At 33.0% G+C, this 1,153,433-nt stretch overlaps 3 protein-coding genes across 4 annotated transcripts in view; 1 reads left to right on the top strand and 2 right to left on the bottom strand.

The window, feature by feature from the left end:
* Window positions 1-27,995, top strand: part of LOC114326856 (uncharacterized) — a 63,894-nt gene extending 35,899 nt beyond the window's left edge. The window contains exons 8-9 of the mRNA XM_050651484.1: window positions 9,339-9,514; window positions 27,832-27,995. Coding sequence (XP_050507441.1) covers window positions 9,339-9,514; window positions 27,832-27,941 — 286 coding nt within the window. The 3' untranslated portion in view covers window positions 27,942-27,995. The remainder of the gene's footprint in view (window positions 1-9,338; window positions 9,515-27,831) is intronic.
* A 14,429-nt stretch (window positions 27,996-42,424) lies between these two features.
* LOC114326855 (alpha-N-acetylgalactosaminidase) lies at window positions 42,425-404,994 on the bottom strand. The gene is made up of 9 exons (XM_028275311.2): window positions 404,800-404,994; window positions 312,125-312,313; window positions 280,385-280,559; window positions 256,553-256,742; window positions 248,087-248,328; window positions 112,221-112,418; window positions 105,820-105,984; window positions 62,283-62,355; window positions 42,425-42,642 (listed from the first exon to the last, which is right to left on the bottom strand). Exons 2-9 carry the CDS (start codon window positions 312,286-312,288, stop codon window positions 42,512-42,514), a joined length of 1,338 nt encoding a protein of 445 aa, XP_028131112.1. The 5' UTR covers window positions 312,289-312,313; window positions 404,800-404,994; the 3' UTR covers window positions 42,425-42,511.
* Window positions 404,995-480,709: 75,715 nt separating this feature from the next.
* Window positions 480,710-1,057,319, bottom strand: LOC114326854 (transcription factor SOX-13). Of its 2 annotated transcripts, none has more exons than XM_028275310.2 (7): window positions 1,056,977-1,057,319; window positions 833,692-834,288; window positions 810,177-810,318; window positions 506,252-506,497; window positions 503,741-504,230; window positions 486,631-486,978; window positions 480,710-482,246 (listed from the first exon to the last, which is right to left on the bottom strand). In XM_028275310.2, the coding sequence occupies exons 2-7, from the start codon at window positions 834,282-834,284 to the stop codon at window positions 481,939-481,941; spliced, it is 2,127 nt and encodes a 708-aa protein (XP_028131111.2). In that variant the 5' UTR covers window positions 834,285-834,288; window positions 1,056,977-1,057,319; the 3' UTR covers window positions 480,710-481,938. The 2 variants fall into 2 exon arrangements, with proteins under 2 accessions (XP_028131111.2, XP_050507440.1); XM_050651483.1 differs by lacking the exon at window positions 1,056,977-1,057,319 and adding an exon at window positions 844,978-845,318.
* Between the last annotated feature and the right edge of the window lie 96,114 nt (window positions 1,057,320-1,153,433).

Below are 1,153,433 nucleotides of genomic sequence, written 5' to 3'. Positions count from 1 at the left end.
AAGTAAAGGTAAAGCTACTTTTCTTGTTGGGTGTATAACTGGTTTTGCATTATTATCAATTTTTATATCATACCTTTTATTAATGCATTCTATGCCTGAAAAAATATCTTTAAATTGTTCAATTAAAATATTATATTCTTCAAAATCAATACCTACACTATTTACTTTAGATATTAAATTTAATTGAATACTAGAATTTAAGCCTAAAATTGCTTCAGTTTTAGAATTTACAATATAAAAGTCTAAATCATGTTCAACTTTATTTCTTTCACAGTGTAATGTGCATTTACCTACCACATTAAGATTATTTCCAGTGTAAGATTGTAGTTTTGTATTTGTTTTCATGATTACCCTGTTAGAAAATCCTAAAGTTTCAAAAATACTTATTGGTAATACATTTGCCATTGCACCTGAATCTATTTTGAAAGTAATTTTATGTTTATTTATATTTAAATCTGAAAACCATGCTGTATTTGTGAAAATATTTTCCCCTGCATTAACTTCTAGTACATTGCCTATGAACAAATCATTACAACTACTTGTTATATTTGTGAAATTATTTTCCCCTGCATTAACTTCTAGTACATTTTCTACGAACAAATCATTACAACTACTTGTTACCTTTGGACTTTTAGTTACAGTATTTATTTCATTAACCTTTTTGTTTTGAAATTTTTTCTTTCTACATACTGTTGCAAAATGATTTGGTAATTTACAAAAAATACATACCTTACCAAAGGCTGGACAATTATTTATCCGATGCGACCTTTGACCACATTTATTACAATTTTGTATATTCTGACTCACCTCCTGATGCTTCTCCTTCTCACCACCTTGGTAACGATTACTTGATTTGTTGACTGCTTCCACTTCTATTACATTACTCGAGGCTCCTACTCTTATCATTTCACTTCTGGCTCTGGATGACTCTATTACCTGGCAAAGTTCGATTGCTTTCTCAAATGTAAGACCATCTTCTTGTAATAGTCTTTCTCGTATTTCATTGTTCTTAATGCCACATATAATCATTGTTACAATAAGACTATCTTGAAGCTTTTCCAATTTGCATTTACCTGCCCTTTTCTTCAACTCGGTTATGAAATTATTGGTTGGTGGTCCTGGGTCTTGTTTGTAAGTAAAGAATTTATACATTTCATATGCAATATTTTCTTTTCCTTGGAAGTGTACTTCAAACTTTTCACCACATTTGCAAACGCAAATGTGGTGTATATTTTAGAGCCTTCCTCACCTATATAATGAAGCAGCTGGGCACACTGTGTCTCTTCGCTTTTCTTATTTATTTCCGAAGCAATTAAGTAATTTTCAAATCTCGCTCTCCACGTTTTCCAGTTTTCTGCTAAATTTCCGGTAGTACACAACTGTGTAATGCCTCTATTATCACCCATTTTCTTCTGTAATTTGTAATTTATTATAAAACCATTTGTTTCTATTCTTTGCGTCAAGATATAAGAAATTTGGCCTGGCGCTGGTGGGATGTCCCTACCGATTTAGTATCATAATAACAAACAACAAACCCTCCAGGAGCGGATTCGCTAAAATTAAGGGGAAAGGAACAAATGCAAAATTTTGACGCCTGTCAAAATTTTCAATGTGTTTTAAATGTAATCATTTTTTTCGAATCCTGAGAAAACTAATATGTAAGTATTTTTGAAAAATTTAAACGCAGAATGAAAAATTACTTTATTACCGAGGGCCGAAAGTCCCTTGGAATGAATTAAAAGTTTCTTTTGAATGAGATATTTGAAATTAAAAATCACACTAAATTTTCTCTTAGTTTTTCACCTCTGTAACTAATTAAAATAAACATTATAGAACTTTTCAGAGACTTTCGGCCCTCGGTAATAACGTAACGGCTTAAAGCCGAAAGTTCGTACCCATCCCCTTAACAAAAAAAATTCAAGTCTTCAAGTAGATATAATATTTTAATGGGGTTGGAATAATAAATATAAATTTAAATATATCATTATATTTATTACGTATTTATATCTATGTAGTTATAGGTACATTATTATGTACAATGAAATAAGAGAAATGAACAAATTAAAGAAATTAAGGAAATTAATGATAATAACAATAAAAGATTAAAAGAGTGGTAGCAAAAATCAGAATTAAAAAGATAACATAATAAAAAATAACATAGAAAATAACATAGAAAAATAAAATTTTGAAGTTTAGACGGAAAAAAATAAATACAAATTACAACTCTATGTCACTATCGCTGTCATCTTCACTAGAATCGTTATCTAATGTTATAATTATTGGTTTAATATGTGAGGTTAATGTTCTGTAATGATCTTCCGTTTTTATAACATGTGAAACACAATTTTGCCACAGTGTTGGGGAAATCTTTTTTATTTCTTCTACAACATGTGACACCGATTCGCTACTAAATTTGAGACAGCAGTTGTTTCGCCGTAAACTTTCCTTTTGTTGGCTCCAGATTAATTCAATGGGGTTGAAGACACAGTAGTAAGGAGGTAATCGCAATACATTATGACCATCACGTTTGGCTAATTCGTCTATAACAAATTGTTTCTCAAACACTTTTGTGTGAAGAACTTCCAACATTTCTTTTTTTGTATATGTTTCTTCAAAGTACAAATCATTGTCATACAAAAAATCAGATATCTGTTTTTTTGTCGAACCTACACCGGGGATTTTTCTAATTTGTTCGCTGTGATACGTTGCGTTATCCATTACAATTACACTTTTTGGAGGCAAATTTGGCAACACCTTCTTTTCAAACCATTCCTTAAACAAGCTACTCGTCATATTTTCATGGTAGTCCAGCTTTGAATCTTTAATGTTTTTTGCCGATAGTAAAAAACTTTCCCCTCCAAGCCAGCCATTTTTGGATCCAATGTTCAGAATAATTATTCGCTGACCTCTATTAATTGGATAATTGGGTGCACATTTAATAGAATCGTCTGTCCAACCTTTTTGAGCAGTATCGTGGGTATCGAACCATGTTTCATCTAGATAAAATATCGGTCTTCCTTCATCTCTAAATTTAGATATAGCATCCAAGTATTCATTTCTCCATTTAATTAGACGAGGAGAATCCATTATTGATGATCGCTTATTAATTTTCTTGTATCGAAAACCAATGTGATTCAAAAATCTTGATAAAGTTGAAGGCGAATACGTAATGGAATAGTCTTTAACAAGTTGATCGTAGATCATACTAAGCGTTGGAACTAGGTTCTTTGAATAGAAATTGTAAATTGCTCTTCTAATTACCTCAGAATCTTTTTCATTTACTGCTTTATGTGTAGAAAAGTCACTCCGCTTTTTACGAGGTTGAATTCTATTCGTAACAATTTTCCACACTGTTGTATATGACATCCTTGTCGGTCGAGATGTTGTCTTGATGAGGAATTTACCGTCTTCTGGATTTGAATTATCTTCTTTTACAGTTTGATAAACATTCCCAATAATTTCTTTGGCATCATCAGATAAATGTACACGTATTTTACACTTAGCACTAGCTTCACCGACTTCAGACATTTTACTTGAATACTCGCGATCTAACCTTCTACTAGCATCTAAATGCAAGAAAATAACTGCCTGAATGTTCAAATGTCAAACTTAAATATGTTTGCCCCCCTTTCATAATGTTCCATAATGTATGTTTACTGGATAAATAAATGATACTTAATTTTACCTAAATAGCACGAGAATTATGTGTAAAGCTATAGAATAATAATTAGAGGTATATCTTATCTTTAACTAATGCTCTTTCTAATGATTCTTTAATTTTTTTATTTAAATATAGAAAGCTGCATTATCGGAAGTCCATTTTGTTTAAAGTGAAAACGATATAAAACACATTATAATCTAACTTCATAAAATTCACGTAATGAGCCCATTGGACATAAAAATTGTTTGTGATCGTTTGTAATTGATTCCAAGCAAGTTAATTTCAAATGACTAAACGAATTCGTCTACAGTAAACAAAATTTTTAATACATTGTCTAGAAATTTTAATTTTAATAATTTATTTGCATTGATAGGTAACGAGTCAGTTCTGTAAATAATATAAAGTACGACCCTAGTAGCTGTTCCAAAACTATTGCCACCCGTCGCAAAGACAATTGAGGGATTAGTAACGTCAACTATTTATTATGATACTAAATCGGTAGGGACATTCCACCAGCGTCAGGTCAAATTTCTTATATCTTGACGAAAAGAATACAAGACTTGTCTTGGAATTTTTAGGTTATGGACGATGCATCTTTTGAAATTTTTTAATTGTATTTATATCTCATCCATATCATTCAGTATAAGAATTTAATTGTACCAACTACTGAATGCGCCATGTATATTTGCTGGTTCGGTTTAGGATTTAATAATGTATTTGGATTACTTCCAGACATTTATTTTTAATTAAAGTACAATTAAACTTACATCTTATACTATCTGCCTAAAGTGACATTCCTCCGTCAACCCATAGGACATGACGGGAGTACATACAACACAGAACTATAACTAGACTGACTAGTTACCCTGACATATGAAATATAGTTTTTTAGTGATATTCACCAAGCAAGGTTAGGAGCTTTTGTGAACCATTGTATTTTGTATAATAAAAATGGTAATTTGCTTTACCCCGGATTGTAAACACTATAGTGACAAAGGGATATGTATATTCTTTGTGTTTCCAAAGGATCTGGTTGAAAAAAGAGGTGGATTTCATTACTAACGTAAGAAAATATAGTGAAGAAAAAGAACTGAATTTATCTCCCATGGGAAACAGCTTACAGATTTAGCTGTTATGAGAAGCACTATCGACATGTCAGATCCCCTCCATGTCAACCCTCCCAGCGGATAATGACAACTTGTATGTTAATAGTTATTTATGTAACAAGTCAGTAAAGTGACTCTTTATCGAAAGAGGTCTGATATTACGAGAAGAGCGAGCGTAGCGAGCGAGTCTTTACTGAGGTGGTGCATACAAAATTTTATCGCCAACATTATATTTTTTTAAAAATCCACAAGGAAAAAGTTTTCTTGTATTTTTTTAATTTAATGTCGTCCGAACCACTGGGGTTATAGACGACAACAATGGAAAATACATATTAAAAATAAAAAGAGATTGTAATATTAAGTAAATACTCGTACATAATGTACTAACAAAAAGTATACCTGACAAAGGACATCGCACACATCTTATGGAAAATATAATGTCACTCAAATTCAATAAAATTTATACGAATAGATTCGTTTTAAATTAACGGTCAAATCTTATCATTGCGCCAACTCTTAATTATGATTAATTACGGCGCAAATTGCAATTAAAGTTTATCGAAATCACATTTTTGGAGTCAGTAAAACTGTCAGTTACAATCACTATTGCTCTGGGTGCTATTCAAAAGAGCTTAAACCCCGCTGGGCCTAAGCGGATTAGTGAAACTAATCCGCTGATTTATGGAGTACCGACAATTTGGGTATTATAAAATATTTTTTCTCTCTCTAACTTATGTACGTATCCATTTGATTTCAGATTTATTTATATCAATTTCTGCTCTTATTATTGAAAATATGGAGTTGGCGCAATGATAAGATTTGACCGTTAATTTAAAACGAATCTATTCGTATAAATTTTATTGAATTTGAGTGACATTATATTTTCCATAAGATGTGTGCGATGTCCTTTGTGATAAAATTAAATGTCTTTTATTCCTATTTCCGTTCAAAACTGTATATTGTTGATATTTGTATTGTCTCTAAGAAGGTCAGATATGTCCCTGGGAAGGTTGAGTTTACTTCTCGTTTGCTGGTATATTTGACAATCGGTTAAGATCTGTTTTATTGATATAAAATAATATTTGCCAACTAAATTTGATATTGGTTTTAAATCTTACTTACAATTTACAGTTTAAGAACTTTTCAAATTTTAGACGTCATAATAATTTCATGACAGTGTTAGCTAACTTGCAAGATGGCCGCTTTCGATTTTTAATCGATAGTTATCAATATTGAATAATTACTAAATCGGTAAAGTTTTAATTTATTTTATATGAATATAATTACGAAATACTACAGAATTTCACTTTTTGACATCAATTTAATTGATAATATAGCAAATTGCGTACAATATTTTTAATGATTAAAGTAAATAAATTTTAAGTCCACTCAAATACTCGCCATTCGATTACTGCCATCGACCACTTACATTCAATCTCGGTTAATTTGATTAATCGCGGCAGGTAAAGTAAAATTCTTCTTTCAGTACAATAAAGTGCTACTTTACTGCCGCAAATGAGGGCAAATGAGTACAATAATGAATGACTTTGGTGACGGTTGGCGATAAAAAATATTACTTGTCACATTAGCTTAAAAATAAATAATTACTGCAAATAAAATTACAATGAAATGTACCGGGTGTCCCAATAAGAATGGCTCTCGGCCATATCTCAGGAAGCGTTTATAGTACAGTTTTGAGAAAAAAATATTTATAACAAAAGTGGCCTCGGGAAAAGCCTGGAAATTATTTTCATAATTGTAGGTCCACCGCTAGAGGGCGTAATTGAATATCAAACATTAAAAAATTCAAATTTTACAAAATTTACCTAATGAAAGGGCACTGGAAATCAATTCATCGTATTCTTCATAAAATTCTGCGCATATTTGATTTCACAAGTTTAAGTCTACCTTTGCAAATAAGAGGTGGGGGTGAGTGGGAACCTTCTTATGAAAAATTGGCTGTAAGTCCGGTTCTGCTAAATTGAATTTTGCATACTTGGTCTTGTTGAAAACAGCTCTTTTTTGTCAATGTAAGAGTCTTATTTTCGAAATAGCCTAATAGGTAATATGCCAGCTAGTAGGCGTTATTTAAGTATTTTCGTAAATCTAGTTTTCTTTGGAGAATATTAAATACAAGTATGCATTTTAATCCTATATTACAAAATTAGACCAAATTAGCAACATAATACCGAAAACCGCATGTCGATACCTTTTTTCTATCTCGAGATATCTTAAGAAACATGTAAATTTTAAACAACTGTTAATGTCACCGGTAAACGAAGTTAAGGAAAAGTAGTGTGCTATGGAAAAAACAAAGAAACATATTCCACATGTAAACGTATATAATTAATTAAAACAACAATAAGACAAACAACACTATAAAATATAACAAAGAAATAAAAGCAACTAGTTACTTAGTGACGATTTAACTGTTCAAATTGTTGCCCATCATTTTCGATGCAAGCATTTACTCTTTCAAGAGTAGATTGAACAGCAGTCTCAATTTCTGCTTTCGCAATGCTTTGAATGGCGTTTCGTATTCCCTAGATTCTAGATCATGTTTTCTCGAGTAGTGAGCCTAGCGGCAAAAACAAGGTATTTAATCCGTCCCCATAAATAAAAGTCTAAAACAGTTAAATCTGTTGCTATTCAATCTACTCTTGAAAGAGTAAATGCTTGAAAGAGTAAATCCATCGAAAATGATGGAGAACAATTTGAACATTTAGGCAGTCACTAAGACTAGTAGTTGTTTTTATTTCTTTGTTATATTTTATAGTGTTGTCACAGAATAAATAACCACACAGAAGCGAAACTCCTGACGAAAACGGTAACACAATTTTCATGCTCATATGTCAACGTAACTGGTGCAACCTCACTTTTGCGACTGACGTGACAGTTGTTTATAGTTAAATTTTATATTTATATATGTTTTATTTTATATTTTATTTATATTTTATAGTTAAATTTTATATTTCATATTTAATTAATAACTACTTGTCAAAAATATTACCTAATTTGGAATGGTCTATTCCTTAGAACAGCAAGTTCTATTCTGTAACTGGTGCACAAGGTCAAATATTTCGGTCCCTACAAAATCAATGGAAATGACAGTCAGATTCGCTTCTGTGTTGTTATTTATTCTGTGGTGTTGTTTTAATTGATTATATACGTTTACATCTGTAAAATGTTTATTTGTTTTTTCCATAGCACACTACTTTTCCTTAACCTCGTTTACCGGTGACACTAACAGTTATGTTTAAAATTTACACATTTCTTAATATATCTCGAGATAGAACAAAGGTATCGACATGCGGTTTTCGGTATTATGTTGCAAATTTGGTCTAATTTTGTAATACATGATTAAAAATGCATACATGTATTTAATATTTTCCAAAGAAAACTAGATTTCTGAAAATAATTAAATAACGCCTCGTAGCTTGCATATTACTTATTAGGCTATTTCAAAAATAAAACTATTACATTGGCGAAAAAGAGCTGTTTTCAACAAGACCAAATATGCAAAATTCGATTTAGCAGAACCGGACTTACAGCCATTTTTTCATAAGCAGGTTCCCACTCACCCCCACCTCTTATTTGCAAAGGTAGACTTAACTTGTAAAATCAAATATGCGCAGAATTTCATGAAGAATACAATGATTGGGTTTCCAGAGCCCTTTCATTAGGTAAATTTTGTAAAATTTTGATTTTTTAATTTTTGATATTCGATTACGCCCTCTAGCGGTGGACCTACAATTATGAAAATAATTTCCAGGCTTTTCCCGAGGCAACTTTTGTTATAAATATTTTTTTCTCAACGCGGTACTATAAACGGTTCCTGAGATATGACCGAGAGCTATTCTTATTGGGACACCCGGTACAAAGACTAAAAGTTTAAATAAAAATTACAATGTAACGTACAAACAAAGACTAAAAGTTTCAATAATCTGAAAAACCATTTTTAAGAGCGTAGGCGCAAAATTTCGGGCAAATGCTTTTAAATGCATTCAATTTTTCGTTTTAATCGATCATAAATATTTTTAAAAAATTTAAACGCAGAATGAAAGATTACATTATTACCGAGGGCCGAAAGTCCCTTGGAATAAACAAAAAGTTTCTTTTGAATGAGGTATTTAAAATTAAAAATCACGCTCAACTTTCTCTTTTTTTTCACCCTTATAACTTTTCACCCTTTGTGATACTAGTAGAAACTAGTATTGCAAAATAAAAAAAAATTTACTAGTAAGCAAAAAAGGGACTATGTAGTATAAAAATTAATTCATGAATAATTTCATGTATGTGCAAAGATCCGTTGGAACAACTGTAGCATACTGTCCTGTCTCTCTCATTAGAAAATATCAAACTAACTTTTTAGATCTAACACTAATGATGATTTTTTATAAAAATCGAAAACGTTTTGTTGTGGTGTAGCCCTTTAAAGGGATTTTAATAAAATTTTATACTTTTTACAAAGGATTTTTTTCCAATTTTATCAAACTAATGTTAAATCACATAAGTTCCGTTCTTTTAATTCTGACATTGTATAATTTTTAATATAAATTCTTTATTTTTAGCTCGAAATTTAATTTGACCTCTGCTCGAGACGGAATTTTAACGGCGATTGCAGGTTACTTTGACACATTTTTCGATTTGGAAAACAAAGTGGAATTTTCTACCGGACCAAATTCAACCAGGACACACTGGCAACAAACCTTATTCTTTTTGCCAAACACGATAGATATGAAAGCTGGTAAGTATTGTTTGATTGGATGCAGTTTTTGTATGGCAGATCTCGTTTCTGTCGTGTATGTCATTATTGGTCATATATTTGCTTTGTAAATTCTTGTCTTACTTTTCATCCTAATGAAAATGTTTGTTCCTTCATAATGTATTGTTAAGACATCTTGCTGTTCCATTGGTTTTCTGTATTTATTTTTCTACCTCTAATTCTAAATCAACGTAACTATGTGGTTTGAAAAGACCAGTTAAAAGCTTACTTGTTATGTTAAACTTTTGGAATCAATATCTTCGTAAGTTGTCCTCATTTCCGGGTGTTATTATGGCATCGTGTGCATAGCAGCGGATCGTAACTTCTTTATTTCCCATATAACCCTTACCCCCCTCGCGTTTTTAATTATTTCATCCATTATGAGATTAAATATTGTAGGGCTTAAGGAGACCTATAGTTGTGACTGCGTCTAGTTTCTCTGTCAGTTATACATCTATTCTGGCCTGTTTTTTGTTGTACTCGTATATTAGGCGAGCGGCAGGCACCCCCACAATGACAAGGTACGGACCACAGTGTGGTGAATGGCTAATTTTCGTCATACTTTTTATTTTTTTGATGGTGCTGAAAACGAAAATGAGGTTTATTTTGAATTTTAAGTGGGAGAACATGGTCAAAAACGCAATTTTACTGTAAAGAATACTGTAAAAGAAATCACGTTTTTTTTGCGTTTAAATTGCTACTTAAACAAATGATTCTATAAAATGATTCGATCTAAAACTCCCTAGAAAACGTGCTTGCACTCTATATTTTAACATAAACGTGATTAAAAGCTAAATTTTAAACTTTGTCACTCAACTTTTGCTATTTAACTTTGCAATTCGTGAATCTTCACCTTGTACTATAAAAAATTCATAACTTTTATTGTAATACGACTGAAAGATTGAAACAGGTCCCATTGTCTTCAGAAAGGTGGGAGATATTATGTTTATTATGCATATAAAGGTGTATATTATACTGTAAAAATTTCAGAAAAAAATATTAAAATAGAACAGGGTTGTAGTGAGTTAAACGCAAAAAACGTGATTTCATTTTTAGGGTTAAATTACGATATTGACAATGTTTCCCCACATAAAATTCAAACCTCATTTTTGTTTCAATCGCCATCAAAAACATATGATCAAACATAAGAATGATCAAAATTAGCCAATCAGCACACCGTGGTCAGTATCTCGAGAAATGAGCGTTTAAGGGGGGGGGGGAGGGGTTGGTGGGTGCCACTCGTCTATAAAATCACATAACTTTTTTCCTGTTGCATATTTTGACTTATTTTCCAGAATCCTGTTGCTTATTTGCAATTCACGAATCTGTACCTTTTACTTTTTTTTTTTTTTTTATTATCTCCCTTTATTGACAATCAGATATAAAACAAACATCTATAAGTCAATTTGTTGGTCTTACATTAAATTAAATTATTGTAAATGTGGTGACGTGGAGAGGTAAACATCCAGCGATGTTTCCTCAGTTACCTCTTAGGTCGGAGGGCCAGCTTCTTCTTAGTCTTCTATTGTGGACAGGTTGCAGTAGTGGATGAAGTAGTGGATTAGGATGGTCTTCTAGTTTGTTGTGGTGTTTTCTGTTGTTTTCTCGGATGACTTCGGTTACATATGGAATTTTTAGATCTGTGTGTAGAGTTTGGTTTGATACATACCATGGTGCATTAACTATTGCTCGAAGTATCTTGGATTGCGCTCTCTGGATAATCACAGTATTGGATTTGCTAGCACAGCCCCACAGTTCAATGCCATAAGTCCAGATTGGCTTTATCACTGTTTTATATATTAGCAATTTGTTTTCTATTGAAAGATGGGAATTTCTTCCAATGAGCCAGTAAAGTTCTTTGGTTTTTAGGTCAAGTTGCATTCTTTTCTTTGTTATATGGTGTTTCCAGTTGAGTTTATTGTCAAAGTGTAGCCCTAGATATTTGACTTGATTACTTTGTGGTATTTTTATTTGATTGATGGTTACTGGTGGGCAGGTTCCAGTCCGGAGAGTGAATGTTATATGGGATGATTTTGTTTCGTTTACCTTAAACTTCCACTTCTTCAGCCATATTTCAAGTGAGTTTAGATGCTCTTGGAGATTTTGTGTTGCTGCAATAGGATCGTCATGCTTGGCAAAAATAGCAGTGTCGTCTGCAAATGTCCCGATGGTTGTTTTATCATTTGTAGGCAAGTCATATGTATATAGTATGTACAATAATGGTCCTAGTATGCTCCCTTGAGGTACGCCAGAGTGAATAGGCTTGTATTCCGAGACTTCTTCATTAACTTTTACTTTAAACTGCCGTTCGTGTAGGTAGGCTCTCAGTAGGTTGTAGTAACTTGCTGGAAGAATTCTTTTTATTTTGCATAACAAGCCTGGATGCCAGACTTTGTCAAAAGCCTGACTGATGTCTATAAAGGCTGCTGTGCAGTACTGCTGATTTTCAAGTGACTGGTTAATGGCGTTGACTATGCGATGGCATTGTTGTATCGTTGAATGGCTTTGTCGAAATCCGAACTGATGATCTGGGATCCAATTTTGTGGATTTATTTCTGCATTTATTCTGTTTAGGATAAGTCTTTCAAGCAACTTGGAGATTGTTGGTAATAAGCTGATAGGCCTATATGATGAGACATCTAGAGGGTTTTTGCCAGGCTTTGGTATCATAATTATTTGTCCAATTTTGAGTGCTTTGGGCCAGTAGTCACATCTAAGTATTGCATTGAATATGTGCAGTAGTTTAACTATGCCCTTTTTGGGTATTTCTTTTAACATTTTTGCGGTTATCAGATCTTCGCCTGGTGCCTTCTTTGGGTTTAGGGTGGCAATTACGTCTCTAATTTCTTTTGGAGTAAATAGTTTTATTCGGTCCTGTATCTGTAGTGGTTCTTCTAATATTTGGTTCGCTTCTGGTACTTGGTCGTCATTTAGTGGAGTAAAAACTTCTGCTAAATACTCGGCAAATAGGTCAGCCTTTTCTTTATCACTTTTTGCCCATGGTCCTGGTGGTGTTGAATTTTTACGTATTGGAGGTAATGCTGTTATTGGCTTTCTCTTACTTTTTATGGGCTTCCATATAGAGTTGTCTTGTCTTGAAAGATTGGTGATATAATTCGTAAATGACTCATTTTTGACTTCTTGCAGCTTTGATTTTAATTTGTTGCTGATGCGATTGTATCTTGTTCTGCTGTCTGGTGTGTGTGTTCGTTGCCATGCAGATCTGGCCTTTCTTTTTTCAGCTACCAGTTTTTTTATTTCTAAAGGTATATTACTTATGTTTCTGTTGGGACTACTTTGTGGGGTAGCTGATTTAGCTGCATACTGTAGTATGTTTATAAATTTGTTATAGTCCTCTTCTATTTCTTCCGGTTTTTTCAGCCTCGTTGTTATTTCGATAGTATCGTGAATTATTTGTCGGTAAGTGTCCCAGTTTGTTTTATTGTTGTGCAGGTGGAGTTTTGGTTTTTTAGTGATAACTGTTGTACTTACCGTTGCTATTATTGGGCTATGGTCAGTAGTTAGGTCATAGCTTGGTGTTATATCTGTATAAGTTATACCGATACCGTTTGTTATGAAGAAGTCCAATAAATCTGGTTTTTTGTTGGGATCGGTCGGCCAGTATGTTGGTGTTCCCGTTGAGATAAATGAGTAATTCTTATTTTGTATAACATGTGCCAGTTCTCTGCCTTTTGTTGTTATAAGTCGTGACCCCCACAAGGTATGCTTGCTGTTGTAATCTCCCCCAGCAATGAATTTTGGTCCTAAAGTTTGGAAAAATTCTTCATAGTGTTCTCGTTTTAGATTATGGCGAGGAGGGCAGTACACAGCTGTTACGTTGACATTATATGGAAGTGCTTCAACGCTTACTGTCGTTGCTTGTATGTGTTCTTCTTTGTACTTCAGTAGTTCATGATGTTTAATATTTTCTTTGATGAGTATTGCTGTACCTCCGTGGGCTGTGCCGTCAGGATGCTCAGTATGATATAGTTTATATTTAGGTATGTTAAAATAAGTTCTGTTTGTGAAGTGTGTTTCACTAATTAAAAATATGTCAATTTTATTTATGTCTAGAAATATTTTCACTTCTTCTGTATGGCTTGGAAGGCCGTTGGCATTCCATTGGGCTATTCGAAGAAACTTAGCCATTTATTTCATTTTGTTCATAAGCATGGTAAGCATGTTGAGGACCATGCTATTTTGTTGGATTAGTTGGTTGAATAGATTCTTGAATTCTTCCAAAAACTTGTTTAACACAGTGGTTGTATCTTCTGTTTGGTTGCGTTTAGTTACTTCAGCATAGCTCATGCCCTGGGGCAGTGGATTGGATAGTTGTTGTGTGTTTCTTGTGTATATATCATTTGTGTAGATTGCTGATGGGTTTTGATGCTCTCCATTGTTTTTATTGCTTCCTTTGGTAAGTTTCTTATAGTGATCACATCCCTTGTAATTGGCTGGGTGGCCTCCATTGCATAACGCACATATGGCTGGCGTCTCCTTTGACTTTTTGCACGTGGTGGTATTGTGTGAGCCTCCGCATTTTACACAGACGTATGGTTTATTACAATATGATTTGGAATGTCCATATTGTTGGCATCTCATGCACTGTATTATACTGTTTTTTTGAGTTCGTGGAGGTTCTATGTGTACTACTCTGTTCTGTAGGCCTGTTATATTATAGACATCTTTGTTGTTTTGCGCGGGTTCTAGATCTACAAAGAAGAGATTAAGTGGTTCTTTGGTTTTTTGTTGTTTTACATTAACTATGTTTCTCACTTTGTGCCCTAACTGAGATAGCTCACTTTTTATGTCATCAGTATTGGTTGAGTGATGTAAGTATCTGATCACGATTCTGTAGGCTCGTTCTTCTTTTAGTTGGTACGTGTGATGGTATATATTTTTTTCCTTGAACTCCTTAACCAATTTTCGGTATATTTCTGGTGTTTCACAATTTATTTTGACAACGTTGTTTATTAAACTTTTTGTCTGGTATTCTTCTTTTTTGGCTATTTCCTCTAATTGCTTTGTCATCTCTTTGAAATCCTGTACCCCGTGTACAAATATTGGTGGAGGTTTTGGTATTTTGTTGGTTTCGACGTTTCCAATATTTTCTTCTGTTTCTTTCGACAGCGGTTGGAATCGGTTACCTGTTTCAATTTCACTTGGATTTGGTTTGTTGTTATGTATTTTCTTTCTTTTATTGCTTCCCATGACTTGCCAAGCGTTTTTACTGTTTGTCTGATTTTCTTCTTCATCTTCACTGGTTGATGTCATATAGTGAGTTTCTCTGTCTTCGATATTTGCACTATTTTTACTTGATGTCGGCATTTGCTGCTGAACTGGTTGAGAGCTGAACTGGTTGGTATTTACTGTCTGTATAGGAGTTGTATGATACTGTTGTTGCATAGTTGGCATATTCATGTTCATTGCATTTTCTGGTTGCTTCATCATTGTTGGCTGCCACTGTAGTTGGTTATTGGTTGCTTGTGGTATTTGTAAATTTATTGGATCACTCTGTATGTTTTGTTGTTGATAAACTGGTTGTCCATTTCTGAACCCAATAAGATTCCCCGAAGGGAACATATTGTTTTGTTTTTCTCACTTATTGCTAATGGGTTTTTTTTTATTGTTGTTGATAAGATAATTAGAATTCCTAATCACCGGTTTTTCGGAGCGCTTTAACGATGTTTACACCTCGATGGCCCAGCGACGACTATTACCTTTTACTTTAAAAAAGAATGTGTGTGTACTTTGTACGCACGTAAGAAGTTATACTTCTATTATATGATTTAAACGAAATTAATATACTTTTTATTTATATTTTATTTAAATATTAAACTAATTTATACTTACTACTTCTCAAACATTTTTATTAAAACAGTGCCAAAAATTAAAATAATAAAAGAATAAAACACACACAAACACATTAAAAATGCCACAAATGATTTCTGAACATTAATTGTCGGAAAATTTTTTAACTAAATACGTATTTTCTGAAAATAAAATTATATAATAAATATACTTACAATCATAAAATGTATAAAAAAAAATAAAAAGATAAAAGTTTTTTATTGGGATTCGAACCAGCTATCAGCGCGGTTGGTATATTGGGGTTCATTCGCCTTAAACGGTTCGCCACGGAGGCAATGTGTCATTATGTGCGAAGATCGACTAACTAAACGGATTAAGCTTTTGACATTTTTGAATTAAATTAAATTATTTTGATTTTGAATTGAAATGATTTAGAATTGAAAAAATACAACAAAACATAGAGTAAGAAAACAATATATTAGGTAAACATTGATAGAAATTTTGATGGTAATCAAATTATGTAAATAAAAGTATTACATACTATGTATTTTGGTAGGTTCAAATAGGTAGGTACCTATGATACATTTACAATTATTACGTACCTGTTGCTTTTAAAAACTATTTAAATGTCACTACAATTATAAACTTTTTTGTTTCTGTCCTCACAACAATAAAACTAATATATTATACATTTGTTTACCTTCATATTGAACAATTATTTATTATTGACAGATCATTTCAACACCCAATCAGAGCCGTATAACGACTAATACCATACCGTCGGTGTGCGCATGCGCGCAGATCAATATAAATTCACCCTCAATATCAATCGCGCCTAAAGAAGTATAACTTCTAAATCATCTTGGAGAAGACTACTAACTCAGTGAGAACTTTATTAGTGGACTGTTTAGCATAGGAGTGAATTTAAAATAAAATAAAAAAAAATAACAGTAAAAAAAAACCAGACCTTAAAGTAAATTGCAATAAAAATATCTCCTACCTTGTCATTTCTCGTTGCACAAGCTGGAGCAGGCCTGCTATTCCTCGTATTGAGCAGGCGTACTGCTATTGCTGAGTAGTATAAATCACTCGCGAGGACTATATTGAGTTTCTATACACTTTTCGGAATAATTGTAAGTGACTGTTAACCAAGAGAGTTGGTTGGCGAATTGTCGTTTTTAAAATGATACGAGTAGGTAGGTAATTATATACAAAAAACTTTAAGGTTTTTACTTGAAAATAAAGATAAAAATTAATACATACTTACTGAATTAAGTACTGGCCTACTCGTATATACGGGGTGTCCCAAAACTAATAAATAATTAGAAACAATGGAAATAATAAATTATTTCAGTACCTAATAATTAATTATAATATTGAAAAGAAAATGAATTAAAATATTCTTTACAAAAACAAGAAAATTCAAAATTGTCATTCCTACTTGTGTGGACGAACCAACTTCAAAAATTCGTAATTTTTATTAGAATAAGACTAAAGGCTGATTCTCATTAGCATGCAAGGCAAGTGCTCGGCATGGGCAAGGCATCGGCTCGGCAAAATACATTTTATATAAAATCTTATGCACTTCACGGGATGTAATTCACACTATGCGTGCCAGGCACCGGCAAGCGACAATTTCTTTTCGAAACAATCTTTGCCGAGCACGTGCCTTGCCGTTGCCGGTCCGGTTCCTTGCACGTCTAATGAGAATCGGGTTTAAAGGTTTGGGACAGGTCCCATAGTCTTCAGAAAGGAAAAAATATAGGCTATCAAAATTTCAGAAAAAAATATTAAAATTGAACAAGAGTTGTAGCGAGTTAAACGCAGAAAAACTTAATTTTATTTTTTTTTATTTTTAGTGACTATCTGTTTTTTAATGTGCATCCAGTAAGTTGTCATTCCATCTTTTTCGTGGTCTTCCCACTGATCGTCTTCCCATTGGGGAACCGTATCTCGCCGTCTTTACTACGCTCTTATTTGTCATTCGGCTTATATCGCTCATTTACCAGAACAACGTGACATTTCAAAATATCTGATCTTTGTATTATTCGTTAAATAAATCCGCCGTATTTCATTCTATATACTGAAAAAACGTGGTATCTTTACCATTAAAGTAAACTGAGCTTTGGAGGGACAGACACAGAAATGATGTGACAACTCATCTTGTAGCGTTGTTTCTTTTGGACACCTCGTTATTTTCGATAGTGTGACATATTAGTTGTGATCTGTTTGGCGTAGGGTAAAGCGCTCTCTGTTTTCACAAACAACGTGACATCACGACTATACCACCCTGTTATTGCAAAGGTAAGCTACAATCAAATGTTTTATTTTATTTCTAAAATGTAACAAAGTTATTTGACACGTTAATCCAGAAAAAAATCAGTAACATGTGAAGTAGTCTTATCATTGATATCACGTTATTGTTGTAAAAATATTCTTTTTCATAGGTAATATCATAAGAAGAACCAGTGTTGATGATAAACTGGATATTTTTGTTTTGGTTATTTGTTGTTGTGCACTTTTTCCAGAAAAATTATATTATCTCACAGTCTACTATGTCATTATATCACGTTATACATACTAATAAAAATTCACAATGAGCGTTATTTTTGCAGATAAGATCGCGGACTAACAAAATATTCAAGTTAGCATTAGAAAATACATAATAGTGCTGTTGCTGGATCGTCAGATAATAAGGTTGTTAATAATAAACAATAATTCTGATTTTGATAATGTTTTTGGTAAATGAGAATTTTATGAATTTTTAATTAATGTCGTTAATCCCAGAAAACATTACCGCTGCGAATCGACAAGTAGCAGCAATTCATTAAGTAGATCATTAAGTAGTTCTACAAAGAATATCTCGTTATTCCACGAAGGTAAGTACTTTATTAGTAAAGTTATACAACAACCGCAATCAAGATGTACTAGAAATAAACAAACCAAGACACGTTAACTGGTACAAGGAGCACTCCCGAAGTCCCGAATCATGATTTACAATGTATAAACTTTGTAAATCATTATTTGGGATTTACAATGTATATACATTGTAAATCATGATTCAGGAGTGCTTCTTGTAACGTGACTTGGTTTGTTTATTTCTAGTGCAACTTGAGTGTGAATATAGTATACTTTGTCACTAATTTTTTTTATATTGCAGAACAATATGCATTAAGTAGATTTTTGTTACTGTTTTCACTGGTCTACATATTTTTTTTATTTTGTACATAGTGATGATTCTGTCAATGATCCCAATTATGAACTAGAAGAGCCAGAACGTAAGACTGAAAGTTTTGATGATGATATTGAAAACTGCTGTGACAACATTCTATATTCGACAAAGTACACAGAAATTCCTCCTTCTATACCGATTACTATTGACACTTCAGACAAAGATACTTACGAAGATAAAATGTTATAGGACAACTTAAAAATGTACATTCAACTAATGTAGAGGAATCGATGAAACAGGAACGAAAAAGGAAAAGAAGATAATAAAACAGAAAAGTGAATGGAAGAAAAGTTAATGGAAGAAAAATGTTGTGAGAATATTAAGAAATAGTGGAAAAGTATACCAATCTCCAAAATCCAGTAAAATTTTTCTGGAACGCTCTTTAAAGTCACCATGCAAAGATACCTGCACATTTAAATGTCAAGTAAATCACAAAGAGTCAACGGCAACAACTTTTAGCACAATACTGGGCTCTGGGGGATATTGAAAAACAATAATTATTATTGTTCATACTTAGCGAACAACGTCGAAACAGTTGTCCCAAAACATCGTTATGTCAAAGTTGACTCTCATGGATGTGTTGTCCCAAAGCGTAAAAATAATAATGCCTATTTTTAACTGTGTCTGGTGTGAAAACCAGAGTATGCAAAACCTTTTTTAAAGACACATTCAGTATTAACAACTGTCCAATCGAAACAGCTTTAGAAAAAAATAATAAAAATACTAATTTCTTCAATGAAGGTTTGTGCCATGGAAATCATAGAAGTTAGATGAAATCGTAAAGAATGGAGTTAGAGAGTTCATAAAAGCAATACCGAAAGTTGATTTAATTACTTAATACTCATAATACTATTATCTACTTAATTGTTCATTTACAGCATTTTTTACTTCTGGTGTTCACAGAATATTCATGAATGATCGTTATCACAATTTATTTTAAAATATTTTATAACTTTCAATAAACATATGAATAAGAACCATGTGTTTTATTTATTTAAGTTACCTAAAACCAGAAAATTTTATCATCTACAATGTTACAAGTTAATTTATTGCATTACTTTCTATATTTTCAGAAAGAATGTGATATATATGTTCATTTTTTTGCATGTCTTAATTCTATAAGTATAATGATAAAATCTAGGTAAAATGATTAATTTTATTCAAAGCTAATAGTTAGTCTCTAGTCCAATTACAATTTCAAGCACATTAATTTAGTCATTACCAGTTTATGATTTTTTGAAACCTAAAAAGTGCTCTCCTGTAAAATTGTACTTTTTGTGATGTCACGTTGTTCTGGTAAATGAGCGATATGGTCGTTCTATTCTACTCTTCTATTTATCCTATTTATTTTGTTGTTCTGGTAAACATTTTCGATTGTTTTGATTATTCCCAGCGTACAATATTCTTCTCTTGTTTACAATAAGTGGATTTTAATTTGGCCTTCACACATGCCTTCTTAGAGCAAAACCAGACGAACCACGCTGCAGAGCTACGCTGTGGATCCACAAAATTAGTTTCCGATGATTTACCGTGGGTTCTTATGTAGAGTGGACGTTACACCCCAGACGAGCGACTGGGCTACACCCCAGACGAGCGACTGGGCCGACAATAGCCCAATAAATGACCGTTTTGGAGTGTAATTTCCAGGGGCAACTCCGAATTGCATGAAAATTTGGATTTAGGTTCTACTTACCCTCCACTTCAAAGTTGAATTTGTGCCGTTAGTTGCTTTTACTTGGGGGGTGATATTTACCCCTTCTCGGGGGGTGAAAAACGCGTGTATAAAATAAGGCCGGAAATAGATAAATTGACTTATTTTAAGCACCTTTTGTTCTATAAAGTTTTTTACATAAGTCAATACTTTTCGAGTTATTCGCGATTTAAAATGTTGATTTTTCGACAAAAGAACTACGTTTTCAGACCGTTTTTCCCAAATAACTCAAAAAATAAATATTTTATCGAAAAAAATATTTTTAGAAAAAGTGTAGCCTATAAAAAAACGAAAAAAATGGTGTACCAGTAAAGTCTACAAATTGAGTAGAAGCAAAGTTGTAGCTCATGAAAAATACGTTCTTATTCGTCTAATTCCAACTCGACTAATTCAACGCCAAGTCACCGAAGAAAGAAGCCTTTTTCGGGAAAACCTTATTAACATTTTTAAAGTATCGAAAAAAGCTTATTACTTCTTTTTTACAAAAGTTTACAGCATCAAAAATAAACGAGTTACACTGAAAAAAAAAAGTTGTCCCCTTTTTTTTTGGTAAAAAAATCGTGAAAACCTCCCTCTATTTAGCACCCTAAATGAAATTAATCGTTTGGCTTTACCATCTATTTTACCTGTATGTGTATTGTTTATATGATCTGTAAGTTTGATTGGTTTGAAGTGATTATTTTTGAAAACATTTGGTTTTATATTAAAAAAATAATTTCTAAAAATTTTTGAAAAATTTAATTTTTTCAAAATAACTCAAAAAGTAGTTTTTCAAAATAACTCAAATTTAAGCTTTCTCAATTATAACCCTTTCAAAAATAAACACTTTAAACCGGTGAGACTGACAGATCATATAAAAAATAGATAGGTAAGTAAATTGTTTGTAAAGCGGTAGCGATTAATTTTATTTGGGGAGCTAAACACGGCGAGATTTTCATGATTTTTTACAAAAAAAAGAGGGGCAACTTTATTTTGAGCGTAACTCGCTTATTGTTTATGCTAAAACTTTTGTTAACAATTAAAAAAAAGCTTTTTATAAACACTTTAAAAAAGTTTAAATGGTTTTTTCCCGAAAAGTGCTTAATTTTTCGGTGATTTCACCTTTTCAAAATAAATTTCGGTGAATTTTTTTCAAAATAACTCAAAAAGTATTAGTGATAAGAAAAATATTAAAGAGTAAAAAAATGTAGGTTTTGCTATTATAAATATGCTAGTTTCATTTTGTTTCTCCGTAAGACAAAAATTGGTTAAGATATGGCTGTTCAAAATTTGCATACATTCGTGATTAGTGACCCATTTAAGCTTTCTCAATTATAACCCTTTCAAAAATAAACACTTTAAACCGGTGAGACTGACAGATCATATAAAAAATAGATAGGTAAGTAAATTGTTTGTAAAGCGGTAGCGATTAATTTTATTTGGGGAGCTAAACACGGCGAGATTTTCATGATTTTTTACAAAAAAAAGAGGGCCAACTTTATTTTGAGCGTAACTCGCTTATTTTTAATGCTAAAACTTTTGTTAACAATTAAAAAAAGCTTTTTATAAACACTTTAAAAAAGTTTAAATGGGTTTTTCCCGAAAAGTGCTTAATTTTTCGGTGATTTCACCTTGAAATATTCGATTGAGCTACAACTTTGTTTTTATTTGATTGATAGACTTTACTGATACACCATTTTTTGGGTTTTTTATAAGCTACACTTTTGTTAAGGATATATTTTTCGATAAAATATTTACTTTCTGAGTTATTTGCGAAAAACCGTCTGAAAACGTAGTTTTTTTTTGTCGAAAAATCAACATTTTCAATGGAAAATAACTCGAAAAGTATTAACTTACGTAAAAAACTCTATAGAACAAAAGTTGCTTAAAATCAGTAAATTTATCCATTTCCGGTCTGATCTTGAAGGTATGTTTTTTCACCCCCGAGAAGGGTGACTGTCACCCCCCAAGTAAAAGCAACCAACGGCACAATTTCAACTTTGAAGTGGAGGGTGTGTAGAACCTAAATCCAAATTTTCATGCAATTTGGAGTTGCCCCTGAAAATTACACGGTATCGCCGAATTTCCCGTTCATTTACTTGGCTACAAACTACTTTTGTGGATCCACAGCGCCACATACGTCGATTTAATGGATTTACGCGGCCAAAATTATTTTACAGCATATTTCTACTAAAACTGGTACAAATCAAAGAAGTTTTTTAAAAATTAACTTATATTTTTCATAAAAAGAATCAAAATTTAAAATGAATAGGTACAAAATATGCAGGTTTTTACTTATACCTCAGTCGGTATCTGACATATCGGGCTCAGTATTTGGGGTCACCCGGTAGGTAACAGCATTCGAAATGTTTCAGAACAAAATGAGCCTGGTTTGATCCTTTTCTGTACACGTTTTTTGCTGCTTAAAATAGTTAATAATGGGTCAGAAGTTAAAAGAAGTTTAATTTCCTGTACGCGTCTCTGTATTTCCTTGCACTAGCTGGGGTCTCTGAGATCTCTTTTGATATTTTTGAAGCATTCCTTTTTTCACGAGCCTGTAATGTCTGTGCTGCATGAACGATAACTTCACCATCAAGCAAAGAACGTTTTTCTGTTTTTCTCCTTTTTGTCCTTTCACTGGAGTGCTCAAATAATTTAGAAAGCCGACTTGGTTCCATTTATTTGTTTTCTACCAGTTTTAAATGTTCCGTCCAACCAATCTTTATTTGCTTGTAGAAATACAGCATATTTTCGTGAGTCTAACCATCACCACCGTTTTAAAATTTCGAAATATGTGTTTTAAAATGATTAAGTTATCAGATATAACAGTTCAATAAGTGAATTTCCAAATATTTTAATTTGTCCTCTAGATTAGGAAAATCTTGTAGCTCCATTTGATCGCAAATATATTTACGGAGTACTATGTTTAGGTCAGAGCACTCACCAGATGTAGCTAAAACAAAATAAATCGTAACTTATTATAATTAAATCAAATAAGTAGGTACTTTTATTTTTATGACGTCATCCTATATAGCAAAATTAAAAACCTGTATTTCGGGATCCGCAGCTAAATTGTACGCCATTGAGTAGCCAAAGGACATCGCACACATCTTATGGAAAATATAATGTCACTCAAATTCAATAAAATTTATACCAATAGATTCGTTTTAAATTAACGATCAAATCTTATCATTGTGTCAACTCTCTATTTTCAAAAATAAGAGCAGAAATTGATATAAATAAATCTGAAATCAAATGGGTAGGTACATAAGATAGAGAGAGAAAAAATATTTTAAAATACCCAGATTTTCGGTACTCCATAAATCAGCGGATTAGTTTCACTAATCCGCTTAGGTCCAGCGGGATTTAAGCTGTTATGAATATCACTCAGAGCAATAATGATTGTAAACTAACATTTTATGGACTCCAAAAATGTGATTTCGATAAACTTTAATTGCAATTTGCGCCGTAATTAATCATAATTAAGAGTTGGCGCAATGATAAGAATTGATCGTTATATTAAAACGAATCTAATCGTATAAATTTTATTGAATATTTTCCATAAGATGTGTGCGATGTCCTTTATGTAGTATGCTATAAAATAAATAGTATTGCTCGATCGGAGGCGATAATATAACTAAATGTCTTATAACTTATAAACATAAAAATGAAACAGAAACGTCACTATAAAATGGCTTGTTTTTGACTTTCTAAAAATAATATAAAATAACAGTAAACTTTCTATAAATATTGCAACAAATATTCATTCTTACCTGAATTATTCGATTCCATCACAATCACTTTGAAAAATAAGGTGAATATTACAAAATGTCACAATTTTTAAAAATTTGACTAATAAGCTAAGAGAACAAAAATTCACTAACAGCTACGTGCGCGCGCTTTCGCACGTGCATAAGTGCGCGGTGAATAGTTCTGGAGCGGGGATAGTAAGTTTTTATTAAGACAAACCATAATGTGTCTCTAGGATGTGTTTTGAATTTTTAACGTCACTTTTGAAATTTGACTTTTGGCCGGCTAATTATTTAAAATCAACGTGCTGCAGCGCGGTCCGTCTGGTGTTGCCCTTAAGGTCCACGAAACATTCTAATAATTTCCCTTGCGCTTGCCTCATTATAAATATAGCGTCGGTGCATGATCCTCTCGGCCTAAAATCGTGTTCTTTTGCTAGTGCTATGATTTCATTCAGTTTATTTGTTATCACTTTTGTTGTTAATTTTAGTGTTACTTACTTACTTACTTACTCCGTGGCGTTACAACCCTTCCTGGGTTTTAGCCGACTCGACAACATGCCTCTACTGTTTTCTGTCTTGAGCAACCTCCATCCAATTCTCGACGCCCATTGCTCTTAGGTCTCTTGCTATATTATCTCGCCACCGGAGTCGAGGGCGTCCGCGTGGTCTCCTTCCAGTTAGGACTTCCTCCCACACCAGTCTTACTGTTCTTTGCAGTGGCGGCTCGCGACCTCAGTATGCGGGTAGGCTACACATATACTTCGGGTAGGCGACAAAAAATATCCTACAATTTGCAATACATTTTGAGCCGTCTTGCAATACTAAATGTAATCTATGAGCGCAACAATGTGTAAAAATTGCTTTTGGAGCATCTACTTTAATTTTTGATTGTAATCCGTTTAAAGAGCCAGCCATTACACTTGCACCATCGTAAAATTGAGCAATTTATTTATTTTTGTAATCATATGGCTCAAGCACGTTTTAAATTAAACTATATAGAGCGTCTGTAGATCTATTCTCGCTAACATCAAAAAACCCTAAAAATCTTTCTGTTACCTGACCAACTTTTTTAACAAAACGGATTCTTAAAGTACCGCTATACCAGTAGTATCGTCCGCTAGTATAGAAAAAAATTGACTTCCATTAATTTCTGTTGAAATTTCATTTTTTACGTAATCGGCAAGGCAATCTATTAAATCATTTTGTATTGTTTTTGACAAACCCGTGAACACCCCTTCTATTTTTTAACATGATCCTGGATTTCCTGATCGCGTTTAACTACTAAATTAAAAATTTCTTTAAAATTACCCATGTTTGAAGAATTATGGCTCTCATCACGACCGCGAAATGCAGGTTCTTGTTTTACTAACAGAATTGTAACATCAATTTCTTCAACTTCTTCAATCTTTTTCAACTTCTTCATTATATATCTTATTAGATAGAGAAATTTGTCCAGCTAAAGCACTGTCAATAGTTTGTTTATTTTTTTCTAACCGTTTTAAACCTAAGCAATTGTTTAAATGTTCTTTCGAAGATTCATGTTTTTTTTACACTAGCTGATACATTTTTCAAATCTGAATATCCCTGACTCACCCAAACATTTTGCTTCAAATTTGAGAGCAACAGACAAGGCCAACAGAAAAGTGAATTTTTAAAATAACTTCCGCTTAGCCATTTATGATTTTCATACCATATTGTTTTAAACGATCTCGAAAATGGTCGATTGTCTTTTGTCTTATCTGTGGATAAAATTGTTAAATTTGGTAAAGGCCGGCCCATTGAAATAATTTCTGACCTTTCTTGATTTTGGCGCCTTGAATAAGGCGTCTCGATCAAACTGCATATTACATCGTTTAAAATATTCATATTCGATAACTAAAGTTTTTCCACCAATAAAACTAACACACCTACGTTTCAACAACGTCAAATATTACTTATTTTATTTTTGTATCAAATAATAATTTACTCTTCGAATAAATCGATAAGTTAACAATTAACCTCGCTTTAAATTTTTAATTATCTATAAATTATAATAACACTTCTATCTATATCTATAAAATATAATGGACTACTGACAAATAACTATTCACAGATTTATTTGTCGTTAGTGAATTATTACTAAATTAATATAAAATTAAAATGCCCTTCAATAGACCGATCTCAAATTTACCTGTTTATTATACAGTTTTCATAAACAAATTTAATTTGTCCTACCTAGTTTTATTCAATACTTAACCTACTAATAACAGCCAAAATCAAAAAACAAAATTATTTAAAACAGTTTCACAAGACACAAGAGAAGCAACTGATAAAATTTTGTAGGTCCGGCTATAAGACTCTGTGCCTATGCGCCCTTTCAAAATCGTAGAATACGCGAGACCTGCAGCAGGCCTGCTCGCGTAAACAGAGAGAGATCGCACGTTAATTCGGTGTTGGCGTCGTTCTATTTCAGGCTACGTTTTCAAGTGCCTAACCCAGGAAGAATATAGAATCTTATACAGTACTACTGATACTACAAGGAGCGTACAATAATTATAACTACGGAGAAAATTTTTTGGATATTTTTACAAATAATTTGGATAATTTTTGCTATTTTATTGTAGGTATTGTGTCAAAATTTATAAATTCCAATTTTGAAATAAGTAATTTATATTAATAATTTATATTATTATACTACATTTGAAGAGGGTAGGCGGCGCCTACCTTGCCTACCCCGACGGGCCGCCCCTGGTTCTTTGGTCAGAATGTCTTCTGAGGTGTCCTGCCCATTGGAGTCTTCTGGACTTTATTTCTTTTATGATGTTGGCGTCTGGGTAAAGTTCTTCGAGCTCTTTGTTAGTTCTTATCCTATATTGTCCTGATGCTTCATCCAGCACAGGACCAAAGATCTTCCTTAGGATTTTTCTTTCCCAAACACATAGTCTCTCTTCGTTTGCCTTTGTTATCGTCCACGTTTCGCTTCCATACATCACAACGGGTCGTATGATTGTTTTATAGACCTGTATCTTCGTACGTCTTGTTAGTTGTTTCGATTTTATAAGGTTTTGGAGGGCAAAAAGACATCTGTTACCGGCCTAAATCCTGTTGTTTATTTCTTGTGATCCGTTATTGTCTTCAGTTATTGTTGTTCCAAGATATTTGAATTCTCTAACGCGCTCAAAGTTAAAGTCATCGATGGTGATGTTCTGACCGATTCTGTCTCTGCTTTGGTTATTGCGGCTCATATACATATATTTCGTCTTGTTTTCGTTGATTTGGAGCCCCATCTTCAAGCACAATTTTAGTGTTGTATTTAATCAATTATGTAATTTGACTGTAATTCTCCGGCTCCGATTTGTCTCCTTTTTTGAAAAGTATTATTGGGATGTCTGATCTCCATTCTTGTGGTGTTCTGTTTTGCTGTCCATAATTCTACGCATTAATTCTAAAGATATAATGCGTAGATATAATACACAAGATGTCTCATTAAAACTGACAAAATCGTTAGAGATTTCCGGCTATACGGGAAGTGATTGCGAACTGTAAATATTTTAGACGTGTAGATCAATCATATTTGTGCGGAAGTGGAAACTTTTGGATACAAATTTTTAGGCACGTTCTAATATACAGCATATGCGTGTATCCTGTTGTCGAAAATTTTCTTTTTATGTTAATCCCTCTCTCCTTAATGGTTCAAACTTTACAAGTTGTATAAGAACCCTACTTAATCAATTAACATTTATCACACTATTTGTTACAGTACTTACTAAAAGTGTACAAGAAAATTGAGAAAGTTAATTAACATTGATAGTAAACTGATCGTTTTTATTTGTAGGAGACACTGTTGAAGGAACCATAAGTTGTAAAAGGCTACCGAAAAACGTGCGAGGACTATCAGTAATTATAACAATCGGATCGAACAAGTATCAATATATTATGGATTAAGATTTATAACTTTGTATGTTTTTTAAGTTTTGTATTATACAAAATATTTATTAAGACGTTTTATTAATTATTTCTGAAAAAGGACAAGACAAATTAATACATATTGTATTTACAAAGATTTTCTAATTCACATCTAAATAAGCGTATACGTTGCTTTATGGTCTAATAACTTTCGTATTTTTTTTATAGAAATCAACTACATGGGTTTGAAATTATTTGCTGGCCCAAATAGTAATGTTCAAGAAAATTAAAGAATCACTAGAAGAACGACTAGAAGTCGTTCTTCTTATCATATCTTCTTCTTCTTCTTCTTCTTCTTTTATATAGGCAGTACTGCCTGTTTTTCTTCAACGGTGCCTTTCATTCTGCCCCTAAGTTGTCATTCCATCTTTTCCTTGGGCGTCCTATACTTCTCCTGCTTAACGGTGACTTGTCCCTGGCTATTCTTACTATCCTTTATTCAGACATCCTACTTATGTGCTCATTCCACTCTTATTTTCTGTTCTTTACCCAGGTATTTATGTTGTCTACCCCACATATGCGTCTGATTTCCTCACTTCTTACCCTATCCTGTAGTCCTTTTCCAGCAATCCTTCTTAAGATCTTCATTTCGTTGGTCTCCAGATGTGTTCGTGTTTTGCTTGTATCTGGTCTTGTTTCGGCCGTGTAAGTCATAACTGGCCTAATAACTGACTTATATATTCGGGCCTTTGTTTCCAATCTTAGGTGTTTGTTTTTCCAAATTGTGTCGTTTAGGCATCCGGCCGTTCTACTGGCTTTAATTATTTGGTCTTTTACCTCTTCTTCGATGTCGGCTGATAGATTAATTTCCAGGTATTTGAAAGTCATTACTTGTTGTATAATTTGATTGTCTAACTCCAATTTGCATCTTATTGGTTCTTTGGCAATTACTAAGCTTTTTGTTTTTTGGGCTGATATAACATATCCAATTGGTAAATAGTGCTAAAAATCTAAGATCGTAATGGAAAAGGGACTGATGTTCACATTCCACGTAAAAGCCACCATACAAAGAGTAAACGCTGTCTAAGCGAAGATAAGAAATTTAACAGAAAGAAGAAGAAAGTTAGCCTTCAAATATAAAACAAATTTGATAAATAGCATCCTACTATATGGGCAGACTATTTTCGATCTCTGTTTGCTAAAGATAACGATAACGAACCACCAACACCTGAAGTGACAACAAACGAAGAAATAAATATTGAAGAAGCAGAGGCAACGGAAGCATTAAGGAAATTAAAAAATAGAAAATCACCAGGAGAGGACAGAATATCGAATGAACTCCTAAAGTATGGAGGACAAGACCTGACCAAACAATTATTAAAACTAATCCAAAAAATAATAGAACAAAACAGAATACCACAAGAATGGAGATCAAGCATCCTAATACCTCTCTTCAAAAAGGGAGAAAAATCGGACCCGGAGAATTACAGGGGAATTAATTTATTAAACACAACACTAAAATTAACGACCAAAGTAATAACAAAGAAACTGAATAAAATTATAACATTAGCAGAAGAACAACAAGGTTTTAGGTCGGGAAGATCATGCACCGACGCTATATTTATAATGAGGCAGATTCAAGAAAAATCGTTAGAATACAACAAACCGGCATACTTATGTTTCGTGGACCTTAAGAAGGCATTTGACAGGGTAAAATTAAAGGACGTTATACATTTATTGTACGCAAGAGAGGTACCTCTAGGAATAATTAAAACGATCGAAAATATCTACCAGAACAACACAATAAAAGTAAAAGTAGATGAAGAACTAACTGACCCAATTGAAGCTGGTAATGGGATAAGACAGGGAGATTCCCTAAGTCCTCTGTTCAACCTGATCATGGACGAAATAATAAAAAAAGTAAGAACAAAAAAAGGATACCAAATGGGAGAAAAACAAGTTAAAATAATCTGCTATGCAGACGACGTCATACTAATCTCTCAAAGTAAAAATGATTTACAACGTATGCTGCACGAATTTAATATAACCGCTAGAAAAATTTAACATGTTAATTTCCCCAAAAAAGACTAAATGCCTGGTTATAACAGCAGATTTAATAAGGTATAAATTAGAGCTGGATGGTTAAATAATAGAACAAGTCGTGGAGTTTAAATATCTAGGCATCACACTATGCAGTTACGGAAAGCTCGAAACAGAAGTGGAAGATCAGGTGAATAAAGCAAACAGAGCCGCAGGTTGCCTGAATAAAACAATATGGAGAAATAAAAACATCGGAAAAGAAGTGAAAGGCAGAATTTACAAAACAGTCATCAGACCAATAATGACATACGCGGCAGAAACACGACCTGATACAGAAAGGACAAAAAGAATGCTATAAACGCTGCTATAAACGATGGTAAGACGCTGTGGGATACAGCTAGAAGTGCAGATATACGAAGGAGATGCAAGGTGGACAACATTAATTACTGGGTGAAAAGCAGAAGAGTAGAATGGAACGACCACATAAGCCGAATGACAACAAATAGAGTAGTAAGGACGGCGAGAGACGGTTCCCCAATAGGAAGACCACGAAAACGATGGAATGACAACTTACTGGAGGCACATTGAAAAACAGACAGAGTAATGTCTATAGAATAGAATAGAATAGAATAGAAATATGCTTTATTGTCACTGAAAATTATACAATTTTATGGACAAAGCTTAACATAGAGTCACGAAAAAGATATACATAACAATAACAAATACAATTTTATAAAATTAGATAAATCGTCAATAAAAAAATATAAACAAGTTAAAAAAGTGAAGTAAAAAAAAACAAAAACCAATATATTGCAAAATTACTATAAATTGCAAAATTGAACATACAACATAATATAATAAAACACAAACAAAGGAACTAATAAGTTTAAGCTGCTGTGTGTGACACCCAAATATAGATAAATACACTTTAGTTACTTGTACATTACTGTGATTTCTTAGTTAGTCATTAAGAAACTCTTCTACTGAATAATATGGTCTTTTAGATAAATGAGCTTTTGTCATTTTACGGAACTTGAGAAAGGATGTTGCAGATTTGAGTTGTAAAGGGAGATGGTTGTATAGTTTTTTTGCGGAATATAGTATAGATTATCCGACTATAGAATATAACTATATAAAAAGAAGAAGAAGCATCCTACTATCCATACTGAAACATGCATCTCTCGGATACGGACACACCGCCAAAACCAACACGAAGAAAATCCATTAGAGAAGCCTAAGATAAGCACTAAACCTACCTCTATACATGACACGTGTTTAGAGATGCGAATCAAATCAGGATACTAGAGATCATGAAAGAAAAGGCACGTGTGAAATTGAAGAGCTAGATATCGTCCAAACCACATTCTAACAGTTATTAGAAGGGTAAGACGTTTAATTGACAATTGACAACTAGATGTTCGTAGGCTTTGGTATTTCTTGCCGCTAGACGTTGTTTTTTATTACAATTTCTCAAATTATTTGGTGAATCGCATCCAAAAATTCAGGTACGTACAAAATATTTGTATTTTTGATTAAATGTTTGTAGGTTTTGGTATTTCTTGCCGCTAGACAATAGCAAGCTGAAAATTTGTTAATAGCTTAAGGGTGTCTAGTCGGATAAACTTTGATATATGGGAACACTGGAACAGGGGCAGTTTAAATCGTGGAACAGGTTAAAAATTTGGAACGGTCAGACCACGAAAACGGCACATTTATTTGGTCCGACAGAATAGACTTAAACTCTCCGAACAGAGATTAAACTTTCATGCAAAAATCAGACTGCTATTTATCACCTGTCATAATTCCTGTCATTTGAAATATTCGACATGTTCCAGTCATTAAAACGCCCATTTGGTGATAAATAGCAGTCTGATTTTTGCATGAGAGTTTTTTCTCTGTTCAGAGAGTTTAAGTCTGTTCTGTCGGATAAAATACATGTGCCGTTTTCGTGGTCTGACCGTTACACATTTTTAACCTGTTCCACAATTAGAACTTCCCCTGTTCCAATGTTCCCATATATCAAAGTTTGTCCGACTAGACACCCTTAAACTATTAACAAATTTTCAGCTTGCTATTAATCAACTTTTTTTTCATACGCGGGATCCAAACCTAGTTGTTCTGCATCACAATTTCTCAAATTATTTGGTGAATCGGATCCAAAAATTCAGGTAAGTATAAAGTATTTGTATTTTTGACATACCCATTTATTATTTGGGCAAACAAACTAAATAAAGTATGCGGCAAAATAAACAGTACTAAAATGAACATTGAAGTGTTTACGATTATTTATATATCCAATACATTATATAGCCTTGCAAAAATTATTCACGACGACGCACGTTCCCGATAAAACAGATGATGTTAAAGATGCCCTCTGGCCATTGGCGGATCTGTGGGGAGGGAAAATGAGGAAATTTACCCCCCTAACACAGTCCAAAATTAAAGAAAAAAAAATGGTTCAAACATAAAAATATATTAGCTGACATGAAACTGAAACCACAGGAAGACAAATTCAACTCAATAATGTTCCAGTTAGGAAAATTAGGGGAAAATGAAAAATTAGGGGAACTTAATGCCTATAAGTTATTTATGTCTTTTATGTATAGTCGATTCGCTAATTTGAGACACAACTGTCTACACTACAATCACAATAAAGATGCAATAGAAATAAACAAGCACGAGGAGCACTCCCTAATCATAATTTGGGAGTGCTCCTCGAACTTGGTTTGTTTATTTCTAAATAGTTCATTTTTATTGTGATTGTATTGTAGACAGTTGTGTCTCAGATCAGCGAATCGACTATAATCTGAGTTTATCTTTTTTATGTCTTTTGGTTGGTTTTTCATTGGAAGTTCCCCCTAAGGCAAATTTCCCCTCCCAAGGCCAGTTTCTAGATCCCCCACTGCCTCTGGCACGACAAAATCTTTAATTCTAGTCCGCAATCCCGAAATGACAGACGGTGGATTTGTCCGACTCCTTCAGCATTCCCCATATGTACGCATCTGGTAGCGTTAGTTCTGGTGAGTGGCAACTCGCAAATGATCGCGCAGTATTCGAATAGACTTCCTGGCAGTGTGACAGGTTGTCCCGTCCGCGAATTTACAAAACCTATACCATTTCAGTCACGGCAGCGACTGAATTCGAGTAGGGTTTGTATGCAGACTATTAGTTACATATCCTATGGTATTTCGGTCCAGAAATTAACTGTATTGGTGTAGGATTTGCAAACGAAATTTTTGGTTATTATTGAGCAAATGTCTATACTGTTTCAGTCATGTAAGTAAAACTAATCAAATATTTACTAAGTGGATTTATTATTATGCATATCATAAAATTTAGATATGTTTTGAAAATTATAATGAATAATGCATATTTGGATAATATGTATTAAAAATTAAAAACAAATGAATAATTACTAATGTAAGAATATATACAGTATGTCCCTGTAAGTTGGAACCATATGAAAAAATTTTTTATTATTGATTTTACGCAAAAAAGATATTCTTCATAAAAAGTTCTGAATGGTCTAAAATCGAAGATGCAATTGATATTAAGTTTTATTAATAGTATACGAGAAATGTCAAAAAATATGAATTTCTGTTAAGAGTAAAGTAGGTATCTTTACACAGAGAGGGGCTAAATTTAGGAATAAATTAATTTTCTCTAAAATGGACGATTTGGGAGAAAAATCCCGAAACAGTTAGATTTTTATTTTTAAATTACAATTTTTTGGCATATATTTCATACTAGTGACGTCATCTATCTAAGCGTGATGACGTAATCGATGATTTTGTTAAATGGGAATAGGGGTCATGTGGCACCTCATTTAAAAGGATGTTCAATTCTATATTCAGTAATATATACAATATCAATATTTATACAGGGTGACCAAAAAAATAATTCTTTAATTAAATTAATTGACGCAAAAAGAAGAATGTATGTAATTTATTTAACTCAAAATACATTTTATTGCTATCAATAAATAGAAAAAATGTTTATTTCACAAATAAACATTTTTTCTTGCTTAAATTAAATCACAAACAGCCTCCCACGTACATACCTCTTGGCAGTTTGAACATTTAATTTAAGCCAAAAACCAATGTTTATTTGCCAAATAAACAGTTTTTTCTATTTTCTGACAGCGATAGAAAGTATTTTGATTTAAATAAATTGCATACATTCTTCTTTTTTCGTCATTTAATATAATTCAAAAATTGCTTTTTTGGCCACCCTGTATAAATAATGATATTTGTGTTTATATTACTGAATAGAGAATTGAACACTTTTTCAAATGAGGTGCCACACGACCCATATTCCCATTTAAAAAAAATCATCGATTACGTCATCACGCTCAGATGGACGACGTCACTATTATGAAATATATGCCAAAAAATTATAATTTAAAAATAAAAATCGACCTGTTTCGGTATTTTTCTCTTAAGTCGTCCATTTTAGAGAAAATGAATTTATTCCATAATTTAGTCCCTCTCTGTATAAAGATACGTTACTCTTGAAATAAATTCATATTTTTTGACATCTCTCATATACTATTAATAAAACTTAATATCAAATGATTGCATCTTCGGTTTTAGACCATGCAGAACTTTTTATGAAGAATATCTTTTTTTCGTAAAGTAAATAATAAAAGTTTTCCATATAGTTCCAACTTACAGGTTATATATTCGTACATTAGTAATTATTAATTTGTTTTTAATTTTTAATATTATCCAAATATGTATTATTCATTTTAATTTTCAAAACATATCTAAATTTTATGATATAATAATAAATCCACTTAGTAAATATTTGATTAGTTTTACTTACATGACTGAAACAGTATAGACATTTGCTAAATAATAACCAAAAATTTCGTTTGCAAATCCTACACCAATACAGTTAATTTCTGGACCGAAATACCATAGGATATGTAACTAATATTCTGCATACAAACCCTACTCGAATTCAGTCGCTGCCGTGACTGAAATGGTATAGGTTTTGTAAATTCGCGTCCCGTCCTGTTGAAACCGTTGTTGATTTTAACCTTGGACCGTTTTCGTGACCTTTTCCGTATGAACGAAAATAGCACTCCATCATAAAATTTTTTTCTGCAAAACTGAGAACCATTCTGAAGCACCTAACATTATCACGACATTCACATACGTTATAACGAAGTTCGGAAACCATTCAGTACGTTTCGGCCTTCGGCGCCTGACATACAAATATGAGAAATAAGAATTTCAGTACTGTTTATTTTGCCGCATACCGTAGGTACATCATAATTTGTTGAAACACGTTTCTAAAATATACTAATTTTTGTATTTGAAATTGGTGAGAAAAATATTTCCCGTGTCAAAATCCATTAGCAAAACGCGAAAAGTGGTATGTCACAAACATTAAAATTGCTGTTATAGGAGCGTCGAATAATATATCGCTTTTACTATTTCGACTACTTTAAATATTACTTCCGGTTAGAACTCTAAAACCGGAAGTTCTAGGTCAAATTTCTCACCTTTAATACCATCCTTGGGTTATAAGCTTTCATTCAATACCTCATTTGTCTTTCTATCTGGCTAATGACGGATGAGTTGTAGTTACAAAATCTCTGAGACAGACAAACATGGATAATTCAGGGTTTTATTACATTCTTTTAAAATGGGTGAAAGTAGTAAGAAGGGTCGGTGTACTTCCCTGAAATTAGCGACTTAGTGTATCCCAGGTGAAAGTACACACACGGGCAAAATTAAAGGAACACTTTAAAAATAGGGGATGTTTGATGTCTCGAATCTCCTAAATCAGTTGTCCGATTTGAGTGATTTTTTTAGTATGTTGTAGCCTTATTATTTAAGAATATCGGTGTAATAATATTGTTGCTAGACATGTAAATATTTTTTTTATACCGGGTGTACTAATCAGACTGTTTTTTCCTTAAAGTTTGGAACACCCTGTGGAATATTCTAGCCTAAATAAAATATTGAAATTAAAACTCAATTGCAGCCTTAGGCCTTCTTAACATTTTCTTTTCTGATTCATTTGCTCAGGTTGGATATTAAAAAAGTTAGGTATTTTAACAACTAGCCATGTTCTTCATCAATACAAGTTGTTTTTAAATAAGTGCGACAAACTTTAAGGGGCAATTCTGCATGAAGAAATAATGACAGTTTACTTGATAAACATATTATGTCCGCAAATGCTTCGTTTCCGAGATACGGGATGTTGAATTTTTTCTTGCAAACTGATGATTTATTTATTGCTCTAAAACCGGTTGAGATATGCAAATGAAATTTGGTAATTTTTAAAAGGTAGTTATTGCGCATTTTTTGGCATACAATTAAGAATTTTATATTTACCATTGACGTGCATATGGGTATAAACATTTTAGATATATCCCGTATACACGCTAATGGTCAATATAAAATTCTTAATTATATGTCAAAAAATTCGAAATAACTACCTCTTAAAACCCACCAAATTTCATTTGCATATCTCAACCGGTTTTAGAGCAATAAATAAATCGTCAGTTTGCAAGAAAAAAATCAACATCCCGTATCTCGCAAACGAAGCATTTGCGGAGATATGTTTATAAAGTAAACTGTCATTATTTTTTATGCAGAATTACCCTTTAAAGTTTGTCGCACTTATTTAGAATCACCCTGTATTGATGAAGAACGTGGCTGGTTGTTAAAGTACCTACTTAACTTTTTTATTATCCAACATAAACAAATGAATAAAAAAAGAAAATGTTAAGAAAGCTTAAGGCTACAATAAAGTTTTAATTTCAATATTTTATATAAGCTAGAATATTCCACAGGGTGTTCCGAACTTAAACGAAAAAACACAGTATGATTGTTACACCCGGTATAAAATGACATTTACCTGTCTAGCAACAATATTATTACATTAATATGCATTCTTAAATAATAAAGCTACAACATACCAAAAAATCATTCAAATCGGACAACTGGTTTAGGAGATTCGAGACATCAAACATGTCCCATTTTTAAGGTATTCCTTTAATTTTGCCGGTGTGTGTATAAGGAACGAAATAATCTTGAATAAATAAATATTTAATGACTAATTTTGTGAAAATTTAGAACATTAGTCCACTCATTGGTAAGATCGTCAATGAATATTTTTACAAGAGGTTAGAATTGCATATATGAATTGGCCAGCTTCGAGTTCCTATCTCAATTCAGTCTAATACATGTGAGACTCAGTGGGAAGTCAGACAAAAGCAGCAATATATTCACAGCTTGTTTTTGGTCCTTTTCTAATCTAATAAATGTGAGACACACTGGGAAGATAGACAGAAGCGGCATTATACGAGTATTCATAGCTTGTTTAATTTTGGGTCCTTCTTCTTCTTCTTCTTCTTCTTCTTCTTCTTCTTCTTCTTCTTCTTCTTCTTATTCTTCTTCTTCTTCTTCTTGTTGTTCTTGTTGTTCTTCAGCCTGATTGCATCCACTCCTAGACAAAGGTTCTCCACACGAGTGCTCCTTTCTTCTTGTTTTGTGCTATTTTCCTCCTGCTTCGAATGTCCTCATTTCGTATATGTTCCCTCAGAGATACTCCTAACATAGCCCGTTCGATCGCCCTCTGTGCCGTTCTCAATCTATTGACTGATAACTCTGTAAGTGTCATGGTCTCCATTCCGTAGATCATAACTGGTAGAATACAACTGTTGAATACCCTTTTCTTAAGATTTATCTTTTTGTTTTTAAACACATCATTGAGTCATCCTACTGTTGTCCAAGTCATTCGGATTCTTCTAGTTATCTCTGCCGTTTGATTCTGTTTGCCTAGTTTGATCGTGTGACGTGTGTGCTCTGCGACACTGTCGATCTCACTTCCATCTAAGTCGATTGCGATATTTTGATTTGTCATCACTTTTGTTTTATTTAAATTCATTTTTAAACCGATTTTCTCAGGTTCTTGTTTAAGCTCCTTTAGCAAGTAGATTAGTTGCTCTGTATTGTTGCTTATGAGTACTATGTCATCGGCAAATCTTAGATGACTTAAAAATCTGCTATCAATTTTTATTCCGTGTTGTTCCCAACTTAATTTCTTGAACACATCTTCTAATGCGAGAGTTAATACTTTTGGAGAGATAGTGTCTCCCTGTTTAACTCCTCTCTCGTTCTTATTTTCCTTGTTGTTAGATCTTCTGATACATTTATTTGCATAGTTGCATTGTCGTAAGTATATGTATTTTAGGAATATTCTATATCTGGAATCAATCTTTGCGTTACTCATTCTTTCTAATGCGGCCCAGAGTTCTATGGAATCGAATGGCTTATAATACTGTAATGCATTATTGTAATCCACAAATGCCAAATGAAGAGGTTCTTTGTACTCGTTACACTTTTTCGAAATTTTACGTTACACGAATAAGTGTCATGAAATCATTAATAACATCAGATACGCAGATGACACCGCCATAATGGTAGAGAGTCTAGAAGACCTTCAAACCCTGTTATACGCTGTAAACAACGAATTCATTGCAAAGGGCTTAACAATCAATGCAAAGAAAACAAAATGGATGGTGGTCGGAAAAATTAATATCGAAGACTCAGTACTAAAATTGGATAACAAAATCCTGGAAAGGGTGGAACACTTTAGATATCTGGGTAGCTGGATTGACTGCAGGGTTGAAAGTGATGAGGAAATTTCGACCAGAGTAGAACTTATACGAAAAGCTTTATTAGCTGGCGTTCTGTATTGTGCAGTAATGCTTTCCATAATAATGAAAAGACCTTCTCCAAACGCAATAAAAACTTATACTGAAATGATGGCATCTCCTGAGGGTAAAATGTTCCGGAACTAAAATGAGCCTCCGTTCGGATCTCCGGGTGAGGACTATCTCAGGGGGAACACCATTACAGGTTAGAAAAATCAGGATAGGGTCTTGGAATCTTGGTAGTCTTGCAGGTAAGAGTCTGGAGTTAGTGGATGCGCTCAAACGAATAAGAGTCCAAATTGCTTGCATTCAAGAAACTAGGTGGAAAGGACAAAGGGCGAAAGAACTAGGTGATGATATAAATTGTGGTATGTAGGGAGTAGTAACACTAGAAATGGAGTTGGTATAATTGCTGATAGTGAAATGAAAGATAACGTAGTAGATGTTGTAAGAACGAGTGATAGAATGATGTCAGTGAAATTTGTAATTGATAAAGAGGTATTGAATGTTGTGTGTGTGTATGCTCCTCAAACAGGTCTGGGTGAGAATGAAAGAAGAGCTTTCTATGACCAATTAGGAGACGTACTGAGTGATATTCCAGCAGAGGAGAAAGTTATAATAGGAGGTGATTTCAATGCACATGTGGGCCAAGCCAAGACAGGATATGAAACAATACATGGGGGATTAGGCTTTGGAACTAGAAATGAAGCTGGAGATGACATGCTAGAATTAGCAACAGCATTGGATATGGCGATTGTTAACACATTCTTTAAAAAGAGAGAAACTCAACTTATTACCTACAAAAGAGGACAAAATCAATCCCAAATAGACTACTTCATGATAAGGAAAGAAGACATACGTGAATGCAAGGACTGCAAGGTAATAATTAGTGAGACAGTAAGCCAACAACATAAGCTGCTTGTTCTGGACATCGAAGTAAAAAGTGAAACTAAACAAAAATATCGGAGAGGACCACAAAAATTCAAGTGGTGGATGCTAAAAGATGAGAAGGAAGGTCTATTCAGGGAAAGAATAGTAGAAAAAATATGTTGGAACATGAGGGGAAGCCCTAACACAATTTGGAGAAAAATGGCCAATATTATTAGAGAGACGGCTATTGAAATACTTGGGAAAACGTCAGGAAAGAAGTTTGAGGATAAAGATACATGGTGGTGGTCAAATGAAGTACAAGGAAAAATAAAAGAGAAGGGAAAATTATATAAAAAGTGGCAAGAAACCAGATCGGGCATAGATCTTCAAAACTATATGGTCGCCAAAAAGGAAGCGAAAGTAGTAGTAGCAAAAGCTAAAGCAGAAGCGTATTCAAACCTATACGATCAACTTGATACCAGGGAAGGCGAAGCAAAGATATATAAAATAGCCAAACAGAGAGCAAAGAAAGCAAGAGATTTTAATCAGATTAGATGTATCCGAGATGAAAATAATAAAATACTAATTCACGAAAAGGATGTCAAAAAGAGATGGAGAAAGTATTTTGACAGTTTATTAAATGAAGAATTTGACAGACAGCCTGTGAAGTTAACGGAGACAGTAACAGCAATGGTTACCAGAATAACAAACGAGGAAGTGGCTCAAGCGCTTCAAAAAATAAAGAAAGGAAAAGCAGTCGGACCAGATGATATTCCTGTGGAAGTATGGAGAGCATTGGGAGAGACAGGAATAAGTTGGCTAGCAGGTCTATTTAATAGAATTATGGAAGTTGGACAAATGCCAGACGAATGGAGAAACAGTATACTAGTACATGTCTACAAAAACAAGGGAGACATACAACAATGCACAAACTACAGGGCTATAAAACTACTTAGCCACACCATGAAAATATGGGAGAGAGTAATTGTTAGACGGATACGTGGAGAAACCGAAATATTCGATAATCAATTTGGATTTATGCAGGGCAGATCAACAACAGATACAATTTTCATTGTAAGGCAACTGATGGAAAAATACAGGAATAAAGAGACCAACGCTCATATGGTATTCATTGATCTTGAGAAAGCATATGCTAGAGTTCCTCGAGAGATTCTGTGGTGGGCACTCAATAAGAAAGGAGTCCCTGGCGAATATGTAAAGATTGTGAGAGATATGTAGGAGGGAGTAACGACTAGTGTTAGGACAGGTGTGGGAGAGACTGACAAATTTCAGGTGAAAGTAGGATTGCACCAAGGCTCGGTGCTTAGTCCTTATTTATTCTCATTAGTTTTGGACCAGATAACAGCGAAACTACAGGGTAGTATTCCATGGTGCCTAATGTATGCTGATGATGTAGTGTTAATAGGAAATAGTGAAAGAGACTTAGAACAAAAACTGGAACAGTGGAGACAAGCTCTGGAGGAAAAAGGTTTAAAACTTAGTAGGACAAAAACAGAGTATTTTAATGTTCATTTAAAGATGGAGTTACTACAAATAAAATGGTATCTTTGGATGGTGAAATTATTGTGAAAAGCAATAGTTTTAAGTACCTAGGATCGGTATTACAGAGTAATGGAGAAATAGATGGAGATGCATGCAGTAGAATTAGGGCTGGATGGATGAAGTGGAAAGAAGCGAGTGGTGTGTTGTGTGACAGAAAAATTCCAATGAAGCTGAAAGGAAAATTCTATAAAACAGCCATAAGACCGGCTATGATGCATGGAACTAAATGTTGGGCAGTGAAAAAGAAAGAGGAACAACGAATGCATGTGGCCGAAATGAGAATGCGTAGATGGATGAGTGGAGTGACAAAGAAGGATAAAATTAGAAATGAGTATATTAGGGAAAGTCTAGGTGTGGCACCAATTGATGCCAAAATGAGAGAGCATAGGTCAAGATGGTTTGGTCATGTTCAACGTCGAGACGTTAATCACCCAATACGATGAATAGCTGAAGTGCAGATTCCTGGAAGGAGTAGGAGAGGAAGACCAAAGAAGACCTGGGGGGAGACGATAAGGCAGGACATGTTGGTAAAGGGGATTAACATTGCTATGACCCAAGATAGAGTTGTGTGGAGAAATGCAATTAGGGAAGCCGACCCCACATAGGGATAAGGCAAAGAGAATGATGATGATGATGTCCTGTATTGTGCAGTAGAAGTCTTTCATTGACCACACGTCTAAGAGTATTGAAGTGCTACGTCTGGTCCGTCTTGTTCTATGAATCTCAACAAATTAGAAGCGTTCGAGTTGTGGTGTTACCGTCGCATGCTCAGAATCCCATGGACAGCACACATATCCAACGAACGTATGCTGGAGACCATGCACAAACAGCGAGAATTAATCAACGTCATAAAGATGGGAAAAGTTCAATGTTTCGGTCATATATTGAGAGGACCCAAATATCGCTTACTCCGGTTGATCATTCAGGTCAAAATCGAAGGAAAACGCTGGGTTGGAAGAAAACAATTGTCCTGGCTGCGTAACATTAGACAATGGATAGATCGAACGGTCGAGGAATTGTTTCATATAGCTGCCGACCGAGAAACATTTTATCAACTTTTTAATATGAAGATAGCCAACGCTTTAAAACAAGCACGGCACACAAAGATGAATAAGTGTCCTTATTGTCTGTAGGTGTTCAATGGTGCTATAACCTTTGCGGAATCCCGCTTGTTCAACAGGCTGATAACTATCGAATTTATTTATTTGACAGTCTGTTGGTAATAATTTTGGTAAGCAGTTTGTACGAATTTTGTAACAGGCTTATTGGTCTGTAATTTTTGAGTTTGTTTGTATTTGGGTCCTTATGTATCGAATTATACAAATATCTGCATCAATTTTTCACTTATTTTTTGAGGATAAATAAAAGAAAATAATAATTTTAACAATTTGTTTTTAAAAATATATTACAATCATTCCTAACTAAATTAATAATTTACTTAAGCACGAACGTGTAACAAAATCTATTTAAAACCATTTTCGCGTACCCTGAACACTTGGTTTAGAGGACTACTGCTGAACGGTCGTTGAGTCGTAAAGAATGGTATTCTTCGGTTGAAGTCTGCTTGAACATCAGCTCTTAATATCACAACACCTAAAAAAATAAGAGGTCAGTGGTAAGGAATAATAATAATACGTCAGGAATAATTTTTCATAAAATCATAAACTTAATCTAACATAACGAGGGTTGAAAACCATAGGATTCCCAGCGACATTCACAAGTTTGCTATCAAATAAAACGGTTCTGACAAAATTATACTTTGTCAGATTCTGATATGCTATATTATATCTATATTATTTGTTAAGGATTTGGTAATACAGTAATTCAAACCAATGTTGTAGTTGTGGTATAAAATGCAATTTTCATGGTTTTTTTTTTTCAAAATGTACTTTGTACTTGGAAGCTTACGGCACTGTTATAGGCAAGCGGCAGCAACCCCTTCTACGAAAATCAACTTTCAGGCGAATGACAAATTTTGGGCATTCTTTATGTTTTTGAGGTCACTGAATCCGAATATGAAGTTTATTTTTATCTAGCATTGGTGGGACATGTTCAAAAATTAAATTTTAAGCAATAATTTTAAATATCAGTTTTGATGATTTTTCAACTTTAACTCGCTGTATCTTTGGTCGCTGTCAATATTTCCTTTTGAAAATAAAACTGTATCATCTTTGAAGTGTTCAGATAACAATGAAATTTGTCCAAAATGTTTAAAAAACTTAAAAGAGGAGTTGTTAATTTTTAAATATTTTGTTGTCAGATTTCGTTAGTTTCATGTTTACTTAAAAACGTTGAGTGACAAACTTTTTTAGTTTATAAGTTTAACTAACAGCATTAAAAACTAAGTCATGAAGAAGTTTTCTGGAAAATTTCAAGTCAAAATACGCAATAAGAAAAAAGTTACATATATGGCTTTATAGATGAGTGGCACTTCCCCAAAAAACGCTTATTTCTCGAGATACTGACCACGGTGTGGTGAATGGATAATTTTTGTCATACTTTATGTTTTTGATGGTACTGAAAGTGAAAATGAAGTTTATTTTGAATTTTAAGTGGGGGAACATTGTCAAAATCGCAATTTTACCCTAAAAATAAAAAAATGAAATCACGTTTTTCTTAAAATTCAAAGTTGCCCCATTTTGTTTTCTAGAACATTTTGTTCTTTGTAATCTATATTTTAACATAAATTTGATTAAAAAGCTAGATTTTAAATTTTGTCATTCAACTTTTGCGATTAAACTTTGCAATTCAGGAATCTTCACCTTGTACTTTAAAAAGTTCATAACTTTTATTGTAATACGACTGAAAGATTGAAACAGGTCCCATTGCCTTCAGAAAGGTAGGAGATATTATGTTTATTACGCATACAGTGTGTCAATTTTAAAACTTACAATGGGCTATATCTCACGAACAAAAGCTGATATCGAAAAATGCTTGAAACCGTTTCTAGGATAGTAAGGGGGAACTAAAATGACATCAAAGAGAACTCACCCTCATCAACCCCCTAGGGCCCACCCACCACAACCAAAAAAGTTTAAATTGCAAACCCCTACTTGTGATACATCATTGAAAAGACTATAAAAAATTCTATCCAATGGTATAAATAATAATTATACAGGGTGAAGCAATAATTGTGAAACTTTGGCTTAAATAAAAAATTTAATAAGGTTTTTGTTGAACTACAAATTTGTTAACAATGTCAATTAAATAAATGTTCAAAGTGGCTTCCGTTGTTTTGTAAACAATAATACAGCCTATTTTCAAATTCTGCACGAACTTTGGCAAATGTTGTTCTTGTAATAGCGCGACATGCTTGCGTAATTCTTTCTCGCAATTCCTCAAGTAACGCAGGTTGAGTTTTATAAACAACTGACTTAAAGTAACCCCATAGAAAAAAGTCAGGTGGCGGTAAGTCTGGTGATCTCGGTGGCCAGTCAATAGGACCTCTCCTTCCGATCCATTTGTTCGGATAATTAGTATCTAACCAGTGCTTAACTGGAGCTGCATAGTGAGGAGGTGCTCCATCTTGTTGGAAGTGCAGCAAATCTTCGTCTAGAGCTAGGTTGCCTTGGTCGTCCCTTTGCTTCTCTAATTCATGCACAATTAAAGGTTCGATGGTGTTTTCCAGCATATCGAGATAAACGTCGCCACTTAAATTGCCTGGTATGAACAAGGGGCCAATTATAGCATCGCCTAATATTCCTGCCTAAACATTCAGTTTTTCAGGATATTGAGTGTGACCTTCTCTGAATCGATGCGGGTTCGCATCACTCCAGTACCGACAGTTTTGTTTATTTACATTACCATTCAGCATAAAAGTACATTCATCAGTGAAACAAATATTTTTTAACAATCTCGGTTCAACGCGATTTCTTTCAGTCATGAGTTCACAAAACTCAATTCGTCGGTCTGGATCATCATCGCCTAGTTCTTGAAGGATTTATGTTTTGTACGGGTGAAACTTATGTAATTTCAACACCTTTCTAACCGACTCATGTGAAAGTCCTGTCATTGCAGATACTTGACGTGTTGATGCAGTAGGCTCTATTGCAAAATTTCCAAGGACCTCAATTTGGGATGCTTCATTCAGTAATCTTGGGGCATCCCTTTTTTTATTTTGCACTGATCCCGTTTCTCTAAATTTTTCAACTAAATCGCGGACGTACACGTGACTTAAATTTTTGTCCGGATGCCTTTCATTAAATATTTGAGCTGTTCGTAAATAACACTGGTTCTGGGACGCAAATATGAAAATGATCTCCACGGTATACTGCAGGTATACTACAGGTATACTGTAAACCAACGTGACAACTACAGCTTAATGACAGTACCGATCGTACAAATAATCAAAACTAATGACATTTAAAGGTCTCAAATAAACCAAAAATTATTGTATCTGACAGAAACCAAATAACGGCAAATTAAGTTTTGCAAAAACGGCAAATTAAGTTTTTATACAAAAAAATGTACCAACGGACATTTATCATTCACAATAATAGTCCGGGAGATAGCATTACAAATATAAAAGTCATAGTAAGCCGGCTGATATTAACACCCTGTGTAATTATTATTTATCCCATTGGATAGCACTTTTTATAGTCTTTTAAATGATGTATCACAAGTAGGGGTTTGTAATTTAAAATTTTTTAGTTATGGTGGGTGGGGCCTAGGGGGTTGATGGGGGTGAGTTCTCTTTCATGTCATTTTAGTTCCCCCGTACTTTCTTAGAAACGGTTTCAAGCATTTTTCAATATCAGCTTTTGTTCGTGAGAGATAGCCAATTGTAAGTTTTAAAATTGACACAATGTATAAAGGTGTATATTATACTGTAAAAATTTCAGAAAAAAATATTAAAATAGAACAGGGTTGTAGCGAGTTAAACGCAAAAAACGTGATTTCATTTTTAGGGTAAAATTGCGATATTGACAATGTTTCCCCACGTAAAATTCAAACCTCATTTTTGTTTTAATCACCATCAAAAACATATGATCATAAGTAGTATGATCAAACATAAGAATGATCAAAATTAGCCAATCAGCACACCGTGGTCAGTATCTCGAGAAATAAGCGTTAAAGGGGGGAGGGGGTTGGTGGGTGCCACTCGTCTATAAAATCACATAACTTTTTTCCTGTTGCATATTTTGACTTATTTTCCAGAATCCTGTTGCTTATTTTCCAGAAAACTTTTTCATGACATGTTTTAATTCTGTGTTGGTTAAAATTATAAACTAATAAGTTTATCACTCAACTTTTTTAAGTAAACATGAAACTAAACAAATTTCATTGTTATCTAAATACAGTAAAATTTTCAAAAGGAAATATTTACAGCGTCTAAAGATACAGCGAGTTATTGAAAATTATCAAAATTGATTTTTCGCATTACTGCTTAAAATTTGATTTTTGAACATGTTCCACTAATTTTAGATAAAAATAAACTTCATATTCGGATTCAACGACCTCGAAAACATAAAGGATGATAAACATTTGCCATTCACCTGTCATGGTCACTTTGTCGATTTCTAAGCCTCAAATTAGGGGTGTGCCGCTCGCCTATACCGCTGTACTTGAAACTTTGTGTCCCTAAATAAATTTGAAGTTTTAAAAATGTCATATTATGACATATTATGTCATCATTGTTTGTAGACTTTATTGCCTTAGTAGCACTGATAACAATAATAGCCCATACGATGATGTTGCAAGAATTTTTAAAAACAAAGGAAGAAGAAAATTAACGAAGAGTAGAAAATTAACTTTTATTTTTTATACCTAAACTGTCTCGTTTCAGAAATCAAACATTTCTTGTAATTCTTAATAATTCATGTAATATTTAAAAACAAAGGAAGAAGAAAATTAACTGAGAGTAGAAAATTAACTTTTATTTATAAACTGTTTCATTTCAGAAATCAAACAATTCATGCAGGCCCGGCTCAAGACGAAATTTTAACCCGGGCAAGGATCCTTTGAGTCGCCCCCCCCCCTCCTAGTAAAAACCCCTATAAAAACAACAACAATCAGCTGGTTTTTAAGTTTGCAACACTTTTCGAGTAACTGCTCATTTTAAGACCTTTGACAGCCCCACGGTAAAAATGTTCGTATGAAATCAACACAGCATGATATCACAGGATGTTAACACCTTTTGTGTGTGTCATATTGACACCGTCTGTGTGTAATTTGGACACCAACTGTGTGTTATATATGACACACAGACGGTGTCAATTTGACACTCACAAAAAGTGTGTAATACCATATAAATGTAATTGGATAGTAAATCAACGCCATTTTGTTTTACATAACCGTTGTATATTTTGAACAGTGTCAGTTAAAGAAACATAAGACTTTGGACACAGTTTGGACGTAAAGTATATTTACATTGTATTTAAAAATATTATATAAAGAACAATGAACAATAGCCTGGTGTCAATGATGTAATTTAGTCTGTTAGGCTTCTCTTAGGGCCGGTTGTTCGAACTCTAATCAAGAAGTTGATTATAAGTAAGTCCCCTCAACAACCATCAAATAACAAAACCCTCATTCGTACGTCAATCAGTTGATTGTAATCAATTATGGTAATTATCATTATGATAAATAACATAATTGATTGATTAATTAATTATTAATTATTAATTAACATAAAAATTGTTAACATAATTGATTAATAAATCTCATAATTGTAATCAATTATGTTTTCAGCAACCCAAACAAAGTTGACATTGACAGTTGGTGACAGTAATTATTAAATATTTGATAATGATCAGTTGATTCCATTTTTGATTAGCGTTAGAACAACCGGCCCTAAGTATTGCAAGTCTAGTTTACAAAGGCAACTTTACGAGTCTTTTTTTCAGCAAAGTCCTTAATGATGTTGCTTAAATCAAGTCGTTGTAATACATCATATTCTATAGACATAAGTGCCAGTCCTACTAGCCGTTCTTGGGACATAGTGGATCTTAAGTAGTTTTTAATTAACTTAAGTTTAGAAAAGCTTCTTTCTCCAGATGCAACACTTACTGGAAGAGAAAGAAAAATTCTTAGAGCTACACAAACGTTTGGAAAGTTCTCACTTAAAGAATGTGATGAAATAAATTTCAAAATGTCCTTTGGTTTATCTCCACAATCGTCGGGTAGAACTGTTTTCAGCACTAAGAGTTCCTGATACATCTGGTGTCCTTCAACATCACGGTGCTCTCCATCAGCTAGAGATATCTGCAAGTCTGCACATTTAGTCAGAGTATTGATGTCTCTCTTTTCAGTTTGTAAAGAAATCCAAACGTGTCATTGTGGGTGGATAACTGAGAAAATCTCTCTTCAAGTGATGCGATTGTTGTGTCCAAAATGTAGAGGTAAAATTTAATTCTGAAATTTTTTTTTTGGATCCACAACTGCTTCATCTCGTACCTCATAAACCGATCTGGTTCCGGTTCCGAAGGTCCTTTGCGATATTTATAATTTTTCGGCTTACTTAAGTTACCTACCGATTGGTTTGCCATTAAAACTATCTAGTATTTGGTGTATAGCCATCGTTGTTATTATTAAAAATGTAATTTGATTAACCCCATTATTTCCAAAGTAAAAATGTCCAAGATAAGTAAAAGGAAAATGCACCACACGTTCTTTGTTCAGAGCTGTGAATCACCAACTTAGTGGATCACCCGCTGTTGGTGGTCGACAAAGCTGAGGAGCCGCGAATGCAAGGGCGCCTCCGGCGTCCTTACATTCGCGGCGCACCGGGCAAGCGCCCGGTTTACCCGGCCCTTAAGCCGGGCCTGAATTCATGTACCTAATTCTGATCTTCCAGTGGCATCATTTATATGCAAACTCAAAATGCTCAAGCCTTTTCTCAGTCAGACATTTGGATTTTGTGTTATCGGCCGGAGCTACTACAAAGTCAGTAGTGGAATTATTTATGTGAACTACTCTTTGTGTTTTCCTATGTTCTGTTTTTAAACCAGGAGGAGTAATTTAAATTTACCGCGCCATAATGCTTGTTTGTAATCGGTCCAACCTCAAGCAAGTTTAGTTTACTGTTATGAAATTTTGACACTATTGGCATTTCATAGATTAATTAAGATATATCGACAATTTTGTGTTTTCTTTGTTACTCCTTTAATTTTTAGATTTTTAGTTTGTTTTTATTTAAAAAACAGTTGTATGAGAGCTCTTTAGCGCGTATTCGTATAATATAATATATATGGATTACCGTCGAAGGCCGACATGATCAGTCACAAAAGAAGATATAGATTGATGCTTTTTCTAGTGACTTTCTCGGGTGTGGATCTGTCTTCGTTGGAGTGTACTCCTTCTGGTTTAAAAACAAAGCATAGTACTTCTGGTAACTTTACTACCATTGACTGTAGAAAATGTGGCGCTATGATCACTCAGCTTATACTGAACAGTAAACATGTTTCCTTACACAAAACGTAGTTCACATACTTAAGTGTAAGCTATTTTATTATATTGGTATAATGATGCTGTTTTTTGAAGTTTTTAAAGTGTGTTGGTTTCATATTAATCACACAGAATGACTTTCCAATACTCTGTTACGGTTCACTTTTTGTTTCCAAATATTAAATAAATAAATCAAATAATAACCAACAGAAAATAATAATAATAATAATTTAAAATAATAAATAAATCTTATGCTTATCATAATTTCATTTCAATTTCATTTCATTTAATTTAAAACGCTCAATCTTTTGCTCACTGCAAAATGGTCTTATCTGTTTAAACGTTCAGTCAACCTCTCTGACCATGACCCAAAGATCAAATGTCAAAATCCGTTATATGACCTTTCAAGGCCATTACAACAGAGGCAACTTCCGGTAAAGTGATCCATTTTGGTTTGGTCACGTTTTTGAAACTTAAGGACGTTGGTAAAATTTAGTTATTACCTTTATATTTTGTGGATTTGCGAACTTTAAGTATAGAAACTAATCAGGGATTTCCTGGAAATTAAGGAACTCATGAGATTCATGGATATACGTTCCTGATTTGACTTAAAAAACCCCACTTAAAGGTCACCCACCATCTACGGTAAGTCCTTCAGATTTATCTTCTCCTAAAACTGTAAAGCCCCGGTTGTAACGACAGATTATATAAAAATATTGTTTCTTTTTAGACCTTTTTTTCCTTCTATATTTCTTTCTTTTGATTCGGATACCAATTACATTGCTACAAGAACCTTATGTGACACATGGTCTAACAGCCTATACGATTGTTTTCGTCACCATCTACCCTAGTACAATAAAACACAATCCTGTTCTATACCGTATCTGGACACAGTGGATGACTGCCTTTCGAACAGGAGACTAAGTAAGAAAGCAAGGAGATCAATATAACACCAACAAAAACTCAAGTAAGATCTTTCCTGTTTTCTTGGTATCAATATTACAAGATAATATAAAGTGTGTTGTTCACTTGCAGTGAAAATCAGTGAGGGACATTTGGCTTACCTGGCATATTATTTAATTATTTATTAACATCGTATTTATATATTTGTACATTGATTCATTTAGGTATAATTTCAAATAATTTTTAATAAACCAGTGTAATCCCAAAAGTACTTTGAGGAACATTTCATATTTAACCTCATTTCCATATGTAAACAACACTGTCAGGTACCACTTTTATTCTTGTCATTTTTGTAACCTACCTATGTAAATTATAAATAATATAGATCGTACGTTCAACTGAACTACAGTCTTTTACCCACCCACTCTCCGCGAATTCAATATAATCAATTCAAATAGTCTGTCTAGCCGGTAGCGTAAAACTTTTAAGATCAATCAATTTTTATTTTGAATATTTTTGCATCCTTCTTGCTACTCATTTTGCCTAGGTATTTTCCTAAGGTAAAAAGAGGACCTAGGAATTTGACGGGTAGCAACTCTCACTGTAGTACATGGAACCATATACTCTATCTTTAAAGAATTTTGTGCACTTGGAACTAGATTCCACTGTTGACTGCGGCCCTATCTGTGAACGAATGGCAGAACTTTCAATGCAATTCTATGAATAATTCAAAGAACAACAAATTTCTGTTAAAAAACAAGTTTTGTACAAACCCTTGCTTGGAACCCTATGGTTCACAGCCCTCGATAAAACATCGTTTTAAATCAGAATGAAAGATAAATATGAAATAATAATATATGATTAATACATATTTCAAGACTCGGTGCTGGAAGGTGTCATGCCGGCAGGTTATGATTGCGGTCACAGGGCTCTAGGCACAACGGATGGGGACTCGTTGTCAGTTGTCAGTACTTGTCAAGAGTACTCGTTGTTAGAACATGGCAGATTTCATATTGTTGATTCTTGTTGACTTTTTTTAAAAAGTGCGTTTAAATTAAAGTATTGAACTCAATGAAATATTACTTGGCGCAGTCAGTAGGATACAAACCCACGCCCCCAAAGGGAATCTGATTTTCAATGAGGAGTTCAATGAGCTATCATCATAAATATAGAAACTCAGTATTCTTGCTAATTTCAGATTTAATTAATTAAGGACTCAAGTGATAATTGTTTCACCTGATCACCTCCTCATTTTGTTTCTGCACTAAATAAGATCTGGGTGCTTCGTCTACTCTTTCCAGAATTTTACCTGGTCTTCATTTTCTAGCCTCAATGACATCTACATTCTCTCCTGGCACCATTTCCATTCTTACATTGGCGTTTCTATTATAATAATTTTTACATTTGTTTCTTTTTGCCTCTAGTTTCTCCCACTCTTCCCTTAAGTTTACGATCGAAGAAACCTGTTAGTCACTAACTGGGCCAGTGCTTTATCTGTTCCATTGATAGGAGTGTTTCGATATTCCAGGAGTGCCGTATCTATGTAAGTCATCACACTTTCTAAGCATGTTTTTTGCACTTTGAACGGCTCGTTCTGCCGGTCCATTAGAACCCCATAGCGGGGACTGGATGTTACAAACCGAAAATCCCAGTCTTTAGCAAACTTCTGACAATGCCACGAATTAAAAGGCATGTTATCCGATATGATTTCGAAAGCTACAGGGTGGGGCATTTGTGTGACAAGGTCCAAATACTCGTTTGTCGTAAGAGATACGAAAAAAGTTATTTGGGTAAAATTTGATAGGACCATAACATAAAAATATTTTTAAATATACAGGGCCACCCGTATTGACAGGATGACACAAACTTATGTTTTTTTAAATGAAACACCCTATATATTTTTACAGTTTTGGATTCTCCTCGATGCTTTCTTTTATAAAATATAGGGTTTTGTCATATTATACGAGGTGGTTTAAGAGATAATTACGTTTTTTTTGTTAATTTCGTAACAACATTCACACCCTGTAGAATTGTAGTGATTTGACATCAAAATTTTTATTTATGTTCAAACGATTTTTAATATGGTCTACTATTGTTAAGCATTATTTATATAGCGAAACGTTTAATTTTACTATACAGGGTTGATCGAAACTCGGAATGAGTATTTTCTGAGTTTTCTTAAATGGAACTTTTTATTTTATGGTACTTTATTTTATGGTACTTTTTTATTTCTTAAGCATTCCCTATACCTAGCTGCTTTAATTTGTGAGTTATTCGTCGTTCTTTAAGACAAACATTAGTTGCACCAAAAATTACGTGAAATTTTATTAGGGGGCCGTGAAAATATTGAATCAAAAACAATGTTTTCGAAAAAAATACAGATCAATCTAGACTGATCCTTCATTTATTAATATTGGATGAGATATCAAGAAACCTACGTAGTTACGCTTGTTGGTGCGTAAAATATTAATAAAAATGTACAATATTCTATCTAGTTGGCTATGAAACTAAATTTGCTTAAACATTTGACAAACTTACTAGTTTTATAGTTCCATTTGCTTTGTTATCATTACTAATATGAATTTTTCCCATCGTTTTTCAATAAGGATCTGATTAATATGGTTTTTGTGCTAGGAGAGTATATCCCTTTCAGCACGTAGCCACACGATTGTGTGGGTTTGTTTTGAAACGATATAAAACTGCTTAATCGTAAAATCTAGCGTTCATTACGAACGACGATGGTCGTGTAGGTTCAGTATTGTGCTTTGCGCTACCCGACGCGATTGTTAAGTTTATTTTGTTTCGACAGTCACAGCTTGTCTTGCAAAAATGGCGGGTCGTCATTTCCGTAAGAAATGTAAGTAGGTTTTTGTTATTAAAAAATGTCAATAATAAAATGTAAATGCATGTAGACTACTAACACATGTCTGTAGAAAACACCTATACATACATATTTTAAAAAATGAATATTGATAACCTTAGAATATCCAATTACATTACTACTAACACGATTGTGTGGGTTGGGTGATGGTTATTGAATTTCTCTTTTTTTGCAGATTTTGACTTTACCAAACCATAAGATGTCGAGGCGTTAATGAACATTATAAATGATGATTCAGAACTAGAAGGCTTTAGTGATGACTTAGATTCTGATCTGACGTGGTGTAAGGAGCTAAATAGCCTTCCCAAAAGCCTCGGAGACAGTGATTCCTTGGATTCTGACCAAGAAGAAGATACTCGTGAGAATTCCCTAATTCAAAACAAAAACCCGCCTTTTCAAAATGACACTGAGGTTCCCGGTCCTTCCGGTATAAGTGCAGCTCCCGTATTAGATCAACCACAAACTACTGAAGACCTTAGTCAGCCTTAGCTACAGCCAGATTTTGCAGAATATCGGGTTGTAAAAGCAGAACCCGTGTTCGATGTCTTAAGTGCAATGTTTATCTATGTCTCACCAAAGACCAGAACTGTTTTTTGAAATTCCATACAAAATAATATTGTGTTGTAATGTATTAGATTTTTATACCATTTGCTTAAAATAAAACCCAGCCTACACAATTGTGTGGGTATGTTAGTTCTAGACACCCTGTATAAAGAATTATTTTATTATTTTTCCTGTATTACTTTACACATAAGAACATAGAGTACAAAGTTTCGAAATATTTGTTGAACATTTTTTGTTGCCGTGCTGAAAGGGATAACGAAAATGTGCCACTAGTAATAAGAATTTATCACCAGCAATTTCCTGATAGACGACAACCAAGAAGAGAAATTTTTGAAAGTATGTATACTAAAACGGTTTCAACAGACTAAACACTTAGATTATAAGAACGGTCGTACTAATATGCAGATATTCAGTGACACTAAGAATTACATTTAATTAATTTTATTCATTTACAATAGTTTTTGTTCGATCAGGTTGTTCTCGTAATAAAGTTTCCAGTCCGTTGAAACCGTTCTAGTAAACTTTAAAAGTTTATCTTCTTGGTTGTCGTCTATCAGGGAATTGCTGAAGATAAATTCTTATTGCTAGTAGCACATTTTTGTTATACAGTTCTAGCACGAAAACCGTACTAATCAGTTACTCATTAGAAAAATTCATAATACTAATGGTAACAATGTTTAAGCAAATTTAATGTCATAGCCAACTAGGTAAAATATTGTATGTTTTTCTTAATATTTTACGCATCAGTAATCTTAAGTTCGAAGGTATTTTGATATCTCAATCTATATTAATAAATTAAGGATCAGTCTAGATTAATATGTATATTTTTTGAAAAATAATTTTTGATTGAATATTTTCACGGCCACCTAATAAAACTTCATGTCATTTTTGTTGCAATTAATGTTCGGCCTAAAGAATCACGAATAACTCACAAATTAAAGCACTTAGGTATAGGGAATGCTTAAAAAATAAAAAAGTACCATAAAATATAATTTCATTACAATACTAAAATACTCAATCTATTTCTATTTAAGAAAACTCAAAAAATACTCATTCCGAGTTTTGACCAACCCTGTATACTAAAATTAAACGTGTCGCTATATTAATAATGTTTAACAATAATAGACTATATTAAAAATCGTTTGAACATATATAGAAATTTTAATATCAAATCACTACAATTCTATAGGGTGTGAATAGTGCTACGAAATTATCCAAAAAAACGTAATTATATTTTAAATTACCTCGCATAATATTACAAAACCCTATATTTTTTTAAAGAAGGCATCGAGAAGAATCGAAAAATGTAAAAATACACAGGGTGTTCCATTAAAAAAAACATAAGTTTGTGTCACCCTGTCAATACGGGTGGCCCTGTATATTTAAAATATTTTTAGGTGATAGTCCTATTTGTACCCTAACTTTTACTTAAATAACTTTTTTTCATATATCTTACGTCAAACGAGTAATTGGACTTTGTCACATTAATCCCCACCCTGTATATATCACTTGTTACCTTTTCAAAAGACGCTTGAGGTAATTCTCTAATTAATAGTGGTTCTTTAGCATTGTGACACGTTGCAATACGTTGGTGGCCATAATGTTAAAAAAGTGGGTCCCTACGGCCACGAGTCTCGCGTTTCTATGCTTTTGAGACAACTACGGTGTGTCACGCGGCTGTTATCTATCTACAACAATATGAGACACAACATTTGTGTTTTATGGCACCCAACATGTTAAATATCTCACACTTGTTCCAGTTTCTTACCCTGTCTTTTATACTTTTGTTTATTTGTGCCCAATGTAATATCTGTTTTGTCCTCTGTTGGGTTTTCTGAATGCCAAAATTTTCGAATGCAATAATCTTAGCATGCACTCTCTCTCAATGTTTTTGGGACTAAAACACCGCCTTTGTAAAATATTAGTCCGTCAAATAAATATAATTAATTTCTTATATAGGGTGTCCCAAAAGTAGCGGGACGGTCGAATATGTCGCGAAATATACATCGTATCAAAAAACTGTAAGTGTACGTTTTCAATATTTTTCAAAAATCTATCGATTCACACCCTCCTCCACACCTTGGAGCATGAAGTATGAAACAGACATTATTAGCAACCCATGTCCCTCTACCTCCGAGACTGAGGGCCTTGCATTTTCTTCGTTTCTCATTTTACGGGGATTCCTGACTTTTTCTACCACGCTGATTTGTGCGTAGAAGGAGGTTCTCTCGTCTCCTATTAGACGGAGACGCAGCTCCGAAAAATCTCTCTGAATTTACTAAAGCTAGTTTTTTCATAGTTGATTACCGTCATTGTGTAGAGAAACATACTGCGGTCGGTCAAGCGAAACGTAGAACAGGTGGTATTGACAGCTTGTCAAAGTTGCTTACCTGCGGAGGTAATTAAATCCATTTACTAAGGCTGAAAATCAGTACAAACATTCTAAATATAAATAAAAGTTATTATAGTTGGTCAGCTGTATGACGGGACAGAGCCGGTCGATCGGCCCCAATGAATGTACAGGGTTATTCACTATATTTTGACCCCCTTGTAAACTGCTTTATTTACAGAATTAGAACAAAATGTAAAATACAAAAGTTATTAAATTTTTAATTATGATTTTTTTTACATAAGATATATCGTAATAGTGACGTCATCCATCTGGGCGTGATGACGTAATCGACTATTTTTTAAATGGGAATAGGGGTCGTGTGCTAGCTTATTTGAAAGGTTATTCAATTCTCTATGCAGTAATATAAACATTAAGATCATTACTTATACAGGGTGTCCAAAAAACTTTTTTTAATTAACAATTAAACAATTAATTTATTAAAAATTTTTTTGACACCCTGTATAAACAATCATGTTAATGTTTATATTACTGAATAGGGAATTGAATAACCTTTCAAATGAGCTAGCACACGACCCCTATTCTTATTAAAAAAATAGTCGATTACGTCATCACTGCCAGATGGACGACGTCACTAGTACGATATATATGTCAAAAAATCATAATTAAAAAATCGAATAACTTTTGTATTTTACATTTTTTCTAATTCTGTAAATAAAGCAATTTACAAGGGGGTGAAAATATAGTGAATAACCCTGTACATTCATTGGGACCGACCGACCGGCTCTGTCCCGTCATATAGTTGACCGACTATAATAACTTTTATTTATATTCAATTTAGAATGTGTGTACTGATTTTCAGCCTTAGTAAATGGATTTAATTACCTCCGCAGGTAAGCAACTTTGACAAGCTGTCAGTACCACCTGTTCTACGTTTCGCTTGACCGACCGCAGTATGTTTCTCTATACAATCACGGTAATCAACTGTGAAATAACTAGCTTTAGTCAATTCAGAGAAATTTTTCAGCGTTGCCTCTTGGACTATATGGCGCTACAACCCAAGTTAGGCCCTGGCTTCCCCAGCATCCGGCTCCAAGTATCTCTGTCCCTGGTTGCTCTCCTGCAGTTGTGCACCGTGAATATCTCTTTAGCATCGATTCTCACTTCGTCTATTTAGCTCTTACTTGCTGTTCTGTCGTTATCCATTCTTATAAGATGACCTGCCCAATGCAATCTTTGATTTTTGCATAATTTGCTTTAGAGGGTTCTTTGTAATATTGGCAAAAGTCGTAGTTGAATCTCCATATACCATTGTCGCAAATGGGTCTCAATATCCTCTTTAATATCTTTCTTTTAAAGTATTAATAAGGTTTATTGTCGTTTCAGTCATGATCCATGTTTCTACGTCATATTTTGCTATTGGTCGTATGATGGTTTTATATATTTTAAACTTACTTCCCTATGAATGTATTTGGATCCAAACACCTGCAAGAGAGAGAAGTATGCTTTGTTAGGAAGCATTATCCGTTTCCGTATATTCTCCTCCTCGCTGCCATTCTCCAGGGGCGGCTCGTGATAGTAGAAGGTGGTGAGGCACACTACACCTGAGCAATTTTATTATTATGGTTAGCTCCTCTTTAATGACCGGAAGGTCGATTTTGTGACATCATAACGCTAGGACTAATCTAGGACCAATAAGCCCGGAATTCCCGGGATTCCCGGGAAATTTACAGGAGAAATAAATTTCCAGGGAAATCAGTAAAAAATGAAAATCCCGATTCCCGGGAATTCTTACAGATTTCTCGGGATTTTTAAAATATTTTGTTTTAAATTATGAGCGGAGATATTACAAACTCACAATGAATAAATGATTCTGATACAATTATCATCTCTATCTGCTTAATAATCATGTTAAATGAATCCACTTAAAATATTTATTTTTCAATTATATTTTAAACCTTCCAATTTTGGCGTTAAGTCAGAATGTATCATAATATGGCAGCAAATACATTCTTTTGTTTTTGCAACGATCTGATTCATTTGGACGCATCTCGAAATATAACATAAATATTTTTTAATTTGAATTGTGTTTCATGTAAATGTTTATGAAGAATGAGTACATAGAAAATTTATTACGTTATTATGTTGGAGCAAATAAGCTGACCGGACGTTTAAAAAATGACCTGCACTAAAAAGCACCACACCTACATCAACAGAAAGTGCGTTTTCAACTTCAGCAAATTTCTGTACAAAAAAATACAGCCCGAAAGATCAAATCCTCAACAATTTATGTTTTATTAAAACATATTTAAATAATAAAACAACGAAAATTCAGATTAAACAAAAATTTATAATTTTTCTAATTTTAAAATTTCCTTTAAAATTTTGAATTTTCTTTTAAATTTTTTGAATTTTTCTAAACATTTTAGATTCGTAATCTAATTTATACTAATTTATTTATTTAATATGCTCTACAGGTCTTGTAGGCGCAGGGCTTTACAATTTTACAATTACAACTTTACAATTTTACATAATACACATGATAGTATATAGGTACTAATGTCTTAATATAGAATTTTATTGTTTGTCTATGCGAAAATTGCTGCTGCACTATGGTTCTTCACTGTATCCTATTTTTGGCCTTCCAGTTTATAATTTCCATCGATCCTATATCTTCCTGAAACTTCTCTTGCCATCTTTTTCTTGGTCTATCTCGCCTCCTTGTTCCAACTGGTCTTCTTAGGAGTACCATCTTTGGCATTCTTGCTCTATATGTACATTCTCTCAATATGACCTGCCCACGTGATTATATGTGCCATTTATACTAATTCCATTGAAAAATGAAAACAAAAACAATTTCTGCTTTTTATTTTTAAATATCCCGATTCCCGGGAATTCCCAGGAAATCCAAATTACCCACTACCGATTCCCGGGAAATCAAAAGGAGCCGGGAAAATGAAGCTCTAATCCCGGACAAAAAATCTTCACAAATTATCCCTGGACAAGAAATCCCCAGACAAATAATCCCCGGACAAATAATCCCCGGACAAAAAATCCCCACAAAAATCCCCGGACAAATAATCCCCGGACGAAAAATCCCCACAAAAAATCCCGGACAAATAATCTACAAAAATTTTTTATTCAAAATATCCCCACCAAGAATTCCGGACAAAAAATCAAGAAATATTTGCTGTCGATTAGTTCTATAAAACTTTTCCAGTGAATGCGATCGACTCAAATGCTTTCAGCCTCAGTGCATAGAGTTATTTTGAATTCCAATTCCATATCGAAAACTTCAAATTTTACATAACAAAAGAGTGTGCATTTTTTCAAAAATCGTGGAAGATATGGGGAATGAGCTAAGGCTGTGGGAATCATGCTGCAATATTATTCGCTTAAATCTTTTGCTCACTCTGATTTGAATAACTATGTTAAAAAAAAATTTACAAAAAAAAACACAATCACAACATACAACATTCTTGAAACACTTAAAAACTACTTTTGTATGTAAATGTAACAAATAAATAAAAAAAATATTTAGTAGTTATATATTTTACAAAAAAAAACACAAACACAAAATACAACATTTTTGAAACACTTAAAAACTACTTTTTTATGTAAACGTCCGATGTGGAAGTGGAAACGTTAATAATAGTTATTTATGATATAAGTGTTAAAAGTACACGTTTAAGGCACGCATGTGAAAGTTTGCAGAATGAGCGATAGCGAGTTCTGCAATTCACATGAGTGCCTTAAAAATGTACTTTTTAACACACATATCATACAATATTTTTTCTACAAACGTAATTACAGCAGTGGCGGCTCGTCAGAGGAGGCAAGGGAGACTCAGCCTCCCCATAAATTTTTTACACACTCTATACTGTTTTGTTTATCATGAACCGCGAAAACAACAATTACTCTCACTATTATACAACGTGTAAATTCCATATTATCACTAATTATCCATACGTACGGAGCATTAGCATTAGAACGCATGATCGCTTCTCAGTTTTATTACATATTATTGTAGGCAGGACCCTGGGTTATCCCGAGATGCACGAACGGAGCCGAGAAGCCCAGCATTCTCCGTTGCTAATGCTCCGTGCAGCACAGCAGGCGTTTAAGGAGACCCAGTCTCCTAACAGTGGCATCTACGACGGCGCCATCACACGCTGCCCGGAGATATACCAAGGGAGGCAGAATAGCTTCTCAGCTCCGTTGGGTGGTTGGGTGCGTCTCGGGACAACGAATTTTAGGGTCCTGACTAAAAATAATGAAAAATCTAAAAGTGCGACTTTTGTTATGAAATTTGGTATGTGGGGTTATGATAATATTTGGAACAACTTGCTCAAATAACTTTTTCCGATATCTCTAACTCAAAGCAAAATATCGGTAATTTATCGTGTTTTTAAATTCGCAGTAGGCCGCGTTTAGAATTAAAAAATTCAGTCGAGTATCTTAAAAAATTTGAAGCTTCATTATGTATGGACTGCAAAACTTCAAATCTGTATTTATTTTGATATGCATAGGTATCTATTTACAAATAGATGGAATTGTTAACAAATAAACGACACAAACTTTGGTATTCAACTTTTAATATTAGACTAACTATTTTTAAAATGATGATATCATGAAATTATGAATTAGGATGATATTATGAAATGTAAATAAAAAATGGTCAAAAGATGGGGCCTTAAATAACATTTTTTGGCGCATTTTTTTGCTAGTGCAAATTTGTCTAGATATTTTACAGTTAGGTATAGCCTCCCCTATTGTAAAAATCACGAGCCGCCACTGAATTACAGGACAATATCTACAAAAACTTTTACTTGAACTTGACTGGCATTCCATTTTTATATTTTTTTGACATTACATCAAAATTGTCTATACGGTCAATACGAACTGCAGTGCCTTAAAAACATTTTAAAGCACTAGTGCCTTAAAGTAGCATTTTTAACGCTCGTATCGCATGGAGTGCTAAAAATTGCATTTTTAACACGCTTGTAGAAAAAAATCATTTTTTAAGTTAAATTCATTTAGAATAATAAATTACATAATTGCCACAAAGAAATAGCTTTAGAACAATATATTAAACGATAGTGAACAATGATTTAAAATGAACAATGTTTTAAATACATAATATCCATAAACTTCTAAAATATACCATTCGTATATTATACCGCGTATGCATAGAAAGCTATGATCTGCAATCAATCGACTTGGTGCTTGTAGTCGGTTCAGTTCAGCTATTCCTATTCCGTTCCGCGGAGCCTGAGGCCGTTCGGCTATTCCTATTCGGTTCCGCGGAGCCTGAGGCCAGCCTCAAGGATGGATGAATTTTGTTCCTAGAATCGGTGGCACATTTTTTGAAATTTTGCTGGTTTTACTGTTGGCGTTGTCCCATACTTGTTGCACACGGTGTGAGGCTAGCTTCAACTGTAATGATTTGAGAAAGTTGGAATGAGGTGCATGATGCATAGATGCATATAATACTGGCATGTGGAAGACGGATAAAAAGATAAAGAGTCGGGGCCGTACCGATTTTAATTTTTTTCATAAAAATAAAAGTATTTAGGAAATTTCAAAAAGCTAAATTATATTTAAAAAACTGATTATAAAACAACGAAATAACGTAAATAGTCGATTGATATACTGATGAGGCACTGCCTCACCTGCCTCATAGGACAAGCCGCCACTGCCATTCTCAGTTATCTGTACATCCAGGTATGTGAGCTGTTATACGACTTCTATGTTATCGTCGTCTATTGTCAAATTCTGCAAGTTTCGTTAGTTCCTTGCTTGTATTAGGGCTTTAGAGCTTTTAGAGTTCCACATAAAGTTTTCGGATGTCTCTTGCGGTTCTTTCCATCAAGTTTACATCATCTGCATAGAAGGTTGTCTGTTAGCGACTTTAGTGTCATCGACAAACAAGTACGTTTAAGAAATTATCACTCACAGTCATTTACTACTCTCTAACAATACCAAATTAAGTTTGAAATAAGTATACGTCAGAGAAGAAAATGATATCCAACAAAAAATTGGAAATACTGAAAAATCAAATAAATAAATGATGGTGCCTGATTTCATATAACATGTTTTACACGAATTATAAGAACTATAGAGTTGCACGTACAAAACTAATAAGCTTACCTGATGGATTGACTTTCACTTTTATTTTGGTTTGGGGTGACAATACACCGTAGTCTACGTCTTCGTATAAATCCTGAAAAATAATTAAAATTAGTAATTTGTTTTATTTATGACAAAACCGTATCTGTTGGTTGTATCACCACAAAAGATATAAATCATGAGGCCTAACAACGAGAACGAAATGGTTCTTTAAAAAAACATCAATATAGGTACTCGTAATTTACTATTTTACTTTAGAAATAAGCCACAATTTAAGTTTAAATTCAATTTATTTGACGTTTCGACTTCCACTTCGGAAATCGTTATCAAAATGGGATATTCGATAAGTCGATGAATTTCGAATCATCGAAACAGGCATTTATAGAAGCGATGGACAAAAATCTTTTAACATGGAGCCAGATTTGGATCCATTCATTCAGTGGCACTACAGCCCAAATCAGGCCTAGGCCTCCTTCAGCAAGCTTCTCCAATCATTTCGATTACCTGCTGTTCTTTTCCATGAACGCGTTTTTAGGAGGTTTTTGGCATCCTCATCTACTTCTGAGATCCGCAGGTGATATTATAATCTTACCTGCAGAAAGCAGCGAAGTCCTGAAAAAAAGGTAACAGAAGAAAAATTAAGAGATATCTATCTCATCATCAAGAGATGAATATCGAAAAAAAAAGGTATTGAGCCCATCTGATAAAGAGATCAAAATAAACAGCAAGAAGTTGGAAATGTGACGGAATATAATAATTTGGACAAAAAAATAACAATACGAGAAGAAAATAAAGCGATACCGAAGTACACAGGAGAGTAAGATTGGGCTTGGATAGCCTTTGGTAAAATTAAATATACAATAACAAATAAGAAAATTCCCTCATGTTTGAGAAAAAATGTTAATTGGCAGTGGTAACATACACCTACACAATACCTACAAAACAAATATGTACTAATCAACATAGAAGTTGCCTAAGTATCAATGGAGAACAAAATGGTAAGAGTTACTCCGAAAAACAAAATTAGAAATATACAACTCAGAAAGAGAACAAAATCAACTGATGTAATAGAATAAGAATAACAAGACTAAAATGACAACAAGAAGACCTTGAGACGAAAAAAGAAGAACAAGAGGAAGACACATAACTTGATGGCATGATGATCTAAAAAAGATAGCAGGCAAAACGTAGCTGAGAACAGAAAATAAGAGACAGGAATGGAATCAGTTAAGGGAGGTCAATGTTTAATTTTGGACGCCAAAAATTCTAAAGAAGATGATTAAACTTTCGCTATATTTTTCAGCTAAAATTTAATGGAAAATCCTAACTGTAAAGCCGGGTACATATATGCGAGCCGAACTGTTTGGGAACTGCTCGCATACAGTTCGTTGAAAATATATTTACAGCGAACTCGTCGCAAACTCATTACGATTCATGGAAAGCGACGAACTAACTTATATAGTACAGGGTAATAAGGTTTTTTCCATGACAATCAAGCAGCCAGGGTACTGAAGCGTTTTTTCCACAGGTAATACCTATAAGAGCAAACTGTAACTATTTCCTGCGTAGGATCTGGCGGCCATTTTTATTTATAAACAATTAAGTGTCAAAAAATGGCATTTCCCCCTTTTTTTTTCTTAAATGGAAAACAGTGAAACTTATGGTTTTTTCTAGTACAAATATCTTTGAGATTATGGAAAAAGCTTTAAAATGACGTATTACAAAGTTTGATATACTCATTTATTGTTAATATTATTGCGAGAAAAGGTCGGAATTGCAAAAAAAAATAATTTCGCAATATCTATTGTAAAAATTAGTGTACAGCTTTGAAATTTTTGTCATAATTTTTGGTACTTAATATGTGATAAAAATTTCAAAGCGATTCATTCAATTGTTTAAATTTTATTCAAATTGTTTATCCCAGAGAGCATTTTTTTGCAATAACATAAGTCAGAAAAAAATGACGTTAGAACCATTCCACAGGTGTCAAATGAAGAGCATGCGCTATATTTTCAACTTGGTTAAAAAAAGCGAATAAAAAATGCATTTATTATTACTAAATAATTATGCAAAAGTATCGTAAATCTTTCCTTATACACTTTTTATTTTGTTATATAAGAAATTATATATATTCATTACAATTTTTTATCAGTTATGATATAAATAACATTACTTGGTAATTGTGCACTTAAACAGGGTCATACAGGGTAAAAAAGTTAATTTTTTTGGAAAAAGTTATTCAAAAAGTTTATAAGGAAAGATTTACAATACTTTTGCATAACTATTTATTACTAATAAATGCATTTTTTATTCGCTTTCTTTAAACCAAGCTGAAAATATAGCTCATGCTCTTCCATTTGACACCTGTGGAATGGTTCTAACGTCATTTTTTTCTGACTTATGTTATTGCAAAAAAAATGCTTTCTGAGATAAACAATTCGAATAAAATTTAAACAATTGAATAAATCGCTTTGAAATTTTTATCACATATTAAGCACCAAAGAACCCTCATTTGACAAAAATTTCAAACCTGTACACTAACTTTTACAGCAGTTATTGCGAAAATATTTTTTTTTGCAATTCCGACCTTTTATCGCAATTAGATTAACAATAAATGAGTATATAACACTTTGTAATATGTAATTTTAAAGCTTTTTCCATAATCTCAAAGATATTTGTTCTAAACAAATCATAAGTTTCATTGTTTTCCATTGATTTGAAAAAAAGTGAAAAATGCCATTTTTTGACAGTTAATTGTTTATAAATAAAAATGGCCGCCAGATCCTACGCAGGAAATAGTTACAATTTGTTCCTATAGGTATTACTTGTCGAAAAACGCTTCAGTACCCTGGCTGCTGAAGTGTCACGAACAGGGTATATTTTTGTCTTATAACCCTGGCCTATTATGCCAAGTTTATGTAAATGATTAATTTAATTTGTAATTTTATCTCAGTCACGTTATAAATGTAAATAAAGACAGCAATTATTTTTGTTTATCAGCTATAAAGTAAAAATTGATTACATTGTGTTCCTCACATTTCTTATCTCTAGGAACACGCCATTCACACAATCTCGATTCGACGAGACAATATCGCTGGGTACGCCGTCAAAATTAAACCGCGAATATCCTTTGTGTTCGTCCCAAAAACCGCCAGACCGTGGTTCGTGACGAGTGACGAATGAACAGCTCGTAAGCGGTTCGTCCTGCCGTACAAATCTACGAATATAATAGACGGAGAGGCAGCGCCGAAAAATTTTCTCTGAATTTACTAAAGCTAGTTTTTTCACAGTTGATTACCGTGATTGTGTAGAGAAACATACTACGGTCGGTCAAGCGAAACGTAGAACAGGTGGTACTGACAGCTTGTCAAAGTTGCTTACCTGCGGAGGTAATTAAATCAATTTACTAAGGCTGAAAATCAGTACGCACATTATAAATTGAATATAAATAAAAGTTATTATAGTCGGTCAGCTGTATGACGCGACAGAGCCGGTCGGTCGGCCTCAATGAATGTACAGGCTATTCACTATATTTTGACCCCCTTTTAAACTGCTTTATTTACAGAGTTAGCAAAAAATATAAAATACAAAAGTTATTCGATTTTTTAATTATGATTTTTTCACATATAATATATATCGTACTAGTGACGTGATCCATCTGGGCGTGATGACGTAATCGACTATTTTTTAAAATGAGAATAGGGGTCGTGTGCTAGCTTATTTGAAAGGGTATTCAATTCCCTATTCAGTAATATAAACATTAACATGATTGTTTATACAGGGTACCCAAAAAAAATATTGGAATTATTAATTAAACAATTAATTTAATTAAAAAAATTTTTTTTGGACACCCTGTATAAACAATAATGTTTATATTACTGAATAGGGAATTGAATATCCTTTCAAATGAGCTAGCACACGACCCCTATTCTCATTTAAAAAAATAGTCGATTACTTCATCACGCCCAGATGGATGACGTCACTAGTACGATATATATGTCTAAAAATCATAATTAAATACTCGAATAACTTTTGTATTTTACATTTTTTTCTAATTCTGTAAATAAAGCAGCTTACAAGGGGGTCAAAATATAGTGAATAACCATGTACATTCATTGGTGCCGACCGACCGGCTCTTTCCCGTCATACAACTGACCGACTATAAAAACTTTTTATTTATGTTCAATTTAAAATGTCTGTACTGATTTTCAGCCTTAGTAAATGGATTTAATTACCTCCGCAGGTAAGCAACTTTGACAAGCTGTCAGTACACCTGTTCTACGTTTCGCTTGACCGACCGCAGTATGTTTCTCTACACAATCACAGTAATCAACTGTGAAATAACTAGCTTTAGTAATAGTATAGTATAGTTGATCCAAAAGATGGCATAACCCAGACATCCAAAGTGAAAGTTATCCTTCAACACCAAATTGTTCTATATGGCCCACACAATGTCCAGAAAAAAGTCACACCATTTTGAGCGTCGGGTTTGGGGGGTAGAGGGGGGAGAAATCGGTAAATTCGTAGTTTTTAAGTTTTTTGCCAATATTTCTAAAACTATGCGGTTTAGCATGAACAACACTCTATACAAAATTGTTCTACATTAAATTTGAAATAAAAAAGGCCCTATGCATAATCTTTCTAAAATAAATGGTTCCAAAGTTACGGAGGTGGTATAGTATAACTGGTCCAAAAAAGGCCTAACCAAAACATTCAAAGTAAAAGTTTGCCTCCAACACCAAAATGTTCTATATGGTCCACATATTGTTCAGTAAAAAGTTCCACCATTTTGAGCGTCCGGTTTGGGAGGGAGATGGGAGAGAAGCCGGTAAATTAGTAGTTTTTTTACGTTTTTCGTCAATATTTCTAAAACTATGCTTTACCGTAAACAATGTTACATACAAAAATGTTCTACATGAAATTAAAAACAAAATATGTTCTATACATAATTGTTATAAAATCATCGGTTCCAGAGTTGCAGAGGGTGAAAAGTCGAGGTTTTCGATACTTTTTATATTTTTTGGGCAATACTTATGATATAACTATACCAAAAACCCAGAAATCCAAAGTGAAAGTTATCCTCCAACACTAAATTGTTCTATATGGTCCACATAATGTTCAGAAAAAAGTCACACCATTTTGAGCATCGGGTTTGGGGGGGAGAGGGGGGAGAAATCGGTGAATATAAAAAGTATCGAAAACCTCCACTTTTCACCCTCCGTAACTCTGGAACCGTTGATTTTATAACAATTATGTATAGAGCCTTTTTTGTTTTAAATTTTATGTAGAATATTTTTTTATAGAGCATTCCTTACGCTAAAGCATAGTTTTAGAAATATTGACGAAAAACATCAAAAAAACTATTAATTTACCGACTTCTCCCCCATCTCTCCCCCCAAACCGGACGCTCAAAATGGTGTAACTTTTTACTGAACAATATGTGGACCATATAGAACAATTTGCTGTTGAAGGAAAACTTTTACTTTGGATGTCTGGGTTAGGCCTTTTTTTGGACCAATTATAATATACTACCTCCGTAACTTTGGAACCGTTCATTTTAGAAGGGTTATGCATAGGGCCTTTTTTATTTCAAATTTAATGTAGAACAATTTTGTGTAGAAGGTTGTTCATGCTAAACCGCTTAGTTTTAGAAATATTGACGAAAAACGTAAAAAATTACGAATTTGCAGATTTCTGCCCCCTCTCCCCCCAAACCCGACGCTCAAAATGGTGTGACTTTTTCTGAACATTATGTGGACCATATAGAACAATTTGGTGTTGGAGGATAACTTTCACTTTGGATGTCTGGGTTTGGGTCTAACTATACGATACTATAAATTCAGAGAAATTTTTTAGCCCTACCTCTGGGACTATGACTATAACTTTCGCATACAGTTCGGCTCGCATGTGTGTACCGAGCTTAAGAATGTGATGTTTGTCATTGCATAAAAGTGATATAGACATGGGCACTTTTTTTGAAGAGTGAATTAAAAACCATTACATAAACGGTTAGATAAATTATTTATTGATGGAATTAGGATGAATGTGTTGACTTTGACTTTGTTCGGAAGCTGTTTGTTGTTAAAACCGTTCGTATTGCAGCCAACAGCTTACAAGGGCGCCCATAAAAAATTTTTAGGGGGAGGTAGGCGTGAAGATTTTGCACATTAAATTTTGTATATCTTGGATGACAATATATTATAGTTTAAAGCACTCGAAAAGATAGGGGTGTCCATGTGTATTGGCGCCTATGACTGTTTATTTTGTATCTTCCATTCATGTAGGCTTCTGGCTGATGTTTTAGTGTTAACGACTCTTTATGTAGCCGGACTGAACGGTTTAAGTGCCTTCCGAAACTCAGTTAAATTAGAAATTAAAAAATATATGGTGTCTTTATTGTCTACTGGAGTGTATTGACTCATTACACACTCAGTGATTTTAATAAATAATATTCCACTGCACCCATAAGCTTATAATCGATTAAAATGAAAAGTCGATAATTAGACCTAATGATATACCACCAGAACGATTAGATGTGTTTTAAATACCTTTACAAACGAACTGTAACTTTAAATTGCAGTTATTTTAATAGTAGGTGGCAGTCATTTATTTAAGCATGGCTTCTGTAAGTGCTAAGTAGGATTATACGATGGAAAAATTATTCAGTTCATTCTTTTAGTTTAGATCTTACTCAGACTTTTCTTTCAGACGAAAAAATGATAGTGAGTGATCGAAAAATATATTAAATTTTCTAGGGTTTATCTCCAATATACAGAAACTCTCCCGACAAACGAAGACCGGAGGTTCCTCAGATAATTTTAAGATAATTTATCCCAATTTATCTAGTTCGAAAATGTTTTCTACGGGAGCTAGAGCTCTTTAAAGATGGCGTCTTGTAATTAATTTTTTTTAAATAGCTCCAGAACGCTTCTATTTAGACAAACGAAAACTAGCGCGTTTATTTATCTTCTAGAGATAAATAGGCTCTATCAATTGCGAATTTCTAGTACCGGTCATGGGCGTCCGTTTAGGTTAGGACAACGCTTCTTTTATCGCATAACTTTTTTGTCTATAATTTTTAAGTATTTCTGACAGTGGATTATTAAATTCTGGGGTATTCTAGTACTAAAAGGTATTCTTGCTTTAAGTCGGTAGGATGCACCGTTTTCTATAAAAATCGATTAGAAAATTTTTCGTTTTTTGAAATAACAAAAAATTCAAAATAAATCGATGTATGTTATCGACTTAAAGCAAGAGTAACTTTTAGTACTAGAATACTTCATAATTTAATAATCTAGTGTCAAAAATGCTTAAAAATTAAAGACGAAACCGATAAAGTGATAAAATATCCGTTGACCTACCCAAAACGGACGCCTATGAGTGCATTACAAATTCGCAATTAATAAAATCGATTCATCTTTGGAAGATTAATAAACGTACTACGAGTAGTTTTCGTTTTTCTAAAAAGAAGCGTTCTGCAGCTATTTTAAAAAAACTAATTACAAGACGCCATAGTTAAAGAGCTCTAGCTCCCAAGGAAGCATTTTCGGACTGGATGAATTCAGTTAAAGTATCAGTAGTAATTGCACAAGAGCTCTAAAAATCTATATTAATTTTAGAGATCGAGTGCAATTTGTTGCAATTATTTCATGAATAAAACTGTTCCAAATCAAAATTTTATTGTAATTTATTTTTGTAAGTACAAAATTAGTACAATTAAACACACAGTTGTTATAAATATTTCACGGTTGAAAGTCATCACTTTTATAATTTTTAAAATATTAATTGTCATTAATGTCACTGAATGTATTTTTTCGTAGCAACGAAGGGCATCTGACGTAATATACTTAACGACGGGAAATTATCAAAAATTATCAGTCTAATTTAGATTTCTGTAGCTTTCTATTGGTCAGAATCTCCTATGAATGAAATAATCTGAGGATTCTTTGGTCTTCGTTTGTCGGGAGAGTTTCTGGACACCCTGTATATAATAATGTCTATAAATATACATATAATATACATACATGTATTGTTATGCTCTGTATTTCTCTCTTTTATGAGATTGATGAGCAAATTCTTAATTTAATTAATTACTCAATTCAATTTAAATTAAATTTTCTAATAAACTTTATTCTCAGGGTTATTTATTTTTGATGCTTTACCTTTGGTTTGTGGCTCTGGTATCTCTAGTTGCTTACTCCATCCAGGACAAAACAGGGAAATTAAACACACTCCATGTCATAGAAATGTTAAAAATATCATTTATTTATCCAATATACCATAAACATAAGATTTTACAATATGCTAAAAATTTTGATTTGTTGCAACTACTTCTCATCTAATAAATTAAGCTTTAATTCTGATATCTCCTCTGTTTTAACAAAAAAAAAAAAATTATTTAATTAATTCGATATTTATTCTTACAAAATTTAATAAAATTTACTTTTCCCCTTTTGAATTGATTACTTATTTCTTCTTTAAAATTTGGAATGACTAATTATATTATAGAACTGTTCAATACAAATAATAAACAAATATGGTGTGGATATAAACAAACTCTCTCCGTTTCACAAAGGATTTGACCAACCTTTTTGTTTCTTCTCTACTTCTTTTCCCGGATTGCGTCGTCCTCGATGCACGGAGCATCCTTCTCCCACACGTACTCTTAGGATGTTGCGAAAGGTCCCTCTCGTCCAAACTGCTTCACAAACATACAAACAGGACTCGCTCGAATTCTCGACTCAGTTTTCTCTGTGTTCGATATCTTGTGCAAATTGATACCGATCGGCTACTCGTTCTAGACAGAAGCAGGAATCTTCCTCGGTCCCAGGAAAATTAACTTCTCAACTCGGTCAACGATTTCGTTTCAACTTGATTCTGCTCGCAAAGGCCAACTTCACCACTTTACACTGACTTCTCACTTTTCAAAAACTGTACTGCTGTCCCAGATCTTCATTACACAGTGCCTATTTTCTCTCTCGTCAAAATCAGACTCAACACTCTCATCCCTTCCATCCATCATTTTCCACCAATCACAAAACATCCTTTCTACCCACTACACCAATCTTATCATTTCTTAAGAACCAATTTAATTCGTATACAACTTTCCAATTTGTTAAATTCCGGGAGACATCAAATTACTTTCGTTGTTTCAAAATGCTAAACAAAAAGCCTTACATTCTAAACTCAATAAATTTGTTTACCGCTTAACCTTCTTCGAATTTTTTATAAAATGTCTTATTGTCAATTGCAAAGCGAAATAAAACTGTATTGTCTAATCTGACCGCACCATTGTTTTAAGTCTGTTCAACAACCCATTAAGAAAACCACCTTCTTAACGAACTCACTTTCTGCGAAAACACTGATTACTAACTAAATTATCCTATTACAATTTTTCGTCATATACAGGGCGATGAAGATCTATAATTTCGTGGTCTCTGATATAAATTTATTTTCTAAATTTTTCCCATAAAAATTATACAACAGTATACACATATCTATAAAAAGAGGTGTTAGACAAGGAGATACGATTTCGCCAAAACTCTTGAACCAAGCACTAGAAAACATTTTCAAGAAACTTAAAGAGGAGGAATAAAGAACCAACATTGACGAAAGAAAAATACTAATTAGAGCGAATGGTACAACAATTAGACCAAGAGGCTAAAAAAGGTGGATTGAATAGGTATGTATGACAACAAAACAAAAACAAATAAAAAAGTCTAGTTAAACAAAAACAAATAAAAAAAGTTACGATTACATATATTTGGGACAGATAATAAAATATGAAGACAAAGACAACCAAAATATAAAAACAAATAGAGCAGGTTGTATCGTCCCCCGTTAGGTAAATTATTCCGATTCAATTTTTTGCACAAATTTACTTAAAAACAGGTTCTTATAACAAATCCATAGGGTGCCGGAAGGTGCCATGGTTAAAAAATTGTTTAATAAATTTTTTTTAAACAAATTCAAAAAAATATTTTTTTTTTACTTTTGACAATTTTTTTTAGATTCTTTGGGCCATTATGAATAAAAAAGGTCTCTTGTCATTTTTCTCTAAAATTTATAGTTGTCGAGTTATATGCGATTTAAAATTTAAAAAAATGCGAAAATGGCTATTTTCAATACTTAATATAGGGGAGTGCATTTAGATCTTCACTTCGGAAAAAATCAAACAATATAAAACTTTTTGTAATTTCATTAAGGTGATACAGTAGCGATCAACAGGTAGCCAAAACGCGTTCCAAGATTGCGACTGTAATTTTGAATATTTTTTCGAGATATTTGGCACACGTATTCGTAATATAATAAAGAATGGCGGTACAGAGCCGAATTTGAAAAATATATTAATATGTGGAAATTACTCTGTAATTAAATACAATATTAAAAAAACGAGCCTGTACCGCCATTAAGAAGAACAAAAAAATACACTTTCTTCAAATAAACTTTTTTATCCGATGCCTAGATTTTGTGTCATTTTGGAACTACTAATGAAATAAAAAATTTTAGTAGTTCCAAAATGACACAAAATCTAGGCATCGGATAAAAAAGTTTATTTGAAGAAAGTGTATTTTTTTGTTCTTCTTAATGGCGGTACAGGCTCGTTTTTTTAATATTGTATTTAATTACAGAGTAATTTCCACATATTAATATATTTTTCAAATTGGGCTCTGTACCGCCATTCTTTATTATATTACGAATACGTGTGCCAAATATCTCGAAAAAATATTCAAAATTACAGCCGCAATCTTGGAACGCGTTTTCGCTACCTGTTGATCGCTACTGTTTCCTCTTAAGAAATGTTTAATAAACAACATATCAAAAAGTTCTACTCGAGAAGTGTATCTTATGGTTGTAATATAAAGAAATAAAATGTGTGCACATAAGTACGGCGTGGGCGGAAGCTGAGCCTTACATGAATTTTGTTTAAAAATGATTTAAAAATGTGTAACTAATACAATTTTACTTATAAAACTCTCAAATTTGCACAACTTACCTCTCAATCATCTTACTAAACGATGTTTTATTCAAAAAAATCTCAAAAATTTAATTCAAATAATACGATGTCTCAAAAAGTGTAATTTTTGAAAAATTCGTAGTTTTACAGAATTCCCACCAAATTAAGACGGTATTACTCAAGTTTGAATAAATCTAAAACAATTTTTTGCTATTTTTTAAAGCTTGGAATGTAATATTTAAAAATCACTGAATTATTTTAGTTTAAAAATGAAATAAACAATTTCTTTTTGAGAAATCTAAGAAAGATAACAAAAATGTAATACAAAAACCGAAAATTACCAGCTGAAAAAATGTATATGTTACAGTTCAAGTTGATTCTCAGTTAGAGTTGACTTCAACTAGTTGGAGTCAACTACAACTGAAACGAGCAGTAAAAGTTGATTTTAAAAATTTAAATAAACTTTTACTAGTTGGAGTTGACTCTTCCTGGATCGATTCAGTAAATGTTGATTATACGAGAATCTCAAGTGCATTTTTGATGAGTGTGCGTTTCTTTGTTTTGACCGTTTCAACTACTTATTAGTATAGTCTGTAACGTCGCCCCCGTTAGGTAAATTATTCTGATTCGATTTTTTGCACAAACTTACTCAAAGAAATACATCCGTATAACAATCCTTATAACAAATACACAGGGTGTCACGCGGTACCGCAGTCGAAAAATTGTTTAACCAATTTCAGTAAAGTCAGTCAGTAAAGTGACTCTTTATCGAACGAATCTGATATTACGAGCAGAGGAACATACGCGTTCGATAAAGGGTATTGAGGTGGTGCGTACAAAATTGTATCGTAAATCATAAAAAACATTAACACTTACTTACAACTTTGAGGAATTTTTTTTAATTTTAGACGAAATAAAAAATTCGTATGACAGTAATGACAGATGACTTTTGCATGATGGCCGGTTTTGATGTTTAATCGATAGTTATCAATATTGTATACCTACCTAATTACTAAATCTGTAAAGTTTTGATTTATTTTGTATGAATATATGTAATTGCGAAACACTACAGAATTTTACTTTTTGACATAAATTTATTACTTAATAATAAAATAAATTTTGTACAATATTTTTAATAATTAAAGTAAATAAATTTTAATTTCACTCAAATAAATAATCGATTGCTGCCATTGACCACTTACATTCAATCTCGGTTAATTTGATTAATTATCGCGGCAGGTAAAATAACATTCTTCTTTCAATACAACAAAGTGCTACTTTACTGCTGAAAATGAGGGCAAATGAGTACAATAATGAATGATTTTAGTGACGTTTGGCGATAAACAATGATTTTAAACAAATTTGCAAAAATACACACATCGGCAAAAGTAGCCGAACACCTTAAAAATGGGACATGTTTGATGTCTCGAGTTTCCTAAACCACTGATCCGATTTGAGTGACTCTTTTAGTATGTTTTATAACCTTATTATTTAAGAATATCGTTGTAATAATATTGTTTCTAGACAGGTAAATATCATTTTATACCGGGTGTACAAATCATGCTGTATTTTTTTCTTAAAGTTTGGAACACCCTGTGGAATATTTTAGCACATGTAAAATATTAAAATTAATACTCGATTGTAGATTTAGGCTTTCTTAACATTTTTCTTTTTGATTCATTTACTTATGTGAGATAATAAAAAAGTTATGTGCGTTAACAGCTATCCATGTTTTTCATCAATAAATCCTCATAGTAGGGGAGGAAAGTATACTAAATTTGCAGTTACTCGAACTTTATGGGAACATATTGGATTGTGAAGAGTATATGCTAAAACCAGAAAAAGGTTAAGTTAAATTTTCCATAAAGTGGGGGACTTTTCATTTTTTAATTTATTTTCCATTTGAAACCATCATTTTTCTCCGATTATAGCGCTATCTATCCATAATTAGAAAAAATGTGTCGAATAAAAGTTGCTTATTTTTACGTAAAGAATCCAAATCTGCAATAAAAATTGGCGGCTCCTATTTAGGATTTTAAATTAAATCCCGCACCCCACCTCCGTGGAGGTTCGTGACACCCAACGGTGAGGGGAGGGGGGTAAATTAAAATTTTTAAATACGAACCCTGCAATATTTCGCGAAATGAACATCAGATCGTAAAACTGCAAAATACACCTATTCAATATTTTTCAAAAATCTACCGAATGGCACCAAACACGACCCCGACGGAGGTGGGCTGGGGGGTTACTTTAAAATCTTAAATAGGAGACATCTTTACAAACTGCAAATTTAGCATACTTTCCTCCCCTACTATGAGGATTTATTGATAAAAACATGGCTAGTTGTTAAAGACATAACTTTTTTATTTTCCAACATAAGCAAATGAATCAAAAAAGAAAATGTTAAGAAAGCCTAAGTCTACAATCAAGTTTTAATTTTAAAATATTATATATACTAGAATATTCCACAGGGTGTTCCGAACTTTAAGAAAAAAACACAGTATGATTGTAACACCCGGAATAAAATGACATGTACCTGTCTAGCAACAATATTATTACACCGATATTCTTAACTAATAAGGCTATAACTTACTAAAAGAATCACTTAAATCGGACAACAGGTTTAGGAAATTCGAGACATCAAACATGTCCCATTTTTAAGGTGTTCGGCTAATTTTGCCGGTGTGTGTAATTTTTTCACTTCGTACACATTTTTTTTTAGATCCGTTGGGCCTTTTTTCTCTAAAATTTACTGTTGTCGAGTTATTAGCGACTTAAAATTTGAAAAACGCCAAAATAACCATTTTCAAGGTTTAATAACTCGGTTAAAGATAATTATTGTGAAAGTCGAGCGAGCAGCCGTGGAGTAACGGCATAATCGCTGGCCTCATACGCCAGTGCACGTGGGTTCGAGCCCTGCTAAAGACAAACCATTTTCATTTTCAATAATGACACGAGCCGTCTCACCGTGCCTCGGGGAGCACGTTAAGCCGTGGGTCCCCCTGGGCTAGTGTACATCGACACTAGTTAGTTGAAACAGGGTTAAAGATGTAATTGGCGCCGGAACTGTCCGAAAGGCAAAAATGCCATACGATATTATATATTATGAAATTCAGAAACTAAAAAAATCAAAGATTAAAGCTACCTCTATAAGATCCTGAAGAAATTTTTGTCATTATTTCATTAATAAGATATTATTTTTAATGATCAACAATGAGCGCTAACCATTGGACGGCTGGAATGGTGCATTTCTTTAGCAGTCACCATTGACGTCCGCCTAATACGCACTTAGCGCTCATTGTTAATAAATAAAGATAAAGCTTAGTAATAAAACAGTGACAAAAATGTCTGCTGGATATTGTAGAGGGGGCTATAAACTTTGATTTGGTCACTTTCTGACTTTCATAATATGTAATGGATTTTAACCGAGTTGTTAAGCCTTGAAAATGGCTATTTTCGCATTTTTCAAATTTTAAATCGCGTATAACTCGACAACAATCAATTTTAGAGAACAATCACAAAATACCTTTTTTTGCTCAGAATAACCCAAATGATCTAAAAAAAAATTGTTCGAAGTGAAAAAATTATTTTTGTGAATTTGTCTAAAAAAAATTGTTTAAACAATTTATCGATCTGCCTGGCACCCAGTAGATTTGTTATAAGACCTCTTTTTGAGTAAGTTTGTGCAAAAAATTCGAATCGGAGTAATTTATCTAACGGGGGCGACGATACAGTCTAGACTAATTTGAACATATTCAGTAACATTTAATTTCTAGAATCGGCTGTTTGTGTGAATCAGAATCAACTTTTACAAAATGGCATTGGGAAGAGTATACTTTTCCTAGTTGGAGTCTACTTTTACTAGTAAATGTTGAATATAAATCTTCATTTTATATTTATAATCAACTTTTACTGAAACCAGCCGTTAGAGTTGACTCCAACTAGTTGGAGTCAACTCCAACTGGATAATCAACTTGAACTGTAACATATATACATAGTGATCAAAACTTTTTTCTGTAAAACCTACCTAAAATACATTTAATTCAACAAGCTTCAACAAGCTTCAACAATAATAAATGTTTAACAAAAAAAATTTTTTTAGCTCTTATACAGTATGTCTTCGTAACTTGGAACCTATTGATAACTTTTTTAATATCAGTTTTACGAAAAAAGTTATTCTTTATAAAATACTCTGCATCGTATATTAACATAAGATGCAACCATCAAATATCAAATTTTGTTAATTTTGTACGAGGGATGATAAAAATTATGAATTTTACTCAAGAGTAAATTACCTTTATATTTCACAATATCGAAAATTTTTATAAAGAAAAGTTGTTTGGAATTAAAAACTATGTTCCAATATGTAATTATATCCTTCTAATCGAATTTTTTTTAATATTCTTTCTAATAAATTTTAATTTTTAATATTATTGTGAAAATTATTTGTTTATCTTTTTTTTAAGAATGAAATTCCATATTTGTTTATTGGATTCTACTTGTTTTTCATTTAAATATCCGCCATTTTGGATCCGCCATTTTGAAATTTAATTAATTCAGATTCAACAACCTGTTAAAAATAAAGACAATAAATGTTTTAGAAAAATGTTCTTTTTTATGTTCTTTTTAGAAAATCCGTCTTTTGAATCCGCCATTTTATAGTTTATAATGATATAACATTATAAGATATAACATTTAAGTTAGGTTTATCAAAGCTCTCAAACATAAATATATGTAGAAATATTTTGTAAAGATATTATGATTTTACAACTATTTTTTAAGTTATCCGCCATTTTGGATCTGCCATTTTATAATTTAAATTATCAAAATTTGATTCAGGTTCAGCAACCTCTCAAAAATATCCACATATATGTAAACAAAAACGTTTTATAAAAAAAATTCGGATTTTACAACTACTTTTTACGGATTTTTAGGAAAAAATCCGCCATTTTGAATTTGCAAATTGTAATGTCAGATTCGGGTTCTGCATAATCAAAACTAAAATAAAAACATTTTTTATCAAAATAAAATGTTGAATTCACCCATATTCTTAACATTATTTATACAAAACAATTGTTATTGTTTAAACAATTAATAAACAATTAGCGGCGAAATTTGTGAGTAGAACTTTTTACTTTAACATATTTATAAACTAACAAAAAAAGTTTTAGAAAAATATAACCTTGTTTGATTTTTTCCGAAACATTTTATCTTTTCGTTCTAATTACACTCCCCTAATAACTCTGTTAAAATTTAAAATAAATATTATGAAAGGCAGAAAGTGACTAAATCAAAGTTTAAAGCTCCCCTACACAAACCATACATACTCATAGACGTTTCACGTAAATTGTCAGGGTCAGGACAGCAAATTAGTTACCATTCCAATCCAGAGATGTCGCTGTCAGTCAATTCTCTTGTCATATTTAACAACTGACAGTTGACAATTAAATTAATTTGTTATTTACTTTCAATTTTACACATTTTACAGTTTGTGGCTTAATTATTTTATTATAGTGGTGTTACGTTTTTAATTAGATTTAATCACAATTTTAATCAATTGTATTAACCTCCACTCCGTTTTAATGAGTAGAATTTTTAGTTTACATTGATCATCCCGTGTTGTGTTTCTCCGTTTCTCCACATTTAAAAAAACAATATAATAGATCCTGAAACAGTTTATTTTAATAGACAAGTGTGTCATCAACATTTCGGGCCTATATATTTTTGGAAGTTTGTAAAAGATTATAAGGTAATATTTATCTAAACAATCATCCTACAAGATTCTTTCAAAAATGTTCATTCAACTCAATATTACACATCAGTGCTTTCACGTGACACATGGCAGAGTAGTGTTTAGCATTTTGAAAACAAATTGGAATATTTGAAGTTTTCAGTAAAATATTGAATAAAACATTGAATTGTATTTCTGTTGTTTTAATTTCCTGCGAAATTTCATCAAAAATCCCGCAAAATTTATAATTTAAAATTCCCATGTAACTAAAATTTGTCAATTTAGTTCCCATTCCAATCAAGAGATGGCGTTAATTCGATCCGAAAGATTAACATGGTCGTGAAACGTCTATAAGTATGTATGGTTTGTGCTCCCCTACATGATCCTGAAGAAATTTGTGTCATTAATTTATTAATAAGTTGTTATTTTTAATTATCAACAATTAGCGGATAAGAGCGTATTGAGGCGGCTGCGGCTGTCAATGTGAGTGCGAGTAAGATGCACACTTCCAGGCAGTCCAATGATGATTTTAAATTTTAAATCGCATATAACTCGACAACTATCAATTTTAGAGAAAAATCACAAGATACCTTTTTTGCTTATAATGACCCAGAGAATCTAAAAATTGTCCGAAGTGAAAAAATTGATTTTCTTAATTTGTTTAAAAAAATAATTTCAACAATTTTCGGAATAATCGAAAAATCGATAAAAATCGAATCGAAATAATCTACCTAACGGGGGCGACCATACAGTCTGCTCTAAAGCGACGATCGAGATTGGCATCGACTCGTTTAGTAAACTAGTTATACAGTGAGCACGTAAAGGTTGGAATAAATTCATTTTCTCGAGAATGGACGATTTTGGAAAAAAATCCCGAAACAGGTCAATTTTTATTTTTAAATTACGACTTTTTGGCATATATATCATACTAGTGACGTCACCCATCTGGGCGTGATGACGTCATCGATGATTTTTTTAAATGAGAATAGTGGTCGTGTGATAGCTCATTTGAAAGGTAATTCAATTCTCTATTTAGTAATATAAACATTAACATAATTATTTATACAGGGTGTCCAAAAAATTTTTTTTTGGATTAAATTTATTGACATAAAAAGAAGAATATATGTAATTTATTTAATTCAAAATACATTTTACTGCTCTCAGAAAAGAGAAAAAAATGAATATTTGAAAAATAATCATTGATATTGGCTTAAATTAAATGTTCAAATTGTCACGAGGCTGGTGGGTGGCTGCTTTAATATTGAATTTAAGCAAAAAACAACATTTATTTGCCAAAAAACATTTTTTTTCTGTTTTCTGATAGCAGTAAAATGTATTTTGAATTAAATAAATTACAAACATTCTTCTTTTTGTCAATAAATTTAATTCAAAAAAAATTTTTTTAGGCACCCTGTATAAATAATTATGTTAATGTTTATATTACTGAATAAAGAATTGAATTACCTTTCAAATGAGCTATCATACCACCCCTATTCTCATTTAAAAAAATCATCGATGACGTCATCACGCCCAGACGGGTGACGCCACTAGTATGATATATATGCCAAAAAGTCGTAATTTAAAAATAAAAACTGACCTGTTTCGGGATTTTTTTCCAAAATCGTCCGCTCTTGAGAAAATGAATTTATTCCAACCTTTACGTGCTCACTGTATATTGAGAAATAAAAAGTATTCTCAATATCTAAAAAAGGAACCTGTTCAATAGGGTGGGCCGAAAAAATTATTTGTTTAGTTTTAATACACAATACCCCCAAAAAGATGCCTTTTGGTAAGTATAATCACTGTATTTTTTTTAGGATTTTTAAAAAAACATCTTCAGCCCTCTACCACCCCTAAAGTGAACCCTAAATCAAAATTATTTAATTTAATTAGCAATACCTGTAAAAAGTTTCAATTATATGCAAAGAGTTCATGTTATTTTTTTTATACATTTAGAATAAGATATTCTACCCTCTACCAACAGATAATGATCTTGAATCAAAAATAAAAATAATAAATTCACAATTATTTCTGAAAAATTGTGTGTAAATATGGGAAACTACTGCACATTTTATAGGGTGTTGGGAAATAAAACAAAATTTGAACTGAACTAAAAGTTTATTGGAAACCGAAAACAAACAAAAATATAAATATCCTATTTTTAAACACACTAAAATGCGAAATAAAAATCAATAGAAAAATGCGTTCATTCAATTTTAAATTGTGCTTTGTTATCGTAAGTTACAAGAAAGTCTTTTGATTTTATTTTAGATCGAATAAATCCGTCTCTGCGTTCTGGCCCTGTAACTAGCAAAGATGATTCCGAAACCAATTTCACACATCTCTCCACAGCTTGCGTGTGGCATGGATATTTTGGAAAGTCAAAGTCTGCAATTATAGAGCTATCAATTAACTGTTTCAGCTCATCATCTGGTATGTCAGCTAACATTGGTGGGGCCGTTACTTCACATTCACTCCAGTTTATTAACTCAAAATACTCCGCAGCATTAAAGTTTATTTCTGGTATTTTAAACTGCCTTATTCCGACTTTTTTCTCTTTTCTGGCTTTAATAATTCTCCGTAAAGCTAATTCTCGTACCCATTGACGATTATCTGTTAACATACATAAGAGAAGATTCTCCGGATGAATATAATAGGAGTTTCGTTGGATAACTGCATCTATAATATTTTTAAGATCATCTCTTAAATATCTTGATAGTGTAATGGATTTGAAAACATGCAAACTGGCTTGTGTGCAACTTGGATAAAGCTTTATAAAAAACCACATTGGTGCATAGACTTTAATTATAAATTGAACAAGATCTTTCAATCTTGATGTAGGATGTTCGGTTCCAACGTAGAGGCGGAGAACTCTATTTGCCATTGTCAGCCATCTGGAATGAGCTAACTTTCCAGGGCTACGATTTGCTAAATTTTCATAGACGTTGCCATTTGATATTGCTTGGCATATGTCGTACAGATATGACTGGTCTGAGCTTAATTCTTTAGATGGTATTGTTAGTTCTGGGAGATCACTTTCAATTATTTCAAAATCTACGATTGGAAGGTGTTCGCATTTTTCCAATAATTTCCCGATCACTCCAGAGAATTGACGAGGTCCAGTAGTAGCTCCATCCAAACGTTGAAATAAATGTCTCAATGGCAACTCATTAGCATGTAAGGCACACACAAACCATTGCAAAGGTCGCTTAAGTTCATTTTCGATATATGTTATAACTCCATTTTTATGTCCAGTATTCACTATGGTTCCGTCACAACCAATCGCCACTAAATTATCCAAACAGAAGTTATTTGAAATGAGAAAGTCTATTATTGCCTTTCCAATTGACTTGGCTGAGCCTGCAGATGGGGTAACGTGCCCCAAATAAACAGAATTCGGTTCTTCTATCAATGACACATGTTCTTCTGCAATAGTTCTTTTATGATATCTCTCACCTTTCTTTTCCTGCACTAAGGTTTTGTCCTTCCTGCCATCAAAGTAAATACTCTTAATGGGTTTATTTGTAGACTGAAACTCATTACTAAGGATATTTCTGTTCTTTTGACGAGCTCTTCTAACTTTATTTTTATCGATTACTTTTGAGGTATCACTATCGCAAATAATTCCCACATCTTTTAATACAGCTGTGGCAACAGCAGCTGCTGACCTGTCAGAAATTCCATATTTGTCACATATGGTACCTAATGTGGGCAACTTTATCCTCATTTGACTACAGGATGGTTTCGACGGTAAATCAATATTTGCAACACTAGGTGAGGCTTCAGATGAAGAAGAATTGTCAGAGTCTGTTGATAACCTAGTGACCTCAGTAGAACAGCTGGGCATAGAAATATTGTGAAATTCAGATTTGAATTTTTGTACTCGTTCTGTTTCTTTTGTTTGTCTCTCCGTCCTTACATTCAACTTTTTAGTTGTTTCACGATCAACAGTTCCTATAGCCATATCTCTAGTGGACCGTTGATCCAAAAGAAATTCCTGTTCCTGCTTTGGTACTTTTCTTGATTTATCACACTTGCATGCAGAAAAATCACACTTACAGGCAGCAATGTCGAACAACTTATCCCTTGTTTCCTCTTTGAAGCTGGTAATCTTTAACTCATATTGAACATTTCTTTTGCTTTTTGGATATCTGATAAGGTTTAAATATTTATTATGATATTTACGTAATAATTGCATGATGCGGTCCTTTGACACGGTTGGAATTGACGCTGATTCCCATATACTTTTGATTTTTGGCACAAGCACTTCACAAACTTCATTAAAACTTGGTTCCTTTCCAAAATATTTAGTAAACTTCAGTTCATAACGAATAAACAAATAACATCGAAGCACATGTTCTATCGTTGGTAAAACATGACATTTTAAGTCGACTGGGTTACCGAAAATTGGACATTCTACTTTACTTCTTGTAATATTTAATTTTAAAGCAGCCATATTTATGGTCGTGCTAGGTATTCACGCAAATACAACAAACACAATCTATTCGTCTTGGCTTTCAACAAATAAACAATAAACATGCGTTTCACCCGAAAGCTTATTTCGCACTAAGAAGATAAGCGACGACAAGTACCATAACTCTCGACGATCCATCTCAGCCGGGACTGTTCGATTGTATCCGAGGCTTCACGACCAAGACCATCAGTATTAAATACTTTTATATTATATTATTATACTTTTTATGCTTTAAAGTTATACGGAGTTAATTTTACATTTTGTGTTTGGAAAAAGTTGGAAAATTGAGATTTTATTTTAGTTAGAGGGTGGTAGAGGGCTGATAAAATCATTTTAAAATAATAAGAAAAAAACAAAAGATTTATACACGGTAAAAGACAAACTTTGAGCGGTATTGTGTTCCTAATTTATTTATTTATTTTTCAAGGTCACTTAAGGGCTGGTAGAGGGCTGAAGACATTTTTTCAAAATAAAACAAAAAATCACAAGTATTTTTTACACATATACGCATCTTTTTACGGGTATTGCGTTCCTGTTTGATTCGTTTTTTTTCTGAAGTCCAGTTTCGGCCCACCCTACTGTTCAACCAGTGCAATATTTCCGTCCATGTTCACGCATGTCAAACTTGTAAATTCGCAAGAGCTAATATATTATATTGCTTATAAGGCCAACTATTAATGTTATTAGATAATAAATTCTTCCCCAGAGTTCGGATCCTCCATGTTTTAACAATTCTGCCGAAATTCGCTTTATTGTTTTTAGCTTCTGTATTATTTGAACCACTTCTTCATAACTCGGATTTTCAATGTGCTGCTCCGCCGTATTATATCTTCGAAGCATTCTTTCCATCTCCTTAAAATTTTTTGCTTCTCTTGTCTTTGCATACCGTCAATTTTGGTCTAAATGACTGTATGCTTTCTTTCATTCTTTTATATAATTTTCTGCTTTCGTGTCTGTTATTAACGACTATTTTATGAAACGTTGGGCATTGTTAATTCAGATATTACTCATCTTAAAACTGAATTGGTTTCTTTGGAACTTTACGATGATGTCGATATAAAAAAGGACAGAGTAATTGAACTTAGAAACTAACTTTTCTCAAGTTTTAGAGGTTATTAAACTGTCAGGCATAAATTAGGGATATAGAACATTAAGTTCATTTTCATAGTTGATTTTTTCGTGAACAGATTAATGGATTCATCTAATTTTTGTTGTGCAAAGGTTTACTCAAACTTCTTTTTTGTTCTTATACTCGTACAGGTGGAAGAAAATAAATGATTTTCTTATGTTAAGTTTGAGATACTTTGTAGGGCGGACGATACACAAATGTTAAAATACGTCGGAATCGTATTGTATTTAGTCTTATGTTTTGTGAACATGTTGTTTTTTGAATGTCCCTGATATCATTAGAAACAGATAAAATAGGTGGTTTTACCCTTTAACATGTGTTTTAACTGCAACAAAACTAAATTGACAGTAAAACATAACAGTTAACAAAATTTTAAAAACAGAATGGCACATAACGTAAACAGTTCATTTCGACACTAAGGGCCGGTTGTTCGAACGCTAATCAAAAATGGAATCAACTGATCATTATCAAATATTTATATAACTGTCAATGTCAACTTTTATTGGGTTGCTGAAAACATAATTGATTACTATTGTGAGATTAATTGATTAATTAATCAATTATGTTAATACTTGTTATGTTAATTAATAATTATTAATTAATTAGTCAATCAATTATGTTAATTATCATAATGATAATTAACATAATTGATTACAATCAACGGATTTTGTCATTTGATGGTTGTTAAGGGGACTTAATTATAATCAACTTCTTGATTGGCGTTCGAACAACCGGCCCTAAGAGTTATTTGTCGACCAGGTAAGCGTATATACAGCGCAACATAAGAGACACGAGATTGTTTAATGGAGGCCCTGTGATGTTTTGGGGTGGAATTTTCTTAAGGGTAAGTACTGATTTGGTGTCTACGTGGAGACTCTTTAAATAGCGAGAGATACATTACATAGATTTTTTTAACACTCTGTTGCGTTCGCACTATATACAGGGTGATTGATTAGTGGGGTAAAGCTCAATAGATCCGCTATAGTAATAGATAGCAATAAAAGTTAATAACAAAAATTGAAGCCAACTTTGAGCTTCACATTACAAAATTAGTTAGAATATTACAGGTTGTTCGATAACACAGTGGCAGACCAAACTTATGTTTTTTTTTAAATGGAACACCCTATATTTTATTTTATATTCGAAATCCTGTTAACTTCTCCATCACAAAAATATAAAGGTTTGTTGTGTTATACAGGGTATTTACAAAGTTATAACCAATTTTGTATGAAAATCGTAACAAGTTCGACTCCCTGTATAAATAAAAATAAGCACAACAGCAATGGTTTATTAAGACCATATTTTTTTATTTATTGTTAAAATTTTCAAGAATTATTGACGTTGTTAATTTTCTTTATATCAAATACAGGGTGAGTCAAAACGCAAGTTCATTATTTTCTCAGTAATGTCAAATGGAACAACCTGCATTTTATATCATTATTGAAAAGAAACATTACTGTACTTTAATTTTTATATAACGTTCCCTATGTCCAAATATATTAGTTTTCAAGATATTTTCATTTTTCAGAGCAAATTATTTTAGGTGTTTAAATTTATCTAAATTTTAAGTAAGCCATGACTGAATTGACAATTGACGATTACTGAGTATCAATCCAATAAGCAATCTAACAATGTAGCAAATAAAGAAATAAAAATAATTTATTAGTAATACATTTTACAAAAAAAAAAACAACAACCACAACATGCAACATTTTTGAAACAACTAAAAACTAGGTACTTTTTTATGTAAATGTAACAAATAAAGAAAGAAAATTAGTAATAAATTTTACAAAAAAACACACAAACACAAATTACAACATTTTGTGAAGACAATTAAACACTACTTTTGTATGTAAATGTAACAATGTAACAAATAAAGAACGAAAAATAAATTATCAGTAATGCATTTTGCAATAAAAACTTGTTTGAAAAAATTAGAAGCTACTTTTAATAAAATATTTTTAATATTTATTACATAAGGTGTTATTACATAAAAACGATCATTGGAAGAGCTATTTACTCTATGAAGCATTTGTAAATTATTAACACATCGAAATACACTTTGTATTCTATTTTTCATCTCATCCCTTGTTGTTGGAGGTATTTTATAAACTTCATTAATAACGTAACCCCAAAAAAATCAGTCCAGTTTATTAAATTCTGGTGATTTGGGTGGCCACGCTACTGGTCCATTGAAAAATGGAAATATCTCGAAAACTAATAAATTTAGACATAGGGAATGTTATCTAAAAATTAAAGTAAGGTAACGGTACTTTTCAATACTGATATAAAATACAGGGTGTTCCATTTAAAATTACTGAGAAAATAATGTACTTGCGTTTTGACTCACCCTGTATTTGATATAAAGAAAATTAGCAATATCAATCATTCTTGAAAATTTTAACAATACTTAAAAAAGATGGCATTAACAAACCATTGCTGTTTTGCTTATTTTTATTTATACAGGGAGTTGAACTTGCTACGATTTTCATATAAAATTGGTTATAACTTTGTAAATACACTGTATAATATAACAAACCTTTATATTTTTGTGATGGAGAAGTTAATAGGATTTTGAATTTAAAATAAAATATAGGGTGTTCCATTAAAAAAAAACATAAGTTTGGTCTGCCACTGTGTTATCGAACAACCTGTAATATTCTAACTAATTTTGTAATGTGAAGCTCAAAGTTGGCTACAATTTTTGTTATTAACTTTTATTGCTATCTATTACTATAGCGGATCTATTGAGCTTTACCCCACTAATCAATCACCCTGTATAGTAAAATAATTTCATCCTAGTGGTACGATAAGACTTGCCTCCTTACGTATCGCATGTCGACAGTTAAAACACATATTAAAGAGTAAAACCGTCTATAGACCTGGCAGTATCGTCGCCCCCGCTAGCGAAATTATTTGGATTCGATTTTTTTGCACAAACTTACTCAAAAAGAGGTCCTTGTAATATATCCACAGGGTGCCGGGCGATGCCATGGTTTTTAAACAAATTCACAAAAATAATTTTTTCATTTCGAACAATTTTTTTTTAGATAAATTGGCTTATTCTGAGCAAAAAAGGTCTCCTGTCATTTTTTCCTAAAATTGATTGGTGTCGAGTTATATGCGATTAAAAATTTGAAAAATGCGAAAATGGCCATTTTCAAGGCTTAATAACTCGATTAAACATTATTATTATGAAATTCAAAAAGTCACTAAATCAAGGTTCAAATCCCTTCTTCAAGGTCCTGAAGAGATTTTTGTCATTATTATATTAGAAAGCTGTTATTTTTAATTATTAACAATTAGCGCTATAATCCAGGATGTATCGTCGCCCCCGTTAGTGAAATTATTCCGATTCCATTTTTTTGCAGAAACTTACTCAAAACGAGGTCCTTATAACATATCCACAGGGTGCCGGGCGGTGACGTGGTTGAAAAATTGTTTAAACAATTTTTTTTTAAACAAATTCACAAAACTAATTTTTTCACTTCGAACAAATTTTTTTTAGATAATTTGGGACATTCTGAGCAACAAATATGTCTTGTGATTTTTTTCTAAAATTGATTGTTGCCGAATTATACGCGATTTATAATTTGAAAAATGCGAAAATGGCCATATAACTCGACAACAATCAATTTTAGAGAAAAATCACAAGAAACCTTTTTTGCTCAGAATAACCCAAATTATCTAAAAAAAAATCGTTCGCAATAAAAAAAATATTTTTGTGAATTTGTTTAAAAAAAATTGTTTAAACAATTTTTCGACAACGACACCGCCCGGTACCCTGTGGATATGTTATAAGGACCTCGTTTTGAGTAAGTTTCTGCAAAAAAATGTATTCGGAGTAATTTCACTAACGGGGGCGACGGATACATCCTGGACTATAGCGCTAATTGTTAATAATTAAAAATAACAACTTTGTAATAAAATAATCACAAAGATCTCTTCAGGACCTTGAAGGAGGGGTTTGAAACTTGATTTGGTCACTTTTTGAATTTCATAATAATAATGTTTACTCGAGTTATAAGTCTTGAAAATGGCCATTTTCGCATTTTTCAAATTTTTAATCGCATATAACTCGACAACAATCAATTTTAGAAAAAAATAACAAGAGACCTTTTTTGCTCAGAATAAGCCAATTTATCTAAAAAAAATTTGTTCGAAAAGAAAAAATTATTTTTGTAAATTTGTTTAAAGAAAATTGTTTCAACAATTTTTAGATCACGGCACCGGCCGGCACCCTGTGGATATGTTATAAGGACCTCTTTTTGAGTAAATTTGTGCAAAAAAATCGAAGAATAATTTCGCTAGCGGGGGCGACGATACTGCGCGGTCTACTAGTCTCTTTGTTATTAATAATATCAGAGGAATTAAAAAAAGAAAATGTTCACAAAACATAAGACTACAATACGATTCCGACGTATTTTGACATTTGTACATCATGCGCCCTACAGGGTATCTCAAACTTAACATAAGAAAAACATTTCTTTTCTTCCACCTGTACGAGTATAAGTACCTACAAAAAAGAAGTTTAAGTAAACCTTTGCACAACTGTGTAAATACTAAAGAAAAATCTAAAATAATAAAAAAATAGTGGAATCTGTTAATTTGTTTACGAAAAAAATAACTATGAAAATGAGCATATTTTTTTATATTCCTAACTTAAGCCTTGCTTATTTTATTTTTACATTTATTTGTAAGTTGTGCTGAATGCAGTGTTATGTTTAGTTTTATCCTTCTCGTGGCTATTATTTTTATCATATTTTATTGCATTTCTTACTTACTTTTCCTGGCAATCAACAACACATTCAACTATTTATTACATAAAAAATATTTCAGGTTCTTCTTCGATTTCTTAATGTTATCTAACGTAATAGACATTTTATCTCATTTCAGTGTGTTGTATTTCCACAAAGATAACATCTGTTAATTTGCAATTAACTAATGTTTTTTACTGGTGAGTTTTTATTCTTAAATCGAGATAAATGATAAATGCCTCGTGTTTTATCTGCTGGTTTACGATTGGTATCATTTAATGACTTATACTACATCAAGCAGTAAATAATTATTTTAATATCACAGCAAGTGATCTTTCATAAATGTTCCGCCCTGTAAATCTCATCATAATTTCTATTTATGTATACACTCTAATATACATAAAGAGTTTTTTTACAAAAAATATTCAATTGCGTTTATGTGAAAGTTTTCTAGTGTAATCGTGTCGTTAAAAAATTAAGAAAATGAATAGGGTCACTTGTTTCATTTAGTAGACACCGTTTATTATGTATAAACATGAGCAATATTTTTAATTTTTCTATAGTTTTGTGGGGTCTATCGATTTTCCCCAAATTTTAGTATTCCAGAGAACAGCAGTTCTCGCCAGTGGCGCTCAACCCCCCTATAATAATATGCGACATTATAATATATACACGAAATTTTCGACTTTCTAAATCTGACTGAAATGAAAATTGGACCAAATCCCATCTTAAAGTTTAGGAAAAGACTCGCCGATCCATATGTCAGTCATCCATTTTGGTCCAAGGGTGTGGATTTTATGGCCCTTCCCATTTAGGGTCTGTTTTTCGTTCTCGTATCCAAAACTCCCGAAAATTTCAAAACTTTAAGTCAGACCTTTGTGTCTTCTGATAGTACTGATCATTGTTTTCCAACGCATGTCTAATTTTGAAAATCGGTTATACCATTCAAAAGTTACAGAGCTCAGAAAATGACTCAATTTCTATTTAAAAAGGGGACAATGTTTGTAAGTATGTATGTGTGTGGAAAAGTTACACCGATGTGATTTTTTTTCTGTGTTTCAAGAGGGGGTCAGTGCCTATTCAGAACCGGTGTAGTTTGTGACTTTTGACCACCCATAAGCCAGCTATATGACTGCGTAGGTACAAAACGGCATATTTTTGGGGTATAGGTATATCTTAGGTTCAAGGACAGAGGAAAACCGCAGATACACCAAATAGGATCAAATGGTGCCTAATCGGTCAGGATCAGACATACACACGGTTAAGTATAGCCAAAAAACTGATAAAAATTTTGGTATTTCGACAATTACTCAAAATTTCAATCTACGAATTGTGTCAATAATTGATTCTAGATGCGTCTAAAGGTGTGTACTCCTATCTGAGAAAATTCGAATTTTTAAGATTTGATTATAAATATGATCAAATCTATTTTCTATGGGAAAAAATGGTTTTTCCAGTTTAATAATTCCTGTAATATCTTCAGTTGGCATACTTGACCTTGGATGCATCAGATACTACGTGGCAATACGTTTTAAACTCATGTTTAGTGATCAAAATCGGTTAAGCCGTTTAGAAGTTATCGAGCTCCAAAAGTATAATCCATTTAACCAGGGCCATAAGTACGATGTTGGGGCCCACGGGGCAAACGTGATCCGAGGGCCCTCTACCGGGAGGTCCGGAAAAATGTTTAATATTTAACCCCTTGAAAACGCATTTTATTGCATTCCATGATTGAAGTTTCTTGTACCTACATATTGCTATTTTAGTTAACCACCACAAAAAATTTTGAAATCACATCATTCTAATCTAAATAATTTTGCTTAGCCCGGGCCCCTTCTTCCAATGGCATTTTAGGTTTTATTACGCCGAAATAACGAATTCAAATTTTTATGTTAAGGTCTCGGGGGCTCCAGCTTGGCTCAGGTCTCAGGGGCCCCTATTCTGTTCCATTTGTATTTTAGTTGAAAATACTAATTTCACCAGTGAAAAATTAAAACTTTATGTTGAGTTCTAGGGTGACCCTGTAAGCTCTTTTTAAAATTGTGTCATTTGAAAATATTTCGTTGGGATCGGCTTTTAAAATACATATTTTTATTGTTCTCGTTAAAATTTATACACGGCCAACCAAAGGAGAGCCCCTACTTGGCCGGGGAACCCCGGGGCACTGCCCCGGTTGCCCCAATGGCATTTTAACATTATCGCCGAAATGGTTTATGTAGTAGTATTGGCTACGACGGTAAATTTGATTGGGCAATCCGAGTTCATTTGCCGGACCATCCCAATATGTTTTTTCAATCTAGTGTACATTCCAGGGCCGCGTTTAGGTCAATTGACGCCCTAGGCAATCCTTTAGTAGCCGCCCTTCAAACATGTACCATCTTTGCAAAACAAAAAAAATTGCAGAAATTTTTATCTAAATAAGAATACACTAAAAATGGATTTAAACTACGATGTTTATATACCGATAACAGAAAAAATTGTCATTTCAGTTCGATCACAGCAGAGACTTCTTTTTAAAAAAAAATTGCTTGACAAAATCGATAAATTATTAACACGTCCTTGCGTCATACTTGATGGGAAATTATTTTTAATTCTTGACATTTTCGAAAATGACCTTTCAGCGGACACGTTAGCAATAGCAATGGCAACTGGGATGCACAAATAAATATACAAAGCAATGTCAAAATTAGGGAACATATATTTCAATCCACTTAGTGCAATCACTGAAGGTTTTCATCCATCGATTTTCATGAAAATTGGTGAGTAGTTAGAGAATAGCTCAATAAACAAAGGTGACATGATGCCAACTTGCGCTTTTACCGTGGTGGTGGATACCACCCCTTCTCGGTGGTGAAAATTATTTTTTTTAAATAATACCATAAATCGATAGAGAGACAAGTTCTAAGCAAAATTTGTTATACAAAGTTATTAATATAAATCAATACTTTTTGAGTTATTAAAGATAAGATTTTATTTTTTCGTAAAAAATGCATGTTTTAAAGCTGTTTTTCACGTATAACTTAAAAACTATAAGTTTTTACAAAAAAGTTATTATTACCAAAATTGAAGATAATAAAACACTCCTCACTTAAAGAACTAAACTAATGTTAATTCGAAGTGTGTTATCGGTAATTGAATGTATATTTTTTTTTCAACGAGTACTCAAATCTAAGTATTCAAGCTGAAATAACGGGAAACGATGCATTTTATAAAATATATCTGTCAAGCACTTGTCAAAGTACTTCGGAGTACCGGAGTACCTATCAACTGAGCTCCAGTAGAAGTTAATAGCATCACAATTAAGCAAGTTATAATGAAAATAAGAGAACCCTTTAGAACTATTTAGGAAAAAGTGAAAAATAAAACATAAGTACGCCATTTCCACAAAAATTAAAATTTTTAGTAATCCTTAGAAGAATTTCTTTATATTAGCAAAAGTAATGATTTCAACAATTTTGAAGGTTTAGAATGCATATTTTTGAAAAACAGTTATAATTTAAAAAAATCAGAAATTCTAAAATTTTTATTTTCTTTTGATACTCCAAAAATACTCAGTATACGTAAAAAGTGATATATGTATAACAAAATTTTAGTTTTTTCTGTATCAAATATTTTACCTTTTTACTATTTCTTTATGGTAAAAAATAACCGAGATAGAAACGTGTAAATCTTAAATTTTGCTGCGAGAACCATGTAACCGGGGCCATTTAACCTTTTATTTAAAAAAAAGTAAGGGGTTTAAAAGATTAGGTGGTTTAATAACCATTAAAATTAACTTTCAAATGTTTTTAGGCAAACCTGATATCGTAAAAATTAACGTAGGTAATTAAAAAAACAATAACTTTTTGTAAAAATTTTTAAAAGATAAATTCTGAAAAATATTTTCTGTATAAATTTTAATGCTATCAACTTGTCCGGAGGCTCATTTAATAGATATTTCTAAGTACTTTGACAAATAAGAAGTTTATGTAATAAAATGCATAATTTTCCCGTTATTTAAGCTTGAATACTTGGATTTGGGTACTCACCGAAAAAAAATATACATTCAATTACCTATAACTCACTTTTAGTTAACATTAAAAGGTTTTTCCACTAAGGAGTTTATTTCGTTTTTTATTAGCTTCAATTTTGGTAATAATAATTTTTTTGCAAAATCTTATAGTTTTTAAGTTATTTATGAAAAATCGGTTAAAAACATGCATTTTTCTCACGAAAAATTAAAATCTTTGATCTTGAACCACTCAAAAAGTTTTAAATTATTTCAATAACTTTATGAATGATGTATCTTTGTCGTCTTTATTTTGTATCAGATTTTCAGCTTGTTTAATAATGTCTTCATTGCTTAATTTTGGCAAATATGTTAATAACACGAAAACGTTGATAAATAAGTCGATGAGATTTCAGACGTCTATTCAGGTCTCTTGTCAGAGTGTCGATGTTAATATAGAATGTGTGGATCTTCATCGGATCACTAGTTGAAAAGTTTGGTTCATCATCGGCCCCCTCGTCAAATTGAATTTTTCTTTTTCGCTTTCTTATTTCTTTATATGTTTTATTTGAGCACAATTTTTTTGGCTTCCTTGCGGTAAAGTAATTTGAAAGAGCTTCATACTGTTTAATGACAGAACCCAGATCCATAATTTTTATATAAAAATATTTTTTTGTACAGTATTTTTGCCGCCCTCTCATAATGTGCCGCCCTAGGCAACTGCCTATATTGCCTAATGGATAAAGCAGCCCTGGTACATTCATCATACATTCTAGAATAGAAAATAAAATCTAGTGTACATCCGATGGACAGAAAAAATTATATTGAAAAAAAAGTATTAGGATGACTGGGATATGAACTCGGATTGTCCCATCACAAGTTTAGTGTCGTAACCACCAGATTATTTGAGAGATAATACGACAAAGGCGCGACCATAGGGCTTTTCATCGATTGCCATTTGTTTCGAGCTTCCGTCATATGTTGTATAATCTGTGTATAATGTTAATATACACGGATTATACGACATATGACAGAAGCTCGAAACAAATAATTGTGAATGGAAATCCCTATTATAAACGCATAACGTGTAATTGAGAAATATTACATTAAACTTTATACATTTAATTAGATAATAAAAAACTTTGAAAAACTTCCGATACAATCATCATCATCAGTAGCTCGACAACTCTTTTTGGGTCCTGGCTTGTTCTAGGATTATCTGCCATTCTGTTCTGTTCCTTGCTTTGTTCTTCCAGTTGTACTCTGGGCTAATTAGCAAAATTCATGGAAAAGTTATTTACCAGCAATTTTATTGCTGGAATCGAATTATAAGATCCTATATATTAATAATATAGTTATGCAAAGTCCGCAGATAGTGTGCTACTTTTTTTATAAACAAAATGGCGCCGACAAATCGTATTTTTTTCAATTATTTCTCTATAACTCCGAAGATTTTAACTTTACAACAAAAACACCCAAACAAAAAGTCACCACAATTAAATTCTGCATTAGAGATATGTTTTTCACGATTTGCTCCGACGAAAATTTTCCTCGGAAAATGCAGGTTTTCCCAACAAAAACTCTAATTTTCAAATAAAGTTTTAGGTAAGTAATTATTAATCAATAATTAAATAACTTAGTGACATCAAAGCTTTCTTGGTATAGATTGTAATTCCAGAAGCCGGTCAAAATTAAACGAATATTTTAGCAACAATTCAATTGTTAATAAACAATTTACGATCGCAATAATAACCAAAATAATCATGATACATTGATTGTATCACTTATAAAGATTATAAAGATGAGATGCTTATTTAATATTTTATCGACCTAATATAAATTTTTCTTTTTTTTGCATAATCTTTAAATTTTGAAAAAAAAATAGTTATAATACGCTGGTCTAATTAGTAAAGTACAAAGAAAAGTTATTTACCAGCAATTTTATTGCTGGAATCGAATTATAAGATCCTATATATTAACAATATAGGTATGCAAAGTCCGCAGATGGTGTGCTACTTTTTTTATAAACAAAATGGCGCCGACAAATTGGTTTTTTTTCAACTATTACTCTATAACTCCGAAGATTTTAACTTTACACCATAAACACTCAAATATAAATTCACCCCAATTTAATTCTACATAGAAGCATGTTTTTTCCGATTTGCTCCGACGAAAATTTTCCTCGGAAAATGTGGGTTTTCCCAACAAAATCTCGAATTTTCAAATAAATTTTTTGGGCCAATAATTATTTATCAATAATTATATAGCTTGGTGAAATAGAACTTTCTTGGTATAGATTATAAATTCAGAAGCCGGTGAAAATGAAACGAATATTTTAGCAACAATTCAATTGTTAATTAAAAATTTACAGTCGCAATAACAACCAAAATAATTATGAGACATTGATCAAACTTGGAAAGATTATAAAGGTGTGATGCCTATTTAATATTTTGTCGACAAAATATAAATTTTTCATTTTTTTGCATATTCTTTAAATGTTTAATAAAAATTGTTATAAAAAAATTAACATTTCTCAGAAATTGTTTATTATATTCTAATTTTATAAAATACTTAAAATGCGTATTTCATAGGTCTTGAAAATGAATGCTTTAAAAAATTTTTCCAACCATTTGCAAAAAAGTTATGAAACAGCAAAATAAATATACGAAATCTCCGTTGTTTATAATTTGTTTTAATTGTTTCAAAGCTTAAAAGTGAGTCTATGGTACAATCTAATTACTCACAAAGAATGTCAAAAATTAGTGCAATGGTTATATTTTATTCAAAGATTAAAAATACTTTTTTTTGTAATTTTTAGCGCAAAAGTAGGCCTGATACAGAGTCGGAGCTAAAATGTTCACTCAAAGCGACTGACACGCAGCATATATTATTTATAAAAGTGTACGTCTCGCGCGGCCTGTCGTCGCTCCGAGTGAAAATTTCAGCTACAGTGCTGTATTATTCAACTTTCGCGCGTGTAAATTACAAAAAAATATATTTATCATCTTTAATTAAAATATAACCATTAAATTTATAATCGATATTTTTTTGTAAATAATTAGCTTGTACTTTATACTCACTTCTACGCTTTGAAAGAATTAAAAAATATATAAACACCGTAGTAATCTTATGTTTACTTTGCTGTTTCATAACTTTTTTGTAAATGGTTGCAAAAAAGTTTTAAAGCATTCATTTTCAAGATATTTGAAATGCGCATTTTAGCTATTTTTTAAAATTACAATATAATAAAAACTTTCTAAGAAACGTTAATTTGTTTATAACTATTTTTTTTAAACATTTAAAGATTATGCAAAAAAATAAAAAATTTAGATTTTGTTGCCAAAATGTTAAAAAGGCATCTCATGTTTATAGGATTTCAAAGTTTGATCAGTGTATCATAATTATTTTGGTTATTATTGCGACCGTAAATTATTAATTAACAATTGAATTGTTGCTAAAATATTCGTTTAATTTGCATCAGCTTCTGGAACTATAATCTAAACCAAGAAGGCTTTTAAGTCACCAAATTATTTAAATATTGGTAGATAATTACTTATAGGTCTGGATCCCGCGTATGAAAAAAAAGTTGAATAATAGCAAGCTGAAAATTTGTTAATAGGTTAAGGGTGTCTAGTCGGATAAACTTTGATATATGGGAACACTGAAACAGGGGCAGTTTTATTTGTGGAACAGGTTGAAAATTTGGAACGGTCAGACCACGAAAACGGCACATTTATTTTGTCCGACAGAATAGACTTAAACTCTCCGAACAGAGATTAAACTCTCATGCCAAAATCAGACTGCTATTTATCACCTGTCATAATTCCTGTCATTTGAAATATTCTACATGTTCCACTCATTAAAACGCCCATTTGGTGATAAATAGCAGTCTGATTTTTGCATGAGAGTTTAATCTCTGTTCGGAGAGTTTAAGTCTGTTCTGTCGGACAAAATAAATGTGCCGTTTTCGTGGTCTGACCGTTCCAAATTTTTAACCTGTTCCACAATTAAAACTGCCCCTGTTCCAGTGTTCCCATATATCAAAGTTTATCCGACTAGACACCCTTAAGCTACTAACAAATTTTCAGCTTGCTATTAATCAACTTTTTTTTCATACGCGGGATCCAGACCTATTATCTAAAACTTTATTTGAAAATTAAAGGTTTTGTTGGGATAACCCGCATTTTCCGAGGAAAATTTTCATCGGAGCAGATCGGGAAAAACACGTATCTATGCAGAATTTAATCACGGTGAATTTTTATTTGGGAGTTTTTGTTGTAAAATTAAAATCTTCGGAGTTATAGAGCAATAGTTGAAAAAAACACGATTTTCGGGCGCCATTTTGTTTATAAAAAAAGTAGCACACTATCTCAGGACTTTGCATACCTATAATATTAATATATAGGATCTTATAATTCGATTCCAGCAATAAAATCGCTGGTAAATAACTTTTCCCAAAAATGGCCTATTCTCCGATAATCAGCCCAGACTATGGTAATCTCAAGTTTTTTCAGATCTTGTTCCACCTGTTCCATGTATCATGTAAAAATGAGTGGCGCATACAATATTCAAGCTACAAAAGAGCTGGTATGAATATTACGTGGCGCGAAAATGTATTTTCTTTTTGATGAAAAATAAAACGCTAGTTTTATTTTGAAAGATTTTTCCATAATACTTGCTAAATTTGAAGTAAAACACAACACAAAAGGCCTTCAAAATGCGTATCAAGGTTATTCTTTTGTGGCGCGTTTTACTTCAAATTTAGCAAATTTATGGAAAAATCATTCATAATAAAACTAGAATTTTATAGGTATTGCTATAAATGAAAATACATTTTCGCGCCACGTAATATTCCTATCAGCTCTTTTGTAGCTGGAATATTGTGTGCGGTTTTTTGTGTTGTTATACAACAAAAAAAGGATTTTGCAGTTGTTTAGATTCATTTTGAGCCTAGGGGCTCCTTTTGTGAGCCTTAAAAGGCTCCAAAATAGCCCTTTCTAACGCATTTTGAAGAATTATTTTCTCGGGTCCCTCTTCACCAAAAATTATCTAGAAAATGTCATGTCTCTTGATGCCTACTTTTCACGTGAATTGTTTTCAATTTGTCAAATGTCAAGGTGCTTTTTTTGCCAAAAATTAAAGTAGGTCCACTTCATCATCACCATCATCTTGGTGCTACAGTCCTAGAGGGCCTCGACCTTCTCAAGCGTTCTACGCCATTCTGTTCTGTCCCTTGCTTGCATTTTCCAGCTACCGACTCCAATCTTCTCGGCATCTTGTGTTACCTCGTCCATCGACCTCAACTTTGGTCTACCCCGTCTTCTCATTCCCACGGGTTGAGTTGTTAGAATCTTCTTATCATGTTCGATTCAGGGGCCCGGGCTACATGTCCTGCCCACTGCAGGCGGTTTCGCTTAATTACAGTGATAATAATTATCTTTTCCACCAAACGTATGCTTGTAGATATTCTGCAGTTCAAAGTAGGTCCACTAATTACCAAAAATGACCATACTCAAACATCTATAAAACAGCTTTTAATGCTGCTTGTCGTTCTAGACTGCTTGTTCCTTACGTTCTCGCCTGGTCTTGGATCGCCATATGGTGGCTCCTGCCTTCTGAGCCACCCTGGATACTTAGGGGTGGTTACCCCGACTATGAGGGTTGATGTAGTAAATATAGTTCGTTGTTAAGACATTAATTTACACGTTAAATATATCACAGAAACTAACTGGTGGTATATTATTTACTTGAAATCGATGTTACCCCGTCGAATATCAACCGCTAATTGATTTATCTGTTCTCGTAAAAATATAATTAAAGTCGGTTATTGTTTATTTACTGTTTTGGTAAGCCGAGGTGACCGTGATTTAAAGTGCTGACTGTTAATAAACACCCACTGAATATTATTGCAACTCGACCTTGTATCAAATACTAGCATGCAAAACTAGGTTACTCGTATTTATTAAACAAACATTACCACGGGCATTTAATTATTAAAAGGTTTATTTGTAATATGATGTTTATTGAGATGCTGTGTATCCCAATTCATCTTCCCCTTCCCCCGAAAATTTTCTGACTACGGAAAAGGAAGAAAATTTTTCTAATAGTACCACTAATTACTTGCTGCGTTTTACGAAGTACAATATATACATTTTTCCTATAAATACTAATTAGATACAAAAAATAAAAGTGAAAATGTTCGTTATCTAGACTGTTCCCGTTTCACTTGTCACTCACGGTGTTCTCGGATTGTAAGCATATAGTCTATTCTTATGTATTTCCTTGATTTTATTGTTTTCCGATCTGATCTTACAATTAACATTATTTACCTCTGTTATTGTGAAAGGGCCTACATAAAGACTATCAAACTTACCATTCTCTTCCCTTTTTACCAGGACTAGGTCTCCTATTTTAAATTGTTGTGGTGTTGCTTTGAGCTTATTCTTTTCTTGTCGCTCTTTTTTGTGCTTTAGTAAGAAGGTTCTAGCTCTCTCGTGTGGGCTTTGTAGTTTGTAACGTAACTCATTGTAGTAAGCATCTATATTGTAACATGGTTAAACCTCCTGTGTAAGGTCTTCTGGTAGGTTAACCTTCCTGCCATATAATAGTTCAAACGGTGTGTAACCATGGTACGCGTTAGGGGTTGTATTGTAGCAGTATGTGAACATCCTGCAACACACATCCCAATTTTCTCTGTCTTCATCTATGAATGCTCTTACGTACTCGTTTAATGTTCTGTGTAGTTTTTCGCAACTTCCAATGGACTGTGGATGGTATGCCGTTGAGAAGTTGTGCTCTATTTTTAATAGCTTTGTTAATTCCTGCATTACTTCATTTTTATATTCTGTGCCTTGGTCTGTTCTTATTTGCTTCATGAGTCCGTATGTTGGTATGAAATGATCAAAAATTCCTCGGGCTATTGTATCTGCTTCTTTATTGCACACGGGTATGCTGACCGCGTATTTAGTAAGTTCACATAACATTGTTATACAGTATCTATTACCTTCGTTACTTTTAGTGAATGGACCTATCGTATCTATATATACTATGTCCCATGGTTTGGAAGAAGTGTCCGATATCACGAATTCTTCGACATGTGTTTTTTTCGGTTTATTAATTTGACATTTATGACATTGTTTAACGTATTTTCTTACGTCCTTTTCCAAATTTTTCCATCTAAATCTTGCTTTTAGCTTCTTTATGAGTCTGTTATTTCCTACGTGTCCTCCAAACATCGGATGATTGTGATATTCTTCTATTAGCCTGTGTTTTTCTTTGTCTTCTTCTATTGTTTCTGGTACTTCACATATGTATATTTCAACATTCTTTAATATTTTGTTTCCTTGTTTAATAAATTCCTCAATTGTGCACACTTTAAAAATAATATCGTTTACGTATATTTTTACTTTACGTACTGCATTCTCTACCGCCAGCTTATCAAGCTGTGCCAACATTTGGTTTAAATCGAAATGATTGAATCCTGTGGCTATGCTCTTGCTGCACTTTATTTTGTTTTTGACCCTAATGCTCAGCCTTGGTGAGATTAGTTCTGCTCCAAAAGACAAAATTGGTAGTCTATGCGCCTCTAAATTATTTAGTACCTTTCTTACTGTCTGTTTGTGGGCTTCTGGCTGTAGTGCGAGTTCGCTTTCTGCCTTCGTTTGCCTTGCTTCCTTCTTATTTTCTCTTGCTTGAGCTCGTGTTATAGCTAATATATGGGTATTGTCTATGTATAGGTTCTTTAGTTGATGTAATGTTATTCTTGAAAGACTATCTGCATAGTTATTTTTCCCTGTTATGTATTCTATTTCGAAATCGTATTCCTCTAAATCTAATCTGATTCTTGTAAGTTTCGAAGTTGGTTCTTTCATTGCAAATAAATGTGTTAGTGGTTTATGATCCGTTTTTACTAAAAATGTTGGTGCTCCATATAAATAACATTTGAAATGATTAATTCCCCAATGAATCGCTAGTAATTCCTTAACGATTATAGGTTTATTACATTCTCCTTTATTAAAACTTCTTGATGCGTATGCTATAGGTAGGTCTATTCCGTTATAATCTTGACTTAAAATTGCTGAACAACTCTCGTTGGATGCGTCTGTTGTTAGGATGAATTGTTTATTGAAATCTGGATATTTTAGGATCGGTGGCTTCATCAGAGATGATTTAAGCTTATTGAATGCTTTTTCACATTCTTCTGACCAAAAAAATTCTACTCCTTTTCTTGATAATCTGTTGAGTGGTCTGCATATTTCAGCAAAATTTTGAATAAAACGTCTATAATAGTTACAAAATGCTACGAATCTTTTTGTTTCTTCCGCTGTCTTAGGTGTCGGGTATTGTTCAATCGTTGCATATTTTGCTTTGTCTGGTGATACTCCTTCCTGAGAAAGATCATGTCCTAAATATGTTACTTCTCTTCTAAAAAATTGACATTTTCCTGGGTTAAGTTTCAAATTGAATTTTCGACATGTCTCAAATGTCTTTTTCAGGTTGTCTAGGTGATGTTTTTCAGATATTCCTATCACTACTATATCGTCCATGTAAAGAAATGCTTTGTCTGGTGTTAATCCCGAAAATGCTATTGACATCATCCTTGAAAAGCTATTTGGGCTTACATTTAATCCAAAAGGTAATCTGGTAAATTGAAATGCTCCATTTTCTGTGCTAAACGATGTGTATTTTCTCGATGATTTTTCTAATGGTATCTGGTGAAAACCTGACATTAAGTCTATAACTGAAAACCATTTTGCTCTTCCTAGTTGATCTAGTATCGAGTCTATCCTTGGTAAAGGAAATTTGTCTGTGACTATTTTCTTGTTCAGTTGTCTAAAATCTATGCATAATCTCCATGCTTTATTTCCATCTATCGCCTTTTTCGGTACCAGTACTACTGGGTTGTTGTATTCTGATGTAGACGGTTCTATTATTCCTTGGTCTCTCAGTTTTTGCACTTGCCGGTTTAATTCCTCTGTTTGTGCATGAGGTGTCCTATAGTTTTTAATGTATACCGGAGTTTGGTCTTTAACTCTCAGTTTCTGCTCGTAGAAGTTGTTACATGTTAGCATGTCGTGCCTTAGGGCGAATATATCTGAATAATCTTCACATAAAGATACTAACTTATCGCGTATGTATTCTGGAATGTCTAACTTCAATGATTCCCGTAATTCCTTTTTCCTATCCTTGCTGTCGTTGATGAGTCTATATATGTTGAATAATTTAATGTCTAATGTTTTGATTTCGTTTGTCTCTACTTTTACTGTTTCGTAGGTTGTGTTCAAAATTTTGATGTACGGATTATTACTTGAAATAATTGCTCTCGCTATGAATATTCCTGGTTGTATTTCTTGTTGTTCCACTATCCTGTCGTTCTTCAGCGTTTGAAAAATTTTTACGATTCTGTAAATTTCACATCTGGGCGGTATTATTATCGTGTCATTATCTATATTATCCAAAATGTTTGTACTAATGTAACAATCGTTGTCCTCTTTAATGTGCATTTTAAGGTTAGCATAGTCTAGTATGCATTGAAAATTTGAAATGAAGTCTCTCCCAATGATTCCGTCGGTTGGAATAGGAAAACTAGGTTCCACTAATTGAAAGATATGCTCAAATCGAGATCCTTTTACTTCTAGTGTTGTTTCAACTTCTCCCATTGTTTGTAATTCTCCTTTAGTTACTCCTTTTATTTTCGCTTTTGTGTTTGGTTTCACATGTTCCTTCATAAAATCTTGTGAACATTTCATTTCAGTATTGAAATATCAGCTCCTGTGTCTATGATAAAGGTATTTGTGTTTTCTAGGATTCCTGTTTTCATTCGTACAAAATTCGTTAGGTTTAAGTCGAAGTTGTAAATATTATATTCCACTTCTGACTGTGTACTTTCCTTGTTTCGTTCATTCAAAACCCCAACTGCTGGTTTTCTGTTTCCTCTTGGCTGTCTTCTAACTCAAGTAGCCTTACGTTTCTGTTTCGTCCTCCTCTCTGGTTTCCTCTGTACGTTGGTTGTTGAATTGTCTATATCCTCTGTTGGAATAATTCCGTTGGTTTCCTGTTTCTTCTCCTTCGTTCCGTTGTCCGAAGTTATTTCTTCTTCCTCTGTCGTATTTGTTGTGGTATCCTCTTCGGTATTGCTGTTGTCCTCTCCTATTTTCATAATTCGTCCTATAATTGAATACTCTTCCCTGTGTGTTCTCCTCTGTCGTATCAATCGATAAAAATTTAGATACTACTTCCTGCGGTGTTGTGAAATTACCTGCCTCCAGTATTAACTTTGCTCTATCCGTATTAACTTTCGCTTCATTGTTGCTACAACTGTTTCCGTTGTGTATTTTTTCGCTAGCTCCAATGGCATTCCTTCCGCTATGTATGCTACTTTCAACTGTTCCGCTAATTCCTCTACTTCGGATGCGTACACTGCTGCATCTTTGTTTCCTTGCCTTTTCTTTGTTAACTTGTCTATTATCGTTTTCGGATTGTCACCTCTTAATTCTTTCTTCAGTGCTGCTGCTATAAGTGGGATCGTATCCTCTGTAGTTATCAGATTTCTAGCCTTATTAGTCAATCTTGTTTTTATTAATGTTATTGCTGTTTCTTCATGTCCTTCTGCTATTTTTCCAAGTAACTGTAATGCGTCTAAAAATGGTTGTAATTTCCCTGCGCTTCCATCAAACTCGTTGGGCAATACCTTGCTTGCAATATTCAAAAATTCGTTGATTGTCAGAGCCATGTTTAATATTTTTATCTCTTGTTTTATGTCGCTTTTTCCCTCTTTTATTTCCTCGTCAATTTTTTCCTCTATCTCCTCGTCACTTTTTTTCTCTTCTACTTCTTCGTCGCTTTGTTCTTCCTCTATTTCCTTGTCGATTAGTTGGTGTATTGAATTTGGAACTACTGTCCTTAAGTTTACAGCTTGAAATGAGCGTATAACTTTGTCTCTTATTTTTCCGAAATATTTGTTGCACGCTTCTCTTTGTTTGTCCGATAGCGCTTCCCAATTTTTCTTCGTTAAATGTGTGAATTTGTTATACAATTTAATTAGCTGTGTCGTTACTTCTTCTTGTATATCCTTAGATTTAGGTACTTTATTCTTCAAGACCCTTCTACTTTGTCTTGTTACTTCTTGCGTAATCTCCTCAATTATTTTGATGAAATCTTCCCAAGTAACTTTGTTGCTACTCATTTATTCATAATTTTCTTATTCCTGTACCCGTAACGAACGCATAAATTTGACAGTCTTACGAGGTATAGTAAATATATATGAAAAATATTATGTCAAAAATAGTAAAAATATAGTAAATTGCCATAAAAATCAGTATATCACTCAATATAAATCACCATTAAAAAGGGGTCTACTGCTTAGCCAATAAAAGTGTAATAAAAATCAGTAGTCAAATAATAAATGGATAAGAATCAGCAAAGATAAAATATGGTGGTAAATATATAAAAAATCATATAAAAATCAGTATCAAATAAAATGTATCATTACGTCCTATAATAACTAATATCAGGGTTAAAAAAATTCTGTATATTTTGATAAATATTGGTATCATAAGGAAATTAAAATAGAATAATTAAGTAAAAATAGGTAAAACTTAAAAGGTAATGTGCGTCTTAAATGATAATTATGTTAATATTACTTTATACTTTATATTTTATATTATACGAATCAGGAAATACCATAAAAATAGATAATATGGACTCACCACTTTTACACGTCTGTGTTCGTATCACCAAAAAGTCCTCGCTGCACGTCCCATAGCACTGTCCATTGTCCCACGATGTTCCATCTCCATACCAAGTTCCATTTTCCATACCTCAGCTCCGTCTCGGGCCTGACGTCTCTATCCTTTTCTGCATACGACACTGTTCTAGGCTAGTCGAGGTGCCAGAACATTGACGTGTTTTCCCATTTCTCGTTCTAGACTGCTTGTTCCTTACGTTCTCGCCTGGTCTTGGATCGCCATATTAAGAAGGCTCCTGCCTTCTGAGCCACCCTGGATACTTAGGGGTGGTTACCCCGACTATGAGGGTTGATGTAGTAAATATAGTTCGTTGTTAAGACATTTATTTACACGTTAAATATATCACAGAAACTAACTGGTGGTATATTATTTACTTGAAATCGATGTTACCCCGTCGAATCTCAACCGCTAATTGATTTATCTGTTCTCGTAAAAATATAATTAAAGTCGGTTATTGTTTATTTACTGTTTTGGTAAGCCGAGGTGACCGTGATTTAAAGTGCTGACTGTTAATAAACACCCACTGAATATTATTGCAACTCGACCTTGTATCAAATACTAGCATGCAAAACTAGGTTACTCGTATTTATTAAACAAACATTACCACGGGCATTTAATTATTAAAAGGTTTATTTGTAATATGATGTTTATTGAGATGCTGTGTATCCCAATTCACTGCTTTTTTAATCGAAAGATCTCGAAAAGATCTATAACTTTGTCATCAATGGGCCTTTTGAAAAAAAAAAACAGTTCATATTTTAAGAATGATACTTACTTCTACTCTATAACCGGTAGGAGACGTCAATCCCAACTCTTTAAGAGTTACAGCTACATCTGAAGGCGTACCGTCAGTCCTTCTGTTAACAAAAGCTATGGCATAGGAGAAATAACTTTGGTATAGTGGAGTTATTGGTCTTGACCAAATTTCTATTCCCTTGTGCTAAAATTTAAAAAATATAATAGTTTAATTCAAATCGAGTGGTGGAGAATGCTAAAAAATGGTTTGCAGCTACTTAGATAATTATGTTCTTTTATAATTTGCATAATGTTATTTAGCATGTTGTTTAATCACATTACCCTTTTTGTCTTTTGTGGGATGTGCCCCAGTATATATTTGAGATCATAAATAAAAGTGCAATAAGAATATTAGAATTTTTGTATAGAATGGAGAACGTTGTGTGTAAAAGTAAAGGATAATCCTGGTTAATTTCCTCTTACAATAAATGGTTATAGGGAAAAATTTGTGATACACGGAAACACAGAAATCTTGGAAAATGCAAATTAAATTATTTTACATGCGTCAAATTTGAATTTAGTTTAATGCCAAACATGATATCAGTAAAATATTTAATAAACAAGAGATTGTAAATTTTCTTTTAGTGAAGCCCAACGCTACATACAGTGCCTTTTGAATAATGATCTTCTGACGCGAAAAGAACAGGAGCACGTATTATTATATAAAATGGAAAATAAAAACGGAAAATGGAAACGAAAAATTGGGGTAAAGTACCCATCTCCATACTAGATGTTACTCATTAGCTATTATATGGAACCTGCAGTACCTGCAACCAATGGGAGCTGCGTAGCAAATGAAAGGAGGAAGTTGGACTCAAAAAATCCTGTTCCACAAACGCAAGGTGTTCCTGTTGCACAGAATCATCGTTGGACTCAAGTAATACTCCTGGATCCCGCGTAGCAAATAAAAGAGTATTAATAGCAATCTGAAAATTTGTTCATAGCTTAACGGTGTCGAGTCGGACAAACTTTGATGTATTGGAACATTGGAACAGGGGAATCTTTAATTGTGAAACGTGATAAACGTGATTGTGATAAAACGAAAACCTACACTAGCAGGTTGTTTTTAAGTTTATTCGCTAGGCCAACGTTATATAATACACTCACCGGCACAAAATTCCGCCACCCAAAATTTTTTATTAAGTTTGACAATCTATAACTTTATCATTTTTTACTCCGATTTTCAAGAGTCTGGCATCAGTTTGTAGGTACATGTATTGATGTCGTTTTTTATTATTCCGGTAACAAAATTTTTTGTTTAGATGGCATAATGCGGGGATGAATGGAAATGTTGTATTTGCTCCTAATTTAAAAAAAAGAATGTGTGTGTACTTTGTACGCACGTAAGAAGTTATACTTCTATTACATATTATGTGATTTTAACGAAATTGATATAATGTACTTTAAACAGTTTATTTATATTTCATTTAAATATTAAACGAATTTTAATACTTACTACTTTCCAAAAATTTTTATTAAGACAATACCAAAAATTTTAAAAAATAAAAGAATAAAACACACACAAACACATTGAAAAATGCCACAAAGAAAAAATGATTTCTGAATGATAATAATTGTTGGCAAAAATTTTAAATACGCATTTTCTGAAAAAAATTATATAACAAATATACTTACAATCATAAAATGCATAAAAAAATAAAAAAATAAAAACTTGCATCGGGATTCGAACCCGCGAATTTGGGGACGCTTTGATTCGTAATCGAAGCCTAGACTCACTCATCCAATTACACATTATTTGTCATGTGGAAAAATAGGGCAACTGAACGTTTTACTGTTAGACATTTGTTCTGAATTTACCTAATCAAATTATGTAGTTTGATTTTTGTGGAAGAAAATATTAAAATATGACAAAGCAGTAAGAAAACAATATATTAGATGAATATTGGTAGAACTTTTGTTGGTAATCAAATTAATTATGTAAATCAAAGCATTACATACCTACTAGATAAATAAATCTACGCCAAAAAATCATAATTTAAAAATAAAAATCGGATCTAATTTCGGATTTCTCTCTAAAATCCCCATTCTTGAGAAAATAAATTTATTCCAACCTAATCCAAATGTATAATTACAATATGATTATAATAAAATCTACTTACCAAATTAGAATGAGTTTTCCTTGTCCAAAAGTCCAAAAATATATATGAAAACTGTTTAAAAAGACAGTATAACTATTAACTAACTTTTGTTTGTTGTTTATTTTCCCACAAATTTCAAAACGCAACAACCATAAATAATCAAACCACACATAGAGAAATAAAAACAACAATCTTTTTATTTCTCTATGAAACCACAGCTGCGCCACAGCCGCCATATTGAATAATTTTTGACATGTCATTTTAACATCCAATCAGAACAAAGTTATAATGCGCATGCGCCCGGATCGTAGGTTTTAACATATAAAAATTCACCCTCATATCGCGTGTAAAGAAGTATAACTTCAAAAATTCTGTGGAAAAATTTGGTGGCTGATTTTGTTTCATACTCCTTTTGTATTATCCTGGAGGTATTCCTAAGGTTTTGTTTTTTAAATTATCCGAATATCTCTTTTCTTGTAATAAAAACACTGTAAATAAAAACACTGCTTTGAAGGTTTTTAATTAAAAATACTTAACGCACTAAAATTAACAAAAGAAAACAAAATTGACAACAAAACAAAACAATTCAATAGCGCGTATGTCCACCTCTTGCAGAAACTACTGCTCGCAATCTGTTTGTCATCGAATAAATATGTGTTATCTTTGCCTGGGGAATAACCCGATATTCCTCCACCAGGGCCATAACTGTACCAAATTCTATGGAGGCCTAGGATGACGGCGAATAGCTTTTATTTATTCATCCCATAAAAAATCAATAGGATTGAGATCTGGGCTGCAGGCGGGCCATTTTAATTTTATCAATCCAACATCTATTTTATGAGTCAATCAGTGTTTTTATTTACAAAAAATGGTACAGATCTTACAAGAAAAGAGATATTCTGATAATTCAAAAAACAAAATTTTAGTAATGCCTCCGAGATAATATGACAGGACTATGAAACAAAATCAGTTATCCATTTTTTCCGCAGAATTTTTTAAAATTAGGAGAAAATACAACCTTTCCATTCACCCCCGTATAATGCCATCTAAGCAAAAAAATTTTGTTACCGGAATAATAAAAAACGACATCAATACATGTTTGGGCTATTCCACGAATATACGACTGTCTTGGATTATCGCGACAACGAATATTTTAGTGCGCAACATAAGAAGTGCAAAATTAAATAGCTCTAATAATTGCTCCAATAAACAACAATGTATTTTGCAATTTACTTTCGTTCTTCATAATTTGCACAGTAAAATATTCGAGATAATCCACCACAGTCGTATGTTCGTGGAATAGGGTATACCTACAAACTGGTGCAAGAATCTTGAAAATCGGAGTACAAAATAATAAAGATATAAATTGTCAAACTTAATCAAAAATTTTGGGTGGCGGAATTTTGTGTCGGTGAGTGTATATGAAAAACTGTTGGTCCACCAAAAATGTTGGGCATTTTAACCAGTCCGACACGTAGAACATATCAAATCACAGGAATTATGTCGATGATAAATAGCACTCTGATTTTTGCATGAGTGTTTATTGAAAGGGTAAAAAATCAATTTAAATTTCTGTACCACAAAATGAATGGGAAGTTTTTGTAGTCCAACGTTCGAAACTGTCTCTATGTTGGACAAAGACATAAAGTGCTTCATAGTACCCCGCACAAACCTTATGGAAATTAGGTCCCAGTGGATTTCGTTCATACTTTGGGAAAATACTTTTTGAAGCATCCTGGTAAAAAGTTCTTATGGGCACAACTCAATCGTATGAAGGATTTTCAAGATATAGAGGCACAAACTCGGAAAATTATAAGATTTACTGGGTATTCCAATTCCCTGAGTTACTGGTTATCTGGAAACATGTAGAAGATTGGATCAAAGAAAAGTACTAGTAGTCTAGGATTTTTCCTGGCTATCCAATGGCGACCTTTACCTTGACCTTGACCTTAAATGGACGTCATCTTCTAGAGTTTCGAGGGTTTTCGGTATTAAATTTATATAAACAGATTACTCATGGGTTTTTGGGATCTCTAAACACGAATATGCCATCAGAATTGACCTCCGGAGGATGTGATGGCCAGGGCCACTGCAGGGGACGTCATCTTCTAGAGTTTCGATGGTTTTCGGCATTTAATTGATGCAAATGAATTACTGGAGGGTTTTTTGAGGTCGCTAAATACAAATATGCCACCAGAACCGACTCCCGGAGCACCTGGTTTCCAAGGTCAATGAAAGGGGCTCCTGAAGTTTCGAGGGTCTTTGGTACTACATTAGTGCAAACGGATTAGTTATAGATTTTTTGGGTTGCTGAACACGAATACGTGATCAGGACAGACACAGGAGCACCTGGTGCCTTAGACAGGTTATCTTCTGGAGTTTCGGAGGAATCAAATGGATTACTGTTAGGTTTTTAACTCCAGAAGATAACCTGTCTTAGGCACCAGGTGCTCCTGTGTATGTGCTGATCACGTATTCGTGTTCAGCAACCCCAAAAACCTATAACTAATCCGTTTGAATTAATGTAGTGCCAAAGACCCTCGAAACTCCAGGAGCGCCTTTCACTGACCTTGGAAACCAGGTGCTCCGGGAGTCGGTTCTGGTGGCATATTCGTGTTTAGCGACCTCAAAAAACCCTCCAGTAATTCATTTGCATCAATTAAATGCCGAAAACCATCGAAACTGTAGAAGATGACGTCCCTTGCAGTGGACCTGGCCACCACGTGCTCCGGAGGTCAATTCTGATGGCATATTCGTGTTAAGCGATCCCAAAAACCCATGAGTAATCTGTTTATATCAATTTAATGACGAAAACCATCGAAACTCTAGAAGATGACGTCCGTTGAAGGTCAAGGTCAAAGTAAAGGTCGCCATTGGATAGCCAGAAACAAATCCTAGACTACTAGTACTTTTATTTAATCCAAATTTCTACATGTTGCCAGATAACCAGTAACTCAGGGAATTGGAATACCCAGTGAATCTTATAATTTTCCGAGTTTGTGCCTCTATATCTTGAAAATCCTTCATGCGATTGAGTTGTGCCCATGATAACTTTTTATCAGCATGCTTCAAAGAGTATTTTCCCAAAGTATGAACAAAATCCACTGGGACCTAATTTCCATAAGGTTTGTGCGGGGTACAAATAAATTCAATAAATTGACAGTTTATATGTTTAAAAAGGGTGATAAAACGGTAGGCGAAAACTACCCTACCCGAAAACTACAGACGAATAAATCTGCTTAGTACCGCTCTGAAATTGACCACACAAGTCATAACCACAAAAATCACCAACGATATGGACAATCCTGTAACGATGCAGTTTTTGTCGTCAGGCAAGTCATGTAAAAATCACTAGAATACAACGTCCCGGCTTACTAGAGCTGAATGACGTAATTCACCTGTTATATAAACGAAACATACCGTCAGATATTATCAAGACTATCGAAAACATATTATACAGCCGGAATAATATACAGGCCAGAATTAACAGCAAACTAACAGAGCCGATACCAGTGGAAAGAGGCAGACGTGAAGATGACCTTCAGAGACTTTTATATCAATTTAATATAACAGCAAGAAAGTTTAACATTCAACATGATAATGTCACCAAATAAAATAAAAAGTATGGTAATCTCTAAAGATCCAATAAGGTGCAAGCTGAAAGCGGACAGTAAAATAATTCAGCAAGAAAGAAGTAGCAGCTACCTGGGAGTGCTAATGCACAGTTATGGAAAAACAGAAGCGGAAGTTGCCCAACAAATAAGCAAAGCCAACAGAATAGCAGGATGTCTTAAACAGAATATCTGGCGCAACATACATCTACGGACAGAAACAAAGGCCAAGATCTATAGGACAGTAGTTAGGCCAATTATTATGACTTACACTGCGGAAACAAGACCTGACACCACAAGGACAAAAATACTGATGGAAACGTGTGAAATGAAAATAGTCCGAGATATCACAGGAAAATCATTATGGGATAGACAACGTAGCACAGACCTCAGGCAAAGCTGTAATGTAGAGAATATAAATTACTGGCCACTGAAAAGAAAAAAAGAATGGTATAGCCATATTAGCAGAATGGGAGAAGGAAGACTGGTAAAGATATCACGAGAAAGATCACCAACCACCCCAAGGAGTATAGGAAGGCCAATGAAAAGATGGAGTGACAACCTGGATATCTGATAAGGAGGCATCCGAAGATGGAACAGGCGCGAGCCTATTAAGGAAGCAGGAAGAAGAAGACATTTTTTAAAGTCAAATAAATGATGCTGATACTTACTTTATATATTCTTCTTCCTTGTATCCCTAGTGGATCTTGATCTACTGCTATAATTTTCCTATTTTGTAATATGGCTTTGTACTCTGGCCTTATAGTCCTTAAATCTACTGACATTAGAAGCGGAGCTGCCAAGATGGCCCAGATGGCCATCTGAGTCTTGCTCTGTTCATAACTAAGCCCGAAATTACCGATGATGAGCTGAAACAAAAAAAATGTAATGTAGAAAATTAAAAGAGTCATAACATGTATATTGTGAAAAGATAGAATTTTTTTACTTTAAACACAAGTATAAAATAATGTGCAAAGAACATACGAAGAGAAATATTCATATCACCTCTACCTGCCCCTGTATGTATTACAAGTATTTCGGAATTATTCAAGAGACTTCATATAGGTACTACAGCGGACATATATCAACCTTAACCAACAAGAGTTTGGTATAGGTTTTCTAAGTTCTAGGTGCTTCTTGATATGTTCGGAATGACGATTCACGTACAGATCTTTAAGTCTGTTCCAAATTAAATTAAGAAAGTCGCCAGATGACGTGAAGAGTAGTTGATGACGTAAGTAGTTAGTGAGAAGCAGAATCAGTGATGTACTGTAGGTACAGCCACAACAAAGAAGTGGGCATTTCACAAGACAATTTTAGGAAAATTAGGTTAGGCTGTGGTCTCCAATAAATGCGGTCTCTATTGGATGTCGAACGCAGTGTCTACCTGCTATGAGTGACTTCAAATGTTGGAAGTAGCGTCTTAGTTATTTTCAAGCATTGCAACTTACGGCTGGTACAGGTTTTAACCCAGCGAAATGAGTAAAACAAGTAGGAAGTAAAAAATAACAAGACGAGTTGAAATATCGCACTTAACTGATAACGAAAACGATCGTAATGTTGCCGGCGCGGCGATCGACAAACGCTGTACCCAATCTACAGCATGTACAGTGGAACCTCGATAACTCGGATTAATCGGGACCGCGGCCGATCCGGGTTATCGAAAATCCGGGTTAGCCAGCCAATATGGTAAAAATTAGTAAAATACATACAAATAATAAACAAATACACATTATAATTGCAAAAACATGAAATACACATGCACAGTACATCTAAATTACGTACAGTTGTATACAGTATTGTGTGTTTCTTGGTAAAAAATTCAGTCAAAGTGAAAAAATGTTTGTTTTGTCTGATGAAAGTCGGTCCGGCTTAGCCGGACTTCCGGGTTATCGGGGGCCGACTTATCGGGGTTCCGCTGTATTGGTGACGATAGCTGACCCTGGACGCGACCTCCGGTGTTTATTGATAATCATGGCCTGTTTTGTATTAACTACGTGAAGCTGCCGGTGACTGACAAAGGCTCTATGCAACGTTTGACTTGACGCTGTACGTAACCTACGGAGTTTACTGGAGACCACAGCCTTAAAGAAAAAATGCTGAGTAATCATGCAGATTATAGGTATATTCTTATTGTTTAAAATAAAAATAAAAAAATATGATAAAACTAAATATAGGTATTATAAAAAAATCAACTAAAAAGCAAAAAATAAAAAAAATTGAAAAAATCTAACACATTCGTTAAAGAAAAGCGTGGCGCGTCTTCATCGAATAAACGGTTTTCGCACTTTATTGTTTATTAATGAAGTATAACGTAAACAATTAATGTAAAAAGTGCAATTATGTATAGTTCATATAATTAGCTACAATCTGTAAAAGTTTCAAGTTTTTTCATTATAAAAAAACAAGAGAATTTAAGTATTTTCCGGTAAAATCGTTTTTTATTTAAACAATTAATAAACAAAAAAAAAATTATTTACTATTCGTGTATTGTTCCCGCGAATGCATATGTCTGCAATTTTTTAGTCATTTGCATTGAAGAAACGGCAGTCAAATTAACGTCCAAAGATTTGACTCAAACGATTGAACTAAAGAAAAGCGTTTAAAAAACCTAAAATCTTTTATTACAACAATAGGTATCTTTTTCTCATAGCCATCTTTCAGTGCGTCACAGTTTTTCGATTTCTTTCTAACGCATTAAATTGTATGTGACAGAAAAAAGGCACGTCTGTGATTACAGACATTTATAACATTTATTCTAGTTGTCAATAGATGGCGCTCTAATCGAAAAAAAAATATTTACAAATTATATAATATATCTACGAATATCATCTGTGCAATTTATAAGACGATACAAATCAAAGAAAATACCATTTTATAAATGCAATAAACACAATTGATTTGTTTCTATGCCAAATTGCAAATAAAATGTGACAACTGTCAGATTTAACTAAAATGTCATGTTAGAATAAATGTTATAAATGTATATTATCACGGACTTATTCTTTTTCCCATGATCATCTTTCAGTGCGTCACAGTTTTTCGATTTCTTTCTAACGCATTAAATTGTATGTGACAGAAATAAAGACACGTCCGTGATTACAGACATTTGCAACATTTATTCTAGTTATTCTAGTTGTCGATAGATGGCGCCATAATAAAAAAATATTTTTTTTTTAAATTAGATAATAATATTACAAATATAATCTGTATAATTTATAAGACTATACAAATCAAAGAAAATACCATTTTATAAATGCAAGAAACACATTTGATTTGTTTTTATTCCAAATTGAAAATAAAATGTGACAACTGTCAGATTTAACTAAAATGTCATGTTAGAATAAATGTCATAAATGTGTATTATCACGGACTTACCCTTTTTCTTATCATTTGTTACGCACTGAAAAATGCTCATGAAAAGGACAATACCTTTAATTCTATCATTTGTGACGCACTGAAAAATGCTCATGAAAAGAAGACGCTCAAAATAATTCAAAGAAACACATTTTAATACTCGGGAAATTTGAGTGAACAATTTCGAGAAAATGTTGACACACTCAGAAAATATTGGCATTATACACTTTTTTTATATAAAAATATGCAGATGCATGCAATTTCTTGTAAAAATATTATATGAAATTTATGCAAAATATGCCAGATATGCCTGTGTCTACTTATTTATTTATTTATTTATAAAAATCCAAACAGGTCCTAAAACCTTTTTACATGGACAGTTATAATCATAAACTTTATATAACAAATATAACTAATATATACAGTCATTAGCACAACTATTGATAGGCAGATATAGAAGACTTTAACACAAAAACAGCTAGACTAATGATATCTATTATCCATCTACTAGTTTAAAGTGCTCTTGCACTATATGTCTATAGCAACCAACTGACATTGTAAAATCAATATTTTTTACTAAATTTATATTGTTCGCTAGTTTCAACATGGCCTCTAGAGGAGAGCAAACAGATGTTCTTATTTTTCCAAACAACAACTGATATCTCGTTGCTTTTCGAGGAACATTAAATGGTATCCGCATTCGTAAATCAATTGTACCTGAAATATTATTAATTATTTTATATAAAATCATTGCCATTACAAATTTGCGCCTACTAGTCAAAGACAAAACTTCAAATTCTTCCCTTAGCATGGTTGATCTTATGGTTCCATAATCAGGCCATCGATGATGTTTTTTGAAATACAAATAACGAAGAAACTTATTCTGAACTTTTTCTAGTGCCTCTAAATGTACTTGAGGTTGTTGTCCCCAAATAATGGAACCAAATTCTAATATTGGTCTAACTAAAGTATTATATAATATTTTTATACCCTTAATACTAGTAAAATCGCAAGTTTGTCGACATATAAAACCCAGCATACGGTTCGCTCGTTTTGCAGCTTTACCAATATGTGTAGCAAATGACAGTTGATTATTATAAATCAAACCCAAATCCTTGACCTCACTGGTCCTTTTTAAAACATTCAGTCCTATTAAATAATCAAATACTATTGGTTCTCTTTTACGGGTAATAGACATAACGTAGCACTTATTTATATTGAATTTGATCTTATTATTGTCACCCCATAATAAAATGTTCTCAATATCCCTTTGAATCATTACGCAATCCCTAACAGTTTGAATTATTTTGAATAACTTAAAATCATCTGCAAATAATAAGTAATCTGAATACTGGATGACGTTTGCTAAATCATTTATAAACATTAAGAACAAAAGTGGTCCAAGATTAGACCCTTGTGGTACTCCCGAGTTAGCCTTAAATTTACCAGAAGTATTTCCATTGTGTTTTACAACAAAACTCCTATTCTGCAAATAACTTTTAAATAACTTTATTAGATTATCAGATAAGCCAAAATTACATAACTTTCTTAAAAGAACATCGTGTTTTACTTTATCAAAGGCTTTTTCGAAATCCGTATACACTACATCCAATTGCAATTGTTTTTCTAACGCATTGTTTGCAGACTCGGTGAATGAAATAAAACTTGTGTTTATCGAGCGACCCGACATAAAACCATGTTGATGATCATTAATACTATTTTTGACGTGATTATATACATGAGCATGCAATATTTGTTCGAAAATTTTTGATGGAGCACACATAATAGCGACTCCTCTATAATTTTCAATATCTCTTTTGTTACCTGCCTTAAATATTGGAGTAATTGAAGATAGTTTCCATTTTTCTGGAAATTTTGAATAAGTTATTATTAGATTAAAAATATGTAATAATGGTAACTTTAACCACTCTTGGCATGCCTTTAAAATATACGGGGGGATGCCATCTATACCGGCAGCTTTCTTTGGTTTCAGCTTTTTGACTGCATTATCATAATCTACGCTTGTTATTGATGGTAAATTCAAAACATTGTTATTACTAACAATATTTGTAAAATTAGTGTTATAGCTAGAAATGTCGGTAGAATAAACAGATTCAAAATATTTCGCAAACTCATTAGCAGTATCACTCTGATTTATTTCTTTACCCCCAAAATAAAATATTTCTGTTTGATTAGACTTAGAATTCTTATTATTAATGAAATTCCAGAAATTGTTAAACTCATTTTCTATATTTTCCTCAATTTGCCGTATATATTTCCTGTGCTCTATGTTAATTAATGATTTCAGTTTTTTTCTGGTCTCTATAAATTGATTGTTAAAATAAATTGAAACATGTCTTAACTTTCTAAAATTATTTTTTTGTTTGAGCAACTTTTTGATATCAGGCGTAAACCATTTCGGAAAATTAGAATAATTCTTGTAAATATTATATTGTGGTACAGATCCTTCAAATATATTAAGTACTTTTGAGTAAAAGATATCTAGAGCTTTATCTACCTCTATTTCCTCTGTTACAGCTTCCCACGTCATATTTCTCATCAAATCACACATCAAATCAAAATTTGCTTTTTTAAAATTAAATCTATTACCAACTAACTTATCTGTTTGTCTAAAACTTGATACTGTAAATGAAAGTTGAATTTCCAGAGATGGATGTAATCTATCTTCCTTTACTAACGGTAACTGCTCTTGACATATCTTACAACTATTTATATTATCTGCAGATGCTACTACTTGATCTAAAGTTTTGCCCTGCCAGTTTTTTACATTGTTATAAAGCAAAAATGAATTAAAATTTAAAAACTCAATCATACTTTTAAACTTAGCACTTCCATTAGTAAAATCTAGATTTTCGGTTCCTTTAATTTCTGCAATATTGAAGTCGCCAAAAATAAACGTGTTATTAATATCAGTAATATGTGTTTGTAACAATTCGAAGCAATTCGCATAGTCATGTAATTTACAATCTGGTGGAATATACACTCCAATTAATTTTATACTTAATTTGTTATTAATTTTTAAATCCGCAACCAAAATTTCAAAAGATGAACAATGTTGTGTTACTTTTAAAATCTTATGCTCCTTTTTTATTACCATTAATACTCCTCCTCCCTTAGTTTTGCCAGAAATCTCCTGGTTTCTGTCAGATCTCAATAAGTTAAATACATTTATATCAATTAGTTCTCCATCAACCATATCCTCCCGAAGCCATGTTTCTACAGCTACTACTACATCATAATTACCTTCCAAGCAATTTTCATAGAATTCCGCAGTTTTCGTGTTAAGTCCCCTACAATTCTGAAAGTTTATGTGAATCCCTGTCATGAATTGAGTTGTCCCCTGATATCAAATCCTAATCATATTATATTTATTATTTAATATATATTTTTTTACACCTATTTTATTTCCACTATACCGTAGTAAATTCTTTTCATACATTTTTGACAAACCAAATAACTTAAAACAATAATTGAAATAATTTAAAACATCCAGTTTTTCTATAAGTAACTCATTAACAACATCAATATTTTTATCCTCTTATAAACTACAAACCAAAATCAACGAATTTAAGTTCCAAATTAATATATCTAAATTACTATCAACAAAAACTTATCAGTCACTAATATACACATTACAGAAACTTTGAGTTTTTATTTACTTATAAATATCAAATCATGATAATTGCCAAAAAATAATCAGAGAAGAATGAAATTTAATTTTATTTATCTTAGTTTTTACCTTCATTAAAAACATCATTATTTGCTGTACTGTAAGATATACAAATATTTATTTGTTGTTTATACATCAAAATATTAATTAATGAAAACATTAAAACGATTTCACTAATATCATTACAGAGTATCACGTCCATCAACTTTCAATTTTATTTCGCACATTAGCATAATATACAAACAAGATTTTTACAACTGATGCATAATGTATGAAGGAAGTAAGGAGTCCGGCGTACGACAACAATAGAGTAAACTATGTACTGTTATATATTTTCAATTTCTTTGTTGCATGACAAACATTACGGTATTTTGTGTAGAATATTTATAGGGTGATTCTACACATCAGGAAGAATATTTCCCCTACACCGCTACTTGATAGATTTAGTTTCCTCACATGCAATTTTAAAAATAATGCAAGGAACAGTCCAACCTGAATCCTAATAACAATAACATGCATAGATAGTAACTATACACAGGATCCATAGTTTCTTTTCCTTATTGGCTTTGGATTACTTGATCAATTCAGCCACGATAGATAATAAATTACTGTTTGCTTCAATATTCCAAATATAATAACATTACGTACATGTGCGCACATATAATACTTATGCACGCACATACATACATAGGTAGATACTGAAATAAATAAAAAGCAAAAAAATACAAAAACGGAGGTGGAAGCATTAAATTGATCAGCAGTTGTACTCTTCATTCATGGCCCTAACCAACTTAAATTCATTTCCAAATAATAAATGTATGTCCATAGTTGCTATCTCTAAATCAAAGTAAAATAACCCAGATGACTAGCCTCTGGGTTATTTCAGTTTGGTTATACATTCTCTGATGAAGAACTAACGAGTTTTGAAACCGTTCGGTAGGGGTGCTTGTTGCGCTCTCTAAACGAACTGAAATATCTAAATCCAGTACAAATTAAGGAGTAATAAAATCTGTCGCAAGATTTAGCTACCTACTAATTTTTTGTATCCCAAGTTATTGGCATTTTTGATTCATTCAAATAACCTTGTATACGATACAGTAACCTGTAAGAAACATGCCGGATCAAGATGGACGCAAATTACCCAAGATAGAGAGGTATGTAAGAAGGAAGAGGGGTCTGTCTATAATATTCAAAGTTGGATGTTTAGGGCTGAGTAGATAGATAGTCAATAAAGTTAGAATAGCCATGCTGGTAGCCAACAAAGTTTCTATCTAACTGCAGTATACACGATCATCTACTCCTCTTATATAAGAAGTGCTGTTATCAGAATAATAACTGATCCAAATACAGAAGCAGAAACTTGTTTTACAGATCATCATTCAACAATTCTACCTTTTATATAAAAGGTTTTCAGTTGATAAAATGTAAGAAAGAAACTTATATACCTCGTTTTAGTCCAAATCAAGTGCCTCAGCATTTAGGCCACAATTGACATTGACCCATTGTGCACCCTCCCAGGAGGTTGTCGTCCTTAGCGCATTGTCCATCCTGACATTTCCAGGAAGGTAGACAAATCATCAGGGGACATCTCGCCTATGTCGGCAGGTGTAAGGGAAGGCTCGCCGAGCGCATACTCTAGTATTGACGATAACTCCGGAGATTCACATAGGACATGCTCGACCGTCTCGTCATCTGGTTCACACTTCCTGTACAGAGGTATCCCTACTAGCTCCAGTGTGTGGAGGTGTTTGCTTAGTTGACAATGGCCAGTTAAAAAACCAACTGTCAAGCGTAGGGTTTTACTGGTCATTCTCAAGTACTTTTCTGATGCTAAGTTCTTAAGATTCCTAAGGGTAAGAACAGAACAAGTGGGTCGCGGTGAAGGTGGAGGTGGAGGTCGCGGTCGATGTCGATATCCATGTAAAACAAACACATTGTAGTGAATGGAAGAGAACAGAGCAGGTAAGTCGCGGTAGAGGTTTAGCGCGATGCCATCCAGGAGGTTTACATCGATGCTTTTGAAAATAAAGTGAGTTTGTTTTACATGTATGTCTACTGCGCGGCCTACAGGGATGCTTCCCTGTGATTGGTCCGTTCGAAGCCAAGTTGTCATTACCTGCGCTATTTGAGTTGATTCTTTTTATATAATCCCTTTTTTTTATTAAATTTATTTTTGTATTTCTAAAGTAATTAAATTCAGTAAACTTTTGAAATATGAAGGAGGATCTGATTATTTACAGCTGACATTTCATCACTATCATCACTTGACTGACACAGCATCGCAAAAGCACAGTCTTTTTGTCATTTAAATTTCATTAAACTACTTCACTTGATAGTGGTTCTAGCTCGACTGACAGCGCAGGTGACCTCCTTGCTATGTGCTCCTTGCTATGTGTACTTAACTAGTAGCATCCACCGCAACCTACACCTCTACCTCGACCTACTTGTTCTGTTCTTACCCTTAGTGTTACCTTGGCAAGTCTACATTCTAGCCCTTCTTCCCATCTTTTCACGGTTTGCGTGTGGAAGTGACATTGACAATTTCCGCGATTGTTGTAGTTGACCAGCCAAAAAGATCACCAGATCCTTAGAGTCTTAGGCCTGCTGCTTTCCTAGCTAGCTGATCAGAAATGCGGTTGACTTTATTTCTATTGTGTCCTTTAACTCGGCTCAGGATGATGTTACCATTCGAAGCTTTGACTAGTGACTCATGACACTCCATTATTAGCCCTGATGTAACACTTGGTCTGTTCAGGGTTAGTAGCGCTTATATGTGCCGATTATTATGGTTTCGCTGGAATTTTTGCCCATACCCCATTTTACACTAAGGTTCAGTGATCTGGAGTATATCCAGCATCCTGAGACTTCTACTACTTTGGAGCCCTCGGGGTATATACAATACGCATTTGCTACGTTTGACTTCCTATGTTGTCTTGTTTCCATATTGTAGGGTTTGTCGAAGACAAACGGAGGTTTAATTGAATCGCCTCCATGGCCAGCATGTAGCAGGGGTAGTGCTTCCAGCTCACCCCGCCAGAAACGACATCTCAATTGTCCCCTTCCTACATCAAGGTTTGCACACTCTGAGCGCAATCGCATCATCGTCATCAACGCCACCTCTTTGATATAAATGTCTAAAGGAGTGATGTCAATGAGCAACTCCATTGCAGCAGTTGGTGTTGTTTTCATGGCACCTGTTATATTTAGGCAAGCCATCCACTACTTATAGGTATATATCTAAATCTTTTTTTTTCATCTTTAAAGAGTTTAAGGAATCTTCAAAAGACATCTCAGTCCAGAACGCCGCCTGACTGACCTTAGTGCAGGATTCATTCTTCGTAGCCCCAGCGATAGTTCCCGAACTACTTAAAAAAACGCTCTCTCGTCGCCGAGGCTACGCCGAATGCCTACCTGCTAAACCAGACCTTCCTCTGTCATCCAGCGCTCCGAAAGCGGAATGGCCGCTGCAAGGTCGACATCGCTTCCGAAGCACTTTACCTTCATTTATCCACAGACTGTAAGCAAGGATGCCCTTCCTTTTCCCCGTTTCCCCTTTTCTTTGGTCCCATAGATGGGTTTTTTTTATTAGAGTTTCTTTACCACAGTCTGTCTCATACGATCTAACTCACCTATTCGCCTCTCATCAAAACTTATTCCCTTTACCTTCTACTTACAATATATTTCCCTCTCACCCCTATCGTTGATACAGCTGTCATTCCTCCTCTTTTTTCTTCTTGATCACTACACGGATATAGTTGTGTATACTAGTCCAACCAGATTTATTTTCAGTCATTCTCTCAATCATTTCTCGCACTGTCACAAAATTCACACCTGTCTCTCTTTCCATTCTGTTCCTTTCTATTATCCATCTGTTGCACTCTAGCATCGTATGTGTAACGGTGTCCGGGTGTCCGCAGTATAGACATTCATCAGTGTCAGACTTTCCAAACCTAGAGAGGTAGGCTCTAAAACACCCGTGTCCTGTGTGCACCTGAGTCAGGAAATAATCCAGTCGTCTGTGACCACAGTCCATCCAATATTTCAAGTTAGGTAGCAGAATCTTTGTCTACTGTGCCACATGCTCCGTGTTGTTCCATTCTTCCTGCCATCTTTCAATTTGACCTTTCTCTTTCCTGTCTTCTCTCGGCCATAGTTAGCTCAACGTCTCTTCTCTCATATAGTCCTTTTCTTTCTACTACCAACACATGCAGCGGAATACATCCAGTGATGGCCATAAGGCTGCGGCAGACACAGTCCTGTACGCGAATGCCACTCGCAGCAGACTTGTTCTATCCACTCGTGCAATGAGCCCCCTGTAGGCCTGCATCTCTACCGCCTCACTCCAAACTGGTGCCGCGTAGAGGACGATCGACTGCACATCACCGTGCAAGGCACTCCTCCTTTCAGATTTGGGTCCTCCAATGTTGGGCATCACCCTCCCCAACGCAGTCGCACTGTTTGCAGCCCTCCGCGTCACCACCCGCACGTGCTCCCCCCACTTTCCTTTCTGGTGCAAAGTCACTCCCAGGTACTTTACGTGTTTCTTGGGTATTAGACACGCCCCTGCACATTGTAGTTCCACTCTTTGCCTGTTCCTTTTCCCCTTCAGAATGATGGCTTCGGTCTTCTCTGCTGCGAGTTTCAGTCCGTGCTGTGTCATCCATTTCTTCACGACGCCGCCTGCATTCCGTACCCGGAATTTAAGATCTGGAACGTCCCGCGCCACTACCAGCACAGCGAGATCATCTGCGAACGCGAAAGGAGTCGTACCCTCTCCATATTCACAGTTCATAATCCCGTCATATGCCAGGTTCCATAGCGTCGGGTCCAAGACAGATCCCTGGGGAACACCTGCCGTCACATCGACAATCGTGCCTTTCTCCACCATAATTCTTCTCTCAGACAGATATTCCGCTACCACGTTTATCTACCATATATCTAAATCTAGTACAAATTAAGAAGTACCTAATAAAATGTTTCGCAATGTTTAGCTACTAGTTAATTGTTTCCAAGTTATTGGCATTAATTGAGTTTTTTGATTCACTCAAATAACTCAAATAACCTTGTATATGATACAATAACCTGTATCACTTACACTCTCTTGACAATTATTTTAGTGCTTTCTATTTCACTTCGTTCGGAGGTAAATCCGCACTTAATAATAGTTCAACGGTGTTACTCGAAATAATGATGGGTGGATATAAACAACGTAAGAAAAAGCGCGCACGAATTGGAGCGTTTAAGATTTTTTATTAGTTTAATTGTAGTTATTTAATAGGTATTAGGGGAAGGATGTTGAAAATAAGAGTAATTCGGTGATAGAAATCTATTAAGATAGAAATCTATCATGCAGCAATATATTGCAGATTAACGTTGCAAGAAAAAAGAGATAAAACATTGGTTTTTAATTTTTGTTTCCACATAATTTAAAAAAACATATCAAATAGTCCATGTTTCAAAAATGTTAATCAAAAATCCTCTACAATAGCCCAGTCGGGATAGCATTTGACCTTGCATTACGAGCTGCCCCAAATTTTATTTTTCTAATCTTTAGGGAGGGTCAATATTAGTATAAATTTATCTTGATTTTAAACGAGAACCGTTTTTGCTTAATATCTCCGCCATTTTCAATTTTTCGACAAAAGTGTAGAACTAAAATTTATCAAAATGCAATTTTCTATAATTTCATTTATTATAATTTTCTTCGTGCGCTCGATATTTTTCGAGTTATGAGGGGAAAATAGTGGCAGTTGGAGCATAATTATTGAATTATTGCATTATCTCGTTTATTATTAGTTTTACAACAAATATGTACCTATACAAAAATGAAGAGAATCAAATTTTGTACAATTTTGATATCGTTCATTTTTTTGATAAAATTAATATATAAGGTAGTACGTTTGCGGTAAAGGTGCGAGCGTAAGACCTGACTGATTTTATAGCAATAATTGTTTTTGTTCAATATCTCTACCATTTTCAACTTTTCGACAAAAAGTGTAAGAGAGAACCAGTGGCGGGTCTACAAGGAAAGGAATGGGAAAATTCCCCCCAACACGGTCCAAAATTAAAAAAAAAATTTTGAAATATGTAAATATATTAGCTAACATTAAACTTAAAATATCGACAGAAAAATTCAACCAATAAAAGCCTCTAGTTAATAAAATTAAGTGAATTTAATGCATATAAGTTATTATTTATGTCTTTTATATACTTAGTTTGGTTGATGTTTTATTGGAAGTTTCAAAAATTGTATAAAATATAATTCTCTTTATTTTTGTTTATGTATAATTATGTCGTAAAGTTAATAAATAAATGAGACAATTCAATAATTATGCTTCCCCTCCGTCCACTATTTTCCCCCTTAACTCGGAAAATATTGATCGCATAAAAAAATTGTGCAAAATAAATTTTAGGAAATTGCATTTCCAACAATTTTCTTTCCCACCATTTTTGTCGAAAAGTTGAAAATGGCGGAGATATTAAGCAACAACAGTTCTCATTTAAAATCAATATGGCGGCTAATGCAACCGTGGAATTCAGTCGAGATTTTAAATTTACAGTACTATTGATCTCACCTAAAGGATATAATTATAAAATTTGGGGCAGCTCGGAAACAAGATTCAATTCAATAATTATGCTCCCCCACCACTTTTTATTATTCTCCCATGTAACTTGGAAAATATCAATCGCATGAAAAAAATTGCTAAAAAGAGATTGTAGGAAATTATATTTTGAACAATTTTAGTTGAAAATGGCGTAGATTTTGAACAAAAACAACTGCTATAAAATAAATTAGGTCTTACGCTCGTGCCATTACCGCGTACGTACTACCTTAAATATTAATTTTAGCAAAAAAATGAAAGAGATCAAAATTTTGTAGAATTTAATTCTCTCTATTTTTGTATAGAAACATTTTTGTCGTAAAACTTTAATTTAAATAAACGAAATAATTCAATAACTATGCTCTAACTGTCAATATTTTCCGCCATAATTCGGAAAATATCGACCGCACGAAAAAATTGTAAGAATAGAAATTATAGAAAATCACATTTTTATCAGTGTTGGTTCGTATACTAGTTGTCGAAAAGTTGAAAATGGCGTAGATATTGAGCAAAAACGGTTCTAGTATAAAATCAAGATGGCGGCTAACGCAACGGCGCAATTCAGTCGAGATTTTAAATTTACATTGGCCCTCCCTAAAGATTGGAAAAATAAAATTTGGGGCAGCTCCTCATGCAAGGTTAGGCCTGTTATTCGTCTAACCCGACTGGACTACAAATACTTGACGTTTATCAGAATTTTATAATTTATTATTTACGTAGATTTTTTAATAATTTATTTATTTATTCAATTAATTATTGCCAATGCGCTAATTAAATAAGCCAGTCATATAGTATGCGAGAATATAAAGCACTAAAATCGCCTAAACTAGCTTTTTTAAAGTAAGACGGATCATTATGAACTCTTTTGCATTCGATTCTGGAGAGCTTCAGGTAAAAAGTTGACTTATTGGTATGAGGGACAAATGAAAATTGCATTTTTGTAGGCGGAAAATGCATTTTCCAAAGTGTTCAAAAAATAAAAATTCACAACTCGGAAACTAATCATGGAAATAAGTTCAATTTTCATACTCGGGATCCCGGTATTCCTGTATTCACGTCGTCTCCTGGAGTTATATGGAAATTTATTATGAAAATCATTGAAATTTGATATCTCGAGGTTTTTGAGGTCGCTGAACACGAATATTGATGCGGCGATGCTGTACGAGATACCTGGTGTCCGGTATGTACAGTTGAGTCCGGGAATCTTTACCCGTGCGTCATCATTTAAAGCATACGAAATAAGTTGATGCTAAGTCGGGAATTGAAATTTACTAAACGCAACAGCAAGTGACAGTAAGTGACTTACTGTTGCGTTTAGTAAATTTCAATTTCCGACTTATCATCGACTTATTTCGTATGCTTTAAACGATGACGCACGGGTAAAGATTCGCGGACTCAACTGTACGTCATCTCCTGGAATTTTATGAAAATTCGTTATGAAAATAGTTGAAATTTATTAAGTCGGGATTTTGACGTCGCTGAACACGAATATCGGGTCGGCGAAACTGTAAGAGGAACCTAGTGTCCAGCATGTACGTCATCTTCTGGCGTTTTATGGACATTTATTATGAAAATCGTTGAAATTTGTTATTCCGAGGTCGCTGAAAACGAATATTCCTTCGATAATGCTGTACGAGGTAACTTGTGCCCTGTACCTACGCAGTCTTCGGAATTTTATGAAAATTCGTAGTAATATTTGTTGAAACTTGTTATTCCGGGGTCTTTAAGTCAGCAATGCGGATGATTTGATTTGTCCATCATGCCAATAGGTCAACAAAAAAGTTAGAGGTGTCATGCTTTATTTCCTCGTCTATAGTGCGACAGAGACGCACCGTATAGCGCAGCCGCTTAAGAGTTGAGGGGCCGCGCATAATTACCAATTAAATAACAACGGTCTGCATTAAAATAAGTACAATTACTCGTAATAATCTTGAAATTGAATGTTTTAACTTCAATTTAAGCACTTTGCAACCTCAAAGATAATAAAAAAAGACAAACGATAATAGAAAAAGGAAAAAGTTTTCAATGCAATAGCACATAAAATAACACCAAAAATATTACTCTACATCCCACCATATTGAAAACAATGAGAACCTTCTCTAGTTACACCTCCGAGGCTTCTAAAATTTGCAAGCCATAACGGATGCTGAGACTAAAGAAGATGATGGAATTTTACAATTTATAATTCACGTCCCATCTGCTCAGCGTGGTAAAGTTCCAACGACAATGGTTCCCTTAGTACTCCAATCAGAGTAAACATGTAAATCAAAAATGAATAACCATTTTCAATTTCGTTGCAACACGAAACTACAGCTGCACTATATTCTAGTTCAATCAGAGAGTGCAGCAAGCACCTCTACCGGTTTCGAAACTTATTAATTTCTTATCAGGAGGCACATTGCTGCACTCTCTGATTGAACTAGAATAGTTCGTAGTTTGTAGTTTGTAGTTTCGTGTTTCAACGAAATTGAAAATGGTTATTCATTTTTGAATCAAATATAATAATTTACACAATGAGTGTTCCAGCCTCGAAAATGCGTATTTTCGCATTTTACAGATTTTAAATCAAAGACTATCAACTTTTGAGAAAAATGAAAAGCTACCTTTTTTTTTAAATAATCCAAAAAACCCAAACAAATATTTTCCGGAGGTGAAATAAAAAGGTGATCTTTCGAATTTCTTTTAAAAATTGTTTAAAATTTCTGCCCAAAAATTTCGCCCCGCCCTCTTCCGACTTGTTTAAAGGGGATATTTTTGAAACGGAATCCGCAAAGAAACCAAATAAAAAATAATTTTTTCATACGGGAGCAGCATCAGAACATGGACCAAATATGACTACTTCTAGCTGCATTAGTTCTTGAGTTAGTTTAATCGATAATCATGACCTTGATGGAATAGCATTTTAAAGGACACTTGTTTTAACATAGAACTTGAAACGTGAAACAATTAAAAATTTAGAGGAAGTCTGAAATTTTTATTACTCATAAAACCTGTTAAGAAATTATGGAATTATCAAGTGGAAATAAAAATCTGAAGTGAATAGAGTAAGTAATTTCTTCTATTGTTCGTGTATTAATATGTCAACTTTTCATCTTCTTTATCGATCCATTAACAATGTAGAGAAATGTGTACCTGGTAACATGGTAAAACATATGTTGTTAGTGTTGGAAAATCCACACCAGTTTCGGATACTGTGTAACCATGAATATTGTTTTCTACCAAGTCTGCTTTTACCCTTTATTTTATCTTGAAGTATGTACTTTGGAATGGAATAACGTAAACCTCTCAATAAGTAGCTCAAATAATATGATTTTTTTTTATTTTACAGTGTTCAAAAGCTATGTCTGTGCCTGTCCTCAATTTTTTTTTCGTTGGTAATATACTTATGTATGAAATTCTTAGTAAACTGCAGAGACAGTTTCTCGAATTCTTCAATTCTGTTTAATGTTTTAATTTTTAGTAACCAAGTTTTCATACAACAGTACCTACGGGCCAGACATGATATGTAACAACTTGTAACCATAAGTCAGAAGATACGCATTAGTGTACTTAGTTTGGCAAATTTGTTTTGCCTATACCGATCCAAATTGATCTTCACTAACTTATTGTCACAGTCCCATTTAGTAGTGTACAGGATTTATATTAGTATCCAAAAAATAAGAGTAATCCATATCGATTTAATTTTTGAAGTCTCAAACAAATATTATTTACATGTACTGTTTACATTACGTAAATGGGTGACATTGCTTCTGCAATGTAGGCCACTCGTTTTGAAAACAACGGAGTCAGCAATTATGATACTATTAGTATTTTCATGGTCATATTCAGGTGTAGTCAATCATAACAAAACAATTACGATTTATTTATAGATACGGAGAAAGTAAAGAGGAGATTATTCATTATTCAGACATCGACGTGGTTGGATCAGATACGTTGTCCACCAACTAGTTACTGTCGTACATAGTGAGTTAAATAAATATATTCTGGTAAATAGTGTTATAATACAACAATGGAGACCATGGACAGGAAAGAGAGCAATATGAGATGGGGAGACGACATTAAAAAGATAGGAGTAACGCACTGGAAACAGAAAGCACTAAACAGAAGCGAATGGAGGAAACTGGGGGAAGCCTATGTTCAGAATTGGACGAATTAAAGGGCAAAAGAAGAAGAAGAAGAAGTGTTTTAACAAATCAACCCCATCATCGGGGGTAATAACAACCCCGTACCACCATAGTAGTTAGCAGCTAGAATATTTTGGTCACCTAATGAGAGGACATAAATACGCATTACTTCAAAATATAATGCAAGAAAAAATATAAGGAACATGGAATCCAGGCCGTAGAGGAATGTCATGGTTGCGGCATTTGAGAGAGTGGTTTGGCTGCACCACTAATGAACTCTTTAGCTTAGGAGTAGCACAAGAAGAAGAAAAGATACTTAAAGTTAACAGAATAAGTAGAATGAAACAAAAAGACCTAATATAAGTACAAAATAGGAAGAATATCACATACACGAAGAAAGTAGTAGATCTAGACACCCTTGAAATAAAACTGAAACTTTTTTTTAACTATAAGACCAAAGAGATTTGACACGTTTAATAATGTGAAAGACATTTTACACTTGGTAAAGGAGAGGAATACGTATAATTGGAGAGGAATGTGTGTAGCTAATATTCAGGAGCCATTTTACAGGATATAATTGGATAAAGAAAATGCGGCCATTTTAATGAAAACTTCTGTAAGAATTATTCGATACGCAGACGATACTGATGTTCTCCGATAACCTAGAACTCGAAAGTAAGATCCTTTTGCAAATATTTTCCAATAGATTTAGTTTCAAATTATGGCTTAAAAATAGCTCCCGAATAAGCAGGATATCTTAAGGGAAAGGAAGACGAAAATAAATTGTAATTCAACTAATAACAAAGTCCAGCGAAGTTATCTTAAAGAATATATCGCACCCTCAGTAATATAGAGGCACAATTTAAAAAAGCAGATTGTTGGGAAATCGTGTTTAAAGATTCTGGTTTCCAATATTAGAGCCATTTTAAAACCTTTTTTTAAACTTGGCTTGGTTGGTGTCACGGACTCCGCATATTTTGTAATCCATTTTAACAATAGTTCTAGACTAACTAGGTACTTGAAATTTTCAGGATAGCTAAGAGCTGATTAACAATGCAATATTTAACTGCTATTGTATGGATAAATGGATTTTTTTAAATTTCAAACTGTTTTAAAAATGTGATTTTTTATGACATTTTATATTAACTATGACATTTGAATTCCATTTTAACGTAAGTCAAAACATCGAGGGCCGATAGCTCTATGGTAGAGCGGTAGATCGGAGATCTAGTGGTCCTGAGTTCAAATCCTACCTCTCGCTTACCTTTTTTAAATTTTTTTAATACATAATTAAAACTTAATATACTTAAAATTCATATTTTATAAGTTAATTATTATATTATGCCATTGTAAACAACCGTGGTATTATAAAAAGTACTTACACTATCTTATTTCGAGTAACTGTGTTTAGCGTGTGTTTGCAATAAAGTTAAGAGCACTTAGGATGTTAATAAAAATCTGATATATCCCATAATTGGTTGATAAACCATTACCTGCTATTGTATGGATAAATGATTTTTTTTTTAAATTTCAAACTATTTTAAAAATGTGACTAATGCTATGACATTTAAATTCCATTTTAACGTAACATAATGCATCGAGACCTGATAGCTCAGTGGTAGAACGTTAGGCCGGAGATCGAGAGGTCCTGGGTTCGAGACCCGCCTATCTTTTTTTAATTTTTTTAATACATAATTAAAAGTTAATATACTTAAAATTCATACTTTATAAGATAATTATTATATATGCCATTTTAAATAACCGTGGTATTATAAAAAGTACTTTTTTATACTAGTGTAATTTTTGGAATTATTATCTGGACCTCGGAGTTTAAACTACACTATATATTATTTCAAGTAACTGTGTTTAGCGTGTGTTTGCAACAAAGTTAAGAGCACTTAGGATGTTGATAAAAATCTGATATATCTCGTAATTGGTTGAAAGACCATATATTACAACGACAGAAACCGCAGCCGGCTGCGCTAATAAAATAATGCAGTAACTATAGCTGCGAGATATCGCCGCACCACACCAGTCACCACACCAATGCAATGTGTTGGTTCTCACTCACTCACACTCGCTGATCATCCCAACCCCCTAGGAACATGTGTGTACCGCTGCTAGTCAGCGGGACCCACATGTCCGAAGATCAAACCGGTCACGCTCCAAAAGAGCAAATCATTTTGGATCTGTACCTATCTGACCCCCAGGTTTTTTCCTCCACCCCTCCCCTACGTGTGACATACGCGGGGAGGTTTATGATCTTTACGTCGGGTGATTTGGGAAAAAGAAACACCCTCCGTTTTAGCGTGGTTGTGGTTAGGCCACCTCACTGTAGGGGTAGCTTTATAGCTTTTCTCCCTATTGTGTTGGTTCTTGTTATTTCGCCGTGGCTTTATACAAAAGATGGCGCTACTAGTTTACTCGGTTGATGTTTACTTTTAATAGACGGCGTTACTTTATATTATGTCCTATTAAGTTCATATTTTATTTGTGATAGCTATTGAATATTAAAACCTTTTTATATACCTGGCTTGGTTGGTGTCACGGACTCCGCAAATTTTATAATCCATTTTAAAAATAGTTCTAGGCTACCTAGACACCTGAAATGTTCAGGATAGCTTAGAACTAGCTAACAATACAATAGTTTACTGCTATTATACAGGGTGATTAATAATTAGTGGGGTGAAGCTCCGTCATGGGCGCCCGCAGGATTTTTTTTCAGGGGGGGCAAAATAAAAAACTGTTGTATGTAATACTTATATTTTTAAAACGTTAAGAAAACAAAATATTGCAACTTCTTTTAGGAACAAAAAACAAAACCACGAAAGCAACTCTTAAAAAATACAAAACAAAATATTATAATAAATGTTATTAATGCTAAAAGGTAATAAAAGTAATACCTAAAAGTAATACAAAATAGCATGCAATTTTATTCTTAACTAAAAACCAGTCTTCTGTTATTTTGACAAAATTCGTCTAGTATTTTAGTGGAAAAATTGGAAATATTTAATAGACGATTTCGATGGATACTCAACAATGCTAGCCCAACAAGTCTATCTTGTCCCATTGTAGCTCTTATCCACGTTTTAATCCTGCGTAAGGTGCTAAAACTCCGTTCAATTGTGCAGGTAGTACACGGCAAAGTAAGTAGAAGAATGCAGCTATCTTTGATAGCAGGAAAAAATTTACAGTGCTGAATAAGATCTTCAATGGTTATGTTCTCAGCTATTTGAGATTGAGATAAATACTCTCTCCAAATATTTAATTCGCTTTCCAAATTCTCAATGTTGTATAGATTTCCTACCTTAATTGCGAAAGATTTAACATCTAAAGATTTTATATTTTTTGGTAAAATATTAAACAAAGAGAAGGCGACTTCATGTTCTTTAGAAAATCTTGTTTTTAAGGCAAGAATCAGATGATCTAAATATGGTATAAATATAGATTTTCTAAAATAATCTTCTGCTGAATCAGATTCATAGTTAGATCTATGAATTTGTTGACCGCAAATTCGTGGTTTTCCCACTTCTATGTTGAGGGTCTCACAGATAGATAATGCATAGGAAAAAATGTCTGCAAAATTTGAATCAACCTCTGAGCGCTGTTTTTCACAAGTCCTGGTAATTAAATTTATGTGGAGATGAACATCTACAAAATTAATTGAAATACCTTGTAGCGTATTTGCAATGGGCTCTAAAATATTTGAATATTTACTTGCCACAACTAGACAAATAACAAACGTAAAGGAATTTAAGGCAGCCCATAACTGAGCTGCTCTTTTTGTAGTAGAAGAGTTCATTAAAATTTGCCCAGTTTTTATATCAAAAAGTGTTTTAAATATTATTTTAAAATTTTCAGCAAAAATTCGCAAAGATTTATATTTAGCTGACCAACGAGTTTCACAAAACAAAGGTATATTGGGAATTAGGTTTCTTCTTAGAGTACTCTCTCTAAAAAATACTATTACGTCTTTAACAGTACCTATGGTATTTCGAATTTCAACTATTTTACTAATGTCGTTTATGACTAAATTTAACCTATGGGAGGCACAATGAAAATAGAATGCTTTTTTATACTTATCTTGTACTATCTTCTGAACCCCGTGAATTTCACCAGCCATTGTTGAGCATCCATCATAGCCCTGCCCTACAAGTTTGTCCATGTTTAAACCTTATGTTTCCAAAAACTCCAAAATAGAATAAGCTATGCTATCAGCGTTTAGTTTATCTAATTTCACAAAACCAAGAAACTCTTCTTTCACCGTAAAATTTTCATTTTCTTTGTATACATACCGTATACCAACAGATAACTGTTCATGTCCCGAAATGTCCGCAGTCTCATCAGCCATAACACTAAAATATTTGGAAGAATTTGCTTCTTCGACAATATTTTTTAATATTACATGTCCTGCCAATGAAATTATTTCATTTTGGATCCTGTGAGAAGTGTATTTAGAGTTACCACCTGCGTTCAACAAGTGATTCTCTAAAGTTGTATCACCAGCGTCTATCCTGAATTTTAAGAGATCCAAAAAATTTCCAGAATTTTTGCTGCTTTCTCTTAAAGGCATATCATGAGTTCCACAAAAAACTATTGTTTTTATAATTGGAAGAATTTTTTTTTCTATTTTCCGCTACATTTATTTGCTTTCCCTCATCAATCAGAGACAATATATCTAGTTTTTTATTGGACATCACATCAATAAAATTTTTGGAACGGATAATTGAATCTTTATGCCAGGCAGAATTAGAATGGTTCTTGGCCTGCGTGTGGAAATCCCTGTATTTTATAAATGGCCTTGTTATAAATGCGCCTAAGGTACTACCGTTTGTCACAACAGGTGGGAAAACCACACAATACTTACAAAGGGCACCTTTAAGAACTTTGGAATAAACCAACCAGTCATATTGTTGAAGCCATTTGTGTACAAACGGCCGTTTATTTGGATCAACACCTTGCTTAAAATCATAGGTAGGGGACGGCGTATACGGACTTCTTAATATATCGTATTGGTATTTTTGTTTATCTTGAATCGACGAGGAATTTACAAAATTTCCAATGTCTTCTGATTGACCGTCTGGAAATATTCGGGCAATGGTTTCTTGTACATCAGGCTGATCTGCTGTCTCCGCTAAAGTATTTCTATTCGAAGAAGTGCTAGGCTCTGCTTCCTTTACTGCATGTTCATGTTCCCCTTCTTCTTCGCGTGCTATGTCACTACTTGTGCTAGGGATAGGGCTACGAGTTGAAGCCTTATTCTTTTTGGAATCGGTAACTTCCTCGAGGGCGGTTGTTTTTCTTTTAAAGAATGTTCGAATGTCCATTTTTTTCTAAAGAATAAACCAGCAAAACTATAGTCATGCAGTTTAAGGAAAATGTTAATAAATCAAATTACCTGATAAGGATTGTGTTTGTATTAAATGATAGAAACCGGAAACCGCCCGTAAGGCTAACACGATAATAATAAAATAAAATACACTGCGAATCTCAACGCAAAGAAAATAAACAACGGCTGTGAACTCTGAGCGGCTTGACGAAAACAGGTAGAATGGTGGTGCGTGGCCGGATTATCTATCACCATCACCAATCACCACCACCACCATGTGATTGTGCTTGTGCTACGACGTTGCCGGTTGCATTCAAAAGGCGCGTAGGTTCGTAGGTATTCGACGTATTATATTTAATATCTTAGACCATGGTCTAAGTTTAATATAATATTATCTCCATAATTTTGTTTTTGGTTTATATACTTGTATAATATACCTTTTATGTCAACGTAAAGGTATTAACTTTTTAGGTTTGAGTACAGAAAAATATACAAAATAGTAAAATCTCAGGGGGGGCCACGGCCCCCCCTGGCCCCTCTCTGCGGGCGCCCATGAGCTCCGTAGATCCGTTATAGTAATGTATAGCGATAAAACTTAATAACAAAAATTGTAGCGAACTTTGAGCTTCACATTACAAAATTAGTTAGAATGTTACAAGGTGTTCGATAACATAGTGACAGACCAAACTTATGTTTTTTTTAAATAGAACACCCTGTATTTTATTTTATAGTCGAAATCTTCGTAACTTTTCGATTACAAAAATATAAAGGTTTGGTATGTTATACATACCAAATGTAAAGTTCTTTTTTATAAAAGTGTAATTATTTTCAAATAACATGCTTATTATTTAAGTTATAAATGTGAAATTTGGCAGATTTGTTACTTGATAATTACACAATAAACAGCCATGATAAAAAATAATAATATAAATAAATTACATTAATTACATGTAATGGAAAAAATACTTTCAAGTTAGTCCCACATATTACAAAAAAACATAACAGAAATAAGGAACTCTTTAAGTTTCCATCCATCCAATGGCACTACAGCCCAAATCGAGCCTTGGCCTCCTTCAATAAGCTTCTCCATTCATTTCGATTTACCGCTGTTCTTTTCCATGAACGCGTTCCCAGGAAGCTCCTGGCATCCTCATCGACTTCGTCTTCCCATCTCTTTTTAGGTCTTCCAACAGGTCTTCTTTCCTGCATTCTTGCATTCAGCAATTTTCTGGGGATTCTATTCTCATGCATGCGGACCACGTGCCCTGCCCACCGTAATCTCTGCAGTTTCGTGTGTTGTGCTAGAGTTGGTTCGCTATATTGCTCGTATATTTCTCTATTGTACCTAATTCGCCAGTTGTTATTTTCACTTATTGGGCCCAGTATCCTACGTAATACTTTTCTTTCAAACACATCTAATGCATTGGCAGATTTCTGTGTCACCACCCATGTTTCACAGCCATAACTTACTATGGGCCTGATTATTGTTTTATATACCCGGAGTTTTGTTTTCCGGTGTACGTCTCGCGATTTGAATATGTGGCCCATCGCGAAATAGGCTTTATTTGCCAGCACAAGCCTTCTATTTATTTCCGGTTCTTCTTCATTACTTGCAACCAGATCCATTCCTAGGTACGTGAATCTATTCACATGTTCTATATCGTCAATAAAGTGTTGTTGCGCCGGTCTGTTTGATCTGGTTTGTATGAGTAGTTTTGTTTTATTTGTGTTTATTGCTAGCCCTACTGCTTCTGCACTCTGTTTCAACTCAACGTAGGTTTCTTCCGCTGCATTCATTGTTCTGCTCATTATGTTTATATCATCCGCGTATGCTGCTAATTGGGTAGATTTGTTTGTAAGTATGTTATTTCCGCTCACCGTCAACCGTCTAATTACATCTTCAAGAACAAGATTAAAAAGCGTTGGAGCCAGTCCGTCGCCTTGTTTCAGTCCTTGTGTTATCGTAAACGCATCAGTGATCTGTTCTTGAATACATACTTGTGCTTCTGTTTCTGTCATTGTCATTTGCACTAGTCGTATTAATTTTGATGGTATGCCAAATTCTTCCAATATATTAGGTAGAATTGTTCTATCTATTAAATCATAGGCTTGTTTAAAATCTACAAAGAGATTGTAAACGTCCATGTCATATTCCCATGCTTTGGCTAGTATTTGTTTAACTGTAAATAGTTGGTCAATGGTAGATCTATTTTGCCTAAACCCTGCTTGATATTCCCCGATGATTTTTTCCGTGAGAGGTTGAAGTCTTCGATTAAGGATGTTTGTGAATATTTTTTATCCCGAACTCTTTAAGTTTGATCCCTTATAATTATGAATGCTCTGTCACTGTTTATGAAAAATAGCGATCTATTATGAATTATACCCATTTATTTATTATATTTTCTATAATATAACGGCTCAACTAAAAACTGTTCTATATAATACAAAATGTTAAAACACAAACTCACCAGGATATTCGTCATAGAAAGACATGTTACTGATTGCTACCTTGTAGCAGTAAAAACAAGAGGTGGGCGGGAGAGTAAAAGAGAGGCACAAATATAGTTACTGAACCATTTAATGTTCTTTTTATCTCTCTGTCAGCGCTAACCGGTAGAGAATTTCATTTTGTGCCCATATCATTTAAAATCACAGTTTACACAAATTTTGAGTTAGGCCCTTATATTACTGAGGGTGCGATATGTTCCGTTAATTATGAAAAAGCCTTCTATAACGTTTAATTGCATCTACTCTGGCCTATTATAATTAAAATAGATATCCCGAAACTGGGATCTGGTCAAACCGATTCAAAATTTATAAGAGCAAAACGCAGCAATGTGAGATTAGAACTCATTTATTCCTCTCATTGTTTAATCTATGTTGTGAATACATAATGATACTGATTTTAGATTATAGGAAGGATGCATTTCAGCAGGTGTCATTAGAATGTTCTTACTCTTTGCCAATGACACAGTATTTATCTACCAAAATATTGTGAAGAAAATTCAACAACGTATTCAGATCGGCAAAACAAATATGTCCTCCTCATTAAAATATGAAAAAACAGGGATATAACAAAAATTACTAAAATCGTTAGAACATCAAATAAGAAACCATTTATGCATTTGAGATGTGTTATTGAAGAATAATTAGATAATTAGAATACCTTGGACAGCCAGGAGAATAAAGAAATCAGTTTTTAATTACATTTGGTCATTTGGATACTACGGTCATTTCCCACCTTAATGTTCATTTATAACTCTTCGTTTTTAACTTAACAGGTGGGATGAAAAGTTCGAAGAATGACATATAGATGACACTAGTGGTATTAAATCCATGTAGTTTTTAGTCAGCCCTAACCTTTAAAAGATGCGTGTATAAATTTGAAAGCTATCGAACTCTTAGCTATGAGACATAGCGTTTTAAGTGAAGCAGCTTGTGTTAGTTTAAAAAATGGATAAAAAGGAATTTCATGTCTTAATAAAGCATTGCTTTTTGGAGAAAAAAAAATACTGTTGAAACCAAAACTTGGCTTGATAAACATTATTCGGACTCTACACCAGGAAAATCACCCGTTGAGAAATGGTTTGCTAAGTTTAAACGAGGCGAAATGACACCGAGGACGATGCACGCAGTGGACTCCCCAAAGAGGATGTTACCAACGAAAACCTCAAAAAAAGTCCGCAAAATAAATTTTGGATGACCGTAAAGTGAAGTTGTTCGAGATAGCTGAGACTGTGTGTGTTTTTGTGTTTTATTGGCACTGGTTTTCACAGCCAACTGGCCAGTCAATTTCATAATGATTTTTTAGACTATAACTTATCACTAACTCAGGGGAGTAATGTGTAGTGTGTGTTGAGTAAGTGTCTTGTTACTTTGCAAAGTCGACGTCATTGTCTTTGCAAAGAGACGCTAATTGTATCCGAACGTCTGCGGTCCCTCCGGTGAGTACCGATCCCACAAGGATAGAAACTATTTTCATCCATTAATAATTTATAATAAACGAAAAATTCTCTACCCTGGTGAGATTCGAACTCACGACCATTCGGACCTTTCGATCCAAAGGTAGGCGCTCTTAAGATAGCTGAGACTCTAAAAGATATCAAAGAAACGTGTTGGATATATTGTGCGTGAATATTTGGGTATACGAAAGCTCTATGTGCAAAGTGGGTGCGGCAAGAGCTCACAATCGATCAAAAACAACAACGAATTGATGATTCTGAGAAGTGTTTGAAGCTCTTCAATCATAATAAAACCGAATTTTTTATATTACAATGGATGAAACATGGCTCCATCATTTAATTGCCGGATTTATACTCAGCTATTACCACTGCTGCTGTCGCTGACGGAAATATTGTCCGAAATACGATATCGACGCGAGTGAGGTGTTCACATCAGTTCCTCGCCAATGTCCTCACAACTCATTACCGAACGACTCACAAGAATGGAATGTGACGACAGCATCGTCTTGCTCCCTTACTCACTTGCCGCTTTGCCGGCGGCAAGTGAGAGAGAGAGAGAGAGAGAGAGAGAGAGAGAGAGTAGCTGAATCTGAATACTCACTCGTATTCAGGCTGCCTCTCCTTTAACTTCCGCCACAAAACCGACTTTTTGGGCATCGTCGTGCAATGGCAGTAGCATGAGCATGAGCAGCGCGAGTGAGCTATTTACACATTCACGCTGCCCACTTCCCTGTCGAACAGGACTGAGTGTAAATCCGGTAATACCGGAGTCCAATCGCTATTTCATCAAGACAACGCACCGTGTCACAAATCAATGAAAGCGATGGCGAAATGTCATGAATTGGGCTTCGAATTGCTTCCGCAGCCACCGCATTCACCAGATATGGCTCTCAGCAACTACCACCTGTTCGCTGACCTCAAGAGAATGCTCGCTGAAAAGAAATTTAGCACCAATGAACATTTTCAAAAACGTAAATTTCTAAATAGACGTATTTGCCAAGTGAATCATCTCATAATATCTAGAAACTTAATCCCTTCCAGCCTACCGAAATTTTATGGTATCGACAAGAAACTATAATGCTTTGTACGTGACTATTGAAAGATTTGAGAATTGCAATTTTCTGAATTTTAGAACAATATTTCTAAATCTAGAAATGGGTTTTCTCTTAATTCTTTACCTACGTTTAGTATTTCGATACAATTATCTAGAGGCGTAACAGAGACCCCCGCAGCATGAAGCTTACGGGGGGCCCCAATATGTCGAGGGCCCCAATATGTCAAGGGCCCCATCTTGTTGTCTAATATATGTAACAATGTGTTGTTATATTATTTGCATACATACGTTTTTCAAGCAGTGGAGTATTGAAAATGAAGTTGTCCATCTGAATTAATAAAATTGTAGATATATTCGGTGATATAGTAGATAGTGCACGAAGAAAGTTGTGCATCTCATAGAATAATATTAATGTAATCATTTAGTAATTTTTGTTCTATTTTATTCTATACCAATAAAGATGAAAAATATAAGTCATAATAAAAAATGCGTGAATACACCAATAGCTCAGTAAACGACAGTTTTGGAGTGAAATTATCAGCGTCACGACGGACGTATTTGCTTGACAATTTGGATTTAGGTTCTAGTTACACTCCACTTCAAAGTTGGATTTATTCCGTTGGTTGCTTTTACTTCGGGGGTGACACCCCTCCTTGGGGTGAAAAACATACGTTTAAAATAATTCCAGAAATGTATAAATTGACTAATTATAAGCAACTTTTGTTCTTCTATAGAGTTTCTTTATCTATGTTAATACTTTTCAAGTCATTTGCGAGTGAAAATGTTTATTTTTCAAAAAAAAAAAACGTTTTCAGACGGGTTTTCGTAGATAACTCAAAAATAAGTAGGTATTTATCGAATTAAATATTAGATATCGAAAAAACATTGCGAAAAATCGATGGTAAGACGCTGTGGGATAGAGCTAGAAGTGCAGATATACGAAGGAGATGCAATGTGGACAACATTAATAACTGGGTGAAAAGCAGAAGAGTAGAATGGAACAACCACATAAGCCGAATGACAACAGATAGAGTAGTAAGGACGGGGAGAGACGGTTCCCCAATAGGGAGACGATTAGTGGGAAGACCACGAAAAAGATGGAATGACAACTTACTGGAGACACATTGAAAAACAGACAGAGTATTGTCTATATAAAAAGAAGAAGAATGAAGATATCGAAAAAATATTTGAAGCAAAAATGTAGCTTATAAGATACAGAAAATGGTGTACTTATTCATGAAGTCAGTCTATCGACACAGTAAAAGCACAGTTGAAGCTCACGAAAAATTATTCTTATTTGTCCAATTCCAAATCGAATATTTCAACCTGAAATAATCAAAAAATGAAGCAATTCTCGGGAAATACTCTTAAAACTTTTTTTAAGTGTTTCAAAAAAAAGCTTTATTTTTATTTTTATTTTTTATAAAAGTTTCTTTTATAAAAAGCACCAAACCTATACGGGTTACGCTCAAAATAATGTTGGCCTTTTTTTGCCAAAAAAAATCGTGAAAATATGCCCCTATTTCGCACCCCAAATAAAATTTATCATTAGCGCTTTACCATTTACTTTAAATATTTATTGTTAATATGATCTGTAAGTTTGACCGGTTAGAAGTTCTTATTTTTGAAAAAAATTAAGTTTTTTATTTTGGAAAAATGCATTTTTTTTCAAAATAACTTAAAAGTATTAGTGATACAAAAAATCTCAAAGACTTAAGAAATGTAGGTAGGTAGGCCTTTATAAATATTTTGGCTTTATTTTGTTTTTCTGTGAGACAAAAATTGGTTAAGACATGGCTGCTTACAACTTGCATATACTCGTGATTAGTGACTCGTTCAAGCCCTTCAACTAGAACCCTTTTAAAAATAAGCCTTTGAACCGGTGAAACTTACAGGTCGTATAAAAAAGTTAGGTAATTTGTAAGGCGATAATGATTAGTTTCATTTCGGGTGCTAAATAGGGGGAGATTTTCACAATTTTTTACCAAAAAAATGGGATCAACTGTATTTTGAGCTTAATGGCTTAGTTTTGATGCTAGAAACTTTTGTAAAAAATAAAGCTTCTATTAAATACTTTTAAAAAGTTCTAATGAGTTTCCCCGAACAGTACTTCATTTTTTGGTTATTTCACGTTGAAATAGTCGATTTGGAATTTAATGAAAAAGAAAAACTTTTCATGAGCTACAAGTTTTCTTTTACTAAGTCGATAGACTTAATTTTTGTTTCACTTTTTTTATAAGCTAGGTACATTTTTGCTAATAATATTATTTTCGATCGAATACTTACTCTTTGAACTATTTGCGAAAAATCGCCTGAAAACGTGTTTTTTTTTTGTTGAACAATAAACATTTTTACTCATAAATAACTCGAAAAGTCTTGAGTTGACCACTTCGGTAGTGACACTGAAAATTACACGGTATCGCCATATTTTACGTTGATTTACTGGGCTGTAACACATATAGGTATTATTTACAAATGTCGCATTTAGTAATTTTTTAAAGGGCGCCCCATTTCCAATTCTGCGGGGGGCCCGACGGAGTTTGTTACGCTACTGCCAATGAAGGGGTAATCGCCGAAACAGAGACTAAACTGTATTTTAAAAATGGTATTGAAAAGTTAACCGCTATAATCGTTGTATCGTCCTGTGCCCTGAGCACGCCAAATAGAATTCTATTTTGCTGACGTCACGTGATGTCACTAAAATAGAATTCTATTTTGCGTGCTCCCACAGCTGGATGGTAACTATATTGAATAATAAAATCAAATTTTATCAATCTTTATTATCATCTTTAGGCTACCATTCAGACTTTATTATGATGAGAGAGCTCAGTTTAAAGACAATATTTTCCTTATAACTTTATGGAAAATATTGCTTTGAATGACTTGTATTTAGGTCGTTTTAAAATCCATACCAGTTTATATGTAATTACATTTTGTTGTCCGAATGATTAATTTTACGCAATGACATTTTTGGATATTATACAACAGACAACATTACTTTAACATGTCGTCATTGGCAAACAGTTGTCGGCGTTTTACATGACAGTTATTGTTAATACTGCCATAAGTTTTAAAATTAGTTACTATTTTTGCAAACTTTAAACGAGTAGTATTTGTATTCAGATGGCTATTGTTAAAAATAAATACAGCTTATCTCTGTGTTTCCTAGTTTTTTAATAATCAAAATAAAAAATAATTACAATCATTTCTTTACAAGTTAATAAAAAAAAAGTTAAGTAAAAACCAATCAAATTAGGTTAGCTGCAACTGAATAAGAGAAATGCAATCAAAATTCGTACTTTTCTACAAATTTTCCAACTTTTATTACTTTTCTGAAGACACTGACAATTCTCAATTTTTATATAAATAGCTTAATAGGAGAGATTTAATACTAACTTACAAACCGTAGATAGCGACTGAAAAACTACCTACGATTTGTTCACTAACTAATTTTTTTATTTTGTTGATATAGACCAAGAGGCAGCGCTGAAAAATCTATTTGAATTTATTAAAGCTACATTTTTCACAGTTGATTACTGTGAGTGTGTAGAGAAACATACTACGGTCGGTCAAGCGAAACGTAGAACAGGGGTTACTGAGAGGGTATCAAAGTTGCTTTCCTACGAAGGTAATTATTTCCATTTACTAAGGCTGAAAATACTAAGGCAGTACACACGTTCTAAATTAAATATAAATAAAAGTTATTATAGTAGGTCAGCTGTATGACGGGACAGAGCCGGTCGGTCGACCGCAATAGTCGATTGAGGAAATGAAGCATTTTGGCTCGGAATTTTTTCGTCCAGCATGGATTTACTTGAAATTTTCACAGAAGGTAGGGAATCGTCCAAGGATCATTTTATATATCATGCCGCCATCATACGCTAAAACCTTGGGGTGGTTGCCACCCCATCTCGGGGGTGGGAATTTTTTATTACATTTTAACCATGTAATTCCATGGAAAAGTGATTCTAAGAAAAAAATGTTTTTTACATTTTCTTCGTAAAACTAATATTTTTCGAGTTATTCGCGCTTGAAAATAACAGTTTTTCGACGAAAAAATCGACTTTTTTAGACGGTTTTTTACGAATACCTCGAAAAATGTGCATTTAATCAAAAAAACTGTAGATATCGAAATTGTATATTTTAGTAACACAAATCAAATCCTTTTCCTATAATATCTTTAAGACCAATACAAACCGATATACGGCATGTTAAACGTTAGCGTTTTTCTTCAAATGCATATATATATATATATATATATATATATATATATATATATATATATATATATATATATATATATATATATAAACAAAAGATGTAGATCTTTGAAACACACTCAGTGATCATAAGATCCACAGGTACTGGTTTGGACGACCACTCGTACGAAAACAAACAAATGAAATAGAGAATGCGGAAAAATCCCCTTACGAACAATTCACACATCCACTACTTCGGGCTGGGAAAAATTTTTTTAATAGAATCGAAGATCCAAACACCAGCTCTTAGAAATGTGTTTCGCCCTCTTCAACCTCTATGGGCTCATCGGTGAAGATGAGAGGTTGAATATCTTCAGACACATTCCAATCAAAAAACAACATTCGAGACCTAGACATAGCAGGAACGTAAATCTACGCCCAACCTGACAATGCCATTCTCAAGTTTTAATTCCCTAATTACTTTAGAGTAAGTAAGATAATGTTTATGAAAAAACAAAAGATGTAGATCTTTGAAACACACTCAGTGATCAAAAGATCCACAGGTACTGGTTTGGACGACCACTCGTACGAAAACAAACAAATGAAATAGAGAATGCGGAAAAATCCCCTTACGAACAATTCACACATCCACTACTTCGGGCTGGGAAATTTTTTTTTTTTTTTTGAATAGAATCGAAGATCCAAACACTAGCTCTTAGAAATGTGTTTCGCCCTCTTCAACCTCTATGGGCTCATCGGTGAAGATGAGAGGTTGAATATCTTCATTTTTTTCATAAACATTATCTTACTTACTCTAAAGTAATTAGGGAATTAAAACTTGAGAATGGCATTGTCAGGTTGGGCGTAGATTTACGTTCCTGCTATGTCTAGGTCTCGAATGTTGTTTTTTGATTGGAATGTGTCTGAAGATATTCAACCTCTCATCTTCACCGATGAGCCCATAGAGGTTGAAGAGGGCGAAACACATTTCTAAGAGCTGGTGTTTGGATCTTCGATTCTATTAAAAAAAAAAAAAATTTCCCAGCCCGAAGTAGTGGATGTGTGAATTGTTCGTAAGGGGATTTTTCCGCATTCTCTATTTCATTTGTTTGTTTTCGTACGAGTGGTCGTCCAAACCAGTACCTGTGGATCTTTTGATCACTGAGTGTGTTTCAAAGATCTACATCTTTTGTTTTTTCATAAACATTATCTTACTTACTCTAAAGTAATTAGGGAATTAAAACTTGAGAATGGCATTGTCAGGTTGGGCGTAGATTTACGTTCCTGCTATGTCTAGGTCTCGAATGTTGTTTTTTGATTGGAATGTGTCTGAAGATATTCAACCTCTCATCTTCACCGATGAGCCCATAGAGGTTGAAGAGGGCGAAACACATTTCTAAGAGCTGGTGTTTGGATCTTCGATTCTATTCAAAAAATTTTTCCCAGCCCGAAGTAGTGGATGTGTGAATTGTTCGTAAGGGGATTTTTCCGCATTCTCTATTTCATTTGTTTGTTTTCGTACGAGTGGTCGTCCAAACCAGTACCTGTGGATCTTTTGATCACTGAGTGTGTTTCAAAGATCTACATCTTTTGTTTTTTCATAAACATTATCTTACTTACTCTAAAGTAATTAGGGAATTAAAACTTGAGAATGGCATTGTCAGGTTGGGCGTAGATTTACGTTCCTGCTATGTCTAGGTCTCGAATGTTGTTTTTTGATTGGAATGTGTCTGAAGATATTCAACCTCTCATCTTCACCGATGAGCCCATAGAGGTTGAAGAGGGCGAAACACATTTCTAAGAGCTGGTGTTTGGATCTTCGATTCTATTCAAAAAAAAAAAAAATTCCCAGCCCGAAGTAGTGGATGTGTGAATTGTTCGTAAGGGGATTTTTCCGCATTCTCTATTTCATTTGTTTGTTTTCGTACGAGTGGTCGTCCAAACCAGTACCTGTGGATCTTTTGATCACTGAGTGTGTTTCAAAGATCTACATCTTTTGTTTTTTCATAAACATTATCTTACTTACTCTAGAGTAATTAGGGAATTAGAACTTGAGAATGGCATTGTCAGGTTGGGCGTAGATTTACGTTCCTGCTATGTCTAGGTCTCGAATGTTGTTTTTTGATTGGAATGTGTCTGAAGATATTCAACCTCTCATCTTCACCGATGAGCCCATAGAGGTTGAAGAGGGCGAAACACATTTCTAAGAGCTGGTGTTTGGATCTTCGATTCTATTAAAAAAATTTTTCCCAGCCCGAAGTAGTGGATGTGTGAATTGTTCGTAAGGGGATTTTTCCGCATTCTCTATTTCATTTGTTTGTTTTCGTACGAGTGGTCGTCCAAACCAGTACCTGTGGATCTTTTGATCACTGAGTGTGTTTCAAAGATCTACATCTTTTGTTTTTTCATAAACATTATCTTACTTACTCTAAAGTAATTAGGGAATTAAAACTTGAGAATGGCATTGTCAGGTTGGGCGTAGATTTACGTTCCTGCTATGTCTAGGTCTCGAATGTTGTTTTTTGATTGGAATGTGTCTGAAGATATTCAACCTCTCATCTTCACCGATGAGCCCATAGAGGTTGAAGAGGGCGAAACACATTTCTAAGAGCTGGTGTTTGGATCTTCGATTCTATTCAAAAAATTTTTCCCAGCCCGAAGTAGTGGATGTGTGAATTGTTCGTAAGGGGATTTTTCCGCATTCTCTATTTCATTTGTTTGTTTTATATATATATATAATCGGTTCATAACGTTCTATGACGTCTTCCGATTCTCAATCGCCATTGCTCTCGATCGTAGCACATGTCTTCGTTCAAGCCTCTTTCTCTGATTTCCCTATGGATTCCTTCTATCCAGCTTTTCCTAGGTCTTCCTCTTTTCCGCCGTCCTTTTGGTGCCCATCGTAGCACTTGCTTGGGTAATCTGTCTTCTTCCATACGTTGTACGTGGTCAAACCATCTTAGTTGCTTTGTTTTTATATCGTCCATTATTGTATGCTTTACATCCATTATCTCCAATATTCTTGTATTTCTGATTTTTTGTATTCTTGATATACCAGCAGATCTTCTCCAGAAGTCCATTTCAGTTGAGCTCCAGTTCTGAGCATATTTTCGGATTTTTCTTTAAGTGGCCAAACTTCGCTGCTGTATGTTATAATGCTCTTAACAATGCTGTTATAGATGTTACGTTTATTTTCTTTGGAGATACTTTGGTCCCATAGGATTTTGTTCAATAATGCGATAGCTTTCCTTCCTTGTGCGCACCTTTCTTGGATATTCTTGTCCAACGTTCTATCTTGTGTAATTTTAAGACCCAAGTATTTATATTCCTGACAGTGATTAATAGTTATTTCATTTTCCAACGCTAGATCCTGCTGTATACCTCCAACGCACATATATTCCGTTTTCTTGGTATTCACTTCTAAACCCCAGTTCCGGTACTCTTCTATGATTTTTCGGGTCATATATTCAATATCGTGATAATCCTGGGTCATAAGAATCTGATCATCCGCAAAACATATTGTGTATAGCATGTTATCATCATTTAGCGGTATACCCATATTCTTACATTTCCTTTTCCAGGATTTCAAAACTTGCTCTAAATATATTTTAAATAGTGTCGGCGATAGACAGCAGCCCTGTTTAAGACCCTTATTCACTTCAAATCCTGACGAGATTTCCTTGCCTAGCTTAACTTTTGCTATATTATGTTGGTATAGATTTTTTACAGCTTTAATGAGGTTCAGACTGATGTTAGTTTTTTCGAGGGCTTCCCAAAGTTTCCTTTGTGGTACAGTATCGTATGCTTTTTTTAAGTCTATGTACACTAAATGCAGTTCTTGATTGTAGGCTATTTGTTTGTCTATTAACTGTGTTACACAATATAGGTGGTCAGTGGTGGATCTGCCAGCGCAGAAACCGGCTTGCTCTTCGGCCTCTAAGTCCTTGTATTCTTCTTCTATTTTATTTTTGATAATTTTTCCGTAAACTCTGCTGATGGTGCTTGTGACAGATATTCCCCGGTAATTATCGCATATATTTTTACTGCCTTTCTTGTGTATTGTAGAAATTACAGACAATTGTCATTCTTTTGGTATGACTTCGCCATTCATACATCTATTAAATAGATCTCTTAGGTATTCATACAGGGTGTTGCTACCGTATTTGAGCAGTTCTGGTGCTATGTCGCCAGGCCCTGACGCTTTTCTATTTTTTAGGGATTTGCATGCATTTCGTACTCTTCCAGTCTTAACCGAATCGGTGAGCCACTGACAATTACATTGAAACTTTCGTGATCTTCGTTTTTAATAAAATCTTCTCTATTTTCTACTAGTAACTGCTTGAAATAGCCATTCCACTTTTCCAGAGTAATCGGTGTTATTATATCCCTTTTGGTATCTGTTCTCAACGTTTTAAGGAATTTCCAGCTCTCTGTGTTTCTTGTCCCCCCTATATAGGCGTTAAGTTGATTGCATTTTTTTGTCCACGTTTCGTTTTTCTTCTGTGTGATTTTTTTCCGCACTCTTGCTTGTGCTTCTTTGTATAAAACCTTATCGGAATCTTTCTGTGTACTCATATATTTCCGGTACTTTTCTCTCTTATCGTCTATTTCGGTGGCTATTTCTAAGTCCCACCAGTATGGTTTATTTCTTATGTTGTCTTTGTACTCCCCCAATGCCTCATATGCAGCTTCGTGTATACATTGTGTTATATGTGTATGAAGATGTTCCGTATTTATAAATGTATATTGTCCTTTCAGTTTCTCGTCCAGTCGCTTTTCGTATAACGCTCTTATGCTTGTTTGTTGTAAGCTTTCTAGGTTGTATTTCTTTTTTGGTTCCAATTTGTTTCCTACTTGTTCTCGTGGATTTAGATTTTTTTGAGATTTCATTCCGGGGAACAGTACTTCCGCTTCAAATGCATAATTTGAAATATTAAAAACCAAATACAGTAGAGCGTCGATTATCCGAACGTCAATCAACCTAACGACCGGTTATCCGAACTCCCGACTCCCGCGCCGCGCACTAGAGTACTGAGCAAGCGTTAGTAATTAATGCTTAAAATATCTTCAATTTTCTTCAATTGTGTATCCAAAAATATGTTGTTGCAAAGACTGCAATTTTTTGTTTAATTGCTATTTGTCATTATCAAGGTATAAACAAATATACGGTTATATAAATATGGTTTTTATTCACTTGTGGATAAATATGTATGAAAATCTCAATATAGTTCGATTATCCGAACAAATCGGTTTTCCGAACACCCATGTCCCCCAATTAGTTCGGATAATCGACGCTCTACTGTAATGGGAAAAATTTGCATTTTTCGAGGAAAACTTAAATAATCTTTTTCAAGTATACAACTAGACCTTTCAAAAAAAAATAACAAAAAGTTTCTAGCATGAAAATTAAGCGACTTATAATCAAAAAAATGTCGGTACCTGCTTTTCTCTACGAAAAAATCAGTGAAAACAACCCCCTGACTACCTTCCTAATTCAAAATTGGTCTTCACCTTTCTGTAGTTCCTTTTATATTTATATTATAAATAAACTCAAAGAGTTTCACCTATTTAAAATGCCTAATTTTGGAAAAATTGGAGTTTAAACAAAAATTGATTTTTTGCAATTTGGTATTCTTTACCTTTTACTTCAAAATATCTCCGAAAATACTGAAGATACGAAAAAAATTAAAAATTACTAAATTGTAGCTTTTTTAATGACTAAAATTACCCTTTGCATAGATTTTCATTACAATAAACAGTTAGCCAGTTATAGCTGTTTAAACCTCTATTTACCAGCAAACAAACCCTTATTCAAGCCTTTTAAACCCGCCCCAATTAAAAACTAAGGGATCTTACGGAATTTAATTTACACAGTCTTATAGCTCTTTAAAAATCCTACAAAATCACTTTTGAAGAAACTTTATGTCGCCAAAAATGTATAGAATATTTTTCGAGGTATTCTCAAAAAACCTTCTTCGTCGAAAAACTGTTATTTTCAAGCGCGAATCACTCGAAAAATATTAGTTTTACGAAGAAAATGTAGAAAACATTTTTTTAGAATCACATTTTTCATTGAATTAAATGGTTAAAATGTAATAAAAAATTCCCACCCCCGAGATGGGGTGGCAACCACCCCCCAAGTATTTAGCGTATGATAGTGGCATGATATAGAAAATGATCCTTGGACTATTCCCTACCTTCTTTGAAAATTTCAAGTAAATCCGTGCTGGACGAAAAAATTGCGAGCCAAATTGCTTCATTTCCTCAATATGCTATTAGGGCCGACCGACCGCCTCTGTCCTGTCATACAGCTGACCGACTATAGTAACTTTTATTTATATTTAATTTAGAATGTGTGTATTGATTTTCAGCCTTAGTAAATGGAAATAATTACGTTCGTAGGAAAGCAACTTTGATACCCTCTCAGTAACCCCTGTTCTACGTTTCGCTTGACCGACCGCAGTATGTTTCTCTACACACTCACAGTAATCAATTGTGAAAAATCTAGCTTTAGTAATTTTTCAGCACTGCCTCTCCGTCTAATAGTCCAGAATAATAACTCAAACATACTGAAACAGATGCCTATCGTTAAAAATAAATACCGCTTCTCTCTGTGTTTCCTAGTTTTTTAACAATCAAAATAAAAAATAATTACAATTATTTCTTTACAATAACATTACCATGTTTATGTATTTTATAAATTTTAACTCGTTTCACGTGATCATTATCAATTATTTTTTTAGTCCATTCTAGATCTTAGTTTCATGAAAATATTCTTCCAATTTCCTCTTAGTTAGCAACAATCACGGCTATTCTGAACTTAGATGCGGCTGCCTTGAAAAGTTTGATGGTGAGCATCTAGAATATTCCTGCAAGTTACACAGCCATGCAATTCTTCTCCTTTTTAGACTTCTGCTTCTTACATTTTTTCTTGCCTAACTAATTGAAGCACGTAATATCTTTCGCCACACATATCATGTCCCAGGTACTGCAGCTTTCTGGTTTTGATGATTTCTATTATTTCTCACTCTTATTCATTCTTCCCATGAATTCATTGTTTGTTATACAGTAAGCACGTAAAGGTTGGAATAAATTTATTTTCTCGAGAATGGACGACTTTGGAAAAAAATCCTGAAACAGGTTAAGTTTTATTTTTAAATTACGACTTTTTGGCATATATATTATACTAGTGACGTTACCCATCTGAGCGTGATGACGTCATCGATGATTTTTTTAAATGAAAATAGGGATCGTGTGATAGCTCATTTCAAAGGTAATTCAATTCTATATTCAGTAATATAAACATTAACATAATTATTTATACAGGGTGCCCAAAAAATTTTTTAAATTAAATTTATTGACATAAAAAGAAGAATGTGTGTAATTTATTTAATTCAAAATACATTTTACTGCTATCAGAAAACAGGAAAAAATGTTTATTTGGTAAATAAATATTGTTTTTTGCTTAAATTCAATATTAAAACAGCCACCGACCAGCCTCGTGACAGTTTGAATATTTAATTTAAGCGAAAAGCCATGATTATTTTTCAAATAAACTTTTTTTTGTTTTCTGAGAGCAGTAAAATGTATTTTAAAATAAATAAATTACAAACATTCTTCTTTTTATGTCAATAAATTTAACTCAAAAAAATTTTTCTGGAAACCCTGTATAAATAATTATGTTAGTGTTTATATTACTGAATAGAGAATTGAATTACCTTTCAAATGAGCTATCACACGACCCCTATTCTCATTAAAAAGATCATCGATGACGTCACCACGCCCAGATGGGTGACGTCATTAGTATAATATATATGCCAAAAACTCGTAAATTAAAAATAAAAATTGACCTGTTTGGGATTTTTTTCAAAAATCGTCCGTTTTCGAGAAAATGAATTTATTCCAACCTTTACGTGCTCACTGTATGAACAATCCATGATATTTTCGGGATTCTCCTGTATACCTAGAAATCAAATGCTTACAGTTTATTAATCCTCGCCGCGTTTAGGGTCCACAGTTCCTTTTCCAACATAAAATTTTTGGTTTTCACGACCTGCCGTTATGCTTTATTTACAAAAAAAAATCTTATCGTGAAAACTAAAAAACTTTCAAGTGGCATGAAGAGAAAAATCACGAACATTGACCTATTAACATTACATGTTTATATCATAATGACCACCATTAGCCCTTATGCCAAAAATTTTTAAAAATGGAATCAATACTCCTCTATCGATTCGTAAAATGACATAAGGGAGAAAACCATCGCAAGACATGTGATTTTCTTTACAAATGAAAATTAAATCTTCTTAAAAAATTCTCTAGGAAATCCTACAGTTTTCACATATTCTACTCTCCTTGATTTCATCTTTCAGTACTCTCAAAGGGTTAAGGGATCAGGTGGCGAATAGAATAAGGTTCGAAGTAAATAGTACCCTAGAAATAACTGAATAAATAGTTGAATTAAAACCATGCAAGAGACAACGCAAAGCACAAAAACTATAAGTGGCATCATTTGTCTTGTTATTTTCTTGTCTGAGTATTGTTATATTCCATCCTGCTGAATAAACGTTTAAATAGTAATTAACGAAAAAGGTAGTATATTATTTAGTATAATTTCTGCTGATTGCCCAATAAATCATCCACAAATTTAAGTAAATAATTTACTTAAATTAGTAAACGATTAGAGAAAATTCTTGCATATTATCGAGTGAAAAAACTATCTAGTCGTGGGAAAAGTTACTGGCAAAATTAGAAAAGAACTTTAAAAATGATTGATGTTTTAGAAGCTGCTATTTGCGCCATTAACATAAATTACATCTTTGTTTATGATACACTCGTTTTATTTTTTATTCAGTGAGAGATTTATTGACTTACAAATGAGTTCCGATGAAATTAATGTTGATCTATGTTCCAACCAGATGCCACTAATATACAAAAGGTAGTATGTAAAGGTAGTAAAACTAATATAGATGTAAAGAATTCACTACTGTATTAGTCCTGTCGCCAGGGGGGGTACAACGGCCTCGTTAATTCAGATGGACTTACCCAAATTTTTTTTATGTATTTTGACCCGTAGAACACGAATTTTTTGGGTAACAGTTGATCCGGATGTCGATAAGATTGTTATAGACCAAGAACTTGAGGAATCAAATAACAGCGATTTTTGGCAAAACAAAACAATATTTTGTATTTTTTGGGTCATTTTAAGCAAAAAATATTTCTACAAGTTTTTTAGTAGGATGCACAGTCTTCGAGATAAACGCGGTTGAACTTTCAAAAAATCGAAAAACTGCAATTTTTAAACCCGAATAACTTTTGATTAAAAAATAAAATAGCAATTCTGCTTAGCGCCTTTGAAAGTTCAAGTCAAATTATGTCGGTTTTGATTATTTGCATTGCTAAAAATTTATTGTGTTATTGCTAAACAAAGCTACAAACAACTAGTGCGTGAGTGATGTTTCTATGATTTCTCATTTAAAATCGAACGAGTAGGTAGAATAGGTACTAGTGCAATCAAGACTATTTCTACGTTACATGCGTTAAAACGCATGTAAAAGCACGGGAAACCCTACGTGTTTATAGCTTTGTTAAACAATAAAAAAATAAATTTTTACCAATGCAAATAATCAAAACCGATATAATTTGACTTAAACTTTCAAATGCGGTAAGCAGACTTGCTATTTTATTTTTTAATCAAAAGTTATTCGGGTTCAAAAATTGCAATTTTTCGATTTTTTTAAAGTTCAACCGCGTTTATCTCGAAAACTGTGCATCCTACGAAAAAACTTGTAGAAATATTTTTTACTTAAAATGGCCCAAAAAATACAAAATATTGTTTTGTTTTGCCAAAAATCGCTGTTATTTGATTCCTCAAGTTCTTGGTCTATAACAATCTTATCGACATCCGGATCAACTGTTACCCAAAAAATTCGTGTTCTACGGGTCAAAATACATAAAAAAAACTTGAGTAAGTCCATCTGAATTAACGAGGCCGTTGTACCCCCCCTGGCGACAGGACTATATGTAATTTTGTGAGTTTTTGAACAGTTAAAAGTTATATACAGTCGAAAGTTTCATCTATATTCAAACTAAAGGGACGAATCGTTTTCTACGGCTTTCATTCAGTTGTTCTCCATTCTTCTTCTTAAGTGCCGTCTCCTCATTGGAGGTTGACTACTAATTGCAAACTCTTCTGTCTTCAGCTTTTCTTATTAGCTGTTCAAAATTTATATTCTTATTAGCTGTTCATTGTCGGATGTTTCTGAGCCACGATGGTCTTTTCCTTCCTAGTCCTCCCTTTCCCTCGAGCTTTCCTTTCACTATAAGTTAAGCATATTGGTACCTACTTATTATTTCTCAATATGTGGTCTATGTATTCATCTGATGTTCTCCTAACTTTCACTGTGTTGAAAAGTTCTCTTTCCTTGCCTATAGGGGAGTGCATTTAGATTTTCACTTCGGAAAAAATCAAACAAGATAAAACTTTTTGTAATTTCATTAAGAAATGTTTAATAAACAACATATCAAAAAGTTCTACTCGAGAAGTGGGTGCTTCATTTTTTATTAAACAAATGAACAGCGAAGTTAGATGTTTTTTTAAATAACTCCGAAAATATAATTTTTAGAAAAAAACTGACTTGACCATTGAAAAATTCAGAAAATTTTACAAAAAAAAACCTTATATAAAGATTTTTCTAAAATTAAATATCTAGTTTCTGTAATTTTTTATTTATAACGCTAAAGTCACCCTTCTCACACACATTGGCGCACTGTAAACTAGCGTTGGAAGAAGTGCACGGTTGAGTTTTTTTAATGTAATTCTTTAACTAATGGATCAAAAGAAATTTTACAAATTGGACATGAAAGAAAATGAAATAAGCTATCTTATGGTTGTAATAAAAAGAAATAAAATGTATGGACATAAGTACGGTGTGGGCGGAAAGTGAGACTTACATGAATTTTGTTTAAAAATGATTTAAAAATGTGTAACTAATACAATTTTACTTATAAAGCTCTCAAATTTGCACAACTTACCTCTCAATCATCTTACTAAACGATGTTTCATTCAAAAAAATCTCAAAAATGTAATTCAAATAATACGCTGTCTCAAAAAATGTAATTTTTGAAAACTTCGTAGTTTTACAGAATTCCCACCACTTTAAGACGGTATTACTCAAGTTTGAATAAATATAATACAATTTTTTTGATATTTTTTTAAAGCCTAGGATTGTAATCTTTAAATAACACTGAATTATTTTATTTTAAAAATGAAATAAACAATTTCTTTTTGAGAAAACTAAGAAAGATAACAAAAATGTAATACAAAACCGAAAATTACCAGCTGAAAAAATGTATATACAGAGTGATCAAAACTTTTTTCTGTAAAACTTACCTAAAATTAATTTAATAATAAGCTTCAATAATAATAAATGTTCAACAGAAAAATTTTTTTTAGCTCTTATACAGTATGTCTGCGTAACTTGGAACCTATTGATAACTTTTTTAATATCAGTTTTACGAAAAAAAGTTATTTTTTATAAAATACTCTGCATCGTATATAACATAAGATGCAACCATCAAATATCAAATTTTGTTAATTTTGTACGAGGTATGTCAAAAAATATGAATTTCACTCAAGAGTAAAGTACCTTTATATTTCACAATATCGAAAATTTTTATAAAGAAAAGTTGTTTGGAATTAAAACCATGTTCCAATATGTAATTATATCCTTCTATTCGAAAATTTGTTTTTTTAAATATTGTTTCAAATTAATTATACCAAACATCATTAAATTTTCACTTATATTTATGATAACTGATTTATTATTAATTTTACGAAGAAAGTTAATCGTCATAAATAGCTGTGCATGGTCGAACACTTAATATGCAAATATAAAATATTATATTTTATCAATATTATACCAGGTATTATGTAAAAAAATTGCATAAAAGTGTAATTGCATATTGACACATCGTTTTTAATTCTGAACAACTTTCCATAATAACAATTTTCAGTATTATGAAAAATATAGGTATTTTACTCCTAACCGAAATTTTTATTAATTGACATATCTTGTACAAAATTGATAAAAATTGATATTTTATGATTGCATTTAAAGTTTTAGAATATGCAGAGCTTTTTACTAAGAATAACTTTTTATTTATGATCCTATTGCAACAATTTTTTGAATATTGAAGAGATAGATTTTGAATATTTTGTTATTTCTTTCTAATACATTTTAATTTTTAATATTATTGTGAAAATTATTTGTTTATCTTTTTTTTTAAGAATGAAATTCCATATTTGTTTGATTGGATTCTACTTGTTTTTCATTTAAATATCTGCATTTTGGATCCGCCATTTTGAAATTTAAATTTTTAATCTTTAATTCAGATTCAACAACCTGTTAAAAATAAAGACAATAAATGTTTTAGAAAAATGTTCTTTTTTATGTTCTTTTTAGAAAATCCGCATTTTGGATCCGCCATTTTATAGTTTATAATGTTAACATTTAAGTTAGGTTTATCAAAGCTCTCAAAAATAAATATATGTAGAAATAAATACATTTTGTAAAGAAATTATGATTTTACAACTATTTTTAAGCTATCCGCCATTTTGGATCTGCCATTTTATAATTTAAATTATCAAAATTTGATTCAGGTTCAGCAACCTCTCAAAAATATCCACATATATGTAAACAAACACGTTTTATAAAAAAAATTCGGATTTTACAACTGCTTTTTAAGGAATTTTAGAAAAAAATCCGCCATTTTGAATCCGCCATTTTGAATTTGCAAATTGTAATGTCAGATTCGGGTTCAGCATAATCAAAACTAAAATAAAAATATTTTTTATCAAAATAAAATGTTGAATTCACCCATATTCTTAAAATTATTTATACAAAACAATTGTTATTGTTTAAACAATTAATAAACAATTAGCGGCGAAATTTGTGAGTAGAACTTTTTACTTTAACATATTTATAAACTAACAAAAAAAGTTTTAGAAAAATATAACCTTGTTTGATTTTTTCCGAAACATTGTATCTTTTCGTTCTAATTGCACTCCCCTACTATTCTATGCAGCACTTCTTCGTTTGAGGTATGCCATGTCCATGAAATTTTGTGGATTCTCCGGTAGATCCATATTTCAAAGGCCTCCAATTTATTTACGGTTGATGTTTTAAGGGTCCATGTATCAACTGCATAGAGAAGAGTCGACCAGACGTAGCATTTGGATAAACGTAGTCGAATTTCAGTTTTTTGATTGTTTGGAAAGATTTTCTCGTCTGTTTTATTCCCTATCTTTTTTCTAGATTAGGATTTAGGCTTACATCCCAAGTACTTAAATCTATTGACCTGTTCTAAAATGTGCCCATTTATTTTGCAAGGTTGAAGTACGTTTTGGTTTTATCGGATTGACATCACTTTGGTTTTTTTAATGTTTAATTCCATACCAAATTGCTCACAGGTCGAGTTGGTCTTGTCGATGAGTCGTTGTAGTCTTGTAAACCCAAGTCGGAATCCACAATTAACACCATATCATTGGCATATCTGATGCTGTTGATATTTACGCCATTCACCTTGACTCCATCCTTGGAATCCTCCAGTGCCTCTTTAAATAGAAACTCGGAGTAAAGATTAAACAGCAGAGGCGACAGAACACATCCCTGTCTAACTCTCCTCCTAATTTCTACTTCTGCTGATGTAGAAACTTCGATCCTAACAGTTTTTTAGTAATTTGATGTCTTTTCCATCTAAACCGACATATTGCAAACGTTCTAATAGTAGGTCGTGTCTTACTCTATCAAATGCTTTTTCTAAGTCTATAACGCATATAAATATATCTTTCTGTTGGTCGTAAAAAAAGCAAAAAATGCTTTTTTTCAAAATAACTTAAAATTATTAGTGATACCAAAAATCTTAAAGAATAAAAAAAGTCGGCTTTGCTTTTTTGAATATTTTGATTTTTTTTGTTTTTCTGTAAGACAAAAATTGGTTAAGATTTAGTGTTTTTTTAATTTGCATACACTCGTGATAAGTGACTCGTTTAAGCCCTTTTAACAACAGCTCTTTCAAAAAGTAAAGACTTTGAACCTATAAAACTTAAGATCATATAAACAATACATACACAAGTAAAGCAACTTGTGAAGTGGTAACGATTAAGTTCATTTGAGATGCTAATTAGGGGGTGATTTTCGTGATTTTTTTACAAAAAAAGGAGCAACTTTATTTTTAGCGTAACTTGCTTACTTTTGATGCTAGAATTTTTTTTACAAAACAAAAATAAAGCTTTTTTAAAACACTTTAAAGAAGTTTTAATGAGTTTTCCGAAAAAATACTTCATTTTTTGGCTATTTCACGTTAAAATATTCGATTTGAAATTTGACGAATATGAACCTAATATTCATTAGCTATAACTTTGCTTCTACTAGGTCTAGAGACCTAATACATAGGCCATTTTTTTCACTTTTTTACAGGCTATATTTTTGGTAAGAGTGTTTTTTTCGACAAAATACTTACTTTTTGAGTTATTTGCGAAAGACCGTTTAAAGACGTGTTTTTTTTGTTGAAAATGAACATATTTACTCGCAAATAACTCAAAAAGTATTGACTTGGTGAAAAACCTCTACAGAACATAAGTTGCTTAAAATTAGTCAATTTATCCACTATTTTTTCACCTCCGAGAAAGGGTGAAATGCACCCCCTGGGTAAAAGCAGACATCGGCACAATATCACTTTTTTTCCTTGACTTGTTAGCTGTGTGTATGCCAAATTTCATGTCAATTCAAGCGGCTCTTTAAAATTTAGAAGTTTTGTAATATTTTACCGTCAGCGAACGGACTATACCTACATGGCATAATTCAGAATTATACCCTATTCCACGAACATACGCCTGTTTTGGATTACTTCGACAACGAATATTTTACTGTGCAAAATAAGAAGAACGAAAGTAAATTGCAAATTACATTGTTGTTTATTGGAATAATTATTAGCGCCATTTACTTTCGTACTTCTTATGTTGTACAGTAAAATATTCGTTGTCGAAGTAAACCAAAACAGGCGTATGTTCGTGAAATGGCCCATATTCACCATTGTAACCACTAATCTACATAGATACACAAGATTAATGAGCGAGAATAAATCACATACTGAAATTCAAATATATGAAACATAAAACAACAACATTTATGTGGTTAGACTAATTATGTCAATAAATAAAAAAATTAAGTTTATTCTTGAGTCTAGAGTATAAATACTTTAAGGATTTAATATCGACCAATGTTATATAAAGCAGTTTTCTCTAATATATCACCATTTTCTATATGCCTATACTTATGTAAGAAGCTAATACTCTGACTCGTTATTACGAATATACGTTGACGATTTCGCAAGTTTCTAATTTGTGTCATTAAAACATTGACATACACAGAAATTAATCAAAATTAATGATATACTACAGGACAGAACATAAATTAGGCAATTAAGCCATAAAATTATTATCGGTATTTATTGTAATCATGGCATATTGCCTTTTAGATCACAAATTGATGTTTTGGTTATAAAAGAGTCATTTTCGAATATTACTTTTACTTTTTCATTTGAGTAGGTACCATAACTTACAGCTTACAAGGTTCTGTTTTTTATTGAATTTTTGATTTGTAGAGATCATAATTTTTTTATTAAGTCACATTCTTTAGTAGCAATCAAAACACAAATAATGTTCTATAAGCTAATTTGCTGGCTGCGGAGCCAAGGCCTCCTATTGGCCTGGTGAGGTCCTCTCCAGTGACAAGGTGACAAGACCACTTTAGGCATTTTTAGGTTAGCTGGCCAGATCCTTTTTAGTCTCCTATTGGCAGGATGTTCTATTAGAGGTTAAATTAGGAGGTTACTGTGTGATTTCAGTCCTTAATGGTGCTTAGGGCCGGTTGTTCGAACGCTAATCAACAATGATCACTATCAAATATTTAATTACTGTCACCAAAACTGTCAATGTCAACTTTTATTGGGTTGCTGAAAACATAATTTATTAAAATTATGAGATTAGTTAATCAATTAACATAACAATTATTAACATAATTGATTAAGTAATTTCATATTATGTTTTCAGCTACCCAAACAAAGTTGACATTGACAGTTGGTGACAGTAATTAAATGTTTGATAATGATCATTGTTGATTAGCTTTCGAACAACCGGCCCTAAGGGCCGGTTGTTCGAACGCTAATCAACAATGATCATTATTAAATATTTAATTACTGTCACCAAAACTGTCAATGTCAACTTTGTTTGGGTAGCTGAAAACATAATTAATTACAATTATGAGATTTATTATTAATTATGTTAATAATTATTGTTATATTAATTGATTATAGTCTCAGAATGGTAATTAATTATGTTTTAACAATTGACATTGACAGTAATTAATTATTTGATAATGATAATTGTTGATTAGCGTTCGAACAACCGGCCCTAAGTGTTATATTTACTGATCACATCCTGTATGAATGAGATTCTTAAGTCTTCATGAAGCGTTAGGTTTGATACATACCAAGGTGCATCAGTTTTTTTTCGCAGTATTTTCGATTGGCTTCTTGAATTATGGTCGTATTTGACATGCTCGCACATCTCCAGAGTTGGATTCTGTACGTCCAGATAGGTTTTATGGCAGCTTTGTAGACAAGGATTTTATTTTCTAGGCTAATTTTCGACTTCCTACCTATTCCCTAACAACACAAAACATTCCAGGAATGTACTATCAAAGTTCTATTAATGTTTGAATGTCCTGGACATTCAAGGAATATTCGGTGAACATCTGATTAAATTATTGATGGAATGTTACCACAAGACATTCTATGAACATACTACCAATGTCCTATATTTTAAGAGAGGCCATTTACTATTTAATTTCAAATTTGCCGCGCGTGTATCTATGTATTAGGCAATCCAAACCACGTGACTTCTGGTTCTGGTTGGCATACAAAAAGTTACAGAGGTTATGTTTGTAATATCTATTTATCATTGTTTATCGCAGGTCGCAGTTTATCATCGTATTTTGTCTATTTTGGATTCATTTGGATTTCGTTTGCTGTATTTTGTAAACTTTATAAACTTTACCACAATGCAAAGTGATTATTTAAGGAAATTATTATTGGAAACTCGGAAACTCCAGATGTTTGGAGAAAGGTAGGGAAAACAATTTTTATTTACTTTTAATTTTTCTCTGATATTTATCAATATTGATGAATTTTGCAAGCACTAACATTATTTCTTTTATTGTTTTAGATATTTATTGAATTTGAAAATTATTGGGGATTTAGATCCATATACAATTCAGTCAGAATTGGATTTTACAGTAAAGCATACAAGATAAGAGACGCTATGGGGTAAGCTCTTCATTTTAAGGAACAGTAGTAATTTAGGTTAACTTAAAATTGCTCATTGGTCAGTTATGACCATATTGTAATTTATTGTATTGTATAATTCAATACAATAAATCATCATCGTAGTGATGATTATAGAAAAAAGTATATAACAAGATTTTGTGCAATAAAAATGTTTATATTTATCAAGGATGTATTATTTGGTATGGCCACATATTGTCAGTGATGTGACAATACCTCCTATCTGTTTTTTCATGAGATTTGTAAGAGAGACTAAAAACTTGTTTGGGCCACCTCCTTTTTCATATATTTTGTGACTTGTTTTGAAGTAAATTCAACTATCTATTTACTACAAAATAAGTCAAAACTTACGTATGAAAACAGGAGGTGACCTTAAAAAATGTTTTTCGTCTCCTGCAAAACTCATTAAAAAACATATAGGAGGTATTGTCACATCACTGACGATATATTTCAGAGAATGTCTAAAAAATATACTTTGAATGTTCTAAGAACATTCGTAGACATTCATGGAATATTTCAACAAGACATTTAGTCTAAAAAATATACTGTGAATGTTCGAGGAACATTCGTAGACATTCATGGAATGTTGCAACAAGACATTCAAGGAATGTTTAAAATGCTGACACAGCACTTTCCTGTGACTTTCCATGGACATTCGTGTGCTTTTGGGGACATTCCAGGAATGTCCTGTGTGTAGCTTCTAGGAACATTCCTGGAATGTTTTGTGTTATTAGGGTTAGCTAGTTTAGGGACCGTTCAAGTATTACGTAACGCAGGTTGGGGGGGGGGGGTGTCAAAAATCTTCAAAAATTGCGTTACGCAATAGTTAAACTCCCATAGAGTGCGTTACCTAGGGGGGGGGGGGTTAAAAATCTTCAAAAATCGCGTTACGTAATACTTGAACGCTCCCTTAGATCTTTCATTCTCAGGTCAATTTGTTTTCGCTTCTTAAGAATATGTTCTTTCCAATTGAGTTTTGGGTCAAGATGTATTCCTCGGTATTTGGTGCTAGAGGATTGAGGAAGTTGGATATTGTTAAGTGAAACTGGGGGACACTGGTCTCTTCTCAAGGTTAAAGTCACTTGGACTGATTTTGTTTCATTCAAACGTACCAGTGATGGCTTCATTATTGTAGGTAGGGTAGATCTGCTGTGTATAGCAGGTATAATATTGGTCCAAGAACACTGCCCTGTGAGACACCATATTTTATAATTATTGGAATTACTTTCATTCACTCTTGTTCGGAATTCTCTCCCATTTAGATAGGATTTGTTTGTAGGATAGGAACAGTTTCAAGTAGGTAATGGGAAGATATTTCTTGATTTTCAAAATCAGGCCTGTATGCCAAACATTGTCAAAGGCTTGACTAATATGTAGAAAGGCAGCTGTGCAGTACTGATTGATTTCCATTGCAGAATTTATGAACCTGCTGTATCGTTGAATGTTCTTTTCAAAGCCAAATTTTGAAAGCCAAATTGGTGGTTGGGTATCCATTCATAATTCAATATTAAATTTATTGAGATCATAATTTAAGGATTTATTTGTAATATATTCACATTGTGAGTGTATTGTAATATATACACTCGCTCTTACGTCTTCAATGCTAAACTTGTTTGGGTAGTTAACTTTTTATGTTTGTTATATACGGCCATATCAAATTAACTAAATGAGTTAAGGGACTACAAAAAAATCAGAGGGTTGTTATCTATACCAATCTTTTAGTTAATAATTTTAATTAATGCCTCGTACATAGTGTTAGTAGCTCCATAATAGCTGATACATTAAGTTTGGTTCTAGTTGTCAATGTATTGGGAATATGTCCCGCTCTAGTTTAACTCTTATTATTTTGAGAGTTTTTTTTTCCAATGGTACATTGGTAAGAGGCTTGTGATGTCGAAACTGACTAGCATGTTGGAATTATAATTTATTTCTGCTAGTTTTTGTAGTGTAGTGTGGTGTCCTGCTGTAGTGAGGTGTTAATGTTCTTCTTTGATAGCCTGTCAATTGTTCTTCTTTGTGAAGGTTTTATATATTTTTTCTATTCTCACATGTACTATAATATATCAATTATGATGTCACTACCTGTATCATAATGAACTTCATTATGATACACATTTTGATTACGATACAGATTTTTAACCAATAGAATCGCGATATGGCATTCGCGATACAGGTGGCACACACGCAGTGACCAATGGCGAGTCAAATACATACGCTTTGATAGTTCTCAATATATAAACAAACTGTCAAACTGACAAACTATTTAATTTGTTTGCGTTACAAAATTAATAAATTTGAATATATTTTTTGTTGTTAATGATCATAGAAAAAAATCGTGTATACAACTTGCATTTAATTATCATTATGAAGCTCGTACTCTATACATCAAATGCTCGTTGCATAATATACTATTAAGGCGGGTTGACATTACTAGTGAAAAATGAACGTGGCGCACGCTTACGTATTTTGCCCATGCTATTGTTAGATATTTTATTATCTATTTTCAAACTCGAGCAGTACATTTGTATTTTTGCAATGCATAGATACAAATGTACTGCTCGAGTTTGAAAATAGATAATAAAATATCTAACAATAGCACGGGCAAAATACGTAAGCGTGAGCCACGTTCGTTATTCACTAGTAATGTCAACCCGCCTTTATTTTCCAGTGATTTCTTTGGGTCCTTTTTCAGTTTTGTGTAACCGTTTGTGACCAAAATTCTAGTATTTTCTCATGATATTAGCTTTTGTCCATGATTACGGTTAAAGTGTCCATGTCAGCTGATATAATATTATTATGGACTCATCTCTTTTAGAGCTTTGATAGCTTTACGTTCCTCGTTGCTTATGTTTGCTTTCGTATTGGTGCTTTTTTCCAGTTTCTTTTTACATAGTACCCTGTATTCTTCCTTTTTATGTGTGGGTAGTGCTTGACAGACTTTTTCAACTGCACTGATTATGTCCAATTTTGGGACCGAATGGCGTGTAAGGGTATGATTGAACTGTGGCTAATCCCATATAAACTATAATAGTTAACTTGAACATACCACAAGACAGACACAACAGTTTCAGAACCTTGTTGTATACCCAATAGGTACGTATTTTATTTGTCCGATACTGTTTTATTTTACAACGATCGCATGTTAGCCGTCACTTGTACCTATACCTATATTAATTACTTTTAAGAGAAATTGATATATCTACACCATTTTTTACTTAAGTCGCATCGTTTCCAAGAAAACCGTTGTTAATGACATCTGCCGTTGATGATGCAAAAATATTTGATATGAAAATTATGAATTCTCGCAGAAATGACCAATGAAATGGAAAGTTATTACAAAATGTTAAGACAACTTTCTCGGTTTTACATATCATATGTATACAGCCTATTACTAAATGAGTCTACGTATTTACTATTCGTGTTATAAAACATTTTTTTCGTTTCGTTTCACTAGCTCTTTCACATAAATTTGTTATAAAATGTTCAAAGCAATTCATCTTTTTAATCCATCGAAGGTTAAATATTTCTCAATGAGGTGAGAACTTTAAAAGTTATTTAAATTCATGACAAAAAATATAAACAGGACAGTAAAGAAATTGAGGAAAACTATAAAAACTAGAGGGCTTTAACGAAGATAAGAAAAAAATGAATATTTTTTTGATGAACAGTATTTTTTCTTATACATGTGAAAAACAAAAAAGTTGCAAAATAGGTATTTCATTCTATTGACATTCCCAGAGCCTATTTTACGTCAAATCAGGCCCGAGGCATTACACATTTTTCGGGCCCCTAAATATGATTTACATAATAATAATAACAAAAAATTGAAGAATCTCAGATGCAGAATCCACCAATTTAATAAATTAAAATGGTAGATAGTATTTTAAAACTGAGATTTTTCGTGTTTGAAAGTTCTTACTGGTACATCCTTAATCTGCGACTTTTTCAATTAATAAGACAGCAGACGACGAATATAGAAAACGAAAGGGAAACGATCACATTTCGCTTTCATTCGTCTAGGAAAAACGGACAGCAGAGGAACAATAGCAGAGGAATAATAATAACGTTTTTAAACGCATTAATTTAATAGAAATATAGTTGCACCAGAAATTTAAATTTTTATTAACAATGAATAAAATTTATTTTTAAACAATTAAACATTGTTAAAATACAGTGTGTCGTATTTAAGATTAAGACTGCTCTATTATCTCGGCTATCAAAATAAATACAGATTTGAAGTTTTGCACAGTCATACAGGTTGAATATTCACATTTTTTAAGATACTGAACTGATATTTAAATGTTAATCACGGCCCACTGCGAATCCACAAACAGGATAAATTTTCCATATTTTTCATCGAAATAGAGATATCGTAAAAATTTATTTGAAAAAGTACATATTTCCAAATCTTATTCTAACCCCACATACCAAATTGGATGACAAATTTCACACTTTTACTTTTTTCTGTTTTGTAGTCAGGGCTTTGGCCACACGGGCGATTTTTTACGGCGCCGTAAGAGCAGTAAGCGCCGTAAAATTACGGGACAGTAAGCGCTGTAAAAAGCATGGCCACACGTGGATGTAAATTACGGCGTGTCACCGACGCCAAAGATTGGCCGGATCGATGTTGCTGCGCGATATTTTACAGCTCAGTCTGGCCATCTACTATTCTCACCGTGGGATCCATTCTCGCGCTTATTTTTACGGCTCTTACGGCGCCGTAAAAAATCGCCCGTGTGGCCAGAGCCGTGTTAGAATAATATTTATTGGAACAACTTTTTCAAATAACTTTTTCCTTTATCTCTGACGCGAAGCAAAATATCGAAAATTTACCCTGTTTGTAGAGTCACAGTAGGCTGCGTTTAAAATTTAAATTTCATCTGAGTATCTTAAAAAATGTGAACAGTCAACCTGTATGACTGTGCAAAATTTAAAATTTGTATTTATTTTGATCGCCAAAATATAGGGATGTATTCGTCTTAAATTCAACACACGGTATATAATGTCATTTCCTTTTGTAAATAATTTGGTTGTTGAACCATAAAAGGATAGACCGTTCTTGGACAAAAATTTAATGGTTGCTATTATTCGTTAAGGAGCGTTTCTCCAATGTTCCTTTTCTTCTAAATAATTTTTTTCCATTAATGTTACAATAATTTGTCCTGCTGCACTACTTCTCTTGACTAACGAACTAATTGATGAAATATGCTGAGGAGATCGCTCAGGTTGATTAACTGTCCTATTGATATTTTTCCAGTCATTATACCTATCGAAAATTAGAAGAATAATAATTTTCGTGGAAATCAGTTTACAAACGTAACAATAAACGCGGCTACATTTAGGGCTGTACAAGTGTACAGTAACCACTTGCGAAGAATTTTTCCCCACTAGCTTTCATTTTATAAAAAATCGCAAATGTCTGGCATTATTATTCAGTTGTGTAACACATTCACGTATTTTATCAATACATTGATTCGGTCGATTATTTATAAAATATTATTGAAATTGCAGATTTAAATGTTTTGGCCAATCCTCTATATCGCTTGTAGGAGAAAGAGTTATTGACATTATCGTTTTCTACAGGAGATGACGGAGATGTACTTGTGACAGGTGAAGTCGCTTGAAAATCAACAGTAGAGTCATAATTTATCATTTACTCTTCGTAAAATGAAAGAATTTGGAAAATTTATTTTGTTATTGCAATAAAATATTGCAAAAAAAAAGAGTGAACTACTGAGAAGAATAGGTAAAGAGAAGAAAGTTGAACTTACAAGTAAAGAAAGAAAGCTACAGTAGTATCTCGGACATGTGATGCGGTGCGAGACGTATGGCATCCTGTGACTCATAATCCAAGAAAAGATAGATGGCAGAAGAAGCATTGGAAGAAGACGAATTTCATGGCTGAAGAACCTGAGAGAACGTTTTGGATGCAGCTCAAACAAGCATTTAGAGCTACTGCCTCAAAAATTAAAATAGCTATGATGATTACGATTGACAACCTCCGTAGCGGAGATGGCACCTGAAGAAGAAGAATAAAAGCATTTTTTTTGTGATCTTTCCGGGCCCGATTAAAATGCGGGCCCAAGGCAAGTGCCTCACGGGCCTAGTGGTAAAATAGGCCCTGGACATTAATTTTTTAATCCAATATTAATATTATTATACTACAAAAAAAGTTGTGGTGGTGAAGGGGGGCCTGGAGACCCTTTGTAAAAGTCTAGAAAAATCGAAAAAATCTAACACAGAAAAGACATTTTCATAAAAAAATTCCAACAATAATTATTATATATAGTTTTCATAAAAGTTTTTGTAACATTTGAATCAACAATTTTTATTTTTTGTTTTACAGCTGTTTTGTTGGTTTTCTTTACTGTTATTTTGTTTGTTTTCTACACTATCTATCAGGACGACGACCTCAGGTTTTAATTATTATACTTCGTTTAATTTAGTTACTTTCTCCTTATTAGATTAATAGATTTAAAAGATTTGAAAAAGACATGTAGCTCTTTGTTCTATATTAATTTATTTAAATTAGTATAAACTGTTTTTTCCACTGCATATTCTTTATAAAACAAACAACTTTTTAAGTTTTTACATAATATTATGGTTCTTTTACATAATAAACTTGTTTTTATACTCTCATATTTTAATATGCCAATTAATTATAATTTCAATACCTGTATCATAACGGGCTTCATTATGATACAAATGTTTAACCCATAAAATCGGGAGATAACGTTCTGTACGAAGTAGCACATGCCCAATGAACAATGCCATGTTCACAATATTGACAGTTCACATTAGTTAAACAAACTGACAAATTTTAAGATTAAATCCTAAAAAAAAGGTCTGAAGTAGATAGGGATATTGACAACTTAACCTTAAATCCATCAATAATTTTAATATTCAAAATATAAACGTATTACTAAATTAATTAATTTAACCATATAACTACTTAATTTATTTGTGTTAGAAAATACATAAATTTGAATATATTTTTGTTGTTGCAAATAATCAAAGAAAAAAATCATGTATGCATCTCGCATTTAATTGCCATTATGATGCTCATATTCTATAAGACATTCGCCGCTAAGCGGCTCATGTATCCGTCATACTCGCATCATAATTACCATCATTAACTGCTCGTTGCATAATATACTTTTTTCTACAACCACTATTCAAAATGCACTTTCTGAACAGTTTTATGTTAGCAAACTTGATATTTTCTCACAGTATAAGATATTTGACATTAGTGTGCAGAAAAGTGACGTTTCTGTGCCGGAAAGTTCTTTTCTGTACAGTTGACTACCTCATTCTGAGTAACGTCATATTCTGTTTACATCCGTGTTTAAAGTTTAGACAAATATATACAGAGTGAGTTTTATGTATGGAAACACTCAATTATCTCGAAAACGGCTTGCACAATTTTTATAGATTTTGGTAGGTAGGGGTTTTCTAATGCGGTCGATATTATAGTGCTAATTACATTGTTGTCATATCTTCCGTTTTTCTGGAAATCTAATGTAATTTCTTATTTCAAATGGAATACCCAGTATATTTTTTACGTTTTGAAGTCCTTAACAAACACTGATTATTTTTTATGTTATATTGTCTATACCTAAATGCCACAATTTCGGAGTTATTGCTACAATTATTTAAAAAAATTAAAACAAATTATAAAAATTAATTTTTTCGGCCCGGGTAAACATTATTTTAGGTTGTTTATATCATTGGGAATAAAAAATATATGTTGTAATTTTTCTCTAAAATTAATCGTTACCGAGTTATAAACAATTTAAAACTGAAAAAAAAAATCGAATAATGGCGATTTTCAAGGTTCAAAAACACAAATAAAAAATATTATTTTTGAAGCTGCGAAGTACCCAAATTCAAGTTCAAGCCTAATTTTATTAGCTACGGATAAGTAATTTGAGCTTGTTTCATTTTAAAATATTGTTTCTTAGTTGTTAATGCAGCCCGATCGCCCGTCCTCTCATATACACTTAATTAACAATTAAAAAGCAATGTTTTAGAATAAAACGAGCCAAAAAGTCTTATGGCAATCTATTAGACGAAGAGTTGAACTTGAATTTAGGTACTTCGTAATTTCAAAAATTATATTTTTTACTTGTGTTTTTGAACCTTGAAAATCGTCATTATTCGATTTTTTTTTCAGTTTTGAATTGTTTATTACTCGAAAACGATTGATTTTAGGTAAAAATTACAAAAGACCTTTTTTGTTCCCAATGATCCAAAGAACGTAAAATAATGTCTACCTGGGCCGAAAAAAATTATTTTCATAATTTGTTTAAAACTTTTTTTTTAATAAATCTAGCAATAGCTCCGAAATTATGGTATTTAGGTATAGGGAATATAACATGAAAAATAATCAGTATTTCTTAAGGACTTTAAAACGTAAAAGATATACAGGGTATTCCATTTAAAATAAGAAAGTTCATTAAATTTCCAGAAAATCGGAAGATCTGACAACAATGTAATTAGTACTATAATATCGGCCGCATTAGAAAACCCCTACCTACCAAAATCTATAAAAATGGTATAAGCAGTTTTCGAGCTAATTGAGTGTTTCCATACATAAAACTCACTCTGTATAAATATAACCTATAAGACAATTATATTATTTAACTATTGAATAGAAATTAAATTATGGACGTTACAAGCAGAGACATGTAAAGAGGATAGACTTGGCAAGGGATATGCCACTTAATGCATCGAGGTGTAACGCCGACATAGGATTGAGTGGTCTAGCCATCTTTGTCGGTCACATAGTCACATGGGCGGGGTCGCTTGGTTAAAAGAGATAGATAGACCACCGATCGACTGTTTACATGCTGTTTCCACGTTACGCTTTTTTGGTGAGTATGCCGAGTCTAGGCTTAATATGTCAATGGTTACAACTGTTTTATTTTACAATTTTGTTCTTAATAAACATTTTATAAAGTTTGTTCTAGCAAATAGTCAGAAACCGTCAGCAAACAGTTGGTAACTGAGAGAACATAATACAGTCACCAGTGCTATCCCCTCCACTCGCGCTGGTCCACTATTCGCTGATGGTTTTAAACCGTTTGAAACTGATGCTAGAACAAACCTATAATTATCAATTAACCAATAAGGATTTAGCAACCTCAACAAGATTCGTCGAATGAAGTAGGTTTGGTGGAACTCCGTGACTGCATAAATATAACGTCAAATATGACATTATTTTATAATAATTATTTAAAATAGTTTAAATTTAAACAAATTAAGGCAGTGCATTAATATTTTAACTGATTTCTGTGTAATTTGTTTAGGTATAATGAATTTAAATTGTTTACTATTAATTAAATACAGTTTAAAGTTTATAATTTATTATTATAATAAATCTTTATTTGGAAATTGTGATTTTTATTTTTAGCAAAAACTGTGGTTGTAGAAAAAGTATAGTGTGTAACACGTGCAGAAAGGTAATTTCTCACTCGTTTGAATTGCGGCACTCGCTTGCGCTCGTACCGCAACTTTTCAAAATCGTGAGAAATTAGTACCTTTCTGCACTTGTTGAATAATATATCTACTATTTTTAAACTCTTTTACTCTGATCTTAACGGGTACATAAAAGTTTTTGGGAATAATATGTCCAAACGTAAAAAATACAGTCCTTAGCGTTACCTAATTAGCTGCCATTTATTAATGCCTTCATATACGCACACTTTAAATTGTTAAATCATTTTGTTTTGATATAATTAATTCTCTTTGAAGTTTAACGCTCAATCAGTGGCGGATCCAGGGGGGGGGCGATGGGGGCGATCGGCCCCCCCTCTCAACCCAAGTGATTTATTTTTTTAAATTATAATATAAAGATTACAAGAATCATTTATTTTTTCAAATGGATTATACAGTTTTAAAATTACAATATTATATGAATTATGAATTATATATAAATATATTTTATTAGTATGGGCACAGTATGTATGGGCTTGGGTAAAACGGGCCAGGGACGCCAGTGTTTTTGGAAATGAGTAATTTATAATCCTTATATATTAAGAATTAAAAATGATCACAATAAGCATATTTAAAAAAATATGTAATCCTATATACTGTGAACGCATACTTAAGCATCTCCACGTATAATTATAAAATCGTTTGCAGATAACAGAATCGCCGAAAATCTCTCGAAAATTGCGCGCCTAGCAAAAACTATATTAATTCGCCGAAAATATAAATATGTTCAGACGCCGCGCCGATTTAGCTGACCACGAAAAAAGAACACCCTTATTAATTATTAGTAATTAGTCAATTAATTAGTGTATTTTTGGTATTGATGCAAGTAACATCTCTACTGATTCGTACAGATCTTAGTTTGTAAAATGTTAGCGTGATTAATAGTATTTTCAGTTTATTCTTCTTTTTTTATATTAATATAGTTTGTGATTTACGAAGAGTTATAAGATGTCAAATAAACGAAAGGAATCAGAAGCTTCTACCGAGAACTTAAAAAGTAAAAAATTCAAATTTCGCAATATAACTGAATATTTTTTTAAAAATCAACGTAATTTGGGTAAGTAATAATATTAATAGTAATTATGATAATAAATATGTACAAGGTACATCTTATCAGATAGATCATACTATGTGACCTACTGATCTTGGATCAAATTTTTAAGTTCTGAGAGCATTCAAAACAAGTCATGCGATTTTTCAGTGTGTCCGATAAAAATCAACGATGATGCAGTAAATACCAATTCTACTTTCGAGAGTTTTATGAAAAAAGGTATGTCTTATATGCATGAAATGTATGTCTTATATATTATATAAGTTTATTTTATATCACGTTTGACAGAAGTGAGTATTTCTACACGAGTACGATAGATAGTCATTTATGTCGCGGGATGCAATCATCCATATATAAAATTATGGTAATAAATTAAATTTTAAACTTCGTATGGGAAAGTACATCATTTGACACCTCATTTAAAAGCTTTTGAGATACTGATTACAAAAATGTATAGGCAATACTTGTGCAAAATGTCTGTCCAATGCTTTTTAAATGCATTAATTTTTTTATAATCCTGAGAAAACTAATAAGTATTTTTGAAAAATTTAAACGCAAAATGCAAGATTAGATTATTACCGAGGGTCTAAAGTCCCTGAAAACTTCTATAATGTTTATTTTAATAAGTTACAGGGGTGAAAAAAAGAGAAAATTGAGTATGATTTTTAACACGTTGACGGACAGTGCGTCAAATGTATAAGCAAGTGTTGTGACACTATATGTATTTTGCAAAGTAGAATAGGGGAAAATGCAACGTCTATAGACGTTGTGTCACATTACATCAATGGAAATTAGACGTCTATACACGATCTGTCCGTCAGCGTGTTAATTTAAAATATATCATTCAAAAGAAACTTTTTGTTTATTTTAATGGACTTTTGGCCCTCGGTAATGATGTAATATTTTATTCTGCGTTTAAATTTTTCAAAGCTTCTCGTATTAGTTTTCTCAGGATTCGAAAAAAAAGTGCGTTTAAAAAGCATTTGACCAAAATTTTGCGCATGTACGTATTATACATTTTTGTAATCAGTATTTAAAACGATTTTAAATGAGGTGTCACATGACGTACTTTCCCATTACGAAATAAAATTAAAACTATTATTTCGACATGAATTTTTTTGCCTTGAAAAAAGTAAAGTATTTTGATTTTTTGAAAATTACATTCGGTTAATTCATTATTACATTTCCGAAACACTGTAAGTTGTTAACTTATAAAAGTCTCATTTTGTAGGTTTTTTTAAATTTCAATGATAATTCACTACATATATTTATTTTTATTTCATCAAATTTATATATAGGGTGTCCCAACCCAAAAGTAGCGAAACCGTTGAATATTTCGCGAAATGAACATCGGATCGAAAAAATGAAAAATATATGTGTTCAATAATTTTTAAAAATCTATCAAATGGTACCAAACACGACCCCCTACTCAATCCCTTGGAAGTGGGATGGGGGTAACTTTAAAATATTTAATGGAGACCCCCCAGTTTTAATTGCAGATTTGTATTTCTAAGTAAGCAACTTTTATTCGGGACATTTTTTCGAATTCTGGATAGATGGCGCTATAATCTGAAAAACGATTTATCGTGATACCATAGGTAATTTATAGAAATTGTTTAATATCTATAGAAACACACTCTCAAATGAAAAATCAAAAAACAAAAGTTGAATATTTTTCAAAATCCTATCGAATAATCGAATGCCACCAAACACGATACAGTGTCATTCGATAGGTTTTTGAAAAATATTAAACACGTGCTTTTTAGTTTTTCATTTGGAAGTGTGTTTCTCGAGACAGACTATTTCTATATTATTCTATTTCTATGGAATAGAAAAAATGTCTCGAATAAAAGTTACTTACTTTTACGTAAGGAATCCAATTCTGCAATAAAAACTGTGGGTTTCCAATTCGATTTTAAAATTGAGCCCCACCCCACCTCCAGGGGTTGGAGTGGGGGGTCGTATTTGGTGTCATTCGGCAGATTTTTAAAAATTAATGAACAGGTATTTTTCAGTTCTTCGATCCGATTTTCATTTTAGCCAATCGGCCCCCCCTCTTAACGATGCTGGATCCGCCGCTGCGCTCAATGCATAATCGACCTTTTTAATGGGCAAATAACATAATGGGAATTATAATCCGATTAAACAATTAACGCTTTGTGTTCAGTCGGCGTAAAATTTATAACTGTTGTGAAATACAGAATGTCTCATTTACACCGTCCGAACAGAAGACGTGAAAATGCAAAATTTAATAATATGGCATATTTTATATGAGGATATCTTGATAAAAAAAATTTACGGTCTTCTTCTTCAAGTTCAATCTTCTATCAAAGATTGGAAATCAAGATGGTTTTGCGGACACTGTTGACTGCCTCTCGAAATAAACTGCGCGTCATAGAAAACGGGCACCCTAAAAAATGGGTAATTTTTGAGGTTGCGTATCTCCTAAACCTGTTGTCCGATTTAAGTGATTTTTTGAATATCCTATAGCCTTATTCTTTGTCAATATCACTGTAATAATATTTTTGCTAAACAGGTGAAGTTTCATTGTATACCGGGTGTACGAATCAAACTGTGTTTTTTTCTCAAAGTTCGGAACACCCTGTGGAATATCCTAGCATTTATAAAATACTGAAATTAAAAGCCAACTATAGCCTCAAGTTTTCTCAACATTCTGTTTTTTGATTCATTCGCATATGTTGGATAATACAAAAGTTAGGTACTTTAACAATTAGCCATGTTCTTTTTCAGTACAGGGTGTTTCTAAACAAGTGCGACAAACTTTAAGGGGTAATTCTGCATTAAAAAATAATGACAGTTTGCTTTATAATCTTATGTCCGCAAATGCTTCGTTTGCGAGATACGGGATGTTGAATTTTTTCTTACAAACTAACGATTTATTTATTGCTTTAAAACTGGTTGACATATGTAAATGAAATTTGGTGGGTTTTAAGACGTAGTTATTGCACATTTTTTGACATACAATTAAGAATTTTATATTCACCATTGGCGTGCATACGGGTAATATGATCGGTCATATTACCCGTATGCACGCCAATAGTGAATATAAAATTCTTGATTGCAAGTCAAAAAATTTGCAATAACTATCTCTTAGAACCTACCAAATTCCATTTACATATCTTAACCGGTTTTAGGGCAATAAAATAAATCGTCAGTTTGTAAAAAAAATTCAACATTCTGTATCTCGTAAACGAAGCATTTGCGGACAAGTTTATAAAGCAAACGGTCATTAATTTTTCATGCAGAATTGCCCCTTAAAGTTTGTCGCACTTATTTACAAACAACCTATACTGATGAAGAACATGACTAGTTGTTAAAGTACATAACTTTTGTATTATCCAACATAAGAGAATTAATCAAAAAACAGAATGTTCATAAAACCTGAGGCTATAGTCGGGATTTCATTTCAGTATTTTATAAAGGCTAGAATATTCCACAGGGTGTTGCGAACTTTGAGAAAAAAACACAGTTTGATTCGTACACCCGGTATAGAATGAAAATTTACCTGTTTAGCAAAAATATTATTACATGGATATTGACAAAGAATAAGGCTATAAAAAATTTAAAAAATCACTTAAATCGGACAACAGGTTAAGGAGATACGCGACATCAAAAATGACCCATTATTTAGGGTGCCCGTTTTCTATGACGCGCAGTGTAGTTCTACACTACTGCATTCAAACCATTCCCTCAAGTTTTTAAGCCAGGATATAAGTTTGTCTTCTCACATTTCGCTTTCCTCGAATTTTTGACTTGCATAATAAGTTGTAATTTTTTTTTTTTTTTTATTTAAATTTATTTTGCAATCTGTTGAGTGTCAACAATAAACAAAAGTAATTACATTGACTAAGGACAAGAAAGATTTTACCCACTGGCAAAATCAAAGTACAATTTTTATAAAGTTCTGTACAAAATAATTACATTTCATAACTAGTAACTCATTAGTTTAAAAGTTTACTCTAAATGGTAAGTCCAATGGTTTGAACCTCTTTAACCTACGCTGTTCTTGGGAATTGTCTAGGAGGTTAAGTGCAAACTGGTTTTCATGATCCTCCAACTTGGCAATGTAAGCAGCGCTACGTTTTGTGATGACTTCTTGTACCGTATCAGTTTTAAGGTCTCGATGAATAATTCTATTGTTGATGTACCAAGGTGCATTAGTGATGGTTCTGAGGGTTTTTGATTGGAAGCGTTGGATGATTTCGATGTTGGAGTGACTGGCTGTTCCCCATAGTTCCAACCCATATGTCCAGATTGGCATAAGTATTGCCTTATAGAGCAGCAATTTATTATCCAGAGATAGTCTTGATGAACGGCCCATTAACCAATACATATTTCTGAATTGGAGACCTAGTTGCTTTCTCTTGGTCCAGATATGTTTCCTCCATGTGAGACTTCTGTCCAAATGAATACCAAGATATTTTACCTCGTTGGCTGATGGTAATTGGTGATTGTTTAAAGTTACAGGAGGACAAGTTCCTCTTCGTGTTGTAAATGTAACTTGAATAGATTTTCCTTCATTCACTTTAATTTTCCATTCCAAAAACCAAGTTTGTACTCTGTCTAGATACGTTTGAAGGATATGCGAGGCATAAATAGGGCCTGTGTGTGAGGCTAGGATTGCAGTATCGTCGGCAAATGTTCCTAGCATCATTTCTTCTGTAAGTGGTCTCTCCTCTAGTGGTTCCTGAAGAGGTGGAGGTATATCTGCGGTAAACAAGAGATACAAGGTAGGTCCCATCACGCTACCCTGTGGTACGCCAGCTTTGATAGAATAGAGTTTGGAAATTGCATCTTGGTATTTAATAAAGTAACACCTACCTGACAAATATGACTCAAGAAGAATGTAAAAGCTGTGCGGTAATGTCTTTTTTAGCTTGTATAGGAGGCCTTCATGCCATACCTTGTCAAATGCCTGCCTAACGTCAAGAAATGCCGCTGAACAGTACCTTTTGGCCTCAAAATCAGCATTTATATGTTTTACCACTCTGTGAACTTGTTGGATTGTTGAGTTATGGGACCGAAATCCAAACTGGTGGTCTGGAATTAGATTTTTGATCCAGGGTTCGAGTTTTTTTACTAATAGTTTTTCGAAAACTTTAGACGTGATTGGCAAGAGGCTGATTGGCCTGTACGATGTAGTTTCTTCTTGAGGTTTCCCCGGTTTTAGAATGGTTATTATCTGAGACACTTTCCATTGATCAGGAAAGTAACCTAAGTTTAATATGGCATTGAATATAAACGTTATAAGTTTTATGCATTTGATAGGTAATTCTTTCAATACTTTTCCACTGATCAAATCGTACCCTGGAGATTTTTTATCGTTTAAATTATTAATAGCCAAGATGACTTCGGACGACTTAAATTTCGGAATAGGCAAACTCATTTGATATGGACTTTGAAGAAATGAGAATACGTCTACTTCCACAGGTGAATTCACTTGATTGGGAGTAAATACTTCGGAAAAATACTCTGCAAAACAACTTGCTTTCTCTTGTGCACTACGAGCCCATTCTCTGTCCGATTTTCTAATTGGAGGTGACGGTTTCTGGGGTTGTTTCAGTTTTCTCGTGGCTTTCCATAACGAATAATCGGTATCTTTAGTGGAATCTAAATTTTCCAAGTAGTACTGAAGTGATTGGTTTTTGAGATCTTCGAAGAGTTGTAATAATGAGCATTTTTGTCCTCTCTCTTCTTGTTTTCGTTTGCGTCATTTGATAGTTAATATTATTTACGGTCCATTTCCTATTCTTCTAGTTACTTCCACGTTTGATATTCTTTGAATCAATGATATTCGTAGGATTCTATTGTAACACCAAAATTCAAAGGCGGCCAATTTATTCAGATACGCTTGTTTTATTAGTGTCATAAGTGTCAAGCCATAATGGTAGAGGAGCAAAGTATGCTAAATTTGAAGTCACTTGGGCGTTATGGGGACCTATTGGGTTGTGATTATTAGGTCCTAAAACCAAAAAAAGTTAAGTAAAATTTTCCATTTTAGTGGGGACTTTCCATTTTTTAATTTAATTCTCCATTTCCAACAATCGTTTTTTCCGATTATAGCGCCTTCTATCCATAATTCGAAAAAATGTCTCGAATAAAAGTTGGTTATTTTTACGTATAGAATCCAAATCTGCAATAAAAATTTGTGGGTCCCATTTAAGATTTTAAAGTAACCCCCCACCCCACCTCCGTGGGGGGTCGTTTTTGGTACCATTCGATAGATTCTTCAAAATCATTTGAAAGTGTATTTTGCAGTTTTTCGATGTGATGTTTATTTTGCGAAATATTGCGGGGTTTGTATTTAAAATTTTAAATTTACCCCCACCCCTCTTCGTGGGGGGTCATGTTTAGTACCATTCGATAGATTTCAAAAAAATATTGAAGACATATTTTTTAGTTTTTCTATCTGACGTCCCATTCGCGAAATATTCGCTTTTTTTGTGAATCTTTTTGACTTACCCATTTCCTTACTCAAATCGTTAGATTTTTGAAATATACACTCTTTTGCATGTACTTAACTTATCTTTAACTTAACCTTATCTTAATCTGACAATTTCGAGTATTTTTAAGGATATATATTTTTTTCAAGCCCCCCTTAACGAACTTCCCTGTGTTAAGAGCCAATTTATGGTAGAGGTACATCTGCAGAGTACCATGTTTCTCCCCATATGATAATCTGACGCGCTCGAGTAACTGCAAAAATCCCCGCTTGGGCTCCCCTACCATAAAGAAGAGGAGAGAATACGTAACACCGAAGCAACCTCAGGCGTAGTTCTAACCTTACATCCCGACAACAAAGAAATTTTTTATGTTGATGCACGTGCTATTTTAATACGTGTCTTAATTTCTTTGGTTTGATCATGATCATGCATTTAATTTTCTTCTACTTCATCTTCAGTCCGTATTAATGATAGCATTCATTGAGGCGTTGCATTACGTTGTGTAAATTATTGTTGTAATCTGTCATTATTATTGTATCGTCTGCAAAACGTAAGTTGTTCAAAACTTCTCCATTGATAGATATGCCTTTTGTTGAGTCTGAGAACGCTTCTTAAAATACCGCTTTACTGTAGATATTGAAGAGCAGTGGGCACAGTACGCAACCCTGGCGGACTTCTCTCTGTATAATATCTGTTGATTTGCTAGGAACCAATGCGTCGGTTGATTGGGTGTTCACCAAACAGTATTAGTTATGTTCAATAAACAATATTTAGACACAGAATAAATCTCAAGTAAAGTGACAACATTAACAGCAATGCTTATGCTTATATTCAATGTTGGACATAGTTCATGACAAAATAAAGGGATAACAATCTCTTCTTAAAGAAATTCATTCCTTAAAAAAGTATCTACGCAAAATAGTTTGTATATGCTAAATACATTTATTGATTATGCAAGTGTTTAAAATTATTTCAAATAACCTAATTATTATTCTAATTTAAGAACAATGATCCTATTTTTATAAATTTGTACGTTTATTATCTAGTTGTTACTGTCTAATTATGTCTAGTAGTAATAAGTACTCAGGGCCCCCGTAAGGTTTACTGGTGTCCGAGTGCAAAAAAGCATTTTGGCGCCCCTTTTTACCAGCACCCATTTAGGTGCTTGAAATAAAGCAGGAAACTGAACTTTAGAAGTCATATTTATAGTCCATTCACTCACGGTAAAACTGGGATTGACATGCAATTTGGCATAATTATCATAGTTAACATGTCAAAGAAAAAGAGGTGTTATGCCGATGTGTACTTTTGCCCTGAATATGAGTTTCACCCCTTCTAGGGGGTGAAAAAGCACGTCCAAAAAATTCCGGAATTGGATAAAATGACTAATAAGCGACTTTTGTCCTATAAAGTTTTTTCACTCAAGGAGTTTTTCTGAAGGTCAATACTTTTTTAGTTATTTGCGAATGAATGTTCTTTTTTAACAAAAAAAAACAGGTTTTTAAACGGTTTTTCGCAAATAACTCAAATAGTAAGTGTTTTATCGAAAAATATATTCTTAGCAAAATATAGCTTATAAAAAAGTGACAGAAATGGTGTATATATGAAGTGTGTACACGCTGTAGAAGCAGAGTTGTTGTAACTAATGGAAAGTAGGTTCCTATTCGTCAAATTCCAAATCGAATATTTCAACGTGAAATAACCAAAAAATCAAGCACTTTTCGGGGAAAACTCATTTTAACTTTTATTGTTTCAAAGAAGCTTTATTGTTGTTTTTTTTAAGTTTCTAACATCGAAAGTAAGTAAGTTACGCTCAAAATAATGTGGTCCCTTTTTTGGTAACAAAAAATTGTGAAAACCACCCCTTAATTAGCATCCGAAATGAAATTAATTGTTAGTGCTTCACTGCTAAAAGTTACTTTACTTATGTATTGTTTATACGATCTGAAGTTTCATCGGTTTAAAGTGTGTATTTTTGAAAATGCTGTAGTTAAAAGGGCTTGAACGAGTCACTAATCACGAGTGTATGCAAATTTTAAATAGCCATATCTTACCCAATTTTTATTTTACAGGAAACCAAAAAATCCAACATATTCAAAAAAGTAAAATCTACATTTTTATGTCTTTAGATTTTTGGTATCACTAATAAGTTTTAAATTAAAAAAAAATTGATTTTTTTTTCAAAATTAAAAAAAATTATTTTAAAACCAATTTTTTTCAAAAATGAGCACTTTAAACCGATGAAACTTAAATATCATCGAAACAATACATATAATATAAAGTAAATGTTAAAGCCGTAACGATTAATTTCATTTTGGGATACTAATTAGTGGGTGAATTTTACCAAAAAAAGGGACCAACTTTATTTTAAGCATAACTTACTTACTTTTGATGGTAGAAACTTTTTTAACAAAACAAAAATACAGTTTTTTTAAACACTTTAAAGAAGTTGTAATGACTTTTCCCCGAAAAGTGCTTCATTTTTTGGTTATTTCACGAAGAAAAATTCGATTTGAAATTTGACGAACGAGAACCTACTTTTCATTAGCTACAACTCTGCTTCTACTGGGTTTACAGAATTCATATATAAAACATTTTTTTCACTTTTTTGTAAGCTATATTTTTGCTAAGACCATTTTTTGTCGTTAAAATACTTACTTTTTGAGTTATTTGCGAAAAAAACGTCTAAAAACGGGTTTTTTGTTGAAAAATAAACATATTCACTCGCAAATAACTTGAGAAAAGTATTGAATTGGTGAAAAACTCGATCAACCAAAGTTGAGAATAAGTTATTTTATCCAATTCCGGACTTTCTTGAACGTATGTTTTTCACCCAGAGAAGGGGTGAAATTCACCACCCAGGGCATAAGAACACATCGGCAAAATATTAGTTTTTTTTCTTTGACATGCTAGCTAAGTGTATGCCAAATTTCATGTCAATACAAGCGGCTCTCTAAAATTTACAAGTAAATGGACTATTATTTGTACACTAAAATATCAAAATGAAACAAACAGAATAAATTAAAATGCCTGACTTCTGACATATTCTCACACATAAGAATCGTCAGTTATTGGATGATATACTAATAAAATTTCGTGTGTATTTATAGCTTCTTCTTCTTTAGGTGCCGTGCCCGAATTCAGACTTTGGCCGTCATCATGTTTACAAGTTCCTGAAAACTTTCTCTATCGGCTGCTGCACGAAATTATCATTCTTCTACTGTGGTTCCACACCATTGTCTAATATTACGCAACCATGAAAATTTCTTTCGACCAATCCATCTCTTTCTCTCCACTTTTCTTTGTATTATAAGGCGAAATAGATGGTATTTAGGTCCTCTAATAATTATATCGCTGAAGTATTCTGTTTTTCTCCTCTTTTCCTCATATTTATTCCTAGCCTATTTATGTTTCTCAACTTTTATTTTAAAATTAATTTTTGGTATTTTTTGTTTGTTTTCTTTTTACAATTTTTGACCACGAGTTTTGGCGCCCCTAAAGGATGGCGCCCGTGTGCATTGCACACTTTGCACATATGGTAGCGGGGGCCCTGTAATTACTAGAAAATTGTAAAATGCTATTTTTTGACTATCATGCACTTGAGGGGCACCTCTTATCCTATCCCAATATTGTCTCCAGCTTTGGAAACATCTAGGATATGGTTACCTTATATTAGAATCGTATAATTTGCGTATTGTAGGTAGTTAATTGGACATTGTTGATTATTTCTTTAATTAAGTTGTCCTGTAGTGTCGGCTTAGAAAATTTCCTAGTACATATAGCCAAAATACCTGAATTAGTACATACTGGGTTGGGATAAAGTATGGAACCAAGCAAATATCTTTGAAACGAAAAGAACAATATTTATGAAACTTTGCATGCAAGTACAGTGACGCAAAAGGCATCTGTTGCCGAATTTTTTGTTATTATTCCACTTCCGGTTTCACCGGAAATACCCCTAACTTATTTAATTTAAAGTGATAAAAGTGATAAAAAACTGAGAAACGACCAAGCAGGCTTCCGTTCCAACCATTCCACTATTGATCACATTTGCACCCTTAGAATTATCTTGGAACAAACAAATGAATGGAATAAAGATATAGATGTGAGTTTTATCGACTTCGAAAAGGCCTTTGACCGTGTAAATAGAGCACAATTGTGGAAAATCCTTAGATAATATGGGATACCACAAAAAATCAAAAACTTTATTAAACTCCTCTACGAAGGATACAAAGCCAAACTAGAACATTCAGGTGAAGTATCAGAAGAAATATCCATAGAAAGTGGAGTCAAACAGGGTTGTGTACTATCCCTTACCCTATTTCTTATTATGATAGATTGGGTAATGAGGAAAGTAATCGACGATCGAACAGGCATCAGGTGGAACCTTTTCAAACAATTAGAAGATCTCGAATTTGCAGATGACATCTGCCTGATAACTGAACACAGAAATCATATGCAAGCAAAAATTGACAAATTGGCACAGTACTCCGACACGATTGGACTTCGAATAAACACAGAAAAAACTAAACTTCTAAAAAATAATAACCATCCAAATAATAAAATAATGATAAACGGTAAAGAAGTAGAAGAGGTAGACAAGTTCACATATCTGGGATCTGTCATGGAAAGGAGCGGGGGGTGTAAAAAGGATATACAGACGAGAATAACAATGGCGCAACACGCATTCAACGCTTTAAATAGAAGTTGGCAAACAAACGAAATATCGGAAACAACAAAAATTAAAATCTTTAACAGTTGCATTAAAAGTATACTGCTCTATGGAGCAGAAACATGGAAACAGGACTAAAATACAACTAAAAAACTACAAACATTTGTAAACAGATCACTAAGAAAAATCCTGAAAATATACTGGCCAAACAAAATAACTAATACAGAACTATTAGTCTAAGAGCTAGTGAACCTTTTGACTAACGGTCGTCCTGTAAGGCTAGAAATTTGTAGAGTGATAATTCATAGCACACCAAAGCTAAAAACCATGACCTGGCAGGCCTCAGCGGTGCACGTGTATCTACCAGGTGAATCGAAAAGTGCAAATTTAGGGGGTAAAATAAACTTTCTCCTGTAAGGTTTAAATTTAAGTATGTGTTTGAGTAAGTCATTTAAAAGAAATGTGTAAAATGACAGGCGATTCTGAAGAGCATAAGACCTTGCCAGGCGAGGGGAAAGATTAGGGGTTTTTCCTAAATTTATTTTTTTTGCATCGAACAAATTTTTTTTAAGTTTTTTGAATCATTCCAAACAGAAAAGGTCTTTGGTGATTTTTCTCTTAAGTTAATAGTTTTTGTTATATAAGCGATTGAAAATTTTGAAAAATGCGAAATCGACCATTTTTAACCCCAAATCGGATATTTATCTAAAAATCTCAAAGTTGCCAAGGTAGGTAGATATTCTTTATACATTGATTGATGAAATCCCAAAGAGTTTTTTGCAATACAATATCGGAAACCCCTTTGTTTTTTAATTGCTAATCAAGCGGACGCTTCACTGTAGTATAAGTGAGGACGTTTGAGTTGGCATAAATTCATTATCTCGAGAATTGGCAAATTTCAAGAGCAATCTTCAGACAGGTCGATTTTTATTTTAAATTAGGAATTTTTGGTATATATATAATACTAGTGACGTCATCCATCTGAGCGTGATGACGTAATCGATGATTTTTTTAAATGAGAGTAGGGGTTGTGTGATAGCTCATTTGAAAGGTTATTTAATTCTCTATTCACTAATATAAACAATAACATAATTATTTATACAGGGTGTACAAAAAATTTTTTTTTATTAAATTAACTTTGATTAAATTTGACAAATAGAAGAAAAATTTTTTTTTGTACACCCTGTATAAATAATTATGTTAATGTTTATATTACTGAATAGAGAATTAAATAACCTTTCAAATGAGCTATCACACAACCCCTACTCTTATTTAAAAAAATAATCGATTACGTCATCACGCCCAGATGGATGACGTCACTAGTATTATATATATACCAAAAAGTCCTAATTCAAAAATAAAAATCGACCTGTCTGAGGATTTCTCTTCAAATTTGCCCATTCTCGAGATAATGAATTTATGCAAGCTCAAACGTCCTCAATTATACTACAGTGTAGCGCCCGCTTGATTACCAATTAAAAAAACAAAGCGGTTTTCGATATTTTATTGCAAAAAACTCTTCGGGATTTCATCAATCAATGTTTAAGGAATATCTGCGTACCTTGCCAATATTGAAATTTTTAGATAAATGTCCGATTTGGGTTAAAAATGGCCGATTTCGCAATTTTCAAAATTTTCAATCGCTTATATAACAAAAACTATTAACTTAAGAGAAAAATAACTAAGGACCTTTTCTGTTTGGAATGATTCAAAAAGCCTAAAAAAAATTTGTTCGATGCAAAAAGAATAATTTTAGGAAAAACCCCTAATCTTTCCCCTCGCCTGGCAAGGTCTTATGCTCTTCAGAATCGCCTGTCATTGTACACATTTCTTCTAAATGACTTACTCAAACACATACTTAAATTTAAACCTTACAGGAGAAAGTTTATTTTACCCCCTAAATTTGCACTTTTCGATTCACCTGGTAGATACACGTGCACCGCTGAGGCCTGCCAGGTCATGGTTTTTAGCTTTGGTGTGCTATGAATTATCACTCTACAAATTTTTAGCCTTACAGGACGACCGTTAGTCAAAAGGTTCACTAGCTCTTAGACTATATGGGAAAGGACAAAGCAAACTAACGTATCTACTACAGTCAAGGAAAAAAAATGGAAATGGATCGGCCACACTTTAAGAAAAGACCAAAGTAGCAGAGCAAGACAAGCACTTGAATACCAACCAGAGGGGAAAAGAAAGAGGGGCAGACCAGACAACAGCTGGAAAAGAACAACAACGAGAGAACACGAAAAAATTGGACTAATATGGGGCGAAGTCAAAAAGAGAGCAAAAGATAGAAGAGAGTGGAGGGAATTAGTTCACAATTTATCCAGAGAATAAAAACAAAAGAAGATGCGCTGTCCCGGCCAGACAGCAATCTTACACTTTTGGCCAAGAAACGCATAAGCGCCCAATACTCCACAAGGAGGGATGGAACGAGAGAGAGAAAGAGAGAGAGAGAGAGAGAGAGAGAGAGAGAGAGAGAGAGAGAGATTTAATTTAAATGGGACACCCGATATATTTTTGCGGGTTTTAAAAGAACTTGTTATTTTTAATTCATGCATACCAAATTTGGTAGAGAAAATTTGTTAAAAAGTGTCTGTAGATAATTTTTTGTATTAATACAACGTAATAGGAAATAAACGAGTACCATCTAAACTGTAGACTAAAATTGTTGTTTACATGCACTGCATGACTTATTTGAATTTAGTATAGTAGCTAAAACTGTTACTGAACTAATTGACAGAAACAAGTTTTATTAAAAATGGTTCATTTAAGTGGAAAAGATCGTATTGAAATATTAATGATAATAGGTTATGGTGAATTTTCATTTTTTGGAAGTGAATTTTCTAAATCCATGGATTGGACGTAGAGGATTCATAGCGTGGCCCGCTCGTTCTCCGGACCTCAACCCGTTAGATTTTTTTCTTTGGGTTATATAAAATTACGTGTTTACGTTAGGCGACCAACATGCTTGCAGGATTTGAGACAAAGAATAATAATTGATGAATGTGAACTAATACGTGGAGAAATCTTGCAAAAAGTGACTCACGAATTTATTTATAGGCTTGCACGTTATCAGGAGGTGAACAGCAAACATTTTGCAACATTTGAAATTTTTTTTTTATTTTTAATATCATTAGTCTAACGTAAATAAATTAACCTATTTTTTAACTGTAAAGAGATTTATTTCTTGTTTTAATAGTAGTTTTTTTCTTTCAAACTTGGTATGTATGAATTAAAAATAACAAGTTCTTTTAAAATCTGCAAAAATATACAGGGTGTCCCATTTAAAGTAAATAAGTTAAGGATATTTCCGGTGAAACCGGAAGTGGAGTAGTAACAAAAAATATGGCATCAGATGCCTTTTGCGTCACTGTACTTGCATGCAAAGTTTCATAAATATTGTTCGTTTCGTTTTAAAGATATTTGCTTGGTTCCATACTTTATCCCAACTCAGTATAGGTAAAATGCCTTTCTTCGTATAATAATTACTTCCAATACTTCATAGTCCAATTTTAAAGCCTTGAGATCCGTATAGTTCGTCTTGGCATTAAATATTTGGCGACAAAAATCATTAAAAATTCAATTCGAATTCATTAATCGATTTTTGTAAAGTAGCTCTATTATGACACAATATTTAGTAATGAGACTATCTGTATATTCTTTTTATAGAAAATAACTGCAATTGAATGTTGTTTAATAATAATAACTGTAGAAAAGAATTAATAGCAGCTTGAGAATAGGATTTGTGTAGTGTTACTGTTAGTTTTTTTGAGGCCACTAGCAGTAATGACTAGTCCATAATAGGAACTAATGGCAAATATCAATGTTTGGACTGCATTCAAGGTATTAGTGAAGTCAATTAATTATGGTTGGATCTCTTAGGAAGGTTTTACAACGTACCAATATGGAGAGTAATTAATGATGTTAAAAAATCATTACAGAACTGAAAAATATTGAGGGGCATTTTAATAGCGATATATAGTGTGCATATATTAGAACTTGATAGATTGTTACGTATTTTTTATGGGAAATAAGCCACAATTTTACTAAAAAATTAATTTATTAACGTTTCGAAGCCCAAATCGGGTTTCGTTGTCAAAATACAAAATACTATTAAAATAAAACAAACATGTTGTTGCTAAGTAAAAAAATTCTTCTAATAATTTATTTAATCTGACTCATTTATATTGGCAATTCAGACGTATATTATACATTTTAAAGTAGAAGACTTTAAAATGATGTCGCCAATATTTATGAGTTGCGTTCCTGGGACGACTTTACTAAAAGATAGTTCATTCGATTACATGAAATCAATCCCAACTCAAGAATATCCGTCGTAAAAAAACCATAGCATGTGATCTGTCTTTAAAAAGACAACCAAATGCAACGTTGGTTCTAGATGTTAATTCAACGTTAATTCCAATTGTTGCAATTCTAGATGGGTTCAGGGATTAAGAGAATTATTGTTACTCTGTTTTAACAAGTTTATTAAAATTCCTAATAAACTAAAGTACAAAAATAAGTCCTCCAAAATTCAAACGTGACAAAAACAATTATTAAAACAAAACGTTAATAAATTAATTTTTTAGTAAAATTCTGGCTTATTTCCCATAAAAAATACGTAATTATAAAAATGCCACAAGGAAATAGCTTCAGAACAACATTGATAGATTGTATTATGAAAAATGTTACACAATTAAGAACATTGTTATTAGTCCATTCACTAACTGTAAAATATTGCAAAACCTCTAAGTTAAAAAAAAACCGCCTGGATTGACATGAAAGTTGGCATAAACATAGCTAACATGTCAAAGAAAAAAAGTGATTTTGTGCCGATGTGTGCTTTTGCCCTGGGGGTGAGTTTGACCCCTTCTCGGGGGTGAAAAAATCATAGATATAACAGAATAGATCAGGCTAGTCATATGCCACTCAATACATCGGGGTGTAACGCCGATATCAAGTACGGTGGTCTAGCTATCTTTGTATGTCGTGCGAGTGTGAGCGTATCTACCAAGAGGTGGGAATAACGGAACGACAGTGACACACAGGAGGCGGCCATCATATGCTAGAGAGAGAAAGCTAAGCGCCGGTAGAGAGAGATAGATAGACCACCGACCGGAACTGTTCCGCGTTACGCTATTTTTCGAACTGGCCTAATCTATTCTGTTATATCTATGGAAAAATATTCGTTCAAAATAAGTCGAAAAATGGATAAACTGGCTAATTCTAAGCAACTTTTGTTCTATAGCGGTTTTTCACATACTTTTCGAGCTATCTTCGCGTGAATATGTTCATTTTTCAAATGAAAAATGAACAAAAAAAACACAAAAAAATACTTACTTTTTGAGTTATTTGCGAAAAAGCGTCTAAAAACGTGTTTTTAGACGCTTTTCGCAAATAACTCAAAAAGTAAGTATTTTATCGAAAAAAAAACTTAGCAAAAATATAGCTTCTAAAAATTTTTTGAAATGGTGTATGTATGACTGTATGAGGTCTCTAGACCTAGTAGAAGCAGAGTTGTAGCTAATTAAAACTTGGTTCATATTCGTCAAATTCCAAATCGAAGATCTCAACGTGAAATAACCAAAAAGCGAAGTAGTTTCTGGGAAAAGCAAGTTCAAAATAAAGTTGATCTCTTTTTTGTATAAAAATCGTGAAAATCACTCCCAAATTAGCATCCCAAATGAAATTAATCGTTACCTCTCCACAAGTTGCTTTACTGGTGTATGTAGTTTATATATGATCTGTAGGTTTCACCGGTTCAAAGTGCCTATTTTTGAAAGGGCTGTACTTGAAAGAGCTTGAACGAGTCACTAATCACGAGTGTATGCAAATTTTGAACAGCTATATCTTAACCAATTTTTGCCTTACAGAAAAACAAAAAATCCGAAATATTCAGAAATACAAAACCTACATGTTTTTTACTCTTTGTGACTTTTGTTAACACTATTAAATTTTAAGTTATTTAAAAATAAACATTTCTTTTTCAATATTAAAAATTAAAAAAAAAATTACTTTAAAACCAATTTTTTTCAAAAATAAGCACTTTGAACCGATAAGAGTTACAGATCATATAAATCAAACATAAGTAAAGCAACTGGTGAAGCTGTAACGATTAATTTCATTTTAGATGCTAATTAGGGCATGATTTCCCAATTTTGTTTACCAAAAGTTTATTTTCAGCTTAGTTTGTTCACTTTTGATGCTAGGAACTAAAAAAAAAAAAAACAAAAATAAAGCTTATTTTAAAATTAAAAATAAAACTTGCAATAAGTTTTCACCAAGAGAAGTGTTTCATTTTTGGATTATTTTAAGTTGAAATATTCGATGTGGAATTTGACGAATATGAATCTATTTTTCATTAGTTACAACTCTGCTTCTGCTGCGTCTACTACGTCATACACATACCATTTTTTTCACTTTTTTATATGCCATACCTAACTTTGCTAAGAATGTGTTTTTCAATAAAATACTTACTTTCTGAGTTATTTGCGAAAAACCGTTTCAAAACGTGTTTTTTTTTTTGTTGAAAAATGAACTTATTCACCCGCAAATAACTCGAAAAGTATTGATTTAGTGAAAAACCTCTATAGAAAAAAAGTTGCTTAGAATTAGTCAGTTTATCCATTTCCAGGCTTACTTTGAACGTAATTTTTTTTCACACCCTAGAAGGGGTGAAACTCACCCCCTGGGCAAAAGGACACATCGGCACAATATTATTTTTTTTCTTTGACATGTTAGCTATGTATACGCCATATTTCATGTCAATACAAGTGGTTCTTTAAAATTTGGGGCAAAACCGTGATTCAATGGACTAATACATATTCGCCGTGTGCAAGTACTTGGAGGGGATACGAGAAACGATAGTGAAATCTTGCAACTTTCTTAAATAATAGGGCTTTTCATTCACAGTCATTTGTTTCGAGCTTCTGTCATATGTCGTATAATCCGTGTATATTAATATTATACACAGATTATACAACATATGACAGTAGCTCGAAACAAATGACAATCGATGAAAAGCCCTATTCATTGTCAATTGAAATTGTCAAATTGACGTATATACTGTCAATGAGGAAGAAAAATTATATGTTGCTCCACAATTTTGATATGATGTGCAATTATTACATAAAAGTAAACTTAATTAATTGTATTTTGCTTGTAGTAGTGCCTTTTTGATAATTAATTTTATTTACTACATACAATTATTTACCTTTTAATAACATAACCTTAATATTATTTTTCTTCTTATAACTTTTTTGGGCTATGGGCTTGACAATTGTCCAGCAACTAGGACTAATATAATTGGCCAATATGTATAATTAAAAGTGCTAAAAATGTTGCTGAGCTATAAAACCAGGTGTCGCTTTTCCGAACTTGTACGGTCCCAATAGAAACATACTTTATCAAACAAAATCATAACACACATCTCGATAGCGCAAACTGAGAACTACCTGCCATAGTAGTCCAAGTAATGCAGCTTAAAATAGGACAAAACCTCGCAATTTTTACAGAATGGATCGATTTGCTTGAAAATTTGAGAATAGGTCCAAGGATAGGTTTGAGATAGTCCAAGGATCAAAATCTATATGATGTCGAAAGGCGCTTTTACCGTGTGGGTGGTTGCCACCCCATGTCAGGGATGGAAATTTTTTATTAACAACTTTACTTAACAAAAATGTACCTTTTAAAAAATAAACAAAACCGTTTTTTAAATTTTCTTTAAGACCAATAGTAATCCAGCTATACTTTATTATATGTTGGCTCTTCTTCGTCAAATGCTAAATATTGTAGTTTCAAAGTCAAAAGACGGGAAAACTATACATTTTTTGAGGACAACTTGTTCTAACTAATTTAAAGTATTTAAAAATATCTATCTCCAGAAATAAAAAAAAGTCTCTAGCTCAACAATGTGACTTATAATTAAAAGAATATCAGTCACCATTTTCTTTCAGCGAAAAAGTGTTAGGAAGCAACCCCCTAATCACAACTCTAATTGAAATTAGTCATTGACCTTATTTGGTCTATTTTATTTATGTATTATTAATAGGTTCTAGAAGTTTGACCGGCTTAGAATGATTAGTTTAAAAAAAAATGGAGTTAAAAGCGAATAACGAATTTTTGTAGTTTGGTAAAAATGCCATTTTCTTCAGAATAGAAAAATTAGCATCAGAGACACGAAAAAATGTATCAATATGAAATTGTAGGTTATTTAATTCCCAAGAACTTGGTTTTAAAAAATTTTTTCTACTGCAAAAATTGAGTGGATCGTAAATGAGTATATCGAAAAACAATGAATTTTTTGGATATAAAACTAACACTTTCGATAGCGAATAAATCTAAAACTATTAATTTTTTCAAAAAAATGTATTGAACAGTTGTTGCTTAGAATGAATGTTTTTACCAACTTTTGCGGTCAAAATATAATAAAAATTTCCACCCCCGAGATGGGGTGGCAACCACCCCCATGGTAAAAGCGCCTTTCGGCATCATATAGATTTTGATCCTTGGACTATCCACTACTTATTCTTGAATTTTCAGGAAAATCGATCCGTTCTGTAAAAATTGCGAGGTGAAAAGCTTCGGTTCCTGGCCTATATAGTGAAAGATCAAGTTTGGATAATAAATAGAAGCTTTGAAAATGTTTCTGAGAAAACCAATATACAGGGTGTCCCGAAAAGATTGGTCATAGATTATACCACAGATTCTGGGGTCAAAAATAGATTGATTGAACCCCACTTACCTATATACAATAGTGCACATAAAAAAAGTTACAGCCCTTTGAAGTTACAAAATGAAAATCGATTTTTTTTCATATATCGAAAACTCTTAGAGATTTTTTATTGAAAATAGACATGTGACATTCTAATGGCAGCAGCATCTTAAAAATAAATTAAAGTGAAATTTGTGCACCCCATAAAAATTTTATGGGGGTTTTGTTCCCTTCAATCCCCCTAAACTTCTGTGTACGTTCCAATTAAATTAATATTGTGGCACCATTAGTTAAACACAATGTTTTAAAACTTTTTTGCTCCTACTACTTTTTCGATAAGCCAGTGTTTATCGAGATATTTTCAATATTTGTCGAATCCACCACATATTTCTATATGGTTAAGTACGATTATAGACCTGTTAATAATCTGAAAATAATTTATTTATAATTTACATTTTTAGGTATATTTTGAAAAAGAAGCCGCATCTCGATAAAAGGTGACATCAAAAAAAGAGTAAGAGGCAAAAAAGTTTTAAAAACACTGTGTTTAACTAATGGTACCACAATAATAGTTTAACTGGAACGTACACAAACATTTGGGGGGTTTAAAGCAACAAAATCCCCATACATTTTTTATGTAAATATATTAAAAAAGAAGCCGCATCTCGATAAAAACTGGCTTATCGAAAAAATACTAAGAGGTAAAAAAAAGTTTCAGAAACGTTGTGTTTAAGTAATGGTACCACAACAATGAAATAATTGGAACGTACACAAAAGTTTGGGGGGTTTAAGGGAACAAACCCCCATAAAAATTTTATGTGTTGAACAAATTTCACTATAATTTTGTTTTAAGATATTCCTGCCTTAGGAATGATACATCTCCATTTTTAATAAAAAGTCTCTAGTAGTTTTCGATATATTGAAAATTTCGATTTTCATTTTGTAACTTCAAAGGGCTATAACTTTTTTTATGAGCACATTTGTACTAAGGTAAGTTAGGTTCAATCGAACTATTTTTGACCTCAGAATGTGTGGTATAATTTATGACCAGTCTTTTCGGGACACCCTGTATAAACAGAACAGAAATTGTGAAAATGTTACCAGTCAAAATTCCGTTAAAACTGTATTTTTTCTAGTTGCCATTATTCATTTCATTTTCTAAAATATAAATTTTAAAATATAAAGGCATACCATTGAGTCGGGTATTTATTTATCGGCTGAATGACTGCATTGTTATCCATAAAAACCTTCATAGGACGAAGTATTACATAAATGAAATGAAAGTGTAACGTACAGAAAGTACACAATCGTTGGGTAAGAAAATTTATGGGAGTGAAAAGCAAAAGTTAATTATCTCTCATTTCAGATTAGAAATCGATACTTTTTGGTAACGTAGCACGTAGGTATCCTTTATAAGTCGTTGAAAAATATAAAATGAATATCAAAGGAATGCTAAACTTTAGTGACGTGTGTTTTTAATGGTACATTGTGTTAGGGGTTTGTAGATTATGATCTAGAATCTAGAATTATTCATTCCTGACGTTTCGTATATTTGGGTCACATTACCAGAGGAGAAAAATATGAGTTGCTGAGAATTATTATGCAAGGAAGGATCCAAATCCAAGGAAGAAGAAGCATAGGAAGAAGACGCATCTCCTGGCTGAGGAACCTTAGAGAATGGTTTAACTGTAGTTCATTACAACTATTCAGAGCAACAGCCAACAAAGTGACCATAGCCATTATGATATCCAACCTCCGATAGGAGAGGGAACTTTAAGAAGAAGAAAACGTTTCGCCTGCAACTACAACAGACATTATCAAAGGTGATGCTCATGGTGTGCCCCGAATATAAATATCTGCTACTTATGGCCTTTGTTTAGCTCGAGATTCTATGGGTTGGTCTGAGTTAAAATTGGAATTTCAAATACCTCCAGAGAGAGGTTTTGTATTTATAGCCCTGAGATCAACATTTTAGAAAAGTCTGAAATGTATAAGACAGGTGGTGATAATCTTCTGGTAGTAATCCATATACTGATACTAAAGAATGGCATATAACGAATTTATTCCAGAGGAGTGGCTAAAGGTAATAATATGTCCGCTGCACAAAAAAGGCGATGAACTTGATTGCAAGAACTATAGAGCCATTACTCTGTCAGTATCTGCAAATAAAATAGCTGCATATAACGTTCTATTTGAGCGATTTGAACTCTGTACCGAGAATATTATTGAACAATACCAATGCGCATTCACTGCCGGAAAGTCAACTACACTTCAAATACAAGCACAAGGGAGTATATTACAGAAACATTGACGAAAAAATTGACAAAACTAACAAAAAACGAACTGGCAAAGCTAGAAGTCCTGTCACCAGGGGGGTACAACGGCCTTCTTTATTCAGGTAGAATTACCCAAGTTTTTTTTATGTATTTTGACCCGTAGAACACGATTTTTTTGGGTAACAGTTGAACCGGATGTCGGTAAGATTGTTATAAACAAAGAACATGAGGAATTTTATAACAGCCACTTTTCGCAAAACATAACATGTTTTTGTATTTTTTGGGCGATTCTCAGCAAAAAGTCTTACAAGTTTTTTCGTAGGATGCATAGTTTTCAAGATGAACGCGGTTGAACTTTCAGAAAATCGAAAAATTGCAATTTTTGAACCCGAATAACTTTTGATTAAAAATAAAATAGCAATTCTGCTTACTGCATTTAAAAGTTAAAGTCAAATTCTATCGGTTTTGATTATTTGCATTACTAAAAATAAGTTTTTATTTGTTAAGCAAAGCCATAAACACATAGTCTTTCCCGTGCCCAATGCATGCGTTTTAATGTACGTAATCTACGTAGAAATTCTGTATGCGCGCCTACTCGTTCGATTTCAAATGAGAAATGCATTGAAAACATCATTCAATCACTACGTGTTTATAGCTTTGTTTAACAATAAAAAAATTAACTTTTAGCAATGAAAGTAATCAGATAGAATTTGACTTGAACTTTCAAATGCGGTAAACAGAATTGCTATTTTATTTTTCAATCAAAAGTTATTCGGGTTCAAAAATTGCAATTTTTGAGCAATTGAATACTTAGATTTGCAATTGCAAATCTAAGTATTCAAGCTTAAATAAGGGGAAAACGATGCATTTTATAAAATATACCTACTAAACACCTGTCAAGGTACTTCGGAATACCTATCAAATCACCTCCAGAAGAAGTTAATAGCATCAAAATTAAGCAAGTTATGAAAATAAGAGAACCATTTCGAATTTTTTAAGGAAAATTGAAAATTAAAAATACGCCATTTCCACAAAAATTGAAACTTCTATTAATGCTTACAAGAATTTCTTTATATTAGATAAGTAATGATTTCAACAATTTTGACTGGTTTAGGATACATATTTAAAAAAAGTAGGTATGATTTAAAAAAATCAGAATTTTTAAAATTATCGTAATTTTCACATTATTTTGATAATAACTCCAAAAATACTCAATTTATGTAACAAAAAATATATAACCACATTTCAGTTTTTTGGAACAAATATTTTACCTTTCTTACTAATTCTCTTGGGTAAAAAATAAACGAGATATATACGTTTAAAGCTAAAATTTTGCTGCGAGAACCATGTAACCTGGGCCATTTAATCTTTTATTTAAAAAAAGTAAAGAGTTTAAAAGATTAAATTAAACGTGATCAAATAGCTCCAGGAATTATCTTTTAAAAGAGTTTTCAGCTTAACCTGATATCGTAAAAATTGACGGAAATATTAAAAAAAAAACAATAACATTTTTTGAAAAAATTATTAAGAGATAAATTTTGAAAAAATTTTTTAGTATAATTTTTAATGCTATTAACTTGTTTGGGGGCTCATTTGATAGATATTTCTAAGTGCTTTGACAAAATGTTTAATAAGTTTATGTTATAAAATGCATCATTTTCCCGTTATTTAAGCTTGAATACTCATATTTAGGCACTCTCCGAAAAAAATATACAGTCAATTACATATAACTCACTTTTAGTTAACATTAAAAGGGTTTTCTAGTAAAGACTTTATTTAATTTTTTATTAGCTTCAGTTTTGGTAAGAATAGCTTTTTTGTAAAAACTTACAGTTTTTGAGTTATTGATGAAAAATCGGTTAAAAACATGCATTTTTCTCACAAAAAATTAAAATCTTTAATAACTCAAAAAGATTTGATTGATTTAAATACCTTTATATAAAAAAATTGCTTAGAATTTCTACCTCTCTCGAATTGTGGGGTTATTTTTATTAAAATAATGTTCACCACGAGAAGTGGTGGCATCCACCCCCAGAGTAAAAGCGCAAGTTGGCACCATGTCACCTTTGTTCCTTGAGATATTCTCTAACCACTCACCAATTTTCATGCAAATTGATGGAGGTTCAATAAAATCGGAGGTAATAGCTCATATCCACCTTCAGTTACTGCACTAGTTGTTCTAAAGCTATTTCTTTGTGACGTTTATGTAATTTACTATTCTAGCTGGGAAATAAGCCACAATTTAAGTTGTTGAAAAACGATTTTATTGACGTTTCGACTTCCACTTCGGATATTGTTATCGAAATAAAAATTTTAATTTATTTGTATTTTGTATTTCGATAACGACATCCGAAGTCGAAACGTCAATAAAAACATTTTTCAACTTAAATTGTGGCTTATTTCCCAATTAAAATAGTAAATTAGATATATATAGTTATAGTGGGTAGAAGTATGAGAGAAGCAGTGCAGTGTTTTACAAAGTTTACGAACGCAATAATTGAACTACAATATGTTGAAAATGAGGAAAGAATCAAAATATATGTTGGTTACTAAAATGCCTCAAAATATGGAACTAAAAGAATTATGTATATACGCAAATATTCAAATAGAAGACTTCACCTATCTTGGATTGCTAGTAAACACAACAAAAATTAAAAGCATCGAAATAAAAAAAACGCACAGCAATAGAAAACAGAATTCTCCATGGTCTTCAAAAAGATCTGAGAAATAAAAACCTAAAATGTGTAGTAAAGCTTAACCAAGACCTTAATAAGACCAGTTTCGATATCTGGGGCTCAAACATGGACTTTATGCCAAAACGACGAGATACTACAGCATCTTTGAGGACTTACCAATATGCCTTAAAAGGAAAATCTTTGACAAGAGTGTGTTGCCTGTACTCACTTATGGAGCCGAAACATTAACACTCACCAGAAAGGTAGTAAACACGATTCGCGTAACTCAGAGGGCTATGGAGCGCCAGATGTTGGGTGTTGGGTGTCTCCCATGAGAGATCGAATCCCAAACGAAGAAATACGCCGTAGAAGGAAAACAACAGATGCTGTCACAAACATCGCATCACCAAAGTGGAATTGGGCAGGACATGTCGCCAAATTATCAGACAAACCATGGACAAAACGTATTGTCGAGTGGAGGCCACGATAATAAGCACTACGGAGCAGAGGACGACCACCAACCAGATGGGCTGACGATCTGAAGCGTATTGTCGGCAACTGGATGCAAGCCGCACAAAACAGAGAAAGATGGAAAGAGTTAATGGAGACCTATGTCCAGTAGTGGACGCGTACGGGTTGTTGATGATGATCTTTGAGAGAAAATACTTTCGAAAGGTTTTTGGGGCCGTAAATGAAGATGGTCTATAATGTCTAAGATATAACTGAACGATAATTTTTCATACAGAGATCCAGATATTGTAAAATTTGTTAAGGTGTAGAAACTAAGATGGACTGGACACGTTGCTAGGATGTCAGATAATGAGTACACGAAGATATTTTCATTCTCAAACCCAGAGGGCAGATCAACTAGGGGACTACCGCGTTCACCATTGATTGATGATGTGGAAGAAGACCTAGAAGACTAAGGGTCAGAAGATGGTGGGAAGTTGCTAGAAATCGACAGGAATGGCGATTTCTCTGCGAGCCGGCCAAGATTTCCATAGGATTGTTCAGCCAATTATGATGATTATGAGATCTACTTTCTGTTTGGAAGTAGACCTTTTTTCTACAAATGTTTGGAATTTCGATACCACTTTCTGAACATCCGTCGATTATTTATTTATTTTGCTCAACAGACCATATAGGCCCTGGGCGTGAAATACACAATTACATTTTTTAATATACATACTTCTTCTTCTTAAAGTGCCTATCCGTTCCGGATGTTGGCGATCATCATGGCTATCTTGACTTTGTTTACCGCAGCGCGGAACAGTTCAGTGGTAGTCGTGTTATACCATTTACGTAAATTTTGAAGCCAGGAAATGCGTCTTCTTCCCGGTCCTCTTCTACCATTTACCTTCCCTTGGAGAATTAGTTGGAGAAGGCCGTAACGTTCTTGATTTCTCATTACATGTCCTAGGTATTCTAATTTTTTTGTTTTTATGGTTATGAGAATTTCACACTCTTTCCCCATTCTACGCAGGACTTCCACATTAGTAATTCGGTCAACCCAGGATATACGTAAGATGCGCCTAAACACCACATTTCGAAAGCCTTCAGCCGATTCATAGATGCAACAGTTAGTGTCCATGCTTCCATTCCGTAGAGCAGAACTGAGAATATGTAGCATTTCAACAGACGGTATTTTGTTTTTAATGCTATGTCTCGACTGTTGAAAATGGGTCTCATTCTAACGTATGCTGCTTTCGCCCTTATTATTCGCTATTTAATTTCTGTTGAGTGGTCCCATTGGCTATTTAAATTCGTACCCAGATATGTATATTGCTCAACTCTTTCGATATTCTGTTGGTTGATTGTAAGTTGAGCGTTTAGTATTGGTTTCTTACTAATTGTCATAAATTTGGTCTTCTTTATGTTAAGAGCTAGTCCGTATCTGTTGCTGACTTCTGTTATACAATTTGTTAATATCTGTAAATCATTGAGATTATCGGCAAAAACTATGGTGTCATCTGCATATCTAATGTTATTCAACCATTCACCATTTATTAATACTCCTTTGGCACAACCGTCTAAAGCTTCCTTAAATACCCATTCAGAGTAAATATTGAATAGTAGTGGAGATTAAATACAGCCCTGTCGTACTCCTCGTTCTATTGCAATTTTATCAGTTAACTGGTCTTCTATTTTGATTTTGGCCGTTTAATTTAATTAATTTGTCATATTTTACTCTGTTAAATGCTTTCTGGTAATCTATAAAGCATACGTATATATCACAATTTACATCCCTGCATCTCTGAAATAGCACTTGCACAGCAAAAAGGGCCTCCCGTGTTCCCAGAGCATCACGAAATCCGAATTGTGTTTTTGTTAGTTGTTCCTCGCACTTTGTATATATTCGTTTGTGAATGACCTTTAGAAATGTTTTAAGTAAATGGCTCATAAGGCTTGTAATTCTATAGTCTTCGCACTTTCTCGCATTGGGTTTTTTTGGAAGATTTATAAAAGTTGATTCTAGCCATTTTTGTAACCATATATAGTGTTAACTATTTTTGTCAACCATTTTATGCCGTCGTAGTCCATAAGTTTTAAGAATTCGGAATGAAAATGATAAGGGCCTACTGCTTTACCATCTTTGGTACTTTTGATGGCATACGTTACTTCTTCAACTGTAAGTGGAGGTCCAGATTCGCAATTGGTGTTTGTTGTGATGCCAGTGTTACTTCGTATATCTTAAAAAGTTTTTTCCACGTATTTAATCCAAATATCCCTTTTCTGTTCTATTTCCAATACTATGTTTCCCTGATTATCTGTCAGAAATCCAGTGTTCTTGTGTTTATATAAGCCTGCAGCTTCTTTGATCTTTTTATGGAGGTTAAACGAATCATGTTTTTGTTGTAATAACATAACTCTATCTCTGTACATTTCGAGCTTAGCCAATTTTCTTTTGCTATTTTAATAGCCCTTTTAATTTCGTTATTTATTTTATTGTAGTTATTCTTATTATCTTTAGCCTTTCTTCTGTCTTCCACCATACATAGAATCTCCTCTCTCTGTCATCCATTCTTTTTTCGTTGTTCTTTCAGCTCTTAAGTATTTCTCTGATATTTCTTGACTTACCTTGTGTATCTTTTCTAGTTCTAACTCTGTGCTATCTATTTCTGTATGAACCTACGTTTCTTCTTTTAGGCGTTTTTGTATCTTCTCTTTTACTGTTGATTGTGATCCTATTTTATGTCGGATCCTGGGTACGTTTTTACAGATGTTATAGAGTTTCGAAATCGTTTGTTGACAAGGATATATAATAGTCTATTTGATTTCTTACTGTGTGATCTGGCGTATCCTGAGGAGATTTCTACGTATACAGTCGTCTTGGAGGAAGATCATAAAAGGTGTTTGTGACTACGAGCTTTCTTCAGTTGCAAATTCAATCAAACGGTCTCCACGTTCGTTACGTTCCCCTAGCCCAAAGGACCCTACTAAATTTACACTTTGTCCTTTGCCAACTTTGGCATTAAAGTCGCCCATTATTAGTAGTATTTCGTTTTTCCGAATCCTTTTGACAATATTAGTAAGGTCACTGTAAAATTCTTCTATAATTTCTTCTGGGGCGTCCGCTGTAGGAGCGTATACTTGAATAATATTTGTTTTTATGGGAGTTGTGTTTAGCTGAACTAAGAGCATTCTTTCTGGCACAGGTACAAACTGATTGACGTAGTTGGCGATTGTAGTATTAATAATTAGGCCCACTCCATTTACATGTTCGTTTTTAAGATTTCCGGAATAGAATATTTTGTGGTCTTTGATAACTCGGTGTCCCGTATCTGTCCAACGCATTTCGCTTATTCCCATAATACTAATCGAGAGTGTTTTCATTTCTTGAATGGCATTGTAGATTTTTCCCTCTTCGTATATTGTTCTAACGTTTCATGTACCTATCTTTACGGCTGCTCGCAAAACTCTTAGAGATCTATCATCTAGAATGTATTCTGGTTCGTGAGGATTTTTCTTGTTGACGACTATACATACAATATACAATATTTGTCTAATAAATAAGTATGTATAGCTATCATTTTGCAGGTTATGGCACATTCTTGTGTTACAATTTCTCTTGCGCTCTTCTTACCACTCCTCTCCATTCCCTTCTGTCTAGTACCTTGTTTCTCCAGTTATCTTTTTTTAATTCTGGTAAACCATCTTTTACGAGGTCTTCCTATCCTTTTATTTCCGACTGGTTTCCTGTTCAAGATCATAGTGGTCATTATATAATTTTCCAATCTTTTCACATGTCCCAGCCATTTTATTCTATGCGCTTTTATTATTGCGGTGATTTTTGGTTCCGTATACAGCTCTTCCAACTCTTCGTTTGTCCTTCTTCTCCATCCTATTTGTGTATTTATGCCTCCGTAAATTGATCGGAGAATTTTTCTCTCCCATCTGTCTCATCTTTCTTCATCTGCCTTTCTCAAAACTCATAATTCAGCTCCATATACTACCGTAGCTCTAATCACTGTCTTGTCAATTATTTCTTTTGTTTTTCTTGTAACAGACTTAGACTTCATTAGGGATCTCAGCATTCCGTATTTCTGGTTGCCTTTTGTAATTCTGGATTCTATTTCTTTATCTTCATGCCCATTTTCCTTTACTTTCAAACCAAGGTAGGTGAACTCTTCCACTCTGTCAAAACTGTATATGTAGTATTTTTCCCCTTGTATTTTTATAAACTATTCATTGTCTTGCTGTGTATCCCCCATTATCATGTATTTCGTTTTCTTTTCATTTATTTTTAGGCCAAACCTATTTGCTTCTCTTTCTATCTTTTTCACAATCCTTTCTTTGTTTTTGCTAATACTGTTAGATCATCTGCGAAAGCTATACATTGATGGAACATCCGTCGATAAACGTGTGATATTCTACTAAGTAACTGTGAAAATTTTCGATTGAAAATTAGATATTAACTCAAAACAAGGAGAAAAAATGAATATTTTAAATAAAAAAATTACAGTTTGTTTGGAATTTAAGTTTTCCTCAAATTTCGAGGTCATGTCAATTTGCCATTTAACTTTTCCATTTAACTTTTTCCCACTGAGCGGCGACAACGTTGCCAGTTATTAATTAACGACTTGGAACAAACTTTATCATGAAAATTGTACATAAAAATGTGTTCTGCGTTATAAAGTTAATGATTTTTGACATGTAGTGTTTAGTACATGTCAACTACTACTGACAGAGATTTTAATTTACATTATTAAACATATTTAAAATGGAAGAAAGTATTAAAAGTACAACTGCTAACTTTGCGTAAAAAAATAGTTATTTATGCTATAAGTGTTAAAAGTACACATTTAAGGCACGCATGTGAAAGTTTGCAGAATTTGCGAAGCGAGTTCTGCAATTCACATGAGTGCCTTAAAAATTTTTATTTTGTAACACGCATATCATACAATATTTTTTCTACAAACGTAATTACAGGACAATATCTACAAAAAATTTTACTTGAACTTGACTGATATTCCATTTTTATATTTTTTTGACATTGCATCAAAATTCAAATTCAAATTCAAAATATCTTTTATTAAAAAAATTGTAAACAACACACTTACAGCAAATTGTCACAATTGAATAATAAGTGTCTAATATACATACAAAATTAAAATTACAACTACTATGAGTTAAAAGTTAAAATGTGTGATTTAAAAACTCATACACGGTCTATACGGTCAATACGAACTGCAGTGCCATAAAAATTTTAAAGCACTAGTGCCTTAAGTAGCATTTTTAACGCTCGTATGGAGTGCTAAAAATTGCATTTTTAACACGGTTGTAGAAAAACATGTTTAAATATAGTAATGTTAATTTTTTAGCTTCTAAAAATATTCCTATTCCTTCACAAAAATTTCATTAAAAGTTTTTCCAATTTGTTTTTACCTGATTTTTACACATAATGAAAAAAGCGAAACTTCTGGAAATATGTATTTATAAATAATTAATAATTATCATGCATAAATTTGTAGAAAGCATAAGTACCTATACACTGAGAGATCTAATTTATTTTTGTACTAATATAAATTTTTTAAGAAACACATTTTTTTGAAGACAAAAAAATTATATTAAAAACAGCTAAGAAATATTCGTCCTCTGTCATATCTCTGTCATCAAAATAAAAGAGAAATAACCATTATTATTAGAGACACGAAATTGTAATAAATTATTACTGCATTATTACTGCAAATCTTATCTACGACTGAAAATTTATAGAAAGAACAATTCAAAATACATACATATCTAGCTAGTGCAATAACTATGGTTGTTCCAATTTGGAATTTCCTTGAAAATATTTAATTTAAAACCAGAAAGTAAGGTTACAAATCTTTAGTTAACACCGGTAATCCTTCGTTTTTGAGCGATTAAGATAATCTCTAGTTAACAGATGGTTAAGGGTCGATTTCTCATACCTGCGTTAATCTATGGTTCAGTTGAACCGGGTTCACGGGTGATCTCCGGTTCTGTTTGGAATGCATTTCTCATTGCGCGTTCATGTCAGTGCTCGTTCTACAGCTTTCGAGAAATGCCAATAGATGGCAAAAGGTAAAAACCTGTCGCCATTTTGAACTACCTTTTTTATGCTGTTTTTGAATAAAGTTAAATTTAAGTATTTATAATCAAATAGTCATTTTAATAATTATAAATAAATATTATAAAACACAAATAATGTTATCGTTTATCGTTAGGCTTAATATAATAAAATAGGATATATTTATATTATGACAGCGTTTCGTGTTAATACAACGCATGCGTAGTCCATGAAATCATCTGAACTGAGTTCTGAAATCTTTGAACGGCCGAATTCCACCGTTCAAGTTTAAACTGCCATCGGTTGAACGGGAATTGAGAAAGACGATTTTGACTTTAAACTGACGTTTACTAGAAGTTCAGGTTAAACTGGAGTTGAACTCGATATGAGAAATTGGCCCTAAGTGTTAAACTTGCATCGAACAACGCAATATTAAGTTTAATTGAAAATTATTTTTAATCTGAAGATAATCTCCAATTGAACAATCGGCCCTTAAAGTACCTGCCTAATATACCTTTTACGACCGATAGCCTGAAGAGCGACAACGTTGCCAAGAAGATTCTCATTTAGTTTGGCGCGAAATTTAACAGTTACAAAATGCACATTTAAGATTTAAATTGGTAGTGTCTAATTATTGTAAGTTCTATAATTACCGATGCGCCAGTAGCTCCGTTATTCTGAAAAAGTTTACCATCGTTTTATCATCATCTAATATTGTATAGGTTTAATTAAAATAATTTTAGTGGTTCAGTGTTTTAATTCGATGATGAAAAAATATGTGACTACATTTATTAGAAGCTTCTTGTATTCTACTAATAATATTGCTTTGATTAAAACAAGAAGCTATATATAATTACTCATAATAATAGTCGCGTTTTGTGTAAAATCTCCATGGACCACAAATGGATGTCCAATGTACGTTGAAATCAAACGTCCAATGGACGTCGCGTAATGGACGTACATAGTACGTACAGTTTTGGTCCATGGACGTTTGGACATTAAATATACGTTATATGGACGTCCATCGGACGTTGTGTGCTATATGGGTAGTAGCCATACCCAAAAAATATACTCTAATAAAATAATAAAAATGCATTTCGAGGTTATGTACACTCAACCTACTGGTCTATTCGTGGGAATTTTTTGAAATTTTAAAATTTATTGCATCCCACCTAAAAAACAAAAAAATTACGTTTTTTATGGTGGCGAGTTAAAAGTGAGTCTTATTTTGTTTATCATAAAGAATGTAAAAAAATGAAAAAAAAAAAAAATTTTTGGAGTGAGAGCATTTTGCCTGTCTTAACGGGGGCATTAATTTTGCCATTAATTTATTTGTCCGGTCCATAAGTGAAAAGTTTGATTTTTCACCGTCGACCCATGTGCCACTGAAATTGTCGGCATAGTGTCCATACGTTTTCTTTTAGGTTCTACTAATTAAGTTATAGACTGTTACAGTACCTAAAATGGTTAGCAAATTTCTCCTATACGGCTCTTAGGCTATACTGAATATTTTTGTTGAATTTAAATAATAATTGGATAATAAATACTTTTTAAGGAGAAAGTAAAACTCTTTTTAATCATATTAGATATTTTTAACAAACACTTGATTAGATGTCTTCTATCGTTGCGTGAAACATACGTGAAATAAACTTGGCGTGTAGTTTTGTCGTCTATTACTATGTAGATTACATCAAAAATAAACAAATATTGCACAGTTTAAGAAAATACGGTATTGTTTATTCTTTCGATTGACGAGGTATCATTACTCTCTTTAACGTTTTGCAACGTTTCGGTTAATGAGACCTACTTCATTATAAGAGTACCGTATGGTTATTTTTGTAAAAACAATCTTGTTTGGTTTGCTTGAGTAATAGGTAGAACATCTAAAATTTTATTTTATGAACGTACAGTTTATGCAAAAATGAAATGAAAATTTATTGAACTTTAGTAAAAAAACTGTTTCTTTATTGCACTAGTGTAATAAAATTTTTATTGAACCCATATGTCTTTCTATTAGAGCATTTTGTGATCATGGCAAACATAACCATTCAAACCTACGCAACATTTAGTCCATTTTCTGTGAAATTGTATTACTTTTTCAACAATTGATATTTTATATTATTTTCAATCAGATTTATTATATACTAGATTACGAAATTGCTAGAAAATGCAAATTATGAACATAATTGTAAATGTCTCAATCGTATACGCTCACGCCTACTATCATTCGGGTAATGTGACTACAGTTCTATAAACTTGAGTCAAGTTAATTCTAATAATTACATAATTTTATTGGAAAAATAGTAATTAAGAAGAATTTGTTGGGACCCCTCCAGAAGTGAGTGAAATAGCAAATACAGTGTCATTAGACTTCGTCTTTAAACGTATTACACAGTATATCAAGAAATCAATATGAAATAAGTTATCTTATGTTATATTATAGTCCCTTATGTTTCTTAGCCAGGAATGTCGTTTTCTTCCTGAGTCTCGGAAATTCCTGAGTCTCGACGACCCTCCACCTTTCCTTGTACAGTTAATTTGGGGATGTAGTATTATTCCTCTAAGAATATGGCTAAGATACGAAGTTTTTCCTTCCCTAACGATGTTTAGCAGTTGTCATTTGCAGCCTGCAGTTCTTAAAATTCGTTCTTTAATGACATGCGATCTATGGCACTCGCAAAAGCATTCGTAGAGTTCATATTTCCACCAGTAGAGTAAAAATTTGTACTGGAATCAAACTGATACGCTCAAAATTGGAGATAACTACACCGATGAAATCTCCATACAACGAGGAGTCAGACAAGGTTGCATTTTGTCAACAACATTGTTTAATGTTTACTCGGACCAGTTATTTAAAAAGGCACTTGAGAGACAGCCATATGGAATAAAAATCAACGGAGAACTACTTAATGTGATAAGATATGCAGACGATACAGTAATTCTGTCAGATAATATTGAAGGTCTCCAAATTCTGCTTGATCGTATTCACGACGTAGGAGAGGAAATGGGCATTAAAATAAACTCAAACAAAACCAAATTTTTAGTGTTTAGTCGTGACCCACATCCCGATATATAGCTTTAATTAAACGGAGTCCAAGTTGAGAAAGTTCACAAAATGACATATTTAGGAACTGTGATAACGGACCAACTAGATCCAGACATAGAAATAAAACGTAGAATAACAATGACTAAAACTACTTTTATGAAAATGAAGTCATTTCTTTGCAATAATCATCTCAGTTTAGAACTAAGACAAAGAATGGTCAAGTGCTATGTTTGGTCCGTACTTTTGTATAGTGCAGAAGTGTGGACGCTAAAAGTATCGATCATGAACATAATTGAAGCATTGGAAATGTGGATTCATAGACGGATGCTGAAGATACCCTGGACAGCAAGAAAAACTAATGAAGAAGTACTAAGGAAGGTCAACAAAGATAGAGAACTGCTAAAGACTGTTAAACATCGGAAAATGTCTTATTTGGGACATATAGTGAGGGGAAGTCGATATAAAATATTACAACTGATCCTTAAAGGCAAAATAGAGGGCCGTAGAGGTGTAGGAAGAAAACAAGTTTCTTGGTTAAAAAACATTCGTGAATGGACTCAGATATCAAATGCAGGACAATTATTCCATATTGCAGAAGATCGAGAAGCCTTCGCAATGGTGATCGCCAACGTCGGATAATTCTGATATGGCACGTGAAGAAGAAGAGAGTAAATCGACCATATATAGCACTTCAAATTACGTAGGCTAGTGTAAGTGGGAGACTGCGACTGGCGAGCTTTAAGTTTGACAAATGTTGTTCTTTCATAATTAATTCTAATTTTAACTTCTTCATCACAGTCCAATTTTTCAAGATGGTACTCGCTTTGAGCTATCGACCTTTAATGTATAGTATAATTCAAAAGGGTTACTATATTTAGTAACACTTTTGAATCAATAGTTTGATTGAAAACAAAGCCTCTCTCTTACCTAAGCTAACCCTTTCATGAAGCCAAATTGTATTTCTCAGATGCATAGTTCAAGTATATTTTAGCATATATGACGCTAAGAAAAAATTGCAGAGCATGACTCATAAAACATACTTGTCATTTTTCTTGAATCATATTCTTGGTTGAACAAATGCGTGAGATAGTTTGGGACAAACATTTTAAGAACTTCTACATACACACGGTCATGAGACTCTTTCGACTCTTCATTGCTCTCAGAGCTTGATGAACCTCAGCTTCCAGAATTTCAGGGTCAGAACATTCCTCTAAGTTCATAGGTTGTCAGGCTTTTAGTTGAAAGACTAATAAATTTTGTATACCCTTGAAAGAATCAAGACAGTGAAAAAATGTTTTCCACCTACCTCTACCGAAAGTATACTTTTCCGGACCTGATTGTAGGGAGCAAAGTTGTACTTTTCCTCCCTAGGGAGGAAAGAAAAGTAAAAGTGACGTCATGGTATTTCATTCATGTAATATAACTTATTGACGCCCTGTACAATATCTATTTTCTATTACGTAAGTATCTATACATTTTAACGTTTATTTAAAAACACTCTGTATTTTGCAGAATGGTAAAAAACACTAAATTGTTATTCTGATTTAACAATGTTTACATTAATAATTTGTCTTATATTTGACAGTTGACAGTTATATTGTAGCTACTTGCTAGTTTTAGTTCTAATAAATTTTGTTGGTTAGTTACATAAATAAATTAAGTAAAAATGATAAAATGACTTGTTATTTGAGGAAGGTGGAAAAACCATATGTATAACATGGGAGTAAAGTGCCTTTTCCTCCCTTGAATGATTACTGCCCTCCGCTACGCGTCGGGCAGTAAACTTCATTCTCGGGAGGAAAAGAAGCACTTTCCTCCCTTGTTATACAAATAGCTATTTCACTTCCTTGATTGTTTCTGGCTTCTCACAGATCTTAAAAAGCAATATTGAGCATAGGTTTTTCATGTGTTACATATACACACACCCAAACTGATATAGAATCATCTGATATTTCTTATTATTTCGGGCGGATTTAAAAAAACAAACACACGAAGTCAAACAATATTTATTTTAAAGCAATTTAATAACAAATACATAACAATTAAATAAAAAAATAAAGTATTTAAACAACAAATTGAAACTAGTTGTTTTAAAGTCAATAGCATAAAAAATTTCAATGTAAAACGAATAATGTTTAAATTGTTTTTTTTTTTATTTTTTTTTTGTTTTTTTTTTTGGTAGTCAGTGTTATCACCTCTAGTCCGTATGCAAGCTTCAGTTTGCGTGGGCATGCTCCTAATCAAATTATCGACATTTTGTTGTGGTCGATTGCTCCATTCTTCAAGAGCAGCTTGTACTAACCGTGCGGTGTTTTGTGGATTTTCCCGGCGAGCTCTAAATTTTTCTTTTAAGCAAATACCACAAATACTCTATATGGTTAAGCTCGGGTGATCAAGCAGGCCACTCCAAACAAGGGATATCTTCTGCTTCAATGATGTCTCTAGTCACTCTAATGGTATGTGGAGGTCCATTATCATGCATGAAAATTAAATTTTCTCCTGTTGCGCCTCTCCAGAGCCTAAGTACAGGTTATCAACATACCTATGAGCAGTTAAAGTTAATTGGATGAAAATTAAAGGAGCTTTTTTACGGATCACAATTCCTCTCCAGAACATTATACTTCACCTTTTATATTTGTGAACAGATCTGACAGTTTTTGTTTTTGCTTGTCTTCCTCGACCTCTAAGTACATAGTAGATGATTTCATGGGTCATCCGATTTTACACAAATCCTGACTTTTCTGAAAATAGCACATTTTTTCAATTCCCAATGTTTCAGTTTTAGTGGTGAAGACGCCAATTTAGGCGATCAATCTTATGCTGCCTGGATAACTCGGGAACCCATAACTGTCCCCGATGTATACTTCTTGGCACGAACTCTTCGTCTTATCGTTTTAACTGAAAGAGTTACACCTATAGCTTCCAAAAGCTGCCTTTGGAGCTGCTGATGAGAAATGGTTAGGTGTCTTCCAGCTGATTGGACAATTAAACCATCGTGGCGAGCCGTTTTTACGTTTTGGCGACTTTCCCTTGCTTTATTTTTGAGCTTTTCTAGCTCCTGTTACCTAGCATAGGTTTTGGACAGAACGCCCTCTGTTACTCTTATCTCCACAGCTATGTCCCTCTGAGAACATTATTTGCTCCACAAGAACAATAATCTTTCCCCGTTGTAAGTTCTATAACCCCACATTTTTTTTTTATTTTTTTAATAAACACCAATAAGATGCTTAAGAACATTACAAGCTGATCAAATAATGTGATCAATGAGCAACTTATTTCTAACCTAAATTACTACTAAAAATTTAAGACTAAGAACAAACTCAATAGTACCCCTTAGGGTCTGTTAATATATTGCACAAATGTTAACTTGTACCATCACTTGCACCGTGCACTATTTTTCACTTAACTAACTCGAAGGGTTTCTTCCTCCTGAGTCTTCTAGCTAGATCCGTGTTGTTGAGGAGCTGGATGGCCTCAACATTGACGTGTTGAAGAAGTCGTTGTTCGTGACTCTTGGCAAATTTTTCTATGGTCTTGTTAACAGTATCCATGTCTAGGTCCCTATGGAAGTCACTGTTCCTATAGTACCATGGAGCGTTGACAACGCTCCTTAGCACTTTGTTTTGAAATCATTGAATGATGTTTAAATTAGTATTACTAGCGCAGCCCCATAGCTGAATTCCATATGTCCATATAGGTTTTATAATCTGTTTATACAAAAGTATTTTATTGTAGATCGAGAGAATGGATTGTCTTCCCAATAGCCAATAGATTTTTTTATATTTCATGTTAAGCTGTTCTCGTTTCTTTTTAACATGGGCCCTCCAGCGTAGCCTAGCGTCTAGTGTAATACCCAAATATATTGCGGTGTCGTCGTATGGTATCTGAGTATTATTTACGTTAACAGGCATGTATTGTTTTTTCTTGTTTGTAAAATTTATATGCACTGACTTCATTTCGTTTAATTTAATTCGCCAGCGTTTAGTCCACTTGTTAAGTCTGTTAACAGATATTTGTAGTTTTCTTGCTGCTTCTCATAACCCCACATGATGCATATTTTCGTCTTTGGGCGCAAAAGTTAGTTTATTTATTTTCGTTCAATTTGAAACTCCGCCAAATAACCTATACTGTACCGAGCTATACTATCTGATTGTCTTATCGATTTGTTTATTTTCAATAAAAACCTTTATTCTTCACGAAAATAACAACTTTTTTCAAAAGAGATAAATATTTTTTTGCAATACATGGTGATTCCATATAAGTTTGGGTGTGTGTATTTATCTGGTAAAAGATCAACTTTTCATAGTGTTTTAGAGATGCTTGGTGGTTTTTTTGTGATACCAGTATGATCTTTCTTTATACTTTCTATGAAAATTTATATCGTCATGCAGAGCATGCTGTAGCTCCACTTCGTGATATTCAGCAATTACCCAGTTTTGTTTAGCTTGTCTGCATTTTTATGTAATATGTAATTTATTTCAGAATATTTTGTTGTTAATTATGAATAAATATTCATTCCTAAGAATCGCATAAAATAGACAATATTTTCGTAATGATTACAAATCTTCAGTAATGCAGAGGGCACCAAAATGAAGCTTTAAAAGAAGAGAGGAATAATAAGAAACAGTATTACTTGATCTATTTAATATATTATGCCAGAGAACGGCAGTTCTCGACAGTGGCGCACAACCCCCGTACATGCGACACGATATACAGGGTGTTTCATTAATAATTGTCCATATAGTAACTGGAGAAACCTTAGCACAAAATACGAAGATTTAGCCTAAAACACTTAAATAAAATATGGTTCCTTACTGAGTTACAGGGTGTTTTATCTAAAAATTTAAAAACTATTTTTGCTCAGTATTTTAAATCTATTCGATGTATCCTTTTCATACTTCACAGGAAGTATAGGTACTGTACAAACTACTAAATTATGTTAAAAAAATCGTTTCTGGCTATTACCAGAGGCGTACGACGGGGGAAAGTGAATGGTTGACCCTTTACAAATTCTACGCCACTGGCAGAATTGCTATTTTAGTTCAATTTTTGGATTCTCCTATACTTTCTATCAAAATAATATATTTTTCATTCGTAACGATAAAGTCATTAGTTTTCGAGATCTTTGAAGTTAAAAATGAAACGACACGGTCATTTTGATTAATGTATTGTGTCGCTTCATTTTTAATTTCAAATATCTCGAAAACTAGTCATTTTATCGTTACGAATGAAGAGTATATTATTTACATAAAAAGTAGTGAAAAATCAAAAAATTACACTAAAATAGCAATTTTGCCAGTGGAGTAGAAATTGGGAAGGGTCAACCTGCCACTATCCCCTGTCGTACGCCTCTGGTAGTAGCTAGAAACGTTTATTTATCTTAATTTAGTAGGGTCTACAGTAACTACACTTTCTGTCAAGTATGATAAGGATACGCTAAATAGTTTTAAAGTACTGGGTACAAATATTTTTTAAATTTTAATTGTATGAATCATAACCAGAGAAAGGCAGTTCTCGCCAGTGGCGCACACCTACACCCCCTACACGTGACACTATATATACACGAAATTTTCGATTTTCTAAGGGCCAACCCCCATCTTAAAGTTCAGGAAAAGACTCACCCATTCATATGTCAACCATCCACTTTTGGTCCAAGTGTGTGGATTTTACGGCCCTTCCTATTTAGGGTCTGTTTTTCGTTCTCGTCCTCAAAACTCCCAAAAACTTCGAAAATTTTACTCCGACCTTTGCGGCTTCTAATAGAAGGGATCATTACCTTTCCAACGCATGTCTAATTTTGAAAATCGGTTATACTGTTCAAAAGTTACCCAGCTCAGAAATATGAGTCAATTTTTATTTAAAAAAGGGAAAATGTTTGTGGATATGTATGTATGTGTGTGGAGAAGTTAAACCGATCTGAATTTTTTTTTTCTGTGTTTGAAGAGCGGGTAAGAGCCGATTCAGAACCGGTGTAGTTTGTGAGTTTTGACTACCCATAAGCCAGCTATAGGACTTAGAAGGTACAAAACGGCATTTTTTGACGGTATATATCTTCGGTTTAAGAAGTGACAGGAGAACAGTAAATACACCAAATCAATAGCGTTGAGTTAAGCTTTCAAATGGTGTCTAAGCTGTCAGGATCAGACATACACACGGTTCAGTATGGCCGAAAAACTATAAAACTAAACTTTGAAAATTTTGGTTTTTCGACAATTACACAAAATTTCAACCTACGAATTACGCCAATAACCGAGCGTTTGTAGAAGGACTTTAGACGAATCTAACGGTGTATACCTTATATCCGGGAAAATTCGAATTTTTAAGTTATAATCTTCATAAATAGGATCAAATCTATTTCTTATGGGAAAAACGGTTTTTCAAGTTCAATAATTCCTGTAATAGATTCAGTTATCATACATGACTTTAGATGCATAAGATACTACTTGTCAATACGTTTCAAACTCATGTTTAGTGATCAAAATCGGTTAAGCCGTTTAGAAGTTATTAAGCTACAAAAGTATAATCCAATTAACGATTATTCCCTAAATGGTTTATGTAGTTGTAGTGGTTACGACGCTAATTTGATCTGGCAACGGGCAATCCGAGTTCATTTACCGGCCATCCCAATATTTTTTTCAATCATATATTCGATGAACACTAGATCATTTGGGAGATAATGCGACAAATGCGACCATTTATAAAGCTTAACGTGTAATCGAGAAACATTGCATTCAACTTTATACATTTAATTTATAAATAACTTTGAAAAACTCCTGATACAAGAATAAAAAGCCGCTAAACGCCGTAAAAATGAGTGGCGCATACAATATTCCAGCTACAAAAGAACTGATAAGTATTAATATTACGTGGCGCGAAAATGTATTTTCATTTTGATGTAAAACAAAATTCTAGTTTTATTGTAAAATATTTTTTCATAGTATTTGCTAAATTTGAAGTAAACGCGCCACAAAAGAGTTTCAAAATTCAAACTGCATCAAAGTTACTCTTTTGTGGCGCGTTTTACTTCAAATTGGGCAAATATTATGAAAAAATCTTTTAAAATAAAATTATAATTTTGTTTTGGATCAAAATGAAAATACATTTTCGCGCCACGTAATATTCATATCAGATTTTTTGTAGCTGGAATATTGTATGCGCCACTCATTTTTACGGCGTTTAGCGGTTTTTTATTCTTGTTAATTTTATTCGGGTCAAAGGAATCGGACTCTACTAAAAACATATTTTTACAGGAAAAAAATACAACAGATGAACTAAGGATTTGTAGATTAGCTATATAAAAGGATTTTAGAAGCGTTTATTGGTGCAACGTCAGGAACAGGAATAGTAATATGCGTAACAGTAGAAGTAACATTCACTGACCACGTAGTTTGATTGAAGGAAATTATATAAATTACAGTATTTATCAAGTAAGTTACACATATTATATACCCTTCAAAGCATTTTATGAATTAACAAAGGATGTAATATGTAATAGTTATGATCTAGAAACGATATTAGAACAGAATCATTAACTGCATAACAGTTTATAATTTATACTTGTTATTAAGGCTAAGGTCACATACAATATTGCAGCATATGTGCATTTTTTTCAAAGTTATATTTACTCGTATAATTTATCCCATTAATTGGAAACTCATAACACCTCTATTAGAATATTATTTTAAATGGTTTATTGCGTTGACTGGCATAATAATACATATAGTTGATTTGATTGGTTTCGCATATACAAGGTGGTCCAGAATTATGTACATTAATTTCTAGAGCTCATAGTACGTCCAAAAATAAGGGTACTTCTTTATGTACACTTTTTTATAAAACTGAATAATAAGGGAGATACAACCCTTTAAAGGGGTGAATTGAAATTCTTATTTTTTCAAATATCTTCCAAACGGTTTTGAATACGGAGTTCATATTTTGGGAGTGATTATAAGACATTAGGATAATTAATTTCATGTCACCACCTACCACATCCTATATTAATACAGGGTAGTTTTGGAGGATAAGTGGGGGTTATTGCCTCACATGTTTTTTAATTTTTACATATTTTAAAATATTTTAAAAATTGTTTTCTTAGACTTTTCTACGCAAAAAAGGTGCTCTTGTAATATTTCGATAGATATCAACGTTTTCGATTTATTTACACTCGAAGGTATACATGTATTTTATTGTAATCGTTACATTTCTTAATATTCATCACGTATGCTTTGGAATTGACACTTGTGTTAGCAACAACACTTTAATCTCAAGTAGTCTATGAATTGTCAGTGACGTTTAATAACAATTAAATTATTTTGTCTGCACTTTTATTGTACTCGACAGTGAAATTTGTTTAACACGTCTCTTTTGCTATATTTTTAATTTGTTTGCCCGAAATATGGCACACTATTCAAATTCTGAGATGACAGACATACTTTTAGTATTAGGGGAATGTTCGGGAAATGCTGCTGCCGCTGTAAGATGCTACAGAGAAAAGTATCCGAACAGAAATATTCCCAATGCCAGGACTTTTGTAAGTACTGAACGACGACTGAGAGAAACCGGTTGTCTTCAAAGAAGGAATACAGATGCTGGTCGTCGTAGAGAAGCAAGAAATGTTCGCGTTGAACAGCAAATATTGGATGCTGTAATAAATGACCCCACAATAAGTACACGCAGGTTAGGATTAAGAACGAATATTTCCCATCAAAGTGTTTTAAGAGTTCTGCATGAACAGCAATTACATCCTTACCACTATCGACAGGTGCAGGAATTGTTACCTGACGATATGCCACTTAGAGTTGATTTTTGTGAAGTATTGCAAAATAAAGTTCAAACTGCACCAAATTTTTTAAGCAACATTCTGTTTACAGACGAGGCCACATTTACAAGACAAGGTATGTTCAATTCTAGAAATATGCACTTCTGGGCTGAAGAAAATCCAAGGGCTACAATGGAAACTCACTTCCAACACACGTTCAAGATAAACGTTTGGGCAGCTACTTTAGGAAATAGTTTCATAGGATACCACATCTTTCCCGGAAATTTAAATGGTAACATGTATTACAATTTTCTAGACAATATTTTACATGATATTTTGGAAAATATTCCATTACAAATACGAAGAAACATGTTTTTCATGCATGATGGTGCTACACCACATTACACAAGAATTTGTAGAAGGTGATTACATGAACATTTCCCTGATAAGTGGATAGGCCGGGGTGCGGATGCACCGATTCATTGGCCTGCTCGTAGTTGTGATCTTAATCCAATGGACTTTACAGTATGGAGTTATTTGAAATCAAAAGCGTATAACACTTTAATTAATACAGTAAATGAGTTAAGAGACAAAATTGAGCAAGTATTTACCGATTTACAAAACGATGCAGTAACATTAAATGGATTAATGCGTTCGCTAAATAAAAGAATTAGATTATGTATTCAACAAAATGGAGGACATTTTGAACAGTTGTTGTGAAATATTATTTTCGTCATTAATTAAATGTTAAGTATTAATTAAGTTTTCCATTAATTTGTAATATTATTGCTAACACAAGTGTCAATTCCAAAGCATACTTGACGAATATTAAGAAATGTAACGATTACAATAAAATACATGTATACCTTCGAGTTTAAATAAATCGAAAACGGTGATATCTATCGAAATATTACAAGAGCACCTTTTTTGCGTAGAAAAGTCTAAGGAAACAATTTTTAAAATATTTTTTTAAAATATGTAAAAATTAAAAAACACGTGAGGCAATAACCCCACTTACCCTCCAAAACTACCCTGTATTAATATAGGATGTGGTAGGTGGTGACATGAAATTAATTATCCTAATGTCTTATAATCACTTCCAAAATATGAACTCCGTATTCAAAACCGTTTGGAAGATATTTGAAAAAATAAGAATTTCAATTCACCCCTTTAAAGGGTTGTATCTCCCTTATTATTCAGTTTTATAAAAAAGTGTACATAAAGAAGTACCCTTATTTTTGGACGTACTATGAGCTCTAGAAATTAATGTACATAATTCTGGACCACCTTGTATATCAACATTTTTATTTTACAGCGAAATTAAAAAGAGATAATGTTGAAACGAGAAAAATTGTGTACTTAAGTATATTCTTAGATTCTCTTATAATTTACAATTTATTATGTTAATAAAAATGCGTGCGTTTGCAATTATGGATACCAAAGAATATGCCTATAGCTATGGGGCAATATTAAGGATACCTGGGATCATAGCTACGAAATAAAAACTCATATTGAAAAAGCCAGAAGCTCTTTTAACTGTCTTAGGAAGATTCTCTGCAACCTATCTTTAAGTATCCATATGTTACCGTTAGAACCCGATTTCAGTTAAAACTCGAATTTACTAGGAAAAACTAGTTTTAACTAAGCGCTTTAGACAATTCTAGTTTTAACTAGTCAAAACTAGATTTGACTGCTAAATTCAGTTAAAACTAGAAATCGCGAACGGATTTCATTTAGAGTAGTTTATATGCGATTCTCTTGTGATTACATATCGATCAAATCTACCTGATAGCAACTATTCATTTCTGAATGCAATATAGGTTTGTACACAAGACCTCTCTTCGTTTTGATATTTTTACTCTTCTTCCGTTGGCAGGTTTCACACATTGGTATAAAAGTATTGATCATATCAATAAAAAGCTATATTTCCTGGCGGTTTCAGTCTTCAACCTATCCCGATTTCCATGAAAAATAGCAACATGGCAACATGAGCTGTTTTAATTATGCCGAAAATATTTTCGACAGGTACATAATATTTGATGGGATCAATTTTAGAAGCTAACTTTTTTATTTCGCCCACTTCAACAATTCTAAATCATTTTAGTCTTCGATTTTGTAATGGTGTTTTCTTGGCAGACAGTTCCGTATCTTGTACTTCGACCATTAATTTATTGTATATGCTTTTGGTCACAACATTGTAGTGACTTTCTTTCTTCCTGTCTCTTCCATTTATAAAATCATTTCCGAAACACGTTCTTTTCACGTTCTTATATCTCTGCTCTTAATCTGATCTTCGATATTATCACTAATGGTGAATAATACACAGTGGTGTAATATAACCAATAAAACGATGCAAAACAATCAACAGTTTCACACACTACTTTGCTACCGATCGACCGGCCGCCTTCGTCATTAACACTACCCCGAACAAGTCGTAATACATACTTGCCTCTTGCAACAATTTTAACTGGTATTCGCCAGTAATTCCAAAAAAACTACATACTTTGAACTAGTATAAACTACTCTAAATGAAATCCGTTCGGGATTTCTAGTTTTAACTGAATGTAGCAGTCAAATCTAGTTTTGACTAGTTAAAACTAGAATTGTCTAAAGCGCATAGTTAAAACTAGTTTTTCCTAGTAAATTCGGGTTTTAACTGAAATCGGGTTTTAACGGTAACACATATACGCATAAGAATTTTTAGATCTTAAGTCTTTATAGTGTCCTCCTTTACGGTGTAGAAAGCTGGAGTCTTCCAGGAGATGCCATAAAACGATTACAGGCATTTGAAATGTGGCGGTACCGACGTATGCTAAGGATCTCATATGTATATGTTACCGGCCAAACCCGATTTAGGCCAAACTACTTTGTCCTAGGCCAAACTAGTTTATCCTGGTATAAATACACAAACTTCAGGCCAAACTAGTTTATCCTGAAGTGTATGTTTTTATATCAGAATAAACTAGTTTAGCCTAGTCTAAACCAATTTAATCTAGTCGAAAGTAATTGATTACAGATTAGTTGCTGATTTAAACTTAAGTTTAGAAGACACTATTAAGAGTTGTAAGACTTTTAAGTATTTAGGGTAAATGATAAACCGAGATGGCACTTGTATGAAAGATAAATAAATAAAAATAGTATGAGGAAAACAAGCCACGAAAGCACTCCATGGAGTGATGGAAGAACACTATAACTAAAGAAAACAAAAAAGGATTTTTCAGGGCATAGTGCTGAATATTACCCTACAAGAGCGGAAGAATGGCCAGGGACAACAATAATACGAAATAAAATACGCACAATTGAATTGGAGTTTATGTGAAGGTGTCTACAAATTACCAGGTAGGATAGAACAAGAACAGAGGAAATATGAAACAGAATAGAAGTAGAATGCTCAATTACAAAAAAGTTGTGGTAGTAAAAGTAGAGCCCTGAAATGGTACGGGCATGTGCAAAGAATGCCGGAGCACAGATGGCCGAAAAGATTATTGGACTGGGACCCGCGGGGAGGAAGACGGAGAGAAAGACCTGCTGTGAGATGGAAAACTCACATAAGAAATGCTATGATAGATAGAGACCTCAGAGATGGCGACTGGGAGAATACAGTGCTATGGAAGAAGAAAACGTCAAACTCATAATGGGAAAAAGCCAAGAAGAAGAAAGTAATTCAGGGAACTAGTACGGCTTAATCTAAATAATACTTTACTTTACTTAATCAGTAGACCCATTAGTACCTTTCGGTGTAGGGCCATTTATAATACAATTCATTAAATTACAATTCAATAAATTACAATATTTTACAATCTTCTGAATTGTCCTAGCTCTTAACGAACTTTCTCCATTCCTTCCTATTGGATGCCATCTGTGTTGCTTCCTGCCAAGTCTTACCCTTACTCTGCAGTATCTGCGAAATGTCACTGTTCCATTCTTTGATGGGCCTTCCTCTTCTATTCTTACCTATTGGTTTGGCTTCCCACACTCTTTTTACTTGTCTATCATTGTCCATCCGGGTTAGATGTCCGAACCATGCCAATTTTTTCTTCTTGATTGAGTCGAGTATCGGCTTGATTTTGAGTCTTTCTCTTATTTCTTCATTTCTGATTCTATCTGTTCTTTTTACTCCTATCGTTCTTCTGAGGTATTTCATCTCTGCTGCCTGTATTCTGCTCTGGTGTCTTTTGTTTAATATCCAATTTTCTGCTCCATATGTCACCGTAGGTCTATATATTGTTTTGAATATTGTCATCTTGGTCTTTGTTGATATTTCTTTGTTATTAAGGAATCCTCTATTTAGTGCTTGGAATAGTTTTCCTGTGTTTTCCATTCTGTTGTTAAGATCGTCCTCTATGTCTCCTTTGTTGTTGATTACTGTTCCTAAGTATTTGTATGAATTTGTCTGTATTAATTGATGTTGGTCTATCATTATTTCTATTTGATCTTCCGTCCCTTGTTTCCTTGATATTTTCATTATCTGAGTCTTCTCTTTGTTTACGTTTAAGTTGTATTTGCTTGCTTCTAGGTTCCATTTCTCTAAGTTGTATTTCAGTTTTTCTGCTGTTTCCGCAATTAGTACTATGTCGTCTGCAAATATACACATCTCAGCGTTTATCATTTGCATTCTGTTCCAACCGATGCAGTATTTCTTGAAAGTTTTCTTACATTCTTTCACTATCTCATCTATTACATTTATGAATAGCACTGGGCTGAGACTTCCCCCTTGTCTAACTCCTTGAGTTGTTTCAAATGGTTCTGACTGTATATTTAACATTCTTACTGTATTTGTTGTTTTCATGTATATACTCTTTGTTGCTTCTATCAGTTCTTCGCTTACTTCCTTCTTCTTTAGGCTTTCCCATATATCTTTTCTTTTGACTGAGTCGAAGGCTTTTTCCATGTCTATAAAGCTCAGGTATATTTCTCTATTTTTCTTTAATGCTTTTTCTATTACTTGTTGCATGGTAAATATATGGTCTTGTGTGTTGTGTCCTTTCCTGAATCCACTTTGTACGTCCTCTAATTTATGTTCTATTTCTTTTCTGATTTTCCTTTCTATTATGGTTTCGTATACTTTTGCTGCTACACATAGTAGTGATATACCTCTATAGTTCTTACAGTCTCTTGTGTTTCCTTTTTTGTATATAGGTATAATTACTGCATTTGTCCATTCTCTGGGTATTACTTTTCTCTTCCATATTAGGTTATATATGTATAACAATTTTTCTTTTGCTTTTATTCCTATATATTTCATCATTTCTGGTGCTACTTCATCGCCTCCTGGTGCTTTTCCAATCTTTATCTTTCTTATTGCTTCTTCTAGTTCTTATTTTTCTATAGTTTCTGGATTTTCCGTGTTTCTTATGGATACTCTCTTTATGTGGCTTTCCTTCTCCATTGTGTTCACTTGATTTCCATTCAGTAACAGCTGGAAATGTTCCCTCCATCTTTCCATTATTGTTTTATCGTCATTTATTATTATTCCTTCCTTGTTCATTATTTGTTTCAGTTTCGTTTCTTTGTTGCTTCTTAGGTTTTTCAGTGTTCTATAAAATAATTTTACGTTTTCTGTGCTGTTTTCTTCCATTTTTTCTCCAAATTTTTCCCAACTTTTCTTTTTCTCTTTCCTAACTATCTCTTTAACTTTTGTTCTTTTTCTCTTATAATTTTCATATTTTTGTTGTGTTTTGTCTTGTATGTATTCTTTCCATAATTTCTTCTTTTCTTTTATTTCTCTTTTCACTTCATCGTTCCACCAAGACGTTCGTTTCCCTCTGTTGTTATTTCTTGTGGTTCCACATATTGATTTAGCTGTTTTTATCATCGCATTTTTAAATTTTCCCCATTCTTCTTCTATTGTTTCTGTTATTATATGTTCATTGTCTATTTCTTTCTCTAGCCCTTCTGTGTATCTTATTTTCGTTGTTTCTTCCCTTAGTTTATAAATTTTTATTATTTCTTTGTGTTCTCTGTTTATGTTCTCATTTCTTTTTATTTCTTTTCTTTTGCTTTTGAATGTGGTTTCTAGTAGATAGTGGTCACTACCAATTTCATAACTCCTTTTCACCCTTACGTCTCTTATCCAGTTCTTCTCTGTTTTTTGCACTATAGTATAGTCTATAATTGATTGTTCGTCTCTTGATTTGACTTCTCTTGTGATCTTGTGTATCCTTTTATGTTGGAAGTGTGTGTTCATAATCACCAGGTTATTGTCTAGACAGAATTCAAGTAGTAATTTTCCATTTTTGTTTATTTTTTCCTCCCCATACGGTCCGATGACATTGTTCCATTTTTCTGCTTCTTTCCCCACTCTACTGTTCATGTCTCCTGTGATCACCATTTTCTCTGTACAATCATTTATCACTTCTTGTAATTTGTCCCAGAACTCATTCTTTTCGTTTTTTGTTGCGTCTTCATCTGGTCCATAGCATATGATTAGGTTTGTATTGGTTTCCTCTGTATCCATATATATGTCTACTCTTAGTATACGTTCGTTGTAATATATCCAATTTTTTACTTTGTTGATACTATCCTTCTTAATCAGGCACGCTACTCCTGCCTGAGCTCTCTTCGTTTCTTCCACTCCACTGTATATTAGTAACATTCCGTTTTCTAATATTATTGATCCTCTTCCTTTTTTCTTTGTCTCTGTTATAGCTACTATTTCAATGTTCTTATCTCTAATTTCTTCCCCCAGTTCTATTTCTTTCCCATTTATACCTCTTACATTCCATGATGCCATTTTCAAAATTGTTCTGTTCTTTTCTATGTTTAGGTTGTACTTCAATTTGTTTTTCCTTACGTTTGTGTTATTATCTTTAAATCTGGTCATGTCCCTGTTCTTTGCCTGTTTTGTTTCTCGGTCCATCATTGTGTTTTCTACAGCTAGTTTTTTGAACAAGTTGGTTCTGTATTGTATGTGACTTTTTCTATCCGGCTTGTTTTTTGGTTCCATTTCCACTTAATGTCTTCAATAATTATGAATCCATATCCAATTTTTGTCCTTTTCCCATTAGTCTTTTCCTCTGCTGCTATCTTCCTAAGGTTTCTTTGTATTTCTATCTCTTTTAATGTTAGGTCACATTCTATATATACTCTATGTTGTTTATAGCTCATTAGTTTACCCTTGGCTTTCAGTATTTTCATTTTATCTTCGAATTTTTTACATTCTATAACACACATTGTTTCATTTATCTTTTGTACCCTATTTATTTCTGATTTTACTCCCATTTTTGCTTCTATGAAGTTCTCTATTTGCTCTGTTCCTATTGTGTCTAGTGGTAAGCCTCTCATTATTAGGTTATTTTTCTTCTTTTCTTTCTGACATGCTTCCAAGGTTATTTCTATTTTATCTATTTTTTTGTTTCATCGTAGCCATTTCTTTCTTTAGATTTTCATTTTCTCTTATTATTTCTTTCATTTGCAATTTGTATTCATTATTTTCCTTCCTAATTTCTTTTAGTTCCTCAATCATATTACCCATTGTATTTTTTATATCTTCCAGGTCCTTGTTTTTCTTTTTGTTATCGCTTGCTAATTGTCTCATTAGTTCCATCATTTCGTTCTGGCTGCTGGTTTCATTCGTTGATGGTTTCGACCTGTCTGGTGTTCGGTTCACTTTTCTACTCCTGCTAAATATATCTGGCTCCTCTTTGCTTTTTCTTTTACCGTCCTCATTAATGCTATCATTACCATCCGCCATCTTTCTTCCTATTCAATAAATAATATCTAAATAATAAATTGAATAAAATACTTTGTTCTTGGAAAAATAATCATTTTTATTAAAATTATAATTATTTGTAACAAACAATAATATTGAGTTATATTCGCGGTCGGATGGACAGACAGCCTAGGTCAAATTCACCTTTAGTACCATCCTTGCATTATAAGCTTTCATCTGACACCTCATTTGTCATTCTACCTGGTATCATGACGAAGGAGTTGAGTTCACGCACTGACAGACAGACGGACGGACAGACAGACGGACAGACGGACGTGGATAATTCAACGTTTTCACATTTTTTCAAAATTGGTGAAAACAATATTAATTAGTACTCGATTTTATTTATTATTTTTTATATTATACAAAAATATATTGATTTACAGCATGTATCAATATCTTTATTCGATGTATAATATGGTACAATATATCGATGTATAATTTTTTTTGCCATCCCTGTTGGGACGTGATTTGGGAATTCCCCGCATGTCCTTACATATTCGCTAAATTACTTTCGACTCGGCAAAATTGGTTTAGACTAGGCCGTACTAGTTATTCTTGAAGTGTGAGTCTTTATTATATCAGGATAAACTAGTTTGGCCTGAAGTGTGTATTTATATCAGGATAAACTAGTTTGGCCTAGGCCATACTAGTTTATCCCAACGCGCTTAGGAGAAACTAGTTTGGCCTAGGCCAAACTAGTTTGTCCTGAAATCGGGTTTGGCCGGTAACATATACACCACACAACTAACATACCTATTCTCCAGAGGCTAAGAAAAGACAAAGAAATTTTTAACAGCGAAAAGGACATAATAAACGAATAATAGTAAATAGTGACTTTTACAGTTGATTCTACAAAGCGAGATTGAGGACAAGACAGGTCCTGGTCGTAGACGTATATCCTAGCTGGCCAATCTTAGGAAATTAACTGGTCTAACGTCAACTGATCTATTTCGAGCTGCTGTGAATAGAATTAAATGGCTTAATGTGCTCACCAATATCAGTAGAAGATAAGTACTTTTAGAAGAAGACGAAGGGTTATACGTTCTATGAGGCACTGGACCAAAAGTACGGTAAGTCCACAAACAATTATGTTCAAATATTAGCAGGTGACTTTAATGCCAAAGCCGACAGAGAATATATTTTCTCCCAGCAGCGGTAAAGGAAGCCTACACGCAGACTCAAATGACAACGATCTGAGACTTAAAACTTTGCTATGATCAACCATATATTTTTCTGGTTTTCCCTCGTGATTTACTATGGAATCTCTAACGCGAGAATTTTACTGTCATCGTTGCATTTAGTTGTCTTTTTAAAGACAGATCACATGCTATTATTTTTTGTGACGGATATTCTTGAGTTGGGATTGATTTCATGTAATCGAATGAACTATCTTTTAGTAAAGTCGTCCCAGGAACGCAACTCATAAATATTGGAGATATCATTTTAAAGTATTCCACTTTAAAATGTATAATATACGTCTGAATTGCAAATATAAATGAGTCAGATTAAATAAATTATTAGAAGAATTTTTTTTCTTAGCAACAACATTTTTGTTTAATTTAGTAGTATTTGGTATTTAGACAACGAAACCCGATTTGGCATTCGAAACGTTAATAAAATTATTTTTTCAATTTAATTGTGGCTTATTTCCCATCTAAATAGTTAATCATAAAAATGCCACAAGGAAATAGCTTCAGAACAACATGATCAACCATATGGTGATAAAAGGGATATGACTTCCCCACAAAAACATACAGCACGATCAAATTCACTTTGTATTTGAGATTTGGATGCGCACTGTTGTTGACGTTTTCAAAAAACTAAATATAGGTTGGTTACCAAAACCCCCCAAAATGTTCAACAGAGAATCCAAATTAACAACTGTATACCTTTGAACAAGTCAAATAAATTCACATATCTTGGATTCTTGTAAATACAACAAACAAAACAAGCGGTGAAGTAAAAAGACGCATACCAAGAGCACACAGAACTCGGTTGTAGGGTTAACTACAAGCTGGACCCGGAGCAAGAAATTAAAGGGAGAACTGCTCAAGCTAGAAATAAATTCTTCAAGATACGTGGACTACTCTGCGATACACATATAGATATCAAAATAAGACTGAAAATTATAAAATGTTTTATTTAGTCTATTGTTTTCTATGAAGATAAAACATGGACTCTAAAGATATAAAGAATATATCTGTATTAAAATTCCTGTAAGATGTAAGTGTAAGATCTAAGTTTTAATATTTAATATGGTCCAACTTGAATCGTTTGTAATTTATTAGAATACGATAATACACGGCTTCGCGCCGTGTATTATCGTATTGTTTCAAGGGGCTCACAAACGGCGCACACACAGCGCACCACGATCCAACTTCTGTCGGCGCCAGAAACGAGCGGAGAACACACGGCGCGTAGTGCGCGGTTCGCATATCTATACTCACTTTAATACGTATAATGTGTTTAGAATCTAAGACAAAGAAAAATCCATTTTTATAAGTAAAGGTCAGCGGTCATAAAAGATAAGCTTTGCAACAAAAACATCATTTTTTCGTTTCTGTTTTTTTTGTGGGATGCAACTAATTTAAAGATTTCAAAAAATTCACAAGCCTAGTTGAGGCTTTTATAAAACATTCCATGTTTTATAGACACATAAGTTGAGTCTACATAATCTCAAAATGCATTATTTGTTTTTTAAAAAGGCATATACCTATCTTTTTTTTAGTGATAGCCGCAGTTTTTATTTTCTTATTTAGTGTATTTTATCAAAAACTATATTTCTGATTTTTTTAGATTTTTTATAGCTGGTGCGCCAGCTTCAAAACCCAAAAACCTTGTTTTTTAGGGGTTTTTGGGGATTTTTTCCATTTTATAAATTCAAAATAAATCAAATTAAGGTTTCTTTAAAGGATAAATAATTTGAAGTAACTGACGCCTTCTGGACATTAAAAAAATTTGGCAAAACATGTTCAAACCCCCAATAAAACTTCCCACGTTTTCGGGGGGTTTGAACGAGTTTCTTCCATTTTTGAATGTCCCAAAGGACTCAAGTGTTACTTCAAATTGTATATAACCCATAAAAAATTCTTAATTTGATCTATTTTGATATCTATAAAATGCGAAAACGCAGAAAATACACGAAATAAAAAAATAGACGTGCAGCCATCTACAAAAAAAAGGTTATACGCTTTTGTCCAAAAAAAATGAGGTTATGTACATTCAACCTACGGGTCTATAAAAATAAACTAATAATAATCTCCATTTCATACCGCTAACGCGACTTTGAGATTATAGCGGGTAGTCTGCTATTTCTAGGGCCTACGCTATACAAGGAAGGGGGTCCGGACAAATACTCCCCGGACAAATAATCCCAGACAAATAATCCCGGACAAAATTTCCCACAAATTATCCTTGGACAAAAAATCCCCGTACAAAAAATTCCCGGGCAAAAAATGCCCGGACAAATAATCCCCACAAATTTTTTGGACAAAATATCCCCACAAAAAATCCCGGACAAAAAATCCCCAAGACATATTATTTGCTACCGAACAGCTCTCTAAAAGTTTTGAATTCCAATTCCATGCTGAAAACTTCAAATTTTACATGACAAACGACTGTGAATTTTTTCAAAAATCGTGGAAGATATGGGGAATGAGCTAAGACCCCATTCTGATGACCTAAAACGCGCGTTAGCATGTGAACGGTCTTCAGTAAGCGAACGGCTCCACGAGCGACAAATTGACGCTAGCAGTAGCAGTAAAATGAAGCGTGATAAATGAAACCAACAGCGATAATACTGGGCGGCTCCACAGAGCTGTAAATTGTCGGGAAAAGGCGCGCCGTCAAGGTCATGTCGCAGACGGATATTTCATTGGGTGGAATGCATAAAACGTAGTACCTGCTAATGCTTCAAGTATGTACCCCCATTTTTGAAGATTTTACTACACTTAAAAAGCATTAAATGCTTTGTAAGTGTAGTAAAACACTTACAAAGCATTTGTAAGTGTAATAATGCTTTGTGAGTGTAGTAAAATCTTCAAAAATGTAGTACATACTTGAAGCATTAGCAGGTACTACGTTTTATGCATTCCACCCAATATCTCTAGATATTATAGTTTCGTTGTTTAATATAATAATAAGGGTAAATCTACAAGTTTATATCTAAATTTTATATAGGGATGGTCACTTCTAAAAATTCCTTTTGTTGTAAGATTAACACGTGCCTTTGCAATTGTGATAAAAATAGGATATTGGAAAAAATTCAAGACCAAGACGCGGCGCTATGCACGCTGTAAATTTTCGCCCTCATGGAGCCATGATTTTACACAGCTGTGCTGCCGCCATAATTTTACTGCTACTGCTAGCGTCAATTTGTCGCTCTTGGTGCCGTTCGCTAAAATGTATGTTACCTAGTTGTAATCGCGCGTTATCAAAACGCGTGTTAAGGGCCTGTCATCAGAACGGGGCCTTAGGTCATTCTCCATCTCTTTCACGATTTTTGAAAAAACTCACACTCTTTTGTCATGTAAAATTTGAAGTTTTGAGCATGGAATTGGGATTCGAAATTTGGTAAAGTTTCGGGAACACTTTTAGAGAGCTATTCGGCAGAAAATATTTTTTGGGGATTTTTTGTCCGGGATTTTTTGTGGGGATATTTTGTCCAAAAAAATTTGTGGGGATTAATTGTCCAGGATTTTTTGTGGGGATTTTTTGCCCGGGGATTTTTTGTCCAGGGATAATTTGTGGGGATTTTTGGTCCGGGATTATTTGTCCGGGGATTATTTGTCCTAGCTTTAATTATTTAGCCACTGCGCATCCGCTAGGAAAAATATTCTGATTCGGATTTTTTGCACAATATTACTCGAAAAGGACCCCTTTTAACAAATTTGCATGTTGCCAGGACCAAAACGTGGTCAAAAATTTTTTAAACGTTTTTTTTTTGTTTTTTTCCTAAAATTATTTTTTTTGCATGGAAAAAAGTTTTTTTAGGTTTTTTGGATCATTCCAAACAGAAAAGGTCTTTAGTGACTTTTCTCTAAAAATGACAGTTTTTGACATATAAGCGATTAAAAATTGAAAAATTGCGAAATCGGCCATTTTTAACCCTCAAAAACTATGTGAAAAACTGAAAATTTGAATGTTGCCAAGGTAGGTAGATATTCTTTAAACATCTATTGATGAAATCCCGAAGAGTTTTTTGCAATACAATATTCAAAACTCCTTTATTTTTTAATTTCTAATCAAGCGTGCGCGACACTATTTTCCACCGCCAGTATGGTGCAAATGAAAGGAATAAATTCGTTATTTCGTAAACCGGCGACTTTAAGGAAAAATCCCGAAACAGGTCGATTTTTATTTTTAAATTATGATATTGTGGCATATCTGGTATACTAGTGACGTCATCCGTCTGGGCGTGATGACGTAATCGATGATTTTTTTTAAATGAGAATAGGGGTCGTGTGGTAGCTCATTTGAAAGGTTCTTCAATTCTCTATTCACTAATGTAAACATTTACATAATTATTTATACAGGGTGTCCTTCTACTTCTTTTTTGTCAAATAATTTAATTTAATAAAAATTTTTTGGACACCCTGTATAAATAATTATGTAAATGTTTATATTACTAAATAGAGAATTGAAGAACCTTTCAAATGAGCTAGCACACAACCCCTATTCTCATTTAAAAAAATCATCGATTACGTCATCACGTCCAAGTTACGCCACTGGATTCTGCAGATTCTAGGATACTAGAATCTGCGCAATAATACTTTATAAATAGAGGGACTTTCATATCATAATAGCTTTTTGCTACTTGTATTCAACTTTTGCTTAACTTAGTTCAGTTTTGTTTAACACTTCTGTTGTTTCACATTTTTGATTTATATTTTGAAAATAAAATACTTTTTTAAAAACTCCTTCTCGAACATCAAATACATAATTGGCGCAGTCAGTAGGATACGTGCGGGATCGGAAAAGACAATTTTACGCATACAGTGATAGAACTTTTTCGGTCTTTGGTGTTTTACATCGCAGCGCGTATCGAAAGAATCTCTACCCTACAGTGGTATCCAGCGAGAAGCAGAGTTCCAGAAGAAGCAAAAGTTCGGAGAAGAGAACCAGGTGCTCCAGATAACTGTAAGTGCCTTTCCTTTTCGCCTTTCCTTTCATATCTTTGTGAGGAAAGATAGATTAATTTTTGAATTTTGAAAAAGAATACATTTTTGATACCTACATTTCTGGTACATTTTTGATATATTTTTGTACTGTCGCAAATATTGAATTTTATTGAATAATTTTTTGAAATATTTGAAAAATATTTATATTGCATATATATTTTTTATTTTATTTACATACGAATTATTTTGTTAGATATTTTGAATTTGAATTTATATTTTATCTGATAATATGGCTACTGCAGCTCAAGCTCAAACACAAACTCCCCTTAATTGGGATTTTCTCAAATCAAAACTAAAAAATATTAGACCCTACGACGGAGATTCTAATAATCTGAACAAATTTATCTCAAGATGCGATGAATTAATGCGAACATATACTGTATATAAGGATGCAGATTTAAATAAACATATTTTGGAATGCATACAGGATAAACTAGTTGGAAAAGCAGAAGCACTAGTAGGAAATCGCATGGAATTAACTACATGGGATAGTATAAAGAAAGCATTACAACAATGCTTCGCAGATAGACGTGATTTAGACTGCTTAATGCAAGAACTGACACGAACAAAACCATATAAAAATGAAAGCCTCCATAATTTCGGAACAAGGATACACCTCTTAAGAAGTAATGTAGCCCAAAGAATAAGTAACTATACTAGTATAGAACTTGCAGATAAAGTATGCCAAATTAACCATTGCGACAAGATCGCACTAAACACTTTTATTGCGGGATGTACAGGTGTTCTTAAAAATAATATGCACCTTAAGAAACCAAATTCTCTTGAAGATGCCATTGCATATGTCGACGAGTTTCATAGTTTCGAAAATTTATATGGACATTCCAGTAATAATTTTCCAAAAAATGATCATAATTTTAAGCCACTAAATTCTTTTAATCAATCTAGCAGGCAAACTCAGCCTAACAACTATTATCGACCCTTAAGTTCGAACTCCACACATCAATACCAAACAAATCCAAACTTTACTTATCAAAATCAAAACCCTTTCAATTCTAATTATTTTAATCGTAATCAAAGTTATCAAAACCAAAATCCTTCAGGAACCTGACATTTTGAAAATCGTTCCACATCTCAGAATCGTTCCACAAACTTTCGACCAGGAAGTAACGTCTTCAGGCCCAACCGAATTCCTAATGATAGGTTGCCTAAGCCACAACCGATGGAAATAGCATCCAGAAATACATTGAATTCAAACGCTAGATCAAATTCCAATAGATACAATAATTATCGAAAAAATTATTTCCCAAGAAGAATTCCCGATACTATAGCTGAAGAGCTATACACAAATAATTATCATAACGAAAATATTAATTCAAGAGAGCCTCAACATGCTAGTCAATTTGACTATTTTAGAAATCCTGGGTATGATAATGATCAAAAATTTTATATGGAAGCATTGGAAAGAAAACCGTCAACAGAAATATATTTCAATAATCCCCTACCATATATTGAAGTAGGAAATTCAAAAATAAAATTATTGATTGATACCGGTAGTGCCAGGTCCTTTCTACGACCAAGTATTGCCAAAAAATATTTTCCTAATTGCATCTACCAGTCAAATGTAGACATAAAAACTGTTCTTAATAGTAAGACTATCAAATATCAAGACGAAATACCAGCATTTCCAGAATTCGGAAGTGACTTTTATATCAATTATGTCCTATATGATTTTCACGAATATTTTGATGGAATCTTAGGATTAGAAGATATGATGAGAACGAATTTAGTTATAGATTTAACTAATAAACTAATTTATAACAACAATGTAATGATACCGATTAATTTTTATCATCACAAAATGACGAGTAATAATATAAGAGAAGAAATGTATAATAATGAGAACAGAAGATACAATAAAAATCAACATAGAAGAAATAATGGAAATAAAAGCAGAACATATAGAGGGTATAATAATTATAATGAAGGAATATATAATCAAAATTATGGTAAATATAACGATAATGGAAAAAGATATTATAATAATAATGATAGAAGGTATAATGGAAATAAGAGAAGAATATATAGACGATATAACAAAAATACGAGAAGAACATATAGAAGATATAATGAAAATAAAAGAAACATATATAATCATGAAAATTTTCTAGACCAAACTTCAAGAAATATCATTGCAACGAAGAATACGAAGCCATAAGTAAATTATGTAATAAGGACAGATATTGTTTATACAAACTCGGAACGCCCTAGGTTTTACGATTAAAATAAAGCATAAAATAGATTTAACTAATGATACACCATTTTATACAAGAAACTATAAATATCCAGAAGTTTATATGAAAGAAGTCAGCAGAAATAAATTATTCCACTATCGAAAAAGAATTATTAGCTATAGTATGGAGTTGCAAATACTTTAGACCATACTTATTTGGAAGAGAATTTATAATTTTTACGGATCATAAACCATTACAATGGTTGTTCTCATTAAAAGAACCCAACTCACGATTAGTGAGATGGCGGTTACAACTCGAAGAATTTGATTATACAATTAAATACCAAAAAGGAACCCTCAACAAAGTTGCGGATTGTCTTTCACGAGTAGACACCGACAATGAAATAAATGTACTAGAATCTGAATCTTTGTGTGTAAATCTAGATGACGTAGATGAAATAATACAAAAAGAGATAGAAAACTTATCAATTCCAAATCAAGAAAGTACCGATCAATTATTTGATCCAAATGAACTTTATTTACCTGAGCTAAGTAATGAAGACATTTCTGAAACATTAAAAGACAAATATGAACAAGAAAAAAGGATAAACGTAATATCTGATGTACAAATTAGACCTCCAGATATTAATCAAAGTGGAAACGAAGATAGCGAAGGAAATACAGTACATACTTCAGCCGAAAATCCAATTCTTAGCATACCAATAACAGATCGAGCCTTGAACTTATACAAGAACCAAATTTTACTAAATTATGGAGAAATTAACGAAATAAAAACTAAAAGAGAAAAGATATTCGACAATACAAGACTATTTGTTATTTTACCTCAAAGATATCTGCAAAAAGGAATAATCAATTTTGTAAAAGATTATATAGACCCAAGAAAATTATACGCCTTGTATTTTAGAGCACCGCTATTACCTGAAACATTTGTAGTTTCATTACAAAATTATTTTAAAAATTCTGCATTTAAATTTGTACACTGTACAAAATTATTAGATGATATTGAGACTACCGACGAACAAAAAGAAAAACTCAATTATTATCATGTTTATAAAAAAGGACATCGTGGCATGAATGAGCTAAAAATGTCATTAAGTTCACGATACTACTGGCCCAATATGTCAGAAGATATAGAACAATATGTCAATAATTGTGAAGTTTGTTTAAAAAATAAATATGTTAGAAACCCACCAGTCATTAAATTTAATCTTACGCCAACGGCTTCTAAGCCATTTGATCCTATTCACATGGATGTATTTAGAATATCCAATACACCATTTCTTACAATAATCGACACATTTTCTCGAAACGGACAAGCATATCAAATTCCCAGCATTAGTGGAATTTCAATAGTCGATGGTTTATTAAATTATATCACACATCATGGATTACCCTATAAAATAATAACTGACTCCGGCACTGAATTCAAAAATTATGACTTAGAAGATTTTTGCAAATTACATAAAATAGAATTACATTTTACCACTCCTAAAAATAGTAATTTGAATTCTCCGGTAGAACGCTTTCATTCTTCCTTAATAGAACATTTTAGATGCCTTAAAGAAACAAATAAAGACATGTCAGTTGAACAATTAATGAAACATTGTATATTATCATATAATAATTCCATTCATTCTGTAACTAAATTTACGCCGTTCGAAATTATAAAAGGGCATATAAATAACCCAGATCCATTTGATAACAATGATCATCTTATTTTATCACAATATGTGCAAAATCATAAAGAACAATGCAAAATATTATACGGGAAAATACATGAAAGAAATGCCAACGTGAAAAGTCAGCAAATAGATAAACGCAATTTATCGAGGTCAGAACCTGATGAATACACAAATCAAGACAAAGCCTATATTAAAAGTGGAAGCCGTAGCAAGGCACTTCCTAAGTTTAAACAAACAACTATTCTTAAAGCCGATAAGCTGACATTACAGACTAATAAAGGAGTTTATCACAAAAGCACAGCTCGCAAACCAAGATCTAATAGAAAAAACTTTTTACAGGTTCAACAAAATGAAGACGATAATCGTGTTGACTCTGATACAAGTGATATACCGGACGTCTCACCAGGTTAAAGGAGATGACATCGATATCAATATAACGCCTCTTGAAAACTTTTTACTCCCAATTAAATTAGGCACATGTAGATTAATTTATAGTAAACATACATTTATCCATTATATTAACTTAAACGAAATAGTTAGGCAAGTAGAATCTCTTAAAAATAATTATCAAATAATAAAAACTAGTGTAGTAAAAGTTAATGCCTCAAATCCTATTTCATACCATGGATTGGCAGAAAACATGTTAGAAAGAACAGAAGTTTTAATTAATACATTAGAGAAAAAATTAGAAAATATCTATCCCCTTATTCGATCAAAAAGAGGCCTAATTGATGGCATAGGTAAAGTTAATAAATATTTATTTGGAAACTTAGATTCAGATTACGGAGATAGATATGATAAAGCGATAGAAGTCCTGGAAAATAATCAAAAACATATTATCCATGAGACGAACTTACAAATATCTTTGTATAAAAAACTAATCGATCACTACAACAAATCTTTATCGACACTTTGGCAAAACCAAGAAAAACTGCAACGTAACTTACAGAAATTCTAATTAGAAATCCAAAACACTATAAATAGTTTAGGAAATTATATTACTTTTCAAGGTACCATAAGTCAGATAAATTTAGATTGTCAAAATATGATAGATTTTATTGAGAACTTAGCAAACGGAATTATGTTTTCAAAATTAAACTCATTGCATAGTTCAATTATCTCAAGTAAAGACATTCAAGATATGATTGAATATTTGCACAGTATTTATCAACCTTCTCAAATCCCAAAATTTACAAATATTTTAACATATTACATGCTATTAGGGACACAAGTAACTTTTTCAAGTTCAAAACTGATCTTTGCTACTCACATTCCTATCCTAAAACCAAAAGTCCTTGATTTTTATCATATATACCCAATAATCCAAAAGAACAAAATGTATACTCCCACATACTCTTATTTGGCACGAACCTCCGACGAAATGCACCTAGAAAAAGACGAATGCCCAATTTTAGAAGAAATATATTATTGTAAAGAAGACACCATACTACAAGACAATTGTACCTTATGTTTCCTCAATGGTCAAAGTTCAACCCAATGTTTTACCACAGAAGTCACTCTTCAAGAATCCATTATCGAACAAGTAACCAATAATGAAGTATTGATAATGCCATCCACATCTGAACGAGTCCAATCAAAGTGCAAGAGAGACCAAATTTTCGAAGTCCACAGTCCATCTCTCATCAGTATACCAGAAAATTGTGAAGTGACAATCAATCAATTGAAATTCAATAATAATATCAAAATACACAGAGGGAAAGCTCTAATTTTACCAAAAATAAAATATTTTTCTACAGAAAATCTACGAAAATTCCAAAGCCATAATATTACCAAAATTGATTTTGAAAATCTTTACGCAATTAATAATATGGCGAAACAATTAGTACCAATAAGAGAAACAAATACTACATTGTATACAAACAACTCCATTAGTGACAATCTCAGTCATAGCAGTTATCCTAATCCTGATAATTCTATATATTATTAAACAAAGAAGACCAAAGCAACGGAACGAGAATGAAATAGAATTACAAGAAGATTCCGGCTTTGAAGAAGACGATCCAGCAACCAGCAACCAGCATCCCAAAAATAACTCCATTATTTTTCGGACTCAGTGAGGGAGGAGTTACGCCACTGGATTCTAGGATACTAGAATCTGCGCAATAATACCTTATAAATAGAGGGACTTTCATATCATAATAACTTTTTGCTACTTGTATTCAACTTTTGCTTAACTTAGTTCAGTTTTGTTTAACACTTCTGTTGTTTCACATTTTTGATTTATATTTTGAAAACAAAATACTTTTTTAAAAACTCCTTCTCGAACATCAAATACATAATTTCCAGATGGATGACATCACTAGTATACCATCTATGCCACAATATCATAACTTAAAAATAAAAATCGACCTGTTTCGGGATTTTTCCTTAAAGTCGCCGGTTTACTAAATAACGAATTTATTCCTTTCATTTGCACCATACTGTCGGTGGAAAATAGTGTCGCGCACGCTTAATTAGCAATTAAAAAACAAAGGAGTTTTGAATATTGTATTGCAAAAAACTCTTCGGTATTTCATCAATCGATGTTTAAAGAATATCTATCTACCTTGGCAACATTCAAATTTTCAGTTTTTCACATAGTTTTTTTTGAGGGTTAAAAATGGCCGATTTCGCAATTTTTCAATTTTTAATCGCTTATATGTCAAAAACTATCATTTTTAGAGAAAATTCACTAAAGACCTTTTCTGTTTGGAATGATCCAAAAAACTTTTTTCCATGCAAAAAAAATAATTTTAGAAAAAAAAACAAAAAAAACGTTTAAAAAACTTTTTGACCACCTTTTGGTCCTGGCAACATGCAAATTTGTTAAAAGGAGTCCTTTTTGAGTAAGATTGTGCAAAAAATCCGAATTAGAATATTTTTCCTAGCGGATGCGCAGTGGCTTTCTGGACTATACCCCCTGTTTTACCCAAGGTAACCATTTTATTCAGACTGAGTCAATCTGGAGCCTGCAGATATTTTAAAAAATGTCTAGATGTTCTCGCCGGCGGCGCTGGGATTCGATCCCCGGCCTTCTGCGTGAAAATCAGACATACTACCGCCTGAAATATCCGGCCGCCTATAAAAAATAGACACTTTTGCAAAATCCTCAACTCTGCGTTTGAATTATTTGAAATTTTTAAATTGATGGCATTCCACCTAAAAAGAAAATAAAAACGAAAAAATGAGGTTTTTGGTGGTAGGTGGAGAGCGGATGAGGCGGTGGGTTACATTTGCGCTAAGTCTTCTTTTTTAATTTCATAGAGAGTAAAAAAAGGAAAAAAAAATGAATTCTGGGAGTGAGGACCTTATGCCTAACTTAACGGGGGTATCCTTTGATTCCTTTTATTATTAATTCTGCCATCTTTGTAATAATATCAATGACCTAATTCTTGCCCGATAGGTACATATTACATTTGTTAGCGATAAACACAAAAATTGTAAATTATATATTTATCCAATTTTTATTCTCCGTTATTGTTAAACAGTTTCAAGACTTATATAGTCCATTTACTCATGGTTTTTACTCCAAATTTTAAAGAACCGCTTGGATTGACATGAAATTTGGCGTACACATAGCTAACATGTCAAAGAAAAAGTGATATTATGCCAATGTGTACTTTTACTCTGGGCCGGAGATTCACCCCTTCTCTGGGGGTGAAAAACATATATGGATACTTCTCTTCATGTTTTTGAAAAACATACGTTCAAAATGGGACTGGAATTAAATAAAATGTCTAATTAAAAGCAATTGTTGTTCTATGGAGTTTTTTCACTAATTCAATAATTTTCGAGTTACCTATTTTCGAGTGACCTATTTTCGAGTGACCTATTTTCGAGTGAATAAGTTCATTTTTCAACAAAAAAAAAACACGTTTTTAGACGGTTTTTCGCAAATTAATAACTCAAAAAGTAAATAGGTATTGTGTCGACAAAAATATTCTTAGCAAAAATATAGCTTATAAAAAAGAGAAAAAAAAGTTGTATATATGAAGTCTGTAGACCCACTAAAAGAAGAGTTATAGCTAATGAAAAGTAGGTTCTTATTTGTCAAATTCCCAATCGAATACTTTAACGTGAAACAACCAAAAAATGAAGCACTTTTCGGGGAAAACTCATCACAAATTTTTTAAAATGTTTTAAAAAAATTTATTTCTGTTTTCTAAAAAAGTTTCTAGCAACAAAGGTAAGTAAGTTACGCTCAACATAAAGTTGGTCCTTGTTTTTGTAAAAAAAATCATAAAAATCACCCCCTAATCCCAAATGAAATTAACTTTCTGACTGAAAATTTTGTTCAATTTTGAAAAAATTCTTTTTTTTAATAACTTAAAAATTATTAGTTATATCAAAAATCTTAAGTAGTAAAAAATAAGTTTTGCTCTTGTGAATATTGTGGATTTTTTTATTTTTCTGTAAGACAAAAATTGGTTAAAATATGGCTGTTCAAAATTTGCATAGACACGTGATTAGTGGCATGTTCAAGCCCTCATTTAACTACAGCCTTTTCAAAAATGAGTACTTTGAAATTGAAACTTACAGATCTTATAAGTAAAGTAATTTGTGAACCAATAATGAATAATTAAAAAAAATTTACCAACATTATTTTGATCGTACCTTACTCACTTTTGATGTTATAAACTAAAAAAAAAAAAAAAAATAAATCTTTTTTTAAACTTTGAAATGAGTTTTCCCCGAAAAGTGTTTGATTATTTCACGTTGAAGTATTCGATTTAACATTTGACGAGTAAGAACCTATGTACTTCTCATTAGCTACAACTCTACTTCTACTGGGTCTACAGACCTTATAAATATATACACCATTTCTTTTATTTTCTTGTAGGCTATCACTATATTTTTGCTAAAAATATTTTTTCGATAAAATACTCTTTTGGAGTAATTTGCGAAAAACCGAGCGGAAAAAACATTTAAAAACGTGTTTTTTTTTTTGTTGAAAAATGAACGTATTCACTCGTAAATAACTCGAAAAGTATTGATTTAGTGAAAAGCTCTATAGAATAAAAGTTGCTTAGAATTAGTCAGTTTATCCATTTGCTGACTTATTTTGAACGTATCTATATTTTTTCACCCCCGAGAAGGGATGAAATTCACCCCTAGGGCAAAATCACACATCGGCACAACATCCCTTTTTTTTCTCTTTAACATGTCAGATACTTGTATGCCACATTTCATGTCAATCCATGCTGTTCTTTAAAATTTTGAGGTTTTGCAATATTTAACCGTGAGTGAATGGACTATTATTGGTTACAAAATATCAATGCTGTTAATAATTTAAATAAAAAATGTGGAACACTTCATCTCATGTCCTTATTATATTAAAGGCCAAGCTCATCTTTGTATTCATCCATTCTCAATACACCCATCAAAGAACAAAATACGCAATAAACTATAATGTGCAACTACTATCTTAAACAATTTTTAAACCAGTGGACTATACCTAAATGGTAAATAGTGGAATGTACCTTAACATTCTTGTGAATTGTAAATACTTGTTCATGGTGCATTAACCCATCATTCTATACATACAATGTACAAGTATAATATACAACTTAGCTTTTTGTTAATGCTATTATGTAATAAACGATTTACCGAATGTGTATATCTATACAAATTACGTGTAGAAAAAAACTATACACCAGAAGTCGAAAGTACTATTCATCGAATTAAAGTACTTACAAATTAATAGAGTTGGGAAATCGTTACAAAACGTATTTTACTAATTGGAGAAAAATATCAGAATTGTAAAATTTTTGATAAACCAATTTTTTCACTCATGTCCAAATTTCCAAAGAGCTCTGGAACAGCCTTTTTTATTGAATGGAATAATCGGTATATTACAATTTGAGTGTAATTAATAAATAGTGTGAACAATAACCAAAAATCCTTTTAGAGCAGCAGTGTGCAAAGTACAGATTGCCATAATGGTCGCCAACATCCGAAAGGGATAGGCACTACCAGAAGAAGAAGAAAAAAATATCAAGGAAATAAAAAAAATCAAAGACTTCAGCGCGTTAATGACAAATTATGCAGACATAAGAAATACTAGATTTGGACCGATTATTGAAGTAGAAAAAATCATTTCATATATGTCTGGAAAATGTCTCCATACTTAATGACCAAAAGGAATTTAGTCGGTATTTAACTCAAAGTTTGGTTGCTTTGCTTCATCTTGATCCATGTTTTACCTGGTGACCAAGAGATACTCTAACGAAAGGGCAAGATAAGCATATGGCACATCACAATGTGTCATGTTAACTGATTTCCAATATGGACTATTTTCTGTGAAGAATATGGACTAAAAATGAATATAGAAAAGATCAAATACATGATAATAACTATGAAAACAAACATACAAACAAGCATACATTTGGGAAATGTACCGATAGAAAGGGTTGATTAATACAAATACCTAGGAACCTAGATTTCAGAGAAAAATGATCAAACAACAGAAATAAGGACCAAGACCTCGATTTTTGACCCTTTGCTTCGTTATCGAACGTATTCGCTTCGTATTTGTTTAGTGTACAGATAGCGAATGATCGATAACGAAGCGAAGGGTCAAAAATCGAGGTCCAGGATAGAAATAGCAAGAAATGCGTTTATAAAAATGAAAACAATTCTCTGCAACAAAGACTTTGGATTGGAACTGAGAGTAAGAGCTTTGCGATGCTACGTGTTCTTAATACTGCAATATGGAATTGAAAGCTGGACATTAAAGAAAGAATACAAAATAAGCTACAGTCATTGGAAATGTGGTGTTACAGAAGAATGCTTAGAATAGCATGGACACAGAAGAAAACGAACACGGAAGTGTTGCGAGAAATGGGCAAAGAATGCAAAATAATAAACACAATAAAATTAAGAAAGTTACAGTATATGGGACACGTAATGAGGGGACAGCGATATGAAATGCTAAGACTGATAATACAGGGAAAGATAAGAGGCGGAAGGAGTATTGGAAGAGGGAGAGTGTCAAGGCTGAAGAATTCAAGGCAGTGCCGGATTAACCATTAGGCAAAGTAGGCATCTGCCTAGGGGCCTCGACCCCAAAGGGGGCCTCGCAGCCCTCGCAGGGCCCAAAACGAAAACTATAAAGTTGTTAAAATATAAAAATTTGCAAAATTTTTACCTTTACCCAACTGACAATATAATCTAAACAATATGTTTCTACGAGTTGTATCTGTTTTGAGTAATACCTACTAAAATATTTTTATACCTAAACTGTTGAAAAACATTTCAGATAACCTAGTAAATACAAGATTTTAGCAATATAAGTACCAACAATGGGGTAAGGTTATATCAACCATAATAAATTTATTTGAATTTGGACATTTGTCACGTACATTCTAAGAAGCCTTATATACTAAAACTTAATATTATTGGCGTTGGGTGGTTTTATTTAAACATCGATGGTTCTTTCAATCTAATATTTATATCGAAGTCATCTTTTCTTAGTTTGGTTTTGTTCTGTGGAAGAAAATAATTGTTATAGTGTAGTTAGGTGCAATAGTTGATTTTATAAATTTGCACATCAGATTGATTAATATTTTATTCTAATAAATCTTCATTTTAAAGCAGTGCCAGGGCACTTTTAAGTGATCGCCAGACACCTTAATTTTTGACTTAGTGTATTTATCTGTTGTGCTTGGTATAATATTGGAATTTAAGCATTTGTTTTGATCTCTACAATATTTAAACCAGGAGAGTTATTTTCCATAAAATGTATATAGTCCAGGGTAATACCTAAGGTTTTTTCCATGACACTTCAAGAGCAAGGACACTGAAGCGTTTTTTCGACAAGTAATGCCTATAAGAGCAAATTGTAACTATTTCCTGCGTAGGATCTGGCGGCCATTTTTATTTATAAACAATTTAGTGTCAAAAACGGCATTTTTCCTTTTTTTTAATCAATTGAAAACAGTGAAACTTATGGGTTTTTAGTACAAACATCTTCGAGAGTATGAAAAAAGCTTTAAAATGAATTATTACAAAGTTTGATACACTCAATTGATACTCAAAGTTTGATATGCTAATGGATTATTACAAAGGTTAATATAATTGCGAAAAAGGTCAAAATTGCAAAAAAATAAATTTTGCATAACTATTGTAAACATGAACATACAGCTTTGAAATTATTGTCAAATGAGGGTTCTTTGGTGCTTAATATGTGACAAAAATTTCAAAGCGATCCATTCAATTGTTTAAATTTTATTTAAATTGTTTATCCCAGAAAGCATTTTTTTGCAATAACATGTCAGAAAAAAAATGATGTTAGAACCAAGAACCAATCCACAATGAAAGAGCATAGCTATATTTTCAACTTGGTTTAAAAAAAGTAAGTAAAAAATGCATTTATTAGTAATACATAATTATGCAAAAGTATCATCAATCTTTCCTTATAAACTTTATTTTTTTATAGAATAAATTATATATATTTATTACAATTTTTTTCAATTATATATAAATAATATTACTTATTAGTTGTGCATCTAAAACAGAGTAAAAAAATAGATGTTTTTAAAAAAGTTATTCAAAAAGATTATAAGGAAAAATTGACGATACTTTTGCATAATTATTTATTACTAATAAATGCATTTTTTATTCACTGTTTTTAAACCAATTTGAAAGTCTAGCTCATGCTCTTTCACTTGACACCTGTAAAAATTTTATCACCTATTAAGCACCACAGAACCCTCATTTGACAAAAATTTTAAAGCTGTACACTAATTTTTATAATAGTTATTGTGAAATTATTTTTTTGCAATTTCGACTTTTTTCGCAATTATATTAACAATAATTAACTATTTAGATGGGAAATAAGCCACAATTAAATTGAAAAAATAATTGTGGCTTATTTTTATATTTTATTATAATATTATAAAAATTAATTTATTAACTATAAATGAGCATATCAAACTTTGTAATAAGCCATTTTAAAGCTTTTTCCATGCTCTCGAAGGTGTTTATATTAGAAAAGCCATATTTTCTATTGATTTGAAAAAAAAGGAAAAAAGGGCCTTTTCTTCCAACGTCCAAACGAAAAAATCATATTTTTTTCAAAAATATTCATTCTAAGCCTGTCAAAACATTTGAGGTTCTTACTAATGCTAAAGTAAAAAAAGTCTTATAGGAGTTACTATAAATTTTAATTTTTGTGGAAATAACGATGTTTTATTTTTCACTTTTTTCTAAAAACTTTGAAAGTGTCCTCTTATTTTATAACTCATTCATTACAACTATATCTATTAACTCATTCATTTCATAGGTATACCTGATTACTTTGACAAGTGTTTAATAAGTATATTTTTTTATAAAATACATCGTGTTCCCGATAGTTAAGCTTGAATATGTACCTATAATCCGTTTGAAAATTATTGATTGTACAGTTTTTACGACGCAGGTTATTTGTACCTATTTACGGACAATAGATTTAAGTACTTGCAGGAAAAAAATAGACTTTCAATTAACTATAACTTACTTTGAATTAATATTATTATTAAAAGGCTTTTAATAAAGGAATTTATATTGTATTTTTTATTAGCTTCAATTTTGGTAATAATAACTTTAAAACCGATTTAAAACATGTATTTTTTTCACAAAAAATTAAAATCTTTGATCTTTTTCAAAATAACTTTAAAAAATGCTTTTTTTTTTCAAAATAACTTAAAAATTATTAAAGATACCAAAAATCTCAAACCATAAAAAGTAACTTTTTCTTAAGGGGCCTCATAGCTTTGGTTGCCTAGGGGCCTCAAGATTCTTAATCCGGCACTGATTCAAGGAACTGGTTTAAATGCAGTTCTAGTTATGATGATATCCAACCTCCGATTAGGAGACGGCACTTAAAGAAGAATTTCTGATCTGCGGAATCCTGAAAGGAGGAGGAGAGGAAGACCAAAGAAGATCTGGGGGAGATGCTTAGGCAGAGCATTGATATAGGGAAAGAAAAATGATATTGGTATGACACAAGATAGAAACTTATGAAGAAATGTAATTACGGAAGCCGATCACGCATAGGGATAAATTAAAATAGATTGATGATGATGATGGGTGTAAACTACAATTGATTGAGTAAAAAAGGAAATTAAATAAAATGAGTAAAAAATTTTCATCTACAGGGTGATTGATTAGTGGGGTAAAGCTCAATAGATCCGCTATAGTAATAGATAGCAATAAAAGTTAGTAACAAAAATTTTAGCCACCTTTGAGCTTCACAGTACAAAATTAGTTATAATGTTACAGGGTATTCGATAGCACAGTGGCAGACCAAATTTATGTTTTTTTAAATGGAACACCCTATATTTTATTTTAAATTCGAAATCCTGTTAACTTTTCCATCATAAAAATATAAAGGTTTGTTAAACAGGTTATTTACAAAGTTATAACCAATTTTATATGAAAATCGTAACAAGTTCAACTCCCTGGTTTATTATTGCGATATTTTTTTACGTATTGTCAAAATTTTCAAGAATGATTGATATTGCTAATTTTCTTTTTATCAAATACAGGGTGAGTCAAAACGCAAGTACATTATTTTCTCAGTAATTTTAAATGTAACACCCAGTATTTTATTACACTATTAAAAAGTACCATCACCGTACTTTAATTTTTAGATATCATTTCCTATATCTAAATTTATTAGTTTTCGAGATATTTTCATTTTTCAATGAACCAGTAGCATGGTTACCCAAATCACCAGAATTTAATAAACTGGACTGACTTTTTGGGGTTACGTTAATAATGAAGTTTATAAAATACCTTCAACAACAAGGGATGAGATGAAAAATAGAATACAAAGTGTATTTCGATGTGTTAATTTACAAATGCTTCGTAAAATAAGTAGCTTAGGCGTGCATAAATATGTTAGGAGGTAATTTTGAACACCTTATGTAATTAAATATTAAAAATATTTTATTAAAAGTAGCTTCTAATTTTTTCAAACATGTTTTTTTTGCAAAATGTATTACTCATAAATTATTTTTCGTTTTTTATTTGTTACATTGTTACATTTACATACAAAAGTAGTGTTTAATTGTCTTCACAAAATGTTGCATTTTGTGTTTGTGTGTTTTTTTGTAAAATTTATTGCTAATTTTCTTTCTTTATTTGTTACATTTACATAAAAAAGTAGTTTTTATTGTTTCAAAAATGTTGCATGTTGTGGTTGGGTTTTTTTTTTGTAAAATGTATGACTAATAAATTATTTTTATTTATTTATTTGCTACATTGTTACATTAATTACCGGATTGATAATCAGTAATCGTCAATTGTCAATTTAGTCACAGCTTACTTCTTAAAATTTAGATAAATTTAGACACCTAAAATAATTTGCTCGGAAAAATGAAAGTATCTCGAAAACTAATAAATTTGGACATAGGAATGTTATATAAAAATTTAAGTACGGTAATGTTACTTTTCAATAATGATATAAAATACAGGGTGTTCCATTTAACATTACTGAGAAAATATTTTACTTGGGTTTTGACTCACCCTGTATTTGATATAAAGAAAATTAGCGATCTCAATAATTATTAAAAATTTTGACAATAAATAAAAAAATATGGCATTAATAAACCATTGCTGTTGTTCTTATTTTTATTTATTCAGGGAGTTGAACTTGTTACGATTTTTATACAAAATTGGTTATAACTTTGTAAATGCCCTATATAACATAACAAACCTTTATATTTTTGTGATGGAGAAGTTAACAGGATTTCGAATATAAAATAAAATATAGGGTGTTCCATTCAAAAAACATAAGTTTGGTCTGCCACTGTGTTATCGAACACCCTGTAACATTCTAACTAATTTTGTAGTGTGAAGCTCAAAGGTTGCTACAATTTTTGTTATTAACTTTTATTGCTATCTATTACTATAGCGGATCTATTGAGCTTTACCCCACTAATCAATCACCCTGTTCAGTGTTTATAATTGTCTGTATATTAGGATGAACATTATTTTGCATAATTTGCAGTTTTTGTTACAAACTGAAACTACAACTATACCTTTAACAAATAACAAGTCAAATGAAAAATCACCAAATTTTTTGAAGTAACAGTTCCAACTTAAGTACATTATCACACACCCAGAATTCGAGGTGTGGAAAAATTACGTAACTGCGAAATAAGCTTATTGCAAACGCCCATTTTTCGTGATTTACAAACCTCTGAAATTATTAATTTTAATAATTTTATTTTTTATTTATTGTAATATTGTTAACATTTATTGTTGGTTTTATTGTAACCTTGCTCTTTATAAACTTGTTGCATTAAATTCAGTTATAAATTAGCATATTGGTTTTTTTTACGTAAGTTACCAACTGATCGTGCTGTATATCAATTATAGACCTGGATGCCGCGTACCAAAAAAAAGTTTATTAATAGCAAGCTGAAAATTTGTTAATAGCTTAACGGTGTCTAGTCGGAAAAACTTTGATGTACGGGAACACTTAAACCTTAACAGGTTACAGGTTTAGAACGTCAAACTTCGAAAACGTCCCATGTATTTTGTCGGACATGCAGGAGCGTCATTTGACAGGGTCAGGGGGGCATTTGCCCCTGACCCTGAAAATGACTGAAATTTACAAAAAATACATCAATTTTATTACTATAGTATTGTATAATGTATTGTATATATAATGCTTGCCCCTCCCCAATCAAAATTTAAAATGATGCCCCTGCGAACAGAACTTCCAATGATTTCTTGCCCTTTCAATGGACTCTCATGCAGAAATCAGACTGCTATTTACCACCAACATAATTCCAGTCATTTGACATGTTCTACGTATCGGACTTATTAAAATGCCCAACACTGCTGTGTTAAACAAATCTGTTGGCAAACATTTTTTCATATATCTATTATATAAAGTTTGCTATTGAATAAACTTAAAAACAACCTGCTAGTTTTCACAATCATAAACTTGACAGGATGACACGTTCCACAGTTAAAATCACGTTCCACAATTAAAACTTTTCGTGTTCCAGTGTTCCCATACATCAAAGTTTGTCCGACTACACACTGTTAAGCTATTAACAAATTTTCAGCTTGGTATTAATAAACTTTTTTTGGTACGCGGGATCCAGGCCTATTATGGCATTGTTGAGTGTAAATGGTTTCGGTTGCTACAATATGTAATGTGCCTTTTGTTGGAAATTGGATAATTGTTAATTACTACTGTAATAACACTGTTTAACACAACCGAAAGCAACAATCGTGCGAAAGTGGTACTTTCCTCTCGACTGAGCATATTATGTTGTGAGAATATTTAACATTTTTTGAATTATTTACAAAACAGCTAATATAATTACACATACTGTTGTAATTATATTAACTCTACCCTATTCCATGAACATACGCCTGTTTTGGATTACTTCGACAACGAATATTTTACTGTGCAAAATAAGAACAAAGAAACTAAATTGCAAATTACATTGCTGTTTATTGGAATAATTATTAGCGCCATTTACTTTCGTACTTCTTATGTTGCACAGTAAAATATTCGTTGTCGAAGTAATCCAAAACAGGCGTATGTTCGTGGAATGGCCCATAGTAATCCTATTTGTTTATTTTGTGGTTACAAGTTATTTCTTTAGTAAAATGTCTAGCTAGTGAATCGATGGGAAAAAACGTCATCCCTAAAATAAGAATTATTGTTTTTATAGACATTTAAAAAAAAACATCATATCCAAACCTTGCCGTTTGATTTGTATATTTATTTACGAGGTGTGTACTTATGTTATGAAGAGCGTGTGCGCAAAACTTCGTACCAATCCTTTTTAAACGCATTAATTTTTTTTTCGAATCCTGAGGAAAGTAATAAATATTTTTGAAAAATTTAAATGCAGAATGAAAGATTACATTATTACCGAGGGCCAAAAGCCCCTTAGAATAACCAAAAAGTTTTTTTTTAATGAAATATTTGAAATTAAAAATCACACTAAATTTTCTCTTCTTTTTCATACCTGTAACTTATTAAAATAAGCATTAGAAAAGTTTCAATGGACTTTCGGCTGACGATAAAATATTTCATTCTGCGTTTAAGTTTTTAAAAAATATTTATTAGTTTTCTAATGATTCGAAAAAACTTGCAAATAGTTATTTATGATATAAGTGTTAAAAGTACAATTTTAAGGCACGCATGTGAAACTTTGCAGAATGAGCGAAGCGAATTCATAACCCAATAGATCCCCAAAGCGATCGAGTGACTGCACATTTAGCATACTTCGCTTCCCTACTATAAGGTCGGTACTCATATGAGAGCCGAACCGTTCGCAAACAGTTCAATGAAAATATATTTACAGAAAACTCATTGCAAACTCATCATGATACATGAAAAGCGACGAACGAACTTGTGCGAAGTAAAAGTTTTTTTTGTGTAAAAGTGTAAGCGTATTGTATATTCTTGGAGTAAAAGCAAGTTAACATATTATAATTTGCATACTTAATTTTACAATTTTTATTTATAATTATATAAAGTTTCTACATTCAAACTAGAAACAAGTCACAAACTCATCGCAAACTGATCACGATCCAAGGAAAGTGACGAACCAGTTTGAAGAAGTAGTATGAGAAGACAACTACTGTAAACATGAAAATCCCTAGATAGGGACTTTTTTTCGCCTCAGGGTTTGTTCACTACGGAGAGCAATGGATTGTATCCTTGCCTTGTATCTATTGTTGTCGTCCCTTCGTATTTGCTCAGTGTTTGTTGTACGTTTGCCGACAGTATTTAAAATATTGCATATTTTTCCCTGGTATTGGATACATGGGTACGATACATTGATCGGAGTAAGGCTTGGTGCCTCGTAATGAACACAACTTCATGACCACGTTTTCAGCATTTGGAACCAATGAATACATTTTGGTTTTTATTATCTCTAAATCTATCTATGCAAATGTTAAAATTAAGACAAAAGAAATACAATTTACGTCAATATTTTAAGGTTTTCAAAATCAAGGATCTAATAGAAGTAAGACATTATCTAGCCCTTTAGATATATTTGATGACGTATTCATTAACCCTGCTCCACGTCTGCCAACTGTGGAGTCCTAATGGAAAAATATGGAAAGACGTTTATCTATGGAGCTTTGATTTTAAATCATTCGTATTGTTTTGAAATAATGTATGATCAGCGATATGCCAGCATGGGTCCTCACTTTACTTCCCAATTGGTATCTGGCATGAAATGCGTATAAAAAGAATGACTTACATATCTTGGTCCAATACTCACGTTCGACAGTTTAAATTTTGCGAATGGAATCTAAATACACTTAAAATATGCTTTTTGACGTATACTACTATTATAATTGTCGAGGAGACTTACCATATCGGGATCATTCCAGTGTCCTGGACCAGCGTTGGCAATAAGGACGTCTTGGTTATTGCCGTAGTAGTCGATGATGCTTTCAACACTAGTCCACGAGTCTTGTATGTCGTCGAAATTTCGCCACATGTTGCAGTGCTCAATGATTGCAGAGAAGTTTGGAGACATACCCGCATATATTTGGTATACTGGCCAACTGCATGAGTAGATCATTGCCCGGCCAGTTCTATTTAGGTGAAAACCTATAAATTTAAATCTGTATTAGTTTTGATTTTTTTAGTAAGTATCGATATAATATTATGGTGAATGAATAAATTTTTAAACAAATTATAAAAATTGCTTGTTTCTCTTCGAACCCAATTTATTTAGATAATTTGAGTTATTTTATGACGAAAGTTATTGCAAAGCAAATTGCATTGCAAAACGATTTACAAAATCTATTAAAAAAATAGTAGAAATAAGCGAAGAATATGACCGCTGAATACTCAATGTAATGGAAATTAAAGGAAACCGCACACGTCTTATGCCAGATTTATACTCAGCCTTTGCCACTGCTAATGCCGCTGTCGGAAATATTGCCCGAAATACGATATCGACGCGAGTGAAGTGTTCACACCAGTCCTCACCAATGCAGGCAATGTCCTCATGACTAATACTCACTCGCATTCGCGCTGCCTCTCCTTTGACTTCCGTCCCAAAAACCGACTTTTTGGGGAGCGCCGTGCAAGGGCAGTAGCATGAGCAGCGGCAGCGCGAGTAAGCTATTTATACATTCACGCTGCCCACTTCCCTGGCCAATTCCCTGTCCAACAGGACTGAGTGTAAATCCGGTATTATGGAAAATATAATGTCACTCAAATGAAATAAAATTTACATGAATAGATGCGTCCTGAAATTTCAATAATTTGATACCATTGCGCCAACTCTGAATTTTGCTTAATTGGGGCGTTAATTGTAATTAAAGTTTATCGAAATGGCATTTTGAAATCCATAAAACTGGCATTCATAAATAATATTAGTCTAGAGAGGCTATTGAATACAGTTTATTCACCACTACCTTGAGCCGATTAGAGGCGGTACAACTAACCACATTATACCTACTTTATTATCAATAATAATAGGAAACGATAAGAGTAAGCCTCTGCCTTAATCCCTCAGATAGATTTATGGAGTAAGCGAATGACAAGATCTTTTTTCTCTTTTTGACACACGTAAATTCATATTTGATTTTAGATTTATTTTAATTAATTTACGCTCTTGTTAATCAAAATACAGAGTTGGCGCAATGATAAAAAATGTTCGTAAATTCGGGAGAAATCTATTCATGTAAATTTTATTTCATTTGAGTGACATTATATTTTCCATAAATGTGTGCGGTGTCCTTTATGGTTTTATCGAAGAACAACATTAATAATATCAACCTCAAATGAACAATTAGCAGATTGAAAAGGTTTAGAAGAATGCTGGGAACATACATGAATGAAAATAACGATTACACGAAGGAAAAATCACAATAAGAATTAAGAAAGCGAGAAGCACCTGTATGAAAATGAAAAGAATACTAACCAGTCCAGACTTGAACTGAGAACTATAAATACGTGTAGTAAATTGTTCTATCATTCTATCTTTATAATATGTATAAGTATGGTGTGGAGATGTAGACCATGAATACGCACTGCATTCAAGCCAAGCGCTTATAGAATATTATGGAACATACCCTGGACCGATAAAATAACAGATTCAGAGGTACTCAGAAGAATAGGAAAAGAAAAATAATTACTGATAGAGATAGATATCAACTTCTACGAAACATAATTCATGGAAAAATTGCGGGAAGAAGTAGTATAGTCGCTTCAGTCCACTTCCGTGATTTCATTCTGTTCTGTACTCTGATATATTTTATATAGTCCATCCGCTATAACTTTTCCCATGCGGTACGATTCATTTTCAATCAAATTAAGTCAAAACAGAAAGTGACACGTACGCCGATGTGTGTATTATATAGTATACAGTATACAAAATGTATACACACATCGACGACGTTCGTTTCAATTTATGTTTTGACTTAATTTTATTGAAAATGAATCTTACAGCATCGGAAAAGTTATAGCGGATGGACTATATGTAGTAGTGGATCAAGGTTTCATCAACGGTTACCAATCGACGGCAAAAGTCAGACAGATTGTGACGAATTTTGTGAACTTTCTTCACATTTTCAATGTAGTTATACGGTCATTACGAAATTAACGGAACCAAAATTTGACAGTGTAGTTTGAAGAAGCCTTAGTTCCATAATATTTATTCAGCTTTTCTTTTGTTTCCTTTGCTGTTTTTTATCTCAGAATGTTTAATGACAAATCGAAAATCGTTTTTCTTCATATGCGTCATTTTTCCAAACAGGTCATGTAGCTGTAAAAAATATATTAATGAACGGCTCGCGGTAAATTTGACACGCAGGTATGCTTTAAAAGATTAGACTTTCGATAACTAATGTTTTTTGTGAGATGGTAGCGGCCCAATCGGCAAAAGAGGTTACTACTCAGACCACCAGATATTTTTTGTCAATACGTGTACACTGCGTGCACAAATAAATTATACAAGTAAAGGCATTACTCAGTACAGTGTATTTTTGTTGTATCTACACAATATATTTCAATAATCTAACAATAAAACACTGAAAACGTTTGTTTTCTATACTTCCACAAAATTTATTATAACTATGTGACTACAGCTGTTTCGGCAGAGTGCCTTTCTCAAGTGATTTAGTTTACTATGTGTTTGCCTTTTTAAAGTCTTTAACTGAAGAGATTTCATGAAGAGATAATTTATTAATTTCCATAGATTCTAATAAAGATAGCTTAAGTCCTTTATTTTGAATATGCAGAATTTGAAACTCTTCATTAAAAGAATGCTATGAACTATGAACTAGAAGGTGAAGTGTGTATGTGAAGTGTAGAAAACAAACGTTTTCAGTGTTTTATTGTTGGATAAAATTAGGGGTCGCCAAGTTCTTGAAAATTTCAAGATCTTGTCTTGATCTTGTCTTGAATTCAAGACAAGATCAAGACAAGAAGTAATTTTAAATTTCAAGACAAGACAAGAAATTTTATGTCAATACCAAGATTTCTTGTCAAGAAAACAAGAAATCTTGAAATATCTTGACTAATAATGAAAGCTCTAAAACATATTTATCTGTGAAAAAGATAACATATTTTAACATAACATAATTTATTGAACACTTTTTTGCTAAAACGATTTACAGAAATGTAAATTAAAAATAATAAATGATGCCTAATCCTGTTGAAAATAAAATTGCAAACTGAATTTTATTTTAATAACAAATTTAGCACATTTTTAAATCGGAATTGATAATCTATGAATTAAGGCAGATAAGGATAACACTTCTTATGAAGTCAACGCCTAGCCGAATTCTTGGCTTTGTTGTTAAAGCTGATCTTGCAAATAGCCTTTCCGCATGTACAGATGTTGCTTGCGTTCCGAGAAAATCCTTGGCCATTTTCGATAATGACGGGTAGACATTTTCGTGTCTTCTTCACCAATCAAGTATTTTCTCAGAATCTTCTAACCTATATATGCTTATTTTAGTATTTTTCAATTTTATACTTCCAAGATTGTAAATTATCATTATCAGCTTTCTTAAATAGGTAAGCAATATCTAAATCAAATTTGTTATTTTTTTTTAGAACTAAGTACTGGCTTTGGTATTGGATTCTGTAGATCATTCTGGGACTTATTAGGCCGTGTTAGCACGCAACGCAGTAAAAAGGTCACCGGGGAATCACCGGACCGAGTAATCAAGAAATTTCAAGATCTTGAAATTTCTTGAGTCAAGACATGATATAAGATATCAAGAAAACCTCAAGACAAGAGTTTTCAAATTTTCTTGATTTTTTCTCAAGACAAGACAAGAAGTTGTTATCAAGACAAGAATTCTTGTCTTGTCGACCCCTAGATAAAATGAACTTCCATCAAGTAACGGTCGAATCCATCAATTATATTTCAATAAGTTGCGGTTTAAATGGTTTAAGTCAGAAACAGTAGTTTAGGAATAAACAGCTAACAATTATTCAATACAGTCCTTTAAATATCAAAAAACAAATAATCAATTTCATCATCAATAAGTAGTTGACGTAGGTATATCACACAGTATGTAAATATACCATTCCAAATCACGTGATATAATATGGCCGAAGGAGGGCAAAAATGTCATAATATAATCTTTACATCAGTTTTTGTAAAGAATATCCTGAGTGGTTTTGTTTTTTATTGTTAATTGAGCAGCGAAATTGTGATAACAAATTAAATATACAATAGTTTATCGCCTAAAGAACTGAATTCTCCCATAGTAGTTATTGACACAAACTGGTAACTACTATGGGACAATTCAGTTCTGTAGGCGATAAACCACTTCATATTTAATTTGCTATCACAATTTCGCAGATTTCGCTACACACTTAACAAAAAATAACAACCAAACAGGCTCTTCTTTACAAATTAATGTCGATGTAAACATTAGATACAATATGACATTTGCCCTCCGTCGGCCATTCTGACAGTTCATTGGAATGCCTAATTGTTCGGCTGGACATGGGGAGTATACATTGAGTAAATTATGGCAACTGCGGTTTCTCGGTGACAATATGTTCTTCTTATTCTTCTTCTTTTTGTATAGACATGACTCTGCATGTGTTTTCAATGTGCCTCTAGTAAGTTGTCGTTCCATCGTTTTCGTGGTCTTCCCACTAATCGTCTTCCTATTGGGGAACCAGAGACATGTTAACCGTAGACATATTTAGCAAAAAATCGTAACGCGCGGCAGTCGATATGTGGTCTGTCTATCTCTTTTTACTAAGCGATACCGCTCATATGACGGACAAAGATGGCTAGACCACTCAAAATGAATATTGACCAATGCGCGTGCTTGATATTGGCGTTACACCTCGATGCACAGAGCGGCCCATAGCTAGCCTAATCTACAGGTTATTATATCTATGTGGGAAACCGTCTCCGCTGTCCTTACTACTCTATTTCTTGTCATTCGACTTATGTGGTCATTCCATTCTATTCTTCTGTTTCTTACCCAATTATTAATGTTGTCCACCTTGCATCTCCGTCGTATATCTCTGTACTTCTAGCTCTTTCCCATAGAGTCTTACCATTGATTTTTCGGAGGGTTTTCATCTCTGCTGTTTCGAGCAATATTTTTGTCCTCTCTATGTCGGGTCGTGTTTCAGCCGCGTTTGTCAATATTGGTTTGATGACTGTTTTGTAAATTCTGCCTTTCATTTCTTTTCCGATATGTTTATTTCTATACAGGGTGTCCAAAAACTCTACCGACAAACGAAGACAGAAGATACCTCAGAAAATTTTAAGACAATTTAACCAAATTCACCTAGTCCGAAAATGCTTCCTAAGGGAGCTATAGCTCTTTGAAGATGGCGTCTTGTAATTAGTTTTTCTTAAATACCTCCAGAACGCCTCTAGTTAGAAAAACGAAAATTGATACGCGTATTTATCTTCCTGACATAAAGCGATTCCATCCATTGCGAATTTCTAGTACCAGTCATAGGCGTCCGTTTGGGTAGGGTAACGGATATTTTATCGCATAACTTTTTTTTTAATTTTAAGCATGTTTGACTCTGGATTATTAAATTCTGAGGCATTCTAGTACTAAAAGGTATTCTTACTTTAAGTCAGTAGAATACAGCGTTTTCTAGAAAAATCGATTTGAAAATTTTTCGTCTCTTGAATTTGAAAAGAAAATTTTTTTCAAAAAAACGGTGTATTTTACCAACTTAAGGCGAAAGTAACTTTAAGTACTAGAATACCTCGTAATTTAATAATCTACTGTCAAAAATGCTTAATAATGAAAGACAAAAAAAGTTATGCTATAAAATAACCGTTGACCTACCCCAAACCGACGCATATGACCGGTACTAGAAAATCGCAATTAATGAAATCGATTCATCTTTGGAATATAATTAGACGTACAAGTTTTCGTTTTCGTAAATAGATTTTTTTATTTTTTTTTGGAATTCAAAAAACGAAAAATTTTCAATTTTTCTAGAAAACGGTGTACCCTATCTACTTAAAATAAGAGTACCTTTTGGTATTAAAATACCTCACAATTTAATAATCCAGAGTCAAAAGTGCTTAAAAATTAAATACAAAAAGTTATGAGATAAAGTAACCGTTGCTCTACTCAAAACGGACGCCTATGACCGGTACTAGAAATTTGCAATAGATGAAATCGATTTATCTCTGGAAGATAAATACGCATACCAATTTTTGTTTTTCTATATAAAAGCGTTCGGAGGTATTTAAGAAAAACTAATTACCAGAGGCCATATTCAAATAGCTTTAGCTCCCTTAGGAAGCATTTTCGGACTAGGTGAATTGAGTTAAATTGTCTTAAAATTATCTGAGGAATCTCCTGTCTTCGTTTGTCGGTAGAGTTTCTGGACACCCTGAATATTGTGTCATTCAGGCAACCTGTGTCTTTGTTTACTCTATTCACTTGATCTTCCACTTCTGTTTCGAGCCTTCCGTAGCTAGATAGTGTGATGCCTAGATACTTAAACTCCATAACTTGTTCTATTATCTGACCCTCTAGCTCCAATTTACATATTATTAGATTTGCTGTTGTAACCATGAATCTTGTCTTTTTTTTGGGGAAATTAACATGTTAAATTTTCTGGCGGTTATGTTAAATTGGTGCAGCATACGTTGTAAATCATCTTCACTTTGAGAGATTAGTATTGCATCGTCTGCATAGCAGATTATTTTAAGTTGTTTTTCTCCCATTTGGTACCCTTTTTTAGTTCTTATTTTTTTTTTATTTCATCCATGATCAGGTTGAACAATAAAGGACTCAAGGAATCCCCGTCTTATCCCATTGCCGGCTTCAATTGGGTAGGTTATTTCATCTTCTACTTTTACTTTTATAGTGTTGTTCTGGTAGATGTCGGTGACAATATGGTTGTTAGTAGGTTTGTTCTAGCATCAGTTTCAAACGGTTTGAAACCATCAGCGAATAGCGGACCAGCGCGAGTAGATGGGATAGCACTGGTGACTGTATTATGTTCTCTCACTGACCAACTATTTGCTGATGGTTTCTGACTAGTTTGACTGTTTGCTAGAACAAACCTAGTATTAAGGGGCAAAACCTCAAAATTTACAATTCATTTCGGCTGACACAAATAAACGTCAAAACATGACAATGACTTGGCCTGAGGGAATGAGAAAATTGTGTCTGTTTAATTTTGAAATTACTTTAGAAACATTTTAAAAATTAAAGTAAAATTATTAACTAATGAATTATATCCTTCGTTTTTGATTTATTTATGGACAGCGTTGCTTCCAAATTCACTCATTCTATTCGTTCTACAGCTCTATTGCACCAAAACTCGTACTCGAACAGAAGCTTCAACTAACACAAGTTAGCGCAGCTGCCACAATGATTTCAATGTATGTTCCCTATGTCCAGCTGTACGATTTACGTACTGTATAATAATTATACAGTGCGTCCATAAAGTAACGCATAAATTCGTTATTTCGTAAACCGGCGACTTCAACAAAAAATCCCGAAACAGGTCGATTTTTATTTTTAAATTACGATTTTTTGGAATATATATCATACTAGTGACGTCATCCGTCTGGGCGTGATGACGTAATCGATGATTTTTTTAAATGAGAATAGGGGTCATGTGATAGCTCATTTGAAAGGGTATTCAATTCTCTATTCACCAATGTAAACATTAACCTAATTATTTATACAGGGTGTTCAAAAAAACATTTTTTAAATTAAAATAATTGAGACAAAAAGAAGAATATATGTAATTTATTTAATTCAAAATGCGTTTTACTACTGTCAGAAAATAGAAAAAAAAATTTATTTCACAAATAAACATTGATTTTCGCTTAAACGAAATTTTCAAGAGGCAGGTGGGTGGAAGCTTTAACATTGAATTTAAGCGAAAAACAATATTTATTTGTAAAATAAACATTTTTTCCTGTTTTCTGACAACATTAAAACGTATTTTGAATTAGATAAATTATATACATTTTTCTTTTTGTCTCAATTATTTTAATTAATAAAATGTTTTTTTGAACACCTTGTATAAATAATTATGTTAATGTTTATATTATGGAATAGAGAATTTAATACCCTTTCAAATGAGCTATCACTTGACCCCTATTCTCATTTAAAAAATCATCGATTACGTCATCACGCCCAGATGGATGACGTCACTAGTATGATGGATATGCCAAAAAATCGGAAATTAAAAATAAAAATCGACCTGTGTCGGGAGTTTTCCTTAAAGTCGCCGGTTTACGAAATAATGAATTTATGCGTAACTTTATGGACGCACTGTATATTATATTAAAATTTCTTAATTACAAATTTAGTTTACTATTGAAAAAGTACATATTTTATTGCCGTACCGAATTCTGGATATCCCCTGTCCATATCTCTTGGATGGGCGTAACATCCATCTAGTTTCACGTAGTCTACATCCCATGACGCAAATGTTTCTGCATCTCTTTGAAGACTACCTAAAACACCGGGATAACCAGCGCAAGTGTAATTACCGTAATCCTCGTAGATACCGAACTTAAGACCTTTGGAATGAACCTGTAACAAAAAAAGAATTAAACTATTTTATGTCAGTTTAACCAAAATTATAGTTAGATAGTATTAAAATAATAATTTCCTATAAAAATAAAAATGTATACCATTTTTTGTTCAGTGGCAATGCGAAGTCTTATTGGAGTCTCATCGGAGAGACGTAGGCCTGCTGCTCCATAAGTGACCATCAACGAGAGTTCATCCACCACACCGCAACTGACGTGAATGCATTAGGTGACTAGCATCATCTGGCAATTGAAAGGTAAAGTTTTCAATCCTAATAGCGACATTAATAATATTGAAAAATATTAAAAATTTTACTAAAAGATTTTTAAATTGAAAACTTATTGGTCCATTTCCCTGGTGACACCTCCAAGGCTTCTACAATATGCAAGCAAAATGGATGCTGCAGTGAAGACAAAAGGGAAGGAATTCTACACTATGCAATTCACAACCCCCGTCTGCAGCTTGGTAAAGATCCAACGGAAAATGGACCTAGTTACTCTATAGGAGTAACACTAATATAAAAATAAAAATATATACCATTTTTATTCAGTTGCAATGCGAAGGCAAAACAATCTTATTTTTCACTTAGAATACGGAGTGCAGTCCAGCACTCTGAATCGACGATTTTCGGCTCTTATTGGAGTCTCATCGGAGAGACGTAGGCCTGCGGCTCCATACTCTAAGTGACCAACAACGAGAGTTCATCCCCCACACCGCAACTGACGTGAATGGATTAGGTGACTAGCGTCATCTGGTAATTGAAAGGTAAAGTTTTCAATCCTAATAGCGACATTAATAATATTGAAAAATATTAAAAATATTACTAAAAAATTTTTAAATAGAAAATTTATTGGTCCATTTCCCTGGTGACACCTCCAAGGCTTCTACAATATTCAAGCAAAATAGATGCTGTAGTGAGGATACAGTATTCAGTTTAAAAATCTTTTAGTAATATTTTTTAATATTTTTTCAAAATTATTAATGTCGCTATTAGGATTGAAAACTTTACCTAATAATTTCCTGTTTTTTCACTATTGTTACCGATATCATTGTTCATCATCTTCTAGTAGCCTCCTTTTAGCTCCGTGCCATCTTTACCACAAGAATTGCCGCAGCATGATCAAATTGGGAAATTTTCCCTTCCGAGGAATTTCATTTTCCTTAAAATAATTTCGGGATAACCCAAGTTTTACTTGTATATGTATAAGAATATTTCCGTTGTGTTGTGAAGTAAACACATTCTTCTTTTCTATCTAACCAATCGTTCTTCTTCTTAAGTTCCATCTTCTATCGAAGGTTGGAAATCATCATGGTAATGCGGACCCTGTTGATTGCCGCTTAATTGATTGTTGATTGCCGATTGTTGATTGTTGATTGCCGATTGCCGTAAGTTCTTAAGCCAGAATGTTCTTCGTCTTCCCACATTTCGCTTTCCTCGGATTTTGCCTTGCATAATAAGTTGTAATAATGAGCATTTTTGCCCTCTTATCACATGTCCCAAGTACTCAAGTTTTCGTCTTTTCCGGTTGATTTCCTATCCTTCTAGTTACTTCCACGTTCGACATCAATCATTGGGCGAACCAATTTGTTCTCAAGACCACTAAGTTTTAGGATAAACGAGCATGACTTATATAACAAAAACAGAGACTTCGACAAATTCCAGATATACAAATATGCCTGAGACAACGAACGCAGATGCAGATTACAATGAAAAGCAAAAGATGCATTAATAGTAATGAACGAAACAGACTACAAAAAGAGAAAAACCAAAGAAGCAGCCCTCAACTGCATGAAGAAAAATGTGTAGCAAACCCATCAATAGAATGTAGCAGACTCTGGTTATCAATATTAAAAGAAGAAGTCAGCAACAAGAATATACCAAGATTAATGGAATAATAGAAGATCACAGATACACTATCTACAACTAACTACATAATTCATAAAAACAAGGATTGGATATCAAGCCGAGAGTACAACATCACTCAAAACTTTCGACTCAAAACATAGCTATTTGCCTACAAGATCGAGACGAGACCGAGTCTGTCCAATTGCCAAGTTCCCTGTCCATTTTCCTGCGAATTAATGAACAACTATACAGGCTAAAATACCTCTTTGGTTAATAACAATCTTTTTTGAAAACCATTTCGGATTGGTGGTCGAAACGTAAAAACAAATGGAAAATATAGTTTTTATTACAATCAATAATTGTAGTTTCATCCCATATAAATACAATATTTAAACATATGCAAGGTGAAAGATATATTACATAGTTAATTCACGGACACGTCATTCATTCATGAACATGGTCATGACCTTTGTAAGTGTCTGCATATGCAGTCGTGTTCACGAATGGGTTAAATGTGTTCGATGAAGATAGCGTATGCACGAAAACGACAGATGTATGAAGATAAAATAGGCAAATGGACTAAAATCAAGAATAAAATGTTTTATTCATAACATCTACAAGAAATAGTTTTCGTTAAATTTAATATCCATTTTTCTTTTGTTACCATTGCAAAGCTCCATTATTTTTTAGGAGTGTCTGTAGTCTCAAACAAACCACGTTCCTTTGTTTATTTAATTGAGTAACATATTTTTAAAAGCAGTTTTTAAGTAACGTTTTGCGTAGAATAAATTTAAGAAACCCATTAGCATAATAACATACATATTCATATTTTGTTTCAAGAAACAATTGACTTTAGATTCTTCTTAAAGATATGAAAAGTAAAATGAGTTTGACCTTGATCTTCTAATTGAGTCCACATTAATTTGCACCTTAGGTGTATTAAGTAATTTAATGGTTGAGAGATCGATTGTTTTATAACAAAAAATAGTAAAAAGTGAAGTTTAATTACTATCAACATAATATAGTCCAGGCTGTATTGTCGCCACCGTTAGGTGAAGTATTCCGATTCGATTTTTTTTGCACAAACTTGATCAAAAAGAGGGCCTTATACTAAATCCACAGGGTGTCAGTCGGTACAGTGGTCGAAAAATTTGTTAAACAATTTTTTTTAAACAAATTCACAAAAACAATTTTTTACTTCGAACAAATTTTTTTTTAGATCATTTGGATCATTCGGAGCAAAAATTGTGATTTTTGTTGTAAGTTGAGTTGTAATTGGTGTAACCGTAAATAAACTATTTATTTATTATTTATTTATTTATTTATTTTTCTCTAAAATTGATTGTTGTCGAGTTATACGCGATTTAAAATTAACGCGATAATAATAACCGTAAAATATTTTCAAGTATACATGGTGTCTCTATAATATCAAAATAACGAGCAACTTTGTTATTTTTTATAGAATGCCATTATCTAGGAGGAAAACGATAATATATCGGTCAGAGCCGTATGATGCTAGTATTCGAAATGCCGCCCCTCAAATATAACTTAACCTTTATTTTTATTAAATGCAACTGCACAAAATGAACACACTTTTATTTCAAAACAAAACATAATTTAAATTAAATGAAATACGTATTAACATTAAATAACATTTACAGAAATTACAATTTTACCCTTCTGACTTTAATTTTCGCAAATTCGTCAATCAGATTGGAGTAGTCTAAAGTAGCAGTCAGTGAGGACTCCATTGAAATGAGTGCTAATGAGTTTTTAATAATTTTTAATTTTGAAAAACTTCTTTCCCCACTCACTACCTAGACAGGGAGTGTTCATAAAATTTTTAACGATACAACTACATTTGGGTGTACAGAAATAGTTCAAAACTTCTAAAGTTTTCATGGACTATGTTATCATTTGGGATATATCACATAATTCTTCTAAATTCTAGAAGATCATTTGCATGTATATCCGATTCTTTTTCTATTGAAAGTATTGAATGAAGATTCATACAATATTTTTTTAGTGTTTTATCATTTATTTCCCCCAATTTAAAAATATCATCAAAAATTTATTTATTTATGAATTTCTAGAAGCGAAAATCGAACGATCAAAGAATTAATGACAATGTCTAAAATATAGATGAAAAAAATTATTTTAAATTTATCTTTTTTTGTTAAGAGCTCATCCATAGATTTTTCGTCATCAAATTGACGCTTTTTTCTCCTAGCTCGAATTTCATTTTTCGCTGGAAATTCGGAGCTTATATCAAGATTTTCTGCAATTTCATTAGCAGTAATTTTCGTTTGGTCATAGCCAGATTGTCTGTAACTTTTAATTGTTTTTATTGTTTCTGACAACCTTTTTGCACAATCTGACAAATTTATAGCTACATGTTGCAACATCTTCGAGACTGAGACCGAATTTATATGAAATAAAATATCATGCCAAAAAACTACACCGCATATAAATTTATAATTTTTAATATTCTTTGCTAATCCTCGTGCTTTGATTTTAGTTTCTGTATCTTGGTTGACTTCTTCTATTATTTCGAATAAGGCATCATATATTTCACAAAATTGAAATCTTAAAGGTTTCAATGCATCTATTCGACTTGACCATCTACTAGTATCGCTTAACGGTTTAAAAGTTAGTTGTGAAACATGTTTTCTCAGAGCTTCGCAACGCTTTGTAGAACCAGAAAAAAAAGTGTACAGCTCTTGTATAACACAAAAAAGGTTATTGTTTCTGTAGAAGAAGACGATTTCACTTTAAAACTAAGTTTACAGAGTAGCATGAGGCACTCTTTAGCCTAACGTCAGACAAGCGATAATTTGCCGTAAGAGCAGTAAAATGAAGCGCCAAAATGGGTCCGGTGAGAGTAGTGGATAGCCAGACGAGCTGTAAAATATCGCGCAGCAACATAGCAACATAGGATAGGACTTACTTTTCGCGCTTCATTTTACTGCTCTTACGGCGACATAAATTATCGCTTGCCTGGCCTTAGCCTTAAACTAGAGTGACACACACCATCGGATATTTTTCAAATATTCTATTTTGCACACCCTTTCTTTTTCCTATGATTATTTTGATTATTTTCATTTTACTGATTATGCTGCCCCCTTGCGATGCCGCCTGATGCGACTGCCTTACCGCATCATAGCACCGCACGGCCCTGAGATCGGTACGATAAAGTTCTCGGGCGGCGTTCCATCCAGAGATTTAATGTTTATTTTCATACCAAATTGCTCACAGGTCAATTTTATTGCATAATGGTTAATGCTTATTAATCGTTTTCAATTTCATTAAATGAACCTTCGATTTAATATGATAGTGATTTCTAATAATGATAATAATTTCTAATTACATGAACCTTATATTTAATATGATAATGATTATAATGATTACTAATCACAACTATTTGAGATTGTAATGAAGTAGAACAGACTTTGTATTTAGCTTTATAGGTCTGGATCCCGCGTATGAAAAAAAAGTTGATTAATAGCAAGCTGAAAATTTGTTAATAGCTTAAGGGTGTCTAGTCGGATAATCTTTGATATATGGGAATACTGGAACAGGGGCAGTTTTAATTGTGGAACAGGTTAAAAATTTGGAACGGTGAGACCACGAAAACGGCACATTTATTTTGTCCGACAGAATAGACTTAAACTCTCCGAACACAGATTAAACTCTCATGCAAAAATCAGACTGCTATTTATCACCTGTCATAATTCCTGTTATTTGAAATATTCTACATGTTCCACTCATTAAAACGCCCATTTGGTGATAAATAGCAATCTGATTTCTGCATGAGGGTTTAATCTCTGTTCGGAGAGTTTAAGTCTATTCTGTCGGACAAAATAAATGTGCCGTTTTCGTGGTCTCACCGTTCCAAATTTTTAACCTGTTCCACAATTAAAACTGCCCCTGTTCCAGTGTTCCCATATATCAAAGATTATCCGACTAGACACCCTTAAGCTTTTAACAAATTTTCAGCTATTTCTCAATCAACTTTTTTTTATACGCGGGATCCAAACCTATTATAAATATTTGTATTTTTTTATTGGAGCATGTTTTGAAAAATCAAGAAATTAATATATTTCTATAATTAATTAACTATAATTAATATTGCAAGGACTGCAAAGTAATAGTTAGTGAGACAGTAAGCCAACAACATAAGCTGCTTGTTCTGGACATCGAAGTAAAAAGCGAAACTAAACAAAAATATCGGAGAGGACCACAAAAAAATCAAGTAATGGATGCTAAAAGATGAGAAAGAAGGTCTATTCAGGGAAAGAATAGTAGAAAAAATATGTTGGAACATGAAAGGAAGCCCTAACACAATTTGGAGAAAAATGGCCAATATTATTAGAGATACGGCTATTGAAATACTTGGGAAAACGTCAGGAAAGAAGTCTGAGGATAAAGAGACTTGGTGGTGGTCAAATGAAGTACAAGGAAAAATAACAGAGAAGGGCAAATTATATAAAAAGTGACAAGAAACCAGATCGGACATAGATCTTCAAAACTATATGGTCGCCAAAAAGGAAGCGAAAGTAGTAGTAGCAAAAGCTAAAGCAGAAGCGTATTCAAACCTATACGATCAACTTGATACCAGGGAAGGCGAAGCAAAGATATATAAAATAGCCAACCAGAGAGCAAAGAACGCAAGAGATTGTAATCAGATTAGATGTATCCGAGATGAAAATAATCAAATACTAATTCACGAAAAGGATATCAGAAAGAGATGGAGAAAGTATTTTGACAGTTTATTAAATGAAGAATTTGACAGACAGCCTGTGGAGTTAACGGAGACAGTAACAGCAATGATTACCAGAATAACAAACGAGGAAGTAGCTCAAGCGCTTCAAAAAATAAAGAAAGGAAAAGCAGTCGGACCAGACGATATTCCTGGGGAAGTATGGAGAGCATTAAGAGAAATAGGAATAAGTTGGCTAGCAGATATATTTAATAGAATTATAAAAGTTAGACAAATGCCAGACGAATGGAGAAGCAGTATATTAGTACTTCTCTACAAAAACAAGGGAGACATACAACAATGTACAAACTACAGGGCTATAAAACTACTTAGCCACACGATGAAAATATGGATGGATAGACGGATACAAGATATGAGATACGTGAAGAACCCGAAATATCCGATAATCAATTTGGCTTTATGCAGGGCAGATCAACAACAGATGCAATTTTTATTGTAAGGCAACTGATGGAAAAATACAGGAATAAAGAGACCAACGCTCATATGGTATTCATTGATCTTGAGAAAGCATATGATAGAGCTCCTCGAGGGATTCTGTGGTGGGCACTCAATAAGAAAGGAGTCCCAGGCGAATATGTAAATATTGTGAGAGATATGTATAAGGGAGTAACGACTAGTGTTAGGACAAGTGTCGGAGAGACTGATTAATTTCAGGTAAAAGTAGGATTGCACCAAGGCTCGGTGCTTAGTCCTTATTTATTCTCATTAGTTTTGGACCAGATCACAGCGAAACTACAGGGTAGCATTCCATGGTGCCTAATGCATGCTGATGATGTAGTGTTAATAGGAAATAGTGAAAGAGACTTAGAACAAAAACTGGAACAGTGGAGACAAGCTCTGGAGGAAAAAGGTTTAAAACTTAGTGGGACAAAAACCTTCTGCTTATATTTGAACGAAGGATCCTGAGAGGAATATTCGGTGGCATCTGTGAAAATGGTATTTGGAGGAGGAGGTACAACTACGAGGTATACCATAGATATAAACATATATTTGGTGGTAAAGACGTAGTATCTCTTATAAGAATAGGAAGACTAAGATGGGCGGGACATCTAGCAAGATCACAGCATAACAACCCTGCTAGAAGAATCCTTATGTCACAACCTGTGGGAAGTAGAAATAGGGGTAGGCCAAAACCTAGATGGAAGGATGGTGTAGATGAGGATGGAAGAAAAATAGGCGCAGCAAACTGGCAACGGTTGGCAATGGATAGGACTGACTGGCGTAATAGACTTGGGAATGTCGAGGCTCTTTCATAGGGCTGTAGCACCATTGATGATGATGAATAATTAATATCTATTATTAAAGTCTATAAGATAGGGACGATAGAAAATTTGTATATATAAATAAAAATCGGGCGTATGAGAGAGTATCTGTCATACGATTGATTTTTTTTAAGATTACGTTATTTTAGAAAAAAAAGTTACAATAGTTGAAAGATTATCATAAATATTATAGGCCTGGATCCCGCGTACCAAAAAAAGTTGATTAATAGCAAGCTGAAAATTTGTTAATAGCTTAACGGTATCTAGTCGGACAAACTTTGATGTACGGGAACACTGGGACAGGGGAAGTTTTAATTCGGGAACAATTTAAAAATTTGGAACGTTAGATTACGAAAACGTCCCATGTATTTTGTCGGACAAAACATCCAATTGATTTGTTACCCTTTCATTAAACTCTCATGCCAAAATCCGACTGCTATTACTAACCGACATGATTCCTGTCATTTAACATGTTCTTCGTATTCCACTCATTAAAATGCCCAGTTGGTGATAAACACCAGTCTGATTTTTGCATGAGAGTTTAATGAAATGGTATCAAATCAATTGGAAGTTCTGTCTGACAAAATACATGGAATGTTTTCGTAATCTGACGTTCCAAATTTTTAACCTGTTCCACAATTAAAACTTCCCCTGTTCCAGTGTTCCCATACATCAAAGTTTGTCCGACTAGACACCGTTAAGCTATTAACAAATTTTCAGCTGGCTATTAATCAACTTTTTTTTGGTACGCGGGATCCAGGTCTGTTATTATATTATTATACAATTTATGCTTCTTTTGATATAACAAAACATAGGTTAAACATCGGGTCAATAATAAGATAAATACTAATGGATTAGGTTGTAGAATTTAAATTTAAATTACGGTCGTTAACAATTTAGACATTTGACAAATTTTATTTGTCAAATCACTTCGAGTTGTTCACTGATCACTGTCACTAGGGAAGGTTGTTTGCAAATATAATATATTATTCAGGATTTTTATTAAGAATATTTTAATGAACTTAGTTATGTATACGTTATGGAAGTGGATAAAACACTTCATTTTTTTTTATTATGCACTACACATTATCTTATCAGAAAATGTGATTCAGAAAACACGCTATTAGGCATCATGTCACAATAATTTCTCGTGGTTTAGAGTGAGATAGGACAATTATTATATCGCCAGTCCAGAATAAATATTTCCGCAATGAGACTATAACCAAATATTTCCAAAACAGAGGTTAGGCTCTTCTATCTGAAAAATAAACTTTCCAGAAAGGAACTCAACAAACACTTCAAGAATGCTACTGTTACCCAAAAGAATATTATCTTTTAAAGAGCATTTGTCAAAAACTGCCTAAACGCTGACTACAAGAAACAACATATAAAAGCCCTTCGGTACTACAGCTTGTTTTTTCAACTGCTAAATAATGTGCTCCAATTTGATTACAGAGCCCTCACGTTAAAAGGGTGGACACTTAGCTGCACACGACGCGCGACGATGAGGATCATATTTGGGCAAAAGTAAAAACGTGGTAATAGAAATTACAATAGCGTCAAATTTCCGGTGTAATTTTATATCAGAATGACATAAATCTGAGAAGTCGAGCTTGTTTCTGAGGTGCGTTCAATTTGGGCCCTGTGGTAGCTTGTCTGGGAGTCAAAGTGGTAGATTTAAGTATTTTCCTAACTATTCACTGAGTGAGGGTGACACCTTGAACATTCCTCAAGGATTATTGAAGCTCAACTCCTGTCTTCTACCGATTCTGCAAAGCACTCAGAACAATGAATCAACCATCCCTCTCTGGCATTACACGTCGCCGGCCTAAATATGGTCGTCACATATAACTACCGATCTCATAGTATGGACGGTAAGCTCCTGAGACTGCAGACTGCGTCATAAGGAGGCGACGGGCGACAATCCTCTAATAGCGCTCTTGTAATTATGCAATTACCTGGGTCGCCTTCACTGGTGAAGTATTATTATTAAATACTCACTTACTGCACTTCGAAGTGTACACCAGTGGCGGCCGGTGAGGTAGTGCCATAGAGCCATGGCACTACCTTGCTAACTATGCAGAAACATATTTTTTATCTTAAAAACATCTTAATGCCTGTTAATTTTCTGATTATTTCTCTTTATTTTCATAAATTATATCAAATTTGGCAACTGTGTAGCGTAATGCAAATCTACCGACTCTGGCCACCCACAGCTGATCGGATAAGGGATGAAGATCACAAAAATCCCAGTGCCGAACGGCATAGTGTCTCGGTAGAAAAGAGAAAGATTGTATGAGCATCCTGTGTAAGTGACAGAGATAGAGCGGTATTGCACTTTTAATATACGTTTAAATTGGACTCTCCGTGCCTGGCTCGAAATCTCGAAAAGAAAGTTAGTGGATCTTAAGATACAATGTTTTAGATCTATTTCTAGTCTCTTTACGCGTTCGCTTGACGCTATTGTGTTTATTATCTACTACTGTATTTTATATTTGTGTTTATACTCTACTATATTTTTTAATTTGTAATTATTAGTGCGTTGTGGTCGTGGGTGTCGTAGGTATAAAAATAATATTTTGATTATTTTCTACGTTTAATTTATTTTTTGACAATGAATCAAATTAGTATATTAAAAAACTCTTTTGGTGGTTTTTCGTTAGAAAAAAAACTATAAATTAAAGAACTCGGTCGGCCTTTACCGATTTAAAAATTGAAAAACAAAGTAGAAATGGACAAAAACTTCGCTGTAGTAAGTTTAATAAAACTATTTATGATAAAAATAGCTGGTTGTGTGGTTGCGAACAAACTAATAAACTGTTCTGTTTTGTATGCGTTTTGTTTGGAGGTGACGAGACTTGGTCAAACAAAGGCACCGATGATCTTGTACATATATGGGAGAAATTGAAATCTCATGAAAAATCTAAAGTGCACATGAATAACGTTTTTAGCTTTTCAATGCTTGGTAAGTTAAATATAAAAACCCAATTAAATTCAGCTTATCGTGATACTCTAATTAAACATAATGAACAGGTAGATAAGAATCGATATGTCTTGAATCAAATCATAAATTGTGTAAGGTTTTGTGGAGCTTTTGAGTTAGCTCTAAGAGGTCACGACGAAACGAAAAATTCAGACAACAGAGGCATATTTAAGGAGCTGGTCAATTTTAGCGCTGAATTAGATAACGACTTAAAGGTTCACATTCAAAGTTCCAAATCTTTTAAAGGTACCTCAAAAATGAATACAAAAAGGTAGGAACACAAAATGAACTACTGGAGTGCATGTTAGATGTTTACCACGAGGAAATTAAGAAAGAAATTGAAAATTCTCCTTATGTTGCAGTGATTGCCGATGAAACCACAGACGTTGCTGGTGAATTTCAATTAGTTATAGTCTTCCGATATTTGTGTAAAGGACGGCCAGTTGAGAGATTTTGGAGATTTTACGTGCCGGTCGGACATGATGCTAAGTCAATCGCTGAATGTATTTTAAATGTTTTAAATCCCTCGTTAAAACATACTCCAAACAAATTAATTGCTCAAAGTTATGATGGCGTATCTGTTATGAGTGGTGGCTTAAATGGTGTGCAAAAAATTATTAAGGAGATATATCCTCTTGCAAATTACGTTCACTGCTATACACACCAAATGAATTTAATTATGACAAGTGCATGTTCCATCAATAAGCAGGCTAGGATATTTTTTTCTAATTTATCTGGTTTGTGCTCATTCTTTTCAACGTCTCCTCAAAGAACAAAAATTTTGGATGAGGTGGTTAATCGCAGGTTGCCAAAATCTTCCCAAACACGTTGGAATTTTCAATCACGAAGTGTTCATACTGTTCATGAAAATAGAAACGACCTCATTGCAGTTATGGACATTATACAAAGTACTTCACGTGATTTGTCTTCCATTAATCAAGCAAATGGTTACAAATTAAAGCTCCAGGATAAATATTTTGTATTTTGGTTATTTATTTTTTATAAAATTATGCCTCACGTAGAAATTATTTTTCGTCAATTGCAAAAAGTATGCACTGATTCTGTCAAAGTGAAAAAAGATTTGGAGAATTTTGAAGCAGCAATTCAAGGTATAAGGGAGCAAATGGACGTCATTATTGATAATATTCAAGAAGAAATAAACACGTCACAGAGACAAACCGATAATGATGAACCAATAAAAAAAGGCGCGAATTGAAGAGGACAGGCCCAGCAGAAAACGGGAAGCCTTAGAGATATGCGATGCAGTTTTGTTGCAAATAAAAACAAGGTTTACCTTCTCCGGACATTTAGTTGCTTCTCATTTATTTATGTCAGAGAAGTTTTCTGCTTATAAGGATAAGTTCCCCGAATCATTTCTTAATGAGAAATGCACACAATTTTTATTTTTAAACAAAACTCGGCTTAAAACTGAATTACAAGTATTGTATCAGCGAGACGAATTAAGTACTACTTCTGGGGCTGTTCCGTTATCTGTTTTATTAAATGATGAAGGTTTAAAATGTACATTTGAAGAAACTGTTAAACTTTTAAGTATATTAATAACCATTCCCATGTCAGCATCTGAAGCAGAACGTTGTTTCTCAATGCTAAAACGAATTAAGACATTCCTCAGAAATACCATGAAGGAAGAACGACTAAGTGCTTTAGGTATGCTGTCTACAGAAAGACATTTTGTAAATGGCATTGACAATTTTAATAATAAACTCATTGAAAACTTTGCCTCCAAAAAAGAAAGAAGGATGGACTTCACATATCGTAAACTTTAAAAGTGACATTAAATAACTTTGTGCGTGTGTGTAAATAATAGAATAGTGTTATTTTTATAATTTTCTAAATAGGCTCTAGAGACCATATCGTAACAACAAACTTCAAGTACATCAGCAATGGTAGGAAGAATGAAAGATTAACAGCATAGGATTAAAGGACGTGGTGGTCGGATGAGTGCGAGAGACGGAAGCTGATGCGTGATGACGAGCGACTGAGAATCGGGCAAAAGAAGGACATCGGGGAGAAGTCATGCCCTAACAGGCGATTCCACCCTGATGCCCTAGTATGAGAGGGGTGGGGTTTAGCTGGTCCCGGCCACATCGGAGTTACGGAGGGCAGGGAGGTCCGATTTAGGGCCAAACTGGTCGACGTGACACTGATGAGGTTTCAGCTCAGGAACCCAGCACTGTTGGAAATGTTTACCTCCGACGTCTGTTTGCAGATTCCCCACCTAGTGATAAAAAAAGTACATCAGCAGTAAATACTGGTGGTAAGTTGAATTTTTTTTATTGTTAATTACTTAATTTACGGAACTGTTTTGATAAATTTTGGTCAATTTTTTGGCATCCCAAAAATAGTAAATATATAGATACATATATAAGATAAAAATATCTGCGCCTATTTTTTTTTAATTTCTATTTTATATCCTTTTTGACAATATCGTAAAACCGTCACTAAAAATTTAGGCAGCTGCCCGGATTCTGGCACTACCTTCCTAAAGTTATACGAGCCGCCACTGGTGTACACACACGTCAACGTTTGAAAAGCGACTTAAGACGCCACCAGCAAATTTATAGAGGTCTAAATTGTGTAGAATATTCCCGTTATTACAATGTTTGCTGCGTTTCCTATGCCATACAGAAGTAGGCACATCTGACAACACGTTGCCAATTTGCATAAAACAATTATTTTTTGGAAGCTTTATAATAGACCAGGGGTGGCCAAACTGCGGCTCGCGAGCCACATGCGGCTCTTTGAAGGACTACTTGTGGCTCTCGATTGTACCCGAGTTATTTTTCAATTTTGTATTAGATATGATTTAAAAAAATTATTATCGTTCCATAATATGTGTTTCAAAATGTCTTTTAATTTACTGACAACAAACATGAAAGACTTTGTAACAAATTCCATTTCCATCCAATATAAGAATGATATGACACATCTAAAACTGCGCTAACGAACATTACATAAGAGTGGCGCAATGTAAAAGTCAGTAATCAACCGAATCCAGACCGATTTTTGTATAACTCTTGCTACAGATGTAATTTGTATTAGGTACACATTTTGCATTTAAGTCATTTTACTCGACTTAGAAAAACATTTTTACCATATTATACTAAAAAATCTTAACGAGTAGGTATATAAAAAAGCCGGAAGGAATATTGACCGAACTCCAAAATAGATTTGAAGACTTAAAATATGTTAAATCGTCTCTTCATTTTTTTCCGAATTCATTTGAAATGAACATAGTTCATAAGGTGAATTTTTTATTATTACCAATATATGACCCAAGCAACATCTGGAGAATTAAAATTAATAGAGACGCAAGAAGATCAAGCTCGAAAATAAAACTATAAGTCGACGCCGAATACCGAATTTTGGAAATTTGTACCAGAATCCAAGAAGGTACCCTAAAAAAGGTTGTTTGTCGAATTATTTCCATATTAGGAACAACGTACTTGTGTGGACCATTTTATTCCATTTTATAATTCGTGAAATCCTAACACCGATCAATATTACCTAACCAGCATCTAAAAGAATTACTGAGAAGTCACATATTAATCACCAAATTCTAAAGAATTATCAAAAGAAGGAAAACAAAAATGTAATTAAGTTTAAATATTTCGTAATTGTATTTCGGTTTTCAGTAAGTAAAAGTTCTGTTAAAAAAATTGAGAAACTTTTTGAATAAGTATTTTATTGCGGCTCGCGAAAAACTTCAACTTGTGAAAAGTGGCTGGGACTATTAAGAAGCTTGGCCACCCCTGTAATAGACCATATTTTTTGCATTAGTTGTTTTAATTCAAAGAAGACAACATGAAATTACCGAGCATAAACTACAATTCATCGAGTGAGTCAATTTTTTTACTCACATTATAATATAATCCTATAACAAAAAATTTCAAGTTGATACGCGTGTATTGAAAAATCACTGTATTCAATTAATGATAAAAGAGACAGATGAATAAATATTTAATATTTGTTTTAATAGTTGCTTTCTCTACCTTTAAACGTCTCAATAAATCTTAAATGCAAATCACCAATGATACGAAAGGTATAATTATCTGCCTGCTATTTACCTTGAGACGGTTATTGTGTTCATTGTGATTCACGTCTCCATTCGAAATCGAATAAGTCTTAATAATAAAGTGGCTCATCAGTCTTTTTTTTTCTGTTTCAAGTATTTCTACTGAAAAGCTGAGTCACGACAGTGCATCAGAAATGGGTTAGTCGTTTTGAGTTATTAATCTAATAAATATAGATATTTAAATGTTAATAAAAATATATTTATGAGGACTGTCGTTTTCGTTTTCTACAATTTGGTTTCTTAACGGATTATTTATTATATGGATTCTGAATGGATTATAAAAATTGGTGGCTTAGGAAGAATTGTTTCAGCTCCTTTTACCATAGTATTACAGTATCTTAGGCTACCGTTTTATAGTATATCTACGTATTATATAAAGAGTGTGGTATATACTATATTACATTACGTAAGAGTAGATAACGGCCACGAGAAAACGAAGCGATTAAGCGGTTAAGCGTTATACGAGTTAATAGGTTCACCACATGACGATAACTTGTGTAAGAACAGTTTTTCTATAAAGTTCCTATTTCTTTTAAACATAAAGTAAAATAAGAAATTACAAGACCTGTAATTTCATCGTATATTTTGGCCCAATCAAATCTCGAATGAAAATTTGGCCACATACTCCGTAGATCCTGAGAGTATATTGCCAGAATAGTACTGGAAGACTGGAAGTCGATTCCTCAAAGGCGACTGAAAGTAGGGAAAGAAATAGGGAAATGATGGCTTAAAATTAAAGCACTAGCGAGATATAGTGTTCGTTGGAGACACTTTGTTTATGATCACTAGAAAATGAACCAAATTAAAATTAGATCTTCTTCTTCTTTATTTCCTTCTTCAGCCTGTTTTCATCCGTTCCTGGACAAAGGACTCCCCATGAGTTCTCCACTCTTCTGTTTTGTGTTATTTGGTGCAAGTTTCTCCCACTTTTGCTTTGATGTCGTCTAGTCATCGTTTTTGTGGTTCTCCTCTAGTACGATTGTGTTCGTGTGGTCTCCAATGTACAATGTTTCTCGTCCACCTGTCGTTGTCTTGCCGTGCCACTTGTCCTACCCAGTTCCATTTCATTTGAGCAATTCTTCCAATTGCATCTTCCACCTTCGTCCTGCTGCTCACATCCTCGTTTCGTATATTATGTTCTCTTAAAGATACTCCCAGCATAGCTCGTTTGATGTGTTGTTCTAATTTTTTTTTCTTACAACTCTGTAAGTGTTACGGTCTCCATTCCATACGTCATAACTGGTAGAATGCAACTGTTGAATACCCTTTCTTTAGATTTATTGCTATTTTTTTTATTTTCAACACATCAATGAGTCTTCTTACTGTTGCCCAAGTCATTCGGATTCTTCTAATTATCTCTGCCGTTTGATTATGTTTGCCTAGTTTGATCGTGTGACCTATGGGCTATTCCACGAATATACGACTGTCTTGGATTATCGTGACAACGAATATTTTAGTGTGCAACATAAGAACTGCGAAAGTGAATGGCTCTAATAATTGTTCCAATAAACAACAATGTATTTTGCAATTTACTTTCGTTCTTCATAATTTGCACAGTAAAATATTCGTTGTCGAGATAATCCAGAACAGTCGTATGTTCGTGGAATAGGGTATAGGTATGTGTATATACTTTTCGACACATTCGATCTTACTTCCATCTAAGTCGATTGTGATATTTTGATTTGTCATCACTTTTGTGTTATTGAAATTCATTTTTAAACCGATTTTCTCAGATTCTCGTTTAAGCCCCTTTAGCATGTAGATTAGTTCCTCCGTATTGTTTCTTATTACTCTGGGCTAATTAGCAAAATACAAGGAAAAGTTATTTACCAGCAATTTTATTGCTGGAATCGAATCTTATTTTTGTATGTATTAATAATATAGATATGCAAAGTCCGCAGATAGTGTGCTACTTTTTTTATAAACAAAATGGCGCCCGAAAATCCTGTTTTTTTCAATTTTTGCTCTATAACTCCAAAGATTTTAACTTTAGACCAAAAACACTCAAATAAAAATTCACCGCAATTAAATCCTGCATAGAGACGTGTTTTTTCCGATTTACTTCGACGAAAAATTTCCCCGGAAAAAGCGGGTTTTTCCAACAAAATCTTTAATTTTCAACTAAACTTTTAGATAAGTAGTTGTTAATCAATAATTAAATAACTTGGTAACATAAAAGCCCTTTCCATATATATATTATAATTCCAGAAGTCTATGGAAAATGAATGAACAGTTTAGCAACAATTAAAATGTTAATTAAAAATTTACGGTCGCTATAATTACGACAATAATTATGATGCATAAGAATAACTATGATTTTTTCATAAAAAGACACTATACCTATCTAATGTACTTTACAGAATTGAAATTGGACTATTTAAGCGGCCTCGGGAATATTTTAAAATTATAAACAATTTTTTGATTTATAAACAAATAGAATATCTCGGGAAATATTAAACCAAATTAAATAATGAAAACGGTATTAGAAGAACAGCCGCAGGAAGCTTCTTTTAAAAGAAAAAACGTTTAATTATGACGAGTGGTTCCTGAGATACAACCGGTCAAAGTTGACCGGAATTTACGGCAAAGATATAAATAATAGGATCATAATTTTTAATACCTTTTTATTTTTGTCCTCTTTCTCCACACCAATTTTCATATCTTTAAAATCCTCATAACATATATTATTATAATAAAAACTATCGATAATACGTGTAAAAATTGCCAAAAATAGCAAAATTCCAATCAAAAATTAGGTTGGAGAAAATGTAACCCTCAAAGTTCAAAATCGGTATACGTTAACAAAATGCATTTTCTCGGCTTCCCATGAAGCAATTTCCTTCATTCTTTTTTTGTTCCTAATAACTCGAGTAGAGCCATCGAACTAACGCATTATTAAATGTCAAACTTGCTTTTGTTTTCTTATAATAGATTAATTTATTTATACGAACAGGAAATTACATATTTTTTCCAGTTGTAGGCTTTTTTTTAGATAAGCTTACTACAAGTGTACCTTTTAAAGTTAAAAACATAAATATTCTCATTTGAAAGCTGTATAATTATTTAAACAATTTTTATTTAAACAAATTAAAATATTGTGTTATAATAAATAAATTAATTTATTATAACAAAACAAAAGCACGTTTGACATTTAATAATGCGTTAGTTCGATGGCTCTACTCGAGTTACTTGGGAACAAAAAAAGAATGAAGGAGATTGCTCCATGGGAAGCCGAGGAAATGCATTTTGTTAACGTATACCGATTTTGAACTTTGAGGGTTACATTTTCTCCAACCTAATTTTTGATTGGAATTTTGCTATTTTTGGCAATTTTCACACGTATTATCGATAGTTTTTATTATAATAATATATGTTATGAGGATTTTAAAGATATGAAAATTGGTGTGGAGAAGGAGGACAAAAATAAAAGGTGATGGTTTGAAAATTATGATCCTATTGTTTATATCTTTGCCGTAAATTTCGGTCAACTTTGACCGGTCGTATCTCAGGAACCACTCGTCATAATTAAACCTTTTTTCTTTTAGAAGAAGCGTCCTGCAGCTGTCTTTCAAATACCGTTTTCAAGATTTAATTTAGTTTAATATTTCCCGAGATATTCTATTTGTTTATAAGCCAAAAAATTGTTTATAATTTTAAAATATTCCTGAAGCCGGTTAAATAGTCCAATTTCAATTATGTAAAGTACATTAGATAGGTATAGTATCTTTTTATGAAAAAATCATAGTTATTCTTATGCATCATAATTATTGTCGTTATTATAGCGACCGTAAATTTTTAATTTACATTTCAATTGTTGCTAAACTGTTCATTGAATTTCCATCGCCTTCTGGAATTATAGTATATATGGAAAGGGCTTTTATGTTACCAAGTTATTTAATTATTGATTAACAACTACTTATCTAAAAGTTTAGTTGAAAATTAAAGATTTTGTTGGAAAAACCCGCTTTTTACGGGGAAAGTTTTCGTCAAAGTAAATCGGAAAAAACACGTCTCTATGCAGAATTTAATTGCGGTGAATTTTTATTTGGGTGTTTTTGGTCTAAAGTTAAAATCTTTGGAGTTATAGAACAAAAATTGAAAAAAACACGATTTTCGGGCGCCATTTTGTTTATAAAAAAAGTAGCACACTATCTGCGGACTTTGCATATCTATATTATTAATATATACAATCATAAGATTCGATTCCAGCAATAAAATTGCTGGTAAATAACTTTTCCCAAAAATGGCCTATTCTCCGATAATCAGCCCAGACTATATGAGTAGGTACTACGTAATCGGCACATCTTAGATGACTTAAAAATCTGCCATCAATTTTAATTCCGCGTTGTCCCCAATTTAACTTCTTGAACGCATCTTCTAATGCAAGAGTAAATAATTTTGGAGATATAGTGTCTCCCTGTCTAATACCCCTTTTCGTTCTTATTTTGCTTGTTCTTAGGCTTTGCTACATTTATTTGCATAGTTGCATTGTATATGTATGTATTTAGGAGTATTCAAGTATTTTATATCTTAAATCAATCCTTGCATTATTCATTCCGTCTAATACGGCCCAGAATTCTATGGAATCAAATGCCTTATTGTAATCCACAAATGACAAATGAACAGGTTCATTGTATTCGTTACACTTTTCGATAATAGTCTGGGCTGATTATCGGAGAATAGGCCATTTTTGGGAAAAGTTATTTACCAGCAATTTTATTGCTGGAATCGAATTATAAGATCCTATATACTAATATTATAGGTATGCAAAGTCCTCAGATAGTGTGCTACTTTTTTTATAAACAAAATGGCGCACGAAAATCGTGTTTTTTTCAATTATTGCTCTATAACTCCGAAGATTTTAAGTTTACAACAAAAACACCCATATAAAAATTCACCGTGATTAAATTCTGGATAGAGACGCGTTTTTTCCGGTCTGCTACGATGAAAATTTTCCTTGGAAAATGCGGGTTTTCCTAACAAAATCTTTAATTTTCAAATAAAGTTTTAGATTAAGTAATTATCTACCAATAATTAAATAATTTGGTGACTTAAAAGCCTTTTTGGTTTAGATTATAGTTCCAGAAGCTGATGAAAATTAAACGAATATTTTAGCAACAATTCAATTGTAAATTAATAATTTACGGTCGCAATAATAACCAAAATAATTATGATACACTGATCAAGCTTTGAAATCTTATAAAGATGAGATGCCTATTTAATATTTTGTCGACAAAATATGAATTTTTTATTTTTTTGCATAATATTTAAATGTTTAAAAAAATAGTTATAAACAAATTACCGTTTCTCAGAAAGTTTTTATTATATTATAATTTAAAACAATAGCTAAAATGGGCATTTTAAATATCTTTAAAATGAATGCTTTAAAACATTTTTGCAACCATTTGTAAAAAAGTTATGAAACAACAAAGTAATCATATGATTACTACTGTGTTTATAATTTTTTTTAATTCTTTCAAAGCGTAGAAGTGAGTTTAAAGTACAAGCTAATTATTTACAAAAAAATATCGATTATCAGTTTAATAGATATATTTTAATTAAAGATTATAAATATATTTTTTTGTAATTTACACGCGCGAAAGTAGAGTAACACAGTACTGTAGCTAACATTTTCACTCGGAGCGACGACCGGCCGCGTGATGTACACTTTTAATAAATAATGCATGCTGCGTGTCAGTCGCTTCGAGTGAACATTTTAGCTCCGACTCTGTATCAGGCCTACGTTTGCGCTAAAAATTACAAAAAAAAGTGTTTTTAATCTTTGATTAAAATATAACCATTGCAGTAATTTTTGACATTCTTTGTGAGTAATTAGGTTGTACCATAGACTCACTTTTAAGCTTTGAAACAATTAAAACTAATTATAAACAACGGAGATTTCGTATATTTATTTTGCTGTTTCATAACTTTTTTGCAAATGGTTGGAAAATTTTTTTAAAGCATTCATTTTCAAGACCTATGAAATAGGCATTTTAAGTATTTTTTTAAATTAGAATATAATGAACAATTTCTGAGAAATGTTAATTTGTTTATAACATTTTTTTTAAACATTTAAAGATTATGCAAAAAAATGAAAAATTTATATTTTGTCGACAAAATATTAAATAGGCATCACACCTTTATAATCTTTCTAAGTTTGATCAATGTCTCATGATTATTTTGGTTGTTATTGCGGCTGTAAATTGTTAATTAACAATTGAATTGTTGCTAAAATATTCGCTTCAGTTTCACCGGCTTCTGAATTTATAATCTATAACAAGAAAGCTTTTATTTCACCAAGCTATATAATTATTGATAAATAATTACTGGCCCAAAAAATTTATTTGAAAATTCGAGATTTTGTTGGGAAAACCCACATTTTCCGAGGAAAATTTTCGTCGGAGCAAATCGGGAAAAACATGTCTCTGTGCAGAATTAAATTGGGGTGAATTTTTATTTGAGTATTTTTGGTGTAAAGTTAAAATATTCGGAGTTATAGAGCAATAATTGAAAAAAATAAGATTTGTCGGCGCCATTTTGTTTATAAAAAAAGTAGCACACCATATGCGGACTTTGCATACCTATAATAATAATATATAGGATCTTATAATTCGATTCCAGCAATAAAATTGCTGGTAAATAACCTTTCTTTGTACTTTACTAATTAGACCAGCGTATTATGACTATTTTTTTTTCAAAATTTAAAGATTATGCAAAAAAAAAGAAAAATTTATATTTTGTCGATAAAATATTAAATAAGCATCTCATCTTTATAATCTTTATAAGTTTGATCAATGTATCATGATTATTTTGTTTATTATTGCGATCGTAATTTGTTAATTAACAATTGAATTGTTGCTAAAATATTCGTTTAATTTTCACCGGCTTCTGGAATTACAATATATACCAAGAAAGCTTTGATGTCACTAAGTTATTTAATTATTGATTAATAATTACTTACCTAAAACTTTATTTGAAAATTAGAGTTTTTGTTAGGAAAACCCGCATTTTCCGAGGAAAATTTTCGTCGGAGCAAATCGTGAAGAACATATCTCTATGCAGAATTTAATTGCGGTGAATTTTTATTAAGCTGTTTTGGTTGTAAAGTTAAAATCTTCGGAGTTATAGAGCAATTATTGAAAAAAATACGATTTGTCGGCGCCATTTTGTTTATAAAAAAAGTAGCACACTATCTGCGGACTTTGCATACCTATATTATTAATATATAGGATCTTATAATTCGATTCCAAAAATGGCTGGTAAATAACTTTTCCATGAATTTTGCTAATTAGCCCAGAGTATAAGTATTCTTATTGTTTTTAGGTGTTTTATGGTACTATAACCTTTGTGGAATTCTGCTTATTGAACAGGCTGGTAATTATCGAATTTATTTGATAGTTTGTTGGTTAAGCAGTTTGTAAGGATGTGGTAACAGGCTTGCAATAGGTTATTCTTGTATCATGGCTAAAATTGGATGGAGAATCTAAATTTATAATACTCTTTTTTAAAAAACTTTGTAAGAATAAAGTAAGTTATCAATCGAAGTAGCACAGAAAACGACAATAAATATCGTCTGCAACCACCAGATTGACAACAGGTGGAATACTTTCTTTGGTTACAACCTCCTGAGATTTTAAAAACTTATAAATCAAACAGGATGCCGAGGAAATTAATATGAGAGAATTTTAAATAATTCACAACTCCTCTGCTTAGCGTGGTAAGTTCCAACAAGAAAGATTCCTTAATACTCCTGCAAAAGGGAGGTATGGAGACGATATTTATTGTCGTTTTCTGTGCTACTTCGATTGATCACTTACTTTGTTTTTCGGTAGATGGCTCTAGCTCATCCGTGACATTTCTTTCTTTGCAATTCGGAAAGGCCCAAAGTATGATACGTGGATAAGTCAGAGAGAAGAGGATATGGGACTACTGATGAGGGGGAAAAGACCTCCGAAACCGGTATAGACTCTTCCTGCCCTCTCCGATTTAACCAGAGTATTATGCAGCTGCTGCATTTTCGTGTTGCAAAGAAATTGAAAATGTTTATACATTTTTAATTCATTTACTCTTTTGTAGGAGTATTAAGGAATCTTTCTTGTTGGAACTTACCACGCTAAGCAGATGAGTTGTGAATTATTTAAAATTCTCTCATCTTAATTTCCTCGGCATCCTCTATGATTTATAAATTTTGAAAATCTCAGGAGGTTGTAACCAAAGAAAGTATTCCACCTGTTGTCAATCTGGTGGTATGGAGACGATATTTATTGTCATTTTCTGTGCTAGTTCGATTGATAACTTATTTTGTTTTTCGGTAGATGGCTCTAGTTCATCCGTGACATTTCTTTCTTTGCAATTCGGGAAGGCCCAAAGTATGATACGTAGAGAAGTCGGAGAGAAGAGGATATGGGACTACTGATGAGGGGGAAAAGACCTCCGAAACCGGTATAGACTCTTCCTGCACTCTCTGATTTAACCAGAGTATTATGCAGCTGCTGCATTTTCGTGTTGCAAAGAAATTGAAAATGTTTATACATTTTTGTAAGAATATTTTTTCTTGAGGAGATTATATTCCTATGAAGAAAATAATTAATGATTGGTCGTAGGCGTACTTACGGACAGTTATGAAAATTAGATTTAGATAAATTTACAAAATTAGATTCGGATCAAAAACTTACATAATCAGCTAAAGATTTCATTCCTCTCGGGAACCTCACTCTGTCGGGAACCAACTCCCCATAGACGCTCCTATCTTTCTCCAACCAGCAGTCATCGACGTTAATGTATTCGTAGCCAACGCTGGCGTAACCCTCGTTAACGAGGATGTCGGCCATTGTTCTGAAGAGATTCTCGCTGTAAAATAACAAGAAAAATAATTAACAACATTTTTAAGATTATTATTACTAGCGTGAGAATATATTAATGATGTGATGACATTAAGCAAATACGGTCGGTAATTGGTGTATTTCGAATAAGCGTATAATTGTCTAGACGATTGTAAATATTTTGTAGGTAAGAAATCTTTTATTGTTGCTTTTGACCTGTTTACTACTTTATATGTAGAAACAGATTCATTATCTTCACATTTTCAAGGTCGTTTAATATTTAGGTAATGTACCCTCGGAGATCCGTGGAAAAAATTTACACCCAAAATAACAAAATTCAGTTTGGCAACACTGTGCGAATGTTGATAGTAACATATCCTTTTTAAGATAAGCACAACTCTAATTTAGTCCAAACAAATTAATATATTTTTTTGCCGACAAAAATGAGATTTTTCAACCAAATAATGTTTCAAATATGATGTGCAAAATAATTTTTAATTGGGTTCTGCTAATGGGCTTGCTTTTTTTGTCATTAAAGTAAAAAAAAACTAAATTTTACTCATTAAATCAATGTTGTCCGGTTATCGTCTAAATTATTTTAACTGTACTAATATCCGTTGAGTATTTATGAATGATTAATAGATCGTTAAAACATTTTATCTGTAGCGGCTTCTGGAATATCTTAAAAATATCGAATTTCATTGATAAAATGCGCATATTCCACCGATCTTCGCTTCGACTATACTACATATATGTGTCCTGTATATAAAATATACGTATTTGTGTAATGAAATTGTCATATGTGATTTTTTACAAATTTTCTAAGATAAAAGTTTTCGTTTTCACGACCTGTCGCTATGCCTTTTTTTGCAGGTCCCTCCAGTACAACCAACCATTGCCACCACACACATACACATCAAAACGACGTTTTCAAAATAATCAACATCCGTTATCATCTGCTGAAGACAGTCAAGCTACTACCTTCTCAGATAGCATACCTCAAGACTACACCCTTTTAACCTCTTAACCTCGTAGCTCTTCACTGAACTTTAGAACAAACTCAGAGTAATATTAAATGATCCCGAAATTACCTTCACCCCATAATAAAAACAGGCCGAAAACACACCAGCTCCAAGAGTTTTCACAACTTCCTACATAGCGGCTCTAAAGGGAGTGTCCCGAAACTATTTCCAAGCTGATATCAAAATGGCCCATGGCCCCCACAAGGGTGGGGCTGGTGCAACTCTGGTCACAGGGCCCGGGCTCCTGGGGGGCCCAGGCCTAGCCCTGTTTTTTTTTAATTGCAGAATATTTACAGGGGATCATAGATTAAAAACTCAAATAGGCCTATATAATTATTACAAAGTCAGAGTGTTGTGAAATAATTATTAATTCTAGGTTATTGGTTATTTACGATATAATTAGGAATTAGGTACGTACCGTACATGCTAGTTACTGTTGTTTGTATATTAGTGTACAACAGCCTGCTCGGGCCCCACACACTCTCTCTACCTTCCCCTTCCCCCAGGCGCCTAGCTGCCCCGCCCCCACTTCCGCGGCCAGTCCATCTTTGTCTCTCCGCTTTGTTCTAAAAATAAACACTTCTCATCAGTTCGTCAGTTCGTCTGTTGACTCCGTTTGATATGGGTGGAATTGTTTAATTGTTGTGCTCTGCTCTACTATTACTATTGACAGGTAATTATATAGTTGAATGTATCTTTGTTTAAAATGTTCTTAAACAGTAAAATTGTGTTTGTTTACAATTAAAGCCGTCTTGGTTTTTTGTTACGGTATTCAAGAGATTACTGTTTAGACATACTGTATATGTACTGTAATCTGGCTTTCTTGCCGTCCCGAAACAAAAATAATAATTAATTTTAATACATTTTGAGAAAGCCGATCGTCACAATAGTGTAAAAAAGCAAATTTAAAGGAAAACAATAGTTGTATCTTTTTCAACTTAAACATGTAACCTACTCAATTGTTTTGTTTGTATACAATGGGAAAGCACATAACTTTACTTTAGGTAACGGTAAAAGATCCAAATATTTATATGCTTATGCTTAGGATCGAAAACCATTGATCTTATTATGATTTTATCCGTCGTGTTTTGTTTCAGGTTAAGATGTCAAGCTATAAACATAAGTCTGGAGCTTTGAAAAGAAAGCTCCAGAAAGAAAAATTAGAACAATCTGCTAAAGGTCGCCAGGATATTAAGAAGTTTTTTAAGAGTAATGAAAAAGAAGAGTTGCAAGAATTTCAACCGGATTTCAATCCAGAACCTACATCAGCCTCACAGACCCAACCTTCTTCAGCTTCAATCCAAAATGCTTCTACGTCTACTGTATGTGAGGGAAGTAATGACGAATGTGCTAGTGCTGATCCAAATCTTAGTAAGGATACTGTCGATGACAATAAAACTTTTAATTTTGACGATCCTAATACGTGGCCTGCGGTGATGAGTGATAAAATACGGCAGGAAATAGTATTGTGCTACGGTGGTTTTCAAGCTTTTCAGGCCAGATCAAACTCATTTCCAGCTGACCCCTCAGGAAAACATTTCCATGAAACATTGTTGTACATGAAAACAGACAACAGAACATGTAAAGCAATTCCACGTGAATGGTTAATGTGGAGTGAAACAAAAAACAGCATTCATTGTTTACCCTGTAGCATTTTCCATTCAAACCAAAACAAAAGTAAACTTGCAAAAGAAGGTTTTTTCCCTGAAAAACAACAATACAAACGATTATACAGGTTATTTTCGATGCATGAAAGAAGCTCTGAGCACAGAAAACACTACCTAGAATGGAAAAGTCTTCAGATATCATTGAAAGGACATGGTGTCGACAGCAATCTGCAACAGATTATTAACTGTGAAGCAACAAGATGGAAAGCTATTCTTCAACGAATTTTGGACACAAAATATTCTTGAGTATTCAGAGTGACAGTTTCAACGGCTGAAAGGTCTTTTAGTAGGTTGTCTAATTCACTTAAAACTTGGCAACGAAGCACAACTGGCCAAACTCGTCTGAACCATCTGGCAATGTTGGCAATTGAGAATGAATTGGCCAAAACTGTTGACTTTTCTGATGTTATAAATGATTTTAGTGAAAAGAAAGCTAGGAAATCTATGATTAAATAGACTATCAAACATCAAAGTAAGCGTTTTCTTGTCAGTGTATTAAACACTTAAAAAACATTTTAATTGTTTAGCTCCTAACTTTCTTATAATCTCATTCTTAGTATTTTGTCAACTTGAATTTTATTCTTGGTCAGTAAGGGAAATCAATCTCAAAATGGAAATGTACTGTACTTTCAGTAAAATATAAATGATTTACTTTATGTTTGCAACAATTTTGTCAATAAAGTTTGGTTTTTAGATTAAAATAATAGCCTTAATTATTCCTTAATATCAATAATCATCAGTTTAAATAAAATTTGTAAACTAAAAAATTACCATGTAAATTGTTGAAACATAGCATAGCACGCGAACATAGGGGGGCCCGAGCCTGATCCTGGTTACAGGGCCCGCAATGGAATGTGGGGGCCATGAAATGGCCTAGAAAACATGGACATCCCAAGACTCCCAAAAAACACAACAGATCATCACAGAAGAACGTATTCCTTCTAATAAACTTTTATAAGATAAGAAAACTTTGATGGCATTCACCATTCTAGTCCTTATTTGTGACTATTTCCATTGCAGTCCACTACTGCAAGGCACCAATCTTATTCCTTCCTAACAATAACTGTTTCATAGGCAGTGCTCTAGGTGCAGTCTTCTCAATCGAAATGCTATACAAAACTAATCCATTTTTTGCAGATAAGGGCATTCTCATCATATATTATGGCATACCATTTTCCAATCCCTTCTCACATCGCCCTTACCGATGAAAACTTCCTGACAGTAGACATATGCTTATACAACGACACGATATTAATTATAGTCTCTTATTACAAGCATCTTTTTCAACCCTTCTCACAAACTCTGCTTGATTATGTATCCACCCTATAAAGACCATCATCCTAGGACACTTTAATGCTAGGCACACAAATCGGGAATATACCGTGTACGCAACGGCCTTAGCGACCTACTACCAGTTTTTTTTCCTTGATAGAATCCAAAACCCTGGACTGACATAGGTACCTAAATAAGCTTCGCGTGCAATGATGATCACATAATATACACAACCAGCATCATAGATAGGCTCGATGATGGATATATCATTAGCTATTCAGATACTTCGGATCATCTACTCATCCTAGTAAAACAAACCATCCTTTTCCAATATTAAACACCCCCCAACACCTCTGAAATAATAAATGATTATATAAACTTTAGCTGGAACCTACTCAGACGCTTTCTCACAATCCACGCAACGCTCTTCAGTTAGGTAACCTAAACATAAAATACAGAATACTATTCTAGAAACAAGTTATTTTCAGCCTCTTCAATCCCATACTATAAGCAAAATTTAACAAAAAAAACTCCGTCATTTCAAACAATATCAAGGCCTCCTCATCAAAACAAAATACAACCGTCTCTCGACATAGGTCAAGGTGGAAGTGAATACCGTCAAAACCACCCAATGCCATTAGGTCAAAGCAAAAGCCAAATCACATGCTGATGAACAACCAAATTCTAAATTCAGACGACTAGAAAACAAAGCCTTCAAAACTCATCTGATGGTACATATGTAAGTAAGATACGTACATTAGTAGAGGGCTGTCACTAACAATGACTATTGGGTGCTATTCTCCGAGTAATATTCTATATTGAGTAACTGTGTAGTCTGTGATATAAGAAGTGTTTTGCTATTTTTTGCATTATTCAATTTTAGAAGATTAGAAGATTAAATTTTATCATAATCTTTTGTTGTAGTGTAAAAACAAATTCATGAACATTTCTAAAGTATAACCGTACGAAATGAAATGCACTTTTGCTTCCTGGTTTCGGTTTTGTTTTCAGCCAGAACAAAATAGATTATAAAAGCGAATAATATTTACAAAATCAGACCTTAGTCTGGAGCTCAGAATCCGAATGATCAGATGTTAAGTTTTTTCTGTATGCTATTTGACTAGTGTTGCCCAAGTGCAAGACCAAGACGAGACTTAGAGAGTCTTGGTCTTGGTCTTGCGACAGTACACCTGGTCTTGGTCTTGGTCTTAGTATTGCGCTCCAGGTCTTGGTCTTGGTCTTGCAGCAAGAGTCTTGCAAGTCTCGCAGTTGCCCATTAGCCTATTACATATCTTAGAACTAGAACAACGTAACAGAGTAGGTCAATTTTAAGCTTTAATATCACAGCCGTAGTAAAGACCAACCAAATTAATAAATATCTAAACAACTGACACCGTGTGGGGTTTGAACCTACGATCTAAGCGATCCGTGTCTATATTCCAACTAACCAAAGTTTATTAGGAACTTACGTATTTTTTCGAGTATTTGCCATTGACAATGTGTGATTTGAAAAGAATTCAATTCAGTGACAGATGTGCACAATATGAAGGGTCAGAGCGAAAAAGGATGAATGTAAATTTTTGGTCATTTTGAGATTGTTGTGCAATCTGTTAGCTTAGAAAGGGTACTATCAACCTGTGAATGGACAAGGGGACATAAATATGATAATCGTCTTAAAATCACGTCACAAGATTGGACGCAAGGGGTAAAAACAATGAATATGTAACTTTATTTCTCATTTTACCGAAAATGCTTGCAGATAGAGATTCATCGTTCTTTCTCCTGGCCCTTCATATGTTAACGTCAGTTCTCATTTTGGTACCGAATACCAAACCGAGAATAATACACTTCTCCAAGAAATTAAGACACCTCCTTAAAAATGGAATGGGTCATTTTTGATGTCTCGAATTTCCTAAACCTGTTGTCTGATTTAAGTGATTTTTTAATATTATATAGCCTTATTCGTTAACAATATCGCTGTAATAATATTGTTGCTAGAAGTTAAATTGTCGTTGTATAGGTACCCGATAACTTATCGGTACTAATGAGTGTACCAATCAAACTGTATTTTTTTTCTCAAAGTAAGCATCATCCTGTGGAATATTCTAGCATTTATAAAATACTGAAATTAAGACCCAATTACAGTCTGATATTTTTTTAACATTTTGTTTTTTCATTCGCTTATGTTGGATAACAGTAAAGTTAGGTATTTTAACAACTAGCCATGTTTTTTATCAACACAGGGTGTTTTTAAATAAGTATGGTAAATTTTAAGGGGTAATTCTAAACAAACGGGTCATGTTACCCGTATGTGCGCCAATGGTGAATATTAAATTCTTAATTGTATGTCAAAAATGCGTAATAACTACCTCTTAAAACCCACCAAATTTCATTTGCATATCTCAACCGGTTTTAGAGCAATAAATCGTCAGTTTGTAAGAAAAATTTTAACACCCCCTATTTCGGTAACGAAGCATTTGCGAACATACACTTATAAAGCAAACTGTCAAATTATTTTTCGGGCAGAATTACCCCTTAAAGTTTGCCATACTTATTTAAAAACACCCTGTATTGATGAAAAACATCGCTAGTTAAAAAAGTACCTAACTTTTTATTATCCAACATAAGCGCATGAATCAAAAAACAAAATGTTAAGAAAATATGAGGCTATAGTTGGGTTTTAATTTTAATATTTTATAAATGCTAGAATATTTCACAGGGTGATGCGAACTTTGAGAAAAAAAAATACAGTTTGATTGATACACCCGGTGTACAATGACAAATTTACCTTTCTAGAAACAATATTATTACAGCGATATTTATACAGAACAAGCCTATATTATTATCAAACATTAAAATCAAATAAATAAAAAATCAAATTATCAACCACTTAAATCGAACAAGTTTAGGAAATTCGAGAGACCAAAAATGACCCGTTTCTTGGAATAGTGTATAGCAACCAAAGAGCATAACAAAAGAACAGTGAGTCGATTGATAAAACAAATGACCAGTTTAATTTAACTACCTACAGAAAAAACTGCTATAAATGTCCTTTTGTTTTCCATGTATTTCACTGTAAATATTTCTTTGTTGAATGCCTCGTAGACTAAATATTTGGGTATGTATTTGGTTACACGGTATAGACGGCACGGCATTATCTGTTATAGTCTGTCTCCTATCGTAATCACACTCAGCAGAAAAAATATACATAATAGTCTTATTATTCTATATATCGATATGATTTTTATGTGTTTAAATTCCTACAAAACTAATTAAGGAAAAAAATTAACTACTTATTGTATGTAGGTATATTTTTTATCAGCATATGACATATTTTTAAAAAGTTTCGATTATAGGTCTGGATCCCGCGTATGGAAAAAAATTGATTAATAGCAAGCTGAAAATTTGTTAATAGCTTAACGGTGTCTAGTCAGATAAACTTTGATATATGGGAACACTGGAACAGGGGCAGTTTTAATTGTGGAACAGGTTAAAAATTTGGAACGGTCAGACCACGAAAACGGCACATTTATTTTGTTTGACAGAATAGACTTAAACTCTCCGAACAGATATTAAACTCTCATGCAAAAATCAGACTGCTATTTATCACCTATCATAATTCCTGTCATTTGACATATTCTACATGTTCCACTTATTAAAACGCCCATTTGGTGATAAATAGCAGTCTGATTTTTGCATGAGAGTTTAATCTCTGTTCGGAGAGTTTAAGTCTGTTCTGTCGGACAAAATACATGTGCCGTTTTCGTGTTCTGACCGTTAAAATTTTTTAACCGGTTCCACAATTAAAACTTCCCCTGTTCCAGTGTTCCCATATATCAAAGTTTGTCCGACTAGACACCCTTAAGCTAATAACAAATTTTCAGATTGTTATTAATCAACTTTTTTTCATGCACGAGATCCAGACCTATTAATTTATGAATGGAGGGCGGTTATTCTCAAAACCTGGACAATTAATTTCAGAGCGAAGAATGTATGTTTGTTTATGCTTTATGGTATTGTTCGTAAGGCGCATAAGTCCAATTTTACAAATTTTTTTGCTTCTCATAGAGTACCTTCCTAAGAATATACCCGAACTAATATACTTCATAAAAGACCCTCAGTTCTAATTGCAAGACGCAAGAGTCTTGCAGGCTTAGTCTTGTTCTTGCTCAAATCTTGCACGGTAAGTCTTGGTCTTGGTCTTGCTCAAATTAGGCGGTCTTGGTCTTGGTCCTGGTCTTGCGAAAACGCAAGAACAAGACCAAGACTGCAAGACCAAGACTGATTTTGGGCAACATTATATTTGAATATGTCCAAATGAACATAGACAAGGCGGAAACGGCGGGTTCGTTGGGAAAAATATTTCCATGAGATATTTTTGCATATTCACATTCGTGAGACATCCCAGAATAAGGTTCAAGAAGTCGCCCACGAGAAAAGTGGGCCAATTTTTTTTTAACAATTTTTTTTTAATCAAATTGAAAAATTAATATTTTTGGCCCGCACTAATTTTTTTTAGGTTTTTTGGACCATTCTGGACAAAAAAGGTCTCTTATAATTTTTCTCTAAAGTTGATCTTTTTCGAGTTATAAGCAAGTTAAAATTTGAAAAACGCGAAAATGGCCATTTTTAAGACTTAATAACTCGGTCAAAAATTATTATTATGGAAGTCAGAAAGTGACTAAATCAAAGTTTAAAGTCGCCGTTACATGATCCTGAAGAAATGTGTGTCATTAATTTACTACTAAGCTGTTATTTTTAATTAATAATAATGAGTGGTTAGATCGTATTGACGCTGCTGTAAATGTGAGTGCGAGTAAGATGAACAATTGGACTGCTGGAATGGCTTCTCTCTCGCACTCAGCATTTACAGCCCCGCACACGTGCATGACGATTATTATTACTTAAAATAACAGCTTAGTAATAAAATAATGACAAAAATTTCTTCAGGATCTTGTAGGGGGGCTATAAACTTTCATTTATTCATATATTGACTTTCATAATAATAACTTTTAACCGAGTTATTAAGCCTTTAAAATCGCCATTTTTCGTATTTTTCAATATTAAATTGCTTATAAGTCGAAAACGTTCAACTTTAGAGAAAAATTATAAAAGACCTTTTTTGTCCAGAATGGTCCAAAAAATTAAAGAACAAATTGTTCGGGCCAAAAATATGGATTCTTGCAATTTGATTAAAAAAAATTGTTAAAAAAAATTGGCCCACTTTTTACGTGGGCGACTTCTTGAACCTTATTCTGGGATGTCTCAGGAATGTGATTATACAAAAAAATCTCATGGGAATATTTTTCCCTTCGAACCCGCCGTTTTCGCCTTGTCTAACAGCACAGCACAGTCAAATAGCGTATAGAAAAAACTTAACATCTGATCATTCGGATTCTGAGCTCCAGACTAAGGTCTGATCTTGTAAAAAGTGTTTTCATGTTCATGAGTGTTTTCCTCGCTTGTTCGATTCTTGAGAAAATTTCTTTTTTTGGGTTATATTGACTATTGATATTTGCTCCCAAATATTTTGTGGACGTTACCTGCTCTATTATTTTTTCCCTTGTATTGCCTGTATTGGTATCTTTAAAAATACTAAAACTTTAAAGGTACAATTCCGAAAGTGGCTGCAGACTGCAGCGACAGTGTCGTTGTTAAATTTTTAATTAAGGTTAGTTTGTTGCCATTTTTCAACGTGAACGGTTGTTTGATATAATTTTTTAAATATGTCAAATAGAAAATAGAACAAAGTTAATACTGCAGAAGGCTATTTTTTCTTTATCAATAGAAAATCTAAACACATATGTTTGAGTTGTTGATGATCAAGAAATAATGTGAGGTATAGCGGAGTTTCCTATGTGTATGAATATTGTTGTTGATGCGACATTGTATTATTACGTTACATCAGGCATTTTAAACAGTGCTTTTATAAAGTTTGTTCGAAATAGGAATTTTGGTACGAAGTATTTTGATCTCCGTACGTCGTAGAATTTCCAAATAAAAATGTGTTATAAAAGTACATAGTTAAATCAATGTATAATAATTAATAATTAAAAATAATCTTGATCGTAAATGTTAATCGTTTCTGGAATGTTTTTAATTTTAAAATTCAAGAAACACCCCTTAGCGGCAAACTTATTAATTCAAAATTATTTCCAACACTTTTTTTATCCATTTTCATGACACACTTTTATAAAAAATGTTTTTTATTCTCCTTTTACATCGTTATATTGTCATGATTATACAGTAGACTCCCTCTATAACGAGAACTGAAATGGCAGGCTAATTACCTCGTTATACGCGGATCTCGTTATATCAGACAACAATTATATTGTGCATACATACCTATATCGTTGTCTAAAATATTCCAAAGGGTTCTCTTATTTACATCATAACTTGCTCAATTTTGATGCTGCTAACGTCTTATGGAGCTCATTTTATAGGTATTCCGAAGTACTTTGACAAGTGTTAGTAGGTATATTTTATAAAATGCACCATTTTCCCGTTATTTAAGCTTGAATACTTAGATTTGCGTACTTGTCGAACAAAATATACCTTCAATTACCCATAACTTACTTTGAATTAACATTACTGTAGTTCTTTAAATGATAAATGTATTCAATTTTTTATTATCTTTAATTTTGATAATAATAACTTTTTTGTAAAAGCTTATAGTTTTGGAGTTATACGTAAAAAACAGCTTTAAAACATACATTTTTTTGATGGATTCGACCGTTACTTGATGGAAGTTCATTTTATCTAATAATAAAACACTGAAAACGTTTGTTTTCTATACTTCCACAGAATTTATTATAACTAAGTGACTACAGCTGTTTCGGCAGAGTGCCTTTCTCAAGTGATATAGTTTACAATGTGTTTGCCTTTTTAAGTCTTCAACTGAAGAGGTTGAGAAGTGGGGAGCTGTTTGTCTCGAGTTGGTCATTCAGAATTATATCTGTATTTTTCAGTTTAATTTCCATTAATTTCCAGTATTAATTTCCATAGATTCTAAAAAAGATAGCTTAAGGCCTTTATTTTGAATATGCAGAATTTAAAACTCTTTATTGAAAGAATGATTATGATCTAGAAGGTGAAGTGCGTATGTAGAAGTGTCTGTTTTTCTATTGTTGACTCTGCACTCTGCCGAAACAGCTGTAGTCACTTAGTTATAATAAATTCTGTGGAAGTATAGAAAACAAACGTTTTCGGTGTTTTATTATTAGATACATTTTTTTACTAAAAAATAAAATATTTGATCTTTAATAACTCAAAAAGTATTGATTTATATTAATAACTTTATCTAACAAATTTTGCTTAGAATTTGGTCCTCTATCGATTTATGGTATTATTTTTAATGAAATAATTTTAACCCCCGAGAAGGGCTGGCATCCACCCCCAGGGTAAAAGCGCAAGTTGGCATCATGTCACCTTTGTTCCTTGAGGTATCCCATAACTACTCACCAATTTTCGTAAAAATCGATGGAGGTTCAACGAAATCGGAGGTGACCTTCAGTGACTGCACTATAATATTAAAAGTCGTATACATACCTAAGTAGGATGTCAGACGCAATTAACAACGATGAATTATTAATGTTATCTTTTGATGGAATAAGAAGATGACGATGATCTTTTACTTTTGCATTATAAAAGAAAAAGGAAGTCAACTAGGTCTCTATTTAAAAATAGAAATTTGAAGGAAGCTTGCGTCGTAAATAACTAAATATTTTGCTACAAAATTAGTTAATTGCTCTTCTTCTTCATTTGAAATGATCATTTTCAAAAGAAATTCAATTCTTTTCACTTTTAAGTAAATTTGGAAACTGCAAAAATACGTGTAGTCGCTCTGCGGTCGGCGACACTACTGGTTCTGCTCTGGTGCAATACTGCGGTCTGCGGTGGCGACGTTCTGCGTGCGGCGGCGACAGTGCCGCTCTACTCGACATACGTCCCTTAAGGGACGATTCCGAACAAAACCGCAAATCGCAGCGACAGACCTACTGGTTCATATGGTTTCTTAAGAGCTGTATGTCGAGTAGAGCGGCACTGTCGCCGCCGCACGCAGAACGTCGTCACCGCAGACCGCAGTACTGCACCAGAACCAATAGTGTCGCCGACCGTAGAGCGACAACACGTATTTTTGCTGTTTCAAAATTGACTTAAAAGTAAAAAGAATTAATTTTTTTTTGAAAATGAGTATTTCAAATGAAGAAGAACAGCACTTAATTAATTTTGTAGCAACATATTCAGTTATTTACGACGTAAGCTTCCTTCAAATGGTCTATTTTTAAATAGAGACCTAGTTGACCTCCTTTTTCTTTTATAATGCAAAAGTAAAACATCGTCGTCACCTTCTTCTTCAAAAGATATCAAAAGATATAACATTAATTCATCGTTGTGCATTGCGTCTAACATCCTACTTATACGACTTTTAATATTATACTATTATAAATTCCCATCGTGCAATGCTGTTGTCGCTATTATGTAGATGCAGTTCAGTTCTGCTCGGAATTGGTCTGACCGCAGACGACACTGTCGCTGCAGTCTGCGGTTTGCGGTCTGCAGTCTGCAGCCACTTTCGGAATCGTACCTTTAGTATTAGAAACGTTTATATGTAAACCGAACATTTCGCTATGACTATCTACCGCATTTACTAATATTTTGTAGTTCTTGTACGTTGCTTGTTACTAAGACGGTATCATCAGGATAGGTACATAATGTTTTCTACGCTGCGCTGGTTCCGTTAATCTTGATTCCGCCTTGGACCTCGTGCAATGCTTCTCTGAGTATAGATTCCGAATACAGATTAGATCAGTGATACTTAACCTGCGGCCCGCGGGCCGCATGCGGCCCTCCAGCGTTTTTCATGCGGCCCGAAGGCTCACTAAAAGGCCCTGTAAACGATCAAATTATTTGTCAAAGTTCACGTGTTCGTCAAATTATTTGATAGTGTGCCGCTGTGTTTAAGGAGTGTTTGTGCGTGATTGTGAAATTATATTGAAATTTTTAAGAACTCTGGGATTAAAAAGCAGGTATTATTAACTTTTAGATAGAAGAAATAAATTTCCACAAGGAAAAAGTTTTCCTGTAGTTGGCTGTATGCCATGTAATAAAGTTCCTGTGGAACTGTCATTTCTGTCTTGTCATCGCTCAGAGGTTTCTATCCATTTCATTGTCACTTGCTGCTACACTTCCACCATGTGAACAAGTCGAATCACAGCTCAGATGTTACCTGGGGCATATTAGCAAATATTTCAAACATCCCGGCTTAAGTCAGTATTTTCAATCGATGTTTCATTAACAGATTATTTTACAGGGCTTTGACCCTAATATTTTTGTAAATTATATCTTGGTGGTTAGCATGTAAACTTCACGTGAGTATAACCTACAACTTTTCTTAACCGTAGTAAAAATTTCAAAATCTTTGCAATATTTTTACCAGGTTAGATTCATTTTAGGTAAGCACTGATGATGACTGATAAACCAGTCGAAAACTAGTTATGTTATTGTGATGTAGCCTTTTTAGGGATTTTAAAGATACCTTTTATAAAGGATTTTACTATTTTTAGAAATAAATTATTAAAGTTAATGAACAAATACCCATTTTAAAAATAATCAACACTTATTTACTAGATACATTGGATCAACCCATTTAGAAGAAAAATCCAAGACCGGATTAACAAAAAAATATAAAGTGATTGTGGCCTTGAAACAACACCCTGTATATTTAAATTTTCAAGATTTATTTGCACATTTGAAAAGAGTACAAAAAACAAAGTTTAATTGACCGCTTTAATTTTTTGTGCAGAGAATTTAATGACATTAATTTTGAAATTAAATCGAAATTTTTGTTGTGAGTTCTTAGAGTTCTTAAAAGGTGAACAATTATTAGTTTTTTGTAATCTTTTCAAATGTGCAAACGGGTTTTGAAAATTTCAACATACAGGGTGTTGTTTCGTGGTCACAATCACTTTATATTTTTTTGTTAATCTGGGTCTGTATTTTTGTTGTGATTAGTAGTAAGTGGGTCGTTCCAATGTAGTAACTAAGTATTAATTAGTGTTAAAATGAGAATGTATTCATTAAATTCAATAATTTATTATTAAAAGTGTTTGAAAACATGCTTTGTAATCTCTGTTCTTAAAAATTTCAATATATTTCATTTCAAAATTAAAAGTGATTAACTTTTCTGCGGAAAACATTAAATCGAACCTATAAACTCAGTTCTTTGTGCTCTTTTCAAATGTGCAAACGGGTTTTGAAAATTTCAATATACATACAGGATGTTGTTTCAAGCTCACAATGAATAATTTAAGTATAATTTTTTTAATCCGGACCTGGATATTTTTTCTGATTATTAGTTGTGTGGTACGAGTTCTAAATAAGACATACTTGTATCAAATATCAAAAAATATACAAAGTGGCTATAACGTTATGGATCCAGACAAAAATGGGCAAAATCGATAAAAACATCAGGTAACTCGGTTATAAAAATCGTTGGGAAAATAACAATAAATGTAGAATATCTAGAACTGCCTCAGTGATCTCTATTTACCATTTAAGTATTTCCGTTTCTTAATGAAACACCCTGTATACCTATGCGGCCCGCAAGATGTGGCAACAGCAAGTATGTGGCCCAGAGAAAAAAAAGGTTGAGTATCGCTGAATTAGATGGTAGCGGTGATAAGACGCAACAATGTCGCACTGCTCGTCGTATAACCCGGTCTATATAGACATTTCAAATAACAAAAATTGCCGGAGAGCCAAATTTTGGTGGAGAGCTAGGGTATACCATAACAAATAAAGTTTAAAAAGTCCCCATCGATCCCATCTGTGCGTCAAAAGTTATTCGGGGTCAAAGGTCAAAATTTGAGATTTTTTTAATTTTTTTCGAAAACGGTAAGTTTTATCAAAAAAAAACCTTAAACCAAAGTTGCAGATCTTAAAATTCTCTACAAAAATAGTCCTTACTATTTTTTCCTAAGATTTGCCATTCCTGAGATATCGCGATTCAAAGAGTCACATTATACATGATATGCACACGTTTCCACACCACCTGTGAGGTAGTGTACTCGGCGCGTTTTTTTACCGTGGTTTCCCCTGTAGGCCTACTCCACTAACTGTTTTGACAATTTTAGGATAATTTAAGGAAACAATACCGGTCAAGCTCTAGATATTACCTTATCATTGATATTGATTATTGATATTGCTATTGATTATTGATATTGCTATTGATTATTAGGTTAACTATTGTTTTGAATTCTTTAGATATTTTAATCAGATTCATATTTTTGAAAATCTACTTCAACAGTCAAGTCTTCTTCGATTTCATTTTCTTCCTCTTCCTCTTGCTGGATGTTCAAAAATTGTTCAAATGTGACTTAGTCATTGGTCTCTTCATTAAAATCACAGGAGTCTTCCTCTGTTGTACTAAACTGGACATTTGAGCAAGACTGACCTTGGCAGTTGGTACACACTAGAGAATACAGCAACCCGACTTTTTTACATCCACATTTGGCACTACAACCTTTTTTGCAATTGCAAAAAATAGTGTTAAGGAGTTTTTCTGGAGCAGGTGGGAGTAAGGTTTTAATCGGTTCCAGAGTATTATCTATTAATTTCCAACCCCAGTCTTCTGGATTCAGTTCATTGCCTAGCCATGTTTGAACTTGATAATATACTCGATACAAATGTTGAAAAGCAGATGCTGATATTGGAGGAAGACATGATAGTTGTACTTGTTTCTTGTTTCGCGTATTTTTTACAAAAGTTAAGTATCGGTATTTATCAAGACAAATAATTTTTTTTGGAGCTCCATAAACCGCAAGAAGAAAGCTGAAATGTTAACTGACAAATTAACAGCTGCGAATATTGAAGTGAAACAAGCTAAAAATGACGCAGATGTCCTTATAATTGAGGCAGCAATTGAAAAATTTAAGGCAACAAACACAACAATTGTAGTTGGTGAAGGAGTTGATTTGTTGGTACTGATTACTGCAAGGACTCTAGTAGATAAAGTTATTTATTTTCTGAAACCTGGAAGGGCTCAACAGCGAACAGAGATATATTCTTCGAATAGTTTATCGGCTTATCCCAAATGCCAAAAGTACATTTTATTTTTACATGCGATAACCGGCTGCGACACTACGTCCGCAATGTACAGAAGGGGCAAAACGTCAGTACTTAAATTATTCGAAAAAAAAAATTTGACTGACTGCTGTAAAGTTTTTACAGAACTTGATTCTACACCGCAAACAATAATTACGGAAGGAATTCGCTTTCTTCTTGCGGTTTATGGAGCTCCAAAAAACATTATTTGTCTTGATAAATACCGATATTTATTTTTTGTACTTTGTTAAAGTACAACTATCATGTCTTCCTCCAACATCAGCATCTTGCGAAACAAGAAACAAGTACAACTATCATGTCTTCCTCCAACATCAGCATCTGCTTTTCAACATTTGTATCGAGTATATTATCAAGTTCAAACATGGCTAGGCAATGAACTGAATCCAGAAGGCTGGGGTTGGAAATTAATATATAATACTCTGGAACCGATTAAAACCTTACTCCCACTTGCTCCAGAAAAACTCCTTAACACTATTTTTTGCAATTGCAAAAAAGGTTGTAGTGCCAAATGTGGATGTAAAAAAGTCGGGTTGCTGTGTTCTCTAGTGTGTACCAACTGCCAAGGTCAGTCTTGCTCAAATCTCCAGTTTAGTACAACAGAGGAAGACTCCTGTGATTTTAATGAAGAGACCAATGACTAAGTCACATTTGAACAATTTTTGAACATCCAGCAAGAGGAAGAGGAAGAAGATGAAATCGAAGAAGACTTGACTGTTGAAGTAGACTTTCAAGAATATGAATCTGATTAAAATATCTAAAGAAATCAAAACAATAGTTAACCTAATAATCAATAGCAATATCAATAATCAATATCAATAATAAGGTAATATCTAGAACTTGACCGGTATTGTTTCCTTAAATTATCCTAAAATTGTCAAAACAGTTAGTCGAGTAGGCCTACAGGGGAAACCACGGTAAAAAAACGCGCCGAGTACACTACCTCACAGGTGTGGTGTGGAAACGTGTGCACAATATCATGTATAGTGTGACTCTTTGAATCGCGATATCTCAGGAATGGTAACTCTTAGGAAAAAAATAGTAAGGACTATTTTTATAGAGGATTTTAAGATCTACAACTTTGGTTTAAGGTTTTTTTTTGATAAAACTTACCGTTAGAACAAAATCCAAAAAATCTCAAATTTTGACCTTTGACCCCGAATAACTTTTGACGCACACATGGGATCGATGGGGACTTTTTAAACTTTATTTGTTATGGTATACCCTAGCTCTCCACCAAAATTTGGCTCTACGGCAATTTTTGTTATTTGCCAAGCATTTTGATGTCTAAGTTGACCGGATTAGTAGTCAAATATCTTCGGATATTGTGTGTATATTTCAATCGTTACCATTTGGCGCCAATATAGTTCTGAGATATTTTGAAAATCTTGTTCATCAATTTCAGTTATTCTCATAATTCTCGTCGTAGTCAAATATCTTCGAATATTGTGTGTATATTTTAATTGTTACCATTTGGTGCCAATATAGTTCTGAGATAATTTGAAAATCTTGTTCATCAATTTTAGTTATTCTCAGAATTTCGGCCACCTTTTGATGGTTAACGCAGTCAAGTGCTTTTCTCCATCTTCTGCGGGAATTTTTACCATTATGAGATTGCCGTTTTCGTCCGTCACAGCACTCTATTCTCCCAGTCTTCTTCTCTAAGGTCTCTATCTATTATAGCATTTCCTATGTAAGTGTTCCATCTCATAGCAGATCTCCCTCTCCGTTTTCATCCCGGATGGTCCAGTCTAATATTCCTTTCGCCCCCCTATGCTCAGGCATTTTTTGTACATGCCCCTACCACTGCAGGCTCTGTTTTCCAACTTTTGTAACTGAGCGTTCGACTTCCATTCTGTTCCATATTTTTTCCGTTCTTATGCTATCCTCTCTCGTGATTTGTAAACATCTTCTCATGAAGTCCAATTCAACTGTTCGTATTTTATTTCGTATTGTTATTGTCATTGACCATACTTCCGCTCCATATTGGGTAATATTCAGAACTATGCTTTTCAGAGCATAGTTTCAATTGATTTTCGATAATCAATAAAACATGAGATGGACGAGAAACGAGAAAAGTCTCGAAATCGTCTCGGTCTCGTCCCGATTTCGAGATGGGAGTCTCGAAATCGTCTCGGTCTCGTCCCGATTTCGAGATGGGACCGAGACGATTCTAGCACTTTCGAAATAGTATCGAGATCAAGTCAATGCATTCAAGTAGGGTACAATTTTAGAGTGCATATAGATTTTTACTTTGTAAAAAATCAAAAAAGATAGAACTTTTTGTAATTTCATTAAGAAATGTTTAATAAACAACATATCAAAAAGTTCTACTCGATAAGTGGGTGCTTCATTTTTTATTAAACAAAAACGAACTGCGAAATTAGATGTTTTTTTAAATAACTCCGTAAATATAAATTGTAGAAAAAACTGACTTGATCGTTGAAAAATTCAGAAAATTTTACAAAAAAAACCCTCTATAAAGATTTTTCAAAAATTAAATCTGTTGCTTCTATAACTTTTTATTTACAGTCCCTGGCCATATTATTATGACCACCTATGAATTTTTACACAAATCAACTATTCCACTAGGTACGTTTTGTTTAAAATATGATTTTTAAATTAAATTTTGTGATGTAATGTTAGTGTCATACATTAACTATATTATATTTAATAATAAACACCAATAAAACATTTGAAAATATTACATATTTATATACTTTTTAATATTTTGTTGAACTTATGACCTTAATCAGATGGAAAATATTTGGGAGCTTTTAAAACGAGTATGTTCCTATGAAAAGGTCACTAACGAAATTGTTTTGATTAAAGAACTAATATATCATTGAAACCACAATGACAAATTAAAGCAAAAAAAAAATTAGCTGCATTCAGAGTATGTCAAGACGGATACAAGCGCTAATCAAAGTTAAAGGGGGCTCAACAAAATATTGAAAAAATAAAAATATGTGATATTTTTAAATGTTTTATTGGTGTTTATTATCAAATATAATACATTTAATAATAAACAGCAAAAAACCATTTGAAAATATTGCATAATTGCATTTTTTAAATATTTTGCTGAGCCCCCTCTAACTTTGATTACCGCTAGTACCCGTCTTGGCATACTTTGAATGCAGTTAAATTTTTTTTTTGCTTTAATTTGTCATTGTGGTTTCAATGAAATATTAGTTCTTTAATCAAAACAATTTCGCTAGTGACCTTTTCATCGGAAATTTCCCGTTTTAAAAGCTCCCAAGTATATTCCATCTGATAAGGTCAGAAATTCAACAAAATATTAAAAAAATATAAATATGTAATATTTTCAAATATTTTATTGTTTTTATTATTAAATATATTATAGTAATGCATAACATCAACATTGCATAACAAAACTAAATTTAAAAATAATATTTTAAACAAAACCTAGTGGAATAGTTGATTTTTTGTAAAAATTCATAGGTGGTCATAATAATATGGCCAGGGACTGTATAACTCTAAAGTCACCCTTCTCGCAAACATTGGCGCACTGTAAACTAGCGTACGGCGAAGTGCACGGTTGAGTTATTTTAAAATGGATCAAATAAAATTTTATAAATTGATCATGAGAGAAGAATAATTTAGCTATCTTATGGTTGTAATAAAAAGAAATGGGCGTAAGTATGGTGTGGGCGGAAAGTGAGACTTACATGAATTTGGTTTAAAAATGATTTAAAAATGTGTAACTAATACAGTTTTTCTTATAAAACTCTCAATTTTGCACAGCTTACCCTTCAGACATCTTACTAAACGATGTTTCTCTCAAAAAAATCTCAAAAATTTAATTCAAATGATACGACACGTCTCAAAAAATGTAATTTTTGAAAACTTCGTAGTTTTACAGAATTACCACCATTTTAAGACGGTATTACTCAAGTTTGAACAGATTTATTACAGTTTTATAGGTGCTTTTTTAAAACTTACGATGTAATCTTTAAAATGCACTAAATTATTTTACTTTAGAAATGAAATAAACTATTTATTTTTGAGAAAATTAAGAAAGATAACAAAAATGTAATACAAAAACCGAAAATTACCAGTTAAAAAAATGTTTATACAAAGTGATCAAAACTTTTTTCTATAAAACTTACCTAAAATACATTAAATAATAAGTTTCAACAATAATTAATGTTCAACAAAAAAAAAATTTTTTAGCTCTTGTACAGTATGTCTGCGTAACTTGAAACCTATTGATAACTTTTTTCTTATCAGCTTTACGAAAAAAAGTTATTCTTTATAAAATACTCTGCATCATATATAATCTAAGATGCAATTATCAAATGTCAAATTTTAATAATTTTATACGAGGTATGTCAAAAAATATGAATTTCACTTAAGAGGTACTTTTATATTTCACAATATCGAAAATTGTTATTAAGAAAAGTTGTTTGACTAATTGTTATTGATAATAAAGACACTTTCAAGTAAAATTCATATGTTTTAGATTCCTCGTATAAAATTGCAAAAGTTTGATATCTGTTGTATCTTAAATTTTATACCAGTTAGAGCATTTTATGAAGAATAACTGTTTTTCGTAAAATTGATAATAAACTAGTTATCAATAATTGTAATAAAATGATGATGGGTATCCGTAATTTGAGAAAAAATTGAAAATTTTTTTTTCGATTAGAATGATGTAATTTTATATTAAAACATAGTTTTTAATTTTAAACAACTTTTCATAATAGTATTTTTTGATATTCTGGAATATGAAGGTACTTTACTCTTTAACGAAATTTATATTTTTGGTATAACTCGTATACAATTGATAAAATTTGATATATGACGGTTGAGTTTTAAATTTTTGACTATCCAGATCATTTTATGAACAATAATTTTTTTCGTAAAATTGATAATAAAAAAGTTTTGCAGGTGGTTCCTAGCTACGCAGACATACTGTATAAGAGCTCCTGTATAAGAATTTTTAAATTGTAGTGCCATATTCGGATTCAGCATAATCAAAAACAAAATTGAAACATATTTGATCAAAGTAAAATGATAAATTAAACGATATTTTTAAAATTATTTATACAAAACAATTGGTATTATTTAAACAATTAATAAACAATTAGCGGCCAAATCTGCGAGTAGAACTTTTTACTTTAACATGTATATAAACTAACAAAAAAAGTTTTAGAAAAATATAAGCTTGTTTGAATTTCTCCGAAATAATGCATATTTTCGTTCTAATTGCACTCCCCTAAATAGGTAAAATCGCTGGCGCAGTTCTCAAAGTGTATCATAGATTTTGAAGTAATCTTAAATATATGTGGAGCTTATTTTAGTATATTATTACACCGACACCGAGACGAGACCGAGACGAGAAAAATATTTGGTCTCGCACCGAGACTGAGACGAGATCGAGACGAAACGAGACTGAGACCGAGACGATCTGCTAATTCTGTTTTTCTTCGAGACCGGTACGAGAGTAATGAAAGTCTCGTCTCAATCTCGTCTCGTCTATCTCTATCTGGAACTCCCTTTCTGGAACATAACGGCCAACATCTTAAATAACATACCAAGAAAAGGAATAGTAAGTTTAAAACAGATCATTAACTCGATACTAAGAACAGGCTACTTTCCTGCACAATGGAAGTTAGCAGAAAACATAACAATTCCAAAACCAGGAAAACCTCCACATGAGATAACATCCTACCGACTCATTAGCCTATTACCAATTATGTCCAAAGTTGCAGAGAAAATCATTGCAAGTAGACTAATATTATTGATATACAGACAAACAATATTATACCAAATCATCAGTTCGGTTTTCGCCAAAACCACAGTACAACTGAACAAGTGCATAAGGAGGTAGAAAAGATACAATCTTTTGGAAAAGAGCCATTGCAATGCCATTTTCCTGGATGTAAGTCAAGTATTTGACAAGGTCTGGCATCCAGGATTTATATTCAAACTGAAGAAAGAAATCTTTCAGCCGCTATATACAATACTAAAGTCATATCTCGAAGAAAGGCTATTTTACACAAGATACGAAGAAAGTGTGTCTGAAATTCACAACATAAATGCTGGGGTCCCGCAAGGCAGCGTCTTGGGACCAATTCTCTACACAATCTTTACAGCTGATTTCCCAACTGGAGAAGAATCTACAATCGCAACATTCGCAGATGACACTGCAATTCTGGTAAAAAACTCAGATCCCATACAGGCAGCTGAAATATTGCAACAAAACATACATTTAATTGAAATATGGGCTAAGAAATGGAAGATAAAGATCAACGAAGCAAAATCAGTTAATGTAGTATTCACTAAATGTCACAAAGAAACACCGAATATCCTAATGCATAACAAGAATATTCCTAAAAATGACACTGTAAAATATCTCGGATTACACCTTGACAAGGGGCTAATATGGAGAACACACATCTGGACAAGGAGGAAGCAATTAGGAATAAAATACAAAAAAACACTACTGGTTACTCGGCCGAAAATCCACCTTACCTCTATCTAACAAAATATTAATGTATAAAGCAATCATCCGGCCCATCTGGACATACGGAATTGAACTGTGGGGAACTGCAGCAGACAACAACCTAGCAATACTGGAGAGGTTTTAATCCAAAGTTCTTCGTGCTATCACAAATGCACCGTGGTTCATTCCAAATGCAGACATCTACAGGGACTTCAAGATCGAAACAGTGAAGCAGATGATCATCAAATGCAGTGATAAATATTTCAAACGACTGGAAAATCACCCCAACGAATTAGCAATGAATTTATTGGACAACTCTACACAACTAAATAGACTGAATATTAGAACTCCTCTTGACTTGCCATTTGGAACATAAGTATTTTAAAGTGTTTTAAGGGTTTAAGTGAAAATAAGTGACTTAGTGTAGTTACTAGTAATAAACCCACTAGGAGTTGATAGTCATTGGACTAAAACTCCTCTCACATTTGTTCGTTCAACAAAAATGCTTAGTGTTACTTTTTTGTGGTGTAGCAGATTGTATTTAAAAACAAATAAAAAAAAATCTGGAACTCAATTCTTGTAGGAGAATCTGTCATGGAGAACCTGTTATTGAGAACCTGTCGTTGATAACGGGTCATTTGATAAATTTGTTGTATCATAGATTTTGAAGTAATCTTGTATACAAATCTTTTGTAAACAAAATTGTATACAAAAAATTTGAGACATTTGACATACTTTGGTAGTGGGCTACCACTAACAGTGACTATTGAATTCTATTCTAATATGTATATGAAATCTATATTGAGTAACTATGTAACTTTGTAAGTATGAGTCACTAATAGTCTGTGATATAAGAAGTGTTTTGCTATTTTTTGCATTATTACAGTTTAGAAGATTAACAGATTAATTTTTATCATAATCTTTTGTTGCAGTGTAAGAACAAATGCATGAACATTCCTTAAGTAGGTATGACCGTACGAAATGAACTCATTCACTTTTGCTTCCTGGTCTCGGTTTTCGATTTCAGCCAGAACAAAATAGATTATAAAAGCGAATATGAACACGCACAGCACAACCTATCCATTCTACTAATAAGGAAAACGCAAGGCTATTACACTAGAACGACTTCGCTCTCTGGGTCACTTTCGACTAACAAACCAAGTTGTTTGATATGATTATTTTCACGCCTTTAGGTATTTGCATTTAGTTTGATCACTTCTTCGAAAAGATAATAATATAAAAAGAAATTTTGAGTGATTTGTCGTAGCATCTGCCCGTGGGCGAATAGTTTCGTTTTAATTTAATTTGGAGTATTATTTATGAAGATGGAAAGTATGTTCACACCTTAGAAGGAAGTTATTATTAATTGCAACTCTTGTCAGTCGGTGAACAATAAAATTTAAAAAATGGTTTTAGTAAAGAATGTTTTATTGGGAGTGTTCCGAATGGTATTCGGAAATTTGAACTAATGGTCCAGGATATTGCGCAACGATTTGTGATAGACTAATAATGTATCTTAATAAAACATCAAAAGAAAAAGTTTTCAATGTTATAAGCCTGTTTTAAAACATCTGGTTTGGTATGATTTTTTGTATGTGTTAAAAGTGATATGAACTTCGTATGGATATATTATGGATGAAATGTAAAATTTAGGACAGTCTTAGATTTAAGGTAGGGGAAGTCGGGGCAAAGTGAACCGTTGGGGCAAAGTGAACTATCTTTTTAAATTTTAAATTATTCGCGCCAGTAATATAGTTTCAAACGTAAATTTAATATATTTTATTTGGTAACATTGCGCTTACGACGAGAACACGTTTGACGAAAGCTGCTAAGTTGTGGATGTAATTATTATTTTATCGTGGTAAAATTCTAATCTGGTAAGTGTGTAATCTAATGTATAACTCAATTAGTTATTATTGCATTCAAACGTTGTTAATCTATTATGTTAATCATCTAATTAGAGATAGTTTTGCAATAAAACGAAGATGATATGTAATGACAGTTTCACATTAACATCAAATGTCAAAAAAGTACCAGTGTGGGGTAAAGTGAAGTTTTTCGCAAGGGGCAAAGTGATCCTAGGTTCACTTTGCCCCCACTATTGTGTTGTAGTAGATAGATTTGTAGAATGTGTTTATTGAAGGTTGAAGGTTAGAAACTATATTTAGTCGGGATTTGTAAATCTCGGTTTAATAATTATCCGAAATTAATTTACTAATTCTTGTATCGCCTAAAATTAAACCGGATAAAAAAACTACTATAGATATATTATAGGTCTGGATCCCGCGTATAAAAAAAAGTTGATTAATAGCAAGCTGAAAATTTGTTAATAGCTTAAGGGTGTCTAGTCGGATAAACTTTGATATATGGGAACACTGGAACAGGGGCAGTTTTAATTGTGGAACAGGTTAAGAATTTGGAACGGTCACACCACGAAAACGGCACATTTATTTTGTCCGACAGAACAGACTCAAACTCTTCGAACAGAGATTAAACTCTCGTGCAAAAATCAGACTGCTATTTATCACCAAATGGGCGTTTTAATGAGTGGAACATATAGAATATGTCAAGTGACAGGAATTATGAGAAAATAGTTGCAGTAAAACGAAAAATTTTATATTAGTTCAACTAACTAATGATAAAATAAAAAAAAATTTGTTACCCAAGTTAAAGATCCATTAAAAAACGGGTATGAAGTAAAATTTATGAGACAGTACAGAGGAAACTGGAACATCTTCGTCTTTCCAGAGGTAGATGATATCTCGGTAATAACTGCATCTCAAATCATGGGAAAGCTTCGCTCTAAAAGACTCAGATATGGAAAAATCCAGTTTATATAGAATCTTTTATGTTTTAAGTTTGTTTAATTGTATTTCCTGATTAAATATTTAATTGATCTGATATGTTTTACTTTGCCCCAATACTAAAGTTCACTTTGCCCCGCCTGAGGGGCAAAGTGAACTTTTTGCGACTTTTGGGAAATATGTTTACAGCATATTACATAAAACTGTTTTTTAGTTTTTAGGTATTGGATTATGTAGCCAAATGGTTCTGCTATCGTATGAACAAAAAATAGTCGTAATTATTATTTTCGTATAAGTCATATTATTTGATAAATCTTAACTGGTTCACTTTGCCCCGACTTCCTACGTATGGAATAGCTATTTGTATAACAAGGGAGGAAAGTGCTACTTTTCCTCCCGAGAATGAAGTTTACTTATTTTACTGCCCGACGCGTAGCGGAGGGCAGTAATCATTCAAGGGGGGAAAAGGCACTTAACTCCCATGTTATACATATGGTTTTTCCATCTTCCTCAAAAAACAAGTCATATTTTCATTTTTACTTAATTTATTTATGTAACTCATCATCATCACGTAGCGCTACAACCCTGGGTGGGTCCTGGCTGACTGTACAACTTTCTTCCAACATTTATGTAACTAACCAACAAAATTTATTAGAACTAAACTAACAAGTAGTTACAATATAACTGTCAACTGTCAAATATAAGTCAAATTATTAATGTAAACATTGTTAAATCAAAATAACAATTTACTGTTTTTTACCAATCTGCAAAATATAGGGTGTTTTATAAATAAACGTTAAAATGTATAGATACTTACGTAATAGAAAATAGATATTGTAGAGGGCGTCAATAAGTTATATTTCATAAATGAAATACCATAACGTCCATAGGGAGGAAAAGTACAAATTTTCTCCCTACAATCAGGTCCGGAAAAGTATATTTTCGGTAGAGGTAGGTAGAAAAAACCGTTTACCTGTTCTTATCGGTTTCTTGATAAACAAAATGTAAGGGATTAATGGTCTCCTTTGTATCCTGTATCGGGTTTCAAAACTTTCAAGAGTTCAGAACTAAGTAGAAGTTTTTCAGCATTCCAAAAAAGGCAGACTGAATACGAAAGTCCTTAACTCTCGACATAGCTCATACCAAAAGCTGATACTAAACGTCCTTATAGTTTATATAAAGACACTTCAAAAGATGCTTGTCTAAGAACACAAGAAGCATGCGAACAGAGAGGCACAACTAACCATTTTAGCCATTTTACCATGGGCGAGTAATATAATTTGGAGTAAATGTACCTAATACTGGATAGGCATGTGCAACATCATATGGGTCACAGGTGAATGGCCTAATGAGTGTTGCGAATCAACCTTTATTCCTGTCCATAAAAATGGATCATTAACCGTATGCAGCAATCATGGAACCATTACACTTATTCCACATGCAAGCAAAATCCTGCTAAATATAATCAATTAACGGCTAAATAACTTTCTACTTCCAAAGATAGACGAAGGGGTCCCGGTGAATTCTTAACTATTTTAATCCCCCATCCTAATTACAGGCCAACTGGCAACTCTGGCGCGCAGCTAATTTTTCGATAACCCACTAACTACCGGTGAATTTGTAACTTTAATTTTTAAGTAATGTTTATAATTTCATAGTGATATTCCAGGTATGTACCTGGATAAATTACCCTCTTTGAAGGTGGTGTAAAAGGTATTCATCATTTACGTATTGTCTCTTGGAAAAGTTACTAGAGAAAATCCAAATAAATTTTGTGAAAATGACTGAAATTCTTGTAACAGATTTCGTAATGAGTAAACGTTGGTGTAAGTTATTGGTGGTATTTTTAAATTTCACTTAAAGAAAGTGCTAAAAGGTGGAAAACATTTATGGTACTGTTGCAAGCCAACCTGTTATACGGACGGTAAGTATTTTTTTAATATTTTGAGTAGTACAAACACGTATGTTGGTTATCGACAATTTGATGTCAAAAATGCACATGTTTGCGACTTTTTGTCTACCAGTAAGAAGGAAAGCATTTAAAACAGAATTTAAGATAACCTCATTATAGTGCATGTAAAACAATTTAAACAAAGTTTTATAAATCTTGCTATACTTACATAATTGTTGCGTATAAAACTATAAATTAAGTCAGTTAAACGTTATTAACTTATGTAAAAATAAACCTGCCATCTCGATATTACGTGAAATAGCCCAAAGAATTGAGTAAAAATACACGGTTTTTATGACACTTAGTGTAACTAGGTACTATATTATATAACAATTGTTTTAATTTCTATATGGATAGAATAACAAAATTTATGTAAATCTGACCAATTTTTTCTCAATTTATTTATTTATTTACAATTTAAATGAAAAATAGCCGATTTTAAGAATTTTCGTCTATAAGTTACAACATTTTACCAAAAAACTGAAAAAAGAAGCAATTAGTTTATTGAAATAGCTTTAAAATGAGTTGAAGTAATTGCATCTTTGTTTATTAATAAACATTAATGAAAGGTTTTGCAACAGGTCCCGTGTTGGCGTGTTGGCTTAATCCGTTACTGTTCAAATTTATTTCTTATGTTTTAACCTAACTACTTGAGGTATTAGATTTAATCCATGGTTTCGAATTCACCTATAGAAGGTTTCCAGTTGGCAGGTTCAGGTAGTAGAAAATTTACGAATTGGTCGGTGTACATGTTAATTTGAAATTTTTTGTCATTAAAAGTTGCGAGTTGGCGCGTGTCCAGACGAAGAACAATGCGGATTCGTACCAGGAAAAGGAACAAGTTAAACAGATTCATTAGCTTATTTTTTTTTCTTTTCTTTTGCTATTTTATTTTTTTTAATGATACACATAATATGTTGCACATTATGGTTTTTCGGTTTGGAAGTTGGCACATTATGGTTTGGAAGTTTTTCGCATGATTAATTGCAGTCTATATCATTTCCAAATAATACGATTCGAAATAAGTGAAACAATAACATGTTACATTAGGTCGTAAAAGATTTATATAGTATTTTTATTATATAAGTCTAGGTAATAGCTATTTGTATAACAAGGGAGGAAAGTAACTTTTCCTCCCGAGAATGAAGTTTACTGCCCGACGCGTAGCGGAGGGCAGTAATCATTCAAGGGAGGAAAAGGCACTTTACTCCCATGTTATACATATAGGTTTTCCACCTTCCTCAAATAACAAGTCATTTTTTCATTTTTACTTAATTTATTTATGTAACTAACCAACAAAATCTATTAGAACTAAAACAACAAATAGGTACAATATAACTGTCAACTGTCAAATATAAGTCAAATTAATAATGTAAACATTGTTAAATCAAAATAACAATTTACTGTTTTTTACCATTCTGCAAAATACAGGATGTTTTATAAATAAACTTTAAAATGTATAGATACTTCGTAATAGAAAATAGATATTATACAGGGCGTCAATAAGTTATATTTCATGAATGAAATACCATGACGTCACTTTTACTTTTCCTCCCTAGGGAGGAAAAGTACAACTTTGCTCCCTACAATCAGGTCCGGAAAGGTATACTTTCGGTAGAGGTAGGTGGAAAAATATTTTAATGATTTTATCGTCGCCAACCTGCTTTATCAAGATCGAATCTAAGTTGAATAGATTAAATTTCAGACCAGTTCTAAAGATCTTTTATCTGTTCACATTTTTTCCTCAAAATAACTTTGTTTTCTCTCGTATATTTTTTCCGATGTCACCATTAATAATTTTGTATTTGTTACTGTCTTTTTCTTCGTTTGTCTTCGTTGGCCCATTATGTCCAGTATCTCATTGGTCGGAAAGAAGAGACAGGATTTTAGTGCTTCCGATTATTTGTTGATCTCACGAGTATGCGTGTTTGTCTAATCTATCAAGGTTTTCAGAATTTATCTTTTACACCATTTTCCTTCAGTTTTCTAGTTTACAGTTTTTAGGTTCTTTGGCTACGTTTAAGCTTAAGCGTAACTTTAGCAATTAGTACGTTATGGTCTGATGTGACATCTTCTCCTGGGTATGTTTCCACCGGTTTTCACCGATAGACTTTCCCTTAGTCCCTGATTTCCATGCCTCAGATTGGGACAAAACTCTAGATTGCTCTGTGGGCTTCAGCATAGACAATAATTGCTACTCTTCGTCTATGTCAATATTTCTCTAATAATATAAGGTACCGGTTTTTGTCTAAACGTAGCCCAAGTTAGACCACCGTGTCTCGCTTACTTCTAATATATTTGTTTTCAGTCTGCTTATTTCTTGAAGAATGAATACATGCTTTTGACGTTCCGCAGACCTATTTTTGCGTTAGATAATTTTATTATGTCTTATTTTCTTTATGTCCGAAACAAAACCTTTGCTTGCTGGTTAACGATCTGTGAGTCCTGATTTGTTCTTTCCCGGTCGCATCTTGAGTTCCGATTTTCATAAAAAGTGTCTTTTTTCTTTTAGTACTTATTGCCATGATGACTTTTTGTTAGAAATATCCAATTCTATCTTCAATGCAGTGGTTGCTCGGTCACTCCCCTTCAGGTCGTGAAATTAAAACTGTCAAAGTGTCACTCGGGAAAAATTCGATAATTTTAGAGCTCTTGTGCAATTACTACTGATTATGCCAAACATATCCTCGACACAGTGTTTTCTTCATCGACAGGCTCTAAGGTAGTACCTTCTGATATAAATAACATGCTCAAGGAAGTATTAAAAATTGTAAATTCTATCAAAGGTAAAGCTTTGCAAACTCGGCTATTCAGAATCGTTTGTCAAGATATGGACTCGCTTCATCAAAATCTCCTTTATCACACAGAGGTCAGTTGGCTATCCAAACAAAAGGTTTTGACAAGTGTTCCGGAACTGAGAGATGAATTGTTAATGTTCTTAAAATATGCAAAATCTAAATATGCTTTCGGTTTTTCTGACCCTATTGGCTCTTGAAATTAGCATTTTGGCAGATCTTTTTAGCCACCTTAACAAGTTGAACAAGAACCTTCAAGGAAGAGAAGATAATATTTTAACACCTAAAGATAAAGTAAAAGCATTTCACACAAAACTTCGTTTGTGGTCAACCTCTCTGCAAAACAAAATGTTTGAGTCTTTTCCATGTGTTCAGAAGATTGATGAAGATAATGCAACAGACCAAAGTTTTGCAGTATCGGCTCACATTATTTGCATTATACAGAGCTTGCATAATTTACAAGAGCAACTTTTGACATACTTTCCAGAGTTGCACTCTGAAGCTGACAATAGGCGTAGATGGATTCTACCCTATTGTCAGGGTATCTGACACCTTCAAACCCTTTGATGGACACATCAATAGATCTCACTGATGTCAACAAAAAATGAAAGAATGTCTTCTAGATTTAGCTGCTGATGGTATGCTTAAAATGGAATTTTATTCGCAAGGTGCCGACGTATTTTGGATAAAATAAAACGCCAATACCCGGAGCTTGCAAGGGAAGATCTTAAATTATTAGTGCAATTCGCCACTTCATACTTGTGTGAACTGACATTTTCGTCAATGGTAGACATTAGAACTAAAAATAGAAATAGACTGCAATTAGAAAATGATTTGATTAGTAACCTTTCAAAAATAGTACCACAATGTGATAAAATTTTGAAAAACAAACAAGCACGTCCTTCCCACTAAAATTGTGTTTAAGAACCTCAACTTTTTCTTTCAGTCGACGACCCCCCGAGTAAGCCTTCGCGACCTCCCTGGGGGTCGCGACCGACAGATTGAAAAACACTGTTCCAGAGGATTCAAAAAATGAAAGGTAAAAAAAGGGAGAAAGGCGCATAACGCCACCCCTATATGTATAAGCGGCATCACCGCGGTAAGACTTCTCGGATGCCCCATTTCCCAGGTAATCCAAGATCAAAAAACAAGTAAAGTCTTCCCAACGTTATTTCTGCAATTGGGGAGGGGTACGATGATAGCTTAGGGGGTCAGGGAGGTACCGTCTCCTTGGGGTGTGACCTCTTTGATCTTCGGACAATATTATTCCGGGAATCGCCTGCCCCCTGGAGCTGGGATTTATTTTTGTTGTGTGTGTGTGTATGTTATACCGGCAATCGCACGGTGAATGACTGTCACAATAGTCAAACAGATTGGCGAGTTGGGAGAAACATTCTTATGATACATTCCACTAATAATTCGAAATTAAATACCTAATCCCATAATTAATATAGAAACTTATGCCGGTAAATATCAATTAGAAAACTTACCTAATACAGTTTTCAGGATCATTTTTACAATCTGTATTGCATCGGAACCGCTCCCAAGCCAACCATCCCATTGGTGGAGTTCTGGCGAGACCATTTTCTAGGGGAGTAACATCAATTCCTAAGTAAAACACCACTACCGCTAAGACGAACCATATTTTGTACATTTCACTTTGGGTTGTCAGGTATATCCTGAAAATAAAAAGTAGGTTATAAGTCAAAATGAAACGATGTCAAAAATGATCATGTCAAAATGACATGAAACGTAATACAATGATGAGCGCGCTAATAACCGGCAAAATAGCATAAAAGATGGAAAACGTATTAAGTTTTGAGATAAAAAGAAATAAAACTAGTTGAGCTGGGAAAGTTAGCGATATTAACCTATTAATTTACATCATATTGATTGCTTCCCACCTTTAGACGTATCGGACGAGTTTGGCAAATACCACTGTCACAGTGACAGTTTTAGTTGACATACTCCTCTGATACGTGTAAAGTTGGGAAACAATCCATATAATGTAAATAAAAAGGTTACTATCGCTAAATTTCCCAGCTCGACTAGTTTCATTTCATTTTATCTCACAACCTAACAGGTTTTCCATCTTTTGTGCTATTTTACCGGTTATTAGCGCGCTCATCACTGTATATCAAATACATTATCATTTAAATGTCTACAAATGCTAGATACAGTAGTATACAGAGTAGGAAAAAGAAAATAGTCCAGCTCGATATTTGGCAGTAGTTATTAGATTTTAAGGAAATGCCGAAAGAGGTCGATTTTTATTTTTATATTGCAATTCTTTGGAATATATTTTTTGGAAAGGCTATTCAATTCTCTATTCAGTAATATAAACATTTACATAATTATTTATACAGAGTGTCCAAAAAAAATTTTTCATTAAATTATTTGACAAAGAAAAGAAAAGAAGAATGTACCTATTTAATTTATTTAATTCAAAATACATTTTACTGTTACCCGAAAACAGAAAAAAATGTTTATTTCACAAATAAACATTGCTTTTAGGTTAAGTTCAATGTTCAAACCAGCTCCCGTCGGCCACCTGCCTCTTGGAAGTTTGAACATTTAATTTAAGCGAAAAGCAATTATTTGTGAAATAAACATATTTTTCTGATTTGTGACAGCAGTAAAATGTATTTGAAATTAAATTAATTAAGTACATAAATTCTTCTTTTTTTTGTCAAATAATTTAATTTAATAAATTTTTTTGGCCACCCAGTATAAATTATGATAGTATTGTTTATATTACTGAATATAGAATTGAACACCCCTTCAAATGACCTAACACACGACCCCTATTCCTATTTAAGAAAATTATGGATTACGTCATCACGCCCAGATGGATGACGTCACTAGTATGAAATATATATAAAAAAATTGTAATTTAAAAATAAAAATCGACCTGTTTCGACATTTCCTTAAAATTTAATAACTACTGCCAAATATCGAGGTGGACTCTTTTTTTGGCCCACCCTGTATGTTATATCTTCACGTTTTTGTATTAATAATGAATTTGAAATGAATCGACGCATGATGAAAAATAAAGAATATGTTGATATACAGCTGACAAAAAATTAAGGCATTTACAAAGAGAAAATAAATAGCGTCAGCAACAATATTAAAGAAGGTAGCAATAGACGTAGTAAAAAAGGACAAAATGAAGAGTACCGAAACGTATAAAGAACTTGGATACAATGAAATTAATAAGGCAAAAAATAAAATAAAAAATTAGAAGCGAAAACAGAAGATGATATGAAAAGAGGTAGCAATAGGAAATGTCCGAAAGAAAAACTAGGGAGAGACCGAAATTAATAAAATAATATATGGGAAGAAAGTAGAAGAAAACACTGAAGATAAAGAAGAAGATCTTCAACATAATCGGCAGACCAAACAAACACTCTGGGGGGAAAATACCTACATGGAGCCGTCCATATGGCACAGTAGAGACGGCTCAATGAATGAGGAGGTATGATTTTTATGTATATTAGCTTATATTATGTTCAATATTGGATGAAGCTGGCATATATTGATATCATAACGCTAATTTAAAATCTCATTTCGAGATAATAAATTATCGCAACAGAAATAAGAGTTGACACAAACAAAAACAAATGAGGAACTAAGAACATCCTAATATACAGCTGGTTCCTAAAAAAAACTGATACGACTCTTAGTAAGATTTGATCATTTTGAGCAGTGTATGATTGGTCTGACATTATATTATATTTATTATGACAGAACAATAATAAAATAAACAAACAAATAGCCATTTTTTGAGGTTGAAGTTATCTGACAAATTTTAAGATTTGGCAGTTACAGTGACAGTATGTAAATAATAAGTATTTATCCTTCAAAATATAATAAATTAAATATAATTAAACTCATATTCATTGTATCACACCTCATCAAAAGCTTTTTACAAGAACATAGTCAGCGATTTTGATATATAAGACATAGAGCCAGACTACATTAAGATCGCCTATAAATCGTGCTGGTAATTGCCTTGCAGCGAGACCAAAAACAAAAAGAAGAAGAAGAAGAAAGTACACTGCTCAATTTTCTACAAAATACACTTCAAGAGTCGTATCAGTTTTTTTTTGGAACTAGCTGTACATTAATAGTTATAGTGAGGAAAACTAAACGGAATTGAGGACGAAACAAAGATATCAGCCAAAAATGTAAAGTTCAAGATGGAGTTAGATGGAGAGAAATCGAAGAATAAATTAAAATGAACATGTAACGAGACTAAGATATAATTTCAAATATTGTAAGAGATGGGAAACCAAACCAAAGCTGGCTTCAAGAAAGATCACTAAAGACATGGCAAGACAACTGGTCTTCGGAATTACAAATTATGACTAAATATTACCAAGTAAACACAGGTTATATACCTAATATCGCCGGTCCCGAATAAGAATGACGTAACTGCAAATTTGGTCAATTCCTGTTTATTGCGTAATTAACTTCTAAAATACTGTATACAGACGATACAAAAGCGACAGAACTGTAACTATGTGCTGAACCACCACTGGGTAGTTGCGTCGTTATTGAAATACGCACAATTTTAGACCTTGTTTCAGATGAAGAATGACGCAACTCTACATAGGGTTGAAAATGGGGGAACTAAATTAAGATAATAAAATTCGGACCAATAGAGATGAAAATAAGAGCCATCGCTGTAAGAATAAACGGCATAATAAATATTTAAAATTAGTTTTTTTGTAAAGAAAAATTTTTAGATCAAGAATGACGCAATTGTAGATAGAGTTGAAAAGGGGGGGATTAAATTGAGATAATGAAATTCAAACCAATGGGGATGAAACTAAAAGCCATCATTGTAAGAATAAACGCCATACCGGTCATCCGGACGGTTACAATGTATTTGATCACTATTTTAAATATTTAAAAAATTTTAGATGATGAATTACGCAATTGTAAAAAGGGTTGATATGGGGGGATTAAATTAAGATAATGAAATTCGAACCATTAAGGATAAAAATAAAAGCCATAATTGTAACAATAAACGCCATACCGATGCTCCTGGATAATTACTCCTCACTTAATCCCTATTTTAAATATTTAAAAATCGTTTTTTTATCTCCTGAAAAAGTTGGCTTTTTGCAGTTGCGTCATTCTTATTCCGGACCGGAGGTATATGAAAAAGAAAACGGAGAAATTTTAACACAGATTATATAAATTTGCCAGAAAAAGTGGGCCAGACGTTAAAATATTGTGGAGAAGAAACGACCAACCCAAGTAAATAAAATTAAGAATTGATTGAATTCTGGATTTCATACTAAGCTAGAATATTTTTTATCGCCAACCGTCACTAAACTCATTTAATTGTACTCATTTGCCCTCATTTGCGGCAGTAACCCAGATAGCACAAGTACGTTTTATGGACATCCAATGGACGTACATCTGTGTACATTGGAACGTCCAATGGACGTCCCGCTAAGGTACAAGGACATCCGATGGACGTCCAACGAACGTCCAGAGTTCACAAAATTGGACGTCCATAAAACGTCCGCTACAAACGTACAGTGTACGTTGTTGAAGCTTTCAGTGTACATCTTATGTACATTCAATGTACATCTGATGTACATTCAATGTACGTCTTATGGACATTTTTGTTGGGCACTTTTCAGAAAGCAATCTAGTGTGCATAATTTTTTGAATACATACATAGCAAAAAGCCTTTAGGTATCGGAAATAGTTCTTATAATACGAAACTTATACTTTAAAATATTACACAAAATACCTTTTTTATTTCTCTTTATTATAACTTTATTATGTATACTTTATTATAGGAACTTCATTAATGCACGACTGCACTTGCACGATAAACAGCAAACACAAAGATATCACAGGATATATTATATTGTATGTAATAACTTAATAAAGACAAAATTCAGATAATGGCGCCCTATGAAGCATGCACATCAAAAGAGGTTTATTTCTGTTCTGTTCCTTCTTCCTTCCAAACATTATTTCTTAGAATTTTAGATTCAGTACGGTTGTATATTGCAAGCGGGTTTGCCATTCTGTGAATTATCATAAATAAATCCTCCTTCAATATTCCACAACAATTAACAGCGATAATCCCCTAAAAGTACCTGCCTAATACTACCTTTTACGACCGATAGCGTGAAGAGCGACAACGTTGTCAAGAAGTTTCTCATTTAGTTTGGCGGGAAATTTAATAGTTACAAAATGCACATTTAAGATTTAGATTGGTAGTGTCTAATTATTGTAAGTTCTATAATTACCGATGCGCGATGTAGCTCCGTTATTCTGAAAAAGTTTACCATCGTTTTATCATCATCTAATATTATATAGGTTTAATTAAAATAATTTTAGTGGTTTAGTGTTTTAATCCAATGATGAGAAAATATGTGACTACATTTATTAGAAGCTTCTTGTATTCTACTAATAATATTGCTTTGATTAAAACAAGAAGCTATATATAATTACTCATAATAATAGTCGCGTTTTGTGTAAAATCTCCATGGACCACAAATGGATGTCCAATGTACGTTGAAATCAAACGTCCAATGGACGTCGCGTAATGGACATACATAGTACGTCCAGTTTTGGTCCATGGACGTTTGGACTTTAAATGTACGTTATATGGACGTCCATCGGACGTTGTGTGCTATATGGGAAAGTAACACTTTATTGCACTGAAAGGAGAATTTTACTTTACCTGCCGCGATTATTAATCAAATTAACTGAGATTAAATATAAGTGGTCGATCTCAGTAATCGATTCTTTATCTGAGTGAATATAAAATTTATTTATGTACTTTAATTATTAAAATATTGTACAAAATTAATGTTATTATTAATTAAATTTATGTCAAAAAGTGAAATTCTGTAGTATTTTGCAATTATATTCATACAAAATGAATCACAACTTACAGACTTAGTAATAAGGTATTCAATATTGATAACTATCGATTTAACATAGAAAAGGGTCATCATGCAAAAGTCATCTGTCATTACTGTCATTACTGTCATTTCGTCTAAAATTGAAAAATTTCTTAAATTGTAAGTAAGTGTTAATGTTTTTTATGATTGACGATAAAATTTTGTGTGCATCACGTCAGTAAAGACTCTTTATCGAAATCGTCTGTTACGCGCCTCGCTCGCTTTGCTCCCTCTGCTCGTAATATCAGACTCATTCGTCTTTATCGTCTTATTCGTCAATATCAGAGTCACTTTGGTGACTTGGTACATAAATAACTATTGTACATTATACAGGGTAGGCCAAAGAAAACAGTCCACCTCGATATTTGGCAGTAGTTATTAGATTTTGAGGAAATGCCGAAACAGGTCGAGTTTTATTCTTAAATTAAAATTTTGTGATAGTTTTATACTAGTGACGTCATCCATCTAGGCTTGATGACGTAATCGATGACTTTTTTTAAAGGGATACGGGTCTTGTGGTAGCTCATTTGAAAGAGTGATCAATTCTCTATTCAGTAATATAAAAATTAATATCATTATTTATACAGCTTCCAGTATAAACCGGCTAGAATATCCTTTCAAATTAATGAGCTACCACACGACCCCTATTATCATTTCAAAAAATCGTCGATTACGTCCTCACGTACAGATGGATGACGTCACTAGTATGAAATATATGCCAAAAAATTGCAATATAAAAATAAAAATCAACCTGTTTCGGCATTTACTTAAAATCTAATAACTACATACTGCCAAGTATCGAGGTGGACTGTTTTCTTTGGCCCACCCTGTATATTAATAACCCTATTTAACAATGTACTCTTTAAAAATTATTTTGTTTTCAACCCGAAGAATAAATGTCATAAATTTTTACGTTGAACCTAGTAACTAAGCCCTCGTAGCTTGTTTTTTTATTCTTTCACTATTCTGAGCAATCCTCAGAACTTCCTATATGTGCAGAATAAGCATAGTCATGGATTTCCATTGTGCATGTAAATACAAAAACAGATACAGTGTCTATTAGGATTACTTTCACTAGGTAGTTGTTTTTATTGTAACAATCTTTAAGATATTTAAAGAGCCATTAGATCCAAGGTTATGTGAATGAAAAGCTTAACCGGTACTTGCTTCTTAATACATTATATAATGCGGACAAGACAGATTTCAAAATAATTAGTATACAACAAATTACTATTCCCCAAACTAAGTTGTTATGTATCTCTTTGTCCCTACAGAATTGTCCTAGATTACATTTGAGTTCTTTTGCTTAATTATTGTGCAAATTTATTGGAAGATTCTGAACAACTCATTGGAACAACTTTCTCCAATCTCCTTAATTCTGAAGAATATTAATTGGACTAATTTGTCACAACATACGTGTGTGTTTGTACTTGGCTGTGTGTCTAATTGATTATGAACCTTCCGGTCTATATGACTATGTGTCATCAGCCAGTCACAACTTTAATAAACGATATAATTCATATCACCATTTTTCTCCTTAATCGAAAGGCCACACGGACGATAATTATTTACGGCGCCGTAAAAGCAGTAAATCTGACGAGGCATTAGTTGACTAACTCCTATTTCATCTACAATTAGTTAGTCAATCTCGTCAGGTTTACTGCTCTTACGGCAGTTATCAAAACAATAAAGTTAGAATATCTCGGACTATGCAGAGAAAGAATGGTACGGATGTATATCAAATGAACTTTTCAGAGCAGCCGTCTCAAGTCCGAATAGCTATAATGTTTGCCGACCTCAACGTTGTACAACCTTTTGGAAAACAAAGGACAAACTTTTAAGCCCGCACAAATGGGTACCCTCCACGGGCGCCCATATAAAAATTTTCAGGGGGGGGGGCAGACGTGAAGATGTTGCTCATTATATTTTTTATGCTTTGGATAACCATATATAGTATACAGCACCTGAAAAGCTAGGGGGGGGCCACGGCCCCCCCCTGCCCATGGGTATGGGCGCCCATGGTACCCTCCGTTAAGATAGGCAAAATGCCCCCACTCCCAGAATTCAATTTTTTTCATTATTTGCGTTATATGCAATTAAAAAATGAGATTACGCGATTACTCCCCCCACAGCCAAACACGTAGATTTTTAGATTTAATTTTTTTTAGTTGGATTACAACTGATTTAAAAATTTAAAAAAATTCACACGTGTAGCTGAGGCTTTAAAAAACATGTCCTATTTTTATGAACCCGTAGGCCAAGTGTACATAACCTCAATTTTTTTTTAATATTTTAAAACTTATAAATTTTTTTTTGGAGATGGCTGCAGGTCCAATTTTGCATTTTGTGTATTTTATCAAAAAATATCTCTCTGATTTTTTTCATATTTTTCCGTCAACTGCGCCATCTTGAAAAATCCGGAAAAATGTTTTTTAATGGGTTTTTAGGGATTTTCTCCATTTTATAGACTTCAAAATAGATCAACTTAAGGTTTCTTTAATAGATTATATATAATTTAATATAATTCAGTATTTTAAGATATTCAAAAATTGGGCATAACACCTTTAAACCCCCCAAAATCATGTTTTTTCAAGTTATGTAAGTGTTTTTGCGGGTTTAATGATTTTTTTAGATCGATACAGCCTTAATATTTTTTTTTTCATTTTTTTACGTTATGTGTGATTAAAAAATAAGGCTCATCGCATTTTTAGCCCACTATTCCCTCATCCTGCCCCACAAAAACGTCAATTTTTCATTTTTTTTTGTTTAGTTAAATTGCAATTAATTTAAAAATTTTATGAGGCTTCTACAAAACAGGTCTATTTTTTTTAACCCGTAGGTCGAGTGTACCTATGACATCAAAATTCCTTTTATCTACGACTGATACATAATATATGTATTATACTTGTGGTGTTTGCAATATAATGCCATATAATAATCCCTTAGGGATTAATAATGCGGGATTAATAGCTATTAATCCCTCTGGCACAACAATCACAAAATTCACCACGGAAACAAAATAATCAACCTCAAAAAGTGTCACTGTCAAACGAATAGTATATTTGACAGTTTGTGTTGAGATGGACGAAAATGAAGAATCTTTTAATTGTACACCACCAGAAATTGTAGAACTAGCTACAGCAACAGCATCTACCTTAATACCTGAAACATCGAAATCCATTTATAATAAAACGTACGCAACCTTCAACGAATGGCGTGTTCGAAACAACATTGTTATCGCAGATCATCTGCCACTCTGTATATTGATGGAGGAGGCGATGTAACTGAATTAAAGCGTCATGGGGGCTGGAAGTCAACACAGGTAGCTGAAGGATACATTGATCAGTCTATGAGAAACAAGGCAACTACAGCAGATACTATCGCTAAAGAGATAAACAGTAATGTACCATCTTCTTGTTCTACAGCAATCGAGATCCCAAATATTTGTATTAAAAACTCTACTAAAGTTAATGATGATTCTCAACCAAATCAGTTTATTAATTGTACTATTACTAATTTTAATGTTTTTAACAAATAAAGTTGTTCATTAAAAATCTTAAATTAATTAATTTGTCGTAGATAAAGTAGAGTATACTACTCGCAATAATGGCTCTCATTCCCTCGGAATGTTACTCCCTCGCCGCTAACGCGGCTCGTTTCGTAAATATTCCTCGGGAATAATAGCCATCATTATTGACTCGTGGTATAATCTACTATTATATGACCTCAAAATTCCTTTTTTATTTTTTAAAACGTATTTTTGACTTCTAATCGATATTTTTTTAAAACGTCCAATGAATGGTACATCTCACTCGCGGACGGCCGCCTCAATACCTGCTTAATTAATTATTAAAAAATAATAGCTTATTAATACAATAATGACAAAAATTTATTCAGGCTCTTCTAGGGGGGGGGGGCTAAACTTTACTTTAATCACTTTCTGATTTCATAATAATAATTTTTAATCGAGTTATTAAGCCTTGCAATGGCCATTTTCGCGTTTTTCAAATTTTAAATGGCGTATAATGCGACAACAGTAAATTTTAGAGAAAAATCACAAGAGACCTTTTTTGCTCAGATTGATTGATTTTGATTTGATTTGATTTAATTTGATTGATTGGAAAATTGATTTTTTAAATTTGTTTAAAAAATTATTTAAACAATTTTCCGACCGCGGTACTGCCTGGCAACTTGTGGATTTGTTATAAGGACCTGTTGTTGAGTAAGTTTGTGCAAAAAAAATAACTCTGAATAATTTACCAAACGGGGGCGAGCATATTATAGCCTGGACTATACTTTGTTTCAGACTGCGTGGATTAATCCTAAAGCCAAAAGATAGAAAAAGCTTGCCAGTAACCTTATATTATGTAAACATTTCCTTTTTATAGTGTTCTATGTGGCAGTAAACTTGAAGCAAAATGATATTATAGGTAGAGATATATAGGTCTGGATCCCGCGTATGAAAAAAAAGTTGATTAATAGCAAGCTGAAAATTTGTTAATAGCTTAAGGGTGTCTAGTCGGATGAACTTTGATATATGGCAACACTGGAACAGGGGCAGTTTTAATTGTGGAACAGGTTAAAAATTTGGAACGGTCACACCACGAAAACGGCACATTTATTTTGTCCGACAGAACAGACTTAAACTTTTCGAACAGAGATTAAACTCTCATGCAAAAATCAGACTGCTATTTATCACCAAATGGGCGTTTTAATGAGTGGAACATGTAGAATATGTCAAATGACAGGAATTATGACAAGTGATAAATAGCAGTCTGATTTTTGCATGAGAGTTTAATCTCTGTTCGGAGAGTTTAAGTCTGTTCTGTCGGACAAAATAAATGTGCCGTTTTCGTGGTGTGACCGTTCCAAATTTTTAACCTGTTCCACAATTAAAACTGCCCCTGTTCCAGTGTTCCCATATATCAAAGTTTATCCGACTAGACACCCTTAAGCTATTAACAAATTTTCAGCTTGCTATTAATCAACTTTTTTTTCATACGCAGGATCCAGACCTAATAGGTTATGTAGATGGTACAAGCACATGTTTGAATAATTAGAATATGAATAGTGTAAGGTAATATTAGGGTGCCTACTAAATACAAACTAATGAACAAGAACAAAGTGTTTTTATTCACAAAACGACAAGAAGTATGATATATTAAAATGTATTTTTCTTAAATTGATTATTCTGTTTTATTTTTGGTTTTTGTATCCTACCCAAAAAATATCAAAATGACATAGAAAACCTTTACTTTATATAAAAATATTGCTAAAATTTGAAATTAATTTCTTAAATGTAGTTTACTTGAGGACAAACTAAGCAACAGATATAGTGAGAAAAAAAATTAAAACGAAAAAATTATGTTTTAGTGGGCAGGTTGAGGGTACCAAAAAAAAGTTTATTAATAGCAAGCTGAAAATTTGTTAAGAGTTTAACGGTATCTAATTGGACAAACTTTGATGTAGGTATGGGAACACTGGAACAGGGAAAGTTTTAACTGTGAAACGTAATTTTAATTGTGGAACGTGTCATCCTGACAAGTTTATGATTGTCAAAACTAGCAGGTTGTTTTTAAGTTTATTCAATAGCAAACTTTATATTATAATACCTATATATGAAAAAATGTTTGTCCGACAAATATGTTGAGCATTTTAATAAGTCCGATACGTAGAACATGTCAAATGACAGGAATTATATTGGTGGTATTTAGAGTTTAACGAAATGCTAACAAATCAATTGGAAGTTCTGTCCAACAAAATACATGGGACGTTTTCGTAATCTGACGTTCGAAACTTGTAACCTGCTCAACAATTAAAACTTTCTCTCTTTCAGTGTTCCCGTACATCAAAGTGTGTCCGACTAGACACCGTTGAGCTATTAAAAAATTTTCAGTTTGCTATTAATAAACTTGTTTTTGATACACGGGATTCAGGCCTGTATGAGTAACCGCTCAAACACCTTTAAAATATTTGAAAAAACATAGTTTTTGGGGGGTTTAGAGGTGTTTTGCACAATTTTTGAATATCCCTAAAAACTCAATTATTTCAAATTATACGTAACCTATAAACAACCTCGAGTTAGTCTATTTTATCTAATCTATGAGTAAGTAAGTAAAATGGAGAAAATCCCTAAATATAAAATGGAGAATTTTATATAAAATGGAGAAAATCCCTAAAACCCACCGAATAAACCAGTTTTGCGTATTTTTGGAAATGGCGCACCTTACGGAAAAATCTAAAAAAAAGTCAGAAATATAGTTTTTCATTAAATACACAAAACAAAACAAAATTAGACATGCAGCCATCACCAAAAAAAGTTATACGTACATATTAAAAAAACAAAAAAAAATTGAGGTTATATACACTCGACCTTCGGGTCCATAAAAATAGATGTTTTGTAAAAGCCTCAGCTGTGCGTGTGAATTTTTTGTCATTTATAATTTAATTGCAAACCAACTTAAAAAAAGTAAAATCGAATATTTGACGTTTTTTGGCTGTGTGGAAGGGGAAAGGGGTGTTGGGCTAAAATTACGGTGAGTCTTAATTTTTTAATCACATAGAATGTAAAAAAAAATATTAAGGCTGTATCGATCTCAAAAAATATCATTAAACCCGCAAAAACACTTACATAACTAGAAAAAACATGATCTTGGGGGGGTTTAAAGGTGTTTTGCCCAATTTTTGAATATCTTAAAATACTCATTTATTTCAAATTATATATAATCTATTAAAAAAACCTTGAGTTGATCTATTTTGAAGTCTATAAAATGGAGAAAATCCCCAAAAACGCCCTAAAAAAACAGTTTTCCGGATTTTTCAAGATGGCGCATTTGACGAAAAAATCGGAAAAAAATCAGGGAGATAGTTTTTGATAAAATACACAAAATTCAAAAAAAAATTGGACCTGCAGCCATCTCTAAAAAAAAGTTTTAAAAAATTTAAAAAAAAAATTGAGGTTATGTACACTAGGCCTACAGTCCATAAAAAATGGACATGTTTTGTAAAAGCCTCAGCTACACGTATGAATTTTTTTAAAGTTTTAAATCAATTGCAACCCAACTAAAAAAAATTAAATCTAAAAATCTACATTTTTGGCAGTGGGGGGAGGGGTAAGGGGGTAGCGAGCTAAAAATCCACGTAATCTCATTTTTTAATTGCATGTAACGTAAAAACCTTTGCCTAAAAAAAACGTAAAAAAATTTTGCCTATCTTAACGTGGGGTACCCTTCTGTAAAATTTGCTGATGGTGTTGGTAGAACAGAACAAGTGCTGACAACTTTAGTTGATGTAAACGTTAGAAATAAAATCGTGCCTGCAAAGTTCATATTTTTCCTGATGCACCTAATAAAGCTCTTCTGGGTATTGGTTTTTTGGCCAGACTCGATGTCTTTATAGAAAGTATTAGTCCCCCGCACTCTTGCAAGGTCTGGGAGCGCCAACGTATCCACTATGTGGAGCAGTTGCGGAAGAGGAACGCAAAAATAGTGGATACGTGCGTTTACACTCCGCGAAGCGAACATTTTATTCGTCTATCATAGCCTTACGATCGGGGTATTTTCAAGTTAACGTCTTGGACCCTGATTAACCTCCTAAGGAACCCAGTCCATTCAAAAAAGTAAATTTAGTATTAACCAAAACGACCACTCTCAATGACAGCAGGTGGAAAGGTCAGACAGCTAAATTTTTAAAAGGGATGGATGAAATTTGTGGAGTTAACACCTCCCACTGCTCTTGGTGTGTTCCATGTATCCGCTATCCATGCTAACCTCAATGACGCTGAAGCTCCAATGCCTGTAGTGCCAAGACGATGTCAAATACGCCCCAGGAAGCAAACTGCATCTTCTGCTGTTCCCTCCTCTAACTATTTCAAAGCCGGTGGGGCGATTGTAACAAATCAAATCCCTATGCAGCGCCCATGCCTATGCAGGGGCTGTGATATGGTATGGTCAACCAGCGACATATGGTATTTAGATTTATGTGCGACATATGTTTGCAGATGCAGATAAAATACAAAAACAGTATTGTTTAGTTAGTTAACGTTGAAATTCTGCAATGAATACACAGATTTATCTACCACCGTAGTTTTCTTGTAAAAAATCCTAAACCCTGCGATTAATTAATTATTAATATTAGGTATACTACATATAATTGGCTTCCCAACGAGTAGCGGTGTTATACTACCTTATTATCTTTCAGATATTGGCTAGTACCATCAGAATTTCCTTCCTGCAGTGTTTATAAAACCATATTCAACTATTACATATAGTTAGTAGGTAATGTCTATTTAATGAATTTATTTATATAACACATGGTCTATTATCATTATTCTTATTTATAGCTTACATAACTACCAGATAATCAAAAATAAAACCAACTGCAAGCCTGCAGTATTTATTTAGTGTACCTAATCATACAGGATGTTCATAATTAACGTTTTTGTTATAATGCACCTACAAGCACAATAGTGCAATATGTGGCTTGCGAAATGGTTTATAATTTAATTTAAAATTCTACCCACTAATATAATGATCCAAGGCCCAAGGAAAGAAGAACCACTAGTAGTTGGCATAGTCGTAGAAATTTTCTATTGGTCGTAACGTGTATGTCAATGGTCATAAAATCCTTTCTCAGACTATTTATTACTTATTTAGCGTATGGCTCAATACATCGAATAAATAAAATAATAATTGTAAAAAACGTAGGTACATAATTACATAATGGAGCTAATGTAAGCTCATATAAAAACGAACATAGACAAAATACAGATAAAATATAAGATAATACAAACAGATAAGATTATATCTTTAAGTCAAGTTGAATTATCCATTCAAGACCTGCAGGCGTAGTTTTGAAAAAGTCTTTTGGGTCCCCTCGGTATGCCCTCAATTCACATGTCTCCACTATGTGTTGGATGGTTTGATCTGGAGCAGCACAGTCGCAGCTGGAGGTAGGCTGTTTTCCCCATTTATGTAGGTTGTGTCCGCATACTGCATGTCCCGTTCTAATTCGGTTTAGGCTCTTCCATACGTTTCGTGGCTGGTCGAAGCCATCAGGCTTTTGGACTGGGTCAATAAGGTTGGATACTTCAGGTGAGGCTTCCTCAGACCACAGCGTGCGCGATCTGGAGGTAACATTGAAGTCATCTGCTGTTAGCTGTTGGGCTGTTCTTATGGGTGGCTTTCTGGATGGGAGTCGGTTTGCTGCTAAACTCGGGATGTCTTCATGGATTGGTAGTTGCAAGTTGCTATTTACTTTCGAATACACCGTTATCAAGGCCTTTTGTCTTCGTAGAATAGGCGGAGGTATATGGCTAAGGGTGGTAAGCCAATATAGTGGAGTAGTCCTGATGCAGCCGCTAATCATTATCATTGCTATATTAAGCTGCGTATCAACTATCTTCACATGACGACTATTTAGCCAGACCGGTGCACAGTACTCTGCCACAGAGTAGACCAAACTTAGCACAGATGTTCGTAGTGTGTCCGCAGATGCGCCCCAGTTGGTACCACAAAGATTCTGGATAAGGTTATTTCTACTACTTATTTTTTGTGCAGTTATTTGTAGATGTTTTTTAAACGAAAGAGTCCTGTCCAAGGTAACCCCCAGATATTTTGGGTAAGGTTGGTAGGGTAGTGCTACATTTCTCATTTTGACCTCTAATTTTTGGTTTGCCTGTTTGTTATTGAGGTGAAAACAGCTTACCTCAGTTTTATTTAAGTTGGGTATCAGACGCCATTTTGTGAAATTTTCATATAATTTGTTGAGGTCGTTTGTCAGCACGTTTTGAGTAATTTCAAACTGTTTGTGTTGTACAACTATTGCTAGGTCGTCAGCGTAGCCAAGCTATAAGTTGAAAAGCATCGAAGCAAGGACTGATCCTTGGGGTAGTCCATTATTTAATTTCCTCTGTTTGCTTATGTTATTACCGTGGATTACCTGGAAGTATAGATCAGAGAGCATGTTGTTTATTAATTGCAATATTCTTTGGCATGAGATTAGTTTGGTTAGTTTATAGAGGAGTCCCTCCTTCCATACTGTGTCGTAGGCAGCTGTCAAATCCACAAAGACTACAGCCGTCTTTTGTTGCTGATCTGCGCAACTTCCATTAGGTATGAAGATAATAACACTTTTTACAGTAGAGAAAATTTCCTTCGTGGGTTATATTGTATGATTCTAGTTATCACATTTTACGTATATTGGGGATTTATGGGATGCGTATTGTCGCCAGTTCTCTATACCTACTCGGCATTAGATCCTAATAAAAGCCCATGAGGATGAAACAGCTAGAATAAAGCTAAACGGAGTTCCCATTACCAACATTAGATATGCGGATGACACTGTCGTCTTAGCCGAAATATTGAAGATCTTCAGAGACTGGTTAACAGAATAGCGGTATATAGCCAAGAATATGGTCTAACAATGAACATCAAGAAGACAAAATTTATGAGAATATCTAAAACTCAAAAAAATAACTAGAATCTCCTCATAAACGGAACCAATGTCGAACGAGTAGACCAATATGCAAATCTTGGAAGAATGATCAACCCCACAAATGATTACTTCACAACTGCACAAGATATTTAAGTTAGAGCTAAGAGTAGGTTCGTTAGGTGCTATGTTTTCTCGACTCTGTTTTACGGAATGGAAGCTTGGACCTTGAATGCGGCGTCAATGAGAAAACTGGAATCATTCGGGTTGTGGGTATATAGAAGAATTCTGAAAATATCATGGACAGAGCACGTCACAAACAAAGAATTTCTGAGAAAGATGAATAAAGAAATGGAAGTCGTAAATACAATCAAAACCAGAAAGTTGGAATATCTCGGACATATTACACGCGGAGAGAAGGATACAACTTGCTCCAACTCATTATGCAGAGAAAGATTCAAGGAAAAAGGAGCATAGGGAGATGCAGAATATGGTGGCTGCGCAACCTGAGAGAATGGCACGGATGTACCTACATCGGTTTACTGTGTAAAGAGACCGAAATCATTAGACCGAAAGCAGTAGACCGAACTCATTAGACCGAAAATCACTTTAAAGAAACCTCACTAGACCGAACAGCAGAAGACCGAAAAGCAGTTCTTTTTACTTGTCGCAGTAAAAGAGATAAGACTAATGTAATTACAACTAAATGTTATTTGGATGGTTATTATAAATAATTAAAATGGTGTTAACGTCACTCTACCCTTAAATTATTTTTACTTTCACTAATTTGTTTAACGGATGAAAATTATTTCATATCAGACTGCACAGAGTAACAATTTACACAGTCTATTATAAAATAATACAAAAAAAATACAATAAACAAAAAGACAGATATACAAAATCTTAGCATAATTTACTGCAAACTTTCTAAATTTATTTACCGTTTCGGTCTAATGCTGTTCGGTCTAGTGAGGTTTCGGTAAAGTGCTTTTCGGTCTAATGAGTTCGGTCTACTGCTTTCGGTCTAATGATTTCGGTCTAATTGTCGTGTACCACCTACATCAAATGAACTTTTCAGAGCAACCGTCTCCAAAGTCCGAATAGCTATGATAATTGCCGACCTCCGTCGTGGAGATGGCACTTAAAGAAGTTATCACATTTTACGTATAGGTCTTCCTATAAGCAGCTTTTATTTTTCTTGCTACCTTCTTCTCACTAAGTCCTTCTACGTTCCATCGTACGTTTCCTCTTATTTTCTTCTTCTTAAGGTGCCGTATCCATATTCAGACGTTGGCCATTATTATGTTTACAATTTTCTGAAACCGTTCTCTATAGGCCACTGCACGAAATAATTGTTCTACTGTGGAACCACACCATTTAGTATGGTATAACTAGACCTAAACCCAGACATCCAAAGTGAAAGTTATCCTCCAACACCAAATTGTTCTATATGGTCCACATAATGTTCAGAAAAAAGTCACACCATTTTGAGCGTCGGGTTTGGGGGGGGAGAGGGGGGAGAAATCGGTAAATTCGTAGTTTTTTAGGTTTTTCGTCAATATATCTAAAACTATGCGGTTTAGCATGAATAACCTTCTATACAAAAATGTTCTACATTAAATTTGAAATAAAAAAGGCCCTATGCATAATCCTTCTAAAATGAACGGTTCCAAAGTTACGGAGGTAGTATAGTATAATTGGTCCAAAAAAAGGCCTAACCCAGACATCCAAAGTAAAAGTTTTCCTTCAACAGCAAATTGTTCTATATGGTCCTAATATTGTTCAGTAAAAAGTTACACAATTTTGAGCTTCCGGTTTGGGGGGGAGATGGGGGAAAAGTCGGTAAATTAGTAGTTTTTTTAAGTTTTTCGTCAATATTTCTAAAACTATACTTTAGCGTAAACAATGTTCTATACAAAAATGTTCTACATGGAATTTAAAACAAAAAAGATCCTATGCATAATTGTTATAAAATCAACGGTTGCAGACTTACGAAGGGTGAAAAGTGGATGTTTTCGATACTTTTTATATTCTTTAAGCAATTTATAGAAATTTTCTTTAACAGGATTGGGTTTTATAAATAAAATTTGCTATTTCAGTGGCCGATGGTATGTTAGTGATAAGCCCTTGAAGATACGTCAACCTCACCACTCAAAATCATCATTAATTTCCCAAATAATAAAAAAAGTATCGAAAACCTCCACTTTTCACCCTTCGCAACTCTGGAACCGTTGATTTTATAACAATTATGTATAGGATCTTTTTTGTTTTAAATTCCATGTAGAAAATTTTGTATAAAACATTGTTTACGCTTAAGCATAGTTTTAGAAATATCGTAAAAAAACTACTAATTTACCGACTTCTCCCCCATCTCCTTCCCAAACCGGACGTTGAAAATGGTGTAACTTTTTACTAAACAATATGTATGTGGACCATATAGAACAATTTGGTGTTGAAGGAAAACTTTTACTTTGGATGTCTGAGTTACGCCTATTTTGGACCAATTATACTATACTACCTCCGTAACTTTAAAACCGTTCAGTTTAGAAGAATTATGCATAGGGCCTTTTTATTTTAAATTTAACGTAGAACATTTTTGGATAGAAGGTTGTTCATGCTAAACCGCATAGTTTTAGAAATATTGACGAAAAACCTAAAAAACTACGAATTTACCGATTTCTCCCCCCTCTCACCCCCCAAACCCGACGCTCAAAATGGTATGACTTTTTTCTGAACATTATGTGGACTATATAGAACAATTTGGCATTGGAGGATAACTTTCACTTTGGATGTCTGGGTTATGCCATTATTTGGATCAATTTTATCATACTAATTGTATAATATTTTGATATTAAGATTTGAGGAATCCATTCCTTTCCGTCTACTTTTCCTTGTATTCTAAGGCGAAGTAGTAAATGATATTTTAGGTCCTCTAATTATGTGGCCGAAGTATTCTGGTTTTTTTCCTTTTATGATGTTTCTGAGCAGAAGTTCTGAATTTATCATTTTAAAAACATCGTCATTGCAAGTGTGCGAAACCCACTATATTTTTAGGATTCGTCAATAATACCACAATTCGAGCGCTTATAATTTGTTTAACATTGTGGTAATGTCACATAACATTTCAGGACTTCTGGCGAGTATGCATCGACAGGTTTCTGTTACATAAAACTGGTTACCAAGTCATAAAAGCCTAACGCGATATTTCGATTCTGGTCATTATCTCTTCATCAGAGTTAAAATTACATTTAATCAGCTGCAAAGGTATTTAAAATGGGTGACATCTTATATCTCCTCCCCGTTAGGAGAGAGCAGACTTTGATGTATCTTTCCAACTGCCATCCTCTTTATTCTTGAAATGTTTATTTTAAAGCCTCTCCGATAACTTGTTTCACTTACTAGATTTACTAATTTCTTGAGATCTTGTAAATTTCTGAAAGAACGACCATATTTTCCGCGTATCTGATATTGTTGGTTTTACTCCCTCTAGTCTGGCATCCAAAACTTCCCTAAATATTTATTTAGAGTATAAAATAAAAATACTGTGCGGCAAAAAACAGCCCTATCGCACTTCACGTCTGATAGGTAGTTTTTCAGTACGATTATCTCAAATGTGAAGGCTAACAATAATGTTAGAGGCTACTTGATTGTAATATAAGTATACCTACATATTTTAACAGTCTTATATCCTAGTCGTCAAGTCTTGCTGCCCACAGTGTATTGTGTGGAATACTCGATTTTGTATATTTCGTAAAATTATCTTAAGTGTTTGGCTCATCAAACTGATTAGTTTAAAATCGCTGCATTTGGTTTGCCTGCTTTTTATTGGTAATGTTGTAAACAGTGACTCTAACCAATCATCTGGCTTTTTTCTTTTGTTGTAAACTTTGTTAAACAAAGTGGTTAAGTAAGTACTTTTTTCTCGTCCAAAAGTTTCAGACAGGGTTTTGAGAAGACAAATATGATTCGGGGACAAAAATAAAGAGAAGACTTGAATGACATGAAAGATTGAAGAAGAAATCGAAGAAAACATGTAATATGAAAGCTTTATCTACTACCGAATGATAGTTAGAGGCAACGTAGCGGACAAAAGGTCCAGAGGAATATATCCAGCAAGATATATTCCTCTGGATCTAGATAAGGCCGTAATAACAGCTGACAACGATGTTACTGAAGAAATAAAAGACAAAATCCAATGAGCAAATCGCTGTCTATTCGCACTGGATAGGCTTATAAAATCAAAAAATCTTACAAGAAGTTCCAAGATCAAAATCTATAAATCCATCGTCAGACCTGTACTAACATATGGTTGCGAGACGTGGACCATGACCAAATCTAACGAAGAAAAGCTCAGACGTTTTGAACGAAAAATACTTAGAAAAATTTTCGGACCTCACCACGACATTAACACAAATCAGTATAGGATCAGAACCAACCTCGAATTAAAAGAAATCTACAATGACACTATTGTCCAAGAAATTAAATCACAGCGACTAAGATGGGCAGGCTACGTGCACAGACTTCATAACGAGAGACTTGTAAGACTGGTATGGGAGAAGATTCCTACAGATAAAAGACCACTCGGACGTCCCAGAATGCGATGGAGAGATAACATCCAAGCAGATCTCCGGAAAATGAACATCCCATTTGACCCTAGGTTGATGGAAGACCGAACAAATTGGAAGAAAGTTGTACAGTCAGCCAGGACCCACCCAGGGTTGTAGTGCTGCGTGATGATGATGAAGATGGTCGGACATGACTGGTAACTCATTTTCTGAAGAGAACAACACGCTCAAGAGGGAGATAATTATACAGAAATAGTCGAAACAAATTACATGACTACATACATCCTTACGAAGGGGAAAAGATAGAGGAGCGTTACCAAATTTGAAGCTTTGGAAAGGTGGGCTTCAAAATAATGGTGGAATTGATATGTACAATAGGGTGGAACGAAAGGATAGGAAAAAAAAATTTTTTTTCAAAGAACTTTCTAATAGCACTCGAAAGTTGCCTTTTCATGTCTACAATAAAACTACAAAATATTTTTGTTCTAGGTTTTCATCTTGAGGTGCCGCAAGAGCATTGAAAAGATAGGTTTTTAACAAAAAAATACAGAAATTTTCAAATATTTTATATATTTAACCTGGTGCCATAGCTAACATTTCTTAGTCAAATATTGTTATTAATAATAGTTAACATTGCTATCATTGCTATATGTACACATTGCTATAAGATTTCTTTAGTTACAATATTTCTCTTAAGACTCAAAACATTGTTTTCTTGTCTCAAACTTCGGCATAATCTTTTGGGAAGCAATATTTGCTCTAGCAAAGCTATTTCTTGCTTCTATACCATAGACACTAAGAGATGACTCAGTCACGAGCTTTATGACTCTTTCCACTGTCTGCGTATGACAGGAAAAACACTGAAAATCCACACACTGCACCTGAAAACTAGGGTTTCTTGCTTCACTTATATACTTTAAGTCCTCGTCAATTATATGTTGTCTCAAACTTCGGCATAATCTTTTGGGAAGCAATATTTGCTCTAGCAAAGCTATTTCTTGCTTCTATACCATAGACACTAAGAGATGACTCAGTCACGAGCTTTATGACTCTTTCCACTGTCTGTGTATGACAGGAAAAACACTGAAAATCCACACACTGCACCTGAAAACTAGGGTTTCTTGCTTCACTTATATACTTTAAGTCCTCGTCAATTATATGTTTTGTCATAGGAGGTTGAGTAATTTCTTCTTCCGTCCAGTTAATTATATAAATGTAGTTATTGGCAATAAAGTTAAGCGTCGAGACAACAAAGTTCCTTACACCATTTATGAGTTCCGATCTTGCCTTCAAAAGTCGCCGTAGACCTAACTCTCTTAAGAAGAAGAGTAGAGAAGCATATTTTCTGGGTGAGAGAAATAATCATTACTTTGAATTACTGGATCAGTTATTTGGAGATGTTTCTCACAAAGATGTCTAACGTGAAAATTTGATGAGTCCCCACAGATGTTTTGATCCATTTACACAAGATGGTTTTAGTTTGATATGAGACAAGACTGGGGCATATACCTTCATCACATACATAGTTAAAGTTTTCAAATTATCTAAAGGATTCTCTGTTGCAACATTTAACCGAAGAATGTGATTAGTCAACGTAAGACATCGTGAATGAACTGATTTCCCAGGGGTTTTCAAAGAAAGATCAGAAGGACATACGCCACTGGCTTTGCACATTTCAATTAATTATTTTCGATCTGTGTTTAGATCATCCTTAATCTCTAGAATAGGTTGTTTTGTATGGGAGCGAAATTATCCACAGGAAGCTGGTTACAGATTTCAAGTTCTTTGCTTAAAACCTCTTCAAATTCATTAGGGTTTTTAGTTTTCCATCCAATGTACAAAACAAATGACGCAAAGGCAATTCATTGGTATGGAACAAACAAATCAGCCACTGCAGCGGCTTATTTAGGCTTTTTTCGATTAAAGCAATTACCCCATTGTTAACACGATGATAGTGGCAGTTCCATCACATCCGACAGCTGTTATATTGAAAATGTTCAAAGAATTGTCACCTAGAAAATGCTCCACTATGCCATCTTTTATAGCTTCACCTGTTCCGGAAGCAGGAGTTATATGCCCTAGGACGGTTGATCCAGGTTCCTCTACTATTGAAATGTGCTCTTCTAGTATAGTCTTTTTGTAAAATTTGTTCGCTCGTTTTTCTTGATTAATTGTTTTGTCTTTTCTTCCATCAAAGAATAACCCAGCGTTTTTTCCAATTTGAGTGAAGCTAATTTCTGTGGCTTTTGTACGATTTTTCAACCGTGCTCGACGTATTTTCATCCTGTCAATTACCTTAATTTTATTATCTTCCATAATAGTACCAACATCTTCTACAGCACTGGTGATTGCTGCTGCTGCTGCGACTGCATCTGAGACACCAGTCCTGTCACAGATAGAAGCTACTGTTGGCAGTTCTACTCGCATTTTAGTTATACTTAAAGAACTTGAGGGCTTTTTGGAAATATAAATAAATTCTTGCTCGTAACTTTGATCATGATCATCAGCATGTAACACATGTAATATTCACAGTTGTGTTACCATCAGCTACTGATTCTTGTCTGTAATTCAAATCCTGCTGTACTAGTTTTTGCCTCCTTTCCTCCCTCGTTGCCAGAACCTTTGAAACTATCTTGTCAACTCTACCAATACACATTTTCGTCACGTCTTGGCTTTCATCTGCTACTAAGAATGTTAAATTATATTAAGGAATGAAATAAACATTTACTACTAAATACTTCTTTAAATGTAGAATTTTAGTTCAAAATTTGTCAGTTTTAGTAAAAATAAATATTGGATTGTTGGAAGTTAAAACTAAAGTTATCTATAAAGTGTAGTTTTATAGTGAGTATTTATCATTTACAATAGGAATTAAGACATTACAATAGCTATTTTTGACCAAAATAAAATCATCAAAATTCGCAAAATTTAACTAAAAATTCTGATTTTCAACCCTTTTGCGGCACCTCTAAAAATATTTTGTTTTGAAAAATATTTTCTTTGTGGCTTAACAATGGCTATAGACAACTTTCTATCACTATTACACTTTGAAATCATTAAAACATTTTTTTCGTTCCACCCTAATGTACAAAAGGGTTATAATATTCATATATTGTTATGTGATATACATAACATAACTTTATGTATATAAGGATTAAGACAAAAACGTCTATGTTATTATTTGCTGCGTGATATTCAAAATTGGAAATTGATAAGAAATTACAAAATGCTTAATGTGTTAAAATAGAAATTAGTTAGAACACTAAGGCAGGCCGCACATCAAAGAAACATGAAACGTAAATTACGTTTCATGGAAATAAACTACTGCTAAACAAATATCTGTCCGGCCAATTATGAAACTCTCCGAAAATAAAAATGTGTCATGAGCATGAATCACACTCGTTTCATTGGTAGGCGGACTTTGAGATTTGTTTAGCAGTGTTTTCTTTTCATGAAACATCTTTTTCGTTTCATGTTTCATGTTTTTCGTTTCATGTTTCTTTGGTGTGCGGCTTGGCTTACAGAGGGAAAATAAATATGTAGTGGATATACTCGTATATAAAGAACCGCTTGATACTTTAAATATATACGTATCTATGTGTTTCTTTAAGCGTAAAAAAATTAATAGATATTATGTACTTTAAACAGATTAGTGGTTTAATGTTAAATAATATAAATGTATACTGATATATTACCGTATTGTTACCGTTTTCTAATTTTAATTGTTGGATCTGCATCTGCAGATTACGAAATATACACAAATTCTTATTTGAATATTTTCTCTTGTAAGTTTACATCTATTTATAATTGAAAAATTTGCCCCAATTTCTTAATCTATTACAATCTCAAGAAATGCAAAACCGGTCGACAACTGCCATAAGCACAAAACTAATAAGATTAATCTAGTACACTACTACGATTAATTAAAAACATACAAAATGCGACATCCGCTATTTTAAAAGTTATGCAACTGCAGACATCGTCTAGTAAAAGTAACAACCAATAGCTGTTCTACAGAACACTAAAGACGATAAGAACACAAAAAACAAGAAATATACGGCATTAAGAATAAAAATGGAGAATTAATAACAGAAAAAAAAACAAATAGTTAAAAGAACAATTTGAAGAACTATTAACAAATATAGACCAAGAAGACATTAATGAAGAACACAATAATAAATTGGAAGGTAACACAGAAAACTCAACAGAAGAAGAAGCACTAGAAGAGGCAATAAAGACGTTGAAGTATGGAAAATCTCCAGGAGAATAACAACAGAAATTATAAAAAAACATGGGAAAAATGGAGAACTAATATGAAAAAATGAAAATATCCCGGAAGATTGAAAAGTGTCAAAGGAGACAGGAGAGAATGTAGTAACTACCGAGGATTGATGTTGCTATGTACATTTATAAAACTCTTCGAAAAAATAATAAACCACGTGCCACGTTTGCCACGTGCTGCCCATGTCAGGCATGTTCGCCTCTGTATTTCATGTGTTTGATTGTCTCTGCTTATGTTGATCTCGTTTCCCAGATATTTGTAAGTGTCTGTTTGTTGTATGGCATTCAGGGCCCCCGCAAGGCTGATTGGCGCTCGCGTGCGGGACATATTTTAGCGCCCTTTAAATCTACTATAATATGTATAAAACTAATAAATATTTTTGAAAAATTTAAACCCAGAATGAAAGACTACATTATTACTGAGGCCAAAAGTCCACCAAAACTTCTATAATGTTTGTTTTAATAAGTTACACGGGTGAAAATAAATAAGAAAATTTAGTGTGATTTATAATAATTGCAAACATTTAATTCAAAAGAAACTTTTTATTTATTTTAAGGGACTTTCGGCCCTCGGCAATAACGTTATCGTTAGTTCTGAGTTTAAATTTTTTTTAAATACTTATTAGTTTTCTCAGGATTCGAAAAAAATGAATACATTTAAAACACATTGAAAATTTTGACAGGCGACATTTTGCGCCTTTCCCCTTAAATTTTTTGCAAGATTAATGAAGCACTCTGAATATTAAATTAAAAATATACATTTAAGTAAATCAACAATTATATTTTGTCATTTCAAAGTTTCCAAACAAATTTTATACAGGGTGTCTACATAACTAGGAACCATATGGGAAACTGTTTTATTATTAATTTTACGAGAAAAAGTTATTCTTCATAAAAAGTTCTGCATTGTCTAGAACTTAGAATTCAACCATCAAATATCAAATTTTATGAATCTTATACGAGGTATGTCAAAAAATATGAATTTCGGTCAAGAGCAAAGTACGTTTAGTTTTCACAATATTGAAAAGTTATTATGAAAATTTGTTCAGCATTTAAAACTATGTTTATACATATATGCAATTACATCATTCTAATTGAAATATATTGTGATCTGGAAAGGCTCTTTAGTTTTGATCGAAACTTATATTTTCTTACATATATCTCATATAAAATTGAAAAAAATTGATAGGATTTGATGGTTGCATCTTAGATTTTAGACCATGCAAAGCTTTTTAGAAAGAACGTTTTATCTTACATTAATTATACTTTTCAACAATGCCCTTTTCATTTATTAGAAATAATGTAATAAGTCTTTTATTATTAATAATTAGCCCTTTTCAGTTATTACAAATAATGTGAAAACTCTTTTATTATTACTAATTAATTAATCAATAACAATAAAAGAGTTATCGCATTATTAGTAATAAATGAAAAGGGCGTTGGGTATCTGTAATTTGAGAAAAAAAATTCAATTAAAAGGATGTAATTGCATATTAAACATAGTTTTTAATTAATTCCGAACAACTTTTCATAATAATTTTCGATATTGTGAAATATAAGGTATAAGTACTCTTGATCGAAATTCATATTTTTGATACTCACAAGATTGACACAATTTTATTATTGGTTGCATTTTAGTTTTTAGACTATGCAAAGCATTTAATTTATTTATTTTTTTTGACATCCATTTTATTGCAATCAATTTTATAAAAAATAATAAACAATACATATAAGTTTTAAGAATGTGACACAGTCAGTATTCACCCAGTGGTGAATACCTAAAAGAGTACAATAATGACTGAATTAGTACAGTTATTAATAAATTAATTGAATTAATTTGAATAGTAATACAATAGTAATTATTAATATGTGGGAATGATTAGTTAGTGTTGAGGTCAAGAGTGTCTGTTCTTTTTAGTCTTCTGTTCTGTAGGGGTGTCAGGAGATTGGTGACCAATATGTTTGGGTAAACCTGTAGTCTATTGTGGTAATTGGAGCACAGAGAAACAATTTCTTCTTTGACAGTTTGGACTTGGAGATCCCTATGTATATTATCGTTGGAAATGTACCAAGGAGCTTGGCACAGTTACCTTAGAACTTTTGATTGAAAGCGCTGTATCTTGAGTAAATTTGTTTCACTGGCAGTTCCCCAGATTTGGATGCAATACGTCCAGATGGGTTTCAGTACACTTTTGTAGATCAGAACATTATTGTCTAGACTTAGGCGTGATTTTTGATTCATGAACCAGTACATATTTCTATAAACGGGTCCCGGTTGCAGTCGTTTGTTCCAAATATGCTTTTGCCATGTTAGGCGGCTGTCTAGGTAAATCCCCAATTATTTGACGTCACTTCTTATTGACAGTGGTGTGTTGTTAAAGGTTACAGCTGGATTGATCCCCTTCGTTAGTGTAAACGTAATGTGTGTTGACTTGGAGCTATTAACTTTGATTTTCCACAATTTAAACCATATTTCAAGTCTATTTAAGTGATTTTGTAGTATCTGTGAAGCTAGGGTCGGATTTTCGTGGCAAGCCATTAGGACAGTATCATCAGCATATGTTGCAATTGTTGTACGATCTGAAGTTGGTATATCTGCTGTGAACAGGAGGTACAGTGTGGGTCCAAGGACACTTCCTTGGGGTACGCCAGAGTGGATGGGATGTAGAGTAGTGAGGGCCTCCCCTAGTTTTATCTGATACGATCTGCTGGTGAGGTATGATTGTAGGAGCATGCAGATTGGATGAGGCAATTATCTTTTAAGTTTTGATATTAGACCTTTATGCCATACCTTATCGAAGGCTTGGGAGATATCCAGGAAGGCTGCTGTACAATATTTCTTGTTCTCGAGTGCATCTCTTGCAGTTATGACTACCCTATGGACCTGTTCGATTGTGCTATGTTGTTGTCGAAATCCGAATTGGTAATGAGGTATTAGGTTTTTTTCTGTAATGACAGTGTCTATTCTTTTCAGGAGAAGCCTCTCAAACACTTTGGAGGGTAAAGGCAGAAAACTAATAGGACGATAGGATGAAGGATGGGTTGTGTCTTTGTTGGGTTTATGAATTATAATGATTTGTGCTACCTTCCATTGGGAGGGGAAGTAGCACAATCTTAGGACAGCATTGTATATGTACATTAGTAGCTTTATTGCTTCTTCAGGTAGTTCTTTGAGAATTAGTCATCTGTAATAAATTTCTCTTCGTTCTCTGGAACCTCTCTCTGGTGCGATTGGAAAACTGACTGAAGATGTTCAGCGAAGGTGTTAGCCCTCTCTTCGTCACTTCGAGAGCAAGTGCCATCATTTTTTCTTATCGGTGCTTTAGTTTGTGATTGTGTTTTGAGTTTTTTAGACAATTTCCATAACGAGTAGTTCTTTTCTTCAGAGCTAGACAGATTCTCTAGAAAATAGTTTATTTCTTGTTCTTTGTATTTCTGTAGGACCTTTTTTAATTGACGGCTTGCTCTGTTGTATTTAGTTTTATCATCTGGAGCACGGGTGGTCTGCCATCTTTTTCTTAATTATCTTTTCTCGTATATCATGGTTTTTATATAGAGCGGGTATGAGCCCGGTCTCTTAGCATATGATATATCAGGTGAAGCTTCCCATGCGGCTTGTTGAATTTTTACGTTAGATGTTTGACTGCTTCTTCTATATCTTGCTCAGATTTTAGTGGTAGGTTTAAATTTATACTATTTTTTATTATATCTCTGAATGTATTCCAGTTTGTCCGGCTATTGGATAAAACTAGTGGTTTTGTGATGGGGTGCACCTGTGTACTTAGACATAGGCGTAACGAGGGGGTGGTTTTGGTGGTTGTAACCCCCCCTTTTGGATGTAATTTGAGCTCTATACGCTTAACACCATTATTATTCCAAACCCCTCAGAAACCTTCAAGTATATGTAACCCCCCCCCCCCCTTAGGATCATCCTGGTTACACCTCTGTACTTAGAGTAATAATGAAGGGAGAGTGATCAGATGAGAGATCGAACAAAGGTTGAACTTTCAAGTAGTTTAGAGAGATACCTTTGACACAGTGGCGTAGCGCGAGTGTCGGCCGCCCGGGGCGGAAGACAATTTTGCCGTCCTCTTATTTAGGTTATTTTAATTTATTGTATAACATTACATACATTAATTATAGAGAACGTTTTGGCGAGAACAGTCATCATTATTTTGCATTATACAGGTTGGATTTTAAATAAAAAAGTTTTACAATCACGTTTATTAATACAAAAATTCTTTTACTTTAACCAATTAGATACATTCATATAACTTAGGTACCTATCCCTTAAGATTAGGTACACCTTGACGATCGACAAAATTAAATAAAATCAATTTTTAATTAGAACTAGAACGATACTATAATGTTATATTTTTATTTTTATTGAAAAGTAATATGAGTATTTGTTAGAATTAAAAAGAAAACTTACGTCTTCAATTAAAAATTTATACGTCTACTTTTTTTAAGAGCAAAGTCTTTTATTGCACCATCAATGTCTATCCGTCTATCGCATCACACACCTCTTGCTCAATAGATAAAATAGCCAAATTAGTTAGTCTTAGAGTACCTACTTATTGTCGATCCGGAATAATTTTTAATCATTTTCAATTTTGAAAAACTCCTCTCACAGCTAGTATTGCTTATAGCAACTGTGAAAAATATTCGGAACATTATTAAAATATTGGGCAGAGTATCTTCCAGCTTGGATTTAACAATAAATTTAAATAACTCAAGTGAGTCTGCATTAATCAATTTATTTTCGTTGCCTGTGGCAGCAACGAAAGTCTGCAGTCGAAGTTTCTCCAGCTTGAAACCCTGTGCGTCAATTTCGTCAGATGCAGATGCGTAGTCTAGATTACATTCAGTGTTGTTTGGATCTAATAATATAGCCGGCGTTAGATAAACTAAGTTATCCGTTAAATTCTGTTGCTGTTGACAATGCTCACGAATTTCTATAATAACTCTATCTAACGAAGAAAACGGCTTTCGTCTCAACTCATTTTTCCGTCATCGAAAAGGTTTTATGGAAATTCCAAGTTCTTCATACATATTTTTGCATAATCTACAGCGTTATTTGCCCATTCCTCTCTTTTCTCTGTCAATATCATCTGCAAAGCATTTACTTTCTGAGCGCACAATCTTATGTCAAGTCCCCTTGTTTGTATTTTTGTGCATCATTCACTTCATGTAGCACCGGTTGCCACAGGCGCAAAAAAACAAAGAAAGGAAAATGACTGCATCGAAACTAGTAAAACACCTGCATCTGTCCTAGTGTTTAAGCTTTCACCTGCCTCTGTCAGTTTTTACAAAGTGACGAGAATGTCTTTGTAATGATGCCATGTCACATTTACGCCATCGTCTCTTGCACTCCACCGCGTGTCTTGAATCCTTCTTTTGCCTGTAGCTGCTATCAGAACTTCCCAACGATGTGTCGATGAGGAAAAAAAAATAAGAATACGCAACGTTCTAAACTGCCGAAAAAAGTTGTGCTGATTGTTAGTCATAAACGGGGAATTCCCACAAGTCAGTATAGCCAGTCGCTACAAAATATTATTCAAAGAAAATGAATTCCCCGAATTCGTCACAAAATAAGTATGTGATGAAAAATTCCGTGCTCCTTTCAATCGGTCCGAATTTGTAGTTGCGATAAAAATATCAAATGGTTCAAATATTTACAAAATATTTTTATTATTTATTGTAAAATTTTGCCGCCCCCTAAAAAGTGCCGCCCGGGGCTGACCGCCCCTGCCGCCCCCACTACGCTACGCCACTGCTTTGACAATACAAAAGTCGATGAGATCAGGCACTTTTCGTGTGTCGGTTGGCCAGTACGTCGGTTGACCCGTGGATGCCGTTAGTAAATTATTGTTTTGGACACTTTTTAATAATTCTCTACCTCGAGAGGTTATGAGTCTTGATCCCCAATGAAGGTGTTTAGCATTATAGTCACCAGCAGCTATGAAGCGATTTCCAAGCTTGTTAAAGTATGTCGTGAAGTGTTCTTCTTTAATAATTTTATTTGGTGGACAGTAAACTGCAGATAGTATAATAAGCTGGCTATTCCAGTCAGTTATTGAGATAGACGTGGCTTGTAAGTTTACTTCACTATGCTTGATTATTTCATGGTGTCTAATGCTGTTTTTTATAATTATAGCAGTGCCTCCATGGGCTCTTCCTAGAGGGGGTTGAGTTATATATGTTGAGAATTTGGGTATATTGAAGTAGCTTTTGTCTGTCATATGTGCCTCAGATATTAACATAACGTCCAGATCATGCTCTGAAATAAATGCTTTGACTTCCAGACTATGATTAGTCAGACCATTGGCGTTCCATGTACCAATTTTTAGTTCAGTGTTGAATGCTAAACTTTGTGACCAGTGACATTAGGATGTCGAACATTTTGTCCATTCTCTCCATCAGTTTTGAGACGACCTGTTCTAAGTTGTTTGTTGGTTGAAATGACATAGGTGGTAGACCTTGTTTTTGTTGAGGTGGGTTAAATTGTTGAGTATTGGAATTTGTTGCTCCTGCAACTTGAGCATAGCTGAGTGTTTGTTGTGGATTCTGCTGAATTGTATCATTTGTTGGTCTCTGTGGTGCTTTTGCGCGTAATGGTGGAAATTTACTTTTTTGTAATTCTTTGTAAACTGAGCAACCTCTGTAGTTTGCAGGGTGATTTTCTTCGCAGTTTACGCATTGGACTTCATTATTTCTTATTTTTCTTGGACATTCTTTGGTTGAGTGAGCGCCTGTGCATTTGACACAACGGGGGCTTCTATAACAGTATTGAAGTTATGTGTCTATGACAGTATTGAAGTTATGAAGTTGGACGAGTATGTCAAAAGTGCTGGTATCTTTGACATTGTGGTATCTCTCTTTTCGGGTGGGGAGGTTCTACTTTAACTACGGTGTTAAGTATTTTAGTTATTTGGTACACCTCTTTATTATTTAAATTTGTTTCAAGTTCGATACTAAACAGAGGAAGGCATTCTTTCGTGCCTCTTTGTCTTATGTTCGAGATATTTATGACTGAGTGTCCGAACTCTGTGAATATCTTTTTTATGTCTTCCAGATCAATAGAGGAGTGCAGGTTTCTAACCATGACTCGGAATCCTCGGTTTTGTTTTAGCTGATAAGTGTGGAACTGCGTTTTTTTTTTCGGTTAGTGCTTTAACAGTTTCTTTGTAATGTTCTGCTGTGTCTAGCTGTACTTTAACTTGATTGTTATTCAGGCTTTTTAAGGTGTACTGTTTGGATGCTGTTTTGTCTAATAAATCTTGCAGAGGTTTGATAAATGTTACATGTTGAATGAATATGGGTGGAGGCCTCCTTGATTCTCTGCCAGTTGTTCCGCTATAAGCTTCTTCTTCCGGCTCTTTGTTAGCTTCCTCTTCAGGCTTTTTGTTAGCCTCTTCTTCCGGCACTTTGTCCAGTGCTGAGAATCTGTTTTCTGTCGCAGCTGGTTTTGTTAGCCAGTAGTCTGTTAGAACTGCTTGCTTTTTAATTCGATTGTCAGAACTTTCATTGTTTCGTAGACGCTTTTTGTACTGTACTGTCTCCCATACTTCTTGATCTTTTGAAGTGCTGGGTTGTATTGATTCAGGTGCTATAATTGGGTTAGATTGTTGTTGATAATTATTTAAAGGTTGGGATAATTGTAGTGGGATTGTAGGATAGGCTGTGTTTGTTGCTAACATACCTTGAGAGAAGCATGGCATATGTCCTGGTATTTGACTGTAGATCAATGGAGTGTTGGCACCTGGAACGTTTTGGTAGATCGTGTGCTGCATGTGATTTTCCATTTTACGACAATTTCCTAGGTTACTTGGTCTCGTAGATTCATGTCGCAAAATAGTTTTTAGTTCCTGGACTATAAGTCAAATAACACTATTTTGTTGATTTGTACAAACAATTAAAATATCATTAGGTTTTATTTTTACGTTCTAAATCACTTTCACATTAAAGAACGATAAATTAATTTAAAACGATGGTTTTGTTTTTAATTTAAAACACCTATTATCGAAATCAAGTTTTTGCAATTGATAACGAAGAGCCGATAATGACTGTCTAGTTCGAATGTTGAAGAGAGACTGCAAAGCATTTTATGAAGAATAAATTCTTACCGTAAAATTAATAATAAAAAAGTCTCCCATATGGTTCCAAGTTACGCAGACACAATGTCTTAATTATTTCCTTTTTTTTTTTCAAAATAAATTGTAAATTGTGGATTTTATTAGAGGAAACCCGATTATAACTCTTTAAAATGAATTACTATTATTCTGTGCAATGATAATTATGATACCGACCATTTTCACAATTAATTTAATTTCCACACCACTTTTAAACCTTTCACTGCAGGAAACTACCCGTTCACCAGTAACAGTAAATAATGTTTGTGCCTAATAAACGCATAGACAAGAAGGAAAAAGATACTTAAGTCAAATACATAATCATAATTCATAGAGTATTTGTTTACTTAAGGGTAATTATCATAAATTCGAGTAAAAGATTCACTTTATACCAGTAAAACTGATTGATCCAGCAAGTTGTGTTTTAGTTGGAGTAAAACTGCTAAGTTAATTTATGTTTCTACTCGTCAAGGAGTGTGATTTGATGTTTATTTCACTATTTTGAGTGTCGTTTTAGTTTACAACATAAAATCGATTGGATGGTATGCCAAGCGTAATTCAATCTACTTCAAAGAAAAAAATTAGGAAGGAACAACAAAATGTCATATATTTTTGACGGAGTAAGTTCAACATTTCATGACGGGAATAACTATTTTTTCGGTAATAACATTATTTGATTTTTGAGATTTCCCTAGCTGTTTATGAACTAATTAAAATTGTATATAAAAAATGATTATCTCATTTAAAATAAATATTTCTTATTTACCAAACTTTCGGTTTGGCGCCCCTTGGGGTTACGCCCGCGTGCGCCGCACGCGTTGCACGCCCTGTTACGGGAGCCCTGATGGCATTATTGTCAATAGTTATAGACCTGGATCCCGCGTACCATAAAAAAGTTGATTAATAGCAAGCTGAAAATTTGTTAATAGCTTAACGGTGTCTGGTCGGACAAACTTTGATGTATGGGAACACTGGAACAGGGGAAATTTTAATTGTGGAACAGGTTAAAAATTTGGAACGTCAGACTACGAAAACGTTCCATGTATTTTTTCGGACAGAACTTCCAATTAATTTGTTACCATTTTTAATGAGTGTAACACGAAGAACATGTCAAATGACAGGAATCATGTTGGTGATAAACACCAGTCTGATTTTTGCATGAGAGTTTAATGTAATGGTAACAAATCAATTGGAAGTTCTGTCCGACAAAATACATGGAACTTTTTCGTAGTCTGACGTTCCAAATTTTTAATCTGTTCCACAATTAAAACTTCTCCTGTACCAGTGTTCCCGTACATCAGAGTTTGTCCGTTAAGTTATCAACAAATTTTCAGCTTGCTATTAATCAACTTTTTTTTGGTACGCGGGATCCAAGTCTATTATATTTCCACTTTTTACGAGATTTGTCATAAGTTTAGTTTTCTCCATGTTTACTTTTAATCCTGATCTCTCAGACAGAGAAGAAACAGGTAGAAGTATATAGACATCATATATTTGCTTTAAAACAGATAACATAAAAAGCCATGCAAATATTGGAGTTGAAAGGCAACTCCAATATGTGAGGTTTCATTCCTCTTACATTGCAAACACGTGGGAAGAGTCCTGTGTTGCTTTGGGTAATATCCAGGAATATTTGGAACATCACAAAATGTTAACAACAATATGTAGTAAATTCTAAAAAAATTTAACATTCAAAGGGTTTATATTTTTATGGTATGCAGCCAGCTGTAGGAATTTTATTTTTCTCATGGATTTTATTTAACGAAAACATGATGAAGGTAAATTATCAACAAAACAAAAAATATGTAGATAGAAGAAATAAGAGAACCTGAAGCAGCAAAAATAGAACAAGTTTAAAGCTTTTACATACTTAGGAGTTATAATAGAAGAAACATGATCTATAGAAGCAGAACTCAATAGCAGAGTAGAGAAATCGCTACACTGTATCAGGCAATGAATAAAAAATGTATACGTGGAGAAGGAATATAACAGAATACAAAAATTAAAGTTTTCAAAGCAGCTTATATAACTTTTCTGACTTTTGGCAGCGAATCATGGATGATAACTGAACCACAAAAGACCAAGATACAGGCCATAGAGATGTAGTTTTTAAGAATAGTTAAAGGTGTTACAACTTGGATGGAATAAGGAATACGAACACAGATACAGGGACGCGCCGTCCATATGGGCAAGGTCGTGCAGGGCACGACGGCGCCAAGGCGTTAAAGGCGCCCTTTGAGTCGGAAAAGTTAAATAAATATCCAATTCAAAACTAAATATTTTTTTAAGCTTAAAAAACAAAAAATAAACATAAAAAAACAAAAATTTTTCTACTAATACCAATGGTGAAATTTTGGGCAGACTGCAATTGCGCGCAGCGGTCAGAAATGAGGAAGACCTAACTCTTCGGTCCAAACCTAACTTACGGGTAATAGAGTGAGAGAACCGCAGGAGGTATTTGACCGCTGCGCGCAATCACAACCCACCCGAAATTTTATTACCCACCAATACTGACCGGCACCGGTGGTGAAATAATGCTGTTTTTACTACCTACTTACTTGTCTTCTCTATTGGTTACTATATTCTATTGAGAATAACTGCCTCGGACGTAGATGCGAAATTCGAAAATGCAGAAACCTTACGTCCACGAAGAATAAAAAACAATTTTCCTATGAAAGTGAAGATCAGCCAATTGAAAACCAATAATTAAAATCTTTAAATCTCTTTTATCCGTAAATGAGAGGTTTGAGCTCTTATCGTCTCATGCCAATGTTTTCAAATTTTTGTGGAATACTGAGGATTTCGGCAAGTATTCTGATGAAGATCAATTTAATTTTTGTAAAAAACTTGAAGAAGCGTTAACTGACAAAAATCTAAACGAGAGAGACATAGACGGAACGGAACTTTTAACCGAACTACAATTTCTACAAATTTGCAACGGAAAGGTAGCATCTGTAGTAAAAACACTTAATTACATTACAAAAAATAACTTAGCCCACTCATTCTCACTATTGCGTTACGTATATTATTAACTATACCGATTTCTGTAGCTTCAGCCGAGAGATCATTTCCTAAACTAAAACTAATTAAGAATTACTTAAGGGCATAGGCGCAAAATGTCGCCTGTCAAAATGTTCAATGTGTTTTAAGTGTATTAATTTTTTTCGAATCCTGAGAAAACTAATAAATATTTTTGAAAAATTTAAACGCAGAATGAATGATTACATTATTACTGAGGGCTGAAAGTCCCTGAAAATTTCTGTAATGTTTATTTTAATAAGTTACAGGGGTGAAAATATAAGAGAAAATTTAGTGAGATTTTTAATTGCAAATATTTCATTTAAAAGAAGCTTTTTTTTTATTCTAAGGGACTTTCGGCTCTCATAATACTTATTATTTTTCTCAGGATTCGAAAAACATGAATACCTACATTTAAAACCCATTGAAAATTTTGACAGGCGACATTTTGCACATTTTCCCTTAAAATCTAGAATGGGTCAGGAGCGGATAGAAAATCTTGCTATTATTTCTATAGAATCGGAGTTTTTAAAGGACCCGAATATTCAAAATCTAATTAATGAATTTGCCAAAGGTTAAGCCAGCTAATCAATTTCTATAAGAAATTTCCGTTGGTTTTCATCATAATAAGTGTACCTATTTGTTTTAAAAAAATCGCAATCTAAATATGTTTTATATTATGATCTTCAGTTTTTTAATAAGTTTAAGTAGTAATGTTATATAATTTTAATATAGTTTTTATTCTGTTCATATATTGCAATATATTATTCTTTATAAGTATACTGTGTACTTATTGTTTCCTTAAAAAAATCTAAGTAGATGTAGAAGAAATTTCATAGTTTTCCACGTTGAGATGTGAAGGAGTGATTTATATAGTATTTCTACCCTGATAATTTTGGTAAAGGCGCTTATCAATATTTCGCACTACGGCGCCGAAGTTACTTGGCGCGTCCCTGCACTGATATAAGGAATGAACTGAAAATACAATCCACATTAGAGTTCATACAACAAGAGACAGATGAGTTGGTTGGGTCATTTACATCGGATGAAAGAGACACTACCAGTGAGAAGAGTGCATTCCTCTTATTTTTGTATAAACATGACTTTCATATATAATTGAAAAAATTTATAGTTGCTCCAATTTCCTAATAAATTAGTATCTCAATCAACTAAAACCGGTCAACAATTGCCAAAAGCACAAAACTAATAAAATCAATCTAGTACGGTAATACTACTGATTAATTAAAAACATCAAAAAACTGCGACATCCGCTATTTTAAAAGTTATGCAACTTCAGACATCGTCTAATCTATTTCGTTCACTTTTTGACTTACAAACATTCACTTTCACTTGTTTGTTGCCCTATTTCTTCTTGTTTCTTTCTCGAAACCAGTCCATATGCAAATTCGTGATCGTACTCGTGCCTTTCAGCTAATCACGATATTTTACGGATTACAAAATGTTATACTTTAAGCTCGTTAATATGGATATTTAACGGTTTTAATGATTCGCTTTGATTTAATCTGAATATTTGTTGTATTTGTTGAAGGCGTACAAGTATATAAACTATAATATAATTTATATTTTACTACACAGTTTGCAGAAACATAAGGTGTTATAGAAAGAGATGAAATTATGGTATTCCAAGAGCATTGGAAGCAAAATTGAAAAATCAACAGGCAAGAAGTCTAAAACAAAGAAGAAGAAAAAGAAGATGTGTGAACTAAGTATACCTATCTTAGTAATGACTTTTTTTTAAATGGAAGTGTGAAATAATTAATTTTTCTCCTTTCTATGGAGTCGACTATTTGCCTGAAATATTATTCTGAAGCTATATTAAACAAAGTTGGTTTGTGTTGCTTAGTGAAAAATTCTTCTAGTAATTTAATTTTATTTGATTAATTCATAGTGGCAATTCAAATATACTGTATATAATATATTTTTCTACAACTGTGTTAAAATAGTTATTTATGAAAAGTTCGTGAAGTATGCTTTTTGCGTACGCACGCGATATTTAGAGCACGAGCGAAAACGGGCGAGTGCTATACATCGCGTAAGTTCGCAAAAGCACTTCACGCACAGTTTCATACAATATTTTATCTACTCTTCGATAAACAAATAAAAAAACTGTAACTCTTCGTCACTGGAATTGCTTTCTATTCTACAATTCTTAGAACTTTGACATTTAAAAATCCGAACTACTTTCAAACCACAAAACTGTCAAAAATTTTGTTATAAGCCATTGCTCATATTGTCATCACCATGACAACGCGAAAGTTAAGAAAATTTGATTATGTATATGAAAGTGTGCCAAAAAACCCATTGAAAGTGTGCGAAAAGGTAAATCCCATTTAAAATACATTGTTACTTCACGCACACTTTAAACCCTTCACGCACTGCTATCTATAATGACAGTTTTCAAATTGCATTTATCTACTCTATGTCATATTATGTATCAGTTTTTAGTTTGTGAAAACTGTCATTATAGATAGCAGTGCGTGAAGGGTTTAAAGTGTGCGTGAAGTAACAATGTATTTTAAATGGTATTTGCTTTTTCGCACACTTTCAATGGGTTTTTTGGCACACTTTCATATCATCAAATATCCTTAACTTTCGCGTTGTCATGGTGATGACAATATGAGCAATGACTTACAACAATATTTTTGACAGTTTTGTGGTTGTAAAGTAGTAAGGATTTTTAAATGTCAAAGTTCTAAAAATTGTAGAATTGAAATGAATTCCAGTGACGAAGAGTTACAGTTTTTATATTTGTTTATCGTACCTAGATAAAATATTGTATGAAACTGTGCGTGAAGTACTTTTTGCGAACTTACGCGATGTATAGCACTCGTTCCGCTGTCGCTCGTGCTCTGAATATCGCGTGCGTTCGCAAAAAGCATACTTCACGAACTGTTTCATAAATAACTATTTTAGCACTCCATAGGAGCGTTAAAAATGCTACTTTAAAGCATTAGTGCTTTAAAAATTTTAAGGCACTGCAGTTAAAAGTGAATTGTCAAATTGTGAAACGTTAAAATATTTATATTTCATTTATTAACATTAATATTAATAGTACAACTTGCGCAATTTGAAAAAGGTGATTTAAAAGGTTTTTAAAATTTAATTTAAACTGTATTATTGCATTTTTAACACGTTTGTAAAAAATAGTTATTTATGATATAAGTGTTAAAAGTACACGTTTAAGACACGCATGTGGTTCTGCAATTCACATGAGTGCCTTAAAAATATACTTTTTAACATGCATATCATACAATATTTTTTCTACAAACGTAATTACAGGACAATATCTACAAAAACTTTTACTTGAACTTGACTGACATTCCATTTTTATATTTTTTTGACATTACATCAAAATTGTCTATACGGTCAATATGAACTGCAGTGCCTTAAAATTCTTAAAGCACTAGTGCCTTAAAGTAGCATTTTTAACGCTCGTATGGAGTGCTAAAAATTGCATTTTTAACACGGTTGTAGAAAAAAACTATTAAAATTTGTTAGAATATACAACAATAAAAGTAAGATGTAATTCTATAGTTGTTATGATTTATGTATTGACAGTATAGGCAGTTTTGATGTAATGTCAAGAAAAATATAAAAATGGAATGTCAGTCAAGTTCAAGTAAAAGTCTTTGTAGATATTGTCCTGTAATTGAGAATGAATAAATTATAATTGTTGATACATATATAAGACGTTTGTAGAAAAAATATTGTATGATATACGTGTTAAAAAGTACATTTTTAAGGCACTCATGTGAACTGCACATAGCAAACTTTCACATGCGTGCCTTAAAATTGTAATTTTAACACATATCATAAATAACTATTAAAGTAGATGACTTTAAAATGAAATTGCCAATATTGATCAGTTGCATTCTTGGCACGATTTTATTGGAAGATAGTTCATTCGATTACATTAGTTGCGTTCGCGGGTACCCTGGAAAATTTGTCGCCGACAACTCCTAACCTCACCTAATATAAATTATACCGTTAATAGGTAAATATACACGGTATATTTACTGTTAATTAATATTAATAACTAATTATTAAATTATACTATTAGGTAAATATACCTCGTATATTTATCTATTACCGATATTATTTATACTTATGATTTTAAAGTGCGCATGCGTTTTCTGATAATTTATCCAATTTTCTGACAATTTCAGGTACCCGCGAACGCAACTATTATCTATCATAACGCTTCTCCGGACCAACAATGCCCTAAGTGCAATTTCTTGCAGTGTTGAGTTAAATGTGCCAAAAAAGTCTGAATGTGCCATTTCGTTCAGATGGAACAATGCTATAAAGGTAGTAATACATTATTTATTGGCTGTGAAGCAGTTGCGTCGTTGTCAAAATTATGTACTTTTGGCCATATTGTTGGACCGAAATCACCGCAAATGTCAGTTGTTCATAGACTCTCGAACTTCGTTTATATTTCTAAAACGACATAAGTATACATTGTGACAAAATAATAAAGTTTTTCTGTAATATTAGATGAACATCGGTGTAACGGACGGTTGTCATTGTTCGCCTAGAAAATTTGATATCTCTGGCGACTCCGATTTTAAGTAGTGTTTTTTGTTATTTTTTAAGGTCATCATTTTGAGTAGTTTGTATTATTTACTGACAACAAAATTTTATACCTAAACATTTTTTTTAGTTATTTTAATGTTACTATTAGACCAACTCAAACCTATTCAGGAACTATTCTAAATATATTGGAAGATAAATGGCGCAAATTTATGGAAAATGGCTCTCTGCCAATTGCTCTGAAACTTTGGGTTCTGGTAGTCCTTGATGTGTAGAACAAAAGATTCAATGGGCGCATAGCTCTAAAAAGTCATGGTTTTAAGATATAAGCCTCTGAAGTTATAGGTACAGTGAGGACGTTTGAGTTGGAATAAATTCATATTCTCGAGATTGGGCGACTCTGGAGATAAATTACGAATCAGGTCGATTTTTTCTTTTTAAATTATAATTTTTCGACATATATGTCATATCAGTGACGTCATCCATCTGTGCGTGATTACGCAATCGATGATTATTTTAATAAGAACAGGGGTCGTGTGATAGCTCATTTGAAAGGATATTCAATTCTATATTCACTAATATAAACATTAACATAATTATTTATACAGGAGGCCCACAAAAAAAATTTTTGAATTAAATTAATTGAGACAAAAAGAAGAATGTCTATAATTTATTTAATTCGAAATACATTTTACTGTTGTCCGAAAACAGGAAAAATTGTTTATTTGATAAATAAATATTGTTTTTCGCTTAAATTCAATATTAAAGCTGACACTCACCTGCCTCTTAGCAGTTTAAACATTTAATTTAAGCGAAAAGCAATGTTTATTTTTCAAATTAACATTTTTTTCTGTTTTCTGACAGCAGTAAAATGTATTTCGAATTAAATAAATTATATACATTCTTCTTTTTCTCTCAATCAATTTAATTAAAAAAAAATTTTGGGTACCCTGTATAAATAATTATATTATTGTTTATATTAGTGAATAGAGCATTGAATAACCTTTCAAATGAGCTATCACACAACCCCTATTTAAATTTAAAAAAATCATCGATTGCGTTACATGCCGAGATGGATGACGTCACTGGTATGATATATATGACAAAAAATTATAATTTAAAAATACAAATCGACCTGATTGGTCACATTGGGTTACATTTATTCTAGGATATTCTATCGACATTCTGATTATATAAAAATATTTTTATATAAAAGTTAACAAACGAAAAGTTAAGTGAATATTTTTGAAACTGAAATAACTTTGTTTAATGGCAAAGGACCCTGCAGAAACCTTAGGGGAAATGGCTCTCTGTCAAATGATCTGAAACTTTGGGTTCTGGTAGTCCTTCATGTGTAGAACAAAAGACTCAAGGGGCGCTCTAAAAAATCATGGTTTTAAGATATAAGCCTCTGTAGTTATAGGTACAGTGAGGACGATTTGAGTTGGAAGAAATTCATTTTCTCGAGAATGGGCGACTCTGGAGATACATTACCAATCAGGTCGATTTTTATTTTTAAATTATAATTTTTTGGCATATACAGGGTGTAACAAAAATACAGGTCATAAATTAAATCACATATTCTGGGACCAAAAATAGTTCGATTTAACCTAACTTACCTTAGTCCAAATGAGCATACAAAAAAGTTAGAGCCCTTTGAAGTTATAAGGTAAAAATCGATTTTTTCCAATATATCAAAAACTATTAGAGATTTTTTAATGAAAATGGACAATTCTTATGACAGGAACATTTTAAAAATAAATTATAATTAAATTTGTGCACCCCATAAAAATTTTATGGGGTTTTGTTCCCTTAAACCCCCCCAAACTTTTTTGTACGTCCCAATTAAATTATTATTGTGGTACTATTAGTTAAACACAATGTTTTTAAAACTTTTTTGCCTCTTAGTACTTTTTGGAAAAGCTAGTTTTGGTCGAGATATTTTGAATATTTGTCAAATCTACCACATATTTGTATACTGTTACGTATGATTTTTTTTATAAATTACAGTTTGAGGTATATTTTGAACCATATTAGAAAAGAAGCCACATCTCGATAAAAGGTGCCTCATCAGAAAAATACTAAGAGGCAAAAAAGTTTTAAAAACATCCTGTTTAACTAACGGTACCGCAATAATAGTTTAATAGGAACGTACACAAACTTTTGGGGGGTTTAAAGGCACAGAACCCCCATAAAATTTTTATGTAAACATATTAAAAAAGAAGTCGCATCTCGATTAAAACTGGTTTATCGAAAAAATATTAAGAGGCAAAAAAGTTTTAAAAATATTGTGTTTAACTAAGGGTACCACAATAAAAATTTAATTGGAACGTACAAAAAAGTTTGGGGGCGTTTAAGGGAACAAAACCCCCATAAAATTTTTATGGGGTGCACATATTTAACTATAATGTATTTTTAAAATGTTCCTGCCATAAGAATGCCACGTATCCATTTTCATTAAAAAATCTCTAATAGTTTTCGATATATCGGAAAAAAACAATTTTTATCGTGTAACTTCAAAGGGCTGTAACTTTTTTTGTGTGCATATTTGTACTAAGGTAAGTTAGGTTCAATCGAACTATTTTTGGTCCCAGAATATGTGATTTAATTTATGACCTGTATTTTTGTTACACCCTGTATATCTTACCAGTGACGTCATCCATCTGGGCGTGATGACGCAATCGATGATTTTTAAAATTTAAATAGGGGCCGTGTGATAGCTCATTTGAAAGGTTATTAAATTCTCTATTCACTAATATAAACAATAATGAAATTATTTATACAGGGCACCCAAAATTTTTTTGAATTAAATTGATTGAGACAAAAGAAGAATGTATATAATTTATTTAATTCAAAATAAATTTTACTGCTGTCAGAAAACAGATAAAATGTTAATTTGAAAAATGAACATTGCTTTTCGCTTAAATTAAATGTTCAAACTGCTAAGAGGTAGGTGGGTGGCAGCTTTAATATTGAATTTAAGTGAGAAACAATATTTATTTATCAAATAAACAGTTTTTCCTGTTTTCGGACAACAGTAAAATGTATTTCGAATTAAATAAATTATAGGTATTCTTCTTTTTGTCTCAATTAATTTAATTAAAAAAATCTTTTGGGCCTCCCGTATAAATAATTATATTAATGTTTATATTAGTGAATAGAGAATTAAATAACCTTTCAAATGAGCTATCACACGACCCCTATTCTTATAAAAAAAAATCATCGATTACGTAATCACGCCCAGATGGATGACGTCACTGATATGACATATATGTCAAAAAATTATAATTTAAATATAAAAATCGACCTGATTCGTAATTTATCTCCAGAGTCGCCCATTCTCGAGAAAATGTCCTCACTGTCCCAAACGTCCAAACGTCCTCACTGTACCTATAACTTCAGAGGCTTATATCTTAAAACCATGATTTTTTGGAGCTGCGCGCCCCTTGAGTCTTTTGTTCTACACATGAAGGACTACCAGAACCCAAAGTTTCAGAGCATTTGACAGAGAGCCATTTCCCATAAGGTTTCTGCGGGCTCCTTTGCCATTAAACAAAGTTATTTCAGTTTCAAAAATATTCACTTAACTTTTCGTTTGTTAACTTTTATATAAAAATATTTTTATATTATCAGAATGTCGATAGAATATTTTAGAATAAATGTAATGGTTAGATATATCGAAAATAATAAAAAGAAAAATCCACAAGGAAGAACTCCCTGTAGTTGGCTGTATACCATTAATTACAAGTGAAATTTAATAAAAAATTTTCTTCTTGGTAAAAGGTGTATTAGTTTAAAAAGCCCTAAAGGGCTACAAACATATAAACAAAACGTTTTCGCTCTGTAACAAGAGCATCATCAGTGTTACAAGAACATGGTGAGCCAACCAAAAAAATACAAAGGTCAGCTCTTTCAAAAAACAGACAAAAGTCTTTTATAAATGAATACATCGAAAAATCCAAAGGATGGATAAAATTTCTAAGGATACGGCCCTAGGGCAACATATGACTCCCACAAGTTGTAAGTGTGTCTGTTTTTTGAAAGGCTTTGACCTTTGTATTTTTTTGGTTGGCTCACCATGTTCTTGTAACGCTGATGATGCTCTTGTTACAGAGCGAAAACGTTTTGTTTATATGTTTGTAGCCCTGTAGGGCTTTTTAAACTAATATACATTTCACCAAGAAGAAAATTTTTTATTAAATTGCACTTAAAAAGAAGAATCTCGTAAATTCTAAAAATAACATAAAAGTGTGTTAAGAATAGATAATAATCTTTATTTGAATATAAAATTAGATTCTCGAAACGTGTTATCAATAATTAAAAACAAATTCAAAAACACTTGGAAAACTTTAATTAGTAAAAAATCGTATCAATGTTACAGAGTAAAAAATGTTTTTCCTAATAACTTATTCGGAAATTTTCATATAAAGATAAGAGATACATTAATATTACGTATAAGAATAGTTGCATCAACATCTTTTCATACTGAATTTGGTGGACAACTCTTACTGTGAATTTGACCTAATAGAGAATGTAAATCATATATTTTTTAATGCCCCATAAGAATCATTCCAGGGAGTTGTGACCCATACACAAAATTCATTCATCTGAATCATAATTCACCATTTACAATTCTATGTATTCCATTTTAAAGCAACTTACTGAAGAATCAGTCAGCATTTTGATAAAATTTCTTTAAATTAATAAATTAAATTTATAATATACAATACCTACTCAATACTCTTTGTTGTGTTTGTATTACTAACATAACATCTTGTTAATGGATTTTTACAAAATTATTTCACACAAGTAATTGGCCTCGAGTTGATTTAGAACCAGACTTCTTCTTCGTGGTCACTACCAAATTGAGTAGGCGTATTTCCACGGCGTGGAAGCCATAAAAACAAAAAGAAGAAGAAAGTGTATAAGTCTTACTCCTTTGACATTTTTAAGTTCAGTTTTAAAAGTATTTTTCAGTGACGATCCATTGTAAACGTTAATTTGCTCATTTTTTTTAATCAAAAGAATTTAACATAACTTGGTGTGAGTGTTGCATAACAACTTGTTCATCCACTAAACGATTTTGCTGGGAGCAATTCTAGAAAACCGTTAAAATTGGTGTCAGTAATGAAACAATATGAAGTCGTAGCCATGGGTGCTGAATAAAGTCCGGATTATAAGCATTTTGCTTTTTTTCGCTTTTTACTTATAATTAGGATTTTCAGTAAAAATGCTTATTTTAAAGATATGTTGCTTATATTTGTTTCACCCCCACTCGGGGGTGAAAAAATCTATGTCCAAAATAGGTCCGTAAATGGATAAACCGACTAATTTTAAGCAACTTTTAATCTATAGAATTTTTTGGCAAAATCAATACTTTTCGAGATATTTGCGAGTAAATATGTTTATTTTTCAACAAAATAACGTTTTTAGACGGTTTTTCGCAAATCACTCAAAAAGTAATGCCTGGTTGCACCAACAGATCTTAAGCTCCAGCTTAGCTAAGCTCTACTTACAGATAGGGCCTCCTTGAGTATCACTTAGGTTGCACCATAATTTTAGATTCTTACCTTATTATCAATTATATATATTATTATATTTTGGTATTCTTATTGTAATATATTATAATTATATTAAATTAATTCTTATGATATTCTCGACTTAAGCTTAAGATCTGTTGGTGCAACAGGGCATAAGTATTTTATCTCAAAAAAATATTCTTAGCAAAAATATAGGCTGTAAAAAAGTGAAAAAAATGGTGTCTAAAAGCTAAGTTATAGCTAATGAAAAATAGGTTCATATTCGTCAAATCCCAAATCGAATATTTTAAAGTGAAATAACCAAAAAATGAAGCCCGTTTTGGGGAAAACTCAAACTACAACTTTTTTAAAACATTTAAAAAAGCTTTATTTCTGTTTTATAAAAAAATTTTTAGCATTAAAAGTAAACAAATTACGCTCAAAATAAAGTTGGTCCCTTTTATTTTGTCAAAAAAAAAATCGGGAAGATCACCCCCTAATTAGCAACTAAAATCAAATTAATCATTATCGCTTCACAAGTTACTTTACTGATGTTGTGTTTATATGATCTGTAAGTTTCACAAATTCAAAGTGCTTATTTTTGAAAGGGCTGTAGTTAAAAGGGCTTAAACAAATCAATAATCACGAGCATATGCAAACTTGAAACACCAAATCTTAACCAATATTTGTGTTACAGAAAAACAAATAAATACAAAATATTCAGAAAAGCAAAGCCGATTTTTTTATTGTTTGAGAATTTTGGACAATATTTAAGTTATTTTGATAAAAAACATTTTTTTCAAAATTTAAAATTTTGAAAGTTTTAATTTAAAACCATTTTTTTTTCAAAAATAAGCACTTTAAATCGATGAAACTTAAAAAGCACAACATAAGTAAAGTAACTTGTAAAGCTGTAACGATTAATTTCATTTAGGTTGCGAATTAGGCGGTGATTTTCCCGATTTTTTCTTGCCAAAACAAAAGGGACCAACTTTATTTTGAGCGTAATTTGTTTACTTTGGTGCTAGAAATTTTTTTTATAAAACAAAAATAAAGCTTTTTTTAAACACTTTTAAAAAGCTGTAATGTATTCTCCCCAAAAAGTGCTTTATTTTTTGGTATTTCACTTTAAAATATTTGATTTGGGATTTGACGAATATGAACCTATTTTTCATTAGCTATAACTCTGCTTCTACTAGGAACAGAGACCTAGAATATACAACATTTTTCCCCTTCTTATAGGCTATATTTTTGCTAAGAATATTTTTTTAGATGAAATATTTATTTTTTGAGTAATTTACGAAAAACCGTTTAAAAACGTGGCTATTTTGTTTAAAAATGAACATATTCACTCGCAAATAACTCGAAAAGTATTGACTTTGCGAAAAAAATCTATAGAACAAAAGTTGCTTAAAATTAGTCAGTTTATCCATTTCCGGACCTATTTTTGACATAGATTTTTGACCCCCGAGAGGGGGTGAAACGCACCCTTAGGGAAAAAGCACATATCGGCACAATATCACTTTTTTTCTTTGACACGTCAGCTATGCGTACGCCAAATTTCATGTCAATCCAAGCGGTTCTTTAAAATTTAGAGGTTTTGCAATATTTTACCGTTAAAGAACGTACTAATGGTGCAAATGTCTGGAATAAATTCGATATTTCGTAAACCGGCTACTTTAAGGAACAATCCCGAAACATGTCGATTTTTATTTTTAAATAACGATAGTTTGGCATATATTTCATACGAGTGACATCATCCATATAGACGTGATGACGTAATCGATGAATTTTTTAAATGAGACTAAGGGTCGTGTGATAGCTCATTTGAAAGGGTATTCAATTCTGTATTCATTAATAAAAATATTAACATAATTATTTATACAGTGTCCACAAAAATTTTAAATTAAATTAATTGAAAAAGAAAAGAAAAAAGGAAGAATACATGTAATTTAATTCAAAATACATTGTACTGCTGTCAGAAAACAGGAAAACAATGTTTATTTGGCAAATAAGTATTGCTTTTCGCTTAAATTAAATTAATAAATGTTCAAAGTTCCAAGAAGCAGGTGCTGGCGGGCGCTGGTTTGAACATTGAATTTAAGCGAAAAACAATGCTTATTTGTCAAATAAATATTTTTTCTGTTCTTTGACAATAGTAAAATGTATTTTGACTTAAATCAATTACATACATTCTTCTTTTTTTGCCAATTAATTTAATTTAAAAAATTTTGTTTGGACACTGAGTATAAGCAATTATGTTAACATTTATATTACTGAATACAGAATTCAATACTTTTTCAAATGAGCTATCACACGACCCCCAGTCTCATTTAAAAAAATCGTCGATTATGTCATCACGTTCATAGAGATAACGTCACTCGTCTGAAATATCTGCCAAAATATCGTAATTTACAAATAAAAATCGACCTGTTTCGGGATTTTTCCTTAAAGTCGCCAGTTTAAGTAATATCGAATTTATTCCAGACATTTGCACCATACTGCATAGTGTACAAATTTCAGATTTATCAACAGACATCACACTCACCGAAAAAGGTACGTAATATCAATAAAAATGTTAAATCAGACAACAAACGCAATACTTAAAATTTGTCAAATTCTTGGTTTTATTGGGACAACAAAATCATGTTCATCAATTCATTATTTTAGTTCGTTGAGCCAATGTTTTACGTTTATTGAATGGATGAACATTCATTATGTATACCATAATATCACTTTATTGGTATTACGAACTCTGTTCACTAAGTCAACGAACAATATTTATTGATATTACGAACTCTGTTCACTGAGTCAACGAACATTATTTATTGAAACAACAACGTCGTTAATTGACCGACGATGACTATTCGTTGTGTCAATAACAGTGTTATTTCTCCTAACGTATTTCGTTTATTTCTACAATTATTTCCGTTTATTGTTATAATTAATTCCGTTTATTCCCACAATAAATACGGTTTTTCTTACAAGCAATTCTATTAATTCTTACAATCAGTTTCGTTCATTCCTACTATGAACGTATTTTATATTAATAATTACTGAATGCAATAGCCCTATTGTATGATATTAATTGATTAATAATAATTTTTTAAATCCCCCTTTTTTGTCCTTATCCTAAAGGACTTTACACTGTGTGATTTTTCATATAATTTCACTTATACAGTGTACTGGAATAAGTGTTGCACTCCCCCCACCCCCTTATTAACTTATTTATTTTTTAGCACATAAGCAAAACGCTCGGAGAGGTCGATTTTTAAAATAATCAAAGTATATTATACCATCAATGTTTCGAACTTTACACGATCCCTCTTCAGGTGACAGGCGCGGCGTAACTTTGATTTTTTTAATGGGAAATTACGTCATGTGACAGCTTATTTAAAAGCGTTTGAAATAGTGATTCCAAAAATGTATAACAATTTAATCCTTTTTGAGAGTGCAGGTGCAAAATTTCGATCGAATTCTTTTTAAGCGCATTCATTTTTTTTTGGAATTCTGAGAAAACTAATAAGTATTTTTGAAAAATATAAACGCACAATAAAATATTACATTATTACCGAGGGCAGAAAGTCCCTTAGAATAAACAAAAAGTTTCTGTTGAATGGTATGCCTATTTGAAATTAAAAATCATACTAAATTTTCTCTTTTTCACCCCTGTGACTTATTAATAATCATTATAGAGGTTCTCAGGGACTTCAGACCCTCGATAATACTGTAATATTTTATTTTGCATTTAAATTTTCAAAAATAATAATTAGTTTTCTCAGGATTCAAAAAAAAATGAATATTAAAAAGAAGTCGACCGAAATTTCACGATAATAGACACACAAAAACTTCCTTCTAATACGGACTACACTTGAAAACGAAATGCAATTATTATTCGGCACTTCGGTAACACAGAGAAGCTAGGGGTATCACGATAAGGAAAAGCCGTTAACTTTCAAATGGTCAAGCAAAACATTTATTGTCTCAACAACTACGATTATTGTCACAATGAACGCATTGATTGTGGGTATTAAATGCAGTAGTAGATTGATTAATGCATTCGTTGTCACAACAATCAATTTACATCTATTCAATAATCATATATTACTCTATATTAACAACATTTGTACAATGTTTTAATGAAATCTGTACGTTGTCACGATGAACCAAGGTAATTGCTTGTCATCTACGAAATCAGGAACGTGAGTTGCTGCCAGAATTAACAGTATTTATTAAATATACGAAACTAAGTTATTGGCTGAATAAATTGAGTGTTATTGATTAATGCACTCTAGTTATTCTCACAATTATTATTCAGTCATTGTGACAATAACCAAATACATTCGTCAATGTCTAAAAGTTCGTTGAAACAACAAATTAAATTGTTGTGACAACGAAATACTATTCAGTAATCACTGTTAATCAATATTACGATCTAAATTTTTTTGAGTGCAATCAACAAGAATTTGTAATACGCGTTTCTGCTTAAATTAATTAATACTAATTAAAAATATTTGATTGCATAATACAAGATCTATTTACTATACAATTAATAATTTTGAAAGTTTAGTTGTAAGGCAATTTACCTTCCGACGTATCCGTTCAACCTGACTCGTCTTGATTATTGTTTTGATTGACTTTGACATTCAGCAAGCGAAATATCCGAAACAATTGACTGAAAAGATCAGAAATCCGATTGCCAAGGCGTTTACTATGCTTTGTTTGATATCAACAAACACCTTCACAAAAAATAACAGCAGAAATTGAAGGAAACTTAATGGTCTGTAAAACAGATCCTCTTTTGATAACAAGGATACCGTTAAAGAAACAAGCTCTCTAAATTCTTAAAAGAATCTTATTTATGTAAGATGTAAGGCATTTTTTATTGACTACCGTTTAGTAGGTTAACGCTGTTATTTTTTAAGTATTTAAAACTAGTTTTTTCATCTTATACACTACTCGTACAGCGGGATTTGTGTATTTTAACTTTTACTTTTCATACGTAACGGCTGCTGTCATTCGGTCCACTTCACTCCAAATTTAGTTTCCTATAAAGCCTCGATAATGAAGTTTAAAATATTCGATATTTTTTAATTATTATCAGTAACTCACTTTATATGTCACCATTTTTTACAAATTTATATGAAATGGGCGAATTTATGAAAATGAAAATGGAAAAATCAAATAGATAAATAAGAAGTAAAATGAAAATAAAAAGAAAACAAAATGAAAAAGTGCAGAAAACATAAAGTAGAACAGGACAGATACAAAGTTAAACACTTAAACAAGAATTCAACACAGTCTGTAAAACAATTGATAAAAATATCATTTATTTGGCACCCAAAAAGCAAAAACAGAAGACGACTCCAGGATAAAGCGGAGCAGAGGTCAGTCTATATCTAATTATTTTCAAGTGCAAATTCGGAAGAGCGACACCTGGTTTCATAGCTCAGCAACATTTTTAGCACTTTTAATTATATTGGCCAATTATATTAGTCATGGTTACTGGATAATTGTCAAGGCCATAGCCCAAAAAAAGAATAAGAAGAAAAAGTAAGATTGAGGTTACTAAATGGTAAATATTGTATGCAGTAAATAAAATTAATTATTAAAATGCATTACGACAACCAAAATACAATTAACTAAATTTACTTTAATACAAGAATTGCATATTTATCATAACCATATTGTGGAGCAACATATAATTTTTCTTCTTCAATGACACTAGGTATGAAATACAGTGATGAGCACACTAATAACCGGCAAAATAACGCAAAAGATGGAAAACATATTAAGTTGTGAAATAAAAAGAGATAAACCTACTAGAGGTGTTAAATTTAGCGATAGTAACTTATACATTAACATTATATTGATTGTTTCCCACCTTTAGATGTATCGGACGAGTTTGAGAAGTGCCACTGTCACAGTGACAGTTTTAGTTGAAATACTCGTCTGATACGTCTAAAGGTGGGAAACAATCAATATAATGTCAATCGATAAGTTATTATCGCTAAAGTTAACATCTCCAGGGGTCAACAAGACAAGAATTCTTGTCTTGACAACAACTTCTTGTCTTGAGAAAAAATCAAGAAATTTTAAAAAATCTTGTCTTGACGTTTTCTTGACATCTTATATCTTGTCTTAACTCAAGAAATTTCAAGATGTTGAAATTTCTTGATTACCCGGTCCGGTGATTTCCCGGCGACCAAATTTAATTTGTAGTTGCATGCTTAAAATAAGCATTTTGTATGTTTCGCACATATTCTTAACTTAGCTGTCCAGGATTTCATAAAAATGGTTAAACCAAATCATAACAGTGTCGACATCGAAAAGGATTTTGATTATTTGGAGGATAAGATCGAAGTAGTATAAATGATACTGCTTTGGATTTCAACTCTCCTGTAAGTCAAATTAAACATCTTCTCAAAAAATATCACAAACTCAGGGCAAATGCAACTTAAACTTAAGTGCTTGTGAGGCCATAAATTGTAAGATGACTGAATGACTATGCCCACATTAGATGTGCCTAGAATCTAGAAAGTGGCATTCAACTTTCGAGATGCCAACATGGTGTTGGCTAGAAATATAATGCGACAGCGGTTTCGGGATGCAACGAAATTGAAAATGTTTATTCATTTTTAATTAATTAATGTTGTTAATTATTCTGTCATGGCTGCTCCACAATATTTCAGTAATTCGTTTGTTTTATTTTGGAGAAGAAAAGTGTTTTTTACATCGCCAAACGATTATTTTATGGTAGTCCATGATTTTCAGCATATCCACAGTTGCCTTATCAGAGAACATATTGCTTATTTCTTCTATATAAGCTTTTCTCTAATAGGTCTCTCTAACAATTAATATTTCGTTACTCGCGTGATGAACAGATAATTTAATAAATAATAAAACTTATTTTAGTTTTAATTTGAGTATATTACCAGAGAACGGCAGTTCTGGCCAATGGCGCACACCCACACCCCCTACACACGACACTATTATATACACGAAATTTTCGATTTTCTAAATCTGACGAAATTGGAAATTATACCAGCACACATCTTAAAGTTCAGGAAAAGGCTCACCCATTCATATATCAACCATCCATTTTGGTCCAAGGGTGTGGATTTTACGGTCCTTCCTATTTAGGGCCTGTTTTTCGTTCTCGTCCCCAAAACTCCCAAAAACTTCGAAAATTTAAGTCCGACCTTTGCGGCTTCTAATAGTACTGATCATTATCTTTTCAACGCATGTCTAATTTTGAAAATCGGTTATACCATTCAAAAGTCACCGAGCTCAGAAATATGACTCAATTTCTCTTTAAAAAAGGGAAAATGTGGATATGTATGTATATATGTATGTATGTGGCTGGAAAAGTTAAATCGATCTGAATTTTTTCTGTGTGTTGAATAGAGGGTCAGGGCCGATTCAGAACCGGTGTAATTTGTGACTTTCGACCACCCATAAGCCAGCTATTGGACTTGGTAGGTACAAAACGGCATATTTTTTGGGGGTATATATCTTCGGTTCAAGAAGAGACAGGAGAACCGCAAATACACCAAATAAATAGTGTTGAGTTAATCTTTCAAATGGTGTCTAATCCGTCAGGATCAGACATACACACGGCTCAGTATCGCCGAAAAACTAAAAAACTAAACTTTGAAAATTTTGGTTTTTCGACAATTACTCAAAATTTCAACCTACGAATTGCGCCAATAACTGAGCGTTTGTAGAAGAACTCTAAAATGAATCTGACGGTGTATACCTCATATCCGGGAAAATTCGAATTTTTAAGTTATAGGCTTCATAAGTATGATCAAATCTATTTCCTATGGGAAAAACGGTTTTTTAATCTCAATAATTCCTGTAATAGCTTCAGTTATCATACTTGACCTTAGATGCGTCAGATACTACTTGTCAATACGTTTCAAACTCATGTTTAGTGATCAAAATCGGTTAAGGAGTTTAGAAGTTATTAAGCTACAAAAGTATAATAAAATTAACGATTATTCCCTAAATGGTCTATGTAGTTGTAGTGGTTGCGACGCTAAATTTGATCCGGCAACGGGCAATCCGAGTTCATTAACCGGCCATCCCAATAATTTTTTTCAATCTATTTCGAATAGAAATAAATCTAGTGTACATTCGATGAACACTAGATCATTTGGGAGATAATGCGACAAAGGCGACCATTTATAAAGCTTAACGTGTAATCGAGCAAAATTGCATTCAACTTCATACATTTAATTTATAAAAAAACTTTGCAAAACTCCTGATACAAGAATAAAAAACCGCTAAACGCCGTAAAAATGAATGGCGCATGCAATATTCTAGCTACAGAAGATCTGATATGAATATTACGTGGCGCAAAAATGTACTTTCATTTTGATGCAAAATAAAATTTTAATTTTATTTTAAAAGATTTTCTATAATATTTGCTAAATTTGAAGTAAACGCGCCACAAAAGAGTTTCAAAATTCAAACTCTATCAAAGTTACTCTTTTTTAGCAAATTTAGCAAATATTATGGAAAAATCTTTTAAAATAAAACTAAAATTTTATTTTGCATCAAAATGAAAGTACATTTTTGCGCCACGTAATATTCATATCAGATCTTTTGTAGCTGGAATATTGTATGCGCCACTCATTTTTACGGCGTTTAGCGGTTTTTTATTCTTGTTTGTGTATACGTGAAACTATGTAAAACTACATATATATTTATTTTAGTAGCTAGTCGTTTTATAAATGAATTGGTGGTTGATGCAATATTTAATTTCTAATATTGAAAGGCTCACGCGTATCAGATTCAATGAATATTTTATTTCTCACGAAGCTTTTAAAAAAGTATATTAATTTGATAAAATAATCGTGTATATGAATTGACCGAAGTATATCGGCAAAACTAATTTAAGCCACGTTTTATAAATAAAATGTTTCAATAAAATTAACGGTCACATACCTACGGTGTTGTAAAAATTTTATTTTCAACTTTTATTGAGAAAAAAAATATTGGGGGGTAATTTAAAATTAAAATAAATTATTCAATCTGAGGAGTTATCCATTATGGCTTTATTATGACTTTCTTTTGGTATTGTTGAATATTTCAACTTTTTACGGCATTTTCTCTTCTGCATAATCGCTCTTTGTTCTTTCTTACAAAATCCCTGTAGGTTCTTGCTTTGCAGCGTGGATTCTTCCTTTTTGGCCTTAAATATTTTTTGAAATGTCTTAAAAGTATTTTTTTTTCTTTTTAATAAGCAGTTGCTATTATGATTTCACTTTTTCTCTGCGTTGTAAACGTAGTAAAACTAAAAAGTATCTTTTCAGCTATCTTTCTACGAAGTTACCTATGTTTATTTTTTCTGGTTTTTGAAGTTTCCGGTCTGTTTCTGCATTATGTTATATATAGTCCTGTAGGTTCTTCATTCGTTCTGAATGCTGTTTTTATTTGGCTATAGCATATAAAGTTTAAACATCCTGCCATTGTTTGCTTTTATTGTTTTTTCTCGCTTCTCGTATATGCATCTCAATATCGCCAAAACCAGATTAGACATTAGGTATTAGACATTTTCAACTGGTTTTGTTAATTTATGTGGAATAACAATAACTAGAGTAATTACAAAAGCTATTTTACATCAGTTTGTTATCAATGCAAACACGTGGTAAGAAGAAAAAATAGTGAAGATTAATTTTAGCAGATACGATATATCATGCTCTAACGGTACATATATATCTGAGTAAAAAATATTTTTAATTACATATTTAGTTACCGGAACAACCAGCCGCCGCGCTATATAACTATCAAATCTACAAATCTGAGCATTCTACTATATTTCTTACCGCAATTATAACATTATGTTGTATCATGCGTACCCTGGTTAAGAAATATATGGTGTTGGATCACACCAAAAGGAAGGTACAACTGCGTGGTGATTTGCCAATTGAGCATGGTATGCGTGTGTTGTTTGTATTGGGTATGTATCCTCAATCCTCAATCATATGGTGGTTTTCGTTTTCTTTTTCTAGTACAGTGGAACCTCGATAACTCGGATTAATCGGGACCGCGGCCGATCCGGGTTATCCAAAATCCGGCTTAGCCGGAGAATATGGTAAAAATTAATAAAATACGACATACTTACAGATAAACTCCGTTATAATTGAAATAACATGAAATATATATGCACGGTACACATCTAAATTACGTATAGTTGTATAGAGTATTGTTCATTTCTTGGTAAAAAACTGCGTAGACAAAAAAACACGCAAACACAAATCTATATGAAGCATGATTACAGAACGGAAGCGAAAAATACGACTGTACTACACACAATGCGGTCACAATCGGAACAATGTTATGTTAGGTACTTAAGAACAGTGGAGACTAAGACCATTGTTTAAAAAATAATTTTTTAAATAGTCTTTTAGTCTTTTTTTGAACAATGCTAAGACAGTTTGAAATAAATAAAGGAATACAGGTGCCCGTTGTTTCCGATAATCCGAGACAATAAACGTCGCTCTGTCGCCGTGTGCCATGAGTCATTTTCAATATCGTATAGTTCAAATTACACAAATACACATTATCTCTTAAATATTATATTACATACATTTTTATTGTTGAAATGTCTGTCTGATAAAAATCGGTCTGGGTCAGCCGGACTTCCGGGCTATCGGGGGCCGAGTTATCGGGGTTCCACTGTATTTTATTTTATTAAAACTAAATGTTCTAGAAATAAATAGTATTTCGTCCAACAGAATAATTGCATAACGCATGGACGTGATGGAGAAAATCGAACTGCATATGTTATAAGAAACAAGTCTAACATTACTTCTCAAAATATATTTTTATGCCTTTGATTTTATAGGCAAATCAATTTTACAGTTACCATTATACAATCGATATGTCCTAATAAGTCTCCTTACCTTGATCATTCACTTTCAAGAGGAAATACTTGAAACCGAGTTTTAGTTTATAATATCGATATAAACGGTTGTTACAGAATAAATCGTTAGTCACATAATACAGTGTGTAACAAAAAGACAGGTCATAAATTAAATCAGATATTCTTGGACCAAAAATAGTTCGATTGAACCTAACTTACCTTAGTACAAATGTGCACATAAAAAATAACAGTTATAGCTTTAAAGTTATAAAATGGAAATTTATTTTTTCCAATATAGAGAAAACTATTAGAGATTTTTCATTAAAAATGGATATGTGGCATTCTTATGGCAGAAATATTTTAAAAAAATAATAGTAAAATTCGTGCACCCTATACAAATGTTATGGGGGTTTTGTTCCCTTAAACGCCCCAAATATTTGTGTACGTTCCAATTAAATTATTTTGTGTTACCGTTACTATAGTTAAACACAATGTTTTTAAAACTTTTTGCCTCTTAGTACTTTTTCGATAATTCAGTTTTTATTGAGATATTCTGAACATTTGTAAAATCCGCCACATATTTGTAAATGGTGAAGTAAGACTATAGAATATTATTTTCATAATATTATTACCAGATCTCTATAATCTTACTTAACCATTTACAAATATGTGGTGGATTTTATAAATGTTCAAAATATCTCGATACAAACTGGCTTATCGAAAACGTATTAAGAGGCGAAAAAGTTAAAAAACATTGTGTTTAACTAATGGTACCACAACAATAATTTAATTTGAACGTACACAAATATTTGGGGGTTTCAGGGAACAAAACCACAATAAAAATTTTATGGGGTTCACAAATTTCACTGTTATTTTTTTAAGATGCTCCTGCCATAAAAATGTCTCATATCCATTTTCAATAAAAAATATTTAATAGTTTTGGATATATTGGAAAAAATCGATTTTCATTTTGTAACTTCAAAGGGCTGTAACTTTTTTTATGTGCACATTTGTACGAAGTAAGTTAGGTTCAATCGAACTATTTTTGGTCCCAGAATATGTGATTTAATTTATGACCTGTCGTTTTGTTTCACCCTGTAGATCATATGCATGGTCTTAAATGCAAAATTGTCCTAAATTATTATATTGCCCATTCAATAATATAAATAAATCCAATAAATATTTTGAAAAATATGAAAAATACACTTATAAAAAACTATTTACAGTAATGTTCATTAAGTTGTGTACTTCATAAAAATGTGTTTAGCGTAAACTGAAAATACGTTTTAATTAAATTTTGTTTATTATAAACTGACAATGACGTACAGTAACAAAATTAGAAATGTTGTTGATTCTTATATTTATAATAAAAAACAAATTGTTGACTTTATTGTCAACAAATTTATAATACGTTCTAGGGCATCCAATAACAATAATTATTTATTTGCAACAAATATAAATGAAATTGACTTTGGTTCAATCTGGTAAAGCCAAAAATATGACTGAACGTTTTGATTCAGTTTGATTCAGATAATTTATAGTATGGTATAACTAGACCCAAACCCAGACATCCAAAGTGAAAGTTATCCTCCAACACTAAATTGTTCTATATGGTCCACATAATGTTCAGAAAAAAGTCACACCATTTTGAGTGTCGGGTTTGGGGGGGAGAGGGGGGAGAAATCGGTAAATTCGTAGTTTTTTAGGTTTTTCGTCAATATTTCTGAAACTATGCGGTTTAGCATGAATTATCTTCTATACAAAAATGTTCTACATTAAATTGGAAACAAAAAAGGTCCTATGCATAATCCTTCTAAAATGAACGGTTCAAAAGGTACGGAGGTAGTATAGTATAATTGGTCCAAAAAAGGCCTAACCCAGACATCCAAAGTAAAAGTTTTCCTTCAACACCAAATTGTTCTATATGGTCCACATATTGTTCAGTAAAAAGTTACACCATTTTGAGCGTCCGGTTTGGGGGGAAGATGGGGGAGAAGTCGGTAAATTAGTAGTTTTTTTACGGTTTTCGTCAATATTTCTAAAACTATGCTTTAGCAAAAACAATGTTCTATACAAAAATGTTCTACGTGATATTTAAAACAAAAATGTCCTATACAACATAATTGTTATAAAATCAACGGTTACAGAGTTACGGAAGGTAAAACGTGGAGGTTTTCGATACTTTTTATATTCTTTGGGCAATTTATAGAAATTTTCTTTAACAGGATTGTGTTTTGTAAATAAAATTTGCTATTTCAGTGGCCCATGATATGTTAGTGATAAGCCCTTAAAGAAACGTCAACCTCACCACCCAAAATCATCATCAATTTCCCAGATAATATAAAAAGTATCGAAAACCTCCATTTTTTACCCTCCGTAACTCTGGAACCGTTGATTTTATAACAATTATGTATAGGACCTTTTTTGTTTTAAATTCTATGTAGAGCATTTTTGTATAGACCATTGTTTACGCTAAAGCATAGTTTTAATAAACTAGAAACTTTGGAAACGTAAAAAAACTACTAATTTACCGACTTCTCTCCCATCTCCCCCAAACCGGACGCTCAAAATGGTGTAACTTTTTACTGAACAATATGTGGACCATATAGAACATTTTGGTGTTGGAGACAAACTTTTACTGTAGATGTCTGGGTTAGGCCTTTTTTGAACCAATTATACTATACTACCTCCGTAACTTTGGAACCGTTCATTTTAGAAGGATTATGCATAGGACCTTGTAGAACATATTTGTATAGAAGGTTGTTCATGCTAAACCGCATAGTTTTAGAAATATTCACGAAAAATCTAAAAAACTACGAATTTACCGATTTCTCACCCCTCCCCAAACCCGACGCTCAAAATGGTGTGACTTTTCTCTGAACAATATGTGGACCATATAGAACAATTTGGTGTTGGAGGACAACCTTCACTTTGGATGTCTGGGTTATGCTATTATTTGGATCAATTATATCATACTATTACAGTTTATCCCAAACTCTTTTTTCAGTGCGTCATTAATTTTAACGTCATATAAGATTTTAAGATTGTGAATTGTAAATCTGACAATTGTCAGAATATTTGCATTTATGTTTATATAAATACCTATATTTATATAAATGTTTGCCAGAATATTAATATTCAAAGAAACCCTAGAAAAAAAGACTGCTGACCCGAACTCCGCTATAACGGCAGCCTCGTGCGTGAAAGTATCACTTTCCGCACTAGTTAGGAAAAGAACTATTTTAAGATTAATCAGAAAGCAATGGCTATTTGAAAGTCTGTCTAAAAAATTTTTACACAATTTTTTCGTAAAATTTTTTTGTCTATTTCATTAGTTGAATTAGTTACATTTTTATTAGTTTTTATAGTTTCGAAGGTAGTAACTGCAGTAATTTTATTCGACATATTTTGTTCTCAAATCTTCTTCTTCTTCTTCTTCTTCTTCTTCTTCTTCTTTTTATAGACATTACTCTGTCTGTTTTTCAATGTGCCTCCAGTAAGTTGTCATTCCATCTTTTTCGTAGTCTTCCCACTGATTATCTTCCTATTGGGGAACCGTCTCTCGCCGTCCTTACTACTCTATTTGTTGTCATTCGGCTTATGTGGTCGTTCCATGCTACTCTTCTGCTTTTTACCCAGTTATTAATGTTGTCCACCTTGCATCTCCTTCGTATATCTGCACTTCTAGCTCTATCCCATAGAGTCTTACCATCGATTTTTCGAAGGGTTTTCATCTCTGCTGTTTCTAGCATTCTTTTTGTCCTTTCTTTATCAGGTCGTGTTTCTGCCGCGTATGTCATTATTGGTCTGATGACTGTTTTGTAAATTCTGCCTTTCACTTCTTTTCCGATATTTTTATTTCTTCATATTGTTTCATTCAGGCAACCTGCGGCTCTGTTTGCTTTATTCACCTGATCTTCCACTTCTGTTTCGAGCTTTCCGTAGCTGCATAGTGTGATGCCTAGATAGTTAAACTCCATGACTTGTTCTATTATTTGACCCTCCAGCTCTAATTTACACCTTATTAGATCTGCTGTTATAACCATGCATTTGGTCTTTTTTGGGGAAATTAACATGTTAAATTTTCTAGCGGTTATATTAAATTCGTACAGCATACGTTGTAAATCATCTTCACTTTGAGAGATTAGTATTGCGTCGTCTGCATAGAAGATTATTTTAAGTTGTTTTTCTCCCATTTGGTATCCTTTTTTTGTTCTTACATTTTTAATTATTTCGTCCATGATCAGGTTGAACAACAGAGGACTCAGGGAATCTCCCTGTCTTATCCCATTGCCAGCTTCAATTGGGTCAGTTAGTTCATCTACTTTTACTTTTATTGTGTTGTTCTGGTAGATATTTTCGATCGTTTTAATTATTCCTAGAGGTACCTCTCTTGCGTACAATAAATGGATAACGTCCTTTAATTTGACCCTGTCGAATGCCTTCTTAAGGTCCACGAAACATAAGTACGCCGGTTTGTTGTATTCTAACGATTTTTCTTGATTCTGCCATTATAAATATAGCGTCGGTGCATGATTTTCCCGACCTAAAACCTTGTTGTTCTTCTGCTAATGTCATCATTTTATTCAGTTTGTTTGTTATCACTTTGGTCGTTAATTTTAGTGTTGTGTTTAATAAGTTAATTCCTCTGTAATCTTCCGGGTCCGATTTTTCTCTGAAGAGAGGTATTAGGATGCTTGATCTCCATTCTTGTGGTATTCTGTTTTGTTCTATTATTTTTTGGATTAGTTTCAATAATTGTTTGGTCAGGTCTTGTCCTCCATACTTTAGGAGTTCATTCGATATTCTGTCCTCTCCTGGTGATTTTCTATTTTTTAATTTCCTTAATGCTTCCGTTACCTCTGCTTCTTCAATATTTGTTTTTTCGTTTGTTGTCACTTCAGGTGTTTGTGGTTCGTTATCGTTATCTTTAGCAAACAGAGATCGAAAATAGTCTGCCCAAGTTTCCTTCTGAATGTGTTTCGTTTTTATTAGTTCGTTCATCTCTTTTCTTTGTCCTCTGATCATTCTCCATATTTCCTTTTGTGTTCCGTAGAACTCCAGTTCTCCAATCTGATATTAATAATGATTTTTTCTACGAGTGTGCAAAAATGTCTACTTTCGCGCACGCATTTTAGTTTAGAAAGTTTCACTTTTCCGCAAGCGTGTTACTTTTCCACACGCGTGTTAATTTAGATATGTTAATATGGCCTTAAAGCAATTATAATACATGCAATAAACTAATATTTAGATATTATTTACTAATTTATTTCAAATATATCTTATTGTGTTCCTGTTTTAATGAAATTAACGCGACAATTCGATGAAATAAAATTATTTTGACATAATATTCGAAAGTCAAATCGGTAGACAATAACAGTCGTTTTGAATCATCGTCATGGAAACCAAGATCGTCGTCATGCTAACTAATTATATTGAAAGTTTGGTTTTGACAACCTTGTCAAAGAATTAATTTGTGTATGTATTTTCATATTAATTAAATTAATTGATTAAGATTTGGTAATTTTTTAAAGACTCTTAGAAAAAATATTGTTCCTAACTCTTGCAGAAAGTCTCTTTTCCGCACTCGACTGCTTGCCGTACTCCCGCTTCGCGTCGTTCGGCAGACTGCAGTCGCGTGCGGAAAAGAATGACTTTCTGCACTTGTTAGGAAAATAACTATTATATCTTCCTCCAAATCATCTCTAGACCTGAAGAATAATCTGTAAAAAAACGTGTACTTTTGGATGTGAGAGATGGCATTCGGATTTTTGCAGATAAAGTTAAGATAGTTAGGTGACACCTTCAGTAATAATAATTGACTTATGTTCCTTCTCAAATGTGCCCGGAACATTAATAAAACAATTTAAATATTTAAAAATTTTGAAAAACATCGATTTTTTTCTGCTTTCTTTGCTTATAACTTTAAAACGGTTCGTTTTGGAACAAAGTCGTAGAGAAATAAAATAAAGATAATTGAATTTTGCATGATATACGACTGGTCTAAAATGTCTTAAGGTATTACCTTTTCTGCAATATAGCAATAAATACAAAATTAGGGGGCAAAATACGCCTGTTGTTATTCAATGTTTCTTAACCACTTTGGTGGCACTTATAACCTTAGTAATTCGCTTAGAAAATTCTTATAACTTTCTTAAATGATCTACCAAATTTCATTAAAATCGACTTAATAGATTTTGCATAATAAATTTGCAATTTAAATGTTTTTAAAAAAGTTCAAATTTTTTAAAATCTTTCTGAACAGAAAGTAGTCCATTTAGAAGTTGGCTAATTTTTTTACATATAAAGAGGTGCTCTACCTATCTAATACACTTTACAGAATTAAAATCGGATTATTTAAGGGGCCTCAGCAATGTTTTAAAATTATAAAAAAAAATTTGGCTTAGAAATAAATAGCTTTGTGCTTTGTTTAATAATAAAAAAAATTAATTTTTAGCAATGCAAATAATTAAAACCGCTATAATTTGACTTAAACTTTCAAATTCTTTCAGCAGAATTGCTATTTTATTTTTTAATCAAAAGTTATTCTCGTTCAAAAATTGCAATTTTTCGACTTTTGAATGTTCCACCGCGTTTATCTCGAAAACTAAGCATCCTACGAAAAAACTTGTAAGAACATTTTTTTGCTTAGAATTACCCAAGAAATATAAAAAAATGTTTTATTTTGCGAAAAATCGATGTTATGTAATTCCTCAAGTTCTTTGTTTATAATTAATTTATCGACATCCGGATCAACTGTTGCCCAAAAAATTCGTGTTCTACGGATAAAAATACATAAAAAAACTTGGGTAAGTCCATCTAAATAAAAGGAGCCCGTAGCACCCCCTCCTGGACACAGCACTAATTTGTTTATAAAACAAAAAATTGTTTATAACTTTAAAACATTGCTGAGGCTGCTTAAATAATCCGATTTTAATTCTGTAAAGTGCGTTAGATAGATGAAGTGCTTCTTTATATGCAAAAAAATTGACAAATCTTTGTATGTTATAGTTTTTGTTGTGCAAGATTTTAAAAATTTTAATTTTTTAAAAGAAGTTTAGATTGCAAAATTATTATGCAAAATCTAGTAAGTCAATTTTAATGAAATTTGGTCGACGATTTTAGCACATTACAAGAATTTTCTAAGCGAATTAGGAAGGTTCCAAGTGTAACCTAAGTGATGGAAAAACCTTGAATAAAGACAGGCTTGTTTTGCCCCCTTATTTTACATTTATTGCTATTTTGCAGCAAGGATGTTAAATTAAGACATTTTTAACCTATCTTATCTGATAGAAAATTTAATTATCTTTGTTTTGTTCCTATACGACTTAGTTCCAAAATGAATCGTTTTAAAGTTATAAGCAAAGAAATTAAAAAAAAAACGAAATTTTTTGAAATTTTTAAATATTTTATTTTTTTTATTAATGTTCCGGGCATGTTTGAGAAGGTGCATAAGCCAATTATTATCATGAAGTTATCACCTAACTTTATCCGCAAAAATCCGAATGCCACCTCTCACATCCACCTAAAAACAGATCCTTCTTTGTCTACTCCCCTATACCCTATACGCTGTGATCTCGTAGGTAGAGGGATTAATTAAAAATTCGCGAGCGCCAGTAGTGACAAGTTTGTAAACCTTTACTGGAAATTTGCTTTTTGACGTTCTGCATTAAGAGTTGCATATTATAGCTTTTAAATGTCTTACGAAAGTTGTTGTATTAACGAGTGTCGAAATACTGGTTACAATAGTAACTGTGTATTCTACAACTTTCCTGTCGCTAAGCATAAGGTGATTCAACGACAAAAATGGATTGATGCAATTAGAAAAAAGTAAGTAAACACAATTTTAATTTTAAAACGGTAGAAAAATTTGAACTAAAGGATCAGTTAGCACACTCTCGAATTTTGACGGTTTCAATTTTACAATCCAATTCTGAAACAAAATTTGAATGAGTGAAGATAACGACCAATCACAGCAAACGTAGGATGCCGTTAACTGTCATTCATAAGTTAATATTTAAGAAGTATTATACTATAATTATATTAAATTATTATACTTTTTTGCAGAATAAATTTTTTCTAATATTAGTTGTCAACATAAAAGTCAAAACGATAAACCAAATTTTAAAAATAATCATAATGAATAATAAATTCTGTACTTACTGCTATTAATTATCGATTAAAATCCAATTACTTCTTTACGTTTTAAATATTAGACGATAAGAATTAAATAATAAGTTTGAAACAACTATTACTTGCTTTTCTACTGTCCTCTTTAAAATTCCGGCCGAAATAGGAACACTAGTCAACCGTTAGATGGCGGTAGCAGCCATACCAGCGAAACTCACAGAGTATAGGCAACACTTTTTTCTTTCCAGAAAATTTCCGGTAAAAGTTATAATAGTAATCCTGTATGTAGGTGGCGATACCAGCGAAGATCGGAGCGGATACCTCTTGGTCACATTGTTGTTTAATTATTTTTCAGAGTGAACGAACCTTACACTGGAAATTTCGAATGTTGTCCAATTTTTGAATGTTTCCCTACTAAATTTATTATTATTTAAATTTTAAATATCTACTCTCAGACGTTTCAAAATCAACAAAAAAATTATAGATAATTTACAGAGTGTTGTTTAATTATTGTATTGTTCATAGAATATTGCAATTATTTGCTAAAAGTTGTCTATATGTTTCTTGAAATTCTCTTAGATCCATATACATTTGTGAATGCATACAGGGTGGGGCATTAGTGCGAGAAAGTCCAATTACTACTTTGTTGTAAGAGATACGAAAAAAAGTTATTTAAGTAAAAGCTGAGGTTTAGATGGGACCATAAAATATGTTCATATGTACAGAGCCACCCGTATTGACGGGGTGACACACCCTGTATATTTTTCCATTTTTAGATTCTCCTCGATGTCTTCATTCTTAAAATATGTGGTTTTGTAAAGGTGTATGGAGTAGTTTAAAAGATAATTACGTTTTTTTATTAATTTCGTAGCAATATCCGCACACTGGAGAATTGTAGTGATTTGACATCAGAAACCCTATTTATGTTCAAATGATTTTTACGATCGTCTAGTATTTTTAAAAATTATTAATATAGCGAAATGTTCAATTTTAGTACAGGGTTGGACTAAACTCAGAATGAGTATTTTCTGAGTTTTCTTAAATGGACTCCCCGTATTTTATTATTGTAATAAAATGATATTTTATGGTGACTACTAAATACTAACTTCTTTAATATGTGAGTTATTCGTGATTCTTTAAGCCAAACGTTAGTTGTAAAAAAAATACGTGGAATTTAATTAGGTTGGCCGTGAAAATATTCAATCGAAAATAATTTTTTGGAAAAAAATACATAGTAATTTAGACTGATCCTTAACTTATTAATATTTGATAAGACATCAAAATACTTACTTAGTTAAGTCTGTTGACTGTTGGTGTGTAAAATATTAATAAAAACAGAATATTATATTTATTTGGCTATGACTTTGACAATAAACTTGCTTAAACATTTGACATTATACTATTTTTATAGTTCGATGTGCTTATTTACCATTATTAATACGAATTTTTCTAATGAGGAACTGATTTAGTGCAGTCACTGAAGGATTTCATCTCCGATTTCATTGAACCTTCATTGATTTTTATAAAAATTGGTGAGTGGTTAGAGGATACTTCAAGGAACAGAAGTGACATCGTGTCAACTTGCGCATTTACCATGGGGGTGGATGCCACCCCTTCTCGGCGATGAAAATTGTTATATTAAAAATAACACCATAAATCCATAGAGTGACAAATTATAAGCAGAATTTTTTATATAAAGTTATTAAAATAAATCAATACTTTTTAAGTTAATAAGGATCAAAGATTTTAATTTTTCGTGAACAAAATGCATGTTTAAAAGCGGTTTTTCACAAATAATTCAAAAACTATAAGCTTTTACAGAAAAGTCATTTTTAATGTTAGTTCAGAATAATTTATGGGTAATTGAATGTATATTTTTTTCGGCGATCATTCAAATCCAAGTATTCAAGCTTAAATAACGAAAAAACGATGCATTTTTTAAAATATTACTACCAAACGCTTGTCAATGTACTCAGGAATACCTATCGAATGAGCTCCAGAAGAAGTTGATAGCATCAACATTAAGCGAGTTATGATGAAAATAAGAGAGCCGTTTCGATTTTTTTAGGAAAACGTGAAAAATAAAACGTACGCCATTTCCACAAAAATTAAAAGTTTTAGTAATTCCCGTAATACTTTCTTTATATTAGCCTAAGTAATGTTTTCAAAGATTTTGACCCGTTTATAATGTATACGCTTGAAAAACAAATATAATTTAAAAAAATCAGAATACAGTAGAACGTCGATTATCCGAACGTCGATCAACCGAACGACCGCTTATCCGAACTTCCAACTTGTGTAAAAACTCGATTGAAATTCAATGCCTAAACGAAAGCGTATTGTTCTTTCTATGAAATTTTTTAATGCTTAGAAATCTTCATTTTGTTGCAAATATAGCACTTTTTTGTTTAATTTCTATCCTATTTCTCACTAAAGATATGTAAATAAGGCTTTCATTCGAATATGGATAAATAATATTGCTACATCAATACAGTTCGATTATCCGAAAAAATCGATTTTCCGAACACCTCTGTCCCCCAATTAAATTAGTTCGGATAATCGACGCTCTACTGTATTTAAAATTTTCGTAATATTCATTTTCTTTTGAAAATAACTCCAAAAATACTCTATGTATTTAATAATGATATAGAACCAAATTTTAGGTTTATCTTTACCAAATATTTTACTTTTTTTACTATTTCTATAGGATAAAAAATAACCGAGATAGAAACGTTTAAATCTTAAATTTTACCGCAAGGACCATGTAACCGGGACCATATAACCTTTTATATTTTAAAAAGTAAGGGGTCTAATGAATCAACTGTAATATGATGGATTAATAGCCCTTGATATTTTCTTTGAAAAGGTTTTTAGATGGACCTGATATCATAAAAAATAACGAAGTTATTCTAAAGAAACAATAATAATTTTTTGGAAAAATTTTTAGAGCATAAATTTTGAAAAAAAAATAGAAGCATAAGAAGCCAACTTATACCAACTTCTTCGGGAGCTTATTTGATAGATATTTCTGAGTGATTTGACAAATGTTTAATACGTATATGTTATGAAATGCATCATTTACGTTATTTCAGCTTGAATACTTATATTTAGGTACTCACAAAAAAATTAAAATTTTTTATCTTTATTAACTCAAAAGGTATTGATTTCTTTTAATAACGTATATATATAACAAATTTTGCTTAGAATTTATCCCTCTATCGATTTATGTAGTTATTTTTAATACAAAATTTCACCCCCGAGAAGGGGTGGTATCCACCCCCAGGGTAAGAGCGCAAGTTGGCACCATGTCACCTTTTTTCCTTGAGGTATCCTCTAACCATTCACCAATTTTCATAAAAATCGATGGAGTTTCAACGAAATTGGAGGTAATAGCTCATATTATATCCACCTTGAGTTACTGCACTAATTAGGTAACCTGGATTTTGTGCTGGGAGAGTATAGCAATAATGTCCTACTAGCAATAAGAATTTGTCCTCAGCAATTCGCTGATAGACGATAACCAAGAAGAAAAACTTTTCAAATCACTTCAATTCTACAGGGTCTAAAAGTTGCTACGAAATTAATAAAAACACGTAATTATCTTTTAAAACACCTCATGCAATAACACAAAACCACATATTTTAAGAAAGAAGACATCAAGGTAAATTCAAAAATGTAAAAATATACAGGGTGTTCTATTAAAAAACAACATAAGTTTGTGTCACTGTGCCAATAGGGGTGGCCTTGTATATTTGAGAATATTTTTAAATTATGGTCCTATCTATGCCCCAACTTTTACCTAAATTTATAGGGATAAAAGGCAGATTTTGAGCATTAGTTTAATCAAATCTGGCCAAGTATACTTTCGCTAACTTAGCATCATCAGGGGCATCTGAAATAAGCCAAAAGAACGCCATTGTAGCAAAAGAAATAAGTGGAAAAAACTTTGACAAGAAATCAAAGTTGATGTTAGACAAAAAATTACTTTCAAGTTTTTTCCTCTTATTTCTTTTGTTACAATGGCGTTCTTTTGGCTTATTTAAGATGCCCCTGATGATGCTAAGTTAGCGAACGTATACTTGGGCAAGATTTGATTAAACTATATGCTCGAAATCTGCCTTTTATTCCTATAAATTCCATATATTCGAGCATTCAACCTACTTCTATTTTACCTAAATATTTTTTTTTTCGTATCTCTTAAAACAAACGAGTAATTGAACTTCCTCGCACTAATGCCCCACCCTGTATTTTGTCTCAAATAGAAACTTAGCGATTTTTTATTTTTTTTAATAAAAACGGGGCCTCATATGAAAAACAGGTAGGAGATTTTTGTAAAACAGTTAACAGAGAAAAACTGTAAAAATACACACCCTGTAAATTATCCATATTATAATATTCGAATAGTCTAAAAGCCGACATTTTAAAGCTATATAAATCAGAAACAAGTGATTTCTGGGTCTTGGGACTTAGGGCAATGGGAACTTTTGATTAGCATAGCCAAAACTACCCCTCTGCAAAGTTTCAGCCAATTTAACTGAAGCGGCTTTTATAGTCCGGGATTCGATAAATTGCCTAATTCTAAGCAACTTATGTTCTATAGAGTTTTTTACCAAGTCAATACTTTTCGAGTTATTTTCGAGTGAATATGTTCATCTTTCAACAAAATAACCACGTTTTGAGATGGTTTGTCGCATATACTTCAAAAAGATAGTATTTTGTCGAAAAAAATATTTTTAGCAAAAAAATATGACCTGTAAAAAAGTGACAAAATGGGCATTGGATATTTAGACCTAGTAGAAGCATATTTATATTTAATGAAAAGTAGGTTCATATTCGTCAAATTCCAAATCGAATATTTTAACGTGAAATTACCAAAAAATGAAGAAATTTTTTGGGGAAAACTCATTACAACTTTTTTAAGATGTTTAAAAAAGCTTTATTCTTAAAAAAAAAACTAGTTTCAAAATTAAACAAGTTACGCTCAAACTAAAGTTGGTCCCTTTTTAAAATCTTTTTATATACTTGGCTTGGTTGGTGTCACGGACTCCGCAAATTTTGTAATCCATTTTAAAAATAGTTCTAGGCTACCTAGACACCTGAAATTTTCAGGATAACTTAGAAGTAGCTAACAATGCAATATTTAACTGCTATTATACAGGATGATTAATTATATAGTGGGGTGAAGCTCCGTAGATCCGGTATAGTAATGTATAGCGATAAAACTTAATAACAAAAACTGTAGCGAACTTTGAGCTTTATATTACAAAATTAGTTAGAATGTTACAGGGTGTTCGATAACATAGTGGTAGACCAAACTTATGTTTTTTTAAATAGAACACCCTGTATTTTATTTTAGTAAAAAAATCGGGAAAATCACCACCTAATTAGCATCTCAAATGAACTTATCCGTTACCATTTCACAAGTTGCTTTACTGATGCATCTATTGTGCATATGGTCTGAAAGTTTCATCGGTTTAAAGCGCTTATTTTTGAAAGGGCTGTAGTTGAAAGGGCTTGAACGAGTCACGAATCACAAGTGTATGCAAATTTAGAAACAATCTTAACCAATCTTTGTCTTACAGAGAAATAAAAAATACAAGATATTCAGAAAAGCAAAGCCGACTATTTTTATTGTTTTAGATTTTTGGTACTTCTAATAATTTTTCAGTTATTTTGAAAAAAAGCAATTTTTTTCATAATTAATAATTTTAAAAATCTTATTTTAAAACTATTTTTTTTTTTTCAAAAATAAGCACGTTGAATCAATGCAACTTACAGATTATATAAACACAACATAAATAAAGCAACTAGCGAACCGGTAACAATTAATTTAATTTAAGTTGCTAATTAGGGGGTGATTTTCCCGAATTTTTTTTTTTTTGTCAAAACAAAAGAGGTTACATGTATTTTGAGCGTAACTTACATTTGAGCTTACATTTGATGCTAGAATCTTTTTTTATAAAAACAGATATAAAGAATTTTAAATTCTTTAAAAAAGTCGTAATGAGTTTTCTCCAAAAAGTTCTTAATTTTTTGGTTATTTCACGTTGAAATAATCTATTTGGAATTTGGCGAATATGAGCCTATTTTTCTTTAGCTATAACTCGGCTTCTTCTATGTCTAGAGACATCGTGCATACACCTTTTTTTCATTTTTTACAGGCTACATTTTTGCTAAGAATGTTTTTTTCGATAAAATATTTGCTTTTTGATATATTTGCGAAAAATTTACTAAAAACGTGGTTGTTTTATTGAAAAATGAACATGTACTTAGTGAAAAAACTGTATAGTATAAAAGTTGCTTAGAATTAGTGGGTTAATCGAATTCCGGACTTATTTTGAACGTATGTTTATGAAAACCGAGAAGGGGTGAAACTCACCCCTAGAGCAAAAGAACACATAGGCACAATAGCACTTTTTTGTTTGACATGTTAGCTGTGCGTATGCCAAATTTGATGTCAATCCAAACGGTTCTTTAAAATTTACAGCAAAAACCGTCAAAGAATGACTAGATACTAAAGCGAAAATTACACATATATCTTGCTTGAAGCAGTGTATAAATAATTTATTTACAACACAAGTGATTATGTATTATACATGACTCTTTATTAATATAAGGAGATTATTGACACATCGTATTATTCGCACCTTCTTGAAACGACCTTGTGCAAATTAAATATCGAAAGTATTTTGGTTTTTTGAATATGTTAAAAATAAATTATTCGTAATATTTATTTGTGTTCAACGAACTAGCGTGTATTCCTTTCTAGGAAGAAATTTAATCATAATATACCTGTAAAAGTAAGAACATATGTTTATTTAATTTAAATTATACAGGACTGGAAGTTCAAGAAATTAGCATACAACGGATATATCTTGCATTATAGTCCAGGGCGCATCTGTTTTGAGATGGACGTTGAGAGGTGACTCAAATTTTTTTGCAAAAATTGCTTGAAAATAAATCAAATAATAATATTTGAGTTATCCTCCCTCTCAACAAGGACCGGAACATTGTTTAAATAATCAAAATGTCAAAAAATGAAGGAAAAATTCGATTTTTTTCTTCTTTTTTTGATTATAACTTTAAAAGTATTAATTTCCGAGAAAAGTTGTACTAATATAAAAGTTGCGTAATTAAATTTTATACAATATAGAATTGGTTAAAAATTTAAAAAATAGTCACCCTAGTTGCAAAATAGCAATAATTGCGAAAAAAAACCATACAAAAACAAGTATTCGCATTTTACGTTTTTCAACCATTTATGCTCCACTTAGGACCTTGATATTTCACCCAGAAAAACTTTATGATACAGTAAAACAATACTGTAAATTTTATAAAGATCGGTTCAATATATTTTGCAAAATAAATTTTGCAATCCAGCTTTCGCAAAAAAATGCATTTTTTCAAAATGTTACAGGACTGAAAATAAAGCAGATAGCAAGTTGAATTTTTTTTTGCTTATAGAAGTGTACTGTACCTTTCATCTGCAATTTGCAAAATTAAAATCGATGAATTACCACGGCGTCAGAAATTTTTTTAAATAAACAATAATTTTTGGTGCTACGCGCATGACAGCGGTGTTCGATTCACACAAGTTGATTTCCACCAAAATTTCTTCCAATCTTTATCTAATATATTATTTTATGACTCTATATTTTGTTGTATTTTAATATTTTAATTCCACAAAAATCAAACTAATTTTATTATTGTTTGAGAAATATTGTTTAAACAATTGCATATGTTTAAAAATAATAAACTTTTATTTTTAAGGTAAAATATATGAACAAAGAAAGTTTTTGCTAATAAAAGTGTTATTTCAAAGGATAGAGTATGTGTTTTTTTTTGCAATAAACAAATTTATTTATTTATATCGAAATGTAATAAAAACTAAAATGTATCAACCATTATGAAAGGTCATTGGAATGCCCAATCAGAGCAAACTATCCGCTGTCCTGCGCGTAGCACCAATAATTAATGTTTATTTAAAAAAATTCCTGACGCAGTAAAAATTAATTGATTTTAATTTTACAAAATTGCAAATAAAAGGTACAGTACACTTCTATACGCAATAAAAATTTCAACTTGCTATCTACTTTATTTTCAGTCCTGTATCATTTTGAAAAAATGAATTTTAGATGAAAATCTATTGAACCGATCTTAATGAAATTTACAGTGTTGTTTTACTGTATCATAGAGTTTTTCTGGGTGAAATATAAAGGTCCTAAGTATAGCATAAATGGTTGAAAAACGTAAAATGCGAATACTTGTTTTTGTATGGTTTTTTTCGCAATTATTGCTATTTTGCAACTAGGGTGACTATTTTTTAAATTTTTAACCAATTCTATATTGTAGAAAATTTAATTACGCAACTTTTATATTAGTACAACTTTTCTCGGAAATTAATACTTTTAAAGTTATAATCAAAAAAAGAAGAAAAAAATCGAATTTTTCCTTCATTTTTTGACATTTTGATTATTTAAACAATGTTCCGGTCCTTTTTGAGAGGGAGGATAACTCAAATATTATTATTTGATTTATTTTCAAATAATTTCTGCAAAAAAATTTGAGTCACCTCTCAACGTCCAAACGTACTAATATTTTTACAGATGCGCCCTGGTCTATTACAGCACATGTTGAATATGCAATAATATCTTCCACAGTTTAGAGATCAAAAGCTTTTACTTTTACTTTTGTTACAAAATTTATTCCACTACATTTTGAAAAAAAATCATCAAAATTATCTTTGGAGCAAGTTAAGATGAAAGCCCCAGTGCGAGAGAGTATCTACAATACGTTTGGCTTCCGTCAAAACAGCTTAACTTTTATAGATTTTTTCATCTTACGAACACTTTTTCTCAGAAAAAACTAGATAATCGCTTGTGTAGCAAATCTGATGCATACTTAGTTCCATAGTTCCCTTTATTGGACTCCTTCTCCTTACCATTAAAAAACTATTTTTTCATCTTCTTGTTTTTCTTCATCTCGGCCTATTCTATTTTCTGTCATTTTGATAATGTGATTATTCCATTCATCCGTTCAAAAGTGCACCCACTCATTAATGTTTTATATTCTGTACATGTTTATGATGTCGTTACTTCTTCTGGCGTTTCCTAGACAACCAGATAATGAGTTTAGTACAGTTCCCAGATAACCACAATGAGTTTCCTAACAGTTTCCCAGACGATCATCCGATGAGTGTCATAAAAAGTTCCCAAGGCAACCAAGACTTCTCAATTGTCGCAGTTCTTCATTTGGAACTACCATCTGATGCATCCCGAAGAAAAATTTGGGGTGTAAATAACCTAGGACAGCACTGGAAGAAGCCTGCAGACCATCAGCTCAGTTTCTTAATAAAATCTTTTACTAGCCTGTCAACAGAGACAGATTATTCTTATATAAATTAACTTCATAAATACTAAAATATAGATCTTGAATTGTGACCATAATAAAATAATAGAATAACGCGTTTATACCCAAGTTCATTCCTTTTTACTGGTAGTGTATTGCATGCACAGGGAATACAGAGTAGTAGAATACAAGGACCGATAAAAGTCTCATGCTCGCTGTGTTGATGTAACAACAAAGATGTTGACGATGTTGTGTTGAATTTGTTTCTTGGTCTAATATTGGCACTCGAAGATGAATTCAATATGGCATCATCAATATGATCACGACAATGTCTATGTTACAGTTCAAGTTGATTATCCAGTTGGAGTTGACTCCAACTAGTTGGAGTCTACTCAAACAGCTAGTTTCAGTAAAAGTTGATTATATATAAAATGAAGATTTATATACAACATTTACTAGTAAAAGTAGACTCCAACTAGGAAAAGTATACTCTTCCCAATGCCATTTAGTAAAAGTTGATTCTGATTCACACAAACAGCCGATTCTAGAAATTAAAAAATGTTACCGAATATGTTCCAATTAGTCTAGACTCTATCGTCGCCCCCGTTAGGTAAATTACTCCAATTCGAATTTTTTGCACAAAGTTACTCACAAAGAGGTCCTTATAACAAATCTACTGGGTGCCAGGCAGTACCTTGATCGATAAATTGTTTTTTAAACAATTTTTTTAGACAAATTCACAAAAATAATTTTTTCACTTCGAACAATTTTTTTTAGATCATTTGGGTTATTCTGAGCAAAAAAAGGTATTTTGTGATTTTTCTCTAAAATTGATTGTTGTCTAGTTATACGCGATTTAAAATTTGAAAAATGCGAAAATAGCCATTTTCAAGGCTTAATAACTCGGTTAAAATCCATTATTATGAAAGTCAGAAAGTGACCAAATCAAAGTTTATAGCCCCCTCTACAAGATCCAGCAGAAATTTTTGTCACTATTTTATTACTAAGCTTTATCTTTAATTATTAACAATGAGTGCTAAGTGCGTATTAGGCGGCCGTCAATGGTGAGTGCTAAAGAGATGCACCATTCCAGCCATCCAATGGTGAATCTCACTCGCACTCACATTGACGGCGCCTCAATACACGGTTAGCGCTCATTGTTGATAATTAAAAATAATATCTTATTAATGAAATAATGACAAAAATTTCTTCATGATCTTATAGAGGTAGCTTTAATCTTTGATTTTTTTAGTTTCTGACTTTCATAATATATAATATCGTATGGCATTTTTGCCTTTCGTACAGTTCCGGCGCCAATTACATCTTTAACCCTGTTTCAAGTAACTAGTGTCGATGTACACTAGCCCAAGGGGGACCGACTGCTTAGCGTGCTCTCCGAGGCACGGTGAGACGGCTCGTGTCATTATTGAAAATGAAAATGGTTTGTCTTTAGCAGGGCTCGAACCCACGTGCACTGGCGTATGAGGCCAGCGTTTATGCCGTTACTCCACGGCCGCTCGCTCGACTTTCACAATAATTATCTTTAACCGAGTTATTAAACCTTGAAAATGGTTATTTTGGCGTTTTTCAAATTTTAAGTCGCTAATAACTCGACAACAGTCAATTTTAGAGAAAAAAAGGCCCAATGGATCTAAAAAAAATTTGTACGAAGTGAAAAACTATGTATTTTTGCGAATTTGTTTAAAATCATTGTTTATCGCCAAACTTTACTAGAATCATTCATTATTGTACTCATTTGTTCTCGTTTTCGGCAGTAAAGTAACACTTTGTTGTATTGAAAGAAGAATGTTACTTTACCTGCCGCGATAATTAATCAAATTAACCGAGATTGAATGTAAGTGGTCAATGGCAGCAATCGATTATTTATTTGAGTGAAATTAAAATTTATTTACTTTAATTATTAAAAATATTGTACAAAATTTATCTTATTATTAATAAAATTTATGTCAAAAAGTAAAATTCTGTAGTGTTTCGCAATTATACAAAATAAATCAAAACTTTACAGATTTGGTAATTAGGTAGGTATACAATATTGATAACTATCGATTAAACATCAAAACCGGCCATCATGCAAAAGTCATCTGTCATTAATGTCATTACTGTCATACGAATTTTTTATTTCGTCTAAAATTAAAAAAATTTCCTCAAAGTTGTAAGTAAGTATTAATGTTTTTTATGATTAACGATACAATTTTGTACGCACCACCTCAATACTCTTTATCGAACGCGTCTGTTCCTCTGCTCGTAATATCAGACTCGTTCGATAAAGAGTCACTTTACTGACTGAATTTACTGAAATTGGTTAAACAATTTTTCGACCGCGGTACCGCGGTACCGCGTGACACCCTGTTTATTTGTTATAAGGATTGTTATACGGATGTATTTCTTTGAGTAAGTTTGTGCAAAAAATCGAATCAGAATAATTTACCTAACGGGGGCGACGTTACAGACTATACTAATAAGTAGTTGAAACGGTCAAAACAAAGAAACGCACACTCATCAAAAATGCACTTGAGATTCTCGTATAATCAACATTTACTGAATCGATCCAGGAAGAGTCAACTCCAACTAGTAAAAGTTGATTTAAATTTTTAAAATCAACTTTTACTGCTCGTTTCAGTTGGAGTTGACTCTAACTAGTTGGAGTCAACTCTAACTGAGAATCAACTTAAACTGTAACATCTATACTTAAACCACAATAAAGATGCACTAGAAATAAACAAATCAAGACACATTGAATGTTACAAGGAGTGTTCTAGATATTGTTAGTTTGATTTTTTGGCTTAATTTTGCTTATAGCCAAAATAACATTTGATGGCTAGCAGTGTCTAGCATTCGTATTACTTCTGCATTTCTGAAGATACTTATTAATTACTACCCCAAAATTATAGTGGTCTATACTGAGTTTTTCTTCGGCGTTTCTAGCTCTATCTCTGATATTTAGAATCGACACCAGCACATCGGTTTTTTTCTCTTATATTTTAAGGCCCAATTTTTTTCAGGTCGTTGAGAAGGTGGACTTAATAAGTCTTCCAGTATAACTCTAGTTGCTAACTTGTATTTCGATCAGTTTTGCTGTTCTTGCATGAATTAGACATTATACACAAACTTTATTAGCTAGAAACTTAAGCTATTATTTTATGAAATTTAAAAAATATTTAAAAATTTTGAAATAATTTGTTATCTGTACCTGAACAATTTACATTATCATCAAATTTTAGTTAAAAACATTGATAAGGAAGAAGAAAATAAAAAATTTCTGAAATGTAGCGATCTAGACCAACTCTCAAAGTCTCGGGACATTCTGTATGATTTATTGCTTTCTATTTTAAGTCAAGCAGATAATTAATAAATTATTAATTAGTGTAGGCAATATAAACTATAAATATATAGCTAATGTATTTTAAATGTATATTGAGATATTTGAGATAATTAGAAATAACATCGACGTGATTATTTTGCTATTTATCTATATCAAAGAACTGGTCCTAGATAATGAAGAAACTACGGGGTGTAAAAGAGACGTAACAATCACAATTAAAAATAAACTTAAAAATCGATTTGCACTAATTTAAAGATTTAAGAGGGCAGGCGCAAAATCTTGGTCCAATGCTATTTAAATGCATTAATTTTTTTGGAAATCCTAAGAAAACTAATAAATATTTTTGAAAAATTTAATCGCAGAATGAAAGATTACATTGTTACCGAGGGCCGAAAGTCTCTTAGAATAAACAAAAAGTTTCTTTTAAAAGAAATATTTGAAATTAAAAATCACACTCAATTTTCTTTTTTTTTCAACCATGTAACTTATTAATAAATAAACATTATAGAAGTTTTCAAGGACTTTAAGCCCTCGGTAATAATGTAGTTTTTCATTCTGTGTTAAAATTTTTCAAAAATACCTATCAGCTTTCTTAGGGTTCGAAAAAATGAATGCATTTAGATAGCATTGTACCAAGAGTTTGCGCATACCTTCTTAATAAATGTCTTAAGTTATGTTATAAATCATTTTAAACGTAAAGATCATTCGTCGCAAAGGTTAATTAAGTAACTGAAAATAATGATTACAAGAGTACGTCAAAATTATAATTATTAAACCAGCTGACAAGGCCAGCTTTGTACCGCCTTAAAAATAAATAATGTGTCAAAGTTCAATAAATAAAACTTAATAGAAAACCAAAAAATATTTGAAAAACAGTTTGTTCAAAAAAATTAAAAAAATTGTCTGGAGGCAACCGCCCTTTTCATATAGGTTAGTCGTATCAACTCAAAACTTTCATGCTGGTTCATGCACAATAACTTTGCTTACCCGGGAGTAGTCGCGCTCACTTCTGTAACGTGAATAGTCGCGTGTGAGAGTTCATCTCACAGTACAAATTTACAACAAATTTTTTTTTATAGTATTTTTATTTACTTGCTATGTTGGAAATATAATTTCTAACAATTATTAAAGCTAATTGGCTCTACCCAAAGCCATAAATTCCACAAAAAGAAGAAGAAGAAAAAAACTAAAGGCACTCGTGGGAGTGCCGACAGAAGTGAAAAATTATTATAGTAAATAAATTACGAGCTCAATGCTCTTTCCTTGTCCAAAAAAAAATGATATACCGATAGCATACGCGATGCGTATGCCCTATGCTATTTATACATACACATAATTTATATACGTACAAAATTTATTTCATCGAAGTGATAACGGTAACAAATTCAATACTTTTCCCCATCCAAGAAGTGCACAACGTCCCTAAAAGATTTTCAATTCAAAAATGTATTTCGTCGAAGCGATGAAGTTCCCTAATTTAATATTGTTCCCCATCCAAAAAGTGCACAACGTCCCTCAAGAAGTTTTTACTTCAAATATTTATTTCGTCGAAGCGATGATGGTCGCGATGACGGTCGCTAATTTAATACTTTTTCCCATCCAAAAAGTGCACAACGTCCCTAAAGAAATTTTCAATTCAAAAATTTATTTCGTCGAAGCGATGACGGTCGCTAATTTAATACTTTTTCCCATCCAAAAAGTGCACAACGTCCTTCAAGAAGTATTCACTTCAAATATTTATTTCGTCGAAGCGATGATGGTAGCGATGACGGTCGCTAATTTAATACTTTTTCCCATCCAAAAAGTGCAGAACGTGCCTAAAGAAATTTTCAATTCAAAAATTTATTTCGTCGAAGCGATGACGGTCGCTAATTTAATACTGTTTCCCCATCCAAAAAGTGCACAACTTCCCTCAAGAAATTTTCACTTCAAATATTTATTTCGTCGAAGCGATAATGGTCGCGATGACGGTCGCTAATTTAATACTTTTCCCATCCAAAAGTGCACAACGTCCCTAAAGAAATTTTCACTTCAAAAATTTAGTTCGTCGAAGCGAAGACGGTCGCTAATTTAATACTTTTTCCCCATCCAAAAATTGCACAACGTCCTCAAGAAGTTTTTACTTCAAATATTTATTTCGTCGAAGCGATGACGGTCGCTAATTTAATAATTTTTCCCATCCAAAAAGTGCACAACGTCCCTAAACAAGTTTCCACTTCGCCACAGTCGCCAATTTAATACATTTTCCCATCCAAAAAGTGCACAACTTCCCTAAAGAAGTTTTCACTTCAATAAATATACGTACAAAATTTATTTCGTCGAAGAGATGACGGTCGCGAAATAAATCCTTTTTCCCCATCCAAAAGTAGGTTTTACATTTATTTTAAATATAAATACTTTTATAAAATTTATATATATACATATATAGATACATACAAAATTTATTTCGCTGAAAGGATGACCGTCGCGATGACGGTTGCGAAATAAATCCTTTTTCTCCATCGTAAAATAGGTTTTAAATTTATTTTAAATTTAAATACAAAAATATAATTTATATACACATACAAATAATATAAAGCATAAGCGATGACGGTCGCAATGACGGTCGCGATGACGATCGCGATGACTGTCGCGAATTCAATGCTTTTTCCCCTATCCAAAAATCGCACAACGTCCCTAAAGAAGTTTTTACTTCAAAAAAAAATACCTACGCATTACTCCTCGAGGCACTTACGAATTTTTTTCAAAATTGCAAAGGTTTTCATCAAGTTATCGCGAAAAGATAAAATGTGAGATTCTATCTAACTGCGCGACTACTCGCGGGTTTTAAAGTCATGGTAACTATTATGATCAAATGCATAGTCTACGATTGTATAAAGGACATACACACAAACATTTCATGTTTATTTATATAGATCTAATAGGCAACTGGATATAACAACTTGAAAAATGAAAATAAAATCTACACCAACTAAACCTAAATATATATGAAAAGTGTACAAAACATAGACACTGTGCGATAGCATTTGCCACCGTGAGCAGAAACGAATCATGGAAATTGAACACAAATTAAGAAACACAAATTAAGAGACACAAATGGATGTGTGACGATAATATAATTTTTTTCTATCTATCTATCAATCGGTTTTAAAACGTCTTGCGACGTTGTCCGATGCCTAATTTCCATGACACTCTATCATCCCATTGGCCCTCTCTAAGATCTCTTGCGCTCATCGCCTTCGTTACTCCCTCTCTCCAAGATTTCTTGGGTCTTCCTCTCTTTCTGCGGTTTGGTGGTACCCATTGCATAATTATTTTAGGGAGTCTTGAGTTATCCATCCTCTGGACGTGTCCGTACCATATCAGCTGTTTTCTTTCTATGTCTGTTGTTAGAGAGCCGTCAACCCCCATTCGCTGTCTTATCTCATCATTACGTATTCTCTCTCTGCGTGACACTCCTACTGATCTTCTAAAAGCGTCCATTTCTACTGCCTCCAGTTTTCTTCTGTTGTTTTCGGTTATCCGCCAAGTTTCTGCTCCGTACAATAGACTGCTTTTAATAAGAGATTCGTAGATATTGTGTTTTCTTCTTTTTCCTATTTCATGATTCCACAGTACGCTGTTTAGACAACCTATTGTTTTTCTGGATTGTGTTATTCTTCTCTTTATTTCTTCATCATCTTTCCCCGTTGTGTCAAAAACGATTCCTAGATATGTGTATTGGTCGCAGGGCATGATGATTTCATTATTTTCTAATGTGATGTTCGATAGTTCGGTACCTATTGGCAGGTATTTTGTTTTTTCTGTATTAGTTTCTAGTCCCCACTTTCTATATTCTTCTTGTAATTTCCTTGCCATGTACTCTAAATCATCTTTATCGTTTGCTATAACAACCTGGTCATCAGCAAACTGCAATGTATATAAGCAAATCTCTCCAAGGTCTACGCCCATGCCTCTGCATTTTCGTTTCCACTCTTTCAATGCTTTTGCAACATATATTTTAAATAAGGTCGGTGATACACAACACCCCTGACGTAGACCTTTATTAACCAGGAAGCTTTGCGATAATCTGTTTCCAGTTTTTATTTGTGATGTTGACCCTTCATACAAATTTCTTAAGGCTTTTATTAAGGTGACACTAATATTCGTCTGTCGTAACACGTTCCAGAGTTTGTTTACAGGAACTGTATCGTACGCCTTCTGCAAGTCAATAAACATGAGGTGGGCTTCTTGATTTGTGCTTAATTTTTTTTTCTATTAGTTGTTTGAGGCAGAAGATATTATCAGTACAGCTTCTTCCTGTTCGAAAACCGGATTGTTCTTCTTCCTCTTGGTCTTTGTACTCCTTCTCAATGCGGTCTCTAATTATTCGTCCATACAAACGGCTGAATGTACTAGTCACTGATATCCCTCTATAGTTTTCACATTTTTTTCACATAATTTTTTTCTACGAGCGCAAAACCTATTTTACTTAAAATCAGGCCCGAGGCACTACATAATTTTCGGTCCCCTAAATATAAATTAATAATAATATTAATTAAGTTAATTAGTTAATATTGATATCAAATTTTTTAATTTTTCTAACACCTTCTTCTTCTTAACGTGCCCTATCAAGTCCTCTTGACGTTGGAGATTAACATGGCGAAACTGTCTCTGTCTCGAGCTATTCTAAATAATTGTTCTGCTTTTTTATTCCTGTCCACTCCCGGATATTCTTCAACCAAGAGGCCTGCTTTCTACCAATTCCTCTGCTTCCTTCGATTTTACCCATCATAATAAGTTGAAGAATATTATACCGGTCTCCCCTTACTACGTGTCGAAAATAGGCCATCTTTCTATATTTGATGTTATCAAGCAGCTCGCGGGCAGCATTTGCTCTCTTAAGGACTGCCACACTTGTCAGAGTAGCCGTCCATGGTATTTTCAGTGTACGTCTGTGCAGCCACATTTCAAAGGCCTCTAAACGATTAATGGTCGATATTTTTAATGTCCATGCTTCGACACCATACAAGAGGACTGACCAAATGTAACAATTAATCATGCGCTTTCGAAGTTTAAGTTGCAAGTTATCATTACAGAAGAATGACCTCATTTTTTAAAATGTCGTGCGGGCTATCTCGATTCTATATTTTATCTCTTTATCTGGATCTAGTTGTTCAGTATGGCAACCAAGATATTTAAAACTGGGTAGGTACTCTTTGAGTTATATGACCATCAACATATAACTGTGAATCTTGATGGGCCAAACGGCTAAATACCATGTACATATTTTGTTTTTGAACAGTTTATGTTTAGGCCAAACTCTCTTCCCACTGTGTCAATGGCATTTCAAAGGTGTTGTAATGTATTCATATCATCACTTAAAATAACTGTATCGTCTGCATATCTGATTGTATTTATCAGAATTCCATTAACTTTCACACCCCATTCCAAAATATGGAGCGCTTCTTTAAATATTCTATCTGAATATAAATTGAATAACAGTGGGGACAGTATACAACCCTGTCTGACACCTCTTTGTATTTTGCATATTTCTGTTAATTTTCTTTTTATGCAAGCTGTCGCTGTTTGATGCCAGTATAATTTTTTTATGATTTGTACATCTTGACTATCAACTCCTTAATCCTTTAATATATTAATTAATTTGTGATGTGCTCGATCAAAGGCCTTCTCATAGTCAATAAATACAGCAAATACGTCTTTCCTTTGATCTCGGTATTTCTGCAATAATACATTTAGTGCAAAGAGTGCGACCCGGGTTCCCAGTCCATTTCTGAAGCCAAATTGTGTTTCATCCTGGTCTTCTTCACATTTATCTCTGATTCTACTGTGGATGATACGTAGAAAGATTTTCAAAGTGTGGCTCATGTGGTTCTAAGACCACAGTTGACAAATTTGAAAATTTATCTTGTTTTATTGCAATAAAAATTTTTTGATGATCTTTCCGGGCCCCATTAAAATGCGGGCCCGAGGCAGGTGCCTCACTGGCCTAGTGGTAAAATAGGCCCTGTACGAGCGTGCAAAAATGTCTACTTTCGCGCACACATTTTAGTTTAGAAAGTTTTACTTTTCCGCACGCGTGTTACTTTTACGCACGCGTTTTACTTTTCCGCACGCGTTTTACTTTTCCGCACGCGTGTTAATTTAGATATGTTATAATCGCCTTAAAGTAATTATAATACATGCAATAAACTAATATTTAGATATTATTTACTAATTTATTTCAAATATATCTTATTGTGTTCATGTTTTAATGAAATTAACGCGAGAATTCGATGAAATAAAATAATTTTGACATAATATTCGAAAGTCAAATCAGTAGACAATAACAGTGGTTTTGAATCGTCGTCATGGAAACCAAGATCGTCGTCATGCTAACCAATTATGCTGAAACTTTGGTTTTGACAACCTTGTCAAAGGATTAATTTGTGTATGTATTTTCATATTAATTAAATTAATTGATTAAGATTTGGTCACTTTTTAAAGACTCGTAGAAAAAATATTGTTCCTAACGCTTGCAGAAAGTCTCTTTTCCGCACTAGACTGCTTGCCGAACTCCCGCTTCGCGTCGTTCGGCAAACTGTAGTCGCTTGCGGAAAAGTATGACTTTCTGCACTTGTTAGGAAAATAACTATATCGTCTAGAGTACGCTAATAAATTAAGTAAAACGTGTTTTTATACCGTCTCAGACGATATAAAAGATGGAATGAAAAGCCTAGTTGATTATTATTCTTGGAGCGTTGATCAAAGAATAATAAACAACAACGAGGTATAAGAGGTGAGTTATTATGACCATTTTCCCCCGTCGTTTTGGTGAGCTGAACGAATTTCGACGGTTTTCTTTTTCCGCTATACGAGCGTTGATCGTACATCCTTACATGTCTTTTCCCATGGCGAGTTGAGCGAGATGTCCTATCCTTATATGTCCATTTCATATTAATAAAATTTATGTAATTTATGTAAATACATTTAATGTAATTCCTAATCCACACGATCGTCGGTAGTATTCATTCATGTACCAAATATCGCCACATCGACCCGAACCTAATGTTTGATACGTAGGTTATAAATATGTTTTATTAACGAAATTAACGAGTAATTAAGGCTAATTATCTTACCTTTTGTATGTTTTGATTCTATATAAAAATGTCTTAAAAAGCGAAACTTTGTCTTCGGCTGTATTTTGTTAGCTGGAGCATCAAATACAACGACAACGTTACAGATGAATATTTCTGATTAATGATATAATAAAGGAAGCAAGAAGAAGTTAAAAACAGATTAAAAAAATTGCTAAAACAGAAAGAATAATGGGAACGAAATAAATGTTGGATATAATAGATTAACTATAAAAAGAGAAAAATGCAAATGAGATCAAATAAAAGATAAAATAGTAAAGATTGGTGCAAAAAGTAATACATGGAAGAAAGAACAATATCAATAAATACCATGCAAACGAGAAGTACTTACATTATAAAAGAAGAAAATAGCAATAGAAATAGTAAAAATAAAAAAAACATGCAAAAAATAGCTATTTGGAACTTGACTAAAAATAAGAAAACTGGAGGAAGTAGCAAAGAAATAATGAAGTATAATATAGCAGTAAAATAAATACGATGAGAAGACTCAGATGAAATCAAAAAGGATCACTACTCATTATTTATAGTGAAGAAAAGCAAAACAGAAAAAAATGTGTAAGCTTATATGTAAAATACGGATTTTGACCTAATTAGTATTAAACGCTTCAAATCAATAATTTTAACAACAACAAAACATGTCTGATAATGTTGCTCGAGATAACCCTGAAAAATAAATGCAGAGAATAACAAACTGGTGGCCAAGAGAGAACAGGAGACCGCAGACCGCAGAAGAGGTGAACGGTGATAGAGGTGATATGACCGCAGAAGAGGTGAACGGTGATAGAGGTGATATGAAACATATTGTGGGTAAGCAATGGTGCAGAGTAGACGTCAATGGAAACAAAGGGAAGAGTAATAATATGCCTCTTTATATTGTGCCTCTTCTATATATCATGTTCAGCGGTTGGCGAAAATGGCTGAAGAAGCAGAAAAAGAAGAAAATGTAGGAAGGCCAATAATATGGCAACCAAATGTTCACGAAGTTTTTGAGAATATTTCAAAGTATATCAAAAATTTCAAATATTAAAATAAAAATTCACTTTTATAGCAGGGGTCTCACATGGAAAGACTACAGACGGTATGATAGAAAAAAATTAGAAATTATATATTTACTGTAATCATAATGGACTAATTAGGAAAACTTGTTTCTGGTTTTTACTATCACACACAATCAATCAGAAGGTCCAATTTAGAGAAAGAGAAATATATTGAAAATATTTTTTAATTGCCATTGTTTTCCTATATATTTATCAACATATATCACCGTATTATATTTATCAACATTATTTGCTCGTAATACAATATAAGCTTGAATATTTAATGGAAATTAACCACAATTTCAGTTAAAAATACGTTTTTTTTTATAATTGGCCCTCTCTTGTGAGTTGCTGAAACATCACATTTTATCCCACGATGTAAAATATATTTCTATCCCTCTCGCGGACATCGAAAATACTACACCAGTTAATAGGGAAAAAATTCATCGATTTTACGTAAAAATGTTAAGCAGCGTTTTGAAGGTTTTAAACGATAGATGAGGGATAAATGATGATAATTCCGTGAAGACGTACAGCTAATACTTCTTCTTCTTTTTTCTAAACAGTTACAAAGAATGAAAAACTCAGTTTTTTGACTATAAATCGTTTCTTGTACATTTTAGAGAAAAATATTTCAAATAAATATTGTAGATCTTAAAAAGTTCTTTAACTTGGTGGGACAAGTATTAAAATATATAAAGAATTGACCGAGATAATTGTAAAAAACTCTCATTTTTGCACTAATTTATAAATGTTAATAACTGTATTTTTTGCACAACGATATTTAATTTAACTACTTTAGATTATGCCAATTAAAGGGTTATTTCAGTGTGCTAAATTTCAACCAGATTGACCAAATAGTTTATGAGTTATTCAATTTGTTTATCCCAGAGAGCAATTGTTTAAACAGATGTTCTTGCCCTAACAGTGACTCTAGAAATATTTTACAAATCCCAATCGATTATTTGAGACTTTAATTTTAAGATGTATTGAAAATGTTTTAAGATTTTATCAAAATTGTTATTAAAAAAACCGTCTGAAAAAGACCCTACTTTTTAGGTTATAAACAATTGGAATAACATTGACAGTTTTTATGATACACGCTTCTATGTAGGTTCACTGAAAAGCTGGTGAAAAAATATACTTTAAAATTGTAAAAAGAATTTTATGTGACCAATATAAATCAAGTTAGAATTTTTTTTTTCAATAAATCATATTTCCATTGTTTATAAACAAGAGCTGAAAATTGAATGAGTTGTTTAAGAAAATCTATATTTTATGATCCACTTCATATATTGCATATGCGGTGAAAAAATTAAAAGTCATGACTACTCATGACCCGTTAAACTGATGGTATTCGTGAAACACCGCCAACGAATGTGAAGGTGAGAATAGCTTCGTTTTATTTTTTAGAATGGAATCCCAATTTAAAACAATTTACAATTAATTCAACTTTTATGTGCAGAGCTCAACAAATCTGGGTACCGAACTAAAGTAGCAGATGAAGATGCAGACGTATTAATAGTGCAGACATCTCTTTACGAACATACATATGAACCTGACAAGATCGTTGTAATAATTTGTAATGATACCGATATAATCATAGTATTGACGCAACTCTCTGTTCCGGACAATTACATATATTTTGAAAGAAAAAAAAGCGAAAAAGGACAATCTATCTATCTATTATAGTTGTAATAGGTTTAAACAATCTCATAGAAAATACGTTGGGTTCTTCTTATATAGTTTTACTGGGTGTGATACAACTTTTTAGATCTGATAAATATTTTTTATGACGAGAATGCTAACAAGGAGGACATCATGAAAAACGGATATATCATTGTTGCTTTGTATTCTGCTGCAATTGATGTTACATATAAAAAAACACAATAACATATTGGCATTAAATGAGTTACGATTTTTAAAATTTGTAAGAAATACAGGGAAAAAAAATTTGCGTTTATCATCAATTACAACACTGGTTAGGTAAAAAACTGGATGCTACCCATACCCAATATGGATAGAAAAAGACTGATATGGATTTTGAACCCATTTACACCTTATATTGTTTGACTCCTTAAGTGATATTAAAACAAATAGCATGTAAATGTTTAACGGGTTGCAAAAGTACAAGATGTGGCTGTAAAAAATATGGTATAAACTGTACCTACGGATCTTTGTACACACTGTGCAGAGTGTGCAGTGGAAGAACAGGAGAAAAAATGTTGCAATCGCGCTGCAGTGGGTCTTGACGATGTCGAGTCAGACTTTGTAGACGATGAACTAACTGTAACTTGCCGAGAAGTCTAGAAGTTGTAGATGTTCACTAGAATAATCAAATAAATATTCATAAACAATGTTTTATTATTTATTTTTATACTTATCAGATGCCTACCTAGACAAATATTAATAGCTTCTTTCAATTAAATCATAATAAAACAAAAATTAATTTTTTAAAAACTATTAAGGACTTTTATATACTTTTAATTAATGCAATTAAAATAAATAAATATTGTATTGTACTAATTTATAATTATTTTATACTTATATAAAAAATATACTTTGTTTAATAAAATTTAAAGAATTTTTACCAAATACTTGTAAAATTCAATAACTTTTATAGTATAATTAAATCAATTGATTTTCACGGGATTTTCCCATTTTTCCGGAAGTTGAAATTTGCACAGTTTTTATTATTTTTTTGAGCTAACCCAGTTAAAAAAAGAAGGTTGCGCGAGCTATGGAAGGTGATAATTTATTGCAGTTTTTTTTCCAAAAAAGGAAGCGAAGCTCGAACAGTTCCCACCTTCACTTTCGTTGGTGGTGTTTCACGAGTACCGTCAGTTAGCGATACCGTTATAATAATAAGTTTTTTTATTATTTCACTGCCTATGCAATCTATACACTGGATCATAAAATATAGATTCCCATAAATACAATATGTTCAATTTTCAGCTCTTAATGTTTATAAACAAGGCAAAATTGATTTATTAAAAAAATAATAACTTGATTCATATTAGTCATATACAATTAATTTTTCTATTTTAATATGTATTTTTTCATCAGCTTTTCAGTGAGCCTACATGCAAACGTGTGACATAAAAACTGTCAAAGTTATTCTAATTGTTTATAACCTAAAAAGTAGGGTCTTTTTCAAACGGTTTTTTTAATAACAATTTTAATAAAATGTTAAATTTTTTTAATATATCTTAAAAATAGAGTCTCGAATAACTGATTGCGATTTGCTAAATATCTCTAGAGTCACTGTTAGGGCAAGAACAGTTGTATAAACAATTGCTCTCTTGGATAAACAAATTGAATAACTTATAAACTATTTGGTCGATCTGGTTGAAATTTGGCACACTTAAATAGTCCATTAAATAGCATAATTTAAAGTAGTTAAATTATATATCATTATGCAAAAAGTAAAGTTATCAATATTTATAAATTAGTGCAAAGATGAGGGTTTTTTGCAATTATCTCGGTCAATTGTTTATATATTTCAATATGTGTCCCACCAAATTAAAGAACTTTTTAAGGTCTACAATATTTATTTGAAACATTTTTCTCTAAAATGAACAAAAAACGTTTTATCATCAAACAACTGAGTTTTTCATTCTTTGTAACTGTTTATAAAAAAGAAGAAGAAAAATTAGCTGTACGTCTTCACGGAATTATCATCAGTTATCACTCCTCTACCGTTTAGCACCTTCAAAACCCTGTTTAACATTTTTTCATGTTTTTTTACCTATTAACTGGGGTATACGCTTTTCAACATAGAATAATGGGCCTGCACTGTTGAGGGTTTCCTTTCTTGCGATAAGTCCGAAATATACGCCATGCAAACATTTTTGACAACAAATTGCATTTTTTTCTGGAATAGTGGAGTCACTGAAGGTTTTCACCTCCGATTTCGTTGAACCTTCATCGATTTTCATGAAAATTGGTGAGTAGTTAGAAGATACTTCAAGGAGCAAATTGCGCTTTTACCCTAGGGGTGGATGCCACCCCTTCTCGGGGGGGAAATTTTTTTTATTAAAGATAATACCAGAAATCGATAGAGGGGCAACTTCTAAGCAAAATTTGTTATATAAAGTTATTAACAATCAACATTATAAATCAACACTTTGTGAGTAATTAAATATCAAAAATTTTATTTTTTCTTTAAAAAAATGCATGTTTTAAAGCTGTTTTTCACGTATTACTCAAAAACTATAACCTTTTGTAAAAAAAACTATTATTACCAAAATTAAATATAATAAAAAGTTTAATACACTCCCCACTTAAAGAACTAAACTAATGTTATTTCAAAGTGAGTTATGGGTAATTGAATGTATATTTTTTTCAGTACTTCGGAGTACATGAGTACTCAAATCTAAGTATTCAAGCTTACATAACGGGAAAACGATGCATTTTATATAATATACTTGTTAAGCACTTGTCAAAATACTTCGGAATACCTATCAAATGATTTCCAGTAGAAGTTAATAGCATCAAAATTAAGCAAGTTATGATGAAAATAAGGGAAGCCTTTCGATTTTTTTAGGAAAAAGTGAAAAATAAAACATACCCCATTTTCACAAAAATTAAAATTTGTAGTAATTCTCACAAGAATTTCTTTAGGTTAACATTTCAACAATTTTGACCGGTTTAGAATGCATATTTTTGAAAAAAAAAGATATAATTTTAAAAAAATAAGAATTTTTAAAATTATCGTACTTTTTCATTTTCTTTCGATAATAACTCCAAAAATACTGAGTATACGTAAAAAATCATATATGTATAACTAAATTTTAGTTTTTTCTGTTCCAATTTCCTGTTTAATAACTCAGAAAGTTTTGATTTATTTTAATAAATTTATATAACAAATCTTGCTTATAATTTGTCCCTCTATCGAATTGTGGGGTTATTTTTAATACAATAATTTTCACCTCCGAGGAGGGTGGCATCCACCCCCAGGGTAAAAGCGCAAGTTGGCACCATGTCACCTTTGTTCCTTGAGATATCCTCTAACCACTCACCAATTTTCATGCAAATCGATGGAGGTTCAACGAAATCGGAGCTCATATGAGCTTCAGTGACTGCACTAGAGTGCCAATCAATGAATTTGACGTACGCTCGCTCATAATATAACTTCATAGATCTTCTCTACTAATTCTGCCGGTGCCGTGCAGGAAAATGAAAAACCACTGTCCATTTCGCTCAGATTTTACCAGATATTGCTAAACTTTGACCACACGTTGACTTTTTTGTTATGTATTTCCGTAATTACCTAGGCAGCGTCCCCTATTTTCCTGATTATTTCTTGATATTGTACTTATTTTTTTTACGGAAAAATTATTGAAACTGCTGGTGTTTCTAGCAAGTTATCGAAAAAATGTTGTATAATACACGGGACAAAATGTAGATTTTCTAGATGGGCATAAAAGAGGGCATCCCTCTGTTACGAGATGGGGCGTAACTTTCATGTATTGCGCCAAAAACTTCTTTTGTTGCCACTTATACAATGAATAACTATTATTTTGACGTCTTTGAATCGTTCTCAAAATAAAAATTAAACAAGTTATTTTATTTTTAGGCCTGGATCCCGCCTACCAAAAATAAGTTGATTAATAGCAAGCTGAAAATTTGTTAATAGCTTAACGGTGTCTAGTCGGACAAACTTTGACGTACGGGAACACTAAAACAGGGGAAATTTTAATTTTGGAACAGTTTTAAAATTTGGAACGTTATATTACGAAAAGTCCCATGTATTTTGTCGGACAGAACATCCAATTGATTTGTTACCCTTTTATTAAACTCTCATGCAAAAATCAGACTGCTATTACTAACCAATAAGATTAATGTCATTTGACATATTCTTCGTCTTCCACTCATTAATATGCCCAGTTGGTGATAAACACCAGTCTGATTTTTGCATGAGAGTTTAATGAAATGGTAACAAATCGATTGGAAGTTTTGTCCGACAAAATACATGAAACGTTTTCGTAGACTGACGTTCCAAATTTTTAACCTGTTCCACAATTAAAACTTCCCCTGTTCCAGTGTTCCGATACATCAAAGTTTGTCCGACTAGACACCGTTAAGCTATTAACAAATTTTCAGCTTGCTATTAATCAACTTTTTTTGGTACGCGGGATCCAGGTCTATTTGGTACTTCACAATACAAATAATTCTTATAACAATTTAATATTATTATTATTAATAAATTAAATAGTAAAGCTCTTAGTAAACTTAATTTAATTTAAAAGACTAATTTAATTAAGTTTTCAATGTAATAGCACATAAAACAACACCGTTTTAAATCGATGTGTTTGATGAGGCTGTGATTTTTCGAAAACGTTTCGGATAGCAGGAATATGTTGTATTTATAAGCTTTAACCAGTCTGTCTTGAAGGATACAATACTGTGGATGATTTTCCTATATTTGGTAATATGCAAAAATTTTACAAAAATTGGATACCATACTAAAAAATGACTTGCTCTAAGTCTTTTTAAACATTTTCCAGATATTTTATCAAAGCATGGGGCAGTAATGTTAATGTTGTTATCTGAAATGTAATGTAGGGTGATTCGAAATAAGATAGTTCTAATTTTTTGGGAATCATGTGCAGCAGTTTATGGGGAATTTTATGCTATTGGAGATTGAAGTGTAGACTGAATTGAAGCAGTGAATTTATGTTATTTATCTCTAGTTTAATTTTTGAAAACAGAAAAAAACATTAAGGGTAATTAAGATAAAACAAACTCATCAACAAAACACAATTAACCAAAAAAATTTGGAAATTAATTTACTTTAAAATTCATTCAAACTATTTTTGTTTTTCTTTCATAACTATAAATTCTAACAGTTTTTTTACCTTGATCCGTCTGGTCAATAAGAAAAATAATTGGTAGTTCCAAAGTGATATTCACTGTCATTCACCGCGGGAAAGAGGTATTCGCAAAGATAACTGATCACTCGGTACTTCACGCGACTGAACTTTGCAAGATTCGTTCGCGATCGCGGCTTAGCTACGAATACATACACATACAAGTTAGTTTTGTGAAAGAGCAAAGCACAAAGCACGAAGGATTAGATTGGCGTGGTGTTGAAGGTAGGGCTTCGCGGTGTAGAGGCGGCTTCCGAAGAAGCCGTTATTTTGGACTAAGATTATTAAACAGAACTAACGAGTTATTTAACGAATAAAGATTTCGAATGTTTATGGAACAATTTACATGATATTAACAGAGAGTTACACTACACGCAACGACAAAAAGACTAAATGGAGGTACAAACAAACAAAAAAAAACAAAAATAAACGGGAAAGAAGGAGATATACTTACAAAACAAAAATAAGTAGCAGAAGATGACTCAATTTTTTGCAGAATTGTAAAATGAGGACAGGAAATTGAATATATTTTTGTAAAAGAATCAGAAAGGAACGAGGTGTTGAGCATAAATAAGGCATGCAAAAAGATTAAATAAGACATGCAATAAACTATTTAAAAAACGACAAAGCATCGGGAGTAGATGGGATACCAGCAGAATTAATGAAGTCGCACTTTACCCTTTCAGTGGACATGTTTTACCTATTACTGAAAAAATATGGACGAATGAAAATATACCTATGAAGCGAAGCGAAGGAATGATAATAAAATTACCAATGAAAGAAAACCTTGCTTTATGTGAAAATGGAGAGATCACCCTGTTAAATATTGCTAGTAAAATAATTGCGAGAATCATCCTGGAACAAATTAAAGACCCTATAAATAACTTAGAATAAACCAAGTAGGATTTTGGCCGAACAACTCTTGTATAGATTATGTAATGTACACACTTTAACGATCATTTTGGAAGAGGTAACGGAAAAGTTAGAGAATTTTTTATTAATTTTAGATACTTTTAAAAAGCCTTTGATTAAATTAACAGCATCATGATGTGGAAATGTACTGAAACACTACAGAGTATCAGACAAATATATTAGGACAATAATACCTGGTTGCACCAACAAATCTTAAGCTCCCACTTAGCCCAGCTCAGTTTATAGATAGAGCCACCTTAAGTCTCACTTACGTTGTACCATAATTTTCGATTTTTATTTAAGCAATCCACGTAGAAATCCATTGTGGCAAGCTGAAACTTGATCTAATATTAATGTTGCAACGCGTATGTTTCGTAAGCTGAGCTTAAAGAGCATCTTAAGCTTAAGGTCTGTTGGTGCAACCAGGCATTAGACGCCCAATGTACTACAATATTTGAGCACGAAGTTGAATTATCCGAACAAATAGATATTAAAAAAGGGGTTAGACAGGGATGAGTTCTGTCAGCTACACTGTTCACAGTAATAATAGATTGGATAATGAAGCACACCGGAAATAAAAGAACAGGACTACAATGGGGATCATTTAACAAATTAGAGGACCTAGAATTTGCTAATTAAATATGCCTAATAACATCAAATAAACAATATATGCAAAAAAAACGACCAAATTAGAAGATAGCAAAAACTGTTGGGTTCATGGGCGTCCTCAGGGAGGAATAGGGAGGCGCTGCCCCCCCCTAGTGAGGACGAGGCGAGTGTAAAATTGGTGAAGAAAAATACAACGTTGTAACTTTATCTTTATTTTGAATGCAACCACTCTGTCTCTACATTCTAGCTGGGACGAAAAAACCACATAAACTTAACAAATTTTTAATGAAAATTACAAATCTGCTATTATTTTATTTATATAGTATTATTTAAATGTGAAAGCAACAGCAATATTAGTTCACGAAACCGCTGACATTTCAGGCAACGAACAGTTGTCAATTGGTTTGAGATATTTTGATGAAGAAGCAGAAGATATTCGTGAATTTACAGGGTTTGTTCAGCTCGATGCTCTGAATGCACCAAGCATTGCAAAGGCAATTAATGATTTCCTGACAAATCATGTTGATCCACTCAAATGTGTCGGCCTGGGGTTTGATGGTTGCTCCACTATGTCGGTAAAGGAAGGCGGAGTTCAAGCAATTTTAAGGAAAACATACAGTAAATCTTTTTTTACTGTGCGTCACACATATTAAATTTAGTTGTGAACGATTTGAATCGCTTAAATGAAGTGCGAAATACTATTGCCACTATTAAAGATATAACCAATTTCTTCCATGAATCAGTATTAAGAAGGAATATATAGCAAATATCCCTAGCCTCTGCGAAACACGGTGGTCCGAGAAATACAAGGTAATTGGGTTTTTCCAAAAAATTTCATTGAAATTGTACAGGCCTTGCAAGCCCTATCTAATGAAGGAAATTTGGCCACTAGAAAAACATCTTATCAGTTGCATTCTTCGGCATGCAAGACAGGATTTATCGTCGCTGTCATTTAGATTGCAAAATATTCTGAATACCTAGAGCCTATAGTCAACCGCCTACAATCTGCGCAAACTAATGTTTTAAAGGTAGCGGAACATATTCGTCAAATCATGGATACTTTAAAAAAACAGAGACAGAACACAGAGAACGTAACAAACACTTTATTGCATGAAGCCAATTATATAGCCGAAGAATGCAGTTTTGAATTATCTACCCCTAGAACTGTAAACAAGCACATAGAAGCAATCAACCAGCTGGTATGCCTAGTGAATACTGGAGGCGATCCATGATTATTCCGTATATGGATTCTATCATATCTTCTCTAGAGACACGGTTTTCCGAAGAAAATACGCCAGCCTTCGCTTTAAGTCTTCTGCATCCCAAGCATTTTTCAAAAATTTATTTAAATTGCCTTAAATTAAAACTGAGACAATCCTTAAACCACTATGAAATAGATGGAATAGATGCAGAGCTAGAAGTATGGATAGAACATTGGAATAAAAAACGCCTTAATAATGACTTAGACAACTTCAACACCCTTGAAATTTTTGAACAGGTTCGAGCGTCCACTACTTTTTATCCGTTAACAAAAAAATTACTAGGTGCATAACAACAATGGAGAATTGAGTTTTTATTTAGTTGTCAATAATTTTAAGTACAATATTGATTATTATAAATTAAAATATGAGCGAGAGTGAATTTGAAGAAATTGAACGGGCTTGGGAAGTAGGGTGTCCCGCAATTATTCCCGAAAAATACAAAATCCATTATCAAAATACCTACCAAAGTTTTAAAAAATGGTGCGAAGGCAAGAATTTAAGAATCGAAGAAAATACTCTATTGGCATATTTCGTTCAAAGACATATGCAGTTGAAAGCTCCTGGAAGCCTCTGAGCAGAATATTCAATGATTAAATCCACCGTTTTTCTTTATGATGGCATTGATATTTCCAAGTTTTCAACTTTGATCGCGTATTTGAAGAGAAAAATTAACAAATTGTACCATAAGTTTCAATATTAATAAATAATTCGTTAGTTTTCTTTATTCTTTCAAAATATAAATTAAAATTAAGAGATTTTTTAACTCGACGGTAAGTGAATTACTTACCGTCGAGATGGAGTACTTACCGTCGAGTTGGATTACTTACCGTCGAGTTGCTAGTAAATGTCACCTACTGACGTAAAATCTGTCACGGTAAACAGTCAAAAATGATCAATCGTGCAAAAATTATATTTAGTTTGTTTCATTTTTGTATGAAGGCGTCGAGTTATAATTTTGGCTCCAAAAACGTTATTTTCAAAACTTTTCTGAGGGAAACACCTTCCCCCTCTCCCCTCTCAGTGAAGACTCTCAATTTACGTCTATATTTATTATTGCTTATCTAACCAATTTTTTTATTTCTCAAATCTGCCCACCCCCCTAGTTTTGATCCTGCGGACGCCCATGGTTGGGTTAAAAATAAACGCTAAGAAAACGAAAATACTTTCAAGCAAAAATACCAATGACGGATATATATACCTGTAGGACAAACAAATAGAAGTAGAAGATATTTTCTATCTGGATAGTCTAGTAAATACAACAGGCGGCACGGAAAAAGTCATACCAAGGAGAATAGGCTTAGCACAAAACGCCTTCAACACATTACGCAAAGTATGGGCCTCGACAAGTATTAGTAAAAAACGAGACTGTGCCTTGACATATCAGTCTTAGTATATGGAGCCAAAACATCGAAATGTAACAAAAAAATTTTCAAATAATGCAATTCTTTGTGAACAGATGTTTATGGCAAGAAACAGTTTTAGTATTTTAAGGTTCCTCCACAAAAAGCTTCGTTCCAGGTAACAGTTAAATTATATTATACCAGCGTACCTCTAACCTTAGTTTATTATGATATGAACATATGGGAGAACTAATTCGTCCTGGTCCGGATGCCGCTGACTTTTTCATCCGTGGTCAGCTATATTTTGCAACATTTACTTTATAGGGATCAATCAATAATTTAATTATATTAACAAATTATATTGCATAACTTGATTCATATGACAATATTTTAACAAAGCTTTTATTAATACATATATTGTATTTATACATTTTTACAGTGAGGCAGATCCTTGAAAAAACCCTAGAGTTCGGCGTCGACACCCACCACATATTCGTGGACTTCAAAGCCGCATACGACTCAGTTAATAGAGGCAAACTTCTACTTGCTATGGTAGAATTTAAAATACCGCTTCATCTTGTCCAATTAACTGAACTTACGCTCACAGGAGCAGAGAGCGTGGTAAAAATCCAGAACGATTTCTCAAGACCCTTCCATTGCAAAAATGGACTAAGACAGGGTGATGGACTATCGTGTCTCTTATTTAACCTGGCATTAGAAAAAAAAAATCGAGAGTCCCAATTTAATACGAATGGTACTATCTTTAACAAATCAGTACAAATTGTCGGATACGCAGATGACATAGGCACCAAAGGAAGATCTAAAAAATCTCTGACTGAAGCATTTCGCTCGTTAAGAGCATCTGCACAGAGAATGGGGCTATATATAAATGTTCAAAAGACCAAATATATGTGTTGCACTAGGTCAAGCAACCCGATACCTACAAGAATAATAATTGACGACCTAGAACTGGAAGTTGTCGACACCTTCATATACTTAGACTCGCTGCTAACTAAAGATAACAATGTCAGTGAAGAAATTAAAAGAAGAATAGTGCTCGCCAATAAGTGCTACTATGGCTTAAGAAGACAGATGGCCTCAAAAATTCCTAGAAAAATTAAATTGACTGTTTACAAAACACTAATAAGACCAGTGCTAACATATGGTTCAGAAACTTGGTCACTTACTCAGAATGACCAAGAACTGCTCAAACGTTTTCAGCGAAAAATTCTAAGACGAATGTATGGTGGCATAAAAGAACAAGATTTGTGGCGCAGGCGTTACAACTTTGAGTTGTATAGAAATTTTGGTGAACCTGACGTTGTACAATTCATTAAGGTAGCAAGCCTTAGATGGATAGGTCATGTAATCAGGCGAGAGGAAGATGCCATAGTCAGAAAAGTTTTTGACCGAAGAGGGCCGATAGGAGAACGAGCAAGAAGAAGACCGAGACTGAGGTACCAAGACAACCTAGAAAATGATTTGAAATCTATTGGAATTAGAGCATGGAGAAGAGTTGCCAAAAACAGGGGCGAATGGAGGATTGTTCTGAAGAAGGCTTTGGCTCATAAAGAGCTGTAACGCCACTGATGATGATGATTGTATTTATACGGTATTAAAAAACCATTGATGGTAATGAAAATTACATCTTACCTTAATGAGTACCTAATTACAATTATTACAATCGAAAGAATGTGATGAAAGATATTGAATGGCAAATATTGCATTAATCAAAATATTGTTCTATAAGTTTTTTTATAAGTATAAGTATTGTTCTATAAATATTGTTATAGTAGGGGAGCCAAGTATGTTAAACTTGCAGTTACTCGAGCGTTATGGGGACCTATTGGGTTGTGAAGGTTATCTCCTAATACCAAAAAAAGTTAAGTTTAGTTTTCCATTTAGTGGAGACTTTCCAATTTTTTATTTAATTTTCCATTACCAACAATCGTTTTTCCGATTATAGCGCCATCTATCGTCATTCGATAGATTTCTAAAAAAATTGAACATGTATTTTTCAGTTTTTTTGATCTGATGTTCATTTCGCGGAATATCGCAGGGTTCCTATTTAAAATTTTAAAGTTACCCTCCACTCCTCTCCGTGGACCGTCGTGTTTGGTATAATTAAATAGATTTTTGAAAAATATTGAACACGTATTTTTAAATTTTTGTTCTAACGTTCATTTCGCGAAATATTCGCTTTTTTTGTGAAACTTTGTGACTATCCCATTTCCTTACGTCCCGCTCTAATCGTCAGAGTTTTGAAATATACACTATTCTGTTACCTTATCTTAATCTAACTATTTCGAGTTTTTCTAACGATATATTTTTTGATCCCCCTTAACGAACTCCCCTGCATTAAGAGTCTACATATGGTAGGGGTACATTTACAGGGTACAAGGTTTCTCCTCATGTGATTTTCTGACGCTCTCGGGTAACTGCAAAAATCCCCGCTTGGGCTCCTCTATCATTCCGTGAGGTATACACAGCATAGATAATATCACTCTCATCGTAGCCATAAACTACAGCATCCACATTCCCAAGTCATCTTCGTTATTTAGTTCTATCCATTAACCACCGTTGCGAGTTTGCCGATTTTTTTATTGAAGCATCATCCACACCATCCTTTTATTAAGTTTTAGACTATCTCTACTTACTATCTCTCCCTCCAGTACCGCCACAGCCAAAATCGAACTTTGTCCTCCTCCAAAATGTGCCTCCAACATTGCCGATCCCGCGCCGATCTTCTCCATGTTTTCATGTCAATATAGGTCTAATTGCTGCTTTATAGATTCTTACTTGTGTGTCTTGTCTTAGGTGTTTGTTCTTCCAGATTGTGTCATTAAGAGATCCCGCCACTCTGCTTGCTTTTAAGCTTTGTTGTCGTACTTCTTCTTCAACATATCCATAACTACAGTTGAGTCCGCGAATCTTTACCCGTGCGTCATCATTTAAAGCATACGAAATAAGTTGATGATAAGTTGGAAATTGAAATTTACTAAACGCAACAGCATACTGTCACCTGTTGCGTTTAGTAAATTTCAATTTCCGACTTATCATCGACTTATTTCGTATGCTTTAAATGATAACGCACGGGTAAAGATTGGCGGACCCAACTGTAGTTATATCTATTGCCAGATATCTAAACCAAAGAACACAATTAAATATACAACACATTACGAAATTACCTCATAGTATGTTTTAATACCAAGTTTGACCAAGAATACTATGTAATTTGATACAAGAAAAATACCAAAAAATAATGTTATTTTTACCGAAATTCTTGTTATTCGAAATGCTCTCCTCCCAATTATTTCGGTTAACAAATATTTTCTGTACAAGCAGAGGAAATTTCGCCCAACTCACGAGGTAAGACATCTAAGGATCCACGCTCAGCTCGCGTAGGGGGTGGGGTTGTGAACCGTCGAAATCACTCAGCTCACCAAGACGACGCGACTGGTTTCGGAAGGTTTCGGAATATGGTGGGGATATACTTAATTCACCTATTATAGTCCTAGTAATGAAGCTTAAAATAGGACAAACCTCGCAATTTTTACAGAATGGATCGATTTGCTTGAAAGTAGTGGATAGTCCAAGGATCAAAATCTATATCATGCCAAAAGGCGCTTTTACCATGGGGGTGGTTGCCACCCCGTCTCGAGGGTGGAAATTTTTATTATATTTTGACCGCAAGAGTTGGTAAAAATATTAATTATAAGCAAAAAGCGTTCTATACATTTTATACAGTCTCTATTTTTTTCAGCAAAAAAGTGATCGTAAACAACCTCCTAATCACCACCCTAATTAAAATTTGTGATTGACCTGATTTGATTTTATTGACTTATGTATTGTTAATAGGTTCTAGAAGTTTTATCAGATTAGAATGATTAGTTTTTAAAGAAATGGAGTTAAAAGCGAATATCCAGTTTTTGTAGTCTGGTAAAAAATGCTCTTTTCTTCAGAATAGAAAGATTAGTATAAGAGATACGAAAAAATGTTTAAATATGAAATTGTAGCTTATTTAATTCCCAAGACCTTGGTTTGCAAAATTTTTTTACGACAAAAATTGAGTGAGCTATTGACAATTAAAACTTATAATATCATGCAAAAACCACCTTTACCAACCCTTTCAATGCCACCTCTTTTTGTGACTGAAAAGTTAAAAAAAAATTAATATTAATAACCTTAAAGTTCATATAAATAGCTAGAAAATTCTTTTTTAACAAACTTTCTAAGAGAAAAATATAAATGTTGCGGTTAAAAAATCAATATATTTTTTTGAAAAAAAAAGGAGAAATCCAATTGGAAACATAATAATGTAAGTTAGCGGTGTTTTTAATCATCGGCCTTATTTATTCTTCTATATTTATGTATTGTTAATAGATTCTAGAAGATTGACTAGCTTAAAATGATTAGTTTTTAAAAAACTGAAGTTTTTCTGAAAAACTAAAGCGAATACCAAATGTTTGCAATTTGGTAAAAAATACCATTTTCTTCAGAATAGAAAGAGTAGCATCAGATATACGAAAACATGTTTAAATATGAAATTGTAGGTAATTTAATACCCAAGAACTTGGTTTGATAAAATTTGTTCTACGGCAAAAATTGAGTGAATAGTTAATGAGTATAGGTACCATCGAAAAACATTGATTTTTGAAGTTATACTTCTTTACGCGCGATATGAGGGTGAATTTTTATATGTTAAAACCTACGATCCGGGCGCATGCGCATTATAACTTTGTTCTGATTGGATGTTCAAATGACATGTCAAAAATTATTCAATATGTCGGCTGTTTCAAAGCTGTGGTTTGATTATTTATGGTTGTTGCGTTTTGAAATTTGTGTGAAAAGAAACAACAAACAAAAGTTAGTTAATAGTTATACTGCCTTTTTAAATAGTTTTCGTATATATTTTTGGACTTTTGGACTATTTTGGACAAGAACTCATTCTAATTTGGTAAGTAGTTTTTATTATAATCATATTGTAATTATACATTTGGATTAGGTTGGAATAAATTTATTTTCTCAAGAATGGGGATTTTAGAGAGAAATCCGAAATTAGGTCCGATTTTTATTTTTAAATTATGATTTTTTGGCGTAGATTTATTTATCTAGTAGGTATGTAATGCTTTGATTTACATGCTTAATTTGATTACCAACAAAAGTTCTACCAATCTTCATCTAATAATATATTGTTTTCTTACTGTTTTGTTATATTTTAATATTTTCTTCCACAAAAATCAAACTACATAATTTGATTTAAATTCAGAATAACTGTCAAACAGTAAAACGTTCAGTTGCCCTATTTTTCCACATGACAAATAATGAGTAATTGGATGCAAGTTTTTATTTTTTTATTTTTTTTATGCATTTTATGATTGTAAGTATATTTATTATATAATTTTTTTTTTCAGAAAATGCGTATTTAAAATTTTTGCCAACAATTATTATCGTTCAGAAATAATTTTTTTCTTTGTGGCATTTTTCAATGTGTTTGTGTGCGTTTTATTCTTTTATTTTTTAAAATTTTTGGTATTGGCTTAATAAAAATTTTTAGAAAGTAGTAAGTACTAAAATTAGTTTAATATTTAAATAAAATATAAATAAACTGTTTAAAGTACATTATATCAATTTCGTTAAAATCACATAATATGTAATAGAAGTATAACTTCTTACGTGCGTACAAAGTACACACACATTCTTTTTTTAGATATAAAACTAACACTTTCGATAGCGAATAAATCAAAAACTATTAATTTTATCAAAAAAATGTATAGAACAGTTTTTACTTAAACTGAATGTTTTTATTATCTTTTGAACAGTAAAATATAATAAAAAATTTCCACCCCCGAGATGGGGTGGCAACCACCCCCATGGTAAAAGCGCCTATCGGCATCATATAGATTTTGATCCATGGACTATCCACTACTTATTCTCAAATTTTCAAGCAAATTGATCCATTCTGTAAAAATTGCGAGGTGAAAAGCTTTGGATCCTGGACTATTATACCTGGTTCCCGTTCAGCACACCGAGAATAATCAAATGGATTTCCAATCAGTTTTTATACCTCAGAGACGGTATAAAACACGTTTTGCTTAATACATTGGTGTACTCTAGATGATAAACTTATATTATCGTCATACACTGCCTGTCTGTTACCTTTAGCTCTATTGCATTTCGAATATTTATTTCTAACCCGATCTCTTCTGCTGCTGTTTCCCTACTGCCACCTTTTCTGTCTTTCTTTCTGCGAGACAGACAATATAATGCTGATGTTTGTAGTCCGCATAGACGGCACCCCCACAGTGCCGGATTAACCATTAGGCGGACTAGGCGCTTAACTTATCAAATAGGGCTAACTGAGACAAAAAAAGAGAATGGTTAATTTATGATTTCCAATCAAATTCAGTTTTTTGCTTTGTCTTCTGTCACATATCAGGAAAATACAACCGACTTCAAGACAAACTAAGCAGTTATCTTTAAAGGCATTTTTATATTCTATGTTCTTTCTATTCCCTCAATTTGGTAATCAATGTTGCAAGCAAATTTTGCTTAGAAGCTGGTAATTATTTTGGTATGGTACGTTTTTTTTCAATTTCTACCCACCGATGGGCCTTATAGTCTATTCATTCACGGTAACACGGACCATTCATTCATTCACGATCCATTCATTCACGGTACCAAAACCTCCGGAGTTTAAAGAACCTTTGGATTTGAAACAAGAGCTAGGATCTTGGATTGACGAAATTTGGTATAAGCATAGCTAACATATCAAAGAAAAAAGTGATATTATACTAATGTGTGTTTTTGCTCTACGGTTGAGTCCATCCCTTCTCGGGAGTGAAAAAATATACCGTCAAAATACGTCCGGAAGTGGATAAACTGACTAATTCTAAGCAACTTTCGTTCAATAGAATTTTATCAAGTCAATATATTTCAAGTTATTTGCAAGTGAATATCTTCATTTTTCAACAAAAAATAACAAGTTTTTAGACGGTTTTTCGCAAATAACTCAAAAAGTAAGTATTTTATCGAAAAAATATTCTTAGCAAAAATATAGCTTATAAAAATTTAAAAAAATGATGTATGTGTGCAGCATGTAGACCCAGTAGAAGCAGAATTGTAGCTAATGAAAAGTAGGTTCTTATTCATCAAATTCCAAATCGAATATTTCAACGTGAAACAATCAATAAAATTAATGAACCACTTTTCATGGAAAACTCATCATAACTTATTTAAATGTTTAAAAAAGCAGTATTCTTGTTTTTACAAAAAAATTTAACATAAAAAGTAAGCAAGATACGCTCAGAATAAAGTTGGTCCCATTTTTTGAGTAAAAAAAAACTGGTGAAAATAGCCCCCCAATTAGCCTCCCAAATGAAATTAATAATTATTGCTTCAAAAGCTACTTTACTTATGTATTGTTTATATGCTCTGTGAGATTTAGCGGTTTAATGTGCTTATTTATAAAAGGGCTGTAGTAGAATGGGCTTGAACAAGTCACTAATCATGAGTGTATGCTTTTTTATAAGCACTATAAACTAGTGAAACTTACAGATCATATAAATAATATACTTAAATATACTAAGTTTTTTCAAGATTATCATAATTTTCAGGATTTTTTTGCCAAAAAAAAAAAGGAATCAACATTATTTTAAGCTTAACTTGCTTAATTTTGATACTTGAGACTTGTTTAAAAAAAACAAAAATAAAACTTTTTTAACACTAAACAAGTTATAAAAAACTCATCATAACTTATTTAAATGTTTAAAAAAGCAGTATTCTTGTTTTTACAAAAAAATCTAACATAAAAAGTAAGCAAGATACGCTCAGAATAAAGTTGGTCCCATTTTTTGAGTAAAAAAAACTGGTGAAAATAGCCCCCCAATTAGCATCCCAAATGAAATTAATAATTATTGCTTCAAAAGCTACTTTACTTATGTATTGTTTATAATATGCTCTGTGAGATTTATCGGTTTAAAGTGCTTATTTATAAAAGGGCTGTAGTAGAATGGGCTTGAACAAGTCACTAATCATGAGTGTATGCTTTTTATAAGCACTATAAACCAGTGAAACTTACAGATCATATAAATAATATATTTAAATATACTAAGTTTTTTCAAGATTTTCATAATTTTCAGGATTTTTTTGCCAAAAAAAAAAGGAATCAACATTATTTTAAGCTTAACTTGCTTAATTTTGATACTTGAGACTTGTTTAAAAAAAAAATAAACTTTTTTAACACTAAACAAGTTGTGCTGATTTTTCAACGAAAATTCATTTTTTGGTTATTTACGTTGAAATATTTGATTTGGAATTTGTCGAATAAGAATCTACTTTTCATTAGCTCCAGTTCTGCTTATACTGGGTCTACATACTTCATACATACACCATTTTTTTAAATTTTGTATGCGCTATTTTTTCTAAGAATATTTTTCGATAAAATACTTAATTTCGGAGTTATTTGCGAAAAACCGTCTAAAAAGGTGTTTTATTTTTTGTTGAAAAATGAACATATTCACTCGCAAATAACTCAAAAAGTATTGATTTAGTGAAAAAAGTCGATAGAACAAAAATTATTTAGAATTAATCAGTTTATCCATGTCCACACTTATTTTGAATGTATGTTTTTTTACCCCCGAAGGGATGGCACTCATACCCAGGGCAAAATCACAGATCGACACAATATCCCTTTTTTTCTTTGACATATTAGCTATGGACTATTAATGAGAAGTTGTTACGGAATGTAAAAAAAATAAAAATTATCTTTTTTACATTGTCGTAATTTATTTTTGGCATAACTACTTCCCAAAACAACATAAATATCTGTAAATTTGTTTTAAGTAAATGGTCGCTATAAAGGGGCTTACTTCTTATGGCCGCCTAGGGCCCCATGATGCCTTAAACCGTCACTGCACCCCCACACAGTGACAGTGTCCCCCTCTTTGACAAGGGTTCAAGGAATGATGAAGGAGGAATTCCCAAGAAAATATTCAGTGTCAGTGTCACTTATGCCACACGCCACAAGTACAGTCAAAACTATGGTTTAGAGCAGTGATATCAAAGATCAAATGAGCAATTTTGAAAAAAAAGCAAAATTCACCATATTTTAAAATTTTACCCATAGAAAATATGGATATTAAGAAAGGTTGAAACGAACCTGGTATAAAACAAATCTAATGAAGCGAAAGTATAAAAGGTTTTTAGTCACGAATATGATACAATATCTGCAGCAATTAACTTCGTTTGCATTGCGTGTATCCTTGGTACTTGCGATTACAATAAAAAAAAAACAATCATTTTAGAATATCAAGATCTGTTCTGATCTCTCTTAATTTTGTTTTAATGAAGTACCATAAAATCTTTTCGCAGTAATGGTGAGTGCGGTAATGATCTTGTTTTTATTGTTAATCTTGGTGGTATGTTGTAGGTGGTCTAAGTATTGCTTAAGTACAGTTCTTATTAGGTGTCGTTAATCATGGAGGGAAATTTTTTTCTTTTAACTTTCAAGGTTATTTGTTTGCGCTACTTATTGATTCAATACAAGAAATATACAGGATTTAAAATTTCTAAGAGGCGTTTCAGTAGAATAAAATAATGAATATACAGGGTATCCCGAAAAGATGGGTCATAAATTATACCACACATTCTGGAGTCAAAAATAGTTCGATTGAACCTAACTTACCTTAGTACAAATGTGCTCACAAAAAAAGTTATACCCCTTTGAAGTTACAAAATGAAAATACATTTTTTCAATATATCGAAAGCTATTAAAGATTTTTTATTGAAAATGGACATGTATCATTCGTATGGCAGGATCATCTTATAGTGAGATTTGTCCACCTTATACAAATTTTATCGGCGTTTTGATCCCTTAAACTCCCCCAAACTTTTGTGTACGTTCCAATTAATTCATTATTGTGGTACCATTAGTTAAACAAAACGTTTTTTAAACTTTTTTACCTCCTAGTAATTTTTCGATAAGCGAGTTTTTAACGAGATGCGGCTTCTTTTTTAATATATTTACATAAACATTTTATGGGTCTATTGTTCCTTTAAACCCCCTAAATTTTTGTGTACGTTCCAATTAAACTATTATTGTGGTACCATTAGTTAAACACAGTGTTTTTAAACCTTTTTTGCCTCTTAGTTTTTTTTGATAAATCATCTTTTATCGAGATGTGGCTTCTTTTTCAAAATATACCTAAAAATGTAAATTATAAATACATTTTCAGATTATTAACAGGTCTCTATAATCGTAGTAGTCCTGTCGCCAGGGGGGGGGGGGGTACAACGGCCTCCTTTATTCAGATGGACTTGCATAAGTTTTTTTTAAGTATTTTGACCCGTAGAACACGAATTTTTTGGGTAACAGTCGATCCGGATGTCGATAAGATTGTTATAAACAAAGAACTTGAGGAATTACATAACAGCGATTTCTCGCAAAACAAAACATTTTTTTGTATTTTTTGGGTCATTATAAGCAAAAAATGTTCTCTTACAAGTTTTTTCCTAGGATGCATAGTTTTCGTTTTCGAGATAAACGAATAACTTGAACCCGAATAACTTTTGATTAAAAAATAAAATAGCAATAAAAAAAAAATTTATTTTTTTATTGTTAAACAAAGCTATAAACACATAGTGCTTGCGTGAGGTTTTCAATGATCTCCCATTTAAAATCGAACGAGTATGTAGAGTAGGTACAAGTGCAAGCGAGGCTATTTCTACGTAGAATGCATTAAAACGCATGTATTAGGCACGGGAAACATTATGTGTTTATAGCTTTGTTTAACAATAAAAAAATAAATTTTTAGCCATGCAAATAATCAAATTCGATAAAGTTTGACTTGAACTTTCAAATGCGGTAAGCAGAATTGCTATTTTATTTTTTAATCAAAAGTTGTTCGGGTTCAAAAATTACAATTTTTCGATTTTTTGAAAGTTCAACCGCGTTTATTCCGAAAACCATGCATCCTACGAAAAAACTTGTAAGAACAGTTTTTGCTTAGAATGATCCAAAAAATGCAAAAAAATGTTTTGATTTGCGAGAAATCGCTGTTATGTAATTCCTCAAGTTCTTTGTTTATAACAATCTAATCGACATCCGGATCAACTGTTACCCAAAAAATTCGTGTTCAACGGGTCAAAATACATAAAAAAACTTGGGTAAGTCCATCTGAAAAAAGGAAGCCATTGTACCTGCCGTGGCGACAGGACTATAGTTACAAATATGAGGTGAATTCGACAAATATTCAAAATATCTCGATAAACACTGGCTTATCGAAAAAGTCCTAGGAGCAAAAATGTTTTAAAAACAGCGTGTTTAACTAATGTTGCCACACTAATAATTAAATTCGAACTTACATAAAAGTTTGGGGGGATTTAAGGGAACAAAACCCCCATAAAATTTTTAAGGGCTACACAAATTCTACTTTAATGTTTATTTAAGATGCTGCTGTCATAAGAATGCCACATGTCCATTTTCAATGAAAAATCTCTAAGAGTTTTCGATATATGAAAAAAAATTGTTTTTCATATTGTAACTTCAAGGGGCTGTAACTTTTTTTGTGTGCACTATTGTATATAGGTAAGTGAGGTTCAATCAACCTATTCTTGACCACAGAATCTGTGGTATAATTTATGACCAATGTTTTCGGTACACCCAGTTTAATACCTACGTTTTGTAAGGTAAAATAATAACCCGTGTTGAGCTGCCCCCCCCCCCACTTGCAAAAATCAAAAAACAAATAGCCCTGATTTATGAGCTACTTATGAGCTCTCATATTCCGCAAACTAAAAATTTTGAGCTAGTTCCACTGAGCAGGAATTTGATACTTTAGCTGACTCAGCCCCCCCCCCCCCCCCCACTACTTAAAATTAGGAATATTGAATCGGTTGTTGCGGCAGAATTACGAGCTATTTATGAGCTCTTGAAATTATATAGTTTCGATTTTTAAGCTCATCCCCTTCACCCCCAAACAACCCTTTAATTGATATAACTTAAGAGAAAAATGCTGAGAAAACTTAAAATATATCGTATTGCGGATGTAATTCCTATAACTTATATACTCTAAGAATAAACTATTAAATCACGTGCATTTCGATTATTGAGCTACAACCCCTTCGCAAGAAAACCACCCTATCTTCCCGGCTTAAGAGAAAGTTGTACTTAAAATGCATTAAACTAATTATTTGGCGACTACATATCATTTAATAACTTATAAGCTTCCAAATTATGCGCCTTTAGATCAGTAAATTGCAATTTATTTAATTTATTTTGTATAGTGCAGTCACTGAAGGTAAAAATCAACGATTACTTTCAATTTCGGTGAACCTTCATCGATTTTCACGAAAATTGGTCAGTGGTTAGAGGATACGTCAAGAAACAAAGGTGACATGGGTGACATGACCTTGCGCCTTTACTCTGAGTGTGGATACCGCCCCTTCTCAGGGGTGAAAATTATTTTATTAAAAATAACTGCACAAATCAATAAAAGAACAAATTAAAAGCAAAATTTATTATATAAAGTTAATAAAATAAGTCAATACTTTTTAAGTTATTAAAGATCAAAGATTTTAATTATTCGTGAAAAAAATGCATGTTATGAAGCGGTTTTTCGTAAATCACTAAAAAACTGTAAGTTTTTACAAAAAAGTTAATAATATTTTAATTCGTATAGCTTATATTCTGAGAATAAACTCTTAAATCACGCGCCCTTCGATTATAGAGCTACAACCCCTTCCCAAGAAAACCATCCCATATTCCCGGCTTAAGAGAGAGTTGTACTTAAAATAATTTAAATTAATTATTTGGCGACTACATATCGTTTAATAATTTATGAGCTTGCAAAATATACGCATCTTAATTATTGAATTGCCATTTTCTTTCTATAGTGCAGTCACTGAAGGTAAAAACCAACTATGACCTTCGATTTTGGTAAATCTCCATTCATTTTCACGAATTAACAATAACAACTTGGGGTTTTAACCTGGGGTATATGTCACCCCTTCTCGGGAGTGAAAATTAATTTATTAAAAATAACCCCACAAATCGAGAGAGGGACAAATTGTAAGCAAAATTTGTTATATAATGTGATTAAAATAAATCAATACTTTTTGAGTTATTAAAGATCAAATATTTTAATTTTTGTGAAAGAAAATGCATGCTTTAAAGCGATTTTTCATAAATAACTCAAAAACTGTAAGTTTTTACAAAAAAATGTTCATTACTAAAATTGAAGCTAATAAAAAATATAATAAATTGCTTACTTTAAAAACCCTTTAATGTTAATTTAAAGTAGGTTATTGGTAATTAAATGTATATTTTTTTCTGCCACTGTTAAAATCTAAGGATTCAAGCTTAAATAACGGAAAAGAGATGCATTTTATAACACTTAGGTACTAAATACTTGTCAAAGTACTTAGAAATACCTATCAAAAATGAGCTCCAGAAAAAGTTGATAGCATCAAAATCCGCTCACCAATTTTCGTGAAAATGAATGCAGATTTACCGAAATCGAAGGTCATAGTTGATTTTTACCTTCAGTGACTGCATTATAGAAAGAAAATGGCAATTCAATAATTGAGATGCGTATATTTTTCGAGCTCATAAATTATTAAACGATATCTAGTCGACAAATAATTAATTTAAATTATTTTAAGTACAACTCTCTCTTAAGCCGGGAATATGGTATGGATTTCTTGCGAAGGGGTTGTAGTTCAATAATCGAAAGGCGCGTGATTTAAGAGTTTATTCTTAGAATATAAGCTATACGAATAAAACTACTATTAACTTTTTTGTAAAAACTTACAGTTTTTCAGTGATTTACGAAAAACCGCTTCAAAACATGCATTTTTTTTCACGAATAATTAAAATTTTTGATCTTTAATAACTTAAAAAGTATTGACTAATTTTAATAACTTTATATAATGCATTTTGCTTATAATTTGTTCTTTTATAGATTTGTGCAGTTATTTTTTATAAAATAATTTTTCACCCCCGAGAAGGGGCGGTATCCACCCTCAGGGTAAAGGCGCAAGGTGGTACCATATCACCTTTGTTTCTTGAGGTATCCTCTAACCACTGACCAATTTTCGTGAAATCGATGAAGGTTCACCGAAATTGAAGGTAATCGTTGATTTTTACTTTCAGTGACTGCACTATATAAAATAAATTGCAATTTACTGATTTAAATGCGCTTAATTTGAAAGCTTATAAATTATTAAATGATATGTAGTCGCCAAATAATTAATTTAATGCATTTTAAGTAGAACTTTCTCTTAAGCCGGGAAGATAGGGTGGTTTTCTTGCGAAGGGGTTGTAGCTCAATAATCGAAATGCACGTGATTCATTAGTTTATTCTTAGAGTACATACGCTATAGGAATTATATCCGCAATACGATATATTTTAAGTTTTCTCAGCATTTTTCTCTTAAGTTAAATCAATTAAAGGGTTGTTTGGGGGTGAAGGGGATGAGCTCAAAAATCGAAACTATATAATTTCAAGAGCTCATAAATAGCTCGTAATTCTACCGCAAACACCGATTTAATATTCCTATTTTTAAGTAGTGGGGGGCTGACTCAGCCCCCCCCCCCCACTAAAGTATTAAATTCCTGCTCAGTGGAACGAGCTCAAAATTTTTATGGGAGCTCATAAATCAGGGCTATTCGTTTTTTAATTTTTGCAAGTGGGGGGGCAGCTCAACACGGGTAACAAATTAGGAAAATACAAGAAAAAGTTATTTACCAGCAATTTTATTGCTGGAATCGAATCTGATGGCGCGTCTGTAGTGGTAAATTTTTCTTGCGTATTGAACTAATAGTTCGTCGCAAGAATAATTTGCGTAGCTGGAATTTGCATCACAAATTTTTAGCAGTGAGGACGCGCTGCTCAAACCATTTGATCTTCGCTCGAAAACGATAACCGATGGAGCGTGTGCGTTGTGTGCGTCTAAAATTCTTGCGTCCGATTTATGCGACGAACACGTCCACTCTAGCAAAATTTACTTCGAGCACGCAAATATTCCGTAATTTTTACCGATGCGGATGCGCCATTAAGATTGTATACACTATGATGATACAAATAAAAGGAATAAATTCGGTATTTCATAAACCGACGATATTATGAAAGAATTCCGAAACAGGGCGATTTTTTTAAATCATGATATTTTGGCATATAATATGTCATAGGAGTGACGTCATCCATCTGGGCATGATGACGTAATCGGTGATTTTTTGAATGAGAATAGGTGTCGTGTGCTAGCTCATTTGAACGTTTATTCAATTATCTATTCAGTAATATAAACATTAACAAAATAATTTATACAGGGTCTTTTACACAGGGTATATTACACAAAAAGAAAAAGATAAGTAATTTATCTAATTTAAAATATAGTTTACTGATGTCAGAAAACAGAAAAAATGGTTATTTGAGAAATAAACATTGCTTCTCGCTTAGAGGAAAGTATGATAGTCCAGGATTACTAGGGCTATCTTCTCCCGGTAAGGGTGGTTAACCCTTATCCGAGGGGTGGAATGATTAATAGTCGTTTCACTGTTGAAGTTGTTTTATTATACTCGCCTGAGTACAAGCTGGTAGCAACCTACGTAACGTCGTCTCGCGGAGTGTAGATGACACTATCTTTTAATGTGAATAATCTTACATCTAATAAAATAGAATGACGAATGTGGAATGTGTAATGAGGATTCCCTTATTATGTTTTGGTTGTATAAATATATTTAAAAGTGCAAAGTCAGCGTCGACCCTGAAAAGTGTTTATAGTGGCTGTATGTATAATTACACCTCACGATCTAGGTCAACAATGTTTATGTAACGAAAGAAGGTTGGAATTGTTTATGATGACATTTAAATAACCGAAAGAAATTAGCGTAGATAATTAAAGGGTGTTTTTAAAAGATATCTAATGAGTACAGATGAATTCTTGTACACCTTTCCCTCATAAGAATTTTCTGACTACGGGCAGAAAATTTTGCAAGTAGTGCTACCAACCCATACTGTGTTGTAATCAATACAAAAAATTTATTTTATATACAAACTTCCTAAAACTACGTAAATACATAAATAAAAATAAAAATGTTCGTTTAACAACATTGTTTCATCACACTTGTCACTCACTGTGTTTTCGGATTGTAAGCATATAATCTATTCTTATGTATTTCCTTGATTTTATTGTTTTCTATTCTGATTTTACAATTAACGTTATTTACTTCTGTTATTGTGAAAGGACCTACATAAAGACTATCAAACTTACCATTCTCTTCCCTTTTTACCAGGACTAGGTCTCCTATTTTAAAGTTTTGAGGTGTTGCTTTGAGCTTATTCTTTTCTTGCCGCTCTTTTTTGTGTTTTAATAAGAAGGTTCTGGCTCTCTCGTGTGCGCTTTGTAGTTTGTATCGTAACTCATTGTAGTAGGCATCTATATTGTAACATGGTTGAATCTCCTGTGTAAGGTCTTCCGGTAGGTTAACCTTCCTGCCATATAGCAGTTCGAACGGTGTGTATCCATGATACGCGTTAGGGGTTGTATTGTAGCAGTATGTGAACATTCTGCAACACACATCCCAATTTTCTCTGTCTTCGTCGATGAATGCTCTTACGTACTCGTTCAACGTTCTGTGTAGTTTTTCGCAACTTCCAATGGACTGTGGGTGGTATGCCGTTGAAAAGTTGTGCTCTATTTTTAATAGCTTTGTTAATTCCTGCATTACTTCGTTCTTATACTCTGTGCCTTGGTCTGTTCTTATTTGCTTCATGAGTCCGTATGTTGGTATGAAATGATCAAAGATTCCTCTTGCTATTGTCTCTGCTTCTTTATTGCACACTGGTATGCTGACCGCGTATTTTGTCAGTTCACACAACATTGTGATACAGTATCTATTACCTTCATTACTTCTAGTGAATGGACCTATTGTATCTATGTATACTATGTCCCATGGTTTGGAAGATGTGTCCGATATCACGAACTCTTCGACATGTGTTCGTTTCGGTTTGTTAATTTGACATTTGTGGCATTGTTTAACGTATTTTCTTACGTCTTTTTCCAAATTTTTCCATCGGAATCTTGCCTTTAGCTTCTTTATTAGTCTATTATTCCCTACGTGTCCTCCGAACATCGGGTGATTATGGTATTCTTCTATTAATCTGTGTTTTTCTTTGTCATCTTTTATTGTTTCTGGTACTTCACATATGTATATTTCTATATTCTTCAATTTTTTATTTCCTTCTTTAATAAATTCATCAATTGTGCACAATTTAAAAATAATATCATTTACGTATATCTTTACTTTACGTACTGCATTCTCTACCGCCAGCTTATCGAGCTATGCCAACGCTTGGTTTAAATCGAAATGATCCAATCCTGTGGCTATGCTTTTGCTGCATTTTATTTTGTTTTTGGCCCTAATGCTCAGTCTTGGTGAGATTAGTTCTGCTCCAAAGGACAAAATTGGTAGTCTATGCGCCTCTAAATTATTTAGTACCTTCCTTACTGTCTGTTTGGTGGCTTCTGGCTGTAGTGCGAGTTCACTTTCAGCCTTTGTTTGTCTTGCTTCCTTCTCCTTTTCTCTTGCTTGAGCTCTTGTTATAGCTAGTATATGGGTGTTGTCTATCTATAGGTTCTTTAGTTGATGCAATGTTATTCTTGAAAGGCTGTCTGCGTAGTTACTTTTCCCTGTTATATACTTTATTTCGAAGTCATATTCTTCTAGGTCTAATCTGATCCTCGTGAGTTTTGAGGTTGGTTCTTTCATTGCAAATAGGTGTGTCAAAGGTTTATGGTCTGTTTTTACTTTGAATGTTGGTGCTCCATATAGATAACATTTAAAATAATTAATTCCCCAATGAATCGCTAGTAATTCCTTAACGATTATAGGTTTATTACATTCTCCTTTACTAAAACTTCTTGATGCATATGCTATAGGTAGGTCTATTCCGTTGTAATCTTGACTTAGGATTGCTGAACAACTCTCATTGGATGCGTCTGTTGTTAGGATAAACTGTTTGTTGAAATCAGGATATTTTAAAATTGGTGGTTTCGTCAGAGATGCTTTAAGCTTTTTGAATGCTTTTTCACACTCCTCAGACCAAAAAAATTCTACTCCTTTCCTCGATAATCTGTTGAGTGGTCTGCATATTTCCGCAAAATTTTTAATAAAACGTCTATAATAGTTGCAAAATGCTACAAATCTCTTCGTTTCTTCCGCTGTCTTAGGTGTCGGATATTGTTCAATTGCTGCATACTTCGCTTTGTCGGGTGATACTCCCTCTTGAGAAAGATCATGTCCTAAATATGTTACTTCCCTTCTAAAAAATTGACATTTTCCTGGGTTAAGTTTCAAATTGAATTTTCGACATGTCTCAAATGTCTTTTTCAGGTTGTCTAGGTGATGTTTTTCGGATATTCCAATTACTACGATATCGTCCATGTAAAGAAATGCTTTGTCTGGTGTTAATCCTGAAAATTCTATTGACATCATTCTTGAAAAGCTATTCGGGCTTACATTTAATCCAAAAGGTAATCTGGTAAATTGAAATGCTCCGTTTTCCGTGCTAAACGATGTGTATTTTCTCGATGACTTTTCTAATGGTATTTGATGAAAACCTGACATTAAGTCTATAACTGAAAACCATTTTGCTCTTCCTAGTTGATCTAATATCGAATCTATTCTTGGTAATTGGAATGTGTCTGTAACTATCTTCTTGTTCAATTGTCTAAAATCTATGCATAATCTCCATGCTTTTCCTCCATCTATACTACTGGGCTATTGTACTCGGATGTAGATGGTTCTATGATTCCTTGGTCTCTTAGTTTTTGTACTTGTCGATTTAATTCCTCTGTTTGCGCATGAGGTGTCCTATAATTCTTGATATATACCGGAGTTTGGTCTTTAACTCTTAGTTTCTGTTCGTAGAAATTGTTACAGGTTAACATATCATGCCTTAGGGCGAATATGTCTGCATATTCTTCGCATAACGATACTAAGTTATCTCGTATATATTCTGGTATGTCTAATTTCAGTGATTCTCGTAATTCTTTTTTCCTATCCTTGCTGTCGTTGACTAGTCTATATATATTTGAATAGTTTAATGTCCAACGTCATGATTGTGCTTGCCTCTACATTTACTGTTTCGTATGTTGTGTTCAAAATTTTGATGTATAGATTATTACTTGAAATAATTGCTCTTGCTATGAATATTCCTGGTTGTATTTCTTGTTGCTCCACTATCCTGTCGTTCCTTAGCGTTTGAAAAATTTTGACTATTCTGTAAATTTCACATCGGGGTGGTATTATTATGGTGTCATTATCTATATTATCCAGAATTTTCGTACTAATGTAACAATCGTTGTCCTCTTTAATGTGCATTTTAAGGTTTGCGTAGTCCAGTATACATTGAAAGTTAGAAATAAAGTATCTCCCAATGATTCCGTCTGTTGGAATTGGAAAGTTAGGTTCTACCAATTGAAAGATGTGTTCGAATCAAGTTCCTTTTACTTCTAGTGTTGTCTCAACTTCTCCCATTGTTTGCAACTCTCCTTTAGTGACTCCTTTTATTTTCGCCTTTGTGTTTGGTTTGACCTGTTTCTTCATAAAATCTTGTGAACATTTTTGTATTGAAATATCAGCTCCTGTGTCTATGATAAAGGTGCTTGTGTTTTCAAGGATTCCTGTTTTCATTCGTACAAAGTTCGTTAGGTTCAGGTCGAAGTTGTAAATGTTATATTTTATTTCTGCCTGTGTGCTTCCAACTTCTTGTTCATTCAAAACCCCAACTGCTGGTTTTCTTGTTCTTCTTGACTGTCCTCTATCTCTAGTAACCTTACGTTCCTGTTACGTCCTCCTCTCTGGTTTCCTCTGTATGTTTGATTGTTAAATTGTCTGTATCTTCTGTTCGAATAATTTCGTTGATTGTCCGTTGCTTCTCCTTCGTTCCGTTGTCCGAAGTTATTTCTTCTTCCTCTGTCATATTTGTTATGGTATCCTCTTCTGTATTGCTGCTGTCCTCTCCTATTCTCGTAGTTTGTCCTATAATTTAAGACTCTTCCTTGTGCATTTTCTTCAGTCGTATCGATCGATAAAAATTTAGATACTACTTCCTGCGGTGATGTAAAGTTACCTGCTTCCAGTATTAGCTTAGCTTTCTCTGCATTAACGTTTCGTTTCATTGTTGTTACTACTGTTTCCGTCGTATATTTCTTCGCTAACTCCAGTGGCATTCCTTCCGCTATCTATGCTACTTTTAATTGTTCTGCTAACTCTTCCACTTCAAATGCGTACACTGCTGCATCTCTATGCCCTTGCCTTTTCTTGGCTAATTTGGCTATTAAATTCTTCGGATTATCACCTCTTAGTTCTTTCTTCAGTGCTTCAGCTATCCGTGGAATCGTATCTTCCGTGGTTATTAAGTTCCTAGCCTTATTGGTAAGTCGTGTTTTTATTAGCGTTACAGCTGTGTCTTCATGACCTTCTGCCAATTTTCCAAGTAGTTCTAATGCGTCCAAAAATGGTTGTAATTTCCCTGCGCTTCCATCGAACTCGTTGGGCAATATCTTGCTTGCGATATTCAAAAATTCATTGATTGTCAGAGCCATGTTTAATATTGTTATATCTTGTTTTATGTCACCTTTTTCCTCTTTTATTTCGTCGTTAATTATTTCTTCTTCTACTTCCTCGTCGCTTTTTCCTTCTTCTACTTCCTCGTCGCTTTGTTCCTCTTCAACTTCCTCGTCGATTGGTTGATGTATTGAATTTGGAACCACTGTTCTTACATTTACTGCTTGAAATGAGCGTATAACTTTGTCTCTGATTTTTCCAAAATATTTGTTGCACGTTTCCCTCTGTTTGTCCGAAAGTGCTTCCCAGTTTTTCTTAGTTAAGTGCGTGAACTTGTTATAGGATTTAATTAGCTGTGTCGTTACTTCTTCCTGTATGTCCTTAGATTTCGGTACTTTTTTCTTTAAGACCCTTCTGCTCTGTCTTCCTACTTCTTGTGCAAGTTCCTCAACTATTTTGACAAAATCTTCCCAAGTAACTTTGTTGCTACTCATTTATACATAATTTTCTATCCTCAGTTCCTGCACTTCTTAGCGAAAATATAAATTCGATAGTCTTACGGTGTATATAGATATGTGGTATATAGATATATAGTAAAAAATAACGAGATAAAAATAATACGTCAATATATGGTAAAAATATGTAAAAAAAAATTGCAATAATAATAAATAATAGTTCAAAAATAAATAACGTTATATTAACCCTTGTAAATAAGTAGTTAGAATAATAATGTAAATGTATTATGCATATAGCGTATATTTGTTATATATTTATATCGTATATTTATATTGATAGTGTATATTTACGATAGCAAATATTAAAATCATAAAAAAAATTGCAAAAATGTACCCTCGTAATAAATAATATAAATAATATATACCTCAAATAATAATGGTAATATGCCATGTGAATAACTTTAATATGTGTTAAAAAAAATTCCAATAATACCCATAAAGATAATTAAAAATAAATAGATAAAAATACTAGAAATATACCTTACATTACTGCTATATCATTCATTTGTTAAGAAATATCGTGGAAATACCATAAGAACAAAATATAGACTCACCACTTTAAACGTCTGTGTTCGTATCACCAAAAAGTTCTCGCTGCACGTTCCATGGCATTGTCCATTGTCCCACGATGTTCCATCTCCATACCATTCCATTTTCCATACCTCAGCTCCGTCTCGGGCCTGACGTCTCCATCGTTTTCCTATATACCACACTGTTCTAGGGTGGTCGAGGTGCCAGAACATTGACGCTTTTCTCCATACTCTTCTCGTCTACCAGTCCTGTGACGTCTTTCCAGTCTTTCTTCCCTGGCCTTGGATCGCCATATGATAGTCCAGGATTACTAGGGCTATCTTCTCCCGGTAAGGGTGGTTAACCCTTATCCGAGGGGTGGAATGATTAATAGTCGTTTCACTGTTGAAGTTGTTTTATTATACTCGCCTGAGTACAAGCTGGTAGCAACCTACGTAACGTCGTCTCGCGGAGTGTAGATGACACTATCTTTTAATGTGAATAATCTTACATCTAATAAAATAGAATGACGAATGTGGAATGTGTAATGAGGATTCCCTTATTATGTTTTGGTTGTATAAATATATTTAAAAGTGCAAAGTCAGCGTCGACCCTGAAAAGTGTTTATAGTGGCTGTATGTATAATTACACCTCACGATCTAGGTCAACAATGTTTATGTAACGAAAGAAGGTTGGAATTGTTTATGATGACATTTAAATAACCGAAAGAAATTAGCGTAGATAATTAAAGGGTGTTTTTAAAAGATATATAATGAGTACAGATGAATTCTTGTACAGAACATTTTGACGCCTGTCAAAATTTTTGAATGTATTTTAAATGTTATTATTTTTTTCGAATCCTGAGAAAACTAATAAGTATTTTTAAAAAATTTAAACGCAGAATGAAAGATTACTTTATTATCGAGGGCCGAAAGTCCCTTAGCATGAATAAAAAGTTTCTTTTGAATGAGATGTTTGAAATTAAAATCACAGTAAATTTTCTCTTAGTTTTTCATCCCTGTAACTTATTAAAATAAACATTATAAAAGTTTTCAGGGACTTTCAGCTCTCGGTAATAACGTAATCTTTCATTCTGCGTTTAAATTTTTCAAAAATACTTATTAGTTTTCTCAGGATTCGAAAAAAAAAATAAATCCCATTAAAATAGCATTGAAGCCGAAAGTTCGTACCCATCCCCTTAACTTCAATGTTTAAGCCAGCTCCTGGCAGCCACTTAACGCTTGGAAGTTTGAACATTTAATTAAGCGAAAAGCAGTAAAATGTATCTTGAATTAAATAAATTACATAAATTCTTCTTTTTTGTCAATTAATTTAATTCAAAATTTATTTTCCTAACCACCCTGTATAAATAATTAGGTACATTAATGTTTATATTACTAAATAGAGAACTAAATAACCTTTCAAATTAGCTAGCACACGTCCCCTATTCTCGTATAAAAAAATTATCGATTACGTCATCACGCCCATATGAATGACGTTACTATTGTCCTTTTCATGAGCATTTTTCAGTGCGTAACAAATGATAGGAAAAAGGGTAAGTCCGTGATAATACACATTTATGACATTTATTCTAACATGACATTTTAGTTAAATCTGACAGTTGTCACATTTTATTTTCAATTTGGAATAAAAACAAATCAAATGTGTTTCTTGCATTTATAAAATGGTATTTTCTTTGATTTGTATAGTCTTATAAATTATACAGATTATATTTGTAATATTATTATCTAATTAAAAAAAATATTTTTTTTATTATGGCGCCATTTATCGACAACTAGAATAACTAGAATAAATGTTGTAAATGTCTGTAATCACGGACGTGCCTTTTTTTCTATCACATAAAATTTAATGCGTTAGGAAGAAATCGAAAAACTGTGACGCACTGAAAGATGATCATGAGAAAAATAATAGTATGATATATATGCCAAAAAATTACAATTTAAAAATAGAAATCGACCAGTTTCGTGATTTTTACTTAAAATTAGCAGCTTACGAAATAACGAATTTATCCCTTCATTTGCACCACACAATAATACACTCAACCAAACGAATATGGAATCATCTGATATTTTTTATTATTTTAAGGGAACTATTACTAAATTAAATATTCTTTCATCGCATCTCTCAGAAGCCTAACAACATAGGCTATTGATTATATTCAAAATAAGATAGCTAAAAGGAACTACAACGTTAACGGGGTTTTATTATTTCATATGGTCAATTGACATCTATATATGAAAAAACCGCGGAGTGCTACCATTTAAAGGGGTGCGTTTTTGAGAAATGGGTGAATTAGTCCCTGGGCACAGGTTACATTAGGGTGAGTTATATGCACTTTTGGTACAAACTTATCTACATAAAAATTGTTCCTGGTTAAATTTCCTATCTAAATATCACTTTTCAAAGTCAATGATACTTTTTTTTACAAAAATATATTCAAAAGAAAAAGCATAAAGAAACCCAAAAGAAAGAAATTTTGTTTTGTCCCATAACTTTTGTCCACAAGGATATAGGTACAGACATTGCTTTACAGAAAAAAAAAACCTACATATTTCTTCTTTAAAATATTGTTTAGTAGAGGTAATTAGGATTTATAGTTTTCGAAATATGATTTTTCAAAATTCTCCACTCACAGCAATGTTGGGCAATTTTCCTTGTTATTTCGCAAATATTGTTCTGTAACTTTTTTATACGTAACTTTAGGCATACGCAGTGGTACATGTAATAGGAACAGAAATCAATTACCTTTAAAATGGTCTACTGTATAACGTTGTACGACTTTTTTTGAAGAGAATATGGTTTTTCAAGCCTTTATACTTTTAACGATTTTTTATAATATAATATAAAAATAAAATAATATTATAATATAATACATAATATAATATTATATTATATATACTATATACCTAATATGTACCTTAATATATGCTAATACCTAATATAAAAAAAATATTATTTTTTACATTTTTTACGATTATTTTTTAAATTTCTCATTATAACTTTTTTTCTTGTACATGAATATAGGTACAATAAATATATTGCTCAATAAAGAGGGCTTACTTTCTGTTCTTTAAAATGGTGTATCATCTATATTTAAATAATTGAAACCGAGTGATTCTTTGATATTTTTTTACCTGTATTATTTAAAATTATTTCTTTTACAAAAATTACATAAACATTAGTCTTAGAAAACATCACTTTAGTTAAAATTATTTAAACGTTGAAATTTACAAAATTTTCAAAATCAAGGTCCATCTCTTTGTTAGCATTAGCTTCAATATCTTCCTCTGACACCCACCCATCTTAGAGTTCCCACAATTAGTACCCATGCACATGCACCCTTTGCAGAATATTGAACAACTATTCCTATCTTCCTACAACCGCAGTTTTTTGTACATCCTTTGGTACATTAACATGCTATTTTTTCAAGCAAAGCTTGTGTTGCAGGAGCTTTGACTGTAAATATTGGAATTAATCCATATTTTGAAGTTTGCCCGGCCGAGTCAAGTGGATCTAAAGTATTACCTATAAAAAATAAGATTCAATCATAACACACAATCACATAAAAAAGTTATAGTGAGAAATTTAAAAAATAATCCTAAAATCAAAAATAGTTGCAAGTACTTATTACATTTTGAAAAAGCATATCTTATTCAAAAATAATCCTAGAATTTTTTATAATACACCATTTTAAAGTAAACAGAATAAGCTTTCTTTTGTATTATATAATATATACATAAATTTAGAAAAAAAAAGTTATAATGGGAAATTTAAAAAATAATCGTAAAAAATATAAAAACTAGTTAAAAGTAAAAAATCTTGAAAAAGATAACCTCTTTAAAAGAAGTCGTACAACATTATACAGTAGAACATTTTAAAGGTAACTGATTTCTATTCCTCTTACATGTACGATTGCATATGCCTAAAGTTACGTAGAAAAATTTACAGAACAATATTTGCGAAATAACAAGGAAAATTGCCCAAAATTGCTGTGAGTGGCGAAATTTGACAAATCATATTTCGAAAACTGTAAACCCTGATGACGTCTACCAAACATCATTTTAAACAGAAAATATGTAAGTTTTTTTATGTTAAGCAATGTCTATACCTGTTTCCCCGTGGACATACGTTATGGGGCAAAAAACAAAATTTCTTTCTTTTGGGTTTCTTTGTGCTTTTCTTTTGAATATATTTTTGTAAAAAAAAGTATCTTTGACTTTAAAAGTTATATTTAGATAGGAAATTAAACCAGGAACAATTTTTATGTAGACGTGTTTGTACCAGAAGTGCATAGAATTCACCCTAATGTAACCTGTGCCCAGGGACTAATTCACCCATTTCTCAAAAACGCACGCCTTTAAATGGTAGCACTCCGCGGTTTTTTCATATATAGATGTCCATTGACCATATGAAATAATAAAACCCCGTTAACGTTGTAGTTCCTTTCTATAGTACATAATCAATAGCCTAACGGGTTATAGAACCAAATCAACATACCTGCGAGCTTTTAAAGTTGGTTGGATGAAAATTAAAGGATTTTTTTACCGATCATAATTCCTCCCATGACCATTCCTCTTTTATATTTATGAACAAATCTGGCAGTTTTCGTTCTTGCTTGTCTTCCTTGCCCTCTAAGTACACGAATTCGTTAATCATCTCATTTTACACATCCTACTTTCGTTTGAAAATAGCACACTTTTCTAATTTCCAATGTTCCAGTTTTGGTGTTGAAGACACCAATTTACGTGATCAATATTGTGCTGGCGGGTTAACTCGGGATCCCGTAACTTCCTAATGATATATAGTCCTTGGGCTCGGCAACTCTTCTTCTTATCGTTTCAACTAAAATATTTACACCTATAGCTTCCAAAAGCTGCAGGTTTCAAATACATAGTGATTCCATATAAGTTTGGTTGAGTGTATTAGTAATATAGGTAAGCAAAGTCCGCACAAAGTGTGCTATTTTGTTTATTAACAAATTAGTGATCCGAAATCTTCTTAATTCTCATCTAAAATTTTAGGGTATATTCTTTATTAATAATTAAATACATTGGTGATATAAAAGCTTGTTAGCAGATTAGTAGATTATATTTCTGGAAGCCGGCGACAATGTAACAAATAGTTTATCAACAATTAAATATTTAATTAAATATTTACGGTCGCAATAATAACCATAATAATTATGATACACCAAATTAACCAGGCATTTCTAAAAAAAGGTACTGTGCGTATCTAACGTACTTTACAGAATTGAAATTGGACTATTTGAGCAGCCTCAGGAAGGTTTTATAATTATTCTAAACGATTTTTTGGCTTACAAACAAATAGAACATCTCTGCAAATATTAGATTAATGGTTATTTATTATATAAGTGTTAAAAGTACAATTTTAAGGCACGCTTATCATACAATATCATACGTATATCATACAATATTTTTTCTACAAACGTCTTATATATCAACAATTATAATTTATTTATTATCATTTATTTATTCTATATACAGGACAATACCTACAAAAACTTTTACTTGAACTTGACTGACATTCCATTTTTATATTTTTCTTGACATTACATCAAAACTGCCTATACGCTATGAGCTCGTAGGTAGAGGGGATAATTAAAAATTCGCGAGCGCCAGTAGTGACAAGTCTGTAACCTTTTACTGGAAATTTGACATAATAGCTCAGTGTTTCCCAAAGTGTGGGTCGCGACCCCCTGGGGGGTCGCAATGAGGTACTAGGGGGGTCGCCGGAAATTTCCAAAATAAGACAAAAACACTACTTTGTTAAATCATGTATTTTTATTTTAATAAAGCCGTAAATAAAAATTAACAATTAATTATCAAACGAAACTAAAAACTAAATATTAAAAGTCCTTAAAAGTAAAAGAAAAAAATAAAGTCAACTATTACAATGTTAATGAGACCCATGCGCCTGTTTTTTTGAAACTTGTCTTTCAAATCTAGGCTGTGTATTTGAGACACACACAATTATATCGTTTTCAAGTACGAGACGATTTCTCACTTTTGTTTTAATGGCAGTCATAGACGAGAAACTTAACTCACATAAATATGATGTTACAAATGGAACCAAACATTTTACAGCTTCATTCGCCAACTGAGGGTATTCCTGCATCTTTTTGGTCCAAAATTCGTCCGGGTTCTGGGAAAAAAATTGGAGCTTCAACATTCCATCACTTGATATTTCAATAAGTTGTTCTTTCATGTTTATTGGTATTTCAGCATGTTGAAAGGAATCGGCTAAAAACGGATTCAGTATCCATCTGCAACTGTCGTAACTGTTTTGAATTTCTTCGGGGAAATAATCACAGAGCTGTTGTTTTAAATTAAGCAAAGTAACTTGCATGCCTGCATAAACTTGTTCAAAATTTTGTAGCACTGTAACATACATTTTCTATAATTTCCTGAACGCACTGGAATGAATCGAGCTGCTTTTTGCCAAGTGAAGTTGACCATAAATCGATTTTTCTTATAAACCCCTTAATTTTATCTGTGGCTGTAATTATATTAATGTCGCGACCTTGCAAATCACTGTTCAAAATATTTAATTGTTCGAATATATCAGCAAGGAAACCTAGTTTCAAAAGCCAAATAGGATCAGAAAATTGATTTTCATATGGGGACTTCTCATCTTTCAAATACATTAAAAGCTCTGCTCTTAAGTCAAATACTCTTTTTAAGACGTTGCCCCTTGAAAGCCACCTTACTTCGGTGTGATAAAGAAGATTTTGAAATATAGCACCCATGTCTTCGCAGATTTTTCGAAAAATACGGGTCTGTAAAGCTTTTCGTTTAATGGAATTTACAACTTTAATGATGGATTTCATAACACAGTCCATTTCAGGAGGTGAAGCTTTTGACGCCAGAGCTTCTCGATGTAAAAAACAATGTCTCCATGTGGCATTATTTCTTGTAATCTGACGACAAGACCAGATAGATGTCCTGTCATAGCTTTAGCGCCATCTGTGCATATAGCAATACATTTTCCCCAGTCAATAACATATTTACTTGTGCGTTTCACAAAACTGTCGAATAAACATTTTCCAGTGGTATTGGTCTCCAATGGGGAACAAAATAAAATATCTTCTTGAATGCCATTATTTGTATCATATCTTACAAACGTAATAAATTGGGCACAGTTAGATATATCCGTGGATTCGTCCATTTGAAGAGAGAAGTACGTGCATTTATTAAGATTTTCCACAACTTGCGCTTGAATATCTTCTGCCATATCACTAATTCTTCTTTGGATAGTATTATTTGACAGAGGTATTGTTTTTAACTTTGCAGACTCTTTTTCACCAATCATTATATGTACCATTTCAACAGCTGCTGGCAAAATCAGATTTTCAGCAATTGTGTGCGGATTACTAGTTTTGGCAACGCGATAAGCAACTTTATAACTTGCTAATAATGCTTTTTCGTTAGTAGTGGTTGCCAATTGAAAAGTATCTTGCTGTTTGTGAAGGACGTTCAGCTTTCTTTCAAAGAATTCTACGGGTTTGTCTTTTTTATCTGGATGTTTGCTATTTAAATGTCGAAGTAACTTTGATGGCTTCATGCTTTCGTTTGACAATACTTCTCCACAAATAACACATTGTGGTTTATTGGAAATAATGGTAAAACCATATTTAAGATATTCATCACTGTAAAGTCTGTTTTTATTTTTATTACTGCCACTTTCAGACGTAGATGGTTCTGCACTTCTTTTTAAAAACTTATCCATAATTTGTAATTTATCGCAGACGTAAATACGTAAACGGGAATACGTAAGTCGCAAAATATTTACTCATTACTTAATACCGCTGCATTCGCCACAACGTGCTGTTTCGAACTGAGGTCTCATTGCACATCGCCGCTTATATAAAGCCAAAACGAGGCTACGAGAACGTTCCAGAGTGCCATCTAGTAGCGAAGTAAGGAGTAGAGCCTTCGCGAATATCATGGAAAAGTATTGCGATGTAGACACAAAGATGTCGCGGTGTACAATGTGCAGTCGACTTTTTATTATTTATTTTTATTGTAAATGCTAGTCTGGCAGAAGTACTACTAGTGTACTAGTGGGACAGATCGCAATTATTAAAATAATTGTTGAATTTTTTAAATGTATTTAGTTTGAATTTAAACAGTAAAGTAAAATAAAATTTGAGAAACCATCAGTTGTAAATTAGGCACGCTATTTTTGTCGCTATTTTGGTTTGGGTGATGAGTAGGGGGTCGTGAACAATTTTTTTAACAAAAAGGGGTCGCGCTTTAGATAAGTTGGGAAACACTGTAATAGCCCAATAAATGATCGTTTTGGAGTGTAATTTTCAGGGGCAACTCCGAACTGCATAAAAATTTGGATTTAGGTTCTACTTACCCTCCACTTCAAAGTTGAATTTGTCTCATTGGTTGCTTTTACTTGAGGGGTGACAGTCACCCTTTCTCAGTCACGCGTGTTTAAAATAAGCCCGGAAATGGATAAATTGACCGATTATAAGCAACTTTAGTTCTATAAAGTTTTTTACGTAAGTCAATACTTTTCGCGTTATTAGCAATTGAAAATGTTGATTTTTCGACAAAAAAACTAAGTTTTCATACCGTTTTTCGCAAATAACTCAAAAAGTAAATATTTTATCGAAAAAAATGATCTAAGCCAAAGTGCAGCTTATAAAAAAACAAAAAAAAAACAAAAAAAAATGGTGTATCAGTAAAGTATATAAATGGAGAAAAAGGAAAGTTGTAGCTCGTGAAAAATACTTTCTTATACATCTAATTCCAAATCGAATGTCAATGCGAAATCACCGAAAATTAAGCACTTTTCGGGAAAAGCTTATTTATTAACATTTTTACAGTACCTAAAAAAAAAATTATATTTGTTTTTCACAAATGTTTCTAGCACCAAAAATAAACGAGTTACACTGAAAAAAAAAGTTAGCCCCTTTTTTTGGTTTAAAAAAAATTGTGAAAACCTCCCTCTATTTAGCACCCTAAATAAAATTAATCGTTACCGCTTGTCATTTATTTTAACTGTATGTATATTGTTTATATGATCTGTAAGTTTGATTGGCTTGAAGTGCTTAGTTTTGAAAAAAATTGGTTTTATAGTAACACAAAATTTTCTAAAAATTTTTGAAAAATTTCCTTTTTTCAAAATAACTTAAAAAGTATTAGTGATAAGAACAATCTTAAAGAGTAAAAAAATATAGGTTTTGCTATTATAAATATGCTAGTTTCATTTTGTTTTTCCGCAAGACAAAAATTGGTTAAGATAGGGCTGTTCAAAATTTGCATACACTCGTGATTAGTGGCCCGTTTAAGTTTTTTAACTATAACCCTTTTAAAAATAATCACTTTAAACCGGTGAAACTGACATATCATATAACAAATAGATAAGTAAGTAAATTGTTTGTAAAGCGGTAGCGATTAATTTCGTTTGAGGAGCTAAACACGGGGAGATTTGCATGATTTTTTACAAAAAAAAAGAGGTCCAACATTATTTTGAGCGTAACTCGCTTATTTTTAATGCTAGAAACTTTTATGAACAATTCTAATTAAGCTTTTTATAAACACTTTAAAAAAGTTTAAATGGGTTTTTTCCGAAAAGTGCTTAATTTTTCGGTGATTTCACCTTGAAATATTCGATTTGGAATTAGACGCACAAGAACGTATTTTTGATGTTATACTCCTTTAGGCGCGATTGAGATTGAGGGTGAATTTATATTGATCTGCGCGCATGCGCACACCGACAGTTTGGTATTAGTCTTTATACGGGCTCTGATTGGGTGTTGAAATGACCTGTCAATAATTGTTCAATATGGAGGTTATCGGTAAACAAAAATGTTGTATAATATATTAGTTTTTATTGTTGTGAGGACAGAAATAAAATCAAATTTTTAATTATAGTGACTTTTTAAATAGTTTTGAAAAGCCACAGGTACGTAATTCTAAATGTTTCAGTTGTATTCCAATAAAAAATTATCTTCATACCTATTTGGAAAATGTAAAAAAAATAATGTACTTACCTAGTACTTGCTATGCTATACCCCTAGTAGGCAATGCTTTAATTTACATAATCTGTATTACGAACAAACTTTCTACAAATTTTCATCTAATGTATCGTTTTCTTACTCTATATATTGTTGTATTTTAATTCGACAAAAATCAAACTAATAAAAATTCATATAAACAAAATGTCAAAAAGTTGTTCAGTTTGTGTATATTCCCACATGACGTATACGCGAAGGTGGTGCAGTTTGAAATCGCTTCGACTCTCGTACGGCGGGATACACGGGAAGTAGGTTCAAGCCCAATGCAAGTTACATATATCATTTTTTTATTTTTTTTTTAAGATTTTATGATTGTAAGTATATTATTATATAATTTTTTTCAGAAAATACGTATTTAATTAAAATTTTTTGCAACAATTATTGTTCAGAAATCATTTGTGGCATTTGTCAATGTGTTTGTGTGTTTTATTCCTTTATTTTTTTAATTTTTGGTATTGTTTTAATAAAAATTTTTGGAAAGTAGTAGAGAAACTATTTAAAGTATATTGATTTCGTTGAAATCATATAATAGAAGTATAACTTCTTACGTGCGTACAAAGTACACACATTCATTTTTTTATGAGCTACAACTTTGTTTTTAGTCGATTGATAGACTTTACTGATACACATTTTTTTTTTAGTTTTTTATAAGCTACACTTTTGCTGAGGATATTTTTTTCGATCAAGTATTTACTTTTTGAGTTATTTGCGAAAAACCGTCCGAAAACGTAGTTTTTTGCCGAAAAATAAACATTTTCAATCGAAAATAACTCGAAAAGTATTGACTTACATAAAAAACTCTATAGAACAAAAGTTGCTTAAAATCAGTCAATTTATCCATTTCCGGTCTTATCTTGAATGCATGTTTTTCACCCCCGAGAAGGGGTGACTGTCACCCCCCAAGTGAAAGCAACCAACGGCACAATTTCAACTTTGAAGTGGAGGGTAAGTAGAAACTATATCCAAATTTTCATGCAATTCGGAGTTGCCCCTGAAAATTACACGGTATCGCCGTATTTCCCGCTCATTTACTGGGCTATAAATGTCAAAGTGATTAATTTAAAACATTGAAATTAAAAACATTAATAGGAAATAATAGCAGTTGGTCAAAGCTGTGGTGTATATTTTTACCTTAAATATACTTACGTTTTAAACACCGAATTTAAGTTTTTTAATACTTCGTAATATGTAATTATAAATTAATCTAAGCGCCTTCTACACGGTAATTGTGAAAGTATCCGAAGTAAGAAATGAATATTTCATTAATAGAACGTTAAAATGATTAGCAAAATCTTTAAAAAATCGATTACAATTTAATTACTTTTTTGCTTTGTAAATATTAAGCGATAACAATTAAATAATAAATTTAAAAATTACCGGTGAAAGTTGCATTAGTAATCCGCTAGAAGCGACACCAGCGAAGCTCAGAGCGTATACTGTAAATAGGGCTTTTCATCGATTGTCATTTGTTTCGAGCTTCTGTCATGTGTCACATAATATTAATATATCTACTTCATACGCCTTTGGTTTGTATCATTGGTATATATTGTTGTGATCTTACTTTTGAAATCTAATGATGTTCTCAGATGTAATTTATCTTAATTAATTAATCAATAATTATCTCATTAATCAAACAGATCAAATACCAATATAGTGTCAATCTCAGGGCTAAATTATAATATCAATTACTTACTTTCGTGGCTTCAAAGTATTTCTCAGTGGATTCCTAATCGGGATAGATAAAAGAGAGTAAAATAATACACACATACGGATTTCAATTAGAAATTATAAAAATCGTTTATTTTATCTAAATGGCAATATTTGCTTAATATTTCTTATATCTTATCTTTCTATCTTTATTTAATACAACAGTTACACAAATGGGAATCTTATTTCTTTTTGTCTCCAAATTTATTTTATTTATAATGAACTATTATGATTTATCAGTAACAAATTGATTTAGGTTTGATGAAATTCTTTTTTAATAGTGATTTTGTGGCTCAATTTTCAATGTGGTATTTAATACACAAACCATACATTCATGTCATAACAAAATAGACTGACCTTTACTGATGATTTGACAATGTCTTCACACAAAACACGTTTCCTATTGGCTTGGGTTGCGATCCAACAACTCGTCCAAGTCTTCCAGTAATGCCTCTGTTCCTTTGAAAACTACGCCTCGTACAGCCCTCGTTCCTGCCTTCTCCTGATGCCGTGTTCTACCTTTTTCAAACACTTCAACAAAAACCGGGATACTCTAGACTCAACGAGTTATATACTATCTCGACTCGGTCTATCACTCGCTCCACGATATCTTACTTTTTATTTTTTTAAAGACAAAACTAACCAACCCAGCGTTTCACTTTTTTGTACACTCTTCCCGAAAACTGGACTTCGCCTCTCTATCGCTCCAAACATTCTGACTTTCATTGCTCATTCATTCTCCTACTTCCAAAATACCCCTTCCAGCATTCAAAAATCAACCAATCCCAAGCAACTTTCAATTCTCCGTATTTACCAACACAAACTTTCCTTTTTCTAAATATCTTAATGGATTTCAAGAAAAAATAATATTCCCCATTTCAATTTTACTTTCCACATTAACCCTCTTTACAAATTTAATAACCTATTATCTTATTTGCTAGAATATGAATTATCGGTAGTTAATCACACCTTTCCACGAACACTTTCCTTTTAAACATCACTCTAATTGTTTACTTGAGTCGTATTGTTCCTGGGGTTCGTAAACACTTCTCCGACACACTTTCTTAAAAACTACCTATACATAATTTGTTTTATACAGGGTGTTCCAAATTTACATGCCCGCGGTCGAGAAAAACGAAAACCTTTATTTTTATTTGAATTTGAAATACAACTATAGATTTTTATTTCTTATGTCAAATAGGAATATAACAAATCCCCGCCTTTGTATTCGATAAAATTATCTGCACCTTCAAATAAATTTTCTCGAGGCAAACCAACTCCCCGTATATTACCTTGCTTTAATCTATGTCTTATAACCCTTCTTCTTGTATTACTCCAATTAGTTCCACCTGTAGAGTAATTGTTTCCTTTTTTTCAGTGTCCTCATCCCGTGTTAGAGCGTCGGCTATTATGTTGTCTTTTCCTTTTCCACATATCAATTTTCTGTCTTTTTCCTCAGATTCTTCACATACGTTTACCGTGCATTCTGCATCCTCCTTTTCATATACCTCCTCTTCAAATACCACTGTTTCAATCATATCCTTTTCGCTTTCGTTTGTTGGCTTTATTTCTTCTTCTCCTGAGCTCATCTCTTCTTTTGAGGAATCCCAGGTTTTATTTTCTTTTGTTGTTAATACTTTTATTTCTTCTTCTCCTGAGCTCGTCTCTTCTTTTGAGGAATCCCAGGTTTTAACTTCCTTTATCTTTTTCTGACCTTTTCTCCTTTTTCTTCTTTGTCTTTGCTTCAGTGCCAAATTCATTTCCACTGTTTGTTCTTTACCTGATTCGTCCGTATTTTGTTTCTCATGTTCCTTGTCCTGTTCTTCTTCTTTTTCTTCTGTTAGTTTCATCGTATTATTTTTAAAATCTATCACTACATGTTTTTCTGCCAATTCGTCAACTCCTACTATCATGTCATGTGACATGTTTGGCATTATTACACATTGTAGTGCATACATATTCTTACCCAATCGTACCATTACTCGTATGCCTTCATTTATAGTTGCCAATGTCCGTTTGTTTGCGCCCACTAAATTTACCCTAGGTATTTTGTAAATTAAATTTGTTAAGTTAACTTCTTCTATTAGTTTTCTGTTGACCAGTGTTATTTCAGATCCAGTGTCTATCATAATTTTAATTGGTTTCTCGTTGATAAATCCATCCACAAATTTTAAATTAACTCCATTTTTCTTTTCGTTGTTTCCTGCCAATTTAATAAACTCCTTGGGTTGACAAAAGATTCCTGTTTGGTTTTTTGTTTTTAGTGAGCGCCTTCGTAAAAAAACGCCGGTTGCTCCTCGTTGTTTATATTTTCGTCATAATGTCTGTCTCCGTCATATTCTTCTGTCTGGGTATTATTTACCTCTCTTCTATTGTCTCTTGGTCTGTCGGATCTGTTTCGGTTTTCTCGATATCCCTGTTCATTTTGTCTACCATTATTTCTGTTTTCTTGATTTGAGCGTGTGGTGTTTCTATTCTGGTATTCTCGATTTCTGTCCTCATTCCATTGCCTATTTCTTTGTTCATAATTTCCTCTTCCGTTGTCTCTATTTTCGTTTTCCCTTCTGGGATTAAAATCTCGTCTGGTACAGTCCCTCCTATTTTGATTTCGATCTCTGTAATACTGTGTTTCTCGGGGCCAGTAATCTTCTCGCGACCTTCTTGATTTTCTTTCTCTTAGATGTGATTCTCTTATTTGTAGGAATTGGCATAAACTATCTATATCTTTGTAGTTTTGCAATGTGATATGGTGTTCCAGCGTTTCTTCGAAATGTCTTGCAATCAGTTCGACTAATTGTTCTGATGAATAATTATACTGTAAATGTTTTGCATTATTGTAAATTTGTAATGCATATGTCCTTTCTGAGATACCCATCCTATCATTGTATTTCCCATTTTGCAATTCCTTGTTAATTTCCAATTGTTGGACTTTTCCCCAGAAATAATTCAAAAATTTTTGTTCAAATTTTTGCCAACTGTCAAATTCTTCTTCTTTGCAATCAAACCATAGACCTGCCTCATACTTAAGATAGTTTCTGATTGTTTCTTTAGCTGTTTCGAAATTTCCGATGTGCTGTACTTTCTTTTTCGGGATATTTATGAACGGCACTGGGTGTAATCTTCTTACATACCCGCTAAACCGTACTTTCACGTCATCTGTGCTATGTATAGCCATTTCTCTTCTTTCTCCGACATTTTGTTGAGTATTAATTTCCGCAATTTTTCTTTCGTTTTCTTTGATCTTTCTTTCCACTTCTTCTATGTCTGCTTGAATAGCGTTTTCCAACTTGTTTTCCAAATTTTCTATTTCCTTTTTCTGGCAATTCGTTAACTCCTTCATTTTATTTTGAATTTTCATTTCTTGTTCTTTCATCTCGTTTTTCATTGTTGTCAAACATGCTTTCATTTCCTTTTCATATTTTCCTATGCGTTCCTCCATTTTCTGGTTGTTTTTTTCTATTGCTTGTTTTGTTTCCTCCTGATTTTCTTGCATTTTTTGTTGTGTTTCTTCCATGATTCGTTTTGCTTCTTCCTGATTTTCTTGTATTACTCGTTTTGTTTCTTCGTGATTTTCTTGCATTTTATCCATTTTCTTTGATGTTTCTTCCTGATTTTTATCCATTGTTCGTTTTGTTTCTCTTTGATTGTCATCCATTTTTTGTGACTGGAGTTGCATCAGTTGTAGTATCTTTTCTAATTCTGATAATTCTTTTTTTTCTGTTTCCATGATTGTTGTGTCTAAAATATCTTCTTGGTCTAAATTTTCCTCTTGATCTGAATGTTCTTCTTGTTTTTTGTTGTCTTTGCTTTTGCTTCTTGTCACGGGCATTTATTTTTAAGAAGTACTATCCCCGCCAAATATGAAATTTGAATAGTATGTTACCAAGACGAATTTTTCTCACCCAAATTTAATAAATTGTCAATAAATATATCAAATGTAAATATCGATAAATTAATCAATTATGGCAAATTTGTACCTAAAGAGATCTAAAATTTTATGTCATCAAATGTAAATATCTCACTTTTTACCACGGGCATATAAATTTCCAACCACCGGCTTTTCCCTTTCTATTCCTTCAAATTTGCCACTAGAAATACTTTTCAATGCCCCACGTTGGGCGCCAGTTGTTCTGATCTTACTTTTGAAATCTAATGATGTTCTCAGATGTAATTTATCTTAATTAATTAATCAATAATTATCTCATTAATCAAACAGATCAAATACCAATATAGTGTCAATCTCAGGGCTAAATTATAATATCAATTACTTACTTTCGTGGCTTCAAAGTATTTCTCAGTGGATTCCTAATCGGGATAGATAAAAGAGAGTAAAATAATACACACATACGGATTTCAATTAGAAATTATAAAAATCGTTTATTTTATCTAAATGGCAATATTTGCTTAATATTTCTTATATCTTATCTTTCTATCTTTATTTAATACAACAGTTACACAAATGGGAATCTTATTTCTTTTTGTCTCCAAATTTATTTTATTTATAATGAACTATTATGATTTATCACTAACAAATTGATTTAGGCTTGATGAAATTCTTTTTTAATGGTGATTGTGTGGATCAATTTTCAATGTGGTATTTAATACACAAACCATACATTCATGTCATAACAAAATAGACTAACCTTTACTGATGATTTGACAATGTCTTCACACAAAACACGTTTCCTATTGGCTTGGGTTGCGATCCAACGACTCGTCCAAGTCTTCCAGTAATGCCTCTGTTCCTTTGAAAACTATGCCTCGTACAGCCCTCGTTCCTGCCTTCTCCTGATGCCGTATTCTACCTTTTTCAAACACTTCAACAAAAACCGGGATACTCTAGACTCAACGAGTTATATACTATATCGACTCGGTCTATCACTCGCTCCACGATATCTTACTTTTTATTTTTTTTTAAGACAAAACTAACCAACCCGGCGTTTCACTTTTTTGTACACTCTTCCCGAAAACTGGACTTCGCCTCTCTATCGCTCCAAACATTCTGACTCTCATTGCTCATTCATTTTCCTACTTCCAAAATACCCCTTCCAGCTTTCAAAAATCAACCAATCCCAAGCAACTTTCAATTCTCCGTATTTACCAACACAAACTTTCCTTTTTCTAAATATCTTAATGGATTTCAAGAAAAAATAATATTCCGCATTTCAATTTTACTTTCCACATTAACCCTCTTTACAAATTTAATAACCTATTATCTTATTTGCTAGAATATGAATTATCGGTGGTTATTCACACCTTTCCACGAACACTTTCTTTTTAAACATCACTCTAATTGTTTACTTGAGTCGTATTGTTCCTGGGGTTCGTAAACACTTCTCCGAAACACTTTCTTAAAAACTACCTATACATAATTTGTTTTATACAGGGTGTTCCAAATTTACATGCCCGCGGTCGAGAAAAACGAAAACCTTTATTTTTATTTGAATTTTAAATACAACTATAGACTTTTATTTCTTATGTCAAATAGGAATATAAGAATATATACTAATAACGTATGACGTAGATATATTAATATTATGTGACACATGACACAAGTTCGAAACAAATGACTGTGAATGAAAAGCCCTATACATAAATCATAACAATTATAGAATAACATCTACTTTTATTGTTGTATATTCTAACAAATTTTAATAGTTTTTTTTCTACAAACGTGTTAAAAATGCAATAATACAGTTTAAATTAAATTTTAAAAAACGTTTTAAACCACCTTTTCCAAATTGCGCAAGTTGTACTATAGTATTTTTACTACAAAAACGTTATTACGTAGGTCAAAATTTTTGACGTAACAGAACTGTCAAAACATTAGAATGTGACTTTTCATTATTGCCATGTTTATAATAATCATGGCAATAATCAAAAGTCACATTCTAATGTTTTGACAGTTCTCTTACGTCAAAAACTTTGACCTACGTAATAACGTTTTTGTAGTAAAAATACTATATTAATATTAATGTTAATAAATGAAATATAAATATTTTGACGTTTCACAATTTGACAATTCACTTTTAACTGCAGTGCCTTAAAATTTTTAAAGCACTAGTGCCTTAATGCATTTTTAACGCTCCTATGGAGTGCTAAAAATGGCATTTTTAACAAGGTTGTAGAAAAATTAAATTTAAAAGGCGTTATTGGAAAGGACGTGGCAGGCCGTTTCTTTTAAAGGAAAAAAGGTTGAATTACGAAAAGTGGTTCCTGAGATGCAACCGGTTAAATTTGACCGGCATTTGCGACGAAGTTATAAACAATAGGATGGCAAGCTTCGAACCATTAACTTTTTATTTCGGTCCTCTTTCTATATACAAATTTTTCATATCTTAAAGGAACTCATAACATATATTACAATAATAAAACGATCGGTCTTGCTTGTGAAAAATACCAAAAATACCAAAATCCCTTACTGCTTAAAGAAGTTACTAATAGACAGAATTTATGAAAAATGGCAATGACAATGGCAATTTTGCCTGTAATCCTTTAGTTATGACATATTACTAAGGGGTTGTACCAGCGAAAGTAACATACTACAAACAATACCATGTTTCGAAAACAAGGTACTAAGAACTGTCTTTTAAGCTTCTATACATTATAAACAGTATAATGTATATAATAATACTAAGAAATAGAAATTCCCGGTTTAAGGAATAGAAATCTGAAGTCCCGAAACGTTTCCATTTACTCTTCGATGACCGGTTATTAAAATATCTCGGTTATAAGAATATTTTTGCTTGGCGCGAAGGCTGTTCTAGCAAGCGGATTCAGCATTGTTCTATCATTTAGCGGATGCTAATGTTATTCCAAAAAGAGGATAATAATAAAATAGGTGAGTAAAAAGTAATAGGTACTGTTTATTATCACTTGTTAATCCCAAGTTATGTTCATTGATTTAGTTTTCCTAATCTATGATATATATCACTTCACCATGTGATTTATATGTATATAATGGTAATTAAACAAATAACAGGATCTTCAACCGCACCTATTTTAATTTTTCTTACGATTTTACTAAATATTTAATTAAAAATTACGAAACAATAATCCTAAAAATCCTTGATACGCTCTTTATCCACTTTTATTATCAAAATTTAAGTATTTCCTCCTAAACCCATTATTTACAATACCTCCAGTGATATATGGACATTTTTGACCTTTATAAGTTTTATAGTTGCGTTAAAATTATAGACATAATAGAATTAAAATAGATGTTTCTTTAAAATAAGATCATGAATAATAATTTTATGAAAATATTTGCCTTGAGATGAGTTCTCACAGTAGCTATGAGTGGAATTTATATCTAGTTTTAGCATAAAATGCTACCCGGATACGAGACATGAATTTCATTACGCGTATCTTCAGTATCTATCTAATGAGACATACTAACTATAACCCATTAAACATAATATAAAACAAATATCTCTATTTATAAATTTACATTTTTATGCAATTAATAGTTATACGCAATTTTGTACATATTTAGGTATACACCTTTCTTCTTCTTCTTTTTGTGTAGACATGACTCTGTCTGTTTTTTCAATGTGCCTCTTAGTAAGTTGTCGTTCCACCGTTTTCGCGGTCTTCCCACTGATCATCTTCCTATTGGGGAACCGTCTCCTGCTATCCAAATGTAGCAGTAGCTGTTTTTTTTTTGTACGGGACGATTTTGTTGTTTAATTTAACTGGGTGATAATTTATATTTTTTATACAAAATCGATATGAATAGATTTCTCTTGTATTTTAGAGGAGTCTAGTTGTTTCTTCGAATGTTTCACCAAATAAGTGTATTAACTGGACATACTGGATGGACAGATATCTTTTGAATTTAGTAACAAGCCTCTCTGCCACATTTTATGGAATGCTTTCTATAATATTTGTTATTCGATGTACTTCGTCTATTGTTGAGTGTTTATTATGGAATCCAAATTGATCATCATCATTCTCTTTGCCTTATCCCTATACGGGGTCGGCTTCCCTAATTGCATTTCTCCACACAATTCTATCTTGGGTCATATCAATGTTAATCCCCTTTACCAACATGTCCTGCCTTATCGTCTCCCACCAGGTCTTCTTTGGTCTTCCTCTCCTACTCCTTCCAGGAATCTGCACTTCAGCTATTCTTCGTATTGGGTGATTAATATCTCGACGTTGAACATGACCAAACCATCTTAACCTATGCTCTCTCATTTTGACATCAATTGGTGCCACACCTAGACTTCCCCTAATAAACTCATTTCTAATTGTATCCTTCTTTGTCACTCCACTCATCCATCTAAGCATCCTCATTTCCGCCACATGCATTCGTTGTTCCTGTTTCTTTTCACTGCCCAACATTCAGTTCCGTACATCATAGCCGGTCTTATGGCTGTTTTATAGAATTTTCCCTTCAGCTTCATTGGAATTTTTCTGTCACACAACACACCACTCGCTTCTTTCCACTTCATCCATCCAGCCCTAATTCTACTGCATGCATCTCCATCTATTTCTCCATTAGTCTGTAATACCGATCCTAGGTACTTAAAACTATTGCTTTTCACAATCATTTCACCATCCAAAGATACCATTTTATTTGTAGTAGCTCCATCTTTAAATGAACATTCCAAATACTCTGTTTTTGTCCTACTAAATTTAAACCTTTTTCCTCCAGAGCTTGTCTCCACTGTTCCAGTTTTTGTTCTAAGTCTCTTTCACTATTTCCTACTAACACGACATCATCAGCATACATTAAGCACCATGGAATGTTACCCTGTAGTTTCGCTGTTATCTGGTCCAAAACTAATGAGAATAAATACGGACTAAGCACAGAGCCTTGGTGCAATCCTACTTTCACATGAAATTTATCAGTCTCTCCCACACCTGTCCTAACACTAGTCGTTACTCCCTCATACATATCCCTCACAAGCTTTACATATTCACCAGGGACTCCTTTCTTATTGAGTGCCCACCATAGAATCTTTCGAGGAACTCTATCATATGCTTTCTCAAGATCAATGAATACCATATCAGCGTTTGTTTCTTTACTCCTGTATTTTTCCATCAACTGCCTTATAATGAAAATTGCATCTGTTGTTGATCTACCCTGCATAAAGCCAAATTGATTCTCGGATATTTCGGTCTCTTCACGTATCCGTCTATCAATTACTCTTTCCCATATTTTCATGGTGTGGCTAAGCAGTTTTATAGCCCAGTAGTTTGTACATTGTTGTATATCTCCCTTGTTTTTGTAAACAGGTACCAGTATATTGCTTCTCCATTCGTCTGGCATTTGTCCGACTTCCATAATTCTATTAAATAGACCTGCTAGCCACCTTTTTCCTGTCTCTCCCATTGCTCTCCGTAATTCCCCAGGAATATCATCTGGTCCTACCGCTTTTCCTTTCTTTATTTTTTGAAGCGCTTGAGCCACTTCCTCGTTGGTTATTTTGGTGACCATTGCTGCTACTGTCTCCGTTGACTCTACAGGCTGTCTGTCAAATTCTTCATTTAATAAGCTGTCAAAGTACTTTCTCCATCTCTTTTTGACATCCCTTTCGTGAACTAGTATTTTATTATTTTCATCTCGGATACATCTAATCTGATTAAAATCTTTTGCTTTTTTGCTCTCTGTTTGGCTATTTTATATATCTTCGTTTCGCCTTCCCTGGTATCAAGTTGATCGTATAGGTTTGAAAACGCTTCTGCTTTGGCTTTTGCTACTACTACTTTCGCTTTCTTTTTCGCCACCATATAGTTTTGAAGATCTGTGTCGGATCTGGTTTCTTGCCACTTTTTATATAATTCTCTCTTCTCTTTTATTTTTCCTTGTACTTCGTTTGACCACCACCAAGTCTCTTTATCCTCAAACTTTTTTCCTGACGTTTTCTCAAGTATTTCAATAGCAGTCTCTCTAATACTACTGGCCATTTTTCTCCAAATTGTATTAGGGCTTCCTTTCATGTTCCAACATATTTTTTCTACTATTCTTCTCCTGAATAGACCTTCTTTTTCATCTTTCAGCAGCCACCACTTGATTTTTTGTGGTCCTCTCCGATATTTTTGTTTAGTTTCGCCTTTTACTTCGATGTCCAGAACAAGCAGCTTATGTTGTTAGCTTACTGTCTCACTAACTATTACCTTGCAGTCCTTGCATTCACGTATGTCTTCTTTCCTTATCATAAAATAGTCTATTTGGGATTGATGTTGTCCACTTTTGTAGGTAATAAGTTGAGTTTCTCTCTTTTTAAAGAATGTGTTAACAATCGCCATATCCAATGCTGTTGCTAATTCAAGCATGTCATCTCCAGCTTCATTTCTAGTTCCAAAGCCTAATCCCCCATGTATTGTTTCATATCCTGTCTTGATTTTTCCCACATGTGCATTGAAATCACCTCCTATTATAACTTTCTCCTCTGCTGGAATATCACTCAGTACGTCTCCTAACTGATCATAGAAAACTCTTCTTTCATTCTCACCCAGACCTCTTTGGGGAGCATACACACACACAACATTCAATACCTCTTTATCAATTACAAATTTCACTGACATCATTCTATCACTCGTTCTTACAACTTCTACTACGTTATCTTTCATTTCACTATCAGCAATTATACCAACTCCATTTCTAGTGTTACTACTCCCTACATACCACAATTTGTATCCTTCACCTAGTTCTTTCGCCCTTTGTCCTTTCCACCTAGTTTCCTGAATACAAGCAATTTGAACTCTTCTTCGTTTGAGCGCATCCACTAACTCCAGACTCTTACCTGTAAGACTACCAAGATTCCACGGCCCTATCCTGATTTTTCTAACCTGCAATGGTGTTCCCCCTGAGATAGTCCTCACCCGGAAATCCGAACGGAGGCTCATTTTACTTCCAGCACATTTTACCTCAGGAGATGCCATCATTTCAGTATAAGTTTTTTTTATATCATTGGAGAAGGTCTTTTCATTATTATGGCCTGAAAAGATTTTGTTTGGATATTTGATGCCTGAATGCCTTTTCTATCAGCACCATACCCTGCCCTGCACGTTTAGCCAATACACGACCAATGCAACCAAAGTGCAGTATTACCCCACACCCGCCTGCATTTTTCTGTATAGGCCAGGATCCCTACTGTAAGGACTGCCCTATAAGCCAATGTATTGTTGCCCGTATCCCGCCACTAGGAGGCACGTACTTTATTCGGGATATAGGAATCCAAATTGATGAGAACGAATAATTTCTTTTTGGTCAAGTAAAGCTGATATTCTTATTAGCAATATCTTCTCAAATAATTTGGAGATAATTGGTAGCAACCATATTGGTCTGTACGATTCTACTCTATTTCCTGGTTTCCTGGTTTCTCTATTTCCTAGTTATCCTGGTTTGGGAGTCATGATTAGTTCAGCTGCTCCACGTGATTCGTGATTGGTACTTATTGTAACCTGAATGCTCTATTTTATAAAGTTTGTGAATTCTACGATGGCCTTTTCGTGTATTTTGCCACTGTTGTTTTCCTTTGATTCGTTATCATTTTGCTTATTAATTTGTCTTTTTGCTAAAGTTAGTTGTTTTGTGCTACACAAAAAGACACTTGTGTCTTGACTGTATGGTTAATATAATTACTCGGTTGTCTGAAGCTCTAAATATTTCGATTTATTCCAAGTTGACACGTATAAATATCACAATTTTACCAGGGGGAAATAAAAGCTTGATAACATTTTATTATTTTATTTTAATTTGGCACAGAAAAGAACAATGAGCCTAGTAGTCCTGTCGCCAGGGGGGGTACAACGGCCTCCTTAATTCAGATGGACTTACCCAAGTTTTTTTTATGTATTTTGACCCGTAGAATACGAATTTTTTGGGTAACAGTTGATCCGGATGTCGATAAGATTGTTATAAACAAAGAACTTGAGGAATTACATAGCAGCGATTTTTCGCAAAACAAAATATTTTTCTATATTTTTTGGGTGATTCTCAGCAAAAAATGGTCTTACAAGTTTTTTCGTAGGACGCGTAGTTTTCGAGATAAACGCGGTTAAACTTTCAAAAAATCGAAAAAGTGCAATTTTTGAACCGGAATAACTTTTGATTAAAAAATAAAATAGCAATTCTGATTACTGCATTTGAAAGTTCAAGTCAAATTCTATCGGTTTTGATTGTTTGCATTGCTAAAAAATAAGTTTTTATTTGTTAAATAAAGGTATAAACACATAGCGTTTCCCGGGCCCAATGCATGCGTTTTAATGAACGTAATGTACGTAGACATTCTGTATGCGCGCCTACTCGTTCGATTTCAAATTAGAAATGCATTGAAAATATCATTCAATTACTATGTGTTGATAGCTTTGTTTAACAATAAAAAATTAATTTCTAGCAATGAAAATAATCAAAACCGATAGAATTTTACTTGAACTTTCAAATGCGGTAAGCAGAATTGCTATTTTATTTTTCAATCAAAAGTTATTCGGGTTCAAAAATTGCAATTTTTCGATTTTTTGAAAGTTCAACCCCGTTTATGCCGAAAACTATGCATCCTACCAAAAAACTTGTAAAATAATTTTTTGCTTAGAATGATCCAAAGAATACAAAAACATGTTTTGTTTTGCGAAAAATCGCTGTTATGTGATTCCTCAAGTTCTTTGTTTATAACAATCTTATCGACATCCGGATCGACTGTTACCCAAAAAATTCGTGTTCTACGGGTCAAAATACATAAAGAAAACTTGGGTAAGTCCATCTGAATTAAGGAGGCCGTTGTACCCCCCCTGGCGACAGGACTATAGCATCGTAGCATCTAATAATAATATTCCAGGTCATAGTCATTTTTAGATATGACCTTAACATTAACTAACTGATATTGAGATTTACATCATAGGCGTAACCAGGATGATCCTAAGGGGGGGGTTACAACTACTTGAAAGGGGGGGGGTTACAACTACTTGAAAGGGGGGGGGTTACAACTACTGGAAGGTCTCTGAGGGCTATGGTGTTAAGCGTATAGAGCTCAAAGTACATCCCAATGGGGGGGTTACAACCCCCAAAACCCCCCTAGTTACGCCTATGATTTACATACATTCATCACAAGCCATCCAATGTATTATGAAATAATCAAGAAATCGGAGTTAGGATAGCGATTAGCGCTCGAAATCTAAATGAAGACCTAACTCAGGACAGAAAACAGTGGCGTTTGGGAGTTGTACAACGTCGTAAAACGTTATTAAACCGAATATACATTGCATCTAATCCTATGATTAACCGGCATTTTATATTTTAACCTAATCTACCACTTTGAAACTAATGAAACTTAAAAGCATATTGGAGATTTATAGATGCATTTATTATACAATTCTTGTAGATACAACCTAGCATGAGCATGCTGTGATCTAGGGCTTCCTAACCTCTAAAAACCCCTCTGTCATCCTCCTAACCTCATGGCCTCTACCAACCAAGCCAGCCAGGAACTAACGTGCGGGGTGTTGCCTAATGTAGGAATACCTAACACAACATCCTTCTTTTTAAGATTATAAAAGTAACAACATTCTTAATACTAAATGATACAACAAAACACATTATGTGATATAGTCTGAAAACCAGTTGGGACGTTTTTTATTTCTCTTTGGAGTAATGTTTTCGGATGCACTTGGAGCTACACTGCTTGGTAAAGCTTCTGCACTCTCACTGATAGATATTGGTTTGTCACTACACTGTACACTATCACTTTCTACAATTTTCTCCCCAGATGATGAATCTTTAGGATTCTCTGAAAAATTAGCCTTTACAATAGGCAGGGGAGTAACATTATTGGCGTTCGGAACATAATATGGAGCAGCTATCAAAAACCACCTATTTCTACGATAAACAGTACCATCATTAGTTTTAACAATATAAGCACGAGGTTCTGAACATACCTCTGATACCACTCCATATTTCCGAAGGTCAGTAATCCACACCGTATCACTGTTATAATTGTTTTCCTGAAGAGTTTTACGTTTTTCTTCAGTGTTAATGAAAGATTTTCTAGCATTAACCACTTCCTCAAGTTTACTAGGAAGCATAGGCAACAATGTTTTTAATTTACGCGACATTAGCAATTCTGAAGGACTGAAGCCACATTCTAAAGGAGTTGATCTATAGGCCAATAGACCCAAATATATATCCTCATTTTTCTTCAGCAAAGATTTTGCGACCTTTACCGCTGCTTCTACACAGCCGTTAGACTGTGCATAGTAAGGACTGCTAGTAGTGTGAATAAAATTGTATTCAGCAGCAAATTTGGAAAAACCTGAGCTGAATTGAGGACCCTGATCGGATCTGACAACGTCAGGTATTCCATATCTCGCAAATTGTTCTTTCAACTTTTCAACAATAACACTTTCAGTTAGACTAGTCAAAGGTATGATTTCAAAAAACCTAGAATAGTAATCTGTTAGAATTAGAAACCAATTTTTTTCTTTAAACAAATCAACAGCTACCTTTTGCCATGGTCTAGATGGAATGGTATCCTTGACAAATGTTTCTTTAATATTTGTGCGTTCCTCAACACAATTCGGACAAGACCTAACAAGATTTTCAATCTGAGAAGAAAGTCCTATCCACCAAACAGACATTTTTGCCCTTTCCCTGCATTTTACAATGCCTTGATGGCCTTGATGAAGGTATTCCAGGGTTTGTAATTGTAAGGCAGGAGGAACAATTAACCTGGAATTTTTTGTAAGAAAGTTCTCATTAAGACTAATCTCATACCTGTATTGAAAATAAGGGCACATTTCTGGCAATATATGTTTTTTGTCAGGCCAGCCTGAAATACAATATTGTTTAAGATTCCTACAAATAGGATCTAACTCTTGTTCATTAAGAATTTTATTAAGAAAATGATTTTTTATAGGCAAATTTTGTATAATTAGACGAACGTGTGCATCTACTTCTGAAGTAAGTTCTTCACTATTGTGTGACACCTGCAATGGATTACGACTTAAAGCGTCAGCTACTTTTAAGTCTGTCCCTCGAGTAAAAAGTACAGTATAATTATATCTCATAAGTCTGAGACGAAATCTTTGTAGACGAGGAGTCAAATCATCAAGAATTTTTGTCTGTAATATTTGTAGAAGTGGTTTATGATCGGTTTCTAAAATTACAGAAATTCCTGTTATGTATTCCTGAAATTTTTCACAAGCCCATGTTAAACTCAAACACTCTCGCTCAATTTGAGCATAACGACATTCAGTAGGAAAAAGTGTTCGAGATGCATATGCTACTATTTCCGTTTCATTGTTTTCATTAATTTGCATCAGAGCGGCCCCTAAACCAAATGAAGACGAATCTCCACTGACAATTACCTTTTTAGTTGGGTCAAAGTAAGAAAGACAGGGTGCGTTGATCAATGCATTTTTTATTTTTGAAAAAGCTGCAGTTTGATCTTTACTCCACCGAAATAAGACATTATTTTTTAATAAATAGTTGAGGGGCTCAAGAATATCGAACTTATTTGAAATAAAACGACCAGCATAATTGATCATACCTAAGAGCTGTTGCAGTTCTTTTTTACTTGTAGGGTTAGGAAATTCTGTAATAGCTTCTACTCGAGATGGATCAATCATAATACCCTCACCTGAAATCACATGGCCTAAAAATGCAATTTTATTTACACCTATTAGACATTTCTTTTTGTTGAGTGTAATACCTTCTTTGCTGAGTCTCTGCAAAACTTCCCTAAGAATACGATCATGTTCTTCCACTGTGGGTGCATGTACTAATATATCATCTATGTGGGTAATGATACCTTTCAAACCTAGGAATAACTTAGAAAATTTCTGACTGAAAAATTCAGGAGAACAGGATATACCGAAAGGTAACCTTGTAAACATGAATCTGCCAAATGGGGTAATAAAAGTAGTTAAAGCTTGAGAGCATTTTGAAAGTCGGACTTGGTAAAATGAAGAAGTAGCATCTAATTTTGAAAATATACGAGATCCCCAAGTTGTGCCAATGAGGTTTCTACTTTAGGTATAGGGAAATAGGGTCGTAGAATGCTTTTATTTAAATGAGTATAATCCCCACAAATGCGCACCGTTTCCCCCTTTGGAACAACTACAATTGGAGCTACCCAACCTGTATGTTCTTCTACTGGTTCTATGATCTTTAAATCTTGAAGCCTTTTTAATTATTTCTCTAATTTACCTAGTAAAGGTATAGGAACTACACGAGGAGTAGTCTGTACAAAAGGTTTAGCTTCTTCACAAACTTCAATGTTAATTTCATCTTTGAAGTTGCCTATTTCATTAAATATATCTGGAAATTCTTTTTCTACCAGTACATTAGTGCTAGAAGTTTGATTAATAGAATTTATTGAAAAGTTTAATACCTCGAGACATGAAATACCCGGCCTCCCCAGAATAGGCATTTTTAGATCTTGAATTACAAATATATCAAAAGTACAAGATTTGCCTTTAGAAGGATATGTAAGTCTTTCAGTAATTTTACCCAGAACTTTTAGTTTGGTACCATCAGGGCCTGATATTGTTTCAGAACAGTTTTTTAAACTCTTTAATAAGATTGAATCTAAATGATTTGATGGAATGCAGACAATATCAGCTCCTGAATCAACTAAAAAGGGAACTAATTTCTTATTATGACTTATTTGTAAGTTAACTAGCCATTGATTATGGTTATTTGTAAAAACATTTCCTAACATATGTTTAGTCAAAGTAACATTACCTAAGAAAAGAGGATCCTGAATTTGAACACCACCTTCTGAAGAGGTGGTAATATGGTGGAGAGATCTTGAGTCCTTCTCCTTGGACAGACATACTCTATCCCAGTGACCAAATATTCCACACCCTCTGCATGTAGATCTTCGAGCAGGACAGATTTCTCGTTTATGTTGTGCCAAACCACAGTATTTACACTTTACCTCAGGATGTTGGGGACGTTTACTCGTATTGAAGCTTTTTGGAGTGTTTTCTTGTTTAGCTATAACATTAAGTGATGACTGTTGTTGTTGTAGTACACTGTTTTGCTGGGACTGCAATTCAGCTTGGCGTGCATATAATATTGCATCTGATAATGTAAGTTTGGCCTCTAATTGCATTTTTTCACTAGTCTTCTTGTCAAGCATACCAACGACAATCCTATCTCTTATAAACTCTTCTTTAAGTGCACCCAAGTTACAATTAGCTGCCAGAGCATGCACTGCTGCTATAAAACTATCAATGTTTTCCCCTGGTAATTGGACCCTAGAGTTAAATTGAAATCTTTCGAATATAATGTTTCTTCTTGGTATGAAATGGCTTTCCAGCGCTTGTATCATGTCATCATATACTGTAGGGACCTTCTGCATTTGTAAGAGGATTTCTTCACTCTTCTCGCCCATTATGTACAGGAGAGCATCTATCTTCTCTGAATCAGGCTTTGTTGACAAACCACTTACTTTTGCATACCTTTCAAACCTCTTTCTCCACTGAAACCAAGAAGCTGGATTTGAAAAATTGAATGCTTCAGGAGTTGAGACATGGAACCCTGATGAGCTTCCACTCGACGCTCCCGACAATTCCCCAGGATTAGGCATCGTATTATTATTTGGTATTTATAGTATTTTACGTAGCTCACCTTATTTCCTGCAGAAATTTGTTTTAATCTTTATTTACCGCTGCCACCATGTTGAAACTTAAAAGCATATTGGAGATTTATAGATGCATTTATTATACAATTCTTGTAGATACAACCTAGCATGAGCACGCTGTGATCTAGGGCTTCCTAACCTCTAAAAACCCCTCTGTCATCCTCCTAACCTCATGGCCTCTACCAACCAAGCCAGCCAGGAACTAACGTGCGGGGTGTTGCCTAATGTAGGAATACCTAACACAACAGTATTCCCAATGGTTCACCTCAGAAACTAATTATTATTCTTACACACTTCACCGTTGTGGCTAGGTTTACTGCCCGAATTTAAACTGACATGTATACCATTATGAATATGCATGACACAAGTTCAAATGGTTTGGTACGTTGGAGCCTGGGGGACTAACAGTTCGAACACTTCCCTATGTGTATGATTATTGAGTTGCTGTTTGTGACCCTTGGTAATCGTCTTTATTTCTTCTTTAACCCTGCAGTAGTTACGCGCAGACTTTCGCTCAATGAAAATCTATTTTTGATGAGTCTAGGTCCCTTCTGGTATCGTTATTGTCTTGCTATACTGATAGACTCGCTATAATATGTAACGAATTCTCCACTGTGAGTATTATTAGCATTTGCGAAGTGTGAGTCCGCAGCGACTATTAGTGTAGTGTCCTTATTTTGGTGGGGTTACAACTTTGGGCAAGTTTTAAGTGTACCTACGCACTCTTCTTCTTCTAACGCAATCTACTAATGGATGTTTGCGATCACGTTTGACCATTTTTCTCTATCCCTTGCAATGTGTATTAGGTCTCCTATGTTTGTTATCCCTGTCCATTGTTTGACATTACGGAGCAATGACATTTACTTCTTACCCACCCCCTTCTTTCTTCGATCTATTCTTCAATTAAGATTTGCAGAAATTGGTATCTTTCGTTTTTAATTACGTGCACCAGGTATGCCGTTTTTCTCTGTTTAATTGTGCATAGCAGTTGTCGTTCTATGCCAATTCTTCTCAGGATTCCTTCATTTGTTATTCGTGAGGTTTAGGGAACTTTAAGGACTTGTCGATAAATGCACATCTCAAATGCCTCTAGTTTATTTTTTGTTTATTTTTAAAGTCCATCCTTCCATGCCATATAGGAGCACCGACCATATACCTATAGTATTACGCGACCCTTAGTCTTAGGTTCAGCTTCAAAGCCAGAGCTCCTAAAGATGAGACCAGACATTTAATTTCCATATCGGACATCCAGTCTTCACATATCCAGGTTCCCAGGTACTTAAATTTTCTTACGCACACTAGAGTCCAAATTTAAAATAAACATACTTTAGGTAATATCGCGGATTATGAAGAGAACAAAAACGTCTTCATCGACTAATGCACAACTCTTTACACTCTTCGGTCCAACATCGAGTGTAGAATTTGGTTAGGCCCCGTGAAATGTGTTTTTTAGCACAGCTTATTATAAGTTTGGCAAATCTTTAGTAGTTATCTACCTTCGGCTCAATATATACAGGGTATATATTGAGTATATATATTGAGTATATATATATATATATATATACAGAGTATATATATTCTCAATATATATTGTTCTCCAATTGGTCTTGATACTTATCCCAGTTTGTCTTACTAAAGTTCCATCTAGGCCCTAGGCAGATAAATAATTGAGTTTATAGTGGAAATAGTAATGCACATAGTTGTTATTACTAGCCTATGCTGCGATTTTGGGATTTAATCAAAAACTCTGGTGGCATGTTCATGGCAGTCGTCTTTGTTGGATATAAATGTTAGATCTGGGCTGTGTCCTTTTTGTCGTCTGGCGAAAAAAAGGTAGGCTTCTGTTTTGCATCGTGTGAAAGTCTAAGGTGCTTGAAGTCCACCCATTCAATTACTTGTTCGCATTGAAGATGGCATTGGTTGTAGACCCATGTAATGTAATGACTATTGAAGTATCTTATATTTATAATATATTGATGGATGCGGAAATGTACTAGTTTTAATGTACTTTATTCCCTGTTTGTAGTTTTTCTTGTTTTCTCTTTTTTGTGGTCATTGTGCCTTTTTATTTCAGTGTCTTTTGTCACTGCTGTTTCCCTTTAATTCGTTGCCATTTCGCTTATTAATTTGTTTTCGCCAAAGTTAGTTTTCTTGGGTCACGCAAAAAGACGTATGTATGACTGCATATTATTTAATATATGTAACTATTCGGTATTTAATGAAACATTTCGCTTTTTCCAAGTAGGGACACAATTTTACCAGGGAAATTAAAAGCCAGGTTACATTTTATTATTTTATTTTAATTTGGCACAGGAAAGAACAATGAGCCTAGCATCTAATAATATATTCCAGGTCATGGCCATTTTTGGATATAACCTTAACATTAACTTTTACATTGATATTGGGATTTACATACATTCATCACTAGCCGTCTAATGTATTATGGAATAATCAATATATTCTGCATTGTTCGCTCAAAACTGACAAGAATGAGAGTTGAATGATCAAAGAGTTACATTCTGTGCATACTTAATTTGTTTTAAGTAAATCACCATTAATATTATTTAAGGACTTGCAAGCAAATTAAAAATTATACTTTGGCAGAAAGAAGAGAATTCGTTAAAAATAGAATTTCCACAAAATTGTTTTAAAGTGTTTTGTAACCTTGTGTAAAATAATAATCACTGCAGGACACAAAAGGTGTAAATTTAATATTTTTAATACCAAAAGGTTAGACCACGATGCACTGCTTTGTTGAGGTATATTAGAATATCGGACAATATTCAAAATTGTGTTCAGAAATATATCATTAATTCTACTTAATTTCTATGATGTTTTCTGCAATATTTTCGTCTTCCTCTGATTATGAGTTTTTATCAAGAATTTGTATTAATGATCTGAATTTTTGTTTACATATTTCTCCATCTCGATTGATACGAACTGGCAAATATTAACAGAAGGAAACTTCCTTAAGAAAACTTTAAACAGACGTAGAAAGATGATAGAAATGTTAGGTAAAGAAAGCAGGTAACTTATGCTATGTTCTATGTTGTAGATAGATCAATATATATGGGGAGCACATTATGAGAAGAGCACTTGAAGGATGAGCAAAGGACATCTCAAGAAATGTTCATAAAATAAACAACCTACGTTTCGCAGATGGTACTTGCAAATAGTCAAGCAGAGCCGATTGATCTTATACGACTGGTCGAAAACGAAAGTCAAATATGTATTTGGTCTACAATTAAGCATATCAAAGACAAAAATCATGATAGTAGATTGGTTTAAGGTTGTGAGCTCATACTTAGATCCGGGATCATTGATCACAAACACAGGGTCATAAAAGAAGAGATAAAACGTAGATGTGATCTAGCAAAAGTTGCCCCAGCAAAAATTTCCCAAAGATGGAAGGACTGTCAAATTTCAAGAGTGTTAAGTAAATATGAGGTTGATAAACTGATTAATATTCCCAATACTGACCTACGGATGTGAATTTTGAAAACTGAGACAATCGTAAAGAAGAAACATGGACGCCACTGAAATGTTCAGTTGGAGACGAATGTTACGAATTCCTTGGACCGACCTTAGGACAAATAATTCAATTTTAAGAGAGCTAAAAGTTACCTAACGACTCTCCAGTAAAGTCCATCTCTAACAATTAAAATAATTTGGACATGTAATGAGAGCAAATACAGAAAACATGGAAAGACTCATTATACAAGAAAAGGTGGAAGGTCGAAGATCACGAGGAAGATCTCCAACAAGATGGATCGCTCAAATTACAGGAATATGCAAAAGACCTATGCCTGAGTTAAAAGAAATAACCAGAGACAGAGATCTTTGGAGACGGACAATACACGACACCACGTCGACCACTACACTCCCACCGGGGGGTCAGGATTGAAGAGAAAAATGTTGTAGATACCTCATACATAAGCTACCTACTTTCGTAGACTATTTATACGATTTTTTTGTTAATTCTAAATTGTATAAAATTTGATTCAAGTCAGTTTCTTGCTTTTACTAATCCTTAGTCAACTATTTTATTTCCTTGAAAGATACTGCGGGTTATATGAAACAACTATATTATAACTACACGTTCAATGTTTTGGATATAAAATATCACAAGACTTTTAACATTCTAACTCATAGCTTAATTTCATACCACTCACATTGCTCTTCGATAATGAAAGGTTTTTCTTTGATCATATTCCCTTATCAATTCTAAGCGCAACACGTGCAGAATTTTCTCATATTATACAACTTACAATTTTGATACTGTACGGATTATCAAAAGTACGGCAAATTGTTAGGAAGTTAAGTACATTACATAAAGAATCTAAAAAGGATAAAAAATATTTCAATCGATCAGAAACAAAAACTATTTACAGATAAAGGTACTAGCTGCATTGGTTATTGTCCTAAGAAAGAGTTTAGTAAGTACACAGGTTTGAGTATGTCATGAACAAAGCTGGTATCGTCTGGAAGCGACAATGCGAGACAGAATAAAAAAAACGACTAATTACGACAACATGGGATGACTCGTTTAGTTTGTGACATATGACAGTCCTCTATGATGTCTACGAATCGTGACTCCCATCTGGAGCAGCCGTTTTTAGTCGTTTGAAGTTTCGTTTCACTATTGTTATTTTAACATTTCTGGATTGCACTAAAAACCTAAAGTGAATATCTTTTGTTTTTTAAGTATAGTGGAGAATACTAGGAGGAACTGCGCAAATTCGCTTTCATATAATGACCAGCCTAATACCAGGTATTCTTATTAATGATTCGCCATACTTTTTATTCTTGGCAAAAATGGTATGTAACCTTAACCTTTTTAATCCTCTATAAAAAATACAAAGGATATTTTTGTCATGGGAAAAATTGTACAATAAACATTTAAGGTGTATACAAAGCACCACATTTTCATTAGTTGGAAAATAGATAACCAAAAAAAAAGTATCTGTCTAATATATCTGTCTAAAATTTGTAATACATTTAAGAGGAACCTAAACGTGATATATGTTCCTTTACTACTGAAGTTATGTTATTAGAATGGCAAATTTTGTACCCCCTGTTCTTCAGAACTGAAAAACTCACTAACCTCCTTCAAGTCTGATTTAAAACCACCAAAGATCGAGCATATAGAAAGGAGAATTGGGCCGAGCATTGGGACATATAGAAAGGAGAAATCTAGAAGCAGTTATCAAAGATCACTAAATGGAGACCAGTATCAGGCAGATCACGTGAAAGGCCCAAACCAGAAGGGAGAACCAAATGGTCGGCGATCTTAAGAAGAAAGGAGTTAGAGAATAGGTAACCATGATTTGGTGCTAGAGGTACAAGAGTTCCCCCATTGGGATGCTCTATACTGGTATGGTATCAAAGTATCCCAATGGATACCCATTGGGATACTTTGAGCTCTATACGTTTTTATCTGAGGGTGTTCCATACCCCCATTTATATTTATTTAGGAAACCGAGTACGTGTTGCTACGTGTTTTCTACAATGTTGTTTGGTACTGAGACGTGGACGGTTTGAATTTGAAGTAATTTTGAACTGTAGTGTTCTCGAAGAGATCTCAGAAATTGTGCGACGGTAATACAACCAACATTCTTTCATATTTAAAGAAAGAAAATTAAGCAATTCGGTCTTGTCACGGGAAAATATAACCTAAAACTCACCATTTAAGGAAAGCTCGACACTAGAAGGTCACTGACAAGATGTCCAAAATTCTGGTATGGGGATATACGACAGTTAAACAGTAAGCCACTGATATACCAGTAGATAAGATAAAATGGGCTAATAATAAAATAGTTAAAAGGTTCTAGTACTTCCGTCACTCTTAAAAATAGAAGAAGAACGAAATTATTTCGTATGTTTATATTAGAAAAATTGGATATTGGAAAAAAAAGAAAAATTTTTAAAGTTTGTCATTTTGACTAATGACTTGGTTCACTTTGTAATACATTGCATACACAATTGAATATCGGCTAAAAAATAAGCCTCAAATAAATCTACACTTTTTAACTAATTCTTTTGTTCTAATAATAGTAGGTATCACAAATCACAAAACTAAAATATCCATACAATTTATTAACTGACAGTTTCATATTTTAGGGGATATTTTAATAAAAATGCATGTTTTTGTTTTCTAAAAACAATTAAGTAAAAAATTTAAGGTTTATTTATTCTATGACATTTCAGGTTATCTACAATTTAAGTTAAAAATTATATTTTAATTGAACCATTAAATTCTTGGATAAATAGCATTTACAACAAAGGTCTTAAACAATTTTCTCCTTGAAAACAAATTTTAAATACACTGGGGTGCAAAATTAACCGGACAACCTTAAAAATAGGTCATTTTTGATGTCTCGAATTTCCTAAACCTGTTGTCCGATTTAAGTGATTTTTTAATATATTATAGCCTTATTCTTTAGCAATATAGCTGTAATATTATTGTTGCTAAACAGTTAAATTTTGATTGTATACCGGGTGTATCAATCAAACTGTGTTTTTTCTCAAAGTTCGCATCACCCTGTAAAATATTCTAGCATTTATAAAATACTAAAATTAAAATCCAACTATAGTCTCATGTTTTCTCAACATTTTGTTTTTTGATTCATTCGCTTATGTTGGATAATAAAAAGTTAGGTACTTTAACAACTAGCCATGTTTTTCATCAATATAGCGTGTTTTTAAATAATAATTGGCAAACTTTAAGGGATAATTTTGCATGAAAAAATAATGACAGTTTACTTTATAAACGGTATGTTCGCAAATTCTTTGTTTCCGAGATAGGAGGTGTTGACAGTTTTCTTACAAACTGACGATTTATTTATTGCTTTAAAACCTATTGCTCTAGTATTTAAATAATGTATCTTCTTAAATATTTTTTCACTCAGTAGTTTAAACCAACAATCATCGAGAAACTTCATCTTAAATCTCAGTAGTTCTTCAGTGATCATATTTTTTTCTCTTCACTAACATTTTTTTAAAATTACATAGTTAAATTACCAGATAGTGAAATTGTTGAGTTTCTTGTTATAATATCTACTAATTTTTCTGCAGTCGTTGTTAACTGTCATTCTCAGAATTATTTTAGGTAATTTTAACTAGCTGTTTGGTTTGTAAAAATTGTGTTCATTTGAATTGAAAAATATTAAAAATAAAAAATATTGTTTAAAAAATAATAAAAACTATTGTGTCATTAACTTTAATTAAAGATATGCGTGTTTTTTTATAAAAATAACAAGCAATACCAACAAGAAAAATCCAATAATTCAATCAAACAACTGCTTTGTTGCCACTGAGCTACTTTTTATGCAAATTAAGTTATTGTTCTTGTAGACGCGATAGAGATCTTAAGTACTTTGAAGCTTCTTACATAAGATAGTACAAGCGATTTCCGATACTGATGCAACTAGAAATTTTGTCACAACGTTTTCCAATAGGTAATTATTAGAAAAAATATGCGACCTGTGTCGCAAGTGTCACAAGTTTGCCAAAAATAATCATTCGGCACTTTCTCCAAACTATGTTGTTATTTTCTTACGAACAAGTTTTCGTTGTCTTTACAAATCGGGAGTTTGGATTGGATGGGTTTTAGAATTTCTAAAGTAACGAGACTAAATCGCATAGTATTGGGCCTGATATATAGTATAACGAAAATTAATTTAAGAAAGACGTAGCATACAACGATAAAAATGTCATGGATGTGTAATTTGATGTAGTAACAGTAGATAAAATGGCAATAATTATGATAGTAGTCTATATAATATATCTAATGTCCGGTTTATAGCCTATGCCTTCCGGTTCTCAGTTTCCTGCCTTCCGGTTCCCAGTCTCCATTCACGTCTATCGGCCCAGTCTCACGGCTATAGCTCTCTGATATTGCTCTCCATCAAGCCATATTATTTTCGATCTTCGTACATACCCGTACCAAACAAGCTGTTTTTGCTGTATTTCTTCTATGATGCTAGTTGTTCTGTCCATGATTTGTCTGATTTTTTCATTTGTTACGCGGATCCTTTTGGATATACCTGCTGATCTGCTCCAAAATTCCATTTCAAAACAAGGATTATTTGTTCCAGTCAATTAGTGAGTCTACAGGTTTCGCATCTACATATCAACGCTTGTAAAAATACTTTGCTATAGTTGTATTTTTTTCATAACTTTTGACCAGAGTAGTGTATTTAGTGCTCCTATTATTTTCTCCCCTTTTATTAGTTATTCAATCTCTGTTTCTGTTTTTGCGTCCATTTCTTTCCATAGGTATTTGACCTCAAATAGATACCTATATTCAGAACATGACTAAATTATTTTTCCATCTTCTAAGCATCTTCTATGATAGTAGTCTATCTTCAAAATAAAGAGATAAGGTTGTTCTGAAGCTATTTTCTTATGGCATTTTTGCAATTAACTAGTTTTGATGGGAAATAAGCCACAACTTTATTTAAAAAAATGATTTTATTAACGGTTCGACGCCCAAATCGGATTTTTGATAGTAAACTAAAGTGAGACTTAATACTTACGATGTCGGGATAATATCACGAGGTTTTTTCCTGGTTTTCCCTCGTGATTTACTATGGAATCTCTAGCGCGAGAATTTTACTGTCACCATTGGATGTGGTTGTCTTTTTAAAGACAGATCACATGTTATGATTTTTTTGTGACGGATATTCTTGAGTTGGGGTTGACTTCATGTAATCGAATGAAATATCTTTCAGTAAAGTCGTCCCAGGAACGCAACTCATAAATATTGGCAATATCATTTTAAAGTCTTCTACTTATTTCTGAATTGCCGATATAAATGAGTCAGATTAAATAAATTATTAGAAGAATTTCTTTACTAAGCAACAACATTATTGTTTAATTCATTAATATTTTTTGTATTTTGACAACGACACCCGATTTGGGCGTCGAAACGTTAATAAAATCATTTTTTTTTTTAGTAAAATTGTGGCTTATTTCCCATCAAAACTAGTTAAAGAATTAATTAAGATGAAAAAAGCGACAAATTAACAACAAAAACCAATATTATCGGTGATATCTTGCAGGTATTAGAATATATAGAGAAGATAGCTATTGAATTGAGGAGGAACATGAGTTGAATATTCAAAAAGAAGATATTAAGATTAGCAAAATGACATATTAACAACAACAATATTGCCGGTAAATGATTTCATAGCATATTAAATAAGTATAAAAACTCTATTTGGCAAGGCGACTATCTGGCGGTAAAAAATCAGTATAAAGAAACAACAACGAGGCAAACGCAGAACAAGAAACAAAAAAAAAGAAAAGGAAAAATTATTAAAAACAAAAAGTTTTAAAAAGAAATTTAATAAATAAGTACCTATGTATGTTTTACATTTATGAATCAAAGCCATTATTTCCCTTAATTTAATGGTAAAAACTTACTAGATAACCTCATTGAAAATTTTGAAGTCCACGATAATTTTTTAATATAGGTATATCCCATGTGTTTTAAGTAAGAAACAAGGGGGGTTGTCAATCTTTTACACTGGTACTTCTAGTATTAACAGAAGAAGTGTTTTAGAAGAAAATTTGCAAAAAGAAACATAATAAAATAATACGTGTGTATATTTCGATACCTAAATAACTTTTTATACCTAAGTACATAACATGTGTATAATATCTAACTGCTTAGGTTATTTTCCAGACGTCTTCTCTGAATTTCATTCTTTAACAATAAAATATTGATTAAAAAAATTCACAAGGAAGAATTTTCCTGTATACCATCAATCACAAAAATTTTTTATTGAAAAATCCTTTATAAAAGGTATAAAATTTTAGTAAAATCCCTTCAAGGACTACATCAATCATAGAAGGTTTTCGGTATATAAAACTGGTTGATCACATGCTAAGCCACCAAAAAAATATATCAATGCCTGGCTATAAACCCTTTGGGTCCCGGTGAATTCGTAACTATTTTAATCCCCCATTATAATTACAGGCTAACTGGAAACTCTGGCGCGCACTTAATTTTTCGATAATCCACTAACTACCGGTGAATTTGTAACTTTAATTTTTTAAGTAATGTTGATAATCTAATACCGGTGTTCCAGGTATGTACCTCATTGTATTGTCTCTCATCATTTATACAGGGTGTCCAGAAACTCTACCGACAAACGAAGACAGGAGATTCCTCAGATAATTTTAAGACAATTTAACCCAATTCACCTAGTCCGAAAATGCTTCCTAAGGGAGCTAGAACTCTTTGAAGATGGCGCCATGTAATTAGTTTTTCTTAAATACCTCCAGAACGCTTCTATTTAGAAAAACGAAAATTGGTATACATATTTACTTTCCAGAAATGAATCGATTCCATCCATTGCGAATTTGTAGTACAGGTCATAGGCGTCCGTTTTGGGTAGGGCAACGGTTATTTTATCGCATAACTTTTTTATCTTTAACTTTTAAGCATTTTTGATACTGGATTATTAAATTGCGAGCTATTATAGTACTAAAAGGTAATCTTACTTTAAGTCGATAGGATACACCGTTTTCTAGAAAAATCGATTTGAAAATTTTTCGTTCTTTGAATTTCAAAAAGGAAGATTCAAAAAAAATTATTTAGAAAGATGAAAACTGGTACATTTATTTATATTCCAGAGATTAATCGATTTCATTAATGGCGAATTTCTAGTACCGGTCACAGGCGTCCGTTTTGGGTAGGTCAACAGTCATTTTATAGCATAACTTTATTGTCTTTAATTTTTAAGTATTTTTGACACTAGATTACTCAATTATGAGATATTCGAGTACTAAAAGTTACTCTTGCTTTAAGTTGGTAAAATATATCGTTTTTTTTAATTCTTTTCAATTTTTTTCAATTTTTTTTTTTTTCAATTTCCCAAAACTAAAAACTTTCAAATCGATTTTTCTAGAAAACGGTGTGTCCTACCGACTTAAAGTAAGAGTACCTTTTAGTACTAGAATACCTCGCAATTTAATAATCCAGTATCAAAAATGCTTAAAAGTTAAAGACAAAAAAGTTATGCGATAAAATAACCGTTGCCCTACCCAAAACGGACGCCTATGAACGGTACTACAAATTCGCAATGGATGGAATCGATTCATTTCTGGAAAGTAAATATGTATACAAATTTTCGTTTTTCTAAATAGAAGCGTTCTGGAGGTATTTAAGAAAAACTAATTACATGGCGCCATCTTCAAAGAGTTCTAGCTCCCTTAGGAAGCATTTTCGGACTAGGTGAATTGGGTTAAATTGTCTTAAAATTATCTGAGGAATCTCCTGTCTTCGTTTGTGGGTAGAGTTTCTGGACACCCTGTATATTGTCTCTTGGAAGAGTTACTAGAGAAAATCAAAATAAATTTTCTGAAAATGGCTGAAATTTTTGTAACAGATTTCGTAATGAGTGAACGTGGGTGTAAGTTATTGGTGGTAAATAATTTTAAATTTCACTTAAAGAAAGTGCTAAAAAATGGAAAACATTTATGGTACTGTTCTGCATCTGGTTGCAAGGCAACCTGTTATACCGAAGGTAAGTTTTTTTTAATATCTTGAGTAGTAACAAACATTTATGTTCGTTATTAACAATTTGATGTCAAAAATGCACATTTTTGCTATTTTTTGTCTACCAGTAAGATGAAAAGCATTTAAAACAAAATTTAAGATAACCGCATTATAGTGCATGTAAAACAATTTAAACAAGGTTTTAGAAATCTTGCTATACTATTCGTGAAATAGCCCAAAGAAATGAGTAACAATACACGGTTTTTATGACACTCAGTCAGTGTAACTACTATATGCAACAATTGTTTTAATTTCTATATGGATAGAATAACAAAATGTATGTAAATCTGACCAATTTTTTCTCAATTTATTTATTTATTGACAATTTAAATGAAAAAAAGCCGATTTTAAGGATTTTCGTGTATAAGTTACATTTTACCAAAAAACTGAAAAAATTACCGATTAGTTTATCGAAATAGCTTTAAAATCAGTTGAAGAAAAATATAATTGGAGCTTTGTTTATCAATAAACATTAATTAAAGGTATACATTTGCCATTGGGCCCGTGTTGGCTTAATCCGTTACTGTTAAATTTATTTCGTACGTTTTAACCTAACTACCTGAGGTATTCGATTTAATCAATGGTTTCGAATTCATCTGTAGAAAGTTTCGAGTTGGCAGGTTCAGGTAGTAGAAAAGTTACGAATTGGCCGGTGTGCATGTTAATTTGAAAATTTTTGTCATTAAAAGTTGCGAGTTGGCGCGTGTCCAACCCTTTAAATGGTATAAAAGTGTGTTAAGTTTACATTGTTACTTAAAATTCCAAACGATGGATAAATTTGATAAAGATATGGCCCTTGGGCACCGCACGACATGGAATGATGGATGGCAACTTACTGTCAGTTGCCATCTAATATTCCTAATGTAAAGACAAATCCATCTGTTCAGCAACCTACGTGATGGGGGAGTCATGCGATGAATAAAGGGACATATCTTTATCAATTTTATCCATCGTTTGGAATTTTAGGTAACAATGTAAATTTAAAACACTGTTATACCATTTAGTAGGCTTATACCTATTGGTATTTTTTTGGTGACTCAGTATGTGATCAACCAGTTCTAGCACTGATGATGATATTTTATATATCGCAAACGTTATGTGATTGATGTAGCCCTTGAAAGGATTTTAATAATATTTTATATCTTTTATCAGGGTGATTGATTAGTAGGGTAAAGCTCAATAGCTTCGCTATAGTAATAGATAGCAATAAAAATTAATAATAAAAATTTTAGCCACCTTTGATCTTCACATTACAAAATTAGTTAGAATGTTACTGTTAACTTTTCCATCACAAAAATATAAAAGTTTGTTATGTTATACAGGGTATTTACAAAGTTATAACCAATTTTATATGAAAATCGTAACAAGTTCAACTCCCTGTATAAATAAAAATAAGCAAAACAACAATGGTTTATTAATGCCATATTTTTTAACGTATTGTCAAAATTTTCAAGAATGGTCGATATTGCTAATTTTCTTTATATCAAATACAGGGTGAGTCAAAACGCAAGTACATTATTTTCTCAGTAATTTTAAATGGAACACCCTGTATTTTATATCACTATTGAAAAGTACCATTACCGTACTTTAATTTTTAGATAACATTTCCTATGTCTAAATTTATTAGTTTTCGAGATATTTTCATTTTTCAATGGACCAGTAGCGTGGCCACCCAAATCACCAGAATTTAATAAACTGGACTGATTTTTTTTGGGTTACGTTAATAATCAAGTTTATAAAATACCTCTAACAACAAGGGATGAGATGAAAAATAGAATACAAAGTGTTAGGTCTGGATCCCGTCTCTGTTCGAAGAGTTTAAGTCTGTTCTGTCGGACAAAATACATGTACCGTTTTCGTGGTCTGACCGTTACAAATTTTTAACCTGTTCCATAATTAAAACTTTCCCTGTTCCAGTGTTCCCATATATCAAAGTTTGTCCGACTAGACACTATTAAGCTATTAACAAATTTTCAGCTTGATATTAATCAACTTTTTTTTCATACGCGGGATCCAGACCTATGTATTTCGATGTGTTAATTTACAAATGCTCCGTAGAGTAAGTAGCTCATTCAATGATCGTTTTTAGGCGTACATAAATGTGTTAGGAGATAATTTTGAACACCTTATGTAATTAAATATTAAAAATATTTTATTAAAAGTAGCTTCTAATTTTTTCAAACATGTTTGTTTGCAAAATGTGTTACTAATAAATTATGTTTCGTTCTTTATTTGTTACATTGTTACATTTACATACAAAAGTAGTGTTTAATTGTCTTCACAAAATATTGTATTTTGTGTTTGTGTGTTTTTTTGTAAAATTTATTGCTAATTTTCTTTGTTTATTTCATTTGTTGCATTTACATAAAAAGATAGTTTTTAATTGTTTCAAAAATGTTGCATGTAGTGGTTGTGTTTTTGTTTGTAAAATGTATTACTAATAAATTATTTTTATTTCTTTATTTGCTACAGTGTTACATTGATTACCGGATTGATAATCGGTAATCTTCAATTGTCAATTCAGTCATGGCTTACTTAAAATTTAGATAAATTTAAACACCTAAAATAATTTGCTCTGAAAAATGAAAATATCTCGAAAACTAATAAATTTGGGCATAGGTAATGTTATATAAAAATTAAAGTACGTTAATGTTACTTTTCAATAATAATACAAAATACAGAGTGTTCTATTTAACATTACTGAGAAAATAATGTACTTGCGTTTTGACTCACCCTGTATTTGATATAAAGAAAATTACCAATATCAATAATTCTTAAAAATTTTGACAATAAATAAAAAATATGGCATTAATAAACCATTGCTGTTGTGCTTATTTTTATTTATACAGGGAGTTGAACTTGTTATGATTTTCATACAAAATTGGTTATAACTTTGTAAATACCCTGTATAACATTACAAACCTTTATATTTTTGTGATAAGTTAACAGGATTTCGAATATAAAATAAAATATAGGGTGTTCCATTTAAAAAAAAACATAAGTTTGGTTTGCCACTGTGTTATCGAACACCCTGTAACATTCTAACTAATTTTGTAATGTGAAGCTCAAAGGTGGCTAAAATTTTTGTTATTAACTTTTATTGCTATCTATTACTATAGCGGAGCTATTGAGCTTTACCCTACTAATCAATCACCCTGTATAGGAAGAATTTTTTTAAAATACTGATTTACTAAAATAATGAAAAGGTTTTTGTAAATATTCACGTTCATTAACTGTGTACAGTAGCTGTTTAATTAGAAGGACTCTTTTTATGGGGCATAAGAAGTTTAATTAAATGAAATTATTTTAAATAATTGAAGTGCAAAATAATGTTTAAACGAATGCTTTTCCTACGATTTAAAGTGCATAAAGACTATACAAAAATTCTGTTTTGAATTAAAGTCGTACTTTTCGAATAATAACAACCTGGAAAATAACCTGTTTACTGTATTGATGCATAGTTCGAGTGGGACTGTACAAATGTTTAAATAGAAAAAACTGTTGAAAATAAATAATGTCACTTAAATTACTGGCTCTTACTTTAAAATATATAAACATCAACAGTTCAGAAACAAAAGTAAGTATACATTGCACTTAAAAAATTTCATCGGAAGATATCAAGCACTTAATATGGAACTGTCTTGATTATTCCGTGAACAATTGTACTAAAACTACAATAAAGCATTTCTAGTGTTTTATACAAAATTTACAAATTCAACAGAATCCATTTGGCATCAAGTTTACTCTCAAACGTTTTAAAACATTTTTGAATAGGAAATATGATAATCATTCGCTTACAATACTTTGTCACAAGTTCAATATCAGAGTACTTAGTTATACACCTGAGCTATCCTTAGCATACGCCATACTGCTTGTTACCGTAAAAACCATATGTACCTAGTTGTATCCCATACTTTGCATTTATTTCAAATAACAGATAAATCAAAGGAATTGAGGTATATCAAGATATATCCATAGTTTTGTACGATATACCATAAGATTAATGAATCCTACATTAAAAGTGTTTCTGAAAGTTATATCACATATTGTATGCCAAACTTGAACGAGGCACAGGAAATACTCAATATGTCTTGTATATCTATGTAGGTATGTTCATTAATCTCAACAAAGCATTCGCCAGAGTGAGACATATTATTTTATACAAATTTTTCAAGATAAAAATATGGATTAAAAGAAATATGTGTACTTACTTATTTTATTTTAATAAAAAAACAACGGTAGAATAGAAGAAAACCTAATAGAAAAAAACAATTATGAAAATATAATCAGGCAAGGTTGCATCTTGTCAAGAGCATTATTCAAGGTGTACAAAGTGTACTGTTATAAAAGGATATTAAAACTATCCTGGACGGATAAAATCACCAAACCTACTCGACACATTTAGAACATAGTTATAAGACGGCAGATCTGAACAAATATGGTACCCACATGAATGGAGAGAAGCTCAGTCATTTAAGATTCTTAGACCTTAGACGACATCATCCTTATAGCCGATCGTATGGATAACGAAATAATTAAGTTGGTCAAATTATATCACGCTTCCTTGGACATTAAAGATCAACATGAGCAAGATACATATAATTACTGATCTGGTGCTAAATCGTAATAATGCTATTGATGTTAAGGATATTGAGCAGACTGGGTGGTATAAATACTTAGGGCATGAATGTCGGTTGGGCTGAGATAACTACTCATGTGTTGTCTACTACTACCTCAAGAGTTGAAAGAGGCCTATGTCTAACAGTGGACTAGTGCATATTGAACTATGAAAATATCTACATAGAACTACGAGAACATACGGATAACAGGATATATGATGACAGGCATAACGCAATTATTCAGTAGTTCATGTTGAATGTTGAAGGGTTTCAGATTTTGGTGAATCGTTTTCAAAATTACATCCACTAACTATACTTCCCTTATAACAATTCAAAGCCGCATACCCTTGTGATTGTATACAGTCAATTTTGAAATATTTCTTTGACTAGCATGTGATTGGGACCATGAACCTAATAAATAACACACTTCGAAGTATATCTACTAGCTGACTGACTGATGACTGGGCACTGGAGACTACTCCACCGAAACCATATCGGACACATTTTTTGCACTGAATATAAAATATCAAAGATAAACAAAAAAGTGGGAAACTCAGCAATGAAATAAAAATATTCATTTTATCGAGGTAAACTTGAGATAGACTTCACTTCTAGTTTTTGATTAGTTCGTCAGTCGTCCCATTATAGTCTAAGAGCTAGTGAACCTTTTGACTAACGGTCGTCCTGTAAGGCTAAAAATTTGTAGAGTGATAATTCATAGCACACCAAAGCTAAAAACCATGACCTGGCAGGCCTCAGCGGTGCACGTGTATCTACCAGGTGAATCGAAAAGTGCAAATTTAGGGGGTAAAATAAACTTTCTCCTGTAAGGTTTAAATTTAAGTATGTGTTTGAGTAAGTCATTTAGAAGAAATGTGTACAATGACAGGCGATTCTGAAGAGCATAAGACCTTGCCAGGCGAGGGGAAAGATTAGGGGTTTTTCCTAAAATTATTCTTTTTGCATCGAACAAATTTTTTTTATGCTTTTTGAATCATTCCAAACAGAAAAGGTCCTTAGTTATTTTTCTCTTAAGTTAATAGTTTTTGTTATATAAGCGATTGAAAATTTTGAAAATTGCGAAATCGGCCATTTTTAACCCAAATCGGACATTTATCTAAAAATTTCAATATTGGCAAGGTACGCAGATATTCCTTAAACATTGATTGATGAAATCCCGAAGAGTTTTTTGCAATAAAATATCGAAAACCGCTTTGTTTTTTTAATTGCTAATCAAGCGGGCGCTACACTGTAGTATAATTGAGGACGTTTGAGCTTGCATAAATTCATTATCTCGAGAATGGGCAAATTTGAAGAGAAATCCTCAGACAGGTCGATTTTTATTTTTGAATTAGGACTTTTTGGTATATATATAATACTAGTGACGTCATCCATCTGGGCGTGATGACGTAATCGATTATTTTTTTAAATAAGAGTAGGGGTTGTGTGATAGCTCATTTGAAAGGTTATTTAATTCTCTATTCAGTAATATAAACATTAACATAATTATTTATACAGGGTGTACAAAAAAAAATTTTTCTTCTATTTGTCAAATTTAATCAAAGTTAATTTAATAAAAAAAATTTTTTTGTACACCCTGTATAAATAATTATGTTATTGTTTATATTAGTGAATAGAGAATTAAATAACCTTTCAAATGAGCTATCACACAACCCCTACTCTCATTTAAAAAAATCATCGATTACGTCATCACGCTCAGATGGATGACGTCACTAGTATTATACCGTAAAATGGGGTGAGATTGATCTCCCAGGGTGACATTGATCATTTGTCGTTGTATCACATATACGTAGATACAACCGGCAACAATGTAAAATTGTTTCTGGGCGTGGCACTATTAATTTCTTGGATCTTGACTATGATCAGTTCGCGTCGTTGTTAATTTGTAATTGGCATTGGGAAGAAGTTCTGTGGCTTTGAAATTAGCCATAATTTTTGGCCTATTTTTATAGTTTGTGTACTTTTGATGGTAGAGAAAGAACAGAGGTAAGTTCGCTATTTCTAGTGCTATAAAATTATTTTGTATGGTTCTGTAATAATAATTTTAAGTATTCTCCTTTTCATGAACATTTTTCAGTGCGTCACAAATTATAGAAAAAAAGGTAAGTCCGTGATAATACACATTTATGATATTTATTCTAACGTGACATTTTTGTTAAATCTGACAGTTGTCAAATTTTATTTTCAATTTGGAATAAAACCAAATCAATTGTGTCTATTGCATTTATAAAATGGTATTTTCTTTCATTTGTATAGTCTTATAAATTGTACAGATTAGATTGATAATATTATTATTTTATTTAATAAATAATTCTTTTTTGATTATGGCGCCATCTATCGACAACTAGAATAATCACCGAACTAGAATAATTACCAAAGTATTCAAAGACGTGCCTTTTTTTCTGTCACATACAATTTAATGCGTTAGAGAGAAATCGAAAAACTGTGACGCACTGAAAGATGATCATGAGAAAAAGAATATCTAGCATTTTAACTAACGCCTGCTTTTTTAAGATGGCGGATAATATTGAATGGGGTGACATTGATCAAGTGATCAATCTAACCCCACGTTACGTACGTTCCATAAATTAATTTATAATTTTTGTCACAGATTTAAGAATATCAATCACAATGGGAAGAACGTACAAAAGACAATTAGGCAATAGAACGTATGGCAATTTTAATGAAGAACAAGTTAATCAGGTGCACGATGTATTGGAAAATGGATTATCGCTAAGAAAAGCCGCAAAAAAATACAAATTGTCCTACAGAACTTTAAATAACAAGTACCATGAAAGGAAGATTAATAAAACAGGTGGACAATCTGTATTCACATAATATGAAGAAGAAGTAGCCATTATAGAAGTAGCCATTTTAACGTGTGCAGATTAGGGATATCCTCTAAGTGCAATGGAATTGAAAATGTGCGTCAAAAGTTGTTTGGACAAAACTGGTAGAAGTGCATCTAGATTTAAGGAGAATATTCCTGGAATTGACTGGGTAAATAGTTTGTTGAAGAGACATGGAGGTACCTATTGCTGGTAAAAGATTAGCAATTAATATTAAAAAAAGCCGAGCAAAAGTATCTCCGGACCTGATTAAAAAATACTTTGACAATTTACAACAAACGATTGAAAATGTTCCAGTTGAAAATATTTTTAATTACAACGGGTCCAACGTCTCAGATGACACCGGAAAAAAATTGTGCATCTACCGAAGAGTATCTACCTATGTCTGTCAGGTAAAAGGATTTTTAGAAGGAGAAGAAATCGAAGTTCAAGGCCTTAAATCAGCAGGATCGAGGAAGATTTTCAAAATAATTAAAATTACATATCCACTGTTCCCTTCAAGGAAGTAGTTGCCTTACTACCAGATCCAACACTTGAGACGATTTCTGATAGGATACAAAAATATCATTTTCGCGGAGAAATTAATATAAAAGAATGTTAAATCAAATTTTCTTTTTTTTATAAATTGTTCTGAATTACATTTTTAGTTGTTAAAATATGTTTTTTTTGTATAAATAAAGAATAGTACAATAAAAATAGTGTGATCATTCTCACCCCGCATGATCAATCTCACCCCTTTGTAAACATTCGAAAAACTGTCTGACCGAATTAGTCAGGGTTAAGATTGATCATATTCTATTTAAAAGCACTACTGTTTCATGCTATAAAATCATCATGATTAATCTCACCCCAGTCACGGGTCTAAGATTGATCACCCTTTTTTTATGAGATAAGTGGATTTTCTTAATAATTAAAACAAAACTAGTGTTAAATCACTACTCTTTAGATATTAATAAAACACGTGAAATGTTTAAATATAGAACAGTAACAAAAACGTTTAAAATATAAATAAAATAAAGTTAAAATTGATCAATCTCACCCCACTTCACGGTATATATGCCAAAAAGTCCTAATTTAAAAATAAAAATCGACCTGTCTGAAGATTGCTCTTGAAATTTGCCAATTCTCGAGATAATGAATTTATGCCAACTCAAACGTCCTCACTTATACTACAGTGAAGCGTCCGCTTGATTAGCAATTAAAAAACAAAGGGGTTTCCGATATTGTATTGCAAAAAACTCTTTGGGATTTCATTAATCAATGTTTAAAGAATATCTACCTACCTTGGCAACTTTGAGATTTTTAGATAAATATCCGATTTGGGGTTAAAAATGGTCGATTTCGCAATTTTCAAAATTTTCAATCGCTTATATAACAAAAACTATTAACTTAAGAGAAAAATCACCAAAGACCTTTTCTGTTTGGAATGATTCAAAAAACTTAAAAAAAATTTGTTCGATGCAAAAAAAATAAATTTAGGAAAAACCCCTAATCTTTCCCCTCGCCTGGCAAGGTCTTATGCTCTTCAGAATCGCCTGTCATTTTACACATTTCTTTTAAATGACTTACTCAAACACATACTTAAATTTAAACCTTACAGGAGAAAGTTTATTTTACCCCCTAAATTTGCACTTTTCGATTCACCTGGTAGATACACGTGCACCGCTTAGGCCTGCCAGGTCATGGTTTTTAGCTTTGGTGTGCTATGAATTATCACTCTACAAATTTCTAGCCTTACAGGACGACCGTTAGTCAAAAGGTTCACTAGCTCTTAGACTATTAGAACTGGTAGGCATGAAAATCTTCATGGACTTATCTTTTTGAGTAAAATTTTTGAAAAATTAAAAATAAATTAAAATTTGGTAATTTTAAGTAAATTTATTTTTATTTAAATTTTAAATAATTTAAAAATCGGTTTGACAACCTAAATATAAAATTATATAGAAAAGTATAGTAAGAATATTTTTTTGTCAATAATATGCTTTAACAGTTCTCAAATTGCACAGAAACTAACCAATTGTTCCATACTAAGATTGTAAAATTTAATTTTTTCCAAATTGTTCTTAATATTTTAGTCTTCTAACTACCAGAATTTGTTTGTACCATACATCGTTTACTTAAAAAATAATACAATTTTATTATTCTAATAAAGCTAATTTTTTACAAGATCATTTCGGAATTAGAAGACTAAAATGCAGCATAGAGAAAAGAATACTGCTCACTTGAGTTCAAAAGTTTCGTCATCATTTTGGAAAAATAACAATATTGTTTAAAGTCTCAAATATTTTAATTCTTGCATTTTTAAAATAATCCTACCAAAGTTAAGGTGGCATTTATAAAATTCACAATGGCACGGTAGTATGGCATAGGTATATTTTCTATTTTTTAAAAATTTGATCTGTCAAAATAATGGAAAACCTTTTAAAAACTCAAGTATTAAAATTACAGTTGAGAGATCCGGTACATATTAACAAAAAACTGGCAATGTAATGCAGAAAACTATTTATAAAGTTTTACAAGAATTTACAAAATAAAAAAAACAAAAATGAATAACTAGATATAAATAAATAACGTCAAATTCTTAAATATATCTACATAACAATACAAGTTACAACACCAAAAATTTTAAGTATGAATAAAGTCTTTTGGCATTATTTTTTATTTTCACAAATGGCACAAGAGAATCTTGCCTTAGAGTGTCTCTTTATCAAATGTACATACGATTAATATTAATACAAACCCACAAGGTTTTTCAAATCAAAAAACGCCCTAAAATGGACATTTATTCGAAACAAACACTAGGAAAATCTTTAGGAGAATTCCTTTAACCAAATTTCATATTCGCAAGCAAAAACTAGTGCTACATACTGTCTTCAAAATACTAAAATTGGTTAAATGCTGCCTCACAAAATCTTCTAAACATTTTTCTAACGTTGAACCTTAATACCAATTAGGGAATCTGTCCCTAGAAAGCCAGGCTCAGTCGTTGCCATGTCTAGGTGACGAATCATAAGCCATACTAGAATCCTGAGAGAAGTTCATGGCTTCGGGTGAGGTGCTGTCCTGTGTATAGTAATAACTGGCATCCGAGCTGGGACCAGCACCGTTTAGTATTCCCATTGGTGGAGATACCGATGGTCTACCTGACGTCGATGTGGCGGGTGACATATCTGGATTGGGAGGCATGAAGTTGTTCATGTCAGTGGAATCTCGACACCAGAGCTGCCGCATTTCTTGGCGGCGTTGGCGCATCAGCATCTTGTATTCTGATATTCGCATTTTCTTTCCTAGAAACCAAACCATAATTTAGTTATATTATACTTACAATAATTTACTGCTTTAGCATAAGATTAAATATCGAAAAATACTCCAATTTACGTAATAGGGAATAGGGAGGCTTGAAGATGGGAATAAGAAATGATGAAAGAAATAGTGATTAACTTTACAGTGGTATGGGATCTGTCTGTGATTAATACGTTCTTCATGAAGACTTAAGACCAGTATGTTACCTATAGTAGCGGGGGAAGGGAAATAAAGATACATTTTGTGCGGTGTAGAAGAAGCCAGCTAAAATAAGTTACCAACTGTAAAGTTATAAATGGATATGGACGTAAAGGTGAGGCGGAAGGAAAGAAATTAGGACACTAGAACTTAAAGCGGTGGAAGATAAAGGATAAGGTTTTGGCAAGACTGTTTAAGAGTAGAGTTTTGGGAGAGCTTGAGGAAAAATATACGGTAACTGACAGGTGGGAAGCTAACAGCAAAGTTGTGGTACGAGTGGAAGAGGAAATGCTAGGAAAATCATCTGGTAAATTGCCTCTCAGGGACAAAGAAACTTGGTGGTGGAATGATAAACTGCAGCAGAAGGTTAGAGTGAAGAAAGAACCTAGAAAAAGGTATATGTCTAAAAGAAAGGAAGATAAGGAGATATACGAGCTGGAAAAGTGGGAAGCAAAGCGAACTGTAGCTGCTGCTAAGGAAAGACCGTCTGCACAGCTGTATGAAGAATTGGACACATCCGAAAGGATGAAAAGGTTATACAGTATTTGCTAAAGCAAGGGACAAGTCATTAAAGGACTTACTCATGTGTCATGTACTAAGAGTGCGGATGGAAGAGTGTTAAAAACTATGTTAAAATAAAGCAAAAATGGCATAAGAACGAAGAACGAAGAACACCAGAGGTGATATAGAGGATGCGGGATCCCAAATGAGAATGTAAAATGTAATACCGGGGATAGCGAAAGATAAGGTTGTCGAGGCGTTAAATAGGATGAAGAATGGTAAGGTAGTAGGACCTGATGGAATACCTGTCAAAGTTTGGAAGGCTATAGGGACGGAGGGGTTGATGTTTTGTGGCAAATGATTAGGATATATGAGGAAGAAAGGTCATCCAATGCATGGGGAGAAAGTGTGATGGTATCATTGTATAAAGATGAAGGGGATATTCAGGACTGTAAGAACTATGAAGCGAAGGTTAAGGAGAGATACATCGATGTAGAAGAACAGTTTAGGTTTATGCCACAGGAAGGAAGGACGTTGGAAGGACGACAATAGATGCCTTATTTACTTAACAGTTGATAGAGAAATACCGCGAGGAAAAAGACAGCTACATCTACGTTTTATAAATTTTGAGGAGGCGTATCTTTGGAGATGTATGAGTGAGAAATAGGTTCCTAAGATGTACGTAAGGCTCGTGAAGGACATGAGTCCCTAACTGTTTAATCTTGTTATAGATGTACTGACAGAGATGATAAGAGAGGGGCTCCTTGGGCAATGCCCTATGCTGATGGTATCGTGTTAGTAGAGGAGACCAACAAAATTTTGAAGGAGAAATTGGAGGGTTTGAGAAGGGCTATTGAAGAGGGCTATGAACTTGATGTTAGCAGGTCGAAAACGGAGTCTATGTGATTGAAAAGAACAGAATTGTTTAGAGAAAAACTAGATATATCGGGTGTTCTACAGTATCCGCCGTTTCCCACATCCTATTCGCCATGATTTTCGGTCACGAATATCTTCCTCGTTAAGTTGTCTACTGTTCATTGCTTTCTCTACATCTTGTATCCATGTTCTCTTCGGTCTGCCTCTTTTTCTTCTCTCAGGTCATTATACTGGATCATTTTCTTGGGCCATCTTGTTGGTCCCATTCTCTGGACATGTCCGTACCATATTAATCTTTTTTTTATATTCTGTCTATAATATCCTTTTCTACTTCAATTCTTTCTTTTATTTCTTCGTTTGGGATATGCTGTAGTTTAGATATTCTCCAGCTTCTTCTAAGCGCGTCCATTTCTAAAGCTTGAGTCTTTTATTTTGTCGGTCTTTTACTTCCCACACTTCCGAGTTGTACAGGACAATTCTTTCCACTATAGTTTCGTAGATTTTTTTCTTTGTCTAATTTTGCAGTCCTGTGCTCAACCAAATGCCATTCAGCTGTTTTATAGCTTTTCTTTCTTGACTTATTCGATATTCTATATCTTGATCGCATCTGGAGTTTTTGTCAAAAATAGAACCTAGATATTTAAATTCATCACATCCTTTTATGTATTCCCCTTCTTATTCTAAGTCTTCAGTATTACCTCCGACTACAAGGTATTCAGTTTTCTCCATGCTAATTTCCAAACCCCATTTTCGGTACTCCTCTTTCAATTTTCTAATCATGTTACTAGCGTCTTCTTTATCAGCAGCAATCACAACTTGGTCGTCAGCAAATAGCAACGTATACAAATAAGAATCTCCTACTGGTATCCCCATTGTTTGGCATTTCCTAGTCCAATATTTTAACACATGTGTAAGGTAAATTTTAGATAAAGTGGGCTACAGACAGCATCCCTGCAAAAGGCCTTTCGAAGTTTCAAAGGTGTTTGGAAATTTCGTTCCAATTTTAATAGCTGTTATTGCATTAGCTTAAAGATCTTTTATTGTTTGGATGTATTTTCTATTTAAAGTGGTTTTTTGTAATACCTCAAACATTTTTTCTCTGGGAACGGTATCGTATGCTTGTTTTAAGTCTACAAATACCATGTGAGTTTCTAGATTTCTAGCAGAACGTTTTTCTAGTAGTTTCCTTATGCAGAAAATGTTATCTGTGCATGATTTACCTGCCCTAAATCCACTTTGTTCTTCAGAATCTTGCCACTCCTTTTCTATCCGTTTCTTTATTATTCGTCCGTACAGTCTTCCAACTGAGCTGGTCACACTAATGCCTCTGTAATTATTACAATTTTTTCTACCACCCTTTTTGAATATAGGGGTAGTTATGGAGTTTTTCCACTCAGAGGGCACGCCACTATTGCCTGAAAGGCATCCGCTAAATATTTCAACTAAAAGTGCTTTTTCCAGTGTCGTGCTGTGCTTGATGAGTTCAATTGGAATACCTCCGGGACCAGGAGCTTTATTGTTTTTCATTTCTATTAACGTTAGTTCTAGTTCTTGAACTGTTATATCTTCTAGTTGTTCCAGGTTGTTTGGGGCGATGATGGTTTGCGTTACATATTCCTGTCTATTCTCTTGCAATAGGTTTCTAAAGTATGTTTCCCACTCGTTTATATTTATAAGGGATATATAGCATCTTTCTTGTACGTTTTGTCTTGTATTTGGTATTGTTCTCCCCAAGCTTCTCTGCTTTTTGTTCCTCCCATAAGAGTGTCTATTTCTTTACATTTCTTCAGTCACATATCTTCTTTGGTTTTAATCACTTCTTTTTTGTTTCCATTCTTATTCTTGCATAGGTTTTTTGGTCTTCTGAGATTCTGAGCAATTGGTACTGAGCTATTTTTGATATGCTTCTTTTTTTCCCTCGTCTTTGGTTTTAAAGAATCTGTAAACCAAGGGTGATCAGTGTTATTTGAGGATTTTTCCCCTAACGCTTCGAATGCAACTTCATGTAAGCACTTTTTTAGCTGATCATATTTTTCACCTGCTGTTTTTATATTAAACTGTGTATTGGTTATCGTTTGGCTCAGCTTTAATTTAAAAAAAAAGAGATTGAATTATCTTTCAGTGCGTCGATGTTGTAGTTGGAGAAAAACTAAAATTTAAATACCTTGGCTCCTACCTAACGAAAAATGGGACATTAGATTCAGAAATTTCCCGTAAGATACAGGTTGGTTGGTTTAACTGGAAACGAATGATCAAAAAGGGGAGGGGGGTGAAAGAGGAAGAGAAAAGAGACATGTACATAGGTGTAGAGTTGTAGACCTACGTTAGTGTACGGCGTTGAAGTGTTGCCAATAAAGAAGATTCGGGAAAAGAATATAGAGCTAGCTGAAATGAAAATATTACGGGATGGTGGAAAACGAGTAAGGACCCAGCGACCCCTGAAAAGGGGAAAGTTGAGGAAGAAGATGAAGACCCAATTTACATAATAGCACATAAAAGATTCCTCAAAACAAATAATAGTCTCCCAAGATAAAAAATATTTATGCAAAAAAATAATTAGAGGCTAAACATTATATAAAAAAAAACAGATTCTGACGATGATTACGTATGGCTGCATTAAATCGTTGTAGTATCAGTATAAATAATTAATAACTGGTTTATGTAATTCGCAAATTTAGAAATGTTCTAAAATAATATTAACCGATTAATTTAAAGTAATTAATATATCTCTAATGTTATGACCGTTTCTTATACGCTCCTGTATTACAAAAAAGAAAGTAGTTTAAGTCTTACCATCCACAATACACGTCCTCTTCGGCCTCGGTCGATACCTATAATCGGGATGCTTCTCCATATGCAATTTAGACAGTCTAGACTGTTCCTCGTAATAAGGCTGTTTTTCCGAATTCGACATAGCCTTCCATCTCGCTCCGAGGATTTTAGATATGTTGGAATTGTGCATGTCCGGACACGCCTTGAGGATCTTTCTCCTTTCGTCTTTCGCCCACACCATGAAGGCGTTCATGGGCCGCTTGATGTGCGGTTTGTTTTCGTTATCCCGCTTCGCCTGTTGCCTGATGATTTTCGCCTTCTCTGCATTATCCGCTTCGAGTTTGAAATTAGCGTCCGGTGAACCCCAGACTAAAACAGAAAAGGAAATTATTAAATTGGATAAACTTATCGAATCACCTGAAAAATGTAAGCAAAAACAAGAACGCATTATCATAAATGTATTAAACAGTTTGGAATGCATTTACTGCTAGACTTAGGTACTTTCTAAACGTAACGATGAATAACTTTTTAAAATTATATATTGTGGCAATCATTTCGACTAATCAATGGTATCTGGACATAACTAACTAAAAAATAAGCCGTTATCATAAAGCAAGATGAGTTGATAGAAGAAATGCAAAAAGAAGTATTAAATGGGACCATAAAGGCTGCAGGGGAAAGGACCAAAAGGACGGCCAAAGAGAAGATGGTCTTAGTATATAAGTATAGACCTAACACAGTAACAAACAAAAGCAACGAACGTAGGATAAATACGCGATGATAGTGAAAAATGCAAAACATGAGCACCCAAATTACTCCCTCTTTGTCAAAGCAAAATAGCATGAAAAAATCAAATGCAAATACTAAAGGGATTATATCTGTGGATAGCTAGCAATCACATCGTTTAAAAAACAGAGCATGTAACTCCTAGATTATGAATAAAACTTTCCATACTGGGACCTAAAAGGATGTTTAAGGAATTATTCATACACATAATGTATGTGGCTTCTAGCAAAGCTATAGCATGCTGCGCCGCTCATACTCGCTAGCTGTATCTATTTTTCAGTTTTTTTGTACTCCTTCACGATTTACCTGAGTTTTTCAGCATCTTCTTTTTATCCAGTTTCATAGTTTCCGGGCAATTGAGACTGAGTTCTTCCTCTTAATTTTTGTTTTATTTGTTGGTTCCTTGCCCATTTTTGCCCCACGAGAAGCTAGCGAATGAATGGTCACTCCAGATAGAGCACCACATACCGGGAAAATGTTAATTAAACCTGGGCATCTTTCTCCATTTCTTTTTTCGTTCTTTTGGCATACAAATTATCTCTTCTACTCTGTTGGTCAGATTGCCAGCAAATTTGGGACTGTTCAAATATTGTCGATATGTCTTGATTCGACGTTGTTTCCAATTTAGATTTTTACGATCTCTGTCTTTCCTAATGTATTTTTTTCTGGTCAGAGGTTCTACTAAATTTTTTTGCATAGTTGCAAGACACACAAACAAAAGAGCTGGAAATGTTGACGCAACTCTAATTGTCAATTACCAAAAGTTCGAAGCGGTCCAAGAGTTCATATACCTAGGGACATCATAGGTTAACTCCTATAATAATAAGTCAAGGGAAATAAAAAGGCGAATCATAATTGCAAACATCATGGTATATCAAAGTACTTAGCTAACAACATCTGTCTCAAAAAACTTAAGACTAAAAAACATATATGTAATCACAGCTCTAATGAATCAATTAGAAGAGAAGGACAAATCAGAATAGAAATTGAAAAAGCAAATTGAGACCATATCTTCAAATTATGATTAATTGAACCATAAAGTAGGGTCATAGGTCATGTCATGGTGCTAAATGCTGGCTAAATGTGTATTTTGCAAGGTAGTGAAAATCCAAGATAATAAAATAATTAATAGAATACTTCCATAATTCTTTCAGCTTATTATTAAAACAAAGGAAAAAATAAATACAGTAGAGTCCCGCTAATCCCGTCCGAATCAGAATTTGGCAATGGGTTTGGGGAAAAATATGCAGTTATAGTACTCTAAGAACCACTAGTTTATATATCTAAAAATAACAATAACATATTATTTCAAGTACTTAACTGTAATAAACCTTTCAAATTTTTCTTTTTTTTTTTTTAAATCATTTAAATTTCTTTGCTTTAATGAAGAATTCCTCTCCCTCAAAGCTAAATTACGCCAGTGTCTCAAAATGGTGGTATCCACTGGCGTGGCGGCGGGGTGTTGCTCTACGTAGCGTAGCGCTACGTAGAGCAACACCCTGTGGGTTACCCGCTGTTCGCTGTTGACATCTTCTTCCCCATCACTTTTATCAGAGGGTTTTGAAGGTTCTTCTGTAACCATTTCAATGATTTGCTGATCATCATATATCTCGTGGCCACCATCATCAGCTCGCACCCATCCTTCTATATCATTGTTCGCCTCTTCACAGCCAGGAATATTTTGCACAAGGTCCCTTAACACTAACAAATTGGTTTCTTAAGCCTCTAGATCTGGATTCTTCGTAAGTAAGGCTTGGTCAATGTTTTTCTAGGAGTTTCTTATGACTTTCTCATTCACAGATTCCCAAGCCTCTGATACACAGTAAATGATGTTTTTTTTATTTTTATTTTCTTGAGTTTTTCTAAGAGTGGCAGTAATTTATCTTCACCACTGATTAGTCGCCTCAAGAGCTGCTTTCTGTATAACTGTTTCACATGCTGCAAAACGTGCTGATCCATTGGCTGTATCAGCAGGGTAACATTTGGTAGTAGGTAAACAGCTGTACTTAATGATAGGCGTATTTATTTACGTTATTCCTTATTAAAAGTGTGTTTTAAGAAAATTTGTTTAATCCAAAAAATTCGGTAATCCGAAATGGGTTCGGTCCCAATTATTTTGGATTACCGGGACTCTACTGCATATTATTTAAAGATTTAAACTAAAAACGAAGGGCAATTTTAACTGATGTAGGAATAATGTATGATAGTAATGTGAATGTGGACAACAACTAGGCATCTATATCAAACTTTCCTAGAAAAAGCTCAAATAAGTAGTCGTATTCTGGTCGCAATAAAGGCTACATGAATAATATGGTTGTTGGATTTGCATCATAGATCAAAAAAGCTTGCAGCCTTTGATTAGCCCCAACCTTTCGCTAAACTTGATACATTCTTGCTAAATTTAACAGTAGTATGGATACGGCAGAATGGGTCAGATAACTAACTGTAAGTGAAACATTGTTAAATTTTAAACTTATATCGACCGCGCAAAGTAATCAAAGCTTCGGCAAATTGGACAAATGCAATTGAAAATTGCAAAAATAGTAGTCGTAATTTCCCTACAAACACGTGAACATACTTGCTCTCTCTCACAATGTATTCTCAAACAATAAATTACCAGCGGTTCATATATTCGTAAAAACGGAGATAACATTTAAGTAAGTGAACCAATTGTGTATTTATTAGTAAAGTTCTCATGGCGATACATTCGGTTTCAAGAACTTAATGACAAGTTTCTAAACTGTTCCCTATTGTTTAACTAATTGGATAATTTCAGGTCTACCGACTCTTTAATGTTTTGTAACGAAACTTTTAAGATACTTTTTTAATACAATAGGTTTTAAGATACATAACCAAATAAAACTCGTACTAGGAAGCACTGAAGGATACAGGAGGCCACGGTAATAATTGTATACAATCAATCAAAGAACAAAGACCGCAATGGTTTGGTCACGTTAGACGTAGAAATAAAAAGTATGTGGGACGAAAGATAGAGTTAGAAGTATATTATGGAAGGAGATGTAGAGGAAACCCGAGGAGAAGATGGAAGGACTGTGAACAGGGAACTTTAGAGAAAAAGGTTTAGGTGAAGAAAACACGATGGACACAAATGAGTTTCGAAGAAGGGCAACGAACAGCGACCCTTAAAAAGGGAAAACTTGATGAAGAAGAAGATTATGAACCTGGACATTTGTAGCTAAAAAATTAACCGCTTTTTATTTTTGCATACTAAATAGTAAATAAAATTGTCGGTGCAGGAACATATTTCCAATTTGTTCCGGCTATTCTTTTAATATAATCAACCCATCTCATCTGTGGTCTTCCTCTTGGTCGTTTACTTTCGTAAGGTGTCCAATGTGGTACTGTTGCATTCCAACGTTGGTCTATTTGTCCAGCAGTGTGGCATGCGAAGCTCCATTTAAGTTTGGCAATTTCTGTTATGTCCTCGACTTTTGTTTTTGATCTTACCCAGTCGTTTCTCTTTTTATCTGACAGTCGTATACCTAACATTGCTCTTTCCATTGCTGTTTCTGTTGTGGCTAGTTTATTCATATTTGATTATGGTCCTGGTTTAAAATCCATATGTCATGATAGGAAGGATACACTGGTTGAATACTTTGCTCCTCAAGTATTGGGGTATTTTTCCGTTCTTAAGTATCCAACTAAGTTCTCCAAATCCTGCCCATGCTAGTCTTGCTCTTCTAGTAATTTTCACACTTTGGTTCTCTTCAGTGGCGTACTGAGCATGGTGTCGCGGGTTTCGTGGAACCAGGGCCCGGGCCCCGCAGGGGCCCTCTATAACGCGCTTTTTGTTTTTTTGTTTCTAATTTGATGGGGACATTTTGAACTACACAAGTACACACTAGGAAATGTAACTGCTTGATAAATTTTAATTTTGTGTAGGTACATACTTATAAATAAAAACAAAGAATACCTACTCATCAAAAAATTTAAAAACAAAATTTATTTATTAAGACAAAAAGTCAGGAATTGGATGAACTAACTAATTCAGGCATTTTTTTTTCGATACCCTTTTTTTAATAAGTCAATACATTTTTCGACGAAAAGTCAATACTTTTCGAGTTATTTGCGAGTGAAAATATTTATTTTTCAACAAAAAAACCACGGTGCAGGCGGTTTTTCGCAAATAACTCAAAAAGTAAGTATTTTGCCAAAAAAAACTATTAGGTATTGGCAAAAATATAACTTATAACAAAATGAAAAAAAATGGTGTATGTATAAAGTTTGCAGACCCAGTAGAAGCAGAGTTGTCGCTTATGAAAAGTAGGTTTTTACTATTCAAATTCCAAATAGAATATTTCAACGTGGAATAACCAAAAAATCAAGCACGTTTCGGGGAAAATTCAACTTTTTTAAAGCATTTAAAACAGCTTTCTTTTTGTTTTTTAAAAAAGTTTCTAACATCAAAAGTTAGTAAGTGACGATCCAAATAAGGTTATTCCATTTTTTGTTGGTAAAAAAAATCGTGAAAATCACCCCCAATTAGCATCCGAAATTAAATTAATCGTTACCGCTTCACAAATTACTTTACTTCTTTATTGTTTATAAGTTCTGTAAGATTCATTGGTTCAAAGTGCTTATTTTTGAAAAGGCCGTAGTTATCTAGATGGGCTTAAACGAGTCACTAATCAGAGGTGTAACCAGAATGATCCTAAGGCGGGGGGTTACAACTACTTTATGGTCTCTGGGGGATATGGAATAGTAATGGTTTTAAGCGTATAGAGCTCAAAGTACATCCAAATGGGGGGGTTAAAACCCCCAAACCCCCCTGGTTACGCCTATGTCGCTAATCACGAATATACCCAAATTTTGAACATCCTTATCTTAGTCAATTTTTGTCTCAAGGAAAACAAAAAGTCCACAATACTCACAATAGCAAAACCTATATTTTTTTTACTACTTGAGATGTTTGGTATCACCAATAACTTAAAAGGGACAAACTTTATTTTGAGCGTTACATACTTAATTTTGATATAAGAAACTAAAAAAAAAAACAAAAATAAAGCTTTTTTAAACACTTTAAAAAAGTTGCGATGAGTTTTTCCCTAAAAGTGCTTCATTTTTTGATTATTTCAAAGTTGAAATATTAGATTTTAAATTTGACGAATAAGATCCTACTTTTTATTATCTACAACTGCTCCTACTGGGTCTACTACTAAGAAATTTTTTTTCGATAAAATACTTAGGTACTTTTTGACTTATTTGAGAAAAACATTCTAAAAACGTGTTTTTTTTTTGTTGTTGAAAAGTAAAAATATTCACTCGCAAATAGCTCGAAAAGTATTGACTTAGTTAAAAAACACTATAGAACTAAAGTTTAGAATTAGTCCGTTTATTTAATTCCGGACTTATTTTGAATATATGTTTTTTCACTTCCGAGAAGGGGTGAAACTCACCCCCAGGGCAAAAGCACACATCGGCACAATATCACTTTTTTTCTTTTACATGTTAGCTATATGTGTGCCAAATTTCATGTCAATCCAAGCAGTTTTTTAAAAAATTTAAGCAAAAGCTCTGAGTAAGACTATAAATTTAATTAGCTTGAGTTTTTATAAATATGTATAATATGATATATTTTATGATATATGATTTAATGTTTATTAAAAACTTTTGATATACAATGTGTGTTTTTATTGGGCGGGCGGGCCCGCATCCCAACTGGAACCAGGGCCCGCTGATCTATCGGTACGCCACTGGTTCTCTTTGTCAAGTTTCAGGATTTGGTTTAGGTAGATATATTTCTGGAATTGTTCTATCTCACTGCCATTTGTAGTTATATGTCTGGGGTCATCTGTGTTTGTCATTATTTTTGTTTTTCTCATATTCATTTTTAGACAGACGTATTTTTGGGAGCTGCCTTCGAGTTCCTTCATCATAATTTGCAGTTCTTCGAATGTGTTCGCTATCATCACGATATCGTCAGCTAATCTGAGGTTGTTTAACTTGTTGCCATTATCGTTAATGCATTGGTTGACCAATTTTTAGTTTGAAATTGCCAATTCAAGTACTAACGTTACCTAATGATTCCAGTTAAGGATGAATTACTTTGTTTTATCTAGATGTGTCTATGTGGATTTTAAATAATATTATACATATATATTCGGAGCAAATTAGTAGCTGTATATAATATAACAATAAATTAATGGTATGTACTACTTTGAGTAACTATTTTAAGAGATAGGAGATAAATTATTCCAGAATCATTCAACAATGAGTTCAAATTATATTCATTTTTATGGTCTCGAGTGGATGGAAGAAGCATAAACACAATGTGTATTTATATAAATATATCATACGTAAATAATGGTATGCCACTCGAAAATCGAAAATAATAAAACAGTCTTTGATCTCAATAGAGCTTTTATTTTTTTAATTGTAATCTGCAGTCCAGATGAATAATATAGTGCTTGAGCTGATGCCAAAAATACAATTAAATATTATTCACATAAAATGATACATGGTTTGTTTTATTGATACGTTTCAGAGTGATGTTATATAATACTTGACTGACTTGTGGGTGTAAACTTCAGTTTACGAGTCACTTAAGAATATGTTTAATTTATAAACAAAGGGGTTAAAACGCAAAATTTGTACGAGTGTCAAGTAAGATTTATTTGTGGAATAATTATTAGACATTAAGTTGCTTTATTATACTATGAATAGTTGAACATGGTCCACAGTTACCAAACAAACATTAAATATAAGACTATGTAGCATCGCAGAATAGACAATTTAAGACGACGCGAAACTATGAAACTATTTTTAGGGCAGTCAATGAGGGTATTTCCTTGATATTTTCACAGTAAGTAGGGAATAGCTCAAGAAACAAAGTCTACCCTATGCCGATGTGCGCTTTTATCATGGGGGTGGTTCCCACCCCTTCTCGGGGGTGAAAAATGTTTTGGTTAAAATAGCCACGGAAGAGGCTAGAGAACCTTATTTTAAGCAAAAACTGTTCTATAATTATTTTTTGAAAACTCGATAGGTACTTTTTGAGTTATTAGTGGTTGAAAATTGGCCATTTTCATTGAAAAATGCCATCATTTCGGACGGATTTTTACGAATACCTTAAAAACTATGCATCTAACAAAAAAAATATATAAAATATTTCTGTAGGTTATAAAAAACAAAGAGATTCGTTTCTTCATAAATCTTCTAGTTAAAATATAAAGAGGGATATGGTAGGTAAGAAAAGTTTGTTTTTTTGCTGCATGCCCAAATCGGTGTATTCAACTTGAAATAACAGAGAAACTGTCGATTTTAGGTGTATAATGATACTAATTAATAACTTTTGTAGTGCTTGAAAAGACCTTTAAAATGAGCAATACTAATGGTCGATTACATGCAAACTAAGCGAAATATTCTGCAAAAAGTTAATGACTAATGTATTTTAAGAAGAAATGAGAAGTATATTTATCCCCTCATCCATCAGAATTTAAATACATCTTTTTCCTTCTACAATACTTTTTATTATAATGTTATTTCTATGTTCAAAAAGTTTGACTGGATTAAAATGAATGGTTTTTGAAAAAAAATAAGATCAAATTATAGAGCGCATTTTTAAATTTTCTTAAAAATCTTCCTTTTTCTCCATGTAACTCGAAAAAGATAAGAGATACGGAAAAAAGATACCACAGAAAAATGTAGGGCTTTTTCAGATAAAAATTTCCTTTTTATTTTTTATTACTGTATCTCTTATAATTTTCAAGTTACATGGAGAAAAAGGAAGATTTTTAAGAAAATTTAAAAATGCGCTCTATAATTTGATCTTTTTTTTCAAAAACCATTCATTTTAACCCCGTCCAACTTTTTGAACATAGAAATAACACTATAATAAAAGGTATTGTGGAAGGACAACGATGTATTTACATTTTGGTGGATGGGGGTTAAAATTACTTCTCATTTTTTCTTAAAATACATTAGGTATCAATTTTGTTTGCAGAATATGTTGCTTAGTTTTAATGTAATGGACCTTTAATTTAGCTCGTTTTAAAGGTCTTTTCAAGCACTACCAAAATTATTAGTAGTATTATACACCTAAAATCGACCGTTTCTCTGTTATTTCAAGTTGAATACACCAATTTGAGAATATACCAAAAAACAAACTATTTTCACCTACCATATCTCTTGTTGTATTGTAACTAGAAAATTTATGAAGGCAAGCGTCTCTTTGTTTTTTATAACCTACAAAAATATTTAGTTTTTTTAGTTAGATGCATAGTTTTTAAGGTATTCGCAAAAAACCGTTCGAAAAGGTATTACGTTTCAATGAAAATAGCCAATTTTCAACCACGATATCTCAAAAAGTATGGAGTTTTCAAAAAAAAATTATAGAACAGTTTTTGCTTAGAATTAGGTTCTCTAGCGAATTTCGTGATAATTTTAACCAAAAAATTTTTCACACCTAAGAAGGGGTGGGAAACCACCCCAAGATAAAAGCACACATCGGCATAGGGCAGACTTTGAATTAGGAGATAAGTAGAGGTAGGCCCAAAATTTCATTAAAATCCATGCAGTAGGATAGAATTCGGAGGTAATATCCTATTATTGCTCCCATTGACTGGCGTATTTAAAGAACTGTACAAAAATTAGAAGAATAGGATAGGAAACAACTGTATATTTTTTCACGTTCTGAAATAAAATTCTCACTCAATGTTCCTATTTGTCATAGAGATACCCTGTGTTAGAGGGATACGTCATAACTAGTGATCGAGTCATTTTTTCATTTGTTCAGAGGTTTATTTGTTTGTACTTTATTACTACACTTTTTAGCTGCCATAAACCTTTCTTCGAGTTGATCGACTTCTGAAGAATATCTTTTTGAAGAAGAAAGACTTCCTGAAGACTTATTAAAATCAAACTTCTACAGCCAAAACACATAGAAAAGAATAGAAAACGATACATGGAAAAGCTGGATAACGTAAAAGCTGCAGATAAATACGGAATACGAAACGAATTACTAAAATATTGTGGAGCAGCAATAACAGAACAATTGACAACATTAATTATTAACAAAATTATAAAACACAATAAAATACCGGAAGAATAGAGAACTAGCGAACTAATTATACTACTCAAAACAGGAGATAAAAATATAAACTTATGCTACTAAACTTATACTACCCTCAAAACTTAGGTATGTACATCTAAAATTTTAGAAGAACTAGTTAATCAGAGAATAAGTTTAGCAGATGAACAACATGGCTTTCGTACTGGAAGATCGTGTATAGATGCAATATTCATCATAAAACAAATTACTGAGAAATCAATAGAGTATAGTAGTAGACCAACATTGCTGTGTCTGATTGACTAGCAGAAAGCATTTGACAGAGTAAGACTCAAATATGTAATCCATCTTCTGTATAATAGATAAGTTTCCCTAGATACCTTAAAAACTATTGAAAAGATCTACCAAAACAACAAAATGGAAGTCAGGAACGCAGATGAAGTCAAGAATTTATGAAACCAGTATAGGACCAATAACGGCAAGCATCAGAAACAAGATCCGACACAGCCACACCACAAAGGCTATTGGAAACAGCAGAGATGAGTGTACTGAGAAGAATTAGAGGAAATACGCTGAGAGATTGAAGGAGGAGTGCAGACATTAGAAGAAAATGTAACGTACAGAGTATAAACGAACGGACACTAAAAAGAAAACAGAAAGGAATAACCACATAGAATGGGAAAGACCCGTGTGGTCAAAATACCAAGAGATAAATAACCAATCGGTAGAAGAAGTATCGGACGACCGCGCAAAAAATGGAAGGAGTGACAACCTTCCATCCATAGCGGTATCAACCGCAGAATTGCTTGTAAAGAGGAAGAAGAAGAAGAAGAAGAAGAAGAACAAGAAGAACAAGAAGAACAAGAAGAAGAAGAAGAAGAGGAAGAAGAAGAAGAAGAAGAAGAAGAAGAAGAAGAAGAAGAAGAAGAAGAAGAAACGGATTGACAAATATAAATTATAACGTTTCCAAATAACGTTTCCGTATAAAAAAATATAATGTTTCCAAAAGTACCATGCAAAATAGTTGTTTGTATGTATTTTTTGATGGTTTGATACAAAAATGTGGAGGAAGATTATGGATTCTATGGAGAAAAATCATTCGAAGATGTATTCCAGATAACTCAAAATTTGGAATTGAAGATATTGAAACGATGGACTTGCAAGAGGTTGATGAGACATACCATCAAAAAACTGGAAAAACTGGAAAACCATCAAATCCCTGAGAATGTAGCTGTATTTGATGCTTTATGAGCAAATTTTTATTTCATTATTCCTGTCACATTTGATAAACGGAATTCTCGAAATTGGATGCCTTTGCAAGATGTTTTTGAATATTGTGTTAGAGCTACATTTCCCAAATAACTCTGAAATAAGCAATATATTTATTATTGCTTTTACAGTGTTGTCAATTTATTGTCTATTTACAGTGTGTCGCTTTTGGGATGAGGACACCCCTTTATTTCAGCTATCAAAATAAATACAGATTTGAAATTTTGCACAGTCATACACGTTGATGGTTTACACTTTTTAAGATAGTCAACTGAAATTTAAATTTTAAAGGTATTCAAAGATAGAAAAGAATAGATAAATATTTAGGCTATTGATTATGTACTATAGAAAGGAACTACAACGTTAACGGGGTTTTATTATTTCATATGGTCAATGAATCTCTTTATATGAAAAAACCGCGGAGTGCTACCATTTAGAGGGGTGCGTTTTTGAGAAATGGGTAAATTAGTCCCTGGGCACAGGTTACATTAGGGTGAGTTCTATGCACTTTTGGTACAAACAGGTCTACACAAAAATTGTTCCTGGTTAAATTTCCTATCTAAATATAACTTTTTAAAGTCAAAGATACTTTTTTTTACAAAAATATATTCAAACGAAAAAGCACAAAGAAACCCAAAAGAAAGAAATTTTGTTTTTTGTCCCATAACTTTTGTCCACGGAGATATAGGTATAGACATTTCTTCACAGAAAAAAAACTTACATATTTTCTCTTTAAAATAAGGTTTAGTACAGGTCATTAGGATTTACAGTTTTCGCAATATGATTTTTCAAAGTTCGCCACTCACAGCAATTTTGGGCAATTTTCCTTGTTATTTCGCAAATATTGTTCTGTAAATTTTTCTACGCAACTTTAGGCATATGCAATGGTACATGTAAGAGGAATAGAAATTAATTACCTTTAAAATGTTCTACTGTATAATGTTGTACGACTTCTTTTAAAGAGGTTATCTTTTTCAAGATTTTATACTTTAACCGAGTTTTTATATTTTTTACGATTATTTTTTAAATTTCCCATTATAACTTTTTTTTCTTCTTCATTTAGGTATATATTATATAATAAAAAATAAAGCTTATTCTGTTTACTTTAAAATGGTGTATTATAAAAAATTCTAGGATTATTTTTGAATAAGATATACTTTTTCAAAATGTAATAAGTACATACTTGCAACGATTTTTGATTTTAGGATTATTTTTTAAATTTCTCATTATAACTTTTTTATGTGATTGTGTGTTATGATTGAATCTTATTTTTTATAGGTAATACTTTGGATCCACTTGACTCGGCCGGGCAAACTTCAAAATATGGATTAATTCCAATATTTACTGTCATAGCCCCTGCACCACAAGCTTTGCTGGAAAAAATAGCATGTAAATGTACAAAATGATGTACAAAAAACTGCGTTTGTAGGAAGATAGGAATTAGTTTTTCAATATTCTGAAAAGAGTGCATGTGCATGGGTACTAATTGTGGGACTCTAAGATAACTGAGGTGTCAGAGGTGAGATTGAAGCTAATGCTAACGAAGAGATGGACTTTGATTTTGAAATTTTTTAAATGTCAACGTTTAAATAATTTTAACTAAAGTGATGTTTTCTAAGACTAATGTTTATGTAATTTTTGTAAAAGAAATAATTTTAAATAACACAGGTAAAAAAATATCAAAGAATCACTCGGTTTCCATTATTTAAATATAGATGATACACCATTTTAAAGAACAGAAAGTAAGCCCTCTTTATTGAGCAATATATAGTATATTCATGTACAAGAAAAAAAAATTATAATGAGAAATTTAAAAAATATTCCTAAAATCAAAAATCGTTGCAAGTACTTATTACATTTTGAAAAATAATAATATCTTATTCAAAAATAATCCTGGAATTTTTTGTAATACACCATTTTAAAGTAAAATAGTTATTATGAGAAATTTCAAAAATAATCGTAAAAAAATGTAAATAATAATATATTTTTTATATTAGGTATTATGTAATATATAATATAATATTATATTATATATACTATATATAATATAATATTATATAATATATAATATAATAATATAATTTTATTTTTATATTATATTATAAAAAATCGTTAAAAGTATAAAATTTTGAAAAACCATAATCTCTTTAAAAAAAGTCGTACAACGTTATCCAGTAGACCAGCGTTTCCCAAATGGTGGGTCGCGACCCGGTACCGGTCCACGAAAGAAAAATGCTGGGTCGCGTCGTCTCGCCGTCTCACATCTTGCATTTTAAGGCAGTGCTCTGACTGACGCCACCGCTATTTTTGTGATATTTTTGACTTCTTGAACAATTTAAATATGACATTACAAGGTAGCAATTAAAACGTATTTAGAGTACAAGAGAAGGTGGAAGCTGCAACAACAAAACTTAATTTGAGGACACGTCGCGAGCAAGCAGGAAATTACAAAGCTTTTAAAAATCTAACAGACCTACAAAAAGAGTAGGACGTGAATTCATTGTAGGATGAGATTTCAGTAGCTTTCAAGGAACACCTGTTCTGGAGGCAAATCTGAAGGAATATTCCCCCATCCACAGCAACAAAGTATGGATAAGGAATCCATTTACAATGGACAGAGAATCCGAGACAGTCCTTCCTGATTTAGATGATTACCACTGATAGATTATTGACTGCCTTGCCGGGATGAGTACCCAGTTTTAGCAGGAAAAGCGATAAAATTTCTAATTTCTTTTGTTACGAACTATAGGTGTGACGCGGGGTTTTCAATAATGGTTTTCCTCAAAAATAAATACATATAGAAATCGTTTGGAAGGACCTGAGAATAATATTAGTATTTTTTCCTCCAAACGTGAATTTTTTAGTTAACCAGAAACAACTGCATATTTCTCATTATTAAATTATTTGATTTTTATTTTGTTTTATTACATTTTTGTTTGAGCTAATTATTCATTAAAATATATAAAACTATAATAAATATTTAAATATATGTTTTCTTGTACACACATACCAGAGTATACAAAAAAAATTGTGGGTCACGAAGTATAAGCACAAAAATAACCGGGCCACAGAAAAATAAGTTTGGGAAACGCTGCAGTAGACCATTTTAAAGCTAATTAATTTCTATTTCTATTACGTGTACATTTCATATACCTAAATTTACGTGGAAAAAAGTTACAGAACAATATTTGCGAAATAACAAGGAAAATTGCCCAAAATTGCTGTGAGCGGCGAACTTTGAAAAATCATATTTCGAAAACTATAAATCCTAATTACCTCTACTAAACAACATTTTAAAGAAGAAATATGTAGATTTTTTTTCTGTAAAGCAATATCTATACCTATATCCTCGTGGAAAAAAGTTATGGGACAAAAAACAAAATTTCTTTCTTTTGGGTTTCTTTGTGTTTATTCTGTTGAATCTACTTTTGTACAAAAAATTATCATTGACTTTAAAAAGTGATATTTAGATAGGAAATTTAACCAGGGACAATTTTTATGTAGGTATGTTTATACCAAAAGTGCATAGAACTCACCCTAATGTAACCTGTGCCCAGGGACTAATTCACCCATTTCTCAAAAACGCACCCCTTTAAATGGTAGCACTTCGCGGTTTTTTCATATATAGATGTTCATTGACCATATGAAATAATAAAAGCCCGTTAACGTTGTAGTTCCTTTTAGCTATCTCATTTTGAATATAATCAATAGCCTAATTGTATAAGATGCCAATTCACAAAGTTAATTGTAGAAATAAAAGAAGATTTGTCCGGACTAAAGGAACTGCTCCGCGATAAAGGAACTGCCCAAAGAAGGTGACAATAACTTCGCTAGAAGTGACGATGATTTTTTTTTTTTTGATAATGAACAAATTTCTCAAATTTCGTGTTTTATTTTTTTAATGTTGTTCTGAAGCTATTTTCTTGTGGCATTTTTGTAATTAATTAGTTTTGATGGGAAATAAGCCACAATTTTACTAAAAAAACTGATTTTATTATTATAATAATAAATTTATTATTATAATTATATTTATTATTATAATTAATTTATTATTATAATTTTTTTATTTTTTTCATTCATTTTTTTAAATAATGCCAATTATTAATATATTATTAATACTATTATATGGTAGATAAGAAGTAATTTTGAGTGATTACAGTTAGAAACTAATTCCAGAGCTTTGTGGAATTTGCCGATCTCATTCCTAAAGTAGTGAGATATAATGAGAAAAAATTTGCAAAAAGGTGGTATTCAATACAACTACGAAAACTATACGAAAGTAATATTATATATAAATAGACATCGTATCGAACAACTGAAAAATATGTGTTCAATAATTTTCAAAAATATATCGAATGACAGCAAACACGACCCCCTCTTCCACCCCCTGGAGGTGGGATGGCAGGTAACTTTAAAATCTTAAATGGAAACCCTCAGCATTTATTGCAGATTTGGATTGCTCACATAAAAGTAACTTTTATTCGAGATATTTTTTCGAATTGTGGATAGATGGCGCTATAATCGGAAAAAACAATTTATCGTGATTACATAGGTAAATTATAGAAACGGTCTAATATCTTGAGAAATACACTTCGAAAGGAAAAACCAAAAAACAATTGTTTAATATTTTTCAAAAACCTATCGAATGACACCAAACACGACTCCCCACTCCCCGCCCTGGAGGTGGGGTGGGGGGTAACTCTAAAATCTTAAATAGTTTATTGAAGTTTTGGATTCCACATGAAAGAATAAGTAACATTTATTCGAAACCTTTTTTAGAATTCTTGATAGATGGCGCTAATAAATCGTATTTTTCCGATTTTAGCGCCATCTATCAACAATTCTAAAACATGTTTCGAACAAATGTTACTTATTTTTTATGGAGAATTCAAATTTGCAATAGAAAATGGGGTGCCCATTTATGTTTTAAAGCTACCAACCACCCCACCTCCAGGGGATGGATTGGAGGATCATGTTTGGGGTTATTTGATAGTTTTTCGAAAAATATTAAACACATATTTTTTGGTTCTTAATTTCGAAGTGTATTTCTCGAGACATTAGACCGTTTCTATAATTTACCAATGGTATCATGACAAATATGTAGTTTTTTCCGATTATAGCGCCATCTGTTCAAAATTCGAAAAAATATCTCGAATAAAAAATGCTGTATTTTACGTATATATATATATATATATCCCGTTCACAGCGTAATACGCCTTTGGGTTCCCGTTCGCCAAGCCTGTCTATTCTGCCAGTCTTCTTCAGATAGATTTCTTGCTGACATTGCTTTTGAGATTCCTTGGATCCATGTTGTTGGTGGTCGTCCTCGTTTTCTTTTCTCTGGTGGTACCCATTCTAATATCTTTTTGGGTAGTCTTTCTTCCCCCATACGTCTAACATGTCCGTACCATATTAGTTGTTGTTTTTCGATGTCTTCTATAATTGATCTTTGTACTTTCATTTGTCTCCTGATGTCCTCATTTTTCACATGTTCTAATCTAGACTTTCCCGCTGCTCTCCTCCAAAAATCCATTTCAACTGCCAATAGGTTACCTTTAAGTTTTTGTGATAACTGCCACACTTCTGAGCCATAGACGATTACTGGTTTTAATATGGTATTATATATTCGTTTTTTCGTTTCCGGTCTTATATTTTTTTGCCATAATACTGAATTCAACGCACCTATAACTTGTTTTCCTTTGGTTATTCTGTCTTTTATGGCTTCATCACTTCGTCCTGTCTTTGTCAGTTTTACCCCCAAATATGTACTGTATGTATTTTACGTAAGGAATGCAAATCTACAATAAAAACTAGGGTTTTCATTTAAGATTTTAAAGTTACCTTCCACCCCACCTCCAGGGGTGGAGTGGGGGGTCGTGTTTGCTGCCATTCAATAGATTTTTGAAAATTATTGAAAACATATTTTTCAGTTTTTCGATCCGATGTTTATTTCGTAAAATATTCGACCGTTCCACTACTTTTGTGACACTCTGTGTCAAAGCTACGGGTTTTAATGAAAACAGAATTTAAACTGCATATTGTACTTACGGTGACAACTGGCTAAAAAATCTCTATCTTCCTTAATACTATCCTCTTTGGGTCCACCCATATGCGGCGGTGTCGGCAAACCATACATATGAAGAGGGAAATGCGGTTGCTTGTCCGGACTGGTCATGTCTTTGTTGGGCATATTCCTGTCCAAAGGAAACTGTGGTGGTAATCCTGCATATGGTAAGAACGCCCGTGACATCATTAGATTAGGCGGAAGAAGTTTAGGCGCAGTTGCTGCCACTGGCTGATCTTGTAGAGGAGCAGTGGGAGTACTTTGTGGGCTTGACCTCGCAGAACCGGAGCTCGAGGATTTTGGTTTGCTGAGGTTGAGAGGCGCATCTGGGTCCGATGGGGGTGGAGGTGGCGTCGACGGCGTCGTTTGTGGAGGTGGAGATCGTTTTTCTGGCGCTGGACCCGTCATGTTTGGCATTTGAGCGAGGTGAGCTGTGGCTGAGATCCAATTTGGGACTTGATGTGGAGGGAGCATCTAGTAAAAAAAATGAAATTAGTATTATTAAGGTATATAATTAGTACGACATTACTGCACCCTACATCTTCCCATATGTGCTGTCTACATTTTATTAATTAGGGTTCTTCTTGATTGACAGTAGATTATCATCCTCCCCTACTATATACCTAACCAACCCATCAAAGGATCTGGAGTATTCTGAACATTTAAAAAGTCATTTGATGGTAGTATCTAGCTCTCCATATCACAATTTTCTTTAAAAGAATGGGAAGGAAAACTATTTTATAAGTAACTATTTTTTTAAATTCCTACCTGATCGCTTTCGGCTTACAAAGCCACCATCAGAGCTATGGTCAAAAGGTTAAACTACCTACCACTAAAGAGAGGGTGGGATTCCATCTTGAAACCAAAAAATGTTGTTTTTTTTTTCAATAAAAAACTTTAGTTGTTGATTGTAGATTTTAATATATTAATATATCATATAGGACTTTCACAAAACACGTTAAAATTTGTTTTGTGTACCTTAGATAAGCAAGATAAGGAACATAGGAACCACCACAAAGGAAAATAGGCCTCAGCAAGGATATCTGTGGGGAATAGAGTATTATACATAGGGGAGACCGGGGCTAGTTGTCACAGGGGTAAGTTGTCACAATGCCGATTTTTACCTTATTTGTGAAGTTAACACGCTGTGCTATCGACACTCGAAAGGTCTTACTCATCAATAATTCCACACAAAATATTGCAGAGATCGGCCAGTAATTATTCCTCTTATTTGGGTAAATGTGTTTTGAGGCTTCTCATGTAAAATTTTTAATATTCAATCATCTCGTTCTGTGAGTGAATTTGTGAAACCAAGGTAAGAGAAATGTATTTTAAAGGGTACTGTCAATCTTGTAGACTACAATATGTAGGCATATTTTAATATATCTATTCATTTAAATATTTTTGATTTGACATTAAGTTACGGAAGCTTATGTGGGGCTAGTTGTAACAAATTACACGGGGCAAGATGTCACTGTGACAATTTGCCCCGCAGCATTTAAATCTGTTGAAATGATTTTAGAACGTATCAAAATCAAGTTAGATTGGTGCAGAATACCGGGTAGGTCATTTATGGATTTTTCAAAAGTAAACGTGGATATTTGTGAAAAAGCCATTTAATACCTACAGGATTAAAGTTGTTTTACATTATTACTTACATATTACTTATTTTACATGATTAATTATTACCTAATTGCTTACACAACGATATAAGTATATTTATCAGTCAACGATATAAGTACGATATATTGTGTCAAATATGTCAATTTTGATTTTTTTCTGTAACTGACAAACCAAATTAACCTAGACGAAAAGTGTTTTTTTTTTTGAAAAATCGTGTAAAAGTACCAGATTTTCAAATCCCAAAGTAGATTTAAGTCTACAGTTAATATTTACCTAGAGTTATTCAAATTGTTTATAAGCCAAAATTGAACCTACTTTTGTAAAATGTTTTCGGAATGATAAAAATGAGTTTTTATTGCAGTATTCCTCTTTCATATGGTTTCCACAGAATTGCTGTACCATTATTCTTTTCTGAACGATAACATTGCAAAAAAAGCTTTTTGGGATAAACAAATTGAATATAATTTAAACTAATTGACGAATCATCAACTTTCCATGCAATATTAAAGTCTTAAGTTCATTTTTGCAAAAGTTAGAGCAAATTTTTATTTTTCGAAATTTTAGTCTTACTTTGCAATTTTCGAAGCAACAAATAAACATATATATATAGTTGCAAAATATAATGTGAAACAAAAGATAATATATTTTTGCCTCTGATGACATTTGCAGTCATAAAATAGGTTATACCAGACTCCAGACTTAAACAAGGGTGAGGGCCGGTGGACTAAATTCTTATACTAAGTTATTCCATGTTTATTGGTAGTGATTTTGACTATATATCAGTACAACTTTTATACTTGGTTTATTAGTAACAGTGTTAGAATATAAAAAAGTATAGCACCAAAGCAAAAAACAATAATCTGGGGTCTTACGTGATTTCCCATCGGTGACTTGGCAACATTTGGTGGCATCGCTGGAGGTTGTAGCCCTCGCAGTTGTTCCAAAAAGGGCAGGAACATGAGCCCTGCTTGATGAGGACCTGCAGCATACTGTGCTGTTATCTGGCCTTGAAGTTCTTGCAGTTTCTGTTGGTGTTGTAACAGTTGTTCTTGCTGTAGGCGCTGGAGTTCCAGCTGTTTTTGGTGAGTGTCGTTAACTAGTTGACTGGCACTGGGTGTCTGAAAAGAAAAAGAAAAGATATGAATTGGAACGTACATATATGTATATATTCGAAAAATAATCATTCTTATAATTTTTAAAATATATACGGGTAATATTACCAGTATACACGCCAATGGTGAATATAAAATTCTTAATTGAATGTCAAAAACTGCGCAATAACTACCTCTTAATACCTTTCAAATATCATTTGCATATCTCAACCGGTTTTAGAGCAATAAATAAATCGTCAGTTTGTAAGAAAAAATTCAACATCCCGTAACTCGGAAATGAAGCATTTGCGGACATAATGTTTATAAAGCAAACGGTCATCATTTTTTCATGCAAAATTACCCATTAAAGTTTGTCGCACTTATTTAGAAACAGCCTGTATTGATGAAGAACATGGCTAGTTGTTTAAGTAGGTACCTAACTTTTTTAATATCCAACATAAGCGAATGAATGAAAAAACAGAGTGTTAAGAAAATCTGAGGCTATAGTTGGGTTTTAATTTCAGTATTTTATAATTGTTAGAATATTCCACAGGGTGTGGTGAACTTTGAGGAAAAAACATAGTTTAAATGGTATAGCCGGTATACAATTTTAATTTACTTGTCTAGCAACAATATTACCTTAGCGATGTTGTTAAAGAATAAAACTATATTATACATATTAAAAAATCACTTAAATCGGACAACAGGTTTAGAAAATTCGAGACATTAAAAATGACCTGTTTTCTCTGACGCGCAGTGGAGATTTTACAAGAAAAGTCAAATTGCAATAAAAAGTCTAGGTACATTGTAGACGATACATATTAAAAAAGAAACTGAGATCACATCTAAAATACACAAACATAAACCATTTGAATTTCGTTCTTATATGTAGAATCGTCTGGAACTCTATAATTTTACATAGTTTTAAATAGTAATATAAACGGTGTACTAGTCTAAGTTGTGAATAATTAAGTGTTCACTGATAATGACAATTCGCCGAAACGTTTCAACAATAATGTTTTGATAATTTCAAACCCATAAACCAAATAAATACAGACAAAAACATTTAAAATACGTCAGGAAATAAAACATATGGTTTAGATTCTTTGTATGTACCTACGTATTTGAAAAAATTATTTATATTATTATCTGTTTATGTCAATATGTAGAATAACCTCTCGTCCATCTGCTTTTCTTGAGCTACAGAATATAATTATTTATTAATGTAGTAGTAGTATTTATGGTAGGGGAGCCCAAGCGGGGATTTTTGCAGTTACTCGAGCGCGTCAGATTAGCATATGGGAGAAACCTGGTACCCTGTAGATGTACCTCTACCATATATTGGCTCTTAACACAGGGGAGTTCGTTAAGGGGGGCCCGAAAAAAAAAATCTATCCTTAAAAAAACTCGAAATTGTCAGATTAAGATAAGGTAAGTTAAGTACATGCAAAAGAGTGTATATTTCAAAAATATGACGATTTGAGCCGGGCGTAAGGAAATGGGTGAGTCCCAAAGTTTCACAAGAAAAAAGCGAATATTTCGCGAGATGAATGACAGATCGAAAAACTAAAAAATATGTGCCCAATATTTTTTAAAAATCTATCGAATGATACCAAACACGACTTCCCACGGAGAGGGGTGGGGGGTAAATTTAATATTTTAAATACGAATCCCGCGATATTTCGCGAAATGAACATCAGATCGAAAAACTGTAAAATACAATTATTCAATATTTTTGAAAAATCTATCGAATGGTACCAAACACGACCCCCATGGATGTGGGGTGGGGGGTTACTTTAAAATCTTAAATAGGAGCCCTAATTTTTTATTGCAGATTTGGATTCCTTACGTAAAAATAAGTAACTTTTATTCGAAACATTTTTTCGAATTATGGATAGATGGCGTTATAATCGGAAAAAACGATTGTTGGAAATGGAAAATTAAATTAAAAAATGGCAAGCGCCCACTAAAATGGAAAACTTTACTTAACTTTTTTTGGTTTTAGGACCTACTCTTCACAACCCAATAGGTCCCCAAAGCGCTCGAGTGACTGCACATTTAGCATACTTTGCTCCCCTACCATAATAACTTATTATAAAAACAGTAGAATAAATACATTTAAAATAAAATCTGAAAACCAAAGTACACTCCTACTGTTGTAGTCCGTGCTCTCCCGCCAAAGTTTTAAAATTTCAAATACGCATCCGCCAAAAATTTAAATTAAAGTGAAGTCTGAAAAAGTATTCTACAAATAAAATTATTGTTTAAAGCTCTTAGATATTGTAGGATGTACAGAAATTTTCATAAACAACTAATGAAATTTACGTTCTTCTAAATGCTGTTATTTCATAATATTTTCTGGATGCATATGCATACAATCAAATACATAATAATAATATAGACAAACAACGTCAACCTGCAGCCAACAAAGTTAAGATTGCTGAGGTGGTAGTCAACCTCCGATAAGAGACGGTACTGCAAGAAGAATAAGACCGAAACAACTACGAATCCAAAAAAAAATGTAAATCATTGGAGTATATTTTCAAATTTGCACAAACAAATTCGGATCATAAAGTTTTTAACCCATTAACCGCCAAGCAAAGAAATACTGCAATAATATGTCATATATTTGATTAACTAGAGTAAAATAAATTTAAACAATCGTAAAATAGTTATTTATGAAACAGTTCGTGAAGTATGCTTTTTGCGAACGCACGCGATTTTTAAAGCACGAGCGACAACGGAGCGGGTGCTATACATCGCGTAAGTTCGCAAAAAGTACTTCACGCACAGTTTCATACAATATTTTATCTACGATAAACAAATAAAAAAACCGTAACTCTTCGTCACTGGAATTCATTTCTATTCTACAATTTTTAGAACTTTGACATTTAAAAATCCTAACTACTTTCAAACCATAAAACTGTCAAAAATTGTGTTTTAAGTCATTGCTCATATTGTCATCACCATGACAACGCGAAAGTTAAGAATATTTGATTATATGAAAGTGTGCCAAAAAACCCATTGAGAGTGTGCGAAAAAGAAAATCCCATTTAAAATACATTGTTACTTCACGCACACTTTAAACCAGGGGTGGGCAAATACTTTTAAGCGCGGGCCAAAATGAAATTTTCAAAATGTCTCCCGGGCCGGAGGACTATACCTAGTATGTACGCTAATGTTTTTGGTGGAGGTTTTTCTCTGTCCAAGAAATTTTTTTAACAAAAATACGATAGGTAAGTGTACCTAATTTTAAAGCATTTGAAGAAAGACATTTGGCTGTAAATAATAATTGTCTTTTTGGTGTGTACATGCGAACAATTTGTCCCAGTAAAATTACGAAATTTTTAATACGGTCCATTATATTAAGCCATAAAGCCATAACAAGGATCCAGATAAAAAATGAACTTAAGAAATTCGATCAAGAATAGAATAGTCAAGAGCAGCCTTTTTCAAGATCAGGAAATTTCTGAGTAACCAAAGACTCAATCTGCAAATCTAAAATCGGATGGTAAAATGTTTTGTCACGTCAACCATCACAGATGAAATTCAAAGGAGACAACTGATCTGGTATGGTCATGTACGACGTAAATGGACGACGACAGGCTGCCAAAACAAATTTTAAAATGGACGCCAAGGGAAAGAAGAAAGATAAGAACGCCGAAACAATCCTGGCTAGGCGGCATTCAGAAGACAATATCGGAGTCGGAAAGAAACCTTCACCCTGACGAATGCAACGACGGACAAAGCTGGAAACTGGCAACCGGAAGACGGAGAACGCTATAAAAAACCGGGATAATAATAAAAATGTTATGTCCACTCTCTTCTTCTTTATTGGATTGTTAATGCTGACTTAATGAAAAAGCTGCAAGCTTTTGAGATGTGGCCTTTAGGGGAATTATGAAAATACCATGGACCGATCAAATTATGAACGAAATGGTGTTGCACAGAATGGAAAAGGAACAAAGAGCTTTTGACCATCATTAAAAGGAGAACGACATAATTTGAAATTAAAAATCACACTAAATTTTCTCTTTTTTTTCACCTCTGTGATAAACATTACAGAAATTTTCAGGGACTTTCGGGCCTCGGTAATAATGTAATACATATTTCATTCTGCGTTTAAATTTTTCAAAAATACTCATTAATTTTCTCAGGATTCGAAAAAAATGAATGCATTACGGTCTTAAAAATATGCTTGCGGGATTTCTCAATGGGCCGGATAAAGTAAGCAAAAGGGCCGGATCCGGCCCGCGGGCCGGCTTTTGCCCACCCCTGCTTTAAACGCTTCACGCACTGCTATCTATAATGACAGTTTTCACAACAACAAAATGGTTCGTTTTCGAACCTTTGGCGGGACTGAGCTATAAAAATTGAAATACACAATTTTATTTTTTGTGAAATGTCTCAAAACATTTAGAGTGTAAATTGACCTGGCATTTTTGATAATCGAAAATAGTATGGTTAGAACATTGCCTACATCTTCTTCAGCTTCTTTGTCAAAAACGAAGTAGAACGCTATAAGGGTTGATAGAAAGGTTCTCTTTCAGATACCAAATCTCTATGTAATGAAGGGCATATGGCATCTAATCTACAACAGCACTGGGAAATGTTCTGGTGGTCACTATTACAATATCGTCTGAGAAACCCTTGACCCAGATTCCTTGGCTTCTAAGCTTATATGAATTAGGTCATCAACGACTCTATTTCATAATCTTGGTGATAAGACTCCTCCTTGAGGACACCCCTTATTTGCCCCAGGTTTATGATGACACCTTCCTTCATACGTATCTGTGGATGATAAATATTATTCTCCTCTGAAGCATCTGAATAATAGATTTGCATGTTGTGTTGTTGGTTCTCTTCCCCGCCAGTGCATTATGTAGTGACTCGATGGAGGTACTATCAACAGGAGGCACCTACTATGTTTAAAAATGCAAAAGGACGACTTCTTTCTGGTGTAAACTATTTTCCAGTTCCGGCACTGTTATGAGTCTGACTATTATAATCTGAAATATTTACCCATAACTAAACTGTCATTTTTATTCATCTTTTGAAAATCAATCTTAAAAATTCATGAAACATTCAGAATGCAGTTAAAGCCGTATTGTGTACAGGCCCAAAAATACTTTCACCGAAAAAAAATTTTCCAGTACCATTTATTAAAATCAAAAATATTTTCACTGCTCCTGTTCTGAAAATATCCAAAAACAAACAATAACAGTGCATCTCCCGACGTTGCCGAAGTCTTTTATTTTTTCGTTTTCGGGATGAGATATATTAAAGAATTGTCCATCTGTTGCCTCCGCTGTGTTCCTTTTCCCCGAAGATTCGCAGGTTGCCAAACGCCCACAGTGGCTAAATTTACGTCGGCACACGTCCAATTTTATACTCCATTCACTGCAACTTTAATACAGAACTGCATACCTTACACAGGAACAGCGGCGTTACATTTGGGATGTCTTAAGCTAAATAATGAATAAAATAAAATAAAGAAGAAATGAATTCGCATTAAACAGACAAAAAGGGAAAAAGATACAGGTCCGGATGAAATTCCGATTGAGTTTCTTAAACTGATCGATGAAGAAATGATAGACAATTTAGTAGAACTCTTCTCTTCTTCTTTAAGTTCCATCTTCTATCTAATCATCGTGGCAATGCGGACCCTGTCGACTGCCGCTCTAAATAGCTCTGCACTAGGATGTTCTTCGTCTTCCCACATTTCGCTTTCCTCGGATTTTGCCTCGCATAATAAGTTGTACTAATGAGTATTTTTGCCCTCTCATCACATGTCCCAAGTACTCAAGTTTTCGTCTTTTGATAGTTAATATTATTTCCGGTTTATTTCCTATACTTCTAGTTACTTCCACGTTTGACACGATATTCGTAGGATTCTTCTGTAACACCAAAATTCAAAGGCGGCCAACTTATTCAGATGGACTTTATTGATGGACTGTTTTAATGTCCACGCTTCCAAGCCTTAAAGAAGAGTAGAGGAGAACACGTAACACCGAAGCATCCTTTGGCGTAGTTCTAAGTAGTAGAACTATATGATCATATTTATCACACAGGCATTTTACCAAAAAAATGGTTACTATCCAAATGCAAAAGAATGCTTAGAACACCGTACACAATTGTATTAATGAGCCATGCCTTGACAGTATTTGTGATAATGTGATGAAATTAGTGAGAATCAATTTAGAAGAGGCATGGGAACTAGGAAAGCATTATTCGGTATAAATGTGCCCATGCAAATAAATCTAGACCTGAACACACATCTCTCTCTTCAATACTGACCCCCCGAAGGGAGTGTAGTGGTCGACGTAATGTCGTGTATTGTCCGTCTCCAAAGATCTCTGTCTCTGGTCATTTCTTTTAACTCAAGCATAGGTCTTTTGCATATTCCCGTAATTTGATCGATCCATCTTGTTGGGGATCTTCCTCGTGATCTTCGGATGAACACACATATGTACATGTAAAATGTGCACATGTTTTATTGATTTCGAAAAAGCATTTGACAAGGTTCAACACGATAAACTAATTGAGGTGAATTGAAAACAAAAAATTGAAACTAATTGAATTGAAACTAAAAATAGTATTTATATTAGAATCTTAAAACAGGAGAAATTTATTTTGCACCTTTTTAACTTACAGTATTTCGACATAACTAAAGAACATTAAAAATTTTTCTCGTTCTCAATTGCTTCAATATCCGACATTGTTTTGTTTTTAAACACTTATGAAGTGTAGAAAATCATGTTTTTGCCTATAAAACATTCCTTGTAGATTTTAGAGAAAAATGTTTCAAATAAATATTCTAGATCTTAATAATTTCTAATTTGAAATACATAAACAATTGGAGATAATTGCAAAAAACCCTTATTTTTGTAGTAATTTATAAATGTTAATAACTTATAACTATTATTTATTATAACAAAAATTTTTAACCTGTTTACACAATTATACAACTTTCAAATAAGATTATTAATTTGTATTTTGAACGTTAATAGGTACACGTGTGGTAAGTTTTTTTAAAAAGTCTACACTACAACAGGAAAAAATATGCAGTTTTATTTTATTATAAATAAATTAATTCCTTATAACAAAACTAAAGCATCCTTGATATTTAGTACTGCGTTAGTTAGATATTTAGTATTGCTTTGAATGATTTTTATGATGAATGGTGATTATTGATCATTATATGATGATAAAAATGAAATCTACCGAAATTTGACGATTTTGTCTCTCAAAATTTTGTCCAAGACCTGTGGCAACACTGCTCAAATATTATATTTTCCAGATTTAGCCATAAGACTCACACTAACTCTAAGGATAAATTACACTATATAATCCCAGATACCTATGGTATCAAAAGGATTGATAGACAATTCACGACTATTAATCTCACTGGTCGTTCTTTACCATAAAGATTAACCTTTCTACCATCGATGAGTAGAGGTATGTACTATTATCTAGTACTATTATCTAGTAAAATACATTGGATTATCTAGTAAAATACAAATTTTTATATCTTTATTGTATCGCAAATTTGAAACGTGACTTTTCATGAGATAAGGGTTATACCCAGTGTAATGTATTTGCATTTTAAAATATCATTTTTGTTATTCTTTGAATTGAGAAAAATATTTCCATTGTTTATGGTTCCACCGGTATTTTATTAGATTGTATGGCTTCCTTCAATTCTTTGGAAGCGGTTGTCGTATAATTTAGTGTTGTACTGATGGCTTAAAGTTTAGTGTTAACAGAAAAAAGTAATAAATAATAAAAAAAAAATACTTATAGATTAAATACAATAGGGGGGTCCATAGACTTGTTGACCCCCCACCTGTATATACGCCTGTTTGGTCTTCCTCTTGGTCATCTAGCTTTTTAAGGTCTCCAATACTGTATTGTGACATTCCAGTGTTGGTCTTTTTGTCTAGCGGTATGGCCTTCAAAGCTCCATTTCAGTTGGGCAATTTTTGTTGTGATATCCTCGACTTTTGTTTTTGATCTTACCAGTCGTTCCAAAAAGCTTTCGGAGAGTGAAAGATGGGACGACTATAAATAGTGAAATCCTTAATAATATAAGATATGCCGCTGACACTGTAATATTTACTTCAACTCTACAAAGTGTGACAAACATACTGGAACGGCTGAACGAAAAGTGTATCATATATGGTATTAAAATGAACTTAAATAAAATTAAATTTATGGTCATTCATTACAAAACATCCAAAAGACAACGGGACATTCGTTGTCTAATGAATGGGTAGACAAATACAAGGAATATTGGTAAATCAAAACGCAGAACATGCACGTATTAAAAGCCGTAGAAATAGCAAGGGCAACATTCGTGAAAATGGAAAATCTAATCTATTATGTAGTAGAGACCTAAGAATGGATCGTGTCTGAGAGTTTTCGATGCTCTAACCTGAAAGAACTTTTGTGTATATGTACCATGTATCTATGTTTGTAGTGTCTCTTTACCGTCTACTATAGAGCCTCTTTTGGATCGAGGACTTAATTCAACACTTTCTTAAACCATTTCTTCTGACATCTTAGATCTTTTTTGGCACTTTTTGAGCAGCTTTATCTCGGATATAGGTACTGACCACTTTTCAGTAGTTCCTTTTCACCATTGGAAATGGGATTCAACTGATATGATATTGGACAATAATCAGAAAATAACTAGCTGTGATAAATATAAGTATTTGGGCATTAATTTCAACAAGGAAGGTACTGACGACGCAGAAATTAAGAGCAGAATAAATAAAGCAAGAACGATAATTAAATCATTGAACGGAGTTTTGTGGAGTACCGAGATAGGGAAACAAAGAAACATGCGAATATACAACACCATGATTAAGAGCACATTGGTATACGGATCAGAAACATGGAGAATAAAGGAACACCAAAAACGAAAAATAGAAGCTACTGAGATGGACGCCCTAAGAACAGTAGAAGATTGGACCGGGTTAGAAATGAGGAAGTAAAGCGAAGAATGAATTTACAGGAAACGGTTGTAGAATGCATTGAGAAGAAACAATTAACGTGGTACGGACATGTTCAGAGAATGGGGGAGGAAAGACTGCCAAAGAAAATTATGAAATGGATACCTACAGAAAACAGAAAAAGAGGAAGGCCAAGAACGACATGGATACAGGGAGTAAGACGATCAATGAGTGTACGAGGATTAGAAAATGAAAACTGCAATGATAGAAGATATTGGCAACAAGGCATCGGACAACGTCGGAGGACGTTTTGAAGCCGAATTTATATACAGGGTGTCCAGAAACTCTACCGACAAACGAAGACAGGAGATTCCTCAGAGAATTTTAAGACAATTTAACCGAATTCACCTAGTCCGAAAATGCTTCTTAAGGGAGCTAGAGCTCTTTGAAGATGGCGTCATGAAATTAGTTTTTCTTAAATACCTCCAGAACGCTTCTATTTAGAAAAACTAAAATTGGTGTGCATATTTACTTTTCAGAGATGAATCGATTTCATCCATGGCAAATTTCTAGTACCGGTCATAGGCGTCCGTTTTGGGTAGAGCAACGGGTATTTTATCGCATAACTTTTTTGTCCTTAACTTTTTTGCATTTTTGACACCGGATTATTAAATTGTGAGGTATTCTAGTACTAAAAGTTACTCTTGCTTCAAGTCGATAGGACACGCCGTTTTCTAGAAAAATCGATTTGAAAGTTTTTCGTTTTTGGAATTTGAAAAAAAATTGAAAGAACTTTTCAACAAAAAACGAAGTATTTTACCAACATAAAGTAAGAGTAACTTTTAGCACTCGAATACCTCATAATTTAATAATCTAGTGTCAAAAATGCTCAAAAATTCAAGACAAAAAAGTTATGCTATAAAATAACTGTTGACCTACCCAAAAGGGACGCCTATGACCAGTACAAGAAATTCGCAATTAATGAAATCGATTTATCTCTGGAATATAAATAAATGTACCAGTTTTTGTCTTTCTAAACAGTTTTTTTTTTAAATTCTTTTTTTTTATTCAAAAATTTTCAAATCGATTTTTATAGAAAAGGGTGTGTCCTACCTATTTAAAACAAGAGTACCTTTTAGTACTATAATACTTCACAATTTAATAATCCAGTGTCAGAAATGCACAAAAGTTAAAGATAAAAAAGTTATGAGATAAAATAACCGTTGCCCTACCCAAAACGGACGCCTATGATGGGTACTAGAAATTTGCAATGGGTGGATTAGATTTATATCTTGAAAATAAATACGCGTACCAATTTTTGTTTTTCTAAATAGAAGCGTTCTGGAGGTATTTAAGAAAAACTAATTACAAGACGCCATCTTCAAAAAGCTCTAGCTCCCTTAGGAAGCATTTTCGGACTAAGTGAATTGGGTTAAATTATCTTAAAATTATCTGAAGAATCTCCTGTCTTCATTTGTCGGTAGAGTTTCTGGACACCCTGTATATATATATAAATATGAGTGGTAACTATAGCCAGTCTATAGCTTTTGGATGACTAAGGCAGCGTTGTTCCTGTTCCTTGTTTGCTTTGTTTATTTGTTCCTGCTGGATTAAAACAAACATCTTGTCCCACGACAAGTAAGAGAATGGGTAACTTCGCAGAAACCAGTTTATAATGAGAGTTGAGCCATTTTAGCTTCTACTAGGACTAGGTCGTGTCCACTGACCTAGCGACCACTAGTGAGTACGAATAGCTCCTTCACGACAAAGTCTTATGGCTCTAAGAGGGAATATATGAACTTGTCTCGTTTCTGAATTGAGAATAGTCTTTTTATGAAATAAAATGTTTGTACAGTTGAGTCCACGAGTCTTTATCCGTGCGTCATTAATACCTGGCGAGATAAAACACATATTTTATAACTAAAATTTTAACCCGTAACAGGAGCAGTAGCAACTTACTGTCACTTGCTGTTGCGTTTAGTAAATTTCAATTTCCGACTTATCATCGACTTATTTCGTATGCTTTAAATGATGACGCACGGGTAAAGACTCGTGGACTCACTGTAGGTATGGGATTATTTTAAAAATATTTCAACTACAAAATAGAACATTAAGGGCCGGTTGTTCGAACGCTAATCAACATTGATCACTATCAAATACTTAATTATTGTCACAACTGTCAATGTCAACTTTGGTTGGGTTGCCGAAAACATAATAATTGATGACAATTATGAAATTAGTTAATCAATTATATTAATAATTGTTATGTTAATTGACTAACTAATCTCATAATTATAATTAACTATGTTTTCAGCAACACAACCAAAGTTGACATTGACAGTTGTGACAGTAATTAAATATTTGATAGTGATCAATGTTGATTAGCGTTCGAACAACCGGCCCTAAGATTTCCAAATTCCGTCATTAAAGGAAATAAAACATAGATAAAACAATACCAGAAAAAGCATTTTTTTCTGTACCTTGAAAATATTGAACGTATTGAAGTGGGTTTTATCTTATTTTCCTATCATTCTTCATTCAGAAATGTTCAGAAATGAATTGTGTTTGAATACACTGAAATTTTCAACGTAATTTGTAGTTTATCCAAACTTTTTTCACAATAATGTGTATTGATATAGCTTCCTTTAGCCCTTTACCCGCCCATGTTTCAACGGGAATTAATCACACAGTGTTGAGTCGAATACATTTAAATTACTTCAAAAGAGGGCACAACTTCCTTATGTTTTTGTCCCTGTCTACGCCTCTGCACACAGGATGTTGATGATATTTCGCTGTTCTGAATTAAATCTTTTTTCCAAATAATGCGTAACTCACATTCATCTTTTTAATGATCGTTTGCGACCGTTTTGAAAAAATATATTCAACTTTTTTAGCGTTTGACAAATGGCTTTCGACAATAAATTTTACACAACTGTAATTGGTCGGCTTTTAAGTATGTCAAGCTTAGAAATGAATGAGCAAAGTTTTATTCTTCTTTATCCGCTGACTGAAAATAAATGAGTTAAAGGAAGGTATTATTCACATGAGAAATTTTCGAAATGTGACCGTTTTTTAAAAAACAAGAGTATTGGGAAAATCTCTTGAAGACTTAAAGACTAGGTACTCCTTCGAACTTCTAATACTTACATTCCTTTTATGTTTTAAAATTTTTTCACTTTACTCATATATTTCTTGCTTTTATATTTTTTACAGTATCCTACTACATGGCATGGAAGCCTGGATGTTGACAATTAGCAAGTTACGATGCCTAAAATATTTTGATGATGTGTGCATACTTCGCCGCATTCTAAAAATTCCATGGATTGGAAAACACAGTTAAATTAAGATCTCCCGAAAAAAATTGTTTTTTGAGTTGGGACACTTCTACTCACATATCTACTCACAAAGTCACAAAAGACTAGTCAAATTCAGCAAACAAAAACTAGAAAAGAACATGACAACCAAAGTAGTGTAAAATAAAATTTTATTCCAACTCTAAGAATTTTATTTCAAAATATCCAATGCACCAATATTAAGCGCAAAAACAGGAAATCTGAAAAACATACAAATGTCCACTTCGAGTTCAAAACGTCAGTCTCTACAATTCATAAAAAAGTGATAAACTAATTTGATACACACAAAACATCTTATACTCCACATCAAAGAGTTTCATAGTCATTTAGTAAACTATAGATGTATCAGATTAAATTCATTGATTGACGTTATGAATTACACAATTGACAATGAATAAATAGAACGGAAATAGATAGCGTATGTTGAATGTTATGTTTCCTAGAGTTAACAATGAATTTACTATTTACAAAATTATATACTTATCGTTCTGTAAAAGGTCAAATGATCGTAATATGGTTTTTGAATGACATCAAATTATGGCACTTAAGAAAGTAGATTAATGTTACTTAAAACAATAATTGGACAAATTTGGTAATTTATAATAAAAATTCTATGTCTATCAGGACATAATACAGATTAATGTCTACAAAATATTATTCCTCTTTTTCAATTAAAAAAATTAAACATTAGTCCAGAAAGCCACTGCGCATCCGCTAGGAAAAATATTCTAATTCGGATTTTTTGCACAATCTTACTCAAAAAGGACTCCTTTTAACAAATTTGCATGTTGCCAGGACCAAAAGGTGGTCAAAAATTTTTTAAACGTTTTTTTTTGTTTTTTTCCTAAAATTATTTTTTTTACATGGAAAAAAGTTTTTTTAGGTTTTTTGGATCATTCCAAACAGAAAAGGTCTTTAGTGACTTTTCTCTAAAAATGATAGTTTTTGACATATAAGCGATTAAAAATTGTAAAATTGCGCAATTGAAAATTTTTAAAACCCTCAAAAACTATGTGAAAAACTGAAAATTTTAATGTTGCCAAGGTAGGTAGATATTCTTTAAACATCGATTGATGAAATTCCGAAGAGTTTTTTGCAATACAATATTCACAACTCCTTTGTTTTTTAATTGCTAATCAAGCGTGCGCGACACTATTTTCCACCGACAGTATGGTGCAAATGAAAGGAATAAATTCATTATTTCGTAAACCGGCGACTTTGAAGAAAAATCCCGAAATAGGTCGATTTTTATTTTTAAGTTATGATATTGTGGCATATATGGTATACTAGTGACGTTATCCGTCTGGGCGTGATGACGTAATCGATGATTTTTTTAAATGAGAATAGGGGTCGTGTGCTAGCTCATTTGAAAGGTTCTTCAATTCTCTATTCAGTAATATAAACATTTACATAATTATTTATACAGGGTGTCCAAAAATTTTTTATTAAATTAAATTATTTGACAAAAAAAGAAGTAGAAGGACACCCTGTATAAATAATTATGTAAATGTTTACAATACTGAATAGAGAATTGAAGAACCTTTCATATGAGCTACCACATGACCCCTATTCTCATTTAAAAAAATCATCGATTACGTCATCACGCCCAGACGGATGACGTCACTAGTATATCATATATGCCACAATATCATAACTTAAAAATAAAAATCGACATATTTCGGGATTTTTCTTCAAAGTCGCCGGTTTACGAAATAACGAATTTATTCCTTTCATTTGCACCATAATGTCGGTGGAAAATAGTGTCGCGCACGCTTGATTAGCAATTAAAAAACAAAGGAGTTTTGAATATTATATTGCAAAAAACTCTTCGGAATTTCATCAATCGATGTTTAAAGAATATCAACCTACCTTGGCAACATTAAAATTTTCAGTTTTTCACATAGTTTTTGAGGGTTAAAAATGGCCAATTGCGCAATTTTACAATTTTTAATCGCTTATATGTCAAAAACTATCATTTTTAGAGAAAAGTCACTAAAGACCTTTTCTGTTTGGAATGAACCAAAAAACCTAAAAAAACTTTTTTCCATATAAAAAAAATAATTTTAGGAAAAAAAACAAAAAAAAACGTTTAAAAAATTTTTGACCACCTTTTGGTCCTGGCAACATGCAAATTTGTTAAAAGGAGTCCTTTTTGAGTAAGATTGTGCAAAAAATCCGAATTAGAATATTTTTCCTAGCGGAGGCGCAGTGGCTTTCTGGACTACATATTTTGTATTTAAACACATATTGTTCGATTGTATATTTAAACACTTGCTTTTATAGGCTTACCATAATTAAGAAGAGTCAAACCGGGACGCAGAAGATGAAGATGATCATTTTCGATTTGCTTTTCGCTTAATTTGTTTTTTTCATGAGAATATTTTTGTCGTGCTTAATTTTGTCAAAACATTCACTGCATAACATGTTCAAGTTGAATTTGCAGGTAAGCAAGGCTTCCACAATGCATTTTTGCATCCTCCCCCGAACGTCAGATCACACTTTTCTTTTTTTTTTTTCATCTGTGAAAAAATCTTACCACTGGCGCTGAAGTACCGGGTAAACACATAGCAAACTAGACATTTTTTTTTTAAATATAGCACCTCAATAATATCCTTCTTCTGAAAATGGGTGATTAGCTGGACCCATTTCTTGGAGTAACTAGCTTCATTACAATTTTGGAAGAAGCCTTTTGCCAATAACACCTCATCAAATAGCTCATCAATCATTATTTGGGTTTTCTATTGAGGTTTTTGGATCTAATTTATATTATGTTCCGCTGCTTTTTCGATTTCACTCCAGTTAAGCTTATTTTTCAAGCAGATCTACTCAAAATCTTCGGCTCCGTCGGAGCCTTTTTTCCACAATTCTAAAAAATACGAAATGTAGCGCTCATTAAAAGGGTGAACATCACTCATAAAGTTTTCCACATTTATGGAATCTTTCAATTTATTTAAGAGTTGTTTAGCTGCTTGTGGAAGATATTTGTTTTCCTTCCTGTTTTGAAGATTAGTTTTTAACTTTGTCAACTCCATACCTACATCTGTCGCAGTTGAGTTAGTCTTCTCCTCCATAGACTTAATACTTAATGGTTTTGTTGAATACATTTAACTGTCCGAGCACAAACCAAAAGTAAAGTGCTCCAATTTATATTTTGAAGAACTGTCGCAATGCGAGGGTGCAGTATACTTGACCAAGAAAATAAGATTTGAGGCCTCGTATAGCTACAGGATCCTTTCCACAGCTGGCAAAAACAGAAATCTTGTATTTCCATGTTGCACTCATTTTTTGTACTCTATGTCAGCTGTCTCACAAAACTCTTTTAAGTTTGTAATGCGTACGGTATATGTACACAAATACTTGTATATTTTTACAACGCTAGCCTCTATTTCGGCAGGAAGACCATGAACTGCATGTTGGATTGTATTATGAACGATGTGAGCGCTGCGACCAAAGCCGAGACTTTCCTTGAGCCTGGAATAAACGTTGTTAAGTGCCTCGCCCGTTTACCCCTCCAAAATTTGTATTACAGTTAGCACCACAGAAAGCAGCCACCTTGTTTTCTATTTCATGTTTTTTAACTGTTGACATTTTGTGATTTGCCAAGTTTTCAGACGTTTCTACGGCGACAGATCGAAAATCGAGTAACTTTACAGATATACGTCTCTCAGATACAAAGTACCTAACAACTATCGGCGCCAATTTAGCATCATGTTTGTTTGATGTATCTGTTGAAACGCTAAAAAAATGGCATTCTTTTAGCTCGTTGTGTAGTTCACCACATTGACGTCTTGCACAATTTACGTAGTACGCCTTGTTTCCATGCCGTGTCGCAAGCGCAAGTCAGCTACTGTCTTTTGATTTTTTTGTGGAAGCCTAAGCCATTTTCAATAAATGTTGTTATATAGAAAGAACTGGATCACTGCAGTTCTTTCCTGGCATAGTGGCTTATTCTATAGAAAAATTTCGGCTGACAGATTGCTAAAATCTCGTATAACTTGCCTTCTCAAAAATCTTACAGTCAATATTTTCAAGAGCGATTGGTCTGTAACTCTCCGGTAGTGAAGTGGTGTCATTGCCTGGTTTGCCAGAATGAGATGACTTTACTTTGTTTAAATAGTTTAGTCATTATCTGGTTAAATAAATCTAAGAGCCAGTTTCGAGTTTTTGAATGAATGTGTTTCATGAACTCGAGAAATAGTTTTTTAACTCCTACAGCCAAGGGCGCCCATATAAACATTTTTAAGGGGGGGGCCAAACGTGAAGATGTTGCACATTACATTTTGTATATTTCGGATGACAATATATACAGTAGACTCTCTCTATAACGAACACGGATATAACGAGGTTTCGCTTATAACGAGGTACATTAGGTGTCCCATGAAATCCCTATTGAACTATAACGCTCTATAACGAGGCATATTTGGTTATAACGAGGAAAATTTAAATCGAAGAATACTTGTCTTTACCTGTTTTTAGCGTTGTAATGGTCATAAATAAATAAATGCCTTAACTACCTGTACATAGAAATGCCCAACGTCTGTCTTATTATCGAGGCCAGTGCTATAATAAACTCGGCCACCTGTAATAAACATCTGCCTGTTTATCGACCGATATTGAATACTATAGGAAATTTACAATCTATGGCGGCGAAGTCTCATTGTTCACTGTTCAGGTTGACCATCGACACATAATAAACTACGTAAGAGGCATCAAAAAATCTCATTATTATTATTGTTTGATATAACGAGATCCGCTTATAACGAGATAATTAATTCACCATTTCAGTTCCCGTTATAGAGGGAGTCTACTGTAGTTTAAACCACCTAAAAAACCTAGTTTGAACCCTGTTGTGAGGAATTATTCATACATTTAAACACTAGACCAAGTTTTTAAATGGAAATGTCATGGGTACCACAAAAGTTGGGCCTCTCTTTAAAACCCGTTTGAAAAGAATACAATGCTTGCAAAGCCTTCCCTTCAACTTTGGCGAGCAGACTAACCATGAGTATGTGTCGAACCAAGTTTTTACTTTAAAATCTTAAAAAGGAGCCCCCTTTATTTTTGCAGATATAGAATCCTTATGAAAAATAAGGCACACATATTCCAAACATTTTTAGAATTGTTGATAGATGGCGCAAATAAATCGCATTTTCCGAATATAGCGCCATCCGTCAAGTCAACAATTCTAAAAAAGTTCGAATAAATGTTACTTATTTTTTGAGGAGGAAACTCAATCTGCAAGAAAAAACGGGGTTCCTATTTAAGATTTTAAAGTTAACTTTCACCCCACCTCCGGAGTGTAGAATGAAAAATCCTGTTTGGTGTCATTCTATAGATTTTTGAAAAATATTAAACACGTGTTTTTTTAGTTTTTATTTGGAAGTATATTTCTCGAGATATTAGACCGTTTCTATAATTTTGCTGTGGTATCACGATATACCGTTTTTTCCGATTATAGCGCTATCTATCCACAATTCGCAAAATGGCTCGAATAAAATTTGCTTATTTTTACAAGGAAAATCCAAATCTGCAACAAAAATTAGGGGTTCCATTTAAGATTTTAAAGTTACCCCCCGCTCCACACCCAGGGGTTGAAATGATGGACTTGTTTAGTGTCATCGCATAGATTTTTGAAAATTATTGAACATGTATTTTTCAGTTTTTCGATCCGATGTTCATTTCGCGAATTATTCGGCCTTTCCGCTACTTTTGGGACACCCTGTATATAACACTCATTCATCATGAAAGATCGCCTGTTTTTCATTTAAATAAAATTGTTCTGTTCATCATAATGAACACTTTAAAAATAATCTACTTACTAAAAAAATACTTTTGGCAAACTAAAATTTGACTATGCTCAATAAATTTTAAAAATTATTTTTCAGTATGAATTTTTTCAAAATATAAAATATAATTACTATTTTATACCAGTTGTTAAAGACAAATGGCTCATTAGTGATTATCGATCAGAGATCGGATTTCTTGCTGATATGTTTTTTTTGCAGTATTATAAATGATTCATTTAATATGTAATTTTGGGTGTCAATTACAGTGTATATGTTTCCCACGCCTCTAATCGCTTTCAATGTTTTCGTTAGTAGCATACCATGATTGTGGGAAATGTGTATTATGCACATTCCATACAGACCACTGTCGCAGACACAAAGATTTTCTGTTAAACTATTAATAACTACCCAATATGTGAACTTTTTTTATTAATAAATATGTTGTTTCCAATTTATCTCTCAAAATTATCCAATATTGTTTAACAAAAATACGTTTATGTAATATAAATTTAATTTTTTTCTTTCCCGAAAAGCTAGGGGGGGGCCACGGCCCCCCTGCCCGTGTGTATGGGCGCCTATGCCTACAGCTTTGCGATATTTAATCAATTTAGTGGACACAGTAGTAACATGGACTCTCGAAATTACAAGTATGAGGCGTATAGAAGCCTTTCAGATGTGGGTTTTCCGAAGGATGCTGAAGATTTCTTGGAGAGAGCACGTGACCAATAACGAGGTGCTGAGAAGAATGGAGACTGAAAGAGAACTTCTAAATGGTGCTGAGAAGAATGGAGACTGAAAGAGAACTTCTAAATATTGTAAAAAAACAGAAAAACTAGTTATCTAGGACATATTTACAGAGGAGAAAGATACAACTTTTTACGACTCACAATAGAAGGGAAAGTGGAAGGAAGAAGAGGTACAGGAAGAAGAAAATGCTCCTGGCTAAAGAAAGTAAGAGACTGGACAGGCATGGACACACATTCGATACTAAGAACCGCTCAAGATGGAGAGCAATTTGCTGTAGTTATAGCCAACCTTCAGTAATGGAGAATGCACCTCAAGAAGAAGATAAATAGACTAAATAAAGTCATTTATTAAAATAGTCTTTAACAGCTCTATCACAGATTAATAGGAACTACAAATACCTATATAAATAAGTATGTTTGAGGTTTTTTAATCTAAATATTAAATATATTCGAATAGTAAATTTGTTCACAGCGTGCATACACCGCTTAAATAAATAATATTCGCCTGATTTATATCGCATTACATACTAAACGCTTTCCATATTAATTAGTTATTAAAGATTATCTTTTTCGATTATCTATTTGATATATATCTACAAGAGCTACGACCGATCCATTAAGGTTAACAAATTCATTTGATTTTAAAATATTCAAAACACGGTTTCTCCGAACACTGAACAAAATCACGATTACTAACAAAATAACTGTCACACGAAATCCGTAAGAGATTTAATTACGTTTCTTTTGATAATCCCTCTTATTAATGATAAGTTACATTTCCATGTATATTCGATAATCTCTCACAGCTGCCTGCCAGAATCGGATTCAGCTCCATCGGCGGTTTTTTACAATATTAATTATGAAGAATCGAGAAACTATAAAAAAATATAAAATTATCGTCAATAATATAACCTAGAACAGAAATTTCGTTATCCTAAATATGTGACTTGTTTTCAACTAACTTTTGCTCTCTGATTCCAAAAATAACCGCAGATCTTGCCTATCACATCAAATTTTTAAGACACAAAATTCATACAAGTTGTGAATGTAAATGAAAGTAAAGTAAAAACTATACAAACATACTATTCACACAAGCATTTCTTCTTTTAAAGGTGCCTATCTTCCAGAGATTTTTTCAACCATATTAACACATCTTATTCTATTCAAAGCATCTCAAAATAGATCAGCTGATGTTAGATCAGTCCACTTCCTAAGATTGGCCAGCCAGAATATACGTCTGCGTCCAGGGCCTCTCTTGCCCTCAATTTTTCCTAGTACATAGAATCAACTGTAGAAGTCAATTGCCTCTAATCGTTTTATGTCATCTTCTGTAAGATTCCAGCTTGCTACTTCGTAGAGGAGGACACTAAAGACGTAACATGTATAAATTCTTATGCGTATAAAACATTTACTGCAGGTTAATTATTAAAACAAAAATTCGCTGGTAGTTTTTTCTATAGTGTTGAATCTGAGAACATTCTCGCTTGATGCCCAACAAAATTCAACCATCATATTATGTACATTCCATCTACCTTGATACTGCACCTTGATAATGTGCTGAAATCAGCAAGGTGACTATGTGAAAAATGCAGTTTGATACTCATGTTGCATTTAAGTTGCAACCTAGTAATTTGAAACAATCCAAGAGCTGCTGGACAATTTCGTAATTCTGTGTTCGTATCTTTCCTATTAATAATGGGTTTGAAAACCAACCAAGCATTATTTTCAATTTTTGGCATTTTTCAGGGGAAATATTCAGCTTTAGGGAGCTCGCAAACCAAAGCCCTACATCGCATAACATACATTGCGGAAAGATACGCACTGAGTGTCACATCTGGTTTTCGGTGAACGAAATTCCACCGAAAGTCACCGAAGATTCACCGAACACCAGATGTGACACTCAGTGCGTATCTTTTCACAATGCATGCCACATGCGATGTAGGATATTGCTTCGGTATGCGAGCTCTCTTAAGAAGCTGACGAATCTGTGGACTATCAAAAACACGGATTTTTATTTTTTTAATGACAGGTTAGAAAATGCCGAAATGCAATACTTAAAACAGTCTACTCCAATTGTAAAAGTTTGATCCATTTGACTTGCTGGCACCTATTTGATGACATCATACTATCACCAAATGACACTACTGCAATAAGATACTTTTGATCTCCAAAAAAATACTCAAATATCACCTATACCGGCGAAAGTCGGTACCGCCTAATCAGCAGACCAAAGTGATCCCTTTAAGATCTCATTCGAGAATCAATGCTTAAGTGGTCTAAACTCAGATCCAGCCTAGCCAAGGACTAGACTAGATTATAATAATATCTTCACGCCGGCAATTTGGTTTAATGTCGCTGTTAGCGAGCATTAAATAAACAAACTTTAGTTTTACTAGCTACAGCTCCCAATACAAATAAATGATTGGATTTTGTTTATTTTAATCGAAGAGACACTAAAGTTTTTTCTCAAAATGAAATTGGCATGCTTATAACAAACGACCATTCGAATATTATTCATAAGGGGCACATTAAACCTTTATAGAGAATGGGAATTGAAATACGTGAATTAAAACTTATAGGATTTTTTGGATTGACACATATTAAATCACTATTGGATTTTTTTTGTTAACTGCATAATGTGGGTAACAATGTTAACGTTTGATTATGTTTGATTGAATTGCTTATATCTTCCACTTTTTTATGTATCGTCGATATTATAATTTTAGAGGAAGTTTCAGTATCGGAGAAAAAAATTAAGATCAATGTAGTTTTTTTGTTGTTATTTCGCTATTTGTATTATTTTTTAGGACCATAAAAAAGGAACTCCTTTTCTCCCACAATTCACATAGGCAAATTCTTCTTGAAAACGAAATTTGTAACAAGGAAAAAGCATAAAATAAGTCAACACACAAAAAAGCTTACAGAAAGAGAAAACACCACATAGCGGAAAGAAAATCAAAACAGAAGCAGATACCCAAAAACAGTCTCGGGAGTAAAAGAGATCATACGCTCCGTAGAAGAGGACCTAAGACCTGGTGGACGGATGACACGAACAGAGTTATAGCACTCTGAATTTATACGGCATAAGACCAGGAGCACTGAAGACAATTGAGGGAGGCCCATGTTCAGCAGTGTCCCATGATTTCCGGACCTTACCTTCCCTTCCCACACTGTTTAGTATTTAGTCAAAAAAATTTTGTTGTAGTAAACCTAACATTTTCCATTTACGTCTTAATATTGGTGTCATATTTGTGTTTGATTCACTGTATAATTCATATTTTTTGTCTTAGCACACGCAATGTTCCCTTTCAATCCGATAATCTCTAACACAAAACAACACAAACGGCTTAAAGTCAGCGTTAGTTTTAGTGAAATCAACGTCCTAGTCAAATCTCATCTATAAATCAAGCAAGCACATAATTTCCAGCACTCGACATTGTTTATTGTAGAACAATTGAAACACATTAGACTAACTCGAATATTGCATCCCAACAAATAAACTTGGCTTAAGTTTATGGACTGGGAAATGTTGATATTGCCTGTACAGCTCCTCTCAGCGAGCTCGAGACTGATTTACAATGTACCAGTGAGTGAATGATGAGCCGCTACTAACAACAGCCTTCATGTGTTGTATAAATCCAACACCGCGGTCTAAAAGTCGATCCCGGTGCCAGAGATTCGAGTCATGAGCCCTATTCTTCTTTATGGCTCTTGTCGATCTTCTTTACTCAACGTGAATTTAGTGGATTTCATCATTCACGATCCCTGTAAGCATTGTAATTTCAACGTAGTACATTTCTTGAAATTGTTCCGGCGAAAAGAGGCGCTTAAAAATCGTCGTGAGCAAGCAGACGTTCACGAGGAGACTTTTTTATTTTAACAAGATTTTTGTATCACATCCGTAAAACCACTAAACTACTATTTATCTATCTAGTTAAATTATACTTTATTCACATTCTATATAGTTAAATTATTAAAGTTTTATGCAAGTCCTATATTCAATATTTTGTTTATAGAATAAACAACACTAGAATAATACAAATCTGCCCACTCCAAGTCAACATAATGTTGGTACACGTCCTCTGAGATTTTTTTCTTTTCCAAATGTTTGTTTTCCTCTTCCTCTTGGCTCTATCATTTGCTTCTGATTTCGCATTTCTACGTACTCTATATATCCACATATCCAGATTAGATTTATATTTCAATAAAATTAAAACAGTGGCTGGTTTTATTAGGGAACATCCATCTGTATCTGAAAGAAGGGTAAGTCAAGTACCACATCCTCCCAGGGGGTTGTCTTCCTTAGCTCACTGTATATACTGCCGTTTCTGGGAAGGTGATCAAATCACCAGGGAACATTTCCTCTATGTCGGCAGGTGTAGGCCAAGTAGGCCAATGTCCACATAGCACAGTCATGCTCGAGAGTTTTGTCATATCGTTCACAGTTCCGGCACAGAGGTGTGTCTACTAGCCCCAGTTTGTGGAGATGTTTGCTTAGTAGACAAAGGCCTGTTAAAAACCAACTCTGAACCGTAGGATTTTTTGGTCATTATCAAGTACTTCTGTGATGCTGACTTCCCAAGGTTGCTTAGCGTTACCTTGACAAGTCTACATCCTGGCCCTTCTTCCCATCTTTTCACGGTTTGCGGGTGGTAGAGACAGGGATCTTTGGAGACGGACAATATACGACATTACGTCGACCAATTCACTCTTTCTGGAAGATCAGGATTGAAGAAACATATCCCTTTAAAGCCTACCGAAAAATTTCGCGCTTTTTTAACTTAACTTTTCGGGCTCAGAGGCAGCAACTAAAATTCGAATTATTTATCCTATTCCTCTGCGCTTTTTAAGATGGAAAAATAAAGCAGAACAGAGTGGTGACATACTCGACAAGGGAATCTATAATTGAATTCATGACCTGTCGTTCACCGTGATAACATAAACTAAACGTAAATATGCTTCAGATATGCATCTACTATGTACTTATACGTATTTCGAATTCAACTTATTCTCATCAGAGCACCTGTGTAGAGGCACTGAACTGGAATCAAATCTTTTCATCCTTTCGGTGTAATTATTATACAGGGTGTTTGGTAAATAATGGGCCATACCTTAACCGTAGATTCCTGAGGTTAAAATAGGTCAATTGGAGCTAACTTATCTTAGTACAAAAGTTGATAATAACCGCAATACAGGGTGTCAAAGTTAAACTTTTATTTTATTTATTCTTGAATATTTCCTGACAGGTATGGGATAACAGCACGAAATTTGGTAAGCGGGAGTTTTTTGGGACGAGAAATCTAAATTCACCACCAAAAATGATTTATTACCCAGAGGACGCCACATACGTCTTTCAGTGCTCATTTAATACGTTCAGTTTTTTTTATCTCCCACTCTACATACTTTTTGGATAAAAATTTTCATTCTTTTAATATTTTTACTTAAAAAGGCATACTACATTCATCTCGCTAAACTCAACCATTTTTGAGATAAACTAAGTCTTTTTGAGATTAAACCATTTTAAATCTGCGAGGCAACATAATTTTTTGCATATTATCATTGTAGTTATACCCGAAAAATAACTTAAAACCATAAAAATTTACAAAAATGTATTGCAAATTTCTTCAAATGGAATTTGCGATACAATGACATAAATATGAGAACTGTCACAATATTATGGTTTCAAGCTTATTTTTAGGGTCTAACAACAATGATATTATGCACAAAAATATGTTGTATCGCAGATTTAAAATGCGTTTATCTCGAAAACAGTTGAGTTTGAGTTTAGCGAGATGAATGTAGTATACCTTTTTTAAGTAGAAATATTAAGAGAATAAAAATTTTGATTCAAAAAGTATGTAGAGTGGGGGATAAAAAAAAACTGAACGTATTAAATGAGCACTGAAAGAGGTGTGGCGCCCTCTGGGTAATACATCATTTTTGGTGGCGAATTTAGATTTCTCATCCCAAAAAAACCCAGCTTACCAAAGTTCGTGTTGTTATCCCATGACTGTCAGGAAATATTCAAGAAAAAATAAAATAAAAGTTTAACTTTGACACCATGTACATATTTCGGTTATTATCAACTTTTGTACTATGGTAAGTTAGCTTAAATCGACCTATTTTAACCTCAGGAATCTACGGTTAAGCTATGGCCCATTCTTTACCAAACACCCTGTATAGTATATCAATTACGAAACTGTGTATAATTTTTTTTGTAGGAGCAATATATCTCGAGTTATAGTCGAAAATATGGGCGCAAAAGCAAAAATTTTCGATTTTGTTCCGGTTTTGTTAAATTAAAAAATTAAGCACAAGGTTTTTAAGTGAAAACTTGCGCTTATCGTGATTATAGGGCTTTTCATTCACAGTCATTTGTTTCGAGCTTCTGTCATGTGTCACATAATATTAATATATCTACGTTATACGTTATTGGTATATAACAATGATACAAACCAAAGACGTGTGGCATAAATATTATATTAATATTATGTGACACATGACAGACGCTCGAAACAAATGACAATCGATGAAAAGCCCTATTGATAAAAGGTGACAAAAAAAGTACAGTTTTATGGACAATATCCATTATGGTCTGCTTTTCGACAGATTGCGCCTGAACTAAGTTAGAATATTGAACGAATATTATTGATCAGGACCATATCTCAACCCCAACAAAATTAACTTCTTGTTTTTTGGATACAGCTGTGAGCTTTATTTCAAATATGTTTTTCTATATTCTGGTTTGCGTAGCACTAAGGAAATATTCCGGTTTATGTAACAAACGTGTTTTTCTATTTACAATTAATAATTATGCGTATTTAATGCCATTTAATTTCAAATTCAGTGCAGCAGCTGTAACGTGTCCCTTTTTTCTCTTCTAAACTCTAACAATTTATCAGTAATTAGTCTCTAAGCATTTTTTGCAATGAGTACCTGTAGAAACGACCAAGAACACACAAAAACTAATCTCCTGATATGCGGGCATTAGAGTGGGAGAGCAGTAGACAACGCATCCAGCTAATTTGGCGTGCACACGAGACAAGAGAGTTGCACGTCGAGTCGAGCTCGCAACTTTTCTGAAAAGAATAAGAAGATTAAAAGGATATAACGAAGATATTCTGGTGTCGGTCATTATTACAAGATGATGAATCACTTCCGGTGTTGGTTAATTACTAGACCAGTTGAGAACAAGAACGATCGTTGTGGATGGTCGAATGGAACAGATCGTATGTGGCAGGCAGCACCAGCAGGACTGTGGGGAATTGTCATTACAACTAGGGGCGAATGGGAACTATTTCGAGAAATAAAGAAAGATACTTTCAATATTTTACAACAACAAATTTAGTTAAATACGATAAATTAAGTGTACAAAGAACTGAAACTCGTGTATCATTGATGTATACAGGGTGTTTGGAAAAGAGTGGGCCATACCTTAACCGTAGATTCCTGATGTTAAAGTAGGTCGATTGAATCTAACTTACCTTAGTACAAAATTTGATAATAACCGAAATACAGGGTGTCAAAATTAAACTTTTATTTTATTTATTCTTGAATATGTCCTCACAGGAATGGGATAACAACACGAAATTTGGTAAGTGGGGTTTTTTGGGATGAGAAATCTAAATTCACCACCAAAAATGATGTATTGCCCAGAGGGCGCCACATACGTTTTTCAGCGCTCGTTTAAAACGTTCAGTTTTTTTATCCCCCCCCCCCCCCTCTACATACTTTTTGAATCAAAATTTTCATTCTCTTAATATTTTTACTTAAAAAGGGTATACTACATTCATCTCGCTAAACTCAACTGTTTTCGAGATTAACGCATTTTAAATCTGCGATACAACATATTTTTGTGCATAATCATTGTAGTTAGACCCCAAAAATAAACTTGAAACCATAATAATTGTGCCAGTTCTCATATTTATGTCATTGCATCGCAAATTCCATTTGAAGATATTTGCGATACATTTTTGTAAATTTTTATGGTTTTAAGTTATTTTTCGTGTGTAATTACAATGATTATTTCATTCATAGGAGATTCTGACCAATAGAAAGCTACAGAAATAAAAATTAAACTGATTATTTTTTAATGATTTTAACTTCCAATCGTATAGTAAGATATTTGATCACGTGTTTGATTCTGTCCAATCAGAGTAAAATTAAACTGAGAATTATCTACTGTAGAAAATTACCGATAGAATTTTTTTAAGTAGATTGTTTCTGTTTAATGGCAACCAGTTTCCTAGTTTTGACAACTGTCACATTTAATAAAATATCCATAATATACGTATTAAAAAATAATCTTACGAATATCACACGACAGTAAGAATAAATAAGAAAATAATGCTTAATTTTTACTCAAATTTGTTGTCATTGGGCAATAGCCACGCGAGCCCTGCGGGCTCTCGTGTCTATTGCCAGACAACAAATTTTCGAAAAACTGTCGCATTATTTTCAATTTATTCTCACTCTCTTGTGATATTATACCCGATAATTGTTATAATTTTTGATAATTTCACGTCGTCAAGTATATTACGTCAGATGCCCTTCGTTGCTATGAAAAAATACATTCAGTGACATTAATGACAATTAATGTTTTAAAAATTATAAAAGTGATGACTTTCAACCGTCAAATATTTATAACAACTGTGTGTTTATTTGTACTAATTTGTACTTACATAAATAAATTACAATACAATTTTGGTTTTGAACAGTTTTATTCATGAAATAATCGCAACAAATTGCACGCGATCTTTAAAGTTAATATAGAATTTTAGAGCTCTTGTGCAATTACTACTGATAATATTATGCAAAAAATTATGTTGCCTCGCAGATTTAAAATTAAATGCGTTTATCTCAAAAACGGTAGAATTTAGCGAGATTAATGTAGTATACCATTTTTAAGTGAAAATATTAAGATAATAAAAATGTTGATTAAAAAGTATATAGAGCGGGGGATAAAAAAACTGAACGTATTAAATGAGCACTGAAAGACGTATGTGGCGCCCTCTGGGTAATACATCATCTTTGTTGGCGAATTTAGATTTCTCGTCCCAAAATACCACCGTTTACCAAATTTTGTGTTGTTATCACATGTCTGTCAGGAAATATTCAAGAATAAATAAAATAAAAGTTTAACTTTGACACCCTGTATTTCGGGTATTATCAACTTTTTACTAAAGTAAGTTAGCTTAAATCGACCTATTTTAACCTCAGGAATCTAAGGTTAAGCTATGGCCCATTCTTTACCAATCACCCTGTATATATGGTATGTTTTTTATAGTCAATCCTATTTCTATGTCACTCTGTAATCCCAAAATATTGTGTACATTATCAGAGGTTTTAACCCTTAACTGGAGAGAACTCATTTTAGCACACGAACGGAGACATGCCGTCTAACAGGCTACCGTTTTTAAGGAGATAATATCCGAGTAAATCAATTTTTTTAAATGTATATAATACAGTATGTCCCTGTAAGTTGTATCCATATGGAAACTTTTTTATTATTAATTTTACAAAAAAAAAGTTATTCTTTATAAAAAGCTCTGCATGGTCCTAAACCTCAGATTTAACCATCAAATATAAAATTTTTTGAATTTATACGAGTTATGTCAAAAAGTTTGAATTTCACTCAAGAGTAAAGTAGCTTTATTTTTCAGAATATTGAAAATTGCTATAATGAAAAGTTGTTTGGAATTAAAAACTGTATTCTAGTATGCAATTACATCCTTGTAATTGAATTTTTTTTTTGAAAAATTATGGATAAATAACATTATTTTCAGTTATTTTAATTCCGATAACTCTTTTATTATTAATTTTACGAAAAAAAGTGATTCTTGAGAAACAATTCTGCATGATATAAAATCTAAAATACGATCATCTTTTGTCAAATTTTATCAATTTTATACGAGCTATGTCAAAAAATATGAATTTCGCTCAAGAGTAAAATACGTTTATTTTTCACAATATCGAAAATTGTTATTATGAAAAGTTATTTAGAATTAAAACTATGTTTCAATATGTAATTACATCCTTCTAATTGAAATATTCTGAACTATAAAGGTACTTTACTTTTTATCTAAATTTATCTTTTTTGACATACCTCGTATAAAATTGATAAAATTTCATATAAGATGGTTGTATTTATGGTTATAGACCATCCAGAACTTTTTATTAAGAATCACTTTTTTTCGTAAAATTAATAATAAAAGAGTTATTACAATTGAAATAACTGAAAAAATAAGGATAGTTATCCATAATTTCTCAAAAAAAAATTTTTTTCAATTAGAAGGATGTAATTGCATATTAGAATATAGTTTTTAATTCCGAACAACTTTTCATAATAGCAATTTCCAATATTACTCTTGAGTGAAATTCAAACATTTTGACATACCTCGTATAATATTCAAAAAATTTGATATTTGATGGTTGAATCTTAGGTTTTGGACCATGCAGAGCTTTTTATGAAGAATAACTTTTTTTCGTAAAATTAATAATAAAAAAGTTTTCCATATGGATACAACTTACAGGGACATACTGTATATCAGTGGTGCTCAGACTTACACTGCATGTGATCTACCACATAAACTGCAAGCGTCCAGCGATCGACTGTTATTAGTAAAAAAATTTGAAAATAAAATACTTTATTTCACATTTCTATTTGATAAAAGGTTGTAACTACAGAGAGTTGTAGTTAAAGATGTTTTTCATCTTAATTTTACATGGATGTTAATGCACTTTATGAAGTGCATGGCACTTCATATTATCCACAAGTTAGCGCAGTCTCCACCTTTCCCATGTGTATTCTTTCCATGAATCGCGATAGACTTCAAAAACTTTGGCGATCGACCGGTCGATCGCGATCGACCGTTTGAGCACCGCTGCTGTATATAGTACCTACCGTAATATGTTGATTATAAGGTACAGTAAATAAATTTAAAATATATTTAGTTGTATATTTTTTCACTTCTTCGGCGACATAAAGCCGAGCATTGTTGTGTAAGTGAATAATAAGCTTTTCTGGACGTTTTGATCATATTGCTTGATAAACCTTGTTTAACAACATTGAACGCCACGTGAGTTGTATTTAACTCACGCCTTGTTTGGCCCAGACGCTCAGTGAGTTAAATATAATTCACATTAACATTGAAATTCTGAACGTGGAGCCTGAAGGCAAAAACAAAAAATTTTAATATGGCGGTTAATGCGTTAAAGTTTCTCTATAAAGGTTTTCGTTAATACGCACTCTAGATTCCGAAAACTCCATGAGCAAGGGCCTTTCATACCTTGCCTGTCAGTTGGGTGATTACAATTATTGTTTCCAAGGCTAACCTTAACCTGACCAAAGTTATGTTTCAATTGAACAAGCTTATACAGGGTGTCCCGAAAAGATTTCTCATAAATTATACCACACATTCTGGGGTCAAAAATAGGTTGATTGAACCTGACTTACCTATATACAGTAGTGCACACAAAAAAAGTTACAGACCTTTGAAATTACAAAATGAAAATCGATTTTTTTCATGTATCGAAAACTCGATATTTTTTATTGAAAATGGACATGTGGCATTCTTATGGCAGCAACGTCTTAAAAAAAATTAGAATAAAATTTGTGCACCCCATAACAGTTTTATGGGGGTTTTGTTCCTTTAAACCCCCCCAAACTTTGTGTACTTTCCAACTAAATTATTATTGTGGCACCATTAGTTAAACACAATGTTTTTAAAACTTTTTTGCCTCTTAGTACATTTTCGATAAGCCAGTGTTTATCCACATATTTTGAATATTTGTCGAATCCACCACATATTTGTATATGGTTAAGTATGATTATAGAGACCTGTTAATAATCTGAAAATTTATTTATAATTTACATTTTTAGGTATATTTTGAAAAAGAAGCCACATCTCGATAAAAGGTGACTTGTCAAAAAAAAGACTAAGAGACAAAAAAGTTTTAAAAACACTGTGTTTAACTAATGGTACCACAATAATAGTTTAATTGGAACGTACACAAACATTTGGGGGGTTTAAAGGAACAAAACCCACATAAAATTTTAGGTAAATATATTAAAAAACAAGCCACATCTCGATAAAAACTGGCTTATCGAAAAAATACTAAGAGGCAAAAAAGTGTTTAACTGATGATACCACAATAATGAATTAATTGGAACGTACACAAAAGTTTGGGGTGGGGGGGGGGTTAAGGGAACAAAACCCCCATAACATTTTTTGGGGTGGACAAACTTCACTATAATTTTGTTTTAAGATGTTCCTGCCATATGAATGATACATGTCAATTTTCAATAAAAAATCTCTAATAGTTTTCGAAAATCGATTTTCATTTTGTAACTTCAAAGGGCTGTGAATTTTTTATGAGCACATTTGTGCTAAGGTAAGTTAGGTTCAATCGAACTATTTCTGACCCCAGAATGTGTGACCAATCAGTCAATCAAGCAATCAATTTATGACCAATCTTTTCGGGACACCCTGTATATTTATATACGTACTATATATTTATTTATGTGTATCTAGTTAAAGTTGTAAAATTAAGTGTACTATATTTATATAAAACGAAAACTGCAGTGTCTGTCTCTATTTTCTGTATATTTTTGGATCACAAACGAATTCTTTTGTAAACAAGACTAATATTAAAAGCGAATTTCAACCACAAATCACAATACTCCTACTGACAGTGACAACTAAATCACTCGAGATAAAAGATTCATAAACCTTATGACAAAACGAATGTTGAAAGTTTCATAGACCATTTGTTCTCTGCTTTCTCTTGTTTTGTAGGCATTTAATAAATAATAGAGCTCCGTGCAAATAGTTCTTTGGCAGAGACTGGTTCTTTTGATCTATTAAATTCTTGAATAATAGTGGGACATGATAAATACGAGCGACATAAATCTTAGGGTAGTTTAAAAGATAGTTTTTGTAGTTGCAATTTTTCATTTCGTGTGGTATATATGTAACTCCGAAACTAAAAGTATCACTTTTAGTAGTTTCATTGAACTGTTTCATGTTATTGCGAGAAGATAAATTATGGTTGTTAGCTTTAAATGTTTCTAATGTTAGACTTGTTATTCTTTAACACCAAGCATATCATTTTTACCTACAAAGGCAAAAATTATGTAATAGAAAACTAACAAATATTTTCGATTAAAGCTATTCTAAAAAAAAGGAATAAATGCATACCTATCTATAGTTTTATTATAATACTGTTGTACTACATGAAATTTTGAACACTATCAAATTTACAAAAGGTTACTTTTAGAGTTACTCCTTCAGGATTTAATTTACCAAATATTTCTTTTGGTTTCAATTATGTAATCGACGTTTTGGGTAGCACCTTAAATGATTTACAAATTTAATAATAGTTCTAGTAAAAATAAAGATAATATGTGACTCGAATGAACATTATTATTTATTTAAAAAAATATATCATCATTAAGTGGTTCATTCAACTATCTGATGTAATCAAGGTTTTAAAATGTCACCTCCCTTTTCGGTGTCAAAAACTGCTTATAAAATGACGTCTCATATTTTCAGTGATATGGTTATTAACTTCAGTAGGTAATAATCCTAAATCGTTTTCTTCAAAAGTGTGAGCTTTCCCATGAAAGCGCAAAATTTTGTTGTCGATATGTCGACTTGTCACCACAAAGAAAACAAGCAATAGAAAGGAACCCAGCCTCTGAGACGTGTACAACTACGAGAGTAGTATAACTAAGATAACGGTCAAGAAGAAAAAATTGAACTGTAAGACTTTTGGATGGAGCTACTATAGAACTTAGCCTGTCTCATACCTCCACAATTTATCCAGGAGTCTTGGAACCTCTGCAAAAGAAGCTCCTTGAGACTACCCCGACCAGTACAGAAGGGCACCCTAATTGCAGGTTCGGGTCCCATAAGCAGAGTGGATGAGCCCAGTGTTGTTAAGGCGTCAGCCCGTTTGTTTCCTCCTACATATGTGTGTCCTGGTATCCATACCAATTGGTCAGCGCAACATCAACCAGTGCTGTATTGCACCCAAGAAGCTGCTTAGACTGTTATACTGGACTTTGTTAAGAGTTTCCTGTTTCAGATGTAAATTTCGACATCAGCATCGAAATTACTTCGCACACGAATAAGTACTATGGTAAAAGTAATCAGAATCCGTGACAAGGAGTAACAATTAAAAACAAAGATAGGCGAATTTACTATTAGCCAACTATTCGTGCAAAACTTTTTTCATTTTTTTTTTAATATATTTTTTTAATTTCTATTCTTTATGTCCCATGATCTGTTGTATAGCTACATACAACAGCCTATAGCTCTATACAACAGCCAACAAAACCATGATGAGCCACTAGAAGATTCAGGAAAAAGATTAGTCAACCACGGATCGGAATTGTTGCCTGATATATCAACAGACGAAATCAGGAACGCATTGAGGAAAATGAAAAGAAATAAAGCTCCGGGAGAAGACAATATAGTTATAGAAGCCGTAAAGATTGGAGGAGACAGACTTTTAAACAGCATAAAGGAACTGTTCAACTTATGTCTGCACCAAAGTGAAACACCTACAAGATGGCACAGTGCACTTACTATCTTATTACATAAAAAGGGCGATCCAACAGACCTCGAGAATTACCATCCCATAAGCCTATTAGACCACCTCCAGAAGTTATTCACAAGAATAATAACAAATAGACTGGAAACAAAATTAGATTTTTACCAACCTAGAGAACAGGCAGGTTTTAGGAAAGACTTTGGCACTAACGACCACTTACACTGCATAAAAGGAATTATCGAAAAATCTATCGAATACAACCGACCATTGGTAGGTACGTAGACTTTCGCAAAGCATTTGATTCGATAAAAATTAACAGTATAATGAGAGCGTTGGGGGAAAGTCGTATAGATTATCGGTACTCGAAACTCATAGCGATATTATACAATAATATCTACAACCATGACCTTCCGATTACACAAAGATACCAAATCTATAAAAATCAAAAGAGGAATTAGACAGGGAGACACGTTATCTCCCAAACTCTTTACGGCAGTACTTGAACATGCTTTCAAACAATTGGAGTGGGACGCCAAAGGAATAAATGTCGACGGCGAAAGGCTCTCCCACCCCACTTACGATTCGCAGACGACATAGTTCCTATAACAGACAACTTAGAAGAGATTAGAACTATGCTTACTGAGTTAGATGCCACCTGTAAGACAGTTGGTTTAAACATAAATTTTGGAAAGACACAAACCTGGTACCAAGCGAAAATCCAAAAGTTGACGTCAACGAAATAGCATCGGTTCATAAATAAAAATATTGGGGCATGAAATCCAAATTGCCAGGGACAATCAAACTGCCGAATTACAAAGAAGGATCGCCTTAGCATGGGCCGCATATGGAGCTCTATCCGACATCTTCAAGAGCAACTTGCCAAATTATTTGAAAGAGAAGCCTTTCGACCAATGTGTGCTTCCAGTCATGACTTACGGCGCCGAAACATTATCATTAACCCAGGCCACGACAACCAAACTTAGAGTGGCCCAAAGAAGAATGGAACGGTCATTACTTGGACTGACTCTCAGAGACAGGGTCAGAAACGAAGAAATCAGAAGGACAGGCGTCACAGATGTCATAGAGCGAGTAGCATGGCTGAAGTGGAATTGGACGGGCCATGTAGCCAGAATGAAGGACGGGAGGTGGACCCAAAAAATTAAAGTAGGAGACCTAGAGCAGACAGAAGAAGTAGAGGTAGACCACCTACACGATGGACTGACGACGTCAAAAGGATTGCTAGAAGTTGGTTACAGGAAGCCCAAGATCGACAAAACTGGAAAAAATTAGGGGAGGCCTATGTTCAACTTTGGATGCAGAAGGCTGGATGATGATGATGATGTCCCATAATCTAGTTAATTCTTTATGTCCCATAATCTAGTTAACAGAGAAAGAAAATTATAAACACTAAGAATTATTATAGCTCTATTGAATATTATGTATAAACTATTAAAATTCTGACCAGTAAACTGACTAACCAAATGAAACATAACCTCGCTTGAGAAAAGCTGAGAAGAAAAATGAAAATATTAATTAAAATGAAATGGAATATACTACACCGACGTGTATGCAAGGTTCTTAATACGATATACTGCTAAGCCGTTCAAGTGGACTGTAAACTTGTACCGTTGGAAGGCGACCAATGTCATGGCTGTGCAATCTCAGGGAGTAGTTTAATTGCTCATCTAACCAGCTTTTTAAAGCAGCTGTAAGCAGAATACACATAATTATGATGAATAGGCTGACATTAGGAAACAAAACTTTTTAACACCTCCTCTCATATTGTCATGTCTTGACTACATGATATAACAGAAGAAAGCGTATAATAATAACGAAAGTGGACGCAACAGTTTTTATAGATAATAATTTGGCATATTAGAGAGCACACAATATCCGATGGAAACAGTTAAAAAAAAATTGAAGCAACGTCACCAAGTGTAGTTTAATATAAAATCCAGTTACTATTAAAATGCGTCAATCGAAGCTGATTGAAAATGTTGTTTATGCCGTAAATATGCAAGTACATCGTTATTGAAAACGTTTTACATAATAACCGCGTTAAAACAAACGTTACAGCACTAAAACCGACCAGTTTGATAGAGATGTGTTATTCCACCTTAGAAATTGACGATGATTTTTGTAAAAGTGCGTATCATCATCATTCAACCCGGATCTATCCACTTCTATATATAGGTCTCCCTCAGTCTTCTCCGTGCATTTCTGTCCTGTGCTGTCTGCATCCAGTTTTTGTCGATCCGTTTGATGTCATCAGACCATCTGGTTGGCGGACGACCTCTACTTCGATATGCTTCTTGTCTTGGTCTCCAGTGTATTATTCGCTGTGTCCATCTGTTATTAGACATTCTAGCTATGTGTCCAGCCCAGTTCCACTTTAGGGTCATAATTCTTTCTGTGGCATCCGTCACTCCTGTTCTCCGTCTTATCTCACTGTTCGTAATTCGATCCCGACGAGAAATGCCTACATGTATACATGAAAGTGCGTATACATGGTCTAAAAGTATTATCTTGCGAAGATAATACAAGTCGCTGTTTATTATTTTTTATGCAACAGATTTTGCCGACGCAAGATTGGGCTGACTCAAGACTGGGTCCGCTGCTCAATCTTTATTAGTTTCTGCTACTCTCTTTCAGCTCTTGACGTTTTAACATTTTATAGGTTAAACATCTAACGTTAACCATGTGTTATGGTGTTATGTGTCTTTCCATTCCTTATAGTCCTACTCTGTCCTTTTACGCTCCATTCCAACGGCTTTATCATTCTGGTACAATTCTCTAACTGCAATAGTTTCTGGTTCTACCTCCTTGTGATTTTTTAAGTAAGTTTGGTTATCGACATCTTAATCAAAGTTATTTCGCTTGTACTAGGCGTTGGTATTTTTAGGTAAGGAATCTGTCATATTAAATAATATTACTTTCCTCTAGTATTCCTTCCAAAGTTAAATTAAGAAAGTACTGAAAATGTAAACATGGAAATTGAACCCGAAAAAGTGACCGAAATAAGAAATGTACAACATTATGGTAGAAGGCCGTGATAGTTTCGCTAGATTGTCACCAAGGTCGAATAATTCGGATATGGTACAGCTGCGTTATTTGAATAGTTTGATTTCTCGGCCTATAAACTCTTATTCGAACATTGCCATATGATTGAAATACTTTTTCATCGGAAAATGCAAAGTTAGACCAAAAATTGCTTTTAAGGTGAATGAATTCATTATAAAATACAATTGGTCTCATGGTCTCCTCTTGTGATCCTCAGACAAAAAAGTTTCCTTGTAGCTGCATAATTTACAAATTCACTTGCTTCAATCCTTCTACGTTCAGTGCGAATGCTGCTAGTTAACGCTCTCTCTTCTCTAGCTTTTCGAGCTATGGCAAAACCAGCTTTTCTCAGACAATCTATTAACACCTCATCTTGTTGCACTGTAGAGTGTAGAGATCTTCGGTTCTCTTGAACCACCCAACCGTGACATAGAGTGAAAATGATGTCATCTTTGTTTGATTTTCCATATGCATATTGGCTCACGTTCAAATCTGCACCAACTTGCCTTTCTTTCTCGAGTTTAGCAATTGCCCTTATTTTTGTACGTCATTCAAATGCTTTCTAGGCATTTTTGACGCATTAATAGCTTTTTATTTTATTTTCAAATGCGCAAAATTTTTGACAAGTAGACTTAGGAAATCCGCACGACGACACTGTGATTTTACATATTACTATGTAAAAATAATGGTATAAATTATTCAGTGACCCCAGCTATACATCAAGAGTCCGAAATTAAGTCATAATAAACTATAAACACTTAATTTCGTCCTTTATCAGATCACTTGGAGACTTAATGTTCTTGAATGGTATCTATTAACGTATAACTTTAAAAATAATCCTTCCATCTCTACAGCTCCTGCATGAATTTTACATATTTTTATTGTTACCATAAGCTGGTGTTAAATTAGAGATTTTTTAGAACGACTTCCTTAATTTATGTTTCCTGCACTAAATAAGCTTTTCTAAAGACGATTTAACATAGTATAGATGAGTCTATTTTAAAGGCACCTAATAGAGACCAAGTCCTACAAAATTATTTACGTCGTTGAATACAAGTTCCTGTTATTTTCACGACTAGCGCAAGTACATTTACCATTGATAGTATCCTATAAAATATGTAGTTTGTTGCTTGGATGTAGTGCCAAAACAACCACAAAACAGGCAGGAGACTTAACGATGACAAATTTATTGCAGTTGTCAACGAACGGACATCAGTGACAGATTGAAATCATGCGTTTGATCTCTCTCTGAGGATATATTGTAAAACAACGTGCGAAACTTAAGTACAGAAGAAAAACAGCTTCCATATATTTACACCACATAACAATATCCTTTTTTAGGGTAGAATTTTTGGATTGTAGTTTTTTATTAAAACTTACATTTTTTTAACATAATTTATTGAAGATTCCCTATGGGCTTCTATTATATCTACTATAATAATCATTATTTCTTAATAACAGCTTAACATGCAACACCACATCTCAGTTTGGTGTGGTTTTTTAGTTCAGTTGTGTCAATCAAGGAGCTGAATTGTCTCAAGATTCATTGAACTATGGACACTTTGCTTCTGACTTGGTGCTGTACCTATGTAAAATGGAGTATCTACAACATTAAATATGTAGAACTTTATTTTAGATACATACCTATATATGCCTGCATGGCATATATTATATTTGGCATTACATGGACATAACATAATGTTAATAACATTATGCAATATAATAATAATTAATCATAACCATCCAATATATATTTCCGTATCTAACAAGAAGTTTTTTATCTTCAACGTGGCAATTTATTGCAGTATCACATCTAGAGTAATGTCCAAATAATTTGCGGATACTGTGTAATTTACGAAATATATTTTCTTGCCTGTGCATACCTACAGTTTTTCCATGTCAATCCTAATCACTTTCGATATCACCAAGCTAACAATTCAGTTATCAGTTGAAGGTACCCAGATTTGGTGAAAATTTCACCGAGTGATTGACGATAAAAGCAATCCCACACTTACTGACTAAAGACTTCAGACGGATGAGTTGGTAAGTGCTAGAGTTTCTGTTTTTGCTAACGTTGGTAGCTTTTGTTCCTTGATTGAGAAATCAGCCCGAAGGTGGATGAACCAAAAATTTGATCAACGGCATAAAGATGTAATGCATTAAAAATCCCCATAGATATCCCTAGTACATTCATCATTCATCCTGGTGAAAGAAAGCAATAATGGCGTTACTGATCATGGCCCTGGGAAGTCAAGATCTGCGGCAGGAGAAGAAAAGACAAGGCTTCTCAGGTCGCTAATCCAACACTAGAACTGTAACTTCAGAGTTGAATATCCATATCCACTTCATTCCAATGAATATTCATTGGAATATTCAGAACATGCTTCAGTCTGGTCAATATTATTCGGGAAATTAATAGGTTGAATATTGATCTACTGGGCATCGGTGAAGCCGGGTAGTCAAACTCAAGCTATTTTTCAAAAAGATCAAGCTGCAATATATTTATTCAGGTTAATAAAAAAACTAATATAGCTATAGAACCCTTTTCCCCATCTCAGAAAGAGTAATGATATTAAAGTTAGCGACATCTCATAACCTCATGCCAAACTGAATTTTATTCAAATGTATGCTCATACGGCAAATGCAGACGAAGACGAAAATAAAGTATTTTACCAGTCCTAGGGGATTTCAGTGCAAAGATTCAGCATGACCATTGGCTCTACAACCCTGTTCTAGGATCAGATTCCATTCCTTCCTATCCTTCACATTTGCTTCACAAAGGGGCAAAGTATGTAGGAAAATATGGTATCGGAAATCGAAATAAGAAAGGAAAGTGTCTATTATAATCTTGCCAACAGCAGAACTTAACATACACTTTGTTAGATTGAAGAAAGTAGTTAGGAACCAGATCGAGGAAAGCGTATCCCCGAGCAAACGTGGCCTCATATCACAACCCATTTATCACCAGGATTACACTGACACTTAAAAACTTTAAAAGACATCAAATGAAATAAAATTCTTTTTGGTTTCTAGATACATACTGAATCACACAAGAGATTTTAAAATGATGTATTACTTACCGTAAACCCCAATTAAAATAATGGGGTGTCACAATAATAAGTGTCACAACTCAAAAAACAACATTTTCATGAGACAAAAATAGATTTTTTAGATCTTAGTTTATTTGCCAGTTTTAAACGGTATGTTTCTTAAAGTGAATGTTTCTAATTGTTTAAGAAGCAAAATAACTACACAATTAGTCGCTGCGAAAAAGGTATTAATTTACTTAAAATGCTTTGTAAGAGATCGTGGGGTGCAGATCAAACTACTGGATTGACTTTTTATCGAGCCTATATTAGATCTATTATAGATTACGGGTGTTTGGTGTATGGATCAGCGAGCATAAGTAATTTACGTAAACTTGATAGAATCCAATTGAAAGCTTTGAAAAATTTGTTAAGGTTGATGAAAAGCACTCCAAATAAAGCTACACTAGTTCTAGCATCTGAAAATTCACTCCCATTACGTAGAGAATATTTGGCAAGCAAATATTTCCTAATCCAACATTATCGCTGCACGTATAATGCAAAAATAATTAGTCAATTAAATACAGCTGATTTAACATCTACACATTTTGCAAAAAAGAATTCTCCACTACTAGTGACAGCATTTGTAACTTGCCATGAACTTAATTTAACAAACTCTCTTTGCTACCTTATTTGGGAATCATTGGATATACCACACTTAACAAGCGTTCTATCTACAAATATTATTATCCCTAAATACCAAACTAAATTTTGTCATAATACTCTCAAGGAAATCTTAAGTAATTATTCAGATTACACCACGATCTATACAGATGGGTCAAAATCAGTAAACTGTACAACAAGTGCTTACTTTGTACCAAAAATAAATTTTAAAAAAGTATTTACTCTAAATAAACAATCCAGCATCTTTTCCGCCGAAGCATGTGCTATATATAAAGCTCTTGAATGGTGTTGTGAGAAACAATGGAACAAAATTGTTGTGTGCAGTGATTCACTATCAGTATTAAATGCATTACAAAACTTTAGAGTCACAATTAACAGCAATATTTATTTATATTAAAAATATTGCAACAATTACTAAAATTATCAGCTTCAACATATAGTGTTAAATTTGTGTGGGTTAAGGGACATTCAGACATATTAGGTAATAGTATTGCGGATTCAATAGCTAAAAATCCACTAAAGTACCCTCAAATATTGATTGAAGAACTTAACACATGTGATCTTTTTGCATACGTTAAACAGCATATTAAATGTAAATGGGATAGACGTTGGATTCAGTTCGGTGAAAGTACAGGCACTAATTTGTTTAAATTACAACCAACAGTAAACCAATTTTACAAAGTTGTTGCACTAAGTAGAAATACAGTGTCGACCATCCTAAGATTAAAAGTAGATCATGGATGTTTCCCGAAGCATCTACATAAAATCGGAGTTCTCCCAACAGGCATATGTGACTGTGGAACTAGCATAGCTAATCTAAATCATATATTTTTTAGAAAAATAAAATAATCGTTTTCGTTTTGATTCAATTCGAGTCTCTTGCCATCCTCTGACACAGTGTTTCTGGGTCTCTACCCTTTGTCGAAGAGGCTATTGCAAGTAGACTGAATTGAATCAACTCGAGACGAAGAAGAACTGCATCTATTAAAATATCTGCAGTATATTGTGGTTAGACTGTCCTCTAACGGGGAATGACAAAATAATTCGACAACTCGAGTTGATTCAATTCAGTCTACTTGCAATAGCCTCTTCGACAAAGGGTAGAGACCCAGAAACACTGTGTCAGAGGATGGCAAGAGACTCGAATTGAATCAAAACGAAAACGATTATTTTATTTTTCTTTTTCATGCTTTACTCGGTTTAGAGTACAAAATGACCAAGTGTTCTTAAGGTATTCTGAGACGCATTGTTGGAGAAGCTCCTCCTAGCGGCGCCGCTTGATACTATGGTATCTCGGTTAACAGAATCCTGACTCTTAGTCGAAATTTAGTTTAGGTTTGTTCCAACTCGATACAAAACCGTTCTCGAACGGTTACGAGTATGAACAGTAACGAAAAATGTGTTACTGCGCATAATTATTCGTTATTGCGAATGCGCGTAACGATTCAAGAACAGTTTTATATCGAGTTGGAACAAACCGTATATTTATCATATATTTTTTAACTGTCCCTTAAATCTCAATACAAGTATGTGGCTGCTACAAGAATTGCTGAAAGCAGGTTTAAGTACTCCCCTAGACTTAAATGTGCTATTAAGTGTGGATAACATTAAAATTTTTAAACTAATTATGACATTTCTTCAAAAAATTAAATTAAAAGTGTGAATGTAAAACTAATCGTTTGAATGAATAGGTATTTCTTTTGTATTATGTAATGTATGAATGAGATATTTACTGTAATTAATTATATTATTTTGTAACCTATGTATGTTTTTAGTTCTTACCGTAGTGAAAAAGAAAAAAAAATAATATAGTTGTATTTATTAACATAGTAGGTAGGCATTGTTATTTGTAAGCTTTATTTTTTTTTTATTTTTTATTTTTAAGTGTATACTGGACAATTTTATACTTATGAACGAATAATAATTGTATATGTAGTTACGTGGCTAAAGGTTCTGAACCAAGGCCAGAATAAAATAAAATAAAAAAAAAAGAAGCAAAACCAAAAAACTATGATATCTGATATAACAAAGAAAAAAGATCAAATTTTTGGGTTATGTCACTTATCTTTTAAAATATTGGTCACTTTAACGAAAATTACCTAAGACAATTATCGAAATGCAACGTTTTCGTGATAAATAATGATACGTTAACGTGAAATGTCAAAGCATAACCTCAAAAGTGTCAATGTTCCGGAATAACAGTATTCATTTTATCGCCAAAGGAATAATGACACTACCACCATTTTTCGAAGTTAGAAGTAAACATTTCCGGGTAAAAGTATAAGGTATTTGGAATCAATTTAACAAGATAACTGGAATTATGTATTTTTTGAGTTATGTCACTTTTCTTCCTGATGAACGAATTATTCCTTTTTTTTGTAGCTCAGAAATAGTCGGGGGTGTGGGGATTAAACTTTAAATGCGCACTGTATTCTGTATTTAGAGCTAATACTAGACTGAAACCAGAAAAAAGTCGTCAACAATAATTATTATTAATAGCAGTAAGCATGTTAAAGCAAGAAAAGGGCCCGCCAATAAAACTACGGTATTCATAGAAATTTATTCATAGAATTTTTATTGTTTGCACATACTTCTTCAGGAATATTTAAAAATATGTGGCTACCGTATAATTGGACATCAACGACCATCAAACCTATAAATAAGACAACAGTCACAAGAATTTAATCTCCTTTTGATGCATGTTATTGCAATAAACGGCATAATAAAGTAACATTATTTAACCAAGCTTTGTAAACAAATGAGTTCGTCAGAAACCAACGTGGAAAAACAATTCGGTTATTTCAATATTGTCTCATAAATCATAAAAAGAGGGAACGACCGGCTTTAACCGCCGTCATCTGGATTTACTTTTGGAATTTTTATTATTTCCGCCTCTGCTTCCTATATCGATATTTGTTGTTCTTTTTGTCAGCGCTGGGACTACCGGTTATGAGCACTTTTACAATAATACCTATGACAAGAAAAAATAAATAAAACAAAAATATTGCCCAATGGGGACCTGATTTCTTCGATCTAATCGATTGTTTTTATTCAATTAATATTATTTTCCTATGCGTTTTCTATGTACAGTTACGGTCATTGAATAGTTTACAGGCTTACGTATCTACGAGCCGATTTTTTAAATTATTACCTCGTTTAAACTCACCTTTTACGTCAAAGTGACGTTAACAGTGGTGTATCTAGAATAGGTTATTTAAAATTAAAAATAAAAATAATATAAAAATATATTTTACAAAGTTTAACAAAATGGAAAGTATAGAAAGAAGTTTTTTTTGAATGGAAAGGATTATGGTCTTAATAATGAAAACAAGGAAGTCTGGTTTGAAAATACCGATTTTATTTTATATCTATCCCAAATTATCCAATCTTTGTTTGATTTTCCATATGCACATATATGACTCACGTCCAAATCTGCAGCAACTTGTCTTAAAAACCAACCTTCTTCGAGTTTGGCAATTGCTCTTGCTTTTGTGCATCATTCAAATTCATTATAACCATTTTGGAGGAGTTTGATATCGTGTTTTTATGTTTCAACACTCGCGAAATTTTTGACAAGCATTGACTTTTTGACTTTGACATTTATGAAATCCGTACGACACTGCAATTTTACAGTATTACAATATGAAAATTAAGGTGTAAACTATTCAGTGATCGTAACTGTATATACTTGTATCTAGGCTATTGTATTTAGGCTTAATCCTTTAAAACGCGTCTAAATGATAATAGACCTGGATCCCGCGTACCAAAAAAAAGTTGATTAATTCTTGTTCTTCTTATGCAATCCACTAATGGATGTTCGCGATCACGTTTGACCATTTTTCTCTATCCCTTGCAGTATGTATTAGGTTCCTATGTTTTTTAGTCCTGTCCATTGTTTGACATTACGGAGCCATGACATTTTCTTCCTGCCCACTCCCCTTCTTCCTTCGATCTTTCCTTCAAATAAGGTTTGCAGAAACTGATATCTTTCATTTCTAATTATGTGTCCCAGGTATGCCGTTTTTCTCTGTTTAATTGTGCACATCAGTTGTCGTTCTGTACCAATTCTTCTCAGGCTTTCTTCATTTGTTATTCTTGCGGTCCAGGGAACTTTAAGGATTCGTCGATAGATCCACATCTCAAATGCCTCTAGCTTATTCATTGTGTTTATTTTTAAATTTTTAAAGTCCATCCTTCCATGCCATATAGGAGCACCGAGCATATATAGCATTTTGTGAGTCTTAGGTTTAGGTCAAAGTCAGAGTTCGTAAAGACGTTTCTGAATTTCATGAATGCACTTCTGGCTCTTTCTATCCGACATTTAATTTCCATATCCGACATCCAGTCTTCACATAGCCAGGTTCCCAGGTAACTTAAACTTTCTTACGCGCTCTACATCTTGGTTGTTATAAATATGCTAGTCTTGCATTTTGATGTTGACATAATTGACGGCTGATTATAAGGAACTTCGTCTTTTTTATGTTGATGCTAAGTCCCATGTTCTCGCTATGCTCTCCAATTTTATTAAGAAGGTTTTGGAGGTCTTCTATATTGTCTGCTATTAAGACCGAGTCATCCGCATATCCTATATTATTGACCCAGGTACTTACTTTGATGCCGCTTTCGCATTCCTCAAGAGCTTCCTGGAAGATACTTTCTGAATATAGATTGAACAGTAGTGGGGAGAGAATGCATCCCTGTCTTACACCTCTGAGAATTTTTTAAGCTTGCGTTGTTTCATTATCCACCTTGACGACAGCTGTTTGATTCCAGTAAAGAGCCTCTATGCAACGAATGTCTTTTTGATCTATGTCGAGTTGTTTTAGTATATGTATGAGTTTATGATGTTGTACTCGATCAAAGGCTTTTTCATAATCTATAAAGCACATCATTATATCTTTCCTTTGATCGTAGCAGTTCTGAGCTAGCACTCGGGCTGCAACTAGTGCTTCCTTGGTACCCAGGCGTTTTCGAAATCCAAATTGTGAGCAACCAATAACCTTATCTTAACTTTGAGGAATATTTTTAAAGAATGGCTCATCAGACTTATTAGTCGGTGCTCTTGACACTTTGTTGCGTTGCGTTGTTCATTGGACAGGGAATTTTCCTTTTTTATAGATTTGGTTGAAAAATCTTTGGAGTATCGTAATTCCCTCTTCATCTAACAATCTGAGTAACTCAACAGGAATTTTATCAGATCCAACTGCTTTCCCGTCTTTCAAGGTATTGATTGCTCTAGTAATTTCTTCAATTGTGATCTCGGGACCAGATAGGTTGTTAATATCTATCACTTGTTCCTGAACGACTTCTATCTCAGGCCTCTCGTCTGCAAAGAGATTTTTGATGTATTTTTCCCATATGAGTTTCCTCTCTCTATCATCTTGTGTCATTTTTCCTTGTTCATTTTCTAAGTTAGAAAACTTCTTTTTTCTGTATATTCCGGCTACCTCCTTTAGTTTCTTATGTAGATTGTGGTCATCATGTTGTTTTTGTAACTGTTCCATTTCCTCACACTGTTTCTTTAGCCACTTACTTTTTGCCGTTCTTATCTCTCTTCTTATGCGTTGTTGTTGTTCTCGATATTTATTTCGGTTCCCTTGGTTTTATGTTTTCTTCTTTCTTCGAACATTGCCAGGATTTCGTCAGTCATCCAACTTTTCTTTTGCAGTTGATTAATAGCAAGCTGAAAATTTGTTAATAGCTTAACGGTGTCTAGTCGAATAAACTTTGATATGTTGGAACACTGGAACAGGGGAAGTTTTAATTGTGGAACAGGTTAAAAATTTGGAACGTCAGACTACGAAAACGTTCCTTGTATTTTGTCGGACAGAACTTCCAATTGATTTGTTATCATTTCATTAAACTCTCATGCAAAAATCAGACTGGTGTTTATCACCAACTAGACATTTTAATGAGTGGAACACGAAGAACATGTCAAATGACAGGATTCATGTTGGTTATTAATATCAGTCTGATTTTTGCATGAGAGTTTAATGAAAGGGTAACAAATCAATTGGATGTTCTGTCCGACAAAATGTATGTTACGTTTTCGTAATCTGACGTTCCAAATATTTAAACTGTTTCACAATTAAAACTTCCCCTGTTCCAGTGTTCCCGTACATCAAAGTTTGTCCGACTAGACACCGTTAAGCTATTAACAAATTTTCAGCTTGCTATTAATCAACTTTTTTTGGTACGCGGGATCCAGGTCTATAAGTAATAATGTACTTCAAGTAATAAAAATTACTTATTACGAATCCTTTTTGTAACTGTGTTGTACAAGCTATCCTGCAAGTAAAAATATTTAGAAAGCGAGATCCAGGAAGAAAAACATTCTGGTTTAAGAACTTCATAACCTGGTTCAACACAATATTTACGCAGCTTTTCCGCGCTGCTACAGATCAGATAAAGACTGCCATTATGATCGCCAACATTCGTCACGGATAGTAGTCACATAAGAAGCAGAAGAAGCTGTGTGTCGGACAGTTACTTATTTCCATCCATAAATTTTTGAAAATGGCAATATGTTTGTCCCTTACTTATTAGACTAATATCTATGTATATGTTATAGTCTATCTATCTATCAATCGGTTTTAAAACGTCTTGCGACGTTGTCCGATGCCTAATTTCCATGACACTCTATCATCCCATTGGCCCTCTCTAAGATCTCTTGCGCTCATCGCCTTCGTTACTCCCTCTCTCCAAGATTTCTTGGGTCTTCCTCTCTTTCTGCGGTTTGGTGGTACCCATTGCATAATTATTTTAGGGAGTCTTGAGTTATCTATCCTCTGGACGTGTCCGTACCATATGTTATAGTCAAAGCCCGAATTTCAGGCACTCCTAGGTTTGACTAGGCAATCCTCAGGTCTGACTGACGGTTTTAGTCAAAGCCCGAAACAAATTACAGTTTCGGCCTTTGACTAGGCAAACCTAGGATAGATTAAGTTGGTTAGGCAAAGCAAAGGTCGAAATTTAATTTTATGAAATCGGGGTTTGACTAGTCAAACCCCGACGCATTAAAACGTCGTAATTTGTTAGATCAGGTTTAACAAAACGTAATTTTTTAATTTTAATGTTTTATTATTTTTATATTATCATAATTAAAATAAAAATTAGTGTTTGTTCTCGCATGTTGAGGCATTATGGCATTTAGAGTTGCAGAATACGTTTGACCTTTTACACTTACATAATTTTGAAGAGCATTTCTTGTTGCAGTAGCATTTTATTTGTCCTCCAAATTTAGAATCTTCTGTACTAATTTCTCTTAGACACAGCTTAACGTTTGGAACATCTTCGAAATTAAAAAATTCTCTTTGCATTCTTTTATTTGATTTCTTGGAAAAACTGTGTTTATTGTTCCGTATTTCGCAACAACTCTATAAACCGTCAATTTTTTATCTTGTCTTCTTCTTCAAGTGCCATCTTCGTTCCGAAGATTGGCGATCATCAGGGCTATACGTATTTTCGAAACTGCTGACCGAAACAATTCGTTGTTGCTAAAGCTATACCATTCCCGTAGATTCTTTAGCCAGGAGTTTCGTCTCCTTCCTATGGACCTTTTTCCTGCTATCTTCCCCTGCATAATTATTCGAAGCAGTTCATATCTTTCGCCTCTTGTAATGTGTCCCAAATATTGCCGTTTTCGTTTTTTGATCGTAAATATGACTTCCTTTTCTTTATTCATTCTTCTCAAGACCTCGACGTTTGTGACTCTCTCCGGCGTCCATGATATTCTCAAGATTCTGCGATACATCCACAGTTCAAATGTCTCCAATTTTTTGATATCAATCTTTTTCAGCGTCCATGACTCTATTCCGTAGAACAGCACAGAAAGTACGTAACATCTCATCAGGCGAAGTTTCATATCAAGGCTCAAATCTCTTCCACAGAACACTCTCTTCATTTTAGTGAATATGGATCTGGCTTTTTCTATTCTTATTTTGATTTCTGCTGAGCTATCCTTGTCTTCATTTACAAAAGTGCCTAAATATTTGTATTTGCTAACTCGATCGATAATTTCATTGTGTAAATATAGATTTTGGACATTTCGTGTTGATTTCGATATTACCATAAATTTAGTTTTCTTTATGTTCAAAGATAGTCCATATTCTTCGCTGCAGTCTGCTATCTTATTCACCAATGTCTGTAGCTCTTCAAGTGTTTCTGCGATCAGAACGGTGTCGTCGGCAAATCTCAGATTGTTTATTTATTTTAATTCACCATTTATTTTAATACCTATGAATTGCTCAGAGTGTTCTATTCATTACGTCTTCGGAATAGAGATTAAACAGGGTTGGTGGCAGTATACACCCTAGTTTCACACCTCCCTTTATTTCAATTTCTTCAGTGGTATTATTCTCTACTCTCACTACTGCTTTCTGATTGTAGTACATATTTGCTATTAGTCGGATGTCTCGTTTATCTAAATTCTTTTCTGCCAGGAGTCTGATTAGATGATCATGCCGCACTTTATCAAAGGCCTTGTTATAATCTATGAAACACATGAATACATCTTGATTTATGTCAAGACATCTTTGAGACGTAACGTTCAGTGCAAACAACGCCTCTCTTTTTCTGAGTCCATTTCGGAATCCAAACTGGGTATCATTGATGTCCATTTCCAGTTTTCTGTGTACTCTAGTGTGTATAATTTTCACTAGTAATACCACTAGAGGTCAAATTATTTCCGGAAATTTTTTTGAGATCATGAATATTTTGAAAATTTCCCGAGACGAGGGAAATTTTCTAAAAATATTCATGATCAAAAAAAAATTTCCGGATATTAATTTGACTTCGCGTGGTATTCGGTAAGAAAATTCCACACCAAATTTGCATTTGAAAATCCAAAGCTGCATGAACAGATTAATAGCGCGCCATAGCTTTGTCAGCAATTATTTAGGCTTTCAAATTCGTAATTTCTACTCATTGTAGTTGCATGGGAATACCATTTCAAGATAGAAAATAGTATATTCTTCAATTTTACATAAGTTTTGAGTAACTACAAGTGATAGAAAATGAATCAAAACTAAATTATGTAAACAAATAAAAACCAGTCTGTCAAAAATGTTCTGTTATTGTAAACGTCAAAAAATTTCCACTATAATTCGCTGTTGGGTACCCCACGAGCAAAAAATTTTCGATAAAATACCTCCGTTGCCATGGTGATCTGTCAAAATAACGTATTTTGATTGGTTCAAAATTACAGGTGTGGAATTTTCAGGAATATTTTCAGTACATGGCTCATCAAACTGATTGTACGGTAATCACTACATTATTTTGGCATTCATCTTTTTTGGTATAATAACAAAGGTGGATAAAAGCCATTCTTTGATCTTCTTTGATTCTTCTGATCGAGTCTTCTTCTATCAGTTTAAGGATTTCCGTTGGTATTTTATCTGGACCTGGGGCTTTACCGTTTTTCATTCTTTTTAGTGCGTACATTACTTCCTCTTCCGTTATTTCTAGACCTTCGTCTCCTTGTATGTTACTTAGTTCAGATTGTTGTCTATCATCTGCAAAGAGTTCTTCAACATAGTTTTTCCATGTCTTCAACTGTTCTTCTAGTTCTGTTATTATGTTTCCGTTGACATTATGCAGGGTATTTGGCTGCTTACGTTTTTGTGTACCTGCAAGTTCTTTCACTTTTTTATGTACATTAAAAATATCATGTTTTGCCTGCAATTGCTCTATTTCTTCACATTCTCTTTTATAAAAATCTTCCTTTGCTATTCTGATTTCCTTTTTGATTTCCTTTTATCTTGTATGATACCCAAAATATTTCGAGCATCTCCTTTTCTCTATCAAAGCTGGGCATAGGTATTGTTACAGTCTTTCCGACCGAAATTGGAGGAATTTTTTTTTACTTAATTGTTTCATAGCATTAGCCTGGGCATGAAGACCTTCAATCACCTCTCCTTTATTTATTTTAATATTTTCTGTCTATGCACAACGCATGCATGTAACTTTTCTTTCAAAACCTTCCATAGTATGCACCATGAAGATACAACGGTTTTATTTTACGAATTCAGATATTGTATTGAATCCAAATACTATCTTCATCTTGAACTGTCAATCTTGTTGACTAGATTCAATTGAATAACCAAGGGCCAATGAGCCTCATTGTATTATTAAATTGCCATATTATATTATGTAAAATTGACTAAAGGTGATACATTTCTATGCTGAAGAGAAGGGAAAACAACCTTCTTTTGAAATTAATTAACTTCTTCTTCTTCCTTATGGACCCTGTATTTTCAGAACGCTGGTTACCATCATAGCTATCTTAATTTTATTCACTGTCATCCTAAATAGCATGCTTGTATCAACACCATACTAATCTCGCAAGTTCTTCAACCATGAGGTTCTTCTTCGTCCTAGACTGTGTTTGCCTGGTATTTACCGTTACATAATATTTTGTAGCAACCTATATTTGGGACCTCTCATTACATGTTCGAAATACTCCTGCTTTCTCTTCTTGATGCTTTCTATAATCTCAGTAGACTTGCTGAGACGTTCTAGTATTGTGAAGTTTCGAATTTTCTCCACCCAAGAAACTTTCAAAATTCTTCTATAGCACCACATTTCGAAAGCCTCAAGGCGATTTAGATCGATTTTATTCACATCACAATCCAGGACTCAACACCATAAAGTAAGACCGAGAACATGTGACAGCGAAGTAGGCAGATCCTCAATGCCAATTTTAGGTCTCATACATCCTTCTAAAAGCGGCTCTGGCTTGCTCCATCCTAGATCTAATTTCTCCGTGACTCTCTGCGTTACAATTTAACTGATATAAAAACGATCATATACGGTGATAATGAACGATGCAATAAAAATGCACTATAATATAAAATAAAAAAAAATCAATGAAGATTTCAATGAAAAAATATTGAGACTTTATTTCGAGGAATATCATCAAAATCATACATCTCCAAGTGGAGCAAAGGGCACCTTGGGTGTTTCAAGTAGCATGAGGTATGATGGTGAGGTTGCTAAATAGTCCCAGGCATATTTCGAGGAATATAATGAAACTATAAAAACAAACAAACAAATGTGAATTAAGCAGGAGCGGTATGTATTAACTGTCTTTAATTTTTTTTTCTGCTGGGTATTCCTTTGCGTTTTCTGTTTATGTTTCATTTCAGATCATATTGAATTCGTTGTTATGCAACGTGATACTAATAATGAATGAGACAGGTCAGTGTTTCTTTAATGCTCACATAAACCATAAATAAATCGTTTTAAGAGCAACAATAACTGTCCTTAAAAGCGATTTTGGTTCACACATAAATAATCTCCATGAATACCAGTCACTTAGATAAGCCTTCCGTATAAATTTCATAGCCGGGACGTCGGCGTTTTTACGCTTCTTCTACACAAAGGATTATTGTTTATTAACTATCTTGATATCAATTTTCTATCTGGCCGACTGAACCTTTGTTGTATTTTGTATGTGACAATATCTTGAAAGAGACTGTGAGAAACATAAATCGCAAAATTGCATTTTGGTCAGATCTGTCTGCTAAGTTGAATGTAGGAAACCGATGCGCAGAAATAATTACAGAATCAAAGGCACCGAAAGGCGCCGTCTTTTTGCGCATGTTTGAAGAATATTTTCGAATGAAGAATATAATTTCGATTAGATGTTGTTTACTCTACATAATATTCTACATAAATACAAAGAGTAGATTAAATAACTATTCAAGCCGACTCAAAGGCATAATAGACTTTCTAAAGACTACACAATGGGAATGGGACGTTTCGCCGTGGCTACTTACTTTTCTGTTTTGTATAAAGATGTTTTTTACACATTTCATAAAAATATTAACATTTGAATAAATTAATTCTCCGAATTTAATTATCAAGTACTCATCTGGTGGTTACTTTCCACTGTGACATATCATTATTCTATTACTATTCAAAACAAAATACCAGGTACTTAACGGTAAATGACCAACAGCGGGTGATTCTTCTTCTTCTTCAAATGCAAATCCACTAATGGATGTTAGCGATCACATTTTCCATTAACTCTCTGTTTCTTGCAATGCGTATCAGAGATTGTATGTCGTTAATCCCTGTCCATTGCCTTATGTTTCGGAGCCAGGACATTTTCTTGCGTCCTATTCCTCTCTTGCCTTCAATTTTACCCTGGATTATAAGTTGAAGGAACTGGTATTTTTCGTTTGGCATGATGTGACCCAAATACGCCGTTTTTCTTTTCTTCATGTTTTCAAAAAGCTGGCGTTCTTGGTTGATTCTTTTAAGGGCATCTATGATCTATATTTGCGACTTTCGCCGTCCATGGTATCTTGAAGATACGGCGATAAAGCCACATTTCGAAGACTTCTAATCTGTTTATATCCCTCGTTTTGAGTGTCCAGCCTTCTATGCCATATAACAGCACAGACCACACGTAGCATTTAGTAAACCTTAGTCTCAGTGTATGGTCGAACTCTGAGCAGGTCAGTACCTTCCTGAATTTTACTTACAAGCTTGTCGAGCTTGCTCAATGCGACATTTTGCTTCCCTGTCCGATGCCCAGTCTTCAAAAAGCCACGTTCCCAGGTATTTAAATTTGCTCACTCTTTCAATGGACTTATTATTCAGTGTTATGGTGGAGTTTTCAAATGCATCCAAGTTTCTGGAGATGATCATGAATTTGGTCTTTTTGGTATTAATCTCTAATCCCATTCGCTTACTGTATTCTACGATTATAGTGACAAGTTGTTAAAGATCTGCTATGTTGTCACAAATTAAGACAGCATCATCAGCATATCGTATGTTGTTGATCAATACTCCATTCACTTTGATTCCCATCTCTGCATCTTCCAAAGACTCTTGAAATATGTCTTCCGAATAAATGTTAAATAAAAGAGGGGAAAGCACACATCCCTGCCGAACACCCCTTCTTATATGTATGGGTTTGGATATAGATTTGTCGATTTTTAATTGTGATGCCTGATACCAGTACAGGTTTTCAATGCATCTTATGTCTTTTTGGTCTATATCAAGCTTCTTGAGGATCTGCATTAACTTGTGATGGACACGGTCAAACGTTTTCCCGTAATCTAAAAAGCACAGGAATATGTCCTTCCTGCGATCGTAACAACTTTGGACCAACACCTGTGTTGCTACTATTGCTTCTCTTGTTCCTAAACCTTGCCTAAACCTAAACTGAGAATCACTGCTGTCCATTCCATTTTTTTGTATAATCTTTGATGAAGTATTTTCAGCGGGTGATTAAGGCACATTATCGGATAACTACTTTCTTTTTATAAATTGTTTATTGCCAAAAATCCAATATCAATCCGTACATGTATTAATTATAACTATCAAACCTTCCCGTATGTGTGAGCATTGCATAGAGGTAGGGCCTTTCTTCAATTAGCAAGTATGGTTCTAGCGGTGAAACGGACTCGCGGCGAAACGGGCTCACGGTGAAATAGCCGCGGCGAAACGTCCGCGGAGAAACATCCTAGACCCCTACGCCCTACACAATTGACGGGTTTATTTAAAAAATAACCAATGTCAGTTTTACGAAATTTTTAACTATTGATAGCAAATTAACATTTACATTTGTCAGTAAAGTGTCGTGACAAAAACCTTCATAGTCCTAAAATTATAACAATTTTTAAATACACAATCAAGGTCAGCAGCTAGGTGGCTAGTTGTGCAGCTCTTGTTGGCTCTCGACACATATTATAAATTCTCCGGTTTTCACTATTTAAACAGATTCTGGTCTCGTCTGAAAAAAGCGCAAAATTCCAAAATTGTTGGGGGAGCTGTATGTTTTCTTGAGCCCACTGGAGGCGGTTCAAAACATGTCTAGGTTGTAGCTGAGGAACTCTTATTGGTCGACGACTCCTCAAACCTGGGTCTAAAATTCTTCTTCTTATTGCAGACAACGATACTCGGACTCCTGTAGCATGACTGAATTCTCTTTGGAGGGCTGGTACAGACGTAGAAGAATTTCTACCGATGAAAATTCTGATATATCTATTCTTTTGATCATTGGTAACTCGGGGTCTACCAGACCGACTCTATTCCGTATCGAGTTTGTCTCCAGGAACCTATTCCATATCCGTGAGACATCACTCTGAGAAACACCCACTCTTTCCTCCACGAACCGCTGTGAATGGCCTTCTTCAACTAAACCGATAATTCTTATACGGTCCAACTCAGAAATTAGAGTACGATTCATTTTTAATCGCGTTTTCAAAAATTTCACCAGAATAAATTTTTCAAATGTTTACACCTTGGCAAAACCAGGTCAATTAAATGGGTATTCAAATAAAATTAAAAAAACCAAAAAAGGTATAAAATAAAAATGTATACCATTTTTATTCAGTTGCAATGCGAAGGCAAAACAATCTTACTTTTCAATTAGAATACGGAGCGCAGTTCAGTCCCCTGAATCGCGATTTTCGGCTCTTATTGGAGCCTCATCGGAGAGAACGTTTTTTTTATTTTATAGTAGTATTACTCCGTAGAGTAACCAGGTGCATTTTCCGTTGGAACTTTACCAAGCTGCAGACGGGGGATGTGAATTGCATAGTGTAGAATTCCTTCCCTTCACTAGAAAACAAACTTCATCAAAAAAGGTATATTTTTTATAAAAAAAGGCCCATTAAACATGTGATAAAGATACCGATTTATAAAAGCGTAAACATCGTGAATACGGGGGGTGAAGCATAACTTTTGAAACTATGTGTATTATTACATAAAGTAACAATCATTACAATACAAGAAATGAATGGAACAACACTAGAGAGAGAACATTGGGAAATATAATAAAAGGCCTATGGTTAAAAAGGAATCGAATATCGAATAAAGCACTGTAGAATAAACAAGTAAATAAGTAATCAGTTTTAAAAATCAATAATATGGTCAAATTTTTTAAAAATGTTGTCTTAATCCACAGCTAACTCATAATAGTGTGAATTAAAGCTGTCAACAACTTGCAGATAGAGTATCGTTCGCCAAAGTTATTAGTATTAACCGAAGTATTATATAGAAAGGTAGTGAAAAACCCCAGTCCAGTGTAGGTTATAATCCTATATGTCATCTCCTTTCGCCGAGTTGCATTATACGGGTTGTGCATTGTACGACCTGACGTGACAAATCCTGAGGGACTTTCCTGACTACGGCTTATATTCTTCCTTGTCACTTTCACGGATATACTCTCTCGTGGATTATTTCTTTTTATAGCTCTTGTCGAAAACTTTTTGTAGCGAGAACATATAGTCTAGCTGGGTGTCTTATAGTTTTATTCTTAATCCAACAAATGTGAAAAGGAACGGGGAAGTTGAAAGGACTAGCAGAAGATTTATATGATGCTCTATATAATATATGGATGGAGGAGTTGGTACATAACGTTTTATGAAACACAAAATTCGAAATTTATACAAAGAGAGGAATTATAAAAAATTTACAAGACAAAGTTTCATTTTAATAAAATTAAAAAATAATATTCACACTAAAATTTTATTCCGACTAAGTTTTCTGGTTTTACACCTTCGTGGTTTCTAAAATTTGCAAACCAACGAATGCTGGAGCAAAGAAGGCTGAGGAGATCTAAAAGTTGCATCTCACTTCTCATCTGTCCAGCGCGGTAAAATTCCAACGAAAAATGTTCCCGCATACTCAGGAGTAAAACTAATGGAAATAAAAATAATCATTGCGTTGTAAAACGAAATGATTACCTATTTATAAAGAATTTGTGTGAAGACATATTATGTGTATTGTTTTTATTTTCTTTTAGAATACAAAACACGAAAGTATACGTTATCTAAAGAATTTAACTGTCCTAATTAAAGTGCCTACACACGTACCGACCAAACTACCCGACAAGACGTTATCCAACTGCTTAGCGCATTTTTTAAATCTTTTTGAATTGCAGCATTGGTGCAATTTTTTATTCCGCATACTAATATATATGTTTTCGTGTAAGCAAATTGCTTTTTTCTATCGATGCTATACAATATACAACTTCTCTCACTACGTACATACATTCAAAACGAACAATTTCTCACGCAGTGAGAAAAGTCGGCCAAGGCAGTGAGACATATTTTTTCTCACGGCTTCTCCTACGGTTTTCCGTACATACGATCGCCATTTCCAGGGTAACATGCACAATACAAACACAATAAATGTTGTCAAACAAAATGTGTTGAAGCAAAACTTACCAGGAATTATCTTCAAAACTGTTCAAAAATAACTGTTACCTAATTAGAATTTTAAATAACTAATTAACTTATATAAATTTTAAGAATATTAAGTACCTACATCCTACATGTATATGTATTTTATTTCAATTTATGCACATAATATACCTAAAAGCACCTACCTAAATTATTTAATTTTGAAGTTTGAACTCTTGAAAAAACTGCATGCATAGAAAAAGTACAGTATACAACACATGAGAAAATGACTTATTTCTCCCTCGCTTAATTTGTGGCACTCGCCTCGTGCCTCGGCTCGGGCTCGTGCCAACAACCTTCTGCGCTAGTGAGAAATATGTCTTTTTTCTCACTTGTTGTACAATATACCTACCATTTTTATTTATAATTTTACACTTGTGCGTTTGTATGTTAATGAATACGGAAATAACGAAACAAACAACGTATTACATGATATTACCAATATGGTAAATGGTATATGTAAAATTATTATTTTAGTATATTTATATTTTATATTATATACATACTTATATTTTTTCTAAAGATAATGTGTATAAGTCGTATTTTTTAATTTCTAACGTCATAATTACGAGTACAAAAATGCAACGTGTTAAAATATACAACACCAAGTAGTAAATTATCATAGTTAACACTTCATGTATGTAAATAGATTTTTCAAATTTATAAAGCTGTTGGCTGTTGGAATAGCAAGACCAACCGACCAAATCGGTCAGAATGACTGTAGGGATGAATAGAACTTGCATTGACTTTGTATTGACGTTGTATTTTTATAGAATTTGGTAATAGTAGGCAACCAATTATTCGGCCACGTTGAAATCTCGAGTAGTTGATAATTATATTTTTTACTAATTAAAATAAAAATGGTCGTAGAAAAAGTATAGTATTCTACTCGCATGTAATGGCTATCATTACATGCTCGTTGAATAATATACTATATTTATTCTTTGGGTAGCAAAAACAAGCAAACGATAAAATAGGTTTACGTTCAAAAACGAAAATATGCCTTATGTGGGGTTAACGGACATGAAAACAGGAAAGACTATTGGTCTTGTGGGGCAAGTAATGTCTCAGAAGGACATAACTGCAGTGGCAGGTTAAACCAGGACGTTGTGTCAAAAACCTAGGCTAGGTGTTAGGAAAGCTTAAAAATAGATCAAGACAAAGTTGTCAAAAATTAACAAGGGCTCGTCACGATCATTTCATTGTCCAACAAGCTAGAACCCAAAAATTTCTCCCTACAGGTCCAACGGCAGATCTTGGAAGCTATAGGTGCAGGTGTTTCAATTCAAATGATAAGAAAAAAAAGTTAGTTCCCAAACACTATTGCAGGAGACACTTACGGGTTCCAGAATTATCCAGGCAGCACAGAATTCATCGCTTAAATTGGAGGCCACTAAAAATGGAACATTGGAAATTGTCAAAATGTGATATTTTCAGACCAAACCAAGAATTGTGTAAAATCAGAACAGACGAATTCGTTTATTTAGAGGGAGAGGAGAAATTTCCAGATCTGTTCACAGATATAAAGGAGGAAGTGTTCTGTGGAAACATTTTGATCGGTAAGAAATTTTCATTCAACCAATTTTAACAGATCGCAGTTATGTTAATTTGATTTTCGAACCAGTAGTTCGACTCTGGAGAGGTACAATGGGAGAAAATTAAATTTTCGTTCATGAAAATGTACCTCCATATACCAGACAGTGGCTACAGACTTCCTGAAAGCAGAAGATATTACTATTCACTATTCTGTAGTGGTAGTGTGTTTGCTCACCCCACCTTAACGCTATAGAGAATTTCTGGGATATCCTTAAAAGAAAAATTAGAGCTCACCAGGATAATCCACAAAACACCGCACGGCTAGTACAAGCTGCTCTTGAAGAATGGAGTAGACCTACCACAACCTACCACAAAAAGGTACTGACAATTTGATTAGGAGCATACCCACACAAATTGAAGCTTGCGTAAGGGTTGTAACACTGAGTACTAAAAAATATAAATGAATAAAAACAATTTAAACGATCTTTGTTTGCATTGAAATTACTTTTAAATTGACTTCAAAATTGCTTTAAAACCAATATTGTTTGACTTTGTATGTTGATTTGTTTTTAATTCCCTTGAATTAATAAGAAATATCAGATGATCCCATATAAAGGTTGTGTGTACATAATGAAGAACTAGGCCAAATAATACAATAGAAAGATGAAGGAATTTCACTTTAGTCTTTAGTTACGTATCTGCTTTCTTTAATAATATCCAATAAAAAAAATAATAAGATAGAGATAAAGGCAGTTTTTGTTTTTATTTGATTCAGAGTTGGACCACCATCTCCATATAGCTATTTCAGCATCTATGCACCCTCAGTGAAGCTATGCAGTCCCAACTCTGAAACAAATATCAACAATCCTGCGCGATACAATGTTTCCACCTTTTAAGACGCAAAACAGCGACATCTCTCGTAATACGAGGAAGACGAAAAGCCCTAGATACAAAGTTTGCTACTTTTATACAATAGGGATGTTCACAAAAAATTAAAAAGTCATTTCAAACATGTAAAACGATTAAGAAACACCCTAGGAATAATTGTCCAAAATTTCAACAAAATTGAAAAAGCCTTTCTATAAAAAATCTTTATTAGAAATCTAGCATTATTTTAAATTTCAAGAACGCTGCTCTATTGGCCTGACGTCACTAGTTGCATACCCCAAGCGCGCGCCATTCTCATAGTGTTACTGTTTACCTGTTTGACGTTTCAGGTCATTTTTTATTTTGTTCTCTTCTTGTTTTATCAGGGTTAAAGTGGAGTTTTATAGTGAATTTGTTTAGTTTAAAGTGGATAGACTGTTTGTAAGGACATATTTTGGGTTTTACAAAAATAAACAAATAAAATGGAAGAAGGTTTTCAGAAAGCCGATTCGTATAAACTACCGACTGTAGTGTAGATGTAACAATGGTGTATGATTTATTGGCATCTTGTAAAAAAATAAATCTACCACAGCTTTACTGAGTGTATATTCCATATAATTTTCCATGTCTTCTTTAAGCTAAAAAAATAAATGCTTAATACTCCACAAAAAAAAATAAAGAAAGTTGTATGCATGCATTGTACGCATGCATATTGTATACATACATTGGCTGGTTATTACTTTACCTTGGTTAGGTGTATTAAAAATATTTTTATTTTTCTTCATGTGCCTTGTCCATTGTGGACGTTGGCTATCATCATGGCAATTTAAATTTCATTTGAGGCGTTTCTGAATAACTCGATCGATTTTTGTCCAAATCATTGGCGTAAGTTTTTAAGTCATGAGTGTCTTTTCTTCCGGGTCCGCGTTTGCTCTCTATTTTACCTTGCGTTATCAGTTGGAGTATACGATATTTATCATGCCTCATGATATGACCGAAATATTTAAGATTTCGTTTCTTAATTGTAAAAGAGATTTCTTTTTGTTTTCCCATTCGACGCAATACCTGTACGTTGGTGTGGGTCGCCCAGGATATTTTGAGGATACGTGGGTACACCCACATCTCGAATGCCTCTAGCTTTTTCATTAATGTTTCCATTATTGTCCAGGCCTCTGCGCCATATAGCAAGACCGGAAATAATAACACTTTAGCAGCCGCATTTTTAGTGGGAGAGATATTATGTCGCAATGGGTGAAAATATTTCTCATGCATGTTGTTAAATGTTGCTATGTCCTTTTCAACTCTAGATCTTATTTCGGTTGTTTCGTATTTCGAGTTGACAACTGTTCCAAGGTAAAAAATATTTTTGAACTTGGGTATTATACATTTTCATTTCAACCAATCTTTTCACTAAATTATTAATGATTTTAATATAATATAAAGTCATACCTACATCCACATGTAGTTATTTCAAGGTTTACTTTTACTGTATGTATTATTAGAATCCCGTTTCTAGGAATATCCCAGTTTAAGGAATACAAATTTGAGGTCCCGAAACTTTTTCATTTACTCTTTAAGGGGGTAGGTGCAAAATCTTGGTCAAATGCTATTTAAATTCATTCATTTTTTTCGAATCCTGAGAAAACTAATAAGTATTTTTGAAAAATGTAAATGCAGAAAGAACAATTACATTATTACCAAGGGCCGAAAGTTCTGGAAAATTTCTATGTTTATTTTGTTAAGTTAGTTCTTTAAGTTAGTAATTTTAAGTTCTAGCTGCAACAAACCATTTCTTTTTCTGTTTTAAATTGGCTGGAACGGTAATAAAAATCTTGTCAGAACTGTTTTTTGATGTATTTACACACCCAGGAACAAAACATCACTTATTTGGCTTTATTTTTAATAATTAAATACGTAAAAAACTGCACACATTCAAATACACTGAGTAAATAAGTATACAAAACTAGTCGTCGATCAAAGACGTTACGACTGCTGACGTCACAGACCGTAGCCTCGCTGCAGGGTACCGTTTTTCTAGCCTCCAAGAAAATCAACATTATGAACTCATTTATCTTAAAAAATATACATTTTTAAACAGTTTTATGATTGTTACGTTTTTATATACCTTGTAATCTATTGAATTTAACTATATTTAAAAATTAGTGAACATCCCTATTAGAATAATTGAAATAAAAATAATAAACAATATTTTATTTTTTTTTTAAATAATAGTTCATTTATTATTTATTGAGATTTTTTTTTAAATCTACAACGCAAATTTAAGCTCAGTGACTCACCATATTTATTGTTTCCAACTAAAATAATACTCTATTTTTAAAACTAGTGTTCTTTGAAAAATGAATTAATTATCACCGAAACCATCGTTTGTCATATCCAAAGTCAACAAGGACATTTTTTATTTCGTTTTATTGTCCACACATTTAGTTATTGTTCACATAACAATAGTTGACTTGTAGCCAAGACTTATTTTTTACATTGGCTTCTGTTTTTCACACAGTGTTTTGTACATCTGGAAGGCAGATGTTGGCGTTAAAAAAAATCAGGGAATTGATTTCGAGTATTGTTTTTCTTTAATTATTTTCCTATGATCGGGATTTATCGGAATCTAATCTTATAAAATCCTAATGCGACAAGTCACGCTGTGTGTCCGGATGGTCTCGATATGTAAACATTGAATGACGTTTAATAAACGTCATTCTATTTTATTAAGTATATATTTTTTATAACAGCTCCAGAATAACTGAATCGAATTACATAGCTAATTTTGATTTTAAAACATTTGTAGAAGTCCAAGGAGGGTTTAAAAGATAAGAAAATGTGATGAAATTGTAAAGAAAATACTAAAAACAACAAAATGTGATTGTCATGATAAGATACATAAAAGCCAGAAGACCTGGAGAAGATGGAAGTGAGATCATGGAAAATAGTAGCACAGGATCGGAACCAATAAAAAACAATAGTAAACGCGTCACAGACTCACGCAGAGTTGTAAAATCCAAAGAACAAGAAGAACAAGAATATACCAATAATAACGGATAAATATAAAGTCGGAGACATTATCATCTACAATTATATACAGTACGTATGCAATACACAATGCACAAACAAATAGCTACATAAACACACATTACACAAACGCATAATACACAAACAAATAAAACAAAAAACACACAAAGCAGTCAGAATTTGATATCCCGAGGGTACAAACACCATCCTCAGATTTTTTCAACAGGCTCTTGTCTACCAAGTACGTAAGTCAATAGAAAATTTTGAAAGAACATAACCCGCTAATAACAGTTGGTTAAATATTTTCGCAGATTTTGTTTAAAATAACGTATTTTTGAAAAGAATTTCCAGCGTTATTTTCAGTAGTAATTATACGTGAGCTCTAAAATTATCGATCTGTATCCCGAGTGACACTTTGACAGTTTTAATTTCACGACCCGAAGGGGAGTGAGGGCAAAACAAATCAGTAATTTTTAAGAGCTTGATTGTAATTCGGTAAGATTATTTCATGAATAAAACTGTCTTTTTAAATCATTTTAACAAATATTTTATTGAATCTTCGCCTGAATTTTTGCTAAACCGGTTCTCTGGTGTTCTCTTTGACAAGTTGTAAAACATTAATTATTGTATGAAGTTTTCAATCCTAATAGCATTATTATTAATAATAGTTAGAAAATATTAAAATATTACTAAAATATTTTTAAATCGAAAACTTATTGGTTCATTTCCTTGGTAACACCTCCAAGGCTTCTAAAATTTGCAAGCCAAATGGATGCTGAAGCGAAGAAGACAAGAGGGAATTCAAAAAACTTACAATTCACGACCCCGTCTGTTCAGCTGGTAAATTCCAACAGAAAATGGACCTAGTTACTCGAAGGAGTAAACACCAATATAAAAATAAAATAAAAATTTTATTTTCAATTTAGTTGCAATGCGAAGGCAAAACAATCTTACTTTTCAATTAGAATACGGAGCGCAGTCCAGTCCCTTGAATCGCGATTTTCGGCTCTTATTGGAGCCTTCATCGGAAGGAACGTAGGCTTGTTCTCCATATCCCAATTGGACCAATAAGTTTTCGATTTAAAAATCTTTTAGTAATATTTTAATATTTTCTAAGTATTATTAATAATGCTATTAGGACCGAAAACTTCATCTTTTAATTGCCAGATGACGCTAGTCACCTAACATTTTCACTTCAGTTGCAATGGGTGGGAAAACCTCTCAGTACGGATCAATTGGGATATGGAGAACAAGCCTACGTTCCTTCCGATGAAGGCTCCAATAAGAGCCAAAAATCGCGATTCAAGGGACTGGACTGCGCTCCGTATTCTAATTGAAAAGTAAGATTGTTTTGCCTTCGCATTGTAACTGAATTGAAAATAAAATTTTTATTTTATTTTTATATTGGTCTTTACTCCTTCGAGTAACTAGGTCCATTTTCTGTTGGAATTTACCAGCTGAACAGACGGGGTCGTGAATTGTAAGTTTTTTGAATTCCCTCTTGCCTTCTTCGCTTCAGCATCCATTTGGCTTGCAAATTTTAGAAGCCTTGGAGGTCTTACCAAGGAAATGGACCAATAAGTTTTCGATTTAAATATCTTTTAGTAATATTTTAATATTTTCTAAATATTATTAATAATGCTATTAGGATCGAAAACTTCATCTTTTAATTGCCAGATGACGCTAGTCACCTAATATTTTCACTTCAGTTGAAACGGGTGGGAAAACTCTCAGTACGGATCAATTGGGATATGGAGAACAAGCCTACGTTCCTTCCGATGAAGGCTCCAATAAGAGCCGAAAATCGCGATTCAAGGGACTGGACTGCGCTCCGTATTCTAATTGAAAAGTAAGATTGTTTTGCCTTCGCATTGCAACTGAATTAAAAATACAATTTTTATTTTATTTTTATATTGGTCTTTACTCCTTCGAGTAACTAGGTCCATTTTCTGTTGGAATTTACCAGCTGAACAGACGGGGTCGTGAATTGTAAGTTTTTTGAATTCCCTCTTGTCTTCTTCGCTTCAGCATCCATTTGGCTTGCAAATTTTAGAAGCCTTGGAGGTGTTACCAAGGAAATGGACCAATAAGTTTTCGATTTAAAAATCTTTTAGTAATATTTTAATATTTTCTAAATATTATTAATAATGCTATTAGGATCGAAAACTTCCTTATTTAATTGCCAAATGACGCTAGTCACCTAATATTTTCACTTCAGTTGCAATGGGTGGGAAAACCTCTTAGTACGGATCAATTGGGATATGGAGAACAAGCCTACGTTCCTTCCGATGAAGGCTCCAATAAGAGCCGAAAATCGCGATTCAAGGGACTGGACTGCGCTCCGTATTCTAATTGAAAAGTAAGATTGTTTTGCCTTCGCATTGTAACTGAATTGAAAATAAAATTTTTATTTTATTTTTATATTGGTCTTTACTCCTTCGAGTAACTAGGTCCATTTTCTGTTGGAATTTACCAGCTGAACAGACGGGGTCGTGAATTGTAAGTTTTTTGAATTCCCTCTTGCCTTCTTCGCTTCAGCATCCATTTGGCTTGCAAATTTTAGAAGCCTTGGAGGTGTTACCAAGGAAATGGACCAATAAGTTTTCGATTTAAATATCTTTTAGTAATATTTTAATATTTTCTAAATATTATTAATAATGCTATTAGGATCGAAAACTTCATCTTTTAATTGCCAGATGACGCTAGTCACCTAATATTTTCACTTCAGTTGAAACGGGTGGGAAAACTCTCAGTACGGATCAATTGGGATATGGAGAACAAGCCTACGTTCCTTCCGATGAAGGCTCCAATAAGAGCCGAAAATCGCGATTCAAGGGACTGGACTGCGCTCCGTATTCTAATTGAAAAGTAAGATTGTTTTGCCTTCGCATTGCAACTGAATTGAAAATAAAATTTTTATTTTATTAATTATTGTCATTAATGTTTTGACTAATGACTGAATGTTCATTTTTGTGTAGCAACGAAGGGCATCTAACGTAATACTTGTAATACTTGACGACGGGAAATTATCGAAAAAAATCCCGGCGTAATTTTTATTATTCTAGGTTTCCATTGGCCAGAATCTCTATGAATGAAATAATCAGTAGTAATTGCACAAGAGCTCTAAAATTATTGAATTTATCCCGAGTGACACTTTGACAGTTTTAATTTCACGAGCCAAAGGCGAGTGAAATTATGTCAAAGTGTCACGAGGGCAAAACTTCTATATTAATTTTAGAGATCGAGTGCAATTTGTTGCGATTATTTCATGCATAAAACTTTTCAAAACCAAAATTTTATTGTAATTTATTTATGTAAGTACAAATTCGTACAATTAAACAAACAGTTGTTATAAATATTAATTTGACGGTTGAAAGTCATCACTTTTATAATTTTTAAAACATTAATTGTCATTAATGTCACTGAATGTATTTTTTCGTAGCAACGAAGGGCATCTGACGTAATATAGGTACTTGACGACGGGAAATTATCAAAAATTATCTATTTAATTTAGATTTCTGTAGCTTTCTATTGGTCAGAATCTCCTATGAATGAAATAATCATTATAATCACTGGTGGCTTAGTCCCATATAAACACCATATTTTAATGTGTTATGTGTGTGTTATGTATCTATGAGAAGAAAAATAACACAAAAAGCCCTTTTTCATGACATTACTCGTACTACTCAATAATACAAGATCACTTATTCAACTCCTACATACATTTTCTATCATATTGTTCAAACAACAATAGCTGACTGTTAGCCAACACTGTTTTTTATAATCTTAATACATTACACATTGTTTCGCAAAATTTCTACTCGAGATTCGAGACCACATCTGGCAAGCATATGCTCAAGATGAGACGGACGCACACTCGTAACTTACTTCCAAAACAGTCATCAAATCTGAACTACTTTTAACTGTTAACAGAATAAAGTCACCATCTAATATTAAATAGATGGTCTGTTCACTGTAAACCAGCGTCAGGATGTGATTGTTTAAATATCTGCCGCCAAAAATCGATTAAAACGATCCAGTATTTGTGGCCTGCGCCTGCTTTAATGATTTAAAACAGATCTCCAAGCACAGAGTTCTATTGTATTGTTTCTTGTCACTTCCTCACAGTGATTCACAAAATGTTGGCTGGTAACTCAAGAAGCGGATGTTTTCGACTATTTTATTGTATAAGAATTTTAATTGAGATTTACTGCTGATGAAAGAAACTAAAAAGATTTTTCCAGGCCGGAATGTTATTATTTTTATACCTACATTAAAAGTAAGAGATATTTTTAAATAACAGAACAACAAACACTATCCTTTTTATTCTAATTTTTCCAATGTAATCTTGATTTGCTCTAAAATATTTCGTAAATGTCAGTTTTCACATTTTTTAAAGTTACCATGTTCTGTACTTATTTGGAAGTTGAATGCCAAAAACCCCAACTTTTTCAGCTATCGATAGAACTGAACTTATACAATAGTAGTATTTATTGATTCTTCTTGTTTTGTTAACGTTTTGAATACTAATTTACTAATTTCCATTATAAAAAAACAGAGTTCGAAAAAACAGCCTCGATTCTTTTTAAGTTACATTTTTTTAATATCCATGTCTTAGCTTCATATATGTATAGCACAACATGTGGCGTACCCTTATTTCCAAATTTATATTTCTCCACGCTAGTAGTTTGTTTTTGAAATATAATCATTTGTTTTGTTGATCAAAGTTCCCAAGTACTGATCTTTTTCCTCTTGTTCTATTAGGTTACCATTTATTATCAATATTAGTTCCATAGTGTTTCTATTCATAAGTATTGACATTAGTTTTTTATGTATTACTCTATCGAAAGCTGTTTCGTAGTCAATAATAGTCCTTCTCGAGTACTACTCTTAGTACATTCTATTTCGGAACGAGAACTGCGTCCCACTAATCTCTTCTAACTTTTTATAAATTCACTTATAAGCAGTACTTTGCCTCATGAGTCAAAAGTGTGACTCATGAGACTCAGTGTTCAATAGTGCAATCTTCTGTTGCTAATTTTTTGCAGATTGTTTTAAACGCCAACTTCAGCGATACTTACAGTAGGTAATATTTTCATATTGAATACCTACTGAACTGAACAAATCTGACAACACTTCCAAGTTATCATCTTCCTATAGTTTAAACAGTTCTATAGGTATTTCATCTAACTTAGCTACCTTATTACCTTTAGAGATTTTGATAGCATATCTGATTTCATCTACTGAGAGTTTATTTCTCTGAAAGCTTTAATTTTTGTATCTCCTACATTTCATTTCTATCGTTTAGGAAGAGGTCTCTAGCGTACTGCTCCCACCTTCTTAATTACATGGGTAAATCTATGGGTAATAATAGAATAATAGTTCGAAAAATTATTCGAACAGTGTTCTTCCAGATACTTTTCCCACCAATTGTTCTAACCGCTCAATCTTTTGTTCTTGTCCTTGTCTTCTCTTCTTCGACTTGACTATACTAATGTAAAGCGATGTAAACATAACTTTCGTCTTATGTATTATGTATGTACTAAGCATGTACAAGATTATCTTCTACAATATTATGTAAATTGTGAAATCAAAATAACTTTTATGGGATGTTAAACGTTTTCTAAATCCGTTCCAAACATTCAAGCCGAGTTACCACAAAATGACAAAACTTCAGTTAATTAATTACTAAGTTTTCTTAATTATAGCTTTCTATTTTCGTTCGATAACTAAACTGAATTTAGTATTTGTCAAAATAATAGATACCCGAAATTTTAGTCTTAAAATAAACTTGTCATCATAGAGTTCCATATGAACGGCTTCATTTTATTTTTCCTGGGTTTTTCATAGTGTTGTAGATATTTAGATAGTTTTAGTTTCGTACTAAATTATACATTCTGCAATTTTACTTATTTTTATTGCTACATTCTTACTTAGTTTATATACTGCTCGCTTATATACAAGGTGTCCCCGAAAATAGTGCGTTCCTTAAAGGTATAGATAGAAGGTACCATGTAGAGCAAAAAAGTCTTATAACATTTTTTTCTAAATTCAACCGTTTGGCCAAAAAACCAAAATACATTTTGGTGTGCAAATTGAAATCTGACAACTATGTATACAAAAATCTAAACATAGACAATCACAATTCAAAAATAGTTGCAGCATTAGCCTTTAGTATTTACATTAAACCCTGTCATCATCCTAAATAAACAAACAAATTCTTGTTTTGTTATTTTCAAAAATGGGGTGGCATAATTATTTTGCAGGTGTAACTGTCTGACATACATTTTTATGGTGTCAATAACCTAGATCACTAGCAGTTCTTGTACAGTGATGCCAAATTTTTAAATTTTATGAAAATATAAGTTCGTTTATATGGCGAACAATGCAATTTTTTTTGGAAACCGTTAACTTTAGAAAAAAATGTTATAGGACTTTTTTATTCTACATTGTGCCTTCTATCTATACCTTAAAGGAACGCACTATTTTCGGGGACACCCTGTATACAGGCAAATATCAGCTAAAATAACCAATCACATAAAAAAGAAAGGAAAAACACCATCCTTCAGGACAAGCAACAACTTAAGCAAATATGTATTAAAAACAACAAGAGTAAAAACAAGCATTTACACAGTGGCGTATACAAACTTAAATGTGGTGATTGCCGAAAAACTTACATAGGTCAACCTGGTAGAACTTTTAACTATCGTATGGTAGCAGAACACAAAAGGGCACCCAATACAAACTAGGTAAGGTGAATGAACCATGGTGCAGAAAGTGTGAAATGGAAGAAGAGACTGGCATACGCATACTATGCCATTGCAATGTGCTAAGTGATGTAAGGCAGGAATTCTCTGAGGTTTGAACCACAAGAGGTCCTAAAACTACCAATAAGAAAACTGTTGATCTTCGTTGAGGCCAAGGCTTAACGACCAAATGTCAGAGACTAACGAGTCTCGCCTGTTCTAATAAAAGAAGAGGAAAAGAAAATTCTTGATACTCTCTAAGTACTACTATATAGGATGACATTCGATTCTTTTCTATACTCCTACAACTTTGGCGCATTATTCCATTTTCCTCCTATTAAAATAATTTTGCTCCTCCAGTTTTCTAGTTTAAGATTATCTATCTACATTTATTTATCCAACTATTTACTTTAAAAAAATGTTGGTTGGCTTCAACTGTTACGTGTGCATTTTGTTTAAATTGAGTGATTTTTTAGGAACAATTAGTTGTGAAAGATCATAGAGAAAGTTCTATTATTTAAGTACTCCTAAAATAAATCACACATATACAAGCACTCTCCGTAACTAAATAGCTCACAATTTAACTACTAACAACTCAACATCAAGTATTGTTCGTCAAAACACAACACGACGTGTTTATTTCATTTTCAAACACACTCGTCTATTTTATTTTATATACTCCAGTCAAAACCCTTTCTGTTTCCAACATCAAATACGATCTAGTGGATGCGTAGCCGTTATCAAAACAAACCAATAGCAAAACAAAACAAGTACATTGTATACACACGTGAATCAAATAAAATAGCCGAAAGACGAAAAACAGACTTGTAGTTACCTATTGTTTGTATTCAGCCCACAAAATAATTATGTAGAGAATTAAGTGCTTTAATGAACTGTAGACAAACTGAAGACAAAAAGTTGGGTCATAAATGGGGCACAGATTGTGAAAATAATGTCAACAATTTAAGGAATCTAATATTTAAAATTTAAATTGAATCCATTTAATAAAATGTAAACGTAAATAAAAAAAATCATTTACATTTTTGTATAAGTGTGTAATGTTACAAACGTCACATGTTTTCTGGTTTTCTTCCAGTAATTATTGTTAATTTCCTATTTTGTTTTATTTTTTTTTTCAAAAATAGTTGGCGCCCAACTCTTTTATCAACTAAAAATATTCCATTTAATCTTTATTCCTCAATCTTAATTTTCATTATTTCGATTCTATTTCCCGTATATAGAATTAGAATTAGAAATATGCTTTATTGTCATGAAAAATTGTACAATTTTATCGACAAAGCTTATGAAAAGTCACGAAAACAAAATAATAACAATACAATTATTTACTAATAGTTATTTATGATATAAGTGTTAAAAGTACACGTTTAAGGCACGCATGTGAAAGTTTGCAGAATGAGCGACAGCGAGTTCTGCAATTCACATGAGTGCCTTAAAAATGTACTTTTTAACACGCATATCATACAATATTTTTTCTACAAACGTAATTACAGGACAATAACTACAAAAACTTTTACTTGAACTTGACTGACATTCCATTTTTATATTTTTTTGACATTACATCAAAATTGCCTATACGGGCAATACAAACTGCAGTGCCTTAAAAATATTTCAAAGCACTAGTGCCTTAAAGTAGCATTTTTAACGCTCGTATGGAGTGCTAAAAATTGCATTTTTAACACGGTTGTAGAAAAAATTACATAAATCGTCAATTAAATTAAAAAATATAATAATAATGATGTAAACAGAAACAATTAATTGCAAAATTTAAAAATTTAAATAAATTGCAAACTGCATAGTCTACCTTAGTAACTAATAAGTTTAAAAGTTAGGCTGCTGCTACGACACACAAATATAGATAAAAAAACTACTTGTACCGGGTGTCCCAATAAGAATGGCCCTCGGCCATATCTCAGGAACCGTTTATAGTACAGCTTTGGGGAAAAAATTTTATAACAAAAGTTGCTTCGGGAAAAGTCTGGAAATTATTTTCGTAATTGTAAGTCCGCCGCTAGAGGGCGTAACATTATATAAAATGACTATGATATATCTCCACCACTATTAAAACTAATATTAGATTAGATGAACTTCTTCTTCTTGTAGTGCCTACCCGTTTCGGACGTTGGCGACCATCATGGCAATCTGTACATTGCACACTGCTGCTCTGAAAAGATTTGTGGTTGTTGTGTTAAACCAAGTAGGTACGTAGATTTTTCAGCCAAGAAATCCTTCGCCTTTCTGGTCCTCGTGTTCCTTCTATTCTTATCCTGTAATATTAGTTGCGGCAGAACATATATTATATCTCTCACTGGTATTCGATTTTGGCTGTTTGTATTATGGTTAGCAGCTCTTTTTCTTTTTTGGATTTTTAACAAAATACCCTGATTAGCAACGTGATCGCTATAAGACATCTTCAGGATTCGACGATAAGGCCACATTTCGAAAGCTTTAATTTTCTTACTTGTGGCGTCTGTGAGAGTCCACGACTCAACTCCGTACAGCAGAATAGGAAAGATAGAACATCGTAGTAACCTGATTTTTATGGGTATTGATAAATCATGGCATTTGAATAGCTTAGCCATTTTTTGAAATGCGGATCTTGCTTTCTCTATTCTACATATTTATGATTTTTAGAGAATGGTCCCAATTTTCATTGACGTTCGTATTATTACCAAGGCAGGTAGTAGATGAATTTACTAACACTAACAGCAACTTCGAAGATAGATCCATATACATAAAAATATATTATTTAATATAGGTATGTGCATTATATTGAATAAAACTCCTCAAAAATATATTGAAGAATTATTATTATTACCATTTTTTATATCATTCTTCTGTTATTACTGTTTTTATGAATGATACCACTGAACACTACATTATAATATATTTTTTTTGTACAACTTTTAATTTATTTCTAGCACATCTGAAAAAGGCAAACAAAAAACATCAATTCTAATTCGTAGCTAATTTTCTCAAGCCTACAAATTTTCATAATCCAACGCTCGCATGTCTCTTTGATCCTCCAGACATTTATTCGTCAAGACTTTGGGAAAATGTCCTCAGGGATAAAAGAATCAGCCAACTTGTCGCTGAGAATTTTACGGATGACAGACGACATCTCTATATGAACCTCTCCTGAAACTAATATTGTTCCCGTACCCAGAGACGTACCAAGAGGAATAATAAGTGATAATTTATACGTACATAGTAGATAAGTTATTTTTGATTCATTTCTATTATGGAATAAAACAAGTTATTTAACTAATATAAAGAGTAGTCAAATAGCAAAAATGTTTATCACCATTTTTATTTTTAATTGCAACAATCTGTCAGTGTATTGTAACATTGTTCTCATAGCCAGAGACGTACCAAGAGGAATAATAAGTGATTATTTCAGTCATAGGAGATTCTGACCAATAGAAAGCTACAGAAATAAAAATTAAACTGATAATTTTTTGATGATTTTAACTTCCAATCGTACAGTAAGATATTTGATCACGTGTTTAATTCTGTCCAATCAGATTAAAATTATACTGAGAATTATCTGCTGTATAAAATTACCGATAGAATTTTTTTAAGTAGATTGTTTCTGTTTAACGGCAACCAGTTTCCTAGTTTTGACAACTGTCACATTTAAGAAAATATCCATAATATACACGACATAATATCACACGACAGTAAGAATAAATAAGAAAATAATGCTTCATTTTTACTCAAATTTGTTGTCATTGGGCAATAGACACGAGAGCCCGCAGGGCTCTCCTGTCTATTGCCAGACAACAAATTTTCGAAAAACTGTCGCATTATTTTCAATTTATTCTCACTCTCTTGTGATATTATACCCGATAATTTTTAATAATTTCCCGTCATCAAGTATATTACGTCAGATGCCCTTCGTTGCTCAAGTCAAATATTTATAACAACTGTGTGTTTAATTGTACTAATTTGTAGTTACATAAATAAATTACAATAAAATTTTGGTTTTTAACAGTTTTATTCATGAAATAATCGCAGCAAATTGCACTCGATCTCTAAAATTAATATAGAATTTTAGAGCTCTTGTGCAATTACTACTGATTATTTCATTCATAGGAGATTCTGACCAATAGAAAGCTACAGAAATCTAAACTAAATTGATAATTTTTGATAATTTCCCGTCGTCAAGTATATTACGTCAGATGCCTTTCGTTGCTACGAAAAAATACATTCAGTGACATTAATGACAATTAATGTTTTAAAAATTATAAAAGTGATGACTTTCAACCGTCAAATTAATAATAACAACTGTGTGTTTAATTGTACTAATTTGTACTTACATAAATAAATTACAATAAAATTTTGGTTTTGAACAGTTTTATTCATGAAATAATCGCAACAAATTGCACTCGATCTCTAAAATTAATATAGAATTTTAGAGCTCTTGTGCAATTACTACTGATAATTTATAAGTAGTAGATAAGTTATTTTTGATCAATTTTTATTATGGAATGACACATGTTGTCTAACTAATATAGAAAGAATAGTCAAATATCGAAAACCGAGTCTGCTCAAGGACGAAAAATATGCACAACGCCAAGGGATGACCAATATTTAAGACTTAAATCTTCGCGAAATCGCGCATTTACAGCTCCCAATGTCAAAAATGAATTACTGAGCACAAGACAAGTTCATGTAAGTGTCAACAATGACGAGAAGACTTACCGTGGTTGGTTTAAACCTAAAACGGCCAGCCAGAGTCCCACGGCACAAAACTCAACGGTTGCAATTTGCAAGAGCCCATGTTAACTGAAACGAACATCAATGTGAAAGAGTTCTTTTCACAAATGAAACAAGGATACAATTATGGAAGCCAGATGGACGTGACCGGGTATACAGAAGGGATGGTAATATTGTACACAATGTTAGCAACGGCGGTTCCATTATGCTATAGTGTGGCATTAGTTGGGAGAGTAGTACGGAGATCAATGAGGTAAATATTCGAATGAATGCTGACTGGTACATACGCAACATCATCGAAGAGCATGTTTTTCCTTATGCCGGCTTAATTGGGTATGATCACTTTTTGTGATAATTCATTATAATGCCCGTGCAGATGCCGCAGGAGCAGTCATACAATATCTTAAAGATGTTGGGATTGAGGCTCTAGACTGGCCACCAATGAGTCCTGAGCAAATCCCAGACAACATGTACGGAATGTCCTGAAACGACGTATACAAGCAAGAAATCTAGCTCCAAACTCGATTGCAGAAGTAAGAATTGTTGCATAGGAGGAATGGAAGCATTCATAGAAGGATCCAGGCTATCACTAGAGCTAGAGGAGAAAATACACAAGAGGAAACACTAAAAAAAGCGAAATATGGAATTCATCTCGCATTTGGCGGGATCGACAATAGGAACCTTCATTTCGGACGGCCACTGATTTCTGAGCCAATGCCACGCACCTTCTTATTCTCACAACAATTTATCGAAGCACAAAATCCTAAAATCCTTTCGATATTCTAAATATAAACAAGTAATTGGACTTCGTAAGTCCTAGGTTTTCACCCAAAGTGACCGAGAGTAGAACCGGAAGTCGATATTTGAACTCTTTGTGTAACTTTGTGTCAATTGATATAGCTACGATATCATTAATTTTGAGTCATTTTTACTAAACTTTCTGTTATAATTGTTTAAACGGAAATGACAAAACCGGAACGAAAGATTCAAGCTTGACTTTTAAATACGCCTCGATTGATATGTCACATGTACCATTTCTGTGACTATAATATGGCACTTCCGGTTAGAACTTTTTAACGGGAAATGATATAAAAACCAAAAGTATAGGTAGAGACATTTGTTCTCAACTTTTTAAGCGCTCTTTAGTACTATCCTTGGGCTATAAGCTTTGATTCCATACCTCATTTATCATTCTATCTGTATTAATAACGGAGGAGTTATATTCGCGGACAGACGGACAGTCATGAAACAGGAAGTATATATTTGTTCTCGTCTTGATAAGGCGCGTCGAATAATACATCGCTTGTACTATTCCGGCGACTTTAAAACAGTACTTCCGGTTGCAGTTCCAAAACCGGAAGTCCTAGTTCAAATTTATCACCTTTAGTACCATCCTTGGGTTATAAGCTTTGGATATATACTAGGGCGATCCGATAAGTACTTAGCATTCAAAAGAAAAACGAAAATTTTGGAGAAGTGACGATGTATTTCTGAACGTACTCTCCTTTTAGCCCGATTCACTTGACCCAACTATGCTCCACCTTCTTTAAGACTGTCTGAAGAATACCTTTTCTCGAGGTCTGCAAAGTAGGTAGCTGCAAAGTAGTGATGAACTCCTTATTTGACTTAAATTTCTACTCCTTACTACTTTCTACTTTTTTATTTGACCTAAATTTCTACTCGGCGAGTGACTTTTTCAAGTTTGGAAACAAAAAGAAATCGTATAGGCTCAAATCTGCAGAATACGTTGGATGGAACAGCGGTTTGTAGCAAAATTCGAACAATTTGGCCATGACGATGGCGGAGGTGTGAGCCGTAACGTTGTCTTGGTTTAAGAGTATTTTTTTCTTCCCCAATTATTGTTACTGTTTTTTCTGAAATTCGTCATCGAATCGCGAATCGGGCTAATAATGCCGCATAGTAAAGCCCTGTGATCGTTTTGCCCTTTTCCAGGAAGTAAATATAGATCACACCTTGTGGTTTCATAGATTTTGAGAAGGCCTTCGATAAAGTCAGACACCAAAATCTGTATGAAATCCTAAGAAGCAAAAACATCGACAGTCGCGGCATTAACATCATATCCAGGTTATACTGGGGACAAACAGCAAAAATCAAGGTTGATAATGAGTTAACCGAAGAAATTGAGATTCGTCGAGGTGTGCGTCAGGGTTGTGTGCTTTCTCCACTACTATTCAATATATATAGCGAAACAATATGTCAGGAAGCGCTCCTAGAGCAAAACATTGGTATGAACATTAACGGAGAGTTAATTAACAATATACGATACGCTGATGACACGCTAATAGTAACAGATAACCTAGCAAATTTACAGTATTTGATGGAAAACATAAACACTCTTACCAATAAGTATGGTCTAAAACTGAACATCAAAAAGACTAAATTCATGATTGTTACAAAGAAGCTATACACCAATATGAATTTAACCATAAATAATCAGCCAGTTGAAAGAGTTACGTTCTACAAATATTTAGGGGTTTGTTTCACTCATACTAATGACCAGACAAGAGAAATCAAGAGGCGAATTGAGATAGCGAGACAATCGTTTGTCAAAATGAAAAAGTTCCTATGCAGCCGGGACATAAATATAAACTTAAGAACGAGAATGTTAAGGTGCTATGTTTTCTGCGTTCTGCTGTACGGCGTGGAAGCTTGGACTCTGAAAAAGATAAACATCAAAACATTGGGGCATTCGAGATGTGGTGTTACAGAAAAATGTGGAAAATACCATGGACAGAAAGAGTAACAAATCAAGATGTTTTGCTGAAGATGGGGAAGGAATGCAAAGTCATAAAAACCATACAAACGAAAAAACTGGAGTATCTAGGCCACATAATGAGAGAAAAAAAAGTACTCACTGCTTAGACTCATAATCCAAGGAAAAATCTCGGGAAAGAGAAATGTGGGACGTAGGAGGACTTCCTGGTTGCGAAATTTAAGGGAGTGGTATGGGTGCAGTTCAATACAGTTGTTCAGAGCTGCAGCCAGCAAAGTTAAGATTGCTGTGATGGTAGCCAACCTCCGATAGGAGACGGTACTGCAAGAAGAAGACACCTTGTGAATCCCAGAATATGGGAATCCCCAAACAACACACACGCGATCAAAACAAAACTGAGACCGATTTGGCTGATATTTTGACATAGGCCGTCTACAAGAATGTATTACCCGATGGTAGATTTCTCTTGCGACAGTGGCGCCATCGGGCGGATAGGCTTAGTTCTTATCGGACCACCCCCGTAATTATCCTCCGTCATTATATACCCAGTATAAAGAAGGAGAAGTTGTGTTTACGGACGGACGGACAGACGGACGTGGATAATTTAACATTTTCACATTTTTTCAAAATTGGGAATATTGTTTTACCTTCTGGGTTTCATTCTATAGGGAGAAGTGTTTATTTTATGTCTTATTATCGCTTTCGTTCAATTTCTACGTTTGATATTATTCAAAAGTTTGTCCCTTTGTCGTTGTTTTATTTTTTTCACCCACTTAGAAATTTCCAATTCAGATTTAGATTACCATCCGTGTTTTAAATTTAATTTTAATCTGTTGCTCTTATTGTTTATGTCTCCACTGAACGCACTTTGCATAGGTACTTATTTTGCTTCTATTATATCGATGTATGGTAGTAATTTAAATTTTTGACTCGCACGCAAAGTGCCCTTTTACAAGCCGCTAGTGCCTTATCTCCTTTTATTTTGTTTTATTTTTCTAGGCACACGTGTCTATACATACACTGTCACATGTTGGGCGTGTCAAGTCATTTATTGTCCAAAAGAACAAATAATCATCTTTATTGTTTCACATACAGCTGAGGTTTATTTTTAACAGTTCTACTACAAATATTGAACAATATTAATATTAATATTCTTTACAATATTAATATTCTTTTAACTTCTGAGTTTCATTCTATAGGGTGAAGAAGTGTTTGTTTTATGTTTTGTTATCGCTTTCGTTCAATTTCTACGTTTGATATTACATATTCAAAAGTTTGTCCGTTTGTCGTTCTTTTATTTTTTTCACCCAGTTAGAAATTTCCAATTCAGATTTAAATTACCATCTGTGTTTTAAATTTAATTTTAATCTGTTGCTCTTATTGTGTATGTCTCCACTGAACGCACTTTGCATAGGTAGGTACTTAATTTGCTTCTATTATATCGATGTATGGTAAGTAGTTTAAATTTTTGATTCGCACGCAAAGTGCCCTTTTACAAGCCGCTAGTGCCTTATCTCCTTTTATTTTGTTTTATTTTTCTAAGCACACGTGTCTATACATACACTGTCACATGTTGGGCGTGTCAAGTCATTTATTGTCCAAAAGAACAAATCATCTTTCTTGTTTCACATACAGCTGAGGTTTATTTTTAACAGTTCTACTAAAAATATTGAATTCTTTAAAGTTTTCTTAGGCTGAGTGGCAGGTGTAGAGTATCTACCTCCACCTAATTTTACACAATTAACCGAAATAAATGTCAAAAATAATTAACAAGAGAGTTGAAGACATAACAAGCTATAAAACAAACAGGCGACAGAAAGAATTTTGGCAGTACATATTTACAAAAAACTCTAAATTAACAACGATTTTGAAGTTGTAAAGTAGTGTCCTATAAATTTATCTATAGCGTTTTTGATTTTTTTCATTGATTTTTCTGCATATCTAGACTACACAAACTCAATTGTCATTTATACCTATTTCTTTCTGACAAATGTCATTTATATTTCTTTTATTGCATTTACTTTTGCATATTTATGTATTATTGAGTAGTTCTGTCGCTGGTTCTCCATATTTTCCTTCTTTACGACAGAGGTATAACCAGCATAATGATCCTAAGGGGGGAGTTACAACTACTGAATGGTCTCTGGGGATATGCAATAATAATGGTTTTAAGCGTATAGAGCTCAAAGTATGTACAACCAAATGGGGGGAGTTACAACCCCCAAAACCACCCCCTGGTTACGCCTATGCTTTACGATCTTTTTGCCAACACCACTGGACACAAACGCTACCAAACTAAAAATATCACGACGGCCTAAAAATATATTTTTAAGAAGAGAACAATGGTCATACCAATAAAAGAGAATATAGTATATTCATTCACTACTTTGGGAAAAGATAAAAACGACGAACTTATAATGGGAAAAACTAAATAAGAAAAAGGAAATAATAAGAAATCATGTATATGAATCAATTTTCAAACGTTATACGTCGTATTCTGTTTAAACTGGACCACCTTAAAAATTCTCTCTTGCGTTTTCACGTACTATACACCTACTATTCAGCCTATTCTTGGGTTTCTTCTTTTGCTCCTGACTTATACGTGAATTTGTACAGATATTCTTTTTACTGACATTCTTTGGCATTTTTCAGATATCCTATTCGTTTTTTTGTCCTATCCTCAAAGAGCATAAAGTATCCTCATATTTCTTTAACTTCCTTCTAATAAAACTTGAATTAAAAATATTGTGCTGATAACCTCCAAATATTATTTTTTTTTATTGCAGGCATAGTTTAGGGACATTCACTAAACAATCATTGGACCAGAAGACATGCATATGGCTGCCAATAACAAGAAATATAGAAACTCATTGTTCTTGTATTCTTTGTGTCCTTTTACAGGGCGAAGAAAACAAAATTGGTATACATGTGTTATTTAATAACAATAGCTTGGTTCGGATTGCAATGTAAATGTGTATAGAAACTTGTTGGAATATTTTCTTTACTTCGTGATAAATTCGGCATTCATAAATGGAGTTTATAACTCTTTCTCTCAATACCGAATAAACCAATTTGTAGAAATTAAAAAATATTTTCTTATTTTTGTTTGTTTTGTTTGCGCATTTGTTTTGTGCATTTAGCATAAAATTAACATTTGTCAAACCAAACGCCAATAAAAGAAATATAAAAGAAATCCTTCTCACATGTAAATGTTTTTTCTATATTAATGTAGAAGATAATAAATTTGTTAATAAATCGTCTCTGATTATAGCTTTCGCATTTGCATGTAAATTTCACTAAAATTAGAACAAACTCTACAAATTTGCTTATTAATTAAGGGGACAGTTAATTAATTATAGTTCTGTCTTTTTATCGCCTATTATAAATATTTATACATATATTATGGTCGTAGTAATATTTACAAATATTTCTTAAATTATGGGCATTTAACTTGTGGGCAATTTTAGTTGATAAAACATATCTCCACAGATATTTTGGATTATTTTGTTTCTGATTTAATATTTCAAATTTTGTTGTGTTTTTTATTTCCGTATAAATTGTGCTAAAATCTCAGTTAGCCAGTAATTATCATAGTCAATTTGCAGGCTAAACCTATACAGCAAGACATGTTTGGCTAATAGCTGGTACTTCTTTTATCTATTTCGCTCTAGCAGTTGCACCGGGCAACAGATGGTTTAAAGTGCATGAACATTTTTCGTGTAGGAATATGCCTTAGCAACCTTCAAAATTTGGAAGTTTCATTTGGTATTTTGTCATTGGTGAAATCAGTTTTGTACACTCATTTATAAAATAAGATTACCGCCCCAGAAAACTTAAAATACAATACAGCATAAAATGGAAATAAACTGTGTCATTTCAAAACTGTGCTACCAATCATTTTGAACGTATTATAATTAAAAAAGTAACTTACAATATATTACATGTTGATGTGTACGCAACGATAGATTACCTGAAACAATAAAAAATCAGTTATAAGACACAAAATAACATATCCAAACCAAAATATAAAAATATAATTAATATACATATGTTTTTTTAAAATTCTGTACTGATAAGTAAAAAGGTCTTAAGTCAAAAATATCTATTTCGAAGTTTTTTAGTAAAAAATAATAGAAATCGACTAATTTTCAGTTCTATTTTAAAATTAACTATTAAATTCAGCTAAGCGTTCAATTCAATTCAATCGGTTTTTGTCGATGTTTTAACGTACTAAAAAACTTGGTCAAAATCGAGGTTTTTGACTTGAAGACTCTTTTACTTACTTAAGGTTGTTGGTTATTTGATCAATATAAATTAAGGACTAGCTCAATGAGAGGTCTGTCCAAGTGGTAAAACCTAAGGACCTGAAAACATTAGCAAGCATACCGCAAGGATTCGTACTAGGGCCAAAGCTTTGGAACGTTTTATATAATGAAATGCTATAAATCGACTAAGGAGCGGATACCAAAGATACAGCATACGCATGCAGAAGATCTAGCTCTACTCATTCAATGTAACACCAACTTGGAGCTAGAAGTGTTAGTCAACAGAAACTACAGAAAAGTCAACAGACGGATGGTAAAACAAGATCTAGAGTTGGCATCAGAAAAAATGGACATTCTGACCTTGAAAGGTCCTAGAGTCCTATACAAAGCTGACTTTTTAATATTTAAAAGGTAGTACAAAGATAGAGCCTATGTATTGTGCTAAATATCTGGGCATCCAACTCAAAAAGGGTCTAAGATTTACAAAGCACCTGATGAAATTAGTTCATGTACCAGAAGAGAAGAACCGCGGCATTAATAAAAATTATGCTAAACATCGACTGTCTAAGTGCCTTCAAAAGAAGAATGTACCTTCAGGTCGTACATTTTATAATTTCAGGTTGTTACAACAGAAAAAAATCCGAAGTAAGCTCACATATGCTCCAAATAGGTTCAGAAGGTTTTTGAACTAAAGAGAACGGAAGAACCTAATGTCAAGGCGAAGTCGATCGAAGTGCAGCGAGTACCAGAATGTAGACAGGTACTTCATGCGCTTCGCCTCGGCCTACTTCCATTCTGTGGCGATTTTTGCGACCGAGTCAAAGAAATCGAAGTCGGTATAGACCTGCGTGAATGTGTTCCTCGCGAAGTTGAACGAGTGTGTAGTGACAGTGACGGGTACTTCGGACTTCGCTCAACTTTCCCGAAGTAACTTCGCGAGAGTGTGGAGCTTGCTTTAGAGCGATATCAACGAACAATTTTAAATTTGATACAAGAAGCGATGCAGAACAAAGAATCCTATGATGTTACTGTCACTACTGACACTACGTTTTTGGTTTTAAGAAAAATTTTTGTCCAAAACAGTTTTGTATGTATTTGATTATCAATATGGAATTACTTGTTTAAATTTCCTTTTTTCTTCACTCAAATGATACAAGTAGACAAATAAGATAATAAAAGATAGAATTTTAGTCTACATATCAAGGGTTTCCTTGAGTATAGAACGGGGTTCTTTGAGCTGGTTAAAAATAAGATATTGTGTATACTTAGAAACACATAATACATAGTGTCATCCGTAATTTTATTGGATATTACTTAATTTTCGATGTGTGCTGTCTTTTTGCGCCAAAGATAAAAAAATAATAATGAAAACCTCTAATCACCACTGAAAGTACATATCCACATATCGATGTATTTACAATACATACTCTTTGACAGTGACCGTGTTTACATTTTGGATCCAGCCCTTCTAAAGATTAGCATCGATTTTAATAACATTGGGTTGGCTCATTTGCTTTAGCTTTGTCGGCGCTACTAATACTGTCTTCATCTTTGTGCAGTTATTCATGTTGTTTTAGGACTAACAGGGGTTGCTCTCGAGGGGGAGGAGAAACCAAAATGCAAACAAAACGTTTGCAAATATTAAAAAGTTCAAATATAACGTGGTCATCGGCGGTTTTGTATTGACGTTTCTTTGTTAAGGTCTTATTATAAATATTCACTGGCATAATTAAGGGGTTCGAACCTTAATGAAGGCGACTATTAAAGTATTCTCTTGATATTTTTCGTTTATTTTATTCAATTATATGGATTAATCCAGATTAATTGTAAAATGGAAAAAAAATATTGAACTATGAATTCGTGCTTTAATTAGTTTCTGTTTGGATTAATAAAATACAATACAATACATTACTCATATTCCTAATAAAGCCATGCTGACTTACTGAAAAAGTCTAAATGTCTAAACTATTTGAAAAACTTCCTCATACATCCTCTTTTTTAAAGAACGGTTTTGGGTTATCAGGAAACAATGATCAAACAGTGGTTTTATTATGGCAATAGTTTCCCTGGTTACTTTCCTTGGGAGTTGATCGTGGTCAATGGAATTCTTATTTTCGAGCCTTTTCACTACATACTTTATTTCAGACACACTTTTATATCAAATAGAAGGAGTTTTTTAATTTTCTAACCTTCTAATCTTAAGGTGCTGTCTTCTTTCGAAGATTGGCGAACATCATCTATTTGTATTCTGTTTACCGCTGCTCTAAAAAACTGGTTAGACGACTTTCTTAGATAAATCGGTTAAACCACTCTCTGAGATTGCACAGTGATGACATTCGTCGCCTTCCAAAAAACTTTCCCAGTGTGATATTCTGCAGAAGCTGGTATTTTGTTCCTTTTATCACGTGACCAAGGTATTGTGGTTTTCGTATGTTTACTTCATTATTTAATTCAAAAATGTTCTAACAATTATTTCATATTCGGGGGATTATCACAAATGTCAGAAACTGTCTTGACTAAATGTCTTTTAAATTTATCTGCCATAGCTGTTGACTCACCCTGTATACTCAAGTTGCTAACCTTTGATTGATGTTTGGAGTTGACAAAATTCCATATAGTTTTGGAGACGTTTTCGTAGTTCTACAGCCTCAGCCTGAAGAGCATTGATTTGGCACTATATTAAAGGTATACAGTGGCTACGCGTGACTTTTCAAAAGTGTTACCAAAACAAGATGCAAAAAATCTTATTTAAAAAAATGAAGATATGGCTAAATGTATATATAGCTTCAATAATATCATTTTGTATATCACTTGAATCTCTCGAAAAAACAGTTGATGTTTCTAGATGTTGGCAAAATTTTTGATCTTTTTTCCCTGTAATTGTCTCGATTGTCAGAGTCGTCGCCCTCAAAATGACCACGAAACGCTAATTCTTGTTTGGCCAAAAAACATACGGTATCTATTATAAGTGTGCTAAGGATATACCTATCTATTTTTTTTAACAAACTGATTATGTTTAGCAATATTTGCTTTAAAAGTTTGGTTAAGAGAACTTATTATTCTTGTTTTGCCAAACTGAATAAAATTGGGTATACATCCTACATGTAGGTAACGGAGACATTTCATGTCTCCTTTTTAAAACTCTAAAACGTGAACCTGGTCCACCCATTTTTTTGTAGAAACCAGAAGACATGGCCATTGCTATTTTTCTTGCAACCACATAACCAAGGATTTTCACTGTACCAACTAAATTTAAAATATCGAACTACTTTTTTTGATTTCTTTTTTAAATTGTTTAAAATAGGTCTTTCATTTTCAATAATCTCATTTCTTTCTTCAAAATTATAAAAGGAGAATTACTTTTCAAGTAGTTGATCGATTACGCAGCGACACTCATCCATGGTTAACTGCACGCACACTTTTTATAGATACTGTAACCAAATTTCAATCTGGTAACACGAATACTAATACACAGCGTCGTCAGAGCCATCGTGCCTGCAAAATTTTCAGAGACGATCCAGTCCTGACCGATACAAAGATCCTACCATCGTTACCACTCACGAATGTGGTAACAACGTATTATAATAACGTGCAACCGATTTTACATAAACTCGCTGATATTTTTGTGCGTCTAGTTGGCTATTTACTGAATTAGGTAGATACTATTAACAAATATTTCTATTTTTAAAAAATATAATAAATGGACTTATTTCATAGTAGTCATAAAATATTTATTTGCAAGATTTTTAACTGTTGCCAATGGTAACAGTGGTTTCATGGACGCTTCGCTAGTGAAGGTATATCATATATTTGTTATCGTAGTGATTCAAAAATTCAGTTCTAAGTCTTGAACTTAGACATAATTTATTGATATGTAGTTTCTCTGATAAATATAATTTCTCGATATTTTCTTCTCGAGAATTTCTTTCTTTGAACTGAGGCAATTGAAATGTGTTGATGTTCAAAATTGAGTTAGAATTTTACTTTCATATTATTTTGATTTGCCTTAGTCAGTGATCTGACGTATTGGTTTAAAAATTTAATGGTACTTAAGAGATCTCTTAATAGACAAATGATCATCTCCAAGCAATAAAAGTCCTGGTAGAAAAGTTTGTGAAATACAACTGAACCCTAGACTTGGTATTTGTTGATTCTAATAAGGCATTTGATTCGGTGTAATTAACCAACAATAGCAGCACTGGAACAATGTAGACTGGATTATAACTACAAAAGGCTAATAAGATAATATTTATAACAATAATAATAGTTATATATTATATTATATACGATAATGCCACCACAACTGTGAAACATTTCGACACGACAGGTAAAATTAAAGTCAACAAAGGAGTTCGACAGGGGGACACAATTTCGCCTAAACTTTTCACAGCTGTCCTTGAATACGCAATGAAATCATTGTCCTGGGATCATAGAGGCATTAATATTGATGAAAAGGTTAGCAGAAAATCTAAGAGTTATCCAAATGGCCATGCTACCAATTACAAGGAGAGACAAAATACGAAATAATACCATCAGGCAAGGAACAAGAATCAAAGATATAGTAAAACAAGTAGCAAAATAGAAATGGAGGTGGGCAGATCATGTGTCAAGAACACCGAACGACAGGTGGACTAGCACTAGAAGATTATTGGAATGGCGACCGTGGGCAGACAAACGAAGCAGAGGTCGACCACCAACGCGCCGGAGTGACGATATAAAAAAATTTCCGTGAACTGGATGATAGTAGCTCAAGACAGGAAGACATGGAGAAATATATAGAAGGCCTATGTTCAGTACTGGACAATAACGGCTAGATGATAATGATAACACAATGTAGTATATAGTATACAGTACCGTTAGTACTACAGTACTTTGATGATTACAGAAGTTAAGATTATGCTTAGAATTAATAAAAAGACGAAACGGTTATTTTTCATAATGTTCCTTACTGTTTTTTAATACCTGAAATTAATCTAAAAACGATTAAAAGAAAACTATTATTAGCGACAGCTAATCGATATTTCCCACCTCGAATCGTGTCTCCAACAGCATTAAGACTGAACAAAGCTTAAAATGGCTTCCATTTTCCTGTCAGCGCATTTCGCCTCAAACCAACCAAACATCAGGTTAATAATGGTTAATCTGAGCGAACTCCCCGGCCTCCCTGAAGCAGCCGCAGCGAGAGAAGTTAATTACCCAGAACCGTGGTTGGCTCATGTCTCTATATCGGTTCATAAATCATAATTCATATTCCGGGGGTGCGGAACACAATGCTCTCTTTGCTCTATTCACGGCTGTGACGCCTCGCTTTAGTGCCGACCCGGGCTCGCTCTATACAGCCAGGCGTGAAGTTGACTTAGGGAAACAACGAATGATTTTCATTGTGGCGGAACAAGCAGATTAAAGCGCCCACGGATTTTCACGTAATAGCTTAATTGTCGTCGAGGAAATTGTACACAAAGAGGTTATGTTGTTCAACAAATTGATTACAAAATCTCTTGATAAATAAAATGATTTATCAATTATAGTACAGTTTAACAAAAAATTAATAAATGTTATTGTTTTTCTCTGTATCCATGTACAAGTTTGTGCATTTTTGATGCCACAAATTTTATATTTTCCAGTTACGTTTTTTATTCAATTCAAAAATTCTACAAAATTTTCAGACTGTTTAAAAAAGTGTTAGTGCCCCGAGGTAAACATGTGAGACATAAATAAGCATGTGATTTTACCAGAGCTAAAATGCAACAAAGCACGCTTGAAACTAGAAACATAACAACACCTAAATTAAAATTAAACAATTTTAACACAACATTCATTCACAGAATAATTAGGGCACAATCGATGGTCTGTATTATTGTGTTTCAATTTATCAATCAAAGATAGAATAAAAATTTTTATTTTTTTTAATATAACGTGGGCACATAAATTTGATACACCCTGAATATTGATTTGTAAATATTTATTAGAAGTTAGCTTTCAACGCAAGGTGGTTTCTCCTTAATGAATTTTTCCATGACGAATATTAAAAACATTTTTGTAAATAAAAGTGAAGTGAAAGTTATTTAGGATTATTATTTTAAACCGATTGTTTATTACGGGAAAGATAGAAGCCATAGGTAATTAGTTCTTAGAAAATTAAGGTAAAGAAAGTTTGGAATTTTAAATCTTTTGTTTAACCCCGAGTAAATTTTGTAGAATTTCCCGAAAAGTAATTATTATGATGGTAGGAATAATTTTGAAAATATGAGTGGGTTTTCGAATGTAAAAAAGAATGGGAGAAGAAGAAATGTCTCCGATTGGTTTGGCAATTTGGAATGGGAAGGAGAGAAGGTTGAATTTTCAGACGTTTTGGAAAGAGGAATTATTGTGTTACCGGCATTCGAGAAGAGCAGTCAAAAGTTTTCGTGAGTAGTTCAGAAGCAAGTACTAGTGGTTGTTTTTGATAGTGAGAGTAGCTGAAAGTGGAACGGGAGACAAATCAAATCGAGAAGAAATACCTCTTTGATTCTGTGAAGTCCAAGAGAGTAAGTTACAAGAATTATCGTTATTAAAATTATTTGTGACACCAAGTAAAAAAGATACTTGGGTCTCAGGATATTATTGTTGAGAGAAAGAGAGGAGAGAGTTTTGGAGTTTATTGAACGAGTACTGGCAAAAAGAGGCCTGGCTTGTGTTTTGGAGAAATAGTTGCTGGTATCCTGCTGGATTGTTTGCTGAGAACGGGCTTTGATTGGTAGCCTAACATAATCAACAAGGAGGAGCTGTTTGGGTCAAGAGGAGACATCATTGTGTGTGAATCAAAAAGGTCAGTCAATAACCTATTTGATAGATTTTCTTTATAATCAGAAGTTAAAATTTTTACGTAAAAGCATATGCATTTAAGATTCAACATTTCAAAAATTTAATGGGAAGTATAAGTAATTTGCGAATACCAAATTTGTTTGTTTAGCTTGTTTTTTTATTAAGGGTATCAAGAACAAAGCGATCAATATTTGTTTGAATTAGATTAATTTATATGGTCAAAGTTTCTTTTTGACAGTTATGCCCACAGGATTTAATTGATAAATTTATAGAGCATTGCTTTTGATAATAAAGGTATTTGTATGTGTTTATTTATGATTTTTCTATTTATTTCCTTTTCCTATTTTATCCCGATAAGGATCAACTAAGAGATACTGAAGCCACGAGAAAGGATAAGTATAACCTAAGAGAATTTAATTAAATTTTTTTTGACAAAAGGCACCCTGAGATTTTTTCTTAATATTTTTAAGTATGATTTGCGTTAATTAAATAATTGATCAAATAAATAGTAATTAATATAAAACTAATAGAAAGCAGATCATAACAGTATATTACTTGTAGAAGAATAAATAAGATGCAAGCAGTGGAATATTCTGAGAAATTTAAATGATAAGCTATGAAAGCAGTCTAAGTGGTAAGTCAACGGGAAACAGTCTAGAGAAGTATATCTTTGAACGCACTGACAGCTTCAAAGATTTTGGCTCGCTATTGACTACTAACAACAAAACAAGCAAAAACGGTTAAACCTACTATGGAATCCAAAAACAATCCCACTCAAGAAAAATCCAAGGAAGAATTGAAACTTCTAAGAAATTATATATAAGACACTGCTGAGGCCGGTCCGTAGATAAGGGGAATGGACTCTAACGCAGAAGGATGAAAGACTTGGAATATATCAACTGTTTAATGAACCAAACGTCCTAACGTTCATTAAAATACAGCGACTTTAATTGGAGGACCACATAATACGAATGGCAGACAACACAATTGCTAAAAAGCTAATTACAGAAGAAGAGAATAAAAATCAGAAGATGACAACAGGTCGCCAAAAACCAAACAGAAAGGTGATGCAACTTAGAGCAGGTCAGAATCCACAAAAGATTGTCGAGCCACAGATGATTGTCTGTAAATTTGATGCAATGTTATTTAAAAACAGGGATTTAGAAGATGTACAAAAATACAAAATAAGCTGAAATTAGGGATAAAAGAAATGAACAGATTATAATTAAAATACAGGAAATTGGCAATGATTTTCTAGTACAATGGATTGTTAAGATTAAATTATCTTATCTTGAAGAGAATTCTTTACAATATGAGTTTATTGAATACTGGCCAAAGATACGGAATACAGAAAGTATATCGACTGAAAAAGTGCTTTAGAATTAGCTCAACATCAAAAAATTACGAAAGCTTAGTAATTTTAAGGCAAACTTCCCCCTTTGGCTAAAGAATTTAAGACAACAGCCTTGCATGAACAAATTGATTAAGCATTTATTTAAAATTTTATCAATAATAAACACCAAATATGGGAAATATTGGCACAGGCCAAGAATTGACTCACTGCTTTGAACGTACATATTTTAGCAGAAAAGAATCATCACATTACTATACACCTCAACATCCTATTTTAGTACTAGCAAATCCATTAAAACAATCCAAAATAAAGCGCATACTTCTTCACGTCAGACGTTTTTTACACACACTTTTTCTTCGCCACAGAAGCTATTGTGGTATTTATCTTCCGAAATGTCAACACTTGTAATCATTTGCTATACACAATTTCAAACAACAGCATGGTATAAAGTCTAAAAATGCTCCAAGAATTCGCTCTGTTTAAGAATCTCGTTTATAATACACTTTGTCTTTTTCGTGTTTGATGAAATCTTGATGAAAATGCAGTCATTCTCGACTTACAACATTGAGATCGGAATTTGTAAATATTTACAAAAACAGTGGAAACATTCAATCGTATGTATTGGTGATTTTATGAGGTTGTAAAAATTAATGTTACAAATTGTTAAGAGAAAGATTCACGTTCTATTTCTTTAATTCAAATGGGACTTTAGACACATATCAAGTTTTAATATAGATTTTCAATTAACCAATCATTAATTTAAAATTTCAATAGAATTACATAAATATCTGCGAAAAATAAATGTACTCCCCCTACACTAATCAATACAGTATTGAAATATACCGTTTAAATAGTATCTAGGATTATTGTCCAAGATATTAGAGATATATGTACAGTCGAACCCGCTTATTGGAATAGCCTTCGTGTCAAGCAAAAATATTCTAATAACCGGGATATTCTAATAACCGATCATTGGTTTCTAGTCGTAATAAGTGTACCGAATATACGTAATAATAGATACATACTATGTTCATATGTATGTATATGTAGGTATATTTTTTTAGCTCTTTTTATGTTAATAATACAATAGCGTAACGTATTTATTAAAAAACCAAATTACATTATATTATGTGGATGCATACAGTAATTAATATGAAATGTATGCAATATATAGATTATGTAAATATTTTCGTATTAAAATACATACTATACTTAATAAGAAAATTATTTATTTAGTCTTGAAAAATAATCGGTAATTCTAGCTTGTTTTTTTGTGACATAAAATACTAGTCATTTCTGTTGCTCTGAATTATAAAAATTAGAAAAATTTAACAATGGTTTGGCCACCCCGAAAACGTTTTATAACTTTACAAGCGATTATAATAAGCGAACTGTTTCTTAAAAATTTTATAACAGGCAACTGGGTGGCAATATTGTAGACAAAGGAAATTATTTTACGACTGAATTTGTCGGTAAACGATTGAATTGGTACTCATAACAACGTAACAAAATATTTATTACCTATCTGGCAAACCCAAATAATATAAATAAAACAGCACTACAGGCCTTCGAAGCCCTTGGCGAGAAACCATAGTGCAAGACATAATTTAAATTTTTAGGAAATTCGAAAATGTAGGTAAAAATTTATTCGTTGACCTGAAAAATATTCTAATAAGAGGTATTGCTTTATTAATACGTATTCCAATAAACGGATAAATTTATTAAGGAGTAAATGGAAACGTTTCGGGACCTAGAATTTATATTCTATAAACCGGGATATTCCTTTATCCGGTACTCTAATAAGCGGTTTGGACTGTATTGCAATTTGACACAGCCTACGTTGCGCTATTTACACCGCGCTATTTTGACAGAATTGACATTTCTCAGACGATTCATAAATACAGATTATATTGCACAACATTTTGGTAGCGGTAATTTTACAGCTCAATTAAAAGCTGTTTTTCTAATTTGAATGCAATTTAAAATGGAACAAGACTAAGGGTAAGAACACAGCAAGTAAGTCGAGGCGGATGTGTATGTCGCGGTAGATGCCACTAGTTAAGTCGCGGTCGATGTCGACAGCACATAGCAAGGAGGTCACCTGCGCTGTCAGTCGAGCTAGAACCACTATCAAGTGAAGTAGTTTAATGAAATTTGAATGACAAAAATTTTGTGCTTTTGCGATGTTGTGTGTCAGTCAAGTTATGATAGTGATGAAATGCCAGCTGTAAATAATCAGATCCTCCTTCATATTTCAAAAATTTACTGAATTTAATTACTTTAGAAATTTAAAAATAAACTGAATACAAAAAGGGATTATATAAAAAGTATCAACTCAGATAGCGCAGGTAATAACAACTTGGCTTCTAACAACGAATCAATCACAGGAAAGCATCCTTGTAGGCCGCGCAGTAGACATCCATTTAAAACAAACTCAAAAGCATCGATGTAAAGCTCCTGGATGGCATCGCGCTAAACCTCCACCGCGACTTACCTGCTCTTGTTCTCTTCCATTCACTACAATGTGTTTGTTTTACATGGATATCGACATCGACCGCGACCGACAGCTACACCTCCACCGCGACTCACTTGTTCTGTGCTTACCCTAAGGGTAAGAACAGAACAAGTGGGTCGCGGTGAAGGTGGAGGTCGCGGTCGATGTCGATATCCATGTAAAATAAACACATTGTAGTGAATGGAAGAGAACAGACCAGGTAAGTCGCGGTGGAGGTTTAGCGCGATGCCATCCAGGAGGTTTACATCGATGCTTTTGAAAATAAAATGAGTTTATTTTACATGGATGTCTACTGCGCGCTCTACAAGGATGCTTCCCTGTGATTGGTCCGTTCGAAGCCAAGTTGTCATTACCTGCGCTATCTGAGTTGATACTTTTTATATAATCCCTTTTTTGTATTCAGTTTATTTTTGAATTTCTAAAGTAATTAAATTCAGTAAATTTTTGAAATATGAAGGAGGATCTGAATATTTACAGCTGACATTTCATCACTATCATCACTTGACTGACACAACATCGCAAAAGCACAGTCTTTTTGTCATTCAAATTTCATTTCACTTGATAGTGGTTCTAGCTCGACTGACAGCGCAGGTGACCTCCTTGCTATGTGCTGTCGACATCGACCGCGACTTAACTAGTAGCATCCACCGCGACCTACCCCTCCACCTCGATCCACTTGTTCTGGTCTTACCCTTAGAAGTTCTCATTTTGGCCAATACTAATAATGAAGACATCGAGTTTATCATCTTGCTAACATTTTAGGAGATGAGCATATTATATACTACATGCTTAAATTCAAGAATTTGATTTAGATGGAAGGAAGGTTTGGAATTTTCTTCTTGAGTGTTCTTATAATAAAAGATTTTCCTGTTGCACTCTTCATGTTTTCCTGAACTAACGTCCAATTTTCTGGATAGGTTAATTGATTTTGACCTAAAACTTGTTTAAATAAACACAAATCGTCATCAGACGTAAATCTGATTCGTTTGATATTGTTACTGTCTGCGGTACTCATTTTAGAAAATTATTACAAATAAACTTGGTTTAAATGAAATACAAACAACAAACATAACCTAAGAAAGAAATACTGCACAGCGTAACGGCTCCCCTAATAACGGCAGGCCGTATCGTATAACCATAACCATAATAGAGAGATTTTGCACCTCTTATTTTGCAATTCCGTTATGGTTATCGTTATACTAAGTCTGCGCAGTAGCGAATATGATCCGTTATCGTTATTAAATATAAGGGATTCCGTAATTTACGGAGGTTTAAAGTAGTGCTTATCGTTATCGTTATAGTAATGGTTAAATTGCTTTGTTGCCAGAATGTAAAAAAATCAGTAAAATTACATTTACATAGATTCTAATTTTGATTACCTATAAATTAAAATATCAAAAACTGTTCAAGTATATGCTTAAAATTACAATAACGTTGTGAAGTGAGGTTATGTTTAAATAACGATAACGATGACACGAAAAACCTACTTGACAGGCTGCAAAAACTCTGGTTTTTAACGTTGCCGTAATCGTTATGCTTAATAAAGTTAACCATAGCGGAGCCAAAATCAGCGGTTACTTTAAGAGGTACAAAATCTCTCTATTACCAGTAACGCAGCGTAAGCCAAATATCACATCTGCGCATGCTCTAATGTCAAAATAACGCGTGCTGTAATGCAGCAAGTGCAAAAGTGACTCGGCAATATCTCTCTATTTACAGATCTGTAGATACGAGTAAATAAAAGATTATTTGGAATGTTCAGGAATATCATTCAAGTAAACGTTCATGAATATAATTCATGTTCAAGTACGAAGGCTCATGAATAGTCATGAAGGATATGTATCAAGTTTTTCAGTGACGGTTGGTTTGCACCAAGGCGCTTCACTGAGTCCCAACCCATTCAATCTTGTTAAAAATATACTGACAAAGAAGGTAGTAAGGGGGCTCCTTGGCCAGTGCTCGCTGCTGGTGATATCATGTTGTGTTGGTCGAGGAGAGCAAAGAAATATTGGAGGAGAAGTTGGAGAGTTAAAAAAGGGCTATTGAAGAGGGAGGACGTAAGGTTAGCAGGTCGAAAACGGAGTATATGTCTGTGGCAGTAACAGGAATGGTTGGGGATATAATTTAAAAACTTGGCTCCTACATAACGGAAAATGGGACACTAGATCGAGAAATTGTCCACAGTACCTATACAGGCTGGTTGGTTTAACTGTAAGGGGTATTATGTGATTGAAAAATGAGGGGAAGGGTGAAAGGAAAGATATACAAGAGTTTGGTGAGGCCTGCGTTAGTGTACGGCGGTGAAGTGTGGCCGGTAAAGATGATTCACTAAAAGAAAATGGAGGTAGCTGAAATAAAAATGTTACGGTAGATGTTGTATAAGACTAGAAGGGACAGGGTCAGGAAGAACTTGATTAAGAAAGGAGTCGGGATGACTACAGTCATCAAAAAGATTCAATAACAAAGACTGCAATGGTTTGATCACGGTAGATGTAGAAATGAAAATTGTGTGGCATGAAGGATACAGCTATTAGAAGTTGATGGAAAGGGAGGTAGAGAAAAATAGATGAGAAGTTAGAGGAAATGTGTGGCAGACGAATTGAGAGAGATCGGCTTAGACGTAGACGGCACAAACATCATTGTTGATATTTTTGTTAAATCCAAAAAGTATTTCACCCATTCTCCTGATATCTCTTCTACTTTTGTGAATCTTTTGTTGGCATCACTTATTGGTTATATTGTTAGTTCTCTTATTTATTATTCCTGATATTTATTTAATGTTCTTATGGACCAGTCTTTCATCATGCCTTTTCTGCAAGAACTCTAATGTGTTCTGTGCTCCAATTTTATTTTGCTTTAATTAGTTTCGTTTCTATCAATTTGTGAAGCTCTTTGTATTTCTTGTTGTCTTTGTTTGTATATTATCTTCTTTCATCCATTAGCTCGAATATGTCTTTTGGTCATCCAAGGTTTCTTTGCTGTTGCTTCTGTTCCTTTGAGGTTTTCTTCAAATTTCTGCAATATTATTTTTAGGTCGTTCCATATTTTTCCCGAATCTTCCCTTCCATTATCTTTAGCAATTTTTTCTTTCATGCTTTTACCATTTTGTTCCAGTTCTTGTTGTACGTTCTTAAATCGTTTTCTTTTAGTAATTTCTTGTATAATACTTGTCTTGCTTTGTATAACCCCGTTAATGTCATCCGTCTACCGTGTCGGGAGGTCTAGTACTGTTTACCTCTATATTAAGAAAACATATATGTTAATACACTGGGCATTAGTTAACCTTGCCAACTTGATTGTCACCGCTTGTTCGGCCCAGTCCTATTTAGTATCTGAGATTTCTTTCTACATCGGTAATGTTTGTTATAATTACATTTGCAACCCCATCTCTTAGTGTTAAACCATTCATCGACTGCTCCACATTTTGTTTGGTCACACATTTTTTTAATGTAAATTAGAGCTGGAGGGTCAGATAATAGAGCAAGTGAAGGAGTTTAAATATTTAGACCTCACACTATCTAGCCACGGCAAGTTAGAAACATAAGTGGAAGATCAAGTGGATAGAGCAAACAGAGCCGCACGTTGCCTACGGTAAATAAAACAATCTGGAGAAATAAAAATATCGGGAAAGAAATGAAAGGAAGAATTTGCAAAGCAGTCACCAGACCGTAATAATGACATAAGCGCCAGGAGACCTGACACAGAGAGGAAAAAAGAATAACAGAGACGAAAAAATTTAGAAAACTCGATGGTATGACACTATAAGACAGAGCTATAGAGATACATAGAAGTACAGATATACGACTTAGATGCAAGGTGCAAAGAACAAGCATCAAGGACTGGGTAAGAAATAGAAGAGTAGGATGGAACGATCATAGCAGCTGAATGACAACAAATAGAGTAGTGAAGATGACAAGAGACGGTTCCCCAGTAGGAAGACCATGAAAACGTCTACACAAAAAGGAGAAGAAGACTCTAGTTTTTACATAGATTTTTTAGTAAATAAACCAATTTTATTTTTTAAATACGTTATATTCAATATTTTCATACCCATCTCAGAAATTGTTCATAAAATACAAAATACGAACCTATACACGACAAGAAGTTTATGTTACAGTTCAAGTTGATTCTCAGTTAGAGTTGACTTTTCCTAGTTCGAGTCAACTCCAACTGAAACGAGCAGTAAAAGTTGATTTGAAAAATTTAAATCAACTTTTACTAGTTGAAGTTGACTCTTCCTAACCCTTGTTAGTAAAAGTAGATTATACAATTTATACGAGTATAATCTCACGTGCATTTTTGATGAGTGTGCGTCTCTTTGTTTTGACCGTTTCAACTACTTATTAGTCCAGCCTGTAACGTCGCCCCCGTTAGGTAAATTATTCTGATTCGATTTTTTTGCACAAACTTACTCAAACAAATACCTACATCCTTATAACAAATACACAGTGTCAGGCGGTACCGCGGTCGAAGAATTGTTAAGCCAATTTTTGTTAACCAAATTCACAAAAATAATTCTTATCTACTCTACCTCATATTATGTATAAGTTTTTATTGTGTGAAAATTGTAAATATAGATAGCAGTACATGAAGGGTTTAAAGTGTGCCTCAAGTAATAATGTATTTTTTCTACAACCGTGTTAAAAATGCAATTTTTAGCACTCCATACGAGCGTTAAAAATACTACTTTAAGGCACTAGTGCTTTAAAAAATTTTTATGGCACTTCAATTCGTATTGACCTCGTATTGACCGTATAGACAGTTTTGATGTAATGTCAAAAAAATATAAAAAGGGAATGTCAGTCAAGTTCAAGTAAAAGTTTTTGTAGATATTGTCCTGTAATTACGTTTGTAGAAAAAATATTGTATGATATGCGTGTTAAAAAGTACATTTTTAAGGCACTCATGTGAATTGCAGAACTCGCTATCGCTCATTCTGCAAACTTTCACATGCGTGCCTTAAACGTGTACTTTTAACACATATCATAAATATCTATTAAATGGGATTTACTTTTTCGCACTGTTTTTTAGCACACTTTCATATAATCAAATATCCTTAACTTTCGCCTTGTCATGGTGATGACATGTGAGCAATAAATTACAAAAAAAGTTTTGACAGTTTTGTGGTTTGACAGAAGTTTGAATTTTTAAATGTCAAAGTTCTAAAAAATTATAAAATAGGAATGTATTCCAGTGACGAAGAGTTGCAGTTTTTGTATTTGTTTTTTGGTAGATAAAATATTGTATGAAACTGTGCGTGAAGTACTTTTTGCGCACTTAGGCGATGTATAGCACTCGCCCCGCTCGTGCACTTAACTTCGCGTGCGTGCGCAAAAAACATACTTCACGAACTGTTTTATAAATAACTAAGTATTTCACTCCGGACAATTTTTTTTAGATTATTTTGGTCATTCGGAGCAAAAAGGTGTCTTGTGATTTTTCTCTAAAATTGATAATTTTCGAGTTATACGCGATTTAAAATTTGAAAAATGCGAAATGACTATTTTTAAGGTTTAATAACTCGATTAAAAACTATTATGAAAGTCAGAAAGTCACCTAATCAAAGTTTAAAGCCCCCCCTACAAGATCCTGAAGAAATTTTTGTCATTATTTTACTACTAAGCTCTTATTTTTAATTATCAACAATGAGCGCTAAAAGAGTATTGAGACGGTCGTCAATGTGAGTGCCAGTAAGATCCTCCATTCCGACCGTCCAATGGTGCATCTCAGTCGCCTCAATACGCTCCTAGCGCTCATTGTTAATAATTAAAAATAACAGCTCAGTGATACAATAATGACAAATATTTCTTCAGTACCTTGTAGGGGGGTCATTAAAATTTGATTTGGTGACTTTCTGACTGTATAATAATTTTTAACTGAGTTTTTAAGCCTTGAAAATGGCCATTTTCGCATTTTTCAAATTTTAAATCGCGTATAACTCGAGAACAATAAATTTCACAGAAAAATCACAAAATACCTCTTTTGCTATGAATGACCCAAATGATGTAAAAAAATGTCCGAGGTGAATTTCTTTTTGTGAATTTGTTTAAAAAATTGTTTAAACAATTTTTCGATTACGGTACCACCTGACACCCTGTGGATTGGTCCTCTTTTTGAGTAAGTTTGTGGAAAAGAATCGAACTGGAATAATTTACCTAACGGGGGCGACGATACAGCCTGGACTATAAATATCACGATTTGAACATAATATACAGTAACATTTAATTTCTAGAATCGGTTGTTTGTGTGAATCAACTTTTACTAAATGGCATTGGGAGAGTAGACTTTAACTAGTTGGAGTCTACTTTTACTAGTAAATGTTGAATAAAAATCTTCATTTTATATTTATAATCAACTTTTACTAAAACCAGCCGTTTGAGTCGACTCGAACTAGGAAAAGTCAACTCCAACTGGATAATCAACTTAAGCTGTAACATATACAATATATTTTTTATATATAGTTTTGTCATAATAATTGTTTTTGTCACGTTTGAATTTTGGAGGACTTATTTTTGTACTTTAGTTTATTAGGAATTTTAATAAACTTGTTAAAACAGAGTAACAATTCTCTTAATCCCTGAACCCATCTAGAATTGCAACAATAAACCTTAAAGAAATCTTCCTAATCGACCGGACTAAAATGTTACGGTGATGAAAAGTGTAGCGTTGGTAATGTTTCTTTTTATCTTTGCTGTTCTCGACGACCACAAAAGGAATATTAAAAGTAAATTATTCAGACACACTCTACTTGACTTGTCTCCTACGTCTTTGTGACGTTAAGGTTTTATAACACATGACATAAAAGGGGAAGACGTTTAAAAATTCAAGTCTTTTTCCTCTGCACCTTAACGTTTCAACTTTGGTTTCGGTTTACATAATTTAGAAAGAAAAATCTTCTGTCAGTTGTGAGGTAACAATTCTTTGATTTTTGTAAAGATCCTAATGAAGGATAGTTATCGAGATTCATTTCGTCTAATCAAAAAGTTGCAGTTAATGCTAAATAAAGTCGAGCGCACTTTATTGTGCAATAAAATCATTGAGGCATATTAAAGAAACAAACTAAATATACGGTTGCGTTTCGATTCAATTTGAGTCTCTTAGGGCCAATTTCTCATATCGAGTTCAACTCCAGTTTAACCTGAACTTCTAGTAAACGTCAGTTTAAAGTCAAAATCGTCTTTCTCAATTCGCACGTTCAACCGATGGCAGTTTAAACTTGAACGATGCTTGAACGGTGGAATTCGGCCGTTCAAAGATTTCAGAACTCAGTTCAGATGATTTCATGGACTACGCATGCGTTGTATTAACACGAAACGCTGTCATAATATATTTATTTGTCATTTATTATATTAAGCCTAACGATAAACGATAACATTATTTTTGTTTTTATAATATTTATTTATAATTATTAAAATGACTATTTGGCTATAAATACTTAAATTTAACTTTATTCAAAAACAGCATAAAAAAGGTAGTTCAAAATGGCGACAGTGTTTTACCTTTTGCCATCTATTGGCATTTCTCGAAAGCTGTAGAACGAACACTGACATGAACGTGCAATGAGAAATGCATACAAACAAAACCGAAGATCACCGGTGATCCTGGTTCAACTGAACCATAGATTACCGCAGGTATGAGAAATCGACCCTTATAGCCCGGCTACACGCACCGTCTTGCCTGAGAGCATGCCTGCACAGTCTGGTTTGTGCAAGTAAGAGCGTGTGTATGGAAGGCAAGACTGTATCGCGTACAGGCCTCCAAGCGCGGACTGTATCCTCCTCGACATGCTGAAGATTTTACCTGTGCAGTTTTTGGTTCTACAGTTTTACTTGCACGTGTGGACAGTAGTTCAGTCCGTTCTTCAGTACCGAAAAAGTTTTCCAGGTGGATAGACCAAGATGAGCGACATAAGAAGTGTTAGCGAACGGCTCCACGGGCGAGAAATTGACGCTAGCAGTAGCCGTAAAACGAAATTAAGGTTCCGCGGAACGGAATAAGAATAGCCGAACTGTACCGACTACAGGACTTGTGCGTAGTCGGTTCAGTTCGGCTATTCCTATTCCTTTCCGTGGAACCTTAAGTTCGTTTTACGGCTACTGCTAGCGTCAATTTCTCGCCCGTGGAGCCGTTCGCTTACGAAACAGTTTTTAACTGAATTTATAGAGTTATACAAATCTTTGCCGGCGTTATGGAAAGTAAAGTGTAAATCATATTCCGACAGAAATATGAAAAACGAAGCCTACGCTTTAATGGCAGAAAAATTATAAGAGGTAATATTTTATTTTTTTATTTTTTAATTGATTCTAAAATAGGGCATACTTTAAAATCAAACAATTTGTACCGTTTGGTATTTCATAAAGATTAACTATTATTTTTTCCAATATTGGTATACTATTATTGAAAACAGTTTATACAGTGCACTGGAATAACTGTTACAGCCCCCCTATTAACTTATTTATTTTTAGCAGATAAGAAAAACGCTCGGACAGGTCGATTTTTAAAATAATCAGAGTAGGTATATCATAGCATCAATGTTGAACTTTGCGTGATCCCTCCTCAGGTGACAGGCATAACTTTTTTTTAATGGGAAAGTACATCATGTGACACCTCATTTAAAAGATTTTGAAATACTTATTATAAAAATGAATAATACTTTAATCCTTTTTGAGAGCGTAGGCGCAAAATTTCGGTCGAATTCTTTCTAAACGCATTTATTTTTTTGAAACACTGAGAAAACTAATAAGTATTTTTTAAAAATTTAAACGCAAAATGATAGATTTCATGAAGTCCCTTGAAATAAACAAAAAGTATCTTTTGAATGATATATTTTAAATTAAAAATCAGACTAACTTTTCTCTTAGTTTTTCATCCCTGTGACTTATTAAAATAGACATTATAGAATTTCTCAGGGACTTTCTACCATCCATAATATTGTAGTATTTCATTCTGATGAATGCATTTCAAAATAATTCGACCGAAATTTTGCGCATACGCTTCAGGATCATCTCTCAAATCTTCGATTAAGTTAACATGTGAATGTATATTTCTCCGCAAGAGCCAATTTTTACTCCATTTACTTCTACGGCGTCATTGTTTTTTTATTAATAAACAATACAATAACGCTTCCATTAAAAAAACCTCTTCCGTGCTGCTCATCGTGTCGAATTGTGTTGCGCAGTCCAATTTTTTACGTGGCCTGCACGTGTGTACAACGTACGGTGTACAGTTATTTTGTTCCGTCATGCCTGCACAGTTTTGGACTGCACAGGCAAGACGGTGCGTGTAGCCGGGCTAACACATGTTTCTGGGTCTACCCATCATAAGAAACATGTTGAATATTAAAGAGATTGATAACATATTTGTAACTACAAGCATTTTAAGTAGATATAACAGAATAACTCATGGTTACCCTATTTCCAAATCAAGTCGCCCTTTAGGTGAATATTGTAACTGTGGTATATCCATAGCACATATAGCACTGTATAGCATCGTAGCACATATTATGGTAAATTTTACTAAATACAGGGTGCGCCAAACCTCTGGTCTTCTTTGATTACGGCTAAACTGTGAGATATACAAAAAAATGTTTATAACAAAACTAATGTGTATCAAGGAGGTCTATAATTTAAAATTGTTTTCAATTATACAGGGTGAGTCAGAACGACGGTATGAACCAAAGTTTTATTTTTTTAAATGGAACACCCCGTATATTAAATCATTTTTTAATATATTATTTAAAAATATGAAAAATTTGTATAAGGTCTTATAGGCCTAAAGTTAATAATTTTCAAAATATTTACATTTTTATTGAGAAAAATGGTAATATTTATAGGTTTGTGGATTATGTTTCCAAGGAAATAAAAATTTAGGTGATAGGTCAAAGTTTTTAGAATATAGTGTTATTTTTAAATAATTTAATATTTTTTACTTTTAGCCATAAAATATACAGTGTGATCACTATTTGCAAATACAAAATTTTCTCAATTTTTTTAAATGGCACACCCTGTATATTAGTTTTGCGTTTGGTAGTAAATATTACAACCTTTCTTTTGGTATAAGGTTGTATGTACCTAGCATGTTTAGTTTTGTAGATATTTTAAAAAAGTATAGATTTTACGTTTTTGCGGATTTTTTATTTAAAAATTTTTTTGCAAAAAAAAATAATTATAATCTGGTTTTAGAAACATACACTAAAATATAAAATATGAAAATAAAAACGTAATTAAAGATTAAAATAAATCGTATGCTAGTACAATTCAATTGAATTTAATAACTTTAAATTATTTTACAAAAAATATTTTACCTTATTAATGAATACATAAATTAGTTACTAAATTAAATAAACAACCAAATTTTAAATCAATCGTAGTAATTCTTCTACCGCAGCAACTTTCCTGTACCAAATTAATTGTTAGTTATATTGTATTTACGAGTAAGATCAGTTAATAACTTTTTAATTTACCTACATCTTGAGAACGTATAAAGTATGCTTTGAAACAAATGAACGTTATGGAAGTATATTAAGAAGTAAATAGTATCTATGTACCTACTCGTGTCACAAAAGCTGGTAATAATTTCTAATAGTTTCGCCCAAAACAAATGTCATATCCAAAAAATTTTCGGTTAAAAAATTAAAATTTAAAATATAAAAAATTGTTACAAAAATTTCAACTACAAAAGTATTACCAGTTTTTGTGACACCAGTAAATACTATTTATGTTAATAAATAATTTGGATGATACATTTAACATTTATTTGTTTCAAAGCATACTTTATAATAATTTTTATATTCTCAAGAAGTATGTAAGTAAATTTAAAAAGTAAATTAAAAGTTTAACTAAATACAATTTAACTAACAATTAATTTGGTACAGGAAAGTTGCTGTAGTAGAAAAATTACTACGGTTGATTTAAAATTTGGTTGTTTATTTAATTTAGTAACTAATTTATGCATTCATTAATATGGTAAAATATTTTTTGTAAAATAATTTAAAGTTATTAAATTCAATTGAGTTGTACTAGCATACGATTTATTTTAATCTTTAATTACGTTTTTATTTTCATATTTTATATTTTAGTGTATGTTTCTAAAACCAGATTATAATTATTTTTTTTGCAAAAAAAATTTTAAATAAAAAATCCGCAAACACGTAAAATCTATAGTTTTTTTAAAATATCTACAAAACGAAACATGCTAGGTACATACAACCTTATACCAAAAGAAAGGTTGTAATATTTACTACAAAACGCAAAACTAATATATAGGGTATCCCATTAAAAAAAATGAGAAAATTTTGTATTTGCAAATAGTGATCACACTGTATATTTTATGGCTAAAAGTAAAAAATATTAAATTATTTAAAAATAACACTATATTTTAAAAACTTTGACCTATCACCTAAATTTTTATTTCCTTGGACACATAATCCACAACCCTATAAATATTACCATTTTTCTCAATAAAAATGTAAATATTTCGAAAATTATTAACTTTAGGCCTATAAGACCTTATACAAATTTTTCATATTTTTAAATAATATATTCAAAAATGATTTAATATATAGGGTGTTCCATTTAAAAAAATAAAACTTTGGTTCATACCGTCGTTCTGACTCACCCTGTATAATTGAAAATAATTTTAAATTATAGACCTCTTTAATACACATTAGTTTTGTTATAAACATTTTTTTGTATATCTCATAGTTTAGCCTTAATCAAAGAAAACCAGAGGTTTGGCGCACCTTGTATATTAATAAGGTACGTTGTGGAAAAAAAATTGAGAGCAGTAAAATTGGAAAGCAACCAAGGGTGGATGACAGAGAAAATAATGAAGCTCACGTACTAAAAAAAGAAGAAAGAAATACCGATAACACGAATACAAGAAAATCCCCGCAATAGTCAGACAGAAGATGAGAACACACTATCACAGAAAATAATGTAATGAAATTAAAAACTATGAAAAAAAAACATGATAGCTTCCACCTGCAAAAGAAATTAAAAGAGATCTCTGGCCATAAACGGAAACAACTACTGAAAAGTTTAGAAGACAAAGAAGTATACAAGTATACAAAAAAAAGTTTGAGGTATGGAAAAGCTTAAACTGTGTTCTTTTGACAAGTCTAAGTAAAATATTGTGCTTATATAGGAATAGCTAGAGTTGATTGCAATGGTTATTTCATTCATAGAGATTCTGACTAATAGTCAAAGACTAATAACAGAAATAAAAATTACAGCGAAAATTACACTCACCCATTTGTATACTCGTCAATTATCGCTTGGTTTAAGCGATATTTGGATAGTAGAAATCGCAACTTGCACTGTCATGTTTTTAATTGTATAAAATAAAATAAAAAACTGGTTTAAATAACAAAAAAAAATGAAAATTACCCTCCTCCTTCGGAGTCGGGCTCTTTCACCAAAATATGAAAATGAACTCTAGTAGTTTTTAGGCAATACGCTTCAAGCAAAATTATCCACAATTTTGATGCACTTGTGTAATTACCTCCGATATTTTTTTTTTCGATAATTTCCCGTCGTCAATTATACGTCAGATGCCCTTCGTTGCTGGGCAAAAATACATTCAGTGACATTAATGACAATTAGTGTTTTACAACTTGTCACAGAGAACACCAAGAAACAGGTTTAGCAAATATTTAGGCGAAGATATCAATAAAATATTAGTTAAAATGATTTCAAAACACAGTTTTATTCATGAAATAATTTTACCGAATTACTCTCAAGCTCTTAAAGATTATCGATTTGTTTGCCCTCGTGACTGACATAATTTCACTCCCCTTCGGGTCGTGAAATTAAAAGTGTCAAAGTGTCACTCGGGATACAAATCGATAATTTTAGAGCTCTTATGTAATTACTACTGATAATTACATTTTACCATATTACATTTTAAGTATAAAAGAGTGTATAACCACTAAGTTGTTGAGGAGGTCATGTGTATGAAAGTTGAAGTTGAAATACTTGGACATGCTGTTGTAGACAGCAGACAAGATTTGGTTGAAAAGATCTGAGGGTGGATGTTTTATGCCATATCGTACATCTAATTCTGATTATTCTGAGTGTTTCTGCATTATTTCTATGTGCCTTATATGGTTCTGTGTATGGGAGTGTTCGTGTTATGTTGTGTATTGAGTTGCACATATGTATTGTGTATGATTAAAGACGCGCGTTTCACATTTTCTCATCCGCTATTGTTAATAGATTCTTGTTGTTCACTTCTTCTTTAACTAATGGCAAAAAAGTGTGCTGCATTCTGCTTATGGGTTTGCTACATATTTTTTTTATTTTGTAGGATGAGGACTGCTTCTTTGATTCTCTTTTTAATATATGTTTCCTTCATGATTTTTGACGCATCTTACTATTGTACTCTGTATTTATAGGCCCAGGCATGTTTGCATATCTGTGATGTGTCAGAAATATCGGCAAAGTACCGTTTTTGCACTATTTGGATTTGTTTTAATTGTCGAATGTTTAACAGAGGGTTAATCTTTAATGTGACGATATCTGGTACATGAATAAATTCTACCGACGATCGCGTGAATTTAGGAATTACATTTATTAATAGGAAACGGACATATAAGGAGAGGAAATCTCGCTCAGCTCGCCAGCGGAAAAGACATGTAGGGAAATACGATCAACGCTCGTAAAAGGATAGGTAAAAAGAAAACCGTCGGATTCGTTCAACACACCAAAACGACGGCGGAAAATAGTCGGGATAACAAACTCACCTCGTATACCTCGTTGTTGTTTAAAATGTCACTTCTAAATATTTAAATTGTATAAATTATGGTTGAAAATGGATAAAACAACTTCAAAATATCATGAAAATTCCCATATAAAACGAAGTCCCGCCAGAAAAATCCCATCGGAAGTTTTTGCAATCCTTTGTTGAATTGTATTAGAGATTTTTGTAGGTCCGATAAACAAAATTTAACGTTACTGAATTAGCGAGAAGAGGAGCCCAAATTTAAAGGCAGATGAGCGAACAAGAATGAACAAGATATTCGATTCCTTTTTGTAAACTTTAAGATAAATTCATGTTGTTTTATAATCTAAATTTAACTCTCACGCACAAGTTGTAGTCCATGTGACTAACAACTTCAGTGAGAAACTGGGTTTATTTAGTATGTACTAGGTTGCTACAAATAAACTCTAATATTATATTATATTATTATTATTATCTTGGAAACCCATAATTTTTAGAAAATGCACCCGAGTATGTTCCGGAGAGTGACATGAAAAAGAAAAATCAGTAAAACATTTTACTGGTACAAATTTCATACTTTATGAATACACCATTTGATATCTACACATTTTTTTTAATTCTACTCTTTTTCATCCTCTTATTTTTATATCTTGATATCTTTATTTTTTCTTATATATGTAAATTTTGGTTTTCCTCGAAGGCAGGGACGTCCATATGGGCAAGGTCGTGCCGTGCACGACGGCGCCAAGGCGGTAAAGGCGCCCTTTGACTCGGCAAAGTTAAATAAATATCCAATTCAAAACTAAATATTTTTTGAAGCAAAAAAAAACATTGCAAAAAATAACTTAGTCCACTCATTCCCAAACATTACTATTTCGTTACGTATATTATTAACTATAGGTACCGATTTCTGTAGCTTCAGCCGTTCTAGCTAAGCGTTTATTTGAAAAACAACGCATGTCCATTTTTCGAAAATTCGACTTTATGTATTGTTCTTATAGAATAGTAGTTTATTTCTCCAGTTCACACATTTGGTTCACATTGCATACATAATTTTGATAGTTTTAGAAAAACAACAGATGTCCATGCGTTTTTTTTTGTAAAAACAAACAACACTTGTCCCATCCTAGTCAACGGTAGTTGTAAGTGTGAATGATCTTATCCTTAAATTTATTAGTTGTGTGCATTCTTTGATAGTAATAATGTTTGTTTCTTTTGTATTAGAAAAAGTTCAGCATAACAGAAACTACTTATATGTACAACACAATATCTCTCTATTTTCGAATATATTATGGTAAGTTTGTACAATTATTTTGATATCCACATTCCTTCCAATGAATGCCTTAATAAAAGTAAGATTTGAAATAAATTAAAGCTGGACAGTTTTACTTGATTTTACAAAATTTTCATTTTTGGACAAGTGTCGTGCTTCAAATAAACGCTTCAATTACTTAAGATCTAGAATGGGTCAGGAACGGCTAGAAAATTTTACTATTATTTCTACAGAATCTGAGTTTTTAAAGGACCTGAATAATGAAAATCTAATTAATGAATTTATCAAAGGTAAAGCAAGAAAAGTTCAATTTCTATAAGAAATATCCGTTGGTTTTCATCATAATAAGTATATTTTCCGCAAATCGCCAGGAAATTTTGACATTCCTGTCAAAATTTCTTGAAGAAAAAGTCAGGACTTCCTTACTGTAAGGAAATGTCATTTCCTTACTGTAAGGAAATGATATTTCCGTACAGTTGTTAGTGTTCTACATAAATGATAGAAAATTATTAATAATCCATAAAACGTCTGTATGCATTTTCGTACTTTTCTCTTGATTTCTTTGGCAATAATTCTAATGAAGCAGTATTCACTGCCTCAACCAGCTCTGGAGGAGTCCCAGGAATGGAAATTTCATCATCACGTATCATTTTACTTTCGAGAACACCAGCAATTAAATTTATAAGCGTCAAGTTTGACAATTCAAGCTCAATACGTTTCCATAGTAACCCAAGTAATTTTATTACGAATTTCAAAGCACCATTTATTTGGGAATAAAATTATCGCGTTTTTTTTAAATCAATCAATATCTGTCGAATTTTAAACGATTTGCGGAAAAATAGTATGTTTACCTCGTAGGAAAAGCCACATTCCTGGACTCTGTGTTGCTAAGTCTCGGCTTGCGCCTCGACTTAGCAATCTTCACAGTCGTCCAGGAATGTTAAGCTTTTCCTACCCGGTAAACAATGTACTATTGTTTAAAAAATCGCAATATAAATATGTTCCATTTTTTGATCTTCAATCTTTTTTAATAATTTTAAGTAATGCTGTATAACTTTAACACAGTTTTTATTCTGTTCTGTTTTATTATGCAATATAGTTTTAAAAAAATTTTTTTAACAACTACTAGACTACTAGAAACAACAGAGATGAAAATACTTCGACGAATATCAGGCAAAAGTCTGTTGGATAGTGAGAGAAGCGAAACCATAAGAAGATCATGCAATGTAGAAGACATAAAATGGATGGGTGACAAAACGGAAACATGAGTGGAACGGACACATTAGTAGAATGGCAGAGGATAGGATAGTACGAATAGCACGAGATAAGTCACCAAATTAACGAAGAATTATTGGCAGACCAAGAAAAAGATGGTGCGATAATCTAAACAATTTAGGAGGCAAATATTGAAGAATAAACATGCTTTAAAGTCTCCATACAAGAAGGAAGAATAATATATTATTTTTTATAACAGTACTGTGTACTTATTATTTCCTTCAAAAAAATCTGGGTAGACGTAGAAAAAATTTCATAGTTTCCCACGTTGAAATGTGAAGGAGTGATTGATATTTCTACCCTGGTAATTTTGATAAAGGCGCTTATCAATATTTTGCACGACGGCGCCGAAGTTAATTGGCGCGTCCCTGCTCGAAGGCGAAATTTTCTATTGTCACCATTGCAGCATCAATCTACAAAAAACATAGCATTTCCAAATTGATCTTTTGATAAGAGAGATAAGGAAAAATGTGGAATAGCCATTGTTCAAATAAAACTACCATTTATTATCTTCTTTAAACGACCAACACATATTTATACACGGCAATAAAAAGCTATATTAACACTACGTTGGTTACAAAATATACTTTCTTTCTTCTCTCGCATCTTCAGAATTAAAGAAGATACCGTTTAACGACATTCTTCTTTTCTATGTTCGAAGTTAACAAAACTATTTACGACGTATTTCTCAATACACTTAAGATTTTTAGTCTTGATTAAATCATTAACAGGTGTACCACCGCTGATAGTGTATGCTTTGTTCGTTCGTAGAGCACAGTTTGAAAAAGGAAACACCTGAACATGACTGGATTAGGAAATATTAACGTCCTGATGGTCCGAGAGCTGTTAGACATTTTTGGGTAGGTATTGGAGGCAATCTGAAACTTTTTCAGGTAAGTCTTCCATGATAGCCTATTACAAAAATGTCGGTCTGATTAGAGAGTACCGGTCATCTTCCCCAAAAATCCCCCCAAAGTTAAAAAAGGGTAAAAATTTTTATTAATACAAAAAATATCTCTGAGGTGACTTTAAAGTAAATTCAAACATTCACAAATAAAGAGAATAAAGCCAGGCATTTGCGGGGATTTTAAGGAGGTATGAGCCAAATTTCGGCTCCAATGTTTTTTAAATGCATTAATTTTTTTCAAATCTTGAGAAAACTAATAAGTATCTTTGAAAAATTTAAACGCAGAATGAAAGATTACGTTATTCCATCATCAACCCGTACGCGTCCACTACTGGTCATAGGTCTCCCTCAGCTCTTTCCATTTATCTCTATTTTGTGCGGTTTGCATCCAGTTACCGTCGTTACCGATAACATGCTTCAAATCATCGGCCCATCTGGTTGGTGGGCGTCCTCTGCTCCGTAGTGCTTCTTCTCGCGGCCTCCACTCGACAATACGTTTTGTCCATCGGTTGTCTTGCAATCTGGCGACGTGTCCTGACCAACTACACTTAAGCGACGCGATTTTTTCGACAGCGTCTTTTGTTTTGTTCTACGGTGTATTTCTTCGTTTGGGATTCGGTCTAGGGGGACACCAGACATCTAAAGCTCCATAGCCCTCTGAGTTACGCGAATCTTGTTCACTACTTTTTTTGTTAGTGTTAATGTTTCGGCTCCATAAGTGAGTACAGACAACACTGGTCAAATATTTTCCTTTTGAGGCATATGGGCAAGTCCGATTTAAATACATACAGTACATTTAAATACATATGTATTTACATACAGTAAATACATACATACAGTTCAGTTTACCAAACGCTGCCCAGGCTAATCCTATGCGACGTGGGAGTTCGCACGTCTGGTTATCTCGTCCCAACCGAATTTCATGTCCCAAGTACTTATAAGATGCAGTCTGCTCAATATCCATTCCATCAACAACAATATTACGATTTAGCACCAGATAAGTCATTATTTGCGTCTTGTTGATGTTAATCTTTAGTCAGACCTCTAAGGAAGCGTAATATAATTTGTTCAACATTATTATTGCATCATCCATACGATCAGCTATAAGGACGATGTGATCTGCGAATCTCAAATGACTGAGCTTATGTCCATTTATATTGATACCATATTCGTTTAGATCTGCCTTCTTATATTATGTGTGTTCTAAAAGGGTTGTGAATAGATAAGTTATTATACCGAGGGCCAAAATGTTTATTTTAATAAGTTACAGGGGTGAAAAAAAGAGAAAATTTAGGGTGATTTTTAATTTTAAATATCTTATTCAAAAGAAACTTTTTGTTTATTCTAAGGAACTTTCGACCCTCGATAATAATGTAATCTTTCATCCTGCGTTTAAATTTTTCAAAAATATTTATTAGTTTTCCCTGGATTCGAAAAAAATGAATGCATTGAAAAAGCATTGGAGCCGAAATTTTGCGCCTACGCCCTTACCTGCGCAAGATGCTTGCATGGGAACCCCAGGATTATAATTCGAGGATTACATCTGAATCTATACTTACTTACTTATTAACCAGTATAAAATATTGAGCTATACATGTATTCTTACCGGACAGAGGGGTGTAATTTCTAAAATCGCTATAGGTAAGAGAAAGAAAGAACGTTGTGAGAAAGAAGGTATATCGATAGCTGTTTGCGTCCTCGATCGCAGCGATTCCATTCGTTCGAACAAAATCACGTGACCTGACGATACCCATAAAAAACCTGTTGTACCTCAAAAATTTGGAGTAACCCTTATAAACATTTCTCAGATATTTTTTTACATAGAAAAAGTTTATTATTTATAATATAATAAAAATAAAAATTCGATTTTTGTTGGTTTGAGAGGGAGATTGTTTTGTACAATCAGTTTAGTCCTGTCGCCAGGGGGGTACAACGGCCTCCTTAATTCAGATGGACTTACCCAAGTTTTTTTTATGTATTTTGATCCGCAGAACACAAATTTTTTTGGGTAACAGTTGATCAGGATGTCGATAAGATTGTTATAAACAAAGAACTTGAGGAATTACATAACAGCGATTTTTCGCAAAACAAAACATTTTTTTTGTATTTTTTGAGTGATTCTCAGCAAAAAATGGTCTTACAAGTTTTTTCGTAGGATGCATAGTTTTCGAGAAAAACGCGGTTGAACTTTAAAAAAATCGAAAAAGTGCAATTTTTGAACCCGAATAACTTTTGATTGAAAAATAAAATAGTAATTCTGCTTACTGCATTTGGAATTTCAAGTTAAATTCTATCGGTTTTGATTATTTACATTGCCAAAAATTAAGTTTTTATTTGTTAAACAAAGCCATAAACACATAGTGTTTCCCGTGCCCAATGCATGCGTTTTAATGTATAAGTCCGTCCGCTATAACTTTTCCCATGCGGTACGAATAATTTTCAATCAAATTAAGTCAAAACATAAATTTAAACGAACGTCGATGTGTATATACATTTTGTATACTGTATACTATATACTACACACATCGGCGTACGTTTCACTTTCTGTTTTGACTTAATTTGATTGAAAATGAATCGTACCGCATGGGAAAAGTTATAGGGGACGGACTATACGTAATCTACGTAGAAATTGTCTGTATGCGCGCCTACTCGTTGGATTTCAAATGAGAAATGCATTGAAAACATCATTCAATCATTATGTGTTTATAGCTTTGTTTAACAATAAAAAAAATTAAATTTTTTGCAATTTTTGCAAAAATTGCAATTTTTCGATTTTTTGAAAGTTCAACCGCGTATTATGTCGAAAACTATGCATTCTACGAAAAAACTTGTGAAAACATTTTTTGCTTAGAATGACCTAAACAATACAAAAAAAAAAGATTTGTTTTGAGAAAAATCGCTGTTATGTGATTCCTCAAGTTCTTTGTTTATAACAATCTTATCGACATCCGGATCGACTGTTATTCAAAAAATTCGTGTTCTACGGGGCAAACTACATAAAAAACTTGGGTAAGTCCATCTGAATTAAGGAGGCCGTTGTACCCCCACTGGCGACAGGACTATGCCTACATTTCTTCAAACTCTTTCTTACGTTTGACAAACTACAATGGAACCTCGATAAGTCAGATTAATCGGGACCGCGGCCGATCCAGGTTATCGAAAATCCGGGATAGCCGGAGAATATGGTAAAAATTAATAAAATACGGCATACTTACAGATAAGCTCCATTATAATTGTAAAAACATGAAATACATAAATGCACAGTACATCTAAATTACGTTGTCTACAGTATTATTTATTTCATGGTAAAAAACTCAGTCAAACTGAGAAAACGTTTGTTTTGTCTGATGAAAATCGGTGCGGGTTAGCGGGACTTCCGGGTTATCGGAGGCCGACTTATCGTGGTTCCATTGTGTAACCAAAAATGTCTAACAGCTCTCGGATTATAAGCATCGAGACGAAGTAACATTGTCGTTAATTTTTCATTTTAAAATGAGTTTTAGAGCTATGGCAATGTGTAGTTTCTGAGACCGTTATGAAAAAGAATTTTTTATTATAATTTATATCGTCGTGAACGGTAAATATTTAAAACAGAGAGCGATTTATCAGCTTTTTAACGAATTAAAATATTTTGTAAGACTATTATTGAAGTAGTGAATAGTGAATGTTAAAACATGCATCTAGATCAAGAGTTGAAAGAAAACCTAATCATAATGCTGAAGGCATTCTTGTTATAAGTAGAAATCTGGTTAGCACTGAAGCTGTGATAATTTTTTGATATCGATATGAATTAACACGCAACAGTCTATCAGCTTGATTCGACTTTTAGTCGCCAAAACAATTCTGCAAAAAACAATATATAAATATAAAACACTTAACTATGAGTGAACAAATATTATTTGCTTAACGGAAGTGTTTGGATAATTGGGGAAAAGCTAAAGATCAACAGATGGAGAACTCTTAGGTGAGTCTTAGGAATATGAATTGAGCGCGCAAAATATGAAGACCGACCACATTTTGTTAAGTTTAATGAGCTCACCTGAGACCGTTTTTTGTACTCCCCCTCCTTAGTTTTAGTGACAATAGTTTTATTATTATTAATGGTAATAATAGGTAGTGAGTCTAACACAACGAACTGTCAACACTGATGGAATGGCCCCGTCCCATTCAAACAGTGAAGCGAGATTGACTGCAACATACAAGAGAGTGGTCCTAGAGAGACAGAATTTTTCAGGTAAAATTTGCTATAACTACCACCAGAGTTGCCAGATGTGATTTTAAAAAAACCCCACTTAGAAAATGAAATTCCCTCAAATCACCCAAATTTACATTTTTGCCGCATTTTAATAAATTAGTAAACAAGAATTATACTACTTATCAACAGAGGGCCCTGGAAATAATTCATAGGTCCTATCTTATGTAAATGTTATGTAAATCCAAGTTAACCAAGTTCGAAATTGTAACAATAATAACTTAAGAGAACAACCCTTTCGCTTTTTTGGATTATAAAGCCAGACTTGTCGTTCTTCTTGAAACATCCAATTATTTAATAATTAAATAATTATTAATCCAATAATTTTAATGATGAAATTTATCTTAGGGCAAAAATTTATAGGGATTTACATAAAATTGGCTACAAATTAAGCAGGATTTGAAAAACTGAATTTTATTTCGTTTTATGGGGTTCTAGAACAAGCAAAACTTTTTATCAATAAAGACATTTTTCGCAAAAATTGAAAATAAAAAAGTTTTTCCTCTTGGGCACCCCATCCGTGGACACACTGTATACTACATACAATTTGTTTACCCATAACCATTGACGTATTAATAAAATAACCGACATATTGAACAATTGTCGTTAGGTCATTGTAATTACCCAATCAGAGGACGTATAACGTTTAAGCTGCGCCGGGTACCAAGATTTTGATGATTTCGCGCACATATAAATTTACTTCCAACGCGCCTAAAGAAGTATAACTTCAAAAATTTGCATATACCTAAGCAAGCTTGTAACTGAAATACTTACACTTACATTAAAAATTTAGGAAACATCATTGGTAGATATTTAAAACTAAATGAATGTTTTACTCTTGTTTTACTTCGCTTTTTACTGGCTCTATTTTCTCATGTCGGTTGTTCGCGAAGAAACAAAAATCCCCTTCAAAAGCAGCCCATCAAACTCACCGAGACTCCCTTTCATCTCCCGTAATTCCTCCTATTTGTTTGTTCCGTTACTAAATGCATTGGTATCTGATGAATTCTCATATAGCACTAAAAAGCGATAATCAGATATTCAGATAACATTGTACAAAGCTACCGAAATAATACGCATTAAAATCACAGTCGGATTAAGAGCATAACCTCTTTGAACACGTTCCGCCTCAGAAAATACACAGAGGGCGTTGGAAACAACTGCTAAGGGTTCGCGTCGCGTGACTCTATTGTTTGAATACACTCAATTAGTGAAAAGCATAAGTTTTATGACGAATGACGAAGCGACCCTACACGCAGTAGAGGTGGACGGATCGTGATTGTTTCCATAACATGTATTGACTTCAATTATTAATTTCTAATTCAGTTTACACCAGAAAATAAAGTGGTTTACTAAACTAACAGAAAAATTTGAAGTGACAGAAAGAGTGTGACAAGGAGATCCGTTATCATCATGGTTATTTAATGTAGTATTGGAAACGGTAATAAAAGAGGAGAATAGCAGTAATAACAGATCAGGTCACGTAAACTTACGTGCATAGAAATCGGCCCACTTAGAAATTTGGTCTTTTTGATGTCTTATATTTCCTAAATCTCTCAGCATATTTAAGTGATTTTTTGAACATATTATAGCTTGATTCTCTAGCAATACCACTGTAATAATATTGTTGCTAAACAGGTAAATTTTTATTGTATACCGGGTGTACCAATCAAACTGTGTTTATTTCTCAAAGTTCGCATCACCCTGTGGAATATTCTAGCATTTATAAAATACTGATCCCTTTAGATTCTGACCCTTTATATTCTTCAATTAATTTCTGATTTTTTGTAAATTTTCTAGAAGCCATGATATATTTTTAATCTCCATATCCATAGTTATCTGACTGCACTGCAGCATTTGACTTCTGTGATTTATTGCTGTTAAACTTTTACACCAAATCAACTAAAGGTCATGGTAAATATAGCCGAGCATTAATTAAACGTATTATGGACATAAAGTAAAGAGCAAAAAAAAACAGAAAAAAGTACGTCTTTGGTCTGGTCGACGCCAGGCCCCTTACATCGTCGGCCCTGGTAAAATGTACCGGCTGTACCGCCCTCCCGGCGGCCCTGCAAACGGGTAATATGATCCGTCATATTACACGTATGCGCGCTAATGGTGAATATTAAATTCTTAATTGGACGAGCCCAGGCACGAGGCGAGGACCGCAAATCAAGCGAGGGAGAAATATGTAATTTTCTCATGTGTTGTACACTGTACTTTTTCTATGGATGCGGTTTTGTCAAGCGTTCAAACTTCAAAATTAAATAATTTAGGTGCTTTTAGGTATAATATATTTATGCATAAATTGAAATAAAATACATATACATATAGGTATTTAATATTCTTAAAATGTATACAGGGTGAGTCATGAGGAACTGTACATACTCCTACCTCGTATAGAGGCTCCTATGGGGAATAACAAATGATCATTAAAAAGTGTCTGCTCCCATTGTTTAATAATACACAGGGCGAGCTTCGCATTTTGATAGAAATTTATATTAGTCATAATTGTTGAACGGTCAGATCGATGTGTCTCTTATTTTGGTCAATCGTTAACTATTACCACCTAATCAATGATTTATTCAAACTAGACAAAAATCAGGTCCGGCTTCAAAAAAATTAGTTCGTTTGGGTCTTAGAAAAAATTTCACCCTGTATACGCTTTTTGAAAACTATAATATGAATTTTACAAATTAGACAAATAAGCAATTAAAATGACATATTTATTTTTTCCCCACAGGATTACTTAATTTTTTATAAAAAAAATCAAATTTGACTATGAATTAAAAGTTTGGTAAAATGAACCATAGATTTAAAAAAATAACTTTTATTACAAAAATTAATGTTTTTTGAACAAATATTTAATTTATGTTACCACCTAATCAACTGATTTATTCAAACTAGAAAAAAATCAGGCCCGGATTTAAAAAATTAGTTCGTTTTGGTCTTAGAAAAAATTTCACCCTGTATACGCTTTCTGAAATTTCTAATATGAATTTTAGAAATTAGACAAATAGGCAATTAAAATGGCATATTTATTTTTTCCCCACACGATTGCTTAATTTTTTATTAAAAAATCAAATTTGTCAAAATCGGAATTTTAACCTAAAAATAAAAAAAAATAAATCACGGTTTAACTCGCTACAACTCTGTTCCAGTTTAATATTTTTTTTTCTGAAATTTTTACAGCACATATCTCTTACCATTGTGAAGACTATGAAAATTGTTGTAGACTTTCAGTCTTCTTCTCATAAAAGTTATGAATTTTTAAAAATGAAAGGTGCATATTCGTTAATTGCAAAGTTAAATCGCAAAAATTATGTGAAAAAATTTAAAATTTATCTATTTGATCACGTCTATGTTAAACTATAGAGTCCAAAGAGAAGTGTTATGGGTTTTAGATCTAGACGTGGTATAGAAAAAAAATTGTGAAGCTTTTAATTTTAAGAAAAACGTTGTTTAAATTTTTTTAATTTTTATGGTAAAATTCCGATTTTGACAAATTTGATTTTTTAATAAAAAAATAAGTAATCGTGTGGGGAAAAAATAAATACGCCATTTTAATTGCCTATTTGTCTAATTTGTAAAATTCATACTAGAGTTTTCAAAAAGCGTATACAGGGTGAAATTTTTTCTAAGGCTAAAATGAACTAATTTTTTTAAATCCGGGCCTGATTTTTTTCTAGTTTGAGTAAATCAGGTGATTGGGTGGTGACATAAATTAAATATTTGTTCAAAAAAAATTAATTTTTGTAATAAAAGTTATTTTTTTTAAATCTGGTTTCTAGTAAATATGGTTCACTTTACCAAACTTTTAATTATTCATAGTCAAATTTGATTTTTTTTATAAAAAATTAAGTAATCGTGTGGGGAAAAAATAAATTTTCCATTTTAATTGCCTATTTGTCTAATCTGTAAAATTCATATTAGAGTTTTCAAAAAGCGTATACAGGGTGAAATTTTTTCTAAGATTAAAATTAACTAATTTTTTTAAATCCGGGCCTGATTTTTTCTAGTTTGTATAAACCAGTTGATTGAGGGGTAACATAAATTACATATTTGTTCAAAAAAAATTAATTTTTGTAATAAAAGTTATTTTTTTTTTTAAATATATGGTTCACTTTACCAAACTTTTAATTCATAGTCAAATTTGATTTTTTTATAAAAAATTAAGTAATGGTGTGGGGAAAAAATAAATATGTCATTTTAATTGCTTATTTGTCTAATTTATTAAATTCATGTTATAGTTTCCAAAAAGCGTATACAGGGTGAAATTTTTTCTAATACCCAAACGAACTAATTTTTTTGAAGCCGGATGATTTTTTTCTAGTTTGAATAAATCAGTTTATAAGGTGGTAATAGTGTAATGATTGACCAAAATAAGAGACACATCGATCTGACCGTTTAAAAATTATGGCGAATACAAATGTCTGTCAAAATGCGAAACTCGCCCTGTATATTATTAAACAATGGGAGCAGACACTTTTTAATGGTCATTTGCTATTCCCCATAGGAGCCTCTATACGAGGTAGGAGTATGTACAGTTCCTCATGACTCACCCTGTATACCTTATTTTTAAAATTCTAATTAACAGTTATTTTTGAACAGTTTTGAAATTTAATTCCTGGTAAGTTTTGCTTTAACACATTTGTTTGACAACATTAATTGTGTTTGTATTGTGCATGTTACCATGAAAACAAAACTGCAATCATAGTATGGAAGACCGTAGGAGGACCCGTGAGAAAAAATATTTCTCACTGCAATGGCCGACTTTTCTCACTGCGTGAGGAAGTGTTCGTTTTGAATGTATGTAAGTAGTCAGAGAAGTTGCATATTGTATAGCAGCCATAGAAAAAATTCATTTCACTATTTAAATCTCTAATAATTATTGTTATATTATTCCTATATTAGATAAAATTTAATAAAATAGTATTTTGTGTGGCTAAAATAACCTGCTTATTTGTCTTCACATCTCTAGGTTCCGTCCTACACATGGAAGATTTTGTTGTTTGCTATTGAATCCTTCTTTTTGTCAGCGGAAAATCAGAGAGATTGGGAAATGGTTTCTACCTGAGAAGTTTTCCATCCTTTATGTTCTTATGTATTACTTATGGTCAAATTGAGTTGGTAAGAAAATAAGTGAAAGGCCTTATACGCCTTGTGAAACAGCAACACTGTATCGAATTATAAGCTTCTGGTTTATAATTAGCGTATATTATTGACAGGAGAATTGGTTAATCGTTTGAGAGTTTGCTAAAAATAGGCTGCCTGTTTTCTAGAATACAGAGAGTAGAGAAACTAGCATCAGGATATTTATTATTTGAAAAAATCTTTCTATTGTACCCCAAAAATCATTATTATGATAAAATACAAAATCAATGGGAAAATGTTTTCAATCACCAGCATAATTAATAAAGGATATAATCTAGCGTTCCCTAAATTTTTTATATTCGTTTAAAAATGAGTCTTAAAAATAGTTTACTTTCATTTATAAAAAACTGAAACCACATAATCAATCAAGATAACTAACCCGTTGATATTATACATTTCAGTTGACGTATTAATTCAGTTTTTATGATACATAATTTCTTTGTCTGATATTATCGTATCTCTTTGACCTTTATGCCCCTCAATTAGGATTGGGTGATGATGGAAGAAAAAGTTTCTATGATCAATTGGCGACTCACTTAAAAGATATTAAATAAGAAGGGAGCAATAATAGGTGACGATTCTACACATGATGGTTAATCCAAAAGAAAATATGAAGTGATATATAGAAAACTAGGCTTTAATTTAGATATTTAGATCTATGTTGATGGAGATTATGTATAAAATATCAAAATATGATAGAACTAGTAATAGCTCTAGATATTATTACCTATTTCAAAATAGAGAAAGTCAACTTATCAAGTACAAAAGTGGACAAAATCATTAGCAAAAACAGAGGAAATACGTGAATGCATCGACAATGTTAAACCTCAGAGTTTTTAAGTCAGTTAGTTTACGCTCTGACCACTGCGAAAGGAGGGAGTTTTATGTTTTATGTTTTTTTCCAGTAACTTATTATAAACATTTTTTAACGTTTTCAAAAACCTACTCGTATTTAGAAATGACTTTGTTTATTGTTACTTAATACTGTGCTGAAGCTATTTTCTTGTGATATCTTAATACAATATACTATTTTTACTGGGAATAAGCCACGATTTTACTTTAAAATAAGTTTTTTTGAGGTTTCGATTTTAACTTATGGTAGGGGAGCCCAAGCGGGGATTTTTGCAGTTACTCGAGCGCGTCAGATTATCATATGGAGATGAGGAGAAACTTGGTACCCTGCAGATGTACCTTTACCATACAGGGTGTTTAGTAAAGAATGGGCCAAAGCTAAACCTTAGATTCCTGAGGTTAAAATAGGTCGATTTAAGCTAACTTACCTTAGTACAAAAGTTGATAATAACCGAAATACAGGGTGTCAAATTTAAACTTTTATTTTATTCATTTTTGAAAATTCCCTGACAGGCATGGGACAACAACACGAAATTTGGTAAGTGATGCTGGTACTGTACAACCTACAAAATTATGTTAAACAAACGTTTCTGTATATTTCACAAATCTGACGATTTGAGCGGGGCGTAAGGAAATAGGTCAAAAAGTTTCACAAAAAAAGCGAATATTTCGCGAAATGTACGTCAGATCGAAAAACTAAAAAATACGTCTTCAATATTTTTCAAAAATCTATCGATTGGTACTAAACATGACCTCCCACGGAGAGCGGTGGGAGGTAAATTTAAAATTTCAAATACAAACCCCGCGATATTTCGCAAAATGTACATCAGATCGAAAAACTGCCAAATACACTTTCAAAATGTTTTTGAAAAATCTATCGAATGGTACCAAACACGACTCCCCACGGAGGTGGGATGGGGGGTGACTTTAAAATCCTAAATGGGACCCTCAAATTTTTATTGCAGATTTGGATTCTTTATGTAAAAATAAGCAACTTTTATTCGAGACAAAAACTATTGTTTGAAATGGAAAATTAAATTAAAAAATTGAAAGTCCCCACTAAAATGGAAAATTTTACCAAACTTTTTTTGGTTTTAGGTCCAAATAATCACAACTCAATAGATCCCCATAACGCTCGAGTGACTGCAAATTTGGAGCATTCTTTGCTCCCCTACCATTAGGAGTCGTTCTCAAAATACAAAACGTTAATTTTGATTAGTAGGGTATTATTATTATCCGGGTTTTTATAGCGTTATCTGCCTTCCGGTTCCTAGTTTCCAGCTTCGTCGACCGTTCCATTCGCCATGGTGAAGGTTCCTTTCTGATTTTGCCTTCTGAAGCCACCTAGCCAGGATTCTTTCGATTGTTTCTCTCGTCCTTCTCTCCCTTGGCCACCATTTTAAAATTTGTTTTGGCAGCCTGTCATCGTCCATTTTTTCTGCATGACCATATCAGATCAGCTCTCTCCTGTGAATTTCATCTATGATAGTTGACTTGACTCCTATAATATGTCTGATTGAGTCATTTTGTATTCTTTCATGCTTTGATTTTCTAGCTGACCTTCTCCAGTAGTCCATTTCCAATGCAAATAGGCATCGTTCCAGGAATTTAGTAAGCTGCCTTGTTTCGCATCTAGAGTTGCACAAGTTTGACTTGAATGTTTGAACTTGACTTGAGTTTGACTTAATTTCAAGTCAAACTCAAGTCAATCCTTCTGACAAATATTTCAAGTCAAGTCAAACTGGTCAATCATACAGGTTTGAAAATTCAAACTCTTTGTCAAACTAGTTTGAAAGAGTTTGAAAAATAATTTTTTTAGTACATACACTTTTTTGTCGAGGTAGACATGTTAGTTGCCAATTAAGATAAGAAAATTAATAATACAATGAGTGCCACATAAAAGTCAAAATCTTCAATGTGTTTTAATTTAAAACTTTTAAATGTCGATATTTATTTTTTTCGAATCCTGAGAAAACTAATAAGTATTTTTGAAAAGTTTAAACGCAGAATGAAAGATTGCGTTATTACCGAGGGCCGAAAGTCCCTTAGAATAAATAAAAAGTTTCTTTTGAATGAAATATTTGCAATTAATAATAACACTAAATGTTCCTTTTTATGTTCACTCCCGTAACTTATTAAAATAAACATTATAAAAGTTTTCAGGGATGTTCGTCCCTCAGAAATAATGTAATCTTTTATGCTGCGTTTAATTTTTTTTTTAAATTCTTATTAGTTTTCTCAGGATTTGAAAAAAATTAATACATTTAAAACACATTGAACATTTTGATAAGCGACATGTTACGCCTATGTCCTTAAGGGTTACAATAAAATAAGACTAGGTTTTTCAATGGACAACTCAAAATAAAATGATTTGGAATTTTTATGACTTTCGTTTAAAAAGTCATTTATTTATCTTAGGGCCAGTTCGAAAAAACATATGGCACCAAGCTGCTAGTTCACTCGAAAATATGTACCACTATACAAAAGTTAGTATTGCTGTATATTCGTTGGTATTTCTTTAAAATTCAAAACTAACCATAAGGTTATTAGACCTGGATCGCGTGTACCAAAACAAAGTTGATTAACAACGAGCTGAAAATTTGTTAATAGCTTAACGGTGTCTAGTCGGACAAATTTTGATGTACGGGAACACTGGAACAGGGGAAGTTTTAATTGTGGAACAGTTTAAAAATTTGGAACGTCAGATTACGAAAACGTCCCATGTATTTTGTCGGTCAGAACATCCAATTGATTCGTTATCCTTTCATTAAACTCTCATGCAAAAATCAGACTGCCATTACTAACCAACATGATTCCTGTCATTTGACATGTTCTTCGTGTTCCACTCATTAAAATGCCCAGTTGGTGGTAAACACCAGTCTGATTTTTGCATGAGAGTTTAATGAAATGGTAACAAATTAATTGGAAGGTCTGTCCAACAAAATACATGGAACGTTTACGTAGTCTGACGTTCCAAATTTTTAACCTTTTCCACAATTAACTTCTTCTGTTCCAGTGTTCCCATACATCAAAGTTTGTCTGACTAGACACCGTTAAGCTATTAACAAATTTTCAGCTTGCTATTAATCAACTTTTTTTTGGTACGCGGGATCCAGGTCTATATGGTTTTATATCTACAATTTAATTTTTTTCGGATACAGGCTACAAAAGGGTTTAAAGTTTAAAAAAATTAATGTATAATAATATGCATTAAGCTTTCTTAATAATTATCCTAACTGGCGCGTTTATTGGGTTTTATTTGTCTGTCTGCGGTTTAAATATCGTATCAGCCAATACATTTCTATGTTTATTGAAATTTGTCAAAAAAAATTTTTTGACCTTGTTGGGAAAGGGGGGAAATTTCCCCTACCCCTCCCCCTCCTCCCGTTGATCCGCCACTGAACAAATAAGGGCGTAGGCGGTCTCATTGAAAATTGAAAATAAACACGTTGCGTAATATTCAAACTTTTCAAACTGTTTGAAGATGTTTGAATTCAAGTCAAACCTAAAGATATCGAAATCAAGTCAAGTCAAACTTTTTTATACAAAAAGTTTGCTTTTCAAGTCAAGTCAAGTTTGTTGAGTAAAATCAAACTAGTTTGACTTGATGCATCTCTATTCGCATCCTTAGAATACTACATAAGATGGAGTTAAAGATGAGATGTTTTCTTTTCAATCACCCTTTTTCCTTTCACGATCCTTTGCTGTATCTTTTTTTCGGTGTGTCCATTCTTGTTGATTGTTGTTCCCAAACATATATTCGACACAGTTCTTGATTGTTTCATGTTCGTTGACCATTAGATCTTCTGCTTAACTCCGATGCATAAGTATGATGTTTTGTTTCTATTTAGAGAAAGGCCCCACTCTTCTTATGTTTGAAATAACCGTCTCGTCATGAATTCTAAATAATCTTCCTTGTCTGCTGCCAGAACCACTTGGTCGTCCGCAAAATGTAGAGTATACAATGTTGTATCGCCGTCAAGTTGGATTGCCATCCCTGAACAAGATCTCTTCCAGTGTTTTCTTGCTTCACTTGTAGACTTGAATATAATCATAGATTTGAAGGTACTTGTAAATAAAATTCTTCCTATTTTAATATTATCTCAATTATCTGCCTTACTCATAACGACAATTTCGACATTTTATAGACACTTTTCACTTTGAAGTTTAAGTGTGATCTCTGGGACGACTTTATTAGAGGAGAGTTCAATTGATTGTAGGATTTTAGCCTTAAAAACCTCTGTCAGATAAGTAAACATAACATGCGAGTGGTAAAACCACACAAAGAATTTAAAAAAATACAAAGGACCTAAATAAATTACTTAAGTTTCTACATTCTTTTCATAGATTTTTGTCAATATTAGCTTTTCGACTATTTTTTCAGTTGCGTTTATTGTGATGAACTAGATCACTAAAATATAGTGGTTCAAATATAGGACTTTTTCTCTGCATCTGCGTTTTAAAAGCCCCCATTTTATGTTATTTGTAGAAAAATACATTTTCCTCTATTTTCATCTTATAAAAATCAGTATTTTAACGACCAATTATCTCACCTTGTCAAAACATAAACAGCAACCAGTATATTTTATAATTTTTACGTTTTTATATCCCTAAGACTAAGAAGTTGTTCATTAACGTCCTTCCACTGTGAAGTATTAGCATTAAGAAAAAAGAGTCGTAAAAATACTTGGGTTTCACTTTTATTTTGAAAAGTATAAAATGGGTTTATTAAGATTAACAAGGAGACTTATTTTAAAGTTGATAGAAGCGAAGACGTTCGTTTAAGTGACATATTTTCTTGAAGATTTTAAACTCCGAACAGCTGGCTCGGTCCATTCCATTCATGTACCAGTTCAGGTTTATAATTAGAACGGAGATGAATATCGGGAGATACATTTAATTAGAGCGTTTATGGTTGTTCGAGAAATTACAGAATTTGAATATTCTTATAGTAATTTTCTTGAAAGATATTTATTTAGTAAATATATAAAAGATCACGTCAAAGAGACTAACGAGATAGTTAATAGCGGAAAACAATATTTTTAATCGATACATCCTGAAGAATAATTTTATTTAAACACTGAATGTCCTGTCAAGGGCGGATCCAGGACCGATTTTCGGGAGGGGCCATGAACTTGTTGTTGGGGGGATACTTTTCTGGGGAATTTTTTTTTAAATTAGGGTTGAAATAATGAGTTTTAACCCACCTTTCACACACTTTTGAATGTCACAAAGACATTTGCATCACAAACGTCAAGTACATTTGTTACATCATCTGGCAATGGAATATTGTTTGTTTATGTGTCACCAATGTCCATGATGTGAAATACGTCAAAAAACTGAAGGAAAAATTCGATTTTTTTCTTCGTTTTTTGATTATAACTTTAAAAGTATTAATTTCCGAAAAAAGTTGTACTGACATAAAAGTTGCGTAATTAAATTTCCTACAATATAGAATTGGTTAAGAATTTAAAAAATAGTCACCCTTGTTGCAAAATAGCAATAATTGCAAAAAACCATACAAAAACAAATACATATTCGCATTTTACATTTTTCCTTTATATTTCACCCAGAAAAACTTTATGATACGGTATATGATATGAAATTTCATTAAGATCGGTTCAATAGATTTTGCAAAATAAATTTTTCAATCCAGTTTTCGCAAAAAAAATTCATTATTTCAAAATGTTACAGGACTGAAAATAAAGCAGGTAGCAAGTTGAATTTTTTTTGCGTATAGAAGTGTACTGTACCTTTCATTTGCAATTTGCGAAACTAAAATCGATTAACTACCACGGCGTCAGGAATTTTTTTAAATAAACCTTAATTATTGGTGCTACGCGCAGGACAGCGGATAGTTTGCTCTGATTGGGCATTCCAATGACCTTTGATAATGATTGATACATTTTAATTTTCATTTTGATACAAATAAATAAATTTGTTTATTGCAAAATAAAAACACATACGCTATCCTTTGAAATAACGCTTTTTTTAGCAAAAACGTTCTTTGTTCATATATTTTAACTTAGAGAATAAAATTTTATTATTTTTAAACATATGCAATTGTTTAAACAATATTTCACAAACAATAATAAAATTAGTTTCATTTTTGTGGAATTAAAAAATTAAAATACAACAAAATATAGAGTAAGAAAATAATATATTAGATAAAGATTGGAAGACATTTTGGTGGAAATCAACTTGTGTAAATCGAACACCGCTGTCCTGCGCGTAGCACCAATAATTAATGTTTATTGAAAAAAATTCCTGACGCCGTGGTAGTTAATTGATTTTAGTTTTGCAAATTGCAAATGAAAGGTACAGTACACTTCTATACGCAAAAAAAATTCAACTTGCTCTCTGCTTTATTTTCAGTCCTGCAACATTTAAAAAAAAATGAATTTTTTTGCGAAAGCTGGATTGCAAAATTTATTTTGCAAAATCTATTAAACCGATCTTAATTAAATGTACAGTGTTGTTTTACTATATCATAAAGTTTTTCTGGGTAAAATATGAAGGTCCTAAGTGTAGCATAAATGGTTAAAAAACGTAAAATGCGAATACAGTAGAATCCCGATTATCCGTGCTCCTCGGGACCGAAGGGCACGGATAATTGAAAAGCACGGATAATCCGAACATGTATTTCTTATATATAATACATATGTACGTATACACATACATATGTACCTACCATAAAAAATAACAGAAAAAAATAAATCTTTCATTATGAGTCTCTCTTTCGTCATATAGAGTTTCCGTCAAGTGATTTACGATGACGATATTTTGATAAAACCTCAAAAACGCAACTTGAGTAATAGAAAATCATAGCACGGATAATCCGCAGCACGGATAATCCGCACCCGGATAATCGGGGTTCTACTGTACTTGTCTTTGTATGTTTTTTTTTCGCAAATATTGCTATTTTGCAACAAGGGTGACTATTTTTTTTAATTTTTACCCAATTCTATATTGTAGGAAATTTAGATACGCAACTTTTATGTCAGTACAACTTTTCTCAGAAATGAATAGTTTTAAAATTATAATCAAAAAACCAATAAAAAAATCGAATTTTTCCTTCACATTTTGATTATTTAAACAATGTTCCGGACCATTTTGAATGGGAGGATAACTCAAATATTATTATTTGAGTTATTTTCAAGCAATTTCTGCAAAAAAATTTGAGTCACCTCTCAACGTCCATCTCAAAACAGATGCGCCCTGGACTATAGTCATTTCTTGAAAGATGTTTTGGAAATACCGCATTTAAGTAAATATCTAAAAGATCACGTCAAAGAGACTAACGAGATAGTTAATAGCGAAAACAATATTTTGAATCGATACAATCTGAATAGAGATGCATCAAGTCAAACTTAGTTTGATTTTATTCAACAAACTTGACTTGACTTGAAAACCAAACTTTTTTTGTAAAAATGTTTGACTTGACTTGATTTCGATATCTTTAGGTTTGACTTGAAATCAAACTTATTCAAACAGTTTGAAGTTTGAATATCGTATTGGGCAACGTGTTTGTTTCCAATTCTAATTGAGAGTGTACCGTACCGACTCTTGTTTTGACTTATTTGGATAGGTCTGAATCTGTACTCTGCTACTTTGCAAATTAGTTTGTAGTTCATATTAAGAAGTCTATGATTGGCTTGTTTATTACGTTTCTTTTGAAGTGTGTGCTTTGTGAAATAATATCTAACCTGAATATTTTTCGGCTCAGAATAAGTACCGGAACAAATTGAGTCTGATTTTGGAGGTTCTTACTGCAAAAATTAAGAGAAAAAGATCTGTAGTCGAAGCAAAATTAATTACGAAAAATAAATATACTGATTTATTTGATTTTGCGGCAAGTTATTTCAAAACAATGAAAATTGCAAAGTGCATATTTGTATTATGTAAAAATAAAGAACAGCCGTATAAAATGACAAATAGTGAACTACATAATTATTTAAGACGAAATTGCAAAGTCGCAAAAAATTCATTAAACCTAATCTATCAAAATATAATATTTTGTTGTTCCTTCAAAAATTTTTGTTAAAGTAGATAAAATTACACTTGGTATAATAAAAAAACTACCCAACGAATTCTTTGTTTTAATCTAGCAACACTCAAATAGAAATAAGTATAAAAAAAGTGATATCGATAAAACGAAACTTGCCAGCAAGCAATTCTAAGCGTACAGGAATCATTTTTAAGAAATTTACGACCCTATTTTGATTACAATCGCCACCTGTATCAAGTTAGTTTTATATGGCACTCATTGTGTTATTAATTTTCTTAACTTAATTGGCAACTAACATGTCTATCTCGACAAAAAATTATATCTACTAAATAAATTATTTTTCAAACTCTTTCAAACTAGTTCGACAAACAGTTTGAATTTTCAAACCTGTATGATTGACCAGTTTGACTTGACTTGAATTTTTTGTCAGAAGGATTGACTTGAAATTAAGTCAAACTCAAGTCAATTTCAAACATTCAAGTCAAACTTGTGCAACTCTAAACCTGAAGAATAATTTTATTTAAACACTGAATGTCCTGTGGCTTTCAGCTATCTTCTAAGGTGATTTACTTCTATGGAAAATTGGTGTCTATTTTCATCTATTATTATTAATTATTATTTTATCATTCAGCCTCAAAAGTCCAATGCTGAACACATTCCTCTTCCCTAGGTCTTCATTCCAATAACCTCTATGTCCATCGCCCATTTGTCATTCTGGCTATGCTTACTGCCCATCTCCACTTCAGTCTGGCTATTACTACCTAAATCGTCCGATCCAAATTTTATCCTCCTTGTGTTTGTTTTATAAATTTGTGCAATCAGAGGTAGTTTTCACCCTTAAAAATGAATTTCTAAAGGTTGGTAAATGTCAACAATTATACTTAGAGCATCAGACAATCATTATTCAATTCATCTGGAGCAAATTTTACTCTTTTTAAGCTTATTTTATAGATATTGGAAATAAGGGGTAGTTTTCACCCTTAAAAAATAAAAAGCGCCCGTCAGCAAAATATAGATTTAAAAGTAGAAGGTAAGTTGAACATAATCCTAAATTTCTATGCAAATCGGCCTTTTCCGAAAATTTTGCCAGGTTTTGTCCTATTTTAAGTTTGGTATCCTGGACTACTAGGGGAAGATTTAAAACGAAAATAAATAGAAAAATAATAATGATGAATAATTGTATATAGAATTTATAAAAATAACATTTACTTGTCAGTTACAAAGAGCTGTTTATTTCTATAAATAAATAAATCACATGTAATAACTGAGGGATTAATAACTTTGTGCTCAAATCAGCTCCAGGTCACCACACACCACTCTTCCCGTAATCAACCGCAAAACCCACGCTTAAGTACACTATTATTGCAATACAACAAATACCGTACAACCCCTCGAAGTCGCTTAAAGGGGTATTAGTTTGTATTGTTCACGTGCGGAGTTGTTTGCGACACGTGTCAGCGTCGCAGCCACACCGCTGATTACCAATTATGATGTTCAATTGCTTTGCCAACCCACATTGAGGTTAGAAATCGAACAAAATAAGTTCCGATTCCCGGGAGATAAAGGGAAATCGAAACAAAAACTTTGTGTCTTCCTTTCTCTTTGAAGTTTCGTATTATTAGTTTCATCGGGATTAGATTTGTATTTGTATTTGTTTGCGAGTGAGGGTTGATAACATACCAGGATTAAAATCCACTGTAATACAGTCCTCTCGTAAGTATTAATCAGATTACGTGGGTAAGATATGTTTTAATACTGTTCTACAACTATTTTTTTAAAAATTTAAAGACTGAAAAAGTTTTGTACACACTTATGACAATAGGTGAACAGGGAAAGTGTACTTTTGAAGTGTGTAAAACAAATAAATCCTAGCTGAGCGCTTTCGGCTTATAAAGCCATCTTCGGAGCTATGCTACAATAGAAAGGTCTCTAATGAATAATTGATCTTAGAATTCAAAAGTTTAACTTACGTCTGACGTCAAAAGGTTCAAAATACCACTATGAAGAGAGATGGATCCCATGTACGATATACAAAAAATACTTCTATTACTTGTGCAGTTTTTTAATGATGAAAAAATTTAGAAAAAACCTTGTCTGTCTGTTGAAAAAAGGAGGTCAATTCTTGCTGTTCTTAGTCGAAAAAGTTGAAAAAACATATATATTACAAGCACAAAAGACTTGTGACAATCACGAAAAACTACATTACATATAACAAAAATTTGATCATGGTAAGGTCGAGAGACCTTACCATCTGATGTGTGATGTGTCAGTATGAAGAATGGCGGAATGGCGGCATGTAGTCTGGTGGATTTTAATGACAGCTGACATAGATAGTGTGTGCTGGTAAAGATACTTTCACCTTTTCTCATAACAAGTGACAGTTGACATATGACATTTTAGCAATCGAATTGAACAACTTTTCAACATGGTCTGTAGTTACATAAATCTAGTTTTTTAAATTATAATGAAATACATATTATTGAAAAAAGACGACTTAAGTTCCAAGATAAATCAGTTGACAAGTTATCCTTAAAAAAAGTGAACTCGGATCTTTTTTAAAAAATTTAATATAGGATGTAAAGAAGCACGATGGTGAAGTTTTCCATATTATTGGATAAGTCACAAATTTCATTAGGTGCACTATGGGTGTATCGAACATGGAAAATAAAATTAATTAAAAATGAATTTTTTGAGAATATGGTTTTCTAAAGAATAAGCTGCTAAATGATTGATTACAATTATTGATTTATAATGATAATATTTAGTAAAGAATTAAAAAGTTTTTCAAAAAATGTTTGATTTTGATTGCATGAGGTCAAACTTCTTCCTCTAGAGCCTCCCACAAGAGTCTGAATAGAGGTTTATAGTTGTAATTAAGATTGATTTGTGTATTTAAGCAAAAATCAGGATTAAGTTTCATTTCTTTAGTTATCTCTAGATCTTCTAAAAGGTTCATTTGTCTATAGTTTTTAGTTGGTATGTTATGTAAAATTGTACTGTTTTTGAAAGGAGAGAAGGAATGGTTGCTAAATTTAACGTAATAACCAAAGTTTGATTTTTCTGGATTGCTGAGATGTTCCTTGATCCTCTGAGAAAGAGTCCTCATAGTTCTGCCCACATAAGTCATGTTACAATCCTCAAAAGACAGCTTATAAATACCACTTTTATTTAGTTTGTAGATTTTATCTTTGGTGTGGCTGAAGATGGACTTAATGTTATTTTTGGTTTTGAAGGAGATGTTTAGGTTACTGACTTTATTACAAAGTAATCTTGATACTTTTTCTGAAATTGGCCCTAAGTAGGATAAGGATCTATAAATAGATGTAGTGTTGGATTTAAAAAATAGGAACTATTTTTTTGTAGAGTTTTAATATTATCTACTATTTTAATATACAGTGTGTAACAAAAAGGTAGATCAAAATTAAAAATACTTCGATTGAATCTAACCATACCTCAGTACAAATATGCACATAAAAAAAAGTTACAGCCCATTAAAGTTACAAATTGAAAATCGATTTTTTTCAATATATCAAAAACTGTTAAAGATTTTATATTAAAAATAGACATGTGACCTTCTTATATTATGGCAGGAACATCTTAAAAAAATAGTGAAATTTAAAAATTTGTGTATACCCCTCCCAAATGTTTGTGTACGTTCGAATTAAATCATTACTGTGGTACCATTAGTTTAACACAATGTTTTTAAAGCTTTTTGCCCTTTACTACTGTTTCGATAAGCCAGTTTTTCTAGCCTTATGAAAGTTCTTTCAAACAAATTAACCGAATTTAATTATTGAACATAAAAAAGAAAATATGTGTGCCTTTAACTAAACAACAATATCTATTGGTAGCAAGGTATAGTCGGCTCGGAAATCAGCTAGAAAATTTAAACCCAACATGTATAAAAAAATTCAGTTTAGCAACATTGTGTGAATCCCATTGTGTGAATCCCGTAATTTAGTCCAGGCAAATTAATACGAGCTATTTAACCAAAATAGCGTTTCAAAAATGATGATTTGAATAGTTTGCTGTTTTGTCCTTAAAAGTAGAAAAAAGTTTAATTTTTCTTGCTTAATATTTTATTTTCTAATAATTATTTAAGCTGTACTAATATGCAAGATGACTACTAAAGACTAATTTACATGATTAATGGGATGTTAAAATATCGGCAAACTCTTATCTTTAAAGCGGCGAATTTCTTTATCGAATTTCTTAAACATTTAGACCAAACATTGATACCGCCACTTTTTTGCGCATTCTGACAATTGTTCTGTTTCTACTATAATAGATTTTTTCAATAAACTTTTGTCGTGCGTCATACCAATATAACTCGATATTTCTTGCCTAAGCGCCTCCCTTTTCTTGTCTTCCTCTCATCTCATCAGAATTTTCATTTCCGCCTCATGCATTCACTATTCACTGTTACGTATTTCTTTTAAACAGTCCAACATTCATTGCCGTACATCATAGCTCCTTATGGCAGTTTTATAGAATTTGTCTTTGCGCAAAATTTTATAGAATTTTCGGAAGTAAAAAAATCTCTAAAACAAATCAGGAGCGTCATTTGAAATTTTGATAGGGGGGGGGGCAAGCATTATATATACAATACATTTATATGCAAACATAATACAAAATTGATCTATTTTTTGTAAATTTCAGTAATTTTCAGGGTCAGGGGGGGGGGGGGGGGAAATGCCCCCCTGCCCCCTATCAAAGACGCCCCTGAAACAAATGTTCCAAATCTTAGATTTAGTAAGACGGTGTACTAGATTACTTTGATGTTACTAAAGTAACTCAGTGTACATACTTAAAAATGTTATTAAATGATGAATGAACTGGGTATGATAAATCAAGGGGGCTGCCAACAAATTTTTGTGTAAAAAGGAGTCCACTATCTAAGAAAGTTTGGGAATTTAAGAGAGACGAGTGTGTAAAAATATTAATTCTGTTACCACATTCTGCTATTTAGAATTAAAATTTAAAATAAAAATGTATACCATTTTTATTCAGTTGCAATGCGAAGCCAAAACTGTCTTAATTTTTACTAAGGTTAGAGGGCGCAACCAGCACAGGGTGCTGGTTAAAGGACAATAACTTATGCACCACTTCATTACAGCAGGATAATGCAACGTTGGTATTTAATCACATTTTCCCGCTTACTTAAAATCCAGAAAAACCTAGACACTAATGTAGCGCATATATCTTGGTTAAATATGGAAAGAAAATATGAGAAGAAAGAATTGTGTAATTGGCTTATAAATGGCGCAAGTAAAAAATGTTTTCTTCCTATTAAACAGCTTTACCAAAACTTTGATGGTGCATTAGATGTTCCCTTTGATTTAGCAATGTTCTTAAATGGCGAATGAACTTGGGACTGGGGGAGTAACAAGTATGATAAGGTACCTAAGTTTAGGAAATAGTATGATATAATTGATCCAAATAATGCCATAACCCAGACATCCAAAGTGAAACATATCCTCCAACACCAAATTGTTCTATCTGGTCCACATAATGTTCAGAAAAAAGTCACACCATTTTGAGCGTCGGGTTTGGGGGGTAGAGGAGGGAGAAATCGGTAAATTCGAACTTTTTTTAGGTTTTTCGTCAATATTTCTAAAACTATGCGGTTCAGCATAAACAACCTTCTATACAAAAATGTTCTACATTAAATTTGCAATAAAAAAGGTCCTATGCATAATCCCTCTAAAATGAACGGTTCCAAAGTTACGGAGGTAGTCCGTAATTGGTCCAAAAAGGCCTAACCCAGACATCTAAAGTAAAACTTTTCCTCCAATGCCAAATTGTTCTATATGGTCCACCTATTGTTTAGTAAAAAGTTACACCATTTTGAGCGTCCGGTTTGGGGGGAGATGGGGGAGAAGTCGGTAAATTAGTAGTTTTTTTACGTTTTTCGTCAATATTTCTAAAACTATGCTTTAGCGTAATTAATGGTCTATATTAAAGTGTTCTACATAAAATTTAAAACAAAAAAGGCCGTATACATAATTGTTATAAAATCAACGGTTCCAGAGTTACGCAGGGTGAAAGTGGAGATTTTCGATACTTTTTATATTATCTGGGCAATTGATGATGATTTTGGGTGGTGAGGTTGACGTTTCTTCAAGGGTTTATCACTAACATATCATCGGCCACTGAAATAGTAAATTTTATTTACAAAACACAATCCTGTTAAAGAAAATTTCTGTAAATTGCCCAAAGAATATAAAAAGTATCGAAAACATCCACTTTTTACCCTCCGTAACTCTGGAACCGTTGATTTTATAACAATTATGTATCGGACCTTTTTTGTTTTAAATTTCACGTAGAACATTCTTGTATAGAACATTGTTTACGCTAAAGCATAGTTTTAGAAATATTGACGAAAAACCTAAAAAACTACTAATTTACCGAATTTTCCCCCATCTCCCCCCCAAACAGGACGCTTAAAATGGTGCAAATTTTTAACTGAACAATAGGTGGACCATATAGAACAATTTGGCGTTGGAGGAAAACTTTTACTTTAGATGTCTGGGTTAGTCCTTTTTTTGGACCAATTATACTATACTACCTCCGTAACTTTTGAACCGTTCATTTTAGAAGGAGTATAGCACCTTTTTTATTTTACATTTAATGTAGAACATTTTTGTATAGAAGGTTGTTCATGCTAAACCGCATAGTTTTAGAAATATTGACGAAAAACCTAAAAAAACTACGAATTTACCGATTTCTCCCCCCTCTACCCCCCAAACCCGACGCTCAAAATGGTGTGACTTTTTTCTGAACATTATGTGGACCAGATAGAACAATTTGGTGTTGGAGGATAACTTTCACTTTGGATGTCTGGGTTTGGGTCTAGTTATACCATACTACACTGATTTACACTGATTTAATGGAGACGATTGTGTATTAATTTTATTATCACATTCTGTTTTTAACATTAAAATTTATTTCATGAATGTGTTATTTATGAAATACATACTGTCAACGAATCTATACACAAAAGTACCAAATTCATAAACCCAGATAATGTAAATCAAGAAGAAGAATCGCAAATAAAATGGAATGCCACAGTTCCGAAGAGAGCAGAGAAAGAAAGAAAAATGCACTTTAAAAGACAAAAAGTCTGTGAAATGATTCCCAATAAAAAAAGGCGCATTCGACTCCCCTGAATAGAGCTCTATTAAAACTTCTGGCACTAGTAAAGTAAAGGAAAAAAAATGAATAATCCGAACACAATTACGCGAACTGTGAGTGGATCGAATCACATGGCTGGCGAAACGTATTATGAAGGCAAGTGCGCATTATTTCATAAGAGCAGTCGCTTGTTTGTTCAAAACAATATGGCCTTTCATGCCGCACCGACCACTTGACTGTTTTATTATTATTGAAAGTTATTAAAAGGCTGGAATAGACGGAGTAGAGGCAGCCACGAATTTTAATTGGGAGAAATATCGCATCTTAATCATGGTTTTCTCTTTTATATTTCACTCAAGAATGCTAGAAAAAGTCAATGCTCGGACCTTCGTTCGGTTATTGTACAGGTTCCATTATGGGAGTCGAGGAGATAAGAAGAGGGATTTGAAGGATTTGAATAATTAAATTGTTCGTTATTTACCATGAAACGAGTCGGCTACGTCAAGAGTAATGTTGATTACAGTTGTGGTGCTTTTAGTATAAATTCAATAAGAACTTTTACTGCTCGTTTAATTTATTTTTCTATAAGTTTATGATTTTTATTACCTGTGAAAAAAATGATACATTTTTTATCCTACAAATTAATCATTGTTGCAGGTTCGCAACTTGTTATAAATATGAAATAATAAATATTAAATCTCTCTCTCTCTCTCTCTCCTGTCGTTTCCCCATTACTGAGGATCGTGATTTCTTCCAATATTCCTAACAATGTTTCTCCATTGGTCTCTATCTTCAGCTGCTCTAAGAGCTTCGCAGAATGAGTTTCCAGCTGAATGCTTTATTTGGTCAGACCATCTAGTTGGTGATCGTCCTCTTGATCTTCTCCCCGGAACGTTTCCAGAAACAATTAATCTCTCCAAACTGTCGTCACCTCTGCGAACCACGTGACCAAAGAATTGCAGAATTCGTTGCAGACATATTGTGGACAGCCTTTTTTTAATATTGAGTTGGTTTAGAATGGAAACGTTTGTCCTATGAGCTGTCCAAGGTAAGCGCAGCATTCTTCTCCAGCACCACATCTTGATATTTTGAGAGATGGATCTGTGATCATATTTTGCATTTTTTGCCATATCAATACGTCTCCGAACTTCTGCTTCACAGTTACCATCGTTAGTTATACTAGACCCGAGATAGACAAAGGTGTTTACTATCTGGTATTCCTGTAATATGTTAGTCAGTTGAATAGTGTCAAATCTGTCGACCACCATTATTTTTGTCTTAGCTTTATTGATTTTCAGACCAACTTTATTGCTTTCGTACTCAACTCTTCGCAGAAGATCAAACATTTCTTGCTCATTTGCTGCTATAAGTGTAGTGTCATCAGCAAATCTTAAATTAAAGATTTTCCTACCAGCTACTGTTACTCCACCGGCCCATCCTTCTAAAACCATCCTTATGACATGTTCACCATAAATGTTAAATAAGTCAGGTGACAACACGCATCCTTGTCTAACACCTCTCTCGGTCTTGAATTGGTTTGAGAACGTCTGATCTAGTCCGATCTTAATGAAATTTACAGTATTGTTTTATTGTATCATAAAGTTTTTCTGTTGAAATACTTGTTTTTTTTATGGTTTTTTCGAAATTATTGCTGTTTTGCAACAAGGGTGACAATTTTTAAAATTTTCAGTTAATCCTATATTGTAGGAAATTTAATTACGCAACTTTTACTTTTATGTAGGTGAAACTTTTCTCGAAAATGAATATGTACTTTTAAAGTTATAATCAAAAAACCAAGAAAAAAATCGATTTTTTTCTTCATTTTTTGACATTTTGATTATTTAAACAATGTTCCGGACCTTTTTGAGTGGGAGGATAACTCAAATATTATTATATGGGTTATTTTCAAGCAATTTCTGCAAAAAAATGTGAGTCACCTTTCAACATCCAAATGTACTAATATTTTTACAGATGCGTCCTGGACTATACAACAGACATTTCCTATTTCGAATACTGTGTAAGGGTTAAGACGTTTTATTTGTTGTATAAATATATTTTTTGTCACAAATTGAATGAGGAATTCAATTTTAATTTGAAATATCTCAGTGGCGTACTATTTTTTTTCTTACTAAAATTTATAAATTTTTTTCTTCAATGCCCTGTACCTTGAAAATGGATGTTACAAAAATGTTTTACTAAACAAACCCCAATTCCTTTTCAGTCTGTTACCTATGCTAGAGACAGTGTTACCTTTTTCTGAAATACCCTGTATGTCAGGCCCAGAACTAATTGAATGATAGGAATATTGAACATACTTCGAAATTCAGCAATTATTTTGAGTTTAACACGAAGGATGGTATCTCAATGAGAAGTATATAAGATTATTTTTTAAATTGTATAGATTTCTTCGCAATTTGACGACTACCATTGTTTATTTCGGTAAAGTTTGATTCTTTGACGTGAATGGACAAGTTCTAACAGTCCATTCCCATGTCTTATAACAGTTTTCCTATTATTAGTTCCACCTAAAACATATCTTCGATTAACGTCTCTCACAAACTAAAAGTTAAATTCTCCCTAAAGAGCTAACAACTTGCCGGAGCGTATTCGAAAACAACAAACACTAGACAGTCGTAGCAGCACGCCTCTCTTCGTAATTCTTGAACAAATAAAGCGCCATCAGAAGGTAGAACTTTGATTTCCATTACTTAATTACACAGAAACAGGAACACAGGATGCCTGAGTTCCAATTCAGGAGGAAAACGAAGGGGTCTGATGGCGGCCATGATCCTTTGATAAGAGCCTGCTGAAAATCAGCTAATGATAACGAGGTTATGTTCAATTACTTCTTGTGCAAATCGAGCTTATACTTTTCAAAGTCTTCGCAAGTTTGAATACAGTCGCTTACCTACCCTTGTATTTTCGATGTAATGAAATCAAATCAGATGTTTCCATGGAAATACAGTAATTGCCGATTGCTAAAAAATCGTTTATTCTTTCCTCTCGCCTCAGATCAATTCGTATACCTTATTTAATTAAAAAAGATATGCTGTTTTTTGTACGTAATATTCGTTATTTGAAAAGCTAAAGTAAAAAAATATTAGGCAATACAGTTCTTTTAGAATGAATGAATCTTGGAAGCTGTATTACTAGAAATTCTGCAAAAATAATAAAGTGTTTCGGTGAATAATTTAGATTACTTTATCATCTGTTGTATAATTGTAAAAATTCTTCAGGTGTACAGGGTGTTTCATTGGCAAACAGAAATGCTTGAATGGTGAATAGAAAGGGGCGGTTCTAGATATACCACATTTATTGCCTTACCGATTTTTATAACCGAGTTACAGGGTGTTTTATCGATTTTGCCTATTTCTTTCTGGACCCATAACTTTAGAACCACCCTGTGTATTTTTTTGATATTTGGTACACATATGTATCATTTAAAAGACAAACCATTCAACTACTAATCAAAAGAAAAATCCAGGTCCTGACTAAAAAAAATTATAAATATTTTGTGACCTTGAAAAAACACTCTGTATTATGAATTTTTAAAAATTCGTTTACATATTTGAAAAGAACACAAAAAACTAAGTTTAATGGTTCGCTTAAATTTTTCGGCCAGGCAATTTAATGACATTAATTTTGAAATTATATTGAAGTTTTTAAGAACTCTTAGATTAAAAAGCAGGTATTATTAACTTTTAAAAATAAATTATTAAAGTTAATGAACAAATATTCATTTTAAAAATAATGAATACTTATTTACTACATTAGAACGACCCATTTACTAATCACAAGAAAAATCCAGGTGCGGATTAACAAAAAACTTAAAGTAATTGTCACCTTGAAACAACACCCTGTACACTGAAATTTTTCAAATTGGTTTGCACATTTGAAAAGAGCACAGCAAACTGAGTTTACATATCCACTTTAATTTTTTGCACAGAAAATTTAATAACTTTAATTTTGAAATTAAATCTATTGAAATTTTTTATAACTCAGATTAAAGATCAGGTATTAGTAACTTTTAATAATAAGTTAATGACTAAATACTTATTTTAAACGAAATCAGTAATAATTCACTACATTGGAACGACCCATTTACTAATCGCAAGAAAAATCCAGGTCCGGATTAACAAAAAAATATAATGTAGGTAATATTCACCTTGAAAAACACCCTGTGTATTTAAATTTTCAATATCCGTTTAAACATTTGACAAGAGCACAAAAAACTAAGTTTAATGGCTCCCTTTAATTTTTTTCGCAGACAATTTAACGAAATTACTTTTGAAATTATTATATCGAAATTTTTGTTAAAGTTCTTATAAATTTCGGCATAATTTCAAAATTAAAGTCATTAAATTGCCTGCGCAAAAAATTGAAGCGAACCATTAAACTTAGTTTTTTGTGCTCTTTTCAAATGTTCAAACGGACTTTGAAAATTTCAATATACTGGGTGTTTTTTCAAATCGTTTTCGATCGTTCCAATGTACCTAGTAAATAAGTATTAATTATTTTAGAATAAGTATTTAGTCATTAACTTTATTAATTTATTATTAACAGTTACTAATACCTGCTTTTAATCCGATTTCTAAAAAATTTTAACAGATTTAATTTCAAATTTAAAGTCTTTAAATTTTCTGCGCAAAAAGCGGAGCTATAAACTCAGTTTTTTTGTGCTCTTTTCAAATGAGCAAACCAATTTGGAAAATTTCAATGTACAGGGTGTTTTTGAAGGTCACAATTACTTTATGTTTTTTGCTAACCCGGACCTGGATTTTTCTTGTGATTAGTAAATGGATCGTTCTAATGTAGTAAAAAAGTATTGATTATTTTTAGTATGAGTATTTGTTAGTTCTTTGTGCCCATTAAAGTTAGTTTTTTGTGCTCTTTTCAAATATGCAAACGGATTTTAAAAATTTCAAGGTGTTGTTTCAAGGTCACAAAGAATTTATAATTTTTTTTTAGTCCGGACCTGGATTTTTTTTGTGATTAGTAGTTCGATGGGTTGTGTTGTAAATGATACATATATGTACCAAATATCAAAATAATATACATGGTGGTTCTAAAGTTATGGGTCCAGAAAGAAATGGGCAAAAATCCATAAAACACCCTGTAACTCGGTTATAAAAATCGGTGAGGCAATAAATGTGGTATATCTAGAACCAACTCAATGACTTCTATTCACCGTTCAAGTATTTCCGTTTCCCAATAAACACCCTGTATATGAGACAAATCTCAAGCCGGGTACACATATGCGAGCCGAACTGTATGCAAACGCTATATTCGTATAATTTGTACGGCAGGACGAACCGCTTACGAGCTGTTCATTCGTCACTCGTCACGAACCACGGCTTGTCGGTTTTTGGGACGAACATAAAGGATATTCGCAGTTCAATTTGGACGGTGTACGCAGCGATATTGTCTCCTCGAATCGAGATTGTGTGAATAGTGTGTTCCTAGAGGAGAAACAAAATGTATTTAACAATTTTTATTTTATAGATGATGATAAACAAATAATTGCTGTCTTTATTTACATTTAGAACGTGACTTTGAGATAAAATTACAAATTAAATGAGTCATTTACATTAAACTTCGCACAAGTTGGTTCGTTGCTTTCCATGGATCATTAATGCAATTGTACATTGTTCTGGGCATTCTTTTGCATTTTGCTTCTTAGGAATAATTACGAATGTGGATACTAACCATTCTTTTGGTAAAATATCTATTTGATAGATTTGATCATATAGTTCTACTACAATGTATATCATTTCTTCATCGAGCAGTTTAAGAAACTCAATCAGGATTTCACCCGGACCTGTAGCCCTTTTCCCTTTCTATTTTGTTGTTTTGTCTTTTGTCTGTTTTAATGCGTAGTTAACTTGCAGTTTTACAATTTTTTTGTCCTGATTCTTCAGATTCCTCAGCTATGATTTGTTGTCTGTCATCTCAGAACAGTTCTTTTACGTGTTCTGTCCATCTGCTTAATAATTGTTGCTGTTAAGGTTAGTGTCTTTTTAATTTTGTTAGACTACTTCCCTCCCTATAGATGCTAACGTTTAAATATCAAAATATGTAAATACATAAATATGAGTTATTTTATTTTTTACTGATTCGTATGTAATGGACTGTCAGCTTGCAAATAATCATCTCTGGATATATGTATTACACTCGGTCTATGTTAAATTTAGTTCACACAGAATAGAAAACTGCATTATTTATAATTGACGAATAATCGCACTAAAACGGTGCCAGGAAACATGCAGATCTCATTATGAATGCCACAAAGACCGGTGAATGAGGAGATCTAATGTAACATTTCCTGTTTGTCTATGGAAATTGCTGCTGGTTAAAAACGCAAAGGATATTAGTCAGATTTGCTAATAATAAAAACCTATTTATTATTTGAAATAACCAAAATTAGCAACTGAAGATTTCTTTGTGAAAATGTATTGTTTATAAACATAATCAATAAGTGAGTGAGTTTTTTACGGATAATTTTAGCTCACTACACTTTTGAATCGTAAAGACTGTTTTTCTCCTTACTAATCAAGAACGGTTACAACTATTGAACTAACCGTACCAAAAAAGACACATAGAGAATTGTTACTTCTATTGTAAACACTGCAGACTTTTATTTTATACACTTCCACGAAATTTATTACAATTTATTTTCACTGCAGTTGCTTCGACAGAGTGTGCCTTTCTCAAGTGATATTTTTACTATGCATATACTCTATAATCTATAATAGTCCAGGTAGCATCTGTTTTGAGATGGACGTTGAGAGGTGACTCATATTTTTTTTGCAGAAATTGCTTGGAATTAACTCATATAATAATAATTGGGTTATCCTCCCACTCAAAAAGGTCCGGAACATTGTTTAAATAATCAAAATGTCAAAAAATGAAGGACAAATTCGATTTTTTTCTTCATTTTTTGATTATAACTTTAAAAGTATTCACTTTCTAGAGAGTTTCACTAACATAAAAGTTGCGTAATTAAATTTCCTACAATATAGGATAGATTAAAAATTTTAAAAATTGTCAGCCTTGTTGCGAAATAGCAATAATTGCGAAAAAAAACCATAAAAACAAGTATTCGTAATTTACGTTTTTCAAGAAAAACTTTAAAACAATACTGTAAATTTCATTAAGATCGGTTTAACAGATTTTTCAAAATAAATTTTGGAATCCAGCTTTCGCAAAAAAAAATCATTTTTTCAAAATGTTGCAGGACTAAAAATAAATCAGATAGCGAGTTAATTTTTTTTTGCATATAGAAGAATACTGTACCTTTCATTTGCAATTTGCAAAATTAAAATCGATTAACTACCACGACGTCAGGAATTTTTTTAAATAAACATTAATTTTTGGTGCTACGCGCAGAACAGCGGTGTTCGATTCACACAAGTTGATTTCCACCAAAATTTCTTCCAATATTTATCTAATATATTATTTTCTAACTCTATATTTTGTTGTACATATTTTAATATTTTAATTCCACAAAAATCCAACTAATTTGATTATCATTTGTGAGATATTGTTTAAACAATCGAATATTATGTTGAAAGATAATAAACGTTTATTCTATAAGGTAAAATATATGAACAAAGAAAGTTTTTGCTAAATGGTTGAAAAACGTAAAATGCAAATACTTGTTTTTTTATGGTTTTTTTCGCAATCATTGCTATTTTACAACAAGGATGACAATTTTTAAAATGTTTAACCAATTCTATATTGTAGGAAATTGAATTATGCAACTTTTATGTCAGTGCAACTTTTCTCAGAAATGAATATTTTTAAAGTTATAATGAGAAAACCAAGGAAAAAATCGAATTTTTCCTTCATTTTTAATTTTAACATTTTGATTATTTAAACAATGTTCCGGGCCTTTTTGAATGGAAGGATAACTCAAATATTATTATACGAGTTATTTTTAAACAATTTCTGCAAAAAAATATGAGTCACCTCTCAATATCCAAATGTACTAATATTTTTACAGATACGTCCTGGTCTATCAGTGAATCAGTTGAGAAGAGGGGAGCTGCGTATACAAACTTACATGTCGTAACTGCCCAAAAACTTACATCGGTCAAACTGGTAGAATCTTTAAGAAACGTACAGCAGAACACAAAAGGGCTTTAAAAAAATAGAAAAACAGATTCTACATAATGCACTTCAGCTTCTAGGTGAAACATCATAATCATTTTTTAACGACCAATTTCAAATTCTCCATGTTCAAAATAAAGGACAAATTCTGAATGACTAACTTTAAACAAAGAGCTCTCCCCTCCCCTTATTCAATTAACGACTGTAAAATAGAGACGCATAGTAAAAGTAAAAATACAGTACTTGAGAAAGGCATTCTGCCAAAGTGGGCAGTAGCTGTAGTGAAAATAAATTGTAATAAATTTTGTGGAAGTGTCGAAATCCAAAGTTTCTTAGATAAAATGAACCTACATCAAGTAAAGGTCGAACCCATCACTGGCCATCACTTATAAGGCACGGACATATCACTAACGAAGCACTACGCGTAAAATGGGCCAAGGAGAGGCTTGTACACTTTCTAAAGCTTCGTTAGGAAAATTCGAGGCCTTCGAGATGTGGTGTTATAGACGGGTCCTAAGAATTTCATGGATGGGGTGTGTTGCTACTGTTGAGGTTCTACGATTAACATAATCAGAGACCGCAAATTAGAATATCTTGGCCGTATTATGAAAAATGAAGAGAGATATGACTTTTGCATCTAATTCAGAGCAAGGCAATTGAAAAGAGAGGAAGAAGGAGAAGAATATCTTCAAAACCTGAGAAGAATTAGGGTATCCTGGGGTATTGATTATACATACATCAAACCTTATGTATATCGAATTAGCCGTGGTGATGTCATACTTGTGGATGGTGGTGAGTGGTGATGTAGTAGAGTACACAGGTGATATTAGCTGCGAATATAGTGCGAACTGCGAACCCTAAAACATACGCCATTCTGAAATAGTCTGAAGAAATAATAAAAGACGGATTCTTCTTTTCATGTGTTCTTAAAATTGTCTTGTCTGTCTATTTGTTGAACTTCTTTCTGTTTGAATGAAATGGTTTCATAAATCATCGCAACATTGAAGGTACCTGACACAGGTTGTAAAATTTGGCATAACATCTTCTTTATTTTGAAATAATTAGACTGCAACATTCTCAAGATATAAATTTCATGTATCATCAAATCATATATAATTATTCGCCCTGGAAATTAAATTGATTAACGTGCGGAACATAGTGGTCATTTTGTAGGTTATGTGGGAGCCGCTAACGTCATATCAAACAAATTTACTAAATTATTTATAGTCCGAGGATACTATTTTGATCCTTTTGTTTCATTCCATCAGCAAATATTGATGGTGCTATTTCTGTAGCTTAGAATATTTTATTGACATGGAGATGAGACTTGATGAAAATTTATTGTACAATGATGGAACTTTTTTTCTTTGGGATTTTGCAACATTTCTTGAATGATCTATTCTAATAGCAGCTATTATTTTTGTCCTATTTGCAGATATTACTTAATCCGTATTGATTAAGTTACTTTTCTTGATCTTGAATTAATTCAAACTTTAATTTATTAGATATCCTTTTGGGAAAAAGTTAGGTTCAAAGTTAGGGGTTGGTCATATTTTGAGTTATTTTGTAAGAGCGCCAATCAAAGAAGAGATGGGTTTTAGTTTGAAAACAGTTCTTTCATTAAACTTTTTTGTGTTTTTCTTACTTAATTTTTATTATCCTGGAGGATTGAAAGTATCACAATCTTAATTGTAGTGGTATGGCAAAAAACGTGATAACTACAGGATTAATAATTGTTCAAGGGTTTGGCACAACGGAGATACTGATACCTCTGTGTAGGTATGGGATCAACATCACTATTTATAGGAAATAGGTACACTGAAAAATTAACGATTATTGATCACATATTAATATGGGAAGAATATCATAGGAAAATGTGTAGATGAGGGAACAGCCGCAGTTTTTAAATATCTGCAATTACCATGACCACCAACATTCTTCCATTTACTTACAGCATTTTCTTTTTTCCGAGGGAAATTGTCTCACAAAAAGGATGAGAGGTAACATGGATGGTAGGAGGACAAAAAACTGAAATAGGCGTAAGCCTATCCAGGAAGATAGAAAAAGGATGGGAACAACTTTTCACACTTAGATTATTACGAATCATATTTTTTGAGTGATTGCTTTGTTATATAACGCCACTTAATAAACTGGGCGTATATCTACGCCCAGTGGAAGAAATGGTTTCATCATTCTCTTTGCCTTATCCCTATGCGGGGTCGGCTTCCCTAATTGCATTTCTCCATACAATTCTATATTGGGTCATATCAATATTAATCCCCTTTACCAACATGCCCTGCCTAATCGTCTCCCCCCCCCCTGTCTTCTTTGGTCTTCCTCTCCTGCTCCTTCCAGGAATCTGCACTTCAGCAATTCTTCGTATTGGGTGATTAGCGTCTCGACGTTGAACATGACCAAACCATCTCAACCTATGCTCTCTCATTTTGGCATCAATTGGTGCCACACCTAGACTTCCCCTAATATAGGTACTCATTTATAATTTTATACTTTTTTATCACTCCACTCATCTATCTAAGCATTCTCATTTCCGCCACATGCGTTTGTTGTTCCTCTTTCTTTTTCACTGCCCAACATTCAGTTCCGTACATCATAGCTGGTCTTATGGCTGTTTTATAGAATTTTCCCTTCAACTTCATTGGAATTTTCCTATCACACAGCACACCACTCGCTTCCTTCCACTTCATCCATCCAGCCCTAATTCTACTGCATGCATCTCCATCTATTTCTCCATTACTCTGTAATACCGATCCCCCTACTTAAAACTATTTCTTTTTACAATCAATTCACCATCCAAAGATACCATTTTATTTGTAGTAACTTCATCTTTAAATGAACATTCCAAATACTCTGTTTTTGTCCTACTAAGTTTTAAACCTTTTTCCTTCAGAGCTTGTCTCCACTGTTCCAGTTTTTGTTCTAAGTCTCTTTCACTATTTCCTAGTAACACGACATCATCAGCATACATTAAACACCATGGAATTTTAACCTGTAGTTTCGCTGTTATCTGGTCCAAAACTAATGAGAATAAATACGGACTTAGCACCGAGCCTTGGTGCAATCCAACTTTCACATGAAATTTATCAGTCTCTCCCACACCCTACACCTGTCCTAACACTAGTCGCTACTCCCTCATACATATCCCTCACAATCTTTACATATTCACCAGGGACTCCCTTTTTATTGAGTGCCCACCACATAATCTCTCGAGGAACTCTATCATATGCTTTCTCAGAAATAGTGGAAGTGGAAGAAATGGTTTAAGAAATAAATTGTATACAGGGTGTTAGTAAATAAGTATGAAAAATTTTAAGGGCTAATTCCACATGAAAAATTAATACCAGTTTGCTTGATAAACATATGTCCGCAAATACTTAGTTTCGGAGATACGGGGTGTTGAAATTTTTATTTCAAACTGCCAATTTATTTATTGCTCTAAGACCAGTTGAGCTATGAAAATGAAATTTGGTGAGTTTTAGGAGGTAGTTATTACGAGTTTTATGACATACAATTAAGAATTTTGTATTCATCATTGGCGCGCCTACGGGCAATGGTCTGAATTATTTTATAGAAAAAAATAGTACGCCACTGAGATATTTCGAATTAGAAATTATTTTTCAATTTCACCTCTAATTTATGATAAAAAACCTTTCTCTCCTTTTTTTCATATGATGCACCGTTTTTATGCAAAAAAATAAAACATCTTGGCGCATATTTTTCATTTCTTAATACATCATCAAGAACTATTAGTGCAGTCACTGAAGGTTTTCACCTCCGATTTCGTTGAACCTCCATCGATTTTCATGAAAATTGGTGAGTAATTAGAGGATACCTGAAGGAACAAAGGTGACATGATGCCAACTTGCGCTTTTACCCTGGGGGTGGATGCCACCCCTTCTCGGGTGTGAAAATTATTTTATTAAAAATAATACCATAAGTCGATAGAGGGACAAATTATAAGCAAAATTTGTTATATAAAGTTATTAAAATAAATAAACACTTTTTTAGTTATTAAAGACCAAAGATTTTATTTTTTCGTAAAAAATGCATGTTTTAAATCGGTTTTTCACGTATAAATAAAAAACTATAAGCTTTTACAAAAAAATTATAATTACTGAAATTGAAGATAATAAAAAATTGAATACATTCGTCACACAAAGAACTAAACTAATGTTAGTTCAAAGTGAGTTATTGGCAATTGAATGTGTATTTTTTTCGATGAGTACTCAAATCTAAGTATTCAAGCTTAAATAACGGGAAAACGATGCATGTATAAAATATTCCTGCTAAAAATTTGCCAAAGTACTTCGGAATACCTATCAAATGAGCTTCAGAATAAGGTAATAGCGTCAAAATTAAGCAAGTTATAATGAAAATAAAAGAACCGTTTCGAATTTTTTAGGAAAAAGTGAAAAATAAAACATACGCAATTTCCACACAAATTAAAATTTATAGTAATCCTTTGAAGAACTTCTTTATATTAGCATAAGTAATGTGTTCGATCATTTTGACCGGTTTAGAATGCATATTTTTGAAAAAAAGATATAATTTAAAAAAATCATAATTTTTAAAATTATTGTAATTCTCATATTCTTTTGATAATAACTCCAAAAATACTCAATATACGTAAAAAATTATATATAACCAAATTTTAGTTTTTTCTGTGCCAAATATTTTACCTGTTTTACAATTTCTATAGGGTAAAAAATAACCCGAGATAGAAACGTTTAAATCTTAAATTTTGCTGTGGGAACCATGCAACCGGGATCATTTAACCTTTTATTTTTAAAAAAGTAAGGGGTTTAAAAGATTAGGTTCAACGTACTTAAATAGCACTTGTAATTAACTTTCAAACAGTTTTTAGATGAATCTGATATCGTAAACACGAACGGAGTTATAAAAAAAAACAATAACATTTTTTGGAAAAATTTTTGAAAGATAAATTTTGAAAAAAATTTGGAGCATAAATTTTAACGCTATCAACATGTTCGGGGGCTCATTTAATAGATATTTTTAAGTACTTTGACAAATGTTTAATAAGTTTATGTTATAAAATGCATCAATTTCCAGTTATTTCAGCTTGAATATTTAGAGTTTTTAACTCGCCGAAAAAAATATACATTCAATTACCTATAACTCACTTTTAGTTAGCATTAAAAGGTTTTTGTAGTAAGCGGTTTATTTCATTTTTCTGTATAAGAATGCTAAAAAATTATTTAGATGAAATTCTTCTTCTTGATGTGCCTATCCGTGACGAATGTGGCGGTCATCATGGCAATCTTCACTTTATCTGCAGCAACGCGGAAAAGCTGCACAGATGTTGTGTTAACCAGGTTCTGAGGTTCTTTAACCAGGATGTTCTTCTTTTTCTTGGACTTCGCTTTCCAAATATTTTTCCTTGCAGGATGGCTTGTAGGAGGGCATATCTGGATTCATTTCGCATAATGTGTCCAAAGTATTCCAACTTTCGAGATTTGATGGTGGTTAGTACTTCTCGGTTATTCCCCATTCTTCTAAGAATCTCCTCATTTGTGACCCGATCACTCCATGGGATTTTAAGAATTCTACGATATAGCCACATCTCAAATGCTTCAAATTTTCAGCACATATCCTCGTTCAAGGTCCATGATTCAACACCATAAAAAAGGACAGAGAAGACGTAACATCTCAGCATTCTTACTTTTAAACCAAGAGAAAGGTTGTGGCTCTTGAAAAACGCCCCCATACGGTTGAAGATTGATCTAGCTTTTCCGATGCGCGCTCTTATTTCTTGGTTATTGGTCCATTCTTCATTTATTATGGTGCCGAGCTACTTGTAGTGCCTCACTCTTTCTAGAGGGGTTTGGTCGATATAGAGTTGACCCTCTGTTATCTTTTTTTTGCTGACGATCATAAGCTTTGTTTTCTTTACGTTTATATTGAGTTAATATTTTTGACTGTAGTACGTGATTTTGTCCATGAGGACTTGTAGGTCTTCTAGGTTGTCCGCAAATACTATGGTGTCATCTGCATACCTGATATTATTTAGCCGGTACCCGTTTAGTAGAATACCTTTTTCAGTTTCGTGCAAAGCTTCGATAAATGAAATAACAACATGCATTCTTTGGATATACAATATAAGTACATCACCCCTTTTTCTTCCATGCACTCTAATACTCTAATGCATAGAGTGAGTGTAGGTATGTAAGTTCTACAAACCATGTTGACTTAGGGCTTGATGTTCTTATACTCATGATGAGATCCTTGGAATTTATTACAAATTATTCTGTGATCCTCTAATTAATTGGATTTTTTCACTTCTGAATCATCATACATACCTTAAAAGATACTTCCAAGTGGACCTCAGTCGGTACTACTTAAGATTTATACTGCCTGTCCAATTATCTGCCTCCATTGCTTTTTGTGATACACAGTCTCTTTAAATCGTCCGCCATCGTCGAAAGGAGCCGATGGGACAACGAGCCAAAAGAAAACCGAGTCTTACTTATCAAAACAACTTAGAGGACAGTTTCAACAGCTCTAGAGTTAGAGCAGGGAGGAATCTATTCCTTATTTTACGGACAAATTTTATATCGAAAATACATATTTGTAGTCTCAATTACTTATTCTCAAACAAAACTATCAGTCGTAGGAGAAATAAATGAATTAGAAAAGGTATTAAGTATTAGCAAAAATATTGACAAGCTCGTTAAGGAAAGCTCGACTCATTTCGAATTCAGCTCAGCCCGGCTCGAGAAAAATTTGATTCGGCTCGAAAGAAACAAACCGGTTTGAGCTTGAAGTTCGGCTCGTCAAACGAGCAGAAGCGAGCTAAACTCGAGCTTGTGACCATCCCTAGTTGACAGAGCCACGATTAAATGGAGGATTTCTAAAGGAGGATTTGGTTAATAATGAGCTGTGATGCCACTGATATGGTCATGATAAAATTATTTTTTTTTCTATGAGATGTGCAGAATTACACTCGCTTTCTTTAAAGGGCTAGAGTTTTAACGTCGAGGAGTCTGCACTGTACAACTTTTAATTTCTCGATTATATGGTATATACATTCAGACTGTTATTATACGAGAATTTCGATTGTTTATATAATTTTCATTTATTATTCTATATAGCTTTAACGAGGACAAACAACTGTTCTAATCAGCACGTGCCTTTGTTGACGACAGCTATTTTTTTCTCATTTCATTAATGTTCCATACATACTAATGACAAAATTATTGCGAACAAAATATGAAAACGATTCTATTTTAGACTCCACTAATATTTGATGACAGTCCAATATATTATCACAAAAAACTAGTTTTTGACTTTTAATGCTGTAATTTAAATAATAAAAGACAGGAAATCACTTTAAATTTATAGAAAATCTGAATATTTTTCTAGTAAAAGTAGACCGTGGGCTTGCCATCTACTACACAATAATTTTATCTAAATCGTAGAAAAAGTAGACTACATCAGAGAAGAAAATATTTAGACTATCACATCAATAGACTGCACATTGTGCAGAAATGTATAATTTATTTATGATACTAAACATTCTCTTCGTGAAACACCATAAAATTGTGAGACATGGACGTTAAAAACCACAATGCTAAACAAATTAGAAGCATTCGAATTGTGGTGCTATCGATGGATCCTAAAGATATTGTGGGTTTCGCACACTTCCAATGAAGATGTTCTTCAAATGATGAATTGAGAACATCTGCTCATAAATATCATAAAGAGGAGAAAAACAGAATACTTCGGCATATAATTAAAAAACCTAAATACCATTTACTTCTCCTTATAATACATACAAGGAAGGAAAGAGATGGATTGGTCGGAAGAACTGTCTTTTCTGACTTCTTCTTTTAGTGCCACATCCTATTGCTACACATCACTACTATGAGTAGATATTCTATAATTCTATACTATAGAACTTTTTAGTTGGGTTATTGTTTGGCTTTAATACTAATGAAAGAAACAAACAAAATATTTGGTGATGATCAAAACAAAAAGGAAGACAAACTGACAGTGGTAAAATCGCAGTTGCTAAATTTTTGAAAAGGATGTAGTTAATTATCAACATTCTTATTGACAAAAATATACTGTTGGTCACCAGTGGAAGCATATATCAAGAAAAAGAACATCTGTTCATTTAAACATCGGTCTAATTAAATCCAAACTCAGAACTGCTAAATATCTTCGGCGTTTTTGTTTCTATTTACGGCCACAATTTTTGTTTATGTATTGAGGATTGTCCGTCAGCGGGTTTTCAGTAATTTCAGTGATTTTTCAAAACTTTCACCCTTTCGCAGACATAACATCCTTTTTCAGAGGCTGCTTTTTTCTTTCTCTCCGCAGCCGGTTTAAATAAAACTAAGACATATGCCGATAGTGGGTTAAAAAAGCCGAGCTGGAATTGTAGACATGCGAAAGGTGAGAATCGTTTGTTGTTTAAAAAAAGGAACAGGCCGGAAGTTGAGTAATCTTTCAAATTTATTACGAGGCACGCAGGAATACATTGGGGTAGACGGACAATATTTTAAGAGACTGAGTAGCAACCGGTTGATGTACTTTGGTTACGGTTGAATGTCTCTTTTATAGACTTTATTATTATTCTATTTATTAATAGTAGTAGAACGGAGTGGCAAAGCGATCAATAAAATTTGCTGATTGAGTAAAAAAGCCTCTTAATACATATTATGTATAACTATTGGGATGTTTTTTGTCCGACTTTTAAACACAAGGCTCTCATTAAAACAGGTACCATTACAACAAAATACTAAGTGAACACGTTTTCTTTTTATTTATCATACATAATATAGTAGGGGAGGAAAGAATGCTAAATTTGCAGTTATTCGAGCGTTATGTGATGGAGCTTTAAGTTTTCCGACTTTCCATTTTTTTAATTTAATTATCCATTTCCAACAATCGTTTTTCCGATTAGGTATAGCGCCATCTATCCATAATTCGAAAAATGTCTCGAATAAAAGTTACTTATTTTTACGTAAAGAATCCAAATCTGCAATAAAAAATGGGGGCTCCTATTTAAGATTTTAAAGTAACCCCCACCCCACGTCCGTGAAGGAACGTGTATGGTGTTATTCGATAGATTTTTCAAAAATATTGAATACTGAAAAATTTTAAATTTACCCCCCACCCCTGTCCGTGGAAGGTCGTGTTTGGTATCATTCGATAGATTTTTGAAAAATATTGAACACGTATTTTTTATTTTTCGAACTGACGTTCAGTTCGCGAAGTATTCGCTTTTTTTTGTGAAACTTTGTGACTCACCCATTTTCTTACGGCCCGCTTAAATCGTCAGATTTTTGAAATATACCTACACTGTTTTGCATGTAGGTACTTAACTTACTTTATCTTAATCTGACGATTTCGAGTTTTTCTAAGGATAGATTTTTTTCGGATTCCCCATAAAGAACTCCCCTGTATTAAGAACCAATATATGGTAGAGGTACATTTATGAGGTACAAGGTTTCTCCCCATGTGATAATCTGACGCTCGAGTAACTGCAAAAATCTCCGTTTGGGCTCCCCTACCAATATGTATCCATTATACCGTTGAGACCAATTTTAAATCATACGGATCTGTCTGCAACAGACTTTATTGAGTTTGAGCTGTACTGCCCAAGAAAATAAATTTTCGTTAACTTTTCTTGGTTATAAATGAGTATTTATAAACCAATATTTTTTCAACTGAGGCTCAGTCCGAACCTCTTTAACATGATCGTGAACAAGATCATAGAATATGTACTTAAATAAAACCAACATTGCCTACAAAATGGTAAACCTAGCTCTCTGTGATAGGATAGAATTCTGTGTTATGTGGATGATCGATTAATCATAGCAGAAAATGAAGTTGACCTCCAGTGCCTACTTTACAGCTTCAGATTCAATATAACAGCATACAAGTCAAACATGTTAATGTCCCATGAAAAGACCCAGTCAAAGATTACAGCCAAGAGCCCCATCAGATCTAAACACTAATAATTAACGAAACTAGAACAAGTCACGAATTTTAACAGCCTAGGAAGATGTATTGTATGATAGATATTCTGCGGAGGAAGTGGAAACACAAGTCAACAATGCAACCAGCAATTCGGTATATACTTAAGAGATTTCATGTGGAGGAACAAATATATATGACCGCAGAGGGCAAAGTCGGGATATATAAAGCATGTGTAAGACACTAGTACTAACATTGGCAATACAGAAAAAGAGATGAAACGCCGCTTACAAAAAGATTGATGACTACAGTACTATAGAATGAGTATTAGGAACTACAGACATGAGTATTAAGAACCATAAAAGGAATTTCTCTCAGAGGTAGAATAAGCGATGAGGATAGATTAAGAGAAACTGGAATTCAGGATGTGTTGAGATGGACACATGCACGACACCGAAAATGGAGATATCATGCCTACAAATGGACCCACTAAGAATCGTGAAATGGGCAAAAACGCATAACCCAATACAAAAAGATCACTATGATGACTCCCGAAGAGATAGTATGACAGCTGGATATCAACTTCACCAGACAAGAGCTAGGATGAGATGATGGAATAAACAGGTCAAAGTCCTACAAGAAGAACAAGATGAGGAAGAAGAACAGGAATAAGAAAAGGAAGAAAATGAGGAAGATGGTGGAGCAGAAGACGAAGAAGAAGATAATAATGAAGAATAAGAAGAAGAAGACGAAAAAGAAGAACAATTTTAAAATGTTATAGATTAAGAAACATATTTTTTCTTTTTGTTTAGTCTTTACATCCCTCAGTGTTATAACTAAAATTAGGAAAGGCTGTACGGCGTCTACTAGATACCACCGGCTATCTTATTACCGCCAGCTTATTACCGAGGGCCGAAAGTTCCTTAGAATAAATAAAAAGTTTCTTTTGAATGAGATATTTGAAATTAAAAATTACAATCAATTTTCTATTTTGATTTTCGTAATAACGTAATATTCATTCTGCGTTTAAATTAAAAAAAAAATACCTATTAGTTTTCTCAGGATTCGAAAAAATGAATGCATTTAAAATACATTGGAGGTGAAATTTGCGCCTATCCCTAAGTGTTGGCGAAAATTGCTTTATTAATTTCTTTTTGAGAAAATCTCGTCGTTTGATTAAATATAATATATACCCCACCATTATCCAAGTTTTTATTTTTGCTATTTTTATTTAAGCGTTTTATCTCTCTACTCCTAGAGGTTTGTTTGTAATTATTTAACTTATTTATAAATGTATCATAGGTATGATATATTATGTGCAATTTGAAAATCTATTTTGTTGATATAAATTGCATCTAATTTTCATTTTTTAAAAGCTGTTTTCCGATATTCAGGTTTCTAATTATGAGTGGACAGGCCTGGATCCCTCGAATCAGAAAAAGTTGATTAATAGCAAGCTGAAAATTTGTTAATAGCTTAACGGTGTCTAGTCGGACAAACTTTGATGTATGGGAACACTGGAACAGGGGAAGATTTAATTGTGGAACAGGTTACAGGTTTCGAACGTCAGACTAGGAAAATGTCCCATGTATTTTGTCGGACAGAACTTCCAATTGATTTGTTATCCTTTCATTAAACTCTCATGCAAAAATCAGACTGCTATCTTGCTATCTATCGCCAACATAATTAGTGCCATTTGGCATGTTCTACGTGTCGGACTTATTAAAATGTCGGACATATTTGTCAGACAAACATTTTTCCTATAATATATTATAAAGGTTGCTATTGAATAAACTTAAAACAACCTGCTAGTTTTCCCAATCATAAGCTTGTCAAGATGGCACGTTCCATAATTAAAATCACGTTCCACAATTAAAACTTCCCCTGTTCCAGTGTTCCCATATATCAAAGTTTGTCCGAATAGACACCGTTAAACTATTAACAAATTTTCAGCTTGCTGTTAATAAACTTTTTTTTGGTACGCTGGATCCAGGCTTTAGATGTAGAACATTTTTGAGTTTCATTATTTAGGTATAAAAAAGGCTGGAGTAAAGTGATCAGTCATGAGTCATGTCAGTATGAAAAACGATAGGATTAATATTATTTTACTGTTTTAAATTAGCTTGAGTTTTTATATGTTGACTTATATTTAATGTTTATTAAAAACTTTTGATATACAATGTGTGTTTTTATTGGGAGGGTGCCTAAGGGTATTCCAATTGGAACCAGGGCCCGCTGATCTATCAGTACGCTACTGAGCAGAATATAAGCCTATTAGACACGAAGATTCATTAATATGTGTAAATACTTTAATTTTGCACAATTTTGATGTCAAATTATGACGATTTTACCCAAACAACTTAGACAATATGTTGCTACTTCAGTTTAATAGTTGTATTTGCGTTAAATATTATCTTACATAGGGTTTAAAGCACAATTAATTATAATGATAATTACATTTTATATTTATTTTGACGTTTCGAATTTTCAATTCGAAAATCGGTTTCAAAAAATTTTTCAATTAAAAATTATCAGGAAATAATGATTACAATTTATTTGTAAATATTATGTGATTTTTAGTTACTTCTTCTATTTTAATATCAAACTTGTGCATATACATATAATTAATCTGTAGGAAAATATAGATCAAAGGACAACATAAATACTGGGAAAACTGGAAATTTTTTATTGTTTTGAGAGCAATTCATAGAAAATTTTCGAAACTTTCGTTATTTTTACAGCGGTGTGAATCATCTGTCATTCAAATAATTTAGGAACGAAATATCATCTCAACACTTATTTATACTTGGAAAGATTTAAGTACATAGGTTTTACTTGTCAAAATGTGTAACGGGGTTATTGGGTATTTTCAAAACTACAAAATATCCATCAGTAAAATTGACATATTGTCACCGATTCCAAAATATTTCGAATTTGTTCGAACAGAGCCGTATCAGAATATTTATAAATAAAAAAATTAAAATAAAAATGTACACCATTTTTATATTCAGCTGCAATGCGAAGCCAAAATTGTCTTAATTTTTACTAGGTTCAGAGAACGCCACCAGCACTCTTATCGACGATTTCGCCACTTTTTAGTGACTCCTCAGAGAATGCATAGGTTGCTATCTCTGCCCTAAGTTCAAATTTTCGACTCTATTAGTCCCCGCATTGCAACTGACGTGATCGTGATGGTAGTAGATGCCTAGCGGCATTTGCTAAATGAATAAAAGTCAAAGTATTCATCCTAATAGAAATATTTAAAAATATTTTAAAAGATATTTAATTGAAAACTTATTGGACCATTTTCCTGGTTTCCAGTCATGGTCACCTCCATGGCTTCTAAAATTTGCAAGCCAGATGGATGCTGAAGCGAAGAAGACAAGAGGGAATTCTAAAATTTGCAATTCACGACCCCGTCTGTTTAGCGTTTAAAAAAAATGAATGTCCGTTAACATGATGATACCCAACTAAAGAGGTTGAAATTAATTAATTCGTATGAGGGTTGAAAGAGTGTATAAATTCCACAAAAATAAAGAATTTCCTGTAGTATGCTGTATACTATAAATTACAAAAAAATCATGAATATCCTTCATAGAAGGTTTTTTAAGTTATACTTCTTTACGATTGAGGGTGAAATTTTATACTTCCCTGGCGCATGCGCAGACAGACAGTATGTAGTTCGTTGCTAATCTTTCAAATTATGTATGTATCAGTGCAAATAAGTCATTAAAAGAATATATTAGTGTTTTTAGTAAATGTATTATTTATTATAATTTTTTGTGCCTTTGGATTTGTCTTCCTCGGGAATAAAATATTTTAGAATTATAGTAACTATATGTATTTACTTTAAATTTTAAAGTATTTTTATACCTATTTGGTCTATTGAATTTGTCAGTATGTATGAGAAATCTTGTAAGCTGTCAAAGCAAAGGGAGTTTGGCTCGGTGGTAGCGCGTTCGACCGGAGATCTAGAGGTCCCTGGTTCAATTCCGTGTGTTATCTAACTTTTTTATATTTTTAGTATTGTTTTAGTAAAAATTTTTGGAAAGTAGTAAGTAAAAATTAGTTTAATCTAGCTGAGCGGCTGAGGTTTTAATCTAGCTGATTAATCTAATTGAGCGGCCGTGGGTAACGGCATAAACGCTGGCCTCATACGCCAGTAGACGTGGGTTCGATCCCTGCCAAAGACAAACCATTTTCATTTCCAATAATGACACGAGCCGTCTCACCGTGCCTCGGAGAGTACGTTAAGCCGTAGGTCCCCCTGGGCTAGTGTACATCGACACTAGTTACTTGAAACAGGGTTAAAGATGTAATTGGCGCTGGAACTATCCGAAAGGATCTCCCCGGCAAAAATGCCATACGATATTATTATTATAGTTTAATCTTTAAATACAAATAACCTGTTGAAGGTATATTTATCTCGTTGAAATCATATAATACAAGTATAACTTCTTACGTGCGTACAAAGTACACACACATTCTTTTTTTATTTTAATAAACTCTTTCGGGTTACATCACAGAACGTTTTTGGAATACAATTTCATCTTCAGTGATGCTCACAAGGTATACATGCTTTGAGACACCAAAATATCTGGCTGAAATCTCTTTATTTACATAGTATAAAGTTGTTATGCTTCTTTTCATGAGCATTTTTCAGTACGTCACAAATGATAGAACAAAAAGGTAAGTCCGTGATAATATACATTTTAGTGACATGACATTTTAGTTAAATCTGACAGTTGTCACATTTTATTTGCAAATTGGCATAAAATCAAATCAATTGTGTTTATTGCATTTATAAAATGGTATTTTCTTTGATTTGTATAGTCTTATAAATTGTTCAGAGTATAATCGTAGATATATTATACAATTCGCAAATTATTTTATTTTCGATTATGGCGCCATCTATTGACAACTAGAATAAATGTTATAAATGTCACCGACGAAATGTAATCACCGACGTGCGTTTTTTTCTGTCACATACAATTTAATGCATTAGAAAGAAATCGAAAAACTGTGAAGCACTGAAAGATCCTCATGAGAAAAAGTATATACAGTTACATTCTTGTATAAAATTTTAACATTATATAAGTTTTGTATTCAGTTTGTTTCATTTTTGTATGCATTTTTGTATAAAAGTTCAAATAGTCCAAGTAATGAAGCTTAAAATAGGACAAAACCTCGCAATTTTTACAGAATGGATCGATTTGCTTCAAAATTTGAGAATAAGTGGTGGATAGTCCAAGGATCAAAATCTATATGATGCTGAAAGGCGCCTTTACCATGGGGGTGGGTGTCACCCCATCTTGGGGGTGGAAATTTTTTATTATATTTTGACCGCAAGTTAGTAAAAATATTCATTCTAAGCAAAAAACGTTCTATACATTTTTTTGATAAAATTAATAGTTTTCGATTTATTCGCTATCGAAAGTGTTAGTTTTATATCGAAAAAATCAATGTCGTTAATAAGTTTTCGGCTAATAACTCCAAAAGTTTTCGTTTTATCAAAACAACTTTACCAAACAAAAATGTACCTTTTGAAACAATAAACAAAACCGTTTCTTTTATTTTTTTTAAGATCAATAGTAATCGAGCTATACATTATTAAATGTTAGCTCTTCTTCGTCAAATGCTAAATACTGTAGCTTCAAAGTCAAAAGACGGGAAAACTATGCATTTTTCGAGGATAACTTGTTTAAACTAATTTAAAGCATTTTAAAATATCTATCTCCTGAAATAAAAACAAAGTCTTTAGTTCAAAAATTAAGTGACGTATATTGAAAAGAATGTTAGTCCCTACTTTTTTCAGCGAAAAAGTGATCCGAAGCAACCTCCTAATCATCACCCTAATTAAAATTAGTCATTAATCTTATTTGGTGTTCTTTATTTTTATATTATTAATGGGTTCTAGAAGCTTGACCAGCTTAGAATGATTAGTTTAAAAAAATGGAGTTAGAAACGAATAACGAATTTTTGTAGTTTGGAAAAAAATGGCTTTTTCTTCAGAATAGAAAGATTAGCATCAGAGATACGAAAAAATGTTTAAATATGAAACTGTAGCTTATTTAGTTCTCAAGAAACTGGTTTCCAAAAATTTTTACTACAGCAAAAATTGAGTGAGCTATTGATAATTAAATCTTGTAATAACATGTAAAATCCACCTTTACCAACCCATTTAAAGTCACCTCTTTTTGCGACTGAGGATTTTAAAAAGAATTAATATTAATAGGCTTATAGACCTTATAAAAACCTACAAAATTCTTTTTTGGCAAACTTTTTAAGATAAAAAAAAGAAAAGTTACGGTCAAAAAATCAATATATTTTTTCGAAAAAAAAAAAGGAGAAATCCAATTGGAAGCATAATAATGTAAGTTAGCGATATTTTTAGTCATTGGCCTTATTCACTCTTCTTCATTTATGTATTATGAATAGAATGTAGAAGTTAGACTGGTTTAGAAAGATTAGTTTTAAAAAAACTGGAGTTAAAAGCGAATAACGAATTTTTGTAGTTTGGTAAAAATGTCGATTTCTTCAGAATAGAAAGATTAGAATAAGAGATACGAAAAAATGTTTAAATATGAAATTGTAGGTTATTTATTTCCCCAGAAATTGGTTTAAGAAAATTTTTTCTATGGCAAAAATTGAGTGAATCGTAAATTAGTATATTATTGAAAAACACTTATTTTTTCGATATAAAATTACACTTTCGATAGCGAATAAATCGAAAACTATTCATTTTATCAAAAAAATGTATAGAACATTTTTTGCTTAGGATGAATGTTTTTATCAACTTTTGCGGTCAAAATATAATAAAAAATTTCCGCCCTTGGGATGGGGTGGCAACCACCCCCATGGTTAAAGCGCCTTTCGGCATCATATAGATTTTAATCGTTGGACTATCCACTACTTGTTCTCTCAAATTTTCAAGCAAATCGATCCATTCTGTAAAAATTGCGAGGTGAAAAGCTTCAGTTCCTGGACTAAAACATCACATATTATTTTATATTTCGTAGTTCTGTGGTCTACACCCTATTTAGATAGAGACTTTTTGAAAAATTGGAATTGAATGCGTATTTTTGGTAGGGGTCGACAAGACAAGAATTTCTTGTCTTGACAACAACTTCTTGTCTTGTCTTGTCTTGAGAAATAATCAAGAAATCTTAAAAAATCTTGTCTTGACGTTTTCTTGACATCTAATATCTTGTCTTGACTCAAGAGATTTCAAGATCTTGAAATTTCTTGATCACCCGGTCCGGTGATTCACCGGCGACCTTGTTATTGCGTTTCGTGGTAACACGGCCTCCACTGCCACATCTGAATTTGTTTCCTGACGAATGCAAAATTGATGTGTAGTTGGATGCTTAAAATAAGCATTTTGTATGTTTCGCAAGGGGAAAAATATTGCACACTACCATTGGAGGTAATTGGAGTAAGCTTACTTTTAGACAAACTGGAAATATTGTGCTCATGAATTCGATAATAAAATTGATAGAGGTGCAACCGATGAAACATAACAAAACTAATTGGATATACTGTATAGTTCTTATTTTGGATCCTCGGCATAAAGTAGTGGCATTTTCCTCTTCACCTTGGGAAAAGCTTCTACAATCAGAAGCAGTACAAAAATTTGAAGAAATATTTAAAGATAACTACTTTAATAAATCCCTTTAATAAATAGAATGATCTTCTGATCTACACAATCCAATACCAGACCAATACAGAATCCAATACAGAAGTCCAATACCACTTAATAATCTGAAAAAAGAAAGCTGATAATGATAAAATGATAACTTACAATGTTGGAAGTATGATACTGAAAAATAAATAAATGAGCCTAGGTCAGAAGATTCTGAGAATATACTTGATTGGTGGAGAAGACACGAAAATATCTACCTGTTATTATCGAAAATGGCCAAGGATGTTCTCGGAATGCCAGCAACATCTGTATCTGCAGAAAGCCTATTTTTCAAGCGCAGCTTTAACAATAACCAAAAACCAAGAAATCGCCTAGGCGTTGACTCCATGAGAAATGTTATCTGCCTTAATTCAGGGCTTATCAATTCCGACTTAAAAATGTGCTAAATTTGTTATTTGATATAAAATCTAGTTTGCAATTTTATTTTTAACAGGATGAGGTACCTAAGTATTAGTAATTATTATTTTTAATTTACATTTTTGTAAATCGTTTTAGCAAAAAAAAATGTTCAACGAATTAAAATATGTTATGTTATATTAAAATAATGTTATCTTATTCACAAATAAATACGTTTTATAGTTTTCATTATTAGTCAAGATATTTCAAGATTTCTTGTTTTCTTGACAAGAAATCTTGGTATTGACATACAATTTCTTGTCTTGTCTTGAAATCAAAAATTACTTCTTGTCTTGATCTTGTCTTGAAATCAAGACAAGATCAAGACAAGATCTTGGAATTTTCAAGAAGTTGGCGACCCCTAATTTTTGGTCGTCTAAGGCCCCTCTGAATATCTTAATAGTAGTTTTAGTTTGAATGTTAATTACGTACTGATATTTCTTCTTTTGGAATCTGATGTCTTGTGTATTGGAGTATTCAACAACAGCTAATTTTTCAGAATAACCGAGACGGCAATTGTGCCGAGTGCAGAAAGTCATACTTTTCCGCACGCGACTGCAGTTTGCCGAACGACGCGAAGCGGGAGTTCGGCAAGCAGTCGAGTGCGGAGAAGAGACTTTCTGCAAGAGTTAGGAACAATATTTTTTCTACGAGTCTTTAAAAAATGACCAAATCTTAATCAATTAATTTAATTAATATGAAAATACATACACAAATTAATTCTTTGACAAGGTTGTCAAAACCAAACTTTCAATATAATTAGTTAGCATGACGACGATCTTGGTTTCCATGACGATGATTTCAAATGACTGTTATTGTCTACCGATTTGACTTTCGAATATTACGTCAAAATTAATTTAATTCATCCAATTGTCGCGTTAATTTTATTAAAACAGGAACACAATAAGATACATTTGAAATAAAATAGTAAATACTATCCAAATATTAGTTTATTGCATGTATTATAATTATTTTAAGGCCATATTAAAATATCCAAACGCTCGCGGAAAAGTAAAACGCGTGCGGAAAAGTAAAACTTTCTAAACTAAAACGCGTGCGCGAAAGTAGACATTTTTGGACGCTCGTAGAAAAATGAATTTTTATATTGCATTTGATTGTTGCAGTGTCAACTAAACCAGATGCACCGAATACGTACGATTTCTGAGGTGGCTAACAGATCTCTATGAATTTTCGACCGATTGAACCGATTAAGCGAATGATTAGTATTTGGCACAATGTGCAATGTAAGTTACAATAGTGAGAACTCCAATCCTGCCTATTCGTCCGATTTGAGTCAAAACTTTGGGTGATTTATGTAGCAAACTAAGCGGAGTTTCTTCTAATATATTTTCCAAAATATTTCAATAATTTGTAATAGTCGAATCATAAATATAAAACAACGAGAGTGTAAACAAGAGAAGAACGTCACTGATTGGCAAGGCAAGCGAGATTCTTTACATTTAAATAGAATCTTGTAGTATTTTAATAGATAGCTAGGGTATATATAGAGTGTTATTATCAAAAATAAAAGCACGACTGACGTTATTCGTACGTTCGGTTTATTCTATATTTAATACGGGATAGGTATTGCATTAGAGTTTTGAAATATCTCCATAACAGCTGCTCTTATTAAAAATCATTTTTATGAGATACTGCCATGGATTAACGTAAAGCTTTCTACACTAGAGAAGAATGCCTGCTTGCGCACCCAAAAAATATTTAATGGATATAATGTTGTCAGCACTTAATGTATTTTTCTAATAATATCTACACCACTATTTTTAATGGGACGATTTGGTGAGAAATCACAATGAAATATGAAAATGCGATCACTTTTCGTCATCTTAAAAGTTCGTGCCATTAATAGTCCATTTACTCACGGATGTTGCACCGGATTTTAAAGAAACGTTTGGATTGACATGCAATTTGGCATACACATAGCTAACATGTTAAAGAAAAAAGTGATATTGTGCCGATGTGTGCTTTTGCCCTGGAGGTAAGTTTCACCCTTTCTCGTGGGTGAAAAAATATACGTTTAAAATAAGTGCAGAAATAGATAAACTGACTCATTCTAAGCAACTTTTGTTTTATAGACTTTTTTCACAAGTCAATACTTTTCGAGTTGATGAAACTGTTGCGAGTGCGAGTCCATTATATTAGTGATACCAAAAATCGCAACAAGTAAACACTGTCGGTTTTGCTTTTCTAAATATTTTGGATTTTTTGTTTTCTGTAAGACAAAAATTGGAAAAAGATATGGCTGTTCAACATTTGCATACTCTCGTGATTAGTGACTCGTTCAAGCTCTTTTTACTACAGCCCTGTCAGAAATAAGTACTTTGAACCCATGAAACTTACAGATCATATGAACAATATACAGTATGTCCCTGTAAGTTGCAACCATATGGAAAACTTTTTATTATTAATTTTACGAAAAAAATTATTCTTCATAAAAAGCTCTGCATGGTCTAAAACCTAGGATTCAACCATCAGATATCAAATTTTATGAATATTATACGATGTATATCACTCAAGAATAAAGTAGCTTTATTTTTCACAATATTGAAAATTGTTATTATGAAAAGTTGTTTAGAATTAAGAACTATATTCTAATATAATGCAATTTCATCATTCTAATTGAAAAAAAAATTTCTATCAATTTTATACGAGGTATGTCAAAAAATATGAATTCGCTCAAGAGTACCTACTTAAATAAAATACCGTTATTTTTCACAATATCGAAAATTGTGATTATGTAAAGTTGTTTAGAACTAAAAACCATGTTTCAGTATATAATTACATCCTTCTTATTGAAATATTCTGAACTATAATGGTACTTTATTCTTGATCGAAATTCATTTTTTTTGACATACCTCGTATAAAATTGGTCAAATTTGATATAAGATGGTTGTATTTAAGGTTTTAGACCATCCAGAACTTTTTATAAAGAATAACTTTTTTTCGTAAAATTAATAATAAAAGCGTTATCATAATTGAAATAACTGAAAATAATGTGTTACCCTTAATTTAAAAAAAAATTCATTTTTTTTTAATTAGAATGATGAAATTGCATATTGGTATATAGTTCTTAATTCCAAACAACTTTTCATAATAACAATTTTCAATATTGTGAAAATAAAGCTACTTTAATCTTGAATGAAATTCATATTTTTTGACATACCTCGTATAATATTCATAAAATTTGATATCTGACGGTTGAGTCTTAGGTTTTAGACCATGCAGAGCGTTTATGAAGAATAATTTTTTCGTAAAATTAATAATAAAAAAGTTTTCCGTATGGTTCCAACTTACAGGGACATACATAAGTAAAGCAACTTGTGAACCGGTAACGATTAATTTTATTTGGGATGCTAAGTAGGGCGTGATTTTCCCGTTTTTTTTTTACCAAAAAAAAAGGGGACCAAGTTTATTTTAAGCGTAACTTGCTTACTTTTGATGCAAGAAACTTTTTTGAAAAACAAAAATAAAGCTTTTCAAAAAGTTGTGATAAGTAAATATTCGATTTAGAATTTGACGAATAAGAACCTACTTTTTAGTAGCTACAACTCTGATTCTACTGTGTCTACATAATATGCAGACTTCATACATACACCATTTTTTTCACTTGTTTACAAGCTATATTTTGCTAACAATATTTTTTTTCGATAAAATAGTTACTTAAAATTATAGACTTAAAAATGAACATATTCACTCGCAAATAACTCGAAAAGTATTGATTTAGTAAAAAACCTCTATAGATAGGGTTACCATAATTTATTAAGGCCAAATCCGGACAGGGATAGTCTAAGGAAGAAAACATATCATTGCCCTTGCCTTTTGACACCCTCAAAGTTAGTATTAGTATTATCAGCACAAAGGCAAACTACTTTTGAATCAATAGAGTACTTTTTAATACATTTTAAAACATGTTCTACTAAAAGATCAGATGTTTCACCCGGAAGTTCATCAAAAAATAAAAGTTTCACGTTGACACCTTCATTTTGCTTAAAATGACGAACACATAGCGGAGTTAATTTGATCTCGTTTCTGTTTGAACTCTCAATTGAAACCGTAATAAAATTTGCATCTTTGAGATCTGCGAGTAATTTGTTAAATATGTTTTTTTAAATATTTTTTAGTAAAGAAAAAAATCCGGACATTTCTCATATCCGGACGCCAATCCGGACATGTCTTTCAAATCCGGACTGTCCGGACGAAATCCGGACGTATGGTAACCCTATCTATAGAACAAACTTGGCTTAGAATTAGTCAGTTTATCCATCTCCGGACTTATTTTAAACGTATGTTTTTTCACCCCCGAGAAGGGGTGAAACTCACCTCCAGGGTAAAAGCATACATCGGCACGATATCACTTTTTTCTTTGATATGTATGCCAAATTCGATATCAATCCAAGCGGTTCTTTAAAATTTTGAAGTTTTGCAATATTTTACCGTGAGTGAATGGACTATAAAACGAAACAAATATTATATAAAAAGAAGTATAATATTATGTGTTTCGTTGAAGCTGTTAAGAAAATATAACATTAAAATTCCTTTTGGGTTTTCTTTAAGAACATCCAATCAACGGAATTGTGATCAATAACTTAAGATACGCAGACGACACTATGGTACTGGCTGAATCGGAAGACCTTCTACAGACGAATGTCTTGTCAGAATCGAGTGCCAGAACTCTAGTTTTTGACCATGGAACATACATGCAAAACAGCGCGAAAATCTGTTTATTTCTCCAATACTTAGGTAGTTCCATCCCGCAGCAGATGTTTTGAATTAAAAGAGTTTTTGCACTATTATTAAATAAAGTACATAGTCTTCATACACAACAGTGGTGTGCATTTGGGGATACACGGAATAAAATAAATAGAGTCGTTTGGGTTTACTAGCGTATTCCATAAATTTTCTTCATCAAGATCGAGGCACAGACTATTCTTGACGAAATAATTGATCAAATAAGACAAACTCTATCTTTGGTGCTTTTCTGAATCATTAATTGCGTTGAATTACTCTAAATTTTTGTCTGTACTCAATTGCTCTGAATTATCTGTACTCAATTCATTGATTTCACTTAAAATACCGTCGAAATACCATCGACGAAACATGGATCCACTGGTACATACCAGAGGCCTAGAAATAGTCGGAACAGCACACGTCACCCGGTGATCCGAAGAAGACGAAGATTAACTTATCGGCAGGAAAGGTAGTGGCCATCGACTATCTGAAGAAGGGCAAAACGGGCACAGGGCTCTACTATGCCGAATAATTGGGCCAAATTGCAGAAAAAACGACCATATTTGGCGAAGACAAAAGTGCTCTTCAACCATGACAACATACCGGCTCCCACCTCCGCCATTGCTATGGCCAAATTGGTCGAATGCGGCTACGAATTGCTGCTCCATCCACTTTATTCTCCAGATTTGGCCCCCGTTAATTCATTAAACGATATTTTTCATTGTATTTTACATATTTGAAACCCACTTTTTCTTTTAAACTTTAATAATGTTATTCTAGAGAATTTGTGATAGTTTGTGTCTTTCTGGAGACCTGTCATATTTTTTAAATTTTTAGTTAACACTTTCTTAAAAACCACTGTTAGAGGAACAAACATACAGGGTGATCAACTTCTGTGACAAAGTCCAATATATCTGTTATTATACAATATATGAAAAAACGTTGTTAATAAAAGTTATAGACACCTTTAATGTACACATTTTAAAATTAGTGAGAAATATACAGGGTCCTCCATAACACGGTGGCAAACCAAAGTTATGTTTTTTTAAATGAAACACCCTGTATTTTATTCAAAATCTGGTTTCTTTACATTTTTCTAATTCTAGAAATATAGCACTTGTCTAGGATTATACTGAGTGTTTTAAAGTTACGAGCACTTTTATTAAAAAATCATACTGATTTGATCGCCCTGTATGTTTCTAACGGTGTAATATAAACTTATTTTTTTAATGCTTTTGACTGTCAATATTAAAGTAGTTTTGCAACAATGTACAATTTTTTTATAACTACACAAATTGTATACAGGGTAAGTCAAAATTTAAATACAAGATTTTCTTCATAATTTTAAATGGAACACCCTGTATTTTATATTATTATCGAAAAGTTCTATCACTATACTTACATATCTTTTGAATATTCCCTATACCTAAAGTTATTAGTTTTTGAGATATTTTAGTTTTATTGTTGATAGCAACATGTATTACTTAGTTATTAATAACAATACTTTAATTTATCAAAATTTATTAAAAAAACTAAATTAAATAAAAAAAAATGTTCATCGTACCTCTTATGTTATAAAATGTGTTCAAAATGACCTCCCATAACGTCTACACAAGCCTGGAGACGAGTTTAAAAAGACCTACAGATGTTTGTAAGCATTTGTTGTGTGACACTTTGAAAGGCGTTTTGAATCCTTACTCTCATATCATCAACTATTGTTGGAGGTGCCCTATAGACTACGTCTTTAATATAACCCCAAAAAAAGAAGTCACCTTCGTTTAATTCTGGTGATCTGGGTGGCCAGTGAACTGGCCCATCTCTTCCTATCCATCTTTCAGGAAATAGATCATCGTTGAGAAGTGCGTTGTGGTGAGTAGGGGCTCATATGTTGGCGGATGTTTAATGGTACATTTTCAAGTAGAATAGGTAAATGATTCACTAGAAAATTTAAATAAACCTCACCATTTACCGATTCCTCATAGAGAGAAGAACCTATAACGTAATTGCCTCTGATTCCACCCCAAACATTTAAGGACCATCTTGTTTGACTATGTGTCTGAGCACAGTACGGATTGGTTGTGGAATAATAATGAAAATTGTGTCTGTTTACACTACCATTTTTGTGGAATGTTGCCTCGTCCCCCCAAAAAAAAGGACAAACTCAAAAAAATCTCAGTATAACTATTTGTTTTTGTGACCATTGACAAAATTGTACTCTTTTGTATATGATATGGGTGCATATTGTTTTTCTTGACTATGTTCTGGATAGATCCATAACTTATATCTTGCTCTCTTGTAATATTTTGAATACTTGTATGAGGATTTTCTGTAACAGGCAGTAAAACATTTAATTAATTTTCATTCGCAATAATGAATTTTGTTTTTTTCTTTGCTTCATAAACAGAGCCAGTACGATTAAACCTGTCTAATAAGTTGTCAAATGCTATCTTATTTGGTTGCTGACGCTATGGACACCATTCCTTATAAATTCTTGTGGCAACTAATGAGTTTTTGAAACACTCCTAAAAACCCTATCATGTCTGTCATTTCTTCACGACTAAAATTCATTGTTGGGTAACAATTATAACAATATGGCAAACAATTATAATCAATAACAAAAGTAAAAACGTACAGATATTTAAAATCTTACATCTGACAGTTCTTGTGTCAATTATTTCAAAGCCACCTTAAACAAAAACTTCCAGCAATTTATAGTTTCCATTTCTTCGCGGAAAATTAATATCATTTTGTTAGTAAATATAAAATTGTCGTTATTGTATATAATTTACCATAAAATTGGAGAAAAAATGAAATGCAGTCTAATTTTAATTATCATTACCAAAGTCATTGGAGGTTTCTCATATTATGGGTAATTAATTTACTGTAATAAACGTATCTATGAGTTATCGACAATAAAACTAAAATATCTCGAAAACTAATAACTTTAGGTATAGGGAATATTTAAAAGATATGCAAGTATAATGAAAGAACTTTTCGATGGTAATATAAAATACAGGGTGTTCCATTTAAAAATATGAAGAAAATCTTTTATTTGCATTTTGACTTACCCTGTATACAATTTGTGTAGTGATAAAAAAATTGCACGTTGTTGCAAAACTACTTTAATATGGACAGTCAACAGCAGCAAAAAAATAAGTTTATATTATACTGTTAGAGTCATACAGGGCGATCAAATCAGTATGATTTTTTGATAAAAGTGCTCATAACTTTGAAACACTCAGTATAACCCTAGACAAGTGCTATATCTTTTTAATCAGAAAAATGTAGAGAAACCAGATTTTGAATAAAATACAGGGTGTTCCATTTAAAAAAACATAACTTTAGTTTGGCACCGTGTTATGGAGGACCCTGTATATTTCTTACTAATTTTAAAATGTGTACATTAAAGGTATCTATAACTTTCATTAACAACTTTTTTTAATATATTTTATAATAACAGATATATTGGACTTTGTCACAGAAGTTGATCACCCTGTATAACAATATAAACTTATTATTACTACAAAGTATACAAAGTTTTACCTAGTATATTATTACGTAGTATATCTGGTAAATACAGTTCAAGTTGATTTTCAGTTAGAGTTGACTATTCCTAGTTCGAGTCAACTCCAACTAAAACGAGCAGTAAAAGTTGATTTGAAAAATTTAATTCAACTTTTACTAGTTCGAGTTGACTATTCCTGGATCGATTCAGCAAATGTTGATTATACGAATATTATCTCACGTGCTTTTTTGATGACTGCGTCTCTTTGTTTTTACCGTTTCAATTACATTATCATGATTGACACATATAGGCCAGTAAATGAAACTGAAAAATGGCAAAACGTCGCAATTTTTTCGTCCAGCATTGATTTGTACAAAAATTTTGGGATTAGGCTCATTTTACCCTCTAGTTCATTTTCTATATTGATCCGTTGTACGCTTTCGGTTTTTTAAGGGTGATAAATTGATCCGTTGTACGCTTTTGGTTTTTTAAGGGTGATAACTACCTCTAATTGTAAAAATTATAAAATAGCATTTTAAACTTTTATATGGTCAACATTTGGTTTTTATTAGTTAAATAATGATTGGTTTATGCTTTAGGATATAATATCATAATGAATCAACTCTTAAAACCACCCTTGTTGGAGCTATATATATTTTATCTTTAAACTCCAATTTTTCTAAATTTTAAATAGGTCAAACTTCTAGGGTGTATCCAAGCTCGAAGGCCGAAGATCAATTTTAATTAGGTGGGTAGGAAGAGGGTTGTTTTCACCGATTTTTTCGTAGAAAAAACTAGGTATCAACCTTATTTTGATCGTATGTCGCTCAATTAAACTCAATTAAGCTGATTAAGTCGCTCAATTTTTATGCTAGAAACTTTTTTTGAAAGGTCTAATTATATACTTGAAAAAATATTCTTTTCCTCGCAAAATGCAAATGTTTTCTGGTATTTGGCTTTGAATATTTCAAATTATGCATTTGACGAAAAATGCTAACCTTTAACATGCCGTATCTCAGTTTCTATTGGTTATAGAAAAATTATAAAAAAAAGATTTTGTTTGTGTTTCTAAAAGAACAATTTTTAAAGCCACAGTTTTTTTATTAAATGTATATGTTTCGAGTTATTCTAAAAAAAAAACCCTCTAAAAAGTCGATTTTTTCGTCAAAAAACTGTTACTTTCAACTGCGAATAACTCGAAAAATATTAGTTTTATGAAGAAAACGTAAGAAACATGTTTTTGTTAAAATTACATTTTCCATCGATTTTCATGGTTAAAATGTAAAGAAAAATTCCCGCACCCGAGATGGGGTGGCAACCATCTCTAAGGTTTTAGCGTAGAGCGGCATGATTTAGAAAATGATCCTTGGGCTATTCCTTACCTTTTGTGAAAATTTCAAGTAAATCCATGTTTTACGAAAAAATTACGAGCCAAATGCTTCATTTCCTGGTCTAATATCCAGTAACATTTAATTTCTTGAATCGGTTGTTTATGTGAATCAACTTTTACTAAATGGCATTGGGAAGTTATACTTTAGCTAGTTGAAGTCTACTTTTACTAGTAAATGTTGAATAAAAATCTTCATTTTATATTTATAATCAACTTTTACTGAAATCAGCCGTTTGAGTTGACTCGAATTAGGAATAGTCAACTCCAACTGGATAATCAACTTAAACTGTAACATATCTACCATTAAAATACATCCTGTTTTCATTGTTCAACTTGATTTTCTGGGCATAAGCTTCAAATTCGTGGAATATTTTTCATATTATGTCATCCTCGATTTTGATCTTTTCTATCTTAATTGAAAAGAAAAGGTGCTTCCGATGATTTTTCACAATTTATAAAGTCAGTTTCTCAGAAATCAAAACTATGTTTCAAACATTGTAAACCAATCCAGTTGTTTTGTTTTCGAATACAAACAAAACGAATTCTATTCAAAACACAATTAAATTTTATAAACTGTGAGAGGACGGAAACTTATACAAAACGTGTGCATCAACAGCAAATTAAGTTCTACTACGTTGTTTCAAAATTGATTGTTTTTTCTAATAGAATTTTTTATGACCCGCGAGATCTTAATAGGTCTGGATCCCGCGTATGAAAAAAAAGTTGATTAATAGCAAGCTGAAAATTTGTTAATAGCTTAAGGGTGTCTAGTCGGATAAACTTTGATATATGGGAACACTGGAACAGGGGCAGTTTTAATTGTGGAACAGGTTAAAAATTTGGAACGGTCAGACCACGAAAACGGCACATTTATTTTGTCCGACAGAATAGACTTAAACTCTCCGAACAGAGATTAAACTCTCATGCAAAAATCAGACTGCTATTTATCACCAAATGGGCGTTTTAATGAGTGGAACATGTAGAATATGCCAAATGACAGGAATTATGACAGGTGATAAATAGCAGTCTCATTTTTGCATGAGAGTTTAATCTCTGTTCGGAGAGTTTAAGTCTATTCTGTCGGACAAAATAAATGTGCCGTTTTCGTGCTATGACCGTTCCAAATTTTTAACCTGTTCCACAATTAAAACTGCCCCTGTTCTAGTGTTCCCATATACCAAAGTTTATCCGACTAGACACCCTTAAGCTATTAACAAATTTTCAGCTTGCTATTAATCAACTTTTTTTTCATACGCGGGATCCAGACCTATAAAGTCCAAACAATAAATAACTTTCGATTCATTATCGTTAGAACACGTAACGTTTTATGGGAAACAACACTAAATTTATGAAACATCTAGGATTTTATTATCAACAGATCCAGCTAAATTATATATTATATCCTGAAACAAAACATCCAGCATGCTTTTATGCACGCACACCTTTCCATAATCTGCTCCGGATTGGTTGGAAGTTTGTTATTTTTTCACATGACTTGAAATAATACATAAAGTCCGTAATGTACACTTGTACAGGACAGGAAACGTAAGGAATAAAGACAGCAATTATGTACTGTATGATGTAGATATAGATAATTTCATTTTTCAGGGATTTATTTATTTATCATGGACATTAAATATCAATTTTGATTAAAACATAAATAAATGGAGAACTCACTGAACACACGATATCGATGGAGAAGAAGTTTGGAAAAATATACGAAAATGAAAATAAAATATGTACTACGCAACACAAAAAAAGAACTAAGCTGCTTAACTACTACATAGTCTGATCCTATCCTCCTTTGGAATGAAAAATAACGTGTGATCCAAAATTATTGTCACCATAGGTGGCTCTGAACGACAGAGATAGCTATACAGTGCATGTCTATTCTTAATTCAGATATACTTTCCAGTTTACGTCAACTTTGCAGTGTACGTCAAATTAACAAGAAAAGTTAGGTTATGTAGAGATATTGGTGGTGGACATATACATCATACTGTTTGATTTTATTTATTATTGTTACTTATAATTTTGTTAATTCTTTTTATTTTTGATTAAAGTTCTGTGTTAAAGGTTTTGACTGATTTTTATGATTTATAATGTCAATCAAAATTAATTGATAAACCAATGATATAAATTCAGATAAAACAAGACATACGTAATTTTTTGCACGGCTAGCTTTGATCCCAATAATTGAAGATCGCTCGTTATGTTTTTCCATACAATTATTTTATTTTATTCGATATAAATTTCTTTTAGCTTAAAGAAAAGAAAATTTTCCACCTATTCACTTTTTCTCAAAATGCTCAATACATTTCATTTAATTTTTTGTACTTAATTGATTTATAGCATTTAAAACACCGTCGAAACACCACCGAAGAAATATGGACCCAAAGGTACATACCAGAGATCAAAGAACAGCCGAAACTGTGGATGTCCGTGGACTATCGGCTGAAAAGGTGATGGACATCGTTTTCTGAGATTCACAAGGTGTGATCTACATCGACTTCCTGGAGAAGGGCAAAACAATCAAATATCTCCACTATGTAGAATTAGTGGACCAAATTCAATGCCGAATAGCAGAAAAACGGCCAAATTTGGCGATTTCAAAAGTGCTCTTCTACTACAGTCGAACCCGCTTAATAGAATAGCTTTCGTTCCAAGCAAAAGTATTCCTGTAACCGGGATATTCTAATAACCGATCATTGGTGGCTAGTAGAAACAATGCGGGACCTTAAGTTTCTATTCCTTAAAGCATGATATTCCTATAACAGGTATTCTAATAAGCAGGTTCGACTGTATTACAAACGCATGGTTCACACCTCCGCCATTACCACAGCCAAATTGGTAGAATTGGACGACGAACTGCTGTTCAATCCACCTTTTTCTACAGATTTGGCACCGTGCGACTTTTTGTTTCAAACTTGATTATTTATTAATAAATAACTTCCGATTCATTATCGTTATTAACATTAACACGCAACGTTTTATGGGAAACAACACTAAATTTATTAAACAAATATTTTATTTTATTTATTTATCTATTTATTTATTTTTATTTATTATCAACAGATCCAGCTAAATTATATAATATTATATCTTGAAACAAAATATCCAGCATGCTTTTATGCACGCACACCTTTCCGTTATATGATCTCGATTTGTTGAACGTTTGTTATGTTTTCACATGACTTGAAATAATACATAAAGTCCGTAATGTACAGGACAGAAAATGTAAAGAATAAAGAAAGCAGTTATGTATGATCTAGAATCTAGATATCTTTGTGTTTTCATTCTTCAAGGTTTTATTTGTTTATTATGTACAATTAAATACCAATTTTTGGTAGAGGAATAAGAACATTTTTTATGGTACACATGTGAATATATGTATATAGACACATAGAAAAAAAATCTATTAAGCAAAGCCAAACAGAAAAAAATTTATTAGGTATGTAAACCAAGATCAAACGAGGAGTTTGGAAAATATAAGAAAAAAAAATAAAAATACTATGCAGCATAAAAAATGTACCAAACTATTATTAAGTAACCTCATTTGAAATGAAAAACATGTTTCTCTAGAAAATTATGTTCTTTTATTCGATATAGCTCAATAACAACGATTCCATCGATCTTTATGCTGTCCGGCGTCTTAGCAAAACAATTCTAGAGACTCTGCAAAAGAAGCGTTTCTATCGTCAATTATCTCTTTGTTCGAGTTAAATTTTCTATTTACGAGCCATCTCTTCAGATTTGGGAACATATTTATAATAATTGAAGCGAAATCGAATAAACAATGAGAAGCACTTTGAAGCTAAACTCATCAATGTTTGCCAATCTTGTAATCCCAAAATACAGTGGCAATAACCTTTGCGACCAATTGCTCCACTCTTGCTCGCTTGGGAGAATTTTTGCCGGCTTCAGTCTGCTGCTGTGCGTCATTCTGTTCTCGGGTAGGGAGTACGGACTTGACTAGTGGTAGTGGATCCAGGTTTTATCAGCGCAGCGGTTACCAATCAACGCCAAATGTCCTAGGGGGCGTTCAAGTATTACGTAACGCAGCTGGGGGGAGGAGGGTCTTGTAAAACGTTACGGCGCGTTACATGGGGGGGGGGGGGGCGGTTCGAACAGCGCGTTACGTAACATTCTTTTTTATCTTAAATTAAAAAAAAACTACAGAATTTCTTTTATGTTCTACATAGACCCCTAAGTTGTATTATGTTGCACCCTCGCTCATGTTCCGACAACAGGACAATAGTATTCAAGTGAAGAAATCTTAAAATTTGTAACCAGATGAAGCACAGTAACATGTGTTTGCAATGATTAGCTGGACCTTTCTCCACTACAAAAGATGAAAAGATACAGATGGATTAAGAGGTTGCAGAGGGAACTACATGTTCATAAATCATGTATGTTTTCTGAAGTCCATAACATGCAGTATCGTTTTCTGCAGTAGTATAGGTATTCATTAATGTTTTAAATACACATAAATTTTTAAATTATTTAAAAATGTGTTTAAATAAAAAGCATTAAATACAAAACCCACTATATTGATACTTAGTTTAGAAAATTGATAGATATTTTTAAAAATAATACCCTTATTTAAAGTGTGATTCCTGAATTATTAATTTCAAAGTTATATGTGATTAATATCTTGACGAAAATTATACATAATTTCAAAATTTCACCCTGCATTACTCGTAATAGACCCTACATAATACACATTTTTGAGATGAGGTTGTTAAGCAGCTTCTAAAAACAAAAATATACAGGGTGTTTAATTAAAATTAAAGATAATGGACTATGCTAGACTTAAGGGAATCACCATGTATAGTCAAATTTATGTTAAATATAAAAAAGGGTGTTCAATTAAAAATAAAGCTTATGAACTACGGTAGGCTTGCATGAATCACCCTGTACATTTAAATTTATGTTTAAAAAGCACACATTTTTATATATGAAAATCTACGGGTCTCAGCGATTTTTAAAGTTGTTTAAAACAAGGACAGAAATAATTTTATTCCATAAGTGATAGGTGAAAAATTGAAAAATAATTGCTTACTAAATAATTTTTGTAACGGCATGCGTTTCCACCGTACAGGGCGTTGAAGAACAAAAAGTTTTAAACATTTTTTTCACTATTTTTCCGAAACTACTGGCAATATCGTATATTATTCGGTATACAAAAATTTTTACTAAGCAAAATAAAATGTTGAAATAATAAATATGTTATTTTATTTTAAGCTTTTATTAAAAAAGATAAAATAGAAGAATGCATGAGAAGAACAATAAAGTATGAAGGCAAAAATGTATGTAAGGATGGGGCCAAGTAGGGAAAATGTAAATGTAAAATAAGTAATAAAAGATTATTATTGTAAGTTTTGGACATATTTCATGCCATGAGACATGAAATTACGATTGGCAGGGATAACCAGACACATAAACTGAATAGAAGAATCGTTCTTGGGTGGGCAGCATTTGGTAAACTGAGAGAAACTTTTAAAAGTGAGTTGCCCACATGCCTAAAGAGAAAGGTATTTGATCAGTGCGTCCTTCCAGTCTTGACGTACGGATCAGAAACACTTACCTTAACTAAAGCCTCGGCTACCAAACTAAGAGTAACGCAGAGAATAATGGAGCGGTCAATGTTAGGAATAACTCTGCAAGACAAAATCAAAGAAATCAGGAGAAGACCAAAGGTGACTGACTTCATCGAAAGGATAGCCAGGTTGAAGTGGAGATGGGCAGGACACATAGCCAGAATGACAGATGGGCGATTGACAAAAGGCTATTGGAATGGAGGTCAAGAGAAGACAAGAGAAGCGTCGGTCGACCGCCTACAAGATGGACTGACGACGTAAGAAAGCTAAATAAAAACTGGATGAGAGCAGCGCAGGATAGACGTGGTTAGAAACGATGGGAGGAGGCCTCTGTTCAGCAGTGGACTTTTGAGGATGGATGAAGAATGTAAGTTTTTAGTATTACCTCAAATGCGATTAAAATAATAACAAAGTTCTTTTACCGGTACTTTTCGCAACCTAGTTTTCCATTTAGGTTCAAATGGTCACTTGGGTGTTACGTAAAGTTTAGGTAGGGGGAGGGGTACAGAAAATCGTTACGGTGCATTATATGGGGGAGGGGGGTCAAAAATCCTCAAAAATTGCGTTACGTAATACTTGAACGCTCCCCTACAGATTGCGCTTCATAAGGTCCAAACACTGCTGAGAAGTGGTCACAAGATCATGTTTGGTCACTGATCACCAAATGCAACATCCATGGACAGGATAAGTATTTCATATAGAAAATTTCGTTCAAAATATGACTAGTGCATTCATTATTAATTATTATGGTCTCTGCCAATTCGCGCATCTTCACTTTACAATGAGATAGACTCATTTCATCGTCTTTCTTCAAATTGCATTGGAGGGTCATTTTCCAGTACGTGGTTCATTTAATATAGATATACAGTCACGAATTTCACGGAACCAAAATTTGACAGTGTAGTCTGAAGAAGCATTAGTCTATAAAACTAGTAGATTTTACTAATATAGAAGTAGAAGTTACATGGTACAATAGTTAAGAGAAAATTACAAAATAATGATCATTATCCATGTATCTATCTCGATCTTTTTCTTTTTGTAATAAAAACTTATTTTCTTTATAGAGTTAATATTTAGTAACATTAAATAAATCAATTACCTCATCGGAGATATGCTAATTCAATGTGAACAAAATTGGTCCCTTGAGCCGGATGTTTTTAAGATTGTCAAGTTACTAAATGTAATTTTTTATCAACAATTTTATTTTCATGTAAAACCAGTAAATGTAAATGTTCTTTAAACTGTATTAACATTTTTATTAAATAAAACATCTTATTTACGAACTTACAACTGCTGGTAGTAAAAAAAAAGAAGAAATTTAAACAACAAATATCGTTTTCTCATCTCGCCGCCTGTGCATCGCCAACTGTGTTTATCAAATAATTTAAATGCATAATACTAGAATTAAATAATATACTAGGGCAGTGACTGTTTTCTTATAAAGCAAGTGATGGCAAAACCTGTTCCATTCTAGACGACTCAACTGCTTCGTTAACGTCTGCAAATTAATGATTTACTTTTTACTTTTATCTTCTCGTTGCTAGATTGGTATTTTTAAACATGCCGTTTACATGTATATTATCACAAACCTGATTTGACATCAACTTTGTGAGGAAGTAGAAACAAACGTTAATTAGAACAATGCAGGGAGTGGGCAAGTGGGCATAAATATAATATCGGGATATTAATAAGAGATACAGTTTTTCCAAAATCAATGGTTTATCTTTGGTGTACGATAAATGAATTTTAACAATTTAAAGTGCCAGTGCCAGTACTATCTAATAAAATTCATTATACAATACAGTGATTATTCATTATTAGCGATAAAAATCTATACATTTACATCCTATCTATTGTTTTCCCCGTTTATGGTAGGAGAGCAAAGAATGCTAAATTTGCAATCACTCGAGCGTTATGGGGACCTATTGGGTTGTGATTATTAGGTCCTAAAACCAAAAAAAGTAAAGTAAAATTTTCCATTTTAGTGGAGATTTTCCATTTTTAATTTAATTTTCCATTTCCAATAATCGTTTTTTCCAATTATAACGCCATCTATCCATAATTCGAAAAAATGTCTGGAATAAAAGTTGCTTATTTTTACGTAAAGAATCCAAATCTGCAATAAAAATTTGGGGATCCCATTTAAGGTTTTAAAGTAACCCCCCACGCCACCTCCGTGGGGGGTCGTGTTTGGTACCATTCGATAGATTTTTCAAAAACATTTTGAAATTGTATTTTGCAGTTTTTCGATTTTCGACAATTTCGAGTATTTTTAAGGATATATTTTTTTTCGGGTCCCCCTTAACGAACTTCCCTGTGTTAAGAGCCAATATATGGTAGAGAGCTAACCAAGATATTAAGAAAATGTTAGCAGCCCGGATACAAGACAATAACACAACAACGTGGTCAAAAAGATTTGAGTTTTTTACGTTTACGATCTTGTCCAGAGTATTTTACGTTTTAGAGAAATTATTTGCAAACAACCGGGGTAGCAAGTTATTTACCGAGTTTTCGTTGAATCTGGAAATTACTGAAAAGTTTAGTAAAAACTAGTTTTGACTGAAATATGCTTAGTCTCAACTAGAATTAACTGAAACTATTTGATAGTACTAGTTTTCACTAGTTAAAACTAGAATTGTCTAAAGCCCACAGTTAAAACTAGTTTTTCCTAGTAAATTCGGGTTTTAACTGAAATCAGGTTTTTACGGTAGTACAATAATATACATACATTGTAAATCCCAAATCATGATTTCCAAAGTTTATACATTGTAAATTATGATTCGGGAGTGCTCCTAGTAGCATTTAACGTGTCTTGGTTTGCTTATTTCTACTGCATCTTGATTGTAAATTTAGTATAGTTCGCGGGTATGATAAGTGCCGAATATGTTGGGAGGTTGGGTGATTATGTAGAAAAATAGTATTTGAGTGTCTCTTTCAAATGCATAAAATAAAATCTTTTTCTTGTACTTTTTTTTTCTATTTCAAAACGTAACGTAGGTACTTTCTGGATAGTCTGCGTATATTACTGCAAATAAACCAATATCATTATTAAATTTTCGATGTACTTATTATACATAGAGGGTGTTTGGTAAAGAATGAGCCATAGCTTAACCTCAGGTTCCTAAGGTTAAAATAGGCCGATTTAAGCTAACTTACCTTAGTACAAAGTTTATAATAACCGAGATACAGGGTGTCAAATTTAAACTTTTTTTTTATTTATTATTGAATATTTCCTGACAGATATGAGATAACAACATGAAATTTGGTATGTGGGAATTTTTTGGGCCGAGAAAACTAAATTCTCTACCAAAAATTATGTATTGCCCAGAGGGCGCCACATACGCCTTTCAGCACTCATTTATTACGTTCAATTTTTTTTATCCCTCACTCTGTATAATTTTGACATTAAAATTTTTATTCTCCTATTAGTTTTACTTAAAAAAGGTATACTTCTTTCATCTCTCTAAACTCAACCGTTTTCGAGATAAACGCATTTAAAATATGCGATACACCATCATTTTTAGCATATCATTGTAGTTACACCCGAAAAATAACTTAAAACCATAAAATTATCCAAAAATGTATCGCAAATTTCTTCAAATAGAATTTGCGATGCAATGACATAAATTTGAGAACTGGCACAATTATTATGGTTTTAAGTTATTTTTCGGTAGTGATGAGCAAAACAAGAACAAGACCAAGACCAGGCTAGTCTTGGTTTTGGTCTTGTTCTTGCAAGCTTGGTCTTGATCTTGGTCTTGCAGCTAAAAGGCAGTCTTGGTCTTGGTCTTGGTCTTGCACTAGCCGGTCTTGTTCTTGGTCTTGGTCTTGCTGCAAGAGTCTTGCTGGTCTTGCTTTTTTGGTAGTAATAATTTGAACCAAACAATTTCGAATAAAATGTACATTGAAATAAATAAAGATGTGAAGAATGAAACTATATTATTTGCTTTAAAATTTTAACAGAATGTAGAATGTAGTTTCAAACGGATACCAATTTTAACATTATACATTCACCTAATGACCTAATTATTTCTCTCTATATAAAGAGATTAGAGTATATTTTTATAATGGTAATGTTTATCAGTAGGAAAAACCTGCATTTACAACCCTTGTTGCAATTGCCGGCCTTCAGTTGTGTCACGTTGTGTTTTGCATGCTGTCGATACCTGCCGCCTGCCTTCTGACCACGTCTTGAGTCTGGATTAGTGTTTATTGCCCCTGTATTTTAATAAAATGTTAAAAAAAAGAGCTTCTTAAAGGTGCCACAAATGGCCGAGGACCTTCAATTCACGGATTTTACGAAAAGGGATAAACGGTTTATAGTTGTTAACAGATAATGATCTGCTCCTTTCACTCGAACACTGTAGTATTTATCCTACGAGGGTCAAATTTAAGAACATAAATTAAATTTTTTTAAGAGAACACAAAAATCAAATATTTTTTACTCTATTTAATCATTATTTAATATAATTAACTTTTTTTATAAACTAACTAAAACATACTTTTTAGTAAATACGTTCATATTTACCATAACTATTTATAGACCTAATACTATAACATAATAACTATACCTAATGGGGAGTTATAAACGCTTAGTTCTGTAATTTGTTATCTTGCAGTTCTTTAATTTTATTTAAACTACATTGCTCTCGTAACACGAGTTATTCGCACTTTTTATTTTCACATATTTTTGGATTGAATACCCATTATGACATTTAAAAAGTTGAAAATATTCGGATGTGGGTAGTAAAAACTAGAATTTAAAACACACTGAAATGATGCGCATGCATTTCAAGTGCGGCACATACTATTTGTAGTAGGTACTGGCCCTTTCTGGGGAAAACCTAGATTCTTCCAAATAGTTTTCAACTATGAAATCAGTAAACTTCTTTACGCGTTTGTCATCCGGGATTTTCACAAATGATTCAACTTCCAACTTTCGTTGCTTGTAAAAATTAATCCAAAAAATAATTTTAAAAATTTCCCAGTATCGGAATTTTTGTCATTATATTCAGAAACTGAACCTAAGCTTTGGATTTTGCGATACCAAGCTTGACACATTACAATCGACAACCAGTTATTTTTTATTCAGGCCACAATGCTTTCACAGCATTGTGAATCCCTTTTCAAAATTTATTATGATATTTTTTGTATTAATTTTAAATTTAACGACCTACGTTTTTCCTAGATTATGCGAAAAGAATTGAAATAAGTGTCAGAATTTTTATTAGACAAAAAAGCGAAAACTACTGGTACATAAAAACCGTTTTTAATTGCATTATTTCTAAATGGATTACCCTATCTATAATTACATTTTTTTTGTCTTACAAGTAATTTCAATTGTCCTTGAACTGTCGCCGTTTGAAAACTTGCCTTCTGGACACTTTGAAGGTTGAGAAAATGCAAACCGTTTGACTTAATCAAAACGACTTAAAAATATAACCAAAATATTATGTATTTTAAAAATTCGATATTGTTTAAGGTTTCTTACAATGTCAGTATATATTATTGAACTAAAAAATAAAGTTAAATAATCAAAACCAATTTTTCTCAAAAAAGTGCAAGAATCTTGCAGGTTGGTCTTGGTCTTGCGTGGTCTTGCAAGGTTCGGTCTTGGTCTTGGTCTTGCAACCAAAAGGCGGTCTTGGTCTTGGTCTTGCTGCAAGACCAAGACCAAGACCGCAAGACCAAGACCAGTCTCGCTCATCACTCTTTTTCGGGTGTAACTACAATGATATTATGCTAAAAATGATGGTGTATCGCATATTTTAAATGCGTTTATCTCGAAAACGGTTGAGTTTAGAGAGATGAAAGAAGTATACGTTTTTTAAGTAAAACTAATAGGAGAATAAAAATTTTAATGTCTTTTAAAGGCATATGTGGCGCCCTCTGTTCAATACATCATTTTTGTTAGGGAATTTGGTTTTCTCGACCCAAAAAACCCCCACATACCAAATTTCATGTTGTTATCCCATACTTGTCAGGAAATATTCAATAATAAATAAAATAAAGGTTTAACTTTGACACCCTGTATCTCGGTTATTATAAACTTTGTACTAAGGTAAGTTAGCTTAAATCGGCCTATTTTAACCTCAGAAATCTGAGGTTAAGCTATGGCCCATTCTTTACCAAACACCCTGTATATTAACAGGATTCTACTGCTTTTCAAAAAAATTGAGGAAGAAAGAAAAGAGCTTCTATAATGTAATAAAGATTTACGTCGGAGATCAGATTTGATCCAATAGGACATGGAAGGAACAAATCTCTTTTAATTGCAGATATTTTTTTTCATAAAACTATATTTTAAGCAAATAATTCTGGAGATATTATTATTAAAATATAACAAAACTATTAAACTTTCATTTCTATAAATAACTATATATTTTCTCAATTTTTAGTCCATTTGGAGTAAAAGTTTTCAAGTACTTATATAACTATTTCGGTAAAAATTTTGAAAAAAAAAACAAAGTTTGGTCCTTATTGGTTAAACTAACAGTCTCCTTCTTCCTCCGTTGAAATTTCTTATACCCTTCATGGGTTTTGGAGTCACATTCTTCGTTCCAATTTTCTTCTATCCATCTTTTACACTTCTTTTGGTCTTGGCACCAATCTTTTTTCTATTGATCTGTATCTATGTTGGATTTATTTATTTTTTATATTTATGTTGTTAAGTTTGTCTGTTACTATTTCCATATATATTATCTGGTTTATAAATTTTTCCTCGGTCTTGTCTTTCTTATTTTACCATTCTTTTTAGATTCCATTATCTGCTGTGTTATTCTCATTTAAACAATTCTAGTAATGAGTCCATACCTGTTTAATTTCCTTTAAAAATGTGACAAATATTTTATGTAATTTTTCAATGCTTGCTTGTTTGGTGTTGAATCTGTCGCCAGGTTTCGCTATTTGCTGTGTCATAGAGTCATAGAGTCAGAGCGGAATTGTCTATTAAGAAATAAATAATAATAATTCGTCCACTTTGATCTATTTGTGTTTTCTCTCTTTAATAAATTCTTAGTAGGTACTTTTGGATAGCTTTTTGAACCGTTAATGTTTAAGAGATTCCTAAATTACAGGTAAAAGTTCTCATAGGTATACCTACAGTTTATGACATACATACAGTACATCGAATAATGTATTTCTGGAATTTCATAATTATCATATTACTTTGTATAATAAATAATTTTAATGGACAACACTGCGACTCATATGACTGCATTATGAAGATGAGGATGAAGTAAAAAGACAAGAAGTGTATTCGCCAAGAAAAATTCATTGTAAGGTGGGAAAAGATGTTGTGATGACAGGCAATGTAGCGATGTCAAATGTTAGAACAGCAATAACACTAATGTCCAGCGCTGTGGTAAACGCAGCACCGAAGTACATAAACAGTTAGTCGTTTGACTATATTATAATAAATGTTTTATGGAAAACTACGTAGTGATTGATAGCAATAAAACTACTATAATTATCTATAAAATTATATAGCCATAGTTTGGAATTCTTTTATGCTTTCCGTATACAATGTAATCTTTCCAATGTGACCTTTGCGCTTTAGCTTTTCAGTATTTCCAGTAAAGATATGCAGGCGACGTAGAATGCTGGTTTTAAGTGACAATTAAGATTCAATTACGAGAGGTATAATATTCTAGAGCCACGAGTACGTGTAAACGATATTAGCATGATAGAGGACGTGATGGTAAAAGTGAAGAGAGCGCGGCGTGTGTGCCTTACCGACTCTTTGGCGCGCGATCGTCGTCGTCTTACATTACCGGGGACAGTGACTTGCACTTATAATTGTGTTAAATTACCCGCACTTTCCGATAAGAGTAGTCAATTTAATAAAGCAGGTAGATCCGGCCGAGTCACTGCTCGCGTGGGGAGTGCCCGGCTCCTTACTTTTGCAGGACCGCCTTCTGAGACACTCGGTTGTTCAATGCACAGCCAGTATACACAGTCTTCTTTTACGGCTGAATCTCAAATTCTTTATATATTTTATATTTTAAATCAGTAAATTCAGTCAAATTCAATTAATAACAAAAAATTCTGAAAAAAAAAACCGTTTCAGCTACCAGGCTCTTTATCCTCTGACCAAACTCTAATGACGTGTTCCTCCGCAGACACAAAATCTAAAAACCACCACAGAGACATCGATACCACCAGTAATACATAACGAACCCAGTACCAACAACGAAAAAAATAAACCACGTCCAGAAGAGGTGACAGACACCTAAAAGGGGACCGATCGCCAACCCGACAAAAAAAAACAAGAATACACTGCAAACACATCGATATTGAAGCTTACTGGTGTAAATACAGCAGCAAGATCAGAAATTCCGACAGAATTCTTAAACTGATTTAAATTCTTCGTTATTCATCTCAGACCATCTCTGCATATACATGCACTTCTTTCGTTGTTTCTCTCCACAATGTCCACTTTAATTTTTTCTTGGGCTCTTTGCTCTTTCTATTCTCATGCTTGATACATGATTGGTCCAATTCCATTTATTTTTCATGATTGGTGAAATAATGTCTTCCATTTCGGTTTTTCCTCGACTCCATTTTATGTCTCATATTTAAAATCGGTATTTTATAATATTCCGTGTTTTGTTCTGTGCTTCCCTAAAGGCGTTAAAAATGCCTTCAGCTTGAGAACAGTTTTCTGACTCATAAAGCATTAAAAGCAGCAAAGTGTTACGAGCAATATAAAAAATAAAAAAGAAAACTCACAAATTAGTAAGAAAACAAAGACCTCTGGAAGGAATTTACGAAAGATTAGTCAGACGTCTATGGCTAAAAAAAACAAATATGGAGGTTTAAAGTCAATATAAGAGCGAAATGATAAAACTTGTTGAAATGACACAAACCAAAGAAATACTACCTGCCTTACAAATCAAATCAAAACTGAACAGGAAAATTCTTCGAAAAGTATATCAAATGTACATGAAAGAATTGCACATAAAAGAAATATATTACAGAATAAGATATTGAAAAACCACTGGGAAAATGTAACAACCAAAAATCACCAAGTGAATATCAAATAATGAAGGAAGAACTCAAAATATGGGGGAAACATGCTTATTAATAAATTCAACGACTATACTAAATTTACAATCAAGATGCAGTAGAAATAAACAAACCAAGACACGTTAAATGCTACTAGGGAGCATTCCCGAATCATAATTTACAATGTATATACATTGTAAATCCCAAATCATGAGTTCCAAAGTTTATACATTGTAAATTATGATTCGAGAGTGCTCCTAGTAGCATTTGATGTGTCTTGATTTGTTTATTTCTACTGCATCTTGATTGTAAATTTAGTATAGTTCAGAAAATCTTTATACAAAATTAATATCGGACAATCGGAGAAAAATAATATTGTTGTTTTTTTAAGAGATCGTAAAAATCCTAATAACTATCGTCCTATAAACACAACGTAAACCTAAACAAAACTCTGAAGCTAAAAAGAACAATAATAACAAAGAAAATTAGTGAATGGATAACACTAGAAGGAGAACAGTAAGAATTCAGAACAGATGGATCTTACAGATGCAGTGTTTATAGTTAAGCACAATCTGTAAGTTTACAATATGTAACACATCTATTACATGACAAAAGCAGTACATATTTCGAAGTAGAAGACAGATTTGTATACTTGGGCACCCAGATAAACAACAATGGTGATAGCTCCTTAGAAATCAAGCGGGGACTAGATTCGCTAAATTATAAAAATTATCTAAAGACCGAAGAAGGAATACTGTGCTCAGGTGGTCAATGCCCTTAATTTTTCCAGTGTCACATACGTAGCTGAAACACGGACAATAAAAAAATCGATAGAAAGAAGATCGAAGCCTTCGATATGTTGGTTTACAGAGGAATTTTACGCGTGTCTTGGACATAACACAGAACCAACCATTCAATACTGGATAGTTAATAAAAAAAAGATAGTTAATAAAAAAGTAAACCGAGCATATCTAAATTACTTCAGCCAGATAGCCAGAACGGAGACTATGACATTATTGATTGGTGTTTAACTAAGTTATTGGTGTTTTGCTCTGCTAATTTTTTGGAAATAATAATAATTGGGGATTTCAACATTGATTTTAAAAAATCTTCTAATGAACTCAGAAATTTCCGTGATCTAATTTCTACTTTTGACTTAACAATAAATATTAATGAATATACTAGAATAACAACTAGATCAGCAACTTGTTTAGATAACATCTTAACAAACATAAACAGTGGGATACTTGGTTGTGGAATTGTGGACCCATGTATCTCTGATCATCTTGCTCAATTTATGTATTAACTTAAAAATAAAATCTGAAAAAAATCATAGTGCAAATACATACACAAGACGTATAACGAGTAATGGCATACTGAAGTTGAAACATTCGTTAAATAACGTTGATTGGTCTTTAGCTATTTCTCTCAAAACAGCAATAGAATTAGCTCAATTTATTACTGAAATGCATCAAAAGTTAACTGAAATCAATTTTCCATTAAAAAAATTGCGAAGTCAGAATAAAGCTCCAATTTCTTGGTTTGATGATGAATTAAAACTTATGCGAGAAAATCTTTCCACAGTCAAGGTAATTGCTGACGTTACAAAAAATTATAGTGAATATAATAAGTTTAAGAAGCATTATAGATCAACAATATCATTAAAGAAAAAACTAGCTGGTATTTCTTTTCAAATTCTGAAAATATATCTCGTGACAGTTGGAAAGTTATAAACTACCTATCACAGAAATAAAGGTCAAAATAAAAAAGTTAGTCCTAGTACGATCTCATCAAACGATTTCAATAAATACTTTACTTCAGTAGCTAAAAATATTAGAGGTTCTTTCAGTTCTACAAATGAAAATGTAGCTATAGATATTTTGAAAGATGTACACTCTCCTTGCCACTCTTTATTTTTACTACCTGTTACTGATATTGAAATCAGAAATGTTTTGCGTGGCTTGAAAAATTCACATTGTACAGATTTTTATTTCTTAAACAAAAAAATAATTGTCGAAACTATTGATATTGTTATTGACAAATTAGTTTTACTTTATAATAATTGCCTTACTGAGGGGATTTTCCCTGATGTACTAAAAGTAACAAAAGTGTTGCCACTATTCAAAAAAGGGTCTTTAGATGAAATTGGAAATTACCGTCCCATCTCTATCATTACCATTTTCGGTAAAATTTTTGAAAGCATTCTTAATACTCGTTTGATAGAATATCTAGATAAACACAAAATACTTCACTGTAATCAATATGGCTTTAGAAAAAAGTGCAGCACTACACAAGCTATACAGAAAATTGTGAGAGATATAGTCGACGGCATGGAGGAAGGTCATTTCGTGTCTTTGACATTGTGTGATTTATCCAAAGCTTTTGACTGTGTTTCGCATAAATTAATGTTGGAAAAAATGCATAAATATGGTATAAGGGGAACCACTCTCAATCTATTTAGATCTTATTTAACAAATAGAACACAGGCAGTTTTTCTTAATAATAGCTATTCTGATTTGAACACGGTCGAATACGGGGTTCCTCAAAGTTCAATACTAGGACCCACTTTGTTTCTTATTTATCTGAACGATCTATTTTACTACACTTTTCCCATAAAATGTGTGTGCTTTGCAGATGATACCACTCTCATAAATACTGATATTAATCATCATAATTTGAAAACTAAAATAGATAGTGATACTCAGAAAGCAAAAAACTGGTTTTTGCATAATGGTCTGAAGCTAAATGAAGACAAAAATCAGAATTTGATGTTTAGTTCTGACCGGAAGTATGTCTTAGGAAATAGTGTTAAACTCTTAGGAATTTTCCTAGATGATAATTTGGACTGGAGTGCTCATACAGACTACTTAAGTTCTAAACATGCTACAACTATATTTTTGATACGCAACTTAGTTTTTATGATCCCTAAAAGTACCATTAAAATGATCTACTTTGCACTGTTCCATAGCCATTTAAAGTACGGAATAACTGTTTGGGGTGGCTCTTGTCACGCAGACAGAATTTTTAAGTTACAAAAGAAAGTAATGAGGATACTTGCAGGAGCAGAGTATAGGGAACACTGTAAACCTTTATTTCAGAAGTTAGGTATTATGTCACTACCTTCACTCTATATGTATGAGACGCTGATTGAAATTCATTCCAACAAAACTAAGTTTAACATAAACTCCAACTTCCATGATCACCATACAAGATCGAGCGATGCTATTAGAGCACAACGTTTTAGGTTGACGAAAAGTATAAAAAACTCAACTGATGTTAGTTTGTACAATTTTTTGCCAGATGAAGTAGAAAGTCTTCATTTGCAGTCGTTTAAAAATAAAATAAAATCACACTTTTTAAAACATTGTTTTTACACAAAGACAGAGTATTTAGGTACCGCTTATAATACATTATAATAAGTACACTAGTTTGGTCAGGGTTTTTTTTTGCCGATTATGACGATATTTCATGTTTTTAAGTTTATTTCATGTCTAAGTTTTTACATAGTGTGTTAAATTGTTTAAATTTGTTACTACCTGTTTGTATATCTGTTCATTATAATTTATAATATTTATCTTTTAAATTTTGTCAAAATTTTATAATGTAGGTACGTACTCTTTTGACTTGTCAAAAACAAAAAGAAATTTTGTATATTTGATGAAATAAATTCTATTCTATTCTATTCTATTCTATTCTATTCTATTCATTATTGGTAGTAAAAGAAAAGGTAGAAGGCAAAAAACTCAGAGGAAGATTTCCAAAACGAATGAAGACTTTGGTGAAAAAATCTGTACATGAAGCCGTCCATCTGATGCAGGAGCGCAGCCAATAACGAACAAAATGGTATTGCACAGAATCAGAAGAAACAGAGAAGTTTTGAACACCATTAAAGTTACGAGTAAAAGTACGAGTTGTTGCAGCTGATTATGAAGAGTAAAATCGAAGGACAAAGGGGTGCTGGTATACGGCAAATATCCTAGGTGAAAAACATTCTCGACTGGACCGGAACCCGGTCCAGTCGAGACCACGAAACACACACAGTCGAAACACACACACGCTTTAAGGAAAGCAGAAGATAGAGAATTTGCAATGATTTATAGCCAACCCTTATTAATGAAGTCGGCACTAGAAGAAGAAGGTAACTTCAAAAACTTCAGCTGTAGTGTCTTAATGGTAATCAAAGAGAACCGTGAATCGAAGGGTCATAAATAGGTACATACTTTCATAACGATGGACTGTTCACAAGTGGTTACTTATTTTTATTGGGGATTATAATACTTGGATCAGAGGAGTAATCAGGATGATCCTAAGGGGGGGTTACAACTACTTGATGGTCTCTGGGGGGTATGGAATAGTAATTGTGTTAAACGTATAGAGCTCAAAGTACATCCAAATGGAGTGGGTTTTAACCCCCAAAACCGCCCCCTAGTTACCCTATGACTTGGATAGTATATTTCTGAACAAACTTTACCTCCGTTACCTACGTGTATTCCGTACTATGGATCCGGCACTGTACTAAACAGAACTTCTTTATGGTTATATCATCGATAATTGATCGCTCCAGTGGTTTTTGTGTTGACGATCCTTTTACGCTGTCATTATTATAAAGCTGAATGGCAAGTGTTTTGATGGATGAGCGAACGTTGGAGAAAAAATACGTGAACAGGTTTCACCGAATTGCATAATGAGAAGTGTCGCATTCAGTGCATGGACTTCATAACCGCAGGTCGCGATTCCGGTTTGCTACGGAGTTGTTGGTTTTTTGGAAAACCGATGTAACTGTGTTTTATGTTTTGCAAAATTCTTTAGCAGAACGACTTTGTAATAAATAATAATATGATGCTTATGTATTCGACTAAAAAGAAAAAGATTGTACGATGTATTCTGTTTTTCCATCAGAGGCGTCGCAGAATTCTCGTTTTAGACGGAATTCAATATTTAAATACGGTACCTAGAGACTTGCAACTTTTTGCATTGTGTTCAGGATGATATCAGGAAAAAGTCTACTATAGACAAATGGGCGGAAATGCACAGGTACTTGCATTTTAAAGTGCAAATGCACCCACAAGTGCAAAAACATATCAAAATAAGCATATTAAGGGCCATATTTTGTTACTCGTGTATTTGTGGGGTAGCTAAACACGACATCGCCATCATAACCAACCACCGGAGAACCTGGTCCCCAGGGTCACTGGTAAGCCACGTCATCTGAAGGTTCGAGGGGTATCAGAACTAAATTGATACAAACAGATTATTTGGAGGTTCTTGGAGACGCTGAACAAGAATACGTCATCAGAACCTACTACCGGAGCACCTGATGCCAAATGTCACTGCTAAGGCACGTCATATTCTAGAGTTTCGAGTGTTTTCGGCATTAAATTGATGAAAACAGTTGTTTTGGGGAATTTTTGGAATTACTAAAAACGAATATGCGATCAGAACGACCGACACCCGGAGCACCTGGTGCCTAGGGTAACGTCATCTTCTGGAGTTTCGAGTGATGGCATTACTAAATTGATGCAAACAGATTACGGGGGAGTCTTTGGACTTGCTGAATACGAATACGTCATCAGAACCGACTCGCGGAGCTCTGGTGCCCACGATCACTGCTAAGGACGTCATCTTCTGGAGTTTCGAAGGTTTTCGGCACTAAAGACATTTAAAAAGATTACTAGGCGGATTTTGGGGTTGCTAAATACGAATACGCCATCAAAACTGACGCCCGGACCATCTGGTGTCCAAGGTCACTGCTAAGGCATGTAATCTTCTGCAGATTGAAGTGTTTTTGGGCACCTGGTGCACCGAGGGATCGGTTCTGATAGCGTATTTTTATTCGGCAATCCCAAAAACCCGCGAGTAGTCTGTGTGCATCATTTTACTGCCGAAAACCCTCGAAACTCCAGACGACATGCCTTAGCAGTGAACCTAGGCATCATGTGCTCCGATCGTCGGTTCTGACAGCGTATTTATCTTCAGCGGCCCCAAAAACCCTTTAGTAACAAAATCTGACCCTTGATACACCTCTTTTGACATGCTTATGCACTTTTGGATGCATTTATGCACTTTAAATTACAACTATGTATTTTCACCCATTTTTCTACAGTAGATTTTTTTCTTGACATCATTCTGAACATACATAATGCAAAAAGTTGCAAGTTTCTAGGTGATATATTTAAAAATTGATTTATTGTGTGCTAAATGCCCTGGTCTATTTATTCGTGGAGAGTTACCAGTTACCTTTGAATTATGAGTATAAAAGTTTATTTTTATGTAGTAGTCCAGGGCGCATTTGTTTTGAGATGGACGTTGAGAGGTGACTCAAATTTTTTTGCAGAAATTGCTTGAAAATTACTGAAATAATAATATTTGAGTTATCCTCCCACTCAAAATGGTCCGGAACATTGTTTAAATAATCAAAATGTCAAAATATGAAGGAAAAATTCGATTTTTTTATTGGTTTTTTGATTATAACTATAAAACTATTCACTTTTGAGAAAAGTTGTACTGACATAAAAGTTGCATAATTAAATTTCCTACAATATAGAATTGAAAGTTTAAAAAATAGTCAGCCTTGTTGCAAAATAGCAATAATTGCGAAAAAAACCATACAAAAACAAGCATTTGCATTTTACGTGTTTTAAACATTTATGCTACACTTAGGATCTTCATATTTTACCCAGGAAAACTATATATTATAGTAAAACAACACTGTAAATTTCATTACGATCGGTTTAATAGATTTTGCAAAATAAATTTTGCAATCCAGCTTTCGCAAAAAAAATTCATTTTTTTTTAAATGTTGCAGGACTGAAAATAAAGCAGATAGCAAGTTGAATTTATTTTTGCTTATAGAAGTGTACTGTACCTTTTATTTGCAATTTGCAAAATTAAAATCGAATAATTACCACGGCGTCAGGAAATTTTTTAAATAAACATTAATTTTTGGTGCTACGCGCAGGACAGCCAGCGGTGTTCGATTCACACAAGTTGATTTACACCAAAATTTCTTCCAATCTTTATCTAATATATTATTTTCTTAGTCTATATTTTGTTGTATTTTAATATTTTAATTCCACAAAAATCAAACTAATTATATTATTGTTTGTGAAATATTGTTTAAACAATTGCATATGTTTAAAAATAATAAACTTTTATTCTCTAAGTTAAAATATATGAACAAAGAAAGTTTTTGCTAAAAAAGTGTTAAGTATTTCAAATGATAGAGTAAGTGTTTTTATTTTGCAATAAACAAATTTATTTATTTATATCGAAATGTAATAAAAATTAAAATGTATCAATCATTATCAAAGGTAATTGGAATGCCCAATCAGAGCAAACTATCCACTGTCATGCGCGTAGCACCAATAAATAATGTTTATTTAAAAAAATTCCTGACGCCGTGGTAGTTAATCCATTTTAGTTTTGCAAATTGAAAATGAAAGGTACGTTACACTTCTATAAGCAAAAAAAAAATTCAACTTGCTATCTGCTTTATTTTCAGTCCTGTAACATATTGAAAAAATAATTTTTTTTTGCGAAAGCTGGATTGCAAAATTTATTTTGCAAAATTTATTGAACCGATCTTAAATACAATTTACAGTATTGTTTTACTGTATCATAAAGTTTTTCTGTGTGAAATATGAAGGTCCTAAGTGTAGCACAAATGGCTGAAAAACGTAAAATGCGAATACTTGTTTTTGTATGGTTTTTTCGCAATTATTGCTATTTTGCAACAAGGGTGACTATTTTTTAAATTTTTAACAAATTCTATATTATATAAAATTTAAATACGCAACTTTTATGTTAGTACAACTTTTCTCGGAAATGAATACTTTTAAAGTTATAATCAAAAAACCAAGAAAAAAATCGAATTTTTCCTTCATTTTTTGACATTTTGAATATTTAAACAATGTTCCGGACCTTTTTGAGAGGGAGGATAACTCAAATATTAATATTTGAGTTATTTTCAAGCACTTTCTGCAAAAAAATTTGAGTCACCTCTCAACGTCCAAATGTACTAATATTTTTACAGATGCGCCCTGGTCTATAGGTACTTTTACTTGATGTTATTTTGGTATTAGATATTCTAAAGAGGAACATGATAAAATTTATGATAAATAATAAAATTGCCAAATTTAAAGTGATCAATTTTTAGGCCATCAAATTAGTAATTTTTGCATTTCGTCTGATCTTGATAAAACCGAAGTTGTAACAAAAATGGCACAAGCAAGCAATCACAAAAACTTGTTTCCAAGATGCTTTCTTTCTCTTAAATAGGGTATCTGTCACACCAACAGATAATTAAATTATCAAATCGCAACATGAATAGCAAAAAGTAAATCATCAAATCATAATAAAGCCTAAAACACTTGCCCCAACGAAAATACGTATAAGGAAAAAACCTGCTAAAAGGTATTAAGAACAAATGATTATCCATTGTTATTTCTTTAAAACAAGAAATTTCACAAAATTCAAGAAATAAACAACATAACACCAAAGACAATCCAGGAATGCTCACAAGAAGAAATTTGAAGACAGCCACAATATGATATATTAATTATGTAAAAGGCTTATCAAAAATGAATAAGAATAGGAAGTAAACACATCACAATAACATTTAAAAGAACCAACACCAAGATCTACTATTTCCAAAACCAAATCCAACAACACACAAGAGAGTAAAGAACTGCATTTATAAAATGATTTGTAAATACATAAATTTTTATCTGGGATAAATCTAAAGACCAGTAAGTGTTAGGATAAACGATCATGAATCATACATTAAAAACAGATACTTTGACAGATCCCAGATATGCAAACATGTCTGGGACAATGAGTCTGAAAGATGCATCAAAAGTCATCATTGAAACAGCAAAAACAGGAAAATCAAAGAAGGAGCCCTCACCTTACTAAATGGAGAAAAATTTGTAGCAAACTCGTCAATAGAATGTAATAAGCTCGAAGCTTGCCAATGCTGAAAGAAAGGTAAGAATCTACCTGAATAAGCAATCAGAATATACCAACATTAATGAGCTAATAAGTCAGAGACACATTATCTATAATTAAATACATAAGCAGAGAAAGATCAGAATTTGAAAGATCACACAAAATTTATTCAAGGTTTCATTTATATTATTCAATAATTGTCCGGTTTTCTGTAAAGCAGTGTATATCTAGTATTGGGGACTTGATGTATACGTATTTATAACCACATCTACACAAAGATTTTATTACATATAACATTTACGGTATAAAATCTTCTCTTCAACGTTAGCAAATAATACGTTCCGACAAAAAAAGAACCATTCCGTACCGACGGTTCAATGGAATGAAACAAACACTTCTTGGAGTCTGTATTTTGCATAGAATGAATCGTTTGAAGTTATTATTACAGCTTCTGGCTTCATCAGAATACGGATTATAACAAAACAAATAGAGCAAATTCTCTAATTTTGATTCGGAAAGCCGGATGTGAATGAGAGTTGGTTTGTTTGATTTCAACATTTGAATACACTAGCCTACCGACAGACGTAATCAAAGTTGATATAGAAAACAGAGAGCACGAAGACAACAAATAACGTATTACATACGAACAGGGGTGTATTCGGCGATGGGGAAGCTTTTGTGGAGACCACAAATGCTTATGTTTATTTAACACATTTTTCGATATTGGTTCTAAAAAGCACCTCCAGAAATTATTTAGAAAATTTAATATTACTCAGTTTCAGAGTTGAAATGCGTTGAAATTTGGCTACTCCGAGCCTACAATTCGCTCTCTAAAGGCATGTATCTACTATGAGCGCGCTGTTCTTGCGATTCACGCTCCTCTTGCACTCCGAGCGTCTGCAACTGCTCCACATAGTGGATACGTTCGCCCTCCCGGACTGTATAACGGTCCGGGAGGACCATCGAACATACCAGAACATACAACGGATTATACATCATCATCATCTTCTTGGTGCTACAGCCCTTAGAGGGCCTCGACCTTCTCAAGCTTTCTACGCCATTCTGTTCTGTCCCTTGCTTGCATTTTCCAGTTGCCGACTCTGATTTTCTCGGCATCCTGTGTTACCCCGTCCATCCACCTCAGCTTTGGTCTACCCCGTCTTCTCACTCCCACGGGTTGCGCTGTTAGAATCTTTTTTATCATGTTCGATTCAGGGGCCCGGGCTACATGTCCTGCCCACTGCAGGCGGTTTCGCTTAATTATAGTGATAATATCTTTTATCACAGACCGCTCCGAATATCTTACGTAGCACCTTTCTTTCAAAAATCAATTTTTGAAGATATTCTTCTTTAGGCGCGATTCGATTGAGGGTAAAATTGTACATAAATCTGCGCACCTGCGCACACAGACAGTATGTAGTTCCTTGCTAATCTTTCAAGATAGGTGTTTATGTATCTGTATCCGTGCAAATAAGTCATTAAAAGAATATATTAGTGTTTTTAGTAAATGTATTATTTATTATAATTATTCTTGTGTTTTTGGATTTGTGTTTCTCTGTAGTAAAATAATAAAATATTTACACTATTTGTCGCCGTGTTGTGTAATTATATCCGAAACTTACATGTCAATTAGAAGGACCTCGCTGGTGTAGTTGCTAGGGCGTTAGCTCCGAGATTGGAATGACGCGGGTTCGAATCCTGGGTGATTCATTTTTTTTTTATTTTTGGTTGTTTTAATAAAAAAAATTTGAAAGTGGTAGATAAGAAAGTTAGTTTAATTTTTAAATAAAATACAAATAACCTGTTAAGTATATTTATTTCGTTGAAAATACCTATATAATAGAAGAATATCTTCTTACGTGCGTACAAAGTACACACACATTCTTTTTTTTTAAACAACGGATTATACAACGGAAATATAAATTGAAGAGCTCGGGGCAATAAGGGACCTAAGCCACATTTTTTGAAATTTGAAGATTGTAGTAAAACTGGCTCTGTAACAATGGTCTCAAGCCACCAGCGAAGTTTTAAGGCTATTGGACAATAGATGTCGCCACCAGGCTATAACGACCTTGTGGCCGACTTGCAAGATCATGGAAAATTTTTAAGCAAGAACGTAATAAGTCACACTAAAATCAACATGGCGACACGTGATCGAAGAGTGTTGAAAGAAAAACAATTATTTTATAAGGAAAAATACAGTAGTTCAGGTTCGGATTTTGACTCTGACGATTCTGTAAAGTATCGAGAATATTCTCCGCACACGAGTTCCAGTGAAAGTGATGAATCTTCTCCGAAAAAGGTAAGTAAACATGTTAGTGGCTTGAGACCTTCTTGCTGTATGATATGTGGCTTGTGTCTTAATAAGTTATAATAACATTTATTTTTTAGTAAAACGTCGCCATAAATAACTTGTTTTAAATTTTTTTATTGATAAAGAGCCATTAAGTTGGAGACAAGCTGTAGCAGTTTCGTAGATATACCTCACCCCGTATTTATTATTTTCGCTGTAAATTTTTTAACCAAAAATAATGTGATCCTTTGATGTATAATGACTAACAAACTCATTGAAAGTGTTAAGCATTGATTTTTACCACCTCTCTAAACCAGAACGTACTAGTTAAAGAAAAAAGCACACCAATTTTATGGTAAATCGCAAAGGATCTTTAGATGTTTACGCTTGTTAGCTTGGCATTACCCACAATATTTCTTTCAAATTGAAGTCAAGAGTGATTTATACAAGGCAAAATTGTTAATCTTTTAAATGACGAGGAACTAATCACTCGCAGCGGGGTCCAAATAAGCAGATTACTAAGACTATTAAACTCCAGTAATTGTTTAAACGGTTCACCTATAATTATTTTCTATAAAAAATGATCGTATATAACAATTAGGTAAGTCGTATTTTTTTAACTTGTGCAATTTGTAGTAATTACGTGTAGGTATAACAGGATATGAATTTTCCTTATTATATTTCTCTTATTTTTGACGTTTCTTTATTTTTAATGACTATAGTTTTTTCAAAAAAACTTTGTGTATAAATACGATGCTTAAATCAAAAAATTTAAATCAAATATTTTTTAATATCACTCAAATTTATTTGGTCTTGTGAGAGTAATAAATGACTGCCGAGTATATAGCCATGCCTTAGGAGTATCTGTTTATAATGATTTATACAAATTTGTTCAACAATATCTACAGAATTGGGCTATCTATTGAATACCTTCAGATTAGCTGAAACTAACTTTCGTCTTTATAGACTTAATATAAACGTAAAGAAGACAAACCTTATGATCATTAGCAAGAAAAAGATAACATAAGGTCAACTCTACATCAACCAGACCCCTGTAGAAAGAATGAGGTACTTTTTTTTAATTCTACTGATAGATTTATAATGTATATACAGGATGTTCAGAAACTCTACCAACAAATGAAGACAGGAGATTCCTCAGATAATTTTAAGACAATTTAACCCAATTCACCTAGTCCGAAAATGCTTCCTTAGGCCGTCCGCACATGAGTCGATCGAAGACACGTCTCGAATTTCGCGCGTCTTGCTCGCCTTGTACAATGTACAAACCCTGCGACACAAGCGATTGCCCTCCGTACACTAGTCGATTCTGTTTTTATAAATTAACGCATTTTTTATATAGTAACCAAAACGACTATTTCGATCTGTGAAAAGTACGATATTATTACATTTTTATACAGTTGCATTATACAGTTGAGGGTATTTTTCTACTTCCTCAACGAATTTTATAATAAACACCTAGAAATAGAAGTTCAATGTTTTCAGAATTTTACATTACAAACAATATATTTCCACAAAGCTATAGTACTACAATCAACGAACATAACATTCAGCGATCTTTAAAAAGACTAAATTTAATTTAGGGCAAAAATAACAAAAACGAAGCAAAACAAATAAAATAATGACTGTAAACGTGCGTCTCACTCGAACTTTCTCGTTCGCTTCAGATCGCACGGAACGAGAGTCGTACAAGACGAGGAGATTTGCAATCCTAAACGCTCCGTGTACGGAACTCAATGCCACAACGGACAACGAAGGAACTTAAGTGACGGGGAGAGATCTACGCGATTGGAATCGAGTCGACTACTTCGAGCGTCGCTCCATGTGCGGACGGCCTAAGTGAGCTAGAGCTCTTTGAAGATATTAGTTATATTTAGTTTTTCCCAGCTAGAGCGTCTTATATTTAGTTTTTCTTAAATGCCTCCAGAACGGTTCTAGTTAGAAACACGAAAATGGTACACATATTTATCTTACAGGGATAAATCGATTCCATCTATTGCGAATTTCTATTACCGGTCATAGGCGTCCGTTTTGGGCAGGGCTACGGTTATTTTATCGTATAACTTTTTTGTCTTTAAATTTTAAGCATTTTTGACTCTGGATTATTAAATTCTGAGGTATTCTAGTACTAAACGGTACTCTTGCTTTAAGTCGGTAGGACACACCGTTTTCTAGAAAAATAAATTTAAAAATTTTTCGTCTTTTTATTTTAAAAACAAAAATGAAAAATTAAAAAAAAACGGCGTATTTTACTAACTTAAAGCAAGAGTAACTTTTAGTACTAAAATATCTCATAATTTAATAATCTAGAATCAAAAATGCTTAAAAATAAAAGACAAAAAATGTATGCGTTAAAATAACCGTTGACCTACACAAAACGGACGCATATGGCCGCTACTAGAAATTCGCAATTAATGAAATCGATGAAATCGCAATAATAAAAAGAAATAAATCAAAAATCTAACAAATGGTTGAAATACACATAAAACTTGGTCGCCCATATAAAAATTTTTAGGGGCAGACGTGAAGATGTTGCACATTATATTTTGTATAATTTGGATGACAATATACAGGGTGTAACAAAAATACAGGTCATAAATTTAATCACATATTCTGGGACCAAAAATTAGTTCGATTGAACCTAACTTACCTTAGTACAAATGTGCACATAAAAAAACTTACAGCCCTTTGAATTTACAAAAAGAAAATCGATTTTTTCCAATATATCGAAAACTATTCGAGATTTTTTATTGACAATGGACATGTGGTATTCTTATGGCAGTAGTATCTTAAGAAAAAATTATAGTGAAATTTTATGGGGGTTTTGTTCCTTAAACCCCCCCCCCCCCAACTTTTGTGTACGTTCCAATTTAATTATTATTGTAGTACCATTAGTTAAACACAATGTTTTAAAAACTTTTTTGCCTCTCAGTACTTTTTCGAAAAATCAGTTTATATCGAGATATTTTGAATATTTGTCAAATCCACCACATATTTTAGTATGCTTAATGTACGATTACCGAGACTTGGTAATAATATGAACATTTATTTATGATTTACATTTTTATGTATATTTTGAACCATATTAAAAAATAAGCCACATCTCGATAAAAGATGCCTTATAAAAAAAATACAAAGAGGCAAAACAGTTTTAAAAATACTGTGTTTAACTAATGGTATCGCAGTAATAGTTTAATTGGAACGTACACAAAAATTTGGGGGGTTTAAACTAACAAAACCCCCATAAAATTTTTATGTAAACATATTAAAAAAGAAGCTGCAACTCGATAAAAACTGCGTTATCGAAAAAATACTAGGAGGCAAAAAAGTTTTAAAAACATTTAATGCAACTAATGGTACCACAAAAATAATTTAATTGGAACGTACACAAAAGTTTGGGGGGTTTAAGGGAACAAAACACCCATAAATTTTTTATGGGGTGCACAAATTTCACTATAATTTTTCTTAAAGATATTCCTGCTATAAGAATACCACACGTTTATTTTCAATAAAACATCTCTAATAGTTTTCGATATATTCGAAAAAATCGATTTTCATTATGTAACTTCAAAGGGCTGTAACTTTTTTTATGTGCATATTTGCACTAAGGTGAGTTAGGTTCATATAAACTATTTTTGGTCCCAGAATATGTGACTTAATTTATGACCTGTATTTTTGTTACACCCTGTATAATTTAAAGCACCCGAAAAGCTAGTGGGAGCACGGCCCCACTACCCATAGGTATGGGTAACATATAAACAGACCTTTACAATTCTCCAACATACAATTGGAACATACAATTCATTTGATGTACATCCGTACCATTCCCTCAGGTTGCGCAGCCACGATATTTTGCGTCTTCCTATGCTTCTTTTTCCTTGAATCTTTCCCTGCATAATCAATTGGAGCAAGTTGTATCTCTCTCTCCACGTGTAATATGTCCGAGATATTTCAGTTGTCTTGTTTTGATGGTATTTAAGATTTCCATTTCTTTATTCAATTTTCTCAGAACCTCTTTGTTTGTGACGTGTTCTGTCCACGATATTTTCAGAATTCTTCTGTACACCCACAGCTCGAATGATTCTAGTTTTTTCATTGATGCAGCATTCAAGGTCCAAGCCTCCATTTCATAAAACAAAGTCGAGAAAACATAGCACCTAGCCAATTTAACTCTTAGCTCCAATTTCAAATCTCTTGTGCAGAGCACTTTTCTCATTTTGTTAAATTTTGCTCTTGTCTTTTCTATTCTGATTTTGATTTTCTGTAAGTAATCTCCTGTGGAGATCATTATTCCCAGGTATGCATATTGGTCTACTCGTTCGATATTTGATCCCTTTATGAAGAGATTCTCGTTATTTCTTTGAGTTTTTGATATTATTATAAACTTTGTCTTCTTTACGATCATTGTTAGACCGTATCCTTGTCCAAACTCCGCTATTCTAGTCACCAGCCTCTGAAGATCCCCAATATTTTCAGCTAAGATGACAGTGTCATCCGCATATCTAAGGTAATTAAGGATTTTTAAAATTATTTAAGGACAAGAGAATTAGTGTTAATAGAGAAGTTACTAGAAAAATAACAAATAAGTATTTCTCAATATTTTTTAAAAGATACTGAAACTTAATTTGTTATATGGAATATAAAAACACAAAAAGTTTACTTACATAAACAAATATTCCAAAATTTGTGAGCTTACCTGAAACAAAAGTTATAAAAATTAATCAAAATAAAACTTATCGATGTTTTTTAGTTATTGCTCTCCAAATTTAGTCATTGATTTCTCCAATTCTTCTTTACTTTTCGCGGTATTTCATTAATTTATCATGCAAAATTTGAGTAAAATTTTGGGTAACATTAAAACCTTTTACATTAACATTAACATCATTAAGAAATACACTCACCGGCACAAAAAACGGACACCCCAAAAATAGGTCATTTTTAATGTCTTGTATTTCCTAAACCTGATGTCCGATTTAAGTATTTTTTTTTAATATCTTATAGCCTTATTCTTTAACACTATCGCTGTAATTTGCTTTTGTTGCTAGACAGGTACATACGTTGTATACAGGGTGTACGAATCAAACTGTGTTTTTTCTCTCAAACTTTGGAACACCCTGTGGAATGTTCTAGCTTTTATAAAATACTGAAATTAAAACCCAACTATAGCCTCAGGTTTTCTTAATATTCTGTTTTTTATTCATTCGCTTATGTTGGATAATGAAAAAGTTAGGCACTTTAATAACTACCCCTGTTTTTCGTCAATACAGGGTGTTTTTAAATAAGTACGACACTTTAACTGCTAATTCTGCATGATAAAATAATGACAGTTTTCTTTATAAAGGTATGTCCGCAAATGCTTCGTTTCCGAGATAGGGGGTGTTGAAATTGTTCTTACAAACTGACGATTTATTTATTGCTCTAAAACGGTTTGTGATATGCAAATGAAATTTGGAAGATTTTAAGAGGTAGTTATTGCGCATTTTTTGGCATACAATTAAGAATTTTATATTCACCATTGGCGTGCATACGGGATATATCTAAAATGTTTATACCCGTGTGCACGCCAATGGTGAATATAAAATTCTTAATTGTATGCCAAAAAATGAATGCCCAATAACTACCTCTTAAAATCTACCTAATTTCATTTGCATATCACAAACGGTTTTAGAGCAATAAATAAATCGTCAGTTTGTAAGAAGAATTTCAACACCACCTATCTCGGAAACGAAGCATTTGCGGGCATACGTTTATAAAGCAAACTGTCATTATTTTATCATGCAGAATTATCCCTTAAAGTTTGCCGTACTTATTTAAAAACACCCTGTATTGACGAAAAACAGGGGTAGTTGTTAAAGTGCCTAACTTTTTTATTATCCAACATAAGCGAATGAATCAAAAACAGAATGTTAATAAAACCTGAGGCTATAGTTGGGTTTTAATTTCAGTATTTTATAAAAGCTAGAACATTCCACAGGGTGTTCCAAAGTTTGAGAAAAAAACACATTTTGATTCGTACACGTTATATACAATAACAATGTACCTGTCTAGCAACAATATTATCACAGCGATATTGTTAAAGAATAAGGCTATACCATGTTAAAAAAATTACTTAAATCGGACATCAGGTTTAGGAAATACACGACATTAAAAATGACCCATTTTTTGGGGTGACCTTTTTTGTGCCGGTGAGCGTATATTCGACAAAAATGTCATAGTACAGTTATAGTACAGTCATAATACAGTAATTAGGGCGAATCTAGAATCTAGAAGCATAATAAATCAAAAATATTCCGTTAACATAACGAGAAAAGCAAATTGAAAAATATTAACATTTATGGTAACGTAAATAGACTCAGATGGGCAGGGAATGTGATACGCAGTAATGAGAATCGTTTTATAAACAATATGTGTATTGGGAAAGGCCAGATGGGAGAAGGTCTGTAGGACAGCCTAGAAAAATGTGGAAAGATGCAGTCAGAGAAGATCTGGAGAAAATGGGAGTGAGACAATGGGAAATGGTAACACAGGACCGACAAACAACGCAATATTAAACGCGGCAAAGACTCCCGAAGAGTTGTAACTCCATTCATGAGATGATGTAACGGATGAGATTTAAGAAGATCAACATCCTGAATATTGCTAAAAACAGGTTAAAATACCAACAAGGTAAATGATGATGTAGTAGATAAGAAAGGAAGGCAATTAGAGTTGAATTAGAAGTGATTATAATGTTTTAGATCTATATAGGCCAGGGCAGGCGCGGATACGGGGGGTGGCGGTTAACGGGTCCATGGACCCCCCTATTGTATTTAGTCTATAAGTATTTTTTATTATTTATTATTTTTTTCTGTTAACTCTAAACTTTAAGCCATCAGTACAACACTTAATTACACGACAACCGCTTCTAAACAATTGAAAGAAGCCATAAAATCTAATAAAACACCCTTCTCTGAAAAATAATCTGCAGGCGCATTTGTTTGGGTACCGGTGGAACCATAAATAACGGAAATATTTTTCTCAATTCGAAGAATAACAAAAATGATATTTTAAAATGCAAATATATTACACTGGGTATAAACCTTATCTCATAAAAGTCACGTTTCAAATTTGAGATACAATGAAGATATAAAAATTTGTTTTTTTATTAGATAATTCATGCGTACCTACCCATTGATGGTGGAAAGGTTAATCTTTACGGTAAAGAACGACCAGTGAGATTAATAGTCGTGAATTGTCTACCAATCCTTTTGATACCGTAGGTAACTGGGATTATATAGTGTATTTTATCCTTAGAGTAAGTGTGAGTCTTATGGCTAAATCTGGAAAATATAATATTTGATTGAGGTAAGTCTGCCCCCCCCCCCTATTATGAATTTCTAGATCCGCGCCAAAGTTAGATCTTATTGTAAAGAATGGATGGAGGGACTATTAAAAATACAATTACTATTATGGTGAATTCCAGTCAAACAATTCCACTATCGAGGCACGTTTACCAATTAATTTGTTGGTTATATTATAGCCTCCTTTATTACTCTCCCATTTCTTTTCTGAGTACCGTCTTTTATGTGCACAGCATAATTTTGCAAAACAAAATCATTCTAACATGCAGCACTCATCCCATATCAACTTAAAAACCTCCCATAAACTTTTTTAATGAACGCATATTCATAAAGTATTGAATTGAAATGAGAGGTCGTCTTATTTTCCCATTTATAATGCTTTTATATGGATTATTCGAATAACAAGTTAGCCATAAATTCAAAGATGTGTTTTTCAGATTTACTTAGGAATTTATACAAGATAAAAATTAATTTTTTTTAATTATTTAGCTTGAATGCCTCGACAATTAAGGCCATTGGCATGGTACAGTTGATTGCGCAATCAGATTATAGTGTAGTGTGTAGTGTGTGTGTGTTGAGTAAATGTCTTGTTACTAAGTAAAGTCGACTTCATTAGAGAGATTTTAGACCCTCTACTTTTTGACGTACGTTAAACGTAAAACGTTATATTTGCCATGCGCATTGAGTAATAAATAAGGGACAACGTGTTTACTTAAAATAGTTTTTTATTTCATAAAATACGCACATAGCTTAACGTTAATTGACATTTGGCAAACGTAACCTATAAAACGGGAATTGTGTGCTATAACCTATTTTATTTAATTATTTGCCATAATGGAAGAAAATGTATTAAGACGTTCACCAAAGACAATTTTCTACTTTAAGAACACAAAACATCCATCCTAAGTTTCACAAGATAATTCAGTCAAGTGTCAGATTTCTCAAGAAATGGTGTAATTTAGAATTGTTAGAGTTGCCAAAGCAAATTATATTCAATTATATTATATGTTTATTACCTGATAGATTTTAAGAAAAACAATTTTTGATTACAATTTTATACATCGTTACTATATTTTTTATTCTGGTTGTCTTTGGTTCAGCTCATATGACTGTTTTTTTTTCCTCTTTTATGATTTAGATATACTTATGACATTTGGCAATCTTACAAATACGTAATCCCAATAACGTGAACCTTATTTCTACCTAAATAAGGGGATACCTTATCCGTTAATAAAGTAATACGTTTTCTGTTAATGCGCATGAGCAGAATAACGTATAACGTTTAACGTTACTGAAATAAGGGGCTTAAAAACTCTCTATTGTCTTTACAAAGAGACGTTAATTGTATCTGAACGTCTGCTGTCCCTCCGGTGAGTACCGATCCCACAAGGATAGAAATCATTTTTATTTATTCATTTGTAATAAAAAACAATTTCCTACCCAGCCGGGACTCGAACTCACAACCCTTGGATCCAAAGGTAGGCCCTCTTACCACTGAGCCACAGAGGAGATAAAAATTCATTTTGACATTAGAAAATATTTATTTTAAAATATAGGAAAACAGAAGAATCTAAAATACTATAAAGAGTTTACTTATGTGTTTTGTATAGTTTTTCGTCTTAGCATATTTACTGTTTATTTGTAGCACTTCGATTTCAGTAGTACTGTTGATTGAAATATTATAGGGGTATTTCAATATTTCAATCAATCAACAATATTGCAGTATTCCAATCAACAGTAATACAAAAGAAGGTAAATTTCTTTTATTAAAACATCTTATTGACCAATCACAAGACAAGGATGAGTTCGACTGATAATTCCGCTGAGGTTTTTAATAACACCTTTCAATGGGAGAACAGAGAAAGACAAAGTGTGGTTTAAATAATATTATAAGTTATATATCATATATCAGGGGTCACCAATTAGTTTCCCTGAGGGTCCGTTTCGAAAACCTATGACACTTCCGGGGTCCGAATTTATGCTGCCTGTGTCTGACTGTTCTGATTCGGTTTCTTTGTTGGATTCTTATTAAAAAATATCCCCTATAAACAAATCAGAAGGGTGCCGTGCGAAGTTTTTGGGCAGACATTGTTTAATATCTTTTTTAACGAATTCAAAACATCACCTTTTTTACCCGCGAAAATATGTTTTTAGCATTTTTGGGTCATCTTAAATAAAAAAGATCTGTCACTTTATTAAAACTTAAGAGTTTTCAAGCATCGCAAATGCATATTTTCGCATTTTTCAGATTTTAGATCGCTTATAACTCGAAAACTATCAACTTTTCAGAAATATGACAAGAGACCTTTATTGTTGATACTTACCCAAGAAACCTAAAAATACATTTTTCGAGGCAAAAAAGTAATTTTAAATTTGCTTAAAAAATTGTTTCACCCGGTACCCTTCTGATTTGTTTAAAGAGACATTTTTGAACAGGAATCCGCAAAGAAATCGAGTCAGAAACATTTTTCATACGAAAGTGGCCTCACACAGACATGGACTAATATGGAAAGGAAAACTAATAATATCTGATTGTTTTTTGGTTACTGTAAACTTTTCTGTAAGTTTTCCTGGTACAATAAATAAAATATAAATGCATTGTGTATTGTTTTGATGTTATTATGAGTATATTTTGAAAACAGCAGTATTGTAAATTGTTACTGAAAATATTTTAAAAATTAGTAATTTATATTTAGAATGCTAATGAAGTTCTTAGACATCTTCAATTTTGTAGAAAGGAAATTGAGGAATTTAAAATAAATACTCATAGTACAAAATGCTAATTACCATGCTATATTTTCTACATTAGTTTCAATGCAAGGTGTTTGTTGCAAACTTATTAAATCTGAAAATTATTTTAATTAAATGCACATCTTAAACGTACTCCTACTTAACATATAGTAAAGAGGAAATAAATATAAAAAAAATGCACATGACAATTTTATATTACAACTTACTTAATTTCAAAATTAATGATTAGTAAGTATAACAATAAGGGGGAAAACTCTTTACAAAATTAAATTATCACAGAAAAAAATGACATTTTTTTATGTACAACCTGTCTGAAGTTTGGAGTGAGTTTAGTGCAACTGAGTCTCATATAGGGAGTTGAGATATTCATCTGTTAAGATCTCTACCGATTTTTAATAAAGTTCATTCTTGATAAAGCGGCTTCGCACTCATAAGTTGAGCCAAACATAGTACACAGTTTCATGGCCAAACATTTTCAAAATTGCCAAATACTAGGTATATTCTGAATTTATGGGTGGGTTGTGATTGCGCGCAGCGGTCAAATACCTCCTGCGGTTCTCTCACTCTAATACCCGCAAGTTAGGTTTGGACCGAAGGGTTAGGTCTTCCTCCTTTCTGACCGCTGTGCGCAATTGCAATCTGCCCCAATTTATTGACGGTCCGCACAAAACTAGCTCACGGTGCGGATGCGGACCGCGGTCCGCTAATTGGTGACCCCTGTCATATATAATAGACCAGCATTTCTATGTCTGATTGACATGAAGAAAGCATTTGGCAGAGTAAGACTCGTGTATATAATCCATCTTCTTTGTTTATTAGAGAGGTACCCTTAGATATCATAAAAACTCTTGAAAACATCTATCAAAACAACAAAATGGAAGTCAGAATAGATGGACAGCAGAACCTATAGACATAGGCAGCGAAATAAAAAAAGGGAGACTCATTGAGTTCATTAAAGGACGAAATAATCAAAAGCGTCAACAAAGAAAAAGGATACAGAATGGGAAACAAAGAAATAAAAAGACTCTGTTGAAGACCAAGATAAAGAACATAGTCTGCAAAGATTAGTCCACAGATTTAACATAAGAGCAAAATAATTCAATATGACAATTTTATCTCAGAAAACTAAAACAATAGTAATCAGTAAAGAACCAATCATGTGTAAAATAGAAATTGATGGTATCAATCAGTATTGAACACGCAATGAAACAAGCTATGGAGACCTGGACAAAGAAGTGAGAAATCATGTACAAAAAGCGAATAGACTGGCGTCACACTATATGACGTAAAGCTGCGTTGACATGTGTCAAGTTACTTGAACAGCTCACTTGAATTCAAATGAATTTAACGCTTTTTGAACGCCTAAACTAACGATTATTTCAAGTGAAATGAATCAAGTCATATGAATTGGGGATTTAGACGTTCAAAAAGCGTTCAAAACACTTGAATTCAAGTGAGTTGATCAAGTCACTTCACCCATGTTAACGCAGCTTTACACTATAATATGGCGAAACCGACATACATATTAGCAGTGATATGAAGTCACGAATTTATAAAACCAGTGTAAGACCAATAATGACATACGCATCAGAAACAAGATCCGATACAACCACAGCACAAAGACTACTGGAAACGATAAAGATGAGGGTAATGAAAAGAATTACAGGAAATACGCTGAGAGATCGAAAGAGAAGTAAAGGAAGACATTATAAGACAATGTAACGTACAGTATATAAAAGAATGGACGCTAAATAAAACGAATGAAATAATCACGTAAGCAGAATGGGGGGTGGGGGGAGACACGTGTGGTCAAAATAGCAAGAGATAAATCTACCAATCGGTAGAAGAAGTATCGGCCGACAAGAGAAAGATGGAGTGACAGCCATCCATAGAGGTGTCAATCATCCGCGAATGGACAAGCAGAATTGCTTATAAAGAGGAAGAAGAAGAAGTGATATGTCTCTACAATAATAAGATATCTCAACAGAAATAATTGGTCTAAGTACGATCTTTTCAACCAGTTTGATGATTTTTTTTTTCAACCAAATACCACCTTTGCACAGAATCGAGGTCCACAATTTATTTTGAAAAGTGTAACAAAAATAGACTATTTTCTAGTAATTCAATTAAATTTCTCTAGATTTTTTTAACTCAAACAAAAAATTGTGACAATTTGTCAAGTCCTCAACTGAGGTAGACAAAAAAAATAAACAATATCAACATGTATAATTATTCAAAGCTCAGTTAATGGCGTCTGCTTCTTTTTATGTAACAACTTGTGCTTTTTTAGAAACCAGAAAGCCATTAATAACTTCTATTTTCAGATTTAAGAGGCTTCCACATGATCTTAAAGTTTTATCAGGTCGTTTATGTCGAGGACGATAATTGTGAAATCATATAATATGTTAAAAAATAGTTTCAACTGTTATAAGTTTCAACGGTAAGATATAAAAAGATCATTAAATTTTAAATGAAACGTTTCCTACAAAATTTGAAGCTTAAAGCAATTTCGAAAATATGTGTAGGTATTACCAATTCCAATACAGATGGATAACAGCACTAAGAAAATATTCAATCACTCAAAATCTTGTAAGAAAAGAAGTACTCTAGTCGCAACATAGGGAGTCCCGTGGACACTTTCAGTTCGCCGTGATTTGATGGTGGTATTATTAGTTTTTTGGATCGCTGAATCCAATGGAAGTGGTCTGGAAGCCCAAATGTAGTGCGTTTAATTGTTATTACCAATTATGGTAAAATTAGGTGTTTTTCAGGAATTATTAGAAGCCCTGTAAATAAATTGATAGTGTTAAAGTCTTCTCTGGTGTATTTTTGGTCGCTGAATCAATTGCGACTAGTCGCGATTACTCAAAATGTGTTCTTATTTTGTTAATAACAAAATAATTGTTTATTCGCCGAAAAGCTCAAAATGCGTTATATACAGCAAGTCTGTAGTCTTTTTCATAGTATTTTTATACGCTAAATCGATTGTCACTAGTCGTGATAGCTTAAACCACGTTCCGACTTTGTTATTAATAAATTATTGCAAAAATAACGGTTTATAGTACGTTTACTCACGGTTTTTGCGAGTAAATATGTTCATTTTTCAAAAAAACAACCAAATAACTCGAAAAGTATTGACTTAGTGAAAAAACTGTATAGAACAAAAGTTGCTTAGAATTAATCAGTTTATCGACTTCCGGACTTATTTTAAAGGTTTCTTTTTTCACCCCCGAAAAGGGGTAGAACTCACCCCCAGGGTAAAAGCACACATCAGCACAATATCACTTGTTTTGTTTGACATGTTAGCTACGTGTATGCCAAATGTCATGTCAGTCCAAGTGGTTTTTTAAAATTCAGAGCAAAAACCGTGTGTGAACGTACTATAAACCGTTATTTTTGCAATAATTTGATAATAACATAGTAGGAACGTAGTTTAAGCTATCACGACTAGCGGCAATCGATTTAGCGTATAAAAATAGTATGAAAAAGACTACAAACTTGCTGTAGATAGCGCATTTTGAGCTTTTTGGCGAATAAACTATTATTTTGTTATTAACAAAATAAGAACATATTTTGACTAATCGCGACAAGTCGCATTAGATTCAGCGACCAAAAATACACCAGAGAAGACCTTAACACTATCAATTTATTTACAGGGCTTCTAATAATTCCTGAAAAACACCTAATTTTAAATTTTTTAGTGGGAATATAAATAGGTTGCATAAATTTTAAATTTATGCAAGCAATGTATGTTGTGTTGCCTATAATGAAATCGTTCATTAATAGAAAATCATTTATTAATAGGGGTCATTAATCAATGATTTTGAGGGTGTTAAAATTGATCATGAATGGACGGTCGACGGAAATAACAATTAAACGCACCACGACAAAAACACCGTCTGATCGACCATCTGATCAGACATTAGCCAGACATTAGGTTTGTAAAACCGGTCAGGAAAGTAGGTACGATGTCACAAAAAGCACCTACAGAAGAAGACGTTCAGACGACAACGGCATGGAAATCAGGACCTTAAAGGATGCAGTACACAGGAGATGGTGCAGAAGCAGAACATCGGAAGAAGAAAAGGAAATATCTTAATTGAGTGAAATGTTATATATTATTAGAAGAATAAATGTTTTTATTTTTATTTTTTATTTTATTTTTATCGAAAATTAGTTCCAGCTAGCGAATTTACTGATAGGAACTCACTGATCACCAGCCGGTTTCCAACGAATTGAGTTGGAACCAACCGAAGTATTACGACTCACCGATTCAAGCTAGCGAACTGAGCTAGTGAAAAACCAATGGGGCTGATGTCGAATTAAGTCGAAACCAGCCGCGAAGCGATTTTGAATTGAAGAATTGCTGACCACTGAGCAGTTACTCCCAACTCCAGTTTGGGGACTTGTATGTATGTGTGTGTAGATATAATAACTTGATTCCGAATTGAAGAATCGCGGGCAATCATGTACTGAGTGGATGCCTCTTGTACTAACATTCTTACGGTGTTTTGATATTAGTAAATACAATTTTGTTTTTCTTTTACAGATAACCGCCAAGGGGGCTTCCTTCGAAACGGAGCTAAGATTAGAATATTATTTTTAAACGCTTTTCTTTAGTTCAATCGTTTGGGTCAAATTTTTAGACGTTAATTTGACTGACTTTTCTTCAATGCAAATAAATGAAAATTTGCAGACATATGCATTCGCGGGAACAATACACGAATAGTCAATAAAAAATTTTTTTATAATTATTAATTGTTTAAATAAAAAAAAACAATTTTAATGGAAAATGCTTAAATTCTGTTGTTTCTTACAATGTAGAAACTTGAAACTTTTACAGATTGTAGCTAAGTATATGAGCTATACATAATTTTACTTTTTACGTTAATTGTTTAAGTTATGCGGCATAAATAAACAAGAACGTTTCAAATTTTTGGCGATTCCGACTACTTTTCATGTTTGTACATCATGTTTATAAACATCCTAAGCGGCGACGATTTTGAACGCTCATATTTTTGTTTATATAAACATCGGCGCTTATTCGTGTCAAATTTCCATACGATACGAAACAAAACTTCAAACAAAACTCGAATTCAAAAAATTCGTGTTTTTAACGTAGTCTTAGAAAAATCACCGGTAGAGACGTTTCGTGCTACAATTAACATTAGAATAATTTGTTTTGGCGTATTAAGTTTGTTACGAACCCTTAAACATATTCAACGCGGTCGTTTATAAATACAATGTGTGTTTCTAATGTTGAATGGGTTGCATATGTGAGTTCATTTTAAATGAAGTAAAGAAACACAGACTTACTCACAATCATTTAATTTACTTCGACGACCGGTTTCGATCTCTACAATATACAGATCATCTTCAGGTCGGCGTTACAAGTGATTAAATGCTACAATTAAAGAAAGCCAGAGTTAGAACATTGTTTGGTTGTATCAAAATGCAAATAGAAAGCCAAAATTTTTAAAGGTATGTAAATGTTGACATTTCAGAATAAAAAACTGATACATACGTATGCACACATATGAGAAACAGGTACTCAGAATCACGCATACGCACATAGATGTATGCGGTTTATGACTATTTGTTAAATTAAGATATATTTTAAAAATTTAAAATTTTTTATAATTTTGATCTACTTACATGCCGTTACAAGGGATGCTTTGTAAGTTCATCAATAACATGTTTAAACGTCCAGATTATGCTAGTAGGATAGCTAGTTGAAGGACTGGGTAAGCGAACATGCTTCGTAGGTCAAAACACAGTGAATTGGAATGGATCCCGAAGGCAGATGTGTGATGTGAAACAGATATAGATGTATTAGTTATGAGAAAGACAACGTTCGGATGGGAATGTTCATAAATGCAGCTAAGGTGTAAATTGACTTTGTGTAAACACTTGTACGATTGTAAAGGTCTTTGCTCTTAGGTGTTTTTAAGCTATGGGCAAAGGCCGAAGTAAGGAAAAAGACAAATAGGAATAAGTTGTAAGTTTGTATTGTTCCCAGTCAAAGGACTAAGGGATGTCAGTTAGTTTGTATCATTGTAGGTGCCTAGTGTGTTTCTGTGACCTATGTGCTGTGAATGGTATCATGTGACCTCGTGTAATTAAAGGTCCATCGTGAGATTTAAGAAACGTATGAAGAAATTGCAGAAAATGTACAATGTATGAATAAAATGTTGAAATAAATGCAAAGAAAATGTGTCTATCATATACATCCTTTTTTTAAACATGACGATATATTTTAATGTTTGAAAAGTGTTAAGATTAAAAAGTAAAAATTAAAAAAATATGAAATTTTTTTTAAATATAAAAAAAAAGCTTTTCTTTAGTTACGATTGACTAAAATTATAAATATAAAAAATCAACTAAAAAGCAAAAATTAAAAAAAAATCAAAGAATTATTCGAAAAAACTGTTAGACAAATTAAATATACAAAAATCTCACACATTCGTTAAAAAATTGAAAAAATCTAACACATTCGTTAAAGAAAAGCGTGGGGCGCGTTTTCATCGAATAAACGGTTTTCGCCCCACGCTTTTATTTAACGAATGTGTTAGATTTTTTCAATTTTTCAACGAATCAAAAATGCCTCACCGGCACAAAATTTCGCCACCCAAAATTTTTGATTAAGTTTGACAATATTTATAACTTTATTATTTGTGCTCCGATTTTCAAGATTCTTGCACCAGTTTGTAGGTAGGTACATGTATTGATATCGTTTGGTAATATTCCGGCAATACAAAAATTTTGTTTGCATGGCATTATATAGGGGGGAATAGAAGCGCTGTATTTTCTCCTAACTTTAAAAAATTCGGTGGAAAAATGGAAGAGCTGATTTTGTTCTGTCATATTATCCCGGAGGCATCACTAAAATTTTGTTTGTTGAATTATCCGAATATCTCTTTTGTTGTAAGAGCTGTACCATTTTTTGTAAATAAAAATACTGATTGACTCATAAAATAGAGGTTGGATTGATAAGATTGGAATACCCGCATGCTGCCCCGATCTCAATCCCATTGAGCATTTATGGGATGAATAAGTTATCCGCCGTCACCCTAGGCCTCCAGAAACTTTGGTACAGTTATGGCCTTGGTAGAGGAATATCGGGCTATTCCCCAGGCAAGGATCTTCTTCTTTAAGTGCCATCTACGCGGAGGAGGTCGGCAATCAACATAGCTATTCGTATTTTAGAGATGGCTGCTCTGAAAAGTTCATTTGATGTACATCCGTACCACTCTCTCAGGTTGCGCAGCCACGATATTCTGCGTCTCCCTATGCTTCTCTTTCCTTGAATCTTTCCCTGCATAATCAATTGAAGCAAGCTGTATCTCTCTCCTCGTGTAATATGTCCGAGATATTCCAATTTTCTTGTTTTGATGGTATTTAGGATTTCCATTTCTTTATTCATCCTTCTCAGAACCTCTTTGTTTGTAACGTGTCCTGTCCACGATATTTTCAGAATTCTTCTGTACACCCACAGCTCGAATGATTCTAGTTTTTTCATTGATGCAGCATTCAAGGTCCAAGCTTCCATTCCATAAAACAGAGTCGAGAAAACGTAGCACCTAGCCAACCTAACTCTTAGCTCCAACTTCAAATCTCTTGTGCAGAGCACTTTCCTCATTTTGTTAAAATTTGCTCTAGCCTTTTCTATCCTGATTTTGATTTCCTGTAAGTAATCTCCTGTGGAGTTGATCATTGTTCCAAGGTATGCATATTGATCGACTCGTTCGATATTGGATCCGTTTATGACGAGATTTTCGTTATTTCTTTGAGTTTTCGATATTCTCATAAACTTTGTCTTCTTGACATTCATTGTTAGCCCGTATTCTTCTCCAAACTCTGCTATTCTGGTCACCAGCCTCTGAAGATCTCCAATATTTTCAGCTAAGATGACAGTGTCATCCGCATATCTAATGTTGTTAATGGGAACTCCATTTACCTTTATTCCAGATGTTTCACCCTCAAGAGCTTTTTTCAAGATCTCTTCCGAGTAGGCATTAAAAAGAACCGGCGACAACACGCATCCCTGTCTCACTCCACGTCTGATTTCAATTTCCTCTGACAGCTGATCGTTAACACGTACTTTTGCTCGTTGCTTATAGTATAAATTCGATATAATCCTGAGGTCATTGTAGTCCAGCTTCTTTGATTCCAGGACATGCATTAATTGTTCATGTCGTACTTTGTCGAATGCTTTATTATAGTCAATAAAACAAGCATATATATATCTTGATTGACGTCCAGGCACCTTTGTATAAGTATGTTAAGTGAAAAAAGAGCTTCACGAGTTCCCAGGCCTTTGCGAAACCCAAATTGCGTATCATTAATGTCTATGTCTAGTTTATGATATATTCGGTTATGGATGACTTTCAGTAGCAACTTTAGCACATGGGACATCAAACTAATGGTGCGGTAGTCGCCGCATTCTCTTGCGTTTTTCTTTTTAGGGAGGCAAATAAAGATCGACGTCAACCATTCTTTGGGTAATGTGCCTGAGCTATAAATTTTGTTCAAGAGTACCACTAAAACATCAATATGCTGCTCATCTATAATTTTTAAAAGGTCGATAGGAAGCATGTCAGGTCCTGGGCTGTTTCTGTTCTTCATTGTTTTTTAACGCATGTATTATTTCTTCCGTTGTAATATATGGACCTATTTCTCCTGAAGTAAGTTCTATGTGTTCCAGGTACCCTCTTTCATCATCGAACAGTTCAGCGATGTATTCTGCCCAACGTTGTACTTTCTCATCGGTACTGTTATAGCGACCCCGTGTCTATCCAGAAGTGCAACAGTTAGATTTTGCTTTCTTAGTCCAGCCATTTCTTTGACTTTCTTATGTAGGTTAAATAGATCGTATCTTTTTTGGAGATCCTCGATCTCTTTGCATTTCTCTTCAAAGTGTTTTTCTTTTGCCTGCTTTATCATCTTCCTTATCTCGTGGTTAATCTCCCTGTATTTATTGTCATTTTTGTTCTTATATTGTCTCCGTTGTTCCATCATATTCAGTATCTCGTCATTCATCCATTCCTCTTTTCTCCTTGTGGAAGTCTTTAGTATATCTTCAAGGATAACACATCATTATTCGATGCCAAACAGATTGCGAGCAGTCGTTGCTGCAAGAGGTAAACATACTCGCTATAGAATTGTTTTGTTTTGTTGTTAATTTTGTTTTGTGTTGTTAATTTTAGTGCTTTTGATAGTTTTAATTAAATAAACCTTAAAAGCGGTGTTTTTATTGACAGCTCTGACAAGAAAAGAGATTGATATTCGGATAATTCAAACAACAAAACATTAGCGATACCTTCAGGATAATACAAAAGGAGTATGAAACAAAATCAGCCCTCCAATTATTCCACAGAATTTTTTAAAGTTAGGAGAAAATACAACACTTCAACCCCGTATAATGCTGTCTTAGCAAAATATTTTTGTTACCGGAATAATAACAAACGACATCAATACATGTATCTACTTATAAACTGATGCACGAATCTTGAAAATCGTAGTACAAATAATAAAGTTATAAATTGTCAAACTTAATAAAAAATTTTTGGTGGCGGCATTTTGTGCCGGTGAGTCTATTTTAATTTTAATTAAACTTGCGTTTTACTGAGTCTGTTGTCCTAAAGAACTACCCGTTACACAATATAATTATAAAGAGATACAAGTGATCGATTACTGGTCGTCAAAAGCGGTGCCGGTGTTACTCCACCCTGTTTATCATGTCGTAACGTAGGGATTCATTATGAAACACAGCCAATCCTGATAATTAGGGGAGTATTTGTGCGGACACATGAAATGATGTACTTAATAATTTAATCGCCCACAAAGCCCTTTGTCAAATATTGATATGGGTGTATAGTACAAAGCCAGCTCTCGCATCACTGATGACATGTTTGCAAATGTGAACGTATGTACAATAATAACTAATTTCCATGATTTCTATTGATGTTGAAACACATACATACACACACAGATAGACAAAATCTGTCTTTTTGAATGGCCAGTTAATCAACATACTTTCCATAGAAAATGTTTTTGAATAGGCACTGAGAAATGGATCTGTACATAAAATAAACTAAAACAAACAAAATTAATTGTTAATTTTAGTGTGGGATTCTGATTGTGCGTTTTTTGCGATTGATGTAAGGTGTTTATTTGTAGCAACGTGAGGCAATTACACAATAATTAATGACAATAATAAAATTATGTAGGTCCAAATAGGTATTTTATTGCGATTCTACTAATTATAATAATAAATAAGGTATATGGCTTGTTGACACGGGCATATACTAGTTCGCTCCTGCGGCCAGATTTTAATACCCTACAAAAAACGGGCATAGGTAAATTCGCTCCGGCCATATATTTCTTAGAAAATATAGTTTAAAAATGCCTTGACTGCGTACACGATGAATAATAATGAATAGCCAGGGTCAGCGTATATAGACAATGTTTCCTTCATAAGGCAGGTACTTTGATACATTTTATTAATAAAATTTTTAATAAATATTTCTCAAACTTTGTATTTGCCTAAATATAAATTTATTTCTCACTTAAAATTATATTAAAATTATAACCATATTACAAGCTGTATTTTTGCTAAGCATAGTCTTTTTTCAACAAAATATTTATTTTTTCAGTTATTTGAGAAAAATCGCCCGAAGACGTGTTTTTTTTGTCAAAAAATGAACATTTTTACTCGCACATAACTCAAAAAGTATTAACTTAGTTAAAAAACTCTCTAGAACAAAAGTTGCTTAGAATTAGTCAATTTATCCATTTCTGGACTTATTTCAAACGTATGTTTTCTCACCCATGAGAAGGGATGGCTTTCACCCCCCAAGTAAAAGCAATCAACGGAACAAGTCCAACTTTGAAGTGAAGGGTAAGTGGAATCTAAAACCAAATTCTCAAGCAAATCCGTCGTAACGCGTAAAATTACACTCCAAAACTGTCATTTATTCTAAATAATCTAATTCCACTGTCTCATATATTTATACAGGGTGATTCATTAAGAATGCCCAATCTCTGCGTTGTAGATTCTACACCTCAAAATATTAAGATTTAACTCAAATCATTTAAATAAAATGTGGCTCCTTACTGAGTTACAGGGTGTTTTATTTAAAAATTTAATAACTATTTTTACCCGGTGCTTTAAAACTACTTGACATATCCTTATCATATTTGGTAGATGAGGTAGGTACTTTACATCCTACTAAACTATGATAAACAAACGTTTCTGGCTACTACCAGAGGCGTACGACGGGGGATATTGAATGGTTTACCCTTCCCAAATTCTACGCCACTGGCGAAATTGCACTTTTAGCACAATATTTCGATTCTCCAATACTTTTATGTAAATAATACACTCTTCATTCGTAACGTTAAAGTCATTAGTTTTCGAGATATTTGAAGTTGAATATGAAACCGAACAGCTATTTTGATTAATGTATTTTGCCCCTTCATGTTTAACTTCAAATATCTCAAAAACCAATGATTTTATTGGTACGAACGAAGAGTGTATTATTTACATAAAAAGTATTGGAGAATCGAAAAATTGTACTAAAATATTAATTACGCCAGTGGCTTAGTATAGGGAAAGGGTCAACCATTTACTTTCCCCTGTCGGACGCCTCTGGTTGTAGCCAGAATTTTTTTTAACATATTTTATTAGGGTGTACTGTGTATACACATTCTGCCAAATACTATAAGGATATGACAAATACTTTTAAAGTACTGGATACAGATAGTTAATATTTATGTAATAGGGATGATTGATTTGAAAATTTTTTAAAATTTTGTACTTAGTACTTTAAAAGATTTGACATATTCTTATCCTACTTTTAAAAAAGTGTAGGTACTGTACACCCTACTAAATTATGTTTAATAAACGTTTGTGGCTATTACCAGAGGCGTACAGGGGAAAGTGAATGGTTGCCCCTTCGTAAATTCTACGCCACTGATGTAATTACTGTTTTAGCATATTTTTTAGATTCTCCAACACTTTCAATGCAAATAACATACTCTTCATTCGTAACGATAAAATCATTAGTTTTCGAGATATTTGAAGTTAAAAATTAAAGAACGCAATACATTAATCAAAATAGCTGTGCTGTTTCATTTTCAACTTCAAATATCTCGAAAACTGATGACTTTATCGTTACGAATAAAGAGTATATTATTTACGTAGAAAGTATTGTAGAATTGAAATGTTGTGCTAAAATTGCAATTCCGCCAGTGGCGTAGAATTTGATAAGGGTAAACCATTCACTATCCCCTGTCGTACGCCTCTGGTAGTAGCCAGAAACGTTTGTTTATCATAATTTAGTAGGGTGTACGGTAACTAAATTTTTTGCAAAGTATGACAAAGATATATCAAATAGTTATAGAGTAATGGGTAAAAATAGTTATTAAATTTTTAAATAAAACACCCTATAACTCAGTAACGAGGCACATTTCATTTAAGTGATTTGGGTTAAATCATAATATTTTGACGTCTAGAATCTACAACTCAGAGATTGGACATTCTTAATGAATCACCCTGTATAAATATGGAACAACCAATATTTTATATAATTTCTACATAAAATACAAAAGTCACAATACCAATTTTTCTGATATTAATTTCCCTAGAACGTAATAGATAAATACTTAATTCCCTTAACAATGGGAGCGAACTAGGTTATGGTTTTCGGAGCGAACTAGTATGTAATTAAGAGGGTTTTTTGACCTTGGGAGCGAACTAGTGTGCTCCGGTTGACACAAACCTTTGCTGATAAAACCTTGTTAGTTTTTGTTGTTGTAAATTTCTCGATATTTAGTACCTACTCTTGTAGTTTTTCTATGGACCCTAACCGTAGAATTCTAACCTTTCAGCCTTTTCCCCATATTTTATTCTTGATTATAAAAGATTTTAAACTAAAGACTTCCTATTTTATTTAAGGTTCACATTTTGCAGTCATGTAATCTAACTTTACTTTGCAAACTAACTGGAGGAGTTTGCTTGCAAACCAGGGGCGTCCCGTCGGGGTAGGCAAGGTAGGCGCCGCCTAACCTCTTCAAATGTACAATACAATAATAAATTATTTATTAATATAAATTACTTATTTCAAAATTGTAATTTATAAATTTTGACACAATATGTAAGTATCTAAAATAAAAAAGCTACTTTTTAATTTCTCTTCGAAGTTGTAATTATTGTACGCTCCTCGTAGTAGTGCTACTCACTTCTATTATGGCTCTACTCTATGGTCAGGCACTTTTCAAATCCGCCGAACCTAAAGAACAGAACAGAACAGAATGATATGCGTCTCTCATTCTTTACGCTAAGCACAGCGCTGTAACTATGGCTTGTCTAGCCGTAGGTGCCGTAGTGGACTAGAATTTCCGGGAACTTTTTGGGGCTAGGTTAGGCTACATTTTTGGCGCCTTCGGCAATGGTTGTCCCGAGCTGCATCTCGGGATAGCCAATTGTATGTTTTAGGATCCTGACTACAAATACTGAAAAAAACTAAAAGTGCGAATTTTGTCATGAAATTTGGTACGTGGGGTTAGAATAATATTTGGAACAACTTTTCCAAATAACTTTTTCCGATATCTCTAGCGCGTAGCAAAATATCGAAAATTCGCCCTGGTTGTAGTTTCGCAGTAGATAGCGTTTAAAATTTAAATTTGAGTTGACTATGACTATCTTAAAAAACGTGAACTATCACACTTGCTTGACTGCAAAATTTTAAATCTGTATTTATTTTGATAGCCGCAATATAGGGGTGTCTTCATCTTAAATGCGCCACACTGTGTATATAGGTATACGAGTATATAATATGTAGAGTATAGTAGAGTACAGAGTATAGAGTATAGAGTATATAATATAAAGGTATATGTGTCCCCTACCCGCATACTGAGGTCACGAGCCGTCACTGTTGCAAACGCTCACAAGTCACATTTTTTTCTAGATCATGCACATGACTTTAGAATCACTGATTCTAAAGTCTTCTTCTTCTTCTTTTTGTATAGACATGACTCTGTCTGTTTTTTCAATGTGCCTCTAATAAGTTGTCGTTCCATCGTTTTCGTGGTCTTCCCACTGATCGTCTGCCTATTGGGGAACCGTCTCTCGCTGTCCTGACTACCATATTTGTTGTCATTCGGCTTATGTGGTCATTACATTCTATTCTTCTGTTTCTTACCCAGTTATTAATGTTATCCACCTTGCATCTCTGTCGTATATCTGTACTTCTAGCTCTGTCCCATAGAGCCTTACCATCGATTTTTCGAAGGGTTTTCATCTCCGCTGTTTCGAGCAATCTTTTTGTCTTTTGATTCTAAAGCCATGTGCCTAATTATGTCATATCGACCAAAACCACTAAAACCCTTTTAAACAGTTCATAAAAAAGAATGGGTTCGGAGCAGGCACTCACAAATCCACCAGTTCAATTTTTCGAAACCTCACAGGTCCACCTAACCACTGGCGAACGCAGATTGGTCATATGATCATCAGCTGTTTCATCATTCCTATCTGCAATTATGTCTGAAAGTTGATGTGATCTTGTAATTAGTAGAGGTTTGTGATCTCATCTATCTGTCACTTTCTCTGAGGTCTCTATCTATCATAGCATTTCCTATGTAACTTTTTGATCTCATGGCAAGTCTTCCTTTCCTTCTTCTTCCTGGCGGGTCCCAGTTCAATATTATTTTCGGCCACCTGCGTGCTCTGGCATTCTTTGTACATGCCCGCACCACAGCAGGGCTCTGTTTAATTGAGCATTCTACTTCCATTCTCTTCCATCTTTCCTCTGTTTCTATTCTATCTTCTCTGGTGATTTGTAGACATCTTCCAAGTCCAATTCAACTTTTCGCTTTTGATTTAGTATTGTTGTTGTCATTTGCATACTTCCTCTCCATATAGGGTAATAGTCAACACTATGCTCAGAAAGATCCTTTTTTTTCTTGGGTTAGAGTGATGTTCCATATCACTCCATGGAGTGCTTTCGTGGCTTGTCGTCTCGTATTATAAAATATTTAATGGGTAACATAGAGACTAGAAACCGTGTGATAAGTAAAAATATGATATCTGACCAGTTCAGAACAACTGAAGGTGTAAGACAAGGGGAAGCTTGAGCCCGTTACTATTTATTACTTTTATGGACGAAATAATAAAAGAAACAAAAACAAAAGTCAGACCATTACACATAGGGTATAGAAATCTGAAAAGCATAGAGATAGCAGATTGTACATTTGCCGACGATGTAGTAATTTTAGCAGCGACTGAAGACGAGCTACAAAGAAGCGTAAAAACATGGAACACAGTTTTAAAAAAGTATGGTATGACTATGAACAAAGAGAAATCGAAGGTAATGGTAATAGCTAAAGAAAGAGAGGATGTACATGTCCAGGTAGATGATACAGAGATTAGACAGGTACAATCATTTGAGTACTTGGGAGTAACCATTGAAGAAACAGGTAGACAGGGAGCTGAGATCAATAAAAGAATTGATAAAGTGAATAGACTGTACCACGCAATAGGAAAAACAATTATTAACAAGAAAGAAGTATCGAAACATACCAAAATCAAGGTATTTAAGGCTATGTACAGACCAGTACTTACATACGGATGTGAATCCTGAGTACTAAATAGACAACAGAAAAGTAAGATACAGGCAGCAGAAATGAGGTATCTACGAAGAGTTCAAGGAGTCACTAGAAGGGATAATGTAAGGAATAACTACATAACAGACGAACTGAAACTCGAGACGATGATGGAGTGTGTTGAAAAAAGACAGTTAAGTTGGTGGGGGCATCTACAACGACTACAGAAAGAAGTACCAGTTAAAAAGATATGGGAAACGAAGTTGCAGGGAAAAAGAAGTAGAGGAAGACCGAGAGAGACATGGAACGAAGTGATGGCAAGGATTCTTGACAAAAAAGGAATATCATGGAACGAAGCAAAGGCGATGGCACAGGACAGGAAACAATGGAAGAGATTTGTGCACTGTTAACAGAGCACACGTTAAGACCTACACCCGAGAGGGTAGAAATTATAGGGTCTAAAGATTATATATATAATGGGTAACGTATACATGAGGAGGTATATTTTATGATAGGTTCAAGTTGGACCCACAATAAAAAAAATCAACTGAAGAAATTCAAATAATTAACACAAATAGTGCAGCTAAGAAATAGGATGTTGATGGTCGCTTCCAACTTGATTTTACAAGAAGATTGGTTTTGGTGAAGGATAGGAAACATGCGAAAATAATGCAGATAAAAGTGACTTTTTGGAAAAAACAATGCTAGTGATGAAACATCAATATTGATCGATATTACGCAAGCAAAATTTAATAGAAAATTTTATTGCAAACAATTTCACTTTTATCCAGTTTTGTAGGGATCCAGAAGGGTTAAAAATTCAATGGGTGTTACGCCGATTTTTGTTCTAAAATTTTTCCTGAGATTTCCACAATTTTTTCAGCTGGAAAATATTCAAAATCTAGTTATAAACAACAGTCTGGGAGCATTTCTACAAAAATCAATGATCTGACTCACTCCAAGCTTAACGTATCTCCAGCTATCCTGCATGCTAATATAATCCTAGAATGCGGCAAATCTCTAAAATAAAGGAAATTTTTATCTTATCCCAAATTGCAATATCTTAGCATAGCAGAATTTTTGTAATTATATAGATAATATTAAAAATTGCTTTCTGAATTGACTAAGACGTTGCTCCATATGCTTTGAGAAAAATCGAGCTTCACTCAATTACCAAATCAATGTTCGGCAGTATCTCAACCGGATATTTCTAAATCGGTGGATAGGGAAGCGAGGTCTGATGGAATGGCCACCTCGATCTCATGATCTGACGTCATTAACTTTCTTCTTATGGGGAAATGTGAAAAATATTGCATACAAAACTAAACATTCGCGGTGGGCATTTTGAACATCTATTGTATTCACATTCATGTATTTTTTTTTGTTTTATACATTATCAAGAACTAAACAGTATCCCTGATTAGTTTTTCAGTGTGTTATAGCAAATTTCTGTACTCAGATAATTTTCTGTTTTTATGTTACTATAACAACCCATTTATTATTAATTATAGAATCTATTCCATTTTGGCTGTTCTACCCTGTATAGTTAAAGTACATACCATATCGATGGAGATATTTTTATGTTTTTTTTTCGTCAAATTATTGTAATTATTGATATTTATGGGTACAATACCCTTGAAATTACTTCCATTATTAAACTAAATTAATGCAATCTTCGCTAATCGCTATTTTTAATTCTTTTCAAAACAAATACCTGCTCTAGAAACTAGTTATTAATAACAACTTTTGCGTACATTATGCAAGTATGTATTCCATTGTAATACTTTGCAATCATGTTAATCAGCAAGATACTAACAGCTTCCACTCCTCTATGCGTCTACACATTTTCTTAAAATGTTTGTAACAGGTAATCACTGTATCTTATTTACAACATTTTAATAGGTAAACATGACTTGACCACTAAGTTAAGGTGTGGATTCAATATATTTATGAGTATTACTAATGCTGCTAATGTTAGATAAACAGATTTTAGATAAAACACGGTTTGACTTACGGACATAATGAAATCTAATTCAACGCATTAATTGTCGTTGTTAATCATTAATGGCACAAATTTATAATTGGTAATGAGTGCACTAACAGCTACTACCTTACCATTTATAGTTGTTGTCTTTTAGCAAAAGATTTTGGAGGACAAACGACATGTGGCAGAAAAATGTAATTAGAAATGAAATAACAAACAGGAATTAAAAAAACCTAATCATTAAAGGTCCTATTAAAACAGAAAACCATAATTATTGAAGTTATACTTCTTTAGGCGTGATTGAGAGTAAAATTTCATAATACTGCGCGCATGCGCACACAGACAGTATGGCGTTTAGTTGTTATCTTTCAAGTTATGTATAAATATATCAGTGCAAGAAAAGGTGTGAAAAGAATATATTAGTGTTGTTAGTAAATATATTTATTATAATTTTTGTGTCTTTGGATTTGCCTTCTTCAGGAGTAAGATGAGTATTACTAAATCATTTTATTGTATATTTATTATACTTCACCTTGCCTGTTTGTTACCGTGAATTGTCATTAGGTACGTCCGAACCGATACAGACACAGTCCTCGTAGCGTATTTGATATAGCGTTCGGCCAGAGATCGAGAGGTCTTGAGTTCGAATGCGGAGCAATCCTATACTTTTTTTTTATTTTTTGAAAGCGGTAAGCACAAAATTAGTTTGGTGTTTAAAAAAATTAAAACAAACTGTTTAAAGTATATTTATTTTTAAGAAATCATATAATAGAAGTATATCTTCTTACGTGCGTACAAAGTACACACACAGTCTTGTTCCTTTTGGTACCAATGGAAATCATGTTGTATTTATGGAGTTATCTTAAATTCTAAAAACTAAAGAGTTAGATTTATAGATAATATTTATTTAATCGGTACTGGTTTTTATATTTTATGCTGAAATAAGTTAAGTGCAAAATTAATCAATTGATTTAATGTGTGTGTATGTAAATTATATGGTACGGTAACTCTGATAATGAATGGATACCGTTTCTTGCTCTTCCAGTGGACTGGGATGGATTGAACTTCGAATTCGCACACTTGGTTTATAGGTTTATAAAACTGTGTGTCACTTGTGATGATTATAAAATGACTGTGCGTGGAAACGCTTTGTAAGCTTTTGCATCTCTTAAGTCTGTCAGGGGCGTTATCTACAAGACCGTATTGTTAATGCTGGGGCCACAGTAACGTCTAATACCGTTAATTAACGCGTTATTTGGCTAACGCGTTACGTGTAGCCATGACTTAGCGCGCTAATTTGTTAATACCATTATTAATGCCGTTAAACATTAGCATTAGACGATAGATCGGGTGTCGGTTTCTTTGGACACTACAAAAGAGTTACTCCGTTATTTATAGCGTTGTTGTGGCTACACTTGCACTGTTTCAACAAGTTCTAGCTTACAGCGTAGCAGAGTAATTTGTTTTGTGAAATAGGTATTACATACTATTCTACGAAAATGGAGTGGAGTAATGAGAAAATAATTGAATTTTTAACAGTGTTTGAAATAGAACCTTGTTTATGGGATCCCGACAAAAATCACATAAAAATCGTGGTGTTCGTTTTCTGTGCATTTTTATCATCCACCATCTTCTTTTGAGTCTTGGTTTTTGGTTGATCCTTTTATAAAATAATAATTAGCACTCACAAAATAAACAGCGTAGCAGCTTTGACTTCAATCTTGAAATTATTGGATTAAAGAACGCGTTTTCTGCTAACTACGCGCTAAAACAAGTGTGGTAAGTCACTTTAAAGCGCAGTTTATTCCATCATTTTTGGTGTGTTAATTAATACGATAATGGACGTTAGACGTTAACGTTACTGTGGCCCCAGCATAACGTAGCAAAGACATACACACACTTTAATTAAACTAAATGCAAAAATGAAGTTCAATAACATAATGAAATCAAATTCAACGCATTAGTTGTCGTTGTTAATCATTAATGGCACAAATTTATAATTGGTAATTAGTGCACTAACAGCTACTAAATGTTACCTTACCATTTATAGTTATCTTTTAGCAAAAGATTTTGGAGGACAAACGACATGTAGTAGAAAAAAAGAATGTGTGTACTTTGTACGCACGTAAGAAGTTATACCCTATTCCACGAACATACGACTGTGTTGGATTATCTCTACAACGAATATTTTATTGTGCAAAATATGAAGAACGCAAGTAAATTGCAAATTACATTGTTGTTTATTGGAATAATTATTAGAGCCATTTACTTTCGTACTTCTTATGTTGTACACTACACTATATTCGTTGTCGCGAAAATCCAAAACAGCCGTATATTCGTGGAATGAACCATATACTTCTATTATATGATTTCAATGAAATCAATAAATATACTTTAAACAGTTTATTTATATCTAATTGAAATATTAAACTAATTTTAATACTTACAACTTTCCAAAAATTTTTATTAAAACAATACCAAAAATTAAAAAAATAAAAGAATAAAACACACACAAACACATTGAAAAATGCCACAAAGAAATGATTTCTGAACAATAATTTTTGCCAAAAATTTTAACTAAGTACGTATTTTCTGAAAAAAATTATATAATAATATACTTGCAATGACAAAATGTATAAAAAAATAAAAAAATAGTAACTTGCATTGGGAATCGAACCCACTTCCCGTCGATCCCGCCGATCGAAAATCAAAGTTCTTTCACATTGCGCCACCTTGGCGTATCTGTAATGTGGGAATATACACCAACTGAACGTTTACACCATAAACTTTTTGACAATTGTTTATTACTTATATGAATTTAATCAAATTAGTTTGATTTTTGTGAAATTAAAGGAATATTTTTTGGAATAAAAATATATTAGGTGAATATTGGTAGAAACTTTGATGGTAATCAAATTATGTAAATCAAAGCATAATACTATTTTGGTAGGTTCGTTTTAAATTTTCCAAATAGGTAGGTACCTATGTAATTTTTTATTAGGATACTGAAACATTTACAATTATTACGTACTTGTCGCTTTTAAAAACTATTTAAAAAGTCACTACAATTATAAACTTACTTTTTTCTCTGCCATCACAACAATAAAAACTAATATTACACAACATTTGTTTATCCATAATCTCCATATTGAACAATTATTGACAGATGGTTTTAACACCCAATCAGATCCTGTATAACTTTTGAGCGACTAATACCATACTGTCGGTGTGCGCATGCGCCCGGGAAAATAAAAATTCACCCTCGTGGCTAAAGAAGTATAACTTCAAAAATATAATTAGAAAAGAAATAAATAAGGTAAATTAAAAAGTAATTCAAAGTAACGTAGAAAACCTTAATTATTTCTTTTGCTACCATTGCAATTCCATATGCAGATGACACCGCCATAATGACAGAAAGACTATAACACCTTCAGACCCTGTTGATCGATATAACCAACGAATGTACTGCAAAGGACTTAACAATCAACGCAAAGAAAACAAAATGGATGGTGGTAGAAAAAAATTATATTGAAGACTCAGTACTAAAATTAGATAACAAAATCCTAGAAAGGGTGGAGGAACGTTTTATAGATATCTGGGTAACTGGACTGACTGCAGGGTTGAAAGTGATGAGGAAGTTTCGACCAGAATAGAACTTGCAGGAAAAAGCTTTATTAACTGGAGTTCTGTATTTGCAGTAGAAGTCTGTCATTGACCACACGTCTAATAGTATTGAAGTGCTACACCTATGGATGTGAAACCTGGAGAACAAAAATAAAAAATCTTATCAAATTAGATGCGTTTGAGTCATTGACATATTAAGCGTAGACAACGCATACTCACCAAAACAGCGTAACGCGGAAACAGCATGGAAACAGTCGATCGGTGATCTATCTATCTCTTTTAACCAAGCGATCCCGCGCGTGTGACAGACAAAGATGGCTACACCACTCAATCCTATGTCGGCGTTACACCTCGATGCATTGAGTAGCATAGGACTAGCCCGGTCTATCACTATCCTTAACATGTCTCTTGTTAGAGTTGTGGTGTTACCGTTTCATGCTCAGAATACCGTGAACAGCAAAAATATCTAACGAACGTGTGCTAGAGACCATGCACAAAGAGCGAGAATTAATCAACATCGTAAAAATGAGATAGGTTTAATACTTTGGTCATATAATGAGAGGACCTAATTATCGCTTACTCCAGTTGATCATTCAGGGTAAAATCGAAGGAAAACACTGGGTTGGAAGAAAACAACTGTCCTGGATGCGTAACGTTAAGACAATGAATAGGTCGAACGGTCGAGGAATTGCTTCATATACAGGTGTGGTAATCTAAAAACTGCTTATAGCACGCATAATTGGTGCGAAAAGAACAGTATGAGGTTTACTCCAGAGAAATAAGATTTTTCTCATGACACATCCCCCTCCAGGCCGAAACCAAATTTTTTGAGTAGTATGGACATCTATATTAATAACCTATATGTTTCCTGCAGCCGATTTTGATGATATACATACTTATAAACAAATGAAGATCAAAAAACGGTAAATTCTCGCTTTTTTCGTCTATAACCAAAAAGTTAAGCATTTTAAACAAATTTGAGAGTAAGAAACTCATAAATCGTCTAAAAAATTTCAATATGGCGTTCGCTGAATATGTCTATCCTTATTGGTTACACAGTCCCGACACTGAAAAGTAAAAGGGACTCAAAAGACTATATATATATATATATATATATATATATATATATATATATATATATATATATATATATATATATATATATATATATATATATATTTATGCACAGATATCAAAGTGAGGTCCTGACATTACGCGCACTTAGTGAGGACCGGTAGAAAACGTAGACATAATCGTTTAGACTCTTCATAGTGACCTTGACAAGTAAATAGCAATTAAAAAATGACGAGTATACACAAAAAAAATTACGTATATGTGCCCCGTATTGTTCAAGTATATTGCCACCCAAGTGAGGCCATTATACGCAGCTATTAAAGTGAGACTGTATATACTTTTTCGTTATGCGCACAAAGTGAGGACAACTTTACGTGTATATTTCCTTACAGCTCATCAAGTGAGGACCATACAGTGTTGTCGATAAATATGAGATTAATCGTTTCTACTGCCTTTTTCTGTATAACACAGTAAGAATTATTATTGTTTCGATGTTTCAGTCACTTGTAGTTATAAGAAGGATGTGGACTCTTTGTTCTTGCTCGTACTGTTTGTTAATTTTATAACATTTTAGTACCTCAGCATTAAATCACGGTAGCCTTATCGGAGACTAGCGTTAATAAAGAAATAGTTTTATATTTTTTAATAATTTACGTTAAAGATGGATAGGAAAGCAAGAATTTTGAAAATAGCGTTAGTTGAGAACAATAATAATCAAAATGGAGGATACAGTGATAGTTCAGTTATGTGAAATTTATATTGAACTTAACATATAAATATAAAAGCCCGACTTTTGATCTAAGGGGAACACAGTTTTTACGGTACATACATATCTGTCATTTGTCAACCCCCTCCCTTCCATTTCCCCCACCCCTTATTTTTAAATAGGGAAGAGGGGCGTGTGCTAGCTCATTTGAAAGGATATTCAATTCTCTATCCGGTATTACTAACATTGACATAATTATCTATACAGAGTGTATTTTAGTATAGGTACTGTTGCCCCTGTCGATTTTCATTTTGAAACGACAATTTTCCAACCTTAATTTTAGTATACAAGATGATTTACTTAATTTAATTAAACTTAATGTACCTTTTTTACTGACTTAATTTTACAGTTATTCCACTAGATGGCAAATACAGTGAATATGTGCATATGTTTTATTTCGAATAATCATTTTAAAATAGTTTTAGTTTTCTATTTTCTCTGAAAATTGTTGCAAGCTTCTTGTTCTTATATTTAAAATCATGTCACTACAAATTTATACGAGACTACATATTAAGAGTATAGAAAGTATTATAATATATGACATACATGCTTTTTTCCATTTATTGAAGATATTTCACCTTATCCTAAAACAATGCAATGTGACCAAGTGTCCTCAACTAAAAAAATATATCCCACTATTTTGATATTAAATGTATAGTTTGTACTATAAACCGTATTGAAATAGATTGCAACATGTGTGTGTGGTTGGGATATTGACTGCGAAACCTAAGGCTTCATTCGCCTAATCATATTTACCTTTGATTCTTATAACAATAAATAAAATTGATTAACATTTTATATCAATATTATTAGTGTTTTTAAACAATATCAGTATGATATATCAGTATGATAAAGTCAAGATAAACAATACTATAACAGAAAGCTTTGAGGTCAAACCAGGACTGCGACAGGGTGATCCATTATCGTCTATAATGTTTAGCATATTACTAGAAAAGTTATACAGGAAGCAAACATTAATAGAACAGGTCTGATCTACCACAAAAAACATCAGTGCTTGGCATTCGCAGACGATTTGGTAATCTTGGCTAGGAGCAAAATAGAACTTATAGAAACACTCATGAAACTCGAGGAGAGGGCAGCAACCAAAGGATTGTATATAAATGAAGCAAAAACAAAGTATATGGAATGAACAAATAAGCAATTCGTTCGGGGGCAATACATAACAATGACAACAGCGAAAGGAACACAGTATAAATTCGAAGAAGTTGGGAGATTTGAGTACTTAGGAACTGTCTTCACAAGAGATCCTAACTGTGAAGAAAAAATACAAAAGAGAATTATGTCGGGCAACCGCGCTATATTTGCTTTTAATGGGTTGTTAAGAAGTAAACATATACCACGAAGAGCAAAACTAAGAACTTACAAGACCGTAATAAGGCCGATAGTAACGTATGCTTCTGAAACATGGGTCACAACAAAAAAACATCAAGAGTTGTTATTAGTTTGGGAGAGGAAAATACTGCGCAAAATCTACGGTGGGAAAAACTTAAATGGACAATGGGTAAGAAGAACAAATAAGGAACTAACTGAGCTCTATCAAGATCCTAACATACTAGCAGTAATTAAGGCGCAAAGACTTAGATGGTTGGGCCATGTGCAGAGGATGATTCCATCTAGAATTCCCAGAATGGTACTATCTAGTGCATTGGCAGGGAAAAGACGAAGAGGAAGACCGAGGTCACGATGGAGTAATGGAGTTAGAGAAGATATGAGAAGAATTAACTTAAGGAACTGGGAAACAAAAGCGACTGACAAAAGGGAGTGGAAAAGAATAGTACATCAAGCCATGGGCCTACTAGGCTCGTAGTGCTTACATATTATAATATCAGTTTTCTAATATTATCCAGTTCCATATCCAGTTCCGAATCCAGTGGTTATATTTCTTCCGTATTGTTTAGTTTCGCTTCCAGTGATTGTATTTTTTTTTCTTGTTTTTTTTTGAAATATTTATTTATTATTTTATTACTATATTTTTTTATTGTGCTCATAATAGATTGCAACATTGTCTACAGACATGAATGCAGTAACAATAAATAAAAAAATCGGAGATCCACACCCCGGATTTGAAATCGAAACCTCTGCTTTACGAATCCGAGATCCGAGGTCTACCCACTAGGTCACTAGGCTATCGCTCTTAGACAATATTTTTTCCTGAAACGGGGAACTTTTAAAGCCGGGTCTAGACTATGTAACAAAACATGCTAATAACAAAGTTGTACAACAAATTTGTTGTACAACTTTGTTATGTAACTTGTTATAATATAGCATGAGTATCCAGACTATATAACAAAAAACAAAACAACAACATGCGCATAAATTTTGCAGCATTTTAGATGGATAGCTGGTAGGTTAGGTAGTATATAAAATTGCGTCATATAAGTATGGAGGATCTCTTCATAGCAGCAGCAGCTTGTGTAATATTGTGGAGGCGACACCGGCGTGTTAAATTAATATTTTGGATATGTCCTTCATTAGCAGCTCGAGCAAAATATAGGTAGTGGTACAGCTCTTTTAGCTGATCTGGAAAGAGATAACATAGACCCATCGACAGGAGACATTAAATGTGATGGCAGTTTTAAAAACTTCTTAAGAATAGAAAGTTCTGATTTTGAATTTCTTATAAATGAAATCGGCCATAAAATAGGCAGGAAAGACATTTCGAGATGCAATTCCAGTAAGAGAAAGATTAACAGTTATATTATTAGCAAAGTATATTTTTTAAACTTTTTACTCATTGTTTCAGAGAGGAAGTATAACATTTCTGTAAAATTTAATTCCTCAGTATTATCGTCTTCACCTGTTCATGATTGAGTGTCACTGTCTGTTTGAATTAGTGTAGCTGGAGAAGTAGCGGATGTAGGTGTAGTGGACGGAATAGAAAGGCTCAGATATATTGTATGATTGAGTGTTTGTTTTAGTAGCTGATGAAGCAGTCTGCATCTGTGTAGCGAATGAAGTGAATGTTACAGGTTTTATGTCTGAACACTCTGCTCTGTAGAGAATAGTATTTATGTCAAATTTAGAGTTGATTTGCACAGATTTGCTGTTAAGGTTCCGCGTACTGCTTTTCTTTTGTTTGCTTGAGTTATAGGCGTACGTGCATTAGTTTTAACTACAGTTTCTGTATCTATTTTCACTTCTATTTCAGTCTATTCATCGTCTTTTTTATTTGTTTTTTAAATCAATAAATGTAGCTCATCCCATAGCAATCCCATAATACTCGTTACTTACGAAATAGCTCAATTAAATGAGTAGTCAGTTCTTTCGACAATTTCATCGCGTAAATAACCCTACGTGAACAGAGCAAAGAAAAATCTAGCACGATCACTCCAGAATGAACAAGGCGATATGACTCCAACCCCAACGGTTGCTGCTCGCGTAGGTACTATGCCAGAGAAATGTTTCAATAACATGTTTTTAGGTGTAGATCAGTCGCGGTGCGGTTTTATAACTTTCTTTGATGTTTACCGACATCTGTTGGATAACATAAAACATGCTATATAACCAGAAAAATGTTATACAACACTGTGTTTTAAAACTTGTTTATTTAAAATTTTGTAACAAGTTACAAAACTTTGTTATTTAACATGTTTGGTTACATAGTCTGGACCCGGCTTAACGGTAACTTCTTATAGGTAATACACTACAATTTCTGAATATTTTTTCTGAAATTTATCGAATGGTACCAAACACGACCCCCACGGAGGTGGGGGGGGGGTTACTTTAAAATCTGAAATAGGAACTCCTTTTTTTTATTTCAGATTTGGATTCTTTGCGTAAAAATAAGCAACTTTTATTCGAAACGTTTTTTCTAATTACGGATAGGTGGCGCTATAATCGGAGAAAACGGGTGTTGGAAATGGGAAATTAAATTAAAATATGGAAAGTCCCCACTAAAATGGAAAATTTTACTTAACTTTTTTGGTTTTAGAACCTAATAATCACAACCCAATAGGTCCCCAAAGCGCTCGAGTGACTGCACATTTAGCATACTTTGCTCCCCTACTATATGTATTATAAATAATATGCGAAGTAATTATTAACCCAAACAACCATAATTCAACTTTTATTTACTAATAAAGAACTGGACGAAAGTGTCACATCAGCTTTTATGAAACACATGAATATTTACATAAAAAGGTAAGTGATCTGCTTGAAATCGATATTCCCAAAATCATCTAAAAATTGTTTATACTTGAGTACTTTGAGACTCTTGTATGAAATGTGAATACCGAAATACGATTAGGAATCTCCATTATGTAATTTCTAAATAATACATAATTCTTAGGAAATGAAAGGTATTATACAAACAAATACTACCTACTGAAATTTTTTGATGGCAATAAATGATGAATTGGTTTATCGAATTTATTTTTAAGGTGATACAGTAGCGATCAACAGGTAGCCAAAACGCGTTCCAAGATTGAGGCTGTAATTTTGAATATTTTTTCGAGATATTTGGCACACGTATTTGTAATATAATAAAGAATGGCGGTACAGAGCCCAATTTGAAAAATATATTAATATGTGGAAATTACTCTGTAAATAAATACAATATTAAAAAAACGAGTCTGTACCGCCATTAAGAAGAACAAAAAAATACACTTTCTTCAAATAAACTTTTTTATCAGATGCCTAGATTTTGACCCGTGTTGAGCTGCCCCCCCCCCCACTTGCAAAAATTAAAAAACAAATAGCCCTGATTTATGAGCTATTTATGAGCTCTCATATTCCGCAAACTAAAAATTTTGAGCTCGTTCCACTGAGCAGGAATTTAATACCCTAGTGGGGGGGCTGAGTCAGCCCCCCCCACTACTTAAAAATAAGAATATTGAATCGGTTTTGAGGCAGAATTACGAGCTATTTATGAGCTCTTGAAATTATATAGTTTCGATTTTTGAGCTCATCCCCTTCACCCCCAAACAACCCTTTAATTGATTTAACTTAAGAGAAAGATGCTGAGAAAACTTAAAATATATCGTATTGCTGATATAATTCCTATAGCTTATATACTCTAAGAATAAACTATTAAATCAAGAGCATTTCGATTATTGAGCTACAACCCCTTCGCAAGAAAACCACCCTATCTTCCCGGCTTAAGAGAAAGTTGTACTTAAAATGCATTAAACTAATTATTTGGCGACTACATATCATTTAATAATTTATAAGCTTCCAAATTACGCGCATTTAGATCAGTAAATTGCAATTTATTTTGTATAGTGCAGTCACTGAAGGTAAAAATCAACGATTACCTTCAATTTCGGTAAACCTTCATAGATTTTCACGAAAATTGGTCAGTGGTTAGAGGATACGTCAAGAAACAAAGGTGACATGGTACCACCTTGCGCCTTTACCCTGAGAGTGGATACCGCCGCTTCTCGGGGGTGAAAATTATTTTATAAAAAATGACTGCACAAATCAATAAAAGAACAAATTAAAAGCAAAATTTATTATATAAAGTTAATAAAATAAGTCAATACTTTTAAGTTATTAAAGATCAAAGATTTTAATTATTTGTGAAAAAATGCATGTTTTGAAGAGGTTTTTTGTAAATCACTGAAAAACTGTAAGTTTTTACAAAATAGTTAATAGTAGTTTAATTCGTATATCTTATATTCTAAGAATAAACTCTTAAATCACGCGCCTTTCGATTATAGACCTACAACCCCTTCGCAAGAAACCCATCCAATATTCCCGGCTTAAGAGAGAGTTGTTCTTAAAATAATTTAAATTAATTATTTGGCGACTACATATCGTTTAATAATTTATGAGCTTGCAAAATATACGCATCTCAATTATTGAATTTCCATTTTCTTTCTATAGTGCAGTCACTGAAGGTAAAAATCAACTATTACCTTCGATTTCGGTAAATCTCCATTTATTTTCACGAATTGACAATAACAACTTGGGGTTTTAGCCTGGGGTATATGTCACCCCTTCTCGGTAGTGAAAATTACTTTATTAAAAATAACCCCTTAAATCGAGAGAGGGACAAATTGTAAGCAAAATTTGTTATATAATGTGATTAAAATAAATCAATACTTTTTGATTTATTAAAGATCAAATATTTTAATTTTTGGAAAGAAAATGCATGCTTTAGAGCGATTTTTCATAAATGACTCAAGAACTGTAAGTTTTTACAAAAAAGTTTTCATCACTAAAATTGAAGCTAATAAAAAATATAATAAATTGCTTACTTGAAAACCCCTTTAATGTTAATTTAAAGTAAGTTATTGGTAATTAAATGTATATTTTTTTCCGCGACTGTTAAAATCTAATGGTTCAAGCTTAAATAACGGGAAAGAGATGCATTTTATAACACTTAGGTACTAAATACTTGTCAAAGTACTTAGAAATACCTATCAAACATAAGATCCAGAAAAAGTTTATAGTATCAAAATCCGCTCACCAATTTTCGTGAAAATGAATGGAGATTTACCGAAATCGAAGGTCATAGTTGATTTTTACCTTCAGTGACTGCACTATAGAAAGAAAATGGCAATTCAATAATTGAGATGCGTATATTTTGCGAGCTCATAAATTATTAAACAATATATAGTCGACAGATAATTAATTTAAAGTATTTTAAGTACAACCCTCTCTTAAGCCGGGAATATGCGATGGTTTTCTTGCGAAGGGATTGTAGTTCAATAATCGAAAGGCGTGTGATTTAAGAGTTTATTCTTAGAATATAAGCTATACGAATTAAACTACTATTAAATTTTTTTGTAAAAACTTACAGTTTTTCAGTGATTTACAAAAAACCTCTTCAAAACATGCATTTTTTTCACAAATAATTAAAATTTTTGATCTTTAATAACTTAAAAAGTATTGACTTATTTTATTAACTTTATATAATAAATTTTGCCTTTAATTTGTTCTTTTATTGATTTGTGCAGTTATTTTTTATAAAATAATTTTCACCCCCGAGAAGGGGCGGTATCCACCCTCAGGGTAAAGGCGCAAGGCGGTACCATGTCACCTTTGTTTCTTGACGTATCCTCTAACCAGTGACCAATTTTCGTAAATATCGATGAAGGTTCACCGAAATTGAAGGTAATCGTTGATTTTTACCTTCAGTGACTGCACTATACAAAATAAATTGCAATTTACTGATCTAAATGCGCGTAATTTGGAAGCTTATAAATTATTAAATGATATGTAGTCGCCAAATAATTAGTTTAACGCATTTTAAGTACAACTTTCTCTTAAGCCGGGAAGATAGGGTGGTTTTCTTGCGAAGGGGTTGTAGCTCAATAATCGAAATGCTCTTGATTTAATAGTTTATTCTTAGAGTATATAAGCTATAGGAATTATATCCGCAATACGATATATTTTAAGTTTTCTCAGCATCTTTCTCTTAAATTAAATCAATTAAAGGGTTGTTTGGGGGTGAAGGGGATTAGCTCAAAAATCGAAACTATATAATTTCAAGAGCTCATAAATAGCTCGTAATTCTGCCGCAAAAACCGATTCAATATTACTATTTTTAATCAGCCCCCCCCCCCCACTAGGGTATTAAATTCCTGCTCAGTGGAACGAGCTCAAAATTTTTAGTTTGCGGAATATGAGAGCTCATAAATAGCTCATAAATCAGGGCTATTTGTTTTTTAATTTTTGAAAGTGGGGGGGGGGCAGCTCAACACGGGTTAGATTTTGTGTCATTTTGGAACTACTAATGAAATAAAAAATTTTAGTAGTTCCAAAATGACATAAAATCTAGGCATCGGATAAAAAAGTTTATTTGAAGAAAGTGTATTTTTTTGTTCTTCTTAGTGGCGGTACAGGCTCGTTTTTTTAATATTGTATTTAATTACAGAGTAATTTCCACATATTAATATATTTTTTAAATTGGGCTCTGTACCGCCATTCTTTATTATATTACGAATACGTGTGCCACATATCTCGAAAAAATATTCAAAATTACAGCCGCAATCTTGGAACGCGTTTTCGCTACCAGTTGATCGTTACTGTTTCCTCTTAAGTAAAATATGTCATTTGGATATTTTTTTAAACTCGATAGATCCTAGGGACATGTCGGTAGATCGGTAGGTTCATCACTTTTGGGAGTTTTGGGAATAACCCAATTGACAACGCAATATACACCGACGCCGTCTACAACAAGCGACGAATCAGAGATGCCAGATTGGGGTACTTTCGCCCATTTTTAGGGTAATTTGAAAGCACATGGGAAATTTTTTATAGGTTGAATTGGTTGGGGAATTTTTCGGGAGGAAAATTGAGCAAACTGAATTGAACATTATATTAACATTATAACCTATCGAGTATTTGCTTCTGATTAAAAAAACCGAAAAATGGTTTTTGGAACAACCGCTTTTTTTGACCAGTTATAACCGCCAGGTTAAACCGTAAGTAAAAAACCGGTATAACCGAAAACCGGTTTTTTGTTCAACAACCGCCATCCCTACCTTGGTTGTTACAAATACAGTTCGCTGGAATAAGTTTTACCCCCCTTATTAACTTATTTATTTTTAGCACATAAGAAAAACGCTCGGATAGGTCGATTTTTAAAATAATCATAGTATATTATAGCGTAAATGTTTCGAACTTTACGCGATCCCTCTTCTTCACTACTACTACATTGTTTGATTTGCTTGTTTAGATAAAATGCTAAGAAGAAATGCGTTCAATGTGTGTCCCCGTTTAGGATTTTGTCCTCTTCAGGGTTTGTCGTGAATGTTTTGTGTGGCAGTAAAAGCAAACAGTCCGAAAAACACACTGGGGCAAGTGTCGTGTCCTGGTGTTTTTCCTTGGTTATGCCGGACGGTGGTGTCCAGAAGGCTAAAAGTCAACAGAGAAGAAAGTTTTGATGGATTGTTGTTGGTTCCATAGACATTTACGTGTACTGTCCGTGCTTTGCTCTCGACCAGTCTCCCTAGAAACCATTGTACAACGACAGGCGAGCCTGCGTCCCTCGTGGGCGGTCAGGAGGTGGCTTTTGAGCGCAGCGTGGACAGTGAGCGTTCGAGTGGAGAGTTCTTCTTCAGGTGACAGGCACAACTTTGATTTTTTTAAATAGGAAAATAAGTACATCATGTGACACCTCATTTAAAGGCTTTTTTCTACAACCGTGTTAAAAATGCCATTTTTAGAACTCCATACGTGCGTTAAAAATGCTACTTTAAGGCAGGGCCGGTTTTAGGTTTCTGAGCGCCCCTGGCAAAATAAAATTTGGCGCCCCTTCATATAAGAATATACAAATTTACTGCAAATATAAAAAAATAGGAAAAAATCAAAATTTTACCATAAAGAACTATGTAAAAATATATTTATTTAAAAAATAGTAGGATAGTTATTACTTATAACTTATCCAACATAGGGCATAGCATAGCGAGCACATTTTAAGTTCAAGCGACGAAGAAGCGAGGTAAAAGATAAATGCACATTATCAACAACCAGTAAAAAATGTGTATAAATACCTATTTAGATGGAAAATAAGCCACAATTAAATTGAAAAAAATAATTTTATTATCGTTTCGACGCCCAAATCGGGTGTCGTTTTCAAAATACAAAATACTACTAAAACAAAAATGTTGTTGCTTAGTAAAAAATTCGTCTAATAATTTATTTAATCTGACTCATTTATATCATTTAATGTGTATAAATCTTCTACAAGACCAAAAACATGTTGATTATGCGCAAGATATAGCTGCATCCCCAATAACTAAATTGAGGGAGTGGCATAAAATAGCATGCGGATATTCTTTGCAAACGCGAGCTTGTACATCTTTATTTTTTCTCTTCCTTTTAGAGCCGTTGTGATATCCTTGGCCTTACAATCATCTATGCAAATTCAAATAAAATCATTCATTATTTTTTTTTATTATCTCATGAGCTTTTTATTATCTCTATGACTCGATACCTATAGAACCAAGCTATGGTTTTAGGTATCGAGTTACTAGGACAAACAATATGCTGCATACTAAAATTAAACCCGGTACTGTGGGATAAGAACATCAGTATAAAAACAAAAAGAAGAATATAATATAACACCATGACAAAAAGTATTCTGAATAATGGGTGTGAAAATTGAATAAAAAATACGAAAACCAAATGCAAAATAAGAGCAACAGAGATCGAATACCTAAGGCCGCGTTCAGAGTGGACGAGCAAAGAGCAAAGAGCAAAGAGCAAAGAGCAACGAGCAAAGAGCAAAGGGCAAAAAGTGCACGTTCAGAGTGGACGAGCAAAGAGCAAAGAGCAAAGAGCAAAGAAGTGCTAATAGCGGGTAGTTACGCTAGACGAGAGTTTAGTTCTTTTCCACTCGGCAGTATGGATACTTTACTCTCACAGTAGTCCATGTAGTGAGACCGCTCCCGTCTGAAAAAATTTCCGATTCGGTCTCTTTGTGGATTCCTATTTAAAAATATTTTAAAATTTCCTTTAAACAAATCTGAAGGGTGCCGGGCGGAATTTTTGGGAAGAAATTGTTTAAACAATTTTTTTTTAACAAATACAAAACATCACGTTTTTTGCTCTAGAACATATATTTTTAAGTTTTGTGGGTCATTCTAAACAACAAAGGTATCTTGTAAATGTTCTCAAAAATTGATAGTTTTCGAGTTATAGGCAATTTAAAATCTGAAAAATGCGAAAATACGCATTTTCGAGGCCTAAAAACTCATATTTAAATTAGTATTTTTGAGGTTGCCAGATACTTAAATTGAAGTTTAAACATTGAGCTTCAAGACTCTGAAGAGTGATCGCGTCTAACCTTAATTTATACCGATGCTTTTTAATTGTTAAATATGCGTGTTTATCCGATTTCTTTGCGCGCTCTATTTCAAAAATCTCCTATTTTCCTCCGAAAATTATTTTTTCTAGATTTTTTGGGATTTTCTAAATAAAATAAGTTTCTTGACATTTTACTCAAAAGTTAACAGTTTTAAAGTTATAAGCGATTTAAAATCCAAAAATGAGTTTTTTATTAACTTATAACTTTAAAACTATTAACTTTTGAGAAAAATGTCAAGAAACTTATTTTATTTGGAATGTCCCAAAAAATCTAGAAAAAATAATTTTCGGAGGAAATAGGAGATTTTTGACATAGAGCGCGCCGCACCGGCAAAAATATCGGATAAACACGCATATTTAACAATTAAAAGCAACTGTATAAATTAAGGTTAGACGCGATCACTCTTCAGAATCGAAGCTGAATGTTTAATCATCAATTTAAGTATCTGGCAACCTCAAAAATACTAATTGAAATATGAATTTTTAAGCCTCGAAAATGCGTATTTTCGCATTTTTCAGATTTTAAATCGCCTATAACTCGAACACTATTAATTTTTGGGAAAAATTACAAGATATAGTCGGTTCGCTAAACTCAGACGCAACTGGCTAGATATTTTAGTCGATAATTTTTTTGTTTTTTTCCAATTTTGCAAAAATTGGCAAAATCACTAACTATTTAGTGATTATTAACTGTTTAGTAATTATTTTTTGCCAATTTTACTAAAATTGGCAAAATTACCGACTAAATTATCTAGAAAGTTGCGTCTGAGTTTAGCGAACAGACTATACCTTTTTTGTTTAGAATAACCCAAAAACCTAAAAATATATGTTCCGGAGCAAAAAACGTGATCTTTTGTATTTGCTTAAAAATAGTTATTTATGAAACAGTTCGTGAAGTATGCTTTTTGCGAACGCACGCGATATTTAGAGCACGAGCGACAGCGGCGCGAGTGCTATACATCGCGTAAGTTCGCAAAAAGTACTTCACGCACAGTTTCATACAATATTTTATCTACTCTACCATAAACAAATAAAAAAACTGTAACCCTTCGTCACTGGAATTCATTTCTATTCTACAATTTTTAGAACTTTGATATTTAAAAATTCTAACTTCTTTCAAACCACAAAACTGTAAAAACTTTTGTCGTAATTTATTGCTCATTATGTCATCACCATGACAACGCCAAAGTTAAGGATATTTGATTATATGAAAGTGTGTTACAGTGCGAAAAAGTAAGTCCCATTTAAAATACATTGTTACTTCACGCTCACTTTAAACACTTCACGCACTGCTATCTAGAATGACAGTTTTCACAAACTAAAAACTTACACATAATATAACACAGTAGATAAAATTGTTTAAACAATTTCTGCCCAAAAATTCCGCCCGGTGCTCTTCAGATTTGTTTAAAGGGGACATTTTTGAATAGGAATTGACAAAGAAACCGAATCAACATTTTTTTCAGACGGGAGCGGTCTCACAACATGGACCAAAGAGTGCGAGCGGAGAAATCAAACTTGTTTGGTTTCGCCGCTTTGCTCTTTGCTAGCACTCTGTGTACCTCCATTTCCCAGTATGAGTTTGATTTCTCCGCTTTGCTCTTTGCTCTTTGCTCGTCCACTCTGAACGCGGCCTAAGTAGAAGCTGTAGAAGGGATAGAATAAATAACATAGAGATTAAGAAAATAATGGTAATGAATTCAAGGGATAATAGACAACATAGAACAAAAGAGATTAACCTGGTATGGACATGGCAGAAGAGCAGACCAAAATCGTTGATAAACAGAATAACAGATTGGAGCCCGATAGGAAGAAGGAAGAGAGACAGACCCCGAAAATCTTTTAGAGATAAAATGGACGAAGCAATATTAGAAAAGAAACCTGCAGGACTGGAAAAACAGAAAGAACTGAAAATAACGGTCAAGTGAAATAATACAGGAAAAACTATGGAAATCCAGGGTGGTCAAGAAAAAACAGGATGTTTCTAAATAAATGCGACAAACTTTAAAGGGTAATTCTATATGAAAAAATAATGACAGTTTGCTCTATAAGCGTATGTCAGCAAATACTTCGTTTCCGAGATATGGGGTGTTGACATTTTTTTACAAACTGACGATTTCTTTATTGTTCTAAAACCGGTTCAGATATGCAAATGAAATTTGATGTGTTTTAAGAGGTAATTATTGCGCATTTTTTGACATAAAATTAATAATTTTATATCTACTCTTGAAATGGTGTGAATTTTTTTAAAGAAAAACATAGTACGCCACTGAGATATTTCAAATAACAAATCATTTTGGAATTACTCGTTCAATTTATGATATATACAAAAATCGATTATTCCTTTTTTTCATACGTCGTTCGTGCCGTTTTTATGCAAAAAGTGAAACATCTTAACGCGTACAAAGTATTCGAAATAAATTTCTATATATTCATATTATGAAAAAGAACTTGTCAATTTTAATTCATATAGATATACCTGGTTTGTTTTTTTTATTTCAAATTACACACCCACGGACACACGACAATGTTGATAAAGCAAAGTTTACAGAACAGGAAGACAAAACTATTTAACCATTGAGGCTATAATGACAAACAGCAGTATAATAATATCACTGACTATTCATAAATTTGTTGATACTTCGTAAATCTGATCTTCGTGTATTTTAAGTATGTATGTATAACATTGTAATACCATAAAAGTGATAGGTATTACCTGACAAATGACCTTTAAAAGCCATAACAATTTTTAGGTTGCATTATTTTTATTAGAGAATTTTTGTGAGCTAGAAATAGTTTTCTTATTGTTACAATTATTTAATATTAATTGTCTTAGGAGTAATCTTAGCCCAAAGATAATCTTTAAAGTCCAAAAAAATAGTGAATGTAAAAAATATTATATTTTTTTTTGTTTAGCTAATGCCTCGACAACTAATGGCCATTGGCATGGTAGGTACGGTAATTTTGAACAGTTAGGTACCTAGTGTCATGTGTAAGTAGTGTGTGTGTTGAGTAAGTGGCTTGTTACTTTGCAATGTCGACGTCATTGTCTTTGCAAAGAGACGCTAATTGTATCCGAACGTCTGCGGTCCCTCCGGTGAGAACCGATCCCACGAGGACAGAAACTATATTCATTTATTAATTTATAATAAATGAAAAATTTCCGACCCTGGTGAGATTCGAACCCACAACCTTTCGGATTTTTTCGATCCAAAGGCAGGCGCTCTTACCACTGAGCCACGGAGGGGGGTAAATATTATATTTATATATCAGCGTCTCTCAAAATTTGGCGCCCCCAAATTCTAGCGCCCCGGGCGGTCGCCCTGCTCGCCCGCCCCTTTATCCGGCGCTGCTTTAAGGCACTAGTGCTTTAAAATTTTTATGGCACTGCAATTCGTGTTGATCGTATAGGCAATTTTGATGTAATGTTAAAAAAATATAAAAATGGAATGTCAGTCAAGTTCAAGTAAAAGTTTTTGTAGATATTGTCCTGTAATTACGTTTGTAGAAAAAATATTGCATGACATGCGTGTTAAAAAGTGCATTTTTAAGGCACTCATGTGAATTGCAGAACTCGCTGTCGCTCATTCTGCAAACTTTCACATGCGTGCCTTAAACGTGTACTTTTAACACTTATATCATAAATAACTATTGAAATACTGATTACAAAAATTTATAGTATTTTAAGCCTTTCTGAGAGCATATGCGCAAAAATTTCGCTCGAATTATTTTTAAATGCGTTCATTTTTTTTGAATACTGAGAAAACCTTAAGTATGTATTTTTAAAAAATTTAAACGCAGAAAGAAATATTACTGTATTATCCATGGTCGAAAGTCCTTGAGAACTTCTATAATATTTATTTTAATAAGTCACAGGGGTGAAAAAAAATAGTCTTATTTTTAATTTTAAATATATATTACAAAAGAAACTTTTTGTTCATTATAAGGGACTTTCTGCCCTCGGGAATAATGTAGTCTTCTATTTTGGGTTTAAATTTTTTAAAAATACCTATTAGTTATCTCAGGATTCGAAAAAAATAAATGCGTTTAAAAAGAACTCGACCGAAATTTTGCGCCTACGCTCTCAAAAAGGATTAAAGTATTAAACATTTTTGTACTGTTTGAATTTATGCGACGATTGACGATCCACTGTTTTAAAGATTGGTTGAACAGATGTTGCCAGTTGTATGGTCCTCACTATGTGTATCATAAGTTATTCAACAGGGCATAGAATATACATGGTTAGAAAATATACGCCAAAGTCAGCGCCTCTATGCGGAAAATCTCTGAACTAAAAATTGATGTGGACCATACAAAGTGAGGTCCCACTTTTTTTTGTAAAAAAACAGTGTTTGCTATCAGTACATGTCTACGAAAAAGTCTTACATTGATTGACTAAGTGAGGTCCGTATACTGGACCTCACTTTGTACAGGACCTCACTTCAACCGCAGTTTCTTTTGATATGTGGCTCACTTCATACGCTGGGAGTAAATATATATATATATATATATATATATATATATATATATATATATATATATATATATATATATATATATATATATATATATATATTCTGGTTGCTTAGAACATTGCAAAATAAATCATAAATTTTAAGTTTTTATAAATATTCATAACTTATGTAAAAATTAACTTAGAACGTTCTTATTATACGAATAGCTGAGACTTCTGGTGCTTAAACCACATTTTAAATTTCAAAGCAATTGGTCAAATAGTTTAAAAGTTATTTAATTTGTTTATCCCAAATTAATTTTTTTTTTGCAACACTATAATTCAGAAAATTATGAGGTTACAGTAAGACTTCTGACAGTTTATGGAAGACGAACATTTATACTATTGACTTAATTAAAAAAAATGACAAAAAGTAATTTTAAACAGTGTAAAATTATTTTGCAAAAACACGTCGATTTTTTGCTTACTTATAAACAATTAGAATAACTTTTTAACCGTTACCCGTAGAAAAATAATTTTTTCATATTTAGAAAGACTGAATTTTTATACACATTTAGAAAGAAAAACAATTATTGTCCTAGGACAATTAGGGACGAAGTTAGCTCCCCCTTTTTTTAATTTACATGTTTTTGCAAAATAATTTTGCAGTATTTAGAATTATTTTTTGTCATTTTTTTAATTAAATTAATAGTATAAATCTTCTTCTTTCTTAAACTATCCAAAGTATTAGTGTAACTTCACCATTTTCTGACTTATAGCGTTGCAAAAAAAATTAATTTGGGAAAAACAAATTAAATACCTTTTAAACTATTTGACCAATTGCTTTGAAATTTAGGGTATGATTTAAGCACCAGAAGTCTCAGCATTCCGTGTAATAAGAACGTTCTAAGTTAATTTTTACATAAGTTATGAATATTTATAAAAACTCAAAATTTATGATTTATTTTGCAATTTTCTAAGCAACCAATAAGGATTGATATATTCAACGAACGCCATATTGAAGTTTTTTATACGATTTATGAGTTTCTCACTCTCAAATTTGTTTAAAATACTTAACTTTTTGGTTATAGACGAAAAAAACAATTATTTACCGTTTTTGGATTTTCATTTGTTTATAACTATATATATCATCAAATTCGGCTGCAGGAAACATATAGGTTATTAATATAGATGTTTATGCTACTCAAAAAATTTGGTTTCGGCCTGGAGGGGGTTGTGTCACCAACAGGATATTTTTTTCCCTTATTTCTCTGAACTAGTTGTTCTGCTAACAAAGAGAGACCGAATATGGCATGAAATTAGAGCTTGTTTTTAACTCCCGTTAGATGGAATTTTAGTTTTGTCAAAGTGACGTTCAGTTTTGATAACGAAAACGTCAAATAAACGTTTATTTTTTAATTAGTAATAATTCTGGTTTTTTCGCAAAAAAGCAGAATAAAGACATTGATATTGCAAGTTAGGAAAATGGTAACCTTTACAACTGAACAAAAAATTCAAATTATTAAATGGTATTATTCTGCAAGTAGTGCCGACGATATAATCGGTAGGTTTGCGTTTTCATTCAAAGGTCCTGTACCAACAAAATCTACAATTCACAACATTATTTTTAAATTTTAAAAAACTGGTAGTGTCAAGAATTGCAGAAAATGCATGGATAGTGATGAAAATGAAAATCAACCAGCTCGTGCACTTAATGAAGAACGAGAACAGCGCGCGCAGCGTGAAACTGACGTATGTAGTCTAGCTGAAATCAATTTTTCTTGTAACAGCACCTTAATTTCAGGAGAAACTGGTATTAGTGCTAGAACTGTACGGAACATTTTAAAAAGGAACAAGTGCCATTGCTACAAATTGCAAAGAACTCAGGAAATTTTCCCTGCTGATTATGAACGATGGATGGTGTTTTTTGAGGACGTGATGGAACGCACTAATCGTGACGAAGATTTCATGAAAAAATCTTGTTTACAGATGAGTCTTCTTTTTCTTTAACTGGCCATCACAATCCATCTGTTACCGTAGGGTACTACAGAAAATAGGCACATAAGTGTTCCTTACAAAACACAATACCGTCAAAAAGTCAACGCATGGGCTGGTATTTTAGGTGACAACGTGATTGGCCCTTTTTTCATTGAAGGTACTTTGTGTCGTCGTAAATACCTAGATCTCCTACGAAATCACATAATTCCAGCATGTCGAGCATTACCTATTAATATGGATGAAATTTGGTTACAGCAAGACGGCTGTCCAGCTCACAATGCACGGGAGGTGTTAGATTTCTTAAACATTACGTTTCCAGATAGAGTTATTAGCACAAAAGGTACCATAAAAATGCCACCTCGCTCTCCTGATCTTGCACCTTTGGACTTTTTCGTATGGGGTTATGTAAAGGAACAAATTTACCGGCATGAGCATGAACGTGCCAGAAATTTAGACGAATTGCGTCAAAAAATCATTCAGGCCTTTCAAAGCATAACACCAACAACCGAAATGTTGTCGAACACCCGAAGGCAATTATACAATAGATTGGGCTTCTGCTTGGCTGAACGTGGTGGACTTTTTGAAAATTTAATTTAAAATGTTTTTTCTACAACCGTGTTAAAAATGCAATTTTTAGCACTCCATACGAGCGTTAAAAATGCTACTTTAAGGCACAAGTGCTTTAAAAATTTTATGGTACTGCAGTTCGTATTGACCGTATAGGCAATTTTGATGTAATGTCAAAAAAATATAAAAATGGAATGTCAGTTCAAGTTCAAGTAAAAGTTTTTGTAGATATTGTCCTGTAATTACGTTTGTAGAAAAAATAATGTATGATATGCGTGTTCAAAAGTACATTTTTAAGGCCCTCATGTGAATTGCAGAACTCGCTTCGCTTATTCTGCAAACTTTCACATGCGTACCTTAAACGTGTACTTTTAACAGTTATATCATAAATAACTATTAATTAAAATTATTATAAAATTGTTGTTTTTTAAAATAAAATGTTTTAATTTATGACGTTAAGTATTTATTATTTTATTTTTTATGAATTGAGATTAAAGAAACTGTTGAATTAATCCAAGATATGAACCTGCTTTTATAATCTCGAAATCAGATCGTTGTAATATTTCCCCAGACCATCTAAAAAATAAACTTTCTTTCGGCAACAGTACAGACAAGACTGCCCATAGTGCTTACGGGTCTATCACAGACATGCGGTTACATGTTAGTGTTCGTTAGTGTTACTTAGTTCGTTGCATTGTCTTAATGCCCTATAGTCAGATAATTTTTTTCCATACCTGTATATGTAGCTGCCAACCGAGAAATATCATCCGTTTGTTAATTCGACGATAGCCAACGCTTGAAAACGAGCACGGCACACAAAGAAGAAGAATCCCATTACGGGACCTATTTTCTGGACAACCAATTGGTAGACTTATTGGAAACAGTACCGTTAAATATGTCAGAGAATGTGCATATTACATGACGATACTCCAGTAGGTAGGTACATCACAATTTTTTAGTGAAATATGTATATAAATAATAATTTTCCCGGAATATGGATTGGAAGGGGAGGAGCCAGAAGGTGTCCTCCACGATCTCCAGAGTTAAACCAGCTAGACTTTTCTCTGGAGCTAGAATATAATATTATGATATGTATATTATAATAGTTATTCTGTATAAGACACCACACCATACCATAACTAAAGAAAATATGAAGGAGATAATTATAAAGGAATGTATGAGATTAAACAGAAATGTAGGTAAACGTATGTCCCTCAAATGCTTCGTTTCCGAGACACGGGATGTTAAATGTTTTCTTACAAACTGCTGATTTATTTATTGCTTTGAAATCGATTGAGATACGAAAATGAAATTTGGTAGATTTTAAGAGGTAGTATATTTATAATTGGCGCGCATACATTAGGTAATAGTCTAATTTCATTAAAGAAAAAAATATTACGCAAGTGTGATATTTCAAATTAAAAATTATTTTTGAATCTCCCGTTCATTTTGAGACAAAAACTCTCTTGTTTATTGTTAATACTAGTTAATACTAATACTCATTTGTCATATAGTCACTCCACTTATTTTTTTTTTTCAAAAATTTTGTATTAACAAACTGTCAAAAGAATTAAAAATTACATTTTTAAAATAATAAACGTTGTACATGTAAACCAAGTAAATATAAAATTACATGAAGCTTTAAATTATTTTTCTTATATTTCAATATATTTTTCAACTTTTTAAAAAATTTAGTTATTGATGAAGTATTTTATTTCGCGTAAGAATATTTGAATCGTCAACGTAAAACGACGTATTCTGTATATGAAGACGACACGTAAAATAGATGCAAGAGTTCATTTACTATTTATTCCCATTAAGAGCAAACAGTAGCGATCAACAGGTAGCAACAAACGCGTTCCAAGATTGCGGCTCTAATTTTGAATATCTTGTCGAGATATTTGGCACACATATTCGTAATATAATAAAGAAATGCGGTACAGAGCCCAATTTCAGAAATATGTTAGTATGTATGTGGAAATTACTCTATAACTAAATAAAATATTGAAGAAAGGAGCCTGTACCGCCATTAAAAAGACAAAAAATACACTTTCTTCAAATAAACTTTTTTATTCCGTGCCTAGATTTTGTGTCACATTGGAACTACTAAAAATCGATTTTTTTATAACAAGAAATCGAACGTCACTGACTTGGCAACATTTCGCGCCTTATTGGCTTATAAAAATTATTGTTTTTGATAGTATTAACGTCACTGTCAGTGTCGAATTACCGACGCACTGTTGCCTCACTTTTGAAAGTTCGCAGAACTTTCGCAATCTTGGACCGCGTTTGTTGCTACCTGTTGATCGCTACCGTGTGCTCTTAAAGGTTAGTCCGTTAAAAAAATGTAAACATAATCTTTATAGCGTTAGTTGTTGACAAATTCCTTTTAAACTATACTCAAATAATTGTATTTTTAAACATCTTATTTATTTTATATAATAATTAATTATCGATCATATTTTTACTAACAATTTAAAATTTAGTTTGACTTTGACGGTCTGTAAAACTCAAACGTAAACAACGTATGCTTTGTTGATACATACAAACATAATAATTTACTATTATTTGAATGTAACATAATTTGTTTAAAATCTATACAGGGTGTCCCCGAAAATAGTGCGTTCCTTTAAGGTATGGATATAATACACCATGTAGAACAAAAAAGTCCTATAACATTTTTTTCTAAAGTTAACTGTTTCCAAAAAAAAATTACATTGTTCGCCATATAACCGAACTTTTATTTTCATAAAATTTAAAAATTTGGCATCACTGTACCAGAACTGTTAGTGATCTAGGTTATTGACACCATAAAAATGTATGTCAGACAGTTACACCTGCAAAATAATTATGCCACCCCATTTTTGAAAATAACAAAACAAGAATTTGTTTGTTTATTTAGGATGAAGACAGGGTTTAATGTAAATACTAAAGGCTAATGCTGCAACTATTTTTGAATTGTGATTGTCTATGTTTAGATTTTTGTATACATAGTTGTCAGATTTCAATTTGCACACCAAAATGTATTTTGGTTTTTTGGCCAAACGGTTGAATTTAGAAAAAAAAATTCATAAGACTTTTTGGCTCTACATGGTACCTTCTACCTATACCTTTAAGGAACGCACTATTTTCGGGGACACCCGTATAATAAATAAATAATAAAACTGTTTTATTCAATTTTAAAAATATTATTTTACTATAAAGTACATATTTATATAATTTGTTAAAAACATAAATAGAAAATAAATAATAAAATTATCCCTTAGTTAGGTACTGTCCCAAAACTGCACGACGTGTCGCATTGGAATTTTATACGATTAGATGAGACGTTGTTTTTATGCAATAAATAAAACATCTCAACGCCTCTTTTTCGTTTCTTTAATACATTTTCTAATGGTGAAGTACTAAAAAAAATTTCCATATCTAATGAATCTAAGAAACGAAGAAAATGAACTCCTGAGGTATTTATTAATATTGTCTAAGTTGAAAAGAAGTACATATAAATCCAGTTGGTTTCTGTCCCAATGTATAACTATAAAATTCATAAATATATCCACAGATGATTATCTCCTGGCCGTATTTATGCCGTGAGGACCTCTTAAGAATTTCAAGCATGTGACTGAAAATTTTTCGTATTGTTTATTCCCATAACAATTAACGACACCGTACACCAGAGGCAGTTATCGTAAATCTTTTTAAATTAATTGTTGAAGAAGAAGTACTATAAAAGAAATTCAACTGGAGCCGGGTATCATTTCGGTATTTTATATTTGAATACGTAGAAAGTGATGTATGCAGTATCATTCACCGATAAATGGCTGTCTCTTATGGCACTGCTTGAATCTGTAGGTGAAACAGACACTTCTTTCGTCACAGATTTTACAATCATCTTGTGGTACTACAAAACAACAGATACGATTTATTTTTAACTAATGTGAGAATACGGTCTAACAGTGAACATCAAGAAGACAAAATTTATGAGAATATCTAAAACGTAAAGAAATAACGAGAATCTCCTCAGAAACGGAACCATATGTCGAACGAGTATACCAATACGCATATCTTGAAACAATGGTCAACAAGAGTATAGGAAGATGGGGGAATTTAACAATATATAATTCACATATTATATCATCTGCTCAGCGTGGTAAAAGCTCCAACGAGAAGGTTTTCTAAGTACTCCAAATGGAGTACTTAGAAGTACTAGAAGTACTTAGAAGTCTAAGTACTGGAGTACTTAGAAGTCTGGAGTACTTAGAAGTCTAAGTACTCCAATAGAGTAAATAAATTAAATATTAAAAATGTATAAACATTTTCAATTTCGATGCAACCCGAAAACGCAGCAGAATTATATTCTAGTTCAATCAGAGAATGCAGTAAGTATACCGGTTTAGGGACTTTTTTTCTCCTCATCAGTAGTAGAGATGTTGAAAAAGTATCTATTCGTTACAAAGTACTCTTTACTTACGAATACCGAAAGTAACATTTACTATACAGAGAGGCAAATCGTTACATTGATTACTCTGATTACTTCGTCACTTCGTACCAATCGTATCAGAGCTAGTAACGACTATTGTATCTACTTTGATTACTTTGATTACTCTGATTACTTCGTTACTTCGTACCAATCGTATCAGAGCGAGTAACGACTATTCTATCTACAACCAATACACTTGATTACTTTCTACCAATCGTATCCCAGCGAGTAACGGACGGGACCGGTATTTTACGAGTGTTATCGATTATCGTTATCTGTATGAAGCATTTTAAGGTTGTGAGCCTCAGAGCCTCACATTGTGAGGGTGAGGAGAAGATAAAAGATTAAACAGAGGGAGATATAATGGAGGTAAATATGTAATGTATGTCATTAACAAAGATCGAATGCGAGAACCCTATATTTTTATCTAGATCTATATCTATACCTGTACAAAATACAAAATACCTACCTACTGAGAAATACGATTCTCGATATGATTACCAGTACTCAAATACAAAAGTAATCATAATAATCAAAGTAACGAATACTGTAAATGATTACTTTATACAAAAGTAACGAGTTGTAACGAATACTCGAAAGTAACTATAATCAACATCACTAGTCAGTAGACACATAATATGCTCTTCTTTATTATATTTTAATTTACCATGTTAGAACAAAAATAATGATTGAATAAATTAACACATATGCTAGTAAAAAGCATTAATAATTAGTAGCCATTTTAATTATAAATCAAACTAATAATAAAAATAACTCAACTAAAATATTTTACTAAATACGTATATTTGTGACTAAAGTCGACTAGCTCTTAAGCTAACGTCTAAAGGAAGGAAACTATCAAGTAATGTAATATAGGTTTCTAACGATAACGTGGAATGAAGTAAACCCTTCTGTTGTATGTAGGCACATAAATTTATTAAAAAATCCTTAAAATTTATCCACGAAGGGGTGGAAGTACAAAACGTTTTCGGTCAAACTGACCATCATCAGTGTAAACCTGGAAATAAGTAAACCACTAAGATTAAAAAGCAAAAAGGTGAAATTTTGACAGTTGAAAAAGAAAATGTGGTTACTTACGTCCAGTGTACAAGTAATTGTAACTAGCCACTTCAATAGGTATAAAAACCTCTAAAATACATTATTGTTACATTCTGTATTAAAAAGTGGTCGACATTAAGTGGATGTCTTAAGATTTAAAGATCATATGTGAATGTATTTCATCCTTGCTCGAAATGTCGACCACTTTTTAATATAGAATGTAAGAATAATGTATTTTAGAGCAGCGGTTCTCAAACTTTTTGAGTCATGTACCACCTACAGTCCTTTTTATTATTTTTGGTACCACATATACAGGGTGTAACAAAAATACAGTTCATAAATTAAATCACATATTCTGGAACCAAAAATAGTTCGATTGAACCTAACTTACCCTAATACAAATGTGCACACAAAAAAAAGTTACAGCCCTTTGAAGTTACAAAATGAAAATCGATTTTTTCCGATATATCGAACTATTGGAGATTTTTTAATGAAAATGGACATGTGGCATGACTATGGGAGGAACATCTTAAAAAGAAATTATAGTGAAATTTGTGCACCCCATAAAAATTTTATGGGGGTTTTGTTCCCTTAAACCCCCCCCCAAACTTTTATGTATGTTCCAATTAAATTATTATTGTGGTACCGTTAGTTAAACACAATGTTTTTGAAACTTTTTTGCCTCTTAATATTTTTTAGATATACCAGTTTTAATCGAGATGAGGCTTCTTTTTTAATATGTTAACATAACAGTTTTATGGAGATTTTGTGCCTTTACACCCCCCAAATGTTTGTGTACGTTCCAATTAAACTATTATTGCGGTACCATTAGTTGAAAACAGTGTCTTTAAAACTTTTTTGCCTTCTTCTTTTTGTAGCTTCTTTTTTAATATGGTTCAAAATATACTTATAAAATCTATAATCTATAAATAAATTTTCATATTAATAGAGTCTCTATAATGGTACTTAACAGTATACAAATATGTGGTGGATTTGACAAATATTCAAAATATTTCGATAAAAACTTGTTAGAAAAATTACTAAGAGGCAAAAAAGTTTTAAAAACATTGTGTTTAACTAATGGTGCCACAATGATAATTTAATTGGAACGTACACAAAAGTTTGGGGGGTTTAAAGGAACAAAACCCCCATAAAATTTTTATGAGGTGCAGAATTTTTTTTTAAGATTTTCCTGTCATAATAATGCCACATGTCCGTTTTCAATAAGAAAACTCAAATAGTTTTCGATATATTGGAAAAAATCTATTTTTATTTTATAACTTCAAAGGGCTGTAACTTTTTTTTGTGTGCATATTTGTACTAGGGTAAGTTAGATTCAATCGAACTATTTTTGGTTCTAGAATATGTGATTTAATTTATGACCTGTATTTTTGTTACACCCTGTATTTTTAGAGTGTATTATGAAAACTTACTAAGTACTACTATTTTAATTTTTTTTGTGTTTTGTGTACCACCGCAAGTAGTGAATTGTACCACCAGTGGTACATGTACCACAGATTGAGAATCGCTGTTTTAGAGGTTTTTATACTTATTGAAGTGGCTAGTTACAATTACTTGTACACTGGACGTAAGTAACCACATTTTCTTAGATTTTTTCAACTGTTAAAATTTCACCCTTTTGCTTTTTAATCTTAGTGGTTAGTGGTTTACTTATTTTCAGGTTTACACTGCTGATGGTCAGTTTGACCGAAAACGTTTTGTACTTCCACTCCTTCGTGGATAAATTTTAAGGATTTTTTAATAAATTCATATGCCTACATACAACAGAAGTGTTTACTTCATTCCACGTTGTTATATTGAAGGTACCTATACAGCCAACTACAGGGTTTACCCCCTTTTTAAAGTTTTCTAACGATTATTTCATTCATAGGAGATTCTGACCAATAGAAAGCTACAGAAATCTAAATTAAATTGATAATATTTGATAATTGCCCGTCGTCAAGTATATTACGTCAGATGCCCTTCGTTGCTACGAAAAAACACATTCAGTGACATTAATGAGAATTAATGTTTTAAAAATTATAAAAGTGATGACTTTTAACCGTAAAAGATTTATAACAACTGTGTGTTTAGTTGTACTAATTTGTACTTACATAAATAAATTACAATAAAATTTTGTTTTTGAACAGTTTTATTCATGAAATAATCGCAACAAATTGCACTCGATCTCTAAAATTAATATAGAATTTTAGAGCTCTTGTGCAATTACTACTGATAATTTCCCACCTCTACTATTTCATCTTTTTCAAAACGTATTATGTTCCGATCATCTTTTCCGTTATTTTGCCGGCTTTTAGCGCACCTATCACTGTATGTGAGGGTCCAGATTGAATCAAGGTAACTTTATAGTCCATTCTTTCACGGTTTTTGCTCGAAATTTTAAAGAACCGCTTGGATTGACATGAAATTTGGCATAAGTATAGCTTACACTTCAAAGAAAAAAAGTGATATTGTGCCGATGTGTGCTTTTGCCCTGGGGGTGACTTTCACCCCCTCTTAGGGGTGAAAAAATATATGTCCAAAATAACTTCGGAAATGGGTAAACTGACTAATTTTAAGTAACTTTTGTTCTATAGAGCTTTTTCGCCAAGTCAACACTTTTCGAGTTATTTGCGAGTGAATATGTTCATTTTTCAACAAAATAACCATATTTTTAGACGGTTTTTCGTTACTAACTCAAAAAGTAAGTATTTTGTCGAAAAAAACGTTCTTAGCAAAAACATAGCCTATAAAAATAGTAAAAAAAAATGGTGTACACGTTTGGTCTCTGGATCTCGTAGAACCAGAGTTATAGCCAATGAAAAATAGATTCATATTCACCAAATTTCAAATAGAATATTTCGACGTTAAATATCCAAAAAATTAAGCACTTTTTGGGAAAAACCCATTATAACTTTTTTAAATTGTTTAAAAAAAGCTTTATTTCTGTTTTTACAAAAAGTTTCTAGCATTAAATTTAAGCAAGTTACGCTCAAAATAAAGTTGGTCCCTTTTGTTTTTGCAAAAAAAAATCGGGAAGACCACCCCCTAATTAGCAACTTAAAATGAAATCAATCGTTACCGCTCCACAAATTATTTTACTTATGTTGTGTTTATATGATCTGTATGTTTCAGCGATTTAAAATGCTTATTTTTGAAAAAATTTGGTTTCAGAGTAAAATTTTTAAAAATTAAAATTTTGAAAAATATGTTTTTTTTTCAAAATAACTTAAAAATTGTTAGAGATACCAAAAATCTCAAAATACAAAAAAAGTCAGATTTGCTTTTCTGAATATCTTGGTGTTCTAAATTGGTGTTTCTAAATTTGCATACATTCGTGATCAGTGACTCGTTCAACCCTTTTTAACTACAGCCCTTTCAATAATAAGGACTTTGAACCGATGAAATTTACAGATCATATAAACTATATATACACAAGTCAAGAAACATGTGAAGTCGTAACGATTAAGTTCATTTAAGATACTAATTAGGGGGTGATTTTCTCGATTTTTTTACCAAAACCAAAAGGGACTAACTTTATTTTCAGCGTAACTTGTTTAATTTTGATGCTAGAATTTTTTTTATAAAACAAAAATGAAGCTTTTTTTAAACACTTTAAATAAGTTGTAATGAGTTTTCCCCGAAATGTGCTTCATCTTTGGTTATTTCACGTTAAAGTATTTCATTTGGAATTTGACGAATTTGAACCTATTTTTCATTAGCTATAACTCTGCTTCTACTAGGTGTAGAGGCGTGATATATACACCATTTTCTTAAATTTTTTACGGGCTATATTTTTGCTACGAATGTTTTTCGACAAAATACGTACTATTTGAGTTATTTGCGAAAAACCGTCTAAAAGCGTGGTTATTTTGTTGAAAAAATGAACATATTCACTGCCAAATAACTCGAAAAGTATTGACTTAGTGAAAAAACTCTATAGAACAAAAGTTACTTAAAATTAGCCAGTTTATCCATTTCCTGACTTTCTTTGGACGAATATTTTTTCACCTCCAAGAGGGGGTGAAAACCACCCCCGGGGCAAAAGCACATATCGGCACAATATCACTTTTTTTCTTTGACTTGTTAGCTATGTGTATGCCAAATTTGATGTCAATCCAAGCGGTTCTTTAAAATTTAGAGGTTTTGCAATATTTTACCGTTAAAGAACGGACTATTTAACAATTATCGATCAATGGAAGTTCAAATTATATACTCAAAGATGGAATTAAAAGCAAACATCTTAATATTTAAAGATCGTATGACCCGTGTACATTTCCACGACTTGAAGTTATAACTCTTAAATATTTCTCGATTTCACCATATACGTCTTTCACCATAAAATCGGACTTGGAGGTAGATAACCGATCTAAACAAAGATTTCTTTCTGCTTGCTTCGTTTAGGTTTACCTTGCTATCGATACAGCAACGAGATGAACATAAGCGGAGTATACAAGGGCCGTTACCCATTTATAATTACAATGAGGGTATTTTTCAGTCACGAACGTCGGCTGCAAATACGGGGGGAGCACAAAAATATTAAATTGAAGGAATCAATAATGAAATGTCCTTAAAGTTATGAATTTAAATAAAATCTATCATCATTCTCTTCTATTATCATCATTAATAACATCTTTCTCTTTTTTATCTTCCTTGGCTTCCTTACTACTTGGGGTTGGTTTCGTACCAATATCTATCCACTTCATAGACATTTCCTTCATCCTTTTTAACACCTCAGCATTTATTACTCTGTCCACCCAACTTACTTCTAGTATTCAGCTTTATCACTAACTTTCATGTTTCATGTTCAAGCCTCCATTGCATAGAGCAAAGAGTACCACTGAAAATACATATGAGAGCAATCTTCTTACCTTCAGTTGTAAGCTAAGGTCACTACAGGTTAGCAGTTTTCTCATTTTAATAAATAGATACTCCTCTAGCTTGTCCAATTATCATTCTTACTTCTTCTACATAGTTCTCATTGTAATCAACAAAAGATAATATGGAAAAAATAATTGATAGACGGATACGTGACGAAACCGAAATATCTGAAGAACAGTTTGGATTTGTCCATGGTAGCTCAAGAAAGACGCAATTTTCATTAGAATGCAATTGACAAAAAAGTAAATCAATAAAGGAACAAAGGCTTGTATGGAATTCATTGATATTGAGAAACCATATGATATAATTGAGCACCAATTTTTTAAACGCCTTAAAAAAATATGGGCCTAAAAATAAATGAGAAAAAATCCAAAATGATCCATCAACAGTTAACAACAGAACTAGACACATTGGTAACCAATTCACTATTGATAACTCTAGCTTTGAAGTGGGGAATAAAATCACATACTTAGGCTCACTGATACTGATATGATAACCAATGAGAACTTCATAAAAGAACTCTACAATGACACCGATATTGTCCAAGAAATTAGATTGATGGAAGACCGAACAAATTGGAAGAAAGTTGTACAGTCAGCAAGGACTCACCCAGGTTTGTAGCGCTACGTGATGATGATGATGAATGAGAACTTCATAACAGAAGAAATCAAAGAATAATTCTAGAAAACACGTGCTATTTTGGGTTTTGTACAAAACTCATACTCCCAGTGCTGACGTATTGATCGGAAACATGGAGTGGCTACGTCAATTAGAGAGAATGAATGAGATGGAGCCGTCGAAACACATTTATAACCAAAGAGCAGATGGGATGAGGAGAGGAGGCAGGCCCATAGCACGATTTAAGGACCCGGTGGAAGACAACTTACAAGTATTAACAGTACGAAATTGAAAAACCAAGGCGAGGGATAGGAAGGAATGGAAGCTGATTTTGGAACAGGCCAAGACCCACCATGGGTTGTATAACCAATGATGATGATGATGAAGATGAATAGGGCATCTAGCTCGATAACAGCAGAACAGACCCCCTAGACAAATCCATATGTCACAGCTAGCTGGTGGGAAGTAGATGTAGAGGTGGGCCAAAACTTAAATGAAAAGATGGTGTAGACCAAGTTGCTAAAAAATAGGTGCTGCAAAGCTTCAGTAGTTAGTAATGGATAGGGCTGACTGACGAAATAGAATTAAGAAGGTCGAGATTTTATTATAAGGCTATAGCACCATTGATGATGATAACGACGATGATGATATCATAGGATTCCTAGCGTATGTGCATGTTCAGACAGGCATGACAGATTGATTGATGAATGCTGACGATGTGTTGATAGTAGGAAATGACGAAAGAGGATTAAAGTAAGGCTGAAACAGTGGAGACAAGCTCTTAGAGAAAAGGTTTGAAGCTTAGCAGAACAAAAATAGAGTATTTAGAATTTTACTACTAATACTACTAATACTACTAAAGTTAGAGTTACTACTAGAGTTACTACTAAAAATAAATTGAAAAATTTAGAAAGTAAAATAATTGTGGAAGGTTTTAGTTTTAGATATGAGTTAAAAATAGAAAAAGCAACACATACGGCGCAAATAAAAATACTTAAATGGATCAGTGGAATGACAAAGGGAGAGATATTAGGAGACAAAGGGGGCATTAACCCTTAACCACTAACGTGGATGTTTCAGAACGTAGACACTGATATGCGGTATGCCATACCGTTGCCTATTCTCGTTTGTTTTCAATATGAATTTGTCTTATATCACTGTATTTGTTTTTTACATGAACTACGGAATGATTCTTCACACGAAATAGCGAAGGAATAATGAGTGGACTGCTATTAACTATAGAAATGTAAACACGTTGCGGTACGTGATACCGCAAAAAAACTTTACGTCAGCGTAGCACACTAAACCATACTAAAACTGCAGAAGTTGGGAGCAGGGAGCAGGTACAATTACACACCACTTGAAAGTACACAGATGGTTTTCTAGGAATCGTTTATAAAACAAGTTTTACAACAAATTATCGACGGGGTATGGTGTCAGTGGTTAAGGGTTAAAAATTAATTTTTCTAGAAGTTTGTAACGACGATTGATACAGGTATGACCTAAGACAAAGAAAAACTGGTGAAGTTCCGACTCCTCAGAGGGATAAAAGCCAACAAATTATGAATAAAGTATGAATTAACATATGCAAATTACTATTTTTAAGTATGTGAATAAGCCACAATTTGAGTTTAAAATTAAGTTTTTTTGACGTTTTGATTTTAACTTCGAAAATCGTTGAAATTTCCGAAGTGGAAATCAAACCGTCAAATTATCTTAATTTTATTGTTACTCTTTATAGTCCATGTGGTGGGACCGCTCCCGTCGGAAAAACATTTTTAAATCGGTTTCTCTGCGGATTCATATTCAAAAACGTCCCCTTTAAACAAATCTGAAGGGTACCGGATGGAATTTTTGGGCAGAAATTGTTTTAAACAATTTTTTAAAAATAAATACATAAAATCACCTTATATTGCTCCAAAGACTATATTTTTAGGTTTTTTGGGTCATTCTAAACAAGAAAGGTATCTTGTGATTTTTCTCAAATTGACAGTTTTCGAGTTATAGACGATTAAAAATCTAAAAAATGCGAAAATACGCATTTTCGAGGCTTAAAAACTAATTTAAATTAGTATTTTTAAGGATGCCAATAACTTGGATTAAAGTTTAAACATTCCTTTTCAAGATTCCGAAGAGTGATATTGGTTCTAACTTCAATTTAGACCGTAGTTTTTAATTGTCAATTATGCGTGTCCATCCGGTTTTCTGCCGGTGCGGCGCGGACTATTTTCAAAAATCTCCTATTTTCCTCCGAAAAATATGTTTTCTAGATTCTTTGAGACATTCTAAATAAAATAAGTTTCTTGACATTTTCCTCAAAAGTTACTAGTTTAAAGTTGTAAGCGATTTAAAATGCGAAAATGTGTTTTTTTGTCATTGAGAAAAACATTTCTAAACTAGAAACTATTAACTATTGAGAAAAATGTCAAGAAACTTATTTTTTTAGAATGTCCCAAAGAATCTAGAAAAATATTTTTCGGAGGAAAATAGGAGATTTGTGAAAATAGTGCGCGCTGCACCGGCAAAAAACCGGATGGACACGCATAATTAGCAATTAAAAAACTACGGTCTAAATTGAAGTTAGACCTGATACCACTCTTCGGAATCTTTAAAAGGAATGTTTAAACTTTAATCCAAGTTATTGGCATCCTTAACCTTTCAGAGTTAACGTGCGGACTATGATTCCGCTTGTCTAAATATTTGTCGATTTCTGACGATTGATTACGATCTTGGTCGTGGCGTGATCGCTAGCTTCAAGTGAGGGGATACAAGGGTTGCCATATTACACGAATTATCGTGTAATTACACGATTTGTTCCTATTTTACACGATTACACGAATCAAGAACGAAATCTTACTATTTTTACCATTAAAAATTTTCAATAATATTTTTAATACATTTTTATTAAAATTCACTTAACACTTCCCTGTATTGTTTAAAAATTACTTTGCAAAGAAAGAGAAATCCTCGGATATTTGTAATCTATACTTTCATACCTAATCATAACATACCATAATGATAACATAAACATCATTGGAAGAGTTTCAAGTTAAGTACTCATTTACACTTAAGTAAAATATAGGGGAATCCCCTGAAAATATCAGGAAGGTATAAATATTAGCCAGTCACCAACCGTTCTTGAATGGTTACGCGCATACGCGATAGTGAATAATTATGCGCAGTAACACAGTTTTCGTTACTGCGCAGACTTGTAACCATTCAAGGACGGTTTATTAAGCATTTTCCGACTTTACACGATTTTACACAATTTTCAGTAGTCGAGTTTCACGATTTTTGCTTCACTTCATCTGGCAACCCTATACTCTTACTCTATTCAGTACTGTTGTGAGAATTGTATTAGTGCGTTTAGTTCTGCTGCTATATTGACTTGCGGAACATGAGTCCGCACGTTATACAAGTTGTCACAAATCTTCAGGTAAGATTCAATTTTAAAATATTTTGTTTTTAGGGTAAATATAAAAATATTTATGTAATTTATAATTGAGAGTGATCTATTGATTACGTTTTCTGTATATTTGATTGATATAAACTTATTTTTGTTAAAAATTTTTTAAGATGAGTTTCGAAAAGCAACTAGCATATCTTGAAAAGCTGCATGCTGAATTTTTCTCTGATTCTGAGCCAGAAGCTGAACCTGACGATGATGATGCTAGTTTGGAAAGAGATTATGAATAAGTACAGGACCACGATACCGACATGGAAGAAAACATCGAGGAGAGAATCTTAGAATCTCCGAAGACAGCAGCGAAGATTGACTTATTTCCGTTCATTCATGTATCTACTTTGCGCAGCTCAAACATTTGTTTTTTATTTAGTCATTGTTTAGTTTCTTAGAAATAATTATTGTTTTGTATTTTTTAATTTAGGTTTTTGTGATTTATAGGACTCAAAATGTGAAAAGGATATATCCGTTCACTTTTATTTTTGAAGCATGAGTTTAAGTGCAAGTTATAATAAATTTGTTTGCAAATGGTTTTTTTTGTCTTTTTATTTAAACAATTGACAAGTTCTCAGACCGTTTTTCCGAAAATATTTGTTTTTTGGACCTTTTCTGGATGTGCGGACTGTGAGTCCGCACGTTACACTTTATGTACCATCATGCCACGTTATCTCTGAAAGGTTAAAAATACTAATTTAAATATGAATTTTTAAGCCTCGAAAATGCGTATTTTCGCATTTTTTAGATTTTAAATCGCCTATAACTCGACAACTGTCAATTTTTGAGAAAAATCACAAGATACCTTTCTTGTTTAGAATGATCCAAAAAACCTAAAAATGTAGTTTTTGGAGCAATAAAAGGTGATCTTTGTATTTGTTTAAAAAAATTGTTTAAACAATTTCTGCCCAAAAATTCCGTCCGGCACCCTTCAGATTTGTATAATGGGGACATTTTTGAATATGAATTCGCAGAGAAACCGAATTAGAAATGTTTTTCAGACGGGAGCGGTCACACCACATGGACTATTATGTACTGTTATCTGTTATCAAAGTAAAATTGTAGCTCATTCCCAAGAAAAATAGTAAATGATATATGTAGGTGTTTTGGACAACGAAATTATCTTCATATAAAAATATCATCATTCAGGATATTAGTTGTGATGTGAGTGAATCGATTATCTTATTATAAAATGTATTTAACATGTATCGTCACATCGTGTAAATTTTTGCGATTACTGGATTCTTGCGTTCATTGAAATGTGTCGGAACCCTCGTAGTGAGTACTTCGCGGGTATAATCTACAACTGGCAATGGGCGAAACACGCACAACACTCCAGTAAACTGACTATTAAAATAATAAACGATAGCTATAAAACTAGGACTTACAAGTTGGTATCGACAGCACAGCGGGTTGTTCATTCTCGCGCATATTAATCGCATAATAATTATGGCATTTTTTCGAGAAAAATACCGAAGAAGATCGCCCAACCTGTACGTGTTCCACTTAATGGACATCTCCTTGTATGTCGCTAGTACGAGTATAACGTGAATCTCCGAGGAAAGTGATTTATTCAATCAAATTCATTTTCTTTTATTAGGTATAGTCTAACAAAATTTTTATTGAATACCTACTTTGTTTACTTAAATAGATGATTTTTGTAGATTCCTATGTGTTGAGTAATACTAATCTGGCTCCTGTTTTCTGTATCACCCATAGTTTCTGAGTAATCTTCTCTTTATTATATATTATGTATATGTTTAAGGAAAGCAGAGCTGTGATATCATAAGCATGGTTTGTATTTACGGTCTTTTTCTTCTTCTTCTTCAGCTTGTTTGCATCCACCCTGGGCGAAGGCTTCCAGATGAGTTCTCCATAAGTTTTGTGGTGTGTCTCTACTAGGACTATGCTCGCGTGGTCTACAATGTACAATGTTTGTCCTCCACCTTCCGTTGTTTTGTCGTGCCACGTGTCCTACCCAGCTCCATTTGATTTGCGCAATTCCTCCAATGGTGGAAGATGTACTTCCACCTTCACCCTGCTTCGTATATCTTCATTTCGTATATTATGTTCTCTCAGAGATACTCCTTACAGAGCTCGTTCTATGGCCGTCTGTGTTGTTCTTAATCGATTGGTTGATAACTCTGTAAGTGTGACGGTATCCATTCCCCAGGTCGTAACTGGTAGAATATAACTCTTGAATATTTACGGTGATCTACTTAAATCAGTGATAACTTGGTAACATATTACACTTTTTTCTTTGAAGCTTCTTGTATAGCGTTTTCTATGATGAGTCGCTTGCTGCACTTCTCGATGCATCATGTCAGTTTCAGCAGCCCTGCAAGCGTTTTCCTATGAATTTAATCCTGAATCCTGGTGAATCCGCCCACCGTGATCCACACTAACATCTCTCAAATTATCCGGGAAGTAATCTAGGTGACTGTTCAAAAAGTGAACTTTCAGATTCAGCAAACATCCTAATTGTTCAAACTTCTTTAACACGTGAGCTACAATAGAAATATCTTCTGGAGCTATTTTATTTTCCAAGAACTTTGTTATGACTTTCTTGAATGATACCCATGCTTTCTTTTCTTTTAGGGTCATTTTTTGGATCTACAAGGTTTTTAAAGAATTTTCTCCTCACCAAGGTTTAAAAACTCCCTCAGAAGGCAGTTATTTGGACAACAATATTCATCCCTAGCTCTAGTGTCACATTCACACATGAAACATGGAAATTTGATAAAACTACTTAACTGACCCAGAAGCATGCACAGGACTTTTAAATCATCTCATATCATTCAAAACATGGATAAAAAAGGTTATTTTATTTAACACGCTTTCCAGGTTTTCATATATCCTTCTTTCATACGTAATGAGTCACCAACATGTTTAGATGCATACAGGTTACTATTATGTAATAAAACAGTCCTTGAACATTATTCATCAGAGTATTGCTGAACAGTATCACCCTCTTGTTAAAAAACTTGGAAAATTGCTAATGTCTCCTATACACCTCAATGCTAGTTCTGACCATCAACAAGTTATTTTCTTTTAGTCTAGGTGTAGAACCAAGCAATTCAGCTTCTTTCGTTAAACCAAGGTCCCTAACCAAGTCGTTAATTTCTACACGATAATAGTGAGACCTGACACCAGCTATCAATTACAAAGCAATAGCCTGAGGAAGTCAGACAATTTAAGCAACAACTGTATTCATAACAGATGTAATGAGCACTGCCCAAACGGCCGCTATTGAAGTAGTCCACTAGTACTTGATCTTACATAATATTCTAATAAGACAATGAGTATGAAAACAAAGACCAGATCATAATATACGATGACCAATATACCATTTCTAAGCTAAACAATAAAGCCAGAAGTTGTAGAAAAACGTCCGAAAATCAGCAGAAGAAACTATAGGAAAGGAAAATGAAAGGGCTTAAACTTAAATCTAATCATAAATATCGGAAACAAGAGATTGTCATAATGCTTGATACTCAAGGCGTTTCTCTAGCACTGAAATCACTTGTGATCAGCTCCAATGTGGTATAGGAATGTTTAGAAAGAATAAATGAACTAGGCAAGGAAAATATAGTTACCTCCAATCGATTACGGAACATACCGGAGTATAGAGAAACAAAATTGCAGAAAATTAGCCAAAAGAGGTGCAAAAACACTCGAACTCTTAGTTCTAGAAGAAGTCACAAGAGAATGAGATAACAAGAGATTCAAACATTGTAAATACAAAGAATGAGACAATCAAAAATAATTTAAAAATATTTTACTAATTAGGAATAATTAGGTAAATATTGAAGGTAGTATTAATTTGGAAGAATGCAGATTTTGTAAGGTACAGGATGAAACGTCTGCATGAGCTCTCAAACTCATAAGCCATTAGGAAAGGCAATGACATTCTTGTAAATATTAACACAATTAAAAACCTATTATTAATAAATCTAGCCAAAGTGTTAAGTATCATAATAAACATGAAAATATCTATATGTATAAAGAAATAGAGCTTCATCCCAAGTTTCACGATAAAGTAACAAAATAAACGTGGACTGTTGAAAGAGTAGAATGCACGCAGGGGTAATCTTACTTTATCTTTTCTATAATACAATTTTCCTTTATTAGCATCATATGGTGGCGGCATTGAACGGAACTACGTCTCGTTTGAGCATACCCTCGATACATGCAAATTTAATTTTGATGGAATCAAAACCGACGTAAAGAAAGAGCAAACAACAAATACAAAAGTCGACAAAGAGCTCGCCAATGCATCAGGGGCGTACGCCCCAAAAAGAGTGCTGAATTACCCGATATTATATTATATTACATAGTTCTAAAAACTATTGGTGCTAAAATCCCACTCAGATCCGTAGGTCGTAGGTATACTTGTAATGTTTAATGTCAATTTGAGACGTATCAACCAAATCTAGTTTTAAGCTTGAATGTTTGGTTTGTGTATTACGTTTTTCATTACCACTATAGTCTGTTTTTAAACCAAGAGGAGTAATTCAAATTTCTCGCGTCGTAAAACTTGGTCCAACCTCAGGCAATTTTACTTCACTCTTATCAAATTTTGACACTAATGACATTTATAAAATTTTGAAACTATTGGCATTTCATAGGTTAATTAAGTTATACCAGCGATTTTTTTGTATTTTCTGCGATATTCCTTTAATTTTTAGATTTTTCGTCTGTTATTATATAAAAAAAATAACAGTTGGTCTTAGAACTCTTTAGTGACCTATTAGTATAATATAATATTTATGGATTACCGTCAAAGGCCAAACCAAAAAAGTAGATGAATTTGGTAATATTTCTAGTGACTTTCTTGTGTGTGAATCTGTCTTTGTTTTTAGTTTACTCTTCTTGGTTTAAAAACAAAACTTAGTATTACACCACTGTCAACTATACAAATACTATATATAATATTTACATATGAAAATGTTGAATTATAAATATTAATTAAATTATCGAAATCTCAATAAGCTACAAATCATCGCTTATCTAACAACACCGCCCAGGTCACTGACTAATTTTTGAGAGATTTATGTTTTTTAATAGATTAGAAGTAATCAATGGTAATATTCGTATCATAAAAAAATAATTAATTGTAATTAATTAATTATCACTTTACAACAATTATTATTTTAATTTGGTGGAATAACACAAAAATTGTAATGCAGCGTTACCGGCAAATTTAACTTTTGGTAACGTTAAAAACCGCAAAATATCGACTGGGGTGGTGTTGTTATTGTGATAAGCGTCGAAATGTCATGTAAGCGTAGGATTGCATCAGAGTTAAGAGCTAAGTCCAAATTTATTTTACTTAATAATTGTTGTGTAAAACCAGAAAATTCCGAAGATATAAAATATATTCTTATACATATTATTTAATGTTTGTCGATAATGTGTTATTAGTTGAAAAAATTCAAAGAGAGATAGAGGGACAGAGAGAAAAAAATATAAAAAAGGAAGCTACCACTGCATATAAGATGATATCTTTGGATTGTGAAATGAATTTAAAAAGTAGTATTGTATATGTATGTACTTAAGGGAGGGGTATGGTTTAAAATATTTCTTTTTTTTTTTCAAATAAAAGTGCATACTTTCAAGAATACTCTCTGAAAATGTTTGAGATTGATCGGAGTAAAATTACCAGGGATACAGATACAGCGTGTTAATATCCCTACATCCGACTCGCTTTGCCGCGACTTCGCGCCAGCACGCTTGAGAGTAGTGAGAAACGTTAAACAACTGTTCGCCTTCTCTTTTGTAGATTACTCCGCGATTCAAAAACCATATTCCAATGTGCATCACTTTACAATTTGGCAGACAAATAAGATGAAGATGCAGTTGCCAAAATTTTAAACGCATTTTTCTCAAATCTATTTTTTCAAATGCGGTGGACATTGTAACTGAAAAACTACTTGACCGATCCACCTGAAATTTTGCACACATTTTCGTTAGATATTTCGTGAGGTAACACCGTCGAGATATTTTTCACTTTGTGCTTATTTTTTGTTCAGCAATAATAAATCTGTTGATTTTCACAAAATCTTTACCAAAAATTTTGTATTTTTTACTTTTGAGTGATACCAAAAATTCAAAAATTATTAAAAATAAAAAAACTCGACGTTGTTAAGTCGTGAAACTCATAAGGTAAATAAACTGTTATGAATTTTTTGTTTCGTATGATCCAGTGACGAGTTCTGATGTCTACCGCAAAATACATTTTTTTTAGCTGCCTGTCAAAATTTGTCACCAATGGCTTATTTCTCAATATCTTCGATTGAAGTTTTTTTTAAATATTCTTTGAATTGTACTTAATATGTTTATCTATTTTATTTAACAATAAAATAATTCTACCATAGCTTCGAAAAAAATTCACAAAAATTCACAAAAATGTGCTCGATATGTTGATTTCAAACCATGGTCCTCCCCCCTAAGGCCAGTATTATAATAAAATATTATATGTAAAGGGAGACAGAAAGGTAAATGTCTGGTGTTTCTGAGAGAAAAATTTAAATAAAAGTGAAAAACTGAAAAAAATGAGAATAATGTATACTTCTTCTTAGTTGTTAACCTGATGCACTAATGATTTTGCAAAGTTTCTCCATTTCTCTTTATCTTCGGCCATTCTAACACATTCTGAAAATTGAACGCCATTATTAGCAATAATATTGTCCACGTATTGTGTGAGAGATATACCTCGACTTCTTTTGCCTTCTACATTTCCCTCAATGGTAAGTTTTTCAAGACCATATCTTCGGAGCTCGTATCCAAGATAGATTATATTCATTTGTTCTTCAAGCCACCCATGGTATTCTCAACATTCGTCTCCAGCAGTACATCTCAAATACATCTATAATCTTTTTATCTTTCTCCATAACGGTCCAGTATTATTCCGATGCATAAGTGAAAACTGGAAAAACTAGACTCCCTACCAGGCTCTTTTTTTGTATCGATAGTTATTTCATAGCTTTTTCAAATTTTTGTTAATTTTGCAATAGGGTTTTTTGCAATTACTGAACGGCTCTTTATTTCTTCAATTCATCCCCCCTTGTTACTTAGTAAAGAGCGCAGATATACAAATTTATCTACAACAGCATGATTTTGATTGATATTAGCTCTGTCAATTATCATTATTCTGTTTATTTTAAGACCCATCTTTAAGCTTACTTCTCCAACCCGTTGTTGCAGGTAAGTCAGTTCAACCTCGCAACTAGTGACGGACGATGACTTCTTCCCGCCAATAGTGACGCCATCGTTCCCATTCTCATTAGCTGTCCGCATTATCCATTCACCATACAGTTTGAAGAGAATTGGGCTTAGTATGCAACCTTGTGTCAGGACCTTAGTGACCCTGAAACTTCTGGATAGTTCCCCATTTACTAAGTGTGGAATAATTGTTATTGTACAGGCTTTTATTAGCAGTATCGCCAGTATCAGGTGATTCGGAACATTTCAGACAAATCCTGCCTATTTTATCTGCCCTCTTAACGCCATCTAGATGGTGATAAACAACACTTTTTAATGTGTTTTTTGTGAAATCTCTAATGTTCTGTTTATTAAATATTTTTTCAGAACGGTCCAAGTTTTTTAGCTTAGAAAGAATTTGTAATTATTTAATAAATTATTTCACCAATGGGATCCCTCTTTATTAGTGGTACTTGTAAACTTTGACCATAGCTCTGAAGATGGCTTCGTAAGCCGAAAGCGCTCAGCTAGGAATTAAATATTTTACACACTTCTAACGCTTCTCTTATTCCATTCATATCATTTGTCATACGTGTATAAAGTTCAAACCAAACCTTTTTATCAGTGCGTCCTTAATTTTGACGTCATCTAGGATTTTAAGAATGTCGCGATTCATTGCAAGACTTTTATATGTATAGTATAATTTAATATAAATAATATTTATATACGTATTTGCCAGAATATTCATATTTAACATATTTTAATATAGCCCAGTAAATGAACGGGAAATTCGGCGATACCGTGTAATTTTCAAGGGCAACTCCGAATTGCATGAAAATTTGGATTTAGGTTCTACTTACCCTCCATTTCAAAGTTGAAATTGTTCCGTTGGTTGCTTTTACTTGGGGGTGACAGTCACCCCTTTTCGGGGTGAAAAAACATACGTTCAAGATAAGACCGGAAATGGATAAATTGACTGATTTTAAGCGACTTTTGTTCTATAGAGTTTTTCCTTAAGTCAATACTTTTCGAGTTATTTGCCATTGAAAATGTTGATTTTTCGACAAAAAAAACTACGTTTTCAGACGGTTTTTCGCAAATAACTTAAAAAGTAAATATTTTATCGAAAAAAATGTGCTTAGCAAAAGTGTAGCTTATAAAATACCCAAAAAAATGGTGTATCAGTAAAGTCTATCAATCAAATAAAAACAAAGTTGTAGCTCACGAAAAATACATTCTTATTCGTCTAATTCCAAATCGAATATTTCAAGGTGAAATCACTGAAAAATTAAGCACTTTTGAGGAAAAACTCATTTAAACCTTTTTAAAGTGATTATAAAAAGCTTTGTTTTAATTGATCTGTCAGTCTCACCGGTTTAAAGTGTTTATTTTTGAAAGGGTTATAATTGAGAAAGCTTGAATGGGTCACTAATCACGAGTGTATGCAAATTTTGAACAGCCATATCTTGTCTTACGGAGAAACAAAACAAAACATTTATAATAGCAAAACCTACATTTTTTTACTCTTTAAGATTTTTCTTATCACTAATAATTTTTAAGTTATTTTTAAAAAATAAAATTTTTCAAAATTTTTTTTTTACTATAAAACCAAATGTTTTTGAAATTAAGCACTTCAAACCAATCAAACTTACAGATCATATAAACAATACACAAACAGTTAAAGTAGATGGTAAAGCCAAACGAATAATTTCATTTAGGGTGCTAAATAGAGGGAGGTTTTCACGATTTTTTTCACCAAAAAAAGGGTTAAACTTTTTTTTCAGTGTAACTCGTTTATTTTTGATGCTGTAAACTTTTGTAAAAAACAAATAATAAGATTTTTTTCGATACTTTAAAAATGTTAATAACGTTTTCCCGAAAAACGCTTCTTTCTTCGGTGATTTCGCGTTGAATTATTCGAATTGGAATTAGACGAATAAGAACGTATTTTTCAAGAACTACAACTTTGCTTCTACTCAATTTGTAGACTTTACTGGTACACTATTTTTTTCGTTTTTTTATAGGCTACACTTTTACTAAATATATTTTTTTCGATAAAATATTTTTGCTTTTTGAGTTATTTGGGAAAAACGGTCTGAAAACGTAGTTTTTTTGTTGAAAAATCAACATTTTAAATCGCGAATAACTTAAAAAGTATTGACTTACGTAAAAAACTTTATAGAACAAAAGGTGCTTAAAATAATTCAATTTATCCATTTCCGGCCTTATTTTAAACACGCGTTTTTCACCCCCCGAGAAGGGGTAAATGTCACCCCCCAAGTAAAAGCAACCAACGGCACAAATTCAACTTTGAAGTGGAGGGTAAGTAGAACCTAAATCAAATTTTCATGCAATTCGGAGTTGCCCCTAAAAATTACACTCCAACACGGTCATTTATTGGGCTAATAAAAAAATAAATAAATATATAGAATTTTCACTATACAATGTCGGAAAATAGTAACTTATAATGACAATTTTCATTTTACCCGTTGACATTGTGAAAGTACCTACTGTCACGATCGAATAGTAGTTTTGCGTCAAATTATCTTTATTCGCATAATTAATTGGTTAGCTTTGTTTAGCTTATTGTAAACGTCAACCAATTATACAGCCGTAAGTAGAAGTCGCTTTAGTATGCAACTATTTCAACGAATACATAATTTTCTAAGTTCTATGTATAATAATCACGGACGTTCGTTTTTTCTGTCACTACCAACTTAATGCGTTAGGGAGAATTCGATAAAGTATGACGCACTGAAATAATGGTTTGATTTGAACTATACAAAACATATCAGTCTTTTTCAATTATTAATATTGTGCCATATCCAAATTTTAGAGTATTTATTGGTTTAGATCAACTTTTTTTCTTTTCTGAATTCTTAAGTGTATCGTAAATACGATCTAATAATACATGATGAAACGCACGCGTATATGACAAAAAGGCTTTTTTATTTAGCTATCTATGTAATCGATGTAATAATTGTATGTATTTCGGCAATCTTTACTATTATAAATCATGTAATGAAGGCACTTTTTATCTATTTTGTTTATTCACGTGAAAGAGTTTTATTCTTGGTAGAATAAAACTAAAAAACAGGCAAACAATGATTGATCACTTCATCAGACAATATTATAAAAGCATATCACCGCCCAAGTAATCATTATCAAAATCCTTTGTGTTGCGCTCATGAAGTTTGCGTTGCATATTTTACATTCGAGGGTCCCAGATCTGCATTCAGGTCAACTTCTAGCGAGTCTTGCTCTTTTGATGATGTCGTCCAGAGGCCTTCGATAGAAGAACGGAGCGGAGGAGAGTATAGAGTGCGAGGGACCGTATTGAATAAACTATAGACGCCCTCTGGACAACTTAAATTAGATGAATGAATTTGTCGATGCGAAGGGAGGAACACTGAGAACAGATTTTATGTAGGTGATTATCGAAATGGAAGAGAATCAACTTGTACTCGACTTGGGGAAGTTTATTTAGAACTATGTTAAAGGAGTTTATTTTAGTTTCTATTCTTTGTGATGTCCAAGGGTGAATAAGCCTTAATTAATTATTGAGTGAGGTTGTATGTCCCGAACGTTTTGGATGACAGTTTTACTCGTACAGTAATATCCAGTATACAGTGAGCACGTAAAGGTTGGAATAAATTAATTTTCTCGAGAATGGACGATTTTGGAAAAAAATCCCAAAACAGGTCAATTTTTATTTTAAAATTGCAACTTTTTGGCATATGTATCATACTAGTGACGTCACCCATCTGGGCGTGATGACGTCATCTTAAAAATTTTTAAATGAGAATAGGGGTCGTGTGATAGCTCATTTGAAAGGTAATTTAATTCTCTATTCAGTAATATAAACATTAACATATTTATTTATACAGAGTGTCCAAAAAAAATTTTTTTAATTAAATTTATTTACATAAAAAGAATAATGTGTGTAATTTATTTAACTCACAATACATTTTACTGCTATCAGAAAACAGGAAATAATGTTTATTTGACAAATAAATATTGTTTCTTGCTTAAATTCAATATCAAAGCCGCCACCCACCTTCCTCTGGACAGTTTGAACATTTAGTTCAAGCGAAAAACAATGAATATTTTTCAAATAAACATTTTTTTCTGTTTTCTGAGAGCAGTAAAATGTATTTTGGATTAAATAAATTACATGCATTCTTCTTTTTATGTCAATAAATTAAATTAAAAAAATGTTTTCTTGGACACTCTGTATAAATAATTATGTAAATGTTTATATTACTAAATAGAGAATTAAATTACCTTTCAAATGAGCTATCACACGACCCCTATTCATATTTAAAAAAATCATCGATGACGTCATCACGCCCAGATGGATGACGCCACTAGTATGATATGTATGCCAAAAAGTCGTAATTTAAAAATAAAAATTGACCTGTTTCGGGATTTTTTTCCAAAATTGTTCATTCTCGAGAAAATGAATTTATTCCAACCTTTACGTGCTCACTGTATACTTCGTTACCATTAATTTACTGCTTAAAAGGTTTGAAATCCTTTGAAATTAATAATGCAAGGTTTTTGTTATAGTACAGTAATAGATAATCTGCTACAAGTACGGTACCTATATCATGACTAAGATATCAGCATTAGTTGAAAACGAATTTAGTTACCTTTCCCTCACCTTTTGAATAGGTATACCTACGTATTTATACAATATGGTTACATATTATAGATTGTATATTAAAAAATCTACGAAAAGCTCCGAAATTGAAAAAAAAATATGTTTGGTTTTTTGGCTAGACATTCCGAGCTAGACAGTCGATCAAAATATTATTTTAAGTAAATTTTATAACCTAAATAAATTTCCTATACCTACCATTTAAATTAATATAAAACGGCAAAATATAAAGGGCGCCAAAACGGTACCAGTCACACGCTAAAGCGAACTTCAAAAGATCATACTTATCAGTAGTACCTAATTACACGAGAGCTCTAAAATTATCGATTTGTATCCCGAGTGACACTTTCACAGTTTTAATTATGTCAAAGTGACACGAGGGCAAAACAAATCGATAAATCGAGCTCGAGAGTAATGCGGTAAGATTATTTCATAAAACTATCTTTTTAAATCATTTTAACTAACTAACTTTGATAATATCTTCGCATAACTTTGATATCTTCGCCTCAACATTTGCTAAACCTGTTTCTAGTCGTTCTCTGTGACAAGTTGTAAAACATTAATTGTCATTAATGTCACTGAATGTCTTTTTGCGTAGCAACGAAGGACAATTGACGTAAAATACTTGTTGACGGATCATTTCATAATTATCAAAAATTATCGGGTATAATATCACAAGAGAGTGAGAATAAATTGAAAATAATGCGACAGTTTTTCGAAAATTTGTTGTCTTGCCCAATGACAACAAATTTGAGTAAAAATGAAGCATTATTTTCTTATTTATTCTTACTGTCGTGTGATATTCGTAAGATTATTTTTTAATACGTATATTATGGATATTTTCTTAAATGTGACAGTTGTCAAAACTTGGAAACTGGTTGCCATTAAACAGAAACAATCTACTTAAAAAAATTCTATCGGTAATTTTCTACAGTAGATAATTTTCAGTATAATTTTAATCACACACACACACACACACACATGCTCGTATCAACAACCCCAGCCCCGGGGGACATGTGTGTTCCAATGGAAAATTGGAACCCACATGTCCGAAGATCAAACCGGTCACACCCCGTAATGGAGTGGTACCTATCTGACCCCCAAGCTATACCTCCACCCCTCCCCACCGAAGGACATACCGAATGGGGAGGCGTTGATCTTAACGTTACTTTGGATGCCCTGGGTAATGGGACATCCTTTGTATTACTTCATGTGGTTAAGCCACCTGGTTTTAGGGGTAGCTAGAAGAGCTTTTCTCCCTATTAATGACTAAACTCATTTTTTACTTTACTTTGGACTTGTGTCCTAAAAAAATGTATTCCGGACATCAAGGCACCGATCTAAATCGGTGTCTCGCTGTCCAGACCGTGTGTGCTCGGTCACTCAGCCGGCGAATTGGCAAAATAAATTTTGTTCTCCTCGACGGCTGAGCGCCCGAAAGGTGTGGCCATTAAGCCCACGTCTGTCGGTACGTGACCTCGATGCTCACATTCCGCGGCTATGATCCATTTGACCTACCTGAAGGGTACTTAGTGCCTGAAGGGCGACATTTGTGTTTCGATATCCTGTGGCTATCTCAATTTTTCATTCTTAAGGGTTTCCTCTATATCCAGCTAACTGCTGTCTAGGCCGTCTATGTACCGTTCTTTGGTTTTCGTCGTAATTAGTCAATTCTCTTAATAATCTGCTAGGATGGTTCCTGATATTGTTAAATATTTCATGTGCTCTTTCGTCTATCATTCTCAGGACTTTCTTTTGTTGCGTATGTCCAAATACGTATTTTAATGGGACATATCTAGGTATATTCAGAGCTTCCCTGATCATGTGGTTTTGGATGGTTTGTATTTTTTTCTTGTTGGTATTACACGTGTGTCCCTATGCGGCTGAGGCGTATGTTAGTGTTGGCAAAATTATACAATTTGCCATCCTAATCTTTGTCTTAAATCTCAGTTTACTCTTTCGACCTATTAGCGATGAGAGTTGACTCCTAAGGGCTTTAGCTTTGTTGATTGTTTGTTTTACGTGTTCTGTAAAGGTCAGCCTTTTGTCCAACATTACGCCTAGGTATTTGGCTTGATTTGACCATAATTTTAATCTGATTGGACAGAATTAAACACGTGATCAAATATCTTACTATACGATTGGAAGTTAAAATCATTAAAAAATAATCGGGAGTAATTACACAAGTGCATCAAAATTATCGAGAATGTTGCTTGAAAGCGTGTTGTCTAAAAACTAGTAGTATGCCAAGTAGTGAAGCTTAAAATAAAACAAAACCTCGCAATTTTTACAGAATGGATCGATTTGCTTGAAAATTTGAGAATTAGTAGTGGATAGTCCAAGGATCAAAATCTATATGATGCCGAAAGGCGCTTTTACTATGGGGGTGTTGCCACCCCATATCGGGGGTGGAATTTTTTATTATATTTAAAGTTGGTAAAAACGTCCATTATAATCAAAAAACGTTCTATACATTTTTTTGATAAAATTAAGTTTCCGATTTATTCGCTATTGAAAGTGTTAGTTTTGTTTCGAAAAATCTATGTTTTTAATCGGTTTTCTGATAATAACTCAAAAAGTTTTCGTTTAATCAAAAGAACTATGTTTTAACAAAAATGTACCTTTCAAAAAAATAAACAGAACCGTTTTTTAAATTTCCTTTAAGACCAATAGTAATCGAGCTATGCTTTATTATACAGTGCGGTGGAATAAGTGGTGCCCCCCCCCTATTAACTTGCTTATTTTAAGAATATAAGCAAAACGCTCGGACAGGTCGATTTTTAAACTAACTATAACATATTATAGCATCAACGTTTCGAACTTTACGTGATCCCTCTTCAGGTGACAGGCATAACTTTGATTTTTTTAAACAGGAAAATACATTATGTGACACCTCATTTAAAAGCTCTTAAAATACTGATTTCAAAAATGTATAATACTTTAATCCTGTTTGAGAGCGTAGGCGCAAAATTTTGGTCGAACTCTTTTTAAACGCATTTATTTTTTTCGAATTCTGAGAAAACTAATAAGTATTTTTGAAAAATTTAAACGCAGAATCAAATATTAGACTATTACCGAGGGCTGACAGTCCCTTAGAATTAACAAAAAGTTTCTTTTGAATGATATATTTGAAATTCAAAATCACACTAAATTTTCTCTTTTTTTCACCACTGTGACTTATTAAAATAAACATTATAGGAGTTCTCAGGGACTTTGGACCATCGAGAATACTGTAATATTTCATTCTGCGTTTAAATTTTTCAAAAATATTTATTAGTTTTTTCAGGATTCGAAAAAAATGATTGCATTTAGAAAGAATTCGACCGAAATTTTGCGCCTACGCTCTCAAACAGGATTAAAGTATTATACATTTTTGAAATCAGTATTTTAAGAGCTTTTAAATGAGGTGTCACATGATGTACTTTCCCATTTAAAAAAATCAAAGTTATGCCTGTCATCTGAAGAGGGATCGCGTAAAGTTCGAAACGTTGATGCTATAATATACTATGGTTAGTTTAAAAATCGACCTGTCCAAGCGTTTTGCTTATATTCTTAAAATAAACAAGTTAATAGGGGGGGGGGCAACACTTATTCCACCGCACTGTATGTTAGCTCTTCTCCGTCAAATATGGTAGTTTCAAAGTCAAAAGACGGGAAAACTATGCATTTTTCGAGGATATCTTGTTCTGACTAATATAAATTACCTATTTGAAAATATCTATCTCCAGAAATAAAAAAAGTCTCTAGCTCAAAAAGTAAGTGACTTATAATGAAAAGAATTTCAGTCCCTATTTTTTTCAGTTAAAAAGTAGGGGTCGCAAACTTCTTGAAAATTTCAAGATCTTGTCTTGATTTCAAGTTATTCCTTATAAAATACTCTGCATCGTATATAATGTAAAATGCAACCATCAAATAGAAAATTTTAATAATTTTATACGAGGTATGTCAAAAAATATGAATTTCACTCAAGAGTAAAGTACCTTTATATTTCACAATATCAAAAATTGTTATAACGAAAAGTTGTTTGTAATTAAAAAATATGTTTCAATATTCAACTACGTCCTTCTGATACAAATATTGTGAATAATAATGGCACTTGACTCTTAAGAAAAGTTCATATTTTTATCTTCTTCTCAAGCGCCGTCTCCTAATCGGAGGTTGGATATCATCATCACTATCTTTACTCTATCCACCGCTGCTCTAAAGAGTTCTATAGAACTGCATCCAAACCAGTCCCTTAAATTCTTTAACCATGACACTCTCCTTCTTCCTATACTCCTTCCGCCTCTTATCTTTCCCTGTATTATCAGTCTTAGCATTTCATATCGCGGTCCCCTCATTACGTGTCCCAGATATTGTAACTTTATTATTTTTATTGTGTTTATTATTTCGCATTCTTTACCCATTTCTCGCAGTAATATTTTTATACACCTCGTATAAAATGGAAAAAATTTGATATCTGATGATTGTATCATAGATTTTAGACTAGGTAGATAATTTTATGAAGAATAACTTTTTTTCGTAAAATTGATAATAAAATAGTTACAATAATTGTAATACAATTATGATGGATATCCATAATTTGAGAAAAAATTGAAAAATTTATTTAGATTAGAATAATGTAATTGTATATTAAAACATAGTTTTAAATTTCAAACAACTTTTCATAATAGCATTTTTTGATAGTCTGGAATAAAAAGGTACTTTACTCTTTAAAGAAATTCATATTTTTGACATAACTCGTATAAAATTGATAAAATTTGATATCTGGTGGTTGAGTTTTAGATTTTTGATTATCCAGAGTATTTTATAAAGAATAACTTTTTTTCGTAAAATTGATAATAAAAAAGTTTTCCATGTGGTTCCTAGCTACGCAAACATTCTGTATAAGAGCTTCTGTATAAGAATTTTCAAATTGTAATGCCATATTCGGATTCAGCATAACCAAAAACAAAATAGAAACATATTTGATCAAAGTAAAATGATGAATTCAACTATATTTTTAAAATTATTTATACAAAACAATTGTTATTGTTTAAACAATTAATAAACAATTCGCGGTCAAATCTGCAAGTAGAACTTTTTACTTTAACATGTATGTTATAAACTAACAAAAAAAGTTTTAAAAAAATATAAGCTTGTTTGAATTATTCCGAAACAATGCATGTTTTCGTTCTAATTGCACTCCCCTATAATAGATTCTAGAATTTTGACTGGCTTAGAATAATTAGTTTTTAAAAAACATGACAGTGCAATTTTAGATTTATACTATATTTCTACAATAATTATCGGGTATAATATCACAAGAGAGTGAGAATAAATTGACAATAATGCGACAGTTATTTTCGACACTGGTCGAGTGGCTATTGCCCAATGACAACAAATTTGAGAAAAAATGAAGCATTATTTTCTTATATATTATTATGGTCCTGTGATATTTGTAAGATTATTTTTTAATACTTACATATAAAATTCAAGTCTTTATATAAAATCAGTCAGTGACATTGATCCCAAATAATGTGACACACATTTTTCTACTTGTCAAAGTGAAAAGCACAGTTTAGCAAATATTTAGATGAAGATATTAATAAAATATTAGTTAATTTATTTATAAATACAGTTTTATTCATGAAATAATCTTACCGAAGTAAATCGAGCGCTTAAATTTGCCTTCTCGTGTTCTTCTCGTGACAATTTGGCATTAGATGCAGAACTTAAAGTATACCTATTATGGATATTTTCTTAAATGTGACAGTTATCAAAACTAGGAAACTGGTTGCAATTAAACAGAAACAATCTACTTAAAAAAATTCTCAGTAGTAATTGCACAAGAGCTCTAAAATTCTATATTAATTTTAGAGATCGAGTGCAATTTGTTGCGATTATTTCATGAATAAACCTGTTCAAAACCAAAATTTTATTGTAATTTATTTATGTAAGTACAAATTAGTACAATTAAACACACAGTTGTTATAAATATTTTACGGTTGAAAGTCATCACTTTTATAATTTTTAAAACGTTAATTGTCATTAATGTCACTGAACGTATTTTTTCATAGCAACGAAGGGCATCTGTAATATACTTGACGACGGGAAATTATCAAAAATTATCAGTCTAATTTATATTTCTGTAGCTTTCTATTGGTCAGAATCTCCTATGAATTAAATAATCACTGAAATAATAATCTGATTGGACAGAATCAAACACGTGATTAAAAATCTTACTATATGATTGGAAGTTAAAATCTTTAAAAAATAATCGGGTGTAATTACACAAGTGCATCAAAATTGTTAATAATTTTGCTTTAAAGTGTATCTCTTAAAAAAAACTACTTTCATATTTTGGCGAAAGAGCCCGACTCCGAAGGAGTATGAAGAGAAGACAAGCGCGTGTAAAAAAAGGCATAGAGAATTAATAATCATGAACAAAGAAGGTATTCGACTGTATAGTTGTTAAGCTACTATCTATATTTATTAAGGTAATTTAAGTTAACACCTGTTTTCATTTAGATACAATTTACGCCGTCTCTGAGCAACTTAATATTGCGTCAGGCGTCAGGTACTAATATATTGTTCCTTAACCTGCGGTAGTAATACCAGTTGTGATTAATCACATTGTACGCGATATTTATGGTCCATACTCTAACTAATCTTCTATACAGCTATACCGGTAAACTTGTAATGAAATAAAAGACAGAATTCAAAAGTAAATGATTTGTGTACGGTGTGCCGTCTATACATAGAAAGTTTCCATAAATATGACAACATTTTTACGATATCCATTTACAATTAAATCCCAGATTTGCCGATATTCCGTTTAAGTTTATGGTCTAGCCAGCTCGTATACATTGTAGTATAAAAGTATAATCCACTTTTATATCCCGCGGCCTTCCTAAATTATCTACTGAGAAAGTCTACTTAGAACCATTGAGACAGAGGCGTAATGAGTTTTTTTTAAATTCTACTGCCTATGTTTAGCTAAAGAAATTTAAAGCTGAAGAAATACCTACGTACAACAAACTTGTGAAAATATATGAAAAGGAATCGGAAGAGTTATTGTAAAAGGCTGAATTTAACATGGCCACAACCGCAAGAAAACGGTAGTTAATATGGTTATAAGACCAAAAAAATCTACGTAACTATACTAAATTTACATTTAAGATGCAGTAGAAATAAACAAACCAAGACACGTTAAATGCTACTAGGAGCACTCCCGGATCATAATTTAGATCAGAACATTAAGAGCAAAACAATCTACGTAACTATACTAAATTTACATTCAAGATGCAGTAGAAATAAACAAACCAAGACACGTCAAATGCTACTAGGAGCACTCCCGAATCGTAATTTAAAATATATATACATTAGTAGTATTTAACGTGTCTTTTTTTTGTTTATTTCTACTGCATCTTGGTTGTAAATTTAGTATAGATTCTGTTTTCTGTGGTCATATTATGTGTGTGTGTGCCACTGATATATTCAATACGAAAGTGATGGTTAACTAACTAAACTAATTGTTTAATTGAGTTGTAATTTTACAACTCAAATTTACTTGGCAAATTTGAGTTGGTATGCCATACGCCCGCCACTCGTAGCCCATTGATATTTTTAATTTATTTTATATAACCACGTTTCTTCTTCACCTTTTAAAGACCGATGTCACATTATCCGTTTTGACCGGATGCGGTGGAAACGCATGCGTTTCCAATGCAACCGGACCGATCTGTCACACTATGCGTTTTCACCGGATGCGGTGGAACCGCATCCGTATCCAACGCAACCGGACTGACCTGTCACACTATGCGTTTAGTCTCTTGCAGTTTGTAAGCGTGTAACGATGTCTCGAAATATTTTGAAAAATAAATTGTTAGCAATTTCTGTATTGGAAGCGGAGGAAATCTTACAGAGGGAATTAGGGAGTTGGTGGAAATCTTACAACCTCACATATCGAAAGAAAATATGTACTGTTATATTTCTATTTGATATGAAAATTAAATTTTGATAATTATAAACAGAATTCAATTTAATATAAAATATTTTCAATTTTCTCAACCACGGGCATATAAATTTAGAACAACCTGTATACAACAAATTGTTATATTTAATTTTAAGAAGTGATTAAATAAGACTCAAGTGAAATCGATAATAGGCCATTATCGTTGTTCGCGGAAGGATCGGTCATTAGCCGATGCTAAATAAGACTAAGTGGAAATAGAGAATAGGTCATTAAAATTTTTATATAGTAGAAAGTAATTTTAGAATGGGAATTAACTATTTTCTTTGAAATCCATTAAGCATATTTAGAAAGTTTAAAAATTGGTTTTTGAGGAATACTGCGAATGAGAGTTGGTGGTGGAAGTTTGATTTGTGAATCTGGAAGGAATATTTAGAAAGTAGGGGAATGGATGAGAAAGAGAGATCAGAATGTTTTGAGCTGTCGAGAAGTGAAGTCGAGTAGTAGACGGTAGTGTACGGAGAGTGAGAAAGCCGGTGTAGTTCCGTGAGTGTGGATTATCTATCGTAGAACGAGAGGTAGGCCAGGTTGAGAGTAAAAGAACCTCCTTGAGCCAAGAGTTCCCGGTAGCTGATTGCAGTTTCGAAAAAGGTAGAACACAGCATCACGACAGAAGCAGGAAACGAGAGCTATACGAGCTAGTTTCAGAGGAGAACATTACTGGAAGCCAGGACGAGGTTTTGATTGCAGCCAAGGATAGCAGGAAACGGGTTTTGTGTGAAGACATTCTCAGTGCACCAGAAAAAGGTCAGTCTCATTTGTTTGGACATGAATGTATGGGTTTTTCGTATTAAATACCACATTTAAAATTGAAGAAACATAATCAATAATATCAGAAAAGCTTCATCAAACTTAAATAGAATTGTTGCTAATAAATCATAATAGTTAAATGTTAATAAAAACTTTCAATTGGAAACAAAAAGGAAATAAGATTCCCATGTGTAAATGTTATGTTTAAGAATAATAAGATATAGCAAATATTAAGCAGTGATTGCCATTTAAATAAAATAAACAATATTTTGATTACAATTGTAACCCATATGTGTTATTATTTTACTCTTTTCTTTCCTATCCCGATTAGGAACCATTAAGAAATACTTAGAAGCCACGTATGTAAGTACTTAATTTTATAAAAAGCCCTGAGATTGAAAACACATTGATATGTGATCTGGTAAATTAATTAGATTAGTATTAAAGCATTGATTAAATTAAATGACATATAAAAATATTATCTCATATCAATAATCAAGATCACAACAGTACTTAATTTAGAAACTCCATAAGTGCAGAGGAAAGATTGACAATGCCACTCAGATACGTAGAAATCAGTCGATATACATCTTGTCTACTTAAGTTAGACACATATGGGAAACTTCTTTAATATTAATTTTACGAAAAAGAAGTTTGAAAAAATTGAAAACTATTACATATTATGAAAAGTTGTTTGAAATTTCATGTCTTAGTATGTGACTAAAGTAACTCATTTTTATTTCCTTCATAGTGTTGAATATTTCCTTTTCTTTTTTCATCTTTGTTAATGTTTTCCTGTTTGTTACGTGTTGTGCCCATGATATTTTCCACATTTTTCGATAACACCTCATCGTAACCTCTCAATATTCTAGTTCTAATTTCGACACACAGTTTTCCATTAAATTAATTTTATTGAAAGCGCTTTTGACTTCTGGTCATCTCAATGCATCGTTGTATTTCAAGGCTGCGGTGCCATTGTTCATTTAGCTCACATCCCAAATAATTGTATCAGGGTACTTTCTCCTATGGTTTTTTAATTAAGTTAGATTGTTTCGTCTTCAATTTTGTTCTTACTGACAATCATGATTTTTTTGTGTTCAAAGCCATTCCGTACCTCAGACAGATAAGAAGTATTAGCAATTCTTTCGGAATTTTCCCGGTATCTATAGTAAAGGACATCACACACATCTTATGGAAAATATAATGTCACTCAAATTCAATAAAATTTATACGATTAGATTCGTTTTAATATAACGATCAATTCTTATCATTGCGCCAACTCTTAATTATGATTAATTACGGCGCAAATTGCAATTAAAGTTTATCGAAATCACATTTTTGGAGTCCATAAAATGTTAGTTTACAATCATTATTGCTCTGAGTGCTATTCATAACAGCTTAAATCCCGCTGGGCCTAAGCGGATTAGTGAAACTAATCCGCTGATTTATGGAGTACCGAAAATCTGGGTATTTTAAAATATTTTTTCTCTCTCTAACTTATGTACCTACCCATTTGATTTCAGATTTATTTATATCAATTTCTGCTCTTATTTTTGAAAATAGAGAGTTGGCGCAATGATAAGATTTGATCGTTAATTTAAAACGAATCTATTGGTATAAATTTTATTGAATTTGAGTGACATTATATTTTCCATAAGATGTGTGCGATGTCCTTTCGGTGAATAATTCTACTAGCCTGTCTATGTACGTAGTTCTCTGTTAGTAAATTTCTGTAGGTATTTCATTTCATAAAGGATTTTTCAAAAACAAAAGGACTATAATCAAAATATGCAAATCAGGCTACCTTGAATACCGTGATTCGTAAAAGGGTTGGAATTTTGGAATTCACCATCTTAGTAATAGCTGGGAATTATGAGGGACAATATGATAAGACAATGGCCCCGGATGGTTATGTAAAGATTTAATACAATTTGTGATTTAGTTTTCATTGAAAGTTCAATACTTATTGTACCTGTTTTCATAGAAAGTTTTCTGAGAATAGATATTTTTGACCTCTCGGTATGCGGTATTATTAATACACAAGTTTTAAGATAACTGTTTTTTCCTTTCACGCTTTGCATTCTTGTCACTATATTCTTTTGCACTTTTATCCCTGCTGGCTTCTCCTGAATGAAAGTAATATCGGTGTCGAAAATTTTCACTATATTATTACTACAGCTGACTTTGAACCGCACAGTCTGACTGCTTTCATAAGAATGCTTGTGTTGTCGATGCATTTCGGTCTTCTGGTCTTTGGGTGTCGCCTCAGGTAGTTGCGGCGATGTCCGGTAGATGCGGCAAGAACGCATAGTGTAACAAGCCTCATTTAAAGACGTGAGTTGTCATCATCAATATCAAACCGGAGCGTTTCCACCGCATCCGTTTCCAACGCAACCGGACCGATCTGTCACACTATGCGTTTTGACCGGATGCGGCGGAAACGCATCCGGTCAAAACGCATAATCTGACATCGGCCTAACGGTCCTTGATTGTCCACTTCATGACGTAAGCCTCCTTATTGCTTTACGATATTAATATCTCCCTTGCTACCTTTCTACCTGGTGCCATTGGCTTCCCGCCTTTTCTTTAACATCCATCCAGCAATCTTTTTGGGGGTCGAGCTACATCTGTCGTATATTACCTAGATCTCCATTGTACCATGAGTTTAGTTTACCTGGTATCGTCCTGTCTGGCAACATATCCTACACAAGACTACTTCAATGAAGAAACGCGTTATATTACTAAAACCATGTTTAATTTGATTCACCAAAGCTTAAGAGCTTAAGGAAATTAACCCGAGTACGATCCTGGCAATCTGGTCGATTGACGGTAGAATGACAATAAATTCACTTTTTGATGGTCGACACAGATGGGTTCAATTCATTTTAGACTCTTTATGAAGATACTTGGAGTATAGAAAGTTGATTTTATTATTATTCAGAGTGAACCGGCGCGCGGCACTTTTGAAGAATTTTCGATTAGTGGGAATAGCTGACCATGTATGTGTATAGTATGTACTTATTTATATCAACTACATTAATTCAGAATATAACGGTAGCATTAGATAAAAACGTACATTAGCGAGTTCCTATTTACAGTGGGAAAAAGAGAATTTACACGAAAGACAAGGAAAAAATTATAGCACAATAGTGAACTGACTGTGCTCTATAAAAGTGAAAACTGAACATTTTTGGAAAAACATAAGAGCAGAATAAATGCAATACAGATGAAAAACCTGAGACGGATAGTAGGAAAGACAAAATGGGATAGATTAAGCAACTATTAGGAGAATGACTAACCAAGAACCAATAATGCTGATGAGAGTGCAATCCCACAGAATTACAAGAAAAGTCCACGAAACAAAAAAAATATCGTAAAAAGAAAAAGAGGCAGACCAAGAAAAAAATGGATACAGCAAGTACACTCAAAAAAATTTAGTTCGTAATATTGATTAACAGTGATTACTGAATAGTATTTCGTTGTCACAACAATTTAATTTGTTGTTTCAACGAACCTTTAGACATTGACGAATGTATTTGGTTATTGTCACAATGATTGAATAATAATTGTGAGAATAACTAGAGTACATTAATCAATAACACTCAATTTATTCAGCCAATAACTTAGTTTCGTATATTTAATAAATACCTACTGTTAATTCTGGCAGCAACTCACGTTCTTGATTTCGTAGATGACAAGATGGTTTATCGTGACAACATACAGATTTCATTAAAACAATGTACAAATGTTGTTAATATAGAGTAATATATGATTATTGAATAGATGTAAATTGATTGTTGTGACAACGATTGCATTAATCAATCTACTACTGCATTTAATACCGACAATCAATGCGTTTATTGTGACAATAATCGTAGTTGTTGAGACAATAAATGTTTTGCTTGACCATTTGAAAGTTAACGGCTTTTCCTTATCGTGATACCCCTAGCTTCTCTGTGTTACCGAAGTGCCGAATAATAAATGCATTTCTTTTTCAAGTGTAGTCCGTAGTATTTAGAAGGAAGTTTTTGTGTGTCTATTATCGTGAAATTTCGGTCGAATTCTTTTTAAATGTATTAATTTTTTTCGAATCCTGAGAAAACTAATTATTATTTTTGAAAATTTAAATGCAAAATAAAATATTACAGTATTATCGAGGGTCTGAAGTCCCGGAAAACCTCTATAATGATTATTTTAATAAGTCACAGGGGTGAAAAAGAAAATTTAGTATGATATTTTAGTAACTTTTTGTTTATTCTAAGGGACTTTTTGCCCTCGGTAATGATGTAATACTTTATTCTGCGTTTAAATTTTTCAAAAATACTTATTAGTTTTCTCAGAATTCCAAAAAAAATGAATGCGTTTAAAAAGAATTCGATCGAAATTTTGCACCTGCGCTCTCAAAAAGGAATAAAGTGTAATACATTTTTGGAATCACTATTTCAAACGCTTTTAAATAAGCTGTCACATGACGTACTTTCCCATTAAAAAAAAATCAAAGTTAGGCCGCGCCTGTCACCTGAAGAGGGATCGTGTAAAGTTCGAAACATTGATGTTTAATGTACTTTGATTATTTTAAAAATCGACCTGTCCGAGCGTTTTGCTTATGTGCTAAAAATAAATAAGTTAATAAGAGGGCGGTGGGAGTGTAACACTTATTCCAGTACACTGTATAAGTGAAATCATATGAAAAATCACACAGTGTAAAGTCCTTTAGGTTAAGGACAAAAAAGGGGGATTTAAAAAATTATTATTAATCAATTAATATCATACATTGGGCTATTGAATTCAGTAATTGTTAATATAAAATACGTTCATAGTAGGAATGAACGAAACTGATTGTAAGAATGAATAGAATTGATTGTAAGAAAAACCGTATTTATTGTATGAATGAACGGAATTAATTGTAACAATAAACGGAAATAATTCTAGAAATAAACGAAATACGTTAGGAGAAATAACACTGTTATTGACACAACGAATAGTCTTCGTCGGTCAATTAACGACGTTGTTGTTTCAATAAATAGTGTTCGTTGACTCAGTGAACAGAGTTCGTAATATCAATAAATAGTGTTCGTTGACTCAGTGAACAGAGTTCGTAATACCAATAAAGTGATATTATGGTATACATAATGAATGTTCATCCATTCAATAAACGTAATACATTGGCTCAACGAACGAAATCATTGGCTCAACGAACATCGTTTTGTTGTCCCAATAAAACCAAGAATTGGACAAATTTTAAGTAATGCGTTTGTTGTCTGAATTAACATTTTTATTGATATTACGTACCTTTTTCGTTGAGTGTAGTAGAGGCGGGAATAGTTAAACAAAAATAACTCCAGAAACTAAAAATAATGGCGCGAAATAGAAATTAATGGAAGAGATGGGTGAATGGAAATCAAAACAGCTAGTTTTGATCGGACCTCCCTTTGACAGGGTAAAAGGAAGGGAAGAAAGAAAAAAATGAAGTATTAAGAGTGGTATCAAAAGCGAATGAAAATATCAATCAAAAACGAATATCAATGAAAACCATTACAAAGCAAGCATATTTATCAAAGACTTACCTAATTGGTCAGTTTCAAAAAACGAAATGTATATTATTATTATCGGAGCCTGGCTCTCTTGTTTTGTTTGCCACATTGTCACACAAAGGCACTTCTAGTTTTTCTACCAGTCAATCCGTCATATATCGAGAAAATCGGCCGCAGGTTTGAATAGATATTGAATAGGTAGGTAAGTAGGTACCATCAACGGGTTTTTTTACTAAAAGAACTTCTCATATCTATTAGTTAGATCGCTAGCACAAGGCGTTGCAGTCATTCAGATATAATACCTAAGCGATTTAGAATATAATATTTCAATTTTTTTATGTCGGAGCCATGTTTTATGTGGAAAACCAAAATATCGGAAAGGAAAATAAAAAAAATATGTAGTGGATGTGCTGAGATATGAAATAAGGAAGTCATAATACTTACAATTTGGAGGAATTGTATTATATCGTGTACATCACTTTCCCACACCGGCGGAAACCAGAGCGGGGGACGAGGGTAGTTATCAGGGGTCATAGTCGCGGTTTTTATACTAGAGATTCTGCTATTGACATAGGTACTTGAAAAAATCTAGGAAAGAAATTTGAGCATAAAAAACGTTGTGGCGAACGAAGTTCAAGACAAAATAAAGGAGAATAGAAAATTATGTTGTATAGAGAGTGGCAAGAATATTCGTGGGATACAGATAAGGATCTTTCTAATTGACTTGGGTTTATCGATCACGTGACTTTCCACTGCCGCCAATTAGATAAACGTCGTGGTTTAGATAGAGAAGCATAGATACCCTGTTTAGTCAATTTTCTCTGTCGTATTGGGGGAACAATTTTAGATTACAAAGCGCAGTCTAGGTACCTGTTATATGGGCCATTCCACGAACATACGCCTGTTTTTGGATTACTTCGACAACGAATATTTTACTGTGCAACATAAGAAGTACGAAAGTAAATGGCGCTAATAATTATTCCAATAAACAACAATGTAATTTGCAATTTACTTTCGTTCTTCTTATTTTGCACAGTAAAATATTCCTTGTCGAAGTAATCCAAAACAGGCGTATGTTCGTGGAATAGGGTATAGGTACCTATATGTCTATGGATTATTTTTCCACCTAAGCTAACCTAATTGCTATTTTCCAAAGCTGTTTTCTTAATGCTGTTTAAGTGAAATAATCAGTTTTGCAAGTAGGTACTCACATGCTCTTCAAATTCAACCAAACATTATTTCGATTTATATAGGTACCTACCTACCCGGTAGCTTTTATATAAGTACCTAGGTACACATCGTAATCAACAACCACGCATATACCTAATAGACCAGGACGCATCCCAAAAAATATTAGTTCATTTGGATGTTGAGAGGTGACTCATATTTTTTTGCAGAAATTGCTTGAAAATAACTCATATAATAAGTAATACATAGGTACTCTGTCCTTTGAAATAACACTTTTCTTAACAAAAACTTTCTTTGTTCATGTAGGTATGTTAACTTAGAGAATAAAAGTTTATTATTTTTAAACATATGCAATTGTTTAAACAATATTTCACAAAAAATAATCAAATTAGTTTGATTTTTGTGGAATTAAATATAGAGTACGAAAATAATATATTAGATAAAGATTGGAAGAAATTTTGGTGGAAATCAACTTGTGTGAATCGAACACCGCTGTCCTGCGCGGAGCACCAAAAATTAATGTTTATTTAAAAAAATTCCTGACGCCGTGGTAGTTAACCGATTTTAATTTTGCAAATTGCAAATGAAAGGTACAGTATTCTTCTACTTGCAAAAAAATTAACTTGCTGTCTTCTTTATTTTCAGTCCTGCAACATTTTGAAAAAATGAATTTTTTTGCGAAAGCAGGATTGCAAAATTTATTTTGCAAAATCTATTTAACCATTATAAAACCGATCTTAATGAAATTTACAGTAGAGGAAAGGCACCAAATTTGAGACAGGCCCCTAATTTGAGACACCGTCGTATATTTGTGTACGATGGGTTGACATCTAGTGAAAATATTGAAAACTGATCATTCTGTGAAGTTAGTAGTAGATCTGCTTTTAGTTGGCGCTTAGAAGTGACCGTTGTTGTTTTGTCGACGTTAATTTGATTTACACCATACACAAAGTTTTTCAGAATTTATAAAAACTTACAATACATCAAGGTAAGATGATTACATTTACTCCAGTTATTTTTTTTTGGTACTTTAATATTAGTTAATACATTTTATGCAAATTAAATGGTAATTGTGTGGCATACATAACCAACAAAAATTCTTTTTATTTTTAACGGAAAAATCCTAATTTGAGACACCTGTAGGTTCCAAATTTAAGAGTGTCTCAAATTAGGACCCCGTGTAAAATTTTTATTTTTATGTATTTTTTTGTTTGTAGATGCCGCCAAAAAATAAAAAATGGAATGCAAATGCTAAGATACGGACTGTAAATACAGTAAGAAATAGAGAGATGGGCTATTTGAAGGCCTCAAAAGTTTTTGGAGTACCAAAAGGTACCTTAGAACGATATGTGAAATAAGACAAGACTCCAGAAGAACTCGTCGGGATATCAATTGGCCGCCGACCTATTCTTCCTTTGGAATTAGAAAATGAGTTGGTTGAGTATGCTCTAACTATGGAGCAACGTTATTTCGGGCTAAGAGCGCGTAATATAAAACGACTGGCATTTCAACTTGCAATACGAAACTCAATACCACATCCATTTAGCGGAGTCAAAAAATCATCCGGAAAGAAATGGTTGAGACTCTTTCTGAAAAGGCATCCGACGCTTTCTATGCGTATTCCTCAGGGAATGTCATCTGCTCGAGTAAAATCGTTTACTCATGAAAATGTATCCAAGTTCTTTGACCTGTATGAACCAGAATATCTTAAGCTTACTAACCCTGCACAACGTATATATTCAATGTAGACGAAACAGGTAATACAATTGTTCAGCACAAACATAGCAAAGTCATTTTTTTGAGAGGGAAGAAGCAGGTTTCGTCACTTACTTCAGCAGAAAGGGGCAAGCTGATTACTGTTATTTCATGTATGAATGCTGCAGGAGTTTTCGTACCACCATTATTAATCTTCCGTAGAAAAAATATGAAAACAGAGAGTTGATGCCAGTGGCGGCTCGTGATTACTAAAAGAGGCGGTGCACAAATAGATAAATTTACCATAGGTAAATTTACCCTTAACACAACTTAATACGTAAATTTACCGGGTACTGGATGAAAAAGGATTTTTTTTCTCGTTTTTTGACACAGTATCTTGAAAATTGATATTTATGTATAATTAGATGATTGCATGGATAAAGAATTATGAAAATAAGGCAAGGCATAATATTTATTTTATCGTAAATATGCACTAAATCAATGATACCATGTCTTGCCCATGTAGAATCGCTCCCAAACAAAACACACAAGAAACAGAAAAATGCATTTTTTTTATCACATCCACAAATCCGGCAATTTTTTGAATATATATTTATTTAAAATCTTTGCACAGCCTTCAAAATTTGAAGAGCTAGAAGAAATTTCAAATCAACGTTAAAAAGTTATAATAGATACGCAAAAACCATTCTAACGCACATTCTAACACTAGAAAAGTCACATTCTAAAACACACTCGAGCCAAAGTTTGTCTGGCTCGGAATCTCATAAGCCCCGGCGTCCGTTGTAAGCTGACCGCGTCTACCTTTTCCTATGCTTTTGAAGTCAAATCTCGAGCCATACGGAATGGTGCTCGGGCAGAGTAACTCACAGGAATTATTTGTTTTTTCGTGGATATTAAATTACATAATGATAAATAATCTATGTAGATAATGCATTGATATCTATTAAAAAAAGCATAGTAAAAATAATATTATTTTTATTGTTCAATCTGTTTTCCTGTAAGTATATTTTTCAGAGCCAGTGCCATGGCTCGGTGGCCCCTTAGGACCAGCCGCCACTGGTTGATGCTAGGAGCTCCCACTGGAGCAGTCGCAGAATGCCATGTGTCAGGTTGGGTACAGGCCGATATTTTCACTAGATGGCTACAACACTTCATAAAATTCACTAAACCTTCAGCTGCAGACCCTGTTCTTCTCGTCCTTGATGGCCACTATTCTCATACGAGAAACGTTGCTCTAATAGATTTGGCCAAACAGAATCATGTGACGATTATTTGCCTCCCACCACATTCTACACATAAAATACAACCGTTGGATGTTGCTTTTATATGGCACCGCTGAAAACTTACTACGCACAAGAAATAGAAAACTGGCTTAGAGAAAATCAGTTGAGTGTTGTGTCGCCTTATGCCATTGCCAGTATTTTTTGTAAAGCGTATAACAAAGCTGCGACGATGGAAATATCTTGCAATGGTTTCCGAAAAACTGGACTGGTCCCTATTTGTCGCCATATTTTTAGGGACTTTGAATTTGGAATTCAAGAGCACTTGGAAACACAAAACGAAAGGGACGAACAAATAATAGAACCAAACCATGAACAACCAAATCATCCAATGCGTGAACATAGAACTCCTAGTCCACCACTACCTCATCAACAACTTGTGTCTCCGAAAGACATCTGTCCGATCCCTACATACAAGAGAGACACCACTAAAAAGCCACATGCCAGATCAGGAAAGGCTTCAGTAATTACTCTAACACCCTACAAAGAAGAATTAGAGCAAAGTTTGTCGGAAATTTTCCGACGATAAATATGGAGAACGATGGGCAAAGTGTTACCAATGTGGCAGGGGGACACATGAAGACTGTGGAGAAATAAAGTCCAGCACATTTATTTGTCTTTTCTGTGAAGGAAAGGGCTTTTTTGAATAGTATCTCAAATTGGGGTACCTGTCTCAAATTTGGATACCTGGCTATCCAAAATTAGGCAACCTTTTATTTTTAATATTAAATGTGACAAAAAAATTAAATGTATTTTTTTGCAAAAATATGTCTTATTCGCTTTATTTATTTTTTGTTGTGTTGTAGAAACACTAAATTTAGGTGTTCGATATAAATGTTTTAAAAACTTTTGAATATTCTGTTTTATATTTGTTTTTCAAAAAAAGTGTCTCAAATTTGGTGCCTTTCCTCTATTGTTTTATTATATCATAAAGTTTCTCGGGGTAAAATATGAAGTTCCTAAATGGAGCATAATAAATGGTTGAAAAACGTAAAATGCGAATATGTACCTACTTGTTTTTTATGTTTTTTTTTTCGCAATTACTGCTATTTTGCAACAAGGGTGACAATTTTTAAAATTTTTAACCAATCCTGTATTGTAGGAAATTTAATTACGCAACTTTTATGTCAGTGCAAATTTTCTCGCAAGTGAATACTTTTAAAGTTATAATAAAAAAAACCAAGAAAAAAATCGAATTTTTCCTTCATTTTTTGACATTTTGATTATTTAAGCAATGTTTCGGACCTTTTTGAGTGGGAGGATAACTCAGTTATTATTATATGAGTTAATTCCAAACAATTTTTGCAAAAAAATATGAGTCACCTCTCAACGTCCATCTCAAAACAAATGCAAGACTATAGGGCAAGATTTGATAATTTCATTTGTTTGATTTTGAATCTAGTTTCGATTTATTATACGTTTATTGGATTTGCGTAGGTATATACCTCTACTGCAACATTTATTTATATTGCTAAACGGTTTGGCACTGATCGGACATATTTTCGTTTCGCCATTGTGCCGAAACCCAGCAAACAATATTATTATCCCACCTGTCAGCGAGAGGGCAGACAACAAAAGCGAAGTCATCCGTCACAATCGGAATGACCAATGGACGGGAGTGCGGTGGAGCGCTGGCCAATGGTGTACGCCTTGCGCGTGGGAGACGTCACAATCAGTTCCGCGACAATCACTCTTGAAACAATGCCCATTTTCAGACTGAGAGAACGTGCCGCTCGGTTGCGACGGATTACGATAACACGACGGCGACGGTGAAGTATGGGTGTAGGAAATCGACCGGCCTTGCTATTGTTCGGCGTTTGGCGCGCGCCGATCCTGCAACCGGCCTACACTGGAGTCAATTTCGTAAGGTAAAGCCTACCGGAACTACCGGTAAACTTAACGATAGTAAAATATATATCCATCTAATCTGCTTAATTTATATTTTCTGACAACGTTTGTAACGTCAAGTAAAGCTAAAACACAGCGCCGGATTAACCATTAGGCGGACTAGGCGGCCGCCTAGGGCCCGCGTCCCGCTCAAATGCATTAATTAATATTGAATTATTTAAGTAGTAATATATCAAAAAATATAAAATGCTAAATAAATCATATAGGGCTAACGGAGACAAAGAAAAAAGAAAATAGTTAATTTATTATTCCAAATCAAACACAGTTTTTTGTTTGTTTTCTGTTAAATATATCAGGAAAATACAACCGACTTAGGCCAAAATTAAGCAGTTATCTCCAACGGCATTTTATATTCCATGTTCTAATCATTCCCTTAATTTGGTAATCAATTTTGCAAGCAAATTTTGCTTAGAAGCTGTCAAATATTATGGTATGGTTCAAGAAATATTCGTTTTTTTTTTAGTTCTAACCACCGCACCGATGGGTCTTATAGTCCATTCACTCACGGTAGAATATTGTAAAAGCTCCGGATTTTAAAGAAGAGCTTGGATTGACATGTTTGGTATACACATAGCTAACATAAAGAAAAAAGTGATATTGTGCCCATGTGTGCTTTTGCTCTGAGTCCACTTCTTCTCGGGGGTGAAAAAATATGCAGTCAAAATACGTCTGGAAGTGGATATACTGACTAATTCTAAGCAACTTTTGTTTATATAGAGTTTTTAGCCAAGTCAATAATTGTTCGAGTTATTTGCGAGTGAATATGTTCATTTTTCAACAAAAAAAAAACGTTTTTAGACGGTTTTTCTCAAATAACTCAAAAAGTAAGTATTTTATCGTATGGTTAATTTTGATATGTAGGTACTTTAAACTTTTTTTTTAACAAAAATAAAGTTCTTCCATTTTTAGTTATTTCACGTTGAAATATTTGATTTGGAATTTGTCGAATAAGAATCAACTTTATATAAGAATACACCATTTTTTTGTACACCATTTTTTTAATCTTTGTATAGGTATGCTATATTTTTCAAAAGAATATTTTTTCGATAAAATTCTTAATTTTTGAGTTATTTGCGAAAAACCGTCTAAAACGTGTTTTTTTTTCGTTAAAAAATGAACAAATTCACTTGCAAATAACTCACAAAGTATTGACTTAGTGAAAAAACTCTATATGTATAACAAAATTTACTAGAATTAATCGGTTTATCCATTTCCGCACTTATTTTGAACGTATGTTTTTTCACCCCCTAAGAGGTGGTACTCACCCCCAGGGCAAATTCACACATCGGCACAATATCACTTTTTTCTTTGGCATGTTAGCTATTGGCATGTGCTGCATGCCAAATTTCATGTCGAGCCAAGTGGTTCTTCGATTCGGAGTAAAAACCATGAGTAAAAGGACTATTATTATACTGAAAGTTGTTGCGAAATGTCAGGACTTGTTTACTGGTAGGTATAGATGGTCAGCTAGATTTGATGTTGTTAAAGCTGTACAAATGTTATATGTATAGGAAAATGAATAAGTATTAAATAGCTCTTTTAACCACTAGGTATGTGGTCCAAAACTTCATAACATTTTAGTGCTGCTGGTAAACATTAGAAGTAGAAGATCCAACTATAAATTTATCAGAAGCAGTTATTTTACTTAAATATTTAACAAAAGTAACAGAAGTAAAGAAAAAAAAATCATCTTTTTTACATTTTCGTAATTTATTTTTGTAGTACTACTTCCCAAAAATATCTATAAATTTGTTTTAGGCAAATGGTCTCTATAAAGGGGCCTACTTTTTATGCCCGTCTAGGGCCCCATGATGCCTTAAACCGTCACTGCTAAAACATTAGGTAAAGATTATTAACTGATAACCACATGGATATAGGTTAGTGTGACCAACTCCAATTCAGTAGAATTCAGAACAATACTGAAAAAAATCACCTGAAATGCGGGACTTTTCAATGAAAATCGGGCTATTTTTTTTAATATAGAACTTTAATTTTAATATCATCGATATATGTATACAGAACGATGATTATATGCCTTGAGGCGTGCCTTTGCACGGTTGCAAACATACGCGTTGCACGGTTGCACCATTGAGTCTTAGATCAATTTTCAGCTTGCCACAATGGATTGCCCCGTGGATTGCATCTTAAACTTTGTCTCAGTTAAGACGTACTTAATAAAAATCGAAAATTATGGATCTATAATGCCAGGTTGCACCAACAGATCTTAAGCTTAAGACGTGCCTTAAGCTCAGCTTACGAAACATACGCGTTACACTACACCATTGAGTCTTAGATCAATTTTCAGCTTGTCACAATGGATTGCCACGTGGATTGAGCCTTGTACTTCGTCTCAGTTAAGACGTGCTTAGTTAAGAATTGAAAATTATGGTTTAACGTAAGTGAGACTTAAAGCGGCCCCATCTATAAGCTGAGCTGAGCTTAGTTGATCTTAAGATTTGTTGGTGCAACCAGGCACACAATACAGAAACGAAAAAAAAATCACAGTTTGAGTTTTCGTAGAACTATAATACAACGATATAAAATGTATGCGTTTTGGATGTGGTATTAGTAGGTATGTATTACACTCTAGAACTCTAGAAATTGTCGACATTTTTTGTCCCACCAGTTCAATTTGATGTGAATTCTTATGATGTGAAAGAATAATGTATTCAAAAATTCAAAATAGAATTTTACCAAAACGTTGAAAATTCGGATGGCCCGGAAGCCCTGTCCGGGACACCGGGACACGACTTCGTAATTCGGGCCATGTCCCGGATTTTTCGGACTAGTTGGTCACACTAATATAGGTAGGCACATACTTACTATTTATTTTATAATAGAATTACTCAACGAAGTTTACCATACCGGGGAAATTCCAAAAAATGGCTAATACTTATCCGAGTTCCCAATACCCAAAAAACCCAACGCAATGAAATGTGAGGATCAGTTTGATGAACCCTGTTTTAAAAGTTTTCTTGAGACTTGAGAGTGATCCATGAAAGATGAAAGTGTCTACAAAAAACTAGGCAACAGCATAACAGAAAAGCAACTGCAATTAGTCCATGTGGTGAGACCGCTCCCGTCTGAAAAAATTTCTGATTCGGTTTCTATGTGGATTCCTATTCAAAAATGTCCCCTTTATACAAATCTGAAGGGTGCTGGGCGGAATTTTTGGGCAGAACTTGTTTAAACAATTTTTTTATACAAACAACAAATACAAAAGATCACCTTTTTGGCACGAAAAATATTTTTTTAGGTTTTTTGGATCATTTTAAACAAGAAATGTATCTTGTGATTTTTCTCAAAAATTCATAGTTTTCGAGTTATAGGCGATTTAAAATCTGAAAAATGCGAAAATACATATGCATTTTCTAGGCTTCAAAAATCATATTTAGATTAGTATTTTTGAGGTTACCAAGTACTTAAATTCTAGTAGGTACCTATAAACATTCATTTTCAAGATGCTGAAGACTGATCGTGTCTAACTTCAATTTACACCGTTGTTATTTAATTGTTAATTATGCGTGTCCATCAGATTTTTTGCCGGTGCGGCGCGCTCTATTTAAAAAATCTCCTCCTTTCGGAGGAAAATATATTTTTTATATTCTTTGGGACATTATAAATAAAATATTGTTCCTTGCCATTTTTCTCAAAAATTAATATGTAGTTTTAAATTATAAGCGATTTAAAATCCGAAAAATAAGGTAACTGAATACAATATGCCCATGTTAAGGGAATTTTTGGATTTATTGCTACAAAAATATATTTTTCATATATTTTTTAACACTATACCAATGTTTAGGTGTTTTAACATCGCTAGTTTTTGTATTGTTTTGTAATTATTTTTTTTTCATATCGAAATTTAAAAAAAAAAAAACCCTCAATCTGGGCATATTGCCAACCCTTGAAGGTAATATGCCCAGTCGAGTGAAGGTAATATGCGCGTACCTAAAACACTAAAAGATATGGAAATAAATATTAAATTAAATCATATACTTACAAAATCTTATATTTATTGACACTATAAAAAACATGTAGATATTACACAACCCTTTTTGTAAAAACTAAAATGTCAAAATAAACAATTTTTAACTAAAATAACTTAAAATTAAGGAACATTATTGTGGGGTCCAGTACAATCAGGACAGGTAAAGGATTCCTTATCGAATTTTGTCAGGCCTACACATTCTTCATGAACGTACTGTACACATATAAAGCATAGTCGCATGTCTTTTATTTCAGCTTTGTCGCAAATTTTGCAAAACCATTTCGCTACGTCTTCTGATTTTTTGTTTTTCTTTACCGAAGAACCCGGTAGAGTTTGTTTCGTGCCTTTATTTATATCTGTTCGTGGACCTGTGCTAGTGGTAGAAAACACATTTTTTTTACCACTATAGCTCTGCTATTTATTGCCTTCTTTCTATTTTGTGTATTTTTTTTCTCAATTTTTGCGGGAGTCTCAAGCATATCCGTAAACGATGTGTCCAAAGTTTTGCCCTGGCAAGTTTTTATTTCTTCAATATTACTTTTTTCTTCTCGAAGATTGTTATTCTCTTTGTTATGAACCACCAAATCATTTTTTTCAGAATTCATAAGGAAAGTTTCCTTTTTTTTATGAAACGGATTTATTGCCAATTCAACTTCTTCGCCGCTGATTCCGAAGTATAACTGCCAGAACTCTCACTTGATGAAGTTTGTGTTTTAGACTTCTTTTTCATGTGAATTTGCGTCTTTTGGTATTGTGGCAAACAGTTTTGTTGGGAAGAGCTTTTTGAATAGCTTGCAGTAGGTGGTGGAGTTTTCTGGCGCAGATTAATGGGTCCGCTATCACTATCACTTGATGATGTTTCAGTTGTAGGATTCTTTTTTTTGTAATCTTGGGTCTTTTGATATTTTGGTACACTTTTTTGTTGAGAGGAGTTATATGAACAGCCTGGAGTAGCAGAAGGTGTTTTCTGGCTTACATTAATGGGTCCGCTATCACTATCACTTGATGATGTTTCAGTTCTAGGTTTCTTTTTTTTGTAATCTTGGGTCTTTTGATATTTTGGTACACTTTTTTGTTGAGAGGAGTTATATGAACAGCCTGGAGTAGGAGATGGTGTTTTCTGGCGTACATTAATGGGAGTGGGATCAATGTTCTCAATTTCTGATAAAATACTTGGGGCAAAAGCAACTTCAGGTATAGCATCGGGGTTATAAGGAAATATTCCTGTTGCAGAAAAGACAGATTTAATGTTAGAAGGTGTCAATGCCTTGTCCCACACTATCGAAAATATTTCCCCAAATCGCTGCTTTGTTAAAGTACGTTCTTTGTATTTGGTCCAATACAACAACACTTGTTCGTCCCAGTGGTGTTCAAAGGAACGAAACACAGCTTTGTCCATCGGCTGGAGCTCATGAGTTGTGTTGCTAGGCAAACACAGAAGGGTTATTTGATATTTCTCGGCAGCTTCGACAATTGAAATGTCTAAGTGACATGAGGCTCCATCAAATATTAAAAGACACTTTCCCTCCAATTTATATTTTGCCAAATGCTCCAACCAAATAATGAAGGTTTCCACATTCATACTGCCTTTAGGGGTCATCAACGCCAACGTGCCATGAGGCAAATTATCTTTCCATTCGGGCTTCATGCGCCGTCCTTTAAACAAAACGGCAGGAGGAATGGTGGTGCCATTGGCGTTAGCACAGCTAACAACAGTTATATTTTCCCCATGTTCCGGAGCAACCAAATGTACGCGTTTCGCGCCTTTCTTTGCTAGAACGGTCTGTTGATGATGCAGACTGAGTCTGCAGCCTTTCTCGTCCACATTGTAAATTCTTTCAGGTTTGTCGATTAAATCTAATTCTTGAAGTACACCCCTTAATTTGTCAAAATAGTCTTTTACTATGAACTTGTTCAATTTTTGCGCCCGAGCAGGATTCATGTTGTGTGCTTTCCTTATCGATATTTCAGGGTGTCTTTGCAAAAATCCTTTTAACCAATAACGTCCAGCCATTTTGGTTCCTTGTGAAAAAAAGTGTGGCAAATTGTTTTGTTCGCAATAAGTAAACACACATTTTTTCGAAGTTTTATTGCTAAGGGGATACCCAACTTCTGCCAATCTAACAATTCGTCGAGACAATTCATTTTCTTGATCTATATTCAAAATAGTCTTTCTCCCCATTTTTGCCTTTTTGGTACTATTTTTTTCTACATAGCGTTTCAAAGTGCGTCTAGAAATATTATACCTTTGACTTGCCGCATTGTATGACATTCCATTCATTACTGCTGCAATTGCGGATTCTAGCTGTTGATTGCTCCATTGCGACCGTATCCCCTTATTTCTGACACGAGGCATGTTATCTAAAACAAAAAAAAATCAATAAATTAACTGTTATAATAAGCTGGCAATATGCCCACTTGAGCAAATTGTCAGCATACACTATGGGCATATTGTTAGCACATGATGATTAATACATTTTCTTAAATTATAAAAACATTTTGAATAATATTATATTTGATTTTTACTTACATTTTAAGTACTCTATGGCAGACTAAAATCACTTAATGTCGTAGACAAATTAAAACGTTTAAGTGCAAAAGAGAGGTGAAAACTGACGTCAATTTTTATAAACACGCTCTTAAAAACCACGTACAACTTGACTGCACCACGGCAAGCTCACAACTAACCTTGTGCGGTCGGACGGGCTTAGTTATATTAGGCGTTCAGTGTGTCCAGCGCCTCCTTCGTCGAATATCAAATATTAAAGCAAAAAACGGAAATGGGCATATTACCAACATGGGCATATTGTATTCAGGTACCTTACGAAAATACGCATTTTCGGATTTTAAGTCGCATATAACTTTAAAACTATTAACTTTTGCGAAAAATCACAAGAAACCTATTTTATTTAGAATGTCCTAAAGAATCTAAAAAATATATCTTTCGGAGAAAAATAGGAGATATTTGAAATAGAGCGCGCCGCACCGGCAAAAAAATCGGATGGGCACGCATAATTAACAATTAAATAACAACGGTGTAAACTGAAGGTAGACCCGATCAGTCAGTCTTCAGAATCTTGAAAACGAATGTTTATGTTAGAATTTAAGTACTTGGGAATCTCAAAAATACTAATTTAAATATGAGTTTTAAGTCTTGAAAATGCGTATTTTAGCATTTTTCAGATTTTAAATCACCTATAACTCGAAAACTATCAATTTTTGAGAAAAATCACAAGATACCTTTCTTATTTATAATGACCCAAAAAACCTAAAAAAATATTTTTCGTGTCAAAAAAGGTGATCTTTTGTATTTGTTGAAAAAAATTGTTTAAACAAGTTCTGCCCAAAAAATCCGCTCGGCACCCTTCAGATTTGTATAAAGGGGACATTTTTGAATAGGAATCCACACAGAAACCGAATCAGAAATTTTTTCAGACGGGAGCGGTCTCACCACATGGACTAAATGCGATTTAGAAAAGGCTTTGGCACTAGAGAGGCCTTATTTACTAGATGTAACTGTGACATATTCATTTGCCTAATTGACTTTAAGAAAGCCTTCGACAAAATACAACACAGAAGTCAGTGGCGGCTCGTGACCTTAGTATGCGGGTAGGCGACACATATACCTTTATAATATACTCTATTCTATACTCTACTATACTCTACATATTATATACTCGTATACCTATATACACACAACACAGTGTGTCGCATTTAAGATGAAGACACCCCTATATTGCGGCTATCAAAATAAATACAGATTTAAAATTTTGCAGTCAAGCAAGTGTGATGGTTCACATTTTTTAAGATAGTCATAGTCAACTCAAATTTAAATTTGAAACGCTATCTACTGCGAATCTACAAACAGGGCGAATTTTCGATATTTTGCTTCGCGTTAGAGATATCGGAAAAAGTTATTTGGAAAAGTTGTTCCAAATATTATTCTAACTCCACGTACCAAATTTCATGACAAAATTCGCTTTTTTAGTTTTTTCAGACTTTGTAGTCAGAACTTTGTAACCATTACCGAAGGCGCAAACAAATGTAGCATAACCTAGCCCCAAAAAGTTCCCGGAAATACTCGCCCACTAGGGCTAGACAATCCACAGTTCAGCGCTGTGCTAGTGTAAGAATGAGCTTCTTTCGTCTTTAGGTTAGGCGGATTTGAAAGTGCCTGCCCATAGGGTAGTGCCATTAATAGAAGTCAGTAGTATTACTACGAGGAGCGTACAAGAATAATTACAACTTCGAAGAGAAATTAAAAAGTAGCTTTTTTATTTTAGATACTTAGGTACGCATTGTGTCAAAATTTATAAATTACCATTTTGAAATAAATAATTTATATTAATATTATTGTATGGTACATTTGAAGAGGTTAGGCAGCGCCTACCTTGCCTACCCCGACGGGCCGCCCCTGCACAGAAGGCTTGCGAACATACCTATTACGGAACACAGAAATAGATGATCAGAATGTGAGAATCATTAGAATGTATACCGATATCAGAAAGCCATAATTTGAGTAGACCAACAAAATCTAAAGATATTTAATAAGAAGAGGAGTACGACAAGGACGTGTATTATCCCCTCTACTTCCTAATGTGTGCTCTGAACTCTGAAGGAATGTTTCAATAGGTACTAAGTACTAGAAGATATCAATTAATGGAACACCAGTGAATACATAATCTCAGATATATTATGCAGAGAAGACAATACTCCTTGCAGGCAGCAGAGAAGCAAGTGTTTCTAGCTTCTTATGTCACGCACGCGCGCACGCCACAGTGGTTCCAAATGCTGAAAACGTGGTCAGGAGGTGAAAAAAAGAGTCCCTATCTAGGTATTTTCATGTCTACAGTTGTTTTCTCATACTATCGTATAGTCCTAATATGCAGCTATAAGGATCAGACTGGATGTATTCTGGCTCATAGCTCAGACACAAGTGAGCCATGTCCGGGGTTATTTTGATCAGCAAAGAAAGTGAAAAAGAACGCGTATATTGAAAACGCTGTAAAACGTTTTGTAGTTTATCAATTTTATCGCTGTGAAGCAGATTCTTCTTTTTTAAGTATGTAGTAATTAGTGATGTAACGAATGTCATTTTTTGAACATTCGCGAATACGAATGTGAATGCGAATATCTGCTACCGAGATTCGCGAATGCGGATGCGAATGCGAATATTCAGTTTTTTTTAATTTGTTTCTATTTTTGTAATGTTTCCTAAATTTATAATGAAAAGTTAATTGATATTTAGTGTAAATCAATCTGAATCTTAAGCTTTATTACATAATACCAAATAATAAAAAAAAGTGAAGGCTGATAATGTGATTATACAAGATTAAGTTCTATCTATCTATTGCCCTTCATTTGTCCAAAGTTGAACGTAGGCCTCCCCTTATTTTTCCACTCTTCTCGGTTCAGTGCTAAAGCTGTCGATCTGGTCCCTGCGTATCTGTTTAGGTCATTCGACCATCTCGTCTGTGGTCTGCTTTTTCCTCTTTTGTAGGCCCAAGGTCTCCAGTGTGTTATCGCTTCATTCCGTCTTCCGTCTCTTTGTCTGCTGTTATGTCCTGCATATTTTCATTTGAGAGTAGCTGCATGTTTGAGGTTAAGTTACCTTTTCTTAATAAAAAAAGATGAGAAGTGAATAGATTTTTATTTTATTAACCTAATATTATCTTAAAATTATTTTTTTTCTGTTTTTCATATTCGCAAAACATTCGCACAAATTTCGCGAATGCGGATGCGAATGCGAATATGCAAAAACATGCGAATATTCGCGAATGCGAATACGAATATTCGTTACATCACTAGTAGTAATGTAAGATGTAAGTTAACTTAAGATTTAGTAACAATAGATGCTTAAATTTGTTAATGCAAACTTGAAATAATCAAAATTTTGTAAAGATACATTAAAAAGTACAAAATTCTGCATAATTCTGCGACTAACGTTTGTTAGTCTTAAAATATATAGTAAGAAGATACAGAATCACTTTGGTTTAGCTGCCCAAAACTGCCTATGCATTGTTGGCAGTTGCTTGAATACAAAGTGGGAAATGACGCATATTACAAAATTCTGGCGATTGTTGAGTATGTATGGGCAGTTGTACAAGTAATAGGTTCAGAATATTGTACTTCATAAAGAGAATGTACTGGTAATCAGCAGTTTCAAAAGTCCATTGTAATATAAAATTTTAAACAAATATGCGTTTAAAATAAAATTTTCGAATTTCTTTCGGCCATATTGGATCCGCCATTTTTTTTAAGTGATGTTAGATTTGTAATCAGCGACCTTAAACTACCAAATTTGACAAACAATTTTCCTTTTTGATTGACATTTTCAATTTCTTTCCGCCATGTTGGATCCGCCATTGTGTTTTTCGGAAAAAAATAATGTCAGATTCGTAATCAGCGATGCCAAAAACCCTTAAGAACGAAAGTAATTCCGAAGTGAATAAACAATATACGCTTTTAAAGGTTCATGACCACGTTTTCGGCATTTGGAACCACAGTGGCACGTGACAAATGATCAGGAGCCTGATTCAATTGGAGCTGGAGCACATTTTTTTTGTACATTAGAAGGAGCAGTTTTTTGACAACGATCTAATTAGACTTGTTTTAACAAATTCAATAATTTTGATAATTATGTCTATTTAATATTTAATAAAATTATTGTAACGAAAAGTAGATTATAAATTAGCCTGTAAACAGTAGGTACATATATAAGAAATCCCAGGATCATCCCTAAGTTTATCCACATATAGGTATAATAATAGTACTATTTTTTTAGTATTTTATCAACTAGAATTTTAATTTGCTTCAAAAATAAAAATTAGTATACATATTTACCTTGTTGGGTTCTGGTTGTTGTTGTAGCAGTTGTTCTCTAACCATCTGAAGTTGGAAAATTAATTCAGATAATTTTCTATCCTTTTCCATAATGTTGTCTCCCGAAAGAGCTTGTTGGATGGCAGCTGTTGGTTCGACATCCCTGTAAAATACAGATTATTATCACATAAAAATAAATGTACAAGAAATAAATAAAGTAGATACAAATTAACCCGGGAGTAGTCGCGCTAACTTCTGTAACGTCGATAGTCGCGTGTGAGATTCTATCTCAAAATACGAATTTAAAACAAATTTTTATTTTGTACTATTTTTATCTACTTTTATATTGAAAATATATATTTCTAACAATTTTATTTAAAAAACCTGTGTTAACGGCCACCTGCCAACATCGGCCACCTGTCCTAACGGCCAGTTTAAAAATTTCCCAAATCAATTATATGTAGACTACAAAAACTGGCAATACCGTCCACCTATCTATATCGGCCAATAGTTCTTTCATTTTTAGTGGCCGTTACTGACAAATTTTACTGTACAGTAAAACCTGTGTTAACGGCCACCTGCCAACATCGGCCACCTGTCCTAACGGCCAGTTTTAAAAATTTCCCAAACCAATTATATGTAGACCACAAAAACTGGCAATAGCGGCCACCTTTCTATATCGGCCAATAGTTCTTTCATTTTTAGTGGCCGTTACTGACAGGTTTTACTGTATTACGAAAAAGGATGAAATGTAAGATTCTATCTAACGGTGCGACTATACTCGCGGGTTAAAGCTAATTGGCTCTCCCCAAAGCCATAAATTCCACAAAAAGAAGAAGAAGAAAAAAAATTCATACGCATTACTACACCCGTCCTCGAGGCACTTACGAAATTTTTTTAAAATTGCAAAGTTTTTCATCAAGTTATCGCGAAAAAGGATAAAAATTGAGATTCTATCTCACCGCGCGACTACTCGCGGGAGGAAATAAAAATCAAATAGCAGCAAGGGAAAATAATTATTCAAAATAAGAATATTAACGGAAACTCACAAGGAAGTGGAGACAAAATTGGTTTTTATGATAAAATTATTGGTCTTTACAAGGATTTCAACAAATTGTAATTGGCGAATAATTTTGATCTCATTATCGCTATTATCTTATGTTAGTAAAATAATATCCATGTGCTTTGAACGTCATATTTATCGATCAATCATCAATAATCTTAGCCACGACAGCAAAACATCTTGAGGAGAAGTTTTTTAAACAGTTTAGATATCACATAGATAGAGCATACATGTCGGTCTGATGTAGAATTGAATATGTTGAAAAGGAGGCTGCACTTTTGTCAATTTGTAAGATTTGTGTTTTTATATGTCCAAAAGAATTATGCTTAGAAAATACAGAAATCAGTTTCATATCATATCATCAATATAATATTCCCCATCTTTACCAAGTTTACCATCTCTGGAATGATTGTGTCGAAGACTTTAAATACCCGCAACCCGCATCTATTGCCTTAACAACTTTATTTGATAAAAACAGATTTTCATGTAGAAACCTTTTGTGGTTTGGGAAAATATGGAAGTCAGGGCGTGTCCAGTGTCCGATCTAGTGAATTGGATGGATGTTCTACCTATAATCCGTAGGTACTTTTACGTTAACTCTACCAATTTAACCTTTCTAACATTTGATATCAACAGGTGCACAATCATGTGATGACAGGTGATAAGTTTAATATGTTATACATATAAGTCTTTATTCTGCAAACCAGGTCTTTTTAAGATTGTTGTATGTATTTGTTCGAAAACCTTTATAATAGCCACATATTATTGCTTCGCCAGTCGGAACAATTTCAGAGTCCTTCATTTGCTTTGGAGATGCTCCGACATTCCGAGAACCACACCACTCTATTGAGCCCGAGATCACTCTCCTTTTCGATGTCGCAGCTCAGGATCAATGAGATAAAACCAGATCCCATTTATAGTTGCGTATGGATGCACAAAAGCTTTGATTGAGAAATTTTTATTCTTCATATTGGTCAAATGTCAAGACCAAAAGGAAGCCCACGGAAAAGGTGGGAGGATGAAGTGAAGATTCTAGAAATGAGAACCTGGATCAGATCGGCGAGGGTCCGGCAAGGTTGTAGACACAGTTTGGAGGAGGCCAAGGGTCGATTTGGGATGTTGGATGTAGCGCCATTGGAGCTATGGAGGGAGGGAGGGAGAGAGGGAGGGGGGATAGAGAGGGAGAGAGACATTTTTAGACTTCCAGAGGGTAGACCACATTAAAAGTTTAACGATCATGTTAAAACACTAGCTCAGAAACAGACGATAGTTTTGAAGAAGCATGATTATCAAACACATTTACCATTTCTTTACTACCTCGTACATTCCTTTTATATCTTAACTCATTCGCGGAAACGACTGCATATGCAGACACTAAAAAGAGAAATTACTGTCTGCATATGCAGTCGTGTCCGCGAATGGGATAATTAAATAAGAAGCGTGACGCTACGAGTAAAAATGGATCTTACAGTTATCTGTCCATGCATTATAGGTATGTTTCTCCACATGTTGCATACTACGTGTTTGTTAAACAGAAAATAAAATTCTAAGTTCTGATAATGCTATAATAACTATTACAAAAGGATATATAAACAATACGTTTGATGAGCCACGCTTGTTACAAAATCTACGCAATGTCATAAAATGTAATTTTAGATTAAAAACAAAAAAGGAATTATAATGGTCTTGTTGCCTTGACCTTTTGACGGTGATAAGACGGTTAACCTATTTCTTGGGAATTCATGCAGCGTTGCCAGGTCTTGCACAATTTCAATTTTATAAAGGATTTTCAAGTAGACAGACTGGAGCATCAAGCATCAAACAACATGCAGAACTAGATGTTTCGGCAACGCTGCATTGATAGTTTTATCGGCGCAGTCCAGTCATTCATATTACATAGTATTTTTGAATTACAATAAATCAATAAAATTATTATCTTACAAGGAACTTGTTTATGTAAGCGATTTAGTCACAATAAAACGACATCTTTTCTAGTCTGGCCACGTTTTGTTTTGACACGTGTTGTGGTTAAAATGTTATACAAATTTATTATTTTAAATATTTATAATTTTTAATGGAATTCATAAAAATTTTTTAGAATAATTATGTTCTTACGCAAGTAATGGCGCTCTCAATTAAAGAACGTAAATATTATTTAAAAATGCCATGTAATGTTATATTGTTGCCTACATTTCAATGGTATAATGGTTAGTGTATCCCAAACTGCCACAACTTATAATAACTAGACTGTATGTACTGTCCGTAGTATATAGCTATCCCGAATAATCCATTGCGAAAACTAAAACCACGCCCCTACAGCCTCAGTTAGATGGTGAAATGATTCAACTGAACCTTATTGCAACATCTTAGAATTGCCGTCAATGCACTCAATGCACATAAAGATAATTGAGATGGCTACATAACAGCTTTTCTGCTGTTTAGTTCGGTATACCTACGTAAGTTCTATCTATACGCGAAAACGCCAATAAAAATGCTGTCATGAATATGGGCTGAAGACAAATCTAAATTTGAAGAAATCTAAATGCATGAGCATGAATAAATCAGCAGATATGCAAACATCCAATTGATTATTGAAGATACTGCCAATGAGAGTGTGAATAACTACAAATACTTAAGAACATGGATAACATAAAATAAATGTAGAGCAAACCAAAGAAATTAAGACCATATTTAAATAGCAAGTGCATCATTCATTAAACTTTGAATTTTCTTTGTTGTCGGTATCTATATACGGTTAGAACTATGCCTAAGGATGCTTCAGTATTATCTATTCTCTACTCTTTTTTAAGACTTGAAAGCGTGGACACTAAAACAAGTTGGCCGCCTTTGAATTTTGTTACAGAAGAATCTGAGCTAAATAGTCAACTAGACCACTCAAAAGAAATTAGAAGGCGCATTGAAATAGCAAGGTCTAGTTTCATGAACATGCGTCAAATGCTCTATAACCTCAAGATATCAGTCACAATAAGATTGAGAACACTAAAGTGTTATGTGTGGTCTCTATTACTATATGGCTGTGAGACCTGGACATTAAAACAGTATATGAGCCAACAAAATGAATTCATTCGAAATGTGGATGTACCGCCGAATGTTAAGCTGGACCAGCAGACCTACAATGAAGAAGTACTGAAAATAATGAACAGACGTCCTCATCTGACCAATACTATCAAAATTAAAAAAACATCATATCTAGGACACATAATGCGCCATAGGGAATTTGAGCAGCTCCAGGTAATAGTAGAAGGCAAGATCGAAGATAAAAGGGGTACCTATAGGAAGAAAAAAAAATCTTGGCTATGAAACATCAGAGATTGGACCCACACAAGAGGAGATGACTTAATTCATCAAGCCCAGAACAGAGAGAAATTTACCATATTGATTGCCAACCTCAATAGAGAAGGCACTTAGGAGGAGGAGAATTCTAGGAATGTCAAACGCGGAAGTAACGGAAACAATAAGAAATGAAAGGAAAATACCATTTAGATACCAATTATAGCTGCCGTCAATACATATGTCTTGCTTTTTCTATCCGTATTCTGATTTATCTTACCATTCTAATATCTAGCCCTATCAGTGCCTCAAAATGGTTGTACTTTTTAACTAGTTTTCTTCAAATATCGTTTTTTCATGATCACTTACTAAATTTTATCAGGTCGATGCATAATAACAAAACTTGTCTGATTTCGGTGAAGTGAGTATGAGCCAATTATAATTGTTGGTATAAAGTTTTCTACAAGAGAAATGAGAAGTCCCAGATCTAAACAATAAAAATCTGAAAATTCTCTTGGAACCAATTTCTTGTAACACCCTTAGGGGGATTTATGTTAGGGCGGGAACGTGGACGACCCGGCTGTCTTAAGCAGAAAACTGACGGAGCGTGGAGCTACATTTTGTTTGAAATAGAAAAACGTAACAGAAAAAGATAAAACTAAAGACGGGATTCAACCCAACGTGAAAAAGATTAAACACAACGTAAAGTAGAGGGATTTCTGTCAAAATTTGGTATTTATGACCCTTAAGATAACACCAAATGCTAAAATTGATTGGCCTGTGGATCGTTTCGTCAACCGAGGGTACGATCAGTGGGAAGCTAGAACAAATAATCCCGGACAAAAAATCCCCACAAATTATCTCTGGACAAAAAATCCCCGGACAAAAAATCCCCACAAAAAATCCCGGACAAATAATCCCTACAAATTTTTTTGGACAAAATATCCCCACAAAAAATCGTGGACAAAAAATCCCCAAGAAATATTTGCTGTCGAATAGTTCTCTAAAAAATTATACATGACAAAAAAGTGTGAGTTTTTTCAAAAATCGTGGAAAATATGGGGAATGAGACACTGTTTTCATGACAGGCGCTTAACGCGCGTTTTGGTAACGCGCGTTTCAATGACCTAAAACGCGCGTTAGCATGTGAACGGTATCAAGTAAAATGTATGTAGTTGTAATCGCGCGTTAACAAAACGCGCGTTAAGCGCCTGTCATAAAAACGGGGCCTTAGCTCATTCTCCATATCTCTTTTGTCACGTAAAATTTGAAGTTTTGAGCATGGAATTGGAATTCGAAATTTATTAAAATTTCGGGAAAACTTCTAGAGAACTATATTCGGCAGCAAATATTTCTTGGGGATTTTTTGTCCGGGATTTTTTGTGTGGATATTTTGTCCAAAAAAATTTGTAGGGATTATTTGTCCGGGATTTTTGTGGGGATTTTTTGTCCGAGGATTATTTGTCCGGGGATTTTTTGTCCGGGGATTTTTTGTCCGGGGATTTTTTGTCCAGGGATAATTTGTGGGGATTTTTTGTCCGGGATTATTTGTCCGGGGATTATTTGTCCAGACCCATCAGTGGCGTCGTAATTTAATAGTCAAACTACGTTTTGTTTTAATTTTTATCATTGTGAGAATTAACCAACCTATGTACTAATATTTTTACCTCCACCTCTGGGGGCGGTCACCTTTTTGGTTGCCTGTATTCTTCGGGACATATGCTTTGACCCATTTTATCACAAAGTAAATATTACTAATTTTACCGTTTTGTAGGGTAACTGCGTTCTCTTTCTTTTTCACTATTATATAATTAATTATATCTCTCTTTGCCGGCGTTTAAATTAGGAAACACTTGAAGCTCGCTTCAACACGCGATTCGACCTCGTCGTGAGATTTCCCCGTTACGGGGCACGTTGAAGAATAGTCTGATATGAAAAGCATTGGCTAGTGTATCATACAACAGAACGGGGCGACACCGGCGCGTGCCGGGGACGTGCGCTTTCTATTGTTATACAGCATGTATCGTGCACGCCCCGTCCTAACATAAATCAGCGTTTAATCTCTGCCTTTTACAATTTATAAGGCGAGGAGACGACGAATAAAGAAGACGAAAGGGACTCTACAATATGCAGTCACAATCCGTCTATTCGTCTAGGAAAAACTTCCAACGAAACCAAGCTTGCTTATTTAAGCATCGGAGTATCGGACGCTCTAGCGGTAGCGACATCTATTACAGATAAATGAGAAGTCACAGTCCTCTACTCTATATTAATTGTATTCCTTATGTACAAAAGCTCGTCTTAATGAAGTAAAATTACGCATCTAGTAACTATTCGCTACTAGCCATACGATTATCCTTAATTGAAATAACACCAACGCCTCGAATCATCAAATCAAGCGAATCTGATTGAAGTATGTAAATGCATTGAAAATTAGTTTCTGCTATCTTTAAAATGATTTACAAACCAAGTTGTAATAAAAAACAGACTTCTAACAAAAAATAAATGAATACTCAACTCTTCTACGGATCCACCTCCTTATGCGTTAAGTTTTCAGACTCTGTGTACCAGATAATTTTATGTAGATCGAAAAAATTTACATTCTGGAATAATATAACTACGGAGCTACCGGTAGGATTATTATATTGATGCATATATATTAGCATTAAAGGTACAGATCAAAGAAACTAATTTTCTAGGCATCATCTAAGCATTAGACGAGAAAAAAGAATATTAACACTTGTCAGTCTGTGTAGAACATAGGTGTTGGATCTTGTTATATAAGTTTGATTATTTGTTTCAATAAAAACTTGTTTAATTATAATTTATAAATAACTAAGGAATGACAGCAAAAAATGGAATATAATAAAGAAACTTATAAAAACAGTAAAAACGGAATATTGAAATTTGTTAATATAAAAACGACACTCCAGTTTTTAAATATCTACCACAAAAGAGGTATAGGTACATACACAGTTAGCACTTCAAGACGAACACCTCATTTTCTTCCTTCCTTTTTCACTTCAACTGTTTCTACTACCGAATTTGTTGTTTGCACCTCCACGGGGTTTTCAAGCACTTTTAAACGTCCACGGGCTTTTAAAAATTATTCTGTGCATCCACATAAATATACTCTTCTCCATAGGCATCTAACAAGGCCCACACCTCAATAACCAGAGTCCAACCATTACATCAATAACATATTCATCAATGAGTTTTAATAATTCGATGGACACCTCTTCTGGTCTAGTAGCTTTGCCCTCTTTTGTTTCTTTCGTGGCATAGATGACTTCTTCCATAACATTGGTGATCCGGTATTACTTGTGGTTTCTAATGACAAGTATCTTTCGTCATTAAACAGTTGTTGGATGTATGTAGTAGTTGATTCAGTGATACGATCTCTTCTTCATATCAGTAATAATGTGCCCCGTATAAAATGTGAAACCTGGATCATAAAGGTTAACATGATGAACAAATTAGAAGCCTTTGAGATGTGGTCATATCGTAGAATGCTCAGAATATCTTGGGTTCAACGCATTTCTAACAGAGAAGTCTTAAACAGAGTAGGTCAAGGCGAAGGTGATTTAATGAAGATGATAAAAAAGAGAAAACTTGAATATCTGGGGCATATAATGAGAGGTAGCAGATACAGGATGCTGCAGTTAATACTCAATGGAAAGATCGACGGAAAAAGAGGAATTGGTCGAAAGAAATATTCATGGCTCCGAAACCTTCGTCAATGGACTGGCTTATCGGCAGATCAATTGTTACATGCCGCACAAGATCGAGAAAGATATCGGCAAATTGTTATGGAAGCTACCCACGCCTAAAAATTTGGGCACGGTACTTAAAGAAGAAGAAGTGCCCCGTATCATTTTTAAGGATATTCATTGTTGTGATTTTTCCAGAACCTGTCATTTGTTTAATCTTTGTATGTAAATTAAAGCTATATTCTACGTGTAGACTTTTTATTCAGATCTTCTGTTTCCTTGCATCTGTCGGAGGGCCACCTTCTTTGCGTCTCAAATTTTTTGCTTGCTGATGTTTCTTTGAATTTCTTTGTATTCATTCAGGTCTTTTGCTGTTTATGTTTTCTTCGTTATTCCACAGGTTTAACTACTGTCATCCAAGGTTTTCCTTTTTTCTTTCAGTGGTGTGAATATTTGGTTTCCAATTCCAAGTGACATAGGTATTATAAGGATATGTTAAATTTTTTTTCCATTTTTGGTCCATTATTAGAATTTCCGCATTATCTTCTTTGAGTTTCCTTAAGTTCTTGTTTGTTGTCTTGTTTGAGCCGCACTTGTATCCTTGAGTTTCTTGGAGCTAGGACTCTTTACATTCTTTAGTTTCACTCTCATGGATAAAACTAACGGGTTGTGATCGGAGAATATGTCTGCTCCTGGATAAGTTTTGGATGAAATTATAGAGATTCTATGTCTTCTGTTGACGAATATTATACGGAACAAATATTATACCGTACTAATAATATGCAAGAAATGGCCAAATTGAGTGACCAAATTACGTTAATGGCATGTAACAAGTTACGCGCTTATCTTTGAAAGAGACAGAGTTTAGACGGAGAAATATTTACGCTGTGTACTAATATATTTGATGATATAATGATTGATACCAGATACACCGAGAGAACAATTTCTTTTCTCCTAAAACACCGATTTCTTTGAGCAATATTTCTTAAAAGTTAACATATCCTATTAACTTAAACATACCGGTTCACATATAAAGAAACAAGTTTTTTAAACACAACTCAATAATTTCTTACAGATAATTTCTTCAATACTAAGAAATGCATTAATGGTTACATTTAATTTTCTTATCCTAAAGTTTTTATTTCTTAAATTGAAAACTACAAATATTTTGCAGTATAAGAAATATAATGTTAAGTTAATCCATATTTATATTTGTGAACAAGAAATTTTCTTGCAATCAAATAAATATTTTAAACCACAAGAAATAATTCTTCAGAAATACCCTCTGTAGTAACTGTGGGTATAAAATAAAAACTTTGTCATTAATGCCGGAATGTTACTTGCAAAGAGATTTTCTTCCACAAAAGAATTGCGCAGATTAACTATTTATGATTTAGTCGTCAGTGTTTGTCAAGATGGCGTGATTATGTTCATGTTCATATAGATGGATGTTGGATTTATTGGTGTACTTTAAAAATTAACGGATATTTTGAAGGTACGTACATATATAGGTATTAAATAAAAGTAAATTGAGTAATTTAAGATGTAATAATAATATTGTTGCGTATCCGAATGGTTAAAAAAGAAACAAAATATGTAGTAACTTTATATGCTTTTTAGGTATAATGATGGACGACTCTGAAATAAAGGAGCTTATTATTCTAACTGGGAAATATGCCACAATTTAAAGCTGGGACAGAATGATATAATATATAGCTTCAGAACAATATTAAGAAAGGAGTTATTAACCAACTGCGGGGCCTTCCAGAAATGGTAGAACTTCATACATGTAAGTACCTTTTTAAAAACGTGTATACTTGCGTATATCAAGTATAATAGGTTTCTTGAATGTATCGTCTTCTATAAAAATATACAATACAACGCTATATCAAACATGGCGGGTGCAACGCTGAGGATTTTTTCTGTTAATTTATTTGAGATAAAGAGATCAGTTAGTCTAAAAGAAATATACGTTTATGGTTAAGAAATGTTATTGCCGAAAACCGTGAATTAGTTAATATGTATTAAATGACTTAGGTGTAAACTAATAATACTTTCCCCTAATAAAATTTCTTAATGATTAGGTATGCTGTCTCTGTTAGATTATAAAAATTAAGAAAATTACATATTATTATGTCTGCTTCAATGTTTTACATTGGTTGTATTTTCCCTCTTGTTTTAGCTAAACAATGTTTATTGTGTGACTTATTATTATACAGATAAATAATTAATATTTCATTAACAAAAAGAAAAAAGCAAACAAAGATGTGTAGGTTAAATAATGCCATGTTTGAACTAAATATGATTGATTATTATTAGTATTAATAGTTCTTATGTGGGACCGTGTATTTGTTTTTTTTTGTATTTCCCAAATTTGTCAAAATAAATATCTATATCTTTATAGAAAAATTTTTATTAAAGTAAGTTTACTCTTTCTACATAACGATTTTGTTTTAGTGAATTGCTGATATACAAAGTGCTATTAACAAAAGAAGGAAAATTTGAGGAAATTGGATTTGCCTCTCCTTCCTTTTATTGTTGTGTAGAAGCCAGTGGTTTAAGAGTGGAGAAAATATTTGTATGTAATAATAACGTTTTATATCTTGTTTTATTAATAAATAATGATTTTACCTTAACACAATGATTTATTTTGCCGTATGTAATATCACTTAATTTTCAAGAAATATTAACTTAACTCTAAATATACGTTTATCTCTGCGAAATATATTTCTTAACATTAAATAAATTAATTATTAATAGTAAAATAATAATATTCCTTACTAAGAAGTATTATTGCTCAGAAAGTTTTCTAATGTGTAGAAAATATACTTTTATGATTAATAAAATTCATTAACGTCAAGTGTAATTCCTTTCTGATAAATGGGTTTGAAGTTTGCCAGAAAGTGATAGTTTAATCATGTTTAAGATATATTTCTTTGGCTATAGTAGAATTTATTTGAAATATTTTAGAAAATTATATCTTACATACAAAGATATATTTCTTAGGCAATATGCCAAGTCGATCTTTCTTAAATATTAATAAAGTTTCTTTATGTCAAGAATTTTTTTCTCTCGGTGTATGACACGCTACGTCTAAAGCCCGCACTTCATTCTCGCCGAAGTCGATCGAGGTTCAACAAGCAGTACGAGAGTGTAGATGGCCACCTTGTGTAACTTTGCCTCACTTAGTTCTACTTCCATTCTCTGTCGGTCTGATCAAAGGGATCTTTGTCCGTATCGCACCGCTCTTTGTCGGTATCGCACTTCCTCGCGAAGTAGAACGAGTGTGTACAGAGGGTACTTCGGACTTCGGTCAACTTTGACGAAGTAACCTCGCCGAGAGTGTGGAGCCCAAAACGGTCAACTTTGGCGAAGTTACTTCGCCAAAATTGACCGAAGTCCGAAGTACCCTCTCTACACACTCGTTCGAAGTGCGATACCGACAAAGAGCGGTGCGATACCGACAAAGATCCCTTTGACCAGACCGACAGATTTCGGAAGTAGAACGAAGTTAGGCAAAGTTACACAAGGTGGCCGTCTACACTCTCGTACTTGTTGAACCTCGATCGACTTCGGCGAGGGGGAAGTGCGGGCTTAATACTGGAAAGAAAAAAAAGAGCGCCATAACCATTTCCAACCTTCGATAGGAGAAGGAACTTCGAGAAGAAGTACCTACCATATAATTGAAAAGAAAGTGGGGACCGGACAGTGACAAAAAGACACTATTAACTGAAGGAGAATATGTTTCCCTATTACGTCCATTAATAAAATAAGATTTTAAAAAAAGTATAATCCAAAAACCACCATATATCCTGCTGTACTAACTAAAGACGTTTTATTCGCTAAAGATAATATTTGCGCTTAACTGGATACAATGTTCATGCAAACTCTGATGAATAGCAACATCTTTGCCACACAAAAATGTTTCTTATCTATAGATCTAAATCGTACAAGAAAATTAAACGCAGCATCGTTAGGATGCGAGTGCCTCAAAAGATCAAACAAAACGTATACGCGAGACGGTGGTTTTTAAGATGGTGACACAACGATCAAAAGAAGAAACGATATTGTTCAAAAGAATGCTGAGCTTTCATGGGATTTTATTTCAGATAACTGAGGATGAGAAGGAATTTTAATATAAACGCCGCTGTACCGACTGTTGTTATTGTATGAGTATAAAGTATGTTTTGTATTTAAACAAAACTGTGTTTGTGACTTGGTAAAAAATTAGTCGCTTTGTATTAGTACGGATGTAGAGGCAGTTTACAAAAAATATTATATTATGTAAACTACAGTCAAATATAAATCGATACAATGTTATTTTAAATCATTAAAGATGCATAAGTATAGGCGAATCAATGAAGCACTAAAAATCCCAAAACCTAGGAATTTGGAGCAGTAAGAAAAAGAAATAAGAAAAATTCACTTTCGAAGTACATCTCGAAGAGATGGAAAATAAAACATTTAGAACGGGAAATATTGACGGAAATAAGTTCAATGTTTATACTCTGGGGATTTTGGGGGTCGCTGAATACGAATTTTATGACGGCGATGGTCTCCGAGTTACCTGGTGCCCAGGGTGGAATTCGTCGCCTGGAGTTTTATGTTCTTTTTCTTTAAGTGCCGTCTCCTAATCGGAGGTTGGATATCATCATCACTATCTTTACTCTATCCACCGCTGCTCTAAAGAGTTCTATAGAACTGCATCTAAACCAGTCCCTTAAATTCTTTAACCATGACACTCTCCTTCTTCCAATACTCCTTCCGCCTCTTATATTTCCCTGTATTATCAGTCTTAGCATTTTATATCGCGGTCCTCTCATTACGTGTCCCAGATATTGTAACTTTCTTATTTTTATTGTGTTTATTATTTCGCATTCTTTACCCATTTCTCGCAGTACTTCCGTGTTCGTTCTCCTCTGTGTCCATGCTATTCTAAGCATCCTTCTGTAACACCACATTTCAAATGATTGTAGCTTATTTATGTGTTCTTGCTTTAATGTCCAGCTTTCAAGTCCATATTGTAGTATCGAGAACACGTAGCATCTCAAAGCTCTTACCCTCAGTTCTAAGCTAAGGTCTTTGTTGCAGAGAACTGTTTTCATTTTTACAAACTCATTTCTTGCTATTTCTATCCTGGTCCTTATTTCTGTTGTTTGATCATTTTTCTCTGAAATTCAGGTTCCTAGGTATTTGTATTTATCAACCCTTTCTATCGGTACATTTCCCAAATGTATGCTTGTTTGTATGTTTGTTTTCTTAGTTATTATCATGTATTTGGTCTTTTTTATATTCATTTTTAGTCCATATTCTTCACAGAAATTGTTTGTTTTGTTTAGTAGTAGTTGGAGTTGTTCAGCAGAGCTTGCCATAATCACGGTGTCATCTGCATATCTTATGTTGTTAATAGATCTTCCGTTAATTATTATTCCTTCACTTTGAGATAGCAATGCTTCTTCAAAAATGGCTTCACTATATGCATTAAAGAGTAATGGAGACATAATACATCCCTGCCGAACTCCTCTCCTGATTTCAATTTCTGGACTGGGTTCGTTATCTATTACAATTTGTGCTCTTTGATTCCAGTAAAGCTTTGTTATTATTCGTAAGTCCCTTTTGTCTATGTTTTTTGGCTTTAAAATTTGGACTAATTTTTAATGTCTTACTTTGTCAAAAGCTTTCTCAAAATCAACGTAACAAACATGCACATCCACATTCATGTCCATGCATCTTTGAGCTAACACATTAAAAGCAAATAACGCCTCTCTGGTTCCTAGTCCGTTTCTGACCCAAACTGACTATCATCTATTCCTTCTTCTAGTTTTTTATTTATACGACCATGTATTATTTTCAAGAATAATTTGAGAATGTGACTTATCAATGATATTGTTCTGTATTCACTGCAATCTTTAGAGTTTGTATTTTTAGGGATAGCAAAGAGGTTGAGAGTAACCATTGTTTTGGTATGTTTCCTGTTTTGTACACTGTGAAACAAGTCTACGATAATGTCTAAGGTTTCATCATTTATGCATTTTAAACTTTCTACTGGGATTTGGTCTGGACCTACTGCTTTACCATTTTTGCTGTTTCTTAATGCCAATTTAATTTCTTCTTTTAATATCTTCAAAACCGTATCATCTTCTACTTCGACTTCCATCTGCTCTGTTCTATTGTCTTTGAACAATTCATTTATGTATTCTGTCCATCTCTTTAATTTTTCGTTAGTACTAAACACAAGTTTCCCATCCGTATCTTTTAGTCTTCCCGGTTTTCTTTTTCTGTTGTTCTGAGTTAATTCCTTAATATTTTTATGTGTGTTAAAATGATCGTGTCTTTTCTGGTGTTCTTCTATTTCTGCGCATTGTTTTTTTAACCATTGTTCTTTAGCCTGCTAAATTTTGGATTTTATTTGTTTATTTTTTATTTGTTTGTTTTATGTTATAATCATTCAAAATCAGTCAATAACCATTACTCGGGAGTTTTTGGTGTCGCTGAGCACAAATTTCATGACGGCGATGGACTCCGACGTACCTGGTGCCCAGGATGGAACTCGTCGCCTAGAGTTCTCTGTTACAATCCTTCAAAATCAGTTAATTACAATTACTCGTGGGTTTTGGGGGTCGCTGGGCACGAATTCATGACGGCGATAGTCTCCGAGGTACCTGGTGGCGGTACTCGTCGTCTGAAGGTTTATGTTGTAATTATTCAAAATCACTCAATAACCATTTCGCGGGGGTTTTGGGGGTCGCTTATCACGAATTTCATGACGGCGATGGACTCCGAGGTACCTGGTGCCCAGTGTGGAACTCATCACCTAGAGTTTTATGTTATAATCATTCAATATCAGTCAATAACCATTACTTGGGGGTTTTAATAGTCGCTGAACATGAATTTTTTATTAATAAACTTTTTCAAAATAAAAGATTTTATTTATCATATTTCATAATAAACTTTCTCAAAATAAATTATCAGTAGTAATTGCACAAGAGCTCTAAAATTCTATATTAATTATAGAGATCGAGTGCAATTTGTTGCGATTATTTCATGAATAAACCTGTTCAAAACCAAAATTTTATTGTAATTTATTTATGTAAGTACAAATTAGTACAATTAAACACACAGTTTTTATAAATATTTTAAGGTTGAAAGTCATCACTTTTATAATTTTTAAAACATTAATTGTCATTAATGTTACTGAATGTATTTTTTCATAGCAACGAAGGGCATCTGACGTAATAAACTTGACGACGGGAAATTATCAAAAATTATCAGTTTAATTTAGATTTCTGTAGCTTTTTATTGGTCAGAATCTCCTATGAATGAAATAATCCAAAATATATTTTTTAATTTTTGGTGCTTTTAAAGCAGTTCGTAGCATGGATGAAATGGCAGGTGATATACACTAGTGGCCAACATTCTGGAAACTTTACAAAAATTTTAGTTTTGTTAGCAGCAGTCATCTCGATGAAAATTGTTGCATTTGATTCGTAAAAGTCTCAGTTAACTTTGTGAACTGAAGTGATGATGACAAAATTAAAATTGCATTACTGAAAAAGGAAAATGCATTTTCCGAAATGCATTTCGAAGTGTTGAAATTGAAAATGATAAATTTGTAATTCGGAAATAATTGAAATGAGTTCAATATTATGGTGCTCCGAGGCACCTGGTGCCTCGGTGATCCTCGTCGTCATGATATTCGTGTTGAGCGGACCCAAAAACCTCCAAGTATGTAGTAATATTTTAGTAATAATAAAAAAATTCTTTGGTTTCTAATAAAAAACTTGTTAATTTTATGAAACTTAAAATTATGAAAATTATCTTTTTAAACGCTTTTCTTTAGTTCAATCGTTTGGGTCAAATCTTTAGACGTTAATTTGACTGCCTTTTCTTCAATGCAAATGAATGAAAATTTGCAGACATATGCATTCGCGAGAACAATACACGAATAGTCAAAAAACAATATTTTAATGTTTACTAATCGTTTAAATAAAAACACGACTTTAATGGAAAATGCTTAAATACTCTTGTTTTTTACAATGAAGAAACTTGAAACTTTTACAGATTGTAGCTAATTATATGAACTATACATAACTTCACTTTTTACTTTAATTGTTTACTTTATGCTTAATAAATAAACAATAAAGTTTCAAATTTTTTGCCGATTCCGACTATTTTTCATGTTTGTACATCATATTATACATATATTTTAATAAACATGACGATATATTTTAATGTTTGAACAGTGTAAGACTAAAAAGTAAAAAATAAAAAAATATGAATAAATTTTTTTTATGAAACGCTTTTCTTTAGTTACGAGTGACTAAAATTAAAAATATAAAAAATCAACTAAAAACAAAAAATAAAAAAAATTCTATCTCTACGGATTATTCGAAAAAAACTGTTAGACAGATTAAATATACAAAAATCTCACACATTCGTTAAAAAATTGAAAAAATCTAACACATTCGTTAAAGAAAAGCGTTGGGCGAAAACCATTTATTGGATGAAGACGCGCCCCACGCTTTTGTTTAACGAATGTGTTTTATATTTTTTTAAATTTTTTAAGGAATGTGTGAGATTTTTGCATATTTAATCTGTCGTAACAGTTTTTTTTCGAATAATCCTTTTAGTTTGATTTTTTGTTATTTTTTGTTTTTAGTTGATTTTTTATAATATTTTTAATTTTAGTCACTCGTAACTAAAGAAAACCGTTTCTTAAAAATGTTTTTTTATATTTTTTATTGTTAATACGTAATTACAGCAGTTTCGACTTTTTGCTTTTGTATTAAAAATAAACTTTTCAAGTTCATTATCGAATATTGGTATTATTTAGTAATAACCTAAAAGTATTTTGAAATTTAAATTAAATATCGGCCCATTTTGCTTCCTGGCTGTTCCTTATTACCCCTAATATGGGACAAAAAGGAACACCAGAAAAGGTCTCGAAAGATTTTAAAATTACACATTTCTATCATGATTATAATTTATCGATAAGTGTGTGTAATTTCAATATAGTGAGCACAGTTTTCACAGTGTAATTCAAAATAGTAGACTAAGAGCCGCTATAGGTGAAATTTCTTAATCATTTTAGGCACGATGGGACCCTATAACTTAAATAGTAGAACCTAAAAGAAAATGTTTGAACACTGTGCCGTCACTTTTCAGTGGCACATGCGTCGACAGTGGCGCATCAAACTTTCCACTTATGGACGGGATAAATAAATTAAAAGTTAACAGAACTTACCAACAGAATTAATTTTTTTTATTTTTTTTTTAAGTTCTATGTGATTAACACATAGAATTCAGCGTAATTTTAACCCACCACCCCCTTCCCCCTGCCCCCACCGTCAAAAACTTCATTTTTCGTTTCTATTTTTTTTTTGGTGGGATCCAATCAATTTTAAAATTTAAAAAAATCCACATGCATATCTGAGGCTTTTATAAAACATGCCTATTTTTTATAGACCCATAGGTAGAGTGCACATAACCTCAAAAAATTAAAAGAAATTTTTTTTTCAAAAAAGCGTATAACTTTTTTTGAGGAATAGCTGCAGGTCTAATTTTTTCTTAATCCTATGTGTTTTATCAAACACTATATTTTTAATTTTTTTCATATTTTTCCGTAAGGCTCCCCACCTTCAAAAATCCGAAAAACTGTTTTTTGGGGGTTTTGGGGGATTTTCCCTATTTTACAAACTTCATAATATATCAAATCAATTTTGTTTTTATAGGTTATATATAACTTGAAGTAACTGAGTCCTTTAGAATATTTAAAAATCAGAAAAACACGTTCAAACCCCCCAAAACCCCCTTAAAAAACAGTTTTTTGAATTTTTGAAGGTGATCAGCGTTACACAAAAATCTGAAAAAAATTATAAATATAGTGTTTGATAAAATACACAAGACTAAGTAAAAATTAGATCTGCAGCTATCCCCAAAAAAAAGTTATATACTTTTTTCCAAAAAAAATTTTTTTAAATTTTTTGAGGTTATGTACACTCAACCTACAGGTCTATAAAAATAGACATGTTTAATAAAAGCCTTAACTATGCGTGTGAATTTTTTGAAATTTTAAAATTGATTGCATCCCACCAAAAAAAAAAATAAAATCGAAAAATAAAGTTTTTGATGGTGGGGGCAGGGAGAAGGGGGTGGTGGGTTAATATTACGATGAATCTTATGTCTTAATCACATAGAACTTAAAAAAATGAAAAAAATTAAATTCTGGTAATGGGGGACGGTATTTTTTAATTTATGTATCCCGTCCATAAGAGGAAAGTTTGATGCGCCACTGTAGACGCATGTGCCACTGAAAAGTGATGGCATAGTGCTCAAACGTTTTCTTTTAGGTTCTACTATTTAAGTTATAGGGTCCCGTCGTGCCTAAAATGATTAAGAAATTTCACCTAAGGTAATTGTACCATATTCCGGCCTATTAAGACTTTTCTACCTTTGAGACAAAATTCTAATTGTTAAAATAAGTATATTTGTATGTCGTATAATTTTAACTCAAAAATAGAACTTTTATATTTTGAGTGCGGTATTTTTTTATATAGAGTAACCTACATTTCATATCAAATTTAATATTTTTAATTACCACTCCAATGTCTTTAATTACGTGCTATAATTTCGAGGACTAGAGTAATTCCGTTCTAGTTGGTACCTATTTCCGGCCTACGGTTAGGTGGTCAAATAAACTTGTGTACTAGGAATAATAGCACTAGAAAATACAAGTAAAAGACGTAATAATAAGAAAATGGGATATACCTTGTTAGTTGAAATTAGTCACAAGGATGTTACTGAAATAAGTTTAAAAAATATTACTTACAAAATGTAATTATGTATTAAGTACACACAAAAAAAAATTAAAATTAAACAGTTTGGAAATCCACAATAGAAACTAATTATCGGCATCATTAAAGTCCGGAACAGAAAATATACCCCTTTTGTTGACTGGTATAGGACATTTTATTTTCTTCAAGACATCCTCAGAGTTGTAAATTAGTATATCGTCCTTATCAGGCCAGCGCCAATTGGTTCCACTATATGTCATTGTTTTGACCTCGTATTGTTTTGGATTTTTGTTTATAACTGCCTTTACAATTCCTGGAAACCTTTCACCTTCGTATGAAATCACTACGTAATCTCCTATCTGGATTGCCTTAGGAAGAGGTTGGAGTGTGTGATTTTTTGTTTCGCGGTTATCATCTTTATTTTCTTGATCGGATAAATTCTTTTCTCCTACTTCTTGTTCTTTTTTTCTTTTTCCATTATTGGACAGTTTCTTTTGTTTTGCGCTTTTAGTTTTCTTTTTATTTTCATTTATTAGTCGGTTTTCTTTCTCCATCTTCCTCAATGCTGCTTTTTCCAGTTTACTTTTCTTTTCTTGTTCTACACGTCTTTGGTACTCTATGTATTCTGAACACGTCGCTACTGCTGGAGTTATTTTTCTCTTGACCGTTTTTTTATTTTGGCTAGTAGAGGCAGTTTCTGGCCAATAGAATGCATTTTTAAACGGTGTAGAAAATTCTGACTTAGAATCATTTTGTGTCCTAATTGTTTGTTGATAGGACTGAACTGCTATAGTTTCACTTTTTTCTGGTGTGAAATGTCTTTCGCTTGTAATATTTTCAGGTATGACTCCTTCCTCCATGTCGCAGTTATTCTTACTAAGTGTGGTTTTAGTTTTTTCTGGTGTGAAATGTCTTTCGCTTGTAATATTTTCAGGTATTACTTGTTCTTCCATGTCGCAGTTATTCTTACAAAGTATGGTTTTAGTTTTTTCTGGTGTAAAATGTCTTTCGCTTGTAATATTTTCAGGTATGACTCCTTCCTCCATGTCGCAGTTATTCTTACTAAGTGTGGTTTTAGTTTTTTCTGATGTGAAATGTCTTTCGCTTGTAATATTTTCAGGCATTACTCGTTCTTCCATGTCGCAGTTATTCTTACTAAGTATGGTTTTAGTTTTTTCTGGTGTAAAATGTCTTTCGCTTGTAATATTTTCAGGTATTACTCCTTCTTCTATGTCGCAGTTATTCTTACTAAGTGTGGTTTTAGTTTTTTCTGGTGTGAAATGTCTTTCGCTGGTAATATTTTCAGGTATTATTCCTTCTTCCATGTCGCAGTTATTCTTACTAAGTGTAATTTCAGTTTTTTGTGGTGTTGAATGGGTACGTCTTGTAAGATCTTCAGGTATTAGTAGGTTATCAGATAGTGTCACCGATTGTTGTTGTGAGTCTGGTGTTGAATCAATATTTGTTGTTAAATTATTAACCTGGGAAGAATATTCCAAAAAGCCATCCTTTTGTACGTCAAACTGTATAAAATTCTCATCGTTGACGGCAGACCAATACACATTAATGTCAGACAGGTTATCCACAAAGTTTGCTTCCAGCGTTGAGTTGCCCAAATCAAAATTATTATCGTTTGTATTTTCACTTGTCGTTACACTGCTGTTGACTGTTTTCCAAAAAAGATACAAATTTGTATCCTTTACATCTCCTATCCAATCCCCATTGCATTTTTTAAATTCACGTATTTTCTCACTACCTGCCCACTCCTCTAAGTATTTGACTATTTGGTGCGAATTCTCGGTGGTTGAAGTTCCTGGGGAGGATTGTATCGGGAAGTTGATAGATGGAGTGTTGACATTAGTAGTGCTATTAGAACTCGAAGATTTTATGAGCTTGCTATAATTTACGGCATCCGGATTGAAAGGAAATAATCCACAAGCACGAAATCCATGTTGTATAGTTTCAGGTTTTAAAGAAACTAAAATGCAGTCTTCTAACAGTGGACCAAATTCGCAACGTTTTAAACGTCGACCATTATTTTGCATTCGCCAGTCATGGACTTTTTTCCTCCACGCATTTTTGAGGCTGTGAAAAACTGCCACATCCATGGGTTGCAATATATGTGTAGAGTTAGGCAACAAGGCAATCAAAACAATGTCATTGTCTCTACAAAATTCACTTAGAGGTAGCGACAGGTGGGAAGAGTGTCCATCCATGAATAGTATAACTGGTCTTTTAATATTTTGTTTCAATAAGTATGGATAAAAAACATTTGTGACGTATTCATAGAATGTTTGGCACGTCATCCAGCCACTATCCGATCTACCTAGTGCCCATGTGGAGGGATATTTTGATAATATATTTTGTGGAATCCTCTTGTACGGAAACAAAACGAAAATGGGCATTAATTTACCATCAGCAGAAGAGCCCAGGGAAAGAGTCAAACGTTCCTTTTCATCATTTCCAGACATGGAATACATGGTCCGAGTACCTTTTCGTACTAAAACACCTTGACCTTTGGGACATAGAAAAAATGCTGACTCATCGCAGTTAAAAATTCTGGAAGGGTCTTCGAGAATTTCGACCAAATTATTATCTTCCAAGTAACTGTAAATTTTTTGAAACCAAGCTCTGATCTTCTCTTCATTGGCACCAACCCTCGCTGTGGTAAGGGTTTGAGAGACTCTTTTAGTAATAGTTGAATTCCTTTTTAAAAATCCCTCATACCAATGTCTGCCTGGTAAACCATTTTTAAATTTGTGTGGACGATTTAGCTCTTTGACCAGTTTTGAGACTGAATATAATAACTGATCTTTAGTAACCGGAAAGCCAATGTCTGTTAAATGATGTACCCATTTTACTATAAGATTTTCTTCAGTTGTTAGAATAGTTGGGGCTCCAGCAAATGATTGTTTTGTGTATTTTCTGTGTATCTTATCTAATAATGTCTGTTTAGGTATATTGTATAATTTCGAAGCTTTATACGCAGACATTGTTTTACTTTGGATAGATTCCAGGGCTTCGTTTAATAATTCCGGGGTGTACCTTTTTGATGGCATTTTATCTGAAAAAAATTACATATATAAGACTCAAGTAGGTATAGTAAGAATATAATCATACATACTGCTTGATATAGTTTAGCTGCGTATAAATGTAATAATGGACAAAAGCTACATTGCCATTTCAAATTATGGTCTAAAGGACGTTTTTATGGTCATTTAATATTCTGTGAACCTATAACCGTGCTATTTAAATTAAATGTATTTATCTAATTTAATACAGTCCCAGTTAATTTAAAATAAAACCAATGAAATCAGTAATGTGTTTTGAAATGCCGTTTAAAAAAACTAACAAAATTGATTAAGTACGTTTCTTAATTAAACCAAAACAAATACTCATAAAAAGATTACTATACAGCATAACTCTATTAAGGAATAGTTGGACAAATACCATTATAAAATTCAAATAACAACAAACAGACTGGTCAAATACTGGCACGTAAATATCTCAATCGAACCGTTACAGGTTTTAGTAGCACTAAAAAGTAATAATCTTACCCGTTGAAGTGATTATGAATAAAAAAATAATAATAATATTTAACCCTTCCCATCCGTAATTCCGTCCATAAGACGGAATAATGTACATGAGATATAAAATGCGAACATAATTGCGTGCGTCATTAAAAAGACATTTTTTCAAGAAAATATTAATTACACGTAACGAAATTAAAAGTAATAATATCAGTAAGAAGTAAGGCCCAGAAATAATTACTATTTCCTCAAATAAACAAATAAAAATGCCCACTGAAAAATCGAATTCATGGTATGACTTCGGTTAATTTTTGAGATATAACACAGTTTAGAATTCAAATAATAAGAAGGTGGTTGACAGAATATTAGTACGTAATTATCTCAAGCAAACTTTTAGGTTTCAATGTTCCACTATAAACAAAATGTTGACCCATTCGGTTAATAAATCGTTACAAACAAGTAATAACAGTTGAACCTTTTATTCCTTAATTCCGTCCGTAGAACGGAATAGCGTACATGACATACAGAATGAGAACATAATTGCGTGCGTCATTAAAATGTAATTTTTTAATAAAATATTAAAAATTATCTTACGAAAGAATTAAAACGAAATAAATAAATGCATATTGGTTATTGGAAATATAGATATTTCTTATAAAATCTTACCAACTTCTATTGAGAACTCTATGATGATTGGGATCACTCGTTAAACAAAAACAATAACACGTGGTGCTTATTCAACGATTCTGTGCATACTGGGTATTCATGACAAGTGAAGGTGCCAGCAGCCGCATGAAAAATGGCGGGAATTTTAATTACTGCTTTCAAAAGCATCATAGATTTGAATACAGTGTGTGAGTATTCCGCCTTTTCAAAATATATCTTATTTTACGACTTTAAATGTAATGGACCGCAATTGTGTACTAGGCCGTAATATCGTGCAGTTACCTTATAGCGGCTCTTAGTCTATAGTGAAATCGGATCTTTCTACCCCGCCCTACCTTCACTGAAAATTAACAATGAAATAACGTCAAACGGTAAACAAAGTGTAATGCAAATGTAGTAACTTTAAAACAAAGTTTTTGAAGGAGCAATATTTTCTCCCATTTGTTTTCATTATGCAAAAAAAACTTGATAAAAAAAACTTACGAATTGTTCACAGAATTTGGCGTCGAACACGGAGTAGGCCTTTTTTCTTCCCGTATCGTACTATGATTTATCTTCGACGTAAGCCTCTTAAGAACATCATCCATAGTCCGTTTCAGCGGATGCGAGGAACTGTTATTATTAACTAAACTATTGTTATTATTATTATTGTTATAACTGTTCGTTTTTATATCAGCACTGGGACTACTACACTCCGAAGAGTTCCGTCGTCTTTCGTGATCCGTGTGTAAGGATAACGCCTGAATACTACTAGAAACGAAGATGTGAGGTTCGCCCATTCTGGCCGACTTATTGGGAGGCATGCGGTCCTCCTCGAGGTCCTCTCCTTCACTGGGAGAGACACTGCCCGGCGAAGACGGTTCCGATAGTTTGTAAAACGCGTTGGAGTTGTGGACCATAGTATTGTTGTCTTCCTCGCAGATATCACTTAGGTTATTGCTGCTCGTCTCGTCCAGATCGGTGAGACCTCCTCCTTCGCTGCCGCTGCCGGTGTGTTGAATTCCTGGTGTCGTGGGGTCTGTTGAGTTGGTGCCTTCGTGTAGTTTTGTAGGTGGTGACTTTCGTTTTGAGGACATGTTTCTGAAAATAAAAATAAATGTAAATCATCATATTTTCTTCAAGAGCTCTTGCAACAACAAATTTTAGAAACAAATATCAATCCAGAATGTAGTGAATGGTATTAGGACAGGATAAAGTTAAAACAATAGTATATTGGACAACAAGAGAGAAAAAAGACATATTTCTCACGAGCGCAGAAGTTTGTTGACACGAGCCGAGGTACGAGGCGAGTGCCGCAAATCAAGCGAGAGAGAAATATGTCGTTTTCTCACGTGTTGTACACTGTACTTTTTCTATGGATGCGTTTTTGTCAAGAGTTAAAACTTCAAAATTAAATAATTTAGGTGCTTTTATGTAGATTATATGCCAAAATGGAAATAAAATAAATATTATACACATTTGTAGGTATTTAATATTCTTAATATTTATATACTTTTATTTATTTAAAATTATAGTTAACAGTTATATTTGAACAGTTTTGAAAGGCAATTTTTGGCAAGTTTTGATTTGACACATTTTATTTGACAAAAATATTTTTGTTTGTATTGTGCATGTTACCATGGAAACCGCGATTTTACGTATGGAACCCGTGAGAAAAAATATTTCTCACTGCAATGGCCGACTTTTCTCACAGCCTGAGAAATTGTTCGTTTTGAATGTATGTAAGTAGTGAGAGAAGTTTCACATTGTATAGCATCCATAGAAAATAGTTATTTGAATAACAAGGGAGCAAAGTGCTACTTTTCCTCCCGAGAATGAAGTTTACTGCCCGACGCGTAGCGGAGGAAAAGGCACTTTACGCCCATGTTATACATATGATTTTTCCACCTCCCTCAAATAACATGTCATTTTTTCATTTTTAAATAATTTATTTATGTAACTAACAAAATTTATTAGAGAACTAAAATTATTAACAAGTAGGCACAGTATAACTGTCAACTGTCAAATAAAAATCAAATTATTAATGTAAACATTGTTAAATAAAAATAACAATTTATGTTTTTTATCATTCTGCAAAATACAGGGTGTTCTATAAATAAACGTTAAAATGTATAGATGCTTACGTAATAGAAAATAGAATACAATAAAATGCGTCAATAGGTTATTTCATCGATGACATACCATGACGTCACTTTTACTTTTACTCCCTAGGGAGTAAAAGTAGGTACTTTGTCTCCCTACGCAGGAAAAGTACGACTTTGCTCCCCACAATGAGGCCAGGATATGTATACTTTTGGTAGAGGTAGGTGGACAACATTTTTGTGCGGTACTTATTAATCTGCCAATAAAAATGGTGATACATGAAGAATCTTAAAAAATAAAGGGTTTAGATACCAATATGTATTTTATATTTGTTATTCATGAATGAATAGGTCCTCACTAAAAACGGCCGACAGACCCTCCCAGATTTCTCATCCTGTTAGATGTATCTAATAATATTCTTCATCATACAATGTATGACTCGTATGAACGTATGACTTAACTTTCGTTAACTTTTTTTTATTTACTTCTTTATGCCTCAACCTCAAAGGGTCATTGTCACAGTACAATTTAAAGTTTTACAATTAATTTCGTTCATTTATAGACTATAAGTACGAAGATAAATTGTTTATATCAGTTCCTTACTTCACTTAATATAAGTTGAGCCAAACATAGTACACAATTTCACGACCAAACATTTTCAAAATTGCAGAACACTATAATTCTGAATTTAATCGCGGTCACAATTTAATGTCAGTCACTTAATGTTGCTTGAAAGGTGTCTTGTAGTTTATATTGAAGTCTCTTCATGCAATAGAGAGAACACTTCAGTAAAACATGGCGAACTCTGAGCACAATATCACATATTCTTTTTCCAAAGTCAGTTTGCCAACTGTCGGCTTTTGAGATTCTTTGATGCCGATGCCGACCATTGGCGTGGAAATTAAGAAAAAGGATCAGTTCATCACATGCATATTTCAAGAAAAATCATATAATTTTTATTAATTTTTGCATAATTATATTCAGGAAAATCTCTCAATTTTTGGGCAGAAATTGTTTAAACAATTTTTTAAACAAATTCAAAATATCACCTTTTGTGCTCCAAAAAATATTTTTTTAGGTTTTTGGGTGACTCGAAATAAGAAAGGTACTTTGTCATTTTTCTCAAAAGTTAATAGTTTTCGAGTTATAGGCGATTTAATATCTGAAAAATGCGAAAATACGCATTTTGGAGGTTTAAAACTCATATTAAAATTATTGTCTTTGAGGTTGTCAAGAGCTTAAATTGAAGTTTAAATACCTATTCATTTTGAAGATTCTGAACAGTAATCGGGTCTAACTTCGATTTAGACCGTTGTTTTTAATTGTTAATTATGCGCGTCCATCCGATTTTTATGCCGTATACTATTTCAAATTCAAAAATCTCTTATTTTGCTTTGTTCTGAAAAACATTTTTTTGTTTATTTTGTGTGTCATTCTAAACAAAAAAGGTTTCTTGTAATTTTCTAAGATGTTAATAGTTTTCGAGTTGTAAGCGATTTAAAATCTGAAAAATGCAAAAAATACGCATTTTCGAGGCTTGAAAACTCATATGTAAGTTATAGTTTTTGAGGTTATCGTGTGCTTAAATTGAATTTTAAACATTCATTTTCAAGATTCTAAAGAGAAATCGGGCCTAACTTTAATTTAGACCGTTGTTTTTTAATTGGTAATTATGCGCGTCTATCCGATTTTTATGCAGTATACCATTTCAGAAATCTCTTATGAACTCAGAACAATGAAAAGAAATATTTTGTGTTTAGAATAGCCTAAAAAATCTAAAAATAAAATGTTTTTGAAATAGTATACCGCATAAAATCGGATGGACGCGCATAATTAACATTTAAAGAATATCGGTCTAAATTGAAGTTAGACCCGATTACTATTCAAAATCTTGAAAATGAATGTGTTCAATTTAAGCTCTTGACAACTTCAAAAATAATAATTTAAATATGAGTTTTTTGTTAGACGAAAACTATCAACTTTTGAGAAAAATGACAAGGTACTAGGTCTGGATCCCGCGTATGAAAAAAAAGTTGATTAATAGCAAGCTGAAAATTTGTTAATAGCTTAAGGGTGTCTAGTCGGATAAACTTTGATATATGGGAACACTGGAACAGGGGCAGTTTTAATTATGGAACAGGTTAAAAATTTGGAACGGTCAGACCACGAAAACGGCACATTTATTTTGTCCGACAGAACAGATTTAAACTCTCCAAACAGAGATTAAACTCTAATGCAAAAATCAGAATGCTATTTATCACCTGTCATAATTCCTGTCATTTGACATATTCTACATGTTCCACTCATTAAAACGCCCATTTGGTGATAAATAGCAGTCTGATTTTTGCATGAGAGTTTAATCTCTGTTCGGAGAGTTTAAGTCTGTTCTGTCGGACAAAATACATGTGCGCTTTTCGTGGTCTGACCGTTCCAAATTTTTAATCTGTTCCACAATTAAAACTTCCCCTGTTCCAGTGTGCCCATATATCAAAGTTTGTCCGACTAGACACCCTTAAGCTATTAACAAATTTTCAGCTTGCTATTAATCAACTTTTTTTTCATACGCGGGATCCAGACCTATACCTGTCTTGTTTAGAATGACCAAAAAATTTTATTTTGGAGCAAAAAAGGCGATGTTTTAAAGTTTAAACAAATTCTGAACAAAAAATTTGCTCGACGCCCTTCAGATTTGTTTAAGGGGATATTTTTGAACAGGAATTTGCAAATAAATCGAATTACATATATTTTTTTTCAGATTGGAACGTCCTCACAATATGGAATATCTACCTATTTTCTTTGTAATAAACTAATAAGTTATAAACTGTCTTATAAACATTGATAAACGTCCTTTGCAGCGGTGTCAACCCTACCCAATTTTTTATTTCGTCGCTTTCGTTTTAAGGAATGATATGTAACAGTTCCTAATTTAACAATTTTTTAGATCGTCTTATACTCGATTTTTGTTAATTCCTGAATTCCCGAAACAATTGCATTCTCAGTCATTCCAGTATATTCTTTTTTGAAACGAGTTCACATTGGACGTGCAAATCGTTGTTTTTTAATTCGATTTATTATTTATATAGTAGCAAAATATAACCTAACCTTCCAGTTACAACTCCGCCACTGTTAGATGGACAACGACAAAATTTGTTTGTTGAGAAACAGGTGTTCCGCTGTGCTGTGTTGCCACCAACGATGGCCGAAATACGATGCCAATTTAACGATAGGCAGAGTAGGGAAGAACTAACTAATAGTGTTCTTTTGTTGTTGAATTGAAATGAAATATATAAGTAATGGATGTGACCATCACAGTTTGGTTTTTTATTACTTAAAATTTGATACTTTCAATGTTTAAACTTGTTTTAACATTAAAGCAAATTTTTAATATCTCGTTAAAATCATCAACATGGCAACGTCAATTTAAAATTGGCTTCTTAATTTTGTCCAGCCTACAGTGTTGCCGATACTCTAAAATTTCTTTAAAGTATAATATATACAAAGTCGGTTCAATTTATTAGTGAAGGCCCATTGAAATTTTAAGTACCTAGTTAACTAATTTATATATTTTTTAAGAATATTTTTATATTATCTTTATAACAGTGCCATTGAATAACAATTGAATAGTAAAGTAGAGAAAAAATTTTCAGAATATATAAACTTGGGAATTTTAGGAAATATATCTGACAACCTTGATTCGAAAGCCGGTCTCTTTGATATCAATATGACTGCTGATTATGTTGGAAAATTATTAGTGGATAAACTACGTAGTACTGTTGTTTTAATTCATTCTCCTGCAGATGTTTATGGGTGATGGCGGTGTGGCCTATTCTCAGAGGAGAGAGAATGGATTCCACTTGGTCTGCCAAGCATTGATTAGCTTTGAATATAAGTTTTGCATCTAGATGTGGAATGCTTCTGGTTTCTACAGCTCTCGGATTCGATACTGTTAGTTTTTCCAAGGAATATACTTATGCATTACCAGCAATTCCGATATGTAATGGAATCCATATAAAGATGACATTTATGTTCATAGTTTGCAGTTGGATTAATGCTGATTTAATAAGTACATAGTAGACTTGGATGACGAGGATATAAGTTAAGGCAGTTACAGAACTTAAGAAATCCATAATAATGACAGGGTTTTTGATATTATTTTCTACCACAAAATTTATTGCGTTGAGCGGTTAACTCGGCTGTGTAAATGGAAGTTAATTTGGGGAGTTTATTTATTTTTTTTTTCATTCAACATAAACGCTGCTCCCACTCCTTCTATAGTTTTAGAGATATCGGTATATATATTATTATTGATGGATTCGACCGTTACTTGATGGAAGTTCATTTTATCTAACAATAAAAAACTGAAAACGTTTGTTTTCTATACTTCCACAAAATTTATTATATCTAAGTGACTACAGCTGTTTCGGCGGAGTGCCTTTCTCAAGTAATATAGTTTACAATGTGTTTGCCTTTTTAATCTTCAACTGAAGAGGTTGAGGAGTGGGGAGCTGTTTGTCTCGAGTTGGTCATTCAGAATTATATCTGTATTTTTCAGTTTATTAATTTCCATAGATTCTAAAAAAGATAGCTTAAGGCCTTTATTTTGAATATGTAGAATTTTAAACTCTTCATTGAAAGAATGATTATGATCTAGAAGGTGAAGTGCGTATGTAGAAGTGTCTGTTTTTCTATTGTTGAATGCCCTTTTGTGTTCTGCTATCCGTTTGTCAAAAGTTCTGCCAGTTTGACCGATGTACGTTTTCGGACAGTCACCACAAGTTAGTTTGTACACACCACTCTGTAGTTGCTTTCTCTTTCGGCTTTTATTGTTCTTAATATATTTGCTTAAGTTGTTGTTAGTTCTGAAAGCTGGTGTTATTCCTTTCTTTTTTATGTATCTGGCTATTGTTGTTGTTATCTTGCCAGTATATGTGAGAGAGCAGAAGGTACTGGGTTCTTTCTGTGGTGGTGGATACACTAATTTCAGGGCTTTCTTATGGAGTTTTTGGTTTAAAATTTTGTTAACTGTTTGTTCGTTATAGCCGTTGTTTACTGCTATTTGTTTAATGATGTTTAGTTCTATTTCGAAGTTATTTTTTGTCATGGGAATTTCTGTCAGTCTATGTATCATGCTATGGTAGGCTGCTAATTTGTGTTGTGTAGGATGGGATGATGAATTGTGTATAGTTGTGTCAGTATGGGTAGGTTTATGATATATGGAGAACTCATGTTTGTTGTGTAGTCTGGAAATCGTTACATCTAGAAAGTTTATAGAGTTATTCTGTTCTGTTTCTACTGTAAACTCAATATTATTATGAAGTGAATTAATATATGATAGAAATTGGTCAAGTTGTCTGTTAGTTCCTGTAAAGCATACTAGTATATCATCCACGTATCTCCACCAATATAAGAACTGTTTAAATACGGGATGTTTAGAAATTGTTGTTTCAAGTTGGTTCATAAATATATCTGATAGCAATGGGCTTAGAGGATTACCCATAATAAGTCCTGCACTGTTGTTTGTGTATATTTGATTATTGAATTCAAAATAGTCTTGATTTATGCAAATTTCAAGAAGGTGTAAAATTTCAGATGCAATGATCGGATTTGTACTATTATGGTCTAAAAGATTCTTAACTAAAACAAAAGTTTCTGTAGGAGGAACACTAGGAAAAAGATTTTTTACGTCAAATGAAATTAGTCTGGAGTTTTTGGGCAATTGAAAATGTTGTATTTTATTAACTAGTTCTAGTGTATTTTTTACGGTGAATTTAGGTGAAAATTTAGTGTATTCTGTAATAATATCTGACAGTTTTTTTGAAATTTTGTATGACGGAGCTGTATAAAAAGAAACTACAGGTCTTATTGGGTGGTCAGGTTTGTGTAGTTTAATAAAAGAGTATAATTTAGGAGGTTGTGGGTTCATAATATTAAGGTATTTCTGTTCTGTTGGATTTAGTATTGATTTTGAATTTTCAATGGCTAGTTTAATTTGTTTTCGGTATTTTTCTGTGGGGTCTTTGTTTAGTTTTATACTGTTTTGGTTAGTTAAAAATTCTATTGTTTTGTTATTATAGTCTCGTTTGTCGATAGCAATAGTAGTGTTACCTTTGTCTGCTTTTGTAAATATTATGTCATGTTTTATTGATTTATTTTTAATTGAAACGGCTATTTGGTTTTCTTTGAAACAGGAATTATTAGTTTCACTACATACATCAGTAATAGATTTTGCAATGATGCTTTTTTCTATGTTTTTGGCAGTTTTGTTTAACGCTACTTCACACTCTACACCTAAATACTCTAAATTTTTTTGATTATTATGTTGAGGCAAGTTGTGTTTGAATCCTTTCTCTAAAAGTTCTATTTCACTATTATTGAATTTAGTATCTGTTAAGTTTATAAATCTATTGAAAAAACTATGATTTGAAAAATTTGTTGTATGAGTATTGAGTTTTTTACTATTGCAAATTAGATTATTTAGTTTTTTACATTGTGTATTAAATTTTTTGTCTATTAAATTATCTACTTCAGTTCTTACTTTAGAATCTAGGATATCAAATTCTATATTATCTAATCTATAATGTAAACAGCTGTAGTCACTTAGATATAATAAATTTTGTGGAAGTATAGAAAACAAACGTTTTCAGTTTTTTATTGTTAGATATATTATTATGTTTATTGTAATATGTCTTGAGTTCTTGGAAGGCATATTGATATAATGCTTTGGGTTCATTAACTTTTTTTTAAGTACTCAAAAAGAGCAAATATGTTTTGTAAGGATAAAAGTATAAAAAGGGAGATTTTTGCGAATAAGATCATCTAACCAATCATTCTTCGATACAAAACCACTTGCTAAGGTGAATATACAGCTTTATACGGTGCATATATACATTATACGAGTAAGTACTTCATATAGATGCAACAGTATATAGTGATAACTACCAACTATTGACCACATTATTTATTCAATCAAGGAGTAAATCTGGAAAGTCTGAGCATGTCAAAGAGTTGGTCAGAAAGATGTACCCAGACATGTCTTTCTACAGCTTCTATACGATTTCTCGATTTCTATCCTTAATTGGGATGAAGATTCCAGAGTTTTTGCAAGAAAACTGGTCACCGTTCCTAATTAACTTATGAAGTAATGATATCAAGATACCTGTAACATGTATCTCAGGTGACTAAGAGGGAAACGTGGAAGAAGAAAAAGCAACAGTGAAAGCCTCAAGTTGTGATTTATTGGTGACTGAAGACTGAAATTAACCTGAATAGTATATGATACTTGAACTGAAATGTCGACAGAAATTAAATGAATTACACTGACATGTTAAAAACGTTCAATGGGGTGCAATAAGGTACAGTTTCATAAGAATATGTTATGTGGTTAAGATCGGGAAGAATGAGAGAGCTAGGATAGATATCACACAACCAGAATGAGTGCAGGTGTTATAGTAGATACTGTCGTAGTACCTGTAGTAGAACAACAAGATCTTAAATAAATAATAACCGGAAGGTTATGTTATTTATAGACACATTTTTAACTCCAAAATCGTTTCACAATATTCAACAAAGTGATCGTATTTGTGGAAATACCACAAATGCGATTGTAGAATTTAATTTTTTTTTTCATTTTGATAACAACATAGTAATAGCGATGGCTTCATCTTTGAAAAACACTTGTCTCTTGTTTCAACATTTATTTAACAATTAGATAAGGCTAATTTGACAAACGTTTTCTAGTATTAAATAATAGATACATTAAACGCGATAATTTATTGATTCCAAGCTGGCCATTCATAATTATAACAGTATTTTTAAGTTAGTTATCTCAAGGTTTATATAGTTAAAGTTTGTAATGTTATTATATACACAAATGTATTCAACTTTTTCACTGGTCCAGTTTTTAAATAAAATTTATAAACTATTATAACAATGCTGAATGGGTTGCATATGCGAGTTCATTTTGAATGAAGTAAAAAACAGACGTACCTACTCACAATCATTTATTGTTTAACTTCCGACAACCGGTTTCGCTCTCTACAATTTGCAGAGCATCATCATGTCAACGGTTGCAAGTAAACTAAATGCTACAAATAAAAACCATAGTTAGAAGTTGAACACCAATAAAAACCATAGTAGCACATTGTCTGGTTGTAAAAAGATGCTATGAGATGAAGCCAATATTTAAAAAAATATAAATTAAAACCACAGACAAATACATATGCATGCATCCATACCGGTAAAAACAAACACTCATATATGTCCGCAAACACATGCACGTTTGCTTTTTACTTCATTTATTATGCTTGGGCCACAGTAACGTTAACATCTAACGTCCATTATCGTAAATCTCTGGGTGTAATTTTTTTTTGCTTTTTGACCCATATGGGCATGCTCCATCAACAGTGTTTTTCATAAATATATATGGTTATTGCAATATCCCTGCGGAAACTACCCATATCCTTGAAAATAAACTGCAGAAACTACCCATATCCCTTGGCGAGCATGTTTTTACGATTTTCTCATTAGCTATGCATTTTTTTGAAACAAAACTTATACATCTTTTTTAAAAACTTGTCAACTTTGGGGCGCCACCCCCGCTAAACGGTGGGTGATAGACATATATTGTCGGGAAATAAATAGTAGGAAATTTGGTCCTCTTTATTTTACTAGTAAGTAAATTTTTTACAAAACGTACAGGAAGGGCTACCTTTCGCAAAAACCACAAATTACCCCCTTTAAAGGGATGAAAAGGGGGTTGCGGGGTGAAATTTTTTAAGAAAAAGCTAGTCTTATAATAAGCACCCCTTGATATACCAGAAAAAAAATAAAACCAGACTTGTGTCCATTTCGCGAGGTTCAACCTCTGTTTCCTACACTAACAATATCAAACCAATATCAATGCATATTATTAATCAAGATCTAGCTTGAGTAACATATCTACTGGTACATTGCTGAGCAAAGGCAAATTGAAAATTACGAGTTTGATAGACCTAGTATTGAACTTAATGGAAGTATAATAAGTGAGAAGTGGTAATAAAAGATCTTGGTAGAAATAAAAACATTTCTACAGTAAAGTCATAGTATTACCGCTTCTCCTGATGATATTTTTAAAAGTAGCAAAACATCGAGAAGCATCCATATATGGTTCACGTAAAAACGACAAGATCCAAACCTGGAAGACGAATATTTAATTTATATTCACGTTTTCTAAGTATTAAACGTATTGTGCGTGAATTCCCTAGTAGACCATTAGTTGTTTGCCTCTGGGTATGTTGTGTAAGTGAGTTACTGTGACCAACAGGGTTTCCCTGCGGCTGAAGAAGGAGCCTACAATGATACGAAACATTGAGATCACCCACACACGAGTTGTCCATATACAGACACTGTTCAAATTCGATTAGTTAATTAATTCAGTCATGGTGGTTGATATACATTTTGGCGGAAGGTAAATCTCATACCTGCCGCACAGTGTTTGTTTACCTCTAAAAATCTTTACGATACTAGATAATGCATGGATTTACTGAAGGTTGACGATAAAATATATAATATGCGTATTATTCTTCAGCGATCGACTAAAGTCCATTTGAGTTATTAAAAAAAATAAGTTTTAGAACGTAGTTATTATCATTAAAATATGAATTCATTAATACTGATAGAATTGGCAATTTTTATTTTGATAAACCTTACCTGTTACACCTTACACGCTAACCACTTTCTTTAATAATCAGTTAAAACAACCAAAAAACATAATTTTGTTATAAAACTAACACATTTCTAATAAATAACATTAATTATAAGTCTAGCACCCACGTTTCTTCCTTTTCCTTATTGAAATTAACTAGAAATCTTAATCGAAAATCCACTTTAAAACCACCGAACCACAATCATCAGCACCTATACGGCATGTAGTATATACCATTGCGACATCTATTTAGAGTTTCGCGATTTTCCATTTCCGGTTAATAAATATGCAGATGCAAATAGAATTAACGAAACTGTCCCAAGAGTAATCACATTTCTCGAATTTGAATACGAACTGATATCAAAATCTAAAGATCAAGAGTGCAGGCTCGTTTTAGTGTTACACATACGAATAGTTCGTTGCGGATGGGACTGCCAGAGGCGTAGACATAATATAACTCATAATTTGAAGCTTATACCGTGGTCCAGAAATTAGGGCTGCAAACAACAGTTCTCATCACACAAACTGATACTAACCGGAAAAAACATCATTCTTTATTTACGCATACAAAGGCTGATTAAGCTGATTTATCTTACGACGGGACGTGCACGTGCCGTAGAACAATAGACGGCGCACGTCCCCGTTGTCGCCCCGTTCCGTTTTACTATAAATTAGCCAATGCTAATTTATAGCGTTAATATAAGTTATAGCTAATTTATGCGTGTTTCATACCACACGACTCTTGAACGTGCCCCGTACGACAGCCGTGCCGTCCACGTCCCGTCGTAAGATCAATATAAGCTAAATTATAAAATTAGTATAAGTTTGGAAATTATTTCAAGCAAATGCTTTAAAACGAATATCGGGCGTCTTATGGTGAGTGGCCTATTAGACGAATCTGACTGTTTAAAGGGATTTTGATCTGAAATTCAACTCATTCCAGGGGCTAAGATTAGAGATGCATCAAGTCAAACTAGTTTGATTTTATTCAACAAATTTGACTTGACTTGAAAACCAAACTTTTTTTGTAAAAAAGTTTGACTTGACTTGATTTCGATATCTTTAGGTTTGACTTGAAATCAAACTTCTTCAAACAGTTTGAAGTTTGAATATCATATTACGCAACGTGTTTATTTCCAATTCTAATTGAGAGCGTACCGACTTTTGTTTTGACTTATTTGGATAGGTCTGCATCTGTACTCTGCTACTCCGCAAATTAGTTTGTAGTTCATATTAACAAGTATATGCTTGGCTTGTTTATTACGTTCGTTTTGAAGTGTGTGCTTTGTGAAATAATATCAGAACCTGAATATTTTTCGGCTCCGAATAAGTACCAGATCAAATTGATTCCGATTTTGAAGGTATTCCCACTGCAAAAATTAAGAGAAAAAAATCTGTAGTCGAAGCATTAATTAAGGAAAATAAATATACTGATTTATTTGATATTGCTGCAGGTGATTTCAAAACAATGAAAATTGAAAAGTGCATACTTGTATTATGTAAAAATAAAGAACAGCGTTATAAAATGACAAATGATGAACTAATTCTTTAAGAGGACATTGCAAAGTCGCAAAAAATTCATTAAACCTACTCTATCAAAAATATAATATTTTGTTGTTCCTTCATAAATTTTTGTTAAAGTAGATTAAATTACACTTGGTATGATAAAAAAACTATCCAAAGAATTCTTTCTTTTAATCTAGTAACACTCAAATATAAAAAAGTTATATTAGGGCAGTCAATGAGAGCAAGAACAGGTTATTACCTCCGAATTCTATCCTACTGCATGGATTTTAATGAAATTTTAGGAATAGCCTGAAAATATCTCCTTATTCAAAGTCTACCCTATGCCGATGTGTGCTTTTGTCTTGGGGGCGGTTCCCACCCCTTCTCGGGGGTGGAAAATTTTTTGGTTAAACAACTACGGAAGTTGCTAGAGAACCTAATTCTAAGCAAAAACTGTTCTATAATTTTTTTTCGAAAACTCAATACATTTTGAGTTATTCGTGGTTGAAAATTGGCCATTTTCATTGAAATATAACACCTTTTCAAACGGTTTTTTTGCGAATACCTTAAAAACAATGCATCTAAATAAAAAAATTATATAAATATAAAATATTTTTGTAGCTCATAAAAAATCAAAGAGATTTTTTCCTTCTTCAATCTTCTAGTTATAACACAAAAAGAGATATGGTAGGTAAAAAGAGTTTGTTTTTTTGGAGCATGCTCAAATCAGTGTATCCAACTTGAAATAACAGAGAAACGGTCGATTTTAGATATATAATGCTACCAATGCCTTTTATTGTGCTTGAAAAGTCCTTTCAAATATGCAATATTAAATGTCGATTACATTCAAACTAAGCGAGATATGCTGCAAAAAATTGATGACTAACGAATTTTAAGAAAAAAATTGTGCAGTATATTTAACCCTTATACACCTAAAATCGACCGTTTCTCTGTTATTTCAAGTTAAATACACTGATTTGAGCATGCACCAAGAAAACAAGTTTTTTTCACTTACCATATCTCTTTTTGTGTTATAACTAGAAGATTCATAAAGAAAATAATCTCTTTGTTATTTTATAATCTACAAAAATGTTTGATATAGTTTTTTTAGTTAGATGCATAGTTTTTAAGGTATTCGCAAAAAACCGTTTAAAAAGATGTTATGTTTCAATGAAAATGGCCAATTTTCAACCAGGAATAACTCAAAAAGTATTGAGTTTCCGAAAAAAATTATAGAACAGTTTTTGCTTAGTATTAGGTTCTCTAGCAACTTCCGTAGTTATTTAAGCAAACAATTTTCCACCCCGAGAAGGGGTGGGAACCGCCCCTAAGACAAAAGCACACATCGGCATAGGGTAGACTTTGTTTCTTGGGCTATTCCCTACTTACTGTGAAAATATCACGTAAATCGATATAGTAGGATGGAATTCGGAGCCCCATACCCTCATTGACTGCCCTATATCGATAAAACGAAACTTGCCAGCAAGCAATTCTATGCATACAGGAATCATTTTCAAAAAATTTACGACCCTATTTTGATTATAATCGCTTCCTGTATTAAGAAACTTTTATGTGGCACTCATTGTATTATTAATTTTCTGATCTTAATTGGCAACTAACATGTCAATCTCGACAAAAAGTATATGTACTAAATAAATTATTTTTCAAACTCTTTCAAACTAGTTTGACAAACAGTTTGAATTTTCAAACCTGTACGATTGACCAGTTTGACTTGACTTGAATTATTTGTCAGAAGGACTGACTTGAGTTTGACTTGAAATTAAGTCAAACTCAAGTCAAGTTCAAACATTCAAGTCAAACTTGTGCAACTCTAGCTAAGATTCGTGGTAAACGGTAAAGCTACTAAAAAGGCAGGAAATGCTCAGACAATATTTAAAAAGCCGATAAGAAACAGTAGCGAAAGAGGATGGAAAGCTACTTCATTTACATTTAAAAATTAATCCACGAGGAAAAATTTCCTGTAGTTGGCTGTATACCATTACAAAAACATAAAATCCTTTATAAAAGGTATATTTGTTAAAATCCCTATACAGGGCTACATCAAAGACATAACTAGTTTTCGATCGGTTGACCGATCATCATCAGTGCAATCTTAGAATCTACATGCAAGCCACCAAAGTAAAAATAACAGGGTAAAAACCCTTTACAATTGATCCGTCATCGGAACATATGACAAAGATGACTGATATGAACATATGACTGATGATGATCGGGCAACCGATCGAAAACTAGTTCTGTCTTTGATGTAGCCCTGTATAGGGATTTTAACAAATATACCTTTTATAAAGGATTTTATGTGATTTAAAAATTACTCCAGTAAAGGCATCCGGTTACTCGTATTTCCAGTATGAACAGTTTTGTAAATGATATGATTGTAGAATCGCTTCTGAATCGTCCCCTTGACCTCACTATAATAAACGTTCAACAATTACAAGCAAAAAAATTCACACCGATAAAATGCTCATGTACCTATAGTTTTCTGGCTTTTAGAAACGGCCAAAGGTCATTTTAACGTTATTTGACCATATTCAGTAAGGAATGTCTGAAATGGTATTTGTATGGGATCTAAGCAAATTTCTGGGAAACTAAGCAACATGAGTTGTTACTTGACGTCTTACTGAACAGATCACAGAAATGCAAAATGGTGAACTTTGTTTCCCACTGAGACACGATGCATAATTTTAATTCTTTTACGAAAATCATAACCTGGTGGGAATTCTTGAACTGACTTAAGACTTAATTGAAATCATATGGGGATTCACCAAAATCAACATACAGCATCTCGAAGATACCCAGAATCATTGATAAGCTTGAAACTATTCACTTATGGTAGGGGAGCCCAAGCGGGGATTTTTGCAGTTACTCGAGCGCGTCAGATTAGCATATGGGGAGAAACCTGGTACTCTGCAGATGTACCTCTACTATATATTGGCTCTTAACACAGGGGAGTTCGTTAAGGGGGGCCCGAAAAAAAAAATCTATCCTTAAAAATACTCGAAGTTGTCAGATTAAGATAAGGTAAGTTAAGTACATGCAAAAGAGTGTATATTTCAAAAATCTGACGATTTGAGCTGGGCGTAAGGAAATGAGCGAGTCGCAAAATTTCACAAGAAAAAAGCGAATATTTCGGGATATGAATGACAGATCGAAAAACTAAAAAATATGTGCTCAATATTTTTTAAAAATCTACCGAATGATATCAAACACGATTTCCCACGGAGAGGGGTGGGGGGTAAATTTAATATTTTAAATACGAATCCCGCGATATTTCGCGAAATGAACATCAGATCGAAAAACTGTAAAATACACATATTCATTACTTTTGAAAAATCTACCGAATGGCACTAAACACGACCCCCCACGGAGGTGGGGTGGGGGGTTACTTTAAAATCTTAAATAGGAGCCCCCATTTTTTATTGCAGATTTGGATTCCTTACGTAAAAATAAGTAACTTTTACTCGAAAGATTTTTTCGAATTATGGATAGATGGCGTTATAATCGGAAAAAACGATTATTGGAAATGGAAAATTAAATTAAAAATGGCAAGCGCCCACTTAAATGGAAAACTTTACTTAACTTTTTTTGGTTTTAGGACCTACTCTTCACAACCCAATAGGTCCCCATAACGCTCGAGTGACTGCACATTTAGCATACTTTGCTCCCCTACCATTAGCTTAATTTTTGGGATTGGCGATCGAATTTAGAAAATTTGCATGTGAAATTTTGCGGCCAGCACTATGGAGTCATAAATGATGATTTCATTTGTATGTAGGATTGGTTGAAATACTTACAGTTTACTGGTAATATTTTCCGACAAATTTTTAAGTGTACCTACTCCAGTTGTTCCGAAAATTTTCCCAAATAGAAAAGTTGTCCCACTCGACATAAATAACTGAATAAAAAAAGTTTCATGAAGGAGGTAATAAAATAAAAGTGTGTGTCCAAGGTCTAAATAGGTTGATTACCTAAAAATGGAGTTATATGAGTGTAAACATTATTTAAATAAAACAAAAGTGATGACAAATCAAGATATCACAATCGACTTAGATGGAAGTGAGATAGAAAGTGTTACAATAGTGTATATACCTAGGTCACACGATCAAGCTTGGCAAACAGAATCAAACGGCAGAAATAACTAGAAGAATCTGGATGACTTGGGCAGCAGTAGGAAGAGTCAGTGATGCGTTGAAAAACAAAAGGATACCAATAAATATAAAGAAAACGGTATTCAACAGTTGTATTCTACCAGTTATGACCTATGGAATGGAGACTATGGCACTTACAGAGGTATCAGCCAATAGATTGAGAACGACACGGAGGGCGATCGAAAGAGCTATGTTAGGAGTATCTCTGAGGGAACATATACGAAATGAGGAAGTGCGAAAAAGGACTAAGGTGGAAGATGTAATTGGCACAATTGCGCAAATGAACTGGAACACGTGGCACGACAAAACATCGAAAGGTGGACGAGAAATATTGTAGTTTGGAGACTACGCGAGCACAGTCGTAGTAGATGAAAACCACAAAAACGATGGCTAGACGACATCAAAGCAAAAATGGGACGAAACTAGTACCAAATAGCACAAAACAGAGAAGAGTGGGGAAGTCATAGGGAGGACTTTGTCCAGGAGTGGATGCAAACAGGCTGCAGAAGAAGAAGAAGAAGAAGAAGAAGAAGAAGAAGAAGAAGAAGAAGAAGAAGAATAAGATGAGTGTATATTCATCAAAATATTCGGACGTTAGGCTATTAAATTACTTGGGCAACAGAACATGAAGAAAACCATATATTATAAACAAACTATAAATTTCAATATAATATAGTACCAAATAGCACAAAACAGAGAAGAGTGGGGAAGTCATGGGGAGGACTTTGTCCAGGAGTGGATGCAAACAGGCTGCAGAAGAAGAAGAAGAAGAAGAAGAAGATGAGTGTATATTCATCAAAATATTCGGACGTTAGGCTATTAAATTACTTGGGCAACAGAACATGAAGAAAACCATATATTATAAACAAACTATAAATGTCAATATAATATACTCACACGCATTTACGCGCAAGAGCACTTTAAACAATTATGGAACACCTACATGATGACAATACAAGAATTTGTTCAGCATAAAAAGGATGCGTCTTCTTCTTCTTGTAGTGCCTATCCGTTTCGGATGTTGGCGACCATCATGGCAATCTGTACTTTTTACACTGCTGCTCTGAAAAGATTTGTGGTTGTTGTGTTAAATCACGAACGTAGATTTTCAGCCAGGAAATCCTTCGCCTTGTTGGTGCGCGTTTTCCTTCTACTTTTTCCTGTAGATTAGCAGCAGCAGTCCATATATCTCACTATTCCTCATGATGTGACCGAGGTTTTTAGTCCTGTCGCCTGGAGGGGTACAACGGCCTTCTTTATTCAGATGGATTTACCCAAGCTTTTTTTATGTATTTTGACCCGTAGATCACGAATTTTTTTGGTAACAGTTGATCCGGATGTCGATAAGATTTTTATAAACAAAGAACTTGAGGAATTACATAACAGCGATTTCTCGTGAAACAAAACATTTTTTTGTATTTTTTGGGTCATTCAAAGCAAAAAATGTTCCTACAAGTTTTTTCGCAGGATGCATAGTTTTCGAGATAAACGTGGTTAAACTTTAAAAAAATCGAAAAATGCAATTTTTGAACCCGAATCTTTTGATTAAAAAAGAAAATGGCAATTCTGCTTACCGTATTTGAAAGTTCAAGTCAAATTATATCGGTTTTGATTATTTGCATTGCTAAAGATTTATTTTTTTATTGTTAAACAAAGCTATAAACACACAGTGTTTCCCGTGGACAATACATGCGTTTTAAGGCATGCTACGTAGAAATTGCCTCGCTTGCACTTGTACCTGCTCTACTTACTCGTTCGATTTTAAATGGGAGATCATTGAAAACATCACTCAAACACTATGTGTTTATAGCTTTGTTTAACAATAAAAAAATAAATTTTTAGCAACGCAAATACTACAAAACCTATATAATTTGATTTGAACTTTCAAATGCGGTAAGTAGAATTGCTATTTTTTTTAATCAAAAGTTATTCGGGTTTGTAAATTGCAATTTTTCGATTTTTTTAAAGTTCAACCGCGTTTATCTCGAAAACTATGCATCCTATCCTACGGAAAAACTTGTCAGAACATTTTTTGCTTCAAATGACCCAAACAATACAAAAAAATGTTTTGTTTTTCGGGAAATCGCTGTTATGTAATTCCTCAAGTTCTTTGTTTATAACAATCTTACCGACATCCGGATCAACTGTTACCCAAAAAATTCGTGTTCTACGGGTCAAAATACATAAAAAAAACTTGGGTAAGTCCATCTGAATAAAGGAGGCTGTTGTACCCTCCCTGGCGACAGGACTATTTCGAATTTGGCCGTTTTTATTGTGGTTAATAAGGGTTGCTTAAAGTAGAAATAAACAACAGCAATATTTAGTAATAAGGACAACATGAAATATATCATCTCAATGCCTTTTATATGTTGTTACTACTACGTCCATGGCTACCCGAGAACAATCACGGATCAATGAGGTCAAGCATACATTATCATTTTACAACTTTTCGTATCACAATCACGGTTTGTGAATAAAATAATAGAAGGATTCATGTGAGGTCGGCATGAATAATTTTTGGAAGCCATTATTTTGATTTGAAACGCATCATTATATGATTAAATTTAAAAATACAGCAAACAGTGTCTGGGACCCAAAATTTTATTGGTTCATTTTGTGCAACTGCACATCAAGTGAAACGCAGAAAACATTTGGCAGATAGTGTCGAACTTATTACATGGATAATAAAAGACTGAAGAAGATGGGGAGGAGGATTTCTACAATTAAGAACATAATATAGAAATTAATCCTCCGTATCTAATACCGAAATTATTGTATATTATTAGCTGAAAATATTAAAGATCTTCAGAGACTGGTGAACATAATAGCGGTGTATGGCCAAGAATACTGTCTAACAATAACAATGAACAGCAAGAAGGAAAGATTGATGAGAATACGTATTCTAAAACTCAAAGAAATAGCGAGAATCTACTAATAATGAACCAATGCCGAACGAGTAGATCAAAATATGCTTGAATATTTGATATCTTGGAACAATAATCAACTCCACAAATAACTATTACTTCCAGAAAATTCAAATTAGAATAGAAAAGGCTAGAGTAAATATTAACAAAATGAGAAGAGTGCTATGCACCAGAGATTTGAAATTACAGCTAAGAGTTCACTCAGCGAAAATGGTACGTAATATTAATAAAAATGTTAATTCAGACAACGAAAGCAATATGTACTTAAAATTTGTCCAATTCTTGGTTTTATTGGAACAAAGCGATGTTCATCAATTCATTATTTTCATTAGTTGATCCAATGTATTACGTTTATTGAATTAATGTTGAATTGATTATTTATACCATAATATCACTTTATTGATATTATGAAAAGTGTTCATTGAATAACGAACACTGTTCATTGAACCAACAACGTCGTTTATTGACCGACAATTCAAATTAGTCGATACCTACTATAAAGACTATTCGTGACTATTCGTTGAGTCAATAACTGTTATTTTTCCTAGCGTATACTGTATACTGTGTCCAATCAATTTCGTTTATTTCTACAATTATTTCCGTTCATTCCTACAATTAACTCCGTTCATTCCCATAATAAATACCCTTATTCTTACAAGCAATTCTATTCATTCCTACTAAATCCCTCTTTTTGTCCTAAGCTTAATGGACTTAACACTGGGATTCCTCATGTGATTCCCTCATAGTTTAACTTAACCATATTGATAAAGTGTTACTTAAAATCAATTACCTAGTATAAAAATAAAAAATTGCAAAAGAAATCTTATAAAAAAACTCATAGTATAAAGTTAACATTAGTCAAAACTATGTACATAGAGGAATGCCGGAATGAATTAAAACAAAAATATCATACCTGTAATATTATATTATAAATAGATATTTTATAAATTGAAATGATCTTGCCGATAAATAATTTGCCGTTAAAAAAATGTCGTTCTTTTTTCTAATAAATAATGCATGTTTGGCTGACTTTAAATTAGCAAAACACGTAATCGTAATAATATTTAAAAATCATTATCATTAAAGAAATTGTACCTATATGTCAATCCGCAAAAAAATTAAAAGTAAGCCAAATTTATTCTTTATTCGTAATTAATCACATACACGATATCCCGAGGGACTTTTATAAAATGGCCATGCTTCCATTATAGATTTTGTTGAAGCAAGATTCATTATTTGAATCAAGCCGTAGGTATCTAGAACATGCCCTCCAACATTGGTCGGATTCCTCAACACTCAAATTTTATATTTTGAGATAGTCTCTTTAACAAAATCTTTTTTGAGTTTAGTTTTGCATTTAGTTTCTTCCTCTAAACGTTGGTAAATTATCACTTAAACCTTTAAGGTTCATTATATTGATGTAATTTACAGTTTGAAGACAAATAAAAGATTGTTCAATTGTCGAGACTATAAAACATGTACTTAACGGAATATTTACAATAAAGCTGACGCCAAAATAATGAGATAATTATTTCAAATTCCAATTAGCAACTGTAAATTGTTTTTACAATAATAAAATTTTTATATTTAAAAGTTTTATTTCAGTTCAGTTATGTATATGGCCTTTAACTACTACCGCTAAACACAAGCAATTTCAAGTACATATTAAATGGTTACGATCCATTAGGTTACTGCTATGACACTGATAGAGATTTTTGTAATTAATGTACCCGTATTATAGGAATTATGTATAGTTCTAAAATTGGAGATGCCTTTTTTGACGTTCGCGCCTCCAGATCGAAAGTAGTTTTCAAGCAGTTCCAATAAAAAAGTAGCCAATAGAAAAGTATGTAGATACAATTTTATAAGTCGATATTAATTCCTAAACACATGAAAAATAAAGTTAACAAATGCTGGTGACAGTGATAAAACAGTGAGTACTAAATCTACTATAGTAGTGGAAAGGATTGAAGACATAAAATTCTCAGCATCATTCACTCCCACAGCGGGGTACCACAAGGTTCCGTGTTGGCATCACTAACTACATACCCTACCTACACACTTCAATAGTAACTTCCTAAACCCATGAAGCACTAACACACACTACTTTACGCAGTTGACACTGCCCTCGTAACAATATCTCGAGACGCAGGTGTCCTCAAAAGATATGCATCCAAACCGTTTTAGCACCCAATCCCTTTCTTCTCTGACCAACCGCGACATTGGCACCGAAAACCACCAGTGCTTTCACAACGAAACCAGTGCCACCATCCAGAAAAACAAACCATGTTCAAAAAGGCAACACAGACACCTAAAACAGGACAGGACCTAAAACACCCGTCATCCGATGATGACAACAACCACTCTCCGACCCAATCGACATTAAGGCAAGACATGAAACAAAAATGTTTAACATTATAACAAGTAGGTACGCTACGCGTACCCTGGACAGCACACCATACAAATATCTCAATATTAACAGTACTCGGCACCAACACTAGGCTTAATTACCACAATCATAACCCAAAATATATTGCTGTTTTGGACCCACTACCAGAAGAAAGGAATATATGGAGATACTAGTGGTTGAAGGCAAAATAGATGGTAAAAAACCTGAGGAAGATCGCCACTCCAATGGTCAGACCCAATAAAGACACCACTGGATACTCTGAGGCGGTAGCACAATACGCCCAATAGAAAGAATAATGGATAGCAACCATACGTCGAATACCAGAATGTCACCATATCCTTGCGAAGGATAGAGGATAGAGGAGAAGGAAAATGAATTGTAACCCCATACAATTTTCTTTCTATTCTCCATTCATATAATTTTTTGTGCGTAGTGTTTTTCCATCTTTAATGATCAGGTTCGGAATAAACAAATAAATACAATTGATTATATTCCTTTATGATTAATTGGTTAAAAGAACATAATACATAAATTTCTACATAAATAAAACAACATTCTTCTCGAAAAGCATGTTTAATTCCACCCTACTCTCCTCCAAAACAAAATCTGTATTCAATTAGGTAAACTCACAGGAATCAAATTGGGTGCTCTCGTCAAAGGGAAGATTAATAAAAGACTAGAATATCAAGGATAACAAACTACGAAGCACCATCACCTACAATAAGAATTATAGCTCACATAGAATTAAAAGATAAGATAGGGATAATACAAATATGCGGACGAACAGAAGGTAATGAAGAAGAGACAATGACAGAATTTTTTAACGTACTCCAAAATTCATACTAGGTACTAAGAGTAGGTTAACAACGTTTGTTGTTTTGTTTTTGTTTGTTCTTTTTTTTTAAATATTCATTATTTTTTTAATTATTTTTTTATTTGTTTATATTTTGTTTATTAATTTTTTTTAAATATCAATTTTCATATTTTTTAAGTGGTTATAAACAATTTTGTAGAAATTTATATTATCTGTAAATAGAATGGTATTTAAATTGGTGGGGAGAGTAACTCCCGATGTTTGTAGATTCTTGTATAACTCTTGGTCCAGCATCTGAAAGTTTGCACAATCAAAAATCACATGCTCTAGTGTAGGTACCCACTCCCTGGACGTGCAGTTTTGGGAAGTGGCCAACCCTAGTTTACTTTTGTGGGCTGGATATAAACCATTTTTGTCCCTTGATTTGTTTAAGGTTTTAATGAAGTTCCGATTTGTAATATCGTTAAACCACGGTTTCCTATACGTTTTTGGTTGAATATCATGAAATCTTATACCTTTAAGTGAGGTGTCATAATACTGTTGCCATCGCTCCATTTGCTTTTTCTTAAACCATTGTCGTAGGTCAGTGACTGGCATTAATTATGGTTCATCTATGGTTTCCCCTGTGGTAATAGCATCCATGAAGGAAGGAAAACGAACGGAAATAAACGCAGTAAGAGATACATAAAAGCAAATCCAAATAAACCCAGAACAAATAGCTAAGGTATGGAAAGAATATTAATAGCTCTAAAGCAAATAAGTAGAGAAGTAATAATAGAAGGATTATCAAACATAAAAATAGACAAAGCAGGTAAAGATAATGAAATTGAACTGGAAATGGTAAATACATGGGAGAAGAAGGAATAAACTGGCTATGGAAAAGCCCTACCCCGATGTACCATAACCATGGCTATGGAAAATATACAAAGAGGCGTAGGAAAAACAAACAATTCCTAAAGACCGGCAGAACAACATCATTCTCCATTCATACGTAGTTTTTTCCATCTTTAATGATTAGGTTTGGAATAAACAAATAAATACAATTGCTTATATTCCTTTATGGTTAATTGGTTAAAAGAAAATACATAAATCCGAATTTCTACATAAATAAAACAACATTCTTCTCGAAAAGCATGTTCAATTCCACCCTACTCTCCTCCAAAACAAAATCTGTATTCAATTAGGTAAACTCACAGGAATCAAATTGGGTGCTCTCGTCAAAGGGAAGTTAAACAGAAGCGAATCAATTTTGATTGGTATTTTACAGACTTATATTTGTGTTTATTGTAGGGAAAATGTCATTATCGAATTGTAAAGATGAAAATAATAAGTATAAAGGCGTAGCGAGAGAAAGAAAAGGCGACATCTCTTCCTCCAAATTCTCGAAATGAAACAGAAATAACATAATGAAGCAGATGAAGGACAGTGGCTTACCGAACGTATTTTTGTAGTCTCTTTTAGACGATAGTTATCACACTACAATTGTGTAAAAATCCGTGTTAATACATTTTTTTGTTCTAATAATTTATTGAACAAGATACACAATAGGATTTTGATATTTATGTATTTCTCTACCGCAGCCGTCTTGAGTTCACCGAAGGATGTAGGGGCTGGTACTCTTGTTCTGACCCGTTTTTTGAGGTTGTCCCAAATGTGTTAATTGAGTTAAAATCGGGACTTCGTGTCGGCCTGTACTTCAATTCGAGATGACCGCTTCATTGTCAGCAACGTGTTGAGAAATGGCTTTTGCACCGCTCATGAAGCTCGTAATCATCTTTATGAGGCGAGAAATGTTAGAGTAAGTGACCTAGGTAAAGGTTCCTGAATAGAAAGTATATGTTTCTGAATATATAGGTGAATATATAGAAGAAGACTGGCCAAAGAAATTTGTAACGTTCCTGTTTTCTTTGAGAAAAATTTCTAACTTGTGTTCAAAATTTTCTGATGGGTGAAAGGAGTGTATAACGTTACAAATGTCACATCTTTGCTATTTTATTTTTAAATAATTATTTTATTCTATTTTCTTTAATATTTCATTAATAATCATCTTCTGTATTCGTTTTAACTTGTTTTTTCGTTAACCTGTTTGGCGCCAGTTCTATAGGCAACTCTCTTTTCATCTAACATCTAAGTCATCATACTGAACGTACTCCGTATATCCTTACTCTCTAGATATCTGTCTTTTAATACGGAACATGGTTGTCGATCTCCTCATACTTTGCGCTGCCATGTCAATGAGAGTGGCAATTAGTAATGGAGAATGGAGGCGAAAAATTAATTTATTTAAAGACATGAAATTTAAATATTAGCTTTATTTTATTCCAAACAGACGATCTCTTGGGGTAAGAAAATTCATTATTTTTTGCTTGTAATCACAGTTCAACATATAACAGTTTTTATAATATGTTTCTTTCTCTAACCTCCAAATGTTCAACCATGTGCCTGGTTTCTATATTTTATTTCATCTATTGATATGCGTTTAGTAATCAGATAGTTTAACTATTAATAATTAATTCCATAGTTTAACTATTAATAATTTATTCTTGCCATCTTCTACTCTTTCTGATTATGTCTTAAAGAATGGCAGACTTGGCACACTTTGGTTACTTCTTTATGCTTGATATGTGTTTTTATCTTCTAGTTTTTGGATAAAATCTACTTTTCTCCTTTCGGGAGCATGAAGCCCATCGCCGGCGATGCACTACTACAAGGCTGACAACTGCAACCAAATCATCTAGACTGCAACGACCAACACCTGTAGGCCTGGTGGCCCTGAACACCTACTACAACACCAGAGCCAGTTGCAGAACCAACAGCAGTACCATTTGAAATCAAGAAGTTACCATCGAACCAGTAGGTACCACAAGCCATGCATAAGTATAATCCAAGAATTGTTAGTTTTTGGCAAGAATTTGAATATATTTGTTCATGCATTTAATAAGTCACATTTTTATTATATCTTTATTGAACAATAAACATGATTGGTTAAAATATTTGTTTTGTTTGCTTCCATTCTGAATTTTTCATGGTTCATATCTAAGATTAGGACAAGACGAACACACACCTGAGTGACTGGGCTAGGCCAGGGTGAATGGTATTTCAATTAGCTGGGGTAGTATATCGCGTTATTCGTTTCAAATTGGAGGGCTTTCCATTCAGCTCGCGCCCTACAACTGCTCTCAAAACACCGTAGAGCTAGACTTGGTTTTGCGCAAAAATATGCTGACTGGACTGTGGCGAAATGGAAGAGCATACTGTTCTTAGATGAGAGCAGAATAGCCCTAAGAGGTCCAGACGCACCAGCGTGTCTACAGGCGTCAAAATGAAAGGTTTGCTCCATGCACTATAACCGAAACAGTGGCTTACCGAGAAAGAGTCAATAATGATTTGGGGAGGTATCTCTTACTAAGCTCGTACTGATCTTGTTGTGTTCGATAGAGGTAGTGTAAATGCTCAAAGGTACCTGGAAGAAGTTCTCCAAGACCAAGACCATGGCATGCCTTTTTGCAACGTTCATTAGAGAAAACTTTAGATTAATGCATGCCAAAGCACGTACCATACCGCAAGATTCACCTGTGAGTACCTTAATGAGGTCGGGATTTAAGTTTTACCATGACCGGCACGTAGTTCCGATCTTAACCCAATTGAACACATTTGAGACAACCCCAACCCCAATGTTCAACATATCCACTAAAGTAATCTGAACAGCTTATTTCAGAAAGGGACCTGAGTCAGTTTTTTGTTATTTTTTGTTAAGAGTGCTATGATGGTATAGACTATAGGTACATCGTTTATGGTAGAAAGGGACCAGATTCATTCTATTTTAATAGAAAAATCGCATGGCGTACTTTTCGTTTACTACAGAAAAGGACTTCATATCCAGACAGTTTTTTGCATATTTCTCGAAAGTTGGTTAACATGACTCGAGTCCCTTTCTGCATGAAATAAGCTATTCGTTTAGTTTGTTGTTCTCTCCCTCCAAATACTAATGTTTAAGGCTTATTAAACAGAACAAAGCAAAAAGTACACATAATAAAGAGAAGGTAACACAAAACAAAACTTTGTTAACATGTATTTTAAACAGCACAATAATTATCCAATCAATTACAAAATAAAGAAATTGTCTATAAAGATATACATATAGAAAACCTGATTTAAGACTGATAGACAGAGTACACAAAATATTCAAAATTGTTCCATTAGCCATAAGTTAATCTGTCACACAATTCAGAATATAATTAATTATATTAGTTATATTACTGGCTCCCATGTTATAAACACCCAAATAACAGGTGTGTGAAAAATTTAAATTACTAACGATTCTTATATTAGGTAGTTAATTTTTACAAGAATCAATAAAACCGATTTCTGTCACAATGAATGATTTCCATAATGTAGCTGTTGAAACAACTTCTGAATTTATTGTCCTTATTATGTGTTTTTAAGGAAACATCTTGATACTCGTCACTGTAACAAGTGTTGCCTTCTTTAATTAAGAATTCTATTCTGTGGGATCGAAAAGTTTTAGGAGAAGACACTAACGAAGAAGCTTTGGAGAAGAACTACAACGCAAAAGTAAAAATAAATATAGAAAAGATACATTTAAGAAAATAAAATCAAATCCTAAATCTCTTTCATGAAAAGTATGGAGGACAAAAGAAAAGAACGAAGAATGACAAGGAACCTGCGCACACATCGAACACCATATAGGGGGAACAAGAAAATCGGATCTAGGAAAATACTGAAATCCTTAAGAAAAATATCAATGAAAATATCCAAAAAAGATATATACCGGAAGAATGGAAAGATAGATAAAGAACTGTAAAAGTACATATGTAATTCCAAATATACTAAAAAATAAATAATAAATCAGCGGGATCAGAAGGAAGATTAAAACACAAGTAAAAGAAAAATAGGAGATAAGGAGTCTTGCACAAACCACATATCTATACTCCAACAATTAATTCATGAAAAATTGTCTTTAGACTTAGGAAAGATAAATGACCCGCTTTCCAGAAGAAAACTGTGGAAGATGACGAAAGAAATCGGAATACCCTAGATATTAATAGAAACTGTAAACAAATTCTACACCCACAACATGGCAATAATGAAAACCGGCAATAAATACTTTAAAAATAATTGAAGATCGCAGAAGGCTTACTTCAAGGATACTGTACGTTACCGACGCTGTTCAAATTTTTTTATAAGAAATTCTAAAACAACGGAATGTGAATGTTTGGAAATACTCTCAGCAGCTGTGCCACTCTCAGTTTCGCTGACCAAGTTGTCACTGACCAAGTCGAAGAAGATGTATGTGCCTCGAAAACTGGAACAAGAAAACACAAAAATCGAGTTATAAATAAAACTACGCAACACCGAATATCGAACAACCAAACTAGGACCAAGAAGTGGCGAAAAATAAGAAAACTAAAAGCAGTACAAAAATTACCTATGATGAACAAATAGAAATAAATAAAGTAAAAATAAAAATATAAAATTAAGCATGGCACTAGACAAAACATACTAAGCTACGTAGAAGAAAAATGGTAATTTTTTTATGGATGGAAAAGAAGAGCGGATGAAGCGGAATAAATAGAATTGGCAAAACTTTCAGAATGGAGCCCAATGGATAGAAGAAGAGGAAGACCACGAAGATGACGAGTATGTGGAGAACGTGAGGGACGAAGTGACAAGGCCCATGGTAAACCGGAATATCAGATAATGACAATGACAGAATAAAGCTGAGCATTTGCTAAAGTCAGCGTGAAGATGTCAATGATTTTTTTTAATAGAAATATGGCTGTTTCATTTCAAAGATACCAGAATAACACAATAAAAGTAAAAGTATAAGATGTACCTACCAACTGACCGAACTGAAGCTGGCAATGGTATAAGACAAGGGGATTCTCTGAGTTCTGTATAATAAAAAAAGTAAGAACTAAAAAAGGATACCAAATAGGAGAAAAGCAACTTAAAATAATCTGCTATGCAGACGATGCAATACTAATCTCTCAAAGTGAAGATGATGTACAACGTACTGCACCAATTTAATATATCCGCCAGAAAATTTACCATGTTAATTTGCCCAAAAAAGACAAAATGCAAGGTTATAACTTCTTCTTCTTCTTCTACGGCACTACAGCCCAAATTTACCCTTGGCCTCCTTTAGTTTTTGCCTCCACCCTTGCCTGTCTGTGGCTGCTCTTCTCCATACACGGACTCCTAAAAGGGCTTGTGCGTCGCTGTTTATTGTGTCTTCCCAGCGCTTTCGTGGCTTCCCAACCGGTCTCTTTCCTTGCATTCTAGCATTCATTGCTCGTTTTGGTAGCCTATCCTCTCCCATTCTTATCACATGTCCGGCCCATTGCAATCTTTGTATTCTAATGAAGTCTGACAGGGGCGTTTCCTTATAAAGTTGATAAAGCTCGTTGTTGTATCGACTTCTGAAGATTCCGTTTTGCCTCACAGGTCCTAGTATTCTCCTAAGTACTTTCCTTTCGAATGTGTTGAGTTTGTTTTTGGATGTTTCTTTCAGGACCCAGGCTTCACTGCCATAGCATGTTATTGGTCGAATTAAGGATTTATAGATTCTCATCTTTGTATTTCGGTGGACACTTTTAGACCGAAATATATGGGAGAGGGCAAAATAAGCTCTGTTTGCCTGCGTTATTCTCTTCCGTATTTCTCCATCTTCTGATCCGTCGGCATATATTTCTACTCCCAGGTATGTAAACTATTCAACCGTTTCAATGTCATCTTCATGTATAATGTTTTTACTAGTAATACCACTAGAGGTCAAATTATTTCCGGAAATTTTTTTGAGATCATGAATATTTTGAAAATTTCCCGAGTCGCAGACGAGGGAAATTTTCTAAAAATATTCATGATCAAAAAAAAATTTCCGGATATTAATTTGACTTCGCGTGGTATTCGGTAAGAAAATTCCACACCAAATTTGCATTTGAAAATCCAAAGCTGCATGAACAGATTAATAGCGCGCCATAGCTTTGTCAGCAATTATTTAGGCTTTCAAATTTGTAATTTCTACTCATTGTAGTTGCATGGGAATACCATTTCAAGATAGAAAATAGTATATTCTTCAATTTTACATAAGTTTTGAGTAACTACAAGTGATAGAAAATGAATCAAAACTAAATTATGTAAACAAATAAAAACCAGTCTGTCAAAAATGTTCTGTTATTGTAAACGTCAAAAATTTCCACTATAATTCGCTCTTGGGTACCCCACGAGCAAAAAATTTCCGATAAAATACCTCCGTTGCCATGGTGATCTGTCAAAATAACGTATTTTGATTGGTTCAAAATTACAGGTGTGGAATTTTCTGGGACTATATTTCTGCTCGTCTGAGTCATTATTTTTGTTTTTTCTGTGTTAATTTCCAGACTTAGCATTTTTGTTTGTGTTTTTAACTCTGCATATGTTTCCTGTGCTCCTGTTGATGTTCTACTCATAATATTAATATCATCAGCATAAGCGGCTAGTTGAACCGTTCGGTTGGTCAGTAGATTTCCTCGTCCAGTTTGCATTTGCCTAACAGCATACTCCAGTGCCAGGTTAAACAATGTTGGGGCCAGCCCATCTCCCTGCTTTAGTCCCTGCGAAATGTTGAAAAAGTCTGTCCGGTGGTTTTGTATTCGTACACATGCCTGAGTTTCATCCATTGTGGCTTTAATAAGTCTTATTAGCTTATGTGATATTGCCAATTCAGCCAATAGTTTGTTCCTTTTGACTGAGTCGTATGCCTGTTTGAAGTCTACAAACACGTTGTGAACATCAACATCGTGTTCCCATGCTTTGCTCAAGATCTGTTTGACTGTAAATATTTGATCCAGTGTCTATCTTCCCCGTCGGAAGCCCGTCTGATACTCTCCAATAATATTTTCTGCTAGTGGTTGGAGCCGCAGTTTTATAATATACGTGAACACTTTATATGCTGTACATAGTAGAGAGATTCCACGGTAGTTTTTGCACTGGAGTTTGTCTCCTTTTTTATAGATCGGGCATACTATACTTTTCTTCCAGTCGTCGGGTATTTTCTCTTCTTGCCATACATCTTTGATGAGCGCGTGGATGTGACTTGCTAGGTGGTCGCCACCTACCTTATATAGTTCTGCTGGTATTTCGTCAACTTCCGGAGCTTTATTGTTTTTCTGGGCCTTAATGGCTTCGAAAACTTCCTCTTGGATACCCATTTCATCGTCCATGTCTACTTGAGTTCCAAGTAGTGTCTGAAAATAAGGTTTCCAGGTTTCTGTGACTTTCTGTTGGTCACTGATTATTTGCCCACTTTCATCTTTACATAGACTTGTTTGAGGTTTATACCCACTTTTTATCTTTTTTAGGTATTCGTAAGCCCCTCTAATTTCGTTTGTTTTTGAAATTTTCTTCCATTTTTTCTATTTGTCCATTTTCATAGGCTCTCTTTTTATTTCTATATGTCTTGTCTGCTTTCCGTCTTGCGGCTTCAAATAATGTTCGTCTTTCCCGTGTTCTTCTTGTTATGTACATTTTGTGTGCTTCATTTCTTTCCTCTATTGCTTGTCTGCACTCGTCATCAAACCATGCTGCTCTTCTCTCCTTTTTCTTGTTTCCCAGGGTGGACGCTGCTGCTGTCAGTACTGCTGTTTTGTTATTAGTCCATTTGCCCTCTATGGAGTGCAGTTCTAGCGTCCTTAACTCATTTGCGACTTCTTGTTCGAACTTCTCTTTACATTCCTGAATCTTCAGTTTTTTCAGGTCCAGTTTGTTTGTTCTTTGTTGTCTTTCGTTTCTTTCCCTGTTAACTCTGCATCTAAATTTGGTTTGTACTAAAAGATGGTCTGATCCACAGCATGCTCCTCGTCGTGTTCTCACATCGGAGATAGTTATAACAGCAAAGCCAATAAGATGTAAATTGGAGCTGGGGAGTCAGATAATAGAACAAGTGATGGAGTTTAAATATCTATTCATCACACTATCTAGCTACGGAAAGCTCGAAACATAAGTGGAAGGTCAAGTAAACAGAGCAAACAGAGACGCAGGTTGCTTGCATGACACAATATGGAGAAATAAAAATATCAGAAAAGAAATGAAAGCGAAATTTACAAAACAGTCATCACCACTAGTGACATATACGCGGTAGAAACATGACGTGACACAGAGAGGACAAAAATATTGCTCGAAACAGAGGAGATGAAAACCCTTCGAAACATCGAAGGTGAGACACTATGGGACAGAGCCAGAAGTATACGACAGAGATGCAAGGTAGAGAACATCAAGGAATGGGTAAGAAACAGAAGAGTAGAATGGAATGACCACATAAGCCAAATGACAACAAATAGATTAGTAAGGACGGCAAGAGACAGTTCCCCAATAGGAAGACAATCAGTGGGAAGAGCACGAAAATGATGGAACGACAACTTACTCTTACTGGAGACAAATTGAAAAAAGCGCCATGTCTATTCAAAAAGAACAAGAAGAAGAAGAAGAAGAAGAAGAAGAAGAAGAAGAAGAACAAGAAGAAGAAGAAGAAAAAGAAGAAGGAGAAGAACAAGAAGAAGAAGAAGAGGAAGAAGAGCATTTAAAAGATCGTTCAAATCGATCCTGAATCCTAAAATGAATACTATCTGATAAAATAATGTATGATAAAAAATATTTTGCAGAATTACATAATATTTATCACTTAAAAATGGTAACCGTACTACTACCATCTTTGTGTACCGACACTGGCGAAAATATTTATTTGGAAAATTAGATTTGTTCTCACTTTGTAGGAGTACAAATTGCTTCGGCCTTGCACTACCAATCGATAAAGACTTTGAAGATTGCTGCCATTTTCTATAGGTAGTCGGAATTTTCGTAAAAATATATCATTAAGCTTCGAAATAAATAAATATATTATCATTTCTTTGCCTCTGCGAAAGAGAATTTTAATTTTTATTTTCCATTCACTCCCGCTTCTCCATTATTCTGGGGAATGGAAAATGCTTTTATAATTTCGTTTTTCCTTTTTTTGTATATGCCTACATAATTAGGTTTCGAATAAAACAGCACCCACGGTCGGCGTGTTTGTCGTATTGTCTGCATCAATGAAGTTCTAAATTTTTTGAAACAGAGTAGCTAATCACATTGTCAGAGAGACGTATATAAAAAAGTACTGTCCTTTTTATTCCATTAATAATGAGCAGGTGCTACACATTTTATAAAATTGACACTGAGTAGAATTAGTTAGGATTTTTGATGTCAACAGAGGACGCTTAGCTCCTCTTAATGTTTTGGGTTTTGTATTATCTAAGTTGTATACACAACAATTTAAAAGCCAATGTAATGAAAGATTCGAAAATATTTTACCAACTATCGTCACTCATGATTCCGAAAAGATTTGGTTATCTTTTAAAAATACCTTGATACAGACCTTGACTGACTGCGAGGCACAGTCTAATGCCGTCTCAACCGGACCAAAAAAAGTGTGGATGTCTGCAGATACTTTTGACCTCGTTGAAGAACGTAGAAAACTTAAAATTGCTGGAATCGAGAACCCTCTCAGGAATTCCCAGTACCGACAGCTATCTAGAGCTATTCAGGCTGCTTGTAGACGAGACAAAAACAAACATATAGAGAAAATCTGCAGAGAAATTCAACTACATGCCGACACAAATAACACCAAAGAACTCTTTGATAAAGTCAGACTACTCACACGTAAATTCAAGCAGAAATCTTGGTCTATCAAAGATGATGAAGGTAATGTACAGACGGATTTGGACAAGGTTATTAATGTTTGGAGGGCGTATTGTAAGTCTTTATACGCCAATACGGACCAGATGCCAGCGGACACCCCGTTTGTACCTGACTGTCAGACCTCCACTTTCCATTCTCCTTCAACAGAGACACACCACACTGGTTTTGAATCTGAACCTGACATACTTTTTTCCGAGGTGGAATTCGCTTTAAAAAGACTTAAGTTAAACAAAGCAGCAGGATATGATCTCATTACTGCAGACGTCTTGAAGCATCTTCCGGAATGTGGAGTGAAAATATTACATCGATTGTGTAATGAAATATGGCACACAGGCGTCTGGCCTGAGGATTGGAGAAAGACCATAATCATACCTCTTCATAAAAAGGTTCAACAAATAATTGTAACAACTACAGGCTATTAGCTCTAATATCACATGGCAGTAAGGTGATCCTCTACATACTGCAACGGCGTCTAGAAAACTTCATAAGTTGGCAAATAGCACCTGAGCAGGCTGGATTTGTAAAGGGCAGAGGTACTAGAGAACAAATCCTTAATGTAAGAAACATCATAGAAAAAGCCAGAGAATACCAGATCCCGATATTTATATGTTTCGTCGATTATACAAAGGCCTTTGATAATGTTAGATAGGACAAACTATGGAACATATTGACGACAATGGGTATACCTAAACACTTGATCACCTTATTAGCAAGCTGTACCAAGATAACCTGGCATATATTCGAATGGACGGATACCTGTCTGACAAATGCACTTTGGAGAAGGGAGTACGCCAAGGATGCGTTTTATCTCCCTTATTATTTAACATCTATTCGGAGTTCATAATGCGCAGAGTCTTGGATGGTTGGGAGGGAGGAGTAAACCTAGGTGGTGTTAAGATATCTAACTTGCGTTTCGCAGACGACACTACACTTCTAGCCTCTACTCCAGAAGAAATTACTGAATTATTAAAAAAACTCGAGGTAGAAAGTGCTAAATTTGGACTCATGGTTAACTACAACAAAACCAAAATCATGGTTATTGATCGCCAACAACAGTTTCCTGAAACCCAAACTATTGCGGGATGCGAGGTAGTCTCATCTATGATATATCTTGGAGCTCTAGTTAACAACACAGGCAGTTGTGAACCCGAAATTAGAAGACGCATTCAACTAGCAAGAGCAGCAATGAGTGAACCAAACGGGGTCTGGCGTGATCGTCACATTACTATGACAAACAAAAAGAGACTCGTTTCAACTCTGGTCTTTTCCATATTTTACTATGCATGCGAGACATGGACAGTCAAAGAATCAGATAGACGACGTATAGACGCCTTTGAAATGTGGACATGGAGACGCCTGCTTCGAATTCCATGGACGGCTCGCCGTACAAATATCTCGGTTCTGGATGAAATTAAACCGGATCAGCGTCTCTCCAGTACCGTTTACTCTAGAATTTTAAAGTTTTTTGGTCATATCCATCGAAGTGATCACAAAAGGGAGCGGTTGGTGGTCCAAGGAAGGCCTTAGACTCAACGCCAACGCGGAAGATCTCCACAGCGATGGGCGGACATTACTAAAAAGCTTCTCAACAAACAGTATACTGAGGCAATACATTATGTAACTGATGACCGCGACCAGTGGAGAAATATTATCAATCAAACTGTCCGAGCTGCTGAAGCCCAATTATGAACCACAACACATCTACTAAGATGTTAATGACTATGATGATGATGATTATCTAAGAAAAGAACAATTGTACCAATTTGGTATCTACTTCAAAAGCGTCATGGAGAAACGGTCTTCTTCTTGTAGTGCCTATCCGTTTCGGATGTTGGCGACCATCATGGCAATCTGTACTTTGCACACAGTTGTTCAGAAAAGATTTGTGGTTGTTGTATTGAACCACGTACGTAGATTTTTCAGCCAGGAAATTCTTCGCCTTCTTGGTCCCCGTTTGCCTTCTACTTTTCCCTGCAAGATTAGCTGCAGCATTATATATCTCTCGCTGTTCCGTGATTCATGACGTGACCGAAGTATGTATTCGATTTTTGCTGTTTTTATTGTGGTCAACAGATCTTTTTCTTTTTGCAGCATTCTCAACAAAACACCTTGATTAGTAACGTGGTCGGTATAAGATATCTTCAGGATTCAACGATCTTTCAGAGAAATTATAACCAAATAATAAGTCGTTGGTTCTTTCTTAATTCAATTAGATTTCTCGTTTGTTATATTATTAATTATTTTGATAAGAGCGCTTACCTTTGGACCCAAAGGTCGTGATTTCGAATCTCACCTGGGTAGGGAATTTTTTATTAAAAATTAATAGATGAAAATAGTTTCTATCCTTATGGGATAGGTACCCACCGGAGGGACCGCAGACGTTCGGATACAATTAGCGTCTCTTTGCAAAGACAATGAAGTCGATTTTGCGAAGTAACAAGACATTTACTCAACACACACACTACACATTACACTAGGTACCTGATTGGAAAAATCTACTGTACCATGCTAATGGCCATTAGTTGTTGAGTCATTAAGCTAAATAAAAAAAGAATTGGGATTTTCCCAGTTGGTCTGTGCCCATTGAATTGGCAAGTACCTAGTATCTTCGAGCAGGGAACCATGGCACCCTTTTAGCATGTGTTCCACTTTATCTATTAACATCGACTTGTAGTCATAACATTTTAACATATTACATTATGTAAACCATATATGATGATGTTAACACTATTTACGGTGTGCTAGTTTCAAAATACTCGGCAGGATGCACTGAAGATGTTCTGTTTAGAACGAAAACGTTCTGCAATCGATGACATTTTATAGTTTTTAAATAAACGATTTTATACCAGAATACATCTCGAAGTTTTTACTTCTGTATTGGTTTTTTAAACTATGGTATACAGCCAACTATTGGGATTTTCCCATTGATTTTTTTTTAAAAAAAGAATTATTTTGATTTTTCATTTTATTCAAAGCTTGTTATTTATTTATTTATAAAGCTCAACAGGACTCAAAAAGCCTATGGTTGAAAAGTTTAATTTTTCATTACACTTGCATTACTGCTTACATTATTGATTTATATAAAATACATTTAATGTTTCTTATAGTTGTTTCATACTCTCCTCCCATCTCTTTGTTGGTCTAGCTAGGGTAATGGATCCAAATATGAGACCCTTTTTTTTTAAAAACTCTTGGTAATCGTAAAGTTTATGGATTCAAGAAGTCTTAAATTAGATACATGTCAGATAATTATGCCATTATATTGCAACAGGTTCAAAATTAATTTTAAACTAATATTTTTTTACCAATAAATTAATTTTTTAAAAATGTCAAAATTCCCAACTTAAAAAGGTGTCTTAATATGAGACCATGTGGTATCCTAATATGAGACACCACGTTATATACAGTCCCTGGCCATATTATTATGACCACCTATGAATTTTTACAAAAATTAACTATTCCACTAGGTACGTTTTGTTTAAAAAATGATTTTTAAATTAAATTTTGTGATGTAATGTTAATGTTATATCACACATTAACTATATTATATTTAATAATAAACACCAATAAAACATTTGAAAATATTACATATTTATATACTTTTTAATATTTTGTTTCTGACCTTAATGAAATGGAAAATATTTGGGAGCTTTTAAAACGAGTATTTTCCGATGAAAAGGTCACTAACGAAATTGTTTTGATTAAAGAACTAATATATCATTGAAACCACAATGAAAAAGTAAAGCAAAAAATTTTTAGCGACATTCAGATTATGTCAAGACGGATACAAGCGCTAATCAAAGTTAAAGGGGGCCCAACAAAGTATTGAAAAAATAAAAATATGTGATATGTTTAAATGTTTTATTGATGTTTATTATCAAATATAATACATTTAATAATAAACAGCAATAAACCATTTGAAAATATCACATATTTGCATTTTTTAAATATTTTGCTGAGCCCCCTCTAACTTTGATTACCACTAGTACCCGTCTTGGCATACTTTGAATGCAGTTAAATTTTTTTTGCTTCAATTTTTCATTGTGGTTTCAATGATATATTAGTTCCTTAATCAAAACAATCTCGCTAGTGACCTTTACATCGAAAATTTCTCGTTTTAAAAGCTCCCAAATATTTTCCATCTGATTAAGGTCAGAAGTTCAACAAAATATTAAAAAAATATAAATATGTAATATTTTCAAATATTTTATTGTTGATTATTATTAAATATATTATAGTTAATGCATAATATTAACATTGCATAACAAAACTAAATTTAAAAATAATACATATTTTAAACAAAACTTACGTAATGGAATAGTTGATTTTTGTAAAAATTCATAGGTGGTCATAATAATATGGCCAGGGACTGTAGGTTAATTCTGGATATAAACTGTATTACATGCTGTAGACATTATTCTATTGTTCTAAAGCTGTTTCTTTGTGGCGTATTATGCAATTTTCTTTTTTTTTAAATAAGTCACAATTTAAGTTAAAAATAAAAATTGAAAGTCTAAACGTCAATAAATTTCATTTTTAACTTAAATTGCGGCTTATTTCCCAATAAAATAGTAAAAAGACATGATGCTATACTCAAAACATTACAGTATCTTGATATGAGATATCTCATATTAGGCACACTTGAGGGTCTCATATTAGGAGCAACCACGTGTGAACTTTTTAGTCCGTATTTTGAGTTTAAGATTGGTTTTTGCGCCACTATAATTGCGTGTTTCTGTAACAAATTTAAGTAGCTATCAACGACTTACTAAGGTGATTTTTTTTCTCCCACCTTAAAAATAAAAATTGAGTTTGAGCTACATCGACTAAAAAACTTTTGACTCGCAAAAAACTAAAAACTGCACTGACTGGTAATACTAAATCACAGACACTCGATTTATTCACAGCCTACTGGAAACACTACCAGAGCTTAGTTTTTACCCTACTCACCAGGCTGCAGCACTTACAAGACTCTACAGACAGGGGTCTCATATTAGGAACGGGTCTCATAATAGGATCCTTAACCCTATCTTTTTTCTTTTTTGTATTGGCTTTATATTGTATTCTCTGTGCTTTAGCAGTTATTATTATTCCTTCTTCTTTATTGATCATCTATTTTCGCACCTCCATACATTTCTCTTTCTATTTTCTTCTCCCATCTTTCTAAAAGGTCTATTTCTGATGTTTTTAGCACTCCTGTTTCGCATGCATACGTATTTACAACTACTGTCCTAATTTTTGTTTTTCTTGAGACATTTGGATTACATTCATAATCGCAATGCTCCATACTTTTTGTTTCCTTTAGCTATTATTGCCTTTATCTCCCCTTCCCCATGTTCCTTTTCATCTAATTTTTCACCCAGGCAAGTAAATTCTGAAACTCTTTTGAACTTACTTACATGTATTTTGTCTTTTCCTTATTTATTAGAAGTCCAATTTTTTTTTATTATATTGTTTATTAATCTTTTCAGTTCTTTCTTACTTATCGCTTATAGTGATTTTAACAATAGTTTTTATCATTCTGACGATTTTACTTGGTAGACCAATCTCTTTTATTAATTCGTATTTCTGTTGTCTCTTACTTAACCCTGTTTTAGGCCTGCTTTAAGTCGACGAACAGGACATGATATATACTGATTTATGTAAGTAGCACGTATTCTGTTTTTTTTTAGTGCAAATATTTGATCTGTCGTCGACCTATTGTTTCTATCTAACCCTAAAGCAAAATATTGCCTTTGCTGATTCTATACAAGAATGGGACAGCCACCTCCGCCTTCCACACCATCGAGAAGATTTTCTTCGTAGTCTTCTCCACCATTGGTGTTCTTGTGAATTTCATCTATTACCCTGGACAAGGGGCTTTTAGCAGTTTCCTGGCTCAGGAAATAAATGGAATCTGTATATGGCAGGGATTGATTCACTTTCCCTGATAGGACTATCCAAATGGAGTTCCTACCTGCTACAGGCCATTTCTTCACAGTGTTCGGTAATTCACGTTGTTTGTAATTATTTCATTATACGTATTGTTTATATTTTTTTGTATTTCCTCCGAGTCTTTTGGTAGGTATTTTTGTAAATTAAATATCTGCACTTTTTTACCTCATTATCTTACCTACTTCTTCTATTGATGTGATATATGAAACGTATTAAGTTCTATAAAGATCTAAATATTTATTTACAAGAGATTCCGAACATATTTTCTGCTCTCGAACTACAATAATTATCAAAATCTGACCTGTTAAAGAACAGGCACTAAAGAACCTTGAGATACACATTGTTCCAGAGACAAAACATCTGAAAACGCACCAACAAAAGATCTTATTTCAAGTAAGTACAAAGAGGACATACCTTTTCATTGTATAAATAGTCTTTGGCTAACAAACTAATTCTGTAAGGAAGACAGATTAATTTTTCATTCATGATGCAGATAATAGAACGAGAACCATTGTGAAACAACTCATTATTTTAATTGTCTCGAATCTTTGCAGCTAATTTTAGACGACGGTTAATTACATTAGGAGTGCATTCACAAACTCCAAACTGGATTTGTAATTAATATGTCATTTCTAATACTAGATGGGTTAGACGCAGATAAATATAACAAGTTCGTTTTGATGAACGTCTCACTCATCGGTGTTAAGAAAATAGTACGTGAAAGACGTAACAATTAATAAGTGACAGCACGTTGGCAAAAATATAATAAATACTCGGGGTTATAGCTCTTTTTTAATGGAAAATATGACAAGACTCATCAATAATATTATTAATAACATAAAATAAAGTATTTTAGAAATACAGAATTAGTTTTTAACCCCAGAAGGACCAAAGTGGTTTAAAAAGTATTCACAGCATTGCATTACATCCGATCTCTAAATACCTTTGTTTCGAAAAATCTCAAATAAATAGTAGTTGTTGGCGTACTTTACTATTAAACTTTACTATTAAACCCAAAAGGAAGAATTTCCTGTAGCTGGCTGTATATGATTAATTACAAAAATTTGAAGAAAAATCTTCTGCATAAAAGGTATATTTATTTTTAAAAACTCCAAAAGAGGGCTACAAATACAATACAGAACGTTGTCGCTCTAAAGAGAGCATTATCAGTGTTATTGCAAGCTCTACACGCTAAGCCACCAAAAATACATCGGTTAAAACCGTTTAAATGTCGACTAAAGGTCTTACATTATAGTATCAGCGGCGGCTCGTGGGTCAATCTTCAGGGGGGTCATTTTGGTTTGAAAACTTCAAACTGTTGATTTTTTAAAGTATTTAAAAGATCTTTTAGCATTTATATTTTAGATAAAAAATACAGACTTAGATAAAACTCAATACTATTTACCCTAGTTTTCCGAAAATTAAATTTGTCTTTTTTTAGAGTAAATCTTTTAAAAAATATAGGAAAAATGGTATGAACAGGTTATTGACTGATATATAGATAGGAATATTTATAGTATAATAAATTGTAAATTTATTAAAACGAAACTTACTTTAAATATTTTTATATTTTAAGTCAATTCTTCTATCCTTTAGTTCTGCAAAATAGTCTATGACCTTCTCATTGAAATTTGGAATGCTCTTGACAAGCGTTTTCTCGATGCTCAGCATAGACAAGGCACTAAGTCTAGGTTGTCCCATCGTATTACGCAGGAATGTTTTTACTCTTTTTAAAGTAGAAAAACATCTCTCACTTTCCACGGTTGTCATAGGGAGTGTGCACAAAATATTTAATAACTTCACTGCTTCAGAAAATGTTTCAGACAAATTCATGTTAATAAAAAGCTGAAGTATGGCTACTGCACCAGCACTATTGCGAAAATCCTCACGACAATATAAGACTTCAAGTTCCGATTTTAGTTTGGAAATATTCACTGTGGGATAATTAGCCGTCACCATTTTTAAAATATTTTGCGGAAAGTTGGTAGTGTATGCTTCAAATTTCTCTATGTAGAATAACTGTGAAATCATGAGATGATCATTGAAACTAAACCTGTGATTTATTTCAGATATAATAATATCACAAATTTCAAGTGCAGTTCGTCGCTTTGGATCCTCTGCAGTAGTTTTTCTTTTTTTTGCTGTTGATGTGCTTGGTACTTCTGATTCCAAAATAGTATTTCTAATTATTTGGATATTGTTGTTAAAAGACAGGATACAATTTTTGACAGATATAACATCAATGTCTCGCATTTGCAATTGTTTAAACAATATATCAACATGGGGCATTATTTTATGGAAAAAATTTAACCAAAATAAAAAATGCTCATCTTCCAAATGTCTTTTTAAACCAGTTGCTTGATTTATATTGTTACCATCTTGCTCCTCATCAATAATTTCCTCTAAGCAAGATTTTAAATCATCTTTATAAGTGTATACAATTTCAACACATTTTGTATTGAAAGCCCATCGAGTAGGCGCAGCTTTAGGTAGCCTTACTTTAACCACTCTATCCAGAACCATCGTACGTTTTGGAGATCGGCCGAAAAAGGACGAAAATCCGTGTAAATTTGCAAAAAATATTTTTATCGGTTTGTGTTGACTCGCCGCTTTTTGGAGGATAAGATTAAATTGATGGGCATAGCAGTGAATGAAGTGTGCATTTGGGTATATTTCTTTAATTTTTGTTTGTACTCCTCCCAGTTTACCGCTCATGACTGATGCACCATCGTAACTTTGGGCAATCAATTTTTCAGGTGCTTCATTAATTTTTAATAATTGAAGTTCTTCCAATATTACATTAGTTAAATGTTGTGCTGTAGTACCTAGGGGGTTAACAAATTTCCAAAATCTTTCATGTACAATACCAGTTAATACATATCGCAATATGATAATCATCTGCGTTTTATTGGAGCTGTCTGTGGTCTCATCTACTTGAATGGCCACAAAATTTGTCTGGCCAATCTCCTTCATGATATGAGTATGCACAATGGCTAACATTGATTCTAAAATATCGTTCTGAATTGTTTTCGATGTTCCTTTAAATACTGTACTTTTTTCAATGTGTTCTTTAAACATTAAATCCAGTTCAGAAACAAAATCGATAAGGCCCAGAAAAATTCCACGATTATTGGAGCTGTCACTTTCGTCATGACCGCGCAATGCAATTTCGAAAACTCCACAAAATTTTACACAGTCGATTAGTTTGTTTAAAATATACCTATTTTTAGATACCAATTCATTAAAGTCATGCACAGATTTACGATATACACTATCAAGTTGCTGTCTTATGTTAACACGTCCTAAACTTGCGTAACTCATTGATGAATTTATATGAGTAGTTGAAGAGGCATGTTTTGTAATTTTCACTTTTAAATGCTTAATGTCAGTTACTCCATTTTTCGCCCATACAGCGTCATTCGAAAACAGTAAACACGGATAGCAAAAAAATGCATTTCTCACACTGCAGCCACAAATCCAATCACACAAATTGTACATTGATTCTTTAAAATATCTTTGAATGTCCTTACCCCTATCCTTTGTTGTTTGTTTTAAATTCATGTTTGGTTTTGGTCGACCACTTTCTTTTTTCTCAAGCCGCCGTTCATAATTTAGTGTTCCAGCAGATTTTAAGGCAATTATTTCGTCAACAACACTCATCTTGTTTTTGTTACAATCACAAAAAAATCCAACAAAACAAAATAAATTACGCAAATACGCCGCGATCGATATAGACCTGCCGTGAAGTGCGGTCAGCAGACGGTAACTAACTAAACGTGAGGCCGTCGACTCTACTAGAGGTATACGACGGAAAGGTCACTCCCACTCTCGCCCACGAAATTGCTATCTGCCGTCTCTTTTCTATTTTACATGCATTTGTCCATAAGCCATAAGAACTGTATATAGACAATTTAAAATACGGCCCAGCCACGGGCTTGTGTATAGCGCGAGGCGCGACGTTATTATATCTATTATATTTGTTTTGCCAATGCAGGTGAAGTTTTAGATAAAAGATATTTTTAATAAAATTGGTATTTTTATGAGATTATTTTAGGGGGGTCATTGACCAATTGACCCTAAGGAGGAGCCGCGCTTGTATAGTATAGTGTTAAAATAAATCCAGATGATGGGTGAAATCACTACACTACGGATCTACCCTAAGGCATTATATGACCTTCCACGAAGGTCATGTTATTGGTCAAATAATATGTATTTTTACTGTTTACAAGCTATGTTGTTATGTTGTTATTTCATATATGGGCATCTATAAGCCAATTAATGAAATAACGACATAGGAGCTTGTAAATAGTAAAAATACATATTATCCTCTTTAACTTAGGGTAACAAAACAAAATAGCCAAAAATTGAGATCGGAGGTTGGGAACTTTCACCATCGATAATTAGCATTTTTATAATTTAACCACCATTTAACTGTAAATAACCACCCTTGGGTACCTTCAACATCATCCCAACCAGAGAACAACGAACACATGTGTTCGTTGGAACCATGGAACATGGAACGACACGATGCCATTCATGTTGAAAATTAGCAAAATCTAAAAGGAAGAAGACTGAATTCCACTGAAGCCGAAGACTTTGGATAAATTATAAATTATTATCATTTAACGGTTCCATGTTGCTCTTGCCAGAGAGCAACATGCCAAATTATTTGAAAAAGAAGACATTAAATCTTAGAGTGGCCCAAAGAAGAATGGAACGGTCACTACTTGGACTGACTCCCAGAGTCAGGGTTAGAAACGAGGAGAGCAGAAGAACAGGCGTCACAGATGTCATAGAGCGAGTAGCATGGCTTGAAGTGGAATTGGGCGGGCCATGTAGCCAGAATGAAGGACGCGAGGTGGACCCAAAAAATTACAGTGTGAAGACCTCGAGCAGACAGAATAAGTAGAGGTAGACCCACTGGCGGATCCAGGGGGGTGTCACAGGGGTCATGACCCCCACCCATAATCGTAAACCCACGTATCCTAGGGTTGGTAAGACTAAGTGACCTTGCATCAAAGATAGGTAATTAAATCACCCTCAAGACCCATGACCCCCCCCCCCAAAAATCTCTGGATCCGCCACTGGGTAGACCACCTACACGATGGACAGACGACGTCAAAGGGATTGCTGGGAATTGGTTGCAGTAACCCAAAGACCAACAAAACTTTAATTAGGGGAGGCCTATGTTCAACTATGGATGCAGAAGGCTGGTTGAGGAGGATGATGAACGGTTCCATTAACGTCTAGGAATACTTTTTGTACTTGCAAAAGTGTTATTTTTCAATTTTTTCAATCAGTTTTAAATCTGGGTTACTAATTTAAGTCATCAAAGATATTATTTAGGTCTGTATCGAAAACTAACTCAAAGAAATACAAGAAAAATTCCAAAAAAAAAAAGGAAATAAGATCTAAAATGGAAAGAGGATATCAGAAAAATAACCCACACATGAAGAATGATTAAGGAATATTAATAAGTAAACCATGAGAAATAATGAGTAATTGGCAAACTTACTTACACAATTGTTAAATAAAAATGAAGAAAAAAGGAAAACAATCCATGAAATTGAAGATGATCGTGTAGTACCTAGTAGACACACCTAAAGAAAGGAGGACATATGAAACACATTCTTCAGGGCAGAGTATTTAGAAAGAGAGGACCAGGAAGAAGAAGAATATCTTGACTTAAAAACCTGAGAAAGTGGTTCAATACATCTACATTCGGACTATTTCGAATAGCATCAACTAAAGTTAGGATAGCTACGCTGATCGCGACATCTGGAATGGATACGCAGTGTAAGAAGAAGATACTATAATTCCACTCCTTTTTACTATGTAGGTACCTATGTACTATCGAAATTTGCAAACTTTAGAAACCAATAAAGTTTTATTTTTAATATTATTTTAAAAGTAAAACTTTCGCTTGTTTTAAGCAGACGTCGCCACGGCATACGTACCATCATGATATTTCGTTGTGAATCGATACTGGGAGCCCGAACTTTAGTTTCTATCTAGTAGATATGCACTCTCTGATGATAACCCAATAAGGTTTGAAGTCGGTTAGGGTGCTTATGATGCTCTCTGAACAAATTGAAATATAAGACAACTCTTGTTTCGTTTTACAACGAAATGATTATTTATTTATTTTAGTTTTACTCCTATCTGAGTATGCGGGACCATTTTTCGTTGGAATTTTACCGCGCTGGACAGGCGAGAAGTGAGATGCAACTTTTAGGCCTCCCTCAGCCTTCTTTGCTCCGGCAATTCGTTGGTTTGCAAATTTTAGAAACCACGAAAGTGTTACCAGAAAAGTGGTCCCAATAAAGTTTTATTTTTAATATCATTTTAAAAGTAACTTTCGCTTGTTATATATTTTAATAGAACGTCTCGTTTTTCAGGTATTGCGAAATTCTAATACGTCAGGCCATGATGTCGGGAATGTGTGGGCTCCAAAATTATATGGGAGTGCATGCATTTCGTTGCATCATGCTATGGTACGCTGGACAAGCCATACAGTCTGTAGTCAACACCCCGATGTATGAGCGGGAACAAAAGGTGAAAAATACTCATACTCTCATGAGTCGCATCTGGCGAGTCATGAGGGCCTTCACATTTTACTCTCTTTCAACTTGTCTTGAGTAAAATTTCTTTAATCTTTCCTATCGGCCTCACTTGGCCAATTCTTACTTTTTCCGACCCCGAATGGCTATTAGGTTTCCGAGGGCAGACGGGTCACTATTTTTCAGCCGGTATAAGCAATCCACCACTTACTGACCAATGGCTTCGGGCGGATGAGTTGGTGAGTGGTAGGGCACTCTGTTGTCCTGAGACCGAGAAATCGGTCTCAAAGGCGGAGGAACCAGGAAATGGTCAACGGCATCAGGATGTAGAAGGCCAGGAGAAACCACTACATTAAAGATCCTTGTGGATATCTCTAGTACAGCTTCCCATGACAGATAAGGAAACTATACATACATTTAATGATCATGGACTTCGGAATCCAAGATCCGGCAAGGGAGGAAGATCACAACGAGACCACGGGGCCTCTCAGGTCGTCAACACACGAAAACCCCGTGTCGTGGAAATCCACAAGATAGCTACGTGGAACGTAACAACTATGTTTGAAGGTGCAAAATTACAAAATATTCAGCTAGAAATGGCCAGACTAGACATTCCTATCCTAGGTATATGCGAGACGAAATGGCTAGGGTCAAACATATTTGAGAGTAATGGATACATTGTATACCACTCGGGAAAGGCAGAAGAACCCAGACGTAACGGAGTCGCAATCATTGTCAAAGAAGAAATTCGTAACTGTATCCGAAATTTCGTCCCCTTCAATGATCGTATCATGATGATTCAGCTGCAAAATAAACTGCTGAATATTAATATAATACAAGTCTATGCACCAACAGCTGACAAACCAGATGAAGAAATTGAGCAATTCTACAGCGAAATTAAACAAATTCTCCGGAGCACAAAAAAACATGAAGCTACAATTATTATGGGAGACTTCAACTCAAAAGTTGGTGCCGAAATCACACAAGATATAACCGGAAAGTATGGACTTGGAGAAAGGAACGAAAGAGGGCAAAGACTAATACAGTTCTGCCAAGAAGAGAAATGCATTATAGCAAATACTTTGTTTCAGCAACCTAAAAGACGACTATATACCTGGAAATCTCCAGCTGATCAAGAGGGAAAGATAGTCAGAAATCAAATTGACTACATTATCATTAATAGAAGGTTTATAAACAGTATTACATCTGCAAAAACATACCCAAGTGCAGACGCAGCAACTAACCATAATCTGCTCTGTGCTGGATTCAAACTAAAACTAAAAAGAATAAAAGCCCCCACAACGCAGAAGAAACCTAATACTCGACTCCTAAGAAATGCCGTAATAGCAGATGAGTTCGGAAATAAGATAAATCGTGAGATTAAAAAACAGTTAGAAAGATCTGAACAAGAAAATATCGGTCAAAATCTAGATATCATGAATTCCGCCATGGTCACCATAGCAAACGAAGTTTTGAAACCAGAAAAAGACCCAATAAAGAAAAAGGATTGGATGACCGATAAAATACTAGACCTTATTCAACAAAGAAGAAATTGGAAAAACAAAGACGAGATTCGGTATAGAGAGATATATCGACAAATAAGATACGAGGTTAAGCGAGCAAAAGAGGACTAAATGGAACAAAGATGTCGTGAAATGGAAGAACTACAAAGAAAACATGACGAGTTTAATATACATAAAAAGCTTAAAGAAATTACCTACACTCAGAGAAAAAGAACTCCTCACTTTATGAGAAACTCCAAAGGTAACATAATTCTCGACTTGGATGAAAAAAAGGAAGAATGGACTAACTATATAAAAGAGCTCTTCCTGGATACGAGGCCACCATTTAACACCACAAAGTATACGAATACTGGTCCTAGTATTTTAAAAGCGGAAGTAAAGAAAGCCATCAAACAGCAAAAATGGGAAATCTCCAGGCCCTGACCAAATACCATCAGACTGGCTCAAACTTCTGGATGACGATAATGTCTCACAATTAACAAACATTTATAACCATATATACGAGCCTGGAATGATGCCACAGATATGGTTGGTGTCTACATTTATTCCACTCCCAAAAAAACCTAATACATCATAATGTAAAGACTTTAGACTAATTAGTCTCATGAGCCACTCTCTCAAGCTACTTTTTAAGATAATTCTTAATAGAATCAAGCAAAAATGTGAAGAGACAATGGGAAACAAACAATTCGCTTTCAGAGAAGGATTGGGAACAAGGGAAGCTTTGTTCTCAATGTTAACATTACTTCAACGATCATGGGAAGTACAGAAACCAATTTACGTCTGCTTTATAGATTTTGAGAAGGCGTTTGATAGAGTTCAACATGATAGGTTGTTTGAATATCTAGAAATGATTGGAATAGATGATAAAGATCTGAGACTTTTACAACATCTATATTGGAATCAAGAAGCTTCTATTCTGGTAGACGGCAAAGAAACAGACAAAATTTGCATTCAAAGAGGTGTCAGACAGGGTTGTCTGTTATCCCCAACTTTGTTTAACGTATACTCAGAAATAATTTTTAATGAAGCCTTGGAAGGAAATGTGGAGTTCGAATCGGGGGAGAAACTATTAACAACATCAGATATGCAGACGACACCGCGATCATGGCTGAAAATATCGAAGATCTTCAATTCCTTATTGATCGAGTCACTAGAGAATGCTCCAATAACGGACTTAACATAAATGCAACAAAGACAAAGTTACTTGTGGTTAGTAAACAAGACGTCGGCCCTATGCAACTAATTGTCAGTGATGAATCAATAACAAAAGTTAACCATTTTAAATACCTAGGATGTTGGATAAACGAGACACTAAATCCGGATGAAGAAATTAAAACTCGTATAGAAATTGCAAGAGGAGCATTTATGAAACTTAGATCTATTCTGAGCAACTCTCAGCTGAATTTACAACTAAGAATCAAGTTCCTAAAATGTTATGTGTATCCTGTATTACTATATGGATGTGAAACCTGGATCATGAAGGTTAACATGATGAACAAATTAGAAGCCTTTGAGATGTGGTCGTATCGTATAATGCTCAGAATATCTTGGGTTCAACGCATTTCAAACAAAGAAGTCTTAAACAGAGTAGGTCAAGGCGAAGGTGACTTAATGAAGATGATAAAAAAGAGAAAAATTGAATATCTGGGGCATATAATGAGAGGTAGCAGATACAGGATGCTGCAGTTAATACTCAATGGAGAGATCGACGGAAAAAGAGGAATTGGTCGAAAGAAATATTCATGGCTCCGAAACCTTCGTCAATGGACTGGCTTATCAGCAGATCAATTGTTACATGCCGCACAAGATCGAGAACGATATCGGCAAATTGTTATGGAAGCTACCCACGCCTAAAAATTTGGGCATGGTACTTAAAGAAGAAGAAGAAATTATAAACTTCTTTCAATTCAAAAAATCTCTTTACGTCTGATGTAAGTTTCCACAGATTCAGTTTTAAATCATAAGTCAAATATTTAATCCCGATGTAAAAAGAAAGTTAATTCATTAATCAATGGTTAAGTCAAAACCTAGTCAAATGATAATATAGTTGTTCCTGTGAAAATGTTACGAGCCAATAAATAACAACAAGTTGCTAGTTGCTTTACAATAATTGATGGCCAATTCTCATGCAAATGATAATTTATCGGGTATTACTTTAAATGGATATAAATAAAGACTTAAGGACTAAGTAACCTATGATATTTATTAGTGGTATTTGCTAATTTGATCAACAAAGATGGCCTACTTTGTGGATTGAACTGATTTTTAATTCAGGTTCCAATTATTAGTTTCTCTATTAACTATTATTGTGCAACTCTTTGTACTACCTTATCGTCTAAAATTACTACAAAGTAAAGAATGAGAAAATTAAATAAACTTTCTCTTCTTGCAACTTTTTTTAACTGTAACTTTCCTTCTAATATCAATAAGGAAAATTCTGTATCGCAGGTTTACCTAAAAGCCATTAAGAGACGCACCTTCCAGCATATCTTGTCAGACTCCAATGTCATTCATTATCTTTTGGAAAGCCCTAAGTTCCGATTTAATTTAATAAAATTGAAAAGATATAAAATACCAAATTAATTTGCAAGAAAAAATCAGCATATTTAATTTTTTTATATTATGTATTATCAGTTTCAGATCCAGGGGAGGGCGATGGGGGCGATCGGCCCCCCTCTCAAACCAAGTTATATACATATAAAGATTATAAAGCATTCATTTATTCATTTTCTCCAACCTAATTTTTGATTGGAATTTTGGTATTTTTGGCATTTTTCACTCGTAATATCGATAGTTTTTATTATAATAATATATTATGTTACATGTCTTTTAAAGATATGAAATTGTGTGTAGAGAAAGAGGAGCGAAATAAAAAGGTGATGGTTTGAAAATTACCATCCTATTGTTCATATCTTTGCTGTACATGCCGGTCAACTTTGACCGGTTGTATCTCAGAAACCACTCGTCGCAATTAAACGTTTTTTCTTCTAAAAGCAGCGTCATGCTGCGTTCTTTACAATACCGTTTTCATAATTTACTTCAATTGAATATTTCCCGAGATATTATATTGGTAAGCCAAAAAATTGTTTATAATTTTAAAATATTTCCGAGGCCGCTTAAATAGTCCAATTTCAATTCTGTAAAGTACATTAGATAGGTATGGTGCCTTTTTATACAAAAATTATAGTTATTCTTATGCATCATAATTATTTTGGTTATTATATCGACCGTAAATTTTCAATTAACAAGTTAATTGTTGCTAAACTGTTCATTCAATTGTCATGGCCTTCTGGAAATATAATCTATACCAAAAGAGCTTTTATATCACCAAGTTATTTAACTATTGATAAATAATTACTTACTTAAGATTTTAGTTGAAAATTAAAGATTTTGTTGGAAAAACAAGCATTTTCCGAGGAAAGTTTTCGTCGAAATAAATCGGGAAAAACACGTTTCTATGCAGAATTTAATCACGGTGAATTTTTATACGAGTATTTTTGGTGTAAGGTTAAAATCTTTGGAATTATAGAGCAAAAATTGAAAAAAAAACACGATTTTCGGGCGGCATTTTGTTTATAAAAAAAGTAGCACATTATCTGCGGACTTTGCATACCTATATTATTAATATATAGGTTCATAAGATTCGATTCTAGCAATAAAATTGCTGGTAAATAACTTTTCCTTGTATTTTGCTAATTAGCCCAGAGTATAAATCATTTTTAAATAAACTTATATTATTTTATAAAGGATATCGTATTCCTGAACTAGCTATTTATAGAGATCGGACGTTATCATCTGAAGACAATCGAAGAAAATAGTTAGAAAACAACACCGATAATGTAATATCTGAAGAATCTTGCATCGGTACCGCGCGTGCAATATCACTAAGCTGCATCATACACGATCTAGCGAGATCTGGTTCAACCGGTAAAAAAATGTATAAATGATAGCCAGTCGAGTACAACAAAAGTGTATGTCGTCTTTGCTAACTCAACAATTTACAAACATTAAAGCGGAAAATGTTAGTAATGCATAAAATGTACAAGAAATCCAATTATAATGCATTTTATTAGTAGTTGTTTATCAAGCAACTACCAGTGTACGTATAAGGGCATAATCTAGGTGATGTTGATAATATGAATGATTGGATGCCATTAAGGCTTTATTCAATCAATGGGCGATTTTAAATTGCATCACTTTCTTGATAAATAATATGAACTTTGAGATTTTTGTCGTGTTCGCTATCGTCTTCCGTATCAAAAACAAGAAACGGCTGCCTACATATATAGAAGGTAGAAGCAGAAAATTGTTAGGTGCGGGTAGTTTTTGTTCTCAATCATATTTGTATTAAGGATGCCGCTATGCGCATACAGACCTGATGCTGCATACCTGTACGCTTCCATTTTCCTTAAATATTTTTACCTCTAGTAAATCTTAATAAAAACTAATGCCTTATAGAACAGATAGGTACGCACTCTTGTAAGTTGTTATATTGTTTGACAGGGTAAAAATAATGTTTTATTAATTAATTATTTAATGATTTAATTAATACACTGCGAATTAATAAAATAAGTGGTACAGTAGGCGGTACTGTACAGTCGGAAAAATGAAAGAATACCCATGAACGATCACATCAATCACTTATTTTGTGTTTGCTGTCTTTTTCTATAAATAACAAACGTTTGTTATAGAAAAAGATAACAAATACACAATGTTTGTGATTGATGTGATCGTTCATGGGTATTCTTTCATTTTTCCGACTGTAGACTTGGCAGCTTCATACTGCTACATACAGCTGCTTGATCCATGTCTGTCTGTCCGTCTGTAAACACAACTTCTCATTTGTAAGATATACATAATGACAAATGAGGTGTCCAGTGTCCAGTGAAACAAACATCAGTATTGAATAAGTAACGGAAATAAAATATCTTGGAATTATTCTGTCCAGCTATGGAGACCAGGATAAAGAAGTGAGAGATCAAGTACAAAGAGTAAATATATGTACTAGCAGGATGTCCTGGCTATATGACGAAACCGACATTAACACTGAAATGAAGTCAAGAAATTAATAAATCAGTGCAAGACCAATATTGACATATGCATCAAAATCAAGACCCGATAACCACAACACAAAGACTACTGGAAACGGCAGAGATGAGAGCACTGTGAAAAATCGCAGAAAATACGTTGAGAGATTGAAAGAGGACTGAAGACATTAAAAGAAAATGTAACGTGCAGCGTATAAACGAATGGGCACTAAATAGAAAAAGATAATGTAAAAAGCACATAAGCAGAATGGGGTTGACCCATGTGGTCAAAATAGCAAGATATAAATCAGCAATCGGCAGAAGAACTATTGGTATATAGAGGTATTAATCCGCCAATAAACAAGCAGACCTGCCTATCAAGAGGCAGAATTGAAAGAAGAATAACTGATTCTTAACAGAAATGTGCTTGATTCAATACCACATAAATTCAGCCAATGAAGCCACAACGAAATAACTGAAATTGAAAATAAGCCTCAGAGTGATAGAGATTCTCTAAAAAAGGACACCGAAATGGCAAAAAAATTGAAGTATCATTCAGCGTACGTAGATATAGATAATGGACCTACAGAATTCGAGCGAAGAGCAGAGGAGCTGTACCAGACAGATTACGACTTCGTGGTTTGTCAAAACCTTAGCAATATTTTGATTTTTGTAGCGGGGCTAGAACTAATATCATTCAGCACTAAAGGCGGTTACCAAGGGCCTAAGCCTAAAATGGTTGAAAATAATACAATTAACAGTTTTAGATCCAGTGGTTGAGATTTAGGAAAGACTTTCTTAATATTATCCATACGTATAAGACCAGCAACGACGGTATTATCAAAAATTAAGATCTGTTCCCGGTTGGTTATTAAAAGATAAGAATATTAACGGTACAGTATGATTTCAATATAAAATAATGGTGGGCAATACACACTCCATCGTCTGCAGTATGTGCATAATATATGCAGTAATTTGTACAGTTTTGGTATTCATACGTCCCGTTACATTGGTTTTCCGATGACTGTTGGACAGTATGGATGAAATAAGTTGAACAATAGAGTCTCACTCCTATGTTGATGTCAAACAAGAGAGTCAGTTCTCCATCTACTTCTCCATCTACTCTAACTGCGGGCTGTGGCTTTTGAATCCTGCAACGTCATTTTTTAGAGGCTGATATATTTTTTAGGTATACCTAGATTACGAAGCTCTTCCAGCATTTTGTCTCTTTTTGACTATCAAAAGCTTGTTTAAAGTCTATATAGATATACACTTTTATGTCGTATTCATGGGTCTCCGGCTTTTTCTCAACTGGCATCAATACGACTAACTTCACGCGTAACTTTGATACGAGAATTATAAAAAAAAGATGCATTGGAATCCAGATCCTGTAATTTATTGAGCATTATAAAATGAGTACAAAGACATACATAATTCTTTTTTGTAATTACACCTTCAATTTACCAAGCTTTTTCTTATATCGTTCTTAGTATGAATAGGTATATTGTCTGTAGTGTCAGAAAAAGTCTTTTTTTTTGGCAGTCTTTTTTGTGAAAAGTCGAAGACTGTCATGGCTGGGATATGTCCAGAGACAAGAAGATGAAAAAACAACAAAGAAAATATTGCAATGGAAGTCGATAGGACGACGAGAAAAAGGAAAGCCCAAAACGTGATAACTGAATGAGTGGAAGACGACTTGAACACCATGAACATAAGAAAATGGAGAAGAAGTGCACACGAGAGATTTGAATGAAAGGACATAGACAAACAGGCATAGACCCGATCCAGGATCAGGATGTCAAAAGAAGAAGAAGGGTAATACAAACATAAATGCAATATAGTGATGTCTTTGACTAAAAATTAAAAAATGATTACTCTCTCTCCCTCCCCACTTTTCTTCTTTTCTCTCGATCTCTCTTTCAAATATTGCAAAATCGGAATGGCATAATATATTTAGACATACAGGAGGATTAAATATTTATAATTTCGTCTAAACTCTAAACATTAAAAAAATACCCTTTTGTATCTGATTCAGCTCTTATACAAAAGCTTTTATTTCAACACCCTCTCAAATATTTAGTATCAAAAGATAGCCGACCGCGACCCCACAACAAAATAGTATAAGGTCCTTGACGAAAAGTTATTACAGTAATGAAAATATTTTCCGAACTCTCTAACACATGCTTTCCATGTCTTTGACAACTTCGAAGGGCACAAGGGCTCAACCATCATAATAAAGATTTGTAATGACATAATCGCTGCAGATTTGTAGTTCTGTCAATGAAGCCTTAATAATAGACCGCGCAACTATTGTTATCGCGTCTGTACAGGGTTGGGTTGATTATCGTTTCAAGAAGATTTGCTCATATTTTTATCCATGAACACTGTCGCTGTTTTGTTATCGAATTATTTTTTAATGAAATAATTCGAAAAATTTTATTATTAATAAAAAATCTGATGATGCAATACTAATCTCTCAAAGTGAAGACGATTTACAACGTAGGTTACACCAATTTAGTATAACCGCCAGACACTTGTAACATGTTAATATTAACAAAAGACAAAATGCATGGTTATAACAGCTATAAGAGTTTAAATATCTAGATATCACAGTATCTAGCTATGGAAAACTTGAAACAGAAGTGGAAGATAAAGTTAATAGAGCAAACAGAGCCGCAGGTTGCCGGAATGAAACAATATTGAGAAACAAAAATATCGGGAAAGAAATTTAAGATAAACTTTACATTTAGAAAACAGTCATCAGATCAGTAATCAAAGAAAGAAAAATGCAATACTCGGGCTATATGTTGAGAGGTGAAAGATATCAACTATACATTTCAAATCATATTGGAATTTTCCTATTAAAAAAAAACAGAAAAATTCTTATTTCCAGCTGATTGGTAGTCGCCCAAGATACGAAAGGGATATTTTAAGGGCCTCTTGGTAAAGACAGTAAAGACGACTGTATCTCGTAGTAAGGTATTTAATCAAAACGAATATTAAAGAAAATGATTATTATGCAAATAATGAGCAACATCCTCATCATGAGGAACAGTGAAAGATATGGAATGCTGCAACTAATCTTGCAAGGAAAGGTGGAAGGGAAGCGGGGACCAGGAAGGCGAAGGATTTTCCTGAAGAGATAAATGACCAATCGGTAGAAGAAGAGATAAATGACCACGCAAAAATATGGAGTGACTACTTTCCTTAGATTAATCCGCCAACGAACAAACAGAATTGCTTATAAAGAGGAATCTGAAAGAAGAAATTCGCTCATTTTTAAGTCACTTTGATCGCTCCGAAATAAGAACAATTTATTAAGTTTTTGATAAATTTTTATATAATAGTTATATAAAAATATTATCTAATAAAGATACAAACTACTTAAAGAGTATTTAGCTATACAGGGTGATTCATTGGGAAAGGGAAATACTTTAACGGTGAATAGAGGTTACCGAGCTGGTTCTAGATATACTACATTTTTTGCCCTGTCGACTTTTATAACCGAGTTACAGGGTGTTTTATCGATTTTGCCCATTTCTTTCCTAAGCCATAACTTTAGAACCACCCTGTATATTTTTTTGATATTTGGTACATATATGTCTCATTCAAAACCCAAACGACCGACATACTAACCATAAGAAAATCCAGGTCCGGATTAACAAAAAATTATAAAGTAATTGTGACCTTAAAACAACACCCTGTATATTCAAATTTTGAAAATCTGCTTGCATATTTGAAAAGAGCACAAAAAAGTAAGTTTAATGGTTTGCTTAAATTTTTCGGCCAGACAATTTTATGACTTTAATTTTGACATTATATTGAATTTTTTAAGAACTCTTGACATTAAAAAGCAGGTATTTTTAACTTTTAGTTATAAATTATTAAAGTTAATGAATAAATACTCATTTTAAAAATAATCAATAATTATTTACCACATTGGAACGACCAATTACTAATGACAAGAAAAATCGAGGTCCGGATTAACAAAAAAATATAAAGTAATTGTGATCTTGAAACAACACCCTGTATATTGAAATTTTAAAAATTTGTCTGCGCATTGTCATAAAAAACTGTGATTAAAGGTTCATTTGAATTTTTTCGCCGTTGATTTAATTACATCAATTTTGAAATTATATTGAAATTTTAAAGAACTCTGAGATTAAAAACCAGGTATGCATTATTTACTTTTAATAATTTAATGTTAATGAATCAATACTTATTTTAAAAATACGTAATACTTATTTACTACGCTGACTTCATGGATTCTCTGAATTTGTAGCTGTATGCACATCATTAAAAATTAGAATTGCAAGAATTGGGATATTTTAATGATTTAATAAAGAATTTAAAAAAACAGCTATATTTAATCAAAAACATTCGTTTAAACAATTCAACAATTTAACATAAATTAAAAATATTTGAACTATAACAGTTGCTCAAAATGTCCGCCATTTTGTTCGATGCATTTTCGTGTTCGTTTTAAAAGATTTCGAATCGATTTTCTAATTACATTGGGATTGTTCTTCATTTTTCTTCCAGCTTCTTGTGACCTTGACAGAATTAATCAATATGATTTCAAAATTGCCGTAATTAAATTATCTGCGCAAAAATTTGACATGCACCTTTTAACCCAGTTTTTTATGCTCTTTTAAAATACGCAAACAAATTTTCAAAATTTCAATATAGAGGGTGTTGTTTCAAGGTCACAATTACTTTGTATTTTTTTGTTAATCCGGACCTGGATTTTTCTTGTCATTAGTAATTGGGTCGTTCCAATGTGGTAAATAAGTATTGACTAATTTTAAAATAAGTATTTATTCATTAACTTTAATAATTTAGAACTAAAAGTTAATAATATCTGCTTTTTAATGTCACGAGTTCTTAAAAAATTCAATATAATTTCAAAATTAAAGTCATAAAATTGTCTGGCCGAAAAATTGAAGCGAACCATTAAACTTACTTTTTTGTTTTTTTTTCAAATATGCAAACATATTTTCAAAATTTGAATATACAGGGTGTTGTTTTAAGGTCAAAATTACTTTATAATTTTTTGTTAATCCGGACCTGGATTTTTCTTATGGTTAGTATGTTGGTCGTTTGGGTTTTAAATGAGACATACGTGTACCAAATATCAAAAAAATATACGGGGTGGTTCTAAAGTTATGGCTTAGGAAAGAAATGGGCAAAATCGATAAAACACCCTGTAACTCGGTTATAAAAGTCGGTAGGGCAAAAAATGTAGTATATCTAGAACCGGCTCGGTGACCTCTATTCACCATTAAAGTATTTCCGTTTCCCAATGAAACACCCTGTATATAGGTATACGTATTCATAGCAGATTTGTTTTTCCTGCCTCTCATCAAATATAACAGAGACATGTGTTGAAGATAGGGTTAATAAGGGCTTATGGTTATACCGTTCTAGTCCAACTCTGTGTTGTAATAACAGAGGGCGCTTTATTGTTCCCCGACTATTACGTGTGCATGTCTCATTGAGTCCCCTCTTCCTAGAGGAGACACATAATAAAACTCCACGTTTACATAATGACTGTTACAATGCGTGTCATCAAGTCCGCTTGTTCATCGAGGAAGTCATTTTCCTCGGATATTGAGGATACACTTGACCCAATCGGGATTTATTGTTCTTCGCTAGACGTCATTACCGACCGAGAGAGACTAGAAGCGACGCTGCTCACAAGCTCCTTTTTCATTCATGGAATAATGTTCGGAGCTCGTCTTTGTTCTATGAAAACAACGTTTCTTTTCTTTCGAAGGAGTAAATACTTGGGATGTTTACAGCGTCTTTGTGACGGCAACTTTTGCTATTTTCTCGGGAGTTTTTTAAAGGTTAACATGGACGATATGTGCGCGCATGGATGGAATCTAATCAAACTGACTTTGTTACTTTATATAATACTAAGATTTTCAAATTTTCATACATATTTTTTTAACGACTAGAACGATGCTATGTGTAACATATTATGCAATTAAAAAAAATAGAAAAGGAAATCAGAGATCATGCAATGGTCTTGACTAAAAACACAGAATATTCTGCCAGTCCATCCACTTCAGTGGCGTACTGAGCATGGTTCCGCGGGTTCGGGGCCCGGGCCCCACAGGGGCCCGCTCTAACCCGATGTTTGCTTCTTTTTTTTTCTAATTTGATGGGGACATTTTGAATTACACAAGTACACACTAGAAAATGTCACTGCTTAATAAATTTCTATTTTGTGTAGTTTTTTATAAATAAAAACGAAGAATACCTATTTATGAAAAAATTTAAAAACAAAATTTATTATGAAACATTTAGAACACCTTTGTAGAGGTTCTGTACTCTTTTTACCTGCTTTAAACCGAAACAATGGTTTCAACACTTGTTTAATCGCCTGTAGGTACCTGCTGTTAACCCAAACACTTATTGTATTTATATTAGCACGAATATGAATAAGTTACTTATATGAATAAGCTACCCTGCGGGTAGCGGGTAGGAACTCTTTTGGAGTCCTATGGATTCTATTGGATAGTCCTAACAGGGAAAGTGAATCAATCCCTGCCCCCCGCAGATTCCAGGAGCTTCTTGACCCGGGAAGCTAGCACCTGCTAAGGGTCCCTTGTCCAGGGTCACGGATGAAGTCCAGAACGGCATCCAAGGCGAAGAAGAATACTTTCGGTACGGCGAAGATGGCGGAGCTGGCAACCCTTGATTTTAGGGATAGTATAGGATCACAAATTGTAGCGTCTGATCCAGAGTGGGCGGCTACGAACAGCGTCTGATCCAGAATGGGCGGCTGATTAAACACTCACCAACACGTCTGGCCAGCGCGGTGTTTTAAGGCTAATAACCTCCCCAAAACTATGGCGAATTCTAAAACGATAGGAGTAGGTCCCCAGGTGGGTAAGTCATACAGTGTTGGCAAGTCCCACTCCTTTATAAAAAAGGACAGCTTCACGGAATCTGGGGGAAGCAAGAAATCGCTAAAAACTACAAATTTGAATATAGCAACGCTCAACGTAAGGTCATTAAACAAAGATGAGAAAATCTATGAGCTAGAAGAAGAAATAAAGGACCTGAACTGGGACATAATTGGTCTGGCAGAGGTAAAAAGGAAAGGCGAAGAGCGCATAACATTGCAATCAGGGAACATCTTGTATTACAAAGGGCATGATGAGCAAAGTCTAAACGGCGTAGGATTTCTGGTTTCTAAGAAATATGCTAGTAGAATAGAACAATATGTGGGAATCTCGGAAAGAATTGCAATGATTATGATGAATATACACGAAAAAATCACCCTAAAAATTATTCAAGTGTACGCCCCAACTTCAGCACATCCCGATGAAGAGATAGATGAGTTCTATGAGAAAATAATAGAAACCAACACGTGCTATCACAGCACCTATACACTAATAATAGGAGATTTCAACGCTAAGATCGGACAACGACTAGAAGAAACTGAAAGCTATATTGGTGAATTCGGCTATGGTGTTAGAAATGATAGAGGAGAAACCCTTGTGAACTTCCTACATAGCAACAAATATTTTGCAATGAACACATTTTATAAGAAAAAACCGCAAAGGAAGTGGACGTGGTTATCACCAAACGGAAAAACACGGAACGAAATTGATTACATCATGTGTAACAAGAAAGATATCGTAGAAGATGTAACAGTAATAAATTCGGTCTCTCTGGGAAGCGATCATAGAATGGTTAGAGCTAAACTAAGAATTGGGTATAGCAAACGTAGAACTAACTTTAAGAACACGACACAAATAGATACAGAAAAGCTAAAAGCCGATAAAGAAAAATATGCTAGTAAATTAAAAACCGCCCAAGCACTGAATCTAGAACAACTCAGCATAAATAAAATTAACTCAGTTATAACAAAAGAACTATTGAATACCAGCTCTGAAATAGCGACCCGTCATAAAAATAAAAAATCCAAAATAAGTGCAGAATCGCAGAATATGCTGAAACAACGAAGAGAGCTCTTGTCACGAAACAAAAGAAATACCATAGAATACAAGGAACTTAACCGAGCCATACGAAAACAGATAAAAGACGACATTAGAAAACAGCAAGAAGACCATATAGAAGAAGTGATAGAGAAAAATCGAAGTCTGAAATATACCAAACCGAAATTAGGCAAGAAAAATATTATAGCTATAAAAAATCAACAAGGCCAACTAGAAACAAGCAAAGCTCAGATATCGAAGATAATTGAAAACTTCTATACTGAATTATACCATTCAAAAAACGATCCCCCCGACTGTTCAAAGCAAAATCTGAAAAGGCAAATAACAAACGTAAACTCTGAATTAATGCCCGAAATAAGCGAAGCAGAAATAGAAAATGCACTTAAAGAAATGAAAAGAAATAAAGCACCGGGTAACGATGGAATTCTGGCAGAAATGCTGAAAGACGGCGGTGAAGAAGTTATCAGATACCTAAAAATACTTTTCAATAAATGCCTATTTGAAGGAAACATACCAAAGGAATGGAATACTGCTAACACAATCTTAATACACAAAAAAGGTGACAATACAGATCTGAAAAATTATCGTCCAATATCACTACTATCACAACTTTATAAAACATTCACAAAAATAATTACAAATAGATTGACAACAAAGTTCGATGTATATCAACCAGCAGAACAAGCCGGTTTTAGAAAAGGCTTCAGTACATGCGACCATCTTCACACACTAAAGATCCTAATGGAAAAAGTTAACGAGTACAACTTACCAATCTGCTTAGCATTAATAGATTACGAAAAAGCTTTTGACAGCATAGAATTATGGGCTATTGAGGAAGCACTGGTCAATAGCAGAATCGATTCTAGATATAGGATATTAATACATAATATATACAAACATGCTGAAATGGTAGTCACGATGGATAACGACATGAAAACTAGGCCAATCAAAATCAACCGAGGAGTAAGACAGGGAGACACCATATCTCCAAAACTATTTACTGCCGCACTTGAAGACATCTTTAAATCATTAAATTGGGAAACAAAGGGACTCTCGATAAATGGAAAGTATTTAAACCACCTAAGATATGCAGATGACGTGGTACTAGTAGCCGACAGCTGGAAAGAACTGAAGGTGATGATCGATGAGCTTCATAAAGAATCCTTAAAAAAAGGACTAAAAATGAACTTGAGCAAAACTAAGCTAATGTCGAACAAAGATGATCAACCAACGATAACCATCCAAGGAACAAAAGTGGAACATGTAAAAGAATATATATATCTAGGTCAGAATATCAAGGTAAACAAAGAGAATCAAACTACCGAAATAAGCAGACGAGTAAGAATGGGATGGGCTGCATTCGGAAAACTCTCATATATACTAAAAGACAAAAAGATACCACAATACCTTCGAACCAAAGTGTTCGATTCTTGTATCCTTCCCGTTCTCACTTACGGAGCTCAAACCTGGACATTCACAAAAATGAACATGGACAAGATTATAAAAACTCAAAGAGCCATGGAACGACAGATGCTTGGTATCTCACTAATAGATCGGCAAACAAACGAAGCAATCCGAAACAAAACAAAAGTAAGGGATGCCGTGGAACAAGCGGCTAAATTAAAATGGAAATGGGCTGGACACAACGAACGTCTCGAAAATGGTAGATGGAGCAAGGAAGTTGGAAACTGGCGACCGTACGAAGCGAAGAGACCAAGAGGAAGACCTCAAATGCGCTGGAGCGATGACATCAGAAGAGTCGCAGGACCAATGTGGAAACGCCTCACACACAACAGAGATGAATGGCGAGAAATGGGAGAGGCCTTTATTCGCCATTTCGAATAGAAAAAAGGCTATAAAAAAAAAAAAAATGAATAAGTTGTAAACTATTGTCAAAGTTCGGAAATTGAAATAATACAAGATTAAATTTGATAAATTTTATATTATTATGCTCTGTTTTTAAACCAGGAGGTGTAATTCAAATTTACCGCGCCGTAATGCTTGTCTGTAATTGGTGCAATCTGAGTCAAGTTTACTCCACTGTTATGAAATTTTGACACTATTGTCATTTATGAAATTTTGACACTATTGGCATTTCATAGGTTAATAAGGTTATATCGACGATATTTTGTGTTTTCTGTTTTGTCAATATTATTTAATAAATAACTCAAAATATTCCGTGTCAGTGTCAAATATTTAGTAACTTTGTTTGTCACTGTCCTGCCACCACATTCTGTTCAACTGAGTGCGTTGTATGACAAAGTTAGCGAATGTTCGATTTGGAAAATATCACCACAGGCATGGTGTTCATTTTTTTCGAATCCTGAACAAACTAGTTAATATTTTTGAAAAATTTAATGCAGAATGAAAGACACCCTTACCAAGGGCTGAAAGTCCCTTAAAATAAATTAAAAATTTTATTTTGCATGGGACATTTGAAATTAAAAATCACACTAAATTTTCTCTTTTTTTTTCACCCCTGTAACTTATTAGAATAAACATTAAAGAAGTTTTCAGGGACTTTCAGGCCCTCTGCAATAACGTAATCTTTCATTCTGCGGTTAAATCTTTTAAAAATAAAAATACGAGATCCTTTGTAAAAGGTATATTTAAAATACTCTAAATAAGGTTTACATTAAATCACAGAACATTTTTGGATTAAGAAATCCATCATCAGTGTTACTAAAAGCCAAAAAATAGCATACTTGAGCATGTTTTGGGTGAAAACCCTTTAAATGTTTACAGTTGTTGTGTTATACTACATATTAATAAAAATACTCAATGATGTTGCAAATATACCTGGGGCAACACAGGACTCTTCCCACGTAGTTAGAATTTGAGGATTAAAACCTCACATATTGAACTTCAGTGGCCAACTTAGTTGGCCAATTAATTGTTTTAAATTAATTTGAGATTTTATAAATATATTTATGATGATTTATATTTAATGTTTATTAAAAACTTTTGATATGCAATGTGTATTTTTATTGGGCGGGGACCCACATCTCAACTGGAACCAGGGCCCGCGGATCTATCAGTACGCTACTGATCCACTTAATGGGTTTTTCAACCTTACCATGATCAAAAAATTTAAATGTGTTTTTTGTGAAAGTTCTATGTGCTGTTCTAGATGTTTTTAACCTTATTAAAAACTGTCTAAATTCAAAATTCAACTTCCTACCAAGTTTGCAAAAGCTGTATACGGAATTTTTTCAAAATTTTTTTCAACACAAAAATGACATCCTTCTCGTTAGTCATTCATTCGTAATCCCTAGGGATTATAGCTAACGCCATGGCATTCAAAATCCTATTTTTCGATGAGGTGTATTACTCATCTGTCATTTACCTCTGTGTGTCTTTGATGTTGTCGTGACTCTATTCCACTTCTTCCTGTCCTTTCACTGAACTTTCCAGTCTTTTAAATTCATTGCTCTTATGTCTTCTTCTACATCATTCAGCCATCTTCTCTTCTTTATAGTGGTACTTATAGCCAGCCTTTTATTATATTGATACTTACTTAAATATTTTACCATAGCTCTGAAGATGGCCAGAAGTGTGTACAAAAACAGATCAGGCTTTACAATGATTTTTATATTGTTGGTGTTAAATAAATTGATTTTTAAATAAACTTAACATTGGTGACAGCGGAGGGACACAAGAGATATTTAATAATTGTGAATGGTAAATACAAGATCCACCTAATTTGATGAAAAAATGGATACGATACAGAGAAGGGTATACGAGAAGAGGAAGAGCTGAAGGAGTAGCGTATAAATGTGTTTATCACAAATTCATGAAATTTATTTTCAGTTAGAGGTAAATCAAATTAGTAGAAGAATAAACGAATTAGAGGAACAACAGAACGATACTAAAACCGAATTAAAAAATAAAATATAGCAACGACAAAATTATTTAGACAATAAAATATATTAACAACAAAACAATTTAGTCTATAAAATATAACGGGTCCCGGTAAATTCGTAACTATTTTAATCCCCCATCCTAATTACAGGCCAACTGACAACCCACTAAATACCGGTGAATTTGTAACTTTCATTTTTTAAGTAATGTTGATGTATGTACCTGTATAAATTACCCTCTTTGAAGGTGGTGTAAAAGGTATTCATCATTTATGTATTGTCTCTTGGAAGAGTTAGTAGAAAAAATCCAAATAAATTTTGCGAAAATGGCTGAAGTTCTTGTTAACAGATTTCGTAATGAGTGAACGTGGGTGTAAGTTATTGGTGGTAAATAATTTTAAATTTCACTTAAGAAAGTGCTAAAAAGTGGAAAACATTAACTGTTTTGTATCTGGTTGCAAGGCAACCTGTTATACCGACTGTAAGTTGTTTTTTTAATATTTTGAGTAGTATCAAACATTTATCTTGGTTATCAACAATTTGATGTCAAAAATTCACATTTTTGCTAGTTTTTGTCTACCAGTAAGAAGAAAAGCATTTAAAACAAAATTTAAGATAACCGCATTCTAGTGCATCCAAAACAATTTAAACAAGGTGATCTTGCTAAATCTTGCTATACTTAAACTTAATTGTTGCTTATAAAACTATAAATTAAGTCATTTAAACGTTAATAACTTGTCAAACAATGAGTAAAAATACACGGTTTTTATGAGACTCAGTGTAACTACTATAATATGTAACAATTATTGTTTTAATTTCTATATGAATAGAATAACAAAATTTATGTAAGTCAGACCAATTTTTTCTAAATTTATTTATTTATTGACAATGTAAATGAAAAATAGCCGATTTTAAGAATTTTCGTTTATAAGTTACAACATTTCATCAAAAAACTGAAAAAAGAACCGATTAGTTTATTGAAATAGCTTTAAAATGAGTTGAAGTAAAATAGAATTGGAGATTTGTTTATCAATAAATATGAAAGGTATACATTTGCGATAGGCCTCGTGTTGGCTTAATCCGTTACTGTTCAAATTTATTTCTTACGTTTTAACCTAACTACCTGAAGTATTAGATTTAATCATAGGCGTAACCAGGGGTGGTTTTGGGGGTTATAACCCCCCCCCCCAATTGGGATCTACTTTGAGCTCTATACGCTTAACACCAATATGTGTTGTTGACAAATCAAGCCATTTTGAAGTTGTAACCCCCCCCCTTAGGATCATCCTGGTTGCGCCGTTGGATTTAATCCATGGTTTCGAATTCACATGTAGAAGGTTTCGAGTTGGCAGGTTCAGGTAGCAGAAAAGTTACGAATTGGCCGGTGTACATTTTAATTTGAAAATGTTTGTCATTAAAAGTTGCGAGTTGGCGCGTGTCCAATATAACAACAACAAAACGGTTTACAATCTAGTTTAGAAAGACAGGTAGTTGAATTAGAGAGAAAAATTAATATACAAGCTTCTTTATCTAATATTGTTTCAATAACTAATGTCGAATCTGAACAAATAACCCATATTCCATAGTTCAAAAAGGCACAATCAAAACTAGCAAAATTTTAAAACCACCCACATTCAATGGTCAAACAGCATGGGAAACTTATCGTTTTCAGTTCGAAGCTGCAGCTAGAGTAAATGGCTGGAATGAGAAACGGCAGCTTTCTTGATGGTGTCGCTTCGAGGACAGGCAGCAACCGTTTTGCAATTTTTTGCAAGTTATACCTCTCTCGTTCAAACTTTAGAGACAAGATATGGCCAGCAGCATCTAAAGCAGGCTTTCCAAAGTCACCTGAAAGTTCGATATCAAAAACATAACGAAATCCTGCAAGAGTTTGCAGCTGACTTTAGGGGATTATAGCATTTGGCATATGCTCAGGCACCTAAAGATTTTCTGGAACAAAATTGGTATATCTACAGGCTTTCATAGATGGACTGTAGGATGTTAAAAGGCAACTAGCTCTCCGATTACAACACCACAAAATGCTAGATAAAGCACTAATCTCAGTCCAGGAGTGCGAAGCGGAAAGTATTTCCAAACCTATCCCATAATTAAAAGAAATTAGATTTACAGAAAAGAGGCAAGTCACTACCGCAGATAATATAATCAACAACAAAATTGATCCTACATGTTAAGCATACTGCAGAATCTTTTTTTTTTCGATGTGGGATCGATCTTACGGAACTATCGTAACAATATATTGAGATTTATTTATTAAATCCTAATCGTAATTATCTTAAAAAATCCAAATAAATCATTTTTTATAAGCTTACCGAGCGGGACACCCGGTACCATTGTACCGTAAGATATCAACAATATGTTTTTACGTAGTTTCGTAGAAAAAGATATATTAAAATATAAAAGAACAATATTTTAGATTAACGTCAACCATAATAAATAAATAAATTTAGAATCCTCTTAAGAATGTACACCTATCAAAATCAAATTAATAAAATTCCAATAAGGTGCCCAGTCAGATTATAATTCTAATGGAGATTTCTTGATAAAAGGCAATCTGAAACATAACACGCAGCATATTGTGAGCATTATGGAAATTTGGTACAGCAAGGTAACAGGTGTTTATACGGTTCGCCCAAAAAATTATCGGCTCGTTCGCTGAATACATTTAACATAAAACAAATAGAAATGTCAAGGTGCATAAAACTGTGAATATGTTTACCTAAATTAAAAAAAAAGAAAGAGGAACGGACTAGAAGTGGAGCGTTTAAAAATTTATAATGAATATAATTTATTAATGTACACAAACAAGAGAAAAGATAGTGAAAATGATAACAATTGACCTAGAATGATTGTTGCATGGGTCACAACTCACAACCAACAAAATTGCAAACAATTCTGAAACAAAATGTTATCTATAGTGTTGCCCAAATGCAAGACCAAGACGAGACTTAGACAGTCTTGGTCTTGGTCTTGCGCCAGTACACCTGGTCTTGGTCTTGGTATTGCGCTCCCGGTCTTGGTCTTGCAGCAAGAGTCTTGCAAGTCTCGCAGTTGCCCATTAGCCTATTGCCTATCTTAGAACAACGTAACAGAGAGGTACATTTTAAGCTTGAATATCATAGCCATAGTAAAGACTAGCCAAATTAATAAATACCTAAACAACTGACACCGGGTGGGGTTTGAACCCACGATCTAAGTGATACCTGCCTATGTTCTAACTAACTAAAGTTAAAACTACCTCTGAAAATCCACAAAATTTCATTTGCATATCTCAACCGGTTTTAGAGCAATAAAGAAATCGTCAGTTTGTAAGAAAAATTTCAACCCCCCCTATTTGGGAAACGAAGCATTTATAAAGTAAACGTTTATGAAGCAAACTGTCATTATTTTTCGTGCAGAATTACCCATTAAAGTTTGCCATACTTATTTAAAAACATCATGTATTGATGAAAAACATGGCTGGTTAAAAAAGTAGGTACCTAACTTTTTTATTATCCAATATAAGTGAATGAATAAAAAAACATAATGCTGAGAAAATATGAGGCGATAGTTATAGTTGGTTCTTAATTTCAGTATGCTATTGCATGCTTGAATAATAAGTTAGCATACTGCTAGAATATTCCACAGAATAAGAAAAAACACAGTTTGATTGGTACACCCGGTATACAATGACAATTATTGATCTGTCTAGCAACAATATTATTACAGCAATATTTATAAAGAATAAGACAACATATTAAAAAAAAATCACTTAAATCGGACAACAGATTTAGGAAATTTTAGACATTAAAAATGACCCGTTTTTAAGGTGGTGCGTTAATTTATTGGAGAAGTGTATATCGTTCAAATATTTCGGTATTTTGTTTACACGATATCCGGCAATATCTGTACTTTTGTCTCGTATCATTATCTTATGATACTTTTAAATAATAGCCGCCCTGTTTCGGCCAATTTTGCTTAGGCGAGTGACCTCATAGCACAGTCAGCATAAACAATACATAATAGTCTTACTATAATAAATATAATACGTATACCGATAAGATTTCTGGTGTTTGGATTCCTAGAAAACTAATAATGAAAAAAATTAATTACTTATATACTTATTAAGTCTATTTTCTATTAGCTAAGATGACACATTTTTAAAAAGTTTGTATACGATATTCGATATTACTGTAGGCGTCGCAACGCAGGAATGTTATGGTAGATGACGACTGATTAGAAGACGACTATTCTCAAAATCTGGAAAATTAATTTCAGAGCGAAGAATTCAGCTACTGGGAAGTAATGTACAAAATATTTTATTTTTAAATTATAATAATGACCTCTGAGTACATGTCAAATGTGTCGTGTTTTTTTAATAGATATTTTGATTCGCTATGTATGTTTATGGTATTGTTCGTAATGCGCATAAATCCAATTTTCAAATTTTTTTTTACAATTTGTTTTGTTTCTCATAGAGTATCTAAGAATATAGCCGAACTTACATACTCCCTAAAACGACCCTCAGTTCTAACTGCAAAACGCAAGAGTCTCTCAGGCTTAGTCTTATTCTTGCTCAAGTCTTGCACGGTAAGTCTTGGTCTTGGCCTTGCTAAAATTAGGCGGTCTTGGTCTTGCGAAAACGCAAGAACAAGACCAAGACTGTAAGACCAAGACTGATTTTGGGCAACACTAGTTATCCCTAAAAACAAAATGGAACTTCAGGAGTACAAATTAGAACACAAAAAACCAGCAAATAAAAATAAATACATACGTAGAAGTGCAAAAAGTCACTACAAAGAATTTGTATTTAAGTTGGTATTATTGGATGAGCATTACACAGTGAGAGATAAGATCTAGTGCTAGATTATAGCTCATTCGTTGATTCCCACTCCGAGCTCTCTGTAATATTTAACCTTTTTCAATATTGAAATAAAAAACAATGGCAGATATTGAGACATCAGAAAATGGATTGAGAACAACACAGAGAGCGATCGAACGAGCTATGTTAAGAGTATCTCTGAGGGAACATATACGTAATGACGACGTGTGAAGCAGGACGAAGGTGGAAGGTGTAATTGGAATAATTGTGCAAATGAAATGGAACTGGGTAGGACGTGGGGCACGACAAAACAACGAAGAGTAGACGAGAAATATTGTACATTGGAGACCACGCAAGCAGAGTCATAGTAGAGGAAGACCACAAAAACGATATCTAGACGAACTTAAAGCAAAAATGGGGAGAAACTGGCACCAAATAGCACAAAAAAGAGAAGAATTGAGAACTCATGGGGAGAACCTTTCCAGAGTGGATGCAAACAGGCTGAAGCAGGAGAAGCAGACAAAATAAGTTAGGAAACTTCAAGGGTGTTTCCAATAAACTAAAGAATTTAGCAAACCCATTTTCGTGTGATATTGGGTACTACCCAGTAATCTACAAATCAACGTGACTGTTCATTGATTGAAAATAGCATTGGATATGGTTCTTTGAGTTGTCTGGTTTGATCTGGACCTGTTTACAAAAAGAAAGGAGACATAGAACAATGTACAAACTGCAGGGCCATAAAACTACACAGGGATTGGTTTGAATTTGAATTTTTTTTTCTGAAAGTCTTTAAATAATTGTTGTTTACAGTATATTCTAGTCTGTTAATGTAAAGTGTCCTACAAGCAAATCAATCTCACGACGAGTAAGCTATACAATTTTTTTTTATAAATATGACCTAAAGAAGAATTAAATAAATGTAAAGACTGAAATAGTTTTGTACACACTTATGACTACAGATAAACAGGGAGAAGTGTACTTTTGAAGTGTGTAAAATATATAATTCCTAGCTGAGCGCTTTCGGCATATAAAGCCATCTTCAGAGCTATGGTCAAAAAGTTCAAAATACCACTATGAAGAGAGATGGATCCCATGTACGATATAAAAAGATTCTATTTCTTATGCAGTTTTTTATTGATGGAAAAAACCTTGTCTGTCTGTTGGAAAAAATTGCTCAATATTGCTGTTTGTTTTTTGTAGTCGGAAAAGTTAAAACATCAAAAACGAGCACAAGGGACTTTCACATAGTGTTGCCCAAAATCGGTCTTGGTCTTGCAGTCTTGGTCTTGTTCTTGCGTTTTCGCAAGACCAAGACCAAGACCGCCTAATTTTAGCAAGACCAAGACCAAGACTTACCGTGCAAGACTTGAGCAAGAACAAGACTTAGCCTGCGAGACTCTTGCGTCTTGCAGTTAGAACTGAGGGTCGTTTTAGGCAGTATGTATATTAGTTCGTCTATATTCTTTCATACTTTATGAGAAACAAAAAAAATTTGCAACAAAAATTTTGAAAATTGGACTTATGTTCACTACGAACAATACCATAAACATACATAGCGAGTCAAAATATCCATTTAAAGAACACTTGACACATTTGACACGTACTCAGGTCATTATTACAATGTAAAAATAAAATATTTTGTACTTTGCTTCCCATCAGACGACTTCTCTGAAATTAGTTGTTCGGGTTATAGGTCTGGATCCCGCGTATGAAAAAAAAGTTGTTTAATAGCAAGCTGAAAATTTGTTAATAGCTTAAGGGTGTTTAGTCAGACAAACTTTGATATATGGGAACACTGGAACAGAGGAAGTTTTAATTGTGGAACAGTTTAAAAATTTGGAACGGTCAGACCACGAAAATGTCACATATATTTTGTCCGACTGAACTTCCAATTGATTTGTTACCCTTTCATTAAACTCTCATGCAAAAATCAGGCTGCTATTTATCACCAAACGGGCATGATAATGAGTGGAACACGTACAACATGTCAAATGACAGGAATTATGATAGGTGATAAATAGCAGTCTCATTTTTGCATGAGAGTTTAATGAAAGGGTAACAAATCAATTGGAAGTTCTGTCGGACAAAATACATGTGACGTTTTCGTGGTCTGACCGTTCCAAATTTTTAACCTGTTCCACAATTAAAACTTCCCCTGTTCCAGTGTTCCCATATATCAAAGTTTGTCCGACTAGACACCCTTAAGCTCTTAACAAATTTTCAACTTGCTATTAATCAACTTTTTTTTCATACGCGGGATCCAGGTCTATTATGAAAATAGTCGCCTTCTAATCATAACATAATATTCTTGCTTTGCGACGCCGGCCGATAGTAATATCAAATATCGTATCCAAACTTTTTAAAAATATGTCACCTTGCTGATAAAAAATATACCTAATAAATTTAATCTTATCGGTATATAGAATAGTAAGACTATTATGTATTGTTTTTGCTGAATGTGCTATGACCTATGCTATGAGATCACTGGGTTACAGAAAATTTGCCGAAACAGCGGGACTATTATTTAAAAGTATGATTACGAGACAAAGGAACAGTGTAAATAAAATACCGAAATTAACGATATACCTACACTTCTCCAAAAAATTTACTCACCACCTTAAAAACAGGTCATTGTTAATGTCTTGAATTTGCTAAGCCTGTTGTTCGATTTAAGTGATTTTTTAATATGTCTTATTTTTATAAATACCGCTGTGTAATATTGTTGCTAGACAGGTCAATTATTATTGTCACTGTAGACCGGGTGTACCAATAAAAGTGTGTTTTTCTCAGAGCTAGCATCACTCTGTGGAATATTCTAGCATTTATAAAATACTGAAATTACAACGATAACCTCATAGTTTCGCTTATATTGGACATTACATTCGCTTATATTGGATAATAAAATACACTATTACTACCATTACTATCGGTTTACAGCGTTCTTCGACGCCTTCCGACTCCTAACCGCCATTCTTCTCTGTTTAACCATAGACCTGGAGGGATTTCTCTTTCCTCTAGTTCTTTTTCAATTACCTCCCTCCAGCTTCTTCTCGGCCTTCCTCTTTTTCTTCTCCCTTGTGGTGTCCATGCAAAAATCTGCTTAGGGATCCTGTCATCTGTCATACTAGTTGTTTTGTTTTTATGTCATCAATTATTGTTGGTGTGACTCCCATCATTTATCATATTCTCTCATTTGGTATCCGATCTCTTCTTGATTTGCCTGCTGCTCTTCTCCAGAAGTCCATTTCTGTTACTAGTAGCATTTTCTCCGTTCTTTGTTTCAGTGGCCAAACTTCACTGCCATATGTGATTATACTTTTAAGTATGCTATTGTATATAAGCTGTTTGTTCGCTTTAGATATTGTCTGGTCCCACAGAATGCCGTTCATCATGGATATGGCTTTTCTACCCTGTATTAATATAATAAAATATATAAGTTTCTAATAAACTTTAGTTAGTTAGAACATAGGCACGTATTACTTAGATCATGAGTTCAAACTCCACCCGGTATCAGTAGTTGTCTAGATCAGTAATTCTCAATCTTTTTGAGTCATGAACCACAAAATCCTTTTTATTATTTTCGTTACCAACTAACTGAAATAGGTATCTAGCTAGGTAATCTAATTAAGAGGGAACAGTAGCGATCAACAGGTAGCGAAAACGCGTTCTAAGATTGCGGCTGTAATTTTGAATATTTTTTCGAGATATTTGGCACACATATTCGTAATATAATAAAGAATGGCGGTACTGAGCCCAATTTGAAAAATATATTAATATGTGGAAATTACTCTGTAATTAAATAAAATATTAAAAAAAACGAGCTGGACCGCCACTAAGAAGAACAAAAAAATACACTTTCTTCAAATAAACTTTTTTATCAGATGCCTAGATTTTGTGTCATTTTGGAACTACTAAAATTTTTTATTTCATTAGTAGTTCCAAAATGACACAAAATCTAGGCATCGGATAAAAAAGTTTATTTGAAGAAAGTGTATTTTTTTGTTCTTCTTAATGGCGGTACAGGCTCTTTTTTAAATATTGTATTTAATCACAGAGTAATTTCCACATATTAATATATTTTTCAAATATCTCGAAAAAATATTCAAAATTACAGCCGCAATCTTGGAACGCGTTTTGGCTACCTGTTGATCGCTACTGTATCACCTTAAGTATAATAATAATTGTGGTGCTGATTTTAGCTGTGTTTGCGTTTTGTGTACCACTGCAAATAATGATATGTACCACCAGTGGTACATACACCCCAAATTGAGAACCGCTGGTCTAGATATTTATTAATTTGGCTGATCTTTACTATGGCTATGAAATTCTAGCTTAAAATGTACATCTCTGTCACGTTGTTCAAAGATATGTAATAGGCTAATAGGCAACTGCGAGACTTGCAAGACTCTTGCTGCAAGACCAAGACCAAGACCAAGACCGGGAGCGCAATACCAAGACTAAGACCAAGACCAGGTGTACTGGCGCAAGACCAAGACCAAGACTGTCTAAGTCTCGTCTTGGTCTTGCATTTGGGCAACACTACTTTCACACAAAAAATTGCATTACAGATAACGAATATTTGATCATGGTAAGGTCAAGAAACCGTACCGACTGAAGAGTACCGTGTCAGCATGCAGAATTCTGTAGAATTCTGCATGCTGATCTGTAGAAGGTGTATCTGTAGAATTAAATAAATTCGAAAACTCTACAGCAACGTCAGAGAGTGTTTTGTTCATAAGAGAATACAAGACAATAATCGCCAACGTCAAGGGTACTTCACAAGGCACCTTAAGAAGTAGAAATAAAATGAAAAATAAACGGAGAAGAAATAAAATAAACAAATTAAATGTTATAATAAAAGTTACGATAAATTATTTTAAAATATCTATTTCCAGTGTTTGCTATTTACTGCTCCACATTTTGTACTTTCATAGTAGTGGTTTTTGGTACTAATTAAGTAAAATATTAACTTTACAAATACTTCAAGTAATATTCAAATACGCAACCGCAGTTGAGCCACCCTGTTTTTAACATACTGACGTGAAATTCTTTAGTTTCAAAATAATAATAAAACGAAATGTTTATTCAAATCAAGAACACGTGTACATATTGTTGTAAAAAAACTTCTTGTACTTTTTGAAGGATCGAATTAGAAATTCCATAAAAAACATATTTTATTTCCTAAAACACTTGTCGTCCATTCGTGATGTGATTGTATGCTAATAGAGCTTTTTATATTCCCAAATGTTGCTAACATTGAGAAATATGTGAGATAGATGCATTTATATTAATATTATTAATTTTATTGCCAAAATTGATGTCGTGCACAGTGGTTCCCAAAACTTTTTTAAAGCAGATATATTAGCTGAAGGTGCCACTGTGTTATGCGGTCTACAGACGCGTTTCTGCTACAGCTTGTGGTTCACCGAGGGATGCGGTCTACCTGTGCGGCTAAAAATACTACAATCGTTTCTCAGAAGGGTTTGCACATCATCATCATTCTCTTTGCCTTATCCCTATGCGGGGTCGGCTTCCCTAATTGCATTTCTCCACACAATTCTATCTTGGGTCATATCAATGTTAATCCCCTTTACCAACATGTCCTGCCTTATCGTCCCCCCAGGTCTTCTTTGGTCTTCCTCTCCTACTCCTTCCAGGAATCTGAACTTCAGCTATTCTTCATATTGGGCGATTAACGTCTCGACGTTGAACATGACCAAACCATCTTAACCTATGCTCTCTCATTTTAGCATCAATAATTAGTGCCACACCTAGACTTCCCCTAATATACTCATTCCTAATTTTATCCTTCTTTGTCACTCCACTCATCCATCTAAGCATTCTCATTTCCGCCACATGCATTCGTTGTTCCTCTGTCTTTTTCACTGCCCAACATTCAGTTCTGTACATCATAGCCGGTCTTATGGCTGTTTTATAGAATTTTCCCTTCAGCTTCACTGGAATTTTTCTGTCACACAACACATCACTCGCTTCTTTCCACTTCATCCATCCAGCCCTAATTCTACTGCATGCATCTCCATCTATTTCTCCATTAATCTGTAATACCGATCCCGGGTACTTAAAACTATTGCTTTTTACAATCAGTTCACCATCCAAAGATACCATTTTATTTGTAGTAACTCCATCTTTAAATGAACATTCCAAATACTCTGTCTTTGTCCCACTAAGTTTTAAACCTCTTTCCTCCAGAGCTTGTCTCCACTGCTCCAGTTTTTGTTCTAAGCCTCTTTCACTATTTCCTACTAACACGATATCATCAGCATACATTAAGCACCATGAAATGTTACCCTGTAATTTTGCTGTTATCTGGTCCAAAACTAATGAGAATAAATACGGACTAAACACAGAGCCTTGGTGCAATCCTACTTTCACATGAAATTTATCAGTCTCTCCCACACCTGTCCTAACACTAGTCGTTACTCCCTCATACATATCCATCACAATCTTTACATATTCACCAGGAACTCCTTTCTTATTTAGTACCCACCACAGAATCTCTCGAGGAACTCTGTCATATGCTTTCTCAAGATCAATGAATACCATATGAGCGTTTGTTTCTTTACTCCAGTATTTTTCCTTCAACTGCCTTATAATGAATATTGCATCTGTTTTTGATCTGCCCTGCATAAAGCCAAATTGATTATCGGATATTTCGGTCTCTTCACGTATCCGTCTATCAATTACTCTTTCCCATATTTTCATGGTGTGGCTAAGCAGTTTTATAGCCCTGTAGTTTGTACATTGTTGTATATATCCCTTGTTAAACAGGTACCCGTATACTGCTTCTCCATTCGTCTAGCATTTGTCCAACTTCCATAATTCTATTAAATAGGCCTGCTAGCCACCTTGTTCCTGTCTCTCCCAATACTCTCCATACTTCCCCAGGAATATCTTGGGCACTTGAGCCACTTCCTTCTTTTTTATTTTGGTGACCATGGCTGCTACTGTCTCCGTTGACTCTACAGGCTATCTGTCAAATTCTTCATTTAATAGGCTGCCAAAGTACTTTCTCCATCTCTTTTTGACATGCCTTTCGTGAACTAGTATTTTATTATTTTCATCAGAAGGCTTTGCATTCTAGCAAAGCCTAGAGCGTTAAACCGCTTGCAGGCAAAATGTATATCAACCTCTCCCTCGTTATGGAAGTGCCATATAGCAGAAGACACTAAGAGATCAAGGTGGAGAACCGAGGCCAGTTGTGGGTAGTCATCGCAAGGGCTGCCAAGTAACATACTCTGTTCATGAGAGACGAGACTCGATGATAGGAACAAACCAGAGCCCCATTTAAGTTGATGAACCCAGATTCACTGGTCGCCGAAAGTACAACCGTGGACGCATGCTGGAAAGAGATGGTGCTGCAGAACCGGAGGACATAGATACTGAAGCGAAAAACCAACGGAATCAGGGGGAACGGATCGACCATCCTTGGGTGTTCGGGCTGAAAGATGGGACATACTGCTGCTATTTTCTCGTCTAGCGGAGAGACAGGGAGACTCTAGTCCTTATTATCCAAAGGGAAGTTGCAGCAGATCCTCATCCACTCCGATGAATGGCCTGCTTATGCAAACCTAAACCGACTGGGATTCGAACATCGGACGGTGAACCACCAAAGGCACTACATAGATCCTGCATCAGGAGCGTCTGCAAGGGATCGAAGGTGCGTGGTTAGATATAAAAATCTGCATCATGAAGAAAGTGCGAGGAGTACCATGTACCATGTTAACATTTTCAGTCTCATTTGGACGAGTACATCTGGAGGATTGTGCGGAAAGAGGAAGATGATCTGTTTTCCGCATTTTTAAGGGACGCCAGATAGCTATATACAAGTAGATAGGGTATTTTTAAATTCTTGGTTAGGGTGCCTGCATGACTGTTTTAAGCTAGAATAACTGATTACTTTTCTATTTTAAATGAAGGTGTATGATTTTTTTAAATAATAATTAGGCTGTATCGTTTTGTAAATTATTCTATAAAGCATTGTTTACCTACTCTACAGCATTAAACCGATTTTAGCAAACAAGAAAATGTCATGAACAATATCATTCTAATGAATCTTTTCCCAGTCTTCGTAATCTTTACTTATATTATTTTATTTTGTCATCTAAATTATATTTTTCACAAACTTTCACAGAAAAACGACATAATGAAGGTATAAGATCACTTGACGGTATCTACATATAGCGAAATAATTTTGAGAACCACTGTGGTTGGTTGATAGCTGGACAGGTTTTACTACTGTATATCAGTTATATTCTACGAGAAAGTCTGAATAGGTAATTTGTTAAAGTAGTTAAAAGAATAATTCAAATATATGTGACATTAATTCTAATGTTTAATCAAAATATACTTAAGTATGGTAATGAGCTGTTTCTTGTTTATATTTCGAGATGTAGAGCAATGGAGAATTTATATAAATAATAAAGATTTCTGAAAAAAATAAGGAGTTCTACGATCTCATCTCGTATAGAATATTTTTATGAAGGAAGACACTCCTATAAGGATTCTGTCTCTATAGTATTTAATGTATTAAAACATTTTTGAGTATGTCTAAAAGCAGCATTACACAGGGTGTCCCGAAAAGATTGGTCATAAATTACACCACACATTCTGGAGTCAAAAATAGTTCGATTGAACCTAACTTACCTTAGTAAAATGTGCTCATAAAAAAAGTTACAGCCCTTTGAAGTTACAAAATGAAAATCGATTTTTTTCAATATATCGACAACTATTAAAGATTTTTTATTGAAAATGGACATTTATCATTCTTATGACAGGATCATCTTAAAACAAAATTATAGTGAGATTTGTCCACCCCATAATAATTTTATGGGGGTTTTGATCCCTTAAACCCCCCAAATTTTTGTGTACGTTCCAATTAATTCATTATTGTTCACATTTCTTTGAAACTGTTGCAAATAAATTGAAAATGTTTATACATTTTAATTCATTTACTCTTTTGTTGCGTAATAAGGAATCTTTCTTGTTGGAACTTTTACCACGCTGAGCAGATGGGTTGTGAATTATTTAAAGTTCTCTCATCTTAATTTCCTCGACATCCTGTATGCTTTATAATTTTTGAAAATCTCGGGAGGTTGTAACCAAAGAAAGTATTCCACCTGTTGTCAATCTGGTGGTATGGGGACGATATTATTTATTGTCGTTTTCTATGCTACTTCGATTGATGACTTACTTTGTTTTTCGGTAGATGGCTCTAGTACATCCGTGACATTTCGTTCTTTGCAATTCGGATGGGTCCAAAGTATGATGCCTGGAGAAGTCGGAGAGAAGAGGATATGGGACTACTGATGAGGAGGAAAAAACCTCCGAAACCGGTATAGACTCTTCCTGCACTCTCCGATTTAACCAGAGTATTATGCAGCTGCTGCATTTTCGTGTTGCAAAGAAATTGAAAATGTTTATACATTTTTAAAATGTTTTCGGATGTAGAGAACTCAACTTTAAAATTTTTTTGGTTGAACACTTTTTGATGTAGAATATGTGGTTTTTTTTATTTTTGGAATATCGCTGGGAGCTCTTAGTGTAATAAAAGTTTGCTGAACAAGCAGATTTGGCTCCCAACTTTTTTTAAATTGTTGTAATGTTCATATTTGGCTCTTTGGCTAAAAAGTTTGCCGACCTCTGCCGTATAGCAACCAACAAAATCATCATAGCCAGAATGATCACCAACGTTCGAAAAGGACAGGCACCCTAAGAAGAGGAGAGTTGGCTGTTGACAGAAGCAGTGTTGCCATTTCATTTGATAGACGGGGAATTTAAAAAGTCACGGACTCGTTGACCCGCTCTAGTGTATTTCAAAGTAATAATTTTCAAAACAAATTTATATCTGAAGAATATTTAATTCTTTCTTTGGCAATAAAAAAGAATGAGCAGAAGTACATATTGTAAACTTCATACTATAAAAGAAATTCTTTTCATCAGACGTATTCTGCAATATGTTGATAAACAAATTGTAGGTCATTACAAATATATAACCAAATAAGGCCTATAGAGTGTAGCATTCAACACAGGTAATAAAAAAACAATAAATTAATAACATAGTCGTTTCTTCTAACCAGTCAATAAAATATATTCTCGTCGATATTAGCATACTTTTCAAATCTATTATTTTCACAATAATTAGCGATGTCAAGCGGAGAAAAGGATAGAGAAGGTTGGACGAGGAAATATAAAAAATATGGTCTTATAAAATTAATTTATACAATTACACAAATATAATTATAGAACGAATCGGGATCTGGTACCGTTGCAAACTAGGTACGCATAACAGAGAGCTCTGCATAGTCGTACGTGTCACATAAGTAATAGGTTACACATTCAGTACTTGATAGGCTTTCTTATAATAATTCTTAGAGGTAAATTTAATGTATAAATTTTGAGATATTAAAAAAGCATACTACCTACAAAGTATCCCAAAAAAATTGCGAAGACAATCTAGAATGAATTGGAAAAGACTGTAAGACTTGTACACACTTCTAAGTAGGTCAAAACGGCAAACAGGTGTATGTTCTCAAAAAACTTTTGATAGTGTGTAAAAAATGTTTTATTATCAGCTAAGTACTTTCAACACATAACGTGCCATCGTCAGAGGTTCGTCCTCTTATAAAACCTTCATAGAAGAGCAATTGCTAAACCAGGGCTTGCCAAACTTATTCGTACTGTGACGCCCTTGGGACTTTGCTATTTTTTTGCGACGCCCCTCAACCCAATACCGAATAATACTTACCAATTTTAGTACTAGCCTAGTAACAGGTTATAGTTATATCAAAAACATTATATGAACAGTTATAATTTTTATTAGAAATTAAAAACGAAATCAAAACATAGGCACAAAAGCAAAAAGGGATATTTATTTATGTAACTGTCTGGTTAATGTGAGGGATATGCTTACTTTTTTGAGCACAGCTTATGAAACCTAGGCTCCAGTTTGGAAACGGGCACTCTCATTCCTTTTTCTAAGTTTATGTTTGAACTGTACTTGTTTTTTATTACTGCAACTGCAGAAAAGCCCGTTTCGCACAAGTACGAAGTTGCAAATGGTAATAAAACCTTTAACAATGCAGCAGTGCTGATGGCATGATATTCATGAGAAACTGAGCTTCAAAATTCAAACAGTTTATCCTTGTCATATTGAAGCTTTAGGCTGAAATCACAGGACAATTCTGTCAGTTGTTCTTCTTCCTCTGTTGAAAGTATCGATGGTGTGGATGACTGGAAAGGGTTTGTGACCCAGTCATACTGCTCCAGATCTTCGGGAAAATATTTCTCAAAGTTTTCGCTCAATGATAATATGTGTTGTGTAAACATAATTTTAAAGAGGTATCGAGGATTTCTATCGATTTTTTTTTGTAGAATACCTTGTAAAGCAGGGAAACCGTCAATTTGTTGGTCTTCTAATTTTCTCTTTCATACAAGCAACTTCTTCTGAAACCCAGTAATTTTATCTGCCAATTGCATAATATGAGTATTGTTTCCCTGCAAAGACTCATTAAGATCATTTAATTTGTTAAATATGTCACAGAGGTATGCTAATTTTATTATGAACTCTGAATGAATATAGTGTTTTGCGCATTTCAAGGGTCTATCGACTTGATGTTATATTTCTTATTTGATTTATTTATTAATACATATTTTATAGTTTATACTCATTTAAAATCAAATAAATATATTTTCTGTATTAAAAGTCCGCGCTGACAGGCGACGACCCTGGGACAACGCCGCGACGCCCCAGGGCGTCGCGACGCACAGTTTGGGAAGCCCTGTGCTAAACGACACAATAAAATACATGGATACTGGGCAAAAGCCACAGATATCGGGTATAACAACCCTTTAAAGTGAATAAAATCACATCTAAATTATTTTATATATTAAAAAGACAACATGGCTGAGTCAAACCATTTTGAGAAAAAATGTCTTATCTGGGACATATAGTGAGGGGTAGTCGATATAAAATATTACAACTGATCCTTAAAGGCAGAATAGAGGGCCGTAGAGGTGTAGGAAGAAAACAAGTTTCTTGGTTAAAAAACATTCGTGAATGGACTCAGATAGCAAATGCAGGACAATTGTTCCATATTGCAGAAGATCTAGAAGCCCTCGCAATGGTGATCTCCAACGTCGGATAATTCTGATTATGGTACTTGAAGAAGAAGAAGACTGACAGGATAACTTAATAACACTATATGCCGAAACCGATTGGAAATATGTTGCTCAGGATAGAGACCGATGGAAGGAGTTGGGAGAGGCCTATGTCCAAACGTGGACGATAGAAGGCTAAGAAGAAGAAGCCGAAGCCGACATACCTATATTAACACTGAGATGAAGTCAATAATTTATAAAGCCTGCGTAAGATCAATAACGACATATGCATCGGAAAAAAGACCAGATACAGAAACGGCAGAGATGAGAGTATTGAGAGGAATTAGATGAAATACGATGAGAGATCAAAAGAGGAGTGAATACATTAACAAGAAATATAACGTACAGTGTATAAACGAATGGACACTAAATAGAAAAAAGAATGGAATAACCACATAAGCAGAATGGGGAGACACGTGTGGTTAATATAACAAGAGATAAAGAGCGCGACCACACAAAACATGGAGCGACAACCTTCATCATCATTCTCTTTGCCTTATCCCTATGCGGGTTCGGCTTCCCTAATTGCATTTCTCCACACAATTCTATCCTGGGTCATATCAATATTAATCCCCCTTACCAACATGCCCTGCCTAATCGTCTCGCCCCACGTCTTCTTTGGTCTTCCTCTCCTACTCCTTCCAGGAATCTGCACTTCAGCTACTCTTCATATTGGATGATTAACGTCTCGACGTTGAACATGACCAAACCATCTCAACCTATGCTCTCTCATGTTGGCATCAATTGGTGCCACTCCTAGACTTCCCCTAATATACGAATTTTTAATTTTATCCTTTATTGTCACTTCACTCATCCATCTAAGTGTTCTCATCTCCGCCACATACATTCGTTGTTCCTCTTTCTTTTTCACTGCCCAACATTCAGTTCCGTACATCATAGCCGGTCTTATGGCTGTTTATAGAATTTTCCTTTCAGCTTCATTGGAACTTTTCTGTCACACAACACACCACTCGCTTCCTTCCACTTCATCCATCCAGCCCTAATTCTACTGCATGCATCTCCATCTATTTCTCCATTACTCTGTAATACCGATCCCAGGTACTTAAAACTATTGCTTTTTACAATCAGTTCACCATCCAAAGATACCATTTTATTTGTAGTAACTCCATCTTTAAATGAACATTCCAAATACTCTGTCTTTGTCCTACTAAGTTTTAAACCTTTTTCCTCCAGAGCTCGTGTCCACTGTTCCAGTTTTTGTTCTAAGTCTCTTTTACTATTTCCTACTAACACGACATCATCAGCATACATTAAGCACCATGGAATGTTACCCTGTAGTTTCGCTGTTATCTGGTCCAAAACTAATGAGAATAAATACGGACTAAGCACCGAGCCTTGGTGCAATCCTACTTTCACATGAAATTTATCAGTCTCTCCCACACCTGTCCTAACACTAGTCGTTACTCCCTCATACATATCCCTCACAATCTTTACATATGCACCAGGGACTCCTTTCTTATTGAGTGCCCACCATTGAGAGCCACCATTGAGAGCGACAACCTTCGATACAGCGAATTAAATAAGTATAACTGTTGATAAAGAGGAAAAAGAAGAAACTTAAATGTAAAACCAACAACAAACAAGTGAGAAATGAGAAACAATATGTAAGAAGGAGTCATAGGCATGTGTTATCTACGTTATTTAAGATACACGTAAGTTAAAATGAGCTAAGTACATAACAAAACTTGTAACCAAAAGTCATACAGTTCTTCTATAGTTCATTCGCTTTTAAGATGAGCTAAAACGCCAGTTTCAGACAGCTAATTTCTGGGTTTTTCGTGTCGTCGCAACTTGTCATTGGTTAAAAATTAATTTATAATATAGAATAAATTTCTTTTTCTTTTTCTTGTATAACTAATTGAAGCTACTGCAGCTTTGTAGTTTTGATGATTTCTATTATTTCTGTACTCTTATGCATTCTTCTCATGACTTCACTCCTTCACTGTTTGTTCCATGATCAATACATGATATTTGCAGGATTCTCCAATATACACGTAATTCTAATACATCCAAATTCTTAATTGTGCCACGTTCAGGATCCACGCCTCCATGCCATATAGTTGTGTCGAGAAAATGTAACACTTTGCCAACCTAACTCTTAAATTCAGCTTCAGATTTCTTGTACAAAACATCTTCCACAGTTTGTTAAAATGTGTGAGGCTGATTTCTCTGGAGTAATCATTCTGGATTTGATCTGAAAACAACAATATCCTCCGTGCACCTAATGTTGTTAGTTAGTATTTCATTGTCCTTTATTCCAACAGTTTTTTTCTCAACAGTCCTTCTCAAAAATTTTTAGTATGCATTGAGTATGCATTGAAAAGAAGTGGTGACAAACTGACAACAATTAGCTTTGCCTTATTCCACTTGTAATTTCAATTTATTCTGTATTTTCATTAAAGATTACTACTATTGCTGGTTCTTTATAATACAGATTTTTTATGATTTGACGGTCATTGTAGTATACTTGATTTTGCTTTCAAGACGGACTCTTTGCTCTTTGTGACGGACTTATCAAATACCTTATTATAATCTATGAAGTAGACGTACATACCTCTGTTAACAGCCAAGCATCTCTGGATTGAATGAAAAGAGAGCAATAAACGTATATTCCATTCCAGTGGATTCATGCAGATCATCTGTAGTTTGTAGCGCCTATCTGCTATTATTGCTATTTTATTATATAATAATATAATAATAATATATAATTTTGCAGAAGTCGCGTACATGCCTGTGAGCGTGAATGAGTTATATTAATAAAATTTGGATATAAAATGGGAGAAATAGCAGGTTGTCTGTCTCAATAGTTATACCAATTCATCACACCAATTGCCAGTAAAAATTTGGCTTGTGATAAGATTAGGCTGTGTCCTACCCAGACCTATGCGATTCCTTGCGATATGATATAATTTTGTTGCTTCGTCTTATCACAATTAGTTCGGTGTGTAATAACTGCAACGAATTATGAATCAGTAGTTAATAAGATAAGACAGTAGGGGCATGTTAGTCTTAGTATGAATGAAAGTTAGAAAACAGATAGATAGTAGCAGCAAAAATACCGACAAGTTAGGTTATAATACCATATATGTGAGTTCAGTTTAAATGTTTTTGCTTTATATATTTTATATACATATTTACTAATATTCCTCAAAGAATCTACCCAACCACGCCCATGGTAGCAAGTGATTGTCTATATTTTACAATCTGGTCTTGTACGATTGAATAAAACAAGTTGAAGATCAACATCTCTTTGCGTTAGTTACCTTGCTACGGAGCAGCTTGTTTTCTTAAATTAAAGCAACAGAGCTGCTTTTCACTACATTGTAAATTCGTATACCTGATACTTATTTACCAACACTAATTTTACGTTTATGTAATTCCCACCGATAAAAATATTTTATGAGTTTCGAGGAAGGCGCGTTTGGATTTTATATTTTGCAGGAGAACGGTACAACGACTGTAATGTTATTGTTGGTTTCAGGATTTGTGTTTAATGTTATAAAATCTCTTCGTTTTCCTTTTTCTTATATTCTTCTTACTTTTGTTCGCTGCTTATAGTATAAATTCAATATGATCCTAAGGTCATTGTTGTCTATCTTCTTTGATTTCAGGACATTCATGTCGTACTTTATCGAATGTTATCGTGAATAAAACACGCATTTTGATTGACATCCAGACACCTTTGTCTCAGTATAATAGTAAGTGAAAAAAGAGCTTTAAGCGTTTCTAGGCCTTTGCGAAACCCAAATTTGGTATCATGAATGTCTATGTCCAGTTTTATATTCGGTTATGGTGAGCTTTTAGCATATGGAGCATCAAGCTGATAATGTGGTAATCGCCGCATTCTCTTGTGTTTTTCTTTCTGAAGACCAGCGTTGCACTTTCTCATCCGTCTGTGTTATCGTAATCCCGAATCCATCTAAAAATGCACCAATAAGACTTTGTTTTCTTATTCCTGCCATTTATTTAACTTTCTGGTGTACGTATATTAAATAGATCGTATCTTTTTTGAAGACTCTCGATATCTTTACATTTCTCTTTAATGTATTTTTCTTTGGCCTGTTGAGAACTTCCTGATCTCGTGCTTAATCTCCCTGTATTTATTGTTATCTTTGTTCTTACATTGTCTCCATTTCAAGGATTTGAAACTGCTTTTTCCCGTTTTACCGTTCTTTCGTTCTCAATATTTTCTTAGAACAATTTTCGGAGTGGAAATCGAAACGTTAGTTAAGAGGAAAGGTACACATTTTCGGCTCCAATGCTATTTAAATGGGATTCATTTTTTCGAATCCTGAAAAAACTAATAAGTATTTTTTTAAAATTTAAACGCAAAATGAAAGATTACGTTATTACCGAGGGCTGAAAGTCCCTGAAAACTTCTATAATGTTTATTTTAATAAGTTACAGGCGTGAAAATCTAAGAGAAAATTTAGTCCGATTTTTAATCTCAAATATCTCATTCAAAAGAAACTTTTTATTTATTCTAAGGGACTTTCAGCCCTCGGTAATAATTTAGTCTTTCTTCAAAAATATTTATTAGTTTTTTCATGATTCGAAAAAAATGAACACCATGTCCGTGGTAATATTTTCCAAATCGAACATTCTCTATCTTTGTCCTACAACGCACTCAGTCGAACATAATGTTCTGACAAGACAGTGACAATTTTAGATATTTAACACGGCTTCAGAAATATTTTGTGTTGTTTATTAAATAACATTGATAGTGTATTTGATTAATAATTGATTTAAGACGTGAAATTAAAAAAAGTTATTTATTGTTTATTAATTATGAAAGATCAACAGCAGAGAATTCACCAGGATATATTTTGCGATCCAAGTATTTTGTTGTTAAAGATGTTCAACATTTAATCTAAGCGTTCCATAGTAACAATATATTATTAAAAAAATCACTTGTTCACTTTTGCTCTTTTTTCGATTAAGTATTAGTTTTGATTACATAGTATATAAATTAATATAATTATTGAATACATAGTTAGTAAAAAAATATATTAATTAACTGAATTAATAATTTAGCGATTATACAAGTAACAGTTATCCAAGAATATTCAAAAGTCATCTTTAAGTTAATGGTGGCAGTGTCATTGTCAAGTAGTGTTTATATACATATCCATACCAGTGAGAATTTTACTATACGTAATTTACCGTGTAAAGAAAGAAAAAGTAGGGATAGACGTAAAATATTTGCGCCTTTGCTCTTAATTAAAAATATAATTTTCATTACACTAATATTTGTGTGTAATCCCGTATAAATATAATACTTAAATTGTTTACGTTGTTCCATCATATTGAGTATCACGTCATTCATCCATTCCTCTTTTCTCCATATTTAGTCGAGGCTATATTATAGTGCTCGCCAATATTGGTGTCTATGTTCAGTTTGCTACAGTTCATAATTATGTAGTTTGTGTTGCAGGTATTATTTTACTTTGGATCTTTTAAGTTTGCTTGTGTTCATTGTAGCATATTATTTATGAGGTCTTTTAATGTTATTAAGTGTTAGTGTAATCCTGGCCATGAGTGGGTTGTGATCTGATGCCAGGTCTGCTCAGGGATATACTTTCACTGAGATGTTATTGACTTCTATAGCACTAATCTTTGTGAGATGGGGAAAAACCCTTTTACTATTCTATTAGATATTTTATTATTTTTATTTATTACTGCCACGCCGTGTCTTCATTATTCTCGCTACCGGAATACAACATTGTAGCTTCATCTATTGAGAAACAACCTGAGTTGGACCAACTGGTTCACTGATATTCAGTACATCAATATTCAACCTATTCATTTCTTGTATTACATTGTGTAGCTATATAACTACATTACAACAATAATTGTTGTAATGTAGTTATATAGCTACACAATGTACTTAATTATTAAAGTACTTTACGGCCAGATACTGACGGAAATATTTACAAAATCCAACAAGACTTTGGAGATAAAAAAAGTTGAAAATTTAAATATCAGTGCTGTATGCCCTTTTTCCTTTCTACTGGAGTTCTCTTAATGTAATATCATGAAAAAGGTTGGTAAAAAATAACTATCATTAAAGAAACGACGAGTGAAATGTTCAAAGTTGTTTCCATAAATAGATAAATTTATTTAATGTTATATTTGAGTTTTGTTCATACAAATCACAAGTGTATTCTATTTTCTTGAATCAAACTCCACCAAGTTTGCCAATTGATTTCCAAAATTTATAAAACTTTTTAAACATTCTTCAATAATTCATCCATTTTCCTTTTTCAATAAAACGGGAATCTCGCGATCCGACCTCAGGAAGATGATGAACGATCTTTGGTTTGTAAACAACTATCATGTGTGTTATTTTAAGGAAACGAACATCCGCCTTCAGTGAAATATCGCCTTGTCTTTCCAGAACAATTCTAAACAAGTCGCACTTTTGTCCTACAACCCCATGTGAGATGATCCATTAGTAAAATGGTTTAGAAGCAGGTCAGGACATAGCACACGAATCGTAGTTAAGAAGCAGATCTTCGTATTGTGCTCAGCTATTTTTCTTCTTGATCTTATGAAGCATTAATTTCCAGAGAACCTTTTTAATTGACTGAAAATTACTACAAATTTTTTCAGTAAAATTGATCGTTTTCCTGTTATTTTATGTTTAGTTTTTACAATTTTTCGTTAAATACGAAATTGTCACCTTCAATGTGTTATGTAGTTATAACTCGACAGCAAAAATATTTTGCTTGCAGCAAAAATAAAAAAGCAATATGTTTGGTTTTTTATAGATAAGGTACATTTTTTGTTCTATTAACAGTTTTTTTTTTCGATAAAAGTTTTTGAGTTATTTGTGAAAAATCAATTGAAAACATAACAAAAATTGAAACTTTCAATCAAGTATTCATTTTTCGTAAAAACTCCATAAAATATTTTTGTTTAGAATATATTGTTCTATCGAATATTGAGGTTATTTTCAATAAAAAAGTTGCAATCCCCCCAGTTGAGGTGGATTCCATCTCCCAGATAATGCCAAGATTCCACCTCGGCATGAGGTGTGCTTGTAAGGTAGAGGTCCTGTCATTTGGGAAGGCACTAATTTGCATATTGTGGCTCATCCAAAAATGGTCTAAGAGCCGTCTTTGAAGTTGGTGATTGGTTACTGACATTGAAATTTTGCTACTGTGTATTGAAATTATTTAATTCTAAGGTGTGGCTTCAGTGGCGTGCTGGCCATATAAATGAATCGGTGCAATCGCCGAGAGGCCGCGGCCTCTTGAGGCCGGCCAAATAAGTTTTTTTTCACAAAAAATTTTAGATGTAACAAAAAATTTTGTTTTAATTTCTAATCGAATGATATTGAAAATAAATTAAATTGAGTGTGATTTTTAATTTCAAATATCGCATTCAAAAGAAACTTTTTATTTATTTAAGGGACTTTCAGCCCTCGGTAATGTAATCTTTCATTCTGCGTTTATTTTTTTTTTTAATATTTATTAGTTTTTTGATGATTCGAACAAATGAATTCATTTAAATAACATTAAAGCCGAAGGTTTGCGCCTATCCACTTAATAAAAAAACAGTTTTATGAAAATAATCGGCAAAACCTAAGACAGATCCCTTTTTATTATTATACAGTAATATTTACATTATACATAATATTGGACAAATCATTTTTAAAACCAATATAAGAATTATTTTATGTGAATTTTATCCTATTCAGCGAAACTATTTTCAAGTGTCAAAGTAATTTATGTTGAGATTGAGTTATTCAAAGTATTTAATATTTTTTTACAAAATTCTATCATTACTGCAATGCTTTTCTGCGCTTTGCTTATTGATTTTTTATATACGATCAATTATAATAATTATTGATTTTTAATATTTTCAAACACAGTAGCCACAGCCTACCTAATCTCGTCCAGACATGTCAGTTTTTCTTTGATGTCCATTTTATTACTTTTTTCTGAACCTTCGCTTCAAACCTTTTTTAAAATATTAATAAATAAATTACGTAACTGAGAAAAGTAAGTCAAGAATTTCTAAAGTTTTTTAATACAAGCTAAGTTTAAAATATTTTTTAATGGTAAGAATTAACGAAATATGTACTTTATAACACAACGGTTAATTATGGGCCTGAATCCCACGTACCAAAAAAAGTTGATTAATAGCAAGCTGAAAATTTGTTAATAGCTTAACGGTGTCTATTCGGACAAACTTTGATATATGGGAACACTGGAACAGGGGAAGTTTTAATTGTGGAACAGGTTAAAAATTTGGAACGTCAGACTACGAAAACGTCCCATGTATTTTATCGGAGAGAACTTCCAATTGATTTGTTACCCTTTCATTAAACTCTCATGCAAAAATCAGACTGCTATTTATCACAAACATAATTTCTGTCATTTGGCATGTTCTATGTGTCGGACTTATTAAAATGCTGAGTTGGTGATAAAATACCATCTGATTTTTGCATGACTTGATTTCATGTAATCGAATAAAATATCTTTCAATAAAGTCGTCCCAGGAACGCAACTCACAAATATTGGCAATATCATTTTCAAGTCTTCTAATTTAAAATGTGTAATACTTCTATGTCAGAATTGCCGATATGAATGAGTCAGATTAAATTAAATTATTAAAATAATTTTTTTACTGAGCAACAACATTTTTGTTTAATTTATTAATATTTTGTATTTTGACAACGACGTCCTAGTTGGAAGTCGAAACGTCAATAAAATTATTTTATCAAGTTAAATTGTGGCTTATTTAAAATTAGAATAGTTAATTACAAAATGCCACAAAGAAATAGCTTCAGAACAATAAATAACAAATAAAAAATTCTGATAATAGAAGATAAAATAAGAATGGGAGGACGCTTTTCTATAAAATCACCGGGCCGCTTGAAAAGTTCCAGCACGCCACTGCGTGGCTTAGGAAGAAACTTCAAAATTTTGACTTCGAATACATAAGTGCAATAAAATGCAAATTACTGCCGTCGCAAATGACGGGACCTCTATTCCCTAATTACTGGTTAAATGTCAAGAAAATTTATGCAAGTTGATGGAATTCGGAGTTAGAAACTTTGGTACACTGCACTAATGCAGCAACAGAAGTAGAGTATTGTGATCATGTTTAACTGTATATTTCTAAATTAGTTATAAAGTAATAGTACAATGTTTTAAAATGAAGAAAGCTTATGGTTATTTATATAATTATCAAAAGTCACATCAGCATATACCAATACATATATTTAGGTACAAGTGCAGTTTTATTTAGGTACATATATTTAGGTACAAACGTTTTCAGTGTTTTATTGTTAAATAAGTGCAGTTGCGTCATTATTTGTTTATATAAACTACGCCAATAAGTCTACCTGGTACACTGATGGCTCAAAAACATCGGAAGGTGGGGGAGCCGGCATAGTAGGGACAAATCAAGGGATACATTTCCTGCTAACGTCTATCTAACGATGTCACAGTTTTCCAGGCGGAAGTAACGGCAATCCATCACAGCGTGGAAAAAACAGAAAGGCAGGAAAGAAATTTCCCTCCAATTGCCATCTTCACAGACAGTCAGGCAGCGCTTAACGCCCTCAATTCCAAATGAAACGGCCAAATAAAGCTCATCAATGCCATTCATTGGACCGGAACCCTTCTGCAGCTTTGCAAAGGGAGTAAGTCACTCAAAGCATTCAGGAAAGTGGGCAGCTCACAAATCTTTGGAATGTTTAGGAATTCACCAGGACATAGACAGGCGAAATCATTTCTTTACAGAACATTCGCCAAAATTTACGGCAGACGTAATAAGCAAAGAAAGGACAACAGTCAAAGCCACAGTAGGTCTACTAACAGGGCACTGTAAACTGAATATGCACGTGAATGGGATTATCAGATGATGACTTGTGCAGATTCTGTCACCTGAAAGAGCAGAGCAAATTATATGTCAGTGTGACAGTCTGGCAAATGTTCAACGCTTTGCATTGAAAGAAGGAAATCCACCGACAAATAGCTACATGGAAGGTTCAGTCTCGAAGCTATTAGACCTTTTAAAAAGGGTCAGGCTGCAGAATGTAATCTAGGACTAGAGGACCACAATAGATCTGAAAAAGTCACACTGGAATAGACCAAAAGGCTATCTTTCTTTATAAATCTATCTAGCTAGATATGACACCAAGTCAATCTTTTTAATTCTTTATGTAAGTTCCATACACTTTTAAATTCTCAACTTGGCTTTAACTTTTAAGTCCAACTTCAAAATTAAAGTTTTTTAAAGACCATGAGCCAAAAATTACCAAAAAATATTTCCTACATTCATACTATAACATAAACTTCTTATAATACAGAACTCATAACGATACCTAGATTTATATGTAAAGATTCTAAATAATATTTAGAAAACAGATATTTTGCAGATTCTCAAAAACAAATGAAAGTTCTAGATTACGGCTCTGTACAGCTCACCGGATCTTCTGCGGAAAATAAATAGGCTTTGATGGCCGTATATAGGAAACTGAGCCAGCATCAGAATACATAAAACGTGATTCTTTATTCTCTGAATTATTATCGTTTTTTTGTTCGGGCGCTTATTGTGGTGCAGTTGACCAGAAATAATGGATGTAGATATATAAATAAGAGGCCGAAGCCAAATTATACTTTTCGTCTTTTCAATTGTGTAATGTAGTGCAAAAGTGGTGTTCCAAGTCGCCAGTGGCAAAAACAGGTTTATGTTTATTCGGTTTTGTTTGAGTTAATGCAATACGATTTTTTTAATCCTGAAAATAAGCTGTTATGGAGTAAATAGACCAGGGTGATCAATGTTTTTGGAAAAAATGTCAATTTTTCCAACTGTTATTGGGGGAAAAATTTTAATTATAATATGTTAATTGGAGTGAAAGGCAGTTTATGTTTCTTTTCGATTCAGTGGTGGTCCACCATCTACAGACATCTGTTTCTGTCTCTAGACGTCTTCAGTGGGGCTATATACCTCTATCTTCAGTGGGGCTATACCTCTGATTCAAACGAAACCAAACTGCGTATTTAAGCTGAATGGCAGCTAATCTGAAAGCTGGAAAGCTCAAATCAATCTATTTCTAAGTAAATATTGCATATTTGTTTGGCAGTGTGAATTTAATTTAAGAAAATAAAATGCCTTAATGTTGTGCTGTGCCTTTGTGCTTATTGAGAACATCAGCATACAGGTTTCCCAAATATATTCCACTGACGAAGCGTCCATGTAACCACTGTTACCATTGGTAACAGTTAAAAATCTTGCAAATAAATATTTTATGACTATGTACTATGAAATAATTCCATTTATATTTTTTACCAACAGAAATATTTGTTAATAGTACCTAATTCAGTAAATAGCCAACTAGACGCACGAAAATATTGGCAAGAATATGTGAATCCGTTGCACGTTATGTTACCACTTCTGGGTGTGGTAACGCAGGAGGATCCTCGCTGTCGCTCGGGACTAGCTCGTTTCTGAAAATTTTGAAGGAGCAACGGCTCTAGAGCCGGCGCGTGGGCACGCTTTGTATATCAGTATTGTAACCATTTTTTGGTTTGGTAACGTTGGTTTAGTACCTATTCTATTACAGATTACAGTGTGCGTGGATTTAAACATGGAAGAGTGTTGCTGCGTATAACGTAATCGATCAACTACTTGAAAAGTCATTTTCCTTGTATATTTTTGTTATATATAATTTTGAAGAAAAAAAGGGGATTATTGAAAATGGAAGACTTAAAATATAAACAATAGTTTTCAAAATATGTTCTTTTTTCTACTTGTTCATTTTTTATGTTAATTTTATGGTAGAATAATCCCTGTTTAATTTGTTTATTATTTATTGTTATACCTATTACATAATATACATAATTACATATATATAGTTTGGGAATAGTGAGTTGTTTAATTTTATTCCACAGGATTGAAAACAAAAACTTATATTTGGGAGGTTCAAAATATATTTTTTAAATAAGATCTTTTTACATCTGGTTTTGGTAACACTTTCGAAAAAGTTACGCGTCGCCACTGATATACTCTGATGAGAAAAAAGTGGATTATAGCAATAAGAAGGGATAAATATCTGCGGACAATAAATGCATGTATTTGCACAATAAACATTTCAGATTAGGTATTGCCCCTGGCTTCGACTGTAAAAAATCGAATAATTCACTATAAAACTCAGATCAACATAAATATTTTTATTTTGGTCTGAGCTATAGAAATAAAATATTAAGACTATGATTAATATAGCTTACCCTTCAATAAAGGCTTCCTTTTTTCCAGTAACTCTCGCATTCCAGCAAAAAGAATATCGAAAGAAAATGGAAGAACTGAAACTTATTAATGAAAAGGCGGTTCAAGATATTAATCAATTACGAAATTAAATCTCCAACGAAAGGGTACAAAAATTAGAAAGAGAGGGAAGAAGGAAAAATATTGTGATTCAAGGACTGCAGATTGACACCGATCAACCACTCATGCTAGGGAATGAGGTAGAAAAATTCACAGAAAAGGAAATGCGAGTAAAAGTAAATGTTAATGAAGCAAGAAAGCTGAGAGACAAAATATATTTGGTAGAGATGGATAGCAAGACAGAAATGACCAAAGTAATGAAAAATAAGATGAAACTCAAGCAAATGAGAGAAAGAATATACGTAAATGATGATCTGACGAAGGACGGAAAGGGAAATAATGGCCAAAATAAGAAGAATTGCTAAGGAAGAGAAAATCAAAGGAAATAGCACAAAAACAGGATACCAAAGACTGACAATAAACAATGAATTATGGAAATGGAATAAAGAAAAGGAGCAGCTGGAAAGAATAGAGGAAGACATTGCAAAAAACTAGAATTGAATGAAGTATTAGGAAACCCAACAACAAAGATGACCCAGCAAAGAAAACGGAAACAAAAATCGAAAAATAATAAACGAGATAATTGCAATAAAGAAGAACTACATAGTTAAAATAGCGACGTGGAATATAAAATAGCGACCTGGATCATTCCAGAAAGGAAAACTGACGCATCTGGTAAACGAAACCAAAAAATATAAATTTGATCTAATGGCAATAAGAGACTAAGAAACTGGGACAGGGCAGTTAGGAAACAGATGGCTATATAAACAGTGGAGGCTGTTAAAGGGCTTCCTTCATGTTAAATTTATTATTCTAATTGGGAAATAAGCCACAATTTAACTTGAAAAAAGGATTTTATTAACGTTTCGACTTCCACTTCTGACGTCGTTGTCAAAACACTTTTGTATTTTGTTCTGAAGCTATTTGCTTGTGGCATTTTTGCAATTAACTAGTTTTGATGGGAAATAAGCCATCAAAACTAGTTAGTATGGGTGATAGTACACAATCCTGTCTAACACCTCGTTGTATTTCAATTGGCCTTATTAACAATGCAAAAGTAAATTATTAAAATTATTATCACCGGTAAATAGAATGTGCAAACGATATTATGTTTTCAGTAATTCTAATGTATATTCCACTTTGATGGAGAAAAAAGAGCGAACAGGTAATAATATTATATGTAAACATCGAAATGACGAACAAACATTCCACGGTTGTAAGGGATAATTGAAATTGAAATGCTGACGATATAAAGCACACTGCACAAACACAACAGGAACATTTTGATGGTCTTTGTAAATCTCTATTATACGGGACGTGATCCCTCAATGGCTATAATACCATAATCCTTCGCTTTGCATAGCAAAATCTGTTTCTCTTTCAGTCGCCGTCATTTCAGCGATTTGTATATAGGAGCGATCTGAACAATTTCAATTTTGTGATGATCAATAGCAATATCGGCGACAAGGGACTCGGACTGAAAATCGACGAAAGCCTTTTGAAAGGATCGAAATTTATGAATATTTTCCGATTCGATAGATCTAAAGCCAATCTAATCAACTTGACTGTTATTTAATTAATATATGCCGTAGGATAAATAAATTGGATATTTACTGCACCATTATGTGTTTAACAATAATTACTAATTCTAATTTCAATAAACAAAATAAACCGGACATCATTGAAAACAAGATTCTGTATAAAAATAATCATTTTTTTTAATACTTTGACAATAAAATTAAAAGTAGAAGAACAACTAACTAACTGACCAAATTGATGATAACGATGGGATAAGACATGGGGATTCCGAGTATTGTGTATTGTTTAACCTGATCATAGATGAAATAATAAAAAAGTAATAAATACCAAAGAATACCAAATGGGGGAAAACAATTTAAAATAATCTGCTATGCAGACGATGACCTACTAATCTTTCAAAAAAATAAACAAAATAACTTATTTTGATGATTTACTATTTAAAAATATTCTTTTAAATAATAATTGTATTATTGACGAAAGCACTTACCAACTCTAGAGAAAAAGTATTAAGGGGCTTACCTGAAAAATAAACAAAAATATTGTTAATAAAAAGAATATTATAGCATTTATAGCATAAAAATCGTTATATTAAAATCAGAGGCGAGAAGGAAAATAAGCAGCGAACTGAATATATTATGCAGAATATTAATGTAAAACTCAATAAAAAAAACAATAATAGCAATAACGATACCAATAACATACAAAAAGCTGTACCAATAAACGTACACGTGATTAAAACTGGTTCTTGAGCTTATCTTAAGAATGAACTTATTAGTATAGTAGGTATTAAAACCAATACATTTCCGATGCAGATAAGTCGAGGGCCGAGAACCATAGGGTTCCAAGCGACAATATTTACAAAATTCACTTTTTTGCAGAAATCTGTTGTAACAAACATTATCTATCGTTTCCTCTAAGAAACTGTTGAATACGGTAATAGATGGCGTCACAATAAACAGGGAAACATAGTTCCAAGTGCACGTTACATTTTAAGGTTAGAACCATAAGGTTTCAAGTACAACGTAAATGTGATTAAAGTTAATAAAATGTCAAAATATTTTTCTGAGAGTGGATCGTGGGAAGATTTATTCAGCTGAGGTTCCGAATATATAGATATTCGAAAATGATAGTAGAAGAAAAAAGTAAGATAAAGTCATAATAATCTTCATTGCATTTTAAAAACATAATAATATAGGTAACTCTTATAGGTCGGCATGTTTAGACGTATTTAATTCAATATGAGCTGATTCTGGCGCTAATCTTCAAAAATATTTTGTATCTAGGCGGTCGTATTGAAAAATTATTACGAATTACAGACATAATATGGTCTCTTCTTTCTTTTATCAGACTTTTGCTTGATAGGAAAGTTGATAGGAAATTTTCTGTCATTAATATGCAGGAATCACAATTTAATAACTACAAAAAGAGTGCTGCAAATTTTCAATAGGTACGGCAAAATACCCTATACAAAAGTCTGTCAGTTACGTTTTTTACCTAGAGAAACAGTTTGAACTACAAAATAAAATAGACGATCACAGTAAGCAATTTGTCAGAGTTAACATCCAAACTACCAGAAAAAAAGGTACCAGTCTAAAGATGGTGGTAGTTTTAATACTATAGATTTTGTAATAATATATCCTACCAATAATTTCAAAGCATAGTCCGTAGCTAAGAAAACAATTGAGCAAATAGAATTTGCATATAAGTGGATGCCGTTGGCATCGGTTTTGTTTGTTAAAATTTTGGTTTTCATTTTTTTTGTAATAAAATCTTGATTTTTAAAATAATGGTTATAATGTTTTTTAACCATAAATATTCATTTTACTAATTAATTTTAGTTTTTGTATATCTTACACAGCAAGAAAACATTAATTTAAAGCGTAACAGAACCATAAGGTTTCAAGTACACCGCTTACAGTGCTATAAAATTCCAAGTACAACTGCAGCTTTTTCCTAAACAGCCAGATTAACGTGTTAAAATTATCTAAAACAGGAGTATCTGAGAATAATTTTATTGCTAAATACCTATACAACATACTTAAATCCATTTTAATCCGATTTCCTCTATCAAAGCGCATATTATCAAACTACAAACTTTAAAAATCGATTTTTTTAAAATATTGGAATTGTTGCTAGGAACTCTATGGTTCTCAGCCCTCGAAGTATCGAAGTTCAGAAATGTGTTCTTGGCATGGGGTAAACATACATACATTTTTTCTGAAATCGCATTCAATATTAGGTATGTAAGTACCTACTTCAAAGTGGATCATGAAAAAAAATACATAAAAAAATACTTTGTCATCTAGAATTGTATGTACATATTGTAGAAACGCGTCAGTCATATTCCAGTATTCTAATTTGCTCAAACAGGCCTAGCATTCCTAGAAGATGAACTAACTGACCCAATTAAAGTTGGCAACGGGATAAGACAGGGGAATGCCCAGAGTAATCTATTGTTCAACCTGCTCAATGATCATAGATGAAATAATAAAAAAGTAAAAACTTAAAAAGGACACCAAATGGGGGAAAACAACTTCAAATAATCTGCCATGCAGACGACAGACGATGCTATACTAATTTTCAAAGTGAAGATGAATTTATTACAACGTATTTGGACCAAGTTAACATAACCGCCAAAATATTTAAAATGTAATGTTCCCAAAAAAAGACAAAATGCATATTTATTAGAGCAGAGTTTACAAAAGATGTAAATTATTGCTGGAAATAGAGCAAACAGAGCCGCAGCTTTCCTGAATGAATCAATAAGAAGAAATAAAAATATCGGGAAAGAAATGAAAGGCATTTACAAAACAGTCATCAGACCAATAATGACATACACGGCAGAAACACGACCCGACACATAGAGGACAAAAAGATTGCTCGAAACAGCAGAGATAGTAGGGGAGGAAAGTATGCTAAATTTGTAGTTATTCGAGCGTTATGGAAAACTATTGGGTTGTGAAGAGTATGTACTAACACCAAAAAAAGTTAAGTTAAGTTTTCCATAAAGTGTGGACTTTCCATTTTTAAATTTAATTTTCCATTTCCAACAAACGTTTTTTCCGATTATAGCGCCATCTATCCATAATTCGAGAAAATGTCTCGAATAAAAGTTACTTATGTTTACGTAAAAAATCCAAATCTGCAATAAAAATGGGGGCTCCTATTTAAGATTTTAAAGTAACCCCCCACCCCACCTCCGGGGGGTCGTGTTTGGTATCATTCGATAGAGTTTTCAAAAATATTGAATACGTGTATTTTTCAATTTTTCGATCTGATGTTCATTTCGCAAAATATCGCGGGATTCGTATTTCAAATTTTAAATTTACCCCCACCCCTCTCTGTGGGGTCGTGTTTGGTATCATTCGATAGATTTTTAAAAAATATTGATAACGTATTTTTTAGTTTTTCTATCTGTCGTTCATTTACCGAAATATTCGCTTTTTTTTGTGAAACTGTAACTTACCTTACCTTAATCTGACGATTTCGAGTTTTTCTAAGGATAGATTTTTTTCGGACCCCCCTTAACGAACTCCCCTGCATTAAGAGCCAATATATGGTAGAGGTACATTTGCAGGGTACAAGGTTTCTCCCCATGTGATAATCTGTAGCGCTCGAGTAACTTCAAAAATCCCCGCTTGGGCTCCCCTACCATTATATGCATTTTATTTTGTATTATACTCAAAATTTGTGGGTGGTCACCATATTATATTTGTAAATTGTTGTACTAAAAACTATCATAGGTAGATGTACCGTCATTTGGGAAGGCACTGTTATGGCGCATGTATAATTGTATAAATGGTATAAGAATTGTTTAAGAAACTTAGTGATTGGTTACTGACATTGAAATTTTATTAATGAGTATTAAAATCATTTAATGCTAACGCGTGGTTTAGGAATAAACCTCAAATTTCGCTTCTATACAAGTGCAATTATAATATGCAAATTAGTGCCTTCCCAAATGACGGGACCTTCTATCAATGTCTACAATTTTTCTGCTTTGAACAGTCTTGTGCAAAGACCATTGTAACCTTTTGTCAGGGAAACTGTGCTATCATGCATTTGAAAGGCTTGATCTGCCAGATCATTCAGTTTGCATAAAAAGAACAGAATAGCTAATTAAAAAATAGATAGATGCTAGACCAAGAACAGAGATCGTCGTTGTGTTAATTAAACCTAACCTAACCAAACCTCAACAAGTCACTTCTCTCTGCCAAGTCTCAGTCGCTCACACCTCGAATCTCATTCTTTTTGCGATCGCTCAACTTTGATAGTTGAGTTTTCGGTATTTAGAGGCTGGATCCCAAAAGTACCTATTTTTCTTCCGGATGTGTCGATCCGTAACGAATGTTGGAGATCGAATGGTAATCATCATGGCAATATGTCTTGTCTGTAGCAACGGGAAAAAGCTGTATAGATTTTGTGTTGAACCAGATTCTGTGGTCCTTTAGGATGTTCCTTTATCTGGACCTCTCCTTCCAAATATATTTCCCTGCAGGATGCTTAAAAGAGGGCACATCTGGATTCATTTCGCATAATGTTTCGAAGTACTGAAGCTATTGAGATTTGTTATTATTCAGTATCTATCGGTTCTTCTTCCTTCTTCTGAGGATCCATAATTTGTAATTTGGTAAGTTCACGGGATCTTCAGTATTTTCCAATACAGCGTCATATCAAACGCTACCAGTCTCTTCCACATATTTTCGTTCAAGGTCCACGATTAAACACCATAAAACAGAACAGAAAAGACGAAGCTTTACGATTAGTGTTGCTCAAAATCAGTCTTGGTCTTGCATTAGCGTGCAATATTTGAGCAAGAACAAGACTAAGCCTGCAAGACTCTTGCGTCTTGCAGTTAGAACTGAGGGTCGTTTTGGAGAGTATATTAGTTCGACTATATTCTTAGGTAGGTACTCTATGAGAAGCAAAAAAATTTGTAAAATTGGACTTATGCGCCTTACGAACAATACCATAAACAAACATACATTCTTCGATCTGAAATTAATTGTCCAGATTTTGAGAATAGCCGCCCTCTATTAATAAATTAATGTATCGAAACTTTTTAAAAATATGTCATATGCTGATAAAAAATATACCTACCAAAAGTAGTTCATTTTTTTCCTTAATTAGTTTTCTAAGAATTTAAACACCACAAATCATATCGATATATACAATAATAAGAATATCATGTATATTTTTTCTGCTGAGTGTGATTACGATAACGAGAAAGATTAATAACAGATAATGCCGTGCCGGCTATACCGTGTAACCAAATACCCAAATATTTAGTAACAATATACTGTCTACGAAGCATTCAACAAAGAAATATTTACAGTGAAATACATGGAAAACAAAAGGACATTTATGGCAGTTTTTTCTGTAGGTAGTTGAATTAAAATTGGTCATTTGTTTTATCAATCGACTGTTCTTTTGTTACTCTTTGGTTGATATACACTATTTCAAGAAATTAACGCACCGCCTTAAAAACGGGTCATTTTTGGTGTCTCGAATTTCCTAAACTTGTTCGATTTAAGTGGTTGATAATTTGATTTTTTATTTATTTGATTTTAATGTTTGATAAATAACATAGCCTTATTCTGTATAAATATCGCTGTAATAATATTGTTTCTACACAGGTAAATTGTCATTGTATACCGGATGTACCAATCAAACTGTATTTTTTTCTCAAAGTTGGCATATTCCTGTGGAATATTCTAGCATTTATAAAATAATATTGAAATTAAAACCCAACTATAGCCTCATATTTTCTTAACATTTTGTTTTTTGATTCATTCGCTTATGTTGGATAATAAAGAGTTAGGTTCATACTTTTTTAACTAGTCATGTTTTTCATCAATACAGAGTGTTTTTAAGTATGGCAAACTTTAAGGGGCAATTCTGCACGAAAAGTAATTTGACAGTTTGCTTCATAAATGTATGTTCGCAAATGCTTCGTTTCCGAAATAGGGGGTGTTAAAAATGTTTCTTGCAAACTGACGATTTATTTATTGTTCTAAAACCGGTTGAGATATGCAAATAAAATTTGGTGGGTTTTAAGAGGTAGTTATTACGCATTTTTGACATACAGTTAAGAATTTAATATTCACCATTGGCGCGCATACGGGTAACATGACCCGTTTGTTTAGAATTACTGCTTAAAATTTGCCATACTTATTTAAAAACACCCTGTATTGATGAAAACATGGCTAGTTGGTAAAATACCTAACTTGACTGTTATCCAACATAAACGAATGAAAAAACAAAATGTTAAAAAAATATCAGACTGTAGTTGGGTTTTAATTTCAGTATTTTATAAATGCTAGAATATTCCACAGGATGATGCTAACTTTGAGAAAAAAAGTTTGACTGGTACACTCATTAGTACCGATAAGGTATCCGGTACCTATACAATGACAATTTAACTTCTAGCAACAATATTATTACAGCTATATTGTTAACGAATAAGGCTATATAATATTAAAAAATCCCTTAAATCAGACAACAGGTTTAGGAAATTCGAGACATCAAAAATTACCAATTTTTAAGGAGGTGCCTTAATTTCTTGGAGAAGTGTATAATTCTCGGTTTGGTATTCGGTACCAAAATGAGAACTGGCATTAACATATGAAGGGCCAGGGAAATAACGATGAATGTCTATCTGCATATCTGCAAGCATTTTCGGTAAAATGAGAAACAAAGTTACATATTCATTGGTTTTACCCCTTGCGCCCAATCTTGTGACGTGATTTCAAGACCAAGACGATTATCATATTTACTTCCCCTTGTCCACTCACAGGTTGATAGTAAAGCTAACAGATTGCACAAAAATCTCAAAATTACCAAAAATTGACATTCAGCCTTTTTCCCTCTGACCCTTCATATTGTGCACATCTGTAACCGAATTGAATGCTTTTCAAATCACACATTGTCAATGTAATGGCAAATACTCGAAAACATACATAAGTTCGTAATAAACTTTGGTTAGTTGGAACATAGACACGGATTGCTTAGATCGTAGGTTCAAACCCCACCCGGTGTCAGTTGTTTAGATATTTATTAATTTGGTTGGTCTTTACTATGGCTGTGATATTAAAGCTTATAATTGACCTACTCTGTTACGTTGTTCATAGGCTAATGGGCAACTGCGAGACTTGCAAGACTCTTGCTGCAAGACCAAGACCTGGAGCGCAATACCAAGACCAAGACCAGGTGTACTGTCGCAAGACCAAGACCAAGATTTTCTAAGTCTCGTCTTGATCTTGCATTTGGGCAACAGTATTTGCGATATCTGCTCTTATCTTCTGGTTTCTTCTGGTTCGCTCTTGATTTATTGTGGTGCTGTGGTGGTTGTTGTGCGTCACACTTTTTACTGGTGTTTGGTTGACGTAAAGCTGAGTTCTTACTGTTATCTTTTTCCTGGTAATTATCATGGGCTTATTATCAATAACAAGCCACCAAGCTAATAAGAATAATAAATTTACTTATGGTATTGTAAATGAAACGCCGCTGACCATTACATCGTTTTTTAATTATCTTGACTTGCATTAGAAATATGTGCATTATTTATTAGACGCTGCAACTCTTTAATGCGGATTACTATTAATAAAAATAGGATGAGTAAACCTTTCCTTCTGTAAGACTTGATTATTCGTTGCTACTTACAAATCTTCATTAACATATTTATTCAATGCAGAATATGTTTTTGTCACCAATGGCATTGATATAATATTCAAGTAATATAGAGATACCCGTATTGGTTCTTTTATTTTGAAATAGATATGTTAATTAAACATAAATATTCTTATGGCAATTGCAATCGAGAATTCCTTTCGAATGTAAAGACATTCGTTACAAGCAGATACCAATTTGTAACTTTTTCTTTATTATAATAATAATTGCATCTTTTATAATTTATTTTAAGCGGTATGCTAATGCTGTAAATACTCTTCGGAGTCCAGTGGAGAGGATGTTCTTCAGTAATCTGTTCAGATTCGTACTGGTCGATATATCTAGCTCATGCGTGATTACAATTTGTAACATGCTTTACATTCTTGTATTTATGTTTGTGTTATATGAAATAAAATTAAAATTTATTTCATTTCAAAAGTTTCATTTCAAATCATAAGTTTGGCTACATTTACATACAACTTCACACTAAATAATTGATTGTAGCTGCAACCGGACCTTCTTTAGCTTTGAAATCTTTCTTTTTCCCACCCTACGTTTTCCTACGATATTATATTCCAATATATTTTGAAGAAGTTGGTATTAAATTTAACTTCGCTTATTTTAAAACCTAGAAAAATCTTAGTGATCAATTTGATTCAAACTAATTCTTAGAGACTGGGTATATATAGGTATATAATAGCACTACAGGCCTTAGAGGTCCTGGCTTCGATAGTCTTGACTAAATTCTTTCACTTTTTCCGGTCCTTCACTTATTCTCTCCAATGTCTTGTACCCATTTCTTGTATTTTTCGATAGTTACCTTAACAATAATTGAATCTATCTATTGGTAATTAGCACTGCGGTAAGAATCCCCGGCTAGTCGACCCATCTAACCTTGTCTTCTTATTAGTGCCAAAAATATTTATGATAATAATTATTTAACTGATAATAATTAATTGATTGGTTGACTTACCTGTTAAGGAGGGACAATCATAATTGTCCTATCTTACATTTCGAACATTTGTACTTATGGTAGTGGTCTTTTCGGGCCGCTGATCACAGTTTAAAGAAGCAGAAGAAGAAAAAGAAGATTATTAAGCTTCTTGACAAGTGACGTCCGCGCATCACTGTTTTTTTTTTATTTTATTTTTATCGCACAAGACATGGGTGGGTCCAAAGAATCAATGGGGGGGAGCGTACAAATGTTCGAAATGTAAGATAGGACAATTATGATTGTCCCTCCTTAACAGGTAAGTCAACCAATCAATTAATTGTCCTTCACATAACATTTCGAACATTTGTACTTATGGTAGGCTGTTGAAAGATTAAACAATATTGTGCGATAAATAAACAAAAGTACATTGCAATCCAAAAATGAATAGTACTTAGCAATTTTTTTTTTTTAGAAACTTTACACAAAATATATACATATGTATACCTAACTAATATATTAGAGCAATTATTAATTAAGATTCATGTTTATATTTTAATTATATGAGATGTGTACTTTCAACCAGGTACAAATAAACATAATAAGAAAATTAATGTTCTTACTAATATTAGTAACCTACACATGTAATATAATTACAATTACATACAATTACATGGACTCACCAGACAATACGATTTTGCAAAGAGTCCGTAATATTTTGCTAGAGGTTTATTATAAAAAATATTGAATACGTGAGAATTTTCTGTCCATCTCGCCGTCTCTCTAATATCTTCTATAATCCAGTTCTAACTCCCGCTGAGGTAGATGCATGTCTGACACTATACACTTTAAAAATATTAGTGTCTATATTTTTAATTTAAAAAAATGTTATATCTATCTACTCAACGCCTGGGTAGATGTTGCTTTATACGTCTCTTTTTTTTTTTTGTTTTTAGTTATAAACAAATTGTCTTCCGATTGAGGACGAATGTTTTAGAAATCTCTAAACACTCTCAACTGTGTTTTTTGTTTTAAATAGGTTGATATTTGTTTATTTATTATTATTATTATTATTTTTTGGGGAAGTCTTTATCCTATGTTATATCAAAATGTCAATTTTATCTTGATCCATGAAAATATTCTGAATTTTTATTAGGTACAGGGTTTGCAACCTCTGAACTGAAGTGAGTGCAATCAACATTACAAGTTTGTAAGTAAGATCTTTCAGGGAAAGGCTTGTGAGACGAAATAATGTTTCTAAATAAAGTAATACTGGTAGAGGGTCCCAAGTTAATTAATATTTGGGCAATTAAGGTTTGAGGTTATATATACATTTGTAAAAAAAATTTAAAAATGTTTTTATAATATTCTAGGATATCTTCTATCAACGCCAATGCAGCACTGTGAATGTTAATACGAGCTATAATTATAATCCGGTTCTACGATAGATTTAATAAAATTAAAATTTGATAATTCATAAGCAAAATGGTTATTATTTTATACTAAACCGTCACCATCTCTTGAAAACTGTATCATACAGATTTAGTGATTTGTTGTAATAGATGGGATGGAATCCTCAGGAATGCCTTTTCTTAAAAAGCTTGCCTGACAAGAATATGGAAACCCAAAGGATGTCCTGGATATAAAACCCCAAAAAAAATATTCTAGATTAAATTTTTATCAGGTCCATAATTATCTTTTTGGTTGTGTAAGGTGTGGTGGTCAAAGGTTGTGTACCAAGGCTGAAAAACATAAAATTTAAATCCATGCCAATCTAGAGTTAAGGCATTGGCTTTCTCTGATCCGGGGTCAGGGTTCAAAATTACATACCTTGCACATTTTTTTTTTTTTTAGGATATGTTTCAAACATATCGATTTCTGGAATAAGAAGCTGCTCAAAAATTATAGTAACACAATTATCACTTAAAGAATACCTTCTCTGTTTCTATTTTTAAAGATCTTGATTCCGAGTCAGGCAAAAGCATTTTTTTTACTGTTACAGATGCAAAAATAATTTTTAAATTCCTATTTTCACAGAATTATTAAACTTATCTGCAAATGTTGAGTACTGTACACTACCCATCTTGTTAATGCAAGACACAGCTGTTGCGTTATTTATTCCTAGCAAAATGTTACAATTCCTATATTCGTTGAAAAAGGATTTCAAGCCACTATATGCTGCTAGTAACTGAAGTTCATTTATATGTAGTTGTTGTTCATGACTCCAAAAACCATGAGTTTTGTTATCAATGCAGCATACCCGCCATGCTAAAAGATATATGCATCGCAAAATATTTTAAGTACATAATTGGATTATTTTATATTTTGCTCACTAATTGGTATGTTATTTAACCACCAATTGTAATCATTTTTAAGTATTTAGGTATGGTCATTTTAGTGTCATAACTATTAGTTTAAGAAAAAGGCTACTTTTCTTTTGTATTTATTTATATATATTTTTTTTTTAGTATAATTTTCCATATTTAACTTCCATAAATGGACGAACTGTTACAAACTGACCGATTAAGGCTGCAAATGATCTTATTTTACATGTACTTTTATTTTTGATGTTCTGAATACTATTAGATTTTTTTTTTTTTTTGTCAGCAGGTGCAAAATATATCAGGTTCGAATCAAACGTAAAACCAAGAAAAGTTATATTTTTTATTTATAGTAAATCCCAAGCAGAAAAAACATAGAAAATGTTTAAACAATATTTTCTTTACATTTTAAATATGATTTTGAAATTGGTAAATGGTCCTCTAAAAAATTGACAAAAGTAAAGCCTCCTGTTATTAGATTATTTAGGGCTGGTTTTAAAGTTTTTGTAAATATAAAACCCGAGATATTATTCAAACCAAACGGTAAACAGTTTAATTAATATAAAAAAGTTCTGTACTTAAATTTTAAATATTTTTTAGAATTTTAATGAACAGGAATAGCAAAATAGACAACTTTTAAATCTATTTTTGCCATAACCCTTGAAAATGAGCTTGAGGACTGACCTATTATAGTCTTCCAGCTTAAAATATGTGGCTTCTATAAAGCAATTCAATTGTTTTAAATTCAAAACAAAATCTCTGATTTCCGTCTTTTTAGGCACAAAAAACTACGAAAAATAAATTGTCCTTTTGTATGTAAAGAAGGAGAAATAGTAATTTTTAATTACTTTTCAAGTAATTTTTTTTTTTTGTCATACGACCAGTTTGGGTCTATGAGAACTTTTGGTGCTCTCTCTTCAGAGGGCGTTGTTTTAAATAAAATATTAAAACCTTAGACCAAACTTAAAAATTTCTTATCTGAAGTAATCCCTTTCCATATTTTAATACAGTTAGCCATATTACCCTATTAATTTTTATTGACATTTAGTATGACATCCTGGTTGTTCTCATTTGCTTTTGGTACTGCTGTCTGTTCGATTGTTTGCATCTCGATGCTAGTAGAGGGTGATTTGAGTACTGACTTTGTCCAATTCTGGTCTGCTCAAGGTTGGATTGAAGTTTAAACGCTGCTGATTAAAGTTGCTAGATTCTGAAAGAACTCTTGATGGATGCTGAGTGGAAACAGCAGCTTGGCTTTGTGGTATAGTCTTTGGATAAACAGTGGTCTTTTGTGGCTTCGTAATGACTTCGAGATGACTTAATAAAGCTGATTTTGTATCTTTGTTTAATATTTTTGACAAAACCAAACAAAAAATTATTGTAAGTACACTTACTAACTTTGTAATATTAAGGTAGACGATAAAAATCAATGCAGAATGTGCAAAAAGTAGTTAAATATATTTTATTCTATTCTAAACTTCTGGGCTACTATAAGTAACTCTACGAAATAGGAGTAGCTCAAAATAAAGATTTTCTGGGCTACTAAAAAAAGTACCCTCTTCTAGTTTTATTGTTTGAGGACAAACCAAACAAACATTTAATGTAAGCAGTAAACTTACTACCCTCGTAATATGAAATCTAGGCAAAATGTGCACAAAGTAGTTGAATAAATACATTTTATTGTATTCTAAACTTCTGGGCTACATTAAAGTACCTCGGAGAAATAGAAGCAGATAAAATAATCATAAAGATTGTCTGGGCTGCTAACAAGTACCCTCTGCTGTAATTTTATTGTTTGAAGACAAACCAAGCAAAAAGCTTGGTGTAATTAAACTTGCTTGTAATCTTAAATCGAAGTAGAATTTACAAAAGTAGTGAAATAAATAAAATTCTATTGTATTCCAAACTGCTGGGCTACTGTAAAAATACCTCTGAGAAATAGAAGCAGATAAAATGATCATAAAGATTGTCTAGGCTACTAAAAAATACCTCTGCTCTAGTTTTATTGTTTGAACACAAAACCAAACAAATAATTTAGTGCAAGTAAACTTGCTTGTAACGTGAAATCGAAGTAAAATTTACAAAAGCAGTTAAACTAATATATTTTGTTCTATTCTAAACTTCTGGACTACTGTAGAGTACCTCTGAAAAATAGAGGCAGGTCAAATAATCATAAAGATTTTTTGGGCTGCTTAAAAGCACCCCTGCTCTAATTTTATTGGTAAACCCTTTATTTTGTTCTATTTTAAACCTTTGGGCTATAATTTTATTTTTAAACCCCTAATAATGTAGTCTGTATTACTTTGGGCTACCTTAAGGTATCCTTATTGACACGAACAATATAAATTTTTGCATAATATCATGTCTGTCGGACATTTTGCTACAAAATAAACATTAATAGGAAAATCAGTGCAGTGTGGCAACATAGCGCCTGTTACATCTCTGTGTGTTTTGACAAATACTATTGACGTTTTGAGTATTTCGAATAGGGAAGAAGGCGAGATATAGTAACTATGACAACAGAGAAAATATATTGATAACAACAAAAAAGGACCCCAAGTTTGAATTTGGTTAAAATTGTCATTTCGTAAATATTAAATATTTATAGTTCGATCTATTCACACATAATTTAATTTATCTAACATAAAATGATTCAAAAATATCTTATAAATAACTTGGTCTTTTGGGATAAAACCCAAAAATATCATATAAATACCTTAACTCTACCAGTTTCTGTTGCAAATTTTCATATTTCCGCCTCTTTCGGGATACACAATTATTCTCTGATGACTTTTGTGGTATTTTAAACACTGTCTAATAATTTTTATAAAACTATTTGGAAAGCACTTGTGATCAGTACACGCACAGAAAAAAACAGTGATGCGCGGACGTCACTTGTCAAGAAGCTTAATAATCTTCTTTTTCTTCTTCTGCTTCTTTAAACTGTGATCAGCGGCCCGAAAAGACCACTACCATAAGTACAAATGTTCGAAATGTTATGTGAAGGACAATTAAAAATATATTTTTATTAAAACTAGGTTAGATTAATAATGTATGGATTTACTTTCAAAATTCTCGTTCAGTTTACACTCTAATGCCTGGTTACACCAACAAATCTTAAGCTTCAGCTTAGCCCAGCTCAGCTTATAGATCAATAATTTTCGATTTGTATCTAAACACGTCTTAACTGAGACGAAGTTTAAGATGCAATCCACGTGACAATCTATTTTGGCAAGCTGACAATTGATCTAAGACTCAATGGTGCTCCGCGTATGTTTAGTAAGCTGAGCTTAAGGCACGTCTTAAGAATAAGATCTGTTGGTGCAATTAGGCATAAATTTCTTAACTCACTTATTTACACTTTTTGGCAAATATTTTGGTGATTTATCTGCTCGCAGTGCCTCAGTATTTGAAGTTTATTGCGGAGCGGATTTAAATCGACCTCACTGTCTCTTTACCAGAACCGGCCCCCTAGAGATTGAGTATGCTTTTGATAATACCTGTAGTGCGTCTACACAAAGAGCACTGCGTAGAAATATAACTAAATGAAATGTCATGATTATTTAAACGTTTCAGTACAGAATTATATTTACGGAAACGGTAGGGAACCTAGCTAATGATACAATCTACGGGCTTTGCAGTCAGAGAATACTTACCCAAGGTTTCGCAGACGATATCGTGCTAGTAACCAAGGTATCGTTTCCTGGAACCACCTTGAGTCAGGTGCGTCTTGCAATGAAGTACATATCTTGGATCTTGGCTAAACATGTTGGATCTAATTACTGTAATCTTCTTAGCTAGCTTCCATGACAATTTGCAGATATTCTTCTCGATCTTGTGCGGCATTTAACAATTCATCTGCTGGTAAGCAAGTCTATTATTGACAAAAGTTCCTGAGTCATGAATATTTCTTATTACCGATTCATTTTTTTCCTAGATCTTTCCGTTGAGTATTAACTGCAGTACCCACATCTTGAAGGCTTTTAATTTGTTTATCATATTAATCTTCATGATCCAGGTTTCACATCCATATAGTAATAAGACATGATACACATAACATTTGTTTTATAAATGCTTCTCTTGCAATTTCTATATGAGTTTTAATTTCTTCGTCAGGATTTAATATCTTGTTTATCCAACATCCTAGGTATTTAAAATGGTTAACTTTTGTAATCAGCTCATTTCTGACAATTATTTGCATATAGCTAACGACTTAATTACTAACCACAAGTAACTTGCTAGACAGCAATAATAACAGATGGCGGAATCACCAAAAATATAGAACTACCAACTGAAGTACGACAATGCGACTCCCTATCAACGTCACTATATTTAATGTAGCTATAGAAGGAACAATAAGAACAATAAAAGGTATAATTAACATCGACGTCGAAACTTGTGGCGTACGCTGACGACATAGCATTGATTAGGAGAAACCCAAACTTTGCGAAGTTGTGTAAGAAAGGATTCATAAAGGGTTTGGCAATAAATCAAGACAAAACCAAATACCTAATATGCTCAAGAAAAATTAAGTTAATGTGACAATGCTAAATTTTGACGAATATGAGTTTGAAAAGGAGAACACTTTAAATATCTTGAGGTGTCCATTAATGGAACTGATAATAAAATTACAGTGATCAATGAAAGAATCCTGGCACGAAACAGAACCTACTGGAAATAAAAAAACTTCCTCAAAGATAAGAAGCTTACTCAGAATACTAAACCGAAAATTTACAAAGCAGAAATTAGACCACAAATAACATATGGTACTGGAGTAATATGTCTGACGCAGAAATATAATGAAACATTGAGGATCCTAGAGAGACAAATAATTCAGAGAATATCGCAGGCCCTAATAAATACTTTTAGAAAATTGATGAACTTCGAAGTAAGAGAACTTTTGAAAGGAGAAGACATGGCCAGATTTACCAAGGCACAGAGACTCAGATGGATGGGAGATATAGAAAGAAGGAATCCAGAAGCAGATATCACGAAAATAAAAAAATGGAGACCAGTATCACGCAGACCAAGAGGAAGACCCAAAACCAGGTGCGAGAACTAGATAGTTGAGAACCTTAACAAGATGGGAGTTAGAGAATGAGTAACAATAAGCAAAAATAGGAACGAATTTAAAAACAGAACTGATTCCCAGTGGTAAAGGAATCGGAAGAGCCCAAAGAGGGTGGCAATCACTCCGTGTAGATGCCATGATGATGATGATGTTTATCAAGGAGAATGATATACTCTGTTAAGATTCTATTAAAAAAAAAGATAACTTAATTTTGACCGCGAAGTCTAATTGTGCTAGTCCGTTTCTACTAATTCAATAATTGCATCTCCTCGAAAATCTATTTAACTGTTAAATCGTTATGCTAATGCTGAAAAACTAACTAGACCTCTGATGGTGGAAGATATAAAACCTCTCTTTTAAGCTTAATCTCTTACAGAGTTTCATTATCGCAAAGAACTTCAATCTTCATTTAAATAATCACTTCAATATTTTCTAATCCGTACGTGATTAATATTAGTAAAATTATTTTCTTTGATCGTGTCGGCCCGAGAGCGAGAGAACGACAAAAGAGGTGTCTTTTTTTGTGACAACGCACCTGAGAAGAACAAATTTGATGTCTTTATTTACATCTGAACCGAGATATTAATAAAACGCGGGGACTTCCTCTTTAAGTGACATTTCAGATAGTTAAAGCGTTTGATACATAGCGCATTTTGATTCTTCAATGTTGGCTTGTCATAGATAAGTCTCCCACTGCTTCTTCGGCTAAATGGACACTGAGAAATTCAAATTCATTAATTCTGATTACGAGATTGGTAGCTACGAAAATAAATGAGCTTTTATTTGTTTGGGAACCTGATGCAAACACATACTTAGCTTTTTAATTTATGAAATCCACCGATCGGGCTTTAGGCTAATTAGCGATATATAAATATAGTAGGTATCTATCGAAATAGGAAACTTGAGTTATTCGACTGAAAATGAACCGTTCTATTTAAATTAATGACATTTCTTTTCATGTCCTTTCACATCATTAAGCCGGGTACACGTATGTTGTACGGACGGACAGGACGGACCGCTTACGAGCTGTTCATTCGTCACGAACCACGGCCTGTCGGTCTTTGGGACGAACACAAAGGATTTTCTCGTCGAATCGAGATTATGTGAATGACGTGTTCTAGAGATAAGAAACGTGTGAAACACAATTTAATCAATTTTTATTTTATATTCAATAAACAAATAATTGCTGTCTTTATTTAAATTTAGAACGTGACTTTGAGATACAATTTTAAATTAAATTAATCATTTACATTAAACTTCGCACAAGTTGGTTCGTAGCTTTCCATGAGTCGCGATTTCCTTGTCGCTAGGGATGGGAAAAACCTACCGGTTTAAACCTAAAACCGGTTTTTTACTTCGCAATAACCGGTTTTACCGGTTGTTTTCTTGTCCCGGTTATAACCGGTTTTTTCTTTTTAAAGTAAAAACCGGTTATTAGGTTTTTACGGTGATTAGGATTAGGTTAGGTATTATTTTGGATCCCAATCATAATTATTATTCTCAAGTAATTATTCCAAACAAAACCATAATTCAAATTTTATTTTATTTTATAAAATACAGAAGCAAACTGAAAGTGCAATCTCACATCAGCCATCTCTACTCGTCGCGATGAGTTTGCTGTAAATATGTATATTTTCAACGAACTGTATGCGAGCAGTTCGCAAACAGTACGGTTCGCGTATGTGTACCAGGCTTTAGATTACAAGAAAGACGAAATGAGAGAGAAACATTCATTCATAAATCCGTGGTTACATAATTATTGTTAGCTTTGTGTCTCGAATGGCTGCGATTCTGCGCTAGATCGACGGCTTTATAAAGAGATTTTCCCACCAGAGTCTTCATTTTCAGAGATTTTTCTTATCACTATAGGTACCAATAGTTTTATGGTTACCGTTCTTCTGGCTATGTGGCCAAAGAAATTTAGGTATGTTTGGTTTACTTTTTTTAGTAGCCTGTCTTACATAAAGTTCTTCCAGAATTTCCGTGGTGGGCAAGTTGGTTCTGTGTTCTGTTCGGGGCACGCGTAGAATTCTTCTATAGAGCCACATTTCGAAGGCTTCGATCTTACTTATATTGAGATTCCATGCTTCGGCAGCTTATGTAGCAATGAGAAAAATAAGGACATTGACGAAAGTTTCCTTGTTATTCTTCGGTCTTTCCATATTTTAATTATTCTAGCTGTTGCGGTTCAGGACATTCGACATTGCTAGTCTACGCTTGATTTCTGAGGGAGCCCAAGTATATAAATCTGTCTACCACTTCTAAATTCGCCACTTTGTGTATGTGGGTAGATTATTATTTGCTTTGGCTACGATCAATAACATTATTTTTCCTGTATTGATCTGAAGTACGAATTCTTTGCTTATCCGACTTTGCCGTACGTTGACGATACTCATTTAGATTCACTTCGATTTCATTCGCTGCTAGTATAAGTGTGTCATCTGCGTAACACAGGTCCTACTGATTTTTCTGCCTCCTATAGTGATTCTATCTATCCCATTCGTCTAGTACCTCATTATAGATATAATGTAATATACTATAATATAATAAATATATTCAGAATATATGTTTTATATTAGTGGTGATAGTATAAGTCCGGTCTAGTTCCTTCCTTTGATTTGAACGTATTTTTGAATATATGTATTCACTGAATACTGTAACTTTGGCTGAGTATCTATCGTACAGATTTTTTATTAAGTTAACTAGGTCAGGCGTTCAAAGCCTTCTATGCTGATACGTCAGAATAGGGACCGTTCAAGTATTACGTAACGCAGGTTTGGGGGGGGTCAAAAATCTTAAAAAATTGCGTTACGCAATAGTTAAACTCCCATAAGAGTGCGTTACGAGGGGGGGGGGGGGTTAAAAATCTTCAAAAATCGCGTTACGTAATACTTGAACGCTCCCATACACAAAGCACTCTGAGGTGGTAAGCTGATCGAATTTTTTTAAAAGAGAATATACTTTATTTAGGAAATAAAATAAATGCATGACTAGCTTTGTAAACCTGATACCAACTTAATAAAGGCATCCTACCTTGCTAGATGTACAATTGCAAAGGATGGAAAGCCTCACACAATAGAGAGACCCTTTTATTACTGGCCGCTGTGGAAATGGCCCAAACCGTGTTATAAAAAAAGGTGAAAATACAAATTGTTGAGATGTCTTCCAATGAACAACTTTGTAAAACTTCAAGAGTACACATATTTTGTACTTCAAGTAGACGAGAGCACGATATAACAAACACAGCACAGCTACTCGTATTTGTACGATTTGATTTTTATGAAGAAGTTATAGAAGAGTTTTTGTTCTGCAAACTACTTGATATCAAATTGACAGGGCTAGCAGCAAAAATAAAGAAAATTGCTCCTGAATGCTGAAGTACACATTGTGTTTATACACCGAGAATAATTATAATTAGTAGATATATTTCTAAAAAATTAGGAGCGGGGGAAGCTACTTTCCATTTTTGCATGTCCGCATCCCCGGTGTTTGGTGGTACGCCAAAATCTTCAAACTATTTCAGGTGGTACGCAGTTGCTAGAAGGTTGGGCACCCCTGAACTAGGTGATTAGGTACTCCCATATTTTTCATTATACTCCAGAGGGCATGCCATTTTGCAGCATTGATATATGTATTGTGTTTTCTCGCTTTTTCTATTAGCTGTGTCTTGTGTTCAATATCTGGTCATGCGTTCTTTTTCCTGATCCGAATCCGCATTCTTATTCGGCTGTTGCTGGAAGTAGAAAGTTCTTTATCCTTTCATTGATTATATGTAGCAGGATTTTACTTAGATGAGGAATAAGGACAACAGTTCAGTAATTGCTGCATACGGTTAGTGATCCGTTTTTATGAGTAGGGATAAATGTTGCTTTCACACTCTCCGTTGGCATACCATCAAATACCTAGGATCCTATGTTTCTTAGTTGGTTGAGATTTTTCTCTACTTTTACTTGTAAAATGATTGGTTCTGCCTCTCTGATTGTGTTTTTCTTGTGTCTGAGACTGATGCAACTTTTGAAGTGCCCTTGTATAATTCTAAGCAGTAATTTTCCTAAGTCTTTGCAATGCTCTCTATGTCGGTTTTTACTTCTCCATTATGGTCTTAAATTGCTTGAAGTTGTGACTTGGGGTCTCAGAGATTCTCTGAAAAGATATTTGACTTTTTAAATAGTTGCTTCAGCTTTTCTATTCATTTTTTCTGCTTAGCTACGCTATTTTTTGAGGGTTGCCTTTTGTTTTTGTGGAATGTTGCAGCATAACTCTTCTTTTTTCCACTACTAAGGTTTCCCCTGACATCAAATGTTTATTCTTTTGGATTTTAGGTGATGTGCACTTTTTTTCGCTGACAACACGATATGAAATACATTTCGTCTTTATTAACAACTCATTAGGTAATGGTAGCATCTTCTTTCTTCTATCGAGTATATATGGTGTACCTACTTAAATTGAAAAGAAAAATATAGTATGTATGATTTAACAAAATACGGACCTGAAGGTAAGGCATTTTCGTATCTTGAGAATTATTGAAAGGTAAAGGCTTTTCTAAATTTTGAAAGAAAGAATTTTTAAATTTATTTTATTTGGTTGCTCTTTCTTCAGGTAAACGTCAAATGACTCTGGTATCTGTTATTAATAATAAAAACAATCATGTCTTTCACCACTCCCAATATTTTGGTAATTTCAACGAGGTTACAACCTCTCTAGTAATTCATTAGTTATCAAGACACACAAAATCATCAATTATTATGACTGTAGGAAAATAAATGTGTGTCTATTTGTTTTGAAATATGCCACAAATGTAGGATTCCGTTTTTATTTATTAATGTCAAACGAAATTGCTATTTCAATTTTCCGAAATAGAATCAATTAAATTAATATAAATCAGTCGATGATGTCTATTTATATAAATTAAATGGCACAACGAAATAATGTGTGCGTTCGTATGTTTCTCTTTTTCAAAAAATCAAAACAAACATTTATCGTGCATTAATTAGCTTAATGGAAATTTTTTTAAGGAAATTTATTCGACTGGAACAATTTAGTTTCGTTGTTTGTTTCATATTCCTAAGAGTCGGTCAAAGTTCCCAAAGTATTGGCAAAAAACTGCAAATGAAGAAATAGTGTCCTCTGACAGTACGAAATTTCTTCTGATTCTTCGTTCATTCAATGTTATGGTCCTTGTTCTATCTCGTATCATATATGTCCTTGAACTCATTCATTACCTACTTTTCTGGTTCATTATTTTTAGACATTCGTCTCATACTTCTGCTTGTTTCTCCTGGTCCTCATCAAGCTATATTGCTATAATATACTCTAGCTGGGCGGTGATGTTTTACCTACCTGTTATCGAGTTATATCAAATCTATTATCATGTAATCATGTAGATCTTGAGATGAAGACACTGAAACACGAGTTTACTCTCCGTTTTCATTGGTAGGATTAAAAGGTTCATGATCTTCCCTTACAATTTTCTGAAAAAAACACGATTGAGAATCTGCTAGAATTGCTAAGAATTCATTACAAATATAGATTTGTTTAATGGAAAATTTTTATGGAAATTTATTCTACAGAAATATCTCAGTTTTGCCACAACTTTCAGATTTCTACAAATTGGTCGAAGTTTTCAAATCATTGATAAAAAACCGCAAACAAAACAGTTTCCATTGACAGTAAGGACTTTTACCTGAATCATTCATTAGATGTTGAATATATGGGTAAGATTTTTCTTACGCTTTTTGCTACATCTTCTATCTTATCCTCTTTTTTGTAGACCTAAACAATATAACCTGTGATAGTGTCTTCCTGACTAAACTATGGGAAGCGATGGAAAAATCCACATAAATATAGAGATAGTAAAATCTATTAAAATGCCGTAATATAATTAATAAATAGGGAAATAAGGTTAGCAAAGGATGCAGCCTATTTATTTCCCGCTAGTGAAGAGTCCATGTTTCACTTGCATATGTAATAACTGGGCTAATAATTAACATTTACAGCCTTAATTTAGATTTTATTTTTAGCAGTTTAGAGGTTAATAATAATGATAAGGAGTATACTGTCCTATTTCCCGCAGATATCCTTGCGTCCTGATAATAATCTTGTTGTTCAGCTGGTTTAATATTGATGCATTTTTCCTGCGAACTACATACCTCAGGTGTCTCAAAGTAGTTGCTTGCTCAAAAAGATATCTTGAAAGGGCATCCTCATTTTGTCAAAAAAAAAACAAAAGAACAAGAACATTAAAAAAATTTTATAAGGATACTTTTTTAATCTTAATTTTTTAATATTCGATATACGTCCAATATTCTTCACCATCGAAATGATTAGCAATCTGCAGAATAATGTGAGTCATATTCTGCACAGTTCGAAAATTATTAAGATCCAAATTGGAACCGCCGCGGGATATTGAAAAGTAGTACCAGAAGTACCGTGTTAATGTCGGCTGATGTAATACGGATAATGAAGGCTTTTTCTCTTTTACAAGCTCTATAACGTTACCCATATCGCGACATATAATTTGTTAATATAAAAGAACAAAACTGTATTATTATTCTTTATTTTTTGCAAACTGTGAACCCGATCTCTCGTTGAAACCAGCAGTTAACCTGGTATTTTCGAAAAGGGATTATTATTATCAATTTTGTAGAACAAGCCGTGTGGAATTCATTTTCCAGTTTTATGTTTTACTAATTATTAGGTATGGTATAGAATAAATATTTTTTATTATTATTGTTTATTCAAAGTAACTAATAATATAATTTACGTCACACTCTTTAATTTCCTGTTTTCATTATATTCAATTAAGTTATCTGAAAGTCTTGAAATAAGTAAAAGTACCTACAGAGTGTAGTGGTTTAGATAATAAAAAATAGAACTGTTTATCTTTTGGAATTATATATTTAGAAAAACTTTTTACGGATGTTTTCTCAATAAATAATATTGATTTGGTATATTTTTTTTATTTTGTACTCATTTTTGAAAATTGAAGTATTCCTGGGATTCTTGTACTCTTATAGAGGCATTAAGATATTCGAGATATTTCAGTAAAGGTATTTATCCCATGCTCAAAGAAGGAAACTCAGGAACATGACGAAGCAGGCCGTTGACACTATTAAAGATAATAATACTCATACCACATCCGCAACTTTCATTTATGTCTTGAGAATATATACAGTAGACTCGCGAATATCCGAGGTATCTGGGACCGTGACTACCTCGGATATGGAGAAACTCGGTTAACACTGAGATTGGTTATGTTACCTGTTACCTGTTACCTACCAGACGGTTTATCTTCAAGAATTTGTTCCTCCAGCCTCCAAGAAACATTCCACAGAAATGATTTTATTATTTGGAAGGAACAAAATTAAAACAGCTACTTTGGAATATCCAATATACCAAACATTATCCAATTGTCTGATAATGGATGAAATCATAAAGAAAGTTAAAAAAAAGAGGATCTAGAATGGGAAAAAAGGAAATAAAGATAATATGCTACGCCGACGACGGACGCCATAATAACAGCTAAAAATGAAGATGACCTACAAAGATTAATTAAAGAATTCGAAGACACGGCGCTTATATAGGTACAACATGGTGATCTCAACAGAGAAAACTAAATCGATAGAGATATTAGTGGAACCGAGACGAGTAAACTGGTCGCAAATAACAAAGTAATAGACCAAGTGATGTAAACGGAATACTTTTGAATAAAACTGTCAAGCTACTGAAAAGTGGAAGAAGAAGTACAAAAATAAGTAAACATGGCGAACAGAGCAGCAGGATGTCTCAACAACACAATCTGGAGAAACAAATACCTCACAATTGAAACGTAAACTAGGATATATAAATCAACAATAAGACAGAGTAAGAAGTGAGGAAATGCGAGCGAGATGTAATATAGAAGAAATAAACATGTGGACCAAAAGAAGAAAAATAGAATAGAATTATTAACACTTAGAAAGAATGACAGAAAATAGAATAGTACGAATAGCAAGAGACAAATCGCCAAATGGAAGAAGATCATTGGGACGACCGAGGGAAAGATGGTCAGACAACGTCAAATGAGGCTAAAAACTGAAGTAAAACTGACATTGAGCCTATTTATAAAGTAGGAAGAAGAAGAAGAAGAAGAAGAAGAAGAAATTGTCTTTGCTCTCTTCCTAACAGTCACTAGCTTCTGCCGGCTGCTACGATTGCTGTTTTTATCCAAGGCCAAAATTCTTAACCGCTCTCGAACAAGGTCGGATTCAGGACAGATTTTCGAGAGGGGCCATGAACTTTTTTTGAGAGGGTCGGGGAAAATTTTTAAAAATTTGGGTTACAGTGGTGAGTTTTAAAGCACTTTTCACAAACTTTTGAGTGTCATAAAGACATTCAAAACTTATCGTTATTAAAGTATTATTAAAGTCAGGATACATTTCTTCGGATCTAAGTGTAGTTCTTTCAACAAGTTTAATACTGTTTTTCCCAATGCTTCTCCTGTCAGACCTTGTTCTTCCCATCTTTCTGATTTTCACTAATTATTTTTATGTTCTCATAAGCGTCAATGAACTTGATTCACGAATGTTGTTATTGTGTATGTATCTGTATATCACATTTATAGAAAGCTGTTCCACGTGGGATACGTCGGTGATATGACAGAGTAATAATTTGTACTTTGAACCTGATTCATTATTTATTCAATTATTTCTTTATCACAACATGTTATCATTGATTTTCACTGGTGCTACTAATGTATGTTGCTCGAGAAGATGCCGTGGAGAGGTGTTGTTTGAGTTTTATCTCCTAATGCGATTTTAAACCTTAATAATTCCCCTCATTGTTAGGTCCAGCATCTTCGTCCAGAAGCAGAAGGCTATTATCGCGATAGCCTCTTAGAGAAATATTTTGTCGACTTAAGACCATTATAGACTCTACTATTAGTCGTAGTCTTTCTCTATTTTCTTGTACCTATTTAGACCTCTGAGAGTATATCTGGTTAATGACTGACGTTTGCAGGTTGCGATAACTTTGTAGAAAATCCAGCCTAACCTAAATACACTCCTTGTGGTATGATGTTTTTTCGTGGGTTTGTATTTCTCCTTCTTTGACGATGAGTTTGACTAAACATGTTAAAGGTTTCGTGAAAAGAATTTGGTCTATCATCCCTTTATTATGACCATATTTTTCGTTAGGAAAATAAAACGCAATACTTGATTTGATAAACAATCTCTTTTGACTGTGCGAAAGTATCAACAAACTCCTTTGTTCTAAGTGCTGGTGATCCAAGTAATGCTTCATTTCTTTTCTATGTGTGTACAGAATATGGAAATTGATACGATTTTGATGGCTGCAAAGGTCGTTCTAGAAATTGGCACTTTGTAAAATTATTAACATTTTGATTTGCAAAACAGCCTAGGTATGTCATTCTTGAAGCTTTCGTTAATGCTTTTGTTCAATTCTAGTCCAGACAATATATTTACCTCCTCTTTTGTACATATACATGTGTTTGAAACTAAAATCATTTGAACTGCAAATACTTAAATTTTTATTTTTTTTTTAATTCTCGGAGGGGCCATGGCCCCCTCCCTGGATCCGCCCTTGCTCTCGAAGAAGATAAAAGATTGACAAAAATGACATACAAGCGAAATCTATAAGACAAATCTTTAAAATGAATAATTTATTTTGTGTAATATTTAATTAATTTGTGCAATCAATATATTATTTATTTTACTTATAAATTGTCTATTGTCTCACCTATTTCAAAATATCCTGCCTCTAGTATAAAATATGGCTTGTGGAAATGGTAGAAAATTTCTGGTATTTTTGGATTTACATACAAATTATAAAAAAACGATTAGAAAATCACGGTAGTCATGAATTAATATTTAATTATTCATGCAATAAAATTCGGCAAACATATACCGCACAAACGTCTTTTCATCTATGGCATATTTCCTCTTATCAAAAAAGCCAATAAATTAGGATTTTATGACAAAGTTACACACTTCCAATACCGCTGTCAACATCTGCCTATCGAAAATGACTTACAAAATCTACAAAATTTTACGTTTAACGGATGTGGACCACTTTTGAAAATGTAAAACTCGAAACCCGGTGTTTATAAATGGTAACCAGATGTGTGTTGTCTTTTGTTTCAACCAAAAATCCGAACTTCGTTTTCTAGTCATCCATCCATGCACTCACATATCTATTGTAGATTCCATATGGTTGGGTATCACTTTACATTTTTCTCGCCGGACGAAATTTGGCTTTATGTTGTTGATTTATGAGGATTGGGTCATTTGGAATAAGCATTTGTTTTTTAAGGGGATATCAAATCCAGCCTGCTACTTTTAACAGATTTTCTGCAGGAGCCGTGATTGTTTCAGCTGGATTATACCGGGTTGAGCACTTTTTAATCAAAAGTTATTTTTTGATAATGTGTTAGATCAGATAGATACTTTATATAATACACTATATCCCTATTAATGGGAGATAACCTTCATTCTTTAGAAATAATGCTTCTTGACCCAAATTAATTAGTAAAATAAATTTTGAGTTTAATATTGTGCATATGTGGGGTTATATTTTTATATAATATGGTGTTAGAGCAGCGATACTCAACCTTTTTCTTTCCTTGGCTACATAGTAGCTATTGCCACAGCTTGTGGGCCGCAATCAAGATGAAGTAGTATACAGGGTGTTTCATTGGGAAACGGAAATACTTGAATGGTGAATGTAGGTAAATGAGGCGGTTCTAGACATACTAAATTTATTGCTCCACCGACTTTATAACCGAGTTACACGGTGTTTTATCGATTTTGCCCATTTTTTTCTGGACCCATAACTTTAGAACCACCTTGTATATTTTTTTGATATTTGGTACACATATGTCACATTTAGAACCCAAACCACCCAACTGCTAATCACAAGAAAAATCCAGGTCCGGATTAAACAAAATTATAAATCCGATGTGACCTTAAAACAACATCCTGTATATTGAAATTTTCAAAACCCGTTTGTACATTTGAAAAGAGCTTTAATGGAGCTTCCATTTTTGCGCGGACAATTCAATGACTTTAATTTTTAAATTATGTCGAAATTTTTAAGAACTCGAACTTTCAAAACAAAAATTTCAATATAATTTTAAAATTAATGTCATTAAATTATCTACGCAAAAAATTATCTTGCGGGCAATTAAACTTAGTTTTTTGTGCAACTTTTAAATGTGCAGACGAATTCTGAAAATTTTAATATACAGGGTGTTGTTTCAAGGTCACAATTATTTTAATTTTTTTTGTTAATCCCGACCTGAATTTTTCTTGTGATTACTAAATGGGTCGTTGCAATGTAGTAAATAAATATTGATTATTGTTAGAATGAGTATTTGTTCATTAACTTTAATAATTTATTATTAAAAATTAATAATACCTTGCTTTTTAATCAGAGCTTTTTAATCAAATAATTTTATAATCACAGGGCCCTTTTGTTAGCCTTCGGGCCGCATAAAAAACGCTAGAGGGCCGCAGGTTGAGTATCATGTGTTAGAGTTATTTTTATGGAGTACACATATTTCTAACATCTTCTCAATTGGCCAGCTTTGGCCTCTTTAACTCATAACTACTGACGTGGACTAACTACTAACACTGACATGCGGTATGCCATACCGTCGCCTATTCTCGTTTGTGAATATGAATTTGCCTTATATCACTGTATTTGTTTTTACACCAACTACGGAATGATTCTTCACACTACCGTAGAATAAAATATTGCTCCAAATAAAATAAACTTAATTTTTTTCAAGAAAATCATAATATTAAAAAAATGGTGGAGGTTCTTACAATATTTTTTAGAAACCATACTGAAACTGCAGAAGTTGGGAGCAGATTCAATTACACACCACTTGAAGGTACACAGATGGTTTTCTATCATTAACAACAAAATATATTTTCGGCGGGGTATGACATACCGCATGTCAGTGGTTAACCTTAACGTCATCAAAAATGTTTAAAAACGCGATATTCTTCTAGAAATGTAACCTAAAAAAGAATCCAATTATTGATAAAATATTGAAAAAGTTGAGTTTTTATTGTTTCGAAGCTACAATAATTGAAACAATTAATTTGTACGCAAACTTTTAGCCATTACCTTTCACCTGATGCAACTAGCTTTACTTACTGTCTAGAGAAATTGCTACCTTTTGATTCATGCTTGGACTTTTCTTTCTTCTCATTTAAAAATAAAGTTGTTAACCATATCGAATAATTTATAAGACTAATTTGCTGACTTTCGGAAGATCCAATTACCTAGCAAACAAATTGCCTACATCGCTCGTTCTTTGAAGAATTGTTTTCCTCGTTTTATACAGGTTGAGATTGCCAAAATCAAGATTGCCAGATTGAGATGTTCCAGTTTTTTCGCTAAGTTTGAATTCGCCAACATGGCATTAGAGTAATCATGTAGCCGTTATTGTCCACTATTGAATATGGGTCCCGGTGAATTCGTAACTATTTTAATCCCCCATCCTAATTACAGGCCAATTGGTAACTCTGGCCCTCAGATAATTTTTCGGTAACCAATCAACTACCGGTGAATTCGTAACTAAATAAAGGTATAATCTTTTACACTTGAAATAAACATATGGAAAATCTCTTTGCTTTTAAATTATCAGATGGATTTAAATAATTTATCATTGCCAAACATCTAAATATTGAATTTACAATTACTTGATAAAAACCAAGCTCGTGTAGAGCTATGGAAATAATATTTATAACACGTGTTAATGAAATACTATTATAATATTTGTTTCAATTATTTTATTAAGATATTTAAATTTTTGCTATTTTTTATAGGTACATAATACGAGGTACTCGTATAATACAAATATAATGTTTTTAAGCAAACCAAGAAACATTCGGTGTGGATTTAAGGTATTAGATTTAATCAATGGTTTCGAATTCACCTGAGGAAAGTTTCAAGTTGGCAGTTCAGGTAATAGAAAAGTTACGAATTGGCCGGTGTACATTTTGATTTGAAAATTTTTGTCATTAAAATTACGAATTGGCGCGTGTCCATTGAATATATCTCTTCTCCAATCTCCTCCAACGCTGTCGATTCTGGACTGTCAACATCCAGTTCTCAGCAATCATGTCTGCTTATGGTCGTCGTTCTAATATTCTAGTCCATCTGGCTTTCGCCACAAGGCTTGCCCATACCCATTTCAATGACATACCGACCGAAGATGAAGTCCATGTCCTTCGAACTTTGTCTGATGGTGTTATTGAGCATTCTGTTTTTCAATGATTCCAAGAGTCGACGTTGATTGCTATTCTGATGTTTTGTGATAATTTGGGTTTTCTTTGCTTTTATTCGGAGATCAACTTTTAATCTGGCCTTTAAGGTTTTTCTAAGACAGTGATTTGATTTTGTATTCGATATATCTTTGGCTAACTCCTCTGCCTTCGTCAAGTAGGCTAGCATCAGTCTACTTAAGGCATATTTTATTATTTATTAAGCAAATAGTCTCCAATATTATTCGGTTGATCGTATTAATTTCGAGTTTCAATTTTAACTATTAAATGCTTCTGAGTATGTATTTGTATTGGTTTAGTGTTTGTATGGCTTTTTACTGGTACACGACAATTAGACCGAAATCATTAGACCGAAAGCAGTAGACCGAACTCATTGGACCGAAAAGCAGTTTACCGAAACCTCACTAGACCGAACAGCATTAGAGCGAAATGGTACATAAATTAAAAAAGATTGCAGTAAATTATGCTAAGATTTTGTATCTGCTTTTTGTTTATTGTATTATTAAAAACAAAAAACAAAGCAAAAAACACCACCTCTAAATTATTTTTAGTATTTAATTTTTAGTATTGTACATAATAAATAAAAAATAAACCCAAAACAAATAAAAACAAAAACAAAGCAAAAAAACAACCTTTAAACTCGCAAGTACTTTGTGCTGCCGTCCTAAGCCTGGATAAAGGGTGAAGGGAGGTTGATATTACCTTCGCTCAGATTACAATCCTGTTTGAGCACCCTGTATTATGTACCTAATTATGTACCTATTATCAAGGGCGCCCATATAAAAATTTTTAGGGGGGGGCCAAACGTGAAGATGTTGCACATTACATTTTGTATATTTCGGATGACAATATATACAGTAGACTCTCTCTATAACGAACACGGATATAACGAGGTTTCGCTTATAACGAGGTACATTAGGTGTCCCATGAAATCCCTATTGAACTATAACGCTCTATAACGAGGCATATTTGGTTATAACGAGGAAAATTTAAATCGAAGAATACTTGTCTTTACCTGTTTTTAGCGTTGTAATGGTCATAAATAAATAAATGCCCCAACTACCTGTACATAGAAATGCCCAACGTCTGTCTTATTATCGAGGCCAGTGCTATAATAAACTCGGCCACCTGTAATAAACATCTGCCTGTTTATCGACCGATACTGAATACTATAGGAAATTTACAATCTATGGCGGCGAAGTCTCATTGTTCACTGTTCAGGTTGACCATCGACACATAATAAACTACGTAAGAGGCATCAAAAAATTTCATTATTATTATGTATTGTTTGATATAACGAGATCCGCTTATAACGAGATAATTAATTCACCATTTCAGTTCTCGTTATAGAGGGAGTCTACTGTAGTTTAAACCACCTAAAAAACCTAGTTTGAACCCTGTTGTGAGGAATTATTCATACATTTAAACACTAGACCAAGTTTTTAAATGGAAATGGCATGGGTACCACAAAAGTTGGGCCTCTCTTTAAAACCCATTTGAAAAGAATACAATGCTTGCAAAGTCTTCCCTTCAACTTTGGCGAGCAGACTAACCATGAGTATGTGTCGAACCAAGTTTTTACTTTAAAATCTTAAAAAGGAGCCCCCTTTATTTTTGCAGATATAGAATCCTTATGAAAAATAAGGCACACATATTCCAAACATTTTTAGAATTGTTGATAGATGGCGCAAATAAATCGCATTTTACGAATATAGCGCCATCCGTCAAGTCAACAATTCTAAAAAAGTTCGAATAAATGTTACTTATTTTTTTAGGAGGAAACTCAATCTGCAAGAAAAAACGGGGGTTCCTATTTAAGATTTTAAAGTTAACTTTCACCCCACCTCCGGAGTGTGGAATGAAAAATCCTGTTTGGTGTCATTCTATAGATTTTTGAAAAATATTAAACACGTGTTTTTTAGTTTTTATTTGGAAGTATATTTCTCGAGATATTAGACCGTTTCTATAATTTTGCTGTGGTATCACGATATACCGTTTTTTCCGATTATAGCGCTATCTATCCACAATTCGCAAAATGGCTCGAATTGTTTATTTTTACAAGGAAAATCCAAATCTGCAACAAAAATTAGGGGTTCCATTTAAGATTTTAAAATTTACCCCCCGCTCCACACCCAGGGGTTGAAGTGGTGGACTTGTTTAGTGTCATCGCATAGATTTTTGAAAATTATTGAACATGTATTTTTCAGTTTTTCGATCCGATGTTCATTTCACGAATTATTCGGCCTTTCCGCTACTTTTGGGACACCCTGTATATAACACTCATTCATCATGAAAGATCGCCTGTTTTTAATTTAAATAAAATTGTTCTGTTCATCATAATGAACACTTTAAAAATAATCTACTTATGTACTAAAAAAATACTTTTGCAAACTAAAATTTGACTATGCTCAATAAATTTTAAAAATTATTTTTCAGTATGAATTTTTTCAAAATATAAAATATAATTACTATTTTATACCACTTGTTAAAGACAAATGGCTCATTAGTGATTATCGATCAGAGATCGGATTTCTTGCTGATATGGTTTTTTTGCAGTATTATAAATGATTCATTTAATTTGTAATTTTGGGTGTCAATTACAGTGTATATGTTTCCCACGCCTCTAATCTCTTTCAATGTTTTCGTTAGTAGCATACCGTGATTGTGGGAAATGTATATTATGCACATTCCATACAGACCACTGTCGCAGACACAAAGATTTTCTGTTAAACTATTAATAACTACCCAATATGTGAATTTTTTTTATTAATAAATATGTTGTTTCCAATTTATCTCTCAAAATTATCCAATATTGATTTGACAAAAATACGTTTATGTAATATAAATTTAATTTTTTTCTTTCCCGAAAAGCTAGGGGGGGGCCACGGCCCCCCCCTGCCCGTGTGTATGGGCGCCTATGCCTATTATGTATCTTTTCGGTCTCCTGCTTTTCGGTCTAGTGAGGTTTCGGTAAAGTGCTTTTCGGTCTAATGAGTTCGGTCTAATGATTTCGGCCTCTTTACAGTAAACCCTTTTTACTACCTGTTGCAAAATATACCTATAGAGTGTTTCACGTTAAGAATAGAACATTGCGGAGATAGCCTCATGTATTTCTTACGGGCGATAGAAGCGCGCCGATGCCACGCCGCGCGCCGTACTGACTAGAATGAATCGTATATCGGCAGTCGAGCATCCACCCGTCCGCTAGAGGTTTGGCAACACTGATCTCCGTAAGCGTAACGTTCTATTCTTAACATGAAACAAAGTATAGCCTTAACATACTGAAATAATTTTTATTTCTCAGTATGTACATAGGTAGGTACCAATAATTTCAAAATCGGATAAGGATAATAAGTTTGTTTATTACTTCCCATTTTCTTTTAATCGAGGAGTAAGCATCTGTTCGAAGTACCTACGTCTTGTAACAATTTCTAGAATAGTCCAAGAGAACGTAATTGTATATTTTATATGATTTCAACACGATCTAAAGAATATTCGGTAAAAACCGGAATCTATGTGTGTTTGATATTAACTTTTCTAATATTAATCTTAACTTTAGGTTTAATATAATGTACATAACCAACGTAATACCGTGACAATCAATGCATGATGTAACAAACAAATAAATAAATTTATAAATTAAAAAGGTGTCTTCATAAATCCTGCTTTTGCAGGAAAGAGAAACAACCCTGTATCCTATTGATGGTTTTAAAACCCTCAACGTGAAAATCGGATCTCCGAATTTCTCACTCTCCCCTACTTCCAAGTTGCATTTCTAAAAACCAGGTCGATCATTTGCCAGTTCACCCACACATGTGGTCTGTTAGTTTCGTATGCCATTAAGTCCGGCAGTCGAAGTCGAGTGCCTAATCTTTGAGTTAAAACAGATGTTGCACTTCGCATAAAACAAAGCCTTGCTTTCTTAATATTTCTGTGTGTTGCGTTTGTGTACATGTGTGCTTTCCTAAGCTGAACCACTTCACTATCTCTTTCTGTATCTGAGGAACGATTTTGTTTTCTTCATTTAGGAAAACCTCGAAGTAAACAAACGAATTAGGAGAAAACTCAAAACCTACAATAGAAAGTAAGATTACAAAGGAGTTTTGAGAGATGAAGTTAAGTAAAACAATGAGTCTAACTACTAACAACTAAACACTGGAAGAACTTTAGTTTTCAATAGTATCACAAAATTTATTACGTTAATGTAACTACAGCTGTTTCTGCAGAGTGCCTTTCTGAAGTGATATAATATATGTATTTATGTGTGTCTACACTTAAAAGTCTTTAATTGAATACGTTGGGGAGTGAGGAGCTGATTGTCTCAAGTTGGTCATTCGTCTGTATTTTTTAATTTTTATTCATTTCCATAGATTTTTAAAGATAGCTTAAGGCCTTTATTTTGAGTAAGGATAATTTGAAAATCCACAAGGAAAAAAGTTTTCCTGTAGTTGGCTGTATACCATGTGATACAAAAACAATAAATGCTGTATAAAAGGTATATTTAAAAAAACCCTCAAAAGGGCCACATCAATTCACATAACTAGTTTTCGACTGGTTTACCAGTCATCATCAGTGCTTACCTAAAATGAATATAATCTGATAAAAAGGGCAAAGATGTTGAAATTTTGACTAGGGTTAAAAAAATATTAGGTTATACTCACGTGCAATGTACATGTTAGCCACCAAAATGCTATTTTACAAAAATATGTGGGTCAAAGCCCATTTCAAGTAGTCCGTTAAGGAAACATAAGTATAAAAAGCTACCTTAAGCCTTGATGTTTAAAATATAATTTAATTTGCCCTAGGTAACATCTGAAATTTGGGTGTGACTTGTTCACATGTTGGAAGTTTGACGGCAAGTGAAATTGAAATGGTTAGGAACCTCGGAACGATGACAAGACAAACGACAGTTCCACAGGTAGTTTTTAACATAACCTGTCATATTTAAGAATAAGGTAAAAATATTATTGAAATTAGAAATGATGTAACAACACACCCAATGTGGAAATTATCATGTAAAATTCATTAAACTAGTTGTTGTAGTAAAATGGATTCTCGTATACTGTAAGTGGAACTAGTTAGGCAAACCACATTACACAAAAGGTTAGTATTCGACAACTAATACCGTAATGAAATCTTATTGTCAAGAGATCGAAGATTTATAAAGGCAAATTTTGTGGTGATTTAGAGTTATCGAATTTATTTAACTTATTAGTAGCTGTTGGGATTTGTGTAAGTGTGTAAAAAAAATCACATTTGGGGTGTCTGAGGTGTAACATGTCTTAAATAATCTAGGGCATGTGTCATTATGAAAGCACAAACTCAGACTGAGACGACTATTTCTTAAAGGCAGTGCAGGCTACCCGGATCTCTAAGGGTCCAAAAACCAAAACCTTAATATGATGATGATAGTAAGGACTAGGTGGGGGGTGGGTATGAGATGTCTGTGAGGGAATTAGTGAAAGGAACATGAAAGATACCCAGAAAGAAAATTAAACTGTTGATTTGGTTTTGCTAGAGATGAGTATTATATGCTGATGGTGACAAATGGAGTAGGTATGGTGATAATAGTCATATGTAGAAATATAGTGGTGGGTTGTATGTAGATGAAAATTTGTCCAAAAAGGATATTTGCAGATGATATCAGTAATTTCTATGCAGGGCCCCCGCTACCATATGTGCAAAGTGTGTAATGTACACGGGCGCCATCCTTTAGGGGCGCCAAAACCCGGGGTCAAAAATTGCAAAAAAAGCAAAGAAACAAAAGAACAAAAATTAATTTTAAAATAAAAGTTGAGAAATTAAATAGGATTTAGTTTAAACACACACGAAATTTTATTAGTATATCATCCAGCTACTGCCGATTTCCATTTGCGAGAACATGTCAGAAGTCAGGCATTTTAATTTATTTTATTATGCTTTTATTCTGTTTGTTTCATTTTTATATTTTAGCCTACTAATAATAGTCCATTTACTCACGGTTTTTGTTGTAAATTTTAAAGAACCGCTTATATTGACATAAAATTTGTCATACACGTAGCTAACAAGAAGATAAGTAGAAGTGATACCTACTGTGCCGATGCTTTTACTCTGGGGGTAAAAGGGGTATTCACGTGGGTGAGAAAACATTTGTTCAAAATAAGTCCAGAATTGGAAACTGACTAATTCTAAGCAACTTTTGTTGTAAGACTTATAGAGATTTTCACTGTCATTTCTTTTCGAGTTATTTGCGAGTGAGTATGTTCATTTTTCAACAAAAAACCCCGTTTTTAGAGGGTTTTTCGCCATTAAAAACTAATTTTTTTATCGAAAAAATACTCTTACCAAAAATATAGCTTACAGGAAAGTGAAAAAAATAATTTATATAATAATATGAAGTCTACAAAACCCAGTAGAAAGCAGAGTTGTAGCTAATGAAAAGTAGGTTCTTATCCGTCAAATTCCAAATCGAATATGTCAACGTGAAATAAGCAAAAATTAAGCACTTTTCGTGGAAAACTCATTACAACTTCTTTAAAATGTTTAAGAAAAGCTTTATTTATATGATCTGTTAGTTTCATCGGTTTAAAGTGCTCATTTTTGAAAAAATTTGGTTTTAAAATAATTTTTTTTTTCAATCTTTAAAAAATTTCTTTTTCCAAATAACTTTAAAATTAATTAGTGATACCAAAAATCTCAAGCAGTAAAAAAATGTAGATTTTGCTTTTCTGAATATTTTGGATGTTTTGTTTTCCCGTAAGACAAAAATTGGAAGATATGGCTGTTCAAATTTTGCATACACTCATGATTAGTGACTCGTTCAGCCCTTTGCCCTTTTAACTACAGCCTTTTCAAAAATAAGCACTTTGAACAGATGAAACTTCAGATCATTTAAACGATACATAAGTAAATCAACTTGTGGTGAAGCAGTAACGATTAATTTCATTTGTGATGCTAATTAGGGGGTGGTTTTCATGAGTTTTTTTACCAAAAAAAGGTACCAACATTATTTTTAACTAACTTATTTTTAATGTCAAAAAAATATAGCTTCTTTTAAACACTTAAAAAAAAATTGTAATGAGTTTCCCTGATAAATGCTTGATTTTTTGGTTATTTTACGTTGAAATATTTGATTTTTAATTTGACGAATAAGGACCTCATTTTCATCAGCTACAACTCTGCTTCTACTGAGTCTGCAGACTTCATACATGGGTACTTACATCATTTTTTTTTCACTTTTTTATAAGCTATATTTTTTTGATAAAATACCTACTTTTTGACTGTTTTTTTTCTGATGATGTTTTTTCACCTCCGATAAGGGGTGAAACTCACATTCTAAAGTTCAGTTTGCTGGTTTATTTCAAGCACCTGCCTACCTTCAAAAAATAAATAAAAAACATGATCTAAAATGCCTTAAGAGGCGCCAAAATCCTTTTTTGCACACAGGCGCCAGTACCTCTTACGGAGGCCCTGTTTCTATGTATGTTGTGAATAGATAAAATTGGTGAGATGGCTGAAAATGACAGAAGTATAATTATGACTAGTAACAGATGGAATATTAAAAGTGTGACTGAGAATGAAGTAGTTGAAGTGAGGTGAAAAGAAATATTGTAAATGTATTAAGAAAAAAGTTGTCGATGGAGTGGTTGGAAGTCCCGATTGAACGAAACATGACGGTTGACACAATTCGGACTTTTTTGTTTTTCTTTGACTATTTCTAGGTCTTCGTACAAGTCTAATTTTAAGAAATCTTTCTGTGGGATGTTGTGAAGTAGAGCAACATCATCTGGGATATTTAACTTATGGTTCTTTTGTTTAAGATGTTGTGAAAAGGTAGAGGTGTTCTCTCTTATAGTGTGTTCACGAGAGCGAGAAGCCAGTGATCTACAAGTTCTTCCTATGTAAGTAGCATCACAGTCAGAACATTGTAGTCTATAAACACCACTACGGTTCATGTAATTGATGCTATCTTTAGAATTAGGTAGAGATTGTCCTAAGTTGTTGGATACTTTAAAGGAAATTTGGATGTTGTCTACTGATCTTTTGATAATGTTCGAAATATCCCCAGATAGCCTATCTTGGTTCCTAACCATTTCAATTTCACTTGCCGTCAAACTTCCAACATGTGAACAAGTCACACCCAAATTTCAGATGTTACCTAGGGCAAATTAAATTATATTTTAAACATCAAGGCTTAAGGTAGCTTTTTATACTTATGTTTCCTTAACGGACTACTTGAAATGGGCTTTGACCCACATATTTTTGTAAAATAGCATTTTGGTGGCTAACATGTACATTGCACGTGAGTATAACCTAATATTTTTTTAACCCTAGTCAAAATTTCAACATCTTTGCCCTTTTTATCAGATTATATTCATTTTAGGTAAGCACTGATGATGACTGGTAAACCAGTCGAAAACTAGTTATGTGAATTGATGTGGCCCTTTTGAGGGTTTTTTTAAATATACCTTTTATACAGCATTTATTGTTTTTGATAATTTGAAACTGTTCGTTAAAAGCATAATTAAGTTCTACAATGTGAAGTGCGTACGTAGAATGTTCTTCTATTATTGAAAGCCCTTTTTTGTTCTGCTATACGTTTGTCAAAGGTTCTTTCTGCCAGTTTGACGATGTAAATTTTTGGACAGTCACCATATTTTATTATGTCACTTTGTAAACCAATACTCTATAATTGCTTGTTTTCTCTTATTGTTCGTAATGTATTTGCTTAAATTGTTGTTTGTTCTTAAAGCTCGTGTTATTCCTTTCTTTTTATGTATTTATTTTACATCTTGCATGTATATGAAATAGAGCAAAAAGTGCTGGGTTTTTCTGTGGTGGTGGAAAGACTAGTTTCTAATGTAGTGACATTAACTTGTAATAAATTTTGTGAAATGATTGAAAACAAAAGTTTTTTCAGTGTGTTATTGTTAGATAAAACTAACTTCCATAAAATAATGGATAAAATATCGAATTCATCACTTATTTAAAACAATAATTATTATTATCAACTTACATTGAAGTAAAAAAAAATCTGGTGTAAAATGCTATATATTTAAAAGATGAAATTTTCCAGTTGCTTACAAGTTCATCAGAACGTTTTCGGTCTTATCAGACCATCATCAGTAAAAACAAAGACCTTTAGATTACATTTTAAATGTGTTAAAAATTAAAGCTGAAACGACATGTTAATAGATTCTACTTAAAGGGAACATACTGACACTGACACCTACACGAAACTTCGGCTACGTCTGAGTCTTACCGAAGATGCCAGTCAATTCAGTTGGTTAATCCTCAGGTGTAAAACAACAAATGCATATAAGTGTTGCAAGGCATTTTCCGCAGCTGAATTGACTCGGTAGGAGAGAAAAAAATAAAACTTCTTCAAACCAACCTTCTTCCTTATCATTAGTATTTCCTTGACAGTATGCTTAACAGTTAATACAAAATACAAGATATACTAAGAACAGTTAATACAAGATATACAAGAACGTAAAATAAACAGACCATGCCTTTCGTCAACCATTTTCCACCCCGTCCTGAAGGACATCATCATCATTGTCAACCTGTATGGGTCCACTGCTGGACATAGGTCTTCCTCAACTCATTCTATCTCCTGAATGTAGGTATCTCCCAATCGCTTCCATCTTTTCTATCTTGCGCCAATCTAACAAAATGTTTGCATTTGCATGTCACTGCTCTTATGTCATCTACCCATCTCTTTTGAGTTCTTCTCATGCTTCTTGTCGTCCTCCTTGGTCTCCACTCTAGGATTCTCCATGACCACTTATTGTTACAATATCTAGCTGTGACCTGCCCAGCGCCATTTCATTCTAATTTCTTTCACGGTATCCCTGATGTTCGTTATACGTCTTATCTCGGTATTTCGTTTAATTCTCTACACTCTATCTATATAGTCTGTTCGCTAAACTCAGACGCAACTTTCTAGATATTTTAGTAGGTAATTTTGCCAATTTTAGTAAAGTTGGCAAAAAATAATTACTAAATAGTTAATAATCGCTAAATAGTTAGTAATTTTGCCAATTTTTGCAAAATTGGCAAAAAACAAAAAAATTATTGACTAAAATATAGCCAGTTGCGTCTGAGTTTAGCGAACCGACTATACCTATAATTCGTTTAAATACTAGAATCATTCCTTAGAGCCTTTTAGAGAACATCAAACAGCTTGGTCTTAGCGAGTATTTTATTAGAACACCATGGTATAAATAACATATCAGCTCATAATTATGACCTAAATTAAATAGGTACTTATATTTATCTCTTTTGACACAATTAATTGGACGAAAATGATGGAAGAGCTAGAGAATCTTGGAATCCCAGAAAAATTCAGACATATGCTAACAGTGAGCCTAAAGAACACCACAGCAAAGATCAGTTTCAACGAAACAACTTCTAAGAACATTAATGTAAACAAAGGTGTGAAACAAAGTGACTCTAGCTCACTAACACTATTTAACCTGATGTTGGAAGTATTAATAAGGAGGACAAACTTTGCAAACAAAAACATTATTACAGATCAACTTCAACTAGTAGCATATTAGATGGCACTTATAAAAGCAGTTGAAAAATTAGATAAGAAAGCTAGAGATAAACCAGCACAAAACAAAATACATGACGATAGGTAAGGACGACACAGCAACTCAGAAATATCTAATAACACAGAACATTAAATTTGAAACTGTATCCACCTTTAGCTACTTGGTATTAACAATAGGGAAAACCGGAAAAGAGAGAACAGAGGAAAGAATTCTGAAAGGCAAAAAAACATATGGAATGAATAGAAATCTGCTGAGAAGCAAGACTCTAAGTAAGAGAACAAAGATGAACCTATATAAGACCTTATTAAGACTTGTTGTTACATATGGGATAGAAACAACAACGATTAACAAGAAAGAAGAAGATAGCCTTCTGAAATTTGAAAGAAAAATAATGAGGACAATACTGGGGTACAATATAACAAGAGAGGAAGAAATACGAATGAGAATAAATGCCGAAATTGAAGAATTAAAGAGAGAAAATGTAGTCAGATATACATAAAATCTCTTCGCTTAGAATGGATAAGATATATACAGAGCCGTCCACAATCAGATATGTTGAGAAGGATAACTAACTGGACACCACTAGGCCCAGGTGTAGAGGAAGACCCAGACAGAAGAAGATGGCTGGATGATGTAGAAGAAGAAGTAAGAGCAATGAATGGGAAAGACTGGAAAGTTCAGTGCAAGGACAGGAAGAAATGGAAAGGAGTCACGACAACAGCAAAGGCACACAGCAAGCTATAAACGACAGAGGAGTAATAAATCCACTTCACTCAAGAATAGGATGTCGAACGCCATGGTGTTAGCTATAATACTTAAGGATTGTAGTGCTTAATGAATGGAAAAAGAAAAAAATTAAACAGGTCTATCGTGAGCAAGTTACTAAATTTTGCAAAAGTTTTATTTTCAGATAGAAGTGTACTTTTCAGATAGTAGATTTTTAATGACTAACAGTAGTAGGAGCCTCTCCCAAATGGCACTATTCTAGATAAACGGAAACGAACATTTTGCTTTATTTTCCTCCTTTATTTTGATATCTGAATAAACTGTGCAATAAAGCTAATAAATACTAATTGGAATGTATTATGCCCATTGGAAATACAAGCATTTCGCAAATAAAATGTTTGAAAAAGATAATTCCATTCCTGTACATCGGGAAATCTCAATAAAAGGTTTTATTTTTGAATTTTTTACAAATCCGGTTATTAAATCTACACTGCAAAAATTAGATGTTCAAAAACAATATAATGTGAAATAAATTCTGGTGAAAACTCAATGTTGTAATTTTTTATATTAATTTCATAAAATATTTCGGTGTAAATGTTTCGGTGTAATCTGCAGGGTAAAAAAATAATCTATAATAAATAATTTTTGAGCTAGTGCATCTCCTTTCAAAAATTTGACCCGTGATCCGTTAAAAACCCGTGCACACAAAAGGTAGTAAGATTTTTTTTGCACGTTTGATCATTTTTGACTGTTTACCGTGACAGATTTTACGTCAGTAGGTGACATTTACTAGCAACTCGACGGTAAATAATCCAACTCGACGGTAAGTACTCCAACTCGACGGTAAGTAATTCACTTACCGTTGAGTTAAAAAATCTCTTAATTTTAATTTATTTTTTGAAAGAATAAAGAAAACTAACGAATTATTTATTAATATTGAAACTTATGGTACAATTTGTTAAATTATTTGTGAACTAGAAATTCTTCATCCGGTGCTTCCATCAGAAATTTTTCAAATTGCTCCCGTGTAAAAATGCTCGCTTTCTTAGGCCTATAGCCAATATTTTTTCTCTTCAAATACGCGATCAAAGTTGAAAACTTGGAAATATCAATGCCATCATAAAGAAAAACGGTGGATTTAATCATTGAATATTCTGCCCAGAGGCTTCCAGGAGCTTTCAACTGCATATGTCTTTGAACGAAATATGCCAATAGAGTATTTTCTTCGATTCTTAAATTCTTGCCTTCGCACCATTTTTTAAAACTTTGGTAGGTATTTTGATAACGGATTTTGAATGTTTCGGGAATAATTGCGGAACACCCTTCTTCCCAAGCCCGTTCAATTTCTTCAAATTCACTTTCGCTCATATTTTAATTTATAATAATCAAAACTGTACTTAAAATTATTGACAACTAAATAAAAACTCAATTCTCCATTGTTGTTATGCACCCTAGTTACTACCTAACAACCAAAGTATCTATCTTGATAAAATGAATGAAACTAGTCAATATGACGAAAATGTTTAATTTTATAATTTATAATGGTATCAATCGTGCAAAAAACGTTATAAGCATGTCGAACGTTAAGGGTAACCGATCTCAGACAATAATTGGAGTCGTCGCTCCGCTCCTCCTCCAAACAATTGTCTTCGATCGGTATAAAACCCTTACCGTTCTCCATACTTAATATACTATTTCAGACGTCAGTTTGTTAAATTAGGGTTTATGATATTTTTAGGGTTTATAATAATTATAATTACTATTAGGGTAAATTATGGTTTCATGTTGACGATAAGTCCAATTTATTGTCAAATTCACGTAGAAACAAAAGTTCCCATCACAAATATAGGAATAGTTAAAAGGTCAACCTTTTATTATTATTAGTTATGTTTTTTATATCAAGTGTTTATTTTTTATGGCATACCCACATAATTTTTGCACGGGCCCGAAACAATATTTAGCGTGACCCGAAATATGGAGACTCGTGCGCAATATTCTGGCAAAAATTTTTAAAGAAAAAATTAAGATTTTTTAAATTTCAAAGAACTTATTAAGGGGAAAGGCGCAAAATGTCGCCTGTCAAAATTTGCAATGTGTTTTAAATGTAATTCATTTTTTTCGAATACTGAGAAAACTAATAAATATTTTTGAAAAATTTAAACGCAGAATGAAAAATTACATTAGAGGAACTGGTCCGAATATGGGCCCCCCATTTGTTTTTCTATTGAAACTTGCTTATTATATGTTTATAACAATGCTACATAACATTTATACATGCTATAAGACCTTAGAAAAACAACTACTAACTATGTATTTTTTATAATAAAGTTTATTTATTTTACGGATAATAATATGACGTGAGGCATATTTTTCTAACCAGGCCAGGCTGTCTGAAATATGGGCCCCACTCAAAAACTAACAAAATTTTCTTTTGACGACAAAAACACGAAATAACCTAGCTAACAATTTATGCTTAAAGAATAATAAACATATCTGTGAAAAAGTAGAATAAAATTATCTGCAAAAATCGCAAACGTAAGGAGTCTTTTTCAGCTCCGGAACACTGTTCATATGCCCAGAGATTGCACATTAAACATTGAACCCACCTTTCTCCTCTAGTGTCATCAGAAAACTGTTGTTCACAAAATAGACATGTGCCATCATTGCTTTCCGGAGAAGACTGGTCTATCTGTTCTACGTCAAGGTCTTCGTCAGCGGGCAAAAATTCCTCTTCCTCTTCTTCATCCGAACTGAATTTGGTTTTGATTTTTCTGTTGGGTTTCTTTACATTTTCTTTTGGCTTTAGCGCAGAAACTATTCTCTTCCCCTTTCCTTCCTTGGCCTTTACATTTTCTTTTTATCCAACTGAAAACACAGTTCTCTTCCCCGTCCTTTTTTTTATTTTCTTATATTCTCAATTGATAATTCAAGGTCTGATTTATACGGAGATGAAATTATAACTTGAGAACGAGAATTTTTTCTTCCTCTTGAAGACGCAGGCTTAGTAACTGATGGGACAGTTGAAAGAACGAATGGACTCATGAATGTTTTGAACGGTGTTCTGGCACAGTTGTTGCATTCGTTGTGTTCCTTAATGGTTGATCTGGGTCTTTAGAATAACTTGGTCCTTGATCTTCTGAACGAACTGTTATATTTTCTGAAGAAATCGTTTTTGCAAGGTCGCTTGTCAATTCTTCCAAATAAATTTCAGTCAAATTACAAGTTTTCTCAGATTTCAGTTTCTCAGTACTGAAATCAGCATCAGAAAAAATGGTTATATTTATTGGCCCTATTTCAGTTACTTTAAAACCATTCTTAGCTATATCTGCCGCCTGGCATTTCATAAATAATGCCTTTTCCAATAGTTCTGCTAGATTTATGCGAGCGGTCTGAATATGGGCCCCTAGCCTATATTTACGTCACACAAGGGGCCCATATTTCAAAATATGTACGTTCAAGAAAAATATTAGCCTATGACTTTGTAATTATTTTTTGTTCCTAACCTACATTAAAACCATTTTCCTTCCTTTTTCTGCCACACAAGCATAATATATCAATTCCGAAATAATGTCAATAAACACAAATATTATGTAATATAAACTTACTCAATAAAATTTTTTCAAAAGTCAAAATCAGAGGGTCTACACTGTGTAACAACAACATATGTGCTGGTCGAGGAATCTGTAAATATATGACAAGAAATGGTCCTTCTAGTATATTTGGGCATTTTCTAACAGATAGCACTACTTGTTTCATAGATAGTGGGGTGGCCCATATAAAATACATAGCCCATATTCGGACCAGTTCCTCTATTACTGAGGGCCGTAAGTCCCTGGAAACTTCTATAATGTTTATTTTAATAAGTTACAGGGCTGAAAATAAAAGAGAAAATTTACTCTGATTTTTAATTGCAAATATTGCATTCAAAAACACTTTTTATTTATTCTAAGGGACTTTCACTTTCAGCCCTCGGTAATAACGTAATCTTTCATTCTGCCTTTAAATTTTTAAAAAATACTTTTCAGGATTAGAAAAAAATGAATACATAAATGTATAGTGTTATTATAAAAAAAATATTTACTGAATTGTTAATATAATAAACAGACATAAAATTTCATCAAACCACATCGTAATAACGCACTATAAGAAGTAATCACTTTTTTTGTAGGCACTCCCCAAGTGCTACGCGCCGTTTTTATACAGGTAAGTTATTTTTTTCAGACAATTAATTTTAGGTGCTACTGAAAATACTTCCGAATTATTTGAATAAAATTAATTGTAATATAATTTATAACGAGTGCAACACATGCAATTTAAAAATCTTCCAAGTATTTTCTTCTATATTCCACAGAGATTTCCCGACCAATAAATAGTTTGAGGGATTGCAGTAAGAACTTTATTGAAGAATTGTCTAGCTTACACCTAAGAGTTCATTTAAAACAAAAATATTTAGTGCGATTTATGTTTGTGTGCTTCGGCAATTTGAAGCATTCTCAAAAAGCACAAGTAAAATCCCGATGTTTAAAAGATGATGACTATTCTTTAAGAGGGTTTTGCTAATTTCTTCGTTTTCAGTCGTAGGAATATTAGTATAGTATAGTTGATCCAAAAGATGGCATAACCCAGACATCCAAAGTGAAAGTTATTCTTCAACACCAAATTGTTCTATATGGTCCACACAATGTCCAGAAAAAAGTCACACCATTTTGAGCGTCGGGTTTGGGGGGGAGAGGGGGGAGAAATCGGTAAATTCGTAGTTTTTTAAGTTTTTCGCCAATACTTCTAAAACTATGCGGTTTAGCATGAACAACCCTCTATACAAAATTGTTCTATATTAAATTTTAAATAAAAAAGGTCCTATGCATAATCTTTCTAAAATGAATAGTTCCAAAGTTACGGAGGTAGTATAGTATAACTGGTGCAAAAAAAGGCCTAACCCAAACATCCAAAGTAAAAGTTTTCCTCCAACACCAAAATGTTCTATATGGTCCACATATTGTTCAGTAAAAAGTTACACCATTTTGAGCGTCCGGTTTGGGAGGGAGATGGGAGAGAAGCCGGTAAATTAGTAGTTTTTTTACGTTTTTCGTCAATATTTCTAAAACTATGCTTTAGCGTAAACAATGTTATATAAAAAAATGTTCTACATGAAATTTAAAACAAAAAATGTTGTATACATAATTGTTATAAAATCAACGGTTCCAGAGTTACGGAGGGTGAAAAGTCGAGGTTTTCGATACTTTTTGTATTTTTTGGGCAATATTTATGATATAACTATACCAAAAACCCAGACATCAAAAGTGAAAGTTATCCTCTAACACCAAATTGTTCTATGTGGTCCACATAATGTTCAGAAAAAAGTCACACCATTTTGAGCATCGGGTTAGGGGGGGAGAGCGGGGAGAAATCGGTAAATATAAAAAGTATCGAAAACCTTCACTTTTCACTATAACAATTATGTATAGAACCTTTTTTGTTTTAAATTTCATGTAGAACATTTTTCTATAGAACATTCCTTACGCTAAAGCATAGTTTTAGAAATATTGACGAAAAACGTAAAAAAACTACTAAATTACCGACTTCCCCCCCCCCAACCCCCCACCCCCCCCAAACCGGACGCTCAAAATGGTGTAGCTTTTTACTGAACAATATGTGGACCATATAGAACAATTTGGTGTTGAAGGAAAACTTTTACTTTGGATGTCTGGGTTAGGCCTTTTTTTGGACCATTTATAATATACTACCTCCGTAACTTTGGAACCGTTCATTTTAGAAGGGTTATGAATAGGGCCTTTTTTATTTCAAATTTAATGTAGAACAATTTAGTATAGAAGGTTGTTCAAGCTAAACCGCTTGGTTTTAGAAATATTGACGAAAAACGTAAAAAACTACGAATTTGCAGATTTCTCCCCCCTCTACCCCCCAAACCCGACGCTCAAAATGGTGTGACTTTTTTCTGAACATTATGTGGACCATATAGAACAATTTGGTGTTGGAGGATAACTTTCACTTTGGATGTCTGGGTTTAGGTCTAACTATACCATACCATACTATATAAAAAGTATTTTAAAATACCTTTAAAATAAAAAATTGGAGAGTATTGTAGCATACTTCTTTTTGACGTCTCTGAGCCGTTTGTTGGTTAGAAAGCCTGTCACATTTGAAATTTTTGGAAGCTTGTTCTTGCCCTCTCCATTAGTTACGTAATAAAATTTCAAATTCGCCCCAATCGGTACCCCGTCAAAATAGCCCCGTCAAAAAAGCTCCGACAAAATAGCCCCGACATAATATCCCGCACACAAAATAGCTCCGACAAAATAGCCTGCAGACAAAATAGCCGCGGAATAATAGCCCGCTGACAAAATAGCCCCGACAAAATAGCCCCGCCAAAATAGCCCCGAAAAAAAACACCCTTCAGAATTCATCATAAAATAATTCCTTAAAAATACATTTTTTCGGAAATGGTAATTATCCTCTATTCAGATGTTTATCTTAACCACATTAAATAAAAATTGTCTTTTCAGAGAACTCGAGTCCTGTCTTTCCTCCCTCTTGGAAGTTTGTACATTTAAGTTAAGCGAAAATCAATGTTAATTTATGATATAAACATTTTTTCTGTTTTCGGGCAACAGTAAAATGCATTTTAAATTAAATAAATTAAATACATTCTTCCTTTTTGTCAAATAATTTAAATTAAAAAAAAGTTTTTGGACACCTTGTATAAATAATTATGTAATTGTTTATAAGAGGCTGTTTTAGCCGGGGCTATTTTAGCCGGGGCTGTTTTGACCGGGGCTATTTTGTGTGCGATCTATTTTGTCGGGGCTATTTTGTTTGCGGGCTATTTTGTCGAGGCTATTTTGTGTTGGGGCTATTTTGACGGGGCTTTTTTGACGGGGCTGTTTTGACCGGGCTATTTTGACGGGTCACGGCCCCAATCAAATGAGGCTGGGCTATTTTTTATTCCAAAACATACAATTAATAGCAGAGTTAATTGCCCATTTGCAAATCAATATTTTTGAATTTAACAATAAAGGTTAGACTAACTGTTAGCGTTAAACCATAATGATAAAAATCAAAAGTATTAATCAAAAGTATCCGAAACCATCGATTTTTTGATTTGGATTGCCCGTTTATTTTAAAATACATATAATAATTGTCAAAAAACTGTCAATTAAAAACAGAAATTTTAACGATTCTCCCGAAAACTGTTAAATTTTTTACTATCAAATATAATATAACAGAACATTTTTCTTTTCTTTTTAAAAAGGTTAAAATTTAATATTTTTTGGGAGAATCGTTAAAATTTCTGTTTTTAATTTGATAGTTTTTTTGACAATTATGTATTTTAAAATAAACGGGCAATCCAAATCATTCGTTTATTTGTTGGTGCAACTGGACCTTAATATTTTTTGAAAGATCATCATTCGATCGATCCATAAAATATAGCGTGAATGATTAAAAAAAATTAACTTTTATTGGCAACAAAAAAATTAAGTATAATTTGTAACAACTAACAACCCTGCATTTAAAAAAATATAAATAGTAAATTCTTAGAAAAATGTAACCTAAGTACTATTAGTTGTGTGAAAATATTTTTAAGATATTGTGCTTGTAACTACAAGATTTATCAATGTTCAAAATATTACCTTCTGTCAAAATTTTTGAAACTGCAACTAAAAAGAAAATTTTTTAATAAATGCCTGCAGTGGTTGTAGTCGACAATTTTACACAGAATCTAAAAATACAATAATATACGCGGTATGCGGAATTTTAGTAAAAAATAACTAAGTAAAAAATAAATAAGTTATGGTTTTCGGTTTTAACAGATATGACCAGCGAACTAGAACTATTTGAAAGATCAGCTACAGTTATAGTCCTGTCGCCAGGGGGGGTACAACGGCCTCGTTAATTCAGATGGACTTACCCAAATTTTTTTTATGTATTTTGACCCGTAGAACACGAATTTTTTGGGTAACAGTTGATCCGGATGTCGATAAGATTGTTATAGACCAAGAACTTGAGGAATCAAATAACAGCGATTTTTGGCAAAACAAAACAATATTTTGTATTTTTTGGGTCATTTTAAGCAAAAAATATTTCTACAAGTTTTTTAGTAGGATGCACAGTTTTCGAGATAAACGCGGTTGAACTTTCAAAAAATCGAAAAACTGCAATTTTTAAACCCGAATAACTTTTGATTAAAAAATAAAATAGCAATTCTGCTTAGCGCCTTTGAAAGTTCAAGTCAAATTATGTCGGTTTTGATTATTTGCATTGCTAAAAATTTATTGTGTTATTGCTAAACAAAGCTACAAACAACTAGTGCGTGAGTGATGTTTCTATGATTTCTCATTTAAAATCGAACGAGTAGGTAGAATAGGTACTAGTGCAATCAAGACTATTTCTACGTTACATGCGTTAAAACGCATGTAAAAGCACGGGAAACCCTACGTGTTTATAGCTTTGTTAAACAATAAAAAAATAAATTTTTACCAATGCAAATAATCAAAACCGATATAATTTGACTTAAACTTTCAAATGCGGTAAGCAGACTTGCTATTTTATTTTTTAATCAAAAGTTATTCGGGTTCAAAAATTGCAATTTTTCGATTTTTTTAAAGTTCAACCGCGTTTATCTCGAAAACTGTGCATCCTACGAAAAAACTTGTAGAAATATTTTTTACTTAAAATGGCCCAAAAAATACAAAATATTGTTTTGTTTTGCCAAAAATCGCTGTTATTTGATTCCTCAAGTTCTTGGTCTATAACAATCTTATCGACATCCGGATCAATTGTTACCCAAAAAATTCGTGTTCTACGGGTCAAAATACATAAAAAAAACTTGAGTAAGTCCATCTGAATTAACGAGGCCGTTGTACCCCCCCTGGCGACAGGACTATTATGCGAAAGTACATATTTTCAGATTTCAAATAAGATTATATTTAGAGATTTCGTCTAATGTTGGGTCTACGTGTACGTGAAATAAACATATATCGCTCGTCCGGAAAAAAAATGACATAACTCAAAAAATGCATAATTCCAGTTATCCTTTTAAATTGACTCCAAAACCCTATACTTTTACCAGAACAAGTGTCACATAGTGTTTACTTCCAACTTCGTAAGATGGCGGTAGCGTCATTATTCATTTGGCGGTAAAATAAATATTTTTATTCCGGAACAATGATACTTTTTATGCTCTAACGTTCAAAGTGAACGTGTCGTTATTAATTACGAAAACCGTTGTATATCGAAAAGTGTCCTAGTTATGTTTCAGCGTTTCGACGGAAAAGTCACCAATATTTTAAAAGAAAAGTGACATAACTCAAAATGTTGATCTTTTTTTCTTTCTTTTTGGTTTCTCACACAATGATAAACATTCACTTATCCATATTCTTCGTTTTTAATTAATAAATTTTAGCAGTTACCGTTTAAAACTGACAGTTAAATTAAGATCTAAAAAGTCCATTTTTGTCTCCCCTGAAAAAAGTTGTTTTTTGAGTGGTGACACGTTTCATCCGGCTGAGCGATGTATGTCTAACCTAGTCACTTAAATCTAAATGTATTTGCTTAGCCTTTTTCTAAAAGAAAAAAAGTTATAACACCTGAAAAAAATGTTCAGTTAATTTTGGGTAGCACTGTGAAATGTATTTTTATTCGCTGTTTTTTTCTCTTAATTTTTTTATTGTTTTATGTTAATGGTATCTCACGTCTTTGTCTTTATAAGATTAATGAATTCCTGTGTATAACTTTAGTAATCCTTAATTTCAAAATACGCTCCTGTTAATAACCAAACAGCCTCAATTTATTGGAACAACGTTGCCAAATTACATTGTCTAGAAAATATTCTAACCACATTATATTGCCATGAAAACCATGAATATATGACGGTAATCTTTTCTATCTAATTTATGGGGTAGGTCAACGTTGAAACTCGATATTTAATAGGGAACATGTGCAGACCCAGATTACAGAACATGGGGGAGACAGAAAACCGAATTCTGAAAACCAACTACTGTTTCAGGATTCAGCTGGTGAAATTTCGTGTGTAGCTTAATGTAATATTTTGAGATTTCTGTAAAAGGAAATATAAAATAAAATAAATTGGTATAGATTAAGCTAAAACTGATTATAGAAATCGTTTTCAAAAAAGATTATTTTCAAAAATGTGCGGAAAATATATCCAAAAAGTTGTGAGATGGGTTACATACATGCATAATCATAAGTACCTCTTCTATCGTTAGGTGTCGAGGGAGGTGTTTCTTGATTTTGATAAATTTTCTCAATTCAATATTGTTCTGAAGCTATTTTTTTGTGGCATTTTAGTAATTTACTACTCTAATTGGGAAATAAGCCACAATTTAACTTAAAAATGATTTTATTGACGTTTCGACTTCCACTTCGGTGGTCGTTATCTAAATACAAAATATTAATATATAGGAGTGGAAGTCGAAACGTCAATAAAATCATTTTTCAAGTTAAATTGTGGCTTAAGTTTCTATTCTTTTCTGTTGTTCGCCATTTGTGCTGCCAAGATTTGCCCTTATTTTGTAATATCTCTGCTGTTTCACTCTTTTAGTCGTCTACCTCTTTTGTTTTTCCCTTATCTTTGGATTATCATCTTCGTTTTGCTTGATATTTATTTGTTGTTGAGGAATTCTCTAATTAGAACGTGGAATAGTTTACCTGTACTCTGTAGTCTGTTGTTGAGTCTGTTGTTTATTAGTTTTCCCAGATATTTGCTTGTTTGTTTGGTATATTTGTTGTTGATCTATTCGTTAAGCGGCTTATGTTTTTCAAAACTGACGGGTAACTTGCTAATGTTCTCGGTGATGTAGACGCAGAAATAAAAAAACAAACACAGAAGGACAATAGAGTAGTAGGATGTCTTAACGACACAATATGGAGAAACAAACACATTACGATGGAAACTAAGACAAGAATTTACAAAGCGACTATAAGACCAATAATTACATACATAGCAGAAACGAAATCTGATACATTTAACAGAACAAGAGACAACAGAAAGGCGGGTATGAAGAAAAGTTACGGGAAACATACTGTGGGATCTAAAGTGACGAAATCAGAAAAGCATGCAAGGTGGACAAGATACTAAGTGAAAAGGCGAGTGGATACTGAATAGGAAGATATAATGGAACGATCACATACAGGCCCGGCCCCAGGGGTGGGCGAACTGGGCGGCTGCCCAGGGCGGCAATTTTAGGGGCGACAAATTTTGGAGGACATCAATTTAATAACAAAAATAATAATTTTTTTTTATTATAAAAAATCAATATTATGAACAAGAGCGGCAAGAACGCAACTGTAAAAGAGAGAATTAACAACAACAGGAAATCAACAACACCGCCTTCTTCTTCATCGCATAAGAATAGTGGGATCAGAACTACCCCTCACCATACCTCCCTCCCAGGATTGTTTTTATGGTTCTGGTAGCACCGACTGATAACTGATATCTGTTGATTCACGCTTTTGGTATAGCTTGTTACCAAGTTTCCATAGATCATAGATGTGCTGTTAACAATTTTATTGTGTTTTTGTATTTCGTTTAATTGTACATGCTTGTAGGTATTTTACTTTGTTTAGTTTTTAAATCAGTTTAGATCAATTGCTGCACAGTGTAATTTCCGTACCGTTGTGTGCCAGAATACTATTAAGTGTTTAGTGTTATCAAAAATAATTCTGTGAGTGCAATAATGGATGATAGAAAACGTTTTTATGGTTGTCGGTACAGGAAAAAAGAGCAGAGAAGGAGACTGAAATAAAAAGGCTTAAAATTTCAAATTTCTCTAGGTAAATTTTTAAAATCGTTACACACTGATGCTGACAATATTGGCCTAGAGAACATACAGCTGCTACCTCTCCCTTTGAGTCTGACAACATTCACCCAGACCTAGACGTATCATCAGCATCCACGTCAGCTGCCGCCTCCTATCAGTTTATCGACAATCATCTAGGACAATCATCAGCATCTACGTCAACTACTGATGCCACTACTACCGACACAGGAAACAATGTTATTACTGATTATGATCCAGCAAGGTGGCCCAATAAAATGATTGATTTTGTTAGAGCAACTTTGGTAACAAGAGGCCTCCGCCAAAATTATCCGTTGCAGAGGCTCAGTTGTGCCCGAAATATAATTCAGATCGTAGATTTACAACGAACTACTACAGTTACAAAATGTGCAATGGTCAAACTGTTGAGAGAAAATGGTTAATTTATTCTAAGACAAATAATTCTGTGTATTGGTATTTCTGAAAAATATTTTCCAATGTCAAAATTAAATTTACTGAAAATGGACATAATAATTGAAAACATATGACCGAAGTTTTGTCCAGTCACGCTAAGTCTCCAGCCCATCTACAATCACAGCGACAGTGGGTAGTGTAGAACTAGCAATTTGACACGAATCGGACAAAACCATAGATGAAGAAACACAAAAAGTTCTAAATTCAGAAACTCGTTATTAGAAAAATGTAATAGAACGACTTATATCAATAATACAGTTTTTAGCACAACAGTGTCTTCCATTGAGGAGCGATTCTGATAAACTTTTTCATCACAGCAATGGTAGTCTTTTAAAGCTTGTTGAGCTCTTTGGAAAATTTGACCCATTTTTGTCCTATATTTTAGCCATTCACTCAACTTAGTCGTAAACAATGCTGCTAAAGCCTCACGGTTTGCAGATTCTTTCTTTTTCTTAGTGGCAGAAATTTACAACTTTTTCTGAGCATCTATTTATCGTTGGGCTATACAGAAAAATCATATTTCTAGCCTAACATTGAAACTTTTGTCCGAGACTAAATAGGAAAGTAGAATTGATGCAATTACTACCATCAGATACCAAATTGAAGAAATTTACGATGCTCTTGTAGAAATCACTGTGATTTATACAAGGAAATTTAAAAGACAATTTGGCCATGAGGTTGAAGATGAAAGTATGGACCTAGATCTAGAGACACGATATTAAGTTGACTTCTATTTAAAAATTATAGACACAACCGTTATTGCATCAAGTGATAGATTTCAGCAAATTAAGAGCTATGATGGTGAAATTTTTGAGTTTTTTGGGTTTACCAAGGGATGGGGGGGGGGCGGTCGCCATCTTGCCCAGGGCGGCAAAATCCCTAGGGCCGGGCCTGATCACATAGGCAGAATGACAGGTGATAGGATAGTGAGGTTAGCAAGAGACAAATTGCCGTTGGGGAGAAGAAGTGGAGGCAGACCACGGTAAATATGAGAAGACAACATGAAGGCACAATAGAAGAAAACAAAACCAAGCAGAATTGTCTACTAAAGAGATAGAAGAAGAATACGAAAAAGATGGAACAAGACTTAAAACATATATTTTTCATTAAACTTCGAGAGTGCATATTTTTACCATTAAATATAAACCATACTAAGCTTCAATAATTTTAAATTCTTCTGACTCATTTAATTTTAAATTCAATATTGATAACTCGCACTGTATGGTGTTCCAGCTGTATCTTTAAATGTGTGAACTTTGTTCGGACATAATATTAGATTTTGTAATATATTTAAATAAAAACAATAGCACAATTATTATTTAACAAAGATTTCCTCAAAATTGTTGATAAAAAGGACCCGAAATGACCTCTAAGATTTTGTAAATTACGAATATACATATTCTAACGTATATTGTTTTAAAAACAAATACCGCATTGATAAAGATGACCTCCGGGGCTAAATATTATCGATACTACAAGGATGGAATGCTAAATGAGAGTTTTATTCGGTATGCCTTTGGATTTTTTGGGTTATTGATGGATTATAGCCATAACATAGGTTTTTGAAAACACACTAATAAATAAGAAAGTCTCACACCTTCACATTTTGTGTTCCATCATTCAATCTTCGCTTGTCCACTGTTGGACATAGATTTAATGTTGAAACCTAGAGGATACAAAAAAGACGATAACCAAGAGAAAGCTAGATTGTAGAAATTTATTCAGACGGGAGCGGCTGGAAGGGGACCACTGGATGGAGAGAATAATCCAGTAGAAATCATTCTAAAAGAGATTTGAAATGAACTGAACTGAACTAAAGTGGTAAGTAAATAAGCCGAAAAAAAAATCTCAATAAATGAAAAAATGTTAGAGAAACATTAGGTATTTAATCCGTGAAAAGGTTGTCTAAAACTAGGTAAATAAGCAATAGGTATGACCTAAAGAATAATACGTTCAACTAGTTGATCATTGAGATCTTTTACATAAATCAACCTTCAACATTTCTATATTACTGATAAACTTGCTCTTTTTAAATTCCGTTAATTAACGAGTATTTTCCATAATCGCCATTTTAATTTCTTTCTTGAATTTTATGATACATATTCATATCTTCCTGACAGCCTCATAAACTATTTACGTTTAATTGCCTTCTTAATTCAATTTATATCACATTTCAATATTCTTATTCAAATAAAATTATTTTTGTTACACCTGTTCTACAGAGATTCCAAGATGTCAAATTGTTATAAGCTATGGTTGTTTAATTCAACTGGGTGTTCACTTACATATTTATGTAATGCAAGTTCAAGAACGAGCATGGTAATTGAATGGTTTATAAATGAGAAACCAGTTAAGCGCCAAAATTTGTAAAAATGTGTTTAGGGCCGGATATTATTCTACAGAGATAACTACATGTGCAGAAACAAGTCAAGTCACGCTTAGTCTTGGTTGTTATGCAGCATTGGAAACATTAGATTTATTGCAAAAAGCAGACATTTACTTGACTCATCTCTGTTCCAAACCACGTTATCAGTTGGTTGTTATGTTTATACCAATAGACAATCCTCTAGTTCTAGTTAGTTGTTTGTTTAGTCCTAACTTGAATGTCGACAAAGTAATAGGAACTAAATTAAAGATGTGTGAAAAAGAAAAAGGAAGTATAAAGGATATCAATATAGAAAATTACGTAGAAAAATTAAAGAAATAAAAACCTACAAATTTATTGATTGAAGCGAATGAACAATCAAATAGAAGTATTCTAAAATGTGTATTCTAAAAAGTATTCTAAAACAAAAAATAACTACAATTTTACCAAGAACAGCCAGAAAACTACAGAAGTATCAACTTGTTAAATATTACCCTAAAACTTCTCGAAAAAAACATTTGACAGGGTAAGACTCCAAAATGTAATCCATCTTCTGCATATTAGAGAAATCCTTCTGATATAAAAACCATTGAAAACTCTACCAAAACAACAAAATTGAAGTCAGAATAGATTAACACCTTACAGAACCTAGTTATAAACAGCAGAATAATGAAGGGGACCCATTGAGCCCTATTCTCTTCCATTTAATCATGGATGTAATCATCAAAAGCGTCAACAAAGGAAGAGGATACAGAATGAAGATAGTCTGCAAAGATTAGTCCATAGATTTAACATAAGATGAAGAGAATTCAATATGACAATCTCATCTCAAAATCTCATCTCAGGTGTACGATAGAAATTGATGGCACCAGTGTTGAACAAGTAATGAAAATAAAACAGCTTGGAATTATAGTGTCCAGCTACGGAAACCAGGACAAAGAAGTGAGAAATTAAGTGCAAAAAGCAAATAGACTGGCAGGAAGCCTTATATAATAACACTATATGGCGAAACAGACATATTAATTAACACTGAGATGAAGTCAAGAATTGATAAAGCCAGAGTAAGACTGATAATGACATATGCATCAGAAACAAGGCCTGGCACAGCCACAAGATAAAGACTACTACAAACGGCATAGATGAAAGGAATGAGAAGAATTACTGAAAATAAGCTTAGAGATCGAAAGTAGAGTGAAGACATTAGAAGAAAATGTAAGGTACACTGTATAAACAAATGGACACTAAATAGATAAAATAATGAATAACCACATAAGCAGAATGGGCGAGGCCCGTGTGGTCAAAATAGTAAGAGGTAAATAACCAGTGGGTAAAAGTGGTATCGGCCGACCGCGCAAAACATGGGGCGACAAGTGACAACGTTCCAAGGACATCTTGGATATTAGTGCACCCCAGTGATGTGGGAGGGAGCAACCTAATATGTCTGTGTAGATTTTGACATTGGATCCGACTATCACTTGTAACACCGTTGCCGTATCCTCTATTTTTTCATACTATCACGTTACAATTTTTTGTGATATTATACACGAGCGGGACGACCTCAAAAAAGCGCTTAGTTTTCGAGATACTGACCACGGAGGGGTGAATGGCTAATTTTATTCATACTTTATATTTTCGAGGGTGCTGAAAACGAAAATGAGGTTTATTTTGAATTTTATGTGGGGGATTATTGTCAAAATCGCAATTTTAACCTAAAAATAAAAAAAATAAATCACGTTTCTTGCGTTTACCTCGCTACAACTCTATTACATTTTAATATTATTTTCTGAAATTTTTACAGTATATAGCACTAACATTTCTGAAGACAAAGGTACCTGCTTCAAGTTTTTATTCTTATCATAATAAAGGTTATGAATTTTTCAAAGAAAAAGGTGCGGATTTGTGCATTGCAAAGTTTAATCGCAAAAGTTGTGTGACGAAGTTTAAAATTTAAATTCTTAATCACGTTTATTTGAAAGTTGAGAGTACAAAGAAGTTTTCTGGTAAATTTTATATCAAAATGTTTTATAGAAAAAAAATAGTGCAACTTTTAATGTCGACATTAGAAATCCCTAATATAACGCTTATTTTTTGAGGGACAGACAATCTAGGTCTAATTTCTCACCTTTAGTACTATCCTTGGATTATAAGCTATCATTTGACACCTCATTTGTCATTCTACCTAGTATAATGACGGAGAAGTAAACGTTCTTATTCTATTGTGACACTGTGACGCACAAACATAAGATTCAGCTGTGCGTTACATAGGGTGCACTAATATCCAAGATGTCCCGTTCCAAAGAGGTATCAATCCGCTAATGAACAAGCAGAATTTCGTATAAAGAGAGAAGAAGAAAAGAAGAAAGAAACCCGATGAAGACAACGCGACAAGAATGTCATAAACATTAAAAATGAAAAAGAACCTACATGATAATAATTAAAAACATAAATAAAATGTTTAAACGCATTGCAAAATTAACAGTTCAGTTCAAAAGTCTGAATCACTCACTTAATCCCCAAATAACGTACATTTTGATTTCGAAACGATTAATTGGCTCCTATTTAAATAAATCGATTCAAATGTGGAATGGGACGATGTTTCAGTTTGATTAAAAATTTGGACGTCCATGATAATAAAAAGGCCTATTAAAGGCTCGTAAAAGAACAAGTTGGAATGTATTCTTCTTCATTCTTCGTAATTAGGAATAATACCGGTTTTTTTCGATTGTGAAAACGCATTTTGACGGTAAGGTTGATACCCCTGGGACATTAATGGTATTGGGCTGTTCATTAAAAAATGTTTCAATTCTTGCTGGGTGATAGAAAACGAAAGAAACTGTTTTATATTTTATATTTATTTCTACTTCAAGAATAACAATTACCTCTACAATTACTAACATAATATCAAAATCTAGTTTAAAATAATTTCTAATACAATATTATTATACAGGATATTAGTTAACACACTGTTTGTAGAAATTAATTGTGCTTTCACTAACTATTATATTACCTATAACTATTTCTCCACATTTTCTATACTCCCAATTGTCGAATTGAAAGTTTCTCCTGCTGATTGTCTAATCTAACTAAGACCACGTTCACATGACAAGCGTTTTGAGCTTCGAAATTACAAGTAATAAAGAAATCGACCTGTAGGAGGATTATATAGTATTTTATGATTTTCCACATTTATATAATTATTATTTATTATCTTCATAACTTGTTATTTTCGACATCTTAGCAAGATGTCTAAATCTGAACAAGACTTTGATAAAATATTTGAAAAATTTATTGGCTTTTTGTATATGATAGCTTCAGAGAAAATACTGAGTTTTACTGTCTTTTGTCAATTTTCTTGTATAGTAACTAACTGATTCATGTTTTTATTTATGTAATCTACCTTTTAAGTTGCTTGTAGCATTATTTCATTTAGTTCTAGCAGATGGAGTTCTAGAGCACTGCCCTATCTTTTGTGTCTACAGGTCCGGCTCTAAGGATTTTGCTGCCCCTGGGCAAGATCGGTGACCACGCCCCACTCACTCGGTCCCTGGGACCGGACCTGGGTCTGGATTTAGTGTACTAATTATCTTTAGTTCAAGGGGTGAGTTCAGATAAATTATTCTATGCAGTTTGCTGGATTCTTTTTTAAAAATGAGTTTAAGAGAGGTAAATAATATTAATAAATGATATTACTTTTAGAAACTAAAAAAATCACAATTTCTTCACAAATGGCTACGTATGGCCATCTGATAAAAATGAAGACCAAAATTCCAAAAGATACTATCACTACGAGAATATTTCATTTAGAAGAGCGTATTCTCATTTTTTCTCGAAGAAACAAAAACAAGAAACAACTTAAAAGGATTGTAGCTATGTTAATAAGGTTTTTAAGTATCGCTCTTTTTTTATCTAGTACAACTGTATATTATGAAACTAAAGATATTAATTAAATCTCCATTTGCGGACATTTGGAAATAATTATCTAAAATTCTTATAAAACCGATTAATCACATTTAAGTATTACATTTCCAGTTGACAGCTAAGAAAAAAAAAACAAACGCAGACACGATGTGTTTCTAGTCATTCGAGATTTAACAACTAGAAAGTGGTTTAGAAGATAACTTTATATTTATGACAGTGTGATTATTACAATGTATTTTAATACTGATTTTATGTAGATAATTGGGTTAGATGTCTTAATTTCTTCTCTTTCATTCTAATATGTTCATTTAAATATTTGACATGAGGTGTTTTAAGAATCAGAGAAATTATGTAGGTACTGGTACTATGTATATAAAAAACCTATTTTCACCGCTTTATAATATGAGTCTTATTAATACTTTTAATTAAATTTTAAGGAAGTACCTACTAAGTTAAACAGCACTGTATGTAGATATACAGTTACAATATTTTAAATAAGACCTGACATTTAAAGGTTTATTTACTTTAATAAAAACATTTTAAAAATGAATAACCATTTTCAATTTCGTTGCAACACGAAACTACAGCCGCATCATGTTCTAGTTCAATCACAGAGTGCCGCAAGCACCTCTACCGGTTTCGAAACTTATTAGTCTCTCATCAGGAGGCACATATGCTGCTCTCTCTCTGACCCAACCAGGACAAACCCCGGTGTGCAGTTACGAATTGCAACGGACGAAATGGCATGGATGCCCTAGCGGCAACTGCTAACAAAAGACTAAGTTTTCAATCTAATAGCACATAAAACAACATCAAAAATGTTACTCTATAACTCTACATCCTACCAGATTGAACACAATGGGAACCTTCTCAGGTTACACCTCCGAGGCTTCTACAATTTGCAAGCCATAACGGATGCTGAGACTAAAGATGAGGGAATTTTACAATTTTTAATTCACGTCCCATCTGTTTCATGTCCCATCAAAACCATTTTAATTTTAATAAAGACATGTCTTATAGCTTGTTGAGTGATAGTTAGTCATTTGGTAGTTGGTAGTTGACGAATAGCTTCACACTAAAATATGGTATGGTTTCTCTTCACGTATATTTTTATTTGAGCGCATTGAATTGAATATCTCATTTGATTCCAAAGTTTGAGATGCTTTAACCCTTTTTTGCCAACCGAATACCCATCGACGTACATTTTGTTGAATATTTTGTTTCTGAAAAATAATTTACCAATAACCTCCGCATTCCCCATTATTTGGCCCATAAAGACACATATTAGTCTAAGAGCTAACAACGTTTTCGAGAAATCATTTTAAGACGGCTGATTCTTTCATATATTGTTCCCTGTGCTTCCTCGAACACCGTACCGGCCATCTGGCTGCTGATACAGGTTGCGTTCATTACTGCGCAGCACACCTGTACAGGTAAACACAAAATCAGGGTGATTGATTAGTGTGAAAAAGCTTAGTGGATCTGCTATAGTAATAGAAAGCAATAAAAGTTAATAACAAAAATTGTAGCTAACTTTGCGCTTCACATTACAAAATTAGTTAGAATGTTACAGGATGTTCGATAACATAGTGGCAGACCAAACTTTTGTTTTTTTTTAAATGGAACACCCCATATTTTATTTTATATTCGAAATTTTCTTAACTTCCCCATCACAAAAATATAAAGGTTTGTTATGTTATACAGGGTATTTACAAAGTTATAACCAATGTTCTATGAAAATCGTAATAAGTTCAGCTCCCTGTATAAATAAAAATAAGCACAACAGCAATGGTTTATTGGTGCCATATTTTTTGTTGATTGTCAAAATTTATAAAAATCGTTGATATTGCTAATTTTTTTATATCGAATACAGGGTGAGCCAAAACGCAAGTACTCAAAACGCATTTTCACAGTAATTTTAAATAGAACACCCTAATTAATAACTTGCTCTGAAAAATGAAAATATCTCGAAAACTGACAAATTTAGGCATAGGGAATATTATACAAAAATTTAAAGTACAGTAATGCTATTTTTCGATAGTAATATAAAATACAGAGTGTTCCATTTAAAATTTCTGAGAAAAGAATGTACTTGAGTTTTGACTCACCCTGTATTTGATATAAGGAAATTAGCAATATCAACAATTCTTAAAAATTTTCACAATCAACAAAAAAATATGGCACCAATAAACCATCGCTGTTGTGCTTTTTTTATTTATACAGGAAGCTGAGCTTGTTACGCTTTTCATAAAAAATTGGTTATAACTTTGTAAAAGCCCCATACAACATAACAAACCTTTATATTTTTGTGATGGGGAAGTTAAGAGGATTTCGAATTTAAAATAAAATATAGGGTGTTCCATTTAAAAAAATAAAAGTTTGGTCTGCTACTATGTTATCGAACACCCTGTAACAATCTAACTAATTTCCTAATGTGAAACTGAAAGTTGGCCACAACTTTTATTATTAACTTTTATTGCTATCTATTACTATAGCGGATCTACTGAGCTTTATCACACTCATCAATCACCCTGTATATTGAATTTAAATTATTTTAGGACGAACAATTTTTTTTGTCATTACTTTTTAAACCACAGAAATGTCTGGCAATTACAGTTCATATTTCTAATAATGTTTAAAAAGAAATGACACAAAAATTTTTTGTCTTACAATAATTTTAAATTCGATATGTTTACCTGTACAAGTGTGCTGCGCAGTAATGAACGCAACCTGTATCAGTAGCCAGATGGCCGGTACGGTGTTCGAGGAAGCATAGGGAACAATATATGGAAGAATCAGCCGTCTTAAAATGATTTTTTTCCGACGTTGCTAGTGGTCTATATGAACCAACCGTTTACAGAACAATACTGCTAGGAGTATGCAATCCACACGATCGTTAAAATTCATTTTTAGATGGACCGAAATTTTATTAGAATGTAGCAACTCAATATCAACATTATCACAGGATTGTATCCCATGCCAAAGATTTTTTGTTCTACTACCTTGATTCCAGCCCAACAAACAGTTTTAAATAGTTCCTAAACAAAGCCAATAGAAATTTGTTTTAAAGCATAAAATATTTTATTTTGTAGGAAAAGTAATTTGTGATGACGTATAGTCTGGACTGCATCTATAATTAACGTGTACTTTTTTAAAGAATGGCAAATTAATTTCTGGTGCACTAGGTTAAGAATTCCAACAAACAGAAATTTTTGAGTTTTATACAAAACAGTTATATACAAAACTCACACATTCTACTGCCAAAGATTTCTGCTAAAGCAAGCTATGTGTATAAATTAACCTAATAATTTACTTTCAGTTCAAATAACTTTTCTATTTGAGTATAATTATTTAGTTTCTTCATGTACCACCCTTATTACTGGCACCCATCCAATTATTTAAAGATTACACACTATTTTATACTACTGACATCCACAAAAAACTAATATCATGCTTATCGCCCAAATTCAGCTTCAAACGTTTCATATTACCCTTGTATATATTTGTATATTCTTCAGATATTTTTCAAATTGTATCTCCTTGTATATTCTTCAGATATCTAAATACGCACAACATGCCGTTAAGACCTAGAGCATTTTTAGAACACCCAATCATAGGATTGGGTGTTGGTGCATAGAACAACGAGCAAGAGGAAGACCGAGACTTCGGTACCAAGACAACTTGGAGAATTATTTAAAATCTATTGGAATTAGTATGGAGAAGAGTTGCATAATGCCGGACTTATGCTCAGCCTTTGCCACTGCTGCTGTCGTTGCCGGAAATATTGCCCGAAATACGATTTCGACGAGAGCGAGGTGTTCACATCAGTTCCTTGCCAATGTCCTCACAACTCATTTACCGAACGACTCTCAAGAATAGAATGTGACGACAGCATCGTCTTGCTAACTTAAACCCGATTCTCATTAGACGTGCAAGGAACCGGACCGCCAACGGCAAGGCACATGCTCGGCAAAGATTGTTTCGAAAAGAACATGGCATGCAAAGCCCGTCGCTTGTGCACATCCCGTGCAGTGCATAAGATTTTATGTATCTTGCCGAGCCGATGCCTTGCCCATGCCGAGCACTTGCCTTGCGTTATAATCAGAATCAGCCTTACTCACTTGCCGCTTTGCCGGCGGCAAGTGAGAGAGAGAGAGTAGTTGAATGTAAATGCTTACCCGCGCTCGCGCTGCCAGTCCTTTGACTTCCATCTCGAAAACCGACTTTTAAGGGAGCGCCGTGCAATGGCAGTAGCATTAGCAGCGGCAGCGCGAGTGAACTATTTAAACATTCACGCTGCCCACTTCCCTGCCCAATTCCCTGCCCAACAGGACTGACTATAAATGCGGTATTAACTACTCTGAAGGATCTGACGAACAATATTTCTTATTTCACTACTGTTTTGTGTTTTTCTTTTTCAGTCCGTGACCTTCACGTGTTTAAGGTCGTCCTTCACCTGCTTGATCAATCCACCTCGTTCTGGGTTTACCTTTTTTTTTTGATACCGATTAGTTTTCTGGTCAGAGTTAGTTTAGGCATTCTGTTCGTTGCCATTCTTTCTACATGTTTCTTTGTACATAGATTCTTTGTACATAGATTCTTTGTACATAGATTCTTTGTAAGAAGCCATTTTCGAAGTTAGTTTTTATCTCTCACCCGTCTTCTGTCTTCCTTTTATAGCTTTTAGCACTTATAGACCTCTCACTAATGTCTTTTTCTTTTTTTTCTTCTGTCCCTTCCAATGATCATATATTTGGTTATTCGCGAACTCAAGCGAGGGTGCTGCCGCTTATTTGGAACTAGAGGAATTGGGATAGAAATGTAAACAAATCATCCGTTAATCTATGTATCAATGTCGATTGAATGCTTGTCGGGTGTTTTGATTTAATGAAATATTTATTTATATTAATTAATTACACCAATAAAAATATTAATTGTATCAAAATACGTTATCCCAATTCCATCGGCCATTTTCATGCAACTGCACTGCCACCTATAGTCGATTGAGTTCGCGATATTCGCGAATTCATTTAGCTCCACAATAAATTCGCCAAGTTGTGGTCTGTGAAAAGCTGGGTCTTAGTACAAACATTGTGATATTAGTGAAAAATATTCAGGATTTTGGTCACATTGATGGAGGCATTGCTTTTTTTAATTAGTATATCATCTATGTTTTCTGTGACGTAAATTTATAACTAACAGAACCATAAGAACCTATCAGTATAAAACTGGCATTAGACAAGGAGATTCGCCGAGCCCATTAATATTTAATCTGATAATGGATGAACTCATAAAAAAATTAAAAAAAAGACGATATAGAATGGGAGGAAAGGAAATAAAGATAATATGCTACGCCGACGACGCCATAATAACAGCCAAAAATGAAGATGACCTACAAAGATTAATTAAAAAATTCGAAGACATTCGCTCATATACAGCATGGTGATTTCAACAGAGAAAACTAAATAGATACTGATATCAGCGGAACGAAGACGATGTAAACTGGTCGTAAATAACAAAATAATAGAACAAATGATGGAAAGGGAATACTTGGGAATAAAACTGTCAAGCTACGGAACAGTGGAAGTATGTAGTACAAAAACAAGTGAACATAGCGAACAGAGCAGCAGGATGTCTCAACAACACAATCTGCACAAATAAATTCGTTTCCTCACAACGGAAACGAAAACCAGGATATATAAATTAACAATAAGATCGATATAATGAGGTACACAGCGGAAACAAGAGCAGATACGTCGAACAAAAAGACTGCTGGAAAGAGCAGAAATGAAAGTCTTACGAAAAATAACAAACCAAGCTATAGAAGACAGAGTAAGAAGTGAGGAAATACAAGCGAGATGTGGTATAGAGGAAATAAACATTTGGATAAACAGAAGAAAAATAGAGTGGAATCAACACATAGAAAGAATGACAGAAAATAGAATAGTATGAATAGCAAGAGACAAATCGCCAAATGGAAGATCATTGGGACGACCGAGGAAAAGATGGTCAGACAACGTCAGTTGAGGCTAAAAACCGGACTAAAACAGGCATGAGTCTATTTATAAAATAGGAAGAAGAAGAAGAACCATAAAATGTAAATGATCTTATTTATAGTTATTATTTAGACTCATATGCCATTATTGGTTCATACAAAATATAACACTTCCCATACACATTTCTAATCGTCGATAATGTGTTACGTCAACACGGTCAAAAGTTCTCACCTTTTCTGAAATTGGCGCATAACAAAATTAGCATAAAACTTTGTTGAATCAATTGTCTGGAAAAATTAATTGCTGCTGACTACCGACCACAAAATATATTAAACATGTACAATTAGTCATAGTATTTCTGTTGAACTGTAAAAATATTTGGCATTCTTTTTATTTGTTTCCTTGAAAATGTTATTATCATAACTTACTAATAAAATATTTATTAAATAAGAATTTGTCATAGAAATTTAATGTAATATTTATATTATTCAATTTAGCTTATTCATGGACTTATTGTCATCATCTAACGTCTGTAAAGTCCGTCCACTATTGAATACATATTTTAGATTGATTAGCCATTTGTTTTAACTATTTATAACGGGAAATAAGCCACAATATTATTAAAAAATGATTTTTATTAACGTTTCGACGCCCAAATCGGGTGCCCTTGTCAAAATACAAAATACAGCAGTATTTTGTATACAGTAGTATTTTGTATTTTGACAACGGCACCCGATTTGGGCGTCGAAACGTTAATAAAAATTATTTTTTAATAATATTGTGGCTTATTTCCCATTATAAATAGTTAAAATTGTAAAAATGCCACAAGAAAATAGCTTCAGAATAACATTAGCCATTTGTTTTACAATCACTGAGAGATTATAATTGCTCCTGTTTTGGGATTATTATATTAAACTGTGGAATTTATTATATGGAAAACTGAGAGAAACTTTTAAAACTGAGTTGTCCACATGCCTGAAGAGAAAGTTATTTGATCAGTGCGACCTCCCAGTCCTGACATACGGAGCAGAAACACTTACTTTAACCGTTGATTGAGAATACTTAACTAAAGCCTCGGCTACCAAACTAAGAGTGACACAGAGAAGAATGGAGCGGTCCATGTTGGGAATAACTCTGCGAGACAAAATCAAAAACGAAGAGATCAGGAGAAGAACAAATGTGACTGACCAGGCGCGGATACGGGGGGTCAACAGGTCCTTGTACCCCTTTATTGTATTTAGTCTATAAGCATTTTTTTATTATTTATTATTTTTTTCTGTTAACTCTAAACTTTAAGCCATCAGTACAACACTGAATTACACGACAACCTCTTCCACAGAATTTAAAGCAGCCATAAAATCTAATAAAATACTCTTCTCTGAAAAATAATCTGCAGGCGCATTTGTTTGGGTACCGGTGAAACCATAAACAACGGAAATATTTTTCTCAATTCAAAGAATAACAAAAATTATATTTTAAAACGCAAATATATTACACTGGGTATATAAACATTATTCTCATGAAAAGTCACGTTTCAAATTTGCGATACAATAAAGATATAAAAATTTGTATTTTACTAGATAAAAAGATAAAAATGCATACCTACCCATAGTACCCATTGATGGTAAAAAGGTTAATCTTTATGGCAAAGAACGACCAGTGAGATTAATAGTCATGAATTGTCTATCAATCCTTTTACCGTAGGTATCTGGGATTATATAGTGTATTTTATCCTTAGAGTCAGTGTTAGTCGTATGGCTAAATCTGGAAAATATAATATTTAAGCAGTGTTGCCACAGGTCTTGGACAAAATTTCGGAAGACTGCTCCTATTTTTTCGGTAGAAATCGTCAAATTTCGATAGATTTCATTTTTTGCTTCTTTTGCTATCACATTGCAAAAAAATGATACTTTAGATACGAGTATTCAAAAATAAACTACATTAATCATCATATAATGATCAATAATCACCATTCATCATAAAAATCATTCAAAGTTCAAAATCGGTATACCTTAAAAAGATGTATTTTCTCGGCTTTCTAGGTATTATAGAGCAATTTTCTTCATCTTTTTAATCCAAAGTAATTCGAGTAGAGCCGTCTAACTAACGCAACACTAAATATCAAGGAGACTTTAGTTTTGTTATAAGGAATTAATTTATTTATAATAAAATAAAACTGCATATTTTTTCCTGTTGTAGACTTTTTAAAAAAAACTTACCACACGTGTACCTATTAACGTTCGAAATACAAATATTCTTATTTAAAAGCTGTATAATTGTTTAAACAAGTTAAAAAATTTTGTTATAATAAATAATAGTTATTACCATTTATAAATTACTGCAAAAATAAGGGTTTTTTGCAATTATCTCCAATTGTTTATGTATTTCAAATTAGAAACTATTAACATCTAGAATATTTATTTCAAACATTTTTCTCTAAAATCTACAAGGAATGTTTTATGGTCAAAAACATGATTTTTTACACTTTATAATCGTTTAAAAACAAAACAATGTCGCATATTGAAGCAAATTGAGAACGAGAAAAATTTTTAATGTTCTTTAGTTATGTCGAAATACTGTAAGTTAAAAAGGTGCAAAATAAATTTCTCCTGTTTTAAGATTTTAATATAAATACGATTTTTAGTTTGGAATTATCTTCTTTATCAAAATAAGCCACAATCCATCAGTATTCACTCTGGTCATAAAATTGATATAGGTAAATCCGTATCTGCTGGTTCGCACATTGTGTCATAAGCTAGTAAATGCAATTTAAGAATTCTTGAAAATTGACTAAATTCTGTTGCCAAATCTATCCGCTAAAAAAAATTTTCTAATAATTTTGATTTTTCGGTAGAAAATAAAATCAAGAGATTAATTTGAAAATTAAGAATTTTGATTTTTCGGTAGAAAAAAAGGAGAATTAGGTAAATCGGTAGATTTGACAGGTATTCGGTAGATCTACCGAAAAATCTGTAGCTGTGGCATCACTATATTTGAGGTAAGTCTGCCCCCCCCCCTATTATGAATTTCTAGATCCGCGCCTGTGACTGACGTCATCGAAAGGATAGCCAGACTGAAGTGGAGATGGCAGGACACATAGGCAGAATGACAGATGGGCGATGGACAAAGATGTTATTGGGATGGAGACCAAGAGAAGACAAGAGAAGCGTCGGAAAAAATAAAAACTGGATGAGAGCGGCGTAGGATAGATAAATTTGGAAACAAGAGGAGGAGGCCTATGTTCGACAGTGGACTTTTGAGGCTGGATGATATTAAACTGTATGATATATTTTTCTTACACTCTAGGAGCTGTATGATATACGTCGGCCCACCATAATCAATTGGCCTTTTTTTACACCTTCCATTAAATATTTAAGTGGGAATTCTTCAGACATGTTAAGTTCTCCATCAACACAATCGACTCAGACTGCAGATCGCAGCCTCAATAAAATTAGTACCTTGGATAAAATCAGGTGAAATAATAGACGGTCTAAGCATGACACTGACTATCAGACTACCCTACTATAATCTCAAACTTGCACCGGTATAAATTAATTAGGGGAGTGCATTTAGATTTTCACTTCGGAAAAAATCAAACAAGATAAAACTTTTTGTAATTTCATTAAGAAGTGTTTAATAAACAACATATCAAAAAGTTATTCTCGAGAAGTGGGTGCTTCATTTTTTATTAAACAAATGAAGCGCGAAGTTAGATGTTTTTTTAAATAACTCCGAAAATATAATTTTTAGAAAAAAACTGACTTGACCATTGAAAAACTCAGAAAATTTTACAAAAAAAATCTTATATAAAGATTTTTCTAAAATTAAATCTCTAGCTTCTGTAATTTTTTATTTATAACGCTAAAATCACCCTTCTCACGCACATTGGCGCACTGTAAACTAGCGTTGGAAGAAGTGCACTGTTGAGTTTTTTTAATGTAATTCTTCAACTAATGGATTAAAAGAAATTTTACAAATTGGACATGAAAGAAGATTAAATAAGCTATCTTATGGTTGTAATAAAAAGAAATAAAATGTATGGACATAAGTATGGTGTGGGCGGAAAGTGAGCCTTACATGAATTTTGTTTAAAAATGATTTAAAAATGTGTTACTAATACAATTTTACTTATAAAACTCTCAAATTTGCACAACTTACCTCTCAATCATCTTACTAAATGTTTCATTCAAAAAAAATCTCAAAAATTTACTTTAAATAATAAGATGTCTCAAAAAATGTAATTTTTGAAAACTTCGTAGTTTTACAGAATTCCCACCTATTTAAGACGGTATTACTCAAGTTTGAATAAATCTAATACAATTTTTTTTGCTATTTTTTAAAGCTTGGAATGTGATCTTTAAAAAACAATGAATTATTTTAGTTTAAAAGTGAAATAAACAATTTCTTTTTGAGAAAACTAAGAAAGATAACAAAAATGTAATAAAAAACCGAAAATTACCAGCTGAAAAAATGTATATACAGAGTGATCAAAACTTTTTTCTGTAAAACTTACCTAAAATACATTTAATAATAAGCTTAAACAATAATAAATGTTCAACAAAAAAATTTTTTTAGCTGTTATACAGTATGTCTGCGTAACTTGGAACCTCTTGATAACTTTTTTAATATCAGTTTTACGGAAAAAAGTTATTCTTTATAAAATACTTTGCATCGTACCTATATAACATAAGATGCAACTATCAAATATCAAATTTTGTTAATTTTGTACGAGGTATGTCAAAAAATATGAATTTCACTCAAGATTAAAGTACCTTTATATTTCACAATATCGAAAATTTTTGTAAAGAAAAGTTGTTTGGAATTAATAACTATGTTCCAATATGTAATTATATCCTTCTAATCCAAATTTTTTTTTAATATTCTTTCTAATAGATTTTAATTTTTAATATTATTGTGAAAATTATTTGTTTATCTTTTTTTAAGAATGAAATTCCATATTTGTTTGGTTGGATTCTACTTGTTTTTCATTTAAATATCCGCCATTTGGATCCGCCATTTTGAAATTTAAATTTTTAATCTTTAATTCAGATTCAACAACCTGTTAAAAAATACCTACATGTTTTAGAAAAATGTTCTTTTTTATGTTCTTTTTAGAAAATCCGCATTTTGGATCCGCCATTTTATAGTTTATAATGTTAACATTTAAGTTAGGTTTATCAAAGTTCTCAAAAATAAATATATGTAGAAATAAATACATTTTGTAAAGAAATTATTATTTTACAATTATTTTTTAAGTTATCCGCCATTTTGGATCTGCCATTTTATAATTTAAATTATCAAAATTTGATTCAGGTTCAGCAACCTCTTCTCAAAAATATCCACATATATGTAAACAAACACGTTTTATAAAAAAAATTCGGATTTTACAACTACTTTTAAGGATTTTTAGGAAAAAAATCCGCCATTTTGAATCCGCCATTTTGAATTTGCATATTGTAATGTCAGATTCGGGTTCAGCATAATCAAAACTAAAATAAAAACATTTTTTATCAAAAGAAAATGTTGAATTCACCCATATTCTTTACATTATTTATACAAAACAATTGTTATTGTTTAAACAATTAATAAACAATTAGCGGCGAAATTTGTGAGTAGAACTTTTTTCTTTAACATATTTATAAACTAACAAAAAAAGTTTTAGAAAAATATAACCTTGTTTGATTTTTTCCGAAACATTGTATCTTTTCGTTCTAATTGCACTCCCCTAAATTGTGTATTTTCGATATTTTCTACAGTTGAGTCCGCGAGTCTTTACCCGTGCGTCATTAATACCCGGCGAGATAAAACACATACTTTTTATCTAGCATCATTCTATTCCACGCATGAATCTAATGACAAACCAGCTACCGCCTGTTATTAAGTAAAAACACATGTTATTTTTATGAACGATCTAGACTCAGTGTATTTAAAAGAGATAGGTACAGGTACAAAGAAAGACGATTGGGGAATTGGGGATGTTTTCACATATTTTAAGTACAATTTCTGACGTTTTGGTTTGTTTACTTTTGTGGCTGTCAGTTTGTTGAATTTTTTGCTGTTATTTTGTCTAGTTTTTGCATTTTGAAGTTTTTTATAGTATACAAACAGTTGTTTTCACAACTAATTATTGTATATTTGAGTTCGAAATTTTATGATAAGTTTATGTTATTTTACGATAAATTTTGACAACGTACAAATAACCTCATTGTTGACAAAGTTAAGGAATGCTTGTGTTTAATGTTCCGCCAAAGTGAATAAAATAACAAAAAGAAAATATATTATCGAATTTTTTACATTTGAAATTTGACATTCTATTTATTTGAAAACGTCAAATTTTATACTATAACCCGTGATCGGAATAATACCCACTTTCTGTCACTTACTGTTGCGCTTAGTAAATTTCCGACTTATTTCGGATGCTTTAAATGATGACGCACGGGTAAAGACCCGGGGAATCAACTGTAGACTAGGTTGTTGTAAGTTGTTGGTAGTCTAACTCTAAAATCACCACTGTGTCCTGATTACCTGAATATCAGTCGAGGTTGCAATGAGTGCTCTAAAATATTCACGTCATAATATGTCATTTTCTCGAACAAAAAAGTATTGAGGTTTACACAATTTCAACGCAAAATAAGAAAGCTGTTATTTATTTTCAGAACAAATGATGTACTGCTTACTAGATAAATCTTAGACATAATGATTTCACCGTAGCATTTAATTTTGCGCACTATAAACGTTATTAATGCATCCTTCCGCTATTACGATTTACTCTAATTTTAATCTACTATCTAATGCACTTTTTATTATATCATTAAATCATAATTTCAATGTTTTAAATGTATCTATAAACATTTTTTAAAGCCATGGAAGTGATTATTTTATTATACAGAGTAGACTTAAGCCACTTCACTTATATTTGGCAATACAGTCGAACCCGCTTATTAGAATACCTCTTAAAGGAATATCCCGGTTTAAGGAATATAAATTTGAGGTCCCGAAAAATTTATAGTAGCAACCGATGATCGGTTATTAGAATATCCCGGTTATAGGAATACTTTTACTTGTCACAAAGGCTATTCCAATAAGCGGGTTCGACTGTATTACTAAATTATATTTTGTGGAAATTCTTTTAAAATTCTGGAAAAATGTCGATTTTTATTAGTTGTCAGTTGTCATATTAATGACAACTGTCATTTGTCAACCACCTTGTTTCCAGTACAACAACCCCTTAATTTGGGGATTACCATGTGTGGCACATCATTAGACCTGTATCAATTAGTACCTGACAAAAAGTATCAATTAATTAAAAATGTTACACCTCTTAAAAACTAAACGTAACGCTTAGTAGAGTCAACGGTTTTGAATTATGTATTTATTAAAAATGAATAACCACCTTTAATTTCGTTGCAACACGAAACTACAGCCGCATCATTATCCCAGTTCAATCAGAGAGTGCAGCAAGCACCTCTACCGGTTTCGAAACTTATTCGTCTCTCATCAGGAGGCACATATGCTGCTCTCTCTGCACAGAGGGGCTTGCTGCACTCTCTTATTGAACTGGAATAACGATGCGACTGTAGTTTAGTGTTGCAACGAAATTGAAAATGGTTATTCATTTTCGATTTACATGTTTACTCTGATTGGAGTACGAAGGGAACCATTCTCGTTGGAACTTTACCGCGCTGAGCAGATGGGACCTGAATTATAAATTGTAAAATTCCCTCATATTCCTTAGTCTCAGCATAAGTTATGGCTTGCAAATTGTAGAAGCCTCGGAGGTGTTACCAGAGAAGGTTCCCATTGTTTTCAGTTTGGTAAGATGTAGAATAACATTTTTGGATGTTGTTTTATGTGCTACTAGATTGAAAACTTAGTTTTTTATGTATATATTAATTTAAAATTTAGTTAGTTTTATTTACATTATATTTAATAAAGTTTCCTATTAATGTTGCAAATTTCGTTGCAGTTTTTGACGTAAAGAAAAATAATTGAAGAATAGCTTTTATTTCACAAGAACTCACGGATGCGAATTTATTTTTATATAAAATACATAAACGCAAACCATATTTTGGAAAACTTTCCAATGTAGGTAGCCTGCTACTAAGAGATGATGGATCAAGAGAAACTGGAATATTTCAGATATCATAAGGAATTTTGGCACATATGATAATTGATAATACAAGGACAGACCAACCAAAAACACAGTACTAGCGTTGATTGATAAATATACAGGTTATCATTCAACGGTACTGGTACCAGAAATCCTGGAGATAATACCAATAACAAAAAAGTGTTCATCGGATAGCCCAGTAAAACAAAAAGGCTAATGCAGCAGTTTAAAATCCTAATATGAATCTGAGGCTTAGACTGGAATACGCTGGTATCTAAGCTGTCTATGGGGGCGCAGTACGGCAAGTGATAAGGACTTGAGGCTCGGTGATACTCCTCCATAGATCCCTACCGGAAGGACGTTGATGCCATTTTTCTTTTGGGACTTCGGCTTCGATCTAGTTTTTTAACATATTTAGCTTTACATATCTAATTTGAAAGGCGTAACAATTACATAAACTTACACTTTTTTAATTATCCAGTTTATATCTACCACATCGTTAATTTTCACGCCTACACGTCATGATCATGAACAAAACACAACAAAGAGGTTACGTTAATTGTAAAAGTAAGTTGGCAATTTATACATTAATAAGATCTTTTTAATGTTAAAATAGTTTTTATTGCTCTATGCAGATATTAATAAACGCTAGAAGCCTATAATAAAAAAAATATATAAAGAATTGAAATAACCTGGTCTATTATTAGACAATTATTTTAGTTTTTATTGTCGTCATGTTTAACATTGACCAGTGGAGCATATTGTAAATCTTGGCTGTGACAATTATACTTTTTTATGCATCTGATACATCACATTTTTATGTCATGGGAAATTTTGCTCTCAGTATTTAAAAGTGTTTGGTTCATTTACTTATAGGTTTGTATTTTATTGGAAATATTATAATCATTTGAAATAAGGAAATAGCAGGAACAAATTAGGTATCCCGAACTTATTCTTGATAGAAAAAGAACTTTGAAATGTCTCAAATAATAAACGGTGGAATAATAAATCAGATTACCGCCCTCACGAGATTAAAAGAATATCAGTATTTCAGTAGATGAAATACTTCATTTGATTGCAACATTTACCGATCTTTCTTGATTATTGCTAGAATAGAGTCCGTCCCGACTATAGTTTGCTATTGATCTCTTTCCAGTGAAATATTCTTACATGAGAAATAAAGGATCATATTATGCAAAAAAACTCGTCCTATTTAGTCAAATTTAAACTAGAATTTTCTGGCTCCACATTGGTCTTGTTTAATTGGTGTTCCTTAGAACGACTGAATTTATTGAAAAGTGTAATTATTCAAAAAATGGATATAATTATAATATGTATACGTAAAATTTTACCCTTCGATTACCCCAGGTACAAACACAAGTTGGTGTCGAAAGTTCGCCCGCCGCGCCGGGGGCAATACTCAATTTTGAAAACCATAACCTCGTTATACCATTTTATTTTCCCAGAATTTTTAAAATAATCTTTTGCGGGAACTATTTCCAGAGTACTGAAATCAAAACGTCCAAATCAAAATGTAAATTTAATTTCAATCAATTGTGGTTCAATACCATATAAACACAATATTTAAATATTTTTGAGCATGTGTGCTATTTTCGGTTATACTGAAAATAGTCCTACAAATAACTTTGTTATTTGATTTGGATTGATTTTTTCAATTTCTAGTTGTATTCTAGGGCACTTTCTGCTGAACTTCAGAATAATTAAATAGTCCCATTAGTCACTCTTTTAAAAATTATTTCTCAGGATAATTCGAAATAGGATTAGATATGTATAAAGGCGGCGAAACTATAGAAAAAAAAAACAATTCGGTATCAGAGGCGGATTGAGAATTAAAGAATTAGTCTGCTTTATAGATTTTGAACAAGCATTTAATAGAGTCCAATAAAAGAGAGTGTTGGACAATCGAGATATGGCCGAAAGAAATAATAGAAGTCCAATGTTTCTACAACATCTATCTTGGATTAAAAAGCCTCTGTTCTAGTAGACGATATTGAGAAAAGTTTTCGAGTTACACCAGGTTCTGATATTTTACTTTTATCCCATAATAAAAGCTAAGATAACTGAACCAATGCCGTAAACCACGTATAAAAAGAGAAAGACAGATTATGGACTGTTGATAATAAAATTGAAGGACTTCGTCAATATAAATATAATTATTCCAATCAAGCCGAACAACGAATCTCACACAGAAGAGGAAGAGATAGAAATCCATTATTTGTAAGTAAATAGAGAGTAATTTGCTATAGTGATAAATCAGTAAGATAGACACGTTAGATATCAATACGATGTATCCGCTTTAACATTAATTTTATTTAAATATAGACCTGCCATAACTGGTGTAGATGCAGTTCTACAGAACTCTTTAGAGCAGCGGTGGGTAGAGTAAAGATAGTGATGATGATATCCAACCTCCGATTAGGAGACGGCACTTGAAGAAGAAGAAGACCTGCCAATTTTTGATTCCCCAATACTGACCCCGGATTTTCATACCTGTTATATATTTATATATTTATAGGTTTGTATTGATATTTGAAAATCAATAAAGCTAAGACAAAAATAATGGTGGTCGACAGATTCGACACTATTCAACTGACTAACATGTTACAGGAATACCAGATAGTAAACACCTTTATCTATCTCGGGTCTAGTATAACTAACGATGGTAACTGTGAAGCAGAAGTTCGGAGACGTATTGGTATGGCAAAAAATGCGATGAATCGCCTAACTAAAGTTTGGAAAGACAGATCTATCTCTCAAAATATCAAGATGAGACTGGTGAACGCCCATTGTATTCTTAATATACCTAAACGGTGCAGAGACTTGGATTCTTCGCGCATGCGAGCGCCAAAAAATTGATGCCTTTGAGATGTGGTGCTGGAGAAGAATGCTGCGCATAAATGGACAGCTCATAGGACAAACGTTTCCATTCTAAATCAACTCATTATTAACAAAGGCTGTCCACAATATGTCTGCAACGAATTCTGCAATTCTTTGGTCACGTGGTTCGCAGAGGTGACGACAGAAAAGATCAAGAGGACGATCACCAACTAGATGGTCTGGCCAAATAAAGAATTCAGCTGGAAACTCATTCTGCGAAACTCTTAGAGCAGCTGAAGATAGAGCCCAGTGGAGAAACATTCAACAACCTAACCAACAAACAACTCAGTAACGGGAAACGACAAGAGAGAGAGAGAGAGAAAGAGAGAGAGAGAGAGAGAGAGAGAGAGAGAGAGAGAGAGAGAGAGATTGATATTTCTATGTGAAAAGGGTGGACGCTTTAAAAAATAATATCTAAAAGTACATTTCAACAGGAGACGATATTACTTTAAGTGAATTCAGTTTATTCATAACTTTACCTGTTGTTTGCAGATTAGTCAAGATTTGCATTTGTGATGGGCTCCCTGTTGCAAACAAATAAAGTGTAGTGCTTTATTTATAATCATATCCTTCACCAATATATTATATTTCGTTAGAACACCAAAATTCGTGGACAGCAGGTTTTAAAAATATCTAAAAGACCCCCAGAGTTTTCCGTCGTATGGTAATTAAGAAAATATAATTTTTCGTTAAGAAACTGGAAGGAATGTATAGTAATTGATAGTTCAGATGTATATAGATCATTCTGAAATAAACGAGATAATCCGATTATTATATGAACAACTAAAAGTAATAATACTAATACGCAAGCACTAGGAGCCTAGTTTGGGAACCTTAGGAGCCTTGGGAACGAAGAATTCTGCGAGTTATATAATATGGTCCTTGCAGGGACAGTGTAACAAATGAATGGAGGAGCAGATACAACAATGAATTAGAGACTACCTTCGGACAGGGAACCATCGTGAGATACATAGGAGCCAATAGACTAAGATGGACAGGCCACGTGGTACGGAGTGATGACGACAGAATGATTAACAATGTGTTTTGGGAAAGACCAGACGGTAGAAGACTGACAGGACGGCCTAGAAAAAGGTGGAAAGATGCAGCCAGACAAGACCTGGAAAAGATGGAAGTGAGACCATGGGAAATAGTAGCACAGGATATGAACCAATGGAAGACAATAGTAAACTCGGCAAAGACTCACGAAGAGTTGTAAATGCCAAAGATGATGATGACTAGGAGCCTAGTAGCCCCATGATATCTTGATGTACTATTCTTTTCCACTTCCTTTGGTCAGCTACTTTTCATTCCCATTTCGTTACGTTAAGTCTTCTCGTATCTTCATTAACTTCGTTGCTCCATCTTGACCTCTGTTTTCCTCTTCGCCTCTTACCTGCCAATGCACTAAATACTACCATTCTGGAAACTCTAGATGGAACCATTCTCTGCACATAGCCCAACCATCATTGTGCTTTAATTACCGCTAATATGTTGGGTTTTTTATAGAGCCCAGCTATCTCGTAATTTGTTCTTCTTATTCAATATCCATTTAAGTTTTTCCAACCAATGATTTTGTTCAGTATTTTCCGCTTCCAAACTAATAACTCTTGGTGATTTTTTTTTTGTTTCAGATGCATAAAAGATAAGTGTTTGCTGATTGTTATCATAATCGAATGATAAATGTTTCTGGAAAGTTTAAAAACAATAGTTTAGTGTTTTATTGATAATACAATGCAGCTATATACGTATATTTTGTATGAACACAAAAAATCGTGAACATTAGGTTTCAAAAATAACCAAAAATTGTAAAAACACTTTGTTTTTATAGTCGACGTTAGTTAAAATAAGGAAGACGAGATGAGAAGACCCCCAGTGTTTTCCGTCGTCTTCTTTCCTATGATAATTAAGAAAATATAATTTTTGGTTGAGAAACTGGAAGGAATGTCTAGTAATTGATAGTTCAGATGTATATAGATCATTCCGAAATAAACGAGGTAATTCGATTATATAATGAACAACTAAAAGTAACATTTGCATATAATTATGAAAGGATTCTTCGATTATTTCCCATCATCGCTATTTCAAAAAGTGAATAACCTTTTCAAAATTTCAAACCGGTTTAGCGATTAACATAACAATTGTCCTCTCTTCGGAGGATGAGAGTCGCTACAAAAACAACCTGTTAATTGTAGGTATACAGGGAGGGATCCGCTGACCACTGATCTTAAAATTATTCTTAAAAGTGTTTGGGGTATTGTTTGTGACAGATAATTACAGGGTGTTTCATAGTGAGCTACGGAAGACAGATGTAACCTAAGGGGAATATATGAAGCTTTTCAAACAAACTTTTAATAAATTATAAAAGCTCATAAGATTTATTTATATTACCTTTATAATATGGCATTATATTAACTTTATTCAAACAATTTTTATAACATTCTCTTGTTATGTACTACAAAAGCGTTTCCCATAAAATATTTGTCTACATCATTTTTATCTAAAAAATGATTTTATCAATCGTTTTAGAGATTCGTTTCTTTAAATTGTCTATCATTTCTCAAGATTATTCGTCACTTAGATCTTTTCTAATTACACAAATCAAAGGCCTCCACTAAGTATATGTATATTTATTTGTAATATGTCTCTTTTATATCTTATCTTCAATTTCACTTTGTTGAATGCATTTCTTGCTTTGCTTTAATTTCTTTTGATGTTATTTTGCATTAAATTTTTTAAACGTATTAAACTAAGGACTTTGGAAGCGACCAAATTCAGCTCTAAGCTGGTTCTTGGATGCAAGAGAGCACTGGCTGATGTTGCGCTGACCAATAGGGTTAACGCACGGGAAGATGGCGTCGCAAGACGTCATCCGTCTGTGACTTAAGACGCGAATGTCGCCTTTCGACGTCATCCGAAGCAAAAGGGTTAACTTGGTATGGGTACCGGGACACACAGTTGTAGAAGGAAACGAACGAGCTGAACGCCCTGGCAAGACGGGGTTCATCTACTCTGCCTGTGGGAACCAAACCTGTGGAGTGGCCTTCAATACTGGACAGGCTAGCCTCCACATAGTGGAGCCATTCAAAAGTTTTACAGCCTAACTTCTCCTTCTAGACCTTAGAAGGTGCTCTCTGGTGATTAGTGATGAGCGAGATTGGTCTTGGTCTTGCAGCAAGACCAAGACCGCCTTTTGGTTTGCAAGACCAAGACCAAGACCAGGCATGCAAGACCAAGACCGAACCTTGCAACACTACGGCAAGACCAAGACCAACCTGCAAGACTCTTGCACTTTTTTGCGAAATTGGTTTTTTACTATTTAATTTTATTTTTTTAGTTCAATAATATATACTGACATTGTAATAAACCTTAAACAATATCGAATTTTTAAAATACATAATATTTTGGTTATATTTTTAAGTCGTTTTAAGTCAAACGGTTTGCACTTTCTCAACCTTCAAAGTGTCCAGAAGGCAAGTTTTCAAACGGAGACAGTTCAAGGACAATTGAAATTACTTGTAAGACAAAAAAATGTAATTATTTATAAATAGGGTAATCCATTAAAAAAAAATGCCATTAAAAACGGTGTTTATGTGGGTACCAGTAGTTTTTGCTTTTTTGTCTAATAAAAATACTGACACTTATTTCAATTCTTTTCGCATAATCGAGGAAAATGTAGGTCGTTACATTTAAAATTAATATAAAAAAATGTCATACTAGATTTTGAAAAGGGATTCACAATGCTGTGAAAGCATTGTGGCCTGAATAAAAAATAACTGGTTGTCGATTGTAATGTGTCAAGCTTGGTATCGCAAAATCCAAAACTTAGGTTCAGTTTCTGAATATAATGACAAAAATTCCGATACTGGGAAATTTGTAAAATTATTTTTTGGATCAATTTTTTTATAATCAACGAAAGTCGGAAGTTGAATTATTTGTGAAAATCCCGGATGACAAACGCGCAAAGAATTTTACTAATTTCATAGTTGAAAACTATTTGGAAGAATCTAGGTTTTCCCCAGAAAGGGCCAGTACTACAAATAGTATGTGCCGCACTTTAAATGCATGCGAATCATTTCAGTGTGTTTTAAATTCTAGTTTTTACTACCCACATCCGAATATTTTCAACTTTTTAAATGTCATAATGGGTTTTCAATCCAAAAATATGTGAAAAAAAACTGCGAATAACTCGTGCTACAAGAGCAATGTAGTTTAAATACAATTAAAGAACTGCAAGATAACAAATTACAGAATTAAGAATTTATACCTCCCCATTAGGTTTAGTTATTATGTTATAGTATTAGGTCTCTAAATAGGTATGGTAAATAATATGTATGTATTTACTAAAAAGTATGTTTTAGTTAGTTTATAAAAAAAATTAATTATATTAAATAAAGTAAAAAAATATTTGATTTTTGTGTATTTTATTCGAATTTGTTTGGTACAAATTATTACTACCAAAAAAGCAAGATCAGCAAGACCAAGATCAAGAACAAGAACGGCTAGTGCAAGACCAAGACCAAGACCAAGACTGCCTTTTAGCTGCAAGACCAAGACCAAGACCAAGCTTGCAAGAACAAGACCAAGACCAAGACTAACCTGGTCTTGTTCTTGTTCTTGTTTTGCTCATCACTACTGATGATTAGTATGTTTACCGATCACTGTAGTAGGCGACACCTTCTGCTTGGATTGGCGGATGACCCAGGGTGCCTTCTATGTAATAATGAGAAGGAAACCTCCTCACTTGTCCTCTTGAAGTGCCTGACACTGACCAATAAGAGGTGGCATATTTTGGCAATTATTAATAGTGACGAAACTTTGTCAAAAATAACAAGACAAACTGTAGAAAATGTTGGAAGAAAATCTCTGCTCGTATATAGAGAAACAAGAAATAATTTGTTGAAAGAGGCAATATTTAAGGAAAACTCGAAAACAGAAAAGTAGAAACTGAATTTTTATGTGCATTAGACACGAATTCATGAAGTAAGAAAAGTTTTAAAATGATTTCTGATATTTTCGGAGAATATTTCAGCACCAACATCCTATTACGATGCAAAATTTAAATATTGATATAATTTTTGTATTGAACATGCTAAATAATTACTACTCTTCTGGTAACCATAGTAGATGAAAATCGCAGATACAAATAAATACTTAATAAAATATGGGTATTCTACAAAATAACTTAATTATAATAATTACATACCTTGTATATCGAGAATATGCAACATTTTGCTTGAGTGACTTATTTAAGTTATTACCCCATAAATAATATCCGTTCAATTCTGGGCCACCCTGTACGTCAAGCGATATTTTTTAAGAAAAGTGATGTAAACGTATAACGGTAATTTAATAATTTGCCCAACTTGCCGGTCACTTTTTCTTCGTTTTTATAATTTGTCTGAAAGGATCGTGAATGAAATTCAAAATATTCGATAGCTTTAAAAAATCTAATGGGTGGATCGACAGCCTGTCATTATTTATCTCTATGATCATTAGTTACTTGGCGAAAGAAATATTAGTTATAACCACGTTATTTTTTACGATGTCCAACAGTCATTAGCTGATCGTTTGAGATCGTTTCATTTATTACCACCAGCCCTGCAGTTAGTTTTTTCACTATTTGTTCTTGTAGTTATAATTCTGTGGCTTGGTTCTAAAAGGGCCAATGTCAAATTTTTATTTTTTTATACAGCTTTCTTTTGAATTTAATATTGACCAAACAAAATGCATCGAAATGCAAAAAATGCAAAACGAACGAAAATATCTACCAGAACAACACAATAAAAGTAAAAGTAGATGAAGAACTAACTTACCCAACTGAAGCTGACAATGGGATAAGACAGGGAGATTCCCTGAGTCCTCTGCTGTTCAACCTAATCATGGACGAAATAATAAAAAAAGTAAGAACAAAAAAAGGATATCAAATGGGAGAAAAACCACTTAAAATAATCTGCTATGCAGACGACGCAATACTAATCTCTCAAAGTGAAGACGATTTACAACGTATGCTGCACGAATTTAATATAACCGCTAGAAAATTTAATATGTTAATTTATTTTTATTTTATTTTATTTATTTAATATGTTTATTTAATATGTTAAGTTCCCCAAAAAAAAGACTAAATGCATGGTTATAACAGCAGATCTAATAAGGTGTAAATTAGAGCTGGAGGGTCAAATAATAGAACAAGTCATGGAGTTTAAATATCTAGGCATCACACTATGCAGCTACGGAAAGCTCGAAACAGAAGTGGAAGATCAGGTGAATAAAGCAAACAGAGCCGCAGGTTGCCTGAATGAAACAATATGGAGAAATAAAAACATCGGAAAAGAAGTGAAAGACAAAACAGTCACCAGACCAATAATGACATACGCGGCAGAAACATGACCTGATACAGAAAGGACAAAAAGAATGCTAGAAACAGCAGAGATGAAAACATTGCGAAAAATCGATGGTAAGACGCTGTGGGATAGAGCTAGAAGTGCAGATATACGAAGGAGATGCAAAGTGGACATTAATAACTGGGTGAAAAGCAGAAGAGTAGAATGGAACGACCACATAAGCCGAATGACAACAAATAGAGTAGTAAGGACGGCGAGAGACGGTTCCCCAATAGGAAGACGATCAGTGGGAAGACCACGAAAAAGATGGAATGACAACTTACTGGAGGCACATTGAAAAACAGACAGAGTAATGTCTATATAAAAAGAAGAAGAAGAAGAAACAAAATGCAAAAAATTGGAATTGGCCATTTTAACACCAAGTCACATAACGTGGCTTAATGATAAAAGGGCCAGTGTTAATTTTTTGCATTTTATTTGGTCAATATCAAATTCAAAAGAAAGCTGTACAAAAAACAAAAATTTGACATTGGCCCTTTTAGAACCAAGCGACAGAATTTTATTTGTTTCCTAACCCTCCTCTAATCAATTGTTTAATCGTAAATTAAAAAAATAATAGGTATTGGGCCCACACTAAAAAAAATGATTACCTCCCTCATGACTTTTATAATTCAGTTATTCATGTCGAGTCGGACAACTTTTCTATTTTGGAAAATTTTTGGGAGGGGGGTTTCGTAAATATAGAGGTTTCTAAACTTTGGTGCGTCCGACAACTGGAGAAATCTTAAAAATTTGCCAGACAATATTACCAGTTAATTGTAAATATTTTTATCAAACAATTCTGCAAAAATCAGCTGTGAGGGTATAATTTTATGCCCCCCATATGGGGGACGCACTATGGAGTCATAAATTATGATTTTTTTGCAGAATTGTTTGATAAAAATACTTAGAATCTACTGGTAATATTGTCCGACAAATTTTTAAGGGTAATCTCTATATTTACGAAATAATCTCTCTCCCCTCTCTCGAAAAATTTCCGTATTAGAAAAATTGTAAAGTTGTCCAACTCGACTTGAATAATATATTATATCCTAAGGATTTTCACAGTTTTTACTGTTTCCTTCACTAAACCGTTCTCTCTAGTTCTTTCTCTTTTGCCAGTATCTGCAGATTTCTTCTTTCCATTGCTTCGTCCACTTCATCTCTGAAAGATCTTGGGGGTCTGCCTCTCTTCCTCCTTCCTATCGGACTCCACTCTGTTATTCTGTTTATCCAATTTAGTCCAGGGTAATAAGGTTTTTTCCATCACACTTAAACAGCCAGGGTACTGAAGCGTTTTTTCGACAGGTAATACCTATAAGAGCAAATTGTAACTATTTCCTGCGTAGGCTATGGAGGCCATTTTTATTTATAAACAATTAAGTGTCAAAAAAATGGCATTTTCACTTTTTTTTCAAATCAATGGAAAACAGGGAAGCTTATGGTTTTTTTTAGTACATAAGTACAAATATCTTCGAGATTATGGAAAAAGCTTTAAAATGACGTATTACAAAGTTTGATAACCTCATTTATTGTTAATATAATTGCGAAAAAAGGTCGGAATTGCAAAAAAAAATATTTTCGCAATAACTGTTGTAAAAATTAATGTACAGCTTTGAAATTTTTGTCAAATAAGGGTTCTTTGGTGCTTAATATGTAATAAAAATTTCAAAGCGATTCATTCAATTGTTTAAATTTTATTTAAATTGTTTATCCCAGAGAGTATTTTTTTGCAATAACATAAGTCAGAAGAAAATGACGTTAGGACCATTTCACAGGTGTCAAATGAAAGAGCAGGATCTGTATTTTCAACTTGGTTTAAAAAAAGTGAATAAAAATGCATTTATTAATAATAAATAATTATGCAAAAGTATCATAAATCTTTCCTTATAAATTTTTTATTTTGTTATATAAGAAATTATACATATTTATTACAATTTTTTATCAGTAATGATATAGATAACATTACTTGGTAGTTGTGCACTTAAACCAGGGTAAAAAAGTTAATTTTTTTGGAAAAAGTTATTCAAAAAGTTTATAAAGAAAAATTGAGGATACTTTTGCATAATTATTTATTACTAATAAATGCATTTTTTATTCACTTTTTTAAACCATGTTAAAATGTAGCTCATGCTCTTTCATTTGACACCTGTGAAATGGTTCTAAGGTCATTTTTTTCTGACTTATGTTATTGCAAAAAAGATGCTCTCTGGGATAAACAATTTGAATAAAATTTAAACGATTCAATGAATCGCTTTGAAATTTTTATCACATATTAAGCACCAAAGAACCCTCATTTGACAAAAATTTCAAAGCTGTACACTAATTTTTACAACAGTTATTGAGAAAATATTTTTTTTTTGCAATTCCGACCTTTTTCGCAATTATATTAACAATAAATGAGTATATCAAACTTTGTAATACGTCATTTTAAATCTTTTTCCATAATCTCGAAGATATTTGTACTAAAAAAACAGTTTCACTGTTTTCCGTTGATTTGAAAAAAAGGGGAAAATGCCATTTTTTGACAGTTAATTGTTTATAAATAAAAATGGCCGCCAGATCCTACGCAGGAAATAGTTATAATTTGTTCCTATAGGTATTACCTGTCGAAAAAACGCTTCAGTATCCTGGCTGCTGAAGTGTCACGAACAGCGTATATTTTTGTCTTATTACCCTGGTCTAATTCTTCTGTTGGATTTGTTGTTTAATCTCTTCTGTTCGACGTAGCCTATTATATCTCAGTTCATTCCTATTCTTTTCTTATTCTCTATGTTGACATGAATAATTGAATAAAAAAAGTCTCATGGGGGAGATAATAAATTTTTGTAAGTGTGGGTCCAAGGTCTTTAACTTATTTTGGTGATTTTTTATTTAAAAATAGTCTTTTAAATTATATTATTGCCGAATACACTTACCAACTCTAGAGAAAAAGCATTAGGGGCTTACCTGAAAAATAAACAAAAGTACAGTTTTAATAAAAATATAAAATAAAAATCGTTAAATTAAAATCAGATGCAAGACAGAAAATAAAATAAAGAGAATATCTATTAAAAAATGAGATTAGTGTAATAAATATACGCAGAATAATAGTGAAACTCGAGAAGGAAACGACAATAACAAGATAAAATAAGACACATAAAAAACATTAAATAAAAGATATAAACCACGCGACATAAATCGGTTGAACCATGTTAATTGTAACAAATTTAATAATTTTATATTTTCAAGATGTATTTCAAATTTAATTTGCCCATAAAGTAGTCATTAACAACTTAAGACATGATGATGCTGGCACAATTATGCTAACAACGGATAAAGATAAATTTACAGGTACTGATACATACTTCTATCAGCGGTAACAGAACATACAACATAGTCAACAGATTGATTTGAAAGTTACTACAGAGAAAACCAAATGGATAGTCATATTCCTGTAACATGTTAGTCAATTGAATAGTGTCGAATCTGTCGACCACCATTATATTTTTGTCTTAGCTTTATTGATTTTCAGACCAACTTTATTGCTTTCGTACTCAACTCTTTGCAGAAGATCAACCATTTCTTGCTCATTTGCTGCTGTAAGTATAGTGTCATCAGCAAATCTTAAATTGGAGATTTTCCTACCAGTTACTGTTACTCCACCGGCCCATCCTTCTAAAACCATCCTCATGACATGTTCACCATAAATGTTAAATAAGTCAGGTGACAACACGCATCCTTGTCTAACACCTCTCTCGGTCTTAAATTGGTTTGAGAACTTCTGATCTAGTCGTACTGTCGCTATATTAGACTGGTACAGATTTTTAGTAAGTGTCACCAGGTGTATTGGTGCGCCCATTTCTATTAAAATTGACCACAGATTTATCCAGCTTACACAATCAAATGCTTTTTGGTAGTCAACGAAGCAGATAATCATAGGTACTTGAAATTCTCTAGACTTTTCAATGAGTTGTCTCAGGTTCAGGATTTGTTCCCTTGTACCTTTACCCTTTACAAACCCCGCTTGTTCCTGAGGTATTTGGTAATGTAGATAGGTTTTTAATCTGTTTTTGATAATATGCAACAAGATTTTACTAGCATGTGTTAAGTGACAGTGTGCGGTAGTTTTCACATCTGGTCGTAGTTCCTTTTTTGTGTAGTGGGATATACATTGAGGTACACCAATCGCTGCAATGAGTTGGTATAAATATCTTCCTTAGTATTTTGCGCTCAAATATTCTGAGTTGATTTTCATCACTCGTTGAGAGGGTCCACGTTTCACATTCTCAATACCATACAAAGGAGCAATTTTGAGTATTTTGCCCTTGTGATGAGAAATCCTAAATATGATTGAACAGGTAAAAATAGAAGGAAAATGTGGTTCTAGATGACGAGGAATATCCTGGTCCAAGAACGGAATGTAGTCAAGGATAATATCTTAAAAAGATAAAACAAAAGCCTAGAATTGCCTAATTGTCAAATAAATTATTTAATTCAAACTATGCATGTACTTACAAGTAAATTAAAAGTTTACTACACTGCTAAATTAATATCTACCTAATGAAGTGTTCAAAATTTCCCCCGTTGTTAATCTGACTGTATACCTATAATAAACAAAGGTATAGAACGCATCTTTTACATTTCTCTATGTTTCTTTAGAAATTAATATGGATTCCTCGATAACTCTTTCCCTTACATCTGCAACTCTTACTGGTTTAATTTGATAAATTCCACTGTTTAAGTATTTCCAAGAAAAATACTCTTTAAGATTTAAATCGGGTGAACATGGAGGCCATTCAGTAGGTACTACCCAATCTACCAATCCATGGTCAGGGAAATGTCTGATCTAAATATCGGTGAAAATTTACACATAGTTTTATAAATTCTACTTTTCAAGTACATATTCCCAATAAAAATAATCTTTAGGATTCAAACCAGGTGAACAAGGAGGCCATTCAGTACTACCTAATGTAGCAATCCATGGCCCGGGAAATGTCTGATCTAAGTATCGCTGAACATTTACACTAAAATGAGCTGGATCTCCGTACTGCTGAAACTGTATCTCATTTTGGCTCCAATTTTGAATAAAAAAACCAAAATGATTGAAATCTCCATATTGCATATTACGCGTACAGGCCCGGCCCCGGGGGTGGGCGAACTGGGCGGCCGCCCAGGGCGGCGAATTTAGGGACGGCAATTTTAAGAGGACAGCCAATTTTTGAAATTGAAGAAATAATAAATGATGTTTTTAATATGATAAAAAATCAATATTATGAACAAGAGCATCAAAAATGCAACTGTAAATACGAGAATTATTAAGTGAAGTGAGACAATAACAATTGCAAGGTTTATTCGACGGGAAATCGACAACACTGCCTTCTTCATCGCATAATAATAGTGGGACCAGAGCTAAATTAAATTCACTGAATTCACTTAAAATTAAATTTACTGAAAATGGATATAATAATTTGAAAAATCTGACTGAAGCTTATTGCTAAGCTGACAGAAGTTATTTTGCAAAAACTGAATGAACTGAAACTGAGAATACCTTTGGACGATATGAGAGGACAAGGGTATGATAATATCGGTCAAACATGAAAGGGAAGAATTTTTTGTCTCATATTCTGGCCATTCACTTAACTAAGTCGTTAACGATGCTGGTATAGCCTCACAGTTAGCAGTTCCTTTCTTTTCCTTAGTCACAAAAATTTACAACTTTTTTCACCATCTATTCATCGTTGGGCTATACTAAAAAATCATCTTTCTAGCATACCATTGAAACCTTTGTCCGAAACTATGTAGATGGGAACTAGATGAGAATTGATTCAATTACTCCGATCAGATACCAAATTGAAGAAATCTACCTTGAAGAAATCTATGCTCCTGTAGAAATCACTGTGAATAAAACCAAAGATAAAATGGTTGCTCATGAGGCAAGCTGTTTGGAAAATCAAATACATGATTTTACTTTTCATTGCTCTGTGGTAATAGGTATGGCATGACATTTTACTTCACATCAATGTAGTCAGCAAATCACTGCAGAGTATTGATATTAATTTGAGTGTATCAAGCTGTCAGTTTATTAGAAAAAACAGAAATCCATTTTAAGTCTCTCAGAAGTGATTTAACATTCCAGGACTATTTGACAGACGCAAAAGAGTTCCAGCAAAGTTAGAAATTGAAAACCCGAAAATCAGAGGCACACTAACATCAAGAAAGAGGAAAGTCAAAAGACAATTCGGCTATGAGGCTTAAGATGAAAAAATGGACCTAGATCCATATACACGATAATATATATGTTGACTTCTATTTGTGATAGATTTCAGCAAATTAAGAGCCATGGAAAAATTTTTGAGTTTTTGTACGACATAAACTAAAAAATTAAGCATATGATTGCTAGTGATTTATCAGATAAATGTTTTAAGCTATGTGATGCTTTAACTTTAATGAGTCAAAATATCTAAATTATGCTGAACTAAAAGATGCAGTCAAAGTATTTTCCACGATTGTGAAGCCCAAGAGTACACCTCTAGAGACACTGAAAATGATTAGAGAGTATGGTTTTGATTTCGCACCCAACGTTAGTGTTGCTTTGAGGATTTTTGTAACCCTACCAGTGACAGTGGTCTCTAGAGAGGGAAGCTTTTCAAAGCTAAAATTAATAAAAAATTACTTAAGATCAACTATGTCTCCAGGAAAGTTTGAGTCCACTAGCAACAATCTCTACTGAACACGAAATAGCGGAGTCCCTGGATCTTTGAGAATTATTAAGGACTTGAAAGACTTTCTCGTGCCAAGATAAAAAGAGTAGTGCTTACTTAAAAAAATAAGTGTTTAATTATGGATATGCATAGTTTTGGATATTAAAGCATGTTTTAATATAATAATAGTTATGTAGTAAAATTTCATGAAAATATTGAAAATATATGTATTTTTAAGCGTGTATCGTTCAAATACATTGGAAAATGGCGTATGGTGAGTCATGGGTCTACCAAAGGGGGGGGGGGCGGCGCGGTCGCCAATCTTGCCCAGGGCGGCAAAATCCCTAGGGCCGGGCCTGTACGCGTATCCCGGGGAATATGTCAATAGGAAGAAGACTCTTGGTTCAGCAAAACATCTTAGTGCCATGCCACATTATGCGTTTTGACCGGATGCCTTTCCACCGCATCCAGTCAAAATGACAGGTTGCGTTAGAAACGGACGCATTTCCACCGCATCCGGTCAAAACGCATAATGTGCCATCGCACTTAGCCGCGGCTGTAGCCTACCTTCGAAGGGAGGCGGGCAGTACGAAGACAAAATACTCTAGGAATCTGTCCAGGTAAATTTAAAAAAAGACGAGTGATAAGAGTCTATATATTCTTGACAAAGTACCATTCGTTGAAATATTAAACCAGTTATGTATGTTGATTTATTTCTGCGCTATTTTAAATATTTGGCAACGGTACTCTTTACTGATTTATTTAAAACAGTTAAGATCGTCCATATTGTTAAATTTAATTTTAGTTTACTTTACAATCAGCCTCCATCACCAATCACGATTTCCAAATAAAATTAATATGACCAATACGAAAGATGGGGATACAATAAACTCCACACGAAACTTCATAGCTGCCAAATTCTTGTCTATTAAATTATTCTTACGACATAAATACCAACTGAATAGTAAATTAAAAATGAAACAAGTACCATTTAGTTATGCTATTATATGTTTAATAAATGTGATTACTACAAAATATTAAATAACACATACGTTATTTTCTTTGGCGATTATGAATTGTTGTGAAATGCTGTATCCACGTCTGTAAATAAAAATTATTACAATGTTTTGTAACTGTACAAAGACAGGTAATTTGTTTATGTAGATATAATGTATGTGCAGAGGATGGCAGGAATGGAAATTTGTATACAAGTACAAAAATGTTAATTGGGTGTTGCTTCTTAAGCCGAATATGGTGTTTTATGATTTTTGACGTGATATTCCGTGAAATTTATTATAATTTCCTTTATACGAATAACCTCTAATAGTCTCAAAGATGAAAAGTATAACTAATAAATCAGAAAACCGGAATTTAAGGATGACAGCATACATACGAGTACAATGGCAACATAAGCTAGTACTACAGTCATTTGAAATGTGGTGTTACAGGAGGATACTTAGAATAGCATGGACACAGAAGAAAACTAACACCCCCTTCCCACGATCTGCGATTCTACGGATCATCGCGCACAGCCGACGACCAGGGATGACAACTCACCGCAGACAGAGCTCTTCCCATAATCCGTGACAGTAATGAATGTATGTGATTGAGATTGAACCATTTAACTTTATTTTCAAAATTTTTTCACTTCCTGAAAAAAGTCAAATTTGGACTTTATATGCTTTCTGTAATTGGTGATAATTTGGAAAATCCGAAAGACTCGCTAGTTTAGCGACAAAGGTTAAAATAAGTTAAACAAGGTTTAACTCGGTCAAAAACTTTACAACTTTTGTACCACGTCTAAAGCTACACACACCGGCAAAATTAAAGGAACACCTTAAAAATAGGGCATGTTTGATGTCTCGAATCTCCTAAACCAGTTCTCTGATTCGAATGAATTTTTTGGTATGTTGTAGCTTTATTATTTAAGATTATCATTGTAATAATATTCTTGCTACAAAGGTAAATGTCATTTTATACCGGGTGTAGCAATCATAGAATCAGATTCGATAGAATTCGATAGAATCAGAAACAACCAACCGGAGACAAGAGACTTGGCAGGTTACGAAGTGGTCAGACAATTTAATTACTTAGGCTCCGTTATTACTAACAGTGGAGGATGCGAAGACAAGATCCGTAGGCGCATCATAATGGCCAGATCGGCAACAGCCAAACTCACAAAAATATGGAAGAATACTGACATTACAAAAAACACAAAATTACGCCTCGTTCGAGCGTTAATATTTCCTATCGCTACCTACGCTTCAGAGACTTGGACCATCAAAAAAGCAGATTCAAAAAGTAGGTATAATGGCATTTTAAATGTGGGTCTACCGGAGAATGTTGCGCAGACCATGGACCGCACATCGCACAAATAATTCAATATTAGCCGAACTTAACATAAAAACTAGACCCAGCACAACTATCAACCAAAATATACTAAGATATTTTGGACATATAACTAGAAGAAGAGAAGGCATGGAACGAATGATAGTTGACGGCAACGTAGAGGGCAGAAGATTTAGAGGAAGATCTCCATTACGATGGTCGGACCAAATAAGTTACATGACTGGTTACTCGTTCTCCGAAGCAAAACAACACGCACTGGAGAAAGACGATTGGATAGAAATAGTCAAGCGACTTACATGACGCCACTACATCCTTACGAAGGAGAACAGATAGAGGAGGAGGTAGCAATCATACTGTGTTTTTTCGTTCAAGTTCGCAACACCCTGTGAAATATTCGAGCTTACATAAAATATTGAAATTAAAAATTTATTGTAGCCTTAAGCTTTCTTAACATTTTTTTATTCATTTGCTTATGTCGGATAAAAAAAAGTTGGGTACTTTAACAACTAGCCATATTCTTCATCGATACAGGGTGTTTCAAAATAAGTGCGACAAACTTTGAGGCGTAATTCTGCATGAAAAAATAATGACAGTTTACTTGATAAACATATGTCCGCAAATGCTTCGTTTCGGAGATACGGGATGTTGAATTTTTTCTGGCAAACTGATGATTTATTTATTGCTCTAAAACCGGTTGAGATATGCAAATAAAATTTGGTAGGTTTTAAAGGGTGGTTTTGGCATACAATTAAGATATATTACAATTAGATATATCCTGTATGCACGCCAATTTTCTTCCGGTAGCAGGTAGGAACTCCTTTTGGATAGTCCTATCAGGGAAATTGAATCAATCCCTGCCTTCTGCAGATTCCAGGTGTTTCCTGACCCGGGAAACTAGTACCTGCTAAGGGTCCCCTGTGCAGGGTCACGGATGAAGCCCACAACGGCATCCAGGGCGGAGAAGAAGGTCTTCACAACGGTCTGGAGGACGGAGGTGGCAGCCCCCTGGTTTTAGGGCTTGTATAAAATCGAACCTGGAAATCGGCAGCTGGTTTTTCAGTATCTGTATTGAGCGGAAGTCATTTAGGCCAGAACGGTCAATACAGAATAGTACTCGGTGCGGTGGCAACCACTTAAACAGCGTGTACACAGCGGTGTAGAAAGCCAAGGTAATGACTACTACACTATTTTTCCCAGGTTAATCAATATGGCTGAGGAAATAAACGATGGCCCCGAGTACGGGCGCTTCTTAAATGGGGCAGGGGTGCGAAGAATCTCCCGCTTGGCCAAATTTGATATACAGAGAAGTTGTAGAATAGGCACATGGAATGTGCGGAGTTTATATGAACCAGGAAAAACACACAATGCCATAAATGAGATGAAAAGGCTGCAAATATCAATTCTGGGTATCAGTGAAATGCGATGGCCCGGATCTGGCCAATGCCATGTGGATGATCATGAAGTATATTATGCAGGAGAAGAGAGTAATTACCATCGTCATGGTGTAGGATTCATAGTCTCAAACGAGGTTAGAAAATGTGTTAGAGCGGTATGCCAGGTATCTGAACGAGTCATAATGATTCAGTTGAACGCGAAACCCAGAAACATAAATTTAATATAAGTGTATGCACCGACAGCGGAAAGTGAACTGGAAGAACTTGACAAGTTCTACGCCGATGTAAAAACTGTTACCGACCAACTCAAGACTAGAGATCTCACCATTCTGATGGGTGACCTTAATGCTAAGATAGGAAAAGGCAGACAAAGTAATATTATTGGCTGTTATGGACTGGGCGATAGAAATGAAAGGGGAGACTATTTCGCAGATTTTTGCAAAGAACATAATCTATGTATAATGAATACCTTTTTCAAATTACCTAAAAGGAGATTATATACGTGGAAATCTCCAGCAGATATCCCCAATAATATAGTAAGAAACCAAATTGACTACATAACCATCAGTGAGCGTTACAGAAATGCAGTAAAGTCTGTAAAAACCTATCCTGGCGCCGATGTGCCATCTGATCACAATCTATTGTTAGCCGAAATAAAATTAAAACTTAAACGGATAAAACAACAACGATCCTCTAACAAACTGGATACCGATTTTATTAGAAACAACAGTCAGGGGATTTCAAACAATTTAGAGAGCAATTTTGAGAATAGCGAACAACAAGAATCCATCGAGGATCATTGGAACCAAATCAAAACGATTATAAGCAACTCAACTCCAAACTTCAAAGAGAAAAATCAAAAGAAGCAACAGTGGATGAACGATGAGATTTTGAATTTGATGGAAAAAAGACGCAAATTTAAGAATCAAAACATCGAAATGTATAAACGCATTAATAAAGAGATAAGGACTAAAATACGAGCGGCAAAAGAAACATACTTTGAAAAAAAAAATATTTAGAAATTGAAGAGTTGCAGAGAAAACATGATTCATTTAATATGTATAAAAAAATAAAAGAACTCACCGGTCAGAACAAAAAACATGCAAATAACATCGTTGATAGAGACGGAAAACTGATTATCACTGATTTGGATAAAATAGACAGATGGAAAGAATACATTGAGGAACTGTTTAATGATGAAAGGCCCGAGCTTGAAATTAACGAAGTAGTTACAGGACCTGACATAACTATGGACGAAATTGAACAAGCAATAAGATTAGCAAAGACCAGAAAAGCGACGGGACCAGACGAAATACCGAATGAAATATTAAAGCTATTCGAAAATTCAGGTAAAAGATCTCTCCTTCATCTTTTTAATAAAGTTTATCAAACTGGCTATATACCAACGGATTGGCTGCTGTCGACTTTTGTGACGATACCTAAAAAAGCAAACGCGAAAAGATGTAGTGACTACCGAACCATTAGCTTGATGAGTCATGTTTTAAAGATATTTCTACGAATTTTGCACTCTAGGATGTACCAAAAAATATAGAAGAACAGCTTGGTGATACACAGTTTGGATTCCGCAATAACCTTGGGACCAGAGAAGCACTGTTTAGTATTCAGGTTATGGTACAGAGATGCAGAGATGTCGGACATCCGGTTTATATGTGTTTCATTGACTTTGAGAAGGCCTTTGAGCGGGTAAAACATACTGAAATGATTGCTATTCTTCAGAAAGTGGGTATTGATGATAAAGACCTACGCATTATCAAAAATCTTTACTGGCATCAACGTGCAAACATCAGGATTGGCTGGGACACGTCTGAAGAACTTCAAATACGAAGAGGAGTAAGGCAGGGCTGCATTTTGTCCCCACTAATATTTAACATCTATTCTGAGTTTGTTTTCAATAAAGCAGTGGATAATGCTCAATGTGGTATCAAAATGAATGGCGTCAATATTAATAATTTGAGATATGCGGATGACACGGTGTTAATTGCGAGCAATTATGAAGAACTTTAACATCTGATTAATAGGATTACCACAACGTGTGATGAATATGGACTCAAGCTAAACACCGCAAAGACCAAGGTGATGGTTGTCAGTAAGACGCCAATACAACCGGAAGTAGTAACAGCTTATGGTGAACAATTAGAGAGAACTAACAGTATCACCTAGCTGGGTTGTAATCTAAATGAGAACTGGGACATGAGCAAAGAAATTAGAATACGTATAGAGAAGGCCAGAGCTGCATTCTTTAAGATAAAGAAACTTTTATGTGGAAACAACATTACTTTGAATCTTAAAATTAGATTAGTGAGATGTTATGTGTTCTCTACTCTTTTGTACGGTGTCGAAGGTTGGACTTTAACAGATACTCTTCTCAAGAAATTGGAAGCCTTTGAAATTTGAGTATACCGAAGAATCCTACGAATAAGTTGGGTGGATAGAGTTCGTAACGAAGTTGTTTTGCACCGGATGGGAAAAGTCACAGAAGTCGTCAGAACAGTTAAAAATCGAAAACTTGAATATTTTGGCCATGTTATGCGACACCCAGAGAGATATAATATACTCCATTTAATAATACAGGGCAAGGTAGACGGAAGAAGAGGGCCAGGTCGAAGAAGAACGTCATGGCTTAAAAACCTGAGAGAATGGTATAACAGATCCTCCGCATCCCTTTTCCGAGCTGCCGTTAACAAAATTGCTATAGCCAATTTGATAGCCAACGTTCGATAATCGAGCACGGCACATGAAGAAGAAGTATGTCAAAAAATCCGAAATAACTACCTCTTAAAACCCGCCAAATTTCATTTGCATATCTCAACCTTTTTTAGAGCAATAAATAATCCGTGAGTTTGCAAGAAAAAATTCAACATCCCGTGTCTGGGAAACGAAGCATTTGCGGATACATGTTTACAAAATAAACTGTCATTATTTTTATGCATAATTACCCTTTAACGTTTGTCACACTAATTCACATAATCACAGGGTGATTATAATCACCCTGTATTGATGAAGAACGTGGCTGGTTGTTAAAGTACCTAACATTTTATTATCCAACATAAACAAATGAATCAGAAAAGAAAATGTTAAGAAAGCTTAACACTACAATAAAGTTTTAGTTTCAATATTTTATAATATAAGCTAGAGTATTCCACGAACTTGAACGAAAAAACACAGTATGATTGTTACACCCGGTATAAAATGGCATTTAAATGTATAGCAACAATATTATTACATCGATTTTCTTAAATTATAATGCTATCACATACCAAAAAATCATTCAAATCGGACAACTGGTTTAGGAGATTCGAGACATCAAACATGTCCAATTTTTAAGGTGTTCCTTTAATTTTGCCGGTGTGTGTATATTATAACCAAACACTCAGTTTCACAAAAAAGTGCAATGTTTAGGTGGGTATGTTTTTGACCAAAAACATACAAGAACCTTATGAAAGCGTCGCACGGGCCCATATCGCACCTTTGATCTTTACCGACTCTCGATGGATCCCAGGATACCACACACCAGCACAGGCATGTCTGTGCTTGTGCTACCAAGAACGAGACACTTCCCACGGTGTGTGATGCGAACTGGTCCGCGTTCGTCCGCGATATTGCAGATAGTGGGAAGCCAGCGTAACACGGAGGTATTGCGATAAATGGACAAAGAATACGAAATGATAAACACAACAAAAATGAAAGTTACAATATCTAGGACACGTATAGCGGACTGATAATACAGGGAAAGAGGGAAACATAAGAGGAGGAAGTAGCACCGGAAGAAGGAGAGGTTGAAGAATTTAAGGGACTGGTTTAATGCAGTTCTACGAAACTCTACAGAGCAGCGGTAGATTGACTAGAGGTAGTGATGATGATATTCAACCTCCGATTGGGAAAAGGGAAAAGGCACTTAAAGAAGAAGAATATACTAAGGAAACAAAGGCCTAGAAGAACTTATTCACCTGTTTATATTAGGCTCTATTAGAATTAGAACTCCAGAAATAAATTTAGCTTGAATTTAATTCCCAGACCGCATACCCAAAATTTTAACCCTATTCAGTGTTATACAACGGTCTTATACAGGGTGTTTCAAAAAAAGGTAACCCCGTCTCTAGGGTAGGTAAAAAACTGAAAAATAATTGGGGTTTGCTTAGTAAAAAATTTTTGTAACGCCATCCGTTTTAAAGATACAGGGCGTTGAAGAAAAAAAATTTACGCATTTTTGAAAATTGAAAAATTGAAACAAGGTTTAAAAACTCTAATTATTGTTGATTTATCGTCATAACAATCAATAAATGTCATATTTCCATGGCACACTTGGAGAAAATAGAGGTATACCTATTAGAACTTTATCATTATCATTACTACCAGCATCAATTATTACTTCATAATTTTCAAATCAAAATATTCCGAAAACGGTACACAGTGTCGAGTTTTACCAAGAGTACCTTTTTCGTGTAAAACTGAATGATGTTTAAGTTTACTTGAAATTTTGATTAATAAGTATACTCCTAAAAAAGTTATATTGACTAATACTTAGTACGATCCGTGTAACTAGCGCCCTCTATGAGAATCAGATATAAAAACAAATTCATGGGATGTATCAGCTTCCAAAACATATTCGTATAAAATTTCATTACAATGTTGCCAGTAGTTTCGGCAAAATCGTAAAAAATACGTAAAATTTTTTTTCTTCAACGCCCTGTATCCTGAAAACGGATGGCGTTACAAAAATTTTTTACTAAGCAAACCCCAATTATTTTTCAGTTTTTTACCTACCCTAGAGACGAGGTTACCTTTTTTTGAAACACCCTGTATATATATTTTTAATATTCGGACCTGATAGATTGGAGATGACTCTTCTCAAAATAAAAAAGATAAATTTGTAACCGTTGGTAATAAATCATCAGAATGGCAAAAAAAGTTCACCTAGAAAGCATAGAAGACGCGTTTTTACTACTATTGAAACTTTAGATTGCTTCCAGTAATAATTAACAGTTTAAATTACTCATCAATATACATCTACACTAATTTGTTTAGCGAGAAATTATAGCTGAATCCATAATTAATGTAGAAGAGTCAATAATTTATTAAAAACGTAATGAAGCAAATAAATAAAGAAATGGCTTATTGCATCGAGGCACTAATATTATAATTTATAGGTAGTAAATAAGTGGTGAAAATTAATAGCCTCCATCACGGAACTATAGTTTAACTTCGAGTTCACCAAATTCTAGTTTCTCGTCGGACGCCGCGCCGTTTGTGCTGCCTCTAACTAGTCGAAATTATAGTAATAGCGTGATTTACTGTTCGAAATCAATTAAATGTATAATTATTAATATTAAGTTTCATACAGGAGAAAGGCAGGACGGATATTCATCAATTAAAGTTTATATTAGGTGAATATAATATTCAACAACAATAAAAAAACGCTAAACGCGTTAAAAATTAGTGGCGCACACTATATATTCCGGTTACAAAAGAGCTAAATATGATATTAGATACCTAAAGTGATGCAAAAATGTATTTTCATTTTGATAGAAAATAAAACTACTTATAATTAACTATTATAAATACAATATTTTGACAACGACACCCGATTTGGGCGTCGAAAAGTTAATAAATTTTCCCTTCTGGATATTCAATTTGAACTGTAACATATATACAGTGTTGACATATTCTAATATTTGCCTTAACAATAATTGACCCAGATTAGGTCATGAACTGGCAATAGAGACAGGTACCGTTTCTCAAAAAATCGCTGTCGTGCAATGAACCGAACTAACCTCAATTTTTCATTGAAAGATCCACCAACTAGATATATAATTATATAATTTACCAATAAAGAAATGCCGATTCATTGATTTTTTAAAGCTTAGACTACCTGTTAAAAATCTATTATAAGTCTTCGCTACCTAAGTAGTTAGATACGTCGAGGTATTTATTCTATTCAAATGCGCGTTCTTTGTGTTCGTTTGTATTTTTTAAATTGAAAGTTGACAGGAATAAATGGTTATGTATGGTTATTATTTTGCAAAATAATACGCCAAGAGTTCATACAAAATTATTTTAATTTGGGATCTTGTAACTTTTGTTAACATTACTATTTCTTATTTTTATATTGACATCCGTTAGAGAAAATTATTGTTTTTATTCTTCTTCTTCACAATTCGGTATATTTTACATTTTTGTTTCTCAGTCTTCGGTCCGTAACTTGTCTTGTGTACCTAATTTTACTTTTACCAGAGGTACACATTTTACCAGAACTTTAAGATTTTTTAAAAAGTTTAAACAAAATAGCTGTTTTGTGTTACACTTTATGTTAAAAATAAAAACAGATTCGGAAAGTGGGAAAAATTCCATAGTAACGTATGGATTTAACATTTTTTTACGTTAATTTTAAACAAAAATTTTTTAAAAAATATATATTGTTTAAACAATTTAATAATTCATAAACAAATAGTGCACTAGAATTTTTTAGGACCATTCATATAAAAAAAGAATTATCTCAATATCTGCCATAGTTTTTGCGTCATTTTGTTTAAACTTTTGCATTGGAATTTAGATATGCCCAGAATCACAATATATTCTCCAATACTATTAAAACCTGATATTTTTTCAATATTAGATATTAAAAGCTTCCTTATTCTATATTTCATATCACCTGGTGTTGTTGGAAGCTTCTGGTAGAGGGTACACAAAGTTTTTTATATAGCCTCACATGAAAAAATCAATTTTTGGCAATTTCGGTGATCAGGGTGACCAATCAGTTGGTTCTTTCTCCTTTGCCTATTCACATCACAGGAAAGTTGTTATTAATTTATTAGATGATTGTGAATAAGAGAATTTTGACGAACTGGAGTACCGTCGTTTAAAAACCACATTCTTTGCCGAATATTAAGCAGAACAATTAGCAGTACCTAATAATGGCAAATGATTATTCATAAATTCCAGATATATATATATATATATATATATATATATATATATATATATATATATATATATATATATATATCATAAAGGAGTACGACCGTCAATTCCAATATAACAAAGGAGCACTCGTAAGTGTAGGGTTTTATCGGTCAAGTGGGTGAAAAAAGAGACAAAGAATTCAGCTACTTCATTTATTTATTGAAGACGTTTCGTCTACTGCTCAGTAGACATCATCAGTTCATCTACAAAAAGAGTGGTATAAGAGACAACATCCAAAAGAGAGGTAAACAAGCACTAGCGTTACCTTAAAAAGACATGTAGCAAACGATAAGATGTACATAGTAAAAAAACCTTATCCATGAACCAACGTAATGTAAAAGTATATAACATTTAAGTGTATAGTTAATATTTAAAAAACTTTAGTACAGCCAAAGACAAGACCATGTGGTAACAGTCATATATAAAAAACAAGTGGAAAAAAGCCGGCTTGCTTTTTTTGAAGTCAAGAATGAACCAAGAAAAAACCAGATTCACTTCCAAAAACTTAGTAGTATTTAAGCATACTTCATTTTAACTTTAGGTAACATCATTAAATGAGTAGAATGCTAATATGCAACTTTAAAAATTTAAGGTCAAATAGTTACCAGCAGGTCATCCTAGCCCAACCGACACACAAAAGAAAATGGAGTTTGAATTATCAGGTGTAAACTGACATCTCGCCAAGAGGCAGGCAACCTTTAAAAAATTATAACAAAGAGTGACTGACAACTGCAGTGCAGCGCGGTAAAATTTAAATTGATGTAATTAAAACAGTTATAAAAGTGTTTAAAAAGTGAAAGTAATGTCAAGAAGTAATCAAGGGATGTACCTTATACCTCGTAGACAAGAATCACAGTTTATTTTAAACAAGTGAGGGCACTTCACACAATTATATGGAAAAGTGCCTACGTTAGTACTGGTAATCCAGTTAACTAACTAATATATAAGATAGTACAATAGTATAACTCCCATATTGGAGTTATACTATTGTACTATCTTATATATTAGTTAGTTAACTGGATTACCAGTACTAACGTAGGCACTTTTCCATATAATTGTGTGAAGTGCCCTCACTTGTTTAAAATAAACTGTGATTCTTGTCTACGAGGTATAAGGTACATCCCTTGATTACTTCTTGACATTACTTTCACTTTTTAAACACTTTTATAACTGTTTTAATTACATCAATTTAAATTTTACCGCGCTGCACTGCAGTTGTCAGTCACTCTTTGTTATAATTTTTTAAAGGTTGCCTGCCTCTTGGCGAGATGTCAGTTTACACCTGATAATTCAAACTCCATTTTCTTTTGTGTGTCGGTTGGGCTAGGATGACCTGCTGGTAACTATTTGACCTTAAATTTTTAAAGTTGCATATTAGCATTCTACTCATTTAATGATGTTACCTAAAGTTAAAATGAAGTATGCTTAAATACTACTAAGTTTTTGGAAGTGAATCTGGTTTTTTCTTGGTTCATTCTTGACTTCAAAAAAAGCAAGCCGGCTTTTTTCCACTTGTTTTTTATATATGACTGTTACCACATGGTCTTGTCTTTGGCTGTACTAAAGTTTTTTAAATATTAACTATACACTTAAATGTTATATACTTTTACATTACGTTGGTTCATGGATAAGGTTTTTTTACTATGTACATCTTATCGTTTGCTACATGTCTTTTTAAGGTAACGCTAGTGCTTGTTTACCTCTCTTTTGGATGTTGTCTCTTATACCACTCTTTTTGTAGATGAACTGATGATGTCTACTGAGCAGTAGACGAAACGTCTTCAATAAATAGATGAAGTAGCTGAATTCTTTGTCTCTTTTTTCACCCACTTGACCGATAAAACCCTACACTTACGAGTGCTCCTTTGTTATATATATATATATATATATATATATATATTGTTGTGATCTTGATTATTGATATGAGATGATAATTTTATATGTCATTTAATTTAATCAATGCATTACTAATAATCTAATTAATTTACCAGATCACATATCAATATGTTTTCAATCTCAGGGCTTTTTATAAAATTAATTACTTACATACGTGGCTTCTAAGTATTTCTTAATGGTTCCTAATCGGGATAGGAAAGAAAAGAGTAAAATAATAACACATATGGGTTACAATTGTAATCAAAATATTGTTTATTTTATTCAAATGGCAATCACTGCTTAATATTTGCTATATCTTATTATTCTTAAACATAACATTTACACATGGGAATCTTATTTTCTTTTGATTTCCAATTGAAAGTTTTTATTAACATTTAACTATTATAATTTATTAGCAACAATTCTATTTAAGTTTGATGAAGCTTTTCTGATATTATTGATTATGTTTCTTCAATTTTAAATGTGGTATTTACTACGAAAAACCCATACATTCATGTCCAAAAAAATGAGACTGACCTTTTTCTGGTGCACTGAGAAAGTCTTCACACAAGACCCGTTTCCTGCTATCCTTGGCTGCAATCAAAACCTCGTCCTGGCTTCCAGTAATGTTCTCCTCTGAAACTAGCTCGTATAGCTCTCGTTTCCTGCTTCTGTCGTGATGCTGTCTTCTACCTTTTTCGAAACTGCAATCAGCTACCGGGAACTCTTGGCTCAAGGAGGTTCTTTTACTCTCAACCTGGCCTACCTCTCGTTCTACGATAGATACTCCACACTCACGGAACTACACAGGCTTTCTCACTCTCCGTACACTACCGTCTACTACTCGACTTCACTTCTCGACAGCTCAAAACATTCTGATCTCTATTTGTCATTCATTCCCCTAGTTTCTAAATATCCCTTCCAGATTCACAAATCAAACTTCCACCACCAATTCTCATTCGCAGTATTCCTCAAAACCAATTTTTAAACTTTCTAAATATGCTTAATGGATTTCAAAGAAAATAGTTAATTCCCATTCTAAAATTACTTTCTACTATATACAAATTTTAATGACCTATTCTCTATTTCCACTTAGTCTTATTTAGCATCGGCTAATGACCGATCCTTCCGCGAACAAACGATAATGACCTATTAACGATTTCACTTGAGTCTTATTTAATCACTTCTTAAAATTAAATATAACAATTTGTTGTATACAGGTTGTTCTAAATTTATATGCCCGTGGTTGAGAAAATTGAAAATATTTTATATTAAATTGAATTTTGTCTATAATTATCAAATTTTAATTTTCATATCAAATAGAAATATAACAATATATATATATATATATAGGTAGCAACATTCACACGGATTCAAAAAAATTTGGGCCAATCACATAGTCCCCAAAAATACCACTCCAAACACTTATAAATCATCAAGTTTGACTATGACTGATGATAAGGTATGGATTGCTTGATGTATAATAATGAAAATGATAAACATTCTCTGTTCCATTTTTGTGAAATATTGCTTCATCTCCAAAAAGCATTTAATCGAAAAAAAAAATGGGTCGCTATGTACTTCCTGCTCACTGCTCAGATCATTGACAAAAAGCTAATCTGCGATAATAATCATCGACTATCAATTCTTAATGCAACTGTATGCGGTGTGGATGTATTTTATGTTCACGGAGGATTTTGCCGCCTAAGTTTGACTAAAGTCATCAAGTTGACGAGAAATTTCACGAGTGCTGATCGCTGATGTGGTGATACTCAGCAGTAGCTAACAGTTATTATATTCCTTTTCTATCATTATAACAGGTTTAGACCGGGAGATATACAGAAGTTCAGCCACGATTTTCTAAGTCCTGCCGTTTGCAATAGTGGAAGGGTAGACGAGGTACTTACAATTTGTGGAAATATCCACAAATTTCCTGTGACATTTTCCTGTAAAAATTAGATTTTTCCAAAAAATAAAAATTGGGTTTTGCGATGAATTTCTGAGTCCTGCTGAGACCAGTTTTCGTTTTCCTAAATAGTTTTTCTAAATAGTTTTTTTTTATTTTTTTTTTCAAATTTAAAAACCGAAACATTTTTCAAATCGATTTTTCTAGAACACGGCGTATCCTACCGACTTAAACCAAGAGTACCTTTTAGTACAAGAATAGGTACCCCATAGTTTAATAATCCAGTGTCAAAAATGCTTAAAAGTTAGACACAGAAAAGTTATGGGATAAATTATCCGTTTCCCTACCCAAAACGGACGCCTATGACCGGTACTAAAAATTGACAAATGATGGAATCGATTTACAACTCTGGAAGATAAATAGGTGTACCAGTTTTCCTTTTTCTAAATAGAAGTGTTCTGGAGCTATTAAAAAAAACTAATTAGAAAACGCCATCTTTAAAGAGCTCTAGCTTCCTTGGGAAGCATTTTCGGACAAGGTGAATTGAGTTAAATTTTCTTAAAATTATCTGAGGAATCTCCAGGCTTCGACTGTTAGAAGAGTTTCTGGACACTCTGTATAATAGGTACAATCCCTGCTATAACCAATTAATTGTAAAATTATTTATTTTCTTCCTATTACTTTTATTACGTTTCCTTAGATACAAATAATATGATCTAATCGCTTAAAATAAATATGTTACAGTTTGGTATTAGATTGGAAAGGTGTGTAAAAATCAGAGACGTTACTCAGGAAAATAATATTTAGTGGGTACCGTACGATTCTTTTAACGATATAAAAATAAATTTTTATGTATTAAATATCTTTGCGGTTATCCTGCCACGTTGTAAACGGTTTTAGATTAGTGTTTTTTAAGCATACCTGACATGGCATGACTCATAAAATTGTGGTGATATGAATATAACAACCTGCAATAATTTTACTGACTTAAAATTTTATTTTATATACGAAATAACTACACAACCATCCTGCCTCTTTGTAAATAGCTTTATATTAACATTCTTGAGGTATGTCCGAAATGGCATGACTCAGAAAATCGTGTAACTTTCCACGAATTTCCTTACACATTTTTTAACTATGTTTAGTAAAAAAGGTGTAACTAAACTAAACATCCTGCCATTTTGAATAATGTCTACCTAAATAATTTATTTTATAATAAAATTTATTTTATGACTAAGAAAATTAGTCCAGGAACCGAAGCATTTCACCTCGCAATTTTTACAGAATGGATCGATTTGCTTGAAAATTTGAGAATAAGTAGCGGATAGTTCAAGGATCAAAATCTATATGATGCCGAAAGGCGCTTTTACCATGGGGTCGGTTGCCACCCCATCTTAAAGGTGGAAATTTTTTATTATATTTTGACAGCAAAAGTTGATAAAAACATTCATTCTAAGCAAAAAATGTTCTATACATTTTTTTTATAAAATTAATACTTTTCGATTTATTCGCTATCGAAAGTGTTAGTTTTATGTAGAAAAAATCAATGTTTTTCGATATATACTCATTTACCAATCACTCAATTTTTGCCGTAGAAAAAATTTTTTCAAACCAAGTTCTTGGGAATTAAATAACCTACAATTTCATATTAAAACATTTTTTCGTATATCTGATGCTAATCTTTCTATTTTGAAGAAAATGGCATTTTTTACCAAACTACAAAAAGTCGTTATTCGCTTTTAACTCTAGTTTTTTAAAAACTAATCATTCTAAGCCAGTCAAACTTTTAACATCTATTAATAATACATAAATAAAGAAGAATTAATAAGGCCAATGACTAAACGCAAAGCTAACTTATATTATTATGCTTCCAATTAGATTTTTTTTTTGTTTTGAAAAAAATATATTGATTTTTTAACCGTAACCTTTTTAATTTTTATCTTAGAAAGTTTGTTAAAAAATAATTTGGTAGGTTTTTACAAGATCTATAAGACTGTTAATACCAAATCCTTTTAAAATCCTCAGTCGCAAAAAGTGGTAACTTTGAAAGGGTTGGTAAAGGTGATTTTTGCATGTTATTACAAGTTTTAATTGTCAATGGCTCACTCAATTTTTACCGTAGAGAAAATTTTTGCAAACTAAATTCTTAGCAATTAAATAAGCTACAATTTTTGTATTAAATATTTTTTTGTATCTCTGATGATAATCTTTCTATTCTGAAGAAAAGGGAATTTTTTACCAAACTTCAAAAATTCGATATTTGCTTTTGACTCCATTTTTTTTAAAACTAATCATTCTAAACCAGTTAAACTTCTAGAACCTATTAATAATACATAAGTAAAGAAGACAAAATAAGGTCAATGACTAATTTTAATCAGGGTGGTGATTATGGGTTTGCTTTCGATCACTTTTTCGCTGAAAAATATAGGGTCTGACATTCATTTCATTATAAGCCACCTAATTTTTGAGCTAAAGACTTTTTTTTATTTTTGAAGATAGATATTTTTAAATACTTCAAATTAGTTTAAAAAAGTGATCCTCGAAAAATGCATAGTTTTCCCGTCTTTTGACTTTGAAACTACAGTATTTAGCATTTGCCGAAGAAGACATAACATATAATAAAGTATAGCTCGATTACTATTGGTCTTAAGGAAAATTTAAAAACACGGTTTTGTTGATTTTTTCAATAGGTACATTTTTTTAAGCAAAGTGGTTTTGATAAAACAAAAACTTTTTGAGTTATTTGCAGAAAACTGATTAAAAACATTAATTTTTTTAATATAAAACTAACACTTTCGATAGCGAATAAATAGAAAACTATTAATTTTATCAAAAAAATGTATAAAACATTTTTTGCTTAGAATGAATGTTTTTACCAACTTTTGCGGTCAAAATATAATAAAAAATTTTTACCCCTGACATAGGGTGGCAACCACCCCCATGGTAAAAGCGCCTTTTGGCATCATATAGATTATAGATTTTGATCCTTGGACTATCCACTACTTATTCTCAAATTTTCAAGCAAATCGATCCATTCTGTAAAAATTGCGAGGTTTTGTCCTATTTTAAGCTTCATTACTTGGACTAAATCACGGAACCAGGGTGAAAATTTTCCACAGAATTTTCCAAGAGACAAGTGCAGTTAAACATTAAGAGACGTCATGCCAACATTTTTTCAATCATTTTCAAATAATTATGTTTAATTTATTAAGTTGGCAGGACTCAGAAAATTATGAAAATTTCATTATTTTCATTACATGTTTGTATATCCATATATAGTATTTTTACTACAAAAACGTTATTACGTAGGTCAAAATTTTTGACGTAAGAGAACTGTCAAAACATTAGAATGTGACTTTTCATTATTGCCATGTTTATTATATACAGGGTGTCCAGAAACTCTACCGACAAACGAAGACAGGAGATTCCTCAGATAATTTTAAGACAATTTAACCCAATTCACCTAGTCCGAAAATGCTTCTTTTGGGAGCTAGAGCTCTTTGAAGATGGCGTCATGAAATTAGTTTTTCTTAAATACCTCCAGAACGCTTCTATTTAGAAAAACGAAAATTGGTATGCTTATGTACTTTTCAGAGTGGAATCGATTCCATCCATTGCAAATTTCTAGTACCGGTCATAGGCGTGCGTTTTGGGTAGAGCAACGGCTATTTTATCGCATAACTTTATTGTCCTTAACTTGTATGCATTTTTGACACCGGATTATTAAATTGTGAAGTATTCTAGTACTAAAAGGTACTCTTGATTTAAGTCGGTAAGACACACCGTTTTCTAGGAAAATAGATTTAAAAGTTTTTCGTTTTTGGAATTTGAAAAAAAATTGAAAGAACTCTTCAACAAAAAACGAAGTATTTTACCAACATAAAGTAAGAGTAACTTTTAGTACTCGAATACCTCATAATTTAATAATCTAGTGTAAAAAATGCTCAAAAGTTCAAGACAAAAAGTTATGCTATAAAATAACTGTTGACCTACCCAAAACGGACGCCTATGACCAGTACTAGAAATTCGCAATTAATGAAATCGATTTATCTCTGGAATATAAATAAATCTACCAGTTTTCGTCTTTCTAAACAGTTTTTTTTTTTAATTTATTTTTTTAATTCAAAAAGCGAAAAGTTTTCAAATCGATTTTTCTAGAAAACGGTGTGTCCTACCGATTTAAAACAAGAGTACCTTTTAGTACTAAAATACTTCCCAATTTAATAATCCAGTATCAGAAATGCATAGAAGTTAAAGAAAAAAAATATGCGATAAAATAACCGTTGCCCTACCCAAAACGAACGCCTATGATCGGTACTAGAAATATGCAATGGATGGATTAGATTTATATCCTGAAGATAAATACGCGTACCAATTTTGGTTTTTCTAAATAGAAGCGTTCTGGAGGTATTTAAGAAAAACTAATTACAAGACGCCATCTTCAAAGAGCTCTAGCTCCCTTAGGAAGCATTTTCGGACTAAGTGAATTGGGTTAAATTATCTTAAAATTATCTGAAGAATCTCCTGTCTTCGTTTGTCGGTAGAGTTTCTGGACACCCTGTATAATATGGTAATAATGAAAAGCCACATTCTAATGTTTTGACAGTTCTCCTACGTCAAAAATTTTGACCACGTAATAACGTTTTTGTAGTAAAAATACTATACTTCCTTAGTCCTCTTGCAACCCTCCTGCCCAAAAAATTTTCTTCATAAAATTGATTGTACCCTGTCATTCTATGGATATGGCAGGACTCAGAAATTCATCGCAACTCCCCATTTTTTTCCTCATGGAAAATCTAATTTTAACAGGAAAATGCCACAGGTAACCCGTGGATTTTTCCATAAATTGTAAGTACCTTTTCTAACCTTCCAGTATTGCAAAGGGCAGGACTTAGAAAATCGTGGTTGAAGTTCTGTTAATATCTCCCGGTTTAGTTTGCTTCTCTTATTTTTTCCAATGGAACTGACCCAATGCGAACAAAACGATTCACTAATTTTTCAAAAGTTACCTAAGTACTCCGTTCCAGCGTTCAGGATATCGCTGTTGATATATTTATTCTGAATGCAAATAAATGTTCTCTCGAATTTTCTTCTAATATTCAGATCACGTCTGATAATTATTTTACAGAAAAACTCATTTTTAAAATTAAAGACAAGTCACACTAACCAGTTAAAAAGATAGTACCTACATAATAAGGAAACTGTCATTTTGTCAAAGCCTACTGTTTTACCGTTGTTAACTCAAGTGGACTTTTACTTATTAATTGCTCGTAATAATCGACAGTTATGAATGTTTTACTAAAGAATACTGTTGCTACAACATTAATCTAAAGACTGTTGCATTTATTGCAGATTGTTTTGATTTATGTTCTGTATTAGTTATTTATTGAATAAGAATAATTTTGTTATATTATTACACAAGACTAAGCTATTTCTTATAAATTGTAATATTCTTGTTGACGGAAGGGATATTGACCAGACTACATCTTATAAGTGTTTTCGACATGAAATTCAGTTGGACAGATTTAACCACACATGTGAGCTCCAACGTCGCATAGTATTAGCTAGTGTTGCCCAAATGCAAGACCAAAACGAGACTTAGACAGTCTTGGTCTTGGTCTTGCAACAGTACACCTGGTCTTGGTCTTGGTATGTCGCTCCAGGTCTTGGTCTTGCAGCAAGAGTCTTGTAAGTCTGGCAGTTGCCTATTAGCCTATATATCTTAGAACAACGTAACAGAGTAGGTAAATTTTAAGCTTGAATTATTTATTCGTTAAAAATATCGCTGTAATAATATTGTACTACAGTCTGATATTTTCTTAACATTCTGTTTTTTTATTCATTCGCTTGGATAACAACAAAGTTAGGTATTTTAATAACTAGCCATGTTTTTCATCAATACAGGCTGTTTTGAAATAAGCACGACAAATTTTAAGGGGTAACTCGTAAACAAACCGGTTACACGTATGCGCGCCATTGGTGAATATTAAAATCTTAATTGTATGTAAAAAATGCGTAATAACTACCTCTTAAAACCTACCAAATTTCATTCGCATATCTCAACCGGTTTTAGAGCAATAAATAAATCGTCAGTTTGTAAAAACAATTTTAACATTCTCTATTTCGGAAACAAAACATTTGCGAACTTACGTTTAAAAGCAAACTGTCATTACTTTTTCGTGCAGAGTAATTACCCATTAAAGTTTGCCATACTTATTTAAAAACACCCTGTATTGGTGAAAAACATGGCTAGCTAAAGAAGTACGTACATACTAAAAACTTTTCATTCTCCAACATAACCGAATGAATCAAAACACAAAATGCTAAGAAAATGTGAGGCTATAGTTGGGTTTTAATTTTAATATTTTATACGCTAGAATATTCCATAGGGTGATGCGAACTTTGAGAAAAAAAAACACAGTTTGATTGGTACACTTGGTATACAATGACAATTTACCTGCCTAGCAATTGTATTATTACAGCGATATTGTGAAAGAATAAGGCTATAACATATTAAAAAAATCACTTCAATCGGACAACAGGTTTAGAAATATCAAGACATAAAAAATGACCCGTTTTTAAGGTGGTGCTATAAATGTGCTTTTGTCTTGCATACATTTCACTGTAATATTTCTTTGTTCAATGCCTCGGTAGACAGCGGAGCAGCACACGACAGAGACAGATGGAAAGAGCTGAGGGAGACCTATGTCCAGTAGTGGACGAATACAGGTTCATGATGATGATAATGAACTTATTTCTACTTATAAATATTGAAGGTATTCCTGAAATTTGAAGATAACTAAAACATCATGGAAATAAGCTATAAGTGAGTAGGGTCATTCCAAAGTAGGGATGGACACAAGCTCGAGCTTAGCTCGGCTCGGCTCGAGGCTCGGCTCGTTTGACGAGCCGAGCTTCGAGCTCAAGCCTGTTTGTATCTTGCGAGCCGAGCTTCGAGCCGAGCCAAATTTTTTTCGAGCCGAGCCGAGCTGAATTGGAAATGAGCCGAGCTTTCCTTAACGAGCTTGTCAATATTTTAGCTAATACTCTAATATTTTTTCTATTTATTTTTGATACCACTGATACTTTTGTTTGAGAATAAGTAATTTAGACGACAAATATGTATTTGCAATATACAGTGTGTCCGTAATGTATTAAATAAATGGGATATTTCCTGAACTAAAAGTCTTTTGAAAAAAATCTAAAACACGTCGATTTTTAATTTTAATGATCTACATTTTACAACCAAATTTAATTACACAGAGTGATACACATAAAGGTGATGACGCCATCGGATTTTTTGTAAATATAACAGCTTCATACACAATACCTGCAAAAGGTAAATATGTGGGCTAACAATTATCGGACCCTACTTTTCAAAGGTAATTGAAACGAGTCGCATAACATCAGTCTTTAACGGGGTATCTCGCACCTACTTTAATTTATTTATTTCCCAGTAGAATTAATCCTGGAGGTTTTGATGAAAGTTTATGGTTTCAACAGGATATTGCACCTCCACATTATGCTATAGATGTTCCAAGGTACGTAGACGAAATTTTTCCGAACAGGTGGATTGGAAGACGTGGGAGTGTGAAAATTTAAGATAAAGTCATGTATCAATTACTGGATTACTTTCAAATTCTTAGATTAATAATTTGAAATCAATAAAATTTATTTTCATAGCGCATATCTTTGAAATTCTGTCCGTTAAAGTATCATACCTTTTTAACATCAGCTCATTTTTATCGATCTAAAAATGTCACAACGTAGGTACAGAGTGTACATTTACCTCATACATATCAGCTTAATGTATATCACCCTGTATAATCAAATTTTATGGTAGAAGGTAGAACATTAAAATTAAAACTCCACGAATTCCAGATATTTTTAAAAAGGATTAAGGAAGTATCTAATTTATTAGATATTTTACGGACACTCTGTATAAATTCCTTTTTAAATAATATTCTTGCATTTCGATTATCCCTAATATAGTCACTAAATATTTGAATAGGATTTATAAAATGCAGTTATGTACTTCTCATTTTTACTATAGTTACTCGGAAGAGGTAAAAATTTTAATGTAGGTAGAATCCCAATTTTATAATCCTCCATAAACTTAAACTGCCTCTTGTAACCTTCTTAAGAATTTGTTTATCAAAAAGACTAACTTCTAGGAATGCGAATATTTACATTTTACCATAACAAAAAAATAATGTTCATGGGGTAATATAATCTACCCAAAAATTTGAATCTCTATAATAATTTTATTAAAGGAAAGGTACTACTACCTCGTACACCTCCATACTTGAATGGTTTTGGACATAATGATATGAATTTAACAATAGAAATTTACTGTTAATCTGTACAGTTGAATGTTTTATTGTAACTTATTTCTCAGTATAAACTTTGCTAAATCTGTAGGTATTAAGAAAATAATTCCGATTTTAAGAAAACTAGCACGTTTGTATTTTACGGGTAGTAGGAAAGAAATCTAATAGTTATTACAATCTTTTCAGTCTTGAGAAAGAAGTTGAAGTTGCTGTTCGTCCATTTCTGTTTAGGAACCTAATTCCAAATTTTTCGCGTTTTTAAAATGTTTAATTACGATAGTGATGATAGTTTTATGGACACAAATCTTCCTTCTCCAAGTCCAAGTGAAAATAGTGAAGTGTCAACTAAGTCGACTGAAAGCGTTAGCGGCGATTATACTCTTGACGAAACTTCGACATTTCGGAGCAAGTTTACATGCTTTTTTGAGTTTAAAATTATTGACAAAATAAACAAATTAGCGACATGCAAATTATGTAACAAACGAAAAATTAAAAGTGAGTTTTAAGTAAAACTTTCCGTTACAACTACTTTAAAAAGGCACTTATTAAGTAAACATCCAAAGGAATATGGTACTATTTTTCCAAAGCTGTCTCAACCTGGAACTAGCAAAGCTGGACCACTTCATAATTTCTTAACAATTAAGGTCAGAACACATTTTACTATTGTAATGTCAATATTCAAAGTATTAACGCCAATTACTCCGATTATTTATGGATTAGTCTGGTCGTATTAGACTTTACTTTTTATTGTTATTTGTATTATTTATTATCACTACACGAAATCCGGGTGTTATCAAACAATTCATCCACTATCTTGTCATAATACTTAATACAAATATGCCATCTTATTTGAAATTTATATTAAACTATCGTAATATATCTACCTATATAGTTTCTCAGCGATAAAACTATTTTCTTGGCTTCCTTTAAATCGGGTTATTTTAAAAAGACTGACATTATTTCAGGACGAACACTAAAATCATACATTATCATAGTTTTTTAAATAGAAATTAAGACAAACTGTGAAATAAACATTTTTAATTTCTCCTATTTGTTCATTAATCTAAGAAAAAAAATATCTCACTCTTCTTGTCTCCTAACGTTACTATGACAGAGTATGTAGCTATTATGTGAAAAGCATTTAGTGAATTTCTTATTATTTCTTATATTTGACTATTATAAGTAAAAAAATTACTACGAATGTTATATTTTACATTCATTATTATGTTTTTGAGCTCGGCTCGGCTCGGCTCGAACTATTCGAGCCGAGCCGGCACGAGCCACGAGCTCAACCTGCAAGCTCGAAGTTCAAGCCGAGCTTCTATCTCGAGCTCGGCTCGAAATTTCGAGCCGAGCACAAGCTTTTCAAAAGCTCGGCTCGGCTCGGCTCGAGTCCATCCCTATTCCAAAGTGAGTCTTATCCATTTTTTATAAAAATTAAGTTGGCACTGAATATCGCTGTAACATTGATTTGGACATACTATTATAACAAAATACTGTTGCAAATCGCTTCTTGTTCTATATAAAACAAGTCTAAATATTGCGCATCTTTCCAAAATGCGCGTTATCCACGAGCAATGTCATCTCAAAGCGAGCCTTATCCTTTCCAGCCAATGGCTGCCTCCGATTTTTAGCCACGTGATCGTTTTGACGTTTTAACTTGCGTGATTAAGTTAGCTTATTTTACTGTTTATTATTGAAAGAGTGTAAATTCTTTATACTTAATTAGTGAAGTAAAACCCAATTATTGTTCTTACCGACAAAATACGTGTTTAATATTTTAAACTGTTATGGAAGAAGCACCTAAAGAAGTACTAACAGGTTGTGGCAGAAAGAAGGTTTCTAATCCAAAACTGTGGGAAAAAATGCTTAAAAAAATAACAGGTAAAGATGTTTTATTAGTTTACTGTCAAATCTGTGCTATAAATAACTAGTAATTCGATAAAACTGTTTATTCAAGTAGGTATTATTTTTTCTGTATTGCTTATATCAATCGTTTGTTTCAGATATGCGGCAAAGAGAGATTACTGCGAAAGTTATTTTCCAGGACCTGCTGAATTAAGAGTTTAATAACTAAAAAATGTGTTTAAGTGTTTTTGTTTTTTAGCTTATGGGACCATAACATTATTGTTATTTTAGCCAAAATCTGTTTTAGGTATAAGATTATTGTTTCGAATAAAAATATTCGTTCACACTACTTCCTTTGTCTACATTATTGTTATTCCAAAAAGCGTCTTATTCACTGCGTTGTTCCAAAGTGGGTCTTATCCAAATTATATTTAGTTTTTTTGAGCTAATGACGCAAAAACGATTTGAAAAACCTTAACGTATTACTAATGTTATGAATTATTAATGAACCTTAAAAATTTTCATACAAAAAGAACCATCTGATAATTAAAAAATGGTTTTTTCTAATTTTTCAACATTTTTCTCGAAGGGATAAAATTCATTTTGGGATGACCCTACTCAAGTATAGCACAGCTTCATAAACATGAAAGAATGTCGTAAAATTCATAAAAATCGTAATTTTCCTTTGTAGTTCACCCTGTATATGAATATTCGCCAATGAATTCTGTTAAATTTAGTTTGAAAACTAGAACTTAATGTTTACTTTATTATGTAAAATGAATATTGATTTATTTAGTCCTTCTTTGTATACAGTGTGTTTATTTCATACAAATTTCGAAATAAGAATGGTCATAACTCGTTAAATAACCTGTACAGTAGTGTCAAATATCATATTGTAAGATGGGAATTATGAGAGGAATCTAAATATCAGAAAATATACCGGGTGTCCTATTTAAAAAAATGTATTAACTAAAAATAAAACCTTTGCTTCTAATTCTCTTTCTTCTGGACTTATTAATTCCCTCCACTAACATGTCAACTAACTGCGTAGGTACTAAATTTTATTTGGTCTTCTTTTCCAATATATGCTTCAGAATTAAACAGAAAAAAACATATCTCAATTTAAATCAGATCTAGAGTCAGAATTAGATCTAGAGTCCCACAAGGAAGTGTTGGAAAAAACTTAAATTTTGTTATCTATTATACGAGTACATAAAAGATATTTCGAAATTAAGTCAAAATTAAGGCAACCACAATGCAGTTCTTGCAATTCGCAATAACTATGAAGAAGCAGCATAGTTACAAATACAAAACTTCAGGAACCCAATTAACAGCCGAAAAGACAATCAAATTGTGGAGAATAAAATTGAATTAGGTCCCAGTAGGAAACGAATTATGTTCAGATTACACGAAAAATCACAGATTATTTGGGTCACCCTCAAAATGTTAATATTATTTACAAATCGTAAGGCACAGCTCATACTTTTATAATTTCAAATAACAACATGGAATGATTCATAAAAGAACAAGAAAGAAGTAAAGTAAGTATAACATTCATTTTAGATTGTATAAACTATTACTACCTTTAAGAAGAAGCTTTACTTTGTTGGTAATCGGAATACTAATTATATTTTATTATTTCACTTCTTAAAAACCAACGAGTTTATTTTATGAGGCTTTAAAACCACAAACTAAAAACATTTTGGTTTCTGATGAAACGTAATCGATGTCTAGGAAACTTTGTATGGTGGAATCAAATAATTATTTATTCTACTGACCAATGAACTTTAGCTCCTTTGTTTATTGATGTGTAATTGATTAGCTGGGAATGTAAATGTGAAAGTAATATTACTTAGGCGAATGCGAATGATAATGCATAAGTTTGTTTGCATGACTGGAGGGCACTATTAAAATCCCAAAGGTGTTTGGTTTAAAGGAATATAAGAGACATTGTTGCACAGAGTGGTATCGACGTTTGTTTATTATTGCTATAAATTGATTGGATGATGATGATGTCCATGATTATTCTGTGGTTCGATAGTGATAATATACTTTGTATGCCTAATCGGTCGTACTGATATATTTAATGATTATTTCAGTTCGGGGAATTAAAAAGGATCATATGGGCAATATCTTATAAACACAAACATCAAAATGCAATACCTCGTTCAGAATCAACAGAAAATATTTCTTAGATGATAGGAATGTTGATTTTAATCCTAAAACATTAGAATCAGAAGCATAGAACGTCCATACAAGAAAGTCAGAGGAAAAGTAGGTATAAGAGGGAAGCCAACGAGTTCAACATAAATAAAGTAATAAAATAGCGCGATAATTTTAGCCCATTTTGTTGTTCATCATAATAATGTACAGAATTATAAGGAATCTTAAAGCTACAGAAGAGAGTCTAAATACAATAGTTGGATACAGGAACTTGCAACCAGTAAAATCACAGAGTTTCTTACTCTAAGCCAGCGTTTCCCAACCGGTGGGTCGCGGGCAGATTTTAGATGAGTACAGTAGCTGAGTAGCGTACATTATAAATCATAATAGACGAGGGATGGGTCGCGAATATGAAACAACATCAGAAGGTGGGTCGCCAGACATAAAAGGTTGGGAACCACTGCTCTAAGCAAATGATATTGTACTGGTAGCGAGCAATACAAATAAAATGCAAAGGCTGGTGAGTTCACGGATTGAAGATATACTAAAAAACGAAAACGGACATAAATATAAATAAAAGAAAAACTATGATAGTTAATCAAAAGGAAAACCAAACCAATAAGGAGATTAAAATAGAAAAATATTAGAAAAATAATAAGGTCCAAACATCTTGTCAGCATTGTGACTGATACTGATGATGGCAAAATAGATGCGGAAATAACAAATAGACGAAATAAATCTACACGATTATACTACACAATTACCTAATATGTATAACAATGCCAGGACACAAAGATGTGAACATGAAAGTTAAGAGACAAAATCACATTTTTTTAACAATCTGTTCCGTTAAGAACAATCAGTTAAAGTTATGATTTATGACTTTCTTAGGTTATGACAGGTAGGTAAGAATTCCAATGAAAATTTTCCTTTCTAAATTACCAACTAATTTATAGACAGTACTATCTACTAGTAAAATAAATTAACATTTATAATAGTTCTAATTTTTCTAAAATCTATTTGGTAGGTCAGTTGGTTTACAACGCTTCAGTCTGCGAACTTCACTCTCCGTGTTTAATAATTCACTCGCGAAATCATTTGGATGCGCACTAAGTATTTTTTAAAACTTTTCACTATATTTGCTGATTTCTTCTTTTATGCTGGGAACTTTCAGGTCTCTCTCTATTATTGCGTTGGGGACATACCATGGAGCGTTTACTATAGTTCTTAATGCCTTATTTTGAAAACGTTGTATGAGTTCCAAGTTAGAGTTGCTGGCTGAGCCCCATAGCTGTATGCCATAGGTCTATATGGGTTTAAGTATGGCTTTGTATACCACTGATTTATTTTTAGTTGACAGTCTTGAATGTCTGCCCAGGATCCAGTACATTTGTTGAAGTTTGAGTCCAAGTTGCTTTCTTTTGGTGAAGATGTGTTTTCTCCATGTTAGTCTTTTATCTAGATGTATGCCCAGGTATTTGATTGTATCTATGTACTTGTACTAATTGTTTGTTGTTTATGTATACCGGTGGACAGCTCTCTCTTCGCATGTTAAATGTAACGTGGGTCGATTTTGCTTCATTAGCTTTTAGTTTCCATTTTTTAACCATTTTCTATTTTATTTAAGTGGGCTTGTAAGTTATGCGAAGCTCTTGGGGGTCTGTGTGAGATGCGATAATACCTGTGTCATCTGCGAATGTTGCGACTGTTGTCAATCTAGTTGTAGGTAGGTCAGCATCAGCAGTAAATGACAGGTATAATAAGGGACGGACAGATAAAAGATGATAGCCAAAAATATAAATGCATGGAAAAATGGGTAAAGAAAGAACTGGAATCCCAATCCGACGATTGAAAGGACAAAATATATGATAAGAAGAAGAACAAGAACACCGTAATCCAAAGCGCCAATAAGATACATGATCTTAGATTGAAATAAAAATAATGAATATACATGTTTCGAATATTTTCCTAGAACGTATAATAACATGCCTGGACTTTCATCAAGAAACGATAGGAGCAGCATCGTTTTCAGGTAGTTTATAAAAAATGTATGAAAAAGTAACACAGGTTCATAGGAACCTAAAGTACATAGTACCTAAAGATAACTATAAAAACACAAACAAAAAACAAGCCAATACAGGTGATACAAATTTAAATAAATTTAGGATTAGCTATACGAGGACTGTTACCAAAAAGAAGAATGTTATCGATTCCAGAAGCTTATTTCCATCAACTATGCTAATTAGTTATATTTCGTGTAAAAAATTTGTTCAATACAATATATAGTCGGATCATTCAACTGAGTTGGCGATGTTGTTTATTTGATTTTTGTTTTTTTTTTCATGAATTCTCTTAGCTTTCATTATTATTTATTGGTATTCCTATTATAATTAGTCGTCTCTTTATATTCGATATATTTTATATAGTCGATTTTTTTTCTAAAAATATGTTTTTGTATTAAAATAATTTTTATTGTGAGCCACTGCAAATTTGCTTAAAATTTTTAAAAAATCCTTTTTTTTTCGTTTAATTAAAATTCACAGATCCAAAAATTTAGATAAAATTTAGCAGGAAAAAATGAAAACAGAATATTAGTTTAAAACAATTTAAGATTTCTACGTGTGTCTTCATTTTTCTATCTTCCTTCTCCCTATTTTTACTTGATTGTTCTAGTTTTGCTTCGCACTACTTTATTTAATTTTCTAATTTTCCTCATTTCTAACATCGACTTGGTGTTTTCAAAAAATATGCTGTAAAGTCTGTATCGGTCAATAAATGTAATGAGAGGTCCCAAAGGTTGCTACAAAATATTAAGAAAGGAAAAATATCAGACAAATACAGACCAGGACGAAGAAGGACTTCAAGGTTGAAGATCTTACGAGATTGGTTTGATTCAAGCTCTATTAAGCGTGACAGGTGACAGCGAATAATATTAAGATAGCTATGATGGTACCTAACCAATGTTCAGAATAAATAGTCCACTTATTTAATTATTTTTTTTTGTTTGACACTTTGGACTATTCAGTAAGGTATTGTATTACCATTTCATTTAGTGTTTTTGCAGTTTTCTTTCATAAAATGCAGGTTCCCAACAAGTTTTTTTTATAAGAGTATTTTATTTTAACATTTTCTCTCTATTTTTCCCCTAAAAATTTTTGTTATGTATGTATTATGTAGTAAGAACACTCTTCTCGATTTTCTTACTCTATTTACTGATTCGACATTTATTTTCTCATTAATAAACATGCTATAATATTCACGCACAGTTAGTGTAATGTTTGTTCTTCGTATATACCCTTATAAAATATAATACATTATAATACAATAACATATAAATTCAAACAAATCCTATTTGTGTCAAAAATACAAATATGTACGTCTTAAATAATATTAGGTCAGATGAATAAATTAATACCAATGTATGTAATTAAAAATAAAGCTAATTCCAGTCAGCAGCGTCTAGCAAGACCTGTGGCTAAAAATAAATTTATTAATAAATCCTGACTTGCTGATAATGCAAAAATTAATTTAATGGAAAAAGGTGAAGAGTTCACTAAAATCTTAATTTATAGACTGAATATTTTAGATAAATCTAATGTTTCGATTCAATTTTTAGAAATGTCACACTTTTGGTATGAATAGTAGACACTGTAAGCATACAAATTTGATGTTATCAGGTGTAACATACTCGAAATAGACAAGGCGGAAACGGCGGGTTCGTTGGGAAAAATATTCCCATGAGATATTTTTGCATAATCACATTCGTGAGACATCCCAGAATAAGGTTCAAGAAGTCGCCCATGAGAAAAGTGGGCCAATTTTTTTTTAACAATTTTTTTTAATCAAATTGAAAAAATCAATATTTTTGGCCCGGACTAATTTTTTTTAGGTTTTTTGGACCATTCTGGACAAAAAAGGACTCTTATAATTTTTGTCTAGAGTTGATATTTTTCGAGTTATAAGCGAGTTAAAATTAGAAAAAAGCGAAAATGGCCATGTTTAAGACTTAATAACTCGGTCAAAAATTATTATTTTGAAAAACAGAAAGTGACTAAATCAAAGTTTAAAGTCGCCGCTACATGATCCTGAAGAAATCTGTGTCATTAATTTACTACTAAGCTGTTATTTTTAATTAATAACAATGAGTGGTTAGATCGTATTGACGCTGCTGTAAATGTGAGTGCGAGTAAGATGCACAATTGGACTGCTGGAATGGCTTCTCTCTCGCACTCAGCATTTACAGCCCCGCACACGTGCATGGCTCTTATTATTATTACTTAAAAATAACAGCTTAGTAATAAAATAATGACAAAAATTTCTTCAGGATCTTGTAGGGGGGGGGGGGGGCTTTAAACTTTGATTTAGTCATATATTGACTTTCATAATAATAACTTTTAACCGAGTTATTAAGCCTTGAAAATGGCCATTTTTCGTTTTTTTCAATTTTAAATTGCTTAAGTCGAAAACGATCAACTTTAGAGAAAAATTATAAGAGAACTTTTTTGTCCAGAATGGTCCAAAAAATTAAAGAAAAAATTGTTCAGGCCAAAAATATTGATTCTTACAATTTGATTAAAAAAAAATTAAAAAAAAAAATTGGCCCACTTTTCACATGGGCGACTTCTTGGACCTTATTCTGGGATGTCTCACGAATGTGATTATGCAAAAAAATCTCATGGGAATATTTTTCCCTTCGAACCCGCCGTTTTCGCCTTGTCTAAAAAGTACGGACACGGACGATCAATGTAAACTCTTTATCTCACTAGAAGCTACGATTTTTTGTAAATAGTAAATATTGTCACGAATTTGTTTATGAAAGAAGATCGTTAACTTTTGGAGATGCATACCATTTTATAGAATCTGGTAAAGACGCTGAATTTTAAAACCATAAAAATTATAGCTATTTATAATTACATGACAAAGTGTTTATCAAAATGAATTATCAAGAGCTTTTCAAGATGAGGAAATTTCTGAGTAACCAAAGACTCAAATTCGATATTTGATGGTAAAATGATATATTCAATCTATTCTTCTTTATGGTGCCTAAACTTGGACTGTTAATGTTGAAAAAGCTGGAAGCTTTTGAGATAGGTATGGCTTTTTCGGAGAATTCTGAAAATTCCATAGACCGAGTATACTGAAATAATTGTGTTGCATAGAATGGGAGTAGTCAAAGAACTTTTGACCACCGTTAAAAGGAGAAAGACAGTATATTTGGAACACTTACTTAGAAATGATAAGTACGAGTTCTTGCAAATGATGCGAGGCTGAGAAACATTCGCGGTGACCGGTAAACACACATGCGCTTTTAAGAAAAGGAGAAGATAGATCTGATTATTTCAACCTTTATTAGTGGAGTCGACACTAGAAGAAAAAGAAAAAAGGTTTTGAAGTAGCCTATTATTTGGTTGTTTACGGCCTAAATTCAAAGTCTGTTTTCAGCCAATCTTCTATATTTGGTCAGAATCGAAATTCCTGATGAGTATTACGACATCCTAAAAAAATCCCCCTAGATATCGTAGATGTAGATAAGACAAGATGCATCCCACAAACACTGATTTAGAGTAATTTCCAAAGTATGCTGGTAATATCCAAGGTACCCCTCGCTTGTTGGTTGGTTTGATAACAAAATTCTCACCTCGCCACCTTCTAAGTCTCCCCCTCCCCCACTAGCAGTATTTGCTTCTCCATCATGCATAACTTTTGCATGTCCCCCTTCTACGCCCCCGAAAAAAGCTGGAGCTTTGTAGAAAATGCCATAAAACGGTTACAGACAATTGAAATAAACAGCTCTACCAAGTAATGCCAAGGGCCAAGGGTTTCATATAAAGACCACACCACTAACATAATTATTCTCCAGAGGATAAGAAAAGACAAACAAATTATTAACACTGTAAAGAAAATTGGCTCACTTCGGCCACACTATGCGTAATAATAAATACCGAATTCTGCAGCTCATTCTAGAAGCCAAGATTGAGGGAAGAGAGTCCTAGGACACAGACGTATATCCTATTGGCCAATCTTGGGAAATAAACTGGTCTAACGTCAACTAATCTATTTCGAGTTTCTGTGAATAGAATAAGACGGTCAATGTGGTCGCCAACATCCCGTTAGAAGAAGATCGGATCGATAAATCACAGTAACACTCGGTGTTCCTCTTCTTCGTTTAGTTTTTTGGCTTCCACCTATCAGGTACTGGTCAGTTCTTCGTTGTTACTCCATGGTTCCCTACCGGAAGTCATGTAGATTTAAAAAACCGGAATATAGAGCGTCCAGGGGCGGTTTCTCCATTGGTTCACTTGTGCAGTGAACACTTAAAAGTTCATTAAAATACAATTTTTTTAAATCTCATAAATATTATAATATTATTAAAATATTTTGTTAATCTCATAGAATCATTACAATTTAACTTTATTTATTAATCATATTTACTTGCTCTACGCCGCTGGATGCACGTGGCAAAGTACAGATACTATGCTCTGGTGCAGAATTCAAATTGAACCAGCCAGTACTAACTTACCCCTGTGTTAGAAAGAGAAATCTTAAAATCGTTGAAAAAGCATTTCGCCTATCTAAAACAGTGAGGATTTGTGCAGTGCACACAGAGACCAGTGCAGTGTTTCGGTTCACAGTTTGGAATTTTCTGTTGAGGGATTTAGTTAAATACGGTTAAATATTAAATACAATATTAATAGTTTTATGATGGAGCCTTATTCAGTGGAATTTATAAAAGAAAATGCAAATAGTTTTGAAAATCGACTTCTTATAAAAACGAATGGTCAACTTCGGCCGGAGATAGGTACAAGAATGTGCTATAAAAAACAAAAAGTTTAAATGTTGCTTTAAAGTTGAACAATATAAAAAAACTGCGTGGTTGTGCGGATGTGATAAACTACATTCTTTGTTTTGTTTTCCATGTTTAGTATTTTCAAAGAATGAACCTATTTCTTCAGAGTGGACAAAAACGGGCGTTCGGGATTTATTTCATTTATCAAAAAGAATTAAAAAACACGGATCTTCCCAAATTCATCTAAAAAATGAATTGCAACTCTCAGATATTGGCAATATTGATGTTCGCCAATTATTAGATTCTGGGTATAGGAAAAAAACGCGCCTTGCATTTTACCTTAATGGTGGCGTGGAAATGAATGCATTATTTAATCGACATTAGTTACAGATTTTATGTATACCTACCATACATAAATAATAAAAAATGATTAATATTCCACATTTAAACAGGCGAAGCACTCACTATTGATAATTTTTTAACGAACGCCTATGCAATAAGTGAATATATATAATTTGGTGAGAACCAGGAAAGTATAATAGTTTCACTAATCCGCTTAGGTCCCGCTGGGTATTTTTCCTCAAAAATTTTTCGCCTGTGCCGCAATAGACCGTGATAGTCGTGACGTCAAAACGTCAAAAAAAGTTTTCCAAACACGTTGTGTCTAGGTACACGCTAAAATGTACGCAAATAAAATAGTTAAACTTCATCAAGCTAGTGACTATTTAGCGTGGGCAGTGACTGTATATTTTGATACACGGTATTTTGATATGTTTAGTGTTTGTTTGAGAGAAAAATATTTGTTATGATGTTTAATTCTACCTAACTTTTTTATTTGCGTACACGGTAGCGTATACCCTAGACACAACGTGTTTGGAAAAATTTTGACGTTTTGACGTCACACTATCATGGTCCATTGCCCGCGGCTTTTATTCACCGTTTCTATAATTACATTCCTTAATTGAACACCCTTTTTAAACTACCACGAGCCGCCACTGAGAGCGTCAATGTTAATAAATGACAGCGCTTGAAACCAGCTTTCGTATTATGTATTTGAAACTCATTTTGCTTCCATAATGTTTTCTAACTGTCTCACAAAGAATTGTGTTGTTTTGTTTTATTGTATTTGTCAAAACAAAATATGAAGAGATAAAGCTACATTCCGAATAAAAGTTTATCAAATCAAATGAAGAAACACTTGTTCAGATCATTGGTGGAGCGCACTGTAACCTACGGAGCAGAAGTGTGGACATTATCAGAAGAGAATAAAAGAAACATGGATACGGTTAAAACAGGGTTCTATAGCAGATGTTGTTAGGTTACATTTTTAGACCATGACAGAAATGAAGAAATCGGAATAGAATGCGGTCTAGCAAAAATGTTGATAGAAGCTCTCAAAGAGGCGATGAAAAGGAGAAATTTTGATGAAGACTCCTGGAATGATAAAAAAAAACAATGGCGTAAGGAATTCGATAAACGTCCAAGTTATCTGTAAAGGATTGCAAGAATATGGAATTATTAGAATTGTTATAAGTAGCCCCTAAATTAACTTAGTGTTCAAATACATTTACAAACTAAAAACGGAAATAACATTATGACGCCCTATGTATCCTAACTTTCACAGTATCCACAAAATTTTGACTTACCTATACGTTAAAATTTATTCCATCTCAATTAAATGATAGCGCATGTGCAAAGATTCGCCGGATCGAGTATAATATTGTATAATAATTTTGTGACAAATTTTCATAGTCACTCACAAAAACCAAACAAATTCGTTCAAAAAACAAATCAAAACAATCCTGAATAATTTGAGAATACTATAGAAAACAAAATAATAACAAAAAGGGGCATAATTACGTAAAACAGTTGTTGTTGAAAGTAAACAAAAAATAATTGAAAAAATGTGTATCCATCGGCGTAAATGCTCAGTTATCGACCTTTGGTTGAGTCGGATGGATATCACATACCTACTGTTTACGTCAATTTCCTTTACTGGTTGTTTTAACAGTTTTTTGTGCAACGGTAATTTCACCTTAGCAAACAACTACGACCACCATATAATTATTTTATAAAATTATATAGGTACCTACGTCATTCACACAAAAAATGTAAATATGTAAATAAAATATAAAGACAATAATATTTCAATCGTTTGTAAAATGATGAAAATCACACAGTAAATACTTATTATTTTAAATCAAAACGGGAACTGGTGTATGCTTTCAAAAAACTGATAGTGTGTAAAGAAATTTATTATTAATTCAGCTAAATACTTTCAGAATTTTAAATGCCATCATCAGAGCTATCGTCTCATACCTAGTTGTAATACCTCACATGAAGAGAAATCATTAAACAAACACATTACAAATTTAAAATTGACCCAGGGATCAAACCACTGGTCAGGGTAAAAGCCCTTAAAATATATATAATATAATAATCACATTTAATGTGTTCTAAATAATGGCTACCATTTTACAATTAACAGCTGTTACTTAATACAAAAAAATATATATTTGCGATTAAATATTGTTTTCTTTTGGGCATTCAGACCATCAAAATAAATGTTTGATATGATTATTTGTGGGACTTTCGCTGTTAAAATCTAGAATCTAACGCTTCATACTTTTTAGGTCCTTTAGGTAATACTTATTTCTTATATCTCATCATATTATAAAAACCCTTTAAAGATCTTAAGTTAGGTACTTTCTAGTGCATCGCAGTTGCAAATGGTTCAATCAAAGGAATAGGTACAACCTCCCCTCCCCCTCCCAGAACATGGAAAACTGTCACTTCCAGAAAAATGTTAATTATTTTTTATACTCTCAAAGTTTCAAACGTACAAAATGAGTTGATAGTAAAGAGATCAAAATTAGTGTCTAATTTACTTTTGCTCCTTTCGAAAATCCCGTTGGACTGTTAAAGACAATAAGGCGTTGAATCGGATTTAGTAGGTAAATATAAAATGTCTTGATGTCATAAACTAGCAGAGTCATAACCAAAAGTTCGCTCAAATAAAACAACCAAGACATAAGTATCTGACTTGGGTGTCCGATGGGCTTGAAAATTTTGTCCAAACATGTAGAAAATATAATTTCTGGAGCATTGGAATAACAGAATTACATACATAGGTAGACAATAATTTATCACTGTCACTGAAAATAATTACATGATACCTAGGTCAATCATATTGTAAGCCATCATTAGGTAGGTATATGAAAATCTGATCTTGAAACTAAAACAAATCATAATAGGGTATCAAACAAACAAGAACAGAAAGAAGTATTGAATGTAACTATAAGAACGTATCTACGCTTCAAAAAGTATTTTGAGTGGCAATACGAAGAAAATAACAAACCAAAGATAAACATTGTTTTTTGGATCGTAGGATTCATATTTTATGTCGACTAGCATTAGGTATTTATTATTTATAAAGACGTTTATGTATTATCAAAAATACGAATTTACAGTCAAAAACTACATTTTATTAAATTTTGAGTAGGTAATATGCAGAAATAACAATGCCCGACAAACATTTTTATAAAAATCCCAGAAATATTCAATAATGCATTTAAGTAAATTTCAAAATATATCTAAAGAGAAGAATGAGGAAAGCTTTTTAATTGTTGATTTCGTTGAAAATTGTCAGTTTTTGTGCTTGTATTATTTTGATTTAATTTATGTGTTTACGATTCTTCATGTGTGTCCTTTCCTAATTGTCATTGTGTGGTTATTTATCATCTTATCGAAGAAACTTCCAACAGGTAACACGTATTTAGAAAATACTTATAAAATAAATTTTGCCAAGTTTTTTGCCAACAAAACAAAAAAATAAATGATAATTTTCGTCAAAACTTAAATCTTTTTATGTACTTAAATACTTACATATTTAAACACACAATTTTACCTAAAGTAAAATAATACGCAGATATATTCCATTGAGGGTAGTTGTAAGAACGATTTGTTCAGCTTCATTACAACTTTTTTTAATCTACTAACTAAGCTTTCAATAATGCTATTTCCTTAATTATTTACAAAACATTAGTATTATTAAAACCTCCAATTTTGCAGTAAAACAGCTAAATATAAGCTTTGTAGTCTTTCAATTTTAAGATATTTTTTGTTATACGGAAGTGACAGTGTGCGACGAAAATTTTTATAACAACTCGAGAATTATTCGAGAGGGAAAAATGCCAAGTGAATTTCAAAATATAGGTACCTACCTATTCACATTTTAGAGGAATGAGGAAACTTGGTTTTTCAATAAACTGTGTGTTCTGTTGGAATTTGTCAGTTTTTTATTTTAGGCTTATATTATTTTGATTTAATATATCTACTTATTTACGATTCTTGGTAAATATGTTTCTTACACGGTTATTCGTTATCTTTTTGAAGAAACTTCCGACAGGTCAAACATAATTAGAAAATATAAAATAAATATTTCGAAGTTTAAAACACAACAAAACAAATATTGATAATATTTGTTAAAATTAAAATCATTTAGAACTACTTTACCTAATCATACTATGAACTATAATTTTAGTGAGAGTTAAAAATAATTGAGGCTTTCTTAGATAACATGACTATATTCAAACATGTAGGTATATTAACTTTCTATTTCTATTGTTTACCTAAATTGGAACATTTAATTTACTGGCCATTTGGCTGGCTAAAATTAATGGAGCGGTACCAAACACTCACCTCAAAAGAAATTGTTTATTAAGTAGGTTCCTACCTAAGTCATTTGAGAGCAAGGTTCAGTATTCTAATTTTGTATGTTGTTTCCTTTTGATTTACTATAGACTATAAAAATGGGGAGTTGCAAAAATTGGGTGGGATGGGCATAAAAAAGTATGTAATCACTCACCTCAAATGTGTGAGTAACGACAAATCAACACATGATTGCAGATTCGCCGGTGAGCGAACCTCTGGTAGATGTGCAGTAGCCACTTTGTCGCTGTCCGTCAACTACTGTTCTCACTAGCAAAAACAGAACCTGCATCCAATGGATGCGCACCCCTCGATACCCCTATGCGCAACCCCTCACACCTATTGTTTACCCTTGTTCGATTGGACCGTTCTACGTCCGATAGATGCTTTGCACCTGTCGTGGTCCTCGACAGGCGAGACGTTGTTAACACTTACTTTTACACTGCACTGCACCAAATACGAGACCCGATCGCGGTGTACGTGCGTATGCACTGCGTGTCTAGATGCGTCTGTTAGCGTCCAGCACTCGCAGCATCTCTCCCCGCCCTTCGACTCATCACGCCTTCGCCCCACCTCGCGACCCACGTGTGCAGAACGCCTCCTTTGCCAATTGTTCGTTCGTGCGGTAGATACGAGTCAAGAAGACTCGCGAATTTGTATTGTTGTGGGAAGGCGGGGCTTGCGGAGGTACTCCCACAAGACCGTGACGATAATAGGTTCACTTACATAAGAGTCAGAGCGCCTATTAATTTAATTGTCTTTGTGTGTGTCTTCCAACCAGATGCCAAAACAGATTTTAAATGGACCGATACAACGCAAGCATTGTATTAAAAATATGACTTTACGTCAGTCCTGGCTCACACTCACTGCTCACTGGCCTTTTAAAGACGACATTAAAATTGTTATCTACCATACAAACTAATTAAACAGAAATTTATATGTCCAAATTCTTCTTTGGTCTTTTCTAATAAGAAAAGTGTTTTATTTTCGAAGAAAATTGTATATTAGACACTTTCAGTTAGGTACCTTCTTATTGGGTCATTGTTTTTCATCTGCCTGTTGCTGTTCTCAAGTCTTATGCTTTACTCGTTATATTATGATTCCTTACTTTAATTGTGATCAACTAATTATTCTATTGTATTTAATAAAATTTTCGTAATATTGTGGCTTTTTGTTCTGTCTAAGACATTGCTAGATATTGTCTGAAAAATTTTAATTTCCCTTACTTCTTCTGGTCTTATGTTTCCTTGGATCAGTATCTTTTGTTATTTATTATTGTGATCCAATTTTCTGCCCAAATCTAGTTGTTCCTTAAAAATATGTAGATATTGTAGGGGTAGGTACCTACATATTGGCTTTTTGTTATGTCTTAGACATCGCTTTGTTTGTAATATTTTAATTTCCGCTACTTTTTCTGGTACATATTAGATATGTTTCTTTCTATCAATCAGTACCTTCTTGTACTTCTGTTATGATCCAATTTTCTGATGAAAGGTAGTTCTTATTCAAAGTGCCTATATACCATAGGCGTAACCAGGATGATCCTAAGGGGGGGTTACAACTACCTGAAAGGGGGGGTTACAGCTACCGGAAGGTCTCTGAGGGCTATGGTGTTAAGTGTATAGAGCTCAAAGTACACCCCAATGGGGGGGTTACAACCCCAACCCCCCCCTGGTTACGCCTATGCTATATACCTATATGACTCAGACATTCTCATTCTCAACGTCAATATTTATTTGTGATTTCTTTTTTTACTTCTGTGTTTCATCTTCGTATGATTACAAATTTTTATATTCCCAGATAGTTTACTTTAGTATTCACGCTTTCTATCACGATTTTACGTTTGATCACTTCTACCTACTGCTCTTTTTATTATTTTCATCCCACATCCCACCTTCTCTATGTAGTTGCTCATATTACATACCCAACTGTCAACTGTGCCAATTAATTTAGTGATTCATTAGCACAGTATAGGGTAAAACATCTATAGGTAATACCTCAGTGGCGGATCTACGGGGAGGGAAAATGTGGAAATTTTCTCCCTAATAAACAAGATCAAAATTAAACAAAAAAATTGTTGAAACATAAAAATATACCTGTTAGCTGACATAAGCTTAAACCACAGACATACAAATTCAACCCAATACCTTTACCTATATGTCACCAAGTGCAGGCGTTTAGTGACAGTATTATTCCTGCTTTGTTTTTGTTTCTGATTTGTTTTTTTTTTGTTCTCTACTTTCCATCGAAAACAGAATAAAACATTGTAGTTAAAAAATGTATCTTAGCAATAATACATTTCAGCTTTTACTTGATTTTCTGCTTCCTTTAATTGTTATATTATCTTCTTACAAACTTCATGACTGAAGGGCCTGGTGTTGGTTGGTCCTCATTTTGTTCTGTTGACAATTAATATTTTTTTGACATCGTAAAACATAATTTTAGACTTGCTTTTCACAGTTGGATCATGTGTTGTCTTGGTTTTGCCACTCATTTTTTGTTTACATGGCTGCTTTTCATGAAGAATTGAAACATACATCTCTTTTGCATCTCGAGACTCACAGAACTTAGATAAAAATACTACATCTTTATATTTTTCATCAGTTATAGGAATACAGTTGAAATACTACTGATTAGGCAAATGGAAATCCGATTCTTTAAGACTTATAGATTTTTTTGACTGAGTGGAAGAACGAATTGGATATTCAAGCCTATACCCATGATATGCATCTCAATGCAACATAGTGATGGGGTTAGAACTCATGCACAATATTTTCTTCATATTTTGTATTGCGAAAGGGCATTTCTTCAGATATCTATTGGTAAACAATTTGGTCTACTCTTTAACAAGACCTTGAGTTCAGTGGCGGCGCCTGGTGTAAAATATTGGGGGTGCACACATAATGTTAACATATAAAAACACCTTGAGACCCTATTTCCGTAGGTAAAGGTTTTTGAGTGTCTTCAAATTGTAAAAATCAAAGGACCTTATTAAAAATTACAATAAATAACGTATTTTATTGACTTAAAATTATAATTTAGTGTTTAAATGTTACAAGCAAGTTTTGTAACGAAAGTCAGTCGCCTGTTATTTTTTAGATAAATTATTCACAAACAAATTCAGTAAAATTTGGAATTTCTTGAATCATTTTTTTTATTGAAAACATTGCGAGTGCAGTTAATCGATCCTGTCCCATAGCTATTCTAAGGAAAGTTTTGATACGTTTCAATGCAGAGAGACATCGTTCTGTTTCTGCAGTTGTCACTGGCATCGTAACAAGTACATAATTGGAGAATTCCAATCTGGAATTCCAACTGGATAGTTAAAATCGTATCTTCTATTTTATTCATTATGCTTCCTCTTCTCCAAATATGTGCTTCACACCTACACAATTTGTAAGTTTTTACACAAATTTCCTTGTAAATAATCATTTATAATCCCACTTTGGTACATTCTTAATTAACAAATTTGGTTTCGGCATTTTTAATTTTTCTTCTAAATATAATGAAGTAAATTTAATTGATTTTAAATATTCCACGCTAACATTTACGTCCACAAATCCTTCCATTCTTAATATAGTTCCGAAATTCGAACTTCATGAAAGCAAAATTTAAACATACGTGTGCCGTGCACATTGAAAACACCAAAGATCATGCCATAAGATCACATCCTACTTGTGATCCTGTGGCCATCTAAACTTGTGGGCTAGAGCGGGTAGCGGGGTGGGTGATGAGTTGTATTTTGTAGTATGAAAAGTCATTGGTATAGGAACCACTGTGAGAGCGGTGAACGCGAGGTTCTGTCTAAGGCCTCGCAGCCGTGAACTTTCTCCTTTGAAATAGAATAAAAATAATTAAATGTTACCTAATAAAATAATGAATGTGTTGCATGTGTGAGTCCATACTAGTGTAGTAAAGAAAAGAGAGACGTTCTCACAAACAATTTATTTTACTACTGACGACCGGTTTCGCTGTTTACAATTTATACAGCATCATCAGGTCCGGTTAAAGTAAAATCAAATGCTACAAAACAAAAAACCAGAGTTAGTTAAGTGGTCTGGTTTGAATAAATTTTTAATGATACAGCCAATATCAAAGTACATCTGTCAAAGCATGCACATGAATACCCACATGTACGCGCGCATGGTGTACAATTCTCATACTCACAAACATGCACGCATCCATGTGCAGCGGCAAACTATAGTATATCAAGTATAAGATATATACTTACTTTCCTTACTTTTCCTTACTTACCAACCATCCCTCTAGCAAGGTGCATGAAAAGTATGATATTGAATACTACTACTTTTTTCCCTTATACCGGAAAGTAAGTATATATCTTATACTTGATATACTATAGTTTGCCGCTGCACATGGATGCGTGCATGTTTGTGAGTATGAGGATTGTACACCATGCGCGCGTACATGTGGGTATTCATGTGCATGCTTTGACAGATGTACTTTGATATTGGATGTATCATTAAAAATTTATTCAAACCAGACCACTTAACTAACTCTGGTTTTTTGTTTTGTAGCATTTGATTTTACTTTAACCGGACCTGATGATGCTGTATAAATTGTAAACAGCGAAACCGGTCGTCAGTAGTAAAATAAATTGTTTGTGAGAACGTCTCTCTTTTCTTTACTACACTAAATGTTACCTATTAGATACTTATAAACTCCTTGGATCTGTTATTTCGAATTTCAATTACTGTATAGTTAGATTAAAATGTTATTTATAGAATGATAAATATTACATATATGAATGTTGGTGTGAAAATAATTTTGGGGGTTCACGTGCACATGTGCACTTATGGAGAAACCGCCACTGCTTGAGTTACTGAGACCACAAGCAATGGAAATGGTTTTACGCGAGAATTGGATATATTTTCTTCCCAATCTGAAGGCAATTCCATTATATTTTTGAGGTTGATCAATCCCATATTTTTCTATTCTGACTTTGTTGGCTGATGCCCTAACAAATTCGGTTTTGGCCAAGTTAAACCATTTTCGTAGGTAACGACGACAGGGTATTCTTCTTCTTGGGTCCCTTTTTTTCCATGCATCTTATCTTGAAGTATGGTCCGAAATAAGTCCTATCGTTGTTCCTTACGCATTATTAGTCCATTAAAATTTTACATTTAGGTTGCATTTCTTAGAGGAGTCAATTTTATTTTTTTATTGTGTAGGGGGTTCAGTAGAAGCTTAAGTTCAAGTTTTTGGGGTCGCAACCCGTGTCCCCCGGTCGCCATATTGGAAAAAGGGGTGCAAAGGGCTTTCGCGCTGTATCTCCTCAACTAGCAATCGTACAGAAAATTTCATTATACATAACATGTAGCAAATTAAATTTTCTACAATTTTATATCTATTACTTTTTATCATCAAGTGACCAACCAAAAAGTTATACACAAAGATATGAGAAAATTGTGTAAGAAGTTTTCTTTTGGAGGTTATAACTTTTTTTCCGTTCATTTCACAATAAAATAACATCATAGCGATTTTGTAGAGGATTTTTCAATGAATAATTTTCACTATAAAGTTGTTTAATTTTATTTATTATCTAGGTTTTACAGCACTCCAATCTTGACCAGATTCTCGAATTCTCATAGGAATACAATAAAAAACTACTTTTCTATCTATACATATATTAGTCGAGCGGCAACAATCGTTATGCCGACCGCGAAAATCAAATTTAAGGTGAATGACCAATTTTGGTCAATTTTTATATTTTCGAGGTCGCTGAATCCGAATATGAAGTTTATTTTTATATAGATTTGGTGGAACATGTTCAAAAATCAAATTTTATACAAAAATGCCGAAAATCAGTTTTGATGATTTTTCAAATTTACCTCGCTGTATCCTTGGTCGCTGTAAATATTTCCTTTTGAAAATTTTACTGTGTCATCTTTGAAGTATGTAAATAACAATGGAATTTGTCCAAAATGTTTGAACACATTAAAAAAGGAGTTGTTAGTTTTTAAACATTTTGTCATCATATTTCGTTAGTTTCATGTTTACTTAAAAAAGTTGAGTGACAAATTTTTTAGTTTATAATTTTAACCAACTAAACACAACAATAAAATATAATTCATGAAAAAGTCTTTGGAAAAATTTTAAGTCAAAATATACAATAGGAAAAAAGTTATGTTACTTCATAGACAAGCGGCACACCCCAAAAAAACGCTTGTATCTCGAGATCCTGACCACGGTGTGGTGAATGGCTAATTTTAATCCTACTTTATGATTTTGATATCAAAAATTCGTTTTTTGCTCTTCTTAAGAATTTTGCATTTTGTGGTTGCGTCATTCTTCTTCTGAACCGGCAAAAAACTTCTTGGGCCTTTTCTATATATGCTTAGGGTTATAAGTTTTATAGTGGGGAGAAAGGTCATAAACAGATTAATAATAGCATAGCAATGTTAAAATCATAATAAATTGTATGAATAAAAAATATGTATAGAAAGAAAAGTAAGCCTAACTTTTTTTTTATTGTATCCCTATGAGCATTCGAGAATCTGGTCAAGTTTGGAGGGCTGTAAAACCTATATAAATAGATAGAATTAAACAACTTTGTAGTGGAAATTATTCTCTGAAAAACCCTCTACAAAATTGCTATAATGTTATTTTTATTTTATTTTAAAATGAACTGAAAAAAAAGTTATAACCTCCAAAAGGAAACTTGTTAAAATTTTTTTACATTGGTCACTTGACGATAAAAAGTAATACAAAATAAAATTGTAGAAAATTTAATTTGCTACATTTTATGTTTAATTAGATTTTCCATAGGATTGGTAGTTTACGAGATATAGCGCGAAATCTCCCCATTTCCAAGATGGCGGCCGGGGGACAAAGTTGGCGACCCCAAAAATTTGAACTTAAGCTTCTACTGATCCCCCCTACACATTAAAGGAATAAAATTGACTCCTCTAACAAATGCAAGGTATGACTTAAAAAATGTAACATTTTAATGGAGTATATAATATGGCCCAGGTATTTCGATTGTTTGAGATGATTCTATATTGGTTAATTATTGATCCTTATAGTTATTCTTAGTTGGTTCTTCAGTATTCTTAGATATTCAAGTACTGTTTGTTCACAAATCAAGAGTAAGAAATATAAATGTGTAGAATCTGAATTTCTATCACAATAAGGTGCACTTAGTAATTTTTTGTGTGTATCCCAATTTACATATATTATTTAGTCATTTGATGAATTTTGTAGTTCATGTTTGACATTATCCATTTACTAATTTCAAGAATAATACAGGATGTAACAAAAATGCAGGTGATAAATTAAATCACATATTCTGGAACCAACAATAGTTCGATCATGGGCCCGTCAGGGTAGGCAAGGTAGGCGCCGCCTAACCTCTTGAAATGTACAATAATAAATTATTTATTAATATAAATTATTTATTTCAAAACTGTAATTTATAAATTTTGATACAATACCTAAGTATCTAAAAATCTAAAATAAAACAAAGCTACTTTTTAATTCATCTCCGAAGTTATAATAACTATTGTACGCTCCCCGTAGCGTAGCGCTACTACGACGGCTCTACCCTAGGGCAGGCGCTTTTAAAAGTAGCCGAACAGAATTCGCATTTGTCTCATTCTTAACGCTAAGCACAGCGCTGTAATATTGTCGCTTGCCTGGCCGTGGTGGCGAGCATTTCTAATATTTTCGGGCTATAGGTAGGCTAGATTTTTTTGAGCCTTTGACGTTGGTTGTGCCGAGCTGCATCTCTGGACTGCCAATTGCATGTTTTAGGATCCTGACTACCAATTCTGAAAAAAACGAAAAGTTCGAATTTTGTCATGAAATTTGGTATTTGGGGTTAGAGTAATATTTCTAACAATTTTCCGAATAACTTTTTGCGATATCTCTAACGCGAAACAAAATATTGAAAATTCGTCCTGTTTGTAAATTTGCAGTAGGCCGCGTCTAAAATTTAAATTTCAGTTGACTATCTTAAAAAATGTAAACCATCAAAATGAATGACTGGGTGTCTTCATTTTAAATGCGACACACTGTATACAGGGTGTTTGGTAAAGAATGGTCCATAGCTTAACCCTAGATTTCTGAGGTTAAAATATGTAGATTTAAGCTAACTTACCTTAGTACGGAAGTTGATAATAACCGAAATACAGGGTGTCAAAGTTAAACTTTTATTTTATTTATTCTTGAATATTTCCTAACAGACATGGGATAATAACACAAAATTTGTTAAGCGGGGATTTTTTGGGAAGAGAAATCTAAATTCGCCACCAAAAATGATGTATTATCCATAGGGCGCCACATACGCCTTTCAGCTCTCATTTAATAGGTTCAATTTGTTTATTACCCACTCTACATACTTTTTAAATCAAAAATTTTATTCTATTAACAATTTTACTTAAAAAAGGTATACTACATTCATCTCGCCAAACTCAACCGTTTTCGAGATAAACGCATTTTAAATCTGCGAGGCAACATATTTTTTGCATAATATCATAGTAGTTACACCCGAAAAATAACTTAAAATCATAAAAAATTACAAAAATGTATCTTAAATTTCTTCAAATGGAATTTGCGATGCAATGACATAAATATGAGAACTGCAAGGCCGTAACTACCATTGGGGCAACCAGGGCATTGCCCCGGGGGCTCTGACCAAGGGGGCCCCCGTTTGGTTGGCCGTGCATAGAATTTAACGAGGAAAATAAAAATATGCGTTTAACAGCCGATTCTAACTAAATAATTTCAAATGACACAATTTTAAAAAGACCTTTTAAAAAGTTTTAATTTTTCACTGGGGAAATTAGACTTTTCGGCTAAAATGCAATGGGAACAGAACAAGGCCTCTGAGGCCCGAGCTAAGCTGGGGCCCCCGAGACCTTAACATAACATTTTTAATTATTACTTAGAAAATTAATTATTTTGGCGTAATAAAACATAAAATTCCATTGGAAGAGGGGACCCGGGCTAAGCCGGGGCCCCGAGACCTTTCGTAAACATATAAATTTTGACAGAGGAAATTAGTTATTTTGGCGAAATAAAAACTAAAATGCAACCGGAATAGGGGCTCCAGGTCTCAGCTCCTTTGTCTTAACCAATTTACCTCAGACCACATCTTGGTACGTGAAAGGAACCACATATTGAAAAGAAAGGTATAGATAAGGTAGAACACATTAGGATCAGTTCCACCAGTACAAACACTGACCAGCTTCACTGAGTGTGTTCGGCTCACACTACAGTAGCTTAAGGCACCTTTAAGTGTATTTAAATCAAAGTGAACACGAACGAAGGAACGAATTCATAGGTGTTCGCTTGGTTATTCGTTCGGTACAAAGTAAGACCATTTAGGTACATTGTAGCGAACGAACGCATTCGTTGATATTCCATTAGCAATGTCAGATACAGATGAAGATGTAATCATTAGCGCTGCTAATTTCATACCTAGTTATTGCAGGACATGCTAAAAAAAAAGAAACAAGAAAGTGTGGTGTTCACACAGGAGGGAAAATGCGCTTTCAAAGGGTTAAATATTAAACATTTTTCCGGACCCCCCCCCCCCTTTCGCTGAGGGTAAATTCCCCAGACCTCCCGGTAGGGGGCCCCCAGATCACATTTGCCCCGGGGCCCCCAGCATCGTAGTTACGGCCCTGGAGAACTGGCACAATTATTATGGTTTCAAGTTTATTTTTCGGGTCGAACTACAATGATATGTAAAAATTATGTTGTATTGCAGACTTAAAATGCGTTTATCTCGAAAACAGTTGAGCTTAGCGAGATGAATGTAGTATAACTTTTTTAAGTAAAAATATTAAGAGAATAAAAATGTTGATTCAAAAAGTACGTGGAGTGGGAGATAAAAAAATTGAACGTATTAAATTAGCGCTGAAAGACGTATGTAGCGCCCTCAGGGTAATACATCATTTTTTGTGGCAAATTTAGATTTCTCATCCCAAAAAACCCCCGCTTACCAAATTTCGTGTTGTTATCCCATGTCTGTCAGCAAATATTCAAGAAAAAATAAAATAAAAGTTTAAGTTTGACACCCTGTATTTCGGTTATTATCAACTTTGGTACTAAGGTAAGTTAGCTTAAATCGACCAATTTTAAGCTCAGGAATGTAAGGGTAAGCTATGGCCCAGTCTTTACCAAACACCCTGTACCATGTAGGTACCTATTATACAGGGTGTCCCGAAAAGATTGGTCATAAATTATACCACAGATTCTGGAATCAAAAATAGGTTGATTAAACCTCACTTACCTATATACAATAGAGCACACAAAAAAGTTACAGCCCTTTGAAGTTACAAAATAAAAATCGATTTTTTTTCATATATCGAAAACTCTTAAAGATTTTTTATTGAAAATGGACATGTGGCATTTTTGTGGCAGCTTCATCTTAAAAAAAAATGAAAGTGAAATTTGTGCACCCCATAAAAATTTTATGGGGGTTTTGTTCTCTTAAACCCCGCCAAACTTTTGTGTACGTTCCAATTAAATTATTAGAGGAACTGGTCCGAATATGGGCCCCCCCATTTGTTTTTCTATTGAAACTTGCTTATAATATTTTATAACAATGTCTAAATGTCATTTATACATGCTATGAGACCTTAGAAAAGAAACTGCTAACTATGTATTTTTTTTTAACAAAGTCTATTTATTTTACGGGTAATAATATGATGTGGGGCATATTTTTCTAACCAGGCCAGGCTGTCTAAGATATGGGCCCCATTCAAAAACTAACAAAATTTTCTTTTGACAACAAAAATACGAAATAACCTAGCCAACAATTTATGCTTGGAGAATAAGAAACATATATGTGAAAAAATAAAATGAAATTAACTGCAAAAATCACAAACGTAAGAGTCTTTCTCAGTTCCGGAACACTGTTCATGTGCTAAGACATTGCACATTAAACATTGAATATTGAACTCACGTTTCTCCTCTAGTATCATCAGAAAACTGTTGTTCAGAAAATAGACATGTGGCGTCATTGCTTTCAGCAGAATACTGTCCTATCTGTTTTACGTCAAGGTCTTCGTCCGCAGGCAAAAATTCCTCTGCCTCTTCTTCATCCGAACTGAATTTGATTTTGATTTTTCTCTTGGGTTTCTTTACATTTTCTTTCGGCTTTAGCGCAGAATTTATTAGGAAGTTCCCCCCCTTTCCTTCCTTGGTTTTTACATTTTCTTTTGATTCAACAGAAAACACAGTTCTCTTCCCCGTTCTTTTTTTTATTTTTTTATATTCTCAATTGATAATTCAAGGTCTGATTTATACGAAGATGAAATTATAACTCGAGAACGAGAATTTTTCCTTCCTCTTGAAGACGCTCGCTTCGTAACTGATGGGAGAGTTGAAAAAACGAATGGATTCATGAATGTTTTGAACGGTGTTCTAGCACAGTTGTTGTGTTCGTTGTTTTCCTTAATAGTTGATCTGGGTCTTTAGAATAACTTGGTCCTTGATCTTCTGAACGAACTGTTATATTTTCTGAAGAAATCGTTTTTGCAAGGTCGCTTGTCAATGCTTCCAAATAAATTTCAGTCAAGTTACAAGTTTTCTCAGATTCAAGTTTCTCAGCACTGAAATCAGCATCAGAAAAAATGATTATATTTATTGGCCATATTTCTGTTACTTTAAAACCATTCTTAGCTATCTCTGCCGCCTGGCATTTCAAAAATAATGCCGTTTCCAATAGTTCTGCTAGATTTATTAGAGCGGTCTGAATATGGGCCCCTAGCCCATATTTACGTCACACAAGGGGCCCATATTTCAAAATATGTACGTTCAAAAATATTAGCTTATGATTTTGTAATTATTTTTTGTTTCCAACCTATATTAAAACCATTTTCCTCCCTTTTTCCGCCACACAAGCATAATATATCAATTCCGCAATAATGTCAATAAACACAAATATCACGTAATATAAACTTGCCCAATAAATTTTTTTCAAAAGTCAAAATCAAACGGTGCACACTGTGTAACAACATATGTGTTGGTCGACGAATCTGTAAATATATGACAAGATATATTCTAGTATATTTGGGCATTTTCTAACAGATAGCACTACTTGTTTGATAGATAGTGGGGTGGCCCATATTAAATACCTAGCCCATATTCGGACCAGTTCCTCTATTGTGGCACCTTTAGTTAAACACAATGTTTTTAAAACTTTTTTACCTCTTAGTACTTTTTCCATAAGCCAGCGTTTATCGAGATATTTTGAGTATTTGTCGAATCCACCACATATTTGTATATGGTTAAGTACGATTATAGAGACCTGTTAATAAACTAAACATTTATTTATAATTTACATTTTTAGGCATAATTTGAAAAAGAAGCCACATCTCGATAAAAGGTGACCTATCAAAAAAAGACTAAGAGGCAAAAAAGTTTTAAAAACACTGTGTTTAACTAATGGTACCACAATAATAGTTTCATTGGAACGTACACAAACATTTGGGGGGTTTAAAGGAACAAAACCCCCATAAAATTTTATTGTAAATATATTAAAAAAGAAGCCGCATCTCGATAAAAACTCGCTTATAGAAAAAATACTAAGAGGCAAAAAAGTTTTAAAAACGTTGTTTAACTAATGGTACCACAATAATGAATTAATTGGAACGTACACAGAAGTTTGGGGGGGTTTAAGGGAACAAAACCCCATAAAATTTTTATGGGGTGGACAAATTTCACTATAATTTTGTTTTAAGATGTTCCTGCCATAACAATGATACATGTCTATTTTCAATAAAAAATCTCTAATAGTTTTCGATGTATTGAAAAAAATCGAGTTTTATTTTGTAACTTCAAAGGGCTGTAACTTTTTTTATGAGCACATTTGTACTAAGGTAAGTTAGGTTTAATCGAACTGTTTTTGACCCCAGAATGTGTGGTATAATTTATGACCAATCTTTTCGGGACACCCTGTATATATAGGTATGTACATTAATATTATATTATACATACGGTGACCATATCTTTTTAAAGAAAAAAAAGTACAAAAAACAAAAATGTATTAAAAACGCAAAATGTATCTTGTTATTGGACAAATATAACTTTTTGGCGTTAAAAATAAATGAACTATGTAGCTAAACATAAAAAATTATATCAATTAAACTAAATATAACACATTACATTCACTTTGAAAAAGTTACAAGCCTGTAATTAAGAATTTTTAGATGAGAGACCTGGAATAGCCTCATCTTCTTCCGATTTTTTGCATCATTCATATTTTTCTGAACTTAAAATTAATTTAAGAAGGTCCGGCTTCGACTGAAGTAAATGAAACATTTCATACAAGTCTCATCAAAATTTGCGTACACCAGCATCGCTGCCTTGGGAGTGGATATGGACATTTGTGACTTTTCCGACGTCCAATAATAATTATTTATTACAGAAAATAAACACTAGATAGCCGCACTAGCACTCGGAAGGGAAAAAATAAATTCGCATAATATTTGTAAGTTTTTCAGTTTGAATTGATCTACACACTTAAAAACTTTCAAGCCATCGATCCTGACTATTTTTTTCTTTTCTGTTCCACTCAGCAATTTTTTCACTTGTAGCCACGTCTTTCAAAATTCCCAGTTCGTCAAAGAGTTGATCTTCGTTTAACATGGTTGCCTTGATAGACAATTTAAAAGCTTCGAGAGAATAACAAACATCGTTCCATGTTATTTCACTTCTAATGCGAGCTCCACACTCTCGCCGAAGCCGATCGAGGTTCAACAAGTACGAATGTGTAGACGGCCACCTTGTGTAACTTTGCCTCACTTCGTTCTACTTCCATTTTCTGTCGGTCTGGTCAAAGGGATCTTTGTCTTTATCGCACCGCTCTTTGTCGGTATCGCACTTCCTCGCGAAGTAGAAGAAAATTTGTACTCCAGTTTTCTAGATAGGTTACACATTTTGTGTAAAAATGTTTCACTTGTGCAGTGAAGTTTTGTGTACCACCACCGCACCATAAGCCTGATGTCTCACACACTTAAAATGTTTTTAAAGATCATTCATAAACGCATTTACCACACTTGATATGAATATTGGAGAAACCCACTTTGGATTTACGTTACTAATCCAGAGATGCTTGGATGTGAACCAGGATATGTACGTCTGTTTCATAGATTACAACAAGGCTTTCGATAAAGTCCGCCACAAAGAGCTAATGGACGTCCTCAAAGCAAAACAATTACAATACAATGACCTTTGAATTATAACAAATCTATATTATAAACAGCAGGCACACATACGCATTAACGAACACACATCAGAAGAGTTCAAAATTAAAAGAGGAGTGCGGCAGGGGTGTGTATTGTCACTACTACTATTAAATGCATACTCTGAAGAAATTATGAAAAAAGTTCTTGAGGAAGAAACAGCAGGAATAAAGGTACCTAAATGGAACGCCAATTAACAACATTAGATATGCGGACGACATTATCATAATAGCGGACAACCTCCAAGACCTCCAAAAGCTAATTAACAAGATAGTTGAGTATGGAGAACAATATTGATTATCAGTAAACATCAAGAAAACTAAATTTATGAGGATATCAAAAACCCAAAATAATGATAAAAGCCTGACTTTAGAACAAGTTGAAAACTACAACTATCTTGGCACAATAATTAATCACACAAACGATTACTCCAAAGAAATTAAAGTTCGAATAGAGAAGGCAAGAACCAACTTCAATAAAATGAGAAAGGTAGTTTGTGCAAGACAACTGAAATAATTAAGAATTAGAGTTAGGCTGGCAAGGTGTTATATCTTCTCGACTCTGCTTTACGGGATAGAAGCATGGTCAATTAACGCGTCGACTACTAAAAAGTTGGAAGCATTTGAACTGTGGGTGAAGGTACCTGAAGATAGCATGGACCGAGCCTGTAACAAACAACGAAGTCATGAGAAGAGTCAACAAAAGAATGGAAATATTGGAAACCATCAAGACACAAAAGCTGCAATACCTGGAACAGTATACAAAAAAATTTGTTTAAAAGTAGTAAAAGATAAAAATATTCATTTTTTAGAAAAAATAAGTACATTCGCGTGTCCTTAGAAAGGTTTTAAAGTACATTAGGACAATATTTAAAAATAAGTACTGTCCTACTTAAATAAGTACATATGGTCACCGTAATTATACACTATATGTGTCGCCTACCTGTATACTGAGGTCACGACCCGCCACTGAGTTCGATTAAACCTCCTAACTTACTATAGTACAAATGTACTCATAAAAAAAGTTACAGCCCTTTGAAGTTACAAAATAAAAATCGTTTTTTTATAAGGCCGCGTCCTTACTGGTAAAAATTTGCGTCGAACCAGCTGTTCGTCGCAAAAATTTGCATGCTCGAGGTACATGTGCTGATGTGGACGTGTTCGTCGCATAAATCGGAAGCAAGAATTTTCGACACACACAACGCACACGCTCCATCGGTTGTCGGTTTTTAGCCGCGTCCTCTCGGGTAAAAAATTGCGTCGCAAATTCTTGCGATGCAAGTTCTTGCGATGAACCATTAGTTCAATACGCACGAAAAATTTACCAGTGAGGACGCGGCTTAATATATCGAAAACTATTAGAGATTTTTTATTGAAAATGGACATGAGGCACTCTTATGGCAGGAACATTAAAAAAATAACCGTGAAATTTGTGCACCCCATAAAGAATTTATGGGGGTATTGTGCCCTTAAGCCCCCCAAATATTTGTATACGTTCCAATTAAATTATTATTGTGGTGTCATTAGTTAAGAACAATGTTTTTAAAGTTTTTTACCTCTTAGTACTTTTTCGATAAGCCAGTTTTTATCGAGATTTTTTGAACATTTGTAAAATCCACCACATATTTTTATACAAACTGGCTTATCCAAAAAGTATAAAGAGCCAAAATTTTTTTAAAAACTAATGGTGCCACAATAATAATAATTTAACGTGAACGTACACAAATAGTTGTGAGTTTAAGGGAACAAAACGCCCATCAAATTTTTATGGGATGCACTTTCATTGTTAATTTTTTAAAGATGTTTCTGCTATAAGAATGCTACATGTCCATTTTGAATAAAAAATCTCAAATAGTTTTCGATATATTGGAAAAAATCGATTTTTATTGTCCTTCTTCGTTAAGCGAAGATCATATTATATTTTTTCCATAAACGTTGTTACAGTGAATGAATATTGTTCTGAAGCTATTTCTTTGTGGCACTTATGTAATTAATTAATTATTCTAACTCTTACAATTTAAATTAAAAAAATGATTTTATTGACGTTTCGACTTTCACCTCGGACGTCGTTATCTGTCAAAATACAAAATATTACTAAATTAGTAATATTTTGTAATACATATTTTGTATTTTGATATCGACGTCCGAGGTGGGAGTCGAAACGTCAATAACATCATTTTTTAGGTTAAATTGTGGCTTATTTCCCAGTTATAAGAATAAATTACAGTGAATGAATTTTGCGGACAGCCTCTCAGTTCATTTATGTTTCCGCAAAGATACCTTTACAGGTTACTTGTAAAGAGTAGTAGATTTTTATACAATTTCCCTTTTACAAGCACTTCTTTATATGACATTAGAGAGTTATCAAGTAACTCGAGGAGAATACGGTAACGTTATTTTAGCAATGGAGCATGCGCAGTATGAATATTGAATAACGGAAATGATTTTAACGTTAACGTGCTCCGTTACGGTAGGTCGGATAGCGGGCTTAAATACGGTAACGTTAGCAGCGAATCGCACCAATTCGGCAGGACTCGGAGTGACTCGGCCATTTCAGTTCTGTCATGTTCATGTAATAAATAAATATGTTGTGTTATGAAATTTTATTTTGTATGTTAACAGGTGTTTTGTCTTTGTTTTCTTGGCTTGGTTTTGGTTGACTGTTTTGGTTTGGTTGAGTTTAAAGTTTTAGTTCCTCTCAGCATTACTTACCAGTACAGGTATGACCAGTTTCTGTTACAATTATATCTGGTATCCCTAACAATTGTACAAGCCTTGGAATATCCTGTTTTTCAAACCGAAAATACTGTTTGGCTTGTTCAGGTTCTAAGGTATCGAAATTAAAGACAGGATGTATCATTTAAAACGAGATTTAGTATTAAGTACTCTATATCATCGTCATTGGCTCCAAGTAACATTGCCTGTTAGATCTCTTCCATATTTTTTAGAAAAATTTGAAATCCAAATTGTACAAAACAAGGCAAAATTACAAAATATGTATCTTGGGTGAAAGAAAACAAAAACAGAAAAAAATTTAAACAAATTTAATTATTTTGCTGTCAAATACGAAATTTGACTGACAGCTGCCAACTATTAACGTGAAGCAGAAATTCGACCACTTGATAACTCTAAAATTACATATACGTTAAAACTTATACCGTAAAAAAATAGCGTTTACGTGTCAAAATAACGGATGGATAGAATTTTACTTGATAACTCTCTATTAATTCCTTTTGTTACGTGGTTCAAACATTCTCATTAATTACATAGATAATTAAACTATGCTAGCGTGCATTTTTATTTTATTTTATTGTGCAAATATAATATTTGCTAAACAACACCATTATTATAATTAGTATATTTTTATGGTACGCAGAGAATAATTATATAATGGATTATAAAAAAAACTTAATTATGACAAAACTCTATTATTATGGTCGTCAATGATGTGCGAATACACGTGAAATGTATTTTATTACTAAGCTGTTATTTTTAAGTAATAATAATAAGCGCCATGCACGTGTGCAGCATCTGTAAATGCTGAGTGCGAGAGAGAAGCCATTCCAGCAGTCCAATTGTGCATCTTACTCGCACTCACATTTACAACCGCGTCAATACGATCTAACCGCCCATTGTTATTAATTAAAAATAACAGCTTAGTAGTAAATTAATGACACAGATTTCTTCAGGATCATGTAGCGGAGACTTTAAACTTTGATTTGGTCACTTTCTGACTTTCATAATAATAATTTTTAACCGAGTTATTAACTCTTAAAAATGGCCATTTTCGCGTTTTTCAAATTTTAAATTTCTTATAACTCGAAAAAGATCAACTTTAGAGAAAAATTATGAGACCTTTTTTGTCCATAATGGTCCAAAAAATCCAAAAAAATTAGTCCGGGCCAAAAATATTGATTTTTACAATTTGATTAAAAAAAAATTGTTAAAAAAAAATTGGCCCACTTTTCACGTGGGCGACTTCTTGAACCTTATTCTGGGATATCTCACGAATGTGATTATGCAAAAATAGCTCATGGGAATATTTTTCCCAACGAACCCGCCGTTTCCTCCTTGTCTAGTAGTTTTCATAATAATTAAATAACATTCTTTTCTTTTGTTTTTTTTTCTCTTATTTAAGAAGATTTTCTGCTTTCTATTGAGGAATCTGCCCTTTGTTATTTTTGTGATTCTTTTAACTTCTTTTTAAATTTTCTCCTCTTGGCCTAGTAGTATGCTTCGCATTTCGTTTAATGTGTATGAACTCATCACTTTATAGCCTTCCACAAAACTATTAGACACTATCAGATGTAGCAAACTCATCACAGGTTTGGAGACCCGTAAACTCATCACCGCAGATAGGTAAACTCATCACCAGCATTTTTGCCCCAAGACCCTGGTATCTATGCGGAAGATTGCCTGTTAAAGTGGTGGTCAGAGGACGATTGCGCCGATGGTACCTGCTATAATCATGTCTCGATAAAAGATCCTTAAGCTATGAGCACGATTTCACCGGTGGAGGATTTATTCCTCGTTTATGGGGTGAAGTTTTTATTACCCCCATTCTAATATTTTGAATTTTATATATGTTTTAATACAAAATTAAACCAATACCTACTCCCAATTGGGAGCGTCAATTGAAAAATATGAAATTAGGATACCTGTTACACTTATTGTTTACGTGGCAATCTAAAAGATTCAGAAATTACTTTAAAGTTACCTATATACCTATTTATATTGGTTGTCTCACGATGAGTGGCCTATTATACGTATCTGCTAATTTAAACGAGTTTGGTACCTGAAAATTCAGCTGCATAACTCCAGGTCTATGCTAACATTGTAACGGTACGGAAAATCAGTATCATTTTCGCTCCACCCTATATGCTTAATCCGTTTCAGGAATTGTACTGTGTATTGCGTAGAATTAGATCATCTGTGATTATTTTTCGTTTCTCATAATATTAAATCGATCATCGAATATTGCGTCGTTTATCTAACTTATTTTCTCTGGGATTTGGCGTAGATATCATAAGTACCTCAAATTATTTATTATATTCTACAGAGAACGCGGTATTAACTTCGAAGAGAAGTTGCCTGGATGTCGCTGTTATGCTTATCTTATAAAGATAAAGTGTCTCTGAGTTGTTTATGTAGTATAACAAGTTCGCACGTTCAATATTGCTAACGATGTGAGAATCAGGAGAAGGCCTTGAGCTGAGATATAGCCATCAGAAATTTGTTGATCGATTCCTGTTCGCTAAAAAGAAGTAGTTGCCTTATAGAGGCGTGGTCGCGTGGTTAAGTTTGCTTAAAGTTTTTCTATTCGTTTTGAAATGAAGAGTGGAAATTGGCTAATTTTTTTTATTGGTAAAACCGAACATAGTTGAGTAGGATAGAAAAATGGGGAGACGGAATGAGTTTGGGTTGTGAGAGGGTTTTGGTGAGATTGCTGATCACTGTGATCAGTTCTGAGTAGTCTAGAGAAGAAGCTGGTGCCTTTCCATCAGCAGGCTCTTTGCCTTGCTTACGGAGAAAATTGTTGATAATAGTGCAATGGAGATAGTTGTTTGTATTTAGTACAGTTCAGTTTTTGTTCCAGAGCCGAAGTAGGCTTAAGTGGCTGCTGTGGTCGTAGAGAGTGCAGATTCTCGACCGTATTTTGTGTTTCTAGTGATGGATTAAACTGATTCATTGGTTTTCTTTTGTCGAAAAGTTCTTCGTTTCTTTCAATTAAGTTTAATCACTAACAATAATAATAATAAAATTATCCAAGTGTTGCATGTTTTTAATATAAAGATGTGGTGAATTTGATTGGCTTCGTTGGTTCCTGGTATTTTCCACGTTCTTTGATGGATATTTTTTCTCTGGTTAAGTTAGTACTGACAACTACATAATTATTTACTGCTACGAATTGTGCAACCCTAAGTCCATTTTCACTGGTTGCAGTATGCAAACTATGTTTCCCAAATATATTACGGCTACAATACATAGAACAGCAAGAATATTGAACTAGGTATAGTCTAAGAGCTAGTGAACCTTTTGACTAACGGTCGTCCTGTAAGGCTAGAAATTTGTAGAGTGATAATTCATAGCACACCAAAGCTAAAAACCATGACCTGGCAGGCCTCAGCGGTGCACGTGTATCTACCAGGTGAATCGAAAAGTGCAAATTTAGGGAGTAAAATAAACTTTCTCCTGTAAGGTTTAAATTTAAGTATGTGTTTGAGTAAGTCATTTAAAAGAAATGTGTAAAATGACAGGCGATTCTGAAGAGCATAAGACCTTGCCAGGCGAGGGGAAAGATTAGGGGTTTTTCCTAAATTTATTTTTTTTGCATCGAACAAATTTTTTTTAAGTTTTTTGAATCATTCCAAACAGAAAAGGTCTTTGGTGATTTTTCTCTTAAGTTAATAGTTTTTGTTATATAAGCGATTGAAAATTTTGAAAATTGCGAAATCGACCATTTTTAACCCCAAATCGGATATTTATCTAAAAATCTCAAAGTTGCCAAGGTAGGTAGATATTCTTTATACATTGATTGATGAAATCCCAAAGAGTTTTTTGCAATACAATATCGTAAACCCCTTTGTTTTTTAATTGCTAATCAAGCGGACGCTTCACTGTAGTATAAGTGAGGACGTTTGAGTTGGCATAAATTCATTATCTCGAGAATTGGCAAATTTCAAGAGCAATCTTCAGACAGGTCGATTTTTATTTTAAATTAGGACTTTTTGGCATATATATAATACTAGTGACGTCATCCATCTGAGCGTGATGACGTAATCGATGATTTTTTTAAATGAGAGTAGGGGTTGTGTGATAGCTCATTTGAAAGGTTATTTAATTCTCTATTCACTAATATAAACAATAACATAATTATTTATACAGGGTGTACAAAAAATTTTTTTTTATTAAATTAACTTTGATTAAATTTGACAAATAGAAGAAAAAATTTTTTTTGTACACCCTGTATAAATAATTATGTTTATGTTTATATTACTGAATAGAGAATTAAATAACCTTTCAAATGAGCTATCACACAACCCCTACTCTTATTTAAAAAAATAATCGATTACGTCATCACGCTCAGATGGATGACGTCACTAGTATTATATATATACCAAAAAGTCCTAATTCAAAAATAAAAATCGACCTGTCTGAGGATTTCTCTTCAAATTTGCCCATTCTCGAGATAATGAATTTATGCAAGCTCAAACGTCCTCAATTATACTACAGTGTAGCGCCCGCTTGATTAGCAATTAAAAAAACAAAGCGGTTTTCGATATTTTATTGCAAAAAACTCTTCGGGATTTCATCAATCAATGTTTAAGGAATATCTGCGTACCTTGCCAATATTGAAATTTTTAGATAAATGTCCGATTTGGGTTAAAAATGGCCGATTTCGCAATTTTCAAAATTTTCAATCGCTTATATAACAAAAACTATTAACTTAAGAGAAAAATAACTAAGGACCTTTTCTGTTTGGAATGATTCAAAAAGCCTAAAAAAAATTTGTTCGATGCAAAAAGAATAATTTTAGGAAAAACCCCTAATCTTTCCCCTCGCCTGGCAAGGTCTTATGCTCTTCAGAATCGCCTGTCATTGTACACATTTCTTCTAAATGACTTACTCAAACACATACTTAAATTTAAACCTTACAGGAGAAAGTTTATTTTACCCCCTAAATTTGCACTTTTCGATTCACCTGGTAGATACACGTGCACCGCTGAGGCCTGCCAGGTCATGGTTTTTAGCTTTGGTGTGCTATGAATTATCACTCTACAAATTTTTAGCCTTACAGGACGACCGTTAGTCAAAAGGTTCACTAGCTCTTAGACTAGTAGATTACCCAACCTGATCGAATTTTATCTATCTGATCGAATGCTTCAACCTTTTCTATTGATTTAGTATATAAATTTACTAGTCATTACTTTATTTCAAATCTGCTTTTTATTTTACAAATAGTGACTATTTTTATGGAAGAAAGACTACAATTAATTGGCTACAAATACATCAAGATGTTCATTAGTACGTTCCAGCACTCCAATCAAAACGCGTGCAGTATGTAGAATTAATTACACGCCACAAAGCTGTACGTATATGTGTAGTAAAGTATACAGGTAAACCTGATACAAAATGAATGACTACCATTAAATAGATTACACATTATTGAAATATCAAACCTCCCAATGCCGTCGTCGAATGCGGTAAAAATATATTGATTGATAAAACAAACATGAAAAATGCATTTGTTATTTTTATTCTTGCTCGGATTAATATCACGCTCCAGCAAACATTTTTCTCTTTCGTGTGTACCTAATGGAAGTTTGTATTTTGTAATTTAGTGTAAGTTTCATATAAAAGCATTACAGAATATGTAGTTCGTTTAATAGCCAGTAGAAAAAAAATATTGAAAAGGAATATTGATATAAATAATTGATAAGAATAGTAAAAAAAAACATATAGTATAGTATAGTTGATCCAAAAGATGGCATAACCCAGACATCCAAAGTGAAAGTTATCCTTCAACACCAAATTGTTCTATATGGTCCACACAATGTCCAAAAAAAAGTCACACCATTTTGAGCGTCGGGTTTGGTGGGGAGAGGGGGGAGAAATCGGTAAATTCGTAGTTTTTTAAGTTTTTCGCCAATATTTCTAAAACTATGCCGTTTAGCATGAACAACCTTCTATACAAAATTGTTCTACATTAAATTTGAAATAAAAAACGCCCTATGCATAATCTTTTTAAAATAAATGGTTCCAAAGTTACGGAGGTAGTATAGTATAACTGGTCCAAAAAAAGGCCTAACCCAAACATCCAAAGTAAAAGTTTTCCTCCAACACCAAAATGTTCTATATGGTCCACATATTGTTCAGTAAAAAGTTACACCATTTTGAGCGTCCGGTTTGGGAGGGAGATGGGAGAGAAGCCAGTAAATTCGTAGTTTTTTTTAGGTTTTTTGTCAATATTTCTAAAACTATGCTTTAGCGTAAACAATCTTATATACAAAAATATTCTACATGAAATTTAAAACAAAAAATGATGTATACATAATTATTATAAAATCAACGGTTCCAGAGTTACGGAGGGTGAAAAGTCGAGGTTTTCGATACTTTTTATATTTTTTGGGCAATATTTAAGATATAACTATACCAAAAACCCAGACATTCAAAGTGAAAGTTATCCTCCAACACCAAATTGTTCTATATGGTCCACATAATGTTCAGAAAAAAGTCACACCATTTTGAGCGTCGGCTTTGGGGGTGAGAGGGGGGAGAAATAGGTAAATATAAAAAGTATCGAAAACCTTCACTTTTCACCCTCCAACCGTTGATTTTATAACAATTATGTATAGAACCTTTTTTGTTTTAAATTTTATGTAGAACATTTTTCTATAGAACATTCCTTACGCTAAAACATAGTTTTAGAAATATTGACGAAAAACGTAAAAAAACTACTAATTTACCGACTTCTCCCCCATCTCCCCCCCAAACCGGACGCTCAAAATGGTGCAACTTTTTACTGAACAATATGTGGACCATATAAAACAATTTGGTGTCGAAGGAAAACTTTTACTTTGGATGTCTGGGTTAGGTCTTTTTTTGGACCAATTATACTATACTACCTCCGTAACTTTGGAACCGTTCATTTTAGAAGGGTTATGCATAGGGCCTTTTTTATTTAAAATTTAATGTAGAACAATTTTGTATAGAAGGTTGTTCATGCTAAACCGCTTAGTTTTAGAAATATTGATGAAAAACGTAAAAAACTACCAATTTGCAGATTTCTCCCCCTTCTCCCCCCCCAAACTCGACGCTCAAAATGGTGTGACTTTTTTCTGAACATTATGTGGACCATATAGAATAATTTCGTGTTGGGACATAACTTTCACTTTGGATGTCTGGGTTTGGGTCTAACTATACCATACTAATAAATGAGAGTGGTAAAAGGAATGGGTATTCCATTCAAATTTCTTTAAAATATCTTTGAATAGATCTTGTAATGTTGTCTTTTACTCTCCCGAATATCTTTTTTTAGAACATTCCGCTCCCAGGTGTTCAGCATATTTTCTTAATTTTTGTTCATAACCCTTGTTTCGCTTCCGTAAAGTATTGGGCTGGATAACTGTTCGGTCTTGTCTCAATTTTGCCTCTCTGGAGATTTCTTTTGCTCTTAGTCGTTTGTGTAAGGCTCAGACAATCTTCGTTTCTTTCGAAATTCGCTTCTCAATATCTTGGCTTTATTCCCCATTACTTGTTGGGGTTATTCCTAGATACTCAAACCTCGTCTACTTTTTGAAGAAAGACTTTTTACTCTAGTTGCTTGTGTGGTAGTTTTCAGTTGTGTGTTTTCATATTTGGTTTTCATCATCTTGCATATACCTACTTTGTTTTTTGCTGATTAATAATGAGCCTATACTGCTTAGGCTTCGCTTCAAAGAGTTTGAAAATCCTCAGCAGTTCCTTTACAGTCCTTGCCATTAACACTACATCGTCCACAAAGATCAGGACCTGGCTTTTGTCGTCAGGCCTGGTCCCACGGGTGGGCGAACTGGGCGGCTGCTCAGAGTGGCGAATTTAGGGCGGCAAAAATTCAACTGAGAAAAACGTAAATTAAATAAGTGAAATAATAACAATTGCGAGGTATATTCGACGGAAAATCGACACCACCGCCTTCTTCTTCATCGCATGAGAATAGTGGGATCAGAACTACCCCTCCCCATCCCTCCCTCCCAGGATTGTTTTATGGCTTAAAATTTCCCTAGGTAAATTTTTAAAACCGTTACACATTGATGCTGACAATATTGCTCAACCTAGAGAACATACAGCTGCTACCGCTCCCTTTGCGTCTGACAACATTCACGCAGACCTAGGCCTATCATCTGCATCCACGTCTGCTGCCGCCCCCTCAAAGTCCTACCACAGTCATGTAGGACAATCATCAGCATCTACGTGAGCTACTGATAGATGACACTACTACTGTCACAGATAACAATGATCTTATTAATTATGATCCAGCAAAGAGGCCCAATAAAATTAATGATTTTGTTAGAACAACTTTGGTATCAAGAAAAAGGGACCCTCGCCAAGGGGCAGAGGCTCAGTTGTACCCGAAAGATAATTCAGATCGTAGGTTTACAACTAACTACTACAGTTACAAAATGTGCAATGGTGAACCTGTTTAGAAAAAGTGGTTAATTTATTCTAAGCAGGGGCGGCTCGTGATAGTACAAGATGGTGAGGCACACTACACTTGAGGATTATTATTATTATTATGGTTAGATTTTCTTTAATAGCCGGAAGGTCGATTTTGTGACGTCATAACGTCACAGAACGGCACCGTATTTATTTTAAGGCTTGCAAACGATATTAAATAACAATTTTATTCGCAAAAGAATAGCTACGAAAGTTCTAAGTCTCTAACAGGTTCATACTCATAGTAGCTGTTTTTTTAGCTAAAAATAATAATTAATATGATACCACATATCAAAACAGCATGAATCAGATGTTTCGTCGTTGGCTCATCAGCGTTGAACACTTGAACAGCCATATTAAGCAAAATTTACATTATATACTACATGAAAACAACGGACAACTGATTCCAGTGGCGTAACTTGGGGGGGTTGGGGGTTATAAGCCTTAAATGACTTAAATCCTTAAAGCCTTAAATCCATACCTCCAGAGACCCACCAGTTGTAGCCCCCTTAGGATCATTCTGGTTTGGCCGTTGACTGATTCTGTTATTATTAATCACTTGCCAAAATGAAATTATGGTACGCAAACAATATACCTGCAAACACGTGATAATTTCATTTTAGAACCAATTTTATTATATTGTAAATGTATTGCATATATGCAAATAGAAACAAGCAAGTAAGCAAATTACGGTTATATTATAAGATTGTTTTTTTATGTTAAATAAACTAAGGGTTAAATTTTATTTTTTTGGTTTTTTATTTATTTTATAAACAGCGTACTTAAAAGTAAATGAATTATTATGAAAGAAATCATAATTTCTAATTTTTGTATTAATTTATTTATTTAATCGACATTGGCAAATGACTTTCACCCAGTCAGAGCATAATAACATATTCTAAACATCTATTGTATCTCTTATACTAATAGTAAGTACACATAACTAGAACAAACTGCTCTAACAAACTACCTAAAACTGCAAAACCACGCTAGAGGCATAGTTTTGCCTGCCTCTGAAAGGATACTTAATCCCGCTTCCAAAAATTATTCTCAGTCATGCTGCCGGCCGATCTCCGTCGGCTTCGTAATAATCTAGACGAGGTACCATCAGAGGCAGTGCCTCTAATGGTACCTTGTAGAGTAGGTATATCGGTGTGTTATGAAGAACGGGTCAGGGCCGTACTAATTTTTTTTATCATAAAAATAAAGTTAATAAAAAAAGTTTTATAATAAAAATTAAATTATTTAGCAATTTTCAAAAAGTTAAATTGTATTTAAAGAATTATTGATGATGATATAACGAAAATAAAGTTATTTAGCAAATTTCAAACAGTTAAATTGTATTTAAAGAATTGATGATGAAATAACGAAATAACGTAAATAGTCGATTGGTATACTGGTGAGGCACTGCCTCACCTGCCTCATAGGACCAGCCGCCACTGATTCTAAGACAAACAATTCTGTGTATTATTTTTTCTGTAAAATATTTTCCAATGCCAAAATTAAATATTCAGAAAATGGATATAATAATTATTGGAAACGTATGGCTGAAGCTTTGTCCAGTCACGCTAAGTCTCCAGCTCATGTACAGTCACAGCGACAGTAGGTAGAACTAGCAATTACACTAGAATCGGACAAAACCATAAACAAAGAAATACAAAAAGTTCTAAATTCAGAAACTTGGAAAAATGTAATAGAACGACTTATATCAATAATACAGCTCTTAGCGCAACAATGTCTTTCATTGAGGGGCGATTCTGATAAAATTTTCATCACAACAGTGGTAGTTTGTTCTACTGGATTTGATCTGTTCTACAAGAGCACATTAGGAGAACAACAAATGGTAGTAACAAGCAGCATCATGATTTGGAAAAACGTATTCAAAACGACATGATTCAGCTTCTCCATAACCAATTCAAAAATAAAATTTGAAATCAGCAAAGGATCATAGCATAATTTTAGATTGTCTATCTATAAGCGAGGTTCCTACAGCCTTTGCCGCTTCTCGCATTTCGACCGCCATCTTTTTCTGTCTATCCATTCGTCTTCTTTGATGGCTCTATCTCTCATGATGTGCCGTACATTTTCTTCGCAGGCAACTGAAGGCCTTCGCCTTCTTCTTCTTTGTTGTGGTATGTAATTTAAAACTTTCTTTGGCCATCTATCTTTGTCTACTCTATATTTGTCCTCCTTCTAATATCTTCATTCCTGATGTGATCTTTTTTGGATATACCACACGCTCTCCTTAGATAATCCATTTCTACTACTTCTATTCTTTTTCGATTTTTCTTTGTGATCTGCCAAACTTCTGCCCCATAAGTCATAATAGGCTCTACCAAGGTACGATAGATTGTCAACTTCGTTTTTTGTCCTATATCTTCAGACTGTAACGATGTGATGCCACGACAAGTGATGAGCTGCTCTACCAAAGACGACCGGAGGAGTGTCAGCGTTAGCGCATAGCACCGCTGGGGGCAACGGAAGGAGAGGCCATCGAGAGCATATTTAAGGCGAGCTAGGAGAATGATAAAATCAGTCGTGGCTAGCGTATTGAACTAACCTTGGCTCAACAGCTGCTGCTAGCGTATTGAAATAGCATTAGCTGGCTTGGCAAAAGATGCACCGTATGTGAGGTGGGACTATGCCTAGGCGGACGCCACAGTAGTGACGTGGAGTCTTGCAATGACCGTTATCGCAGTGGGCGATAGTAGCGAGTCAACCGTCCCGCATTGAGCTGAAATGCGGTGAGTCCGGCAATGTTGATTTAACGTAGCGAGATTGTTAAATATTGTATATATTGTTTATAATATTATTTTAATGTTGCTATTATGATCGAATGACTGTAATAAAGTTCAATATTGTTTTTCCTTTGCAGAAGATCGAATTGTATTTTATTTTATTTGTTATAAACTGTATATAATTATCTTAAATATATTTACTTTATTTTTAACCTGTGCTTTACTGAGTCTGTCGTCCTTAAAAGAATTACCCGTTACAAGACCATAGTAGAGAGTTTAGAATGTTTACCGCTTTTTGCCCTGCTGCGTTCTGTTTTCGATGTCTCGTTTGGTAGTGCCTTCTTTAGATATGATAGATCCGAGATATTTATATTCTTTAGAAGTTTTTGTGGTTCTAATTTCTAAATCCTGGACCTTTTTCATTATCCCCTATTTTTGAAATTTTAGATTGTACACTTGATATTTCTGGGGTGGAACAGATGACTATTGTTTTACGTTTTGTCGATTTAGGTTTCTGTTCACAAAGTGTTAAAATTGCAGAACATTTTATTGGATTTGTGCCTGTACTGGCTTGGGACCTACATAAGTTTTTTTGCAAAAACTGAATGAACTGAACTGAATTGGAAGATATGAGAAAGCAATCGCCGTTCTTGCCCAGGGCGGCAAAATCCATAGGGCCGGGTCTGTCTGTTGTCATAGATCATACCTTTCGTTCGTATTCAACCCTCTCTCAATATTGCCTTTAACAAGAAATTGAATAGTTCTGTGAACAGCGAATCTCCCGGCTTTAATCTCATTTTAACTTCAAATGTTCCTGTTAGGCACCCTTCTATCCTTACTCTATCCTCAGTCTTCACTAAGGTCATTTTTACTAGTCTGATCGTCTTTTCCGGAATTTAAAGTACTCTTAGTGCCTGGTACAGACGCCTTCTTATCACAGAATCGCTCATAATAGTCATAATAAGTACATTTTTTTGAAAGTCCTTGGACGAGACACAATTTGAATAGTAGGTAATATAATTATTATTTACTGCGCATTATCGTATTGATGATGGTAGTAAGAATTGTATTATTGGAACATTTAAATAAAAGATACTGATACTAGTATTTGGTTATATTCGTCCTATTAGAGGTAAAACTCACTAAGTGCACTTTTTTGAGATTTTGACATTTTCATCAATTTGAACTCAATGCGCTACTGCCCAGCTCTGGAGAAGTCAACTGGGGCTCTAAGCCTTCTAATTGCTGAGATAATAATTTATGGTACAATTCACTAAGTGCATTATTGTGAATTTCGGTTTCAGGGCAAAACTCATTAAAACGTATTATTGCAATTAGTGAATTTTTCCTTCCCATATGGAATGCAATATTGTGAATTTCGGTTTCAAGGTAAAACTCATTAAAACTAATTATTGCACTTAGTGAATTTTTCCTTACAATCTGGAATGCCTAATCGGTACTTAATGATCTTTCAAACAATACTTTAAATAACATAACCCATTCTGCGATTAAGCAGGCGACTTGTGTGTTACATTGTATTGTTGAAACTGTACAAACTGTACATTATATTTGTGTGCATTATTTGTTCGGCGATTGATTAAAGAAATATGAGATTAAATTTTTTTATAACCGTGATAGCTTATATAAAGGATAACATAATCTATTTTGCAATTAAGCAGGCGACTTTTGTGGCTGTCATAAATGCCGAAAGAATTGCATTTATTTTCGAAGAACAAAACTTATTGTTCATTTTTTAAATAATGATTTTTTATAATTTTTATAGTTCGTTTGTTGTAAGTCAGCGAAATTTTATGGAGACAAATTCATTAAGTTCTCAATATCCAAAATTGTGGTCAAGGAAAAACTCATCAAGTACAAAGTGTAGTTAGTGAGTTTTACATCTAATAGGATATCAATATACAATAATTGTGTTCATGGAAAAACTCATTTAAGTACAAAAATTAATCTAATATTGATTGTATCATAGTTCCTGTGACGAAATATGGCTTAAAATATCTGTTTTCATTTATTCTTTAAAGTTGCATTAAAAAAACTCCAATATTCAAGTCAGGTGAATTTAAAAAACAATTTGTACCTTTAAATCGATCTTTCTCCACTTTCTGAAAAGTGTAGTTAGTGAGTTTTACCTCTAAAAGGACGATATATTGTTTCAAAAAGTTTGATATTCTAGCAACAAAACTTCACTCAATAAACTTGTTTGAAGTACGACATTCGTAATGCCTTGTTGTTACTTCATCTGTAGAAATATTTTAGCATCTTTACGTTTATTCGAATACACAATTTGCCATTAAACTAGACAACATATGTTAAACTTTCATAGTATTAGTTTCTTAATTCCTCAGATAAAATATATTATATGCCTGGTCGATTTCCGCAATGTTGCACATCTTTATTAGCAATTAAGGCTTATATAATGTACCGTTGTCTTGCTTCAGAGTCCTTAGACCGGAGTATCGCAATTCTGCGTCGATTTATTAATATGAAGATACAGCTACATAAAAAGTGCAATGTCTGACGACTGTAGATTACTGTTAAGGCACAGTCTAGTCACTTAATAATGCTAAATGACGATTTGTCTAAGCGATAGAAATTGGTTTGTAGTTATAGTTGAAAACTGTTTAGTAGAGCGCCAATAAAAGTAATTATCAGGAAGCCAAGTGGTGCCATATTATCGGTGTCGTTGAATAATTATTTGGACTAAATAATACCAATTATACTGCCGTGGTATTCCGTTATAGTCGTAAAATAAAAAAATAATTAGACTAATTTTATACTCTCTCTCAGGTATACTACAGTGATAAATCAAAAGTAGATCGAATGTATAGGAACAGCAAAAGAAATTCAGGAGCAACAAATTTGCATTTGTAATATTCACAGTTAGTACATACCATGTTTAAAAGATGACACTTCAATGTAAGGTTGACTTTTTCTCTTAGGGTCGATTTCTCATACCTGCGGTAATCTATGGTTCAGTTGAACTCGGTTCACCGGTGATCTTCGGTTTTGTTTGGAATGCATTTCTCATTGCACGTTCATGTCAGTGCTCGTTCTACAACTTTCGAAAAATACCAATAGATGGCAAAAGGTAAAAGACTGTTGCCATTTTGAACTACCTTTTTTATGCTGTTTTTGAATAAAGTTAAATTTAAGTATTTATAGTCAAATAGTCATTTTAATAATTATAAATAAATATTATAAAAACAAAAATAATGTTATCGTTTATCGTTAGGCTTAATATAATAAAATAGGATATATTTATATTATCACAGCGTTTCGTGTTAATACAACGCATGCGTAGTCCATGAAATCATCTGAACTGAGTTCTGAAATCTTTGAACGGCGGAATTCCACCGTTCAAGCATCGCTTCAAGTTTAAACTGCCATCGGTTGAACGTGAATTGAGAAAGACGATTTTGACTTTAAACTGACGTTCAGGTTAAACTGGAGTTGAACTTGATATGAGAAATTGGCCCTTAGTGGCGTACGCCATGCAGTGTTTAGGAAGTCATGATGGTTGCAGGACGTATAGAGATTTTTCAGCTATTCTTATTATTTTAAACTGACATCGCATATTATGTCGCACCAGTCTACTCTGTCTGTAGACCACGAGTTGTGCTAGCTAGCGAGCATTCCTTCGACTCTTCGAATTTTGCCTATTAAGATGGCATTCAACTGATAATGATTATATCATAATTAAAAAAAAAACAATCAGTGATCATCTCTAAGTAACTCAAACAATGCCACTGGCAGTCGATAAATACATAATGCATTAAGAGTCAAGATGAAACTATCTGAGAATGGATAAGCCAGCATTTCGAACAGGAACTGGGAGTACAGAATAGGGTAAGGTGAGCTACAGCAAGCAAGAGTTTTTAGAGGGATCACGTTAACAGGGAGATAGAAATAATATACTTACCTGAAGATTGACACAATGCAATAGTAATGATAATTTTCAAAAAAAGATGATAATACAGATCTTCAAGATCGTGTCATAAGTTTGCTATCCCAGTTGTTTAAAATTATTTACTAAGATTATTACTAAAAAAAAATATAGAAAAAAATACACTGGAGTAGACAGCTTTTAAAACCTTAGTAGTCCAGGAACCGAAGCTTTTCACCTCGCAATTTTTACAGAATGGATCGATTTGCTTGAAAATTTAAGAATAAGTAGTGGACAGTCCAAGGATCAAAATCTATATGATGCCGAAAGGCGCTTTTACCATAGGGGTGGTTGCCACCCCATCTCGGGGGTGGAATCTTTTTATTATATTTTAACCGCAAAAATTGATAAAAACATTCATTATAAGCTAAAAATATTCTATACATTTTTTTGGATAAAATTAACAATTTTCGATTTATTCGCTATCGAAAGTGTTAATTTTATAATGAAAAATCTATGTTTTTCAATAATATTAATTTACGACTAACTCAATTTTTGCCGCAGAAAAAACAATTATATCAAGTTCTTGGGAATTAAGTAAACTACGATTTCCTATTTAAACATTTTTTTGTATCTCTGATGGTAATTTTTCTATTCTGAAAAAAAAGGGCATTTTTCCAAACTACAAAAATTCGTTATTCGCTTTTAACTCCAGTTTATTAAAAACTAATAATTCTAAGCCGGTCCAACTTCTAGAACCTATTAATAATACATAAATAAAGAAGACCAAATAAGGTCAATGACTAATTTTAATTAGGATGGTGATTAGGAGGTTGCTTCCGATCACTTTTTCGCTGAAAAAAAAGTAGGGATTGACATTCTTTTCATTATAAGTCACTTAATTTTGAGCTAGTGACTTTTTTATTTCTGGAGATAGATATTTTTAAATACTTTAAATTAGTTTGAACAAGTTATTCTAGAAAAGTGCATAGTTTTCCCGTCTTTTTACTTTGAAACTACAAGATTTAGCATTAATTTGACGAAAAAGAGCTAACATATAATAAACTATAGCTCGATTACTATTAGTCTTAAAGAAAATTTAAAAAACGGTTTTGTTTATTTTTTTAAAAGGTACATTTTTGTTAAGAGGATCGGTACGTATTTTCGGCTGCAGTGCTATTCAAGTGGGTATTAATTTTTTTCGATTCCTGAGAAAACTAATAAGTATTTTTAAAAAATTTAAACGCAGAATGAAAGATTACGTTATTAGCGAGGGCCGAAAGTCCCTGAGAACTTCTATAATGTTTATTTTAATAAGTTACAGGGGTGAAAAACTAAGAGAAAATGTAGTGTGAATTTTAATTTCAAATATCTCATTCGAAAGAAACTTTTTATATATTCTAAGCAACTTTCGGCCCTCGATAATAATTAAGTTTTTCATTTTGTGTTTAAATTTTTTAAAAATATTTATTAGTTTTTTCATGATTCGAAAAAAATAGACACCATGTCCGTGGAAATCAAACATTCGCTATCTTTGTCATACAACGCACTCATTCGAATATAATGTTATGACAAGACTCAAGACAGTGACAAGTAGAGATGTGTCCGACCCGCTATTTTGATATAGCAGTTCATTCTGCTACTGCTTTTTAACGCTTTTACGATGATAATAAAATCAATCAAAGAGTTGTTTATTAAATAGTATTGATAGTGTATTTGAAAAATAATAATTGATTTAAGGCGTACACGTAATAAAAAGTTATTTATTGTTTATATATTATTTATGGAAAATCCAAGTATTTCAAGTCATTAAAGTTCAAATAAAAGTATTATTTTATAAGAGTTTGTTCCGATAACCGTAAATAGGTACGAGTTTAGCTATAAAGTAAAAGCATCTGCTTTTCTTCGTAGTATTTGCTACTACACACACCGGCAAAATTAGCCGAACACCTTAAAAATGGGACATGTTTGATGTCTCGAATTTCCTAAACCACTGGTCCGATTTGAGTGATTCTTTTAGTATGTTATAGCCTTATTATTTAAGAATATTGTTGTAGTAATATTGTTGCTAGACAGGTAAATATCATTTTATACCGGGTGTACCAATCATACTGTGTTTTTTTCTTAAAGTTTGGAAGACCCTGTGGAATATTCTAGCATATGCAAAATCTTAAAATTAATAATAAATTGTAAATTTAGGCTTTCTTAACATTCTCCTTTTTGATTCATTTACTTATGTGAGATAATAAAAAAGTTATGTGCGTTAACAATTATCCATGTTTTTCATCAATAAATCCTCATAGTAGGGGAGGAAAGTACATTAAATTTGCAGTTACTCTAGCGTTATGGGGACCTAGTGGATTGTGAAGAGTATGTGCTAAAATAAAAAAAAGTTAAGTTAAGTTTTCCATAAAGTGGGGGACTTTTCATTTTTTAATTTAATTTTTCATTTGAAACAATCATTTTTCTCCGATTACAGCGCTATCTATCCATAATTCGAAAAAAGTGTCGAATAAAACTTGCTTATCTTTACGTAAAGAATCCAAATCTGCCATAAAAATTGGGGGCTCCTATTTAAGATTTTAAATTAAATCTCCCACCCCACCTCCGTTGAGGCTCGTGACACCCCACGGAGAGGGGTGGGGGGTAAATTAAAAATTTTAAATACGAACCCTGCGATATTTCGCGAAATGAACATCAGATCGTAAAACTGCAAAATACACCTATTCAATATGTTTCAAAAATCTACCGAATGGCAACAAACACGACCCCTCACGGTAGTGGGGTTAAAATCTTAAATAGGAGCCCCCAATTTTTATTGCAGATTTGGATCCTTGACGTAAAATTAAGCAACTTTTTTTCGCAACTTTTTTTCCAATTATGGATAGATGGCGCTATAATCGGAAAAAACGATTGGTGGAAATGGAAAATTAAATTAAAAAATGGAGAGTCTCACACTTTATGGAAAACTTAACTTAACATTTTTTGATTTTAGCACTTACTCTTCACAATCCAATAGGTCCCCATAACGCTCGAGTAACTGCAAATTTAGCATACTTTCCTCCCCTACTATGAGGATTTATTGATAAAAAACATGGCTAGTTGTTAAAGCACATAACTTTTTTATTTTTCAACATAAGCAAATGAGTCAAAAAAGAAAATATTAAGAAAGCCTAAGTCTACAATCGAGTTTGAATTTTAATATTTTATATATGCTACAATATTCCACAGGGTGTTTCGAAATTTAAGAAAAAACACAGTATGATTGTAACACCCGGTATAAAATGACATTTATCTGTCTAGCAAGAATATTATTACACGAATATTCTTAACTAATAAAGCTATAATATACTAAAAGAATCGCTCAAATCGGACAACAGGTTTAGGAAATTCGAGACATCAAACATGTCCCATTTTTAAAGTGTTCGGCTAATTTTGCCGGTGTGTGTATTTACCAGCCTACATAGAAGAATATACTACGCTTTTGAAGTATGTGCTTGTTTAGTAGTATTTTGCTTCAGTTTAAGTGAAGTTGGTGGGTGGACGTCTTCGGCGTAGGTATTTTTTTGTTACAATATGGCAGCATTTATGAATGTGTGTCATAGAAAAATTTACAAATTAAGAAGAAGATTCTTAATTTTTGGGGTCATTCTTTTATCAAATAAAATTTAATAATTGTGAAGAAGATTAACAAATAACAATTGTTCATTTTTATCCTCGCGTAACTCTTTTGTCGCTTCGAATCTGAGTCACTCATTTTTACTCATGTACAATTCTAATAATTTGGTACGTAAAAATGTGAATTTCCAAATTACAAGCACATGGAAAACTAATTCCATCACGATTGGTGTAATGCAGACACGGCTGGCGTAACGCTTTGTAGTAGATACTTCTGGTCAGTAGTAGGTACTTCTGTTGTGTAGTAATAAATAGTTTACTCCTTTAAACGAGAATAAAATTTAATGCGAAAATTATTGGTTTACCGATAGATTTTATAGATAATATTTTCACTATGAATTTAAAATTAATTTGAAAAATACAAAAGTAATTAATTTGATTTATGTAAAAAAGTACTTACTTCAATTGTAGTCGAGGAAATGAAGCTGAGAAAATGGCAAAACCTCGCAATTTTTTCGTCCAGCATCGATTTGTACAAAAATTTGGATTTAGGCTTATTACACCCTCTAGTTCATTTTCTATATTGAGCCGTTTTACGCTTTTGGTTTTTTAAGGGTGAAAACTACCCTTTATTGTAAAAAATTATATAATAACATTTTAAACTTTAATATTGTCAGCATTTGGTTCTTATTAGTTACATAATGATTGTTTTATGCTTTAAGATATACTGTCATAATATTTCAACTCTTAAAACCATCCTTGGTGGAGCTATATATAAAAAATTTACTTATCCTAAAAGAATAATTTCGGCTTGCATCGAATTACATAAAAATTTGGGATTAGGATCATCTCACCCTGTACTTCATATTCTATATCATGCTTAAGGGCATTGATTATTTTTAGGGGTGTAAACTACCCCTTATTTTCAAAAATTATATAAAACATTGTAAACTTTAATATGGGTAAAATTTAGTTTTGAATGGTTAAATAATGATTGTTTTATACTTTAGGATATAATATCATAATATTTCAACCCCTAAAAACCACCCTTAATAACATTACAGTTTTTATAAGTAGATATTTTAATAAATCTATACAAAAAAAAAAAGTAGAATTAAAGAATTACAAAAACATTTATTTACACAAAAATACGAATTTACAAATATGTACAAATACAAATACAAATAGTTTTTTAGTCATATTCCAGTATACGAACCGGTTCTGTGGTATTATACATACATTGAAAATTATCCATAAGCGGGCTATCCAAATTTTTCGAAAAAAAAAATTCGTTTTATAGCTCCTTCATTTTTGGCGGTAAAAAGTTTTTTCAAAAATGACTTTGTAGAATTTTTGAAGGGTTATAAGACTGTGTAAACTAAATTAAGTAAGATTCCTTAGTTTTTAATTAGGGCGGGTTTAAATTGCTCGAATAAGGGGGTGTTTGCTCGTAAATAGAGGTTTTAAACAGCTATATCTCGTTAACTGTTCACTATAATGAAAATCTATGTACAAGAAAATTTTAGATATTGAATAAACTATAATTTAGTAATCTATCATTTTTTTCGTATCTCCAGTATTTTCGGAGATATTTTGAAGTAAAAGGTGAAAAATGGGAAATTCCAAAAAATTAATTTTTCTTTAAACTCCAATTTTTCTAAAATTAGGCATTTTAAATCAGTCAAAATTCTTGGGTGTATTAACAATACAAATATAAAAGGAAGTACAGAGAGATGAAGACCAATTTTTAATTGGGAGGGTAGTTAGGGGGTTGTTTTCACTGATTTTTTTCATAGAGAAAAGCAGGTACCGCCCTTTTTTGATCATAAGTCGCTTAATTTTAAAGCTAGGAACTTTATATTATATTTTTTGAAGGGCCTAATCTGTGTGCTTAAAAAAAGATTATTTCAGTTTTCCGCGAAAAATGCAAAGTTTTTCCGTTATTTTACTTTGAATATTTCAAATTATGCATTTGACGAAAAAAGCTAACTTCTAACATGCCGTATCTCGGTTTGTATTGGTCTTAAAGATATTATAGGAAAAGAATTTGGTTTGTGTTACTAAAAGATACAATTTTGATTTTTGCAGTTTTTTTGATTAAATGCATATTTTTCGAGGTATTCTCAAAAAACCCTCTAAAAAAGTCGATTTTTTCGTCGAAAAACTGTTACTTTCAAGCGCGAATAACTCGAAAAATATTAGTTTTACGAAGAAAATGTAAAAAACATTTTTTTCTTAGAATTACTTTTTACATCGATTTACATGGTTAAAATGTAATAAAAAATTCCCACCCCCGCGTACAGCGGCATGATATAGAAAATGATCCTTGGACTATTCCCTACCTTCTGTAAAAATTTCAAGTAAATCCATGCTGGACGAAAAAATTGCGAGCCAAAATGCTTCATTTCCTCGACTATTGAGCTAACCGTTTATTTCTTCGCTTTTCAGTAACACATTTCTTATAACAACGTCCCATATTTTAATTTGCGCAAATAAAGAAATAAATAAAGTCTTTATAAATTAATTGAGTAATACCACATTTATACAACGCAGTTCTTGACATGTTCAAACCTTAGCTTTCCATGGTAACAGGACATTATTAAAATAACTTTACAACTTTTTTTCTTTTTCGACTATTTATATAGTATATAAATAATGGTAACCACTGAATACATAATTAGTAAAAAAATAATCCTATCATTTATACAAGTAAAGGTTATCCAAGAACATTCAAAAACTGAACGAAACCGAAATAGCCATCTCTACCTTTTTAATGACAATGTCACTGTCAACCTAATGTTTACATCTGCAGTTTCCATACCAGTGAGAATTTGACTACACGTAATTTGCCGTGTAAACACAGAAAAAGTAGGGATAGCCGTAAAATATTTGCGAATTATGTACCCATAGCCTTAAGTAAAATTGTTTTAATAAAACGAAAACTTTTGTAGATATTAGCAGAAAACTTATTAAAAACATTGATTTTTTCAAATGCAGTCTTTGCAGTCTTTTCCAATTTTTCAAATAAAACTAACACTTTCGATAGCGAATAAATCGAAAACTATTAATTTTATTAAAAAAATGTATAGAACGTTTTTTGCTTAGAATGAATGTTTTTACCTACTTTTGCGGTCAAAATATAATAAAAAATTTCCACCCCGAGACGGGGTTGCAACCACCCCCATAATAATACCGCCTTTTGGCACCATATAGATTTTGATCCTCGGACTATCCACTACTTATTCTCAAATTTTCAAGCAAATCGATCGATTCTGTAAAAATTGTGAGGTTTTGTCCTATTTTAAGTTTCATTACTTGGAATATAGCTGATATATTGAAAAACAAAAAAATAGATATGAATTAAAGATATAAACTTAAATACTAAGAGAGAAATTAAGATGAGGATTTCAATAATAGAACGAGTGATACTGGGTGTATCTTTATCAAACATAAGAAGAAATAACTAACAAATTAAAAGAAGAACACACAGCAGCAATAGTCAAAAAAATTAAGTGGAAGTTTGCAGGACATAATATTGTAAGATAAGAAGATAACAACATAGAGACAGGTGAAGAGTTATGAGTGAGAGCTATATCCAAATATTGAACAGAAATAACTCAGAAAAGGTTAAACATAACTGGTATTCAGGAATTGGTCCTATTAGAAGAAGAAGTAAAAATGTAATATGTATTTAGCTATCTATATAAAGCCTTAGTTATATCCAAGGCTCTTCTTCTGATTTCCATTTTTCTCTGTTATTGCAATTTTCATCCACTATGGACCGATATGGCGCTTTAAATCTTCTGCCCAGCTTTCTAAGGTCATTTGGGTCCTTTTGATTCTCAATGTGTTCAGTACAGATCCTATTTGTTCCATCTATCGTCTTTTCGGTTGATGTTATAACCTCAAAGTTCCACTTCACATTTATTGCTTTTTATATGGCATCTTTTCTTTTCGTAACATTCCGTATCCAATCGTTACATTTTCTGTATTTCTAGCCTATTCCCAACATTTGTCTTTCCATCGCTCTCTGGGTCTTTGATAATTGAGTCATGCTCGAGCTTCCATTGCCCATGTTTGGCATTTGCATGGCATCATTTGCATGATGCATTGGCCCAAGAGTTTTGTTTTAATATTTTTAAATTTTCTATAGGGACAAATTATAGATGGTAGCACCCTCTATTTTTGGAGTTCCGAACTCGATACTTATTACTTATTACCTTTCGAGGTTTTTACTTGATTTTTCTAAAAATACTCCAAAAAATATTAAAAATACTCCAATACTCCCGTACTCAAAAAAAAAAAAAATCAATTTGGAGCTCGATGCTCCAAAAAAATTTTGTAGTTCTGAACTCAATACTACCTACTTAATATCTGTACGGTTTCACTTGAAAAGTACTGAAAAGAAATAAATATAAGGTATGTGGTATTTTTGAAAAGACGGTTGAACGATATTTAAAATGACGTATCACTCAACCCCCCTTTCCAATAAAAAATTTGGGGTTGTGCCGCCCCCGCTAGAGGTTTGATGCAATCTAGTTGAAAAGTGGTCCACAAAATGTCCCCTCACAGATAATTTTGACGTGTTTTTGCATATAATTTATAGATTTTCGATAGGGACCAAATTATTGAGGGTGGCACGGCACCTATTCAAATTGATACACTGTATATTATTTAATCTCCAACCAGTCGGTGGACACTACCAGTTGTGAATTTGGCAAGAAAAATGCTATTTCACAACACATTTGTGAGATGAAAGTATGAAGTTGTTGAATGAATCTCGTTTATCGTTTAACTTAACCATGCCCAGTTCTTTATCTACTGGTTTATTTTGTCTTCAATATTAGTGGGAGTTAAAAAGGAAGAAGTTTCGTCAATTTCATTTCAGTTTTGTCCAAAATTTTTTTTCTTGGGAACACTTAAAAGAGTTAGTTTTCATCCCCTTTACTGTTAATTAGTACATGCATGTTGATTTCTTTTAATTTCGAATAGGGCTTTACCGCTTAATTTATAATTAAGTCCTTTCTGCTTGATTTATAATTACCATATAATTACCATATAAGTACCATAATTTATCAAAACCTTGCGCCACGTCGAGAAAGACAACAGAGTAAACTTTCTCTTCTAATAGTAACCTCTCTATTATTGATGAGATGGACTTAGATCCTTATTGTTTATGAGAGGTTTTAGCCTTTTCAGCAATAGCAGAGCCGCCGCTAAGGTGTTGGCCGCCCGTGCGCAACTTAATATTTGCCGCCCTCCTTCCAAATTTAACATTTTAGAAAAAATGTACTTTACTAGTATTTAAATTGCCGTAGAATGCGTTGAGTAAATGTCTTGTTACTTTGAAAAGTCGACTTCATTGTCTTTCCAAAGAGACGCTAATTGTATCTGAACTTCTGCTGTCCTTCCGGTGAGTACCGATTCCACAAGGATAGAAACTATTTCCACCTATTATTTTTAATAAATGAAATGTCTGTCTGTCTGTTCTCTTCTCCCTCTTTTTCTCTTCCTGTTCTCTTTCCTTCTTTCTCTCTCTCTTGGTTTGCTGTTTCTCTCTTCCTGCCCTCTTTTCCCTCTTATCTTATCTGTCTTTTCCATTGCTTTTGATTGCACTGGTTCTAGATCCGATTTATTCCTTTTCTTCCACTTCTCGCCTCCAGATTTTCTCCCCTCGAATTTTGCCCCTTCCCTTTTCCCCCTCTTTTGTTTCCTCTTTCGCCCCGCTGCTCTCTCTTCCGCCTTTATTGTATTTCCTTTTTTGTCCCATTTTTCTTCGCACTAGTTGGGTCGTGCTGATCGGTTCAGTGGGGCAGTGTGCCCTTGCCCCTCCAAGGCTATTTTTCACTCGAGTTCGCCATCTCCCTTAGACATCGCTTGTAACCCACTATGGTACCCCTGGGCCATCACCCCTTTGGCATGATGGTGTTACACCTTGAGGTTGGGGTGGCGGTATATTAGGATGATACATAGCCGTCATCCCTATGCATATCCGTTTGTTTTCAGTGGTTTCCTCCACTGGTTTCAGAGGTTTTCTCCTCGGGTATAGGTTATCGGGACGTGTAACTATGATGGGTAGGAGTGGGTGTCGTGTGGTAGTTGGGAGTATTAACTATCACACAGGGACAGGTTAGGAGCTTGGCTAGAGGAGAGCGGACAGCTGCTCCAATTTGTTGCCTTTTATGATGAGCTGGAGAAGCTGTGGATGTATTCTACTTGAGCGGTTTGCCTCCACACGGGGACGAGAAAAATATCTAAAAGTCCGAAAAACGCCAGCCTCTTTGAATGAAACAGTATTCCCGGAACTGTTTTATGACTATACTTGCAAAACGGCAGTACATACAATAAGTAATATTTTCTGATATTTTTGTTTAGATTAGGATGAAAAAAAGAACTATAAATAATAAATCAAACGCATTTTAGTATTATTAGATAATAATAAAAATAATAATAGTTTACAGAATTATCTGAATCATTACTATTTAATTATTTGAATTTATTTCCGTTTTAAAAAAGTATTATCATCAGTTGCATGGTTTTGGCCGCCCCTATTGTTGGCCGCCCGTGTGCGATGCACACTTAGCACACATGGTAGCGGCGGCCCTGAGCAATAGCTTCTCGTACAGCTAAGAAAATTACAGATAGTAAGGAAATCGGCTTGTACGATGATATTTGGTTGCTTTCTGGGTTTACGGATCATTATGCTACTTTCCATATCTTTGGAATATATCTATATCTGAGCGAGGCATTTACAAGACATGGCAGTTTTATTATGGATTTTCTAGGAAGTTATTTTAATTTGTCTAATTTGTTTGTTTGTTGTTCTCTGTTGTTTGCTTTAATTTCGTTGGACAGTTATCGTGTGTGACGTTTTCCCACTCAAATGTGTTATCACCTTTATTTGGTGAAAATGTTTCCTCGAGGTATTTAGCATATTTATTAGTTTTCTCTAAATTACTTCTAGCCCATTTTCTATATGCATTTCTTAACACTTTCAGCTCCGGGCCAATATCTGATATTTGCCTCATGTGCCACTTTTATACAGTCACTGGAAAATTGTTGAAATGTAAACACGGTAGCCGTGTCGGTGGCACCTGATTGATAACAGGATGAACACGGGAGCCGTGTCGGCGGACTGAAAAGTGTTAATGGAAGAATTTTCAAGATTGGTTGTTTTCATTAAAGTGGCTCTCTAGAAGGTGTGCTATAATTTTTTACTTGACTTATGAAACAGAAATAAGTGTTTATTCAAATATTATTCAAATGAAATATAAAACACTTAGTATATAGTTATCTGCAATTTGTTTCCCTAATCATTTTGAAATATGCAAAGATCTAATCTCTGTTAATTCTGTCACACACAAAGGAATCCTCTCAACTCGGTAACTCGCATTGCTCCACTCCTATTTGAAACCTTCATGAGAAATTCATGATATTTAATGCACCACTATATAATTGGGTTAGCTGTGACTCCTCTCAGCAATCCACGGAGTCTTCTTGCTGACAGGTCTCCTAGAAACAGCGACTGTTTGCCATTTTCTGGTTCCCTTATAGTCCACGAGCTCGGCTATTTCTGATACTTTTGTGGAATATTTCATCGCGCATGATCTTTTTCTATTACGATATTACAATCTATTGGAACATACCCCAAAAAATCACTAAAACATTCTCCCAAAACTAAGTAGTCTGACACAGGTTCTATTTAACATTTTTGTCAATGAGACGTGTCATTTTTTAAAGGCATGTTGGAAAAATGGAAAAAACATTGATCAATGAAAAACGCAACGTTTTCCAAGGCATAATCTTTAAGTAATATTAACATTATCGGGATAAAACTAATTTAAACAAACATTTAAACAAAAAAAAAATTGAAATTTACAAAATTAACTAAACAACAAATGCAATGTCATTAAAGCTTATTACCTACTAAGTAAATTAAAACGTACCTATTACATACAGTGATGAGCGTGCTAATAACCGGCAAAATATCGCAAAAGATGGAAAACGTATTAAGTTGTGAGATAAAAAGAAATGAAACTAGTCGAGCTGGGAAATTTAGCGATATTAACCAATAAATTTACATTATATTAATTGTTTCCCACCTTTAGACGTATCAGAGGAGTATATCAACTAAAACTGTCACGGTGACAGTGGTAGTTGCCAAACTCGTCCGATACGTGTAAAGGTGGGAAACAATCAATATAATGTAAATTGTTAGATTAATATCGCTAAATTTCCCAGCTCGACTAGTTTCATTTCTTTTTATCTCACAACTTAATACGTTTCCCATCTTTTGCGCTGTTTTGCCGGTTATTAGCACGCTCATCACTGTATATAAAGACTTGTTTACAGCTAATAAATGCCGTTTCCATTCCGTCAGCCAAGACTTCCATTTTTTTCGATTTTCCCATTTCCCGTCTCCCAATCCTCTCTTAGACATGGCTTTGTCGACTTCATTTTTATAAGGTCTTCTCGCTCGTCCTCTCCTTCCTTTTAATCTTGGGCTCCATTCTGCAACCTTATCTATGTGTTTTCTGCTCTACTGGTACGTGGCCGTACCATTTTAGACTTATCTCGTCTATACAGTAACCGCCACCGTAATAGACACATAGGAACATTGAGCTGTTACAGTCCTGGACCCTTCTCTTGTTGCAATTTTTATTTTTATGTCTAGTGACGTTTAGAACGTCAGAAAATGTATAGAAACTCAATATTAATATTGAAAGTTGACAAATAATAGATCAGCTGTACAGGGCTTTTTATCGATTGTCATTTGTTTCGAGCTCCTGTCATATGTCGTATAATCCGTGTATAATATTAATATACACAGATTATACAACATATGACAGAAGCTCGAAACAAATGACTGTGAATGAAAAGCCCTATTAAATACAGCTGATCTAGTTTTGACGTTTATAGTTGTCATTTTGTTAAAGTTGTAATATTCTTGATGTTTAAATAAAGTTGTTTGAAAGCAGAGTAATAATACTATTAATTAAATATTTTTTGTATGAAAAAACAATTATTTTGAATAGTCTCTTGACAGTAACATGACAAGGCTGAAAGTCACATCTGAGAACGGACCGGATTAGCCCATAAGCATAGCAATTAGGTACCTATCCATGTGTTTAGTACGGTGGCTCTTTCTGTATATTGCAGGACATCTTTTTCCACTTGTATTCTTCTCCTTGTCTCTTAATTTGGTATTTTGTCTCTTCTTGTGAGACTACAGCATCTTCTCCTATCCTCCAGCTTCTATTTTTACAAGGTTTTTAGATCTTGCTTTTTTTACATAAAATTTTTCAAAAAGATGCTTTAATGTTAAACTCCCATTTACCTCAAAACTAAATATTATTATCCAAACCTACAAAAATAAATGATATTCATGAATAAGATCTTTGCAGAATTTTGACAAAAAAGTCAATACTATTGAACACTGGATACATTATTTATAAAGTTCCGGAATTGGAGTGTTAAAGAAAAGAGTTATAATTTTTTAGCTTTAATATTTTTTTAGGGGAGCCCAAACAGGGGGTTTTGCGCGTTACTCGAGCGCGTCAGAAAATCACATGGGAAGAAACCTTGTCCTCTGTTAATGTACCCCTATCACTTAGCGTCGGGGTAGCCCGTAAAAAAATCTATCGATAACGCCAAATTAAGACAAGATAAGTTCAGTAAATGAAGAACAGTGTATATATTTCAAAAATCTGACAATTTGAGCGGGACGTAAGGAAATGGGTGAGTCCAGTGGTGGATCTAGACATTTGCCTTGGGAGAAGAAATTTTCCTTAGGGAGAAACTTCTAATGAAACACCAATCAAAATACATAAAACAGATAAACCCAAACTGCATAAAAGACATAAATAATAACTCTTATGTAAGTTTCCTTAATTTTCCCAACTAGCGTGTTTATTGGGTTGAATTTGTCTTTCTGTGGTTTAAGTTTCATGTCAACTAATACATTTTTATGTTTAAACATTTTAATTTTGATTCCCCATTTTCTCTCCCCATAGAGCCGCCACTGAATGAGTCACAAAGTTTCACAAAAAAACGAATATTTCGCGAAATGAACGTCAGATTGAAAAACTTAAAAATATGGGTTCCTATTTCCTAGAAAATCTATCGAATGGAACTAAACACGACACCCCGGAGGAGGTGGGGGTAACTTTAAAATATTAAAAAGGAACCCCGCGATATTTTGCGAAAATAACACCAGATCGAAAAACTGAAAAACACATGTTCAATATTTTTCAAAAATCTATCAAATTACACCAAACATAACCCCCCACAAAGGTGGGGTGGGAAGTTACTTTAAAATCTTAAATGAGAACACCAATTTTTATTGCAGATTTGGATTCCTTACTTAAAAATAAGTAACTTTTATTCGAGAAAATTTTTAGAATTGTGGATAGATACCGCAATAATCAAAAAAACCATTTTTGAAAATGGAAAATTAAATTAAAAATGGAAAATCATCACTAAAATGGAAAACTTAACTTAACTTTTTTGGTTTTAGGACCTAATCTTTATTTATTTCTTTTGGAAAAAAACGTATAATTTTTTTGGACATGGCTGCATCTTAATTTTTTTATTCTTTGTACTTTATCAAACACTATATTTCTATTTTTTCAGATTTTTCTGTAATGTTTTTCTATTTTTGAATGGCCGTTTTTTGCACTTGACGCCTAGAGAATTAAAACCTGCTAGATCCATGTTTTGAAATTTTTCAGGAGACTAAAAAAAAAAACATTAAAAATGTAAATATTTCAAAAAGAATCCGGCATTTCTCAATCAAAGGGGCATCAATAAATGTCATTAAATGGCACACTAATTTGGTATAGAGTCATTTTTCTGCATGCCACTTACATCTTCAGAAATTTGTTCTTTTAGTTTGGATTTAGCAGATTTTGATACTAAGCCCACATAATATTGTCCAAATTCCTCATCTTCAACTGCTTTCAGGCGCAATTAATGCACTAAAAGTGGGTATTGAACCATTTTGATAGGAATACATATAAACTATACAAGAAAAAGAAGTACTTTATTCGCAGTGGCATATCCAGGGGGAGTTTGGGAGTTACAACCCCCTCCCCCCCTTGGAATGTACTTTGAGCTTAAATTGGTGGTATTCTTTACCCCCCAGAAACTCTCCAGTAGTTGTAACCCCCCTTAGGATCATCCTGGTTACGCCGTTGCTTTATTGTTCATAAAAGTAATGGACATAGCAGGGTTTGATTCTAACGTCAACATTCCACTGGTATTTTAAAGCGGATTTAGAAGGTTTTGAGCCGAAACCTTATGCCTGTTGATTAATATATATGTATTTAAATTTAAACTTTGAAAATGTGTAAAAAGAGGGAAAACGAAAAATTTAGGATTTCGCACTGTTTGATTCTGATGGGCTCAATTGAATTATTTATTGTAAAAATAAATTTTTTCATTCTTTAAAACTTTGGAATGAAGAGCTTTCAATTCCAAACATAAGAAAAATTTCTAAAGCCCGATTGGTGAACTTGTTCCTTAGATATTATAAATTGTTTATCCCGAGAGGTCAAATGTCAATAATCACGAGTGTATGCAAATTTTGAACAGCCATATCTTAACCATTTGTTGCCTTACAGAAAAACAAAAAATCTAATATATTCAGAAAAGCAAAACCTACATTGTTTACTTGTCGTGATTTTTGGTATCACTAATAAATTGAAAGTTATTTTGAAAAAAAGCATATTTTTCAAAATAAAAAAAAATTATTTTAAAACCAATTTAAAAAAAAAAGAGCCTTTTCAACCGATGATACTTACAGATCATATAAATAATACATAAGTAAAGTAGTAACTTGTGAAACAGTAACGATTAATTTGATTTAAGATGGTAATTAGGGGGTGACTTTCCCGAGTTATTTTGACCAAAAAAAAAAGATAGGTACTTACCAACTTTATTCTGAGCGTAACTTACTTACTTTTGATACTAGAAACTTATAAAAAACAAAAAATAATATTTTATTAAGTACTTTAAAAGTTTGAATGAGTTTTCTCCAAAAGTGCATCACTTTTGGGTTATTTTACGTTGAAATATTCGCTTTGAATTTTGACGGATATGAACCTATTTTTCATTAGCTACAACTTTGCTTCTTCTGGGTCTAGAGAGTTCGTACATAAACCATTTTTTTATTTTTTTATGGGCTATATTTTTGCTATGAATCTATGAATGTTATTTTCGATACAGTACTTACTTTTTGAGTTATCTGCAAAAAACCGTCTGAAAATGTTTTTTTTTTGTTGAAAAATGAACATATTTACTCGCAAATAACTCGAAAAGTATTACTTAACTTAACTTAGCGAAAAACAAAACAAAACATGTTACAATAACTTGTTACATAACAAAAGTTGCTCAGAATTAGTCAGTTTATCCATTTCTGTACTTATTTTGAACGTATATTTTTACACCCCCATAAGGGGTGAAAGTCACCCCCAGGGCAAAAGCACACATCGGCGGAATATCACTTTTCTTCTTTGGCATGTTATCTATGTGGGTGCCCAATTTCAGGTCAATCCAAGCGGTTCTTTAAAATTTGGAGCAAAAACCGTGATTCAATGTACTATAAGTTGCTAAGGGCAACCGACGGAAATTTTGACGGATATGAACCTATTTTTCATTAGCTACAACTTTGCTTCTTCTGGGTCTAGAGAGTTCGTACATAAACCATTTTTTTATTTTTTTATGGGCTATATTTTTGCTATGAATGTATGAATGTTATTTTCGATACAGTACTTACTTTTTGAGTTATCTGCAAAAAACCGTCTGAAAATGTTTTTTTTTTGTTGAAAAATGAACATATTTACTCGCAAATAACTCGAAAAGTATTACTTAACTTAACTTAGCGAAAAACAAAACAAAACATGTTACAATAACTTGTTACATAACAAAAGTTGCTCAGAATTAGTCAGTTTATCCATTTCTGTACTTATTTTGAACGTATATTTTTACACCCCCATAAGGGGTGAAAGTCACCCCCAGGGCAAAAGCACACATCGGCGGAATATCACTTTTCTTCTTTGGCATGTTATCTATGTGGGTGCCCAATTTCAGGTCAATCCAAGCGGTTCTTTAAAATTTGGAGCAAAAACCGTGATTCAATGTACTATAAGTTGCTAAGGGCAACCGACATGTCGCGAGACAATAATGACAATCCTAAAGAAAAATAAATCTCCACTCCACCTGAAAAATTATTTTTAATAATTATTAAATGTAATTTTCTTTTAAAGTAATTTTTATTTTACGATAATATAAGTCTTTCTTTAGTCATTGACTGAAATAATTTCTTAATTGTTATAAATAAAATCACTACGATTTAAGAAAACAAAAACAATTATCTCGGCTTGGTTGGTCCTAGAATTTTTTTTTAATCTTCCTTTTGTCTTCAGCAACAATACTCTGTAAGTTAGAAACTCATAGGATGTATAGGGCCGCTTCAGTTCTAAATGTTTATAACGAAATTTGCCCCCTTATTTTCAAACCCGAAAATAAGAGGTTAAAAAATATTTTACGGTATTTATCTACATCATGCAGAATATGAAAATATAACTTTTTAGTTAGAAGGAGAGTGGATCTTGCATTAAATCTCTACGATTTTTTTTCAAGAACTCATAGCCTTCGAGATATGACCACTCGGCATAAACAATTTATAATATCTAAGCAACAAGTTCACCAATCGGGCTTTACAATTTTTTTTATGTTTGTAATTAAAATGTCTTCATTTTAAAGTCTTATAAAATAAAAAAAGTCATTTTTACAATAAATAATGCAATTGCAAAATATGGCCATTTTGGACCTTTTTGCAATAACAATTTAACGAAATTAAACTTGCCATAGCTCAAATTGTAAGTTTTTTAATTTACTACAACTTTCTATTTAAAAGTTTTTCTCTAAAATGAATATCCTAAGCTGCAAAATTAAAAATCTTTAAAAATTGCAAATTTAACAAATGAAAAACGTTATAAATAAAAAAGCTAAATTTTTTGTTACATTTTAATACAAGTTATTCCTGGCATCGTCCTTTACAACACCTGATGGGTTTCAAAAATTACTGAATCATAACACGTTTTTTCACCCACAGCCTGGGGTAATGTTATGTATGAATTTTTTGAAATTTTAAAATTTATTGCATCCCACCTAAAAAAAAAAAATAAAAATGAAAAATTACGTTTTGGATAATGGGTGAAGAGGGAAGGGGATGGTCAGTTAAAATTGCGCTGAGTCATATTTTTTAATCACATTGAAAATAAATTAAATGAATTATTCTGGGAGTGAGGGCATTTTGCCTACCTTAACGGGGGTACCCATTATATTATTTATGCCGTCCATAAGAGGAAAGTTTGATTTTCCATTGTCGACGCATGTGCCACTGAAAATTGACGCCATACTGCTCATACGTTTTCTTTAAGATCTACATACTATTAAGTTATCGACCTTTACGTACAAACAAAAATTTGCCAAATTTTACCAAATCTCTTAGTCAAAAAGTATTTATTGGCTTTTGCATGAAGAGCGTAGGCGCAAAATTTCGGGCCAATGCATTTTAAACACATTAATTTTTTTCTATTTTAGAATCCTGAGTAAATTAATAAGTATTTAAAAAAAATTAACGCAGAATGAAAGATTAAATTATTACCGAGGGCCGAAATTCCCTGAAAACTCTTACAATGTTTATTAAGTTACAGGGGTGAAAAAGAAGAGAAAATTGAGTGTGATTTTTAATTTCAAACATCTCATTCAAAAGAAACCTGTTGTTTATTCTAATGGACTTTCGGCCCTCGGTAATAATGTTATCTTTCATTCTCGGTTTAAATTTTTCAAAAATATTTATTATTTCTTTCAGGATTCGAAAAAATGAATGCATTTAAAAAGCATTGGCCCGAAATTTTGCGCCTACACTCTTTACGTAGAAAATTTATTGTATGCAACTTATTAAACGCTTTTCTTTACTTCAATAGTTTACATCAAATCTTTAGACATTAATTTGACTGAGTTTACTTCAATGCAAATGAATGAAAATTTGCAGACATATGCATTCGCGGGAACAAATAAAAAAATTTTTATGTTTATTTATTGTTTAACCCTCCGTTAGTCGCGGGGTCTACAATCGTAGACCACTCTCCTTTAAGTGGTCGCTAATTGCAGAAAACTTTACATACGCCCCCATCCCGCTTAGTAGCTGTCACTAATACTTCCAACTTACTCTTCAGTTTGCTAAACGCCGCCGATCTGTTTGCATTATTTTTTTACCATTATTCAAAGAGCACTGGTCTACAAGCGTAGACCGCGCGACTAAGCGCGTTCCAGTTTTTAGTTGTATATATAAAGTTAATATGTAGCCTGCTCTGTATATAAAGCTAAAACACAAATGAAAAAGTTTCAAGAAGAGACTTCATTGAAAACTTAGCATGGGAACTAATCAAACCGCAAATTGAATATGGATCAACTATACCTTCCCTGCTAAGGGTCGATTTCTCATACCTGCGGTAATCTATGGTTCAGTCACAGTATAAAGAGGGACAGTAGAACCACTCTCCGAAAAATTGGAAGTAAAATCTTTAGTCGCGCATGACGACCGAGCAATGTTCCCAGTCGCTTTTGCCCCACTCTCGCATTGCTAGTTGCATAGAAACGTACGGGATTTAACAGGGAAAACCCGCATCCACCACTGGTGAATTACCAATTGCGTACTGCCGGTATTACTTCTTGAGATCAAAGTGCCGACATGGAAGAGGTTTTACTGTCCCTCTTTATACTGTGGTTCAGTTGAACCAGGTTCACCCGTGATCTTCGGTTTTGTTTGGAATGCATTTCTCATTGCACCTTCATTTCAGCGCTCGTTCTACTGCTTTCGAGAAATACCAATAGATGGCAAAAGGTAAAAAACTGTCGCCATTTTGAACTACCTTTTTTATGGTGTTTTTGAATAAAGTTAAATTTAAGTATTTATAGTCAAATAGTCATTTTAATAATTATTGTAAATAAATATTATAAAAACAAAAATAATGTTATCGTTTATCGTTAGGCTTAATATAATAAAATAGGATATATTTATAATATGACAGCGTTTCATGTTAATACAACGCTTGCGTAGTACATGAAATCATGTCTATTAAGCTAGAAAGACCATTTCATAAGGGAGCCATGAGACACACCCCATATTTTTTTGCTATTTTATTGCTAATTTATTACGCAACTTAAAAATTTATTGCTTCATCCCCTTCAGAGAAACAGGTGGCCATTCCAGCTTAATATTAAGCTAGAAAGGCCAACATTCATATGTCCGGAACGAAAGTAGATAGAGAGTTGCTTCCGGTGGCCTATTTTATTGCTAATTAATTGCTAATTTATTACGCAAAACAAAAATTTATTGCTTCATCCCCTTCAGAGAAACAGGTGGCCATTCCAGCTTAATATTAAGCTAGAAAGGCCAACATTCATATATCCGGAACGAAAGTAGATAGAGAGTTGCTTCCGGTGGCCTATTTTATTGCTAATTAATTGCTGAAAGATTGAGTTTACAAGAATTTACAAACTCACCCCTTCAACCCCTACCGATATCATCATTCCCCGGAATCCACAAAAAGTGAAAATAACCAGTTTATAGAGCTAAAACCAAGTACGTATTTTTTGCTTATTCATTGCTACAGGTCTAAGCCAAAAATGAATGTTTTGCTTCCTCCCCTAACGAGCCACAATGGCTACTGCGGTTTAATACTTAAGGCTACAATACTCAACACTCCTATTTCAGGAAGGAAATCAGATAGACGGTCGCTTCTGGCGGAATATTTAATTTTTAATTCATTTCTGAAGGATGGGGTATACCAGAATTTACAAACTCACCCCCTCCAACCCCTACCGTTATCATCGTTCCACGGATTTCACAAAGAGTGAAAATAATCAGTTTAAAAACTGAAAACCAAGTGGGTATTTTTTTCTAATTAACAGCTGCAGGTCTACGCCAAAAACCAATTTTTTGCTTCATCCCCTAACGAGAAACAATGGCTACTGCGGTTTAATCCTTATGCTACAATACCCAACACTCCTATTTCAGGAACGAAAACAGATACAGGGTCGTTTCCAGCGGCATATTTTATTGCTAATTAATTTCTGAAAGATATGGTATACAACAATTTGCAAACACACCCCCTCCAACCCCCACCGTTGTTGTCATTCCCCGGATTTCACAGAAAGTCAAAATTACTAGTTTAAAAACCTATGACCAAGTGGGCATTTTTTTCCTAAGCAACTGCTGCAGGTCTACACCAAAAACGATTTTATTGCTTCATCCCCTAACGAGCAACAATGGCTACTGCGGTTGAATATTTAAACTACAACACTCAATTCTCATGTTTCAGTAAAGAAAACAGATAGAGCGTCGCTTCCGGCGGCCTATTTTATTACTAATTAATTACTTATTTATTACGCAAATTGCAAATTTATAGCTTCAACCCCTTCAGAGAAACAGATGGCTATTCTAGCTTATTAAGCTAGAAGAGGCAACATTCATATTTCTGGAACGAAAGTAGATAGAGAGTAGCTTTCGGCGGTATATTTTATTGCTAATTAATTGCTGAAAAATTGGTTATACCAGAATTTACAAACTCACCCCCTCCAACCCCTACCATTATCATCGCTCAACGGATTTCACAGAAAGTGAAAATTACCAGTTTAAAAACCTAAGACCAAGTGGGTATTTTTTCCTAAGAAACTGCTGCAGGTCTACGCCAAAATCGATTTTATCGCTTCATCCCCTAACCAGCAAAAATGGCTGAATACTTAAGCTACAACACTCAATTCTCCTATTTTAGTAACGAAAGTAGATAGAGGGTCGCTTCCAGCGGCATATTTTATTGCTAATTAATTTCTGAAAGATATGGTATACAACAATTTAAAAACTCACCCCCTCCAACCCCCACCGTTATCATCATTCCCCGAATTTCACAGAAAGTCAAAATTACTAGTTTAAAAACCTATGACAAAGTGGGTATTTTTTTCCTAAGCAACTGCTGCAGGTCTACGCCAAAAACAATTGTATTGCTTCATCCCCTAACGAGCAACAATGGCTACTGCGGTTGAATACTTAAACTACAACACTCAATTCTCCTGTTTCAGTAACGAAAGCAGATAGAGCGTCGCTTCCGGCGGCCTATTTTATTGCTAATTAATTGCTTATTTATTACGCAAATTACAAATTTATAGCTTCAACCCCTTTAGAGAAACAGGTGGCTATTCTAGCTTAATATTACGCTAGGAGAGCCAACATTCATATTTCTGGAACAAAATTAGATAGAAGGTAGCTTCCGGCGGCATATTTTATTGCTAATTAATTGCTGAAAGATTGGGTGTACAAGAATTTACAAACTCACCCTCTTCAACCCCTACCGTTATCATCATTCCTCGGAATCCACAAAAAGTGAAAATAACCAGTTTAAAGACCTAAAACCAAGTGGGTATTTTTTGCTTATTAATTGTTACAGGTCTACGCGAAAAAGGAATTGTTTGCTTCATCCCCTTAACGACCAACAATGGCTAATGCGGTTTAATACTTATGCTACAATACCCAACACTAATATTTCAGGAACGAAAGTAGATAAAGAGTCGCTTGCGGCGCTATATTTTATTGCCAATTAATTACTGAAAGATGGGGTATAGAAGCATTTACAGACACTCCCTCTCCAACCCCTAGTGTTATTTTCATCCCCTTAATTTCACAAAATGTGAAAATACCCAGTTTAGAGATTTAAATCAAGTGTGCATTTTTTTGCTAATTAATTGCTGCAGGTCTACGCCAAAAATGAATTTTTTGCTTCATCCCCTTACGAGCAAGAATGGCTACTGCAGTTTTATAATAAACCCACAGTACCCAACACTCATATTTCATTTATAATTTTCTTAAATGCTCGTTAAGAATATCTGTACAGTTCAATATTTATTTGTAGAGTTTTTTATACTTTAGAGTCCATGTTAAATTGTCGATATCCATTATCACATATCTGTAGCACGTGACCCAATGCTCAGATTTTGTATATCGTTTTTTAATAACTAAATGGTAATATTGGCAGATTCTCTAAAATCTGTACATTTAAAATAAAGTATGCAACGTCCTTAAAAAACGAATATACTAAGAGAGTTGACCATAATTTTTGCATTTATTCGTGCTAATAATAAGCTGCGAAAGAATTTAAGCATAGGTACCAAAAAATTAAAGCAAGTGTTGTTTATTTAATTTTAATTTACTTTATCTTTAATGTACATTAATAATCTGAGCGCTATTTTTTTTTGTTTCTTTAACGAATAATGATTTTTCTAGTAAATCATCGAAGCCCATCCAAGATGTGTTTCCTCTTCGATAGGTATAGGTTATATAGTGACCACCTCGATTTTCATTAAAATCAGACAAACTGGTTCCTCCTACACCAGTGTATCCGATAGCACCGATTAATACTACCTGATGATCGTCGTCGTGGGGTTTGTTTAAATTTTTATGGAGTGTCTTTAATGGTATGGTTTTAATTTCTTCATGTTCATTATAGACTTGAAAAACCACAACATCCCCTGCAATGAATGTAAATTAATTAACTTTTGTTTTTTATAAAATACCTGTAGAGAATTTGGAATGAAATTCAGTAAAAAAAAATACAAAAAGGGTGGTCATTAGCAAGCACCTAAACAGAAGTGTGAAGGTCAATGTCGACAAAACATTGACCTTCACACTGTGACAAAACAAAGATCTGGAAGGAGTGAGGAGTAACAAGAATAACGTACCTTGAAAGCAACCTTGATGAAAGTTTGTACCACTCACTGGAAGTAAGAACACATCTGGAAAAGGAACGTACAGTGTTTTACAAAATGCAAAAAGTTATATGCAACCTCCAGCTGGATATCTCATTGAGAACTAGAATACATAAGTGCTATGTTTTCTACATCTTCCTCTATGAGGTTGAAGCCTGAACAATGACAGAAGTAACACAAAAAAAAATCCAAGCATTCTAACTCTGGTGCTACCGTAAAATGCCCAGAATGTCCTACATGAGCCATACGACAAATGCGGAAGTCTTTCGGAGGGTGAACAAGGAAACAGAGCTTATGCTTATAATAAAAAACGGAAAATACAATTTTTTTATCGTTAGAAATCAAAAGTATGAACTGTTCCAACTTAACGAAAATAATCAATAGCAAAAGGGGACCAGGAAGAAGACGCAACTCTTGGCTTAAAAACCTACGACAATGGACGAATATGACCTCCACAGAACTATTCAGGATGGCTGCAAATAAGATTAAATGGGAAAATGTAATGGTCAACGTCCTTAAGGATAAGGCACCGTAAGGAGAAGATAAAATATATGAGTAATTCCACATAAATTCTCTATATTTCTGTCACAGATTGTGGATTTTTTGAAATTTAGGGGCATGCTTCTGAAACCACTCTTTGTTCGTTCTTTAGGACCTGAAAGTCAAGCTGTTTTGGGAATTGAAATCGAAACTTATGTCATATGTCCGAATTATCTTTCCTATCGTTGTTTGCATTCATTAAATGCTATTTTGTAAATTGTTTGGTACAATATATCAACACTGTCGATGTAAACTTGCACGTTAAAGAAGATGGCCTTAAAAGAATTTGTCTAAATTCCAAAGTAACGTTCCTATTAAATATTTGTGAAAAAGAGACAAGTGTATTTTAGCATGTTTTTAAAGCGAAGGAACATTCCTACTAACTATATTTTTGAACAAGCGTATTTTAGAATTTTTTGCGTTTTTCTGTACTCCGACTGTAATTTCAACACAAAAAAAAGATACAAGAAACATTTCCATATGGCATAAACAGAATTTGCCTAAAACCGTAAGGAACTATCCTACAAGCTATTTTTTAATGAGAGATTAGAGTATTTTAGCATTTTTTTTTCATTTTTCATTTATTTGTAATCTGGCCATAATTACAACGATAAAAAAGTAACAGGTCGGTAACATTTTCGACGTAAAATTTTACACTGAAAAACGTGATACTAACAGAATTTGGCTAAAGCCTGAAGGAACTTTCCTATAACCAATTTTGGAAGGATAGATTAGAGACAAGTGTAGTTTAGCATCCTTTTTCATTTTTATGTATTTATTTGAACTCTGTCCATAATATCAACCCTAAAAAAAGTATCAGATAACATTTTGGATTTAATATTGCAGGATAAAGAAGACGACACTAATAGAATAATTAATACAATGCTCGTAGGAACATTCATATAAGCTATTTTTAAAGTAGATGTTAGTGGATTTTTTCTATAATTCATCTTCATGTGCCGTTCTCGTGATGAATTGATTAAAAATAATACTTTTATACTTAAAAGTAATTTAAGAGAATACCCTTACTGTTCTTAATATTGTATTCAGATAAAAATCTCAAACTAAATCACCACCAAAATGGCGCATCAAAACGGATTGTAGAAAAAGTAATTAAGCTTAAAAAACATCTTAAAATCCACTAATCTCTCCTTCTAAAATTGGTTATAGGAAAGTCCCTTGAGGCTTTATCTAAATTCTGTTAGTATCATGTTTTTCAGTGTAAAATTTTACATCGAAAATATTACCTACGTGTTACTTTTTATCGTTGTAATTATGGCCAGAGTACCTACAAATAAATGCATAAAAGTGAAAAAGAAAACATGCTAAAATACTCTAATCTCTCATTAAAAAAAATAGCTTATAGGATAGTTCCTTACGGTTTTAGGTAAATTCTGTTTATGCCATATGGAAATGTTTCTTGTATCTTTTTTTGTGTTGAAATTATAGTCGTAGTACAGAAAAACGCAAAAAATTCTAAAATAAACTTGTTCAAAAATAGCTAGTAGGAATGTTCCTTCGCTTTAAAAACATGCTAAAATACACTTGTCTCTTTTTCAAAAATAGGTAATAGGAACGTTACTTTGGACTTTAGACAAATTATGTTAAGGCCATCTTCTTGAGTGTGCAAGTTTACATCGAGAGTGTTGATATATTGTACCAAACAATTTACATAATAGCATTTAATGAATGCAAACAAGGATAGGAAAGATAATTCGGACATATTGCGACATAAGTTTCAATTTCAATTCCCAAAAAAGCTTGACTTTCAGGTCCTAGAGAACGAACAAAAAGTGGTTTCAGAAGCATGCCCCTAAATTTCAAAAAATCCACAATCTGTGACAGAAATCTAGAGAATTTATGTGGAATTACTCATATATTTTATCTTCTTCTTACGGTGCCTTATCCTTAAGGACGTTGACCATTACATTTTCCCATTTTATCTTATTTGCAGCCATCCTGTTCATATTCGTTCATTGTCGTAGGTTTTTAAGCCAAGAGTTGCGACTTCTTCCTGGTCCCCATTTTCTATTAATTTTGCTTCCGATTATGTTCGTTAAGTTGGAGCAGTTCATACTTTTGATTCCTTACGAGGAACAAAAATTGTATTTTCCGTTTTTTTATTATAATCATAAGCTCTGTTTCCTTGTTCATCCTCCGAAAAACTTCCGCGTTTGTCGTATGGCTCATGTAGGACATTCTGAGCATTTTACGGTAGCACCAGAGTTCGAATGCTTGGATTTTTTTTGTGTTACTTCTGTCATTGTCCAGGCTTCAACCCCATAGAGGAAGATGGAGAAAACATACCACTTATGTATTCTAGTTCTCAATGAGATATCCAGCTGGAGGTTGCGTAGAACTTTTTGCATTTTGTAAAACACTGTACGTTCCTTTTCCAGATGTGTTCTTACTTCCAGTGAGTGGTACAAAGTTTCATCAAGGTTGCTTCCAAGGTACGTTATTCTTGTTACTCCTTCACTCCTTCCAGATCTGTTTCGTCGACATTGACCTTCACACTTCTGTTTAGGTGCTTGCTAATGACCACCCTTTTTGTCTTTTTTGTACTCAATTTCATTCCAAATTCTCTACAGGTATTTTATAAAAAACAAAAGTTAATTAATTTACATTCATTGCAGGGGATGTTGTGGTTTTTCAAGTCTATAATAAACATGTAGAATTTAAAACCATACCATTAAAGACACTCCATAAAAATTTAAACATACCCCACGACGACGATCATCAGCTAGTATTAATGGGTGCTATCGGATATACTGGTGTAGGAGGAACCAGTTTGTCTGATTTTAATGAAAATCGAGGTGGTCACTACATAACCTATACCTATCGAAGAGGAAACACATCTTGGATGGGCTTCGATAATTTACTAGAAAAATAATTTTTCGTTAAAGAAACAAAAAAATAGCGCCCAGATTACTAATGTTCATTAAAGATAAAATAAATTAAAATTAAATAAACAACACTTGCTTTAATTTTTTGAAACCTATGCTTAAATTCTCTCGCAGCTTATTATTAGCACGCATAAGTACAAAAATTATGGTCAACTCTCTTAGTAAATTCGTTTTTTAAGGACGTTGCATACTTACCCTCTATCTACTTTTGTTCCGGAAATCTGAATGTTGGCTATTCTAGTTTAATATTAAGCTGGAATAGCCACCTGTTTCTTTGAAGGGGTTGAAGCAACACATTTTTATTTTTCGTAATAAATTTGCAATTAATTAGCAACAAAAAAGGCCACCGGAAGCAACTCTCTATCTACTTTCGTTCCGGACATATGCATGTTGGCTATTCTAGCTTAATATTAAGCTGGAATGGCCACCTGTTTCTCTGAAGGGGTTGAAGCAATAAATTTTAATTTAGCATAATATAGCAATAAAATAGGCCGCCAGAAGCACCAGATATCTGCTTTCGCCCCTGAAATACTAGGGTTGAGTATTGTAGCTTAAGTATTCAACCGCAGTAGCCATTGTTGCCCTTCAGCGATGGCCTTTAGGGTTGAAGCAAAAAAATCGTTTTTGGGGTAGACCTGCAGCAGTAACTTAGGAAAAAAAATACCCACTTGGTCTTAGGTTTTTAACTGGTAATTTTCACTTTCTGTGAAATCCGCGGAATGATAACGATTGGGGTTGGGGGGTGAGTTTGTCAATTGTTATATACAACAAATTTCAGCAATTAACTAGCAATAAAATATGCCGCTGGAAGCGACCCTCTATCTGCTTTCGTTTCTGAAATAGGAGTGTTGGGTATTGTAGCTTAAGTATTAAACCGCAGTAGCCATTGTTGCTCGTTAGGGGATGAAGCAAAAAATTAGTTTTTGGCGTAGACCTGCAGCCGTTAATTAGAAAAAAAATACCCACTTGGTTTTAAGTTTTTAAACTGATTATTTTCACGCTTTGTGAAATCCGTGGAACGATGATAACGGTAGGGGTTGGAGGGGGTGAGTTTGTAAATACTGGTATAACCCATCTTTCAGCAATTAATTAAAAATTAAATATTCCGCCAGAAGCGACCCTCTATCTGTTTTCTTTCATGAAATAGGAGTGTTGAGTATTGCAGCCTTAAGTATTAAACCGCTGTAGCCATTGTGGCTCGTTAGGGGAGGAAGCAAAACATTAATTTTTGGCTTAGACATGTAGTAATTAATGAGAAAAAAATACGTACTTGGTTTTAGCTCTTTAAACTGGTTATTTTCACTTTTTGTGGATTCCAGGGAATGATGATAACGGTAGGGGTTGAAGAGGGTGAGTTTGTAAATTTTTGTGAACTCAATCTTTCAGCAATTAATTAGCAATAAAATATGCCGCCAGAAGCTACCCTATATCTACTTTCGTTCCGGAAATATGAATGTTGGCTATTCTAGCTTAATATTAAGCTGGAATGGCCACCTGTTTCTCTGGAGGGGATGAAGCAATAAATTTTTGTTTTGCTTAATAAATTAGCAATTAATTAGCAATAAAATATGCCACCGGAAGCAACTCTCTATCTACTTTCGTTCCGGATATATGAATGTTGGCCTTTCTAGCTTAATATTAAGCTGGAATGGCCACCTGTTTCTCTGAAGGGGATGAAGCAATAAATTTTTGTTTTGCTTAATAAATTAGCAATTAATTAGCAATAAAATAGGCCACCAGAACCAACTCTCTATCTACTTTCGTTCCGGATATATGAATGTTGGCCTTTCTAGCTTAATATTAAGCTGGAATGGCCACCTGTTTCTCTGAAGGGGATGAAGCAATAAATTTTTGTTTTGCGTAATAAATTAGCAATTAATTAGCAATAAAATAGGCCGCCGGAAGCAACTCTCTATCTACTTTCGTTCCGGATATATGAATGTTGGCCTTTCTAGCTTAATATTAAGCTGGAATGGCCACCTGTTTCTCTGAAGGGGATGAAGCAATAAATTTTTGTTTTGCGTAATAAATTAGCAATTAATTAGCAATAAAATAGGCCATCAGAAGCAACTCTCTATCTACTTTCGTTCCGGAGATATGAATGTTGGCCTTTCTAGCTTAATATTAAGCTGGAATGGCCACCTGTTTCTCTGAAGGGGATGAAGCAATAAATTTTTGTTTTGCGTAATAAATTAGCAATTAATTAGCAATAAAATAGGCCACCAGAAGCAACTCTCTATCTACTTTCGTTCCGGATATATGAATGTTGGCCTTTCTAGCTTAATATTAAGCTGGAATGACCACCTGTTTCTCTGAAGGGGATGAAGCAATAAATTTTTAATTTGCGTAATAAATTAGCAATAAAATAGCAAAAAAAAATGGGGTGTGTCTTATATCTCCCTTATGAAATGGTCTTTCTAGCTTAATAGACATCATGAAATCATCTGAACTGAGTTCTGAAATCTTTGAACGGCCGAATTCCACCATTCAAGCATCGTTCAAGTTTAAACTGCCATCGGTTGAACGTGCGAATTGAGAAAGACGATTTTGACTTTAAACTGACGTTTACTAGAAGTTCAGGTTAAACTGGAGTTGAACTCGATATGAGAAATTGGCCCTAAGAGAACTTAGACGACGAGCTCGCGTACTGCTCGGAGTTCAAAAAGTCGTACCTCCCCCCCCCTAATATTCCAACAAGTTACGTGGGACGATGTTGTATTTGTGCACGAATTTACAATATATCAACAAGAACGGCATGCCAAAGATGTGACAAATTTGCATGAAAGGATCATCTCAGGGATATTTGCACTGAATGTTTGACGGACTAAAATTGTGCCACATTTACCATTTAATAGTTTTGTTCCTTTTTTTATTTTTAGTTTTATTCTTTATTATTCATCCCTATTGTTAATTCTAGAAGTTCAAAGATAAACAATATTTGTGTTTTTTACTAAATTGAGCTTAATTTTGTGACCATTTTCATTTACTTACGAATAAAGACCGAAAAAAACATGACCTCGTTTTAAATTTTACCACTGTCAAAATGAGAAAAGCCAAGGAACAAAACATATCTAAAGCTATTTTCTTGTGGCATTTTTATAATCAAGTATATTCAAATGGGATATATAATTAAATAAATTATTAGAAGAATTTTTTACTAAGCAACAACATTTTTGTTTATTTAGTATTATTTTGTATTTTGACAACGACACCCGACTTGGGCGTCGAAACGTTAATAAAATCATTTTTAGGTAAAATTGTGGCTTATTTCCCATTTGAATATACTTAAAACATATCTAATATCAAAGTAAGGACCTAAATAAACATGTTATTAACCATTAATTTGTTATTTTTGTCAAAATCCGGTATTATGCGACAAAAAAATATTGGTCTACAATCGTAGACCGCGCGACTAAGCTTGTCAGTAATAACCGCGCGCCTAACGTAGGGTTAAATAAAAAAAACGATTTTAATGAAAAATGCTTAAATTCTCTTGTTTTTACAATATAGAAACTTGAAACTTTTACGGATTGTAGCTAATGATATGAACTATACATAATTTCACTTTTTACGTTAATTGTTTACGTTATGCTTCATATATAAACAATAAAGTTTCAAATTTTGAACTCTCATATATTTGTTTATATATAAATCGGCGTTTATTCGTGTCAAATTTCAATACGATACGAAACAAAACTTCAACCAAAATTCGAATTAAAAAAATTCGTGTTTTTATCGTAGTCTTAGAAAAACCACCGGTAGAGACGTTTTGTGCTACAATTAACATTAGAATTCGTTTTGTCGTATTAATTAATTAAACGCTTTTCTATAGTTCAATCGTTTGGGTCAAATCTTTGGACGTGAATGCCTTTTCTTCAATGCAAATGACTAAAAATTTGCAGACATATGCATTCGCGGGAACAATAGACGAATAGTCAATAATTTTTTTTATTCATTGTTTAAATAAAAAAAAAACGATTTTAAGGGCAAATTCTTAAATTCTCTTGTTTTTTACAATGAAGAAACTTGAAACTTTTACAGATTGTAGCTAATTATATGAACTATACATAATTTCACTTTTTACGTTATTTGTTTACGTTATGCTTCATAAATAAACAATAAAGTTTCAAATTTTTTGCCGATTCCGACTACTTTTCATGTTAGTACATCATATGTTTTATACATATTTTAGGAAACATGACGATATATTTTAATGTTTGAAAGGTGTAAGACTAAAAAGTAAAAAATAAAAAATATTTTTAAGAAACACTTTTCTTTAGTTACGAGTGACTAAAATTAAACATATTATAAAAAAATCAACTAAAAAGTAAAAAATAAAAGAGATTGAAAAATCTAACACATTCGTTAAAGAAAAGCGTGGTGCGAAAACCGTTTATTCGATGAAAACGCGCCACGCTTTTCTTTGACGAATGTATTAGATTTTTTTAATTTCTTTTATTTTTTGATTTTTAGTTGATTTTTTTATGTTTAATTTTAGTCACCCATAACTAAAGAAAAGCGTTATTAAAAATATTTTTTTCATATTTTTTTTACCATATTGTTCTGAAGCATTTTAATACACTTTACGATTTTTACTTGGAATAAGCCACAATTTTACTTCTATTAGTTTTGATTACCTTTTCGAAATTCGTTCCCAAAATACAAATTAAACAAATATTGTTTTTATTAGTTGGTATTGTTTTTTTCATGATCATTTTTCAGTGCGTCACAAATGATAGGAAAAAGGGTAAGTCCGTGATAATACACATTTATGACATTTATTCTAACATGACATTTTAGTTAAATCTGACAGTTGTCACATTTTATTTTCAATTTAGAATAAAAAACAAATCAAATGTGTTTCTTGCATTTATAAAATGGTATTTTCTTTGATTTGTATAGTCTTATAAATTATACAGATTATATTTGTAATATTATTATCTAATTAAAAAAAAATATTTTTTTTAATTATTGCGCCATCTATCGACAACTAGAATAGTCACAGAACTAGAAGTAATCACCGACGTGCCTTTTTTTCTGTCATATACAATTGAATACGTTAGAAAGAAATCGAAAAACTGTGACGCACTGAAAGATGATCATGAGAAAAAGAATACAAATTATTTTTGTTCTTTTAAGTTTCGTACATTTATTGCATATAATATATGTTTATATAACATATTATGTTTGTTTGATTAAACTTTTTTTTCTTTTGAAATACAGTCGAATCAATTCAAACGTGATCGTACTATGGATCATCCATCATTTCCTGTCCTTCTTATTCGCCATTTGTTTTGAGGCAAACTGCTTCAAACAGAACCTCATTATAACTTGCCTGGTGTTCATAAAATATACAGGAGCACAGGGAGCGGGTAGGGGGAAGTAAGAGACAAATGGGAATAATTTCATGTTGTTGCTCAGATTCGAGGATAATGCGGTTAACCCGTTAAGCCTTTCAAGTGCAGGGATGTTTATACAGGTCGAACGGTTTGATAGCAGAGGCGTACAAAATATATGATTATGATTAAAACGTAATTGGTATATTGGTTTCAATCAATTCATTACGATTACTGGTAATTCAAAATATGTCTTGATCATAATCATAGTAGTGCACTTAGGTACTTTATAAATTATTAAAAAACATTTTTTACCAAGCAACAAAAACAAAATTTCTTAATTTATTAATGTTTTGTATTTTGATAACGAGTTCCCTAGTGGAAGTGAAAACGTCAAATAAATTTAATTTCAAACTTAAATTGTGGCTTATTCCCAAATAAACTAGCAAATTCCATAAGATGCCACAAAGAAATATCTTCAGAACAATATTACAAATTCTTCTAAATATTATTGTTCTGAAGCTGTTTTTTGTGGCATCTTTATGCAATTTACTAGATATGGTTTTCAGCGATTTTGAATAAATTCGTCCGTCTGTACCACAACCCACAACTTTTGTCTGTACCACAACTTCGTCCGTCTGGACTTTGTAAACACAACTCATCCGTCATTATACAAGATAGAATGACAAATGAGGTGTCGAATGAAAGCTTATAACCCAAGGATGGTATTAAAGGTGAGAAATTTAACCTCGGACTTCCGGTTTTAGAGTTGCAATTGGAAGAACAGTTTTAAAGTCGTCGAAATATACATATAATATATGGTTCTTTTCATGAGCATTTTTCAGTGCGACACAAATGATAGAAAAAAAGGTTAGTCCGTGAAAAATACACATTTATGACATTAATTCTAACATGACATTTTAGTTAAATCTGACAGTTGTCACATTTTATTTACAATTTGGTATAAAAACAAATCAATTGTGTTTATTGCATTTATAAATGGCATTTTCTTTGATTTGTATAGTCTTATAAATTGTACAGATTAAATTTTTATTATATAGAATAATATAATATTATTTAATATTATATTATTAGCGCCATCTATTGACAACTAGATTAATTGTTATAAATGTTACGGACGAAATATAATCAGAAACGTGCGTTTTTTTCTGTTACATACAATTTAATGCGTTAGAGAGAAATCGAAAAACTGTGACGCACTGAAAAATGCTCATGAAAAGAACCATACTATTCGACGATATACTATTCGACGCGTCTTAGTAAGACGAGAACAAATATACACTTCCGGTTTCATGTCCGTCTGTCCATCTATCCGCAAATATATATCTCCTCCGTTATTAAAACAGATATAATGACAAATAGGTGTTGAATGAGAGCTTATAACTCAAATATGGTATAAGAGGTAAGAAATTTGACCTCGGACTTTCGGTTCTCGAGTGGCAATCTAAAGTGTGTACTATTTTAAAGTCGCCGAAACAGATCAAGCTACTCGACGAGCCTTAGAATGACGAGAATAAATAGGTATATACTTCCGGTTTTTATATCACTTCCGATTAAAAAGGTGTAACCGAAAGTGCCACATTATAGTCGCTAAAAGTCTTCCTCTATTCTTCTTCAGTCTGTTTGCATCCACTCCTGGACAAAGGCCTCTCCATGAGTTCTCCATTCTTCTCTGTTTTGTGCTATTTGGTGTCAGTTTCTTGCCAATTTTGCTATGATGTCGTCTAGCCATCGTTTTTGTGGTCTTCCTCTACTACGACTGGTCTCGCGTGGTTTTCAATGTACCGGGTGTCCCAATAAGAATGGCTCTCGGCCATATCTCAGGAACCGTTTATAGTAGAGCTTTAAAATAAAAAATTTTATAACAAAAGTTGCCTCAGGAAAAGTCTGGAAATTAATTTCATAATTGTGGGTCCACCGCTAGAGGACGTAATTGAATATCAAAAATTAAAAAATCTAAATTTTACAAAATTTTCCTAATGAAGGGGCACTGTAAATCCGATTATTGTATTCTTCATAAAATTCTGCGCATATTTGACTAAAAAGTTTAACTCTACTTTTGCAAATAAGAGGTGGGGGTGAGTGGGAACCTTGTTATGAAAAAATGGCTGTAAGTCCGGTTCTGCTAAATCAAATTTTGAAAACTGGGTCTTGTTGAAGACAGATATTTTTCTTCAATGTAAGCGTGATAATTTTGAACCATCCTAATAAATGATAAGCCAGATGGGAGGCGTTATTTAATGTTCTTCAGAAATCTAGTTTTCTTTGGAAAATATTAAATACAAGTATGAATTTTTAATCATACTTTATAAAATTAGATTAAATTAGCAATAGAATAGCGAAAACCGCATGTCGATACCTTTTTTATATCTCAAGATATCTCGAGAAACGTGTAAATTTTATACATAACTGTTACTATCACCGGTAAACTAAGTTAATGAAAAGTAGTGTGCTGTGGAAAAAAACAAAATAACATTTTCCAGATGTCAACGTATAAAAATATAATTAATTAAAACAACAATATAAAGAGAAACGATACTATTAAAATTAAATATAACAAAGAACAAAAAGAACTACTTAGTGACGACCTAAATATTCAAATTGTTGCCCATCAAACACTACTCTAGAATACATTAAACAGAGAATACTAAACGCCATTAAAAGCATATCGAGAGCAGAAATTGAGACTGCTGTTCAATCTACTCTTGAAAGAGTAAATGTTTGCAACGAAAATGATGGGCAAAAATTTGAACGTTTATGTCACCACTAAATAGTTGTTTTTATTTCTTTGTAATAGGGCTTTTCAACGCTTCTCATTTGTTTCGAGCCTCTGTCATATGCCGTATAATCCGTGTATAATATTAATATACGAGATATGAACGAGGCTCGAAACAAATGAAAAGCGTTGAAAAGGCCTAATATACGTTGACAGCTGGAAAATGCTTCTTTGTTGTTTCCATAGCACACTACTTTTCGTTAAACTTCGTTTACCGGTGACAGTAATAGTTATGTTTTTAAATTTACACGTTTTGTAAGATATCTCGAGATAGAAAAAAGGTATTAACATGCGGTTTTCGCTGTTCTGTTGCTAATTTTGTCTAATTTTGTAATATGGTATTAAAAATGCATGTTTGTATTTAATATTTTCCAAAGAAAACTAGATTTCTGAAAAAAATTAAATAACGCTTTCTAGCTGGCATATTACTCAGTAAGTTGGTTCGAAATCATAACTTTTACATTGACGAAAAAGATCTGTCTTCAACAAGACCAAGTTTGTAAAATTTGATTAAGCAGAACCGGACTCACAGCCAGTTTTTCATAACAAGGTTCCCACTCACCCCCACCTCTTTCCAAAGGTAGACCTAAACTTGTGAAATCACATATGCGTAGATTTTTATGAAGAATACGACGATTGGATTTCCAGTGCCCCTTCATTAGGAAAATTTTGTAAAATTTAGATTTTTTAATTTTTGATATTCAATTACGCCCTCTAGCGGTGGTCCCACAATTATGAAAATAATTTCCAGGCTTTTCCTGAGGCAATTTTGTTATAAAATTTTTTATTTCAAAGCTCTACTATAAATGGTTCCTGAGATATGGCCGATAGCCATTCTTATTGGGACACCCGGTACAATGTTTCTCGTCCACATTTCGATGTTTTGCCATGCCATGTGTCCTTTATAGTTTTATAAAGATTTTTCCATAGTATTTGATAAATTTGAAATAAAACACGCCACAAAAGAGTACCTTTGATACAGTTTGCATTTTGATGCTCTTTTGTGGCGCGTTTTACTTCAAATTTAGCAAATATTATGGAAAAAATCTTTAAAAATAAAACTAGAATTTTATTTTCCATCAAAATGAAAATACATTCTCGCGCCACGTAGTCACCACATACCAGATCCTTTGTAGATGGAATATTGTATGCGCCACTCATTTTTACGGCGTTTAGCGGTTTTTATTCTTGTATATTTAGCAGCTTTAAAGAAACTAACTTTATTTGCGGCAAAATATAAAAACTGCATACAGAAGCTGTTATACTTTTCATCTTTAAAACGCATTTTGATTTTTGTCGATATAGACACTTGACTTTGACTTTGATCAGATATCGAATTTTTACCGTCGAGTTGGCACACATTTTATTTAAAAAATTGATATCGCGCGCGTAACTAACATTCAAAATTGCCGGTCGCTTCAAGCGTTATTTCCGAGAGAACGGTTCATCATCATTCTCTTTGCCTTATCCCTAGGCGGGGTCGACTTCCCTAATTGCATTTCTCCACACAATTCTATCTTGGGTAATATCAATGTTAATCCCCTTTACCAACATGTCCTGCCTTATCGTCTCCCCCCAGGTCTTCTTTGGTCTTTCTCTCCTACTCCTTCCAGGAATCTACACTTCAGCTATTCTTCGTATTGGGTGATTAACGTCTCGACGTCGAACATGACCAAACCATCTTAACCTATGCTCTCTCATTTTGGCATCAATTGGTGCCACACCTAGACTTTCCCTAATATACTCATTTCTAATTTTATCCTTTGTCACTCCACTCATCCATCTAAGCATTCTCATTTCCGCCACATGCATTCGTTGTGCCTCTTTCTTCTTCACTACCCAACATTCAGTGCCGTACATCATAGCCGGTTTTATGGCTGTTTTATAGAATTTTCCCTTCAGCTTCATTGGAATTTTTCTATCACACAACGCACCACTCGTTTCTTTCCACTTTATCCATCCAGCCCTAATTCTACTGCATGCATCTCCATCTATTTCTCCATTACTCTGTAATACCGATCCCAGATACCATTTTATTTGTAAAAATTGAAGAAAAAAAACTTCTGTGTAAAAGGTATATTTATTTAAACCCCAATAAAGGGCTACATTAAAAACAGAACGTTTTCGCTCTAAAGAGAGCATCATCAGTGTTCTAAGTGTTCTAAATATTTTATTTGTAGTAACTCCATCTTTAAATGAACATTCCAAATACTCTGTTTTTGTCCTACTAAGTTTTAAACCTTTTTCTTCCAGAGCTTGCCTCCACTGTTCCAGTTTTTGTTCTAAGTCAATTTCATTATTTCCTACTAACACGACATCATCAGCATACATTAAGCACCATGGAATGTTACCCTGTAGTTTCGCTGTTATCTGGTCCAAAACTAATGAGAATAAATACGGACTAAGCACAGAGCCTTGGTCAATCCTACTTTCACATGAAATTTATCAGTCTCTCCCACACCTGTCCTAACACTAGTCGTTACTCCCTCATACATATTCCTCACAATCTTTACATATTCACCAGGGACTCCTTTCTTATTAAGTGCCCACCACAGAATCTCTCGAAGAACTCTATCATATGCTTTCTCAAGATCAATGAATACCATATGAGCGTTTGTTTCTTTCCTCCTGTATTCTGAGAGAACGGTTCATTTTACACAAAAAGTGCTAATAAATATTTTTGTTCACAATTATCTCAGCAAGATTTCTTGTTTGAGAGAAGCTATATTAGGTAACTGTTAGGTAATTTGCCATTGCCTTAGAGACATAATTTCCTTTTTTTGTTTGTAATTAGAATAAACCAATATCGTTCGGCGCTTAATATACAGGTATACACATACACCCAACCCATGAGTTTTCGAGCCCATAGATTGAATAAACATAAAAAATATATGCTGAAAATGAAAACACGGACTTTGCAACTGTTATTATTTCATCAAGTATGTTTCTGCTGCTTATTTTTATAACACTCACTTATTTTATTATTTTCTGCGATTGAAATTTATAATTAACTTTTATTTGAAATTTATAAACTTATTAGCTTTTACTTAAATGACAAAATATAGTCTCGAGTTCAATCGCACGCCACTGGCTTACGTAGCTCTATCTTTGCCTCTTACCCTCACATTAACGTTTCGTTATATTGTTTTTATTGGAATTAAGCGGTAAGCTGATACACAAAGGGAATATTGCCATGCCCATTAACAACATTGCTCTCAAATATTTATGAGAACCTAATGAAGTTGCTTTTGTTTATCTGATTCGTAAATTAGGAGCATTACGGACTCGGAATTAAAAGGTGTAGCGATTTCATATAGCAATGAATGACTTTATCGACGCACGAAGGTCGGAATTATCAATTTTTTTGTTTCATTTCATAAACATGACCAAAATGTAAAAACAGTCATCTCCACAAACAATTGATAAAAGAATAAGAGTAGGTAATATTTACCTGATCATACAAAATTTAGCTGATATTAATTATTAGGTATTACTTACAAAAATTTAAAAACTACAGATTTTATAGTCGGTTCGCTAAACTCAGACACAACTGGCTAGTGATTTTAGTAATAGTGCAGTCACTGAAGGTTTTCACCTCCGATTTCGTTGAACCTTCATCGATTTTCACGAAAATAGGTGAGTAATTAGAGGATACCTCAAGGAACAAAGGTAACATGATGCCAACTTGCGCTTTTACCCTGGGGGTGGATGCACCCCTTCTCGCGGGTGAAAATTATTTTACTAAAAATAATACCATAAGTGGATAGAGGGACAAATTATAAGTAAAATTGATTATATAAAGTTATTAAAATAAACCAACACTTTTTGAGTTATTAAAGACCAAAGATTTGATTTTTTCGTAAAAAATTGCATGTTTTAAATCGGTTTTTCACGTATAAATCAAAAACTATAAGCTTTTAAAAAAAAGTTATTATTACTGAAATTGAAGATAATAAAAAATTGAACACGTTTCTTACATAAAGAACTAAACTTATGCTAGTTCAAAGTGAGTAATTGGCAATTGAATGTTTATTTTTTTCGACGAGTACTCAAATCTAAGTATTCAAGATTAAATAACGGGAAAACGATGCAATGTATAAAATACTCCTGCCATACCTTTGCCAAAGTACTTCGGAATACCTATCAAATGAGCTTCAAAACAAGGTAATAGCGTCAAAATTAAGTAAGTTATAATGAAAATAAAAGAACCGCTTCGAATTTTTTAGGAAAAAGTAAAAAATTAAACATACGCCATTTCCACAAAAATTAAAATTTATAGTAATCCTTACAAGAACTTCTTTATATTAGCATAAGTAATGTTTTCGATAATTTTGACCGGTTTAGAATGCAGATTTTTGAAAAAAAGATGTCATTTATAAAAATCATAATTTTTAAAATTATTGTAATTCTCATATTCTTTTGATAGTAACTCCAAAAATACTCAATATACGTAAAAAATTATATATAATAAAATTTTAGTTTTTTCTATGCCAAATAGTTCATCTGTTTTATTATTTCTATAGGGTAAAAAATAACCGAGATAGAAACGTTTAAATCTTAAATTTTGCTGTGGGAACCATGCAACCGGGGTCATTTAACCTTTTATTATTAAAAGAGTAAGGGGTTTAAAAGATTAGGTTTAACGTGCTTAAATGGAACTTAGAATTAGTTTTCAAACAGTTTTTAGATGAACCTGATATCGTAAATATGAACGGAGTTATTAAAAAAAAAACAATAACATTGTTTGGAAAAATTTTTAAAAGATAAATTTTGAAAAAATTTTGGAGCATAAATTTTAACGCCATCAACATGTTCGGGGGCTCATTTAATAGATATTTTTAAGTAATTTGACAAATGTTTAATAAGTTTATGTTATAAAATGCATCAATTTCCCGTTATGTCAGCTTGAATACATAGAGCTTTTTACTCGCCGAAAAAAATATATATTCAATTACCTATAACTCACTTTTAGTTAACATTAAAAGGTTTTTGTAGTAAGGGGTTTATTTCATTTTTTATTAGCTACAATTTTGATAATAATAACTTTTTTACCAAAACTTACACTTTTTGAGTTATTGATGGAAAATTGGTTAAAAACATGCATTTTTCTCAAGAAAAATAAAAATCTTTGATCTTTAATAACTCAAAAAGTTTTGATTTATTTTAATAACTTTATGTAACACATTTTGCTTGAAATTTGTCCCTATATCGAATTATGGGGTTATTTTTAATAAAATAATTTTCACCCCCGAGAAAGGGTGGCATCCACCCCCAGGGTAAAAGCGCAAGTTCACCATGTCACCTTTGTTCCTTGAGATATCCTCTAACCACTCACCAATTCTCATGCAAATCGATAGAGGTTCAACGAAATCGGAGGTAATAGCTCACATCCACCTTTAGTGACTTCACTATAAGTAATTTTGCCAATTTCGTAAAATTGGCAAAAAATAATTACTAAATAGTTAATAATTACTAAATAGTTAGTAATTTTGCTAATTTTGGCAAAATTGGCCAAACACAAAAAAATTAACTACTAAAATTACTAGCCAGTTGTGTCTGAGTTTAGCGAACCAACTTATTAGTAGTCCAGCAAATGAAGCATTTTGGCTCGCCATTTTTTCGTCCAGTATGTATTTACTTGAAATATCCACAGAAGGTAGGGAATAGTCCAAGGACCATTTTCTATATCATGCCGCTGTACGCTAAAACCTTGGGGGTGGTTGCCACCCCATCTCGGGGGTGGGAATTTTTTATTACATTTTGGCCCAGTGAGTCGATGTAAAAGGTAATTCTAAGAAAAAAATGATTTTTACATTTTCTTCGTAAAACTAATATTTTTCGAGTTATTCGCGGTTGAAAGTAACAGTTTTTTCGACGAAAAAATCCACCTTTTTTGAGGGTTTTTTGAGAATAACTCGAAAACTATGAATTTAATAAAAAAACTGTAGGTATCAAAATTGTATCTTTTAGTAAAATAAATCAAATTCTTTTTCTATAATATTTTTACGACCAATATAAACCGAGATACGGCATGTTAAATGTTAGCTTTTTTCGTCAAATGTAAAATTTGAAATATTCAAAGCCAAATAACGGGAAAACTTTGCATTTTTTGAGGACAACTTAAATAATCTTTTTTCAAGCATACAATTAGGCCGATGCCACATTATGCGTTTTGACCGGATGCGTTTTCACCGGATGCGGCGAAAACGCATAGTGTGACAGATCGGTCCGGTTGCGTTGGAAACGGATGCGTTTTGAATCATCGGTACGCGCCTACAAACTGCACCAGACTAAACGCATAGTGTGACAGGTCGGTCCGGTTGCGTTGGAAACGGATGCGTTTTCACCGCATCCGGTCAAAACGCATAATGTGGCATCGGCCTTAGGCTTTAAAAAAATAATAAAAAGTTTTTAACATAAAAATTGAGCAACTTATGATCAAAAAAAGATCGGTACATGCTTTTCTCTACGAAGAAAACAGTGAAAACAACCCCCTAACTACCCTCCTAATTATAAATTGGTCTTCACCTTTCTGTAATTTCATTTATATTTGCATTATAAATACACCCAAGAAGTTTGATCTATTTAAAAGGCCTAATTTTAGAAACATTGGAGTTTAAAAAAATAGATTTTTTGCAATTTCGTATTTTTTACCATTTTCTTCAAAATATCTCCGAAAATACTGAAGATACGAAAAAAATGGTAGACTACTAAATTGTAGCTTTTTTAATGGCTAAAATTTTGTTAATTTTGTTGTGCATAGATTTTCACTAGAGTAAACAGTTAGCAATATATAGCTGTTTAAAACCTCTATTTATGAGCAAACACCCGCTTATTCGAGCCCTTTAAACCCACCCCAATTAAAAACTAAGGGATCTTATGGAATTAAATTTACATAGTATTACAGCTCTTTAAAAATCCTAAAAAATCATTTTTGAAAAAACTTTTTATCGCCAAAAATGAAGGAGCTATGTTTATAAAACGAATTTTTGTTTTCGAAAAATTTGAATAGTCCGATTATATTATAGCATTTTCAATGTATGTAATACCACAGAACCGGTACGTATACTGGAAGATGACTAAAAAACTATTTGTATTTGTATTTGTACATAATATGTATTTGTAAATTCGTATTTTTGTGTAAATAAATGTTTTTGTAATTCTTTAATTCTACTTTTTTTCTGTACAGGTCTATTAAGTTATCTATTTATAAAAATTGCAATGCTATTAAGGGTGGTTTTTAAGGGTTGAAATATTATGATATTATATCCTTTAGCATAAAACAAACATTATTTAACCAATCAAAACCAAATTTTACCCATATTAAAGTTTACAATGTTTTTATATAATTTTTGACGATAAGGGGTAGTTTACACCCCTAATAATAATCAACGCCCTTGAGCATGATATAGAATATGAAGTAGAGGGTGATATGATCCTAATCCCAATTTTTTATGTAAATCGATGTAAGCCGAAATTATTCTTGTAGGATAAGTCAATTTCTTATTATATAGTTCCAACAAGGGTGCTTGTAAGGGTTGAAATATTATGATATTATATCTTAAAACATAAAACAATCATTATGCAGTGGCGACGCGTGACTTTTTATGAATTGTTACCAAAACCAGATGCAAAAAATCTTATTTAAAAAGTGAAGATATAGCTAAATGTATATATACACTCACCGGCACAAAATTCCGCCACCCAAAATTTTTGATTAAGTTTGACAATCTATAACTTTATTATTTGTACCTCGATTTTAAAGATTCTTGCACGAGTTTGTAGGTACATGTATTGATGTCAATTGCTATTATTCCGGTAACAAAAATTGTTTGCTTAGATGGCATTATAAGGGGGTGTATGTAAGCGTTGTTTTTTCTCCTAACTTTAAAAAATTCTGTGCAAAAATTGGAGAGCTGATTTTGTTTCATACTCCGTTTGTATTATCCTGGAGGTATCACTAAGTTCTTGTTTTTTGAATTATCTGAATATCTCTTTTCTTGTAAGAGCTGTAATCAAAAACACTGCTTTGAAGGTTTATTTAATTAAAAATATAAAACGCACTAAAATTAACAAAACAAAACAAATTTAACAACAAAACAAAACAATTCAATAGCGGTTATGTCCACCTCTTGCAGCAACAACTGCTCGCAATCTGTTTAGCATCTAATAAAGATGTGTTTTCCTTGCCTGGGGAATAGCCTGATATTCCTCTACCAGGGCCATAATTGTACCAAATTTTCTGGAGGCCTATGATGACGGCAAATAGCTTTTTTTATTCATCCCATAAATACTCAATATGATTGAGATCTGGGCTGCATGCGGGCCATTCTAATCTTATCAATCCAACCTCAATTGTATGAGCCAGTCAAGTGTTTTTATTTACAAAAAATGGTACAGCTCTTACAAGAAAAAAGATATTCGGATAATTCAAAAAACAAAATGTTGGCGATGCCTCCGGAAAAATATGACAGGACTGTGAAACAAAATCAGCTATTCCATTTTTCCACAGAATTTTTTAAAATTAGGAAAAAATACAACGCTTCCTTTCACCCCTGTACAATGACATGCAAGCAAAATTTTTTGTTACCGGAATAATACCAAACAATATGAATACATGTACCTACAAACTGGTGTAAGAATCTTGAAAATCGGAGCACAAATAATAAAGTTATAAATTGTCAAACTTAATCAAAAATTTTCAGCTTTTGAAGCTTCAATTTTGAAGCTTCTAGCTTCAATAATATCATTTTGAAACTCTCGAAAAAACAGATGTTTCCAGATGTTGACAAAATTTTTGATCTTTTTTGGCAATTAATGTTAACAATTCCCTGTAATTGCCTGGATTGTCAGAGTCGTCGCACTCAAAATGACCACGAAACGCTAGTTCTTGTTTGGCCCAAAAACATAGAGTATCTATTATAAGTGTGCTAAGGATATACCTATCTATTTTTTTAACAAACTCATTATGTTTAGCAATATTTGCTTTAAAAGCTTGGTTAAGAGAACTTTTGATTTTTGTTTTGCCAAACTGAATCAAATTGTGTATACATCTTACATGTAGGTAACGGAGAAATTTCATGTTTGCTTTTTAAAAATCTAAGACTATTTAAATCGTGAACCTGGTCCACCCATTTTTCTGTAGAAACCAGAAGACATGGCCAACAATACAGTATATTTTTCTTGCAACCATAATATTGCCAAGGATTTTCACTGTACCAACTAAATTTAAAATATCGAACTACTTTTGTTGATTCCTTTTTTAAATTGTTTAAAATAGGTCTTTCATTTTTAATCTCATTTTTTTCTTCAAAATTATACAAGGAGAATTACTTTTCAAGTAGTTGATCGATTAAGAAGCGACACTAATCCATGGTTAACTGCACGCACACTTTTTATAGGTACTGTCACCAATTTTAAATCTGGTAACAGCGCGCTTATGCCGTCGCTTCTTCAAAATTTTCAGTCACTAGCCGGTCCCGAGCGCCAGCGTGGGTATATAACCATTGTAACCAGAAATGAGTCTGGTAACAGAGTATAATAAAGTGTAACTGGGTCACATAAACTCGCCAATATTTTCGTGTCTACGAGTAGTTGGCTATTTACTGAGTTAGCTACTATTACCACATAATATAATGATATATTTCTATTGGTAAAAATATTGGTAAATAGAATTATTCATCGTCATAAAATATTTATTTGCAAGATTTATAACTGTTACCAATGGTAACAGTGGTTACATGGACGCTTCGCCAGTGTCATTATGTAACTAATAAGAACCAAATGTTGACAATATTAAAGTTTAAAATGTTATTTTATAATTTTTTACAATTAGGGGTAGTTTTCACCCTTAAAAAACCAAAAGCGTACAACGGCTCAATATAAAAAATGAATTAGAGGGTCAAATGAGCCTAATCCCAAATTTTTGTACAAATCGATGCTGGACGAAAAAATTGCGAGGTTTTGCCATTTTTTCAGTTTTATTTCCTCAACTATATTATTAATATAAGAAATTATTTATGAATCGACAATTTAGAGGTTCCAATTTAGAGTTTGGTGTTGATACAAGCATGGTATTTAGGGTGGCAGTGAATAAAATTAAGATAGCTATGATGGTAACCAACGTTCTGGAAGGACATGATATATGAAGAAGAAGATAATAATTTTCGTTTTATTTATATCGCAACTCACTACAAATCATTAAATATTATTATATCCCTGACTTTATTGAAGTTATTATATGAGAAAGATATAAAATATTTAATATTATTATTTCCAATGCAGAAAATTCATTTACCAATTAAAATAAATAAGTAAATATAATAACAGCAAATGCCATAAAGAAAACATAACTATGTAATTAATATATGCTTCTTCATACAAGTAATAGTACCTAATAATAAAGTTTTTGTATTAATTAACAAAAACCCGTATGAGTCTTTACTAACAAGTAATGAGTCTAAAGAATAAAATGTTAATATTGTTTTGAAGCTATTTCCTTGTGTCATCTTATGCAATTTCCTATAATTTTATTTGGGAATAAAGCCGCAATTTAAGTTTGAAATTAAATTTATTTGACGTTTCGACTTCCACTTCGGAAATCGTTATCAAAATACGACGTTAATAAATTAATCAAATTTTGGTCTTGTAGCTTAAAAGAAATTGTTGTGGTAAAAATTTTTTTTAATAATTTAATTTTATCAGACTCTTAAATATTGACAATTCAAACATATATTATACATTTTAAGTAGATGACTTTTAAATGATATTGCGAATATTTATGAGTTGCGTTCCTGGGACGACCTTATTGGAAGATAGTTCATTCGAGTACATGAAATCAACTTTAACTTAAGAATATCTTCAGAAAAATCATAGCATGTGATTCGTCTTTAAACAGACAACCACACGTAATGATGTCAGTAAAATTCTCGTGTTAGTGATTCCACAGTAAATCACGAGTAAAAGAAACCTCATGATACTATCATGGTAACACTCTCAAAAGTTACTATCTCAAAGTCACTATCATGGTTACTCTCAAAATTAACACTAAAGTCTGATTTTATATGTACGTTATTTTAATGATGTATCTTCAATATGTTATTGACTTATTAATCATGGTATTTTCTTTCTATTGATTTTCTCTTATAATGATTTCCCGTTAACACATTGAGTGCGATCATGGTAATACAAAAATAGGGTTCCACAGGCCGAAGTTGTCAAAATGAAGAAAACAAATATAAAACATGGTCTTAGTATGCCAGTTTAAGAAAAACCTGTAAAAACATGATTTTATTGTTATATGACGTCATTTTTAGTATGTATCCGCATTGGATACACGCGGCCATATGTATCCGGCCACACGTTTTTATGTATCTAGAACAGGGCCGCGTTTAGGTCAATTGACGCCCTAGGCAATTCTCTAGCAGCCGCCCTTCAAACATGTACCTACCATTTTTGCGAAAAAAAAATCGCAGAAATTTTTATTTAAATAAGAATACATTAGAAATGGATTTCTACGATATTTATATACCTATAACAGAAAAAATCGTCACTCCAGTTCGATCACATCAGAGAATTCTTTTCAAAAAAAGCTTTAAAAAAATTTTTCTTAACAAAATCGACAATTGTTAACATGTTCTTGCGTCATACTTGATAGGAAATTATTTTTAATTCTTGACATTTTAGAAAATTACCTTTAAGCGGACACGTTGGCAACTGGGATGCACAAATAAATGTGCAAAGCAATGTCAAAATTAGGGAAAATATCTTTCAATCCACTTAGTGGTCACTGAAGGTTTTCACCTCCGATTTCGTTGAACCTCCATCGATTTTCATGAAAATTGGTAAGTAGTTAGAGGATAGCTCAAGGAACAAAGGCGACATGATGCAAACTTTCGCTTTTACCGTGGTGGTGGATGCCACCCCTTCTCAGGGGTGAAAATTATTATTTTTTAAATATTACCATAAATCGATTGAGAGATAAATTCTAAGCAAAATTTGTTATAAAAAGTTATTAATATAAATCAACTACACTTTCGAGTTATTAAAGATCAAAGATTTTATTTTTTCGTAAAAAAATGCATGTTTTAAATCTGTTTTTTAAGTATAACTCAAACACTATAAGCTTTTACAAAAAAGTTATTATTACCAAAATTAAAGATAATAAAAATCTGAACCCACTCCTCACTTAAAGAACTAAACTAATGTTAACTCAAAGTGAGTTATGGGTAATTGAATGTATATTTTTTTCGACGAGTACGCAAATCTAAATACTCAAGCTTAAATAGCAGAAAAACGATGCATTTTATAAAATATACCTGTAAAATATAATGATTTCAACAATTTTGACCGGTTTAGAATTCATATTTTTGAAAAAAAAGATATAATTTAAAAAAATCAGAATTTTTAAAATTATCGTAATTTTCATTTTCTTTTGATAATAACTCCAAAAATACTCAATATACGTAAAAAGTGATATATCGTCATCGTCAGAGCAACATACCCTAACGTCATTTTTAACGAATATGAGTTATGCCTATTATTGGATTCGTATTGAGAAGGCGCATCTACCAGTGCTACAAGTTTTAAAAAATAACCACTAGAGAGCGCTCTACCTTAACAAATGTATCAGCCCACATTGTCATTTGGTCAGTAACACACCATATCGTCAGTTATTTCCATGCTTCTGTTCATTATTTGCTGTGATCTGAGTTTTGCATCAAGATTTTAGAATTTTGGTAAGTACAAAGTTTATTTTAAGATTAATTTATTAAATTTCTTACATTTCCATAAAAAATCAATTAATTTTGATATATTTTCTGTTTGTGATGGTCGTAATTTCATTTATTTTAAAACGTTAGTTCGTAATTTGACATTACGGGAAGTTACATACAACCCAAATTGACAATAAGGTATGTTGTTTGTTTAACATAGTACGACCTTATTGGCAGTTAAACAAAATCTAAATTATACAGTGTGTTGTATGGTAAATTAGAGATAAAGAAATATTATAGTGAGTTTGATTGATTGGTTTTTAAATTAATTATTGTGTATTATTCATATTAAATCTCTACCTATATTTTTAATAATCCAATTATTCTTTTTTGTCGATGACGTCAGACGTCAGACTGCTTAGGAACTGTACCAGTGCTTTGCAATGATAGTACTAACTTAAATCAATACGTTGAAAATATAATGAATGCTGAGAAAGAAGTCAATTCGTCACCTGATTCTGAGATAATGAATGTAAATTCTCTCTTCGCTGAAACCTCAGACGTTTACTCAAATATTATACAAACATCACCTAATACTAATAATATAGATAATGCAGAGAACAATACTGAACAAAAGAAGTCTGAATATGTCTCTTCAACCATAAAACGTTTAACAGCTCGCAATAACCGAGAAAAAAGAAAAGAATATATCGGATTCCTTAGGTTAGACAAAAAGTCTACAAAAAAAAAATTGTCCAAGATGTCAAGCGTGGAGCAAGGCAAAGAGGAGTTCGTTGTAATCTTCAGGGTTGTGGAAGATATAAATTAACCGGGAAGTGTTACTCTATATCTGATGAGAAGAGAAAATAACTTTTCGAATTATTTTGGTTGGCCTTGGGACAGTAAAAAAATGTACGTTCGTATTTTAGTTGAAAAGAAAAACCCGAAACGTATCAGGGGGGGACCAAACTCTAGAAGAAAGGTATCCCTTTTTTATTTTTCTTAAAACTGACAACGAAACAATTCCCGTTTGCAAGAATATGTTTCTGTCTACATTAGGATTAGCTGAAGATGAAGTGCGTCATTGGCTCAGTAAAGAGCATGAGAGTAGAAATAGTGACAGGGATGAGCCAGAGCCATTTGAAGACATCTCTAATGACGTTGAAAATAACTTGCAAATAAATGACGTAAGTAATTCCCAAGTAAGTGGGGCCGATTCTGGTCAATCAAGGCGCGCTAGGCGTAATAGCCAGTTATATTTGGAAAATTTTTATCCAAACTACCAAAACTTCCTTCACATTATTGCCGCAAAAATTCTAAAAAGCAATATTTACAGACAGATATTAGGTCTAAAACTCATCTTCATGAGATTTATGTTAAACAGTACACAGAGGACAATGTTGCACATGTAAGCAGAGCTCAGTTTAGTAATACTCTAAAAACATGAATATTGCCATTTATATTCCACGAAAAGACATGTGTGACAAGTGCTATGCTTATAATTGTAAGAATATCACAGAAGAAGAGTATTTGGAGCACAAAGCTCGAAAAGAAGAAGCTCAAAATGAGAAAACTGAAGACAAAAAGAAGGCCACGAATGGAGAATGTCACACAATTTGCTGTGACCTTATGAAAGTCCAAACCATACCATTTATTAGGGCCAGCGCAGCATATTACAAGTTAAAATTAACTGTCCACAATTATACAGTATATATCTTAACAACCCACGATGTTATGGCGTATTGGTTTGACGAAACCAACACTAACCTTAGTGCTTCAACCTTTGCTTCTTTTTTAGTGGATTATACGTCACAACTTTTAAAAATCTCTCTTAAACCAGTGGTGATATACTCGGCCGGGTGTAACTATCAAAATAGAAACTCAGTTCTTTCAAATGCGCTCTTGCATTTGAGCATGACTTCAGGAGTGACCATCACTCATAAATATTTAGAAGTTGGCCACACATACACAGAAGGCGACTCGGTACATAGCCATATCGAGGCTACTTTTGATGACTTAGATATTCTTCTACCTAGTCAATTTGTGGCATTATCAAAAGTAGCTCGAAAGAAAACTCAGCAAGTTGATCCTTACAGAGCTCAACAGGTGGATTTCGAATTCTTCAAGGATTTCAATACATCAATAATATATCCTTCCATCCGACCGGGAAAGAAACCTGGAGATCTTATTGTTACGGATTTAAGAATTCTCCAATACAGGCCTGAAGGAAAAATTTATTACAAACTAAAATACACAAGAGTTGAGATTTCTGAGCTTCACTGATGAGGCATAAGGATGCTGAAATAGCTATATGGAGATGGTGGCCCAACTCTGAATCAAATATAAACAAAACCTGCCTTGATCTTTTTTATCTTTTAAAATACACGAATGAATTTGCTTAATTGTCCGTACGACCCCAAAAGCAAGATCCTGTCTATTTTTTCCCCAAGCTCTTCAAAAAGCCTCTGAATATAACTTTGGACAAATGGAGAGATCTTTAATCACTAAAGCCCGTGATGAGTAAAGATGTTCATAGCTTCTACGATACACTCCCACGCGATAATATCAGTCAAAGGGATAAAAAAAAGAAAAAAAGAAGCAGAAGAAAATAAAAACAAAAAAAATTGAGAAGCATTAGGTGTAATTAGAATCATTAAATTTAAGCTTCTCATGACTGTATTTTCCTTGTTTTCTTTTCTTACCAATTTTTTTAAAATAAATTATCAAACTTAAGTGTTAACTGTTTTAAATGGGGTCCTTGCTTAGTACTTTAGGGATAGTTAAGTATAATATAAAATTACTTTGGGACTTAACTGTTTATTAAACTAGACAGGTAAAAAATTACGTTAAGTTGAGTTAATAGAATGAGCAACAGCTCGTATTGTCAATACTCTTGGCAGACAACAAACCTTATTGTCCAGGTTTTCTAGTATCACAAGCTTTTAACAATTTTTCCCCTAAAAATGGAATTTTATAAACAAAGTAAACAAGATTTTATCTTGTAAGTAAGGTTTCATTGGAATTATTAAGGGATAATGAGTTATTTCGCTCTCCTGAAAAACTTAGAAAATGACGTTAAGGCATGTTGCTCTGAGAGTGACGATATGTATAATGTATAACCAAATTTTAATTTTTTCTGTATCAAATATTGTACCTTTTTACTATTTCTGTAGGGTAAAAAATAACCGAGATAGAAACGTTTAAAGCTTAAATTTTGCTGCGAGAATCATGTAACCGGGGCCATTCAACCTTTTATTTTTAAAAAAGTAAAGGGTTAAAAAGATTAAATTCAACGTGGTTTAATAGTCATTAAAATTAAATTTCAAATAGTCTTTAGGCAAACCAAATATCGTAAAAACTAACGGAGTTATTTTAAAAAAAAACAATAACTTTTTCGGAAAATTTTTTAAAAGATAGATTCTGAAAAATATTTTGTGCATAAATTTTAATTTTATAGATATTTCTAAGTACTTTGACAAATGTTTAATAAGGCGATGTTATAAAATGCACCATTTTCCCGTTATTTAAGCTTGAATAGGTACTTAGATTTGGGTACTCGCCGAAAAAAATATACATTCAAATACCTATTATAACTCACTTTAGTTACCATTAAAAGGTTTTTCCAGTAAGGAGTTTATTTCAGTTTTTATTAGCTTCAATTTTGGTAATAACTTTTTGGTAAAATCTTGTAGTTTTTGAGTTATTTATGAAAAATCGGTTAAAAACATGCATTTTTCTCACGAAAAATTAAAATCTTTGATCTTTAATACCTCAAAAAGTTTTGATTTTATTTATAACTTTATGTAACATATTTTGCTTAGAATTTGTCCCTCTATCTAATTTTGGGGATATTTTTAATAAAATAATTTTCACCCCCGAGAACGGGTGGCATCCACCCCCAGGGTAAAAGCGTCAGTTGGCACCATGTCACCTTTGTTCTTTGAGATATCCTCTAACCACTCACCAATTTTCATGCAAATCGATGGACGTTCAACGAAATCGAAGGTAGTAGCTGCTAATATCCACATTCAATGACTGCACTAACTCTTCTTATGTCAATTGGTGATTTTATTGTGATATCCAAATGACCCTTCAAGTGAATGAATTAATGTATGAATGATATATCTTGGTCGTCTTTATTTTGTATCAGATTTTCAGCTTCTTTAATAATTTCTTCATTGCTTAATTTTGGCAAATCTGTTAATAACACGAAAACGTTGATAAATAAGTCGATAAGATTACAGACGTCTATTCAGGTGTCTTATCAGAATGTCGATTATAATATAGTATGTGTGGATTTTCATCTCATCACTAGCTGAAAAGTTTAGTTCATCGTCGGCCTCCTCGTCAAATTGAATTATTCTTTTTCTCTTTCTTATTTTTTTTATGTGTTTTATTTGGGCAACATTTTTTGACTTCCTTGCGGTAAAGTAATTTGACAGAGCTTCGTACTCTTTAATGACAGAACCCAGATCTAGATTTTTATATACAAATATTTGTTGTACAGTATTCTTGCCGCCCTCTCATAATGTGCCGCCCTAGGCAACTGCCTATATTGCCTAATGGATAAAGCTGCCCTGATCTAGAAACAGTTACATTTCGTTCATTTTATCGAAAAATATGTACTATCTTTTAATTTGTTTTTTACCCACACATGTTTTATTATATATATTTGTTTTCTGTATAAAATAAATAAATTGTTTCATTTCCCTTTAGTTTGTTTAAAAATATGTCTGAGCAAAAATCATCGCAGTACCTGCAGGCCAACCAGAGTTTTGGATTTCGTAGGCTACTACTTACAAGCACCCATAAAGATATTTAGACCGTGTGTATCTGGTGCGGATGTACACGGCTCAAAATACAAAAATACATGTGCATCCACATTGGATACACGCGGCCACTAAATCACTGTGACGCGTGTATCCATGTTGGATACATGTGGCACTGAACGTGCCATGTATGGAAACACGGGTGAATATGGGCCAATATTTCTTCTATTGATTTCTCGTTAACATGGGTTTATATTTTTAAATAACATACATGTAAACTCAGAAATTGGTGTTCATTTTGTGAGTAAACCAAATGTAAGACCAACTACTTACCATGTGGGGATAGTATTATGAGGTTTCTTTTCCTGGGTTTTCCTCCTGATTTACTATGGGATCACTAACAATGTTACTGTCATTGATGTTACTGTCATCATTGCATGTGGTTGTATTTTTATCACATGCTATGATTTTTCTGAAGGATATTCTTGCAAATGAAGATAGTTCTTGAAAATGAACTATCTGCCAATAAAGTCGTCCCAGGAATGTAACTCATAAATATTGGCAAAGGGACCGTTCAAGTATTACGTAAGGCAGGTTGGGGGGGGGGCAAAAATCTTCAAAAATTGCGTTACGTAATAGTTAAACGCCCATTACAGTGCGTTACGTAATACTTGAACGCTCCCAAATCATTTTAAAGTCATCTACTTATAATATGTCTGAATTGTTACATAAAATTAAATTAGAAGAATTTTTCTACCAAGCAACAAAAATAAAATTTGTTTAATTTATTAGATAATGTTTTGTATTTTGATAACGCTTTCCGAATAGCAAACGTCAAATAAATTTAATTTCAAACTTAAATTGTGGCTCTATTTCCAAATAAAATAAATAGTAGGAAAATAAAAAGTAAATGTTAAAGGACTACTTATAGGAATTTAAGAAAATAAAAAATACTACTATTGCTGTGACATGTTAACATACTGCCAAAGCCTCCTCGGTTGTCAGCTTGAATAGTGTTAAACTCCATGTCCATCAATCAGTTTGGAATGCAACCCGAAAACAAAACACTCGACAATAATTATTCCTAGGAGGATCTCGCCAGAGATGTACTTTAGAGCTATTACGTCGTTGAATAATTTTTATTTTATCTGCTTTTTGAGTTTGTTTTCGATTCAATGACAAAAGTAGGGATTCATTTAGTAGGGATAGTTGTTAAATATCACTCCGTTCGACGACGCGCAACGGTGGTCTGTCAGGCCAAAACTAGGACGTAAAACGCTACTTTTTTAAATATAAATATAAATAATCTACATTGTAAGGATTTTCAGACCCTTTTATAACACCTACATTTTACATTATATTTTACATATTTTACATTACCTATATAAAAAGTGGCAAGAAACCAGATCCGACACAGATCTTCAGAACGATATGGTGGCGAAAAAGAAAGCGAAAGTAGCAGTAGCAAAAGCCAAAGCAGAAGATATATAAAATAGCCAAACAGAGAGCAAAGAAAGCAAAAGATTTTAATCGGATTAAATGTATCCGAGATGAAAATAATAAAATACTAGTTCACGAAAAGGATGTCAAAAAGAGATGGAGAAAGTACTTTGACAGCTTATTAAATGAAGAATTTCACAGACAGTCACGGAGACAGTAGCAGCAATGGTCACCAAAATAACAAACGAGGAAGTGGCTCAAGCGCTTCAAAAAATAAAGAAAGGAAAAGCGGTAGGACCAGATGATATTCCTGGGGAAGTATGGAGAGCATTGGGAGAGACATGAACAAGGTGGCTAGCAGGTCTATTTAATAGAATTATGGAAGTTGGACAAATGCCAGACGAATGAAGAAGCAGTATACTGGTACCTGTTTACAAAAACAAGGAAGATATACAACAATGTACAAACTACAGGGCTATAAAACCTGTCATTATAAGGCAGTTGATGGAAAAATACAGGAGTAAAGAAACAGACTCTCATATGGTATTCATTGATCTTGAGAAAGCATATGATAGAGTTCCTCGAGAGATTCTGTGGTGGGCACTCAATAAGAAAGGAGTCCCTGGTGAGTATGTAAACATTGTGAAGGATAATATGTATGAGGGAGTAACGACTAGTGTTAGGTCAGGTGTGGGAGAAACTGATAAATTTCATGTGAAAGTAGGATTGCACCAAGGCTTTCATGGTGCTTAATGTATGCTGATGATGTCGTGTCAGTAGGAAATAGTGAAAGAGACTTAGAACAAAAACTGGAACAGTGGACATGAGCTCTGGAGGAAAAAGGTTTAAAACTTAGTAGGACAAAGACAGAGTATTTGGAATGTTCATTTAAAGATGGAGTTACTACAAATAAAATTGTACCTTTGGATGGTGAACTGATTGTAAAAAGCAATAGTTTTAAGTACCTGACCTGGGATCGGTATTACAAAGTAATGAAGAATTAGGGCTGGATGGATGAAGTGGAAAGAAGCGAGTGGTGTGTTGTCTGACAGAAAAATTCCAATGAAGCTGAAGAGAAAATTCTATAAAACAGCCATAAGACCGGCTATGATGTACGGAACTGAATGTTGGGCAGTGAAGAAGAAAGAGGAACAACGAATGCATGTGGATGACGAAATGAGAATGCTTAGATGGATGAGTGGAGTAACAAAGAAGGATAAAATTAGAAATGAGTATATTAGGGGAGTCTAGGTGTAGCACCAATGGATGCCAGAATTAGGGAGCATAGGTTAAGATGGTTTGGTCATGTTCAACGTCGAGACGTTAATCACCCAATACGAAGAATAGCTGAAGTGCAGATTCCTGGAAGGAGTAGGAGAGGAAGACCAAAGAAGACCTGGGGGGAGACGATAAGGCAGGACATGTTGGTAAAGGGGATTGACATTGACATGACCCAAGATAGAATTGTGTGGAGAAATGCAATTAGGGAAGCCGACCCCGCATAGGGATAAGGCAAAGATAATGATGATGATTTTACATTATATTTTACAAAAAAATCGTTTTATTATTTTTTTCAACAAAATTACTTTGTCCCGATAGATCACCGTCGTTGGTATCTGGAAGTTTTTTTATATACAGGATCTTACAGCTCTCTATAGGAGCTGTAATTTGCTAGATAGTTCCTTGTAGTAAATTAGGAGTAGACCTAGTAAAAAAGTTTTATAAAAGTTGCAATCTACCGCTGCAACGTCAGGGTTACATTCGCATCGCAGTACTCTGGTCTGGAATGCCGACACAAAACCGACCTAATCCACCACTAGGTGAAACATGGCTTTGAAAATACTGTAAAAAAAGGAAAACCCGAAATTTTTCCAAATTTTACAAATGTTGGTTATGCATATGCATCATATCGTCTGCTGTGAGGGGTGTATTCAGTAAAAAACCTAAGAAACTGTTCGCGTGTTTAATTTTTCTATATTTTCTGTTTAATGAAATCTTGCTGAATTCTTTGAGTTTTCTAGTGCTTAGAGTTTGGGGTATTGCTTTGACCAGTTTTTGTAAAATAGAAGAATAACTTGATATTCTGTAACCTATTAAAATTATTATCTCAAATATATCATTTACTTTTGATTTATTTTAATTACCAGAGAACGGTAGTTCTCGCCAGTGGCGCACACCCACACCCCCCTACACGCGACACTATATATACACGAAATTTTCGATTTTCTAAATTTGACGGAATTGAAAATTGTACCAACTCCCATCTTAAAGTTCAGGAAAAGACTTACCCATTCATATATCAACCATCCATTTTGGTGCAAGGGTGTGGATTTTATGGCCCTTCCTATTTAGGGCCTGTTTTTCGTTCTCGTCCCCAAAACTCCCAAAAACTTCGAAAATTTAAGTCCGACCTTTGCGGCTTCTAATAGTACTGATTATTACCTTTCCAACGCATGTCTACTTTTGAAAATCGATTCTACCATTCAAAAGTTACCGAGCTCAGAAATATGACTCAACTTCTATTTAAAAAAGGGAAAATGTTTGTGGATATGTATGTATATGGCTGGAAAAGTTAAACCGATCTGAATTTTTTTTCTGTATTTGAAGAGGGGGTCAGGGCCGATTCAGAACCGGTGTAGTTTGTCACTTTTGACCACCCATAAGCCAGCTATAGGACTTGGTAGGTACAAAACGGCATATTTTTTGGGGGTATTTATCTTCGGTTCAAGAAAAGACAGGAGAACCGCAGATAAACCAAATCAATAATGTTGAGTTAAGCTTTCAAATGGTGTTTAAGCCGTCAGGATCAGACATATACACGGCTCAATATCGCCGAAAAACTGAAAAACTAAACTTTGAATATTTTGGTTTTTCGACAATTACTCAAAATTTCAACCTACGAATTGAGCCAATAACTGAGCGTTTGTAGAACGACTCTAGACAGATCTGACGGTGTATACCTGATATCCGGAAAAATTCTAATTTTTAAGTTGTAGGCTTCATAAGTATAATCAAATCTATTTCCTATGGGAAAAACAGTTTTTCAAGCTCAATAATTCCTGTAATAGCTTCAGTTATCATACTTGACCTTAGATGCATCAGACTTGTCAATTCGTTTCAAACTCATGTTTAGTGATCAAAATCGGTTAAGCCGTTTAGAAGTTATTAAGCTACAAATTTATAATAAAATTAACGATTATTCCCGAAATGGTTTATGTAGCTGTAGTGGTTACGACGCTTAATTTGATCTGGCAACGGGCAATCCGAGTTCATTAACCGGTCATCCCAATAATCTTTTTCAATATATTTCGAATAGAAAAAAATCTAGTGTACATTCGATGGACACAAGATCATTTAAGAGATAATGCGACAAAGGCGACCATTTATAAAGCTTAACGTGTAACCGAGAAAAATTGCATTTAACTTCATACATTTAATTTATTAAAAACTTTGAAAAACTCCTGATACAAGAATAAAAAACCGCCGTAAAAATGAGTGGCCCATACAATATTCCAGCTACAAAAGATCTGATATGAATATTACGTGGAGCAAAAATGTATTTTCATTTTGATGCAAAATAAAATTTTAATTTTATTTTAAAAGATTTTTCCATAATATTTGCTAAATTTGAAGTAAACGCGCCACAAAATATTTTCAAAATTCATATCAGATCTTTTGTAGGCGGAATATTGTATGCCACTCATTTTTACGGCGTTTAGCGGTTTTTTATTCTTGTTTAATACAACGTAGGCATAAATAAACAAGCCTCCCATAAAATTATTAGACCCTTCGAGTTTCGAGATATAGCAAACTGATCACTCGTAACCGCAGATAGGTAAACTCATCACCAGCATCTTTGCCTAAAGTCTTGTACCTACCTAGGTAATGTGGAAGATTGCTTGTTACTTGTTACACTTATTTTTTGCGTGGTAATCTATAAATTAAGATATTTTAAGCAAATTACTTTAAAATTTAACTGATACGTATATTTATGAAAGACGGCTTTTGTTTCATTTCAATTCAGAGATGATCCATCATCCCCATACGTACGTTTCGGTGTCTCCAGATCTCCTCCGTGTGGCTACATAAACACCTCTTTCCCTGATATATTTATACTGGATGTCTCACGATGAGACACTCAGGTGGCCTATTAGACGTATCTGCCAATCTAAACAGATTTGATATCTGAAAATTTAACTGAGAAGACAAGAACGGAGAATGGAGATCAAGCATGATAATACATATCTTCAAAAAAGGAGACAAATCGGACCCGGAGAATTACAGAGGAATTAACTTATTAAACACAACATTAAAATTAACAACCAAAGTGATAACAAACAAACTGAATGAAATTATAACATTAGCAGAAGAACAACAAAATTTTAGGTCGGGAAGATCATGCACTGACGCTATATTTATAATGAGGCAAGTTCAAGAGAAATCATTAGAATAAAACAAACTGGCATATTTATGTTTCATGGACCTTAAGAAAGCATTTGACAGGGTCAAATTAAAGGACGTTATCCATTTGTTATACTCAAGAGAGGTACCTCTAGGAATAATTAAAACGATCGAAAACATCTACCAGGATAACACAATAAAAGTAAAAGTAGAAGATGCACTAACTGACCTAATTGAAGCTGGCAATGGGATAAGACAGGGGAATTCCTTGAGTCTTTTATTGTTCAACCTGATCATGGATGAAATAATATAAAAAGTAAGAACTAGAAAAGGATACCAAATGAGAGAAAAACAACTTAAAATAATCTGCTATGCAGACGATACAATACTAATCTCTCAAAGTGAAGATGATTTACAACGTATGCTGCACCAATTTAACATAGCCGCCAGAAAATTTAACATGTTAATTTCCCCAAAAAAGACAAAATGCATGGTTATAACAGCAAATCCAATACCTAATATGTAAATTGGAGCTGAAGGGTCAGGCAATAGAACAAGTGATGGAGTTTAAATATCTGGGCATCACACTATCTAGCTACGGAAGGCTCGAAACAGAAGTGGAAGATCAAGTGAATAGAGCAAACAGAGCCGCAGGTTGCCTGAATGACGCAATATGGAGAAACAAAAATATCGGAAAAGAAAAGAAAGGCAGAATTTACAAACAGTCATCAGACCAATAATGACATAAGCGGCAGAAACACGACCCGACAAAGAGAGGAGGTAGGGGGGGTTTTATTAAAATTGTGACGAGGATAATTTTTATTCCATCAGCCAAAAAAATGCTGACTCCGGCACTGTACGCGATTGTTCCTAGACATTCTGTAATCTGACCTTTTCATTCATTTGATCTTTATGTGTTCTTCCAGTCAATAACACCTTCTGTGACAGCTACATCTTAAATAGTTGTCCAGTAGATGCGCTTAATTGATGGTACTTTTTGAATTAGGTAAAAATTAGCCCAGGTATCAGAATACTTTTAATAGGTTAAACAGATGCAAATAAAGGATAAAAAATAAGCAGCCATATTCAGTTATTTTTGGAGCTACATTATATTTTTAAATACAGTGGAACCTCGCTTATCCGTCTCTCCATTAACCGTCACCTCTGTTAACCGTGAGGTTCCGTACATAAGTTGTATTTACTACATATAAGCTAAAATTGAGTCATCAATTCATTTTGTTTGAGCATTGCGATTAGCCAAGATGAAATTCGTTGAAATATACAGTTAAGCTATCACCGCATTTGCGCAAACAAAGATTTGCGTAAAAAAGCTAGAGAAGCTGCATCGCACATGCAACAATTCATTGAGTGGTATTCTCGACAAGAAGAAGTCAATAAACAAGATTGTATGATCTTACGCGGATTAAGAAATTCTTCGTTGCAAAATTTGAAGCAACAGTAAAACAAACACAGATTTCAGAATATTCTAAACCAAATTAATTGGAATGGACGAACACAAATCCCTCTTATATTATCAAACAAAACATACAAATACAATTTGAGAGTTGTACTATGAATTTTTATTTTTTTTAATGTTCTGTTAACCGTCTTTTCGATTATCCGTCATACCCTTGGTCCGGTGCCCTGACGGATAATCGAGGTTCCACTGTATTAACACAAGAGCGACTATTCAAATAATATTGATAAAAAACATGATAAAATACATCTTTCCGAAGACTGAGGGCTTTAGTTAAAAAAATATTATTTTTGAAGAATTGTATCGACAACGGATTGTATGCATAAAATGTACAAAATATATTTTGGAGGTATGTATTTGCAGATCATCATCATACAAATGTTGTCATTAATGTCATTACAAAAATGATCCTTTGTATTTGAATAAGAGCTGTTTTAAGAACGTTATTTAATAAGCACCTGAACCATGAAGTACTCCATCTGTAAACTACAGTCAATATATTCATCATATGGTTAAGGCTTATGGAAATGAAAGTGCTTACCAAAAGAATGGACGAAAGCCACACTGTGACCCTACCTGACCATAATGAATCAGCAAATTGCTAGAAGGACAACTGACCTGTCCAAGGCGATATTTGTTCTGTGTCTACTGCCCATTCCTCAATTTTAAGGTGTAAACTCAGGACACAGTAGTGTCCAGATAATTCATGGTAAAATGGGAAAATGTTGCCTAAGCCATTTCCCATAGAGCTGGCATATTCTGGTGCATAATGCCTTCTCAGATTATATAGATATATTGCGCTGCTTGGCGGCCGCTTGTCCCAGCTCGCGTGAAAAAAAATCGACAGGGACAAAAAGGATGGGCCCAGAACTTCTCTTCTTTAGATAATGGATGTTAGCTATCACATTTTCCACTAACTCCCTTAATCCCTGTCAATTGCCTTGTGTTTCGGAGCCAGGACATTTTCTTGCGTCCTACTCTTCTCATGGCTTCAATGTTACCTTTGATTATAAGTTAAAGGAAATGGTATTTTTTATTTCACATGCTGTCACCCAGATACGCAGTTTTCCTTTTCTTGATTTATGCGAAAAGTTGGCATTCTTGCTTGATTCTTTTAAGGACATCTACATTTGTGACATTGTGACTTTCTCCGTCCATGATATCTTTAGGATATGGCGATAAAGTCACATTTCGAAAGCTTCTAATCTGTTTATATCCCTCGTTTTGAGTGTCCAGCCCTCTACGCCATATGGCAGCACCGACAATACGTAGCACTTAGTAGCAGAAATCTGTAGTAAAAGTCATCTGAGATTTATAAACTCAGAGAAATCTCTGAGTTTATAAGAGAAATCTCTGAGTTTATAAATAAAAATAAAATGGGGCAAATGAGCAGAAAGGCGACTCTGATCATGCGCTGTGTTCCAAAGAGCTCTGTTCCATTGCGGTATCAATGACCCCAATTAGCTTCTGGAGAGATATTTGTTAACTGGTGAGGTACTAACAACTGCTCCAGATACTTAAGGCATTGGTAAACAATTCCCTTCAGTTGGAATGTCCGGCCTTTTCCTCTTCCTCGGTACTTTTTGCAGAATCTGTATGTTGCTTTATCCACTATACCCATTTTATGGAGAAAGGTAAGCAGTGCCACAGTGAGAATAATTACATGATATGATTACCCTGAGCTAAAGCTCCAAGAGTATATTTGCGTAACAAATAAACAAACAGAAGCTAGTATTAGTCGAGAAAATGAAGCATTTTGGCTCGCAATTTTTTCGTCCGGCATGGATTTACTTCAAAATTTTTACAGAAGGTAGGGAATAGTCCAAGGATCATTTTCTATATCATGCCGCTGTACGCTAAAACCTTGGGGATGGTTGCCACCCCATCTCGGGGGTGGGAATTTTTTATTAAATTTTAATCATGTAAACCGATGTAAAACGTAATTCTAAGAAAATAATGTTGTTTACATTTTTTTCGTAAAACTAATATTTTTTGAGTTATTCGCGGTTGAAAGTAACAGTTTTTCGACGAAAAAATCCACTTTTTTAGAGAGTTTTTTGAGTAAAACTCGAAAAATATGCATTTAATAAAAAAAAACTGTAGCTATCGAAATTGTGTCTTTTAGTAACACAAACCAAATTCTTTTTCTATAATATTTTTACGACCAATACAAACCGATATACGGCATGTTAAAATTTAGGTTTTTTCGTCAAATGTATAATTTGAAATATTCAAAGCCAAATAACGGCAAACTTTGCATGTTTAGAGGAAAACTTAGAGAATCTTTTTCAAGGATACAATTAGACCTTTCAAAAGAACAAACAAAAAGTTTCTAACAAAAAAATTGAGTGACTTATGATCAAAAAAGGTCGGTACCTGCTTTTCTTTATGAAAAAATCAGTGAAAACAACCCCCTAACTACCCTCCTAATTAAAAATTGGTCTTCAACTTCCTGTAATTCCTTTTATTTATATTATCAACACACCCAAGAAGTTTGATCCATTTAAAAGGCCTAATTTTAGAAAAATTGGAGTTTAAAGGAAAATTGATCTTTTGCAATTTCGTATTTTTCACCATTTTCTTCAAAATATCTCCGAAAATACTAGAGATACGAAAAAATGATAAATTACTAAATTGTACATATTTTCATAACTAAAATTTCTTTGTGCATAGATTTTCATTACAGTGAATAGTTAGTGAGACCTAGCTGTTTAAAACCTCTATTTACGAGCAAACACCCCCTTATCGAGCCCTTTAAACCCACCCCAATTAAAAACTAAGGGATCTTACGGAATTTAATTTACATATTCTTATAGCTCTTCAATAATCCTACAAAATTATTTTTGAAAAAACTTTTTATCGCCAAAAATAAAAGAAGCTATGTTTATAAAACCAATTTTTTCTTCGAAAAATTCGAATAGTCTGCTTATAGAGAATTTTCAATGTATATAATACCACAGAACTAATTCGTATACTGGAAGATGACTAAAAAACTATTTGTATTTGTATTTGTACATATTAAATAAATTCGTATTTTTGTGTAAATAAATGTTTTTGTAATTCTTTAATTCTACTTTTTTTCTGTATAGATCTATTAAATTATCTACTTATAAAAATTGCAATGTTATTAAGGGTGGTTTTTAAGGGTTGAAATATGATATAAAACAATCATTATTTAACTAATCAAAACCAAATTTTACCCATATTAAAGTTTACAATGTTTGTATATAATTTTTGACAATAAGGGGTAGTTTACATCCCTAAAAATAATCAACGGCCTTGAGCATAATATAGAATATGAAGTACAGGGTGAGATGATCCTAATCTCAAAATTTTATGTAAATCGATTCAAGCCGAAATTATTCTTTTAGGATAAGTCAATTTTTTATATATGTACCTATAGCTCCAACAAGGGTGGTTGTAAGGGTTGAAATATTATGATATTATATCTTAAAGCATAAAACAATCATTATGTAACTAATAAGAACCAAATGTTAACAAAATTAAAGTTTAAAATGTAATTTTATATTTTTTTACAATTAGGGGTAGTTTTCACCCTTAAAAACCAAAAGCGTAGAACGGCTCAATATAGAAAATGAACTAGATGGTGAAATGAGCCTAATTCCAAATTTTTGTACAAATCGATGCTGGACGAAAAAATTGCGAGGTTTTGCCATTTTTTCAGTTTTATTTCCTCGACTAGTATACAAATTTATTAAGCTTTTCTTTTAGTTTGTCTGTAATATTATATGTTGTACAACGAAAATACCTATTACAGGAACTAGTTTTTGAAGAATTAAAAAAAAAATATTTAAATCTATGGATTCTGCGTTGAACTTTTTTGTGCTTCACTTCCATAATATTGATAGCTTCAAGTTCGTCTTTGTAATTTTCTTTATGGTTATAAACTTATTTATTTGACGATAACAAATCAGTTCAAATCGCAGCATTAAAATAAGTGGCTGCAAAAATGGGCTTAATACACTAAAAAACGAAGTACATGAAAATAAGCACGCAACCACAAATCCTACTGCCACTTGTTGTATAAGACGAAGTCATCGAAGGAGTTAACGAATTTGTATACCTGGGAGCGTTTTTCAAACTTTCGTAGAGATAAACCGCAGAATTTACAAGGCCAACAGGTGCTATTTTGTGTTCAATCTCCATTTTAAATCCTCAGTTATATCGGAAAATACAAAGGTAAAACTCTACAAAACAATAATAATCTAACCTGGACCTGGACTCTAACAAAAAGTAATGAAAATATTTTAGCGATGTTTCGAAAGAAAAGTACGAATCTATGGAGCTGTGAATGACAATGGAATGTAAAGACGATACAACAGCTTCGAATTTTATAGAATGTACGAGGAACCAGTATCGTAAAATACATTACGATAGGGAGCGTTCAAGTATTACGTAACGCAGTTTGGGGGGGGAGGGGGGCTTTGTAAAACGTTACGGCGCGTTACATGGGGGAGGGGGGTTCAAACAGCGAGTTACGTAACATTCTTTTTTAACTTAAATAAAAAAAACTACATAATTTCTTTTATGTTTTACATAGACCCCTAAATTTTATTATGATTTGTCTACTGAATTTTCAGTAGACCTACTGATTTGAACTCCGATCTACTGAAAACTGTATAAAACGTACGGATTTGAACTCCAATCTACTTATCTACTGAAAACTGTATAAAATCAACCGAAAACTCTAAAAAAAATTCATTGCTCAAATTTAAACCA

Source organism: Diabrotica virgifera, chromosome 5, assembly GCF_917563875.1.
Source record: "Diabrotica virgifera virgifera chromosome 5, PGI_DIABVI_V3a".
NCBI lineage: Eukaryota > Metazoa > Arthropoda > Insecta > Coleoptera > Chrysomelidae > Diabrotica > Diabrotica virgifera.
This window is presented reverse-complemented; position numbering and strand designations above follow the sequence as displayed.

Bases quoted from the DNA above. Each gene is read 5' to 3' on its own strand.
- LOC114326855 (XM_028275311.2), bottom strand. From the start codon at position 312,288: ATGTACAAAATATGGTTCGTCTTAGCGGTAGTGGTGTTTTACTTAGGA. The intron at 280,560-312,124 runs GTAAGTTTTCTA...GTTATTTTACAG, and splicing joins GATCCTGAAAACTGTATTAG to CGAGAATCTCTTCAGAACAA. The intron at 105,985-112,220 runs GTAAGTATCAGC...TTTAAATTTTAG, and splicing joins AAGGAAGAAGAATATATAAA to CACAAGGGAATAGAAATTTG.
- LOC114326854 (XM_028275310.2), bottom strand. From the start codon at position 834,284: ATGTCCTCAAAACGAAAGTCACCACCTACAAAACTACACGAAGGCACC. The intron at 504,231-506,251 runs GTAAGACCCCAG...TTTTTTTACTAG, and splicing joins AGTCACCGATGGGAAATCAC to ATGCTCCCTCCACATCAAGT. The intron at 482,247-486,630 runs GTAAGACTTAAA...TTTGGTTTCTAG, and splicing joins GAGGACGTGTATTGTGGATG to GAAAGAAAATGCGAATATCA.